We start from the raw sequence: 1,153,433 nt of genomic DNA, 5'->3' as shown, positions 1-1,153,433 counted from the left end.
AGGCCTAGATATAGGGCCATATGTATGAAATAAGCATTTTGCGATTACCTAAGAGCGATTTTTACCGAATCACTATTTGGTAATCACAAAATGCTATGTATGTAGGAATCACAAACATTTTTATGATTCCTTAATATTACCTAATAGCGATTCGGTAAAAAGCAAATCGCTATTAGATAATATTACTACCTGGAATGGTTTTGAAGTAGCTAATTTGTGATTACCTAATTGGTAATCGAAGATCAGCTAATGCAAAGCTAAGGGTACCCGATGCCTAAGGCCTCCCTAAAGCACCCCAAAAAAAGACAATGTGCCCTGGGGGCATGTGTGTGCTACATGGCACTTTAAAAAATGCAGTGTTGTGTATTTTTCAAAGTCTGCGCTTAAAGTTGATAGTAATAGCATTTTCCTAAATGCACAGTTTGCATTTAGAAAATGCTTGATACATGTGCAAAGGGAATTGCAAATTGCAAATCCCTATTTGCATTCACAATTTTAGGTAAGCACAATTTTTCTGTTTACCTAAAGTTGCGTCTAGAAAGCCTTTTATAAATCATGAAAGGCTATTATGCATTCGCAAATGGCCTAATTTTGGGATTTCCACCGTTTGCGACATAGTTTCATACATGAGGCCCATAGTAAGTTAGCATAATCTAGTCTGGAGATATGATGTCAGAGTGCTGAACAGACAAAAAATATAGAGCCTCATTTACAAGGCCATTGGATCACTGGTGCGTCACTTTTCCTGACGCAACTGCGGTGCTGTGTACCTGCCCGTATTTACAAGTCCAGGTAAAGTTGACCTGTCTGACTTTTAATGGCCTAGTTAATATTGGATTTTTCAAGCATTACTCTGTGTGAAAGAGGGTTTCCATAGGTGTTGCTGTGAGTTTTACCACACAACATCCATGGAACCTGATACATGCCCAGATTTACAAAGTTTTGTAAAGTTGGGAATAAAGCAGAATCCAACATCTCCCCAGGAGAGGCGTAGGAGTGGCACAATGAGGAGAAATACTTTTATTTCTCGTAGTTTTTTTTCTATGCAGCACGCATGGAAAGAGGAAAATGCCATCATTTATCATTTTTATGCAGGAAGGTGTCCCTTTGTGCGCAAAAACAATCATTCCCGCAACGCAGGTACACTTACAACTTGATACAAGTCTGCCGGCACTGGCGCATGGCAGCTAATTGTGCGCCAGCACAGGAGAAAGCACACTGATGCGTCTTATTTTTGTTAATGCAATGCATCCCTGCACATTTAAAATGATGCAGCTCGGTGCAGTAAAATGGCTTGCGGTGCCTCGCTGAATCATTGTTTTGTAAATCAGGCCCTCAATCTCCCAGTGGGGCATGCACAGCTTGTCTGACTTCAGTATAACTGGAATAGTGCAGTTCGGCTAACTGGTAGCCTCCACAGAAATGGATTCGATGTACAGTATCAGGGAAGAAGAGCTACAGAAATTGAAGATGTATCAAAGATACATGGGCACTGAGTAGAAGAAAAAAACAATAGGTTTAGAACCCGGGTTAAGCTACCACAATCTAGCCTGGACACTGCCCTAAGAGAAAAGATATATATACATAAAAGCTTTCCCTTGTAAGTGGACTATCCCAAAACACTTAAGGGAAAAATATCTTACACCGTCCAAATTGTAAACTTTAAAAAGTCTTATCTCTCACAGAGGAACAGGTAATATAATTACTGCATAGCATTAAATCAGGATCACTGCTGGATTGTGGACGATCTAAGATATATCCTGGATGAAAGTGGCTTAGTAGTCTAGGTCCTATTAGACTTGTACGAGACATTTAAAATAATGTCTCATGCAGCTCGCCTAACCAGCCTGGTTACATTTGGAATCTGTGGACAGGCACTTAATTGGCTGCAATTCATTCTGCACAATAGGGTGCAAATTGCTTAGCCTCAGTCATATCAGTCTCTTCCATTCTCACTTAACTGCAGAGTTCCTCAGGGCTCCTCCCTTAGCCCTGCCTTATTCAATGTTTATATTTAACCCTTGACAACCCGGGTGCAGGCTTTTAGATTTGAAATTATAACATACACAGATGACACTCAGATCAATGTGTCCATAACAGAAGGTGTCAATGCCATCAGACCAAAATTCTGCATGTGAATGAGCACTGTGGCCACCTGGAGGGACACTAATTACTGGAAGTTCTATGGTGATAAGACCAACATTTTACAGTTTAGCAACCACCATCCAATTTAAACCCCACAATGGTGGCCAGAAGATTTAGGTCCTTCTCCACTACACACTAAAACAACTAAAAACTAGTGTGTGATTGTGACCAGCGGGCGGAGCAGGATCCTCCAACAACCCCTCGATGCATGTTCCCCGCTTTGTCTCCACTGCAGCGACCTGTGACTTGGAAAGGAGGGTCGTCTGGCAATACCATTGACGTCCGAGACGAAGAGGGTGACTGCTACTTTAACTGGGCGGAGTTCCAGTCCGAACACGCCCCCTGGTCCGCCGGGGCTCCGGAAGTAAAAGACGGCTCTTCCACAACAGAGGAGTGTCTATCACCCGGAGGAGAGGAGGAGGTGTCGAGAGGAGACGGAGGCGAGCGGAAGGGAGGACCGGACGAGGAACGATGAGAGGCAGAAGAAGAAGCGGAGGACGAGACCAACGACTGGGGAGCCAGGAGGCCAACGACAAGGCGCTTCGCCCAGCCGCACTTCAAGGGAAGTGTGGCTCAACCAGGTACGGGACCGTATCGTGGGCTGGGCAGGGAGAAGAGGTTTTAGACCTCCCTAGAACACTCGACGCCATTACCCCTTCACAGTACCCCATCCCTGTGAGAGCACACCCGGCACGACGTAGAATCTTTGGTTGTTTATTGCACGCGTGACTCCTCACTCCCCTTCCCTGTCAGACTGAGGGAAACAGAGCAAGTTTACTTAGAGCCTTTTTTTCTTTCCTTTACATGCGAGCGGAGGGCCCCTCCCACGACGGACGAAACGGCGACTACAACTCCCAGAAGTCCACGGGAAGGAGGAAAACCCGGAGGGGACCAGTGGAAAGAGAGGAGTTCGCCAGCACGTCGGGACAACGATCCACCCCTACCCTATTATCGCAATGTAACTAGGCGAAGGCGTTTGATAAAAGGAATAAAACCCGCCTTACCAAAACCTCAGGTCTACGAGTTTTCATCGAACCCGCAACAGTGATATTTATTATAACCTCCCGTTCACCAGCCACAGCCAGAAAACAGCAGAATCATGACTCCATATACTTAGACTCCTCAGAAAAATTCTCCCCCTTCTGCTCATCCCTTACCACCAGACGATTACCGCTGAGCCTGCTCCAGGCGGGGTCGCCCCCACTCCGCTGCTCCTGCCCGCTGACTGCCTGACTGCCTGAGCCCTGCTCTGCTGCCTCGTTGCTGCCTTCTGTTAACTTTTCCCCCCTTCTGTTGACTCATTGTTGCCTCGGTGTATTCTTTTTCCCCTCTGCTGCTGCATTCGTTTTTCCCTTCTGTTTTGCCTCTTGCCTTCAGTGTACCCCTTTCCACCCTTCTGCTGCCCTCCCCTACCTTGTGTGCTGCTCCCTTCCGCCGGACGACCCAGCCGCTGCTGAGCCGCCCTCAGACCTCCTTCCCGCCACAGACCTCCGCCGACTGCGCCCCCCTCCTGCCCATTGGCCGCCCCGCTCCCGCCACCCAGCTGACCCGCCCTCCCGGCTCCATACTTATGACGCCCCCTGAGCGACCGCGCAGCGGACGTGCGCAGCGGGAGCACCGATTGAGCTCCGAAGGTGCGCCAAAGGTAAGCCCGTCTACGCCCGTCCACGCCTGGACCGCGCCCAGCGCCAGGACCCCTGGCCCCCGCAGACACCAGCCCTCCCGCCGGACCTACAACTCCACCGAACTCAACGCACTCAACAGCGGCCGAGTCCCGGGATGCCACCGAGCCACCCCGAGACGCACCCACGGACCCTTCAGCTGCCACTCCTGCAAGTTCACCTGCAACCGGACCTACACTACACCAGCACCCACCAAGCCGAACACCAGCAGCAACCACCTCAAGTGCATCCTGCTCAACACCCGCTCCGTCCACAGGCATGCCATCGAACTCTGGAACCTCCTCGACACCACATCTCCAGACGTTGCCTTCCTCACGGAAACCTGATGAACGCCTCCTCAGCGCCCGACATCGTCATCGCCATCCCGGACGGATACAAGATCACCCGGAGGGACCGCGCCAACCAGACGGGAGGAGGTATCGCCATCGTCCACAAGAACACCATCCGCATCACGACCAACACCGACGACACCCTCACAACCGCTGAACACCTGCACTTCCAGATCCACACCGACCCCAAGACCACCCTCAGAGGCACCCTCATCTACAGACCCCCGGGGCCACGCACACAGTTCAGCGAAGACATCGCCGACTTCATCAGCCCGCACGCCCTCCCCTCCGCTGACTACATCCTCCTTGGGGACCTCAACTTCCACCTGGAGAACAACAATGACAGCAACACCACCACCCTGCTGGACAACCTCGGTCTCAAGCAGCTGGTGACCACCCCCACCCACTACGCCGGACACACACTCGACGCCGTCTTCTCATCCAGCAAGGACATCGTCTTCAGCCATGCCACCGGACTCCACTGGACGGACCACAGCTGCGTCCACTTCGGCTTCAGAAGAACCACGACCCACCACCACCAGCAACAGGTTGCTCGCAGAAGCTGGAACAAGATCACAGCCGACCAGCTCACAGCATCCCTGAGCCAGGAACCACTAACCAGCTCAGCGAACCCCAGCCAGGCCGCCAACAACCTCACAAAGTGCATCAGCAACTGCGCAGACGACGACGCTCTCTGAGGACCCCGCCTAGCAGACCCGGCAGCAAGAGAGCATCCTGGTTCACCGACGAACTCAAGAGCTCCAAGAAGAACTGCCGAGCCCTCGAGAAAGCATGGCGCAGAGACCCAACACCAGACAACTTGACCACCCTCAAGCTCGCCACCCGAAAACACCACCAACTGATCCACACCACCAAGAAAACTACATTCAAGGTACGACTGGACAACAACGCACACAACAGCAAGGAACTCTTCAACATCGTCAAAGAGCTCTCCAACCCCAACGCCGGAAACAACGACATCACCCCATCTCAAGACCTCTGCAACTCCCTCGCCTCCTACTTCCACAACAAGATCGCAGACATACACAACAGCTTCAGCACACAACCGACGCACCCCACGACCGCACCAACGCCCCCCACCACCGTCCGTGCCTGGACCCTGATCACCACCGAAGACACCATCCATACGATGAACTCCATCCACTCCGGATCTCCAACAGACCCCTACCCTCACCACGTCTTCAACAAGGCCGACGCTGTCATCGCACCCCATCTGCGGGACATCACCAACACCTCCTTTGACACCGCCACCTTCCCGGAGAGCTGGAAACACGCCAAACTCAGCGCTCTACTGAAGAAACCATCAGCGGACCCCACCGAACTCAAAAACTACCGTCCCTTCTCGCTCCTCCCGTTTCCGGCCAAAGTCATCGAGAAGACCGTCAACAAGCAGCTGGCCGCCTTCCTCGAGACGAATGGATCCCTCGACCTCTCGCAGTCTGGCTTCCGGGCCAACCACAGCACCGAGACCGCCCTCATCGCAGCCACTGACGACATCCGAGCCCTGCTCGACAATGGAGAAACAGCAGCCCTCATCCTCCTGGACCTCTCTGCGGCGTTCGACACTGTCTGTCACCGCACCCTAGTGCAGCGTCTCAGCAACGTCGGAATCCAGGAGAAGGCACTAGAATGGATCATCTCCTTCCTCGCCGGAAGGACACAGAGACTCCGTCTACCCCCGTTTAGCTCAGAAGCCACCGAAGTCATCTGCTGCGTTCCTCAAGGCTCCTCGCTCAGCCCCACCCTCTTCAATGTCTACATGAGCCCCCTTGCAGCCATCGCACGCCAACACAACCTCAACATCATTTCCTACGCTGACGACACCCAGCTGATCCTCTCCCTCACCAACGACCCCGCCACCGCCAGAGCCAACCTACACGAAGGGATGAAAGACGTAGCCGAGTGGATGACGAACAGCCGCCTGAAACTGAACTCAGACAAGACGGAAGTTCTCATCTTGGGCTCCTCACCCTCCGCCTGGGACGACTCCTGGTGGCCCCCCGCCCTGGGCAGCGCACCCAAACCAACAGACCACGCACGCAACCTGGGCTTCATCTTGGACTCCTCCCTCTCCATGGCCAGACAAGTCAACGCCGTCTCCTCGTCATGCTTCAACATCCTGCGCATGCTACGTAAGATCTTCCGGTGGATCCCCACCGAGACCAGGAAGACGGTCACCCAGGCCCTCGTCACCAGCCGACTGGACTACGGCAACGCCCTCTACGCCGGAACCACCGCCAAGCTCCAGAAGAGACTCCAGCGGATCCAGAACACTTCAGCAAGACTCATCCTCGACATCCCCCGACACAGCCACATCTCCGGACACCTGAGAGACCTGCACTGGCTCTCGGTCAACAAGAGAATCACCTTTCGCCTCCTCACCCACGCGCACAAAGCCCTACACAACCAAGGCCCAAGATACCTCAACAGCCGCCTCAACTTCTACACTCCCACTCGTCAGCTTCGATCGACCAGCCACGCCCTCGCCGCCGTCCCCCGCATCCGAAGAGCCACCACAGGAGGAAGGTCCTTCTCCTACCTGGCCGCCAAGACTTGGAACTCCCTCCCGACCCACCTACGCCTGACCCAAGACCACCTCGCCTTCAGGAAGCAGCTCAAGACCTGGCTGTTCGAGCAGTAGAGGACCCCCCCTCCCCAAGCGCCTTGAGACCCTCCGGGTGAGTAGTGCGCTATACAAATGTTTTTGATTGATTGATTGATTGACGATTACCTAGTCCCTTATATCCCCCATGTAGATTTCTCTTTTAAACAGATGTTATTGAAGGTTTTATCCGAGGTACAACGTTTCCCTATTGGAGTCAGCATGGCCTCGTAGGCCTTGTTACAGTGCAAATATATCCACATTTCATACCATAACATAATAAAAACAACTGCTATAAGCTCAATTCTATCCCTCCCCCTAGGAGTCAGTTCAATCCTGGAAAGAAAATGTAATGAGGGCTAGCATCAGCATTTAGCACTGGTGGCGCCCGGTGCGATAATCTTTGTTGGCACCCCCAATGACCTTCTTCCCCAAGGATCTCCTCACTGCCACTCCCCAACGGTGTCCCTTATCACTTCCTAGACCCTCTCACACTTTTAGCGCTACTCACTGCAATGTAGGGTATCAATGCATTAATGACATCAAACACACATAACATAAAGAGCCAATGAATAGCACATCTGTGGCAAATCACTTCCCCCATGCTCATTTTGTTTTGCCTTAAGAAATGTTAAGAAGGTAATCTGGAAAGTTCTCTACTCACAATGGAATACACTGAACAGGATAATTACATGTGTACACACATTAAACTGTGATGAAAATCAATGGCCTATGCAAGCACTCACACAGCAATCCGACCCAGAGACATGCCCTCACATACGAGTGTACAGTCATACTCAGAGGCCTATTCTGATGCACTGGTACAGTAATTTACACAGCCAGGCAATTAGAATGTACTTTACCACCAGCCGTAACTATAAGCATGTATAGCACGGAAGCCTCCAAAGGAGCATTCACGCATTACAGATTAAACTGTTCTGTCAAAAAGGAGAGTGACGTTCTCAACGTTTTCATAAACACCATCAACTCAGGATGAGTTTTGTAAACCTCTGAACAAATGAATTGGCGGTGCACGCCGATTTAAAGGCATACAGTGCACTCAGATATCATTTCTACATACAGACACGTGTCTCAGAAACACACATAAACACTGATTTGCTTAATCATAGAGTCACACATTCAAAGAAAGATGGAATACATGTACATGAGGGCACATCGTAACACACTCAATTACATAACTTCAAAAGGGATTTCCCTTTAGCTAATTACACAACACAAATAAACAAATGTTCCAAGAGCTATAGCTAGGCCTTGCAATGATTCACTCTTCTGCAATGGCCTGCAGTAGGGGCTTATTTTTAACTTCACTTCCTTTCACTCAGTAACCCATCATTCCCAGCACGTATTGCTCAGGAAGATAGCAGCACTGCAAACCCGTACTGCTGCAGAGTGTGCAACAGCTGCCCCGCAGGGAAATGGGGCGGTTTATAGGTGGGCGGGGGAAGAGTCGGAAAACAAAGTTGCCAAGGGCAGTCAACGCAGTATTCCCTAATGTTCATCGCTGCGAAACTTCTACATTCCAACAGACCAAAGTGCAGATTGGGACACCTGTTCTTTAAGTTGCCACTTTGATCTTTTGCATACGCTGTAAATTGCAGTGCCAAATAAGTACCCCTATACATGCAGGGCTCCCCTGTGTGAATGAGTAGCGCATTTGGATCTGTGCTTAGTGGTTCGTTTGGCTCTGACAGTACCGTGGTCAGAAAGCCATATACAAACACTCTAATGCATTTCATTAGTGTCATCGATTGTACCAGGGGAATATCAAAGGACAGAAGACTTGTCCGATCAGCAGTGTACTTAGCACTAGTGATGATATAAACGTACCTGCTGCACCTCATCCCCAGTTGCCTCGCCTGCTCTAGTGGCAGTGCTGTGCTCCTGTGCTCTCTGCTATGCTAATGTGGGTCCTGGGTGCCGCGATCACCTGTGGTCCAAAGCCCAGGGGCCAAGGGATGGAAACTGAAAGCAGTGACGGCGGCTGCCACTAAATCTTGGTGGGCAGGGTGGGACGTTGTAGGAGGGTAAAAAAAAATAACTTACCAGCAGCTCCCGGACTCCACCCCGATGCTCCTCTGCTCCAGCCGCCTCAGATTGTGTGAACGTTTCGGATTTTAATCCCCGAAAAACAGGCACTCGCACTTCACCTTGGCCTCCATGGATCGCAAGCGCCGAGCTGGGAGGTCTGTTTTGCAGTGCCAGTAAGGCTTGCGTAATTGGCAGGACCTATCCAGCCCGCCAAAATGAAACAAAGTAATTGTTAGCATCCCGCAAGGCACGCTTCTTAGGAGGCGTTTAGTGTTTTTACTGTGGGACAAAACGGGCATGAGCTCTAATATCAACAGTTTCTGAATCGGTGAGCTTATTTTAAAATGATGCATAAAGATGATGCAGGAAAGAATGTGTTCGGCACCTGTTAGGTCCCCAGCATTCTTATAGTGCACTGTGTACACCCACAGAACAACCCCTGGAAGCACAACCACCTGTAGAAAAGCACTTTCTAGAAAGCCTGCTGCCTGCATGGCAGAAGTGCCCTGTATGTACATTAAACGTAAATTGTACGTAGCATGGAGCTGGCCCCCTCGGCTTGGAGGAGGTCTTTACAGGAAGGAGGCAGAGTGAAGGAGATACAAGCAGCACCAAGACACTCATTACAGTGCATAATTCACATAAGATGTAGCTTGCTGACCGGACGCTAACATAAAACAATTTGTACCCTATTGGATGCCATCTGTGCCCAAGTGAGCTCCAGTGTCTGTCTTTGTTTACCAGAACTGCCACGTCATGGAAACTTAAGACAGACAACATCACTCATTTCAGAAACAGTGCACATGGTGCCCCCATAAACTTGGCGCCCGATGCAGTGGCACCGGTCGCTTCACCCTAAAGCCGTCACTGGTTAGCATACTACTGATTGTTTATTCTATCACTTCTGGCGCTTCGTATGCAGTCGGAGGCGGATGCACTTACAATGTGGATCATCATAAGTATGGAAATAAGCAAGGTTCTCTAGGTGGAGGCGGAGTAGGTGCTGGTGAGCCCTCTGGAACGGGGTCTCGTGTATTTAGATCTGGGCCCCTTAAGGAGTCTACCAATGTTCCCCAAGCCCGCACCATTTCAATTGAGTGAATGCCCCTCCTAGCTTCCCTAAGTAATATTTCTCCTTCATAACCAGCCCACCTCTCTAGTTCTTTCCGCCACCACACTATTCTGGGCCCTCTAGAGATGTTTACATTGTTAGTGATCCAGAGCACTAAAAATAGCTATAAACAAAAGCAAAAGAAACAGTAATGTAACAGTAAGTGTGCAAGAGAAAGCAAGAATAAAGTGTTCTGAAAGGTAGCTATATCTTCCTTTTAAGAGTTAGGTGGTCTTAGGCATAGATGCATCAAGCGAAATTGCGATCGCAATCGCTGCGAAACAGCGATTGCGATAGCTATCTCCTCTTCCGCAATGCATCAAGTAGAAAAGCAGCAAAAAGTGAATTCGCAAAACAGCGAATCGCTAAACCCATAGAAAGCCCCATTGCGATTCCTTAAAAGCGTTTTCCCACATATTTTGCTATAACTATTGCGAATTCGCAAAAAAATTGCAAAATTGCAAATAAATTGCTATCCACATTCATCAGCAATTGCAAATAGCGAAAATACCATAATTCACTAAATACGAGTCGCAATTTAAGGCGAAGCTAAACCAGGTGGTAAACATGAAGTCAAATTGGCAACAAAAAAAAATCTGCAACAAACAAACAGGTGTTGACTAAATCAAACACACTTAAGGAGACTCAGTAGGAGCATGAGGAAAGTCACAATGGCAGGTCTCTACATCGAGACAAGGCGGCAGAGACTCCAGGCTGCAGCCCAGAACCGATGCAGGATCCATGAGCGCATCTTCCAGCTGCGAATTACACTACTGGGACAGACTGATGAGGAGATCTACTCCAAATACAGGCTCAATGAGGCAATGATTATGAAGCTCATCAGAGACCTTGACCCCCTGATGCAGCACCCAACACGGCGGACCAATGCCGTGCCCACCCATGTCCAGGTCCTGTGCTGCCTGCACCTCCTGGCCTCCGGCAGCTTCCAGGGGATAGTTGCAGGGGGTATATCCCAGAGTACACATTCACGCTGCCTTCGGAGTTTTCTGGACGCCATGCTGAGCAGGATACATCACTACATCACCTTCCCAACAACCCAACAGGACTTAATGCAAACCAAACTGGACTTCTATCACACTGCACATTTCCCCCATGTAATTGGCTGCATCGACTGTACCCACATACACATCTGTCCAACCCGCAGAGACCGAATGTATGTACCGGAACCGCAAGTCTTATCACTCCCTCAACATTCAGATGGTCTACAATGCAAAGACCATCATTACAGACATTGTGGCACAATACCGAGGGAGCAAGCATGATTTGTTTATCTTCCGGCACAGCGGCATACACACCTGCTTGGCCAGGGGTGAATTTGGTGAAGTACACCTCCTAGGTAAGTGCACATGCCCACATACAGTACGTTAAGACCATGTTGCCGCGCATAACAGACACTTACCATCTGATCCTCCCTTCAGGTGACAGCGCCTACGCCCTCCGTGAATACCTCCTCACCCCATACCTCAACCCAGCCACACCACAGGAACAGAGGTACAATGGTGCGCATATACACACCAGAAATGTGATAGAGCGGACATTTGGCATGGTAAAGAGTAGATTCCGCATCCTCCACAAGACTGGGGGGGGGCCTCAAATACCGACCTGAGATCTGCTGCCGCATCGTGGCCGTGTGCGCCATACTGCACAATATTGCCACCAAACGGAGGATACCAGTCGAGGTGTCTGGTAGTGAGTCGGAGGGGGACGACCTGCCACCTGCACATGTGCATCGTGCACACAGGGAGAATCCTGCTAAAGGTCACAGGTGCAGCACACACATCACACAGAACTATTTCTAGTGCATCCATACCCCTCACACAACAATGCACTCATGCAAGCCACATCAAAGATTGACATGAGGATGATTTGTTGTCATGATAAAGCTTGTCTTTATTTCACACAGTCTCACTGTGCTTCCATCAGCAACAGAAATGGGTACGGTATACAAAAATCCAAGGTCATGTAACCTGAGCTGGTGTGAATGGTTGCCTCACCACCACCCAGCCTGTAATGTCATGTAACTAGCGCCTCCTAGCACGCGCACCCAGTCGCCTCTCACCCTCCACGTTAGGCTGGTCCTGTCGGGATGCAGTGTTGGGCTGGGCACTGCGCCTCCTGTCTGGTTGTACCGGCACAGACAGGCTGCTGAGGCTAGATGCCTCTTCACTTGCACCATCCTCCCCCCTTGCATTGCTACGGTCATCCGCCTGTTGGTGCTCCACAGCATTGGTGACCTGCTCGAGGGCCCTTGCTACGTCTGCACAACATTGGACCATCTGGATCTGCATGGCCAATGATCTCCTCGAGAGCTGGGATGTGGCATTACCGATCAGGTGGTTCGAACGGGTGTAGGCTGACAGCCGTGTGAGCAGCTGCCTGTGGCGTCTGCGGGTGACGACCTGCTGTGCTACCATCAGCTGGTGGCTCTCCCTCACCGCTGTGGTCAGTATCTGCACACTCTCTGTGAGGAGACATATTGCGTGCAGTTTGTACAGCTGCAGCTGCAGCTGCATTGCTGCCATGTGCTGCGCCTGTTTGCGGTGCACACGCATCTGAGCCTCAATGCCCAGGCCCAAGTTGTGTGCGTGTTGCCTTGACCTGCTGCTGGGGTGGGCCCGCACACTTGCTGTGATTTGTGTCTGCGTCCTGGGTGGTGGGGGGTTCTGCTCCACTGCCTTATGTGCCGAAACGTGCTGTTGTGCTCCGGCTGTAGCTGCTGGGGTGGCCCTGGGTGTCGGTGCAGGTGCATGCTGCCTCTCCCCCTCCGTCTCTTCGGGTGTCTCCGCAATGTGGAGGATTTCTCTGTCGGGCGTGTCTGTGTCCACTGCACCTGTGATGTGAATGAGTGCATGATTACTGGTATGATTAAGGCAACTGGGATGTTGCAACATGCATGCAGGCTCGCTATTGGTTAATATATGCATTCCCTGGCTGGCTTTAGGTGTCTGTGCATCTTTACTAATCTAGCTGTGTTTGGCTATCAAGGCACCTTTACACACTGCAGGTTCCACAATGCATTTGGGCTTTTGGGAGGAGCAGGGACTGGTATACTATGCTCACAAATATGGATTGCACTAAGGGCATGGGCATTGTTAGGGTACGGGGTCGCAGTAGCATGCCTCTTACCTTGAGATTGTTGTGTGGAGCGGGAGGTCTCCAGTTGTGTGACGCCCACGCAGGCTCCCGGGTGGATGGTGTCATCCACTAGGTCCTCCATGGGGGTGTTTTCAGGGACTGTGGAGTGTCCCCTTCCCGTTGCTACCCTGAGAGAGTGAAGTGCTGCACAGGAGTACTTGGTTATCCAGTTTTGGGTCCACTAATACATAGACCCTGGGACACTTGTGGGAAGCACTCCAGTTGATATGGTTGGAGCACAGTTACCGCTGAGTGCCCTATTGCCCAGGAAGCCAGATATAACAAACAGCAACCCTTATTATTGCCACATAAACACTATATTAGTGTGTGCTCCCGTATATGGCCCCAGAAGAAGCTAAGACATACTGGCATGCTTGCGCATGTCTTCATTTTAACTGACCTACCTCCTCATATATGTCAGTAATGGTTTATGCCTGTGTTAGATGGAAAAACAAACTGAACATTAGGATTATTCAGTGCACCTACCTACCGGTTTCCTACTGCCAAGAATATGTTAGGGGATGTAACAATGGAAAAACGAAGAAGAGAATATTGGCAAACATCAGGAACTGCCCCCTATGTATCACCCAGAATCGGAGGTGAAGAAGCCCTGAACAAAGAATCCATGTGGGAGGTAAGACTTGGATACAAAAATATTAGAGGACACACACTCAAACATAAATCAGCATTAAATAATAATAAACGGCAAGGCGTGAACGATAACAAGGCTACAATGTTAATACAGAAAACAAACTGGGATAAGGCACTCATGAGCTCCACATGGTCAGACCGCAACCCAATAATTTCCTCACTCACAATTGCTGGTGCACAAATCGTCTGTGAACTATCCACAGACAGAGCTTTCATGGGCTCGCACTACTCGGCTACTCCCAGTTGAACACAATGTCAATCCGCTCCTAGCTGCATATCATTCTCTGGAAATTCTCTGCTGGTCACATTCCCAGGCTGCACCTGACTGCATTCAATCTAGTTTTATTGTCGCTAACATTATACGCTTAATATTCAAACCTGATATCATGTTGCTTTTCTGCTAGACCCATACATTTTATATACCTTAGATATATACTGCTGTCCGAAAGTGTCTCTGGAGCCGTGAGGAAAAGGCCTCTATCTTGGATCTGTCTGAAAACTATGTGCAGCACAGAGCAGCAAAGGTGCTTTAGGATTTCTTAACTAAATAAGGACGCTAAAGTAAATAGTTGAAAAGATTGGAATTTTCCCAGGGATAGACTGTAAGAACTACTCATCATTAAGTAAAATGATCTATGTAACCTTCGTACGGTCGAATCCTGAAGTCCCACCTGCAATGAAGCTAAGATGATGGAGTTATTGTATCCCAATTGATGTGGAATAACCTTGATGCTGTCTAACACAACTGGGTGCATACAGGTCCTTGTGGTTTTCTGTGATTGTTTTTGCCAAAACATCAAAATATTGCCGCTAGCCAGTCCAAGCATCCCTGTGCCATCCCTGCAGAAACCCTCGGGTGTCTCTCCCATTGACTTTTTGAGGTAATTTCTCCTCTGCATTTGGGTAGAAAGGGTGAGGGTCAGGTTGTCATACCAGGCATTTCTATACCGTTCCCATTCTTGAGGAATGTTCCTCTGGTAGGGGGGGCCTAGGCTGGCTGATTGAATTCGGATGAGGCCACTGAGTGAGTACAGTAACTTAGCACATTTTGAAGGGGGTAAAGTAACCTCCTTAGAGCTGTTTTCAAATGAGTCCTACAATGTGTTTTGTAAAAGAAGCAAAGCCTTTTTAGCACATACTTTAGTGCCACTTTCTACTGACTCAATTACAACAACAACACATATTCTGTGAGTTGCATAGGTTTTTATTCAGATTTACTACCATCATTGCCACAAGTACCTGTTCCAAGATGCGGTCTGTACCATGCCATTCTTGTGCTGAAATCCCTGCCTAGTCATCCGTGGGCTGCCTGCCAGGAACCTCCATGTTCCTCCTTTTCCACTATCCAATATAAACATATACCATCTGCGACGGAGAATGGCAATAAAGCGGTCCCTGATTGCCCAGAGTTAGTGCTGGTAGTAACAGCCAAGTCCCGCTGGTTAGGCCTCAGAGAGTTTTTGGGCCCCTATGGCTAAGGCAGTAATACTCAAAGTATGGCCTGAGGATGGCGTCCATCCCTGACCTTCACATGCCGTCCCCAGCTGAACAACTGCACTTACTTGAGACATTACTAACATTAAGAAAGTTATTAAATAAATGGGCAAGCGTTTAATTATACGTAAACCGAAGTAAAAAAAGAAGCAAACAAGGTGGCCTGCACCACTTATCTTGAAGATAACATTCATTTTTAAAGAAATCTTGAAAAAATGTGCAAAATATGATGACATTTCTTCAGAATTCAAAAAGGTGCATTTTATTAACATGCAGAAGTGTTTCACCTCAGTACATCAGATTATATCAGTGTATTCAGAAGATTTTGTGTTTAGCTGATAGTTTTAAAAAATGAATGTAGAACCATTTATGCCTCCTCCCATCCAGATATTAATATCGATAGTGAACTAGGTTGTCGCATGGAACCCGCTTGGTGGCCTGGGTTGTTAGTACCCATGTACAACATTAAAGTTTACTAAACCAGACAAAAAAGATAGTTTTTTTGTGCAGCGTATATTCTGAACTTGTGTATTTCAAGGTTCTGCTATAAATCATAATGAAGAAAAAAAGGAGGCATTAAATTAGACTAGTGCCAAGGATCACACAATTTAGTCAAGTGGGGAAGCCTAGATTGATACTAGGTTTTTGGTTTCACATTATGTAATTCTATTTTATTTCAATGCAGTATTCAAGTTACTTCTGTTTTACACTTGACTCTCTCAGGGCTTACCCCAAGGCGCCACAAAGAGATAGAGATTCAGTGACATTATAATACAGTATTGTCAAATCTATGACCTACTAGAGACTAGAGGCTTCATGTAGAGGACAGTACGAATGCAACACTCAAAATAACTCAATGATTCATGGACCACAACAGGATTTGCTTCCCTTGTGACTATCTAACCCCCCACTCCTCCCCAAAAAAATCTCACTCCCATCGTGCTGGCATCAATGCGGCCCTCGGGCCCACCACAGACCATACTTTGTGGTCTCTGAGAAAATGCTGGTGAGTACCCATGGGCTAAAGGGTGATAATGCAAGCCAATAGCATAATGCAAAAGAATGGGGCCCTTGCAGACTGTGTTGATTGGCCCCTGAGACTCTCATATAGCTGGTCCTGAATCTGAATGAGCGCCCCTTTAAGGGGGTGCCCTGGACTGTAAAGGCTATAGAGGCCTGCGTTACTCCCCTTCTGCTGGCAGTAACACGACAGTATTATCTAAATCCTCAAGAAAGTAGTAGTGACAGGACCTGTCTCACCCCCCTGGCCCTCGAGAGTTCATGGGTCCTTGTCAGCTGCCCACATTCACAGGACCCTGGGTGGGACCATGGAGAAGCCACTCTTAAGTTTCTCTCTCAGCTGCTGAAGCTGCCACGGGAAAATAACAAGAGCTAGGGGCCCTGGGAATCAGCCAGGATTCGACATCTCTCTCAGGGGCTCGCCTTCCCCGTGTCGCACTATTTGTACAGTTAGTGTAACCCCTGCTCCGTTCCCGGTATAGTCATTCTCTGGCAGAGGCATTTTGTGATTAAACTGGAGCACTCGGCGACCTGCAACGAAACGCAATTCTCAGTGAAAAATGACAGCGGTTTCTCCAAATGACCTGTTGTTGGAGGAATGTGGCAGATTCGACGCCTCGAGCCGGGGAAGTCCCCAGAAGGGCGGAGCCTCTTTCATCGGTGGGTTTGTACGGCCATGTCCAAGTGACATGGAGTTCAGTCACTGCCGCGCGCGCGCTGTCTGGGAGCAAGTGATTACCGAGCAGGGCCCAGGGAAGGGGACAGGCGGCGCGGCGCGCTCACTCCAGACCCCCGCCCCGCCTCCCCCAGCCCCCTTCCGCCCACGCCTGTCACTCTCATCATTCCGCAGGCTCGGCGCCCCCTTCATATTTCTTGTCGCAACTACCCCTAGCCAGAAGAAATGTCACTCGCTGGAAAGAAAATGGACATTTCGACATATTTAATTTTGCTCCTTCAACCTTAATATTTCATCTCAGCTTTGCTGCGCCCCAGTTTTCATTTCTGAGTAAATGGCAGGGTTCAGTGGCAGTATGAGAAAATCGCCTGATATTGTAAATTCAGCTTATTGTATATGGTGTGATTTCAGATGATTTTATCACCAGTAGATCGAACACTGGGAAAAGTAAATATTATTTTTCACTCACTATTATTGTCCAAAGTACTCTACTACTGAACGTGCCTAGTTCGGTATGCATCCTGTAGTCCGGGCCACTAGAATTACGCGATTTTACGGTTTTAGCTATGTATTCATAATTATGGAGTTGCCGTATTTGCCACATCCATCCATCATCACTGCATAATCTGCAGATTTTAACCAAAATGTATTTTGACCACGAACGGAGAAAAAGTTACTAAGAACTTGTTAACGTGTTCCCTCACAGTGGAAAGCTCATTTGTAAAAGTCATCTTTCACTTGCTTATTGTTCTATCTGATTAATAAACTGGTACTGATTTTTTTTTTTTTTGCCGAGATATTTTTACCATGTATAGTAATCACGTATGAGATCTATTGGCTACCGTAATGACTTTTAGCCACGCTGTACCACATGGGGATGCAAATGGACAATGACGAGTGGGCGGGAGCTGATGGCGCAGCAGGGTGGGTGTGATAGGCGGGGGCAGCAAGCTAACAATGAAGGGCAGGCGACTGGGGCTGGTGAAGCAAGCTGACGATGAAAGGCGGACTAGGAGTGATAGGGAGCAAGTGATAACAAGGGCGAGAGGGGATGGGGTTGCAAGTGATAACGAAGGGCTTGTGGGGATGGGGTAGCAAGTGATAACGGAGGGCTTGTGGGGATGGGGTAGCAAGTTATAACGGAGGGCTTGTGTGGATGGGGTAGCAAGTGATAACAGAAGGCGGGAGGGGATGGGGTTGCAAGTGATAACGGAGGGCTTGTGGGGATGGGGTAGCAAGTGATAACGGAGGGCTTGTGTGGATGGGGTAGCAAGTGATAACAGAGGGCGGGTGGGGAAGCAAGTGATAACGGAGGGCGGGAGGGGATTGGGTTCCAAGTGATAACGGAGGGTGGGAGGGGCTGGGGAGCAAGTGATAACAGAAGGCGGGAGGGGATGGGGTTGCAGGTAATAACGGAGGGCGTGTGGGGATGGGGGAGCAAGTGATAACGGAGGGTGGGAGGGGATGGGGTTGCAGGTAATAACGGAGGGCGTGTGGGGATGGGGGAGCAAGTGATAACGGAGGGTGGGAGGGGATGGGGAGCAAGTGATAACAGAGGGCGGGAGGGGATTGGGGAGCAAGTGATAACGGAGGGTGGGAGGGGCTGGGGAGCAAGTGATAACGGAGGGCTTGTGGGGATGGGGTAGCAAGTGATAACGGAGGGCTTGTGGGGATGGGGTAGCAAGTGATAACAGAGGGCGGGAGGGGATGGGGTAGCAAGTGATAACGGAGGGCTTGTGTGGATGGGGTAGCAAGTGATAACAGAAGGCGGGAGGGGATGGGGTTGCAAGTGATAACGGAGGGCTTGTGGGGATGGGGTATCAAGTGATAACGGAGGGCTTGTGGGGATGGGGTAGCAAGTGATAACAGAGGGCGGGTGGGGAAGCAAGTGATAACGGAGGGCGGGAGGGGATTGGGTTGCAAGTGATAATGGAGGGTGGGAGGGGGTGGGGAGCAAGTGATAACAGAAGGCGGGAGGGGATGGGGTTGCAGGTAATAACGGAGGGCGTGTGGGGATGGGGGAGCAAGTGATAACGGAGTGTGGGAGGGGATGGGGTTGCAGGTAATAACGGAGGGCGTGTGGGGATGGGGGAGCAAGTGATAACGGAGGGTGGGAGGGGATGGGGAGCAAGTGATAACAGAGGGCGGGAGGGGATTGGGGAGCAAGTGATAACGGAGGGTGGGAGGGGCTGGGGAGCAAGTGTTAAAAGAAGGCGGGAGGGGATGGGGTTGCAGGTAATAACGGAGGGCGCGTGGGGATGGGGGAGCAAGTGATAACGGAGGGTGGGAGGGGCTGGGGAGCAAGTGATAACAGAAGGCGGGAGGGGATGGGGTTGCAAGTGATAACGGAGGGCTTGTGGGGATGGGGTAGCAAGTGATAACAGAGGGCGGGTGGGGAAGCAAGTGATAACGGAGGGCGGGAGGGGATGGAGGAGTAAGTGATAACAGAGGGCGGGAGGGGATTGGGGAGCAAGTGATAACGGAGGGTGGTAGGGGCTGAAGAGCAAGTGATAACAGAAGGCGGGAGGGGATGGGGTTGCAGGTAATAACGGAGGGCGTGTGGGGATGGGGGAGCAAGTGATAACGGAGGGTGGGAGGGGATGGGGAGCAAGTGATAACAGGGCGGGAGGGGATTGGGGAGCAAGTGATAACGGAGGGTGGGAGGGGCTGGGGAGCAAGTGATAAAAGAAGGCGGGAGGGGATGGGGTTGCAGGTAATAACGGAGGGCGTGTGGGGATGGGGGAGCAAGTGATAACAGAGGGTGGGAGGGGCTGGGGAGCAAGTGATAACAGAAGGCGGGAGGGGATGGGGTTGCAAGTGATAACGGAGGGCTTGTGGGGATGGGGTAGCAAGTGATAACAGAGGGAGGGTGGGGAAGCAAGTGATAACGGAGGGCGGGAGGGGATGGAGGAGCAAGTGATAACAGAGGGCGGGAGGGGATTGGGGAGCAAGTGATAACGGAGGGTGGGAGGGGCTGGGGAGCAAGTGATAACAGAAGGCGGGAGGGGATGGGGTTGCAGGTAATAACGGAGGGCGTGTGGGGATGGGGGAGCAAGTGATATCGGAGGGTGGGAGGGGATGGGGAGCAAGTGATAACAGAGGGCGGGAGGGGATTGGGGAACAAGTGATAACGGAGGGTGGGAGGGGCTGGGGAGCAAGTGATAAAAGAAGGCGGGATGGGATGGGGTTGCAGGTAATAACGGAGGGCGTGTGGGGATGGGGGAGCAAGTGATAACGGAGGGCGGGAGGGGATTGGGGAGCAAGTGATAACAGAGGGTGGGAGGGGATAGGGACAAAGTGATAACGAAGGGCGGGAGGGGATGGGGGAGCAAGTGATAACAGAGGGCGGGAGGGGATGGGGAGCTAATGACAACGGAGGGTGAGAGGGGATGGGGAGCAAGTGATAACAGAGGGCGAGAGGGGATTGGGGTGCAAATGATAACGGAGGGTGGGAGGGGATGGGGAGCAAGTGATAACAGTGTGCGAAAGGGGATTGGGGAGCAAGTGATAACGGAGGGTGTAAAGGGATGGGGAGCAAGTGATAACGGAGGGTGGACGGGGATGGGGAGCATGTGATAACAGTGGGTGGGAGGGGATTGGGGAGCAAGTGATAACGGAGGTTGATAGGGGATGGGTAGCAAGTGATAACAGGGCGGCAGGGGATTGGGCGAGCAAGTGATAATGGAGGGTAGAGGGGATGGGGGAGCAAGTGATCACAGAGGGTGGGAGGGGAAGGGGAGCAAATGATAACAGAGTGGGAGGGCTGGGGAGCAAGTGATAACGGGGGGCGGGAGGGAATGCAGAGCAAGTGATAATGGAGGGCAGGTGGGGATGGGGGAGCAAGTAATAACTGAGGGTCGGGAGGAAGGACTGTGGTAGCATAGGTGTAAACAGCAAGGACCCCCTGAGTGACTGATTTTAACAATTCCTAGGTCAGGGACATAAGAACATGTGAAATAACAACCTAGACAATCTACTGTTTGCTTGTCATGTCTAGTAACAGAGAGGAAAAAGAAATTAATAACAATTAAAATTCTGCTTTTTATTAATTCAATCGAAAAAATATATATAATAACACATTGCTTAATACTTCGTGATTTAGTAATACGTGGTTACTCCTGAAAAAGGCGCTGGTCACCGAAACACGCGTCAATAGTATTATTGTGCCACTGTGTTTTTTATAAAAATTCCTTTTTTAACAAAATATTTCCTGTATAAATTTATGATGTCTTTTGTTAATTATTGATGTTATTGCCTCATCGAATTTGAGTTATACATCTTTTTAAGCAATGTGTTATTATATTTTTCCTCTCTGTTACTAGACATGACAAGCAAACAGTAGATTGCCTAGGTTGTTATTTCACATGCTTTTTTTTTTGGGACTATGGTAGCAAACTGACAATGGCAGGGAGAGAGGCTGGAGGAGCAAGAAGACAATGGAGGCTGAGTAGGAGGGGCTCGGGAGGGGCTAGTGAAACAAGCTGACAACAGTAGGCAGGCGGGATGGGCTGTGGCAACACAATAATAATGGAGAGCAAGTTGGAGGGGCAGCATGCTGACAATGGAGGCCAGGCGGGAGTAGATTGGATAGCAAGCTGACATCAGAGAGCGGGCAGGAGAGGAAGGGAAAGCAAGCTGACAACGTGGGGTAGGGGGGGGGCTGGGGCAGCACACAGAGAAAGGCGGACAAGCAGGAGGGGATGGGGACGTACACCGATAACAGATGGCAGGTAGGAAGGGATGGGAAAACACACATATGCAATGGAGGGTGGGCAGGAGGGACTGAGGAAGAAAACAAACAATAGAGGGCGGGCACAGCTCGTGAGCAAACGGACAAGAACAACAAGGGAAGGTTGGTGGGGAAGAAGCAAGAAAGTTAGCTGAGGGAAAAAAAAGAGGAACATTGAGGGGGAGAAGTACATGAGGGAGACAGCTGAAAAATACATGCTCTCATAAAGTGCTTAAGCAAAAAAAAAAGTCGCACCTGAAAAATGATTAGTGTAAGGGCACAAATGATGTGTCTATGCTCAGAGGGAGGGAAAAACACATGAAGAGGAAACAAAGCCTACAGAATCTGATGAATAAGATGCAAACAAATGAGAGTGAGAGGGAAGCCAACTAATGGTAAACAATGGGCAGGTTCTAAGCCCACTATAAGCTAACAAAATGTCTCATAACAGACAGCACATGCGCTGTCTTAAGTGAGACTAAGCATGGGCGAATTTTGCGAATTGGCAATTCGCGGATTTGCGAATTGGCAATCCGCAAAATTCGCAAATTCGCGTGAATTTGCGAATTTTTTTATTTTTGTGTGTTCGCGGGTGTTCGCGAGGCGCTTTGCGTGTTCGCGGGTGTTCGGGAGGCGCTTTGCAATTTCGCAGATTTTTTTTTTTGCCTGCTTAATCACTGCCACCCTCTCGTTTTTTATGCCCATCTGCCCTCCTTACCACTTGCTTCTGTGCCCTTCTGCCCTCTGCCCCACTCATTTTTTGTCCCCTTCTGCCCTCTGTCCCACTTTTGTGCCCTTCTGCCCTCAGCCCCACTTAGAATGGCGCCGGCAAGCTGCCAGCGCCATTCTAAAATAGCTAGAAATAGCTTCAACAGGTAGCACTAATAGATAAAGTAAAGCAGGTGCTCCAGTTGAAGGTCAAATTAAGTTACACAATCATTAATCACCCCAAGTTTGGGGTGATTAATGAATGTGTAACTGAATTTGAGCAGCACCTGCTTTACTTTATCTATTAGAGCTTCCTGTTGAAGCTGACTTTTGTAACTATTTTAGAATGGCTCTGGCAGCTTGCCGGCGCCATTCTAAAAGAGTTACAAAAGTCAGCTTGAACTTTTGACCCAATCCCTTCCGTTCGCGGATTTTTGTTCGCGGATTTTGCGGGAAATTTGCGAATCTCGCGGATTGCGAATTTACCGAAAATCCGCAAAATCTGCGAGCGGAACGGATTTTCCGCTCATGCTTAAGTGAGACCTAAAAGCTGGCAGGATTGACATGGCCAAGCATATTGACTTAGTCAATACTTGTTTACAGATGCTGTTTATTCTTCCAGGATCGGCAATTATTGCCTCCGGTAGTGTTCGTAATCCATTGTTTTATCTAATGCTGTGAAAATGCTATTTAATGTACTTGTAGTACCTGGTATCTGCTGTTACTACTGTAGTGAAAATTTCCCATTTTCAAATGTAAGAACAATGCTCTCATTCTGTGGGTATATACACACTTTTGTTATATGCATCACAAGGTAAAACAGACGTGGCCCAAGCAATACAATTGTTTGTGTTTTTCAGTTATGTACCAGGGTTGACTTAATAACATAGGCATTGGAAGTATGGGTTGCTGGGGGTCCTCCAGCACCCCCAGAAATAACCAATATAGAGTTCAGAAAGTGATTGAGCAATAAAAATGCCTTGAAATTTATTTTCACTTATATTGTTACAGTTGCAGTGTGTTCAAAGCTAGAGGCCAAATGTCAGACTATGTCTTGTAACAGATTGTTATTTAAGTGTTAAACTTGGAGATTGGTATTTACTTTTCATTCTGTGACTAGAAAGTGAGAGGATTTTTGTAAACTGAACCTTGTGATAATCCTTTTGGTATACAGGGACTCTGAAAGAAAAGGCTGTATAATGTCATGTTTTTAACAAAATAACATTTAAATACCTGTAAATGTACAGTATATTTCTAAATTCATCAGCAAAAATTACGCACTTTTTTGTAACTCTGAAGTATGATGTAAACAAAGATTTTTAATAGGATCAAAATAAATCAAGGCACTTTACGTACTTTACTTAAAGATGTAGAAATGATAAATATTCACTAAAACTGAATTTCCACACATTGTGTGCTATATCGTTTTAAAACCAAAACTGCATTTCTGTGAACATTTCTTTGCCATTTCATTGGAAAATGTGCTGTTTACAAATGATGTTGTGCTACCGCACCATTCTTCAGTTATACAATTTTCAACAGTGGGCTCCAAAATGCATCACCGGCTTCATACACCCCTCACTACTCTCCTGCTGCATGTTCATGCTCATTTGCTATACTTGTTCTTTGTGAGACGCTTGTATTTTTCACAATCCCTAGTACTTTGGTTGTGTAGCACTGATGGCAGCACCCCCACGCTGAAAATTGTTCCAGCACCACTGCTTAATACCATCAATTGTATGCTGTGGTTGATGCTTAAATACATTTTACTTTCTATAAGTTTGATATCAATGAGACCCTTCCATACCAGGCAAGTGAAACACTGAATGCCCTGCAGTGAGTCCAGGTTGTTATGCACCAACAGTACAAATGGGCTTGGTTCTTACAAAAAATAAAAAGAAAGCAAAAAGAACATCATGATGCTCCAGTGGGTTAAACGCTCATTCTGAGATGTGTTGTGACCAGGAGGTCACAAGTAAAAAAAATGAGCCTTCCTTGTTTCCGAGGTAGTTAAATTGAGTATCATTATATTTAAAATGTGTATTAGTATAAGATATTACCATTTTATGATTATTATTTTTATTTTAAAACCACTTAATGTTTTTTTAAGTATTGGTTCTGTCTAGGAGTTTTTTTTATAGTCAGAAGTGCAACTTCTTTATTTAACATTTACAGTCTTTATATCTCTGATTAAAACAAACACATTTATTTTTTGTTATATTTTACTGTCACCTATGAGAAGGATACATATAATGGTAATGTTACACCACAATAAGGGTTGCTGTAAGGGTAATGTGACGGTTGTGGCTCTTCTCAATAGATCTGCTTTACACCCCTGTAGGTTTCAGTAGGTGTGTTGGACATGGCCTTTTTGGGGAGTGTACCCCAAAAAATGTAGTGTTTTCCTCCTAGTCTTTGCGACTCTCTGCACCTTCCAGCTGTACTGCAGAGGGAAGGTGCGCACGTGATGGGTTTAGGTGCCGTACCTCCATGCGCCCTATAAAAAGGTACAGCACACACCTGGGGCAGGTATGGCACAGGCTAGTAGTGGGACGTAGCACTGAGTGTGCCACCCACTGGATTGCCTTTCAACACTGTATCAAGCCTGTCATTACAGGCCTGTGGGGCACCATTATGATATTTTCAACAAGGAGCTACAGGGGTTCTATAGCAGCCAGGTCAAGCTCCCACTCACTGATTCAACACAACTATATGACCTGACACTGTTTTTTTAACAGTTCTGTAAGGATTTCAATGTCTATAGTAGCATCCTCCTTGGCATGCTACCCGGGCAATCATTATACATACTTTGTCCCTTATCATGAATCCCTGTTCAATTTTAATATTGTGTTCCCTTTTCGCACAACCTACTGTGTAGTGAAATGTATAGCGAAAGAAATCACCAAAGATGTGAAAAAATGTGACAAAGGCACCATTACGCCCCTGCCGTGGGTGCTATCACTTACTCCTCAGTGGGTCATTCCATACCATGAGGGCACCCCCCAGGCAAGCCCTAATGGACGCGGGGGGCAGTAGGCTGAAGGCAGGACTGGTCCATATGGATGTTCCCTGTCAAATTAGGGAGGAACCTCCCACATCGGGCTTCCCCTACTTTTGAGTTCGGCTCTTCCCATGCAATACCCCTGGGGTGTTGCTGATTCTGTCGTGTGGCCTCTGGGCCCTTAGCATGTCCTCACTGTCAAATGTACATGTACATGTATTTATATAGCGCAAATCACCCACACCACAGGTATCTAAGCGCTTGCTTAGGGAACCCGTCCTGGTATTCCCCTGTAAGATAACCCCGGCAGGGTATCCACAAGGTGAAAGCCAGGCATCCCGCCGCGAGGGGCCGTTGTGGAGATTAAGCAAGCTATTGCCCAGAGTCGCAGAGTGTGAGCCCGTGGGTCGAGTAGGCACCGGAGCGAGAATTATCGAGTCCGTTGAATTATTGAGCCCAAGCCCCGTCGAGGCGGGGAATTGAACCCTGGTCCAGGGCCGATCTCAGCTTCCGGGTCTGCCGCCTCTAACCCCTGAGCCACACTTCTCCACAAGAAAGTGGGGAAGTGCGTGCACCTTCCTACACAGGCTAGGAAGAGGGGCTGACCTGGCGTTCAGAAACATGGTCCGGTTTGTCAATGCAGACCAGGGAGTCTGCACTTAGAGATGTGGTAACTATGCGCCTCAGTGCACCCTGGCCCTTATGCCGTTTCACATACCTGTCGAGCCTGCTGTGGCATACTAGAAGATGCACGCTGGCACCTATTGCATTGTGGATAGGTACCTGGTCTGCCAATGTGGGCCGGAAAGTTACATACATGCATCCCCAGTGTTCTAACACCTGAGTCAGGCCTGCCAATGTGGGGGCACATTTACAAGAAACTGATGCATCTCTGTGTTAGATTAGAGATGCGTTCTGTTTCCCTGCACTTGCGTGCAAAATCCTTGCTTCACCATGGATACATTGTCTTATATACAATACGGCGCACCATGCGCAAGGATTGACAGATGATTCCGAAATTCTGACGCATCCGTTGGTGCAAAAGTTACTCATTGTTGGAGTTGTGTTGCAAGCACTACGCAACTCCACCAGTGCATGGGGATGCCTGTACTTATTGTGCTGCATCACTCCTTATGCCTGCTTCAAGTAGACGTAAGGTTCTGATGCAGTGATGTCCTAGAAGGGGCACAGTGAAATCTTGTAGAGGCTTTCCTGCGTGGAAATGCCCACCCTACATACATTATACCTGACACAGGTATAATGTGGTGCAGGGCTTTCCAACATGACTAATTTCCCTAGATGTGTCACGTTGTAAATAAGCCGCAACGTGGCACATTGTTTACACCGCCGCTGCGTCACAAAAAGTGATTCAGCGGTGGCGCAAAAGTGCCTCAAGGGGCTTGTAAATCTGCGTATGGTTTTCGTGGCAAAGTGCCTGGCCCGCCATTGCTGGCCGGTTAGCATAATCTATCCAAGATGAGATACAATGCATTCTTGTGATGAATTAAAATCATGAAGATTCATGATTACAATTGATGTGTGTTTACTATATTAAGAAATCATCAACAAGCACGATGAAAAAAATGGACTACTAATCCCACTTGGGATTCACACTAGTTTTTTTTTTAAACCTTTATTTTTCCAGTTTTTGCAAAAAGAAAAAGGACTGAACATTAAAGATACAATGCAGTTGGATGAATCATCAGTTATGAAAATCAATAAAACAGATCTGATACAGCGAACATACATAAAACATATTGACGCATGATATCGTGCAGTGGACAAAAGAGCTTCACATAGCCAGGGACAAAAATAGAATGAAACATTATATAGAAACCAACAATAGTCCCACAATACGGGGTTAACGGCAGCAAAGATCTAACCAACTCCCTCGGAGGTAATGCCGGCCTGTGTTTGAGAGTCGTGTGCAGCCTTGCATCGGGAGACATAGTCCCTGTATGGGCCCCATATATCAATTGGTCTGGATGAGCTGGGGAGTAGAGTACTGAATTCTTTGCAGTTGATATTACAAAATGCAAGGCTGTTCAACCAGGAACGCAGTGTAGGAGTGCGTCTACTGCCCCACAACAGTGCAATCTCCCGTTTGGCTAAGAGGAAACCCAACGCAGCCAGCTTACGGATCTTCTTGGGGAAGTTAACCACATAGCCGAGAAGAGCCATCTCAGGGGTGGGCAGGAGTGGCATGGAGAATATGTCTCCCAGCGCGGAGTGAATGCTTAACCAATACTGGTGGATCTTAGGGCAGGTCCAGGTGAGGTGAGCAAAATCGGAAAAGGGGGCTAAACATTTCTGACCGTGATGTGGCCTGGAATTGTCAATTCTGTGAGAAAGGGCAGGGGTGAAGTACAACCGACGAAGGAATTTAAAATGGAGTAATTTGTGTCGGCTGTTCAGGGAGATGTCACTGGTGGCCCCGCAGCAATGGTCCCATTGGTCATCTGAGATCGGTCCACCCAAGTCCGCTTCCCAAGCCGCCCAAACCCTGGAATCGTCTATGGGTCTGAGGGCAGCGCACTGTCTATACAGTTTAGAAATCAGGTATGTGCCATCCGGGCTCTGAATCAATAGAGTAAGGGAGGGGAGTCTCAACCGGGGCCGTGGGGAAGCTAGGAAACCTGGCCCGAAGAGCGGAGAGTACCCGGGTTATGATGAACGTGTCCATAAACGAACACTCACTAAAGCGAGCCTCCTCTGTTATTGAAAATGTGTGTCCATCAGGAAACAAGTCCCTGAATGTATGTACAATACATTTCTCCAGGGTGCGCTTGACGAAAGTTTCTCCCGTGATCGGAAGAAGGGAAGAGTTAGGTAAAGGCAAAGCAGGGGAGTATAATGGGATTCACACTAGTTAGCAAAGAGCACACTATTCACAGACAGGATGGTGCACATAATTCATATATTTAAAAAGGTGCATTGACCTTGCCACACATGGTGAGAGCAAAGTCCAGTTTGAGCAGTTTGCACTGCTCCTGCAGTCTGCAATCGCAGGCCTGCTGTCAGCAGTTTAGTTGGGGCACTCAGGGTGGCACAAACAGCCATTAGCACCAATACCCTGGGTACCACTCCTCCCATGTACTAGGGACTTATAAGGAGGCTAAAGTCCTTCGACAATTGGGGTTACTAATTCACACATATCAGTTTTAGGGAGAGAGCACCGGCACTGAGGCCTGGGCAGCAGATTCCAGTGCACTTTCAGAGTCATAACCATCAGCATTGGGGCAAAAAGTGGGGGCGTGACCGTATAAAAAGGGCACTTTCCTACAGTGATGGACTATGGGTCTGAAACATACATGTTGGACTTGGCCCTTTTCCAGGGTTATCCCTGAACTTTTTGCCTTCCTACTATATTTTTTCTGTCTTGTTGTTGGCTGTTTTATGACTCTGGGCACTTTACCACTGCTGATCAGTGCTAAAGTGTATATGCTCTCCCTATTGTAAAGTGATGTATGGATTAGTGACTCCATGATTGGCTGGTTTGGTTTACTTGTCCTACCCTAGTACAGTGCACTGAGTGTGCCCAGGGCTTTTAAACCAAATGCTGCTGGTGGGCTTGCAGCACTGGCTGTGCCACCCACAGTAGCAGCCTTGTAAATTGTGTCTCAGGTCTGCCATTGCAGAGCCTGTGTGCAGTCTGGTACTGCCATGCTGACTGAGCAAGTGCACCCACTTGCCAGGCCCTAAACCTTCCCTTTTCATCAGACACCCCTATGGTAGGCCCAAGGGCAGGGTGCATTGTAAGTATAAGGTAGGACAAGCCCTGATGTGTGTGGCATTTCCTAATAGTGAATTACAACCATTTTTGTTTTTCTCTATTGTAAGGCTACCTATTCCCCATAGACCAGAATGGGCAGTTTGATTATTACATCTTATAATGCTAACTGACTCAGGGAACTAGGTAGAAATTCGAGTTTAGTATGCCTGAACTCAAAATGATAAAATAAATCTTTTTGTGAAGTTGGTTTTAACATTCTGTGTTTGAAAATACCACTTTTAGAAAGTAGGTATTTTCTCGTCTAACTATCCAAGCCTGCCTCTGCTAAGTTGTGTATTCCTTGTCTGGAGTTTGAGTGACAGGGGCTGGGGGATTCCAGGAGACAGGGCAAGTCAGCCCATGCTGAATAGAGAGATCTGCATCTAGATGGGTGGGAGGAGTTGCACCTGGGACCTGAATAGGACTGTGCCTTTCTTCCACAATGCTGGCTCCACCTCCTGTGGTGCATCTGATGTCTTTGCCCTGCACTGTGAAAGGAAAGAAGCAGTCATGTAAACAGAGTGCTCCAGGCCTGACCAGAACTGGTTTGGACTAGGCAAAGGCCTCTCTGCCTTCAGAGAACAAAGATAAACTGTGTATAAAAGAGGGGACCAAGACCCCAGAGAATTAGATCACTTTTGGGAAACAAGAAGAAACCTTTGCTGAGGAGCGGAACCAGAGAGACTGAGGAGAGACTATCCCTAAGCTGAAGTGCTGCTTGGGGGATTGGCCTGCAGTGGTTGCCTGACTGCCAAAGAAAGGAGAGAGGAACTTTGTGTGTACTTTCATCAACTTGTAAGGATCACCAAGGGCTTGAGAAAAGAGCTTGTCTCCTGCTGAAGTCTCAGGGACAACAGACTTCACCCACCAGCACCCCAAGAGTACTTTGGAAGTGCCTGCAGTTGTGTTGAACTTTCGGAGGAACTGTGTATCGCAAGGCACTGGAAGAGCTACTCACAAGCAAGAAGCTTGACGCCGAACTGCCGCTGTGCTTCACAATATGAGAGCGCCTTGCATCGCCGGAGAAGAGGATAGACACCACTGCAGGGTACACAGTCAAAATATCGAGTTGTAAATTTCGACCTACCAAAATATCGTGTTTAAAATTTCGAAGGTGCAGAATATCGATGTCAAGAATATTGTTGGACAGAATATCGACCCTAAGGTAAGTAATATCGAAATTCTTTATATCGATGTAAGTATTATCGAAGTTAGTAATATCGATAGCATATATATCGATGTAACTAATTTCGATGACACTAATATCGATATTTGTATTATATTTTTGTTTTTTATTATGTATGTGTTATATGTTTTACTTAAGTATTTAAAATAATTAATATTATATGTGTATTAATTTTATATATAAATAAATTTATTTATAAGTAATTTATATGTTTTAGTACCGGAGCGGGTTGTGGGTTTATAGGGGAATAGGGTGGGAAGTAATTTAATTGTAATTAATACAATATTTATTTATGTATAAATTATTTTGTAATTAATTATGAAGTGCCAATTAATTATTTTAATTGATAATTTAATTATTTAATTGGTAAAGAATGTTAATTTTAATTAAATGTAATGTTTTAGTACCGGAGCGGGTTGTGGGTTTATAGGGGAATAGGGTGGGAAGTAATTTAATTGTAACGAATAAAATATTTATTTAGGTATAATTTATTTTGTAATTAATTATTAATTGGCAAATAAATATTTTAATTGACAAATTAATTATTACATTGGTAATTAATGTTAATTTTAATTAAATGTTATGTTTTAGTACCTGAGTGTGTTGTGGGTTTATAGGAGTATTGGGTGGAAAGTAATTATATAGTAAATATTTAATTATTTATACAGTTTTAGTTATGGATAAATAATTTATTAAATAATTATTATTTGGTAAATAATTATTTTAATAAATAATTATATTTCCAATTGTCAATTAATATTTGTAAAATGTAAATATTTTTAAATAATTAGAAACATTAATTAATTAATTGTTAAACATTTAGTAAAAAAATATTAATTTGTATATTGTATTTAATTTTTTAATATTGATTTAAATTTAAATAATATTGTATTGTTATGATAAATAAAGTATTCTTTAATATTTATTATTTGGTGAGTAATATTTAAATAATATTATTTTTTGGTGTTTGTTAATTTATTGTTAAATAATGATTCAACTGTTATTGGTTGTATTTATTATAAATTGTTTTTTATTGCTGTTGATGTATTTGAAAAATTAATTATACATTATTTTAAATATAAACATTATTTAGAAGTATGTTAAAATAAAAATCTATGTTATTAAAAGCTTTCCCTACTGTTGCACCCTTTGGAGTTGGAATATTAATTTTTACCCTTACGCTATCCAACGCTTTCCCTACTGTTGCACTCACTGGAGTGGGAATAGTAATTTTTACCCATCCGCTATCCAACGCTTTCCCTACTGTTGCACTCTATGGAGTGGGAATAGTAATTTTACCCTTTACACTATCCAACACTTTTCCTACTGTTGCACCCAATGGAGTGGGAATAGTAATTTTTACCCGTACGCTATTCAACGCTTTCCCTACTGTTGCACTCACTGGAGTGGGAATAGACATTTTTACCCACCCTCTATCCAACGCTTACCCTACTGTTGCACTCTCTGGAGTGGGAATAGTAATTTTTACCCCTACGCTATCCAACGCTTTCCCTAATGTTGCACTCTCTGGAGTGGGAATAATAATTTTTACTCCTACGCTATCCAACGCTTTCCCTACTGTTGCACTCACTGGAGTGGGAATAGTAAATTTTACTCCTACGCCATCCAACGCTTTCCCTACTGTTGCACTCTATGGAGTGGGAATAGTAAATTATACTCCTACGCTATCCAACGCTTTCCCTACTGTTGCACTCTCTGGAGTGGGAATAGTAATTTTACTCCCTACACTATCCAACGCTTTCCCTACTGTTGCACCCTTTGGAGTTGGAATAGTAATTTGTACCCTTACGCTATCCAACGCTTTCCCTACTGTTGCACTCACTGGAGTTGGAATAGTAATTTATACTCTTACGCTATCCAACGCTTTCCCTACTGTTGCACTCACTGGAGTGGGAATAGTAATTTTTACCCATCTGCTATCCAACGCTTTCCCTACTGTTGCACTCTCTAGAGTGGGAATAGTAATTTTACCCCTTACACTATCCAACACTTTTCCTACTGTTGTACCCACTGGAGTGGGAATAGTAATTTTTACCCGTACGCTATCCAACGCTTTCCCTACTATTGGCCTCACTGGAGTGGGAATAGAAATTTTTACCCACCCGCTATCCAACGCTTTCCCTACTGTTGCACTCTCTGGAGTGGGAATAGTAATTTTTACCCCTACGCTATCCAACACTTTCCCTAATGTTGCACTCTCTGGAGTGGGAATAGTAATTTTTACTCCTATGCTATCCAACGCTTTCCCTACTGTTGCACTCACTGGAGTGGGAATAGTAAATTTTACTCCTACGCTATCCAACGCTTTCCCTACTGTTGCACTCTCTGGAGTGGGAATAGTAAATTTTACTCCTACGCTATCCAAGGCTTTACCTACTGTTGCACTCTCTGGAGTGGGAATAGTAATTTTTACCCCTACGCTATCCAACGCTTTCTCTACTGTTGCACTCTCTGGAGTGGGAATAGGAATTTTTACTCCTACGCTATCCAACGCTTTCCCTACTGTTGCACTCTCTGGAGTGGGAATAGTAATTTTTACTCTTACGCTATCCAACGCTTTCCCTACTGTTGTACTCCCTGGAGTGGGAATAGTAATTTTTACTCCTACGCTATCCAACGCTTTCCCAACTGTTGGACTCTCTGGAGTGGCAATAGTAATTTATACCCCTACGCTATCCAACGCTTTCCCTACTGTTGCACTCTCTGGAGTGGGAATAGTAATTTTGACTCCTACGCTATCCAATGCTTTCCCTACTGTAGCACTCTCTGGAGTTGGGAATAGTAATTTTTACTCTTACGCTATCCAACGCTTTCCCTACTGTTGCACTCTCTGGAGTGGGAATAGTCATTTTTACCCTTACTCTACCCAACGTTTTATATAATTAATTTTAAAAATATTAAAAGTATATTTACTTTTTTATATTTTGTACATGTTATTTATGTTATTGTTTTATGTTAGTAAATGTATTTGTAATTTAGAATATATATTAATAATTTATAAATTAGTAAAATAATTATTACAACTTATTGTTCAGTACATATATATTATATATTTACAGTATATATTTAATTAATGTATTATTATTATATATGTATTATTTATTAATTTTAAACATTATTAGATACTTTTAACTATGTAGATTGTATTTATTAGTGTTATTTACTTAATTTAATATTTATATTTTAAAAGAAAAAAAACGATATTTTTAACATCGATATTTTAAACATCTATATTATTTTTTCGATATTTTTGTACTTGCCATGTTGTAGATAGGATGTCGATATTCTTGCCCTCAATATTTTTGACTCGATATTCCTGTAGGTCGATATTTTGTAGGTCGATATTTTGTCAGTGATCCACCACAGCAGATGCCGCTGCATCACCGGGAAGTGTGTCCCAGGGCCTGTCGAGGCCCACAAGAACCGCTGAGTCATCTCAGGGCCACCGAAGCGCCTCCAATCGCTGGAGAAGAGGATTGACGTCGCAGCAGACGCCACTGCAACACCGGGAAGCGTGTCGCGGTCCGCATTGTATTGCACCAAGAAGAAGATGCCACCTTTTTTTCTTTGCGCCAGATCTTCATTCTATCACGGCGTTACGGGCCGCATCGCCACGGGAGCGCAGTAAGAAACCGACGCATCACCTCCCCTCGCAGAGAAGAACCGACGCATCACCGTCCCCTACGCAGCAGTAGGGAACCGACGCATCACCGTTCTTGCGTGTATAGAACCGACCCATCACCTTCCCTACAACACTTTCGTTGTATTGCGTTACTCATCTTAAGGTACATTGACTCAAAGTGTCAAATTTTACATCCAAAAGAGAACTAAGCTAATTCTACCAAATTTAAGTACAGTATTGTGGATTTATGTCGTTTGTGGTCTTGTGTTAATTCTATATAAAAGATACTTATTTTTAATATACAACTTGTGTGGTGCCCGTCTGTAGTGTTGTCACTTGATTACTGTATGAGTTCCCAAACTATTTTAGGAGTGTACCCCCTTACCCTGACTAGACACAACGGTCCCTATTTGTCACGGGTACCTACCTATGCCAACTAGAGACCCCCAAATCTAACAATACAGTTCCCACATCAGCGTAGGCAACACTGGGGAAATTGTTTGACATTGAGTGGGTCATATTTACTATTCTCACTCCAACCTAAGTAACACAGGGAAAATTATTGGACTTGGGAGGGTGAAGGGTTCAAATTTACTATCCCCACTCCATCCTAAGTAATAGTGGGGAAAGTGTTGGACTTTGAGAGAGGGGTGCTCTGATTTACTAGTCCCAGTCAAAGCTAAGCAACATAAGGAAAAGTGTTGTATTTTTTTGTTGCAGGGAAGGGTTATAATTGTTAGTTCCTCTACAACCCAAGCAACATAGGGGAAAGTATTGGATTTTGAGGGCGTCAGATTTACTATTCCCATTTCAACCTATGAAACACTGAGTAAAATGTTGATTTTGTGGGGATCAGCTTCACTATTCTCATTCCAACCTAAACAACATTGTAGAAATAGCATATTGTTGGGGGGTCCCAGATCTACTATTCTAATTCCAAACTAAATACCATTGGGTATGTGGGTATGATTGGAGGTTTTTATTTACCATTCTAACTAAAAAAAACTTTACATTTAAGATAATAAATATTACAAAACATGAATAAAATTTCATATGAATATACAATGAATGTACCTAAAGTGGTTGGTTAAAGAGGAAATAAGAGTTTGCTTACCAATGGCATTCTTAACTCTCACAGCGTAATTTATTTTTCTGTGGAAAGTTCTTAACATATGCTACAGGAACATAGGGCCAGTTGCTGGATCTGGCGGGAAAAAGCAGCTTAAACCAGATATAACATGTACCATAAGAAGAAAACTACAATGAAAACTTGAATGTTTAATTTATTTCACTCAAAATTCATAATGTTTGTTACAAGTCAGTCATTTTAATAAATCCTCTTTTATCTGGCTGCTGTGGAGGCATCTGCAGCCTCAATCTTCAAAAGGGATTTGTTCAAATAAAACAAAACCAATCAAAGGTGCCTGCTGTGAATGCACACACAATAGCAGCCATCTTGAAAAGTCCCAAAAATATTTTAATATCACCACCAACAGATAGCACGATAGGCGGCAGAATACTGTTAAAAAAAGGAGGTTCGGCTGGGGTAGAGAGAATGCTGGTTGGTGGAGCGTTAGAAGGGAAGCGAGAGGGATGGGGAGGAGAGGGAATAGAGAGCAAGAAAGAGAATAAAGAGAGAAAAGAGTCCCTGCTAGGGCTGATATCAGCAATGAATTGATACCTCATCCAAACAGAACAATCAGACCTAAACGCTCCTGGGCTTGCCAAACACAAGATTAGAGAGGGAGGTCATTGAATCAGGAGCAGGTAAGTGAGATATACAACAAGACCATCCAATCATGAGCAAGGGCCTGACCAATAGTCCACTATAAGTGTATGTAATGTATTGGAAACAATGGGGTCTGGACAAGACAGCTAAAGCTGCCTGTAGTTGAAACTTTGAAATACTGCTACTAACAAAGTACAACACCTTTGTGAGGATTGTAAAGTCATTTAAAAAGAGACACCGTGTAAAATACAGCAAAACATCAACACACTAAAAAACAGTACGAAGAACTGCATTTTTATTAGAGAAAAGAAAAAGAAAAAATTGTCTACTCTTTGCTAAGGTTAGTGTTTGCAATTCACCAGAATAGACTCACTCTGCCTTAAGTGCACAATATTCAGTTTAGTGCCATGCATTACGTAATATGAGCTTGTGCGATTTAGAATGCCCCCATAAACAGATGCAGCAAGTTAAATGGTGCAAACATGCGTAATGACTAGTAAAGCAATGCCAAGGCGGGCCCTCATATTTGATGCTATTTGGAAGTAGCCTAGAACAGGAAAAAACACATAAAATTAAGAAAGCTACCATACACATTACAAAGATATGTGCAGGCAAGAATATAACAACATCTTTATCTGTAAACCCAAAGGCACACTTGAAAGACAAGCAATGCTACCTTAACAAAAATGGCTCTCACAAAATAATCCTAATGGTAACCCATGATATTTAATAACAATTATGGACTAGTGAATATAACAAAAACATTATTTAATTTTGTGTTGTCCTCACTTGGGAGGGGGGATCAACTGGTTATTGCTTGCCCAGAGTGAAGAGTTTCTAATATATGCATCACATCCCAGGTTGTGTCTTATAATGCAAAGTTGTGCATTTGAAAGTGTATTATGTTTATGTTAGTTTTAACTACATGCTTTTTGGGTGTATTTTGGTGTGCTGCCCAAGAGTGTTATTGGTTTGGCAGTGCACTGTGCGTTGTCAATTGTATGGCTTAGATTGAACAAACTGCACCATCACAGGCTAGGGTAGGGCGCAAAAAAGAAACTAGACATATCATGTCATTTTCTTGTGTTAATTTTTGATCCTAGAACCTACTAATGGTATAAAATTACATTTTATTCTCATATTCAATTTTTCATCTAATTACTGAAAGTTTATATCAGAGTTCTCCTTTGCTTTTTAGGTCTCGCCTACGCATTGCGCAAGAGCTGCTTAGGAAGGACCTATTGGCATCGCTCAGGACTTTTGTCAAACTTGTGCATGTTTTGCACTGTTCTCTATTGCCACTCATGCACATTTGGTGTTTCTCTTGCAGGAGCGAGCAGCGCCGCCATCTGTTAGCAATTATTGCGCCTGCCGCTGCTCGCCCCCGTAAGGTAAATGCCAAACGTGCACAAGTGGTAAAAGACAACTGTGGGCGCATGGCTGCGCGTCACTTTAACTTTAGGGGCTGCGCTTGTTTTAAAATGTTACTTTGAAGTGCTGGCACAGTTCCAATGTACAGATGTCCTGATGCGATGTGCAGTGCCAATCCTTTGCATTCCAGCGAGCCGCTAACACCTCACATTGAAAAAAATCTTTAGGGGTAGGCGCTACACAAGGTGGCCTAAGCAATTTGAATTGCATATGTTGTCATGTTCAAGGCACTCTAATTTTTCTAATGAATGCCTGCCGCTGTATCAGTCAGTAAATTATTTTAGATTCTTTTATAGCAAGTGATAACTTTTATGAGACGAAGCCCTATGGGTGGAGGGCTGTGCATCAGCTTTCAGGACCACACAAGAACTTTACTCAGCAGATGTGAGCAGCTAAATTGCCCCTGTTGGTAAATTGAAAGTGAAGTATAGAGGTCCGACTTACTGTGCACAGCGAGACTCCTGCAATGGGGAACGTGATCCTTCCTTTCCCACAAAGTACGCAACAGAATCTCACAGAGAACTGGAGGTGATGAGATTAAAATGGACGGTTAGATGCAAGTAGCAGGGTGCGCGCCGTCCAAGTGCCGATCCAAATGTGAGCTCCTCGGGCTGTGAGCGGCTGAGGAGTTATAAGGTTAATCTTTGCCAGGTGGGACGATGCCCCGATGATGTCTAGGGCTGGGTGTGTCCTCTGTATAAAACTGGAGACGCGGGGACACACTGTGCTGCTATAAATAACCACCGGGGAAAAGCAGTCAGGCTGCACCACACAGAAAAGTTATTTTTTACTCACTCTCCTAATTGACTCACTGGCTGCATGAAATCACGCTCTGGAATGTGACTTCCTTAGACCTAATCGCTGCAAGGCTGTGCGCATGGCAACCAGGAGGTGACAAACAAAAACAGCACATCAGTGTTTCCCTCTGCCCACGTGGTTCAGCCCATGCTGCTTCCTAACGGTGCGCATCATCTGACAACTTCAGCATGCTGGCCCTCGAGCACTCTTCCTCCATATCTCGCCGCATTCAACAGCTTTCTCCTCAAACTATTTATGGGACATCTGGTACACATACACCACGCGATTATGTGAAGGGCACACACAGTTAACGAACGTTCTGCATGCTCCAAGAAGGAACCCCCACAGCAATAGCGAACAGAGCCAGTGATTGATAAATGAAGATCTGTACCTAAAATATACTTGGACAGAAGCATTGATGGGACTGTGGCACCTTAGCTGCTGAGACTTTTTTTTTTGTTTAAATCTGTTTTTATTTTCCATATAGAGAACAAATGGAGGGCCTAGGTACACCCAGCGCAAGGCCCACAACCCTATGCAGGGCCGGCCGCGCAATTCAAAAGAGCCTCAAAGGTTTTCGGGAAGCCTAGCGGAACAGCTTGTACACAGCATGTCGCCTACAACCCTTGTTGGGCCGGCCGCGTGATGCATGTACTGTAGCAGTAAATTACAATTGTGGATGCGTTTCAAGACCCTTAATCAACATGGACAATAACATAGCAGAAAGAAGAACAGAAGGTGTAGGCAAGAGGCCTACAGAAAGAAGGTAGTAAGGAGCAAACAGATAGGTAGCGGTATGGGAGTAAAAAAGAGCAAGAATGGGAAAGGCCCCTACATCAAGGGAGCTATGAGGAGGCTATGATGATGGGGAGTGTGCAGGCGAGCGGGGGAGGAGCAAGGGGAGCCAGTGTTTTGTACTAGTCGGGCCATGGGTCAGTACACTTGTCATCATGCAGGGCTATGAGCAGAGCCATTATGGTTGTGTAGGCAATCTGTCAGGGTCTGGCGGGGTTACAGCATCTTCAAATAGGCATAGGGCCCAGAGTTTCGGGGACAGGAGACGCGCATGTTCTACTTTACCGAGATATGTAACTAATGAAATCCAGATTTTGGTGAAGCGGGTATCGCGGAACTGCAATTGCACTGTGAATAGTTCCATAGTCACTACGTGCATAGACGCACAAACCAGGCAGCAATTGGGGGGTCTCAACTTTTTTCCAATATAGCGCTATGAGTTGCTTAGCAGCTCCTAGCATATGAAGAGCTATGTTCCAGTCACTGCGGGTAAGCGCTTTTAAGTTGTCAGGCTTAAGACCTAAAGGAACCGTGGCTGTGAAATCAGGCAGGGGGAAACTCAGTACCTCCTTAATATGGCTAAGAACTTCCTTCCAGAACAGGGTCAGAAGAGGGCATGCCCACCAAATGTGAATGAAGGCCCCAGAAGCATTCGAACATCTCCAGCACAATGGGGAGGACGTGGGGAACATCCTGTGCAATTGAGAGGGCGTGTAATACCACTGCGTCATGATCTAATATGCAGTTTCTCGTTGCGATATACTGCAGTAGACCTTAGGGATGTCTCACCACAGGCGGCTCCACTGAGCAGGCGTGATTTCAGTGGGGGACGTTGATTTCCATTGGCGATGGTATGGGTGTATGGTTACGAGCAGGGGGTGTTGCAGGATCTGGTACGTCCGAGAGATAAGACCCTTTGACTCATCAAAGGAGCGCATCAGTCGCTCAAAGGGAGTGAATAGACGGTTGGCTGCCTGCTGCATTTCGGGTGAGGACAACCAATGTTGCAGCTGTGCATACTGGTGCCCAGGTCCCGCCGGGAGTTGAAACTCCTCTCTGCATTGAGTAAATGTTTTTAGTGTGCCCCATCATACAGATCGCTGATCGTTCTGCATCCACCTTTCAGCCATTTTGAGAACGCCTGCAGTTTAAGGGCCGGAAGCAATAGCGGGTTACCTGCAATGGGAGTGTGGGGGGAGGGGAAGGTCATGATCCCCTTATGTACGGCCACTTTGTCCCATATATTCAGCTCTGTCTTGATGGGCAAGGCAATATAAGCGCTGCAAGAGCGTGCTGCCCGATGAAGCCAGGAAAGGTCCCAGGTGGTTCGTCCGGTTACCCCCCTATCTATATGGAACCAGATCATCTCACTCTCAGTCGTTGTCCATTCCGAAACGATGAGAAGGTGGGAGGCCCAATAATATTCTAGTAGGTTGGGGCACGCTAGTCCTCCTCTCTCCCACAGGAGCATGAGAACTTTGTGAGAGAAGCGTGGTCTACGCCCGCCCCTTATGAAATTGATGAGATCCCGCTGAAGGCTCTGAATCTGATGTTGCGGGATGGGGGTGGGTAGGCATTGAAACAAATACAGTATTTTTGGGACTATCGACATTTTTATAGCATTGTGACGGCCCAGCCAGGAAAGGGTCAGGGATTTCCAACCCCTCAGGTCTTCCAAGACTGCTTTCCTACATTCCCGCCAGTTCGTTTGGGTCCATGTGGCAAGGGAAGTGGTCAGCTGAAGCCCTAGATAACGAATGTAGTTAGTGGCTCACTGATAGGGGGCGAGTGCTTGCAGGGCCGGTATCTCCTCCTCAGGAATTGTAAGGTTCAGGGCCCAAGACTTTCCACGGTTAATTTGAAGACCAGAGGCCCGCTCAAAGGACTGCAGCAAGAAGTGTAGCACCGGGAGAGAGATATGCGGGCGAGATATCATGAGGATGAGATCATCAGCAAAGAGCTCCACTTTGTTCTGCCGACCCCCGAGTAAGAGGACATGTATGTCCGCAGCTTGCCTAATCATCATGGCCAGGGGCTCTATCACCTGGGCAAACAACTTAGGGGACAGGGGGCAGCCCTGCCGTGTGCCCCTGTGTATGGAGATAGGGTCCGTAAACTGAACATTGACTCGCATCCGAGCCTGTGGGGAGAGATAGGGTGCCATGATCCTAGCTATCATGTTCTGGCCTAGTCCGATTTTCTTCAGTACCGCTCAGAGGAAGGTCTAATCAACCCAGTCGAATGCCTTCTCCCCGTCTAGCGATAGGAGGCATGCTGGTATGTTCCAGTGTTGCACTTTCCCCACAAGATGTGTAATACTGCGTACATTGTCCGCTCCCTGTCAATTCCAGATGAAGCCGACCTGATCCGGCTCTACAAGGGCAGGCAGGTGGGGATCAAGGCGCTTGGCCAGTATTTTGGTATAGATTTTAAGATCCGTGTTCAAGAGGGCTATCGAACAGAAGGATGCGCACAATGTGGGGTCCTTCCCCGGCTTGGCAATAAGGGCTATTTCTGCCATTCCCATAGAATGTGTAGGCCCCTCCGTGTTGGAGAAGGAATTGAACAGCCGCAGGAGGGAGGGTTGGAGTTGTGTTAGGAAAATGCAATAGAAGGCCAATGGAAAGCCATCTGGGCCCAGTGATTTCCCAAGAGGGAGGTTCCTTAGCGCCGTCGCCAGCTCCTCGGTTGTGAGGGGTTCCTCCAACTGGTTGGCGTTATGGGGACTAAGTGAGGTCCAGGGGCATTGGTCTAGGCTAACTTTGACCTGCTGACCGGAATGGCTCGTCCACCTCGTACCGGGCTGAGTAATAGGCCTGGAAGGTCTTGCGCTTGGCCCTCTCTGTGGTGGCCCTCTCGCCGTCAGGGAGCTGGATGTTTGTTATGTGTGCCTTCGCAACGCGCACCTGCAGGCGTTTCACCAGCAACGTGCCCACTTTATCCCCCCCCTCAAAGTGTTGTTGTTTTAACGCTAATAGGGCTCTCTCAGCCTTGTAGGTGCGGATAGAACGGAGTTGCCCCCTAAGATCCGCAAGGTGCCTTTTACATGCGAGTGTGGGACGTTCCTGGTCCTGCCTCTTGAAGTCTTTAATATCCTTGGAGAGGTTATCCTCCAGAAGATGGGCCTCACGCTCCCGCGGAACTGCAAGGGATGTGATATGACCGCAGATCGTAGCCTTGAAGGCATCCCACACTACAGGGAAGGGTGTTCGGGAATATCATTAATCACAAAATAAGAGTCAATGGCAGTCCGTATGCTTTCCACATCCACTGGGTCCCGCAGAATGTGAGGCAGCAGGTGCCATCATGGGGTATGGGAGGGGCAAGTGGCCGGGTCCTGCAGGAGAAGTTCAACATGAGCGTGATCGGAAAGCGAGATGGCGGATATGGAGGCTGAAAGCGTGTCGCTGATCAGGGTGTGAGTAATTAAAATATAATCAATGCGCAAGTACGAACGATGAACATGCGAATAATACGAAAAATCGCATGCCTCAGGAGAGTGGTAGCGCCAGGAGTCCAGCAAACCAAGGTTTTATTTGTCTCCGGAGGGCCGAGGACATGGCCCCCATCCCATGTGAGGAGTCTTCACTGCGGTCTATTTTAGGATCCCACGCCAGATTGAAGTCCCCTACTATGATTAGCGAGGGATCGTCCTGTAGCATGTGCTCCCGTAAGGTCGTCCGGAGATAAGAGTCCTGCATCTGGTTGGGCGCATACACATTACACAGTGTAAAGAGGCGTTGTTCAATCCGAACCCCAGCCCCGATGAAGCGGCCATCCGAGCTACGGAAGACCGTGGATTGCCCCTGCCTGATGCCAGCTCTGCAAAGAATTGCCCCTCCAGCCGTTTTAGTGGATGCTGTAGCCAAGAATTGGAGGGGATATTTAGGGTAAGCCATGCAAGGGTTATCATCTTTTAAATGGTGGGTTTCTTGAAGAAGGATAACGTCTGGATTATGTTGTAGAAGGTAGCGCCATGTTTGTTGCCATTTGTTGGGGGAGTTAAGTCCCTTAGCATTAAGGGATACAATCTTCAGGGGGCAAGGGAGAGTCGTAGTTGTGTCAAGACCCGGATTAGTCCGTCATGCCACCGTAGAGAGCAAGATGGGATTGGGGGGAGAAGGCATAGGTGCTCGTCACTCTTGTCAAAAGGAGGGCACCATCGGAAGGGGACTCCCGCTCGCCATAGCCAGAGGAAAAAAGAGAGTGGGAAGAAAGAAGAGCATAGATATGTAGAGACAAAAAATAAGCTACCAACATTGGCCAACCGGGCCACAGTGTTCTGTTCCAGTTGCGGGTCAGACTAGACCACAAGGCTCGGGTGATCCGAGAGATGTCACTCTCTCAAGAACAGATAAGGGGCGGGTCATCAGCCGCTCACGGCTTTATCTAGGTGGGTACTCCAGTTCCATTAACGCTGCAGGTAAGGAGCTGGGGTATGGACGGTTCCTGAGAGTGCTCACCAACCTCAAAGGGGCCAGGGACATTTTCTGAAGGCAGCGCAGCGTGTTCATTCATTTGCAGAGATGGGATTCGAGTCCGTCAAGGATATGGAGATTGGGAGTTTGCTGTAGACTTCCCCCCCTCCAGGGATAATGGATAATGGCGTTCTTGGCTTACGAAGATGAGTATTCATCGGTAGGCGATGAGCATCTATGATAGCGCACAGTAGACCATGATGGCTTGGCAGGCGCTCGCGTGAGGGGCGGGAAACGTGCAGGACCGGCAGGCGGCATTGAGGAGAGGCATAGAAGTTGTGCTGCTTATTTATAAGACCTTATCATCCGGCGCTTGGATTCCCATTGGAAAATGAGAGCGAACGGGTGGCCCCACTGGTATGAAATGTCCATGCTTTGCAGTTTATCCGTTACAGGTTTAAAATATTGGCATCTTCAAAGAATGGTAGGTGCGAGGTCTTGGAACATCTGGATCTTGATCCTGTTGTAGATGAGGTCCGGCTTGGCGCGTGCCCCCCTGAGAATAGTCTCCTTTTCTGTAAAGAAGTGGACCCGGGTCAGGATGTCCAGAAGAACACCTGGCTTGCCAGCCGGGCAAAAGACCCGATGAGCCCAGGACCAGGGCCGGCGTCAAGGCATCATCATCTCCCCAGACCTCGTGCAGGAGCTGCCGCACGTAGGTCATGATGTCAGTCCCCTCCGCCCAGAGGAACCCCCAGATGCGGAGGTTGTTCCAGTGACTCCGATTTTCCAGATCTTCCTGCTTCAGTTGCAACTCAATGTGCTGTTCCTCGAAGGTGGCCAGGCGCTGCCAGAGTTGTTCCTGGTCCTCGGTGCGGGCATCTACAGTCTTCTCCAGCCCATCCATTCTTTCTCCGTGACCTCCTTTTTAAGCTCCCAGACACAGGAGTGGACCTCAGTGCATAGAGAGGCTGTTTCATTTTTAAGCTCTAACATAAAGGAGGCCATAAAAGCTTGCTTGACAGGCAGCAAATCCCCTCCCGTCTGCGAGGCCACCTCTGCAGGGGGCGCTGGGCCCGACTTGCCCTACATTGCGGCTACAGCATTGTCTTTGGGGCGCCACTGAGTCCTTTCCCACCTTGGTGCGTGTCTACGTGTGACCCTCACCAGCGCCGAGTGTAGGGACCAGTGGGCAGTGGAAGGGTAGTTCAAGAGTGAGCTTGGGCGTCAAGTGCACTTGCCTCGTGTCAGTTGATGGAGATTGGGCTGAGTCGCTTTGGGCTCAGCAGTTAACAGAGCGACGTGTGTCAAATGAGGTGAGCCGGGTCACAGTTCGCATAAATGGTCTTGTTACAGCTCCCCGCCAGCTTAAGAGGTGCGCTATGCAGAGGGCTAGTAGGGGACAAGGCGACCAGGGCAGATATCGATGCAAGGTCGCATTCAGCCGCTCAGTCACCCAGCCGGAAGGTGACGATCCCAGAGGCCAGGGGCCATGCAGATCAGCCCGTCCCCACCCAAGGCTGACAGCCTGTAGTCTCCTCTGCCAGCCCGCTGTACCTGTCCGTGCCAAGGGGCGTGCAGTACACTATCAAGGCGCTGTCGGGGTAGGTTGCATAAGAGTTGCAATGTCCAGGCATAGGAGGCAGCACACCGGGGTCAATTAAGAGGAGGCCCCAATGTTCGCGGGTCCTGTATCCACGTCCTAGTGATGGCACTGAGCGTATGGTGTGGCGCCCTAGATGTGCCTGTCCTCCACAGTCAACAAGAAGATGGTTGGAGGCCACTGGCCATGCACATGCCTCTGGCGAGGCCGCGTGAAGCCAGCCCCACCAGCTCCCTTGGGGGAGGGACCAGCGGCAGGAAAATCGTCCGTCAGGGCCCCCCGATGTCGAGTCAATCGTGTCCCTAATATGTCAAGCCAGGCCCAAGGTAGGTGAAGGGGGAAGGGGCCACATGGGGCAGCAAGGCGCGGGGACGTGGAGAAGTGAGTTAACAAGAAGCATCCCCACCCCTTACTCCTCACCTGCGCCGCGTGTCCATGCTTCAGGAGTCCCTCATTGGGTCGTTTGAGGAAGTTGCCACTGTCAGTCCAGTCTACCGCCGGTGCGCCGCCAAATCTCCCGCCTGCCTCACGCCGCTACCAGGGAGGAGGATAAGGCCCAATACAGTGTTCCTAGCCGCTTAGAAGGCCGGGGCGTTTCACAGGGCAGCTGCAGTGTCTACTCATGGGGCCCCCCACAGGGCCCACAATGTTTCCCCAGGTCCACGCTCCGTGCCCTGCAACAGCTACTCACGTCAGCGGGCTCTTCAAGGCTGTTTCAGGCAAGATGGCGGCCACTACCGTGGCAGGCCCCCGAATGCAATGGGCCCACGCACACTGCAGAGGCTGTCTCCGTCGCCTCCCACTGAAGTCTGAGCTCCTCCATCGCCTCTCAGCTCCCAAGATATGCCCGCCGGGCTGGGGAAGGCAGCCTACAGCATACAGTGCTGGGGGCTGTCCCCATCGCAGTATTCAAAATAGCGCCACAGGTCTGGTTGGGGGTCCGTTCACCCTCTCCGGGCCAAACCTAAGCACCCTCCGCTCCGATGCAGGCGTCCCCGCTGCTCCACCATCCGCCCAAAGCTGTGCAGGTCCAGGGGGCCCCCTGAGTGCACAGGAACAGCTCTTATCACTGGTCAGGGGAATACAGGTCCGAGAGCCGTAAAATGGTGGGAGCGCCGGTCTGAAGGCCACTGAGTTGCGGCTTCTTCACCGCCACCGCCGCCGAGCACCGCTCCACTCCGCAACAGGTGCCTCTCACCTTCCGCTGACTTAGCACCCCCAGGGGCGGCGTCAATAAGCCCCCAGCTCCACTATAATTGCTTTCTGTTAGACCTGGCACCGTTGACGTGGGTCTCCCTTCCATTGTTTCTGTTGCCTCTTGTGTTTTTGCTGGTGTTAGATGCTTTGGGCACTGTATCACTGCTGTCCAGTGCCACGGTGCAAGTGCTCCCTACTGTAAATGAATGTATTAATTTGTGATTCCATGATTGACTATTTGGTTTACTTGTCAGACCCTAGTAAAATGCACTGAGTGTGCCCAGGGCGTTTAAATCCAAATGCTGCTAGTGGGCTTGCAGCACTGGTTGTGCCCCCCACAGAAGCGGCCTTGTAAAATGTGTCTAAGGTCTGCCATTTCAGAGCCTGCGTGCAGTCTGGTACTGTCATGCTGACTGGGTAAGTGCACCCACTTGCCAGTCCCTGAACCTTCCCTTTTCTTCATATCAGACACCCCTATGGTAGGCCCACAGGCAGTGTGCATTGTAAGTATGAGGTAGGACAAGCCCTGATGTTTGTGGCATGTCCTAATAGTGAATTACAGCCATGTTCGTTTTTCACTATTGCAAGGCTACCTGTTCTCTATAGGTCAGGATGGGCTGTTAGATTATTACATGTTTATAATTCTAACAGACTCAGAGAACATGGTAGAAATTCGAGTTTAGTATGCCTGGACTCAGAATAATAAAATACATCATTTAGTGAAGTTTATTTTAATATTCTGTGTTTGCAAATACCACTTTTAGAAAGTAGGTACTTGCCTGCCTAACCATTTAAGCCTGCCTCTGCCAGGTTGTGTATTCCTTTGTCTGGTTTTGTGAGTGACAGGGCTGGGGGATTCCAGGAGACAGGCCGGGGCAGGCCAGTGGTGAATAGAGAGATTTGCATCTAGATGGGAGGGAGGAGTTACACCTGGGACCTGAATAGGGCTGGGCCTTCCCTCTACAATGCCGACTCCGTCCCCTGTGGTGCGTCTGATGTCTCTGCCCTGCACACTGAAAGAAGAGAAGGAAGACTGTCAACAAAGTGTTCCAGGGCTGTACTTGCCTTTCACAATGCTGGCTCCACCTCCTGTGGGGCGTCTGATGTTCCTGCCCTGCACTGTGAAAGGAAAGGAGAAGTCGGGTAAACAGAGTGCTTCAGAACTGGTTTGGACTGGGCACAGGCCCCTCTCCCCTCAGAGAACAAAGGATTTTGGGGTATAAATATTGGGACCCTGATCCCAAGAAATTAGAGATCACTTTTGGACTACAAGAAGAAACCTTTGCTGAGGAGAGGAACCTGAAGAAACTGAGGAGAGACTATTCCCAAGCTGAAGTGCTGCTTGGGGGATTGGCCTGCAGTGGTTGCCTGACTGCCAAAGGAAGGAGAAAGAACTTTGTGTACTTTATTTTCAACTTGTGAAAGATCTCCAAGGGCTTGGAAGAGAGCTTGCCCACTGACCGAAGTTTCAGGACCAGTAGACTTCACCAGCCTTTGTGGATTACTGCTGGAAACGCTGTTACAGTGGCTACAGAGGCAGGGAGCTGTGACCAACTCTCATGACTGGCCCGGTGTCCTGTAGGCACCGCATCGACCAACGTCCGTCTCGAACAACGCAAGCTCTGAGCTCACCGACTCCGTCCTGACGCCGTCAACGAGCGTTGCCTGCACCACAGTAAACAGTCAAAATATCGAGTACAAAATATGGAATGGACATATATCGAGTTTAAAATATAGAATGGACAAAATATCGAATGGACAGAATATAGACATCCAAAATATCGTTTTTAAGGTAAGTAATGTAATATCGAATGTTAAAAATATAGAAAGTTAAAATATCGAAGTATATAATATAGGTTAATAAAATTATCGAATTTTTAATAATATCGAATATTTTATAGTGTTTTTTATGTTATTATATGTGTGAAAAGTGTGTATTTATGTTATAATTAATTTTAATTAATGTATTTTGTTTTTTTATATTTGCGTAATTTAATTCTGTAGCGGGTTGTGGGTTTATAGGGGAAAAGGGTGGGAAGTAATTTAATTATAATTAATTAAATATGTAAATGTATTCATTTCAATTAATTTTTAATTAATTATTAATTAATTTATATTTAGTAATTAATTAAATTTTAATTGGCAATTAATTTTAATTAATTGATTAATTGCTAATTATGTTAATTTTACTAATTTATTTTCTGTAGCAGGTTGTGGGTTTATGGTATTTATTTAGAATTAATTGTTAATTAAGTTTTCTTGGGTACTTAATTAAATTTTAATTGCCAATTAATTTAATTTAATTGACTGATTGCTAATTATGTTAATTTTACTAATTTATTTTCTGTAGCGGGTTGTGGGTTTATAGGGGAATAGGGTGGGAAGTAATTTATTTATAATTATTTAAATAATGAAATCGATTTAATTGTATTCAATTTGAATTAATTGTTAATTAATTTTTAATTGTTAAATAATTAATTGTTAATTTGTAATTAATTTGTATTAGTAGGTAACTAATTGTAATAATTAATGTTAATTAGTAATTTTAATAGATTGATTATTATATTATATTAAATTGGTAATTACTTTTAATTAATTTTTTATAGATATTAATTTATATTTTTTTAAATAATATATGAAGTATTTACTTTCCCTACTGTTGCACTCTCTGGAGTGGGAATAGTAATTTTAACCCCTACGCTATCCAATGCTTTCCCTACTGTTGCACTCTTTGGAGTGGGAATAGTAATTTTGACCCCTACGCTATCCAACGCTTTCCCTACTGTTGCACTCTTTGGAGTGGGAATAGTAATTTTTACCCCTACGCTATCCATCGCTTTCCCTACTGTTGCACTCTTTGGAGTGGGAATAGTAATTTTTACCCCTACGCTATCCAACGCTTTCCCTACTGTTCCACTCTTTGGAGTGGGAATAGTAATTTTTACCCATACGCTATCCAACGCTTTCCCTACTGTTGCACCCACTGGAGTGGGAATAGTAATTTTTACCCCTACGCTATCCAACGCTTTCCCTACTGTTGCACTCTTTGGTGTGGGAATAGTAATTTTAACCCCTACGCTATCCAACACTTTCCCTACTGTTGCACTATTTGGAGTGGGAATAGTAATTTTTACCCCTACGCTATCCAACGCTTTCCCTATGGTTGCACTCTTTGGAGTTGGAATAGTAATGTTTACCCCTATGCTATCCAACGCTTTCCCTACTGCTGCACCCACTGGAGTGGGAATAGTAATTTTTACCCCTACGCTATCCAACGCTTTCCCTACTGCTGCACCCACTGGAGTGGGAATAGTCATTTTTACCCCTACGCTATCCAATGCTTTCCCTACTGTTGCACCCACTGGAGTGGGAATAGTAATTTTTACCCCTACGCTATCCAACGCTTTCCCTACTGTTGCACCCACTGGAGTGGGAATAGTAATTTTTACCCCTACGCTATCCAATGCTTTCCCTACTGTTGCACCCACTATAGTGGGAATAGTAATTTTAACCCCTACGCTATCCAACACTTTCCCTACTGTTGCACTCTTTGGAGTGGGAATAGTAATTTTTACCCCTACGCTATCCAACGCTTTCCCTACTGTTGCACCCACTGGAGTGGGATTAATAATTTTTACCCCTACGCTATCCAACGCTTTCCCTACTGTTGTACTTACTGGAGTGGGAATAGTAATTTTTATCCCTACGCTATCCAACGCTTTCCCTACTGTTGCACTCTCTGGAGTGGGAATAGTAATTTTTACACTTCCGCTATTGTACGGTAATAATATTGGATATTATTTAATTATATTATGTTACTATATATATATATGTTTTAACAAATATGATTTACATTTTTTTTATAACTTTCATTAATTATTTAATTATTATAAGTTAATTTAAGTCTTTTTAAGTATATTTTAGTAATTAATTTTTTATATGAATTTAATTTAACATTGTTTTTAATAAAGTCGATATTTTTATAAACTATATTTTTGTAAACGATATTTTTTACTCGATATTTTTGTACTTACCTGTTTTTAGATACAAACTCGATATTCTGTCTGTCGATATTTTGCCAACGATATTTTTGATAGTCGCTATTATGTCCCTCGATATTATGTCAGTGATCCCTGCACTGCGACTGGTGGACACTGCAACGTGCAACACCTCGCTACACCGACTCGCACTGGTCTGACCGACGTGGTCACTGCTGCTGACTTCGAGTCCTGTGAACTCACAGAGTTGGGCACCGCCTCGCACGCTTCGCGATGCACCGCCTGACTCGCACCTCTGTCTAGACTGATCAACGCCAGCTCCCGAACACCGGAACTGGCTCGCACGTCTGTGCCAGACGCATCAAGTAAAAGGTACCGTGACAGAGTCTGTCGACCTTTGAGGGGGCCTGTATCGACACAGTCCGCTGGATTTGTTAGACTCTGTGTTATTTCTTCAACCCTGTAGCCGGACAGGGCTACCTACTCGCACAGAACCTTGATGTAAGCCTTTTTAACCAGCACTCTCGAATTCTAATAGCATTGTGGATTATTTTTGTTGTTTATTGGTCTTGTGGTAACTCTATATAAAATATACTTATTTTTATAACTATACAACCTGTGTGGTGTCCATTTGTAGTGTTGTCACTTGATTACTGTATGTGTTCACAAATGCTTTACACACTGCCTCTGAGATAAGCCTGTCTGCTCGTGCCAAGCTACCAAGGGAGTGAGCAGGGGTTATTCTAGGAGTGTACCACCCTTACTCTGACTAGAGGAGAGGGTCCCTATTTGTCACAAGTACCTACCTGTGCCAACTAGAGACCCCCAATTTTAACACTTTTGATCGCAGTGGCTGGGCGGCACTCCCACAGCGTGTGTCTCACTGCATTGCCAGCGAGACCATGCCCCAGTTGCTGAGACTTTTAACCATCCCCCCAGTCCCGAGCCCTTTTTGAAGTTTGAGCCATTTCATGCTTAACACTTTATAACCTTTTTCCACCAAAGATATCCAAGACAGGTTTTCATCATTTTCCCCCACATCTTGGGGATTTTAAAGATACTTCTAGTTTGTGGTTTCTTCTGGTGGGAATCTAGGACATTACCAAAATTGGGGGTAGGAATGCAAATGGCATGAAAGAAAACTTTGTTCTGTTACCACCATCCTCCTACCAGTTTTCATGAGCAACTAAAGTTATTTCCCACAGCTGTTGCATTTTAGGGTGCGCCTAGCACAGCGCGCATGTGCTGCTCTATGGAGAGGGTTAATTCTGGTTTTTATTAGCATACTTTAGTTGTATATAATGTTTTCTAGGTTATATATAAGGTGACAAAAATGGTTATAACACCTTTTTTTATTATAACTTATAACTTTTAAACATGCTGCACAACATTCACAATGCTCTACAACACATATTAAAAAAGTTAACAAAGCCAATAGCTCTGTCAAAAAACTTATAAGGCCCCAAAGGTGAGACCTATGGGCTATGCCTATGCTTGTTGGCAATGCTAATAGTAGTAATGGCTTCAAAATACTAAGAGCCTCATTTAGGCTATGGCGGGCTGACCACCTGTAGTAATGTGCTTATTTCCCTGTCCATAGGCCTGATATATAGTGTGCTAATTTGAGTAGCACCATGGTGATAGAACCTGCTGTTCTGAGATTATTGATGAGTTAGTTCAGTTGTACCTGGCACAGCCTGCTGGATGGATGGGACCTTTTGTACTTGGAATAAACTTACTTTTTCCTCTAATCTGGATCTTCCTTGTATTCATCCTTCATGACTTTACACCTCTATCTGTCGACTGGCGGAGGTAATTACCCCACCATCCTGCCCAGACCATCACTCACCATATTTAGAGATCTCCAATGCCCTGAGGCCCTGTGGCGATCATTTTATTAATTTTGTTCACTTCAGGACCGCAAGCGTTTCCTGGTTATAGAAAGGTAAATGCTAAAGGTTACAGTGCATGATGTTACTCATTCAGAAGCCATCCAGCCCCAGACTTAAAGATGAAACAGAGATGCCATATTTGCAAACACTGGCCTTAGGGCAACCTCAACAGGTAGGGGCAGTAGAAACCAGCATATTGTATAGTATTGTAACTGCACTTAAATACTAAATTCCAACCCCGAGAAGGTGTAGGTGCAAGGTGCAGAAGCTTACTTTTGTGGAAATCCCTTGGGAGGAATAGGGTGTCCCCCTGTAGACCACATGAGCAGTGCAGATCCCTTGCTTGAGAACTAGATATGTGCTAACTATGTCTGTGCTGCTCCAAGGGACAGGAAAGATTGACTGTGCCCCATAAAGGCAGTTGACCTCCTACCAATAGAGAAGCTACTTCATCACACATGAAAATGAACATTGACACCATTACCATGCCACAGCTGCTCCACCACTGCTAGCCCTGTGAACAGCTGCAAGCCCTAATCAGAGGTGAAATAGCCCTATCACAAAACAGGAGTAGCAAAATCCCTTTCTATGCCAAAGAAAACTGGTAAGGGGAGATGCATCTCAGGGTATCCCCAAAACACCACCCCACCCAGGAGAAAGGAACATCAGACAAGGGGAAGATAACGTCCCAGGCTCCATCCACCAAGGGAACAAAATAACCTGTTTAAAGCTCATCAGGACCCTATGTGACAAGGAGGGCAATAACAGTACACAGAGGATGGGCTTCTGGAATGCAGAGCTCAAGACCTCCGAATTTCCAAACCAGAACAGTGAAATTCATGTCCGCAATAGACAGACACTACAGTCCAAACAACAGCAGTGACAAAGGGCCCCTGACTCAAGCAAAAAGAGAGGTAAAGAAGGAAGAAGGGGGAGGAAACAAAGTGGAATAAAGAGGTAGGCAGTAGAGGTGTATCTTATTAATGATGCAATAAGTGCAGGGCCAGGTTCTAATCTGGGAGGGTCCCTCTGCTCCCCTATTATTAACGCCTGTACCACCCAGAATTAGGGTCCAGCGCCACGAATACCCTAGACCATGTGGCACCCCTTGCTACCCGACTCAGCAGAGGGAACACAATTACAATTCATAACGTAATCTCTTGAAAGTTGCTTTCCAGAAAAAAAAGCACCTCTGTCCCAGGATTGCGGCAACCATTACAGGTAGATTCCACCACTTCATAGTCCAGAGACTGTAAGCAGGTTTCCATATATAATGTAGATGATAACCAGCAGGGAGTGAAGAAGGCATAGGGACAGGACCATATAGCCAGGTATTGCTGAGTCCCCTCCCCAGTATTGACAATCTCTCTCCAACCATGTCCCCATAGGGATTCCAACCTCCTCCACTCTGCCCCGAGGCTTAATGCACGTCAACACAATGTCTTGAGTTAGGAGTCCTAAAACCCCAACCATCTTTTATGCAAAACATACAAACAAATTAAATATTTCATATTTACAATACGCAGAAAAGTCCAGTCCATCAATCCAATGCCCTAAAATTCGTACACATTGTATACACATTATTTCAGATGGTTAACCTTAACATGTGGTCTAATACATAGCCATTCCTGACATAAACTAAATTATATACATTATTGCTTTCCTGCGTATCCCGAATTGAGCCTACGGGCAAAGTCATCACTGGTCCAACTACGTGCTAGGTCCCACTCCTCCTACCGGGGTGGCCTTGCGCAGGAGGCCCAGTTCTCCACAAGGTTATATCCTATGGGCACCCGCTACACCCTCAATATTATTTCCAATGAACTGTGCTGTTATGTCAACTTTAGTGCCCATGCGCTTGTGTGAGGGTTGGCCCAAAGCAGAACTTCTCCTCTCCTCACACCTTCCAGCCTACCGGCCGTAACTGCCCCCTGGAGTTCCATGAGAGACCCCTGTCCCCCCCCCCCCCCTCCCCCAGGCATCCCCATTGACATTGGTGATGCCTACTAAGGACCGTAAAAAATGACCACCAATTATGACCTTACTGCCACAGGCCAGCAAAGTTACCCGACTATCTGGCCCCCCCTCACATTCCAAGGTCATGACCTGTTCCTTGTCCCCTCCAACCTGGCTAGTAAGTTTTCCAGTCGTGTCGACGGCCTTGTGGGCAGGACAGCCGTGGAGCGGCAAAGGAAAAGCCCGCCCCGCCACTCCACAGCCCCTTTTATCTCCCAGTGAACAAACCAGTCGTACCAGGCTCAGAACTTGCTCCCTCCTGCCCCAAAAGCACTTAAGTGCTTCCAGGGCCAACCCCGTAATGTCCAATCAGGGCGAGAGGCGAGAGGCGGGACAAGCGTTGGCCCCGTCACCATGTGCACAAGTGTTGACTTCAGGTGAAGTACCCTTAATCCTGGGAGACTGGCTTCCAGACAGACACCAGCCCTGGTGGGCCAGCAGCTCTTCAAATACTCTGCAAAGCACTCCCTTCCTTGATCATGAAGAACTTGGGACTGGAACAAATTGGAGTGGTTTGGATCCCTCTTTTGCAGACATTTTCCAGAAAGAGCAAGTGGATTGTTTGGGTTGGTTCTATTTCAAATGTCATTCTCATACTGCTATTTGGATGCAGTCTTTGTGGCTCTCACAGCATGGAGCAATGGAGCTGGTTCTAAGAATGAATATCAAAAACTAGGCCTGGTCGGAGTTCACAGAGTTCCACAGAACCCCCGCGAATTGAGAAAAAACTCTGCCAAGCAACGCGGAGTTCCGCAAGCGGTGGAGTGCGTTACCTCACACCATTCGCATGGATTTTTAGCGACGGGTTTTTTGACTTGCGCTGTAAAATCAGTGCAAACTGCATCACATGCAGCGCAAGAGTGCGCAGCTTCTTTCAGCGACTTGAGTAGAAGTTCTACTCAAGTGGCAGCTTCTCAACGCAAACGGAAGGTTTCTCAATGTGAGTGGTAGAGACCATCAGTGACAGCCCCTATTGAAAAACCTTGCTGGGAAGCAGTCTAGTGTTGGATTTTCCTCACTTGCGCTTGCCAACTTGCTATTGGCGAGTGGGAAAAAAATGGGGAAAAAACTAAGCAAGCTCCGCACAGCGCGAAGTGTGAAAAACACTGCAAGCTCCGCGAACGGAGCAGGGTTCACCGTCCAGGCCTAATTTAATGTGAGTAAGTCAAATAGGAAGGGACTGAGTACCAAAGAATAGGATTGAATTTGTTTGCATCCTATTGATATTTGCACTGCTTTGATTCCTCCACATCACTGTCTGTGTATAGTTAGATATCCAAAACATGGGCATAATAAAGAGTGAGATCTCTGCATCCGACTGTCGTCAACCTTCTTGAAGGTGCAATCAGGGGCAGACAAAAGGACATGCCCAGCGTAAAAATGTCCTCACCTTGAACAACACAAACTACAGTCACAACCCTCACCGCCGCCATCAGCCACCTGGAAGGGCTCCTTAAGAACTATTCAGCAGCCTTTTACTAACAAGGTCCTCATTGAATTCTAAAGGGAGACCTGTCTACGTCCTCCCTCACTTTAGCATCTGGCACTCCACACCCCAACTACAGGAATCCAGGCAATGCACTTTCACTGTCTTGAGACGCTAGCCTCATCCTCCATCTTGTGCCATGTAAACCAGGGTTATCCAACATGGAGTCCACTGTCCTACTAACGCACTTGTGCTCCACGGTCACAGCATATACATTTACCCAACATGGGTTTCACACAACAGTGGAACTTAACACAAGAAGAGCCGGTAGGCTCACCTCTCCTTAACACAAGGAAAAAAAGTCTGGTCACACTACAGATACAAAGAACACGGTGCGCTGCCACCATCATTTTATGGAATGCACCCAGGGCAAGCACAGTCCAATGGCCACCATGAGGGTGCATTTTGAACATAGATCCAGGTCACAAGACAGGCCTGGAGTTCGCGCTGACAGGCAGAGTCCTAAGCCTGACTTTAGATTGCTGTGATGTCGGGGCCAAAATAAAAGTTAGGATCCCAGTTTCACAACAGTTGAGTGCTCAGGGCAAAGGTGCATGTAGTTCACCACGCATGGGGACATTACTGTCTCAGCAGTGGCTCCACCAGTGCTACGTTGGTCTTTGAGGTGTCCCCGCTTTAAGAATCATTTCTACGGATTCCACTGCATCAAGTCAAGCACTGAAGGAGAAGTCCCAAAAAACAAAGCAGGAAGTGTGGTGCGTCAGCAAGGCTCTTTAGGCCCCAGGCACGGCTAGTGCCAGGGTAACAGGCGGGGATTAAATGCAATCAATATTTAAAAGAACAAACGACTTCGAAGAGGGTGCCTGTCTTGAGATGGAATCTCCTCGTGGACTAAGGTATGTGAGGAGAAAAGAGGTGAAGAGTTAATGCAACATTCTATGTTCTTAGTCATGAACCTCCATAACCTTTTACTCAGTAGTCGCACTGCAAGCTATTGGTGACAGTGTCTCTTCCCAACCATCCTCCCGCCCGCAACTCCCGCCCTGACCCTCTGCGTGGCTCCGTCACCTCCCTTCACCTATCCCTCCTCCGCCCTGGCCTCCGCCCTTCCTTCGCCTCCCCACCCATTCCCCGGTGCCGGGATAGAGCCGGCGCCCGGCAGAGGGGGCCATCGCTGCTGCCCGCGTAATAAAGCTCTGGCCGCCTTTTCGCTGTCATTACAAAGTGTAATCTGGTGTGGAGGGGCCAGGGGGCCCTGCCGAGGGTGTCAGTCTGAGATATAGATATGGGCCGGGTTACAAATTGTACCGTGTGCAGGGGAGAGGGCAGCCCATCAATAAGGCAATTTCTGGTGTCATAACAGCTTCGCTTTCTGAAAGCCACCGCTCCGAGAGGCTCCTCTGCCGGCGCGGCACCGGCATTAGGGCTGCATTGTGAATTTAATAGCTCCCGTACAAATAATATTCCACCATAATGGAAAAGGTTGAAGCCACCGAAGACAGATGAAGTCATAAACACGTATAATTGAGAATCAAAGGCCGATAAATTTTAAACTGCTATTCATTTTGCCTCCGAGATGATGATCTATGGCTGGGCAGCGGGCGCAGAATGCAGCAGATTACTTGGGGGAAATTATCACCATAAATTCTCGCGCGCGCACCTTGATTACGCTTCGATTTTTTGGAGGCTGGGATTGCTGGGAGCTCGCGGGGTAAATGGGTCCATAAAGCGGGGGCTGTGGGGCCTGCGGGAGGGGTCCGGCGGGGTCCGGGGTTATTTATGGCCCGGCAGTGCCCGGATCAGATCAGCATATCCCGGGCCTGGCCCATCCATCAGCGGGCAGTTAACAGCCTGGGACGCATAAAGCAGCCGAGTAATGGCTTTCCAATTTACGAGATTGATGGGTTTGGCACCCCTCGTGTGGCGATGAGAGGACGTCAGGGGGAGCGACCCCGAGAACCCGGCCAGATGCCATCAGTGTCCGTGCACAGGGCGCGGTACGGGTCTAGCATCCCTTGCACACCGCCTGTGCGCCTTATGGCCAGCGTAATATTCCACTATAATGGGCCACCGGCCGGGTGGCGGTGGCGTTGGCAATGTGTTCCAAGAGCTGCTTTTGATATCCCTTAATACTGCACAGAAGCGGTACATCTGCAGCGCACGTGGAGCTACACAGAAGGCGTGACCTCACGAACGCAATGGGTTCACATGCGCCAAATCATATGGCGCTGCGCCAGTGGCCTAATTGTAACCTCCCCCCCCCCCAACTCACTTCACCAACCCCCCCCCCCCCCCCCCCCCCCCCACACCCATGCTCCGAACCCAGATCGGAGGTCTGAGGCCAGGGGCCCGTCTCCTCTGCACGGGGGGGGGGGGGGAGGAGAGGGGGAGGGGGGATGAATCTCCGAGCCCCCTCCCTGCACCGCGGGGGCTATTATTACGCCACTGCGCTGCATAGAAGGAGTAGCATCATTTGCACGTTGTCCGGGCAATACATAGCGAGCGTATCGTCCGGTCGGTTCTAATCCACAGGGGTTTGCACAGAAAGCGCGAGGCTCCTTATGCGTTAAATTAGTAATTATTTTAATTAATCTGTAAATAAATGATTACTTGCTGCTCCTTATCATCATCAGTGCACAGGTCGCTGCACAGGACCACTTTACTAGCAAATCACAAAGCAGTGTATGGCGAGTGAAGTTTCTGCGGACTAATCCACAGGGTGGTGCATTGGACACCTGGTGCCTTCAGTACCATTTCTAAGGAACTGAACAGTGAATGTGACTTTCCCAGTCATCAATGCACAATGCATAGTATAGGTGGCGTGACACTCCTTATCCCTTGTGCACCGATCACTGCATAAAGCCGGGCTGACACATATGAACTGATGGCATAAACACTGCATAGGGCAGTTGGGCACTCCCGCCTCTTGCATTTTCAGCACGATGAAATGGACCCGTGCACTGCACAAGGCAATCTGACATGCATTATGTGCGAATCTAAATTGAGAATGAGGGGACGGAGAGGTTCCAGTCTTGATGTGAGCTGTGACTGAGCGCCCACAATTTAAGCAATAATAGTGAAAAGCTTCCCCTCACCTGCTCCAAAGCTCCAGTGATGATTCCGTTTGTTCCAAGCCTGGATACCGCGCAAGGCGATCAGACTTTTGCCCTGCACTTCTGCTCAAGTGCTGCCTCTCATGAAGTGCTTCTGCGCCAAATCCAGTCCTGAAAACAAAACACATGGAAAGAAAAAACAGGATTATAGACAGTCCGAGTTGAGTAAAGACAACTCAGCGCTCTTTGCACAAGAGAAAGGAAGAAATGTGTTACTTAAGAAAACAACAAAAACTAAAGACAACATTTATGGTTTTAGGCTGTAGAGCTCCGACCTCACTACCAATAGATTATCTTTATGGACTAAGGGGCTTATTTGTGAGAGCCGTGCATCACTTACCACGTAAAATAGTGCATGCCTGACGCAAGGCTCTCATAAAGATTCATTAAGCCACGCACAGCCACCCTGCATGGATTTGAGGGGCCTCATAAATCATGAGTAAGGTTTCACAGTGCAAATCGCTGCGTCACCCTATTCTGCACCCAGGAGGCATTCCATGGGCATTGTGGTGGGTTTTCCCACGCATCATACATGGAATTTGACGCTGGCCCAGATTTACAAAGTGATGTAAACCCGGGGAAGCGTCAAATCCGTACGCCTCCCGTAACAAGGATGTGAGCACAGAAATCTCGTAATTTGTTTTATAAATGGTTCCACTTTTTTAAAAAAACGTACTAAGGGAACCTCCAGTTACCACTCCTTTTCTTGTCGATGAGTATTTGCCCCTGTAGTTGAATGGGGAACAACCCAAACCATCTCCAATATAATCATCGCCTAACAACATTTAATGTTCGTGTCAATGAGAAGTTTGATAAAGTTTTAAAGTTTTATTTTCTCTTGAGCAGATTAGTCTGTATTTTTGTCTTTTTATTCAGATTAGTCAAAAAAACTATTTACAGAAATATTGAGAACATTTGATTAGAACAAGCATGCAAAATAACAGCCAGTTCCATTAAGGAATTAGGGCCATATGTATCAAGCCCAAATGCATTCGCAAATGCCGTTTGCGAACGCATTTTCACAAAATGGTATATATCACGCAAATCTGCATGCAAAATAAGGAATCGCAAAATTTGCGATGCCTTATTTTGCGATTGCATTTAAGGAATTGCAAAATTTGCGATTCCTTAAATGCAATGTAAGAAGCACAAAAAAGTGCAATTTTGCCATAAGGAATCGCAAATTTCCACCAACTTCAGGTTGGTGGTAATTTGCGATTTCTTTGAAAAATGCACATTTTTGCATTTTTCAAAGTGCCATGTGACACACATACATGCCCTTAGGGCATGTATGTGTGCCACAAGTGCACCCATGTATATTTCAGGGGTGCAACATCGTGTCCTTTGAACACCCCTGCACCCTTGAAATTATTCTCAATTTGCGATTCTCAAATTGTGAATCGCAAATTGAGAATACCTTTCCAATCATTCCTATGGGCCTCCTGGCCCATAGTAATGAATGGGGAATTATTCCTTAATTGCGATTGGCAATTTGCTAATCGCAATTAAGGCATTTTAAGGAATCGCAAAAAAAATGCGATTTTGTACGTACATACCTATTTGCGATTCTCAAATAGCCATTTCTTAAAAATCGCTATTTGAGAATCGCAAATAAGGTTGATGATACATATGGCCCCATGTCACTATCTTAGTCTAAAGGACCTAACCTTTTCTAGTGAGAATCCATAAAGAGATCTTTTGGGAATAGAGCAAATACAATTTGGAGCAAAAGACTAATGATTATGAAAGGTCAAACTCCCATAAAGAATAGTTCTGGAAACTCAGCAGAGTTCCCTAACAGCTGCAATAGCAACCGTTAAAATAGGTAAAAGAAATTAATCACAGCAGTAGATATGATCAGCATAAAGATATAAAGTCTCCTCAGAAAGGGTAAGGAACACAAAGAAATCACAGTTAGCAGTAGCTTATGGCAATTCAGGCAAGCACAACAAAGTGCTAATGGGCATGGCAGGGTAGGGGTCCATAGAATGCCTTAACTCTCTAGCTAATAACACATAGTATATAGAAAACAGAAAACATGTTGCTAACTGTGAATGTTAAATCATTTCTAATCAATAGGAAAGGATCTTCCAATGGTCTGTCATCTTCTTTCTGTATGCCCACGGTAAACATCCATGTCGACATTTTGTTATTTGAATGAGGCTACAGCGTATTACAAAAAGATACAATTAGGAAGGTTCTCATGAGAACCTGTGCAAGCCTACTCTGTTAGCTATTCAGTGTCTTATTGTGTAACAATGGACTGCTCTAAGATATGAAACATTAATATCCAGCATGTCCTGGTTAGATCATGGAATTTAAACCTACAGCGGGCATTTTCTTCCACTAATATACTTGTTCATTATAAGCATGTGGCAGAGAAAACGATCTAAAATACAGTGAAATCATATGGTGTGAGGAAGGAAAGAAATACATTTTGCAAACTGCGTATTTCACGAATATGGCTAGTTCTACAGTTCAGTTATAAAGGTATATCAACATTTACAAAAAGCCATTCTTTTTATTAAAGGGATAGGAAAGAATCAAGAAAATATTGAGGCCTAGCAGTGAAAGAACTATAGAAATGGGAGCTTTCTGCAGAAATAAACAGCATTTTCAATTTTTGCATGTTTAATAAAAGCACATTTTCTATAACCACTATTTTGACATGCATTTTCTATGTTAACTTTAAAGCACATTTCTACATTGTTATGAGATGAATTTACACAAAAAGGTTCAACTTCCACAAGGAGAAATATGTTAATTTCTCCTTGATTTTTCCTCTTTCCATGTTTGATGCATTCTGCAGCACACACAGAAAGAGGAAAATGCCTTGTAGGATTGTTTTTGTGTAGGAAGGTGCACCTTCCTGCACAAAAACAATCCTGCCTGCAACCGAGGTACCATTGCACCATGGCGCAAGGGTGCCTACGTTGGCACTAGACTGCCAAACCAGCATCAGTATATTCAGAAAGGACAGGAATGCACTGTATTGCTTAAATACAGTGCATTCCTGCCCTTTCACTTTGGCGTAGGACAGCGCAGCAAGATGCCTTGCTGCGCTGCCCTACCCCAAAACGAAAAAAATGGGGACCAAAGTGTATTTCATGTGCAGTGAGGAAGCAACCGAAGAAGGAATTTGGTGACAATATACTTTTTGCAAAGGATTACTTAAGACTTTAATTTTGAAGCAAGAGAGACTCTATTCTGATACTGTATGCATGTGTGCAATGAGTCTGCATTTCAGAGATGACTGTTAGGCCAATACTCAACACGAAAATTAATTGTAAGTACACACGTTATTTGGTGCAGTGCATCAGAAGAAGTTTAGCTAGAGCAAAAACATTCAGGTGTATTGGTTCATTGTCATATTTTATGTTTAGGTTCCTGGCAAGTACGACGGAAAGTACAAATAGGCGAGGGATTAGATTCATGTCGCTCCCAAAACTCTTGGAGATCTTGTCTTTCTGACAAAGTTAGTTCTCACAACAGAAAGCCAAGCCCACACATTTTTCAGTTGTACGTGCAACATTGATGCTGAAGCTGAGCATATTGATGTTCAATACCTAGTAAAGGTTTTAGAGCCTAATCCAGCTTCCCTCTTAGATCTGACTCAAACCCTTGCATGAGACCAGGGTGAATTAAACACATTGCGCTTGAGGTTAGTGAGGAGCTAGAACGATACAAGCCTAAAGAAGCTTTGTCTCACCTGTTTCATAAAGAGTCTAGAATTCCTTCTAGGCTAGCTAGTTCCAGAGCCCAAGATAGGATCTTAACCAAGTATATATTCTCTCAGATACAACCAGATCTCAGACAATTCAGCCTGCCAATCCACTGATATTTCAGTAACTAACCCTGTGTCTGTTTCCTTGGCTGCCACCAAAAGATTTAGCAGAGACAGCTCCAATTTCACAATTTCTCTTAACCAGTGCCAGCTCCAATTTATCTGTAAACCCTCAGCTTTCCTTGGTGATTTGGCCAAGGTGGCTTTTGTATTGTACTGTTTGGTTGGAGTGCCACATTATGGTCTATACCCCTGGTAGAAAGGAATGACCCACATCTCTACAACTTTAAGGAGGCTACAAGAAAACGGCAGAATATACATATAGCAGAAAGTAGATAACATGCTCCTAAACTTAAAACAAGGAGGTAAGTACCTCCTCACTTATCAAATTTTAATAGGCTGGTAGCCGAATCTAATTTACTGGAGTACATAAGGACTTTGCTCTTTTATTATCGAGGGTTATTTGACAACTTGAAAGATGCCCTATCTCAAACTGCTGACCCACCGAGAATGTTGATGGCCTTATAGACCTAGTAGTCAAATTAGATCATTGCATTGGTGAGTGTAAGGGGGAAAATACAATATTTAATTCAACAATAGTGGTAGTCAGACAGGATAAAAACTCAACTAAAGACAGGGTATCAGAAGATGTAGAAACTATGCAGATAGGAGGCTTGAGAGCCCCATTGTCTAAAGAAGAGAAAGCTAAAAGGAGAAAATTGAACCTGTGTCTGTATTACTGAAAATCTTGGCATTTTTCAAGAGACTGCACAGTTAAACTCAAACCTCCAAGGTAGAGGCCATCACATAAGATCACCTCACAGACAAATTGGCTTGGTAAAAGGAGAGACTACTTTATTGAATGCTACTCAATTTTTGGTCTCCCAGAGAATTTTTCATGTGGCAACTTTTGTGCCAAAACACTTGAAAATTCCTGTAACCTTGATTTTATTTCAACAGTGATGACAAGTTTTAAATGTAACTGGCACTACAGGAAACCTCCTAGATTTGCCCTTGCAAAGTCCTTAAAACTTTCTTGTATCAGGAAGGAAACCCCAGAACTAGTTGCAGCAATTGATGGTTCGGTGGTGTCCCCTGTATTAATATTTTTTCAAACAGAACACAGTCCCATGCTATGTGACAACGGCTATACCAAGCAAACTTATTTTGATTTAATAGACACTCATGCCTTTCTAGGCATTCCCTGGCTCCAGCAGCATGACCCAAGTATCAACTAGTTCAAAAGAAGCATTACTTTAGGGTGTATTTTCTGAATGAAGACCCGTTTTCCTGAGGTCCCTCAAATCATCTGTCCTCTGAGCTGTGCTGAAGACAGTATAACTCCTGAGGGACAATTACCTGAAGAATATGCTGACTACAGTGACGTCTTAGGCAAGGAAAAGGCCTGGACCAATACTATCCTGTAGCAGAATCTATGTTTTTACAGAACAGGAGAATCAACACCTGATAACATATCTCAATTAATTATTGGCTAGTGGTTTCATATGGCATTCCACCTCACCAGTCTCCTCTCTACATAGGACCTGTATAGATTATGGGGCCTTAAACAAAGTGACAATTAAAAATCACTACCCATGCCCCTGATTCGAGTGCTTGGGGACCATATTAAAAAGGTCACAATGTATACAAAATTGAATCTCAGAGGGGCATTTCACCTTATCAGATTTGAGGAGGGAGTCGAGTGGAAGACCTAATTTCATATGAAAAACAGCCGCTACGAGTACTGTGTTATGCCTTTCTGACTCTGTAATGCTCCCACTACGTTCCAATTTTTTATAAATTAAATTCTGAAAGGATTCTTTGACATGTGTCGAATTATACATAGATGACATTCTGATGTTCTCTCAGATGGAACCGGAACACAGTTAGCAGGTCCGTGCTGTCCTCCAGCATTTAGGTAACATTTAATCTATTTGCAAAATGGGAGAAATGTACCTTAGTGAAAGGGTTCTTTATTACCCCAGAAAACATTACAATGGATAATCTAAAGGTAGAAGCAATTCTAAATGGGCCGATCCCTGAAAGCGTCCTAGAGCTTCTCGGGTTTCGCCAATTGTTATCAACGCCTTATTAATCACGTGACCGAAACTGTCACCTATCACTAGATTACTTCTTAAGGGGTTTCCCTTTTAACTGGACAAAAGAGGTGAGGAGGCTTTGTAATCCTGAAAATAGGTTTCACCGCAGAGCCACTCTTAAGACACCATTATCCTGCACGCCCCTTCATCATAGAAGCAGACATACTTGTTCTGGTGTATCTGCTCTCCAAAATGGGACACTTCATTCCTCTCAAAAAAGTTCCCTCTGCCAAAAAGTTATTAAACACCTTCGTTAAAAACATTGTACAATTACATGGTTTGCCCACCATAATAATTTCAGATCAAGGTCCTCAATTGGTATCTAGGTTGTGGAGGGAGTTGTTTACATACTTAGTTATTGACATCCATTTGTTGTCAGCTTATCATCCACCAACAGATGGGCAAACACAACAAGTCAATCGTTGGAACAGTTTTTGAGATGTTTATTGGCTCTTTGGTGCCTTTGTTACTACTGAAACATATATGTTAGCCTAACAACTGGGCCTTATAAACACGAACCACACTTTCAATTGACATATTTAATGACACAGTCATGCCTAAAAATGCCAAATCCTGTTGGTTTGTAATTTAATACTGATGCTTTGTCTGCAGTGGTACAGGGGTGCCTTTCATTAAATTTTCCATGTTTGTAACCCTATATGTGGGTGATGTAAAGCTACAGAATACCAGCAGTAGGCATTTGACTTTTATGTCATGCCTGCAGTGCGGCCGCACATTTACTATGGACTTAGATGAAATAAATATATATTAATTAGGATTTCCAAATCTGGAGCCATGTTTTAGGTATAGAGAGCTTACAGTGACAGGTTGGTTAGCAGCTTTTCACTGTTTAGAAGTCAAATGCTGACAAGCAAAGTGTCTAAGAATGAAAAATTTGGGGAAGCCCATGAAAAAGTAAATTTTCCTATACTTACAAACATTCCTACCAATTGCACTCGATATGTATAGGCCAGTACGGCATACTTCTTTGAAGAAAACTATCTGGAGTTGTCTTTTTATTATCACCGGTTAAGTGGGCTCCCAGGATGTGGGAAACTTAATTGTTCACTATCACACATCTTTTTATCATCTGCAGTTTATTTCTCATTTAGCCGACATTCACCCTTACACAGACCAGCACTAATCCAAAGGACGACGAGACAGATTGTCATTGCAGTAGTTATATATTAGGGTTTCCATGGGGCTGCTTTGAATTCTTTTTTTTGTCGTTGTCTACCTCAGACCTATCTTTTTTATGGTAGTCCACTGGCTTCAAGTGTTTTGTAGAAAAAAGTACAGAAGTCTAGGCTTATCCAGTGTTAATCCCAATCCAGAGTCAAATACTGTGAAGTGGGGTGAAGAAAGGAATGAGGGTGAAGAATACATTTGTGAATTTCGAAGGAGGTTATCCACTTTTAGTATTAAATCTGTTTATTAGTAGAAAAAGACAGTCAGAGAAAATAGAACAAGGTACGCCTACAACCCAGCGGGCCAGCTTAACAACGCACCTCTGTACATGCCGTATCAAGGCTCTGGTGGCACAATAAATGTTAAACACAGCATGCTGCCTACAACCCCAAGGGACCGGCCGCATCTTAAATTGGTGCAGGGAAAGTGGGGGGGGCAGGGGGGGACGGAACATTCAGAGCGATACTCCAGCAGTATGCAGGTGAATAGTAAGTAAACGCACCTCAGCGGCAATCTCAGTCCCCGTACCCTGCGCCTTCCCCCACCACCCAGCCAAAGTATGTGGAGCGGGGTAGAGCATGCATAGTTCAAGTGTCCCGTTGTTCTGGAAGTGCTTTGCATGTCTCCATAGGCGCTTTCCCCTCTCCGGCCTACCCTGTGTACCACAAGTGGTACTAATACGGAATAAGGAACATGGCCATATGACCACGCCCAGTGCGACGCAAGGCGCAAAAGAGGTAAAAGAAGGAAGAACGAGAAAAGAAGAAGAACCCCTGCTCCCCCCCCAAACCCCATCCCCAGCTCTCCCTCTCCCCTCTCCCCTCCCTCCCTCCCCAGGTCCAGGTCAGAGTCTTACCCAATGAGCCCCCCTCACCCCAATTCAGCTGGTCTCCGTGTGTGATCGACGTAGGAGGCGTAAGTACCTAGGGCACGTGATTTCTCTGAACTCCGTGGCTAGGATGGACAGGAATGGCTGCCACAGCTCCACGTACTCTGACCCCTTCCCTGCTTTGATCAGTGACAATTTCTCCATACCCAACACTGCCCACAAACGCGAAAGCCACCTCTGGAAAGAGGGAACATGTGTGGTACGCCAGAGGGCCAAGATGTTCTGCAATGCGGATCCAATAGCAATGGTAATCAGTCTGCCCCTCCGGGACCTCAGAGGGTACGTGATGCGGTTGGGAAAGCCCAGTAATACATATGCAGGGAATCTCGGGATTTCTGTGTCAAAATGTGTGTCAACCTCATCTAAGACCGACTTCCAGTATTCCTGAAGGTGTACACATTCCCAGAGGAGATGTACTAAGGACCCCGCTTCCCCGCAGCCACGCCAGCAAGTCGTCTCCCTAGTGTGATCCATTTCGTGCAAGCGCACCGGGGTGTAGTACCAATATGTGACTAGTTTGGTGAGGGTGTCTGTTAAGCCCATGTGATAGGCGGAGTGACACGCGCGGTAATATATACCCTTCCACTCTTTGGCGCTGAGAGTGCGTCCTAGTTCTCTTTCCCAGCGGGCTCTACCGGAGTAATAAACAAAGGAATAGCGGTCTAGCAGCATGCTGTAGAGGTCCGAGATAAGATGTTTATCCGTTTTCCTCGAGAGCAGCCAGTATTCGTAGGGTCGCAGTTGCCTGGCTGCCGTCTCCCGTACCTGACCATGAAGCGCCCAGTGTCGCGCCTGCAGGTAGCGGAGACGTTCCTTCTCAGGCAGGCCATAGATCTGTTTAAACGTCTCGAAAGGAATGACCCCATCGGCATCGTACAGGTGAAACAGGACTCTGCAGCCCGCCGGGCGCCACCGTTCGTAAGAGAAGTCTGGATTCTCCATTATGGGTGTAAGTGGGGAGGGGAAAGTGGTCAACTCATGTTTAACATTAGTGCTATCCCACACCTCCAGTGGTGTTCTTGTAATGAAGGAGGCATAAAGATTAGGGGGTCTATGCTGCTTACGGAGAAAGGGAATCTCCTGGAGTGGACGACCCGCTATGGCTTGATCTTGAAACAGCCAGTGTTTCTCCGACTCCCTTCTGCTCCATTCGACCAGAGTTCTAAGTTGCGTCACTTGGTAATACAAGAGGAGGTCCGGCAGTCCCACTCCTCCCTTCTCTGGTGGTAGCATAGCAAGTCTGAGTTTCAGTCTAGGTTTCCTGCAATTCCAAACAAAGTGCGCTAGTTCGGATTGCGTCTGTCGGAGCCAGCCCTCTGGTGGCCGGAGAGGAATGGCCCGAAATAAATAAAGAATTTGGGGCAGAACCGTCATCTTGACGGCTGCTACCTTACCCAACCACGACATCGGCAGGTGTTTCCAGCGGTTCAGCTCTTTGCGAATAAGGGTGCTCAGTCGTGTATAGTTGACCCAGACGGTGTCCCGCAATGTGGGGGCGAGGTGGATTCCTAGATAGGGGACCGCCGATTGTGACCATCGAAATGGAAAGCTAGTCTGGAGGCAAGAGCGAGTGTGTGCGTCTAAGGAGAGATCTAACGCTTACGACTTGGTCATATTGACTTTAAAGCCCAATACTCTAGTGAAGGCGTTGAGACCTGCCATGCAGGCTGGTAAAGAAGTTTTGGGGGAGGAGAGTGACAGGAGAATATCGTCGGCATAAAGACTGATGGTATGTGTGTAGGCCCCGAGTTTAATGCCACGCACCTCTGGGTCGAGCCGCAGCCTCTGGGCTAGCGGTTCCATGTATAAGGCAAAGAGCAGGGGCGACAAGGGGCACCCCCGCCTCATGCCCCGCTCGATCGGGAAACAGGGCAAGGAACGTTCGTTGACTTTGACCATCGCTGTGAAATACGAATAACAGTTAAGAGCCCATGTGCGAAATTTGACGCCCAGCCCCGTTTTCACCAGCACTTGCTCCAGGTAAGGCCAATGAACGCGGTCAAATGCCTTCTCGGTGTCTATCGCCAGAAACATATATTCTCCCGCCGTCCTCGTGGCTTTCTCTATAAGATGTAACGCCCTTTTTGTGTTATCTACTGTTTGGCGTTCCGGAATGAAGCCCGCCTGGTCCGGGTCAATCAGGCAAGGCATGAGCGGCGCCAGCCGGGTCGCCAGGATACTAGTGTAGAGTTTGAGGTCCACATTTAGTAAAGAAATAGGCCTATAGGCCTCGCATCGTGTACGGTCCTTCCCCTGTTTGGGGATGACGGAAATGGTGGCGTCCAGCAGATCCCTTGGGATTGCGCCTGACTCCTCAAAAGAATTGAAAATAGCGGTCAACAACGGCACCACCTGCGCACAGAACGTTTTATAGAAAATTGCGGACAATCCGTCTGGTCCGGGAGCTTTGGCTAATTTAAGGTGTGAGATGGCTGCAATGACCTCCTCCGGCCATATCGGCCGATCTAGGGACTCTGCCTGCTCGGAAGTCAGGGACGGAAGGGGAATGGCCTCCAGGAAGCCCGCGCCTTCCGCTGGATCCAAGGGAGACTCTGCATATAAGGAAGTATAAAAATCGCTAAAGGCTTCGGCTATGTCCGCATCTTCGGTAACCACCCCCCGATTTCGTGTATGAATCTCCTGAACCGCTTGGCATTGCTGAACCTCCCTCAACGCCAGCCCCAGCAGCCTCCCACACCGGTGTAGTATAGGTGTCGCACCCTCAACGCGGCGTGTTCTGCCCGGTCTTGGTCAAACGCAGCCAATTGCTGTCGCACCTGCCGCAACTGTCTCCATACCCTTGGGGCCCCGGTACGCTGATGCATGCGTTCAAGCTTGCGCGTTTTCTGTGACAGCTCTTCTCGCTTGCGCGCTCGCTCCGAGTTCTCGGCAGCCGATATCGCTATCAGTTCCCCCCCCCCCGAAGGACTTCCTTGAGCGCCGCCCAGCAAGTGGCTAATGAGGTGTCAGTGGTGTTATTATGTGTTAAGTAATCGCTAATAGTCCCCTTAAGCTTCTCCACCACCTCAGCCCGATGCAAGAGTGTCACGCAATTTCCAGGTGCGGGCTGTGCGAGATGTCGGGGGAAGGGCGGAAACTGCTAACACGGGTGAGTGGTCAGACAGGGACGCAGCTCCAATCTCAGCTTCCGTAACAAGCACACGCAAAGGGGTGGAAACTAGGAAGTGGTCGAGGCGGGCATAGGTTTTGTGAGTATGAGAGTAATATGTGTATCCCTTCTCGCCTGGGTAAAGGTTAGGCCATAGGTCCACAAGTCCCATATCTCCCAATCTGGCCACCCTCTCTGCTGAGAGTGCGCCAGTCTGTGAATGTCTTTGCCCCGACTTGCCTTGTAGAGTGTCCATCACTAAATTCAAACCCCCCCCCACCAGGATATGTCGGTCAGGGGTTGTGGCGATCTCTGTGAGGGCTGTGTTGAGGAACTTCTCTTGGCCTTCATTTGGCGCATAAATGGAGCACAATGTGAAGGTGGATCCCCCCAGGGAGAATCTATATGCAAGCAGCCGCCCTTTCAATTCCGCTCCCTTCTGCAATACTTTCCCCTTGAACGGTTGGGCCACCAGAATCACCACCCCGGCCGTTTTAGTAGGGGAGGAGTAGAATTGGTGCGGGAAGCAGCGGGACCGCATTCTAGGACAGTCCTTCTGCAGCAGGTCGGTTTCCTGCAAGAGACAAATGTCCGCTTTGGAGGCCTCCAGAAGGGAGAGTATCGCCTTCCGTTTCACCGGGTTGTTAAGCCCCCGCACATTTAGTGTGAGGATCCCCCACCGTCTGGGTCATGAGACAATTCACGGGGGTCAAGCCCCCTCGCTCTGCTTGCACTAGTGGGAGTCACCCTGCTCGCTAGTAAGCATATCACCAGACCTGGAACCTGTCCCCCCGCGCACCCCCCCCCCAAGAGAACCCCAGAAAAGAAAGAAAAAGGAGAGAAAGAGAAAGAACATAGTAACTCCAACATTTCAAAACATAAGTATTGTCCATCATCCGAAGGTGATTGGTGAATAGGTAAGGAGGACGCACATAGATGGAACAAGCGATCGTCCTCCAGTCTCCCTTGACGGCCGTCGGGATCGTGTCCTGGAACCACGGGTAGGTGGTCCCCCCCGGCACCAGCCAATGAGCCCAAGGGTGTATGCTCAGAGTAGAGAGCTTATTCCTCCGTTGTCGCCTCCATCACACAGGCCACCGAGGCCACAGCCGCCCCCTTTCGCGCTGGGTGACCGTGGGATCCGGTCTCGGCGAGGTCTCAGGTTTGCCGACCATCTGCCATTCTTGGGAGTGGCGACGTTGCCGGGAAGGGGAAATGTCAGTGTCAGGCGACCCTCCAGGTAAGTCCAGACCCAGTAGTTCGCAGGCCGCCTCCAGCGACTGGATCTGGATGAGTTTTGAGTTCCATTTAAAGATAAGTCTGAATGGGTGACCCCAGGAGTAGGGAACCCCTTGCTCCCGGTGGAAGGTAGTGACAGGTCGGAAGCTTCTGCGCTTGGCCAAGGTGGAGGCCGCAAGATCCTGATATAACACGGGCCGATGGTCTCGAAATTCCAAGGGGGAGAGGCCCTGCGCCATCCTCAGGATTTGTTCCTTGAGCTGGAAGTCATGGACACAAACCAGAATGTCCGGAGGTGGGGCCTTAGAGCCTCGCGGTAGACCGACACGGTGTACCCTGTCCAGCTTGATCTCCTGAGGTGCTGCATCGTTCAGAATGGATCAAAAAAGCGCTTCGACGTACTGTCTCAGATCTGTACCTTCCCCTTTCCACGGCACTGCTCGTATTCGTATGTTATTTCGGCAAGACCGGTTCTCCAAGTCTTCCGCATGTGCCTGGAGGTCCAGGTTTTGTTCCGTGAGGCGTAGGACATCCTGCTGTAACCTGTGCACATCCTCTGCGGTACCTAGGTCATGGTCCTCTAGTGTCACAACACGTTCGCCCACTGCATCCACATCTCGCCGCATTTCCCTTAGGTCTGACGCAAGCTGGGAGCGCAGCTCCGTGATGTCTTCTTTGATTGCTGCGAAAAGCTCCAGCTTGAAAGCTTTTGTCGCTGGGCCCTCCGGGTCATTGCGGAGCGGGGATTTCCCAGTGCTTGGTGACGCCGCCTGTTGCGTGACTTTCTGCCCAGTGTCCTTCGGCGGCTTGTCTTTTCTGAGCCTGGGCGCCGCCATGTCTCGGCCTCTCGTTAGCGGCTGGTGCAATCGCAGCCCTGCCCGGTGTCAGGTCCTCACCGAGCGCCTCGCTGTCGCTCCCCGAAGGATCCGGACGGTCCACCCCGCCCTCTTACTCACTCCAACGCCGTGTACGCAGGGTACCGTGGGCTCTTACTGCTCAGCTTCGACTGCAGTCAAGGGGCAAGGAGAAGGCGGCCCTAAAATGCAGTTCGCCTTACCGCCAATAAGGCGTGGGTTGGCGTGGCAGTGTCCGTCCTCCGCTCTCTTGCCACTCACCCCACCACTGCACGGTTGGGAGGCCCGGGTAGTTATGCCTCCAAGCAAGGCAATCCCCCGCCAGTCCCTTCGAGTGCCGTGGGCCCACTCTGTGCCGTTCTGCTCATGGCTGATGAGGTGGAGCAATGTAGGCCTCAAAATGGCAGCCGCCCTGCTGCCCGCGCCGGGTCAGGCCCTCACCCAAGGCCTCCTGCAACCCGCTGCCAGTCCCTGCCGTGGCGCTCCCCTTATGCCTCCAGACCTGTACACTTAGTACGGGCGCTGAGTTCCAAGGTGCCAGTCCTGCCGTCAGCAAACTGCTCACCCAGGTGTCCCAGGTGGCGCCGGACCCCCGCCAAGGCTCGCGGGGCCGCAGTCTCAGCCGCCGCTCCACGGGCCGACAGGAGGAGGGGAAGAGGTCTCACCGCCGTCCGCCACTTCTCTCGCCGCCGCGGGCTATGTTGCGGCCGGAGCGTGGCCACCTGCGCACACTCCTTCCGATGTCTGCTGTGCGCGGCAGCACCAAGTTTGCTACTCTTGCCCTACTCTCGACTCCGCCCTTGCCGCACGCAACCCCGGGGACTCGAAGACTACGCAGGCCGCAATGTCCAGCGTCCACAGCAGAGTCTCCGGTGGCCGGAAAAATCGCCGCACTGCTCCCTGGCACTCCTACAACGTCTCCTGGGCAGCTGCTGGACACCCTGCTGGGCGCTGTACAAGGCTTTAGAAACGCGGCGCCGGAGGGACCGAAAAGTGCGTCCTACTCCGCCGCCATCTTGGCCACGCCCCCGGTTAGCCACTTTTAGGTAATCTGTTCGCAGATAATGAACGGTGGGAACTGGTTAGGGGGATCATAGGACGCTCAGGCTACTGTAATACAAGTGTGTCAGTTTGGGCCTTTATCTTCTGTTACCCTGTGGCCACCTCACGTTGGGCACAAAACTGAGAACCAAGAACCTCATTTAGGACTTGGCCCTCAAGGTAACCAGGAAGAGGGTTCCAAGACGTGCTAAAGGAGGTTGTGTACACACAAGAATAGTCATATGCCGGTTGAAGCACTCACTCAGACGCTCCTGTGGGATGGGGGGCCCCAATGATATCATTAACAAAGTTGTCTCGAAGCAGGTATGACAGGGGTATATCGCTTCCTGCTCTCCAACAATATTATTGGGCGGCCCAACCAGTAGTAGTGAGCCACTGGATCTCCTTCCGTCATGAGGATCCAGCTTATAGAATGGATCATTGGAACATGTAGCCATGGGGATATCTTAGAGTGCTCTATGGGGGGAGACGCAGTGCATCTTGCCCAGCCTGAAAGTAACCACAGTGAGAATTTGGCTCACTGTAAGTACGGCGCTGGGGTGGCCCAGTAGAATTACCCAGGCAACGCCACTGTGGGACACCGCACTGCTGGGCCTACAGCTCAAATACCACGGTTTTCAGAAATGGGACCTGATAGGTATCTCACAGGTCAAGGACCTGTGGACTAATAGAGAGGTGAATTCCTTTGAAGACCTTAGAAGGGAATAACAATTGGTTCTCACTGTATTATACTGCTATCATGAAATTAGACATGCCCTTGTTATCCACAGGAATGGAGTTGCTGGAGGCCACACCGCTAGAAGATAGGTTGCTTGATGAATTCATGCATAAACGTGCTGTCTTCTTGACCTATCGCAAAATTAAGAAAAACTCTCCAGACACCCTTTTATACCTTAGAGACAAATGGGGGGGGGGCCATGGGCCACTTGACGACAATGAGTGGCAGGAGGCGCTGGTGTCCCTTGAAAAGTGGCCATATATGCTCCCGTATTCGATTGGTACAGTTTAAAGTCCTACATCAAATTTACTATTCATGTATGACTAGGGTCAAAATGGGAAGGGCTGGAGTGCCCAAGGGGGGGTGGGGGCAGAAGGTACATTTTTCCACTTGTTGTGCGAATGCTCAATACTACAGCCCTATTAGAAGATGGTGTAACATGTATGATGCACACATGTGGGGTAAATAAGGAGATTTTGACAAAATGGTGTTATTAAATATATGGGAGGCCACTGATCTCTTAGGCACTGACAAATGTTGGTTCTCCCTTGGCTTAGCTGTAGCCAAGCGAAGCATAGCAAGATTGTGGAGAGCAGCCTCTGTCCCGAAATTGTGGGAGTGGAAATCTGACATGGATTGGTGTTTACAAGTAGAGAAGGTTGTCTATGAGGGGAGGGTTACCCACATAAATGGATGAAGGTGTGGGGTCGATGGAATGAGAAGAGGGGGATGCCATGTACACAGTTGAGAGACTTGACCCGAATGGCTTTGAGTAAAGAGGAGCAAGGCAGATGGCCTCGCCGAGAAGGATAGAAGGTAGGGGTTAATACCTGGGACATTAGACAGCACTTGTAACTTTCTTTTATCATTGTTGTATCTTAATATTTTGTGTGTTGATGATTGCTGTCATTGCTGCAACGCATTTTTCCATTTCAATAAAAAGAGTTGTAAAAAAAAGAATAGTCATATGCAAGATGAATGTCAACCAATGTGAGATAGTTTCTACAACTTCAACTTCCCTACTTCTGTGGGCTTTAACATTTGATTCAAATGATAGTAGTGCAGAGTAAAAAGTGTTTATTCTTAGAGTCAGGTTGCTCACAAGTAGCTGCCACTACTGGTAAAGTCAGTTATTATCTGGTGTCGCCTCTTTAAAATATTAGAGCTGCTGCCCTGGTGTTTACAAGAGGCATTGCCATTCGTGATTGTCAGGGTGCCACCTTAAGTGATGTGTTTCTAGCAACCGCTGCAAGCTTTTTAATATTTAATCAGCCTAGCAAGTGCTCTTTGCTACAGCAAACAGGTATGTTAGATCAAAAGTTTGAAAGTATCTATTTTCACCTCTCTTTTGATTAATTTCGAGAAATCATTACTGGGTGATTATTAATTAATAACCACACTTGCCATTAACAAATACAACCCAGTACTACAAAATGAAATCATCTTATGTACCAGGGAGACAATATTGAAAAGTGATTCTCATTACGGCCAGGTTGACAAGATGGTTACCTTGCAAGAGAAATGGTGTAAGAAAGGTGTTTTACACATTACAGATCCAGCCACTAGGGACAAGGGTCCTTTGCAAACATGCAGCAAATTTACAGTCTGGAAAAATGATGACTACTTCAACTTCATAAAACTGAAGGCAGCTATTTCCAAACACTCTCCTTCCCTCTCGGAACCCTTCCATTATCTCACAAATTAATAAAATTAAGGAAGGAGGTCATGGTGTATCAAAAATGTACAAACTACTAAATCCATCAACATTTCCCTTACTGAAAACTAAACAAGAAATATGGTCAGATTGGTTACTAGATAATAAGGCACATCTGACTGAAAAGATATTGGCTAAAATCTGGAGACAAACTACTAACAAAAAGATCACCCCAATCTGGGTCCGACTAAATATTTATTCCTTCACAGGTCATTCTTGATACCTGAGAGACTTGCAAAAACAGGGTTAATATAACAGACAAATTGCTGGAGATGTACAATTTGCTCTGGTGACCTTGCAACTGGTTACCTGTTACCTAAACAATTCTGGTGCACAATAAACTCATACATGAAAAACATCTTTAAGTTTACACTCCCTAAATATTTCACCTATACTTTACTTGGACCGTCTTTAGGCACAAACTATGCTAAAATAAAGAGGAATAATTTACTCTTACTGAACCTCATGTTCACTTTGACTCACAAAATTATTTTAGCGAATGGAAAGACCATGGGAACACCTCGGCTCACACTTGGTGGGAATGGTTAAGATACCATAGAGGATTCTAACGTGTTGTGGCCCAACAATATCCCTGGATTTCAGCAAATTGCCCTATTGAAACAAACTATATGAATATCTTGAAAAGATTAAACCCTCACAGTTGTACAAGACCACACATTAGAACAACAACATTGATTTGTTCTAATCTTTATTGTGAATCCTTTTACATTGAAGAATTAATTTTGATGCTTCGTCTATTAGATTCTTGACTGCAGTGTTTACCTAATCTCTCGATCTCTCTCTTTTGTCCTCTTTTATAGTCCCCTCTCTCTACAATTCCTTCTTTCTACCTTTTTATTTATTAGTTTCCTCTGGTAAGCATTGAATACAACATTTTCTGTCCGTAGTTGAAATTGTTACACAAGCATATTTTGGCGATCATACACCAAAAGATTAATTGAGTGATGAGTACATCTAATTTGACCTAATTATATTTATACTAATGGAGTTTTTCTCCCCTAGCCTTACTCTTGCAAAAAAAAAACATACCCAACTTCTTCAAATCCATTTACGTATTTTATCTTGTAGCAAAATGTGACTGCAGGACTAAGTTTACCTTTGGGAATCTGGCCCGAGTACCTCCGCTGTAATGAACTGAGAGCTGAGAACACAACTCTGAGGTCAAGAGGGATACACAAAGTACACCCTCTTTTCAGAGTTAGACTTCAGGTCTAAGTTTACCTTTGTGAATCGGGCCCTCAGTAAATACAAGTGACTGTCATATTAAATGAAGGGAAAAGCCCAAACTCTAAAAAGACTTGCCACAAGAGAAACACATGGCAGGAGTGTAGATTCTCCAGAGCCATGCAGGGAACATTTCTGTCTAAATGTGGGTCATTAGATCATGGGTTCCCGATATCAAGGCTGTCTGATGATTAATTAGTTAATGATATTTATCAGATATGCTCCTCAAGAAACCAACTGAAACCAACAGCATCAGGCTTTGCAAGCAAACACCTTGCTTAGAAAGAGTCAGGCATCTTGTTGGCCAGAGTTAAACCAAGGCAATTAGGCACCATTAACTATTTGTAACTGTGTTGGTCAGAATTGTAATACATGTTTTTTCCCTTAAAAGGTTTTACTCTAAGACATTTATGAATATATGTTGAACCTTAACTAATTGTAAAAGTAAACAGTCTTTTACATCACTGAATAATGCTCTAATCAGCCAATTGCTTTCCTCTTTGTGTGTAGCACGTATGGTGTGCTTCTGGGAGTACAATTAAAATGTTGGATCTCCGCCCCTTCTCATAGCTTAGACTGGAAATGAGTCCGTGGATTTCCCTGATTTTGTTTCAGAGTGGGGTCAGGTGGAAGACCACCATTCATATGTATAGCTCAATCTCTTCCAGCCCAACATGTAAGAAGTGCACGGTAAGGACAGTTTATCCTCCTGCAAAGGACACTGGCACTGCATTGGCAGGTAAATTGTCAGGACTCTATGATGCATAGAGCCACCTGGCACCTCACATCCATTCACCGGCAGCCTAGTGGAAATGACCTATTTGAGTAAAAGACAGTGTGACATTCTTTTTTATTTTTTTTTATTTTTGAAAACCTTTATTTCACAAGAGCACACAGCTATTCAGCCTAACATCCCGGAGGCAAGGCAGCATAGTAGGCAGAGCATAATAGTGCAAGTCAGGTACGGCAGGAAATTATAGGTTTATTTTATATTTTTATAACGATAAGAAGAAAGACGCCAAATGGCGCCGAGGAGTGGCAATGGGAGAAGAATACAGGAAGGAATAGAAGGCTGGGAGGAGAAAGAGACCAGCAGCTCAGAAGTACAGAAGAGTGGAGGATGATAGGAGGGGGGGGGGGGAAATACAGGATCAATCAGTTATCGTGCACAGTCGGTGTCGTAGGTCACAGTGACAGGTGCTCATCCAATGAAGCAGGCTCAGGCGGCAGACACACATCACCCCGGTAAGAGTTCCAAGCACCCCACACCCTGTTCCATTTGTTAGGTTTACCCCTGGCAACATAGACAGTCTTCTCCCGGAACATACACCAATCCGTGTTGGCTTTCCATTGTACCACAAGGGGTGCCGTATTGGCCCCCCACCTCTGAGCGATGTCTCTCTTGGCCACCATATTGCCTAGGGTCACCCACTGAGTTTGGGCTGTGTTGTGATCTGTTGGCTCCCAAATGTTGAGGAGGCACCTACGAGCTTCCGCCGCAATCCCCACTCCCGACACTTCGCTCATGACCCTGTGAATCCTCCTCCAGTAGGACGCTATGGCTGGACATTCCCACAATATGTGTAAGAAGGTGGCGAGGGCACCGCAGCCTCGACGACAGAGGCCGTTGGGCGAGTAACCCATGTGTATAAGGCGGGGGCCAGTAACGTATACCCTGTGCAGGATTTTAAATTGGACCAGACGAAGCCGGGATGAGATGGCGACCTCCTTAGGGGAGGACACCGCACTCTGCCAGTCCTCCTCGTCGATCTCCAGGCCATCCGCCACCCACTGGTCTCGCAACCCAAGGAGAAGGTCAGTGCGGACATTAATTAGTTTTTTGTAAGACAGTGAGATTGCGCTATCGGGCATATGGCCATCTAGCACTCTGTCCTCCAGCGGCGAGCTTTCCGGGATATCCTCCCCCAGGGTAATAGCAGAAAGCAAGGCATGCCTCAGCTGGGCATATCGGAAGAACTCCGAGGCACCCAGCCGGTACTCAGTCTGTAGCTGGGGGAAGGTCTTGATAGTCCCTTTGAAAATCACATCCCCCACCCTAGAGATGCCAATGAGGTCCCATTTATCAAAGCCCTTGGTGTGCCATAGTCTGCCCAACATATCGGATTCATACAGAGGAGTGAAGCTGGTCAGTCTGCCCTGCCATCCCTGCACCTTGGTGATCGTACGCCAAATAGATACTGCCGTCCTCGTGGGACCGGACATACGCCGATCCAGAGATCTGGAGTAAAGGGCTCGGTAATAATTACCACCACCCATAAGCCACCTGTCCATAGCGTAGCCGGGGCTATTCACCGGCCCATAGAACCCGTGGTTGAGGGCTGCAAGCTGGGAGGCCCAATAATACCTACGTACATCCGGTAGCGCTATGCCCCCGTCATACCACGGGAGCGTGAGCTTCGCGATCGCCACCCGAGGGCGGCCATCCCAAAGTAGGGCCCGCTGAAGACTCTCAACTTCCCGGAAATATCGGGCCGGTACCGGGTCTTGGGTGTTTTGTAGGGCATACAGGAATCTGGGCAAGGACATCATTTTAAACAGGGCCGCTCGGCCAAGCAGGGAGAGCGGGAGCTTACGCCAACCCTCCACGTCGCGTCGAAGGCGCTGCAGTGGGGGGAGCAGGTTCTGGTCGAATCGAACCTTCAGGTTCCCAGAGATGTAGATCCCTAGGTACTTGAAGCCCTGTGTGGCCACCTGAATGTTGCAGCCTCTGGGGAGGCGCGGCGTGTCCCCTTTCAATACGTATAGGGAGGACTTGGCCCAATTGATAATCAGGCCAGAGTATCTCCCAAAGTGTCTGAGCACGTCACAGGCAACAATGAGAGACTTGTACGGGGACGTCAGATATAGGAGGATGTCGTCTGCATACAGGGAGATACGGTCCTCGAAGTCAGGTGCCCAGGTGATACCATGGAGGTCAGGGTGGAAGCGCAGTGTGGCCGCCAAGGGCTCGAGAGCCAGGGCAAAAAGGAGAGGCGACAGGGGGCAGCCCTGCCTGGTACCCCTGTGAAGGACAAAAGACGTCGACAAAATACCACTGAGGGTTAATGCAACCTGCGACACCATGAATGTGGTTTATCTTTTAAAATGCCCATGTGGAAGCGTATATGTGGGATATACTGAAAGAAAACTAAAAGTAAGATTGACAGAACACAAGAGCAATATAAGAACCCACTCCACGAAATCCACTATAGCCATCCATTTTGAAGAAAAACGACACAATCTAAACCAATTGAGAGCTTGTGTTTTGGAAATTGTACCAAAAAAGGAAGGAACATTGAACAAAAAGAATTTGTTGAAACGTGAAAATCACTGGATTTATTATTTGAACAGTCTCAAGCCGAATGGCTTAAATGATCGAACAGAATTTTCATGTTATTTATAACCCAGTTTGTACATAACACACCACATACCCCAGTATGAGACATTAACACAGCAACTCTAAACCACTTCCCGGTTTTGGAGCGCGTTGATTAACTTCGACCCATTGTATTTAAGTATAACACTCATAACATCTAATTGGTAAAGTTATATGAGTTGAAAACTTTATGTTTACCAAACACAGCAGTAAAAAAGAAAAAAACACGATAAGCTCCCACACTGCGCATGCGCAATCCACGCAGCGTCAGCGTCATTACTTAGAGTTAGAGAGCCCATTCCGTAACAGACCCACCCGCAGGCAGGAGCGGAAGGAAACGATCGAAGTAGCACAAGGTGAGCAAGGGCGAGAGTAAGAATAATCAGAAAGGCAGCGAGTTTTTAACCGCGCGCAGTACAGCTTTAAAGCCCATTCTTCCCCCATTTCTTACAAAAACCACCGCCTAACGGACAACTAACATTTAGCGCTTTAGTATCACGGTAACCGAACGCACATTAGCACTAACTCGAGTGGGAGGCAAACTTTCAGTTTAAAAACACACAGATATGCATGTGAAAGTAACAAATGTTATAACAAAATGCGAATGTAACTACTGTTCATTTAAAGAAAGTTACAATGTATACTGTTTATTTTGTTTGTAGAAAATCCCTGACGAAGGTGAACCTTTTCACCGAAATGCATTGGATTATGTTGCCACAAACGATGAATGAAAAAACATTGTGATAACCAAGAACAATGTGAAATATAATTCTACTTTCAAACAAACATAACGGCTGATTTGAATTTTTTGAATTGAAACTTTAGCTGATTCAGCAACACACACTGGTGCCATGGGAGATGCACCTATGGATCAATAGGTGTGCAACCGATGAGCATTTATTCAGTACACTCCAGGAGGGGAGTGATTCCCATGAGCACAGTATAAACCATTGAAAAAAACCAAGGGGGTGCACGGTCCCTATATCCACAAAGCTTGTAGCATAACCCCCCACAGGGAGGTAGCACGCCCAACGACAGCAACATGCAATATGAAGAAATCACGCATTCTACAGACCAACGAGCAGATACTTTTGCCTACACGGCGGAAGCAAGTGAAAAAATATATTCATTAATACAAGCGGAGACCACAGAACCAAAGGTCACCAGAAATAAGGAACAACAAATTAAACAACTCATGTACCTTACACGGAGAGAAATTAACCAACGACTCCATGCTAATACCATGATTAAATACCACAAGGCACAACGAATCCCCAGAGGCCTCAGAATAGCCCTAAAACCATCTTTGTGCAAAAATTCTAAACCATTTACCGAACGGTGGTATGCTATACTGAATAAATGCAGTTTGGATTTGATTTTACTCATCATAGAGGAATTGGCAAAAATACTAGAAGAGCTAAAAACAGAGATTGAAACTGTAACGGAAGAACTCAAAAAGGGAGCCACAGAGGAAGAACTACAAAAAATCATCGATGACATTAACGCACAATTGGCAAACCATGTACAGGAAGTTAATGAACGAAAACTAAGGAAATATAGGAGAGATACCCTCGACTATAAATTACAGGAAGTTTATACTTGGGCGGAAGTTTACGCCAGAAGGCGACAAACGAAACAATACACCTCCCAAACAGAGACATCATCTACAGATAGTGATAGACCAGAACAAAGAAGAGCACCTACCAAAAACAAACCAACAGACAAACCAACAACATCGGAGCCTTTTTTAGACGCAGGCCAAACAGAACTAGAAGACCCAGGAGGGGACGCAACAAAAACAAAAGAAAAAAGTCCGCCTCAAACGAGGAATACAACAACCAGGAAAGAGAGAAAGAAACAGCATTGACCACACAGGAAAATCTAGTACTAAATATTTCAAACCAAAATCTTACAGATATACAAACTAACATCTTGCAAAGAGGATTATCGTTCGTACCAACCAGTCACACCAATCAATTAGAATTGGAAGTAAGTCTTTTTAAGCTCACACGCAAGATGAGATTGAGACATTTCTTTGAAAACGTCATCACAGAAAAAACTACACCAAAAGAAGATGAATTGAAAGGGTTGAAAACTCCAAGTAACTACATGCCTCCCATATCGCACAAGATGATAGACCTTTTTGAAAACTTATGTAAACAGGAAATCAATAAAATCAACACCAACAAGAGGGCAAAGAATCCAAACATGTCCAAAAAAGAATTCGGAGCCATCGAAAGTATAGCAAACAACACTCAAATAATCTGCCAAAAAGCAGACAAGGGAGGTGCAACAGTAATTATGGAGAAAGAGTTCTACGAGGAGGTCATGCAAACACACTTAGGAGACATAAACACCTATATGGAAATAAACTATGATCCTACCATGGAAATACGAAAAACGTTACAGGTCATATTGAATCAAGCCACCGAAGAGGGAACCATCAACGAAAAAACAAAACAATATCTGACGCAAGAAAATCCAAGGAGTCCCACTATATACCTGGTTCCCAAGGTACATAAAGATCCCAAGAAACCTCCGTGTCGACCCATCGTTTCTACTAAGATGAGCATCCATGAACCAGTGGGGAAATTTATAGATAGATATTTGCAACCTTTAGTCATCAAAAATCTCTCCTACATAAAAGACACCACAGACTTTTTGGTGAAACTACAAGCAGTCAAAATTGAACCAAATTGCATCATGGCAACCATTGATGTAAAAACATTATACACAGCCATACCCCACAGAGAAGGCCTAGATGCTATAGAGAAAGCATTACTACAAAGTACATATACACAAGACCTACAACTCTTTTTGCTGAAACTCATGGAATTCACTCTCATGAACAGCTACTTCACTTACGAGAAACACTGGTATATTCAACTTAATGGAACCGCCATGGGAAATTGCGCCGCACCGGCGTATGCGAATTTGTTCATGGGAGCATTTGAGGAGGAACACATTTACAATGACCAGGAATGGGCCACACATCTGCTAGCCTACATGAGGTTCATAGATGACATATTCATCATATGGAAAGGAACCCAAGAATCTTTGGAACAACAATTAAAAAGATTGGATGAAAAAAACGAAAGAATCAAATTTACATGGAATATTAACGACACCACCATTCAATACCTTGACGTGGAAATCACATTGAAAAATGGAATATTCATGACGAACCTGTATCGGAAACCTACCGACAAGAACAACTTACTACATTACTCCAGCCACCATCCTCCAACATTGAAGGCACACCTCCCCTATACTCAATTTCTTAGGGTTAAACGAGTGGTCTCGGAGGATCACGTATGCCAGGAACAATTACAAAACATGGCACACAGATTTGCAAATAGAGGCTATCCAGAAAATATGATCCAAAAATCACAGGCCAGAGCCGAAATGAAAACAAGATCTGAATTACTTACTTACAAGCCCAGTACCAAATCACAGAGAATAACATGTGTCAGTAAATACTCAAATGTGAGTTCCCAATTCAAAAGAATCATTTATAGGAATTGGCAAATAGTCAAAATGGAAAGCGATTTCAATGGAATATTCGACCAGGAACCTCTGTTTGCTCACTCAAGAGGCAAAAACTTAAGTGATCTGTTAAAAAAAACCAAACAAACCACACCCCATCAGATATATAGAGGAACAGTACCGTGCTTAAATTGTACCAACTGCCACAACATCATCAAGGGGTCGAACATCAGTCACCCTATGAAAGGACACAAAATACCACTGAGGGTTAATGTAACCTGCGACACCATGAATGTGGTTTATCTTTTAAAATGCCCATGTGGAAGCGTATATGTGGGACATACTGAAAGAAAACTAAAAGTAAGATTGACAGAACACAAGAGCAATATAAGAACCCACTCCACGAAATCCACTATAGCCATCCATTTTGAAGAAAAACGACACAATCTAAACCAATTGAGAGCTTGTGTTTTGGAAATTGTACCAAAAAAGGAAGGAACATTGAACAAAAAGAATTTGTTGAAACGTGAAAATCACTGGATTTATTATTTGAACAGTCTCAAGCCGAATGGCTTAAATGATCGAACAGAATTTTCATGTTATTTATAACCCAGTTTGTACATAACACACCACATACCCCAGTATGAGACATTAACACAGCAACTCTAAACCACTTCCCGGTTTTGGAGCGCGTTGATTAACTTCGACCCATTGTATTTAAGTATAACACTCATAACATCTAATTGGTAAAGTTATATGAGTTGAAAACTTTATGTTTACCAAACACAGCAGTAAAATAGAAAAAAACACGATAAGCTCCCACACTGCGCATGCGCAATCCACGCAGCGTCAGCGTCATTACTTAGAGTTAGAGAGCCCATTCCGTAACAGACCCACCCGCAGGCAGGAGCGGAAGGAAACGATCGAAGTAGCACAAGGTGAGCAAGGGCGAGAGTAAGAATAATCAGAAAGGCAGCGAGTTTTTAACCGCGCGCAGTACAGCTTTAAAGCCCATTCTTCCCCCATTTCTTACAAAAACCACCGCCTAACGGACAACTAACATTTAGCGCTTTAGTATCACGGTAACCGAACGCACATTAGCACTAACTCGAGTGGGAGGCAAACTTTCAGTTTAAAAACACACAGATATGCATGTGAAAGTAACAAATGTTATAACAAAATGCGAATGTAACTACTGTTCATTTAAAGAAAGTTACAATGTATACTGTTTATTTTGTTTGTAGAAAATCCCTGACGAAGGTGAACCTTTTCACCGAAATGCATTGGATTATGTTGCCACAAACGATGAATGAAAAAACATTGTGATAACCAAGAACAATGTGAAATATAATTCTACTTTCAAACAAACATAACGGCTGATTTTAATTTTTTGAATTGAAACTTTAGCTGATTCAGCAACACACACTGGTGCCATGGGAGATGCACCTATGGATCAATAGGTGTGCAACCGATGAGCATTTATTCAGTACACTCCAGGAGGGGAGTGATTCCCATGAGCACAGTATAAACCATTGAAAAAAACCAAGGCGGTGCACGGTCCCTATATCCACAAAGCTTGTAGCATAACCACCCACAGGGAGGTAGCACGCCCAACGACAGCAACATGCAATATGAAGAAATCACGCATTCTACAGACCAACGAGCAGATACTTTTGCCTACACGGCGGAAGCAAGTGAAAAAATATATTCATTAATACAAGCGGAGACCACAGAACCAAAGGTCACCAGAAATAAGGAACAACAAATTAAACAACTCATGTACCTTACACGGAGAGAAATTAACCAACGACTCCATGCTAATACCATGATTAAATACCACAAGGCACAACGAATCCCCAGAGGCCTCAGAATAGCCCTAAAACCATCTTTGTGCAAAAATTCTAAACCATTTACCGAACGGTGGTATGCTATACTGAATAAATGCAGTTTGGATTTGATTTTACTCATCATAGAGGAATTGGCAAAAATACTAGAAGAGCTAAAAACAGAGATTGAAACTGTAACGGAAGAACTCAAAAAGGGAGCCACAGAGGAAGAACTACAAAAAATCATCGATGACATTAACGCACAATTGGCAAACCATGTACAGGAAGTTAATGAACGAAAACTAAGGAAATATAGGAGAGATACCCTCGACTATAAATTACAGGAAGTTTATACTTGGGCGGAAGTTTACGCCAGAAGGCGACAAACGAAACAATACACCTCCCAAACAGAGACATCATCTACAGATAGTGATAGACCAGAACAAAGAAGAGCACCTACCAAAAACAAACCAACAGACAAACCAACAACATCGGAGCCTTTTTTAGACGCAGGCCAAACAGAACTAGAAGACCCAGGAGGGGACGCAACAAAAACAAAAGAAAAAAGTCCGCCTCAAACGAGGAATACAACAACCAGGAAAGAGAGAAAGAAACAGCATTGACCACACAGGAAAATCTAGTACTAAATATTTCAAACCAAAATCTTACAGATATACAAACTAACATCTTGCAAAGAGGATTATCGTTCGTACCAACCAGTCACACCAATCAATTAGAATTGGAAGTAAGTCTTTTTAAGCTCACACGCAAGATGAGATTGAGACATTTCTTTGAAAACGTCATCACAGAAAAAACTACACCAAAAGAAGATGAATTGAAAGGGTTGAAAACTCCAAGTAACTACATGCCTCCCATATCGCACAAGATGATAGACCTTTTTGAAAACTTATGTAAACAGGAAATCAATAAAATCAACACCAACAAGAGGGCAAAGAATCCAAACATGTCCAAAAAAGAATTCGGAGCCATCGAAAGTATAGCAAACAACACTCAAATAATCTGCCAAAAAGCAGACAAGGGAGGTGCAACAGTAATTATGGAAAAAGAGTTCTACGAGGAGGTCATGCAAACACACTTAGGAGACATAAACACCTATATGGAAATAAACTATGATCCTACCATGGAAATACGAAAAACGTTACAGGTCATATTGAATCAAGCCACCGAAGAGGGAACCATCAACGAAAAAACAAAACAATATCTGACGCAAGAAAATCCAAGGAGTCCCACTATATACCTGGTTCCCAAGGTACATAAAGATCCCAAGAAACCTCCGTGTCGACCCATCGTTTCTACTAAGATGAGCATCCATGAACCAGTGGGGAAATTTATAGATAGATATTTGCAACCTTTAGTCATCAAAAATCTCTCCTACACAAAAGACACCACAGACTTTTTGGTGAAACTACAAGCAGTCAAAATTGAACCAAATTGCATCATGGCAACCATTGATGTAAAAACATTATACACAGCCATACCCCACAGAGAAGGCCTAGATGCTATAGAGAAAGCATTACTACAAAGTACATATACACAAGACCTACGACTCTTTTTGCTGAAACTCATGGAATTCACTCTCATGAACAGCTACTTCACCTACGAGAAACACTGGTATATTCAACTTAATGGAACCGCCATGGGAAATTGCGCCGCACCGGCGTATGCGAATTTGTTCATGGGAGCATTTGAGGAGGAACACATTTACAATGACCAGGAATGGGCCACACATCTGCTAGCCTACATGAGGTTCATAGATGACATATTCATCATATGGAAAGGAACCCAAGAATCTTTGGAACAACAATTAAAAAGATTGGATGAAAAAAACGAAAGAATCAAATTTACATGGAATATTAACGACACCACCATTCAATACCTTGACGTGGAAATCACATTGAAAAATGGAATATTCATGACGAACCTGTATCGGAAACCTACCGACAAGAACAACTTACTACATTACTCCAGCCACCATCCTCCAACATTGAAAGCACACCTCCCCTATACTCAATTTCTTAGGGTTAAACGAGTGGTCTCGGAGGATCACGTATGCCAGGAACAATTACAAAACATGGCACACAGATTTGCAAATAGAGGCTATCCAGAAAATATGATCCAAAAATCACAGGCCAGAGCCGAAATGAAAACAAGATCTGAATTACTTACTTACAAGCCCAGTACCAAATCACAGAGAATAACATGTGTCAGTAAATACTCAAATGTGAGTTCCCAATTCAAAAGAATCATTTATAGGAATTGGCAAATAGTCAAAATGGAAAGCGATTTCAATGGAATATTCGACCAGGAACCTCTGTTTGCTCACTCAAGAGGCAAAAACTTAAGTGATCTGTTAAAAAAACCCAAACAAACCACACCCCATCAGATATATAGAGGAACAGTACCGTGCTTAAATTGTACCAACTGCCACAACATCATCAAGGGGTCGAACATCAGTCACCCTATGAAAGGACACAAAATACCACTGAGGGTTAATGCAACCTGCGACACCATGAATGTGGTTTATCTTTTAAAATGCCCATGTGGAAGCGTATATGTGGGACATACTGAAAGAAAACTAAAAGTAAGATTGACAGAACACAAGAGCAATATAAGAACCCACTCCACGAAATCCACTATAGCCATCCATTTTGAAGAAAAACGACACAATCTAAACCAATTGAGAGCTTGTGTTTTGGAAATTGTACCAAAAAAGGAAGGAACATTGAACAAAAAGAATTTGTTGAAACGTGAAAATCACTGGATTTATTATTTGAACAGTCTCAAGCCGAATGGCTTAAATGATCGAACAGAATTTTCATGTTATTTATAACCCAGTTTGTACATAACACACCACATACCCCAGTATGAGACATTAACACAGCAACTCTAAACCACTTCCCGGTTTTGGAGCGCGTTGATTAACTTCGACCCATTGTATTTAAGTATAACACTCATAACATCTAATTGGTAAAGTTATATGAGTTGAAAACTTTATGTTTACCAAACACAGCAGTAAAATAGAAAAAAACACGATAAGCTCCCACACTGCGCATGCGCAATCCACGCAGCGTCAGCGTCATTACTTAGAGTTAGAGAGCCCATTCCGTAACAGACCCACCCGCAGGCAGGAGCGGAAGGAAACGATCGAAGTAGCACAAGGTGAGTAAGGGCGAGAGTAAGAATAATCAGAAAGGCAGCGAGTTTTTAACCGCGCGCAGTACAGCTTTAAAGCCCATTCTTCCCCCATTTCTTACAAAAACCACCGCCTAACGGACAACTAACATTTAGCGCTTTAGTATCACGGTAACCGAACGCACATTAGCACTAACTCGAGTGGGAGGCAAACTTTCAGTTTAAAAACACACAGGTATGCATGTGAAAGTAACAAATGTTATAACAAAATGCGAATGTAACTACTGTTCATTTAAAGAAAGTTACAATGTATACTGTTTATTTTGTTTGTAGAAAATCCCTGACGAAGGTGAACCTTTTCACCGAAATGCATTGGATTATGTTGCCACAAACGATGAATGAAAAAACATTGTGATAACCAAGAACAATGTGAAATATAATTCTACTTTCAAACAAACATAACGGCTGATTTGAATTTTTTGAATTGAAACTTTAGCTGATTCAGCAACACACACTGGTGCCATGGGAGATGCACCTATGGATCAATAGGTGTGCAACCGATGAGCATTTATTCAGTACACTCCAGGAGGGGAGTGATTACCATGAGCACAGTATAAACCATTGAAAAAAACCAAGGCGGTGTACGGTCCCTATATCCACAAAGCATAAAGAAGTTTCACCCAGCTAAGGAAGACCGGGCCAAAACCGAGCTTAGCTAACACTGCCCAGAGGTAATTCCACTCGATGGAGTCGAACGCCATGGTGGCATCAAGGGATGCCAGCACAGCTGGCTCTGTGAGAGTGTGCGCCCTAGCCAGGGCGCCATGAAGCCGTCTCAGATTGAGGGCAGTGTTGCGGTGCGGAATAAAGCCTGACTGGTCCGGGTGCACCAAGTCGCCAATAACCCCAACCAGTCGGTTGGCAAGCAATTTGGCGAGGACCTTGGGTTCGGTGTTCAGGAGGGAGATAGGTCGATACGAACGACACACATCCCTTGGTTTACCGTCTTTGTGGATGACTACAATAGGGGCCACCCTCTGGTCCAGGGGGAGAACGCCGGCGTCTCGCGCCTCCAGGAACATAGTACGGAGATGCGGGGAGACCACATCAGGCCGTATCTTGTAGAGCTCAGCCGGGATTCCGTTGGGACCCAGCGCCTTGCCAGATCTCAAGGAGCGGATCGCAAGGGCAATCTCGTCAGAAGATATGTCCCTGTCTAAATCATCGCGATCCGCCTCAGAGAGACAGGGAAGATCCACGGTCGAAAGAAGTTCTGCCGAGTCGGCCTCTGAGCAGTCAGAAGTGGAGGTGTAAACACCCCTGAAATAGTCGGCAAAAGACTCGGCAATGGCGGAAGGGTCAGTGACAGGGGTTCCATCTGCCCCCAGGATCTCAGGTACAACCCGACTAGCTAACTCCCTCCTGTCCTACCAGGCCAACAGCTTGCCAGCCTTGCCTCCCACGTCGTAGATGCGGCCCTGCTGTTCCCTAGCCAGGGTCTGGGCGGCATTCATAGCGAGATCTCGGTACTCCAACTGCTTCAGGGAAAGCGCATGAAGGAGGTCTGGGTTAGGGTCAGGATCCAGTTGGGCTTCGAGGTTCAAGATCTCTTGCTCGATACAAAGGAGATCGGCATCTCTATTCCGACGGGCCTCCGCTATTAAAGCGAATGCCTCGCCTCTCAGGACGGTCTTGAACGCCTCCCACAGGGTCGCGGCCGACCCAACTGAACCCTCATTCTCTGAGAAGTAAAGGTCTATAGCCTTGGCCAGTAGGGCACGGGTCTTTGGGTTCCGAAAGTACCAAGGATTGACCGTTGCCGGTCGCACCGACAGGGCGATATCGAAGTCGAAGGAGACCAGGAGCGGCGAGTGATCCGAAACTCCTCGCGCCAGAAAACGAGCCTCAGACACGGCCGTAGCGTGAGCTGCCAAGGTAAGGATGTAGTCTATACGGGACAAGCTACCATGTGCGCTGGACAGGAAGGAGTACTGACGAAGCGTGGGGTGCAAGAGTCTCCAACTATCTACAAGGCCCATTGAGTCTATAAACGAGGGCAACCACAGTTGAGAGTGGCGAAGGTCTCTAGACGGTTGCCGATCCATGGTGCCAGAGCAGACCGAATTGAAGTCACCCCCAACAATAAGTAAGCCGTCAGGCAGAGCTAAAATGGCGCCACCAAGGTCATGGAACGTGCTGGTCTGTAGGCCAGGCGGGACGTAAACTGAAAGTAGGATGAGGGCCCTCCCCTCCCACCGCCCAGCCACCGCTGCGTAGCGTCCCCTATCATCTATCGTAGTGACGTCAATCTCCAGCGGAAGGGAAGCCCGGACAAGAACGCCCGCCCCCCGAGAGCCTGAAGTGAACCCTGAGTGTGCCACCATCTTGTACCCTTTGCGATTGAGCGCCTTACATGAGTTCCCAATCAAATGTGTTTCCTGTAGAAAAACCACATCAGGCATGTGACGCTTGAGCATTTGAAGCACAATTCCCCGTTTGATTTGGTCACCCAACCCATTGACATTCCAACTGATAACTTTTAATTTCCTACCCCCCATCATCGTGGCACCCTCCCCTACCCGGCCCGAGAGACCCTTGCAGAATCAATAGTGCAACAATATACATCACCCATTGCCGAAAGAAAGAAAACAAAAACACACTAAGAGACATCCGAACTTGTCCCAAAACACCCCCCACCCTGCACCCCTGCAGTAGACTAAAAAGCCCCCCCAACCAGCAGTGTGCCTGTCGCCCCATTAACTAGTCTACAAAAAGCCCCAAGAGGAGTAAGGATTCCCCGCGGACACCTCCCGCCGCCCCCCATGAAACAACAGGAGATCCAATTGCTATTACACTGAAAAAGGGACGAATGTCACATATAGCAGGGCCACCAACCGCCAGTGTCCTCGTAGTAGAGCCAGTTCTTACAAATCTGCGCCACCAGCAGCGCCCCCTTCGTTGTTATCCCGGTCGTCACTACGCTGTGGTAGGGTGTCGAGCCATTCGCTTACGTTATCCGGAAAGTCAAAGAACAATGCTCGGCCTTCGTGCTCGACCCGCAGCTTGGCCGGGAACATCATCGAATACTTGAGTCCCATGTCCCTCAGTCGCCGTTTCACTCCCCCGTAGCTCTGGCGTTGTCTCTGTACCGCCCTGGTAAAGTCAGGATAGAAGTGCACCTCAGAGTTCTGGTACTGTAACGGTCCGTGCCTCCTGGACGCCTGTAGAATTGCGTCCCGATCCCTGAAGTTGAGGAACCTAGCAATGATGGGTCTAGGTGCCGCGCCCGACTATGGCGGGCCACCTGGCACCCGATGTGCTCGCTCCACCGAGAAGAATTTGCTCAACCCGGGGGGAGTAAGATGGTTCTGTATCAGGTCCTCAACGAACAGGTCTGCCGATGCCTCTTCCGACCCTTCCGGAACGCCAATGATGCGGACATTCTGTCGCCTGGCACGACCTTCATAGTCGTCCAGTCTCCTGGAGAATTGATCAGAGGCGAGCCGTAGGGTCCGGACCTCGGTTTGCAGGTCCGAGACGTCGGTGGTAAGGCTCGAGGTTTTTAAGTCCAGCGATTTCACCCGATCGTTGGTTTTTCCCAGGTCGGCTCTGATGAGGGTGAGATCCACCGCCAATGTGTCCACTTTGTGGGTCAAGACCTCGTGCTGTTTCTGTATTTCAGCTCGTATGCCCGAGATGGCCCCCATAATGTCACTGAGGGTGGGCTCGGACCCGTCTGGCGAGCACGATGAAGAGATGTCCTTAGTGGAGACCCCCGGTGCAGGCGATATGCGCAGTTGGGCATATCTATCAATCCTGTTCTGTTGCACTTGGGACTTGCCACGAACTCCTTTGTTCGATGTCTTGTCCGGGTCGCCCTTGCCCGCCATGTTGGGTCCGATGAGACCGTGGGGCCGCCACACACAGCTCCGAGCCTAAGGTGCGCCGGGCCGAGGTTGTAGGACAGATGTGGAACACAGTCTAGTGGTAGGAGACACAGCAGTATCGGAAATTCCGCCAGCGGGGTTCACCACCCAGCACTACGCATCCCAATCATGCGGAGTGACGGAGACCGAGGAGACAATGGCGCTTCCTTGGCAAGGGACATCACACGACGTTGCTCAGCGTAGGAACCTCCGATTTGAAAGCGGGAGGCAGGCTCCGCATCAGTGACCCGTCAGCAGTCGGAATCCACCTACGTGGAACAGGATTTCGAGCAGGATTATTGCGGAGGGTCGGAGGGTCTGCGGAGCTCCGAGCTTACGCGGCCATCTTGCTTGCCCGCGAAGCTCCTCCCAGTGTGACATTCTTGATCACTCCCACCCATCTCATTTCCTGGGAATCCAGCACTGTAAAAGGCTATGTAGAATTCCTCATTCACCACAAATTCCAGGCACAGGCCTGTTCAGTCTTGGGAAGCTCACTGGAGTGCACTGTTGACTGTGCAGTTCTCTTGCACTAACTTGAACAGTTTGACAATCTTTTGTGGAAAATCGAATTTTCATCTGTGATAAATATAAACAATAATCTAAAGCAAAGAGAACTTGTTCCATGCGTTTTCAGACAACTTCTTTTTTTGTACCTAGGAGTTACTCTGGAAGGGAGCAGGTTTCCCCAAACATGCAGCGAGGATCTGATCTTGATGGGACCACTTTTTAGGTTTCGCCTGTCGAAAGCTGCGCAAGCAGCCTTTCGCGCAGGCGAAATCTTATGTCTAGAGTATGTGTGCTCATGTCCCGCCCCTCTGTTCCATTGGCTAGCTCCATAAATGGAGGCTAGCCATTGGAACAGAGATCTGTGCGTCAATGCCGGAGCAGATTCGTGGGCGTTCCCGAGAATTTTAGGCTTTTGCCCATGTCATGCGGCTGTGGGTGTGGTTTTTTTTTTGTTTTTAAGCTTTGTTTTCGCCATTTGGAAGTGTCTTTTGCAGGGGTGGGTTGCGCGATGTCCCGCTGTCCGTTCCCGCCCCCTCCCACTGTCCGTGAGCCTGTTCCCCGCCCCCCCCGCCCACTGTCCATGTGCCCGTCCCCCCTCCCGCTGTCCGTGGGCCCGTCCCCCCTCCCACTGCCCGTGTGCCCGTCAATCTTATGCACATTCACTGTTTGGCCTCTTTGTTTATCTGCCCCTCTCTCCTCCACAGGCCTCCATCTCTCGTCGTATGGACAGGACTGGAGCGGCTTCTATTGAAACCCTAGGGCTTTGATTACCAGCGGAATACTTTGCCCTTCCCCTCCTTCCCGCCCTCCGAGATCCCACGTGCCCATCCACTCCTGAGCTTTACCCTCACAAACCGTATGTTTTGATGCTTCTGCCCAGTCGGGCCAATAGACGTGAGCCAGGATCACAACTAATACAGACAATAAAGATTGTAATAAAAAAAAATGTATACTAAGTATTCTAAACATAAATTGTGTTACTATAGCGCTTGCAACCTCAGTATTTTTTCCAGGCACTATAAATATCTGAGAAAAGGGCTGTGTTTCTCGCCCCAGGTTTCCATTTATTAAGCTTTTGCAACCAGAGTGTCATTAAAAAGGAGAGAAACATTATCAGCTATTTATAGTGCCTGGGAAAAACATACTGTGTTAACAAGCGCTAGAGGGGAACTGTAAGTATGCCACCCAGGCAGGGCCGCCGCCCTCACCCCGTCTTTTGAGACGGTGACCCCAGTACATTGTCAGAGAGCAGCAGAACCAGGTGAGTGCCCCCCACCCCACACCGCCCCCCACGCCCTGCACACACCCCCTCCCCTCCAATCTCGGGCCTTTGTGTCCCACCCTGGGGGGGACGCGTTAAATGAGCCTCCCTGCGGCTCGGCCTGCCCTGGTGAACAAACAGGGGGCCGGGGGCTGACCTCCGCTGCAAAAGCCATTGTCAGGGGGGCCCGAGCTCCGAGCACTGGCCCCTGCGGTGACTTATGGCAGCCGGGCTCAGGCAGGAGCCGGCCTTCCTGTGTGCTTTGTGTCTTCACAATACCCCCAGCATGTTTGCTCTTGGGCACTTTAAAGGGGCCTGCGTCTTACAACACATGCCTGCCTGTTTGCACAGCTTATCTCTTCTTCTCCTTGTCTAGGGCCTGAATTCCTTGAAAATCCTGCTCCATTTTTTGTTGTTTTAATGTCACAAAACCTGCTTTTTGGCGGTAATTCATTACATAGGCTGATCCGCTAAAGAGCTTTCTTTAGCGAGTGTCGGATCTGTTTACAATCTCGGCCAAAAACAGTAAACATCCAGAAACAGAAGAACGGGGTACGCAAGGTGTGACACGGTTGGCATGTCGCCCACTGTCACCAGCTGTGACACGGGAGGCATGGCGCCCACTGTCACGGACCACTGTCACCCCGTGACACAGCCGGCATTGCGACCACTGTCATCAGCTGTGACACGGCCATCATGGCGACCACTGTCACCCCTGTGACACGGACGGCATGGCGTCCACTGTCACCCGCTGTGGAATGGCCAGCACGGCGACCACTGTCACCCGCTGTGCAACGGCCAGCATAGCAACCACTGAAACCAGCTGTGCAACGGCCAGCATGGCGACCACTGTCACCCGCTGTGACACGGCCAGCATGGCGACCATTGTCACCAGCTGTGCAACGGTTGGCATGGCGACCACTGTCACCCACTGTGACACGGCCAGCATGGCGGCCACTGTCAACCCTGTGACACAGACAGCTGGTGACCACTGTCACCAGCTGTGCAATTGCCGGCATGGCGACCACTGTTACCAGCTGTGACACGGCCGACATGGTGAGCACTGTCACCCGCTGCTGTGACACAGCCGCACGGCGACCACTGTCACCAGCTGTGCAACGTCCAGCATGGCGACCACTGTCACCATCTGTGCAACGTCCAGCATGGCGACCACTGTCACCAGCTGTGCAACGTCCAGCATGGCGACCACTGTCACCAGCTGTGCAACGGCCAGCATGGCGACCACTGTCACCAGCTGTGCAACGGCCAGCATGGCGACCACTGTCACCCCTTTGACACGGCCGACATAGCGAGCACTGTCACCTGCCGCTGTGACACTGGAGGCATGGCGCCCACTGTCACAGACCACTGTTACCCCGTGACACGGCCGGCATGGGGTGCACTGCCACCCGCCGCGACACAACCGGCATTCAAACCACTGTCATCAGCTGTGACACAGCCGTCATGGCGACCACTGTCACCCCTGTGACACAGTCGGCTTGGCAACCACTGTCACTAGCTGTGCAACGGCCAACATGGCGACCACTGTCACCAGCTGTGCAACGGCCGGCATGGCGACCACTGTCACCAGCTGTGCAATGGCCAGCATGGCGACCATTGTCACCCCTTTGACACAGCCAACATGGCGAGCACTGTCACCCGCCGCTGTGACATGGGTTGCATGGCGACCACTGTCACCCCTTTGACGCGGCCGACATGGCGAGCACTGTCACCCGCAGAGTAGTGAGTGCAGAGTGCAGTGTGACTAGGGAGTGCTAGGGAGTGCAGAGTGACTAGGGAGTGCTAGGGAGTGCTAGGGAGTGCAGAGTGACTAGGCAGTGCTAGGGAGTGCAGAGTGACTAGGGAGTGCTACGGAGTGCTACGGAGTGCAGAGTGACTGCAGAGTGCTAGGGAGAGCTAGGGAGTGCAGAGTGACTAGGGAGTGCAGAGTGACTAGGGAGTGCTAGGGAGTGCAGAGTGCTAGGGAGTGCAGAGTGACTAGGGAGTGCTAGGGAGTGCAGAGTGACTAGGGAGAGCTAGGGAGTGCAGAGTGACTAGGGAGTGCTAGGGAATGCTAGGGGCTGCAGAGTGACTGCAGAGTGACTGCAGAGTTCTAGGGTGTGCTAGGGAGTGCAGAGTGACTGCAGAGTGCTAGGGAGTGCAGAGTGACTGCAGAGTGCTAGGGAGTGCTAGGGAGTGCAGAGTGACTGCAGAGTGCTAGGGAGTGCTAGGGAGTGCAGAGTGACTGCAGAGTGCTAGGGAGTGCAGAGTGACTAGGGAGTGCTAGGGAGTGCAGAGTGACTAGGGAGTGCTAGGGAGTGCCATGGAGTGCAGAGGGCAGAGTGCTAGGGAGTTCTAGGGAGTGCTAGGGAGTGCAGGGAGTGACTAGGGAGTGCAGAGTGACTAGGGAGTGCAGAGTGACTAGGGAGTGCTAGGGAGTGCAGAGTGACTAGGGAGCGCTAGGGAGTGGAGAGTGACTAGGGAGTGCTAGGGAGTGGAGAGTGACTGCAGAGTGCTAGGGAGTGCTAGGGAGTGCAGAGTGACTGCAGAGTGCTAGGGAGTGCTAGGGAGTGCTAGGGACTGCAGAGTGACTGCAGAGTGGCTGCTAGGGAGTGCAGAGTGACAGCAGAATGCTAGGGAGTGCTAGGGAGTGCAGAGTGACTAGGGAGTGCTAGGGAGTGCAGAGTGACTAGGGAGTGCTAGGGAGTGCTAGGAAGTGCAGAGTGCAAGGGAGTGCAGAGTGACTAGGGACTGCTAGGGAGTGCTAGGGAGTGCAGAGTGACTAGGGAAGGCAAAGTGACTAGGGAGTGCTAGGGAGTGCAGAGTGACTAGGGAGAGCTAGAGAGTGCAGAGTGCTAGGGAATGCAGAGTGCTAGGGAGTGCAGAGTGACTAGGGAGGACTAGGGAGTGCTAGGGAGTGCAGAGTGACTAGGGAGTGCTAGGGAGTGCAGAGTGACCAGGGAGTGCTATGGAGTGCTAGGGACTGCAGAGTGACTGCAGAGGCTATTGGCAATGTAAATGACAATGCCATTTATGTATCTGTTTTCAAAACCAACACATAAATACAAATGTTGTCATTTACAATGCCAATAGCTCTAACTTTTCCAAAGGCGAAACCATTGCATTGTAAATGCTTGTTTTCTTCAGATGCTAATACCTAAGTCTCCACATAAAAATAGGCTAGTGGTCACAAGCAAGAAAAAACTCTGAAGCCAGTGCTCTCAAATGGAGAAATTGGGGGCGAGGGATCAATAGAGTGAGATAGAAATGCAGGTGGTTTCTCAATGATAGAATTAGGGTGTCTCAGGTGTGTCTCATTAGACTTTGGGCATCAAGCCCCCCTACTTTCCAAAGAGATGGTAGGTGCTGTCTCACCAGAGGAATGTTGTTAATGAGCCAAGGAGTGCTGGTAGTCTCTTTCTAACTGAGAGAAGCTAAAGGATGGATAAGGTGGCGGTCAGCTTTTGAGACTAGTGGATGCAAAGACTGGAGAATGCCAGCAGGTTTGGTCAATAGCAAAGAGGAGTCAGAAAACTCTGTATGTGTAGGAGTGCGTGCGAGACTCACACCACAGTAACTCCATATGGGGAAGAAACAGGGGAGGTAAGGGGAACGACAACACAGTGCAGAAAAGGGGACACAGTGGTCACTCAATGGTTGAGGAACTACTGAAGGAAGCATGATTATTAGGTATGTAGTCTAAGTGAAATTTTGGGATTCCTTCACCAACCTTTGCTGAACATGACATTGTTTTGTGTAACACCTCTGTTTTCCGACAATAGATTACTCCACTGGCTACTCAATAAAATGTGTGATCCACATCTCACAAACTTTCAGATTTAAAACAACATCTAGATTATCACCAGCCAGGAAGTCACTAAAAGAATTTCTGGCAGGGGTAAATGACCTTTCTAATTGGATTTCTCTGCCAGGAGTGTGTGGAAATCCACAGTGGTAAATTCCATAGATGTGGTGGGAGTAGTCGTAACAAGACATGGTTAGAGTAGTGTAAATTTGGGAATGTCCACAAACTTGTACTTTTGCGTGCATTCACAAATTGAAATCTGATCCTTTCTTACCAAGTAGGGGAGGAAACAGATTAACCACAGATTTGGTAGGGGTGTAGATACAAGCTTTCTCCAGGTGGCAAAATTATTTCCCCGCAGAGAAAACCAAAAGTGCTTTTGTAGAGCGGCCTTCATTCCTTCTGTGTGTAGTTGAACGCTAAGTAAATTACCGTGCAGGGCAGAAAGAGCCTGGACAATGTGTCACATGACACTCCCAATAATACGTAGAAAAGTCTACTCCCGGCTTAACTTTTCCAGGCATCCTACAGGTAACAGGCATGCAACGCCCATTGGGCTGAATGGGCTTGAGCCCTCCCTGTCATATGTGTCAGCGCCGGCAGCTGCAGCTCGAGCTGCTGTGGGCTTGTCTGGGCAGTGTCTGGAGTCTTATCTCCGGCCCGCCCAAGTTGTTCACAGGTCTTTAAAGACCATTTGCATGTTGACATACCTTTGTAAATTGGTTGCCGAGGCTTATTTCCAGTACCCCCTGGACCGCCACTCTGCCTATTCCTTGCATTGTATTTTATATTTACTTCCATAGTGTGAGAATGCATTTCAAAGTAGGGTTGCCAAAAGAAAAATGTCGTCCATGTAAATGACAATGCCATTTATGTATCTGTTTTCAAAACCAACACATAAATACAAATGTTGTCATTTACAATGCCAATAGCTATAACTTTTCCAAAGGCGAAACCATTGCATTGTAAATGCTTGTTTTCTTCAGATGCTAATACCTAAGTCTCCACATAAAAATAGGCTAGTGGTCACAAGCAAGAAAAAACTCTGAAAAACCCTGCAAAAACCTCGTCTTTAGACTAAGGGCCTAATTGCGATGTCGTTCAGAAGGCCTCTGAATCGGATTTGGCTTTCCCGGATCCGATTCGTAGCCCTTATTTGCGACAGAATCATACACAGGTCCGTAAAACCAAGTATGAGGCAAAGATCGACTACATGTCGACTGAATCGTTTCCGGGACCCGAACCTGTCTGTGTGACTCGTTCGCAGCCGAATCGTGCCGTTCAATAGAGCCGAATTCCAACGGAGCGAATAGGGTGCACGATTCAAACAGCCGCCCCGGTCTCAGAGAGACAAAACGGCTTTTGGAATCATACTGCGGGGGGCGTAGCAGGCCTCCCTTCACTCAGAGCCCTTCAAATCTGTCACAGGGGTGTGCTCATGTGTCCCGCTGATCCAGGCATGCACAATGTGGCTGGCAGCCCACAGGGTGTACACTTTAACTCAACCACCCCGTTTTGCTATGGGAATCGTTGTATGCGTCTGTACACAGGCTCCTATAGAGTTAAATGGGAGTCCGAGCGAACCGAGTCCGTAAGCATACAGCTGCATCGTACTCGCTCGTTTGGACTCCCGGAGCACGTTTCCCTCAGAAAGCCCTCCAGATCCAAGTCGTTGGAGGGTTTTCCTAGCAAGATCAGAATCTGGCCCGAAATAGGGTTATAAATAAAAAAGTAAGTATTCATTTGTAATGTGACTTCTCTGTCTTTGTTCCCTTTAATTATTAGTCATGGATAATTCAGCCCTAGAACTCAATGAAAAGTGCTTTCTATTTACATTTGCTGTTCAAAGTATGCAAAGATAAGTGCTGAAAATACAGCTTTAGGTGACTGCATTTTTTTGTAGTCTCTGGGACATCAAAATAATAAGCTGGCAACCCTAATCATTGGACTGGAGGTGTGTTGCAGGATCAGCACATTATTTATTTCCTCACCCTCGATCATTGGTTTATGCCATAATAGCAGGGCTTTAAGTGGGCAGGATCCTGCTCAGCACCAGCAGTTCGTAAAAGCAGGCGCTGAGACGGGTCCCTATCAAGCTCTCCATTTTCACCCTCACACTCAGACTGGAAAAAAAATCTTAACTCTGCAGCAGTTCACTGTTTTGATGTAACTTTTATTTTTTTGCAGTTCTGTATTGCTAAACTTGAAGTGCTTTACATGAGCAACAACAAGGACATCTTCATTTATATTTTGGTCGGCATGGACGGTTAAGTGATTTGCCGAGAATCACAGGATGTTGAGTCGACGCTGAGACTCAAACCCGCTTCCTCAGCTCCAAATTTGGCAGCTCTAGCCATTACACCACAACCTCTTGCACAAGAAATAAAGCATTTTGAACATAATATATACAACAAAGTCATAGTTGTATGTATGTAGGTAGTATATCTTATGCAACTAACAACATTTGACATAGCCAATAGTCCTGGCTTGTTGTAGTTGTTATGTTACTTATGTGGAAGCAATAACATAAGCGACGAAATACCAGTCCGGCGGCAGTTTATGCTGAGCACAGATTTTTAGCATAAATGTTTTAAGCCACGCCCTTAATTATATCGCCCCTTTTAGAAATCCCCTTTCGGAAGCTGGCTTTGTATACACTGTACTAAAATGAGGTATAGTGTGCACAGAGTCCAGTGGAACCCCGAAGGTAGGCAGAGGTAAAAGTAGATAGCACCTTACTCTCTATTTGTGGAACTGTGGGCGTGCAGTAAGGCTTTATCAGAGGGTGGTGTTACGCATTTATTGTACGTACTAAGGCAAGAAATTATGTCACACACTCAAAGACTGATTTCAGACCAATGTGTTTGTATACAAATATTATTTAGTTATTTTATTTCTAAAACCAAGCCAGACCTGGAGCAGGTAAGTGAAATAATACTTTGCAAAATCTTATGCAGTGATTTACAGTTGATTGTAGGTTCAAATGCAGTTGGTTGATTTACAGGTAAGTAAACAGTTCAAAGTTACTTTTCAGTTACTTTACAGATTACTGTGCAAGTTACTTCCTAGATTAATTTTTACGTTACTTTTGCTAATCAGTGTGATATGCCTAGATATCACACAAACATTTCCTAGACAAAAGGTAAGTTATTCAGTTTTTACACGTGTTCAGTTTTTCAATGTTTCATACAAACAATCTCCACACTTGGAAGAATTTCCAAGGAAAAACAGTGAATGCAATCCTATGGGAGGAAATTAAGTTATCGTTTTGGAGGTAAGTACTGGTTTGTGGAAGCTGGTATTCTGGGGTTAGATCCATTGTTACCCCAGGGTCAAGGATGCACTCTCAGAACATGCACATCGGCAAGAGGGCGGTAGGGTGCAGAGTGTTGAGGCCCAATGTTGTTCAATGGGTGATAGTGGGCCTCCGGTTCATGGCTGCTCACAAGTAGGTCACAAGGTTGTGGGAGCAAAGCTCCTGGTGTTAGGCTCAGGGCAAAGGGGGGTTCGAGTTAGCATACAACGTGCACCCTCTGCAGCACAGGGGCACCAGTTGCTGGATGCTGTTTTGGCATCGGGTCCCCTGTTGTTTTCAATGGGGATTGCCGGTTTTGCCTTTTGACTGTAGGCTCGGTCATTGAAGACTTCTGGGAGGAACCAACAGCTGGGTATTTAAGTTGGAGGGCTTGTGACATAGGTGCACCTCGGGTTCTCTTCTCTAGGGTGCAGGGTGGCTGGATGCAGGGGTGTCTTTTGAGGTCAGATTTCACCTTACCAGGACCACTCAGGGTTGGGGTGGTCTCCATGCAGAGGCTGCAGGTGACGTTGAGGAGTCCTGTAGGGGTCAACCCACAGTGAACCTGGACTCTGGAGCACTGGGGGACCTCGGTGGGACCGGTGGGCCACCCAGATTTGGGCCATAGGCGTTGGGTTGCAGTGGTGGTTCCAGGCGTCAGGTTTCTTTGTCCTCAGCAGGCTCAGAGTCTGTCTTGGGAGTTTCTTTTGAACACAGCTGCTGTTCACAGGAGATTCGGTCTTTGTTGAAGGCAGGGAGTCCTCCCAAGTGTTCTGGAGGTCACTGGCTGTAGGACAAGGTGACTTTTGGCGCAGGATCTCTGGAAACTGCGGACAGGCGGGTATGGCTGGGGCCAAGTCAATTCTCTGCAGTCTCCTCTACTGGGGGTACTCTTTCGACCTTCTCCTTCTTAGGTTGCGGGAATCTGTCTTCTTGGTTCAGGGCTGCCACCTAAATACTGAATTTAGGGGATGTTTTGGTGGTCTCGAGGTCAATAGCCAATGGGCTACTGACACTAGGGTGACTACACCCTTGTTGTGTTCACCCCACGTTGGGGAGTGAGTACAATCCCTAATCCTGATTCGAGAGTGTCTGCCATCTGCAAGATGGTGAGCACTGAAAAGTGGGCTTCCCTCGCCTTCTCCCACCTGAGGGGTGGGATTAGCAGAGGTGAGCACACCTTCTGGGCGGTGCTAATTTTTCCTTCCTGTCTTCCCGCCGAAAAAAAAGGGGTGACAGGAAGGGTGCCTGCTCTTTTTAGCTGGAGAGGCTGGGGTCACATTACAAAGGCAGCAAGGCCTTTGAAGCTCCCGTGCCACAGATGGCTTTTCCTGGTCTGGGGGAGATGTGATCACCTCATACCTGAAAAGGCTTTGTTTCTGGGCTCAGGGAGCGAAGCCTTCCACCTCAGGGGTCCAGCAGGCTGGTGTGTACCAGTCAGGGAACCCACCAGAGCTGGTCGTGTTTCAGGGCGCTTCTCTAAGATGCCCTTTGAGTGCATTGTATAATAAATCCCACACTGGCATCAGTGTCAGTTTATTGTGCAGAGAAGTTTGCTACCAAGCTTACCGGAATTCAGTAATGCCATTATGGTGTGATGGAGTTCGTAATGACAAACTCCCAGACCAAATACTCTTTATGGCTTTACTGCACTTACAATATCTAAAAATGGACTTAGACACTGTAGGGGTACTGTGCTCATGCAACTGTGCCCTCAGCGGTGGTATTGTGCACCCACCTAGAGGGGTATCTTACCTATACCATAGGCAGTGGGTTGCAGGCATGGCATGTGTGCCATCACGACGCTTCACTTTTCTCTGAACCAACACATATAGCCTGTAATGGCAGTGTGTGTGTGTTAAGGTACAGGATCTCTAAGGGTGATACAATATGTGCTGCAGCCCTTATAGGCCTTCCCTGGTCATAGTGCCCTTGGTACCCATGGTACTTTTTACAAGGGACTTACATGTGGCCAGAGAGGTGCCAATTGGGGGGTACAAAGGTACAGTTTTGGGAAAGAACACAGGCCCTAGAAACCTGATTGGCAGGTACCCAGGGCACATCAAGTCAAAGTGCATTAGAAATCTAGCAAAAAGTGGGGTGGTTACTGCAACAGAAAACCAGCTTCCTACACTCCCCAGATTTATGTTGTATCCCACTTAAAGACCTGCATTAAAGCAAATATGTAACTTATATCTAAAACTCTATGCTGCCATCAATAGCATGCTGAGTTACTTCAAGTGTCTGGGAATGCACCCTGCATTCAGACAACTCGCTTCTCATTCTCGCCCTTCACTTACACTCTTACCCTGCACTCACAGCAATCACAATGTACTCACACTGATCACCATGCACTCACACCATTCATCTGCTCACCCTGCACTCACAGCGATCACTCTGTGCTCACAATGCACTTGCGCTGTTCACCCTGTACCTCACCCGTAGTCACACGAACACACTACTCACCCGCACTCATGTGACATTTCACCCACCTGCCCCCCTTACTGCTCAATCTGCAATCTCACTCAAACAAGGCCATCACTAACCATGCATTCATTCGTCCCACTCTGTGCTTACATCTGCACCATATGGTCACCTCACTCACCCTGCGGTCACTCCTCTTACCTACTCTGACACTGTTGCATCACTCACCGTGCACTCACATGCTGCCACACATACAGTGTAGAGGATTAATGTGCGTGCTACAAATAACGTGTACCATGCAGATCACAGAAATTAGAGTGAGTCTACTATGAGTAGCGCTATTAAAAAAATGAAATGTTTGTAGGAAAGGTGCTATAGAGAAATGAGGTGCATTCTGGGTGAGTGGTACTGTGGGAATTCTCCTAAAAGAAGGAAATGGGGAGGGGCGCCCCAAAAAAATGTTTCACCATGTGTGACCAGTGCTAGGGCCAGCCCTGGCTGGGAGTGTTACCCCCTGCCCCCCACGAAGTTCAGATCTAGTTGCGCCCCTGACAGGTACTATATGTGAATTCCCAAAAACTGCAAATCTCCATCCCTACAAAGGCTCGCTTTTAAATATGGATATTTACTTTTTAGATATATATAACTGGGACTCTGAGTGTCTTTCAAGGAAATCTGCCTCGCGCTCAAATGCACCCGTAAGAAAATGCATTGCTAAGTCTTGGCACTGCCTGCGTTCATCCAATGAAACTCTCAAAAGAATGCACAAAACATGTAATGCACGGAAGTTAGCAGCTGGTACGCAACCCTTAGGCACATAGGGCCTCATTTATGAGAAATGACGCATCGCTGCGTAAAAGCAGCGATGTGTCACTTCTCAGTGCGCACTCCTTGCGACATTCCTGATGCGTCATATTTAATGTATGACGCATCATGTCGCAAGGAGTTACAGATATGTCAGTATTTCTGACGTATCTATAAGCGCAAAAGTGACGCATTGCTGGAGTGTGTCACAAAAGTGACGCAACTCCAGCAATGAGTCCTTTCACATGGGGCAAGCCCCATGTGAATGGGCTTGCGTCAGTCTTACGCCTGCTGTGAGACGCAACGGCGTCCTAAAAGTGACGCAGTGAAATCTCATAGATTTCACTGCGTCACTTCTACGACCCTTCCTTGCGTCAATACGCCCCCCTTGCATACATTATACCTGGCGCAGGTATAATGTGGCGCATCTACCTAGTTGCGTCACTTTGTAAATATGGCGCAGCAAGGCGCATTTTTTACGCCACTGGTGCGTCACAAAAAGTGACGCACGGCCTCATAAATGACGCCCAGGGTATGTGCCACCCACACTTTGAAGGAGGCAGCTCAGCTGGTGCACAGCCCACGGCCGCCCTTACTATGACCTTCCTTACTGAGACCAGCCATGTTCGCACCCAAAAACAAAAAAACTGCGTCACTCTCCGTGGACCCACTGGCTCGAGCCATGAACGCCTGGATGTGCATTGAGCTCTATACGCCTATCAGAGGGGAGAGGTGTGGCGCCGCGGCCAGGGCGACTGACATTGGAATCTGGGGATCAAGGTTTGATCCCCGGCGGCAGATTAGCCCAGCACCATGTGACTCTGGGAAAAGCTTGCTTAATTTTCCCGACGGCCCCCAGTGCATAGAGACCCTTACGGGTGATTGTTCGCGCTTTACAAATGTGGATGATTATTATAATATTGTCATTCATTCACTGACAACCTCTGTGAAGCCCTTGCCACACACACGCAGCTCTGCCACACACAGGCCCGGCTACACACCTCCCTTCCTATTTTGTCCACCGCTTTAAACAGTTTCAGTAAATCACTTGTAAATTTGACCATTTGGAGGGGGAAATAAAACCTCAACAAGCCTGCTAAGCACAGCTGTAATTTATGACAAGAGTTATAATCCGGCCTGACAGCTGAATTGCATTGCTCATATTACCTTGTTTAAAATGCTGCCCGGCCCCTCGGAGGGCTTGTTCTCCTCCTCACATTTTCATGATTTATAGAAATGCTCTTTTTTCTCCTGCAGTAGGGCTGTATTTTATTTTTCGCTTGTGCGCAGTTTATCGGCTCTGAACTCGCCTATTCATCGCTGGATTAGTGTCTCACGCTCACTTACCCCGCACTTCCTGCAGCGCTTTAAGACATTAAACAGCGCCTCTTATTTCCCAATAATTTGAACATAAAGCAGGCCGGGCTGTGATGTGCTGCGGGCTCCGACTCCCCTGGTGCTCTGACTCCTTGAGGCACTGGGCCAATAGGTGTTCGAGCCTCCGGTCTTTCTGGGATAGCGCCTCGAGACAGAACACTGAAAGAAGGTAAATATATTTTACCTGGCCCAGAAGGGGGGTAGCACGTACCCAGGGACGCCTGTTTACAAACACCCATGCTGGAAAGGCAGACGAAATTCGAAGGTGTCTGCATACATTTCCAACATACCTGGGATTGATAATGAAAGTAAGATGTACGCCTAGAGACCTGGGCCCTTATTTATGAGGCCTTGCGTCAGTTTTGCGCCGCCGGTGCGTCACTTTTTGTGACGCACCAGCGGCGTAAAATATGCGCCTTGTTGCGCCATATTTAAAAAGTGACGCATCTAGGTAGATGCGTCACTTTTTAAACCCCTGCGCCACATTATACCTGCGTCAGGTATAATGTATGCAGAGGGGGGGTTCCCCCGCAAAAAGCCTCGTAATAGTGACGCAGTGAAATCTATGAGATTTCACTGCGTCGCTTTTAGGATGCTGTTGCGTCAAAATCTTGCGCCTGCCTCACAGCAGGCGTAAGACTGACGCAAGCCCTTTCACATGTGGCTTTCCCCATGTGAAAGGACGCATTGCTGAAGTTGCGTCACTTTTGTGACACACTCCAGCAATGCGTCACTTTTGCGCTTACAGATACGTCAGAAATACTGACGTATCTGTAAGTTCTTGCGACATGATGCGTCATACATTAAATATGACGCATCATTGGTGTCGCAAGGAGTGCGAAGTGAAAAGTGACGCATCGCTGTTTTCACGCAGCGATGCGTCACTTTTCATAAATGAGGCCCCTGGAACTCTTGCAGATAGCCGCAATCTCTCACTGAGAGGGGCGCGATCATCGGGACTTCCTTCCATCTGCTGAGAACAGAGCTGGACTGGCCATCCTGCCGCTCTGGCATGCCCCCAAGGGGCTGCAGGGTAGGAAACAGAATGGACAGCAATGACCCGACTATTCCCACAGGGGCGTAACTTGGACAGTAAGATTGAGGGATGTGAGCTTCAGGGTTTCCAACAAGAAGGCTGGCATGTACCGTTTCAATACATTACAACACAAGGAGGGTGCATGAGAGAGGCCTAAGGGCCAATGGAAAGGAATGCAGACTGGTAGGAGTACTAAGAGACAAAGCACAATATTTTGTAAAACAAGAAATATTGTGAGGACTCTAAAAATAGAAGAGAGAGAGAGTGTGTCTGTGTGTGTGTAAACATCCCTAGTGAAATCCGACAACATCTCACAATACCCAACTGAAAGCTCCTGTACCCAACTATTTATCATAAAATATATTTACTACGAGGGACCCTCACAACATCCTCAACCGAGGGAATATACTAAATCTTTTCAAATCACTACCAGACCTAAACCACCTACAATCGAGAGACATAATCGCTATCGAATTTATTCCATCTACCAGATCTAATACGGGCGAAGACACGCAAGCAACACTGGTAACACCGGCAACACAGGACTTGGTCCTGACGAAAGCTGACCAATTTTAAACCTGGGGCATAACAACAATAATACCAAGTGCCCCTCGTTTCCCCTCAATACTGGAAAACAACCAGGCGCGTACTTCTAGCTCCTCCTTAGCCCCCTATTCAGTACTGAGGTGCGCAAGAGGCAGCTCACCAACTGCAATCCCAGAGCCCGCAACAGACCAGAGAAACCTTGGTGGAGCAGATTGGTTATGGCTACCGGGGGTTCTATCCAGAAACCAGACGGATTGAACCATCATTAACCACAGTCTGACAATATGCTCCTGGTCTATCAACGGATTTGGCCTGGAAAAACAATCTTCCGCCATCCTGGACTTTTTAAAAGAATATGACATCCTCCTTTTACAAGAGACTTGGGCAGGAGAAAGTATCCCAATAGTGGGCTTCCTGGAGTTTATGACACCTGCCACCAGGAAGTCCAAGTTCGGCAGACTAAGTGGTGGTCTCTCGATCTATGTATCAAGAAAATTATCCAAATGCATCAAACAGATTAAATTTGAGGAGGATTGGCTCTCCGGAAATTTTGTGGGAAGTTCGTTTACGGACCCTTAGCTGCTCATCCTTAATGCCTATATCTCCCCCTTCACCACCAAGAAAAAATCCAAAATGGGCAGTCTGATTAACTCCATTTGCGACCTAATTGGCAAGTATGGCAGTACACCAAGTATCATTTCAGGTGACTTCAATACTAATCTCTACTGCAATCTCGCTGGCGACACAGGTCCGGATCCCCAAGAATCCCTCCACATTTTGCATCCCAGTCAATTCCTGTTGGGAACAAATCTTCAACATTGGGAGAATATGTGGTAATGCAGTTCAGCAGCTTAGGATATACCTTATTGAATGGACGCTTCCCCACTGACATCCCGCCCACATGGACCCGGTCAGATGGCAGATCCCTCTCATTTTTGGACTTTACTCTAGGGAGTAGAGAAATACTGCCCTGGATCAAGAGTTATCAAATTGCTCCGCAAGGTGAGAGTGATCATCGGGCACAAATAAGAACACTATCCACCGGCACTCCACACCATCAATAACTGGCCCACACCCACTCAGGCAGCTACACATAGGACCTAAAGCGGATAAAGTGGTCCACATTCCACGGCCCTATCCATGACAGAAAAAGAAAAAAGCAGAGCCCTATTACATCAATCTCTAGAGCTAAGTACTCATGTCGTTAGTGGCTGGACCTCTCTTATAAATCTCCTTCTCAACGAACTTCCTATTAGGAGGGGCCCGAGAAACCAAATTTCTCAATTTCACATCTCAAAAGCCAAAAGGAGATTAAGAACCGAGAGGAACCGAGCACCCCGTCAATCAAGAAAGATCCCCAGCAATAAAATCTACTTAAATAACTACAAGCAAGCCCAAGCAGCTTTTAGAAACGTCACACAAAAGGAAAGCTGAAGCTTATCCATGAAAGTAAAAATTCTAACCCGAAGCAATTCTGGTCTCTGGTAAATAGGAGCAAACATAGTGCAAGTGGGTACGGCAGTGCAAACATTAGCGAAGCAGTCTGGAGTAAGTTTTTATCTTTTCACTTCGGAGATACCAACAAAAACGAAGCTTGCACCGATTCCTCCGGCCCTGTCAATCCCATGATCTCTCCCCCTGGACTGGAGTGCTCAAGGCTGGCTCTGCCTGTAACATCCCACCTGAAGATCAGACACAAAAGGAATCAATGAAAAGGAATGATACCTCATCAGAGCCTGCGGTGTCACTGGATGCCTTAAAAAACAAGATCTCAAGCTTCATAAGGAAAGCCAGAGCCGAAGGAGCCCCATGCCCGAACGGCCTCCCTCAAGCCATGTTCAAATCCGATGTCAGCTTATGGTCAGAATACCTGACCCCTTTGTTTTTCTACTGCAGCCTACATAACACGGTCCCAGAATTTTGGCGAGGTGCAGTCATTCACCCAATCTACAAAGGTGGGAAGAGAAATTAGCCCAAAAATTACCGAATGTTGCACTTCTCGACGTGGAGGCTAAGTATTATGCAGATATTCTTTTGGAGGAGCTACAGGCTTGGGCCGAAACAACTGCGCGCCTTCATTTTAACCAGGTGGGCTTTGTGGCCAATACCAGAACTACGACCAATTTGTTAACGCTAACCGTCTTGATGGATAAAGCGACAGCTCAACATATCCAGCTGCACTGCTGCTTTGTAGACTTCAAAGCGGCCTTCGATCGTGTGCCTAGGGGTCTGTTATGGCAGAAACTAAAATCGCGGGGCATACCCCAGCATCTTCTTCAAGCAATAATTCAACTCCACACGGAAACGTGAATAAGAATCAAGTTGGGTGAAGGATGTCACGTCTCCAGGAAGATCCGAACCAAAACCGGCGTCAAACAAGGGTGTGTATTGGCCCCACTCCTTTTTAAATTGTTTATAGCCGACCTTTCTCCAGTTCTTGACAGTGTAAACAGCCACTATCTTCAACTTGATGGGACCCGCATCACCAATTTGCTTTACGCCGATGAGCTGGTGTTGTTAAGTCACACAAAAGTGGGTCTCCAGAGGCTACTGGATGAATTGCTACCCTACACGACAAGAAACCATCTAGAGCTTAACTTGTCAAAAACCAAAACCATCTCTTTTGGGAAACAAAAAAAGGTCAACAGAAAGGTGGTACTTCAACAAAACAAAACTAGATTCAAAACCCAGTTATAAATACCAGGGCATCTTTCTGGATACAAGAGGTTCTTTTATCAAGCACAAAGAAGCATTAAAAACGAAAGCTCTGTCGTTAAAGGGTGGCTGCTGCAAAATTGGCAAAACAGCTACTAGGTCCCAGCCTAACACCCATGCTGAAAGTAATGAAAGCCAAAGTAATCAACTCCCTGGCGTATGGACACGAGATCACCAAGGGCACAACCAGTATACTAATAAATAAGTTAACAAAAATCTATAAAAGAGCCTTTTGGTTGCCAAAATCTTACTCGCCAGCTCAAGTGAGACTCGAATTGGGACTCCAAGATCACCATGGAGTGGAGGCAGGTGCATTTGTTAAACTGTGTTGTGGAAATTAGCAATATTAATGTACATAAGCGGCGTTCATTTGCCTTCTCCCATCCCCCTCAATGTAGGCACTATGAATACCGTGAAACGTTGACCGCACCATCCCCGCTAGTACAAGCCTGCGCCCATATATACATAACAGCCATTTTAGGCACCATGGCCTTTTTGCCCGCTCATTGGAATCCCCGGCTTCCCTCCTGCGCGTATTTGAACATCCCCCCCCCCCTCTCACATGCACAGACCATAAAACCCTCTGCGGGACCCTGCTCTGAAAAGTAACCCTCCTGCTTGACCCACGCACCCCCCCCATTTTCCTCTTGAAGAAGCATCCTTCGCCTCAGCTGACATAACCCCCCCCTAGCTGTACCTGACTGCCCCCGCTCTCTCATATACGGGTCATAAGATCTCTCTCTCTGTGGCCCCCCTCCCTCACATGGGCAAGTCATAAACCTTCTTCTTCTGCAAGACTCTCTCCTTGGGAGTCACGCTTGCGCCTGACCAAACACCTCCTTTCCTTTCATGAATACCCCTCTGTTGGTAAACTCTCCCTCCGCGCCTGATTGTCCACGCGGCATGAATACCTCTCCTTTGATGACCCCTTCCACCGAGTCCAATTGTCCACACTGGTCCGAGGCCATCGCATAAGCCGGGAGATACAGTTTACTGCCCCTTATTGTATGGAGTCACTCCTCTTCAAAGGACCCACTATTGATCCTGGCCTCCCCACCCCCTGGGGTACGATCAGGCGCACACATCCTAAGAATCGGCGGAACACCCAGCTGCGTGATTGCCCCCTCCTCTTATCGGCAGGTTAAGGGCCTCTATTGTGGATATATGTGGGGTGGGATTGACACGAGGATTACGGGGATGTCTTTTCCTTGTTTCACAATGTCGTTATTGTAATAAGGAATGTTTTGTAAGGTATAAAAGGCGATGTCTCAGAGAACTTGTTAGAGCACCTCCCGATGACACCTTGTTTTGTGTCTGAAATGACAGGCTCTCCTCATGAGAAATAAACTCTGTTCTTGTGTCCCTACTTCCAGCGCTCGTCTCTTTGTTTGGTAACTATTCAAAATGGGAACTAAGAGGCGCCTTGCGCCAGCAGCCTGGGCATCGGTTGTCATATGGGCTGACTTTTCCACAATTGGCGTCCCAACGCGGGGCCCATCAGCGACATAAGGTCCGGTAAGAGAGGTCCAGACGATGGGGTGAACATCTAAACGATCGGAGTATACCTGCCTTGAGAGGACCCTCGTCCGGCTGCTGATTGAATGAACTTCACCGATTCCGAACGGACCTCTCTCGAGTGACCCATTGTCCTGACTGGGATCCCACAGGACTACTGCGGTAAAATCATGGAGTAAGAGAACGATCGGGCGCTGGAAGGAGGAAGGCGAAGAACTGCCCACACGGTCCGGTCCGGGTAAGGTCGCGTAAATGCGACAAATTGTGAAATGATTGTTTGATTTGGATAATACTAGTATTACTCTTTTGTTGGTTCCTCTGGAGATTCACCGTCTGCAAACGGAGAAACAACAGGCTCTCCCTTTGCAAGCAGTGAAGGATAGGTAACGCAGACTTTTGTCTAGGCATGGGCGGAAAATCCGTTCCGCTCGCGGATTTTGCGGATTTTCGGGAAATCCGCAATCCGCGAGATTTGCGAATTTCCCGCAAAATCCGCAAATCCGCGAGCAGCGGATTTTGCTCGCACTGCTCGCACTGTTCGCGTGAGTTCGCGCCCCGCGAATAAGTGCAAAATTGCAGAAATACGATCTTAGCAAAACTGAAAGTAACTACTTACCAGGTTCAAAAGTTCAGGCACATCATTAGTAGCCATTTCCTGTAGTGCTTCCTGAGGGGCCCCTCCAGAGTTCAGTTGCCAGTTGAAACTATTATGTGACCCTGCTCTGAACCTCAGAATAGTTACACATATGCCACAAAGGTCCTGAATTACAGCTAAGGGAGACAAGCAGGAGCCAGGCTGGAAGTTAAAATCCATTAATCAGCCCCTAATTCATTATTGTCAGTTGGGGCAGGGCAGGTGTTGTAACTAATTTTGCAACAATGAAAGCACTTAGCAAGTGCAAAAGATCACTAATCAGGGCGCACTAAGGAAGCAGGTGCCAGCTAAAAAAATATTCTGTGACACATTAATCAGCCCCAAATTAATTCAGGTCACTTGAGGCAGGGAAGGTGTGCTTTGCTTTGCCGAAAATAATGTACACTGGACAACCAGAGGGTGTGGTGATGAAACAGAGGGTGGCATGGGTGGGCCAGAGGGTGGCATGAGTAGTCAGAGAGTGGCAGTGGTGACAGAGAGTGGCAGTGATGAAGAAGAGTGTCCCAAACAGGCTGGACACGTAGAAACAACAAGTTCGCAAAACTTGCGACCCGACAGGTAAGTTCGCAAATTGCGAAATTGTAAAAACCCTCGCGAACTGGCAGAAACACGGGCGAACACAAAAAAAAAATCCGCAAATTCGCGGGAATTCGCGGATTTTGCGGATTGCGAATCCGCAAATCCGCAAAATTCGCGAACGCGAGATCCGCAAAATTCGCTCATGCTTACTTTTGTCCCCGTTGTAATCCGTCGTGCCTATCTTCCTCCCCCACTGTTTCCCGAACTGTTGTTCGTGGATTATTGTCTGGAGATTCTCTGTCTACAAACAGGGAAGAACAAGGTCTCTCTTTGCAGGTAGCGAAAAGGTAGGTAACGCAAACCTTTAACACGTCGTACCTACTTATTCTCCCCACTGATTGTTTGATTGACCGAACATTGATTGTTTGATATTGGTTCTTTTGAGGTATTCACCGCCTGCAAACAACGGAGAATAGAAATATTCTGTCTAGTCTTTGCCCGCCGTGATAAGATAGGTAGTGCAGACTTTTGTCCCCGTTGTAATCCGTCATGCCTATCTTCTCCCCACTGATTGGTAGCCTGTTTAGCCCAGACCGCTTATTAGAGATGAACCATCCAGCTCCACTGGAGGGCACACCTAATAAGGACATGTTCATTAAGTGTGGACTAGTCGCTATAGCTTATAATAGGTTATGGCATAAAAATACAAGAAAAAGAGTCGAGCGAAATCAGTAGGCCACTGATGAGTTATCAACTTCGCTAAAAATAAAATAAGAAACATTAGAAATAACCCGCAATAAGAAACATAAAAATGGCGAGGGAAGACAAGCTTGACACCAAGGCAGACACGAGGTAGATTAGGCTTCACCGCCCCTCACTGCTCCAAACATGCCTGTCCCACCGCCCGCCACGCCCAAATAACGGTAGCATTAAATAGATACAAATCAGCAGATACCTACCCCCATTCCGGAAGCTCCCGAAGTGCAACAGGTCCGCGGTTACGCCCATCCGGAAGGCGAGGCCTCAACACGTGCAGAGCAGGGCCTGGCTGGCCGCCATCGGAAGGGGAGGCTGTGGGGCGGACGGCCCGAAGGTTGTTATGGTCTCCCCATTCCCTTCTTTCCTTCTGCCCTGCGGGCCACAGGGGGGGGATGTCTTGCCTCAGCCACCGACCCCCCCCCTCTCTATCGCCAGCTCCGGCCGTCAGCAAAACCGGAGCCAAAGCAGGTAGCTCCGCAGCGATTACTCTGGAAAGTTGCAGGTAGTCCCTTCAGCGGCAACCCTTGAGAGTTGCAGGTAGTCCCGCCACAAAAGGGGGGGGGGATGTCTTGCTGCCTCCGACCCCCCCCCCATCTTCATTGCCTGGCACGGCCATACCAAAGCGCTGGAGCCAAAGAACGGCGCGGGGTCACTGGAAGGGGGAGGCGGCGCGAACGAGCCTCCCCCACCTCCCTCCAGGTGGAGGCTTCCAGCGGCACCCCAACGCTCCTGCTTGAAGAGGGTCCATATCAAAAAGCGGGTTTTCTTGCCCAGGACGGGCACGCGCCCTGTGCTCCTCAACCTTGAAGATTCTAAAAGAGCCGGGGGGGCCGACCTCTCCACGAGGCGCCCCCCGCCCCCGTCCTCCGATGGAGCCACGAGACATCGGCGCACTCCTGCCGGCGCCAGCCTCAGTTTGGAAATGACTAAAATCCTGCAAAGATACAGATTTGTTCAGTTCCGGTGGAACACCAGAATGACCCGGTAGGAAAGATTGTTGCTCCCCACTTTTGACTGATGGTTCATATTGCTAGTCTGTTACCCCATTGCGAAAAACTTTTTGAACTGCCAAAAGAGGTTCTGGTCCAACCACGAGTCAATGGAGGCATTCTGACTATACTGGGACCTGCCTGACCTCGCCCAAAATGGCGCCGATACAAAATGATGCAGTTTTTGGACAATGAAAGTAGATAAGATGGATATTGATTATGTGCTTGGAAAAGAAAGCGATATAAGATGGATATTGATTATGTGTTGGGACAGTGAACTGATTTAGGGTGGGTACTAATTATGTTTGGAAGCAATGAATTGGTATAAAATAGGCACTGATTGAGCATTTGGACAATGAATTGATATACGTTAGGTATTGAGTAAATAGTTGGACAATGAGATGATATTATTGAAAGCTTGAATTCTTGACACGCATTATACTCGCCCCGTAAGAAAGTTCGATACGATTTTATTGCACTGCTGCACTTTATGAAATGAATGGCCACCGACTTCGTTCCTCTTATGCACAGTTCCAGTCTGCTCCGTAGCCGGCCCACTGGGTTGTAGGCCCGTATTTGTGCGCCAACATTTTTAATTAAAGGTATTTTGAAAAAGAAAGTATAATTGTAGCGGTTGCATTAATGAGTTTCGAATGTGTTACTACTGTCTCCAATATAAGCGAAAAATAAGCAGCTTTATTAAGGTTGAAGGGTAAAAAGGCCCAATACTTAAGCAGTTACCTTATATGCCACAGATAGCAGGAAAAAGTTTTAGATGCCCTTAAGCAATACCGAGGAAATGCCACCTGACCACCACCCTTACACATGACCTAAAAGGCCACGCTCGAGTGATTCATGTAGATACGCAGACCATCGATGATTGTCTTCCCTACACTACTGGACCCTCTGGGCTTAAACGCCGAGATGGTAGAGAATGAACCCCGTGGAGATAGGTCGAGTATGAGGTAGGTAAAAACATTTTTTTCAGATTTATGCGCGTTGATGTGTTTTGAATGCTACCCCCACCCCCTTCTTCTCCTCCCTTCTGCAGGTCACGTCGGAACATCGGTTGAAGTATGGAGGAGGGATGATCGAACGACCGACGAAAGGGGAAGGAGGGGATCTGAGCATAGTACTTATGCTAACGAGTTTTGAAAGACGTAGACTTAGATATGACTGTTCCTCCTTAGAACATAGCGACTGGGAGGATGGACTGACATAGAAACTTGACGGGTTAGTACTGTATGACGAACCAGCACGCCAGATAGTGCAACTATGACGTTTAACTAGATAGGGAAAGGACAAGGAAAAGTCCCGGGGTAAGGGTTACCTAGGCACCACCCGTCTGGGAAAGTAGGAATGTTGTTGATGTTCAAAATGTACCACCTCCTTCTCGCACTCTTATAGATGTAGCCAAGCTGTCCGACTGTTCTCCCGATCAATACCCTCCGTTGCCTCAGCCTGGAGAACTTCTCACCAAAAGAAGAATCTCAAAAGTGGTTTAAGATCCAACCGTGGGCAATAGCCCGACCAGGTTAATTTCTGACCGGCTGACCGAGGTGTAAGTATTAGCAATCGAGAACGCTCGCAAAAATAGCAAGCAAGAGGAAAAAGGAGGAAAAGGTAAAAAGAGCTCAGCCCGTAGATAAATAGGATATTAAAGATACGCAGCATGCAAAAAGAGATCTTTTTTGGCCAATAACTGTTCTATGTTTTGTCGTGAATCTCTTTGTATGTAATACATGTACTGTCTTCCTTCGTCTGAGTTTGTGTGTATGTACTGTATGGGTTTATGTCTCCCCTCTGTTCGCGTCTCTTTGTTACCTGACCCCTGTTGTTCTGTGTTGTGAGCGCACTAAATGACCTATTTCCGTACACGTCTCTCTTTCTCTCTCTCTCTCTCTCCCCCTCTATCTATCTCTCTCTCTCTCCCTCTCTCTCTACATGTCATACGTGTACCGAATGGCTCGTTTAGGTTGCGGACGACTCTCACTCTCTACGAGAGTCCCCCTGTTCCATCTTCCTTTTTGTGGTAAAATTGTGCCCCGCTGGCACCAGTCTGATTGGATACTTATTGAACACGAAGGTGTTCAACGAAATTGACAGAAACTAAAACGATTGTAACTTGCCATATTACTACCTCTCCTTTCTGCAAAATGAATGAACTCGAATTGGCTGAGAAAGAAAGGACAGGTAAGACGACTAAGGTCCCCTAATCTGGCCTTTTATAGGGGAACTATATGTCGATGGCACCCTATTTTTCAGTTCGTTAGAGACAAGCGCCAACGTCCAGATTGACCCCCAATGCCCAGATTGCCCCACCCCCTTGCACTCAAGCGCAAATGCCCGAAGCGTCCCCGCCCCACTTGATTGACCCCAGCTGCTGTCCCCGATATATATGATGACCATGAGTAACTGTCGCCCCTCGAGAAAAACCTGTTTAACCCTATCTTTCGATGATTGCACCCCCGCTCTGTTTGAAAGAGTTAGCCAGCCCTGAAGGGAAATGTTAGACTGTTAAGGCTCGGGTTAGAAAGACGAGTCTCCCTGGAGGTTCCGAAATGTTGAGTTTGATGAAATGCGCAGTTGATAGGAGTCTGATTTCTCTCCATATGTGCCATGAATAGACGATGAATAAACTTGGCATGAACCCAGTAGGAATGCCGACATATACACTGCATGGTAATAGACTTCTGACTGTGACCAATGAACGTATCTCCCAAGTGCGTAGGATTGAAGGAGGAATTCACATGCATAAATGTCTTCTCCTGCCAGTTCTCTAAAGCTTGTTTTGTACCTATTCAAAGATATACGATCGCCGGAGGAGAAGGGTCGGACATGACGTACAGCCTGGCTGCAGATCTTGAGACACATGTGACCTCGACCAAAGGTGGAGCTGCAGAGCAACAAGATACGGGACGAGACAGCAATCTCAAACGTGGAAAATGAAAAGTTGACGGGCTGCCCTGAAGCCCTCAGTCTGCTAACCCACGTGTGCCTGAAGTCTTCGCCCCCTTTTTTGGGCCCGATTGATGGGCCTGCCTGCCCGTTATCCTTTGCTCCCTTGGTCCCTTGGAAGTGTCCGAAAAGATCTGACCCCACTCCGCCCTCTCTTCCCTCGACTATCCGACACCCCCTCTTTCCCACATGACTTTTTGACTCAGACAAGAAGAACAGCATTTAGATGGAAATGGGGTTTGCCACAGAAGGAAAAAGGAAACACAGGTGCCGAGCATAAGGCACCCTTAAAGAATTGGTTAGGGAACAGGACTGTGGTCTAACAGCAGAGGACTGACCGCACCCTGCAACGCGTAAGGATAGATCCGAGCTGGACCTATAGCTCCACCGCCGGTGCTCAACAGCGCCAACGAAAGAAAACGGACTAGAGCCTACCAGTGATGGCTCATTGCTAAAAAGACACTGTGACGAAGACACCCATCAATTTGACTAAATTGCTTGTGTCGAACTGAATTCCGCCCTCAACCACTTTGTATTGCTTTCAAAATGCTTTTCAGTCACTTTTAAAAGCTGTACATTGATGCTACCGAAAAGAAAGTCAGGACATTTATGCTGTGTAGTATGCTGAACTCTAGGCTTGTATAAGTAACACAACAGCTGTGAATTTATATGTGCTGCATTCCACCAACCGCATCGATTGTGCCATGGTTATATGCAATTCACTGGTATATGACAAACGCTATCTCATCGTCCACACATGTATTATATGTACGACCATTAGTTAGGAAATGAACTTACTTATGTTAAAAGCGGCGACTGTGGAAATTAGCAATATTAATGTACATAAGCGGCGTTCATTTGCCTTCTCCCATCCCCCTCAATGTAGGCACTATGAATACCGTGAAACGTTGACCGCACCATCCCCGCTAGTACAAGCCCGCGTCCATATATACATAACAGTCATTTTAGGCACCATGGCCTTTTTGCCCGCTCATTGGAATCCCCGGCTTCCCTCCTGCGCGTATTTGAACACCCCCCCCCTCTCACATGCACAGACCATAAAACCCTCTGCGCGACCCTGCTCTGAAAAGTAACCCTCCTGCTTGACCCACGCACCCCCCCATTTTCCTCTTGAAGAAGCATCCTTCGCCTCAGCTGACATAACCCCCCCCTAGCTGTACCTGACTGCCCCCGCTCTCTCATATACGGGTCATAAGATCTCTCTCTCTGTGGCCCCCCTCCCTCACATGGGCAAGTCATAAACCTTCTTCTTCTGCAAGACTCTGTCCTTGGGAGTCACGCTCGCGCCTGACCAAACACCTCCTTTCCTTTCATGAATACCCCTCTGTTGGTAAACTCTCCCTCCGCGCCTGATTGTCCACGCGGCATGAATACCTCTCCTTTGATGACCCCTTCCACCGAGTCCGATTGTCCACACTGGTCCGAGGCCATCGCCTAAGCCGGGAGATACAGTTTACTGCCCCTTATTGTATGGAGTCACTCCTCTTTAAAGGACCCACTATTGATCCTGGCCTCCCCACCCCCTGGGGTACGATCAGGCGCACACATCCTAAGAATCGGCGGAACACCCAGCTGCGTGATTGCCCCCTCCTCTTATCGGCAGGTTAAGGGCCTCTATTGTGGATATATGTGGGGTGGGATTGACACGAGGATTACGGGGATGTCTTTTCCTTGTTTCACAATGTCGTTATTGTAATAAGGAATGTTTTGTAAGGTATAAAAGGCGATGTCTCAGAGAACTTGTTAGAGCACCTCCCGATGACACCTTGTTTTGTGTCTGAAATGACAGGCTCTCCTCATGAGAAATAAACTCTGTTCTTGTGTCCCTACTTCCAGCGCTCGTCTCTTTGTTTGGTAACTATTCAAAATGGGAACTAAGAGGCGCCTTGCGCCAGCAGCCTGGGCATCGGTTGTCATATGGGCTGACTTTTCCACAGTGTCATAGATTGCGCCACGCCCGGGAGGGTTCCTTGGAGGCCCAACTCTGGCAGAAAATACAAAAAAAACAGACCAGCCACAAGCATCGGCAATTCCTGGATCACAGTTTACAGTTACTATGTGCAAAAGACCTCTGAGATACAAATCCCTCTCACCCGATGTTAAAGTCCGCCATAAAAAAAAACGTTAGATTGTGGTCCTTTCACTCGGACAGGGTGATACTTTCAAAGACACGCCTGGGCTGTAATCGCCAATTTTAAAGTGGGTGTTCAACCGCCCTACCTGTCAAGCACATACCCACGTTATTGGAAGTTTTTAGCCTTGAGGATGGGACAATGGCCCTTTCTGAAGAACCTCCCGGAATGGCGCCAGCCGGGCAGTAGCACGGAATACAGGTTGTGTGGCTACCATTCTGAAACAATGGAACATATCGTCTGTGCATGTCCTGCACTGCTCACAGCCAGATGGTCACTGCTGCGAGGCCAATGTATTATATTGGGAGTTCGATCTTGCCGCAAAGCAATAATGGCAGCTCTCAATCCTGGCAACACCAAGCTAAACATTGGGCTTTTAAAACTCGTCCATAAAGCGTCCAAGCTACTTGAAGGCGCAATCCCATCCAAACCCTCCTCACCATATCAGGGCGGCCGAGTTAATAGACACAACATCCAAATCAGAGACTACAAGAAATCCAGAGCGATGTCCTTTATTGGAACATTATCAGATCTTAATGGCCCCCCGAATTTTAAGTCATTTTAAATCCATCGTTTTAAAACTCTTATCACAGTCATGTTTATTATTTAATTTTGTCATGTTTTAAATTGTAAATGTTTTTTTAAACCAATCAATAAAGAGTTATTTACTATTTACTATTAGAGGGGGCGTAACACCCCAAAACCCCCCTGAAGCAACAACACTGATTCCCCCATGATCGCATATTAGTCCCAGCCTCCTAAATGTATAGCTTGTCTGACCCTTTTCCTTGGGTTCGATGTTGGTTTCCAGTTGGCCTTAGCTGAGAACCATCAGGAGAATGTTATACTTCAAGCACCTTCAACACTGCATCATAAATATGATTCACCAAAATACAAGAGGCAGTGGGAGTGGCCATATATGCCTGTTGACATATTAATGATACTAATAGGGCGAGCCTGGTCCTACCATTAGGTTACAAAGTGCACAAGCATGGAAGGAAAAATATTAATACCATATAAAATGAAAAGAGAATAACATGATTAGAAGAAGCACAATACAACACCCCAAACTTAAACATCAAGAGAAGGGCAAGCAAGAATCAAAATCATTATATAATATGTCAGTTGATAGGAGTTTATAAACTAAATACCTGACAAATGAATTCTTTGTCAAAGTAGGATCATTCTATAATTGCCATTATAATGGCCACTTGGTTTACTGTTTGCACCAATACTCTCTAAATTACACCCACATTTGGGCATTAGCGCATCTGTGTACTCAACGGCACCCAACTAGCCATGTGGCAACAGAGGTGGGCAAACCACGGAAGAGCCGATCCAGGCCTAAGCCAGACGCCAGGCTCTGGCTCTGTTAGAGGTATTCTTGAACCTTTGAGCTCAAAATAAGCCGAGCTTGCATGTGGCGTTTGTCTGCCAACGCACTCTGACCCAATGCATTAAGAATTGAGCATTACACTTTGAAATGAGAGACAGAAAAACATACTCATTTAGTGGCTGAACTGCAGAATGTAAAACAAGAAATTCTGTGATCAATTACAGCTGCCTACCTTCTCAAACTGTTTGATTCCAGGCATTTGATTGTGGCCAGGGCGACTGAGGTTGGAATTTGGGGATCATGGTTTGCACCCCGGCGCCGGCGGCAGATTAGCTCAGCACCATGTGACTCTGGGCAATAGCTTGCTTAATCTTCCCGAAGGCCCCCAGCGCCTAGAGACCCTTACGGGTGATTGTTCACGCTTTACAAATGTGGATTATTATTGTCATTCATTCACTGACAACCTCTGTGAAGCCCTTGCTACACACACACAGCTCTGCCACACACAGGCCCGGCTACACACCTGCCTTCCTATTTTGTCCACCACTTTAAACAGTTTCAGTAAATCACTTGTAAATTTGACCATTTGGAGGGGGAAATAAGCACAGCTGTAATTTAAACATGTGGGCATTAGCGCATCTGTGTACTCAACGGCACCCAACTAGCCATGTGGCAGCAGAGGTGGGCGAACCACGGAAGAGCCGATCCAGGCCTTGAAATGAGAGACAGAAAAACATACTCATCTAGTGGCTGAACTGCAGAATGTCAAACAAGAACTTCTGTGATCAATTACAGCTGCCTACCTTCTCAAACTGCTTGATTCCAGGCAAATATTTTATTTTAACAAGCCTCTTTTTACTTCATTATCATGTGTGAGAACACCCATAGGTGCATGAGTTAGGATAATAGTTGTACAAAAACCTCTTGTGTTTGATTTAATAAAATATAATGTTGCTCCACCTGTAGTAAAAATCTAGGCCACGTTTAGAGTATAAATGTCAACTGACTTGCCTCTTAGTTCACTAGGGACATTGTCGTCAGGGCAAGGGGCAGGAACATTTCTAAGTTCATGTTTAAAAGCTACCACTTGTAATAAATTCCTCTCAATGCAGAGATATTATCTGATGTACTAAGGTGAAACACACCTGTGAGTTAAATAAATACACTTTTTAAAATTTTGAAGGCACTTTATCATATATGTTTATTTTTTTGTTGCATGATTTACTTGCCAAATATTTTCAAGGCTTGGCCCATGCATGAGCTCTTAAATCCAAGCTAGATCCATTGCTCGGATCTCCCTGGTAATTTGTTGGAACGCCCACCTCGATGTAGCGGTTGGCCAGCCGCTGACCCTCAGACACAGTTAATATATTATTTAAATATTCAATTCTGGATGCATCTTTGTAGGCCTTTTCCTGCCCTGGAGATGACTGACATTGAGTCAGGATCCAATCATCTCTGGGCCTTAGTTAGTTGGTCTGCTCTCAGCATGCTCCTCTGGCTGCCACTGGTGCACACAGCTGGGCAGAATATGCCGGCTTCATTCCGTTAAGCGTCACAAGGGAAGGACAAGGGAACCCTACTCACAGAGGGACCAGGGTGATTAGTTTATCAAGAAAACAATGGTTCCTGCGGTATAATAATTGTATGGTGCACAGTAAGTACATAGCATAATAGGAATGTTAAAGTAGTAGAGGGTTTGACAAGGGATGTCAAGGGGAGAAGCAAGGCTCAAGATACAAGGTTTTTTGTCATCAAAGTTTTTGTATTTCAAAACAATGGTTTCATCAATTATATACAGTTGTACACATAGTATTTCTGGAAAAGTGCAGAGTGTCCCAAGTGTTTTTGTGAGAATCAAAGCGTAATTAAGTGACCGTAGGTGAATATATACAAGTTTCTACTGGGGAGGAAAATGACCAAGAACAATAGTACAAACAATGATTACACAGTGGCTATCTATATTCCTAGGCACTGTTTGCGCGGTTCATTTCCTATGGCGTCAAAGGCGTTTCGACCCGTAAGAATGGGGGTCTCGTCAGGACTGATCATTGCGGGACATCTTAGGGCAGGGGTCTTCAAACTGTGGGGCCTGGCACACAGGGGGGTCGTGGAGTGATAGAAAGTGGATCCCACCTTCCAGGTCACACTTCTGTTTATTATTACTATTTCCAAAAAGGTGTCTTGGGGCTAATAACCATCTGCTGGCTGAAATGGCAAATAAGAAACACAGAGGGGAAAGGAGAACCAGCCAAAGGGGGTAACCCACAGGGTATAGGGCCAGGTTTTTATAGCTTCCTAAAGGATAATTGATCAATGGTGGAGTGAAGCAAAGGTGGGTGAAAGTTCCACAACTGAGAGGCCCGCACCAAAACAGTGAGGCCGACTATGCATGTTTTTTTGCAGTAGGAAACTATAAGAAGATTGGCACAGGCCGATAGGAGCATACGGGTATGCTCAGTGAGGAGAGATGAAGGGGTGAGAGTAGATGGGATGAGAGAGGACAGCATGGGAGCAAGAGAATTAGATTGAAGAGGTCAGGGATGAGGAGAAATGTGAAGTGCTGAAGAAGTGCAGAAACGCAAGAGGAGAAGTGAGTGTGAGCGAAAGGTGAGGGCACAGAGGAGGGATACTGTTAAACGTGAGAGAAGATAGCTGACTGACGATCTGTGACATAAAAAGAGAATTTGGTACGATGTGGGTGAGAGACAACAGCGATGAGGGAAGTGAGGGAGTACTGAGGTGGGTGCTGAGGTAATAGGGGAGAGGGACGTTGGTTCAAGAAGGTGTGGAAGAACAAAGGGGAGATGTGAAAGATGAATGGTGGACTGGAGAGGTGTAAGATACAAATAGACAGAAATTTTAAGGGACCCTTGCTGCTCCCGGCCAGTGCCAGGTGAGCTTCTAATGTGGCAGCACTTATTCCTGCGGAGCGGAAGGCCCTTCACAAAAGTTAACCAGACATCTTTCTGTTGTTTATTGCTGTATTTTCATTATAAACTGGTACTGATGAGATGGAATCTTTTTTCCTCAGTGTTACTGTGCATACAAATGTCAAAATAATGAAGCAATACTATCCCAAAATATGCACCATCACATAGTATTATTTATTTTTTCTTACCATACAATTTAGTCGAGCCTGCCGCATAATTTTGTCCTCACCTGCCTCATAATTCCAGTAGCTCTGTCTATAGGTTTAGAATTGTTTGTCAGGAGGGGGTCCTTACACCTGAAAACTTTGACTGGGGGGTCTCGACAACCAAAAGTTTGAAGACCTATGTCTTAGGGTGTGCAGATTCACATATGTTACAACCCATGCGTGATAGAGGAACGTAAAATTAACTTACAGGGGGCCCAGCCGGGTACACTGTGGTGGTAATCAGATTGTGGAAGCCTTTGGTTATCAGCTTCACGGAGAGTTGTTTAATTACAATTGGTAGATGGCGGACGGTGCCGTCAAGGTAAATGCCTTCAGCCAGGATGGTGCCTGTGTGCTGGGGGAGGAACGCACTGTGAGCTTTTCAGACAGACTTCGGCGTACGGGAAGAAGCGACAAAAAACCTTGTATCTTGAGCCTTGCTTCTCCCCTTGACATCCCTTGTCAAACCCTCTACTACTTTGAAATTGCTATTATGCTATGTACTGACTGTGCTCCTTCCATGAAACGACATGGGTGAGAATATTTGTGCACTCCAATGGAAACTGAGAGAGGAAGAAGGGCCTGAACTGTTGATTATGCTGTAAAAAAGCAGATGAGCTATGTGAGTACACATGGCCGTCACCCACAGGCCACTTGTAGGAAGAGGTTTACTTATTTTTATGGCAACACAACAACCAACGTGTGAAGAGGTGGCTCCCCCACGCTCTCTGCCTGATCTTCGCAGCGCTTGGGTGCCACTGCCTGCCTGTGCACATTTTGCTGCTTGGGTATCGTAGCTCCGACTGTTTAGATATTTAATTATTAATTGCGCTTGTTAACATTTTACGCTAACTTCCTATGCTTGCTGTTGTTCGCATTGGATCTGACTGTGCCCGCATTTAATGCCAGGCGCTCGCACTGGTAGAGTCTAAAATTACTTTTACTGAGTGATTGTGCTGGTACCTCCGCCCATAGCGCCATCCATCTGTGTGCCCCAATCTCGTCCTGCTTCAGCTCCGTTTGTTTTCGAAGCCATTTTGTTTGTTGTGCCGCGTGGACAGCCTCCCCGCCCCGCTAACGCCTCCCAGCTGCCCCTACCTCGCCCCCGCCCCCTCCACCATCCATATATGACAGATGCCTTCCCACGCAGCGTTTACGCGCAGCGGTCGCGCCCCATGCACGCCGCAGGTGCGCCAAAGGTAAGCCCGTCTACGCCCGTCCGCGCCTGGACCGCGCCCAGCGCCAGACTCCCTGGCCCCCGCAAAACCCATTCACCCCGCATAACATTTGACGCCGCTACCCTCCGTGCCCTCAACCCCGGACGCACTGCACAATGCTTCACAGCTACCCCAGGATACACCCACGGACCATTCGCCTGCCACTACTGCAAGTACACCTGCACCAGAACCCACACCAAAGCCACTCCCTCTAAACTCGGATCCAACACCAACCATCTGAAGTGCATCCTGTTGAACACCCGCTCGGTGCACAGACATGCCACTGAACTCTGGGATCTACTCGACTCTACATCACCGGACGTCGCCTTCATCACTGAAACATGGATGAACGCCTCATCAGCACCTGACATCGCCATAGCCATTCCGGACAATTACAAGATCATCCGAAAAGACCGCACCATCCAAACAGGAGGAGGCATCGCCATCGTGCACAAGAACACCATTCGAATCACGACCAGCTCCAACGACAACCTCGCGACCGCCGAACACCTTCACTTCCAGATCCACACCGACCCCAGGACCACACTCAGAGGCACCCTCATCTACAGACCACCAGGATCCCACACACAATTCAATGAAGACATCACTGACTTCATCAGCCCACATGCCCTCACCTCCGAGAAGTACATTCTACTGGGAGACCTCAACTTCCACCTGGAAAAGAATCACGATAACAACACCACCACCCTTTTGGACAACCTGGCTAATCTCGGACTCAAACAACTTGTTAACACCCCCACCCACCTTGCTGGACACACACTCGACCCTATCTTCACCTCTAGCAAACACATCTCCTTCAAACATACCACAGCTCTCCATTGGACGGACCACAGCTGCGTTCACTTCAGCTTCAAAAAAACCACGTCCCACATTCCACCACAACCGATCCCTCTGAGAAACTGGAACAAAATCACCACCGACCAAATCTTCACTTCGCTTAACCAAAACCCCCCACCATATCATCGGACCCAAACCAAGCTGCCACCAACCTCACACAATGGATCACCCACAGCGCTAACGAACTAGCACCCTTGAAAATCCACCAAATCAAACATGGTAGCAAAAAGGCCCCCTGGTTCAACGATGACCTTAAGAAATCCAAACAGATAACATGGAGAAAATACCCAACCACCGACAACCTGACCACTTTCAAGGACGCCACCCGCAAACACCACCAACTGATCCGATCCACCAAGAAATCAGCATTCAAGAATCGACTCGACAATAACACCCACAACAGCAAAGAATTATTCAACATCGTCAGAGAATTTACCAACCCCACCGCCGGCTCCAATGACATCACTCCATCCCAAGACCTCTGAGATTCCCTATCCTCCTTCTTCTACAACAAAATCGTCGACATACATAACAGCTTTGAAAACCTGTCCGAAGAACAGCCCACTCCACCCACCGCCGAACCAAAACAACAATCTCACAACCTTGACCCCTGGAACCCAATCTCGACTGAAGACACCATTCACCTGATGAACTCCATCCACTCAGGATCGCCAACCAACCCATGTCCCCACTACATTTACAACAAAGCAGACTCAATCATCGCACCCCATCTCCGCGATGTCATCAACTGCTCCTTTAACTCCGCTACCTTCCCAGAAAGCTGGAAACATGCCGAACTCAGCGCCCGTCTGAAGAAACCCACTGCGGACCCTTCCGAACTCAAAAACTACCGCCCCATCTCACTCCTCCCCTTCACGGCCAAAGTCATCGAGAAAGCCGTCAATAGCCAGCTCGCCGCATTCCTTGAATCCAACAATTCACTCGACCTCTCACAGTCCGGCTTCCGAGCCAAACACAGCACCGAAACCGCCCTCATCGCTGCTACAGACGACATCCGAACACTACTAGACAACGGAGAAACAGTCGCGCTCATCCTACTTGACCTCTCCGCTGCCTTTGACACAGTCTGTCATAACACCCTCATACAACGCCTCAACAACATCGGAATACAAGGAAAAGCTTTGGACTGGATCATCTCGTTCCTCGCCGGAAGAACCCAGAGAGTCCGCCTCCCCCCATTCAAATCAGAGGCAACCGAAGTCATCTGCGGCCTACCACAAGGATCTTCACTTAGTCCCACCCTCTTCAATGTATACATGAGCCCTCTCGCATCCATCACGCGCCAACACAACCTCAACATCATCTCCTACGCTGACGACACCCAGCTAATCCTCTCCCTCACCAAAGATCCTAACACTACCAAAATCAACCTACACGAGGGAATGAAAGAAGTAGCGGAATGGATGAAGAACAGTTGTCTAAAACTAAACTCGGACAAAACGGAAGTCCTCATCTTAGGATCATCCCCCTCTGCATGGGACGACTCATGGTGGCCACCGGCCCTGGGCACAGCCCCCACACCTACAGACCACGCACGCAACCTAGGCTTCATCCTAGACTCCTCCCTATTGATGAACAGACAAGTCAACGCCGTCTCGTCATCATGTTTCAACATCCTACGCATGCTCAAAAAAATCTTCTGCTGGATCCCCACCGAAACAAGAAAGATAGTCACCCACGCTCTGATCACCAGCCGACTGGATTATGGAAATACCCTTTACGCCGGAACCACAGCCAAACTACAGAAAAAACTCCAGCGCATCCAAAACGCCTCTGCCAGACTCATACTGGACATCCCCCGTCAATCTCACATCTCTGGTCATCTCAAAGAACTCCACTGGCTTCCCGTCAACAAAAGAATCACGTTTCGTCTCCTCACCCACGCACACAAAGCCCTCTACGTCCTAGGACCCAAATGCCGCAACAAACGACTATCCTTCTACACACCCACCCGCCAACTACGTTCTTCCAATCAAGCCCTCGCCACAATCCCGCGCATCAACAGATCCACCATAGGAGGAAGATCTTTCTCCTATTTAGCGGCCAAAACCTGGAATTCCCACCCCACCCACCTCCGCCTCACACAGAACCACCCTTCCTTCTGGAAGCAGCTAAAAACCTGGCTATTCGATAAATGATGCACTATTGCACCCAACCTCACTCAAGCGCCTTGAGACCCTCTGGGTGAGTAGCGCGCTATACAAATCACTGAACTTGAACTTGAACCTGCTTTGTTGAGCTAGGCGGATTGAGCAGGGCAGCGCCATATCTACAGGATAGGACAGTGTGGCTCTTGCCCCAGGACTTGCTCTCTTTCAGTCTGCCCGCACCACATGTACACTTTTACACCACAGTGCAAAGGTGTGTGCATGAAGTCTGGCACATGTTCCTTCCAGTAAGAAATACTGTGCTTAGACGTACTTTTAAACTTTTCACACATTGGATGTGTGCTCTGCAGTGCAGCACACATGCAATGTGTGTAACGTTAGTAGAAATAACATAATTTAATTTTTGAGTGCCTGCCTCGAGGAGGCATACTATTTTGGCTCAAAGCACTGTCTACCTTTTTCAGTAGCTGGGGCATAGCATCAAAAGCCATGGGTGTTAGCGTGGAAGGTCATATACCACCCACGGGACTTCCCCTTAGCGTAAAGTAATGCAAAGTAGTACAGAGCAATAGTTGATTACTTTTAGGGCAACTTTCCAGCACAAAAAATGTTTTGAAAGTAAATACTTTATCAACACATTGTGCCTGTTTGCATCACTTTGCACCTGCACGAAGTGTTGATCAATCAGCCCCACTATTCCTCCATTATTCTACTTCCATCATAGTGTGGGTTACTGGAGTTTACGTGGGGTGATTGATCAAACGCCGGGGTACATCTATACCACCCTGCCAAAATGCCCGTCACTACTACCATCCAGGAATCACGTTGTAATGTAGGCAAAGAGAGATGGTCGCTGAGTGAGGACATTGGTAGACGGGCCCCGTCTTTTGGGTGGGCCCCCTTCAGTGTCAATAAAATGAGAACCACTACATTAGGTAGTGATAACGGATATTAATGATGTCGGTGCAGCGGTCTATATAAATGAGAATACATCGTATTTGAGATACATATAAAGACAACCGGACCCGAGAGGGGTTCGCAAAAAATGATGCAACCAAGACTGAGAGAAATGAGACGTGGATCCGAACCCGACATCTGATGGTCGGGTTGTAAGTGAATGAACTTGTGCGTCACTGCGGCGTCCACTGCTCTGAAGCGTCCACCTGGGCCGTCGCTGCTCCCGCCGTGACCCGGACGTGCCTCCGCTATTTATCACTGTATGTTAATCCACCGAGGCGGGAGCAGCTCACTGCCTCCTGCAATCATTAACCCGTCACCTTTCTGATCCATAATGTGTCCTTCGCTGAGGTGATCGCTCCGCAGGTCTTGTGCTGCCTGAATATGCATAATGTTAGAGTGTGTCTACCCTCCTTCCCGGCAGATCACTACATCTTTTTTGGTCTTAATCTGACTTTAGTTCGCTCAAGCTGCACTGTTTTAGTTTTAGTTGTGCACACTTTAGGTGGACAGGCGTTCCGGAGTGAACAAAATAAAAACATAGATATGTAAACGCATAAAAGGTAATTTGAAGTAACTAAAGTTACATAAATCTCTTATAGACAGGGAATGTTTCACGGGGCAAATGGTGGGCATTTGGGAGAAACAGAAGACCAGGGAGTAGGGAAGAGTGGGTCCGATGGACACAGAGACAGGTCTCATAATGTGCAGTGACTTTTTGAGACCAGTCTCTGGTTATGCAGTGCTACATGCTAAAATCTCATGTCACGAAATCTCCAGCTCGCAGGGGGTCGTAGAACGACCTGTCCAATGAGTATTAATCATGCAGGTTGCTATATGCAACCCCCTGTTATAGGCTACAGACACGGATACCGCTCTGCAAGGAACAACAAACCCCCTTCACTGTGTTTCAATTCCCAAGCAGGATTTTTTTTTAAGTAGCCCGTATCCCTTAATCAAACTGGTGTTGCTTTAAAAACATGCTTCCCAGAAGGACACGCTTCAGAGGGAGTGAACAGTGGTCCTTTAGACGACTGTCTGCTCAACCCCAGATCAACAAACAACATTTTCCAAGGGGAAGTAGTCCAAGTGTGGAAGTTTCCCCTTTTTAGGTCTCGCCTCTCAATGTGCATGCGCATTGAGCAGAGCGAGACTATAGCGACTTAAACAGACTTTACCCAACTAGTATCCCAACTGGCGATTTGGTGCTGTGCCCCTGCGCTTTTAGGTCAATGCGCAAGCGCATTGACCTAAAATGCGCGTGCACATCAACAAATCGCCATCTGTTCCCCAGCAGCACTCCTCCCACACCTTTGAAGTGAAGCTTAGCTTCACTTCAAAGGCCCCTGCTGCTTCACACCCTCATCGCCGCTCTCCCCGCTCGGCCCCCTCCCCTGCCCACCGTGTCGCATTTCTCCTCCCCCCTCCCCTTCTCTGCTCTCTCGGCACAAGCTAACCCTCCGAGATTCACGCGTAAATACCTTAACATTAGACATCTATCGGGATCATAGAGATAAAAGTCCTTTTTTAACAGTCATTATTCCAGCAAATATTTTCTAATCGATATGTGTATGTAAATTTTCCAGAATACTGACCACTGGACTTTCATCTCGACCGGATCCCTTAACAGACAAAATGATTGAAACGGAAAATCTTACATAACTTGTTTTCAAGTTACATTCCATGTTTACTTCCTTGGAAAATAATGTGTCCCAGCGATTAGGAGCAGCTGGGCGCTCTATAACACGATGTGACCCCCGTTTCCTCCTCACACAACTCCCACTATTAGAACTATTGCTGCTGGAAGCAAATATCTCCCGTCAGGAAAACAAACCAAACAGCATGCACGACCAGAGTCCTTATAAAATGCGAATCTCTTGGTGGCCCCTGGAGAGTTGAGCTTTGCCAGACAACTTCATGCCGAGCCGCTTTCTTATCTGCAGCAAGACTCAACACATTGCTGAGATTTCGGCCTAAGGGTGCGTGCAGCTCTTTGCAAGCTCTCCCCCTCTGCACCCAGCCCTCAACCCTCCAAATGCTGCAGAGCAAATGCACCGTTAATAGTTAGGCATTCCTCTCTTCTTTTTGCAGAAATGTGTGTATATACATATATATATATATATATATATATATATATATATATATATATATATATATATATATATATATATATATATATATATATATATATATACACACACACGCACATACACACACACACACACACATACACAGAATAGTTCACGCAAATGCACTCTTTTTCTTTCTTTGATTTTTTTTCACACAACTCTCTGATGCTGACCAGAAATAAATATATGAATACCTCTGCTGTGTGTTAGGAAAACTGATGCTGAAATGTACTTTGATTTTAACCTTTACGCATCTAGAAAATAATACACAGCTGCAGCAGTGCGAATAAGCAATTGACGAGCACAACGAGAACAGGGGCCATGTCGCATAATGTGAGCGCTGTGGTTGAATCACGATACATTTTTGTCTGGCGCCGTTCCATGTCTTTGTAGTAAACATACATGCCAAAACACCCGATTGCGGCGGGAGAACCCCGATTTCTGAACACCCAAACATCTTTATTTTACCCGTCTCCCGCATGAAATTGCCTCTGCTTCAATAAAAGTCAATAGGGAATTAATTCCCCTGATTTTTTGTCAACCTCTCACTTTTCGAATCTAAAATGTTGGCATGAATGGTAGTAATTAAGCAAAGGTGCAGTGGTGGATGCAGCCCCTTTTACCATCATATTAGAAAAGCAGATTTCTGGATGTAGCAACGTGAGACAAGAATGTTTGTGAATATCTGTTGCGTGTCACTTATTGTGGTGGAGATATGCTTTTACTATAGAGATGTTCACAATTGCTTTTATTTCAGTCTTAATTATTTAAAAAAATTAAAAACCATTTGTATTTGGTAAATGAATACATCTAAGTCACGTACATACAAAACATTTAGCATTACAAATGCTATAGGTGTCACATTTAAAAAAGCTTAAAGTATTGGCATTGTAAATCACAAAGCTATTACTTTTGCAATTTTAAAGACCCACACATTAAAAATAAATTGTCAATTACAAAACCAATAGCTCCAACTTTTCTATTGCGAGACCTACTGCATTTCCAATGCTTGTTGAATTTATTGCCATCTCCTTTGAGGAGTCAGTAACTTACCCAAGGTTTGAGAATTAAATTGCAGTTGAAAACCATAGATTAAAAAAAAACTTCATTGGCATGAAGGGATATCACACAGACAATGCACAGCATAGGTAGGGCTCCTGGTTTTATGGAATGTATTTTTTTTTTAATTTCCATCTGTATTTATCCATATTATTTTTTTGCCAACTTTATCTGTATTTATCCATATTTATTTGTTGCCATCTTTATCTGTATTTATCCATCTTTATCATGGGTTATGTGAAAAAAGTAAAGGTGAAACTTGCATTTTGCACATTTATTGAACCAATAAATATGCAGTCATTCTTGAATGCCTGCCAAGTTTCAGTGATATGAACAACCGTGGAAGATAAATCAATGCACTTATATGAAAATATGCACATTTCAGGATCAGGCTTGTGCATATCTACTGCTGTTTAAGCCTCTTTACTCAAATTCCTTTCTTTTTTTATCCCCCTGACCTATCAATCCATACAGTCATTGGCCTGGCAGTCATGGCAAAGTGCATTTAAAATCACTCAAAAAGCTCCCAATTCCGTTTTTATCCACATTTAAAAATACATGTTTTTTTGTCTGCATTCATCTGTAAAAATCAGTAAAAACAGAAAACAGGGAGCCTTCACCATAAGGAGTCCATCTACAAGATTCCAACATCCTGCAGTCCCTTCAACACTCCTATAGGTGACACAAATATTACTGCTTATGCGGGAGCTACAAATATATCAAATAAGAAAAAATGCCAAAACAATACAAATCTCTCATCTATAAGGTGTAAAACAAACATAAATATCGTAAATTAATAATAATTCTAAAGAGGATGTGGCCTAACGGCTAGAGCGGTTGACCTTGAAGTTGGGGAACCGGGTTCAGGTTTCGGTAGGGACACTCAACATCCTGTGATTCTGGGCAAATCAAATAATCTCCCCATGCCTAACAAAAAGAAAAGAAAAATGAATGCGTCCATCTGTAACGCAACTGGTGCTCATATAAAGCGCTCTAATACTTTTGGGTCTACTTCGCGCTATATAAATCAAAACAAAAAAATTATCCTGACAGATCATAAAACTTGACCTCATCCAAAATCTAGCAATACAAGAGAAAAGGCACATTTCACAGTCTACCTAATTTCCAAGCCAATACATAACACTTTAACCCACCCTCTCCCCCGACCTGCTTTCGTATTAGGCCGGCACAACAAAGAAAAAAGTAAAATGCTGCAATTAGGCCCTGATCACCCCTTAATCTCATAGCCATCACCTACATATGTTTCCTCCCCGGACTCACCCCTGGAGTAACAGGCGCCAAAAATGCAATCGTGCCTCCGAGTGTGGACAGCTCCGGCGACCCCCGTAATACAGACAACATAAACAACCATGCTGTCAGGTCATCTTCAAGTTTATCATCCGTATGTACATGACGCATCCGCACCTCCTCTGCAGTCGCCCACTCACAGACATCCCTCAGCCATGTCGCATAGGTGTGGGGCGTAGGACTGAGCCATGTTGTGGCTATGCACCTCTTCGCCAAAACCAGGTCCAGAAGGACACATTTCCTGCTTAATTTCTTTGTCACAAGAGATGGGAGTGATCCCAGCAATACTTGTCGGATCTCCATCAGGACAGCCCTGCCTGGGGCTTCCTTAACACCTTGGCTGCTAAGGGTTTTCCCCTCCGGTGCTGACTTTTTTGAAAGCTCATTTATTCATGACGAGCTCAGCTCGTCATAAGCACAGCTCAACTGTGCCTCATGACGAGCTAAGCTCGTCATGAGCATCGAAGGGGTTAAGGCAAGCAAGTATATCCTGCCAGTAAGAGGTCAGGGATGGACAGGTCCACACCATGTGAATAAAATATGACGTTTGGGCCCTGCAGTGTGCCCAACCATCCGGGCAGGTATTATAAACAGCATGCAGCGTCCGTGGAGTGAGGTAAGTATGATTCACAAAATTATATTGTAGGAGTTTAAAGCGTGCATTAGAACTGACCTTCGAGACTTCCTCATGGACCTTCACCCAATCTGTAGCTGGCAGGGGTTCACCTAACAGGGTGTCTCACTTGGCTTGTATAGGAAGCGTCGCCCGTGGCAGGCAGTCCCAAAGAGCCCAGTAGAGATGGCTATCAATCGACAGCCTTGGGCCATATTCAGCATGACCATTAGAGTACTAGAATTGGGTGGCTCCACAGGAAAGGACAGCCACCTCTCCCAAGCTGTGCTCAAGATTTTCATATATTGAAGATATTGCCCAAAGAAAAAGAAGCTGCTGCTTCCTCCGCATGATAAGATGCTGCTCAACATATAGGTCTCTCATTAGGTTATATCTCCCAGCCTTCCAGCAGTGCACCGACATGGACTCGAAAATACACAAGAAGGGCCGTTCCACCCACAGACGCATGTCCGGTGCATATGGAGCTCGTCGGATGACCCACCAGGCAACACCCTCCCAAACGGCAGCCACATGTTGTATAATATAAGGAAAAATGAGGGGATGTGGAAGCCAGACATTAAAATGACCGGCAAAAGTTTACCTCTGTGAGAGCCCAATAAGAGCCGTTTCTCCCAGTTGTCATCATCATTCAGCCAATGGACCACATGTTACAGCTGAGATACTATAAATAAAATTCCAGATGGGGAACCTCGAGTCCTCCCTACCTCCATGTTCTCTGCAGGGTGGCAAGTCTGAACTTTCTGCGCCTTAAGCCCAGAAGGAGGTCCACTATTAAACTATCCAGAGTTCGAAAATAATGGCAGAGGATCACATAAAAAGTACACTGTAGGGCATAGAGATAGCACAGTAATATTATAATTTTCACCATCGCAATCCTGCCCATAAGAGACAGAGGAAGTTCCTTCCAAAACCTGATTGAGGCCGGTACTCCCTCCATCACTCTTCCAATTTCGAGATCTAAATATTTCAGGGCTGTGTGAGCCTGGTGAATTCCCACATAGTGGACATCAGATGTCACCCACGGAAACCTCACCACAGGCAGCTCGTCGTCTGGCAGTGACCTCTAGTCACCCCAGGGGGAACCACAGGCACATCCTGCAACACAGGGTCTCATCCAGCAACTTCATGACGACCTCAAACAAGAGTGGTGACAGAGGGCATCTGAAATGGCTCAGAGACCACTTCCCCTGACCATACTCTAGCATATGGAGCAGATTAGAGCAAGCAAACCCATCAGATTAATCCGGGACCCAACCCTATTTTTCAGTGCACGTGCCATAGGTAAGAGCAAGTTATGGAATTGAATGCTTGCTCTATATCCAGAAGCGCTAAGGCAAATTAATCTGTCACAAGTTGCGGGCATGCCAAACATGGGTCAGTCACCGCAAATTATGAACGGTACTGCGCCTCAGTATTAATCCCAATTGATCTGAATGTATGATGAGAGGCAACTGGGTAAGGAGGCACGCCACCAATACACTGCTCAGAATGTTTAGTTCTATATTTAGGAGCAATATCGGTATGTACTTTAAAGTGAATTAAGGGTCCCTGCCAAGCTTTGGTATCATGACCACTAGAATTGAAAGTTATTGTGTTAGATAGATGACGTCCGTGACCATAGACACTAGTTCAGCAGAAACAAAACAGTAATCTAAGACATGCCCGTCGCTGGGGAGTGACAAGAAAACAGGTGTCACCCAGGATGGCACTTACCCAGACTTCGCACAGGTCCAGACCATCCAGCACATCTCGGAGCGCCCCGGTGAGCCGGGGTTTAGTATGGGCCCGGGAGGCTTCCGATCCAATGTGCCATGCAGAACGCAATTGAAATTCCCTGCTAATACCACAGCCATGCCCAACTAGGGAGTGGCTACCACTGACATCTCAGAAAGGAAATCCAGACAATCAGTGTTGGGGGCATACACATTAATAAAACAAATCTCTCAACCTTCAAGTGTCCGATGCAGAATGAAGTACTGCACTTCTGGATCCACAACATGATTCAGATGCCTAAAGGGGACTCCCGGAGCCACCCAAATATGTGTTCCCCATGCATATCCAGAGTAGGAAGTAGCATTAAATTTGTCCCGTCCATCACTTTCACAGGGTGGAGATGCAGGGCTAGATGTAGGTAATTCTATTTTACCACTTCTAAAATAGCTAATTTTACCGATTCGGTATTTAAGAAGTGGTAAAATAGAAGGGGGCACATGTAGGTATTTCAGAATCTGTAAGATTCGGTATTTACTGATTCGGTAAATACAGAATCGGTATCCCCCATTGATTCCTATGGGCCTTGAAGCCCATAGGAATCAATGCTGAATACCGAATCGGTATTTACCGATTCGGTAAAATCCGATTTTTGCAAGGGTGCAGGGGGTGTCACTTTGACACCCTCTGGCACCCCAATTCCGGACTTGTGTGCCATGTGGCACACAGACATGCCCGTCTATGTGTCACATTGCACAGGTGTGCATGCACAGATGTGCATGCACACCTGGATTCGGTATTTTACCACCCAAGTGGATTGGGTGGTAAAATACCGAATCTGAAAGGCCTGCGGCACTCAAAGATGTGCTACCTGCATGTGCTGTTACAGAATCGGTATTTTTACAGAGTTTGTATTTACCGATTCGGTAATTTTACCGAATCTGTAAATACAGATTCGGTAAAATACCGATTCTGTAAAGCATGCTCCTACATTAGAAAACCCTAATACCGGTCGGAAACGGCCGAAATCGGCCGTTTCCGACCGGTATTAGGGCTCCTACATTGGGCCCGCAGTCACCCTAAATTCCAGCAGGAGTGCCAAAGCCACCCCATAGTGCTTCAGGTAAGCAACACTCACCTGTGTTTCTCAAAGTTGGCTATTCCGCAGACATTCCAAGTAAGCACCATTTTCATGGAGGCAGCATTACTTCATAGAGCACCTGTCCACCTTCCCTCACATGCCCAACACGCTCGCTCTCACACCACCAACAGTGAGGTTCCGTAATTCTGAACCCGTTTCATAAAGGTAATGGTATCGTTACGATTTCGGTAGTAGCGAACCGTAAATGGCGAGTGCGGCAGGTACGAGTGTTTTCTTCATGTTCGATCGATGGATTCACTACGTATTTAGGGATTTCGTTCTGAACCCTCGGGTTCCATTTTGTGTACGGCAGCCATTTTGTGGTTGCCATCACATAGGCCGATGACTACGGCCGAACGAGTCTTTGGGACACGTACACCTTTAGCTGACTTTTAGATGACCTGAGCGAACTCACCTCGTTGCCTGAAGCTAACCTTGCTAAGCCAGTTCCTTGTCCGGTAGCTGGTCGAGATAGAGATCAAAATGCAGGACATTGTTGAGTTTATTGTACACGCACACATCCCTCTATCTTGCTTCACATTTGTTTCTGTTCCTTCTTTTATGGCCTGTTTATGGTTTGGGTTGTGGTCTTTTATTATGTGTTTGTCCGGCCTGTCCGAGCAAGAATGTTGGGCTTTCCCGTGTAATTGATGGTGGGCTGGACAACTGAAAAGTGGGTTTGTCGTCATGCAATACCTTTTGCAATGTTACCTATGATTGGACAATTCCTAAATAATGGGTGGTTGTTAAGAATGTGATTTTTAGCATAAAAGACGATGTCTCGCAATACGAAAATTGAGCAGTCTCTAGCGAACCTACCCGTGTTGTACTTCGTAGATTTCTGTTCCTGGTTGCAGCCAATAAATTTGATCTTTGACGTCACCGAGAAGTATCCCGTGTCTCTGTATTCTAAGACAGGTGAACCCGAAGACATTGGGCGTGCCCCTGGCGCCGCTGGGTTCCAAAACCCGGTTCTTCAGTTGGCGCACAACGTGGGGCAACTTCAGTGGTACCGGTCCAAGCCTGAAGATCGTGAGGAGCTTCGTGAGAAAATTCTGGAGGAAGGCCAACCACTTCATCGACCCCTGTATGTCGTCGTGGTCCGAAGGTTTTTGCTGCAAGGCTTCCCGCTTTCTGACGGCTACGAAGGACTGCTGCCCTGACCGTCGCCCTGACTTGGACCCTTTGACGATTTGTAGAGCGAGACGATAGACGGGTCTTCTGGTGACGTGATCGATACCTCAGTTAAGTATAAGTGGAGCGTCTCCTAGTCTTTAGTTTTTGGGTATCCTTCGGGATCTCTGATTTGGAACTTGCAAGTGCCAAAGCTGAGGGACTTGTATATTTGCGAGACTATCGAGTTTGGTAATCCCTTGAAGTTTGAAGCTAGATTAGTGAGCGAAGATGCCTGGTTTTAGCACACTTGGAAAGATATTTTGTTGTGGTTGTGATAGGGAATCCCGATTGGAGGACTCGTGTCCGACACCTCCGGTTGGAACTCCAACTTATGAGCTCTATTCTAAACATGGTGTAGGCCCCATTACGTATAATGAAGTATGGGTCCGATACACGAGGAAGGACGGTGTCCTAAAATGGCCCCAATATGGTAGCTATGACACAGAGATTTTAGATAATCTGGAAGTTAAATTATTTAAGAAAAAGGCCCGGCCGGCGATGTTTGACTCTTTCCGCCTCTGGCGAAAGAAAGCCAAACAGAGAGAAATGAAACTAGCGAAGAGAAATAAAAGAGAGAAGGGTATACCGATAATGCAGGCTGCTATACAATTTGAAGATAATGAAGAAGAACAAGCGAGTGAGCAGTTGCACAGGCAACGTAAAATGGCCATTGATAAATGTTATCCAGCTTTGTCACCTCTCCAACAAGGGGCAATGAAGGACCCTGAAAAGGATCCTTTGATGTCACATTTGTTGAGTTCTCCACCTCCCTAATGTGCAGAGTGCTACAGCACCTCCACAACCTTTAGTTGCGCAACCTCCAGTTGTGCCTCCTGTTGTTGTTCAACCTCCCGGCTCCTCTTCAGTTGGTTCCTACTCCTTTGGCGCAGCCTTCTCAATGGCCGCCGACTTTGCTATCAGTTCCGCCTCCAATTCCTACGACTTTGTCTCCTGTATTTCCTACTTCCTCTGATACTCCTTCTGATACTATTTCTACGTATACTTTGTCTCAACCTGCTTTGCCTCCTGTACTTATGGCAGCTTCTCCTTCTGTTCGACAGAGAATGACTGATACTGTTACTGGTCTTTTGTCTCCTTTCTTTGGGTCATTGAGTATGACCCCTGTTTCTGCACGTAAACAGTTGCGTAGCCAGATGCCTGGTCCCGAAGAGCGGGCAGTAGTGGATCATATGGCTCGTAAGTGGGTTACCCATTCTTCGAGATATGATTTAGAGTCGGTTATGGATGTCTTCCGTCAATGGGAAACACCAAAGCAGAGGTATGTCTTCGACATGATGTGTACTTTCCTCCTTGAGGAATGGGAAGATGGTGAGTTGGGACAGACTCCGTCTGAGTTGTTCCGTGTACAGTCCGAGTTTGCGAAAGGTACGATAGTGGGTCTCGAAGTTGAAAAAGCAGTTGCAACATTGCTTTCGGTTAGGAATGTGCGTCCTTCTCAGTCCTTGTTTGAGCCTGATTCTTCTGTTAGGAGACAAGCACGACAGTATCCAACGAGAGAGGTTCCTCCGGTATGGAAAGAAGCAGTTCAGGCCAATGCTAATGCTGGTATTGCAGCTGTGGAAGCTCATTTTCAGCGTGTTTGGGTACATGTTCCGTGGAAGAGAGCTGAAGTTTTGGCTCTTAAGCGGACTTTACCTGATCCCCGAAAGAATCCTGCAGGGTACTATAAGGAGTTGTCACAGACAGCAGACTCATGTATTATGAACTTAGCCGATATAGATATGTTGTTTGGGAATGTGGTTCCTCAACCCTTGTGGGAAATGATTCGTCATGTGGATCATGCGCAAGAGTTAGGCGATACATGGACTAACATTACAGCTGCAGATTGTCTTTAAGGTGGAGGAGCTAAACCTGAAGCTTTAGTTGCAGAACTCCCCGGTAGGATTATCAATTATAGGAAGACTTTAATGCCTGCTATACGAGTGAATTGGGATAAGTTGTCTGCATGTAAGCAGAAGAAAGACGAAAGTGTGTCTGATTTCTTCACTAGGTTTGAAGAGACGTTTATCGACCATAGTGGTCCAGATATGAGTACGGAAGGTGGGCAACGGTTGTTCGTAGATAAGTTTGTGCATAACTTGCTTCCCGAGTTGTGTACTAAGTTGAAGGACTCTGAGAGTTCATGGGCTGTTTCTTCGTCGGCGCAGATATTGGCTACTGCACAATATTATGAGAATAGGGATAAGGATGAGAAAGAGAAAGCAGACAGAAAGATTAAAGATTTGAAGACAAAGGTTCTTTTGCAACAAGCGTATCCGCCTCGTAATAATCAGCGTGAATATCAGCAACCTCAGCAGTTTCAGAGAAATTCGCAGAGGTTCGAGCCTTCTCAACAGCGTTTTCCTGTAGGCCCTAATCAGTGTGCGTATTGTAAAGAAGAGGGTCACTTTAAGAATAGTTGTCCGTTTCTGTTACAGCGTACGAATGTTGCTTTTGGTGTGAGAGGTCGAGGTGTTAAGCAAGCTCCTAGAGGTAGAGGACGTGGTGTTTTCCCCCAGAATGCACGATCCTTTCCTCCACAGAATTCTATGAATTGTTTTGATCAACAGAATGTTGCATCTGGTAGGACGACTCAGTATTATGCTGACGACTACTATGTTGAGGGTGAGAATATCGACGGTAATGATCGCTAGAACAGCCATAGACAAAGAGAGGGAGTTGTGTCAGTTCCAGTAGATCAGAGTGGACCTTATGTTGAAGTGATTACATCAGTTGTGTCAGAGCCTTTTCTGTTGGATACTGGTGCTGCGAAGAGTTCTATCATGCACTCTAAACTCCCTGGCGCACCTTTGTCTGGCTTGACGAATGTTTCGGTAGGTTTTTCTGGCGCCCCAGTTTGTAATCCGGTTTCTAGTCCTTTGTCTCTTTCTGTTGGACCTTGTGAATTTGAAGCACCCCTCATTCTAACGACAGGTTGTGGTGAGAATTTGTTGGGATTGGATTTGTTGAAAAGATTGTATGCAACACTACATTGTTCTCCTTCAGGAGTACAGCTTACATTGGGTAAGAGAGTGATCTCTCTGATGTATTTGTCTAAAGATCAACTTCCATTGGAATTGTGTTCTCTCCCTGATACTCACTCTTTGGGCTACTGGTCCTAATGATGTGGGTCTTTTGGAGATTCCACCATATGTTGTGACGTTGAAAGCGGATTTTAGATTGCCACGTATTCCTCAATATCGGATTTCTAGTGATGGTGAAAGAGCGCTTTTAGCGATCATCTATGATCTGATTGAGAAGGGTGTGATTGAGGAAACAAGAGGTAATGTGTGCAATAGTCCGGTTTTGCCTGTTCTGAAACTTACTGATTCTTCGCAACCACCTGTGTAGGTTTGTGATCGATCTTCGCAAAGTGAACAAGATCGTAGTACTGCAATTTCCTGTTGTTCCGGATATTACTGCTTTGCTGACTATGATTCCTGTTCCTGCTACCTGGTTTTCGGTGATTGATCTGAAGAATGCTTTCTTCAGCATCCCGATTGCCAAGGAGAGTAGAGATATCTTTGGCTTCTCTTTAGGAGGCCGAAGTTTCCGGTTTAAGCGCACTCCTCAAGGCTATTGTGAAAGTCCATCCATCTATAGTCAGGCTTTGAAAACACAGCTTGATACGATTGTCTTACCTGATGGTGCTACTCTTATTCAGTATGTTGATGATTTGTTAGTTACTGCTAATGATGATGAGATCTGTAAAGAAGCTACTCTTTCGTTGTTGCGACATTTGTCTAACCTCCATCATATAGTGTCACTTTCGAAGTTGCAGTATTGTCGACTAGAAGTGACCTACTTAGGTCATCTTTTATCGAAGGAGGCAAGAAGATTGACCCCAGAACGAATTCAAGCGATTGCAAAAATGAATGTGCCAACTACACAGAGAGAAGTGTGTGCTTTCTTGGGTATTACTTCATACTGTAGGCAATGGATCCCGAATTTTTCGCTTCTTGCGAAACCTTTGTTAGCACTTACTGTTAAGGATACTCCAAATCCTCTTCCTTAGAGTGACGAATGCCAGAAGAGTTTTTCTGAATTGCGTGATGCGTTGTGTTTGGCTCCTGTGTTGGGTACTCCTGACTACAGTAAGCCTTTTACACTCTATGTTCACGAGAGAGAGGGATGTGCATTGTCAGTCCTGACACAGCAGTTCGGTGATAAACAACGTCCATGTGCGTATTTCTCGTCGACTTTGGATCCGGTAGCTAGAGCGTTGCAGAGTTGTACAGCGGCAGCAGCTGTTTCTATTCGACAGTCTGCTGGTTTGGTGATGGATAATACGTTGATTGTGATGGTTCCACATGCAGTGGATACTTTGTTAAACAGGACCAAGACACAGCACTTAACTAGTGCTCGATTGTCAGGTTACGAGTTGACCCTTTTGGCGAGTCATGTGCATATAAAGCGATGCAACATGTTGAATCCAGCTACGTTGTTGCTGATTTCAGTAGAGACAGATGTTCAGGAACAGATGATTGCTTTCTTAGGACAGAGGAGGAAACGAAGGGTAGAATAGATCTAAAGGACACTCTTCTTGCAAAGTGTGATGGAACCTTATGGGTAGATGGTTCATGTTTCAAGCTTCCGAATGGTGATACGACTGCGGCATATGCAGTTACGACTTTGCATACGATTGTTGAAGCTGCACGTATCCCACAAAATTCAGCTCAAGCAGCAGAGTTGATTGCATTGACAAGAGCGTGTGTGTTGTCGAAAGGAAAGAGAGTGACTGTGTATACCAATAGCCAGTATGCGTTTGGTGTGGCTCACAGTTTTGGTCGCCTTTGGAAGGAACGTGGGTTCCTCACGTCTCTTGGTACGAAAATTCAGCATGGTCAGTTGGTGAATGAACTTCTTGAGTCACTTACTTTACCGATGCAAGTTGCAATCGTGAAATGCAGTGCACATAAGAAGGTTACCGATGACGTTGGTCGTGGTAATGCGTTCGCAGATGAAGTTGCGAAAGAGGTGGCGAAAGATGTGATGAGTCGAATGTATGTTGCGGGTCCAGCAAGATGGGTTCCGGATAGAGGAATGTGTGAAGATACGATAGAGAGTGTGAAGTCAATTCAGGCTGAAGCTACGGAGAAAGAATTGAATGTATGGAGAGAGAGTACGGGAAAATTGGATTCGACTGGTTGTTGGATTGAGTTGTCAGAGCATCAGCGATGGTTGTTACCCGATGTGTATGTGCTTGCAGTGGTTACAATGGCGCATGGAATGGCTCACATTAGTGCGAAAGGGATTTGTAAGTTGTTGGCTCCAGTATGGCAGAATGCTGGAATTCCTAAGTGTGCGGAGAATCTGGTCAAGAATTGTATGGTTTGTCTGATGTATAATCCTGGCAAAGGAACTTCAACTCCAGCTTGTCACTTTGCGCCTCCGACGTATCCGTTTGAGGTTTTGCAAGTAGATTTCATCCATATGGAGAGATGTAATAACTTGAAATATGTCCTTGTGGTTGTGTGTGCCTTTTCGAGATGGGTAGAAGCATATCCCCTGAAAGATAATACTGCCTTGTCCACAGCTAAAGCCCTAATTAAGGAATTTTTCCCTAGGTACGGTTTGCCAAGAAGGGTGTGGAGTGATAACAGGAGTGAATTTGTGAGTCAAGTCATGAAGACAGTATGTGAAGGTTTAGGCATCAGACAGAAATTTCACGCTGCAAATCACCCCCAATCAGCTGGTTTAGTTGAATGCTACAATGGCACCTTAAAGCTGAAATTAGCCAAGATTCAGGCGAGCTCTGGTCTCCAATGGCCCGATGCTTTGCCATTGGCACTTTTGTCAACCAGAACGACAGTACATTCTCGAGTGGGACTTAGTCCATATGAAATCGTATTTGGTCGCCCGGCAAATATATGGGGAGTGCCGGGGCCGACAAAGTTTAGCGAGATTGAACATCCTTTACTGATTGACTATCTGTACAATTTGACGGCTAAATTGCGTGTCTTACACCAGTAGGTTTTACGATACGTTGCCACAAGCATTTGAAGATCCAAGACACGCCATCGATCCTGGCTCGTGGGTGTTGATCCGGAATCTCCAGCGGACAAAGAACGATCAGCCCCGCTGGACCGGACACCATCAGGTCTTGTTGGCGACGCGTACTGCAGTGAGAGTGCAGGGAAAAAAGAACTGGATCCACGGCGTACATTGTAAGAGGGTTTCTTTACCTCTGCCGTATGACCAGTGGGTCCAGGAGGGTGTTGGTGATTCAGAGACTGAGACTGTGCCACGTTTTGTTCCGTTCAGCGATGCACGTTTGATTGGGACAAGTTCTGAGCGCGAGAAGGACGACATTTTGCAGGAAGCTGTGCCTCCAGCAGTTCGACTGGACACTTCTGAGCCTGAGTTGTTATTTCGTGATCAGACATTGCCTGGTAAAGACCGCTATAATTTATGACCAAGAGTCATTGGACAAATAAATTGATACTTTTCTTGCTATTTTTGAAACTACGCTCTCTCATCTGAGAAACTGTTTTGATCTATTTTTGTTTTTCGAACCGCCATCCGGGTTCAGCTGTAGGGCCGCGGTATAAAGACTCAGATTGTACAGCTGGAAGACAAAAGGTCGACAGTTCTGGTTTGTTCTAGGGCTTTCCCTGGGACATTCAGAGGTACACTTGAGCAGAAGAGAACCAACTGCCACGAACAGCACGGTTAGAGGATGGAGTTTTTCGAGATGGAGAGAGCTGTTGAAGAAATTAACTTTAAGACAAGACTATGTAAAATAATGAGTAGAAAATGTTTTTTGATAATGTGTCTTTTAATGCATGACGATGTTTTTGGTGAGATATGTTATTTTCTCTTTTCAAGTGACGTTTGCACCCACTACACAACCTAGGCCTTTTTCTACTATTTCTTCGCGTTCTTTTCATCCTTTGCCTGAACATGAGTCCATTAGAAGATTAGAATTTGCTAATAACTCTTTTGTTCAACTTCTGCATCAGCATCAGTTAGTAGTGAATACCACTAATTGCTGGGTGTGTAGTCTTATGCCTCATACTACTGATAAGGGTATTCCTTACCTGGTCCTGCCATTCAGCTATAATGGTTCTGTGTGGGCGTACAGAACGATGTTCATCTATGCCCGTGAAGTTTACCCCCTGCGTTCTGTGAAAGACAATCCGAGGAATAGTGCTCTAGTTAAGGGAATAGTAGACATGATTAGAGGAATTAATTCCTATGAGACTATCCCGAAAGATAAGACACTAGCGTATATTGGATGGAATGTGACTGGATATGGTGTTAGTCTGAGTGGAAACCAGCGAGCGAAAAGATCTTCTCCGATTTGGATCGTACCCCATCGTGGTCATTTTTGTCTGCAAGGTAATGGCAAGAATCCGAGAGCTCAGTTAGGGAAGAGTGCTTGCATTGAGACGTATGTTTTTGCGTCCCAGACTTCCCCATCGTTTTTAGCAGCTAAGGGTACCTATTTTGTTTGTCACGATAGAGCATATGCATGGTTGCCTCCTGATTTTTCGGGAACATGTTATGTTTCGTTCCTGTTGCCCCCTACGTATACTGCTGCGGCAGATTACCATAGAACAAGAGTTGTTAGAGGTGTCTTCAGTAAGGAAGATACTGCAGGACAAGAATTAGGAGATTTTTTGAAGGGTTTTCTGCCGTTTTGGGGACCTCTGGTTAACAGCAGGAACATACAGCAATTGACGAGAGTGGTTGAGTCCACCATAGTTGAGACTGCCGGTGCCCTTAGTGATTTGACTGCTGAGCTCCAATCGGATCGTCTTATGACGTTGCAGAATCGAGTTGCGTTAGACGTTATACTTGCAGATAGAGGAGGGGTATGTAAATTGATTCAATCGAGCTGCTGCGTTTTCATTCCAGACAACGCTACAACAGTGTACCAGGCCATTTCCAAGCTACATAAGATCTCCGAGTCTATACATGTGGACGAAGGAGATTGGTCGTTAATGGGATGGTTTTGGGGATTGTTATCCACTTGGGAATGGAAGATTCTGATGATCATTGGGATGGTTTTAGATATCCTTTTCCTGTTCTGTCTTTGCGTACAGTGTGCTCCTGCTATATGTGGCCTTTGTGCTACTTCGTGTTTAAGGAGACCTGTCCAGAGAGAGTTACTAAGTAATAGGATGATGCTTCAGGAACATCTTGATGATCTGATGAATATAGACCTATGTGACCAGAGGGCGGAGGGGGTTCCCTTTTCTTCAACACCCCCTCGATGTCTGTCCCCCTCTTTCCCTTTTCTACAGCAGCCCGAGGTCTGGAATGGCGCGTCTCCTTGAGAGTCATCCAACACTCGCGACGATGAAGGGCGCTGTTTCTTTAACTGGACGGAGTTCGACCCTGACAACGCCCCCTGGACAGCTGGGACGACGGAAACAAAAGCGAGGTTTCCACACCGGAGGTGTGTTCATCACCCGGAGGAGTTGAAGAGTCGGAGAGTGGAGACGGAGACGGAACTAGCGGAGGAGTCAGTATCGGTGACGAGAGGGAGCCGGAAAAAGGAGCGACGGAGGAGGCGAGGCCGGCGACTGCAGAGCCAGGAGGCCAACGTCAAGGCGCTTCGCCCAGCCACACTTCAAGGGAAGTGTGGCACAGCCAGGTACGTGACCGTATCGTGGGCTGGGCGGGTAGGCGAGGTTTTAAACCTCCGTAGAACACCCGTCAACATTTATCCTTGCACTGTTCCCCTTCCTCACTATTCACTACCGACACAACGTAAATTCTCTGTGCACGTGTTCAACTCCTCACTCCCCTACCCTAACACTCTCAGTGAATCAGAGCCCTTTACTGAGCCCGTTTATTTCTTTTGATTCATGCGACCTGATCCCGGCTCTCAAGACGGACTCGACTACAACACCCAGAAGTCCACGCGAGGGAGGAAAACCGGGCGGGGACCAGAGAAAAGAGAGGAGCTCACCAGCTCGACGAGACAGCGAACCTCCACTACCCTATTATAGAAACGTAACTCGGCGAAGGCACTTGTTAAAATCAATAAAGCCAGCCTTACCTAAACCCAAGGCGTTTGTGTTTACCTCGGTCCCACCACAAGTGGTGGAGAATGCGGGCAACACAGTAGCCATCTGTCAACCCAAGATGGAAGAACTGCTTCAAACACGCGCGAAAGGACAAGAACAATTAGGTTGGGCGGTGGAGCAACAACTGACTGCGGCTCAAGCTGACAGAGAGACATTCAGAAATACCGTAGCCACTCAGATTGAGGGATTGCAAAAGATCATAGCGGATCCCAGCAACCCTGCATATCGAGAACCACGAGCCACACATCCAACCCCTTCCGGGATTTCTCTCCAGAAATATGTCCCCGGAGATGATCCAGATGCGTTTCTAACCAATTTCGAGAGAGTGGCTTTGGCATGCAGATGGCCGGTTGAGAAATGGCCTTTTTTCCTTGCACCCCTGTTGACTCACGAAGCCCAGGTGGCTTATCAGGTGGCTAACGGTCAAATCAAAACCATTATCCTAGATCACCTGGGAATGGATAGCGAAGCCTATAGAGTGCACTTCAGGAAGGAAAGGGGGAGACAATACTAAAACCCTTTTTTTAGACTAAAAATGGCCGCCGACAAATGGCTCACACCGCTAAGCAGTACCAAAGAAGAAATTATGGACAAAATCTACCTTGAGCAATACCTAGAGGCTCTCCCCTATGCGACACAGAAATGGTTGAGACAACATTCAAATCTGACGACAGTACAGGCAATGGAAATGCCGACCACTTTTGCTAGAGCCCAACCCAAATCACATCCCTTTGAGCCAGAAAAGCCGGTCAGGTCAATTCCCCGGTTTGAAAAGAAAACTCGACCCCCACCGGATGTCCATCCACCCCGACCCATAAGGCCGGATGTACCGATTTTCAAGGGGCCACAAAGTTTTGACTGTGGGATTTGGGGTCACATAGCCCGCTTGTGTCCCCAGAAAAAAGCAACCGAAGAGCCGATGGAGGTCGGCTATCTACCGAAATCAATCATGTACACAGCTGAGTTAGGAGGAGCGTTTTATGTAAGTGTGTCAGTGAATGGGGTGAGGGCGAAAGCACTCCTGGACTCAGGCTGTAAACAGTCGGTAGTGCAGGGATCCCTAGTACAGGAGGGTCAGGTTGTCCCCGAGACCTTAGTGCATATCAAATGTGTTCATGGGGATGTGAAAAGGTACCCTGTTGCATACATACCCCTACAAATAACAGAAGGGTAGACATTGGTAGTGAAAGTGGGGGTTCTAGAGACATTACCAGAGGAAATCATTATAGGCACAGACAATCCCCAGTTCCTAGACACTTTTCGTAAGACCCTGAAAAGAGAGAACCCTGATTTCCATAGGGCCAATGGTGACAGCCGATCCCTGGATCACAGATAGAAGCTTTAAATTCGCCCTGGCCAACGACGCCACTCTGTTCAACCCCTGGGAGCAGGCTCAACAGACCCAGGACGACCCTACTCCCCGATATCCCCGGTTCCTGATCCAAAACGACTTGCTGTATAGACAGGGGAACCCTACAGAGGCACCACAACTACTGGTCCCACAGGACTTTAGGGAACAGATAATGTTTTACTCTCACACCCACTTATTAGCAGGGCACTCGGGAGCAGAGAAGACAACACAGAATGTACTTCGTTACTTCTATTGGCCGGGAGTGTACAAAGATATCAAAACACACTGCCAAACATGCAACATCTGCCAAAAAAAGAACACCTCTCGTCCACCGGCCGTACCCTTACAACCCTTACCGATAATAGGGGTGCCCTTTGAGAGAGTTGCTATGGACTTGATTGGACCACTGCCAAAGACAAAAAAAGGAAACATGTACGCGTTGGTAATTGTGGACTATGCGACTAGATTTCCGGAAGCTTTTCCTCTCCGAGCCCCAACCACCAAAGCCATAGCGGATCACTTCCTTGAGCTCTTTTCACGGGTCGGTTTTCCAAAAGAGGTGATCACAGATCAAGGTACACCTTTTATGTCCAAACTTATGCAAGAGGTGTGTGCCCTTTTAAACCTCCACCAGAGCCGGACCTCAGTCCACCACCCCCAAACGGACGGACTGGTGGAAAGATACAACGGCACCCTCAAGGCCACCCTGAAAAAAATGCTGGTGGTGAATGGAAGTTAGTGGGACCGAATCCTTCCCTTGGCCCTGTATGTGATCAGGGGTCAAAGACAAAGCAGTCTTGGGTGTTCATCGTTCGAAATGCTATACGGAAGACACCCCCGTAGCTTACTGGAAATGACAAAAGAAGTATGGGAGACAGAACAACAAGGAGAGACCAGGAGCCTCCTTGAATACAGCCAGTCGCTGAAGAATTCCTTGGGAAAAATCAGGGATCTGGCCTACTCACAACTGGAGAAAAACCAAACCAATCAGAAATCCTGCTATGATAAAGGGAAGAAATGGAGAAGATTAGCCGTGGATGATTGGGCGCTAGTATTATTGCCGGATATATGATGTTACAACGCGTACTGTTACAACGCATACCGTTACAACGTGGATTTTACAACGCGAATACTACTACAACGCATGTTTTTACAACGAGTACTATTACAACGCAAAATAGTACTTTAATAGGAAAAATACCATTACAACGCAACATTTAACAACGTGTACCATTACAACGCATATATATATATAAAAAAATTCTTTGTAAAATAAAACCTGGCACGGGATGCAGGGAAAATAGGGGTTTTGGGTGGGTAAGTGTATTAAAAAAACGGCATGAAAAACTACCATATTATTACGAATAACAATTAATTATTTATTAAATAATTACTCGAGTATTAATTTTAATTATTATTTAATAAATTATTACTCGAGTATTTTTAATAATTATATTTAAATATATATTTATTATTTCTTTTGTAATTTAAAACCTGGCAACGGGATGCAGGGAAAATAGGGGTTTTGGGTGGGTAAGTGTATTGAAAAACGGCATGAAAAACTACCATATTATTACGATTACCATTTATTTATTTATTAAATTATTACTCGATTATTAAAATTAATACTCGAGTACTTACATTAATATTTCGATAAGTAAAAATGATAACATTTTACTTACTTCCTTTGTTTTAAACTAAAATATAGACATCCTTTTTATTATACACGATATGTAACTTTTCGGATTAAACAAACATATATATAGGATTCATGGACGCCATTTTGCAAAGGTATCACAATATTGAGTCCTACTATTATTTCAATGAATTATTACCACAACACAATAGCCAAAATGGATGCCAAAACGGCAAACATAACGGGATATAAACGTCTTATACATGATTTTTAAATTATATGTTCTCAGAGAAATAAATGTAAAATTTAAAACGATTCCAGCGCATATTTTTACAATTAATTTTGTGATACTACACCAAACTTATAAATAGTAGTGAGACACCATTTTAAAATTAGTTGATCCTCAACTACCCGAGAGAGCAGACGTGAGATTCCACTCTGTGACCTTTTCACCCTGTCATCCCATCGAAAGTTACTGATCTACATAATAATACGAATACCAACGATTTACAAGTAAGTAACGTTTACTGAAAACGTTAACTCACTAAATATTAGTCATGTTAAATAAATAACTACTAAAATAATATTAACTATATTTCTTATTTGAAATATAAGAGAAATATTACTGGGAATAAATAAAGATAAACGACCAATAATGACATGTTTTAAAAATACGTCCAATATAAAGTAACACATAAAATTAAAATAAATAATTTTCAAAGTAAAACGTGATTTTAATAGAATAAAATAGCATTAATATTTTGTTTATTTGTTATATTTCTCTTAGAATTCAATTCTGAACGGTTAAAAACGAGAAACCTAAATATTTCATTCATTTTGGAAACCGACCCGTTTTCGAAAGTTAAAATAAGGTACATCATCATTATTATTCCAAAAATTAATTTATTATTTATCATATGTAAAAGGTCGCATTACGAGTAAACTTGACTAATTTTTTTTCTGACAGAAATATTACATATAAATTATATCTCGAATGATAACTGGCCTCAAAAACATTTTCGACACCGATTTAAAAGGTAATAAAAATATTTTATATGAAACTAAACACTGCAATTGAAAGGCAAAAAATAAATCAGTTAACACGGATAAAAAAAATATTTGTTTTTTTAAATGTTTCAGAAAAACACACCAATCCAAGAAAGAAATAAATCCTACTGCAAGTGGAAGAACACATTTCTGCTATTCAGAAATACCAAACCGAAAAGTAAGTGAAAAACAGATTTCGAAATACATGTATGAATACAGCATAAACACGAAATAATGCTAGATAATGTAAAAGTCCTTATACATATACCAACTCTAGCTAATTGCAGCGATGAAAAAAATATAGGATAGTGCTACAGTAGGGAAAGTGCAGGATACTCTAGAGTTGACATTTACTATCCCAGATGCATGTAAATGCAGCAATACACAAAAGACTGTATAATCCACAGGACTAAATTGCATTCCCGTCTGTACATAAGTGCTGCTGTAAATAAAGTGCAGAGAAAGTGCAAAAGTATGTCTCAATACTATATCTCATGCATGTAAAGAAAACATTAAAATCACTCTCCTCAGAAATTAAGTGTCACACATTTTTACACATACTTTTCTTTTTTAAGGACTCAATCTCACCAGAAGTAAAACAACTTCAAACAAAACCAACTGGAATTAGCAGAACTCATTCCTGCAAAGCAAAGATCCTAAACTAACAGTAAGTGAAAAACAGATTTCATTATAGATATATGAATCAAGCATAAACACTAAAGAATACCACATAGTATAAATGAACAGATACATATTTCAACTCTAGGTAAGCGCAGCACTGAATAAAGTTTTGAAAAATGTACAAGTGTAAATTACTATTCCAACTCCTGGTAAGTGCTACAGTAGGGAAAGTGCAGGATACTCTAGAGGTGTAAATTACTATTCCAACTCCTGGTAAGTGCAACAGTAGGTAAAGTGCAGGATAGTCAAGAGGCCTAAATTACTATTCCAACTCCTGGTAAGTGCTACAGTAGGGAAAGTGCAGGATAGTCAAGAGGCTTAAATTACTATTCCAACTCCAGGTAAGTGCTACAGTAGGGAAAGTGCAGGATAGTCAAGAGGCCTAAATTACTATTCGAACTCCTGGTAAGTGCTACAGTAGGGAAAGTGCAGGATACTCTAGAGGCCTAAATTACTATTCCAACTCCAGGTAAGTGCTACAGTAGGGAAAGTGCAGGATACTCTAGAGGTGTAAATTACTATTCCAACTCCTGGTAAGTGCTACAGTAGGGAAAGTGCAGGATACTCTAGAGTTGACATTTACTATCCCAGATGCATGTAAATGCAGCAATACACAAAAGACTGGATAATCCACAGGACTAAATTGCGTTTCCCACTATACATAAGTACAATTGTAAAGAAAGTGGAGATAAAGTGCTAAAGTATGCCTCATTTCTATATCTCATGCATGTAAAGAAAACATTAAAATCACTCTCCTCAGAAATTAAGTGTCACACATTTTTATACATACTTTTCTTTTTTAAGGACTCAATCTCACCAGAAGTAAAACAACATCAAAGAAAACCAACTGGAATTAGCAGAACTCATTCCTGCAAAGCAAAGATCCTAAACTAACAGTAAGTGAAAAACAGTTTTCATTATAGATATTTGAATCAACCATAAACACTAAAGAATACCACATAGTATAAATGAACAGATACATATTTCAACTCTAGGTAAGCGCAGCACTGAATAAAGTTTAGAAAAATGTACAATTGTAAATTACTATTCCAACTCCTGGTAAGTGCTACAGTAGGGAAAGTGCAGGATACTCTAGAGGTGTAAATTACTATTCCAACTCCTGGTAAGTGCAACAGTAGGGAAAGTGCAGGATAGTCAAGAGGCCTAAATTACTATTCCAACTCCTGGTAAGTGCTACAGTAGGGAAAGTGCATGATACTCTAGAGGCCTAAATTACTATTCCAACTCCTGGTAAGTGCTACAGTAGGGAAAGTGCAGGATAGTCAAGAGGCCTAAATTACTATTCGAACTCCTGGTAAGTGCTACAGTAGGGAAAGTGCAGGATACTCTAGAGGCCTAAATTACTATTCCAACTCCAGGTAAGTGCTACAGTAGGGAAAGTGCAGGATACTCTAGAGGTGTAAATTACTATTCCAACTCCTGGTAAGTGCTACAGTAGGGAAAGTGCAGGATACTCTAGAGTTGACATTTACTATCCCAGATGCATGTAAATGCAGCAATACACAAAAGACTGGATAATCCACAGGACTAAATTGCGTTTCCCACTATACATAAGTACAATTGTAAAGAAAGTGGAGATAAAGTGCTAAAGTATGCCTCATTTCTATATCTCATGCATGTAAAGAAAACATTAAAATCACTCTCCTCAGAAATTAAGTGTCACACATTTTTATACATACTTTTCTTTTTTAAGGACTCAATCTCACCAGAAGTAAAACAACATCAAAGAAAACCAACTGGAATTAGCAGAACTCATTCCTGCAAAGCAAAGATCCTAAACTAACAGTAAGTGAAAAACAGTTTTCATTATAGATATTTGAATCAACCATAAACACTAAAGAATACCACATAGTATAAATGAACAGATACATATTTCAACTCTAGGTAAGCGCAGCACTGAATAAAGTTTAGAAAAATGTACAATTGTAAATTACTATTCCAACTCCTGGTAAGTGCTACAGTAGGGAAAGTGCAGGATACTCTAGAGGTGTAAATTACTATTCCAACTCCTGGTAAGTGCAACAGTAGGGAAAGTGCAGGATAGTCGAAAGGCCTAAATTACTATTCCAACTCCTGGTAAGTGCTACAGTAGGGAAAGTGCATGATACTCTAGAGGCCTAAATTACTATTCCAACTCCTGGTAAGTGCCACAGTAGGGAAAGTGCAGGATAGTCAAGAGGCCTAAATTACTATTCCAACTCCTGGTAAATGCTACAGTAGGGAAAGTGCAGGATAGTCAAGAGGCCTAAATTACTATTTCAACTCCTGGTAAGTGCAACAGTAGGGAAAGTGCAGGATAGTCAAAAGGCCTAAATTACTATTCCAACTCCTAGTAAGTGCTACAGTAGGGAAAGTGCAGATTACTCTACGGGTGTAAATTACTATTCCAACTCCTGGTAAGTGCTACAGTAGGGAAAGTGCAGGATAGTCAAGAGGCCTAAATTACTATTCCAACTCCTGGTAAGTGCTACAGTAGGGAAAGTGCAGGATACTCTAGAGGCCTAAATTACTATTCCAACTCCAGGTAAGTGCTACAGTAGGGAAAGTGCAGGATACTCTAGAGGTGTAAATTACTATTCCAACTCCTGGTAAGTGCTACAGTAGGGAAAGTGCAGGATACTCTAGAGTTGACATTTACTATCCCAGATGCATGTAAATGCAGCAATACACAAAAGACTGGATAATCCACAGGACTAAATTGCGTTTCCCACTATACATAAGTACAATTGTAAAGAAAGTGGAGATAAAGTGCTAAAGTATGCCTCATTTCTATATCTCATGCATGTAAAGAAAACATTAAAATCACTCTCCTCAGAAATTAAGTGTCACACATTTTTATACATACTTTTCTTTTTTAAGGACTCAATCTCACCAGAAGTAAAACAACATCAAAGAAAACCAACTGGAATTAGCAGAACTCATTCCTGCAAAGCAAAGATCCTAAACTAACAGTAAGTGAAAAACAGTTTTCATTATAGATATTTGAATCAACCATAAACACTAAAGAATACCACATAGTATAAATGAACAGATACATATTTCAACTCTAGGTAAGCGCAGCACTGAATAAAGTTTAGAAAAATGTACAATTGTAAATTACTATTCCAACTCCTGGTAAGTGCTACAGTAGGGAAAGTGCAGGATACTCTAGAGGTGTAAATTACTATTCCAACTCCTGGTAAGTGCAACAGTAGGGAAAGTGCAGGATAGTCAAGAGGCCTAAATTACTATTCCAACTCCTGGTAAGTGCTACAGTAGGGAAAGTGCATGATACTCTAGAGGCCTAAATTACTATTCCAACTCCTGGTAAGTGCTACAGTAGGGAAAGTGCAGGATAGTCAAGAGGCCTAAATTACTATTCGAACTCCTGGTAAGTGCTACAGTAGGGAAAGTGCAGGATACTCTAGAGGCCTAAATTACTATTCCAACTCCAGGTAAGTGCTACAGTAGGGAAAGTGCAGGATACTCTAGAGGTGTAAATTACTATTCCAACTCCTGGTAAGTGCTACAGTAGGGAAAGTGCAGGATACTCTAGAGTTGACATTTACTATCCCAGATGCATGTAAATGCAGCAATACACAAAAGACTGGATAATCCACAGGACTAAATTGCGTTTCCCACTATACATAAGTACAATTGTAAAGAAAGTGGAGATAAAGTGCTAAAGTATGCCTCATTTCTATATCTCATGCATGTAAAGAAAACATTAAAATCACTCTCCTCAGAAATTAAGTGTCACACATTTTTATACATACTTTTCTTTTTTAAGGACTCAATCTCACCAGAAGTAAAACAACATCAAAGAAAACCAACTGGAATTAGCAGAACTCATTCCTGCAAAGCAAAGATCCTAAACTAACAGTAAGTGAAAAACAGTTTTCATTATAGATATTTGAATCAACCATAAACACTAAAGAATACCACATAGTATAAATGAACAGATACATATTTCAACTCTAGGTAAGCGCAGCACTGAATAAAGTTTAGAAAAATGTACAATTGTAAATTACTATTCCAACTCCTGGTAAGTGCTACAGTAGGGAAAGTGCAGGATACTCTAGAGGTGTAAATTACTATTCCAACTCCTGGTAAGTGCAACAGTAGGGAAAGTGCAGGATAGTCAAAAGGCCTAAATTACTATTCCAACTCCTGGTAAGTGCTACAGTAGGGAAAGTGCATGATACTCTAGAGGCCTAAATTACTATTCCAACTCCTGGTAAGTGCTACAGTAGGGAAAGTGCAGGATAGTCAAGAGGCCTAAATTACTATTCCAACTCCTGGTAAATGCTACAGTAGGGAAAGTGCAGGATAGTCAAGAGGCCTAAATTACTATTTCAACTCCTGGTAAGTGCAACAGTAGGGAAAGTGCAGGATAGTCAAAAGGCCTAAATTACTATTCCAACTCCTAGTAAGTGCTACAGTAGGGAAAGTGCAGATTACTCTGCAGGTGTAAATTACTATTCCAACTCCTGGTAAGTGCTACAGTAGGGAAAGTGCAGGATAGTCAAGAGGCCTAAATTACTATTCCAACTCCTGGTAAGTGCTACAGTAGGGAAAGTGCAGGATAGTCAAGAGGCCTAAATTACTATTCCAACTCCTGGTAAATGCTACAGTAGGGAAATTGCAGGATACTCTAGAGGTGTAAATTACTATTCCAACTCCTGATAAGTGCTACAGTAGGGAAAGTGCAGGATACTCTTGAGTTGACATTTACTATCCCAGATGCATGTAAATGCAGCAATACACAAAAGACTGGATAATCCACAGGAGTAAATTGCGTTTCCCACTGTACATAAGTGCTACGGAAAATAAAGTGTAGATAAAGTGCTAAAGTATGCCTCATTTCTATATCTCATGCATGTAAAGAAAACATTAAAATCACTCTCCTCAGCAATTATGTGTCACACATTTTTACACATACTTTTCTTTTTTAAGGACTCAATCTCACCAGAAGTAAAACAACATCAAAGAAAACCAACTGCAATTACCAGAACTCATTTCTACAAAGCAAAGATCCAAAACTAACAGTAAGTAAAAAACAGTTTTCATTATACATATATGAATCAAGCATAAACACTAAATAATACCACATAGTATAAATGAACAGATACATATTTCAACTCTAGGTAAGCGCAGCACTGAATAAAGTTTTGAAAAATGTACAAGTGTAAATTACTATTCCAACTCCTGATAAGTGCTACAGTAGGGAAAGTGCAGGATACTCTAGATGTGTAAATTACAATTCAAACTCCTGGTAAGTGCAACAGTAGGGAAAGTGCAGGATAGTCAAGAGGCCTAAATTACTATTCCAACTCCTGGTAAGTGCTACAGTAAGGAAAGTGCAGGATAGTCAAGAGGCCTAAATTACTATTGCAACTCCTGGTAAATGCTACAGTAGGGAAAGTGCATGATACTCTAGAGGTGTAAATTACTATTCCAACTCCTGGTAAATGCTACAGTAGGGAAAGTGCAGGATAGTCAAGATGTGTAAATTACTATTCCAACTCCTGGTAAGTGCTACAGTAGTGAAAGTGCAGGATAGTCAAGAAGCCTAAATTACTATTCCAACTCCTGGTAAGTGCTACAGTAGGGAAAGTGCAGGATAGTCAAGAGGCCTAAATTACTATTCCAACTCCTGGTAAATGCTACAGTAGGGAAAGTGCAGGATACTCTAGAGGTGTAAATTACTATTCCAACTCCTCGTAAGTGCTACAGTAGGGAAAGTGCAGGATAGTCAAGAGGTGTAAATTACTATTCCAACTCCTGGTAAGTGCTACAGTAGTGAAAGTGCAGGATAGTCAAGAAGCCTAAATTACTATCCCAACTCCTGGTAAGTGCAACAGTAGGGAAAGTGCAAGATAGTCAAAATGCCTAAATTATTATTCCAACTCCTGGTAAGTGCTCCAGTAGGGAAAGTGCAGGATAGTCAAGAGGCCTAAATTACTATTCCAACTCCTGGTAAGTGCTACAGTAGGGAAAGTGCAGGATAGTCAAGAGGCCTAAATTACTATTCCAACTCCTGATAAGTGCTACAGTAGGGAAAGTGCAGGATAGTCAAGAGGCCTAAATTACTATTCCAACTCCTGGTAAGTGCTACAGTAGGGAAAGTGCAGGATAGTCAAGAGGCCTAAATTACTATTCCAACTCCTGGTAAGTGCTACAGTAGGGAAAGTGCAGGAAACTCTAGAGGTGTAAATTACTATTCCAACTCCTGGTAAGTGCTACAGTAAGGAAAGTGCAGGATAGTCAAGAAGACTAAATTACTATTCCAACTCCTGGTAAGTGCTACAGTAGGGATAGTGCAGGAAACTCTAGAGGTGTAAATTACTATTCCAACTCCTGGTAAGTGCTACAGTAGGGAAAGTGCAGGATAGTCAAGAGGCCTAAATTACTATTCCAACTCCTGATAAGTGCAACAGTAGGGAAAGTGCAGGAAAGTTAAGAAACATGTAAAATGTGCTAGATAATATAGAAATAACCAATAATCAAAGTAAAGCAAAAAGAAAACTGCATACAAATTTTTATGTAAAATTTTTATATTCTAAATATTAAAACATTTATTCTTTCTTTTCAGAAAATGTCTTCACAACAAGCTGCAAAATATATCCCATCCAGAAAAGGAAAACAATTACTAACTCATGTAGGTTACATTTATTGTAAGGATAGGTTAAGTAATCCACGGATTCATTGGAGATGCGTGCAATACCATACAACTCGTTGCAGCGGCAGAGCGGTTACGGTCAATGATATTATTGTAAGAACAACTGACCATAACCACTCTGCCTCTGCGATGGAAGTTGATGTTAGAGAAACTGTAAATGAAATGAAAGCTATTGCAAGCACCTCCAATGAATCCACAGGATCTATTTTGAGACAGGTTGCACAACATGTCCCTACTCATATTGCTAGTAATATTCCAAACATTCATAATTTGCGAAGAATTATACAAAGACAAAAGCAGGCAAGTAATACTCAAATAAACACACCACATACCTTTTCTGATATCAATATTCCTCCTGAACTTACTATTTCTTTTTCTAATGAACCTTTCCTCCTGCATGATAACGAAAACCCTCTTAAGCGCATCATAATTTTTAGTACTCCACGCAACCTTGTTAAGCTTGAATCAAGTGAAATTTGGATGATGGATGGGACGTTTAAAAGCACGCCCCATCCATTCACCCAAATTTATACTATTCATGCAAAAATTAATAATAGTGTAATACCCCTAGTATATAGTTTGCTGCCTGATAAGACTTCAGCAACTTACACAGAATTTTTAACTGTGATTAAATCCAAAACAAACCAAAGTCCTAGGAAAATAATTATCGATTTTGAATTGAGTATGATTAATGTGATCACCAAACTGTACACGGATACCCAAATTCAAGGGTGTTTTTTCCACTTTTCCCAGGCATTCTGGCGTAAATTACAGAAAACACCCTTAGTTACTGAATACTCAACGGACAGCAAACTACAAGTTGAATTAAAAAAATTAACTGCTCTTTGTTTTGTCCCTCCCGAAAGTGTAGACGAGTACTACACTGCCATTACAGAATCAGATTATTATTTAACAAACGAAGATAAATTGGCACCCATTTTAAATTACATGGAAGACACATGGATTGGACACCTAGGCAGATCGGGTCGCAGGAGGAAGCCACGTTTCCATGTGGAGTGGTGGAATTGTTATTCGAGTTGCCTAGAGGGAGAGGCAAAAACAAATAATGCTATTGAGGGATGGCATAACTCCTTCAATCATGTAATTGGTAAACCCCACCCTAATTTCTATTCATTTCTGGAAACTTTGAAGAAGGAGCAAAGTTTCCAAGAAATGAGACTTTCACAAACTCTCACAGGTAGTCTAAACTCACGGATTACTCAAAGAACTAAGGAAATGTCTGAACGACTATTGGCACTATTACAACAATTTTCGTTGTGTGTGGCTTTAGATTACCTTGAGAATCTTGCTAACATCCTTTCTTTCTAAACTATTATTTACATTACTTTCCTGCTTTTACCTAAATTAAAAAAAAATCTAATTTAAATTCGTCAAAAACATTTTTCCAAAAACATTTTTAAATATTTAATGTTGGGTCATTTTTTTTTCCATGTATTTAATTTTTTTACATTTTTTCTTAAATAAATCCCTTACATGAGGATTTTTTTTAAATGTGGAATAACATAAGACTTTCGAAAAAATAGCAGAACAAATATTTCCAAAATTCATGTTTGGACTGCATTATTAAATAATAGGAAATTACAGTGCAAATAAAAAAAATGCATTTTCAATATTTTCCTAAACTCTTCTATCAAAACCACACCATAAAATGAATGATTAAAATATATATGTAATCAAAATATTGATATTTCCATGTTTCCACATTAAGTGCTAATTTCTACAACATTTGACCAAACATTGAAAAATTCATATATGATTTTACTTTCTTCTCTTCAGAAAGTGAAAAACAATATAACCTTGTCATTTTTATAATTCAATGAAACCTAATTTTCTAAATTCAAAGTTCTCTACTCCTCCTAAAACAAAAAATACAGACTTCAACTTAATTTAAGAAAAACAATAAACAACAATTCTGCCTTTAAATCTAATTAAGCAGAATAAACAAAGTCTCCAAAACTTTTGATTTAATATTTTCAAACGAAACACAAAGCAAAAAGTTTTCCCAAAATTATAAATGACAACTAAAATGTAACCAATATAACCAATCACACAATCACTTATTCGCAAATAATCCCAAGATTAGAATCTTCAGGAAGTACAAAGGTGTTTTCTAAAAGCACGAATAAAACATTGGAAATATCTCTATTAACATTCGTATAATATTTTAGCAACAATTCTTAGCAACTAACTTTCTCAAACTCAATATTTCCAAACTGTAATATCACTCGAAAATGCATTTTAATACTTTGCATACATAAATAAATTTTTTGATATATGTTATACTTTTAAAAACACTTTTTCATCATTTAATGCTACTAATTCAACTAAATCATACTTTAATGTAATTACCGATCTTCCCCACGCCCACCGACCCAACATCGGAATATTCTAATAATACGAGTAGCGACATGTTGTTTATATCACATTTTTTTTATTTCGAGCAACCTCTACTTAACATATCCTTACAATAAATGTTAATCTTTTGTTATTTTACATTATTATTTAGTATTAAATTGTTTTCCTACCTGATCGTAGTTCAGCGTCCTGCTGCTTCCTGCTGCTTTCTGCTCCGGTACCCCACAAAATGGCCGATGACGCTCGCGTATACGTAATGACGTCAGGATATGCTGCAACAATAAACAAAGGACTACTGTACATTTTAGTATAATACTATTTTTGAATAAAAAGTATTTGTTTATATGATTACATGTATATGTAAAAAATTACAAAAATATACATAAAATTTCTAAAAAAGAGATGTTTATTTTAATATATTTTTTATGTAATAAAAACATATTTTTACTTATAAAAAAATATCTCTTGGTTTTTATTTATTTCATACAATGTCTCTTATCTTTTATAATATCATGTAAAATATATACTTCCTTACTTTACCTGTTTTCTTCTTTCTTTTCCGCTTTTTTCCTCCTCTTTCCTTTCGTTTCCTTTGCTTTAATTCCGGACCGCTGTACATATCTGGATGTATCATGAAAATAAATGAAGGACAAATGTGTCCATAGAAAACAATGGTAAAGCGTGGGAACGGAAACATTACTATAAGTATATCACAAACAAAATCTTTTAATTATTATTTTGTTAAAAAAACTTAATACTTAATAAAGTCTAAATTTCGAAAACATTTTATTTTAATTAAATTATATTAAATTAAAACGTACAATTTTTACAATATATTTTTTATGTAATAAAATAAATTATAATATTCATATATTCATATATAATCATATATAATATTCTTAAAAATTAAAAAGTAATATTGTTAAAATATTTTTCAAAATACTTAACTAATACTTAACTAACTTAACTAATACTTAACTAAATTTAATAAACATACATGAAATATTTAAATAAAACATACATTAAAACAAAAAAATAAATTCATACTATTGTTGTTAAATTTTTAAATACCCAAATTTACACTCAAAGTTATCTTTTATATACTATTTCCAATTAAACTCCACTAAATAAAAGTAAGTAATTTTTATCAATAAATTATTCAATTATTAAACTATATTTAAATTAATGAATTACTTTTAATTAATACTCTAATACCCTAATTTTAAGACAATATAATTTGAAATGCTTTAAAATTAATATTTATTATATCTTATATTAATTTAAAATCTATTACCCAAATATTAACAATAATACTTCATATTTATTTATAATCATAATTATTACTTTTTATTCAAAAATACATATTTTAGTCACTTAATTAATTTAATTCATATATTATTTAATACTTAAATACCCAAATTAATACTCATATTCCTAAAATAAACAATATAATAAACAATATAATAAAAGACAATATTATTTGAAATGCTTTAAAATTAATATATATTATATCTTATAATAATTAAATAATTATTACCCAAATTATAACAATAATACTTCATATTTATTTATTTATTTATAATCATAACTATTAATTAATATACATACATACATATATGTAAACAAACAAACAATAAAATGGATCAATAATTTTCCTTTGTTTAATTCATTATTTAATAAATAGTTTACTATTCACATTAAATTAACATTAGAAATTTTAAAGTATACATTACTATATTTATACTATACAATACTAAAACAAATATTAATTATGAATTAACATATGAATTAATAATACTAAAACAAATATAATTTTTTAAAAGTCTATACAAATATTACTAAAATCTAAACTATTTTTAAATAAAAAATTAAATTTAAATACATATATATATATATATATGCGTTGTAAAAGTACCTGCGTTGTAACTGTACCTGCGTTGTAACAGTATAAGTTGTAAATGTATGCATTGTAACAGTACCTGCGTTGTAAAAGATGCGTTGTAACAGTACTGCGTTGTAAAAAATGCGTTGTAACAGGTGTATACCATTATTGCCATCAACAACAAAAAAATACCAGAACGAGTGGCAAGGACCCTTCCGAGTGATTGAGACCATCTGGAAAACAACATACAAACTGCGCATATCTTCCAGGAAGACACAAATAAACCACATTAATATGCTTAAGAAATGGATTGGACCTACCCTGTCACCAATAGCCTCACCCTGCCTACAGGATCCAGTACAACAACCACTATGGACAGTCTTGTCATCAACGAAGATCTCAGAAGTTCACAACAAGAAGGGCTAATGAATACCCTTCGGCCTTTTTCCCAGGTGTTCTCGGATCTCCCCGGGAAGACGAACTGCATTGAACATAGGATCGATACTCCAGAAGGAATAGTCATCAAACAACGACCATACCGCATACCTGCGGCTCGTAGACCAGCAATCCAGAAAGAGATCCAAGAGATGCTACAAATGGGAGTGATCCGGCCTTCAATGAGCGAATGGTCTTCACCGATAGTCATGGTGCCCAAACCCGATGGCAGCATACGTTTTTGTATGGATTTTCATGCACTAAACACAGCGTCCACTTTCGATGCCTATCTAATACCACGCATCGACAAATTGATAGAAAAACTCGGACAAGCGAAGTATATCAGTACCATCGACCTGACCAAAGGATATTGGCAGGTCCCACTCAAAGAAGAGGACAGGAAGAAGACCGCGTTCGCCACCCCGGATGGGTTGTTTGAATTCAACGTCTTACCCTTTGGCCTTCACGGTGCGCCAGCCACATTTCAGAGGTTGATGAACGAGCTGTTACGGGAATACCAATCCTTAAGCTCGGCATACCTGGATGACATCATCGTGTTCAGTTCATCCTGGGAAGAACATCTACAACATCTGACCACTATACTGACCCAACTACGGGCTGCAGGCTTACACATAAACGCCAAGAAGTCCCGGATGGGATCCAAAAAGTGAAATACTTGGGATATCTATTGGGCCATGGCCTAATCGGGCCACAAATTGAGAAAATTAGAGCCATTTCTGAGACACCATTTCCCCAGACAAAAAAAAGAGATGAGGGCCTTCCTAGGATTGATAGGTTACTATCGTAGGTTTATACCCTCCTTCTCCGACCTAGCAAGCCCCCTCACTGACACCCTAAAAAAAGACTACAAACCATCGGCATTCAGAGAACCCACCTCAGAAATGTGGACTGCCTTTAATGCCCTTAAAAAAACCATCACACCAAGTCCAGTGTTAAGGTCCCCTGACTTTACACGCCCCTTCATACTGCACACGGAGGCACCAGACTATGGGGTGGGGGCAGTGTTGTCACAGCTATCAAACGAGGGTACGGAACATCCGATCCTTTATATCAGTCGGAAATTGTTTCCCCGGGAGGTTAAGTATCCAACGATTGAGAAAGAATGCCTAGCCATCAAGTGGGCCGTGGACAAGCTTAGATATTACCTGGAGGGCCATTCATTTACACTCTACACGGACCATGCTCCTCTAACTTGGATGAGCCGTAACATCTCCAATAACCCGAGGGTTCTTCGCTGGTTTCTCACACTACAGCCATTCTCCTTTACAATCAGACACCGTAAGGGTAGGGACAACGGCAGCGCAGACTTTCTATCGCTCTACCCTCTCCCCGATCGGGAGAATCCAAGGGGGGTGGTGTGTGACTAGAGGGCGGAGGGGGTTCCCCCTTCTTCAACACCCCCTCGATGTCTGTCCCCCTCTTTCTCTTTTCTACAGCAGCCCGAAGTCTGGAACGGGGCGTCTCCTTGGGAGTCATCCAACACTCGCGACGATGAAGGACGTTGTTTCTTTAACTGGACGGAGTTCGACCGTGACAACGCCCCCTGGACAGCTGGGACGATGGAAATAAAAGCTGAGGTTTCCACACCAGAGGTGTGTTCATCACCCGGAGGAGTCGAAGAGTCGGGGAGTGGAGAAGCAGACGGAACTAGCAGAGGAGTCAGTATCGGTGACGAGAGGGAGCCGGAAAAAGGAGCGACGGAGGAGGCGAGGCCAGCGACTGCAGAGCCAGGAGGCCAACATCAAGGCGCTTCACCCAGCCGCACTTCAAGGGAAGTGTGGCTCAGCCAGGTACGTGACCGTATCGTGGGCTGGGCGGGTAGGCGAGGTTTTAAACCTCCGTAGAACACCCATCAACGTTTATCCTTGCACTGTTCCCCTTCCTCACTATTCACCACAGACACAAAGTAAATTCTCTGTGCACGTGTGCAACTCCTTACTCCCCTAACACTCTCAGTGAATCAGAGCCCTTCACTGAGCCCGTTTATTTCTTTTGTTTCATGCGACCTGACCCCAGCTCTCAAGACGGACTCGACTACAACACCCAGAAGTCCACGAGGGAGGAAAACCGGGCGGGGACCAGAGAAAAGAGAGGAGCTCACCAGCTCGACGAGACAGTGAACCTCCACTACCCTGTTTTAGAAACGTAACTCGGCGAAGGCACTTGTTAAAATCAATAAAGCCAGCCTTACCTAAACCCAAGGCGTTCGTGTTTTCCTCGGTCCCACCACAACCTGGATTCAGATTGACGTGAGTTTAGGTTATTGCCTATGTAAGGGCAAAAGGAGGGTTTGAGGTTCCGTAATTCTGAGCCCGTTTCATAAAGGTCATGGTATCATTACGATTTTGGTAGTAGCGAACCGTAAATGGCGAGTGCGGCAAGTATGAGTGTTTTCGTCATGTTCGATCGATGGATTCACTACGTATTTAGGGATTTCGTTCAGAACCCTCGGGTTCCATTTTGTGTACGGCAGCCATTTTGTGGTTGCCCTCACATAGGCCGATGACTACGGCGAACAAGTCTTTGGGACACGTACACCTTTAGCTGTCTTTTAGATGACCTGAGCGAAATGACCTCGTTGACTGAAGCTAACCTTGCTAAGCCAGTTCCTTGTCCGGTAGCTGGTCGAGATAGAGATCAAAGAGCAGGACATTGTTGAGTTTATTGTACACGCACACACCCCTCTACCTTGCTTCACATTTGTTTCTATTCCTTCTTTTATGGCCTGTTTATGGTTTGGATTGTGGTCTTTTATTATGGGTTTGTCCGGCCTGTCCGAGCAAGAATGTTGGGATTTCCCGTGTAATTGATGGTGGGCTGGACAACTGAAAAGTGGGTTTGTCGTCATGCAATACCTTTTGCAATGTTACCTATGATTGGAGAATTCGTAAATAATGGGTGGTTGTCAGGAATGTGATTTTTAGCATAAAAGACGATGTCTCGCAATATGAAAACTGAGCAGTCTCTAGCGAACCTACCCCTGTTGTACTTCGTAGATTTCTGTTCCTGGTTGCAGCCAATAAATTTGAACTTTGACGTCACCGAGAAGTATCCCGTGTCTCTGTATTCTAAGACAGGTGAACCCGAAGACATTGGGCGTGCCTCTGGCGCCGCTGGGTTCTAAAACCCGGTTCTTCAACAGGGGGGCCCAATCAGTTTACTAGACATGGCCTTTTGACACAAAAGCAGAACCAACATCCCTAACTATACTACAATATAAAAGTCAAAACCCTCCCTCAACTCCCCCCTCCCCTTGGGCAGTACCACTATCCCACCCCATCCATGCCTAGACAAGCTGGGAGTCAGTGAATGTCGCCTTATATCCCAATGTTGAAAGCAAAAAAATGCTAGAAATAAACTGAAACAATACTCCCACCTCCCTCCTCCCTCACAAACTTGTGCTTTGCAAGAGGCTAGGTTGCTGGGAAGGGCGCAAGGTTTATGCACTCCAGCTCCCCTCTCGCAGCTATCTGCCCCTAGGGGGTAAGAACTCCCATGGACACAGGTTACATTCTTATAAAGGGAAACAATACACATGCATATATAACAGCTGTCTATCATGTGTGCACCCACTAAGATCGCAGCTCACCGTACTTCATGTACACAGTCCCAGTTTGCTTCCCTCTGAGACATCCCAGAGTCCTCATCCACCCTCCTAGCATCAGAGGCAGGGGCCCAAGGGCAATTGCGGGCCCAGTTCCAGTGGTCCTGGCCCAGTTACCATAAACCATCTCGCAACAGGATCACAGAGTGAGGCCGAGGCATTCACTGTTTGTTCCTGGTCTCCCCGTTGCTCATGGGAGGCCTCATCCGAATCAGGGACCACCTCAGCTGCCTGCAAAATACCGTCAGAGCAGACCCAGAACCTCTCCCGCCTTGCACTAGCTTGTCGATTTCTTCAGCGTCCCTGTTGTCCCTAGCGTTGATGGCTAGGTTTACCCCGTCATGGACACCAGCCGGTCACAGGAGTTTCTTATGGAGTTCAAACAGTCGATAGCCTCTGCTGCCTAAACAGCACTTCTTCTTGATGCTCAGTTTTGCCGGGAAGTGGAGGCTAGATTTAGAATTATGTTCTCAAAGACGCTTCTTCACTGATAGGAAAGTTTTCCTTTAGTCTTGCACCCTATGACTGTAGTGAGGATTCATGGATATGGGATGCCCTTTGAACAATTAAGGTCCCCGCATTCGGGTGGTGTGCTGGATTGCATCTCTATCTCGGAAACTAAACAACCGAGTTATGATTGCTCGAGGTTGTGCGCCAGGTCTAGGTGGTGGTACAAGGGCCCTGTGCTTTCTTATTTATTTATTTATTTATTTTTAATATTTATAGAGCGCTGCATATACCCATGGGCGTCTTGGCGCTGATAAACCATTTATTTGAGTACGAAATGTGAGCTTATGAACCAGTTAATAAAACGGACTGTGAAGGAGGAGATGATTATTGAGTGAACAGCCAAGTTTTCAGGAGTTTACGGAACTGAAGGAGCGTGGCACTTTGCCTGATGTTAAGAGGCAGGGTGTTCCAAAGTCTAGGGGCCGCCACCAGGAAGCGTCGGTCACCCCAGGTGACTGTTTTGGTGCGGGGGACGAACAGTTGATTGAGGGTGGCTGATCGTAAAGCTCTGGTAGGTTTGTAGTGTTGTAGTTGGTCTTTTAGGAAGTGTGGTCCTTGATTGTTAACTGCTTTGAACACAATGCAGAGGGATTTGAAGTGAATTCTTTTTTGTACAGTGAGCCAGTGAAAATCCTTTATATTTTTGGAAATGGATTCAAACTTTGTCTTTCCGGAGAGCAGACGTGCCGCCGCGTTTTGTACCGTTTGGAGTTTTGTAATTACTCTAGTTTGAGCATTAAGGAATAGCCCATTACAATAGTCCAAGGATGAGAGGACAAGGGCAGTGACAAGTGTCTTGATGGCAGAGTCAGGGAGGAAAGGGCGTATTTTCCTGATCATTTTTAATTTCAAGTGTGCCGTAGACACTGTTTTGTTGGCGTGGTCCACGAAGATTAGACCGTCATCGAAGATGACTCCGAGGTTCCTAACCTTGGTGGTAGGAGTGGGAGGGGTACCGAAGGTCTCTGGCCACCAACTTGTTGGCCAGGCTGGTAAGAGTGGTCCAAAGATGAGTACCTCGGTTTTTTCCGAATTTAGCTTTAGGCAGTTGGTAGCCATCCATTCTCCTATATCTAGGAGCCCTTTCTTAAATTTTTCTGCTACTTGCTCTCCATCCCCTTTGATTGCCAACACTAGTTGGGTGTCGTCGGCGTAAGAGGTTAGGCTCATCCCATGTGCTTTGATGGTCTTAGCAAGGTCCGACACATAAATGTTAAAAAAGTGTCGGACTCAGGGATGAGCCTTGAGGTACTCCACAAGGAGCAGAGAGTTGGGCCGATTGAAAGGGTCCTAGAATAACAGCCTGCGTTCTTTTGGCAAGAAAGGACGCAATTAAGTCTTTGGCAGTGTGGCTGATGCCAAATCCCTGGACACGGTCCACCAAGGTGTTGTGGTCGACCGTGTCGAAGGCCGCCGATAAATCTAGCAGAACCAGGATGGCAGTGCCACCCTGGTCCCTGATTACCCTGATGTCATCGGCGGCTTTGATCAGGGCTGTCTCTGTCCCATGGTGTTTCCTGAACCCAAACTGCGTGTTGTCAAGGAGCTGATGTTTTTCTATAAATTCGGAAATCTGGGTGTTTATGATTTTTTCAATCACCTTCGCCATGAAGGGGAGGCTAGCGATGGGGCGATAGTTTTTTAGCTCACTTTTATCCAGGGAGGGTTTTTTTAACAAGGGTTTTAATAAGGTGTTTTTGAGGGGATCCGGGTAGTTACCTGACAAGAGAATTGAATTGCAAACCTGCGTGAGTGCCGGTATGATAGAGTCCATTACCGGTCGGAGTACGGAGAGAGGGCAGGGGTCCAGAGGTGATCCTGATTTAATAGTAGATAGTGTGGTTTTTATTTGGTCAGGGGTGACCGGTTGGAAGCTGAGGAACATATTGGTTGGAGAAGAGGTAGTACTTAGAGGTGATTTGGTGGAAAAAGCCTGGTAGATATCGTCTACTTTGGTGAAAAAAAAGGAGGCGAGGGAATCACACAAAAGTTGCGACGGAGGGGGAGTGAGGTCGGGGGAATTACCTGATAGTGCTTTAGTGATTTGAAATAGTTGTTTGCTAGAATTCCTAGCTTTCTCAATTTGATCACTATAGTATTCTTTTTTTGCTTTCGCTATCATGGCTTTGTAAAGTGCCAGGGCTTCCTTGTAGACTACTTTACTGGCTGTGTCATAGTCTTTTCTCCATATTCTTTCCTTTCTACGATTAGTCTGTTTTTGTACCCTTAATTTTTCATTGTACTAGGGGGCAGTAGGTTTGGATCTATTTCTGGAATGTTCTTTGGAAGGGGCTGATTGGTTTGTAGCCTGGCCCAGCCAGTCGTAGAATTGCTGGAGAGCTAGGTTGGGATCTGAGGCAAACGTAGGACGGGTTTGTTCCAGTATATGTTGCAGATCATCGTGATTTATGTTTTTCCAGTCTTTAAAAGATTGTTTGGGCATGGGACATGGAATGGTACTGCAATGATTATTAATGGCTATGCTTGCAAAAATTGCAAAATGGTCAGTCCAAGGCATAGGCAAGATGTTGGTAATTTGCAGGCCTTCTAAGTTAGAAAAAATGGGGTCCAGGATGTGGCCCGCTTGGTGTGTGGAGGACGTAACAAGTTGTTTTAGCCCTAGGATTTCTAGATCAGAGATGAGGGCAGCAGAGTCAGTAAGGTGACCTAGATCTAAGTGAAAATTTAGGTCGCCTAAAACCGTAAAGGCACTTTCCGTGGCTACGGATTTCATCATGGTGTTAATACTGGATAGGAAGGCCATCTTGGATCCTGGAGGGCGATATATTAGTATTCCCTTGAAATTAAACAAAGGGGAAACGTTGATGGCATATTGCATGGCCTCACAGGAGGTTGATGGAATGGAGGTCGTTCTGACGGGATATGAATCTCTGGCAATTATGGCCAGCCCACCCCCTCTTTGTTTGGGCCTGTCCTGACAGTAAGCTTTATATCCCTCTGGAACTGCGATGACTAGGTCTGGCTGTGAAGTATCGTCAGTCCAAGTTTCGGTGATAAACAATACATCTAATTTAAAGTCAGTTATAAGATCATAGATTTCCTGCCTGTGCTTGCCGAGTGAGCGCGCGTTTATAAGGGCTATGGAAATGGCAGCTCCCACATCCTGTTTTGTTGTGGTGACATTAATATTAGGGAGTATAAGTGGAATAGTGCCATTACAGTGGGGGCAGGAGGTGGCTGAGTCCTTGTGGATCTCTGAGGGTTTGATGTTTAAGCAATTGGCCATGATAGGTGGCCGAAGTGCAAGTAAGCTTTGGTTGGAGTACTTCTTAAAAGCTCCTGACAGTTTTTGGGCAGAGGTTATGGCCCTGGGCCCGGTCCCGGCGTGGACAGGCGCAGACGGGCTTGCCTCTGGCGCGCCTCCGGCGCGCCGCCGGCAAGCCCGCTGCGCGGACGGGATGAGCTTCCTGTTTTATGCATCCAGGGGGCGGGGAGGCCGGGAGGGCTGGTGGACTAGAGCGCAGCCCTTACCTCCTCAAGATGGCGGATGAGGTGGGTCAGGTCAGGTCACGTGATCGCGACCGAGAAAGGCAGCGCTGTTGTGACTGCAGTGATCGCGCTTTGCACCGCGCGTCCCTCATAGTGAGTAAAATCAATATTCTGTATCCAGAAATGTATTTAAAAATACACAAAGTGTAAGTCCTTAGCGCGGACAAACACGAGCTCGGCAAGCGTAATTATTTAAAATAAAGAAAAGTGAGAGATCCCCCGGCTTCCGCCTCAGGGGAGAGCAGTTTAGCAAATAAAGGTTTGCCTGAAAGATGAAAGGCCGCCCCTTAAGTAGTCTAAGAGGGCGGGAGGGCTGGTGGACTAGAGCGCAGCCCTTACCTCCTCAAGATGGCGGATGAGGTGGGTCAGGTCAGGTCACGTGATAGCGACCGAGAAAGGCAGCGCTGTTGTGACTGCAGTGATCGCGCTTTGCACCGCGCGTCCCTCACAGTGAATAAAATCAATATTCTGTATCCAGAAATGTATTTAAAAATACACAAAGTGTAAGTCCTTAGCGCGGACAAACACGAGCTCGGCAAGCGTACTTATTTAAAATAAAGAAAAGTGAGAGAACCCCCGGCTTCTGCCTCAGGGGAGAGCAGTTTAGCAAATAAAGGTTTGGGTTCAATTGTATAAAATTTAGAGAGTTTCTTAGGCGATAGAGTGGTGGTCATTCAGTCTTCCAAGAAAAGTTCTGTATATTGCCCTCCCACCCTCACTGGGAACCCCACAAAATGCAGATTATTTCTGCGGGATCTCCCCTCAAAATCTTCCATACGATCACCCAAGCGGACTGATTGTTTCTGGAGATGGACGACAGTGTCACGTAGAGTACTGGCCTCCTACTGTAAGGTGCTCACATTTTGTTCTGTAGTGGTCACGTGCTCCAATACCCTGCGTAAATCAGTCCATCACATATTAATGCCAATAGCAACAGGGTCAATCTTATGAACCATCTCCTCCCCAAAATTCTGAATCGCCGCTAACAAATTTGCGAGGGAGGGAGCCGCCTCTGCCATCTGTATTAGTGTATTTCAACCTCCATCTTAGGTCACCTCCTGGGCCCCAACCCCCTGTGGGGACCAGTTGTGCATAATTAAGAATTTTGTTATTCTGGGCCTCCCGATTCCTTTTCTCTTTCACCATCATGAGGCTCGATACAGTGGCAACCACAGGGCACCGAGAGCAACCAGAGAGGGGACGCAGAAGGGACCTAAGCAAGGCCTGTCACCACTACCGCAGCCGCTTGTGCACCGCCACGCTTATGTGCACTTATGAGGCCTACACAGCACTCCCGTCTCGACATAGCAATCTATTTACTCTTTCTAGTTACCGGGACTACCGCCACATAGAACTCCAGGCCAGTGGGCGCAGTTCAAGGGGCCCATGCCGATCAGCAGCAGGGTATTGCCGGGCCCAGCAGTGGTTGGCGCATCTCTGTTGTGTCATCTCCCCCCTGGGCACAGGACACCCCATCAACAAGCACCCCGAAACCCTCAGCAACAGTCTCGCCTCTTCAGCCTTGCTTCTAGGGGGCCACTCCCCAGGGACCATATTCACAGGTCTCTGCTCTTACGGGCTTCCACGTCCACGTGCACAGCAAGACCTCACTAGTCACTTCACTTGCGCATATCAATGGCTCTCCTGGGTGTTCCACACCAACAGCACCAACAGAGTCCTCACTGGGCCTTTCAAGCTGGGCCCCTCATTGCAGATGGGAAGAGCACCCCCTTCTCGTGCTGCTATTCACCCGCTTGTTATTCTCCTCACCTCGGGCTGGCCTGTGCAGGACGTCATCCTCACTCCTCGCCCCTGCCTAGGTCACTCTCCGCAGGGACTCAGCAGGCGAAGGACCTCTCTCTCTGGTTCTGCCTGGGCTGCAGCTTCTTCCCCCACGCTGTCTTCGACAAGCCCACTCCACTTCAAGGCCTCATCCGGTCTCTTGCCTCAAGGGCCCAACGGGCAGAGCATCACAAACACCTCACCAAGAGGCTGCTAGGGCTGATGCTCCTCCACTGAACACAGACGAGTGCACATCCACTATGGCGTTGTCTCTCTGCTGGAAGGCCCTGTCGCCCGTGTCACTCTGTATGTGTTGGGGAGGTGGTGCACTCCTTTGCTACTCCCTGAGGGGTATCCTCCAGAGAGTTCAATCTGGTCGGGCCCCAAGTCACTCCCTCGAACTTTATTGGGGCTGCTGCACTCAGACGGTCTCCTCGTCCAACTGACCCCCAGCAGGAAAATGGCACCGGCCAGTGTCACCAGAGCTGCGCCTGCACCACCATGTATAGACAGCCCAGAGTGATGGCACAGAACCCCAAGAACAATAATTCCTGGCAGGATGTCTCAGGTTACAGGCAGGATTATGCCTGTGGTGGCGGGAGCGTGAATAGGAACGTCTATGCGGCCATCTTGCCTGGCCACACCCCCCAGTTGCAAACCAATGATATGTACCATTCCAAATTCATATTAAGAGGGGCCATCCCTTTCTAATTATAATTCAGAATGAGTATTGTATATAGTGAAACACTATTTTGCAGTCACAAACCTTGTGGTTTTGAAAATTGCAGGGTTTGCAACTGCAAAATGGCTTTGTATACCTGGACATGAGAGAAAAGGTTCCTCCATAGAAAAGGATTTTGAGAGGTACTAAAAATATGAGAAGCTGAAATTACATAATTCTCAACTAGGCATGTATATTTTGTAAGACAAATTCTAAGGAATTTGGAGAAGAAGGTGATCATGAGGGGGGTTGGGAATTGATAACGCAATATCAGTCCGGAGATCTTGGGGGCATAAGGCATTTACAGACCCTTCCATTTCATAGGTTTAGTTATTCGCAGACCCAACTTTTTTTACTAGAGGCCATATTGTTATTCACATTTGATTGTAAACAGCAAGAAGTAAATTAGGAAAATCAAAGTACTTGTGAGTAAAGGTTGTTCGTTTATATGATTTTTTAACTGGAACTGTAGATCTGCGGAGGATTCGTTAAACCTTTTAAATAAACTGAAGGTTAGACAGTTCATCCTTTTCATATTCCCCCTCAGGTGCACCAGGGCCCGGGGGTTAGTGTAATGTATGATATTGGGGGGGGGGGCAAATGGCCATCCGAGCCAATTTGAGGCCTGGAGACTCCATTTCCTGGGGCTGAAGCAACATATGATGTTTTATGTTCCTTGGTATCCACCTGAAACAACCACAGCAATGGCAGCGCTTAGAGCTCTGAGGGGAGCCCTATGGCCCCTCTTGTCCCTGCTGGTTCCCCCTCCTATGCCCATTACCTGGGACCGATAGCGGGAGCTGGCTACATCTTTTTGCTCCAACCCAGCTGGAGCAGCTTTTCTATGCTTCCATGGGGCGGGAGCAAACCTGTATTACCTGCTTGCAAGAGGGACGGAAGGGAGTTAAGGGTCTCCCAGCCAGCGCTCTTACAGGTATACAGGTAGGGAACTGCAGTGTCCACGGGGATGGGGGTCCCTGGGACACTGCTGCCTTAGGACCCCAGGGTATGGTGTCCCCAGGGCCACTGAATGGCTCGGGGGAGGGGGGCCCACACCACAATTCCCTTCCTCCAAACATAAAAACCATCTGTAAGGGATGGGGTTCTCATGACACTTGAGTGGCTCAGGCAGGGGATTCCACGCTCCCATCCCCCAAAAAAGCCCCCCAGGAAGTGGTCCCCAGAGTCTTTCAGAGGACTGGGGAGGCAGCTGCTTTTCCACCTTCTGAAAAAATAAACAGCAGCACCGGGGGGCACTGTGTGGCCTTGGGTGCTGCACAACCCTCTCCGTTAAAAAACTGATCAGCCCCGGTGGGCAGGGTCTACACCCTTTCAGAAGACTGGGGGTGGGTGGAGGGGGTCGCCCCCCCATCAAAATGAACGGAGTAGCCACTCATTTCACATTCACTGCTCCAGCTGGGGAGCAACCCAAAATGCTTTGCAAGGGCTCTTTAAAATAAGTATTTTTTTGTCATCCTGGTGTTGCTCCTAGAAGGGGCAAAGGCACAACCAAACATCTTTTTTTTAATGTTGTGGGGGGCTGGAAGGGAGGGAGTGCAGCAGCCCCCAAGCAACATCATAAAAAAATACGGTAAATCTGCTGGGACATCGGGGCTGGGTTGTGTGCAGGACTGGCTGCAGGCAGTGCATGGCCCTGAACCCCACGCCTCACTTGGCCAAAGGCCATGCACAGTGGGGATACAGTATACGTAGGGGTTGAGTGCAGGGCCCCTGGCCACAGGCGCGGCCCTTCACCCAACCCGGTACCATACATGGCAATGGACATCTTACTTTACGATTAAAAAAAACATTGAAATTCACTGATAAAAACGAAGGTTAAAGGGACCTCATAAGTGGGTAAAAATGTCTGTTAAAACCTATCATTTTAAATTAACAAAACCACTGAAATTCGCCAGGGATATTTATCTCAAATACCTATAACTCTTGCCTTAATGTAACTACAACTCATGCCCTTGTCAAGCACAGCTAATTACCTCCCTTATTACTTCACTCATAACAAGATCTATGACATCATTAGTAACATCTCTGCTCATCTGAAATGGCATCATTGATGACAACACTGTGCATGTTGGAAGCGTGAGTTATAGTTACTTCAGATAAATATAACTAGTGAATTTCACTGCTTTTGTTTAGATTAAAATATCACGCTTAAAGTGACGTTTTCACCAAACTATAATATCACTTTAACCTTTGGTTATTTCAGTGAATTTCTAAGGATTTTGTAATGGGGGGAAAATGTCGGTATAAACATAATATTTAAAAAAGAGCAGTGAAATTCACCAGTTAAAGGTATTTGAAGTAACTAACATGGTCCCTCACCATGCCCTGCTCATGACCTCTCATTACATCACTTATGACATGTTCTATGACATTATTGATAACAACACTGATGACATCTGAAATTACATAATTTCTGAAAACACTATGGCAAGGGTATAAGTTGTAGGTGGTGTTTTTTTAAGTTTGAAATGTAAAGTTTAAACTTACATTTTCACCTAACTATAATGTCAATTTAACTTTCAGTTATTTCAGTGGCCCTGTACAGGTGACTAAGCAAGTGAGTGGTTTGTTGCTATTGTTAGTAAACAGTTACTTTGATAACAGAATTGTATTTGAAAGATGGACATTAAACATTTCCTGCTCAAAGCCTACGGAGATACCTGTGGCACCTCCCTGGAGAATGGGTGCATGTCCACTGCCCTTTTTCTCCCATATCTTGGCAGTGGGTATCTGTTGGCACAAGGATTCCTTCACAGTAGCATATGTCAAAGCACTATGAATGAAGCCCCTGTGTAGTAGAAATCTCTAGAGGGTCACCTTTGGTGCTGTCACTAGGTCCCTGGTGTACTACTGGAAGTGGAATGAACACAGCTCCATTCTTGCTGTCTGCAGCTGAGCGTCAGGGACTGAGTGCTCTCTAGGGCAATCTGGCAGTCTCAGAGGGGCCCTTTTGATAGGTGTGGCAAGCTGAATATGTGGCTACATTTGGCCTATGATGTGATGGTCCAGTTTTCTTCAATGTTTAATTTGTAAAAGAATGAGTGCCGGTGCCCAAAGCTCAACTCAGAAGCGCAGTGCAAAATTGGTGTGCCCAAGGTTGGTCGTCCTAAATCCACCTCATGACTCTTTAATCCAGTACCAGACACTCCCTGCCACATTAGCTCACTCTTACAGGATCCTACTTTCTCATTTTGTGATGGTTTTTCCGTATTACTCTTCCTCCGTCCTTCCGATTTATGTGTTTTTCCTCTCTTACTCTCAGTAAGTATCTGATGCAGAAAAATCAGTGCGGACCCCAAAAATGAGTGCTGGTGGCTCCCACCGGCAACCACTGGATCAAATAGACACTGACTTTCTTATTGTTTGTGGGCCAGATTTGGGGCTGGTTGTGTGCTAGTGTTTGTGAAGATCTTTTTAAAACACGTAAGATGCAGCAGAAGGCAGTAGGTTGCACTGGGTATATAGAGCAACGAAGTGCGGGTAAAGTGTGTACATTTCAGTCATGCATCCAACACAGAGGCAAAGACGCAACACTAAACTGCCTGTATTTGAAGTTTCCCATGAAGTGATCCAGAAGGGTTATAGCCGCATGAGTATTCAAAGATCAGCGGTGTAGTGGAGAAACATAACACCAGCCCCCGCATGAGAACCTTTCCGAACTTCACCTAAGGGGAGGTCAGGCTGTCTTAAAGAGCTGCGAACAGAAGCAGGATAAAGCAACTGTGCATTGACTAATTAGTGCTAACACCGGTGCTTAATTTAAAAAAGAATGGGGGGTTAGCTTCCTTTGGTGCAGCAGATGCATTGTCACTGGGGTACAGAAGCCTGCAGGTCCCACTGAACCCTGATCATTGCTGTACTTTATAATTAAGACCGCAGCCATGGGGCTAATTTCATTCCTTTCACTAGGGCCCATGACTAACTGCCTATGCTATTGAAAAGAATTAGTGTCTAAGCTCAAATGTTATCTGAAAAGCTCACTGCCTGCACTGCTGAATGTCAGGGCTTCCAAATACTAAGGCTGTGTAGTTTTGATTCAACCACAAGCCTCTGTGATCTACCATCAAACACTCTATGTCTCTTATCACACTCTTGCAAGTTCTTTTTTGTTTCTGCTTTCTACCTTATTCACTGTTTTCCCTTCTTTCCCCTCTTCTCCCTTTCTCTGTCTTGTTCTGGATCAAGGTCGGTTGATAAAAAATAAGTCTGATACCAAAATAGGAGTGTCAGTGGGCCCCGCCTGCCCTAGCCTGATTAACGTAAGCACGGGCAAAGGGGCCAGTGACATAATATCGATCCAACAAATACAGAGAAAAACAAATATCGATAAATAAATAGCGATAACAAAGATATCTAATTTATATACAAAACTATAAACATCACTAATAACAAGCACACAAATATCATTAACAAAATATCAGTTTTTACATAAATCTATTACAAAAATATCAGAAACTCAAAAAGCATCACCCAAAATAAACATATACCATCTCCAAAATATCGATTACTACAATATCAAAAACAAAACTATCAAAAACACAACGAAATTCAATAAAAACACCCCAAACCCTATTTTTACATAAACCATTTGCTTAAAAAAATCATAAACTTATAAAAAAGTATCATAAATTAAAATATACTACATGGCCAAAAAATTACACATTAACCCCATAAACAGTACACCTATGAAATATACAATAAGTACACCTAAAACATCATTTTTAACTATAGACATTTAAATACAAATAACAATGTAAAATATGATATCAAAACAAATAGATTCATATTTAAATAAATACAATTATCAATGTAAAATATGATATCAAAACAAATACATTCATATTTAAATAAATACAATTATATATATATAATACTACTAAAAGAAAACATAAATTAACATTTACTAAACAAACATTTAACTGATGAAAAAAATCTAATTGTACTAAACCAACCAATAAAATAACAGTATAAACACCTTTAACCGATCAAACAACTCAACGAATTAAACAAACCATATAAAAGGTGCATTAATTAAAGCAAATAATTAATTAAAAAATGACAAACCCTGCAAGAGGAGGCAACTCTTCCATGTTCTCGATAGAAACAATGATACAAGAAAATATACATCTCTACAACTACATATCCAAGCAAGTAATACTTATATTTAAACTAATAATTAAATATTACTAAACTAAAAAATTATTAATTAACAAGTAAATAGCAACATACTCTGTAACTTTTATCATTTTACACAAACTACCTGAAAGAAAATAAAACAACTCCCAAACCAACAAGCTTCTTCAAAATCTCAACTTTAACAATGCACCAATATAAAAAAATGATGTAAGTATACATAAATAATAAATTAGAAACTCCCCCAAACAGTGCACGCCAATACTGCAAAAACAGGAATGTTGCATTTCGCAACATAGATACAGAAATAACATTGGTCATGGAGTCGGATCGTAGATATTAATATGAATAGGTGACTGAGCAATGAGAATTATGTGGTGGCTACCAGATATGTACTGGAGTGAAGGATACATATTGCTATATATTTGAAGATTTATTTTGATCTACACCATTGGCGCTGATGAAATCAACGGTTGAATTACCATAGGACAAAACACATGTTGTCTGTTGTATTCCAATGGACGCATATGAAACTTGAAAATAACGACGGAATTGCACCAATAACATTGTGTGGACTATCCACTTTAAATTGAATGGGTGCCCTGGACTATTTTGAGACTTACTTTTTGTAGATTTAGTCCTCAAATTTTTTAAGGGATTAAGTGGCACTGTCTGGTTCTTGGAGCACCGCCACAGATACAATTTATGGTACACTGTAAACAAAGTTTTGCACAACTCCGACCCAGCAACTTTTTCTGGTCTTAGTGCTTAAAATCAAACCTAACTCCCTAAACCTCTGCCAAGAAGCAAAAATACCAATTTAACTCACTGTAACTTTTTTCCTCTTTCAACAGAAAAATACACCTGCTCCACATTTAAACAAGCTGAAAGGAAAAGCTGCAAAACTGTACAAAACATCTCAACAAAACATTCAAGCAAGTAAATAAAAGGGATGTATGTCCTTACTATGCATGCTTTTACAACACATGCCTTTACCACGCAACTTTTACAACGCAAGTTGTTACTTGCGTTGGAGGGCGGTGGATAGTGAATAGTTTAATTTACTATTCCAACTCCAGTCCCCGTGGATAGTAGGGAAGGTTTTGGATAGTAAATTAAACCATTCCCTATCCTACAGCGCCCCACAGCGCAAGTAGTTGTAACGACTTGCGTTGTAAAAGTTGCGTGGTAAAGGTAGTGCGTGGTAAAAGTTGCGTTGTAAACGCTGTTCCCCAAATAAAAGTAACTGCAGTTTCAAATATATGAATAAATAACACACACATTTCAGCTATAATATATATTTATATGATTAAACTACTTACACATATAATGACAGAAGTCGCCAAAATTATCACTTCACAAAAAGGAAAGCAATTCTTAAGTCATATGGGCCTCACCTACAGCCAAGAAAGTGCGTCGACAAAAACTATAAACTGGAAATGCACTAAATATTATTCTAATGCAAGCTATGGAAGGGCAATTACAAAAGAAAATGTTGCAATCGATATAAAAGAGCACAACCATCCTCCAAATGTTACAGAAATAGAAGTTAGAGAAATTTTACAAGACATAAGAGAGGAAAGCACTAGTACTCAGGAACCCACAACCCAGATCCTTAAAGACATACTACCCAAAGACCCAAAGTCCCTAAACACATAACTGTCCAGCTACCATCCATCCCCACTTTAAAACATCAATTTACACACACTAAAAAAGCCACCAGCGACACCCCACCTGCTCTTAGAACTTACCTGGACATAGACATACCAGACCATTTAACAATTACACATAAAGAGGAACCTTTCATTTTGCAGGACAATAAAAATAATGAAAAACGAATGCTAATCTTCTCCACTGCAAACAGCTTGATGAAGCATACCGAATGCCTAACCTGGATGATCGTTGGGACTTTCAAAATGTGTCCCAAACCATTCACTCAGATATACACCATACATGGTGAATATCAAAACACCACTATCCCTTTCATATATGCTTTACTCCCTTATAAACAAAGCAGTAGCTACTTTGAATTCCTAACCTACATAAAAAACAAAAGAATAACTACTATCCCCAGGAAATAATCTGAGACTTTGAACAAGCTATGATTTTAACAGAACTAAACATTCACCACCACACAGCCATGCAAGGCTGTTACTATCACTTTATTCAAAGTATATGGCGACACCTCCAAAAATCTACACTAAGGGCCTGATTACATGTACGCAGGACCCAAGACCGCCATACTCGCTGTGGAAGTCTGACCACCACAAACTCAGCAGTTTGACCGCCTGATTACAAGTGTGGTGTTTGGACCGCAACCAGCCCGACACAAGCCCACCACCACCTCCAGGAACCTGGATCCCGCAGCAGCGGGGGTCAGGGAAGCTGGCCACAGTTGCAGTGGTGCTGATGCCAGCACCTCCATGCATAGTACAAGTTGGCTTTCAACAGCCTTTTCATGAAAGGTTGGCGGAAAGTCAGGGAGGGGGCCTCAAACAGGGCACTCATGCGTTTTTGCCCATTGGGCATTGTGGCTGGGGGCACATGTTGTGGCCCCCTATGTCTGCGCTGTTGTGCACACAATGTATGCCATGCATGACATGATGCATGGTTACAGTGCGCGCACAACAGTGCAGGTGGTGCGGTGCAGCGGCATTGCCTTCAGGTTCACTCTGTGAGCCAAAGCATGCCGCCACACCAAGACCACCGCCGGCACACCGCCGAGCCAGCGCTCAACTCGGAATACGGCGGTCAGGAAGCTGCACACTTTGCTGTGGTCAGATCGTCAATCTCGTAATCAGCCCCTTATTGTAGAATATGCCACTAACAGTCAATTCGCCTCCGAAGTTAAATAAATTATCTCACTAGCGTTAGTCCATATCACAAAGGTAGTCAACCACTATAACTTACTAATACAAAGTCCCTTCTTCTAACAAAATAAAGACAAATTCAGTCCCATAATGTAAAATTTAGAAGATACATGGGTTGGCAGACAGCATCGGTCAGGACACAGATGCCAAGTAAAATTCCTGATACCATGGTGCAATGTCTATGACAGCACTCCAAACAACGCAGTGGAAGGATGGCATAATGCCTTCCAATCCACATTAGGCAGATCTAAACCTACATCATACAAATTTATCGAAGCATCATAAAATTAATAAAGCTATCAAGAACTGCGAATAGAACAACCTGTTACCGAAATTGGCCCTAAACTTAACAAATGCTACAAAGTAAAGTCAATGTGTTCGTATATAACAAAGGACTAGACAACTTAGAGGTAATAGCCAAATATATCCTCTAAAATAAATATCAACAGACCAAAAACCTTAAAAACTACAACATATTCTAATACACGAAACCAAATATATATTTTTTAAATAATATTATAAATATTTTATTACATCAGTGAAAAAAGTAAATAAAATAGAAACATTAATCACTGATATAATAAAAAATGTATATTTCCAAATTATATATATTACTGACCAACTAACCAACTTAAAAACAAACTCAAACCATATCAAATAAATACAACACATAAAGCAAACAATACCATATATAAAAACATAAACATAACAATGCAATATAACATTTCCCACCCACAACCAAAAAATATTATAAAACTTACAGTTCTGTAACTGCAGACCTCTCATCAAAAACACATAGCAAAACATAGTAATCCATCAAATAATGAAGAAAATGAATACAAAAGCCCCCCAAAAAATGCTAAAATATTAGCGATCCAATCAAAATTCCTCAAAGCAATCCAAAATCTGTTGGTTACATAAACAAATCCCCAAAACTATTTTCAAGACAGAACCGCTCCAGGAAACACGAAATCTAAGTCAAAAAGTAAAAACAATTGGTTTATAATAAACCAAAACATATTTCCTTAAAAAAAAAACAGAAACTCCAACTTCCAACTGAAATCGTTCGTAAACACAAACCTGGAAAAGAAACGCTAAAGATCCACTAATACAATATACTACAGTGCCAAATAAATACGAACATAACACTCAGGGCTTAATTATAAGTCTTGCAGGTCCACGGACCACCAGACTCATGGGGGCATGGCAGTGGCGGGCTCCCTAACGCTCTATTACAGTAAGGGTGGTTGGACTACCATTGCCCCGCCTCAACCGTCAGGGAACCGCCTTTCCTTGGCAGTGTTGCGGCGGTGTTGCTGCTTTAATATGCTGGGCGGGGATTAGGACTTTACTCTGCGCCTGGGTTTTCATGGTGGTTCCTTCTCAATGAAAATCCTGGCAGAGAGGAAACAAAGGGGGGATCCTGTGTGCGCCCCGTGGATGCACACAGGGGGGAATGTGTGCATGCACACAAGTTTTCATATTTTTCAGTCCATATTGTGCAGGAACTTTTTGGGGTGTTCCCATTGCAGTGCCCATTTTTAGAGGCACCGCCGTAGGAACGCAAAAATAACCACCAGACAGGAGGAAACTCCTAATCTGGCGGGTAGCCCGACCACAGGCTTTGATGGTACGGTGGTGGGGTGGACATATTTTAGCAGTGATATAAACGTACATTAATAATACATTTAAAAAAACAACAACACAGTGGAAAACAAAAATAAAAAACAATCTAAACATACACAAAGCTCTTACACAACACTATACTTAACTTTTATAAATCCATCATCCTTCCCCCTATAATCAAAACCCTTTACAAAAACCTAAAAAGGGACTTACCTGTTCCAAAGAACAGCAGCACCTAACTGTGACTTGCCTCTTGTATAAACGACCCAAAATAACACTAATAAAATGCAAAATAGAAGCTAGCTTTAAACAGCCACCAAATGAAACAAAAAAGATTATCTCCCCATAGAAATCAATGGGAAATATAGTAAAAAAGATTCATAAATGTTAAAATATTTTTTTTAAACAATAATATATATATTTTTTTCTTTTTTTTATTTATAATGTTAAACATGTCAAACAAGGTTGTAAAAAATATAAAAATTGTGAAGTATAATATAAATATTAGTTTAAAATATATATTAGTATAAAATATATATTAGTATAAAATATTAGTATAAAATATTGACTGCAAACTAACACGTGAAAATGTACAATAACAAATATGTATATAATGTAATTCATTTCTGTATTTTTACAATTAAAAATAATTATTTTATTCACTTCACTTTAAAATTGCTATTATTTTTGATTTAAAAATATTTTTAACAAAATGTAAAAGCATACAAAATAAAATTGTCTAAAAATAAAAATTAAAAAATATGTGTGACATCTTTTTAATATACTAAATTTGGGGGAAATCTTTAACACTAAAGGGGTGACATTTGCTATTCCCACTCCAATACAAACCAACTCAGTGAAGGTGTTGGACATTAAAGAAGTGATATTTACTATGTCCACTGTTATCTAAGCCAATTTGGAAAAGGTGTTGGACACTAAAGGGGTGACATGTACTATTTCCACTCTAATCTAAACAAACTTAGGGAAGGTGTTGGACACTAAAGGGGTAAAAATAATATTCCCACTCCAATCTAAACCAATTTGGGGAAGGTGTTAGACACTAAAGGGGTTACATTAATTGTTCCTAAGCCAACATAAACCAATTTTGGGAAGGTGTTGAACACTAAAGGGGTGACATTTACTATTCCCACTCCAATCTAAACCAATTTTGGAAGGTGTTGGACACTAAAGGGGTGACATTTATTATTCCCACTCCACCCTGAACAAACTTGGGGAAGGTGTTGAACACTAAAGGGCTCACATTTCCTAGTCCCACTCCAACCTAAACCAACTTAGGGAAGCTGTTGAACACTAAAAGGGTGACATTCATTATTCCCATTCCAATATCAACAAACTCAGAGAAAGTGTTGGACACTAAAGGGATGACACTTACTTTACCCACTCCAGTAATAACCAATTTAAGGAAGGTGTTGGGCACTAAAGGGGTGAAATTCACTATTCCCACTCAAAACTAAACAGACTTTGTGAAGAAGTAAAAAACTTACAACTGCAAATTAATCAAATCCAATTCAAAATAAGACTGTTTACATACAATATAATGTTTTACAAAAACATAATAAGTACTACACATTATCACACTTAAGAAAATTATATATTTTACTAAAATGTCATAACATACTAATTTAAATTACTATTATTTATATAAAAATGTAAATAAAAACTAAGGCCTCATTAGGATGGCGGGCGGACTTTGCCCGCCCGCCATCCCCGTGGTAATATGGACCGCCCGCCTTAAGGGTGGGGGTCCCGTCGCCAGTATTAGGATGCGCCCGCCACAGTGGCGGGCGCATCCTGCATTCATACCATTGTGGCGGGCGGTGCACTCAGCACCGCCCGCCACAATGGCAGGAAAGCATGCTGTGCACTTTCATGCACAGCCTGCCATGCTGTGCATGGAACTGCTAGGGGGTACCACCCCCCATGTAGACCCCCCACCTCCCCCAGAGTCCCTGGGGGCCCGCAACAGGCCCCCGCAGGGATTCTCCGCATGCCTTTCCGTGGCGGATTTGCCGCCACGGAAAGGCATTCAGAGAAGCCCATCCTAATATGGCTGGCGGTGTCTGATAGACACCGCCACCATATTATTCCTTTTCCGTCCCGGCCGCAAGGCGACCGGGCCGGAAAAGCGGCAAACGGTCTTTCCGTCTGCCGAGGTCCCCCCGCCATCCTAATATGGTGGGGGGGGTCTTTAGTGCAGGCTGTCGGTGGCTACCGCCAGCCTGGCAGGGGGCAATCCGCCCGACATCGTAATGAACTCCTAAATGTTTTATGAAATATTAAAATGTAAAAAAATGTAATTTATATTTTCTCCCAGTACATTTTCTAAAAGACAGTGCACAAAAAAATTGTTTTTGACATTATACTTTACAATATACTTTTTTCTCTTTCTAAATATTATGTTCAATAATACAATTAGAACAAATCCAAATATTTTTTTTTTAATTTTAAACATATAAATAAATAATCTAAATATAACATTATTTAAACTTTAAAAAATATTTTAAATATTTTTCACATTATATATATTTTTTAAACTACATTTATCTAATTTCACATTTATTTTAAAAATAAAATAAAAATGTAATATATTAAAATACATTTAAAATGAATAGAAAAATGTAAATCTACAAAATACAGCTGAGGTGTTCTGGGCTACGCTGGAGATGGGCCCTCAATTGCAGCCTCCTACAAAGTATTTCACAGGACCTCCGTGGGGTGAAGTGCATAAAACAAGTATGCGAAATGTGATCCGAGTGCCTGTGACTGGCCAGAGATGTGGTAAGAAAGAACAAAATATTCTACTTATGATTCAGTTGTACTTTCACCTTCATATTAATAAATATGACACACACACCCTTAACCCCTTCGCTGCAGGTGTAATTCCCCTACGGTGCGGGGGGGGGGGGATCCGTGGCGCCGCTGTGCTCGTGACGAGCCCAGCTCGTCATTACTCACATTGGAGCTGTGCTCGTGACGAGCTGGGCTCGTCACAACCCCGCCTGATTAATTCTCCTGCACAGGCGGGGAATTAACCGCGCGTGGGCGTGCCGCCGCCGTTATGACGAGCTCAGCTCATCATGAGCACAGCTCCACTGTGACTCATGACAAGCTGAGCTCGTCATGAGCATGGAAGGAGTTAATGAAAAATAAATGCATTTTAAAATTTAAAGAGATCACTGCAGATGTCTAGTATGTAACCAAACACTCACACTCAGTCCTATTGGGTGCACCAGGGAATACCAACGTGTATTTATAGCTCTGGAAGGAACCAGCCTGAGACTGAAAACACAGGGTTTGAGACAACTAAATGTGTTTTTTTATGTACTAAACCCATTTTGTGATCAGTAACCAGTTACCAAATAGCAATATGGTTTTAGAAAAGCATAATGAATCGCTATCAGGAAGGGGTAGGTTTAAGACTTCCAATCTAATAGCAAGTTGTTATGGTACGTATCAATGTTTTGTAACTGAATTGCAGTCCCCAAAATATTGAAAAGTTACCAACTCATGACTTGAAATGGTAAGACATTAGCAAATGTGAATGTAAAAAACAAAGGGCATTATTTACATCAAAATGACGCAGAGTGGCGCCGCAAGCCATTTTGCTGCGCCGAGCTGCATCATTTTAAAAGCAAAGGGATGCGTGATATTTAGACCAATATGACGCTTCCCTGTGCTTTCCCCTGTGCTGGCGCACAATTGGCTGCCATGCGCCAACACAGGCACCCTTGCACTATAGTGCAAGGGTGCCTGCGTTGAGGGGATGAATGTTTTTGTGCAGAAAAGGACACCTTCCTGCACAAAAACAATCACAAGAGGCATTCTTCCTCTTTCTATGTGTGCTACAGAAAGTTTTTGGGTGTTTAGGCAGTAGTCCAAGAGACCTCCATCAACTTTCAAAATTAAAAAAAAACTTTTCTTTTTTAAACACAGCCCTATTTCCTCTAAGAAAAACAGGCTGCATTAAAAAAAGTTTAATTTATTTCAATGTGATCACAGACATGGTAATCTGCTGACCCTAACAGGCCACCGCCCATCCCTCTGATGGCCTCCAATGGTAGGGAGTTCCACTTTGCATCCTATTGATGAAGTAGACAAAATTATGAACCACTACAATAGTACATAGGTCAGCTCACAAAATTATTTTCCATTTACAAAAGTTTGCTGCACAGTTTGCAGCCACTTATATTTGGTACATCAGGCACTTAGGGCACATATTTATGAAGCCTTTGCATTACCATTGCGTCACGCAAAGTCGTTTAAGGTAACACAAGGGCTTTAGTGAGATTTACTAAGCCATGCAAAGCCGCCTTGCATGGCTCTGTTTGGCTTAGCACATCCAGAGTAACGCAGGGCTATGCAAGTAACTGTCTAGGTTTACTCTGTGTTGGATAGGCATTCCATGGGTGGAGCGTGGGTATTCCCACACATCCACCAATGTTTTTTGGTGCATTCCCGGATTTATTAACACTAGTAAACCTGGGAATGCATCAAAATGTTATGCCTTCACAAAGAAGGCATAATGAAGAGAAATATTCTCCTCATTTTGTTTTCCTTTTTCTCAGTACTCTGAGGAAAAACTCTCAGAGGATTGTGTAATGCAGACACCCTTGCACCATGGCGCAAGGTTTCCTATTTTTGTGCTAGGCAGCCACAAGTGCACCAGAGCAGATAGAGAGCTGGAATGCACCATAGTTTTTTTTGTTTTATATAGAGGGAACTGCCCCCGCAGGTATCAGAGCCCTTTATATGAGCACCAGTTGCGTTACAGATGATAATGTTAGTAATTATGATGCATTCCTGGTCTCTTCGGTTGATGCAGTGCAGCAAGTTGTTTAAAATAACACAAGTACATTAAAAATATATATTTGCAGTAGCATGCAATCCGACTATATGTAATGCAAACCTTTTTAATGCGTTTCCAATAGAGGGGCGCACTCCACTCAGCTGATAACACCCTTATATTACCTCTCAAAAAAATAGTGATATGTCACCATAAAGCTTCAAATGACTTTAAACCTGTACACTGGCTCCCTGTCAGCCATTAGATTTGTTGATTAACCACTTGTTTGTATTTATTTGTATTTTAGGTAGCAGGCAATCTCGCGAGAAGGCCTGCTTCTTCTTTTGCCGTCTGCCTCTACTTTGGCTTTACAGAACAGGAGACCACCTTCCTTACTTTTTAGCTAGAGGCACCTTAAGGTCAGCATTTTCCATTCTGGAATGGTGTATTTTTTTAAAGTATGCCAACTGTTATTTAAAAAAAAATGTTTAAATATTGGGAATGTTGTTCCTGACAGATCCCACCCACTTCGACCACTTAGCTGAAAAAGCCTTTTCACAGTGGGTGGACCGCCATGAAATGGCAGGTGGAAAGGGACATTGTGATCCCTACGGCACCATTGTACGGAATACAACTCCCTCCGATGACCAATAATAATAATAATAATAATAAATATTTATATAGCGCAAGAGTAAAGAATGATAAAGAGGACACTTAAACCCTCATAGGGCATCAAGGCGCTTAAAGATGGAAAGAGCATACAGAAAAGACCAGTTTGTAGAGTCAGAAGAGAATGACAGAACTAAATTCCGTAGGAGCAATAGGCTCCTTGAGCCTGTCGGATCGGTGGCGATTGGTCTCTTCGACTGCTACCCATCCACCCGCCATCCTAATGTGACGGGCGGTAATCCGCATTGCAATGGCGCGGGGACCACTACCGACGGGCTTTCGCTGGCGGTCCCACTGCCATTGTAATCAGGCCTTTAGCTCTAAAAGATTTAGCGCCAGGTTTATGTAATGCCTACTGTGCGAAACACTGGACCCTGAACACAATTCTTATCCTTACCGGAAGTTTAATTTCTTAAATTACTGAGAAATCTGCTGATAATTTGGGGATGTCAAGTATCAGCCAGGTGGCTGCATTTTACACTGGTTGTAGCTTTTTAAGAGAGCTCTGATTGATATTGAGGAAGAGCCAATTGCAATAAACTAATTCACATGAAACCAGAGCAAGCATCACCATGTCCAACTGTAATCAGTGCAGGCCTTGTATTAAGCATATATTTCTCTAAACAGTAGTAATAACAAGAGCAACCTGAAACATATATCCTACCCCAGACTGTATCAGCAGAAACCATAATACCAGATTGAACCTGCAAAAACAACAATACCAGTGCAACCTATAATCAGAAAGAGTCCACACATTACTAAGGGGCCATGCTTCCGATGCCCAAAGAGATCAGCCACCCATGACTATGACTGGTGCAGAAGAACAATGATAATGACTATTTCACAACTTCCTAGCATCTTGGATTAAATATAGGGTGAGGATGTGGCACAAAGGCCAGAGCTGCTGACTTCGGAGCTGGGGGATCCAGATTTGAGTCTCAGCATCTGCTCAATATCCTGTGATTCTGGGCAAATCATTTAATTTCACCATGCCTAGAGACCCTCACGGGTGATTAGCCATGCTAAACAATTCCAGGACAGTACAAATTTAGACCATCCCTTTAGGTCCTAATCAGCTGGTACCACTATAAACCTGAACACCGTCGGCCCTTTGAATTCCAGTAGCACAACAGCTTGCTGCAGGGCGGACCTCTATTGCTGACCACCCCAGGGATCGCCACCTTCATTTTCCCCAAAACTATGCATAAGGACTCCATCTAAGGGTTGATGCTTCATTGTGTATACAAATATTACTAGCTGAGTAATTTTGCTCTTATACTCCTTCCTGCCATCAGACACTATGACTCAAGACAGAATAATCTCACCAGACTTCCCACCCATGTACCACACAAAAACACTTTCCACACAGACCACACTGCAAATACAACACGCTTCAAGCTGAGCGCTGCCACAGTGTAGCATGCTATCCATCTTCTAATACTCTTTGGGCCTGATTACGAGTTTGGCGGTGGGGGACCGCCCCGCCAAACCCGTGTATACACCACCCGCCATATTATGACTTTTTTAGTCACTGGCGGGTGTTTCTTTGATGTTCCCATGGCGGTGCCTATGAAATAGGCACCAGAATAGGAACGTCAAAGACAGTACCTGCATGGCATGGAGTGGTATTCCAAAGGTATGGATAGTGTTTTAGGGTTCTCGGATTTTGGACACGAAGGAATAATGTTAAAAGATCTCCCTGCCTGAGGATGATCGGCAGGGCTCTCCACGTCCGGCGGCGGGTTATTCTGACTGGCGATACGAACGCGGGAAATGGTAATATTTCTTTTAACATTATTCCTTCGTGTCCAAAATCCGAGAACCCTAAAACACTATCCATACTTTTGGAATACAAGGTGCCACTATTTTAGGAAGCTATCTAAAGCAGCTCACCTTTATCAGATCGTATCACAGATCGTAACCTGGGTTCAAGACACTATAAAGCAAATCAAAAAAGTACCAACACCTACCCTTAACTCCTTGGACGCTCATGACGAGCTCAGCTCGTCATGATGTACACCTCCATACACTCATGACGAGCTGAGCTCGTCATGAACAATGGTAAATGTGGGATCCCAGCACCGGGGGGGAAAACCCTTAGCAGCCATGGAGTTAAAGGCCAATAGATATCCTGAGATACTTTGGAAGAATTCGACTTTTGATATCATCCAGCACCATTCTATACTAAGGGCTCCGGCTGGCGGGAATCAATTCATTAACTTCTAATTAATCAGCTCCTGCAACACTTGACCAAAAGGAATTAAACAAGAAACAGAAACTGTATCCGATCAGTTTCACAAAAACTTCTACTAAAATTGAGTGGCTGCTCCGGAAGAAGGCGCTGGCCGCCGAAACGCGCGTAGAGACTCATTGTGCCACCTATCTACTATAGATAATTTTTAACTTGTGTTTTCATTAACTTTTGTACAATGTTTTTTACTTTAATAATGTGTCCTGTGAAATTTTAACTTTATTATTGTGTTATGCTATTGATTTGTCTATTTTTAATTACTTAATAAAATACCAAATTTTGTAGCCAGCTGTAGCCAATTGTTCATTTTTATTGTTATTGAGTTCTAAATATTAGTTGCCTAGGTTGATGGACAACATCATTGCAGACGTACATGGATCAAAGTGGTTTTCAGAAATCGACCTGAATGCAGGGTATCACCAACTTCGCTTATCAGAAGAAAGCCGCTACATCACCACTTTCAGCACCCATATGGGGCTACGAAGGTACAAGCAGCTGAATTTCGGAATATCCTCTGCACCCGAGGTGTTCCAGAACACAATACAAGAGCTGTTGTTGGGACTACCGGGAGTGATGAACGTAAGTGATGATATTCTGATCCACTCAGCGACAGCGGCGGACCATCACAAGCACCTCCTGACACTCTGAAGCACCTCAGCGAGTATGGAGCAACCCTGCACAAAGACAAGTGTCAATTCTTTCAGCCGTCCTTCGAATTTTTCGGGTAGGTGTTCAACCAGGAAGGCATCCAAGTGGACCTGAGGAAGTCGCAAGCCATTAAGGATGTACCAGCGCCGACAACACCAACTGAGGTACGAAGTTTCCTGGGCATGGCCACATACTGCTGGAGATTTATCCCTGGCCTGGCCACCCGAGCTGAACCACTCGTGCCCTCACAAGAACCGATGCTACATGGCAGTGGGGCCAAAGACAAGAAGATGCCTTCCAAGGCATCAAAGACGCCCTCCTGGGAGAGGCAATACTCGCTTACTTCGATCCGACCAAGCGCAAAGAAGTTCTAGTCGACGCAAGCTGAGTCGGACTGGGAGCAGTCCTTGGTCAAGAACGCGAGCCTGGTCACTGGGCAGCCCTAGCATTCGCCAGCAAGTCCCTTACACCCACTTAAACGAGATACGCTCAAGTGGAGCAGGAAGCTTTAGCCATCAAGTGGGCTTGCAACCATTTTCATCAATACCTCAATGGACATCCATTCACAATGGTCACCGACCACCAGCCTCTCGTCCCTCTATTCAAAGGAACGGCGCCTCACACACCGCCGCGCATCGAGCACTGGGCAGTTCAGCTACAACCATATGAAGTGGAGGTAGTTTACCGACCAGGGGCCAAAAACCAAGCTGACTTCCTATCTATTTATCAAGTTATCAAACAAGTTATAAAAAAAGGTGTGCCTACAAGGGATTTTGTTTATCAAATGTTTCTAGGAGATATTATCTCAATGTTCTTGGGTACACCCCACACTTCCTATCTAGGCACCCAATCCCGCCAGGGGCACAAGAGGGCACTGATGACGTTGAACACTACGCCCACATGATATCACTAGCAGCCTGCCCACAGAGCATGTCCCTGGACGACGTGAAGGAGGCCGCCGCCACAGATACAGTATACACCGAGATCCTGCAAGCAGTCCAAGAAGGGTCGTGGATAAATTACCTCCGACAAGCTAACTCCTAGAACCCAGAAGACCGAGACAACCTGACAAAGATGTGGTGGGTGCAGCACGAACTCAGAGCCACCTGTGTTGGAATCCTGCTGAGAGGGCCCAGGTTGGTGATACCTCAAGACCTTAAGCACAGGGCAAGCCAGCTAGCTCATGGAAGACATCAAGGGGTGACCAAAATAAAAGCACAAATGCGAGAGAAAGTCTGGTTTCCAGAGCTAGAGAACATGGTAGAGGAATACGTTTGCCGCTGTCCGTCATACTAGCTGACAAGTGTCTCTGAGAGACTAATCCCCGTGATCACGAGGAGCCTTGCACCATCTCGTGGTCCAAAATATACGTGGACTTCGGGAGTTTTCCCGGAGGGAAACACACGCTCGTCATCGTCATTCTCAAAATACTAAATAGTGGAGCCTGTCGTATCCACTGCCTTCAACCACGTAGGGCCGGTTCTGGAGAAGGTATTCGCCATGTTTCCCCACGAGGTGCACAGCGACAACAGACCCCCATTCCAAGGAGCGGAGTTTGCCACGTTTCTAAAGCAGCGAGCGATCCATCACCGGCGGATCACCCCTCAGTGGCCACAGGCCACTGAGGTTGAACGCTTCATGCGCACCCTAAACAAGATGTTCTGCATCGCCGTAGTGGAACAAGCGGACCTGAAGCAGAGGCTCCATGAGTTTCTGAGAGAGTATTGGAGTACACCCCCATTGTACAACCCAGAGAAGCCCGTGGGCACTCATGCTACATGGAGAGACTTGATCCCCACATGCCCAGGGTGGTCCCCACCCTCGTTGGAGGTGCAAGAAACACAAGATACAAGAGACCGATGCAACCAGCAAGCGAGTCTTAGCCGCCATGCCACAGCTTTCTTGGTGTGGCATGGCGGCTAAGACTCACACAGGAGCCACCGTCCTCTTATGAGACCGCAGTCCAGGAGGAAAATTCCGAAGAAACTACGAGCCAGGAACCCGGACAGTCACTGTGCACCGAGGAACCATGATAACTGCCCGAAGAGGAGGAGAAGAAGTGTCCCAGAACATCTCATGGTTCAAGGAGGTCCCAGAGGAACACACCAAGAAGTTCTTCAATGACCAGTCAGCCTCTACTGCCGCCCCCACGCCGGAGAGCAGTGATGAAAGATCTGGAGGTGGAAGAGGCGAGGAACCTCCGAGACGCCCTCCTCACCTCAGCCTGGCCCTCGGTCTGAGGACTCCGGCCCGGTTGACACGAGTCTACGCGGTCACCCTGAGAGGTTCAGCCTGAGGCCGAATCCCCGTCCGAGCCAGTGGTTGAAAGACTTTGTCTGCTGATGACGTCCAGCTACCGCATCTCGAGGTCCACGCAAGTACAAAGACTATATGTTTTGTCAAATGGCTTACTAGTGCATGTGTTTTGTTTCATGGACCGAGTTGGATAGGGATGTGATAGTTAGCGGTCTAGTGACCATGCGGAAGTCTGCACCCACATCCGCAGGCCAGGCGTGGCCTGCGGGGACAGAATAAATGGGGGGCAGCCGCTCGTGGTCGTCACTTCTGACCAGAGCGTGAAGTCAAGTCTGGTTTGCTCGCTGCCGCGCTCCTGCCCCTGCCCGCGCACATAAGTATTGCTGCATGTAGCCTGCTAATCCCCTCATTAAACTGCACAGCAATTCATCCACACGAGTCCTTGTTTCTTTAGAAAACTTCTTTATTCATTCTACACGCAATAAAAAGGATTCTCAGTAGCCTTTAGCAGTGCCCAAGGATCAGTACACTCCTCGTGCTGTGTACATATCGGCAATGTAGTTGCAGTGTTTCAGTACTGTGTCCGGGATGAGGTACTAGTCTGTGCTGTGTGGCTCGAGAGGCCATTAGTGGGACGTCGGGCTCTTTGCTGTCATGGGCATCTGTTCTTCAGTGCTGTTTCAGCTAACTTGATCTTGCATGCTGTGCATATACTATGGTGCCCCCTTGTGCTGTGTATGCGTTAGGGCAGAGCGCTCCTCTGGGCTGTGCATAGTTTGGGTTTTCTTTACTTCTGTGTATCCTTCGGAACTGTAATATGTAGTAAAGGTAAGCTGTTCTGTTACTTTAAGGAATCTTAGGAATGTTCATGTTGGTATGTTCTAGATTAAGAATACTGTGTTAGAGTATGTTGTAAGAATGCATCATTCAAGGATTTATACTTCAGCTGTGAGGTACTGGTCGTGGGTCCTGTAATGAATATATATACTTATTGAATTTAGAGTCTCATTGGATCCTTTCACTTACTCTTTCATCCACCCAGTCACTCATCCTTCCACCTATTCACCATTCAATCAGCCATCAACCCATCCTCTCTTTCTCTCTTCATCCCCCTTTCACTTAGCCGTCCATCATTCCATCCACCAACCCATCCATCTACTCATCCACTCATGAATCCATCCATTTAACCTATCACTCATCAATCCTTTCACTCATTGATCCATCCTTTCTTTCATCCATCCACCCTTTCACTCCTTCACTCATCTATCCATCCTTTCACTCACTCATCCAGCCTTACATCCACCCTTTCACTCCTCCGTCCATCCATTCACCCTTTCACTTATCAATTCATCAATTCATCCATCATTTCACTCATCCATCCACCCATTCACTCACCTATCATCCACCCTTTCACTCATCCATCCATCATTTCACTCAGCCATTCAGCCATCCATTCACACATCCCTTACTTACTTGCTCACCTTTTCACATTAATTATGAGCTGACCCTTTGTCTGCAGAGTTGCAGACAGAAGAGACCCATCAAGAACACTACCCTCACTGTAGTTCCTAAAGCAAGGGGTGGGGTGGGGGAGGGTTCACTATGTCCCTGCACATAGGCAACCTGACAAAGTGAAAGGCATGAGCTGTGCATGATGCACAGTGCCCGGACGTGAGGAGACTGTGACATGGTGTTTCCAGAGCTTTAAGTGGGATTAAAAACTAGGGGGGGTCTCTCCAAAGGGGGTGTTGAATGTAATTAAGGGCTTTGCTTAAAACACCTAAGCTAAAAATCTATGCTTAGTTTAATATGCCGCGAGACTGGTATTTTTGTTGCTTCTGTAATTGCACCAAGGTATATAATACAACAATGTTAAACCTAGAACAAGTAATGTTACACCTACAACAAGCCAGAACTATTGGCTTTGTCAATGGTTGTTAGCTGCATATAATAAAAAAGCAGCAACCAAGGCTTTCTTGAATATAATATTGAAAATGTAAAATGTAAATTAAGACTTGTATAGCGCACTACTCACCCGCAAGGGTCTCAAGGCGCTTGTACGAATACCGCTGTGGAACCCATCCTGGCTTTCCCTGTGAGGCGTCCACTCCTGGGCCCCCCCAAGGTGGAGGCCAGGCATCCTTAGCGTTGTGGGGGCCGTTGTGGAGATTAAGCAAGCTATTGCCCAGAGTTGCAGAGTGGGACAGCGAGATTTATCAGGTCCGTGGAATTTTGAGCCCAAGACCCGCCGAGGCGGGGAATTGAACCCTGGTCCCGGGCTAGACCTCTGCATCAGGGTCTGCCGCTCTAATCATTGAGCCACACTTCTCCAGATGTGTCAGTTCTAAAATGATGAGACTCTGGAAGAACTGTAACCCTTTCTTTTTAGCTTCTTTCACCGCCTTTGTTTTATTAACTGAATTCTCAGGTAGCCGCAGCATGGACGTTTTTTGCACTTCCATGTGTCAGAAGGCCCTGCCCTGGACCAAGGCTGGAGGAGGCCACCACATGCTTTCACAGCACAGACTGGCCCGCTGTCATTCCGTATGTGGCAGTCATCCCAGACAGAATGACAATGGGCGGGTGGGGCTGCTCTAATGCAGGGGGCTGAGGCCACTTGCAGGGGAACAGCTCTGTTCCCTGAAAGGCCAAAAATAACGGACAAAAGGCGTCGGTAAAAGGGATCCATCCTCACGGACAACGGACGTGAGGTCCAATTTACGGACAATCCGTGAATTTACGGACGGTTGGTCACCCTAATTGTGGCGACAATGTTACGAGATGTAGTGCACGCTTAAGATCTGCTCTCATTCATTCCAGCAGGGATTATGTGTACTTTTGATTGTCTTCCTTAAAAAAGGGGGGGGGGTAGAAAAAAAGGGGGAGGTGTGTAATATGTAGTAAAGGTGAGCTGTTCTGTTACTTTAAGGAATGTTAGGAATGTTCATGTTGGTATGTTCTTGATTAAGAATACCGTGTTAGAGTAGGTTGTAAGAATGCAACATTCAAGGATTTATACTTCAGCTGTGAGGTACTGGTCGTGGGTCCTGTAATGAATAAATATCCTTATTGAATTTGGAGTCTCATTGGATTACTTCTGGAAACCGCTTGCCACAGGGACTCGTTGGTTCTGTACAATATCACGCTGCTCTATGCTGTTCTTCTTGGGTTCTCTTTGGAGCTGTTTGTGAGTAAGTCAGGATGCGCCTCGTGCGGTGTCTGTTTCGGGATGCTCGTCAAGGCTGTGTGCGGGCTGGGCTACTCCCCCCTCTCCCCCCACAAGGTGCGTGTGGGTCGGCCTGGGCTGCTTCTCGCTGTCCCCATGCGCATCTCTGAGGGGTGAGTAGCTGCTTGAGGGTCAGGTCGTGATCCGTGCTGCTCGTGAGGTGGGGTGCTCCTCCGTGCCGAGTGCAGTTCAGGGGTGCTCCACAGTGGTGCGACTGCGAGTCAGGGCGTTCCTCCTTGCTGCCCTTGCATGGTTTTGCCGTGTTCTTGAGGGTCAACCAGGAAGCGGGGCTCCAGTGCATGAAATGAGAATAATCTGGGATCCCAAAGGCCTCGTTTCTTATGACTGATGGACGGATGGAGAAGGTGGAGCAATGACCTTTGACCCATCGATCCTCTCTCCAGCCCAGTCATCTGCAGCGGAATTGAAAGCCTTCCTGCTCGGGCCCTTGTAGTGCCCGTGGCCATTAATATGGCGTCTAAGGGGGACAATGACAACTGCAGTAAATACGAGCACACTACAGACAGGCGCCATGAGTGCAGAGCGCGAAGACCAAGGCACCAGCCCAGGGCCTACCACAGGGAGCGGCGGGGGCCCAGAGCCTGGCGGGGGACCTAGAGACTGGTGTACACGCGCCAGCCCCAGGTAGAAGCCGCGGACTCGAGTCTGCCTCACAAGAAGCGGCACCGGATCCGAGCCTGGGCTACACGGATCAGCGCACACCCCAGAGCCTCAACAACAAGGACACACCAGAGACAACCCTGAGCTCGGAGAATAAGGACGAGTGCAGGCCAGGAAGCTGAATCGCAAGGACAAGTACCGACCCAGAACCTAAACTATAATTATAGGCAGAGATCACAGGCTGGGCTACTGGGATTATGTGGCAGGGTAGGACCAAAGTATGCGCCAGGGTTGACTAAATTGTGCTGCAAGAAAAAGTAAATTATGCGACCTGAAACTGCACATTCTGGAATTGTATTACTTCATCGTTTTTATACTTTATTTTACATGTTAACGATGTCTGGTCAAATGTTCCACCTCATTAGTACCAGTTGAACATTAAAATGCAGTAGTAAACAACAGAAGGATGATCAGTCAAGCTTTGCATAGTGCCTTCAATTGTGCAGCAACATGGGACGTCATGATTTTAGCAACTTTTGATCCGTTTGAGCTAGAACGACGTTTTAAATTCACAGCTACAGATTATTCATCAGGTGATGGATTATGTGGGAAAGGAAATCCATAATCATGTAAAAAAATGTTGCGGCCGCAGAATAAAAAACACTTTCTAGCCATAGGTAACAAGGAGCGGTGCAAGCCTACTACTTAAAACCTAAAGAGCAACCTAAGTTGAGCTGTTCAAATTCACTACACGCCCTTTTGCAAAATCCGGGAATGTGAATTTCAACTGCACATGGACCAACACCTGGAAAACATGATCATACACAATACATCAGGACTATGCTTGCATATGGCCAGTCTAGTAATTGGACCATAAGGATAAGCTATTGCCAGATATTTATATAAACCACACCAAAATCAGTGGCAGCAGTGCTTAATTTGAGCCGAAGGTTTCCGGTGCCATTATGCACTGAGTGCCAGTTCATAACACAATCAGCAATGAAGGTCAAAGCAAGCAAATCCGCCACAAAAGGAGCATTCGCACACAGAGAATGCCCATCTACCACTCACACACCAGCACCAGACAATAACATGCTAACCACCCTTAAAGATATGCACAGAACAGGATAATTCACTACACCAGTTAGCCCTGAAAAAGAGCATGGAAATCTAGCACATTTGCTAACATCAGGCCAAAGCATGTATTCCATCCAAAGGACTAACGCCTGCCCAAACAATGAACAGCTATCCCCCGAAACATCTGCATCAGCACAGACTATGGCAATGCCATGCAGAAGGAGCACCAATGGCACAGATAACGTAAAGACATAATGGGAAAAATGCACCAGTACAGGGAATCAAATACACCACACAGGTACCAATCAGTGCACATCAGATTGTGTACGTCTACTGCCGGGATCAGTGCAGCCCTGACTAAGCACAGCCACCCCTCCTGGATGAGTGGTGGCACAGACTTTCCAAATCTACTTGACAAGGATCAGTACTGGCGTGCAAGGTGTGATTTCATTTTACCATGACCTACACAGGCTCAGATAATACAAACCTACAAACCTACAAACCTGAGCATGCAACGACATCACAAAAAAATCTCCCCTGGGCTAAAGGGTGAATTTCTAATTCACACAGGACAACACCAGGCCAGAATATCAAACCATGTCACAAAAACACGAGTACCAGCCGTTGCCCGGATGTTCAATTGCACTTTATAAGGGGTAGCAATAAACCAGAGTATACACATTTATAACAATGCAAGCACCAATCTGGAAGCATGCAAACCCACCATACAAGGAGCTTGCACATCAACCACTGAAGGACATGTGCAATGCAACAGTGTGGAAATCCACCCAGAAAGACCAGGAACAGCCTAAAGCATGCAAGTCCACCCACCACACAAGGTGTACCGCAAGCTTGGAGCGTGCAAATCCACCACACAGTGGCACAAGGCCCCACACATTGCACACATAGATCAGCACCCGGCAAAAGTAAGCAAATCCACCTCAGATGGGGCAGAGCTATGTCAAAGCATGCTAATCCAGCACATTATGTCCAGCAGAAAGGGAAGAAGATGCACATTTACCACACATAGACCTGAATTAGACTACAAGATGAAAATCTAACACATTGACCAGAACTGGCCCAACGTTTGCAAAGTCACTACACAAGAATCTCCACCTGAATGCAATTCACCACATAAAGATCACCGTTAGCCCTGAGTGCGCATGTTGAATGCACATGAACCTGCATCTGCCAGGATTATGCAAAGCCACAGCATATTTACTAGACTCACAATATTCACCACATCAGTACCATGGTCAACTCAAAACATGGGCATCCACCTCACCAGCGCTAGCACCAGCCCATAACGTTCATAGAAGGCCCAGAACGTACATGAACTCAGTTCATAGAAGGCAGTCTACCAGACAAGGCTAAGAGACGGCCCATAGCATTATTTTGAACCACGCAGGGAGAGGCCCTTGCCAACATCATATAAACCCAATAACAAACAGAGAATGGCAATTCAATACATAAAAACAGGCGGAGACCCTGAGCATGCATATCTACCATGTGCTCAATGTATGCAGCACCACAACACACAACCCAACCCCAGATTGTGATATGTTTATAGCTAGACCAGTAATAGCGACAATATGCAAATAGACCTCAAAATATCCGAAGTAAACTGCCATGAATGGACTGTGGCAGTAATTCAAGGAAAATCTATCACACCATCTCCAACTCAAAACACACAAGTGGATAATAAAAGGACTAGCTTGGAGGACAGAATATGTAAATAACGGTATACACCTGTTACAACGCAATTTTTACAACGCACTACCACTACAACGCAGGCATTACAACGCATACCATTACAACGCATTGCGCTGGGGGGCGCTCTAGGATAAGAGGTAAGTTTAATTTACTATCCAACACCTTCCCTAGGGTCCACGGGGACTGGAGTTAGAATAGTAAATTATACTTACCACTATCCAGCACCCCAAAGCGCTATGCGTTGTAACGGTATGCGTTGTAAATACCGCGTTGTAATGGTATGCGGAGTAAAAGTATGCGTTGTAACGTCATACATCCGTAAATAACCCATACAAAGCTGTGACGGGGTGTGCCAGCCTAGCGAACAGACAAAACAAGTACCTGATTGGTGGTCTCCTACACATGTCACCCTCACTCTTGTTCCCTTCCAGCACGACGACTGGAAAACGGAGGACAACATTTTATTACTCCAGATAAAGCCCGAACAGGAGGACGGCTCCTTTAACTGCCATTTTGTGATGCAGAGATGTACAGTGCACATTATAACTCAACTATCCTATTAAGCATAGTCATGTTCTGAAGGGTTGTGTGATGGAAGTGGAACAACACAGGGAAATACATGACTTTACTACGCATGTTTTACCCCGCACTTTTTAGATTGCAAATGCTTTTACAACGTATGTCTTTACCAGGCATTATTTCATATATATATATATTGAAGTTCTGTGAATACAACAATAATCCCCTTCTATTTACAAATGTGGAATGGCTGCAACCTCTGTTTTCAGCATTTTGAACTTGCCTACTAGTATTTTGTTTATTTTCATTCATCACATGATGTGCACACGATCAGTTAAAAAGAGGGCATTGTGGGTAAAAATTCTCATGTGATCAAGGGGAATTGCCCGAAACGCGTCTTCTGCTACACTGCTGAATTTTCTGGAATAAAGAAACCCTTTTGCCACTTTTTGGGATTTGTTGGTCTTTTGTTTGATCGCCGAGGCACTGGAGATTCCAAGCTGACCTTTGTGTTGATTTATTCTGCGGAGGGTGGTTGCTTCCGCTACGAATCCACTCCCTTGGAAGCTGTCCGTCGGACTCAACCAATCTGCGTTAATCTATGGGAATAGAATTTGACGACGGACCCTGCCTGGAGCTAACACGCCTACAACCCTGTTACCACGTTGGAAACACCGTGACGAATCTGACCGTGAATGAAAACGGAACCGAACAGCAAAGGTGTTTGCGTCTGCAAACTACAGCGTGGGGTGAGTGTTGCTTTGAAAGCAGGCGGTGGGGAGGACATTGGCAACAGTGAAAGCCTGTTTACATCTTGGCCGTACACACATATTGAGTTCCGACAATTAGATATATTCAGCTGAGCGTTAGCAGCAGCAATGTCGGACGAAACTGTAAGAGAACGGGAGATGGCCTCGTTGGAGCTTTTCCAAAACCTGCCGAAAATTACGAATAGGGGAGCAACAGCGGGAACCTCTGAAACTGCATAGCCAATTCCTGCATCCAATGAGGCACAGATAAAAAATCTCATGAAGCGCATAGAAAAGTGTATGAAAAGTGATTGCACAAAGTGGTGGGAACATAAATCACTTTCAATGTACGTAGCTGAAGGGCGTGTTCCACGAGGATTGAGAATCCTCTTGGCACCGAGCTACGACAAACCACATCCAGACATGTTAAAGGAATGGGGTTTAACCAATTTGAATTCCTTGAGCAAACTGGTGAAGATACTAATAAAGTATGCGGAAATTGACCGCCTGCAACTTTTAAAAGATATGGAGGAAATAAATGAAGAACTTAAAAAGTTTGAGCCCAATGAGTTAATACCGAAAATGAAAAAGGAAATTCAAGAGCGCCTAAAGGTACATGAGGAAAAAATAAAAGCACGGAAAGCATGGAAGTTTGCACGCGATAAAGATGACTTTGAAAATGGTAAAATCTATACGTTCGCGCGCAAATTCGAAAATGCCAAACGCCTGAAAATAAACCAAAAATCAGCCCTAGCAGTCACGAAGATAACATCAAGGGCTGGAGCAAGCAGCACGGCACCCAAATCCGAACCAGGGGCCAGTGAGACAGAGTCAAATAGCAGTAATACCAGCAGCATTTACTCTGATGAGGACCTCAGTGGGGGAGCAGGCATAGCAGAACCCCAACTTGTACTTGATGTAGGCGAAGAGGTTGATTTTTTAGTCAACGCCCGCCTCCAAACTCTACGCCCTCGCAATCGGCAGGCGCAATTTCAAAAAGGACAAGAATCAACAGAAGCCGCAAGCAATGCCGGAAAAAGCACAAAAGAAAACAGCAACAAAAAGAAAAAGCAGTTCTGGCGCAACAAGAAATAAAAAGGGCGAAAGACAACACGATTGTCAATTTATCAGCGGCAGTATTAACATCAGCGGAGGCGCAGCTGCTGAACCTTGGTCTTACCTTCTGCCCCGTATCAGACTTTAGTTATACTTCAACCAGGATTGACGTTTTTCGATATATCCGCAAATTAAAGCTGCGGACATTTTTCAACATTAAGGAAGGTCTAAATGAGATTGAAAGTAATATGAAAACAGCACCCAAGACAGTGTTAGAGGCACGAGATGTCAGAGGTCTCCTTACACTGCATCAAATGGGGGATTCCACTGGAGACACTGACACCAACACCACTTTGTCTACCCAACAAGAATTGAGGGAAGCAGAGATACATCAGATTGGGGCAGGAGCAAGCCCATTCAAGCCCGCTTCCAGTTTTATTCCCACCATGCCAAGAGACGCTATTGATTCTTTCCATGAGGTGGTCACGGCAGACCTCAAGAAACTGTATCATCAGGTGAAACATCGCAAGAGAATTAAAATGTCTCAGGAAAAACAATACTGGGCTCTAGTCACCAAATTGAGAAATGACCACCAAATCATTGTTTGTAGTTCTGATAAGGGAGGTAACATTGTCATCTGGCCCCAAATACAAAACATTGAAGAAGCCAACAGGCAACTCTCAGAAGCGGTCTGTTATCAAAAGACAAGTATGAAACAATACGAGTTCGCAAGAGAACAATTGAAAAAACTCCTTTTTAAATATACGAGAGAAGGACTGATTTCTAGCGAGGAATTTAAGTTTCTTCATGTTGAACAGCCGGTCATGCCCAGATTCTACCTTATTCCCAAAGTGCATATGGGCAAGTCTCCAGTTCCAGGGAGGCCTATCATATCGGTCATAGACAGTATAGCGGAACACCTGGCACAATATACTGACTATTTCTTGCAATCCTTGGTTACATGTCTGCCGACATGCATAAGGGACACAGGTCACTTTATACAAAAATTGAAGAACATTGTGTGGACACAAGATTCCTTACTTGTTACGTTGGACATCGAAGCCCTTTATACAAGTATAGACCACCAAACAGGACTTAAAGCACTGGAACACTTTCTGAGCACAAGACCAGTGCACTGTTACAATCACAACAAGATGTTGGTGGAGTTTGCGAGTTGGAGTCTGTACCACAACTATTTTATGTTTGGTAATGATGTCTACGTGCAAAAAAGAGGTGTTGCCATGGGGGCCTGCTTTTCTCCCAGCTATGCATGTTTACACGTAGGCTGGTGGGAGAAGCGGGTCCCCATGGGGGAACACCACGCAATGTTCACAGAGCATGTAGGAATGTGGGTTCGTTATATCGACGATGTGTTTTTAATGTGGAGGGGTGACGAAAGAAGTGCGAAAGAATTCATCATGACGCTTAATAACAATGAGGAAAATCTCAAGTTCACCTATCATATGAGTAGAACAGCAGTGGACTTTTTAGACGTCAAGGTTTTTCTCAAAGCAGGAAAACTGTCCACCACCCTTCACAGAAAGGACACATCGGGCAACACAATCCTCCATGCCACAAGTGCCCATCCCCGTCATGTTATTGACAATATCCCCTACGGGGAGCTACTCCGCCTGAAAAGGATATGTAGCAGTGATGAGGAATTGGCATCCTGCATTACAGAAGCATTAGACAGGTTCAGAGTGAGAGGGTACAAGGAGAATATATTGAGAAGAACGGTCAGTAAAATGAACCAGAGACCTAGAGAAACACTGTTTAAACTGGTGGTCCCAACTACGGGGACCATGGAAGATTCCGCTGAATCTACCATCAGGTTTATTACTGCATATAGTTGCCAGGACAGAAAGATTCGATCCATTTTAACAAAAAGCTGGCCTATATTAAAGACTGATGCAGGGTTATCACCTCATCTGCCAAGCTCACCAAATATCACGTTTCGGAGGGGACCCTCCCTACGTACACATGTTTCCAACCCTTTCCCTGAACTGTTAAAAAAGAAATCTTGGTTTCCACCCCGGCTGGGGTTTTACAAATGTACCAGTTGTAGGGCATGCAAATTTGGGGTTAATACCCAATATTACACCACTCCATTTTGCCCTACTCTATCGCCGATTAAAGGAAATTATGGTTGCAAAACAGAGTATGCTGTTTATGTTTTGGCATGCACCTGTGGCCTGAGACACGTGGGTAGTACCAGGCTTCCGGTGCATGCCAGAATATTGCAGCACATTCGTGCAATCGTTAACAATGACAGCTCCTATCCCGTGGCGAGACACTTTAAAAGTGTGCATGGGAATGATCTACAGTGTCTCAGCTACTTTGTCCTAACCTCGGTTCCAAAGCCTAGAAGGGGAGGGGACAGGGATAGGATGCTCCGGCAATTGGAATCAAAAATGATTCTGGAATTAGATTCCAAGGCACCAAACGGGCTGAAGACTACAGAAGATTTATATCACTATCTATAAAGATATCATATTTTTGGTTTGATACATGGCCGTATCACAGCCCGGTTATCCCAACCTTTTGGCAGTATATGGAGAGGGTTCCTGAGTGGGCCATCTCCTGTTGTAAAATCTAATAATGTTCAGTTTCTGTCCAACACCCAGTATTCATTTAATTCTTTCCTTTTTTTTTTACTTTTTGCAGTGATGGATCATTGATTCTCCTGCATCACACAGGTTGCACTTTAAATACAGGGTGGAGGGGAGTTCCTTCCTCCCATAAGTAGGACACATAAATTTACTGCAGAGGGGCTGCCATCAGAGTTATGATGTCCCCAACGTTGCTCAATTTGTAAATATATTTTATGGGACTTGTTTTGACATCAGTATAGACTGAGGTCAAAACAGCACCTTAATCTTTTGCGTACAGTTGCACATTTGTCAGTGATGTTTACATTGCCATTGTTTTGCACATTCCATCGGGACCACTACAATGATGAAATAATTTTTTAAAGTTGGTTTTAAGTATGCATATTATTACTTTTTAACCATGAAATGATTTATATTTTATATATATATATTTATATTTATAGTGGTATGTTTTACAATAGCGACGTTTTGCACATGTGTAACAGCACTATTGAAACGCACTTTGAAGATTTTGCTTATATAGGACATCTAAATAGTCTATACTATCCAGCATTTATGCAGATATTGAAGTTCTGTGAATACGACAATAATCCCCTTCTATTTACAAATGTGGAATGGCTGCAACCTCTGTTTTCAGCATTTTGAACTTGCCTACTAGTATTTAGTTTATTTTCATTCATCACATGGTGTGCACACGATCAGTTAAAAAGAGGGCATTGTGGGTAAAAATTCTGATGTGACCAAGGGCAACTGCCCGAAACGCGTCGTCTGCTACGCTGCTGAATTTTCTGGAATAAAGAAACCCTTTTGCCACTTTTTGGGATTTGTTGGTCTTTTGTTTGATCGCCGAGGCACGGGAGATTCCAAGCTGACCTTTGTGTTGATATATATATATATATATATATATATATATATATATATATATAAGCAATCCCAACCCGACAGGCAACATCAGGGTGCAGACCTCAGTACGCCTCAGCAAACAGTCATAACGGAGCTCACAAAGGATCCAACTCGAGTGAGTAGCAGGAATAAACGTTTATTAAATAAATGACGCGTTTTGCTCCACTAGGGAGCTTGTTCACATATATCGCATATACTAGCAGCCCGACCCGACCTTGTCCGGGAGCATTCAGGCTTCCCCTACCCCCGCCTGCCCCAACATTGGCAAGCAGCCCGTGCCCCCGCCCGCCCCGTCCCCCGCCTACCCCGACCCCAGCCTGCCCCGACATTGCCTTTCCTCAGCCGATCTGTTTTCCCGCCTGGCCCGACCCCTGCCTGGCCTGAGTCAATGGAGGTCGGACAGTACTACCTGCAAAATGTTCCACCCGTCACCTTGTTAGTCCATGTCCCCCGCCTGCCCCGACATTGCCTTTCCTCAGCTGATCTGTGTTGTTGTAACTCCCTGTCCCCCGCCTGGCCCGACACCCACCTGCCCCGACATTGTCCCCGGAGCCTTACCTCAGCCGCCGCTCCTTAGTTCACCACTCCTTGCCGCACTGCTCCTCACCGCCTGTGTTGTTGTAACTCCCCGTCCCCCGCCTGGCCCGACACCCGCCTGCCCCGACATTTTCCCCGGAGCCTTACCTCAACTGCTGCTCCTCAGTTCACCGCTCCTCGCCGCTCTGCTCCTCACCGCCTGTCCGCCGCGGCTCCTCCCCCGCGCCATGTCCGCCTCTCCACTGCTCGCACCGCCGCTGGCCTGTCCACTGCTCCTCAGGTCACCGCTCCTCCCCCGCGCCATGTCCGCCGCTCCTCGGACGCCACTCCTCCTAGTGCTCCTGACGTGAGCACGCATGTCGCGGCCGGCGCTACTTTGGAGGGACTACTTTTTTTTTAATATAAATTTTGAAATAACGTTTATTTTATCAATTTATATAGCCTATGTCCTTCTGCTTGCCCTGACGTTTTCAAACATGTATTGAGTGTTTGGATTGGTGGTGTACTTTTCGAGTTTACCTGGCTCAAAGGACACAGTTCTCTCTTTATAATAGTAGTATAGATATATATCGGTGGTGGCGACCCCGCCACCGCCAGAGCCAACCTTCACCCTCACCAACGACCCCGCCACCGCCAGAGCCAACCTTCACGAAGGGGATCCTCACCCTCCGCCTGGGACGATTCCTGGTGGCCCCCCGCCCTAGGCAGCGCACCCAAACCAACAGACCACGCACGCAACCTGGGCTTCATCCTGGACTCCTCCCTCTCCATGACCAGACAAATCAACGCCGTCTCCTCGTCGTGCTTCAACATCCTGCGCATGCTACGTAAGATCTTCCGGTGGATCCCCACCGAGACCAGGAAGACGGTCACCCAGGCCCTCGTCACCAGCCGTCTGGACTACGGCAACTCCCTCTACGCTGGAACCACCGCCAAACTCCAGAAGAGACTCCAGCGGATCCAGAACGCCTCAGCATGACTCATCCTGGACATCCCCCATCGCAGCCACATCTCCGGACACCTGAGAGACCTGCACTGGCTCCTGGTCAACAAGAGAATCACCTTCCGACTCCTCACCCACGCACACAAAGCCCTACACAACCAAGGCCCAGGATACCTCAACAGCCGCCTCAACTTCTATGCTCCCAAACGCCAGCTTCGATCGACCGGCCACGCCCTTGCCACCGTCCCCCGCATCCGAAGAGCCACCACAGGGGGACGGTCCTTCTCCTACCTCGCCGCCAAGACATGGAACTCCCTCCCGACCCACCTCCGCCTGACCCAGGACCACCTCGCCTTCAGGAAGCAACTCAAGACCTGGCTGTTCGAGCAGTAGCGGACCCCCCTCCCCCAGCGCCTTGAGACCCTCTGGGTGAGTAGTGCGCTATATAAATGCCCCACACCCCTTAACTTATCTTAAATGCGTGGTAAAGGCATACGTTGTAATAGCATATGTGTTTTAAAAACATGCATGGTAAAAAAAATGCATGGTAAAAGTACAACGAGGTAAAAACCTTGTTGTAAAGGCAGTTCCTCATTCTGAAGTTGGCACAATGATGCGAGAACTGTAGAAATTAATGGTCAGCCTTTCATTCCAGAAGGTTGCATCAGACTCTCAAGGGCTTCCTGCAGTCTTGCCATGAGCAGAACCTGATATCTGCTCATTAGTGCCTATCTGTAGTTGCTGGCCACCAGGTGTTCCTGCTTCTATTCATTTGCATTCAAAAACAGTGGCTAAATCTATGGATTTTAGCATTGCGTTTTTCAACTAATCAGGGTGCGAAGCCCTGATCCACTGCTTTGGAGTTTTGCCTTCATTTTTTTGATGCTTGATGGCTAATTTTGCATTTGACATGTGTTAGACTTCTATGCTCTTTCCCGAGATTCTGTTTCTTTTTACAACCACAAAAGATCAACTTCAGCCCAGAGATCTTGCAAACCCACCACATAAGGACATCCAAGGTAAATAGTCTGGCAGCCCACTACAGAAGCATGAGTGCACTACAGAGTGCACACACCAACCACAGAAGGAACAACACCCATGCTACACTATGACTGTTGCTGATCCAGAGAGGGCAAGTGTTTGTCGTCAACAGCCCTGAAATTGAAAATCCTCTACACCACCCAGCAGACTGTACAAATCTGCCTCACATAGAAAATGGTATTTGCAAAGAATGGAAATCAACCAAATAAAGACAAACACCATTCCTGACATTGTAAATTCACTGCAGAAGAGCAGACACCATGCGAAGATATTTCAAAGCCACTTTGCTGAAACTAGCAGCAGTCAAGAACTAAAATCCACCTCATAAACTTCAGTGCCTGTCCCGGGGGGTTGGGGGGCAAATCCACTACACAATGAACAGGGCCAGACAGTAAGTGCAAATCAGGCCCACAAGAATCATCACCAGGCAGCACCATGGTAACTCAGAACAAAGCAGACAGGACAGGCACGACCGATGCAAATCAACATGCAAATCCAGAATAAATGGAAAAAACCATCGCACAGCAAAACAAGCATTGACAAAAGAAATACGCCTGGCCTTGGAAGTTGGTGGGAAGCTTAATTTCTTTTTCTAATTGATTTTATTGCAAAAAATGCCATACATTTTAAAAAGGAACACGTGTGGCCAAGTAAACATGGCCCCATATGCCTACATTAAATATAACGTTAAAAAACAGTTATTGATGTAGCCATTTTACTAGTCGTGTTTCATATATAAGCATTTCCCTTGCAGTATGCATTTTATTATTATTGTGAAGGAGACAAGCATACATTACCGTCACCACCTAACCAAGCACTCAAACCAAGTGCAGCCACAATATTACAAGATCACACTTTATAACTTTCAGAATGAACATAAATAACCATTTAACTGGGCATCCGAAGTGCAAAGACAATAAATAGCTAATATTTAAAGTTAATATAAATGCAAGTGAAATGAAGCTCAAGGAAGACCAACCCGCTTGCGACTCATTCCACTTACCCCCTGTGCACTTAAACCCCAAGCTATGGGATCAGAGACATGAGGTCAAAGGAAAATCAGTGAGATGCTCCCATGCAACTTCGATCACCTGACTAAATTAGAAGCCATGTTCTCGACTTTAACAGTTGCCCAAGAAGCAACTGAATTTAAGAAAATATCATATATAGAAACAGAAAGCAACCTCTTGTGGGCCAACAATGCCCCTAAGTCTAAAAGCGACACAAGGGGCCTGAAAAAGAATAGGTATGTGGGCAAGAAGGATATAAGGAAGAGGGCGCGGTGCAAATTGGAGAAGAATATAAAGTAAAGAGAAACAGAGGAAGCAAAGGTGCTAGGGTCACTTATACATTTGCCGATATATTTGAGAAGAGCATACAAAGGATGCATGTGTAGATAAACAGAGAAGAGCAGAGGAAAGGAGTCCCTTGAGAAGGTGGGTCTCTGTATCGCATTGACCCTCAAATCTCTGGCTGTGCCTAGTCCTTTGGAGGCCTCCCCCGGTCCCACTGTACATCCTTCATAGAACCCTTCCGGTTGAAGATACTTACCTCCATTCTTACTTGCCGCGGCCCACCCAAGCGTACATGGGAGGCTCTACCAAGGTGCTTCTGAATATCAACCCCAACATACAGACGAATATCTGAAGGCTTCAGTGAAACTTGTAAAGGAAATATTTAGCCTAATAGCAGAGTGAAATTGCCAGTGCTAGAAGTACACGATCAGCCATTTTGTCGCCCAAAAGTCGGTAATAAACATGTCTACTTCAACTATTCTTAGGAGACCATGGCCTTCATGAAAATGCAGCCACAGTAAGATAAGCCTGAAATCATCAGTTCTCCCTCAACGCACACTCATGTGAGACGGGGATCTGGACCCCTTGTACTAATAGCGGGTTTACAGTTGTCCTCAATGCCTCAAGGTGGCCACTCTCACTTTCTGCAAGACCAGTTATAAGAAGCTTCCTACCAAGTACCAGAACTCACTGTTGATTGATCGACTCCTGTAGTTGGTTCAATTTCATTTTTTAGAGAGATCAATTTCTGAGACAACGCTGATGACTAAAGGCAAAGTGCCCGCAGTGCAAGAAAGTTTTCTTCATGCAGTGGTGCACGCTGTTCAAGCACAACATTACCCAGAATGAATTCTCATGTATTTTATCTACCCAGTTGTGGATTCGTTTGGAAGTCCAGGTGGTACTGCACAAGAAGCTGTGCCCGAGAGTGTACTTGGACTTTAGTTATGGATCCATAGCAGAGTGCCAGCCAGTTTCTCCATCCTTTCCATCAGTGTTATATGGTCAACTGTGTCCTTGACAAAGAGAGGTTGAGGATTATTTATTTCCCATATAACTGGTGTACTTTCAACATCCTCCCATAGCCACCTATTTTCAAAATTGCATGGAGTCCTTACCCTTAGCAGCCTTTTCTAGTCCTATAAAAATTCTCCTTAAATATGGTATTTTACTGGCCTTGGTTATATTACCTAACATGTGGCATTTCTTCACAGCAGTCTGACTTAAATTATTTTCAGCTAGTTTTGAGTCTTTAAGAAATCCTCCAGCCTCCAGGTAGAGTAAAAACAAAAATGCCCCAAGCCACAATACTTCTGAGGCTCTGCTAGAGACAGTGAGTACTGTCTTTACTCTGCTAGGCAAAGTAAAAAAAATATCAGCAGTTTTCCTGCTAGCTAAAGTGCTATAAAGACATGTACAATCTCCTCTTTGGCTTATTTAGGATTACACCACAAAAGAACACTCTGATTCTTGAAGAAATGGCTACCCCTGAACAATTCGGGCCAGTAAATAAAAGTTCTAAAAGTGGACACCTCATTATTCCTGCAGTAAACTTACAAAACCAAAATCAAGAAAGATTTAAAGTTGGCCTCTGGAAAATCCAATCCTACAAATTGGCAATATTCCTCACCAAAGCCTAACGCATTTTTCTCAGTGATATATGTCAGATACAACATTTCTTATTTCAGCCTCCCCCCCTCCCCAACCACTTTCCCACTTCCATCTATGGGGCTGATTACGATGGTGGGCGGATCGCCACCGCCGGCACGGCGGTGGCAATCCGCCCGCCATCAAAAGGTGATTTACCCACAGCCATATTATGATGGCAATGGGAATTACTATTCTTCTGCGGCGGTCGGCAAGGCCGACCGCCACGGTTCCCCAAGGCGGTCCTTTTCCGCCTGCCTTGCAGAACCAGGCAATCATTGCGGTGGTCACCTTCAACCTCTGCACACAGAGAGTCATAGGTCCCCACATTTTCGCCATGCATGTCTAATGATCATTTATTCTATCCTGCACATTGGGTAGAACACAGTTCTGAGCCTCGATCCACTGACATGACTGGCCCTCTTTCCACTTCTTTCTCCACATCCAGTGTATCCTGTGTGCAGCATTTTCCTAATATGCAATTTTTTCTGAATTCTGTCTCCCACCATCCTTGTTAATAAGAATGCGTTTGACATTTAAGCACATATAAATGAACCGCATGAACTGATTGGATATTCAACAAGGAAGTAATTATTGGAGAGATCAAAAACATCGTAAGCTTTCTGCTGCAATTAAGCACCAAGATTTGCTTTTGAGGTGGGTGGGTTGATCCAGTCATACTTTCTCAGTCCCTCGAGGAGCCTTGCTGCTGCAGGGAGGATGCCCCTGAGTTGTGAGGTTTGGATGTACGGGAGGCCATCAATCCCAGTATGGCTGCTGTTTTGGTCGGACAGGCTGGACATGAATTCTGCTGTTGTACTTGGTGAGTCTTGCTTTAGCTTTCTGGAAAGGTTAGAGCTGACTCTGGGCTGTTTATGTCTTTGTAGAAATGTGGGTCTTCATACAGAGGCTGTTTTTGATGACTAGTCTGAGGCACTTGGGAGATTCGTGAATAAACCGTTGAATTTGTCACGGTTAACTCTGGTGACCCATTCTTGCAAATGAGCTCGATTGTTCCTGATTATCAAGAAAACTTTCTTTTTAGAGAGATCAGTTTCAAATAGTGTTAGACATCTAGACTTGAATAGTCTTGAAAGAGATCGTTAGGTGGTCAATGTTGTGCCAGTTCCGATCTTTAATTAGAACTTTGTGCCTTATGTGCACTTGTACACTGTTGAATCTTGATGTACTTGCCAGTAGATATCCAACTAGAGAAAGCATGTACACACACTTAATATTTAGAAAAGGACATTTGTAGCAGATTGTAACTGTAAGCCAGTTGTTGAAAGGGAACTCTGGTGTTTTTTATTGTATAGTGGCCCAAAATAGCGTATGCAGACTATAACACCAATTCTCACAAAATCCATTGCGAAATACTCAGAGAAGTGTGTCCCTTTCGCACATGTGTAATCTTCGATATTGTAGGAAACCCAATATTTATCACCACTTCCTCTAAATCTTTAATATTGCAGGTAATATTTGATTAATTTTTCTGAAAAATGTTGTGCTCCATATTTTACCATAAACTATGATGTCAAACATAACCCGGGAATCTGCACTTTCCAATAAAAGTGGCATTAACTTTCTATGTATGGTTGCTGTAGGAAATCGGCCTTTTCTGAGAGTTCACCCGAGAGTTTTTGCATTTTGCTGGACCCAATATTTTTGTTTGCTTCACAACTCAGTGCACTTTACCTCTGCTAAGCAGGAGTAAAGTGCCTGTGTTTCCCCTTTTAACATAGTTGAATCGACATATTCTTAAATTGCATATTTAACTTACCTGTAAGGCTCTAGCACATGCTACAAGCTGTACCCAGGGCATTGAAGATAAATGTCATTAGTGGTCTGCAGTACCTATTGTTCCATCCAGTACGGTGGCAGTTAAAACATGACTTCAGGCCAACCATTGTAGCCTGACTGTTGCAGTTTTAAACCTGATGCTCAACCTGTCAAAATGACCCTTTTGACAAGAGCAACCCCCTCTCCTAAAAATGACCGAGTCACCCCTATGTAAGGCTTTAGCCCACAAGGTAGGGTGCATGGCATTTAAAAGAAGGTAGAAAAATGTATATAGAAAAATTATAAAACCATGTCCCCTTCGGTGATAAGGGCCAAAAAGCTATTTTCACGTTGTCAGGCCTATTTCTCCTATGTAGAAAACAGAGTGCAGATTAAAGTACTACTTGTATCTCAAGAATAGGAATAGCTAGGAATAGCTAGACAAATAACTAAAGAACTATTTTTATTTGTTATTAAAATCTAACTGTTTTGTGACCATGTTTTTTTAATAACTATCATGAAAATGTAACTTACCGTAACTTACTTTTCCGCTGCCTGAAATTTCAGGAGGCTAATTACCTTTGGCACTCCAGCTTCTCCAAGCCAGTGATTATACTGAAATCGGTCTGAAAAAGGTGTGTAAAGCATACCGGGACCAAAAAAATAAGGTGTGCTGAATGGGCAGAGATGATTATATGAAATTCACAGAATATGCAAGGTGGGGACTGTGAGCATTCATTTTGGCAATTCAGTGTCAAATCCTGCTTCACAGGTCTGTTGGGTTCATGCATAATACTTGGGGCACATATGAAAGGTATAGAATAGAATGACAATACAATTCTTCTGTATCCGCTGTCTGGTTGCTGAAGGACTCTGCTTTTGTCCTTCCACGTTGCAAGAAGAGCACTACAAAAATGGTCTCACATTTCCTGGAATATCAACACTGCATCAACGACATCAGATGGACTGTCATCGAACAGCTGCCCTCGGAGCAGGGATTGTTTGAGAAGGAACAGCGATGGGTGTTTCGCCTCAACACTCACGTGACTGGCCTGAATGATGACATTCCGTGGGGGCAATTTCTGTAGAACCAGGTTTCGCAGCAGAATCCTGTGAAAATACCTTCTAAGATCACTCCGGACGAAAATGATCTCTAGGTGACACATCAAGTTCACTGGCATACCAAGTTCGGAAATGATCTGGTATTGATAGTAACCCATTAACCCTGCAACTGTTTCATACTAGGTTTAACCAACTAACAGCATCCCTACATGACTTAAAGATGTCTGCAGCACACTGGGTGTTCATCTGACACCATTGCACCTTCAAATATAGGGCACCTCCCTGTGTAGGAGAAAAACAACTCCTGTGCAAATGAGCAGATTGCTGCATGATTCAATGTCGCCAGCAGCAGACCGGGTGTTCATCTGAAACCTTTGCACTATTGATACCACCCCACATAGTCTAACCCCAGCGCTATGTCAGTAATCATGAATGAAGGCACGCATCACGTTACCTATAATCACGTTGTAACAATGAGCAATTTCTAAAAACGGGCTACACAGCACCCATTGTGCACCAGTGAGCAGTTCAGTGAACGGGCTACACCGCACATGCGTGAACTAACAGAGGCCACAGAGACGACATGACAAGTTGCAGGAGCAAGCGCGGGAGCTACTCATCTAGTACGCATGCCCTGTAACGGCCGTGAAGTCAGTTTCCCCGGGACTGACCCTGGCAGAGACGGGCTGACACACGTAGTGAGTCTCCACTGGCGCATGCGCTCCAATAGGTCATTTGCCCATCTAGCCGCAACATAAGACCGACAAACCCTTATTAGGACCTTTCCGGCTACTTAATTGCCAATAAAGCCACTGGGGGAAGTGTGGCTCACTGGTTAGAGGCGGCAGACCCGAGAGCAGAGGACGGCCCGGGACCAGGGTTCGATTCCCGGCGCGGCAGGTTTCTGGACCAGGGTCAGCGGACTCGATAATTCTCTCGCCTTGGTGCCCACTCTGATCAGCGATCACACTCGGCAACTCTGGGCATTAGCTTGCCTCATCCTCACTAACGGCCCCACCAGACCGCCGGGGATGCCTGGTCTCACCCTGGAGATACCCATTAAGGGACCATCTCTCAGGGAAGCCAGGAAGGGTTTTGCAGCGGTCGAAGCGCCTTGGGACCCTCCGGGTAAGTAGTGCGCTATATAAATGCCTATACACTAAACACGCATCCACCGACAAACCCATATTTGGGCCTATCCGGCCTCCTAATTTACCAATTTGAGCCAATTCACACGAGCGAAGGAGAGTATATGAGCTAAGCGAGACTCCGACCAGCCATTATCATCGGAGCCGGCGGAAGGGGCAGTCAGTAGGCATTTTCCTCGCTAGAATCCTTGTGAGTATGAGAACCACCACTAGAGCAGCCATCACTACGACTATGTAAGTACAGGCAAGCCTCTAATTTCCACCTCTGTTTTAGGTAGCAGATTGGCACGAGAGACCCCGAAGTCAGGCTCATGGAGCAACAGTCTTACCTCAAACCAGTATGTTGGCACTACGCATGGTATCAAATAAAGCTGAAGTCACATGTTACTCAACAGTGGTAGCATCACCCTATTACCACTGAATGATTTCTAATACCCGCCCTAATTTAGAGTGTGTGTTTTATGTTTAAATGTTTGTGAGTCTAGTCTATGTCCCCCTTTTTTCACCTTTAGGCACAATATTCATGAATAGTATGTGGTTCTGCCTAGATATTTGAGCCGCACTATGATGACCGCACCCACAGGTTACTTTTGCTTTTGGTTGTTATTTCAAAAGAAGTGGACCACCACAAAAAAAATGTTATCCCCTTCTTTTACAGGTCAGCACATCAACGGCTACTTACTAGGTACATTGTTATACCTGCACTATTTATCTCACTTTTTACAACTTAACTGAAAAGTAGAGAAACGTGAGTAAGGTGGGGATTTGTGCACCCCAGTCCTGAAGAAGGTGCTCCGCACCGAAACATGTTGACGCACACCAGAAGGAGCTAATGCACATTGTTTTGCATAAAAGATCTCTTCACACTACTTTTTAATAGTACCAGCCCGGGGGTCCATTAAAGTTTTTTGTTACCCAACGAGCCAGGTGTTTTTTAACATCACACTTTATAAACCCCACTTTTCACTCACATAGTAAATATATTTAAAAAAAACTCACTTACACCACACATAGTCTGTATTAGTGCTCCCGCGTAGTCGCTGGTAGCAGCACGCCGTACCCCGTAGAGGGGTACGAGGACCCCAATGATGAAGCATGACACCAAGCGGCCTGTTGGTGTGTGAGGGGTACCAAAAAACACCAGGGTGTAGAAAACACCTTTACTTAAGGAGTGGATTCCTTTTGTTGAACCAGACAAACACCATGTTTGTGAGGACTGTTGCGTTATGAGGACCGGTCGCAGGAATATGTTCAGGTACTTTTGAGCGAGTGTATCACAAAAACTAAAAGTGTAGTTAGCCTTGCATTATAACCTACCCCACTATCAAAGTGCACATGGAACTAGAATAGTAATTACACACTTCATTACAGTCAATGGCCCTGTGTGTTTGTGTATAGATACATAAAAGTGGCAAAGTGACCCTCTTTGTAATATTACATTGCTCAATTAATATTTTGAATTGAGATGGAGTTCTCTTGAATTTGTAGCTTACTTTTACTTTCAAATATTTTGTCGTTCAGCGTCATAAAAACAATGCAGTAGACTAGAATATAATAATCTCGGGCATTTCTATGCTAAATCTGTATCTGAAAAGAGGCAATGAGCTTTCTTTCATCTCTTTACTCACTGTGCAAGGTGGTGCCCATTATTGGCCTACTGGTGCACCCACCAGATGTCTTATGTCCACTAATGAGGAGTGACATTCCAAAATGCCACCAAGAATAGGTTGATGGGCCTACTTAACCCTACAGATCTCAGAAAAGGAGTGGAGACAGTCAAAAGCATTGCTGAGGTAGCCTTCTCTAAGGGTCTATAGGCTACCAAACCAATTTTAGACTCTATAGCTGTCATATCTGCTTCGTGGCACCCCTACTGTGGGAATCAAACTGGAGTTCAATACAAGATTAACGGAAGTGTGTGTCAAAATAAAAACAGGCGCTTAAATAAAGCTAAACAGATATTGTGGGCATAGCATCAACAAGAAAAGATGCCTGCCAGCGACTGTGAGCAGACGGAAAGAGATCCTGCTGCAGTCATGAAGCAGAGGACAATAAATATCCCAGGGGCTAGGGAATAGAGAGGTCCTCAGGGACCCCTTTAAAGATGCTTGTGGAGGTGGAATGGCTGCCGGTGTGCGTGGGTGCAATAAACAGAAGAACCACGTAGTAATAGAAGGAGATGTTTAAGGCCCGCGACCACAATGTAAAGGGAGGTTCCCTCAAAAGAACTGAGGATCAAGTAATAGTCAGAGCTAAGAAATCAGAGATAAAAACAGAGTCCAATAGTTCATGAAGTGCTAAGACAAGAAGACATAAAGGGAAAAAAATGAATATGAAACGCAAATCTATGAGACGTAAGAGTGAGGAAGTGGTAATACCGAACTGTCATCCAATCAGCAAGAACGAACGGTGTCTCCATGTACATGACATTCTTCAGTTGTGATAGAAGGGGTTTTGCGAAGTCACCTTGTATTTCTGCTTCTGGTTTAGTTTCATATACGAAAAGTCACATCATGTTAGCCTTCATCAGCCAACTTCAGAACTCTCTCTTGTATGTCTAACAATGAACTCTCAGTGCTTAGAGTAGGTCTAAATCGTGACTGTATATTCTGTCAAAAGCCCCTTACACTGTAGTTACTGTGCTAGCTAAAGAGTCACCCCCTTTCCAGGATTTTTACTAGGAGTGGAGAACCAGCAATAAGTCGATAGCTGTCAGCATCTCATGGCTCTAGGGAGGTTTCTTCAAAATAAGCATTACGTTAAGCCACTTAAAGCAGGCAATGGGTGTTGTAGTGGGTGTGCCACAGCAACACCCATTGCTTTTTGGTGCTGCCCCATGTTTACAAGGATTGGGCAGCGCCAAAAACTAAGACCAGGTAAAACCTGGTGTTAGGATACTGACACGAGGAGAAATTATTGATTTCTCCTCACATTTTGCTCCTTCTATGTGTACTGCATTCTGCAGTATACACAGAAACAACATACCTGCTTTACAGATTGTTTATGTGCCGGAAGGTGTCCCTTCCTGCACATACACAATTGTCCCTGCAGAGAAGGCACCCATGCAACATGGCACAAGGGTGGCTGTGCTTGAGCTATGCAGCTTCTTTAGGATCAGCGCTAGGGGAAATGCAGGGGTGTGCCGTATTTTTGTAAATACTGCGCAACCCTGCACTTAGAAAATGTCCGAGTGCGGCGTTACCAATTTTGGAGTAACACCGCATTCCAACATATTGCAAATATCCCCCTTAGTCTGGGAACTCGGGAAGTGGGTGGAACTACGTAGCAAGTTTTAATTAAGAGGGAGATGTAAACAAGGGGAGTTTAGCAGCCACACAGGAAGGTCTTGACCCACTTTCAAACTGTCTCGGAAGCATTCTTCATCCCAGTCAATCTCTCTCGCTACTACCTGGTACCCAGATGTCTTCAGGAGGGGCCAGGTGTAGAGAGGGCCATTGGTCGGCCATGACGAGGGTCAAAAAGAGAACAACCGATGAACCAGGAGTAATTCAGAGTAGCATCTCGGTGGGAGGATGCACCCCTACAGGTGCATAATGATCAGGGACGAGCCCAGGCAATCCGGACACAGCGTCTGGTGTGCATTGGTATGAGTCGCACCAGACACTTTAGGTCTCAAGGATGACCAGTTGCAAATTGCAATCCTCCCTGAAAATGAGGCACTATGACGGGTGCACGTTGATATGCATTGCACCAGGCAATTCCTGTCACACACAACGGAGAGTTGCAATTTCCGTACCTCCCTGGAAAGGAGGCACCACATCCAGTGCATAATGACCAGGTTGCTCCACATGGGTTAGAATGAATCACTAGTATGGGTACACCCCCATCTTCAAGGGTCACGCTCTGTTAATCGGACACCGCACACAATGAGAATGCAGTCAGCGTGTCATACGAGAGAGATGCAGCACGATCGATGAAGCGGGTCAACTTGGAGACTGCAACTGGTGAATTCGCTCATCACCAACAAGACGCTTATGAGTATCAGGTTTCCTGCAATATGGGAACCACATGTCTTAGATGCGGGCAAGATGTCTGGGGCTCCACACTAGACAATCTGGTCTCCAGGCACAAGTCTTGGCTCCACGCTCACACTGTGCTACCTGTTAGGATTTAGTAGCCAATGTGAAAAGGCACTGCTCTCCAGATGTCATGTAGATGGTGTAGGTCCCTCACTGGAGATCAAGATACCCCTGAGATCCCAGAGAGAATAGGATGCCCACCGACAGGCCCTTGGAGAGCACACTGCAGGGCGCCACGTCAGCAGGTCTTCAGCCCAGGCCAGCCACTATTCAGAGAGGGCACACTGTCCCGTTCAACTGCAGTAATGCTCCATGTGCACAACAGAGTCCTCTGGCAATGTGAACGACACAGTCCGGTTCTCCGGTCACGCATTCCCACAAGTGTATCTGGCCCTTTGATGAAGGATGTCACCCATAGTTTTACTATTGTGTGCCTTTGATGTTAAGGGCGGTTTAGGGATTTTCCTTTGAACCACGGATGCCTCCCCAAAATTGTAGGCCTGTCTGTTATGGGGCAGTGGAAAGCAGAATAAAATTTTTAGTAGGGCCATGACCCGGCCTGAGAGGCCAAGTGTCAGAAACCTCGCTCTCCTATCTATTCCATCCAACTCTTAAATGGCAGTGGCCTGTTGTTACCATTGTATGTCCATGGTTAATGGCAGTTGCTAGGGAATGCACAGATGTGCTCCCCCGGCCCCTGGTGTCCACTGGAGCCGGGCACCACAGCACATGAGACTGAGAGCATTGAGATGCTCTTATTCTATAAGTACAAAAACTGGGGGGATAGGGCCAAAGGACCAGAACCAGGTAGGGCTGTACTAAATTGAATACAAAAAGAGGAACCTGGCTCCGTTTGACGTTATGCTCTTATTATTTTTGAGCAACAAACAGACCACTATCTTTTCTGTTTGAATGGAATTTTTATTAAACCATTCCATTCTTTGCAATTGTTTGTATTTTACCAAAAAGATTTTAGTTGCATGAGAAGTAAAGAGACACACATTTTTCAAATTAACATACAAAACATGAAAAATACAGTTGACGATTTACAATAGACAGTGCATGAAATACTTATATACAAACACATTTATATATAACAACATTGGACCTTTCCCCACTAGTTTGAGCTGGGTTTTTTTTTCGGTTTTTTTTCCCCCAGTTCCGATGATTACGAAGCCATGATACACTTTCTCTGCTATAACATCTTCGCCCTCTCTCTAGGCGAATTGGTGATACAAGCAATGGTGGTAACTGGCTAATGGTAAATATCTGTCTAACAGGTAACAAGGTGTAAGGATTGGATGGGAGAACGACATAGCTGTAGGGCCTTGGTGGATCCGTACATCGATTATACCCCTACTAGTCTTCGACTGAGACAGCATGTCAACTCACCACATGCCATTCTTCCCTGTCCATTCTTTCGACAGATTACAAGCCATGGTGGAGATGAGGAACAAACAAAAGAAAAAAACAAAAACAAAAATAACATTGGACTTTTGCATCATAACATCAGAAACTAGAATACTCTTATCACTATCTTGTTTTTGGGGCCAAACATGTGCCAAACACAGGAAAATATTTAGAGTGTGTGCGTGGGGCATACAATTCAATGCAAATCCCTCACATCACAACAAGTTTATTCAAATTCCTCTGTGTTCAAAAAGTGCCGACACGTTTCAAGACCCAGTCCTCTGGTACTGGGACTCTCATCAGGGCTTCATGTTAATGGTCAGCAATTTCTGATTAAACGACAGACCTGCTGCTCTGACACCTATTTGCGTGGTATCCAGAATCTCTCAACACAAATTACTGCGGTGCGCTTCATAGTTTATGCCGGGGGAAATTCGACACATAGTCCCCAGGACCAGAGGTGCACGTGCGCCGACACCAGACTGAAATGGCAGGATGGACATGGGTTTAACATGGTACGCACAGGCCTGCGATGGCAGGCTGCACCAGCAATCAAAGGCACTATTGGTGTGGGTGAGCACACACAGTGTTCTGCAATGGCAAGCTGCTGATAAATTTAATCACATTAGATGCCAGTGCGCACACACTGTGATAGCAGGCTGGGCTAGGTCTCCTAGGCCCTAGCACCTTAGGTGCGAGGGTGCGCACACATCCCTGCCCAGGACAACTGGACATGGTTTGACCCCGTATGGGTGTGATTGCACACACCCAGCCAGCAACAATGAACTGAGCACCTTGCCACTAGCACCATGGATGCAAGTGGGCGGACACTGGCCTGCAATAGCAGGCGTGACCCACGTGTTAGAACACCGGGATGCAGGTATGTACTCACCGGCCCACGATGGCAGGCCGGACACCTATCCAAAATACCATAGATGACAGGGCGTGACCTCAAGCCTGCAATGGCAGGCTGAACATGCATTCGAACCAGCATAAGGGCTGGTGTGTACACCCAGGCCAGTAATGGCAGGCTGGGTGCATAGTTAACACCACACTTGGGCAAGTGGGAAATCCCAGAATGCATTGTCAGACTAGCCCAAATTCCAGAATGTTGTGTCAGTGCCTCTTCCTAGCTTGTGTAGGAAGACGATGCAGACTTCCACACTGCCTTGACAGTGAGGATGCGCTCAGAGACTTGTGGCACCTCAAGAGAATCGGCAACACCCCAGGAGTATACTCTTGGAATGAGCCAAAGTCCAAGGCAGGGGAAGCCCCTGTGGGTTGTTCCTCAATACCTGGGCAGGAAATATCCATGTGTATGTGCCTGACCTTCAGCCTACCATCCCAGTGCCCTCGTGGTTTGGGATGACTCACTCACGGTTGGCTGAGGCATAAGTGATGCCAACTTTGGCTGGGGCACAATGGCTCCCCACAGGCCTGCGATGGCAGGCCCGATACATGGTTGACAGGCTATCCATTGGCTTGTACACTTAGAGCTATGTCCCACTACGTCACTGTCATTGCCTTATTTCAGGAAGGACCTCAAGACCTGGCTCTTCGACTATACCACAGATCCCCCCTCCTCAGCGCCTTGAGACTCTAACGGGTGAGTAGTTGTGATTCACAAGAAATCTGATTGACTACTAGCCAGTGCCGTATCCGCCCTGGGTATGTGGTGCATCTGTTTACTAGGCATACGAAGGTACAGCACCTAAACCATGCGTACGCACCTCTGGCCTATTGCAGAAGAGGGTAGCGCATTCACCTTCCCTCTTGAGTACAGGGGGAAAGTGCCCAGAATCTTATAGTCATGCAGAGAGAGTCAGCAAAGACTAGGAGGAAAAAACTCAGAGTTTTAGGGTAAATTACCCTAAGAAGGCCTTGTCCAACAAGTGGGCCTCTTCACCCGTGTCCACCATTGACTTGTGCCAAGCATATTTTTATGTCCCTGAGCCCCTGTGCCTGGATTTGTGTGTGCTTTCTCTCATACCCATATTTACCCTACCTGTCTCCCTGTCCCCAAGTCCATGTCTGCCAGCCCTAGCATTGGCGTTTGCATCTACCTGTATCACCCATCCTAGAAGACCCAACACACCGAGACTCCTGCTTGAAGTTGTATTCTGTTATATTAAACAGGGTTGACCCAAAACAAAGTCACAGGGACCTGGGTAGATAATTGTTTTATTGAAGATTGTCTTTCTCTTCATTTTTCACTAAATCCCCTCACAGCACCCCCTTTCCCTATCCCCCTTTTTCACGTATGTGGGCACAATTGCTTCTAAAATATAAATACAAAATTCTGATGTGTACTTTATAACTAATGAGAAGTTTCCAGTACTTTGTGAATTAAAACATTGTACTTTGATTTGTTTCTGTTTTTTCTCATTCGTGTTTCAAATTGGTTTTATTTGCTATAAATATTTTCTCCTTTCCCAGTCTGGGACCCCTTTGAAGTTGTATTCTGCCATTAACATCGGCAGAAAGCCCCATTCCAGCAGGTCCAACAGAGCCGAAAGCCCATTATCAAGAAGCTCAATGGTTTGATTGGAGTTGGCACCCTATCCCAGTTTGCCAGCGTGTTAGGACCTGTTCTCACTCCGAGTTCGCCTATACAAAACTCCCCCCCAAAAATCTTCCTGGGTAAGTTCGCTCGATCTAAGCAACACCAGAGCCGGAAGGACTTTAAGGGCAAGGCTGCAGAGGTATGAAAAAATAATGAATGCACTTTGCATAAATTGAAAACGATGGAGCCATGTGCTGCTTCCATCCCACCTCCCTTGGTGTTGCGCAAAGGATTATGAAGCTTTTTCTGAGTAGGCCCGGAGGGGGCAGAGATCCTTAGCCCATATGCTTATCTTCACATTGAAGGCTCTTTTAAATTCTCCACATGAAGACACGCATCTTTTCGCCGCAGTTCACACGGTTCTGCACGAGAAAGTGTCTTATACAACAGGGATGCACTCAGACGTGTCAGAGCCGGGGCTTTCCTGAATTATCCGCGCGGGCGCAGATTAATACATTGGCCGCGCCACCGTCAGGAGTGAAGTAGTTCCCGGTGCGTCGCGCGGCCTCGCCGCCATCATTCACGGCAATGAGCTGCAGCTCACAGTGACAAGCTGCGAGAAATACCCCACTTTGCACACTGTACAAATAGCATTCGGACACACTAATTCAAGAGTGGACACTTCATTCCCAGTTTAGCGCCAGCCGTCCAGTCAGCCAGCACCGCTCCATCATTTTTATTTGTGGCCCCAGCTTTTGGTGCTCTTCAGGAATCAAATAAATACTGCTCTAATGGCCAGCAGCTGCCACTTCCACTGAAAATACGGCTAAACTGACCCATAAGTCTTCTTCCCACAAAGGGATTTAAGGCCAGAAAACAGAGCCTGTCCAGTGACACCGTCAAAGGGCCAGGAATGGGGGGAGTGCCCGTGATACCCAGGCTAGTGCCTCGACGTCTTATGCACCGCCCAGAGAATAACAGGATTTTATTATCACCAGCATCCCAACACCACCCGAACAAGAATATTTTGTGGTACAGTCTGCGGGCTGCCAATTCTGCTTTCGACACTTACCCCCATGCCCCCCACACCACACCACACCACACACACACACACACACACACACAAAACCACATGGTCTCTAGCTTTATTCTGATTAAAGACACACTATTGTTCACATGCATCTGCCCAATGTCTTTTTGTTGGGTTTTTTTGTTTTGTTAATTCGCTGTTTCATGCGCTCATCTTGTCCTTCCGTTTGTCCCACTCTCTTCCGTGAAAACATATTTTCTAATGTTAGTCGGAAGCCCTCTCCGCACTCACATCTTGTATCATGCCCTCTAGTTCCAGGACCACTTTTTCATATAATGTAGGCTATTATTTATTACAAGTTGACTATTTTTAGCATATAATTCATTCCTGCTTGCTTCCTATTGGAGTTGAAACTATTCACACTTGTCATCACCTATCCGTAGACTGTGTCAAATATCTCTTCAGCCTTCTGCATGGCCATCATCAGGAACCGGACACAGCTCTCAAGATCTGACTCCGACCTGAGCTCAGCTTCCAGATGTGGCTTCAGCAATTGGGCACATTCCCCTTTACACAGAACTGTGATAACATTACTAGGCGTGGGAGCAATTTTAATTACGCTGGGGTAATCAGAGTAATTTATGTAATTCTGCGTTACTTTTTGACACCGAATTACCAATAATTAAGCAATTACGCCCGCTCGAATAATTAAAAGTGATTTGGGGGGGGGGGGGGGGGGGAATGCTACTGCAAGAGCACATTTAGTGAGCTCGAGCCATTGCTCGTGCCACTGTTTATGATCTGCTGCATTTAGAACTATTTCATTACAACAAAATTAATCTTTGCATGGACTTTGGATGAGAGGGTGGACTTTGCTGTGAAAAATGAGTGCTAAATTCTAGTAGGAAGTTGGGGGAAATCCTTCCCCAAGTGCATGTCTAGTGAGCGCAAGTGGCTGCTCGTACTGTAGTTCATGTTCCCTTGCATATAGTGCCATTTTGGGCAGGAGGGGGCATTTTTGTGCTAAGAAAATAACACTAAAAGCAGAATTCCCTTCTCCAGTACACTATATTTTAGTTAATTTCACACGATTATGCTACTTGGAATTGCATGAATTACGACCCCCGCATAACATTTTCTTAATCTTAGATAAGCCATTATAGTAGGCATGTGGGTTATCAGAATCTCATGTACAGAAATATTGCCTGACAAAAAAAACTGTGCCCTAGATATTGTTTACAAAATTGATGTTGTCCCGTTGGGTGTAGCTTTTCTATTATTAACTCCAACAGGGTAATATTGTTGCAAACAATATTTATGACACAATATTTACGTTAGGCCATATTCTGTCAGCAATATTCCCGTACCATATCCCTCCGAGACCCATTTCCTGTTTCGTGGCCTTTAAGATCCCACTTTGCACACTGTCCTGGTCTTTAAGTTTAGCGTACCCTTAATGTATGATTTTATTCCTGGCTGCACTGAAGTTAAACAGACACATAACCATCAACTCTTTGAGTTTTTCAAAACCAGGCCTCTTCTCTTCCACACTCAGGTGCATCAGCCCCGAGCAGATGTTTGTATAATCAAGAAATAACCACTGAGCTATCAGCTCATGTTGGACTCCTGTACCAGGGAGCAGGAAGGGAGATTTTGTACATCTGGAATGTGCTGTCATTCTGAATACAAAGCATGCAGAGCAATGAGTCTGGTAAGAGTAATTTCAAGTGGTAAGACGGATGCCGCTTGCTACCTACAGAGTGCCAGACAGCAGGAGGGGGCATGATATCTGGTACCTCTGCAACAGAGAACAGAGTTCCGTGGAACCCAAGTGGCATGAGTTGGGGGACGGCAACCATGTGACCAATTTTTTATTGTATTGGAAGAGACATGGTATCTAGAAACCTCTTTCATGTTCTGCCAATATCAATAATCTGAATAATCAAATATGTTGCTTATGGCTGACATTTCTGGGGTCCTCTGCATAATCAGGGCTCGAAACAAGATGCTGAACTGAAACCACTGCTATTATTTGCTAGGAGATGTCCTTTGTATGTCATGTATGCTCGCTTATTAGGTGTAATGGAAAATAACAATGTGTGGCTTAGGAGTACTCTTCCATTCTTTTCACCTCTTTAACTGTATGGATGATCAGTCTCTCCATGGACCACAGGCAAAACAGTAACTATCGATCTATGGAAATTATCACACAACGCCCATGAGGATGGAGGCAATGCTGGCCACGAGCATGGACTGTCGGTTACATTTCACAGTGCCCTGTTTAACCATTCACCACCAAAAACAGAGAAGATTTTGTATGTTGGCAGGTGTTGGCTTGACAGTGTTTTGGGCTGTTTCTCGATTTGTGTGTGTGGATATATATATATATCTATATATATATATATACTAGCAGCCCGTTCCGACCTTGTCCGGGGGCATTCAGTCTTCCCCTACCCCCGCCGCGGCCGGCGCTACTTTGGAGGGACTACTTTTTTTTTAATATAAATTTTGTAAATAACGTTTATTTTTTCAATTTATATAGCCTATGTCCTTCTGCTTGCCCTGACGTTTTCAAACATGTATTGGGTGTTTGGATTGGTGGTGTACTTTTCGAGTTTACCTGGCTCAAAGGACACAGTTCTCTCTTCATAATAGTAGTATAGATATATATATATACATATATATATATATATGTGTATATATATATATGTATATATATATATATATATATATATATATATATATATATATATATATATATATATATATATATATATATATATATATATATATAAATACACATATTACCTACTGGCGGTCGCCAGTAGGTAGTTATAGTTAGGACCTAGTTTCCATAGGAAGTCCACAACATTCTATTTGGAATAACTTTGGCACCGGTGGACGAATCTTCGCGGTAGGTACCGAGTGTCGGTGTGTAATAAGATCTATAGGTGTATGAGTACATATGATGAGTGAGTACATGTATGAGTGCCTATATAGAACTGTTAGTGAATGACTGGTTGTGTATGTAGATTTTGGAATTACTGAATAGGTTGTTCTAACTGGTATTGGTATCTCCATTTTTTTGAAAATTTGAGTTTCTATATTTGAATGTGTGTATCAAGGGTTATATTACGCTCAGAGGAGGTCTGCCACTCTTTCACAAGGATGATGTCATCAGTGATGTCATGAGTGATGTCACTGACCATGTCATGAGTGATGTAATATGTGACGTCATCAGCAGTGCATTGCGGGCGCGCGAGTTATAGTTAGCTGAACTAACTATAACGGGGAATTTCAATGGTTTTGTATGAGAAAAATGTCCAGGTAACTATAACATGTGTGAAACCTATGGTTTTTTAGTGAATTTCTAAGGTTTTTTTAAATTGCTAATTCCTAACTATAACGTGTGTGAAACCTATGGTTTTTTCAGTGAATATATATATATATACATATATATGGATCCAATCCTGGTTTGGTTTAGAAAGAACAGGCTTCGACTCCGTGGATGGAAATCAAAGGTTTTTAATCCAAAAAAACGACCAGACGCATTTCGGCTGATATAAATCTGACTCTTCCCCTTTTACTTTAGGGAACTTTGAGCCCAACATCTAGGCGAGTGTTGGTCATCATCATCACTGTGATGTAAGAATTTACCAAATGTAAAAAAGGTAGGAAGGGTGGAACTATGACAAATGGGGTGACTGCTGACAAATCCAGGAGAGGAAACTCCATCCACCTCAGACGCGTTTGGGATGTTTGTAAATAAGATTTGCAATGTTGAAGCTGCACAGTTTCGTACAGGTGGGCAAGCTGCTGAAAGCTCGAGCCAGGCTCATGCCTAAAGTCTGGCACTAGCTCAGCTCAAGGTCCTGTTGGAAAGTCGAGTCCATAACTAGCTGTGCTTTCATGTGGCTGTGCCTGCCAACCTCGCACTACCCTCCAGCACAAACAGGTAATAACAAAGCATTAATATTTGATGTAAAAAGTAGAGAAAAAATAGATACCCATTTAGTGGCTTACTAGTGCAAACTGAAACCATAAAATCTGCACTAGTTATGGCTTTCCCGCTTAACCTAATTGTGTGCCGAGCGCGAGGCTCGACAAGCACGTCTCTAGGACCCGGCCCCCATACCCCCGCCATGCCTCCTTAGCCAGGTAGGCAGCAGGTCGCCCAATGGGCGACCGGCCGCCTTGTACTTCCGGGGCATCATTGTGGCCGCATCCGGTGGGGGCGAGGAGGAGGCGGAGCCGGGGACCTATTTAGGGGCTGGAAGCCCTGGTCCCGGCCTCTTCTTCCTTGCCTTCACCGGATCGGACTTCAGTTGGGAGCCTCACCACCCCCTTTGGTTTAATTTTGAGTCCTTAGAATAACTCTTAAAATGACTTTGTCCCAGGATTTAACTCGCCTTTCCTGCGCCCAGCTGTGGTTCCTGGTTCGGGGCCTAAGGATCGGTGGTGCACGTGGAGGAGGTCTGCGCGGCAAGCGGCAGCGACGACAACTCGCAGGTAAGGTGTCGGTGGGCTTGGGGGGCCTGTAGGGCAGCCGTGGGAGGCGGGCATGAGCAGTGTTAGGCAGGCTGTTGTGCCTGAGCTTGGGTTGTGTCCTGCGGCTGCCTTTGGGGCTCTTGCTGGCCTGCCGGGCACCTTCTCTGTGTACGTGGCTGGTCGGGGGCCTGGGGGGAGCGGTCAATTTTGAACGGCGCTCGGAGGGGGTTTGTGTGAGAGAGCGCGGCGCAGCAGCAGTTTCCCGCGCAGGCACTCGCACTGATTATGGGGCGTTAATATACTTGTAGAAGCCTAGAATGTGTCAGTGATTGTGAGCTTAGACTCAGGGTTGCCTTGAACTTCATCACAGAGTTAGTCTGCGTCTACTGGTAGAGGCCAAAAATGTGTTACTGATTGTGAGCTTTGACTCAGGGTTGCCTTGACCTTCATCACAGAGCATAACTAATGGTAGGCGATAGATCTGGGGAGAAAGCCGCGACCGTGCTCAATAGGTTCTTGGACGGAGTATAATGTGTTACTGAATGTGAGCCTCGACTTGGGCACAGATTAAGCGTAAAGGCAGGCGGTGTTGGTGCCGAGGCTAGCAAGAGCGGGGGTAGCGCGAGGCAGGTTGTGAGCAGATTAGCGGCGCGGCTGGACATTGTGCAGTTAGGTGATAGGGGGCTGCCTTTAAAGCTATACCTGAGATTTGGATTAGAAAGGGGGTGTCTGTTGTGGAAAAGCAGTGCCTGGGATTGACAACAAGTTAAGCTTGGGCAAGTAAGAGTAGCCCCGGGGTCACAATGCCACCAAAAGGGGTTAGCCAAAAAAGGAAGGGTAAAGACCCCGAAATAGCACAGCTCCTAAAACTAGTGCTGGCTAAGCTGAGTAAGGATGGGGAGGAGAGCAGCGATGACCAGGGTGAGGAGTCATCAGTATCTGAAGATGAGCTTCCAGCCCCGGTAGGAGTAGTGGACCGTCCTTGCCGCAATGGGGTGCCACCCAAGGCGGCCTTCCCACCCTAGTAAAGAAAGCCAGGGTGCAGCAGAAGCCAAGGGGGGAGAGCAGAGAGGGTGCGGGCAAGTGGAAGAAAGGCAAGGGGCAGGTCCAAGGGTCAAAGGGTGTAGCCGATAGATCAGTAGGTCCCGGCACGCAGCCGACAGCGGACGTCGTTGCCCTCCCCTCGCCCTCACCGCAGTCAGTGCCCTCCGAAGTAGGGACCCTCCCTTTAGAGACGTAGGTCATTGAAGAGCGGCCCGCAATGAGTATGCCGGGCCCGGTGAATGACATAGGCACAATACTATCAGAAATAAGGGGGGCACTTAAGGCGTTGGCACCAGAGCCTAGCATTAGGGAGCTGGATATCACAGTAGTGCCCCCGATTGTGTTACCCCCTACTGGAGGGTAAGTGGGTGGAACTCCTGTGACAGTGTCTTCAGCGGTAGCACCTGCAGACCCCACTGCTAACATCCTGGCTTCGCTGGCCACTCTTTTGGGGAAATTAGCGGCACCTGCGGGGGGTGCCCAGCCCAGTAGCTTGGCAGCAGCACCATGGGTCCCTAAAACAGCGACAGAATGCGCGCTAGGTGAAATTAGCAAGCAGGTGGCCCTCCTCGTGGCAGCGCAGAGCACCCCAGTCAGCAAGCAGGGCAAGCACCTCCTGCCCCAACAGACACAGCGGTGACCACAGGAGGTAAGAAGGGAGATCCTACTAGTGGAGTTACAGAGGGAAAATCTATGATTGCGGGGGGTCATGATGCAGTGTTATCAAAGCCTGGAAAGTTGGCAACGCATGTCGCCAGTGAAATGAAAGAGAAAATATGGAAGGGAGAATATGTGGACATGTTTGCACTAATCAGACCTAAGAGAAGGGAGGTGGAATTCAGGGACAAGGAAAGGAAAGAAGGGTCCTTCCGGGACAGGAGGCCAAGGGTAGAAGAGTCCATAACAAGTTGGCTCTTTGGTTTTCAGATCTTCACAACGGTAATTCTGGAGAAGGAGCCCGAGTTAGCGGTGTCATTAGTGTACTACATGAACAAAATTTTGAAGGCACACACAACACATGGGGGCACGGCATGGTTAAATTATGACAGGGATTTTCGATGGGAAAAAGCAGAGGATCCAGACTTGGGGTGGGACCATGTAGAAGTCAATGTGTGGCTGGAGAATGTTAATAGCGGTACAAAAGGGGGCGGTGATGGACGGAGCATCTGAACCAATCAAACACTCACACCCAGTCAAAAGATCTGGGTTTGATCCATCACCGTTCTTTAGCCCACTCTGCCACCCCAGTTCAGACATGGCTATATGCAAATCAGTCTGACCCTGTGCCTCATGGGAACGGTCCAGCCCGAACAGCCAAGCCATGCCTTCCCTGGAACAGAAACAAGCTTCCGAGGACCGGTTTCTGGCATTCCAGCCGTCTTCAGCCCGGCTTGCTTGAATCCAGTGGCAAAGTGAGCAAGGGACTCACGTCTGAGCATACCCTGCCACTCTCATGGCGGCCAAAAGCGGTACAAAAGGGGGTGGTGATGGACGGAGCAGCTGAACCAATCAAACACTCACACCCAGTCAAAAGATATGGGTTTGATCCATCACCGTTCTTTAGCCCACTCTACCATCCCAGTTCAGACATGGCTATATGCAAATCAGTCTGACCCTGTGCCTCATGGGAACAGACCAGCCCGAACAGCCAAGCCATGCCTTCCCTGGACCGTAAACAAGCTTCCGAGAACAGGTTTCTGGCATTCCAGCCGTCTTCAGCCCGGCATGCTTGAATCCAGTGGCAAAGTGAGCAAGGGACTCACGTCTGAGCATACCCTGCCACACTTATGGCGGCCAAAAGCGGTACAAAAGGGGGTGGTGATGGATGGAGCATCTGAACCAATGAAACACTCACACCCAGTCAAAAGATCTGGGTTTGATCCATCACCGTTCTTTAGCCCACTCTGCCACCCCAGTTCAGACATGGCTCTATGCAAATCAGTCTGACCCTGTGCCTCATGGGAACAGTCCATCCCGAACAGGCAAGCCATGCCTTCCCTGGACCAGAAACAAGCTTCCGAGGACCGGTTTCTGGCATTCCAGCCGTCTTCAGCCCGGCTTGCTTGAATCCAGTGGCAAAGTGAGCAAGGGACTATCGTCTGAGCATACCCTGCCACACCTATGGCGGCCAAAAGCGGTACAAAAGGGGGTAGTGATGGACGGAGCATCTGAACCAATCAAACACTCACACCCAGTCAAAAGATCTGGGTTTGATCCATCACCGTTCTTTAGCCCACTCTGCCACCCCAGTTCAGACATGGCTCTATGCAAATCAGTCTGACCCTGTGCCTCATGGGAACAGTCCATCCCGAACAGGCAAGCCATGCCTTCCCTGGACCAGAAACAAGCTTCCGAGGACCGGTTTCTGGCATTCCAGCCGTCTTCAGCCCGGCTTGCTTGAATCCAGTGGCAAAGTGAGCAAGGGACTATCGTCTGAGCATACCCTGCCACACCTATGGCGGCCAAAAGCGGTACAAAAGGGGGTAGTGATGGACGGAGCATCTGAACCAATCAAACACTCACACCCAGTCAAAAGATCTGGGTTTGATCCATCACCGTTCTTTAGCCCACTCTGCCACCCCAGTTCAGACATGTCTATATTCAAATCAGTCTGACCCTGTGCCTCATGGGAACAGTCCAGCCCGAACAGCCAATCCATGCCTTCCCTGGACTGGAAACAAGCTTCCGAGGACCGGTTTCTGGCATTCCAGCCGTCTTCAGCCCGGCTTGCTTGAATCCAGTGGCAAAGTGAGCAAGGGACTCACGTCTGAGCAAACCCTGCCACACTTATGGCGGCCAAAAGCGGTACAAAAAGGGGTGGTAATGGACGGAGCATCTGAACCAATCAAACACTCACAGCCAGTCAAAAGATCTGGGTTTGATCGTTCACCATTCTTTAGCCCACTCTGCCACCCCAGTTCAGACATGGCTATCATCCCCTTTTGTTTCGCTTTGTTCGCCCTAAGTTGGCAGGGTATGCTCGGACGTGAGTCCCTTGCTCACTTGGCCACTGGATTCAAGATAGCCTGGCTGATGAGGATTATGAATCCGAAACCGGTCTCAGGATGCTTGTTTCCGGTCCAGGAAAGACATGGCTTGGCAGTTCGGATTGGACTGTTCCCATGAGGCACAGGGTCAGACTGATTTGCATATGGCCATGTCTGAACTGGGGTGGCTGAGTGAGCTAAAGAATGGTGATGGATTAAACCCAGATCAGTTGACTGGGGGTGAGTGTTTGCTTTGCTCAAACGCTCCGTCCATCATCCCCTTTTGTTTCGCTTTGGAGAATGTTAATGCCAGAACACATCACACGAAGCAGCCCTTTCGGACCTCCCAGGGAGGGCCAGGAGAGAAGAAGGGGACATGCTGGGCATTCAATAAAAAAGTGTGTACATGGCCCGCTGGGCAATGCAAGTTTAGACATGCCTGTTCATTCTGTGGTCACTCCTCCCACCCAGAGTTTAAGTGCAATAAGAATTCAAAGAGAGGGGAGGGGTGGCAATAGAGAAAATAAACCACCACAGCCATAAGCTGCCCAGGCCCGTGGACATTGGGAAACTGAATTTTTGGCTGAATCAGTACCCAGACAGGTCAGCAGCCAAGACATTGTACCAGGGGTTCTCTTATGGTTTACACATTCCTGCACATGGTGTTCCCCCGGTGAACCATTGTAACAATTTGCTATCAGCACGCATGCACCCCACAGTGGTGATGCAGAAAGTGGAGAAAAAGCGGGCTTAGGGGCGGGTGGCCGGCCCCTTTGCTGCTCCCCCATTGGCGGGTTATGTGTGTTCTCCCCTGGGGTTGGTGCCTAAGAAGGATCCTGGGCAGTTCAGAATGATCCACAACTTATCAGCACCTAAGGGGGCATCGGTGAACGAGGCAATTGATCCAGACTTATGTTCAGTAACATACACTTCCTTTGATGCAGCATTACAGAAATTGAGGGACTTAGGGCCCAATGCAATTATGGCTAAGACAGATATAGAGTCAGCCTTTCGACTTTTGCCAGTACACCCTAAGGTTTATCATCTGTTGGGCTTCCAGCTGAACCATAAGTATTACTATGACATGTGTATGCCTATGGGGTGCGCAGTTTCCTGCAAGTATTTTGAAACCTTTAGCTCCATGTTACAGTGGGTTTTCACACGCAAAGCAGGCTGTGAAGAGGTAGTGCACTATTTGGACGATTTCATGGTAATGGGCCCGCGGCATCTGATGTGTGTGCACAGGCATTAGAGAAGCTGGTGGCTATGTTTCAGGAATTCAGGGTTCCTCTGGCGCTGGGCAAAACAGTAGGCCTCGATACATGCATGTCTTTCTCGGGAATTGAGATCGACACTGTGGCAGGGGAGTGCAGGTTGCCACTGGACAAGGTTCAGGTTTTTTCTAAAGTGATCGATGCAGCACTGGAGGGGCCTAAGGTGACTCTACACCAATTACAGGTATTGGTGGGCCAGTTGAATTTTGCATTAAGGATTAACCCCATGGGGCGCCCCTTCTCAAGGGCCATAGCTAGGGCAATGGTGGGGTTTACATAGAAGCACCATCGCGTCCGCCTCCGGGCGGAGGTGAGAGAGGACCTTAGAGTGTGGCGCAACTTCCTGAGCGACTTCAATGGGAAGGTGGTATGGCCAGCTCCGCCGGTATCTAGTGTGGAGCTGGGCTTGCTTACTGACTCGGCGGGCAGCATCAGCTTTGGAGCAATCTTGGGTCCTTCATTGTGCAGAGAAGAGTGGCGAACGGAATGGCATGAGAGTCGTTTGACAAAAAACATAGCATTTTTAGAACCGTTTCCGATTGTAGTGGCAGTTACTGTTTGGGCAGATCGCTTCAAGGACAAGTCTGTGGTATTTTGGTCTGACAACATGGCAGTGGTGGAGGCCATAAACAGGCAGGGGGCTACATGCAGGCATGTCCTTAGGTTATTGAAACACTTGGTGCTGATATGCTTGAGGTTGAATCTAACTTTCAGGGGTAGACAATTAAGCGGCTGATGCTTTGTCTCGTTCCAAGTTACAGGATTTCCGGAGATACCACCCGTAGGCAGAGGAGCGGATGACAGGGTTCCCTACGTCACTGTGGAAGATTGGAGCCCCGCTTTAGTGGGGCTGGTAGGTGCTTCCTTGAGTGATCGCACTAGGAAATCATACCAACACCAGTTTGCGGTGTACAGGATGTTTGTACAGGAGACTGGTATAACAGGATTGTTTTCAACTCAGGCGATCTGGGGTTTTTTACAGAGGCTTAAGGAGCAGGGCAGGGCAGTACCTTACGCAAGGGCCCTGATGACAGCTGTAGATTTCTTTGCTAAACTCTCCGGCGAGCGCGACCCGGGGTCATCCTTTGTAGTCAAGAAGGCCTTGGCGGGTTGGGCCAAGCTAGAGGGTCCTAAGCGGGTTTGCCGACGGCCGTTGGATGTTAGAACCCTTTCCAATATTCTGGAGAATCTCCCCTTAATCTGCAGGTCCTCATTTGAGAGCACATTGTTTGGGGCAGTGTACTCACTGGCCTTCTATGGCGCCTTCCATTTGGGGGAAATCGTGGGCACCTCCAGATCTGATCAGTCAGGGGGCATCCAGTTCAGTGACACCAGGTTAACCCCGGGGGGCTTGGAGGTGACACTAAGAAAATCTAAGACTGAGCAAAAGGGCAAAGGGGCGACAATCCAGCTCTGCCCGGCACCCGGGGCAACAGCATGCCCGGTGGCCCGGTTACAGGCCTACTTGGCTCTCCGCCCGCACGGTTGGGGCAGGCCCTGTTCGTTCACGAGCAGGGCGACTGCCTGTCACAGTACCAATTCAAGGCTGTCTTTAGTCTAGCTCTGGCTAGATTAGGGTTGGCAGCATCAGGGTATTCTTCACACTCTTTTAGGTTTGGGGCGGGGACCTTGGCGGCGGGAGCTGGGTTACCAGCCCACGCAGTAAAGAATGTTGGGCGCTGGTCGTCAGACTTCTTTTAAACGTTACATATGACCAGAATTGCTGTGACTGGATGATGTTAACAGGCTTATGATGGTGTCTGACTTTTCCATTTCTCTCCTGTTCACTAGTATGTCTACAAAGGTGATGTGGGTATTGGGTCACTCATTCGTACTTGGCGCCACGGTGCGGTTGCAGCAGCGGCGAGTAGAGACGCCGCCGGGCTTGAGTGGGACGGAATTCCTGTGGAGGGGCGTCGGGGGTATGCGAATCCGGCACCTGTGGCAGCTCGTGGAGGACATGAGAGAGCAGGAGGGACAGCAAGCCCCAGATCTAATCATCATTCACCTGGGGGGTAACAACATGATGGATCGGGGATGCCTGGCAGTCAAAGAAGCACTGGTGACGGAGTTTGCGTGGTTGGGAAGGATTTTTCCCTTGGCCTGGATTGCCTGGTCGTGCATGGTAACGTGCAGGTCATGAGGGCCACGAGAGCATTGAATGTATCTGTCAGGAGACTGAATGGGGAGATGGCCAAGTTGTGCTCAGCGAAGGGCCGCTTGTGTCTCGTACCTCACCGGATGATCTCAGGGGAACTAATGTTTCACCAAGATGGAGTGCATCTATCAGACATTGGCACGGACAACTATATCAAAGGAATATGGTATTTTGTGCTGAATTTGGTTGGGGAGGGTGACGGACCTGAGGGCCCTGGTCACCCTTGTGGCGGTAAAGATACCTTAGATGAGTGACATGGTCTTGCAGAATTGATGGGAGGCCGCCGTGCTTACTCCAAAAGGCCAGCAATGAGGGGCCAGACTGTAAGCTCTCCGCAGGGAGAATAGAATGTGGCCACCGGCTGGGGAGGCTAGGGCGACAGGTTAGGAGCCTCCTGGGTTCCTGGGCAGTCGGGTGGTCGAGGGATGGGCCCCGGAGATGGTGGACAAGGACCAGAGGGTTGGGGCCCACCACTCAGGGGCACAGGTGGGTTGCGCCTTGCGTGGACTGCCAGAAGGTCCCTTAGTGCTTGGAGGAAAAGGATCTTGCACAATAATTTTTGAATGTCATTATTAAAAATGTATCAGTGATTTTAATAATGAAAATGAAATGTTTGTCATGTTTATGAGATATGTTTAATAAACATGGCTGTTTTACACCCACCCAATCTCTGTGGATGATTTACATGTGGGTTGTAGGGTGTCTGGGCGGGCGGGGAGCAGGCTGGGGGTTCCGGGTCCTATGCCGAGTGCGAGGCTCGACGAGCGCGTCTCTAGGACCCGGCCCCCGGCCCCCGCCACACCTCCTTAGCCAGGTAGGCGGCAGGTCGCCAAATGGGTGACCGGCCGCCTTGTACTTCCGGGGCATCATTGCGGACGCATCCGTTGGGGGCGAGGAGGGGCCGAGCCGGGGACCTATTTAATGGCTGGGAGCCCTGGTCCCGGCCTCTTCTTCCTCGCCTTCACTGGATCGGACGTCAGCTGGGAGCCTCGCCACCCCCTTAGGTTTAATTTTGAGTCCTTAGAATAACTCCCACCCACCCGTCCCTTAGCTTAGTAGCTTGAGATAGGCGTGTTGCGGTAAAGAGACCTTAGGACAGTGACATGGACTTGCAGAATTGACGGTAGGCCGCGTGCGTACTCCCTAGGCCAGCACTGAGGGGCCAGGCGGTAAGCTCTCCGCAGGGAGAGGAGAATGTGGCCACCGGCTGGGGAGGCTAGGGCGACAGGTTACGAGCCTCCTGGGTTCCTGGGCAGCCGGGTGGTCGAGGGGTGGGCCTCGGAGATGGCGGACAAGGACCAGAGGGTTGGGGCCCACCACTCAGGGGCGCAGGTGGGTTGCCCCTTGCGTGGAATGCCAGAAGGTCCCTTAGAGCTGGGAGGAAAAGGATCTTGCACAATAATTTTGGAATGTCATTAAAAAATGTATCAGTGATTTTAATAATGAAAATGAAATGTTTGTCATGTTTATGAGATATGTTTATTAAACATGGCCGTTTTACACCCACCGAATCTCTGTGGATGATTTACATGTGGGTTGTAGGGTGTCTGGGCGGGTGGGGAGCAGGCTGGGGGTTCCGGGTCCTATGATCTTAGGAAAATATTTTATTTTACTGATCCTGTTTTTCCTTCACTATTGCAAACGAAGGCACTTTTAAATACATACATTCAGAATACCTGCTGTACAAAAACATATTTTGTTTGATTAACCAGACTAAATGCTGCTCTGTCTATAAGAAACAGGGTTCACATGACAACTGTTTTGGCTCAGGCTCACTAAAGGCACTGGCATCTGGGTGGGGGCAGGGCTCAGAATGGTTCTAAGTTCTCGTGTAAAAGCTATCACTTTTAATAAGTTCTTCTCAGTGCAGTGCTAAAATGTGATGTATTAATGTCAAAGATTCCACAAGTGAAAGAAATATACCTTTTTGAATTGTGATTTGATCCTACAACAAGCATTGCATAAAATAAGATGATTTATATGGGAAACATTTTCAGAGCTCGGCTGGTGCACCGGCTCAAAGAGACAAGCTGGACCCGTGGCTCAGTTCTGACTCGGGTCATCCTTTTAATTTTTTGGCTCGCCCATCTCTACCATTTTGAGGGCAGGTGAAATACCTATGATTTGAACTGAGTAGCAGCCAGAGCTGGGTTCTCTATTTGGCTATATCACCAGTGACATTTCCTTCTCACGGCAAATATGCCCAATTTGCAAGTATGGGGGTGTCAGCTCTGAGTCTCGCCCATGAACTGAGTGCTCTTTTTGTACAGAAAACACCACCGACCAAAGAGGCATAATTAATTTTGCATGCACCTACTTCTCTCCATGATAAAGTATCATGGTATTGATCTTTTCTCTGACTTGAAGATGCAGTTTCTCAACATAGTATCGAGCCTCAGGGTGAGGGTTAGCTTATAAATAAGACTGCACTTGGGCAAGGCAATGATATGAAGTGCGAACATTTTGTAGGCAGCGATAGTGAGTACTCTTTCAGTGTAAATTTAGGGGATTGAGGATTGAACTATTCTCAGCCTAAAAAAGACCCTTGATTCTGACTCTAAAATGGTTATTGCTAGTGAGCTGATATAAGACTCTAAGTATTCTTTAATAAATGCGGATATGAGAGACAATGTGCTAAAAGAAGCTTAGCCATGAATGAATGAATGAATATTATTGATCATGATACAGTTAATTAAAACCTTTACATGATAAACCAATACAGTTAAAAGCAGAAGAGAAAAACAATGAATAAAAATACGTCCATAGTCAAAGGGCCCTTTTAAAAACGTATGCTGTCAATGACGTCTAGTGCCCGGAATGCCTCTAATTAAAACTCTTCAAATTGTGCAAAACGATTGAAATAGTAGTCTTAAGAACAGGAAAGGTCAGTTAGCAATAAGGGCCATATGTATCAAGGTATTTTGCGTAGCAAACGCTGCAAATTGCAAAAAAACAGTGTTTATGATCACAAAATACCCATTTCCAATGTATAACAGGGTTTCTCATTGCGAAATAGGTATTCGCTAAATTTGCGAATACCTATTTTGCGAGTCACAGAATCTGCGAATATCCATTTGCGACTTCGCAAAAACTGCAGCGCAATTTGCGATTTTCACAAATACCTATGTCGCAAATAGAGAATATGCAGACCTATGTAACAAAAATTAGCAATTTGCAAATCAACAAAATTCGCAATTTTGCACCTGATTTTTTACCACCAACTCAATGCAGGTGGTAACTAGGTGCAACCTATTTAAACAGGCCCACAATGCAACAGGGACTTCCACAATAGCAATGCTGTATGTGATAGCCCGGAGGATGTGGATTAGAGCAGCAGCACAGAGAAGGAGGTGACAGGAACGGGTCTTCAGAGTGCGCATCACTCTGTACTAATAGACAGAGGAAGCGATACATGAGAAGACTAAGCTGGACTCAGCTACCATACTAGACTTATTTGCTGAGCTAAAACCTATGATTGAAAACACCCAACCCGCAGGGCCCAAACCATTCCACCACATGTGCAAGTCCTGTGTTACTGGCATCAGGGAGCTTCCAGGGGGTGATAGCAACAGCAGGAGGGGTCTCCCACAGTTACCCATTGCGCTTCTTCTAAGCATTCTTGGATGCAATGGTACAGAGGCTGCATCATCACATCACATTCCCCGCCACACAACAGGCATTGCAGCAAACCAAACTGGACTTCTACCAGGTTGCCCAATTTCCCCATGTCATTGGTTGCAAGATGGTATGCATGTAGCCCTCCCACCCCCTCAAAAAAATGAGTAGATATTCAGAAATCGCAAATCATTCCAGTCACTCAACATACAGGTCATCTGCCACGCAAAATATATCATAACAGATATATTGGCAAAATACCCTGGCAGTACACAAGATTCCTTCATTTTTATAGACACATGTCTCACTGGGGGCGATTTTGGCGAGGGCTACCTGCTAGTTAAATGCATCTCAAGCACTCTTAAATACAGTTAAGGACTGAAGTGAGAGGACAGTGATCAACCGTATGTCTTTCATCCTGTAGGTGACAGTGCATTTGCAGTGCGCAAGTGCATCCTCACATCGTACCTCAATCCAGCTAATCCAAGAGAGCAAAGATACAATTGCGCACACAAGTCAAGGCGCTGTGTAATTGAGCGGACATTTGGTACACTGAAGAGCAGGTTCTGCTGTCTATATAAAAGTGAAGGAGCACTACAATACGGCCCAGAGACCTGCTGCAAGGTTGTGGCTATTTGTGCCATGCTGCACAACATAGCGACTAGAAAAGGCATACCAGTGGAACTCACAGATACAGAACCAGATGAGAATGAGGTACCAGCTCCACACTGCAGACCATCAGGTGGTGTCGGGGAAGCTGCGGGCCGAGAGAGACATGATGTTGTACTTGCCATGTTCACAGTGCATGGGTAATGGCTTTATAAATGTCCATATGCCATGGGTTACTTCACCCATTAGCATTCAGATGCAGGACAGATAACTTCTTGCGTGCACGTCCAAAAGTTGCACGCTCAGGGTGCTGACTCCTCTACCTTGAGGCATCTAATGGTGTTCCCTGCCTAACATTACACCGTCTGTGGGTTCTGCAATTGGTGGGGTGATGGTGCTTCGGCTGGAGAGCTCCTCGATGTCCCCTGAGCCCAGGAGACCTGTGCCACCTATGGTAGCGGTCTGCAGCTGGTCAACTGCATTGGTGACCTGCACCAACCCTTTGGCCACATCCTGGCTGCAGTGTGCCATTTCTACCTGCATGGTCACTGTGTGGCGTGGCAGTACCAATGTGGCATTTGAAAAGCGGTTGACCGCCTTGCTATATATGTCCAGACGGGTGAACAGACGTTATTTTCCCCTGCGTCTGGATGCCTGGTCCCTTTTTATTGTGGCACAGAGTTCTTTTATTGCTCTAGTAATTTCTCTGATGCTGTCTGCACAGGCCTTGTGTCCCTCATCCACTTTCTGATTGAGCTCTCTGATGCCCTCCTTCTTGTATCTAAGATTATGGTTAACAGACACCAGCTGCCTGTGTATTGATTTCATGCTTCTAGCTTGCAGGCGCTGGACCTTCACCATTGTGCCTTCCAGGCCGGAAAATATGGCAGAACCCTCTCTTGCATCTGCGCTGGTTTGTGTACTTGACCTGCGTCTCCTGCAACTCTCGTCCCTACGGTGCATAGGGGGCTGATCATGGACCTGCTGTGCATGCTGTTTCTGCTCTGGCTGTGCCTCATCCTCTTTGGATTTGGGTTCTCCCTCCAACACCAGGATTGGAGGCACAATGTGACTGTGTCTTCGTGGGACAGGTGTTGGCAGTGTTGTCTGCTCTGTGTCCTCTCCCCCTGCCTGGTCCTGCATCCTCGGCTTCGGTGTTGTCACCCTGTGTTTCAGGTTAAACTGTAAATACAAAAGCACTTTTTATTGAGTGTTCTGCTTTCCATTGTTCACTGAATGAAGTTTTCTGCATTTAGGTTACCTTGCATTTTAGGCTTTAAAATTTTAATTCAACTACTTATACATTGCTGTGTGTCATTGCTCAACTGTATTATGTGTGTGACTACATCTCCCATGATGCATTGATGGGTGGGCTGGAAAATGTAGAATGGAGTTGTATTGTTACATCGTAATTGGGGCATTCCTGAGTATGTAATTGAGTTGGTAATGTGTCTGGGGTGATTTAGCATGCTTCTTACCTTGTCTGGTGTTGGGCGTGTCAGAGCTATCTAAGTCTGCCACACCAATGATGCATTCAGGCTGTAGGGTTGACTCCACCAACTCCTTAAGGCAGAGGTGTTCAAACTTTTTGATGCCGAGACCCCCTTATAAAGCCTTTTTAGGGGTAGGGACCACCTTCCGACAAAGGTTTCTAGAAACTGGTACTCCTCATCATCAACTTTTGACAACCATAAATGTGCCTGTTAGACCTCATCACATCCATCCATCATTCATCCACCCACACTTTCACACATCCATCCATCCTTTCACCCTTCCATCCATCCACCCTTTCATCCTCCCATCCATACATCCATCCTTCATCCATCCATCCTTTCATCCATACATCCATCCACCCACCCTTTCATCTATCCATCCACCCATCATTCATCCCCCACCTTTTCACACATCCATCAATGCATCATTCATCCATGCAACCTTTTATCCATCCATACATCCATCCATCCTTCATCCGTCCACCCTTTCATCCTTCCATCCATCCACCCTTTTATCCATCCATCCATCCTTCATCCGTCCACCCTTTCATCCTTACATCCATACATCTATCCCTCATCCATCCACCCTTTCATCCATCCACCCACCCACCCTTTCATCCATCCATCTACCCATCATTTATCCCCCCACCTTTTCACACATCCATCCACGCATCATTCATCCATGCAACCTTTTATTCATCCACACATCCATCCTTCATCCATCCACCCTTTCATCCATCCATCCACCCATCATTCATCCCCCACCTTTTCACACATCCATCCATGCATCATTCATCCATGCAACCTTTTATCCATCCATACATCGATCCTTCATCCATCCACCCTTTCATCCATCCATCCTTTATCCGTCCACCCTTTCATCCATCCATCCACCCATCATTCATCCCCCCACCTTTTCACACATCCATCATTCATCCATGCAACCTTTTATCCATCCATACATCCATCCACCCTTCCATCCATCCACCCTTTCATCCATTCATCCACCCTTTCATCCATCCATTCATCCTTCATCCGTCCACCCTTTCATCCTTACATCCATACATCTATCTTTGATCCATCTATCCTTCACCCATCCACCCTTTCATCCTTCCATTCATACATCTATCCATCATCCATCCACCCTTTCATCCATCCACCCACCCTTTCATCCATCCATCTACCCATCATTCATCCCCCCACCTTTTCACACATCCATCTATGCATCATTCATCCATGCAACCTTTTATCCATCCATACATCCATCCTTCATCCATCCACCCGTTCATCCATCCATCTACCCTTCATTCATCACCCCACCTTTTCACACATCCATCCATGCATCATTCATCCATGCAACCTTTTATCCATCCATACATCCATCCATCATCCGTCCACCCTTTCATCCTTCCATCCATCCATCCTTTATCCACCCACCCTTTCTTCCATCCATCCACCCATCATTCATCTCCCCACCTTTTCACACATCCATCATTCATCCATGCAACCTTTTATCCATCCATACATCCATCCACCCTTCCATCCATCCATCCTTCATCAGTCCACCCTTTCATCCTTCCATCCATGCACCCTTTCATCCATTCATCCACCCTTTCATCCATTCATCCACCCTTTCATCCATCCATTCATCCTTCATCCGTCCACCCTTTCATCCTTACATCCATACATCTATCCTTCATCCATCTATCCTTCACCCATCCACCCTTTTATCCTTCCATCCATACATCCATCCTTCATCCATCCACCCTTTCATCCATAAACCCTTTCATCCATCCATTCACCCATCATTCATCCACCCATCTTTTCACACATCCATCCATTCATCCATCATTCATCCATGCAACCTGTCATCCATCCATACATCCTTCATCCATCTACACTTTCATCCTTCCATCCATCCACCCTTTCATCCATCCATCCTTTCATCCATCCATCAACCCTTTCATCCATCCATCCATTCATCATTCATCCACCCACCTTTTCACACATCCATCCATCCGTCATCCTTACATCCATCCATCCACTCATCATTCATCCACCCACCTTTTCTGTGCCTCTCTCATGGGGGTGGGGGGGTCAGTATCCCTCTGCGTCTTCTTCCTCCTTTCCCGATCATGGGAGGGCATCTCTGTGCCTCCCTGATGGGGTCACGGGACCCTCAGCTCCAGGCGCGCAATATCCATTGACCTCAAAGGGCTACACTACAGCCTGCTCCCCCAGCCCCCCTCTCCCCCCCCCCCCACTTCCCCTCCTCCCCCAGCTCGAAACGGCTTCAGGGACACACACACACAGCCACACCCGATTACTTGACAGGTCTTTAAAAGACCTTTTACTTGTTAATGAGGCTTTAATGTTTTTCACACCTCGTGTGAATTAGGCCTCCACCGTGAGCACCCTTGATCAGCCCAAGCCAGGAACTGAACTGTAACAGAATCTGCGACCCCCTTCCAAGCACTCCACGACCCCCCTGGGGGTCGGTCCCCACAGATTGAAGACCTCTGCCTTAAGGGGTGTGGATTCTGTCTCTGTGGAATTACCCCCGCCAGTATTCTTCACCTCCGCAAGCCTGGTGGTAAACTTGTCCTTAGACCTGGAGCGCATGTCATACCAGCGCTTACGTAGGTCACCAATGAAGCGCTGGGTTACACCTATGGCATTCACCTTCGCCTGTATGTCCAGCCATATTATGCGCTTCTGGGATTCAGGGACATGAAGGGATTTTTTTCCAATCATTTGGGATTTTGGAAGGTTGAGTATGGAAAGTGGTGCAAGGAGACTACATTAGGAGCATCTGAACCTGGATAGTTTGAGTGACGTTATTAAGTCCCTTCCAGGAGTTTGCACAGACAACAGTGAGACAGTTTTATGTTTTTTAGGGCCTTTCAGGTGTCAAAGCTACTGGGAGGTAGGAGGAGTAGGGTCTTGCTGTGGAAAGAGGTGCGTTGCTGTGAGGAAGGCTCACATGTTTGGTTGAACAAGTCTAAGACTGACCAGAGGAAAGGGGGCAAAAGCGTTCTCCTGAGATTTTACTCTTTAGCAGGCATTTGCCCGGTACTTTGGGTTACTGCCCTGTAACCAGGGGCAGTCATTGAGGATATGGTATTTAAGCACAAGTATGGTAAGCCAGTTACAATTTTCCAACTGTTTTGTGCAAGGTACTGGCACTGATTGGCTTGTACCTGAGCAGTTTTAAAACTCATTCTTTCGGGATAGGGGTAGCTACAGAAGGTGAAGGGTGGGGTTGGGAGCATGGGAACATCATGGAGCTGAGTAGATGATCGTCAAATTGCTTTCGGAGATATGTCAGTGGGAGGTAGATGGGAGGAAGTAAGTGTACAGGTTCTCAACCTTGTTTCTGTTTCAGGTTCTATTACCGGACGAAGGAGTGGCCCACAATCCAGATGTACAGCAGGGCTGTACATCTGGATTGTGGGCCACTCCTTCGTTAAGTGGGCAGAGCATCATGTGAGGGCCAGCAGCCACTGGCGAATTTCGGTTTTAACAAGGCTTTATATTCCATTACTTGGGTGGGAAAAGAGGGATGAGATGGAGGGAGCTTCTTCTTGGTCTGAATAGGCTTCTTTGCCCTAGTCAGGGGTCTCCAAACCGGTCCTGGAGGGCCGGATCCATGCCAGATTTTTAAAATTACTACATGTATCTCAATGGGGATATCCCAAAAATCTGGCATGGATCCGGCCCTCCAGGACCGGTTTGGAGACCCCTGCCCTAGATGATACACTTCTGCTTCATCTAGGGCAAAACAAGCTGGTGGCACCTGGTGGCACAGAAAGTCTTGGCGCCTATGAAACCCATGAAGGAGGATCTGAGGGTGTTCCATAGGTTATGGGCAGGCTAACACATACTTTAGACCAAAGTCATACCCGAAGGGTTTGGCGGGGGCAGTCAAGCCCTCAGCCGTAGATAAGGTTAGGAGGAAACTAAAGAGATGAGTACGCCAGGATTGGTCGAGTAGTTCTCTCTGATCTCCGTTATGAGGATGTTGAATTTTTCAGAGGGGATGGAGCCCATTTGTCATTCATGGGTATGGAGTTATACCTGTTGCAGATAAAGCTGGTTTTGGCAAAGGTACTGGATATTTAGTAGTTGGGGACATTTCCCTTAGGACACACAGGGGGCTAGGAGTGATGGGACAGAAAAAGAGTCGGGTGGAGTCTCCTTCCTCCTATTGCCCCCCCCCCTTTTTTTCTGGGTGGGAGTTAGCTGAGAAGTTGCCATGATTTACAGAAGTTTATTGGTGTTGTCAGCGGCAGTTCAGGATGAAAGGTAAGGGGGTAAGCAAGTTCACACCTGGCCGACCTAGGAAGTTCAAGGTTCTGTAGGAAGTTTAATGTGTTCAAAGGTTAACAGATGTAGAAAAAGGGAAGGGATTTTAGAGGTCCCAGTTACAGTTGACCAGATCTGATGTGTTTAATTGATGATTTAAATTGTTATGGGGGGATATTTTCGGGGTGGAGGTTGCTTATAATTGGTGATTAAATATGTATAGTGTGGTTATAGTTTTGTAAGGCCCAGGTTATTTGGTAATGTGCACCTGTTTCAATAAAGCGCCTTTTTCACACAAACCTGGTGTCAGTGGTCTGTGCTGCTGCCCTCTTTCCCAAGTACACAATAAGTGCAAGAGATTTTCTTCTTGCCCCAGGCTCTGCATAGCAAAGAAGCCCTGGCAGTCAATCCATACGTATAATTTAACCCCTTTTTGACAACTCAAATCTCAATAAACCGAAAAATAATGTACAGCTCCAGCAGCGAGGCAAAGTTATGATCCCAAGATTACACGTCAGGCCTGATCTAGCAGCCACGCTTCAAGTCGGGCATCAAGCAACTCCTGGAGGGGAGCTGGGCGGGGTTTTCTTGCAGGGAACTAACGAGGGGGGCGGCGCAAGGGAGGGCATCATGGCGCGGGGAGGGGGGTTGAGCACACGAGGCGGCCCGCCGTGCTCCCTGACCCCTGGTATTTGTAGTCAGCAGGGCTCCTTTGTTCACCGGTCCCTCACTGCAAGCGTAATTAGAGGCCTCCGCAGCCGCCGCCGCCTCAAGAAAAACTGTTTCCTCGTGTAATGCGCGCCGGGGATAATAGTATTTTCATCAAAGGTAGCAATTACATTGATTAGGCCTGGGCGGCGAGGGGATGGAAGGGCGATGAATGGCGGGCTCCCTCGCCGCGTGCCGGAGGCCCGAGCGCTCCGCCTCGCGCGACGGTGGAGAATGGCAGCGAAATAAAGCCCTCCTTAACCTTTATCGGTGAATAGGAGTGGGCACCCCGGGGTGTCGCCCCCTCCTCAACGCCCGGGCGGTGCGCAGCTCCGAGCCCGTGAGGCCTTCCTGGAACTGCGACGGGGCTCTGGAGGGTTTGTATTCTAAAGCCCCCGCGCCCCCTCCCTGGCTTGTTCTTTTCACACGGATATTAATCGCTTTGTGTTCTCCCAATCAAAGTGAAATCAAGACTCTGCCCGGGAGTCACCAAGCCGAGCTGCAGCCTTAATTACCTCTTTAGAGCATAATGGAAGCTAAATGGGATAGTAAATGGTTTTTAAAGAACAGGTGTACATTTAGGTCAGAGGTTTTAAAGTGGAAAGCGGCACACTATCCATAAGCCGCACGTCGGAGGGGCCTGCTGGCAGCAACCCCCATAACACCCCCCCCCCTTCCAGAGAGATCCCGCTCATGTACAGATCAGCACGGGTAGACGAGGCGTTATAGGGGTGTTTTGAGGGCCTTGCTGTGCTTTTTGTGCTACTCAGCTGTGTGGGGTCTTGACCAATTTACAAAACATTTACAGCGACCACAGGAGGTCGTGATTTGGCTAACATCACATTAAAAAGTGGCTGGTCAACAAAACTGCTGACACAGACTTAGCTGCGCACAACCAAAAAGAATTTATAATGATCTGCCATTTTAACTTTTTCTCTGATACAATTTATTCCTGTTGATTCACGGTAACTTTCATCATATACAATGAAATACAACTAGTTTTTTTTAATAATTTACATTTACACAAACATTTTTCAAAAATACATCATTCAGTACACAAAAGAAATAATCAGCCCTAGGTTCAGTTCTTAATAGCCCAATGCATTTCGGGCTTGTAAGTCTGGTTAAATCAGGAAGTGTTTTCCGTACTCTAGCGTGTTACTGGATTGTTGTTACCGGAGCACACAGGAAGAACGGGTGTTTGTGACACGAGACAGCGGAAACATCGGAAGGTGAGAATATAGGAGAAAAACGCATACATGCAGTCATCTATGCGTATTTTAAACATGATATAGTGATTGGCTTCTGCTGGTAAACTTGACAGGGTTTGACTACTTCGTGTAACAGGAAGGAGGAGTTGTTCGTAGACAGACATTTCGAGTGGAAACGCACAGAGGTTTAGAGTTATTGCGGAGCCAAAGAAACTGAAGTTGTCTCGTTGGTTTACACAAGGTACGATAAGTTTGAAGTTCAGTAGTGTTTTACTGTGATGTACTAGGTCGATGACCTTTATATGCCTACTTGGAAAACATTTATACTAATATTACAGGACACAGATACCGCTTACGGTTGACTATAGAAGTTACGGATCATTCAGAGGGTGTGGCCCTCAACTCATGGTGTGAGAGTGATTGCATGATTATTATTTTTTATACACTGCACTTATGGTGGTCTCTTGGTGAAGGCTATTCTTTTAGTGTTGCCCTTTTCCAACATGTTATAATGTTACCATTGTTTTTTTAAACTTACTGATGTGCCTGTATATATTTATTTACAGTGTTTCCCCTGACGAAGGGACCCACAAGATGTCCCGAAATGCATTGGGCTATTAAGAACTGAACCTAGGGCTGATTATTTCTTTCGTGTACTGAATGATGTATTTTTGAAAAATGTTTGTGTAAATGTAAATTAGCAAAAAAACTAGTTGTATTTCATTGTATATGATGAAAGTTACTGTGAATCAACAGGAATAAATTGTATCAGAGAAAAAGTTAAAATGGCAGATCATTATAAATTCTTTTTGGTTGTGCGCAGCTAAGCCTGTGTCAGCAGTTTTATTGACCAGCCACTTTTTTCATTGTTCTAAATTTGAGTGTTAGGGTATACTCTATTAGGTGCAGCACACAGATCATCAAAAACAGATTATCACGTTTAATTTTGAGAAACCTGGTGTGCTCAGAACACACTTGTTAGTTAACATCACATTAAGGCAGGGATTTGTCCTAAAACTCCTCACCAAGTCATGGACCTTGAGCAGTGTGTATTTCAGTTTCCTTTTTTTTAATTATTAGTTGCCCTTGATTAAATAGTCCAATTGTTTAATGTTCTTCCTGATGGGATTTTCGCATTCATTTATTGGCTATTTAGCCTTCTATCCTCCCAAGGTCAGTCCAACGAGTACCATTAAGTAGGGTTAGTATTAACACCTTCTATTTCAGCATTTGGGTACCGCAGTGAAGTTCATGTACAACATAAAAATCAACTCACTTCTGATATTTCATGTCTTGCTTTCGGTTTCCTACAAAATACCCTAATTTGAGAGTCCAGCAGGGCTGGTATGCGGGGCCTTCAATGTTATATAGTGAGTTCTGTAGTGAGCTCCTGCCTTCCCTGATAAATTACATTCTGATTTCATGTGTGAGCTGCACTTTGGAAAGGTAGATGGTTCGGTTGAGTTCAACTTGAGAAAAGATGTGGAAAGGAATAGGTACAGTGCGCTTGGGTTGACACATTGCACTATCCCACATAAGAGTACTGCTATTTCCAACTTCACAAACTAGTCCTTAGGAAGCTTAGGGCAAAATCTGCTAGCCAGGCAGTGCCTGATTTGCAAAAAAAAGCCAGGGAATGTAGTTGTTACATTCAGAGTAATGTGGAAACAGCAACAATATCTCAATCCTTGACAATCTAGAGATGGAAATGTACTGAGTTTTGGTGGTCAACAGCAGTGCCACCACCACATGAGGACAGCAACAGTGAGAGGCTACCCAAGTACAAGATTTTCAGACACTTCAAGGCGATGGGCAACAGGCACAAGAGCAGATCCGAGGCAGTTAAGGATAAGACCAGCTGCCACGGCTTCAAGAACAGAGGAATAGTAAACAGATAGCTTGTTTGGATCACCATGGTCTTGATCCAGCACTCCCAAAGCTAATCCCCTCATCATGGCAGTGTAGCGTAAACAGTATGGTACAGTCGGGTAAACTCAGAGTGGGTGCAGAGGAAAGAGCATGTTTCAAAGATGCAAAGGTTGTTCAGCACCTTAGACCAAGGCAGAGCTCAAGGGTTGTGTTATTTAATAAAACATTCCAATGGTTTCACAATACTAGCTGTGGGAAATATGCCATTTTTTACAGGGACACCATAGATTTTGGCCTTCTTTGTGCTGAACCTGTTTTTGTTGCCTGAAGAACTCTATCCACTTTACACCTACTAACCAGGTGTAAAGTGCTTATGCTCTCCATTATAAGTATGGTAATCCTAAGTTGCACATTCAATTTACTTATAAATCTGTAGTATATGTTACTATATGTACATAGGACCTGTATCTTAAATGCTGCAAGTGGCCTACAGCATTTATTTTGCCACCCACTAAAGTAGCACTGAAAAACATGTCTATGGCCTACTACTATTGCAGATTGTAGTGCAGTTTAATATTGCCATTTCTACCTGGCAAAATAAACCTTTAAAATTCATAACTCAGGTCCGTCATATTGGATTTTTGTCATTTTGTTTGTTACATTATACTGTATTTTTCTCATTCGTTTTTTACATTGTTTTGCATTTTGACTTTATTACTGTTTTAGTACTACATAAACACTTGACACATTTCCTCTAAGTCTGACTGCTTTGTGCTAAGCCACAAAGGGTTATTCACAGGTTTACTTAGTGACTTTTTTGATCCTCCCTGACATGGATAATGATTATTATTTGAAGTGGTTTGTTACCCCCTTCAACAAATAACACAAATGACACAATTTTTTATAGGGCCCTGACCCCCTAGGATGCTCCCTCGCTCTGCCCCCAAGTGATCCAACCCACAATCAAATTTAGTACCAGAAAGTGGGTGTAAATTGGCCATGTTTAATTATCAAAAACAGTTGATGGACAGAATGCAGCACAATGTCATACATTCACCCCAGTACAGGGATCTGGGCCTAAATCCATTGTTTTTTTGCACTCCACACCCCCCAGTTCATACATGGCCATATGCAAATCAGCCTTGACCCAGTGCCTCCTGGGAACAGTCCAGCCCGAACTGCCAAGTCATGTCTTTCCTGGACCGGAATCAAGCATCCTAGGACCAGTTTCTGGCTATCAGTCGTCTTCAGACAGGATAGCTTGACTCCAGTGGTGTGGAGAGCACGGGACTCATGTCTGAGCATACCCATCCCAATCGGGGTGACAAATGCAAAAACAACAGTTGTTGGATAGAATGCAGAACAATGTCATACATTCACCCCAGTACAGAGATCTGGGCCTAAATACATAGTTTTTTTGCACTCCACACCACCCCAATTCAGACATGGCCATGTTTAATTATCAACAATCATAAACATGACAAAAACATCACATATTATACATTGATGAAAATAATATCATACTTTTAATATCGACATTCAAAATATCATAAAAATCCATTATGAATAATTACTTTTCCCCCAGCACTAAGGAGCCCTCTGGCTCGCATTTCCAAATCTGAGAACCCACGCAAGGTGCAACCCACCTGCGTCCTGAGTGGTGGGCCCCAGCCCTCTGGTCTTTGTCCGCCATATTCGGGGCCCACCCTTCTACCACCAGGCTGCCCAGGAGGCTTGAAGGGAATAGCAAGGGGCCGCTGCCCCCTGCCCTAATTCGTGACCTGGCGCCCTTGTCTCCCCAGCCGGTGGCCCCATTCTCCCTGCGGAGAGCTTACCATCTCTCCCCTCAGTGCTGGTCTAGGGAGTACATAAGGTGAACTCCCGTTAACCCTGTAAATCAATGTGTCAATGTTCTGTGGCCACTTTTCCGCCAATGCTCCCGCCTCAAAACCTCTCCTCAAACTACTAATCAGAGGGACGGGTGGGTGGGAGATTGAATCATGAGGGCAGTCCCGCGGCCTGTCTGGTGCAGGAAAGAAAGAGACCGAGCCTGGAATTCCCGAGGACTAAATAGGCCTCCGTCCCCACCCCTCCTCCACCGGACACATGTCACGGCTGCCTCGAAAGGAATTAATGCGGCTGGTCGCCCATTGAGCTAACTCGGTCGCCACGAGTAGAAGGGCCGTGGCGAGAAGCCGGGAGGCCGGGCCCTAATGGCGCACTCTTCAAGCCTTGCGCTTTCCACACTACCTTATCCCAAGATCTACTACTTGCAGTACCTACCAATTCCCAAAGAGTTTGTACCTGAAAGATGGTGACAGGTCAGCCTAGCGTCCAGATATCCTGTATGCGATTGACAGGTAGGTGTCATTCTGGATCCGAGGTGCAGAGAACTATAACTTGTCTTTGGAAGTTTTATGACCTCACATACCCAATTCAGTGAGCAAATACAGAAAATCAACTTTGTGTTGCTCCAAGGAGTCAGAAGCAAACAACAAATTATCAACTTACTAAACCAAAGTAAACCCTCCCAGAGAGTTCAGGGAGTCCAAATCCTTCTTATGTGATTGTGAAAATATAGAAGATGAATCTATATACCCCTGTGGCAACCCTGTCCAACTTAATTGGGACCTGAAAAATGTGAAGGTGAAAAGAAACTGGCTATTAGGTTGTGTTGGAATAGAGAAGGAAGAAGGACAAGTTAGAAAAAGTATAGAAAAGGAACACACCTAGACAGAAGCTTAAGAAAGGAAAACATTTATGAGGAAACAGAAAGATCAATGTTTTTTTGTCAACAGAAGAAGCTGGAAGAGTATGCTGAAGACACAATGCAGAACTCCACTGCTGGCCCAGAGAAACACCCCAGTGCCAAAGAGGAGTCCAGACAACTACTTAACCTGAACAGATTTGACCACTTTACCATTGCCATCAATTCCAGGCACTGGCTAACAGTTGCAAGAAGAACATACTTCATAGCTCTCTGATTTGCCAAGGAGGCACACCCTTCCTACGTGCCAATTGTTCAGAAAAACAAACTCATACTCAGCAGCCAAAAGCACAATCCTAGATCAAGAAAGGCACCAATACTAACTATTCCACCTTTTAGAAGAGCCCTGATAGGTGGCAGCTTGCTATTGGTATAAACTTTACCTTAGAAAAGATTTAATCATGTCAAATGAATGGCACTGCTTAAAGTTGTTGTGGACGAATCTAGGACTCTAGTTTAATATTACCGATGTATGCCCTTATATAGTTATATCAAATCATATGCTTATATAGGCATAATATTCATACCCATATTAAGACATAGCCAATGCAGTCCAAATACGGCAAGGCTACTTCCACAGACTCCTAGAAAGCACAACGTGTTCTTAGAGAAACCAAACCTCCAGCAGCCTGCTTCTGTATTTGATTTGTCCTAGAACTCCTGAAGTCCTGAAAGAACTGCAAGTTCTTAGTGACGTCTTATGTCCAACATTACGTCAAACTCGGCCCCCTCCAGGTATAAATATACCAGCATCTGCCTTAGCAAAACACATAGTGGTTTGGAGCAGATCGACTATCTACTTATCCGACGCCCTGCTGTAGCAAGTGCCGAAGTAAGCCGACCCTCCCGCTGACGCACTGAGAAAGACGCTGTCTTTTCTCTTGCCGAGAAATCCAGCTCCAGTGTTTCCCGGCTACCCTTGCTGGTTACTGGGAGATCGAGTCCTGAGAGAGAGATACAAGACCTCCTTCATTCTATAACAAGGTACGGAGCTGATTAGACCCTTAGATAATTCTTGGTTTAGATTCTTGGCAGAAACTATTTAACTTAAAAACTACTTCCTACTTACTTCTTCCCATGTACTAGGCTTAGGTTAGGTACACCGGGAAAGGCGTATCTTAGAAGCACCAGTTGAGTACGTTTAGTCATTATTTATTGTTATATGGCGAAGCTCGATATTGGAAAAGTTGCTGGGCTCATTAAGATTGTAAGAGCCCCAGCTCCCCTTGAAATCGGCATGTTAATTACCGTGTAAACAGCGTGTCCTCTATGCGAAAAGCAAAGCCTGGGTCTCACACGATCGCCGCTTTCCGAGACTTGCTTCCGCCTCATACTTATTAGATATCGCCTCCTCCTGACGGTGACATAGAGTGTCTGATGCTGTTTACACGGTAATTAACATGCCGATTTCAAGGGGAGCTGGGGCTCTTACAATCTTAATGAGCCCAGCAACTTTTCCAATATCGAGCTTCGGCCGTTAAAAAAAAAACTGGTTTTAATGGAGCATTTTGATTTCTCCCCCTCCCCCCTTTTTTATGTTTACACAGCTGCCTGAACGACGTTGGTGACAGGAGCACAGGGTGTAACCAAGACTATAGAATCAACTAAGGTAATAGTCTTACATCAGTGAATGGCTTTCCCCTGACCCATGTTGACTCAGGCCAGTGGACTTATGATGCCTGTTGTTATTGTTAATTTCCTAGGTATCTCTACCCTGGTACTGGTGCTGTATGGAATATTGTGCCTACTTTTGACCCAATTCTGTCTTACAGGAGTATAATTATATATCGCTGATTGAGGACACATACCTCGTTGGCTCCCCGCTTTACGGGTAAGCTCGTGGCTCCCTTTGTTTGAGTTCTTTGAATGATTTGTTAATGCCACTACAACTGGGTAATGTCCCCTCTATCTCTTGTAGGGTCATCGACAACCCTTGGTTGCCCACCCCTCTTTTTGTCCTGATGAAGACTCGCATGCCCCAGGTTTAAATGACCGGTTGGCCCTAAGTCGAGTCGAAACGTCAACGCTATTATTCCTACCTTGGACCTGTTTCTTGACATTACAAAGTGCACACTAAGGACATGGATGTCTTTTTATATTGTTTTGAATGTAGTGGGTACTAAATAATTGTGTTTGGCCAGGTAGACTCAATACGGCAAAACTGAAACACTGTTATTGAATAAAAATTAAGGTGAATATGTTATTATTATTACTTTGGATTTTCTTTTCCTTCCTTCCTTTCACTGAACACTTTCTGATCACTCTCTTCTGCACGCCCCTTTGGGCAACCTTTTATCTCTGAAGCAATGAAATAGTGTGTAAAATGAATTTAAAAACATGAGACAATGAATTAAATACATTGTTACTCCGTTCTTGTTGTAGTGGCTGCTGTGTTTTTTCAAAAAAATCATTAGCTATACTTGTAGATTGGAGCAGATTCAGTTGAAATGCTCTTGAACATTTGAATTAATGAATGAAGATTGATTTCGTCAATTAGTAAAGGAATAGGTTTAGGACCACTGTTTATTTGTATCGTGGCACAGGCTCCAGCACTATACAAAAATCATGTAGGATGGGATGAGGATTCACCTCACCATAAAATCCAGGTAAAAAATCAACCCACTGCACAAAGGCAGTATCCTATAAAGCAGGAAGCTAAAAAACAAGTCAGGGAGATCTTAGACCAACTTGAATACCAGGGGGTGATTGAAACATGCACCTCACAAATGAACAATCCTTTGTTTCCTGTCTCCAAACTAGACGATTCATATCGTCTAATATTGGACTACAGACACCTAAACTCTTGTTGCAAAACATTTGCAGTACAAAATTCACACAGTGCAGCACTGATGAATAACATTGTGCGCAAAAAATATAAAACGACATTAGATATTTCAAATGGTTTCTTCTGTCAAAACCTTGCACCAGAAAGCAGGTATTTGACCGCTTTCTCCAGTATGGTGGCCCAGAGGCAATTCTGTTGTCTTCTCCAGGGACTCAAGAATAGCCCAGGATTATTTTCAGCCAGGGTAACAGAGTTACTACAAATGTATGATGATGAGGCATTATCTTATGTCGATTACATCTATCTTACAGACGATAACTTGGACATACACTTGAAAAGAGTGAACACCATTATACTTGGATTCGCATCTGAAGGGTACAAATTCAACTTTAAAAAATAACGAATTGCCCACCTCACAGTCCTATTTCTGGGATATGAGATATCGAGTGAAGCAAAAAACCAGTAGACTACTTCTTACAGAAGTGTGCAGTGCTCCAAGCCCCTAAATCGCTAATAAACTTACAATCGATTCTAGGTTTCTTGAATTTCGGAAGAACATACATTCTAAACTATGCAGAGAGGGTTAAACCTCTCTACGAATAAATTAAACCTGATTTCAAACCAATTAATTGGACACAGAAACACACAGAAATTTTACGTTCAATACAAACAGACATGTTAACTAAAACAAATCTGCAAACACCCGTAAACGAACGCAACCTTGTAATCAGAGTCATCCCAGGAAGATGCAGATTCATGTACCTGACCTCTAATGAGGGAGAAACTGTACCAATAGTATACTAATCACACTTGTACACACAGGCTGAAATCAAATTCAGTTCTACTGAAAAAATTCTAACTGCGGTTCAAACTGCTGTAGCAAAAGAAAAAGCCCTAGCCCAAGGGAATCACATATCTGTTTTGACAGCAGTATAAGCCCTTGAGGCAGTAACAAGACTGAGTGTTACAGCCAGAATGGATACAATGGGTTAATTATTTTGCTGCAACAGACGTGGTACACGCTTTTGATCCCAAAATGAAAAAAGGAGAAAATCTAGAATACGAGTATGAATGTCCTCTGCCGACCGAAATTCAGCCTCTCGAACAGTACGTCGGTGTAATCTACACAGATGGATCTGCACAACACTGGATTGTGGATAAACAAGTATACAATGCGGCATGCACGATTGTAAAAGGTCGCTGGCGCATAGGTAAATTTAGACCAATGGTCACTAAAACTCAATCACTCAGAAACTGTACAGCTCAGCGAGCTGAACTATAGGCTTTAAAGATGGTGCTTGAAAATGCTGATCCCGAATTCCCCACACTAATAGTGTGCGATTCACATTACTGCGTCCAGTCTTACAATGATTTCTTGCAGACCTGGATTGAAAACAATTACAAAGATGAGAAAGGTGGCACAATAAAGCACAAAAAGCTATGGGAACAAGTAGTTCTTTTACAGAAAGAACTACAAAAGACTCACGTGATATATACTCTGAGTCTTTAACGTGATGGCGTTCACGTTGGAGGGAATTCATTGGCTGATAAACCGGCAAAGGCAGCTGTTCAAATGGCTTCCGTAGCTACAGTAAAGCGTTCTAAAAAAGAATAGATGGTGAAACGCTACTAGCAGTAAAAGCCGCAATGGGAGGCAATTACGCTGCGTTACCTATAAATTATCCACTCGGAAATACATACATAATTGATGCAAACTCCGTTCCTTTTGCTCAAATCCCTGGAGTAGGGGACAGGGTAATTCCAAACAGGAACTGGTGGGCTTACTTGATTCAAGAAGCACACATGGGATTGGGTCTGAGGCATCAAGAGATCTTAAAATCTCTAATAGAATTACAATTGAAGTACTGGTGGCCGGGAATGAGCGTGCAAGTTTATAACTTTGCAATAGATTGTCAGGACTGCAACAGAGATCGCAGTTGTGAACCGGACCAGATAACTGACTCAGGCACATTAAGAACAGCCCAGACACCTCTATTAGACAGCATTAGACTATCTAGACGCAGGCGTCCACCCGGACAAATGCGATCCCATAAATATTAAGACGAGATTCATTTGGATGTGGCCCCAGCGCTCGGCTGACGCCAGAACTGTTATTATAGATCTGCGAATCTTTATCGGCACATACGCAATTGGCACGCTACATTCTGACCGGGGTCCTGCGTTTAGCTCTCGAGCTTACCAAGAGGCCATGGCCAGCTTGGGCATTGCATTGCTGTACTCTAGCCCCTTCCATCCTGAGGGTAATGCGCTAGTGGTGAGAAAAAAACGTGACATAAAGCAATCTATAACAGCGAGGGTATTAGGTTCGGGTGATGGGTGGGTCAAACATCTAACAAGTGTCCAACATAGTCTTAATAATCTGCCAAGACATTCTCTGGGTTGAATCACTCCGTATGAACTTTTGTTTGGTACTAGAATGTTGATCGAAGACCTTGATCGTCATACTTCAGTGGTGGAACAAAAAACCTTTGATATCAAAGATCGTTTGGCTGTTTTACAGGACTTAAATGAAACAAGAAGTCTAAAAAACACAAAGCAAAACCCAACGGCCACTGAAGAAAAACCACCTGTCCCAGCAAGACCTGTCTGGATTCCAAAGAGTGAGGATCTGGTCAGAGAAAAGATCGCAGTGAAGAAGGAATTTGGGCCTTCGTACAGAAAAGCAGTACCTGTCTTAGCAATTCAAGGAACAAGATCAGTAGTACTACCGCCCCTTGCTGGTAAAAAGGAGAACAGAGTTGTATCAATCGACGTGGTAAAACCACAATCATGTGGCCAATAATAAGTAGTAGGCCCAGTGGACTCCCAAGATGTAGCAGAAGATCAGACCTAGCTACAATTCAAGATGTTCAAACTGAGAGACTAATCACTTTTGATAAACCTGCAGTGGGGAAAGAAGGACTATGCAACAAAGCCATGGAACTTGTGCCTCTTGAAACCCAAATTGCAACAGTTCGTCAAGAAACACCTGTCTGCAATGATGTAGCCTCTGACTATACAAATATGCCAAAGGAAGAATCCAATAGAAAAATTAATGAAAATCCTAAAGCAATTCCAACAATTGATAGAACTGCATCTGGCTACTTCATCAATTTCGATGACTTTTCAGAGGATCCTAGTGAACATGAAGAGAAGCCAGCAAACAAGACTTTCAAAGAAAAAACAAGAGAACTCTTTCATCAACTTGGAGAAACATATCTGATTTCACTGTGGATTGAATTGTGGATTGTACTAGGTGGACTTTTCCTCCTGCTCTGTCTCATTTTAGTTTTAAGCTTGGGAAGAATGATTGATGGAAAATACAGTACAATGGACACAGCAAGTCAGAAAATCAATTTGGTTCTAAAGCCTCACAAATCTTCTCACATTGAAAAAAGAGAACTGTCATCAGTGAACATCACAGCCATTCCTATACCTGGTGGTGTAGCATGGGACGCTACTGATTACGACATCTATGGCCCGGTTGAACTCTTGAAGTATCCACACCAGTTCAAGGTTTCTTTAAGTGACTTTGTCTCACCGAGCACTTTCTCTGATGATTGGGACTTTGAAACTAATAATAACATGATGTCAGATTTAGAAATGTCAGCAAAATTTACAGAACATGTTTATTTAGAAGGTTCATCAGATTATGAAGAAATGTATTGCTTTAATCATTATGGGCACCATTATTTGCATAAATCAGAGAATCCTATAAATATTTTTACTTATAATCAATAGGAACATTGTCCAACACCGCCAAAAGGCAGCTCGACATTTTTTTATGAGAAATTCCCATACTTCTCAGTGTTTAATAACACAGATCCAGAAACTTTTTATTTCAAAATTATGAATAAGACAGGAATGAAAAACATGTTGACAAATACTAAACTGATTTATTCTGCAAAATTTTATGCACAATTGTCTACATTTGGTTTTGAGTTTTGGAAAGACAACATTGAGACAAAAATGGTCTGGGGTACAAAAGACTGGTAGGTACAAGGTTTAGAATAATTATTCAGAGCCTGCATGATCCCAGAACAAATAATGTTCCTGAATGACACCATTCAACAAACAACCTGTCTTGGATTAGCCAAGATTAAGGATTTAAACAAGCCGTCTATACCAAAGCCCATACCTGATAGTAATAGCACTACAGATGTGGAGATAGACGTATCCCATATTTTACACCAAAACAGAACTAATCCTGATTGGAAAAAATGGTTGATCTGGTCCACAGACACTAATAAGTGTCAAGATAGATTCCTGAATAAAACAGAGGGGTTCACTCAAAACAGGCCAGACCCTAGATATTTCCAGAGACAACATCCAGGGATAGTCACCACATACAGTGTAGGAAAACTATGCCTCGAATGGCTACAGAAATCCTCACTTCCTGAAATTAAGCAACACTGGACCTTACTTAAATAAGGTGCTGACTTGCGAGATTTCATATTGGGACCTCGCAAACAGCATCAAAAACGTTTCATATACGCCAGTAAATATGCTGCTTACAACGAGGCTTGGAAAGTAACGCAACTTGAAACTACTGAGAAAATACGAGAAATTGATTGTATTAATTTGGAAAAATCCCTATCTGTAGTAGACAATGGGTTAGCAACTCTGTCCTCCAGGATTTATTCTTTGGACAGCATTGTATCATCTGCTATTGATATAATAGAACAGGATATGCTAATGTTACAACATGGGTACCGCCCCCTGGTACTCGACGGAGCTTAGAGGGAAAAAGCGACAATGCAAAAAACTGGAAAGGAGGTGGTGCTTGGGATACGTGGCATCAGATAAAGCTATATATAGAGAGGCGATTAGAGCCTATAAGCTAGAGATAAAAGTGACACAATCCGCCTACTATACAGAAAAAATCACGATGGCTAGATCAAAACCAAAAGAAATTTACCAAATAGTAAACAGTCTCACTAAGCTCCCTTCACCCCCTGTTTCTAACCACAACACTAACGACCTGGCGGAATTTTTCTTTCAAAAAGCAATCACATTTATTTATCATTTTCAGATGTTGACTTAGATCTTTCCGCCAACAGATCTTTTGTTTCTACAGAAGCTGGCCACCCCCCCTTAAATACCTTAGGTCAGTTCCCCCTGCTGGACCTAGAGACACTTGAACCCATAATGCGTCAAGTAAAGTCAGGCTCCCCCTGCGATCCAGCTCCCCCGTGCACCTTGGTTTTGGCTATACATGTTATTCTCCCCACTGTTATGGATCTACTTAATGCATCCCTGTCCTCAGGCATTGTTCCGCGTACATGGAAGCAAGCCATGGTGTGAGCGCTTCTAAAAAAACAAATCTAGACTCCGGTAATCTTAACAACTACCACCCCATCTCTTTGCTTCCCTGGGTGAGCAAAATCCTCGAGAAACACATTAACACGCATCTAACAACTTTTCTCGAGAGTAATCATCGGCTGGATGCCACCCAGACGGGCTTCCACCCCAAACATGGGACGGAAACTGCCCTGCTGGCGGTTACAGAGGAAACCAGGCGGATCTTGGATCGGGGGGATCGGTGGCAGTCATCCTCCTCGATTTGAGCGCCGCATTTGACACGGTGAATCATAGAACCTTACTGTGTCGACTCCTCAGCTTAGGAGTGTCAAGGAAAGCACTAGCCTGGCTTGAGTCCTTTTGAGCAACAGGACTTTTCAAGTCTTTGAAGGAGATACTGTATCTTCCAGTAGACCCCTGGGCTGTGGGGTACCGCAGGGCTCATCGTTGAGCCCTACGCTATTTAACGTGTATTTGAGGCCGCTGGCTGAGATTGTCCGTCCATATGGCATTAAGATCATCACGTATGCGGACGATACCCAGCTAATGGTATCTTTTACGCAAAAGAACAGCCAGCCATCGCAGGTCGGTTTGACGAGTTGCCTGGAGGAAGTAAAAAACTGGATGTCCGCATCATGTCTCAAGTTGAACGGAGACAAAACTGAGCTTATGCTCCTTGGACCCCCGGCCTCGCCTTCTATCGACTCCTTATGGCCCCTCAACTTGGGCGCGCCACCCACTCCCAAAGACAATATAAAAAGTCTTGGGGTTGGATAAGCCCCTTACCTTTAACGCCCAGGCAACTAAGCTATCAGCCATTGTTTTGGTCTCCTCAGACTTTTGAAGAAGATTCTCCCTCTCCTACCCTTTGCAGCCAAACAAATTGTTATCCAAGGTCTGATTCAGTCCTGTCTCGATTTCAGCAATGCCCTGTACTTAGGGGCACCTGAATACACCTTGCAAAAACTTTAGCTGATTCAGAACTGTGCTGCACGCATGTTGCTTTAGCTCCCTCATAGGCTCTCAGCAAAGCCCGGGCTGAAGAGCCTGCATTGGCTCCCGGTCAGGGAGAGAATTAACTTCAAATCCATGTGTATCTCTCATCAAGCCTACTGGCAAACTGGCCTGGTAGTTAACCATTCTTTAATCACCCCTCACCCCTCACCGTCCTAAGAAACAGCTTCGCTCCACTTACGCCTTTTTGGCTATAGTCCTCCGAATTAGAAGATCTAGAGCTGGAGGCAGGTCGTTTTCTTATAATGCGGCCAAGCTGTGGAACTCACTTCCTCTCTACCTTAGATCCAACCCTAATTTGTTTTCCTTCCGTAAACAACTTAAAACTTTTCTTTTTAACAGATGTGACTAACTTTTCTGTGCTAATTTCGCCCAGTAGGTAGCATTCCTGTTCTTTAGCGCTTGGACGCATCAGGGTAGCAATCGCGCTCAATAAGACTCCTTTTCATTTCATTTCATTTCATGTTGGAGTGGGAGAAAAAAGAGGTATTTCTCAGTGGTAACAATTGTAAAAACTCACTAGGCGGTATACTTCTGTGTCAAGAATTTAACTTACATGGAGCCTGCTAAGGTTCATCTAATGACCTTTCTTGCCACCTGCACGGCACCCCAGCCACACAAATAGAGTCTTTTTTCAGACAACTTTCCGACGGCAGATACTTTATGTTAAGTGACCACAGCTGTTGTGGCATGTTGCCAGGAACGGCCTATCTCGTTAGTGTTACATCCAGGGTCACTTGCTGTATGCAAGTATTGCATCCAAACAGCAAACCAGACAAGGAGGGAACGATATGGCCTTCATTGAATATCTCTTCTATTCAAATTGATACTTTAAGCAGAATGAAGTCCATTCTTTTGCAAAAAACTGTGCGTTTGACATCGTCTAGAGAAATGTATGACCTGCAAGTAGCAAGGACTTCTGCAGAGATACATGCATTATTATCAACAAATTGCCCCGTGCATTTCGTAGAAATATTGAGCCAAATCTTAAACATGTCTGATACCAGCGGCATCGCACATGTATTTAAGACAATTTTTTCGGGACTATTATCACCCTTTGAAGCAGTCCTGAGCATCTTCCCTAATTTCGTGCAATCTGTGTTTGGCGGCCTGCCTCTCATCTTGGGACTCATAGCAGGAATTGTATTTTTGTTCCTTCTGCTCCGATATGGCAAGTCCAGTCACAAGCAATACCCAGGTTACCATGGAACAAACGATCTTGGCAATGCGGTACAGAGATAGGATTGCCAAAGTCCTTGGCTTGGTTCGGCTAAGAGATCTGAATACCACATGGTTCCTTTCATTCAGACCAATCTGGCAAGATTGCATCCTACCTGTTCTACGATGCCTGCTCTGCGGAGAAGAATGCGTGTTAGACGTCTGTCTCACACTCCCATCAGCAGTACCCATGGATGTCGATACTTTGCTTGGTTCGGTAATGGCTCATGTAACGTGTTGTCCCCAGCGGCTATCAATTCGGCATTCGTTGAGACCTGACAGCTACAAGCTGGCGGTGAGGTACGAGATGAAAGCCGCACACAGGTACAACCTTCAGTAACCATTGCTGATCTAGATAACGATGGCGGCAATGCATCGCACATATGCACTATTTCTACTTTTTCGGACATGGCCGAACTTTCACCTACTGTTGTAGACAAATTCTTTGCCAGCCTTTCTGAGCTAATGTTCTCCCCTAACAACGAGAATAACTTTTAAAAACAGGAGCACACAGCGTTCCCTGAACTTTGAATTCGGCCTTCAGTTTTTGATAAACAGAACTTCTAAAACTTTGGAACTATTTTTTCCTCAAACAAAATTATTTTTTCCCTGTTCCCAAAATATTTACTTTTATTGGCACATGATACTCTGCTTAAAGTAGAACTATTCTTAGAGAACAAGATTTCTATTTTTAAAACAACTAGAGACAATATTTTCAACTTAGCCTCTAGCACATGTACAGTTTTGTATAAAATGTGATGAATTGGTCTCGACCTTCTCTTCTGTATTAAGAGCCATTTCATAAATGTAAATTTAGTAAATCATTTAAAGTACAATATATGCATTATTTTGAATGATACCACTGCTTAGAAAACGTACAGTACAATACTCATTTTTTCGTGTACATGCCATTTCAAATGCATTTTATGTATTTTGGGGTGGGATAGAAAACACATGCTTCGATATGTTTTATTACTTTCCAGGACTCTGGAGATATCCTCCTTATTCTTGGGGAGCAAAGTTGTCATGTTTATGCGGTTGTCAGAAACGAATCCCTTCTTGTGAATTCGAGAAAGTTTCTAGTGACCTCTGAGCTAGCTGGCATTCCTAATTAAGTCTAACATATTCAATAGAGACATAGTCGACTTCAGTCTTACGTCTAAACTATCGTTTATGTTATTCCAATGCGCAGAGCCTATTGGGAATACAGGAATTACACTACAAGGTGATCTAATGACAATCCATAAGAACTACCAGAATAGGAAAGGAAGCCTGGTTGTGCCCCCAAGAACTACAGAGATCCCATTAATTTAGACCTTAATATCATAGAGGGTGTACGTCTACAGCGACAAGGAGCAAGTTCTCTGCCTTACCTATGGCCTGGCTATGGACAAATTAAGATTGAAAATCGAACGATGAATCAGCCTGCCATTGTCAATGGCCGGACGGATCGCAATAATTAAAAGGGTTGTCCTGCCTAGATTTCTTTATTTGTTTCTTAACATACTCATCCATCTTACCAATGCTTTCTTCGCCACCTTGAGGGGGCTGCTGTTGAGATTAATTTGGGCCGGTCGCAGACCACGGGTGGGATGGCGTGCGCTGACCCTCCCTTACACAAGGGGTGGCTTCGGCATTCCCCATTTTGATCTTTTACTTAGTGGTTTAGTGCTAATATGCGTACCATTGGTACCACGGAGACGCCAGACTCCCATATAGCCGAATTGATAGAGATCTGGATGGCTTCATGCCCCTCAATGTTATGCCCCCAGTTGGTCTGCCACGGAACCCTAAAGGGTTCTTTGGAGCAAAGCGCTTGTACTCACCTACGCTCCCGCTTGCGGGCAATCGTTGGCTCCCCCCAATAGTAGATCCCACTGTCAGATGCACGCTTAGTAGGTTTATGATGCACACCACTGGAGATTTGTTCCCTGAGAGCCATGCTGTTTCATGGTCGGAGGATACCCGTTTCACTGACTTCACTCCGCTGGACAGATTTGTTTTACATCATGTACAGTGTGCCCCGAGGACCCATGTTCCAACCTACCCCTTTTCCCCTGATGACTTTACCCCTCCTGCGGTCCTCATCGAGGATGACACTGGAACCTACCTTGTTTCCACACTGTATCATACCTGTCTAGAACTGTTGCCTACCGTGGATGGCCGATTGGTCTTACAACGTCCCATACCAGACATTATCTGGAATGACTGCTGTGCACAGACCAAGCTGGTCTCCACTAACCATAGACACAAACTGATACATTAGAAATGTTTGCAATGCACATACTTGACATCTAGCCTCCAGGCCAGGATCGATCCCACCCATTCATCGATCTGCCTCAAATGTCACACCGCTGATGCAGATTTTCTGCATATGGCTTGGTTGTGCCCCTACGTAGGGAGTTACTGGACTGACGATTTTGCACACATCTCTCATATGGTGGACACAACACTGTCACTGACCCTCTGCTAGTGCTACTGGACTATGTGCACGACATTCCAAAGGAAACCTGATGGTTTGTTGCCATTGCACTTCTTCTTGAAAAGCGTGAGGTTGCTATGCACTTGGGAAATGCACATTACCCTACTATAGCACTATGGCATAAGAATCTTGTCTTTTGTGACACAACCAGTAAACTATATGCTCAGACGTAACCCTCAATGTGACAGCCTCGAGATATCTTGCACACCCTTTGCATTTCACTCTAACACGACTGACAGCGACTGATATCGTGGGCCATATGTCATGCATTGTACAGGCGTCACTGACGCCATCACTATGCACTCGCTTAATAGGTGAGATGTTGAGAACATCTCCTCCTCTGAGTCCACCATGGTTGTTACTACCCTTAGATGTTTTATATATGCTACGCGCAAACTCAGCCTACATGCATCCCCCCCACAGATAGGATCTGGACCGCGTTGCTTGATGTAATTTTTCATTTTACTGAATACATGCATAAGTGTCTCTGTTCCTTTCCAGCCACAATTGCGGTATGTAAGAATTGTCAATATATGTGATATGCATAATGTATTGAAAACAATTGATAAAGCTTTAAAAAAAATCATAGGGGGTGTTTATCTTACCACCTTTAGTTTTGACAGGGTGTCGTTTTCATTAGGACGTTTGTCTATGGGCTATAAAACCGTCCTGGTCTGTTCTCAGTTCAACTAAATACCAAGGTATTACCATACATTCATGATATCTATCTTACAGATGGTGACTTGGACGTACACCTGATTAGGGTGGACAGAGTAGTAACACTATTAACATCACATGGTTACAGAATTAACTTTTAAAAAATCAAGAATTGCTTACCTTACAGTGAGCATCCTCAGATACGAGTTATCCAGTGAATGCAAGGGTCTTGCTTCTGATTTCTTTTAGGAGTGTGCTACCTTGTAGCTCCACAACACACTGAAGGAGTTGTAATCCCTCCTAGAATTTCTCAGCTTTGGATGAACTTACTTGCCACATTAGGCTGAGCGAACAAAGCCCATGTTTGGCTTGATTTCTCCCACGTTTTCAGCAAAACAGTGAACAAACAGGCACAATAATATCTTGTGTGTTTTGCAAACAGACATGCTTGCGACAAAATATTTAGAAACCAGGGACAGTGTGACCAATCTTGTTCTTTGAGGCATACCAAGTCACAATGAAGGAGAGACTGTTCCTATTGTCTACAAGTCTCACTTGTATTCTCTACTCAAGGCACTTTATGCTTCTATTGAAAAAGTTCTTGCAGCTGTGCACATTTGAAAGAACGCTCTTTGGCTCAGGGAAATCTTGTGAATGCGGTTTGTCCTGTACCGGCACTAGAGGCAACCACAAAGGCAAGCTCATACACTACACGGAGATGGGTGCTGTGGGATTCTTCTTTGAGTACAGTGGATGTAGTCAAGTCAAAACCACTTTATTCGATTAATTTAAAATCATAAAAGTATACTAAAACAATGTTAGGTACATGATTAAAACAGGATAAAAAGTCAAATTAATACAGTTAAATTCAAGAAAAAAGATTAAAAGACCAATTTGCTCTCCTATTTTGAGGACAACTACTGCAATAATCCCATTCCTCACTGAAACTCACCAACATTAATTCATATACAAAATACAGTTTTAAAAAGGTTGTTTTTACAGTATTAAGAGTCCAATCTTTTTCTCCTGATTCTTACGGCAACTGTTAAAAAACTAGCAATACAATACATAATGAAAGGGGTTTCCAACATTAATAAAAATTACAGTGCAGGTTTATATTGAGTAAAACTCATCTCTTTCAGCAAAGGTTTGACATAGCGCTTCCGGGGTTCACTATACCACGGGCAAAAAAATAGAAAATGCGCAGTGTCCTGGACAGACTTATCATCGCATTTACATGGGGTAGAATCCTCTAACTTGCACCAGTTTTTCATATCCCATAAGATGTATGAATTTGGTTGAAGCGGAATTTTGACAGTAGCCATCTATGGAAAAAATTTGTTACCACTGACAAATAAGGCACCATTTCAGGAGTAGTAGTTATCATTATATGACTCCTCACTGAGAGTTTACATAATTCCTCCGCCTCTCGTTCCACATCACAGAGCTTGATGAAATTGGTTTTCACCCATACTAGATCTTCTTTGCATAGGGATTCTGGACTTCCGAAAATCTCAGGGCGTCCTAGCTTTTTAGCCACGTTATCTACATAAGACAACCACTGAATATCCCTCACATGATCTGATTTCATACAGTCTTTGATGATTTTATGGTTCAGACTAAGGTTCTGATTTAGCCAAAGTTTTATCCATAGCACAATGGGTGCTAATTTTATCATATCAGTAATAAATCCCACCCCTAATTCAAGGTGTACAGGATAAGATGCTGTTTGCTGGGGCAAACCAAGCAATGATTTTAGGAAATTGTTTTCTTCCACTTGGATGCGGTCAATTTTTGAACATCCCCAAATAGCTGCCCCATAACGTGCTATTGCTACTGATTTGGCTTTATAGATGGCCAGAATAGCCTCTATAGGTTTCCCCCCTAGTCTTTTTGCGAACCCCAAGACTGTGGATGCAGAGCTTCTAACTGCATTTGCCTTGGAGGTTAGCTGCGGTACCCATGTTCCCCTTTGGTCAAACACTACCCCTAGATAAGTAAAAACCTTTACTCCGGAGATTACTTCACTGCCACAAAAAAATGTTTTTTCTTTGCTTTTTGAACAACCCACTGACATTGTGTGCGACTTGGCACTATTAATGACCAAATCCAGATTGGTCATAAAATATCCAAAAGAATCAAGGAGTTTTTGTAGGGCAATCGGGGTCCTGGCTATCAGGACCGCATCATCGGCATAGAGGAGCACCGGGATTGGCCTCCCCCAAATGCACGGGATGTCCTGAGTTACTGCTGTTAGATTGGCCTCCAATGAGTTCACGTACAGCGTGAACAGCATGGGGGCCAAAATACAGCCAGGCGTACCCCTCGTCGGGACCTAAAGCTTGCTGTACACTTCCCATCGGTAGTCATCCTAATGGAGGCATTTAGATCTTTATGCAGCTCCGCCAGGAAGTGTACCAAAGAGATATCAAGGCCCATATTCAATAGCATGGTCCACAGCTTTGATCTATTAACTAGATCAAAAGCTGTGGATAAGTCCATAAAGCCTAAGAATATGGATCCCCTTTTGGCCCTCGTGTACTTTGCTATTATCAGGTGAAGGTTAAGACATTGGTCTTCTGTGCTCCTCCCCGCTCTGAAGCCGTATTGTGCGTCCGTCAAGATGTTATTCCTAGTAGCCCAGGATGTTATTCTGGCTAATACAACTTTTCCTAGGATCTTAACAGAGGAGTCCAATAATGATATGGGCCTATAGCATCTTGGATCTCCCCTCTGGCCTTTTTTGAACACGGGGATTATGGTAGCTCTGGACCAAGATTTCGGGAATCCCACAACAGTTGAAGCATTAAAAACTTTAACTAAAATATCTGCCCAGAATAATGAGTTAGCCTTAAACAAATCCGAGGGAACCCCGTCTGGACCCGGTGCCTTTTTGCCTGCGCTACTCTCAATTGCTTCAATAACTTCAATTATGTTGAAGTTTACTGGCCCTGGCGGGAATTCAGAGGCAGGGAGCTCAAAGAGCTCCTGCTCCATGTTACTTCCATAAATTTTTTCGAAGTGGTTAAGCCAGTCACCCTCAGGAATATTAAGTTCCAGTTCCTCGTTCTGGTCACGAGCAAACAGTGGGGTATTTATTATTGACCAGAACTTCGAGCTATTTTTTAAGGTCGCTTTGTCCATAAGCTCAAGCCAAGCTTCTCTTTTTAGAGCATGTTTACGCGCTTGGGTTACCCTGGAATAATCCTTTCTCAGCTGTCGCACTAAGGATAAATCCCTAGGGCGGGTATTAAGTGCTTTTTTAAGGCGGTTGTGGGCTTTACTGCAGGTAGTATCAAACCAGCCTAATGCCGGACTGTTCTTCCCTCCCTGACCTTTAGATGTTAGATTCTGGGATATTATATGGCAGATGCCTTCAAAAGAGGTTAAAACCTCCTCGCCTTTTGAGAGGGGGTTAGCACAGATGTTCAGGTGTTCGGTAGCCTCAGTGGTTATGGTGAGAAAAAAATCCTCCGGTACTACCTGTCCCCACTTGAGCCTCCTCCCCTGATCTTTAGTCTTAACGGGTAAAGCAACCTGAGATATAGCCCTGAAACTCATTAGGGAGAAGCCATTTGCTAGCTCCATCCCCACGGGGTTATGATCGCTCCCAGGCATCGGTACGGTGTTATAAAAAATCACAAATTTAAGAAGACCTAGCGATAGGAATATATAATCAATTATTGAATCACAATCCCTTCCAGTATACGTAGCTACCCTAGTATTTTTATCAAAAAATTCTGCCTCATATAAATCATTGGTCGCTAATAGATTTTCCATTGCCTCCCCCTTCTGATTATGTTCAAAATGCGGGGGGAAATACTGTCAGGGGCATCTGAATCAATAAGGTCACAGTTTGCACATAAGTGTACATTAAAATCACCCAACAATATAAAATGACAATAATTGGTTTGCTTCTCTTTATAAGTAGTTAAAAAGTCTGTTAGCCACACTAAATGTTCATTAACAGGGTAGCCATTCGGTGAATTATAACAATTCACAAAGAGTATTTTGTTGCCATCGACCAAAGTTACCTCTATAACCAAACAGTTATGGGAGTCGCAGTCAACTTTCATAATTTTACCCTTTACATTCACCGAGACCAACATCAGCAGGCCCCCTCTGTTCCTTCCAGCAGGAGATGATAAAGCCGGGACAAAGTAAGAAGTAAATCCATCCAGCCAAAAGTCACAATCCATGTCCCAAGTCTCCTGCATGGCAACAATGTCATATGATTTAACAAAGTTCAGCCAACTGGGATCTTCTCTCTTGGACCGTAAACCGGCAATATTCCAGCTTAAAAATCTGATCTTATCCCTTTTATCCAGGGTATCCAATTCTAGTTTGTATCCAATATTATCTGAAGAAGGTACAAGAGCCATAGGGGCATGGTCCACTACAGCAGCACCTTCCATACCCTCTCCATCCCCCGTCAATCGCACAATTCTAGACTCGACAAAGCGTCAAATCTATTGTGCGTTGTGACACGGGGACCAAACCAAAAAAGGTTCTCCCTTCCTGAAGCCTGGCTAAGGGTAGCTGATCGGAGGCCTAAAGGTGTAAAAGGGCTTCTGCCTAAGCTAGGGGTGGGGGGTCCTGGAAGGTGATTATAAAAATATCCCAAAGGGCGCACGCTGATGCTACTACTATCGGTGGCCATGGAGGCTGCCCTTAATAGAACTGTGGCAACGTGTTGTGGAAATCTAAAATTTACCGCCAAGCAATCACCAGTACAAGTTTTGCGTTTGGGGCCAATCCAGTTTACCCTCCTGACAGTGATTATTTCTCCAGCAAATTTTGGAGGGAAACCACAATTTAGGTTCAGCCATGATACAACTTTATTTTTAAGGGAGTCATGTGACTCCTCAAATGGCTCAGCCAAAGAAGAATTATGTGGGGGGACATTTGCTAATACAATTACATAGGGCGCACAGCCTGGCGGAAGATCAATAAAATTACTTCTCCTCATAGGGGTAATAGATGGATTTGTAACCGGCCCAGGTTTGTTGTGTACTGCTGTATTAATAGATGGAGGTGTGGGTGGAGCAGAAGGGCCAGGGGGATCTTGGGTAGCTCTAGATGCTTGGGATAAGACGTGTACATTTTTATCGCTCTTGGCTATCCCTTTTCTGCCAGACTCCATAGAATCTATGTTAGGTGTGGGTAGACAGGACTTTACTTTATCTTTGCCAGCTACTTGCTTCTCTAGTAGATCACCCAATCTCTTAACCTCTGCTGTGACAATTTCCAGCTGAGACATTAATGTTTTAAGGGATTCCACTAGTTTCAGCTCGAATTTGGCCTCCATATTGCGAATTAGCAGATCGAAATGGCCAGGGCTCAAGGTTATATTTTCCTCGCTCTTATTCTCCACCATGACAGTCAGGACCGGGGGGGAATTGTTCACAGATTGATTATTTTCTGCCTTTCTTTTCTGAGCATGCCTTCCCGCCCTCTTGCCTTGCTGCTTCCTACAGTTTCTGAATGGCCTAGTGTAGGTTTGGACAGGGGCTACCTCTTCCTCCTCCTCCGACTCCGAGGTAGATTTGTCAAGTACTACAGTATCCGGGGCCTGATGAATCAGTGCTTCTACTGCAGTGATTGCCACTGGTATATTATCAGTAATAATGACCGTATCCGGTAAACCCTCTGGTAGAAAAGGGCTCTCCAGGGCTTGGTCATGATCTGAGGAATTACCTCTACCCAAGGAGGCCCTTCTATCATTGTGGATCTTATTTACCATTTTTACCAGGAAATTATCAATAGGGCCCGCCCCCACCATTGCCTTGTCTTTCATGGCCCCCGGCATGAGTTCAGGGCCAAGAGAGTGATGTACACAGACCAATTCAAACCTTGCAGAGGCAAGGTCAGTTCAATAGCACCGCAGTTCCCAAAGGACCATACACTATTAAGTTCGCTTTACCTTTGGTTAGTGTTACGAGACTCCAGAGGAATAGAGCAGAGTCTCTTGCCCTGCCCTGCCTCCTCCTGCCTCGGATGGCCACAGACGGCCCGCCCTCTGCCCGGGCTCAGCCCGGCACTGCCCGCGCGCGTCCTGCGATGCGGGAGGAAGGGCTTGGTCTTATGCGCCTCCCAGGCGGAAGCCCCAGCTGTCAATCAGCGTCCCCGCGAAGCAGGGGACGCTGGGAGTTGTATTTCCTTGCTCGCCCCTCTCGGCGGCCGCGTGTGTCCTGCGGAGGCGCAAGGATATCAGGTAAAGCGGCGTGAAGGTGGCGTGCTGCAGGTATGGCCCCTGATGCAGTCGTTCAGACCCCCAGTGGATGTAAATTTTAAGAAGGATCCCACTCTTCGTACACAAGCTTTTTTCCAATATGAAAAACATGTTCTTCCTACTCCAAAAGCCTTACCCATTGAGTCCTACCAGAGCATTATACACCGATTGCTCAACTCAACCAGTGGTAGGAACAAGATTCAAGTACTCCACAGCCTGTGCGGCAGTGCAAGATGTAGTGAATGTTGGTGAATTCTGTCCGCAGCACACCGCCAAGAAGATCTTAGGCGACAGCACTGTGCAAAATGCATCAGTTCATGCACTCTTACTTGCATCACAAACATCTGATTCATCAGTTCGCACTCTCATAGTATCGGATTCGGCCTTCTGAGTGCAAGTGTACATGTTGGCATGTAGCATTGGTGATTGTATGTATTCAGGGATTCAAAGGGTAAATCAATTAAAGATAAACAACTCTGCAGATGGGTAGCTGTCTTACAAAATAGGTTTCCATTTGTCCATATGAGGCACACTCTGGACCATCAGTGTGAAGGAATTCATGATAATGGGAACAGTGCAGCTGCCAAAGCTGCAATTCAAACAGAATAGCAGCCTTAACCAGACAAACATTAACACAGATATTTTAACAGCCATTCATTCCACCAGCCAAGGCAGAAAGCCTCCCTCTTCTTTACTCGTAAATATTCCTACACCGTTAATTCAGAGCACACTCCTGTAGTTACACTACCAGGAGTGGGAGACAGGATTATACCTGACAAACTGGCCAGTGTGAGAAGTTGGCCTGATATGTGATGTCCACTGTTCTAGTGGGTGCCCTGTATCAGTCCAAACAACCCTTATGGTGATGGTTGTAAAGTCAACCTTATAGACCAGCTATCCTAGTGGTAGCATGGACAAAGCAGGCTAATACTTCAGAGAGCATGTGAAGCCAATTGTTTTACCAATTATAATCCCTTGAATACCAAATGAAAGGACACCACACAAGGTATATATCAAATATATATATATTTATTACGAACACAACCCCTCTGCACTCTTTATGAGGTCAGAGTTTGCGATACAGCACAAGTTACTCAATAAGCATACTATTAGTTGCACAAATACAATTCTGCACCAGGGGCCTCACGAACCATATACTAAGTAAGTAGTATAAGAACTACTTCCGGAAAGGTGAGTAGGCCTAGGGCCTAGGAAATTGCTGGGGCTACACTGAACAACCAAAGGTTAGGAAGTATGAGTCCCACAGGATGTGTGTGCAGTGTCTAAACACACACACGAGTTACCATAGACTTTCAATGGGAACGTAAAAGTTAGTAGATTTCGGACACTTCCAGGTGGACTACGGGAAAACCCAGTTAAACTAGGACACTTGGATAGTTATTACCCAAGGGAGCACCGGAGTACTCGAGTTACCTCAGCCAGGTGCATAGGTTAAGCATGGGCGAATTTTGCGAATCTCGCGTTCGCGAATTTTGCGGATTTGCAAACTGGCAATTCGCAAAATCCGCGAATTCTCGCGAATTTGCGGATTTTTTTTTTGTGTTCGCGCGGGTTTCTGCCAGTTTGCGAGGGTTTTGTACAATTTCGCAAACGCGAACTTACCTGTCGGGTCGCAAGTTTTGCGAACTTGTTGTTTCTACGTGTCCAGCCTGTTTGGGACACTCTTCTTCATCACTGCCACTCTCTGTCACCACTGCCACTCTCTGACTACTCATGCCACCCTCTGGCCCACCCATGCCACCCTCTGTTTCATCACAGCACCCTCTGGTTGTCCAGTCAGTGTACATTATTGTGGCAAAGCAAAGCACACCTTCCCTGCCTCAAGTGACCTGAATTAATTTGGGGCTGATTAATGTGTCACAGAATATTTTTTTAGCTGGCACCTGCTTCCTTAGTGCTTCCTGATTAGTGATCTTTTGCACTTGCTAAGTGCTTTCATTGTTGCAAAATTAGTTACAACACCTGCCCTGCCCCAACTGACAATAATGAATTAGGGGCTGATTAATGGATTTGAACTTCCAGCCTGGCTCCTGCTTGTCTCCCTTAGCTGTAATTCAGGACCTTTGTGGCATATGTGTAACTATTCTGAGGTTCAGAGCAGGGTCACATAATAGTTGCAAGTAGGCAACTGAACTCTGGAGGGGCCCCTCAGGAAGCACTACAGGAAATGGCTACTAATGATGAGCCTGAACTTTTGAACCTGGTAAGTAGTTTCAGTTTTGCTAAGATCGTATTTCTGCAATTTAGCGCTTATTCGCGGGGCGCGAAGTTGTACTGGGAAGCCGCGAACTCACGCGAACAGTGCGAGCAAGCCATAAAATCCGCTGCTCGCGGATTTGCGGATTTTGAGGGAGATTCGCGAATCTCGCGGATTGCGAATTTACCGAAAATCCGCAAAATCCGCGAGCGAAACGGATTTTCCGCCCATGCTTAGCATAGGTGTTCTTTCGTGTCGGGTTTCGTAAATCAATCTTATGGAGAACTGCAAGAAAGTGCTGCAAGCGACCAGGAGAAAAGTGTCCAGATGGATCCAAGGGTGGATTGGAGCAGTGAAGAACCTGAAAGCAGAGGGGACAGAGTCTGGGTCACTAGCCAGTGACCAGGAAGGAATTAGGAAGGAACCAGGCGATGTCGAGATGCAATCAGGTGAGGAGATGAAGCTTGTCTCTGCAGCTACGTGGACCAGGAGTCGTCGACGATGACCAGGAGCTGGATACGGACTGTCTCATGAAGGATCTAGCTGTTGGCGGTGTCGGTATCCGGATTGGACCGAACAAGCCTTGGCAAAGGCAATCCACGCAGGAAGGGAAGATCGGCTTCTGTTCAGACCAGCAAGGTCTGGGGAACTTCCCCTTTACAGGAAAGCAGGAGCAAGCCCAGAACAACCAGGCAAGTGGTATTGATTCAAGAGGGCTGAGCTTCCGTGTACTTACTGCTCGGGGTTGGGGCTTCTCAATCCCCAATGCACAACTTCGAGAACACCTCAGAAGCTGCACAGTTAGCAAAAAGCGGGTCCCACATCTCTCGTGTCCGCCACCGGTCTCAACTTTGCTGTGGATGTGGGCCGGAGTCAGTCAAGTCTGGAAGTCCAGAGGCTACTTTGTTAAGTCTTTGGGTTCCAGCGGGAGCATCGACAAAGCAAACCGGCAAGTTACTGTTGGTGCCTGTTTGCACAGGGTGGTCCCTACTTGACCACAAGGGAGATGTCTTCAGTCTTCCAGTCAAAATGGAACGTCGAAGGTCCAAGAGTTCATTTCAGAGTTTCTTCCAGGATAATCTAATGTCTCTAGACACAGCTCCTAACTTCATACTAATTTAAGGGGCTGGATTACCTGCTAGGTCACTCCTATGGGTGGAACCTGAGAAGGGGGTGGTTACACCCCTTTCTCTTTGTCCAGTTTCGTGCCAGAGCTGGGGCTGGAGTGCCCCAGCAACTGGTTTGAACCGGGCTATGCATGGAGCACCTTGTGTGCCCCAGGCAGTGTCTGGAAACAGCAGTTTCCATTGAACCCACCCTGCCCCAATCCACTACAGGCTGTCTGGGGAGGTGCCAGCACCTCCCTTGACAGGAAACCTATTGTCCAGGCCTCCACTGCAAAGGTTTCTTCCAGCAGCAGGAGGTCAGACTCGTGTCTGTGGCAGCAGCATCCATGTTGTGATGCTGAGACTCTGTTTAACTTTAACCGGGTAAAGCAGTAACTACATGTCTTCTCCCTCTAGAAGGGTGGAATGCTACCCCCGCCGCCAAGACTTGGGGGGGGGGGAGGGGGGGGGGTGGTCTTCTAAAGTGTTTCACGCCTTACACAACATGTTTTGATAAAGCCAAACCAAAGTTAGCATTAACCGCGAGGATTATAATGCACTTAAGAGTATATGGTATGGCTATACCATAGAACAGCTATAAGGACATGGTTCCGAAAGCTGCAGACAGGCTCTGCTCATGCTAGAGCACCATCTCACATAAAACCAAGCACTCTGCCTTCAGATTGTCAAGGTCTGCCATAGGAGTGACTTATAGGTATATATGTGTCTATATATAAGGGCAGATATAGGAATACTATATCTAAGCAAGGTGTGATTACACCATCTTGCCCAAGCTGAGTGATCAGCCTGTGGTGTCAGTTTGGATGGCCAGCCAGGGGTGGCATAATACATGCTGCAGCCCCTGGTAGGTCTTGGATGCACCTATGCCCTGGATACCTATGGTACACTATACAGGGGCTCACAAAGGTGACCCAATACCCAATTAGGTATGTACCTAAAGTACATGGTATGAATTTAGAGGCAGAACAGCTGGGCTGTGGGTCTGATTACCAGGCCCACAGCCACACTAAAGTCAAAAAACCAGAGTATCACAGCAAAAAGTGGGGGTGACCATAGGAAGCAGACCCTACTCTCCTACAGCCAGATTGTATCCAGATTGTATTTAATCAAGGATGCTCATGAATTGTTGGCATATGCCCATGCTGGAATTAATGCAACTGTGGAAATGCTACAGAAACGCTACTGGTGGCCATGTTCATGTAAAACAGCCTAGAGATTATGTCAGGAAATGTGGCATTTGTCAGCAGACTAAACCATTTACTGCCAAGAGGCCTCTGCCAACTCCCCTCACAGTCTCCATCCCATTCAGTGTAATTTATATGGAACACATGGGTCCAAAAAACTCGGTCAACTGATGTAAATACATATTGGTAGCCATTGATTTATGTTCTCAATTCCTATGGGTGTGGCCACAGAGAAATGGGAGTGCATCAGCAGTCGTGAAGGGTTTGCGTTGCCATTTAGAGATGAGGCAGTTCATTCATTTCACTCACATAATGGTCCTGCATTTGCCTCCATCTGTATGGAACCCAGTGAGAATTTAATAACTTGCTTAAACGAGTATTGGGGGACGCACTCCATACAAGGTCTATTCGCAGTTTCTATTCGGAGTTCCTATGTATGTCCCTGGCCTCGATAATCTGGGGAAGGTGGTGGATGAAGACAATTTTGACCTGGAAATACATTTGAATGTCTTGCAGAGTATCCAAAAGATCAAAGACAATCTGTCTAATGTGAACTATTCTGAAACCTCCACCATCAAAGAGAAGATTGAGACCATTTCTATCGGGTGGCTTCCTAAAGTTGGGGATGTGGTTTGTGTAAAATCCCATGACAAGTATGCTTTTGAACCTTCCTACAAATCACCTGTTACAGTCCTTGGGATGAAAGGCAAAAGTACGGTCATTCTGCCTCCTTTGTCTGGTTCAAAGAAAAACTGACAGGTGTCCATCAACTATGTGAAAAAATACTATGTGTCAGATTCTCTACAGCAGACCCTTACAGACATCAAGAGTGATTCATAGTGGAACCTCTCAGCTGTTCTATACTCTGAGAAAAATACCCCTTAATGGGAGCAGTAACATCACTAGCTTGAGTTCCAGCCAGGGATATTTGAGCATACTTCCTTTCCAACTCTGCATAGAGCAACGCACTTCAATGACAAATCTAATGCTTTCATCACTACAGTTTCAAATGTTTCACACAACTCCATGATCTACTATCAAGTACCACCTGATCCCATATCATTTGAACTGATGCCCTTTCGAGAAACAACTGATTATGAGAATGACTCTAGATTTGGTTCATAAGATTTTCACCACCCCCCAAACATACTCCTCACCATAGATTGCTTTGTGCATGTCATTGGGTCCGTGACATGTATTTGCTTCCACCTTGTTCCTCTGTCTGGACTACTCTAGGAGGGTTCCTCCTCATCATATGGCGATCAAAAATGATTACTGCTCTTATACTACCAAATGGACATTACTTTCCAGAAAGACCACAGTATGGAAACTGCCCTCCTCGCCGCAACAGATGACATCCGCACCCTACTGAACAAAGGAGAAACAGCAGCCCTCATCCTCTTCGACCTCTCAGCGGCGTTCGACACAGTCTCTCACCGCAAACTAACACGCAGACTCCACGATGCAGGGATCCAAGATAAAGCCCTCAACTGGATCCGCTCCTTCTTCTCTGGCAGAATGCAGCAGGTCAGACCCCCCTTCCTCTTTCACCCTACACCAACCACCTGCCGAGTCCCCCACGGGTCCTCCTTCAGCTCTACGCTCTTCAATGTCTACATGGCCCCACTCGCCCCCATCATTAGAACCTACGGATTCAATATTGTGTCATACGCAGACGACACCCAACTCATCCCCTCCCTATCCAACAAACCCAACACCGCCAGTCACAACTTTCAAGAAGGTATGGAAGCAATCACCAAATGGATGAAAAACAGCTGCCTACAGCTAAACACCAACAAAACGGAAGTACTGATCATGGACCCAAACCCCCGACGCCAGGAACAACACCTGGTGGCCCCCTGCCCTCGGAAGCCCGCCCACCCCCACGGGCACGCACGAAAACTGGGAATCATCCTGGACTCAGAGCTCAAAATGAACCGCCAGTCGACTCCGTCTCGTCCTCCTGCTTCTACACCCTCCGCCTCCTACTAAAGACCTTCAAATGGATCCCCATCGAACACAGAAAGACAGTCACTCACGCCCTGCTCACCAGCAGACTCGACTACGGCAACACACTCTATGCCAGAATAAATAAAAATCTCACCGCAAGCTACAGAACATCCAAAACGCCGCCACAAGACTAGTCCTCATCCTGCCAAGACAATGCCACATCTCCCAGCACCTGCGCACACTCCACTAGCTCCCCATCGAAGCTAAATTCACCTTCAGGATGCTCACCCACGCTCACAAGGCCCTTCATGACACCGGACCAGCGTACCTGAACAGCCGACTCAAATTCCACACACGCCAAAGGACCCGACGATTAGCCCAGCTCTCCTACGCCGTGGTCCCCCACACCAGAAAGACCAGATTGTGAGGCCGCTCCTACTTCCTTGCGGCCAAGGCCTGGAACGACCTTCCGCTCCACCTCAGACAGACAATATTGCTCCCCATCTTCGCAAGAAACCTCAAAACCTTGCTCTTTGACAGACCCCCCTCCTTGATGGACTGGAGCTTGCGAACCCCCCAAACCTAATGGCCCCTTGAGATCCTTACGGGTGAGTAGTTGTGCTTAACAAACATCTGAATGATTGATTGATTGATTGATTGATTGATTGATTGATTGATTGATTGATTGATTGATTGAAAGAACAATTGCACACACGGTGAGTTGAGAACTGCAACTGCATCTTTCCTTTAACAGAGCTCAAAGAAATCTCTACTCGTCCAAAATCACAGCTTATCCTGTACCCGAAGTCATACCTTGGGAAAAAGTTCCATTTCAAACTATGGGATCTACAGAGACATTGGAAGTGCCTCACGTTTTAACATTTTCTGTGAAAGACATTGTGATTCCTGGTTTTATTTCAGATGACTGAAATACAGAGACTATCAAATAAATGATGTCTGATTTACAGGCATATGCCACTTTCAATAAAGAACCTATCTGGAATTTGGTGAATTATAAAGAAATGGATTGTTACCATCACTATGCAGACTATTAAATACATAGAACTAGCTATCCTAAATAGATACACACAAATAATTAGAGCATTGTGAAGCTCCATCTTCTAATAGTCACCCACATTTTTAAAATAAATTTCCTAACTTCCAGAGTGACAACAGGTCCACAACAACGTCAGTAGAATCGAATTACCACTAACAAGCTGACTTACTCAAATGAGTTCAGTCAGAACCAGGCCATTTAATGCTATAATTATTGGGCAAATAATATTGATGAGAAAAGTATTTGGGGAACACATTCAAGGCAAAGAAGCCTTATTTCGGGCATGCATTATATCTAACAAATTATTTTCGTGAACAAAACCATCCCCATGACTACCTGTCTGGGATTCAGTACCATGAAATACTTTAAAACCTTCTATATGAAAAGTCAATTCAACTCTGTATAATAATTGGCAGTCACAAATGAACATTTCTGATTCAGATATAAATGAAATCACCCAGAATGGGATATTTAGTTCCGCTCTGTTGTCTCCAGAGGGGTTGGGCCTATGGACCTATGATTATAACACCTGCATGCTTCATTTTATTTTCCAACAACCCTGGTCCTAAAGCTAATCAACCTGATCCAGGATTAAAATTTACGAACTCCTGTAGCAGTTACCATATACAGTGTAGGCAAACTGTGCTAATGCTGGTTAGCAGATTTCAGTCTTCCAACTATGAAAGAACATTTATCATTGACTAAAAAAAACATGTTTATTTCTGACTTCTATCTGGCACCACATCCTACAAGAAATAAACGAGTTTTGGCAACAGGAATGTATGGGCCATATTTACGGAGCTATTTAGCATTTCTTAACTGACTGAGGGTCATATGTATGAAACTTAGGTTTTGCGATTCTCAAATAGCGATTTTTAGAGAATCGCTATTTGAGAATCGCAAAATGCTATGTTTGTAGGATTTGCAAATCATTTTGCGGATCCTACATATTCCTTAATTGCGTATCGCAATTCGCAATTAAGGAATACCTCCCCTTTCATTCCTATGGGCCAATGAATGGGAAGACATTCTCAATTTGCGATTCTCAATTAGAGAATCGCAAATTGAGAATGCAATTTCAAGGGTGCCAGGGTGTCAAAAGGACACCCTGTTGCACCCCTAAAATGTGCATGTGTGCACATGTGGCACACATACATGCCCTAAGGGCATGTATGTGCGCCACATGGCACTTTGAAAAATGCAAAAAAGTGCATTTTTCATAGAAATCGCAAATTACCACCAACTTGAAGTTGGTGGTAATTTGCGATTCCTTAAGGCCAAATTGCACTTTTTCTGTGCTTCTTACATTGCATTTAAGGAATAGCAGTTTGCAATTCCTTAAATGCAATCGCAAAATAAGGAATCACACATTTTTTTGGGGGGGTGATTCAAGAGGGGCATTAGGCTCATACCACCCTTGGTTTTGCATTGCCAAATTTGTTATTTCCTTTTTGGAAATCACAAATTTGAAAATGCTAAATCATTAGTACCTCTGGGCCTACAGAACCATAGGAACGAATGCTTTTGCATTTCTTAAATAGCTATTTCTTAACAGCAATTCCCACTCTGTGGGAATCTCTATTAGGAAATCGGTATTTTTTTACATCCCATTTTGCATATCCCAAAAGGCAATTGCTTAGGATTCACTTTTTAGTAAATGCAAACTGGAAGTTTCATACATATGGCCTATGCCATTTATATGAATGAAACAAATCCGCAGAGAAAGAAGCTGCAGAAAGAATTAGGCAGATAGATCAAGAAATCCTGCAAACAGTTTTTAAAGTTATCAACAATGATATGCACACGCTATTTAAGAGAGGGCACTAATTGAATCATGTTCTGTCCTCCGCCTTAGACCTCCTCAGAGGAGACTCAGGTCTGCTACTGCATCATTAAGCTCAGCAAAGAGCTATTGTACAATTACATTTGGCATTACACAATTTTTAAACAAAACAGCTATTTTCAAACCTCATAATCTGACCACAACAAAGAAAACAATAGCGAAAAAAGAATCCACATATAGTTTGTGGAGTAGAGGTTGGTACAGAACATCTCTTCCATTCGTGGAAGTTTCCGTTTTCTTACGTGTTTGAATAATAATAATCCACATTTGTAAAGCGCACAATCACCCGTAAGGGTCTCTAGGCGCTGGGAGCCGTCGGGAAGATTTTGCCCAGAGTCACCCTGGCTGCGGCGCCACACCTCTCCCAATGAAGATGAGACTGTGTTTATTAGTACATTCAGCTGTAAAAATCGTCTATGACACTCCCTTCTGTGTGATACCATTTTGTTGCACGGAATGTGCAGCATTTTAATGCCAGGATCAAGTTGTGTTTTAATTCCTACTAAATCCATACTCACACACCAAGAACAACTGTACAATGGTTCGTATTTATTACTAACTAATGTTACTTGCTGCGGCTTGAAAAGAGGCCAAGTGTATGTGATAACGATTTCTAACACAATACAGTACTGTGGAAGGATCTTGTACCCACCTCCTCAACCGGTAATTAAAAATGTCCCTTGGCCTCCTATTGATATGTGAAGCATGCATTTTGACAACATTAGTAAATTAATCACAGTGTTCCTGCAAAAAGAAGCCCCTTTGACCTCTTTGGCAGAAACGTACAACTTGGAAATTGACAGAAAGGCTGAGGAGATTAAGAGGCTGATACAAATGTAACATATGATTTTTAATTCCTCTAAAACAACTGGCATTGTGCATCTTTTTAAAAACATTGGATCTGGTCTGTTGACTGGATTTAGAACAGTATTTGTATTGATTCTATCATTTTTCCATTCTTTGGGGATTATTTACAACCCCTTTGTGCTACCGGTACATCACTTTTTCCCATGTAAAAAAGTCACTTACCAGCAGCGCAAGGGGCTTGTAAATAAGCCCTTTTGTTCTCCAGTCTTCTTGAAGGATTTCCAAAAATGGCACTGCTCATCGGCTGTGGTATTGTCATATTGCTCCTGTTCCGACAAGGAAATTAATAGCGGAGTTTACCTATCCAGGTGAATAAAGATGCAGTAAGACCCTAGCACGTTTTCTGGGACATGTTTGGCTTTCCGAATTTAGCAATAGTTGAATGCTAACTTTTCATAAAATAGTTAATGAAGATGTGAAACCCATGTTCTGGTGCATAAATTGTCCAGCTTAAATCATCTTGGATTTATATCTAGAGTACCCTACAGTGGTTTTCGTCAATGTGGAAATGTTAATAAAACCATTTCAATTGTCAGAGACAGTGCCAAGCAATCTGTTTGACCTTACTGCAAAATGCAAACTTTGATGGATCGACTACACCAGTGACAATCATTGATGAGTTGCTTGAAGATTAGTTTAACCTGCTGTTAATGTTCGAGCCTCAGAATCCTGTACTCGCAACATCACTGAGTACTTTGGAATTGCAACCATTTGCTGGTCCATCTGATCTGTGAGCTAACAATAACAATAAACTGAATTGCACAGCAATCACACATATGCTGCATGTGAACCCGACAAAGTTGATATGTCCTCAGATGAGGATTATAAGCCGTACTCACATTTACAACAGAGACTGTATTAAAGAACTGAAGATTTTTTTCTACGACTGTTAGAAATTGGGATCCTATTTGACTGGGGTGTGAGCCCTGGCCAGCCAAGCAGCACCTATAATCCTAGTCAGGGAAAGGCACAAACAAACCCCAAATTAACTTGTGGTCACACTCTGGTAGCTTGGCACAGAGCAGTCAGGCTAAACTGGGGGGCAATGTGTAAAGTATTTGTGCAACACTTCAAGCCATAAAAACAGCGAAACCACCACACAAAAAGAATCCACACCAGGTTTAGATAACTAGAGCAGATTTTAATGAATAAAACAAAACCGACAAGAATAAAAATGAGGAAACCAGAGATATTGAATTTTAAAATGTTACAGTAAAATAGCACCATAAAAGCACAAAGCACCAACAAGGGATATCTAGTAGCACCAGACTGGGACAAAATCACAAGTTCAGGCTCACCACAATGGAGCACAGGTCGACTACAGGGAGCAGGTTAGGCCCGCTGAACAAAGTACCTTAAATCCTGGTTGTGGAGCTTTGCGTGGATCAGGAAAGGAAGTGCTGCACAGTCGAAGCAATGCATCCGTTCAGAGATGCGGTGAGGCTGTGGAAGTATGTCAATGGGGCAATTCGAAACAAACCTATCAAAAAGGTTAATGGAAGATTGATCAAACCTGGGCCTGATTTCGATAAATGGCCGGTCCCTGGGGACAGACCCCAGGCGGCAACTTTCCACAACACCATGGCCAGCTCGGCGATCGACTACACCTTCCTATGTTTTTCAATGTTCACATTAGTACAAGCCTTTAGAATTGGCACATTCGACTGCAGCGACCATCTCCCGCAAGAACTGACACTATGGGCTCAAGGAACAGCTCTGACATTTCCCACCAATGGCCCAAAGCTATTGGCAACTACAAAATGTAAAAGAATCAAGTGTAACATCAATGACCAGGAGCGACTAGCGAAAGATGCGAAGCTGCGCTGGGAAAGTGCTGCAGAACTGAATGCTGGTAACATTACTGCCTGTGAGTCCTTCTTGAAATCTTTTGCCCTCTCGAATTCCTAGTCTAAATTGCCTCAAGAAATTGATGTACAGATAGGCCAAAAACACCCGTCCGGCCCATCAGCGACTCAAAAAAACATCCTCAGACTCTTTTATCTCCCGATTTAGGGGCAATAAAAACGGCCATAAATAGAACACTCCGCGAGCTGTGGAAAGCCGGGAGTGATAACGACCTAATTACCAAACTGAGAGCATTAAAGTGTCAAAAGAACAAAATCCTGTGGCGAATCAAGCAGGAGTCCACTGAACAAATCTGGGCGAAACTGCTCTATGATTCAATAAACAACAACAGCACAAGATTCTGGAAAACCATCAATAAAATAGAGAATCCGAATGCCCATGGTGTGAACTCTCACATCACTGAGGACACCTGGGCAAATTTTCTGTTTAGACACTTTAACGATGAAGGCCCATGCAGAAACCAACAAAGCCCTAAATTTTGGCAAGCGACACAGACGGTTTCAAAACCCTTAGTTGAGGAGTCCAACTTCCCAGGTTCAACAGTCCAGCTGAAGGGCCGAATTGCGAAAGGCCGGAAGGAGGGAGCTCCAGGCCCAAATGGAATTCCACCCATCCTCTATAAGCAAGATCCAACTTATTGGGCCGATCAAATGGTCCCTCTTTTTGTAGAAATCTGGAGGGCCGAACAACTCCCATCCTCTTGGAGGGGTTCAATAATTGCCCCAATTTGCAAACATGGCAATAAGAACGAGGCAAAGAACTATAGGCTAATAGCCCTTATAGATATAGACGCTAAATACTTTTCGGGGCTTCTCTTAGAAGAATTAACTGCATGGGCGTCACACAAAAAATGTATCCCCATTAATCAAACCGGTTTTCAAAAAAATATGGGGACCACGACAAACATTTTAGCCCTTTCCCTGATGACAGATGCTATAATCAAACACAAAAAACAACTATATGTGTGTTACATCGATTTTTCCGCTGCATTTGACAGCGTTGACAGAGGAAAACTGTGAGCAATACTTTCAAGGTGGGGAGTTGACCCCAAATTGCTGAAACGTCTGATGTTACTACATACAGATACCTGGATCCAAGTAAAACTGGGGGCCGGCAACTGTCTGTCAAAAGAAATACCAACCACAAAAGGGTTGAAACAGGGGTGCGTCCTCGCACCGACCCTGTTCAACTTCTTTTCTTTTTTCTTTCTTTCTTTTTTTTTTTTTAAAGCGCGTTGGCTACCCAGGGGCGTCCCAGCGCTGTAGGGAGCTTGAACTGGTTCAGAGAGGTGGGAAGGGAGAGGCGGAGTGAGGTTTTAAGCCGAAGTTTTGCTGAATAGCCAGGTTTTGAGAGTTTTCCGGAAAGTGAGGAGGTTGGGTTCGGATCTGAGGGGGAGAGGGAGGGAGTTCCAGATCCTGGCTAGATTGTAGGAGAGCGATCGACCACCACATCTGGCCTTCCTGATGCGTGGTACTGAGGCGAGGTGGGAGGTCGCAGATCTGAGAGAACGGGTGGGCTGATAGGCTTTCACAAGGGGGGAATTGATGGGGGGGCCTGTTCCCCAGTAAGAGCGATGTGCAATGCACATGCTCTTAAATACGATTCTGGCTCTCACCGGGAGCCAGTGAAGGTCTCTCAGTCTGGCTCTTACTGAGGTTCGGCGAGGAATGTCCAGGAGTATTCTTGCCGCACAGTTTTGAATAACCTGGAGTCTGTTGAGTGTGAATTGGGGTGCTCCGAGGTATAGGGAATTTCCACAATCGAGACGGGAGAGGATCAATCCTTGAACCATAATTCGTCTCGAGTGGAATGGAAGGAGAGGGAGAATTTTGCGAAGCAGTCTCATCAACCCAAAGCAAGTGGCAGCTAGCTTGGTAGCCTGATGGTTGAAGGAGAGGGTGTGGTCAAGCCAGATGCCCAGGCTCTTGATTTGCTCCTTGGGTTGCGGGGGATTACCTAAACAGAGAGGCCAGATGGGGTCAATGGTTTTTGCGATGTTGTTTCCAAGGAGCATTATCTCTGTTTTGTCCCCGTTAAGTTTGAGACAAGAGCCGGACATCCAGGTGGCGACTGCTTCCAGGCATTTGTGTAGGCTGTGATGAGAGTTTAGGGGGGGTCCAATGATACCACTAGCTGCGTGTCGTCCGCGTAAGAGACGATCTTCACACCAAATGGGCGGACGACATCAGCTAGGGGGCGCAGATAGACATTAAAAAGGGTGGGGCTCAGGGAGGAGCCCTGAGGTACTCCACAATTAAGAGGTCTACTGGCAGAGGAGAAGTCCTTCTCAAAAACCCTGAAGGATCTGTCAGTCAGGAAAGATCTCATCCAGCTGAGAGCGGTCCCTGACAGTCCTATTCCCTCAAGACGATGGAATAGGATATTATGATTGACAGTGTCGAAGGCGGCACTTAGGTCAAGTAGGACGATGGCCGTGGATCCACCATCGTCCAAGATCCTTCGTGCCTCCTCCGTCACTGCAATCAGTGCCGTCTCGGTTCCGTGACGGGGCCTAAAGCCGGTCTGGGAGAGATCTAGGATGTTATTGACTTCTAAGAAGTCGGTGAGAACGGAGTTGACATGCTTCTCGAGGAGTTTACTGAGCCATGGTAAGAGGGAGATGGGACGGTAGTTGGCGGGGTTAGATTGGTCAAGATTAGTTTTTTTTAACAGGGCTCTGACCATTGCTCTTTTCTATAGAGGAGGGACAATACCAGTATGGAGTGAGGAATTGAGCAGGTCTAGGATAGTGGGCGAGATCAGATGTGTGATCTGGGTGAGAGTACTGGGAGGTGCTGGGTCGGTAGGTGATCCAGATTTAACTTGTCCCATAAGTTTCTCCAACTTGGTGAGATCTAAAGGAGGAAAGCTGTTGAGATCGTGAGAAGGGACTGTCGTACACCCTGTGTTGACGAAATCTGTGGGTAGAGTGACGGGGTGGGGAAAAGAAGAGTTAATGGTTTCTATTTTCTGGTGGAAAAAAAACCTTTTTATGTCCGATCTCTCCAAAGGTCTGGATAACTGTAACCACCATGCCCCAAAGTTAGGGGGTTTTACGCTGTCCAACCTACTATATGCAGACGGTCTGTTACTAATCAGTCAAACACCAGTAGGCCTGCAACACCTCATTAACACCACGAGCAAATTTGCCGAAAAGAATGGGCTAAGCGTAAACACTGAAAAATCAAAGGTGATGGTACTAAATCAAAAGTCAAAAAGGCATGCTTTCCAATGGTCTCTCCAAGACAAAAAAATGGAAATAGTTCAAGAATACAAGTATCAGGAGGAGCCAAGACGGCGTCCAAAATGGCCGCCTAGGTGCCAGGCTCCGCCGCTCGCCCTCTCCCTCCCTAGCATCCTGACATTGATCCTGCATCTAAACCATACCCCCGCACAGCTAAGGTGGCGCGCTGCCCGACCGTGTAACTCCGAGTTAGCGGTCGCCTCGGATGACCGAGAAACGTCGACGCGAAGATTGTGGCCTGTGCCGGTTGTAATCCGGTACCTCGAGTTGTGACGTGGACAGAGAGGAGTCGAACAACAGCGGTCACGGCCGGGCAAGGGGGACCGGTGGACCCCGACGGGAGTCGCAGTTCGCTCGATTTTACTGGCTGACACAGGCGGAGTACGATGCAAGTGCCCCGAGCCTCACTACACTCAATTTGCTGATTCTCCCTGCAGTGGACGTCCCGGGAACCTGACGACAGTTCTGCCGCCCGCATCGGACTTCTCCGGTGGGCTTCCCGGGGTGACCTGGCCCTCACTGTGACCATCCGCCGGCTGTGGCCGGTGTCAGAATATGGATCTTTCTCCTAGGCATGGCTTGTAAGATGTTGGTGGTACTGTACTACTGAGTGCTTTGAAGTGTTCCGCTCCAACTCCAACATATACTACTAGGAGACAATAAGACCCCGGATGCCTGATACGATGTGTACTATCCTGTCCGGGGGGTCCCCAGGGGCGAGGAGCATTGCAACCGCCGACAGCGGAGAAAGGGAGTACACACTAGAAGATGTCCTTCTGGCTATCAATGATTTTCACTCCTCCCTGAGCCGTAGACTGTTGGCCCTCCATGACTCACTGGCGTCTATTGCTCCTGAAATGGGACCTGTGGGCGCGGATGGGAATATGATAGGTCAGGCACCCGGCTACGCTCAGTCATTGGATACCGAGGACTCCCTGAGGCGCAAAGTGCTGGATTTTGAGGACAGTGAGCTCACCGGCCGGATTTGCACGACTGACATTATTTTTGTTCTCCAGACTCATGTGCTAGCCACCAAACACCAACGCCGGGCACTCTCAATATTGGAAAGCGACTACTGGAGATGCGGTGTCGTCACTGTTCTGCTGCCTCCACTGAGCACTTGGGTGGCTCTTAAGAAGCAGGTTTGGTCACCAGGCTCGTCTGCCTGTCGAACGGTTGGGTTGGGGAGTTTGCTTACTCCTGCTCGAACTGGCCAAGGATGAGCATTGCCTGATTGTTTTACTGCATTGGGTATTCCGTTGGTGATGCAGGACTCGGCTCGTTATTGTAATTTTGGGGGGGGGTGAGATGGACATATGAAGATGGCCGCTTCTTTTTTGGGGAGCTCACATACTTTTCTGGGATGCGGTGGGGTGGGGGGGTGGGGTTGGGGGCGGGTGCGAGGGTCCTCCTCCTTTTTCTCGTATTCGGGGTTTCAGTTGTTGGGGCGACAGGAATGCCTATAGGGGGGGTAGGCCGTAGCCTTCTGCTGGTATGCAGGGTGGGGGGTCGGGGGATGGGGTTTGTTTTAGTTTCTCTTATGTTTCTATGGCCCTTTTTTTCTTTCTTTCTATTCGTACTCTCTTTCTTCTTTTCTTATATACCTTTGATCAGATGGGGGGTCAAGTCTTGTTCTTTTGGGGAAGAATCTTGCAACGTGCGCTTATGTTTTCTCACAGTGTTTGCTGATCCTACGGGTAGAATACCGAGTTAGCGCATAGTTATTGTATGCTTGCATATTCTGATTTTCACGCTCTTAAGCCAACTTCCTAATCATGCTTATACTGAAGACGCATATCCTGTTGCACGACTTGCTCCGAGTAAGACTTTGCTAGATTGTATGTCATTGGATCCTTATTCCCATATTATAAAATGGAATCCTCTCAAATCCTGATATTTCGTGGACACGCTTAAATATGAATCCTGCTTTTACGATTTGCTATGACTCCGGACCGAGCGATGCTGAGCTGTGTTATTTTTGTTTTGTACGGTTTTGATTCTGTCTAGCGGCCGGCCCCAGGGGTTGTAGGCCCATACCTGTATTTGTCTGAAGCAATATATATAAGGTTTTCCAAATAAAAAATAAAAAAAAAAAAAAAGAATACAAGTATCTGGGCATAATTTTTGACTCAAATAGCTCCTTCAAGCAACAACAAACATCAATAAGGAACAGAGGGATCTCATTGGCCATTGCATTAAAAAACATCAAAAATAAAATAGCGGGCCCAAATTTAATCCCCTTGCTAGACATATTTCGTGCGAAATTGCTGCCGTCAATTACATATGGCAGTGAATGTATGAGAGGGAAGGATGAGACCATCTTAGACAACGTGGTCAGTAAAACATTGCGAATATTATTCGCGCTTCCTCCATACACTTCGCCAGCACAGCTAAGGCTCGAGTTTGGCCTACAGAAGCAGCAAATCGCATGCAAAGGTGCATATGTAAAATGCTGGCACAAAGTAAAGAATGCGGAAACAGACTCTCTGAATGCCCATCTTTGGAAAGAATTGGAAACAAACAAGGACTCCCTTGGAATGGTTTACCTCCAAGCAGCCATAAATTCCCTTGTGCTAAGAGATCTTTGGGACTCGAGTTGCACACACAATTGCTTCAAGCGTCTTGTCAATAAATCTGTGAAAACAATTTCCTTGGAAGAGGACAAAACAGCACTAACCAAGAGGTCTCATGGGTGGTTTGTGATTCAAGGCTACATCAGCCCCTCACCACAGCCATACCTTAGCACCGGCTTTTCAAGGAAGGCGAAGGAAGACTTTTTGCGGTTGAGGATGGGGGTAATACCATCTCAACCACATCTTGCCCCCTGGATGCGCCTGGACTGCAACCCCAAGTGTAGGCTTTGCGAAAATGCTATGGACAACGTTCTGCACCTGCTGTGTAGTTGCAAAGCTCTAGATAGTATCCGAAAGAGCTTACTAACACAGCTTTGGAATCAGAGACGTGTGCGAACTAGTAGACAAGCTCTGTTGATGAGCTTTAAGGGAGAAGACATCCAACTAGCATGCAGGCTAGTGCGCTTTATGAAATCAGTCAACACGTCCCTAAACCCAGCAGTTAGTAATTAAATTTGTCTTATTGTGAATGGCTTCTGCTCTTCAAGACTATTTTCCTTTGATAACCAAAGTCACAATTGATCGTGAAAGACCTTTTTCTCTAATGCATAGTACTGTACTACCCGCATGGTTCTTCTTTCACCTTTTTTAACTTTTCTAAATGTTTTTTTAAAATTGCTTTTTAAAGGCTTTATTCGTGTACTTTTCTCTTTCTTGTTTTTAATGCCTAATTGCAAAGATTTTAATTAATCATGCAATAAAGATTATTATTACCCCTTTGGTCTGACTTCTGTCCCCAACTCAAGGACAACTCTGTCCACAAGGGCAACAACCAACAGAGGCCACGGTCAGTGTCTGGATCCAGGCACCAGGCCATCCAGGTGTCTCTAACCTCTATAGTTTCTCAAAGTGGGTGGGAAGTAGCCCCAGGTGCTTTGCACCCTATGTACACTCCATCTGCAACCAGTTCAGGGGTGGTATCTGGAACTTCGTTCTTCAACCCAGGGTCTGTGACTTTAGGTTGAACAGATGCCTGGTGAGCCAGGACTTCGAGGGGAATACAACTACCCCCTGCAAGGGAGACACTCTGTGTTATGCAATAGTATGCTTGATGCAGGTCCCCAGGTTACTGTCATAGTTCATGGACCCCCCCACCGGTCAGGAGTGGCCTCACCAGGATAAATCTTGGGGTGCGCTGTTCTCAGAGCTAGCAACCCCTTGACCCACTGGTCCTCCCACTGTGGACTGTGTCCATCTCCTGCCCCTCCATCTGGGGTCCTATACCCTTCCTTTGGGAGTGTTACCCCAAGCAAACTGAACCATCAGGGTAACCTGGGCAGCTGCACTTCTCAATTTCCAATACTGGGGGAAACTCATTCCCCAGAATGCAGTCTTTAGGCATCTCAGTACTCTGACCCTCCCCACCCAACTCCAGGGATAGCAGGACCATTGGGTGGAAATAGTCCTGCCCATGGGCCGGAGTTACCCTACACACCTGCCCAGTGCACTGCTCTGGGTAAAATAGCCTTTCCACCACCATGGTCGGGCTGGCCCCGCTATCCCTCAGAGCAGTTATTGGGGCCCCATTCACTTTCACCTGTGAAAGTGATGACACCCACCCTCAGAGATCACCAACCCTGGGGATTGCTTACAGGTGAGTCCACAAAAAGGTTAGCCCTGTAGAGGTACCACCAGTTGGTGTTTTTTTAGGACAGACAGAGTCCCCCTGCTTGTGTCCTAGTTGGAAACAATCAAAGCAGTGGGGTTGGAAAGGGGGAGTCATGGGGAGCCGCCCACCAGAACCTCCTCCTTGTTTCTCAGAAGGAACATGGGCACCCTTTCCTCCCCCTTACCCTGGCACTTGTCTGTGTCTCCCTGCACCTCCCCCTCACTCTGCTGGGGGAACCTGAACCACCCTCCTGGGATCACTCCCAGGTACCTTCATTTGGACCATGGTGCTGAACTAGTGGTCCGCCATTTTGCAAGCTCGCTTGATCCAGTGAGCTTACTATCAATAAGGAGTTGGTGTAGATCTGGAAAATAATTGCTGAATAGGTGCTCACTTGCAAACAGACCATACAGCCCATTGTAATCATTCACCTCACTGCCCTTCAAACCAACCACCCACTGCCTTGCAAAAGGAGTCCACAAAATCCACCCAGGACTGCTTTGGCAGCTTCTGGCTGGGCCTAAACTTGAGCGTATACTTTTCTGGAGTCAGATCATACTTTCTGACAAGGGCTTTCTTCATGGGGGGATATCTCATGCGGTCCTTCCGTTCTAGGGCCAGTAGAGTGTGCCCCTCCTCGATATTGATATGCCTCAACAGACTAGCCCCCTATCTTCTTCAGGCATCCCGTGCATCTGTAAGGCAATCTCACAAGCCTCAAACCACTTATCAATACTGTCTCTTACAACAAAGTCAGGCATCAGGCCTTTGGTAATGTGGATCCTCATGTCTCTAGAGGACACTGAATAATGCTGCCACCATCACTGCTGGACTCTGCCTGTCTGGCTTTGCGGTCCAGCTCCTTAAGGCTCCTCTCATGAAACAAACGCTCCAAGGTAATTCTCTTCCTCAAAGTCAATTTCTTTTGCTCTGTTTCCATGGCCAGTTTCATATGCTCTGTTTCCATTGCCCATTTAATTTCATCCAAGGCTCTTTCTTTCTCCAATTTCAATCTGGCCAGCTCCAACTTGAGCTTTCCTTGTTCCTTTCTGTCCTCAAACTCCTTTGGAATCAGGCCCCGGGACGATACACTGCACAAGGAGGGATCTCCAATCCTGGTAGTATGTTCCCACTTTCTCCATAGGTCATAGTCAAAGACGCTCCTGTGGGTTTTGTCTGACCTTTCCTCATCCTCTTCATCATCTGCTGAGGTTGGGAATTGATGGGCTTTTTCCCATGCCCTTAAAACGTTCTGGAGCTCTGCCTTCTTAGTGCTCCTCTTTGTGGGCAACCCCCTCTCCTGACAAAACTCCTTGAGCTGGGATGGTAGTGTACCCCAAATTATTGTATGGCACTTCACAACACAAGACTTATCCTCATCGTTGATCACCATAATTGGAAATTGGGTAGTCAGTTGACTGGGGTGTGACCCCTGGTCAAGCAGCAACTGCAATCCTAGTCAGCGTAAGACACAACCAAGCCCCAAATTAGCCCGTGCCCACCCCCTGGTAGTTTGGCACAGAGCAGTCAGGCTTAACTAGGCAGCAATGTGTAAAGTATTTGTGCAACAGTTCAAACAGTAAAAACTCTGAAACACTAAACAAAATATATCCCACACCAGGTTTAGAAAAATCAAGTGGATTTTAATAAAAAAAAGAAGAACAAAATGACAAAAATCCAATCAGGGAAACCATAGATTTTGAATTTTAAGTATTAGGATAAAATAGCATCAAAAAGCACAAAGTGGCAACAAGGGATATCTGGTAGAGCCCAACCGAACAAAGTACAAGCCGACCATGGTGGAGTGAGGGCTGTGTACAGGGACCAGGTTAGGCCCGATGGAAGCACTAGGGAAGCGCTGCACAAACGAAGAAATGCATCAGTTCCGAGTTGTGGCAAGGCAGCGTTGCGAGGTCCTGTTGTGCCAACATTGGGGACCCCATCAACTTGCTTGCGATCGGAAGTCCATGAGTTAAAGATGCAGCGTGCAGCCTAGGCAATGTTTCAGTTCAGATGAGCAGTGCAGCTGCTATGTCGAGTTTCGTCGTAGTTGACAAAAGACACAAGGAATTGGGTAAGAGTTGCGCCACACCATCGGTGATGCGTCGGTTCCGAAGATGCGAGGGTGATGGGGGCCTTCTGCACCTGGCACAATCCATGCAACAGCAGCAATGCATAGGTTCTGCTCAAGTATGCACTGCTCAGCCAAGAAGATGCAGTGGTTTAGCTAGAGGATGTGCCACTCCTCAGACAAGATGTGTTGGTTCTGCTGGTAAGCACCTTAGGCCCTCTTCCAAGGGCCCAGGACTAGAGTGGCCCCACTTGGCAGGGTAGACTCAGAAATTGAAGATTCCAGGTACACATGCACGGATGTTGGAAGCCTGTGATGTCCCTGAGGCTTCAGATAAAGAGGCCAGCCAACTAACCACAGGAGTCACTCTGGGTTCTCGGGTCAAGAGATGCAGGTCCAGCCCTTCTCACCCAAGCAAGAGGGAAGCAGGTCAGCACAGCAGAAGTCCATCATCATCATGGTAGTAGTCCAGCAGAGTGGCAGTCCTTTCAGAAGCACAGCAGTCCATCTTACTTTTAGTGTTTCCACAGGTCCAGAAGTGTACTGAAGTGGTGGTGTCTGAGGTCCTTCTTTTATATACAGTTATGCCTTTGAAGTGGGGAAAACTTTTAGAGACATGCTTTTGAAGGGCACAGATGCCCTGTTATGCCAGTCCTAGCTCCAGACTAACTCAGGGGTAGGCAGCCATTGTACTGGTGACAGGACCCAGCCTATTTATGTGTAAGTGAGGCTGGGTCCAGCCCCTCCTTCCCATCCTGTCAGGATAGCCCACTCAGTCACCCCTGTGCTCCCATCATATGTGACTCTCTAGGTGGAATGCACAAGCCCCAACTTCCAACTACACCCAGTCAGGTGACCAGAGACAAGCTACATGCACCAAATGGCTAAGGCAAGGAAAATGCTAACTTTCTAAAAGTGGCGTTTTCAGAATTGTAATTTAATATCCAACTTCACCATAAATTGGGATTTTAAATTAGGATTTCAGAGACACCAAACATGAACAAGCTATATCTCTGTTGTTCTTGGCCCTTTTGGCAGGTTCATACCTAAACTTTTTGCCTTTTTTGTGACCTGATATTGTTAGTTTTTTTAGCCTCTTCACACTTTAGCACTGTGGCCCAGTGTAAAGTGCATGCACGTTCTGAGTGTGTCGTGAGATTGGTCTACCCTACCATGGGAATGCATGGGGGATATGTGTGTCCCTGGTAATTCCTGGCATGAGAGGAGCGCAGGGGCGAGTTTAGTATGTATGAACTCATGAGAATAAATGCTGCACAATGGTGTGTGCAGATTTATGGTGACTGGTGGAGAAATGCCACTTTTAGAAGTTGGCATTTCTGTGTGCTGTGTGTCTGCCTGCCTGATGTGAATTGCATGTCTGGCTTGTGAGTGACAGGGGCTGGATGGTATGGGTGGCTCCTGGAGACAGGGTGAGTCAGCCCAGTGTTGAATAGAGAGATCTGCATCTAGATGGGAGGGAGGAGTTGCACCTTGGACCTGAATAGGCTTCCCTCCACAATGCTGGCTCCGCCCCCTGTGGTGTGTCTGATCACTGAGCCCCCACCTAATAATAGGGAAGAGGAGCCTGGTAAACAGAGTGCTCCAAAACCAGTTGCATCTGGTTTCCCAAGCCCTTGCTGTGACACAAAAGAAAAATGTCCTATAAATGAAGGGGCTGTGACCCCATTAATTTTTTCTCTGTTTTGCTGTTCCTGACTTGAGGGGAGCCTGCTGCTGGTGGGCTCCAGAAGGAACTGACACTTGGGACTGCTTCCCTGCTGGAGGGCGCTGTGAGCTGGCCAACCTGGGCCCAGCCCTTTTCTCCCTCCTTCCTCCTAAAGGGCCTACTCTGGACTTTGTATCCCTGAAAAAGCACTTTACTTATTTTTGGGCAGAGCGCTTGACTTTTGCCCTTGTGAGCACTCTATTTCTACCCAAGAAGACTGCTGGTGGCCTGCAGCGCGAAGCTCTTACTTGGCGTATGGGAAGCGGGAGCACACCCCGCGTTATTGCCGCGGTGGGTATTTCATTCCCGAACAGGTGCTCACCCCGCTAATTTATGCTGAAAACCGAGCGGGAGCCCAACCCACATCGGTACCTTGAAAGCTGGTACCCACCCCAAATCGCAGTGTATTTTTTTGTTGTGCCGATTTAGTGGGTGCCCACCCTGCATGTTTATGCATCCTTAATACGGGTGCCCACCCCGCTTTGATAGTTAGTAAAAACGGGAGCCAATCCCGTATTGCCTCCGCACTGAGGAAACTCACCGCCGTGGTGACCCGGAAGTGAAGGAGATCCCGCCTTGATGTGTGAGGGGCCAACTCCGGACGTGCTGTGGCTCGCGGGGCTCCCATTAGCAGGGAGAGCCCGTGCAGGAAGAAGAGGCAGCGGTACGGCGCGAGGCTGCAGTGGTGGTCGGTGAAGGCAGAGGGGCCCCCATGCACTGAGGAGAGCCCCGCGAGTGCTGAAGCCGTCTGCCAATAGAGGCGGAGGGGACCCGAGGCACATGGTCGGTGCCTGCCCCCTCCGCAGTAGAGGACGTGCTGCCGCTGAAGCCTCTCCAGCAGAGGAGAAGCTCAAAAGTGAAGTCCGGAGAGCCTCCGCAGTCTAGCCCGGTGAGTGGGGCTAGGTCGGGTGACCGGTGGAGGGGGGTGTGTGAAGGCGCCTTGCCGGTGCCTCCCCCCCTGCAGTAGTAAAATGGCCTGACCTCCTGTGGCCTGAGAAGAGCCCTGGGCTCCAGCTTGAGTACACATTTACCGAGCGGCCCCACAGGAGAGCAGGCCGCTCAAACATTGGGGGGCATTTAGTTTCTTAAAGTCCCTAGAGTGGGACTCCCCCAGGCACAGTGGTGCCAGTATTTTGGTAATCGTCACAGCAGCACCGCTGTCACGGGCAGCTGCAACGCCTGGGCCATTTCCTTGGTTTATTATGATTGCTACTGATGCCTGTTCTTACTCATTAAATGCAACATTAAATTGTATTCAAAACAATGAATAGGTGGTTATTGCGTATGCATCTTGTGTTTTGAATGATGCTGGGATGAAATACTCAGTAATTGAAAGGGAAACACTTGATATATACTGGGCTGCCAAACATTTTAGAACATATGTGCGGTGAATACCTTTCAAGGTAAAGCCGTTAGTACATGTATTAACAACACATGGTTCAGGTATGGCATTACCAAGTATAGGCAGATGGTTCTCAAATGTTGAAAAGTCCAATATTGTGGTAGAATTTCTGGAACTAAGTAATATTGATTTTGCGGATTGCTTGTCTAGGATTAAAACGATCGGTAAGCAACACAGTGCTATTGATACTGATGAGGATGTCAATCAGAGTTGATTGGCAGTGGTAGAACATTAGACGAAACAACCATCTTTGTGGATGAGAAAAGTGAATTCTTGCAATTGGCACTGAATTGAAATGTTATCACGGTATATTAGAGATGGATGGCCCAATAATGTAATAAATTGTGATAAAATTGTAATAAAATACACTGCCATCAAAGATTAACTAACCGGGAATAGATGGGGAATAAGGAGTAGACTTGTTCCTGCAGTTAGATTAAGGAAAAGGACATATGAAATGGCTCATTAAGGTCACATTGGGCGAAATAGGACAAAAAGTAGAGTTTGCAAGTTGTAATGATGGCCGTGCATGGACAAAGAGGTAGAAATAATGATGAAGGCATGCAGGATGTGCGCTAATAGCGACGAAAGGTATAACAGACACACACACACAAGCTTTGCAACCTGTAAAATATCCCATGAGACTTTGGAAGAGAATAGCTATCGATATCATGGGACCGATGGGTATGTTTGGCGTGGGCGATAAGTTCATAATGAGGAGCATACATTTTTTTGCAAGTGGTTCGATGTTGAATTCATAAAGGAAGTCACAACAAGAAACTAATGAATTTTTTAGGATTTATTTTCAAAGGGAGGTATATCCCGATGAACATATATTTGATAATGGGCCACGGTGAATATTTGAAAAAGCATAGTATTGTGCATTAGAAGACAGCGCTGTGCAATCCCAGGCAAATAGTTTAGAAGAGAGAGTGAACCATATAATAAAAGAATATATTCAGGTGGCAACCGCTCATAGGAAGGTTACCATGGAAATAGCAAGTCAAAAGATGTGGTCATATAGGTCCATGGTACATGATGTGACTGGGTACACTCTGTTTGAATGGTTGTGAGGTAGAAAGCTCAGGACTGCCCTGGTAAAAAGGGGCAGCGATTTATACAGCAATGTGGATTGAGAAATCTAAGGGAACGAGTAAAAGAGAACAAACAGTATACAAACAGAATTTTGATGAAGGGATGAAAGTTAAAGGTCTGAATGAGGAGAATGGACAATTTGTGCCCGATTAATCTCCATGCAGGGGCAGCTCTAGGCTCATGGTGGCCCTGGGCAGGGAGCGTAGGTCGGGGGGCCCCTGAAGAGGGGGTCCGGGCGGGGCGGAGCGCGGAGGCCAGTGAAGAGGGGGGGGGGGGTTGGGTCAGGGTGTTTGGAAGTGGGACAGAGCCGGAGGCCACCGAATCCCTGCCAGGGGCCGCCACGCAAATATGTATCCATCCTCAGAGGATTATTATATTAAGGATATATATTGGTGTGGTGGCCCCTGGGGTATGGTGGCCCTGTGCAGGTGCCTAAGGCCGCCCCGGCTCCATGGCATGTACAGAAGGGCAATTCTCCCTTCTCCAGACACATGAAAGTATTAAAGATAGGACAAAGTATGTAAAAGTGGAAGATGTGGAATAAAAGCTGGCTAGTGGTGTACGATGGACTATATGTTGGACATTCATAAGATGTGGGGTAAAAGAATGCAAGAAGAAAGCTTGGGGAAAAGGCCAATAAGGCTTTGAGACATTAGAAGCTTGTGGTATTCTAGATCATAGAATGGTTATGTTAGAATTGTAATATGTCATGGGAATGTGGGGGATTGAAGGGGCGTTGAAGAGACGACCGGATGTGTCATCTGATTGTCCTCCTGTGGCTGTTTATCTGTACTTCTATTTGGAAAAAATCCTGTTACCTGGACCTGCGTCATTCGACTTATTTACCACAAAGCTTACCTATGATTTTGTTCCATTACTATTTAGGCACGTAAACATGCACCATAAGCGTGCTCAAATGTGATGCTGTACATCATTTTTTACCATTTTATTTTGGTTTTGCAAATACTTAGTTTAAAAACATTCAGGATTGTTTTTGTAAGATATGGGAGCGAGATGTGTTTTAAGAAATGTTTAGCAAGATGACTTCCTTACTCGGAACACTGGGCGTGTTTGGAGAATGATCGGTGTGTTAGGTATTGTTCAGTTTGATGGCGGCCTGGATGTGTGAGGCTGCCCTGGGGAGTGCATCTGCCAAGCGCGAGGCTCGACGAGCGCGCACTTAGGGCTTGGCCTCTCGGCTCCTCACCACGCCCTTAGGAGAGTAGGCGGCCTGCTCGCCCGATGGGCGCCCGGCCGCGATCCATTTCCGGGTCGGCAGGTGACGCGCATCCGGTGCGGGTGAGGGCAGAGACTCGGGCCTATTTAGGCTCTGGGAGTCGTGGTCCCGGTCTCTTGCCTCTCCTGCGCCGGATGTGCGGACACCTCGCCGCACCTACTTAGTTTAACTTACATTTGGTTGGCCTTGACTAAGATTTGGCTGTAGATTAATGTTAGCTTTGAACGGGTACTGAGTCCTGGTCCGGAGCTGTGATCTGGGTCTCGGACCACGCGACGGCCGGGAGCGGCGTCCTTCAGAGCAGCCCACTGACGGAGATGGGTCCGATTTCAGACCACGTGGCGACGGAGAGCAGCAGCAACCTTGTGCCGGGATCCAGATCGGTAGGTGAGGTGTCGGGTGTCACGGGGAGCTGCGGGCAGCCTTGGGAGGCGATGAGGGGCTGTTAGTACGAAGCAGCTGGGCTGGGGGTGTCTCCCGTGGCCCGCGGCTGCCTGCAGTGTCCTGCGTCTTTGTTGGTGCGCATTGGGTGCCTGGCATCTTCGCTGCCGACCTGGGGGGGGGCGCAGGTTTCGGGGGCTGTGGAGTGAGCTTGCGGGTTAATTTATTTATTTATTTATTTAAGAAGCTTATAGAGCGCACAGCTACCCCCAGAGGGGGTGTCCCGGCGCTACAGATTACATGCCAACAGAGAGGGAAAGCTGCTTTAAGAGATAGTAAACAGCTAGGTCTTGAGTTTGCGGCGGAACACTAGCTCCGACTCAATGAACCTAAGATCCAGTGGGAGGCTGTTCCAAAGCTTGGCAGCAACCACTCCAAACATTCTGCCCCCGCTCCTGGCACGGCGAAATCTAGGTACCACCAGGAGACGTAGGCTGTTTGATCTCAGCGATATGACAGATAAAGATAGTTTGAGACTTTTACTCAAGTAGGCCGGGCCTAGTCCATTGAGAGCACGGAAGGCAAGGATCAAAACTTTGAACTGGATGCGGCGGGAGATGGGAAGCCAGTGCAATTCTTTCCGATAAGCTGCTACTGAGTGGCGGAAAGGGATATTTCCGATCAGTCTTGCAGCTGCGTTTTTCACAACTTGTAACCTTTCAATAAGGTAGAGGGGGCGCCAGCATGAAGACTGTTGGCATAATCTAGATGCGACGTGATCAGGGCATGGACAATAGTCTTATGGGAGTCCAAAGGGAGATAAGGAAAAATCTTCCTGATCATGCGTAGTTTGCCAAAGCAGGCAGATGTAACCTTATTGATCTGGGCCTTGCAAGACATGGTATTATCAAATTGGAAGCACTGGGATCGGAGGGGGATTCAGAACTGTTGGCCACCACAGAGTAGCGGGAGGTGCTGTTTTTTGGTTAAAAAATAAAACCTCAGTTTTGTCAGTGTTCAAAACCAGGTGGTTAGAGGCCATCCAAGAGCAAATGTTGCCAAGGCAGTTGCAAAAGTTGGTAAAATGGGTGTCAGAGTGATCTCTAAAAGAAAACACAAGCTGCGTATCATCAGCGTAAGAGATCACTCTGACCCCCCACGACTCAACCACCCTGGCTAGCGGGCCTAGGTAGACATTGAACAAAAGAGGGCTCAAGGCCGAGCCCTGAGGCACTCCACACAAAAGAGGTTTATCCTCTGATTCAAAGGGCCGAAGAAATACCCTCTGCGTCCGCCCTGTAAGGAACGATCTGATCCAAGTCAGTACAGTGCCTCCAATTCCCAACTGCTGCAGGCGGTCCAGTAGTATCTCGTGGGACACCGTATCGAAAGCGGCGGACAGGTCGAGGAGGACCAACATGGCCTCCTCGCCCCTGTCCACACACTCACGAATCGTCTCCGATACCTCTAGAAGAGCGGTCTCCGTGCTATAGCCGGTTCTAAATCCCGACTGGGAATCATGTAGCAGCTGGTTAGCTTCTAGATAATAAGCCAGTTGCCTCTGAGCCACCTTTTCCAGGATCTTAGCTGGTTTGGGAAGAAGGGAAATCGGGCGGTAATTACAGTTGTGAGGGATCCGCATCCGATTTTTTCAGGATAGGGACCAGCATAGCCTGTTTCCAAGCTAAGGGAAATTGACCCGAGCTTAGCGAGGAGTTCCAGATGGAAAGAAGAGAGCTGATTAAAACCGGGGCAAGATTGCCCATCACCTTAGCGGGGACTGGATCCAGTGGTGACGCTGAACTAACTTGAAAAAGTAGTTTAGTGGCAGTCTCAGGAGTAAGCTCTTCAAAGGAATTAAATGAACATTGCTGAGAGTTAATCTCAGCGGTCAGAGGGAGGGACAAAACTGGTTCAAATGAGGAAGATAACTTAATAATTTTATCCTGAAATAAGTCAGAAAGCCCGTTGCAAAGGGCCTGGCTAGGCGAACTCTGAGCCTTCATGGCAGGAGGATTAACCAAATCCTTCACTATCTTAAAAAGGGTTTTGGTAGAATTCTCAGCATTCTTAATTAGCTGTGAGAAGTAACCTCTCATCGTGTAACGTTTTAACTTTTGGAATTTATTCAGGGCAGACTTGTATATTGTTTTAGACTCGCGATCATAAGTCTGTGGCCACTTACGTTCCAGCTGTTTACATCGACTCTTTTCCTCCCACAAAGTGGGAGAAAACCAAGGAGCAGAGGGCTGAGATCTAGCGGAAATAATAGGGTTTAGTGGGGAGATGACATCAAGTGCAGCAGAAAGAGCGGAATTGTATCTAGACACTTCCTCGTTGAGGGCCGTTGAAGGATCAAACTGATAGAAAAAGCAGGGATCCATGGCGTCACAAGTGACTTTATGCCATTTTCGTCCTTTCTCTCCATTCAAAGTAGAATGGAGAGAAAGGAACACCTTTGAAAGAACATCCACTGTCAGTGCCCATGCTTGGGAACGGATCTGAATTTGTGCTGTGATTACCATTGCGACAGCTTTTCGGTCCTTGATGAAGTCAATGCCAGTGATTTGGGAGGGGTTGGAATTCTCCAAGATGTTGCTATTGTTGTGTGTGTCCAGCAGTTAGTCATGCACAGGCGGCGTCCTTGGCTCCAGTGTGGCCGGCGGCCTGACGAGATTAGCGCCGATGCCTCTGCATTCTAGTGGGTGTGGTTGGACATTTTCCTCTGTGCTCTGGAAGATTTGCGTGTTTGGCATGATGCATGGCTGTGTTGCCTTGGTGCTCGTTTCCGTCTGGGAGAGAGGAAACCAATGCCAGAGTTTTTCCATGTTGATTAGGGGATTTGTTGAAAAGAGGAAGCGAGGCCGCGCTTCCCATAATTCATTGCTACAGACGAGTACTTTGCACCATGGAAATGGCGCCTAGCACCTGGCACAGCTATTGTAGTGTTGATTACAAAGATATAGGTGGGGGACATGTTGCCATCACCAGAGCTCCTTATGTGGAGTGTGTTGCGTGCAATCGCCAATGCCCAATTGGAGTGGGTCTTGCCTACCTCGGAGGGATGAGAGTTGGAGCCGACCGTGCGGGCTTGGGAGTAGCGACCAGTGGAGCGCACACAGATTTCATCACGGAATGTTCATCTTGCTGAGCTCTCTTGGTGGCCTCGCAATTTCATCCTGATTACTTGTTTTGGAGGTAATTAGGCATTCTCCACGGTGTGGTATGATATGTTTGGCAAGTCATTGTAGAGGTTGCCGAAAGGGCGCACAGGATGGGGGTCCTGTCATGTCTGCAAAGGAAGTAGGGCTCTCTAGGTGACTCAATGCAAAGTGGTGTTAGCTTGGATGACATAGCCGGCAGTTGTGTCGCGCCGCTAGACTTAAATGGTGGGATGTAAGGGAGATGACACAGCTTGCAGTTTATGATCGTGATGATAGTGATTTCGCCCCGCTGGTATTTTGCAATGAAGGCAGCCCATTCGTTTCGGTCCCCGGCAGGTGTGCTCCGCTTGTTGTTCCATCGGGAATCCGATTGCATTGCCTGTTTTGTGGGTTGATATCCATTCGTGGAGTGGGTGCCTGGGTCTGGGCCTCGAGTGTTCAGTGTCAACACTATAGCGTATTGAATTTTCACCCACTTGCGCGCTGTGGAAGTTCCCAGCAGTGGGTCTGCCCAGAGTGAGCTGTAGGTGCCAAGCTCGTAGTGTGTTGCTCGGGGGCTGACAGGATTGGCTGCGTGTGTGCTGCCAGGGAGGGCGGGGAGCTTGCTGCCCGCCGCAGGCAGTGCTAGAGGTGTGGTTGCGGCTTGGGTGCTTTAGCAGCAATGCGTCTGCTGCTCGGTGCTGGCAATGTCGTCACATTGCGTGTTTGCTGCTCATGGATGTGCTGACTGAACGGACTTAGAAGTAAAAGAGTGGTGTATTTGCTGCTCAGGGCTAGATGTATTGGCGTTGCTCTGATGGGCGGGCTGCATTAGTAGCGTGGATACTGCTCCGAGCTAGCAGTATCAGTGTGACCAGTAGCCGCATTAGCATTGTATTTGTTGCTGGGTGCTAGCAGTATTTGCACTATAGTTAGTGTTCATGGGTGCTAGCGGGGTTTGCACTGTGGTTGGTGCACAGGGATGGGGCGGGTTCCATGCTGTTTACTGCTCATGGCCTGTAGTGCTGGCAGTCTCTCAGTAGGGAATTTGGTGCTCAGTACCGCCAGTGGTGTCACAATTGCTGCTGAAGGCGATGTTGGTATTGGCAAGGTGCTTGGGGATGGGCGGGAGCTGAGTGATTCACGGTGATTTGCGGTAGTCCATCTTCTTCCCAGTACAGGTGATGTTGACTAGGTATTTACTGCTCAAGGTGGCATTGTGGCAGGGCCCGCTGGGGTTTAGGGTGGCAGCCTGCCCAGTGCTCGGGTCTGGGCCTGTTCGCACCAGCTGCTGCATTGCTCCATCCAGGGTTGAGCGTTCACGTGCTGGGGGTGTGATGGGGGCCTTGTGCTTGCATGCAGGCGGGCATGGAGCATGCCGAGTCCCTTTCTTTCAGGGGTGCGGAGGCGCCCTGTGCCAGGGGCTGCCAGGTCTCACCTTCTGATGTCAGCACGGATGGACGGTTAACATACTGTCCAAAAAGGGTGCCTTATGGGCAGCAGGTTTATGTTCAAACAATGTCTGGATCTCACCTTCTGAATATCAGTTTGTCGTGTCCCCTTTTATTTGCATAATTAGGGCTTGGTAACCGGTATTGCTTCATCCATCTAGGCAGCACCAAATGTCTAAGGATTAGCCCTATCTCTTCTGTGTTCTGTATTTTCTGTACCTACTCGAGCTCAACCCATGATCCGAGTTTCACGTGTTCCTTACTTCGCTCAATACCCTTGGCCTGGCTAGAACTCCTCCCTCTAGTCAACAGTGCACTTACTACACTAATGGGTGGCCCATCTCTCATATGATTTTAGTCTCTTTTTCAGCCAAAGAGGGAGATTTAGGGCTGCAGGCCAGTTATTGGACACAAGTCGACGGTGCATGTTGGTGGATGGCACTGACCCAGTATGTGTGGAAGGGGGGCGGATGACCACCCCTTCCAGAGGGCGGGCCCACAAGATAGGAGGAACTTACTAGTGTTGTAAAGGAATCGAGGCCCTAGGGTAATTTTTCCGATTCATCCCCTTATATGGGTATGGAGTATCATAACCTTATATAGACATAGAAATCATTACCTTATTCGTACCGAGCCTATGCGGACCAAATACGGCATAGTTACTCCCACTAAGTTCTTAGAACCAATGACGATTTCTTAGAGGAACCTGCCTTCAGCAGCCTAAGGACTTCCCCTTGCCTGTATGCTAATTTATCTAGGAATCAATGAACTTTCTAGGAATTTTCCTTATACGACGTTATTAAGGCTAATCACACGTCAAAGTCGGCCCCTTCGGAGTATAAATATGCCCAAATTATCCAGACAAGCACACGGTGGTTTGGAGCAGATCGACTTACTACGTGCCCGACGCCTTACAATGGCAAGTACCGAAGGAAGCCGACCCTCCAGCTGATGCATTGAGAGATGCTGTCTTTTCTCCAGCCGGGAATTTCAGCTCCAGTGTTTCTGGTTTACCCTGGCGGGTGGCTGGGAAATCAGGTTCCGTAAGAGAGATACAAGACCTCCTTCATTCTAAAACTAAAAGTACAGAGCTGATTAAACCTGTGGAGAATTCTTGGATAGTCTCTTGGCAGAAAATTACTAAACCTAAGCTACTCCTCATTTACTCATTCCCTCGTACTAGACTTAGGGAGGTACGCCGGGGTAGGAGCACCAGTTAAGTACTTTTAGCCATCTTTCAGCATGGTGTTTAAGTTTATATGTTTTAAAGCAACTTATGGCTTGGAAACCAGATAATACCTGTACAATACTACTTTATAATACTGCTCGTATATACATTGTACTTTATAACCGTTATTGCGATTATAGCAGTGCATTTCTTAGGCTTGAGTTACACAAGATAGTCCCGGCCGTGGGAGGGTCTTGAGTGCCCTACTGATTTCACGGGACTGCAGCAGGTGCTCCATTTGTTTGGGCCGCAATTTTGTACTAAAGAGCCGACTACCTCAGTTGATGCTTTTAGAATTGGGGTGGCAGCCTTAGCGTCAAGGGTGGACTCATCACCTGACACTGTGAGGAAAGTGGTGTGCTGGTGGTCGGCTTGTTTCGCCTTCGTATCAGGCCTGGCTGGCGGTTACATGATGCTTGCAATTTGGTCATGACTATGCCTGACTTTTCCATTTCTCTCCTGCTCATTAGTGAGCCCTGCCAAAGTGGTAGGGGTACGGGGGCACTCTTCCGGGCGGCACGCCAAGGGGCGATTGCAGCAGCGGCGAGTGAAGAAGCCACGAGGCGGAGTTCTTTTGGCAGGGCTTCAGGGGCATGCGAATGCGGCAGCTTGGGTCTGCGCGATGCCACGCCAGTCAGAGGGTCCCAGAGTACGATCAGGAGCCTTGAGGGCTTCAGCAATCCAAGTCATGCTCAGTGAAGGGCCGCTTGTGTCATTCACCACACCAAAACGATCGCCAGGGATCTGACGTTGCGGCTAAATGGGGGATTGGCCAAGTTGGGCTCAGTGAAGGGCCACTTGTGTCATTTCTCACACCGGACGATCAAAGGAGATCGGATGTTTACCAAGATGATGGGCATCTATCGGACTTGGGCACAGATATAGAGATCAGAGGCATAAGGTCTTTTATGCAGAGCTTATTTGGTGGTGGGGAGGGTGACGGACCTTGGGGCCCGGGTCACCCTTGTGGCGGTAAAGAGACCGTAGAACATTGACATGGACTTACATAGTGAACGGGAGTCCTCCTTTTGCGTATTCCCTAGGCCAGCACTGAGGGGAGAGACGGTAAGCTCTCCGCACTGAGATTGGGCCCACCGGCTGGGGAGGCAAGGGCGCCAGGTTACGAGCCTCCTGGGATCCTGGGCAGCCTGGTGGGCGAGGGGTGGGCCCCAGATATGGCGGACAAGGACCAGACGGCAGGGGCCCATCACTCAAGGATGGAGGTGGGTCCCGCTTTGCATGGGGTGCTCAGATGTGGAGGTGCGGGTCAGAGGGCCCCTTAGTGCTGGGGGAAAATAAGTAACTAGTATAACTCAGAAATTTGAATGTCAATATTAAAAATGTTATTGATCTTATCAATTTGTAATATGTATTGTTTAGTCATGTTTATGAAATGTTGATAATTAAACATGGCCGTTTTACACCCACCCTTTCTCTGAAGTATGAATTTGATGGTGGGCCGTACCAACTGTCTCGGCGGGCGGGGAGCATGCTGGGAGGTCCGGGTTCTATGCCAAGCGTGAGGCTCGACGAACGCGCACTTAGGGCCCGGCTACTTGGCTCCTTGCCACGCCCTTAGGAGAGTGGGCGGCCGGCTCGCCCGATGGGCGACCGGTCGCGATCCATTTCCGGGTCGGCAGGTGACGCGCACCCGGTGCGGGTGAGGGCGGAGACTCGGGCCTATTTAGGCTCTGGGAGTCGTGGTCCCGGTCTATTGCCTCTCCTGCGCTGGATCTGCTGACACCTCGCCGCACCTACTTAGTTTAACTCCCACCCACCCGTCCCTTTGATCAGTAGTTTAGAGGGGGCGTTAGGCGGTAAAGAGACCGTAGAACATGGACATGGACTTACAGAGTGAACGGGAGTCCTCCTTTTGCGTACTCCCTAGGCCAGCACTGAGGGGAGAGACGGTAAGCTCTCCGCACTGAGATTAGGCCCACCGTCTAGGGAGGCAAGGGCTCCAGGTTACGAGCCTCCTGGGATCCTGGGCAGCCTGGTGGGCGAGGGGGGGCCCCGGATATGGCGGACAAGGACCAGAGGGCAGTGGCCCATACTCAAGGACACAGGTGGGTTGCGCCTTGTGTGGGGTGCTCAGATGTGGAGATGCGGGTCAGAGGGCCCCTTAATGCTGGGGGAAAATAACTAACTAGTATAACTCAGAAATTTGAATGTCAATATTAAAAATGTTATTGATCTTATCAATTTGTAATATGTATTGTTTAGTCATGTTTATGAAATGTTGATAATTAAACATGGCCGTTTTACACCCACCCTTTCTCTGAAGTATGAATTTGATGGTGGGTCGTACCAACTGTCACGGTGGGCGGGGAGCATGCTGGGAGGTCCGGACTCTATAGTAAACTTGTTGAACCGAACGCAGGATGTGACTCTTCAATTCGCCAGAAGTGTAACTTAAACGCTTGTGATTTCCATCAACTAATGTTGATGGAAATCACAAGCGTTTAAGTTGCTCTGTCCACTCACCTCAGACAGAAGCTCATCTCCTCACTCGCCTAGTAAAAATACTCGGATCGTGAAGCCATGAAAAGCAGTGATTTTACAGAGTGAAGCGTTCATGAGGAGAGCTCAAAAGTAATGTACCTCAAAAAGACAGAGCTTGCCTGCAAAAAGCATCTGGCGAGTGGCATACGATATTCCCAACACACACAATGTAACTACTCAACAATCAATACTTTCAACGGGACGCACAGTGCTAGAACTTTTCTGTTGAAAACATCAGAACGTGCACTCATACCCAGTGCTTGATTTATAAAAAAAAATAAAAAAAATGTGCCAGGGCCCTCCTCAGGGGGCCACTGCAGCTTGCATCACACATTGCCCCTGCCATGCTACCAATGATATTAACAACACAACTACTAGCCATCACACTCTTACACGTGTGAAAATGTGAACTATTTCAGGTCCCCATAGCTACAAGAATGGCTTGGACGGCAGATAAGAGTATTTTTTTTTATATATTTTGAAATAATAATTAACTGTTGTTGTCATCTCTAAATCATCCAGACAGTGCCACCGTGTGGCAGACTGTCACAAGCACCAGTGTTGACAATTAAGAACTGGTGCCAGCACCAGCTCAAATTAAGCAGCTGTTCAAGCACTGTGTTAGCCCTCCTCCAGCCCACTTTACACCTCCGATCCCTAATTAAAGAGGAAACTGTTTTACATCGAATCGAAAACTGAAAACCAGAACTAGTTAGATTGCGCACAAACATTTACATAAACTTTACTGCTGTGAGGCGAAAAGTGACCTCAATTTATATGCGCCGATTTTTTCATCGTTGTCTGTGCTTAACTGTAGAAACGAACAAACCATCCAAAAAGCAATGTAGTCGTCCAATCGATTAATATTAGTCAGCGTGGGAATAAAACAGTTAAAGTTGAGGTCTCCTGGTTAGCAAATTGAGTTTGGAGACGTTTTCACTCAGTCTTGGGACTGCTATGATTTATTTACTTTTTCACCGACAGGCGAACAAGAAAATCAAATACTGGTTGGACAGTACCACCAAGTGGTTACTTTCCAGAAGGCAGGAGCTCTTTTTAGTACAGGATCTTTTGCAGCGATGTCCTTCAACAGTTGGTCTCTGACGTGCACTGGTGAGTTGTGGGCTGCAAGGTTAATACGTGTGAATTCGGTTGAGTGCATCCTACTGGAGGGCGCAAGTGACCTAAGTAGAGTCGGACGAGCCAACAAACTGAGGGGCATATTATCCAGACCCGAGTTAAAATTATCACCGGTTTAGCGGCAGGAAATTGCCGCTAAAGCAGCGATAATTGGCTTGATAATAGGCCGTAGAAAATTCCAATAGAAGCCCATGTTCACACCAGAACATGGGCTTCTATGGGAATTCGCAAGGGCCTATTAGCAAGCCCATTATCGCCGCTTTAGCAGCAGTTTCCTGCCACTAAAGCTGCGATAATTTTAACTCAGTTTCTTGATAATATGCCCCCAAGAGACGAGCCACGGGTATGGTTAGGCTCCAAGTGGCAGATTTACAAGCCCCTTGCGTCACTTTTGCGCCTCTGTTGCGTCACTTTTTTGACGCAGCGGCGGCGTAAAAGTTGCGGCCCATCTAGGGAGATGCGTCATGTTGTAAAGCCCTGCGTTACATTATACGTGCGCCATTTATAATGTATGCAGGGTAGGCGTTCCCATGCAAAAAGACACGTAGAACTAGCGCAGCGAAATTTACAAGATTTCACGGCGTTACTCTACACCTTCACTGTATCAAAATCCCTATGCCTCCTTAGACCAGGCGTAAGGATTGACACAGGGCATTTTACATGGGACCTACCTATGTTTTCTGGCGCATTGCTGGAGGCGCGTCACTTTTGTGATAAACTCCAACAATGCGCCATTTTTCCTCCAACAGATGCATCAGAATTTCTGATGCATCTGTAATTCCTTGCGCCACGGTGCACTGAATTGTAAATACAGAGCAGCCATGGTGGCGCAAGGACATGTGGAGGTGAAGCAAGGAAACTGACACATCTATGCAGATGTGTCAGTTCCTTGTAAATCTGCCCCTAAGAGTCCATGTACGAGCCGAGCCCTGAAAAAAGGGGTAATCTAATTCACGCAACAAATATCATGTGAAGATATAATAAACTTTAAAAAATTATAAAAAGTTATTTCTTCAACATGCAGAAGTTTACCACCTTAATATATGAGATGTTTTTGTATAGCACACGCCCTAAACTCTTGTATTTAAAGTTACTCTCATATCTGAAAACGAACAAGAATGAGGCTCTCTAAAATAAAGTATTTGCCTGGGATCGCACAGTTTGGTCAAGTGGGATAGCTAGGTTGGTCCAAGGTGTTCTTGTTTCACATTATCCAATTCATCCACTATATGGCTACCTCTTTCTGTCCCTTTTAATATCAAAAGTGTATGCTTTGGTTTTAATTCTTTAACTAGGGGTATTAGGCCTAGTCGGCCAGGCTCTGGCTGGGCCGTTTATAAATGTAGCAAATAAGTGAGCCAGGACCTGTGTTGTTTTTGCGTCTTAAATTAGCGCTAGACTAAACCATTTCTTTTATTTGATCTGGTACTTTATTTATACCTTTTTTAGATTTTTAAATTCTTTGTTGCGTTTTTGATACAGAAATTGACAGTGATGTCTATATACAGAAAAAAAGTTGTGTACATATTATTAACAAAACATTAAACAACAAAATTGTGTTTTAGATACACGATCTAAATGAACATTCATGTGCAAAAATCATAAACCAAACATCCTAATGTCTTAGTAGTCTTATATCAAAATCTTATTACATATATAGATATTATTTCATTCAACAAATGTTGCATGTATCAGCATTTCAGTTAAGAACACATGAAAAAATGGGCAAACACCGGGAAAAACGTTAATGTTAAATACATGGGATTTTTCCTCAATATCCTGACAAAAATTAAATTCATAATTCCTCCATCTTCGTATCACAAATCATAATAAAGCCAACGCGTTTCAAGTCTCTGATATTAAATATGCGGACTCTCATCAGGGCTCTTGATTTTTGACAGCAATGTTGGTTTCTGAAATTAGGGTGAATAAAAACATATTGTAAAAAAAAGTAACTTTTTAAATTCTTAAATTTTACCTTTCCCTTTAAGAATGTACACCACTTAGTATACCTGGGCACTAGTGTGTTTTTTTAATGTCCGTTTGGTCTTCTTTATCTGTGTAAAAGAGGGAGCCATATTTTTGAGTTTTTCTTGCTGCCATTAACTTGTGTGTAAAGTTAAATACTAGGTTGCACCGTGCAGATTTCAAAGCCTACCTTTTTGTTTCAGCCGGGAACGCTTAACTAAGGACTTCTCTATGGGAAGCCGTTCCTGTCAAAATTACAGATCCCCATATAAGACACCTCCTGAAATGCATGGAGTGCTACAAAATACATTTGAGACACACCAGAATGAATATAACATATGTCTAAATACAAACTAAACATGGCAGAGTGAATATACTACCTAGTGGACAACAGGAATAACACACACTCTGAATTGGATAAAAGGTATGTTGAGATGTATAGCAACTACGCTGAAAGGAATATGACTGTTGCTGAAAAGAATACAACAAGAACTCAAGTGAATATAAACCTTATTGAAATGATATAAACTGGTGCTGAAATTAATTTAAACCACATTGGAATGAATATGGCACATATTAAATTGAATTTGACACTCTTTAAAATGAATACAAGCCATGTTCAAATGAATATGACACATGTTCAAATGAATATAAGATAAGTTGAAATAAATACGACTAGTGTCAAAATGAATATAACTAACACTGAACTGAATATGACACGTGATCAAATGAATACAAGATAAGTTGAAATAATTATGACTAGTGTCAAAATGAATATAACTAACACTGAACTAAATATGACACGTGTTCAAATGAATACAAGATACGTTGAAATAATTATGACTAGTGTCAAAATGAATATAACTAACACTGAACTAAATATGACACGTGTTCAAATGAATACAAGATACGTTGAAATAATTATGACTAGTGTCAAAATGAATAAAACTAACACTGAACTGAATATGACACATGCTGATATAAATATGATTGCTGTTGAAATGTATTTGGTGCACATTAAAATGAATATGGCCCACAATGAAATGAATATAAGAAGCTTTAAACTGAATACAACATCCATTGGACCTATGAAACATGGCAGAATAAATATTCTACCTATTGGATAATGTGAACAACACACTTTGAATTGGATAAAACATACACTGAGATGTATAACAACTACGCTGAAAGGAATATGACTATTGCTGAAAAGAATACAAGAAGAACTCAAGTGAATTTAAACTTAATTGAAGTGATATAGACTGGTGCTGAAATGAATGTAACCCACATTGGAACGAATATGTCACATATTAAATTGAATTCGACACTCTTTAAAATGACTGTGACACACATGAAATAAATGTGAAACATACAGCAATGAAAACAAGCCATGTTCAAATGAATATGACACATGTACAAATGAATATAAGATACGTTGAAACAAATATGACTAGGGTCAAAATGAATATAACTAACACTGAACTTAATATGACATATGTTCACATGAATACAAGATACGTTGAAATAATTATGTTTAGTATCAAAATGAATATAACTAACACTGAACTGAATATGACACATGTTAATATAAATATGATTGCAGTTGAAATTAATTTGGTGCACATTAAAATGAATATGGCCCACACTGAAATGAATATGAGAAGCTTTAAACGAAATACAACATCCATTGGAATCGATATGGCACATATTAAATTGAATGTGACACTTTTTCAAATGATTGTGATACATATGGGGGGAATCTCTTGTGATCTCTGCTGCCAATTCCTGCTGACACGCCTGAAAGATCCTGAAAGCACCAGCTACCAGAGCCCTCTTACCGGACCTTGCCGCCTGCCTCCCGCCGCCCTGCTGCTCAGTTCATATCACAAGTGGGGCCGCAGTGTGGAGAACGGGCTACGGGGCGGAACTACAAGCCCCAGCAGCCCTAGCGGCTCACGCGTCACCTACCAGCGCCAGGAGGCGCTTAAAAGCAGCATCACCCTGCTGTGCCTGGGGAATCTCTTGTGATCTCTGCTGCCAATTCCTGCTGACACGCCTGAAAGCTCCTGTAAGCACCAACTACCAGGAGGCGCTTAAAAGCAACATCACCTTCGCTTTGCGGGACGCGAGCGGGACGCCCGGACGAAGCCCGACAAAGGGCGGACAGTCTTAGACAATCTGAGACTGTCCGTGACTGGACTGGCCAGGACCCCTGCCCATTCTGTGACAGAGGTAGACCCCTGAAGTAAGACTACATTGCCTAATTGAACCTACTGCATTAAGGGACATTACTTAATTTAGTCTCCTTTAATTCGTGCATTGATTACTCTTTGGCATCAATCCCTTTATCAATTTTTGGGATTGTATAATATGCCTAAAAAAATTGTGGCTACCGCGTCCAATACCATGGATAACTATCTGGTTCAGGTGGTAACTAAAATCAACAGTGAAAGAAGGCAGTCATTAGGACTGAGCCAATCCCCCATTCTTTACCCCCGAGTCAACACTCTGAATTGCCACCGATAGTTACACCACTGCATGCTGCCAACAGTGACGCCCCTGACACTGACCTCCATGTCAATGAAATTTTCGATCAAAGCGCACTGTTGGTGGCTGACGCAGAAACTGATGCTGAAACTGTCCCCGACACGCAGGTGGATGTGATAATTGAGGAAGCTCCCCCCCTGGGCCTGTAACTAGGGCAGTCAGAAAGTGTAGAAAAACACAGCTTAAGCGTGGGGGATTACGGTCTGGGAGAAAAAGGGTTACACCGCCACCAAAAACTAAGGATATAAGTATGGATCATGAGGAAGATAGTGTTAGGCAAATCATGGATGATGAGCTATTTAATAGGATAGCTGACATGATCGATTGTAAGATAAAGGCTATTATCATACCGCTGGTGTGCAAAATTGACAAGCTCACTGCTGAGGTAAAAAGATTGGGTGGGGTCCAGAACGAGATAGCTGAGGTGGTGGGTAGTATGACAACCCTAGTATCAAATTTAGCAGACAAAAATAACGAGCATATTGTGAGCGGGGCAGAGGGCTGTGGAAACGCCGCATTGACTATCCTCCATGGGCAGGTACCAGAAAATACAGATAACGAGGCAGTGACAAGAGAAGACCCTTTATTAAGACCTATTGTGCCAACCGCACCGTACCCGGAAAAAGATTCTCTTCAATTTATAGTAGAGGCCTCACCTTTAGTGCTGGTGTTGGCCAATGTACCCGTCTTGCCACCTGGCCAGTCAGAATCTGTTTCATCCCTGACTAGCAAGGCACTACACTGGCTGTCAGGCAACATGCAGATGGCTCCATGGGGGAAACAACAGTTAGCGGGGGAGATCAAGATGGCCAGGAGGGTAGCCTGGATAGGGAACAGACCAAAAAAGTTCAAAGGTGATTGTGTAGTATTGAACTTCTTTAACTCGGCTGTATTACCTATTGTCTTGTCAAACATACTCCCCCCCAACGCAGGAGTGGAACTCTTATCCCCCTTACTCTTGAATTTTTTTATGGTGAGCAGAAAAGTGTGACACACCCAAATACCTCAAGGCTTAGGTGGAACGCATGGCGCATAGATGGGATGCGGGTGCTTCAGTAAATGATTGGGGGATAAGCTTAGGAAATAGATTTGGGGTGGCACACCCTAATACTTTAAGGCCCAGGTGGAATACAGGGGCACATAGATGGGATGCGGGCGCTCCAGCAAATGATTGGGGGATAAGCCTAGAAAATAGATTCGGGATACTGTCAGGCCTAAATGACTTCGACTGACTCAAGAGGTGTCATAATATGGCATGTAGCATAGTATCTGATGACCTTGGAGTATGCGATTCTATAACCCAGAGAATTGCCTCTACAAATGACATTCCCATGAAAGAGATAAATAGGATGGGAAACTGCAATATATTTGAGGATCTGGAAAGGTTGAACTGTGCTAGCCAAACTTTCAACCTTAATGTTCCTGACCCATACAACTATCAAGGGCAAGAATCACCAGAATTAGTAGCGATACTGGGTAACCCACCGGCCAGTGAAATATCTCTGCCTATACTAGATGACGGGACCCAATGTACTCCTAGGGCTACGTATCCATCTACCTTAATGGCTTGTCCAGTAGATGCAGATCTACCAATATTAGTTGCTCCTGAGAGTACTATCATGGCCTCTGGGCATGTGACCTGTAATGGAACAAGGGAGGCCAGGCTAATCTCCTGGAACATTGCAGGAATAAAAAAGAATCTGCCTGATCCAGCTTGGCACCAATATTTTGATAGCGGGGACCTCATTTTAGTCCAAGAAACCTGGGGGCTAGAAAACTATTATAAAATTGGATATAGGTCCTTTTTTATCCCAGCTGTTAACATACATAGTGGCAGACCATCTGGGGGCTTGATGATCTGGGCCAGAATCACAATGGGGGTTACCTTTAAACAAATAGATTCAAACAACCCCGATATATTGATCATAGAACTAAAGAAAACGAAGGACCCACACTTTATGTGATCAATATTTATAGCAGACCGCATAATTCATGTAAGGAGTCTCCAGTAATAACGCAGTTATGTAATATCATTTTGGAGCTTGGTCACAACCCTATGCTAATCATAGGTGGTGATTTCAATAGGAACTTTGAGCCTATACTGGGCCTGGAAGATGTCCAGAGGGAAGAGGATAGTGCTAACAACATTCCTTATGTTGATGCAGAGCATAAAGTAGCCTGCACAACAAGTGCCCTACAGATTTTAAGCATGACACTGGAATATAGATTACGTGCATGTAATGGGCGATTTTCCTCTGACTGTCCTACCCAACCAACATTTGCCAGTGGGGACTGTATAAGCCATATAGACTATATTTTAGTCTCCTTGGCTTTATGGCCAATGCTAGTGGACATAAAGGTGGATAAGCGTACCGAAAGTGATCAATTTCCACTCTCTTTGTTCGCTCAAAATTCACTTTTTACTTCTTCTAGCGCAAAAGGTAGTATGGACTCTATACCCTCACATGAACCTATAGAATCCAACAATCGCAGGTGTCTGAAGTGGCCTGCGGTGTTGGGCAATGGGGGTACTGTCAGGAAGATTTATCAACTTTTTGTTAAACATATGACCCCATTAGCTGATGCTGATGTTGTTATTGATAATTCCTTCGTCATAGAGACCCATGGCCAGTTAATTACAGAACTTGGCATTATCCTGACAAAGGCGATAAAAAGGAAGGACCTCGGTCGCCAGCCCCCTTCACAGGAAAATCCTTGGTACAATCAAGCTTGTCGACGAGCCAAAACAGATCTTATCAAAGCCGTGAAAGGGAACCAACTAGACATCGTTAAAGCTAAGAGGACACATTATAAAAAAACTGTCCAGCTAGCCAAGATGGAATGGGAGGAGAGAGTCTGGTCGGATTTGCTTGAGGCCTGCAAACTAAATGATCAGACCTCCTTCTGGAGCCTTATTGCAAGAGGCATGAAAGGGGTTACAGTGGCAAAAGATAGATTTCTTGAAGAAAGTACCTGGGTTAAACACTTTTCCTTGCTCTATTCTTGCAAGGGAGAAGAGGAAGACTGTGTAATAAAACAAATTAGGCTAGCTCCATATGAGAACCCCTTAACTTTCAACTTAACGGAGACCATTTTAGCAATTAAGGCGGTGACACCGGGCAAGGCTCCAGGTCCAGATAGAATACTTGGGGACCTCAGGAAGCATGAGGAATCTATCTGGGCCCCTATATTAATTTACTTACAAATAAAATAACTTGAGGGGCCCCAATTCCGGAAACCTGGAGGGGCGCAGAAATCGTGACTATATTTAAGAAAGGCGATAGGTCCAATCCATCCCATTATTGACCTATTAGCTTGATCGATGTGCTGCAAAAAATCTTTGCCCGCCAACTCCTTAGTAGGCTTAGTGCATGGGTCGAGGACCATTTTATTCTCACAAAGTACCAGGCTGGTTTTAGATCTAGAATTAGCACAGTGGACCAGGTTTTTAGATTTTTATGTCTAGTATGGAAATATATTAACATAAGGAACTCCCATATATGTGGCCTTTGTCGACCTAAGAGCAGCTTTTGATCTTGTTCCAAGGGGGAAACTTTGGAGAACACTAAATGATATGGGTGTCCCTGGGAACATTCTCTAACAACTGATCAGACTGCACGAAAATAATTTTGCAAGAGTCAGATGGGGGCCCAATGGGGAGTTGAGTGAGAAAATAGATATAGTGAAAGGAGTTAGGCAAGGATGTGTTATGGCGCCTACCTTATTTTCCCTTTATGTTAATGACATCCCTGACACCCTCTTGGGCTGCGAGCATGACTCTCCCAAGTTGTATGGTCAAGCCGTTCCGGCATTATTATTTGCGGATGACACTATTTTAATTTCCCAAACTCCCAAAGGACTTCAGAACCTTCTTAACAAATTTAGGTTGTATTGTCAGGACAAGAAGCTTGAAATTAATTCGTCCAAAACCAAAGTCATGACAATCAACCCACACAAACGTTTTAATAAAATTTTCACTATAAATAATGAAAACATTGAAGTAGTCCAAAGTTTTAAGTACCTGGGTATCACTTTAGATAGTAAAATATCTTGGAAATCCCAACTAGAAACCTCGAAGATCTGACTAGTCCAGAATCAAGCTCCTATTTTAAGGAAACACAAAAATAGCTATTATAAATCAGTCTCTCCAGCAATTAGTTTGTTCAAATACAAAGCACAATCTGCCTCCCTTTATGGTGCAGAACTTTGGGGACATGTTTCGAAAGGCATGTTCTTAGTTCAGGAAAATAAATTCATCAGACAGCTTTTAGGTGTACCTGCCTCCACTCCCCTCACCCCGGTTCTATGGGATCTTAATTTCCGCCGATCAGATGACCATGCTGCATTGCGCCCATTGTTGTACTGGGTTCGTCTTTGGTCCACTGATGAGCTAGCGGACTATAGAGAGGCGTTAAAAGAGATAATGGTAATAAAAAATTCCACATGTTTAGCATGGTTGGCCTACATTGAAAAGTGGTTTATAAAGCTGGGGTTAAGTAGCTTTTGGTCAGACCCGGATTCGATTACCAACAATTCTAAGAAACTGCTTAAGAGTAGGTATTGGGAATATATCAAAGATTCTGTGCTGGGAAATTCCAACCTGGGGACTTTGACCCTCAGGTTCTTTGAACTAAAAATGGACATGAAATTAGAATCCTTTATGGATGAAATCTACCCACCTATGGCCAAATCGTTATATTTAAAATTTCGCTATAGTGCCCTTTAAATCAAATCTAGGACTTCGAAATGGCACTGCAACAAAGGACCAAGAGGTAGTATTGGATCTGATCTATGCGAATTATGTGAAATGGGCCTGAGGGAAGATGAGCCCCATGTGCTATTGATATGCCCACTGCTTATTTACGGGCAAGGAAAAAATTGTTAAAACCCATATGCCAACTCTTGGGTCTTCGCCATATTAAAGACGGCGAAAGAGTGTTTAAAGGAGATACTGCACGCCCAATAGTATTTAGTTTGAGCCGCTTCCTCCTATCAGTAGCGATAGTCAGGAAGAGAAATGGCTATAAAATGTAAGCAGACAGTCGGCATGATTGTAGTCTAGCAGCTGAAATGCACCTTGATTTGTACTCTATCATACCTGAACTAATTGTATATATGTAATGCCCATTGGAACGTGTGTGCAACATGTAACTATAAATGCAACTGGACTGATAATACTACTATTAAGTGGTGCATGTAATTGAATTTGATTTAGATTTATATTGCACTTTAAATCGAGTGACTTAAACTAGAATAATGATAATAGAAACTGGCCTGATCTTAGCGTTTGACGTTGTGCTGTTTTTATAGTATTATTTTAAACTTAATGAATTGTTATCTATCAAGTGCTCCTCGAACATGTGTGTTAATCTAACCGCGAAGGACCCTGCTGCTAGTTTCCTTTTAATCTTAGCCCGGTACTGGGTAGACATGTATATTGTATTGTAATGTTTTAAAATTTCATTTTACTGCATTCTTTTAAGGTTGTTTAACCGAAATAAAGAATAATGAAATGATACATATGAAATGAATGCCGGACAATCAGCAATGGATACAAGCCATGTTCAAATGAATATGGCACATGCTCTAATAAATGTAAGATACGTTGAAATCAATATGACTAGTGTCAAAATGAACATGACCTACACTGAACTAAATATGGCATATGGTCATATGAAGATGATTGCAGTTGAAATTAATTTGACACACCTTAAAATGAATATGGCCCGCACGTAAATAAACATAAGAAGCTTTGAATTAAATACAACATCCGGTGAAATGAATATTGCACATCTTAAAATAATTCTGACACATGTTACAACATACATGACATATGTTGACACAAGTAACATATTCATTGGATTTGAATTTACATACGTTCAAAAGAATATGGCCATTGAGATATTAAGGACCTGATTACAAGTTTGGCAGTCTCGTAGCGGGCCGCCACACTGCGAGACTGCCAAACCCGTAGTCAGATCATCCGCCGGATTTCGAGTTAATCCAGGTTGGGCGGTCCCACAGGAGTGCGTGTCTAAGGCACTTAGGTGTGCCTAAAACATGCACCGCTGTGAGACCAGTGCAGCACGTTCCTGCATGGGGAAAAATGCACAATGAACAGAATGCTGCACAATGTGAAACATTCACCCCAGTACAGAGATCTGGGCCTAAATCCATCGTGTGTTTGCTCCCCATGCCAATCCAGTTCAGACCCAGCCATATGCAAATCAGTCTTAACCCTGTTCTCCATGGGAACAGGCCAGCCCGAAACGCCAGCCACGTCTTCCCTTGACTGAAAACAAGCATCCTGGGGCATCACTTCTCATCAGCCAGGTTAGCTTGACTCCAGTGGCATGGAGAGCATGGGTGACAAATGCAAAAAGAACAATTGATGGCCAGAATGCTACACAATGTCAAACATTCACCCCAGTACAGAGATCTGGGCCTAAATCCATTGTTTTTTTGCTCCTCATGCCATTCCGGTTCAGACCCAGCCATATGCAAATCAGTTTTGACCCTGTTCCCCATGGTACAGGAACAGGGTCAACACTGATTTGCATACGGCTGGGTCTAAACTGGGGTGGCATGGTGAGCAAAAGATTGATGGATTTAACCCAGATCTCTTGACTGGGGGTAAATGTATAGCGCCTTTCTCAGAAAAATGCCAGACTTGCGAAAGGATGCCAGGCAGCCTGAATCTGCTGCTCTTGCCTTTTGCGACCTGTTAGAGGCACCTGAGGAGTTTAGATCCCCTTCCTCTTGAAACCCAAGGACTGAAAGGTCTCCAAAGATCATGAGGCTGATTCCCTGGGCATCTCCAGGAACCTAAAAAAGCTGAAAAGAGCGTTCCAATGAAGAATGCCAGTTGACCATTGGCAACTGGACAAAGACTGAACTTTGCTGTTTCCCTCTGCCAGACACCCTGAAGGGCAGACTTATCATTATTTCATGCCCCACAGTGCAGCAAGCCACCTTGCTGAGCTATGCTGCGTGAAAGAGAAAGGTCAAAATTGCACCCTATTTAACCCAAAGTGGTGCATTCCTGTCTGTTGTTGGCGCTGGCGCACTATGTGCTGCCCAGCTCTAACGCAGACACCCTTGCACTGTGGTGCAAGGGTGCTTTCCTTGCAGACAGGACTGTTTTTGTGCATGAAACCTTACTGCACTAAAACAATCCCCTGAGGCAGTTTCCTCTTTCTATGTGTGCTGCAGAACACATAGAAAAAGGAACAAAAAAGGAGAAATAGAGGTATTTTTCCACCTTACGCTTTACCCAGGGAGGCTTAGCATTTTGACTAATTCCCAGGTCTGACAGTAATTTTGGAATGAGCCAAAATCCATGGGTGAATGCGTGGGAACACCCACCCTCCACCCATTAAATACCTCCTTGGGATAGTGTAATGCACCACAGAAATTTACTCTAGATTTATCAAGCCACGCAGGGCTATGTAAGGTGGTCTTGTGTGGCTTGATAAATCTGACTTAGTGGTTGTGTCGCAAAGGCGATGCAACTCATTGGTAAATCTGTCTCAGAGAGTCTAAAACTACTTCATCTGACATCCTATGGGCATTATTAGTGTCCTCCTGTGGTTGTTCTGACACCACAAGAACTTTGGGACCTTTGCTCCACAGTTTAAAGGGACCAATGGCAAAATGTATTTGATTGCCAGTTACCAGAGTCAGATTGAAATTCCTCAGAAAAACTATAACTTTTGATTTGGACATTATTTCAAACTTCCCCACTTCCTGTCCCTAGCGGGGCCAATCTGCTTGGTGTATCCAACTTGATGAGGCGGCACTGATGTCAAAATGTACAACTCTTTTATCTGATGAAATTCCACTCACTTTTAAGGCAATGCCCTCATGTGAGGGCCTCTGGTTGTCAATAATTGGTATATCTCTCTCGCTCACTGTGGGTATTATGTTTTGCGCATCAGGTAGAATCGGGACGGAAAAGACCACTTTAGTATTCATAGTTCTGAATATTTCCCTTTTGCATTTAGACATCAACACAGTCACAATGAATCATAAGTACTTCCATACCTAACATATTTCTCCCATTTCCCATATTACGTATGCAGTGAGTCTGTAGCTAGCATGGCTAGGTTCTTCAGTTTCTACTTGGTAGTCACCATCACCACATAGGCTAGCTATGCCAGTGATTGGAAAAATGTTGTTCTGAATTTGGGGCACTGTAATTATTGTATGGTCATAAGGTCATGGTTTTTACTGATGCTGGCATTGTAAAAAGGACCAGGCTTTTATTCCATAGATGATTATGCCAAAAGAGGACGAAGGGATAAGGAAATATATCTCTTTCTTATGCTTCAATGAGAACAGAAACAGAAATCAGACCAAATTCTTCCCACATTTTCACATATAGAAAAATAAAAATGCATTTGTAATGTGTATTATTTGTAGAATTGCGCATAAACAGTCCTGCCTGTAATGCAGGTACCCTTTTAACTGATGCAAGGGTGCCTGCATTGTTGCTAAGCAGCAACAAGTGTGAAAGCACTGGAAGAAAGCTCAAGAGTGCCATATATGTGAAATATGGCCCTTTTGAGCTCTATCCCATTCACGTAATGCACCACAGAAACTTGCCATGCTGCACTGCGTCTCACGAATTCATACTAAATTTCCCCCTAGACCTGATTCTGCTGATCTTGCAGCACAGCTGTGTCTTCTTTTTTTCAACCCTGGATTGTGGGGTTTGATGATGTCTGGAAGGTGCACCCTTGCACCTAGATCCATGTTGGGTCCCATGACATTTTTGTTATAAATCTACTTGCAAGGGTAATGTTGCCAAGTCATTCTGTGCCCTGGGCACCCACCAACTTTTTGCTGTATGGTACTGGTGGTAACTGACTCTGACTGACCCTGGGATCTGCCTAACCAGGCCCTGGGCCAGGGCTACGCTGAAAGAGACACATTAGAATACAGTTAAAACACCTGCATACACTAGGGTACACATTGGTATGATGGGGTACCCATGTAATTGGCATGACCCACCCTATAAGCCCCTAATATATAACAGGGCAGGGGATTGAAACTACCTAGAAGCCCTCAGTATCCTGGGGCATGGCAGTTTGGAGGCCAGCAGATTTTTCTGCACCTGCATGTGCGCATTGCTGAAGCCTGAGGTCAGTTTAAAAACAGCCCTAGGTGCCAGGATTGCTGTTAAAAAGTAAATTGTGCCCAAACTCGACTTTTGGATTTGAGTCACTTAAAAATGGTTTACCTACAATGTTTGGGCATATTACGTACCCCCAGGGTCTCCCCTATGTGTCCCAGGGGTGGAGGTCCGGTATTTATAACGTATGCCCTTATAAAATAAGTTTCATAGGCCCTGTGTTAAGTGAAATTTCACATTTCACTCCTCACATTGTAGGAAAGTGCTGCTCAAATTTCGACTTTAATGCTAGGAGCACTGTGGATGGAGAATCTGCAATATTTCTACAGATTCAGAACCCCTTAAGTCTCCCCTAGTTGCACATGGGTTGGGGTTCCTGTAGAAACTAGGGAAATACGTACAAAATATGTTTTTATAAGCCCTAGTGTTAGGAAACTGGCCCAGGACATTTTCTCCATTGCAAATCCCCTGGCCCATAGATTAACATTGCAAGAAGTTATTAAAGAATAACTCCTTATAGGAAGGGAATAAAACTACCATTCAAAGACTTCCCAGAATGGTATTAATAAATCCAACAATATAATATTGTTGAATTCCTCCTAAAATGTACATCTAGGAAGTTAGAAGACATTCTTGTTTGTAGGTCCAAATTCAGCCTTTCAGTGGTCTGCCCTGATTGGTCAGAGTTAAGTGGATTAGCCAGGTTGCCTTGAAGAGGTGATAATGAGCCCCTGCGGTCAAACAGCTCTGCTGGCAGGTCAGTGTGCTGTTCCATAGCAATGCCAGGCCAGGGGGAGGAGTCGTAAACAAAGTTCTTAAAAGAAGAGAGCAGAGACCAGTGTCCTTTAAAGCTCTGAACTTACTACTTCAGGCAGATGGTAGGATTAAGAAAGGTATGAGTAGATGCAGCGGGGGAGAGTCTAAGTAAATTAGCCATCCTAGGGATGTGTTTAGCCAGCCCTTACCTCCTTGCTGGAAAATCAGCCATTATGGATTTGGAAGAATGATGCACTCTGGGACAAAATAATGCCACACTCTACAGGATGTGGTCATAACTTTAAGGAGCTATCCTGCTCCCATTGGTCAGAAGTGACTTCCTGCCTGATCCAGAGAACTTGGAATAAGTATCTGAGAGGGGCAGAGCCTCTCAGGTCTGCTGCTTGAAACTTACTGAAGCAAGAAGTTGCCTAGCTGAGAAGATTGTTGTGCAAAGACTTCTAAGGCCTGACCTATGAGGACTGTACCATCTGAAACTACAGCTCTGTGGATTACCTTGCTGAAAAAGGACTAAAGAGTTGACTCCCTGAAGGCTACAGGTTAAAAGAGCTCATCATCTGGAACATCACCAACTAAATCTGCACCTTGGAGAACCACCAGTGGATTTGTAAGGGTTTTGTACTAGTGGATTGTGGGAGCTGAAGTCTTCAACTTTCAAGGACCATCTTGGAGCTTCCAGACTCTTGGAGTGAGTTTGAGACACTTTGAGACTCCTCAAAAAACTTCAGGAAGAAGTTCAAAAGTTTGGAGAACTTTGGAGCAACTTTGAAAAAAGCTCCATAGAGGGACCGACTCAACCTGGCCAGCCAGGCCGCCTGCCTTCAACTGCGAGCCGGCCAAGCCAACCAGGTTCGTCCCGCTAAAAGCTCCATCGCGCCAACTTCCTGAGATTGACCGGAACTAGAAGAAATATGAAGCCGGCAAACCCTCACCGGATCTGGCTACATGAGGAGCATTGAGAGACCCCACGAGAAAGAGCTCCAGAAAAGTTTATAAGTCCACTTGTAGAAAAGGTGACCCGGAGCAACCGCGAACGGCAAGCCGCCCAGGGCTCCATCGCAGTCAGCCTGGATTCCTGGGTTGTCCCGCTGAAGCGATCTTGAAAAATGTTCTACGTCCGCTCCAGAGAAGTTGACCGGGACCTCGTCACAAGTCAATCTGGCAAACCCTCACTGGATCCGGACTGGCTGGGAGCTTCGAGGGACCTCGTGAGAAAAAACTCCCTAAAAGTTTCTAACTCCGAAGGTAGAAACTGAAACCGGGACCTGGCGCAAGCTGGAGCCGCCCAGGGCTCCATCGTGGTCGGCCTGAAACTTTGACTTTGCCGCGATCTATCGCCAGCAGGTATCACAATATGATGCTATAAACTTCTAAGTGCTATATTTTATTAAATCTTTGAAAATTCATATCTCCGGTTCCGTACATTTCATTTTTGTGGTTTTTGTGTCATTTTAGAGATACAAGTATTTACTATTTTTATAAATTTATGTTGGATTTTTCTTATGTGTTGTTTTGAAATTGTGTTTTAAATGCTTTATATACCTGTCTTTGAAGTTAAGCCTGACTGCTCACAGCCACGTTACCCAGGGTTGAGCATAGGAATAATTTTCTAAGACCTATGCTGAGTCCTACCATGCGTTAGTTGTCTTATTGCCACTGGCAGACCTACATTTTTCCTACCAATAATCCACTTTCCAACAGGCACACAGCCTACAGCTTAGCTGAAGGCAATTTATTTGTTAGGTTTTTCAGACAATTTCGAGGGGAGCCTTTAGGAGAATCCTGTTCCTTTAGCATCCAGCACTCAATTTAACATGTAGTATCTTTGTGCCAGCTTCCATGGTGGTGTTGTTTGTATTCTGTATGCTTGGGCTACCTCCTCCATTCAGTCCTGTGCCTTACAGAGCCTTGACCCCTTTGATTTGTCTACTTCCCGCCCTTCTTGCGTACTTCCATGTACCATTTCTCCTTAGATCCCATTCCAACCTGGATCTATTCCCTGCATTTAGACCTTTAGCTTCCCATGTGTACTCCTTCCTGGTGTTGTCGCCTCATCCCACCTCAACAGGGTATGAACTTTAGTATACTGCTCTTTCTGGCTTACTCTTAATATTGTGCAGTTTCTTTCTTCCACTCCCCTGTACATACTCGGAGTATCCCATGCAATCAGTTGTATTCCTTTCCTTCTTTATTCTTTGGTGGTGCCATTTTCTGCCCTGTATCTCTTCGTGCTTTGTTCTTACTTTGCTTTGTTTTTGTGACTGGGCTCCTAGACACACTCATGCTTCCTACCTTTCTTTTGCACAATAATGCATTTTTCCTCACTTGGTCCCATTGAGATCTTACCTCCATATCTATCTACCCCGTGCCACACTACTCTTCCTGTACAATTTGTCTACCTGGTCCCTCACAAGAAGTTACTTACATTTGGTAATGCCTTATCTGGTAGAGACTCTACTTAGCTGAAGATTCCTAACCATAGAATATTACCTAGGAGTCAGACTAGATCCAGAAGATTTCAAGCAGTACCCTTGCACACTGGTAGGTGGCCTCATTTGGCTCTGTGTTGGTGGAGTCTGCACTGGCAATGTAATGCGTGGTGCCTATATAAATACCACCCTGGAGCACTGATGTCAGTTCCTTTCGCGACTTTCCACCCCATGAATGCAGAACTATGATGAAGACTGACAACTGAACTGAAATTCTAAGGCCCTTAGAAGGGTGACCCTCACACTGTAATCAGGTCTGCGATCATGGAGGATGGGATGACCAGTAAGCAATCTACAGCTACATAGCTACTCTACCAGATAAGGCATGACCAAAGGTAAGTAACTTGATCATCTGATAGAGATTTCTAGCCACAGATTTCTTACCTTAAAATACAAAACTGAAGCATTTCTCCTGGGAGGTGGGCATACAAAGCTAATTTAAACCAGGAAGTCCTACAGGACTAAGCAGACAAAGTGCCCTTCACAAAGGACCTGACTGCTGTTCAGGCAGTAGTGCTTGGTAGGCATCAGCAGAGATGCCCATGTTGCTGCCTCACAGATGACCAGGACAGGGACTACTTAGGCTAATGCAGTGGTTGCCGCCTTGGCTTTGGTGGAATGAGCAAGCAACCCCTCAGGGGGTTGCTTCTTGCCCAATACATAGCTGTTATTTGTGCAGAGCACTATCCCTCTTGAGATGCTCCATTTCTGCACAACCTTCCCTTTCTTAGCACCTTTGCACCCCACAAAGAGTTGATCGTCCACCTGGAAATCTTTTGTGCGATAAAGTTAGAAACAACAACTCTCTTTTTAGGTCCAGACAATGGAGTCGCTCCTCCTCCTTTGAAGTGTGAGGCGTAGAAAAAAAGTTAGGCAGTGTGATGCTCTGGCCAAAATGAAAAGGAGTCACAACCTTCGGTAGGAAGGAGGCATGTGTCCGGAGTACCAGATTGTCCAGATAGAAGATGGTGTAGGGAGGATGTACAGAGAGTGCCTGAAATTTGCTGACCCTTCTATCCGATGTAATGGGCACTAAAAAAGCAGTCTTGATGGTTAATCAGCGGTGGGAGCAATCGTGCAGTGGCTGAAAGTGTGCACACATTAAGTCCCAATGGAGCATGATGAATGCCTGGGAGGAAATATATGTTGCAAATCTTTGAGGAACTGAGCCAAAACAGGAGCCTTGAACAAAGTAGATTAGTCTGGTAACCACAAGAAGGCTGAAATGGCCTATAAATGACTGTGCCAAGAGCAGGGCCAAGAATAGACCAAACAAAACAATCTGAGAAATGGGTGCAGATAGACTATTAATGTTCCCTGATAAACACCATGCAACAACTTTATCCCTGCGGGCTGGCGTATACCCACTTTGTGGAGGTACGCTTGGCTGCATGAATTCATCACAGACTTTGTGAGAAAGTTTGAAAACTGTCAGCTGTTACTGCTCAATATTCAAACATAAAGCTGAACGGTGTGCAGGTTTGAGTGCAGGACCCTCCTGTTGCTGCAACAAAAGATTCTGTCAATGAGGCAATATGATTGGGGAACCGATGCTTATGCTCAACAGCCTGAGATACCAGTCTCTCCTTGCCCAATCCAGAAACACAAGAATGACTGGGCCCCAGTCATTCCTGATCTTCTTGAGAACTCTCTGCAGAAGTGGTACTGGCGGAAAGACATACAGTAGGCCGGAGCTCCGATTGAGATGAAGTGTCTCCAAGAGAAAGATGCCTTGGAAACTCCCTTGCACAAAATTGTGGACATGGTGCGTCCTGGCGGTGGCAAACAAATGTAGCCAAGGCTCTCCCACTCTTGAAAGAGACCTTGTACCACCTCTAGATGGAGACGCCGTTTGTGATACACTAGGCATCATCGACTGAGTTTGTCTGCTATGACCTTTAAAGAGCCTGCCAGGTGTTGAACCACCAGGAAAATGACCTGATGCTCCAGCCATGTCCAGATACGCAGAGCCCCTTGAGAAAGAGTCCACGACCCTACCCTACTATTGTCTATGAACACATGCACCAGTCTTCCCATGATTGACAGAAGAAAGGCTTTTAATGCCAAGCTGATTATCCAAAGCTCCAACATATTGATGTGAAGCTCAAACTCCGCTAGAGACCAGAGTCTCTGATCTCCTTCTCTCCCAGATGACCACCTCAGCCCAGGAGTGACGCATCTGTCACTATAGTCAGCTCTGGTTGAGGAAGGTAGAGAGGGTTGCCATTGACCCAATCGTGGTTCGTCAATCACCATTGCACATCTTTCACAGTTACCGTCAAGATCTGGACTATGATGGAGAGATTCACTTGATGCTGTGCCCAATGGAACTTCAGGTCTCACTGCAGAGCCCGCATATGCTAACGAGCAAGTGGTACAAGTAAGATAACTGATCATATGAGGCAAACAGCCTCAGGGTCATTCATTCCAAAATCCAGGATAATGTCTAAAAACATCTGTATCATAGTCTGAATATCTTGAGCTTTCTGAAACTGTTTTGTCCACTACAGCTCTGATGAACGGGAGCACATTGGAGGGAGTCAGGTTTCACTTCAGCACATTGATAGTAAACCTCCAACACGTGCAGGAGTTTCGCAGTAGTCTTGAAATGGCAGGCAACTACCTGTTGTCAGCCCACCTTAAACAGCCAATCATCGAGGTAGGGGAAGACTGGAATCCCTGACCTCTGCAGACATGCTGCAACCACTGTCATCACCTTGGTGAGCACACAAGGGGTGCTGGTAAAGCTGAATGGGAGCACAGCAAACTGAAAGTGCTCTTGGCACACGTGAATAGCAGGTAACGTCTGTAGACAGGCAGGACAGGCATGTGGAAATATGTGTCCTGCAAGTCCAACACAACCATCCAGTCTCCTGGATGCAGGGCAGACAGGACTTGAGCTAGCATGAGCATGTTGAATTTCTCATTTCTCAGAAATAAATTGTGAAGGTGCAGGTCTAGAATAGTATGAAGGCCTCTGTCCTTTTTGGGCACCAGAAATTAGCAGCTAGAGAATCTGTGACCTACTTCTGATGTCGGCACCCTCATGATTAAGCTACTTGGCCAAAAGAGCCAACACTTCCTGATAGAGCAAGGAGAGGTGGTCCACCATCAACCCATTGCAAGTGGATGACAAAGGTGGAGGGGTTGTCACAAAGGGGATGGAGTAGCCCCTTTTGGCAATCTGTAAAACGCAATGGTCTGATGTTTCCAAACTTCAGTGGTGCAGCTGGTGGCCTATCCACTGGATGCACATGATGGTAGGAGGGCAAACTAAAGGAGTTTTGAGGCTACGGCTGATGGAGAGGTGGGGTTACAGGCCTGCTCTTTGGCTACCTCTACCAGTTGGTTTGTGAGGCCTGCATCCAATGCCATGAAAAGGTTGGAAAGGTATTAATGCATTTGAAAACTTCTTCTCTGGTGGAAGCTGAACTGAGATTGGCAAGGGGCCATAGAGTAGCCCAATGACCTGGCCGTAGCTCTTCTATCCTTAAAGTGCTCCAGCAATGAGCCCGTCTTCTCTCCAAAAAGAGTTCTCAAAAGGCACATCCATAAGTTAAGCTAAAATTGAATTTTTCTGCATCTCTCCCTTCAGCAATGGCTCTCGTCTCCGAGACAATAGGCTGCACTTGAGCAACCGAGTCCCATATCATATGCGAGTATCGGTCCAAGATGCATGCTGTGTTCGATGACCGCAGTGCAAGGCTGGCAGAAGACACAGAGAACTTCCTTTTCCCAAAGGTGTTCAACCTCTTGTACTCCCTATCCAGTGGAGTGGTATGCAACATACAAGGTTTCACTCTAGAGTTGGAGGCTTGGGCCTTTCAGCTCTCCAGGATGGGGTGCTAGTTAAGGAAACTGGGGTCCCCAAGAGTGGAACAACTGTGACAGGAAATTGTACTATGCACATGAGGCCCTATGCAGGGCTTCCACCAGGCCCTGAGTAGGACATCAGTAAGGGCTTCATTAAAAAGAATTAGAGTTCAGATGGGGCGACACTCGGTTGAAGCACCTGTCAGGACATTCATCTTGCCTCACCCACAGGTACCACCTGTTGCTTGCTTCATCATTGGACCCTCACCCACACAAATAAGGTGTGTGAGTGGACTCGACATACTTGTAAGCAGAGTTCTGTGATAACTGTGAGTGAAGGTAGGGGATCTTGGCGAGTTAAAATAACCCTCAAAACCTAGAAAAGTTATTTAATGGTGTAGGTGTAGGTTTAGGGGCTATATTAAATTATATATATATACACATACCCAGGTATATATCCGTAAAAACTCTTCTTTAATCTCATACAAGTCAGAGAAAAATGTAAGCTGAGCACCGATTTATCTGGGTGTCGTTACTTACCGGTCTCAGATAGACCATATACATGCACTTTATGATATTCAAGATATTTCCTCTTATAGCTTGTTGAAGCATTTTGTTAGTGAAGATGAGGATATATCTCCTGTAAAGACTTCTCACTCCTTCTTAAGTTTTGCTGCCTACGGTGAACCTACCAGTGAGGCTCCAGTGAGGGCCCTTCCTGAGTCTGTTGGGTCTGAAGGCACTCCAGAGGTGCCGGGCCCCCCAAATATGATGTACATGACCTTAGAAAATCTTATCAGCTGGGAGGGGCTCATTCTGGTTCAGGGAAAGTCATAAAAGTGTGGAACGGAGTCTGTCTCAGGCTCTGCTGAAGTGCATGGCCTGGAGGGCCGACGCTCCCAATGACTTAGATCGGTGTGAGGAAGTCTAGTATCTCTACGGCTTCTTGGTTTTCTTCTCGCGTTGGGATTTAGCCAACAACTTAGAATGAGACAACCACTGGGTGCAGCTCAACTGGGATCTTGAGCATCGTGGGGTCATCTGACATCGGATGATGATTAGATTGAGGGAATACTCCCTTAGTGCCTTTGGGTCCTTGGCTCAGCAGTAGTGGCAGATCTTAGAATCATGGTCTTTATCCAAGCACCATAGACAAGCCGAGTGTGGGTCTGTCACAGATATATGCCAGTGACAGGCACCACATGTTTTATAAACAGTAGGTCTCTTTGGGGATATCATGTCACACCAGAAGAGAAATCTAAAAAAAGGTTCAATAAAATGCAAGAAAAAAGTCAGAAAGCTACTAGGGTAGCTCTGAATGGATCAGTGGTATCTGACATGGAAAGGAAAGAACTTAAGTCAGCATGCTGGAGTGGCTCCAATATAGGCTCAGACCATGCAATTTACAGAGCAGACAAGGCATACGTAGAGCAGAATGATGTCACCTACCGCCTGAAAGGATACTGCTCAAAAACCAGTCTGACACCTGGGAAATAATGTAAGGTGAGAAATCTGCAGCTAGAAGCCTCTATCAGATACACCAGTTTCTTGTGCCGTTCCCTGCCCTTACCCTTCCCATACACCTGGTTGTTGCTTTTACCTCTTCCACCCTGGCCGTACTCAGTCGGTATCATTATAATTTCCACTCTCAAAACCCTCCATCTTCCTTGTGGTATTTATTTACATTAGTTCTGATTATGCTTTTATCTTCTACTTGTGCTGTTTTGTATATTTTGCATGTCGCTAGCCATACATGGCCTAGATGCTAATCTCGGTTACATCCTGCCAATAACCTTTGCTTGTTTCTTCTAGATAGCTCCATTCTCTAATTCCGCTATTCTGTTCCTTCCCGTTACTAGTTGAACACCCATGCCGTCTATCCACAAATGATTAATATTTTTGCAGTGTTTCATCGCCTACTCCTGTAACCTTTTGTGACCCCAGGAGTTTGCCCCTACCCACATATGCACCTTACTATTATCTCTCCTGATTATACATGCACCAAATTATCACTAAGACATCTTCTTAACAGTGAACCCAGATATATTCCCTCTCTGAACTGAAGGCCACTCTGAGACTGGCTGCATGGGTCACAACACCAGGGTGTTTAACATCCTTATCAGTGGCTTCTCCCCCTTGCTATGGGTCTCTTGGTGCATGTAGCTCAAAGCCCAACAACCGGTGGGCCTGCTTCTCCCCATTCCCAAGCTTGAGAGTTAACTCTGCAGGACTGACCATATAACACTCAGATATCAGATTACTTTACATATAAACCTTACAAACCTTGTTAGATCTCAAATCTGCAAGGTCTTAGAAACCCGGCTAACTAAATGTAATGCTAGCAAAACTTGGGCGTCCTTACAGATAACAAGCTTTTTTTACTTGTATTAGTGGAGAAGAGACCTACTGGGCCACTCATGTAGCAGTTCATGCATTAACCTAGATCCTGTTGCTAACATGCCAACTGTATGTAATGCGTTTGTGTCCTGTGTGATATATGCATGTTGTGTTTAAGTCAGCAAATTATGTCATTCAATCAAGACTGAACTCAGACCAATTTTATTTGTATAAAAATATTATTAAGTTATATTTATTTTCTAGAACTAAGCAAGCCTGGCACAGGTAAGTGTAAATGGTACTTTTCAAGGCAGGTTAAACAATACAAGCAAACAATGAAAATGACTGTTACAGGTTTGTAAATACTTTCAATACAGTAGAAATTACTCAGATTACATTTGATTACTATTCAGATTACTTTTTTCACTCAGTGTGATATGCCTGGATATCACACTAGGACATTTCCTAGATAAAAGGTAAGTAAAGAAGTTTTTAGTTATATGCAGTTTTTCAAGTTCTCATACAAAACCAACTCCACACAGAAATGTTTTCACAAGAAAGCAGTCAATGCAGTCCTAGGGGAGGAAATGGAGTTATCGGTTTAAAGGTAAGTACTTGGTTGTGGGAGTTTTGTTTCTGGGGTTAAAACCAGGTTCCCCCCAGGGTCGAGGATGGAATCCTAGAAAACCGTCAGCAGCACTAGGGCAGCCGGGTGCAGAGTGATGAGGTCCAATTTTATCCAATGGGTTATAGGGGGCCTCCGGTTGGTGGCTCCTCACCGGCAGGCCACAAGGTTGTGGGAGCAAAGCTCCTGGACTTATGCTCAGGGTGGCAGGGGATCCAGTTTAGCACACAAGGTGCACCCACAGCGGCACAGGGGCGGCGGGGTGCTGTTTTGGCATCATGGGCCCTGTTGTTTTCAATGGGAGTTGGTGGTTTTGGATTTTGGGTGCAGGCTTGGTCCAGGAAGAATTCCGGGAGGAACCAACAGCTGGGCAGGTCAGTTTGAGTGCTCTGGGACGTAGGTGCACCCCAGGTTCTCTTCTCCAGGGTGCAGGGCAGCTGGATGCATGGGTGTCTTTTGAGGTCGGATTTCACCCTACTGGACCACTTGCGGTTGGGGATCTCCTTGCAGAGGCTGCAGGTGATGTCAGGGAGTCTTGGAGGGGCCAACCCACGGTGGACTCGGACTCTGAAGCACTGGGGGGCCTCGCTGTGACCGGTGGGCCACTCTGATTCAAGCCTTAGGCGTCGGGAACAGTGGTGGTTCCAGGTGTCCGGTTTCTTTGTCCTCAGCAGGCTCAGATTCTTTCTTGAGCTGCTGTTCACAGGAAATCTAACTATGCAGAAGGCAGTCGGTCCTCCCAGGGTTTCTGGAGGTCACTGGCTGCAGCACAAGGAGACTTTTGACACAGGATCTCTAGAAACTGCAGACAGGCCGGTAGGGCTGGGGCCAGGCTAGTTTGTTTCTGCAGTCTCCTCTGCTGGGCATCTTCTTTCATCCTTCTTCTTCGTAGTTGCGGGAATCTGTCTTCTTGGTTCAGGGTTGATTCCGAAATACTGTATTTAGGTGGCGTTTTAGGGGTCCCTTGGTGTGCTCACCCCACGTGGGGGAGTGGGCACAATCCCTCATCCGGATTGGAAAGTGCCTCAGATGGCAGGCTCTGAAGAGTGGGCTTCATCCTGCCTCCCCCACCTTAGGGGTGGGGTTGGCAGAGGTGGGCACACCTTCTTGGCTGTGCTAAATGTTCCCACCTGTCTTTCCGCTGAATAGGAGGGGAGACAGGAAGGGGGCACACTCCTAATAGTAGGAGAGGCTGGGGGTCGTGTTACAAAGGCTGCAAGACCTTTGAAGCTCCCCTGCCACAGACGGCTCTTCCTGGCCTGGGGAGGTGTGATCACCTCCGCTCAATAAAGGCTTTTGTTCTGGGCTCATGGAGTGAAGGCTCCCACCCCAGGGGTCTAGAAACATGTCTTGTGGTGGCAGTCTGGTGTGTACCAATCAGGGATCGCACCAGAGGCTTGTTGTTTTTCAGGGGGCATCACTAAGATGCCCACCGAGTGCATTTTTCATGAAATCCTACACTGACATCAGTGTGGGGTTAATGTGCTGAGAAGTGGACACCAAAGTTCCCTGTTTTCAGTAAAGCCATTATGGTGCTATGGAGTTCATAATGACAAACTCCCAGCACCTTATACTCTTAATGGCATTACTGCACTTACAATGTCTAAGAATTGGTCTAGACACTGTAGGGGTACGGGGCTCATGCACCTGTACCCCCCCCCACTGGTATAGTGCACCCAGCTAGAGGGGTGGCTGACCCATGCCAGGGTGGTGGGTTGTAGGCATGGCACACAGGGATGTGTGCCATGTCGACTCTTCACCAAAACACACGCAGCCTGCAATGGCAGAGTGTGTGTAAAGGTACAGGGCCTCTAAGGGTGGCAAAATAAGTGCTGCGGCCCTTAGAGGCCTTACCTGGCCATAGATGCCCACCGAGTGCATTTTTCATGAAAACCTACACTGACATCAGTGTGGGGTTAATGTGCTGAGAAGTGGACACCAAAGTTCCCTGTTTTCAGTAAAGCCATTATGGTGCTATGGAGTTCATAATGACAAACTCCCAGCACCTTATACTCTTAATGGCATTACTGCACTTACAATGTCTAAGAATTGGTCTAGACACTGTAGGGGTACAGGGCTCATGCACCTGTACCCCCACCACTGGTATAGTGCACCCAGCTAGAGGGGTGGCTGACCCATGCCAGGGTGGTGGGTTGTAGGCATGGCACACAGGGATGTGTGCCATGTCGACTCTTCACCAAAACACACGCAGCCTGCAATGGCAGAGTGTGTGTAAAGGTACAGGGCCTCTAAGGGTGGCAAAATAAGTGCTGCGGCCCTTAGAGGCCTTACCTGGCCATAGATGCCCACCGAGTGCATTTTTCATGAAATCCTACACTGACATCAGTGTGGGGTTAATGTGCTGAGAAGTGGACACCAAAGTTCCCTGTTTTCAGTAAAGCCATTATGGTGCTATGGAGTTCATAATGACAAACTCCCAGCACCTTATACTCTTAATGGCATTACTGCACTTACAATGTCTAAGAATTGGTCTAGACGCTGTAGGGGTACAGGGCTCATGCACCTGTACCCCCACCACTGGTATAGTGCACCCAGCTAGAGGGGTGGCTGACCCATGCCAGGGTGGTGGGTTGTAGGCATGGCACACAGGGATGTGTGCCATGTCGACTCTTCACCAAAACACACGCAGCCTGCAATGGCAGAGTGTGTGTAAAGGTACAGGGCCTCTAAGGGTGGCAAAATAAGTGCTGCGGCCCTTAGAGGCCTTACCTGGCCATAGTGCCCTGGGTACCCTTGGTACCTTTTACAAGGGACTGACATGTGGCCAGAGAGGTGTCAATTGGGGGTACAAGGTACAGTTATGGGAACAAACACAGTCCTGGGAACCTGATTGGCAGGAACCCAGGGCACATCAAGTCAAAGGACATCAGAAATCTGGCAAAGAGTGGGGGGGGTTACTGCAACAGAAAACTACACTAATGCTTTGAATGGGGATAATACTCAACAGAGTGTGCAAGATAGTTATATATATATTTGAATCAGTTAGGCTTCACTCACACCAACAAGTATAACAACAGCACAGCAAAGGAAACTTCCATTCAGTGGTTCAAAGAGCTATGTGTAAGGAGCAGCATTACAAGGTCATTCAACCCAGGAAACAGCAACTTTGGATGCATGTTTTGATACCTTTTGCTTACCGTTAAGAAGTGCCTCTAACTGAGGCATTGCTTGTTCTGTAGTACAGATACGTGAGAATGAACAACAACTTCCACACACATTTCAATAGAGAATTATTGGGGAGAAATTTATAAAGAGAGCTACAAATTTGGGAGAGAAAAACAAGAGGACTGGTTGCTTGGGGGAAATGCGTGCCCAACTGCAAGCTTCAAATGTATTCCGTGGTACGAAATTAATTGGCGTAAAATAATTAGTTACATTTACAGCATGATCAATCCTTCGTATCTATAACTACTTCATCATATATGTATGCATTCTGCCCATCATCTAAATATGATCACTAGGCCTGCCCAAATCAAGGTGAATTCAGTATCCCAAAGTCCATGTTTGTTTAAAATACTTCATAGTATTTTGAAAGGGGGAGGCGTAACACATTTCCACAGGTGTTTGCTTCTGGGAAGACATTTGGACGTCGCCATTGCATGCATGCAGAAACTCTATTGATGGTTGAGGATTAAAGCAGAGTGGTGGAACTGGGTTAGCGCCAGTCACAAAACGCAGAATGTCTTTTAATTTGGCATCACATGCGAGCTCTAAAAGAAGAAAACATATATATATGAGTCAAACTAGCAAAATTGCGATTATTGCAACAATTGAGATTGTTTTTTATTGCATATGCTAAATGAATACTTCAGTAACGGTTGATTCATGAAGAATAAAACCCCTGATTATTTGCTATGCTTCATTTCACAAAGAAACTCATCAGATCAAGATTATCTTTTGTGAACAACAGAGAACACTACATGATCTGGTTCGAGAGCATGTTACCATCTCAAAAATCCTGCTCGCATTCCTCTCCCTTTAATAGAAGTTTTCCCATTGTGCAACATTAAGTAAGCTTCCATATTCCATGCTGCTAGACCTGAATCTGACACTCTCTCTGGGTTTTCACACACACCATTGTTCATACAAACACTGCCGACAAGCCAATAAACGTATCTCAATACTTGGGACTGGAGGCAACTGCCATCTCCACTGTGCAAATGCTATGCTCACAGCAGACCCAATAACGCCCTATATCTATTTGTATTACTTTTCCTTGATGCAGTACATGAAGCCTCATTACAATGGGGTAGCTACCATTTTACTGCCTTTACACTAAAATTAAGCTTGAACAGCATTGTTAACAGACATATCTTGCAAAATGAAGAATGAATTAAAGCTGACACAGGCTTTCCAGTTTTGGATGCATTTATCCATTTGTCCTTACAATAGATTTTACACTGAGCAAATAGAACGGGGAGGTATGCCCCGCCTTATCTCTCTTTCTGTACAGTATCTTTAGAAATTCGTAGACACCATGCTTGCCATAATAGGCTGGTTTAAATTATAGTTTCAACGGATTTGTCTCATCATTAGTTGAGCTATAACATAATGAAACAATTTCATTTGTCTTCACAATCTTATAAGTAATCTCTCCAGTAACCAATGATGTATTCTTCCTATAACCGGTAGTTACTGCCTGATGAACTAAATTTAATGTTAAAAATTACCTCCTCGTCCGTCTTCCTCGCCACAGTAATTGCTAATGAGCATTCTGCTCCTACAGAAACCCCAAGCAAAAGTTAACATGCTAGTCTCCCTATCCCTTCAATATGGCCCCCAGTGGCAACCACCAATCACATAAAAGGATACAAGATCCACACCACAACCTGTTTTTTGTTTCTGCACTACTCCGAGTGCAGTTCATGTTCTTGTTCTACAGGTAAGTTGGGGGCGGCGGTCCTGCTTTAGCGCACTCTTGTGCCCTGTTTTAGAGAGGGGCATGCAATTGTTGTTTTGCTTTGTTTTTATCCCCGCCTTTGGGCACTTTCTACATATTCCCCTGTCCTGCTTTAGCGGACTCGCGGGGTCTTGCTTTCTGTGCCGGTGAGGATTTCTGCTGCAGACACCGAGTCCTGCCTTAGCAGACTCGGCGTCTTGTCTGGGTCCCCTGTGCATTTCTCTTCACGCCTTCCTGTTTGTAGCCACGGCGTTTGGTTTCCTGCTGGCGGTCATGTATACGGCAGGGCGTGTGGGGGCTGCTTTCACTCACAGTTTATGTCCGCTTCTGCTACAGTGTGTGTTTCTGTTTCCCGGTCACGCTACCACATATGAGTTCTTGCCGCTTGATGCACGGGTCGGCTGACGGGTCCGAGCAGATCAGCATACCAGTGTTTGTGTTGTTGGAATGCTAATATGGCGCCTTTAACCTGCATTGATGGTTTCCACCACTTGCGCTTATGCAGACTTTGGTTGTGTTTTTGACTTCCCTCCCGGTCGCTGGTGGGTCGCATACAAGTTTGCTTCTCCCGCATGCCCCTCTCATTTTGCATGATACGGAGTCCTGCTTTAGCAGACTCTACATACCTTGTTTTTCGGGCCTCCCTGTTTTGCATGCCAGTTCCCTCTTCCTCTCCGTTTCATGGTGGGACGTGGCTTCTTGCTGTCGTCTGTAGGGGTTGGCGCTTGATTTACTGAGTTTCTTCTCGGGATCATGCTGTGACACGTTTGCTTTGGGCCTGCCGCTCCAGGACTGGGGCTATTTTCTCTGGTTTCCATGGTTATGGTACACTTTTGAGTGCTCCTACTTGCTGTGGTGATATTACTGGTTATTCTTTGTACTGGTTCTCAGTCCCTTACCATGCATTGATGCAGCAGTTATTGATTACTGCGGTAGCAGCTGCCTTGCATGTTCGGGACTCGCTTCCTCCTTCCAAAGGGCCCAGATGTGTTCCGGGTCCTTCCCATGTCTCAGAGGGGGTGGAAGGTGTGGGCCTATATGGTCGTTTTGTTTGGGGGGGTCTTACGGATATTGTTCAACGCATCCATTCCGCCCTTTTGTTTCCCGTGTCCGTAGTGGATGTGGAGGTCTCTCATTCTTTGCGCTATTTTGTTGCCTCTCTACTCACCTGTTTGGAATGATGTTGTTCATATGTTTCCCCCGGTTTCTGAATAACCGTTTTCCCTTGCAGGACTTTGCAGTTTGTTTTTCTGCCTCCGTCACAGTGGATGTTGGACTGGGCATGGTTGTTGTCCCACTCTCACCCTGATGGGATGATGGGGGCGGTTTCTTTCTTTCGTTTCCTTTGACTCCTTGAGCCTATGCCCATTCTGACCTATGCCACACCTGATCTCGATTGCTCTCTGAAGTTACAGGTCGTGCCAGGTTAGTGCCTGGTTGGGCGGCCGCCTGGTAGTACCAGGTGCTGTGGGCTGACGCCTGTTGAGTTTCCGGTCTTAGAGAGCAGATGCTGCACTGAGAGTTTTGATCCTGTGCGTTTCTCTTTCTGGTGTTCGCCTTTTGGTGCTCACTTGGTGGTTCTGATGAGTGATTCTGCACTTGCTCCTGCTCGTCGTGGGTGGGCTCTTTCGACCTTTCGCGGTCTTGGGCGTGGTCGGGGTACTTCTTCCTCTGACTTGTCCCCATTCCCTGCCACCTCTTCCTCCTCGTCTGATGCCTAGGGTTGCTCCGGGTGTGGATTCTGTCGGGGGTCGGCTGTCTCTCTTTGCAGTCGGCTGGATGCGGGCTGTGTCAGTCCACTGGGCTCTCCTGATGGTGTTGACCGTTTTCTCCTTGTTTTTATTCTGTCTCCTCCAGAAGGTTTTGGGTCCCCCCTTGCCCCCGGTTCCCTTTATGTTTGGAGGCACTGTTGGGGGCTTCCGCTACCTTGTGGAATATGGCGCTATTGTTCCGCTGCCTGTGGATCAGCTGGGGCCGGATGTATTCTTTGTTCTCTTCCTGGTGGGGTTTCTCGTGGATGGCCTGTGTCCGGTGGTGGATCAGACTTGGTTGGATTGATGTTTTGATCCTGTCAGATTGGTGTCCTTACAGGTGTTCCTGCCTCTGCTCATTCGTTGGGTTTCTGGATTCCTTCGGTTTGCGGGATGCTTCTCTCCTTGTCCCTGTCCTTTTGACCTGTGTTCCTGCCCTCGTGTCTTTGCTGCGGTTCTGGCACCTCTGGTTAGGCTTTTTCATGGGAGGGGGATTGTGGTCTTCCTTACCTGGTTGTTTGATTGTATCTGCTTCTTTTTTCTCTGGGGCAATGCTCCATGTCCGTGAGAGTTGCCTGCTCCTTGCGGGTCACGGATTCTCTTGATTCCTGGTTCCTTCTCTGGATCGGGTGTACATTGGGGCTCACTTGGGGCGCTGTTGGTTTGGTGTTCATGCATCATGCACTGACATTGCCTCTGACATCTGTTTTCGGTCCCTGGTGTCAGGGACTTGCCCTCTAGTGTGACTTTGGTTGGGGGTCCAGGTGTACTGTCCGCCTACTTGTTGGTGGTGCCTTGGGCTCCTCTCCCTTTGTCTATTATGGTGAGTTGTATTGTTTTTCTCATTGACACCCCTATGGTCTAGATTTCGATTTGGGGGTTCCTGTGCCTGCCCTAGAGAGGGTAGTTCTGTGTTGGTGGCTGGATGTCGGTCATCTGTTCCGATGTTATCCGTTTCTGTTTGTTCCCTCTCCGATGGTCACTGCGAGTGCCTATCTGTTGCACTGGGGGGTGGGCTAATCTGGATGACTCTTTGATGGGGCCTGGTGGTCGATGGCTCTGCTTTCTTGCTCTCCGTTGCATGGGGCTGAAGGCTGTTCAGTTGGGTCGCTTGACATTTACCGGCCTTGCTGGAGGTTCGTCGTGTTGGTGTCCGGGCCGACTCATGTCGTCATGTTCTTCTTCTGCCAACTCCATAGTTCCAGGCCGAGGTCATGATTGGCCTCACTGTCTGCGATTTCTCTCCTGAACAGGGGGAATGTGTTGGCGGACTGTCTGTGTGGGATCTTTCCCTCATTGTTTTTTTTTTATCTGTTCCTGATGATAATCCTGCCATTGTTGTGGTGTTTTGGGTGTCCGATTGTGGACTTGTTTGCTTCTTCGGTCCTTGGCACGTTCCATTGTTTCTACGCATTTATGCCTTTTCCATGGGCTTGGGGGATGGATGCAATATCCTTCCAGTGGCCGAGGGGCCTGTTGTTTCCCTTCCTCAGGTTCCCCTGATTCCGGCGATTTTGCTGAGGTTTGGGTGTGATTGGGTTTTGGTGCATCTGGTGGTTCCAGGTTGGCTTCGCCCCCCGTGGTTTCCTCTGTTGTTGGTGGCGGCATTGCATCCTGGTTGGTCGTTGCCGTTCCTTTTGTATCCATTTCATGGGCCCTCTGGTTCCTCTTCCGATGTTCCGGTCTGTATTCCTTCTGGGTTGGCTCTTGTGCTGTCTTCCCTGTTCCTGAATGATTGTTCATTTGGGATTGCGGGTCTTATCCTGCTGTGCGGGCGCCTCTCTGCTTTTGTTGTCTTTCACTATGCATTGGGTCTCCTTTCCTATTTTGAGTCTGCGCTATGGTTTGGCTCCTGTTCGGGTCCTGGATATATTTTAGGTGGTCGTGTTGATTGGGCTTGGCCCTTTCTGACCTCCATGTTTGGGGGACTGCCTTTAGAGTTTTTTCTTGGTCTCCCTTTTTGTGTCTATGGGGCCTTTGAGGTCTCATCTTTTCGCATCTCTGGCACTTATACGCCCTTGTCCTGTGTTGTCTCCTCCCTGAAGGACCTTCTGTGGTGTTGAGTGCATTGTACAGGGTTCCCTTTGGTCAGTTGAAGTGGGGGAATTTGCTGTTTTTACGTTCTAAAGGTTTGGGTGCTCTTGTTTGCTCTTCCTTCTTTTGTGCCTGCTTGTGCTCTTTATTTAGTCGGTTGGCGGAGGTGATGCTTCCTGTTGACTCCTTTGCTCATTTTTGGTCATGTGGCGTGCCTTGGTGTTTTATTTGCCTCGCACGGCTGCTTTTTCTGTGGTGGCCTTTTGTTTGTCATTTTGGCTGCCCCATCAGGGACTGTTGACATCTCTTCCACTCTTCATCGGTGAATTTGGGCAGCTCTCCTTTTGGTGTCTGTTTCAGTCGGTGGTTCCCTCTCGTCCGCTTCGGTGGCGTTCTACTCATTTTGTTGCTGTTTCTTGGACCACATTTCAGGTTGTTTCCATGGGTGTTTTGCAGGACGGCCACTTGGTCTTCACCTCGTGCTTTCTTTTCTCATTGCCGGCTTGAGGTTGGTGCTTCTGTTGACTTTGCCTCTTTGGTTCCGTACTCAGTGGTTTCTTGAGAGGTGTCTCTCTCCGTTGTTGTCACTGGTGTTTTTTGTTGTACTGCCTTCCACATGTGGGCTGTGTTTCCTATCCATGAAGCTGATATTGCTTTGGTATCTGCTCATTAGAAATGACTGTGGCGATGAAGACGGACGAGGAGGTCATGCCCCGGTTAATTACCGGTAATCTTCATTGCTCAGAGTCCTAGTCTTCCTCGCCACAGTATAGTTTCCCTTCCCTCCTGGCCCTTTGTTGTGGCTTCATGTATATGGCTTTGGTTTACAGGTCATGGTGTGGATCTTGGATCCTTTTATGTGATTGGTGGTTGCCACTGGGGGCCATATTGGAGGGATAGGGGACTAGTAGGTTAACGTTTGCTTGGAGTTTCTGTAGGAGCAGAATGCTCATTAGTAATTACTGTGGCGAGGAAGACTAGGACTCGGAGTAATGAAGATTACCGGTAAGTAACCGGGGCATTCCATTAATGATATCAGTGGTGATTTCTTGTTCCATCCAAATAAATGCCTCTTCAAAAAGTTGTTTATAAATTTCCATTGCATGAAGTACTCCCAGAGTTGGTAAGCCCTCCTTCAATCGGCAATAAAGAATAAATAATACCTAATTATAATAAGTCAAACTATTGGTCAAATTATAATTTTAAAGTAATTCAAAAATTAATATATGTCAATGACACAGTTAGACAGTTAGAAGTCCTTCAATGCCCTATGTTCAAATGGATTGTAAAAAGTTCAGTCTAAACAGGAAAATCTGAAGCTAGCTGCTGGAGACCACTGACAAAGGCCAATTCTCGTCCTCCTGGGGTCTTGTGATGATTTCCTAGCAGCAAGGTAGCACACGACCTGCACCTTTTCTTGAAAACATTTAAACAAACTGAGCATGCACATTAGTAGAGGGCAAGCTGTGTTTTATCTGAGCTTTTTGGGTGCCAATTTTCGACTTCAAACTGTGGACCCAGTGGAATGCTTGAATGGGACCTAAGAGACTGTGCTTGGACTTTCAGTAAGGACTGGCCCACCATGAAAAATAAAATGTTATTTTATGCATTAGATGACAAGACTGTGGGCATGATGTACCTGTTAATGTCTTCAGTCTTCATGCTCACATTAACCGTGGGAGTTCACTGGAAGGTAGCATGCTGGAAGTGGCAGTACATGTCAAAGAATACATTTCCACTAATTCCGGGTGAATCTGTACGCCATAAGCCATCTTATAAAAATGGTTATATTTCTAAATATTCTTTTTTAATAACCTGTAAAAATATTGTATAGAACGTTGAAAACTAAAATGTAGTCAAGGTAACTATTTCTAGGGATTCGCAGATTTACTATTCTTAGCTTTGCATCTAATTACCTGGACATCTATTCATTGATATTGTTGCAGTTGGATAGACAAAATACTACTTATAGTGATAGAACATCTTACAGAGTTTGCAAGAAAACCTTTGTGGAAAACAAGCATTGCGATACCGAAGGCAGCTTTCAGTGTCCTTGTTGATCTGCCAACTACATTTTTTGTATGCAGGAAACACGCATGTGTCAGCTAGCTCACCATGAACCGAGGGAGAGAGGGGGGGGGGTATCTGAAGTCGAAAATTCCGTTTTTAAACATTAAGAACAGCCTCAATGAACACTTATTGTGGCAAATGGCCAAATCATTGGCAAACTTGGGTCACAATTTGCGACCAGTAATTTTATGATTTTCCGACCGATATGTTGGTTTCTAAAATTCCAATTTGGAGTAGGTCTTAATTTGACCTACATCATGACTATTAAGTAGGTAAATAGAAAACTTCAACTTATTACAATATGTGGCTGTCAAACCATGTCTCTGATCACCTTTAAATAAATTAAACGTTTTTGGTTAAAGCAGCCCATTTTCTTTAAAGGAAACAGGTAAGTTAAAAAAAGGGGTATTTTCCCCCCAAGTCTGTTTGAGATTTAGCACTGGATCTTCGGCCCACAGCGTACTCTCGAGCAAACCTTTTTCTTTAACCTTCACAAAGGGAATGGAGTACTATGTTTGTTAATGAAATACCACCTCAATTTGGGAGCCAATAATTTCTCAATGCTTTAAACAGGATGGTATTCAAAAACTGTTTAATCATCTCATACAGATTCAGTATTTTGAAGGGACTCCTACAATACACTCCCTCAAAATATCAACTTGGTATCGAGTCGCAAACCCATTTTAGGAACTAATACAGAATGTTTTATGATATTGAAAACAGTGGTTTGTGACCATACAAAATGTACATCTTGCTTTTGTTAGTAGAGTAGCACGGCCAATAATCAACACTGACTTTATAGTATTTTAACAGTATGACTGATATTAAATCAAAGTAAATTCAAAGGAATGGGGTTTGGCATTCTTGGCAGATGAACATGAGCCACTGCGGGCCTAAACTCATCCTTTTGCTTTTTGGAAGCGACTGAGACATCCATCGTTTGAATTGACTTCATCAAGAATTGACAAAGGCAAAGGGCTTGTGAATGTTTCTGGATCGAGTAAAGATGACACGTTGATAGTAAAGAACCGGAGTGGGACACACCATATCGCAACAAAAATGCCAGGCGCCACAGAGTAAGTGCCTCACTCAGCCACATTATAATGCAGCCAGAGCATGGTCAGCACCTTATTCCCTGGCCTTTGTTCAGCTGACAAGTGATGGGTTATCACCCTATCTACTGCTGGAAGGGAGTACAAGTAGAAAATACCTGTGCTGCAGGGTTCCTATGTCCAACTCTGATAAGGTGGGGCCCGGTGGCTGAGTAATGCAGAGAGCTCTCTGAGGCAGACTGCAGGGGAGAGCCTGCTTGGTGGATCAGCGGTGCCCCAAATTTGCTGAACAAAAATATTGTGATGAGGCAAGACAGCCTGACAAAGTGATTGCCCTGAATTAAATGTACAATTTCTTGCCTGCCTGATGCTCCCCAGTATAACAGAACGTAGAGGTTTTGATGAAGACATCTGCTTCTGGAGCTGGAGCCTTAAAGACAAGCTCAGACTGGGGTCCATTTTATACACTGAACTCCCTGTGATTGCCGGTCCGATAGGGAATAGATAATTAGTGGAAAGTTAACACACCCATGTCCTGATACAGAACTTAGTTTAATAAGTAACATGCTCGTTGCTGGTATTTGTGTGCATACTGAGGGCCACATGTTTGAAACCTGGACAGGCCAATTCCACTTTTTGGCCTTCTGAGGTATTGAGAAACTGACCACCATTTTAATTGTGTAATGTAGGCAGTCAGTATAATGCAACATTAATCTAGTCCAGTCTGGCCTTCTATAATCGTACCGCTATTAATATTGTCCACTAGATGGCTTCGTTTCATAAAGAGGGGTCCAGGCCTCTACAGTACCAGGATGTTTCACTGCTTAAAAATGGAAACATCTGATATAAAACAATGCAAGAAAAAGTAGTTCCATTAAGCACGTATTGTTCACCGCAGAGCCTCTCCTAAAGTAGCATAACAAATCAAAGCTTAACATGACGAAGCATAGCAGACTAGTAGAATCCCCTTACCTGCAATACAGGGTAACGGAGTACTGAGCTCCTCTGCCAGTACTTACTTGCAAGGGATGAGGTATGCAATATGTGAAAGAGTATAGCGGAAACCCCAGGCTTAAGTTCGTACAGTTTCACTATTTGCACCAAGTCTACCATACTGTGTGGCATACAAGCTGAATGTTCCCACTGACAGGAAGGAAGCAGGAATCCTCGTGGCTTTGGTACCTTTTATTGGGTGTCCTCGGCGTACCTTCAATTTACAAAAGATATTGTTTGTTCCAGAACACAGGACCATAGAGGTAGACAAGCCGTCTGCCATGAAGACGTGGAGCAGCCCCTCCCCAGGTCAGGTTGAGGGAAGTCTTCCAGGAGGTAAAGCAGGGACCATAATATAGGCATGTACAACCCTAGCAGCGTTGGTAATCCCATCACACCAGGGACCATGCACAGCACAACCTTTCCTATATCTTCCTCATTACATTTTGCAGGGGAAGCCCAGTCCACATCCTCTCACTTATGCATGAGTTGCAATCTACACAGCCTTTCATTTATACACACTGAAGCCCAGTCCACAAACTCTCCTTTATACGCAAGCTGCTAATCTACAGTCTGTCATTCACTCAGTAGACACTGCAGCCCAGTCTACAGCCTTTAAATAAACACTGTTGGTCCATAGGCCCGCGTTTTTGCACAATGCTGTCAGCTCATAGCCTCACTTTCATGGACACTGCTGCCAAGTATCGTCCTGTAGCATAGTATTTCTATAGCACTGTTTTACACCTTGACGAAGTGCCAAAGCACTTTCAGAATAGTCCAGTAGGTGGCAACTATATTTGTTGCGCATGGCCAGAGAAGGATGTTGGTTGAGGTGTCAGCTGTGAGTAGATTTGCTTTAGACTTGGTGCAGATATTTGGTGTGGAGGCATCTAGAAGGGACATAAACCCAAACACTGATGTTACAGTTAAAGTGGTCACCACTACATACTATATGGAATGCACCCATGTCATGTATGTGCCCAGCATAATGAAGCACAATCAAGACAATCTCTGGTGGCAATCTAAAGCAATGCAAGTATTGTAGAGAATTCACCCAGGTTTGATATATGGCCAGCTTCTATAAACCACCAATGGGTTTTAGGTACAGACCACTGAGTAATCCTTAGCATATAGTAAACTAAGGACTTCATTAACTGCAATCACACCTCAAAGGTGGCTGGGCCAAGGGCACCTGTAGGAAAAGGTGTTAGGATAAATAAAAATGGAAGGAATGTGAGAGGACTGGGGAAATGGTAAAAGGACAGTGGTCAGGTCAACAGGGAATAAGGACCGAAATTCCAGCCCTAGACCATAATTAGCCTTTCCAGGCCTAAACAGGGCAGATGTCACAGTAAGGCGCCTTAAACCATTCACCCTTACCTGAACGCACTAGCTTGTCACTGTTAGAAGAGGTGTTAAGTGTGCGCTCAGGGGATGGTCAGACAGGTAGGCACCACCAGCAGGAAGAAGGAAAGAATGGAGGAAACAAAGATAAATCAGGCACAAGGTAACTTTTGCTGGTCGTTAAAATGATCTCCATAGCAGCAAATACAGTGCTTCACGTTCATTACATTGCCTCCACTGGCATCCAGACTGCAGCCTCTCTTTTACGCACACTAGACACCTGCCCCTAGATCACAGCTTCTCTTTCCCGCACACTGGCACCTAATGCACGCCTTGTCAGCGATGCACACTGCACCCCAGACTGCACATGCTGCTCAAACTATAGCCTCTCATTCATGCACACTGCAGCCCAGTCACACCTTCTTATTGAAACACCCTGTCTCCAAGCCCATAGTTTCTCAATCATGTACAATGCTGCTCATTCTACTGCCTCTCATTGAGGCACACTGCCGCCCAGTACACAGCTTCTTATTCACATACCAGCCAGCCTGATAATACTCAAGTTACGCTCCAACCCCTTTATGTACTTGTTAAGTCACAATATGCCTCGTAACAGACAGTGCATGCGCTGTTTACTAGGTTCGAACTGGCAACAAAATAAATTTGGGTGAAGTCTTATGTTTAGCAGTGTGAACCCATTACAATGAATGGAAAATATACAGCTCTGAGAGGGAGAAATACGTTTGAAAGGACAGTGACTCCCCCCAGTCGATGAGCATGAGGAGGCTGAATATGAGTCTAAAGTGGGTGGGACCCGTCAGTGAGGCGGAGTTGACATGGCCATTCATGAACAATTCTGGCCAGTCCACAGTTTCTCATTCATGCACACTGCAGTACTGTCACACCGCCTCATTTATACACATTGATACCCACTCTACAGTATCTCATTCATACACATTGATGTCCACTCTACAGGTTCTCATTAATATGCTCTGTCTGTCCCCTATCCAAAGATTCTTATTTATGAGCACCAATGCCCAGTGCACAGCCTCTGATTCACACACTGAAGCACAAACGACACCCTCTGTGTATCATACACAGCCTCTCATCCATACATAGTGCAACCTAGATACAGGCTTCTTGTGCATCCACATTCACTCTTGCCAACATTCTGTGACCAATAAGCAGTGGTTGAAGTAGGGGGAAAAAGAAGGGGAACTGTGGGAGGATAATCAGATGGCGGGAACAACCCGAGATTGGGTCAGTAAGGTGTGGCAAGAAAAAGCAAAACATCACAATTTTTAGTATTTGTTTGGCATTTCACTGACCAGTTACAGCATATTACGTTATTTTATGCAACCAATGGATATACATGTGTAAGGTTTAATATGAGTTATTGACATTAAAATATATTCACAAAGTGGGATACGTTTCCAATCACAGAATGTCCCAAATATGCGTAAAAGTGGAATCACAATACATTTGTTTCCGAGCCATGCAGTTTCTGTCATCAGTACCTCTCTTCCCTTTTTCCACGAGAGCAGTTCAAACATAAATGGCAAAATATTCTAGTTTGGAAATGTTTTCCTCTTAATTATGGCTCTGTCATATTTGCCACATAATCTGCTGCATAATCTAATGATTTTAACTTGAAAATTGTTAGTAGCTCAAACAGATCATAAGTTACTAAGAAATGTGACCTTTCAACCAAACGCCTGTTATTGAAGGACTGTAGCAGCGGGAGCCCTTCCCAGCGGAGACCAGAGACAGCGCCTGCAACTCGCCGGACCCGCTTCGCGGGTCCCGCAGCGCGGCTGCCTAGGAGGGGGCCGTTGTTCTTCCTGCAAGGGGCTGCAAGGGGCTGGTGTCTCACGACCGGCAGGGCTGCGAGCACAGGCAGGGACTCCGTGGACCAGGAGTCCCTGCGCGCCCAATCGCCATCAGTTGGGCTGCTCTCCCTGCCGGCCACACCCACCCGCCAATCACGCCACTTGTTATAAAAGCTTGCTGCGTACCCGCAGCGCGGGAGCACGCCGGGAGAAGCCCGGGACAAGGGCGGGACCGTCTAAGGCCGTCCAAGGACGATCAAGGTCGGGTTGGGCCCACTCTCTTTCATTGGTGATTCCAGAACTTTTCTTCATTAACTGGTATTAAGACTTTGTATTAAATTTTATTTGTTTATAGATAAAAAAAACGATATACTAAATTCACATGATGTCCTTGCGTTCAGGGAAGGGTAGACAGGTAACTGTAAAAACGAACAATGGGAAAGCCACTGGAACTTTAGATGATTTTATAACCCAGGCAACGGGGATTTTAGAAAAAGAAATTGCCCTTACTGAAAAGCGTCTGTCTTTAGACTTAATAACAGGAAAACGTTCCTCCCTGGGACGCATTGGTTCAACAATTACCCCCAATAAGTCAACATCTACCCCTGACAAGAGTCCAGATAGCAACCTGGAAGCTAGTCCAAATCTAGTCGTAATTCCTGACTCCCAGCCAATCATGGTTACAGACTTAGGGGGCTCCCAAGATGAAGTACCTACACTCACTCCTATATCTATACCATCAGGTACCACGGGGGATAGTACCCAACACTGTAATTTGAGCAATAATGGGTCCATCCCTACACAAGCCCGAGCCATAGACTGTGAGCATGAACCTAACCATCCGAACAAACGGAAAAGAGGGGGGAATCACAGAAAAGGAAGTAGAACTAAGCTAGCAACGACAGTTGCACCTAGAGTTTTGGCAAATGTCCCTAAACAAAAGGGCACCCATTTAGGTGATGTGGGACAGAAAACCTTTTCCTTTAACACTAATAATAATGACGACCTTTTGGGGAAAATTGAGAAACTGGTTCAGGTGCTTTTGTTGCCCCTCCTAGAGAGAACCCAAATTGTTAACCTAAAGTTAGACCAATTAGAACATCTTATCTCACTTAATACCCATTCTCTTGAAACATTAGTAAACAAGAGTAAACCACCTGAGATGGGGGGCACTAACAATAACAATAATAATAACACCACCAATAGTATCACAAGAAAAGGGGGAGAGAAGAAAAATGCAAGTAAAGCACCCCAAACACCCGCAACTGCTGACCCTAAGGTAGCACCCGTCCCTCTAGTACGGACCAAACCTGTACCATTAGCACGTACCAAATCTGCAGTAGCGGTCACTGTGGGGCCCCCAAGCCAAAATGTGGCCAGCACAGCGCTAACATCTGAAGCAACTATCTCTAAACAGGGAGCTACCTCTGGGCCCAAACTAATACCATCGCAGGGACCTATAGCCGATAGTGACAGAGTACATAAAAAGAAACTACCACCTGTAAACTTGGCCCCAGACTCCGTCCCTTTTATGGTAATTCTTACAGGAGTACCCCCAGTTTTGCCTAATAAAACGGAATCAAACCAGGAGCTAAAAAATAAAGCAGCATATTGGCTTTATAATAATAGGCCACTTCCTCCTGATTCTAAAACAAAAATACTCAGTGTGCGTAGAGTCCCCTGGGTGGGCCCAAGTGAGAAGGATTTAGAGGGGGACTGTATTCTGATTAACTTCAGTGACACCTGGGTAAAAGATATGATCTGCCGTAAACCAAGGTTTGCTAGAGTTGGGGATATCCAATGTATAGGTTTGGAATATTTTTATCCAAATCTGAATTTTGTCCCTCCGACTTTGTTCCATAAGAATACCGGGCTGACTTTTCATAGTGATACATACCCTGGGTGGACCCGGAGAAATATGGTCGCATGGCCGAACCAAAACAACTGGGGAATATGGCACCAGGGTGATGGCTTCTTCAGGGGATCAACATGTAACAACAACAATTTTTTGCAAACCCCGTACAATGACCCAAGACCAAGATTTCAGGGAGATGATTACCTAGGGTGGTTCCCAAGTCACATCCCCCTAAGAAATCGTTTTGATCCACTTGTGGGTATGGAGGAGCTGGATTGACCATCACAAAATTCTCCTGGTGATGCTTTGTTAATAGGAGAGCCTAGTCAGAGGGAGAAGGGGGAAAGGTGTAACGATAACTTGCGGGAGGAGGTTTGTTACCTTAAGGCAAAATTTGGCAGCAATACCTGAACCAGTCAGAAACAAACAAGGTGAATTAAGGTTGTGTCTAATTTCTTGGAACATCGCTGGGCTTGCTACTAGATTAGAGGATGAGGCCTGGTTAGAATTTGTGGGAGACCGTGACATTCTGTGTCTCCAGGAGACATGGAGCCGAACTCCTCAGAATATTGATGGTTTTCAATCATTTAATGTCCTAGCGGTGCCTTCACAAGCGGGTAGGGCAAAAGGTGGAATAATGACAGCGATTTCTCTAAAATTATGTAAACTTGTAACATCTAAGATAGTTGACACCCCATGGTTTCAATTGCTAATGTTGGACAATTTTTTCCCTGAACCACTGTTATTGATTAATTGGTATTATAATATCTTTGATGATAATGAGACAACTGTAATGTCGGAACTGGAGGAGGCTATAGCCAGGGCACGTCGTGAACAACCCCTACTTTTTATCATCTGGGTGGGAGATTTCAATTGTTCATTATGCAGCCATGGGGACTCGAATGTGTGTGGCCTGAAAGACTCTCATGAACATCCTCTGACACACTTCAAACACACACCCCAGGGGGACGCTTTAAATAATATCATCATCCTAAATGATCTATGTATAGTGGAGCCCTGGGTTGGTCCAAATTCGGCTCCGATACCAACCTTTCAGGGAAGTAGAGGCATGATGAGTTTTATTGACTTCGCAATTGTGTCTAGTGGGTATTTTCATTATGTTGACAAGTTGGAGGTAATTGCAAATGCTGCCAGTGACCATAACCCTCTAATGTTATCCCTGCTTTGTCCTGTTCAACCCAAACATCTTGTCTGGGAGCAATCTATAAAGTATAACAGGAACCAAGGCATTACTCTCAAATGGGGTAAAATAGACGCTGCTGATCTTGAGGCAGAGATCCTAAATGGATATAATTCCGAATATGAGGCATGTCTAACACCTACAGCTAACCCTGAAAAGGTCATAGGGAATTTTGAATCTTTATGTGGGCATGTAGCTGAGCGTCTCAGAAAACCAATTGGGAAAAATAAAAGGATGGGCCCCAGATGGTTTGACGCCGCGTGCTCTGCATCACATAGATCCTTGAAAATAGCATTAAAACAAAAACCAAGGGACAAAGAGCTGGTTAGAGCGTCCAGACTCGCCTATAAAGAGGCCATAAGAACAAGGAAGCAGGATTTAAAAAACTTAGCCTGGGAAGATTTAGAGAAGGCCTCGGAATTAAAAGATAGCAGGCTTTTCTGGGAAGTTATTAATCGTCCCCTCTTCACGAGTAATGGCAAGGATAATATTGTGATGCAGATTACATGTGAAACATGGGAATCACATTTTGGGAAAATTTTTAACCCAAATGGAATCTTAATCCAGGAATCATCATTAGGAGACGCTAGGGAGTTGGTGGTCTCACAAACATCTTTGTCCCTGAGCTCATCGCTTACTTTGCAAGAGGTGGAAGATGCCCTGAGGAAAGGCATATTATTAAAAGCCCCCGGTCCCGATTAAGTACCTTTGGATTTCTTCAGGCATAATGTCAAGGTTTGGGCCCCTTTACTGTTAAACGTGTTTAGAGCAGTTGTTATTGGCCCAACCCGGCATCATGGAAGGAGGCAGTAGTGGTGCCAATTTTTAAGAAGGGCGATCGATCTGATCCCCGATGCTATCGCCCAATTTCACTAATTGATGCATCATGTAAGTTATTGGGTAGGGTCATTTTAGCCAGACTGGAAACATGGGCAGATTCGGTGGGCCTTATTGTGAATTCCCAATATGGGTTCAGAAAAGGTAAAGGGACGGTCGAACAGTGCCTGAACTTGGCTCTAATCATAGGAAAGTACATGAAGGCAAGGAATTCCTCCATCCACCTTGCCTTCATGGACCTTTCAAGTGCATTCGACACTGTGTGTCGGAGCAAGCTGTGGCAAATGATGGGGGATATAGGCTTTGAGGAACCCTTGGTCACCTTGCTCCGTAGACTGCATGAATCAACAACTGTAGCCATAAGGTTCGGGCCAGGGGGGGGAAACAACTAAATCTATCCCCTCAACTGAGGGCGTACGACAAGGATGCATATTAGCCCCTTTTTTGTTCCTTGTGTACACAAACGGCCTGGAAAAGTACCTGTTGGACCATTGCCACGACTTCCCAAAGGTCAACGGTAGGAGCATACCAATGCTTTCTTATGCCAACGACACGGTACTTATGACACTCACAGGAAATAGCATGCAGATCTGTCTTGATGCCTTTAACAACTTCATGTTGGACTTAGATCTGAAGGTAAATTTCACCAAATCCTTTGCTATGGTTTGTGGCCCAAAGGGGACCAAATCCAGAAAGTTTGTAGTAAATAATTCTACCATTGAAAAGGTAGAAAATTTTAACTATCTGGGAAACCTTTTTAATAATAAATTAAGTTGGGCCCGTTAATGAAGATTCGAGTCCAGAGCGCTAGTCGCTCTATAGAAGGTCTGTTTCGCTTCTGTGGCAAACTAGGTCAAAAACCTGTTACACATCTAAAAACCCTGTACAAATCAAAATGTTTGTCGGTAGCTACTTATGGGGCTGGGGTTTGGGGGACTGAAAGCCCTGCCATGATACAAATCATGGAGAACAAATTTATAATGCGTGTATTGGCTATTCCATCAGGTTCATCAAATAAATTTGCCCATGATGAAATAGGTTTGAGTTATGTGAGTGATACCATTCGTCTTTCACCCTTGCTATTATGGGGCAAAATATGGCTATCAGAGGACCTACAGCTTTCTAGAGACATCCTCCGGGACTGTCTAAAACTGGAAAATGGGAAACAGATTCCCTGGTTATCTTATGTCAATGAAATAATACAGGGAGACATTAAAACCGTCATTAAATCAAGTTATTGGAAATCCTCACTTGTACATTCCCTGGCTAGGCCATTTTGTCCTATGGTTAATTTACAGCATCAGTTTTATTTAACCTTCACAACTCATGTGCAATGGCGATTCTATCTGACAAGGTTTAGGCTAAACATCTTGCACTTTCTTTTTGTGTTTCCTAAACAAGGGGGTTGGTGTGAGAGGCTGCCCCCTTGTCCTTGTAACAACAAAGCTAGTCAAAGCACTATGCATGTTGTTCTCTTTTGTCCCTTATATAAGGACCCGAGAAGTAGGTTGATTAAGCCTATTCTGAAGGAGAAGCAACCATGTAATTATAATGAGGGTTATGACTACGTGTTATCTCTGTCATCCTCTGGTGTTTGTTGTGCAATGTTAAACTTCATACGAGTGTCACTCTTGATTAGAAAACGGTATGGTTCATTTGGCCTTAAGAACCTCTGTCTTTGCCCATGTATAATGTTGTATTGTGACTTTTTTCCTTTGCCCCCCCTGATGTATACCCTAGTATGAATAATTTATGAATTAACATAAATTGATTGAAAGTAAACGGTATGGGCCCTATTTTTAGTACGCCCTTCCTATGTTTTTCTACTTGTGAATATATTAATTAATGTGCTTTACCAGTTTAGTGTTTAATTTTAAGACTGTCTTTTAAAAAAACTTTTCTAAATCATGTTTGTAAATGTTTGACTTTTATGATTCTTTTCCGAATCGAATAAAGTTTTTGAACCAAACCGACTTGTGTTGCTGCGAATTAAAGGGTCCTATGCAAGGGTTGACTGGTCACCTTTCTCACTGCTGCTTTTTAACGTTACACTGGTACTAATGAGACTGTTAGTTTGTGTAAAAATGTCAAATAATAAAATATCTGAAAATGTACCGCATTATGCGGCAGCCTTTTTTTGCTGTATAATTTAGTCAACACTGCAAAATCATTTTGTCCTCTATTTCTGAATTATTCGAGTGGCCCCAAAACAGGCAGCACATGTTTAAAGTGCTTGTGTATGAAGCAGATAGACAAATTTAAATGGCGATTTTTCACTTCTATGTGTGCTCCTTTGTGCAGCACACAGAAATTTCAACTCGTCATTTTAAAAAGGATTGTTTATGTGTAGGAAGGGACACCTTCCTGCACAAACAATCATGCATGGCGTTTTGCTGCACAATGCAGCACACATAAAAAAAGCAAAAACAAGGAGAAATAAAGTACATCTACCATTTGCGCCTTCTTATGGACAGGTTTTCCCTAGTCGTAATTATGGTGTTGCCCCATATTTACTCCACTGTTGTGAATATGGGGCAGCTTCAAAATCAATGGCTGTTGCGGCGGAACGCCCACCGCCCATCCTGTTCACGCTAATTATAGCGTGAAAGGGCGCCTTATTTATAAGGCATCGTTAAGCCAAGTGGCTTAACACTGCCTTACAAATAAGGTGTAGCCCGTATGACCACCACAAAGTTAAAATAAGTGACTTCTCGTGGCGATAGGGACTTGTAAATATGGCCCTTAGTTCGGTGTGTGTGCAAATCATGCATTGCTGATCCCTGGTGAGATGCACCACTGCTGCTAAAACAAGGCCAATGGAGGTACCAATGGGTGAGGCATTCTGGTCTAAAGGGTCCTGCGACCTCATTGACAGAGTCACTGTTGCTCTAGGGTGTGCTTCTTCGTAGGCCTGCCCGCAAAAAAGGAGGTAAACTTCTGTGTGGATTGTGGTGGACAGGCCTTCAAGGCTAACTCACACTTGCCACTGCTAGGGCCAACCTGCTGCTAAGACACCAGGGCTTCTAAGGACTAGCGGGGCCTTCTAAGGTCAAGCACAGGAATGTGCTTCCTTAGGGGAGTGGTCTGGGGGACTGGTCATGAAGGCTGAACCTGGTTCCCCAGTTCCAAATTCTGCAGCTCTGGCCGTAGTCCCACATCCTCTCTAGCACTGAACTCCATACTGCCCCACTGAGAGAATCTCACACGGCCTTCAACTACAACCCCCAATTGTGCCCCGCAATACACACATGGATGAGATTCAATTTAAGTTATGTACAGGACAAGCATAATATGCTGCCTGAAAAAATGTAACAGCATTCTGGGAAAAAGCTAACACTCCAAGGGAATGTAAGATACATTAAAGCATGGGAAATGTAAGCAGGAACAACATGGTGTTTGCCAGAAAAGTTAAGGACTTGACTACAGGGCCCAGAAGAACCCGTTTCAAAATCCACTGCTTAAATCCTTACAAAATGGAAGCAGTATAGTTTACAAATACTGCATCCCTGAACACAGAGCTGTCGTACACATTTTATATAAACAAAAATAAGAAAAACAGCTGATAATGATAACATTAAATGTGTTCCATTCCATGCATCAACCAGGCATTGCAGTACCTCTAGAAACAGTGCACTTCCCCAATCAGGGAAAACAATGCTGTTCAAAGAAAGAGGAGAAAACGAAAGTAGCGCTTCACTAGCAACCTCTGCAGAGTGGCGATATGGTGTTTGGGTGTGATTAAAATGAATCAGTCCACTTTGCAACAACTGTGTCTTGCTTTATTTCGTTATTTATTTATTTTTCGTATTTTTTTTTTTTTTTTTTTTTTTGAAAACCTTTATTTATCTCAAACATATTACACAGCGTCAGCCTACAACCACTGCTGGCCGGCCGCTATGACAATATACAATCTTCCAAAGTACCTTGCTACAGCAGTTGGCAAAAAATAAGCAGCATTACAATAGACTGGCAAGGAATCATCGGAAAAGGATAAAGAGGGTTTCGTTTTGTAATTTTGACGAATCGTCCTAAAGTCAGACAGGGTAGCAGAGTGGGCGAACTTTATAAAAGGATAACCATAAGTTAAAAGTAGGTCATTACGACAAGGATAACTAAGCACAAAGGTACATATCGCCCTAATTGGCGCCCGCCCAATCAACATATCACATCAGGAATTGCAACCTAGCTCGACTACGATATAATAGGATATAAGAGGGAGCACTACACACAACCAATAGGAGGATCCGACGACGTATGGAGAGAGGCATTCATTACACAGGAAAATGCGTAATAGGATATGCGCCCTCAATTGGTAGCAGAAGAGGGAAGGAAAAGCAGGATATGCAATCATTCAGTAGCTATGTATTAAAATCGTCGTCTTGGTCATACTGTCAACAGAACATGTGGTAAAGACATAGGCACAGAGCGCAGAGAACATCCCGGAAAAAATAAAAAACCCAAACCCCACCTCCCGTCTGACCCAAGATATGAAGAAGAGAAAGAAGGGGAAATAAGAGAAAGATCAAGAAGAAAAGGCCATAGAAACAAAAAAAGGAAAAGAGATTAAGCCCGAACCCCCCCACCCTGCACGTCGAAGAGGCTACGGCCCCCCCCCCCAAGAACGTGCCTGTCGCCCCAAGAATACCCACATAAGGGAAAAGAGTTAGGGAGAAAGAACAGAAGAACCTGATCTATACCTCCCGGAGAAGCTCGGGGGAGGGCCATAAGAACATGTCCAAAACTGTTAAAGTACATCATTCCGGCCATCCCTGCCCCGACTCCACCACCAATACAGTACCAACATATGAGATCCGCCAGCAGTCCATCAGTGTCCCAGCAGTACAAGGAAGACAGTTCCGAAGGGAGAAAGGATATCCTCAACCTTGCCCCGTACGATAGGATGCAACGACGCAGTCCAACTGGATCGAAGACGACCCAGGTGAAAGAAGGAGATGAAGGGGCCCTGTCAGGATAGAGGAATGGTCCCAAACAAACATCCAGCCCGTTGCCGAGAAAACGGTAATGTCACACGAAGCGTTGCAGGGTGCGGGGTCACCCCGTACAGCCAGTTCCAACATGCGCCACCAGTCCAGGGAAGAGAATTGCATTTCGCTAGCCACCATTGAGGGATCTTCAGAAAATGGCGCCCGATACCATCTCACCATCCGGAAAACAGCCGCAAACATTCCAGGGCTACTTCGGAGTGCTTCCTCCAGCACGCTAGCAGAATCAGAGTTCCGCGCCGTCTCCATGTCAGCAGAGACCGGGGCAGAGGGGCCACAAGGATGTTTCTCCGGGTGTGGCGTAGCGGCCAGATGCTGCGAATCTGCACAAACAGGCAGGGGGGCCGTGGACAATATCGCGTCCATCCGACCCCCCAGTTCACCAGCTACGGTGCATAGGTCGGCCCTCAAGGCGGACAGGGCGCTCAGGATATCGCAAAGCCGCAATGGCGCCGAGGGTAGAAAGGGCACAGCATTGTCCTCCGGACGGTGTAAATGCGCGCATTGTCGCGCCATCGGTCGGTAACTCTCCTTGCCAGCATTCCCTAGTAGCTTCAGCTGGTCCATGGTAAAGGGAGCCCGGACGGGGGGGGCGCGGGGCAATAATAATATTCACCCCGCAGCAAAGCTGAAGCAGACCCAGACCCGGGTGTTTACCTCCGGTGAATGAAACCAGGCTGCAAGATGGCGCTCGTCCCAGCCCTGCAGCGAAACAAAGTAGCGGCGGAAGCAATGCCGGTCTCAAGGAACGCTACAATGTTGCTCCTGGGGCGTCCGTGCGCAGGTAGGAGAAAGCGGCAAGCAGGGCTCCTGAATCTCGAAGCTACTGCGAGACACGGCAGCCAGCCCCGTCCCGCAGCCCACAGCGATGGTCGTCGCACTCGGGTCAGGCACACCTCAAGAACAAAGACCCCGAGCCTGCCTCACCAAGGCCGGGGGAGGTGAGGGCGTTGCAGCGCTTCTACTGCCGGGATCCGACCTCAAGACACAGCGGCAGGATCAGGCTGCCCTCCCGGTTCCGCCAGCGCCGAGTATACCAGGAATTGCGTGCAGGATGTCGCGGAAACCGGGAGAGCAGTTCAAAGGCAAGCGGAGCCGAGGAGTCAGGCGGCCATCATGGTCGCTGGCCAGGCTCCTCCCCCTATTTTTCGTATTTTAAACCATTATTTTCTCTCTGTCCTGAGGCATTTGTGGCAGAAAAATATCAGAGAAAAAGGAAATTTCAGCAAAAGTATTTCTTCGTTTATGGATCTATTTCTCAAGGGAACGAATAAAGGAAAGGAGAGAAAAGAAACGGAGAACCATTTCTTGAAGTAACGGTTTTCAGCAAGTGAGGAGGAGCGTGACAGAAAGAGAGGGAATAAGAGAAAGAGAGAAGGTGGGGCAGCTGCCAGCTGCAGACCAGGAGAAGTGGACTCTGTCCTGGTCTTCTCTGGGCAAAAGAAGTAAAAGACAAAGTCCTTTTCCTTCTCTGCCCACTCAGCCTGGTACCCAACGGCCGAGCCTTATCTAAAGGCCTATGCTATTTCTGCCCTCCTAGGACACATTTTGAAAATGAAATATGTAGGGGAACGGATTCTGTTGAATTAGGAAAGCAGAGCCGCGCCTTGCCCTGCCGATGCGATCCACTTCGACCACTGCCAATAAGAGGTAGGAAGTTTGAGCTTTAGAATCCAAAATGTGCATAATGAAAGTGAACCTGGAAAACTATTACGTAACTTTCACCTCAATGATGACATCTCGGAAAATCATATCAGTATATTAGACTCACATAAGAGGAAACAGTACTTTTTAAGTAACTCAAGCAGCTGTCGTAAAGCATGCATTGGCCGGTAGGTAGCATGCGTATTTCAAGGGGTCATGGTGCTTCTTATCCTACTGTTCAGGACTCACAGCAGGATCAAACAACAGCAAAACAGTCCCTCCCCCTCAAAAGCGACAGGATCACTAAATCGGTGGGCAGGGGCTCATCGTTCTAAAATCTGTATGAGTAAAGTGTAACGGCCACACACACTGCTACCTAGTCCGGCATCTCCTACGGGCACAATATGTTTTGTGCATCTCGTGACACACTCTCCGTTCACACTTGCTCTGCCCTGGGCTTGGGTGCATTTATATCTGTCCTCAGCACAGTTTCAGGCAGGTCCGAGTGGCTTGTCCATCCTTTCTGTCAGCATGCCTGGCCCATTCAGCTGATCGCCCCTGAATAACACTGCAGTGCCACCTGTGATGGACAGAAGCCTCTGGGCTCTCCCACAGGCTTCTATTGTGTGAGCCCACACCGCCCTGCCTTGTAATCCTCCTCTCTCACACACTTAACACTGCGGCCTCTGCATAGCTGCCAAGGTTTCAGATTGCTTATGTGTGACATTTTCATAATTACAGTGTAATTATGAGTGACATTCAACGACTATGAGTGAGACTTTCTCGCAAGCAAAATCGTGCAATAAAAAAGAGGGAAATATATAAATACAAGAAATTAAACCCATTTCAGAATCAAGAAACCCTAATAAAAGCTTACAACTGTTGTAAAGCACCAGAAAAGGAAGGGCACTAAACTAGTAAAAAGCAGGAACTCGCAGCTAATCCTTATCAAAAACAGTTTTTCAAATATATGTGTTGTTCATGTTCGCTCTCCTCCTCCCATTTTGTCCTCTTTCTTGCTTTTTCCCTCCTTCCCACTGTCTCATTTCCCTCACTTGTACTCATTTTATTCCTCCTTTCTCACACCCTCCGACTGTAGGAGAGTAGGATCTGCTTACTATGGTTACCCCCAATTTTTGCTGGTGTTTCACTATTTTTTTACTTTAGTCTGGCTGGGGCTCTGGTATTCAGGACCCCAGCCTAGCTGCTTTCTCTCTAAATTGATTGCATGTACTTTAGGTACACTCCAGATTGGTTACTGGGTTACCCTTGTGAGTCCCTAGTAAATGGTACCTTAGGTACCAAGGGCATAGGTACTCCAGAGGCCTACCAGGGGCTGAAGGATGTATTATACCACCCCTGGGAATCCTTCCAAAATGGCACCACAGGTCCGCTACTGCAGCCTGGGTAAGGTGGTGTAAGCACCCCTTACTAAGATATAGGTTACCTATATCTACCTTTAAATACAGACACATGTAAACCTTTAAGTCACTCCTATGGCAGGCCTTAACAATCCTGAAGGCAGAGTGCCTGGTTTTGTGTGAGAGGGTGCCCATGCATGAGCAGGACCCCTCTGCAGCTTTCGGAATCTATTCTCTGAGTTTTGTGATACAGCAATACCATTTACTCTTAAGTGCATTATAACCTCGCTGTAAATGCTAACTTTGGAATGGCTGCATCAAAACATGTCGTGTTTGCTGTCAAACACTTTGGAATCCCACCCTCCCACCAGTCCTGGCAGCGGGGTAGAATTCCACCCTTCTAGAGGGAGAAGACATCTACACACTTACCTGGCCGGTAATAGTTTAAAAGAGCCCCAGCATCACAAAATGGATGCTGTTGCTACAGACACGAGTCTGACCTGCTGTTGGATGAAACTCCAGCAGGGGAGGCCTGGACAATAGATTTCCTGTCACAGGGAGGTTTAACCACCTCCCCAGGCAGGCATTAGTGTATTGGGGCTGGGCTGGTGTATTCAGTGAATGCTTTTCAGACGGAGCTGGGGGCACACTTGGTGTGCCTGTGCATAACCCAGTTCAAGCCAGCGGCAGGGGCACTCAGCCCCTGCTGTGGCGCGAAACTGGACAAAGGTGAAGGAGTGTAACCACCCCCTCCCCATGTCCTCCCATAGGTGAGACCTTAGAGTAAGTCCAACCCCTAAACTTAGTATATAAGTATAGGAACCCAGTCCTTAGGACTTTAGATTATACCTGGACGAAAATCTGCAACATATATCCTGGAACTTCGACATTCTATTTCGATTAGAAGACGGAAGAATCTCCCCTTGGGGTAAAGGAGTGACTCCCCTGTTCAAACAGGCACCAAAGAAGCATCTTGCTAGTCTGCATTTCCAAGGCTCCCGCCAGATCCTGAAGGATTTGCAACACAGGACACGGACTTCCAGACATCTCCGAGGGCGACACGAGTTTACAGCAAAGCTGAGACCCGCAGTCATCACAAGAGACGTGGGACCGGAACTCCTGGACACCATGCACATTTGCTAGTGCATCTACTTCACGAGCTTTCCCGAAGTTTGCACTGGGATACTTGTAGTCCAAACCCTGAGCACCATCTGCTTCTAGCATTTCTGCTCAAGGCCCCTTTACGATCCCTGGCCTGTCGACTGGTGGGTCCGCACAAAGGTAACTCTTTTGTTTCTTGGGCTTCCCTGATTGCTCCAGACGTGGCCTGACTCCCCTCCAACGGGTGAGTCCCTCTGACCTTGCTGGTCTGCTCCAAAGCCAATCTTTGCTTTCTGCCTGGGTTGCTATTGCCAAGGCTTGTTGGGTTCAATCCAGATACAGACATTGCAGCTCTCGACATTCGACGTGGGAAAGCTCAAATCCAGCTCCTGGTTGTCGTCGACGCCTCCTGGTCCTTAGTTTGCCCTGATGAAGGTGTGGCCTATTATCAGGCCTGACACTGAAATGCACGTCGGCGTTTGAAGTTAGTCCCAGATTCTTCAGACTGGTCTATTTCCAACTAGAGACTCAACAGGACTATAGTTATCGTACCATCAGTTGGCAGCTGTATCGTGTTTAGAAATGTGCGATTGATAATGTTTGATGAATGTTTGCTTTAGTGTGTTTGTTCATGTGTATGAAGGGATGTGTGGGACACTGCTAGTGTTGTGATTATTTATGATGTATGTGTGAACTTTTCTATATATTTTTACTAATTGAAAATATGAAAACAATAAAAATTAATACTTTTCTAAAAATTCACGTGGCTGCATGACATAAGTTTGTGTACCAGTAAGCTTCAGGTAATTATGGATAATCTTGGGACTTAGGTATAGAGCCCAAATGATGATGGTATCTAGGCAGTAGCTCCTTTTGCTTTGGTTGTGCTTTCCTCATGGCTGAAGAGTCAAGCTTCACCTTCTGCTCCTGAAATCACCTAACATCGGTGGGCATCTGCTCATCGCCGTCCTGGTCGCTGACCAGTGACCTAGACTCTGTTCCCTCTGCTTTCAGGTTCTTCACATCTCCGATCCACCCTTGGATCCATACGGACACTTTCCACTTGACCACCTGCAGCACTTTTCCGCAGCTCGCCTTGGAAAACGACGACGAAACCCGACACGAAAAGACACCTATGCACCTGGCTTTCCTGGGTGAGGTAACTTGATTACTCCGGTGCTCCCATGGGTGTTGATTCCTGAACGGTCTTTTTCTCAAGGGGTTTGCTCCAAGTTCACTCCTAAGTGTTCCTAACTCTTAAAATTCTAATCACAACTTTCTCCATAGAAGTCAATGGTGATTCGCCGTTGTGTTTAGACACTGCACACGTCGCCCGTGGGTCTCCTGAGTCACTACCTTGGGTGGTTCCTGGTTGCCCCAGCGGTTCTACAGGCCCTAGGCCTTGTCTCTATGTCCTTAGTGGTACTAATACCACTTTCTTATTATATGGTTTGTGATGCCCCTATGGTTAATCATATATTGTGCTAATTTGCTGTGTGCTAAATAAGTTTACTGTATGAACTTTTGCCTCTAGTCTCATAAAGAGACTAGCGGGATGTGTTTAGAATAAATACATATATTTTTTATATATACCTGGTATGGTTCTCTTTTCATTTGGTCATTCACGAGATCATAAACTGGTAAAACAAGCTTTTTTACATTCCTTCAAGATTTAGCCTGAAGGCTGCTCTCCACAGCTACCACTAGGATAGCTTTCTATGTAGGATGTCTTTAAACCTACCATCAATAAGGGTGGTTTGAACTGGTGCAAGGTGCCAACTAGAATAGTGGACAGCATATGCCAGGCCAACTTCTCACACCCCCCTTCCCAGTCTCTGCAACCTGGACCTAAAATCACTATGAAGCAGTCAGCACTGTCCACTTTCTAGTAATTTTTTCAAGTCATTCAGACTTAAAAAAAGAGGGGAGAACTTTTGGCTTTGCCAATACTTGTTATATCTACTCTTCCTCTGCATACTATGAGCACCCACTCCTGCCCAACAACTGCTCAGACAGTACAGCGTAATGCTCCGTCCACATAAACCCCATTTTTACTGGACAAAATTATATTATGTGCGACGTCACTCTGGGAGAAACGCATGAAGTGCAGCTACATTAATGAACAAAAAAATGATACTGTTAAGACATTAGATTAAAAGCTGCATTCTAATCATTCATTATAGAATGGTGTGAAACAGAAAAAACTTTTATGAAACGGGAAATTACCCTAATGTACTATCCTTCCTAATGAACAAAGTGTCAGCTCCTCAGATGCAAAGCTGTATTGTCAAGTGCCATATATGCTGACTTGTTCCTGGGCCCGGCGCTCTCTGATGAAATAAAGAGCCTTGCAAGGTGTCACTCTGTGATGCCTTTCCTATGTGCTGCAAGCTCCTCTTACTGGACAATCAGTGATAAGGGGGCTTTTTTGCACTGCAGACTGCCCCAGTACATCTCCCCTCCTCGTCTAGAACTGACCAAGATTGTGAGCCGTCTCTGGCGGTCACTTCTGCCTGCCCCTCTCTTTGCTGCCTGTGGCGTCACCTTAAGAGCACATTTTAAATGAAGAACAAAGGAACCTGGCGCAGGTTTTCGCCTGGATTAGCCACACTTCTCCGCGATCCTCTCTCTGCAGTGTGTGCGAGAAGGAAAGAAAGACCTGTGTAAAAATCTAGGGGACAAGGATGCACTCTACATAGCGTGTGTATCCCCACTGACGTTAAGTGCAGAAAAACAGCCTTTCAAAAAGGAAGAGAAGCTGCACATCATGCTGTCTGAAACTTGCGTTTTGCTATCATATAGTGAAAACAAAACTACAAGGAATTCTTAGAATAACAAGCATTTGCAATGCAATAGGTCTCGTGTTGGAGCTATCGGCATTGTAAATGACAATGCCTTTTATTTATGTGTTTTGAAAACTAGCAAGCGGTAGGTAAACACTCACTTTGTACTCATAGTCCGTATTTACGAGAAGCAAGGTAGGCAGTAAAACATGCACAGTTACTGCCAGCTTTGCTAGTCATAAGCAATGACTATAAGTACAAAGTGCATATTTAGGCACCGCTTGCAGGTTTTCAAAACACATAAATAAAAGGCATAGTCATTTACAATGCCAATAGCTCAAACTTTTGCAAACACAAGACCTTTTGAATTGCAAATGCTTGTTGAGCTGTGAGACAGAGGACGGCAGCAGCTATAGGAAGACAGGATCATGATGCCAGGCTGTGCTTTTTAGGTCTCGGCCTAGCTATTGCTGTTAAGCAATCGCTATGGCGAGACATATAGAGGTGTACCAGAAAAGCTTACCAAGAGGGCTTTGGCAGGCAGATTACGCACAATGCATGTGGCCGTGCGCGCTTGCCATTTGCTCCCCGAGCCTCGGAATAAGACTTCAAAAGAATGACTCCCGCTCCCCTGCTCCCCCCCACCAGCCGCATCACAAACCACCATTTGTCTCGCATCAGACTTCAAAGACTTGCCGCTCGCGCTTACACCCTTCTCTTTCCCCTTATTAACAGGCTTATCTCGCCTGCTTTCCTAGAGTGGTCATAAAAGTCATTTTACTTAAAAGCCGCAATGAACTGATGTTCTCGCTCTAGGTATTCGCTTGCTTTCTATGTCTTATTCCTGCAGACATTGTTTGGTAACAGCAATGAGGAAATTAACGATCAGCTGAAAAGACTGTTGCAATTGACAGAGTTAACATTCTGCAAAGGCTCGTATTTGAGTGCATGAATCTTTACCCTAAAATTAGACATGCAGTCTGCATCAGTTTCTTAATTTCTATAAACCTGACATGCCATCTTCAAATAGGACGAGTGCAGAATGACAGGGAAGACTTCAGTGTAACAATGTGTTGCCGGTGCGTTCCTTCCTTCATAGTTAGAAAAAGTAACCTCTTAAATAATAGTTTTTGTGCTCAGAGTCTTCAGGAACAGGCACAGCATTCTGAAGCATTCTCTCACGCATTCGATATGCATCCTGTATAAAAGTCACTTTATCAGTTATGGTGTTAACCTGGCAGGGTTTGGAAAGATGTATTGTCAGATAAAAACTTAACTGCACGTGCTTTTCTATTAAGTTAACCACAGCAAGTCTCACATACCGCATGTTGATTGTTTGGGCACCATTTTAGTTGTCTACAGCCCACAAAGACATTCGGAGGCGGGGAGACCTGTGGAGAACTGGAGACCGTCACACTTATCAACAAGAAGCAGCTCCACGAGATAATAAATGTCGGGGCAGAATCATTAACATTTCCGGTGGAAACTTGTCACGTAACTGAGAGTCAGTGCTTCTCTACCAGGCCCTCACTTGCCCCGTTCCATCCGTTACCGTCCTTCCAGAGACCTTCAAAAGGCATGTACAAAATTCTAGCCAGTCCCAATGTCAAGTCAAGTCAAGTCAAATAATTTATATAGCGCACTACATACCCAGAGGGTCTCAAGGCGCTTGATGGGGTGGGGAATTACTTGTCGAATATCCAAGTTTTCAGTTGCTTTCTGAATGCTAGATGGTTCTGAGTGAGGCGAAGGTGAGTGGGAAGTGAGTTCCAGGTTTTAGCTGCCAGGTAGGAGAAGGATCTTCCTCCCATATTAGTCTTGTTGATGCGAGGTACAGTGGCAAGGGCTTGGTTGGAGGAGCGTAGCTGGCGGGAGGGGGTGTACAAGGAAAGTCGAGTGTTGAGGCATTCGGGTCCAAGTTCGTAAAGTGCTTTGTGTGCGTGGGTTAGGAGGCGGAATGTTATCCTCTTATTGACGGGGAGCCAGTGGAGGTCTTTCAGGTGACCAGATATGTGGTCGTTACGCGGGATGTCTAGTATGAGTCTGGCTGATGCGTTCTGGATGCGTTGGAGTTTTTTCTGAAGTTTTACGGTGGTGCCGGCGTATAGGGTGTTCCCGTAGTCTAGGCGGCTCGTGACCAGTGCGTGGGTGACCGTTTTTCTGGTTTCGGTGGGGATCCAGCAAAATGTTTTTTCGAGCATGCGAAGAATGTTGAAGCAAGATGATGAAACGGCGTTGACTTGTCTGTTCATCGAGAGAGAGGAGTCCAGGATGACGCCCAGGTTCCGTGCTCTCCTGGACTCTCCTGGCTAGTGACTGCTGCAACTCCAGCCCTGGCCTTTCGGGGAAGTCCCCCAACCTATGACTGCCACGACTTCAGCCATATTGGCATTTCAAAGGGCTCTGTAAGTGACTGTAGATTCCCCAGCCCCACAGGTCTTTCAGGGGTTGTGTCTGACATGCAGCGTCAGTGTGTCTTCTAGGAATTAAAAGCAAGAGTGCAGGGTCTCAAACCTGATGGAATCCTCCTCTCCCATTCATCTGCTCGCTGTCTGCCAGCGTCACTCTACAACTCGAAATGCCTGTACTATCCTCTGCTTAACAATGGAAACAGTCAAGAATCCTACACCAACTCCAGCACTGGCCTTTGTTTTGTGCTCAAGCCGCCCCTTACCAGCACCTCTGCCTCCTTCGGATGCTTTAAACCAGCTTAATGAATGCCATATGGCTCAGTGAGTTGTTGAATTCGTTATACAAAAAAGTTGCCGCAAGCTCCGTGCAGCGATTTGATGTTAATCACGCCGGTTTATTCATGTACTTATCTAGGTGCCATTGAAGCACCTCAGAGCTTGTGACGTGCAGAATGATTCAATGGCGCAGTTTTGTGCACTAAGGGAACTCCCTTTATAAACTAACGTTTACTCAGGGTTTTTCCTTCTCTTACCACCACAACTGCGACTTGATTGATACAGATGGACTGAAGCATCAACACTCCTGCATGCCAGAGACGTCATCCATCACGGAGAAAAGCAATTTTTCCCTCTGGGCACAGCCTGCTGCAGCGTGCGCCTGCTCCTCCCCTTCCTCTACAGCACCCAGGAGAAACAGCGCCTTGCTGCTATCGTGAGCTGCCTAACCCTCCCAATGCCAGTACTTGTTTTTTGTTGTTGCGAAATCCCGTGTTATTATGTGTGCAGCATTGGCTTCCCGGTTGTCTATGTCACTGCATCTTCTCAGCTGACATGGACACCACTTTTATAACAGATTATAGAATGGGTTCAGCACTCTCTCTTTGTCGGTGACTCCATGCTTCTCATCGGAACTGCGATGTTGATACTTGTTTTAAGAAGTGCTAAGGGAGCGTTAGATCCAATTATTAGATGGCCTTTCCATATAGTGGTATCTTGGTACTTAAATGCTCATAAGAGTTTTGTGCACGCCGATTCAAGTCACAAAGCGCCCATGCTGTAGGTACTAATGCTTAATGTACTTCATCCCTCGATATCTTTTCTTTGTTCTCTTTTATTGTTACCATCTGTTTCTGCAGCATGATTAGCTCTTATTGTAGTTCAAGTTAAGTGTCGATTGTAATACTTAAAATGAGGCAATTCCAACCCTCCACTGCTATTATTGAGTTTGTGTCCAGGCGACCTTGTTTTTAACCTCGCAGCTTGACAGGTAGTAGGATTTTTCGTCAGCTGCTGGTTCCTGTAAATAATCACATCTGGGAAAGTCAAGAGATTCAGGTTTTACCAAAGTTACAGTAAATTTCTATTTATATAGAATAATAAAATTTCTTAAGAATATATCTTCCCAGGCGTGGGAAGAACATCCTTTTAGGAACAACCTTTTAAGTGCCAGAATGGTCCTGAAAACATTTGCCCAGCACCTACCCAGCATCGCCAAGTGGTGACATTAGCACCCCGACTCGGTCCCTCGCACATGAAGAAAACGTTTTTCCCACCAAGACAATAAAGTACCCAGAAGTCTTCTTCATCGAGGAAACTGTCCTGGGAGAGTTTCAGTGCCGGACCCTTTAATGGAAAAAACCCTGACATTTTAAAGGTGATCCTAGAGTTTCAGCGTCCATCGGCTAAACCTGTGCAGTTTGATGACTTCAGCTGGGGATGCTGAATCTGTTCAGAATGTCTTCTGTACCCTCTGGGCCACTCCCCAGACTATGACCCCCAAAACAGATCCTGCACTTGCTCTAGCACACAAGTAAGACCTAGTCAAAGCCTGCCTTAGTGCCTAAAGATGGCAGCCATATGCTTGCAATAAAAAAATTTAAAAAAAATTAGCCATTGTATACAAGTTAAATAGACTAGTATGTGTGATAATTAGCTGAGAGGCATGCCTAGAGGAGGATTAGAAACCCTTTTTAGTTCTTAATGCACTTCATAGGAACATATTCTGATTATTGCTACAAAGAAAAGGTACTATTGGCTTTGAATGAGTGAACCCTGAAGACAGTTTCATCACAAGGATGACAAAAAAAACAACAAAGTTTACAAAAAAGAAGCATAAAGAATGAAAAGAAAAAAATATTGGTGATCTATGAACCCACCAACCCTGTTACTTAAGTACACTTTGATTGAGGCAGATGTGCACCTAAAGTTGTATGTCCTGTACCACTATTTTAGATTCCATCATTTTGGATTAGGACAGTGTTGCCTAATATACATCTGTACCAATATTTCAGATTAAAAAATGTTTAAATAAATATTCTTTAGCGTTTTGTTTTTTTACAATTATCATTTAATTTTGAAGTTATCGTTTTTCCATTGTCTCACCAATAATTGCATTGCAACTCCCTGTTCTCTTCTCCTGTGCTAATCACCAGCTCTCTTCCACCCCACCTCCTTCTTTAACTCCCTGTTCTCTTCTGCTGTGCTGATCTGCTCCTCGCTCCTCTCTTCCACTCACCCCCTTCTCTGACTCCCTGTTCTCTTCTCTTGTTATATGTTATATTGTTATGTTATATTGGATTTGTAGCGCGCACTGTTACTCTGGAGTGTCCTGGCGCGGAAAAGAGCAAATGAAAGAGCAGGAAGCGAGTTAGTAAATCTGCTGTTCTCTTCCACCCGCCTCTTTCTCTAACTCAATGTTCTATTCCCCTGTGCGGATCTGCTGTTCTCTTCCACCCACCTCCTTTTTAACTCCCTGTTCTCTTCTCCTGCGCTGATCTGCTGCTCTCTTCCACCACATCTCCTTCTTTAACTCTCTGTTCTCTTCTCTTCTCCCGAGCTGATCTGCTGCTCTCTTCCACCGACCTTCTTCTCCAACTCCCTGTTCTCTTCTCTTCTCCTGTGCTGATCTGCTGCTCTCTTCCACCCCACCTCCATCTTTAACTCCCTGGTCTTTTCTCTTCTCCTGTGCTGAACTGCTGTTCTCTTCCACGCGCCTCCTTCTTCAACTCCCTGTTCTCTTCTCCTGTGCTGATCTGCTGCTCTTCCTCATACATCCTTCTCTAACTGCACACACACACATACATACAACCACGCACACACACACATACAACCACACAAACACACACAGCCACACCACACACACACAGCCACACATACACCCAACCACGCACACAACCACACGCAACCACACACACACCCAACCACACACACACACACACACACAAATCTATCTATGGCCCTCACTCTATCTATCTATGGCCCTCACTCTATCTATCTATGGCCCTCACTCTATCTATCTATGGCCCTCACTCTATCTATCTATGGCCCTCACTCTATCTATCGCCCTCACTCTATCTATGGCCCTCACTCTATCTATCTTTCGCCCTCTCTCTAGCTATCTATCACCCTCTCTCTAGCTATCTTTTGCCCTCATTCTATCTATCTATGGCACCATCACAGCATCACTCAGGGGCACCACAGCATCACTTAGGGGCACCACAGCATCATTAAGGGGCACCACAGCATCGCTCAGGGGCACCACAGCATCACTCAAGGGCACCACAACATCCCTCAGGGGCACCACAACATCCCTCAGGGGCACCACAACATCACTCAGGGGCACCACACATCACTCAGGGGCTCCACAGCATCACTATGTGCTACCACAGCATAACTGAACGCCACAGCATCACTCAGCGCCACCACAGTATCAATCTGTGCAACCATTCAACAACAACTGGTTCAAATATATGTTCTCTCAATGTTTCAAGCTTTATTACAAACTAGCAGCCCGTCCAGCCGTTGTCCGGGTATGAATTGCTGCCGGCCAGTAGTGTATTGTTTTGTTGGATTTCGTTTTGATAGCATTTCTTATCTGTGACAGGCCTGTGAAACGCTCTGATTCACAGTGCACTGCTGATGCACTTCAGAGTGCGCGTTCAGTAGTGTGTGAACTCGAGTTTCCCTACTTTATTTTTCCTTGCAATATTATATAGCGCGTACTCAACAACATGGCATGAGCACAATTTACATTACAGAAGAACACATTCATTTGTGGTAGGCACGGGGAGACAATGCGATTTGCCTGGCATCACAGGATGTTGAGCTGATGCCGAGATTCAAACGTAGCTCCCCAGCTCTAAAGTTCAAAGTTCTAGAACTTGTGGTGGGAGGTGTGTCTAAAAGTGTATGACGGTGCTGGCCATCAATGAGAGAGACCTGTGCATTTTTAAAATCGGTGGTGAAAATATATGAGTATGTTGCTGGAGATGTGGGCCGCCGTGCCACCAATGTACTTACCGGGGGAGGGTAAACAGCCATTATTCCACAACTTTCTTTCCACATACCATCACTCTGCATACTTTCATTACAAAAGTACCATGACTCCGCAATGCAATTATAACGCATGGCATTACATTTTATATGCTTTTACCATGCATACATTTACAATGAAATTCGTTGTAAATGCATGAATGGTAAAAGCATGTTTTTTTATGTTTGAATAAGGTAAGTATGGGTATAGGGGTATATGTTTTGGGATACTGAGGTATATGTTTTGAGGTGTTTGGGTATTTTAAGGGTTCAGATATAGTTTTGTGTTATGGGGTACAGGGGTAGTTTTAGGGTTTAGGGATAGGTATGGGGTTTGGGGTACAGGGGTATTATTAGTGTTCAGGGCTAGGTTTGGGTTTTGGGGTATAGGGTTATTTTTTGGGTTCAGGGGTAGGTTTGGGTTTTGGGGTACAGGGGTATTTTAAGGGTTCAGGTCTAGGTTTGGGTTTTGGGGTACAGGGTTATTTTTATGGTTCAGTGCTAGGTTTGGGGCACAGGGGTATTTTTAGGGTTAAGGGGTAGGTTTGGGTTTTGGGGTACAGGGGTATTTTAAGGGTTCCCGGCTAGGTTTGGGTTTTGGGGTACAGGGGTATTTTTAGGGTTCAGGGCTAGGTTTGGGTTTTGGGGTACCGGGGTATTTTAGGGTTCAGGGGTAGGTTTGGGTTTTGGGGTACAGTGTTATTTTTATGGTTCAGGGCTAGGTTTGGGGGTACAGGGGTATTTTAGGGTTTAGGGGTACGTTTGGGTTTTGGGGTACATGGTTATTTTTTTTTTATATTCAGGGCTAGGTTTGGGGGTACTAGGGTATTTTTAGGGTTCAGTGCTAGGCTTGGGTTTTCGGGTACAGGGGTATTTTAAGGGTTCAGGGCTAGGTTTGGGGTACAGGGGTATTTATAGGGTTCAGGGCTAGGTTTGGGTTTTGGGGTACAGGGGTATTTTTAGGGCTTAGGGATAGGTTTGGGTTTTGGGGTACAGGGTATATTCATAGGGTTAAGATGGGTTAGTGTTTAAGGGTGTTGGGGTATTTTTAGGAGTAAGGGTGGGTTATAATTATGGGGTGGAGAGGTATTTAAAGGGAGCAGGGTGGACACCCGGAGCTGGAATGTACAGAACCTGGGAAGAAATAAACAATGAAATATTGGGCATAATGCTTGCTTTTTTTTCTCCGTAATCCCACACCCCGCACACACCCACGCCCCAGCACACGCCCACAGCACACAATATGAGACATGGCATGAAGGGCGGAACGTACCACACGCCCCCAGCATTTGTCACGCCCACAGCACACGCCCACAGCACAACACAGTCACGCCCACAAGGGACTACTTTGCTGGCACGGTTCTTTTACCTTTTAAATGTATATGGTGGGCGTCTGCATAGCCTATGTCCTTCTGCTGCAACTGCCCTTTCCAACGCTGAATTGGGTGTTGTGATTGGTGCTGTGGTTCCTGAGATTACCCGCCTCAAAGGCTTGGGCTCTCTCTTTATTATATTAGTATGGATATACATATATACACATATATATGCGAGAAGCTTGCGGTGCTTGCACCCTTCCTAAGCCACGCTCTGAACATGGGAATGAAGTATGTGGCGCGAGTTACATGAGCACCAGTTCCAATTCACCCTAGCATATTAGTTTGTTAAAGCATTGGCTTGAAAGCTAGCAGCTGAAACCAGGAACCCTAATATGATACTAAGGTTAATACTGTCCATGAGGTAAGTCCTATGCAGAAACTTGCTTAACGAACAACCCAGATAGATACTGTTATTGCTGGCTGAGACTGGCAATGGAATGTAGCATTGGTTATTGGCCTTTGTCCCGCTTTCCACTCGAAATAAACCACCCGCTATGTATACATATACATACACACATATATATATATATATATATATATATATATATATATATATATATATATATATATATATATATACACACACATACATATATCTACACATATATACACATACACACCTGCATCTCTGTGCAAAATTTACCTGGACCACACCGGCCCACTGTATTGTTATTTTTGCTCACTGCACCAACAGCTGCCCTTAGAGTACAGCAGTGAGATCGCTCCCCGAGGCCCCACGTACCCTTGGAGAAAATAAATTATACCCTGCATTTGCTTGAAATTGATACTGAATAAAACAAATAAGGCATGCTTGACAGAGCAGCTAGCCTATCCGCATCACATGATAACATGCGCCATGAAAAACAACAAAACTGAACCATTACTGCTGCAGTATAGTTATGGTCCTTGACTGCTTAACCATATGGAGAGTGCAGATGATGTGCGAGTCGTACTGGTACCTGCCGTATCCATGGGAAATCCCAACATGAAACAGCAACGATTTAATAGTTCCTTGTACCTAGCAGCCTACATTGAATCACTAACGAATTACACTGTGTATAAACTACATAAGACCTGCTAGCGGTATTAGAATGAAGTGAAATTGACTCCAGTGAATTCCAAATCGTGTTTATACTGTCTTCATTGATGAGAGACAGATACTTATTGATGAAAATGCTATTTCTTAACGTCCGTTCTCCGTACTATAAGGATTGAACGCGGTTAGCGTTTGAAAGACACATGTATTGTGTTTGCAAATTATGCCCCGTCCAGTTTTCAAACTTTTATGAACCTTTAAGTAGCACGAACTGTAAGAAATGCAATCCCAGGAGGAATTAAGTACCCAGTTTTACTAATAGTGGAATGCTTTAATCCAACATAATATAAACATACATACATACATACCAACTGTTAACCGTTACCACACATAATCCGGACTCCTCCAACTCCTTGCTGGTTGCCGTTCGGGCCTGCCAGCTATTTAATGCACATGCCCAACAGGCACTGGGAGTGAAAACAAAACTTTGCAAACCGTTACGTGTGTATTAAGAAATCGCCAAACCCATTACTAAAATAAACATATGACTGAACCTTTCTGCTCGCTCCTGGCAAACAAGGGTATTTTTCCTTTTAAGCTCCCCTTGCTCAGTCGTAGAATAACCTAGAGTAAGCTCTGAATCTGCTGCGTTGTAGCGCTGAATTGGTGAAAGAAACCAATGAAAGTGTACCAACTCATGCTCAAAACCTAAAGGTCAATTGAAGTCCACACAATTCGATGGCGCACAATCTATGTAAGCAGTAGCCCAATTTTGCAAATGCATTCCTAGACGCTAAATCACATCAAGTATGGAGTAACCTGCATTACCGCGCTTGAGTTTCGTTCACCTCATAGCCCCCTAGCTCCTAACCCTCTCCTGCGGTTCACCTCATGAAATACTGCATGTTTAAGGCCGGGATACACATTGCCTTTCCGACTGCCCAACTACAGGCAAATATCACATGTTTCCCAATTCGTGCCTTCACGCCCAATCCTGCTTTTACCAACAAGGCATGTGTGCTATTTGAATGTGTTCGTTTCGGTCTGCCGAAAGTAGAGATAGAAAGACTCGCAAAATGAGGGCAGATGGTAATTGCGCCAATAGTGGAATTTGCCGCCCCATCTCATTAGGGACCACAGTTCATAGGCCCTGGTAAAGACATAAATCATTAACAACCACCCATACCAGTAAAACAACTCCTAAAACAATAAGCGTTTGCTAACACACCCCCAAACAGAAGCACTCTCGGAGAAACACACAACCACTTGCCACAACTCCTCAAAATTCACGATATAACATAGCCTGTGTTGTGTTTCTAAAGCACACGTGAATATATGAAACTGCACAGATCACTACAGGCAAAGTGTAGCACTTATGCACCCGATGCATATGTCGAAAAGCGCTATCAACATAACACCTTCAAAACGGTAAAAGTGCATGCAACACGACACCGACACCTGCAAACATTAATGCCCCCATAACAAATATACCCTCAAGGAAGCAGCGCAACTCACCGATCTGCCTGCAACCAACCCACCATACACAGTCTACCAAAAGCACGTGGCCAGGAAAATTAAAAACGAGCTGTGCCTTTGTAAGAAATATATACCCGGGAACACGGGCATGAGGTCAAACTAAAGGCCTGCGACCATTAAAATAAAGCGAATTGTGCCCCCTTAACCAATATACACTCCGGAATGCAGGGATACAAACCGCTCTGCCCGCCGCTGACATACAACATGCGGTGTTCCTAAAGCCCGTGTGTTCCAATTACACCGTTGGCCTCTTTCCACCCTCCGGTTACTGAGTCACTCTGCCCGTAGCCAACACACTAATGTTATGTCTGCCACCAAATGAAGATAAATACTTTCCGAGTACTTCGTAACTTTTCTTCATTCTTTCATCAGCGGAGGGAGAGCCCCGGAACCTCACTCATACTTGGAGCCCTCTGTGCGACCGGAAGGGACGACCGGACCGCCATTCCGTCATGCCTCTTGTGGTGGGCGACCACTGCACCACACACCTACAAACAACATGAGAAATAACCAAAAACCCGCGACCGGTAAAATTAACGAGCTGTCCTGCTCGAATAATGCCGCGGATTCCCTTACAGCCACCGGGTTACACAATGGCTGAAGCAACTTGCAGAGAACCAGGCGCGGGAACCAGCGCCCCCCTAACCCTAAACGCCTCTATTAGTAACTAACATTTATAAGCAAATAACATATTTAACCTATTATTACACTACGTCAAGGCCCCCTCCAACCCAGCCTGCCACACACCTCGACGACGCTCCTGTGGCCCTGCTGTGGTTCGAGGAGACAAAGAGAACGAAACTCCCAGAGCCCACTCTTAAATAACCTGCTAAGTTTCATTTCTTCCTACTGACATCAGTCTGTCCAGCCCTTCTTTATCCAGCCCCACTTCTCAGGGCCAATCCGCCCCGTGGCGCTACAAAGGGCGCCCCTCCGCTAGGCACGGGGGCGCCTGCTCATTCAATGTGCTCCTTCTGTCCACAACCTCTCTTCTTCCCGACCTTGCCTTGAACTTCTCTGTGATTGGCTGATAGTGTCATGTGCTTTTCAGTGCATGTTATACACAATTCACCATATCCAATTCACTCACCCTCTTTTCCAGTTCATGCAGTATGAAACACAATGTGATTCGTATCCAATTTCAGTGGAGCCCATATTCATTTCGAGAGTATTATTTACTTCACTATTACTTATATCAATTTCGATATTTGTCATATTTAAACCATTCAGTAATGTTAATTTTTAAAAATCTTTTATAAATTAGCTTTTGTGTCATATTTATTTCAAATGATCTTATATTCATTTGAACATGTGTCATATTAATTTTAAAATGGCTTATATTAATTGATGTATGTCTGACATTCACTTCATGTGTGTTACAGTCATTTTAAAGCGTGTTATATTCAATTTAATATGTGCCATATTTGTTTCAATGAGGGTTATACTCATTTCAGCATCAGTCTATATAACTTCAATAAGGTTTATATTTACTTGAGTTCTTGTATTCTTTTCAACAACAGTCATATTCCTTTCAGCTAGTTGTTAAACATCTCAGTTTATTTTTTATCCAATTCAAAGTGCGTTATTCACATTCTCCAATAGGTAGAATATTTATTCTGCCATGTTTCATCGATTTTAATGGATATTGTGTTCAGTTTAAAGCTTCTCATATTAATTTCAGTGAGGGCCATATCCATTTTAATGTGCACCACATTCATTTCAACTGCAATCATATTTATATTAACGTGTCATATTCAGTTCATTTTTAGTTATATTAATTTTGACACTAGTCATAATTATTTCAACGTACCTTGTATTCTTTTGAGCATGTGTCATATTCAGGTCAGTGTTAGTTTATTCATTTCAGCATGAGTCTATATAATTTCAATAAGATTTATATTCACTTGATTTCTTGTTGTATTCTTTTCAGCAACAGTCATATCTCTTTCAGGGCTGTTGCTATACATCTCAGCATACCTTTTATCCAATTCAGAGTGTGTGTTATTCCTGTTGTCCACTAGGTAGTATATTCACTCTGCCATGTTTAGTTTTTATTTAGACATATGTTATATTCATTCTGGTGTGTCTCAAATTTATTTTGCAGCACTCCATGCATTGCAGGAGGTGTCTTATATGGGGATCTGTAATTTTGACATGAACGGCTTCCCATACTTCTCTGCCTTCATATTATTTCATAAACCGGCTCTGTATAGAGAGTGACAGGCAATTAGTCAAGTAGAAACCGCAAACTTTCCTTAATTGGAATAGTTAAAGAAAGAAGCTTTTCGCATACCTGAAAGCTGTGGTTTTTGCTTAACACGGTAAAACTTTAATGTTTGCAGCTCAAGGAGACTTCCTTAATGAGCTGGAAATAAATCGGAACGCTTGGTTTTAATAAAACGTCCAAACACATTTTTAAGCTTTCACCAATAAACACAATTGAAAAGCTTCTGGCATACCTGTGTAATTTAGCCCGGTGAAACCTTTGTGCTACATTAGCTTGCAGAGGACATTTAACCAGCTGGAAAGAAAACAAAAACGCTTGGTTTATTAAAAGCATTTTTCATGTTGTGAAAGCAATTGTTGACCATGTTATCTTTTGATTATAAATGAAGGCATACCTTTAGTTAGTTTAACTCACGAGCTCCCGTCTTCGTGATGTGTTTCTCAAATGTAATACGCGTCTTTCTGACAGACCAGATTTGGATTCCTAATAAGTCATGGCTTTACAATTTTGTTTGTTTAAAACACAGGGCTTGGATAAAAGCGCTTTACCTTGTGCTTATTCAGTTCTTCTCTTCTGATTCATTCTGTTGAAGCGGCGGCATTCCTCATTGGGAGCATCTCATTAATGGGTTCTGGCTTGGAATCATGGGGGTTGTGGTTCTAGATAGCATTTAGGATCATGGGTTTATGGTGCAACAGCGCAATGCATTCTGGGCATTGTAGTGTCTTATATTTTTGTCAATTCTGTCATGCTGTTTAAACCTACTGTTGCGCTATTAAATTTCAGTATTAGATACGCTTCTTTGCTTAATAGCAGGTTCTCAATATCCGTCTGGGTTTTTGAAGGATTAAAACTGGCCAACAGAAGGGGCGGAGCCGGGCCGGCGACCAAGATGGCCGCACGGAGTCCCGGCTCCGCCGACCTTCTCCCCTCACCGCCTGACTTACGTGCCTGCCCCGTGTGAGAACAGAGATTTTGCGCGTCGGAGGGGACGCCGAGATGAGGCGTCCGACTCCGGCGAAATTCCGCGCTCCAGGGACGAAGATGTGTTTCTCCGCTCAGGGCGGCCCGCCCAATGCCGTTGACCGGGACCTCGCGCTGCACTGCACCCAGCCGCCAGTTCAATAACAGCGGCCACACGGTTCTGGCAGACGCCGGTCTCCCATCATGGAGCCCAATATATTTCTCGACATCGCTGGAGCCCTCCACAGGCGCGATGTACAGTCCCTCTGTGCTGATTGCTTCTCCCCCCTTCCCCCCCCCCCCAGCGCTTCTCCTCAGCAGCCGGACTTTGGGAACTGCTCTTTGTTTCCCTGGAGGTACTTTGCACGCCTGCACGCACTGAACTGCGATTTACGCTCCGGCTCACTGGTGCCAGTGGGGGCATGATGTTACTGTGTTAATTTTGTGCTGGGGGGGCCCGTAAGCAATACCCAGTGGTGGGGGAGAATGGCATCCTGTGCTACGTCATTGCTGGGGCACCGGCGATTCGCAATTTTCAATCTGGCGGGGGCCGGCGACTCTTAAGCCTGCCTGTATTGCGCCATGGTGGCGCTTCCTGGGAAAGTGGCGACTTGATGGATTCTACACAGTTACGGCGGCGGCCGGGTGTATTGGGTGCTGAGGGATGGCGGATGAATATCCCTAAGGGGCCGAAGAATTACATATTGGAAATGGCGTGAGGATGTTCTGATTACATTTGAATCAACGCTTACTCGTAAGCCGCCACCAGCTTTGCCCGTCACTCCTTGTGTGATAAATGTTACTACTCCCTGCGGAGGGGCTGCGGCCGGATATGGATGTGACTTAATGGTGGCTCCATTGCGGACATGCTCCCTTGGGAGGCTCCTTGGTGGCTTGCAGCGGATCGATTACAGGATACTAGGCCCCGTGGATGGCGGCTGGTGGTGGTTGGCGGACTGCTCCGTGTGATTTTGAGGTGCCTTTGGTTTCTCCTGGACTGACTTGGGTGCTCTAGTTTGAACTTTCTGACCCGGCCCGGCATCCCATGACGGGTGCGATCTGTACCATTGATCCTGGGGGCCCGTGGGAGTCAAATGTGCTCAGGGCGCCATTGTTGCTACTGGGGGAGATCTATACCCTCCTGTGGGACTTGAAATGCGTAGCGATTAACATTATCCTGTTTCAGTGGGTGCTCCTCATTTTACGATTATACTCTCTGAGTAATTGAAACGTTGTGTGGCGGTGGGGGGGGGGGGTCGGGGTTCCCATACCGGGAATCTCCCTCATATTTCTTTCCCTATCGTGGGCTGTTGGTTATTCTTCTTTTCCTCTTTTCTTTTTACCTTTGGTGTGTTATTCCCTTTCTCCTTATTTCTCTTATTCTCTTGTCTATATTTCGGGTTCATAATGGGCGACAGGCACGCTGCTAGAGGGGTAGGCCGTAGCCACATGCAGGGGTGCAGGGTGGGGGGATGGGGGAGGGGTGTTGTTGTTTTCTTTGTTTTTCTTTTTGTCTCTATGGCCTTCCTTATTCCTGTTGCTTCTGGCTGACTTTCCTTTTTCCCATTTCTTCCTCTTATTTGGGATCTCTCTGGAGATAGTCCTCCGCATGCTCCTCTTATTTTGACCAATGAGGGTGATTTTGATTGCTTTGCCACTGTGGTCAGGAACTGGTCGGTGGGAGAACTGCTTGCATTTTGACTATCCTGATACTGTACTGGAATAATTATGTCTTACCGACAGTACTCCTGGACTATGAACATCCTGCCTCTCGAATTTCCCTTGATTTGTTTGTCTTAAGTGTAATGCCACAGATCCTGCCCTTTTTCTTTATTTTAAAACAAAACCTTCTTTAATCCTGTTCCTTTCTGGTAAGGGTGATTTCATGGGTTGCAACCGAGTATTTGCCGAGCGGAGCCTTGCACTGCCATGGACTAATTGCTTTGTTTTGACTGATCCCGTTCCGATGGCTGATTATGATGTTCTGCATTGCTTTGATTGTAACTGATTTAATTACTAATAAAGGTTTTCCAAAAATTAAAAAAAAAAAAAACTGCCCAACACTGTCCATCGGAATTGGGTTTCGTTATGACATTTTTCAACAAAATGCTCAACCATGGTGCGGTCATAACTTTTTTCTTTATTGTAGACCGATGTTGGGTGATTCTTGTATTGACCTGTTGATTGGTTTTCCCTATGTACATTTTTTTGGCAAGGGCAAATTATAGCGTAGACAGCATTTTTTGTCTTACAGTTTGTGAATTCGGTGTGTTTCCATCTTATGCTGTCATGGACAAATTCAGTGCCCTCTATGGTGTTACCGCAGGCAATGCAATTTCCACATTTTTGGTGTCCTTCAATGGACTTTAAGTTCCATTGGGCCAGTAAATCACTTTTAGGTTTGGGTAGAGTATTTTGTCAGCTCTAATTATTTGCTGGCCAATGCCTGGGGTTTTCTTCCATGCAAAGAGTGGCTTAGGAAACGGGCATTCTAGGTTTTCTAATCGATGCCAGTTCTTCAAGACGGTTTGTCTGTATCTGTTGGTGTCAGGGCCATAAGTTGATACGCACACTAATCTTTCCAAGGTCTTTTTCTCTTTTACTTGGAGTGGAGATTCACTGGGCGTGAATCGAGCTCTTTTTGTTGAGTGTTTAAGCAGTTTCTTAGAGTAACCTCTGTTTTGCATTTCTTTACAAAAGAGTGCAGCATGATCTTCTAATTCTGACGTCATGGAGCAATTCCTCCTAATTCTAAGTAGTTGCCTGTAAGGGACGTTCTTTGTTAGGTTGTTTGGGTGTGCACTTTTAAAGTGTAGAATTGTGTTCTTATCTGTCTCCTTCTTATATAAAGTTGTCCTTAATACGCTTTCCACAGGTTTAACCTCTACGTCTAGAAAGGTTAAGTTGGTAGTATTGGATTGTACAGAAAATTTGATATCTTCATGTCTTGAGTTTATCCATTCATGGAAGGACATCAATTCAGTCTGGCTGCCTTGCCACAGGCACCAGATGTCGTCAATGTACTGTATTATAGACCAAAGAGGGTTGGCGAAGTGCACAGCACAGTAGTTAGTAATTTCATAAACTTGAATATTTTAGCGATTGAGTTTTGTAAGGGTTGGGTGCTCCAGCAGGTAATGTATCCGTCCATATACGTTTTCAAACAATGATAAGAAACGTGCGCACATGCATTATGAACGCTTCCCTGCCCTTGGGCACTCCTTTTTGTTCTTCATAGAAGACTCACATCAAATGAGGTTGATTAATGTTTTTTAATGTTCAAATTGATTAATATTCATCAATGCTTTGCTTCGCTATTTTCATTTCATATCAAATGGAGATTCCAAATAATCCTTGTTTACAATATACATCTCATTTCATATAACGTTGCTCCAATGCATTTCGGGCTTCTTCGCCCTTTATCAAGGAGCTATGAATCAGCGTTTGGGAAGCTAGGCTTCAGTGAAATGGTTGAGTGGTAACTGCAAGCACCGGAATCCGGGCTCGTGTCATAGGTATCCTCACAGGGGGAAAGCTAGCCGGACGTGTGTTCTTCGGTGTGAACATATCGAAGTAAAGTATTGATGAATATTAATCAATTTGAACATTAAAAAACATTAATCAACCTCATTTGATGTGAGTCTTCTATGAAGAACAAAAAGGAGTGCCCAAGGGCAGGGATGCGTTCATAATGCATGTGCGCACGTTTCTTGTCAATGTACTGTAGCCATTGTGTTATGTTCTTTTTATAGGGGTTGTTGTTGTCAATAAACTTTTCTTCCTATTGAGCCATGAAGAGGACCGCCATCTCTGGAGCAAAAGGACATCCCATGGTGGTCCCCTTCACCTCTACATAGAATTGATCCTCAAATCTAAAATAGTTTTTCTTTAATGCCAACTCACCTAGTTGTACAATGAAAGTTGTTGGGACCCAATGGGGTTGCATTCTTTTCTCCAGGTACAGTCGGATCACTTCAGAGATTCCTCTTGGGGTACCTGGGTATAGAGAGAGGTGACATCGAATGTTACCATTATCTGTCATATCGTGTGGATATGACAGGACTTCAATCAAAAACATCTTAAGGAAATAGTCAACGTATTTTGCAATTGGCTCAAATATTGAATCGCAGCCCAAAACTATTGGTCTCCCTAGTGAATTTTCTAGGTTTTTATGTATTTTTGGCACAAATACAATATTGGAGTCCTTGGGAATTTTTTAACCAAGAAGTCATGCTCCTTGGGGCCAAGATAGCCTTCTTCTAGGCCTGATTGGACTATTTCTATGATTTTTGATTTTATGGAAGGCATTGGGTCTTCTTCTAGCGGTTAATACCATGCGGTGTTGCTTACTTGATTCATTCCTTCTGCTAGATACATCTCTGTGGCCCAGATGACCACTGCGCCCCCCTTATCTGCCTTCTTAATTATTATCAAAGAGTCCGCTTTTAGTTCTTTAATGGCAGCTAATTGTTTGGTATGAGGTTGTTGTTAACGTATTTTTTGTTCTTCTCGATTTTTATAATAGATGACAAAATTGTTTATTCGAAGGCATAAATCTCCTTTGGGATGTTTTGAGTCTGCACAAATTTGGATTTGTTTCTGAGGCCTGTGGTCTCTTCAGTGGGTGCTGAATTGTTATTCGCAAAAAAAGCTTTCAATCTTATCTTTCGGCAAAATTCCATAGCTTCTAGTTTGAGTTTTGTGTAATCCGTTCTTTTATTTGGGACAAATTTCAATCCAAGATTTAACACCACTTCTTCCTCTTTGGACAGCTGTTTTTGTGAGAGGTTCACTATAGTTGAATCTTCTCTGTCTTATAGAACCAATTTCTGGTGCGCATTTCCCAAGGTTGTTTGAATCTTGTGTTTGATTTCTTTCCGCCTCTCTCTAAAAAAGACACTTGTTTTTTTGAAGGTCCTTCTCTTGGATCTTGTTCTCTCTGATGAATCAGATGATGATGTTTCTGAGAATGTGCTAAACCGATTTATGGAGCGTCCTTGGTATGTAGTCAGTGCTCTTTGTGATTCAAGGGAAGAATTATAATCTTCTTTGAGAAATGGATACACTTGCTCTATGTTGAATGCTTTTGTATCCTTTTCAAATTTGGCACTTTTGTTATTGATAGAGGACTCTTTAAATGTTTGTATTTCCTTCTCAATTTTTTCTAATAGCGTCTTTGCCTCCACTGCTGATTGGTTATCTTTAATAGCCTGTGTTAATAGTTCTAATTCTTCTTGTTCTTTTTGGCATAACCTTTGCACGGTTTTGATGGTATGCACTATGAGGTCTCTACTACACTTAGTGTTAATAAAGCTGAAACCTTTTTTATATTCGGCATCCTCTATAAAGATGACAGGGGCGTTTTTAACCTGTAGGCCTCATGGGATAGTGCCAGCTTTGAGATGCTCCAAGAGGAAATGCCCATGTAGCTCTGTGCGTATGTGTTTTTTATGTAGTCGCGTTAGTTTTTCTACTTCATTCAGCCGTTTAGCTGATGTACTTAACGAGATTGCAGAGAAAGGTGAGGGAGCTGTTATAAGGTTCTGAATTTGATTCTCTGAAAAAGACAATGTGTCCTTTTCTGCCATCTTTTGACAGGAAGGATGGAGATCCTACCTGGTAAGAATTACTCACTTATTTTGCGCTAAGTTAAGACGCAAAAACAACACAGGTCCTGGCCCACTTATTTGCTACATTTATTTTTAATTCTTGGCATTCAGAAGCCTAATTAATGCTTGATCTGTTTTAGGGAAGGGACCTCGAGCTGAGCCAGAGTCAGGCCTCTGGCTTAGGCCTGGCTCAAGCTTTAAGTGGCTCACCCACCTCTAGACCTGAGTAATTGAATATGACTGGAGTACATTTCCCCTCAGGTGACTCCTATGACTTAATCTGTTACATTATATGAAGGGCATTTTTATAGCACATTCACACCATCTGTATGGTCCTGAAATGCTTTTCAAATCTGAGCGCGTATTGTTCTGAAATTCTTCTAAGTCGAAGAGGTCTGTTGACATTGTGTTCGGTTGTATTTTATGTTAAATCTTTACAGTTAGCCCCGATATTTAATCCTAAAACGGCTGCAAACAAATACGTTTTAGTGAAAGCAAAATAAGGTCCCCTTTAAGTGAAACACTTCTTATGGGAGGGAGTACAGTATGATAAAATCATGCCTCAGTTGCAAGTGTACTTTAGAAAGGCAAGTTGAGCTTTGCCTGTAAATTAAAGTTAATGTATATCCATATTTACCCATAGTTTTGCATAGTAATTACTTACCATGCAATGAGTGCTCCCTATAAAGCAATATGCATTGGCTGGGTAATGGAAAGCTGAATACTCAACTAACAAGCAATGGCAAAGCCAATAGGTCTCGCCTATGAGAGAGCTATTGGTTTTGAGAATGTTGTTTAGCTATTTTAAAAGTAATATTGCAACAGCAAATCAGAGTCATATTTACATTACAAGTAGTGCATTTATTTTTACTCTGATTTGCTGGTGCAACATACTTTTAATTCTGAGTGACAGGCAATTAAACAAAGGCTTTTAAGTATTAGTTAACAAAAGATCATGTGAGTGTATGTGTCGAATCTAAAGAAGATGAAACTAAAATCCCCCCAAAGCTATCTTCCAGGGAGACTGAGTTAACAAAAGATCGTGTGTGTGTCTATTTTGAAAATAGGTTAAACTAGAATCTTCCCAAAGTTGTCTGTAGTGAGACTGCTGGCCAATCAAAAGAAAATAAATGAGAGTGATGATGAAACCAACCAATGGCAAGTAATGGGCAGGCTCTAAGCTCTTTAATTTTTGATGTTTATTTTTACTACAAGGCCTGGCAGACACACCTGTCATGCCCTTCTAAGAGGATACAGCAAGGATTATCACAATGTACACATTCTCAGCGCAAACGTTGTCGTAGGTGAGATTCCATGTAACAAAATGACTCTCTACAGGCATTAATTCAGTGTACCACCAACCCACCCTTAAAGTCATATTGGCCGTAACACATAATTTTCACAGTAGATGAGTCAGGGCTACTGTCTTTGTTTTAATTGTTCAAAATAATCAGACCTATGGCATCTTACATAACATTTCCTAATGCACACCCCAGGCCTATACCCTTTATCATTGGTTCATCACCACAACCAACACGTGCCTAGTATATTGAGAATAACTTTTCTTATTAGGTAACCATCAAGAATGCAGTCAAAATGTTTGAAATATATAAAAACAATTCGGTTTGGCAAACAATATACACACTTTCCCAAGAGGGCCTATCAAGGATTCTCACTGTGCAAATGTTCTGCCTCTGGGGTTTAAAAAGAGATGTAATAAACATCCCTTGCCCACTATAGTAATCCATGAGAATCCATGAAATTCAATACCGACCTACAGCCTTTAAGAACTTGTAACAACAACCCACCCATGAAGTTCTGTTGACTTTAGCATATGCTTTTCACAATAAATAAGTCAGGCCTACTGCTTTTGTCACAACTTTTCATAACAAACAGCTCAGACCTATGGCATCTGGTATAACTTTTCCCAATGAACACATCAGGCCAGTAGCCTTTATCATTGACTTGTCAGCATAATTAACTCAAGCCTACTCAATTCTGCATAAGATTTCCCACTAGGCAAACATTAGGCATGCAGTCAGAAAATTATAAAATTATAAATATAGCCAAAATTACAGTTGACAACATAATAGTCAACCAGTCCTAAGATTGTTACCAATGTTTATGAAAGTGTAAATCTTCTACCTGATTGTCAAAGGTGAAAAACCTAAATGTGTGCCAACTGCAGTAGTCTGTGTGAATCTCTCTACCACAATACCTTTCAAAAGCTTTAACACAGTGTTATAAACATCTACCTTTAAAAGCATCAAGGCTTTAACATATGATTTTCACAATAAATAAGTCAGGTCTACTGCATTTGTTGTACATTTTCATAATACAAATGCACTATCACACAAATCATGTGAGCATCATTATCATCGTGGTACGATTGTGTTTGATATGATAGATGAAACAACACTCTTCAAGATCGCTTTAGGAATACATTGCTTGGCATAATTCAGCTCTGTATTGAACAGCAAGCATGGTAATGCTGGGAGCCAAACATAGCAACTTGGAACCATTCTTTGATGTTCTAACATTCTTGTTGAGTCAAACATTCACTGGCTACCAAAGAAAACGCACCCAATGTGTGGCGGCATGGCTTAAATACTTACGAAGCTGTACAATTTCCTTGAGTATAGCAGTGATGCCCTGCAGTCGGACAAGGGCTTAACAGACTCATGCTGCTTCTCCTGACATCTGAGAAAGAAGCTGGAAGAGGCCACAACTGCCACATGATCATGACCATGGATGATACAGCCTTGAGGCCACAACTGCCTTATCTGAATCCCTGTGTGTAACCGGCAGGGAAGGCTGTCGCTGCACAAGACAAGGGCTGCTGCACAGATTGGCCTCACTGATTTATTCCTGTGAACATTGTCCCTCAACATTTCCTCAAGGTGCCCATCGGCCAGTCGGAGACCGGCACATAATGCCAATGGCATTTCAGCCATTGGTATTACGATGCTCGGTTTTTGACAGGCTTTCCATATCAGGTTTTCTGACCTGGAAAGTGAGTTTGGGGGCCACTAGCAGCTCCCCCTTTCTTGCGTCCTCTGGTAGAGGGCTGGGCACATATGGTGCCCCTGTTGATCCCTGTACCATGTGGCAGGCACCCCAGCCGCCTGCCACGCAGTGCAGGGATGAACACAATCTCCCATTTCCCTATGTGAGCTTGTGCTACGGCTGATTTGCGACCGGAGGTCGGCCAGTCGGTCCTAATTCTGCAACCATGTCAGTCAGAGGTAACTCTGACCAACATCATAATCGGGCCCTTTGTCTCTGAGGAAACCATGATTGGAGTCTGAGGCTGCTGAAGAAACCCACTGCTCCTCTAACCTTGAATTTGACCTGCTCTTTAAGGCTTTATTCTACACACATCCTATCTTTATTTCTTCTAAATTGAAATGTTACGTCTCTTCTAGAAACCTCCGCTCCTCTGGCCACAATCTGCTAGTCATTCCAAAAACTAAACGGAAAAAACATGGCGGCTCCTGTTTTTCTTTCTGCGCCCCCAAAACCTGGAATGCTTTCCCGCCTGCCATCCGTCACTGCCCTACTTATGGCTGTTTTCGTAAACTGTTAAAAACGTATCTTTTTCAGTCTGCTGCTGAGTAAAACACACGTCCCTGCCTCCCCGCATTTGTCATGAGCGCCATGAAACCGTACGGTGTCCGAGCGCGGTATAAAACTTTTTACCATACCATACCATACCACATCCATCCACTCAATTTAGGGGTTGCATGCTACAATTAAGGCCGGAGAGGTGATTGCCGAGGAACTGACAGTTGGATCTCCAGTGGATGACAGTAATGTTCATGATGGCCTGAAGAGGCAGGGCATTGGTAAGAGTTATAGCCACTGACAGCAGTATTTATAGTGGCAGCAGCATGAACTGAAAGTATACAATAGCAGCAGTGTTCGCTTGCAGTGGCAAGAGCATGATTTGCAGGGCATGGCAGCGTTATGACCGGCAGGCACTGAAAGCAAGACTCAGTGACAGCAGCACAGCTCCAGGATACGATAAGGTAGGAGATGTGGTAACAGCAGGACTCAATGTGACAGCTTTAGAGGTTTCAGGATATGTCAGAAGCATCTCTAACAGCATCTTCAGTGAATGAGTGTGACTAGACAACTACGGTCAGAATGCCACTGCAGTGAGAGGGGCAGTAGCACCCACACATTCACCAGTATAGCCATTTTAATGGATCTAACATCTGCTCCAAATAACTGTGTGCAACCTGCATTCTCTGCCTTAAAGGTTCTGTCAGCGGTAAACGTTTGCACTACAGCAATCATGTTGTATCTGTCCAAAAGGATGTTAAGAATGCACTTTTCCTATCTACTGTGAGCACAGGAAGCATGTTTCTTGATGTTAAGGAGTACCTGTTCTAGGGGTAAAGAAAGCTTGCGCTGTTGGGGCCGATGTGTAATGAAGCTTACATTGTTGCTGCCCAGGGCGCTCTCACTGCTGTCACCTATGTTTTGCTCTATGTGGAAGCAAAGCTTGAACTGCTGTTGACCCATCTGTGAAGGAGAGACACGTTTCTGCTTATGCTAGTTTTCTACCTGTTCTGCAGGGACGCATTCACAACTGCTGTCCTTTTTATAACTCCTCTGTTTGACCGTACCTTCTGCTGCCACATGTACAGTACCTATTCTTTCTGCTAGGCATACTGCCAATGTCATGATGTGCCCTTGGTATGCTTTATTGATCCTTCTAATAAATTATTTACCTTTACAGAAGCCAAAAAATTGGTATGTCAATGTTTTCTTCTTAGACATGACTTTATTGAAAGACTGAACTAACCAAAGTATGACAAAGGTTAATGCTTGATGTTGCATGTGAAACAGAGTTTCAAAAGTGATTATACCACCTTCTACAGTTCTGAAATATGGCTATCAAATGACTATGTTATATGGCCAACACTTTCACAACTGTCCAGTACTTGGTTTGTAAATAAAAAAAAGAGTGCTATCCTGCTTTGCCTTTGCCGCTTGCCACTGCTTGCCACAAGACTTACCTGCTGTTCTTCCCGGCCCAGGGGGGTCGCAATGCTGTTCCCTGCTTTTGCCGCAGAGCTGGTGAAGCCAGTTTGTGGGGACTGCATTAACCATCATCCCCCTCGTGGCGCACGGGCACCCATGTCATCTGCCAGCGCCAGTGCCAGGAGGCGCCTGAAAATCGTCTGCGGGCTCCCACAGCGCGGAACGTGTGCGGGCATGCCTGGGCCGCGCCTGGGTTTAGCCCGAGCCACCCTGGATGCGCCACATTTACAACGCGGCGCACCATGGGGCAAAAACAGCACAGATGTGTCACGCATCTGTGCTGTAAAAGTGGCGCATTGCTGGAGTTGCGTCACAAGCGTGACGCAGCTCCAGCAATGCTCTGGGGGGGCCCTATCTCTACAATGCTGCGTCAATCCTTACGCCTGCTTACAGCAGGCACAGGGTTTTGACGCAGCATGGGCCCAAAAGTGACTGAGTGAAATCTTGTAGATTTCACTCAGCCACTTTTGGGAGGCGTTCCTGCACCGGAACAAAGCAAAAGTGACGCAACAGCGGCGTAAAAGAGGCGCAGGGGGCTTGTAAATCTGCCCCCTGGTACCTATACTAAGCAAGATTCAGAAGAAACACAAAAATTGGATTTCTGAAGCTAGCAAGTTGTGCAGTCCTTGGTACAACAAAGAATGTCGTAATGCAAAAAAGGAGCTCATCTTGGCATTGAAAACTAAAAATATAGTTGCCTTAAGGGATAAAAGGGCTCAATATAAGAGATTGCTAAGCCAACTAGAAAAGAGTTGGAGGACAACATTTGGACCGAATTAATCATTGCAGCAAAAGATCAATTCGGCTTTTGCCGCTTGTTATCGAAGGGCAATAAGAATGGGAGAAGTAGTAAAGATTTTTTTTAAGACGCAAATATTTGGGTAAGACACTTTTCCTGTCTCTATTCTACATCTAGTAATGATATTGATTATTGCCCACAAGATTATGTAATAGGTTTAAGTGCTGCCCAGCTTTCATTTAGTCTGGATGAAACCAAGATAGCAATAGATACAGTAAAATCGGGGAAGGCTCCTGATAAGATACCTGGTGACTTATGGAAACATGACAAGGAGGATTGGGGCCCTTACATCAATTTGTTGTGTAACTCTGTTGCCTCGGGTGCACCTATACCAGAAACATGGAAAGGGGCAGAGATCACAGCTATTTTTAAAAAGGGTGACAGCCATGAGCCCTCACACTATTGACCAAATAGTCTAATAGACGTTTTACAGAATATATATGCTAGGCAAATTTTAAACAAATTGATTGGAGTGAGAAACACAATATTTGATCTCAATATCAGGCAGGCTTTAGAACAAAGACTAGTACAACTGATCAAGTCTTTAGATTTCTTTGCATAGCCTGGAAATATACACTATTCAGGAAGGGTCACTTATATATCACCCAGTTAATTCAATTTTATCTCTCCGGCAACCCAAACAGGCCGATGTCACCACCCCTCTGCTAAACATCTTTCGCACTCAATGTCAACCAACGGGGACTTATGGAGCAGAGGTGTGGGGCTACTGCAATAGCACACATGTTCAGTTGGAGGAAAACAGATTCTGTAGGAGGGTGCTGGGGGGAGTCCCTTGTGCCTCTACATTTATCTGTCACAATGAGCTTAAGTTGCCATATATTGAGGATTTTATTAGATCTAGGCCCGCCCTTTTTTGGATAAAAATATGGCTAAAACCAGCGGCATCCTTAACACGCACCATAATATCTGACTGCTTACTATGCGAAAGATCCCATCAGGTACCTTGGTTAAATGCCGTTAAGAAAAGCCTGTTGAGCGTGGGCCAGGGATCTCTGTTTGGCTCCCCTAACACTATTGTTCATGCTCACAAGAACATTGTTAAACGGGCATTGCTTGACTTATATAAGGAGGAACGGATGAGATCCGAATATGCTAAATCTGCAGTTATTAAATATTTGCCCTATGCTGAATCCGGCAATGAAAATTTAAGCAAGCCATGTAGATATCTGTCAATTTCGATAGGAAGATGGAATCGGAGCCTTTTGTTCCGATTCCGGGATGGAAGCATTGTCAACTTATTAAGCTTCCCCCTCGGCTATAATAGAAATCTAGAACAGTTGGATTGTCCCTGCTCTGAAGGTGGGAAACAAAGTTTGTTGCATTATTTCTTCTTTTGTGGCTATTATAAATTGTATACCCGCCAACATTTAATGCCGATTCTCCGTAAACATGACCAAAGGGATTTTACCCTGGCAATGAGAATTCTACAAATGCTGTCAACAGATGAGGTGATATGTACTGTTAGTTGCTTTTTAAAAGCCTGTGTGAGATCAAGGGCAAGCATGGAACATGCTTGATGGACTACAGTATTTAGTTACCAAACGCATATTGCACTTTATTATTACGACATATTTTGCACAAAGAACTTATCGTATGCTTGGCTGGATGTAAATGACTATCTTAGGGAGAATATAAACTAAGTTGAAATCTGTGATTAAAAAATACTGGTACTTTTAGGACCCTTTTGTATCTTGCACTTTTGCACTTTGCACTTTATGTGATATATGCTGCTCTAAACCTTATTGAGAAGGTTTTGTCTTTTATCTAACATTTTAAAAATATGCTTTTATGTGTTTTTAATGTGTTTCATACTGTATGTACTTTTATGGATGTATCAAATTCCGAATAAAGATCATTTGACTTGACTTGATATCACCTTTGTGGATTTAAAGGTTGCTTTTGACCTCATCCCTAGAAATCTCCTCTGGAAGTCCTTAAAAAGCCAGGGGGTACCGGGAGAGATTCTCCAGGAGATAATAAGATTGCACAAAGACAACTTTGCAAGGGTTAGATGGGGTCCAATGGGCGGACTCACTGATCCTATTTAGGTAAAGGCAGGGATGTGTGCTGGCCCCTACCTTATTCTCATTAAATGTCAACGACATCCTTGAATATCTTCTGGGTTGTGATCATGATTCTCCTAAGCTGGGGGGGGTGCCTGTACCAGCACTCCTTTTTGCTGATGATACGATTTTAATTTCTCAAACCCCTAAAGGCCTACAAAGTTTAATAAACTCCTAGGTGATATACTGTGAGGCTAAGGGCCTAGAAATAAATTCTAGTAAAACTAAATATACGGCAGTTAATCCACATAAAACTTTTAGAAAAAATGTAACTGTCAACAAACAGAAGATAGAATATGTGCATGATTTTAATTATTTAGGTATTACCTTGGACACTAAAATGACTTGGAGACCACAGTTAGAAAAAAGTAAAACCATACTACTCCAAAACACTCTCCCAATAATAAGAAAAGTTGAGAGTAGTTTGTCTAAAGCGGTCTCACCCGCTCTTGAAGTATATACATACAGGGCACAAACAGCATCTTTGTACAGGGCAGAGCTGTGAGGCCTCGGGACGAATGATATATTCAATGTGGGTGAAAATAAGTTTCTGAGGAAACTATTAAGCCTCCCGATTTGTACACCGCTAACCCCAATTGTAATGGACCTAAATTTCCACCGCATAGACGATCAAGCAAACCTAAGGCCACTATTGTTTTGGGTCCACCTGTGGTTGACAGACAAACTTATTCATTATAGAGAGGGGCTTGTGGAAATTTTTAAGCTTAAATGAGGCACTAGGTTGACTTGGTTGAAGCATATCCATGACTGTTTTTTTAAATTGGGTCTTAAGCACTTCTGGGAGGACCCTTCTGGTCTGACTACGGCTTCAAAAAAAGCTTTTAAAGCAAACTTTTTGGTCCTTTATACATGATTCTTTGTCTCATTCTTCTAATGTGGGCTCATTGACAACATGGTTCCTCCTAATGAAAACAATCTGGAAGTTTGAGCCATTCCTAGATGAAATACAGCTGCAGTTAGCTAATACCCTATATTTGAAATTTCGGTATGGCGTCCTAACAATAAACGTAAACACAGTGAAATGGACGCCAGGCCATGGGGAGGTGGGCAGGTGCGTTTTATGTGATACAGGCTCAACAAAGAAATGAATTGCATCTATTATTCTTCTGCCCAGCGTATATACAGTGTAGGAGGAAAAGGGTTAAACCAATTTGTCGACTTTTTGGTACTAGGTCTTGCCATGAGGCAGAAAGAATACTACGAATGCACGTCAAGCAACCCGTGGTTTTTAGGTTCAGTAGGTACCTGTTCTGTGTAAGCCTAATAAGGAAAAGGGAAGGCTTGAATTGTTATGTTGCTATACTTGAAATATGACAAATTTTGCACATGTACTTTATAGTTATAAAATGAAATGTACAATTAGCTTTAGACTAGTTTTTATACCATTTAATGAAAAAGCATTCTTTTTACACATTATCCTAGGTGTACATATTAAACTGTATATTTGAATTTTGTTCTAGAAGCCTGAAATGTAATATTCCTCAAGCCTATTTTTTAAACCTATTTTTTAAACTAAAATGCCAAATAATGAAATTTTATATATAGCTATTATTTTAATGTTAAAGAATGGTCGATTACTCTACGGAGTGTTCAGTGTGTCCGGCGGTACTGTACGCTTATGATATGATATGATGTTGATCTTTTGTATTGTACTTTTATTAATTGTCAACCTTTTATGTTTTTGTACCAAAATAAAGATTGATTGATTGAGTGCTATTCAAAATATTTTTTTGTTGTACCTGCAACATCCACAACCAGCAGTCAAACATCTTGTGAAGAACAGTGCAAAAGTATTGGGCGAAATGGGTAGTAAAGTTTTACCTAGTATCATGCCAGCTGCTAGTTCGCACATCACTCACTCTGCCTTCTCCTGTTTCACACACTTTGTCCCCTTTTTTTAGCTCAGTCGCATTATCTTTCTTCCCTCCATATTCTCTCACACTTTCTCTTTTCTGTCAGTATTCTCTATCTTGTCTCTCTGTCTTTCTTTCTCCACAATTTCCTTCCTCAATCCCTTCTCTCTCACTCTCATTCTCTCTCCGACCTTTTCCTCTGGACTCCTTGTCAGAGACAGGCTTTGTGAGAGACTAATCTGGGTGGTGAGAGACCTGTGGTACTCCCACAGATTAGAAGATGATCACCGGTATCTCACTCCCAACAGAAGTTCAGATTTTACATTGTAGAAATGAATACAGAAAGAGCTGAACTCTGCATGTGAACTGGCTCAACCCAGTCTATGAATCAGCATGACTCATGCTGTGCAGTGACTGAGCTCTATTTAAATAGGGACTCTGCTCTGGTTCAGTGCAAGAAATAAGCTTTCTGTAAGGAAACTCAACAGAATATATGTAGGAGCTCAGCTCCATCTGTGCATAAACTCTGTTCTATCTATGCAGGGGTTCAGCACTATATATGTAGGGACTGAGCTGTGGCATTATGACCAGAGATGCTGACTTTGGAACTGATACTGATGTCATTCATCAAGTTATTTCCAGCATTCACATGTGACGCTCATAGTGATTGAAACAAAATTAATTTGAAACTTGTTTATGTCTTTTGATATTCAATTTATCTTTTTCTTATAGAAAGAATGTTTAATTCATACATTATTATCATAAATAACCAAACATTTAGTGGACCAAACAAGGACAATATATACAGTTTCACAGTGACACAAACATTATATTGCAATACAAAATTCACTAAGTACATCTAATTTGAGCGTGCTCAAATTCCCTCAACAATGAAAAAAAGAAGCTTGGAAAAAAACCAAGGAAAGTTTAAAAAGATAACACAATTATGAAGGAATGAAAACTATCCTAGGGGAGTGTTGGCCAAACAGTGCGGTATTCAGGGTACATAACCAGAGAATTGATCAATACTACATTATTTGTTATCCTGACACCACTTATTTATTATCAAGACTTATTTGAACACAACAACAAGGTCGACGCGAATCAAACGCAATAGTATTTTGCGGGTTATCCCCAGGACTTGGAAAAATGAGCTGCAATAAAACAAAATGAAAGTGCATGTGTTATACAATTGTACCGTCCAAACACTCTTCATACACCCCTATTCAGGTTAAAAACATCTCTACCTTAGTCGTACTGTATGACGACACCCATGGTGCTCCACAGCTAGTTCTATTTCATAGGCATTCACAACCACTGCAAGCAAAAACAGACCAATTTAGTATAAGGATTCTTCCTTATAGCATTCCTACTACGCGCATGATGTTGTCCATAACTGCATTTACCTTAATAAAATCTCATAACGACCCAATTTGAAAATTCTTATTGTGGATGGCAGCCGACACAGCAAATTCTGGTACTCCGCTGAAAACAGAGGAAAGCTGACTTATCAGGATGACCTGGAACTGTCACAGAACATGTACCACCAAAGCTAACGACTACATAACTCATCACTAAATGATAACGTTTTCTTATAACTTAGTCCTATGAACGTTAAATATTCCAGATTATATCTGTATACGGACAACAAAGTGCAAAACAAACCGAGTACTCCTACTGGATTTGATCCAAAACACATTGTCACTACTAAGTAACCAGAAGAATGCATACCTAAATGCTGTTGTTTTAAAGCGCTGTATGGTGGCTGAATCCTTTCAATGTCGACTGACCGGCATTAGTCTACAAGCCAAAAAAGACCATATTACAACCTTGATTTAATACAGGTATATGGAGAAGCGTATCCCATGCACACTAAGTGAGTCCCTACCTTAGAATCCCTCGTCATTGCCGCCACGTACCGTCTCTTTCTCACAAGCTTGAATGGTTTGGTTTGGAGAACGGGCGCCTTTATTCTCGGTCATATTTATGCCAAAGGTCCGCTGAAGCCATAGTCAGCCGCCGTACTACTCTAAAGCTTTTTATAAACTTTATTGTTCTGAAGTGACAAAGAAACGTCACAACAGCAAACTATCTTGTTCCAAAGCATTAGATGAATCGTGATGATTTTAACGAACACCTATCCATACTAAGTTGACTTGATGAAATTAACGATGGAAACAAATTGCCCTAAAGTTTTTACATTTTTAACAAAATAAGGGAACCCAATAAGTACCTAGGGACCTTGGGCAAACAACTATTAAGGAGAACAACGGTCCTTAGGATTAGAAGTTTTAGCAATTACAATGAAATATAGACTCCAATCAGTACTACATCAGGAAGTTTTTCAGTGCCCAGCCGGGCCTGAATTTATTATTCAAGTATAAACATAAATAAAAAGCCCACCAGAGGGGTCTGATTCACAGATTGATGGGGTACAAGCCTGTACCTATCCAGAGCACACACGAACAAAGTTCGGTGGTGAGAAAGGTAAGAAAGGAAAAAAGGTAAAGAATATCAGGCAAAGAGAACATGGGAGCCAACTGTCCCTTGCATCAATAGCACATTTGCAAAGCAAGTTCAGACAGACAATTACTGTAACATTATTAACACAATAGAAAAATTACAGAATTGTAAAAAGTGTCGACGGCGTTTCGATCCCTGGCTCCTAGTGAACTGGGATCATCATCAGGACTTTATAATATATTGCCTGTTTGTACTGTTTTGGAAAAAGCCTGTTCAAAGTGGAAAAAACAAGATGGGAAGAAAAGAAAAAAGAGATTCTTGTTTAAATACAGCACACTATTCTGCTGCAACAGAAAGCTTTGGTAGGCGCAATGGCCATTGCCGTCCATGCACAGTGACATGCTGATCCTCTCTGTCAGTCTACTACATGTTCAGCTGCCAAATACCCAGGGCAAGAGGCACACACAACACTTGGTGAGGTGGTCTGTGAGAGGTCAACACCTGACAGCCTGCAACAACGCACAGTGGAATATTACACCCCAGGTGTGTCCCTAATGTGGTGCACATGTCCCTCTCTACCAAAACTAAACTACAGAGCAAACATGAGGTAGAGGGGCACAATGACAGGTCGTTCTCCTCCGCTGCCTATGTACAGACTGTTGGAGTAAAATGCATGACTGTAAAAGTAACTGTGTGAGAAGACATTATTGTCAATCTATCACTCTGAGGCAAATAATGCCTGCTAGGCTATGGCTGGCCTTCCTTCTGGGATACAACAGGCAGCTAGGAACATTTTACTCAGAGACTGCCTGAGAGAAACCATCTTTTAAAATTCCCTGACCCCACTGATAAGTGCTGGTGCCACCTACCATCAATCACTGAAACAAACTAACTGCTGCCCAGACCCATTTGCCAATATCACTTTGACCACTCTTTGGACTAGATTTACTGAAGACCTCCTTTGCCCTTGGGGGAAGCAAGTCATTGCAAGGCAACACTAGCCTTTAGTGGGATTTACTAAGTCACGCAAAGCCACCTAGCATGGCTCTGTGTGGTTTAGTAAATCAAAAGTATCACATTCCATGGGTGGAATGTGGGCATTGCCACGCATCCACCTGTGGATTTTGACACAATGCCAGATTTACAAAGAGGAAATTCCTTTAAGCCAAGGATGGTTTTTGTGCAGGAAGGTATTGCATAAAAACAATCCTGCTTGTTTGCTCACAATTGTCACTTTTGCGTCATGTAACTTAAGATTTGATTTAGTAATTTGTTCACTTTTAATTTTCTCCTCATGTATCAGTTGTGTTCCTATTGTGAAGCGCTCCGACACCTTCGGGTAAAAACTGCGCTACATAAAAACGCATAAAATAAATTAAAACAAAATAACGCAGCCACCCTGCACCATAGCCCAAGGGTGCCTGTGTTGGTGCTAGGATGCCACACTAGCTCCTGCACTAGGATAAAGCAGAAATGAGGCATATCTTTGTAAATATGGCATATATTTCTACTCACTCCGTTTCACGCAGAGCAGCAAGTTGTTAATTTTTAGAAGCAAAACCACAAGCACCCTCCTCCTACCCTTCCCCCCAGACTGCAAAATGTTGTTGGTAAAAATTCTGGACTGCCTGATGGGCACTGAATCATTTCAATGCAACGCCATTAAAAATAGAATAACATTTTCTCCCTTTTTTGCGTTCATATAGCACCTGCTAACCCTTGTCATGGATAGTGTGTGCTATATAAATGCAAACACATACAATATAATTTGTGATATGCTTTTTTTTGCTTGTATGGACTCAGGCTGGCAGTGGTTTGGAACAGGGCAGAGATCGCCTTTCAATTGCAGATTCTGCATTGGTCATTGCAGTGTTAATGGGTCATTATTGGCTCGTCTTTAAAACAATGGGCAATGCTAAATCACATTCGCCCAGCACAGCAAAAGCCCCCAACTGCGGGTCTGTGAATTAGCATATTTAGAATCACTTTCCAGCAGCACAAAAGTTGAACATGTCTTTCTAAAGAAAAGAAAATGTTTCACAAACAGTACTCTGCCCAGGCACACTCCCCGAGACATGCACCCACGAAGCTGCAGCCCGGGCTACAGCACACAGCAGGTGGGGGGGCTGAAGCTCTTCTAGCCCAATGGGCGTTGCACAGCTGCTTAATACCTGCCAACTTAAAGTACAATTTCACTGTGTGTGGGTGGGTTGAGCCTTGAAGGGGGTGAGGTATTGTGCCGAGAAGTACCGCAAAGGCACTTTTAAACCCCACCCCGCTCCCAAGCCCCATCCTCCCCTTAATGGATGTCGTTAGTTCAAACCCTCGGAAAATGAACTGGAAAACTACTATTTGCAGTGCTTTTCAGCTCGTTTTCCCTGGCACTGTGTGATATTGGCTCATCACCGGGAGACTTGTGTGATGGGAAACGCCACCTCCCACCTGGGGTCGGTGGGTGAGAGGCTCTGTGCCCCCAACCTGAGTCCTGGTAACACTAGTCCTTCGGGGATGCCTGGTTCCTAAATGGTGCCCTTCGGACTTAGCGGCTGACTCTGGGAGAGAGGAGAGTTGCATACAAACACCGGAGCACTCTGTTCACTGTGTAGTGGTAGACTGCCGTGCCCCCGTGAAGACCGCTGCCCCTGGTGGGAGGGCCATCGCACCCCTACATGTGCCAAGTTGCTACATTATCTCTGGAACATGCCTGGCTTTAAAATGGCAACTGCACGCCCGCGCTGAATCTGCGCTCTTGAAACCTCCCCCTCCCAGAAGCAATTGGCGCGGTTATTATCTAAAACAGCAGGGATCGGAGGGGGGAGAGCATCGGTCGCCCCCTTGTTAACCTTTGCGGACTCTGCCTATTTGATTCGGCCCAGCACAACTTGTATCCAGCATGCTGCTTCCCTCACCAAAAATCCTGAGAAAATCTATTTGTACATATATGTATATAGAGATAACTCTAACCACTAGTATATGTAGTAGACCCTTGTACTCACTACCATTCCTATGTGATTCTTACAGTTTATTCATTTGTATCTCTTCCTTGAGTGACTTTAAAACTTGTACATTCACAATTTTCTCTGTTTGTATCTCTTCCTTGTGTGACTTTACAACTTGTACATTTGCATTTTTTTTCTGTTTGTATCTTTTATGTAACTCATGTAATCCTAAGTCCTTATGTACCACAACTGGTTCTTTTGTAAAGCGCTCTGACACCTTTGGGTAATGTTCGCGCTATATAAAATCGCATTAAATAAATAAATAAAGCTCCAGGTATGCACTGCATCCCAGCAGATCTTTTTAAACACAATTTAGCTAACTGGGTGCCATATATAACCTTGCTTGCTACTGCAATTGCGAAGGGGCAAATTTTGCACAGGTCCGACAGGGCAAACAAGGGCAGGTTACGGAGAGATTTCCTGAGTCACGTGGTGTTCGTCAAGGGTCTGTACTAGCACCGACCCTGTTTTTGCTGTTCATCAACAGGGTCGTGCAGTACTTTGCAGCATTTCCAACGGACGCCCGAACTTTGGGTGGAACTAGGTTTCCGCTACTTATGTTTGCGGACGACACCCTTATTTTGTCAAAAACACAGAAGGGTCTGCAGATTGCCCTAAATAAATTTGAAGAATTTTGTCTAATCAATGATCTAGAGGTCAATGTAACAAAAACAAAATGTATGGTTTCAATCAAAAATAGACCAGTGCTTGGACATGTAACAATGAATGGCGTTAAATTAGAGCAGGTGAATGTAATGACCTACTTAGGGGTAGTTTTGGAAAGCAGGCTGGTTGGAAACCCCAGATTGACACCCTCGCCCTTAAGTTTGCACAGCTGTCAGGGTGTCCAATCAAAGAACAGAGATCCTCTCTAACTAAAAGGATAGGACCAGCTTTGAAAATTTGTAAAGCCAAGATTAGTTCAGCGATCTTGTACATAGCGGACCTCTGGGCTTTTACGGACCTCTCCCAGTTAGTTAGACTTCAAAACAAATTTTTTAGAAACTTAGTAGGACTTCCTAGCTCTAGTCCTATGAAGCCACTTTTATTGGATTTTGGCTGCTATGCAATTGATGATGTGGCACGTTTTAAACCAGTGGCTCTTTGGAGGAGAATTTGGACCACCCCAGAACTGGCACTGTTTGCCAAAGAAATTGTATATGTTAGATCTGTGGTGGGTTCAGGAAATTTACCCTGGTTTAAGAAAGTTAGACAGCTTCTAGAGAACATGGGCTTGAGTGTTTTATGGTCGGATCCTGTTAACAACCCCTTCCCTTCAAAGAAAGATTTTAAGGAGTTATATTAGCTTATTGTTCGGCAAAAATATATTGACCTGACAAGTACCTCTTACCTGTCCGGTAGATTTCTGGAACACACATCAGATCCATCCCTAGAAGATTACTGGGATATTATTACCGAGAGCAGCGACAGGAAGTTATATCATCAGTTTAGGGTGGGTTCACTACCAATAGGATCATTCACTAAAAGCTGGAAAGGACAGGTGAATGAGTTTTGTCCCTGGTGTAAGGACTAGAGAGAGACAATAGGCCATATATTTTTTGCATGTCCTGCATATCGAGCCCCATGAATAAAATGGCTGAAACCTATTTGCAAAAATTTGGGCACGAGGGTAGGGCTTGAGGCCTTGAGGATCATGAGGTCTGATACTAGGGACTCAGTGGTCATAGCTGTAGCAAAGTTCTTGGGTTGGATGTGGATTATTAAAATCAATTTTAAAGATATGTGTTAAAATTGTATATACCTGATTCCTGTTTTAAGCCATTGAAGCCTTCTAGGCAAATTGACTCATTGTTTTGTATAGGAAGTTGTAATTGATCCTAAATGTACATTTTACTTGAGTGAAATTAATTGCTTTGTATAGATATATTGTTTTACTCAAATGTTTTTTAAAAGTTTGTGATGTGTATCTTAGAGTATGGTGATAATTTACAAAAATAGTATTTTATGATGAATTAATAGAAATAAAAACATATGATGATGATGAAATAAAGAAATATTGTAGGACATACGACGGCACCATGTGAGTTGGCAGGTCTGCTGCTTGGAAGGAAATAGTATCTTAGACTGAATTTCTAATGTGTGAAAATTGGGAGTGGTTAAAAACAAGCCCAGTTAAGGTAATCAGTGCTACACAAATACCATGACAGGACTGAACCATGGTAAACTTAAAAAGGCGGACATCTAATTCTAGCTTTACCACATTTCTGGTAATGAACGCTGTATTAAAAAAAACTTAGCAGGGAAGCCAACAAAATCAGAGCAGTCCCCAAATTACGCTATCAGAACCACTTCCAACTGTTGCATAATAAGTAAGAAGCAAATTGTCGAGCCAAAGACATTCTTTAAAACTTCACCTCTTCATGTGAACAAATGGTATGTTTTTGAGTAAACATCTTTGAATATATTCCTGTACTTCTGTTATTTTTGCACAGATAGGAAGTACTAAGAATCAAACTAAATGCTGGTAGTAAGTGTAAGACAAGAAAACAGGACTAAGAAACAATCTACCTTGAATTTTAACTCAAGGGAGAGGCGGCGTCTAGCCTCACAGTTCTACTCCGCAGTCTTAATATTCCTACTTCACCAAATTGCCTTTGATCTTGAGCAAGTTGTGTCTTTCATCTGCCTCCGTTTCCTTTTCTTCCAATATGTGTGAACTTTGATTGGCCTCAAAACAGAAAATGAGCAGCAAAGGCATAAATTATTAAAACAAAATATTTTCGGGTAAGGCGCCCAGCATTGTTTTAATGTACTGTAGCATCTATGTAGTGTTTCATAACCCACTGGGGGTCACCAAAGTGCATCGTATGATGCATAATATGGTACGGGGGAAGAAGACATTTGAAGTTGTGTATCAGAGGTTTGCAGAGATGCTCTTATCTTGTTTGGGAGTTAAGCACCTAGCAGTCTTATAAAGGATGAGGTGTTAGAGATAGGTGCACAATTTATAATTAAAATTAGTAGTGGTTAGAATTTAATCTGCAGCTCCTCTGTTATGTTTCATAGTGTCTGTTATGTGTTTAGTTCATATCTCATGTTCAGGGCCAGACTGGCCATACCGGGCACCGGGCAATCCCCCGGTGCGCCGCACGGGTGGGGGTCGGTTTTAGGCGCCTGGGGGCCGTTTTTGTTACAGGGCAGATTCGGCCCTGTACCAAAATCGGCCGAAAACCGAACCCGGCAAAGAGCTCGGCGGCACCTACACCCCCCCCCCGCGTGGGGAGGGGGTGGGGGGGGTGACGAGCACTGTGCCAGGGCCGGTTGTGGTTCCCAGTCCTGCTCATGTTGACTGTAGCAGCTGATCAAACAATCTTTAGGCCTGAGAGGAGGACGAGGAAAAATGGGGAGGGATCTACCGGGATGGTCCGAGTTACAGGTTGGACAGCTTGGGAGTGGGGAAAGAGGGATTGCATTGCACAAACCTTGTCAGCAGAGCAGCAGAGTGGGGTGCTAAGTGCATGCACACAAAAAGTGATTATTTAATAAGAGAAGAACCATTAATTAGTATGGCAAGATGCGCAAGGAAAGAAATCAATTAGGATTTGTAGAGCGTGGTTGCTTCCCCCATGACGGTCTCGAGGCGCTGTGGGGTCCTGATGCTGGATCATGCTGCTTGTACTTACTGGTTGAACATCCAGGTCTTGAGGTCCATCCTGAACTGTTGGAGTGATGATGAGGACCTGAGGCGCAGGGGAGGCTGTCAAATCTATTAAACGATGTCAAATGGCGAAGAATAGAAGGCGGCGACTTGAGCAGCAACCATGCAGCTTTTTTAAAGCAAGAATACTGGCTACTTCTGTTCAAATACACCTCATGAGCAAGGAAGGAAGTGGAAGAGCAATCAACGTTGACAACCTGAGCACAAAATACTCCATCTTTAAAGGGCCAGATTTTGCCTACTCCAGCCAGGAAGAAGGTGGCCCATATTGTAAGTAGGGATCCATACCCTAAGTCCCACAAATGCTCCTTAAGGCTTCCAAAAGCAGATGAGCACCAGTCGGGTGAGTTATACATAATTACCATTCCATAGTAGCTTCATGGCTAATGGGATTGAGTTGAAAGGCAATAAATAACAAGCATTTGCAATGCAATCAGTCTCGCCTTTGAGACCATATATGTATTTAGCTATGCAGCACATTAACCAGGGTGCTGAAATCTCTACTGTTCTTTAACATGGAGGGAAAGTAAGCACCAAACTGTGTGACACACCAGGTATGGGAACACATGGAGAGAAATATTGCCTTTCAGCTGGAAAAGGTATAGTCCAAAGCTCTGTTTATAATATACAATCAGGGCCTTCAGTGGTCATATGCAAGATTTGAAAAATATATTATTGTCTACGGGTGCTCATGGAAGACGATTTCCACGGACTGGAATCTAGAGAATGCTAAAGTGATTCTGGTATTTTAGTGACCTCTGCTGGTCGTTTTCTATCATAAAAGTTAAATAGAGGCAGTTGCCAGAAAAATTAAAAAAAGAAAGTCCCTCAGCAGAAAGCAATTCTGGTATTTTATTTACCTTTACTAGTCGTTTTCTATCAAGACAATTAAATAGAGGCAGTTGAACAAGCAGAAAGCAATTCTGGTATTATACTGACCTCTACTGGTCGTTTTCTATCAAGACAGTTAAATAGAAGCAGTTGAACAGAAAAAAAGTCCCTACCCGGAAGCAGACAAGTCCTAGGGCTGATCTCCAGAGCCCACAAAGTACATACACATATCAGTATATACTAAAGTATATGCAAGTGGTCCCGAATCCTCGACCTAAAAAGGGCCACTAAAACCCTAGAATTCCATGTTAGTAAACATCTCTGTTGCTTACTGGAGCCCACCCATGCCTTGGACAATGCTCAAAATGGCTTCCATTCATACAGGAGCACTGAACTGGTCATTGCTGCTCTCCTCAAAGATCTTAACTTCACCTCTGATGTCGTCAGTGTCAATGTCTGGATTTACTCGACTTCTCCATGGCATCTGGTATTGGGTGTGTTTTTTTCCACTCTTGACAATTCAGATATTGCTGCCACCTTTCTCGTTTGGCTTGAATTATACCGGTCGGAATGCTGTTGATATGTCAACTTGAGCCCTTACTCTTTGGAAAAAATGTACGGCAGGCCACAAAGATCTACTCAGCCTCTCTCTTCAACCTTTGTCTTTGTTAACTTAATAATCTCATTTGTTCCTTTGGTCATTTGCAAATGTCACCCAAATCCTTTTCAGAATCACTGGTCTTTCTGCCTGCAATTACCCCCTATGACTCTGCCTCTCAGATATGAGGAACTGAATGAACCACCACCAGCTCAAATGTAACCCTGATAAAAGGGATATCCTTGTGACTGGCTGCTCTTCTTCACTCTGAAGTTACACCTTCAGGTCCTTGGACTTCAGCTATTGCCGAACCCCTTCGATGGCCAAAAACAGGTATCATGATGGATTTCATCCTCAACGCTCAATGGCTCCTATGGTTTCAGCATGTTTTTTGATCTGCGATTGCTACAGCATATTGATGAACCGAAGAATGACGAGTGAGGAATACTCTCTGCCACTCGAGCCAGAAGGATTTTAATTTTGTTATCAAGTGTCCTGGATGGAGGACTAGAAAGGAATAGTGATTGAACAGAAATCCACTTTAAGCATTTGACGTCTGGAGTATAGTGATATTTGAGAGCCCTGATGAAGTCAGAGATGCGAACACATCATGTCTGCCGAAACAAGTGTTGGCTATTTGGAGAACATTGCAGTGTGTCAAAGAATGATGAATAGTGACCTGTGATGAAAATATTTCAAGAATAAACATCGGAGTGGAAAGAAGACGGATTGGGCTTTAATTTTATAACACACACTTAGTGGTGCTCAGGATAACTTGTTTCTTGTTGTAGGGCTGGATTTTTCTAGTCCGCCTTTGTGGGTATGAGTGGCTGCCCTCGTCCTTGGAGCACACAATTTGATATTTTTTTATTTTACTGTGGGTATTACTGAGAATCTTGCACATAGAACCTTGCCACATTCAGCTTTGGTTGTTCAGCTTAAAATGGATTCCAATGTCTAGCATAAGAAGAGCTAGGCGACAACCGTCTAGTTGACCGCCTGCACAGAATATGAAACAGAAGATGAGAGACCCTGCAACATCAAACCACCCCACTCAACCACGGAACCAACGGGAACCACCATTTCGGACCCACCTTTATCTGCATCAACAGAGGAAACCACGCAGCACCGTAGGCTTAGCGAATAGGGGGTATAAATCTTCAGTAGCCCCCTCTTCTGGAGGTGACGCTGGGCCCAAATTGTTACTAATAGGGTCCAGAATGTTCAACAACTCATCCCGCGAAATTAACTTCCCACCAGGCACCACTTGTCTCTCAGGACCAGATAACTCAGAGCCAATAGGGTCACCATCATCATCATCCATCCAGACCGTAGGATGCTTCGATTTATGTCTGGCAGACAGGGCTCTGGCAACAGCGGCATTGATCATAGCCAAAGTTGTCAGGGAGACTGAAGCCCCATCCGGGACAATACCAGTACACCTACCCGAAACCTCCAGATAGGAACCACTGTCCTCCGAATCCAGGGAATGCGATCTTCTCCTCTCTGCCCCACGTTTCTCCATAGCATTCAATAAGAAAACCAACACCCAGAAATACCGGAATAAATAGGGCCCAGAATGCCTGAATTTGAGTGAGAACGAGTAAAATCAAAACATGTATGACTCAGTAATTCACAAGGCACGAAAAGCTCGGAGCCAATCCCGAGCACACATGACCCTAGAAGTAATAGGCCACAAACGTAACCCGGTAATACCACCACCACGGAGCTGGCCACTCAACTTGCAAGTGCCAGGAGTGAGCCCAGCTGCAAGACAGCAATTCCAGGAGACTTGGTCTCCATGGTAAACAGCCCCCGCCCCATAGAGGGCCGGAGGAAAGCACAGCAAACTTCTTGCCCGGGCGATGGAACTGAAAGCCATCCAGAGCATTACAGGTGGATTGGCCCCCTGACCTGAAGTGCCTGCAAACAGGTTTATCCACCTTCAAGCCTCCCTGCTGCACGCTGCCTCTAAATTCCGGATGTCGCCAAGGGGAGCTTGGGGGGCAGCCGAGCCCCACCAGGTCTGCCCCACGGGCAGTTTGGGAGGGTAGTCTCACCTGCCTTTTTGTGAAATTGGGCTGCTTGAGTATAGCCTAAAAGCAGCCTAATTGGTTTTGTAGCCCAAAGGCTAAATTGGATTCCTTGCACCTTCCCCAGCCACCATTTTAGGTTCTGGTGACCTGGTGGCTAGGCGTGAAGTGAGGAAAATTTTTTGAGAGAGTAGCGAATTTTAGTGCGCATTTAGTGCAGTTTCAGTGATTTTGCTTTCAAATATGGCAAATGAAGATTACAGGGTCCTCGAGGCAGTCCGGCTCCTCAGGGAGGCCGGTTGTTTCGATCTACTAATGCCGGAGGCCTCAGGCCAGGGGCGCCTGGCGAGCCGCGTGGCCGCCGGGGTCGCTGCCGCGGTGGTGGTGTGCTCCCCGCCAAGGAGAGGAAAATGGAAGGTAAGTCAGGCTGGCCGCATGTGCAGTGCCCATGTGGCCCCAGAACAGGCTTACAAGCCGCAGCCTATCGGAGACGCGAAGGCCCCGGAGAGTGGGAAGCGTAGCGGGAACCGCCAAAGGATCGTGTCTCACGCTTTACCGAGCGGGTCCCAGAGAGCGTGGGGCCGTTCATATTCCAGGAGAGCGGCCCAGAAGATTGTGAGGGCAGCGGAGCCTTCGAGTGAAATGGAGGCTCCGCTTCTGAGGCAGGAAGGGCGGGCCCGGCGGAAGAGCGGGCCTCGTGCTCTCCGGCTGGGCCCACGGGAGGCAACAGAAGGCCCAGAAGCGGGATGAGAGAAGCCCTGAAGGACAGGAGCTGGCGGAGGGTGGGAGGAAGGGGGGCAGGGGTGCAGAGATTGCCTGGGATGTCCCCGTGAATAGGGAGGGGTTGGAGGCGGAGGGCCCCCTTTCACAGTGGGAGGAGAGGGACAATTGGGGATTCCTGCCCAGACATATTCAGGGCGGGGGTTAATATAGAAAAGGGGGGCTGGTGGGTCGGCAAGGGAAGGCGGGTTTGTGCTGCATTTGCCATTTTACACGTGCTAAATCATATGTTGACCTCGATTCCATGCAATGCTCTGATCTTCCATTTTGTTGCATCGCACTTCCATTTTGAGCTGCCTTGACCTGGAGTTACACTTCAGCAGTAACATAAACATGTTATTCACGTCAACCAGTACAAGCAGGTGCGAGGCATCTCATGAGGATGCCTCATGAGGTTATGTTGTACCTTCAGAGTGTTTTCATGCATTCCATACTTATCGCTAGGACAGAGGGAGGATGGCCGTGCCAGTCTCCAAGGCCGGAGATTGGGAAAGGAATGTCTTTTGCCTCGACACCGCCTAAACAGAATCTGGCCTGGTCTGTCTGGGTGGGTCTGATGCAAAGATGGGGGCCAGCACTTGTGAATAGATGGGCGAGAGCACCTGCTAGAGGCTTCTCGAACAGGTTGATTTAAGCTATAAAAAGCGGTGTCTGTGCGGTGGAGCTCAGGAACTCAGTTTTGGAGTGGACGCACTTGCGGGACAACTTTGGTGCCCGAAGAGATTACTCCCTGAGCCCCGGTCTGCAGGGTTCCCGACTTGGTGTTCAGTGCTTGGCCCAGGGATGTTGAAGTCTCCGGTGCTGCAAATGAATCTGGTGAGGTGCTTTGTACATTAACTGTTTATATACCTGTATGCACAGTTTCATATTTATGTATATAGTGTGGTGTATTCATTGTTTATTGCCTTTCACTCGGTGCCTAAGACTTTATTAGTTTCAGTGACTTATTGCCTTTGCCTACAATTAATAAAGCTCTTTTTTACCTCCAGTGGAGTGTTGGAGTTTCTCTGTGAGTAAGTGGTGTGCGTAAGTCCAGATTACACAAGTGGGCAAAGCAATACAGGGTTGGAGGGTGCAAGGGACGCCAGTGGGGGGGAGAGTAAAGGAGGGGAGAGCATTCCTGAAGAGGTAGAAGTGGTTGGCGGGGCCAGGCACTGGGAGGGTTTGGATATTTTCATGTCTTGGCACGAGGAGGTACGGGGCCTAGACAGGATAGGGCAGATCGACACCTACATGGCGCAGGGAGGGTCATTGGTTTAGAGGCCAGGTAGTGGCAGATAGAGGGCACCATTGGGGTTGGGGCGGGGTTTGCAGGGAACTCAGCTGGGGGTATAAAGGGTTTGGAGTGGAGTGAGGGAGAGGGTGAAGGTGAGGGTGAGGGAGTGCCATGTGTGGTACTAGATTTTAGCAAGGTGGGGTGGCACCGTGTGGCTTCGATGTTTGGTGCGGGGACAGGAAGGGCGTGGCTGGAGGGGGCTAGGGTAGTTAGGCCCAGCACACCAGTCCATACTGTTACTTTGCAGGCGTCGGAACTTCGGCGAGAATCAGACTCTGCAGAGCTGGGAGTGGCTTGGCGGCCCAGAGGCGAAGGGAGGGTGGAGCCTGGCGCTGCATGCCCAATACAACCGGGGAACCCCTTCGTGCCCAGCGCAAGTAGACACCGAGCGGTCTCGCTGGCCCCAACACCCGACGGTCCTCATTGGGACGTGAGACACCAGGAGCGCTGGTCTTCGAACGGAGGAGGGTGCAGTTGGCGCCACCGGTTGACAGGCTTTGGGGGCCTATAGAGCCCGAAATGTTGGATTACAATGTTCATAGCATGGAAGAGGGTGGATTACGTGATGATGACGTGGGTGCAGGGGGGACAAGTAATGCTTGATCTAGTACATTACAGGTGTCACGGACCCCGGAAAAAAGCCCACGGGTCGGACATCTGGTTTGGTGGACTGGTTGGCCCTGGTACAAAGACGGAATGCAGCAAGGCGGGCACCCTCTTTGGAACCAGGTAAACAACAGGAAACGGTGAAACCTAAGATGGTTTCAGTGGGGATCAAGGTGGTGGAGGGAGAAGGAGGGAGGCTCAGCAGAGGAAAGTAAGTTTTGGATGTGGGGGTGGGCACTGATGAAGGGAGAAAGGGGGACGCGGATGACATCAATGCCAAAGAGTTGGGTGATGCAGCAAGAGAGACGGGACAATACAGTGGTCAAACCAAATAGCAAAGAATTGAAGATTAAGAAGCTGCCATACATGGGGGTAACAAAGCCGCTGGGGGTGCACCTGATGTTGACCACTAAAGAAGGCATCTGGAAGGGGAGTATGTTGAACTGCTTAAATTGCTACACAGGGAGACGCGTGCAAAGGAAGGTTCAAAAGAGGAAGAGTACGAACTGGCCTTACTATTGAGAACTGGACGGATGCCTTTTTAATATACGCCAGTGTGTACTGCGAAAAGTACCCTGAGAGGTGCGTTGCACTCTTTAAGTACATGGACGTCATTAGGAAGGCACAGATTACTGGGGAGGGCTATGCTTGGGAGCGATATGGCGAGGAGTTTAGGGCCCGCATGGCATGGGACACCAAAGCTAAATGGGTGGAGTTGGACACAGACCTCTAGCAGCACAAAATGGGTTCTGCCCGAGCAGGAAGAAGATATTTACGGCCAGCGGGCTCACGCTCGTTTATTGGCTCTTTCAGGGGCGACCCACCTGGGGAGGGGTGGGAGGTACAGGGAGAGGACAGTCAGGATCTGGGGGGGCTTGTTGGGATTTCAATAAAGGAATGTGCATGCAGGAATATTGCAGATTTCGACATGACTGCTCAAAATGTGGAGGCAAACACGCCTTGGTTAATTGCTTTGGGGGGGGTCGGATAGCAGTCGGGGCGATACCAGTGGCACCAAGTGGGGTCTCATTCCAGCGGTCAGCAGCAGCTAACCAACGGGGGCTAGGGGTGCTATAGGGGCTGGGCCAAAAGGCTTGTATACTGGTTAGGGCTGAAATGCTAGTGGCGGCTTTACAGGGTTATGACCAGACGGCAGCAAAGAAATTACAAGACAGTTTTACTGAAGGCTTTAGGTTAGGGTACAGGCACCCCAGGATTAGACGTTGGGAAACTTATAGTCAGCCAGAAAACACCCAGAGGTGGTGCAAGACATACTGGACAAGGAAGTTCGTGAAGGTCTAATGGCAGGCCCATTTGATGATAGGCCATTGGAGAATTTGATTGTCTCCCCGGTGTGTCAGGATGCACTCCGCAGGGTCTAATCACAGCAACGCTGGCTCCACCTCCTGACCTCCCCAACACCCTGATAATGCAATACACAGGGTGTTCGAGTGATCAGGCGAGGGAAATAAAGAAAACAGGGAGGGGCGGAAGGGAACAGCAGGGAAGGGATAGCTGAAAGAAGAAACACACTGCGGTTAACATCACCATATGAAATGCTACTCTCGTTTCATTCTCGCTAATGCCTCTCTAATCACCTGATTCAGAACATCCAAAGGTGCCCTCCTGCTGCAGTAGGTGTAATCCTGGTCCCTGATGACAGAAAAGACAAGTTAATCCTCAGATTCATACAAGGATGTGCAATGCTAAAAGAAAGAACATAAAATGGGAACAATAACGCACCCCCTAGTATATTGTTTATACAGTGAAGATGCACCGTAGCACTATTCTCAGGAATGAAAGAGAAATCCTCCTCCTCTTTTCCGTGAAGAATTAAATCCTAAAGCAGTAGAAATTGGAATCCAATAGCAGTAGAAATGGGTTCCTTCACCCAAAACAACACAGTAAAGTATATGGAAAACAAACGGTAAGATGTAGCCTCCTACTACTATCTCCCGCTGCAAAGCACAGTTATAAGTCTTCTAGCAGAGTAAGTAAACAAACAAGAATCCCATCTCCAAACACGGTAAAGTGTAGATCCTTCTACCACTCTCCGCTTTGGCACTTATACAAGTTACATCCAAACTCTTCCCAGCACAAGAGGACTTCGTAGCGGTAACGTGCAGTGAGCCACGACGTTCCGCTCTCTAAATAAATTATTCCAAAAGGCAGAAGCAAGAAAACCTCAAAAGTAGTTAGGTCTCAGGCGCACAGCGTTATAACTCACGTTTATGCAGTATTCATCGTCCTCGGCACCGCAGCTCTGCGTCGCAGCCGGTGAAACGCCTACTCACCAGCTGACTCGGCGACACGCAGAGAGCCAGGACCCGGAAGCAAAGTCTAGAGGAAAGGTGCTTGGCAAGCACCTCGCTCGGGAAGCCTCGAGCGGTCACAAGGCACATAAACAAAGGGAAAATCTCTGTGTAAACCAAAAAGGGTGCAGGGCTCAGAAAAGAGATCTTCCTTCACCAGCGGGAAAACTCTGTAACAGCTACACAGTTCAAAAGCACGCACACGGACTCCCGAGCCCGCCTCAATTTATACAACATGGAAACACGGAGGGCATTATGGGGCATGTAGTTTAAGATCAGGTAGGCGCCGCTACGCGATCCTGACACGGTGGGAGTGGTCCCTAACAAGGAATTGGGGCAATTTCGGCTAATCCAGCATTTATTATGGCCTGACGGTAATTCGGTGAATGATTTTATTGATGATACTGAGGCTACTGTGTCGTATTCATCGGTTGACGTGGCCATGTCATTGGTAGTGATCGCGGGCGCAACAGCGGAAATGGCAAAATGCGACATAAAGTCAGCTTTCCTGTTGCTTCCAGTCCACCCAGAGGATTGGGACCTCTTGGGCATACATTTCAACCGTAAATGGTACGTGGACAAAGCACTACCAATGGGCTGCTCTATGTCTTGAGCAATATTCGAATGTTTCAGTACGTTTTTACAGAGGTTATTTTCCAGGTGTTCAGGGCACCAATTGGTGACACACTACGTGGATGACTTCTTCTTTGTTGGCACCTCAGCCTCCACAGAGTGCTAGACAGCACTGAACAGCTTCAAAGAGATCATGAGGGAACTTGGAGTGCCGCTGGCACCGGAAAAAACAACAGGCCCAGTACAACTCTGTCTTTTTTGGGGATTGAGCTGGATTCACATGCAATGGAGGCGAGATTGCTGAGGGACAAAAAGCAGAAGATGCTGGGGCTGCTAGAGGCCATGCTGGCAAATGACAAAGTCAGAGTACGTGACGTTCAGGTGTTGCTGGGGCATCTGAATTTCGTGTGTAGAGTAGTGAGAGGAGGGAGGACTTTTTGTAGTGCTTTGTCTGGACAGAGACCGCCACAGCACCATGTACGACTGTCAGCGGGAGTGAAGGAGGATTTGTGAATGTGGAAGTTTTTCTTGCGGGACTTCAATGGGGTGCCATTGGTACAAGAACAGGACATGGTATGGGATGTCCAAATTTTTTCAGATGCAGCAAGCAGCCAGGGTTTTGGCCTTTTCTAGCAGGGGAAGTGTTGCACAGAACAGTGGCCTTGTGAATGGAGGGCGTGGGGTAGGAGCATAGCTTTCCTGGAATTTCCCCCCCCCCCGGTAGTAGCAGTGACGCTATGGGGGAACATCTGGCTCACAAGAGAGTGAAATTCAGGATTGACAATATGGCAGTAGTGGAAATTGTCAATCAGCAGTCTGCTGGGACGAACAGGTACTGAAGCTGCTAAGGGTTTTTGTGTTGGGCTGCTTGCGCCATGACAAAGTTTTAATAGCAGTGCACGTGCCAGGTGTGGACAATGACATTGCAGATGCTTTGTCTCATTCACAGTGGGGAAGGATGCAGATAGATCCCAACCCCCATGCCGTGGCAGTTGTAGTTCGTAGGCAACACCGGATGCTTCAGTTGGTGGTAGGTTCCCTGGCATCCTCCACGAGGTTGGCATATAGCCTAGCCTGGCAGGAATTTTTGTCTTCAGGGGCACAGTGGAGGGCTCCGCCGACTCACAGGAGAGAAGACGTGATACAGCTTATTTTAAAGCTGATCAATGAAGGGCTATCTAGAGTGACAATTGCTGGGAAACTGGCAGGGATTGCCTTTGTGGGAAAGCTTCTTTGGGGATATGCTCCATCGGCGGGGGAGTTGGAGTCGCTCATGTTAGAGGGGTGGGCCAGGGAACAGAGCGCAATGGGGCGTGTCCAACAGCCTTTGTCATGGGACTTACCTACGAAAGTATTGGGAGCCTTGCCCACATTATGTGAGGACAAATTTGAGATGTGCCTTTTATCCATATTGATGGTGTGGATGTTTTTTGGGGCCTTCCGGGTTTTCGAATTGCTGGGTTAGAAACATGTTGGTCAGATCACCTGGGCAGATGTTGTTTCACGGCGGGATCGGGTGTGCATCCAGCTGCGAAAATCCAATACTGATCAACGTGGGGTGGGAAAATGGGTGTCATTGAAAGCGGCAGACCCCCTTTTAACTTGTGGATAGGGCCAGGAGGAAGTTGAATACTGAAATGGCACGTTTTTGCAGAGAATTGGGGGTTTTCAGGATTGCCCAAAGAGAGATAAAGTATGACACAGTGGAATTTTTCAGGGGTGATGGGGTCCATTTATCTCGTCTGGGGATGGACCTCTATTTCCTGGAGATCCGGGAAGTACAAGCTAGGGTGTTAAAAGTACAAGCACTTCTACTAGGGCAGGTGGGCAGAAAAAAGGGGAGGCGGCGTTTCCGCCTACGCTCCCGCGTTTTCCTGGGTGGCGGGGTTGTTAAGAAGTTGTCTACATTGGCAGAAATTTTATTTAAATGTTGGAAGTTTGTGGGCATGGCTAAGGGAACTTTAGACAGGTAGGCTAAGTTTAGAGTAGAGGTTAGCTAGTTACAGTTGCAGAAAGGCAGGTAGGGGTTTAGGTTTTTAGTAGAAGGCAGGAGTTGGGAAATGCAATGCGGTGTATTGGGATTGTTATGGAATGTTATGTAATGTTATGTTATCGGCAGGGTGTGGGATTTATGTGGGGGTTGTAGGGGTGGTGGGAATGGAGTTTCAGGTAATTTATATATAGTGAGGTTTTTAGTCTGTAGGCTAGGGCCTAGGTTGGACATTGTGATATGCACCTGTTTTCAATAAAGCTGCCTTTTTCACACACAAAATGGGTGTCTGTGTTGGCTTGCCCCCTCCCTCCCAATGGGGCCTCCGAATCCAGGGCCTAATCTGATCCATGCGAGCTTACTAACCACTCTGGCACAGCACGGCCAGGTGGAGCAAAGGCACTGCGCATGCCAATAGAAGCTGTGTAAGCACAAAAAGATACAGGAGGTATATGGGGGGGGGGGTGATTGGAGGCACAGGAGCCACAATATGTGAGTCAGCGCGGCGAGAGAGATGAAGGGGTAATGACAGTTCTGTTATTAATATCATTAAACATAAACCTGATCCTAAGGATGAATAGTGCGGAATACCTTCTATGCCTCTGCGCCTTAAGGACACTTAGCCTGTAAATCAATGCTCTGCCTTGTTCTCAATCAGTCAAGTAAACAGCAGCCCAGTCCCGCTGCCTACCGTTTAGCCACATGGAAAGGTGAGCCATACAAGAGTACCCCAGACCTAGCAGGACTTCGTTAAAGCTAAAATCCTGTTTTTAATACAACATTTTGGTAATATAAGATATTTTGCAGTTCAGGCGCGCTTTTATCGCCACGTTTTGTAGAGGAGGCTCTGTGATTTTTTATGCTATATTATTTAATATGGGCTGTATGCTTCTTTATTTCCAAGATCTATAATTCTGTAATTGGTACATTTGGTTTACATATAGCCAATTGTGTGCACTCTTTGGTTCGTGTGGCGTAAGGAGCTATTCTAAACAATCCAAATACTTGCTTACGTTCCAATTGACTGCCGGGCCTGCTTAGCTCATAGTAGTGACCGGTTGAATAAGGCCCTGAGAGCTCCCAAATAAATGTCACCTTTACAGTCTTTCAAGGGTAGGGTGGAATTGGCTTCTGTATAAACTCCACATGGCCCAGGGAGAAGCATCAGAGCATCCAGCAGGGTAAAACCAGATCTAATAGCCAGTGTGTACGGTAGAAGATTAAATTCGTGTTTGAAACTAGTAAGAAGACCTTCCCCCTTCACGTTGATTGACCTGAAAGCACTTCCTGCAGTATCAGTGATTCTAGGCTTTTCAGCATCTGTACTCCGTGTGCTCAACCTAGAAATAGTGTCCATCATGGCCTTCAAGCCATTTTTCAAACTATTTCTTCTTTCTTGAATTCATAGTAATTGCAAGTGCACCTTAAAGGCATACCAGGGCAAAATACCTAGGTAACGTAAAAAGATGGAGTTGGAAATGATTATCTCAAAAGAAAACAGAAGCCAAAACATCAAGTTAAAAACAAATGGTAATAACAATTAAGAGTAACTAAAGGGATACAATTAGTTGCATGCTACATTTAGGGACAGGTTCACAAATCTGTTCGTCTCCTTTAAGTTTAGCTTTCACATGAAAAAAATGGCAAAATGTCCTTCTACACGAGTGAAAATATCAACTTACATGAAAATCCTTGGGTGAGTAAACAAACCTCCTTCGGGCGGAGAGTTAACATTCGATGGTGGGGGAAATGCCGTCAAGTTTCTGCAACCCCACAATTTTACTTGTTTGTGGATATTCAAAAACTTTCCCAGGCTCATTCCGCCCATCGCAAAGTTTAGAGTTTCACTCATGTTTAAGGCAGGGGTAATTCGCTTTTGCTCATACAAAAATATAGTTCACAAACTGTTTTCCCAAATAGACGAGAAGACCTGTGGTGAATTCTTCAAATTCGATCATGGTCACCCGAGTTCGAAAACTGTTTCCTAGGCTCGTTCCCATTATCAATCTGTGGGGGTACTCTGCCATCTAGTGGACTGGTTAGGAATTGCTACACCAGATATTTGATGTGTGCATTTATAAAGCACACCGGAAGGAGCATCTTAGCGCTATGCGGAAGTGAGCAGAAGAATCAGACTGTTATATATTACACCAAAGAGCGGTAGAGGGCATCTGGAGCTTTAAAGTTCCGAGTCCTAAGCACTTTCCTGACGATCGTCACTGACTCCAAGGGGTAGATGTATCAAGCCTTTTGCGATTCGCAAAGGCCGAAATTCGGCGAATTTCGGCCTTTGCGACTCGCAATAGGCTTTTTTGCATTTTTTGAAATGTATCACAAAATCGCAAAATTATTATTATTATTATTGTATTTCTTATATTATTATTGTATTTCTTATATAGCAACAGAATCGACCCCCGAAGGGGTATCTCCGCGCTTGCCTTGAGAACCCGTCCTGGTTTTTCCCTGTGAGATAGCCCCTACAGGGCATCCCCAAGGTGAAAGCCAGGCATCCCTCCGCGGGGGGGCCGTTGTGGAGATTAAGCAAGCTTAATGCCCAGAGTTGCAGAGTGTGAACCAATGATTAGGTCAGGCACCGAAGCGAGAATTATCGAGTCCGTGGACATTTGAGCTCAACACCCTGCCGCGTCGGTAATCGAACCCTGGTCCCGGGTCTGACCTCTGCTTCAGGGTCTGCCTGCTCTAACCAGTGAGCCACACTTCTCCAAAATAAGGAATCGCAAAAATTTGCGATTCCTTATTTTACTTAAGCATTTAAGGAATCGCAAATTTTGCGATCCTTAAATGCGATGTATGTGGGTTCTAGAAATTGCGAATTTGTGTTCAGAAATCGCAAATTACCACCAACTTGTAGTTGGTGGTAATTTGCGATTTCATTCAATAATGCGCTATTTTACATTTGTTTGTTTCAACTTTATTTCGGCTATCTTTAGCCATAAAAGCAACAAGAGAAAAACATTACATAACAAGTAATCCCATGGGCAGGTTACAATACTTTAGGGTAGAAACAGATATACAATGTGTCCACTTTATGAATTACGCCCTAAAACCCACAATCTACTTACATAAATAAGATAAAAATTAGTCTAAAAGCCAGAGCATAAAATAATTTGATCACGTTACCCAACAATTAATGTATACAGGATATAAAACGGAGGTCATTAAAATCTTAAAATCTAGTCAATTGCACTATAGTTTTAACCCAGCCTTCTTCCTAATCAGGTAAACATTGTATAGAAACCTAGTTATACAAAACACCACCACCTGAGAAGTGTTAGACTTCAATATGCGTTAGGCTTCATTGCATGACCTAACACCCATGTTTTTACATAGAGATCTAATCCAGCGAACCCTGGGTGACTTGTTTACCGGGCAAAAGAAGAATAAGTGAACATCATCCTCTTTCGCCTTCTGCGTACAAAGAGTGCACAAGTCAATTCCCTTGTTTCCCCCCCACCTGGACGTATTTGCATTTATCTGCAGGATCCCATATCTAAATTGCAGGAATAAGGTTTTTGCTAATGGTGGTCCTATCTTGTCCATAAAGAGTTCAAAGGAAACAACATCTTTAAAGGTTAGGAACTTCTGGGTTAATGGACCAGTGGATGAACTGTGTAGTGTTGTATTACTGATATAAGACCAAAAAGCAGACTTTAAAAGCTTTTTACAAGAAGATGTCAGCCTCAAGGGCTCTTCCCAGTAATGGGATATCACAAGCCTATTTTCCCAGAGTGAAATATGTTTTAACCAGGCAATGTTCTTGTATCCATCAATCTGCATGATTTCTATCAGACCACTTCTATAGTTAATCAGCTCTGGGGTAATCCATGTCCTAACCCAATACAACAAAGGCCTTAAAATAGCTTGGTGATCTGTACGTTTAATAGCAACATCCAGAAACACAGGTACTAGGGGAGTTCTAGATGGTATTTTAAGCAATCTCTGTATAAAATTATTTTCATCCCGTTCAAAATTCTTTTTACAGGATGGCCCCCAAATCTAAGCCCCATAAAGTCCAGCTGATTTGGGCTTTGCTTTAAATACTTCCAATGCTGGTGTGATAGCCTTAGATTGGCTACCACCATGTACTTTTAGGACAGGCATCGAATTTTGGCGAAAAGCTATCCTGCTCTTTTCTAGATGCCCCTTCCACGATAACTTACTATCCAGCATAATTCCCAAATAATTAAAACTCCCCAGATATTCCAGTTTTTGGTTATTTAAGGCCAGATTTTTCTTAAACGATTTTTGAGGGTTTATGGACATGTATTTGGTTTTTGATGAGTTAATTTCTAGTCCCTTTTCCACGCATGTAACTATAGAAGGAATTCACCAAATTTTGGAGTCCCTTTGGGGTCTGTGAAATGAGGATGGTGTCATCAGCAAATAGTAATGCTGAGATCGCTTCGCCCCCAAGTTTTGGAGAATCATGATCACAATTCCCCAAATACATTGGTATATCATTAACATACAGCGAGAAGAGTGTAGGTGCCAACACGTAGCCTTGGCGTACGCCCCGTCTCACCGGTATGGCCTTTGTTACCTCCCCTCCCTTCCCCCATATTACTTTGGCGTAATTTCCTGTATGAAGTCTGATTAGTTCTACAAGTAATTCGCCTGGAACCCCTATGTTTTTTAATGTTTCCCATAAAAGGGTGCGAGGGACAAGGTCGAAGGCAGCCCTCAGATCCATAAAAGCAACATACAGACTGCCCTTCCTTATATTAATGTATTTCCAACAAATACATGTAAACCTAAATACTTGGTCTATAGTGCTAGTTTTTATTCTGAACCCTGCTTGATATTTAGACAGTACCTGGGTTTCTTCCATCCAATTTAAATGCGATGTATGTGGGTTCTAGAAATTGCGAATTTGTGTTCAGAAATCGCAAATTTTCACCAACTTGTAGTTGGTGGTAATTTGCGATTTCATTCAATAATGCCCTATTTTGCATTTGTGAAGGTGGCATGTGACGCACATACATGCCCATAGGGCATGTATGTGCGCCATATGCACACACATGTAAATTTCAGGGGTGCAGCAGGGTGTCTTTGAGACACCCCTGCACCCTTGAAATTATTCTCAATTTGCGAATTTGCAAAATGCGATTCGCAAATTAAGAAATATTTCACAATCATTCCTATGGGCCTCCTGACCCATGGGAATGCATGGGAATTATTCCTTAATTGCGAATTCACAAATTGCGATTTCGCAAATAAGGAAGACTAAGAAATCGCTAAAAAAAATAGTGATTTTCTACATACATTCAATTTTGCGATTTCTAAATATCGATTCCTTAAAAATCGCTATTTAGAAATCCCAAAATGGAATCTTGATACATCTAACCCAAAGTGTCTTAGTTGTGTAGGCAAAAGGTTCCATGCCGTTCCTAGACTGGCCACTAGATTTGAGTCTAAATAAGGAAAGGGGGGGGGGGGGTAAACAAATTAGTTGAGCTGGATCTGAGTGTTCTGGCAGTAACATAGTGTGTAAACCTAGCGGTCAAGTATGAAGGTCCTGTTTTCCTAAAAGCTCTGAAGGTGATTAAAAGGAGCAAGCTTAAATGAGATTCTTTTATGTATCGGCAAACAGTGCAGGGTTTTCAGGGCTGCCGAAGAGCGAGCAGGCAGTTTTAAAACTAGTCGAGCAGCCGCTTGTTGAACCATCTGTAACTTATTTAGCACCTGCTTATTTGCCCCTGCATACAGGGTGTTACAATAATCCAGTCTAGATACAATCAGAGCTACTGCTACTGTTTTCCTTGCAGCAGCGGGGATGAGACCTAGTATTTCTGCACTAGAGCTTTCAATAATTCCTCATATGCAGAATACCCCTTTCCCGGAGTACCTAAGCACACTTGCCAGTTCCGTTCTTGAAAACGAAGACATCTGTTTTTATAGATGTTGGCTGAAGGATTGACAAAAGTGTATTGATAATGGAAAACAGCCCCTGGACTAAAAATAATGGAGTCACCATAAAGTCAACTTTATCCTACCCTACATTCTGGCAATCTCCCGTTGTAGAGATTTCGCAGCCAGAGAAAGGGAATAGTGCAAGGCAGCTGAATGCCGCTCCGTCGTACATAAATGGAGCAGATCTGACACCTGGTGGAGTAAAGTTAAAGCCATGAGGATGACTGAACATCCCAGGATGACACTGAACATCTGCAGGACATGCGTGATCCCAGAGCAGGTCAGAGGAATAGCATTAAGAAATGCTGCTGTACTGCCCACTCTAAATGAAACAAGGAGAAGTGTGGCTCACTGGTTAGAGCAGGCAGACCCTGAAGCAGAGGTCAGACCCGGGACCAGGGTTCAATTCCCGACGCAGCAGGGTCTTGAGCACAAATGTCCACGGACTCGATAATTCTCGCTTCGGTGCCTTACCTAATCATGGGTTCACACTCTGCAACTCTGGGCATTAAGCTTGCTTAATCTCCACAACGGCCCCCTGCGGCGGGATGCCTGGCTTTCACCTTGGGGATGCCCTTTAGGGGCTATCTCACAGGGAAAAGCCAGGATGGGTTCCCAAGGCAAGCGCTGAGATGCCTCCAAGTAGTCGAGCGCTATATAAGAACATACAAAAAAAAATAAAAAAATGAAACAATAGTCCAGAGGGGCTCACTTCTGCTGTATGTACCTTGATTATATCCATAATATACCATGAACACCACACATGCCTTATAGGATCCATACATAAATAGGTACACAACTTATCCTCTTTGTTTTCAGAAATCCTTATTTACTTTTTAGGAACAAGGTGCATTCATTATATACAGTGTGTGTATCAATATAGAGCAGACGGCACAGTGCTCAATTACTGAACACACACTCACACATGAAATAAAAGAAGCCTGTACAGATCCCAAATTTGTCATGTAATTATGTATGTTTGGGATCATAATATATTACAAATATCATTAAGTTACTTACCCCAGAGTTACACAGGAGGAAGTGTCAGAAGGATTATTGCTTCACTTTCAAAGGCCTATGCTGCGTTTCCTGCAGAAATTCTTGGCACAGCTGGGGTGGAGTTGGCACGGATGGGGCGGCAAGGGAAGCTGGCGAGCACTGCCATGGTGTACCACCAAGAGGACCCAAGCATCAGTGGTCATCAGGTTCCAGCAATGGTAAGGGAATGTGGGAGGAGGAGGCACAGAGGAGGACAAGAACCCTGGGAAAGCTGGTGGTAAATCTGTGACTCTGTTGAGGCTTGGGGAACATGCGTGATCTTTCTCCCAAAGACCTTCCACTTCGACGGCTGGATGGCCCCTGAGGAAGAAGAGTGGACTGCCTGAGGCTCGGAGTGAAACAATGCTCTTTCCTTTAAAGCCTCCCCTGACTAGAATGAGGATTATGGGTTTGGCCCTACCACTTGAAAGATATTTAATGATTTGGCTGAGCTTGTTGTGTACTGCTGTACTTCATCTTTGAAGGGATCAGACAATGTCTTCCCTTCGTCTCGGAGCAAAGGATACTGATCAAATAGGTGCTACATGTGTTGTTTAGCTGGAATGTATACCACTGCCCTGGCTGGGAGAGAAATCAAGAGATTTAAAATGTTTTGAATAGGTTTTACATTTTTTTCCCTCTTCTTCTATGTGGGAAGACCAAGCTTTGCCCTTGAAGGACATAAAGATAAGGACTGGGTGGTCTTTGGGAGTGCGATAGTGATCGTTTGTCATCTTCGAAAAAGACCACTCATAGTGGGCGTTTACTAAGGAGCATATTTCTAAGAGAATGACGGAGCGCAGGGTTAAGCCAAAATTTCTGCTGCTGTGCTCTGCCATTCTGAAAACACCGGGATGCACAGTGTTTACAACAATACAGCACACCTGCGTTGCCCCTAGCGCTAAATTCAGCTGCCTAGCGCCAACACAGGCACCCTTGCACCATAGTGCAAGGGTGCCTGAGTTGCAGTGAATGATTGTTTATGTGCAGGAAGGTGCCCCTATCTGCACATAAACAATGACTAATGGCAGATTGTAAGTTCTATGTGTGCTGCATTCCGCAGCACATATAGAAGCTGCATCTACTCATTTTCTATTGATTGTTCATGTGCAGGAAGGGACACCTTACTGCACACCAACAACCACTAATGGCGATTTGCTGTTTCTAAGTGTGCTGCAGGTTTTCCCTGGTCTTATTTTTGGAGCTGCCCCATATTTAGGCCACTCTTGTAAATAGGGGGCAGCACCAAAAAGCAATGTGCACCCCACCGCAATACCCATTGCCCGCCCTTTCACGCTAAGTGCTGCGTTAAAGGGGCATTATTTATACGGCATGTTAAGCCACGTTAAGTGGCTTAATGCCACCATATAAATAAGGCAACGTGCTTATCCCAACAGCAACATCATAAAAGCAATGTGCCTGTGACGATACGCTCTTGTAAATATGTCCCTAAGATTTTACCCTGTGTTTGCATCACAAAAGTGACGCAAATCAGCACAACATTCTTTTTTTCTGATTTAATTTCTGCACTAAACTTGTTTAGCGCTGGAAATAATGTGAAAGCAATAACGTGAATGTAACGCCAAAGGGGATTGCCATGGATTGAGCGTGGGCGTTCCCATGCAGCCAACCAATGTTTCTGACACTAAACCTTATGTACTAAATAAAGTAGACCGGGTTTAGTGTCAGAAAACTGCACCCTTTTGAAGTAGGTGCAAGGAAGGAGAAATGGTTTAATTTCTCCTTCCTTTTCAGACTTTGCACGCTATGCACTGTACAGCACACATACAAAGAGGAAAAAGGGTTAAAGTCAGTCTATACATAGTATTGTGTACTGGAAGGGTTCCCTTCCAGTACAAAACCTATGGTAGACTGATGGAGACATCCTTGCACCATGTCACAAAGGTGTCGCCATGGTGCACGGCAGCTGATTTCAGAGCCGGGGATAGGGAATGGGGAGGTGAGTGCCATATTTCAGTAAATTTGGTGCTCTCCTCTCCTTGTCATGCAGCACAACCCAGCATTTGTGGCTGCTGCACTGCGCTGCATGAAAAATTGGTCAAACTGACCCATATTGCGCTTCCTCCACATTTCCGAAGCCTGCATGGGGGCTTTGGGTTATGCCTGCAAGAGCTAGCTTTGGGTGGGGAACAAGCATGGATGGTATCATTCTCCCATGTAGAACTTGGATGTCAATGGACAACACTTCGGGGACTTTGGTTAGCTTTGAGTCGGAGCATCTGGTGAGCTGAAGGTCTTTGTGATTACCTGTACCAGAATCAGGACCGGCGTCCGGCTCAGAGAAGTCTCCCAGCGAGGTCATGCATGAGCCCGAGAGCCCCGACTGACCTCAATGGAGGACCTACAAAAGTGTCTAAATCTACCAGATCAACTGTGCTGGATTAGCCAGGGGGCTACTGCCAGGGAGTCTTTTTCAGATTCCAAATAGCTCCACTGAGGGTGCTACACTAAAGGTGCCATGGCGGCACACGCACAGGAAGATGAGGAGGTACAGAATGGATGGTTGACAAAGAAGCCTGAGCTCCTGAGGATGGATGACAGCATGGGGGCAAAGCCAGCCCTAGACCCCTATGGAGCATGAAGGAATATTCCAAGTCAATAGCTAGCTGCTGGTGGTACGACCCATCAGAAGAGTCTAACTTATCCACCATAGAATGCACCTTTCCTGAGAGAGGCACAGCCTAGGGTTATGTGAAAATGATTAAGTACTGAGCAGATTGAGTTAGGGTGATCGCCCTGTACCCACGAGTATACGTCTGTTTCAAGATCTGAAGTGGGACCGTCCATGGCTGGTTATGATGCCTTCCAAGTTCAACAGAAGGAAGAGCCCTTGGGGACTTGTAGAGTGGCCAAGATCCTAAACTCACCCTTGACTCTTCTTGAGGATGATGAAGGGTCTCATCTCTGACAGGACAGGTGAAATTATTATGCGCCAGCAGATAAGGTGATTCTAGAGGGACCTTGTACTGGTGCTAAACAGAGGCAAGCACTGGATGACATGTACCAAGTCAGAAGACACAGATTATGTGGGTCATTGGCTGCAGATGACACAAGAGGAACAGCCTAGTCAGAGCACTCCGGCATCAGCTCCCCTACCTAAAAGAAGAAGGGTGTCTCTTACAGGGCAAATCATTCAATGCGGACAGGCATGTTCAACCTCTGAAACTAGATGTGTACAACCTAGAGTATTGAAATTCATAATGTACATGAAATGAGCAATCCAAGACTCTTGCGTTCCATCTGTTCTTTATCTCATCCAATTTATTAGTTAACACTGATGGCCAACACGATGCGCGACTAACAAGTTGCTTCGCCAGGACCAATATGAATAGTGATTGGCCCTGATGAAGCAACATACAAGTCATGAAACATATGTTTTTGTCAACTGTGGCACCTAATACATTGGATTAAAATAAAGGGGAACAGTTAGACTTAAAGACTGAAGAGTCCAGGAACCCACATATGATAAAGGAAATAAGGAATAGAGGGCCAAAATAAAAGACAAAAATCTGACTTAAAAAAAATTGAAAAACAATTGGGACCAAGAAAAGGACAAGAATTCACTAAGCATGAAGTTCTAAGCCACATTGTGTGGACACACATTAACATACTGTAAAGATAGGCAAGCTGTAGAGGATGGACACGCCTGCAAGGATACGGATATGAAAACCTCTGACTTAACAAGAAGTTACTAGCTCCAACACTAAAAAATAGGGTATCCAAACTTCGGGAACTGGAATCAGACAGGACACAGGAGTATATATTTCTTTTTACCAAATAAAAACCTAATTCACATTTTTATTATTTCTTTTGCAGGGGTATAAAGCAGAGAAAGCAGTCTTGAGGAATAAGTTCATCCAAACGACAGGTTCTGGAGCGTAAAGCCAACTAAACATCACATGCATGGAGGTACAGACTGGGTAGACTATTTCTTAGGAAAATGCAGATATTTTAAGTTTGGAAGTTTACATTTCTGCACAAGCTGGATGCCCTCTTAGTTCCCCTCTAGTCAACAGCGCACATATAATGTAATTCAACATTTACATATATCGTAGCAAAAGTTCTCTCAGTAATGGGCCTAGCATGCTTCAGCATTTAATGCCATGGCCTCCCTCCTCGTTCTCCTAAATCTCACCTACTTTGCCTCTACTGTCAATTTCTCTATCATGCCCACCTCTTCCTTTTCACTCCTCCTTCCGGGCACAGGTTCTAGCTCAACAATTACAAGCACATTAGCCTTCTGCTAAAATAATCTGATTATCAACTGTTTCTCAACAGCAGGATTAAACCTCAATTTAGAGAGAAGTCATTTTAACACAAGCTTAAGCTTTTGCTCGATCCAATGTCCTTTCAGGTAATATCCTGCTTGGCCTTGTCAGATCCTCGCTGGCTTCTCTCACAGCAGTTCTTCAAACTGGTAGCAGGGGCGTAACACAGGCCCCCGCAGCCCCCGCATTGCGGGGGGGGCCACGCTCTCCAGGGGGCCCCCGGGCCGCCCGCCCACTCATTTGACTTACACATGCATGATTTTAATGGTGCGCTGTGCGCACGGCACGCCGCACGCCCGGTGTACCATCGTTTTGCAGCTTAGCTAAGCAGTGATCCTCCTCTTAATAAATTGTTGCTCGGGCCCCGGTCGGGGCCCCTGAGCTCTTCAGAAATGGTGCGCGGGGCCCCTGGGGCTCTTATAAATGCTGCGCGGGCCCCGACCGGGCCCCCTTCAGAAATAGTTTGCGGGCCCTGGCCGGGGCCCCTGAGGCCCTCTTTCTATTAAATGGCGCCGGGACAGGGTGGGTTGTGTAGTGTCCTGCTGTGCAGAGGGCCTAGGGCCTAGAAATAAGGGTTAGGCGGACACACGGGCTACGTTGATAGCTAGTAGCCAACTGGCCACGCCCAGGCTTGCCGGGCTATTTATTTAACAGCTCACGTTACGTTCACGCAAGGGCTGTACCAAAGCCCCCTTACGCCTTAGGGCAACATGTGTGAGGAACAGTGGGAGGGGGCGTGTGCTGCAGTGGTACACCCCACTGGCAGCAACACTACATTCCTCCTTTACCTAGGGATAAGAAGAACAGAACAGGAAAGTAAAACGCAAACAGTTCCCATAGTCTATCAGATCAGCACAGCATGCTGTGAGCATTGGTTGGTAAGCGTAAACAAAAGTCCAACACGGAGTCTCTGGATCAGTCTCTGCTCAAGAGGTGGCAAACACAACATTTCAACAAGCAAATAAAAGAACAGTCTTACTTTAATCTCGGCGGGGTCAGCATCTTGATTGGTTCAGCGCCAACACTGTGCTACAAAGTCTCGGTACCTCTGGGAGGGCTTCGGACATGGACGCAGGCTGTACTTTGACTGGCTCCGGCTTTCTCCGGTGGCTGGGGGCGGCTCTTCTGCGCTCCTGCTGTCGTTGACGGTGGATTCTTTATCTGTGCTCTCGGTGGCTGGAACAGTCGGGGTGGTGTCTTCAGCCCGAGCCGTCGCAGTGCCAGTTGCCTCAGGTCCGGGTGGCAGCATCGGGGGTGCTGGTTGCCACTCATCTTGGTCAGAGTCAGGATCTGGTACTTGCTTGAAGAACGAGATGTTCCTTGTGACGGTCTCTCCACCCCTGACAGCTGTGATCATGGTGCCTTTGATCGCCGTTACGGTCCATGGGTGCAGTTCAAATGGCAGGCGGAACTTTCCTCCTGGGTGGCGGTCTTTCACGAGAACCTTGTCCCCTACTTGTATCGGACTGTCCGATGCTCGCCTCCGTCTGGACGCCTCCTGGTTGGTTCTTGTGCGTTGCTCCATGGACCTGTTCTCTGGGTTTGGGGCGAGTTCCCATGCTGGGTGGTGTGGGATGGTGTCTGCCATGACTCGGTTGAATGAGAGTCGGCTCGGAGCAATCCCTGTGGTGCAATGTGGAGTCAAACGGTACTCCCGGAGGAACTGGTAGATGGCCAACTCCAAGCACTGGCTGTCAGCAATGGCGATCTGTATGGTTTTATTTAGTGACCTCATCAGTCTCTCGACCTCTCCGTTGGCTTGAGGCCACCTTGGGGTGATCCGTCTGTGCTTCACGTTTTGGCTTTGGAGATAGTCTGTAAATTCGCTGCCGTTGAAGGGCGGCCCATTGTCTGTGCGGACCTCTTGCATGAGCCCGTGAGTGGCAATTATCTTCTCAAACTTTGGTATCACCTCCGAGGCCGCTGTTGACGATACGATCTCCACCTCAGGATAGCGGGAGAAAGGCCGGAGGTGGAAAGCAACCCGCCTGTGTCGGAGTGCTACAGGGGCCACTGACTGGTCGATGTGAAGTCGGACGGGAGGGCCTCGTAGACATCCGATGCCTTCAAACAGCGAGGAATGGTCTGCAACTAGGTGATCTAGGCCTTGTGCTTGTACTGTGAGGGCAAAATGGATGAGCCCCAGTTCACGTGCAGTCTTGCAGCCGAGGAGGAACCCTGACCCTTCCTGGGACACATAGATTTTTGTCTGTAGCTGTGTGGAGTTGTGCGACACGGTTGTCCGGAATACACCGCAGAGGCGCAAAGGACGTCGGGTCCCATAGGCAAATACTTGCACTCTGGTGGGGTGGAGCATGGGGGCATCCTCTAGGCACTGGTACACGCTGGCTGCCATTAGGTTTATCGTTGCGCCGGTGTCGATGAGGGCTCTGACCGCTTGGCTGTGGACCTGGACGGTGCACATGGGCTCGTTGGACGACGTGGCTGCCAGGGTGTTGAGCATGCGCACTACATGGACTGACGCGGCGTCCTCCTCGTCATCGTCCATGTCGCTGCTGTTAGAGGTGTTTGGCAGCGGCGCTACCTGGCGTGCCTTCCGGGGTGGGGCGCTTTGCTTCTTTCGCTGTGATGACAGACAGACGCTTGCGAAATGGTTGGCCTTCCCGCATGCGCTGCAGATTTTTCCTTGGGCCGGGCAGGCTCCTTTGTGTGGGGTGGCCCCTCCGCACCACAGGCAGGGTCGGTCGCGGGGGGTTGGGTGAGTCTGGTCCTTTTTCTGGGGCCTCGTCCGGTTGTCTGAGCGCTGTGATTTGACTGCGCATACTGGTTCAGTCTTGATCTTGACTGCTGGGCCTGGCTCCATGTGGGCGGCACGCGCCTTGGAGAGCTCTTTGGAGCGGCCTAAAGCGAGGATGTCGCGCATGGGCATGTCGTCTGTTTCCAACACCCTCTCTCTCAGCTTCAGCGATGAACACCCTTGGATGAATTGCGCGCGAATTTCGTCATCCGCGTCCGGGAGTCTGCACGTGCTGGCTAGCTTCTTCAAACGCGCGTAGAATACATCGACTGACTCTTCCGGGAGCTGGCGGGCTTGACGGAGTAGGAATCGTTCATAGTCCGCGCTGGTGAAAGGTTCGAAATACCTGGTGATGGCGTCTCGCAGGGTGGCGTAGGTGTGCGGCGGGTCTCCCTCCGTGATGTCTTTAGAGATGTCATGAATTGCCTCCCCACCTAGGTGTAGCAGCATGGCGCGACGTCGCGCCACAGCAATGTCCGCCGCGATGAAATAATTTTCCAGGCGCTCAACCCATTTGCGCCAACGCGTAGCTTGCGAGGGAGGAGTCCCTGTGATGGAGAAGGGCTCCAGGGGAGGTACGTTGGCCATGGTGGCTGGAGCAGGGCACCGTGGGTCGTCTGGGCACTTCCAGTGAGCTGGGGGGAATAGTGTGAGGCGTCGATAAAGTCCAGGTGCGTGGGACACTGTGCAGCAGGTCGTCTAGGCTGATCTTGCAGGCAGGGGGGCTGAGCGGCCACTGCAGGAGTGTTGAAATGGAGGGCTGACACCTTGCAGGCGCACACAGGCACTTTTCCGCCTGAAGCGTGAGGGAGGACAGGGTCCGCGGGGCCGAGGACACGCTTGATGCGTGAGGAGCTGTCGGAGGCGCGTATTGCGCATGCGCGGGAACACCGGGGGTGTCGCGCTGGGCCGGCGTCTGCAGAGGGCGCGAAAACGAACGCGTCGGGGCCGCAGACGCCTCTGGAGAATGCTGCAGCCTGTACCTTTGGTGACTCACCGGTCACGGAGACGTAGGAGGTGGCAAGGAGCACGGCTCCGGAGGCAGGCAGGAGCCGGGCGGGACCGCCGAAGGGGCAGCGCGGGTCGCCGTAAGTTCGCAGGCGGGGCCGCCACTGCAGCGGAGCGAACCTGGTGAGTCCGGCGGTGTGCAGCGAGCGAAACTGCTCGGGGCTGGGCTGCGGGGCAGCGGGGGCACCAAAACACGGCGCGCTGGTGATGGGCACGCGGTGGGGCCGGTGAGACCACCGCCTCGTCGCCAATGTAGTGTCCTGCTGTGCAGAGGGCCTAGGGCCTAGAAATAAGGGTTAGGCGGACACACGGGCTACGTTGATAGCTAGTAGCCAACTGGCCACGCCCAGGCTTGCCGGGCTATTTATTTAACAGCTCACGTTACGTTCACGCAAGGGCTGTACCAAAGCCCCCTTACGCCTTAGGGCAACATGTGTGAGGAACAGTGGGAGGGGGCGTGTGCTGCAGTGGTACACCCCACTGGCAGCAACACTACAGGTTGTTTACTTGCAGGAGTTGCCCCGCCTACGCGCATTGTACAGGGTGGGGGGAATGCCCTGATTACCTTTTACTGGACATGCGCATTGAGCGCACACGTATTTAAAAATGCGCGGGCGCCTAACTCTGAGCTGCAGGACAGGCCCTGGTCAGGTGAGTGAGTCTGCAGCTCAACCGACGGTACGAGCGAGCCTAGTAGGCAGGAGGAGTGGTTCAGCAGTGGGCGAGGACCGTTTGGGTGGTGGTGGTGGCGGCGGCGGGTTGGTATTGGCGCGCGCGCGCGCATACCATTCCTGATCAATGCACAGCCGTTCCCCAGTACGTACACAGACCCTTTTAGATCAGTGTAATGCTCCAAGTGTGTGCCTCACTCCAATCATGCACCGCAGTACCTGGAACCGAAACCTGTACACACTGCTGCACGACCAGCAGCTCCGGCCACAAGACGCAGCTCTACAGATCAGCTCCACACACCACACGGCTGCCATCCATCCGCTGCTGCCCAACGAGACGCCTCTGTGTGCCCCTTGCCTTCACCGAACTCCACTGTGCTCTGCCAGCGTGCATGACTTGCCCCTTTGCCGCTTGCATACCAAGCCACTCTTGCCCCTCTGCCAGGCCATGGGTGGGAAAAGCACCCATATTGCAAAGGAGGAGGGGGCACTCCCCGGACTTCTACCCTAACATTAACGAATGCGCAACTCAGCCGCAGCACGTGGCACAGCCCGAAGTCTCTCCCCTATTCCAAAATTCAATGGTACCACTACAACCTACGCGAGGGGGGGCTGCCGTGGACTCTGCTTGCCACGGCAGAATTGTCTCAGCCCATATGCATGCTGCTCTGTCCGCACTTACGCAGCTGTATTCCTGCCAACAAACCCACTTCAACCCGCACCGCTTTCATGCCCGGCGCGCCAACGCATGCACACTCCCTCTGCGACCGAGGCAGCAGCTGGGCTTCCCCCCAGCACTCTGAAGAATTATAGGAGCTGCTGTTTCCCAAGGCCGAGCTTCCCATGCGGAGCGCGAACCTGCTACCTCAACCTTACACGCAGGAATATGCAACCTCCTCCAACCCACTGAGCTGCCTTGTGCCTCCCACAAAATTGGCACGCACCATTATAGGTGCTGCTGTTTCCCAAGGCTGAGCTTCCCATGCGGGACTCGAACCTGTGACCTTAACCTTACACGCACGAACATGCAACCTCATCCAACCCACTGAGCTGCATTGTGCCTCCCACAAAATTGTCGTGCACGTCCTCCCCTGTGGCGGCCGCGGTACAACACTTGCATCGGGCCCCTCGCTCAGGCCCAGGACAGGGTATTATTACCGCCAAGCCTTTCCCCAGTACGTACATAGACACTTTTAGATCAGTGTAATGCTCCAATCAAACCATAGGCTGGCGAGCACGACGACAGAGACTTGTCTAAACCAAGCACTTAGGTCGGCTTCGGACAAACTGAGGCTTAAGTCTGCAATAGTGTTTTCACTTTTCAAGACACATACTGCCCCAGAGCAGTGCACACTGACAGTGCTGCAGGGAAGTGCCTACATCCCTTGAGGTTGCCAGTGACTGTGAGCAGACCGGGACGGGACCACAGGTATTCCGTGTGCAAACGTCGACGAAACACAGGGGGCAGGTGGTGGGGCGAAGGTCGGGGTGTCGTAGCACGAGCCAGGGTCATCTGAGGGATTGTAAGAGCTAGTCCATAAATCGTGTTAGGTTTTAATTTACATTTAATATTCCAACACTTAACTAACTACCTTGGACGTGGGTATTTAAAGCTACCAAATATATATTGCACCCGTTTGCATGGCCATACGAGTGCAGATCTTCAATACAGACGTGGAACATCCTTTGTTTTTGGGAATAGTGAATTATGAATAGTAAATACACACAGCAACGAGGTCTGAGCTTTCAAGTTTCTCGGGTACAGGCGCGGGTAACTCATCCAGTCTAGAATTTAAGGTTGCATCGTGGGAAATGTAGTTCATTTTTATACCATTAAAAAAATCAGGACCACAAACGCCAAATTGAAAAGAAAAAAACCTGACCGGGTGAGCTACTCGAGCAATGATCTGGAAAAACAGAGCGTTCGAGTTTCCCATGTTTTCAAGAAAAAAACAGGACCGGTCTTTCTTGATCTTTAGGGATTTGTAGTTCTGTTTTATTTCATTACAAAATCAGGACTACAAGTCAATGAATACCAAAAGTAAACCTGGACTGTTTGTACTCCTCACAAATGGCCCTGGGAAACCTTAGGAGGTTTAAATGTATTTTAACTTCACATCACCTTTATGAACCAACACTAAACTGGCTATTTAACAACTCTCTCTCAGCAAAACACAAGCAAGCACCCATGCAGAACCATGAAAATCCCATACCTGTGTCCAAGGGACACCCAGATTGTGTACCTGCAGCAGCGTCATGATAAGGGCTGAAAGTGCTAAACAATGCTGTCACAATGAAGACCATATCCGATTCGAATGACCTTGGGGACTATTTCAAATATGTAAAGGCAAGAGAAGGCTAATGCACTGCTATAATATCTGGTGTGTTGAATATTTGGAGGATTTGATCGCTTCAAATGTAAAGGTCTTTGTTGGAACTTTGTCCTTTCTGTAATGTCACCCCACATTGTCTTTTTTTTTTCCTTTTTATGAGCCCTATTTTGCTGGCTATTTTTTTTGTGCTTTCCTATTTCTGATTTATTCTGCAATAGTTGAACTGTTCATTTACAGGCATCTACATTTTGTTGTGTGCTAGAAAAATACAATTGTACATCCTTGCTCCAGAAGAGCTCCTAACAGACCCCGAGAGCAGGTGATGACGCAGCAAAAGTGGAAATGTGGAGAGAGAGAGTGGAGAGAGAGAGTGGAGAGAGAGAGTGGAGAGAGAGAGAGTGGAGAGAGAGAGAGTGGAGAGAGAGTGGAGAGAGAGAGTGGAGAGAGAGAGGGTGCGGAGAGAGAGGGTGTGGAGAGAGAGAGAGGGTGTGGAGAGAGAGAGAGGGTGTGGAGAGAGAGGGTGTGGAGAGAGAGGGTGTAGAGAGAGAGAGGGTGTGGAGAGAGAGAGAGAGGGTGTAGAGAGAGAGAGGGTGTGGAGAGAGAGAGGGTGTGGAGAGAGAGAGAGGGTGTGGAGAGAGAGAGTGGAGAGAGAGAGGGAGAGGGCGAGGGAGTGGAGAGGGCGAGGGAGTGGAGAGAGAGAGAGTGGAGAGAGAGAGAGTGGAGAGAGAGAGGGAGAGGGCGAGGGAGTGGAGAGGGCGAGGGAGTGGAGAGGGCGAGGGAGTGGAGAGGGCGAGGGAGTGGAGAGGGCGAGGGAGTGGAGAGGGCGAGGGAGTGGAGAGGGGGGAGGGGGGGAGGGAGTGGAGGGAGTAGAGGGAGTAGAGAGGGAGTGGAGAGGGAGAGGGAGTGGAGAGAGAGTGAAGCAGTGGAGAGAGAGGGGAGTGGAGAGAGACAGTGGAGACAGAGTAGACAGAGTTGAGAGAGAGAGTGGAGAGTAGAGACTGACTGACTGACTCAGATACTGAATACTCACTGACCGAGAGACTGACTGGCTGAGAAACTAAGAGAGAGATAGAGACTGGCTGACTGAGAGAGAGAGACTGACTGACTGACTGACAGACTGACTGCGGTAGAGAGATACTGACTGACAGAGAGAGAGGCAGAGACTGACTGACTGAGAGAGATAGACTGACTGCGAGAGACTGACTAAGAGAGAGGCTGACTGCGAGATAGACTGATTGACTGAGAGAGAGAAACTGATTGACAGAGAGAGAGACTGGCTGACTGAGAGAGAGAGAGACTGGCTGACTGAGAGAGAGAGAGACTGGCAGAGAGAGAGAGACTGGCTGACAGAGAGAGAGAGAGACTGGCTGACTGAGAGAAAGAGAGACTGGCTGACTGAGAGAAAGAGAGACTGGCTGACTGAGAGAAAGAGAGACTGGCTGACTGAGAGAGAGAGAGACTGGCTGACTGAGAGAGAGAGAGAGAGACTGGCTGACTGAGAGAGAGAGACTGGCTGACTGAGAGAGAGAGACTGGCTGACTGAGAGAGAGAGACTGGCTGACTGAGAGAAAGAGAGACTGGCTGACTAAGAGAAAGAGAGACTGGCTGACTGAGAGAAAGAGAGACTGGCTGACTGAGAGAAAGAGAGACTGGCTGACTGAGAGAAAGAGAGACTGGCTGACTGAGAGAAAGAGAGACTGGCTGACTGAGAGAGAGAGACTGGCTGACAGAGAGAGAAAGAGAGACTGGCTGACTGAGAGAGAGAGAGAGAGACTGGCTGACTGAGAGAGAGAGACTGGCTGACTGAGAGAGAGAGACTGGCTGACTGAGAGAGAGAGACTGGCTGACTGAGAGAAAGAGAGACTGGCTGACTAAGAGAAAGAGAGACTGGCTGACTGAGAGAAAGAGAGACTGGCTGACTGAGAGAAAGAGAGACTGGCTGACTGAGAGAAAGAGAGACTGGCTGACTGAGAGAAAGAGAGACTGGCTGACTGAGAGAGAGAGACTGGCTGACAGAGAGAGAAAGAGAGACTGGCTGACTGAGAGAAAGAGAGACTGGCTGACTGAGAGAAAGAGAGACTGGCTGACTGAGAGAGAGAGACTGGCTGACAGAGAGAGAGAGAGACTGGCTGACTGAGAGAGAGAGAGACTGGCTGACTGAGAGAGAGAGAGACTGAATGACAGAGAGAGAGAGACTGACTGACAGAGAGAGAGAGAGAGAGACTGTGATGGAATTGGGGTCAAAGTGTGTATGAAGCTATGCAATGCCTCTTAAGATTGCTATTGTCTACTAATAAAAATGTTTTCTCAAAATGTGCTCTTTGTAATTTCATCTGCTTTTGAAATACTGCATTGTGGCATTGTCTAATGTTTTAAAACGGAAATGAGAAGGAGCAGTGGATGCACTTTTGTCAAAACTGAACGATGAGTGGGACCGATGTATATCATGACAGGAGTCTGCTTCAGGAAACCCACCTAAAATTGGGCAAACTTCCCGGCCTACTGATGGCAGGGACCCTGTCATGAATGGACCACCACCTATGATAGCCTGCGGGCAGACTAAGCCCAACCTTTAACTCCACCATCCACTGTTACTATTAACAGCTGCATTGGTGACAGTGGCGTAACAATAGCCTCGCATCCCCTGCAGGATGGCGGGTCGCTGGCCTGAGAGCTCTAGACAGGCATGGAGGATGGGAGGGGGGCCCCCTCCATGTAGTTTGCAGGGGGGCCCCTTCAAGTTTCGTTACGCCACTGACTGGTAGGGTACTAATCCTGTGAAAGAAGACTTGTACTGGATGTATGGCTGGTTATCTTACTGGGAAAGAAGGACATATGACCCTTTAGAGGGGCTACAATGGTTACTTTCAGGGGTAGGGATATAATTCAAAATGTCATTCAGTTAATGAGCTCCGCTGCTCAAAGTGAACTTGGTTAAAGTGAAAAAAGTTCAAACATTAGTCACACTGTAAAGCAGCTCTGGACATCTAAAACAAGCATACTCAGCCAACTTAAATATTTATTAGGAAAAATATGAAAAAAGTGCATGGTTTTGATATAGCCTTATAGCTGCCGTAGCTGGCTATACTGACCATTAAAGGCCCGCACCAGCGTTAAAAACCCAACCCGAAGGCAAGGACATTTGACAAGGGAGTAGGACTTTAATGTGGGTACCACCTAACTACAGAGGGCTATAAGGCTATTAGAACATTCTGCCACTAGAGGGCAGAATGTTCTAACAAATAAAACAAAGCAGCAACAGATCTGAGGCACATCTTTGGAATGTTGGAGCTCCATGCTTCTACTGGCCATTAGATGCCTGGAGCACTCCATTGTTTTTAATGGCGCTTCCCAACATTCCAATGTTCTAATGCCCAGACGTTAATGCCTGCATTTTGTTTTAACATCTAGAAATAAAATTGAAATAAACAGCACAGAGCGCAGCACTGATCATATGGAATAAGCAAGATTCTCACAGTTCATGTTCATGGTTGCTGCGATATCAGTGATGAACACGTGTGATTAGGAAACTTACCCATCAGAGGACATTTCAACATCTTTCGATTCACACACAGCATATGTATGGTCATTGTAGAATCCTGGTACTGCATGCTCATATTCGTGAGCCTGCACATTTAAAGGACCAACAATTGGTTGCTTGTCTGAGGTACTTGATGGTGGAGTTGACTCTTCTTTGGAAGGCTTAAAAAATAATAGTGAATCAAGCTATTCATAAAGAGCTGTGTCAAAAAGTGCAACTGGTCATAATGCTCATTCATAGACTGCATCCTGTAAAAGGGACAGCTGCATTGCTCAGTACTGTCTCTGGTGCTCATGTAGTGGTTGAACGATTGCTTCAATAGCAAGATAATCCACGGAGGGCTCCTTCAGCTGTAATTCTAAGATGTTTTCAGTCGAACAGTTTATGCACTAGTACTTGTTTAGCATCCATTCTGCGAAATGATAACATCAAGTGCTCACTGAGGTCAGATAGCCAAACATGTCCCATATGACGTGATAGAGTTTCTCTGCATCTTTGTTCAGCTGGATGTGTACTTCATGTTGATGACTTCCTTGACGGAACAGGAGAAGGATGATGATACCACAGCCGAGTAGCAGTATGATAGTTGGGAATTCTACAAAAAAGGCTGGAGAACAAAGAGGAGCAAAGTAATGGGATCAGTCCAAAAACCATTTTAAATCCAGTCACCAAGCAAGATTCAGTGTTCTTAAACAGATGCACAACACCAGTCATTGAAAGATGAGTTGAATATCATTTGCACAATATCAGCAAAGTGTGTCCCGTATTGCTTAACAGCCTCTGAATTTCTGAAACAGTTCTGGCTGGCTGCAGATTATAGGTTTAACTTTCTTCCCACTAAAGTCAAAGGGACTTCTTTTTGTAATAAAACAGGCAATAGCGTGTTTAAATCATCAAGGCACATAGATTTAATATCTATACTAGGCCAAAGGATCTCCCTAAATATGTTTCGCAATGTCATGTACAAAGTCCTTCCACACCAGAGTATTGTTTCAGAAACTGTTATTAGGAATACCTGGCCAGGTTCCAACACACAGCAAGTAACATTTGTTAAGAATAAATGGGAACCATTATTCAGGAGTTCATGGTGTGTGGGGTGGATGCAACAGGGAAAACAAACAAAACACAACTCAATCCTAGCATCTAAGCACTGCACATTCCATGCAATGATAAAATATTGCACAGAAGGGAGTGTCTCATGGGAGTCCTGGATTTCACTGTATTAATATACATAAGATAATATTTGTTTTTATATAAACACATGTAGGAAAAATGAAACTTCCATGAATGGAACAATTGTGAATTGTGCATAGTTACATACCAGCCAATAGATTTATATTGCTGGCAGTCGTGTACATGAAACGTTTTAATGGGTAAAGAAATGATACCATGTATCAACCAGGAAATAGACGGTGTCACTAACCATAATTGGTGCAGCTTCCATTTATTCAGTACTCAACAGTGTGCATGTGGATTCTTTCATTGCCATTGTTTTTTCTGCAATCATCAAATTACATGGTTCAAACATGGCTGTTCCACTGAGAAGTTGCCATGGCAAAAAACCTGAGCTTAATGTTTGTAATGCCCAGTTTAATTTTAGAATTGCTCTTAATTGAGCCTGCCTGTGTTCTAACAAACCCAAGTGTCCTTTGTTAAGGTCAAGGTGAAGGACAGCATGTGATTTAATGAGTACACCTGTGTGGAAAGTCATCCTTTTTGGCCTGATCACCCCAATTTGTTATTGATACTGGTGGTAACTGACTCAGACTGTGCCCTGGGCTCTGCTTACCAGACCAGAGGCCATTGCTCTGATTATAAGGAATATAGTAATTAGGTTTAATTACAATTGGTACTGACACAGCCTAGCTGTAGTTCCTAGTATATAATAGGGTGTTTAAGTTTAGAGACCCAGTAGACTTAATGCACTTAAGTGTGCACTACTGTGGTGCCTGCTGTCATTTTAAAGGCAGCCCTGCCTTTCAGGCTGCCTTCCCATTATAATTATATGCAAATTTGACTTTGAAATTAAAGGAACTTCAAACTTTCAAACCACCTTATTTATACATATAAGTCACTTCTTAGGTCTCCCCTTGGTGCCCCAGGGGTAAGCTGCCTTGTAACTATAAGCAAGGATATTATAAGAGATGATTTATATGCCCTGGTGACGGAATAACTGCCAATTTAGTTTTTTTCAATTGTAGCCAATGGCTCCATAGGCTAATATGGGAATACTTTATTAAAGTATAATTATTGAAAGAAAGGAGCTAGAAATATACTTCAAAGTATCAAAATGATAGTTATAATAAATCCAACAACTTGCCACTGTTGGATTTATTATAACTAGCACAGAAAATAAGTTATAGGGCTTTCTTTTCTGTAAGCCAAAATCCAGACTTTCAGTATCATGCTCTGATTGGTCAGCGTCTGCCAGGCTGGGCCAAGCTGTCCTATTGAGGAGTGAAGTGGCCTGACTAGAAAAAATTATTTCCGTGGTAGGAGAAGTACACGTTTCAGAGCAAAAGGCAGAATGCAGGTAGAGTACCCAAACTGGGCTTCAAGAGGGAATGCCAGTTTGAGCTGGACAGGCTCACCCTCACACCCAGCACCTCCAGTCAGACAGGAGCCCCTGTAATTAGATTAGCAGAGAGGCTGGAAGAGGGGTGTCAGGGAAACGTAACCACACCATTCAGTTGGCTTAGTAAGATCTAACCTTCCAGTAGAGCATTTCTCCATTTTGGATTTTAAAAGAATAGTGCTTTCTGGGTCAAGAATACGCCACACTTCAGAGGAAGTGGTCATACACCTGGGTGCCCCCCTGCTTGACACCCAGGAACTGTGAATAACTATGAGAGCCTGAAACAACTAAGAGAAGAAGGACTGCCCTGCTGGAACCCTGATCTTCACTCAAATGATTGAACTCTGAAAGACTGCACTTGTAGCCCAATCTGAAACTGCAGCCCTAAGGGCTTTGCATGATGGAGTGGACTTCCTGAAAGCAAAAGATTAACATCCCCACCTGCACCATCTCTACTAAGGAGGACCCATCTGAAGTGCGTCCAGCTCACATTTAAGGAGCTGAGCAGGTGCATTCTGAGAAACGTTGACCATTTGATTTGTATTGAGGACAATTTGGGAGTTTCAGATGGACCTTCTGGAAGGAGATCCAGGAGTTCAGAGGCTTTTTGTCAAAAAGCTCCATAAGGTGACCGACCTGATGATGAGAGTCAAGCTGGAGTCATTATACCGTGCCCTGGACTTCAGATGTGTCCCGCTGAAAGCTCCAGAGTTCAAGACTTCAAACTGTCAGTGAAGCCTTACACTGATCCAAACTTCCGTCGTCAACTCGAAACCCAGCCTGACGAGGAGCCTCGACCAGCGTCAAGATAAAAAAGCTCCATAAAAACAACTGAGTACAAAGGTAACATTTTGACCGAGGCCTCCCACTTAGTGTATCTGACCAGGGCTCCATCGCGGTCAGTCTCAAACTTTGATTCTGTCTCGGTCAAGAGCAACTAGATATCCCAAAGTGGCGCTTTGGGCTTTTAATCACTAGAAAGTGTTTATTCTTTAAAACTTCTTGTCTCTGGTTCCCTACATTGGACTTTTTGTTGTTTTGGTGTCTATTTGTTCATACAAATATAACTTATTGTTCTAAATTGGTTTAATATTTTTATTGTGTGCTGTGTCATACTTATTTAGTGTGTTAGTATTTTTAAATGCTTTAAACACCTGTCTCCTAAGTTAAGCCTGCCTGCTACCTAGGTTTGAGTAAGGGAATATTTTATTGAGACCTTGACTGAACTGTTTATTATTATTATTATTATTAGTATTATTATGAGATTTATAGAACGCATGGTTACTCCAACAGCTAGACAGTAGCACCATATCGTCGTTAGGAAGAGTCAGAAACAGTTAAGGATCACAGGTTCTACTTGCTCTGCCTAAAGAGCCAAGTCTTGAGGTTTTTACAGACCCTCGCTTCTGATGGTTCGAGTCTTAGGTTCAATGGCATTGAGTTCCAAAGCTTGGCTGCCCAAAGTCCAAAAAAGCTGCCCCCAGTCTCATTCTGCGCACTCTAAATATCACAGGCAAAGCTGCTTCACAGGACATAAGATGTCTGGATGGGATATATGTAGTATGGACCCCTCCGATTCAGTATAAAGCAAGTGTAAAACAGAGTGTTTTGAAAGAGACTATGTGCTTGATGAGGAGCCAGTGTAGTTCAACAAGACCCTGACACATTTTTTTGGAATTCTTAGTAGCATCTGCGCGGCTGCATTTTGTACTCTTTGAAGCATTCCAGCCTGCCTTTGGAGACTCCTGCTAGAGCACATTACAGTAGTCAAGCCAGGACACCAAGAGAGCTTGTAGTACCATCTTTTTTTCTGAGTCCAGTATTAACCCTAAAATCTTCCTCAACTCTCCAAAACAAGTGCCCACTGTGGCAATGATCTGACTCTTAAATGATAACTATGCAATCAAAATGATGCCCAGATTTTTCACTTTGGGTTTAGGGATCGGAGTGGGACCCAGTTGACAAGGCCACTATGTGGAGGACCAAGCTGAGGGCTGTTTCCCGAACACCATGACCTGTTGTGTCTGCTATTTCAGACAACTGGCATGCATCCATGCCGCAAGGTCAACCAGACAAGATTTAAAAAGCGCTGAAACACTGTCATCATCTTGTACCAATGTGATGCTTAGCCTTATGACTAGTGGTAGGTCCCTACTTATCTCTACTAATAAACCACTTTCCAACAATACTTTTTTGTAAAGGGTGTGCAATAAATTGTCAAAACATTTAAAAAACTGCTTGCAGGTTTTCTTTATCTATTTGTCTAATTCTATCTGCAGCTTCGTTCTCTGAAATGGAGCAAACATGGGAGCTGCATCTGGGCATAGTCTTGGCCACTGTGCCACTGGATTCAAGCTAGCCTGGCTGATATGGGGTGATACCACGTAACCGGTCCCAGGATGCTTGTTTCTGGTCCAGGGAAGATCCGGCTTGGAAGTTCGGGCTAGATGTTCCCATGAGGAGCAGGGTCAAGACTGATTTGCATATGGCTGGGTCTAAACTGGGGTGGGCATGTTGAGCAAAAGAACAATGGATTCAACCCAGATTTCCTGACCAGGATGAATGTTTGATTTGTTCAGCATTTCATCCATCTTGAAATTTCTGTGAACTAAAGACCGATTTAAACTGCTCAAGTTTATTACTGGTCTCCATCCTTTGTCCTTTTTCTCCATTAAAAACAAAGGGGCATATTATCAAGAAAGCTCAATACATTATCGCCAGGAAACTGCTGATAAAGCGGCGATAATGGGCTTGATAATGCTCTATGGAATTCCAATCGAAGCCCATCTTAGATGACTTCACATCTAACATGGGCTTCGATTAGAATTCCATAGAGCATATTATCAAGCCCATTATCGCCGATTTATCGGCAGTTTCCTGCCAATAAAAGCGGCGAAAATGTATTGAGCTTTCTTGATAATATGCCCCAAAGTGCTGACAAAGCCTTTCAAGTGATCTTCTACGAGTCGTATTGCACCCGTTTATAACATTGCTTCAATCTCCAAGTCTGCCACTCTGACTTGCTCCTGACATAAACTGAACTCTTTTGGCTCCTTTACCTGATTTGGTAATTCTACAAACCCCTTGGACCCTTTTGGGGAAACCCACCCGTCCCTTGTTACACTTTTCCATTCTCTTAGAAACATTTGTAAACGTCCTCATATTCTTTTTTGGGAACAACCAAAAGTAACCCTCATACTCACCTCTGGCACTGGCAGCTGATTGACCTCTTCCCCGGCCACTCCGTGCTCTGCTAAACCGGTCTCGTTGAGGAAAGAGACCCGAGGAACCCTGGAAAACTCTTCCTGCTCCTCTGTACATGTAGGTATTCTTTGACCTTTGAAATCCACAGCCAGCATAAGGTACTCGTCTGCTGGTTCTTCCAAAAACACCTCCAAATATCTTCCTCATAATAATCTGTGCCTTGTCTGGAGCAGTGAACGTGGCTACGTGTTTACCCAAACTCTTAACCATGCCCTCACCAAAGAGCAAACCTTTTGACTCACTACTGGGCTCCTTGCTTGCCATCTACCCCAACTTTGGGTTAATTTTCATCAAAACCAACCTTTTGTGTTCAGCCAAGAGACCAGAATTAGCATTTTCTAAAAACACCATTGCCCTTTAGCTCCATCGACGCAAAAGCTCAACATCAACCTGTTCTCCATTCAGATGAGCTTCCACAGCCATGTCAATTATTTTTGCAAGTGGACCCAATATGTCCAACAGCCAATCTTGGCATTGTTTCGAAGATCTTTCTAGACCCTTGCAAGGGTCCTTCCCCCATCTTAAACAGGTAAGTTATCATACGGGTTCAAGGTTAGGTGTAGAACATACCTTATTGTCAATCTGCAACCATGATAACTCAGCCTTTAGAACATTCCTTACCCCCACTCTAGAGGCTTATCAATCCGTTGATTTATAATTTTGCTGACATGATCCAAAGGCCACCAATCAGCACTTCTTGGATGTCTTAAACACATGGACTGAACATTTCTTCTTCTAAAGGATCCTTAGTCACGGCATTAGATGATGATGCAGCATCAATCTTAAAGTCATCGTTTAAGTCATTATCTTGATCTACATCAAAAATGTATTCATTGTACATTTTATTTGACCTTTGCATGACTTAGTCATCAGTATCCATTAAATAATCATCTTTGGATAAACGTTGCATGCTGCTACTGACGCCTTTGCTTTGCATGTCGCCTGGAACACCAACTCTTGTCATTGAGTTAAATCTATCCTTGCAGTTTTCTTCCAAATGCTTTCTTTTCCTAAGTTTCTTCCCTGGTCTATTCTTATTTCTGTGTCAGAAAATAACCAAAAATCATCATCTGATCTAATTTCCTTTCTTTTCCTATCCAAAACAATTTCAACTACCTTCCTTACTGAGGACTTCACTTCATTTTGTATTAATTTCCTCAAGCTATCCATACTCCCTTCAACTACCTGCTGGTTAACACCACTCTCCTCAGTGGATATCTTCCAAAAGGAACTCAGCCGCGTAGCTAGGGAGGGGGACCAGGGGTGGGGGGGGCGGTCCGCACCAGGCGGCACAATTTCGGGGGCGTCTCGTGGAACTGGTGGCCTGCAGGCCTGCCAAGCAGGGGCGCAACTAGGTCTTAATTTCGGGGGGGGCTAACATGGCAGATGAAGGGGCGTGGCTAATGTAAATCAATGGGGCGGAGCTAAAATGGCAGATAATCAGGATCGGTTAATGCTCAGGTCAAGCTGAGAAAAAAATGTGGTGAATTCTGCATTTGAAACTGGACAACAATTAAAGCACACATTTTTGTTAGTTTGATGCATTGCCCCCCAAAACCCATACTCACCCTGAATCGTAAAATTACCCCTGGCACACCAAAACACATACCCACGCTGAACCCTAAAATTAACACCCTCACACCCTAAAACCCATACCTGCCCTGAAATCTATAATTACCCCTGGCACCCCAAAACCCATACCCATCATATCCCTAAAATTATCCCTCCCCGGCACCCCAAAACCCATACCCACCCCACACCCTAAAATTACCCCCTGGCACCCCAAAACCCAATACCACCCTGAACCCTAAAATCACCCCCCCCGGAGCCCCAAAACCCATACCCGCCCTGAACCTTAAATTACCCCTGGCACCCCAGAAACCATACCCATGCTGAAGCATAAATTCCCCCTTGCCCCCCAAAACCCAAACCCACCCTAAACCTTAAAATTACCCCAGGCACCCCAAAACCCATACCCATGCTGAACCATAAATTCCCATCTGGCACCCCATAACCCATACCCACCATGAACCATAAAATAGCCCCCTGACATCCCAAACCCACAACTGTCCTAAACCTTATAATTACCCCTGGCACTATAAAACACATACCCACGCTGAACCCTAAAATTAATCCCATGGCACCTCAAAACCCACACCCCCCCTGAACCTTAAAATTACCCCTGGCACCCCAAACCCCATACCCATGCTGAATCATAAATGCCCCCCGGCAACCCATAACCCACACCCTCCCTGAACTATAAATTTCCCACTGGCACCCCATAACCCATACCCACCCTGAACCCTAAAATTGCCCCTGGCACACCAAAACACATACCCACGCTGAACCCTAAAATGTCCCCTGGCACCCCATAACCCATACCCACCCTGAACCCTAAAGTAGCCCCCTGACATCCCAAAAACAACACCTGCCCTAAACCCTAAAATTACCCCTGGCACTATAAAACACATACCCACGCTGAACCCTAAAATTAATCCCATGGCACCCCAAAACCCACACCCACCCTGTTCCTTAAAATTACCCCTGGCACCCCAAACCCCATACCGAACCATAAATTCCCCCCGGCACCCCATAACCCATACCCACCCTGAACCATAAATTCCCCGCTGGCACCCCATAACCCATACCCACCCTGAACGCTAACATTGCCCCCTGACACCCCAAAACCCACATCTGCCCTGAAACCTAAAATTACCCCTGGCACACCAAAACACATACCCATGCTGAACCCTAAAATGTCCCCTGGCACCCCATTCCCACCCTGAACCCTAAAATAGCCCCCTGACATCCGAAAACCCACACCTGCCTTAAACCCTAAAATTACCCATGGCACCCCCAAACCCATACCCACCCTGAACCATAAATTCCCCCCTGGCACCCCATAACCCATACCCACCCTGAACTCTAAAATTACCCACTAGCACCCCCAAAAAAACGAACACTACAAACTTACACTACATTTGCATATTTGGAGGGGACTGTCCTCTTTGACGTTTCTATGTATGTAAGTCAAGAACAACATTCACAGTAACCTAGATATGCAGGCAGTAGGTAATGCTGTGCTGAAAAATGCATTAAAGTTACTGGAACTTACACAAAAAACTGCTGCCTGCTCTTCTGATACTATACTGTGGAGTCTGGCTGATCAGCAGCACTGTGTCCTGGCATCCAGCCCCTCCCGAAGGTCTCACTGTGTAGATCAATGTGGGTCAAATGCACAGACAGCAGGGGGAAAGGGATGTCCAGTGCAGGTGAAGCTTTTCCTTTGTAAATTAATTCCTGCTGGCGTCATAACACAGGGTTTGCTGTCTGTGCTTTTGTATGGAATACACATCTATACAAGTGCACAGACAGCACACCCTGGGTTAAGATGCCAGCAGAAATTCCTTTACAAAGGAAAAGCATCACCTTAACTGGCCATGCCTTCCCCCTGCTGTGCACATCTTCACACCCCATTCTCACAACCCATCAAGTGCTTAGGTGAAATCCCTGCCTTCAGGCAAGGATTTCACCTCTCTGCCAAAGGAAACACAAGAGGTCAGAGGGGGGTTAACTCGCTGAATCTGTTCAGAGGCTGGCTGTCTGGCTCGGGCTGCTGGGCCTCTCAGAAATCATTAAAGCAATCACATTCTCGGATCGGATGCGCAGCCTTCTTGCACCATTTCAGTGCGTGTCATCTTAGCCCGGGCAGAGGAGGCGACGGGGGGGGGGCTGAAGCCCGGTGAGCCCAATGGGTGTTGCGCGCCTGCTGCCAAGTATCATGCATTAGGTGTGTGACACTAACTGCTCCCCTCATACTTGCCAGCAGGTAGTGGCTCAGTCAAAAAACAGTTAAAGAGCTTGTCTGCAAGTGCAGCTCAGCTCTGGTACAATGTTACAAATCTGCGGCCGTATTCCCGCCCGCCTGATTTCAGACTACTGGCACTGCTGAATTACCGAAACCCGGGCGGGGTCTGCCCTGCATCAGTGGTTGCTACTGGCTGTCACCGTGTGGGGGAGGGGGGAGGGGGATTCTTGGGATGTGACCTCTGCCTCCGTCACGTCCTGGAACAGAGAGAAGGAAGTGAGGTTATTCAGAACAAAAATCAGCGGGGGACTTGAATCTGAGAGTCGAGAGTCCTGGTGCGCTGCTGTCTGCGCATACATTTATACCCCGTTTCCAGGCGGGAGGCCAGCTGCAGCATCGACCAGTAAGTCCTCAGCATGGCCAGCGCCACACAGAGTCATGAGAGGCTGAGGCATCGTCCTTGTTTCGTCCTACCTTACCCGCTGCCCAGTAGCCTGGCCCGTGCAGGGGAGTGAGTCATCACGGGGACTGCAGCTTGTATTGTGAAAGTAACAGGTGAGCTGTTGAAGAGGCCTGATCATCATCACCGCAAGCTTAGCTTGCTAAGTCTGAGGGCGGCGGCCTGGCCGTAAAGCAGCCCGGGCACACCAGTGTGGGCTAAATAAACAAATCACGCCTGTTATGCTTTTTCCTGTGCAGCCCAGTCACTTGCAGAGCCTTCTAGACTGTGTTTACTGCTAGTCGCTCAGAAAGTGCTGTGCGGCGCACCCCAGGATGTGTTTGACCATCAAGTCTTTAACTGCCCTCTACTGTTTGTTCCCCTTTTGCCATTTCTCCTTTTATTATTTCAGTGCTGAGTGCTTCTCATTTCGTTTGTTTGCCTTCTTCTCGGCTCGTTTTAAATAGTGTGCGTGGCAACATTTGTATTATTCAATAACTCCAGAAAAGCCTTAGGTTGTTCCAACAACTAACATAGCAGAGGAACAGTTAACAGCTATGAAGAAACCACCCTCAGAACGTAACACGTTTTACACAGCACCTACTCTACAATGAGCATAGTCATTTTGTGAGCTACTGCTACTTTACAGTTTGGTGTTTCCAGTTTTTCTTACATCATGTATGCACTAGTGTAGTTTCTTCCCCTAAACTAAATAATATGACCTTGCAAGAGCTACATGGTGTCGGAAAGGAATGTGTCCTTTTCTCGTCAGTTAACTTTAAAATTGTAAACACCTCAACTTTTAAACCCGATGGAAAATGGTAAATATTTCCTTCAAGCCACTTGAAAAGGGGCACAAAAGTCTTGACTTTAAAAACTTCACAAACTATGGGTTGCAATCATACTATTTGGAAGAATTGCAGGAAAGGTACGAAAGACAAGCTTGGTTGTCAACCATGGCTGCTTGGGAGAGAGGGGTGGGGGAGAGTGAGCAGACCAAAAAACCAATGAAGTGTGAAAAAGGCCGCTTTATTGGAACAGGTGCACATTTACAAATACACAAACTCGGCAACCGCCTCACAATCTAAACCACAACCAATGATTTGTTCGTCTTTATTTCAAAACCCCAAACCCCGCCCCCATCCCACACCCTCCATCACACCCGCCCCCACCCGTACATACCCAAACACATAAACCATACAAACCCCAAATAACATTATAACATCACCTTATCAAATACAAAATATCACATCCCCGATTATAAACCAACAGATCATATCCCCCGACCCATAATCTCCGAACCCCACCTCAATCAGTATGAAACATCCCCCAGCAAGGTCCTACTTTACAACCAACGGGTCCAAACCTGGCCCAAAACTGACAATAACATAGCAAACCAGAAAGCCGTGGGGGTAAAGACTGATTAGGAGAGAGCCCCACCTTTCTGCCCCCCACATCGACCAAAAACAGGGGGGGGGGGGGGACGCCCGACAAGAGAGAGCAAGCCAACACCAGAAAAGACACAAAAACACCCATTATTCTCCGACAAACTGTTGCACGGTCAGACAGCGAGACAAAACCTCCCGCAACTCCAGCAGATATAAATCCATACCCATTTGGGACAAATGTACTCCGTCACCCCTGAAAAATTCCACCGCATCGTATTTGATGTCACCATGAACTATACGACCGAAACCCAGGTCCCTGCAGAACCTGGAAACCTCCAAATTCACCTTCCTCCGAGATTTGTCCACCGCCTTCGGCTTCACTGCATTCCTCCAAACCCTCCGCGGCACCAATTCTGTCCACAACACGTGGCACCCCGACCACTGTTTGTGCAATAAAGCCAAGTCTTTTTTGATCGCCCGAAGCAGAACAACCCCTTTAACAGAACCCAAATCATTCTCACCTAAGTGAATCACCAACACATCCGGGCAAACCCCCCTTACTAACCAAGAATTAAGTGCAGGGATCAATTCCTTCCATAACATGCCCCCTTTTCCTTTCCAAACCACATTGAATAAACGATCATTAAAACCCAAGGATGAACCAAAATAACTTTGACGAGCTTGCACTTGAGCTCTTTTAACGAAGGAATGGCCCACGATCCATACTGTGAGGAAAGCAGCCCGAGGACCAGCCACAGAACCTGAAAAAGAAAACAGAATCAGACAGGGTAAACAGGATAAGACGCCTGCGCACCAGCAGATTCGTTCCTAACATAGCGCTGAAAGCAATTAGAAGTCCAGCGCCCCAGGCCCATGATCTCTTCCCTCGACCAACCCCTGTGAAAGGCCTCCGTGGCCGCCCCAATTCTAAATGAATGAGTACCGTATAACGACCCATCTAAGCCAATATGTCGCAGCGCTTTCCGCAGTACCATGCGCAATTGATAAGTAGAAACACATGAGCCATTGAGGTGTCGAAAAACCTGGAGGTCCACTACCCCACCAGATAATTTCTTCCAGCGGTGGGCCCAACGAAGAGGGCATGTTTCCGGTGGAGATACCGCGTCCAACCAAACCCCTTTACCCACACTTCTCTGATCAGTTTTTGAATGAGAGAGCCAAACATGGACTCCCCTGATCGACAGCTGAACATCACCCCACAGAAGGCCAGGAGAGGACTTGGTGCCCAGCAATTCAGACACACGAAAAGCGCCAAAGAACATCCACACCATCAAAGTAGAGAACAAACAAGCTTCCACTCTATCAGAACAAACAACCGGAAGCACAGAAATCACCTGAAACAGCTTTTGCCACGACAAAGGAGATCGCAAAGAACTCACAGCACCCCTCTCCCTAGACCACCCTTCCAACATCCTCCTACCCAACTCCCCAGCCGACCGAGAGTATCCCCACAAAAGCTTACCCACAAAAGAAATACCAGCTAGCTTGCCAGAAATAGTAATTCTAGATAAATTCCTGTCCATCATACATAAAATAAACTGAACCACATCTTCAGATCGTTGCCAATCCAGCTCCCTCCAACACGCCCCCGACTCTAAAAATTCCGCCCAGGCCAACTCGTACGCTGTTCTCGTGGAGGGAGCCAAAGAACCTAAAACCAGTTGAAGGACCCGGTGTTGCCTACCGTCCACAGGTGGTCCGGCATGGGAGTCGGCTCCTCGTCTGCCTCCAAAGCAAGCCCACGGAATCTCTCCCACTGTGAACGAGACAAAGCATCCGCAATGTCATTGTCCACGCCAGGAACATGCAGGGCCCGAAAACAGATATCATATTTCAGACATCCCAACACAAACACTCTAAGAAGCTTCAGAACCTGGGGATCCCTGGCCGACTGTCTGTTAATGACTTGCACCACAGCCATATTGTCGATGCGGAAAAGAACCTTCTTGTGGGCCAAATCCGTACCCCACAAAGTAACGGCCACAACGACAGGGAAGAGTTCCAGAAAGGCAATACTTCTGCCACCAGTCTTCCATTGTTCCGGCCACTGTTGGGCACACCACCTTCCCTGCCAATAAAGACCAAAACCTTCACTGCCTGCAGCATCCGAGAATATCTGTACATCCCAGCACCAATCCACCTCCCGACATAAAGGCACACCGTTGAAGGAATGTAAAAAGAAGACCCACATACGTAAGTCCTCCTTGACCCCCGCAGACAGCCTCACCAGATGATGTGGAAGGGAATGACCAGACAAAGCTCTGCCTAACCTCCTACAGAAAGTCCTACCCGCCCTGACCACCCTGCAGGCAAAGTTAAGGTGTCCCAGCAGAACTTGTATCTCTCTCACAAACACTTTCTCTTTTCTCAACATAACTCCAACCAGATCAAGCATTTTCTGTTTTTTGTCCAAGGGAAGACGAGCTTGCATCAAATGCGAGTCAAGTTCGATCCCCAAAAAAGACATGGTCGCGCAAGGACCCATGGTCTTTTCAGGAGCCAATGGCACACCTAAATGACTCATCAAGGATTGAAACGATGTGAGAGCAGCTTGGCAGATCAGCGAATTTGCAGTACCCACAAAGAAGAAATCGTCCAAATAATGTGTGACCAGTTCATGTCCACTCTGTTTAGTACACCACCATTGCAGAAACGTACTAAAAGTTTCAAACAACGCACAGGACATAGAACAACCCATTGGCAGAGCTTTGTCCACGTACCATTTTCCTAGAAAATGGATGCCCAGAAGACACCAATCTTCAGGATGGACTGGAAGCAGTCGAAATGCGGATTTGATATCGCATTTTGCCATCAGAGCATCAGGGCCCGCTGTGACAACCAATTGCATAGCTACATCAACAGAAGAATAAGACACCGATGCAGCTTCGTTGTCAATGAAGTCATTTACAGACTCACCTTCAGGCCATGATAGATGCTGAATGAGTCGGAACTGACCCGGCTCCTTCTTAGGGACCACACCAATAGGGGATACAATCAGATTCGCCAAAGGCCAGTCATCAAAGGGGCCCGCCATCCTACCTTCACTCACTTCCTTATCCAGTTTAGACTGTACAATAGCAGGGTGTTCGCCTGCTGACTTCAAATTCTTAGACCAACGTCTCACACGCGGTCCTTCGTATCCCAACCGAAACCCAAACTGGAAACCCGATAACAAAACCGACCGCAGCTCAGCAGGCTCGTAATCCCGCAAAGCGGCAGCCAAGTGAAAAACATTAACCGGTGTATGAGCCTTTGGGCCCAGCACGGGATGAAGACTTCCCTCCCCTGGGAGCTGGAGGTTGTTGTGGTGGCACGAAAGTTCCTGAACTCTGTTGGGAAACCTGGGGACCCTGGAAGACCTAGGACCCCAGCAACGGGATAACGGATGGTTCTTTCTACCACATTGTGAACATTCGTGACGGAACTTACAGAACTCTCTGTTACATGTCCCTCTGTTAAAGTCCCAACATGTGCCTGTAGGCGACTGGGTGTTCGAGTTGGCTCCCACCCCTCCCCGGGTGGGACGGACTGAAAGGGACGATAGATCAAAGGAAGACCACTGGCTGTAAACACCGTTCTACCAGTGGCGGATGAACCCATGGTGTGCTGCCACAGGTCAGAGTCCAACTCACCCCATTTTGCCTCGGGATCCCATGCCATACGCGCCCTAAATTCCTCATCATATTGAGCCCAAGCATAATCATTCCTGGTAAGTTGAGCTTTTCGTATAACATCCATGTACTTGAATAATGAAACGCAGCGCTCAGGGAACTTTTCACAGTAGACGCTGGCATAAATCAAAAAGGCCGCCGTCCAATTTTCAATAGTAAGAGGTACCTTAGGGCGCTTAGCCAATTCAAACTCCTCCTCCTTGGAACCCTCTTTAGCACGAACCTCTCTGTGCAACAATTTTAACAGCTCCACATACTCACCGTTCCATATCCGTTCCTTCGTACTGAGCATTAAATGAGCCCCCAAAGGCTTTGTAACACCCATATACGGCAACTTTTTAATTTTTAATTCCTTGCTGTGTAGTATAATTTTAGTAGTGCCCAAACCAACAGTGGACGTGCCACTATCCACTTTATCACTTGTACTAACTTCATCCACGTCAGTACCCACACCTTGGTCTCTGACAACACGACCTTTGTATAGTTTACCATCTTTTTCACTAGATATTAAGTCCACACCAACACCAATAGAAACCATATTTAGCCGCACAGAATGAACCACAGTCTCACCTGGGCGTAATAGAGGCGGCTGACCGGCTTCCGTCCTCCACTCTGTCTGTGCACCGTCGTCCGCCCTCCGAGGAGCCCTCACCGAGGGGCCGAGCACTCGTGGCCTTGACGATTCCGCACGACTCCGTACCACCTGTGCCTGTAACATACTGTGAGAAACGTTAGCATGTCCCCCCCCCCAGACACCACTTCTCGAACTTCGCCCTCTTCAGGGCTGTCCTCATCATAGTCTAAAATCAACGATTCATCTAACTGAGAAGGGGCATTGACAATCAACGAAGTCTGTCCTGACTCCACCGTTTTAGACCGACCATGGGCCTTACCAGCCCTCATGTTAGACCTTGGCGGGGAGGCCGACTGAACCCGTCTATACACTCCTCCGCCAGTACCACTTACAACCTGTTGATTCGCTGTAAAAGATAAAGCATCAGTACGACCAACACGTGGCACAAGAGAGGTCGTGCGTGACCCGCTCCCATGGAAAACGCTGGGTTCCACCGACGAGGCTGTGAAGGTCGCGCTAGACCTGCAGGCACCGCCCATGTCGAAATCCCTCGTTGGGGCCATCGAGGTCGTACTGAACCTGCTTGAGACGGCCGCGGCGGGATCCCTCGATGGTATGGGACGTGCCGCGCCAGGCTCCACCCACACTTCTCCTCGGCGTACTTGGGCTGCTTGCCGCCCTGCCAAGTCTGCTACTTCAGGTCGAACTCCCACCTGTAATGAAAAAGGCCGGATTGGTGTGCCGGGTCCCTCACTAAAACCAACTCTAGGAGCAGAAGACAAACCACCAACTCGAACCCCACAACCCCTACCAGATGCGTCCAAAAACCCAGAACCACCTGCTCCTTTCTTTTTTAAAGCATCGCATAGCCGAGGAGACGGTGGGCAGACCTCTTCATCCGAACTCACATCCAACATAGCTTGAATAATCTGCGACGCCGGCCCCTGAGCAGAAAAATCCTGAACCCTCGCACCCCCAAGGGAGCCCCGAGATGCAGCCCCCGAAACCACTCCCAAACCAGGAAACTGAAAATCCCCGGACAACCCATAGAAAGAACCCCCCCTCAGCAAGACCCTGCTGAACCAAACAAACACCACTGTCTACAACCTCCGACGGGCGAAAACTCCCCGCAGGGACACCAGCACCATACCGTTCCCCCCCAAGGGAAGGCCCCTCAGACCGACCAATTCCTTCTACCAAACCCATCTGTGCCCATTCCCCCTCCCCTGACGAACCACTACAGACAGAAACCGCCTCTCCCCTGGTAGACACCGATGGGGAAAACAATAAAGGACTACCCAGATCCCTCACCGACGACCGCACAAGCACACCAGAACTCTCAGACATGACCTCACCAGGCCCTGACACTAAAGGCCGAACCATGGATCCGCCCACAGAACCACCCTCAACCCCTACAGGAACCTGAACCACGTGCTGACGAATAACGCTCTGAGGAGCGACCACCTCTTGAACCTCCTGAACCTGACCACTCCGTAACGGCTGCTGCGCCACAGTAACCACATTCAAAATGGCCTCCACTCCCCCCTCCCCGGTGACGTCAGAGCCCGCCCCCGCGGAGGCCGAAGCCGAACGCCGTGTGCAGCCACGCTGCCTGGAAGCACGACGGCCTCGTAAAACAGGAGCAGAGGCCGCCCTTTCACGAAAACCAACATTAGAAACCTCCCCCGTTACTGAAGGAAAATCACCTTCCCCAACCACTTCGACCAAGGAGGTATCCAAAGAGGCAGACGGGTCAGAAGACCCAGAATCACTCCCCCGGCGGGACCTCACACCCGCCCGCCGAGTCCTGGAGCGACCCCTTTCACTTACCCCATCCTGTCTCCGGCGTTTCGGGGAGAAACACGCTGCTACCACAGCCGACACCCTCGCCGAAGCCTCCCGCTGGGGACGCGGAGGCTCGGTCTGACCCCGATTACCAAGAACCAGGTCCAAAGGACCCGCCTCGCTAAGCAGGCGGATAGCCTCCAAAACTCGATAATCTTCACCAGCCATAGTAAGCTAATTCAGCAAAGCTATAGAGGAAAGGAAGAAATACCAAAACTCTGACAAAAATATCTAAGAACAAACCGGCCACCAGGTCACCAAAGCCCAAAATGGTGCCCGTAAAACGGGAACACGCCCATTTATAGGCAGCGCACAATACAACTAAAAACCAGCCCAAATGGAATCTGCTAGAAGGGAAGCCCCCACCCTGATCTCCCAAACCGCCCGGGGGAGGAGACCTCCCAGGGGTCGGCTGCCCTCCCCCAAGCCCCCCTTCGGAGACTTCAGAAGCCAGGGCCGTCTTCTCAGACCATGTAACCAACATCCATGTGAGGACGAGGCAGTGCGATCGTACCTTTGGGGCTGTATAGGGCTCTCCTGGGCCTGGGAACGAGCCTAATTCCTCTTCTTAGTGTTTCCTCTTCTCTTTCATTTACTGCTGATTTCTCTTTTCTTTGAATGTCCCTGCTTTTCCATCTCTCAAATTCAGTCTTTTGTGACTCTCTTCCCTTTACTTCCTCTGCAGCCCCCCAATCAAGGTTTATTTAGCCGAATTTTGTTCAGTTTTTGACCCAACTTCAGTCATGTGACAGTTACACTGCACTGGCCCCAGGGTCACCATGAGGCCCAGGTTACAGCGAGCGGATACTCAAAGTGCTACTCAGTGCTGCTTACCTGAGGACTCAGAGCAGTGCAGCCCCCATGACACACAGGCAGCAGCCCACCTATTCAGAAAGGCAATGATTCTGGCTTAATTGGGGGACAGCTGAGGGCTTGGGGTAACAGTTATGCTATGTTCTTCTTTGAGAAGCGCTTAGAGACCGGCGGTGATAGGCGCTATACAAATAATCTATAACATAACATAATATCTCTGCTGATACAGCCCAAAGGCTGAATACAGTAGCCATAATGGAGCACCGGTCCATACTATATGAGGCCAGTCCTGCAATAATCAGCAAAGAAACGCAGTTGGCCCCTAGCCCCATCTCAACCTAGCATAAGTCTTGCCTGGCAAAGATGAGCTGAACACTGCAGATGTAAATGGGGTTAAGATGGGCTGGGAAGGGGCAGATTGGTTCTGGTGGATATAAATGGAGTTAGTTCTAGTGACTTTGTAGTGTTTAAATGCACTTATTGAGGAAGGTTGTTTCATATTGGGAATAGGGTTCTGGTGTACAGGATAGAGCCAGGCGAATTTTGTTCACAAGAAAGTGTCACTCATAGTCATTGAAATGTCAATCATAATTACACTGAAATTTAAAAAATGTCACGCATGCCAATCTGAAACCTTGGCAGCTATGGGCCTGTTGCGGCCTTTATAATTTATTTGGGCCTTGGGACACTGTGTACTGTTCACAAATAAATTAGAAAGGCCGGGCGTGGCCCAGTTTGAAAGTGCGCGCTGCGCGCACCTGAAGTGTGACTGCCACAGTTATAACAGCAGCAGCAGGTCAGATCAGTTCTTCAAAAATTGCGGCCACAACGTCCCGGTCCCGACTCCCGTGTTTTAATTTGCTGCTGCCTGCTGTCCGTCCGTCCTAGCCTCCAGGGCCGTCAACCAGACTTGTAGCGCGCGAGCGCTACCAATGACGGCCCTGGGGCGACATCAAATAATGTATTATTTTTGCTAGCCCTGCCAACGCGTCGCGATGAGTAGGACGTAGCAGTGAGCGTCAGGCGCTTCACCGCTACACGCTCTCGGGCTCATTTTGGCCTGGGGCAGTCGGCGCTGTGCTGCTCTCTAGTCAACCCCCCTGGCTGCCTGGTATAGAGACTTTGGAGTTTGGAGCTAGTCATTCACGAGTGAGGTAAGAGAGCTTTCAGTGGGCAGCATAGATACCAGCAGGGCTTTAAGTGGGATGAAAAAAAAATGGGGGGGGAGTTCTCTCAAAGGCGGGTGGCCGATTTAATTAAGGGCGTAGTTTTAAAACACACTAAAAAGCTGTGTTTACCATGGTGTGTCAACTGACTTGTATTTTGCTGTTTCTGTCATTGCATTCAGATATGTGATACATCATGCTCTAGGAGCACTGCTTCTTAGCAAGAGTTTCAGAGGTCCACTGCTTGACTTGTGTATGGTGTTTACCTGGGATGCACTCATATGATTGGCCATCATTGTTTGCTCATTTCGGATTCAGTGCATTCAAAGGTCGTTCAGTCGATTGCTTTGATCTGTTTATGAAATTTACATGGGGGTGCATTTCAATTTCTTATTTTTTTAATTGTTGTTTGCATTTTAATGTGCCACCTCAGATTTAAAGATGGCTCCTAAAATTTGCCTTGTAGTCCTAAATTCAGACCCAGGTCCTTGTGAAGGAAGCTAGTCTAATATCAATTCTGCCCCTGATGAGGGACTCACTGACAAGTTTTCAGTTTATTAGCACATAAACACAAATACCTTTTGGGCACTCAGTTGTATACCAATATTAAACATGTCACCAGTTTTTGCATCAGTGGATCCCCAGCAGGCTGAGCCAATCACCCCACAAGACACAGAGTTGTAACGCATCGAAGTGTTAGGCTGATGCATCTGGCAAATGACCTAGGGGTTATTCCGGTGCAGATGAAAAGTGCCTTAAGAGTGTGGTAGGTGATTATAAAAGAGAGGTCGGTAAAGCCATTTTATGCTAATAATATTCTTGGAGCCAACAATGGGGCAAAAAAGGTTTTTTAAATTCTTCGGGGACTAACAGACTTGGATTGCTCAAAGCAAGAGGTTACATCTTCATAGGAACTCTGTGATGATCTGGCTGATTTCTTTGATTAAAAATATCAGCAAGATTTTGGAGGACATAATTACATCTGTTAAGACAGCATCCCCTGATCTGAGACACTGTTCAGAGCTACTGGTGACCAGAGCTTTACTGAACTATCAGTGCTAAGTGAACCTATGACCCTAAAGGACTCTGCTGACAACTATGATGGCAGGCTTAACCTGTGATGCTATCTCAGAGACCTTCTTAGGTATCACCTGGTCCACTACCTCGAGATCTCCCTTGGATCCCCAAACCTCCGAGGATATGGAAAGAGCTGGTCGATGATCTCACTCTTATTACACTGCAGGTGTGCAAGCAATCTTTGAAGAGGGGTGTGGAACCTCAAGTCTGGAAGAAAGCAATTGTCTGTGTGTTCTCTCTTGTACTGCCAGTCACCGGTGTATTCAACTGTGTAGCCTTGGACCGCGTCATGTATGTGCATGTAACTTGCATGATCGAGGTAACTATTAGCGCAATATTACGTGTCTCTCTGACCTCTTTCAAGTGCTCGCTGTCCTTTTTCCCCAGCATCCCCCCCCTCCAGGGGCGGCAATCCGAGGGATAGCCCCGGGCGCCACAAGCTCTAGCTACGCCCCTGAAGGAACTTTCCCATCAATCAATGGGCCGATGTTTCAGAATCCAATAGAATGCAGTATTTCCTAAGAAACCGCCAAGCTACCGGTCCTCGCACGACTGCACGGGCTCAGGCGAGCGCCAGCCCTCGAATTACTGCTGCCTTCCCTTCTGAGGCTCACGCAACAGCATCCCCTGCAAGTCTAATAACGGTAAGCATGCATGTGTTCAACCTCATGCTGCCAACGAAACAGTAATACTTATAAAACCACTCTCTACCCGATCGGATGTACACGAGGAAAACCTGGCATACGCTAATCCCTTTTGAAATACATCCCAACATATTTTTTTTTTTTAAGCTAAACTTTTGAAATAATAAAATTAAAAATCAATATAACTTATACAAACACACTGCTTCTGAAAAGGAGAAGCATCCACCTAACAAATCTCCCCACAAACTTCCTTATCAATATACCTATATATAAAGTAAGAAGGTACTTTTCTGAACAGGAGCAGTATTTAAAAGAGGAGGAGAGTTCTATGCCAGAGACATTTATTGTCTATTTAGATTCCAGTTCTGGATTGTTGTTGGTTGTAAAATTCTTTGAAAGTGCTGCTCCAGGAGTGGCAAATAAAAGATTATGTATAAAAGATTATGCATAATGGCAGCCTCCGGTCTTGTAATGAAATCCATATCACTCTGCTTCCTGAGTTGGCATGGAGCCTCAGTATTACACCCTTAGTGACCAAATTGAAAAAAGATCTTCAGAGATGGGCGTGCCTCTCTCTCCACATCCTCGGGTGAGTAGTCCTAATCAAGATGATGGTGCTTCCCCATTTCCTCTCTGTCTTTCAGAATTTCCTACTTAGATTACCGCTTTGTGGTTTAGGACACTTAACTCCATCATCCGTCCTTTTCTCTAGGCTGGTGCCAGCCCCCAGATTGGATTGCTTTTGTTAACTATCGACAATTCTGCTTTGACGATGGAATGGGCATGGCAAACTTACAGTGCTCCTGCATTGTCTCCCAGATGATTGTGATCAATGACTGGCTCAGTGGGGGATGAGACGGCCCAACCAACAGAGTAGAGCTGACACTGCTGGGACTCGATAGAATCATGGGTATCTTCTATGGCCCTTCGATCTCTCAATCCCTGCCAGAATCCACCCAGGTGGTTTTCTAATGCTTGAGGGCAGAAAACCAGCTTACGGTTTGGGACCACAGACTGATGTGCATAACTTCACTCCTGCAGGAGTTGTGGCTGCATCAGATGACAAAACTGGGGTGGTTTGTGAAGTGGGACAGTATAGAGATTTCCCAATTAGGGGACATTTGGTCAGGGAGTCACATTCAGGCCTTTCAAGAATTACAGGAACAGTATCAGCTCTTCCATACCTAGTTCCACAAGTACCTCCAACTACATCATGCCCTTGCAGCCAATATCCCAATGGGCATGGACATCTCAGAGTGCAGTTCTCTCGAGGCTAAACTACTCTCCGGGAAGATCAGCAAAAGGGAAATTTACCACAGATATCGCTCCCTGGTTATCAATACCCCAACCAGCTTCCATAGACTGAGACAGAGATGGGAGGCGTGGATGGGGGGAACTAGATAACAAAGATTGAAGGGAGGCCCAGCGTGAGTAAGCCATCTCCACATGCCTCAGACTGGCCCAACTGAATTACCGTCATCTCACCTACATGACCCCAGAGCAACTTCATCGGGCGGGCAAGATTCCCCAAGATGACTCTTTCCGGTGCACCTCGCCGGCAGCAGATTTTTTCCACACGGTCTGGCCCTGTCCTGTGGCGGCCTGGTATTGGCAAATGATTGAAAGAGAGCTCTTTTCAGTTCTGGACGGGCCCCGAGAACTCTCCACAAGAGTCACTCTCCTGGGGTGTACTGGAGGACCAAGACTGGAATGTAAGTTCATTGGGGACGTCACTTTGATTGCCAAGCAAGAAGTTCCGCAACATTGGAATTCCAAGGACCCCATTCGGTGGCTGCATGTTGGGCATGGGTGGACTAGTGTGCTCAACAAGAACAACCAATTTATGCAGCTAGGGGCTGCCAGCAAAAGCACAGTAAATTGTGGAAGTGTTACAGCCTGGGTCTGGCTGGCTGAACAGTGTACGTTTGTGTAAAAAGGAGATGTCTGAGGCATGGTTGTTTTGACTGTATCGTAATTTTTGTCTTGCAATACAAAGAAATTGCTTGTTAAAAAAAAAGCATTTGCTTTCCTATACTCATATCCCTGGATAGCCAGATTTCAACTATACTCAGTAAAGTAAATCAGTTTGTTGGTAGTAATTAAGATTCTTTGGAAGCTGTTGAGGCTTCTGTAAGAAATAGAAAGCTGAAGGGTGTGATCTGTCAACACTCGAAATAATGGAATTTCTTTAAGAAATCAGGATGAACATGATAAGGTGGAGCTCCACAATGTTCCCACTTTGTATAGTTATAAATCAATCTAAGATAACTAGTCCTATGTATGTAAAAATGTGCATATGATGGTAACAATAAATGTCTTTGTAATTAGCTGAATGACATATAACCGGGTATGACAACATCATTCACTGGCACGTTTATCGCATGTGGTAATTGTACGTCCCATAATTCAGTATGGATCTTTCTCCCATGCCATGGCCTCAGGCGTAGGATAAGCTTTGATGTTTGCATTATAGAGTCTTCTTCGGTCCCTGTAGGATCAAGAGTGCAGCTGTAGTTCTCAAACCAGAGGTGAAATGACGATCGAGTAGCAGTAGAGCTATGGGTATCGTTGACAGCCACAGGATAAAAAGGTAGGTTCCCAAAGCTAGGCATAGGATCACATTGTAATCAGGTACTTGTCACCAAACCAATTGATCAGCACAAAGCAGTCTCAGACGCTGAGTGACAGTAGATTGTGTTGAAAAAGTCTTCTGAAAAATATCCAGTCAGTCTCAATATCATTGTTCTATCAAGGCTCAGCAGGTCTGCAATGGCAGGCCTGCTGCCATCTGTTTACCTGGGTCAATCAGGGTGGCACAACCAGTGCTGCAGCCCCGACTAGCCCTTTACCACCCATGCCCTGGGTACCACAGTGATGGATTAAACCCAGACCTGTTGATTGGGTGTGGGTGTTTGATTGGTTCAGATGCTCCGTCCATCACCACCTCCCCCTTTTGTACCACTGGGTATCACAGTAGCAATACCAGGGACTTATAAGGAAGGTATGAGCTCCATCAATTGGGGATCGCAATTACAAGTCATCTTAGGGAGTGAGCACTGGTACTGGTGCCTGGTTAGCAGGCTTTAGTGCACTGTCTGATTAAAAAACCAGCATCTAGTAGTCCAAATAGGATGAAAAAGTGGGGGGACATCTGCAAAAAGTCATATTTTCTTACAATCATCATTATCAGTAAGCTAAATATCATCAATGTATCGCAATACCTACGGATCTGGTTTTAAGACTAAGGATGTGCCAGACTGAGTATCAGCGAGGACTGTTCTTATAGCCAATAGGCAAGCGTTGAAATGAGAAATGCACCTAGTGGAAACAAAAGGCGGTTAGATACTCACTTTCAGGTGCTATATTCGGACAAAAAAATCCACTGGAAATATCCAGGGTCGTTTTGTATATTTTCTGCATCAAGTTGGTAAGGAAACCTGTGCTATTCCCATTTTGACCTTGTAGGTTTGCATATGCGTATTTAAATTCCTATAAACTACAACTATTCTGTAGGAGCCGCCTGTTTTGGAGACGGGATAAAGATGTTCATTGGTAATAAACAAGGCGCCATAATGCCCTGATATTGCTTTCATACAATGCTTTGCTTCTGGCTTTAAAGCATATTGCTCCTGTGCTTGAGGCTTGCTGCATAAGGGAATGACATGGGGAATGGAGTATTTATCCCACCCTACTTGGTTTTGTATAAGGCGATACAAAAGGGGATGATGGACGGAGCGTTTGAGCAAATCAAACACTCACCCCCAGTCAACTGATCTGGGTTTATTCCATCACCATTCTTTAGCTCACTCAGCCACCCCAGTTAGGACATGGCCATATGCAAATCAGTTTGACCTGTGCCTCATGGGAAGAGTCCCGCCCGAACTGCCAAGCCATGTCTTCCCTGGACCGGAAACAAGCATCCTGGGACAGGTTTCAGATTCATAATCCTCATCAGCCAGGCTATCTTGAATCCAGTGGCCAAGTGAGCAAGGGACTCACGTCTGAGCATACCTTGCCATCTTGGGGCGAACAAAGCGGTACAAAAGGGGATGATGGACGGAGCGTTTGAGCAAATGAAACACTGACCCCCAGTCAACTGATCTGGGTTTAATCCATCACCATTCTTTAGCTTACTCAGCCACCCCAGTTTAGACATGGCCATATGCAAATCAGTCTGACCCTGTGCCTCATGGGAACAGTCCAGCCCGAACTGCCAAGCCATGTCTTCTCCTTTTGTATGGTTTTGTATAAGGCCGGAACCTGTCTTACAGCTGATTAACTGGTGTAAATTTCCCTGATGTCTTCATGTTATAAGCTACTCTTATAACTTCCTCCCCTCGGGGCTCTTTCCTAATAAAGACTGGAAGCCAGAAAGTCTTCTTCAACTAGCATGATGTCATAATCATTGGTTAATTGTGACCAGGAGACTGCTTTAATGGAACATAGTATATCCCCTTCAATTTGTATGTTTAAATGATAAACCCTATCAATAGGATTTAAATGTTTATCTGGAGTCTCCATTTGCAGAAAGTCATCAGTTGGACTTACATCCAGAAACATCTGATGCACTATTATGACTTCTGCTGAATTGTCTAGAAGCACTCTCACTCAAGTCCTGTTTCTCAGGAGTACTCGTAGCTATATCAGCATGTTTCTTAGAATGTCCTGCTACTACCTTCTTTACTGGAGTTTTGGAGTCCAGTCATTTCTTCTCCTCCTTTACGTTGACGTTAGTCTTGTATCCTGCTTCACTTTTTCTACTCTACTGTACTCCTTTCTACGGTACTGGGATTGACTCACCCTCTCTGTTGTTTACTACCATTGCCCTGAAAAGAACGTGAAGAGTGACTATTCGAATACTGATACTGTTCCATTTTTTAAACATTTTCACGGTCTCTTAAGTTATAACTACCCCTTACTGCAGTGGTTTTACCTATGGTCCAGAGAATTTGGGGGGGGGGGCTGCAAAGCCTTCTCATGAGGTCTGCCCTTGCTTAGAAAATTAAATAATATTACAGATTAATAACGTGTATATAATTAAAGAAGCAGTTAGAAATTCAAAAAATTAAAATGTTAAGTGATTGTGTAGGAATTTGAAACTGGAGGATAAAAATTAAGTTGGTATCCTCAGAATGATTTGTGGGAAAAGTGCAAATGCATCAACCCGAACAAAGTAAGGATGTTGAATGGCCTCAATTGATTTTTGAAAAGCTCCAACCTTCCTGTTATAATTAACATTTTGATTATTTTATTTGTTTGTTAATTAAATCAACAATTCCATCATTTCTGTATTTGTTTGATGAATGCTTGCTTCTGTATTTCTGTATAGTTAATAAATCATGAATCGGAAATAATTTCATAGCAACGGGGGCCGACCTTACAATGATGACTCGGTGGGGGTCCCGGGACTCCAATTAGGATTCACTGGTGGTCCCCGAGTCCTGGTAATGAATATGTGGGGTTCCACAGAAGACTAAAGGTTAAGAACCACTGCCCACCAGATTCCTGAGAAGCGAACAATCTAGTGAATCTTTTTCCTTTGTTTCTTATTTACCTCAGTTGTAGATTTCTCTTTAATGGAACCCTCAGTATCACTTTTAGTTTTTAAATGTAGCTTAACAAGTTGTGTGCCCATGGTATCTCGCCAACAGAGGTATAAACTTCCACAATATTTTTCGGTAATTCATGTTCACGATCTTGAACTGCAACAACTTCCAGTTTCTGATGAATAGCCAGAACCAAAGTTTCTCCATTAATATTGCTTAGGGTGATAGAGGACCTTAAACTATCAGATTTATAGCACGATAAATATAGACTGAATTCAGAGCTATATTACACATGTCCAGCCGGACAATAATTTTAATAATATGAACAATTGGACAACCGTAGTTGAAAACATCAATCTAGTGGGACACAGTCCTATATCCTCTCTAGAACATGACAAATAACAAAACATACACAAAGAGATTTCAGGGAAGTCAAGTCTAGCTTGTCAAATTACAAATTATATCAAGCTTTTTAAAGACAGTCAGTGCACTTGTTTTACACATTGGAGTAATGCGCAAAGCTGTCTAACAAGAGTCGACGACGTTTTGATCCTTTAAACACGATACTAGGATCATCTTCAGGACATTAATGAGTTTAAGACCAAGACATGCTGTACGCAAAGTGGGTTTGTGGACGGATTCTATAGGTGGCGCAAAAAGTCTTAGAGGCATGCTAAACGTGTCAGGTCATACATAAATCATGCAAAGTGGCACTGAGCTTGGCATGTACAATAAGCATAGACCTGCGACGACTTTTCTAGGGTACACGGATTAAACCATGTGCTAATCACAATGCCAAAGTCACTCTGTTGAATATCAGACTAGGCAGCTTACAATAAAATAAACCCAACATCGATACAGTTGCGAGGTCCACTTAAGACCCCTTAGAATTGCGCCAAGGTATTAATAAAAATGAAACCATGTGGTACAATGAAACCCACCTCAACAAGTGAGGGAACCAACTTGTGTCGTCCGTTTACAGAGGGGCAAACCAATTGGCATGGGAATAATGGGGCATGGTTGAGCGGTTCTGGAGAGAGAGAGGGAGAGAGAGGGAGAGAGAGAGAGAGAGAGTCAGGGGTTAGAAGAACGTGTGATGTGGCACAATTAGAACCGTGCGGGACGGGTGCGAGTTCACCTCTTCAAAAAGTACAATTCCGGCAAAATTGAATGAATAGATCCGGAAACCGCAGCTACATACCGTGACAATGCACTGTGTGGAGGAAAGAAATGAACCGCTTAACTTATCATTCAATTAGTGGCAGGCTAGGCAGGTAAAACCAAGTAAAAAGCGTCTCCTGTTTCAAAATTAACAAAGGAAAACAAATGCAAAGTAACCCATTTGTCCATTACCAACTAGCAAACCTGCCACTACCATAGATGCACTTTGGGGTATGGAACCATTAATTGGTCATACAAACTGTGTGAATTGCACTGTTTGTGAGACAACCATGGAAGGGAAATAGTTCACATTTAATAATGTATCTTTCAAACTAAACTCGTTCTCGAATTGCAACACGTGTAATGTTATTTATTTTATTAAATACCCTTGCCCGAAGATATATATCGGACAGACGACACATAAAGTGAAACTGCGAATTGGACAACACAGGATTAGAGTCCGATGTAAAACTGTTAATGCCCCACTAGTTGAACATTTCTCTGAAGCTGGGCATAATGAGAATGAGATCAAATGGACAGTTATCAAAGTGATAAAACAACCACCTTGTGGTGGCGACCTCACGAAGATCCTCAACAAAGAAGAACTGAGGATGATCATCCACACCGACAGTATCAAAACTGGGCTCAACCGCAATGAGAATGGGGCTAACTTGCTTTAAGGATATGGATGTTAATACTGAGCTAAGACAGGCTTAATTAAACACAGTGCCTATTGGACTGATTTAAATCAGCCTTGCTCGGTGTTCTACATTTCACTGTATTTTACGTTTCCTATTTTCTTCCCATGTAATTGTGTAATTGTTTACACTTGTATCTGCTTCTCTTTTGTCCCATGCACTGAAAATCCATTCACCCAAATCGAGCTCACATCCTGCAAATGTGTGTATTTTTTATGTTATAAACACTTATTCTCTTTTTACTGAAATTCCAATTGTCAATATGAAAACCTCGATATTTTGCAGCCGCTTTACCCAGTATTTCCTCTCTTTCTATTTCTCCTCACCTAAGATGGCGTCACAGTAATCATTGCACACAAACTAGCCTATTAACCTTATATTCACCATCGTCGCACTCACATTCAGCCACTTATCGGTTCCTGGCGAGGACGCTACGTATTATCGGTAAGACCAGACAAACAGGTTACTTTGCCTTTGTTTTCCTATGTTAATTAAGAAATTGGAGACGCTTTCTACTTGGTTTTACCTGCCTAGCCTGCCACTAATTGAACGATAAGTAAAGCGGTTAATTTCTTTCCTCCACACAGTGCATTGTCACGGTTCGTATCTGCGGTCTCCAGAACTATTCATTCAATTTAGCCGGAATTGTTCGTTTTTAAGAGGTGAGCTCGCACTCGCACCCACCCTGCACGGTTCTAATTGTTCCACATCACACGTTCTCCTAACCCCCGACTCTCTCGCTCAACCACACCCCATTATTCCCATGCCAATTGGTTTCCCCCTCTGTAAATGGACGACGCAAGTTTGTTCCCTCACTTGTTGAGGTGGGTTTCATTGTACCACACAGTTTCGTTTTAATTAATACCTTGGCGCAATTCTAATGAGACTTAAGTGGACCTTCCAACTGTATCGATGTTGGGTTTATTGTAAGCTGCCTAGTCTGATATACAATAGAGTGGCTTTCACATTGTAATTAGCACATGGTTTTTAGTCATCCGTGTACCCTTGAAAAGTAATTGCATGTCCACGGTTATTGTATCGGCCAAGCTCAGTGCCACTTTGCATGATTTATGTATGGCCTGCCAGGTTTGGCATGCCTCTAAGACTTTTTGCGCCACCTATAGAATCCATTCATGAACCCACTTTGGGTACAGCATGTCTTGGTCTTAAATCCCTACTCTCACCAACACAACTGTTTGGAAGTACTCGTTACATCAGGTCTTGTTGGCTTGGTTTTTAGGTCTCGCCTGTTGCCGATGCGCATGCGCATCGAGCAAAGCGAGACTATTGCGAGTTATCCACACTTTATCTGCACTGCAAGGAATCGTGGCGATTCCTTGCAGTGCCCGTGACTTTTAAGGTCAATGCGCATGCGCATTAAGCTTATGCGCATGCGCATTGACCTTAAAAGTCACGGGCGCGTGCACGTCCGTCTTTGTTTACCCCTCCGCCCCCTCCCGCCGTGTCGCATTTCTCCTCCCCCTCCCCTCTCTTCCTTCCGTCGTGTCGCACCTCTCCCCTCTCCGCCCCCTCCCCTGCCCGCCCCCTCCCGCCGTGTCGCATTTCTCCTCCCCCTCCCCTCTCTTCCTTCCGTCCTGCCGTGTCGCACCTCGCCTGCACGTTTTCGGCAAGGAACTTTGCCAGCGCAGCTTTCCCACACAATTCAACCCGACGGTCAAGTAAGTAAAACATGATTTTCAGGAAAGCGTGCCTTCCCTTCCGTCCTCTTAAAAGTGCAGCAGATGAGGCTTTGCCTAACGGGAAAGGTTTTTCTTGTTTCAAAAGAATCCCGTTTATGATGTGAGTGCTGAAGTGCGTCAGTCATTTAAAACCCTTAATGGACTCCATTCGTGCTGCGTCACATCATGCGGAAGATGCACGTGCAACAGATGTTTGTTCCTAGTTCCGTCACCAGTAGAATAAGCGCCTTATTACATCATGCAGACAATGCGCAAATACCTCATGCTGCTGCTGAGCCGCATCCTGCATTAATTCATGGACGCGACAGTGCTGGGTGACGTCTCACTCTTGACTTCATGTAATCATGCCCATATGGACTCACACATGTCATAGGATGTACTTACACTGAAGGATCACACTGCGTCACAGCACTCAGCAGAAGGCATGCATTCGTCATGGTGCTGCGTCACGTGCCGTAGTGTGAGACTTGTATACACAGCGTTATCATTGCGCATTGTACAGTAAGGACTACTGTATTCCTTCTAATACATGGTCACACACACGATCACCCTCCCCTTAATTCTCTTATAAACAGGATCAGTTTGTCCATGACTCCGTGAGGAACCAGGGTCGCTTGTAGAACCCGCTTCCAGCTTGTGGGCTTGCTTAATGTCGCATGTCTCTGGGCCCTAGCTAGGCCTTCTGTTGATGTAACTTCTCTCTTGTGCCACCCCGGTTCTTACTCGTTCACCATGTGTTAGGCATGTTTCTCTCCAGCGTAAACAGGGCCAGGATTGGCCAGCCACTGAATAGGGAGGTCCAGTCATGTTTCAAGCATATTCCTTATGAATATGCATGAGGCCGATTCGCAGACAGTTCATTCCATTAGAGGTTATTTGCTGGTTTATTGGTCATTCTGAACACTCCAGAGGATTTTACAATTCCTTGTGCACATCTTCTCTTGATGTTGACACCTTGCTAAACAGCTTACAGGCCCGGGCGTACATTTGGTAATTTATTGCATTATCGAATTTGTATTATTAGTTCAATTTGTGTTATTTTTATTTGGCAATTACAGTGACCAATTAAGATAACTCGACAGTAAAGATTTGTAATAGAAAAGCCCCGAACTTGAAATATATTGTCCTGTCAGGGGTAAGATGGCAACCGTGTCCCATTGGGAGATGTAGGTGGGAGGTCTGCGGTTTTGGCTACTTGAAGCACTTCACTTGTAGTGCAAAGCTTGTATTTCCTTTTTATTTTTCCTTTCTACTTACTCCTACGCACCCTCAACCCCTCACCTACCCTCACCCTCAACCCCTCACCCTCACCCTCACTCACCCTCAACACCTCACTCGCCCTCACCCTCACTCACCCTCAACACCTCAACCCCTCACCCTCACCCACCCTCACTCACCCTCACCCACCCTCACTCACCCCCTCACCCTCACCCACCCTCAACCCCTCACCCTAACTCACTCACCCTAACTCACACTCACCCTAAATCACACTCACCCTCACTCACCCTCACTCACCCTCACTCTCACTCACCCTCACTCACCCTCACTCTGACTCACCCTCACTCACCCTCACTCTGACTCACCCTCAACCCCTCACTCACCCTCACCCTCACTCACCCTCACTCTCACTCACCCTCACTCACCCTCAAACCCCTCACCCAGTGCAATAGGTCTCGGAGCATTTGAGTTAGAGCTTTTACAATTGTTTATGGCTTTTTTTATTTGTAATTCTTTAGCATTGGCTACAGGAAACAAAAATGCTAAAGATTTACAAAAAAACCCATAAACAATTCTAAAAGCACTAACTCTAATGCTGCGAGACCTATTGCATTTCTAATGCTTGATTATAGAATCCATTCATGAACCCACTTTGGGTACAGCATGTCTTGGTCTTAAATCCCTACTCTCACCAACACAACTGTTTGGAAGTACTCGTTACATCAGGTCTTGTTGGCTTGGTTTTTTAGATTTCACCATTAGGTTTCTGTGAGGAGGAGCGGGATGTACAAACCGGAATGTCTACATCGGAATGTCTTTCCCCGTCTCCTCTCATGTTCTTGCAGAGTGTGCCTGCGGGGAGCTGGCCCTTTAACACAACGGGCTTTCCAGACTCTGAGAGGTCACGTGGGGAGGAGGACTTCAAATGGGAAGACGCCGGCGTTAATCTTCGATCACCTGGTCCAACGGACGGAGAACGCCAGGGGAGGACGCTGGCCCGAACCTACTCAGTCCTGCCGTCAGAAGGAATCCTGCCCGAGGAGGAGACAGCGGAGTCGTCAGTGGGAGCGGAGAACCAGAGGACGACACAGACGGGCAGCCAGACCCTACCTGGCAACGCAACTTCTCGAGCCACGGCCCCGGAGGGACGTGGCTCCACAAGGTACGGGGGGCGCATTTCCTCGGTTTGGGGTCGCGCATTAGAGGGGTCCAGGGGCGGGGAATAGAGGGGGGAGAAGTCCTTCTGAGCCGCGACCGTCCCTGGTATACAGGCACTGCAAGCGAAACACTGGTGATGGTAGTGGTGTCGATCCCCTCACTTCCCCACAGCTCCCTCGTCAAACGTTAAAGACTGAGAGCCCTTTCCTTACAGGACTCTTTTGTTCTTTCTTTTCTTTTTGAGCACTGGCGAGTGACAGCCCCAATCCTGATGACAAAGAGATCCGCACTCTCAGAAACCCGAGAGAAGCTGTGAAGCCAACTACAAATATCAGAAAGCATTGTACCGGAAGTGTATATCTCCCTTATTGAGTGACTGTTTTGCCTAAAGACTATAGCAACATTCTGTATAACAATAAATCCACTAAACCAGATACTCTTGCATCCTGGTCTGCTTCTCCACCACCCCACACGTGGTGTCAGAAGTGGGATCTTAGGTCGCCTCCGACATGGAAAATCTCATCCAACAGTTAATTCGGGGCCAGGAAAAATTAGAATGGGCGGTGTCAAAACAGATGTCCTCTGCCAATGCAGACCGGGAACTCATAAAAGATGGCCTAGCAAATCACGCCGATCAGATGTTGAAGGTGGCAGATGACCGAAGGGATTTAACCACACAACTACAAATATGTGCGGGTACTGGTCCTAACGTCTCCCTTCAAAAATATGCCACCGGAGAGGACCCAGACGCCTTTCTGCTAAATTTTGAGAGGGCAGCACGGGCCTCTGGTTGGCCCGAAGCCAAATGGCCTTTCTTCCTTGCGCCTCTACTGACCGGAGAAGCACAAGCTGCTTATCAAGTAGCTAACACCAATGGTAACACCTCATACAAGGACATTAAGGCACTCATCTTAGACCATATGGGTATGGACGCTGAGGCCTACAGGGTCAAGTTCAGGAAAGAAAGAGGTACTCCCTCCGACAATCCAAAAACTCTGTACTTTAAACTAAAAGCGGCTGCAGATAAGTGGTTACAACCGCAGAATCATTCCAAAGACGAGATAATGGCAATGATATATTTGGAACAATATCTCGAGGCTCTTCCCTATCCTATTCAGAGGTGGCTCAAACAGCATCACCACCTTAGCCCTGAACAGGCAGTAGAGATGGCCACAACATTCTACAGAGCGCAACCTAGGGCGTTACCTTGGGACACAGACAAGACTCCGAAGCCCACAGGAAGCATGGTTAAACAGGAAAAGAAACCCGTAAAACCAACCCTAGAGTCCGTGAAGCCGAAACCGTTCAAGTTAGAACCTCCTCCACTTCGTAATCCACAGTGTTCTGAATGCGGCGAATGGGGCCATATCGCTAGGAATTGTCCCAAGAAGAGACCGCAGGAAGAGCCCATGGATATCGGATGCATACCACGTTCCATTCTATACTCAGCAGAACTGGGTCCTAGTTTTCATGTAAGTGTCCTCGTAGATAGAACAACGGTAACTGCTCTACTGGATTCCAGTTGTAAACAGTCAGTCATTCTACAGTCCTTAGTACCTCCTTCTTATGGGGTCCTGAAGGGAACGGTTCCCATTAGGTGTGTCCATGGGGATGTAAAAACTTATACCTTGGTAGAAATTCCCGTTGCACTTCCTACGGGTAAAACGTTGGATGTTAGGCTTGGGGTTGTCCCTACTCTACCTGAACAGATGATAATTGGTCAAGACAACCCGTCCTTTTTGTTTCTTTTACAAGAAAGCTTACAGAAACATCCTTCCCCATCAACCCATTCCACATTCCTCACCCAAGCCCCCTGGCTCATAGATACCAGCTTTAGGTATGCTCAAAAAAACGACCCAACCCTTCGCTTAGCTTGGGAACAGGCAGAACAGGCGTCTCCAACATATCCGTCTTTTGTAATACAAAATGAATTGTTGTATAGGATTGGAAAGCAGGGAGACACCCCTCAGCTGTTAGTACCTCAAGCATTTAGAGAACAGGTCCTGTTTTTTGCGCATTCTCACTTGTTGGCTGGACACAGGGGAGCACAAAAGACAATGCAAATATTATTACGACATTTCTACTGGCCAGGAATATTTTCACAAGTTACTAAATATTGCCAAGAATGTGAAGTTTGCCAGAAAAAGAACCCCTATACACCTCCGGCGGTTCCGTTGCAACCTCTTCCAGTGGTGGGCCACCCGTTTGAAAGGGTCGGAATGGATCTCATTGGTCCCCTTCCACGTACAAAAAAAGGACACCTGTATGCCTTGGTCGTAGTGGATTATGCTACAAGATATCCCGAAGCATTCCCATTACGAACCCCTACCACCCAGAACATCTCGGAAAAGTTGATGGAACTGTTTTCCAGGGTCGGGTTCCCCAGGGAAATCCTCACTGATCAAGGAACGCCTTTTGTGTTGAAGCAAATATGCAAAACATTGGACATTACCCACATTAAGACCTCAGTCTACCATCCCCAAACGGATGGTTTATGTGAACGATACAACGCCACACTCAAACTGACCCTGAAGAAACTCTTAACAGTAGAAGAGAAAGAGTGGGACATGCTTCTGCCACTGGCCCTATACGTAATGCGAAGCCAGGTACAAGCTAGTCTAGGTTGTTCTCCTTTCCAACTTCTGTACGGAAGAGAACCCAGGAGTCTCCTTGAAATAACCAAAGAAGTGTGGGAACAAGAAAAAGAACAAGAAACCAAATCCTTTCTGGACTATACCAGAGCTTTGCGCTCTAAATTGCACAAATTAAGGGACTTTGCTGATGCAAATCTTGAAAGGGCACAAACGAAACAACAATTGTTGTACAACAGAGGGAAGAAGTGGAGACAGTTGTCAGTAAGAGACTGGGTTTTGGTTCTTCTCCCTACTGCAATAGGTAAGGCAAAAGCCGGTTGGCAAGGCCCCTATAAGGTAACAGAAAAAGTTGATCTAACATCCTACCGGGTGCAAGTCAACCCCAGGAAATGTCAACTGTACCATATAAATCTGCTCAAGAAATGGCTAGGACCCCCTCCACAAGACGTACACAACATTGAAAGTCTCCCATCTGATGTGTCAACACTGAACCAACTGGTCCTCAATTCTGAGTTAACCTCGGACCAGGTACACTCCCTTCAGAACGCCCTAACCCCTTTTGCACATATCTTCTCGGATTTGCCCGGGAGGACTACCCTAGCAGAGCATACCATCCCTACTCAACCAGGGAAAATTGTGAAACAAAAACCTTATAGAATCCCGGCTGCTAGAAGGCAGCCAATAGAAAAGGAAGTAGAAAGCATGTTGGAGTTGGGCGTCATCAAACCCTCCACTAGCAACTGGTCTTCACCAATTGTCTTAGTGCCAAAACCGGATGGCTCTGTCCGGTTTTGCATTGATTTCCGCGCTGTGAACTCTATTTCTAAGTGTGACTCCTATCCTATTCCTAGGGTAGATGAGCTTATAGAAAAATTGGGAGAAGCTCAGTTTATCACCACTCTTGACCTTACCAAAGGTTACTGGCAAGTACCACTCAAGCCAGAGGACCAGGAGAAGACCGCTTTGGTCACCCCTAGCGGCCTTTACGAGTTCATGGTCCTACCTTTTGGGTTGCATGGAGCACCTGCCACGTTCCAGCGACTAATGAATCAGGTGTTACAAAACCACCAGGACTATTCATCCGCATACCTGGATGACATAGTGATATTCAGCCCAGACTGGCATACCCATTTACAACACTGTACCCAAGTCTTTACCGCTCTCCAAGATGCAAGCCTACATGTTAATGCAAAAAAATCAAAAACTGGATTTAGAAAGGTGAAATATCTAGGCTATCTCTCGGGTGATGGAGTCATACAACCTCAGTCAGAGAAAGTGAAAGCTATAGTGGAGGCCCCGTTTCCATCTACAAAGAAAGAAGTTAGGGCATTCCTGGGACTCCTTGGATACTATAGGCGCTTTATACCCCAGTACTCTGAACTAGCAACGCCCCTAACTTATTTACTCCAAAAGAATGTCAAGAATAGGGAGTTCTTCACCAACCTTCACCAACCCCCACCTGATGCTAGGAAGCCTTTTCAAGAGTTAAAAAAGGCTATAACAACTGCCCCTGTTCTCCGGTCCCCTGATTTCTCGAAACCTTTCTTGCTACACACAGACGCCTCTGAACATGGTTTAGGAGCTGTTCTGTCCCAAACGTCAGCTGAAGGTATTGAACACCCTATCCTTTTCATCAGCCGGAAGCTATTTCCTAGAGAGCAGAAGTACCCTATAATCGAGAAAGAATGTCTTGCCATTAAGTGGTCAATTGAGAAACTTCGGTATTATTTGGAGGGCACCCACTTCCTGCTCTTTACGGACCATGCCCCCTTTCTGTGGATGAGCCGCAATAAGGGGAACAATCCACGTATTCTCAGGTGGTTCCTCTCGTTGCAACCTTACTCTTTCGAGGTTATCCACCGGAAGGGTGCGGAGAATGCGAATGCTGATTTCCTTTCCCGATTTCCATTGTTCCCCGAACGTGAACAATCTGGGATAGGGGTGTGTGAGGAGGAGCGGGATGTACAAACCGGAATGTCTACATCGGAATGTCTTTCCCCGTCTCCTCTCATGTTCTTGCAGAGTTTGCCTGCGGGGAGCTGGCCCTTTAACACGACAGGCTTTCCAGACTTTGAGAGGTCACGTGGGGCGGAGGACTTCAAATGGGAAGACGCCGGCGTTAATCTTCGTTCACCTGGTCCAACGGACGGAGAACGGTCAAGGGAGGACGCTGGCCCGAACCTACTCGGTCATGCCATCAGAAAGAATCCTGCCCGAGGAGGAGACAGCGGAGTCGTCAGTGGGAGCGGAGAACCAGAGGACGGAGGACGACACAGACGGGCAGCCAGACCCTACCTGGCAACGCAACAACTCGAGCCACGGCCCCGGAGGGACGTGGCTCCACAAGGTACGGGGGCGCATTTCCTCAGTTTGGGGTCGCGCATTAGAGGGGTCCAGGGGCGGGGAATAGAGGGGGAGAAGTCCTTCTGAGCCGCGACCGTCCCCGGTATACAGGCACTGCAAGCGAAACACTGGTGATGGTAGTGGTGTCGATCCCCTCACTTCCCCACAGCTCCCGCGTCAAACGTTAAAGACCGAGAGCCCTTTCCTTACAAGACTCTTTTGTTCTTTCTTTTCTTTTTGAGCACTGGCGAGTGACAGCCCCAATCCTGATGACAAAGAGATCCGCACTCTCAGAAACCCGAGAGAAGCTGTGAAGCCAACTACAAATACCAGAAGGCATTGTACCGGAAGTGTATATCTCCCTTATTGAGTGACTGTTTTGCCTAAAGACTATAGCACCATTCTGTATAACAATAAATCCACTAAACCAGATACTCTTGCATCCTGGTCTGCTTCTCCGCCACCCCACAGTTTCCTAATCCCAATTCTCCTTTCTCTTTACCCCTCTTCCTCCTCCACAGGAAATTTCTTAATCATGTCTGAATCAACAAGAGCTAGCTACTTGTAAAAATGTTATATGTCTGTTAGGTCAAACCGCTTTGACCTAACAGATACATAACATTTTTACAAGTAGCTAGCTCTTGTTGATTCAGACATATCCCTAGGGGAAACAAACTAGCTACTCTAGTTCCTCTCTCTCCATTTTTGATTACAAGCAATTTCTTAATCATGTCAGGCACGTACTCATTAATGTCCTGAAGATGATCCTATTATCACAGTTTTGCGCATTACTCCAATGTGTAAAACAAGTGCACTGACTGTCTTTAAAAAGCTTGATATAATTTATAATTTGACAAGCTAGACTGGACTTGCCTGAAATGTCTTTGTGTATGTTTTGTATTTGTCATGTTCTAGAGAGGATACAGGACTGTGTCCCACTAGATTGATGTTTTCAACTACGGTGGTCCAACTGTTCATATTATTAAAATTATTGTCCAGCTGGACATGTGTAATATAGCTCTGATTTCAGTCTATATTTATTGTGCTATAAATCTGATCGTTTAAGGACCACTGTTTATGTTTAAAAATTGATACCCAAGGTCCTTAACTACCTTGCGGGTTCCCTTGTTATTTCTGAAAATAGGGTGATAGAGGAGACTGTAGAAAAGTTCCCCATTAGCTTCATACAAAAGTCCAGAGCTGATGCCACTCTGCTAATTCTGCTTAGGCACATCAAGGAGAACTGCCAATGAAAGCAGGCTATGCGTGCTGTTGTGAATGATTGCAACAATGCTTCCCCTGATGTTTCGCTCCTCTACAGGTGGGACCATCCCAAGAGAAAGAATCACAGGCAGTATTCTATGCTTGTCTTTGTGTTTAGTGCATTGATACACTGCTTCCAAATGGTTGGTCTTGCAAGCAATCCAGAAAGCCATTTCGTCATGCTTCGTGGGACCCTTTCTCATGATAGCATTAATAGTCATTGGACCAATTGTTTGTACTTGTATCTAAGTGGTTGGTCCCACTGCAAGAGCAGGTCTGGAGCTCAACGTGTGTTGCACAAATTGTACAAGTCTCTTGTATAAGCCAACTGAGTAGTTTAATACCACATTCATCTCAGCAGGGGCGATGAAAGGGATGTGTAGCCAGCCAAGACCACATAGCCCCTTTATTGCCCAAAGTCCATGAATGGACATTTGAGTTTGTGTGTGGCAACTGACCAGCAAACCAGTTCTGGTGTTTCTGGTAAGTCAAAGGGATGGATGGAGGCTGCATAACCTAAGTAGACCTGATGATTATGCACACACGTGAAATAGAAGCGGAGAACCAAGATATACCGCTCTGAGACAACACCATACCCATCACGTGCATGAGGGTCTTTTTATTTGGGACAGAATTCCCCCCGAAAACCATCCTGCAGACCTAAGGTTGTTCAGGACAAGTGATCCTTTCCCCTTTGATTACAAGTTATCTATTGGAAAATGAATGGATCAATATTCCATCTCCCTCACCTCTGATTAGAAGAAGTCAAAGGGATGGCCAAATGGTGTACCTCTGTGTAGACACAAAACTGTCCTGAGGCAGCATTGATAGACTCAGACTCCACTCATGAGTAAAGTGTTCCAAAGGCATACGCCATGTGTGCAGCTATTACAAAAGTAACTGCCCTCCATTCATCATGGACACCTTGAGATTTAAAAAGCATCCCTGTAATTGGCCCCTATAACAATAGGTGCCACCATGGAGAATGGTTTCAACTAAAATGGGAATCAAAGAATTGGAAAACCCAAAGAATGGGGAATTACCTTATAGGAGTCAAGATTGACATACTTTCGGTAATAGGTGCTCCCTTATCCCCAATAGGAGAAGTTAACCATGATTATTACAGACATCTTGTAATGACATAATAATGGTTAATAGGTTTGTGAATAGTGAAAGAACTACTAACCGTAAGATACAAGCCCAACGTTTGGCTCCAACTGTTGCATAAACTACTACTTTAGAGCCGTTCTGCAAGGTCTGCATTCTCTTCCACGGCTGACAGGTGAACTTGGTTCAATGCACCAATGCTAAATATGAAAGACAGGTTATTGTAGCCCCACAGAACCCTACCCAATACAATGTTGGAAGCAGAGTTATTGCTTTTGGGTGACTTAGAATCCTCATAAAGGGATCAGGGCCACAGCGATAAGGTATACAAACCTATTTCCTTATTCACAATATCACACACTGCACTAAGAAGAACAGACACTTAACTAAAAGTATTTATTACAGCAAATCAAAAATAACTACACAGGATATCATAAAAACAGCAAAAAGGCATGTTGTGAACAGCGAATATAAAACAAAAAATTCTAACATGGTTTAAAATATCATTTAAAACCGAATTACCCTAAAACCTACTTCTATGCGCTACACTAGAAGAGCATGGAAAGGAGAAAACCTAGAAGTCAAGAGTTTCTGAAGGAGAAGCAACACACTAGATACCTTGTTGACAGCAAGATCTGTTGTTATCAGTAGAGGCGTGAAGGCAGAGTTCCCTGCAAAGAGCAAACACGTGTTGCGGTAGCGGGCTTGATTTGTGAGTCTCCTTTATCAGCTTCAGGCTAAGATGAGCATCTTCGAAGTGTGGTGGCAGTAGATGAAACAGTCTAATGCAGAATCTCATGTGATAATCTGGGCAAATGGCCTCTCCTGACAAATGGCAGCTCTTAAATACTAAATTTAATCAGAGATTGGAATTTCTGACATAAGTTTAGGAACATCTGACATAGATTACGTGTATGAAGGTGTAAAACGCACAGGTTTCCTTAGGAACATATAAAAAGGGCGGAAATTCAGACTACATTATTCTGGCTGTATGTTTGTATTTGTTCTTATTTGGCCATGACATTGTGAAAAGTCCACTTGTCCCAGACTGATGTTGCATCATGTACTACATTTATGTCATTAGCCAAATGACTTGACCCAGTCACGGTTTTTAGAAAGATAAAGTCAGACGACATCTCAACAGTGGCAGACATGCAAATTATTTTGCATGAAATTGGAAATATAGCGACTCCCATTACCTAAGATGGTGTTGGGCCTACTCAAAATGGAGCCGGATCTCATTTTTACACGTCACTGTAGACGTGTAGAAAATAAAAAATACAAGACAGTAGACATTTTCTATCTATTCACCCAGGATCTGGAACAACATCCCAGTATCCATAAGGACCTTCCCAAACTGCTCCAATTTAGGAAAGAGTTGAAGACCCACTTCTTTAAAGAACATCACAATGCATTAGCCATCCCCACCAAGCCTCCTCCCCTACTACTAAACGAATTTAAGCTGGTCTTTGACCAAGTACAGGACTCCATAGCCTTTTGCCTAGGTTTGTACTCTAGAAATACCATATTCATACAGGTGTCATCAAGTTGGGAAATGTTCAATGCCTGCAAGTAGGAGCAGCGGAAAAATACACACATTTCAAGAACAATGTCGTCCATTGGCTTAACATTCATGTGGGGGGAAGACGCTTATGTTATTCAATCAATTATAACGGCAACAAATTCCGTGGATTGGCAGTACAAATAAGCGTTGGAAAGGGGATTGTGAGGTGGTTAACATTCACCAGGTGAGGATTGTTGCACGCCTTTTACGTGACACTCCTGGGTTACATTATATGGCCTTATATATAAAGAATTTTACTTTAGGGTCTTTTACTCACTTCCTAAGTCTGCCATGTGTAATTCTCCACCAAAGGCAATCCCTGTTTCAAATGGAAGGTCAATGTCTGCCTCAGCCAGTTGCAAAAACCAGACCTTAAATAGTTTTGAGCCGTTGAGCACTCTGAAGAAGGTAGTGTGACTAGGGAATAAAGGTCTCACATCCCCCTTAAACTTGGTTGCTGTACATAACCAACTTGATGCTGTTTCTGGTTCACTTAATTCCAATTTGAAATTTCTTGCCTGGAATGTCGCAGGGTTCAGGTAAAAAAAAATTGTCCCAGGTATAATTTCTATTGACCAAATGAGAAGAATCAAATGATCAAAAGTAATGTCAGAGTTATTTGTTCACCAACTGTGAGGGCCCTGCGCTTCAGAAAAAGAACACTGTTGTGGCGGGGAAGAGGGGTTAGACTACAAACTTGCAGGAGGTCTTATTGGCCTACTCATAGATTTTGAAGGTGTTTCGCTCCAGGCTCTCCCTTTCTATCTGAGCGGATTCTCATACTGGTAGTCGGAGGGTATTTCACGGTTGCTCCAGGGCATGTAGAACACTTTGCAAGGCCCTTGTAAAGATCCTCCTGGAGACAATGGTATTGTAGAAATAGTATTTTATTCAGGTAGGACTTAACACCCCAGCCAGCTAACGTCACCTACAGCTTAGCTAAAGTAGATCTGTCAGTAAATGAAATACATACATTCTATAGTGAAGATTGGTACTTGCAAGATTCTGACGGTATGATGTCATATTACAATGGTAAAGAAGAATAGCACAGAAACACATTACAATGACTAAATGTAACTTAACAAATATATGAAGAGAAGAATACCACACATCTCCCTTCCGATAACAATAAATAAACCAAAAATAAAATAAAAGTCATTAAGAAACAGCTCTAATGCTGTAAAAAATCATCCAAATATTTTGGTTTGACATTTGGCCTTGTACTCCTTTCTCGCTCCACATCATCTCTACAACCTTTCTGTTTGTGTAGAACATCTCTTTTTGCTAAAACATCAGAAGGAGAAAAAACAAGTTTAGCAACTCTGTTTAAATTCCAGACCCTATGCACTTCAGTTCTAAAGGCATTCTTGAATACTTTAATTACTTTCATTGGTTGTAAAAACTTAGATGCCCCAAGGACATGACCGTTACGAGGATTATGAATCCTAAGTAGGTCTCCAACCCTCGTACCCGTTTTTAACGGCTTTCCTTGTGTTGAACATTTCTTTATTCATTTACATTTCCTAACTTCTTTTTCAATGTGTAAATGCGTTCCTGATCACCTTCCTCAAACATGGAATCAGAAGATTCATTAGATATCCAGGAAGAGCATAACATTGTGGAAGGTTTTCGTTTGTGAAATAGCTCAAAAGGGGTTCTCCTGGTCATTGAATGAGGAGTCAATCTGTAGCTTATAACCTTGTTTTGAACTTCAGAATACCAACACCAGTGATTAGGCAATTATTATTATTATTAGGAGCTTATAAAGCACACTTATACCCAAGGGTGTCCTGGCGCTGCACATTGATTCCCTTGAGTACGAGTTGCTTAATCCCTAAATAACCAAGTCTTCAGCCTCTTTCTAAAAGAGAGGAGCTCCTCGGCTTTCCTAATATGCACCTGCAGGCTGTTCCACGCTTTCGCTGCACAATAGGAAAAGGTATTTCCTCCCAAGCTGGCCTTTTTTATTCGGGGCACCGCCACTATTCTGCTTTCAGCGGAGCGCAGTGCTCTCCCGGGCACACACCAATCAAAGCACTTAGTCAAAAACTCTGGGCCACTACCCTTCAATGCTTTGAATACCGTGCACAGCGCCTTAAAATGAGCTCGTCTGGATACCGGAAGCCAGTGCAGTTGCTGCGGACCCTCACGTACAGAGGCGATCCTTGGAATGCCTGTTGGCAGTCTCGCCACCGCGTTTTGTACCTTCTGTAGTCTGTACAGGTGTTTTTTTTCAGATTCATGTACAGTCTATTACAATAGTCCAAACGCGACAGAACAAGGGCTGAGACTGCTAACCTGAAACCATCGGCTGGAAGATAAAATAACATTTTTCTCAATACCCTGAGGATATGGAAGCATGTTGAAACCACTCCACTAACCTGCTCCTCAAAATCCAATTTCTGGTCCATGATCACGCCCAAATTCTTTGCTTTGCCCGTGGGGACTGGTGAAATGAAATGAAATGAAATGAAAAATTGCATTTGTATAGCGCATAACCGCCCTGGGGCCTCGCAGCGCACTGGTGGCTACCCCAGTGCTTCAGGCCACATATCCGGCGTCCAGATGTTAGGATTATTCCCGAATATCATGATCTCGGTCTTCCCTGCATTCAATTTGAGGCACTTCGAGGCCATTCAACCTGCAATGTCTTTCAGGCAATCATGGCACCTCGCGGCCATATCCACTTGCGACCCTCGTTGTATGGATAACACGATTTGTGTGTCATCTGCATAGGAAGTGAGTTGCAGGCCAAAATATCTTATCAAGGCTGCCAGTGGGCTGACATAAATTTTGAAAAGCGTGGGGCTCAAGGAAGAGCCCTGTGGTAACCCGCAAGGGAGGGCAAAGGGTTTGGACTTATCAAGCTCCAGATCAACTGTCTGGATTCTGTCGGCCAAAAAAGATTTCAGGAGGCTCCAGGCAGTGCCTTCAACCCCCGCCCTCGACAACAGGTCCATCAGCACCCCGTGATAGACCGTGTCGAAGGCTGCCGACAGATCCAACAAAATCAGGACAGCCACCCATCCCTGGTCAACCGCAACTCTAACCTCCTCCGTGGCCTTAATCAAGGCCGGTCTCGTGCTGTGTCCTGCACGAAACCCAAACTGCGTGGGGTCGAGTGCCTTGGTTCTCTGAAAAAAAGATCTTAATTGCCAATTTATGGCCTTCTGCAGTAATTTAGCTGGAAGCGGGAGACGTGATATGGGTCTGTAGCTATTGGGGTCATTTTTATCAAGACTAGGTTTTTTTATTAAGGGAAGAATAGAGGCGACTCTCCACCTCCCAGGATAGTTACCTGAATCAATGATGGTGATGAACACTGGGGTAAGTGTAGTAGCAATGACCTCAGGACAGATTTTAAGTACCGCCAGCGGGCAGGGATCACTAGATGCTCCCGACTGGGCAGCCTGCAGAAGGCCAATGACCTCCTTGTCTGTAGCGGACTAAAACTCACTAATCTATCCGAAGCCAACCTCACCCTAGAGTCAAGGCTAATTTCTGCTTCCCCTACCTCTCCTTGAAAATTGGAGGAGGGGAAAATCCCTTCCACTTTGTTCTGAAAAAAGGTGGCTAGCGATTTGCACAGTGCCGGACTACTGTGTGTGATGGGTTTGGTGGAAATCGTAAGCTTCGTAATGGTCCTAAACAATTCTCTGGAGGAAGAGTTAGCCTTTTTTTATCTGATCAGCAAAGTAGACAAAGTTCTTTGTATGGTCTCTTTGAGTACCCAATTAAACCTCTCAACTATTCCATTTGTCTCTGGATGATAGAGAGAGGACATTTTGTGTACAATACCCTTGTCATCCAAGAATGTAATCATTTATTTTGAGGTGAAGTGAACACCATTAACAGAAAGTAGTTTTGATGGAAAACATTCTCTTTCCCCAAAAAATATTTAGCAATGTTATGATATTTTTTGTCTCTTCTGAGTTTGTAATCATAACCCCAGCCCACCTAGAGTAAACATCAAGAAGCACAATGACATACTTATCCACACTAATGCCCTTTATGGGGCCAAAAATATCAATAACCACCTCATCCTAAGCTTCCTTGGGAAGTAACCTCAAGGTCATCGGATGGACACGAGGCTTCAAAATCTTAAAACATCTACTGCATTCACCACATTCTCGAACAACCCTCTCTACCATTGGGTCCATCCCAGGCCACCAGTAGGTTTGTCTAAGAATCTCTTTGGATTTAGAGATTCCAGGGTGCCCATTGTGGGCAAAATCTAACAGTTATGACCTTAAAGAGGATGGGGGATTCAATCTTTTACCTGATCCAGCGTCACAATAGAAATTCCGTCCCTACACCACCATACACTACCTAATACTCACCATACTAATTAATACCAAGGCCCATACAACTGAGACAGAAAATCTTGGAGCTGAATCATGTGGCCTAATTAATTACACTAACTGAATAATATTATGTACATTATATACAACTGCAGTATAACATTTCTAGACATAACATAATAAGGGAAATATTTAATTAGACCACTATGGTCAATGAATATTTGCTATTGGTAATGACTAAAATTAATCAAGACCAGCTTGACGTTTTAAGTCTTTTATTTTTAAATTTCAAAGTTAAGTTTCAGTTTTCAAAATCTTTATTAGCTCTTTATTAATAGCAAACATTTTTATTAAATCAGTAGTAACATTTAGTTTATTGGCACAAAGGTCTGGCACATCAAAATTGCTCAAAATCAATTAATTAAAGTAAACAAACCCTAGTTCCATAAATGAAGCTTTCTGACCCTGTAATGGAGAAGACATTTAAAATTTGCTTTGCATTGCCTTACGTGTCCAAGGAAAAACGGACAGCACTTCGCCCTCAGGAACAGTCAGCCCCGTTCCCCTCAAAAGGCTAGGTTCTTATACTTTTTCTGACTCACTAATCTAACTAAAAACGATATTTTTATTAAAACCAGCAACCCAATTGGTTGCTGTCCATCAGACCATCGAGAGGCCACCGCATCAAAATTCCATGACATCATATTGTCATTGTCCATTTACATGAAGCAACACCGGCTTCCGTGTATTTGCAACATTATACTAAATGTTCACGGTTTCCTCCAGGACTTTAGCCAAACTGCCTCTACTCGCTTCCTTGGCCTTGATAAGTTTACTTTCGGAGCACGTTTTTGCACAAAAGTCTTTGTTTGAGCTTCAGTTCATTTCCAGAGAAATATTTTTATAAAAAAGCTTCAACATGGCTGTGCTTAGCTCCTCTCAGTCAGGCCAACCAACTTCCACCAGAACTAGGCCTCAAGCCTTTCTCTTGAGCTAGTATTTAAATAAACACAAAAGAGTAATTAATTCAAGCAAAATAAACCCTTCTGTTACCCACCTTCCATTGCTAATATTTAACCCATTAATATATGTCACCTAGCAGAAGCGCACAAATAAAGCAGCACATTTAATATCTACCATTCTTCATAAAATCCAGCAGGATTCTCCATAATTCTGAAATGATAAAAAGATAAACAAACACAACATGGATGAACAGGCACAACATAGACAAACACATAAGCACACACAATAAAAGCACATGCCATCAAATATTCAGCCGCATTAATGTTGACAAAGACAATAGGACAAACAAAACAATATTAGTTATGTGTTACAAAACAGACTCGCAAATGCAACATGAGCACATTAATATTAGTCCCGCGTGTAATGTAATGTAGAACTTTAATCTAGATTGATTAGTAAAACAAATCATGCAATAACTCATTAATAAATTAGTTCATGTTACTAGGGATTTAATTTCATGAGCCAGAATAAAATTATTTCTGAAACTCGCTCCATCAACTCCCTCATCTGGTGATTTCAAAATCACCAAACAACACCCAAAATTGAGAAAATTTTAAACCCAATTTAGAGACGTCACATTTTGAGTTCTTTCTGTATTAGTCTCCATAAACCCCTGTTTCTGCTGTTTGCTCGATGCTTTCAAACTGAGCCCTTCGCATCTCTTCTAACTCGTATTCCTTCTCCTGTTCCTTTCTGAGTTTAAAAATCCTCCTTTTTTCCTTTTGATGCTTCTTTCTCTTGTGAATCATGCAACTTATTTTTAGCAGCAATATCACTATAATAATGACAATTACTGGACAGAGCACTTTGCCGATGATTGAGCCACCAATCTCTGAAAACCATTCTTTAATTGCCTCAATTCTTTTGCCTATTCGTTCAGTGAAATTTTCTTCCTTCATAGGTTCTATTTCTTCATGAAATTCTGTTATATTTTTAATAAGTGACTCTATATTCGGACTCTTGTCAGGAATATAAGTACAACAATGCTGGACATGTAAAACCCCACAAACTCCTCCCTCTTTTGCGAGCAGAATGTCTAATGCAAGACGATTCTGCATAACCATGCTCCTGGTAGCAACAAGTTCTGTGTTTACTAATTGAAAACCACTTGCAGTATCTGTTGACAATCTGTCTACAATTGTAGAAACCTTTCTAATCTTGATTGAATTCATTGTTATTCCAACCATGGGAATGACTTCACCGAATATGTCTCCCAAGACTTCTGTAAAACTTTCTCTCTTAAATCTGTTCAGGTGTTCACCAAATTCAAAGGTACCCTTCTCATTTGTGTCAACATGAAACAAATTTGGAAAAACTAATCCAAGATAACACGTCCCATACCAGTGGTCTGGGAGGCTAAAATATGCCTTGTTACCACAGATAAAATAAATTCCAGGGAAAATTGGATCTCTTCCACCTTTAAATCCCCATCCCCCTATGATACGATAAGTATCCTCACATTGACTAGCGCCAACAAAAAAGTTATCATAAAGAGTATTATCTCTTCTAATGCAACATTTACCACTAACTGGTTCATCTATATGTATGGCTGTATTTGTGTTAACACCATTAACCTTAGCGTCCTCCATTTGCCAAAACTTTGATTTGGAATGCTTAAGGACTTAATTTCTCTTATAAATAGCCCTTCTCTCTTCAACCATATTCAGGAAAGTATTTTCCTCAGCTCTCATCTTGCATGTTAAATTGTTTCTATAAGCATATTCATAGTTAAGTTCATTAGTTACTAAAAAGAATTCCCTCATCTGCTTCGCAGGCTTAACTTTGTTTAAGCTAATTACAACTTTGAGATTTGCAAAAACCTCATCAAAATCTGAATAATAATAATCCAGACGACCAGTTTGATAAAACAGGCTAGCAATTACACTGCAAGTGATGCCATAAGTGAGAGGTAACATATTATAAGTAACCCCCTCTGAAACAGAAGCAGGCAGCTTCACACAAACATAGCAATCCTTTACATCCATTACCTTAACATATTCAGATAAAAGCCTAGAAAATGTATTGCTAGAAAAATCTCCAACAGATCTATCTTGATGGATTTCAGGATTATGTTCAATAATTCTACTAGACTTGCCAGCATGTTTTTCCTGTTTAGTCTCTACCTTACTTGTTATATTAGTCTTAAGTTTCTGTTTATCAATACCAAAAGGGTACACTACAGCTAATATTAACCAGACCAGAATTAAGAGAACCACACAAATTGAAGACATTTTGCAACATCTTCTCAGAATTGAGCACTTTAAAGTATCTGAACTAGGCATTTCTAAAAGAATAACAAAAATGAAAAACAAAATTTTTTTGAAATAATGTAGGTAATATGAATTATAAAACTAAATTAAATAACTAAATGTTCCCCCCTTTAAATTTTTTTTTTTAAAAGAAACCCTAAAACAGTTTTTCTTCGACCTTGCGTCACATGAATGTGTGTTTTCCAGCTAACACAATTTCTTCAACCTTGTGTCACCTAACAAGTTTTCTTCAGCCTTATGCCAGGAACCAAAACCCTTATCTAAAAATTAAACAACTTCAATCATTGTCACTAGCTTCTTCCAAATCCTCTTGACTGCTACTCCCTACCTCAACAATTGGCGGGATTATAATGTATGTCCACTCTGGGGACTTATATTTTTGATTTGGCTTTATCACTCTTTTTGTCTTACGAGTGATCACTTCAATTTTCTTATTATTCTCGTTTTTCTTATCAGAATCTCCTCCCTGACTAGATACCTCGTTGATCTGTTCTTTTGATTTCTTCACTAATTTGAATTTCAGATTATCTTCTGGCCAAATATCTCCTCTTCTCAAGACATTTTTCTTTGGCACAGTCTCATTAGACTCACTTTTCCAAGATCTTTTCCTGAATTTTTTTATTTCAGATTCTTCATCACTCCCATCCGTATCTGTTTCTGAGACTTCAAATCTGTACCTACTCGGCAGCTTCACTCCATTAGGAACATCATCCTTACTGCTGGTAATTTTATGGCATGACACGAGGGCCAACATTATGCAAATTCTCCTTTATTGCCACAGCTCAGCAGTAACAATGAAGAGAACATAGAACTTGTGAACATTCTAGAAAGGTATATAACTCATGGACACACAGCCATCTTCCTTCTTTGTTGCTGCTGCTCACACAGATAAGTGCCTCCTTTTACTCATCCTTTCTGATGCACGTGTTTGCTTGATTTTCACCCTGTTGTCGCATATCTGGGTCCACTTGACCCTACCTTGCGCTCATTTCTTGTTAATTCTCTTCTCCCTCCTTTCTAAGGACTGCTATGTTTTCTACACTGTCTATGCTTTGTATATATCTGTTTGTTTGATCGGTATCTTTATCCATTTCCCTGATGCCCGTCTTCTCGACCTTCTTTCTCTGTACCTTCCACCCCTTTCCTCACATTCGGGACTCGTGTTCCCGCTCCTCTCTCTTCGCGTCTTTTAAACGTGAACGCAATCCCGTTGCTATGCAGACATCACCCGCTCCCGCAACGCGGCCGGATCGACGGCCTACTAGTTTTCCTTGTCGGCGCTGCCTTCCGCTTACCTCCCCTCGCCTCTCCTGATCGGTCTTTCAGCATTTCGGCATTTCCCTTCCCCGCGACATGCCTCACGCTGCGGATGGTACGCCGCTTAGAGGAAAAGCCCTTAGCAACGCGCACAAACTCCTTCGTGCGTCGTTGCCCTAGTTACAGAAGTAGCTTTCGACAGTTGACTCGACGATCGCGATCTCCTCAGTCCCGTTTTTTCCCTCATTATCCTTAATATATATCCTTAAAAAAAAAAAGGGGGAAACAGGTCTAACTTGAGGTAGGATTATTGTAGAACCGACAAATATTTTCTTGAGGCGCTTGTGCTTAACTTGCCTTGTTATTAGGGTAGAAGACTGCTGGACATTCTTAAAATAACGGTTTAAGGCTACTGGGCATCCTGTCCTTCTTTACCTTGTATTGATAATGTCTTCTAACCCTGACGCCTCAATAGATGCAAAGTTGGAACTGTTGGTTTCTAAAGCCATGGATAAAGCCATGAACTCCTTTAACGAAACCATTAATAAAAAAATTTTGGACACCATAAATAAGAATTTTGAAAGGTTTACGGGGGCATAGCCTTCTACTAGTGGTGCTCGCACACGCACCTCAAGCACTAAAGAAGGGGCAGTCAAGGCCCCAAAGAAAAGGGCCGCCGGAGAACAACCTACCTTCTCCACAAAAAAACATAAGGTGTCATCGAAATCGGCTCAGTCTCGCCACCAGGGCGGAGATCAGAACGGTGCCTCGGGCACCACAGAAGGACAAGAATCAGGTCCAGATTCACCTATACATATCGATAGCGACGACCACCATGATGCGGAGATAGACCTCTCCTGCTCATCTACTTTTGATTCGGACGTTGAGGTCCGGGAGAATGACTCCGGGGAGAGCCCGGAAGGAACAAATAAGGCATCGGGATCCAAGATGGGCTTCACTGACCCCTTTGGGGATAATATGTTTGACCCCTTACTAATAAGACATCCCCTTTCTCCCAAATGGTTACCATCTCAACATGTCGCAGACTATGTTAGCTTTTGGCTACGGAGGGAAATTCCCAAAGAAGTGAGATCAAGATTGAGATCGGAATGTCTTTGCCCATCACTTCCAGATAAAATCGCCTTCTCCCCCGAATTAGACCCTAAGGTTGTTGCATTTATAGCTAAAGGTGCCAAAGACCCGAGAAAGGGCACAGACAAAGGGCTCAGGTCATGTCAAGACCGCCTTCTGGATATTATTGGCCCACTATCTAAGATTTTTGATCTAGCAGAGAATGCTTATGTCGGAGGCATTCCCGTTGACCCTAAAGAACTGCGCGAATGGGTTCAAAGATCTATCTGTCTCCTTGGCAATGCCAATACTGCCCTATCTAACGAACGCAGGAAAGGGATTCTACTTAAAATAGACCCTAAACTTATTGAATTAGCGAATAAGGAGACAGGCCCAAACTCCCATTTATTTATTTATTTATTTATGAATCTTGTAGAGCGCACAGCTACCCCCGTCGGGGGTGTCCCGGCGCTAAGACTGTCAGCAGGAGAAGGAGGACCTATCTAAATAGATGAAAATAGCCACGTTTTCAAACGGCTACGGAACAGTGCTTCGGATGGGGCAAATCTGAGGTCTAAAGGTAGGCTGTTCCAATGTTTGGCAGCAAGGACAGCGAAGGCTCTGCCACCCATTCTAGTGCGGCGGAAGCGTGGCACAACCATAAGACGTAGGTTGTTGGAGCGTAGGTCTCTGACTGAGTGGGATAGTGTCAGTCTCTTTCTTAAATATTCTGGTCCGGTTCCGTTCAGAGCTCGGAAAGCAAGAGTGAGAGTTTTGAACTTTATGCGGCTGGCTATAGGAAGCCAGTGAAGCTCTTTGCGAAACGTTGAGATCGAGTGTCGGAAAGGGATATTGCCAATCAGTCTTGCTGCCGCATTTTGAACTACTTGAAGGCGTTCAATTTGATACAAAGGGGCCCCCGCATAAAGACTGTTGGCATAATCTAGATGGGAGGTTATTAAGGCCTGAGTAACTGTTCTGCGCGCGTCCATCGGCAGAAATGGAAAGATTTTTCTCATCATCTTTAATTTTCCAAAGCAAGCAGCAGTAACTTTATTAATTTGAGGGCCACAGGAGAGCGTATCGTCGAACTGGAACCCCAAATTGCGAGCGGTGTGCACCGGGATTGGGGTGGGGTTGAGTACCGTTGGCCACCATAGTGAGGGGGGTATAGTCATTTTTTGATTAAAAAACAGGACCTCCGTCTTGTCGGTGTTAAGACGAAGATGATTCGAGGCCATCCAAGAACAGATTTCGCCCAGACAGTGGCGAAAGCTAGAGAGGCTGGAGTCAGAGTGATCTCTAAAGGAGAATATCAGCTGTGTATCATCAGCATAAGAGATCACTCTGACCCCACATGCCTCCACTACCTTGGCCAGAGGGGCCAGGTATACATTGAAAAACAGAGGACTCAGGGACGAGCCCTGCGGGACTCCACGGGCCAGAGGTTTGCATCCAGATTTAAATGGTCTGAGAAGAACCCTCTGTGATCGTCCTTGGAGGAAAGAAGTGATCCACGACAGGGCAGTGCCGCCCAGTCCGATCTGCTCCAGGCGATCTAAAAGTATTTTGTGGGACACCGTATCGAAAGCGGCGGACAGGTCGAGGAGAACCAACATGGCCTCCTCGCCCTTATCCACACATTCTCGAACAGTCTCCGATACTTCTAGCAGTGCGGTTTCCGTGCTAAAACCCGTGCGGAAACCGGACTGGGAGTCATGGAGTAGGGAATTAGTCTGTAGATATTCTGCAAGTTGTAATTGGACGGCCTTTTCCAGGACCTTCGCTGGTTTCGGAAGGAGAGAGATGGGCCGATAATTACAGAATTGCGTGGGGTCCGCATCTGTTTTCTTCAGGATAGGCACAAGCAAGGCTTCTTTCCAAGCAGAGGGGAATTGGCCTAGTTGTAAAGAGGCATTCCATATGGAAGTAAGTGGTTCTAACAGTAGGGTAGCCAAATCACTCATGATCTTAGGGGGGACCGGGTCCAAAGGAGAGCCCGATTTGCACAGTTTAAGTGCAAGATCTGGGGTGAGGTCCTTGAATGCCACAAGGGCAGGAACAGTGTCATGGCTGATAGAAACCGGGGAAAGGGAGTGATCAGATGCCACAACTGGAGGAAAGGAGGATGCGATTTTCTCAATTTTTTCCTGAAAGAAATCTGATAGTCCATTGCAAAGAGACTGGTTGGCTAAATTGTTAGGTGTCATTGCAGGAGGTTTGACAAAGTCTTTAACGATTTTAAACAAAGTTTTAGCCGAGTTGTCTGCGTCTTTAATTTGTGAGGCAAAAAACTCTCTCATGGCAGATTTTTTTAGTTTGGTAAATTGCTTTAAGGCCGTTTTGTAAATAAGTTTTGCCTCTGTATCATATGTTAATCTCCAGCTGCGTTCTAGTTTTTTGCAGCGGCTTTTTTCTTCACGTAAGGCAGCTGAAAACCAAGGAGCAGAGGGACGGGATCTTGCAGAAGAAACAGGTAGAGATGGAGCAATACCGTCTATCGCAGCTAGTAAGATCGCATTGAACTTGGAAACACCAGCATCGATGTTTTTTATGTGAGGCTCCAGAGGGCAACTAAATACCGGCTCTAGAGCAGTGCGCGTGATTTTGTGCCATTTTCTCCTGTAGTCTGTTCCCAGTTCCACCGGAATAGGAGCCTGAGGAAGTGGGATGTCGACCGAGAGAAGGTAATGGTCGGACCAGGTGAGGGGAAGGGTGGGGTGGGTGACGATACCTGGGAGATTGGAGAAAATTAGGTCCAATGTGTGGCCCGCCACGTGCGTCGGACCTTGGATAAATTGCGTCAGGCTCAGACTCTGAAGAGAGTCGAGGAACCGAGTGGCTTGGGTACAGGTAGGGTCATCAGCATGTAGGTTAAAATCACCTAATACTATAAAGTGCGGGTGCTTGAGAGACAGGTCAGTTATGATGTGAACCAGCTGCGTTAGAGAGGAGGGGGATGCTTTTGGTGGATTGTAGACTAAAATGCCGGTTAAATAAACCGACGCGGAATCGGCAATCGAAAAATACATGGCTTCGATCAGCCCAATGTTGGTAAGTTTTTTAATGGTGCTATTGAGGTGAGATTTAAACAGGATGGCCAGTCCACCCCCAGTTTTACCTTCTCGGTTAATACCCAAGAAGCGATAGTCCGGGGGGGTGGCTAAATAGATATCCGGATTTGAAGTGTCCTTTGTCCAAGACTCCGTAAGGAATAGAATGTCCCAGCTGTAAGTTGTCAGAGTCGACCAGATTTCATTTGCGTGACGAGGGAGAGATCTACAGTTAATCAGCGCTACTTTTAAAGTGCGTACAGTCGGGGCGGGAGGTAGAGGTGGGATGCGTTCGCACCAAGGGGGGAGAGTTAAGTTGCACTGAAGACAGTGGAAGGAATGGCCGTCTAAGTTGTCTGGGGGGCAACGGGCAGATGTAGCACAGGAGCCCGATCCTATTTGTAGAAGCTGATCTCTGGTCCAGCTTACGCGGTTCTCGATTGTTCCCTGTGCAGGGGGACTGGCCCTCGGCCCGTGCCAGGCGCGGACGGGCGCAGACGGGCTTGCCTTTGGCGCGCCACCGGCGCGCCCGCTGCGCCCGCCCGCTGCGCGGACGGGTAGTGCGGCTGTATTTATTCATAGATTGGGTGATTGGTGAGGAGGGTGGGAGGGACGATAGACTGTACCGTCTCCCTTCCCTACCCAAGATGGCGGCTCCGGTGGGTGGGGGGAGTGCCCAGCGTCAATCGCAGGCGGCGCTCCGATGTCCGATCGTGATGCTGCCTGGAGCGAAGCAGTCTCGCCCCAGGTAAGAAACTGCCTAAAACTGCAAGTTTAAAATATTTACATGCTTTAAAAGTGATCCTGGTACTTGCACTACTACGAGGCTCTCAAGGAAATATTTTCCGCAATATTATTTGTTGTCAACAATATTTTTGAAAGAGAGGCGCAAGAGAGCGCTAAGGTCCCCGGCTTCCGCCTCAGGGAGAATAGACTGACAATGCCGGTATCAGGGTATTTGCAGCCCTTAAGTAGTCAGGGAGGGCGGGAGGGACGATAGACTGTACCGTCTCCCTTCCCTACCCAAGATGGCGGCTCCGGTGGGTGGGCGGAGTGCCCAGCGTCAATCGCAGGCGGCGCTCCGATGTCCGATCGTGATGCTGCCTGGAGCGAAGCAGTCTCGCCCCAGGTAAGAAACTGCCTAAAACTGCAAGTTTAAAATATTTACATGCTTTAAAAGTGATCCTGGTACTTGCACTACTACGAGGCTCTCAAGGAAATATTTTCCGCAATATTATTTGTTGTCAACAATATTTTTAAAAGAGAGGCGCAAGAGAGCGCTAAGGTCGCCGGCTTCCGCCTCAGGGAGAATAGACTGACAATGCCGGTATCAGGGTATTTGCAGCCCTTAAGTAGTCAGGGAGGGCGGGAGGGACGATAGACTGTACCGTCTCCCTTCCCTACCCAAGATGGCGGCTCCGGTGGGTGGGGGGAGTGCCCAACGTCAATCGCAGGCGGCGCTCCGATGTCCGATCGTGATGCTGCCTGGAGCGAAGCAGTCTCGCCCCAGGTAAGAAACTGCCTAAAACTGCAAGTTTAAAATATTTACATGCTTTAAAAGTGATCCTGGTACTTGCACTACTACGAGGCTCTCAAGGAAATATTTTCCGCAATATTATTTGTTGTCAACAATATTTTTAAAAGAGAGGCGCAAGAGAGCGCTAAGGTCCCCGGCTTCCGCCTCAGGGAGAATAGACTGACAATGCCGGTATCAGGGTATTTGCAGCCCTTAAGTAGTCAGGGAGGGCGGGAGGGACGATAGACTGTACCGTCTCCCTTCCCTACCCAAGATGGCGGCTCCGGTGGGTGGGGGGAGTGCCCAGCGTCAATCGCAGGCGGCGCTCCGATGTCCGATCGTGATGCTGCCTGGAGCGAAGCAGTCTCGCCCCAGGTAAGAAACTGCCTAAAACTGCAAGTTTAAAATATTTACATGCTTTAAAAGTGATCCTGGTACTTGCACTACTACGAGGCTCTCAAGGAAATATTTTCCGCAATATTATTTGTTGTCAACAATATTTTTAAAAGAGAGGCGCAAGAGAGCGCTAAGGTCCCCGGCTTCCGCCTCAGGGAGAATAGACTGACAATGGATTTCTCTTTGGGGAAGAGTTCATACGCGATATGGCCAAATATGTTGGAGCCTGTAGCTCAATCCAAAAGTCCCAACGTGAAATTAAAAAAGACTTCCAGGATAGAGTTTTTGGGCGGGCCGGGAGAATGCGGGGTCGTTTCCCCCGCCGAGGTCAATCCTCTTCCAGACCCTATTTTGGACGTGGTAACAGAAATAAACAATCATCATTCTACAGAAACCAGACCTTTTACCCTCAGAGACAACGCGGCAGAGGAAGATTCTCACGTGGAGATAGAAGAAACATGACCCTTTCCACAGGTAAGTGCAGTGGGAGACCATTTAGATACCCCTATAAAGGTGGGTGGCAGACTAGCCCTTTTCTCTGCCAACTGGAATATGGTCTCTCTTCAAGTTGGAATATTTCTTGACCTTATCCTTTTGTTTCGCAGCATTGGACAAAGAAGGAAGATGGCTGTGTGTCCATGAGTTATATACCTTTCTAGAATGTTCACAAGTTCTATGTTCTCTTCATTGTTACTGCTGAGCTGTGGCAATAAAGGAGAATTTGCATAATATTAGTCTCCGTGTCCTTAATAAAATCCAGATTTTCTGCCCAGCAGGCTGTGAAAAATCTAAATTCTTCCTCTTCTTCAAGGATCACATTCAGCTTCCCAGTTTCAGGTTTCTTGCCCCTGCACACAGAGCTACTTCTTTGCCTTTCAATACTCTCCTGGATCAGATTTCTGTCTTGCTCAGAATCTTCTGCTTCTGAATCTTCTTTTTCTTTTTGAGATTCTTTTTCTAACAGGTCTTCATCAACATCTTGATCTCCAGTCTCGATTTCCAGATCTTCTCCATTCAAGTTCTGATTCGCATCTAAATTCTCCAGATGTTGATTTTCTTGCTGCTCATCAGATTCTGGATCTTCAGGATCCCCTTCTGAATCAGAATCAGTTGTTGTCTCACTTTCATCATCAGAATTATCAGGAGGTGGTACACAAATAGTATGGCTTGCATGCACCCACTTTTAAAGCCTCTACACTTAACAGCATTTGTTGTGACAAGAATGACTTGTCTTGCTTTTTGCCATCTCGGTACTAAACAGTTTCTTCTTCGATGAACTTTGGTCCTCACCCAATCTCCAGGCAACAGATCATGAGTTTGTTCTTTCTCCTTAGAAATTACATCTGTTCCCACCTGATGAAATACAGAATTAACTACATCAGAAAGGTTCTGACAGTATTCAATGATTGCACTATCATTAATACTCAAAAGCTTGCCAACTGGAACAAATGCTTGCCTCATTACTCTGCCCATTAAGATATCATGGGTACTAAGGCCTGTCTTTTTCTCTGGAGTACTTCTCAAAGACATTAGAACAAGTGGAAGAGCATCTGTCCACTTCACTCCTGTGGCTAGACACATTTTTGAGATCCTGTTTTTGATAGTTCCATTTATCTGCTCAACAACACCTGATGCCTCTGGTCTGTATGCACAGTGCAGTTTCTGCTCAATGTTTAAAGCCTCACAAATCAGTTTTAGCAATCTGTTTTCAAAATGGGTTCCGCGATCACTTTCAATAGTTACCGGAAAACCATAACTAGGTATGATCTCCCTCAAAAGCAATTTTGCCACCGTGACTGAGTCATTATGACGGGTTGGGAAAGCTTCCACCCATCTTGAAAACAGACAAACAAACACAAGCACATATTTGAGCTTGTTGTGCTTCGGCATGTCAATGAAATCCTTCTGTAATCTGGTAAACGGACCACCCTCCTGTCCTATGGTTCCCAAATTTACAACAGTTTTCCTGTTCGGATTCATTTGTTGACAGGTCAAACATCTTTGGCAAAGTGACTCTGCTATGATTCTGAATTTTGGACTGAACCATGTTTCTCAGAATAGTCTGATCATTGAATGTCTTCCTAAATGCCCTGGACCATGGTACATCCGTGCCATGTCAGCTATCATACAGTTCGGCATTACTGGTCTGCCATCTTTGTAGACCCAAACTCCATCTTCCTCTCGCTGTCTGCACTCTGCTTTTAACCATGTGTTCTTCTCTTCTTCTTCTGCCTCATCTTGTAATTCTTTCACTCCCTGCCATGTTTCAACTACAGAAATTAGCATGAGAGAATTCAACATGTGACTTTTGTCTTTTTCCTGATTGATTGATTGAATAATTGTTCTTTGCACAGTACCTTGCAATCTCATCCGCATAAGCGTTACCTTTGGTAATATAATCCTCACCCTTCTTATGAGCTGCACATTTTACGACAGCAATTTGTTCTGGTAACTGAATGCCATCAATCAATCTTTTGATCAATTTTGCATTTCTGATTGGCGTACCCACAGAGGTCAAATAACCCCTTTGAGACCAGAGCTGTCCATAATCATGAACTACGCCATATCCATACTGACTATCAGTCACTATGGTTACTTTTTTACCAGCTGCTTTTTCACAAGCTCGAATTAAACCAATTAGTTCTGCAATTTGAGCTGAACGAATTCCATTAAGAGGTGAACCCTCTACAACATCTGAAACTGTACATACCAAGTATGCTGCTCTCAGAATTCCTTCATCAGTTCTTAAACAGGAACCATCAACAGTAAACCAAATCAGATTCAGGTAATGGAACATCTTTTATGTCCTGTCGAGGTTTGGTGCAGTAATCTACAACAATCAGGCACTCATGATCAATGTCATTTTCATTATTTACCTCAGTAACAACTCCATCTGGCAATAATGTGGAAAGATTTAAATTCACACATCTTGCAATAGAAACATTATCTGATCCCAGAATTGTTTTCTCATATCTTGTCAATCTGTTACTGGTTAGATGCTGAGTTTTGCTTCTGGTAAGAAGAATTTCAACCAAATGAGGTGCATATACTTTTACAGGAAATCCCATAATGATACCTTCACTCTGTTCAAGACTTACACTTGTTGCAGCCACCGCTTTTAAGCAACCTGGCAAAGCTTTTGCAACAGGATCCAAAACAGCTGAAAAATAAGCAATCGGCTTTCTCAGTTTTCCATGTCTCTGGATCAGGACTGATAATGCACAACCTTCCCTTTCGCTGCAGTACAACTCAAACTCTTTTTCATAGTCTGGCATACCCAAAGCTGGAGCTTCACATAAGCTTCTTTTTAATTGTTCAAAAGCTTCTAGTTCAATTTTTGACAATCTAATTGGATCTTTTATGTCTGCTTTTGTTAGTCTTTGCAGTGGTTTCGCAATTACCGAAAATCCACTAATCCATTGTCGACAATATCCAACCATTCCCAGAAACATTCTGACCTGTCTTTGTGTTGTCGGAGGCTGTATTGCTCGAATCATTTTAATTCTTTCAATTGTCACTTGTCTGATTCCTTTTGCAATTCTGTGACCAAGATACTTTACTTCTTGTTTACAAAACTGCAATTTCGCAGGTGACACTTTATGTCCCTCATCTGCCAAACGATTTAAAAGAGTAATAGTGTCGGTTACACAATTTTCTCGTGTCTTTGCTGCCACGAGCAAGTCATCAATATATTGCACCAATGTTGAATTTCCAGGCAAAATCAAATCTTCCAGGGATTTCTTTAATAACTGATTAAAGATAGATGGACTCTCAGTATACCCCTGTGGGATACGACACCATGCTAAAATGCGGTTCTGGAACCTGAATGCAAAAATTTGTTGGCTCTCTGGATGCAGTGGAACTGTAAAGAAGGCATTACATAGGTCAATGACCGTATACCATTCTGCATCATGCGGAATCTGATAAAGAATTACCGCAGGGTTTGGAACAATTGGGCAACATGGAACAACAATTTGGTTAATTTTTCTTAAATCCTGAACAATTCTGTAAGTTCCATTTGGCTTTTTGATACCCATAATCGGTGAATTACATGGGCTGCTCTCAATCTCCTTTAGCACACCTTGGCTTATGAACTTTTCAATCACTGGAATGACACCTTCAATTGTCTCAGCTTTCATTTTGTATTGAGGAACATTCGGGAAATCTACTCCTTGTTTTACAGTAATTTTCACTGGATCCACATTTTTCATAAGACCCATATCATTTCCAGTTAAATCCCAAATTTCTGGTTTGACTGGCTTTTTGAGCTCTTCTGGCAAATCATTTTTATCAAAGACAGGAAATAATAATTTTCTTTCCTCTTCGACCATCAACATTGTCAATTTATAAAGGCCATCTACTTCTGATGTTTGTAACTCAATGCCATCTGGTGAGCAATATATCTTGCAATTCATTTTGCACAATATATCACGACCCAACAGATTTACAGGACTGCTGTCACAAACCAGAAACCTGTGTTTATCTTTGTAATTTCCGATCTCAACCTTTACAGGCTCTGTCAGATTTGTTTTAATTTGCTGATTAGCTACACCTACAACTTGGATAGACTCACCAGAGAGTGGAAGATTTTCTATTTCTGTTGATCTAAAGGTAGAACAGGTAGCACCTGTGTCCACAAGAAAAGTGATATCTACATCATTCACTTTACCATTAACAAATGGACCAGACTGATCTACCTCAAGAGTGGGTCCAAGCACACACTCTTCTTCCTCTCTCAGGCACCGTCATGAGTAATCTTCTGATGAATCACTCTCTTCCTTATTTTTCAGCCAAAACTGTTGGGAAGCATTTGACATATTCACTTTTGACACATTATTTACCGGATTACCTCCACAGAAACCTGTTTCTGGTGTAAACCTCTGAGCATTTGCACGGTTTGGAAATGGTGCTTGTGGAATCTGGCTCTGCTGAATTTGGCTCTGCTGTATCTGGCTCTGCTGATTCGCTACCTGTCGCTGTAGCTGTCACTGCTGACTTAACTGGTTTAATTGTTGCTGTAGCTGTTGCTGTTGCTGTTGATTTAACTCACTCTGCATCTGTGGATTCAATGAATTATTTTTAAAATTTCTGGGCGGGTTTTTACACTCACGCTTCCAGTGTCCAATTTCGCCGCAATTAAAACATGGGAGCTTCTGTTTTAGCTCTTCAACATTTACATTAAATTTAGGCTTATTATTAAAACTATTCTTAAATTTGCCTTGATTCTGCTGCACATTTTTATTTTCAAAAGCCATTTGCTGTTGCTCAGCTACTTTCACTTGTGCCCACATTGCTTTTTCCTTAAGATTCTTCTGCTTACCATCTATCTCGTCACTACAATATTTTGCCTTTCTCAGGATGTCATCAACTGAAAGTGATTGCCAGCACACAATTCCATTTTTAATCATCTCACCAATTTCAGGTCTCAGACCATAAACAAATCTGTAAATAAAGTGGCTCATGCCCTTCTCACTTAATTTTTCATAGCCACTGTACTGTTTGAAGACTAACAGTAACCTTTCATAAAATGAATGTACTGATTCTTTTGGCTCTTGATTTGTTCTGTCAATCTTAACCCAGTCCACTTCTTTCGGGGGAATTTTTCCTTTCAGCCAATAAATTACTTTATTATAAATATCCATAACATCTTTTGATGGGGCACCTGTAATTGTGTCTCGGGCAGGTTCTTCTTTTGGCCAATCCACAGAAATTTTGCATTCTGTCCAAAGATCTGACGGGACAACAATGTCAAAGAATCCATCCAGATCAATCCACAGAACTTTTGACACCTTAATAAATCTGTCTACCTGTCGATACCATTCAACTGGCTTCTCTCTCAGACGAGGAAAATCATTGGTAAATAACAGAATATCCTGTCTTGACCAAGGGACATGCACATACCCTCCTCCTGCTATTTCCCTCATTGGAAATTCTGAGACTACTTCACTTCTAACCCTTTTGTCCTGTTCTTTATTCTTTGACCATTTTATTCTCCATTTGCCTAACTCACCTAGTCTTTTGAGAAAAGCTATCAATTCTTTTATATGGGTCATCCTTCCAGCAATATTGAGATTATCAATATCATTCTCAGACAAATCCACTCTATAATGTTTCTGTAAATGTTTCTGTTTGCTCAAATCAATTTCTAATTCAGCAGCCACTTCTTCCAGTTGCTCATACCTGTTTTTCGTTTTCCACTGGATGCTCTTGCAAATGAAAAGAAGTTCATCATCCTGATACAATTCCAAACTGTCAGTATCAATTGTGCCAATAATTAATTCTTCTAAATCAGCTTTTAATTTTGCAACATCAAGCTTTTTATATTCAGGAGCTTCTGGAGACAATGCAATTTGTGTTAAATCTATTCTGTTTCGGCTTCTTTCTGATGGACCTGGATATGATTCTGCAACAGATGGTGTCTGGGAACCTGTCAAACTCCGATTTAAAGTTAGATTTGGCATCATAGATTTTTCTCTATGAATTTCTGAAAGTTCCGAATAAAATTTCTCAGCCACTTTTTGAATTTCTGCATTCATTGGAACCGTCAAAGCAGAATGTCTATTCTCTCCCTGTTCAAAAACTGGTACAACAGGACCAATTGTTACCGGTACTGTCACTGCTTCCATGCTTTTTGTTAATTGTTGAATTAAGTCTTCCTTCGCTTTATTATAACTGGAAATTTCTGGCATATCAGCAAGTATTCTTTCTTGACTTCTCGGAAAATTATTTCTCTGTTCAGGAATTCTATTTTCTCTGGGTGTACTACAATTATTTATTGACCCTACTCTTTCAGGTAATTTTAAAAATCTGGGTGAACCTTCCTCAACTTCCCTATGAGGTGCACTTGGATAAGTTCCTGTAGAAACTCTCGGGGTAGATTTAGAATCTACTTGATAAGGTGGCGGTTTGCGTTTAGTAGCATAAATGTCCTCTAATATTGCATCATCTAATTCCTCATCAAGTCTCTTTTGAACTTTCTTTTGTCCTGGATCATCAGTGACCATTATTCTGACTGGATACAGACCATCATACATGTCTGCTTTTCTCCAGCGTCTCACTTTGCCCTCATGTGTTTCTCTATTTAGAATCTGCTTTGAATTTCTAGGTGTTAAGCATTTGCTTTCACGTTCAAGTTCCATCATCTCAACTTCCCATTCAACTAATGCCTCAAATTGTGTAGGTCTAGGCTTCGGCACGAGATCCATCATTTTTTCTCTCAAGTTCCTCAAAACTTTCATATTAAATGACCCATCTTCTGGCCATGCTAATACGCCATCCTTTTGTGTATAATGCATCCAATTTTCAAACCAAATTACAGTATGATAACCATATTCACCTTCCATATAGGCTGCTGTGTTTTGTACTTATGAAGTAATTTACCGCCACGCGTTTCAATTTTCTTGTCAGGTTTAAATAAATTTTTCATTTTCTGAAACCATGAAGGCTTCTTTTTCTCTCCATTATACCAATAACTCATGTTTTAAATCAAAATCGCTTATTCCGAAACGTTCGAAATGTTTTCTTGATGTTCCGCTACTTCAGCCAATCCGTGCGCGAAAGACACCAACAAGCCAATCAGGTTAAGCTACGTCACCACCTTGCTCAGCCAATAGAAATACAGTATTCAGAACTAACCAATCTGGTATCAGCTCGTCACTGTCACGTGAACCAATCAGTGCGCTTGCTGTGACGTATGTTAGCCAATCACAGCGAGGACCGAAATGACGTACACTGCCGCTGCAACTTCACTGTGTGTTACTCCGTAAACTCACCCCTCCTTCACAAAAAAAATTTCACAGCGCCATTTTAAACAATACTTTACCAATGAGTTTCAATTAGTAACTACAAATAAACAAACCATTTGTCTGTTTCGCTAAATAAAGTAATAGTTTACAAACATTCAGATTTCTTTTCACATAAAATAGACAACGCTATTTTCGCAAATCATTCACGCATTCAAACGGAAAACCCTGAACACGCACACACGAAATCTTGGCAGGACTTTAACCAAACCACAGAAATCGACGAACGTTAATAAGAATAGACGGCGCTATCTTACACTTCACTCAAGCTCAAATAAATCTATTACTCTTTTCACAAAAAGTTTTAAAACGGGCTCACCAGGTCCCTATGCTTAATGCTACAATTTCATAAACAATCCTCGCTATTACATTTAACCAGTCACATCTAAGGTCCCTAAACTTGTGCTGTACGTCCACAACACTTTGCGATATATTCTATACCACAATTTTTGAAACAGAACAAATGCACTGTGTAACTTTTCTAGCCACACTACTCTTTTGCCGGCAAACAACCAGGAATTTTTCACACTGCAGGAAAAAATCCTTTTGACTACATACAACAAGTGAACAAACCTAACAACATATTTTATACATGTATCCTATGTAATTAACATGTAACATGTCAGTTACCATAGCAACCAAACTCTGCTACCAGAGATTTGATCCAGCGTCACAATAGAAATTCCGTCTCTACACCACCATTCACTACCTAATACTCACCATACTAATTAATACCAAGGCCCATACAACTGAGACAGAAAATCTTGGAGCTGAATCATGTGGCCTAATTAATCACACTAACTGAATAATATTATGTACATTATATACAACTGCAGTATAACATTTCTAGACATAACAGAATAAGGGAAACATTTAATTAGACCACTATGGTCAATGGATATTTGCTATTGGTAACAACTAAAATTAATCAAGACCAGCTTGACGTTTTAAGTCTTTTATTTTTAAATTTCAAAGATAAGTTTCAGTTTTCAAAATCTTTATTAGCTCTTTATTAATAGCAAACATTTTTATTAAATCAGAAGTAACATTTAGTTTATTGGCACAAAGGTCTGGCACATCAAAATTGCTCAAAATCAATGAATTAAAGTAAACAAACCTTAGTTCCCTAAATTAAGCTTTCTGACCCTGTAATGGAAAAGACATTTAAAATTTGCTTTGCATTGCCTTACGTGTCCAAGGAAAAACGGACAGCACTTCGCCCTCAGGAACAGTCAGCCCTGCTCCCCTCAAAAGGCTAGGTTCTTATACTTTTTCTGACTCACTAATCTAACTAAAAACAATATTTTTATTAAAACCAGCAACTCAATTGGTTGCTGTCCATCAGACCATCGAGAGGCCACCGCATCAAAATTCCATGACCTCATATTGTCATTGTCCATTGACATGAAGCAACACCGGCTTCCGTGTATTTGCAACATTATACTAAATGTTCACGGTTTCCTCCAGGACTTTAGCCAAACTGCCTCTACTCGCTTCCTTGGCCTTGATAAGTTTACTTTCGGAGCACGTTTTTGCACAAAAGTCTTTGTTTGAGCTTCAGTTCATTTCCAGAGAAATATTTTTATAAAAAAGCTTCAACATGGCTGTGCTTAGCTCAGTCAGGCCAACCAACTTCCATCAGAACTAGGCCTCGAGCCTTTCTCTCAAGCTAGGATTTAAACAAACACAAAAGAGTAATTAATTCAAGCAAAATAAACCCTTCTGTTACCCACCTTCCATTGCTAATATTTAACCCATTAATATATGTCACCTAGCAGAAGCGCACAAATAAAGCAGCACATTTAATATCTACCATTCTTCATAATATCCAGCAGGATTCTCCATAATTCTGAAATGATAAAAAGATAAACAAACACAACATGGATGAACAGGCACAACATAGACAAACACATAAGCACACACAATAAAAGCTCATGCCTTCAAATATTCAGCAGCATTAATGTTGACACAGACAATAGGACAAACAAAACAATATTAGTTATGTGTTACAAAACAGACTCGCAAATGCAACATGAGCACATTAATATTAGTCCAGCGTGTAATGTAATGTAGAACTTTAATCTAGATTGATTAGTACAACAAATCATGCAATAACTCATTAATAAATTAGTTCATGTTACTAGGGATTTAATTTCACAAGCCAGAATAAAATTATTTCTGAAACTCGCTCCATCATACCTCTCAACAAAAAACCATTTTGACAAGCTAGCTACTCTCTTACTCGAAAGAAACCACTGAGATCCTTGTGCACTTCTGCGTGTTTGTCCCAATTTCCTGAAATTCCACCAAGTACAGATTGTACTGTAACACCTTTAGCAAGTTCATCTTCCCACACAGCTCTTTTGATCACACTCTCATTGATTAGGCACACAGCGTACTCATCAAACTCATCGCTCTCATCTTCAACTGCTTCATCCTTGGAGATACTGATGTCCACCAAGCGATAACAGCAATCAGCCAAATTATTTTTTGAACCAGGAACATACACAACAGCAAAATCAAACTCTTGAAGAGCCACAACCCATTTCCTTATCCTAGAGGAAATATTGTCTAGGCCCTTTTTTCCAAAGATCTCTCTCAATGGTCTGTGGTCAGTTTTGGCAGTGAATTTGCATCCCCACAAACATTTCCGTAGGTTCCTTATCACCCAGAAGATGCACCCAGAAGATGTCTCACCAGCAGGACTTTTCAGGTCTTCTCTCTATCGGTCTGCTCCAAGACCTATGCATCTCCTCATGGAGTGCCTCAGGATCTATACTTAGCCCCATGCTATTAAATCTTTATGTCAGCCCTTTAGCTTCCATTGCGGAAGAGGATGGGTTGTCAATCTTCTCGTACGCAGATGATACCCAGCTTCTCGTTTCTCTATTCGCCAAAGATAAATCCAGTATTTCTTCCCCACAGCTAGGGCTGTACAAAATCGCTAACTGAATGACCACTAACTGGTTAAAGCTAAACGGAGGAAAGACGGAGGTTCTGATCATGGGGAGGAATAAAGATCGCTGGGGCCGGCACCACTGGCCGCCTGAAATGGGTGAGCTTCCTAAACCGGTAAAGACGGTACTCCATTTGGGCATAATGATTGACGATCAGCTGACAATGAAACAGCAAGTAGCAAAGACCACTTCTATTTGCTTCATGGTCCTCAAATGGCTCCGCAAGATATTATGGATGATGCCTGAATCTTCGCAGAGAACAGTCATCCAGGCCCTAATCATGTCAAGGCTTGACTATGGCAACGTCCTTTATCTAGGAGCTAACAGGGAGTTAATACGCAAACTGCAGGTGGTGCAGAACTCTGCGGCCAGGCTACTTCACCAGGTACAGAAAACTTCCTCCATCACAGGCATTTTGCATGATCTCCATTGGCTCAAGATCTAATAACGTACGAAATGTAAGGCCTTATACTAAATACATAGGATTAAGCTGGGTACTGCTCCTCACTATCTATGCTCCCTAGCTCAGTCGTATCTTCCTTCACGTCTACTTCCTTCCGCGTCCCAAGCCAACTTCATAGTCCCTAGATTCAGATTCTCACGGATGGGTGGACGTTCTTTCTCGTACCTGGCCCCAGTGCTGTGGAACTCTCTACCTTCCCAGCGAAACTTGCCACAAAAGCTTTTGTAAAGGCCTCAAGACCTGGCTTTTCAATCAGTAACAAGATTGTCAGTTTTGCTGCATTCTGTCCTGTGCGCCGGGAAACCTCCGGGTAGCTGTGCAACTTATAAATTTAATATAATAATAATAATAATAATAATAATAATAATAATAATAATAATGTCTAAAGCTTCCTTTTCTACCACAGAATAATTGAGTTCAGATCCTCTTAGAGTCCTAAATAAGAATAGTATGGTTCTTTCTACTCCTTCTTTATTTTGCTGCATGACAGCACCTAAACCTGTTGAACTGGCATCAGTCATGATGACAATGTCATGACCTGGTTCAAAACTGCTTAAACATGAAGCTTTGGATAACATCTGTTTGACTAAAGCAAATTATTTTTCACATTCAGCATTCTAATAAAAAATGACTCACTTTTTTAGGAGAAGTCTCATGTTTTGTGTTCTGTGTGTGAATTTTGCATAATATTCTGTCATTTCCAAAAATGTAACACCTTCGAGTCTCATGACGAGCACAGCTCGTCATGAGCCACGGTGCTCGTGTGCTCATGGTGAGCTGAGCTCGTCATGACCGTTAGAACGCTCGCATGCTGGGCAAATTCCCCTGCTGTGTGAGCGTTCTAAAGAAACAGGTGTGGTCATGACGAGCTAAGCTCGTCATGAGCACACGACCACCGTGGCGCATGACGAGCTGACCTAGTCATGAGCTCGGGGGCGCTGTGCGTGCCCCCCGCCCCCCAGCACAGCAGGGGAATTTGCCCAGCTGTGAAGGGGTTAACAACATGATCTTTACTACTAGGACTGGCCATATTGTGAAAGGTGTTAACTAGTTCCTTCTTGTGTTCTATGCCTGAAGCTGATCCCTTATGTCCCAAATAATTAATTTCAGTAAGACTAAATTTGCATTGTTTTGCTTTCAAAGTAAGACCATTGGCTTCCAAGATTTTTAGAACTACCCTCACCCTATTGCCATGTTCTTCTTTGTTACAACCAAAGACAAGTATGTCATGTTGATAGATTTTTATCCCTCTGACATTACTAAGGATGTGTTCCATCATCCTTTGAAATACTGCAGCAGCAGATATCAACCCAAAAAGCATTCTGAGAAACTTAAATCTACCGAATGGGGTAATAAATGCTGTTAAATCTTGAGAGTCTGAGTGCAACGTCACTTGGTGGTACCCTTCAGCCAAATCCAAAGAGAAAAAGAACTTGGCTCCCTCTAAAAGGGACAACATCTCTATGATGTTGGGAAGGAGATAATGGTCAACAACCACACACCTGTTGAGTTCTCTTAAATCTATAAAAAGTCTGGATTCTCCATTGCTTTTAAGTGCCATTACGACTGGTGACAACGATTCTGAAGCTTCAACTTCAGCAATAATACCAGCACTCAATAGTTTGTCTAATTCCATTTTCATATTTTCCTTCCCCTTAATGGGAACTCCTCCTACTTTGCTGATAACAGGCACTGCCCCTTTTCAAAGATTATTTTATGTTAGTACCCATTCAAGCAACCCAGCCGCTTGTTCAAAACCAAAGGAAATTCTTTTTCAACAGAGGGAATGGAACTGGAACCACATAACGACTTGACTTAAAGGTGCATGTTTGTCATTATAGTCACATGTTTTTAATATAACCGAAGGAGTTTCATTGGGATCCAGTATAACTCCTAGATCTTTTTGGTGCAACCAACTAACGAATCACCTCTCCGACACATAAACCTTTCCAATGGTGACTCGATCCTTGGAATTAATGTGCCCATTAAAATACCCTGAAAGTTTAATCAGTCCACCACTATACCCTTTTGCTTTGATATCAGCTTTATAGAGCACAACTTTATCCTTCAAATGCTTATCATATACTTCTTTGGGAACAAGCGTAATTTTTGCCCCAGCGTCAAATACCATCCTTACAGGAGTACCATCGATGTGGACTATTTCAAAAGGATCACTCTTTTCACCTTCAGAGACTCTGAGTATTATCTCATCACAAACAACATCATGAACTTTCTTTTTTTCAATACCAGATCGACAACATTTCGACACGTGTCCCTTCTTTCTATATTTCTTACATGTTGCCTTCCATCCAATACAATTCCTGAAACTGGCTACAGGCCCAAGTTCTCCACATCTGTAACATGTAACTTGAAGTTTACCATAATTAATAGTACTCTTGTTTGAATTCGTTTTATTGAATAGACTTATTTGTGTCAGTCTTGTTATGATGAGAATTTTTCACATCATTTTGTTTGCTTTTGGAGCCGTATACAGTTTCTACTTTGTCTTCCTTCAGACCCTAAAAGCAATGTCAAGGGCACACAACCTGCATCAGTTTATAAATTGAGTTTTGTGATCATTCAATAAAAACGATAAGATCCAACTCCAATGTTTTTAACCTATTAGGTGTTTATTCATCCAGTGTGAGTATTTGTTTCACAAGAAAACCAGCTGACACGTGTTTCGTCAAAACCGAGGTAAACCTGTGACTCTTCAGGGCTGGGGAGATAAAGTAGAAAATGAAACAATACTATTTGAGGGTGGTGTTAATTAAGGGTACTATTGTGACGGGGGAGTGGGTGGGAGTCCAGTGAAGGGGACGTGAAGGGTGGGGATGATTGACTCAAGGCGTATCTAGGAGACGTGGAGACCTGGAAAGGGTGTTGGGAGATGGACAGGGTGTGAGTTCGAAGATTGCAAGAACACCCAAGTGGGACATCAAATGAAAAGTGAGTGTATAAGTGTGGTGGTGAGCTGCTGTTAACAATATTATAACTTCAAAATGCAGCGACGCAAGCAAAAACCACATGGTGAGTGTCATGTGGGGAAAATGTGACAAGCTGAAATTCACTGACAAGTAAGGATGCAAAATATGTTCGAATGTATCCTGGGGAATGAAAGGGAGAGAGCATGGAAAATACAAATCATCAATTGTTTACATTGCTAAGGTATAGGTGGCATGTGGCATGCAGTGCCTCTACATAGTTAGTGTTCAAAATTGTGACAAGCTGCAAATCACAGGCAACCTAAGTATGCAAAATACAGTCAAAATTATCCTGTGGAATAAAAATCATCAGTTGTTTATAATGCTAAGGTATGGGTGGTGTGTGACGTACAATGTCTCTACACGTTTGATGTTCAAATATCATTGTACTTTTACAGTATGTACACCGGATACGTTACGTCAAACACACGAGAAGGTACTGATCATATTGATCCCAAGAAGTAGTGGTGGAGTTTATCAATTAAGGAGAGAAAATGGATAGAGAGTCTGCACTGTTTAAATACGCACAATCATAACAAAACGTGACAGCAAGGTTGCTGGATACTTTGTTAATCTCAATGAGTACATTATAACGAGGTGTAGCCATCCTGGTGTTATTTATGTGTTACTCTAAAGTGTGCTTACTGATGTTCTCAGATGTGCGCGGATGATTCGTAATCATAATGATGGTAAGTGTTGCAGCAATAGCGTTTAGCAAATCACAGTACTGGATCTTAAAAAAATGTAGCTGACATACCTGTGGAGTTTTAGGATGAGAGCTGTGTCTGTAGAAGGGGGGAAATAGCAGGGGCATGAATGTTAATAGTATAAGGAGACTGATACGAAGGGAAATCACTGAGTGTAGTGCAGCGATTAAACAATATTGAAGGCTGGACTCACCGTCTGACCGGTGATAATTCCAACCCGGTCCAAATCGGGTGTAAACAAAGGAAGGCGCGAGAAGGAGGTGCTTCTAATACATCTAGGTGGCGTGTTAAAGGTGGAAAAATTCCGCAGCCGGGTGCGTGGTCGGATCGAGCAGGGAAGCAAATCCGCTTGCCCTCGCTTGTGAGCTGTAGTAAGAATAAAGTAAAAAAGTAAAAAACGGGCAGTAGGCTGAAGTCCGAAATGGACAGGGGTCTATATGAGAGGTTTGGGATGCATAGCATCTCTGGTAACCTCAAAGCGTTAACTCGCTGATTATCTTACCTTCTGGCCGTTGTGCGGAGGTGAGACGAAGTCCGTTGGTGCTCGGGTATGTGAGACACTGAGCACGATTCTAGACTCGCCCTAAGAGGCGAAGTCTTGATGACGTCAAAAGCCCGCCAAAATGGCCGTAGCGACTAGAACGTCACTCTAAGTCGATAGTAAGGGGCGTGGTAGTAAACGAAAACGGACTATGCCGATATGCGGCTTCGGAATCTGACGATGAGTTTGCCAGAATGCAGAACTGAGGTACTATTTCAAATTGTAAGTCTCCTCTTGTGTGTGGGTAACCCATATGCTGGTATTGTAGAAACAGTCTATGAAGGTCTCAAGGCATAAAAATAAAAAGCATTATTAACTGGTAGTGGGCAAAAAATGAATGTAAGAACGAGTGCGGGGGTAGGAGGGAGATGAGAACGGTGATGATTGCATGAAATGGGCCTGCGGCAGAGTAATGGACGCTGAGCCAATGTGACTCGAAGATAGGTAGGATGAGCCTGTGTCTGTAAATGGGTAGTGAAAGACAAATCAGGGAACTAGAAATCGGCAAATCAAAAAAATGAATCGAAAGGGTCGGCAGAATAGTACCCAGTCATAAAAGGTTGGTCTATTGATTCTGATGCTGGCGATAAGGGTGCTTGTTAGGAAAGCGGTTAGTGAGAAGAAATGATGATTGAAATCGAGGGAGTATTGAAGGTAGGAAAAATGTGGTTAACCAAAGACAGAGTAAAGGAAAAAAGGAAGGTTATGATCGGAGTAATTACACCTGAGCTGTGAATGCCAGATGAGAAGTTAAGTCTAAAAGGAAAAGAGTTGGCTAGGGGCCTGGTATGACGAGCCTATGCAGAAAGTAGGGGTTATGAAAACAATTGAGTGGTTAGGAAAAGAAAAAAGCAAGTGGATGAGAGGGAGGGGTAGGATGGTATGTTGTCGTGTGGTTAGGAATTTATGTCAAAATGTCAACATTTATACGGTGCTAACAGGTTTCACACAATTACAGAAATATCTCTTTTATAGGCAGTACAGAATTAAAGGAAATAATGAAGTTCATCATCTGTGTTCTGGCCATGCTTAAGGCTGTGAGTTCGCATAATCCAGATTGCTTCCTGGCGTCTGAGTCTTAGTTCTCGATTCCCGCCTCTAGCCAGGGCTTCAATCATATCTATGCCATAGAAGGAGAATTTTTTAATTCGGTCCTTGTGAAGGGCATGTGGCCATGTGGATGGCCATGGGGTAGCGTACATCTTGAGTGAGAATTGCACGGGCATGTTGTCTGATTCTTTCTCTCAAAGGTCTGATGGAGCTTCCTATATATTGGCTTTGGCAAAGACATTCAATGATGTACACCGTGTATCTGGTGTCACAGTTTATATTTGATTCAATTTTGAATTCATGTTTGTGGTATCCTTTGAAGGTCCTGGTGCCATGTTTTGCCCAACGGCACATACTGCAACAACCGCATTTGTAGAAACCTTTTGATTTCACTGTAAGCCATGAAGGTTTTGCTGTGCGTGGCATGGTGGGGCATAGCCTAGTTCTAAGGTTCTTCCCTTTGCGATAGGTGATTTGTGGTCTGTTTGTGATTGTATCTTTCAAGGCTCTATCAGCCGACAGATTCCCCCAGTGTTTGTTGAGGCTTTTCCTGACTGTCAGGTTGATATCATTATAGTCCATGATTAGTCTCACTGGTTGTTTATTCTCTTTAGGCTTGATCTTGTTTAGCAATGTCGTCGATCTTTCAATTTGTTGTATTTTTCTCTTTGCTCCCTTTATAGTGTCTTGTTTGTAACCTCTTCTAGAGAAGCGTTGGGTCATGTCTTCTATACATTGTTCGAATTCAGTGTTTTCGCTGCAGTTTCTTCTTGCACGTATAAACTCCCCATATGGGATGGTGTTGATTTGGTGAGCAGGATGAGAGCTTTCCACATGTAGTACTGCATTGCAGGCTGTTTCCTTACGGAAAAGGCGGCTATGCAGAGCGTTATCCTTGAAGTATAGTTCTATGTCTAGAAAAGTCACATTCGTCTTGCTGATATTGCTGGTGAACTTCATGTCCATTTGGTTATTGTTAAGGTGTTCAAAAAATTCCAAGAGAGAGACGTGAGAACCTGACCAGATAAGTAGGCAGTCGTCTATGTATCTTCCCCAATAGATTATATTGTCAATCCATGGTTTTCCCTTGTTGCCCCAGATGTATTCTGCTTCAAGTGCACCCATGTACAGGTTTGCAAATGAAGGGGAGAATCTGGAGCCCATAGCCACACCTTTTATTTGTCTGTACCTGGTTCGGTCATATAGGAAAAAATTATTCATCAGGATGATATGCATCATGGAGGAAAGCATTTTAGTGTGTTCAAAAAAAGTAATAGATCTATTGTTCAGGCAATTGTTGAATGCTGATAAACCCATTTCTGGATTTATGGAGGTGTAAAGTGAGACAACGTCCAATGTGGCCATGATTAAATCTGGTTGCCATTCGATGTCAATTAAGATGCTCAGGATGTGCTTTGTGTCTTGGATGAAGGAAGGATGTCAGGTTCTTATCGCGCCTCACTTAAGATATGGGTTACGGAAGGAGATGGAACTACGTTTCCCAGAATGCCAAGCTTCACAGGAGGCGGGGTATATAAGGAAGATTCCTCCACCTGGTGTCGGATATTTTGGATCTTGACCGCCAATGCTAGTTGACCTCTCTACGTTCTGTGCTGGTGAAGCGAGGGACGGAGAGTTTGCAGTATCGTTGTGTTCTAGGGTCCTCCGTTGGCGAGCCTTTTTTCACCGGCTATTGCGGAGGACACATATCGTTGGCCTTGTTCGCGTTGTGCTTTTGCTGGGTGTCTCCGTTGGCGAGCCTTATTGCATCGGCTCTTGCGGAGGACACGACTCATGGACCTTGGATCATTGTTTTTGTTTTTTTTTAATTTTTTTGAAAACCTTTATTGCACAATATCAAAGAACAAATACGGGCCTACAACCAACCGGCCGGCCTCGAAACTGTTATGAGCATTGTGGCAAATTATACTTCGACTCAGTGGCACTTCAGTACATAAAAGCATTCAACGTGAGTTACACTGGGTTTCCACGCACCACCGAGAAACAGGAGAAGTTAAGGTTTATTTTTAAAAAGATTTTGAATATATAGAAGGATACCGAAGCTAAGAAGGATCAGAGTACATACAGTCCGTCGAAGAAATGATCGGGCAACGTTCATCAGATGAGAACCAACGAGCAAAAGACATAGCCAAAATGGCGGCACAAAAAGTACACAAAAGGATAAACAAGCGCAAAACATGTTGCGTGCCGGTAGCTACCCTCCTGACACCAATCCACCCCACTGACCCAGGAAAAAGGTAAAGGAAAGGAAGGTGAAACAAAGAGAAAAATAAGGCCCATAGAAACGAATATCGGACCAAATAAATCCCCCCCCCCCCACCCCCCACCCTACACGCATGCAGAGGCTATGGCCTACCCCCCCCCTAGCAGTGTGTCTGTCGCCCAAAAAAGATTACCCGAAATGCAGAGACAGAGAGAAAAGGAAGAAAAGAAAGAAGTTCCATAATACCGGAGGAGGGCCGAGCATAGACATTCAGAGCAATCAACATGCGCAACCACGGCCGCCCATCCCCGAACCCCAAAACCAGTACAGCATTAACATCCAACTCCCAGGTTCGTACAATATAGTCCCAGCAGTGCAAGCTTCAGCACGCAAAAAAGGAAGAAACATCCTCAACCCTGCCCCTTACGGTCTGGTGTGTCAACAGGGTCCAACTGCACGGCACCCATCCTGGGTGGGGTAGGCAGACGAGACGTCCACGGCAGAGTAATACGCGGTCCCCCAAAGATTGTCCAACGCACAGCCATGCGTGCTACGATAGTACAAGAAGGATCAACACATAGCAATAGTCCGCCAAGAGCAATCAACCATAGCGGGCCACAGTAGCAAGTGTCGCCAGCAGATCCCAAGGAGAGTCCAGAACATGGCGACCAGTGGCAACTTTCCAGCCGATGTGGTAGTTCAGGAGTCCCATACCGTTCCACAGCTGCTGCAGACAGGGTCGCGGCGGTCACCAGTTCTAGCACCGTTGACACCCTTATGCACCTCCGAATAGGCAGCTCCCCGCAATCGAGCCCAAGGTGTGGCGAAGCGCCCTGCAGATGGACGCTAGCTCGATCAACAGGGGATAGCGCGGGCACAATGGCATCCAGTCGGCTCCCCAGATCCCGGGCTGTGGCACTCAGACCATCTCGCAAGGTAGCCAGGGCACCGAGAATATCTCCGATCCCCAGGGGCGGCTCAGGAGAGAAAGACGTTGTGTCTCCATTCACATGGGGCTTGCAGTTGTGTGGCAGACCTCGAGCCCCCCTACCGACATCCCTTTCCAGCAACACATCATTCCTTCGGCGCCCCGACAAGCGCGGCCAGGTCTCGGGGACAGGAGCATCACACTCCATACTGGCGTTACACGCGGTTGCAGTGCAGGGTTAGCAGTAGTGAGCACCCTCTGCAGCAGGTCGGGCCGTCGGAAGCAAGCACGGAGCGCTCGGCTCAAAATGGCCCCCGTGAAGTCGTCGGAGAGTGAAAGCTGGCAGAGACATCAAGGGGAAGGGATACAAAAGTATCGCTGAGAGCCGCGGTTTCAAGTCAACGCGGAGTTGAAGAAGAGCGAATGCCACACTGTTGCGGAGAACTCGTTACAGCAGCCGTTCGCCGCCGGCCAACTCCGACCTGCCGTCAATGGCCGCTGTTCCCATAGCCGAGGCCAGCCTCCCCTAAGAACAAAGACCTGGTCGTCGTCCGGAAACTCCGGGAAGAAGACAAGGACGTTTCACCACGTCTGCCGCATGAAGCACACCGGGGAGCACACCGTCGGATGCAGCGTCGTTTCCCAAGTCCGAAACCACAAGAAGAACTCAGGATAAATTGCAGGATACTTGGCGGCACGGAAGGAAAGTGGACGGACCAGCGGAGCCGAGGGTTTAGGCGGCCATCATGGTCGCAGGCTAGGCTCCTCCCCTTGGATCATTGTTATTGCTGTTTCCTTTTCCTCCGTTTGCGAGCCTTTTTTCTTCGGCTATTGCGGAGGAAATACCTTTGTTTGTTTTGTTAATACACTCCAACAATCCTCCGTTGGCGAGCCTTTTTGCATCGGCTATTGCGGAGGATTAATGGTATAGGTCCCAGGCTTGGGACGAAGAAGCTCGACTCCATAAGCTTGCCGTGCAATTATACAGGTATCTCTTTCATTTCTATACTTTTGGGTGACGTAACCCTCACGTTTTGTTCAGGGAGGGATTGTGTCCCTTCATCTTCGGATTGCATAGACTACTCATCTTCACCACCTAAGGGAAGGGAGAATAGGGTATGTGTTTCATTTCTTTCCGGTAATAGCGTTGAGAGAAATAAGATACCTTGGGTTGTTACAAGAGTGATTCTTTGTGTGTTACAGGGGAAGTCAGATGCATGCCGAAAGTATATGTTCTCAATAGAAGAGAAGTATCTTCTGAGTTACAGCAGGCCACTTTCGAGTCACAGGTAGAGAGCTGTTTGTGTACCGTCATTGTATATTGGTATGGTGTGAGTATATTAGAACCTGTACCAATCATTGTGTTAATTGTCTTCACAGCTCTCCCTCCCCGCAGTCCCCTTCCTTCCCTTCCCGTTTTGCCCTCATCTGATCCTTCCTTTGCCCACGGCTATAACAGCAATCGAGGCTTGGATAGATCTGGAGATGGCCTATTAAACAACACGCTGATCCTGAGGACTGAGAGGACAACAGAATATCCGACCCACTATTTATTATCCTCCTGATCAGCGTGGTTGTTATGGCTACTCTGGATGATGTGTTGGCGGCCCTGGTATTGGTTCAATCAGAATTGATTGCATCCAGGCAAGAAAACACAGACTTAAGGAATAGGTTAGATAACATCCAGAGAAATCCCTTCAGTGCAGGGGCTTCGGGGTCTGGCACTCCTAGTCCAGTAGTAGTGGAAATACCACCCAGCATCCCACTTGCGAATCCGGAACGATTTAAAGGGGATGCAGGGTCAGTGCAAGTGTTCTTAACGCAAGTTATGATGATGCATTTCACTTGCAAACCCCGATCTTTTCCCACCAACCAGGCAGAGGTAGCATTTGTCATTTCATATTTAGTAGGGGACGCGGCTCAATGGGCCGTCCCGTTCATTCAAAGAAACGACCCATTGATTCATGATTGGGATGCTTTTCAGACAGAGTTCACGAAAGTGTTCGACAGAAAAGCAGATACGTATACCGCTGACAAGGAGTTGCTAGAATTACGTCAAGGGAATCAGGACATTTTGACTTATATGAATACCTTTCGAAGGTTAGTCACTGAGACGAAGTGGCCTGAAGCTAAACAAACATCCTTGTTCCATCAGGGATTAACAGAAGAGATGAAAGATATTATAGCTCAAATCGATCCACAGCCGGTATCATGCGAAGACTTAATAAACTTGGTCTTGCGCTTGGATCATAGGATCAGGAATCGTAAGGGAGATTCTAGATCCAAGAATAGAACTATCCCATCCTCTGGGCCGGTTAATTCCAATGACAGTCCTGTACCCCCAAGCCCTGAACCCATGGAAATTGGGGCTGTCCGAGCAGCCTTAACTGCTTCAGAGAAAGAACAGAGGCGCAAAAATGGACTTTGTCTTTATTGCGGCAAAAAAGGCCATTTCGTTAAAAAATGCCCTGTCAAACCTAAGTTTTCCAAGTTCCGTTTAAATCGGGGTGTCTCAGCAGCTGTGGAAAAACCGGCGGAAAACTGAGGGACTCTGGGGGTAATGAAGGGGTTCCCTGGAGTCATGTTAGTATCCCTTCTATGTTGAATACAGTGGTGGGAGCACAACATTTATTCATCAATATCGTATTCATGATCAGCATGATGGAAGTGAATACACAGGCCATGGTGGATTCGGGGGCTACTGGCTTCTTCATGGACATGGCGGAGGCGGAGAGATTAGGCATACCTCTGGTCCCTAAAGAGACTTGTAACGATGTCTTTGCGGTGGATGGCAGGAAATTGGATATAGGGCCCATAGGTTATGAAACTGCCAAGACAGAGATGAGGTTTGGGTGTCACAGAGAATGGGTCACATTTAGCATAATCAAGGCTCCGCAATATGGGGTGATTCTAGGCATACCATGGCTGAAACAACACAACCCCGACATAAATTGGGAGACAGACACCATAGTAATGAATTCAAGACATTGTGAGGAGCATTGTTTTAGATATGCTCAGAGTCCTTCGTTTGCTTTGGCATGTGGGGAGTGCGTGGCCACGGCAGCCGAGAAGGAAGTAACACTACCAGAGATATACTGTGAATATGAAGGGGTGTTTGATGAGGTATTGGCAGAAGGGTTACCTCCACATAGGCCGTATGATTGCCAGATCGAATTGGTTCCGGGGGCGGTGATTCCCAAAGGTAGACTGTATGCTTTGACCGAACCAGAAAACGTTCATTTGAGAACGTACCTTGATAAACTGTTGGAATTGGGGTTTATACGCCCTTCAAGATCACCTGCGGCATCCCCTTTATTCTTCATTCCCAAGGCTAATGGTGAATTGAGAGCCTGCCTAGACTTTAGAGCCCTCAACGCGGTAATGGTGAAGAATAGATACCCCTTGCCATTGATTAACGTATTGTTAGAACAGGTTAAAAAGGCCACAATCTTCACTAAATTAGATTTGAAGGGAGCATACCATCTAGTAAGAATGATAACTGGAGACGAATGGGAGACCGCCTTCAAGACCAGGTATGGGATGTTCGAATACCTGGTCGTGCCATTCGGGCTTTGTAACGCCCCGGCGGCGTTCCAGTTCTTCTTAAACGACGTGTTAAGAGAAATACTGGATCATCATGTAATAGTGTATATTGATGACATTCTTATTTATTCTGAGTCTGAAGAGCTGCATGTACAACATGTCAAATCAGTACTGAGCATTCTACAACAACACAGTCTGTACTGCAAATTGTCCAAGTGTGACTTCCATGTCACCACAGTGGAGTTCTTGGGTGTCATGCTCCCCCCCCATGGGCAGGAAATGGCTGAACGCAAGATCCAGGCTGTTCGTGATTGGCCAATTCCTCAAAATATCAAGGATGTTCAATGTTTTCTTGGATTCGCCAATTTCTATCGGCGTTTTATCAACCAGTTCTCGAATGTGGTGGCTCCCATAACACGAATGTTGAAAAAGGATCAGTGTTTTGTGTGGGATGAGAAGGCACAGGAAGCATTTGTGACTCTGAAAGGGGCGTTTGTGACTGCACCAGTGTTGACTCATCCTAATCCAGAAATACCATTCATAGTAGAGGCCGACGCCTCGGAGGTTGCTATAGGAGCCATACTATCACAACGGCACGAGCTCACAGGGCAATTAAATCCAGTGGCCTTTATGTCTCGGAAGCTCACTGGGGCGGAACTAAATTACTGCATAGCGGAAAAAGAACTCCTGGCGATCAAGATCGCCTTCACAGAATGGAGACATTTCCTCATGGGTGCCAAGCACATGGTGACGGTTTATACTGATCACAGAAACCTTCAATTCATGTCTGCTGCTAGACATCTCACCCTTAGTCAGCTCCGCTGGATGCTTTTCTTTTCTGAATTCCATTTCACCATTACTTTCCGTCCGGGAGCGGACAACCGAAAGGCGGATGCCTTGACCCGTCAATCTTCCACGAAGACTCCTGATAAGGAGATGGACTCTCCTATAGTGGACCCTACCAAGGTAGTCTGTGTCATCCAACCTGATGCCTTTTTGCAGGGTATACGGAATGGAGTGAGGTTTGGTTCATGGAAGAGATGGTTGCAGGCACATCCTGAATGGAAGATGAGACACGGGTTTCCGGTTAACAAAGGGCGCTTGTTGATTCCTACAGAACCCCTGCAGAAGCAGATGTACCTATGGTGTCACACTTCTCCAAGCGCAGGACATGTGGTAGTGGAAAAGACATTAGAACTGATCAAGCGCAGATGTTGGTGGCCATCGCTAGGAGCTGATGTCAGGAGGTGGATTACAGGTTGTGACGTTTGTGCCAGAGTCAGGTCAGACCACCGTCGCCCTGCGGGGCTTCTCCAGCCCATGCCTACCCCGTCTGTTCCTTGGGAACGTATTTCATTGGACTTTGTGGTAGGGCTGCCCAGAGATCAGGGATGTACAGCGGTGTTGGTGGTCATTGACTATTTGACTAAGATGGGGCATTTCATTGCTTGTCCTCAGGTACCCACGGCAGGTCAACTGGCACACCTACTCATGGTTCATATCGTACGTCTGCATGGTTTACCAGCTGTCATTGTGTCCGACAGGGGCTCACAATTCACCGCAAGGTTTTGGAAGGCATGGTGCTCCTCCCTTCATATCGAGACGGCCCTGTCCACGAGCTTCCATCCCCAAACTGATGGACAGACTGAGCGTCTCAACCAGACGTTGAAACAGTTCCTGAGGTGTTATGTGTCCCAGGGTAAGAACAACTGGGTTGAGTATCTATGGCTTGCGGAGATTGCATACAATAATGCAACTCATTCGGCCACGAAAGTATCTCCCTTCTATTGTACCTATGGTCGTCATCCCCGGTTTCTTCCTTTTTTGCAACCCTTCAGAGAAGACAAGGTGCCTGAAGCTGCTAAGAGGGTTTCTCAACTCAAGGAAATACTGGAACGGACTCAGGGCAATCTAAGGGCTTCAAAGGTGGCATACAAAGCCTCTGCTGACAAACGACGACGCCCGGGCCCTTTGTATCAAGTGGGGGACTGGGTGTGGTTGTCCACCCGGAACTTCAGGTTCAGAAAATACAGCGTCTTCAACCCTCGCTACATTGGTCCTTTTCAAGTGGTGAAGTGTGTCAATCCTGTGGCTGTTAAACTGAAGCTGCCTCTACATCTGCGTATTCATCCTGTTTTCCATGTGTCTCTGCTCAAGCCGTCGGCTTCTGTTGTGCAGCGCCTTCCTCCTCCTCTAGTGGTTCATGATGGATTAGAGTACGAGGTGGAAGGTATACTGGATTCTCGGTGGCGAGGGCGTGGACTTCGTTATCTGGTGGCCTGGAAGGGCTACGGACCCGAGGAGAACTCGTGGGAACAGGCGTCTGGGGTCCATGCGCCCCGTTTAGTGGCTGATTATCATCGAAAGTTTCCTATGCGTCCTGGCCCCCTTCGGCGCTCTAGGTGAGGGGGGATGTACTGTCAGGTTCTTATCGCGCCTCACTTAAGATATGGGTTACGGAAGGAGATGGAACTACGTTTCCCAGAATGCCAAGCTTCACAGGAGGCGGGGTATATAAGGAAGACACTTCCTCCACCTGGTGTCGGATATTTTGGATCTTGACCGCCAATGCTAGTTGACGTCTCTACGTTCTGTGCTGGTGAAGCGAGGGACAGAGAGTTTGCAGTATCGTTGTGTTCTAGGGTCCTCCGTTGGCGAGCCTTTTTTCACCGGCTATTGCGGAGGACACATATCGTTGGCCTTGTTCGCGTTGTGCTTTTGCTGGGTGTCTCCGTTGGCGAGCCTTATTGCATCGGCTCTTGCGGAGGACACGACTCATGGACCTTGGATCATTGTTATTGCTGTTTCCTTTTCCTCCGTTGGCGAGCCTTTTTGCTTCGGCTATTGCGGAGGAAATACCTTTGTTTGTTTTGTTAATACACTCCAACAATCCTCCGTTGGCGAGCCTTTTTGCATCGGCTATTGCGGAGGATTAATGGTATAGGTCCCAGGCTTGGGACGAAGAAGCTCGACTCCATAAGCTTGCTGTGCAATTATACAGGTATCTCTTTCATTTCTATACTTTTGGGTGACGTAACCCTCACGTTTTGTTCAGGGAGAGATTGTGTCCCTTCATCTTCGGATTGCATAGACTACTCATCTTCACCACCTAAGGGAAGGGAGAATAGGGTATGTGTTTCATTTCTTTCCGGTAATAGCGTTGAGAGAAATAAGATACCTTGGGTTGTTACAAGAGTGATTCTTTGTGTGTTACAGGGGAAGTCAGATGCATGCCGAAAGTATATGTTCTCAATAGAAGAGAAGTATCTTCTGAGTTACAGCAGGCCACTTTCGAGTCACAGGTAGAGAGCTGTTTGTGTACCGTCATCGTATATTGGTATGGTGTGAGTATATTAGAACCTGTACCAATCATTGTGTTATCTGTCTTCACAGCTCTCCCTCCCCGCAGTCCCCTTCCTTCCCTTCCCGTTTTGCCCCCATCTGATCCTGCCTTAGCCCACGGCTATAACAGCAATCGGGACTTGGATAGATCTGGAGATGGCCTATTAAACAACACGCTGATCCTGAGGGCGGAGAGGACAACAAAGGAAGACTTTTTACCATTGGATTTAGGAAGATGTCAACATACTGGGCAAATTTTTCAGTTGGTCCGCCTATCCCGGACACGATGGGTCTACCCAGGGGAAAGGTCCCTGTTTTGTGAATTTTAGGTAGGGTGTATAGGTAAGGATATGTTGGTCTGGTTACTCTCATATACAATGACTCTTCTTCACTGATCAAGCCATCTTCCCTCCAGTCGTTAAGATGTCTATTAATCAGAATGGTCAGGGGTCCTGTAGGATTGTATTCCAATGGAACATAGCAAGAGGTGTCTGAAAGTTGTGTGATGATTTCATTGTGGTGGTCCTTTTTGTTCATGATCACCACATTACCCCCCTTGTCTGCTTCCTTGATCGTTAGCTCTTGATCTTCACTCAGTGCTTTCAAGGCTAGTCTCTCATCTCTGGTGAGATTATCAAAATGTTTTCTTCTTTTGTTGAGAAGTTTTACCTCCTCTCTTTCAATGTCGGACAGTACTAGATTGTAGAAGGTGTCCACCGGGTTGCCACCCGGAAGAGTTGGAGTCCATTTAGATGTATTCTTTAGGCCACTGTCTAGACTTAGATTTGTGTCCAATTCTAAGTCATTCAAAAGATTCTCGAAGGAGTTGGGAGGGTCGTCAAAATCGGTGAGGGACAAAAGAAGGTGCGTAGCTTGTACATCTTTGATGCTCAGGCTATTAGGCAGTATTTCTCTTTGACCTTGCGGTGTAGTGTTAGGGGGGACTTCTCTGCATGCAAAGTGTCGTTTAAGTTTTAATTTACGGACAAATTTGAATAGATCTATTCTGGCTCTACAGGGATCACCTCTTTCATGAGGATTGAAACTGAGGCCCTTGCTCAAAAGTTAGATGGTGTTGGTGTCCAGTTGTTTGTTGGAGAGATTGACGACTTGGACCTCCTTGTTATTGGGTCCTCTTACTTCTTGTTCCCTGACCGTAATTTCTCTTTGTACCCGTCTCTGGCCGGCTCTGTTGCCTCTCCTTGTTTTCTTACTGTTGTATTTGGTTGAGAGCGGTTCTCTCGCCTGATGGTTTGCATTTCCCGTAAAAAATTGTTGGTAGAGGAACTGGCTGTTGTTGTTCTGGTTTCAGGTGTGTTTGTCGCTGAAGCCTGTTCTTCCGGGTCACTGTCACTAGTGGAATGCTATTTAGTGAGGTTGAGCTGGTAGATATGGAAGAGGTGTTGATTCTGGAGGTTTGGATGTTACGTGTAGTTTTGTTGACCAGCTGGTCATATTTCCTGGCAAATGTAAAAACACGACCCTCCCGATAGTCAGCTTCATCACGTCTCAGTTGTCTCGTTTTGCGATCCTTGATCTCGTTTTGGTGTCTCAACAGGACATTTTCAAGTATTTTGTAGTTCTTCTCCGTTGCATCTTTCAGATTCATATCTGAAATTTCCTTTTCTAATATAGCGATTTCAGCTTGTAATTTGTCAACCTTACGTTCTGCACTTTCAATTAGGATTAGTATTAGTGTATTTGAGCCCGATATGAGTGTATCCTCCCATTTGTTAAGAAGGTCATCATCGAGGTCCTCGAAGGTAGGAAAGGTTTGAGAGCGTAAACCTCTTGGTGCTCTGTTGAGTCTTTGATATTGCTTCAGTGTTGCATTGTCCCACCATCGGAGTTCTCTGTTTTTTTGAGTTTCTCAAGTTTAAGAAATTTCTCTTTTAATCCTTGTTTCGGTGGATTGTTGCCACTAGTACTGGGTGTACTACGTGTGGTACCACTGGACAAATTGTCAAATAAATCGGAGGCGATCTTATCTCTATCCATTTCAGAAACTTGGTATTTAGTTCTGTGTGAACCACTGTGGCTGCCTTTCTGAGTCCAATGAGTACAAAGTTCAGCGAAGAGTTATGAGAGTGTTCAGAAATATGATGGCGCTCTACAGGTAGTGGTCAGGGGGTAGTTTGTGAGGTTTAGGTGGATGGTGCGTCTTGATCTGAGATAACCCTTGTCTCAGAGAAAGGAAGGGGAGAGGATCTCAACCTTCTGTATACATAAAAGCAATGTCAAGCGCACACAACCTGCATCAGTTTATAAATTGAATTTTGTGATCATTCAATAATAAAGATAATATTCAACTCCAATGTTTTTAACCTATTAGGTGTTTATTCATCCAGTGTGAGTATTTGTTTCACAAGGAAACCAGCCGACACGTGTTTCGTCAAAACCCGGGTAAACCCGTGACTCTTCAGGGCTAGGGGGATAAAGTCGAAAATGAAACAATACTATTTGAGGGTGGTGGTAAGTAAGGGTACTATTGTGACGGGGGAGTGGGTGGGAGGCCAGTGAAGGGGACGTGAAGGGTGGGGATGATTGGCTCAAAGTCTATCTAGGAGACGTGGAGACCTGGAAAGGGTGTTGGGAGATGGACAGGGTTGAGTTCGAAGATTGCAAGAACACCCAAGTGGGACATCAAATGAAAAGTGAGTGTATAAGTGTGGTGGTGAGCTGCTGTTAACAATATTCTAACTTCAAAATGCAGCGACGCAAGCAAAAAACCACATGGTGAGTGTCATGTGTGGGGAAAATGTGACAAGCTGAAAATTACTGACAAGTAAAGATGCAAAATACGTTCGAATGTATCCTGGGGAATGAAAGGGAGAGAGCATGGAAAATACAAATCACCAATTGTTTACATTGCTACGGTATAGGTGGTATGTGGCATGCAGTGCCTCTACATAGTTAGTGTTCAAAATTGTGACAAGCTGCAAATCACAGGCAACCTAAGTATGCAAAATACAGTCAAAATTATCCTGTGGAATAAAAATCATCAATTGTTTATAATGCTACGGTATGGGTGGTGTGTGACGTACAATGTCTCTACACGTTTGATGTTCAAATATCATTGTACTTTTACAGTATGTACATCGGATACTTTACGTCAAACACACGAGAATGTACTGATCATATTGATCCCAAGAAGTAGTGGTGGAGTTTATCAATTAAGGAGAGAAAATGGACAGAGAGACTGCACTGTTTAAATACGCACAATCATAACAAAACGTGACAGCAATGTTGCTGGATACTTTCTTAATCTCAATAAGTACATTATAACTAGGTGTAGCCATCCTGGTGTTATTTATGTGTTACTCTAAAGTGTGCTTACTGATGTTCTAAGATATGCGCGGATGATTCGTAATCATAATGGTGGAAAGTGTTGCAGCAATAGCGTTTAGCAAATCACAGTACTGGATCTTAAAAAAATGTAGCTGACATACCTGTGGAGTTTTAGGATGAGAGCTGTGTCTGTAGAAGGAGGGAAAATAGTAGGGGCATGTATGTTAATAGTATAAGGAGACTGATACAAAGGGAAATCACTGAGTGTAGTGCAGCGATTAAACGATAATGAAGGCTGGACTCACCGTCAGACCGGTGATAATTCCAACCTGGTCCTAATCGGATGTAAACAAAGGAAGACGCGAGAAGGAGGTGCTTCTAATACGTCTAGGTGGCGTGTTAAAGGTGGAAAAATTCCTGCAGCCGGGTGCGTGGTCAGATCGAGCAGGGAAGCAAATCCGCTGGCCTTCGCTTGTGAGCTGTAGTAAGAATAAAGTAAAAAAGTAAAAAACGGGCAGTAGGCTGAAGTCCGAAATGGGCAGGGGTCTATATGAGAGGTTTGGGATGCAAAGCATCTCTGGTAACTTCAAAGCGTTAGCTCGCTGATTATCTTACCTTCTGGCCATTGTGCGGGGGTGAGACGAAGTCCGTTGGTGCTCGGGTATGTGAGACACTGAGTACGATTCTAGACTCGCCCTAAGAGGCGAAGTCTTGATGACGTCAAAAGTCCGCCAAAATGGCCGTAGCGACTAGAACGTCACTCTGTAAGTCAAAAGTAAGGGGCGTGGTAGTAAACGAAAACAGACTATGCCGATATGCAGCTTCGGAATCTGACGATGAGTTTGCCACAATGCAGAACTGAGGTACTATTTCAAATTGTAAGTCTCCTCTTGTGTGTGGGTGACCCAGATGCTGGTATTGTAGAAACAGTCTATGAAGGTCTCAAGGCATAAAAATGAAAAGCGTTGTTAACTGGTAGTGGGCAAAAAATGAATGTAAGAACGAGTGCGGGGTAGGAGGGAGATGAGAACGGTGATGATTGCATGAAATGGGCCTGCGGCAGAGTAATGGACGCTGAGCCAATGTGACTCGGAGATAGGTAGGATGAGCCTACGTCTGTAAATGGGTAGTGGAAGACAAATCAGGGAACTAGAAATCGGCAAATCGAAAAAATTAAGCGAAAGGGTCGGCAGAATAGAACCCAGTCATAAAAGGTTGGTCTATTGATTCTGATGCTGGCGATAAGGGTGCTTGTTAGGAAGCGGTTAGTGAGAAGAAATGATGATTGAAATCGAGGGAGTATTGAAGGTAGGAAAAATGTGGTTAACCAAAGACAGAGTAAAGGAAAAAAGGAAGGTTACGATCGGAGTATTTACACCTGAGCTGTGAATGCCACATGAGAAGTTAAGTCTAAAAGGAAAAGAGTTGGCTAGGGGCCTGGTATGACAAGCCTATGCAGAAAGTAGGGGTTATGAAAACAATTGAGTGGTTGGGAAAAGTAAAAAGCAAGTGGATGAGAGGGAGGGGTAGGATGGTATGTTGTCGTGTGGTTAGGAATTTATATCAAAATGTCAACATTTATACGGTGCTAACAGGTTTCACACAATTACAGAAATATCTCTTTTATAGGCAGTACAGAATTAAAGGAAATAATGAAGTTCATCATCTGTGTTCTGGCCATGCTTAAGGCTGTGAGTTCGCATAATCCAGATTGCTTCCTGGCATCTGAGTCTTAGTTCTCGATTGCCGCCTCTAGCCAGGGCTTCAATCATATCTATGCCATAGAAGGTGAATTTTTTATTCGGTCCTTGTGAAGGGCATGTGGATGGCCATGGGGTAGCGTGCATCTTGTGTGAGAATTGCACAGGCATGTTCTCTGATTCTTTCTCTCAAAGGTCTGATGGAGCTTCCTATATATTGGCTTTGGCAAAGACATTCAATGATGTACACTGTTTATCTGGTGTCACAGTTTATATTTGATTCAATTTTGAATTCATGTTTGTGGTATCCTTTGAAGGTCCTGGTGCCATGTTTTGCCCAACGGCACATACTGCAACAACCGCATTTGTAGAAACCTTTTGATTTCACTGTAAGCCATGAAGGTTTTGCTGTGCATGGCATGGTGGGGCATTGCCTAGTTCTAAGGTTCTTCCCTTTGCGATAGGTGATTTGTGGTCTGTTAGTGATTGTATCTTTCAAGGCTCTATCAGCCAACAGAATCCCCCAGTGTTTGTTGAGGCTTTTCCTGACTGTCAGGTTGATATCATTATAGTCCATGATTAGTCTCACTGGTTGTTTATTCTCTTTAGGCTTGATCTTGTTTAGCAATGTCGTCGATCTTTCAATTTGTTGTATTTTTTCTCTTTGCTCCCTTTATAGTGTCTTGTTTGTAACCTCTTCTAGAGTAGCGTTGGGTCATGTCTTCTATACATTGTTCGAATTCAGTGTTTTCGCTGCAGTTTCTTCTTGCACGTACAAACTCCCCATATGGGATGGTGTTGATTTGGTGAGCAGGATGAGAGCTTTCCGCATGTAGTACTGCATTGCAGGCTGTTTCCTTACGGAAAAGGCGGCTATGCAGAGCGTTATCCTTGATGTATAGTTCTATGTCTAGAAAAGTCACATTCGTCTTGCTGATATTGCTGGTGAACTTCATGTCCATTTGGTTATTGTTAAGGTGTTCGCAAAATTCCAAGAGAGAGACGTGAGAACCTGACCAGATAAGTAGGCAGTCGTCTATGTATCTTCCCCAATTGATTATATTGTCAATCCATGGTTTTCCCTTGTTGCCCCAGATGTATTCTGCTTCAAGTGCACCCATGTACAGGTTTGCAAATGAAGGGGAGAATCTGGAGCCCATGGCCACACCTCTAATTTGTCTGTACCAGGTGCGGACATATAGGAAAAAATTATTCATCAGGATGATATGCATCATGGTGGAAAGCATATTAGTGTGTTAAAAAAAAGTAATAGCTCTATTGTTCAGGCAATTGTTGACTGCTGATAAGCCCATTTCTGGATTTATGGAGGTGTAAAGTGAGACAACGTCCAATGTGGCTATGATTAAATCTGGTTGCCATTCGATGTCAATTAAGATGCTCAGAATGTGCTTTGTGTCTTGGATGAAGGAAGGAAGATTTTTTACCATTGGATTTAGGAAGATGTCAACATACTGGGCTAATTTTTCAGTTGGTCCACCAATCCCGGACACGATGGTTCTACCCGGGGGAAAGGTCCCTGTTTTGTGAATTTTAGGTAGGGTGTATAGGTAAGGATATGTTGGTCTGGTTACTCTCATATACAATGACTCTATTTCACTGATCAAGCCTTGTTCCCTCCAGTCGGTAAGATGTCTATTATTCACTTATAAACTGTAACACCAGAGACACGGTGTACATCATTGAATGTCTTTGCCAAAGCCAATATATAGGAAGCTCCATCAGACCGTTGAGAGAAATAATCAGAGAACATGCCCGTGCAATTCTCACACAAGATGCACGCTACCCCATGGCCATCCACATGCCCTTCACAAGGACCGAATAAAAAATTCACCTTCTATGGCATAGATATGATTGAAGCCCTGGCTAGAGGCGGCAATCGAGAACTAAGACTCAGATGCCAGGAAGCAATCTGGATTATGCGAACTCACAGCCTTAAGCATGGCCAGAACACAGATGATGAACTTCATTATTTCCTTTCATTCTGTACTGCCTATAAAAGAGATATTTCTGTAATTGTGTGAAACCTGTTAGCACCGTATAAATGTTGACATTTCGACATAAATTCCTAACCACACGACAACATACCATCCTACCCCTCCCTCTCATCCACTTGCTTTTTACTTTTCCCAACCACTCAATTGTTTTCATAACCCCTACTTTATGCATAGGCTCGTCATACCAGGCCCCTAGCCAACACTTTTCCTTTTAGACTTAACTTCTCATCTGGCATTCACAGCTCAGGTGTAATTACTCCGATCGTAACCTTCCTTTTTTCCTTTACTCTGTCTTTGGTTAACCACATTTTTCCTACCTTCAATACTCCCTCGATTTCAATCATCATTTCTTCTCACTAACCACTTTCCTAACAAGCATCCTTATCGCCAGCATCAGAATCAATAGACCAACCTTTTATGACTGGGTACTATTCTGCCAACCCTTTCGCTTAATTTTTTCGATTTGCCGATTTCTAGTTCCCTGATTTGTCTTCCACTACTCATTTACAGACACAGGCTCATCCTACCTATCTCCGAGTCACATTGGCTCAGCGTCCATTACTCTGCCGCAGGCCCATTTCATGCAATCATCACCGTTCTCATCTCCCTCCTATCCCAGCACTCCTTCTTACATTCATTTTTTGCCCACTACCAGTTAATAACGCTTTTCATTTTTATGCCTTAAGCCCTTCATAGACTGTTTCTACAATACCAGCATCTGGGTCACCCACACACAAGAGGAGACTTACAATTTGAAATAGTACCTCAGTTCTGTATTTTGGCAAACTCGTCAGATTCCGAAGCCGCATATCGGCATAGTCCGTTTTTGTTTACTACCACGCCCCTTACTTTCGACTTACAGAGTGACGTTCTAGTCGCTACGGCCAGTTTGGCTGGCTTTTGACGTCATCAAGACTTCGCCTCTTGGGGCGAGTCTAGAATCGTACTCACAGTCTCACATACCCGGGCACCAACGGACTCCGTCTCACCTCCGCACGACGGCCAGAAGGTAAGATAATCAGCGAGCTAACGCTTTGAGGTTACCAGAGATGCTATGCATCCCAAACCTCTCATATAGACCCCTGTCCATTTCGGACTTCAGCCTACTGCCCGTTTTTTACTTTTTTACTTTATTCTTACTACAGCTCACAAGCGAGGGCAAGCGGATTTGCTTCCCTGCTCGATCCGACCGCGCACCCGGTGGCGGAATTTTTCCACCTTTAACACGCCACCTAGACGTATTAGAAGCACCTCCTTCTCGCGTCTTCCTTTGTTTACACCCGATTAGGACCAGGTTGGAATCATCACCGGTCCGACAGTGAGTCCAGCCTTCATTATTGTTTAATCGCTGCACTACACTCAGTGATTTCCCTTCGTATCAGTCTCCTTATACTATTAACATTCATGCCCCTACTATTTCCCCCCCTTCTACAGACACAGCTCTCATCCTAAAACTCCACAGGTATGTTAGCTACATTTTTTTAAGATCCAGTACTGTGATTTGCTAAACGCTATTGCTGCAACACTTACCACCATTATGATTCCGAATCATCCGCGCATATCTTAGAACATCAGTAAGCACACTTTAGAGTAACACATAAATAACACCAGGATGGCTACACCTAGTTATAATGTACTTATTGAGATTAAGAAAGTATCCAGCAACATTGCTGTCACGTTTTGTTATGATTGTGAGTATTTAAACAGTGCAGTCTCTCTGTCCATTTTCTCTCCTTAATTGATAAACTCCACCACTACTTCTTGGGATCAATATGATCAGTACCTTCTCGTGTGTTTGACGTAACTTATCCGATGTACATACTGTAAAAGTACAATGATATTTGAACATCAAACGTGTAGAGACATTGTACGTCACACACCACCCATACCGTAGCATTATAAACAATTGATGATTTTTATTCCACAGGATAATTTTGACTGTATTTTGCATACTTAGGTTGCCTGTGATTTGCAGCTTGTCACAATTTTGAACACGAACTATGTAGAGGCACTGCATGCCACATACCACTTATACCTTAGCAATGTAAACAATTGATGATTTGTATTTTCCATGCTCTCTCCCTTTCATTCCCCAGGATACATTTGAACGTATTTTTCATCCTTACTTGTCAGTGATTTTCAGCTTGTCACATTTTCCCCACATGACACTCACCATGTGTTTTTTTTGTTTGCGTCGCTGCATTTTGAAGTTATAATATTGTGAACAGCAGCTCACCACCACACTTATACACTTACTTTTCATTTGATGTCCCAATTGGGTGTTCTTGCAATCTTCGAACTCAACCCTGTCCATCTCCCAACACTCTTTCCAGGTCTCCACGTCTCCTAGATAGGCCTTGAGCCAATCATCCCCACCCTTCACGTCCCCTTCACTGGCCTCCCACCCACTCCCCCGTCACAATAGTACCCTTACTTACCACCACCCTCAAATAGTATTGTTTCATTTTCTACTTTATCTCCCCTAGCCCTGAAGAGTCACGGGTTTACCCCGGTTTTGACGAAACACGTGTCGGCTGGTTTCCTTGTGAAACAAATACTCACACTGGATGAATAAACACCTAATAGGTTAAAAACGTTGGAGTTGGATCTTATCCTTTTTATTGAATGATCACAAAACTCAATTTATAAACTGATGCAGGTTGTGTGCACTTGACATTGCCTTTATGTATACAGAAGGTTGAGATCCTCTCCCCTTCCTTTCTCTGAGACAAGGGTTATCTCAGATCAAGAAGCACCAACCACCTAAACTTCACAAACTACCCCCTGACCACTACCTGTAGAGCGCCATCATATTTCTGAACACTCTCATAACCCTTCGCTGAACTTTCCTTCAGACCCTCACCGTTCCCTTTTTTAAGCTCTGCAACACATGCTTTCCTGTGTTCACAGGATTTGGCAATTGTAATTACTTCTAATAAAGATGGGTTATCTTTCTCCCAACAAGTTTCTTTGACCTTATTTAGGGAACATCCTAGCATGAATTGATCTTTCAACATTTCTTCATAATTGCCCCCCAAATTGCAGGTTGAAGTGAGTTTCCTCAACACAGTGGCATAATCTTCCACACTCTCTACTAGTGTTTGCATACGTTTACCAAAATAGTGTCTTTTTAGCACGTTAGATACTTTAGACAGAAAATGTAAATCTAACTTTTTTAAACATATTTGGTAATCGTTTAAATTATGTGCTTCAAGTGTGGGTAGATCAGAAGCAAGATGGCGCCTGATTGACGGTCGCTGTGATTGCTCCTTTGCTGCCTGGAGACTAATGACTGAGACTCGGATGCTGGCTTGTTCGAGCTGAGTTATTTTGGGGCTATAACTCCCCCCTTCCTGTCCTACCCATTGTTGTTGGATAGTCTCGACCCCCTCGCGGTTGCCAAAGTACTTTTGGTGGTGCTGGCCGTGTCTCGAGCTGGGCTGAGGGAGCTCCGGACAGCCGCACTCGAGGACAGGCGTGGACATAGAGGAGAGGCGTGGACACAGAGGAGAGGCCTGGAACACCGAGGCTGAGACGCCCGTAGGGGCCGAGCGGCTCACGGCGGTGCGGCGCACCAAAACAACAGAGGCAGAGGCTGTCAGTATGCCTCCAAAGGCTAACTTGGCGGACGAGGAAAGGCTCCCGCTCCCGCAGAATAAGGAGATAACGCTGGGATAGCGTTATCGAAAGGAACCAGATTGGCGGTTCTTGGAGGTTCGATCAGCAGCACTCAGATGAAGGACACTGGGACCCATGTGGACATAAGTAAAGGTGAGAACCCTGAGATGGTTAAAAGGGGCGGAGGTGTTAGTAGTGGAGCGCGAGGCAAAGTACCAAAGGCCGGGCCAATAGACCCGGGGAGACATCATAGTATAGCAGAATTCCCCCCCCCACTACACTGCCAGCCTCTAAAAATTACTTACCTATTAAAAAAAAGGTGTTGTCTACAAAAGGGAAAAACGGGCAAAAGGAGATGCAAAAGCTTAGACAAGGGCAAGCACAGTCTTTACAGGTAGATTCTACCGGAAATACACAGCCCGCAGCTATCTCTGGGGGCGAGCCCTGAGTAGACAATGGTGACAACGTCGGTCAAGACATTGGGAATTGTAGTTCACAAGAAAATCTAGTTTAGGCCCAAGCATCGCCAGTGGGAGAAATACAACAGGGTGCCACCTCCGGAGCATCTCCATCACCGGAAGACCCAAGCAATACTGAGCAACTGAATAAGAGTATGCTAGTACAGGGGGTCGTAGTTAACAGTAGCCCGGAGGATACTCTTGATCTGGGGGACAAGTTTTTTTCTGTGACGGATGGATCTGAACTTAGTCCTTTTGAAGCAGAGGATAGTAGCAATCTTCAGTTCTCTAGCTCCATTTCTAAATCCAGCACGCCACAGAAAGATACTGTTGTCAGAAAAAAGAAGCTCTTGAAGAAGCAAAGAGACAACCTCTCTTTGGAGAAAACTGGAGAAGGGTACCACAGAGGTAGTAGAGGTAATATGGATCCTACCCTAAAATGGGATTACTCGGCTACCAGGAGTGTTTATCCAGATCATATTGGTCGGGGTGTAGAGGAGGAGGACGCTGCACCCTCAAAGATGATATTTTATTCAATTAAACAACTTCAAGAGGAGACCCGAATTGATGGGAAAAAAAACAGACTGGCAACAAAGAAACTTCAAGGGGCAGTTAGAAAAATGGCCAAGGCACGCACGGACACGAACACTAGATTGACTCAGGTGGAAGATCGCACAAGCATTCTAGAGGATAATCAGGTGAAAGCCCAAGTACAGACGGAGACATATGACAAACAATTAACAGATCTACAATGGAAAATGGAGGATTTTGAAAATCGACAAAGGCGGAACAACCTCCGGATTCTTGGAATTGAAGAAGGCGTAGAAGGGGAGAATGTGAGGGCCTATGTCCTGAGGCTGATGAAGTGAGCCTTTCCAGAGCTAATTCATTGGAACTGGGAGGTCGAGATACAACGGGTCCACCGCTTTCCAATAAAAAACCTCCATAATTGGGCAGAGATGGGTCAGCTATGCGAAGAGCAACTTTAGTTTATTTTGGGAACTTTCTGCTCCTCGGAGAGGTCTTCTCTAAAGCTCGCCTGAATGCTAAACGGACCTTTGAGAATCAATCTTTCTTTACGAAGCCAGATTTTTGCCGCATCACTGTGGAAAGACGCTGGCGCTTGAGAGAACTGATCGAGCCTTGCCAAGCTACAGGCCTACAAGCTTATTTGATGAATCCAGCTAGGCTAAAGATCATTTATAAGAACACCCCAAGAGTATTTACCTCTGAAATTCAAGCTAAGGCGTATATGAACTCCCTAAAGTCTTAAATAAAATATTAATGTGATGTTTTATATGATGTAGGTACAGGGGGTAGGTACAGGGATGGGATAAGGTTATTTTTGTTTTGTTAGTCACTGATTTTTTGTTAGGATAAAGTAAGGGGGTCTAGGTGTGGGTATGAGGGGGGGACAGTGACGAATAAGGTGCATCCAGTGAAAATATAAACGAGGAGGCAGCAAAGGGGGGTCGACTCTCAGGCTCCATCACGGAGACCTTAAGTCTGCTTGCTTCAAATTATTGGTGGGGGGGGGTTTGTGGACAGGGAGGGCAGAAGGGGGTTAAGAGGGGGGTTTGGGGGTTTGGGAAAATGGGGCGAAACAAAACCATGTAAATATGCAATTAGCTAATTGGCCTCTTCCTATCATTATGTGTGGGGATTTTAATATCAATAGGTTAAATGGCTTATGGAGAGGGGATCCAACCAAATTTGTAGGCCGGAAATAGTAAAGCCATAGGGCTTTAGTTCAAATGATGGACGATAATGGGCTTATTGATGTCTGGGAGCAACAAAATCCCCCGGGGGTTGGTAGCACATATTATTCCGCGTCGCATAGGGCCATAGCACGGTTAGATTATTTTTTAATTTCTCCATCTCTTCTCTCTATTTGTAAAATTAGAAAGCTCCCACGCGTGGTCTCTGATCATAACCTCCTGGTGCTAGCGGTTCTAAACCCAGTTAGGAAAGCACAGGCAACAAGTTGGTCATGTGAACGGGTTTTTACTGCAGGATGTAAATTATGTTGCACACATGGAGAAATGGCTCAAAGATTTTTTTGAGGTTAACGGGGAGCAGTCAGTTTGGAATAGTATGGGATGCCCTGAAGGCCGGGTTTAGAGAAGAAACCATGAGTTACTCAATTTTTTTTTGTTTGAATATCTTTATTGGTTTTCGCAGATAGTGCACAGCATAAATCACGATGCGAAACAGAACAGAAGAAACTTAGCATAGCATCCAGTGGTTGTACAGAGTTATGCAGTAGAAAATAACAAGGTATCACAGGGCATTATACATTTATCGCATCACAGAAATCAAAGAAAAAGCACACAGGGATACCTTGGCTACAAAACAAATCACATACCGGAGAAACAACAGGTTCAGCTTCAGAAAAGGACGATGTCGAAGGAGCTAGTGAACCGTAACGGGGCCCAAGGCGTGACGTGTGCAAGTATGGAGGTTCATGTAGCTGAGGTGATTCCAGCGAGTGTACAGCTACATGGTCATAATCACTGTGTGGCTGCGGTTGGTGGGTGTGGTGCAATGAGGTATAATTACGTGCCTATGCATCTCCATCTGCCCATATCGGTGAACATGTATGTGGCATAGCATCCAGAACTGTGCTACTAGGAAAAGCGTGCTAGTATTACACAGCTCGTGCGCAATTCGATATTCGAACTGTATAATAATAATATGAAACTGTATGAACAATAAAATAATAAAGAATAATAGCAAAAGAAAAGAAAAAGTTAATAAGTGAATAAAAGGAACGTCCACGTGCTGTCGCTCGTGTGTACCGTCGGTCCAAGGAATGGTCAGCATGGGAGTTTGGAGGCAGTGTCCGCCGCAGTCGGGAACCCTCCGGAGGGGGGGGGGAGCGAACACCCCACGCCATTCAGGCACTAGGTCCTCGGTGGTACTAAGGGAAGGCCACCAGTGCGTGAGTCAGCAGCGCGTGTATGTGGGGTGGCTGAAGTGTACTACTTAAGGGTACCTGAAATAAAATAGCGGTGTAGGTGTTCAGTGCTGCAGCCCGCTTATCTTCCAGGTGGGGTCAGGGGAGTACACGTCTAGGCAACTCCATTGCGGAGACACGCCAGATGGAAAGATTTTAGTGTATCATTCCAGAGATGCGCAATAGGGAACTTCCGCTATCCTGCCTTTTATTCTCTATGAAGGGTTGTGCTTTCCGCCTTCGCCCAGTTATCAAAAGAACTACGCCAGTGAGCTGCCTGAGGGGGTTCGCTGCATTTCCAGCGCTTAGTGATGAACCTCTTCGCCGTAATCAGCCCAAGGTCCCAAAATCTTGAGGGCACTCTAATCTGCTTCGTCCTTTTATATAGTCCCAATAGGCATGTTTCCCACGTGTGCCCCAGCTCCCCGCCAGCACCCTCTGCCAGTGTGGATGTCAGTGTGCCAGTAGGCCTGTAGTGTGGGGCATGACCACAACATGTGTAGGAGGTCCACGCCCACCAGTGCGCATCTCGGGTACGCAGATGTCAGGATGCCAAAGTACTTGTTGATTTTATCAGGTGACTGATATGCGCAGTGAATGATATAGAATTGAATGAGTTTGAAGCGGGAGTTGCGCAGGACATTGGTGGCACCGGCCAGCACCACTGCCCATTCCTTATCAGTCCATGCCCTTCCTCTGTCTTCTGCCCATTTATCACGCAGGGCTTGGGAGGAGCACTGCGTGTGGCCAGGAGAGCCTGCACTAACCAATGAACCACGTGGGAGCCATGTCCCATGACATGCAAGTACTGCACCAAAGAGTGTCGGTAGTTCCTCTGAAAAGTCGCCCCAAGCCCACGTGAACGTGCTTATGAGCGCGGTGTGGAGTAGAAACTGTCCAGCCGGAAGGCCCGTGTCAGTAACTAGCGCATCAAAGGGGATTAAGGCGCCTTCAACGTACAAATCACCCATTGTGTCTACTCCGGCACGCGTCCAGCGCTCCAGTGCTGCTTCTGTCACCACTCCCCCATCGCTGGGCGTTCCCAACAGTGGAAGCACCGGGGCATACGGTGTCACAGTACGGGTGAGCTTTATGCTTCTCACAAAGCATTTGCGTGCCACTGCCAGGTGCAGTTGTGGCGGGCAGGGAGTCTTGGTTAAGGGGTGAAACAATGTATGGATCTGCGTTTGGGTCCAGACAGCGGTGTCGCACAGATTTTTCCCACTTAGCCATCCGGCCACCCACTGCAGCTGGGCTGCTAAATAATAGAGCTCCAGGTTAGGAACTGCCAAACCCCCAGCATCCGGAGACACGTAGAGTTTCTTCAGCGCCACACGAGGCCTTCCAGCGTTCCAGATGAGGTTCCTGATCGAGGACTCTAGCTCACGGAATGTACGGGTCGGGACATAGACTGGGAGATTGGCATAATAATACAACAATCTAGGCAAAACTATCATCTTTGTCAGCGTGACACGCTGGGGACATTTAGGGGGAGGGTCTTCCAAAAGGACATCTGTATTTGTAGGGAGGAGATAGCCCTCACCAGATTTCCATCTAGTGCATCTGGCAGGGTTCTTTAGATATAAATCCCGAGATAGCGGAACGTGGTGGGGTACCAATTGAGTTGTTCACCACTGATGCAGATCTCACACTCCTGCATGTCCGCATCAAAGGAATACACTCCAGACTTGGCCCAATTAACCCTGAGCCCCGACATGGCTTCAAAGGTGTGGAAGATGTCAGACAGGGCCATCATCAGGCGGGTCAGGTCTCTAATATATAATAATAAGTCATCGGCATATAGAGATACCGTATGCAGACCATCCGCTAACGGTATCCCCCGCTCCACACAGCGCGTTCTCAGGAGCTCCTCTAAGGGTTCCATTACCAGTGAGAACAGCAGCAGAGACAGGGGACATCCCTGTCTAGTGCCTCTCCTGACGCGGATGGTGTCCGATAACAGCCGACCAGTGCGTACGCGCACTGTGGGTCTCTGATATAACAGGCTCACCATGTGAATGTATTCATCCCCGAGTTCATATTTCCTCAAAACTGCCACAAGGTAAGGCCACTCCATGGAATCGAAAGCTTTTTCGAGATCCAGCACCAAACACCCAGACCGGGGCCACTGTTGCGTGGCATAGCTTTGCACCCTGAACAAGCGCCGTATATTATAAGAGGTACTCCGAGTGGCACAAATCCGTTCTGATCACTGTGCACGAGGGTGGGCACCAAAGGGGCCAATCGCTGGGCTAGTGCGGAGGCCAATATCTTGTAGTCAGTTTTAAGAAGGGCAAGCGGGCGATAGGAACCTAATTGTGTGCAGTCTCTACCAGGCTTCGGAAGAGAGATGAGATTGGCTTCATTCAACGTGGGATGGAGGGAGCAGTCCGAAATGGCTGCCGTGTACATCCTAAGAAGTTTGGGAACTAAGAGATCGGGGTAAGCTTTATAAAATTCGGCTGGCAGTCCATCCGGTCCCGGGGACTTGCCATTTGAGAGGGAAAAGATGACGGTACGTAACTCATCAGGTGTAAGTGGGGCTTCTAAATCATCACGTTGCATGTCTTCTAGCCTTGGTAGTGTAATATCAGAAAGGTATTCGGTTATGTCTGCATCAGAAGCTTGCAGTCGGGAGCGGCATAACACTTTGTAATGATCTACAAATGTCGCATGTATTGTGTTCTGCGTATACACCATATCTCCCATATCAGTGTGTATTGCCGCAACAGATGTCGTCCTTGCATCCTGCTTAACCAACCAGGCCAGCAATTTCCTTGGCTTGTTGCCAAGATGGTGAGTGCGTGCGGAGTGCGCCGGATAATTAAGGTGGCACAACCGCTCTAGCAGACGTGTATGTTCCGCGCGTGCCTCCAGCAGTGGCCCATTATTGCCCTCCTCCGCTTCCTGTTCCCTCTGAAGTAGGTCAACCTCGACGTGTGTCAGTTCCCTATCTAACTGCTTCCGCATTCCAGCCTGTGTTCCCAAACAGTGGCCCCTGGTCACAACCTTGAACGCATCCCACTCAATTTGAGGGTTGAATGCAGTGCAGCTGTTCTCCTCAAAATACTGGATAATGTGTGTGGACAATGAGTTACGAAAGGGAGCGTCAAGTAGTAGGTCAGGTTGGAGCCTCCAGGTGGGTATAGGTGGGTGTGGGCGTTCCCGTGCCAACTGCAGAACATGTGGATTGTGGTCAGAGTGGGTGCGGCCCATATAGCAGGTGTCGTAACCTGGGGGAGTATCTCGCTCGACTCCATGTACCTAGCTAACCGTACATACAGCGCATGCGCACCTGAATAGTAAGAATACACTTTGGTGTGTGGGTTGCGACTCCGCCAAATGTCATGTAAATTCCACTGCAAGGCCCAGTTTGTCAGTGCTTTCATAGCCCCATGTACAGGAGCGCCAGGCAGAGGCAGAAAGGAATGATCTAGGGCAGTGTCAAGTACGCAATTTTAGTGGCCCCTCAGCACCCAGGGGATCCTGTGCCAAGGTGCCAAAACCGCAGACAACCGCGTAAAGAAACCCCTCCTGATCTGTGTTGGGAGCATATAGTGAAGCCAGGACCACCAGTCGACCATCTAGTTTGCCCTGAACAATCACATATCTCCCCTCTGGGTCTATATGGGAATGTAAAAATGCAAAAGTGTTCTCAGGTCTCAGCCACAGCAATGCCCCACGAGCATATGATGAATACCCAGTAGCATAGAGCTGCCCCCTCCACCGACGGTGCAGTTTTTGTACCTCCGCACCACTCAGGTGCGTCTCTTGTAAAAGGGCTATGTGGATTTGGTGCCACTTAAGGTAGGAATAAATGTGGTACCGTCGTGAAGGTGTGTGCATGCCACGTACATAACACGTGCATATCTTTATCACTGACATTACAACTTGAATTGACCCCTACCAGCTCCCCCCTGCAGCAGACAGCCCCCCCAGCGGTCCCCCTATCTGCCCCCACAGAATCGCCGGAAACACATCGGTAAGCACTTGCAGGAACTTCACAAAAGAAAAGCAAGAATACAAAAGAAATTATACATTAAACCGAAAAACCACAACACAGAAGCAATGCCAAAAGGTCGACAGCCAAACAGGCCGCCGTCCAAACTCTCCAATGAGGTAACAAAAGTCTAAATCCAGAGGGGTAGCTGCGCACTCGGCACGGTCGCGGTGTCGCATCTGCTGTGTAAGCAGAGGGAGCGCCCCTCTCCCCAGGCAGTCTTCGCCAGCCATAAGATATACTAAAAGTTTCGCCCAGAAATCTCCCGGTGCATGCAGTACTGAGCGCAAAGCCAGAAGTGCTGCAGAGATGTCAAACAGTCCCCACAATTCGCCACTCAGCTGGAGAAGAGCCAGGCCATTCACTCCCAGCCTGTTGCTGGGCAGCACACACTCAGTTTCCTCTCCCTCTGAGGTCAACCAATACCATATCAGTACTCACTGCGCCTCGTATTGATGAGAACAAGTCCAATGTTCAACCCGGAGGTGATCGCCACCAGTGCGGGGGGCCTGATCGATACCAGGCTTAGCAGTTCTATAAAGGCGCTGTGAAGCAAACAAGCAAAGACAAATAGTAACATCGTCCAATCAATGGATCAAGTCTGGTGTTTGCAAAGTAACGTCCGGTCGTTCCATGGACATCTGTGAGTCAGGCAAGCCATAGACGTTTTCATCATCGATCAGTAGCTCACGCGGGCTGGCATCCAGTGCGGTCTCAATGGTCGGGGAGCCACTGAGCTCCGCCACCATGGGAAGGGCATCTTTCTGTTTACTTTGAATAAGGTCCGCAGGAGGGCCTATCTCCGCCGCCACCCGCGAGTCGGTGACAACCTGTTTCCGCGATGACGACGGGGTCCTCTAAAGCGCGGAAAGGGTGAGGTCACCGACTCCACGGCCATTCCACCGTCCAGCCACGCCTCAGCCTCTTCCGGGTTAGTAAAGAAGTGCGTTTTGTCACGCGCCACAACCCGCAATCTGGCGGGGAAGAGAAGGGAATACTTGAGGTATAGCTGACGGAGCCGTTGCTTGACCGCTAGAAAGGAGTGTCTCTGGCGCTGGACTTGGATCGTGTAGTCAGGGAAGAACATTATCTTGGCATTTTCAATGTGAACTTCCCGGAGTTGCCTGGTTGCTCTCAAGATGGAGTCGCGTTCTCGATAGTTTAGTGTTCTGAGGAGCATTGGTCGGGGATTAGATCCCGTCGGTAGCGGCCTCGTTGGCACACGATGAGCCCGCTCTACGACGAAGTGTGGCGATAATGCACCAGTTGGGAGCAGATTCTTCAACCAGTCTTCCATGTGCGTCGCGGGCTCTTTCCCTTTCCATTGTTCCGGCACACCAACGATGCGCACGTTGTTGCGCCTTGACGGCCATTCCGCGTCCTCGGTCCGATCTTCCAAGAATTCAACACTGTTAAGGAGATCTTGTACCTGCTTGACAGTCTGAGTGACCCAGGGCGCGAGGTCCGCAGCGGTGCCCTCCAAAGCAGCCGTGCGTTCAGCCAACTTCTTGCGGTCAGCGCGGAGGTGCGTTAGATCAATGGCAACTCCGTTGATCTTGGTTTCTAGGGAGGTGCAGGTGAGTTGTAGCGACTCCTCCAGTCTCTCCATGGCTGCCAGCATTGTATCTAACTTAGCCGCCGTTGGATCCGCATCCGCTGGTTTTGTGGACTTTTCCATCCTCCCCTTTATTTGCGTGCCTCCAGCTCCAGTTCTTGTCCTGGTGCCCCCAGACATGAGCGGCGTGATAAGGATTAAGATGGCACTCTTGTTACCCTTGTCCAACAGTTCGTGGAGGTTTGGACTGCACCAGTGGCGTCGAGTGAGGGCGGGAACCAGGGCGTGAGGGCCGCAGGGGGACGTCTCCGCCAGACAAGTCAAGAAGGTCGTGCCCCGGTGATCTGCCACGGATGCACGGCGTCGTGGCCAAGGTGACAGACAGGGGCACCGTGAAGAGGTGGCCGGCGCTTCACCTAGTTCCAGGCATCGTCCCCCCCAATGCGCCGTTACCAGCGCGCCCGGGGAGCAGCAGGCGGTGTCTCAGAAGGGCCGCAGCATGTGCGGCCGGTAGCATCGACGTTCGGGTGGTGCGCGGAGTGCGCCTCCCTTACCCTGCCACCGGGTAACACCAACCGCATGCGGTGCTCCACCGCCAGTTCAGTGCGCCTTGTCCTCCTGGTGTACCAGCTGAGAGCTCCCAGAGTTGAGGCAAAGGGGCCACCAGTGCAGGCAGTGGCTAGGTGGGTGGATCGATGAGAGTGCGGCCCCTAGCCGCTGCACAAGGGGCCTCCGTCGGGGACAGCGTATTCAGTCCGACGCCGATTTTTCTCACTTCAGATTGCACCTCGGGGCCTTGCGGGCGGTGGCAAGCCACGGCCTCTCGTTGATGTGCTCGCCGGGCAGAGAGCAGCGGAAGCGGCTGCACGGCTCGCAGAAACCTCAGTTCGGCCAGGAACGTGCAAACAGCCCCAAAATTCACAGAGCCGCGGCCGATCGTTCACTACTGCATCGCCATGATTTGTGGCTGGATGTGGATACATTTGCCGGATTTATGGCCTGGGGAAGGGGAGCTCAAAGCGGAGCTCTACCTGGGTGCGACCGCAGCCAGTGTGTGCTTAGCCACGCCCCGAAACTATGAGTTACTCCATGAGACGGAACAAGCTGGAAAAATTGGGATGTAGATAAGATAAAGATTAATTATGGATCTGGAGGAAGAACTGGTACAAGCAATTGGCTCCAATCTTAATATAGATGAGATTGCCTGGAGACTTACATTAGCTAAAGCTGCGGCCGGGGATATCAAGGCTGCCAAAGCAGCGGGTAACTTCTTGGCCTGGAAACAAATGCGTCATGAGTTCAGTGAACAGGTGGGTCATATAATAGCTGTAAGGACCAGACAGACCTCAACTAGGGGGGATATCTCTGAGGTTGTATCAGAAGCGGAGGTAGTTTCTACCACTCCAAAAGATATCTGCAAAATTTTTCAAAACTTTTATCAAAACTAGTACAGCGAGGATATTGAGGTGAACAGCAAGGAGATTGAGGACTATTTAGAGCTTGCTCTAGTTGAGAGATATTCTTTAGATGACTCCACAGCCAAGGTGGGTAGCTTCTTGGATGATGAGATCCAGGGGGCAATTCATGATCTGCCTGCCGGTAAGGTAGTTGGGCCAGTGCTAATTCCCTTAGAATCTTATAAGAAATTTTTCCCACTCGTTAGAGAAGATATGTGCTATGTATTGCGCCAAGTTCAGAGCGGACAAATTCCCCCACAGTCTTGGGGAGAAGCCACTATGGTCATTTTTTTAAAGAAAGGGAAACAACCTAAAGACCCAGGCCATTATAAGGCAGGTGATCTCGCCCAGACAAGATGCGTTCATCCCAGGGAGGGGTACGGCGGAACATATTAGGAGTCTGTACCTTGTTTGATGGCACCGCAGCCACACGGGACCCTATGGAGATTAAAATGCTTGGCGCGGAGAAAGCGTTTGATAGGGTCTCGTGGGGCTTTCTTTGGCCTGTGTTGGAGAATTTAAATATTGGCAAAGGGTGCATAAACACAATACAGGTGCTGTTTAAGAACTCGAAGATCCGACTTCGAGCAATGGGAGAACAAAGTGATACAATTATTATCAGGCGTGAAACTAGGCAGGGGTGCCCCTGTTCTCCGCTTCTTTTTGCATTTTATATTGAACCTTTTATTAGGAGAATCGAGTTGAACAGAGATATTCTACCAATACAATTGAATGGCTTTGAGACAAAGATCTTAGGATATGCAGACGATCTGGCAATCATGTCCGCAAATCCTTCTATAGCCTTAGATGAAAAAGAAAGTGAGGGAGAATGTTTCGGGCAGTGTCCGGTCCATAGGTTAAATCGCGGGAAGACACAAATTGTGGTTAATGATAATATTGGTCTGGCAGACCCAAGAGTGACATAATCGGCCTTGTATTTAGGGGTTACCATTACGTCATGTCTTACTAAAATAGTTGAAAAGAACTTAGCTCCTGTAATTCAAAAGTCAAAGAGAGATCTTGACAGGATGAATAACCTACATTTGACAATTGTTGGGCGCCGTAACATTATCAAAATGTTATTCCTCCCAAAAGTTTTATATTTATTAAGGACGATCCTCTTGAAGTTTGGTAATTATTGGTTTAAGGAAATGGAAAGTGTTGTTAACCGATTCATCTGGGCTCATGGCAAGACGAGAAGGGCACTTAAATTTATGTCCCTCCCTAAGGACAGAGGGTGTTGGGAAGTACCGGATTGAAGGGTATATTATTGGGCCTCGGTTCTGCAATATATTCGGGGACTTTTGGGTTGCACGATCACGGACTGGTGGAGGGGGGATGATAGTATACCAGATGTATAGGAGTTATTGTTAAACGGCGAGGTCCATAATTGGCTCCTAAGGTTTAGTGAGGCAAGTTACTATAAAGAAGTCAAATTCAAGACTCCGGGAGCTGCAATTACGGTTTGGACTTCTATCTGGAAGAAACTGGGATTGGGTAGAATGAATTACTATACCCTTTATTTATGAATCCATCTCTACCGGAGGTTTTCCATGATGGTGTAATGAGACGATGGAACAAGTTGGGAGTAAAAACAATTGGGAATATTATGGATCCTGATGGCATAATTACTTTTGAAACAGCACAAAATCTGTATAATTTGGAGCGTAGAGAATTTTTTTAATTCTTGCAGATCAGGTCGGGCTTGATAATGAAACAAGGGGGATAAGGTTATGGAACGATTGCAAGATCCGGAGGGGTGCTCAATCACGCAGATCTATGGCGAACTTAATCAATCACAAAATGATGATCTAGAAAAAACTTCAGAAAAATGGAGGGGGAAGTTGAACATTGAAGGGATCGAGTTTAAAGCTTCGCTTAAGCTGGGGTGTATGGTTCTAAAGGTGGACAACCTTCCAACCCAACATTTTAAAACAATTTTTGAACTATATTTCACTCCAGCAAGAATAGCTCTTTGGGGTGGGGCTAGTGGTATTTGTCGCCCGCGCTGTCATAGTATAGAAGCTGACACAATCCATATGTTTGCCTCATGTCCTATGTTGGCCCCCCTCAAAACTGTGATAGAGCTTCTTATGGGGCAGACTCTGGGCATCCAGATAAAGTCAACTAACAAACTAGTGGTTTTGGGGGTCACCAGGGATGTTATGTTATGTTATGTTGATAGGAATTTGTCAAGCGCACGGTCACCAAAGGTTTCATGGCGCTAATCGTATAAATGCTGATGCGCGGAGCCAGGTTAACAGGGTTGCCCGAAGAGCCATGTTTTCAAGGCCTTTCTAAAGCCCAGTAAGTGGTCACAGTTCCTGATTGAAAGTGGAAATGAGTTCCAGAGCCTAGGTGCCAGGTAGGCGAACCTGCGTCCACCCCCTCTTTAGTAAGAAGATGAAGGAGGGCTGGGCGAAAGATGCGCCTAGGGACATGCTTGGTGATCAGATTATTAAGAAACTTAGGGCTATTACAGGGCAGCGCTTTAAAGACTAAAGGCGGTGCGTTGCGCTATGGGCAGCCAATGAAGTTTTGACAGTAGAGGCCTGGCCGTTTGCCATCTCGGCTGTTTGTAAATCAGTCTCGCCGCCTGATTCTGGATCATTTGGAGGCGGTTAAGCAGGCCCTGGGTAAGGCCAGAGTAAAGGGAGTTAGAGAAATCTAGGTGTGACAGCACCAGCGCTATTACCACCTGGAACAAAGCTGAGTGGGACAGCAGATGCGCAATTTTCCTGATTTTACGCAGCTGGAAAAGACTGGCGGAGACCACAGCTCCCACGTGTCTTTTAAATGAGAGATCGGAGTCAATACTCACCCCAAGACTTTTCACTGATAGAGAAGGGGCAAGTGGACCTCTTCCCAGGCAGCAGTCTTGCCTGGGTTGAGCTTCAGTTGATTAAGATTCATCCAGCTCTGAATATGAAGCATTGTAGATTGGAATTTAGCAGCGGCATTGGGCGAGTCCAGAGAAAAAACAAGGCTTGATTAGGCTCGAGGTAATCTGACTTTTCAATAAAATTGGAAAGACACCTAGCCACGTGGGCCTCCAACCTTTTCGCCAGAAAGGGAAGGAGGGAAATGGGGCGGTAATTGGAGGAATTCGAGGGATCTGCCCCTGGTTTCTTTAGAAGAGGAACTAATGTAGCATTTTTAAGGCTCTAGGTACTTCTCCCTTGCTAAGGGATTTGTTAAGGAAAGGGAGAATACTGTGAGGTAAGGCCCAAAAAATATCCCTCAGGACAGAGGGAGGGCAACAGTCTTTGGGAGAACCCGACTTGACTCTGGACATTAACTCAGATAAAATGTTAGGGCATATGGCTGTGAATTGATTCATAGAAGATGAGTTATTAGGAGTGTCATCTAAAGACTTCACACGGACAGTGGAAGGAATGCTGGCCCTGATGATTTCGATTTTTTCCACAAAGAAATTATTCAATGAGTTGCACAGCATTTGGGTGGGGGCTTGACAAGGGGAAATTCTATCATCGCTGCTAAGGTCATTTACAATCCTAAAGATTTCTCTAGGTTTGTTAAGGACAGTGAGGATCCTTGCAGAGAAATACGAAGCCTTGGCGGTCAGTAAGGCTTTCTTATAGTCTCTGCGGGCTGACAGATAGAGCTGTCTATCTTGACTGGCATAACAGAGCCTCCATTTCCTCTCTGACTGATGGAGTGTAGGTTTTTGGGTTTTAAGTTCACTTGTGAACCATTTGTGGGCATCAGAATGTCTGGCACGTGAGAATTTAATAAGCGGGACATGAATATCGCTGGCTGCCAATAACTAATTAGCAATATCTTTCTCCATGGAGTCCACTTTAAAATTGGAGTTGACGGTGGGGAGGAAACTGGCTAGTGAGTTAATGAATTCCTGGGTGTCAAGTGTTCTCCGCTTTCAAGTCAGGCCTCCCGCCACCTTGGGAGTCTTAGCCCTGCCGTTGAAAGTGGCTATAAATTCAATCAGATGGTGGTCAGATCATATGCAGGGGGAGATAGGAGGTAGAGGAAGTTCTATGATTTGAGACCAAATTTGGTCCAAGGTGTGGCCCTTGATGTAAGTGGGGGCTGTGAGGTGTTGGACCAAATTGATATTAGATAGCAATTCGGAGAGTTCAGCCGACTGAGGCCCCCGCATACATTAGTGAACCAATCATTTAGGTCCCCAATAAGTAGGACTCTGGCGTGGTTCATGGTGAGATTCGCTACCTGTTCACTGAGGGAGAGGGGAAAGGAAGGCATAGGCTGGGGCGGGTGGTAAATAAGCACCAGAGCCAGTGATCCCGAGTTAGTATCGAGATTAATGACGATGTTCTCAACTTCTGGTAAAACCAGGGAGGTCAGCATGGTAAACTTATGGCTTTTGTGTATGATGGCAGCCACTCCTCCTCCCATCTTCCCAGAAGGCCGGTTAGCCGATAGGATGTAATAGTCAGAGGGGAATGCCGCTAAGATGTCTGGTGTAGAGTCCAGCGTAAGCCAGGTCTCAGTGAGCAGTAGAATATCCGGTTTGTCTGATAGTAGCAACATGAATATGTCCAATTGATGTTTCACCAGGGAGCGGGTATTAAGATACAAAACCCGGAGAGAAGTCAGGTTGCTAGCGGTAGAGTAGGCAGTGGGGGAAACAGAGGGCGTCAAGGACGAGGGGTTAATATGGCCCACTTGTTCACGGAGGCTTTGATGCGGTCCAAGACTTCAGGCGCTAACAGAGCTTGCGATTGCTCTAGCAATCTAAGTCCCATTGGGGAATAGGTAATAATTTGTCCAGGGTTTGTGGCCCCTGGGCGCCGACGGGCGCAGACGGGCTTGCCTTTGGCGCGTCCGCTGCGCGCGTCCACTGCGCATCCGCATACTGGTGTACATATATAGCCCGGCCCCGCCTCCACGCTCCACCCCGTACCGGCCGATTGGCTGAGGCCTCTGGGAGGGGAGCTGTGAGTGTGTCAGCTCAAGGTCAGAGATCAATTCCAAATTGAAACAACAACTCGATTCAGGTAAGTTAAAAATAGTTTCTAAAGCAAATTATCAGGTTTTACAGGCCGCGCTATCTGACGTGGTCCACGCAGCAGCAAACATACAATGGTGCCCAAGTAGCTCATTATGAATTTGTATTTCTTGCAATGGCTATTGTTCAGATCTCTGTGGCCTCTGTATGGAAAGATCCTAACCCCCCATGTTTCAACATTGGGTGTCACGGCTTCTAGCCATATACAGCTTGGAAAAAGGGCTATATGAAAAAAAAGGTTGGAAAGCAAGACAGTTAGGGAAACGGATCTGGGCCCCTGTAATAGATTGGAAATCAGAATGGAGGGACCCTAGTTATAATCATCGGTCTTGAGGCTAGTAGCCGTTTTTAACTGTTGCAGTATATATGCTATTCTTATTATTTTAAAGGGTGGGTACAGGGTACAACTTAATATAATTGTAGTGGATTGTTGTTTATTGTTTTATCCTTTTCTCTCCCATCAATGTTTGAAATTAATTTAGTGTCTACTATCAGTTATATATGATTAAGGAACATTTGTACGGAACTGTATTTTCTTTCTTTCTTGTTTCTTCTCCTTCTATTATATATTCATTTTTTCTGTGTGTAACAGCGAATTAATTAACTGATGGTGTTTAATAAATAAAAATAGAAAGTGTGGGTAGATCATACACGAGAGTAGTGTGTGAAAACATTTTCCCACTTTTTCCAGGGAATATTAGGTTCACCTGGACTCATCATAAAAAATGGAGGAGGAGGAACGTTTTGCATTATGAATGTGAAGCAAAATAATAACGTACACCTGTAAAAGAAGAGATTAGCACAAGAAAAACAAAATTAGCATATGTCCCAGTATAGAAATGACAGGCAGAGAAAAACAATAATGAATAATAAAAAAAAAATTGTGTTCGTCAGTGAGTTCATTGGCCTTGTATGATAAAATATTTTGACTAGCCTAAGTCACACCTGAGTATGGCCAGATGATAGGACTGATCATCAAGTCAATTTGATGGTAATTGCTTAATGGTATGGATTTTGCAAACCAACTTCTAAATGACGTATCAAATGTCTGTGTTACCTATAACATAGTGTTCACCCATGTTTCAATAGGCTGTCCTTATGTGACTTAGGCACTCCGAGATCTTGGTAATTCGGATTGGCAGCCCAGCTAAATTATTTGGCTGTTAGACCCCCTGTGTTCTTGTGTTGTATATATAAAATATTTTGACAATCAAAAATAAAATAGTGTGCTTGTCACTGAGATGAATTTGAAAAGCTAAAAAAAATGGTGTGCTTGTCACTGAGATGGAATGTACAATAGAAGAAGAGGAATGTTTCCCACGTTGATTAGAACACATTTATCCTTGCAACAATATGTTATCATTAAGAATGTTCTGAAAGAGAATCTACCATGAAGAAAAGAAAGAGTAGAACAATGTATTGTGTGGAGAATCTTCAATGGAGAATCTTTATGCAAGGTGGTTCTCAAGACAGCACTTAAAAATTCCAAGGCAAACGGAGGCAGGAAGTTGAACAATTGAAATAGAACAGTTGGCAGTCTAGCAGAAAAACAACAGGAAATGAGGAAAACCCTCTCCAAAGGTTGGCAGTCTAGTTGTGATGATGTTGAACAGGAAATAGGAAGTGAGACGCGTGTTCCTCTGCCCGTTTCGTAGAAGCCAAGATCTGCATAGTGAGAACCATGCAAACCAGTGCAAATAAAAGAATGTGAGCCACAGGACATTTTTTAAAGGTAAGGAGGAGCGGGAGACATGGAGACATCAAACAGCCGATTCCCACTGATGGAGCAAGGATTCGCATATGAAGCGACTTGCTCGTATTAATGAACCTCGAATAACATATAACGAAATAACCAACATGTTTGTCTTACTAATTTACCTTTTCTTCATCTATATTGGGAAACCGAGTGAAGCTTGCTTATGTGTTTTCTAATCCTACTACGCGTGCATTTAAAATGGCTGCTGCTACGTGGGAATTTCTACTGCGCATGCGTCTGTCATACCCACGTGACATGACTTACTCGCAGCTTTGGAGGGAACCCTTTTGCATCTGCGCACTAGTGCTAAAATGGCAGTTCTGTGTTCTCACATGCGAGAAGCTTGCATTGCTGCTTTTGCTAAGCTGTTCGTTCTGCTTAATCCTAATGCTATAGTTATTATTAGGGTAATGGGTATAGTGTAGAGATTCATGGTATACAGTGTAACCATTTATTGCTGTGTTCTAAATTGTTTCTTTTTACTTTTCATGTATCGTACTCTTTGGGCCTGGGAGGTGCTTACTACTTCATTTTGGAAGTCCCTTCTACGCATGTCACCCCGGGAGGGAAAATGAACTTTGCAGCACTGGAACCCAGCCAGATGGCAGCAACAGCCAAGATGCGCCTGGGAACCCGACCTGCGACCCAGCTAGAAGAAGCTGAACTGTACTGAAATTTGTTACAATTGTATTCAATGTTATATTCACCAATGTTAACCATAAGGCATATGTCATGAGAACCTGGAATTTAAGGGGCGGAAACGCAATTTGAACAAGGAGTCTGAAAAAGTCTAAAATTTAGGTGGTGTGATGACCTGTCCTCCTCCTTAGTCCAATCAAAATTGGGGATCCTTATGTGAGAAGGTGGCCTGATATGCAGTGCTCACTATTCTAGTGAACACTATGTATCAGTCCAGCAACCCTTATTGATGATTGGTTGTAAGTCAACCTTATAGACCAGCTATCCTAGTAGCGTGGATACGAGCAGTCTAAGGCTAAAGACTCGAGAGGGCGTGTTAAGCCAGCTGTTTACCACACATATACCCCTTGAACACCAAGTGAAAGGACACCACACAAGTGTTATGAAAATAAACAGTTATTTATTAAAGATCACAACAGCCCTGTACTCTTTATGAGGACAGGGTACTAAGCACAAACCAAAACTCTTACAAAAATACTTAAGTTAGCACAGTATATACAAATGCCCGAGGGGCACGGAAAACCATATACTCTGAAAGTGGAATGTGAAATTCCTAGCAGGTAAGTACAGTACTAATAGCTTTTGGAATCGCTAGGACTTGACTAGGGAATCGTTAGATTACTTCTAGGAGGCCTAGGGGACTCGGGTGCAGTGTGTGCACTCTCACGCGAGATGCGGACAAAAGTCTATGGTAGCTAGGAATTGAAAAGTTAGTGTTCTCGGGCGAACCCGACCTGGTAGGGAGAAAACGAAAGTAGATTCTGACCCTTGGATAGTGAGGCTATGCTGGGGCACCGAAATGCCGAAGTTACCTAGCCCAGGGGCTGCAGCTGCATAGGTCTGAAAAGACGTCGGGAATCCTCGTAGACGGACCAGGAGCCGGAAGAAAAGATGCTGGCCGGTGACCAGTGAAGAAAGTTCAGTTGGATCCAAGCCTGGATCTCGAAGATAGATGACACCTGAAAGCAGAGGGGACCAAGTTCGAGACTACTAGCCAGTAGTCAGTGGGCACCAGGAGGGCACCGGATGGTAGCCACCTCGACAAGGTGAGTGGGTGACGCTTGAGCTCGAAGATCTCGCGGACCAGGAGGCGTTGTCGGCGACCAGGATGGAGGATCGAGCTGTCCCACGAAGATAGAAGCTGTCGGCGTCGCTGGACCCAGGATTGGGCAACAAAGCCTTGGCAAATTCAAGCCCACGCGGTGGACTCAAAATGGCGTCTGGAGTGGACCAGGAGGGTCCGGGGTGCCTCTCTTCAAGAAGGAAGCAAGGGCCAGTCTGGAGCAACCAGACCAGCAGCAGTGATGTCGTCGGGCGTCGTTCAGAAGGCCACAAGCCAGCCGGCTAGTAGCCAAACAACGCGGTGCACAGCAAACAGCAGAAGGGCCCCACGCAGATCGTGGAGATGCAGGGAGGCTGACCTTGGGTGCTGGGGCTGCGCAGGGTCGGGGCTTCTCGGACCCCAAAGCACTCACCAGTGGAGGACACGGTGGGCTTGCAGTAAAGATGTCGTGCAGTCTTGGCGATCGTCGGTCCCTCGAGGTCTCGTCGCACTCACGGTTCTCAGCTTGGCTGTAGAGGTGAGTAGAGGTCAGAGGTGCCAGGGAAGCCGGGTCTCGTCGAGCTGGGTCGTCGGATTCGTGATGAAGGACTTGCAGCAGACCGCAGTGTTCTTTAGGATGGTGCCCGCTTGATGCAGGGTGACTACTCCTTAGCCACAAGGGAGAATCTTGAAGAAGAAATCGTGAAGTCCTTTCGAAGAAAGTGGTATCTTGATTCCAAAGATGATCTAATTTGAACAGGGGGCCCGCTCCTATCTTTATACTAAAAAAGGGGGCTGACCCAGTGACTAGGTCCTGCCTATGGGTGGGACCAGGAGGGGGGTGGTTACACCCCTCTCCCCTGCCGGACTTCCCCAGGCCAGGGGCTGGTGTGCCCCTGGAACTGGTTCTGACTGGCCTATGCGTAGTGAGCACCGGGGTGCCACTCAGCAGTCACCTTCCTGAAAAGCCCTGCCTACCCAGGATACACAAAACCATGTCTGGGACGGTGCTAGCACCGCCCCGGACAGGAAACCCTTTGTCCAGGCCTCCCTCGCTGGAAGGACTCCCAGCAGCAGGAGGTCAGACTCGTGTCTGTGGTGGCAGCATCCATTTTGTGGAGCTGAGGCTTCAGTTAACTTTAACCGGGGTTCACAGTTACATACATGTCGTGTCCCTCTAGAAGGGTGGAATGCTAACCCCGTCGCCAGAATTGGCGAGGGGTTAGTATTCCAATTCGTATGACACCTTACTCGACATGTTTTGATAAAGCAATACCAAAGATAGCATTTAACCGCGAGGATTATAATGCACTTAAGAGTATATGGTATGCGATATCATGGAACAGCTATTAGGACTTGATTCCGCAAGCTGCAGACAGGCTCAGCTCATGCCAGAGCACCATCTCACACGATTCCAAGCACTCTGCCTTCAGGATTGTCAAGGCCTGCCATAGGAGTGACTGATAAGAATCTGTGTGTCCATTTTAGGGTTAGGTATAGGTATACTACACCTACAGCAAAGGGTGATTACACAACTTTGCCACAGCTGTCATGCAGCCAGTTGTGTCAAATTTAGGAGGCCAGCCAGGGGTGGCATAATACATGCTGCAGCCCCTGGCAGCCCTGGGTACACCTATGCCCTGAGTTACAGGGTCTGATAAGGTGGCCCAGTACCAATTGGTAGATGCACCTAGGGTACATGTTGTAATTTAGAAAGAGAACAGCCAGGCTGTGGGTCTGATTGGCAGGCCCACAGCCAGAGAAAGTCGTAGACCAGTGAAACAAAAGCAAAAAATCTGGGTGATCATAGGATTGCAGACCCTACTCTCCTACATGACCCCCCCCAAACTTTGGGACAATAAGCTAACCTTGACCAGGTGAGTCTTCTTGTTCTAAGTGGAAATATCTGGAGAGCCCATCGGCATTGCCATGATCAGTACCAGGTCTATGTTCCACTGTAAAGTCCATCCCCTGTAGGGAAATGGACCACCTAAGCAGTTTGGGGTTTTCACCCTTCATCTGATTTAGCCACAAGAGGGGCTTATGGTCGGTCTGAATCTTGAAGTGAGTGCCAAACAAGTATGGCCTCAGCTTCTTCAGGGCCCAAACCACAGCAAAGGCCTCCCTCTCAATAGCTGACCAATTCTTCTCTCTGGGGGTCAGCCTTCTGCTTATAAAAGCAATGGGCTGATCCTGACCATCAAAATTCAGTTGAGAAAGAACAGCTCCCACACCCAACTCAGAAGCATCTGTTTGGACAATGAATGGTTTGGAGTAGTCTGGACTCTTAAGGATAGGTGCTGTGCACATGGCCTGCTTTAGGTCATCGAATGCTTTTTGACAGCCTGCTGTCCACTGAACCTTTTTTGGCATTTTCTTACTTGTCAGTTCATTTAATGGTGTCACAATGGAACCATAGTTCCTGACAAACTTTCTGTAGTATCCAGTCAGGCCCAAGAAAGCTCGAACCTGAGTCTGGGTGGTTGGAGGAGCCCAGTCCCTGATTGACTGTATTTTGCTCTCCAGTGGCTGAACCTGGCCTCCACCTACAAGGTGGCCCAGGTATACAACCTGTGTCTGCCCTATCTGGCACTTGGTGGCCTTGATAGTGAGGCCTGCTGCTTGCAGAGCCTCTAACACTTTCCTCAGGTGGACCAGGTGATCCTCCCAGGTGGAGCTAAAGACAGCAATATCATCTAGATATGCTGCACAGAAGTCATCCAGCCCAGTAAGGACTTGATTCACCAACCTTTGGAAGGTGGCAGGTGCATTTTTCAGACCAAAGGGCATTACCACAAATTGATAATGCCCACCAGGGGTTGAAAATGCTGTCTTGGGCTTGGCATCCTCAGCTAACCTGATTTGCCAATACCCAGCTGTTAAGTCAAATGTACTTAAGTAGTTGGCAGAAGCCAATCTATCTATAAGTTCATCTGCCCTTGGTATTGGGTGGGCATCAGTCTTAGTGACTGCATTGAGACCCCTGTAGTCTACGCAAAACCTCATCTCTCTCTTACCATCTTGGGTGTGAGGCTTTGGCACTAGAACTACTGGACTAGCCCAAGGGCTATCTGAGGGTTCAATGACTCCCAACTCCAACATTTTCTGCACTTCAGTTTTTATGCAGTCTCTAACATGATCAGGCTGCCTGTAGATTTTACTCTTTACTGGCAGGCTGTCACCAGTGTCAACCTCATGGGTGCACCAAGTGGTCTGACTGGGTGTCAGAGAGAACATATGTCTGAAAGACTGAAGAACCTGTTTACAGTCTTTCTGCTGATGCTCAGAGAGGCTGCCACAAAAGACAACACCATCTACTGACCCATCATCAGGATTCTGAGTGAGCAGGTCTGGGAGAGGGTCACTCTCTTCCTCCTGTCCCTCATCTATGGCCATGAGCAAGCTCATGTCCTTCCTGTCGACATATGCTTTGAGCCTGTTGACATGGAGTACCCTGTGGGGACTCCTGGGAGTTCCAAGGTCCACCAGGTAGGTGACCTCTCCCTTTTGCTCAAGAATTGTGTGGGGCCCAGACCATTTGTCTTTGAGTGCTGCTGGGGCCACTGGCTCCAACACCCACACCTTCTGTCCAGGCTGGTAAACAGTCAGGACAGCCTTTTGGTCATGCCAAGCTTTTTGAAGTTCTTGACTGGCCTTAAGGTTTTCAGATGCCTTCTCCATATACTCAGCCATCCTGGAGCGGAGACCAAGTACATAGTCCACTATGTTGGTTGCAGGCTTTTTGAGAGGTCTCTCCCATCCTTCCTTCACCAAACACAGGGGGCCTCTCACAGGATGCCCATACAAAAGTTCAAAAGGGCTGTAGCCAACCCCCTTTTGTGGGACCTCTCTGTAAGCAAACAGAAGGCAGGGAATCAGGACATCCCATCTACGCCTGAGCTTTTCAGGTAGTCCATGAATCATCCCTTTTAGGGTCCTGTTGAACCTTTCAACAAGCCCATTGCACTGTGGATGATAGGGTGTAGTGAATTTGTAATTAACACCACACTCCTTCCACATAGCAGTTAAGTAGCTTGACATGAAGTTTGCACCTCTGTCAGAGACAACCTCCTTAGGGAAGCCCACTCTGGAGAACACTCCAACTAGGGCCCTTGCCACCACAGGTGCTGTGGTGGTCCTAAGTGGAATAGCTTCAGGATACCTGGTGGCATGATCCACTACCACCAGTATAAACTTGTGCCCTGATGCTGTCTGGGGTTCCATTGGACCAACAATGTCAATCCCCACTCTTTCAAAGGGCACCCCCACCACTGGCATTGGTATAAGGGGGGCCTTTGTTGTGCCACCTGACTTACCACTGGCTTGGCAAGTGACACAGGAGCGACAAAACTCCTTGGTATCCTCATTCATGTGAGGCCAGTGAAAGTGTGAGACAAGCCTGTCCCAAGTCTTTGTCTGGCCTAAGTGACCTGCTAAGGGAATCTCATGGGCCAAGGTAAGTAGGAAACCTCTCTGAGACAAGGGTACAACCAGCCTCCTGGTCATGCCAGGCTTGGGGTCTCTTGACTCAGTGTACAGGAGTCCATCTTCCCAGTATACCTTGTGGGTACCTGTGGCGTTCCCAGCAGCCTCAGCAGCAGCCTGCTGTCTGAGGGGTTCAAGAGAAGGGCAGTCTAACTGGTCCTTCCCCAGGTCTTCCCTTGAGGGTCCCCCTGAACCCAAGAATTCAACTTGATCAAGTTCAAACTCTCTAGGCTCAGTTTCCCTCAATTCCTGTAGGTCAGCCTCCTCTGAGACTTGATCCACAACCTGGGGCAAGGGGGAAGGCACAGCCTTAACCCTACTGCTCTTTTTCTTGGAAGGTGTCTGGTCCATTGTTCCAGGATCCAGCACCTGTTCAGTGGGGCATTTCCTGGCCTGTGACCTGGTCACAGCAAACACATGTGCTGGCAAGCCTAACATTTCCAGGTGAGTCCTCTGCTCCACTTCTGACCATTGTGATGACTCCAAATCATTGCCCAACAAACAATCCACTGGGAGGTCTGAACTAACTACAACCTTCTTTTGGCCAGTTACCCCCTCCCCAGGAGAAAGCTACAATTGCCATACTGTGATTGGTAGTGACATTGCTTGCATTGGTCACCAGGAATTCTGTACCTGGCATGATCTGTCCAGGGTCCACAAAGCTAGGTGTCACCATTGTGACACTGGCACAAGTGTCCCTACAGGCCTGAGCCATTTTTCCATTAATGAAAGGTGTCTGTCTGTATTTGCCCAAAGTATTGGGACTTATGTCAGGGGACATATCCATATCCCCTGTACTGACAAGGACAGCCTGAGTAAGGGTGCCAACTAAGTTGTCACTCCCTTCAGAACCCAGGGTTAACCCTACTAAACCCTTGGGAGGTGCACTACCACTGCTGACTGTACTAGGGGGCACAGGTGCCTTAGGGGCTGCAGTGGCAGGAGTCTGCCCTCCTCCTTTCTTGGTGCACTCACTAAACCAGTGAGTTTTACTTTTGCAGTATTGGCACCACCTTTTAGATTGGCCTTCTTTCTTCTTTTGGGGAACCTGACCCCCACCCTCTTTGGGTTGTTGGGGACCTGTCAAAGACTTCTGGTCATTTTGTTCCCCCTTAGAATCTTTACCCTTCTGGTCTGCTTTCTTCTGACCACCTTGATTCTGGCCCTGGTTCTGTTTAACTCTTGTTCTACCCCATCTGTCTGCCTTCTTTCCCAATTCTTGGGGAGAGGTCAGATCTGAGTCAACAAGATGCTGATGCAACAACTGGTTCTGACAATTGTTTAAAATTTGTTCTCTCATCATCAAATTGTACAATCCTTTATAATCAGTAACCTTACTGCCCAGCAACCAGCCCTCAAAAGCCTTAGTGGCACAATCTACAAAGTCAGCCCAATCTTGAGACTGAGTTTTCTGGGTATCCCTGAACAGCACCCTGTACTGCTCAGTGGTTAGGCCAAACCCATCAACCAGTGCATTTTTCAAGACTTGGTAATCATTAGCATCCTCTACCCTTGTGGTGAGGAGCTTGTCTCTTCCTTTACCTTCAAAGGAGAGCCACAAGATAGCTGCCCACTGACTTGGGGGAACACCTTGCACAGTGCAGGCCCTCTCCAAAGCAGTAATCCATTTGTGGATGTCATCCCCTTGTTTAAAGGGGGGCACTATCTTACCAAGGTGTTTTGTATCAAAACTCCTTTCCCTATTGCTAGGTACAATGCTGCCACCAGTGGGGACTGCCCCACTCAACTGTTGCTCTCTAGCAAAGGCAAGCCTTTCTTTGGCCAGGGCAAGTTCTTCCCTTTCAATCCTCAGATTGGCTGCCTTTTCCTTAGCTACATACATTCTCCTCTGGGGAGATGTCATTCCCCTCTGAGAGGAACTTTGAGAGCCATTGGTATGAAGGGATCTGCCAGAGTCTCTGGATAGAGACCTAGCTCGTCCATTCCCAATGTTAAGCTGACCTGAGAGGGGCCCCAGGGCTCCCCTAGAATCCATCTCATGTCTGCTTAAGTTGGTCCTGGTTAGTCTACCGACTTCTACCTGTCCCGCCTCACCCCCAGACACCAAGTCATCATCCTCATCATCAGCATCATCTGCTTCCTGAAGGGGATGGTCCTGGTTATCAAAGGGTCCCTGTAGGGAGGGCATATTGCCTTCTGAAGTAGAAGGGTCTGGGTTACCAGCCCTCCTTGCATCATAAGTCTCTAAGAGACCAATCAGAAAAGCAGTTGTGGGGTTAGACCCCTGCTTAATCTTCCTAGAGGTACATACTTGTCGTAACTCATGGAAGCTAAGCGCAGTATATCTTGAAGGGATGACCTGTGGAGGGTCAACTGACACAAGGGGAGACTCAGTGTTTCCACCTTTGTCCGACATACTGTTTCTAGTGTGGTGTAAGTGATGCACCTACCTACACTATGTGTTACCTACTGATCCCTTGCTAGAGTTGCAGCCAAGGTGTGCTAAGCCTTGAGGAGCTACAACAGCTGGTTCAGTAGAACTCAGAGTATTCTAAGCTTTAGTTATATGTACCTAACAGTACTTTATGTGATCTTTCAACAAGATATTCTTAGGATACGTGTGGTAAAACAACAGCAAGCTCAAATCCCAACCGCTGCTCACCAATGTGAGAAGGTGGCCTGATATGCAGTGCTCACTATTCTAGTGAACACTATGTATCAGTCCAGCAACCCTTATTGATGATTGGTTGTAAGTCAACCTTATAGACCAGCTATCCTAGTAGCGTGGATACGAGCAGTCTAAGGCTAAAGACTCGAGAGGGCGTGTTAAGCCAGCTGTTTACCACACATATACCCCTTGAACACCAAGTGAAAGGACACCACACAAGTGTTATGAAAATAAACAGTTATTTATTAAAGATCACAACAGCCCTGTACTCTTTATGAGGACAGGGTACTAAGCACAAACCAAAACTCTTACAAAAATACTTAAGTTAGCACAGTATATACAAATGCCCGAGGGGCACGGAAAACCATATACTCTGAAAGTGGAATGTGAAATTCCTAGCAGGTAAGTACAGTACTAATAGCTTTTGGAATCGCTAGGACTTGACTAGGGAATCGTTAGATTACTTCTAGGAGGCCTAGGGGACTCGGGTGCAGTGTGTGCACTCTCACGCGAGATGCGGACAAAAGTCTATGGTAGCTAGGAATTGAAAAGTTAGTGTTCTCGGGCGAACCTGACCTGGTAGGGAGAAAACGAAAGTAGATTCTGACCCTTGGATAGTGAGGCTATGCTGGGGCACCGAAATGCCGAAGTTACCTAGCCCAGGGGCTGCAGCTGCATAGGTCTGAAAAGACGTCGGGAATCCTCGTAGACGGACCAGGAGCCGGAAGAAAAGATGCTGGCCGGTGACCAGTGAAGAAAGTTCAGTTGGATCCAAGCCTGGATCTCGAAGATAGATGACACCTGAAAGCAGAGGGGACCAAGTTCGAGACTACTAGCCAGTAGTCAGTGGGCACCAGGAGGGCACCGGATGGTAGCCACCTCGACAAGGTGAGTGGGTGACGCTTGAGCTCGAAGATCTCGCGGACCAGGAGGCGTTGTCGGCGACCAGGATGGAGGATCGAGCTGTCCCACGAAGATAGAAGCTGTCGGCGTCGCTGGACCCAGGATTGGGCAACAAAGCCTTGGCAAATTCAAGCCCACGCGGTGGACTCAAAATGGCGTCTGGAGTGGACCAGGAGGGTCCGGGGTGCCTCTCTTCAAGAAGGAAGCAAGGGCCAGTCTGGAGCAACCAGACCAGCAGCAGTGATGTCGTCGGGCGTCGTTCAGAAGGCCACAAGCCCGCCGGCTAGTAGCCAAACAACGCGGTGCACAGCAAACAGCAGAAGGGCCCCACGCAGATCATGGAGATGCAGGGAGGCTGACCTTGGGTGCTGGGGCTGCGCAGGGTCGGGGCTTCTCGGACCCCAAAGCACTCACCAGTGGAGGACACGGTGGGCTTGCAGTAAAGATGTCGTGCAGTCTTGGCGATCGTCGGTCCCTCGAGGACTCGTCGCACTCACGGTTCTCAGCTTGGCTGTAGAGGTGAGTAGAGGTCAGAAGTGCCAGGGAAGCCGGGTCTCGTCGAGCTGGGTCGTCGGATTCGTGATGAAGGACTTGCAGCAGACCGCAGTGTTCTTTAGGATGGTGCCCGCTTGATGCAGGGTGACTACTCCTTAGCCACAAGGGAGAATCTTGAAGAAGAAATCGTGAAGTCCTTTCGAAGAAAGTGGTATCTTGATTCCAAAGATGATCTAATTTGAACAGGGGGCCCGCTCCTATCTTTATACTAAAAAAGGGGGCTGACCCGGTGACTAGGTCCTGCCTATGGGTGGGACCAGGAGGGGGGTGGTTACACCCCTCTCCCCTGCCGGACTTCCCCAGGCCAGGGGCTGGTGTGCCCCTGGAACTGGTTCTGACTGGCCTATGCGTAGTGAGCACCGGGGTGCCACTCAGCAGTCACCTTCCTGAAAAGCCCTGCCTACCCAGGATACACAAAACCATGTCTGGGACGGTGCTAGCACCGCCCCGGACAGGAAACCCTTTGTCCAGGCCTCCCTCGCTGGAAGGACTCCCAGCAGCAGGAGGTCAGACTCGTGTCTGTGGTGGCAGCATCCATTTTGTGGAGCTGAGGCTTCAGTTAACTTTAACCGGGGTTCACAGTTACATACATGTCGTGTCCCTCTAGAAGGGTGGAATGCTAACCCCGTCGCCAGAATTGGCGAGGGGTTAGTATTCCAATTCGTATGACACCTTACTCGACATGTTTTGATAAAGCAATACCAAAGATAGCATTTAACCGCGAGGATTATAATGCACTTAAGAGTATATGGTATGCGATATCATGGAACAGCTATTAGGACTTGATTCCGCAAGCTGCAGACAGGCTCAGCTCATGCCAGAGCACCATCTCACACGATTCCAAGCACTCTGCCTTCAGGATTGTCAAGGCCTGCCATAGGAGTGACTGATAGGAATCTGTGTGTCCATTTTAGGGTTAGGTATAGGACAACTACACCTACAGCAAAGGGTGATTACACGACTTTGCCCCAGCTGTCATGCAGCCAGTTGTGTCAAATTTAGGAGGCCAGCCAGGGGTGGCATAATACATGCTGCAGCCCCTGGCAGCCCTGGGTACACCTATGCTCTGAGTTACAGGGTCTGATAAGGTGGCCCAGTACCAATTGGTAGATGCACCTAGGGTACATGTTGTAATTTAGAAAGAGAACAGCCAGGCTGTGGGTCTGATTGGCAGGCCCACAGCCAGAGAAAGTCGTAGACCAGTGAAACAAAAGCAAAAAATCTGGGTGATCATAGGATTGCAGACCCTACTCTCCTACACCTTACACTTGCAATATTGGGGGGTGGTACATTGCCCTGGAAAACAGTATAATTAGCATAGGTTTAGCTAGAGAAATTGTCCAACTTGTCTGATTAGCTGACCTGTCACTGACCCAACGCACTCAATAGGTGACTGAAAGTAGAGAGCTGTGGAGCACTCTGTTGGAGGTTCGAGAACCCAATCGGGGTTTTTGGGAAGTGAAAGTGCTGGCGAAGCACTTTGCTGATAAAACAATTATAACCCAATAGGGGTTTCCTTGCAGAGAGGGAGTAGCGCAGGTGTTGCAACCAAAGCTGCGGGTGTTGGTCTTAACCTTTGGTGAACCGGTCCTAATCCAAATTCTGGGGTTATCCTGTCCTGATTGTCCATGAGCTGCACCTGCTTGCCTACTGGCACTGAAGTCTTTGGGGTTCCTCCTGTCTTTTCCAACTGACCCGTGGCCAGGGTTGGTCTTCACTCTATCCTAGGTAAATATAAGTCTATGTGGGTGTTTTTAGATTAATTTGCATTCCTTTTCTCCCCATCCTGAATTTGCAAAGCTTGATTGCATGTGTTCCGTTTCTTTCCCGTCCCTTGTTAAATGAGATATTCATGTATTACTGACTATTAGCATGTTCCAATTTTCAACCCACCTTTAGTCAATGCTAAATCGTTTCTATATAGTATATGTTCCTTTTTCACACCCTTCCTTTAGGAGATAAGTTGAATCTATAGTATGTTCCAAATCTTACCTTCCCTATAGTTGTTTAAGCTAAAATCTGAATAAACGAATTGCATGAATTGTATTTCCCCATTTTTAAACTACCAGTGAATTACAAAAGTCTTTGGGTTTAGTATGTTCCCTTTCTTTACCCTCCTTTAATCAAGTTGCGAAAGATTTGTTTTCTAAAATTAGCATGTTTCTTGTTTTACCTTCCCTTTACTTTGAGTTCTAAATGCTTAGCATACTCTATCTTATTCATAGCTATACGCTGTTTCTGATTTTAGTTATTGATAGTCTTATAGTGTTTAACCTATGGCTCATGACATATGATGATGATGATTAGATAAAGAGTTTGAACCTACCCTGTCTTTGTGGTTATTATATAATTACAAATGTTATATTTTGAGTGCCTTTCCCTTAACTCAACTCCCTAATCCATTGTGTGAAGGTATCTAGTGTCAATGATTAGTAGGATACCAGTATAGGAATTAGTAATAGAAATCATAATATACTGGTAGTAGAGCGTCAGTTACCCAAATGAAGGTTAAGGTATATGATTTTTGAATTATGGGCCCAGGTGAGTATCAGTATAAATTCTAGTTGGGTGACCTGCGTTCTCTATCACCACGTGAACGTGCGATGAATCAACGCAGAGTCACAAATAAGTCAAATTAGAGTAACACAGCAATTCAGGCGGAGAGACAAAGGTGCAGAGCACAGCACGTATCAGAAAGCACCCAAATGCAGTACGAAAGTCACAATTTGAATTGACGAGACCTGCCAAACACATCGACCTTGAATTAAAAAATGCTTTGTCTTGCACAGTTCAGTGAAACACGCAAAGCGTGGACATTGAAATATGCTGTCTCTTGTACCGTTCAGTGAAGCGCACACAAAGGAGATGATGCAGCAGACTTAATCTTTGACAACAGACGTACATGGTTTTTAAAGAATATCACACATGTATAAAATGTGTGAAATACAATACCAAAGATTCCAAGAGTTCATGGGTTCCGGTTTTCTTCTTATTTTTTTAAGATGAAAGAAGATCTTGTCCACTTTTCTTGTGTGGTGGTAGCGTTGAGGTGTGGAATAAAAGTCCAAAGTGGGTAGTTCTCAGCTCGTCGCCATAGTAAAGATCCTCCAGAGACAATGTTATTGTAGAAATAGTATTTTATTCAGGTAGGAACCCCAGCCAGCTAACATCACCTACAGCTAAGCTAAAGTAAAACTGCCAGTAAATCAAATACATACATTCTATAGTGACGCTTGGTACCTGCAAGATTCTGACAGTATGATGTTATATTACAATGTTAAAGAAGAATAGCACAGAAACACATTACAATGGCTAAATGTAACTTAACAAATATATGAAGAGAAGAATACCACAGCCCTAAAGAGCAGCCCAAGGGCTAAACAGTTTATTGCAAGATTTTGAAGGGACCAGAAAGCAGAGTTCTGAAGGAGGAAAACAATTATTAAGAATGAGGCATGGCAAGAGCTAGTTTTAGCTTCCACAGTTGAGAACAGTACCACGTTTTGGGAAGTAGTTAATCACCCGTTCTTTAGTAGCTCAGACAAGGGTTCAGTAAACACATTTTTTTCTGACATAGATAAATCACTTTGAAGGGATATATAATATTTGCAGTGAGACCTTTTCTTATAAGGCTTCTATTTCAATGGGTGTACATTGTCTGTTAGTCAGGATCAGGTTAAGAACGCTATTCTGGGGTTTTTCCGTAACAAAACTACTTGCCTGGATGAAATTACAACAGATCTATTTCTTAGAGACCCAAACTTATGGACCTCAATTTTGATGCTTAGTATCAATGCAGCGTTAGCTGAAGGGGTACCAAAATCGTGGTGGTCCTCAGTGATCATTCCCATTTTTAAAAAGGGAGATATTGCTCCTCCTCATTAGTACCATCCTACTTCCTTAATAGAGGCAGTATGCAAGGTAGCTTGGAGGATGATTCGTAAAAGACTATCTGGGCGAAAGAGTGGCATCCTACCCGATCTGCAGTTTGGATTTAGTCTGGGTCTTAGTACTAGTGATTGAGAGGGCAGGTTCAACTCCATTTAGCATTCATGGATCTACAGCCACATTCGATAGAGTGAATCGGGCTTAGTTTTGAACGAGCCAACTATTCATGGAGGTGGACTGGGACATAGTGACCTTTTTAAGAGATTTACATATCAGAAACAACAAGGGCGCCCAAACGAGTCAGCATAGGACCTCGGGGAACATATTTCTCAAACAACAGTGGTCCCATGCACAAATGAGTTCAAGGAAAAATAAATATAGACACAGTGGACCTATATTAAGTAGGGTGATTTGTCCAGCCGGACAGGGATCACAAATCTTTACTGTCTAATAAAGCAATCAAGAACAATACCTTACATTCAAAAGAGTGAGACACAAGCCTGTGCCCTCACGCTTACAAATTGGCAAAGTGATAAGGTAGTAGAGAGACAGAGAGAAGAGTTTTTTTAGGCAAAGAGTGAACGATTTCTGAAAAATGGAAAAATGACAGAAATTCAATTACACCATTACACGCATATACATTTAAATATATGTTGTTTCAACAAGTCGACGGCGTTTCGATCCCTTTAACATAATTCATGGGATCATCATCAGGACAAGAATTATGCCTAAAGAGTATTGGACACAATAGCCTAAAGAAAAAAAGGGGAGGAATAGAGAAATATTTATAAGGAAATTTCATCATGGAAGAATTTACAGCAACAAATGAAGGTGACATCCAGTGAGTGTGAGTTAAAAGTTACACAAGGGAAACAGTGTTCTCTCCACATACAAAGTACTGTAAGTGGGAATCATCTGAATATTTATCGCGTGTCTAAGAAGGTGCAAGGACTACATAAAACATCTCTCGTCACATGCAAGAATTTGTACATAATACCGGCGTGCACGAGCCATCTAAGTGATGCGCGAAGAAGTGCAGTGCAGGTGGAACGAGCGGGCAGCGTCAATGGTATAATCTAGTATGAATGAATCCAACAGTGAGCACAGTGGACTACAAGGTTTAAGCATGAGTGATCAAACAGTGATAATAAAAGTGATGGTCTAAGAAGCTGACACAGCTTGTGCAAAACGAGCTACCTGATAAAAAGACTCAAGCAGTCTCGTGGAGCAAGGTGAAGGCAGTATTGCACGGCATCTAGAGAGGAATTGACACAGGTATAAGCCGTATGCAAACATGGCAAGTGAGGGGGCTCGCATAGTCAAGGAAGGGAGGCTTACCAACCACGGTGGGTCGCCGTGTTGTCGGTGCCAGGGTAGGGCTGAAGGTGGTCGAGTCACAAAGGATCAGGACGTTTCTGGGGGGAATGGGCGAACAATTATTAAAAACGCTGCAATTGCACGTAATGGAAACTACACGGAGCAGCAGCCTGGGGCTTACCCGTTTGAAACGTGGCAGATAAGGACTCGGCCCGCAATGGGGGTTTAAATTTACTGGCGCATTAACACTTCTGGGTAGCAGGAAGCTTTCCCGTAAAGTCCACAGTGATCCGTTTATTAGCCCGCAATGGGGAATAAATCAGGCGCCAAAAATAAGGCGCAATCCCACGAGCCTAGAGTGGGAAGGTAAACAGGAAACATGGGGTCAGGTAGGCAAGCTGAAAAATGGGCAAACGAGGCAAACGCCAGCGTTTGTAACACTCACCGACAATGGAGGCTTCGTGTGTATACCCTGGCAGTGGCAGTGATTCACACGGGAGCAGGAAGTTAAGGCGAGAGTCGGTGTGGGGAGTGGAAGCTGATAGGTGGATAGGAACAGCAACCGAGGGCATGATTTATTCCCCATTGCGGGCTAATAAACGGATCACTGTGGACTTTACGGGAAAGCTTCCTGCTGCCCAGAAGTGTTGATGCGCCAGTAAATTTAAACCCCCATTGCGGGCTGAGTCCTTATCTGCCACGTTTCAAACGGGCAAGCCCCAGGCTCAACCAGTCCTAGGTACACTCACTACTTGCACACAGAATAGCACGTACATTATTTAATGAATTGCATTGATGACGCCTGACTAACAAGAACAACACAGCGAGCAACTCCAGGGAAAATGGATTGAAAACTAGAATCCTTCACACACAGAAAACAACTGAGCTCAGCAGCACCGCGCACGCGCAAACGGATATCAATGGGTTGTTTCCTGCGTTCTCCTCATACCGGAGCACACCCCATACCAGGCACTAGCAGAACTTGTGCCTAGCCTTTCACTCCAAGCACGTTTTTCTCAGCTCTCTTTCAACGACTCTTCCCTGCACACTCTCATAGACCTTGAGCTATTTAACACAATTTTTTCCATTATACTCGGGAGTACACAGCTTCTATTTTCCAAGGGGATGGCGAGCCCTCTAATCTCTAATTCTTTACGACTCTCCTTCATAAAGTATCAACATATACTCCCATGTGGCCGGCCGTACTTTGTTAGCTCACAGCCTCTCGTTGCTTAACCCAATAACACTTCATCTATCCCAGCCCTCTCTATTCATCCCTCGAACCAGTTCCTTTGTGCCAGAAATCCTCAACTAACGTTACCATCGAAATGTTAATCAAATTTACCATAAAGGACGCACCGAATGCTTTCCCTCTGAGCAGCAGGCTTAGCCTAATATCCAATTAACCGCAGGATGTAACCACTAACCCTGGGTTCACAAGTACCGGGCTACTTACCATAAAGCGCCTCAAGCCCAATCAACGGTGGTGAAGCTCTATGCAACGCATTTACTATAAAATAAGTTACCATCCACGGGATCCGAACCCGTGACCCGCAAGACACCCCCAGCTCTGTAGCAGGGCAGGGAATTGACCACGAGCCACGTGACAGACAACCTGTGACGTGCAGCGCACACGCAGACCACTGCAGCTGGAGGTGCATTAACCACCCAGGGTAACTCACAACAACCACGAGAGCAAGCAGTTTATAGTCTCTCTCTCTGCCCCCCTTCTTTCTTTCTCTCTCTCTCTCCCTCCCTCCCTACCTCCCTCTCTCCCTCTCCCTCCCTCCCTCGGTTAGACTAGTATGGTTGAGTTCTGCTGTAGTAACTCCTGCTTTTAAAACACTGCGAAGCTATTAAAAATAATGCATAGAAAAATGTGCGTCCGCAAATGTGTGCAGTGCACCACAACCATTACCATTACCAACCCAAAGCCCGGCGGACACAGCTCCGTAAAGCTGTGCACAGCGCAGAAAGGATGCCCTCTTCCGCCCCCTGAAGCCCCAGCTGCGCTCAGGGATAGTGAGTGATGCATAATTCATAGCGCCTCACTGCAGCTTCCGGATGCGTGCACGTGAGTGCAGAGGCCGGGTTTGCTCTCACGGGGACGTCAGTGCTGGTGAATGCTCTCCTAGGCACAAGCTAGCGCACTGAAGCCCTCGGTACGAGTGAAGGGCTACATTCGGGCAGGGCACAAGTCCTAAAATAAGAAGTAGGGGGACTGACCTTGTTTGGCACTATGTAAGTGACATCACTGCGCGTGACATTACACACGGCATCACAGGAATTGCCATCATAACAAGCACTGGCGTTGCCAATAGGTCTATTGACAACGCCAATAACGATATATAAATATAAAATGTCATTTACAAAACCAATAGCTCAAACTTTCCTACTGCGAGACCTATTGGCAACGCCAGTGCTTGTTCTTTAGGCTATTGTGTCCAATACTCTTTAGGCATAATTCTTGTCCTGATGATGATCCCATGAATTATGTTAAAGGGATCGAAACGCCGTCGACTTGTTGAAACACCATATATTTAAATGTATACCATATGTGATATGTGTGTAATGGTGTAATTAAATTTCTGTCATTTTTCAGAAATCGTTCACTCTTTGCCTAAAAAACTCTTCTGTCTGTCTCTCTACTAACTTATCACTTTGCCAATTTGTAAGCGTGAGGGCACAGGCTTGTGTCTCACTCTTTTGAATGTAAGGTATTGTTCTTGATTGCTTTATTAGAGAGTAAAGATTTGTGATCCCTGTTCGGCTGGACAAATCACCCTACTTATTATAGGTCCACTGTGTCTATATTTATTTTTCCTTGAACTCATTTGTGCATGGGACCACTGTTTGAGAAACTTTTTAAGAGATTAGCAAACGGATATGTCTTTTGTGGTTCATTTTAATAGTGATGGCTCTTGTTCCAAACCTTTTTAACACTATATATTGATAAGCTGGAGCGTTCCCTCTAGTTGACCAATGCAGATTTTCCGCGGGTAGGGGACACGCTTCATACCTACCTTACTGTATGTGAACAACACAGTACTGCTATCATGGGCAACACTATGGTAACAGTGGTTAGTGGATTCAGTTGTTGCTATTATAGAAGACTTACATCTAACCACCAAATAAAGCAAGTCTGATGACAATGGGTAAAAAATCCACGAGAACCAGGCAGTTTCCAACAAATGTTCATGTGGTAGACAAGGTTTCTACCTTCCCTTATTTAGGGATTATTTTTGATTGTGTCTGTACTTGGTCCCCTCTCTTGATGAATAAGAGGATCATCTTAACAGGGGTAACAGACTTTTCCTCAAGACCAGGCAAGAAAACCCCAGAGGCACTAATCACATTATATTATGCTAAATGTGTATCAATAGCCATGTACGGGTGTACATATGAGAATACGTGAGAACTGGTTCACTTTAGGCAATTGAGGATACATTTTGTACAAGATTGTTCCACAATGTGTACCCTACTACATGGTCCATCAAGAATTGAGCCTTCAATAATAGGATTATATTATTGATTTACGTCCTTGATCTGGTGGTTTACAATCTGGGCAAGATCAGCTAATACTGAAAGACGGTTTCCTTGGACAGGTGGTTCACTATACGATAGTTAAGGTATGTCAGCACCTGTTCTTCAAAATTTGGGAGGAGAGAGCTGTTTGAGAATCCTGAGAAGTTGGTGAAGACTGATTTGCTATTGGTTTGCAAAAGCTTTTTGAGAGGGAGACATTCTTTAAGGGAGAAGAAGGAGCTCTAAAAACCTTTAGTCAGGGCCCACGTTAACCTACAAAAGAATTTTTCAATGGAATCAAATCTTTGGTTACTTTTAAATGCTCATCACAGTTTTTATCCACTTGTTTTAAATGTAATATGTTCCACTGCTTATTGTGGATTGTAAATGCGACTCTAATAGTCATCTAGGCCCTTGTGACTGTGATGGCACTCCCCCATCCCCCCAAATGTTTAGCACTCTACCAAGTCTTACAACTTTTATAAAACCGGAGACACAAATGTATTGTTGCCTTATTAAAAAGATTGGATTTTAGGCAAGTATGCCCAGCACTGATGTATTTTCAACCTTTGACTGATGTTTTTACTTGTTTCTCTGTTGCCAGTTTTTAGCAACTTCGGTTAAACTGAGGAAATCATTGACTGGAATACGCACTAACGAATTCTTGTAAATCTTATTTTATTATGAATTAGAGCACTGAAGTTTAATCTACTATTGTAATGGTTTATATTTCTATGTACCTATTATGGTTATGAATTTTTAACCAAATAATGAATTTGATTGATTGATTGACATTACAGGCACAGGCCACTACCATAGCTAACATGTGACTGATGTGGAGCATGTAACTCATTACCGTCATTTATCCAATTAAAAAATTGAAAGTTGACCCATTTGCCCTTCAACGTGTTCGTTCAGTGTTAATCTATGGCAAAGGAATATTTAATTAAAGAGTAATCTTAAATCAGAGGATTCTCATTCAAAATACGAAAGACTGAGAACAATGAAAGAGGACGGGAACCAACTTGCTGTCAAAACAACTATGTAATCAACAGTGGCACATACATCAGACTTTCTTCTCGTAACAGAAGAACTTAATACTATCTTAGTAGATGGTGCATTAGCAGAAGTGATTTTTTTGGACTTTTCCACTGCTTTCGATATAGTAGATCATACTATCCTTTCCGTCATGTGAAAGTGAGAATTTTCATATCAGTCTTCCAGTGGTTTTCTTCCTCTATAGAAGACTCAATGTACTCAGTTAAGCCAAGTCCCTTCTCATCAGCCTTAATATTTCTGCATGGGTTTCCCCAAGGGTTATCTCTGCCTTCCCCGCTCTTTAATCTATATGCACAGTCACCCTCCAAGCACATTCAGTCATTTGGATGCATTTCTCTTTCATAATCAGTCTTCATCAACATGCTCCTACTATGGTGGGCAGGTATCATCTCCTGAAATTAAATCCTATCAAGACATAAATACCAAGCTTGGGAAACAACAAAGATCCCTGTTTAGAGACAGTAGGGTATAAAAGTCTGGGTCTAGTTCCCTGACAAACAGAAAAGGTTCCGTCTCTAGGAGTACTATTATACGATGAACTATCATGGCATGCCCATATTTATGCACTTTGCAGTGCAAGCTACTATGCTCTACGACGGGGGACAGTGGCAGTGTTCCAGGTCCGCTCGCGGTGCAGTTCGTGAACAGTAACCCCTTTTTAAACTTTATTTTAACTCTGGGCACTGCTCTGGTTCTTTTTAAAAATTACATTGTGAGGAATTTGTGTGAAGCACCACGCTTACCTGTACTCGATCTTTTGGTCTCCCTGCCTCGGTCCGATGCGGTGTTTACCGTTGCGCGGAGGGCGGGGGAGACCGAGACAGGTACTTCCGGTTGGGAGGGCAGCGGTCTAGTTGTGGGGAGGGCACTCCTTTAAAATCAACATGACCTCGCGGACGCGCGCAGCGGGCGCACCGCCGGCAAGCCCGTCTGCGCCAATCTGCAGCCGACCGGGGCTAGGGGCCAGAACCCCTGCCGGATTTGGCCTGAGACGCTATTACAGCCCGCGGAAGCTACGCGCTCTTTGCCCAACCCGGATAGAAAATGTAAGCATAGCATTAATGTTGAGGGGGAGAGCTGGCAATGCAGCTACTGCTCTTTCAGGCAGAAGAACAAACAGAGACTAGAGAAGGTGGCCATGCACTCAGGCTATCGCTAATCAATTGTAGATCCTTAAGGAAGCACAGATTTGAAATATGTGACTTACTTTTGGAGGGTCAAATAGATGTTCTGTTTCTCACTGAGACAAGGCTGGATGCTGACTCTGCGCCTGAAATTCTGGAGGCACTCCCTAATGGCAATGGGATCGTGAGAATTGACAGACTGTCAGGAAGGGGAGGGGGCATTGCAATTATTTACAAACATGACATTCGATGCTCTCTGGTACCTGCTGACATAGTAGACGGGGAGGCAGGCCTGTTCACTATCAGTCTGGCCACTAATTACGTCGCGAAGGGGCTACTAATATATAGACCCCCGGGGCCCCATCTGCGATTTATGCCCAGCCTGATCGACTACCTTATTCAACCAGCCCTATGGTACGAAAAGCTATTGGTGCTGGGTGACATTAACTTGCATTTTGATGATGCACTCAGCTCTGGGGCACAAGAGTTGCGCCAGGAACTAGAGTGTTACAAATATTTCTAAAATCTGAACTTCCCACCCATAAACTGGGGCACTTACTTGATCATATTTTTGCCAACTGGGGTGCGCTGGAAATGGAGTCTCCGCTTCTGGGGCTTTGGTCAGATCATTTTCTGATCCCGCTTAGGATCAAGCTGCCCATCTTAAAAACACAGGAGGGTGCTAAGCCCGGTATAAAAAGAAGGAAGTGGGCTGGCTTTTCGCAGGGGCTTTTGACCTGGCATTCTTGAGGGAGGGTCCCCCCTCTGGGCAGGATGTAAATGGGGTGTGTAAAGCTTTCGAGAGACATATTACTGCTTCTCTTGACTGCACTGCACCTTGGTCTACTAAAATGTCCATGAACAGACGTAAATCTGCCCCTTGGTTTAGAGAGGAGTTATGTTGCGCTCAAACCAGCTGCAAACAATTAGAAAGGCGATGGAGAAAAGCCTTCTCAGCCCGCCTGATAGTAGATCATAAACTTAGCCTTAAGAACTACCATTCATTCATTAGGAAGGAGAAGGCAGCCTATTTTAATGATAGGATTCAAACAGCAGAGAACTCTACAAAAGAGCTGTTTAAGATCTTCAAAGAGATTTCCTCTTTGGCATCTGCTGCAGCGCCCTTCGCTGGCTTTGAGGAGTCATGCAATCGAGTCGTGAAATATTTTGCAGATAAGGTGGAGAGGATTTACTCTTCTTTTCCCAACTCTGCTCGTGATGGTAAAAGAGTGGAAAAGGAAGCTGTGGATGTGTCTGAAATGCAGGGTCTTTTTGAATTTGCTGTACCCACTCAGGACATCCTTAAAAAAATTGCCATTGGTATTAAGTCGGGTTCACCTAGGGACCCAGCTACCCCGAGGGTGCTGAGGGGTAGTATTGACGCACTAGAGCCTTTTCTGAGACATCTTTTAGAATTGTCTTATCTCATGTGTGGTCCCAGAAATGTGGAAGGAGGCTGTGGTACTTCCCCTAAAGAAGAAGCCTCATATTAGCGCTGACCAGCTTGACAATCTGCGTCCCATCTCTCTGCTTCCGTATTTTGCAAAGGTTGCGGAAAAGATTGCAAACATTCAGCTTACTGCTCACATTTGTACCAATAACCTTCTTCATTCCTCTCAGTCAGGCTTTCAGGCTATGCAGTCCACGGAATCTGCCCTGCTGTACTCTACCGAGACCATCCGGAAGTATGTGGACGAGGGACAGACCGCAGCCTTGATTCTTTTAGACTTAAGTGCCACGTTCGAGACTGTTGCCCTCCATACCCTGCTTTACGATTTAGAGCGAGGGGGTGTAGCTGGCAGAGCATTAAAGTGGATGGAATCCTTATCCGAGCGCAGCTTTCAAGTTATGCAGGGAAACTACCACTCTAGAAACATCAAGCTGATCAAGGGCGTACCTGAGGGCTTTATTTTGAGCCCAACACTGTTCAATCTCTATGTCGCCCCCTTGGCTAAAATCTCGGCTAAATATGGAATTAATGCTCTGTCCTATGCTGATGACACCCAGCTGGTGGTCTCTCAGACCCAAGCCCGGGCAGGCGCTGCTTCCAACTTTGTAGCCTGCCTCCAAGAACTGGCTGACTGGATGGCAAATAATTGCCTACGGCTAAATGGCAGTGTAGGAAGGTGGATACCGGACTATGGTTACCCGAGATTTTTTGCCTAGTGTTTAGCTGGTTTTCGACTTAATTGGCCTGGGATCCTGCTAATCAGGGCCCCAGGCTATCTGCTCTCTCTTTAAAATGGACTCCATGTACCCTAGGTACATCTCCAATTGGATATTGGGTCACCTTATCAGCCCCTGTACAGTGTAATATAGGTACCCAGGGCATAGGTGCATCCAAGGCCTACCAGGGGCTGCAGCATATCTTTTGCCACCCCTGGCTGGCCATCCAAAATGACGCAACTGGCTGATCACTCAGCTGGGGGAAGGTGGTGTAATCACCCCTTGCTTAGATACAGTATACCTATATCTAAACCTATATCTGGACACATATACACCTATAAGTCACTCCTATGGCAGGCCTTAACAATCCTGGAGGCAGAGTGCTTGGTTTTATGTAAGATGGTGCTCTAGCATGAGCTGAGCCTGTCTGCAGCTTTCGGAACCATGTCCTTATAGCTGTTCCGGGATATTGCCATACCATATACTCTTAAGTGCATTATGAACCTCGCGGTTAAATGCTATCTCTGGTTTGGCTTTATCAAAACATGTTGTGTAAGGTGTTATACTCTTTGGAATACTACCCCCTCACCAGTCCCGGGGACGGGGGTAGCATTCCACCCTTCTAGAGGAAGAAGACATGTTACTTTCCTTAAACGCGGTTAAATCTAACCAGAGCCTCAGCGTCACAAAATGGTTGCTGCTGCCACAGACACGAGTCTGGCCTCCTGCTGCTGACCGAAATTCCCACAGGGGAGGCCTGGACAATAGGTTTCCTGTCACAGGGAGGTGTTACACCACCCCAGACAGGAGATAGTGGATTGGGGCAGGGAGGGCTGAAAGAAACTAGACACTTCCTGGGGCACACAAGGTGTCCCATGCAAAGTCCAGTTCAAACCGGTGCTGGGGCACTCCAGCCCCAGCTCTGGCGCGAAACTGGACAAAGGCAAAGGGGTGTAACCACCCCCTTCCTGGGTCCCACCCATAAGCGGGACCTAGCAGGTGATCCAGCCCCGTGATTTGGAATAAAGTTAGGAGCTGTGCCAATGCACATCAGATCATCCTGACTGAAACTTTGAAACAAAACTCTGGACCCTTCGACATCCTACTCAATGTAGAAGACTGAAGAATCTCCCTTGTGGTCAAGGAGTGGCCACCCTGTGCAAGCAGGCACCATCAGCGCATCGAGGCTTTCTTTGTCGTTGCCCCCACCGGAGCTCGAGCGACAGAGACCGACAAGACCCAGACTCCCAGACATCGGACAGCCCGATCCACAGTCCCAGCAAAGCGGAGACCCGTGGAGGCAACACAAGACATGGGACCAGCCATCTTGAAAAGTCGAAGAAGTGCTACCTGTGCAGCTCCCGAGGCACCCTCGACGCTGTACTTTGGGGTTTGAGAAGCCCCTGCCCCGAGCAGTCTGCGCACCGAGGATCACCTCTCCACACTCACCGAGTGCTGCATGGGGCCCTTTTGCACTTTTCCTGCTCGACGCGTTGTCCGGTCACTTGCCAGTTGGCTAGTGGCCTCTGAGACGACGAACCTATGATTTTGAACTGCTGGTCTGGTTGCTCCAGACTGGCCCTAGCTCCTCTGAAAAGGAGCCACAGATCTGACCTTCTCGGTCCGATCCAAAAGACATCTTCGAGTCCTGCGTGGGTTGCCTTTGTCAAGGTTTGGTGACTCAGATTCGAGAACTGACACCGCCGACAGCAAGAGCCTTCGTGGGACAGCTCGTGTTCACCAGCTGGTCATCCTCGATCCTTCCTGGTCCATGTGGCAGCGGAGACAAACTACTCGACAGCACCTGATCGCAACCCGATATTGCCTAGTTCCATCCTGGTTCCATCCTGGTCACTTGCTAGTGACCTAGACTCTGTCCCCTCTGCTTTCAGGTACTCTACATCTTCGATCCACCCTTGGATCCAACCAGACTCTTCTCTCCTGGCCGCCTGCAGCATCTGTTCCTCCGGGTTCCATAGAACTTCACAAAGAAACAAAATTCACATTGAGACCTATGCACCCGCTTCCTGTGGGTGAGGTAACGAGGGTACTCCGGTGCCCCTGTAGTGATTTACATCCCTAGTGTCCTAGTTTCAAGTGGCTAAGTTCTAGTCCAGTCAGAAGTCTCCTAAACCTATAACTTTCTGATTTTTACGCACCATTGACTTGTATGGTAAACGCGGTTGCCTATAGATACTGCACTTGCATCCTGTGGGCCTTCTATGTCCTAACCTCCGTTAGTCCAGTGTAGGCCCAGCGATTCCCAAGGCTCTAGGTCTAGGCCTTACCATTGTTCGTGATGTTGTACTTATACCACTTTTTTAATATATGGTTGAGTGGCCACCTGGTCTATCCATAATTGTGCAGCTTATTGTATGTTATATTGAGTTCCTTGTTTAACGCTAGTGCTTCTGTGCTCATAAAGAGTATAGGGGATTATTCTAGAAATAAATACATATATATTTAATGGTTGTTTAGACTTGTGCAAGGTGCTCACTAGAATAGTGATCATCATATACCAGGCCAACTTCTCACAGGCAGCAAGACCGAGGTGTTGGTGATTGGGAAGGCTCCTTCCGTATGGTCTTCAGCATGGTGGCCCCAGTCATTGGGCCCAACTCCCACACCTTGTGAGCAGGCTAAGAACCTTGGGGTTTGGGTGGATAATAAGCGGTCTTTCGATTACCACACCAGGCGGGTGGCAGGCGCCTGTTTTGGCATCTTGAAGAGACTGTGGAAAACCCTTGACGCCCTCCCCACTGTATCTAGGAAGATCCTTGTCCATGCCATGGTAACATCTCGCCTGGACTATGGCAACCTTCTGTATCTGGGTGCAACTGTTAGATGCTTGCAGTGCATCCAGAATGCAGCAGCAAGATTAGTCCTCATGCTCCCTAAGAGGGTCTCAGCTACTGGTGTGCTGGCTTCTCTGCACTGGCTCCCCATCAGGGAGAGGGTAAAGTTCAAGTCTTTGTGCGTGAGTCACCGGATCTTACAAAGAAAGGGGCCTACATATCTGCACAATTTTCTAACACCCTATGTACCGACCAGACTTTTAAGGTGAGGCGGGAAAGGTACGGTGCATGTCCCCAATATTAAGAGAGTAAGGATGGGTGGGCGCTCGTTTCGATACCCGGCTGCCCAGTTGTGGAACTCGCTCCCTCAGGCACTCCGGTTGGAGCGCTCTGAAACGATCTTCTGGAAAGGTATGAAGACCCACCCTTTCCCTGCTTCTTAATCTGTTTTGTTTGGTAGGTGTTGCTGTTCGCTTACTGCCACTGTAGCCCAGGGACACACTGGCCTCAGTGTAATCAGGCGCTTTACAAATGTAACTATTATTATTATTTACAAATTTAACTATTATTATGAGGGTTAAAATATGGCTTTAAATAATTCCCTTCCAACAGAGACGTGTTCCAATTATAATCGATATGTGTGATCTCTAAATTTGGCTATTGTAATAGTCTGTATTTAGCAATGGGTAAATCAAAATTACAAAAAGGTCAGAAGGTGGCAATTTGATTGATTTTGCTTAAAAAGAAATGACATCTCATTTATGGTGTCCACACACCTCCATGGGTTAACGGCAGAGAAGAACAATAGTTACTTACCTGTAATCTGGGCTCTCCAGTATTGGTGTCTTTCATAGATTCACATGCCTGAATCATTCCCCGTCGTCGGAGTGGGAGTCCCACGGTACATAAAAAAGCCATAATATGCCATAAATATGTAGTAAATACTAATAAAAATAAACCAGGAAGTAAAGTAGCCAATGCTACAGTAGGAAAAACGTCCACATCTATGACTATCCTAGTCATTTTGTATAGTCCAAACTACAGCCATTCAGGCGCCAGCACCCACCAGAATGTTCTCCCCAGAGGCTCAGGCTCTCAGATTTTCTCGCAAGGAGTGAAGGTAAACCAAAATAGCCTAAAAAGCCTCTGAGGGGAGGTGGGCGGGTTGCATGTGAATCTATGAAAGACACCAATACTGGAGAACCACAGATTACAGGCAAGTAACTATTCTTCTTCTCCAGTATTATGGGGTGTCTTTCATAGATTCACATGCCTGAATCAGAGTAGCTAGCAGTACATATGCTTGCTAGGCAGACGCCAATGGTTTTAAAGTTTGTCAGCATATAAGTCATTAGACAGTGTAAACTGAAAATGCACATATTATTTAAGCATAGGAAAATGCAATCATGTAAGCATGTGTAAAAACATAACATATAAAGCGTCTGACAGCAGTAAAGGAGGTGGGAAACAGAGGCTCACCTTATTTGAAAAGATTTCGTAGAACTGCACGACCCACAAAAGTATCAGCTTCCCTGGCTGCCTCCAGACAGTAATGCTTGGTAAATGTATGGCGACTAGCCCAAGTAGCCGCTCTGCAGATATGCTGAAGAGGAACTCCAGCAAATAAGGCCGGAGACGATGACATTGCTCTTGTGGAATGAGCTCTAGGAGCTGCTTGCAACGGTTGTCCTGCTTGCATATGGCAAAAGGCAATGGCAGAAGATATCCATCTTGCAATAGTTTGTTTTGAAACTGCCTGCCCCTTATGAATAGCACCGTAGGTGATAAAGTTGGTCAGAAGAGCGTAAGGCGGATGTCCTCTGTAGATAGAATTTAAGACATCTTTTAACATCCAGCGTATGCAACGCCCTTTCCGCCGGTGTTTGCGGGTTAGGAAAATATGACCTTCAGAATTATAGGTTCGTTAAGGTGAAAGTCCGAAGGTACCTTAGGAATGTACTTCGGATTAGTGCGGAGTATTACAGAGTCACTTGTAAATTGCAGGAAAGGATGGTGAACTGTAAAGGCCTGAAGATCACTGACTCTTCTGGAGGATGTCAAAGCCAGCAACAGTGCTACCTTCCACAAGAGATATTTGAGGTCGGCCTTGTAGATGGGTTCGAAAGGATGACTCATAAGTTGTGCCAGTACAACGTTAAGATGCCACACCGGAGGTGGTCGTCGTACTGGAGGGAACATCCTAAAGAGTCCTTTAAAGAATTGTTGTACAATCCTCGCAAAGTATAAGGAATTAGTACCATCCTGCCGATATCTAGAAATCGCTGGCAGGAAAACTTTCAGAGTTGCGTGAGACAGGCCTGATTTTGCTAAATGTAGGAAGAAAGGTAGAATCTCTTCCGGCGTTGCTGAAAACGGGTGAACCCCGTTAGCATGACACCAGATGCAGAAACGCTTCCATTTTAGACTGTATGTCTTTATGGTAGCCGGTGCCCTTGCCTTGGCCAGTGCCTCCTTGCATTCCTCTGGGATGTTTAGGTGGGCGAACTCATGGTACTCGGGCGCTAAGCCGCTAATCTCAGTGATGTTGGATCTGGATGATAGACCTGACCGTTCTGCATGCTGAGTAAGTTCGAGATTGGATTCAACTGAATCGGTTTGCACTCTGACAGCAGAAGAAGTTCTGTAAACCAATACTGGCGCGGCCATCTGGGGGCAATCAGGATCAGTCTGCACGGTTCCTTTTTCATTTTCCGCAGAACCCTGGGGACTAGTGGAATCGGCGGAAAAGCGTATGCATATGTCAGAGACCAGTCTATCGAAAACGCATTCCCCTGAGAGCCGTTGTGGGGATGCCAGCTTGCAAAGAATTGCCATTTGCTGTTGGCTTTTGTCGCAAATAGATCTAGGTCTGGACGACCCCACAGGCGAAAGATGCGTTACACTGTCTGCTGATGTAGTTCCCACTGGTGAGTGGAGACCGTCGTCCTGCTGAGTGTGTCTGCCAAGACATTCTCTATTCCCAGAACATGCACTGCTTGAAGATTTACATTGTGCTTAAAGGCCCATGCCCATAATTCTTGGGCTTCCTGGGAGAGCAGAAGAGATCGAGTTCCTCCTTGCTTGTTGACGTAATGCATGCTTGTTGTGTTGTCTGTTCTTATCAACACATTGGAATCCTGAATGACTGCATGAAACGCCTTGAGTGCAAGAAAAATGGCTCTCAGCTCCAGACGGTTGATGTGCCATCGTTGTTGTGGAGCAGTCCACTTGCCGCTGATTGTGAGGCCTTGAAGGTGCGCTCCCCAGCCCTCGAGAGATGCATCCGTCGTGATGGTGAGGCTCGGTGACTCTTGAAGAAATGCACACCCCTGCTGGAGATGTCGTTTTTGTGTCCACCAGCGTAGTGAGTTTTGCATTAGCGGTGTTATGCTGATAAGATCCTCGAACGCTCCGGAGACCTGTAACCACTGCCGCGTTAGCTCTTCCTGGGGGGGTCTCATTCTGAGGCGACAGTTCGGCAGCAATGGGAAGCAAGAAGATACCATCCCCAGAAAGGACTTGTATTTCCGAACTGAAACTGACTTTTTTGATAACCGATTCTGCGCCATGTTTTTTTATCTTTATTTGTCTCCCTTCCGAGACAAAGGCTTGGAGCTTCTGGGTGTCCAATGTTGCTCCCAAGAAAGCTTGTCTTTGAGAAGGTCTCAAGTGGGATTTTTCGAGATTGATGGAAAGGCCCAGAGATTGGAACAGGTGTAGACACTGTTGCAGATGAGATTGCACGACTTCGAGAATTCGCCTTTATAAGGCAGTCGTATGGGAAAATTTGGATTCCCTCCAGCCGGAGGTGCACCACTACTGGAGCCAGAACCTTGGTAAAAACCCTTGGCGCTGACCGTAGTCCGAAAGGAAGAACTTTGAATTGGTAATCCCTGCCAGCCACCCTGAAGCGCAGGAATTTTCTGTGGCGAGGTAGAATGGGAATATGGAAATATGCATCTTGGAGATCTAAGGTGACCATGAAATCTCCTGCTGCCAACAGATGCAATATTTCCTGGAGCGATAGCTTCCTGAAAGTTAATTTTCTTAAGTACTTGTTTAGAGCGCGAAGATCTAGAATCGGGCGCTACTCTCCGTTTTTCTTCTTTATTAGAAAAAATCTGGAGTAAAATCCCATTCCTCATTTTCTGAGGTACGCTCTCGATCGCTCCTTTTTGCATCATCAATCTGATTTGGGCAAATAGCTCCTTCAGGTGAGCTGGGGGTGGTCCTTTCGGGGAAATATTTGGAGGAAATTTCTCGAATTCTAAGGCATGACCCCTGGCCACAATGTCCAGGACCCATTTGTCTGATGTTATTGACTGCCAACTTGAGTAAAATTTGTCTATTCGTCCTCCAATTCTTTCTTGTGAGCTGGGCAACGGTGGTGGCAGGCGAAAAGTCTCATTGGTGCTCATCTTTTCCGCGGTAATTCGCCTTTCCTCTGTTTTGGGCATAAGTGGGCTTTCTTTGGCCGTAAGATTGATAGCGTTGAGTATGGTATCGTTGATTGTTTTGTCTGTAAGAGGATTGTTGGTTATATCCACCTCTGGTAGAGGACGCTCCTCGTCCTCTCGCTCCTCGAAAGGGCGGTTTACGGAATTTAAGGGAACCTAAGGATTTTGCAGTTTCAGAATCCATCTTTATTGTTTGTAAGGTGTCCTCCACCTGAGGGCCAAACAGATATTCCCCATCATATGGTAAGTCCAGCACCTTATTTTGGACTTCTTGTCTAAAGGAAGTAGACCGTAGCCAACCCTGTCTGCGAAGAACCGCAGCTCCCGCTAGCTGCCCAAAACCCATTGAGGCAACATCCACTGCTGAGTCAATAATCTCTTCTGAGATTCTTTGACCTTCCTGAAGTATCTTGAGCGCTTCAGCCTTAGAAGGTTCAGGTAGGAGATCAAGAAATGGTGCAATGTCCGACCACATCTGTCGGTCATACCTTCCTAAGATGGCCAATGAACTTGCCGCTCGAACTGTCGTAGCCGCCATAGTGGAGACACGTTTCCCTATCGAATCTAGGCGTTTGCCATCTCTGTCTGGCGGGGCCGTAAGCGGAAAAGAGGGATTCCGAGCCCTCTTTTGTGCTGCCTGGACTATCACAGAGTCAAGTTTCGGCTGTCCGATAAGGCACGCAAGAGATTTGTCCGGTGCTCTGTATTTCTTTTCCAAATGTGGCAGGATTGGAGGAATGGATGCTGGGGTTGCCATGACCTTTATACCCTCCTGCCAAATAAAATCAATGATGGGTATAGATTTAATCGGTTTCCTGGGCTGGTCTTTAAAGTCATATAGGAAACAGTCTTGCTCCTTATGCTCCATGTTGATATGAAAACGTTTAGTAGCACGTTCCATTAAAAGGTGGAAGCTAACCACATCCACTGGTGGTGAAATGGAGACTGCTTGATGCGAAAGGGAAGGTGTTTGATCCCGATATTCATCCCACTCCGACTCATCCTTGCTCCTCCTCATCAGAAGACTGAGGATCTACTTCCTCCACCTGAGATTGTGAAGTAGGTAAAGCAGGATTTGTTGGTTGCAATACTGGCACCGGTACTACAGTGGCCGGAGTAGCAGGCACTGAGCCTGTAGTTTCGGAAGGCGGAAACCTTCTATAGTAATCGTCCAACATGTATTGAAGGTTGGTCAGTAAAGCTACAGGTACTTGTGCGACAGGTAAACTGTCCACCTGGGGCGCCATCTGTACGGGTGGTTGTTCCTCCTGTTCGTCCTCCTGCAACTTTCTATTCAGCTCAGAAGGACTAGTGGCAAATCCGAATGTATGAACCACGTCATCCTCACTATCCGAGTCAAAAAGCCGGTCAGGCACCTGTGATGATGGCTTTGGTGTTAAGAACACCGTAGACTGTGACCATACCTGCAACGCAGTGCAAGATGAGAATTGCGGTGTCGACGGTGTGTTTTCCACTGCTTCAGTAGGAGATATCAAAGGCTCCGTCGATATTGTCGTCAACGGAACGGACTTCGTCGACGGAATGGACTTCGTCGATGGAATGGACTTCGTCGACGGATCGGGCTTCGTCGACGGATCGGGCTTCGTCGACGGATCGGGCTTCGTCGACGGATCGGGCTTCGTCGACAGATCGGGCTTCGTCGACAGATCGGGCTTCGTCGACAGATCGGGCTTCGTCGACAGATCGGGCTTCGTCGACAGATCGGGCTTCGTCGACAGATCGGGCTTCGTCGACAGATCGGGCTTCGTCGACGGAATGGACTTTGTCGACGGAATGGACTTTGTCGACGGAATGGACTTTGCCGACGGAATGGACTTTGCCGACGGAATGGACTTTGCCGACGGAATGGACTTTGCCGACGGAATGGACTTTGCCGACGGAATGGACTTTGCCGACGGAATGGACTTTGCCGACGGAATGGACTTTGCCGACGGATCGGGCTTCGTCGACGAGATGGTCTTCGTCGACGGAATGGACTTTGTCGACGGAATGGACTTTGTCGACGGAATGGACTTTGTCGACGGAATGGACTTTGTCGACGGAATGGACTTTGTCGACGGAATGGACTTTGTCGACGGAATGGACTTTGTCGACGGAATGGACTTTGCCGACGGAATGGACTTTGTCGACGGAATGGACTTTGCCGACGGAATGGACTTTGCCGACGGATCGGGCTTCGTCGACGGGATGGTCTTCGTCGACGGAATGGACTTTGTCGACGGAATGGACTTTGCCGACGGATCGGGCTTAGTCGACGGGCTGATCGTCGTCGACGGTACTACCTTCGCTGACGCCTTCGTCGACGGTGGCAACTTCGTTGGTGGAATGGAGCTCTCCGACGAAGCCTTTGATGACATCTTCTTAGTCGACGGCAGAGCCTTCAGCGTAGACGATGACGAGGTGTCGACGTTGGTCGTCGTCGACGAAATTGGTCTTACCGTTACATAGACCATGGTAGGGGAAGAAGCTGTCGTCGTCATAATCATCGAAGGTTTAGGAGATGAGAAGGTCATCATCGACGTGGATGATGCGTCGACGGAGGTCTTCGTCGACGAATAAACAGAAGAAGGAGTCGTCGACGAGCAAGAAAATTCCTGAGGTGAAATCTTGTCAGCTTTCTGAGGCAAACTCTTGGTGGACCGTTTTTGAGGTATAGAAGAAACCTCTAAGTCCTTGCCTGAGGGGGCAACCTCGGAAGAGGAAGGCTAGTCAGAACCTTTAGAAGGTTGATGCTTCTTAGCAACCTTAGCCCCAGGAGATGGCAAAACCTCAGACGCAGGCCTCTTTTTTGACACTGAAGTGGAACTCGAGGCAATACTGCCAACCTCAGACACAGGATTATCAGAATCCTTAAGCCTTTGTAGCCACAAAAGCAACCAACCCTCTCTGTCTCTGAGAGTCTTTTGAGGAAAGGTTCTGCAGATCTTACAGTCCTTGACTTGATGATCTGGGTAGAGGAAATAAATACATTTCTTGTGTGGGTCCTCTTTAAAAAGCTGGAGCTTACCACAAGATTCACAGGCTCTGAACAGAGACTTCTTTGAAGACATACTTGAAGAAATGATCCAAAAGGAAGAAAAGTTGAAAGAACTTAGCAGAGCTCAGGGAGACTCCCTTCACACGATGTGCGGTAGAAAATCTGAGAGCCTGAGCCTCTGGGGAGAACATTCTGGTGGGTGCTGGCGCCTGATTAGCTGTAGTTTGGACTATACAAAATGACTAGGATAGTCATAGATGTGGAAGTTTTTCCTACTGTAGCATTGGCTACTTTACTTCCTGGTTTATTTTTATTAGTATTTACTACATATTTATGGCATATTATTGCTTTTTTATGTACCGTGGGACTCCCACTCCAACGACGGGGAATGATTCAGGCATGTGAATCTATGAAAGACACCCCTAATACTGGAGAACTTCAGATTTCTGTGTTTAATCCACATGGCTGGATATATCTCCCCTGCCTGTCTTAATAAAGCACTACACAACATCTTGCCTCCTTCACTCGGAAAGGACTCTCCTCTTTAATAAACAAGCATTGGTAATGCATTGGTTTCACCTATGTACCGACAAAGAGCTATTTCGTCATTCATCGTCCAGAAAATGGAAAGAGCTCCCTAACAGATAACACAGAAGGTGGAGAGGATGTGGTGCAGCGGCCCGAGCTGCTGACTCAAGAGCTGGTGATCTCTGTTTGAGTCGAGTGTCGGCAGCCCATCCTGTGATCCTATGCAAATAACTTAATTTCGGATGATAAATTGTTTTATAAATATGCTGAAAGAGTAAAAGGCAAAAATTTATGAAAATATATTTCAACCAAACCGGATGTTAACAGTATTTTGGCAGTGGGAAACTGATAAGCGAAGCAGACAAGGAACAAGCATTGGTAAATGCAGGAAAATATGCTACAGCCAAAAGAAATGGAGGAAAGGTAAGTGGCAGGCACAGGAACCAATGAGAAGCCAGGAAAGAGAGGAGGTGGGATGTAAGTTACTTTTCTTTTTATATTAAAATCAATAGATTTCTCAAGAACAGACTAAGCTCTGTGCAGGCGAACCCTGAAAATAGTGTTGAAGAGAATGTAGATCCTTTAGATATTTTGAGCTCAAACAATTAACTCTTAGCTAAGACCGATAAAATGATACTTTCGATTCATAAAAGAATTAAAAGCATTTCTCTTTTTCTAACTCTTCATTCTAAGTATTTCGTGTTTTAAGGGTTTCACAGCCCAAGAAACCCCTGTGGTATTAGAAGCAATTTAAATCAAATTCAAATCAAATACTTTTTAGATGCTAGGAAAGTCGGTGTCAACTTGCAAAATATGCATACACAACACATAGCCTTAAACCCTTTCAATTCCATTGGATGCCAATATATATATTTTTTAAAACAGCATTGTCAGTATTTGAAAACTGTTAGCATTGCAAGAGCAACAACAACAATTTGTTACTCATGATTTTGTTAACATAAAAATCTTCTGGGTAAGTCGCAAGCCCCCTGTGCCTAATAAATATAAAAAAAATATGTAATGTGCAAAATATATTTGAGTAAACTCCACGTCCTGTATAGGATCTACAAGATAGTCTCTAACCCATCATGTAATGTACAGCACTCCGTTGCTTCTTAGCTAGGGCTGCGCTATATAAATAGTGTTATAGTAAAGTTCAATCACTATATTGAGCTACTGTGGGGTGGAAGGATACATTTTCTTAAGGCTTTTAACACAATCCTTACTTATGGGAATGACGAAAATGTCTATCTGAGAACAGAAGAAATTTGAAGGCCAGCCTTTCCTACAGTAGAACATGTGTTGCTTCACTTCCTTGTATGTTCTCAGGTCGTTGAAGAACAGTACATGCAAACTATTTTCTTTTTTAAATGATTGAGGTATTTGAATTGAAAGTCTCTTTGGCTTCCTTAGGGTGTTCATAGATGACGCAGGAAGATGAAGGTGCTCGTTCTACTGGTATCCCGAAACCAAGAAGTCACACTCAGAAAAATTAGGATGCTGTTTTCACAGAGCAGATCATCTACACTGTATGGAAACCTCACATGTGGATCTTATGACAGAGGAAAATACTTGGAAACCACCATTGTGATGAGAGTAAAGGGGCTATGAAGAACATTCTTGTCCTACATCACTGTAGCTCAAGCAAGGGCATGAACAAAAGAGGTAGTGGGAGAAAATCCTAAAGATAAAACATCTAGGGCCAGATGTAGGTAAATCCGATTTACCGACTTTTAAATACCGAGTCATACCGATTCAGTATTTAAAAGTCAGTAAATTGGAAGGAGGCATATGTAGGTAAAAAATTACCGAATCTGTAAGAGTCGGTATTTACCGAATCTGTAAATACCGATTCTGTTTTTCCCATTGATTCCTATGGGCCTTGAAGCCCAGAGGAATCAATGTGAAATACAGATTCGGTATTTACAGAATCGGTAAATACCGAATCCTGCAAGGGTGCAGGGGGTGTCACTTTGACACCCTCTAGCGGATGTATGACGGTACCACGCGTACTTTTACAACGCGTACCGTTACAACGCTACTTTTACCACGCAAGTCGTTACAACGACTTGCGTGGAGGGGCGCTGGATAGTAAATTTTTTAATTTACTATTCCAACTCCAGTCCCCGTGGACTCTAGGGAAGGAGTTGGATAGTAAATTAAACTATTTACTATCCTGGAGCGCCCTCCAGCGCAAGTCGTTGTAACGACTTGCGTGGTAAAAGTAGCGTAGTAACAGCACTGCGTTGTAAAAAATGTGTGCTAACCGCTGTATACCCCCTCTAGCACCCCAATTCTGGACTTGTGTGCAATGTGGCACACAGACATGCCCTAAGGGCATGTCTGTGTGTCACATTGCACAGGTATGCATGCACAGATGTGCATGCACACCTGAATTCGGTATTTTACCACCCAATAGGATTGGGTGGTAAAATACCGATTTTTAAGGGCCTGTGGCACTCTTAGGAGTGCCACCTACATGTGGTTTTTCCGAATCGGTAAATATACCGATTCGGTATTTTACCGATTCTGTAAATTTACAGATTCTGTAACTTTACAGAATCGGTAAAATATAGGCCCCCTACATCTGGAAACCCTAATACCGGTCGGTAACCGACGAATTCGGCCGTTACCGACTGGTATTAGGGCTCCTACATCTGGCCCCTAATGAGACAATTAGTATGGCAATCCCAGGTAAGCTGAACTTGAAGAACCTCAGCATACTCAACATTTGGCGCTTTTAATTTTGTTGTTAGGTTTTGAAGTCTCCATCTGCACTGAACGTCCCCCTGAGAAGGCACCTGCTCAGTGAGTCTGAAGTAACATTCTCCAAGCCTGACACATGTAAGCTGTCAGATGCATCTCTTTGACCGAAAGCCAAAATCAGAATGTTTCAACCTCCTTTGAGAGGATACGGGCACTGCCCCTCTTTGCTTGAAAGGATGCACTGTCACAATTGAATTACCCATACACATAAGAAACGAGATGGTCTTTGTTGATACAAAAAATTACTTGAGTGTGACTGCGGTCAATTCCATCAAACTGATCTTTTGAGGACTTTCAAATGGTCCCTGGCACATCCATGCTAACTGACTGTATTCGGAAGGCATTCTGAAAATATTCTACATGGAGTGTGCTTCTAAAGTGAAACAGCCAGGGACTAAGGTCCAAAAAAAGTCTTGAAAGGTTATCAGATGCAGCCATGCACCAAGAACAAGAACAAAGAAGATCCAGAATCTTTGTAGGCAGACCAAAGAACTGTGACCTTTGCACCAACAGAAAATTGCACTTAGTCAATATGATATGGAGACCTACGCTTCAGAGCAGCTTGTTGTATGATAGTAATAATCCAGTGTTTCAGATGAAGGTAGACACAAATTTCTATTTTACAGAGGCATGCTGCTTCCATTATCAAACATTATGAAAAAGCCTGCTCTGGGCCTGGGATGGTCTACGCCGTCTGTCTGGTGCTCTGGCGCTCTCAGCAAATAAGATGCCAATCGTTCGGCAACCAGCTTTTCCTCCTCTTCAGCCCTCCGGTATTGTTAAACACGCCACTCGGCTGGGGTTGACTACATTAGCTGAACTCTACCCGGGGAACACATTCTATTCTCCCGCTGACGATTCTGGTCCCATGTACACTTTACTTTTTTATCAGCTTCGCGCTATCTGCAGGGAGCTGCATCCTTCGTTCCCCTTGCCTCCCCCTCGATGACCACTCTTGACTTTCTGTATTAGTCTCCTTCTCCTCAGAAGTTGGTTACCAAACTCACGCTGGCCGCCACTTCCATCTCCACTGTCCTCACTCGTGTGGCATGGTGCGAGAATCTTGGTGTTGATGTCTCCCAAGCTGACTGGCTTTATTGTAGCAACCAGAAGAAGCGACTATCCCCGAACTATCGCCTGCTCCTAATTAATTTTAAATATTTACACAGGGTTTACCGCACCTCCGTTCAGCTACATAAGCTGGAACTCACCTCCAGCGATAAGATGCCTGCGCTGTTCTGCTCCCGCAGCGTTTTTCTCCCATCTCGCCTGGTTATGCCCAAAGGTCTCGGACTATTGGCGTGAGGTCTGTACTACTATCTCCGAGATCACTTCCTCAGCGGTTCGGCCCGACCCTCCGCTATGCCTCCTAGGCTTTGTTAAATATTGCCCAGACTCCTCCTGTCGCTTGATTGCTATGCTGCTTGTCTGCACGGCATAGGGTGTCCATGTGCTGGGGGCGCAAACCTGAACTTAAGTTCACCCAATGGCTCGAGGATGCATCGCGATGCCAGACCCTTCTATCTGAATTCTGGGACCTTGTGCCAGCCAGGTTTTGTCCACTGGACATATGGGGACACCTAGTGTCATACCTTTATGCTCACACCCACCAAAGCCAGACTGCCTCTCCCGCGCTACCTGCTGGCACTCCGCCCGCGGCGGCCGCCGGTGAAGGTCAGCCCTTTAGATCGTCTTATTCCCTTTCCGGCCCACTCTCTCTCCCACAATTTGTCTAATGTTTGTCCACTGTTGCTCACTGTCCTGATGTGCATAAGTAACGTCTACTTAGCAGTTCTACTCTGATGGTCTGTGTTATTGGCCTTTCTTTACATCCTCAAACGTTGCTCTGTATAAGGTGCTCTGATTTGATGCGAGATTGTAATGTGACTGTGCTATTTTGTCAATAAAGGTACTTGAAAATTAAAAAAAAACAATTTGAAAAAAACAGTTGAGCAAACTTCAGTATGATGGAACGAACTTTGCATTGAAAACTGTGGCTGTCCATAAAGGACTGCCAATTTCAATGTTTGGCTTATGAATGCACCGTCAAGCGAAACCTAAAAATCCATGTATGTTAAAGACTGCCTCTTCTCATCGGTGCTGCTGCCAGAGTATAATACAATACATTACCTAGTTATCTAAAACAATTTAATAGCATTACAATTGCATGTGCGTGTCCCTGAAATTTCAAGCTTAAGCAGCTGGACAAAAACAAAATGATCAGTGTTATGTGAAGGATAAGCATTTTTTGGGGGAAAGCACACCATTTCTGCCCAATAAAATAGGACCTCCCGACTACCAACCTTTGGGCAGAGCCAAAGACCCTCTCCTGGTGATTCTCACATAGTTGTCTGGTGACAGTTGCACTGTCAAGCCATACCATAAAAACATCTAATGCTTTCTGGTGAAGAGACTGGAAACATATGGTGTGGATGTCTATGAAGCACATTCTAAGCTGCATGACATACTTGTTCTTGTTGTCATCTCTGTATTCTTCTTTCAGTCCCATTATTGACTCTCTGAAAAATTCTAGGTAAATTGGTTGTTCTGAATCAACTTCTGTGTACTATGCTCGTGTCCTTCCTTCTAAGTTACCATAATACGATTGACATAATACTCTTCTCCACAGTTTGTGTGGCTCAACGAGGCCAGGAGACAATTATACTGGGAAACCAGAGGCTAAGGAAGAGGTGATGAAAATAGTGCAAAAGGCAGTGAATCTGCAAAACTACATTAACACAGACAGTTGCATAAACCAAAAAAAATATTTTATTGTAGTAAAAAGCAATTACTGACCCCTTCAAACGGCACCCCTTTTTCATCTCTATCATAAGATAAATCATCTTTGAAAGTGCAGATTGTAATCTATGAGGTGATGTTTTCAATTCAGGCTCATCAGAGCCAAGTGCACAATGCATAAGAGCTATACAATGAATAATGCCATGATTTATAAAACACTAAAACCTTTACATCAAAACATTTTTATCAACACCCTAACGTACTGTAATTCCATGTGTTCATGTATTTGTTTCTTTTTCAGTCTGGCTTGTGGGACCATACAGTTAAGCGCCCATTTGTCTCCCTTTGCAGACCCTGACCCTCAAATACAGATTGAGATTTTAAGTTAATTTCTAATCTTTTTGTGTTCAGCGGATTTGCTGTGGTACTAGGCACTGCTTGCAGAGCTGCGATGATGGGATCCATTCGATAGGCAGTGCCCGTCTCACTGCGACGGATGTGCGGTGCAGACTCCTCAATACTCATCATGTATAAACTTGGCTATTGTGCTTAGCTGGATATTGGACGTTCCCTCATATATGGAACCTAAAAAATGACAGAAGCAAAAGAACAGTTCATTCTTTTAGAGGAAGTGCAAGGAGAAAGAAAAAATGCATACAGGTAATTGTGTCAATCTTAAACAATGGAGACTGCCAAACTCAGACATTCAGGCTTCGAGAACTCCCACTTAGCTCACTAATCGCAATTCTGAGTACACATGTCATCAAAATGTGGCTTATCTGCTGCAAGAAAACTGGCTTTGTGGAAGGGAGTTACTATTGGGAATGTAACCACTTCACAACAGTGGTGACACCTGACACTTGCACATTGAAACATGCACCATGCCTAAAGCTCACTTAATGATCATCCAACAAGTCACCACAAGATGGCCAAATATGATCAAAAACCTGTTCGGTAAGACTGCAACGTGGGAATTCAAGGTGAAATATGTTGCTCTTTGGTGGAACTCTGAGGCATGTATCCCAAAAAATGGATCTTCCCATCGCAGCATAGTGCAGACTTAGTGCTGTATGCCACAGGTGTGACAAGCCATACATAGATAAAATACAGTAACATGAAAGTAATATGCGAAGCAGTCACTGACCTCACATCTGCAGCTTATCATATCATCTAGAGCAATGCCCTGAGCCAGAAAAATACACAATTGATTGTTAAGTGTAGAGTAGTGGCAAAAACCAAGCTCAATTGCAATAGCAGGGTTTCATCTACCTCACCTAATAAAGTACAGTTGCCTTACAAAACTACCCAAGGAACAAACTCCACTAAACTCTGGTGGAAATCAAGATGTGATCGAAGCAACAGAGGAACATCTCTAACTTAGATACAACTTGTGTGCCTCACAAGAAACTTCAAACAAATAACAATGCCGGAATTAACAAAAATAAGGCTAAAATCCTCACTGACGTACAAAAAGTATTGTTAGTCAAGAGTGGCACAATAAACAATCATCCATAGTTGGAAGAGAAGTTCCAAACCACAATGCAAAATACGCTATGTAAAATAAAGAAGACAACATTGAGGAATGATTAATGGGTAAAGAACTCAGATCTACAATTTAACTAATAAATGGCAGAATACTGAAGCCCTAAGATGGTGATCAAAAGCACTCAAAACAGGCTGTAGACTATGCAGTGGTTGTTAATCTTTTGACTTCTGTGGACCCCCACTGAATCATTACCGTAACCAAGGGAACTCCATTGAATCATTATTGTAATCCAGTGACCCATTACCAGTCATTACTTAAAGTAGCAGACCCTGCCGTAAGCATTTTCAATAATTTCTACCTTAAAAGACTAAAACAACAGAAACTAGCACTCAAATTAATTCAAACAAATTCAATTGAGGCCACTCATTGTCTTTAATATATTCTGTGTTAAAAACTGCTCTCACACATCAGTCTGAGGGTAGGAACTTAATTTTTAGCCTTCAATTTAACAGAACGTTTGGCATTTTCCATTTTTATATTTTGTCTCTTTGCTAATACACACTTTAATCTGTTAATATTATTTATTTTTCTAAGATGCCGTGGACCGTTTGAGTTGACTGTGCAGACCCCCCCCAGGGGTCCCCGGACCACAGTTCATGAACTACTGGACTATGCAATGAGATATTATACACATACATTTGATCCCATCACTAGCTCCCACAATGGAAAGATGTTTGACAGGCCTCGTGGAATGCCCAATCCCTCCCCGCATGACGGGGCCCGGACCCTTGCTCCTCCTGGGTCCTAACCAAGAACTATCCCGGCCGCCCACCGGAACAACCCACGGCCCGTCCCCGACGGAACTCCCGCTCCTGAACACCCCGGTATCGGCTGGCCCGGGCCCCCTCCAGGACCACTGCCCCCGGCCCAGCCGCCATTTTGGACACTACACGACAAGGCAGCGTGGCCTGGGATCGACCCTAACCCCGGGCCTGGCCAGGCCCCGACATCGAGGCACCACCATCCCCCCAGGGGGTGAAGAGACCACTTGGCAGGTCAATGGGAGAAGGAGCGTCAATGGCTCCCCTCCGCCAGGTGTTGATCGCCCCCAGCCTCCCCGGGCGCTGGCTCCACCCCCCTGCTGGGTGTCTGGACTCCCTCATCCCGGACCTCCCGACCTCCAAGTGCGAGGGTCCGGACATCAAAGGGCGCCAGACCTATAACTGGGGCAGCTCCAGAGTAGGAAGGCAGTTGTATCCTGGAGTCGAGAGACACCGAGAGGAACTCATCCTTGGAGGCCTGCTGGCGCTGCCGCGGCTCCTTCTCGTGAACCACCTTCCAGGCCTGCTGGCGCTGCCCTCTTCCTCGTGAAACCATCTTCGTAGCCTGCTGGCGCTGCTGCGGCCCTCATCATCGTAAACCATCTTCGTAGCCTGCTGGCGCTGCCGCGGCCCTCTTCCTCGTGAAACCATCTTCGTAGCCTGCTGGCGCTGCCGCGGCCCTCATCATCGTAAACCATCTTCGTAGCCTGCTGGCGCTGCCGCGGCCCTCATCATCGTAAACCACCTTCGTAGCCTGCTGGCGCTGCCGCGGCCCTCATCATCGTAAACCATCTTCGTAGCCTGCTGGCGCTGCCGCGGCCCATCCTTGCGAAACCTCAAGCTTGAGGACTGTGAGCTCCATCTCCTGCTGCTCCCGTACCGGACCGGTACTAAGACTGTCCCGCTACCCCTTTTCCCCAAAAGAGACTAGAATTGGCAGGATCCTCGTATCCTGGTCCCGCTGTACCGTTCATTACTTTGCCTCAAGATTTCTATATAAAGTGTGCCGAACTCATCTCTGTGTGGTGTCCATCTGTGGGGGGGAAGTTACTTGTCTGTACGATCACCGGAGAGGGCCCTCACCAGAGGCCTCTCCCCCCGCACTCGGCCGACCCTCCGGGTCGCCGTCTAACATTGGTGGCCAGCGGCGCGATTCGAGCCGACGCATAATCGTACAGAGAGTAACTCACCCCATGACACACAGCCACCATGACGACAAAGGAGAGTGGAACAACGAAAAAGTTCCTGATGGAGAAACTAGAAGAATACAGCCACAAGGAACTAAAACAATTCTGTATAGAACTGGGCATTGCTACCACAGGACTGAGCACGAAAGATGACCTCAAACACGCCTTGGAGTCTTGGGCGGAGACGGAAACGCCCTTACCCCAAAACCAAAGCCTCGAGACCACTGAAACAAGCACCGCTCCTATAGAGGAAAGAAGACCGGGCCTCTCGTCCGAAGAGGCCCGAGAACGGGAGAAGAGCCGGCTCCACGAATTGGAACTGGCTCGACTTCGCTTAGATGGAGAACTCAAGTTGGCAGAACAAAAAATAACACTAGAACACTTACGACTCCGAGAGGAGCGAGAAGAGAAAAAGAGTCAGAGGGAGCTGGAAGAGAAAAGACTAGCATACGAGCATGAGCGCAACTTGAAGGAGCTAGAAATTCGACGGCAAAACAAAGACCTCGGAGCCTCCGGGCACCAGAGCCCCCCTGTCCCTACGGACCCCAAGGTCCACATCCCCAAGGATGTCGTCGGAGAATATTACCGGAACGATGATATCCAGCAATGGTTTAAAGCTTACGAAGTAGCAATGACCTCCCACCGGATCCCACGGAGCGACTGGGGAGCCGGGTTATGGGGGAGGTTTGTCAACGAAGGACGAGACGCCCTGCTGCAACTCCCTGACCATCAGATGACGTCCTACGACCACATGAAGGGCCGCCCTCCTCACTCGATATGGGCTCACGCCCGAGATGTACCGCCAGAGGTTCCGCGACTGCAAACGAATCCCGGGTACAACTTGGGTGGAGTACGTGAACTTTTTTAGCAGAGCCTTCGAGGGGTGGATCAAGGGCAGCCAGGTGACCACTTACGAGCAGCTATTTGACGTTATTGTATGGGAGCACCTCTCCAATAACTGCTTCGTCGAGCTCAGGCAGCACCTCCTTGACAGTAAACGGACTGACCCTCGGAAACTCGCCCTCGAAGCAGACCGATGGGAGAGCACACGAGTTCCTCGAAGCTGGCCCAGTGACCAGAACAGGACCTCCCAAGGGCTCCATCGCCCCCCGAGGGGGAGGAGGAGGCCAGGGTCGGGGCAGAGACACCGTCCCGGTGGCCACCACCAGCAACACCCCGCCCCCGGCCGGAAGAGGAAGCCCTCCGACGCGACCAGGGTTCCGCGCCAACGTTACTTGCCACCGATGCCAACGACCCGGCCACTACGCAAATGATCCCAACTGCCCGAAGAACCAGAGTCCCATGCCCCGCCAGGTCGCTGCCGCCGCCCTGGGGGAGGAACAGGCCCAAGAAGACGCTGAAGAATACGAGCCAGACCAGCCCGAGTGGGAACCCGCCGCCATGTCCCTGGTCTGTCTAGGGGAAAGAGACCTGGTTCCACGGGCGCCCCTTCCCGCCAACACGCAGAAGTACAGCCAGTGGGTCAACATTAATGGACACCAGGCTGAAGCCCTCCGCGACACCGGGGCCAGTGTGACCGCAGTCCGCTGCCATCTGGTGACACCGGACCAGATCTTACCAAATGTACTTTGCCCAGTAAGGTCAGCCGACAACTCCGAAAGCCTGTGTCAGATAGCCTGCGTCCCCTTTGAGTGGGGAGGGGTATCCGGCATGCTAAAAGTGACTGTCCGCGACGATGCCCCAGTAGACTGCCTCCTGGGGAACGACCTTGAAAGTTCCCCCTGGTCAGCCGTTGAGCGAAGGGAGCACCTGGGGATGCTGGGCCTCCCTGAATGGGTCTGCGTGACGACCCGGTCCATGTCCGCCCGCGCCACCTCCAGCCCTGAAGAACCAGAATGGCCGGAACCCCCTCCGCCGATCGTCACCGAAGGAGCAGCCCCGGAGCCCAGTTCCCCGGAGTCCAGCGAAGAAGGACTTGATCGGCTCCGGGACCTCCCAGAGCTGGCCCAGTGGCGTCAAGAGGGTGGCCCTACTCAGGAACAATTCCGACAGGAGCAGAGAACGTGTCCCTCCCTCGAGGGACTCCGACAGCAAGCCCTCACCCAGAACGCAGGAGACACCTCGGGGGCCCACTGGATTTATTGGGACAATGACCTGCTCTACAGTGAGCAAAAGATTGCCGAGTTAGGGACCAGCCGGGTGCTGGCGGTCCCCCTCCGCTTCAGAGACTTCCTCTTGTACCTGGCACACGATGTGCCTCTTGCCGGACACCTGGGGCAGGACAAAACATACAGCTGCCTGGTGACCCACTTCTACTGGCCAAAGATGCGGAACGACGTAGCGAACCACTGCCGGGCCTGCCCAACCTGCCAGGCCAGCGGGAAGAGAGGCCGAAAACTCAAAGCACCCCTGCAGCCTTTTCCCATCGTCACCACCCCGTTTGAACGGGTGGGAATAGACATTGTGGGGCCCCTGGAGCCCCGGACAGCACAAGGACACCGCTTCATCCTGGTCCTGGTGGATCACGCCACCCGCTATCCCAAGGCCATTCCTCTTCGGACCGTGACGGCGCCCGTGGTGGGCCGGGCCCTGATGGGGATCTTCTCGCGGGTGGGCTTCCCTCGGGAAGTCGTCAGTGACAGGGGCACGAACTTTATCTCCAAATACATGAAGTCCCTATGGCAACAGTGTGGGGTCTCCTACAAATTCACGACCCCCTATCACCCGCAAGGAAATGGGCTGGTAGAGCGGTTTAACCGCACCCTCAAGGGGATGATCATGGGTCTGGAGGAACCCCTACGTCGCCAATGGGACGTGCTGCTCCCGTGCCTCCTGTTCGCTTACAGGGAAGTCCCCCAGAAATCCTTGGGCTTCAGTCCGTTCGAACTACTGTATGGACACCCCGTCCGGGGCCCCCTCAGCCTGGTCAAAGAAGGGTGGGAGGTGGCCTCTCAGAAGACTCCTCCGGATGTATACAAGTACCTCCTAACCCTCCGTAACCAGACCCGGCGATTTAGGGAACTTGCCAAGGCCAACCTTGAAGCCAGTCAAGAAGACATGAAGAGATGGTATGATCAGCATGCCTCCTCCATCGAGTTCGAGCCGGGACAACAGGTCTGGGTGATGTCCCCGGTTGAACCCTGCGCCCTACAGGACAAATGGATGGGGCCCTTCAAAGTAGTCGAGCGCAAGGGTCCAGTCACCTACCTGATCGACATGGAGTCACCCCGAAACCCCCTCCGGGTCCTCCACGCCAATAGACTCAAACCCCACTTTGTGCGCTCGGAGCTTAGCCTCCTGATGGCTACCGACAGTGGGACTGAAGAAGAATCCGAGCCCCTCCCTGACCTGCTGAAAACGCTCGAAAAGGACGGCTCCGTGGACGGAGTCAGACTCTCCGAGGCCTTGTCCCCAGAGCAACGCCAGGACTGTCGAGACCTGCTGCTCCAATTTTCCAACCTGTTTTCCCTCATCCCAGGGGTCACCCCCTGGTGCCTTCACGACGTGGATACCGGGGATAGCCCCCCTATTCGACACAGGGCATACCGGGTGCCGGATCGAGTACGCGCCTGTATCCAGACCGAAGTCTGCAAAATGCTGGCTCTGTGAGTGATTGAGCCATCCGACAGCCCCTGGGCCAGCCCGGTCGTGCTGGTCCCCAAGGCCGCCGCCCCGGGCGTCGCCCCCGAGCTCAGGTTCTGCGTGGACTATCGGGGCGTGAACGCCGTCACCAGGACCGACGCTCATCCCATCCCCCGGGCAGATGAGTTGATTGACCGCATGGGGGCCGCCCGCTACCTGAGCATCTTCGACTTAACAGCGGGCTACTGGCAGATCGGCCTCACCCCCGGGGCCCAAGAGCGATCCGCCTTCTCTACCCCGGATGGCCACTACCACTTCAAAGTGATGCCATTCGGTATGAAAAACGCCCCAGCCACCTTCCAGAGACTCGTGAACCAGGTACTGGCGGGCCTCGAGGAATTCAGCGCCGCCTATCTGGACGATATTGCTGTGTACAGTCGCCACTGGGCGGAACACCTCCACCACCTCCAGGAGGTCCTGAACGCCCTCCGGCAGGCCGGGCTTACCATCAAGGCCAGCAAGTGCCAGATTGGCCAAGGGTCCGTGACCTACCGGGGACACCAAGTGGGAAGCGGCCTGGTGGCCCCCCTCCAGCTCAAGATCGCTGCCATCCAGGCCTGTGAACCTCCAGTCACCCAAACAGAGGTCCGAGCCTTCTTGAGGCTCACCGGGTACTACCGGCGTTTTGTAAAAGACTATGGCAGCATTGTGGGGCCCCTCACAGAACTCACATCCAAGAAGAACCCCAAAACAGTCAACTGGACTCCTGAATGTCAGGCGGCTTTTGAGAAATTGAAGTCCGCCATGTGCACCGCCCCCGTGCTCCAGGCCCCCGACTACAGCCGGGAGTTCATAGTACAGACGGACACCTCAGATCATGGCGTGGGGGCCGTCCTCTCCCAACTCAACACCGAGGGAGTTGACCAACCAGTGGCCTTATCAGCCGACGCCTGCTGGCCCGAGAGCAGCGCTGGAGCACCATCGAACGGGAGGCCTTTGCCGTGGTGTGGGCCCTCAAGAAGCTCCGGCCCTACCTCTTCGGTACCCACTTTCGGGTGCAAATGGATCACCGACCCCTGCAATGGCTGATGCAGATGAGGGGAGAGAACCCAAAGCTGCTGCGCTGGTCCATCTCCCTGCAGGGGATGGACTTCACTGTGGAGCATCGTCCAGGCCAAGACCACGCCAACGCGGACGGCCTGTCACGCTTCTTCCGCCTCGGCGAGGAGAGTACCCAAGAGGATGGGTGACTCTCCCTGCCTTCAGCTGGGGGGGACGCATGTTGGACAGGCCTCGTGGAAGGCCCGATCCCTCCCCGCATGACAGGGCCCGGACCCTTGCTCCTCCTGGGTCCTAACCAAGAACTATCCCGGCCACCCACCGGAACAACCCACGGCCCGTCCCCGACGGAACTCCCGCTCCTGAACACCCCGGTATCGGCTGGCCCGGGCCCCCTCCAGGACCACTGCCCCCGGTCCAGCCGCCATTTTGGACACTACACGACAAGGCCGCGTGGCCTGGGATCGACCCTAACCCCGGGCCTGGCCAGGCCCCGACATCGACATCGAGGCACCACCATCACCCCAGGGTGTGAAGAGACCACTTGGCAGGTCAATGGGAGAAGGCGCGTCGATGGCTCCCCTCCGCCAGGTGTTGATCGCCCCCAGCCTCCCCGGGCGCTGGCTCCACCCCCCTGCTGGGTGTCTGGACTCCCTCATCCCGGACCTCCCGACCTCCAAATGCGAGGGTCCGGACATCAAAGGGCGCCAGACCTATAACTGGGGCAGCTCCAGAGCAGGAAGGCAGTTGTATCCTGGAGTCGAGAGACACCGAGAGGATCTCATCCTTGGAGGGTGCTGGCGCTGCCGCGGCTCCTTCTCGTGAACCACCTTCCAGGCCTGCTGGCGCTGCCGCGGCCCTCTTCCTCGTGAAACCATCTTCGTAGCCTGCTGGCGCTGCCCGCGGCCCTCATCATCGTAAACCATCTTCGTAGCCTGCTGGCGCTGCCGCAGCCCTCTTCCTTGTGAAACCATCTTCGTAGCCTGCTGGCGCTGCCGCGGCCCTCATCATCGTAAACCATCTTCGTAGCCTGCTGGCGCTGCCGCGGCCCTCATCATCGTAAACCACCTTCGTAGCCTGCTGGCGCTGCCGCGGCCCTCATCATCGTAAACCATCTTCGTAGCCTGCTGGCGCTGCCGCGGCCCATCCTTGCGAAACCTCAAGCTTGAGGACTGTGAGCTTCATCTCCTGCTGCTCCCGTACCGGACCAGTACTAAGACTGTCCCGCTACCCCTTTTACCCAAAAGAGACTAGAATTGGCAGGATCCTCGTATCCTGGTCCCGCTGTACCGTTCATTACTTTGCCTCAAGATTTCTATATAAAGTGTGCCGAACTCATCTCTGTGTGGTGTCCATCTGTGGGGGGGAAGTTACTTGTCTGTACGATTACCGGAGAGGGCCCTCACCAGAGGCCTCTCCCCCGCACTCGGCCGACCCTCCGGGTCGCCGTCTAACAAAAGACAATGGGGTTACTGTGTTTACTTAGCCTTCAAAGCTTCATTGCAACTCAAGTGGTAATATCAAATAAGCCTTCGCCATGGGTTATTTACATTTATGGGTAAGGTAATTCTAGGAAGCCCGAACAGATTTTGCTTCGAGCAAAAATACACTTTTCAACAAACAACTTCGAAGAAAACACCAACTAACCATCAGTTACAAATAGTGGCAAAAAACAAAACTACGAGTTATACATAAAAAAATCATCCATCCATACATCCATCCACCCACCCTTTCATCCATCCACCCATCATTTGTCCCCCCACCTTTTCACACATCCATCATTCATATATGCAACCTTTTATCCATCCATACATCAATCCACCCTTTCATCCTCCCATTCATACATCCATCCACCCTTTCATCCTCCCATCCATACATACATACATCCATCCTTCATCCATCCATCCACCCTTTCATCCCCCCATCCATACATCCATCCTTCCATCCATACATCCATCATTCAACCATCCACCCTTTCATCTATCCATTCATCCATCCATTCAACCTTCATTCATCCACCCATCTTTTTACACATCCATCCATCATTCATCCATCCACCCTTTCATTCATCCACCCACCTTTTCACACATCCATCCATCCTTCAGCCTTTCATCCATCCATCCACTCATCATTCAGTCACCCACCTTTTCTGTGCCTCTCTCATGGGGGGGGGGTCAGTATCTCTCTGCGTCGTCGTCCTTCTTCTTTCCCGCTCATGGGAGGGCATCTCTGTGCCTCCCTGCTGGGGGCGGGGGACGTGTCACGGGACCCACAGCTCCAGGTGCGCAACATCCATTGAACTCAAAGGGTTAAACTACAGCCACTTCCCCAGCCCCCCCCCCCCCCTCCAGCTCCCCCCAGCTCGTGTATGTGAGCCCGGCTGAAACCGCTTAAGTGACACACACTCACACCCAAGTACATGACAGGTCTTTAAAAGACCTTTTACTTGTTAATGAGGCATTGATGTTTTTCACACCTCGGTGTGAATTAGGCCTCCGCCGTGAGCACCCTCGATCAGCCGGAAGCCAGGAACTGCACTCTGCAGAATTTGTCTGCGACCCCCTTCCCAGGACTCCACGGCCCCCCTGGGGGTCACGCCCCACAGATTGAAGACCGCTGGGATGTGTCGTATTCGTAAGTTATTCAATCTTTAATTGCAGCTGATTAATCTGCTGCCAACAACTTCGCTGAACAAGTTTTCAATGTACCTGCATAAAAATGAGCAATCCTATGAGGCCTGAATCAATCAGTGGCAAAGAGAGCATATATGAACCCTTCTTATTAAGTCTAACAGTGGCACTTACGCTGTGTCTCAGGCAAAGAATAAACAAACCTCTGGAGGCAGACTCTCTGGTCAGTAAATTGACCGATAAGTAGCTCTCTTAAATAATAAATGAAATAAAGAGAGTGCACAGTCCTCAATCCAGAAGGTAAGTAGCAATTTCTACCTGAGTGTAACAAGAGATGCAAATTGCATGTGGAGCAAACACTAGGAGACATGCAAACTTTAGGAATTATTTTCACTCCTAAAGGTTAAAATCCATGTTTACACAAAGTATTGTGAACAGCAACCATGATATACGCCTAACTAAAGTGTAGCAGCAACAGGTAACCCTACTGGCATTCTTTCCAAAAACTGTAAAGCACAAACCTATAGATTGCTGCAGTTCATCCATCCTTCACAAGGGCAGACAATATGCAGAGACCAGGCTCTTGAGTGCCTGGGCAAGAACATCCTGAAGCTTAACAACGCGGTCAAAAACATTTGCTCGAACACAATAGCTACCTCATCAAGATACCTGCAGAAATGACTGAAACCCTATTTAATGATAAAAAATGACCCATCATAGTAGCTGAGCTGTAAAACACATTCATTGTGACAACGGAACAGAGATCAGGTAGCTAACCAAACAAACTTAAAATTCAGCCTACAAACTAGGTGACCAGTGATGTACCCTAAACACCCTGACATCAAGTTTGTTTGTGGTCTTGCTACTTATAAGAGCGACACTATGAGGACTCCTGAAAGATAAACAGTTTGGAATCGTGAAGGTGTTATGACCCTGCTTCGATAATTTGGGATAGTGGTAACATAGGACGTTAAAAGAATAATAATAAAAAGCCAAATCCAAGAAATGGAGCCGAGTAGATGATATATGGACGCAAAGCACAGCGAATGCTAAATCGTCCAGCCTGCACAAAACTACGACTTCTGTCCTCAGCCAGCCAAGAGAAGGCTGAACTCTCCTTAAAACCAAGTCAGCCTTCAATCTTCGCTCAGTTGACTCTCTTCTGTTTCTGCATGTTTTTGCCAGAGATGAAGCCTTATATGCTGAGGTGTCTCCATCGGCCAAGCTTATATTATGCAGCTGAAGCATGTGAAGTGTAAAATCATGTGGTGTGATATATCACTGTAAAACAAAATTGGTGATGAGTGGGTGAGAATGCAAGTGAGTGATTATGGGCTGTCGTCTAGCTCACATACGCAGCCTGAGACAAAACATTTAATAACCCACCAGTTAGACTTGTTGAATATTTTGAAATAATTCGACAGGTGTTGTAAGGTAAGTGGGTTTCCCATAAGACACAATCTTGTGTCACAAATCATAATAAAAAGTGGATTTTTCATGGAAGATCACCCTGGTTCTTTTTCCTGAGCTCCCACTGGGGAGTGTGCCACTACTTTTTGTTTTCAAGCCATGTGGAGGTGGCCTTACCCCGATTGCTGGTGTGAAATGTTTAAACCCTGCATGGGGCCTTCTTTAAGCTTGGTGTCGAAGGGCAAGACACTACAGAGCAACTTTACTTTCATTTATTTTGCTGCTTTGCCAAGCAAGCTTCTTGCTCGGCACATGGTTGTTTACTTTTTTTGTTTACACACACCCCCTCAACTGCATTGTAGGAAATGTTAGGCTCTAGCAAAGCAGCTCAGCTTTACTATAATAAATACAAATGTACATGCATGCCGGTCGCTACATCCTGCAAAAATATTATGATCCAAATATTAACCTGCAAAAACATCAACTTCTTAATATTAGCATCATCAAGTGTATATACTGTGGTAAAAAATGAGCGCGTGCTGGAAGGGATTCAAGATGGATTATTTCCCTCTGTGATAGTGCTGGTGAATGGGGTTTGTTCCGAGCCATTTGTAGAATGACAGCATTATGCGAGTGAAAATCAAAACTCACCTGTTTTCTTCCATAAAGATTCCACATTTGAACAGTGCTATTGCCAAATAAGAACTTTGAATTTTGATGATATTAGCGAGGATTTCCATATTTTTTACTCAAGGGAATTCACAATGCACTGTGGGACCTGTATTTTTTCACTTTCAGTCACGTGATGGAGTACTTTTAAAAGCATGCACGAACAAGTAAACTGCTTGCTTTCCACCTGTGATCAAGGCTAATGATGCCGAAACGTTAGGAACAGGAAGCATGCTGTGCTGCTGGTTTTCGAAATAAAGCCACATTTCCAGTAATGGGCCTCTATTGTTTGTGTGCATCTGGAGGTGCTTTGATGGGCTGTTACGAGCCTATTGCTAGAGGCCGCCCTGAAGGGTCGGGGGCTCCGGAATCGGAAAACTGCTGTATGGATGGATGGATGGATGGATTATATATATATATATATATATATATATATATATATATATATATATATATTAAGTTCCACAAAGCACCCACGCTTGAGGCGCACTCACAGTCAGCTCACACCAGGTAAGGGAGAACCAGGTGCATCCTGCGCCATGCAGAACCTGACGCGTTTCGGGCCCCGCCCTTATTCATAGGTTCACTGCTGCTGGGTAACTGCCGCCAAGAAAACTACCAATGTTTAACCCCTCATTCTCATTTATTCAATTCAGGTGAGTCGGAACATCACACAATGCATGTTGGGATCGGTAGTTTCAAACATCATTCCCCAGTGGGCTGGAAGGCAGTCACTCCAGAAATTTACAAAACATCAAGGGTGCACCGTTCTGTTACATCCCCGTTCAAGTTCCAAGCCTGACTGTCCCAATCCGCTGATGTACCCATCTGCAGTGGAGTCGCTCAATCCTGCGATGGTGCGCACCCCCCGACCGGGTCGGCCGTCCAATATTAAGTTCCACAAAGCACCCACGCTTGAGGCGCACTCACAGTCAGCTCACACCAGGTAAGGGAGAACCAGGTGCATCCTGCGCCATGCAGAACCTGACGCGTTTCGGGCCCCGCCCTTATTCATAGGTTCACTGCTGCTGGGTAACTGCCGCCAAGAAAACTACCAATGTTTAACCCCTCATTCTCATTTATTCAATTCAGGTGAGTCGGAACATCACACAATGCATGTTGGGATCGGTAGTTTCAAACATCATTCCCCAGTGGGCTGGAAGGCAGTCACTCCAGAAATTTACAAAACATCAAGGGTGCACCGTTCTGTTACATCCCCGTTCAAGTTCCAAGCCTGACTGTCCCAATCCGCTGATGTACCCATCTGCAGTGGAGTCGCTCAATCCTGCGATGGTGCGCCCCCCGACCGGGTCGGCCGTCCAATATTAAGTTCCACAAAGCACCCACGCTTGAGGCGCACTCACAGTCAGCTCACACCAGGTAAGGGAGAACCAGGTGCATCCGGCGCCATGCAGAACCTGACGCGTTTCGGGCCCCGCCCTTATTCATAGGTTCACTGCTGCTGGGTAACTGCCGCCAAGAAAACTACCAATGTTTAACCCCTCATTCTCATTTATTCAATTCAGGTGAGTCGGAACATCACACAATGCATGTTGGGATCGGTAGTTTCAAACATCATTCCCCAGTGGGCTGGAAGGCAGTCACTCCAGAAATTTACAAAACATCAAGGGTGCACCGTTCTGTTACATCCCCGTTCAAGTTCCAAGCCTGACTGTCCCAATCCGCTGATGTACCCATCTGCAGTGGAGTCGCTCAATCCTGCGATGGTGCGCCCCCCGACCGGGTCGGCCGTCCAATATTAAGTTCCACAAAGCACCCACGCTTGAGGCGCACTCACAGTCAGCTCACACCAGGTAAGGGAGAACCAGGTGCATCCTGCGCCATGCAGAACCTGACGCGTTTCGGGCCCCGCCCTTATTCATAGGTTCACTGCTGCTGGGTAACTGCCGCCAAGAAAACTACCAATGTTTAACCCCTCATTCTCATTTATTCAATTCAGGTGAGTCGGAACATCACACAATGCATGTTGGGATCGGTAGTTTCAAACATCATTCCCCAGTGGGCTGGAAGGCAGTCACTCCAGAAATTTACAAAACATCAAGGGTGCACCGTTCTGTTACATCCCCGTTCAAGTTCCAAGCCTGACTGTCCCAATCCGCTGATGTACCCATCTGCAGTGGAGTCGCTCAATCCTGCGATGGTGCGCCCCCCGACCGGGTCGGCCGTCCAATATTAAGTTCCACAAAGCACCCACGCTTGAGGCGCACTCACAGTCAGCTCACACCAGGTAAGGGAGAACCAGGTGCATCCTGCGCCATGCAGAACCTGACGCGTTTCGGGCCCCGCCCTTATTCATAGGTTCACTGCTGCTGGGTAACTGCCGCCAAGAAAACTACCAATGTTTAACCCCTCATTCTCATTTATTCAATTCAGGTGAGTCGGAACATCACACAATGCATGTTGGGATCGGTAGTTTCAAACATCATTCCCCAGTGGGCTGGAAGGCAGTCATTCCAGAAATTTACAAAACATCAAGGGTGCACCGTTCTGTTACATCCCCGTTCAAGTTCCAAGCCTGACTGTCCCAATCCGCTGATGTACCCATCTGCAGTGGAGTCGCTCAATCCTGCGATGGTGCGCCCCCCGACCGGGTCGGCCGTCCAATATTAAGTTCCACAAAGCACCCACGCTTGAGGCGCACTCACAGTCAGCTCACACCAGGTAAGGGAGAACCAGGTGCATCCTGCGCCATGCAGAACCTGACGCGTTTCGGGCCCCGCCCTTATTCATAGGTTCACTGCTGCTGGGTAACTGCCGCCAAGAAAACTACCAATGTTTAACCCCTCATTCTCATTTATTCAATTCAGGTGAGTCGGAACATCACACAATGCATGTTGGGATCGGTAGTTTCAAACATCATTCCCCAGTGGGCTGGAAGGCAGTCACTCCAGAAATTTACAAAACATCAAGGGTGCACCGTTCTGTTACATCCCCGTTCAAGTTCCAAGCCTGACTGTCCCAATCCGCTGATGTACCCATCTGCAGTGGAGTCGCTCAATCCTGCGATGGTGCGCCCCCCGACCGGGTCGGCCGTCCAATATTAAGTTCCACAAAGCACCCACGCTTGAGGCGCACTCACAGTCAGCTCACACCAGGTAAGGGAGAACCAGGTGCATCCTGCGCCATGCAGAACCTGACGCGTTTCGGGCCCCGCCCTTATTCATAGGTTCACTGCTGCTGGGTAACTGCCGCCAAGAAAACTACCAATGTTTAACCCCTCATTCTCATTTATTCAATTCAGGTGAGTCGGAACATCACACAATGCATGTTGGGATCGGTAGTTTCAAACATCATTCCCCAGTGGGCTGGAAGGCAGTCACTCCAGAAATTTACAAAACATCAAGGGTGCACCGTTCTGTTACATCCCCGTTCAAGTTCCAAGCCTGACTGTCCCAATCCGCTGATGTACCCATCTGCAGTGGAGTCGCTCAATCCTGCGATGGTGCGCCCCCCGACCGGGTCGGCCGTCCAATATTAAGTTCCACAAAGCACCCACGCTTGAGGCGCACTCACAGTCAGCTCACACCAGGTAAGGGAGAACCAGGTGCATCCTGCGCCATGCAGAACCTGACGCGTTTCGGGCCCCGCCCTTATTCATAGGTTCACTGCTGCTGGGTAACTGCCGCCAAGAAAACTACCAATGTTTAACCCCTCATTCTCATTTATTCAATTCAGGTGAGTCGGAACATCACACAATGCATGTTGGGATCGGTAGTTTCAAACATCATTCCCCAGTGGGCTGGAAGGCAGTCACTCCAGAAATTTACAAAACATCAAGGGTGCACCGTTCTGTTACATCCCCGTTCAAGTTCCAAGCCTGACTGTCCCAATCCGCTGATGTACCCATCTGCAGTGGAGTCGCTCAATCCTGCGATGGTGCGCCCCCCGACCGGGTCGGCCGTCCAATATTAAGTTCCACAAAGCACCCACGCTTGAGGCGCACTCACAGTCAGCTCACACCAGGTAAGGGAGAACCAGGTGCATCCTGCGCCATGCAGAACCTGACGCGTTTCGGGCCCCGCCCTTATTCATAGGTTCACTGCTGCTGGGTAACTGCCGCCAAGAAAACTACCAATGTTTAACCCCTCATTCTCATTTATTCAATTCAGGTGAGTCGGAACATCACACAATGCATGTTGGGATCGGTAGTTTCAAACATCATTCCCCAGTGGGCTGGAAGGCAGTCACTCCAGAAATTTACAAAACATCAAGGGTGCACCGTTCTGTTACATCCCCGTTCAAGTTCCAAGCCTGACTGTCCCAATCCGCTGATGTACCCATCTGCAGTGGAGTCGCTCAATCCTGCGATGGTGCGCCCCCCGACCGGGTCGGCCGTCCAATATTAAGTTCCACAAAGCACCCACGCTTGAGGCGCACTCACAGTCAGCTCACACTAGGTAAGGGAGAACCAGGTGCATCCTGCGCCATGCAGAACCTGACGCGTTTCGGGCCCCGCCCTTATTCATAGGTTCACTGCTGCTGGGTAACTGCCGCCAAGAAAACTACCAATGTTTAACCCCTCATTCTCATTTATTCAATTCAGGTGAGTCGGAACATCACACAATGCATGTTGGGATCGGTAGTTTCAAACATCATTCCCCAGTGGGCTGGAAGGCAGTCACTCCAGAAATTTACAAAACATCAAGGGTGCACCGTTCTGTTACATCCCCGTTCAAGTTCCAAGCCTGACTGTCCCAATCCGCTGATGTACCCATCTGCAGTGGAGTCGCTCAATCCTGCGATGGTGCGCCCCCCGACCGGGTCGGCCGTCCAATATTAAGTTCCACAAAGCACCCACGCTTGAGGCGCACTCACAGTCAGCTCACACCAGGTAAGGGAGAACCAGGTGCATCCTGCGCCATGCAGAACCTGAAAAAAAAAAAAAAAAATATATATATATATATATATATATATATATATATATATATATATATATATAATCTTTTTTTTCCCAATGAAATAACTAAAGGTCTTACCATTATAGTTAGGTGAGATATCTCAGTGACGTCAAACATTTTTATATTTAAAAAAAACAAAGAAATTCACCAGTTATAGTTAGCAGAGCTAACTATAACATGCACCCCGCCATGCACTGCTTATGGCCTCACATATTACATCACTCATGACATGCTCTATGACATCACTGATGACATCTCAAAAGACATGATCCGATTTTCTTTTGCACAAACTGCTCTATAAACTAGTATAGTTTTAGAAAACAATGGTTCATTTAAGGCCAGTAGATCCTGATAGCGATATATTTTCTTAACAGGCAGAGCGGACAGTAAGTTCTGTATCCTATGATGTGAGGCAGTTTTTAGGACAAGTATAAGGCGGGACACATTCACATATTTTTAAGCAATTAATTTATTTATTGCACAATATTCATAACATTATTTCCAAAGTGAATTGTAGAGCCAGTGCTCACAGATAAGTGAAAAATAAGTGTGCTGTGGTGAGTGAGAAAGACTTTAGAAACATACATCAAATTGACAACAACAGGAAACTCCTTGTAGACACTTTTTTATATAATAAACAAGGAGTTTACTTGTAATGGGGTCGCCGACATTTCGATCTCAAGAAATAGAGTTCTTCGTCAGAACAGGTTAGTGAGCACCTAATATTGAATATGCCATGGTAAGAATGAAGCAAGGTTGCCTGGCAACAAGGCCTCAAACGCCTGGTATGAACGTGTCCTAGGATTGGACTGCTGCAATGTGCTGATTCGTGGTGTAAAAACCACGTAGATACTCGTGGCCAATTTGTCGTCTACCGAGAATCAGAGAGCTGCGGCCCCTGCCTCTTATCCTTGAACCATGCGGTTCGAATAGCCTCCAGCCCCTCGGAGCCACATTGGCAACTAGTGTCTACATGTCCTCTCTACCTGTTAGGAAAATATATCGCAATCAGGATCTACTGGCCTTAAATGAACCATTGTTTTCTAAAACTTTCTATTACCCCCAGTTCACAAAATTAGGGTCCCCTTGTTATCTAATACACTATAAACGAGTATGGCATTAGAGGTCTGCAAGTAAGCAAAAATAGGTTATAATGATCATTAATGCCATCATATTTGCAACCCCCTTAGGTGAACCAAGCTTGTGTTATGTACAACACTGACCCTAAACTATACACTTCATGGGTAGCTTATTTCCTGTTGACTATCATCCACAGATAGAAGGGTAACCCCTTCTGCATAAGGTGTTCAATCTGTATACAACTGTTCAGAGAAAACCAAGTTCCTCCAGATACTCAATGTCTGTTACATAACAATGCCCTACTGCGTACAGCCTTTATTTGTATTGAACCCCTCACAGTCACACCGAACCTACATTGAGAAATTAAGTTGATATGAGTAGAAAAATGAGCACTGTAAACAGAGTTTACTCAATGGTGAGATTTTACTCTGTATCACCCTGTTTGTACACATTGACACTTTCATGAGAAATACACCACAGATTATTAAAAAGTATCTGTTGGAAATGACAGTTTCTGCAGGGTCACCCCCAAAGTTTTTGTTTTGCCTTCCTCCTCCCCTTTTTGCAGACTTCGCTTTTGCATTTTACCACTTCTAACTAGTGCTAAAGTGCTTGTGGTCTCTCCTTAGAGCATGGCAGAATTGGACTATATCCAACTGGAATATTTAATTTACCTATAAGTGACTAGTAAAGTGGCACAACATGTTCCTACGGCCTGTAAATGAAATGCTACTTGTGGGTCTGCAGCACTGATTGTGTCAATCCCATAAGTAGCCCTTTAAACATGGCTCAGGTCTGCCATTGCAGAGCCTGTGTGTGCAATATCAAACTGGTAATTCAACCTGGCAAAAAGAACCTTTTGCCAGGCCAAAACTTACATCCTTTTTAATACATACATGTCACCCCAAATGTAGGCCCTGGACAAGCCCAAAGTCAGGTGCAGTGTATTTATAAAGTTGGACATGCACTTTAAGCTTTACATGTCCTGTTAGTAAAAAACACTTAAATTCGTTTTTTACTACTGCAAGGCCTATATCTGCCATAGGAGAACATTGGGATTACCTTCTTACATTTTAAAAGCGTAATGTCCAAATCAGAAGATCTAACTGGATGCAGTTTGGTGTCTCTGGAATCCTAATTTAAAATTCTAACCTATGGTGAAGTCGGATATTAAACTACAATTCTAAAAATGCCCGTTTTAGAAAGTTACTCAAGAAATTGGGCAACCCAATATACCCATAGAGGCTTGGGTAAGAACTAGGTAACAGTGCATACAGGGGATTTATTTTAAATACAATTAAGCTTAATTTTTACCAAACAAATTATTAAGGCCCAAATCAGTGGCATCAAATATGTGGATTATTAAAATCAATTGCAACAAATTACAACAGAGTGAATCTGAAAAAAACAGCAGAGTTACTGCAGTAATAGCTAGAAATTACCATACTACTTAAAACATTTATTTTTTAAATGCGCAGTTCCTCCTAAACTGCTGGAAAAATATATAGAAAATTATAAATACATTTTTCTAACTTTTATCACTTTCATAAAGTGGTAATAAGTAGGGAACAACAATAAAACCTATCACTTACCTATACATAAGGCCCTAACCCAGAAAGCAGCGTAAGTGTGTTGAAACATACATGGCTTCCTTTTCCTTTTACTACACTCCACACTATGATACTCAACTGTACTGTACCACATGCCCCTCTACCCGTCTCTATGATACAACACTCCATTATATGACATAGTACACCACCATACAACACTCTCCTCCAATGTACAACACAGTATTACAGTCCACTGTACGACACTATATCACATTCCACTGTACAACATACCAGCCTATGGCACTCCACTATAGGACACAACAATGTAAAAGACTGCCACTCTACTGTACAACAATTCACTCGACAACACTGAACTATATGACACTGTACTCCACTTCATGCCACTACATTGTTCAACACTCTATTCTACTGAATGCCACTGAATGGCACCTACTCCACGACACTCGCCTCCACCACACTGCAGTCAACGACACTTAACTGTAGGACATGCCACTACAATTTACAAAATACCAGTCCACTCTGTGACACTCCACTATGCAAAACACCACTATATGATGCTTTGCTTCACTATACGGTAGACCACTCCAAACGACTCTACTTCACTCCACTGTATTGCACTGTACAACACTACACTCTATGCTAAAACACCCTAGGACAGTCCTCCACTCTACTCTACGACAGTCCACTTAACCCCTAAATGGAATTAAATTTGACATATGAATTGATACACATATTTATTACAAAACAAAAGCATTTAAATTTAATAAAAAACGTATTTTATTATTTCTAAACAAACACAACTTGAAGTATACAAACTTTAAAAATTCCAAAGTTATTATTCCAACTTAAATTTATAATTTACGCATCACCTTCAACTTTTTATAAGTCACGCACTTTTGTACACAATCTTGTCACCTAACTCGCCACACTACATTAACTATAACTCGCCCTTTCTCCATGCACTGGTTATACCCTTACATATTATATAACTTATAGTATGTCAAATCATACCATTCACATGAGATGGCATCTCAAATTACATCATTTATGAGAAAACAATTCATGGTACAGAAGGCTAAGTGTGACAAAGAATGAAGGGAACAGATGGATGGAAGAGAAGAAAGGAAAATGATCAAAGGAGGAAAGGGTACTAAAAACAAAGGAAAAATTTAAAAGCTCAGAAAAGATTGGAAATACAGAAAGTACTAAAGATAGTAGGAAAATGATGAGAAATAATGGATTGAAGGAGTATAGAAACCAGCATAGAAGTGGAGACGTAGACAAGAAGGGGTAAAAAAGATAGAGGAAATGGGGAAATAGTAGCAGGGGAAGAAGGGGCAAAAGAAGTTGCTCACCGATCTTGCAGTCACGATAGTACTTCTCGATGGGATAATCCTTTGTGAAGCCTACACCACCCATCCACTCAATACACTTGCTTGCTGTTAGAGATGCCACCTTGGAAAAACAAAACAGGTGGTTACCACAGGTAAACATTTTCTATCCACCCAGCTCTGTGAGGGTGGAACCCATCCTGCAGGTACCCATCACTTAGAAAGAGGAACCTTTCCCATGTATCTATTATAGAAACAACAGCTATCCTGCGACCTATCAAAGATGTTGGACCCCACCAAATAACCTATAATTGAGGCAACAGCTGCCTTAAACAGCTATGGAGGGAGAGCAATCCAAACCAATTGTCACAGCTAGGATGGACATATCCTTGAGGAGACAGAACAACTTGTCTGCTTCTATCTGAAGTGCTCTCAACCTAAGTGACTACCACCGCAATGCAGCTAACCTTTGCAGAAGTCTTAGCGGGGCAGCCACTCTATGCATCTATCAGAGAAAGGCAAACCTATGTACCACGTATGTATGAATATAGGGCAGAGGCAGCTTCTACTCAACACTCCGGTCACGAAGCAGGAACTTACTCTACATAGTTTTCTGCCCTTTGCACCTCTTGCAGGTGGGACTCCTATCCATTGAATATATCACAGAGGGGACACCTACCTTATACCCACATCAGAGATAGCACCCATCTGAACACTTTAATCTGTAAGAAAGGACAGATGCGCGGTTGGGCTACCCTATTGTATTGCACTGTGTTGTGCAATTGCCATAATTTCCTGGGCAAGCTTTTAACCACTTCGGTGCCGATGACGGCTCCCAGCCGTCATGAGTCATGGTGGGCGTGTGCTGAGAATGGCTGAGAGCCGTCATGACCACGCCCACGATCGGAATGTCCAGCACCGGCGCGGAATTCCAGCAGCAGCCAAGGTGTTAAAAATGTACAGTTCAAAGGGTGATAGGTGTAGTATGCACTAGATGAGATATACTTGGTTAAGTGGCATGAGGTTAGAGGACACTTCATAAAAGGTGCAACATGAATACCGGAGCACATACTGTAGTGTTGTGAAGAGTGTGAGAGATTGTATAGCTCATAATATAAATCTTATGTTTATAATGATTGGTAGAACCATTTTTTTAATGCTTTCTGGAATTGAAGGTCATAGTCAAAAGACATTATTACAGTAAGCACTCTGTTCCAAAGAGTAGCTGCCTGGACATAGAAGGGGGACTCAAACAATGCAGGGTTGAGTCTTTTTAATTGGAGGTACAATCAATGAGGCAACCCTTGAGCAAGTGCAGGGAAAAGAGACCAGGTGATATGTGGGTCCAAGTCAAAAGACCGAGAATTTGTTTTGCAACTACATCTTTAGTCCTGTGTAGTTTCCCGAGTATTAGCAAGGGTCCTCTGAAATAGAGATTATTAGTGTAGTCAAGGCAGGAGAGTAGTAATTTAACGATAGCTTGGACTTTTTGCAGGAACTCTAGGTACGGTAAAATTCTTCCTAACATCTTATCATATGGAAGATTCGTATGGCCATTAGGTTTGATTTGTGGTAGAAGAGATAGTTTGGAAAACATGTTATGTTACGTTATCTATTTTGTAAAGATGGTAAATACCCGAAAAGCATCCAGTGCTAATGAAATGTGAGAAAAGCAAGACCCAGGCAAAGAAAGCCAAACCTTTTGAAAGTGACAGTTTTTGAGTTTTTCCTGAACAAAGCTGTACTTGATGTGGTCTTGAGTGAGATCGGTAGGGGATCCATAACTTTGAAGCCAATTAAAGATGGAGACACCGTCCATCCAGGTTTTGTTATGCTATGGACTGCCACAAGCTTGGAGAAAGGAGGACTGTTAAAGTGTGGGTGGGATGCTAGATCTGGAATGTGTTCCTTAAATCGATCCCAAATTGTGCAGAGCTCTGTGCCCCAGGCAGAAGGTTTTTAACTCAACACCCACCTCCAATGTGTGATGCAGCAGCTTCCAGTTCATGTGAAAGGTTCAAGCTGGACTTTAATGCGTAAGTAGCAGCAGCCTCCCTGGTTCACTCCTATAAACTGCTGTTGGCACCACTTATGGGTGGTGGGTGTGGGAGAGGAAGGGTTGCGTTAGCCTACATTTTGAAATACTGTTTGTGTCTCTGAGCACCAGTCCTGTTCATGAGACGGAGGGATTTAAAAAAAAAAGTATTTTAACCAAATGGCAACAAATGCAATATGTGTGTATACCTTGCACTGCATGATTAAAATGTTGTCCCTTCTCCTGTCTGCAACGAGAATGATGGTGAGCATTGCGTCCCTACACAGGTAGGTAAACAGATGCGAGTGATTTATGCCGATGATATCTTAATGACATTATCATACTCTAAACTATCCATTGGAATAATTATGTTTTTAATATTGTTCTTCTCACAATTCCCTGGATTCAGGATTACTAGATCTAAGTGCAAAGTATTACTCATGCTATGTTCAACATGTGGGCCTACAAGGGAGGAGTACCCTACCAATAGATGTGAACTCATATGAAAAACTTGGGTATAATTTAATAGGTGACTGGAGAACAAGACCAGAAATAACATAATTAATAAAGAAAACATCATACGACTTTTCAGCATGGTCAAAATTTCTGAGGCAGAATCAAAATAATTAAAATGATGGTTGCCCAATTCTTAACAGATGTTTTTGCTGTTATTAGGTGAAGGAAAAATGAAATCATTTGCATAGGGAGACACTAGATTTGGATTAAAAGTATTGAAATTGGAAGTTATAACTGCTGCTGGAGGTGTACGACTCCATTACATGCAATCTTGCTCTGCATGCTGGAGATATAATCCACATGGTATATAGTTAGTGGTATCTCGACTTCTGATATTGGAAAAGTCCAAAATCTAGTCTCAGCCCATTAAACACTTGAATGACTCTTTCCGATAACAGTGATCTATTTTAAGAATACCCATAACGTTCATTATAGTTCTCCCTTCCCTAATATGGAGTACGGTTTTCTGTGATATAGGTGCATGGTTTCAAGCCATTTGTGGGTCTTATGCCGGGCATATATGTTCTTTAATTTAGTGTCAGGTGTCCACCAATTACAATCTGGAATTTCCTGTATGGAATATATTTAAACCACCCACTGGTGATGTAAAATCTCTCTACATGTGCATCAACACCAGTATCTCTCTTCAGGTCAGTTGATGTACAAGCCAACATGATTGCAGGATTAGATCACCGTTTTGCATTTGACAACCTAGCCAAAACAAAACAGTGCTGTTTATGTACAATCTTAGAATAGCCACCTTTCAAGCATGCCTTCCCAATCCCCCGGTCATTGTGCGTTAAAATGTCATTCCAGTCTTCATCCACAAACTGAATTGATAGTGTTTCCACCAGTGTTGAACAGTAACAGTTGATCGAAAGAATAAATGGTCAATAAGGATCCGCTATAAGCTTGAGAAGCCATAAACACAGGGTTTGTGCAGAGTCTGGGCTAATTCAACTTCAGACAAAACACTGGAGCACTTGGCTGGAGGAAAGTGGTACACAAGGCCTGGCAGCTCATTGACAGTGGAGAGGTACACTGACCTGTATATGTAGGCCCCAATAGCCAGCAGTTTGGGGATACAGACATCCACCTGATTTAGGAAAGTGAGCAGGTTACTATTCCTTGGCAAAACCCCATAACAGTAATCCATCATTTGACGAATTCCTAAAATGAAGTTAGCCTGATGAAAATAATAATACAGTGTTGTAATGTTTTAATGGAAAAATTAAATGTTCATTTTAAAGTATAGCATGACAAAGAGGTAAGAAAGTACAAGCATTGGCAAAGCCAATAGGTTTCGCCTAAGCAAAATCGATTGGTATTTTCAATGTTTTTTAAATGTTGCACAGCAGTGGGGGCTGTAAAAAAGGCACTGACCGTATCGTAGGTTTTTTTTCTCCATTTAAGCCATGTTGCACAACAGCCTACTCTACTGTGATCCCTGTAAAAAAGACAGCGCAGGAGGGGCTCAACATGAGGGTAGAGTGAGAAAATACACTGGAGACAGGGAGAATGTGGCTGAACACATCGGAAAGCAGAAGGGCGGGGAGGTTTGGGGGGGGGGGGGGGGGCGTGCGGCGTGGTTAACTGACAGTGATCAGCAGGGGGATCAGTGAAAAACACTGGTGTTGTGGGAAACCTGGGTAATGGTGAAGGGGAGGGACTACCGTAAAACTTTGTAAAGTTGCATCCATGTGATATTCTTGCACTGTACTAAGTGTATGACAAAAACTTGCTCTATGCTGACGCAGGTTAGTTAATGTTGGCATTGCGGGACACACTGCACTGATACTTACAAGAGAGGGATCTCAGCCAGGAAAAGACACAAAACTTCTGCCTCTGCACAAAGAGTGCATCCCATGGAATAGTGGTGTAAGCATACCACACGGATGCCCCTAGACTTTCCAATATTCTTCAAGCAGGAGTGTAGCTCAGTGCAAACCACACAAAGCATGGCACGAGCCATTCATTTTGCTATGTTACTTGCCCCCAAACATTTTAAAGGCCTCAGATAATCCGGCAGAGTCCTACTCTGGTGTTGACCAGTGGCGGCTGGGGGAGAAGAAGGGTGGCGGGCGGTGAGAAAAAAACCCCCCAAAAAAAACCTCTTCGGCCGGCCGTGTCTCTCCACCGCTTTGCTGCCAACCATCCAGAACGGAAGCAAGAACTGGAAGCACACACATGCTCCCTCTGCTAAGCCCTTCACAACGCTGCAGCATTGGGATTGATATGAGCGCCGTGGTTTGGTGCTCGAACGGGGAATGGGAGCCTGAGCATGCTGCTCACCACGCTGTGTAATGCAGCCTGGTGGGGAACATGCAAAGTGCGCATAACTGTTTGGCTGACCCAAGACAGCCGGCCAAACTGTCATGCACACTTAGGGAGTGCAAAGGCTGACCCAAGACAGCCGGCCAAACTGTCATGCACACTTAGGGAGTGCAAAGGCTGACCCAAGAAAGCCGGCCAAACTGTCATGCACACTTAGGGAGTGCAAACCACTCCTACTCCTTAGACCCCAGCCATCCCTGCCCTAACCCAGCCCTGCAGCTATCAAAAATAAAATGATAATAACTAAGTTATTATCATTTCATTTTTTATTTTTTCACTGCTTTAAAAGCAGAGGGGTGATGCCCCTTCGGCTTAGTGGAGGAGCCGCCCCTGGATTGGCATGATTCACTGTTGTTGAAAGCAATATTTACACAGAAGCTCTATTTATTAAACAGCTCGGACCCTAATCGGGTCATGGATTCTAGGACAGCCCCAGTGATAAGCAACCTCACCAGTGATTTTAGCAGGCCACGCAGAGGAGAAAAACATATATAGCTCCAAATATTTCCTGCTGGGGTTAATTGCCGTAACACAAAAACTAAGTTTTTCAGAAGAAAAAATATATATATATATCTCTAGTTTTCCCCTCGTTCCTTAAAGGTTTATTTCAGGGCAGCCATTTTGAATGACCCGGACAAGAAATATAAATGCACACAGAGATACATTTATATACACGCATGAACACTCAAGCAGGTATGAGTAAAATTTTAATATAATGAACGTCAATGGCATTTATTTGCATATTTATTAGACATTCTAAGCCTAATTGCATTTTATTCATCGGTGTTTCAACACATGCAAATTACTAGTTAGTTCAAGGTTGTGATACTCGGAAAAAATACTATACTCATCACTGATCATTCCACGGGCAACTGGGGTTCATGGGCAAAAGGGGTGTTGCCCTGCCACCCTCGGGGGGGGAAGAGGCAAGAACAGGGAAAATAAAAACAGAGCAGATGAAAAGAAATTACTGCTCTGATGCAGTGTGCCTAATCTCCTGGATGAACTCTAGTGAACTTTGCAGATGCCCTACTGCACAAGGGCCAGGACAAGATACAGCAGTGACATCACATGAGAGGGTGTGCTGAATTAGAATGCCATGGATCTTGTTGCTTCTGGGGCGCTTGAACAGTGGCCCTAGGAGGAGTTACAAAACTCCATGCAGTCAGTCAGTCAAATACACTTTATTCGATTTTTGTTAAAATCATAAAAGGCAAAACATACATATATTTAAAAAGACATTTTAAAAATACCCACAGTTCATTTTGTTTTTACATAGTGTCCAAAAAGGAATCACTTAATTAATCACCATAATACATGCAGTAAAGTAACAGTTAATATATTAACTTTTAATTTTTAAACAGTACAGTTCTAGGAGTCCTTTTGTTTCTACCTCTATATGCGGCTGTTAGAAAACTCGCAACACGAAAAGTGACATGTGCATCCGGCAATCTTTGGAGGTAAAGCAAGGCAGGTCTCACTTGTAAGAAGCCCAGTGTTTTCAGGAGGGGAATCAGATATCTTCTCCTCTCAGTGTTATAAAGTGCACAAAAAAACAGAAAATGGAGAGTGTCCTGATCAGAGAATTGGTCACACTCACAGGGTGGTGTATGTTCCGGTTTACCCCACACAGGAAAGATGCCTAATGAATAGTGGATTAAATTCATTCTGAATCTGGTTAACAGAAATCTATGCAAGGGATTGGAGACATATTGCAGGTAAGGTTCCATCGAGGGGGCAGAGGACAAAACCAGGTGTGCTCTTACTAGCGGTTTATTAACTTCAAACTCCTCTCTCTCTAAGCGTGACCTCCCCTGGAATTCCTTCTTAATCCATACAACGTCCGCTTTCCTGATTTTTGACGGAGTTGTATATAGATCAGGTCTCCCGAGGGCAGTGAATGATGATTTTATATATCTTAGCCAAGCTATTTTCATTGCCCCCTCCCTTGCAGTCACGTCTTTAAGAATTGTGTGGTTTAAAGACAACTCAGTATTTATCCAGATATTGGCCCAAAAAAGTAAAGGTGCCATTTTCAATCCATCTATAATATAGGGTAGGCCAACTTCCTCATGTATGGAGTAGGTAGGTGTTGAAGTTGGGACCGACAAAATTCGTCTGATAAGTTTATTCTCCACTGTCTGCATACTATCCAGATTGGTATAACCCCACAGTGCTGCACCGTATGAGGCTATCGAGATGCATTTACTTTTGTAAACCTTTAACACAGCGTCCATTGGTTTAGCCCCTAGTCTTTTAGTAAAATCCAACAGAGCTGCTGTGGACCGGGCTAAAGCAATACGTTTGGCCTTAATTTGCGGGACCCAGGAGCCCTTCTCATCAAACAGGACCCCTAAGTAAGGAAAAACCGGGACCCTGGAGAGAACCTCGCCATTGCAAAAAAAGGTTTTTGTATGAGATTTATTTTTTTGTGGACCCACAATCATTGTGTGCGATTTAGTCACATTGATTTTTAGATCCAGTTTGGCCATAAAGGAGCCAAAAAGTTCTAAAAGGGTCTGTAACCCAATGCCCGTACGGGCGATGAGAACAGCATCGTCCGCATATAAAAGGGCCGGAATCTGCTTCCCACCTACCCGCGGGACATCGGCGTTACCTGCTAACAAGGACTTCCCTAGATCGTTTATGTAAATGGTGAATAAAAGTGGGGCTAGTATACAGCCTTGACGGACACCCTTATTTGACCTAAAGCTGTCAGAGCATCGCCCTTCCCTGGTTACCCGGACCTTCGCAGTAAGGCCTTGATGCAGGCTTGCTATGAGGGCCACCAAGGGGTCCTCAATACCAAGCTCGCGCAGTATAGCCCAAAGCTTGGCCCTGTTAACCAAGTCGAAGGCCGAGGAGAGGTCCATAAAGGCTAGATACAATGAACCCTCCCCGGCCACCGTGTACTTCGATATTAGGAGGTGTAAATTTGAGCATTGCTCTAAGGTTCCCCGTTTTTCCCTAAAGCCATATTGAATCTCTGCGAGATCCCCACAAATCTCCAGGTTTGTTCTCAACTTCGTCAATAGTACTCTGCCCAGGATCTTAAAGGCAGAGTCTATCAAAGAAATTGGGCGGTAACATCCCGGGTTCTCCCTGTCTCCTTTTTTAAAAATTGGTACTATGACAGATGTGTTCCAGGTTTCTGGAAGACATCCATCATTTGTTGCCCTGAAGACATTTGTAAGGACTTTAGACCAGGTGGTTGGGGCGTATATGAAGAAGTCTACCGGGACTCCATCCGGGCCCGGAGCCTTATTTTTCGTGGAGTCCATTATAGCTTTATATACCTCTTCCTCGTTAAATTCTACTGCCACTAAGCCCCTGGTCAGTCCTGTCTCACTTCCATTCACAGGGTCATTACCGCCATAAATGTTTTTAAAGTGATCAACCCATTTCTCGTCACTGATAATACAGTCGGAGATTGTGTTGGTCTCCCCAGAGAAGAATTGGTTGTTTATGATGTCCCAGAATCTTTTACTATTCCGTAGTACGTCTACGTCAAGCAAATCACTCCAGGCATTCTTTTTAATTGTATTTTTTCTATTTTTAACAGCCAGTTTATACTCTCGCCTTAGTTTAGAGATTAAAGTTTTATCCCTCGGCTTTATTTTAAGAGCATTTTTCAATTCTCTATGGGCTTTAGAGCAGTTTCTATCAAACCATTTAAATGGATTTGGTGGCAGATTGGAATTGGGAACTGTTAGTTCTTCAGCCGTTTGTGAGCAGATTAAATTAAAAGCTGAGACAATCTCTTCATTGGAGGCATTTTGGTCTAAACAGATACGCATAGGTTCCTCTATCTTTGGGCACAGGGAAGCCATAAAGGTTTCCTGAACCACCTTACCCCACTTGAGCCGTCTGCCCTGGTCACTGGGCACCGTCGATGTGCAAGCCCTGGGAAGACCCAGGTGTTTGCTCCATAAGTCACTCCAATGAACCTGTACAGAGACTGGGTTGTGATCACTATGTGGGGAGGCAGTTACCTCGTAAATCCCCATCTTAGAGGTTAAGCCCTGAGAAACGAAAATAAAATCTATCACAGACCCACTTTCAGACCCTTTGTAAGTGGGGAGCGATTCACCACTACCAGTGCTAAGGGGTTCAGACATATTAAGGGTAGCAAGGAGAAATTCCAGCGCCTCCCCCGCTTTGGTGTGAACAAAGTGCAAATTGCCATTTTCTGTTTGACCATCTGAGTTGCCTAAGTTGCATTTTAAAACACATTTTTGGATGTTAAAATCACCTAAGATTAAAAAATCGAAATTAGTGCAAGATTTATGACTATAGTCAGTAAGAACATTTTCCAGATGATCCACATGGGCTGTATCTGTTTGTCTAGCCCAGGAATTATAAAAATTTGAAACCACTAGGACCCGCCCTGGTGAAATAGTCCATTCTACCATTAAAATATTTGGGGACCCAGACTCTAATTGTTTAAACGTCCCTGTCAGTTTAAGCGAGAAGAGGAGCACTAGTCCACCCTTGGCTCTTCCTGCGCTGCTTGGAGTAGCTGGGATAGTAAAGCTTGTGAACCCATCCAGCCAAAAAGTTGGTGCGGTGTCCCATGTTTCTTGTAGGGCGATTACGTGGTTACTGGCTATAAAGTCTATCCATGTGGGATCTAGTCTTTTGGCTCTAGTCCCTGCCACGTTCCAGCTAAGAAACCGACATGTGGTCTGTTCCACCTCCCCTAATGGAGCTACAGATGGTGTCTGAGTATGTATTAGTTGTTCATTAATTACAGACATAGAGTCCTCCGCCCTACCTAGTTGAGTTTGCAGGGCCAAGTGTCTTTGCACCACTGATGTTTCTGGTTGGGCACCCTTTTCTACGGTCTCCTTAGGGGCCTTATCTATTTGTCAATCCACCCCCTCTAGATCATTTAGACAATTAAACCGGTTGTAAGTTGGGAGGAATGGTGCCGTTCTACCCAAGAGTGGCCAGGGGTGAGAAGCCTGATGGCGCCCTCTTCTTCCCACTCTCTCCCATCCATCATGTCGTTGGGGTGGATGTTGTAGGCCTGGGGTGCTTGGAAAGAAGAAAGACACACGGAGGGTATGGATGGTAGATTCCCTTGATATGTTTTCCCCTTGACAAATGTACGACACCGTGCCCTTGTCCCTAAAGCTTACCAAAATACAGTCCCCCGTGATAGATTTCTGCCCTCTCCCCACCCATGGGACCCTTCTTACCATTATAATCTCATTGTTAAGATGTCTTGGGAGAGGTCTATTTCTGTTTAGCCACTTAATGACCCTGGTCTTTAGAGTACAAAAATCCTCTGTTTCCCCTTCATCTAGTTGAGGGACCCCTGCCATAACTACTGTAAAGTCGTTAGTCTCAGGTGGTAGGTTAGGACGACGGGGTCTTGCCGGGGGCATTTTTTGATTGTCCGGGATGTTGTTTTTTGTCGTGTGTACCTGAGGTACTAGTACAGGCGGAGGGTTAGGTATGTTGGCATGGGGTGCAATGGTGGTTACAGGGTTTGGGTTTGGTGGTTTTTGGGGGACTACCCCGTTTGCGACCTGGGGTGGGATTGGCATTGGGTTAACCCCTCTATCTTTTAACCCTAGCGAGGCCACGGGGCTAGTGATAGCTGTTAAATCACCTTCCTGTCGACCACTGCGGTGTTTCAGACTTCCCAATGTGGCCTCCAGTATGGTTAATCTAATCTCGATCTTTTTTACGCTTTCGCTGATCGGGAGTAACAGAGACCTTAGGAGAAATTCCAAGTTTCCCAGTGGCACAACAGAGAGGGGGGCTTTATCACTACTAACTCCTACATCTATACTCAGGGCGGGAGCTATAACTTCCTGCGCGTTGGGTTTAGAATGTGACTCTACCATTGGCTTTACTGTGGGTACCTGATGTTTTAAAGATTTCCCGAAATCTAGGTGTAGAGTCTTGGGTTTGCTGCCACCCTGTGCTCCCTTAGCCTTTCTCCTACGTTTTTTGGGGGGGGGTCCTGGGATTGCTTTTGTGGTGACTGCTTTCACTTTTGAATGTCTGTCGTTACGGGTTGTGGGCGGTTGTGGCATTGAAACTGTAGCCCCCCTAACGGGACTAATACTAATAAGTGGAGCAGTGCTAGTGATTTCAATTGGGGGGGTATTCATCCCTTCCCTTAACAAGAGTGGCACATCCTCAATACGGGTTGACTCCTCCCTTAGAGTGATAGATAGATCTCCCATGGGGGTATTTTTCAGGTTGTCCACTGATCGTCTCCGTTTCGCCCTTAGCCTTGACAGATTTCCCTCTTTATCCACCTCACCCACAGCCCGGGCAAAGTAATTTTCAAGAGTCCCATTTTTTACTCCACCCGGCTTCTGAGGGGTACTCTCCTTTGTTGGTGAAGGCATGGTTAAACTCCAGGAGGGTCAGTCAGTAATACCACCAAAAACGGGTGCAACAGAATTATGTAACCTGTGAGTACCTGTACAATGTGGAAGACCAAGAGGGTAGGCCCAGCCCGGCCTGCTCCGGCCTGTGACGGCCTTGGACGGTCCCGCCCTTGTCCCGGGCTTCTCCCGGCGCTCCCGCGCGCTCTCGCGCAGCGGTGTTCAGGGAGCTTAATATAGTGTAGGCGGGTAATTGGAGGGGTGGGAGGGGTCGGGGAGAGCGGCCCAGGTGTGGCTAATCAGGCTGGCGGCGCTCCTGGGCTATGCAAGACCCAGCAGAGCGCGCGCGCTCGCTCGCAGCCCCGGCACTTAGACTTCCCTCGATGTTCCCCCTTGTAACAGCAGGCAGCACTCCTGGCGCAGCGGGACCCGCGGAGCGGGTTCCGCAAGAAGTTGGCTCTAAAACGGGCAAATCCGGGTAGGTCCAGCAAAGTCCTGCAAGGCGTCCCGCTTACACGCTCTGTAAGCACAGCTATGAAGGCTCGGTGGAGGGGTGGGAGGGGTCGGGGAGAGCGGCCCAGGTGTGGCTAATCAGGCTGGCGGCGCTCCTGGGCTATGCAAGACCCAGCAGAGCGCGCGCGCTCGCTCGCAGCCCCGGCACTTAGACTTCCCTCGATGTTCCCCCTTGTAACAGCAGGCAGCACTCCTGGCGCAGCGGGACCCGCGGAGCGGGTTCCGCAAGAAGTTGGCTCTAAAACGGGCAAATCCGGGTAGGTCCAGCAAAGTCCTGCAAGGCGTCCATGCACTTGGCAGGCCAATGAGGACAAGGAGGGAGTGGGAAGCAACAATGTTTGATTATCAATGAGGAGCAGGCTGTAGGAGGGATGCAGGGGGCTGCTCTCCTGGCAGTAATGTGTTTAAGTACTGAATTTGGTTTCATTTTGAAAAAAACATGGAGTTGAGCACACATAGCTCCTTATCTGGACTCCTTAGAGGCCCAAGAGAAGAAAGGAACCAGCTGCAGACAACAATTGCGTGAGATTACTAAGAACTAAATGTTCAGTTACGCCTCTGCATCAGGGGCATCATCATTCCCCCATCCTCCATGCTTTAGCAGCTACAGAGGGAGTGGGGTTCTTGATGGGCCTCTTCGGTCTGCAGCTTGGCAGACAAATGCATAATGAACTTGGGAAGGTGAGTGAGTGAGTGAAAGAAAGGATGGGTGGATGGATGGGTGGATGGATGGATGGATGGATGGATGGATGGATGGAAGGATAGATGCATGTATGAATGAGTGAACGGATGGAAGTAAGAATGGAAGAGTGAAAGGAGAGAGGGTGTATGAGTGAAATTGAGGATGGATGGACGGATAGGTGAAAGGGTGGATGGATGGAGAAGTGAAAGGATGGATCGATGGACGAGAGAAAGGATGTATGGAAGAATAAGTGAAAGGATGGATGAGTGGGTGGAATGAAAATATGGATGGATGAGTGGCAGGGTATGCCCAGACGTGGGTCCCTTGCTCACTTTCCCACTGGATTCAAGATAGCCTGGCTGATGAGGGTTATGAATCCGAAACGGGTCCCAGGATGCTTGTTTCTGGTCCAGGGAAGACATAGCTTGGCAGTTCGGGCTGGACAGTTCCCTTGAGGCACAGGGTCAGACTGATTTGTATATGGCCATGTCATAACTGGGGTGGTTGAGTGAGCTAAAGAATGATGATGGATTAAACCCAGATCAGTTGACTGGGGGTGAGTGTTTGATTTGCTCAAACGCTCCGTCCATTATCCCCTTTGGTATCGCAGCAACAAACTGAGGCAGCTAGTGACATTGTTTGATTGCAGATACAGGTGCATGAAGGTGTCTGCGCCATTCCAACACTATGAATATGTCTGTGTGATTATGTTTGTGAGTTAAAGTGAGACAGTCAGTGAAGAAGTAAGTCAAGTGAGAATTAGTAACAGTAAGGACGAGCATGTGTAAGAATGAATGTGAGGGAGAATGATTGTGAGTGTAACTAAGTGTTACTGTGTGTTAGGCACAGTAAGACTCAGCAATTCAGAGTGGGTCAGAATGAGAGGGACTGAGTGAGACAGAGTGGGTCAGAGTAGAATGAGTGAGACTATGTGAATCATTGAAACAGAGTAAGACTAAGTGAGCCAAAGTGAGACAGTAATCTTAGGGGGTTATTTACAAGAGGCCTGGCAAGATGGAGCATCACTTTTTTAGGCGCTCTGGTGGTGCAGGCCTCTCAATAATATATATGAAGCTACACAAAGCCACCCTGCGTGATATTGCATGGCCTCATAAATATGGAGTAAGACATGGCAGCACAAAGAGTTGCATGCCTTACTCTGTGACAAGGAGGCGCTCCATGGGCATTGCGTTGGATGTTCCCACAACACCCATGGATTCTTTGTTTCATAAACCTGGGGCAGCACCAAAGCCTTATGTCTCCCCCGAGCTGGCGTAGCAAGGAGAAATGTTTTCCTTTCTCCTAGTTTTTTCCTCTTTCTATGTGTGCTGCATTCTGCAGCACTAAACGAGGACAACACCTCCATGGATTGTTTTTGTGCAGGAAGGAACACCTTCCTGCACAAAAAAAATCGTGACAACAATGCAGAACAAGGGTGCCTATGTTGGCGCTAGGCACCAAATTGTGCGCCAGGGATGGCTGAACTGACAGGAATGCATCGTATTTCACAGATCCGGTGCATTCCTGCCCTTTCAATGTGGCTTAGGGCAGCACTTGCGGTGCTGCCCTATGCCAAATCTTTGTAAATGAGGCCCTTAGTGCAAGAAAGTGTGAGAATGAGAGAATCCGTCAAGATGAAGTTCATTGGAACTTGAACCAAGATATATACCTCACCACTTTTAAAGGTCACCAGCCACCACTAGATCATTCACAATACCAAATATAACACACACTTCTCCAGCGGACTTTAGCAGGCGATCAAGGGGAGGGCGGGGAATTACTAGGCCTTTCCAAGTCATCACTAATAATGACAACCATAACAAAGGAAGTGTGGTATTGTGGCTATATTGCAGTCTAATGTTTGCCATCTCCATTTCATCACACTGTGTGATCCTGACCAAATCAGTGGACCCACGAACCTGGGCAAACGTTTGGTTATCACTATGCCTTAGTTCACAAAATCTGGAAAAATATGAGAGCGATTAGGTGTAGTTTTAAAACCTAATTTGCAAGAATATTAAATAACTGCCACTTCAAGATGGGCCTTGACATTGTAAGGGTGTTAAGTGCACACTTGCCCGGCACAGAGAAGGGGTATACTTGTCAAAGGCCGCTTTTGTGAAAAACACACCACTAGCTTAGGTTTGATAACCAGCAGCACTTTCGTGTAAGGGGTGGGTTAAAACAGCAGCAGCGAGGTGGCAGAAACAGGGGATCAGGAGGAGCGGGAGTGAAACAACACCGACCAGTAGGCGAGTGTTGGGTGAAAAGCAGGTGGGGTGGGTAAAAACAATGGAGGAGCACAGTTACAAAATAAACGCCAAAAGATGTGGTTTGTAAAGAAAAAGGTATCTCTAGCAATGATGGAAGTGGATAAAGACTTCAAAAGGAAGGGGTACTTGGTCCACGCTTCAAAGAAAAGACAAACACATGAGAGGAGAAGAGAAACCAGAAACTTAGCACAGGTAGGGAGGTATGCAGAGCCCATCATCCTTCCTCGAACAGAATATCTCCCTCTGGTGATGGTGAATATGTGCCATCTGATGAAATAAGAGGCCTTTGAATCTGCCTGGGTGAGACCAAGCCAAGGCCAGCTAACAGCTCATTTTCAGAGGGGCTGGTGGAAAAGCTTACAAAAACTTTCCTCTTAAAATTAACACCTAGCTATTCCAAAGAATCCTATATAACTCACCAGGAAGCGAGCCTCTTCCACCGGTAGTTCTGCTGGTGCGTTACATAAGCACTGATATGTTAGCGCAGAGAAATATCAAAGATGCCGTTAAGAAATTCCAGTTGGATTTCCCACCCATGGTGGATGGAAGGAAAGTGCATGCTCAGTTTTTACATTCTCTCCGATTGTTTTAAGCTCACAATTTGGGAGACCTTCATAACAAGCATTGGATTCCTCAGGGTTTCTAATTCCAGCAAAGAAAGTTTACAGAAGAGGGACTTACTGATATTCGTGTAAATCCTTTCCACTCTGTGACTTATCAGTGTTGAAAGGCTTAGAGGACCAGAAAATCTTTTTGAGCTCTAGCACATTACTGTGGAGCAACAAATCTGAACTGTGCCACAAGAGAATGAATGATTGATCCTCGCAGTGAGCCCCTAGCAAAACTGATAAGGCATCAACACTTATTTGTGGCCATGATATTTAGAAGACGCACCTAACAGAAGATTGCAAGCAAAGTACCGCCATCTCAGAGTTGACAACCGAGATGCGTGGGGTGTGCGACTGGCTTGGACTGCCTGTCCAGTAACTGATTCAGTGCTTTGCTACCTAGTGCAGCAAGAGCAAAATGTGAAGCGTAGCATGTGCATTGAAACTATGGTGATTGGAGAGGCCTCTTCTTGCGGCTTAGGGTCGATCAGTGGTTCCTGGCCAGTAACTGAGGAATATACTGTTGCTTTTGCAACTGTACAGCAGGGTTGTAAAAATGACGTCACTAAAACCTTACATAGGCTTGCTCTACTGAACTCCAACTTAGCAAATCCTGTTTCTGCGAGTGTAAATCCTGCATTGCCTCAAAAAGCTGCGCACCAGTGAGCCCAGCAGTAGTGATTCATGACTCAGCAATATCCGGGTACGTTTACACTAGTTAAATTAGAGTGAGCGAGTGAGCACCAGTGAGCTTCGACCAACTTTTGAGTTAGTGAAATGGGCACTAGGTGAGTTCGATTCTATATTACCTTAACTGGGCCTGCAATACTGAGTTCTGGATTAGTGAGTTCTGCTTTAGTGACCTCCAACGGAGTATCGATTGGAATCAGTACTAGCGTTCTGAATTTAGCACATGTGTACGCTCTCCATAATAAGCTCCAGCTAGGTGGTGTCTACAGAGTACTGCACTAGTGAGGTGTGTCATACATACATGAAGTCTGCAGTAGGGAGATTAATTTTCATATTCTTTGGTAGAACATAGTAAGCTCTGTCCTAGTGAGATCTGTCTTCCTATTGCAGGGATACTAAAGGGTATATGTGTTTTGTTAACTCGCCCTTTAATCTGTTGATCATGATGTACTTCACTCTGCAAAGTGCCTCTGTAAACATGCATGTTGATCAAACAGAAGTTAGAAAACATAAAGGTCTTTCATGCTGATTCTGGTACTCTTAGTCCTTGCTCTCACACAATCAGATGCAACCCAAGCTGGACAGGGGGTCATGAGGACGAAAATTGCTCTCCCAAGAGGCTAGCGGCCACATGCATCATTGTATGGTTTTGCGATTCCTTATTTGCGATTTTTAGGGAATCGCAAATAAGGAATCGCAAAATGGGATGCATGATTTAAATCACATAATATTTGCGATTCGGTAAAAATCGCAATTTTTACCGAATCGCAAATAATATGCGAATTCTAATTTGCGATTTCGCAATTCCCATTGATTCCTATGGGCCGCCCATAGGAATCAATGGGAAGGCATTGACAGTTTGCGAATTTCAATTAGCGATTTGCAAAATGTTAATGCATTCCATGGCTGCAGGGGGGGTCCAAAGGACCCCCCCCTGCAGCCCTGAAATGTATTTTGAAGTGCATGTTTCACACACACATGTCCTAAGGACATGTGTGTCTGTAACATGACAGTGTTTTAAAATGCCATTTTGAGCATTTTAATACATTTTCGCAAATTACCTGCACCCCCTAATTGCGAATTCCCAATTTGAAACACAATCATGCATTGCTTTTAAGGAATCGCAAATTTGCGATTCCTTAAAAGCAAAATTTCACAAAAATGCCTGATGCATCCCAAAAACTTATTTAGGAATCGCAAACGGACGAATTTACCGATTCGCACCGTTTGCACTTCCTAAATAGGTTGATGCATGTGGCCGTACATTCTTATGTTTTAAAAAGGTTCTCCTAACTCAAGCTAGCACCCTTCCTGTGGCAGCATCAGCTCCCCTGTGCAGCCAATAGATGCACCTCATTTGTCCCTAGTCCTCACACCGTGAACCCAGTGGGATTACAGCATATTCAAGTGAGGGTGGCTGCAGGGTTGTTGAGAAAAAGGGAGGCAAGGCCAAGAACAGCTTAATCAGCAGGAAGCAATATTAGTACTCTACTGCCCTGCTCGCCATCGTTCGACACTGGCTTAGCAATATCACAGAATAATATACCGGGAAAGGGTGACAGCATGTGAAGGACAGGCCACACAAAACAGCAGAAGCACTCACAACCACCTTCCAGCTCGGCACACCGAACGCCAACATTTACTGCCAACTATGTGCTTTAATATACAGTGCGTCTTACTGCACATCTACCATTTCTAAGCACTATAACTAAGAGGTATTAAGGTTACACAATGAATTGGTAGTTTATTTGGCAACCTCAAAAAGATAGAAGACCGAGGTGCCCTTGATGACAACGCAGATGTCAGTGAGCAATCTCCCACTTGCATCGATGGATGGAGTGTGGGTTCCCTCAAGAACAGAGCCCTTATGAATGTGGCTGCAGACAAAATACACCTGGCAACAGCTACCCATGCTGTCTTTCCGACTTGACTTGAAAGAAGTCCACCAGGTGTCAAAGAAAGGATGGTCTGAGCTTCAAAACTAATTAGTTTGTTAAAGGTAAAGTTTTACGAGATTAGGCTGAACAAGAGTGAAGCTTGGGTGAAATACAATGTTCAATGGCCGGCAAAGCCTGAGGCTCAAAGGCTTTCCTGAGAGAAATAGAACAAACTGAAAGCCTGCGTCCCAAACAAGGAGCTCAATGTCACAACATATTCCAGATTCAAACCCTATGTGCAGCACTAAGGATCCGAGGTCTCACTCATGAGCCACCTTAAGCTCCATCACAGCTTCTTTCCTCACAAAAAGACAGTGATGTGATGGATATCTGCAACAGTAGAAATTCCCGAGCCTGTTGTACCAGCCATGAAGCAATCTACTGAAGACACCAGACAACTGATCATTTAATCCAAGACCTGCTTGCAACACAACACCCATTTACGTTTCTGCTATCTCTTCAAAGAATCTTTCTGGGCGGCATATAGGATGCATACGTGTGAATTGACAATCTATCGAGGAACCAGCGTTTCAAGCTGAGAAGTGCAAAGCGTGGAGGAGAATTGTGGATGACGGCTCCTTTATGGCAGAGGAGAGTCGCCCCACTGCACGCAGAGGCAAACAAAAAATAAAATATTCAAAATGTAGATCATTTTATTTTTCGTCCTCCAATGAGTCTTGGAGGCGGAGCCACAGGACTGCAACAGGGATAAGAAGAGTGGGGGGCACTGCTGTTGGTGTGCATGACGGTTTGGCCGGCCGTCTTAGGATGGCCAAACCGTCATGCGCACCAACATCTCTCAAACCCAGCTTTGTTGCTGGGTGGAGAGACCAGCAGGGACAGGCTCCCAGCTCCCGATAGAGTGCAAAACAAGCCTGCTCTGCCCAATCCTGACACTGCTCTCAGGGGTATGAGAGCAGCGTCTGGGATGGCTGCAGGGGATGCTGGGAGCTTCAGCCTATGCCCAGTCTGAGGAGCAGAACAACGGCGAGCAGAAGAGCAGCAGGAGCGTTTTTGCTTTTATTGTTTTATTTGCGACAGGCCGACCCCCCCACCCCCACAATGCCCCACTACATACACCTGACTCCAGCCACTACTGGTAAGAGATGAGATTCAGCTCTAGAAGGGTGTAATCGAACAGGATTTACTTGTATGAAAGCCATTGCTGACAAAGCCAACCTCGTGCGGTTCAGTAAGAGAAGAGATGGTTCTGCCCTGTCCTCCCCACATCCGATCTTCTGCTTTGACAGATCAGATGTGGACATGTGGTATGTTTTGTGCAATTTTGCCCTAAAAATCATCGAGCAGCTTATGAATGGTGTGGGCTCCCATCTTCCTTAACTTGGCACGAGACACCAGGCCACCTGATGGTGTAGTGGAGATGTCCATGTCCATCTCTGACTGGGAAGCGTAGTGTTAATCTGTGCCAAATGTGCAAAAGTATCACAGAGTGCATACAGTATACAACGCAAGCTACTAGGTGAATGGCTCAGTTCAGTAAGCTGCCGAGGCGTCCAGCTTCTGTTTGCTCCTGGAGGATCTGTCCATCTTCTTGGGCAACACTAACACTTCTTCGTTCCTGTTATTAGCTGCCATTTGAGCTCGAAACTGCACCCTCCTCTAATTGCAAAAAATGGAAGCCACAGCAAGAAAGGGGTGAGCAGAGTCCTTCAGTCTTCCTCACTTGAAGGAGGCAGACCCTATTACCAAGTGCCTTCTCTATGGACGAGCAGCTCACGACATCTGGGAGATATTGCTACCCTCCTGAGCAGAACAACGAAATTATAGGCAAATGCCTAATGGCAGCACATGCCCCACTGAGACACTTTGCAGCTCAAGCAAAAGAAGCCCTGAAGTAGGCATCTGGGAGGCGGAGATGCATAACTATGTGATGTTTCAATGGATTTAGCATAATGACTGGCCAGTAGAAATATCCTCTTGCAGTGGACATTGTAGTGCATTGAGGAGGCAAGGATGATTTTTGGTGTTCTCAGTGCGGTCCCAGATCTCTAGCCAAGACAGATGGGAAAACAGCCTCTTTTGTGCAATTAGATCCAATTGGGTGTTGTTTTCAGTCTAAACAAATAGTGCCAAAGCACCCCATTTAGTAGATAATATTTTTCTAATTAATTGGTGATTTGTAATTATGTTTATCTTTAATACAACTCTGCATGTTTGCAAACTGAGGGGCCTTGCACGGAGAACATGCCAGTCAACGACCTATGCATCAACAGAGAGACTGAAGAGCTTTTCAGATCCTCCAAAGCAGGAACACATTTCTGGTGGCTACAACTGGATCTTTCACAAACTGACACTTTAACACAAGATGGTTTACCTGCCAATCATGTTCTAGGGTTTATAGCAGGATAATGGAGGAGCCCCAGAAAATTAGATTCAAAGGTCTACCGAATGGAAACTCGATCCGCAGACAGTAGAGAAAGAGGCCACTCTTTGTGCAGTGTTGCAAAAACATTTCTTAATAAACAAAATAGTTCAGCAGTTCAAACAAGCCAAGGCAACCAAGATCTGATACCATTTAGTTTTTTCTCCAAGTAGTTCTCAAGAAATGACCAAAAATCCAGACATTCCCCCACATAATGAAGATGGGTGTGACTTCACAAGCCAGACTATCTCTTGAGATCTTGGTGCTAAGACATTCCAAGGGCTGAGCAAAGTCTCAAGATAAGCATGTTAATGCAATAGACTGAATTTGGCGTCTAGCTTAGGGCATTTACTCTTCAAATCCTTGTGTACAGTTACAGCTTTTGTACACACCTTACTGGCAAACACATTTTTTCTAGCCTAATGTAGCAGTAGGTAAACAAAAATATCTGGCATATGGAAGTGTGCTCTTCAAACATATAACATTTGAGTAAACATTTGTTCATCGTAGTTTCATCCTTGAATTACATTTTAAGTCCGTTAGAAGGATAGTTTATTAGTAAAGGAAAGTTGTTCTTAGGTCTCAATTACAATTGCAGTCTAAAGTGGTTTCAGAATTGCATTTCAACCGGACCATTTCTTTCTCTGCTGTTTTCCAAATCGATCAGTTTCTTCATGCACTGAGTGTCAAATCCTCTAAGCCATAAAATATTACTCCAAATTCACATTGCACCTTTGGTATTTTTTATCTATCGCTCTTACAAAGCAATCATTAGTCATGTTAATTGCTACTTACATCATGGTGTATTACCAGGAAACTACCATCTGTGCTGTACATTTCAGAATGTGCAAGGATACCCCTGCAGCACTATTGGGAAACAGTTGTACCAGAATTTGGAAATGCTGCCACATACTACATATGTTTTTTCACCACTTTATTAAGCATTAATGCAACAGCATTGGATCAGCAGCAGCTTCACAGGTGAGCTATGCAACTCTTGACGTAGGTTATCTATGCGCCATTGACAAGTTACTACACAGTTATATCTGAATCAATACAAGTGAAACCTATAATCCAACTATGTGATTCAAAAGAAGATGAACATTAATTGAAGGACCACTGCTACAGGGTGTTGGACCCGGGGGTGACCGGTCCACCTAGGGTAGCCTGGCTCAAGTGGTAAGGCCTATCTCTGAGGCAAATTGTTGCGCTTGCGTCACACTCAATACAGTAGCACATTGTACTTCCACTCAAAAAGGTTACCACACCGTATTTATAAAAAGATAGTAAAGCTTTATCTTTCCTTCAAATTTTGCTTAGTTGCATCAGCAGTAACATGTCATCATTACAAATGTTTCACCATTAGAATTCCTGTATCCTATTTTCCAGTTTAGTGCATTAGCTCCAATCACACTAGTGACTCTTACTTATTTACAGCACCAACAGCAGTTTAAAATGTACATTCATTTAAGCCCAACACTCATTTGAACACTAGGAGCGAATAGAGGCGGGCCGAAAGGCAAATCAGCAGGACGCCTCTCAGTTTGAGTCCAGCATTTGGCTATATCAACTGTCAAACCAAGCAGTGCCTAAAAATGAACAATGCAATAGATTACGTTAATTCATTAGTGCAAAGTGTCCACGCGAAAGGTTTTCAGTTAACATAGTCAGAGCATACTTTTGCTTTAGTAGAACAATAGAATTCCTGCGATAAACCCAGTACGAGTACACGTTACTTGTGGAAGGAAGGCTTGTCACCTAGAGATTATTTGGCAATGCTCTGTTTCTTTGAATAACCTCAATTCTGATGGAAAGAAAATAAAGTACCTCACATATGGGTCAGCATTTGCCACTGGAGTCGTGCGTCTTTCCCCCCTCCCTTTTCCTCGGCTACTCCCTACTCCTTCCTGCCAGGACAATCCCAGCGCGATGACTGTTCTAAGGCCAAGAGAAGGGGTTAAGTTTCCTAGTAAGGCCAGTCACTGAAAGCAAGCCCCCAGTGGTTGAATCTTCACCTGACACAGGGCGCTCCCATGCAGCAACTCCTCTTCCTAACTCGGCACAACTCGCTCCGCGCCCACACAGAAGCGAAGCTTCATGCCGGAAACTCCAGCGTGTCTCTGCCCTGGTTCCTCCCTCAAGGCAGGGCGCACCTCCTCTAGGCCCGCCCTGCTCCTCCTCTTTACGCCAGGGCAGGACGCTACTCCGGCCTCCGCGACCTGGCAACAACCTCAATGACGCCGCGCACACCCTGTCAGTGCCGGTCCTTCCCACAGTCTCGTTAGCGGGGACGTCAACGTTCCCTGAAGCCCCGGTCTCTCCCCGGACCCCTTCGCTGAACCACGGGGAACTAGTCGCCAGAATCGCCGCCGGCGCTAATCTGCAATGTCCTCGCGGGGTCAGATCAATGGGCTAGGGGTAGCATCACAGGAAGGGGTAGCAACCTCTGAAGGCAGTCAACCCCCTCACTCCACAGTGACAACCTCCTCACTCCACAGCCTGGACTCCAGCGAGATTCTCTCTCCTCTGCTTTCACCCCACACTTCACAAAATGGCTGCCCAACATTCCACCTTATATAGCCTGTCCCTAGAGTGTTCAGAGAGGTCCAGAAGGTTCTGGAAGCCCTCATATTACCCTATGGCACTAAACTATGAGGTAAACTTGTCAGTTGGCAGGCCACCATTTTGTCAGGATCTCCTATTCTTCCACCATTTTAGAGGAGCACCTGCGCTTCATGATTAATTAGTCATCATGGAGCGCCCAGAGACCTATGGACAACACCAAAAAAATGTAGTGGACAAAAAGAAAAAGAACGAGAAGGCAGAAAAGGCGATAAAAATTAGGAGGGACCACCCAAAGGGCTGTTAGGTCTAACACAGGGGCAACTGTTTTCTTTGAGCACGTTTATCAGTAACGTCATGGGTTCCATATGTCCCATATGGACATTTGCTGAATAAAGTTTGTTAAGAAATTGTGGCGTTGTTCAGGACAATTCATTTTCTCTAGTCATTACCTCTGAAGCATGATATTTGGCTATACAAGCCTGCTTAATGAATGGCTGTCCAACTTCCCGGAGCCGGGCGGCATTGTAAGTCAAAAGTCGGGTTGCCTCTATCTGTGTAGCAACATGGGCTATCTGATGCTGCATGCCCTGCCAAAGACAGAGAGAAAAAAATAATTACTATGACAATCTGTGACATCATACCCTGCAACAGACTGAGAAAAAATATTGGGATTATACTGTCTAAGTACTCGCAATCTCCAGCAACAAGAAAAGCAAAAAAAAATTATATATATATATATATATATATATATACACATATTTGAACAACGACCAACATATCTACAAGCCAAAACAGGTTACAACCAAGAGCACAAATGAAAATTAACCAAAGAACACAAATGTAAGACAAGTATAACCACACAAACCTATGAAGACAACAATCAATGGCTATGACCATAAGTCTTGCTTATGAATAAATGTCCCTTTTTAATCATTGATTGGTTTAGGCACTCAATAAGTCATGATACGTGCACTCTGTCACTCATCTTTGCAGTCATGCAATCATTCATTCATATACAGACTCATTGCATTCACTCTCTGACACAACTAAATTAAACACAAACTTAACATATGCAAGTAAATTAAAAGAATCTTTTCGCCGTCCCATGGGGTAGCGGGTGGTGTTGTCGGGGGGGGGGGGGGGGGGCAAAAAAAATATTGAAAAAACGTAACTTGAGGCCAGTCCTGCATTGTTGCTCCGGCTCTCCTTTCTCCGACTACATGAACAGGAAGCGGGCAGCCAGGCACCCTTCCCTTAGCCAATCAGAGGGCCGACCAAACATTCATTGAGCACTTAGGAGTGGGCAAACCACTCCTCCACTGCCCTGCTCGCAGAGCAGCCCCGCCCACCAAGCAGCAGGACACTTCACGAAGGAGCGGCCCCTGCCCATAAAGCACATTTTACAGCACAGGATGGTACACAGAAAGTGAAAACTGAAGAGATTCCGGAGTTGTTTACAGAGTTTTATGAGAAGCTCTACACTCATCCGAGTACATAGGATAAATCTAAATGTCTGGAATTCATTAAGTCCCTGCCTATTGCTTCAGTCCCCGAAGAGGAGAGCGTACACCTTAATGCACCTTTCACTTCATAAGAAGTTATTAAACAAATCATGTCACTCCGCACAGGGAAAGCCCCTTCGGACGCAGTCCTGCTCATGAGCATTTAATATACTTGGTTTGTTGTACTCCACTCCAGTGCCGATCTCTCTTTTGTTAGTCTTTGGACCTGTGGACGAGAGGGTGACCCTCCACCAGTGTGCCCTCACGGGGGTACATTTCCACAGAGGCAGCCATGAGGTATACGTTAATAAAATTACAAATATGTACAAAATGACAGTTGTCAAAACAATAAATAAAATCCCTCTTATTCGAGCCTAATAAGGATTGGCATAGTGCAAAATGTCTATCCTCATGGTTTGTCTGGGTGGACAGCCAAAACACAACCCTTACCTACTACAGTACTCCGTGTTATGTAGGGTACCTGCCTGCGAATAGTCATAGTGCAACCTCCCCACGGTTTCGCAGATGAGGAGGACAACACCAAAATCTTTGCCTCCTACAGTAATCTGTAACATAACATGTAACAAGATACAGGTCCATAGTCTGAAACAAAATGTGGTAACCCACTGTGACGGTAATGTACGCATGTTTGTTACAATTTTGATAAAGTCTCCTGTAGAACTTATATTTATAAGTGAAAGGTAGCAATTCAGTTTCAAAGATACCATTAGGCTATAAAGATGACATTCACAGATCTGTTCTGTTTTAGCTCTCACAAGTATGTGCTTTTCGGTGACAGATGTTGCTTCTTTTCTCAAGGGTGGCATGCTGTGAGGGTATTGAGTTATTTATTAGGGGATAATTTTTCTAACTGTAACTGAGACACCATGAATATTATTTAATTTTATAAGATAAATCATTTTCATGATTGTATTTTTGTGTGATAAAAACGTCAGTATTCGGAACAACAGACAGGCTAAATAATGATTTCATTCAACTTAATTTTGAATAATAAGCCATGTGACAGGTATTAATCATGATTCAGAGTGCAGCTGTCTTTTTCACATTATTTGTGACATCTTCCTGAGAGGACAAAACATCCAATACACATCACCGTCAAACCAAAGAACTTTAGAAAGATCGTAATTGACATTAAATATTTACTAAAAGGCAAGCAGAGCGAGTAGTTTTAGGATGCTTGTATTTATTAATGATACCAAAACAATTATAAAAGTTAGAACATTGAGACAAATGAAATATACAGACAGAACGTCAGAGGGATCCACACACATTCAGCATTAAAGAGACATACAAGCAGCTAACTCGCACATTGGCAGCGTTATAAAACAAAGAATCAAAAGGAAAGGAAAATTAATACCTGAAACTCAAATATCCTTTTCCCGAACTGGACTCTCTGCTTTGTGTAGGGTATGGTCTGGTCAAAGCAGCCTTGAGCTAACCCCAGCATCTGTAAAGTTAAAAGCCCTTTAGAAATGTGGGTGTAATACTTACTATACACTTTGCGCTGTCTAGAGACAAGAAGCACACCTTCGACCAGAAACCATAATTCCCGGAAGTTTTGCTTAGGATACTAGAATGGACTTCTAATAATTATGACTGCAAGCCAACCTCGGAAAGAGGATAGGTTATTTTATTATGTGTACACTTGCGTTTGTCGTTATGGTTTTTTAGAAGTGGTAGTACATGTATATGATGTTGCCTCTGCAGAGATTAAACTACTTTGGCACTCTTCTCAGAAACGTGGGTTTTTCACTTTGTCAGCAAAATCGCAAGTCCGCAATGAACATGTGAGGCAGAAAAGCGTGAGGAGCATAATCAGACTATTCACAAGGCCCCGTGAAGACTGCATATGACATTTCATGATAATATGGCAACTTGGTGCAATAAAAGGTTAGATTTTTTTTTATTTTACAAGCAAATGTATTTGTACATTTAATCCTTTTAATGAAGACTATTTCATTTGAGTGGCAGCGTGAAGGCTCAAGCATTATGTTTAGTTCCACCTTCCACTCTCCAGAAACCTGAACCGTATCATCAACAGCTTACTCTACTCTCCATTCAGATGTCACACATTTCTTGCTGTCAACAACTGGCCTTGCATCACAGTTCACTTACAATACTACCCTTGCTAGTCTATGCACTACACCTTGTTGTCTATCCCTTATCGCCTTAATCGGATTTGTTACGAGATTTTACGACTGCATAAGCTATGGAGCTCATCCCCACTCTCAAATTAGCCAATCCTTCAGGCACCCCATCTGTTCAAAATATCACACCTACAACCTTCTCGTCCAGAGTTGTTCACGGCCTAACCTGTACATTCAGCAATTTCATAAAATCTGGCACCAACCCACAATGCTGCAGTTATATATATTTTTTTAAAAACCTACAGTCGACCCTTTCTCCCCTAACCAAGATCTCACTCAAAGAGATAGGAATACCTATTTTTAGCTGACCTGTCTTTCCAACAATCTTCTCAGTTGCCTTCATTCTGGTTTTCTTTTTTTTTTTTTTTAATTTTTTTTTATTTGCATCAAAGGATCACATAGGCAATAAACAATTCATTTTTTTTTCCAGAAAGAAAAAAGAAACAAAAATGTGACAGTAGTCCATAATTGCATTTAGATAAATATATAACATTATTTAGACAGTGCGAAACATATAGTTAAGAATCGATAAACATATATTTTAAGAAATATTACTAAGACATGAATAACCCCCATATTCTGTCAATTTTTCGTCTGGCCTGCAATCCCCTTGAATCTGCAATAGCGGCTTCCATACTATGGATCTCCTTTACTAAACTCCACCATTCTAAAACTATTGGTGGGTTCTTTTGAATCCATGCTCTGGCAACAATTAACCTTCCACAAGTGATTAGGATATTCAACAGATCTTTAAACCTTTCACCCCCATTGACGCCTACGCAAACATCAATATTTGAGAATAAGAAGGGTTGCTCCAGCCTCTCAGTGATAACCTTAGTTATTCCTTCCCAGTATTCTTTAAGTTGAGGGCAGGTAAAAAACATGTGGACAATATCCGCACCACTCAAATCACATTTAGGGCATTTCGTTTTATCTGAATGATTGTTGTTCGTTGCCCATTTAAGTATCCTTTCAGGCGTGTAATATAGTTGACAGAATGTTTTAAACATCTGCAATTTTAGGCTGGAATATTGAACTGATGTATTTAGGCTTTTAAATGATGTGACAATTAGATCTGTAGGGATGCTCATTGCCAGTTTCCTATTCCATTTCTCTGTTAAAATAGTAGCATCACCGGTTTTGAGATCAGAAAAGAGCTTATAACCCAGGCTTATGATAGATTTATCAACATCCCTATAGATACAGTCCCATATCTCAGATTCTGCGACTGCAGTGAGTTCTATTTTTTTCACTAAGTAATCTCTAATCTGATAGTATTTAAACCTAGCCATTTCTGGTAGGTTATAGCAAACTTTCATTTTATCAAATGCCATAAAGCCAAGATGATCATATAAATCCCCCAGAAATCTAATACCAGAGTTTAAAAACATTTGACAGGCTGTGTCATGAAAAATAGCAGGAAAGCCGGGATTGCCCCATAAAGGTGTTTGACTGTGAAAAAGAGATGTATTGCATTTAGCCATAATAGATCACCAGATACTCACAGTGTCCCTTATGGTCTTAAATTTAACCCTTTTAAAATAGTTGGGGTCATTTATCCTATACAGAAACATATTGACATCTAATCCTAGTAGAAACTTGTGAAAGTATAAACATTTATCCAGAACTGCCAAACTGCAGATCCTAGTCATAAATGCTGACCAGTAGTAATATTTAAAGTCCGGAAAAAGCAGTCCTCCTTGACTAAAGGAAAGTTTAAGCAGTGATACAGCACGCCGGGCTTTTTTTATATCCCCATACAAAACTGCCAATGATACCTTCTAGTCTGGTGAAGAAGGAATTATTGACCCGCAGAGGGATTGTTCGAAACAAATACAAGAATTTAGGCAGAATTTTCATTTTTATTAAATTTATTCGACCAATCATATTGATTGGAAGTTTATGCCATTTCTTAAGTTGCATGGCAGTTTCTTTTAATAAAGGTTCGTAATTTAGTCCTATGATGGAATCAATATCTGAGCATATTTTAACACCTAAGTAGGTGGCTACATTGCTAATTCCAGGAACAGGAGTAGTAGGTTGGTAATTCATGACGACTTGGGTTTTGGTGGTATTAAGTCTGTAACCAGAAACTGAGCCATAAATGCCAGCTTCTATTAAAATACCTTTCATAGTTTTAGCAACATCTGGGGAAAAAACTGCAATATCGTCAGCATATACAGTTATATCTAATTTATCTGATCCATTAAAAAAAGGGCAGATTAGTGTTTGACGTTGTAGAGCAATTAAAAAAGGTTCTATTGCAAGAGCAAAAAGTAATGGTGATAAAGGGCACCCTTGCCTTGTCCCTCTTTTAATGGAAAACAAAGAAGAGCATTTTCCCATATATGAAATCTTACCCATAGGATTATCATATAAAGATTGGATCCATCGTAATTTCAAATTAATTGAGCTTAAAGCAGCAATTAAAAACCTTTTGAGGGACAAAAGCATTAATAAACTTAAAAAATATCATCTAGAACAGTATGAAAATGGAGATAAAAGTGGGAAATTATTGGCTTACAAAGTTGCGGAAGATCGTTCCATTAATATGGTTAAGGAAATTAAAGGGGACAATAATCAATTATTTAGCGATCCAAAATCGATTCTACAACAGTTTGCTTCTTTCTATCAAACCCTTTATACACCGGAAGCTGCTATCTTAGATGACTCTATTAATAACTATATTAATGTTAACAAAGTCAATAACTTAGATCCAGAACAATCGGCTCAATTAGAGGCCGAGATTACGCCTTTAGAAATTAGGGGCGCAATTAAATCTCTTGCAATGGGTAAAGCTGTAGGGGAAGATCTTATTCCTTTGGAACTGTATAAATATTGCACTGAAGAATTACTACCATTATTTGCTGAGGTGATTAGTGCTATTGGTAAAGGGCAACAAGCACCCAGATCATGGAATCTAACTCAAATTATTTATTTTTTTAAAAAAGGTAAAGCACCACAAGAGAGGGGATCTTACAGGCCTATCTCACTTATTAATAGTGATGCAAAAATCTTTGCCAAAATACTGGCTACTAGATTAGCTCCGTATATGTCCCAACTTGTCTCTCCCCAACAACATGGATTCATCCCTAAGCGTGACACCACAGCACATATTAACAAGGCTATATCAGCTTTCGATGCAGCACGGTTTAAACACACCCCACTCGGTATGATTTTATTAGACGCTGAAAAAGCATTTGACCGGGTGGGGTGGGGTTTTCTGTGGGCCGCACTACAGGCATTTGGTATTAAAGGAAAACATTCTGGTTTTCGTGCCTTTAATTCAATATAGCCACACTCTAGCATGTTGACAACTTCATCTCCTCAGCTAAACACAAACTCCGTGGAGCAGTGGATGAAAATGCACTGTGTTTAGCACTTAGTTTTAAAGTCATTAGTCTTTGGTATGTAAATCAAAAACATTTAGTGGGAAATGTGACTGTGCAGGATATGTACCTGGCAAGCCCCCAATTTTTTCTATTCATTATAAGGGCTGAGAAACTTTTTGCATAATCCATAAAGGTCAACTATGGAGGACTGATTTTACCCCCTCCCTTGAAAAAGGTGGGGACCTATACTACAACCTACAGACGGGAAATTTAAAAAGGTGTAAAATATATACCTTCCTTGGGCAAGGAAGGGGGGGCAGTAAAATTCAACAAATGTCAACAAAACCTGCAGTTGTGCAATGCGGAAAGTGAAGGGATGTAAGGAGTTGTAAATAAACCCCACCGCAGTTTATAAACACACATCATATTTAATTCACAAGTTAGGGTAATACTTTGACCTTAGCTTACACCCCCACCATACTCACTAACCTTAACTCTCACCCGCTATATACTCTTCAATATGAAATACATTTTCACTACAATAGATGAACAATATAAATTACAAAAATAATAAAAAAATGACATCTACATGTTCGAGGTAAAAAAAAGTATTAAACAAAATTACGTAATATATAATATTAGCAATTACACCACACCTGTGTTGTGACGGTGTGTGCACGTATGTTTTGAAAAATATTTTCCTGTTACAGTTGCTCTTTGCAACTGATCCATTGCAATAATGCTGAGACACAGCAAATAGCCTTAGACACTACTTAAATAAGAAGACATTTTTCCATATATTGCTTTGAGAAGGACTCAATGCGAGACAATATGGGACTTCAAGTTGCACTTTAAGCTGAAAGAAGAACCGCACGTTGCATCCTGGCTCGAGTACTGCAGTGCAAATCGTTTTCTTTAAATGTGAGAGGGGAAACAGAGTGTGAAAGGAGGTTTACGTATGTGTGTGCTGCTAACCATTGAGTTTTTTTAGTCAACGTATTTCAATTTGTAGGGGAAAAAACATTCCTTTGCAATGATATTCACAAGTTTACCTCTAAACTTGGTGTGCAGAAAGTGATAAGATTTTTAGCAGTATAATTTAGGACTGACCCTCAATGATCTCAATGACTCATGATCCGTTAACCCCATTTAGAGGTTGCCCAATACGCCACGTAAAAACCTGGCAACGAAGAGCAGTTAACATTGTATTTAAATGTGGTAGAAAACTCCTTTAATGTGGTCGGTCATTAGCTTTACTTTTTTCGGAATCAAAATTCCACTTCGAGAGTTCGTTTTTGAAAAAAATAAAGAACCTTGTAAAAGTTTGATGGCCTGCTGTCATTTTTGACATCCATCAAACTTTTACAGCAATCACAGGAATGGCTAAAATGGTGGTTCTGGTCTATGTTAAGATATGTCCATGGGGCCAAGAGACATCTCAAATTTTGGGAATGGGATATCCATCAGGGAGTCTACGTAATTAACTCTGTCACCCTGACGACCTTTACTCTGTCCTCCTAACTGTAAACTAGGCCTTTAGTCGTTTAAACTGCTACTGGATGTACCATTGGTTTGTGTACGTAAATTTCAGATCAAAATTTCGTTTTTAAACATTTTGGGTTCAAATCCCTAAAAGGTTGATGTAATCTCACAGGAATGAATAAAACGGTAAACAACCTTTACAACGAAACTTTTACAACGCAAACCATTACAACGCATTGCGCTGGGGGGAGGCGCTCTAGGATAGGGAATAGGTTTAATGTACTATCCAACACCTTCCCTACTATCCACGGGGACTGGAGTTGGAATAGTAAATTAAACTATTCACTATTCAGCGCCCCCAGCACTATGCGTGGTAAAAGCATGCGTTGTAATGTCATACATCCAATAAAACACTATTCTTTTCTGCCTCAAATGAAAGAATGGATGAAATTAGTTAATAGAGCACAAGGTATCCTCGAAAGGAATCCCAGGCAAACAGGGGACATAGAAATTCACAAGAAAAGTCAGGTAGAAGTATTAAAGTTGTTTTAAGTTACATCTTGAAAGACATAGGAGTTATGCAATGTATGTGCAGGGCTGAGAGGCAATTCCAGTGCTTAGGACTCAGAAGCAAAAATGCTTTCCATCCAGTCCTGGCTAGTCTACTATGAGAAATGTGCATAAGAGAGACAGAGTTTAATCTCAGATGTCTGGACCGCACATAAAAATGGAATCTTGAAAGCAGAAAATACGACTTGTCTTATGTGAGAATCACATAAGAATTAAAAAAAATATTCTGGAGTTTTTTCCCGCCAAATAATCTGAAATATCCTCCTCTTTGGCTGTTCCAGAGTGAGACTTCGAGCAGAATTCTGTGGTAAGCCCAAGTGAATGGTGTTGTTGTAGTCCAGAAGGGTAGAAAACATGCAAATTAGAAATAATTTTCCAAAGAACTCTAAGTGTTGAACCGGAGGCACCAGTCTTTCATGAGGTTTGAAAGACAAAAGGATAAGTCAAAAAGATTCCCAGTTTTCTGAGCTGGTTAATAAGGACCTAAGAAGCAGCCATCGAGGGAAGCCACAAACCACTCACCCAAGGAAGATAAACATTCCCTAGCAGTGGTATTTTATTCTTTGTTCAAATGTAGGTGGCTATCAAAGATCCAGCCGGAAACAGTCAAAAGATACTCCTCAAAATGCAGCAGAGAAGGAGTTTTCAGCGCAACTAATAGGTGTGATTCATCATCTGAACAGAAATGGAAAACCAAAGGATCAAATGAGGATAGCCAACGGGATCATGTAAATAAGGAAATGTGTGGGGTTAGTAGAAAATCACTACAAACAGAATGCTACTGTGTGGAAAACAGAGAAGAATTTCACCAAAATATGTAAAGTGTTAAGTATCCAGATGGAAGGAGACTGTGTGACAAAGGACACACATAAAGGAACAACTAGAGACTGTAGTTTAAGCAAGGAGAAGTCCGTTATTCACCAAATGAAACCTCATTCATCCAGCATCCAATCTCCTTCTCTCTTATCTCCAACGGTCACTCCTGCTGCTCTAAGTTTCTATTACTTCACTACATTCTACTCTCTAGACACTTGTTTTGATCCAGCATTAACATCACAAGGCATCAGTCACACAATGCACTACTGTGCAAACTACAAACTATTAGTTAAACTGACGTTTTTGAATATGGACATTAGTAGTTCCTACAAGCGAGTGGACACACAGACATCCGGTATCAGTGGATCTGTCATGAAAATTAAACAGTCCAAGAAACTCAATTAAAAATTAGATTGTCTCGCTCCTTACAAAGTAATTGGTTTGGAATCTGGCTAAAGTCAAGTAAAGGCGTGTGAAGACATGAATATGTTCCAGCAATCAGAAGAAATGAGGGGTCCTTTCAAGACTTACACATTCTAATGGAAATCAGTGAAAGAAGGGAACACTTAAAAAATAAATGATCTGGGCTTGGCTTGGAGCATCAAGATGGCAGTCGCACTCCAAGAGTGCTCCCAACCCCTCCATCATCCACATTGAACCCACAGACCCATCTGCACATAATCCTGCAATCCGCACAGTAGATGCCGGTCCACCAGCACTGGCAGCGGACCGGCTCGCCGTCCAAGACCTGCCGAACGGCATATCCGTGACAGACCGGCTCTGCGTCTGATGTGGCTGGCCACAACAAAATGCCGGACCCGAGAACCAGGCCAGTGTAGTGGCGAGTTGGAATAAATCAGAGCCCCAAGCGTCCTTGCGTAGCGGCGGCGAGGGACTGGTGAAAAGGCAGAGGCAGCAAGACGGCATCAGAGCCCCGGGAGCCCGTCCCACACCAGCAACCTCAGGCGGCGAGTGGGTGTCGGTCAAATCACTGGGTTAATTCGGGTAGAGGGATTTTTACCACTGTATGAGACAATTTGGGTTGACACATGCCATAGTGTGTACCGTATACATTTAAATGCGACTGCAAAGTTATTGTATCATGCTTTGGTAGAATTTACCAGTGCTGTAATTTTCCTGTCAATAAAACTCAATAAAGTTGGTTATAAAAAAAAAGATGAAATAATACAGTAGCATAAGGTCCAAATCGATCAAAAAATATATTAAAGAATAGATGTGCACTGTATTAGCTGGTTTAATTTAAAAATGCCTTGAGAAATCTCTATTAGAAACAAAACGCTGATGGGCCTGAAAAGTCAGTCTAGGAGGGTTTGGGGGCTACTGCAGGGAGGAAAAGGGTGGACTGGGCCACCCGCAGGTTCCCAGAACCATGTCGCTGGGTTCCACGTCCCCGGCCAGGCAGAGACTGGGCAGCTTGCGTTGAACAGTGGCTAGACTGGGTCGGACGTGGTGGGGTGCCCCATCGGTAGGCGCGAAAGGGGCAAAAGGTAGAATGTGGTGGGAGGACGCCATGAAGCCTAAGGATCTGGCCGTAGCTCGAGAATCCTTAAAGCACTATAGTGCAGAGTCTGCTTTGTCACCCAAATGGCGACAGCCTTCGAAGGGCATGTCCTGCAAGGTCGCTTGAACATCCCCTGAAAAACCAGACGTCCTTAAACAGGCGTAGCGCTGCAGGTCTACTGACATGGCAATCGTTCTGCCTAGTGAGTCGATGGTATACAGTCCACATCTGCTTGTGAACTTGGCTGCGTCTCGACCATCCGCCACTGGCTGGAGAGAACGGCCCGGGCCTCCGCCGGGCACTAAGGCAGCACTTGCGCAACCATGTCCCAGCTAGTTTTGGAGTATCGGTATTCACAGACCTCAGTGCCAAGCTGGAGGAAGAGAACATTTGCTTCCCAAGATGATCCAGCTTCTTGGATTCCCAGCCTGGAGGAACAAAAGGGAATGCGCCCTTGGAATAAGAAGCTTGGACCACCAAGCTCTCGGGGAAGGGTGTTGATTGAGGAAAATGGGATCACACGCGGCCAGGCAGTGTTGGCGGCGATAGCAGCGAGCAATTGTCTGTTCCACAGGAGGCCCTGTGCTGGGCTTGGACCAAGTGCCCAGAAGGATGTCCGTGAGGGCTTCATTGAAGGGATAGAGGTGTTCGGAGGAAGTTGCCGCAGGTTGAAGCACCTCCGTCAGGGGATTAGTCCTGACTGCCACTGTAGGGAGCTCTAGGTCCATGGCCTCTGCTGCCCTACGCACCACCACGGCATAGGACGCTCCCTCCTCCGTAGCCACGATAGGGGGAGAAAGCATGCCAAGGTCTGGTGAAGTGTCTAGACCACTGTCGTCACCCAATTCCTCTCTCCAGTCTGGTTCTTCCGGATGGTCTGACAAAGGGTCCAATGACCCATCCCAGTCCTCATCAACACCTTCAGAGTGATAAGTAACGCCTGGAATGAACAAGGGGACAAAAAGTACCCTCCGCCGTTGGATTAGAGTATTAGGATGGCGTCGGCCAGGGGCGTAGCCGCCGGCATTGAAGGCCCAAGACCCCCAACTGACTCCGCGGGGCCCGAAGCCACGCCAGCGTAGTGGGCTGCCGAAAGATTCGATGGAGGGCTTCATAGAACGTACGAAGCTGGGCAGGGGACGTTCAAGCTCCCGGAAAGAAGGGGACGCACGGAGTCATCCCCGAGTCAGGCACCGGAGACGGAGCCTTAAAGCGACGACGCTCCAGGTCCCACGTTGTGTCAGTCGACCGACGGGGAGAAGGCAAAGAGCAACAATGCTATTTCACCTTCTTCTTGTGCTTTGACTTGCCCGATGTGTGCGAAGACTTGGGAGAGGTGTGGTGGTTCCGTGACCAGTCTCGAGACCTTCCCCTCGAGCGAGCCCGGGAGCAACGCAGAGCCGACTGCCAGGCCTCCAGAAGCTTTCGGGACAGCTCCCACAAAGACTTCTAATTCATGGCCCGACAGTCTGAGCACAACTTCAGGTCGTGGTCTCGCTCCAGGATCTAGTCTGATGCCTGGGGGTAATTCTAAGGTAAGGAATCTATAACTAATAGTCTCTTTCAGATATGTTGGCTCTCCCATGTGTACCATAATGCCTGTTAGCCCACAGAGTGAAGACCTGAAGGCTGACACTGCGTCCTGGTGTGGTATCTACATGTAGTCTACACTTCAGGTAAAGAAAGGTAAGCACCCTGACCTCTGAAGCCCTGATTACAACTACAGGGCTAATTCCATTTCGGGAGCACACTGTTTGCACCTGGATAAGGATTCCAAGTTTAAGCTTCATTTCCTCAAAGGCTATTTGCACATTTGTCATTGGTTCATGTGCGAAATACGTACTTCAAGATATCTGCTCTCAATTTGACCGCAGGCAAAACCTTTGAGTTGGCAGTGTGAAAATGTTAGTGTGCACCCTTTGAAAGCGTTCTGTGATGCAAAACGTCGACTGGAGATCCTTGACACGGTTTCCAGGTTGCACAAACAGGAATTTGCAGTTTGCCTTAGGTTAGTGTAAAGAACTTGATTGGCTTAATCTTTATCAGATCCGTAGTTAGTCATAGGGTGGGATTAGAGTGAGAGTAGATTGGGTCATTATTAAATTTAAAACATAGTTCAGTTGAATCATACCACATGTCATGGGCTCTTCCATGGACTGTGATGTTTTTATTGATCATATATCCAGGCATATCCGTCTAAAGATAATTTATTGGGAAGTGAGCATTAAAGAGATAATTTACAACCAAATTGTTTGAGAATTAGTTTGGCCTCAGTTACAGTAGATTTTCACAATTTCAATAGATTACATCGCTGTATCAAATGCGCCTGGAGACAGGGGTGAGACTCATGTATCTTGATCTTGACAGTGTCAATGGCCAACTATGCTGCTTTCCATCTTAACATCAGACGGTCTTCTTATATCCTTCAAAGTAGCAAAGAATGAAAAGTTCCGAAAGGCAAAAATAGTAAGAGTGTTGTTAATGTATTAAGCATAATAAAAGGTTTTCTTTTTACATATCTAAGGACCATATTACTCTTGTTCATAAATTCTAGAAAAACTCTTGATAATGTAACTAAACATTATTGTGCTGTTAAATATAATTTGGATGGTGTCTCATTGGTCAATTTATAGCATTTCATTTTTCGTTGGTCTCAGTATAGAAGAACGAGACTGTGAAAGTCGTTGCCCGTCATTACGTTGGAATCGGAGAGAGCAAAGTCATGAATGCTTCGGAAACTATAAGCTGTGGTTCATACAGAAATATGGAAGGGTTGATGATACCGCCATATACAGAGCAGACGTGTTTTAATTCAATCCACAAACTTTCAAATATTAAATACACAGAGATAAAACTTGGTCAACCCATCCTCTGTCACACTAAGGAAACACAAAACTCTGCACACTTACTGGGTCCGGGTTCATCCAAGTTCGTTTCGTAGTGTGTGTGAACAAGTAATATTTAAGGTAAGGCAATGGAGGAATTCATTGCTACATTGTCTGCGGAACAAAGCAAACCTGAAAGATTGGGAGCTGCGAAATGTAATCAGATCCAAATCCAGGTAGACATTTGTTTTACCTACATGCCAATCCCACTGCCAGACTCCCACGGTCAGACTAAAGACTTCCGTCCAGCCCAACCATGAGCTGCACTAGTGAAAGTCTCTTCCACTGACTAAGTAAAAAGTCACCACTGAGGGGTTTTCCACAATTAAGGCACAATGAAGTGGAGGCAAGGAATCAAGAAATGCCTGCATCCTTTAGAAGTGATCTAAGGCAAAAAAACAGCCCGGACTGAAGCTATGCACTACTTTCCAACAAAGCTTTTGCTAAAGAAAATGAAGAAGAGTCAATGCAGGGGGATGATCAAGGACAGTCAGTAATGTGTGGAAGTTGTCCAAAGCCTACTTTAAGGTCCACGGGTGGACCGGTGAAACAATCCCCAACAGATTTCCAACCTATCTGTCAGATAAGCATGCATGAATAGGTCGTAATCTCATTGCCTGTTATGACTACTTGAAGTGCACTTAAGACGTTCACCATGGAAAAAATATGATGGAATCAATTAAGTAATCAGCAGCACTGTATCAGGTAAGAGGGCAGTGGAACGATATTATCATCAACCCACTGAAAAAGGAAACTGGGGGTTTGTATCGCATTACAATCTGAATCTTCTGAATTTTGCAAGTTTCGGTGATTTTAAAGAATGACCCTCAATGTTATTATGAAAACGCCATAGGATATTTGAACAATTTAGAGAGAGCAAAGCAATACATGAAGAGACAAGAACCTAGGGAAGGGCGGGGGAGTGGCCAACCGCCGGAGAAGATGGCCGCACTAACGCAGCTATGGCTCTGATCCCCTTAGTCCCTTAATATCCGTACACTTATCCGTCCTAAACAAACACGTTTGTGACAGAATTGGAAGCACGAAGGTCGGCGGCTGCAGTTCTGCAATTGAAAGAGACCCGACGGACGCCTATAACCTGCTGCGACTCGTGTCCTGACTGGAGCCATGCAGCCGCGTAATCGCGCTGCCACAACCGAAACTGAGAGGCGGCACCCAGGGCAGAACCTGGAAGTGAGGAACTCCATAGTCAAGCAGATCGCGAGGGCTCGCTGCTGTGGAGCGAATAACGCAAGGACAGTAAGAGGCAGCTGGTGCTGGGGCATTTGTGTGTGTGGTGTTGCCTTGCTCCACTACGAGAGGCGCAGCGGGTGCGCAGTAGAACTAAGTTGCAATCCTTGTCGTCGGAGAGCTTGGAGTGGGCCCAGCCGAATCGAACTGCAAAGTGCATCGATACTGCGCAGTGAGGGCTATAAGCGGATTACCATGTGCGCAACTAGACATATGCCCTGAGGTTCCTTAGTTAAAGCAGGCCGATCAGGACATGAATAGTGACATTGTCACTGACCCCTGGCCTTGAAGCAACGCATGATATTATCGGGCCCATACAGTCGGAGGTGGCCCACAATAACCACACAGTTGGACAACACACACCTTGGAACACAGGCTGCATAAGCTGGTAGAGACGCCCGTACCGCCACCTTTATCCACTCGACGGAGCCTCGCTGAGCAAGAATCCCCCCACCCACACATGAATAAACAATTGCATGCGGCTGCACAGCACTAAACTGTTGATCTCCTACAGTATACCATTCTCTGTGGTGGACTAGTGGAAGACCGGGGACTGACCCAGCTGTGGTGACTGCAATACCAGGCGAAACTACACTATTACCATTGTTGGTGGAGTGGTGAACCTAGTTGGGTAAGCCAATAGGCCGACAGGTGAACGAACCGGGCAGGCGGTGGTGAGGCCCTGAGACACCTGCTCCCCCCATGTATCACTACCCAAAATCCGTATGACTTCCACCATGTCTGGCAGCAAGGGAAGTCATGGCTACAACAACCCAAACTGGAAAAGATACCATGGCTCAAGAACCAGGAGAGACCCGATGTGCAAGTGGATACACCACCTGGGACCCGCAGCATGCCTTCAGCGCAAATGGACCATACACTACAGGACATTCTTACTGCTGTCACAGCACTGCACACTTCATTAGAATTGCGCATTGGTTCCGTTTCCATTGAAGTCAGCATCATGCGGGCTGATTTTCGCAAAATGAATGATCGTGTGACCGAAGTGAAAGTAGTAACTCGGGGCCTAGCCACCACCTCCAAAGGCTTAGAGAAACAGGTCCAAACTTGCAAAATACTGCCAGGCACTTGCGGACCAACTCCATGACTACGAAGGAAGGGCGAGGAGGAATAACATGAGAATCATTGGAGTCCCTGAGAAAGCGGAGGGCCATTCAGTGGACTTATTCATAGAGGACTTAATCACACAGTGGCTGCAGCCCAAGACTCTCTCCAAATATTTTTCGATTGAACGTGCACATCGAGTACCGGGAGGCGAACCAAAGCCTGGACAGCCCCCCAGGCCCATATTGGCTCGAGTGTTTAACTTTCGCGACAGACGTAATTCTGCAAACTGTGCGAAGTGTTCCTCCGCGTAACATTGATAATAGCACCATCATGTTTTTCCCAGACTTCTCAATAAAGGTCCAAAGACAGCACAGAAGCTTCCTGGAAGTTAAGAAGGCCCTGAGGGACAGAGTGCTGCCATATGCGATGCTGTTCCCAGCAAGACTTAGGGTGGAAGCGGAGGGTAAAGCATGGTTCTTTATGGAGCCAGAGGCAGTTAGGGCGTGGCTGGCGACAGGTTGGAGCCCCGAATGACTCAGACAGATGTCGAAGAAGGGCCGGAAAGGATCGCAATGGGACTACATCGGAACACGAAGGGCCCGATATCACAAACGCAGAACGGGACTGGCTTGGCTAGTCCTGCATGATGTTGTGGGGGCAGGGACAAAACTAAAGTCGTAAGGTGGAAATAGGGTTGTCATTCGTACGACCTTTGAGGCTCCTCTCCTGACTGTCCTGTATTTGAGCACGCATCGAGTTACATAACTGCTTGCTTAACACCTTCGACGCTCATGACGAGCTCAGCTCGTCATGATGTACACCTCTCATACACTCATGACGAGCTGAGCTCGTCATGGAGCATGGGTTTCTGAATATTTCAGCACCCAGCGGGAATTGCTCTAGCAGCCATGGAGTTAAGAAGAGTCTGTGAGGCGATGCTCTGGAACTGAACTGGCTGAGTATATGAACTGAATATGCTATCATCAAGACTATTTGCAATACATACATTTGAGGTCAACGGGGGGAGGAATCTAGGCTTGTTGGTCCACATCTCCTCCAAAATTGGGATTCGTGGGTGACAGGCGTTCTGGAATTTTGGGGTGGCAGGTAGTTTGAAGTCCGTTTTGCAGGGAGGTGGGGTTGTTTGGGCAAGTTAAGGGGAGTTTATTGTTGTTAAAGTGCTTCACAATGATCATTACTTTACCACAGCACATAATCATCGCTGAGCCCCATCAGCTCTATCAGGTGTACACATGCCACTGCCTACAAATCCAATATCTACTGTGTATGTACACAGGACATTTCCGAATCCTCTGTGCCTTGCAGGCAATGGGATTAGTGAGGTTCCCATACAACCATAATGACAGCTACCGATGCCCCCAGTGACAGTAGACTTGAGGCGACACTAACCCTGCTCTCCTGGAATGTCAATGGGCTAGAGCGGTGGTTCCCAAACTGTGCACCGTGGTTCCCAAACTGTGCGCAGCAGCTCCCTGGTGCGCCGTTAGGAGCAGCCAGGGGCGCCGCGCACGATCTGGGAAAGAGCTTGTGCTGAGGAAGCTTGTAATCATGTGAGACTGTAAACAATTGAAAAATTATGCGTCTCTTTACGCCCTACTCTACAGTCAGTCTGAAGGAGGAAGCAAAGCATATTTAAATCAAGTGTTACAAATGCCACCAGTATGATAATGAATCATGGTTTGACCCAAGAGGGCACGGCCGCCGTACGCTACGTGCTTTCATGTAGCCTCTGTCTATATTTGCAGCAATCACTGTTGAACGTTATTGCTGCCCGTGTTCTGTCGTGCCTCTGGGGAGCATCTTCTCAAGAGACAAGTAGGTTGGTTTCACACTAATACTCCCTGCTTTAGGTTACTTGTTTATTTATTTATTTATTTATTGCATTTGTATGGCGCAACAGCTACCCTGAGGGTTTCCCGGCGCCCTGGATCTGTATTACTGGTACGGAAGCAGGGGACAATTATTGATCAAACAGCCATGTAAAGAAGGGGAACATGTCAACTAGTGACCCCCAAGCAGCCCGTGTATTTATATGCTGGCTGCTGTTCCTGCCCTTTGTTCATGTGAGGAAACACTGTGCCGGATTTTACAAGTCAGAAATTTCAGTGGGCAAACTCGATGTGGAAATGGGCCGCATTGCAGACAGGATTCGTTTCCCTGCCCCAGTCTGACCCTCAGCCAAGGCCCGGCAGGATGCATGTAATAACCCCGTCACTGTAATAACCTGTTTGCTTCTCAACCTCCGTGAAAGTTCCTCATTCTTCCCTCCTTAGGTTACTCCATGTTAGTGACAAGAAGGGTAAGGCCTCTCAAATGAAATGAGCAAGTATTATAAAACCTTTAATAAGGTCTCTTGAATTGTATTGTAATTGCAAGGATAAAGTGCTTACTACCTCGGAAGAAACATCGCAGCTCAGACTGCAGACTGGGCTGCCCACGTGTGTTTTATTTCTTGGATGAGAGAAATACAGCAGGTGGGAGAAGGAATACACGGGGGTAGAACAAAGTGTGAAAGAATCAAAGGGAAGAGAAGGAAAGCAGGACATAAAGGCAGAGAAAGGGAGAAAAAGAATGTCTGAAGAGGAAAGGCACAACAAGAGGTTGAGAAACGAAATGGATGAGGGAATAGAAGACGCTTTAGCTTTTTCATTATTGAAAGTTTCCCAAAGCGTCATTAACTGACCATAAACCGATACAGCAGGGGTTGCAACAATGCAAGCTTCATTTAATGCACAGAACAGGCATGCATAGGGCTGCTCTTTGGCTCTTTTTAGCGTTTAAGTGCATTCTGGGGCTTGTAGTTTGTCTTTTTTATATCATGATGAGTATTATCTCACAACTCATAGCAAGCAAGAGCTTTGGATCATTTCTCACTCAACAAATTATGTTTTTATTAAACAACTGTTATATTTTAATTTTGTTACAAATATAATTATAATACCTTCATCAGCTTCATCCCAATTCATTTCAGGGAGAAAACTGGAAGTACTCCAAAGGTCGGGCTTCCATCCCCCCACCGGTATAAAAAAGTGACATGATGGGGAGCCACGGCCAGCTGCCAATTAGTTAAAGGGAGCCACAGGCCGAAAAAGTTTGGGAACCACTGGGCTAGGGGATAGGATCAAGAGGGGGTGGTCCTCCAATATATAAAACGGCAGGCAGCAGACATAATTCTACTGCCGGAAACCCACCTTGTTGGGAACACCTGTAAGGAACTGGACAGATGGGGATACAAACTTATAGTCCATGCAGGATTTACTACTGGGTCCAGAGGGGTTGGGATACTAATAAAGAAAAATCTCCCATTTATTGTGACTCAGACACACACAGATAACTATGGGCGTTTTGCTGTGGTGTCAGTGACCTGGGAGGGTAGGAGTATGAATGTCCTCTCTGTGTATATACCTCCCGCTTTACATAAGATGGCTTTGCTGGGACTGAGTAGGATGATTCTTGCCTTACCGGAAGGTGAAATATTGATGGGTGGAGACCTCAATATGACGCTCTGCAAACAGGCTGACAGATACCCCCCGAGAGGCACTACGCGATCACAAAGTACACTGGCTGAATTTGCGGCAGCGCTGGGACTGGCGGATGTACGGCAGACGGCTCACCCGCAGTCACGACAGTACACATACTGCTGCTCATGAAAGCCACTCCAGTATTGACAACATATTAACTCTGGCTGATACTGCACACCAATTCACTGAGGTTCAGCATTTAGCGAGGGGCATTTCCGACCATGCTCCCATAAAGGCACGATATGCAGTAACTGCTACCCCAGCCCGTAGGACACTCACAATTAGTCCATGGTGCCCCCAGGTCCCTCATATAACAGAAAGAACAGGCAGTCCCTAATCAGGGGTCAATCTTTTCGGGGCAAAGGTCTCCATATTTAAGAGCTTGCCTCAATATGGATCATGTGCATAACCAGATATAGACGTTGCTATAGACCAATGCATTTTATAACATCATCAATAAAAACATAAGATATATCAGTATGCACTAAAATGTTATGACAAATTATATGAAGGATATGCCCAATCTGTAAAAGCTTTGTTTAGTTTATAAAAAACATCTGTGAAAGACAAAATAGACTTTACAGTTCACACATAATTAAAAACATCTTCTCATGTGAGAAGTTACAATACATATGATGGAGACATTTACAGTTATACATTAAAAGCAACAGAAAACTTAAGGCGTCAACTCATCGTTTTGGTGAAAACAATTCCTTCACCTTCAGGACAAGGTTTTCTAAAAAAGTCTATTGGAGTATACGGTAATCAGACACTCACTAAGAATCAAATAACTTGATTGGCATAATTTATCTGAAGGCAAAAAAACTCATCAATGATTAGCAAAATTGACCTTTATATTAATACAGGACTTTTACAATTATTCGAAGTTCCAGATTGATGCAGGTACATATGAATTAAAATCAGGTAAAGGACAGGCGGCCTCCCTGCTCTATTGAACACAAGGTTCAAGGCTCTCGAATTTCGAATAATTGTAAAAGTATCGCCAATGCTGAAAACGCCGATACTGGCAGTAAAGCCAGCGCCGGCCCTCCCAGCTAACTATGAAGCCATAGTCGTTGCGGATGGGTTTTGATATCTAGGTGTATACGCAACAGCTGATCCATCGCTTTTCTAGGAATGGAATCTTTTGGGCCCCTTGACCCGACTGCAAAGCGATGTCCTCCATTGGTGACCGCTGCCTCTGTCGCTATTGGGGCGCACAGTGCTTTACAAAATTATGGCTCTCCCTCTGCTCCTATATGTATTGCAGAATACCCCATATTGCGTTCCCGACGCGTATTTTAAATCAATTGAAGAGGAAGTTAGAAATCTGCTTTGGGACGGGTTTGTGGGTGGTATGATGGGGGAATTGCCCTACTGGACATCCGAAGTTATTACTAGGCCGCCCACCTGTCCATTATAAACAAATGGGTATATGGATCGCAGCAGGACTCAGCATGTTGGATAGATAGATGGCTGATGGGCCAAGGAGGGTATAGAGAGGCACTGTACACAATATGACAGTCAGCAGCTCACTGGCCCCACCGCTCACGGTCGCCGTATGGCACACTACCACTACAAAACTTGGCTGGGACAATAAATTGACACAAATGACCCCCCTATAGCATGCTGCCCTACTGGACAATTGAAGTAAGTGAAGAGGGTTCGACAAATGGGCCACCATTGGAATATCTCAAGTTAGCGACTAAGTAAAGAAAGGTAAAATATTGACATTTGCAGAATTGCAAAAAGAGTACAAATTATACATAGGCGAAACCTTCCGATACTTGCAAATATGTCATGCCTTGGTAGAGGCAACCAAAGAGATAGATGGAATCCCGGAAGCCACCCCACTTGGGGACAGATTACTGGCAGACCCCAAGGAGAGTAAAGCAATTTCACTTGATTACCGAAAAATAATGAACAACTCACCAGATCCATTGAAATACCTGTATACACGCTTGCAGACTGACGTTAGAGACTTGGAGGAGGAAGACTGGTGTGATGCGTTGTCCTCCTTGCGTGAGGTGGCCATACCGTCACAAGTACGATTGGTCCATTTGAAAGTTTTACACCGAACATATATCACATGCACAACACTGGATAAGATGGGCCGCAGTAGTTCTGCAGACTGTAGAAGGAGATGCGGGGAGGCGGGCACGTTCTACCACACAGTCTGGGAAATTCTTGTGATACAGATTTTTTGGGAGGCGGTTAACCGGGTAGTTGGTGAGGTAAGTGGGATTGCCCTCGCACTATCCCCCAAGATCTGTCTCCTCAATATCTGGGATGCCACTGATTTCAATTACATGGACCAACTGTGGGCAGCCAATGGTTTTATACTAGCTAAGCGTAGTATTGCCTGTAAATGGGGAGTTCCAGACCCACCAACAACTGTAGAATGGGAGCAGGATGTTGATTGGTGCATGCTGGCTCAACGAGCAGTCTATACGAATAGAAGTTGCCCCAAAAATGGGATAAGATATGAGGGAAGTGGAATGTGTATCGAGGTAATATCTGCACCTCTCCCTCAGTACAAAGACATGGGCCGGCAATGTTAACATGACAAATCCTGAACCGGGGAGAGAGAGGGGGGCGATAAGTGGGATGTCCAGTGCTAAATTGTAATCTCCTGTGTATGTTCTGATGTGATGCATACGGTTGTATTGTAATATGTCACTCTAATATTTTTTTAGGTCTCGCCTAGACGAAAGCAAAAGCGAAGCTTTTGCTGTCTATGCGAGACAACTTATGTTGCCACTTTTCTGGGAATATTGTGGACATCAGACTGTTACGAGCTTTTTCTGCTGTAGTCAGGCTGTCACGAGCTTCTCCTTTGGAGATTTGACCTCGTGAGCGCGCCTTGACTGCATCTAATGGGCCGTGCGCTTCCTTTAGTCAGTTTCACTTTGTTTCATTTCAAAGTGCAGGCGTCAATGTGTCTGGTAGTTGTTCATGTGGAGTGCCTTCTGAGTTCGTGAGCGCGCCTTGACTGCATCTAATGTGTGTGGCTTTTTTTTTCAACGTGGCCCGGGCGCTTGCTTCAGTCAGTTTCGCTTTTAAGGTGCAGGCGTCAATGGGTCTGGTACTTGTTTTATTTCCATTTAATGCTCTTTGGAACAACAATTTTATATTACTTGTGTGTATTACCACTGGCCAGAATTTCAAAGACTTATATTCACGCAGGTAAAATAATACTATTGTGATTAGGGCCGATTTTTGGAGTCTGACCGTTCAGAGTGCAGAGTGGAGCTTCAGAGTGGAGCTTCAGAGTGGAGCTTCAGAGCGGAGCTTCAGAGTGCAGAGTGGAGCTTCAGAGTGGAGCTTCAGAGAGCAGCTTCAGAGTGGAGCTTCAGAGTGCAGCTTCAGAGTGGAGCTTCAGAGTGGAGCTTCAGAGTGGAGCTTCAGAGTGGAGCTTCAGAGCGGAGCTTCAGAGCGGAGCTTCAGAGTGGAGCTTCAGAGTGGAGCTTCAGAGTGCAGAGAGGAGCTTCAGAGTGGAGCTTCAGAGTGCAGAGTGGAGCTTCAGAGTGGAGCTTCAGAGTGGAGCTTCAGAGTGGAGCTTCAGAGTGGAGCTTCAGAGTGCAGAGTGGAGCTTCAGAGTGGAGCTTCAGAGTGGAGCTTCAGAGTGGAGCTTCAGAGTGCAGAGTGGAGCTTCAGAGTGCAGAGTGGAGCTTCAGAGTGCAGAGTGGAGCTTCAGAGTGCAGAGTGGAGCTTCAGAGTGCAGAGTGGAGCTTCAGAGTGGAGCTTCAGAGTGGAGCTTCAGAGTGGAGCTTCAGAGTGGAGCTTCAGAGTGGAGCTTCAGAGTGGAGCTTCAGAGTGCAGCTTCAGAGTGGAGCTTCAGAGTGGAGCTTCAGAGTGGAGCTTCAGAGTGGAGCTTCAGAGTGGAGCTTCAGAGTGCAGAGTGGAGCTTCAGAGTGCAGAGTGGAGCTTCAGAGTGGAGCTTCAGAGTGCAGAGTGGAGCTTCAGAGTGCAGAGTGGAGCTTCAGAGTGCAGAGTGGAGCTTCAGAGTAGAGCTTCAGAGTGGAGCTTCAGAGTGCAGAGTGGAGCATCAGAGTAGAGCTTCAGAGTGCAGAGTGGAGCTTCAGAGTGGAGCTTCAGAGTGGAGCTTCAGAGTGGAGCTTCAGAGTGGAGCTTCAGAGTGCAGAGTGGAGCTTCAGAGTGGAGCTTCAGAGTGCAGAGTGGAGCTTCAGAGTGGAGCTTCAGAGTGGAGCTTCAGAGTGGAGCTTCAGAGTGGAGCTTCAGAGTGGAGCTTCAGAGTGGAGCTTCAGAGTGCAGAGTGGAGCTTCAGAGTGGAGCTTCAGAGTGCAGAGTGGAGCTTCAGAGTGCAGAGTGGAGCTTCAGAGTGGAGCTTCAGAGTGCAGAGTGGAGCTTCCGAGTGGAGCTTCCGAGTGGAGCTTCAGAGTGGAGCTTCAGAGTGGAGCTTCAGAGTGCAGAGTGGAGCTTCAGAGTGGAGCTTCAGAGTGGAGCTTCAGAGTGGAGCTTCAGAGTGGAGCTTCAGAGTGCAGAGTGGAGCTTCAGAGTGGAGCTTCAGAGTGGAGCTTCAGAGTGGAGCTTCAGAGCTTCAGAGTGGAGCTTCAGAGTGGAGCTTCAGAGTGGAGCTTCAGAGTGGAGCTTCAGAGTGCAGAGTGGAGCTTCAGAGTGGAGCTTCAGAGTGCAGAGTGGAGCTTCAGAGTGGAGCTTCAGAGTGGAGCTTCAGAGTGCAGAGTGGAGCTTCAGAGTGCAGAGTGGAGCTTCAGAGTGCAGAGTGGAGCTTCAGAGTGCAGAGTGGAGCTTCCGAGTGGAGCTTCCGAGTGGAGCTTCAGAGTGGAGCTTCAGAGTGGAGCTTCAGAGTGGAGCTTCAGAGTGGAGCTTCAGAGTGGAGCTTCAGAGTGGAGCTTCAGAGTGCAGAGTGGAGCTTCAGAGTGGAGCTTCAGAGTGCAGAGTGGAGCTTCAGAGTAGAGCTTCAGAGTGGAGCTTCAGAGTGCAGAGATGAGCTTCAGAGTGGAGCTTCAGAGTGCAGAGTGGAGCTTCAGAGTAGAGCTTCAGAGTGCAGAGTGGAGCTTCAGAGTGGAGCTTCAGAGTGGAGCTTCAGAGTGGAGCTTCAGAGTGGAGCTTCAGAGTGGAGCTTCAGAGTGGAGCTTCAGAGTGGAGCTTCAGAGTGGAGCTTCAGAGTGCAGAGTGGAGCTTCAGAGTGGAGCTTCAGAGTGGAGCTTCAGAGTGCAGAGTGGAGCTTCCGAGTGGAGCTTCCGAGTGGAGCTTCCGAGTGGAGCTTCCGAGTGGAGCTTCCGAGTGGAGCTTCAGAGTGGAGCTTCAGAGTGCAGAGTGGAGCTTCAGAGTGGAGCTTCAGAGTGGAGCTTCAGAGTGCAGAGTGGAGCTTCAGAGTGGAGCTTCAGAGTGCAGAGTGGAGCTTCAGAGTGGAGCTTCAGAGTGCAGAGTGGAGCTTCAGAGTGGAGCTTCAGAGTGCAGAGTGGAGCTTCAGAGTGGAGCTTCAGAGTGCAGAGTGGAGCTTCAGAGTGGAGCTTCAGAGTGGAGCTTCAGAGTGGAGCTTCAGAGTGGAGCTTCAGAGTGGAGCTTCAGAGTGCAGATTCAGAGTGGAGCTTCAGAGTGGAGCTTCAGAGTGGAGCTTCAGAGTGCAGATTCAGAGTGCAGATTCAGAGTGCAGATTCAGAGTGGAGAGTGGAGCTTCAGAGTGCAGATTCAGAGTGCAGAGTGGAGCTTCAGAGTGGAGCTTCAGAGTGGAGCTTCAGAGTGGAGTGGAGCTTCAGAGTGGAGAGTGGAGATTCAGAGTGGAGATTCAGAGTGGAGCTTCAGAGTGGAGCTTCAGAGTGGAGCTTCAGAGTGGAGCTTCAGAGTGGAGCTTCCGAGTGGAGCTTCAGAGTGGAGCTTCAGAGTGGAGCTTCAGAGTGGAGCGTCCGAGTGGATCTTCCGAGTGGAGCTTCAGAGTGCAGATTCAGAGTGGAGCTTCAGAGTGGAGCTTCAGAGTGCAGAGTGGAGCTTCAGAGTGGAGCTTCAGAGTGGAGCTTCAGAGTGGAGCTTCAGAGTGGAGCTTCCGAGTGGAGCTTCAGAGTGGAGCTTCCGAGTGGAGCTTCAGAGTGCAGATTCAGAGTGGAGCTTCAGAGTGGAGCTTCAGAGTGGAGCTTCAGAGTGCAGAGTGGAGCTTCAGAGTGGAGCTTCAGAGTGGAGCTTCAGAGTGGAGCTTCAGAGTGGAGCTTCAGAGTGGAGCTTCAGAGTGGAGCTTCAGAGTGGAGCTTCAGAGTGCAGAGTGGAGCTTCCGAGTGGAGCTTCCGAGTGGAGCTTCAGAGTGGAGCTTCAGAGTGGAGCTTCAGAGTGGAGCTTCAGAGTGGAGCTTCAGAGTGCAGAGTGCAGATTCAGAGTGCAGATTCAGAGTGCAGATTCAGAATGCAGATTCAGAATGCAGAGTGGAGCTTCAGAGTGCAGAGTGGAGATTCAGAGTGCAGAGTGGAGATTCAGAGTGCAGAGTGGAGATTCAGAGTGCAGATTCAGAGTGCAGAGTGGAGCTTCAGAGTGGAGCTTCAGAGTGGAGCTTCAGAGTGGAGCTTCAGAGTGGAGCTTCAGAGTGGAGCTTCAGAGTGGAGCTTCAGAGTGGAGCTTCAGAGTGGAGCTTCAGAGTGCAGAGTGGAGCTTCAGAGTGGAGCTTCAGAGTGGAGCTTCAGAGTGCAGAGTGGAGCTTCAGAGTGCAGAGTGGAGCTTCAGAGTGCAGAGTGGAGCTTCCGAGTGGAGCTTCCGAGTGGAGCTTCAGAGTGGAGCTTCAGAGTGGAGCTTCAGAGTGGAGCTTCAGAGTGGAGCTTCAGAGTGCAGAGTGGAGCTTCAGAGTGGAGCTTCAGAGTGCAGAGTGGAGCTTCAGAGTAGAGCTTCAGAGTGGAGCTTCAGAGTGCAGAGATGAGCTTCAGAGTGGAGCTTCAGAGTGCAGAGTGGAGCTTCAGAGTAGAGCTTCAGAGTGCAGAGTGGAGCTTCAGAGTGGAGCTTCAGAGTGGAGCTTCAGAGTGGAGCTTCAGAGTGCAGAGTGGAGAGTGGAGCTTCAGAGTGGAGCTTCAGAGTGGAGCTTCAGAGTGGAGCTTCAGAGTGCAGAGTGGAGCTTCAGAGTGGAGCTTCCGAGTGGAGCTTCCGAGTGGAGCTTCCGAGTGGAGCTTCCGAGTGGAGCTTCAGAGTGGAGCTTCCGAGTGGAGCTTCAGAGTGGAGCTTCAGAGTGCAGCTTCAGAGTGGAGCTTCAGAGTGCAGAGTGGAGCTTCAGAGTGGAGCTTCAGAGTGCAGAGTGGAGCTTCAGAGTGGAGCTTCAGAGTGCAGAGTGGAGCTTCAGAGTGGAGCTTCAGAGTGCAGAGTGGAGCTTCAGAGTGGAGCTTCAGAGTGGAGCTTCAGAGTGGAGCTTCAGAGTGCAGATTCAGAGTGGAGCTTCAGAGTGGAGCTTCAGAGTGGAGCTTCAGAGTGCAGATTCAGAGTGCAGAGTGGAGCTTCAGAGTGGAGCTTCAGAGTGCAGATTCAGAGTGGAGCTTCAGAGTGGAGCTTCAGAGTGGAGCTTCAGAGTGGAGCTTCAGAGTGGAGCTTCAGAGTGGAGTGGAGCTTCAGAGTGGAGAGTGGAGATTCAGAGTGGAGATTCAGAGTGGAGAGTGGAGCTTCAGAGTGGAGCTTCCGAGTGGAGCTTCCGAGTGGAGCTTCCGAGTGGAGCTTCCGAGTGGAGCTTCCGAGTGGAGCTTCCGAGTGGAGCTTCAGAGTGCAGCTTCAGAGTGCAGATTCAGAGTGCAGAGTGGAGCTTCAGAGTGCAGAGTGGAGCTTCAGAGTGCAGAGTGGAGCTTCAGAGTGGAGCTTCAGAGTGGAGCTTCCGAGTGGAGCTTCCGAGTGGAGCTTCCGAGTGGAGCTTCCGAGTGGAGCTTCCGAGTGGAGCTTCCGAGTGGAGCTTCCGAGTGGAGCTTCAGAGTGGAGCTTCAGAGTGGAGCTTCAGAGTGGAGCTTCAGAGTGCAGAGTGGAGCTTCCGAGTGGAGCTTCCGAGTGGAGCTTCCGAGTGGAGCTTCCGAGTGGAGCTTCAGAGTGGAGCTTCCGAGTGGAGCTTCAGAGTGGAGCTTCAGAGTGGAGCTTCAGAGTGCAGAGTGGAGATTCAGAGTGCAGATTCAGAGTGCAGATTCAGAGTGCAGATTCAGAGTGCAGATTCAGAGTGCAGATTCAGAGTGCAGAGTGGAGATTCAGAGTGCAGAGTGGAGATTCAGAGTGCAGAGTGGAGATTCAGAGTGCAGAGTGGAGATTCAGAGTGCAGATTCAGAGTGCAGAGTGGAGCTTCAGAGTGGAGCTTCAGAGTGGAGCTTCAGAGTGGAGCTTCAGAGTGGAGCTTCAGAGTGGAGCTTCAGAGTGGAGCTTCAGAGTGGAGCTTCAGAGTGGAGTGGAGCTTCAGAGTGGAGCTTCAGAGTGGAGAGTGGAGATTCAGAGTGGAGATTCAGAGTGCAGAGTGGAGCTTCAGAGTGCAGATTCAGAGTGCAGAGTGGAGCTTCAGAGTGGAGCTTCAGAGTGGAGCTTCAGAGTGGAGTGGAGCTTCAGAGTGGAGCTTCAGAGTGGAGAGTGGAGATTCAGAGTGGAGATTCAGAGTGGAGAGTGGAGCTTCAGAGTGGAGATTCAGAGTGGAGAGTGGAGCTTCAGAGTTGAGATTCAGAGTGCAGAGTGGAGCTTCAGAGTGCAGAGTGGAGCTTCAGAGTGCAGAGTGGAGCTTCAGAGTGCAGAGTGGAGCTTCAGAGTGGAGATTCAGAGTGGAGCTTCAGAGTGCAGAGTGGAGCTTCAGAGTGGAGCTTCAGAGTGCAGAGTGGAGCTTCAGAGTGGAGCTTCAGAGTGCAGAGTGGAGCTTCAGAGTGGAGCTTCAGAGTGGAGCTTCAGAGTGGAGCTTCAGAGTGGAGCTTCAGAGTGGAGCTTCCGAGTGGAGCTTCCGAGTGGAGCTTCCGAGTGAAGCTTCCGAGTGGAGCTTCCGAGTGGAGCTTCAGAGTGCAGATTCAGAGTGCAGAGTGGAGCTTCAGAGTGGAGCTTCAGAGTGCAGAGTGGAGCTTCAGAGTGGAGCTTCAGAGTGGAGCTTCAGAGTGCAGAGTGGAGCTTCAGAGTGGAGCTTCAGAGTGGAGAGTGGAGCTTCCGAGTGGAGCTTCCGAGTGGAGCTTCCGAGTGGAGCTTCCGAGTGGAGCTTCCGAGTGGAGCTTCAGAGTGGAGCTTCAGAGTGGAGCTTCAGAGTGGAGCTTCAGAGTGGAGCTTCAGAGTGGAGCTTCAGAGTGCAGAGTAGAGCTTCAGAGTGGCGCTTCAGAGTGGAGCTTCAGAGTGGAGCTTCAGAGTGCAGCTTCAGAGTGCAGCTTCAGAGTGCAGCTTCAGAGTGCAGCTTCAGAGTGCAGCTTCAGAGTGGAGCTTCAGAGTGGAGCTTCAGAGTGCAGAGTGGAGCTTCAGAGTAGAGCTTCAGAGTGGAGCTTCAGAGTGGAGCTTCAGAGTGCAGAGTAGAGCTTCAGAGTGGAGCTTCAGAGTGGAGCTTCAGAGTGCAGAGTGGAGCTTCAGAGTGGAGCTTCAGAGTGGAGCTTCAGAGTGCAGAGTGGAGCTACAGAGTGCAGAGTGGAGCTTCAGAGTGGAGCTTCAGAGTGGAGCTTCAGAGTGGAGCTTCAGAGTGGAGCTTCAGAGTGGAGCTTCAGAGTGGAGCTTCAGAGTGGAGCTTCAGAGTGGAGCTTCAGAGTGCAGAGTGGAGCTTCAGAGTGCAGAGTGGAGCTTCCGAGTGGAGCTTCAGAGTGGAGCTTCCGAGTGGAGCTTCAGAGTGGAGCTTCCGAGTGGAGCTTCAGAGTGGAGCTTCAGAGTGGAGCTTCAGAGTGGAGCTTCAGAGTGGAGCTTCAGAGTGGAGCTTCAGAGTGGAGCTTCAGAGTGGAGCTTCAGAGTGGAGCTTCAGAGTGGAGCTTCAGAGTGGAGCTTCAGAGTGCAGAGTAGAGCTTCAGAGTGGAGCTTCAGAGTGCAGAGTAGAGCTTCAGAGTGGAGCTTCAGAGTGCAGAGTGGAGCTTCAGAGTGGAGCTTCAGAGTGGAGCTTCAGAGTGGAGCTTCAGAGTGGAGCTTCAGAGTGGAGCTTCAGAGTGGAGCTTCAGAGTGGAGCTTCAGAGTGCAGAGTAGAGCTTCAGAGTGGAGCTTCAGAGTGGAGCTTCAGAGTGGAGCTTCAGAGTGGAGCTTCAGAGTGCAGAGTAGAGCTTCAGAGTGGAGCTTCAGAGTGCAGAGTAGAGCTTCAGAGTGCAGAGTGGAGCTTCCGAGTGGAGCTTCCGAGTGGAGCTTCCGAGTGGAGCTTCAGAGTGGAGCTTCCGAGTGGAGCTTCAGAGTGGAGCTTCCGAGTGGAGCTTCAGAGTGGAGCTTCCGAGTGGAGCTTCCGAGTGGAGCTTCAGAGTGGAGCTTCAGAGTGGAGCTTCAGAGTGGAGCTTCAGAGTGGAGCTTCAGAGTGGAGCTTCAGAGTGGAGCTTCAGAGTGGAGCTTCAGAGTGGAGCTTCAGAGTGGAGCGTGGAGCTTCAGAGTGGAGCGTGGAGCTTCAGAGTGGAGCTTCAGAGTGGAGCTTCAGAGTGGAGCTTTAGAGTGCAGAGTAGAGCTTCAGAGTGGAGCTTCAGAGTGGAGCTTCAGAGTGGAGCTTCAGAGTGGAGCTTCAGAGTGCAGATTCAGAGTGCAGATTCAGAGTGCAGATTCAGAGTGGAGAGTGGAGCTTCAGAGTGCAGATTCAGAGTGCAGAGTGGAGCTTCAGAGTGGAGCTTCAGAGTGGAGCTTCAGAGTGGAGCTTCAGAGTGGAGCTTCAGAGTGGAGCTTCAGAGTGGAGCTTCAGAGTGGAGCTTCAGAGTGGAGCTTCAGAGTGGAGCTTCAGAGTGGAGTGGAGCTTCAGAGTGGAGCTTCAGAGTGGAGAGTGGAGATTCAGAGTGGAGAGTGGAGCTTCAGAGTGGAGATTCAGAGTGGAGAGTGGAGCTTCAGAGTTGAGATTCAGAGTGCAGAGTGGAGCTTCAGAGTTGAGATTCAGAGTGCAGAGTGGAGCTTCAGAGTTGAGATTCAGAGTGCAGAGTGGAGCTTCAGAGTGCAGAGTGGAGCTTCAGAGTGCAGAGTGGAGCTTCAGAGTGCAGAGTGGAGCTTCAGAGTGCAGAGTGGAGCTTCAGAGTGGCGCTTCAGAGTGCAGAGTGGAGATTCAGAGTGGAGCTTCAGAGTGCAGAGTGGAGATTCAGAGTGGAGCTTCAGAGTGTAGAGTGGAGCTTCAGAGTGCAGAGTGGAGATTCAGAGTGCAGAGTGGAGATTCAGAGTGCAGATTCAGAGTGCAGAGTGCAGATTCAGAGTGGAGCTTCAGAGTTCAGATTCAGAGTGGAGATTAAGAGTGGAGCTTCAGAGTGTAGAGTGGAGCTTCAGAGTGCAGAGTGGAGATTCAGAGTGCAGAGTGGAGATTCAGAGTGCAGAGTGGAGATTCAGAGTGCAGATTCAGAGTGCAGAGTGCAGATTCAGAGTGGAGCTTCAGAGTGGAGCTTCAGAGTGCAGAGTGGAGCTTCAGAGTGGAGCTTCAGAGTGGAGCTTCAGAGTGCAGAGTGGAGCTTCAGAGTGCAGAGTAGAGCTTCAGAGTGGAGCTTCAGAGTGCAGAGTGGAGCTTCCGAGTGGAGCTTCCGAGTGGAGCTTCAGAGTGGAGCTTCAGAGTGGAGCTTCAGAGTGGAGCTTCAGAGTGGAGCTTCAGAGTGGAGCTTCAGAGTGGAGCTTCAGAGTGGAGCTTCAGAGTGGAGCTTCAGAGTGGAGCTTCAGAGTGGAGCTTCAGAGTGGAGCTTCAGAGTGCAGAGTAGAGCTTCAGAGTGGAGCTTCAGAGTGGAGCTTCAGAGTGCAGAGTGGAGCTTCAGAGTGGAGCTTCCGAGTGGAGCTTCAGAGTGGAGCTTCAGAGTGCAGAGTGGAGCTTCAGAGTGGAGCTTCAGAGTGGAGCTTCCGAGTGGAGCTTCCGAGTGGAGCTTCAGAGTGGAGCTTCAGAGTGCAGAGTGGAGCTTCAGAGTGGAGCTTCAGAGTGGAGCTTCAGAGTGGAGCTTCAGAGTGGAGCTTCAGAGTGGAGCTTCAGAGTGGAGCTTCAGAGTGCAGAGTAGAGCTTCAGAGTGGAGCTTCAGAGTGGAGCTTCAGAGTGCAGAGTGGAGCTTCCGAGTGGAGCTTCCGAGTGGAGCTTCAGAGTGGAGCTTCAGAGTGGAGCTTCAGAGTGGAGCTTCAGAGTGGAGCTTCAGAGTGGAGCTTCAGAGTGGAGCTTCAGAGTGGAGCTTCAGAGTGGAGCTTCAGAGTGGAGCTTCAGAGTGGAGCGTGGAGCTTCAGAGTGGAGCGTGGAGCTTCAGAGTGGAGCTTTAGAGTGCAGAGTAGAGCTTCAGAGTGGAGCTTCAGAGTGGAGCTTCAGAGTGGAGCTTCAGTGTGGAGCTTCAGAGTGGAGCTTCAGAGTGGAGCTTCAGAGTGGAGCTTCAGAGTGCAGATTCAGAGTGCAGATTCAGAGTGCAGATTCAGAGTGGAGAGTGGAGCTTCAGAGTGCAGATTCAGAGTGCAGAGTGGAGCTTCAGAGTGGAGCTTCAGAGTGGAGCTTCAGAGTGGAGCTTCAGAGTGGAGTGGAGCTTCAGAGTGGAGCTTCAGAGTGGAGAGTGGAGATTCAGAGTGGAGATTCAGAGTGGAGAGTGGAGCTTCAGAGTGGAGATTCAGAGTGGAGAGTGGAGCTTCAGAGTTGAGATTCAGAGTGCAGAGTGGAGCTTCAGAGTGCAGAGTGGAGCTTCAGAGTGCAGAGTGGAGCTTCAGAGTGCAGAGTGGAGCTTCAGAGTGCAGAGTGGAGCTTCAGAGTGCAGAGTGGAGCTTCAGAGTGCAGAGTGGAGCTTCAGAGTGGCGCTTCAGAGTGCAGAGTGGAGATTCAGAGTGGAGCTTCAGAGTGCAGAGTGGAGATTCAGAGTGGAGCTTCAGAGTGTAGAGTGGAGCTTCAGAGTGCAGAGTGGAGATTCAGAGTGCAGAGTGGAGATTCAGAGTGCAGATTCAGAGTGCAGAGTGCAGATTCAGAGTGGAGCTTCAGAGTTCAGATTCAGAGTGGAGATTCAGAGTGGAGCTTCAGAGTGTAGAGTGGAGCTTCAGAGTGCAGAGTGGAGATTCAGAGTGCAGAGTGGAGATTCAGAGTGCAGATTCAGAGTGCAGAGTGCAGATTCAGAGTGGAGCTTCAGAGTTCAGATTCAGAGTGGAGCTTCAGAGTGCAGAGTGGAGCTTCAGAGTGCAGATTCAGAGTGGAGCTTCAGAGTTCAGATTCAGAGTGGAGCTTCAGAGTTCAGATTCAGAGTGGAGCTTCAGAGTGCAGAGTGGAGCTTCAGAGTGGAGCTTCAGAGTGGAGCTTCAGAGTGCAGAGTGGAGCTGCAGAGTGGAGCTTCAGAGTGCAGAGTGGAGCTTCAGAGTGCAGAGTGGAGCTTCAGAGTGCAGAGTGGAGCTTCAGAGTGCAGAGTGGAGCTTCAGAGTGTCAAGAGCAATGCCAATAGCTCTAACTTTAACAAAGGCAAAACCATTGCATTGTAAATGCTTGTTATTTTACCGAATCACATGCTCATGCTGCTGCCTGGTTTGTCTACATGCACACAGGCAGAATCACTCGGTACAAAATGGCTCCTGTTCACTCGTCAGTACGGTCTTGCGCCGCCCCACCTTCCCCCTGCCAAATACATTCATTCCAAATACTGCTTATTTTCATATCAGACTGACTTCTCACATCTGGGATAGCAGGGGCACCTTCCACAGTGATTAGTGCTTCACAAAAAATAATTCTCGGCTAGCGCTCAGAAGCCTTGAAGCTTTGATTGAATGACACTGCAGTTTGATGCCCCGCTCGTTTTTTGATGCTATGCGTTCCAGACACTGATTTTATTAAGACTCACTTGGAGCTCTAAACTGTCACTTGATCTTTCTTTGGGTCATTTCGTTTGCCCGGAAGGACTAACATATCTGTGAAACCCTCTTCTTTTATAGTTTGAGCATCGTCTTCGTTTAGCAGGATAACATTATACATTTGAAAATACAAATATCCGGGAAGAGCAGAGAGCAAATCTCCGCGATGTTGGGCATTCTCCTATCATAAAGGAAGCGTGTTGGTGGGACCTGTGGCATCTAACGCATCATTTAACCCTATATGCGTGGGCACCTACCACAATAATGTATAGGATGAGTTTGTTCCGTTCCCGTTTTTAATTTGATGTAAAACTCAAATCACTGCACACTCTCTACTACACACTCTCTACTACACACTCGCTACTACAGTCACTACTCTCTACTACACATTCTGCTACACACTCTCTACTACAGTCACTACTCTCTGCTACGCACTCTACTCTCTACTACACTCTACTACACACTCTCTACTACACACTCTACTACACACTCTCTACTACAGTCACTACTCTCTGCTACGCACTCTACTCTCTACTACACACTCTACTACACACTCTCTACTACACACTCTCTACTACAGTCGCTACTCTCTACTACACACTGTACTACACACTACTACAGTCACTACTCTCTACTACACACTACTACACACTCTCTACTACAGTCACTACTCTCTACTACACACTCACTACACACTCACTACTACAGCCACTACTCTCTTCGACACACTCTATACTAGACACTCTCTACTACACACTATCTACTACAGTCACTACTCTCTACTACACACTGTACTACACACTCTACTACAGTCACTACTCTCTACTACACACTGTACTACACACTCTACTACAGTCACTACTCTCTACTACACACTACTACACACTCTCTACTACAGTCACTACTCTCTACTACACACTCTACTACACACTCACTACTACAGCCACTACTCTCTTCGACACACTCTATACTAGAGACTCTCTACTACACACTATCTACTACAGTCACTACTCTCTACTACACACTGTACTACACACTCTACTACAGTCACTACTCTCTACTACACACTCTCTACTACAGTCACTACTCTCTACTACACACTCTACTACACACTCACTACTACAGCCACTACTCTCTTCGACACACTCTATACTAGACACTCTCTACTACACACTACTACAGTCACTACTTACTACACACTCTACTACACACTCTACTACACACTCTACATTACACACTCTACACTACACACTCTACACTACACACTCTACTACACACTCTGCTACACACACGCTCTACTACACACTCTACTGCACACCCTCTACTACTCTCTACTACTCTACTACACATTCTCTACTACTCTACTACACACTCACTACTTTCTACTACACTCTACTACAGACTCTCCACTCTCTACTCCACACTCTCTACTCCACACTCTCTACTTCAATCTCTCTACCTCAATCTCTCCAATTCAATCTCTCCAATTCAATCTCTCTACCTCAATCTCTCTACTTCAATCTCTCTACTTCAATCTCTCTACCTCAATCTCTCTACCTCAATCTCTCTACCTCAATCTCTCTACTTCACATTCTGTATTACACACTCTCTACTACACACTCACTACTCTCTACTACACACTCTCTACTACACATTCTCCTACACACTCTACTACACACTCTACTACACACTCACCACTCTACTACACACTCACTAGTCTCTACTGCTCACTCTCTACTACACACTCTCTACTACACACTCTCTACTACACACTCTCTACTACACACTCACTACTCTCTACTACACACTCACTACTCTCTACTACACACTCTACTACTCACTTACTACTCTCTACTCACTCTCTACTACTCACTACTACTCTCTCTACTACTCTCACTACTACTCTCTACTACACTCTCTACTACTCACTCTCTACTACTCACTCTCTACTACTCACTCTCTACTACTCACTCTCTACTACTCATGACAATGCCATTTATTTATCTGTTTCCAAAACCAACACATAAATAAAACATTTGTCATTTACAATGCCAAAAGCGCTAACTTTTGCAAAGGCGAGACCGTTGCATTGTAAATGCTTGTAATAATAAGAGTTTAAAACAAAAAAAGAAAAAAAAGGACCCAGGGAAGCTGGAGTCCATTCGGAAGGGTATTTACTATATCCTATGCCCTCAATTGCTACCTGTGGCTAGCGAGGAGTTCCACTAGAAAGCAAGTCTTCATAGTTCAGTCTTTAAGAGTTTTCCGAGTAGTAAGTAGTTGGGTTTGGGTCTCAGGGAGGGGTGGGTGCTGTTCCAAAGTTCTCATGGTGTCAGTTTCTCTTTCACGATCTTGAATGACTATTGACGTATCACATAAGTGAATGCAGATGCGAGGTTTCTGGCTTTGGTGCATGAAGGATCAATTTCGGTACAAAAGGGGGTGGTGATGGATGGAGCATCTGAATCAATCAAACACTCACACCCAGTCAAAAGATCTGGGTTTAATCCATCACCGTTCTTTAGCCCACTCTGCCACCCCAGTTCAGACATGGCTATATGCACATCAGTCTGACCCTGTGCCTCATGGGAACAGTCCAGCCCGAACTGCCAAGCCATGTCTTCCCTCTCTGCCACCCTAGTTCAGACATGGCTATATGCAAATCAGTCTGACCCTGTGCCTCATGGGAACAGTCCAGCCCGAACTGCCAAGCCATGTCTTCCAGGATCAATTTCAGCACATATTCAGGGCCACCGAGCACGAAGGCATGGTAGATGGTGCAGAAGGCCTTGTCTTTGATTCAGACTTTCACTGGAAGACATTGGAAAGCCTCCATGCTGTACTTAATGTGGTTGCATTTACAGAGATGTAGGCACATTCTGGCTGACTTCTTCTGTAGCCTTTGTAGACTAGCAAGAAGTTTCATATGTAGGCCCATGTAAAGGATGTTGAGGTAGTTCAGGCAAGCCATGAAAAGGGGTCCTATCAAAAACCAGCTGGTGATCAGTGAGATAAGTAGAAGAAATCTGCTGAGTATGGATCGCTGGAGATTGATTGTTGAGGTTATACTTTAAATAATCATGTTATTTTCAAGGTTAAAAGATTCTGTACTTTATTCAAAAAGATTTTTGCAACTTCATCGGCTATCAGAGAATAAACCGCAGTTTAACTTTCTTTTTTTATTAAGGCTGTCATTGCAATGGCATTTTAAGAGGGCTAACAACAATTGCCAAAAGGAGGGAGACATGTAATATGTTAGTTGCGTCCGTTGCAAGAGAAGGGAGAAATTGTATAGCAGGTAGCAAAGCGGGGGTCCGTGGGCAAGCTTGATATTACAATCTTGTTGGCGAGGTTTATTGCTTTCGTCTCCATAGTTTTGAATGACAAGATAAACTAGCAATGGCAGTGAGATGGTAGAAAGAGAGGAAATACTGGAAATCGGAGATTGGCACACAAATGTTGTCGATTTTCGATTTGAAGAGGTTAAGTATTCGCGCTGTTGTTTGGATGCACATGGCTCACTTCATGGTAAATGTGGAACATTCACCTGTTAATTGGTGCATTGTTATCCTTAGGCAAACAGTCCTATTCGACATTTTACAGGCCGTATGGTAGCCTATGCAGTGTTTCTTATAGCAGGTTCTAGCTTCATTTAATTTGTAATTGGGCTATTGCCATTCAAGTTAAACTATGTATTTCATTCTTAGATACATTACTTGTATTTTTACAGTTTGGTTGGAGCTAGAACGTCGGTGGCATACATGTCGAGGTTGTGATGGTCTAGTATGAAAACGGTTCTGTTGAATTGTATTGCTTGCTCTTCAAAGCTATGTAATTCAATTAAAATAAATTGTTGGTAATGTTTAGTGGGATAGAGGGGTACATTTGTTTTTGTGGGTGATCTAAACCTGTACTGATTTAGTTAATGGTGATGAAAGCTTGATCCCACCACACCCGATGTACTCCTAAATTTGAAGTTTTAAGTGCAGGAGGTCGAGTGTGTGTTGGACCAATTGCCTTCCTTGAGATAGTTTTGGGGCATAAATGAGGTGGAAAAGGTGATGGGAAGAGTTCTCTGAAGGACACAGTTATCACATTAAGGGAAATGATGCTATAGTTTTATGGTGGTGCCAATTGTGGTACGGGTGCCAAAATCTATTCTTTTGCCATTTGTGAAGCGCATAGCTACCAAAAAGGGACTCCCTGCACTAGAAGGAAAAGAGGGTAGACTGGATCACATATAGAACACATATACTCAAGCAGCCAGGTCTTAAGAGACTCTCTAAAAAGGAATACCTCAGGAGAATTATGAAGCATGAGAGGAATAAGGTTTCTGAGTTTAGCTGCTAGATGAGAAAAAGACCGACCCCACTTCTTTTTACGTCTCGCTGAGCCAGCGCCTGCGCTGCTCTGAGAAATTTAGTGAGTGGCTTTTGAAAGTGCTACCAGAGACTCTTGCTGGCCTCAAGCTTGTGTTCACGCGCGTAGCCGCCATGTGGGTTTCTGTTAAGGCTCATTAAGCCTTGCGTGCCTCTCTCCGCCTTGTTTTATTTACTTTTTGCCAGTGCACACACAACTCCCGGTCCCGGCCGAACTTCTCGCGCGCACCATTTGCTTGTTTTAAAGAGATTTCTATCAGACTTTATGGCCCTTTCAGATCACTTAAAAGTTTAAACACATCCTTTTATATGACATAGTTCAGTGTTTCATAGTTCTAATTTATTCGAGAACTTCCTTTCAGCCGCCCGCAAGCTAGACACGAGCAGTCGCTCTCCCAGCTGCCCCCATGTGGCAGCAGACATTGCTAATTGCAACTTGGGTGTATGGAAATCGGGGCTGGCAGTCAGGCTTCCGTAGGGGGCGGGGACGCAGAGCAGCGCTGCTCTACAGCTTACAGAGAACGTCAATCAGCCCTCAACTCATTCCTTAACATTTATGTAAATATGGGCGTGTGACGTAACTAATTGCAGATCTGAGAGTGGGGCCCTGCTATACAGTATGTGTATGTGCAGGTATGCTGTGCATGCACACCACACAGGGATGTGAAGCACAACATGCATATATGTACAGGTATGCTGCTGACATGCGCAGCACATAGGGATGTGAAGCGCAGTACTTACAATCACAGCATACATGTATGTACAGGCATGTGGCTGACATATGCAGCACATAGGGCTAGAAATCATGGCACGGACAATCACAGCATACATGTATGCACAGGCATGCTACTGACATGCGCAGCACATAAGCATGTGAAGCTGAGTACTGACATTCACAGCATACATGTATATACAGGTGTGCTGCTGACTGGCGCACCACACAGGCATGGGGACCATGGCACTCAAATCACAACATACATGTATGCACAGGTATGCTGCGGACATGCACAGCACATACAGATGAGTACAATGGTATCAATTACAGCAATGGGGATTGGATGCTTAGTCTGTCAATCACAACTTTAAGAAATATGCAGGCGTCGCACTATGATGAAGAACCTGCAGGCAGTGTGAGTCAAGTTTTATACCACCCCCTGAGCATATAAAAACAATAACTGTGTATATATCTCCTCTATTTCTCTAATTGCACTGAAAAGTCAATGGCAAGCCAGAGTATATCTGAATAAGTCAAGTCCATTCCTCATGTGGTTATGGTCACTTCAAATCTTACCCCGGCTAATGACATACCATCCACCTCTTCATTTATTTTCACTACTAACAATAGAAGATGCTTCTGTATCACTAGCGCTAACGCTAGGTGTGGTAGTAGACTTCCGTGTTAAACCCCGCGATTGCTGAACTAAATAGTCAAACACGTTTGGCGAATGTGAAGACGCAACCTGACTTGTAATCCTTTTCATCACGTTGTAGTTTCCTTGCCTTCCTACGCTTTATATCTGCCTGAAGGTCATTTAAGTAGTTGTCAAGAATGGTATAATTCTTGATCGTAGCCTCAGGCATATTGAGGTCCTTTATCTCGTCCTCAATTTTCTGTATTTCCTCCAGTAGTTTTTTAATCTTACGTTCAGCATTTTCAATTAGTATATTCATAAGATTTCTGGAGGATGCAGGTAATTCTTTCTCCCATTTGTCTAACAAATCCGGTTCTAAGTCCTCATAGGTAGGCATTATCTGCGATCTAAGGCCCCTAGGTATTCTATTAAGGGTCAAATACTGGTTTCAAAGTCACAGCGTCTCACCATTTGTTTAACTCCTGTTTCTTCAAATACTCCAATTTCTTAAATTTCTCCTTCAGTCCTACATCCTTAGTAGGTTGTTTAACATTAGTGGTCTTGCCCGTTTTCCCACCTGTCTGCAGGTTACTGAATAAGTCCTGCGCTTCCTGATCTCTATTCATGATGTATATGATAATCCTCCTTGCTGTATTAAACAAAAACTGAACAGTGCGAGTCAAGGCAGGGCGTGAGGAGAGTGTCCAGTACTGCCAATCACATCCTGGTGGTGTGTGCAGGTGCACTGGCATCAACCTTGGATGCGTCGGAGTACACAGCTACCAATCACAGCACAGCTACTGCTTGGGAGAGTGTGCATGTAGCGCTCTCACAGATCTGCTCACACCGCTCTTTCAATCACAGCTGGTAGGAACTGTCAATCACACATTAGAGGGCAGAGCTGTTCAGGAGGTGACTATATTTACATTTTAATGTTAGTTGTTTACTACACAATCAGATCAAAACTGACCCTAATCAACAAATGCAGACTATTGTGCAGTGTGTGAGTAACTGGCATTCTTAACCCTGCTCTCCTTGCGGGTGTCCTCGCGCTGCAGAATCAATCATGATTAAGACTTGGCTCATCTCACGTGCAGCAGCCACCAGCAACATGACATATGTTTAAAGTATGTTATTAATGCTCACTCTCTGTTCGTTTTAGCTTGTAATTAAAACGTGGGTGTGTCTGTTCTGCTGTGGTTTTTTCTTCTTGTGGTGTCGGAGTTGCAGTAGCAGTTCTTTTTCTAGTGCCAGTAAAAGTACTACTGATAGTGCCATTACCACCTCCAGAACGGCTTCTTGTAATGGAAGTATAGCTGGTACTGTAACTTTTAGCACTCTTAATTGGTACTATTAGTAGTAGAGGCGCTCATGCTAAAACAAGCACTTCAAAGTCTATACTATTATTAGCGAAATTACTGACAGTAATGCTACGTCTACTACTCATAAAATAGTATAAGTACTACAGCTCCTACCAGTACTACAAGTACAAATACTTGTAAAAAGATGGTTGGTGGTTCTACTCCAAGTACGTCTACCAGCATTGCCAATACACCTACCAATGCTACGGGTTCTTCTGCTCCTAGTGCCATGATAAGTGCTTTAATCCAGCTGGAAGTAGCGCTACTCTTCGTGCTAGAGGTAGTAAACCTCCTGGCACTACCGCTAGCAGAACTACTTCTGATGCCAACCAGTGTGCATCTCATTTCAAACTCACAAATCCCAAATCTTTCACAGTTCATATGAATGATGGGCCATGGTTCACTGCAGTGATGTCATTTCAGTGAGTTATGGAGTTTGTAAGTATGAACAAGCATTTGCAATGCAATCGGTCTCGCATTACTGAAAACTAGAGCTATTGGCGTTGCATTATTATTTGCATCGCCAATAGCTCAAACGTTTACCAATGCAAAACCTATTGCATTGCAAATGCTTCTTTTTTTCTGGGTCTTTATTCGGTTTACGTCACTGAACTCCAGCACAGTTTGCTCAGGGCAACAGCCTGAGGGCTGCCGTTTGTGACACCTGGTTCTCGGTGAAAGCAACACACCCTCCTTCATGAGCAGCTCATAATCCTGCAGAGATGCCACCGCATCACTGTAGCCCAAGATCAGCCATAAATCACACAGACGGTCACACAGGATGTGATAAAATATTTCTGCTTGGCTGCTCAACAGCACAGATTAGTATGTGTGAATGGCCAAAACGCCGTGCAGCCACCATTATAAACGTTCACGCAGCAACCAGACTAGCACGTCATGTTTACTCGAAAGGTGAAATAAAAGGAAAGTACAGCTGCAGGTAACAGCAGATGTTTCTTTCCTAAGAATACTAAAAATCAAAAGAACTGTCCACGTGGCGCACAACCAGTTCACGAAAATAATAAAGCACCAAATAATGTTCAAAGGTTCTATTTTAGTAACCACCGTGTTGAAAATAATGAAATACATAAAAATGCTCAAGTTTTTTTTTTGCATAGGCCATGGTGCATAGCCAATAGGTCTCGCCTTTGGGCCCTTATAAGTGTTTAGCCATGCAACGGTTGGTGTTGTTGCACCAAAGATATTGTGCTGCATAACTAAATACTTATAAGGTCCCAAAAGCGAGACCTATTGGCTATGCCAATGCTTGTTTTAATTAAATGTGGGGATCGCTGCTAAATGAGCAGTCGATTATCTAAGGGATCCTGCTGGTATATAAGGTTGAACTAGATGACTTAGCAAGCTCAGGTCGTTGTTGCTGAAAGCTCAATATGCAAGACACAGTGTGTCCAATCAGAATGAACAATGACAGGTATTTAACAAACTGGAGCTACCTCTATTTGCTTTCTTCCTCTGCTAACTTCTGGATGCCTGAAGCATCATCTGCACGTCAAGGCTGTGATACAGCCCACCTAGTCACAGGGCTTGATTAACAAACAGCACTTTACAGTACATTATGTAAATATCGAAAAGTGTTAAACTTACTCAATAGTGTAATTCACCTTTATGAATCGGGCTCACGGTGTTTAAGCACTTCTTACATTTATTTTAAATCAACTCTTTTTAATTATGTTAACTCTACGGTAGCGACACAAGACATCACATCACCCCAAGGCTCACAAATGAATACATAACACCAGCGTCCTGCCTTTACTACTCCAGCTCTCAATCTGTTGCTCCAGATAATTCTCGACATAATATGTAGTGACAATTTGGAAGTAATCCCGCCACAGCCCACAAATACTTTTGCATTTCTTGGGATAAATAAACCCTGCACATCAGACATATTTGAAGAAAAAACATCTTTATTAAAGTTGCATACGTAGAGCTGGAGACATCTCTGTATCCAGCACTCACCTGAGCAGCGATTCCAATGCGGCCTTCATTGAGCATGCTGATGGCGTATTTGTAACCCAGCCCCAGCTGCCCCAGGATGTTTTTCTCTGGGACCTGCAAGAGGTAAGGTGGATTTAGTAGGCGAAAAGAAACTTTTTCAGAGAGCAGTCTCACTCATCTGGATCTCATTATAAAACCTCCGACTGTAGTGAAGCCTCGATATTTACACTGTGCTATCCTTCCTGAGGATAAGGAGTCACGCGCCTCACGCTGCCTCTTTATGGAGATGCATGGACTGTGTCTTCCGCTTGTGCGAGCCCTTCAGCCAGATCCTCCCAGAGGTGGAGATGATTTGAAAGATCACAGTAGTTGGACTCCAGCCTCAGCTGGGGGGGATGGGGCGATAGCTTGGTCAGGTGCTAAGATTTCTGTCTCAAAAAGACAAAATAATTGGGAGGAAATGTGGGGAAGGGGTTGAGATAATTGCATGCTCTAGTAGCAGGAACGAGAAGCAAGGATTCGGCACTCATGTACTAATGCACTGTGCATTACAGAACTATTCTAGGGACTATAAAAGAAGGAAATATTGATGGAAAGTTTTCTACTTTCTATCTCTGGGAGTTCAATAATCTTTCCAGCCTCAGACCAATTGTTAATTTCTGAAAATGACCAAAGAAGGCTTTAATGATGCACCTCTCATTTTCCAATATGATTAAAACTTCAACAAATCATCAACACTCCCCCCCCCCTCTTCAAGGTCATGTTGCAAGCCAGACCAACCTCGACTCAGACATACAACTCATGCTTTCGTATACCACTTCAGGCCTCAGAGACACAGCCGTAAACCTTGGTTTCTAATACTGTAATGCTCACATCTTGATACTGTTACATACCTCAAAGACTCGGTCATACACCATTCTAATTTGCAAAGGGTGTTACAGACTCATCCGAGAAACTCAGGGCAATACACCTCTCACTTCCTCATCCTGCTATGTTAATTTGATATAGCGCAAACAATTCATCCCCGTAGGAACATCTCAGCGCTAGGCTAAATACAGATAAGCAGCAACAACTGAACTACACCAATTGAATAGAATAGCCATGTTTTTTAAAATCTTTTTGAACTTTCCTGTGACAGATCTGGGAGAGAAAGGCACACACTCATATGTCCTTATAAAGTAACAGACCATTGGATGTTGAGGATACACACTATAATGTTGAGGATACACACTATAATTTCATTATACTTTTAAAGAAACAAACACTTCTCAATTGAAACTGGACACCTACCTTCATATTTTCAAAGGTCAGGGGGCATGTGGAGGAGGCCCTCAGTCCCAGCTTGTCCTCCTTCTTGCCGATGTAGAGGCCCTCCGTATCTCTGGGGACAATGAAGCATGTGATCCCTTTGTAACCCTGTAGGAGGAAGTAGCAAGAGAGTTCAGATCACATGCTTCTGGCAACTAACTTTAGCAATACAGGGGATGTGCCAGGGTTTAATGCAGCAGTGTTGAGCACCAGTGGGTGGCTGTCAATGTTGCATTCAACACAATCACAGCTAGAGCCTGTTTCTTGCTAACGGCTGCTCTGGGTGGTTCCCATTCAGAAGTACTTCATACATGCCTAATTCCATCTATTGTACTTGATAATGTGGTACTCTTTCTCATGATCCTGTTCAATCAATGAACTTCATCTTAACAACTCCTTGCACCACTTTCTCGCAACTGATCAGTCTTGATCCTGGTAGATTGTTAGTCGATGTACAGAATTCTTGTGCGTGGCTTTCCCTAGGGCCTCATTAAGAGTGTCTGGGATGCAGGGGAATTAAATCTACGCCCCTAGGATTCACAATATGAGGCATCTCACCTGGAGGACTATGGAGAATTATGGAGTTGAGCATTTAGAAATCCTTTGAGAAATGAGTAGCTACCAGTGGAGATCTGCAATTTCTGGTGCGATTCCCCAAGTAATGTTCTTACGGAATGTGTTTGCTTTTAGCAGCTAAAATTCTCTAGGTTAAAGTAAAAAGTTGCATGCTGCTCAGTGGTGTAACGAGACTAGAAGGGGGCTCCTGCAGAGTACATGGAGGGCCACCGGCCCACCACCTACCGCTTTTCTTAGTGTACTGGCTGAGGCCCCCCCCCGCACAGCGGGGAGGGGGGGGGGGGCTATACACTGACACTTCTTAAACTTAATAATTTCGAGGCAGTGGTAACAACTGGTACACGCCCAATTGTAATTAAATGGGAACAGTTAATGAGGGCCCAATTATCCAGGATTAGCTGCTGATTTTGCTGCTGCCATTTTCTCAGTGACCAATGCGTCACTGTGCCCCTGCCAGGGACTGACATTAAGATGTAGGCGATTCTAGTAATCTCTGGGTGTTCATTCTGAAGCACTTTGTAGTGCGCTGGTTATGTCTTTTACTCCTCTTTTTCGGTTCCAAACGTGCACGCTACGTCATACTTGCCACAGTGGTTTAAACACTAGTCCTTACTGGATATCTGGCACGCTGTGCACCTGGCCACCAGGGAAGACTCCTTTTTCTCCCCCCACCACACGACCTTCATGTTCGACTGGATTGATTCCTCTGTTGCACTGCCATGCCAGCCAGCTTAAGGTGTTGGAGGCGGACTACTTGGTCAAGACACTGTCTGATCATAATCTGCTGCTGTGGCACCCTACTGCTGCCCACCTGGTTCTTGCAGCCCGCTGCTCTGGAGGATCCTGTGTTTCGCAATTTGGTCTGGACAATACTAACTATTTAAATAGCAGAAAACAGCAGCACAGCATCCAAATGTATGGCAGAGAGGGACGCACTAAAAGCCATGATCCAGGGACACTGTATACATACACTAACCGGTGTGAGGGACATGCTCAATTGGGAAGTCACTCAAGTGGAGACCTCATTACATGATGGAGGAACGAGAATGGCCGGGTTGAATTAGCTGAAACTAGAACTCGCAATGCTCAACTGATTGAATCGCTGAGACGCCCAGACTACAAGTTTGACCAAGTCAAAATACACGCAGAGGGGGACAAGCTGGGCGCCTACTGGCATGGTTGCGGAGGGGGTAACTGACATGGTGCGGGTGACCGCTGTGCGCAATCCCCTTGGTACGGTGGCTACCACCAAGGGAAAGGATACATAGAGTTTTCTGTGAGCCCTACCAGGCCCTCTCAACCCTTCATCCTACTGCCAATGGCTTAGGTCTCCGGACTACCTCCTCAGTATCCTGTTGCCAGCAGTGCCTGTGGACCAAAGAGAAATCCTTAATGGCCCAGTGTCGGAGCAGGAAATTAAGGGTGCCTTGCAGGACTCCCCTCACCTGCAAGTCTCCAGCTTTAAAGGGCCTGCATATAGAATTCTATAAAACATTTGACACCCTGCTAGCCCCTACACTGCCACCATTTCTGCTGGGCAACTCCCTTCAACAATACTAGAGGCCCTGTTAGTGCCCCACCCTACCTCACAACAGCCCAGTTGCACAAAATATACCATACAGCATCCCCTGATTGCCCTCGATGTTTTATCCCTGTGGCGGACATGATACAGATGTTCTGGTCCTGACCAAGTGCTCATGTGCTTTGGACTGAAGTATGCACAACCATAACAGTGTTACGTGCTGCCAGGTTTGGATGGAACAGATAGCTGTATGCTGAGTCTCTATAACAGGTAAAAGATGGGCGGTCCCACAAACCGTTTCATTGACTTGCAGTAGTGATGTATTGGAAAGCCTCTATGCTCCAAGGCACAGAGCGCTGGTATGAGGCGACCATAACATGGGAAACGGCGGAGGCTACAGCGTTCTGGTGAGAAGAGGTCAGAGGTCCAAGGAAGAGACCCACAGCGGCTGCTTGGGACATGCTACTGTCCACTTTCCAAGAGACCCATGACAGCAGGGAGGGTTTCAACTAGCACATCACTTCATCCCTTGGATTTGCAGCACCTCCATAGACTAGGTATACCCTTCCCCACTGCAGGAGGGAAGAACCATAATGGGAGCACAGCTCCATCGACTTGCCTGGCCCATTGCTCCTGGTGTTTAAGTGGAAAGCCATAGACCTTTGATACCCCCTCCCCTCCACCCCAACTCCCCAGGGAGAACTTCAGGTGTTTCTATTATGTATTTCTGTTTTTTTCTGTCATAGATGTAATACATTTTTAGGCTCACGCTTTTTGTTCTTAATTAGGTTGCAGAAGGTTAAAATGAGATGCCATCTTACTCCTGTACTGTGTAGTGCTACTGACACATTCTCAGGACAACGCTGAATCTGTATTTGTACAACCGTATGCTATGACTTGACAGCTGCCGTTGATATTGTAAAACTTTAATAAACATGGCTTAAAAAAATGCATGACATGAGACAGGTCAAACACAGAAAGGTGCTCCCAGCGGCGTTGCAATTGACAAATAGTGAACCAATATGTTACAAACACGGTGCACACACACATATATATACACACACACAAGTCCAAACCATTAGGACATATTTTTATTTGAAACCAGAAAAGTAAGCATTCAAGATTGCAGTAAATCCAGCTTTGAATGAATGGTTTGAACAAGAAGGTGACGTTTCAACTCCTCATGGTGTTTTGAATGAAGTCTGCCTCAGGACAGAGCAAACAGTTAGCAATCTACAAGAAACATAAGAACTGTAAATATCCACAATACATCTGGCAAAGCAAAAGGGCAAGCCAAAAGAAAGTACATGCTCACCTGGCCATGGAATTCTGATGCAAACACAAAATACAGCTATGAAACTAGTCAACATAACCTGAAGTAATATATAAGTGCAACTAAGCTCAAACAAATGAAGGACTGGAAGTCAAGTGGATGAATACAAAACCGGTGGTCCCAGAAGGTGTTGGTTGTGACCAATGTGCCACATTGGATAAATACAAAGCATGAACCCTCATAGTAAGCAGTTGCTGAAATGACAAATCATGTAAAACGCTCAACATATCTGTGAATCAGTCTGTGAAGGACATGGACAGGTGGTACTTTTAAATCATGCACATGTAAGAGAGTGGCAGCTGTGCTCTAACCATCAGGTCCCAATCCATGAATGTAAAAAGGTGCACAACTCCAAATACCCTGTCATACAGATGTGCGAGAATATCTTCGTGTAAGCATAACCCTGTGTCCCCATGCAAAAAAACTGCAGAACACGTGCCTGCCAAAAGAATGATTCTATGTTGCCCATGAATATAACCTTGTGAAAGCCTGGTAAAAAAACAATAAAGTGCACGAGAATCACATGTTCCAGCCTATTGTGTAACATGCTTTGGTCTGCATTTTGAGAAAGCATCTTACAAACACAAAAAAGGAGAGAATCACATGCCTATGGTATAAATAACTTAAAAGTAGAGATACAAATTCTCCCAACGCGGACTATCAACAACAAAAATCAGGAAGTGTAACAGAATGGTAAAGAGTGAATAAAGAATTCTACGAGAATGTATGATGTGTCAGCTTACCACAATGTGTCAGTTTTACAACTTCTGCTCCACAACAACTGATGCGTTGTGAGAGACGAGATAAACAAGCCCATATCCTAGATAGACATTGTCTAGAAGAGACAGCGCTAGCACTGAGCAGTGCTTAGGAGAGACCTGAGAACATGCACGTTCGGAGCAAAAGTGAAGAGTCAGCTGAGCACTAGACCAGCAACTGCACGTATGAAAACATGACCTTAGCGAGTCCTCCTGGGGAGTCCTAGAGACTCAAAATACTTATCTTCCAAGCCAAGCAATGCCCAACGGAACCCTGTAATGGAACAATAAAACAATAACCGATACATCACTTCCTAAAAACACAGAATTGTAAATCCGGTTGGACATTTGAACAAAAATTATGAAGTTGCCAGTAAACAGTGAAAACGGACTAATGAATACATTCAGCCACAATTCATTAATAGGAACACATAACCTGATAACAAAAATAATAATGTTAGGAAGCATACTCAGGGCTATCTTTGAAAGAGGTAATAGAAATGAATTCTCAAGATTAGTTACATTGTCAGAATTAACCAGACATCAACGTCATAAGTAGGCTCCATTTGCAGAGCGAATTTAGTCCATCATTCATTTTTGATTTTTAATGACAGATTTTTTAATTTGTAGAGCGCGACATTTACCCGGAGGCATCAAGGCACTGTAGCCAACAATCCAGAACCACAAACTGCCTGTAAATGCATCGTGAAAGAACAGTTTATAACACATACAGCCACGTTTTGAGTGCTTTCCTGAAGGGCAAAAGCAGAGGGATGGCCTTCGGGATTTGCAGGAGTGAGTTCCGAAGTGTGCTTGCTGCAATTGAGAACGCTCCGTCACCAAGTCAAGTCAAGTCAAGTCATAAAAATGTGTATAGCACACTACATACCCAGAGGGTTTCAAGGCGCTTAGGAAGGGGAGGAGGATTATTTGTCAAATATCCATGTTTTAAGCTGCTTTCTGAACGCTAGGTGGTTCTGGGTGAGGCGAAGGTAAGCGGGGAGTGAGTTCCATGTTTTAGCAGCCAGGTATGAAAAGGATCTGCCTCCCATGGTGGTCTTGTTGATGCGAGGTACAGTGGCGAAGGCTTGGCTGGAAGAGCGAAGTTGGCGGGAGGGGGTGTAGAAGGACAGTCGAGAGTTGAGGCAATCTGGTCCGATGTCGTAGAGTGATTTGTGTGCGTGGGTAAGCAGTCGGAAAGTGATCCTTTTATTGACGGGTAGCCAGTGGAGGTCTTTAAGGTGACCAGAGATGTGTTCGTTGCGTGGGATGTCTAATATGAGCCTGGCTGAGGCGTTTTGGATTCGTTGTAGTTTCTTCTGGAGTTTAGCGGTGGTACCTGCGTAGAGGGTGTTTCCGTAGTCCAGTCGGCTCGTGACCAGAGCGTGGGTGACTGTTTTCCTTGTTTCGGAGGGGATCCAGCGAAATGTTTTTCTGAGCATGCGAAGAATGTTAAAGCAGGAAGAGGATACGGCGCTGACTTGTCTGTTCATTGAAAGTGAAGAATCCAGGATGACGCCAAGGTTCCGTGCGTGGTCTGTCGGGATGGGTGCTTTTCCGAGGGCTTCCGGCCACCAGGAGTCGTCCCAAGCAGAGGGGGATGTACCTAAGATGAGGACTTCTGTTTTGTCTGAGTTCAGTTTCAGACGGCTTTGTTTCATCCATTCGGCGACTTCTATCATTCCTTCGTGTAGGTTAGTTTTGGCGGTGCTGGGGTCCTTGGTGAGAGAAAGGATCAGTTGAGTGTCATCCGCGTAAGAGATGATGTTGAGGTTGTGTTGGCGTGCGATGGCCGCGAGGGGGCTCATGTATACGTTGAAGAGGGTGGGACTGAGTGATGATCCTTGTGGTACGCCGCAGATGACTTCAGAGGCCTCGGACTTGAATGGAGGAAGGCGGACTCTCTGGGTTCTTCCGGTGAGGAACGAGGTGATCCATTCAAGTGCTTTTCCTTGGATTCCGATGTTATTGAGGCGTTGTAGAAGGGTGCTGTGGCAGACTGTGTCGAATGCTGCAGAGAGGTCGAGGAGGATGAGGGCGACTGTGTCTCCATTGTCCAGTAGAGTTCGAATGTCGTCTGTTGCTGCGATGAGGGCGGTCTCAGTGCTGTGTTTTGCTCGGAAGCCAGATTGTGAGGGGTCGAGGGATTTGTTGGCTTCGAGGAAGGCGGCGAGCTGGTTGTTGACGGCTTTCTCGATGACTTTGGCCGGGAATGGAAGAAGCGAGATGGGGCGGTAGTTTTTGAGTTCGGTGGGGTCTGCTGTTGGTTTTTTCAGAAGGGCGGTGAGTTCAGCGTGTTTCCAGTCTTCTGGGAAGGTAGCGGAGTTGAAGGAGCAGTTGATGACGTCTCGGAGGTGCGGTGCTATGACGGAGTCTGCTTTGTTGAAGATGTGGTGAGGGCATGGGTCTGTGGGGGGTCCAGAGTGGATGGAGTTCATCAGGCGGATGGTGTCCTCAGTGGAGATTGGGTTCCAGGCGTTAAGGGTGTTTACGGGGGGAAGATGGTCAGCAGATGGTAGGGTGGGTTGGCTTCCGGGTTGGTTGTCAAAGCTGTTGTGGATGTCTGCAATCTTGTTGTGGAAAAAAGAGGCTAGGGAGTTGCAGAGGGTTTGAGAGGGGGTGATGTCGTTGGAGTTGGCCGAGGGGTTGGAAAATTCCTTGACGATGTTGAAAAGTTCCTTGCTGTTGTGGGCGTTGTTGTCTAGTCGATCCTTGAATGCTGTTTTCTTGGCTTTTCGGATCAGTTGGTGGTGAGTGCGGGTGGCGCTTTTGAAGGCGTCCTTGGTGCTGGTGGATGGGTCTTTTTTCCAGGCCTTTTCAAGGGAGCGGCATAGTTTCTTGGACTTCTTGAGATCTTCGTTGAACCATGAGGCCTTCTTGCTGCCAGGTTTGTTTTGACGTTTTTTCAGTGGTGCTAAGGTGTCGGCGGTGTTGGATAACCATAGGGTGAGGTTGGAGGCGGCTTCGTTGGCGTTAGAAGAGAGGGCTGGGGAGTTTTGAAGGAGCGATGCGGAGATCTGGTCCGTGGTGATTTTGTTCCAGTTTCTTTGTAGAGTTGGTTGGAGGTGGTTGATGGGTTTCGGCTTGTTGTAGGTGAAGTGAACGCAGCTGTGGTCAGTCCAGAGGAGATCCGTCGTGTGGCTAAAGGAGACATGATTGCTGGAGGTGAAGATGGGGTCGAGTGTGTGACCTGCGATGTGGGTGGGGGAAGTGACCAGTTGTTTAAGTCCGAGGTTGGCGAGGTTGTCTAAGAGGGTGGCGGTGTTGCGGTCGTTGATCTTTTCAAGGTGAAAGTTGAGGTCTCCAAGAAGGATGTAGTCTTTGGAGGGTAGCGCGTGTGGGGTGATGAAGTCCGTGATGTCTTCACTGAATTTTGCGCGGGGGCCTGGTGGTCTGTAGAGGAGGGTGCCTCTGAGAGTTGTCTTGGGGTCGATGTGGATCTGGAAGTGAAGGTGTTCGGAGTTAGCGAGGTTGGCGTCAGAGCTGGTTGAGATGCGGATGGATTTCTTATGGACGATAGCGATTCCTCCTCCTGTATGGTCGGTGCGGTCCTTGCGTGTGATCTTATAGTCATCAGGGATAGCGATGGTGATGTCTGGGGCGGAGGAAGCGTTCATCCATGTTTCCGTTAGGAAGGCGACGTCTGGAGAGGTGGTGTCTAGTAGATTCCATAGGTCAATGGCGTGTCTGTGGATCGAGCGGGTGTTGAGAAGGATGCATTGTAGGAGGTTGGGGTCGGGAATCTGTGGTGTGGTCGTAGCTGAGATGTTGTCGGTGCCGTTGAATTTGCAGGAGTAGCAAGAGAAAGGTCCATGGGTGTGTCCAGGAGCAGCTTGGACGCAGTTGGGGGCGCGACCAGGGTTGAGGGCTAGGAGGGTGGCGGCATCGTAGGTGATGCGGGAGGGCTGGGCAGCGCGAGGGGCAGGGGGTCTGGCGCTGGGCGCGGTCCAGGCGCGGACGGGCGTAGAGGGGCTTACCTTTGGCGCACCTTCGGCGCGGGTTGGGCGCGGTCGCTGCGCGTAAACGCTGCGCGCGGGAACTCCTGTCATATATGGATAGTGGAGGGGGAGGGGCGAGGGCGACTCAGCTGGGAGGCGGGGCGGGCTGAACACGAGAACAACAACCAACAAAATGGAGGAGGGGGGAGCACAACAGAGCGCCTGGGAACAAACGCGCTAATACAGCAGCTGAAAAAGTACAATTTAAAGCCAATGCGCGTTATATGCAAAGCGGCAGCCAGGCAGATCAATAAGAGGCACAGAGGAGGCAAATGTCACAGAAGCGCTGCAATAACGATACCAGTACACGCCAGGGAGCACTGGGAGCGACCACTCACCCATTTCTTCTTTTTCGTTTGGGGCACAGTGAGCAGATTTCGATGAGCTGATCATAGGTTTCAACACGGAGAGTGGCAGTGGAACATATCTTTAATTCTTGAAGGGCTGGGTGAAAAAGGGCCTTATGCACTATGCGAAGTGTTCTAAACACAGTACGCTTTCTAATGTGAAGCCAGCCAGTGTAAGGCCTCCAACCCCTTAGTAGCTGACAGTCGTCTGGAAATGTCGAGAGTTATTCTGGCCAGCGCAATCTGTACCACTTGGAAGTTTGTGCTGAGTGCTCGACTTAGAGTCTAGATAAAAGGAGTTACAATAGTCTAGTCTGGACATTACCAAGGGTAGTGCAACCTGCTTACGTGTTGGCTGAGGGATAAGTAGAAATTTTTTTCCTAAGCATCCTTATGAGCCAGATGCAGACTGCCACAGTGCGATTGGCCTGGGCATTAAGACTAATTTCTGTATCTAAGAGGACTCTGAGATTCAAGGATTGTAAGGATTCTTCCCACTTACATTCCGCATTCCTGTATGAGTGATTTGGTAGTGTAGTTACCGATGCATGAGTTGCATTCTGGCGATTCCACTACTTGCTATGTGATGTCATGCACCGCATGGCCATACTGTGCAAAATGTTTGACCAGACAGGCTCCAATCATTCCGCAATTGATTCTGGTGCGGTATTGCAATATTCATGCTTTTACTATCTGTGTTGTCGGTGCAATGTAGATCTTGAGGCAAGGACACTGAATATAAATTACACCACAGGTATTACAATTTGTAAAATAACTTAATTCACTTTTAACTTTCTTATGCTCAAAATACTTTGTTTCCATGCAATATTTACATGCTGCACATCTTCCGCATCAATAGTGCTCCCTAGCTGGTGGAAGCCCCTATTGTGATTGGATCGTAAGAGTTATAATGGTGGAGAGAGCTGCCCCTACAACTTTAAGTGTAAAATTTAGACCTCTTTTGAAAAAGTAAAGAGGTGGGTCTCTACAGTCAAGAGTATCATGCACAACATGCCAATGTTTGCAAGTGAATTTCTTTATTGCATTGCTGTCAGTGTTAAACGTGCTCACAAAAACAAAACTATTCTCAATGTTGGGGCACACTGGGAACCAGTAGGTGTTCCCTGTGGGTTTACTGAACCTATTTTCTCGACTGTCTCAGAAACCATAAAGGGTAGCCCCTGTCCGATAGGTGAGAAATCTGTATATTTATAACCATGACTAGACAGAAGTCTTGATTGCAGTTGGTCCTTCGTCTGTGTGGTCGAATACGCAATGACCCTCAGAACTTGAGCACCCTCCTATTTTATTTAGTTCCTCAAAAAAACATTCATCTTTGTCTTTTACTCTGCTCTGTCCTTTACAAATTTGCTATGTTGTGTGGCATCTTGCTGCTCTTTTTGACCTTGGTATGACTCACAGGATTGTTCTACTTCTACTTGTCCAATCTGAAAAACGTGGTTGAATTGATCACCTTAACTGGCCTTGAATATAAGAACGCGTTTACTTTGGGCTTGCCATTTACCCGATTCACTGTTTTAAAATTATTGGGAATGTGGCAACACGATTTGCACTCGGACTTCTTTGCTCACTGCTGCTAATAAGATGGGCCTTAACTTACGATCCTAAGAGCTCTCTACAATCATCTACATCTAATCTTCTCTGCCATCTTCACATGAAAATATCTTGAATTGTGGCTGCTCATTCTCCCTTGCTTGTGCCCAAACACTGGAATTGTTTTCTTTTAAAGTTTCACAATTAAGACTATGTGGCATCTAGGGAAGTTCTAAAAATGTAGGTCTTCCTGCAACGTGAATAATCCAAGTGGTCTTCTCAGCTGGCTTTCATAGTACCACGATGTTCCTTGGGGCATCAATGTAAACTTTACAAAGGTATTCATTTGTTCACTCAGTCATTTCTGGGGAGTTTCATCAATGCTTCGTTCAACCAAGGAATATTTCCAAGCTCGCCGAAAACCAGTTAGATCATCTCCCTAGTCAATAAACCTAACTTAAGAATGCCGAAACCAGCGACCAGCTACCTTCCATTGTACAAAACTACTGCTGATCAATTAATCATGGTCATCATTAAAGAGGATATATATATGCCAACTACCAAATGGGCTTCTAGTCTACGATCAGCATAGAAATGGAGTTCTAGAGTATGTGCACCACACCCTTGTTGAAGGTGATGCCTACTTAATTGTATTGCTTGACCTTTCTGCCACCGTTGAACCGGTAGATCAAGGGAGACTACTCATGGTACTGGAACACCGCATGGATTTTGAGAAAAGCCTTCAAGTAGGCTCATGTCATTTATAGCTAACACAACTAATGTTATCGTGGGGCACACTCTACTTGGGATCTGGTCTTCAGCCAATAAAGCATGACCTTGATCGACACATCTCCAAGGAGACACCATATCACAAGAATACACTGTAAAAGCTGAGGCACAATGGAGGATGATCCTTGCCTTGGCAAATTAAGCTTGAATACACAACCATCTAGTCACCTAGCCCATGACAACTGCAAGAGAATACAGTATAGGTCCAACAGGTCTACTGCGCTAAGCCCTTTACAGGGTGTGATGATATAACTCAACCTCCCAGAAACACATACACCTGACAACAGAGACAGACAACTTATCATATTTATTCATGTCTGAATATATACATTTATGTTCAATTTGTAGATCACAAACTTAAGCAAAAAGAAAGGGAGCATTAATTGTGCAAAGTTCCTCTTCCAATCCATTGGGGCCGGAGAAGATGGAAACCAGGATGTAGCATGGAGTCGAAGCCCATGTGGGACATTTATGATTACTCACCGAAGAGGGGTTGGTATTTGCCATCACCAGAAAAACGCCAGCATGTTCAGCATTGCTGATCCACATCTTGGAGCCATTGATGATGTAATAGTCCTTATGCTTTTCTGCCGTAGTTCGCAGGGAAAAGGCATCACTGCCAGATTCAGCCTCAGAGAGGCAAAAACTGCCGACCTGCCAAGGACAAGAAAGGACAATTAGTGACCAAAGGGAGGGCAAGAACAAGAGCAGGACCAAGCTAATATGGAGGTGGGTTGTTCTGAGGGAAGATTCAGGGGTTCTGTCAGAGCTCTATGAACATCCCGGGGTGGTTCAGTAGGCAGGGTAGTAGACTCGGAGGAATGAGGTGCGCTGTCACAGCTGAATGAGCACCCCAAAATTATCTATACAGTCAGTCATTGGAACATTTGCAAGTAGTTCTTAGTAATGAACTAACAGGGGTGGCACAGGTCAACACTGTGGTGTACAGGCAGGATGAGTCCCAGTTCTTCTATTGGAATATCACCAGAGACACAGATCATGAGAGATACAACAACATGGTTGCATGCAGGGATTTAGGTGGGGCGGGGGGTGGGTCTGTGGGGTTCTGAGCACCTCCAGTTTTTTTTGGGGGGGGGCCTCGAAACGGGTCTCCAGGGGGCTCTATTTTCGAGCTTCAAAGGTAGGGTGACCAGACGTCCCGGTTTTTGTTGGTGTTTCGGGTGAGCATGAGCGTGCACTGCTTAAGCAAATCAAGCTAATGCGCTCCCAGTACCCCTGGGGATATACATCACTGCAGACCCACAGGTCTTTTACCCATGTAATCTGGCCCGACTCGTGAGCATTAGGAGGTTCGTCCAGCATTGGAGAGCACTACCCATGTCGCTTCTTGGGAAGGCTGCTCTATTTAAAATGATGGTGCTGCCTCGCTTCTTTTATGCACTTCAAAACACACCCTACCATGTGCCGGCATGCTACTTCCAAGAGGTTGTGAGTACTACCTGTACATTGCTCTGGGACGGGCCCCCGCCTGCATAGCCAGGAAAAAACTAACAAGGGGCCGGTATGACGGTGGAATAGCCCTGCCCGATAATACAAAAATATTATTGGATGTCACCATCAATCACTGGGTTCATCTCCCATTGGATGAACTAACTTATCGGATGGACTGACAGGTTATGAGACCCGGAGAACATCTTCAGGCCCTTTATGGGGAATCACAGGCCGGTTCCTTCGCTAATCCAAATGCTACCACACTCGCCCTCTGGCATACTGCACTTCAAAGCTTGGGTTGACCACACCCCTATGGGACACTGCACAGCTGGGCACACAGGGGACCCAAATGGGTTATGACAAATGGGACTTGATTGAACTATATAGGGTGGGATACCCAAGGGCACACAGTGCAGACATTCGGTTTGCTGACCTACAGACAGAATACCAATTGGCACCCACTGAAACCTATAGCTATTAACAAATCCGACAGCACTGCAGGCGGCGTTGCCAAAGGAAGAGGATCTCCCAGAGTCATTGCCACTGGAAGAACAACTTTTTACTAATCACATGCCCAGACAGGCAATCTCACTCACCTACTGTAAACTCATTTATAATACTCCAGATGCTCCGACACAGCTGCGGGAGCGTTGGGATCGGGATCTAGAGGGTCTAGAGGATGGTAAGTGGCTGGAGGCCTTGGCGTCCCTCCATGTGGTGGCTACAAGATCTAGATTCCAACAGGTCCAACTAAAAATCTTGCATCGAAGCTTCTATTCTTGCACTACCAAGCTATCAAGGTGAAGATGGACTGGAAATTGAACACATTTTTGTCATAGGAATTATGACCATATTGGTACGTTTTTTCACATGCTCTGGAACTGTCCTATAATCCAACAATATACGTTAAAAGTGACTATATGCATGAATAGAGTGTGTAGTTTTGCCATGGAGGCTACTGCTTACTGAATGACCGGGATACTGAACTTCTTTGGATGGACCAACAATGAACGACACTGAGTTTTATGGTAGACAAACGTAATATTGCATGGTTATGGAGGGCTGACCAGGCACCACAGCTGAATGAATAGAAGGCAGATATGGATTGGTTCATGTAGGCAAAGAAAGTAGTTTACGAGGGGAGGGGATGGTGGCACTGCCTGGTCTCTGATTTTGTATTGCTGGAAAAGGATATCTTCATTCCTGTCTCTGAAGAATTTACTTCCACAATAAAATGTAGCTTTGGGATGGTAAAGGATAAGTGAGAGTGAACAAAGTTTATTAAATGGGCAAACACCTTTTCAGCCTCATAATACCATGCAGATATTTTCCATTTCTGTAACCTATGAGTCAACTAGGAGATAATTTATCCATTGATCACCTCTAAATATATGCAAACAGTGAAATCTTTTCACATATTTGACTGCCTGGGGGATTATCGCCTTCAGTTTTGCTTTGATGTTTTTCGTGTCTATTTGAATACCTGCTTGTGGAATAAAAAAATTGAAGAATTCTACTACGGTGACATGGAAAACTGTTTGTTATTACAATGTTGTGATTGCAAGCATTGTTCTGGTCTGAACCTTAAGAATATCATTTATTTAAGCAAGATATCTAGAATGTTCACAAGTATCGTCATGTATAAGAGCTGAAATGTTGTTGCAATGCAGTGTGAAATGCATGATAAAGAACTCCTAAAGACCATCCTGGTTCCAACACAGCGTTCAACTTCTTACCATAATGGACAATACACAGGAGAGTTTTGTAAGGTTATCCAGGGCATTCTAAAAATTGCTTGACATTGGAAAGCAACGATTACATGAAAATGCAACAGCTCACTGTGACATATCATGACAATGTTGCAGGAGCATTCGGTGACTTAGACTAAAGTCGGTGGCTGTACCATCTAGTGCCAAAACAAGCTCCATACTTTTTTGTGGTAGGATGGTGAAACCAACTGCTGAATCGACCTTTGGTCCATGAAGTATTACGTGGCACCTGAATTACTCAGAATTCTGAGATTTAGGGTTGGGCTGGTCAATAAGTACTAAGCCTATGAACAGAAAAGGAATATAGTATGCCAACGTCTTCCTCCTTGAGAAATTATCTGCTAAAGAACAAATATTCATGGGTAAAGAGGTGTTCTGAGTGTGTTGGTTTTCTCCTTTGCCTTTATTTGTTTTAATATTATAAAGATGATATCACCTTTAGGTTGATTTCCTCACATCTCTCACCAACAATGAACCAGTTGAATTTACTAGACACAGTAGGCAAAAGGTACTACTTGTGCCATAGAAACCTGTGACATTACGATATTGGTTTACTTTGCTTAAGCTGCCATAAACCTTACAACCAACTTGTCAATATTGTCCTTTTTCACACAGGCAATAAAAATCTAACTGTCAGAATCCCTTTTAGAGGGCCACAGGGCAAACAGTTACTGGACCCAACAGTCGTGGCCTTTCACTCTTGATGTCCCAGGGTCAGCCCACTATGGTAAGCACAATAGCCCTTAGCTTGTTCAATGCAGCTCCAAGGGCAATGACACGCATTCTTCATCGCCGCCTCACCTGGCATACAGGGGTCTCGAACTATGCACATGGGCAGATGGCCTGATCGATGAGATGGTCCCGACAGACCAGAATCTCACACTCTTCTCCTGGATACACTCGGCAGGATCTGCGCGGAACCTTCCTTCCTACAAGCGATCTTCTCATAGCAGGGTCTTCTCGTCTTGGTTCTAGCAGAAGCTGGTTCTCCAGACTTCAGGCAAGAGTTCTTGATTCTCCTGGGTGATACTCTCCATCAAGCTTGGGAGACAGGGAGACCCTTAGTCCCCAGTCCTTGTCACAACAGGCAGAGATTGTGATGAGCTTCTCCATGCTGATGTACAGTTTCAGTTTGACAATTTAGGAACCTCAAGTTCCCTTTTTTATAATTCCTTTCCAGACACAAATGTAATTTACTGTCTAGATCTTTTTTAGTTCATGTTCTGGGGTTGCCAACTTTAAAGTGCCCATACTCTGTCTTGCTCTTCCTACAGATAGCAGTCTATCAGTGCAGGAGTGTCACTATATCTGATCGCACCAAACAGAGGCTATGGGAGTAACAAGAAGATCACACCTGGATGTCCACCTCAGTGAAATGTGCATCAAAAGGTCACAAAGACTGGGCCTTACTCTTTATGATTACGTTATCGGCTCCTTCTATTTCTAGAGATGTGCTCAGGTCCATTTGACCAGTGACCTCTTTCAGAATCAAAGAGCCCTTTTTCAAAAGTCCTGGAGAGCCTGGCTCTTTCTTCCTTTGCTGTGTGTCCCACCCAGCTCTCAGGAATACAGCAACCCACAAATCAGTTTGGGGAGCTCCTCTACCTCCACATCTTTCTCCAGCATTGCACTGCATCACTTACAGGCACTGATGTATACTTAGCGCTACAGTTCAACACGTGTGTAGCCATTTATGTACAGAACCACTTCCCAGGCACCTGTACACACCAATGTGATGCACTTACACATGTATAGGCTGCCTCCATGTACTGTAGCACACACTGGCTCCTGTGCATATCAGTGCTGTGCACTTCAACAGGCATGCATGGTCTCTCCACATCCGTCTAGATGTAGGCGAAGGCTGAGCTAAACACACAACCACAGAACTTCCTATGAGTGGGCAAGTAGGCCCCACTCCCATGACAGTGATCAGATGGTCTGGCTATATTACTTGATTACTTACTAAAAAAATAGTATGTTGCCACCATTGCGCTTGTGTTACTCAGCTCGCGGAAAGGATGGAAGCCCTCCACCATTATGAGGGTAGCATGTTGTGTGTCCCTCCTGGTTAACTGGACCTCGAACTGTTAGACAAGCCTCGGTCATGACAATAAATGTTTGTTTACTCATAACCAAAAATGTGTTACCAAGGATCCAGAAACTAAAGCAGATGGGGCACTCTGTGCAGAAGTTCACCTCTCGTACCATGCAAGAGACTTTTCCATCCAAAACTCACCCATACATAGTGTTACGCATCATCCTTGGGATTCTCATCTAACACTAGGAGAGCAGTACGCTAAGGGATTGTAAATGGAGTAGTCCATCCGTCGAGAGTTCTGAGATACTTTTATGTTTTAGGTTATTCTTGCCAATTGTCTTAGTCGCTGCTAGGAGACAAGAATTCATGCTTTCGGTCAAAATATTGTCAGGGTATGCTCAACTATTTTTTTATGCCTCCTTGTCACACAATTAAACCCACTCAAGTTCCAAATGAGGAATCTGCCAGTCACAAAAACGTGACACGTTTCTGTGCTCGTTAGTGCCCATCTTTGGACTGCTGGGGGATGTGAACATTCATCTGGAGTCCATAACTGAGGCATCCACTGCCTCCTTTAGGGAAACCATGGAAGTGCTGGGCCTTAAAATATGTGATACCCCAGCCACCCATGAGGCGGGACACACGATCGATTGTATTGCCACCAACTCAGATACCTTATCAATAGGTCTGCTGAAACCCCAAACATGGACTGACCACGTACTGATATCTTTCTCAATCATACCAGAATCAAATGCCAACAATAAGCATATTGGTAAAAATAATCAGCCCACACAAGAGGACTGGAAAGCCACCATGAAGCACCCCGAATTAATATCTATAGCCACAGAGTGCAAACCTAAGTCAATAGGACCCCCAAATTTAAACACCTTTAGGGAATGGATGACGGAACTAAAAAACATGACTGGACAGGGTAGACGCAAGCGTAAACCCGGAAATAAAAAGAGATCCGCCCCCTGGTTTGATCTAGAGCTCAAAAATAAACAGGGGGAACTTAGACGGGCCGAACGTAGCTGGCGGAAAAATTACCTAAGCACAGAACGCTGTAAATATAAAAAGACCAAGAAAGCATACCACGCACTAATCAAACAAGCCAAAACAAAGTACTATACATCAGCTATAGCAACAGCTAATAGTAAACAGAAAACAATCTTTAATATCGTTAAAGACTTCAGTAAACCTAAATGTCTCTTGCAGGACATCCCTCCCTCACAATCACTTTGTGATTCCATCGCAGACTTTTTTGAGGGAAAGGTTAAGGGTCTGACGAAGGACTTTGAGGTTCCCACCCTCGAACACATTCATGAGGATGAAAATATTAGGCAGGAAGTCCCTCAGCTTACGGCTTTCCGTACAATCAGCCTGGAGGAGTCAAAACGGGCTATCCTAGCTACTAAGTCAGGATCACCGTTCGACCCATGCCCTATAGGACTCCTTCATCTTATTGCTGATATTGTTAACTCGGACATAAACACTATCGTCAACAACTCTCTGTCCACTGCTCACGTCCCCCCTGAGTGGAAATTGGCAGCTGTAAAACCCCTACAAAAAAAACAACTCCCCGACCCCACCACACTATCTAATCTACGTCCGATTTCACTACTCCCAGCATTGTGCAAAATCACTGAGTCCACAGTGAACAAACAGCTGACACACTTCTTGGAAGAGAATGAGGCATGGCACCCTAATCAAGCTGGCTTTGGGACTCAGCATTCCACCGAATCGGCTCTCCTGTTCACCACTGAAACCATCCGCTCAGCTTTAGACCAAGGCAAGAAGGCCGTCCTGATACTATTAGATCTGTCGGCGGCCTTCGACACGGTCTCACATGCTATCTTAATAGACCGGCTAATAACATCTGGCATCAAAGGAATTGCCTTAGAGTGGATAAAAAACTTTCTTAGTGACAGGCGACAAGTGGTGACCTTGGGGGATTATCGTTCCAGTGAGAAGCCACTGGCAACGGGAGTACCTCAAGGTTCTAGTCTGAGCCCGACATTGTTTAATGTCTATACTGCACCCCTGATACAGCTGATATCGTCCTACGGCATAGATGTAATAGCATATGCCGACGATACTCAACTGATCCTGGTCATGGACAAAGAAAACCAGGTCTGGGAAGAAAAACTTAAGTGTTGCTTGACGGCCACCTTTGAGTGGATGCGGAAAAACCACTTAAAATGTAACACAGGCAAGACTGAGATCATGCCCATAGGCCCAAATAACGAATTCATCCCCAGACTGTGGTGGCCCGAGAATGCTGAAATACCACCTCACACTACCTCCTCGGCTCGTAACCTTGGGGTACAGTTTGACGCCGACTTATCTTTCAAACATCAGGCGGCAAAAGTGGCAGGCACCTGCTTCGGGGTAATAAAAATGCTCAGAAAGTTCTTTGACCTGCTGCCCCTCGAAGCTAGGAAAACTGTCACGATTGCATTAGTCACATCCCGCATTGACTACTGCAACAGCCTGTATGCTGGTACCAATAAGGTGGTTACCCATAAACTCCAGATGGTACAGCATGCGGCGGCAAGGCTTGTTCTGAAATGGCCAAGATAATCTTCAGCAACTAAAGCCCTCAATGTACTACATTGGCTGCCTATAACCAAAAGGGTCCTCCACAAAGTATTGACAATCACCTTTCGCGCGGTGCATAATTCAGGCCCAATGTACCTGAGAAAAAAATTTGTCAAATACTGTCCAAACCGCACACTACGGTCTTCAAATGCTAATCTCTTGACCATTCCAGGTTTCAGACTCAAGACCCGCGGGGGTAAATCCTTAGCGGTATTGGGTGCCAAAGCATGGAATGCGCTCCCCACCCCATTAAGAGCCCTGGACAAGGAATCTGATTTCCGTAAACAACTGAAAACCTGGATTTACAACCTTCCAGACTCAATGGCCAGAGCACTAGTATGATTCCGGTCTCAGTCTCCTTAAGCAGTAAGGCAACTTTTTTCACCTGGTTGACCCTTTAATGGCGCCGAGATGCTCCCTGGAGCGATTGCTAGCGCGGTATAAATGGACCTTACATTTACATTTACATTTACATGAGCATTCACCAGAACTTCAAAACAGAAAGATCCTCGTGCGAACAGCATAGCTATATATGTCTTAAGCTACTGTTTGTCAAAAGGATGCAAACAATATTCATCACACCCTGGATTAACATCCGAGTCTTCTGAATTCAGATATAGTCTCAGTCACAGGATAACTATTTTGGAGGCAGCAAGAAATATAGACCCATAAGGGTACTTTTATAGGCTTGGAAACCATACGTTTTTACCACAAAATCATTGAAGGTTCTTACTCTCCTTCGTGTGATTAGGCGACTGGCCAAAAGACCTATAAATGTCATACCTCCTGAAGCTTATTTTCATTGCCTGGGTCTGCCATGGGAGGTGAGACGAATAAGGGCAGGGAAAACAATCCATGGCTCCCATGGGCATAGAGAAAGCTCACCGTCAGGGTTCTTTTGTAGCACAAAGTACAGAATACCAACTCCAGCAACTCTAATTCTAAAGCAATTGGAGTTTTAAATGTGTATCTTTGCCAGAGGCATATGTGATTCTAAAAAGTGCATCACAGGAATACATTTTACAAACCTCATCAGTAACCAGTTCTGTTACAAGTAGAACCTAAAGCATAAGGCAATATCTTACATGTCGATCAACATGCATTATTTATGCAATTTGAAGTCTTTTTTTTTTAACTCTTTTTATTGGATTTTATACAACGAAAAGACAATACAATACATAAGACAACCCCCAGCCACCCCCCTCCCCCCCTCTGATCGGGCAGATTAAATGTAGAACAAAAAGAATTTCAAGAGCTTATAAATAATAATAGTTCATAAAATTGAATATTTAAATTAACAGATGAATCATCAAGATACAGATATACATTAGGATAGATGGGTATACATTACATCTAAACAGTTTTAGCCATATTATTGTTAAATTAGTGTCTAAAGTTCAGACCATTCTGTTAAAGGAGACCATATTTCTAAACCTTTTGTTCTACGTTTCCTACCTTTAGTTTTATATATTGCCATTTCTAAATTAAAAATTGCTAACAGTCTTGAAAAGCACTGTTGATATGAGGGGGCGATAGGATCTAGCCAAGCCGATGCTATACAGATTCTTAAAATGGCCATTGAGATAAAAATCAGTTCGTGACCAGTATTCAAATTAGTACAGTTTACTAAGCCTAATAGGATTGTTTGATCAGATAGATTAACCACAGTTTTAAGGATTAATGAGAGGAAATGTTCAATTTTTGATTTGAGAGAGGTTAAAGCGGGACAAGATGAAAAGATATGTATACAATCCGCATCTTGTAAGTTACAGCGAAAACACCATGTTCCTCTCCCATTACCCCATTTGGCAATTCTATCTGGAGTATAGTACATGAGGAAGCATATTTTATAAAATTGTGTTTGTAATTTGGTTGCCATGAGTACAGTTTGTGATAGCTCATTTACATACTCAAATTCATCAGTTGAAATTATAAATTGCTTTTGCCATTTCTGAATAATCTTCTGCCTGTCATCAGGTAAATATGTAAGTAATAATTGGTAAAATCCCCCAATCCGTATTTTTTCCTGATGATGGCTAAGCGATTCAGCTATGATGTTTTTAGGCATATTGTCTTCTCTCCTCACTCGTCGTATTAAAAAATCTCTAATTTGGAGAAATTTAAAGAAATCTCTCCATTCAAGATGATACTTGTCTTTCAAAAATTCAAAAGAATATATCCCTTCTGCGGAGAAGAAGCAACCTATATTAGTAATTCCAGCTATGATCCATCTACCAATATAGGAATCTTTAAAAATGTCTGGTAAGAGGGGGTTATTTTGTATTGGAGTATAGACAGATAACCGTCCCAGACCTATCATTTTCCTCACAGATTTCCAAACTTTAAACACGGCTATGAGTGTTTTTAGTTTAACTTTTTTATGATAGCTATCAAAGAGATATCGCCAAAGATAGCCGATACTTCTATCATCTAATATTATTTGATGAATAGTCGGTGCGTCTTTATCCCGAGATATCCCTATTCCGTCAAGAAAAAAAAGCTCATGATTATATAGCAAGACTTGTCCAATAATATAACCTGAGGTTTGGGAGACTTAACCCTCCTCTTTCTTTGGGAAGTGTGAGAAGTTTATAGGCACGGCGGGGTTGAGTATATGCCCAAATAAAATCTGTAAAGATACGTTCCATTGTTTTAAACCATTGATCTGAGATTTCCAGATTGATCGCTCTAAATAAAAACAAAAGTTTTGGAAAGTAGTCCATTTTTAGGGCATTTGTCCGTCCTATCAAAGAAAGATGTAAATTATTGATACGGCGAAGGTCTTTTTGTATTTTATTTGAAATAGGTTTAAGGTTCAGGTCGACTAAATTCTCTAGTTCAGAAGTTATTGTAACCCCTAGGTACGTGGCTGAATTTGTTACACGTGAGTCTATCATAGCACATTTGTTATTAATAATTATTTGGGTTTTCCCTCGATTCAAAGCATATCCTGAAATAGTGCCAAATATTAGTGCCTCCTGTTCAATAATTGGCATAGCCAAGTTTGGGTTAGCATTGACAATGGCAATATTGTCTGCATAAGCGAGAATTTTTGTTGAGTATTCATTTATCCGGATGGGAGTTATAGTACTAATATTTTGTAATCTCCTAATAAAGGGATCAATATAGAATTGCATATTAGTACTATGCAATTTGAAGTCAACGCCAAAGGCGTGAAAAAAACCAATATGTAGGCAAAACAGCGAATGAACTCCATTGTATATTTATTCCGTACGATTCCTTTATTATTTACTAATAAGTGGTTTAAGGAAATTGAGGAGATTTGTAATCGCTTCATATGGGCCAAGGGCAGAACCCGAAGATCCATAAAGATGCTGGCACTATCTAAAGAACAGGGGGGCCTTGCAGTACCTGACTTTAAGACATTATTTTGCCTCAGTTCTTCAGTATTGCAAAGGACTCCTCGGTGGGAATATGAAAGACATATGGAGGGGTAATGCTGGCATTCCGGATATATATGATCTGCTGGTTTTGGACTCTAATAAGGGACTTCTTACATTCAAGGAGCTAAACTACTATAAAAGAACGAAGTTCAAGGTGTTAGGTGCGGTTATTTCAGTTTGGTCAATTATCCGGAAGAAAATTAAATTAGGGAGAATGAACTTCTATACCCCTTTATATATGAATAAACTTCTCCCAGATGTATTTCATGATCATGTGATGAGGCGGTGGGATAATCTCGGGGTCGGACAATTGGAGACATTATAGATCAATCAGGGTTAATAACATTTGAAAGGGCGCAACAGCTATACAATTGGGATCGAAGAGATTTCTTTAAATACTTACAGATAAGATCAGTCCTGCAGAGAAAACAAGCAGGTAACTGTAAGTTTACTAGGGTAGACTTGATGGAACTTGTTCAAGATGAGGAGGGAAGTTCAATCTCTCAACTTTATGGTGCATTATGCCTGTATAACGAGGATGATAGAGGAAAGGTATTTGATAAATGGAGAACTAAATTAAATCTAGTCGGGAATGAGGGTGAAAAATCGCTTAGGTTAGGAAACACTATCTTAAAGGTTGCACATCTGCAGGCACAATACTACAAGACTTTATATGAACTATATTATACACCGCATAGAATATCCCGCTGGGGGGGGAAACGAGTGGGATCCTCTGCCCAAGATGTCAGAGTATGGAGGCAGACACGATACACATGTTTGCGGCTTGTCCTAAACTAGATCCCTTTAAACACGCTATGGAAGAATTCTTTAAAGACGAATTGGAGATTTCTATTAAATTAACTAATGAGTTTATGGTCCTGGGGGTGGCAAAGGAGGGGCAGGATGTACCCCATCAAGAATTTTTGTTTATTGCAATGACGCTGAGCCGGCTTTGTATTGCAACGTTATGGAAAGACTCTAATCCTCCTTCGTTTCAACAATGGCTCTCTAAATTATTAGCTATCTATACTCTAGAGAAAGCTTTATATGAAAAAAAAGGCTCGAATGCAAAACAGCTTGGGAAACTGATATGGGGCCTGGTTGAAAAATGGAAACTTAAATTAGACGGGTATTAAAAAGGGGATAGACTCATGCTCATGTTGATAGGATTAAAATTGGCGGTGTTAAAATTGCTCAGATCTTTCAACTCTTCTTTCTTGGAAACTGTATTCAAATTATGTTTTGCATCTCGATTGTTACTTCAAGTAACAAAGCTTTAATTGAATTATTTCTGTTGTATTAGATATATATGTCAAAGTAATTAATTGTTTATACTTCGTTTTTTCTGATGATGAATAATAAAAATATCTAAAAAAAAAAAAAAGAACTCCATATGCTATTCGGGCCCATAAATAAGCAATAGTTCATAAGAAACATGACCAGCCAGTAGCTAAACTTTTACACTTTGTGGACTATTTGCAATCATATTTTAAGATTTTCGCTTTTGAGCACGTTTTAAAGGATGACCTACTGTACTCCAGAGAAAACCTATGAATTAATCATTTAAAATCAATACATCCAGATAGACTGAACATCACAAACAACACCAACTAATACCTACAGAAATCAAGAGATCTCAAGGGTGCACTGATTTCACATTCCAAATGGAATCTTCACTAATGATGCTCATTCATTGAAAATCCAGCAGTCAACTGTGGAGCCACTGATCTGAGAACTAAGAAAGCTAACTGAGAAAGGCAGAAGCCGAAACGTTGTAGTGGAAATTATGAGGGAGGTAGTCTTAACATCGCCTTACTTGGTCTTCTTGATATTTATGATTTCAGAGTCATGGATGAACCATATCGCGACCGCAAGCATGTTGACACAGTACAGTTTTTTTTACATTGAAGGCCTCGATGTTAAAGGGGAACATTGTCTTTTTTTCCGTCCTTTTATGCTCTTTAGATCTACCTCTTGGGTAGTCCCTTAAGTGTTAGGAGGGTGCTGGTGTAGATGGCAAATCATCTCCTTGCCCTTCATCTTGATGCTGCTTCCTAAAGTCTCTCCTGCAGGCCGTGCAGCCTAATCTTCTGTCTATCCTTCGGGGTCTTCCTGAATGTTTTTTAGACAATGTCTGCAGTCCTCAACCAGCAATATTCTTACCGGACCGGAGTCAGATAAAGGCAGTGAGTAGTCCTTGATGGAAGACCAGTCTGAAGTGTAAGATGAACCTGAAGAGTTACTGTGGTGACCTTAACTGTAGAGGAATAGCAGATGGCGCTGGAGAAAAGTGTGGAGGCAGACCATTGTGGCAGAGGAATAGGTGACAAACTGACCCCAGACGTTATTTCTCTGGTGGATGAGTACTCCCTGGGGGATTCAGAGTCCTAAAAATGTGGTACTCTTGCCTTTTTAAGGCGACATAGCTAACCCACTGCAGGACTTTGTGATGGAGAAGCAGATGTTGGTCACAGTGGTGGTCTTGACATCCATGGAGGTGACAGATGATTAAGGAGGTGGTCGTGACATCGAAGGTGGTCTTGACATCAACTTACTGTGCCTTCTCGACATCGAGATGGTGATCCTTTGGAAGGCATACAATACAGAGGACAACCAGATCGGACTTGTCTTTTTTTGTGCAACAGGCAGGGCACTTCACAAAAAATGAAGGCATTATGACTCAATAAATAAAAGATTCCAGCTAGAAACAGCTGAAAAACCTTTCTATCCCTAAAGGGATGTTGAGTGAGGTGGATTAAACCACGTTCCAGAAGCTTTTCTCAAGATAAATAGCCAAAAAAGATAAAGCTCAGTAATCCTTATTTTTTTTTTTTAAAGAGGTTTGTATGAGCTATTTCTAGTCCCTTTAGATGTATTGAAGGTTTTCCTTTAATGGGACATATTTTAAAAAGGCAAGAAACAACACACACACACACACACACACACCCACCCCCCGTGGCGGCAGTTGCCACTGGGGAGTTATACTTCAGGTTGAGTTTCCATAAGAGATGCATTGTTTTTGGTTGCTATTAACTCTGGTCCTGTTTGACTAGTTTGTGCCTTGAAAGTTCAGGGGTGTTGCTCCAAGTGGTGACCGAGAAAAAGGGGAGGTCCAAAAATGAATTTTCCCTAGTCGTTTCTCCATAGGACCTTTAGACAGCACTACAGCCCAGACCTCTGAATGGATTTACACCAAATTTGTCAGAAAGCTACAACTTGGCGAGAAAGAGTGCTTTTCGTGTTTTGGTGTACATCTGTTCAGTAAATTTGGACAAAATTAAGGTTAAAAAAAAAAGGTTGTAAATTTCACCCAACGGAGGATCTGATTAGCCGAAAGCTCACAAAGTGAGATCTGATTGGCTTCCACCACCTCAACCAGGAAGTGGAGGCAGCCATCTTAGGACTCCAGACTCGGTCCCAAGCCCAAAAAAAACACAAACAAAAAAACATAAGGGGGGAAGGGTACAGATAAACTGACCCTTTAGGCATAATGGGGGGGGGGGATCCCACATGGGAACAAAAACATTTATTTAAAAAAAAAACACTGACAAATAAAAGAACCAAAAAAAAGAAACAGGGTCTCCCTCACTTTTATGAAAAAAACAAAAAGGTAGGCCAGAGCCCGGGGGTGGGCGGAAGGGATACGACTCCAACAGTCTCCGGATGGGATCTTGGATCCTGTCAGAGGCAGCGGTCTTTCTCCCCCAACATCTGTGGTCCGACTGCCCGCATCATAATGCGTTGACCAGACAGGTAGCCTGGATGTCAGTCAGACTGCCACCCACGGCCTGTCGGTGCCGGTCCACCTGACATCCTAATCAGACCCATGAGGAACCTTTCCTTTTACATGACAACTTAAATATTGAAATCTGAATCCTAATATTCTCTACAGCTGATAACTTACTAAAACGTGAAACATGCATAATGGATGGGATTTTCAAAATGTGTTCCAAACCATTCACTTAGGGGGGGTTTGAGGGTTCGAGTGGCACCCCTCCCCAGTCCGTTTTCAGCCCCCAGGACCCAATGCATATTTGAGTGGTGCAGGCAGCCCCTCTCACAGGACTGCTTTCAGGCCCGGGGACCCCAACCCTCACGGCCCAATGCATTTTTGAGGGGGAGGGGGCGCAGCGCCCCACTCCAAGCTGCTTTTGGTGCCGGGGTCGACATTTTTTATGGTGAGTGGGGGCATGCATCCTTCCTGCCTGAGCCTCTAATGTAGTGTATTTTGTAAAGTAAATGTAGTGTATTTTGTAAAGCGCACAGCTGCCCCAACAGGGCATCCTGGCGCTGTATAATGCTGTGGAACCCTTCCTGGCTCTCCCTGTGAGATGCCCCGCCTGGGCACCCCCAAGGTGAAGCCAGGCATCCCAGTGTTGTAGGGGCCGTTGTGGAGATTAAGCAAGCTATTGCCAAGAGTTGCAGCGTGGGACCCATGATTAGAGTGGGCGCCGAGGCGAGAATTATCGAGTCCGCGGACATTGATCCCAAGACCCTGCCACATCGGGACTTGAACCCTGGTCCCGGGCCTGATCTCTGCTTCAGAGTCTGCCCCTCTAACCAGTGAGCCACACTTCTCCACAGTGAGCCACACTTCTCCACTGGCCCCCGAGACCTTCTCCCCCAGGGCCGGCTCACTAGCTATGTTTGGTGAGTCCACCCCCTGTACATAGCGAATTCCATGCCCACTCCTCCTGCACAGATAGGGAAAGCTGTGTTGGATCCCACTTGGAAGGAGCATTATTTTATCTCCCACCAAGCGGGAGCAAACACAAAGTCTCCTTCCAGCCGGTTGGGGCTTTAAAAATATTCCTACTGGCTGGAAGAAGACATTTGATCAATTTCCCTTCATGCAATGATGCGGGCAGGGAAACAGATTAAAATATTGCTTCAGCTCAGGTGGAGCAGCATTAGTAGCTGCTCCCATCAGGTGGGAGTAATGTCGGCTCCCGCTGGATGAGAGCCGATACCTAGGGATGCGGGGCCTTGGAGCTCCTCTTACGGCCCCCAACAAGCAAGTGGTAGCATGTGGGATGGGTAGCCATAGGCCAGGCCCTTCAGCCAAACCCTCGCTGCGCACGGCCAATTTACATATGGTAATCAAATATTACTTTACATTATAAAAAAACTACTGATTCTCTGAAAAAAGCGAAGGTTAAAGTAACGTTATAGGTGGGTGAAATGTTCAGTAACAACGTAATGTTATAAACTTTAAAAACCAGTGAAATTCACTACTTATAGTTATCTCAAGTAACAATAACTCATGCCCTAAGGTAACTAACTCATGCCCTCACCATGCACTGCTAATTACGACACATTACATAACTCATGACATCTTCTATGACATCATTATTAATATCACTGCAACATTTGCAGTGAAAGTACTGAGAAAACCTTGCATGGCGGGGGCGTGAGTTATAGTTACGTTAGTGCATGAGTTATACTTGCTTGAGATAACTATAACAGTGAATTTCATGGTCTTTAGAGTGTAAAAAGTTATGTTGTTTCTTAACATTTCACCTTACTATAATGTTACTTTGCCTTTCAGTTTTTTTAAGTATATATATATATATATATATATATATATATATTATCCAGTCTGGCTCCAAGTTTAGCGAGACCCCTGGCGCTTCTTTCTCCGGTGCAATATTCCTCGGCCGAGCCCAGCCTTAATTTATTGCACACATCTCTTCCAGCTAGAAGAATTAAATATGCACTCACAAAGTTCCTTGCGTATTCCCTCAGTTTATTTTATCTTAGCATCCAGTATTTCAGCACATTAAACCGACACGTTTCGCTGTACACACACAGCTTGCTCACCGTTAATACGCAGATATTTCTGAGCCCCTCCTATTTCTATAGGGGAACCGCCAAAAATGTTTACTTTTTACTATGTCCCTTCCTGTTAACAGAAAGCGGAAGTGACATGGAAAATGTAGTTTGTTAACCAATCTGAACTACTATTTACGTCTGATCAATACAAAGGCATTTTACATTGATTTTTACCTTGTAGTTGAGGTCATTCAACTGATTATTATTCACAAGCAGTTTGTTGTCATATGTCTCGGTTATTATCTCATATGACTGTATATCTTGTCGATATCACTAGACCCATATTTATCAAGGATACATTTGTGCCCTCCAGTGGGCTAATATTACCTTCTGTTACCCATTATTGGCCCTCCAGTGGGCTAAATTGTGGTGAGCTGTTCTTTGGCTTAGACATAATGCATATTTGTACCCTTCTGTACTCATTTTAGACTTAATGACCCCAAACATACTTGATTATTATATATGCATGATCCCAAATTGCTCTTTTCCATTTTTACATTTCCCATAACATTGCATTATATTACTGATTCTTATTGTAAACTCTGTCTAATCTGAAGAAGAAAAACAAGTTAGTAACAAAGGTCACATCAAAGATGTACATAAAGTTCTTCACTTTGATTAAGACCCATCGGGGCCATTGTCCTGAAATTTAATATTTGACGTGATTCTCGACATCTTAAAGTTTTTTCTCTATCCCCCCCCCTCTGTCATGTGGGAGGATTGTTTCCAAGGCATAGACCTTTAACAGTGTCCAGTCTCCATTATGAAGGTTCTCCATGTGCTTAGCCACAGCATTATTTCTGTCTTTATTCACTGTTGCTCTTACATGTTCCAGGATTCTTTTTTTTAATTCATTTTTAGTGCTTCCGATATATTCCAATGCACACGGACATTCTATCACGTATACTACATGGGTACTTTGGCAGTTTATCAGTTCCTTTATTTTCCATGTCTTATTGTCTGGCATTGTTACTTCTTTTTTGTTCACTGCCATTTGGCACACCTTACAGTGTTGACATTTTATGAATCCTTTTGTTTTCATCCACTGTATTCCTTTCTGTTTTTTGGTGTGGTCTTTGTGGTGACTTTGTATCAGTCTATCTTTAAGGTTTTTCGATCTTCTATAGGTTACTTGGGGATGTTTACCCATTATTTTGCTTGTTGTAGGGTCAAGTTGTAATAATTTCCAATTTTTCCTTATTATGTTGACAATTTGTTTGGATTCCCTTGTATAGTCGAGTATTAGTCTTACTTTTCTGTCCTCTGATTTACTAGCAGTTTCAGTATTTCTCCGTTTGGATGTGAGGGCTTTTCTCCTTTCTTTAGCATTCACCCTCTTCCAGCTTCTTTCAATGACTTTTTTGTTGTACCCTCTATTTTTGAACCTTTGTGCCATTGCATAGCTCGTCTTTTTCCATTCTTTCTCTTCCGAGCAGATTCGTCTCAATCTCAAGAATTCCCCATACGGGATATTTTCTTTTACTGATGGTGTATGGAAACTGCTAGCATGTAATGTTGAGTTCGTTGCAGTTTCTTTCCTGTGTAGGGTAGTTTCAACTCGATCATTGCGAATATATATTTCCGTATCCAGGAATATTGCTTTTGTTTTGCTAATATTGTAGGTGAATCTCAGATTGGTACTAGATGAATTTAAGATTTGGAAATATGTTTCAAATTCTTGACTAGTCCCTTCCCATACAATGAGAAGGTCATCAATATATCTGACCCATTTGGCAATTTTGTTCACATAGGTATTGTCCGGGTGCCATGCGATCTGCTGTTCAAACCAGCCCATGGTGAGGCATGCATACGCCGGACTGAAGGAGAAGCCCATAGCACATCCTTTGATTTGCTGAAAAATCTCATCCCCGAACAAAAAGATATTTTGGGTTAAACACAACTCAACCATATCCATTAACATCTGATTATGTTTTTTAAACTGAATGTCTCGATCTTTTAAGAAGTAAGCACATGCATTTAATCCGATGTCATTTTCGATATTAGTATACAGTGATACTACGTACATAGTAATAAGCATGTAATTTTGTTGCCATGGTAGTTCCTCCAGGTGTTTCAGGAGATCTGTGGTGTCGTGTAGGTAGGAGCTCAAATTAGTTTCAAAGGGCATTAAGAAAAAATCAATATAATTAGCTATTGGCTCCATGAGTGATCCTTTGGAAGAGACGATAGGCCGCCCTGGTAGTTTTCGGGGGTTCTTATGGACTTTCGGCAGAAAGTATATTGTGGCCAACACTGGGTACTCGGTTGTCAAAAATTTCTGTTCATCCAGATCTAATAGATTTTGCTCTGTCCACATCTTAATTTTGGCATCCAATTTTCCTTTAAATAGATCTGTGGGATTTTTTTCCAGTTTTCTATAATAGTTCTTATCGCCCAATTGAAGATGGGCCTCTGCCACATAGTCTTTGGTGTTTAAGATGACAATGTTGCCTCCTTTGTCGGCCATTTTTATAGTTATCGTTTTGTCCTCTGTTAATTCTTTTAATGCTTTTCTCTCTTCCATTTTTAGGTTGTCTTGATATTTTGTTCCCTTGATTTTATAAATTTCCTTGGTAATTGCTTCCTGGAATATGTCAATTTTGTTTCCTGGTGGTAGTTGTGGATAAAACTTTGATGGTCTTTTCATACCACTCAGTCCTGCACATTTTTGTGGGCATACTCCTGATTCTGAGATTGTTTCTTCTTCATCTGTTATATCCAGATTTGTTAGCAATGCCTACCAGCATTAAAGTCCATAAGAACCCCCGAAAACCACCAGGGCGGCCTATCGCCTCTTCCAAAGGATCACTCATGGAGCCAATAGCCAATTATATTGATTTTTTCTTAATGCCCTTTGTAACTAATTTGAGCTCCTACCTACGCGACACCACAGATCTCCTGAAACACCTGGAGGAACTACCATGGCAACAAAATTACATGCTTATTACTATGGACGTAGTATCACTGTATACTAATATCGAAAATGACATTATTAAATGATTAAATGCATGTGCTTACTTCTTAAAAGATCGAGACATTCAGTTCAAAAAACATAATCAGATGTTAATGGATATGGTTGAGTTGTGTTTAACCCAAAATATCTTTTTGTTCGGGGATGAGATTTTTCAGCAAATCAAAGGATGTGCTATGGGCTTCTCCTTCAGTCCGGCGTATGCATGCCTCACCATGGGCTGGTTTGAACAGCAGATCGCTTGGCACCCGGACAATGATACCTATGTGAACAAAATTGCCAAATGGGTCAGATATATTGATGACCTTCTCATTGTATGGGAAGGGAATAGTCAAGAATTTGAAACATATTTCCAAATCTTAAATTCGTCTAGTACCAATCTGAGATTCACCTACAATATTAGCAAAACAAAAGCAATATTCCTGGATACGGAAATATATATTCGCAATGATCGAGTTGAAACTACCCTACACAGGAAAGAAACTGCAACAAACTCAACATTACATGCTAGCAGTTTCCATACACCATCAGTAAAAGAAAATATCCCGTATGGGGAATTCTTGAGATTGAGACGAATCTGCTCGGAAGAGAGAGAATGGAAAAAGACGAGCTATGCAATGGCACAAAGGTTCAAAAATAGAGGGTACAACAAAAAAGTCATTAAAAGAAGCTGGAAGAGGGCGAATGCTAAAGAAAGGAGAGAAGCCCTCACATCCAAACAGAGAAATACTGAAACTGCTAGTAAATCAGAGGACAGAAAAGTAAGACTAATCCTCGACTATACAAGGGAATCCAAACAAATTGTCAACATAATAAGGAAAAATTGGAAATTATTACAACTAGACCCTACAACAAGCAAAATAATGGGTAAACATCCCCAAGTAACCTATAGAAGATCGAAAAACCTTAAAGATAGGCTGATACAAAGTCACCACAAAGACCACACCAAAAAACAGAAAGGAATACAGTGGATGAAAACAAAAGGATTCATAAAATGTCAACACTGTAAGGTGTGCCAAATAGCAGTGAACAAAAAAGAAATAACAATGCCAGACAATAAGACATGGAAAATAAAGGAACTGATAAACTGCCAAAGTACCCATGTAGTATACGTGACAGAATGTCCGTGTGCATTGAAATATATCGGAAGCACTAAAAATGAATTAAAAGAAAGAATCCTGGAACATGTAAGAGCAACAGTGAATAAAGACAGAAATAATGCTGTGGCTAAGCACATGGAGAACCTTCATAATGGAGACTGGACACTGTTAAAGTTCTATGCCTTGGAAACAATCCTCCCACATGACAGAGGGGGGATAGAGAAAAAACTTTAAGATGTCGAGAATCACGTCAAATATTAAATTTCAGGACAATGACCCCGATGGGTCTTAATCAAAGTGAAGAACTTTATGTACATCTTTGATGTGACCTTTGTTACTAACTTGTTTTTCTTCTTCAGATTAGACAGAGTTTACAATAAGAATCAGTAATATAATGCAATGTTATGGGAAATGTAAAAATGGAAAAGAGAAATTTGGGATCATGCATATATAATAATCAAGTATGTTTGGGGTCATTAAGTCTAAAATGAGTACAGAAGGGTACAAATATGCATTATGTCTAAGCCAAAGAACAGCTCACCACAATTTAGCCCACTGGAGGGCCAATAATGGGTAACAGAAGATAATATTAGCCCACTGGAGGGCACAAATGTATCCTTGATAAATATGGGTCTAGTGATATCGACGGGATATACAGTCATATGAGATAATAACCAAGACATATGACAACAAACTGTTTGTGAATAATATTCAGTTGAATGACCTCAACTACAAGGTAAAAATCAATGTAAAATGCCTTTGTATTGATCAGACGTAAATAGTAGTTCAAATTTGTAAACAAACTACATTTCCCATGTCACTTTCGCTTTCTGTAAACTGGAAGTGACATAGTAAAAAGTAAACATTTTTGGCGGTTTCCCTATAGAAATAGGAGGGGCTCAGAAATATCTGCGTATTAACCGTGAGCAAGCTGTGTGTGAACAGCGAAACGCGTCGGTTTTATGTGCTGAAATACTGGATGCTAAGATAAAATAAACCGAGGGAATACGCAAGGAACTTTGTGAGTGCGTATTTAATTCTTCTATCTGAAAGAGATGTGTGATATATATATATATATATATATATAACACCGCCTCACCAACAGTGCCGGTGCCCAGGTGCTAAACTGAAACCTGCCAATAACTCACAGGACAATTCCTCCTAAATTAATTGAAGAAAAAACATGCATTTGCAATGCAATAGGTCTTGCAACTGCGAGTTTTGGAGCTATTGGCATTGTAAATGCCAATGCCTTTAATAAAATTAAAAAGCATTGTTATTTACAATACCGAAAACAACACCTATTGCATTGCAATGCACAAGGGGCCATTTTGTTTGCAAAAGTACACTGAATCATCACATAAGGGATTAGTTATCTCAAAGATCATTTGTATATAGAGAGCAGTATGTTTTGTTTTTACTGCAACTGGCCTATAGAATATTATAGACAGCACTCAAAATACAAGGCAGATTTGCTTTGCCAATGGCAGTTTCCATTTTTTAACCTGAGTGTTATTGGTGAACACAGTAAAATTGTGCAATTAATAACATACCAGCGTGACCTTTGTTCTATGGACAAATGCAGTTCTCTGAATTCACTTCTGTGGCTTGCTTGGGTGTAGCACCGGAATGTGCCCAGGGCTAGTGCAGGGCGGCCCTTGTGGTTAAAGCACCGATGGCAAAGAGGTTCTCTGCGTCCAGGGGTGGCAGCAGCATCAGGGGCGCTGTGGGTCTGTGGTGACGCGTGAAGGTTGGAAGCAGACACTGCAGCACTAAACCATGTGTCACAGTTGTGTGCACACATAGATGACATTACTCACTCTGGACTTATAAGCGCCCAAAACAAAAACCAAGCCAACCACTCAAAGCCGCCTTCTATCGAGCAATGGAAGGATTCGGGGACACATGCCAACATTTGGGCTCAGATAAGAGAAAGATTGAGAACAAACACAGCGTGCATTGAATTTACAGATTAACTTGCATTGAAGTAGAAGACATGTTAAGTAGGAGGAAGCCAAAGCAATGCTCGGTTTACAGAAATCTGGATCAGTGGCACACACATCAATGCAGGCCGCACCACTTCAGAGAGGTCGAGAGATCACCACATGGCTACAAGGCCATAAACTTGCCTTTTATTGCCAAGCAATGGGAAAGGAGGCAGGGAGCAGGACGTGGTGGGTCACGTGAAGAAGGGGGGTGGTGTCAAAAGCATTGGTTAGTTCAAAACAGCAACTACAGCACCGGCGGCTGGTCCATGGGGGCGTTTGGGCGCCGCCCCCCTGTTTTCTTGCCGTGCGAGAAGGCAAACAAAGGTAGTTATTACCAATGATAATAACTACCATTTGTTTCTGCCTTGCCTTCTCGCACGGCGAGAAAGCAGAAGTTCCTGTGTGGGCGGTGTTACTCGAGGGCAGGGGGGAGCGGCTTGCCCACTGTTGGTAATACGGTCTGTTTGGGCAGCCTGAGAGGCTACTCAAACATACAGTATTTACACAGTAGGCAAGCCGCTCCCCCCTGCCCTCGCGTAACCCCTCCCACTCTCCCTGCTCTCTGTATGCTGCAGCATACAGAGAGAAATGACGTAGGTAGGGCAGCCGGCCGAACCAATCACAGCGCTGTGCTGTGGTGGAGGGGAGGGAGGCTGCCTGCAGCCTTCCTGCTGCGTCACAACGAGTCGAGCACCATGGAAATTTCAAACAGGACGGCGCCGCGGGAGTCAGGACTTGAAGGCGGGAAGCGGAGCCTAAGGTAAGTTAACTGTTTCGGCCTGGTTGATTTATAAATTATATGTACAAGAGAATTTGTAAAGTGTTTTGTGCACGATTGAATTATAGATTTTGTTTTGTTAATTAGAGAGGGCGTTATTAAAGGTGTGTTTCCGTTTTACCGTCCCTCCGGGCAGACCACTATCACGATGCAGGCGGCGTGACAAAGTCATGATTTTGTATGTGATGTGTTTGTTTGTAGATTGTACAGAACAACTGTGTCCTGGAGTGCGCAAATAAAAAGAAGGAACAATCTTGCGTTTTGTGTGACATTGTCTTTACTTCTTCCTGGTGATGGAGGTGTGGGGCTTGAGATGTACAAGAAGTGCCTATAATGTTTAAACTGTATAACTTGGAAGTATCAGTTACAAGTAATTTAACGGGGGCGGGGTTCTGATCACTTATTTACCTGCCGAACCCCCGTGAACAAGCAGGGCCTGAAATGTCCCTTTTAATACCCCGGTTTGTATTTCCGGCTTGATAGCAGCACAAAGGACCCTATGAAATGCAATGTCGGCTGGAGCGCCCACGGCTGCGCCAGGGTTGATTGTATACTGATTGCTCTATTTGTGCCACTCGTGTTTCCTCGGGGGCACCAAAACACACAGGTGGTGTTGAGGGAATACTATCAGGGATCTTGCATGGACCTAGGTGACAGTTACAATTCATTCGTACTTATTCGTACTCAAACTAATGATATCGGAAGAATGAGTTTGTCCTGCATGGATTCGAACAGGTTACCAGCTAATTACACTCACATTTTAGCAGCGAATATTTAACTTACTGAGCTACTATGCCTGCATAGATGGTTTAAATTAATTTGTAATACGGTTGTTGTGGGTTTCCTATAGTGCTACTTGACTCATGCATGCAGCTTAAATAACAGAAAACAGTGTTATGTCAGCTTTAACGCACAACAAATAAGATGCTTTTGTTTAGCTAGTTTTCTGAATGACATTGAACAGCTTTTGTATGCTTAAATAAATGAATATATGTTTGTCAAAGGACGACACCGATTTAGAATAAGGATCGTTGTTCTCTTAAGCAGTGCATCTCCCAGATACATCACTGCCATTGTACTTACTATTACAAGTGTTTGGACGGAAGCTCCTCAGTTTAGAAAACTATGCTTATCCTATCTACGTCAGGCTGTGAATAGTTGCTGAATTCTTGTCCTAGCCGCTCCATAGTATTGCATATAACTGTGGCCTAAAAAGAATTTGCAATGTGTCAATTATCTGCCTGGCTGAGAATAGACCCATATACTGAAGCAGTCCAGAAGAAAGAAAAACATTTATGTAGCAAAGCTTAATGCAGAATTCAATAAACTATTACCAGATTATCTGGAGGATTTATTTTAATGAATATGAAGGTTACGCCTTCAATATGTTCTTTATAAATTATATTAACCCCCCCAATTATTTTACGCCCTACCACTTTCAAATGTCACCAGCCGCCACTGAACTACAGAAAGGGTGGAGGGTGAGTAAAGACGGCTGCAAATGCACTCGTTGCTATGTGTCCCTGTGTAATGGAAGTGGTGCTCATGCAAAGCACTTCAGGCCCTTTGGGTCGAGAATTTTTTTTTTTTTAAGAATAATATAGCGCAAACTTGACCCGAATGTATTGGAGCGCTTTATATGAGCACCAGTTATGTTACACCAGGACACATTCATTAGTTGTTAAGTACGGGGATCTATCAACTCTCTGTGTTCAGGCTGCAGAGTGAGTCCTTGAGCAGTGTGACACCTTCTGCTCGCGACACCAGCCAGTGAAGTCCCCGCCCTCCCTCCTTGTCACCCCCGGTACATGTCACTGGGAGCACTAGATGCAGACAGATGGGCAGTAACACAAGCCCTAGTTTTTATTTTAATTTTATATTTTTTAAGTTTTATATAGCGCTAGCTTAACCCGTAGGTATCCAAGCGCTTTACAAACACATAGTAAACAGCAGAAGGCCGGCAGTAAGGAAGCAAACCAAAGAAAAAGAAAAAAAACAGCATGGGAAATAAATATGCAGTGCAGCCGAGGGGGAGAGAGCAATAAAAAGAAACAGGTGAGAATGACCTAGTCCGGTCACCCACTATCCTTGAATGTCCAGGGAGAGAGGAGACAACTCGGATAGAGTAGTCTAGGTAAGTTGACGTTGGTCCTGATAGTATTTGTTTAGGAGATGGAGTTTCAGGCCCCTTTTGAAACAGGCAAAGGAGTGGTTGCATCTGAGGACTCCAGGGAGAGCGTTCCATATCCTGGGAGCGTTGCCAGAAAGCGATCAGAATTTTTTTTTTTTCATTTTCGGAGGAATAAGGAGAGAGTTGGAGCTTCTCAGCGTTCTGTATTGACCTGCTCTTATCAGTTTGTTATTTAGGTAGTTGGGGGCAGGAGAGTGAAGGGTTTTGTGTGTGATGCAGGCCAGTTTATAGATACATCTCCCTTCCATGGGGAGCCAATTGAGGCAGTTGAGAGCTGGAGTGATGTGTTCAAATCTTTTAACTCCAGATACGAGTTGAGCGGACATGTTCAGCACTGCCCTTAGAGGGGCTAGGTGAGCTTTTGGAGTCCCTGTAAGAATGGCATCCCCGTAGTCTATTGCAAAGAGAACTAGGGATTGGACTACTGTCTTGAGGTCATCTTGGGGTACAAAAGGTTTCAATTTCTAGAGGTGTTTTAGAGAGAAAAGAGCACTTTTTGCAGAGTTTTTGATGTGGGCCTCCATTGATAAGTTCTTGTCAAGAGTGATGCCTAGAGGCTTACCTGAGTCGGATAGGGTAAGGGGGCAGTTTAGGGCAGTCAGATTCTTGAGCCATTCTTGGATTGGGTGATGGTTATTTTTTTGGAGAGAATAGGATTCGTTCCGTTTTGTCTGGGTTGAGCTTTAAGTGGTTAACGTAGAACCAAGATTGGATCTGGGTTAGGGTGGTATTGAAAAGTTGGATGTCGCTGGTGGACTTGATCCTAAAATAGATTTGGGTGTCGTCCGCATAAAGGTGGTAGTTCACTCCAGCTTTTTTCAATATGATTGTGAGGGCTCCATGAAGAGATTGAAGAGGGACGGGGAGAGGATCGGGCCTTGTGGGACCCCAAGTGTGACTTTAGTAGGCTTTGAGAGACAGGCATTAATTTTAATTTGTTGCGAGCGGTGTTGAAGGAAGGAGGTGAACCATTTTAGTACTATGCCATTTATGCCAGAACATTTCAACAGGGTCTCCAGAAGGGCTGGATGGTTTACTGTGTCGAATGCCACAGAAAGGTCAATAAGGATGAGTAGGCAGGCATCACCTTCGTCTAGGGCCTTGTGAATGCCGTCTGAGATGTTGAGCATTACTGTTTCCGTACTACAGCCTTTTCTGAAACCAGATTGAAAGGCGTCGAGGAGGTTGAACTCAAACATGTTTATTGAGTTGGAGGAGAACACATTTCTCCAATGTTTTTGCAAGGAATGGGAGGTTAGAGATGGGTCTGAGGTTGTTAAGATCATTAGGGTCAGCCCCAGGTTTCTTGAGAATGGGTGTGATTTGTCCTGTTTAAAGGGAGTCTGGGATACAGCCCGAGGTGAGAGGCGATGATTTTTATCCAGAAAGGGGAGATGGTGTGGTTGAGTTCTTTTATAATTGTGGAAGGGAGGGGGTCCATAGTGTTGGAGGAAGGTTTTAGATTAGAAATTATATTGAAGACCTCGCTAACCGACATTAGCTCAAAAGTCGGACCAATGCGTGTTGTTTATTGGCTGGAGGTAGGTTTGATTGTCCTTGTTAAGACCTCTTCCCGAGTGGTCAAGGGAGGTTGAAGGGGGTTCGGTTAAGGGGGAAGGAGGGTTAGCAGTTTGTAAGAAGGATTGATCAATTTTAGAGACTTTAATAGTGAAGAAGGTGGCGATTTCTTCACATCGCTCATTGGTGTCTTCGATTTCTTGAGAGGGAGTGCAGTTAGTTTGGCTTTTTAGAATGTCGAAGAGTTCTCTTAGTCTGTTTTTCGCCAGATCAAGTTGGCTGCGGAAAAAGATGCTTTTCATTGAAGATGTGTTTTTTGTATGACCGCCGAGCAGATCTAAGATGTGTTAGGTGCAAGGACGAGGGGTTTTGTCTCCAAGACCTTTCAGCTTGTCTGAGTTGACGCCGTTCATCATTCAGCTCCACGTTAAAACAGGGTTTTTTATTTAGTTCTCCTCAGTTGTTTGAGTTTGAGAGGAGCTATTTCATCTAAAACCTCTGTCATTCTTGAGTTAAAGTGTGAAGTGAGGTCAGCCGTCCCTGAAGAGGGATAGAGTTGAAGATGGGGATGAATCTTGGCTTCAAGTTCGGATGAAGGTATTTCTTTGATGTTTCTGGTCAAGAGTTTAGGTTTGACAACACAAATAGGTTGGGGGTTGGTAAGTGTGTCAATCCTGAACAGAATGAGGTGGTGGTCAGACCAGTCAATGGGAGAAATCTCTCTCAGGGAGATCAGATCATTATTGGTTATGATCGCATCTAGTGAAGCACCTTTGATGTGAGTTGGCTTATTGCAGAGTTGCTTGAGGCTATATATTTCCAGAAGGTTGGAAAGGTTCAGGACAGTGACGTCTTCAGGGTCGTTCCAGTGGATATTGAGGTCACCAAAGGACACGTCTTTAGTGTCTGTCAAGGAGAATTGTGTAATTAGGTCTGTTAGTTCTTCGGGGGAAAAGGTTACGCTCTCCAGGAGGATAGTAGATGGTGTGGAATTTGATGGATGGGGAGCCGTTGGTAGCGAGTTAGACGCCTAGGTATTCAAACGATAGGTATTCTGCAGGTTTGAGTTTGGTAATCTGTATTCCATCTCTATGAATGATGGCTAGTCCCCACCCCAATTTTGATCACCCTGTCTTGTCTGATGATGTTGTACACTGGAGGGTTGAGAATGTCAAGAATGGGGGTGGAGTGGGCATTGAGCCAGCATTCTGTGAGGAAGGCAATGTCAATTTCGTCAGCAAGAAGAGCTTCAGCAATGTCAGTAGCGTGTTGTACTGCTGATCTGCAGTTTAGGAGCATGCAGGAGAGAGGACGGGGAACCTCGATGATGGGGGAGTAAGGTGGATAGAGGTGTATTGGGAAGGGGGTCTAGGCGAGTGGACAGTATTCGCGATTCTGTTAGTGCCGATAAGAACAGGGATGAGGAAAGGGGCTGGCTTCTGGTACAAAGCGAGGTGAGAGTTGGAGAGCTCATCCGGTTTCGGTACTGAAAAGGGTTGGCTATTCTTGTTAGGACTGAGGGCCTGGATCGATGATGGGCTGGAGGGTCGAGGGGATCTCTGCGGGGTCATGTGAGATGTATTGAGTGTAGTAGGGGCACATTACCTCGGGGGGCGGAGCACGGTGGCTTGGCCCTGTTAAGGAGGTCTTGTTGTAAGTACAGGAAATCAGCAGCAAGGGAGTTAATTTTCTGCTCCATTCTGTTCAGTTGCTGTGCTATTGAGTTGAGAAAGTTTAAGGTATTAGGCAGGAGTCGAGGATAACTTGGGTCTATGGGGGGAGATTGAGCAGGGGTCATGGGTTGGATGGGGTCCCTGGGATTAGGAGAGGGGGAAGGTTGTACGTGGGGAGTCGGTAGTGTAATGTTCCTATTCGAGGGGTTCGGTGGAGGAGAAATGGGACTGGAGTCCAAGTGAGGAGGGAGAGAAATTCTGGGCCGGACGTCAGAGTTCCGGGCATTGCTAGAGAGAAAGGCAGTGGAGGCAAGTTGTGAATGTGGGAGTGTGACAGCGAAAGGGGAGTAAGTAGTGGTAGAAGGGGGGTGTGAGACAACTGGATTGGAAATTACGTTAGACAGGGGGGAAGTAAGGGCCGGGGTAACGGGACAGTGTAGGTGGTAGGGGAAGGTCTTGAGGGAGGGTTCCGATTATCAGGGGTAGAGAGGGGAGCGTGTGAGAGATCCTTGGGATTAGGAGAGGGGAGAGGTTGGACGCAGGGAGCCGTGGAGTAGAAGTGGGACTAGTGTCCAGGTGAGGAGGAAGAGAAATTAAAGAAAGGCATCGGAGTTCCGGGGCGTGTCCAAGAGGATATAGTTGATGGTGGGTTCTGTAAGGGGGGGGTGTGACAGCGGAAGGGGATGGTGAAGTTGTATAAGAGGGAGAGAGACCACTGGATTGGAAATGACGTTCGACCAGGGGAAGTAAGGGTCGTAGGAACAGGTTCTGAGTAGGTGGTAGGAGAAGTTGTGGGGGAGGGTTCAGATTCACAGGGGTGGAGAGGGGAGTGTCTGTGGGGATTTCAGTTGCAGGAGAGCTGAGGTTAGAGGCCAAGATGTTAAGATTGGCCTTGAGGGGATATTTGGTTGTGAGTTTGTTTCTCCTGGTGAGATCAGTAGATGTGAAAAAGGTGGGTGTTTGGCGAAGAAGAGTAAGAATAGGGGTAGTGTGATTGTAATGAGTGATGGTGGAAGTCCATGAGTTGAGGAGAGGCTCTTCAGGGCAGGGAGATTGGATCGGTCCCACTATATTAGTGAGGGTAGTAGGGGATAGGGGAGAAAGGGATTGAAGGCTCTGTTGAGTTAGCGAGGAGAGAAGTGTGGGGAAGTGGCGATCAAAAGTTGTGAGGTGCGGGTCGTGGCCTGTATGAGAATGGTTCCAGTTCTGTAGATGGAAAAGGTGTGATCCCCTTTGAAGGTCGGGGCGATGGTAGTGGAGTGTTTTTCACCATAGGGAATTCTTATTGACTTGGCGATTTGAAGGTGAAGAGAGAAGGTGTTTTTCCATTGAGCCGGGCGATTAGTGTAGAAAATGAAGTTTGTTTTCGTGCTGCCGTTGGTCGCTGAGTGATAGTTATCTCCTATGAGTGTTTCAGGGTGTTGTGTTAAAATGCTGTGCTTGAAGTTATTTTTTGCATTACTGGTCATTTTTGTTAGGGTAATTAATGTACTAGGAGTTGGGTCCGTAACGCACGAGATTAGTGTTCCGAGTGGGGTTAGATGGGCAACTAGAATCAAGCAGTAGGCTGGACGCACTCTTGAGGAGCCCCGAGGGTAGGGTGGAGGAGGACACACTAGAGATTATAAAGTTTATACAGACTAGAGAGTAACAAAATACAAAGTAGAGGGTCCGTGAAATGCATGCAAGTTACGTTAAGTTAGAAAAAGTGATTCAGAGGAGCATTTCAGTAGAGAGTCAAAAATACAATCTCTAGACGCACATGCTATATGTAGCTTAAGCTTGGAATGTCTGCTTGTGCATTTTCCTCAGTGGGAGGACCTAATGAATGGACAATATCAATGACAAAGTCAATTATAAAATACAATAAAATAACAAACAGATACCATGTGCCTTTAAAGTTTCCAAAAGTGTTAAAAATGTCTGCTTGAGGATTAAAAGGCCTGCAGAAAATACAATCTTTATGTCGCGGAAGCCTATATGTAACATAAGCTTGGTAGGATAGGTCATGAGGGTCAAGTGGCTGCTCAAGGAGGCTCAACAACAGGGATGGTATCACGCATCAATGAGGCCAAAGTGACCTGAATAGTGATAGGGTTGAAGATGCACGGACGTGAAAGAAAGAGGGAAGATGTCTTAATACATCAATGTTATGCTTTTGCAAAAAGATAAGTCACAGCAAGCGTTGGGGGCGGCAACAGGGAGAAGGATCAAACTTTGCAAGCAAGGTCAAGCCCAGTAGGGGGAGAACAAAGGTTAATCACTAGAAAAAGAGACTTCGGACTGAGTTCAGGAAAGGCTGCTGAAAGCAGAGTCCCAGGACTGAGTTTCAAGCAGGGGTGGGTGATGGTAATGCCTTCTTCCATCAGATGCAATTGTCTGCAATCAACGTCTCTGGCTAAAGTACAATGATGTTCGATTTGATATTATTATTCCATTTTGTTTATGTAGCCGACGGCGTAGTTTTACAGCTTGCCAGTCTGGGCCTGATTGTCAGCATTGTGGAGTGATCAGGTTAAGCGATAAATAGGGCTAAGACTGAATTTAAATGATTAGACAAGATTTTGTTATTAGATCAAACGTTGTACGCAAGGTCGGCCCAGTAGGGGGAGACAAAGAACACGCCATTGGATCTAGGTGGTCGTCAGGAGGAGAAGGGAGAAGCACTCACCAAGATTTCAAAATGTAGGGATCGCCGATCGCCATTTTGAGGTGCGAGATCATGTGGATCTTTGCCATCTTGTGGGGTTTGCAAAATCAAAAATCATAGAATGGTGATGGCCTGAGGAATTTCTAATGAAGGAGTCACTACACAGGCGGCATCACGTTGGAACGTCAGTAAGTCTAGGAGCCCCTGCCGGGAATGACCGAGGTGAACACAACACAGGGCCCACCCCAGTGGCGGACCAGTCTCAGAGGCTTCAGTGGCAGGTCTGGTCAGGTCGTGTATGACCACCTGCCCCATCAAGCAGGAAGGAGTTCTGATATGTCATGAGCTTGACCTGTTCTTGACGGAGACTGCAATTGCCAGAATGCACTGGGTAGCCAGTGTGACAGTTGGCATGAGGGGGAAATAGATGACATCAACAACAGATCTTGACACATGCTACCAGCGTCTTTCCTGGCGGCATATGATGCCACTATCAGTGATGTGGTTGGTGGTGTGACGTCCTTAGTGGTGCAGGTAATTTAATGAAGCAGAAAGTGGTGGTGAAATGTCTGTGGGGCGAGGGAGAGGAATCGTGAATGCGATATTTATGCATTTTTATATAGCGCGAAAATTACCCAAAGTTATTAGAGTGCTTTAAAAAAAGAACAGGTTTTATTATAAGATATACAGTTTTACAAGATGTAACATGACGGGATGGAGGTTAGTGTCATTCGGTACAAAGTGATTGACTCACAATTGGTGGTGAATATACATGGTATGGGGGTAGAAGCAAAATAAGAAGGAGTAGGGCCGGGGTGGTGCTGTAGAGCTCACCCAAATATATCTGGCTGAATCAGCAATCAGGGGGCGTTAATGTTTACTGCATTGACTAACAGTGCTTCAATGCCTCGTCACTGGTATGAAGCGCTATACAAATACAATTATAGTGCAGCACACCCCACAGCCAGACTTCCACGCTCACCTGAAGAGCCCTTGCAAGCAGGGCGGACAGTATCGGTGCCCGCACTCTGTCTGCTTGGGCTGGATGAGCAGGAACCCGCAGGAAGAGCACAGAAGCCCAGAGCTGGGGGCCAGGTGCAGGGGGGACACTAGTGCTACCATCCTAGGCCCTGGACATACACCTGCTCCTCGCTCCTAAGCAGTGGGGACAATCACACCGAAGGAGATAAACGGGCCTACCCCCAGGATATCGCTGTTTGACGAAGTTCCTGTTCGATGTAAACGCGTCGATAGGTGACAATCCCAAAAGTGCTCACTAGTTTGTTTCCAAAATAAATATAAATACAAAAAAAAATCTGAAGAAACTGGAAGACGAAAAGAATATGTACAAATTGGCATGGTCCTTTTCGATGTGAAACTGTTCGTGTCTGGCGGCTGTAGTGAAGTGGTGGTGTGTCCCGCCAAGCCTTACATACAGAGTGAAGCATTTCGTAAGCGGGGAAGTTTAAAACAGGTCACCGAGCCGCGTGTGTGTAAAGATGCGGAGGAGGCAGTATAGGTTTAAAGGTATGGATTTATTAAGTTTAATCCAAGGACCCACCGGAGCACAGAGCAAAGCGTCTAAATCAGATAAGCTCCAACCGCTTCTCTGATTTAGAACACCACTCAAAGACATTCTCAATTACATGGGCAACACTCTACAATGACATATTAAAACTCTACTACAGAAAGAGAAGAAAGATATACCACATGTATCTTTTTTACAGAAAACAAAAAGAACAAAAAAAAACCAAAGAAAAGTAAAACAAAAGAAAGAAAAATAAATCCAAAACATAGGTCATCAAATTTCTTAGGCAACTTAACAAATCTTTTAGAGGTAACATGAGAATCTAGAACAGGTGAGCTAGAAGCAGCATCATCATCAACAGGAACATGTGAATCCAAAACAGGATCAGAACAAGGACTAGGAGACAAATCACATGAATCCTCAGGTAATGGACTGAGAGAAGAATCACATGAGTCATCAAACCAGACATCATCCTCACCATCTCCCTTTTTATCAAAGAAAAGTTCTTGGCCAGGTTTCAGAACAACCACAGAACTTTTACACCACCACCCTCTGCCCTTGAGAAAAACAGAGGAATCAGAAACTTGTTCCACCAGGAATGGCTTACTGAACTTGGACAAACCCTTAGGAGTATGAGAGGGATTAACAATTCTGACCCAATCACCAATATTTACAACTTTGCTCTTACAATGATGAAACTCGTCCTAAGATTTGCCAGACAACCGTGCAGAGGTGATATTATCCCTAGCTTTAGAGACAGAGGACTCAAAATTCCCAGACAAACAGCTCTTGTTTGTAAAATGAGGTAAAAATGAAGATTTAGCTTGTCTGCCTCTCATAAGACAAAAAGGAGAGACACCTGTACAGGTATTAGGTGTAATATGATAACTCCAAATTTTGTCTTTTAAAAAGTCAAAAACTTCCAAATCACTCTCCAAAGCAGCCTGGATTCCCTCCTTAAAAAACTTGTTGGCCCTCTCAACCTGACCATTAGAACGCGGACTATAAAGAGGAGCCCTCTTAGTAGACACACCAAACTTTTTTAAAAACGCTCCCATTTTACTAGAGGTGAACTGAACACCATTGTCAGACCTAATGGAGATGGGTGACCCTTCAATTCTGAAGACATTGTCCAGGAAACCAATGACAGCATCAGTGCTAGGATGCTCCACAAAAGAATAATGTAGCCACTTGGAAAAGTCATCAACAAGGACAATTAAAAAATCTGTTCTCCCTGCCAAGACAATCATAGGGTCCAGAAAAGTCAATAGAAAGGCTTTCCCACGGACCAGTAGGAGCCTCACAAACAGACAGAGGTTCAGTGGACACCTTCCAATGTTTGTCAGACCTGACACAAACGGCACAATTGTTGATAAACCTATCAACAAAGGAATCCAGCCCAGGCCACCAATAGTGACACTTAAGTATCCTCTTTGTACCAGAGATACCAGGATGACCAGAATGAGCCAACCTGACAATCTTCTCTCTAAGGCTACCAGGTGGAACAACTAAATCATTCCTCAACAGAATATCATTTTCAATGGATAACTCATTCGCTACCTGCGCAAAACTCCTCAAAGAAGACTCAATATTCTTAACTGAAGGCCAACCATTGACCACATAAGACTTGACCTTAGCTAATACATTGTCTTTGCAAGCATGATCATTCCATTCACACGCATCAATACCAAAATTGCTAGATTCCACCGCATCCACAGCAGCCACAACACACTCATGCAGATCAGTGACTTCATCATGGGTATCACTAAGTGGAGGCAACCTGGATAGACAGTCAGCAGCAAAATTCTTCCCACCAGGAATGTGCTGAATCTCAAAATTAAACTCCTGCAGTCTTGCAATCAACCGAACCAACCTTGAGGAAGCGCTACCACTCCTGACGCCATCCATCATATAGACTAACGGTTTATGGTCAGTCACCAAAACAAAAGGCCTACCCCACAAGAAATTCTTCAACTTCTCCACTGCCCACACACAGGCAAGAGCCTCCTTTTCAATAGTGCTATAATGCACCTCAGCACCTCTAACAGCCCTTGAAATAAAAGAGATAACTCTCTCCTTGCCATTAACCATCTGGGTGAAAACAGCTCCCAAACCAATTGATCTACCACCTTTCCTTTGAGTTCTACAAGAAGATGCAAGATGACCAATCTTACCACACTTGGGACATTTCCTCTTGAGAGCAGGACAATCTGGAGAATTCGCCAAGTGTGCCTTTGAACCACACCTAAAACAGCTTAAAACTCTACCAGACTGAAAATTATTCTTACTGCGCATTTGAACAGCACAAACAGAGGCATCATTAGTACACTTGTTTTCATTAGCAGCAATGACTTTAGAAGACTCAATAGATCTCTCAATCCCGTTGGCCAAATCAATTACTTCAGCCAGGGTGGGATTGCGACAGGCTAAGAGTCGTTCTTGTACTTTTTTAGCTGCACAATTAAAAACAAATTGATCCCTTAAAGCAGTATCAACATAGGCACCAAATTCACAATTAGCAGCTAACACCCTTAGAGCTGCTATATAATCTTCAACAGATTCATCTGCTAGCTGTTTCCTCTTATGAAAAGAATGTCTTTCAATCATGACGTTAGGCTCATCTTCGAATTGTTTTTCCAGTCTAGCAACAGCTTCAACAAAAACGTTCCATCCATCACCTCCTTCAAGTGGTGGTGCAATGGGCACAAGGTTCTTGAAGATCTCAATGGCAGCTGTTCCCAAATAACTGAAAAGGATGGCCTTCTTCCTCTCCGCTGAGAATTTAGTACCATCAATAGCAACTAAGTAATTTTCAAATGTGTCAAACCATTTTTTCCACGTAAGTTTTGGTTTACCAGGTATTTGTAAAAATATGGAAGGTTGATTGCAGATTTGAGATGCAGCCATTTCAAACAGTAATACAGACAAATAAGTTAAATTGCAATATTATATGTGTGCAAATCACAGTGGAGGTAAAATAGCAAAGTGCACTTTCAATAAAAGTAAAGTGTGCACATCACTGTAGTAAAGAAATGGCAAAATGCACTAGCCAATAACTGAAGTAAAAGATCTCTTTTAAAATTGTGTGCAAATCACAGAAGTAATGACTGCAACCAGCACAAGTGAACACGACTGAAGTACTGTATGAAATTTAGAATTCTCCAGCTTACCACACATGCGCTGTCGTAGAGAACATTTAATGAAATACAGGCTTGAAATAAGAGTGAGCGAATCACTGAATTCGCCAGTAAAATCTTCAAGTAGTCGCTTAAATACGTTGCGAAGAGAACGTTGTTACGCTGTGAAGCCGATGATAGAAAACAGCTGAAAATGAAAAGATAAAATGGCTGCTACGCAGCGTGATGTGCTGCGTTCCAATGATGCGCGCTGCGTTTCAGTGATGCATATGGAATTCCCAATGGAAAGGACGTTGCATGCTGAATGCGCCGCGTATACGTGCCAGAAGTCCGTTGAGATTCACGGACGTCATCAAATGGAAAAAGGCAGGAACGCGAGATGATCAACTGCCACAGAGACGCTTTAGTATTAAGCGACTGGGAATCCCAAAATAGTTCGAAATTTACAGTACCTTAGAGTTTCAAAGAGGCATCACCTTAACCAGCATCATGAACAGCGCTTGAAGAGATTTGCAGCGTAAGTCCGTATCTTTGAGCAAGATCGTCAAAAATGTTAAATGTGCTCAAAATCATAGTGGGTCCAATAATATTTAAAAGAACCTCGTCGCCATTGTAAAGATGCGGAGGAGGCAGTATAGGTTTAAAGGTATGGATTTATTAAGTTTAATCCAAGGACCCACCGGAGCACAGAGCAAAGCGTCTAAATCAGATAAGCTCCAACCGCTTCTCTGATTTAGAACACCACTCAAAGACATTCTCAATTACATGGGCAACACTCTACAATGACATATTAAAACTCTACTACAGAAAGAGAAGAAAGATATACCACAGCGTGCACATGCGAGTCTTTGTTTACAGGACAACGAAAGTGCCCAGGGACACCCTGTGTGACAGCGATGCCACCACTCCTCGCGTTACTAAAGAAGTGACCAGATCTCTGGCAAACCTCAAAGTCCCCAGGCCAAACTTTTAACGAGGCAGGAAGGGTGGAGGGAGAGAAAACAAGCATTTACAATGCAACAGTTTCGCCTTTGTAAAAGTTAGAGCTATTGGCATTGTAAATGACAAATTTTTTATTTATGTGTTGGTTTTGAAAACAGATATATAAATGGCATTGTCATTTACAATGCCAATAGCTTAACCACATGGCTGCTGGGCGTTTTCCCCCCCTGTGCTGGAAAATGCCATTTTAGTGGCACCATGACGAGCTCAGCTCGTCATCAGCACACGACACCTTTTGGTGATGACGAGCTGAGCTCGTCATCAGCATCGAAAGGGTTAATCTCTCGCAAATGCGAGACCTATTGCATTTGTACCCACACGCACACACACAGAGAGCCACACACACACACACACAGCCACCCACACATAGAGCCACCTTCAAAAAAAAGCTAGCCACACAGACAGAGCCACAACACACACAGAGCTCTGTAATGAGTATACATTTGCAGGCAGCTGCACACTGTAAAGAATGCATGCTTATTTTGTACATATATATTCAACCTAGCTCGTTCACATATTGCAAGCACTCTGCTATGTGACCTATACTGAGCAGACCTATGTCACCAAAATACACTGCAAGCACCCACCTATGTAGCCTATGATGTGCAGTTCAACGACCATACCCTACACATGAAGCTTTATACCAAAACACACTGCATGCCCAGGCCCGTCACCCACGATACACAGTGCAAAATCAGCTCCACTAGCTGAACAGGAGAGCAGCAATAAGAGAAACCACAGGAAAGCACATGCAGCAGGTATTATCCACGACCAATGCAATACAAAGAGGAATCAAATGCTTTCTTAAAAAGAACCCGGAGCTCACCCTTTACATGACGTCTACCTCGTGTGTATCGTTAAGAAGAGATGCTAATAACAATATGATGTTTGGATAGTCAAGTCCAAGGATGACTAGCCTCCACCAGGGCTTTATAATTTAGGCTCCATGTGATCGCCCTCCACAAACTATTAATGGGTCTGCATCCTATGGAGAAGTGTCTTTGCAATTGCTTACTGTATACAGGTCTCAGCAAGAGCAAGACACAAGCATACCCTTCATGCTCAAAGTCTGCCTTGGGACCAGCAATGATGAAAACGATGCGTTTAATCCCATGGCACCTGGTCATCAGGAGGTTCGGGCTCTCTCTCTCAAGCAGCAGCACATTTTGTTAGTTCTTCTTATTGTCCGGGCATCTGGTGTATATGTTGCACTTTATAAAATCACTAACATAAGAGAAATGATCATGAGTTCTTGAGTTCTAAGTAAATGTTAGGGCCTTGTCATATTCCTACAATATGGCCTGCAGGATGACTGTGCAAATGTAAATGCCCAAGTCTTATGTTAAAGAGTTGAAAAGAAAAAACTTTTGACGCCTACAGCTGTGGTAGACATGTGTGCATAACAATTGCAAGCGCACCCTTACAAATTACATAGGCTTTTTTTTTGTTACACCGAGTTGGATCAGTAACTACAAAAAAAAATGCAAGGGTTGAGAGCAGAAGCAAAACAGAGAACGGGGGATACGGGCGGAGAAGGAAAATGAAGGATGCGGACAGGGGGTAGCAACATGGGTGAAGGAAAGACGAGCAATGGAGGGGCAGAGAAGGACACGGCAAGTCAAAGCAGCACAAGTGAACACAAAACGACGAGACAAAACAACATGGAGACAGGGAGGAAGCAACACAGGTGAAGGAAAGAATACAAGAGAGGCAGAGAAGCACATGGCGAGGCAGAGAAGCACATGGCGAGACAGTGCAACACAGAGCACGGGGTGGGGGCAGAGAAGCACATGAGATACAGACCAAAATGGAGACGGGGTAGCACAGAAAGGGCACACTAATGCGTCCATGCTCCAGGCGAGGGACAAACTCACAATGGGTAAACAAAGCCCTCACAAACCATCAAATAACAAGCTTGACCCTGACATCTTTCCTCTGAGGCCGAAACGTGAAGCGAGATCAAACAAGCAACGGAGAGTGAAAGGGGAGGGGGGCGGGAACGGGCACACGGGGAGGGGGGCGGAACGGGCACACGGGGAGGGGGGCGGAACGGACACACGGGGAGGGGGCGGAACGGACACACGGGGAGGGGGCGGAACGGACACACGGACAGCGGGAGGGGGGCGGGAACGGGCACAGGACAGCGGGAGGGGGGCGGGAACGGGCACAGGACAGCGGGAGGGGGGCGGGAACGGCGCACGGACAGCGGGAGGGGGGGTGGGAACGGCGCACGGACAGCGGGGGGGAGGGGGCCGGGAACGGGCACAGAACAAAATACATATGCATACAAAGTGAAAACACATTTATAAACAAAATGCTCCTTACCTGATTGCCTCGTGGGAACTCGAATCTTGCAGCCAACTCCAACAACAAACACTTGTAAAAAGAAGAATAACACACCCACTGCAGCGATGACGATCAGAAGTGGGTGGAGAGGGAAAAAAATCGCGGGAACGCCCCCGAATCTGGTCCGGCCTTGACGGACAGATCCAGCTCCCAATGGCTAGCCTCCATTTATGGAGCTATCCAATGGGAGCCGGGGGACGTTCCTGAAGCCCATATTGTAAACAAAAGATTTCACCCGCGCCGAAAAGCTGCGCACAAGTGCGCAGCCTTCGGCCAGGCGAAACCTAAAAAGGGGGCTTGGGGGGTCCCCCCCCCAAAAACGCACCGGATAGTAACGATCATGGAGGCAATCAACGTCATTAGAGGAAACGGAAAGACACTTCAGTTTCCTCTTTACGATGTGCAACGTCAACAAGGAAGATCATGGAGAAGAGACGACAGACGAGACGACGTGGAGAGGTAAGGGGAAATTTAGATTTTAAAAAAAACAACGCCGGGTCCGATTCTAGGGTTAAGGGCAGGGAAGGGGTATTTGTAAGAAGGGTTTAGGGGTGGGGGAATAAACTTTACCAAGACTATGCCCTTACCATGCATGAATTTACAACGAAAATTGTTGTAAAAATATGCGTGGTAAAGGTTATGTGTGGGAATGGCATTTGCGTTGTAACACATGCGTGGGAAAGGCATGCGTTACAACGGAATGCGTTGTAACATCATACTACCTCTTTAATAATTCCACTTTTCGATTTAGGTCAGCCTTGTCATTACTCGGTTTACATTTCCTCTCCTTGCCTCCGTCTACTCTTCCTATCATCTTTCCCTTTCTTCAATCCCCACACATTGTTTCACTGTTCTCTCTCCTAACCTTTATCTTCTCATCTCCCGGCATGTGCTTTCTCTTCATCTCAGTGGGTATGTCTTGCTTTCTTGTGGTGTAACATATGACACAGTTTGCCACAAAGAGACAGAAGTGTGGTCATCAAGCTCTGTATTCAAGTAGTAGTCATGCAAGGTAGCAATTCCTTAAGCATCCGTTCTATTTTCCTACATTTTATCCTGGGATGAAAATCTTCAAAGTATGTTTAGTGGTACAAAAGTATGTGTAATAGTACAACTGCTTAGTGTTCACCTGCACTCATGAAGCTAAATCAAAGACGTACAGTGCCCTGGACAACATGCCATCTTTTCGGCCCAGACCACAACTTCAATACATTTTTTGCAAAGAGACCATTATTACAAAACAGCACACCAGTCTAGATCTCATGTTTTCAATGAGGACATGTGTCATATCTTTAGCAATGACAGCAGTGGTTTAACGTAAGTTTAAGGGCCCCCCTGCAATGTACACGGAGGGACCCCCGCTCTGGATTTAATCCAGAGGGCTCAGGTCTGTGTACTGTACTGAGGGTGCCCCCTGCAGCTCGCTCCCCGCACCGCGGGGGCGTATGTTACGTCCCTGAAAGACAGTTCTAGTTTGTCGGTAATCTAACATCCTAGTAGCAAGAAGCAGGGCACAAGTCCTAAAAAAAGAAGTGGGGGGACGCTGACGTCAAAACAGGAAGTTACTTCACGAAAGGTGGCTAGCACCATCTGACTAATTACCTACCCTCGCTCACCCCTTAGATGCGATTGCATCAGAGAAGCCAGCGTGTGAGCAGCATTCTGAATGAGCTCCGATCTCGCCCCAGAGAGGCCAAAGAGTGAATGTGTGGCTCGATTTTCTCCAGTTACCGAGCTCCCCGTAAAATAAGTGGGGGGACGCCGTCCACCCGCGTGGTGCCCTGGCAATAAGCACTTGTTAACAAAAGCAGTATTTCCACGGCCTCACGCTACACAAAAGAGTGGGTTAAGAAAACAATAACATGATGTTGTCTGAGCTGGTGGGCTCGAATGAACGCTTTACTAATGCTTGCGTTTGTATACAGGGGCGAGCGCAGACAAAAGCATCTGAAAAATGGATACTACAGAAAAAGAAGAGTTGCTTTCATTCCGATGCATGTTTTTCAGCTGCTTTTGTCAGTCTACAAAACAGCCCTTAAGGCATGACAATGAAGGCGAAAGGACACAAACAAATATCCAATAAAAATAAAAACACGAGACTGAAATACTCCAAGATGTGACTGTCAAGGTCTCAAGCCAACTGCTGAAGGTTATGAAACAAAATAAGCTAATGATTATAGAAGTCTGTCACAAATCCTCTTTGAAAATTACTGTAGGAAATATGTTAACCATGAATGGCATAACAGCCATACAGGTCAAAAACAGGAATAGGCTGATTACAACTCCAACTGTAGATGTTTTCCAACAGCAGCTTTATTTAACAACAAATACCGACATACTGCTCCCATACAGTGAAATGCAATACAACACACAGCAATGATCCTTGGAACTGCACCAATATAATAAATAGAGATTCAAGTGGAAATGTTGCATATCGATTCGAGAACTGAGTTTCCTTTCTGATACAGTGGAAGCCAACGACCTATTTAAACACATCACCACTTAATTTCAAGTTTATGCCAGCAGCTGACATTTGTATCAACCTAATTTCAAATGCCGTAGTGCTTGAGTGATCTTTCGATGCACACGATACTAAAACAATTAAAACAAATAGTGGGGCCTTTGTTTCCAGTTTATAGTCAACAAACAGGCTTCCATCCAAGTCTATCATGACACGATGGCACAGACTTTATTTTCATAAAACAGGACTTAACTGGGATGTGTGCAAAAGAATTATGAAAATGATGCTCAACTTGATTCCGTTTTACATCTTATGATATGTAACAAATCTGAGCATACATTACAGGTGACAACAGACACAACACAACATAGACCTGCTCGAAACGATCAAATTAGCAGAGTACGGCAAATGTACCCATGAAAGATTCAATTGTGTATCCTTCGACTTTTACAAATAACTAATTATAATTCTACAAAAAACCAACTTTGACAACACTGCATTTGTATATACAGTAATCTTAGCCTCTAGACTGGAATACAGGAAGTGTATTGTTTGGTACTGGGCATGAAGAAAAATATAAAGCTACAGTCTTTATGCCATCTCCGTTGAAACTAAATTCACACTTTTAAAATATGTTATCCCTAACAAATACCGCTACATTACTTGACAATGAAAAGACTGGAAAATAAGGGTAACATGAACTTCCTTCAAAACACACCTTTCTGCAGTCTTGTGTCTCCATTGTAAATCATACTGAAATCTCTGTGTTAGGAAGCCGAACATCGGTTGTAAAAAAAGCTGCGGGGTTTTTCTCGGATGAATCCAGATGGCTGCAGCGGTTAGACAAAAACATTATGCTTTCGGTGCACAGCCCGTCTTTCCGTGCAGTGCATTTCTTCTGTCTACTGTACAAAGAAGGCAGAGTAGAGCGCACATAGCAACAGCCCGGACAGCTGATTGGGCGGTAGGCGTAATTCAACGCTTCCCTGCTTGCAAGGTCTACTACAATTTCCTGTCTGTTTGGCAGTAGTATCAGGTTTTCTCTTTCTGTGCTTGTGAACTCAGCTGTGTTTGAGCGATTTAAGAAACAATTTAAGAACAAGTCAGGTCCCGGGCCGGCAGCCAATCACAGCGCGGCCCGGGAATGACGTCACGGGGTGTCCCGGCCGGCAGATTCGGGGGCGTGTTTTTCGCGCTCTTCCCTTCCCATTGGCTGGAAGGTAAAATTCCAGCCAATGGGAAGAGGAGAGGGCGGTACTTAAAAAAAGACACAGAAACGCCCCCGAATCGCGTTTTCACAGGAAAGCGTGATTGACAGCCTCTGTCTCCCAATGGCTAGCGTCCATTTATGGAGCTAGCCAATGGGAAACAGAGGCGGTCCGAACATCCATACTGTTGACAAAAGTTTTTGATCTGGGCGGGGCACTGCGTGCCCTCGCCAGGTCGAAACCTAAAAACACAAGCGCGGGCGAAACGCAAACAGGGTCTCCAGAGAGGACTAAGGTGGGAGTGGAAGCGAGGAGGAACAAGAAACCTGGTAGGAAAGAAGGAGTAAGGAAGAAGGAAAAGATTGGCAGTGAAAGTCCGGAGGGAAAGAAGTAGAGAGAAACGGAAGTAAAGTAGGAACGGGAGTATGGTGGGGAGGGAAGGGATAAGAAATAAAGTAGGAAGGATGGAAAGAGTAGTGGAAAGGAGAAAGGAGCAGCAGACGGAGAGGGTCTAAGATCGAGGGGACTGTGCCTAGCACACTCACATGCAAGATACTCGAGACCTGGGGCGGGCATGAGTTAATTGCTGGTACTTCAGCCTGTCGTCCCTGCCCCGCCCGCTCAGCGCCGACCTTCAGAAGCCTTCAGCGGTGCTGCTACTCCCACCGCTTCCTACAAGGGAAAGTAATCCTGTAATCAATGAGGGAGCCTACCCCTCATTATGCCCAGAGTGAAGGAATCACTGTTGCGAAAACTGGAAGTTCGGGAGCGTCAAGCCCGCGCCCACGGAGTGGCTGGCCGAGAGGAGCAGTGGTGACATGGGGCTCCCATGCCTGAGGAAGAGCCTTGCGGTGGCTGCAGAAGTAAGGAGAAGCCCTGGGTGAGAAGTGGCGGCTGAGGCAGCCGATGCAAGTGTGGGGCTCCCATGAGTGAGGGAAGCCCCGGGTGTGCCAGGTCAGGCGAAGCAGAGGAGATGAGACCAGGGTAGTCCTGAGGCTGACGGAGCCTGTAGCAGAGACAAAAGAGCCCGGTGAATGGGGCTTAGTTGTACCATGGGGGCTGGTGCGTGTGTTTGTTTTTTAGTGATTGAGTACGTGTGCACTGGCTGGGGGCAGCTGCTACGTGTGTGTGTGTGTGCACGTTCACAAGTTAGCTTCCACCTCGAGCCTAATTAACACGGCACCAAGCACCAGAGTACACGTGCACATCTCATACATTACATGCAAGCACGTCTTCACGAGCGAAAACACCCGTTCAAATCACCAAAAGCCCTACTCGTGCCCATCTCCTGTCCAGGGGCGGCTGGTGACATTTGAAAGTGGTGAGGCGTAAACTAATTTGCATATTGCACTGCAGCGAGCGAGTGCAGCGAGCGAGCCCGAACCACCTTGCATCCATCCATACATCATTCATGCATCCACCCACCCACCCATCCTGCATTCATACATCATTCATTCATGCATCCACCCATCCATTCTGCATCCACCCATCATGCATGCATCCATGCATCCATCCATACATCCATCATTCATGCATCCACCCATCCATCCACCCATCTGCATCCATACATCATTCATTCATGCATCCACCCATCCATCCACCCATCCATCCACCCACCCATCCAATCTGCATCCATCATTCATGCATCCATCCACCCATCATGCCTGCATCCATCCATGCACCCACTCTCCCTGTTCAATTTCCTTTGCTGCAGCTCTTAGAAACTGGCCAATCACGTTTAAGCTGGGTCCCCCAACTCCACCATCTAATATATTCACATTCATTTTACCCTTACTGTAAACATCCGTGGTGTCTTTGGAAGAAAACTGACCTGACAGGAGTCTGAGAGAAACTGGCTATACGTTTGTGATTTACATCCCCACATACCATGTAACAACTGAAGTAAAAGGGCCAGCCCTCATGTAAGTTACAAATTAAGACAATGCTGTACTATGGAGGGACTAACAAGTCTATTAACGAATCAGTAGCCAGCATTTACAAAGGATAATGACACAAGCCAATTTAAAATATGGGCGTAGAGTGGGCAGAGCTTCAAGTCCATACTACAATACAGCATGCCTTGCAGAGAACCTCAAGACTGCACAGGCTCGACCTAAAAATTTAAAAATAATGAAGTAATTCTATCACAACATGTTCTGCCTTACACCTCATAATTTGGTCCTTTGTTGTTGCATAAATTCCAGTGCCTTGATTTAGGCCTACAGAGCAAGCAATGTGCTAAAGGCTCTCCTTAATATTTTTCACAAACATCCTGTACTATAAACGTGTAGTAAGTGTCTCACATCTGACCTTCTGAGTCCCTACTGTCACATCTATACTTTAAATTGTAATTCAGAAAGTTTTTGTCGCCACTCACCAATCGCTGCTAAATCGGACTTCTCTGCAAAGCACTGGCAGGTTTTACGATTAGAGTGCGTTGCAGCCCCTTTGTAATAATCTGAGTTGGAATCGCAAAGTACCGGCCTACAACAACACATGTTGACATGAGCTTTTCTGGGGGTCATTTTAGACCCTTTTAAAGAGAATATCAGAAGCGTCAGTCCAGAAACTACAGATTTCTGAGGGGCCTGGCATTTTTGTCTAATTTGCCTGACATAAGCGCTGTGGGATGGCAGCATATTATATTACGTAATTATATATGCTGCCTAAAATATCCACTTGGTAATATAGACTAAAGTACAGATGGCATTTTGTGTTAGTACCGCCGGAGAGAGAAAAGTCACGATTGACAGTGGGCACTCACCCTCCCACTAATCCCTCACAACCAATTACGTCATGGGAAGATGTGAACAAGAGAATTAAACATTTCCCCGAAGGATCTTGGGGGAGAGACAAGAAAGAGGTAATGAGGAGGGAGACCCCCATCCCTCCTCTGGGCTGACATGAGAAACACTGCGCCTATTATTTTCCCCCCGATAAATGCACAAGCTAAATGAGCAATCGCGGCGGGCATTACGGGCGGGCTAATCACGGTGCAGAAGGGGGTTAGGGGGGAGGCGGGAGGGGTTTAAGGGAAAGAAAAATAATAAAAGTAAAACTTACTGTACCGAGACTCCAGCCGTCCTGGTTTTGAATTCCTCTGCAGTGCTGTACTCGTCATCAGAAAGGAGGGTGCCGGTGACGTCCCGACAGCGTAGAAATGGCCAATCACCCCGACGACATGGCTGGATATAGCCATATGGTGATTGGCCATACAGTGCGGCCCCTCGGCAAAGCAGCCAACACCCACGCACGACACCATCCTGCTGGAGCAGCCAATCCTGGCGCAGCGTTAACAGCAATACTGCGCCAGGATTGGATACGAGCAGGGTACTATCTGCCCATTATGAGACCGGGGTCCCGGGTCCCTGCCTGACAGTGCCTGTGTCTCGAGTGCTGTAGAGGGGGGGGGGGGGGGGGGGGCATGAGGGAAGGTCTACCACTGTGCGCATGCGGGGGCCAGGTGTAATTTTTACTACTCCTGGATTCCACATGCGCATTGCGCAGTCTACTAGTACTCTGGTATTCTGCTCTGCCGGTCACTCTCTGCCCAGCCCCGCCCCCCTCAGCCCACTTCCTTATACAACGCCCGATTCTGTGAGTCTTGTCCCGGGGCCGGGGCCGGTAGCGTGCAGTGCGCTCAGATTTATTTTTAATCAGAATGACAGAATCTGTATTTTAAAACCCTTTAAATGCATGTGTTGGCAGACAGTGCGGTCGTCCATTAGTAGTGGGGCAACGCCCCAACGCCCCCAATGGACGAACCGCCACTGCTCCTGTCCCACTTCCGAGGAGAGTTCACAAAAATAGATCTCACTGGGGACAGCGCTTCGCACTGCGTTCGCCAGGCGAGACCTAAAAAAGGACTGCCTTAGATAGGTGGCTTGCCCAGTGTTTATTCCACACTAAATACAAGACACGTTTCGGTGTTTACGCTTTTGTCAGTTCATTTTTCTCACCTCAAAAATTATAACAACCATTTTCATACATAGACAATGAATAAAGACTTCATTGATTCCCATCAATGTTATAACACAAATTGTCCAAGAATAATTAAATCATTCATTAATCTGTTCCAATTAATATTCGTAAATGTAACTGCTCCCCAACAATATTCGCATATGTACTGTCATTGAAATCAATAATATAGTGCATATAGTTAAATAATTACATTTCATATACAAATTCAGGACTTCACACTTTTTCCAACCCGAGGTATAGTGCATAAGTAGTTGTAAGGAAACTATGAAGCAAGTTATTTTTATATCGAAATGCTAACTTTACCCTTTTTCTCTTCACTGTTCTCAAGATAAGCTCTGTACTTGGCCAATAAATTAACACAATTCTACTTTAAGAAGTTAATTCCTAATCTAGTAGCAAATCTTAACCAGACTTAGAGCTTGGGATCTGACTGAGTGAGCCATTAAAGTCTATCCTTGGCCTTGCTTCTCTCAAAGGAGAGAAACGACCACCCAGAATGCCATTCTGTGCAACACATGGTTTATTTTTGTAAAACTAAAAGTGGACAATATCCCAAATGTTTACTTTCAATTGAATTATAAAAGCGGAGGAATAAGACGTTTTGAATATTATAGTTGGGCTAAGTAATGTACAACTTTTGAACCCATTTAAGTCTTTAAGCAAGTGATCTTAGAGTGTTTAGTCCAAAGGACTTATAGTCTTCTAAGACCATGTATGCACCACACTTTATCACCGCTCTACTATGGAATGTGCTTAGGGCCCACAACACTTACCAGATCATGAGTTTAGACCTTAAAACTATTGGAATATACAGCTGCCACGCTGCTCCTGAAATGGCATGGGCATACTCCTCTGCAAATTTAATATGGAATACGTCCTTCTGTGAGAAAACCTTCAAAGATTAAGGACCCCCCTCATAACTATAACCGGGATTTTCATTCAAATGTCATACTGCTGAGAAGCCTACCACGGCCAGGCATAGAGCTAATACCATCTGTTTCGATATGGGAATACCCTCAGAAATCTTCCAAGTGAACCAAGTATGCTTTTCATTTGCTAAGATAGATGTATGACTTAAGCAATCAGTACGGACACCAGTGTGTGTGTGTGACGTACAGGTCACAAGTATGATTCCCATCAGGGCCTCTTTTACCTTATTTTTCAATAATCTATATACTAAGTAGCACTAGAACTTAACCGCATGAGTGCTGCAGCTTTTCCCGCTGTGCGCTGAAAATTTAAAAAACCCGCGTTACATGACAAAGCCAGCTCGTCATTCGCGCAGCGCAGGTAACGCCCATGACGAGCTGGCTTTGTCATGAGCACTGAAGGGGTTAAGAATTGAAAAAATTGTATTTGACAGTGTTTGCAAACGGAAAACCCGCCATATTAAGAGGTCTATGAAAACAAATCATCACTTTGAGCTAATCTACTGTCCTGTAAAATATACTGCTTAATTAAATTAGCACAAACTGAGTAACAACTTGCTTCATGCAATATGTTTTTTTGAAATATGTAAAATACAAAAGTTATCCTTATTGCAGCTACACAATATCACACACTGTGGTAATTTAAATAGGACCTATTTAATAAATGCAATTCATGCAGTATAGCTTGACGTTTAACAGTGTTTTTCTGACTCAAAACCAGAAACATATTAAACTTAGTAAACAAACCAGAAAAGGGGATTAAAGCTACTCTGCCCGCACTAGTAATGAAGTCCCTATAGTTTAGGAATATGAAGGTGCTGGTGGTCTGGGACGCAATCCCCTGGATCCCAATAATAGAGAGCCAAGGAACTTGGCTTTCAGAACAAATTGCACAAAAGTGACCCTGCACCCTTCAAATGTTAATACAATATTAATACAGTTTCAACAATGTTATTCACAAAGTTCAATTATACTTCTTGTCAAAATTCTTCATAAAGCATCTGGTTCGAACCAGATGACCAGACGCCTTACTACATGCCAACACTCTTTTTCGGCTTTTACTTTCTATAAACCATCAAAATTTGAACTATTCACACCATGGAACCAGGACGATTTCTTCGTTCCATGAAATTACCTGAACCTTCATGTGTGAAGATTAACGATAAGCTTTACTTCATAAAGAATTTTGACAAGCTTTGAAGAACTCCTGTTTCGGACGAAACACGTTGGCTATTGATTTTAATCATCATTTGTGATTAAAGAATCTCTTTTGTTGAAGAACTTGACTCTGGAATTCTTGGGAGAACGACCAGAAGTATAATTGAACTTTGTGAATAACATTGTTGAAACTGCATTAATATTATATTAACATTTGAAGGGTGCGGGGTCACTTTTGTGCAACATATTATACTTAGATTTAACTTTTTTTTTGTTCAGAACCAATTTTATTGACAATTCGAATATGATATTCACAGTACTCCGAACACCGGAGGGGCTGTGAGCATATAATCAAGAAGCAAAATATAGCAATCAATACAGTAAGTAGGATCAGATATTAACATTAAACTACCCGTACCCCCCCCAACCCCGTAACACCCCCCCCCCCGATCCCACCCTAGCCCCGTTCACGACGGTCACCTGGATCCAAGCTAATCAGTCTATGCAACAGTGGTAGTACACTCTCACCCCCACCCTGGTTCTCAGGACAAGTGATCTCCGGCTACATCCTGCCACGGCGGCGGGTCCAGCCACAGCCCCCTGTATTCCGCCCACCTGTTCCAAATTTGATAGTGCTTTCTAGGGCAGCCACGGGCCTCAAACACTGGACGTTCCAGCCCCATATAGTAGTCCAAGCCCCGTTTCCATACCTCTATCGGGGAGCCCTAGGGTCCTTCCAGGCGCGGGCCACATCCCTCTTGGCCACCGTAAGACCCAGGAGTAACAGGTGTCGTTTGTATATGTTGCCACCCACCTGCTCCAGGACATGCAGGAGACCCAACTGCGGTGTACGTGGGAGCTGCCAACCCAGCACCTCATCCAAACAGTCCCATACACGGCCCCAATACCTCTCCAGTGCCCCACAGGACAACACCGTATGAAAAAACGTACCCACTTCCCTGCCACACCTCAGACAATCGGGGGAGGCAATCAGTCCGGCTCGCCACAGCCTCTCTCTTGTGTAGTAAGCCCTGTGTAAGTATTTAAATTGAATAAAGCGCAGTCGTACGGCTATGGCCGCCTTCCTTGGGGCTGCGAGGACCTCCCTCCATCCCTCCTCGTCAATTTCTCCAACATCCCGCTCCCAAGTAGACCGCATGCCGTCTAGAGAGGAGGAACAATGAATAACCAGTGACTGATAGATGCAGGATATTTTCTTTTCTGTCAATTCTCCCATAAACAATTTGGCTTCTAGCGGACTAAATTCCGGTAGGGAATCCAGTCCTTCCAAGGCAGGAGAGATAGCATGTCGGAACTGTAGGTACTTGAAGAATTGGGTATGCGGCATATCGTACTCATCCCTCAGTTCCTGGAAGGATTTAAGGGTCGTGCCCCTCATGACATGCCCCAGCGCCGAGATCCCGATCGCATCCCAGCCGCGAAACCCCTGCAAGGTCGACAAGGCCGGCAGGTGGTCATTCTGCTATAGGGGAGTCTCCTCAGTGAGCTTATTCCACCATCCCATACGGCTAAGGGCTCGACGCCAAACTTGGAAGACGACCTGCGTAACCACCGGGAGCTTCTACCTCTTTCCCGCTGAGTACAGTAACGTGTGCAAAGTATCTGGTTCCATTAAATATCGCTCCAGAGCGTACGCCGGATCGCCCCGATCACCATACCACCATTCATTAAGTATCAATAGATGGGACGTTTGATAGTAGGAGAGGATATCCGATGATGCCAGGCCACCGCAGTACGAAGAAAGGAAACAGGTGCGAAGGGCCAGACGAATAGCACCTCCTGCCCAGAGAAAGCAGCCCAGCGCCGAGTTAACTTGGCGGAACCATTGCGGCGAGATAGGATAGGGGTGGTTCTGTAGTGGGTAGGGTAGGGCATACGGGACCAAGTTTTCATATCCGATCGGACCCTGTCCCAGACCGGAACTATATTACGCTCCCATGAGACACTAGGGATGTCCGTTATGAATACCCCAAGATATTTAATGCCTCCTGTCGCCTCCTGCAGGGCGGACGCCCAAGCACCAAGTGCCACACCGCTGCCCAGGGTCCACAAGGTGGATTTCTTTACATTTAGGTTAAGCCCCGAAACCTGTCCAAACACCCTCATGATGTTGAGAACTCTCGGGCCCGACCTATTGAGATCTGTAAGAAAGAATAGCACGTCGTCTGCTTGAGCGCAATTCTATCTGACGGCCCAGCTTCCCACTCAAACCCCTTCATCTGCGCTTCTATATGCACCCATGCCGCGAGAGGTTCCATCGCAAGAGCGAATAAGTACTGCGAGAGTGGGCATCCCTGACGGGTACCCCGCCCGATGGGGAAGGCGCCCGAAATCGCACCGGCCACTAGCACAGACGCAGTCAAATAAGTAAACAGCAGTCGGATATACGAGAGAAAGTGAGGGCCGAGATTTAGACGAGATAGAAGCGCCTGCAGGTAAGCCCAACTCAATGATTCCAAGGCTCTATCAATATCGGCCAACAAAAGCGCCGCCTGGGAGCCAGTGGATCGCATCATTTCCAAGGCCAATTGGGCCCGCCTAATGTTATGTCTGGTGGCCCTGTGTGGCATAAAGCCAGCCTGGTCCGGGTGGACCAGAGTGGTGATCAATGGGAGGAGGCGGTTGGCGAGCGCCTTCGCCAATATCTTCGATTCGATATTCAGAAGTGAAATAGGGCGATACGATTCATGGCGATCCGGTGGCCTTCCAGGTTTGCAGAACACCACGATCTCGGCGTGCCTCCAATCAGGCGGCTGATGGCCTAACTCTCTAGCAGCATCTAATGCTTTCTTGAAATGTGGCCCTAACTGGAGATGGTATTTCCTGAAGAACTCGCAAGGGAAACCGTTCGGCCCTGGGGCCTTCCCAGCGTTCAGTTCACCAAGTGCCTTACCCAATTCTTCCGCGGACAATGGAATCTCGAGATGGTCCCGCTCCTCATCGGAGATCCCCCGTGGTGGGAGATCCGCTAAGAATTTGTCCACATCCTCGGCAGGGAGAGAATCTCTAGGAGCATATTGTGATTCATAATAGCGCGCAAAGCTGTCAGCAATGACTCTGGGATCTGATAAAGAATTCCCGGCCTCATCCCTTAGCACCGGCAACGTCTGAGCCTGGAACGCGCCTTGGCATAGTCTATATAACATTGAGCTGGATTTGTCCCCCCACTGGTAAATTCTACTCTGCGTTGCAAGCCATATGTGGTGGGACTCCTCACGTTGTAGGGAAGCAGCATCCCTCTGCGCCTGCAGCAGCTATCGTATATCCTCCTCCGCTCCGGTTTCAGTGGAACGTGTCTCTAGAGTGCGGACAAGATCTGCCGACCTCTCTAGATCCTCTCCCCGCGCCTTACGGGCCTTCGCACACCAGGCTATATCTACTCCCCTGAGGGTAGGCTTCATGGCTTCCCAGAGGGTCACCACATCCGATCCCGACCTTTCATTTTCATCCCAGTAGTGAGCTATGGCCTCCCGCATATGGGATTGGTAGTCATCCTGTTGTAGGTGCCAGGTAGAGGGGTGCCATCAAAAAGGCTGCCGCCTCCTGTCCAGGAGGATATCTATTGCAATGGGGGAGTGGTCAGAGAGCCCACGCGGCAGTATAGCCGTCGAAGCCACTCTTCCCATCTTGGTGCAGGGGACGAACAGATAGTCTAACCGTGAGAAGGACTGATGGACCGCCGAAAAATATGTATATTCCCTCTGTGTGTGTGTTGATAGCGCCATGCATCCGTCCAAACCATGCCTCTCACCATGTCATTCAGTCTCGTGGGGGCAGCTACCATCTGTCCGCCATTCGGCCTGTGGCGATCCACAGTCCCATCCATAACGTCATTCCAATCGCCCCCAATCACAGCCAGCACGTCCGGAATCTCGGCCCAGACAGTGAACAACTTCTCCACCAAAGACCATTGCAACGGGGGGGGGGGGCTTACACACTGCCAAAGACCACTGGTTCCCCATCAAGCAATCCTTTAACAAAGACATATCTGCCCTGGGCGTCAATCAAATGGGCAGAATGTACATACGACACTCTGCGGTGAATCATGACCACCACACCCCGGGATCCCCGGACAAAACCAGCATGGAACACCTGATGATAACCGTAGCGCTGTAAACTAAGTCTTGGTACCTAGGAGATGAGTCTCCTGCAACAAGACATCAGCCCTCTCCATTTTCCCTTGTTGCAAAACAGCGCCTCTTAATTTTATCTAGCATGCCCCTCACATTCCAGCTCAATATTCGCAGCGTAGCCCTGGGGAGCTCCGAATCTGGACCCCTATCCGCCATCAACTGGGAAAATCAACAATCGCCTGGGTGTAGGTGAGTGCAACTGTCCAAAGAACATGGATCGAGCCTGGTGGACCATCGTGTGTGAACGAGCTACCCCTGTAAACCCAAACTTTGTGCATTCCCCCACCCCCCACCCCTGAATCCAACCCCAACCCAACTCCCGGAAAACTGGCCTCCCCCCTCCCCTATACCTCAACAACATTGAAGTATCTGTCGCGGTGCAGGACTGCCCCAACCCGAGGTCAGCGGCCACCCACTCCAATGGATCCCCAACAACCACACCCTCAACCCCGCTAGGGGGGAATTAACGTCTGCTGGCGACTGGACCACCGCTACCATGGGGCAGTAGCCCGCCTTGTCTTCTCCCCCCCCACCCTCTCCCACCCCGCATCTCATAACTGCTAATCAAATCTGTAGTACAGGTCAGCGGCGTCTCGGCCATCGTCCGACACCTCAGGCTGGGCCATTCTCAGTCATCTGCAGAGTTCGCTCCGCAACCCAACACAATTAGGTACCAAATGTCCCTTTGCTAATCAAGAATCTGCTTCCTGAGAGTCATGAGGAGCGGTCTCCTCCGCAGCGCCCTTCTTGGTGGGGGACCTCTTAGTGGAGCGGGACCGCCAGTTACTCCTACTGCGAGAGCGCCGGTGGGTCTGCCGCGCCGCCGTCGAGGAGGACGAATCAGAGTCTCGAGCCGGCGGAGTGTGCGGCCGGATCCGGACCGTTTCATCAGTCCATGTAAATACTTCTTCCGGAGAGTTGAAGAACATGGTCCGAGATTGAAAGATCACTCGCAGGCGGGCTGGGTAAAGGAGGGCGTACTGGATTTTGAGTCCCCTCAGGCGAGCCTTGGCCTCTGAATAATTGCTGTTGTCGCTGCACTAGCTCGGTGTAGTCCGGGAATATCATAATCCGATGGTTGTCATACATGAGGGGTTCCTTCAGCTGAGCTTGCTTTAGGATAGTGTCCCTATCATGATAGTTAAGCAGTTTGACTATCACTGGCCGCGGGCGCTCTCCCACCGGCGGCTTCGGAGCGAGTGCCCTGTGCGCCCGCTCTATGACAAAGCAGCGAGAAAGGGACTCCGGCGGCAACCACCCCTCCAGCCACTGAGTAAGAAAGGCCTCCATATTCCCCTTTTCACAATCCTCTGGAAAGCCAACGAACCGCAGGTTGTTGCGCTGGGCCCGTCCTTTGGCATCCTCTGCCCAGAGCGCCAGGCCTTTCTGGATCCCGTCCATGGCGGCGACTTTCTTTTTCAATATTGCCACGTCGTCTTCCACTCCGGTGATCCTCGTTTCAGCCTCGGTGATGCGTGCCACCGCGTTTCGCAAGTCTTGGCGCAACAGCTTGACATCGGCTCCAACTGCCCCTATCTTGGCATCCAGGGTGTCTCTAGCTTGGGTGATTGCCGCCAAAAGCGCAGCATTATCCGGCCCCTGGGGCGGAGGGCCCCCGGAGGCCCCGGCCGCTCCACCCGCACCCGTAAACTTGTCGAGGGTGCCTTGCATCGAGGACCCGCTGCCTCTGGTCATGGTCCGCAGTCTGTGGGATCCGCCCGGGAGAAAAGTTCCACTCGCTACCCACTAGGTTTCTTCGTCGCGGCCTGAGGGGCCCTCCGTCAGCCACCCACCGGCAGGCCCACCGGTTGATCCCTCGGTGAAATACCGGGTATATACGGCCAGGTAATCCACGGCAGGGCGCGCCGGGCCATGCAGCAATCCTCCGCTGTGCAATGCGGGCCCCCGGAGATTTCCACGACTCACCCCAAGCCTCCACACAGTTCCACCAGCCCGCAATCAGGGTACGGCAGCGCAATCGCCAGGCCCCGCGCCACCCCACTCAGTCAATAGCGGTCAACGTTGTGGATGGCGTACCGCCCCGCGCACCCAATGCCCTGGATCTCTGCTCCGTTATGAGGGGGCACCCCTGGGGGGGGGGGGGGCACGCCGCGGCTCGATACAACCGCCGAGTTGTAGGCCACTGCCGTGGCTAATTGGGCGCCAACCAATGCACCTCTGGTCAAGGACGGCGTACTCGCGCCTCAGGAATCTGGTCAGCTGCGGTCCGACCTGACCGCCGGATCCACCACGTGCTCCCCCCCGCTACGCACACCTGCCGCTGCGCACCTCCAGTGCACACTCACCACCGGGGTCGCGTCTCCAGGCTCAGGCGTCTCCCAGGGTATCTGCCGCCTCCAGCAGCCAGCCGGCCAGCGCCGCGCCGGCCGCCGCACTTCGGCAGCCGCCCGGTCCCACAGGCGCAGCGCCAGGCTCGGCAACACACTCCGCCTGCAGCCCTCCCGGATGTCTGTGTCTCGGAAGGGGGCCGGGCCACTCCGCAGCCCCCTGTCGCCGCCCGCCTGCAGCTCGCCCACTTCTCAGGCGTCGTGGAAATTGAGGTCCCGGCTCCAACCGCCGGTGTAGGCCGCTCCGCCTCCGGGCCGATTGCGCCCGATTTATGGCTCCGACGTGGCCAGGATACACGCCACGCCGGTCGGACACCCTCCGCCGCCCCTTAATGCCGCGGGATGGTGACAGGCAGGGGGGAAAGACAGGATAATCGGCGGAGAAATGCAGCGGCGGGACGGAGCTCCACTAAGCCTCGTCCGCCGTTACTGCCGCCTTAGCCAAGCCCCCAGATTTAACGTTTTTAATGTAAGGATAATGCTCAATCGAACGGTTACATTGAGCATTATGCTTACAATAAACACATTAAAAACAAAACCACTATGAAAATTAAAAAAAAAAATACTAATTCCTGTGTTTGAGAAAGTGCCCTCTTTCTTTCATGGTATGCCCCCACTTTTTGCTGAATTGCTGATGTGCTTAGACTGAGTGTGCCCTGTGCTCCTGCCAATCAGGTACCCAAGGCTTGTGTTCCTTCCCTAAAACTGCATTGAAGCCTAAACTCAATTGGCATCTCTGGCCACAGGTAAGCCCCTGGTAAATGGTACCACAGGTACCCAGGGGACTGTGACCAGAGAAGGCCCCTAAGGGCTGCAGCACTTATTGTGCCACCCTTAGATGCCCTGTACCCTGACACACACACACACACACACACACACACACACTGCCTTTGAAGGCTGCGTGTCTTGGTGCAGAACAAAGTGAAGAGTCGACATGGCGCACCTCCCTGTGTGCCATGCCCACAAACCACTGCCCTGGCATCCATCAGTCACCCCTCTAGCTGGGTTTCCTATGCCAGTGGTGAGGGTACATGTGCACGAGTCCTGTACTCCTGCAGTACCCAGGTCCATTCCTGGGCACTGTACGTGCAGTGCTGCCATTAAGAGTATATGGTGCTGGGAGCTTGTCATCACGAACTCCACAGCACCATAATGGCTGCACTGAAGACTGAGAAGTTTGGTATCAAACTTCTCAGCACACTAAACCCACACTGATGCCAGTGTGGGATTTAATGTAAAATGCAAGACAGAGGGCATCTTAGAGATGTCCCCTGAAACTCGACCCACTCCCAGTGACGTGACTGAGTGGCTGCAGAGGCCGCCACCACCAAACCTGTTTCTCGACCCCTGGGTCGAGAGCTTGCCGCTCTCGGTGGCCTGAAACAATGCACATCCTGGGACGAGGTGCCAAGCCTCCTACCCCAGGATGGGCAGGGTTCGCGAAGGAGAAGCTTCAAAGGCATACCGCCTTTGTGAGCCTCTCCAGATCACTTGCTGTACTCAGCAACTGGTCCCCAATGGTTCTACCCCCACTTTGGGAGGGAGTCCCGGCAGGAAAAACAAAGTGAGGAAGAGAGGTGTGCCCACCTCTGCCAACTCCACCCCTAAGGTGAGGGAGGTGAGGTGAAGCAAAACCTCAAGTCCCCGCCATCTTGAGGATGGGGGGGACCCAGCCAACCAGGGACACGCTTCTGCCCCCTTCCCACTGGAGAGTGGCAGAATAGGGGGTGTACCCACCCCAGGCAAGGGACCCATTGGTCCCTGCCATTCACCCACCTGTAACGCCCCTAAATTCTGTATTTAGGGGGCACCCTGAATCTTCCTTCCTTAGATCCAGCAACCACAAGAAAAGAAGGACAAGAAGCCATGCAGAGCTAACAAGAGGACGACGCCCACTGACTTGGCCCCAGCCCTACAGGCCTGCCTCCCCTCGAACCTGCAAAACCCCGGCGTGTCCAGCGGCCAGCAACCTCAAAAACCCCGGAGGACCTGCCTGCAATTACTTTCCAAGCTGTTTCTCCCGTGTTTTAACTGCAGCTCCTGGTGCCAGCCAAGAACCGTGAATCCAGACCACTCTGCACCCGTCCCCCCGGCGATCCTGACCCGAGATCCGGCGAACCCTGACCTGCCTCAAGCCTCCAGATAACACCTGCAGCCTCAATCCAGAGGGCCCTCCCCCTACCGTGACCAGAGCGGGTAAGAAAATCCGACGTCCAAAGGCACCCCTGCACCTGACACCCCACAGCCTTGTGTGCCCAACCCAGCAGTGCCTAACCATCCCTCTATATCCCAACTTACCCCTCGAAGTGGTGGTCACTCCTGGAAGATCCTCGTCCCCGAGCCTGTAGTATTTCTTTGTCCCGGAGAATCTCCATTGAAATCAACAGGGCACCCAACCTCAAAACAGGACCCTGCACCCGGCCGCCCTAGTGCCGCTGAGGGTGCCCCTTTTGTGCTAACTTGGTTACCAACTTGACCTGAGCTTTACCCTAGGAGCTTTGCTCCCACAACCCCGTGGCCAGCTTGCCACCAGCCACCAGCCGGAGTCCCCCTATCCTCCATAGGATAACATTGGGCCTCAACACTCTGCACCCGCCCGTCCTAGTGCCGCTGAGGGTGCAACAACAGTGCATCACTGACCCTGGGAGACCCCTGAGTCTAACCCCAGAACCCTAACTCAAAAGACTGATTACTTACCTCGAAACTGATAACTAATTTTCCTCATAGGATAACATTGGCCCTTTTTCTCCCAAAATGTTTCCAAGTGTCGACTTTTGAAAACTACAAATATTCCTTACAAATCAGCCGAATAACAAAATCGCATTTTCTCAACTGTTTTCAGGAAATGTCCCAGTGCTGAATCTAGGATCCAGCACAGAGTAAGAAAAAGTATTGATAACATAACTTACCTGCCAAGTGAATTTCCTCCCATAGGATAACATTGGTGATTCTATGTGAAAAAGTTTCAAAGTATCAACTTTGGAAATGCAATAGTATTCTTTAAAAATCGTACATTTAACCAAAACACAATTACTCACCTGTTTTCAGGAAATGTCCCAGGGCTGAATCTAGGATCCAGTCCTGTGTTAGCAAAAGTAATCTGAAAAGTAATTAACTGCATTTTACTTAAATAGCCCATTCAATTGAATGTACTATACCTAAAATGTGTTGCAAACTGCTTACTTAAAACTGTAACCAAAACCAGTACAAGTTACACTGCATTTTTGAATTGTGTTCATATAAGTTATTTACTATGGAAAAGTATTCTTATGTTTAAATGTACCAGGCTTGCTTGGTTCTAGAAATAAAACAGCAGTATACTTTTGTATACAAAACAATTGGCCTAGAGTTCAGTTCTTGAGTGTGTGAATTCATTTGCTGGCTGAATGTGTACATCAAATACTTAACACTGTCCTCTGATACTGTCTTACTGCTCAACCAAGCTACCACTTTAGAGAGTAAGATTCTATCTAACTTTAACCTCTGCCAAACTTCTGGAGGCCCTTGGACTCTATGCACGGCGTACCTCACTTTGGTGCAGTATATATAGAGCCAGTTTCTTAGACTGTGTGGTCACAGAATTCTAATAATTGACACTACACTGACCAAATTGTTTACAGTGGAATTTTACAACTGCTTTATCAACGTAAAATAAAATTGCACAACTGATGGAAAGGGTTAAAAGCAGGCATTATTGTTGCTACAGACTTGTGCCTGAATTTCAATATTTCAAACATGCCTAACAATCCAACTCTTTCAAAGTGAATAAGCAGAATATTTTATTGAATTAAACCACTGAAATGTTAAAATGGAAAGTCACTGCCCTCCCCCATCCTTTGCGGTATTGAAACAAGCATTGCCATAGCCAATAGGTCTCACCTTTGGGGCTCTATAAGTGTTTAGCTAGAGCAATTGGTTTTGTCAATGTTTGTTAGCTAAGTTGGCGTGTTCATACCTCACAGAATATAGCATGCCTCGCAGAACAGCACATGCTCTCTGACTCTAGATGTCCCAGTTGTTTCATCCCACTTAAAGTCTGTCAGTTTATTTACACACACAGACAGGCCATGTATCAACTTAAAACTAAACGCACAGTCCTACCACTTCAGAAAACTCCAATACTGTAAGATCAGGGAGAGGTGCTTTCATAGCTTATTTGACATACGGGAGGGTCGCTTTTTGAAAGAAGGACAAAGCGAACGTCCAGGGCTAGCATAGAACACCAATCTGAAAGTGGTCCCCATTTTCTGCCCTTGATCACACTGCTGAGCAGGAAAGCCGGGATTATGAAAACAGAGGCCCCTTGGTTTAGACAGCACAGGTTGGTCAATAAACTACACAACCTCCGAGTATACACCAAACCTGCCTGTGGATGCCAGGAGCAAGGGCAGGTATGAGTGTCCCCTTTTGTGCCGGGCAGCCAGGGACTGAGCGCAACCCTCCCTCCCCAGTCCTCCTCCGGTTCCAGCACGCCGGTTCCCGGAACTAGGCCAGATACCAGCTCAAACTGGTTTCAAATGGATTTGTAAGTTATCCAAGATGGAGTGCCCGTGTTGTATTTGTATAGCGTGGGTTCCATGCAAGGATACTGGGTTGGTGTTAAAGGTACACTTAGCACTAGAAATGTAAAAAACCCTGTCTTGTGTTTAGTTTACATAAGCGTTCGGGAGATTTAATTAAGAAAGGGGTTTGGGGGAGGAGCCAAGATGGCGGACGGGACGGACGTGTGAGCGCCCGGCTCCCCGAGCCGTCCGACTTTACATCGATATCCTGGACTGTATCCTTCCTACACCGCGCTCAGATGGGGACACGAACGCGCTGGTGACAGTCACGTTCATTTGCGGTCTTCGCCGGCCGTTTTTGATGGAAATTGGCGGACTTAGCCGACCACCGGGGCTCCCCCTGAACCCTGCGCCGATTGACGCCGCTGGACGCTACTGTTCTTAACCGGGTGGTTCCGAAGAGGAGATGGCAATGGCGCCTGCCTTCCAGCATGAACAGAAGGCTGCTCCCTTATCCCCAGCTTGCGTGGACCTGCCTGCACTAGACCCGGAGGCTGCTCGTAATGTGCCACAGTGCAGAGCGGATCGGCAGGGGCTGCAGAGTGTTCTGACTTGTGGTGATATCCTTGATGCCCTTACAGACTTGCGGGCAATATGGCGGCGCAATGCTCAAGAGCTGGGGAGAAAGATCGAAGAGGCTACTTTTTCCACTACGCGACCGAGGCTGCCTATCTCCCTGCTGCCCACGTGTGTTTCTACACTGGATACAATGTTGCTGCATGTACGAGCGGAAGGTCGAAGTGTCCCTGGCTACAGTGTTGCGTGTCTCCCTACTGACGATGCCATTGTTACAAAGTCTCCCCTCGCTCCGGGAATTGTGCCTCTGCCTGAACAACTGCTGCCAGAGCTCCGTTTGTCGCCCTTCCAGTTGTTTGCCCCCTACGAGGATATTGCCTTCGGAGCCTTTTTTCTGCGCTGCTGGAGTGTGTGTCATCCTGCACGGCAGGGGGGGTTCGCCATTTTGTCCGCTGCAGTTGTTGGAGACTGGGACCACTCGTCTTCTTCACTTCTGCCCCTCCCATGTCGAGAGCGGCCATCTTGCTCCTTTGTTCTGCCTGCACAGTGTCCGCGGAGATGGTCATGCCTGGAGAGATTTCGTCGTTCTGGCCAGGGTTGAAGGTGCCCCTCATCTCGACTTTGCTTGACCGGCTGGCGGAGACCCGGACTGTACTGTATTTTGCTATGCTGAATTGTTGCAAGTTTAGCCTTTTTCCCACTTGCGATTGCGATTATGATGTTCTTCTGTGTTTCTTGCTGATGGGGAGACGGTTCTGTACGGGACCGGGGTTCTAAGTGTTAATGTTCTACTCATAGGAGCTGGCTTTGTCCTGCACCCGCTACCAGGCCGGGATTGGGCTGATTCATAACAAAATGGCTTCTCGGGTGGACTGAACGGGGATTGTAACTGCTTTGTATGTATTGTTAGCGCACATGGCGAAATGACTTTTTCCATCTATGCTATTGTTGCAATTGATTACAGCACTGTTGCTTTTGGAGTAGGAGGTTTTAGTGTGTGGAAGCTGTAGATGGCCGGGGGTCCCGGGTGCTCTGATACTACGTAGGCTCCTCCCCACCTTCTTCTTTTTGGGAGTTTAGATCAGAATAGTGCATTCTTTTCTCACCCCCTATATCATAGGTGTTCACGTTTTTCTTTCCTCTTCCTCATTCTTCTCTTGCTCTTCTTTCTCTTCTATATTTCGGATTTACTGGGCGACAGGCACTATGCTGGGGGGGGGGGGGGGGGGGGGTAGGCCGTAGCCTCCGCATTGGTGTAGGGTGGGGGGGTAATTTAGTATTTTTATTGGTTCTATGGGCCTTTATTTCTTTCTTTGTCTTCTGTGCTTTTTCCTTGGTTGATTCTGGGTCCGGGCTTGGGGTTGGCTGAATGGGGACGGCGCTGTAGGGGTGCGTACTTACTGGTGTGAATATCCTGCTGTTGCTTTGCACCGCCTCACTGCCTGAGATTTTAAATTTCCACGGTTGTTTTCCGAAATACTGCCGCTCTCCCGTGATGTGAAGATAGTATGCGGACTTGAATCTCCTTGGACTTATTCTTCACTGCCTTTTTCCCTGATAAAATTATAAAAAAACTTTAAAATTAACCTTCATTTCTCCTTCCCCCTGGTGTCATGGTTCCCCTCAGTGTAACATTCACAAATTGTCGCTAATTTTTGTCCGTTGACGCTCGGGGGCCATAATGTTTGTATCAGTGCTCAAAAGTATCGTGGCCGGCCTGATGGTTGTAGGCCCGTATTTGTTCTTTTTACATGCACGAATAAAGGTTTTCAAAAATTAAAAAAAATAAAATAAAAAAAAAGGGGTTCGGACTGCCAACTCGCACGTTTGCTTTGGCACAAACAGACTTGTTGTCATATATGAAACTGTTACACTGTTGTCGAATCGGTGCTTTTGTGTTCTTTCCACTGGAATAAATGTAAGTAAAGCATTCGTTCATTGCTACAATCAAAATATACTTGAAATGCACTTGGCTTTGCATGTGTTGTCTGCACAAATATTTGTAGAAACACACACCAGTGCACTGTGCGCAGGTGGGAGCGTTTTTTACAGTATCAAGAACAGCCAGCTCCAGTGTGCATGTTCAAGGAAAAAGCATGCATGAGTAGACATCAGTGTGCATGCCCGCGGGCAATGCTTGAAATGGAAAAATAGAACTGCTGTACCAGAATGCCCGTTTGTTTTGAGAAGTGCTGGTACTCTCAAATTAAAACCATTACGATTTTCTTGGGAAATGCAGGTACTCTCTCTTGCAAAATAAAAATAAATGCTGGTACCGGCCTATTTAAAGCACTCTTAACTTGCATATGTTTTGTTTGTTTAAAGTGTTGCGTGTTTAAAAAAAAAGAGTGGAGGGAACAGGAAAGTGAAAGCGACCGCGAGACAGGCAAGAAAGTGAAAGTGAAAGCGAACGCGAGCCAGGCAAATGTAAACAAGCGTGCTCTGCCACACTAATTAGAAACAGATGGCCCATGCTCGCTCCCACAAGGTGGATGCCGCCACACGCAAGGGGATGGCCACAGAACACCCTAAAATTTGGCAGAGATCGGCAAAGCACAGGGAGTTTGTATTAGAGCCTGGCCGCTCCCTGAGATCATATTTTGATGAGGATATTCAAAAGTACAAAGGGGGAGGGAAGATGGGGAAGGCAAGTGACCAGTGACTAAGTTGATGCTGATGTTATTCTTCGCGGTGTCATGCTTGGGTGGGAGAAGGGGGTGTGGGGGGTTGAGGTGTGCAGATTCTGGTCAATGTTCATGGGTATGTTGATACAATCATCCTGTGTATATTCATCTGCCTACGAGGCCACAGATAATTGTCAAAACCCAATAACATTTGTTGTGAGAAAAAAACGGAAAGACAGCAATAAGGTCTCAAAAGCAAGCAGAATAAAAGAAAAGTAAATATTGTATTCAGTAATTGAGCTACAGCATGGCAACTAAACACTCTTTACAGAAAGGAAAACATCATAAGTAAACTGTCAACCTCATAAACTACTAAGGTTTGTTTCGTTAGATGATACAAGCTGGCAGAGTTAATCAATGTCCATTGTGCAACAAGGATGGTTGGCTGCTAAATGTATGTACTATGTATTTATTTTACAGAGTAGTACTTTCAGGAGATTGTAGTTTGTGTTTGAATAATTTTACCAAACTAGACTAAGACCCTTAATAAAAAGGAATGCTCTTGATTGGAAACATGCTGTTTCTTTAACATGTAGCAAATGGCAAACCTCAATGTGATAAAAGTTTCTTAAAAAGATGCAGGTTTGGGCGTGACTTGGCAAGCCAGCATTGCAGACGTGTGCTGAGGGAGCTCCGTCCAGCCCGCCATGAATCCTTAATTTATCCTTGTCCTCTGATGACTTATTGATTGCCAACGACGACTCAAAGGTCCCGTGGCAGAGCGGTATTGTTCTGGGCAGTTCTGAGCCGCCTTCGGGACCTGCGCCGCTGTATCTCTATGTTGGCAAGGACGGGGCCGCGTAAGGGTGAGACCTAGCTGACTGGGCAGCTGCTCTGAAATCGGCAGCCGCCTGTTGCAGAGGAGAGAGCGGCAGTGTCGGCGCAGTCTTCCGTGAGCGGAACCGGAGTGGAGCGCTCCAGAGATCGACGGCCGGGCTGAAGGAGCAGGTGGGGTGCCAACCACTGTTCCGCGACGTTGCCTGAGGCGTGGACAGACTGAGCGGCTCGGCGGCTGGATCGAGCCTCAGAAGGGAGGTGAGGTGCGGCACTTGGGGCGGGAGCGGCTGTAAGTGCCTGGTGTCCTACTGGCCCCCTGGAGTGCCCACGCCCTGTGGGACATCCTTGGAGACTTCTGCAGCAGTGGTTGGGGCCGGGGGATGTGTGCGGCCTGCGGACCCGGCGATGTGGGGCCGGCTTCCTTGAACCCCTCCGTCCCCCCCACTGGGCCTACCTTGCAGCGGGCGTTCAGCGGCATTGTCGCATCGCGGAGGACGGCCGGGGCGCTCATTTGAGGGTACATTGGCCCATCTGAGGCCCCAACGGGTGCGGACCCACCTCCTCCCCCCCCAGGCCATGAGGAGCACGCCCATCGGCGGTCAATTGGGCTGCAGGGTGCCACCTGGGACCATGAGATCTGCGTTATTCAGAGCACGCCGGGGTGTGTGTGCAGCCGGGAGGTGTGTAAATTGGACAGATGGCGGATTTGAGGTGCCGCGGTGCATGGAGTTGATACGCTCGTGTTCCTAAGGTGCAGTAGATGCGGTGGTCGATCGGGCCGCACAGGTGCTGCTGGGTAACACTGGTTGGGCCTGAAGTGGCACATCCTACCTGTTCACTTGTTGGCCCTGGTCTTGGGGCGGTGCATTATCGACTGCCAGTCGGCGGTCGGTCGGGCCGTGGGTGCCCACCGTTGGACGGTTATTGTTCTTGCTCCCCATCTGATCTCCTTTGGCCGGTGTGAGGAATCCCGGGGGTGGCCATGACGCGCGACAAGGGTGGTGGCTGCTCAACTAAACAAGGCACCATAGACAAGTACACCGGTGAAGGGGTGGCAGCCGGGTCGTCCGCAGGACAGTCAGGGACGATACCTGACAACGCGGCACTCATGGCGGCCATCACACAATCCAGAGACATGCTTGATGCGAAAATAGGGGCGGTTGGCTCTGATGTCATGCTGCGGAGGCAAGATTTGCGCAACGCAGTGTCATGCATCACCGAAGCGGAGACTCGTATCTCTGGAGTGGAAGACTATGTTTACTCACTAAAGATCAAATTTGAGGCCATGGAAAACATGCAAAAAGGCTTACCTTACGGGCAGAGGATGCTGAGGGGTGGGCCCGATGCAATAACCTCAGATTTGTTGGGTTTCCAGAGGGCTGCGAGGGGGGCAATATGGAACGCTTCCTTACACAGTGGCTGGAGAGCTGGCTTTCCCCAGAGGCCCTATCCCGCTGCTTTATTGTAGAGCGGGCTCCCAGGGCGCTCATACAGAAGCCTCCACCGGGAGGTCGCCCTCGGCCAGTTATTGCAAAACTGTTGCGATCGGGACACCATTTTGAAACAGGCTCGGTCCAAAAAGTCCCTACTCTATGACAATACGTGTATCCTCATCTTTACTGATTACACGCGTCTAGTAAAACAGTGACAATCATTCATGGCAGCGCAGGGCCGCCTGAGGGACCTTAAGCTTCCCTATGCTCTCCTGTTTCCTGCCCACCTTCGGGTGGTGTACCGCTCCCACACGCACTTTTTTGACACCCCGGAGGAGGTTTTCAAATGGACAGAAGAGACAGTGCGGGTGAGGGTTCACACCCGGCCTGGGAGAGAATCCGATTCCTCATCAAGCAAGATGGCTCGGAGAGGTCCCCGGGAACAACTGAAGGGTAACAGACTATCACGGTGACGGCGTCGCTCCCAGTCCTGTGGCGCTTCCTCTAGAGGAGGTTCAGTGGGCGTCAGATATCGGCTGACTGATGTATGGGTCTACGAGGAGCTGCGGAGTCCTAAACTGCTGAACTTTTGAACGCTAGTTGGAGGAGACTGTGACATGGGCCGGCTTCTCTGCCGGGCCCTTGCCGGCAGGGGACATGCCCAGGGGTTAGGGGCTGAATGCTGGGGATCCATTGGTTGGAGCGGACTCCGGTCCCCCATTGGGGATACGGGTCTAGCCCCATCACGACAGATGCTTCAGTGTTCTTGAGGTATAGGGTGTTTTTTTTTTGGGTAAGGGCTGTTTCTGTTTTCAGATAGCACGGTCGCTGCTGGTCCACCGCTTTTCACCTCTGTATCGAAATGTCGCCACTATGGTAGTGGATTTCCGCCCAGATAGCTAGTAAACACAGAGGGAAGCAGGTGACCCAGGTCCCCTTCGTATTGTTAGCTGGAATGTCCGAGATGCCCTGGATAAAATTAAATGCAGAGCCCTGCTCCGTTATGCTAAGCGGGCTGGGGCCGATATACTTATGCTACAGGAAACGCACCTCATGGGTATGAAGGCGCTCTGCCTTCAGCGATTTGGCTTTCAGTAGGTCTTCCACTCCGGCTTTACAAGTGGCTCATGGGGTGGTGATTCAGATACACTGTAGGGACCTCTATATCCATGATAAACAGTGGTCAGGCACACAGGGGCATGACTTATTCCTTCAGGGTATGATCGGGGCAGACCCCCTGGTGCTGGGCAGTGTCTATGCCCCTCCCTCCATGCAGTGGAATCTAGTGGAGCGGTTGATGACTCTATGGGCAGACATGCCGGATACGCCATCGGGAGTTGGGGGAGACTGGAATGACGTCATGGAGCTGACCTGGGATCGATGGCGGGCTGGGTTCGGACTGGAAAGTAGGTGCACCACGAGATTGCATTCCTTAGTGACAGGACTTAACTGGATTGATGGATGGCGGCGCCCTAATGGCCATCGCCAGAAATTCACCTACTTATCTGTGGTCTATGACTCGTATTCCAGACTTGACTATCTCCTTGTTCCCAGGGAGGCAGGTGGTAGGGTCGCGTCAGCGGAGATCCTGCCCCGGGGCCTCTCCGACCACTCCCGATAGCCCTCATGCTCCAGCTTGAGCAGGGACGACAACCGTTCAGGTGATGCCTTTCAGTGTAGCATCTGCAGAACGAGGAGTACAAAGAGCATATGAACGACACCATTGATCACTACTTAACAGCTAGTGTGGGGTCCATCTCCATCGCCAAGACCTTGTGGGAGTCTTTGAAACCCGCTCTGAGGGGGGTGGATATTTCTTGGTGCACGGCAGCGCGTAGGAAACATAGAGAGGGGCACAGCGGGCAGAATCAGAAATGGAAGCCCTCGAACGCAGGACCTGCAAAGCAGGAGGGGGCCAACTTCGGAGGCAACTATTGATGGCTCAACAGAACTATGTGGCCATACTGATGGATGAAGCCAGTCAGGCCTGGCTGGCGACGTGCAGCAGGGTGTATCAGTGGTGAGATAAGTCCGGCAAGATTTTGCATTGACTCTGCCAGGGAACTTCCATTCCCAGGCCCTGCCGATCATGTTGGACCAGGCGGGAGAACCAATTACAGGCCCCCGGCCATTGCGGAAAGCTTTGCCGCTTATTACGCGGCCCTATACACGCCCAGTTGAGGGAACCAGTGGCGCTATTATTGACCGATATGGACAGGGCGTTTGACTCCCTAAGCTGGGTTTATCTCTTTGCTCTGTTGCAATGACTCAACATTGGACTACGCTTTCTCTCCTACCTAATGCTCCTGTACACAGATCTGACGGAGTCGGTGCGGGTGGCTGGGGCTGCATCCTATACCTTTTCCATTGTGCGGGCACGCGACAGGGCGGCCCCCTGTCCCCATATTTATTCGCGCAAGTCATGGAGCCTCTGGCTGCATGGGTGAGTATAGATGCATAGGTTTAGGGGTTTGCATGGGCTCCGGGTCTGTCCGACAGGATCGCATTGTATGCGGATGATTTCCTCTTCTTCCTTACGGCTATTGATAGGACGGGGCTGCGGTTACTGCGCATTATGCAGATTTTTGGGGAAACCTCTGGACTCTATATGAATCCCCGTAAATCGACGATATGGCTTCTGGGAGAACAGACGGGCATGGGCACGTTGATCTCCTCGGTTCAGCCGGCGGTGGGGGGACTGAAACATCTAGGGGAGTCCCCGCAATCTCCTGGGAGCTTAACCTGGCTCCCGTTTGGGAACAGACCCGGGAAGACCTTAAGTCCTGGTCCCGTATGCCCCGGTCACTATATGGCAGATCAGCAATTTTCAAAATGGTGGAGCTTCCCCGGCTCCTCGATCAGCTGCAAAATCACCCAAATCAGATCTCACCCCAATGGTTCCGACAGGTGAATGCAGCGCTTAGGCTGTTCCTATGGAGGGGGAAAGGTGCGCGTAGCTCTGCGCACATACTTCTTGTCAACCTACTGCGGGGGGGCAGGCGTCTTCTGATGTTCTTTCCTACTATCAAGCCTTGCATCTGTTGGTCCTCAACAAGTGGTGGTTTGGTGATAGAGGAGACCCGGCGTATGCTGTCGAGCGGCGGCTCATGGGACACTATTCACTACACACAATTCTCTATTCCGCGCCTTTGCGAGGCTTCCTGCCGGCGGTCACGGGGTGGTATTCCTGATTTGGAGACAGGCATTGAATGTATGAGGTGGTAGAACATGGTCTCTGGAAACCCCCCTCTGGAACAATGGGCGACTACCTCAATTGGCGGCTATGCAGGGGTTTCGGGGTGGGACAATATAGGCACCTCAGCTCAAGGGGATGTCATAAGGGGTCTAACGCTCAAATCTTTTCAAGACCTTCAGGCTGAATTCCATATGCCACGGCCCCAGTTCTTTCACTACCTTCAATTTCGCCATGCCTTGTCCCCTAGCCTAGAGGGCTTCGAGTCATTGCCGGAATTTAGCCCATTGGTAGCTAAGGTTTTTATGGGAGATTTAACCGACTGGAAAATTTCCCGGATATATAAATCCCTGGTTACACATAGCTCTTCTACACTGCAGAGGCTGCAGGGGGACTGAGAGGAGGATATGGGAATATGGGAGGAGGAATGGACTGAAGCCCTGGCAGCCCCGCAGGGTGCGGCTATAGCTATGTGACTAACTTGTCCAGTTCAAGTACCTCCACAGGGTCTAATATACGCGGGCACGCTTGTGGAGAGCAGGGCTGATTGCCTCCCTGTGTATCTTCGCTGCTGGCATGAGGAGGGCACATTTATTCACACAGTCTGGCACTGCCTGTCCCTAGATCGTTATTGGAGGGGGGTATTTGACTGTCTATCGGAGGTCCTGGGGTGGGACTCCCACGTACACCGCAGTTGGCCTTGCTTCACGTTATGAAGGGATAGGCGGCAACATTTATAAGAATTCATGCTTTTGAATTTTACACTGGCAAAGAGGGACATTGCTAGGCAATGGAAGGCGCCAAGGGCCCACTCCTTGGCTGCATGGAATAATGGGCTGGACTTCTGCATGGGGCTGGAACAGCCTATCTTTGTCACTAGGGGATGCCCACGCAAGCACTACAAAATCTGGAGATGCTGGTCGAACTGACAGGGTCTGATGTTAAACCTGCCACCGGCAGAGCAGACTCATTCCTTGAGATAAGCTATAGGTGCGCCATGGGATGTGGGGGTGCAATGGAGGAGGGACTCAGTGAGATCCTGTTGCCTTGTTATGCATGCACGTGGTGGGCAGGACTGAGCAGACCTTGTGCAATCGGGGGGAAGGGGTGGAGGGGATTTGGGGTTTTCAGTTTATTTGTTGCATATATATGTTCGGACAACATTGGAAAAAGTCAAAGTCATCATATCTATATGGTTTGATTGGGCAGATGTCTCTGGGATGCAGAGCTCTGCAATACATGGGCAACTTGACAAATAAAATTTGTTTAAAAAAAAGATGCAGGTTTGGAACTGTATTACTACACAGGTATGATACCAAGGAGAGCAATGTAATGAGCATGGAGAGCGTTATAAGGAACTGAATATGAATGGAGCCTTAAATCTTCCATCACTCAGTAGAAATGATTTCTCTAGAGAAAGTTCCACTCAACAACTTTTTCCACATCGAATGAGAGTTCCTCTGCCATGGAGGCAACACTCAATTCGAGCTCAAGAATGAATATCCCCAGAACAAAGCAAGCATGCGCACGGTTGATCCATCTATCCATTTGTCAGATCTAACCCATCGCTTTCTCTGTGTGCTTTCTCACTGTACACATGTTGTGCGAGACTGTATGAGTGTCTACAATTGTCTGTAAGCAAAGGTACCTACACGTCTGTTGGTTTATATGCATGGGTGTCTACCCTTCAGATAGCCTTTGTTTGATTGGGTGCAAGTAGGCATGTTGGACTGTGTGTGTGGCTGTCTATATGTGTGCTGCATATGCTGGGATGTCTCTTGGAGTATTGGCCTGTCTATCTAAGGAGAGTTTATTTTAATGTGCTTGTGGCTATTGTGTCTGCATGTTCATGAACTATACAAAGGTCATTATGTATCTACAGGGAGCTACATATCAACAAGCATTTTCAATGCAATCGGCCTCGCATTAGGAAAGTTTGAGCTATTGATATTGTAAACAACACATGTTGTATTTATGTGTTGGTTTTGAAAATAGCTAAATTAATAGCTTTGTCATTTAAAATTCCAATAGTTTTAACTTTTGCAAATGTGACACCTATAGCATTTGTAATGCAATATGTGTTGTATTTACGTGACTTATATGTATTTATATTACAAATAACAATGGCTTTTAATTTTTTTAAATAATGAATACTTAAATAAAAGTTCATTTAATGTATAATGGCAATAGCTTAAACTTTTGTAAATAACTTTTGTGAAGAACAGAAGTGAGATATTAACATATTTTTGTGACATTTCTAATAAAGCTTGAAACATTGAGAGAACATATTTGAACCAGTTGCTGTTGAATGGTTGCACAGATTGATGCTGTGGTGGCGCTGAGTGACGTTGTGGTGGCGACAAGTGGTGCTGTGGCGTTCAGTGATGCTGTGGTAGCGCATAGTGATGTTGTGGTGGTGCTAAGTGATGCTGTTGTGATATATATGGGATGTAGAGGGATATACAAGTATGGAAAGGAAGGACTTAGGACACTTCAGAGGAGTCAATTTCGTTAAGCTATACTTAGCAATTGTGAGAATGTGTTGACTATATAGTTTGAGCATTTTTCTGAAGCGGGTCAGGAATGGTGCCTCGGAGTGCACTATGCGCTACCACAGCATCACTGGTGCCTCGGAGTGAAGCAAAAAAAAAAAAAGGACCAACATATGGTCTTTTCTTTCCTCTGCTTCCAGGATTCCAGTCTGTCAATGCTTCTGCTCTGTGTCTTGTGGTGCTTTACATATCTCCTCATTCTGCTGGGTACTGTAATTGACTATCATACACACTATATGTGTTTTTAGGATTATGCAATTGGGCAGAGGGAGCCTTTTGGATTCTGTGAGAATTGGGGCCATCCTATTTAGTTCGAAATAACTAGGATGAGAAATAAGCGTTACAGAAAAGATAATGCTTGGGGAGGTTTGCTGGGTATCTTGGATGTCTACCTGCAGGGCGCTGATGATATTGAGATGCGATAGAACCAGCACAAGGATGGCTGGTATGGATGGCTGTTTGCTAGTGATGGTTGCAAACAGGTGGTCCTATTTTGTGTGCGATGTGCAGCAGCTAAGGTGGATGTGAATGAAGAATGCTAGGACTTGGAATGTTCAACGAGCATTCTGCTGGGTACTGTAATTGACTATCATACACACTATATGTGTTTTTAGGATTATGCAATTGGGCAGAGGGAGCCTTTTGGATTCTGTGAGAATTGGGGCCATCCTATTTAGTTCGAAATAACTAGGATGAGAAATAAGCGTTACAGAAAAGATAATGCTTGGGGAGGTTTGCTGGGTATCTTGGATGTCTACCTGCAGGGCGCTGATGATATTGAGATGCGATAGAACCAGCACAAGGATGGCTGGTATGGATGGCTGTTTGCTAGTGATGGTTGCAAACAGGTGGTCCTATTTTGTGTGCGATGTGCAGCAGCTAAGGTGGATGTGAATGAAGAATGCTAGGACTTGGAATGTTCAACGAGCACCACACATTTCAGGCTTAAGGGTTTGGGGTTCCGGGTTGGTGTAGGTGTTTCAGGTGCACGAAATCTCACTGCAGCTGAGTGCATTGACTTCATTTTCTAAGGTGTAATGTAACATCTGCTGTTGATGATCTCCTGGCTCTAGGCGTGGATAGCTTAATTTTCAAGAGCTGGAGCTTTCTTAATGAATGGGTGTCTGCAGTTGTGTGAAGGGTGTTGCTGCTGAAGTCATGTAGCATTTCCTGAACAAACTACAGCTGGTGCAAAACGCTGCTGCAAGAATCTTAACCGGCACACCTAAATTCTCATCCATATCGCCCATCATTCGCCAACTACACTGGTTGCCGGTCAGATGCCGCACAAAGTTCAAGGCCATGTGCATTATTTACAAAACACTGAACAATACTGGACCAGACTTCTTTAAAAAATCTATTCGTGTCTACAAACCCATTCGATCCTTACGCTCTGCGGCATCTCAGCTGCTTAACATCCCACGCACTATGAAGGCAACATGGGGAGACAAACGCTTCGTAGTTGCTGCTTCCAAATTGTGGAACAAGCTTCCCCCTCATATTAAATCAAGCTCTTCCTTACTTATATTTCGGAAACATCTTAAAACGTGGCTCTTTAACCAGTAAGTTTAGTAGGAACCCTTTGCAATCTTAGTGAACTCTAGCGCCGAGACACAGGAAGGTATTTGTGCGCTCTAGAAATTTTATAAATAAATAAATAAATATCTGTGCTGGGGTCAAATTAGGTTGCCTAGGTTATCACTATAGAAGGTATCTTTTAGGAAGATCCTCAAGAATTTGCTCATAATCTTTATCAGTTTAGCCATGCCTTGGTGGATTTGGAAGCAGAAGGTTAGTTTAGAGGAGAGGGCGGTAAGGTTGGTCCAGCCAAAAGGCAGCAAGGGGATGTGGATGGAGGTGGTGCTGGAAAGAGGTTTCTCTTGGATTGGCATTGGGATGGGCTAAGCGGCAAGCCAAGGAAGGTCTCCTTTATGGTCTTCGCATTTTTGTTACATGGAAGGCTGAAGTCATTAAGACGTAGTTGGTTAGCATGCCTGGTGAATGCTGATGCGATTGGTTTTGAAAATACTTGCCTCATACACACACAGCTTGACACAATTGGGTATTGAGTCATCATGTCAAAGACACTCGGCAACAAAAATCCACAAATATTCACAGTGGAGAAATACAATCCAACAATTATTTTAGTCATCAGTAAAACTCATATTTTCATATGTTACTTTGAAAAACTACTGCATACACCCCTGAAGTATTGAAACCAGAATCCAAGAGACACAATTATTAACACAGAATTCAGTTTAGAAAGAGCTATGCAAGGAAGACAGCAAGATGTGCACAGCAAAGAGCCAAAAATATGCCACAAAGCGTAAGAAGCATGCAGCAGAAAAAGACGCAAGATGCATGGGGGAAGAGAGAAAGCAACATAGAAAAACAAGCATGAATCAAAAACAAAGAATCATGGAGCAAAGAGAAACAAGCATGGAGCAAAGAGCCAGGCGCACTTTAGACATTGCTTGCTTTGTTCACTAACCAGGTCCTTAGCCAAACGAGGCAAATAGTAGCTCTTCTGTTCTTCAGTCCCGAGCTTTCTGAATAAGGTGTTGATTAGCGTGTTCTGGATATCACACAAGACAGACACTGAGGGATCCACTTTGGCGAGCTCCTCCACCACCAAGATAGAGGAGATGAAGGAGGCTCCAGTGCCTCCAAACTCCTGATCGATCTCAATGCCCATCAACTGAAAGAGAAATCCACACAAAGGAGTATTGCTAGGGAAACTCGCTGAACGTTGAATAGAGATCGGCCTATCACAGATGCGCACTTATGCCATGTTCTGCTCTTTTCCGCATCCTCACTTAGGGCTCCTTAGTGTTCTATTATGTGTGAAGTGTGCTGAAGAGACAGCAATTAGTAAGAAAGGAGCACTTAAGAGACACATTAAACAGATTAAAAGGGAGATGAGCTGACTGAACAATTAATTAGGAGGATCAGTGGAGTCTCACATAAGGAAGATCTACTGAGCTACTTGCAAGTGAGACGTGGAGATGCACGCAAAAAAGAGAAGTCCTGAGCCAGGTGTAAGCGGAAACACTCAGCAGTCAATGAAGAGATACATATCGGTGATGCACTGTGCAGAGCAGAAGGAGATGCGCTGAACTGTTAAAAAAAGGGTTGTATAATCAGAGTGTAGAGGAGACTGTCAATAATATGCCAAGTGGCAATGGGTGGTGCTGTCTGGAGAACTCTGGGACCAATACATTTCCCGCACACTTCTGGAATTCTGCGGTTAGTGTTGGCACTCAACTGTCTTGTGGTTTCAGGCAAAACTCACTGCTAACTACATTACAATTTAACATGCCACGTATGCATAACGCTGTTGGGTTCGTCTTCTGAGATTGGCATTGATAGTGTACCAGAAAGTCTTATTCCTGGCAGCTGCTATGGCCTTCACGATGCTGCAACAGGTGTTTCGGTAAGCATTCCTAAGCCTTTTCTTTAAAGCATTCTTATAACAGCCTTCACTGAAAGTTTTATCAAATGTATGACTTTTTCTCCTTGCTGTGCTATCCCTTTTAATGACTGTGCCGCCTCTCACAGTTTGATGCTTCTTTGAGCTTCTAGGCTTTAAATCTTTTCTAGTTAACAACTGAATTGCTTCCCAATTCTGAGAATCCTTGGGGCTCCCTCCAGCACACCTGTATCTTGATTTCTTTCCATATAGTTTGCATTTTCTTTCCAGATCCCTCATAGCCTTGTTATTTCCAACCTCTTTGATAGCGTTTCTTGATCCTGAAGTTGAAACTATTGTGTTGGAAGCAGTCACGAACTCAGTAGCAAGCTATGTTAAATATTCTAATTCACTACATTGTTGGAAGCAATACCTAAGCTATTCGATTTTAATCATGGCTGGGTTTTTTTTGTAATTTAGTTGTGTAAGTTCTGTTCATGAAATTTTAGCTCACGACTTTGCTTCCTGTGTCAAACACTTGATAATCCTTGTTTCTAATATTTCTTTCAGCTTGTTCCAGCACTTTACTTCTGTTCATGACTTTGTACTCTATGTTCCCCTTCCACTGTGCCAGTCTTACCATGTGTTTTATGTTCATGCTAACTTCCGTTAGAGGTCTTGCTGTAGGTCCTGCTTAGGTTTACTACAGGTTTGTATTTCTGCTCACTCAAGATAGCATGCATTTATGCCTTAAAATGCTTTTTCGCTTTGTCTCTCGGTTGACAGTTTCTTTTCTGTTAGAGGTCTGGTTAGCACCTGCCTCTTCTACTTAGTTACCGTCAAACTTCTGAATGTTGGTTCCATACAGGGTGTTCAGACCGGTTTTACTTCAGCTCAAATCAGTTTAAGGCTTCTTTAACCAAACAACATTGCCCCAGCAGTTACCTTCGTAATTTGTTTCAATGAAGCACCTTGAAGTACAGATGTACCTCTATGTGTTTAGGTTCCTTTGATTTTGTACTAGTTGTGGAATATTTCAAAACACTACCAAACTCTACTCACCCCCTGCTCAAACAATCCTTGGATCACGGACTGCTCCATTTTTGAGTTTGCGTCCATTGTTGCTACAAGTGGGGCAATTCGCTCTTTAGCAAACTTTTGCACTGTAGAAAAAGAGTTAAAAGGCAACTTAGTATTTACAGTGCACTGAAAGAGTCATAAACACAAAAAAGTCAGAGTATTTATTGGGAGAGTCTTTAACTTGAAAGATGTGCAGGCTATTTGACAGGAAGTGCCCATTGATTCTCCCTTGCACAGTGTCCATCAGTGAATGGATGAGCATCTCAGTAGATAATATTCACAAGCAAATGAACGTGTAAAATAATAATCATCCTCATCACATTCACTTATTTAACACTTAATACTGCAGTTTTTGCCAACTCGTAGTGCTGGAAATGACGGATATACTATTAAAACGTTTGACAAACATTTTATCAGCAGATTATTGTTAAGTCACTGAGCGAGGGTCTCACTGGCATATTTTTAACAGTAGTCACCAGACACTACCACAGTACCTCGAATGGAGAAAGTGCACCAGTCAGAGCATCTCACATTCAGAATACTAATCATCCACTTCCTAAGAGTCTCACAAGATGACTGAGCACGCCACTACATGAGTGCCTCACTGCCAGAAATTGTTATGGATACTGAATGAGCGTCTTCCATTCAAGGTATTTATTAGTATACTAAACAGAAAACCCTGTAGTGTTACACATGATAAGTTCAAATGCTGAGATAAACAAAGTTTTTCTTGTAAAACCCTCACCCACCAGGGTTACCCTGGTGCATGCTTCTACTGAACTTGAAACGCTCAACCATTGGTCATTCGATGCAGGATATGTGGCTGTGACACAGACTCAACATACTAGTAGGAAAGCACATTTGTAAGACAAATACATAAACAAGGAATCCACATACATAGGAGATGCTTTAACCCTTTCGCTGCGGCGGATTAGCGCCGCAGCGCTAACGGGGTGGGGCGGCCGCGCGGTGGCCGCATGCTGGTGACAGTACTGCTCCTTCACCAGCCGCGGTTGAGCTGTGCTGGTGACGGAGCGGTTCCGTCATGACCCGTCCCGCTCATTAGAACGGCCGCGCAGTCGTGAAATCAGCGCCGCGCAAGGCGTGGCGGCCGGGCCATGACGGAACCGCTCCGTCATCAGCACAGCCCAACCGTAGCGGATGACGGAGCGGTTCCGTCACCAGCAGGGGAGGGGTTAATATCTCAAAATTGTTCCTCCTGGGTGATGGTGGCCTGCTGTCACACTATGTAGGAGAGAGAGAGATCGTTTTTAGATTCTATGAACCGATATGTGCTAACCGATTCATTTGGATTGACGATGAAAAAAAAACTGTAAAACCGGCTGTATTTGTGTGGTTATCGCAGTCGGTATTGTCCAAGCAAGGTTGGGGGAACATTCGTTCCTCGATAGAGGGTCGTGCACCAACTGCTGCGGACTAAGCCACTTACTGCGTCAAGGCAAAACCTCGTTGAATCCCCCAGGACCGCATCTTGCAGATGCGTGGTCTTCCGGGCTATTTTGTTTCAAAAGCTGCGTGCCAATGGTTCGTCCTCACCTATGTTGTCGAAAGGACTAGACTGTTACACTCAATACAAAATGCCTGTCTTCCATGGAACATTGACCAGGTTCCTTTGGGGTATGGAAAACAAAGCCCATGTGATCATGAAAATTTCAGATACAAATTAAAAGATCTGAAAAATCCAGGCTCCCTCATATAGTTTCACCATTTCATCCGTTCATATTTATTTGAGTCCTGTTCATGACTTAAAACGCATATCAATGGCCTTAACGGAAACATCTCATGGGGCCAGTTTACTTGAGGAATTAGCCAGTGAAGTATTACAGGGTATCTAACATCAGAAAAACGATGCATACCCCACACATAGTATGACCAGTTATCCCCTTTTATAATTATTTTGAATCCCAATTTGTTTTCATTTTTTTCCATTTTATTTTTCTTGGCCATTACTCGAATAAATAAAAATGGATGAAACCATATGAGGGGGCCCTGGATCTTTAAATTCTTTAATTTGTATATGAAATTATAATGATCACACAGGCTTTGTTGTCAGTCGATAATATTACCCCAATGGAACTTCGTCATTGTTCTATGGAAGGCGGTCATTCTGTTTAAATGCAACGGTCTAGTCCTTTTGAAAAACGTAGGTGATGTCGCCCCGTCAGCACGTAACTATTGAAAACAAAAACCCTGGAAAAGCATACTTCGGCAAGATGCAGTCCCCGGCGCAAGCCCACAATAGGTGCATTCAATGAGGGTTCGCCTTGAAGCGGTAAGTGGTTTAGTCGGCAGGGGTTGCTGCACGACCCTCTAGACGAACGAATGTTCCCCCAAATTAGCTTTGACAATACAGTCTCCAGATAACCACACAAATAGATCCGGTTTTACAGTATTTTTTCATTGTTAATCCAAACGGGTCGACGAGCACATACCGGTTCATGCAATCTGAAAAACGCAGGCTATCTCTCCTACATAGTGTGACAGACCTTCCTCTCCCCGGAGGAATCATGATGTGATATTAAAGCATTTAATATGTATGTGGATCCTTTGTTTCTGTATTTGTCTTACAGCATGTGTGTTCCTACTAGTATGTTGAGTCTGTGTCACAGCATCATATCCTGCATCAAATAATAAATGGTTGTGGTTTTCAAGTTCAGTAGAAGCATGCCACCAAGGGGTAACCCTGGTGGGTGAGGGTTTTACAAGAAAAACTTTATTTTTCAATCAATCAATCAATCAAAGACATTTATAGAGCGCACTACCTACCCATAGGGTCTCAAGGCGCTAAGGGGGGGTGGGGGGGGGGGGGTGCCGTTACTAGAGACATAGAGAGTGATCAGGTGTAACACCACTGGGTTCTCTGTTTAGTATACTAATAAATAACCTGCATGGAAGATGCTCATTCAACATCCAGAACAATTTCTGGCAGTGAGGCACCCATGTAGTGACATGTGCTCAGTCATCTAGCTAGTTTTTCCAAACATGGAGAGTTATCAGGTGTAACACTACTGGATTATCTGTTCGGTATAACCATAATAAAGTGAAGATAACAAAGCCGGTTTATCCTCTTCCCCCTCCCCTTTGTTTTCTGATACGGGTATTTGTAAGTGTCAGAACCCATGTCAGAGGGCCATGGGGCAAGCAAGGGTTACTGGGCCCGACCGTGGTGGAGTGAAGGCCTTTACTCCTCCTGATGGGGCCAGACCAAATATGGATTCTGAGCAACTGGGCCAAGTACCCCTTCAGCACTTGACTCTCAGGAATAGTGTGGTCCAAGCAGTCCAAGGCTCCATCAGGGGACTTGTACATACAGGGGAGTGGATGCAGGCTCATACTCAATATGAATGCATGAGCAATAAATTACTGCCCAGCCAAACACTCACTTTTATGGAAAAAGAGTAGTATTTTATTTTGACAGCTACCAACACAAAGGAAAAGTATATCATTCACAAACACCTACACGGTCCCGTCAAGATTAGGGCTCTGGTTTTTTGTTAAGAGGTTCCTTGGGTCCTTTGCCATCCTCGCTCCTAGAGGTATTGGTTTTTCCCCATTCACTAAAGGCAACATCCAGGGTAAACCCCGCTAGTAGTCAAAGTCTCTAGAGTCCACTATGAATCTTTAAAGTCAACCGTGTGTTAGACCCAGGGTAGGAATTGCCCCTCTATAATTGATTACATCTTTGTATATGCCAATTTATTAGATCAGATACTGTTGGGGTCAATTGCCCGATCAGGAATTTGGCGATAACAATTTTATTGAAATTATTCTGACGAACAGCCAACCAGAACTCTGTAATCTGCAGGCATCTACAGACAGTTTAAACGTTTATTGGAAACTACCTAACACTACACAAATGCTGGCTGTAATTACTCAGAAAAATGTAGATCTAGTTTTAGGCTGTTTCTCCGATGTTGGCCGCATTGGAAAGGAGCACATAGTAAGCTCATTTGTGGCCTTCTGTTCAGACATTAAAAAGGATGTTTTGAAGCCTATAAAGGTATAAAAACATGCTCACCCAAACCTCAGATGGTTTGATCTTGAGTGCATGGTGGCTAACCAAGCCCTTCTGAAGGCTTTAACTGCTCGCCCCCGGGATCCCACAGTTTTGTCTGGCCTGCGTAAAAGGTATACAACAGTAACCAAAAGGAGTTCGATTGAGGTGATCTCCCAGCAGTGGGATACCTTAGCTCACTCAGCAATTACTAGGAATAGCAAGTCCTTCCAGGATTTTGTTTCAGGCCTAAAGTCCGCCAGTAGAACAGGGTTGCCAATTAGATGCCATATCAACAGTGAGGCATTGGAGGCACATTTTTCACAAATTTACTTAGCAGGGAATTTGGCAATAGGTGCAACTAATACGGCTGAGTTAAATAATAATAAAGGAATCTTGTCGTGCGCAAACTTAGCCCAGTGGGCGTCAAGGCGCCTAATTCCAAAACCAGCTCATAACAAAAGCCTGCAGTTCAACCCATGTAAGCTCTTAAAAAGCACCATGTTTTTAAGGCCTTTTTGAACAGATCCAGGGAAGGGAGAGTTTTGATCTCCATGGGCACGCTGTTCCAGAGCTGGGGGGCAGCGACAGAGAAGGCCCTGGCTCCCCATCTGGTGAGCTTGAAACGGGGGACAACAAGCTGGAAAAGTCCCGAAGATCGAAGACACCTTGTGGGATGGTAGCGAGTAAGCAGGGAGCTGATGGCGCCTTTAGGTCCATCCTCGAGGGCTCTATAGGTCAGGCACAGAATTTTAAAGTAAATTCTGTGCTGAATAGGCAGCCAATGGAGGTCTCTCCTCGCAGTAGTAGCAGACGATGCCCTAGGAAGATCTAGGACAAAACGTGCAGCAGCATTCTGCACGATTTGCAGCCGATGTATAAGGCCCTTGTTGGACTCCATGTAGAGAGAGTTGCAGTAATCTAACCTGGAACCAACAAGGGCGACTGCAATCTGCTTACGTGCTTGAAGGGACAAATAGCTGCGAATTCTATTGAGTGTTCTGATTACTCCCCAACAGGTTGCAACCGTCCAATTCACCTGAAGGGACATAGAGAGTGACGTATCAAACACCACACCCAGATTTCTGGCAGATTGAGAGGGGGTGGGGCAAGCACCAAGAGAGGGAGGCCACCACTCACTCGACCAGACATCTTAGTCCTTCCCAAAGACCAGCACCTCAGTCTTGTCGCCATTTAGCTTCAGGGAGTTGATGACCATCCAGTCTGCAACATGTTGCATACAAGACCTGAAGCTAGAGGCAGATGTTATGACAGAGGAATGGGTGAATGACACCATAATCTGGGTGTCATCGGCGTATGATACCACCTCCATCCCCTGCGATCTTACAAGCCTGGCAAGGGGGACCACGTAGATGTTAAACAGGGTCGGACTTAATGCCGACCCCTGTGGCACCCCACATTGCAGAGACTTAGCTGGGGAGAGGTGGTTTCCGAGCATCACTCTCTGTTCCCTATCAAGGAGAAAGGAGTTGAGGAGGCTCAGGGCCGACCCGGTGACACCTGCCTCCCTAAGCCGAGATGTTAAAATGCAGGAGACAAGGTGTCGAATGCGGCCGTGAGATCCAATAGCACTAGAACAGTAGTTTGTCCAGCATCAACACTGCGTCGGATGTTATCGACTACAAAGGTGAGAGCAGATTCTGTGCTATGATGTTTTCGAAATCCACGTTGGGTGATGTCAAGATACTCAGAGGCCTCAAGGAAGGAAGACAAGTGGCGATTCAGATGTGCTTCTAGAATTTTCGCAGGTGCAGGGAGCAGGGAAATGGGCCTAAAATTTTTAAGGAGGCCGGGGTCCAGTGAAGGTTTCTTGAGAAGCGGCTTCACAATGGCCTTCTTCCATACCGATGGAAAAGAGCCTTGGGCAATCGCCTTATTCATCACCTCCAACAAGGAGGGAAGAAGACTGCTCCTACACTCTTTCAGTTTTTTAAGAGGTAGTGGATCCAACGGAGAGGAGGATTTCGTCCTGTTGAGTAGGAGATTCAATCCTTCCAGAGACAAAGGTGGAAAGTCCGACAGAAGACTAGAAGGGACTATGTCCAATGACTCAAGAGAGCTTATGCCAGGAGGGATATTCTCATCCAAAGCGAGACATTGTACTTCTAATGAAGTGTGAATATCAAAGATTTTTTTATGAAAGAAGTCTGCAATGTCATCGCAGAGACCTTGAGAACTGACTACAGGGTCTGGGAGTTGAAGGGAGCATAACGAGTCCGCAATTTTGAAGAGCTCCCTAGAGGAAGTGAGTGAGCTAGTGAGGTTGGAAAAGTATTGCTGCTTCTCCAAAATCACTTTTTGCTTATACTCCCGTAGAGCAGACTTATGAGCTTCCCGGTCCAAAGGATCCCAGGATTTCCTCCACCTCCTCTCACTACTTCTGCAGCCCTGTCTTAGTAATCTAAGATGGTCCGAAAACCATGGTGCTGATGGTTTACGTCGGGCTACATATCGTAGGGATGCTGGGGCAAGTTTTTCTACAGCATTGGTGATGGAATCCTTCAGATCTTGGGCTGCCTCATCCACATCTTTTGGGAAAAGAGCCTCAGGGGAAGGAACAAAAGAGGCAAAGGCCTCATCCGTGAGGTTTTTAAAATTTCTTCTAAGAACAAAAGGGGTAGTCACCTTCTTAGTAGAGTAAGAAGTGGAGAAGGCTAGATGAAGAGGAACAGCAAAGTGATCGGTCCAGACCATCGGCAGAGGTGAGCCACTGGAAAGCCTCAGATCATTAGAGAATACCCTGTTGAGGATGTGACCTGCCTTATGAGTGGAACTGGTAACGAGCTGAACAAGATCACATGCTCCAAGAGATTCGACCAATGATAAAGTGTCCTTAGAATCGACCTCGTCGAGATGGAAATTGAGGTCGCCCGAGATGGTAAGACAGGGCTTTCCAAAATATGGTTCGAGAATTCTCAATATGTCCGAGGCAAAATTAGCTCTGTGGCCCGGCGGCCTGTAGATCAATATCCCCGTAAAAGAGACTGATGGCTCACAGGTAATACAAAAGTATAAGGCTTCAAAACGGTCCTGAGGCGAGGAAAGAGGTTTGACCGTACATGTAAAGGAGGATTTAAAAAGGATGGCAATGCCTCCTCCTCTACGTATAGGTCTATCGAGCCTATGTAGGGAATAGCCCTCTGGGATGGCTAAAAGAAGGTCATGACCAGAGGAGTCAGTAGCCCAGGTCTCCGTAATGAAGACCCAGTCCGGCTGTCTTTCATCAACAAAGTTGTGGAAGGCAAGGTTATGTTTGATGAGCGAGCGCACATTTAAAAGAAACCCAGTTCTAAGAGTAATAGAGGGGGGGGACAAGGACTAATAGGGCAGGGGACGAGAGGATGAAAGGAAGATGAACAGGCCATACAGCGGCGAGATTGTAGTATCCCTAGGGGGGTAAAACGATGTACAGAAGGGCATACGGGAGGTCTGAGAGCCAGGAGCGCAGATGGAGCATAACGCCTAATAGCCTTGCCAGATAGAAGAGGTGAAGAGACCCGGTCCAGCCCGGCCTGCAGCCCTTCCTCAGCGCGGACGGGCGCAGACGGGCTGAACTCTGGCGTAACTCCGGCGAAAGACCGGCGATCCCGCTGCGCGATGACGCTGCGCGTAAGCATGGCTGCAATTTATGGAGGTCGAGCCTCCTAGATGAGGACTAGACCGCGGAATGGATCGCTCCTCACGTAAGATGGCTGCCACCGTGACAAGGGCGAGGGACCCGCGAAAATGCGGTGAAGTAATCCAATTAATGTGCAAGTTGAGAGGGCAGCAGTGCGGGTAAGCGAGGCCAAATCTTAAAAGCAGGGAAAAAATGTTAAAAGTAAAACGAACCAAAAGACAAAAAAACGGGGCATTTAAAACAACAGTAGCTGTAGCTGCACACTGGTCGAGCGCTGCACGAAAATGCGCCAAAGCTGCCGTAGATGTGACCTTACATGAAGTCTTAGTTAAAATAGGGCGGACCGCAGGGGGAAAAGCACCCAGGCCGATTGGCACACCCATAATGTAATCCCAGTTAATGGGTCCCCCTGCTGACTAAGGTCTACAGCAACTTAAATTATGCATCCTTACCAGACTCATGGGCATTATTCACAATAGTAACAATTTTTAAAAAGGGTGATCGATCATCTTCCAGTTGTTATCGTCCGATCTCTCTCATAGATAACCCACAAGGTATGTCAGCGAAGATATTCATATATATTGCTCTAATAGCTTCCAATAGTCGTCCACTGACAGAACCAAAATCTTTGTCTATTGTTGTGTGTGTGGTTGCAAATTTCACAGTCGCGTTCAGGTTCCGACACCTCGAGTACAAGGCACTGGAACCTGAACGCTGACATACCTTGCGTGTTGGAATTTATCCCCACATTCAAAATAGATTAGGACAAGTGACATTAGCGCCTTGAAAAAGTTGTGGGTTAATATTCCCTCTGTGGCGACGAAACATGTGTTGGCTGGCTAAGAACTTGTACGAATAAAAAAGAAAGCCGAGGAAAAGAATGAAAGAAACAAAGAACCTCATTACTATGTTTGCTTTGTGACTAAGTGGACTTACGTATGCTACTGCTGTCATTTGCTTTAAGAAAAAGAGAAACGTGTGTTGGGGATTGCAATTTCCTGTTAGTGAACCATGACAAAACTCTCAGCAATTATCTATGTGCTGGTAAGGCTCCTTAATGTTTCACTTCCTTACTTTGCTTTCCATCAGGTTATCAGCAAAACTTAGAATCATGTGCATGCCCATGTAATAATGTTTTTTAAACAGTCGATGTTACATTTTACTTTTTTATGTGGTTTTTACCAGAAGTACTAAAAAATAAATAAATAAAAGGCTTTTGTTAAGTCCAGAAAACTAACACTTTGCATTCAGCCATTACTTTTCTCAAAACATCTTCGTGATGACAAAACGTTTTTATGCAAGTATGTTTTTACGTTCTGATATACACTTGAGACACTCAATGCACCTTGATTAAGCTATTGGTTTTTCAACTGTATGGGTGCAGTTCAGAATTGGGCACTGTAGTTGTGCTCTAGATGCTCTTAGCATTTTATGTAAGATTTCTTTTGTATGATTTCATCTTTGGTTTTCTTTTTAATTTTATATGAATATTGTAATTAAGAGGTGCACATGAAATTTCTATAATGGAATATGTAGAATTGGTTCTTTCATGGCTGCTCAGCAGCCTAATAAACTTCAGATTGATTGATTGACTGACTATTTTAAAAAGTCAGCATTGTTCCCGCACCACAGCTCTAACTAGCAGCAAGTTCCCCTGGGGCCAAAAGGGCCGAAATCAATTATACCTGCACCTTGCAAGATCGAGACGACTGCAGTTCTTGAGCATGTCCCCTCTGCTGGCACTGGAGGAGCAGCAGCTGATTCAGGTGAGTTTGCGGCACGTAGCCCAAACGGGTTGCAATAAGCGGTCATAGAGTCCTGACACACACATAGGAAGGTAAACAGTCCCAAGAGACCTCTGTTAAGTAGATTTACCCCGGTTGACATATAGGGTGGATCTTTGTTCCACGTATACTCCTTGGATGACTAGCACTACTCTAATGCTAGTTGAAGACTTATTCAAAGTGAGAACCAAGTTGGACGATGTATCCATCACCAACAAATTACCATAGATGAGGATATTTCAATTGAATACACAATCTTCCTGCAGACTCCTCACAGTCATTCCTCCACCCTGAAGTGTCCCGTGTCGAAACTATTAACATCCCAGTGTATGAAAACATGCTATATGCTGTATTTGTCAGTGTCATTGCTCTCTCGGTTGATATACACATGCCTTCATGGGGCACAGGAAAAGTTTAGGAACGGATGCCAGTGAGCAGGTTTGCACCTAACATACTTCAGTGTCCTCCTGTCCTGAGGCGGAGTAGTAGCTGAGGCCATATGGCACTACCTGGCAGAGCTGGAGAAATTCAATCAGGTGCTGGATCTGTAGGAGGATTACATATCCCTCTAAATATTCCTACCGAAGGTAACTTTTTTCATGCACATGATGTTGCTTATGAATCTCCCTGATCCACCCACAAGTACGCATATGTAATGTGTTCCTCAAGACACGCCAGTGGTGCTGCAGATGTCTGTCATGACTTACAGCCAGTCTAGCAGAGCCTGTCCAAGGTCTTGGCGCCGAATTAAATGTACACAAAAGTCTCATGACTAGAGCCGCGAGCAAGGTAATAATAGCTTACTGGAAATTACAATTAGGCACGCTCCTCAGTAAAATAAACATGGGCTAATGAAGAGTGAGAGCACTTAACTGGTCAAGGGAGCGGGAAACTGCACAGAAATGTCACGCAGTACATCCACCTCCAAAAAGTCCTTTTATGTACGGAAGTCACTTGAAAAACAAATGCGAGATGCAATTTAAAATGATAAAATTCTTCCACTCCAAAGTAGTCTGATTACTTCCTTATAGGATCTTTCCACTTGTTTGGGAACACAGACTATTTCAAACATGGCATCACTAAAAAGCTTTCAGGCCCTCCAAATATAAATGCTCAAATGCATTAGGGAGAATGGATGAAAAAAGCACTTATTTGTTTACTGAACTGTTCTAAAGTTCTCCGATATCAGATGCGGGTGGTTCATCTGATACAGTGCGTGTTTCATTGAATTCTGAAATGTGTCCTACATTTTAAATGGAGTAAATAATACATGTGCAAGAATGGTTTACTAACCAGGAGCACTGGGACAACACCCTGCGCCACCTGCTATACCCCTCCACGGGACCCCTATAGCACCTCCTCCTATGTCTCTAGTCTAGTGTTACCTGTGCCCTGCTAATGCACGGCACACAGTCCTGCCACGGTGCCACCACGAACTGCACAGTATTAACCATGCTCCCCTGACACTGCTGCCGTCATCTGAGTATTGCCTTGCGCTCCTTTGATGCACATTGGCGTGTGGTGTGCCTCCTATGTTACAGGGTTGTATGACTGTTCTTTTGCAGGTGTGCCTGTGTATGTCTTGACCTCTGTGTGCGGGTGCCTGCCTGCCTGCCTGGTAAGTCGGGGGGAGGGGCTGTATATCTGTTGGTCTGAGCACCTGTGTTTTTAAAAGACATAGCATGGGTGCCTGACGCGTGCGCCTGTGTGGCAGTTAACCTTTGTGCTAAGGTGAGTGAGTACCTCTATAGTTACATGGGTGCGTGTGCATTTTAGGTTTGTGTGCCCGTATGCCGTGTCCATATGTAAGTATTCACTGTCAAATCCCAAACCTATCCGCTTTCCCAATGCTTTTCTGTTAAAGACGTGTGATGCATTTCAACAATCAAAGGCGCACAGGAGCTGGTGAAGGGGAGACATCTCGGGTAGGATTGTGAGTAATCTCCCTGCCCGCAGTTACCAGCTTGTCGAGAAAATTGTTGCCTCGGCTTTCACATCTCCAATAATCATGAGCTCTTGTTTGAGAGGTGTCATCGATTTCTACTCGCGTTCCCATCAGAAAGCTGTCAGGCGCTTCTGAGAGGCCCGCCTCCTCCCAGGCGGTGATATATGGCGGCGCCTTCCACTGCTCGGTGCTTCTTACCCGCGGATCACAAGCCCCATCAGCGCCTATTGATCTCCCCGGACTGTGCATTTGAGACGTTTCAAAAGCTGGATAATTACCGGCGAGGGCTCTATTGGTTTTATTACAGCGCATCGATTAGCGGGCGCTTTGAACCCTGTGTTTCGTTCAGTTCACTTTTAAATGCGATTCATCCTCCTTTACCTGCAGTCGCGGGGACAAACACCTCTGTATCGGTGACAGTGGTCACCCTCCACCGAGCACAGGGCTCTCGGCCTCCAAAGGAGGGGTGTGCCCTCTGCTGCGCGCAGCTGCTCTCTCGCCTTGGGCAGTGGTGGCTGGTGACTTTTGAAAGTGGTAAGGCGCAAACTTTCTGTTGGGAGTTCATTGTCGCGAGCGAGCACGAACATCTAGGTGGTGTTCTCCCCCGAGATTTTTTTTTTAAGAGTGGGTAAATGGTGCTTTTCCAAGAAAATGTGACAAGCAAGCAGGGTAATAAAGCAATTGTGAAAGTGCAGTTATTACATTAATAAAGGGATGTCTTATAACAACATGTAGATACTGCCACTGTTGGTTTTACAAAAATGGGTCTAATTGGTGAAAATGATAGCACAATTAATCAAATACATTGGCTTGAAGCCATACAATATTCAGTCAGGTCTATGGGGGACATCATGTAATATTGCAATAATTCAGGGTCTGCCACATTACCTAGGAGCTATATATTTCGAAAGCGGAAAATCATCTGCTTATAAAAATGTTGTGCCAAGTACAAAAATGGATGCTAAGTGGTGGAGCATTAGTGCCACAGAAAATGCAGTGCCGGCCTGATACAGTCGGCCTAATGCACATTGCTGCAAAAAAAATGGTCAGTAGCTTTACCCATATGACCACAATAAAGCCATCAACTAAACTAAAGGAGCCAGTCTAAAACGTCCCGGTATTCCAAATCAAAGTAACAGGCTAAATTAAACTGGACATAAAATCCAGGCATACTGATAATATCCAAAAAATGTATATATATATAAATCCCCACTCAAGTCATTAATGCGTTAAGTTCCACACAATAATGTAACACAACAACCTGGAACAGCACTGATAGTAATCTAATCATGCTGCTCAAACTACATAACCGGATTTGGTGATTCAACACCCCCAAATGCATTCCCATATTAAAGAATATATTGTAACTAACACGTAAGCCTGAAAGACAAAAATATGTTTTAGTAAATCAATGTTCCTATACATTTGCAGTCAATTGTATATTAAAGTAAACCAAATACAGACATCCCACAATTCACTCACATTCACAATGTTTTTATTGTGCGACTGAATCGCACAATAAAAAACCCCTAACCTCGCGAGCAGGACACGCTTGTGATATAAAAGAATAAATCCATGACATCGTAATCTCATAAGAAAGTCAGACACCGACCTCATGCACATGATTTATACCGTTATGTTCTGCGCTGCGCCTAGAGGCTGTATAGGTGCCGTTCAGCACTTTATGGAAAATATAAGAAAACAATCACAATCTAAAGTCGCATATTTCTAAGACAAGTGAAACATCACACATTAGCCCAGAGCACATGTAGTATTCCAAATGTGGATCACCACGACAGCTTGCTGAATCCCGGCTCACAGCAGCTCAAGCCGCGGTGGACATTTCATCACTTTGCGGCAGGCTCCATACAAACTGAATCACTCTCCAGTACACAACAACTGACATCTGACCCAATTAATAATAAAATTAAAATACAACGACAAACGTACTTGACCGGTCCGAGCGCCGCGCTGCCTCTGCCAGGACGTGTGACTAACTGCCTTTACCCCAGCCCCATTGTCCATTGAGATGCGCCAGCTGCAGAATCCTTAGTCTCCTCCAAGAGGAGAAACGGTCCGCGTAGGCACCTCTGGGGTTTACTGTGACCACCGTGCAAAGGCAGAGCAGGGGGTCTAACGCCCTCCAGTAGAAACATCATTGTTTTATTTTCAGATGTTGGCTTAGCACCAAAACACTACTGTTCAGCCTCTTCGGAGCACTTTGAGACCTTTATGCAAAGGAGATAGGAAAGAGTGGGAGGAGAAAGCACTTCAAGCAAGGTCTGCCGAAGCGCACACATGCCATCATCAGAAGGCACAACACTCAGGCATGCCTACCCCGTTCCTGATCTACCTCTATGGGGCTGAGAAGGAAATGGATGCTGCACCAAAGTGATTATAGCACTCTGGACAAACCGTACTACCTCTAGGTGCTGGTGCCCACAACTAGTTACATGTACCGCTAACGAACAGTTCGGTAAGGGCACAAATTGAAGTGCGCTGCTCAGTCTACTTCCCTACCCCTCCCCGAGTCTCCCAGGATGGTCCACAAATCTACCGGAAATGGGTGAAATTATCCCCAAAATCTCTGAAACAACTCACGTGTTTCGTTGGAGCACAATCCCCCTGTCACATTCCATTGTTGTCACTCTTAGCTGAGGAGACAAGGGTAGAGTTGTCAATGTGCCCAAGCTCACATTTTACCCTTTTAAAACTTTTGTGCGCTACGATGGTGGCCCTCAGCCACCACAGGGCACTCTGACGGCACACTCGCACTACATCTGAGTTCTAGACTCCAGAGACCAGACTCCTCTCAGTTGGGTTCTTTCACCAAATTCAAATCCACAGCCTAAATTCACAAAGCGCCTCGAGGCAATTGAGTTGTATATTTGCGATTTACATAAAAACCAGCACCACGTTCTCTCTCTACGACGAGTTTGGTTCTTGTGGTACGCGGTGCGCAGCTGCTCCGGAGCCCGTCCCAGCTCTCCTCCCCAGCCTCCACATCACACCCCCATGGACAGAAGAGTCCTACAGACTGTCGTTGGCTCGGGCATGGTCAGGAACGATGCCCTCTCCAGGCACACACTCGCCCAGTCGCGGCTCGCGGAGGGGGGTCACGGGGGGATCAAGTATGAAACAAAAAACGTAACTTACAGCCGGTCCGCGTCACCTCTGCTCCACTTGGCGCCTTCACGGACGGCCTGGAGTGGACTGGCGGCCCCTCTCATCCAATTCTGGCGCTGTCAACAGCACCTGGATTGGCTTAGGGCACGACTACTCTTCGCCCGCTGCACGCCCATTAGGAGACTGAGGGACTTCTAATGGGCATGCGCAAGCCAGTGCAAACACAAGTGCGCATGACTGGGCACAGGCTAAAAATTCGCCCTCCGTCCCCATTCATGCACACTTTTGCTGCTGCCTGTTGTCCCTGGTCTCACAATCATGTCAGTCAACATGACGCCCGACCGCCCACCCCCTTCAGACTCTTAAGGGGGTGGAGGGTTCGACATCATGCTGACTGAATTGATTGTCAGTTCTCCCTCGGCGTCTTTGAACTTAAGTAAACTGATTCAGTTTAATTAGGTTCCTAGATGCCGAGGGAGTTGCGGGCGGGAGGGCTACGCCTGTACGCCCCAATGGACGCACCACGCCTGACCTTGGGTAGTGCGGAGTCATTAAACTAGACTTGATTTACCCCAGCTGGTTCTACAACCCTTTGGGAATGCAGTGGAGCGCCTGCATGGCTCCTGTTCTCAGGTCTGGGCAGCAGAGCTCCCAGTAGAACCTGCACATATTGTTATAATCTTTTAATGTTGTCTATGTTTATTATGGAGTGTGGAGTGCCTAGTGCGTTCCACATTCCAGGTGGTTGTTCATGGTTCTAGACCCTGGCAGTTGCAGATTGACTGGCCAGGGAAGAGCCACATATTCTCTACTCAGAATAATTATATTTAATTAAATAACCTACTTAACGTATTACCAATCTGCTTCCTGTCTACAACTTACCTTGGTGCACATATCCCCCTTATTTTGATGTCTGATCAGGAACCAATAAAACAAGCATTGGCATAGCAAATAGGTCTCGCCTTTGGGACATTATGTGTTTAGCCATGCAACAGTTGATGTTGCACCAAGGATATTGCGCTGCATAATTAAATACTTATAAGTCCCAAAGGCGAGACCTATTGGCTATGCCAATGCTTGTTTAGGTACAGGTGCAGGGAGGAGGAGCCTGAATACCCACGAGTTTGTTTCCGTTTTCAGGTAAGCAGTTTTTTTTACAAATGGTATCCCTATTAGTTGCTTGTTAATTAGGTTACCTAATGGCAGCTGCCACGCGACTCTCGTGTTTTCAACTTCACCGGTAAATGCTCGCGCTGTTTAAGTCGCAGCTGAGGCAGAATGTGAAGCAGTGCCAGGCCGCTTTCCCTCATTGCAATGATTGATGGATGCCCCGTTGTCTGCGCATTACAATTTCAGCCATTACACTCAGAAATTCATTTTATGCAAAATATGTTGTCTTCTATTAATCAAGCCTTCCGACGAGGATATGAGAATGGAAATGGCTGCAGCCTTGCCAATCAGCGCAATTATAATATAGTTCTGAGAGTGGTTTCCTCACGGATCGTTAGGAGGTGTTTCAGGAGCAGGTCCCACTGAGAAGCGAGGGTTGTTTAACAGCACATTATATTTATTGTGGAGCCTTTTAGCACGACACTTAACAGCAGCGGGCAGCCAAAAAAAACACTTAATAAAGAATTCACTAAAGCATGGCGGTTATAGATTAATAAACTTCCTAAAATATTTGCTAATGTTAGTTTAAAAATATTTCTACTCCCACACACGCCCATGCCCACATATTGCTTTACCTGCGTACAACCACTGAACCGTGTTCTCTTTTTAAAAGTGAATTTCAGACTTTTAAAAGCGCAGCATTAGAGTGTACCTGCCCTCGATTGTGGAAAACCTTTGTTATTGATTTATGGAAGAATAAGCTATAAAACATCATATCACCGATATTATCTATAAAACTGCAAATTCACCTCCCATACTGTAGTGGGGCTGAACCTTGCATTTACAGTGTTAAGTTAGCATGAGCTTACTAGAAGTTTAAACGCCATTTTACCTTTTGCGGTCTTTTGCACACGGCAAACACGTTAGTTATTGTTTAGAGTTGGGCTGAGTGTTTTGCTTCACATGAGAATAACTTGTTTTTCTACAATGCTAGACTTGCTTCGTAAGCTTAGTCTGAACAGTGAGAGCAGAGGCCTTCAAGGTTATCTCAACACCGTAGTTGTTGTTCGAACTGATCAGTGTACGTTCTAGCCAGAACATATATGCAGCTGTGGACAACTCAGATACTGGCGCCTTTAATAATGCACTGTGTAGGCATGATTGAACACACTTGGAGGACATTCGTATGCTGAGAGCTTGTGCAGAACTCGATGTGATTCACTCCTGCTAATCTTAGAGGTATGGGGTCGCGTATGCAAGTCTAAGAGATCTTCTTTAGTTATAAAATAACCTGCTAGCAAGGGAGGGTGAAAAATAGGTGTATATATTTAACCTGTTTCCATTTAGCATTATAACATGCTTTCTCCCTTTGTATTTTATGGAATCATAACTATGCTGAGAATCTAATTTCTTATCATATATCTGCTTGTATTAGCTAAGATGCTGCACCTGAGATCACAGAGTTAAAATAAATATTTTAAACTTGCACGTGGCTCCCTTTACTCCCTGTTCTGGACTGGTATGAGAGTTTAACGAAAGAGTGCTCATGTTTCCCACCTTACCTGAGGTAACCAAAGTCGCATGTTCTGGGTTGTCTAATCATTGGTTAACTTTGCTTTGGGTTGAAGAGCTGATGAGACACTGATGCTAGTCTGGTAGTGGATTTTGGGTACTAATGTGAGTTTTTGGCACACCCTATTTCACCGAGGTCCTGAGTCTCTGTGCACAGTCCTGTGTCTGAGCAGAATCCCTGCAACATGGCACCCTAACAGTGGTGGTCTTATTACATGATGCTTGAGTAGTGCTTATATCAGTCCTTCATCCCTTCACTATTGTTTCCGGTTAACATTGGTGACGTATAAACCTACCTATAGTTACATAGGTCTTTTCCAGCATGAATCTTTCCAAACTGTTTCCTTTTGAATTACTACCCAGTTGTGCTACATTGTTTTGCATTGTACCTCTTTTGTGTCATTATGGGTGACGTTGACATACCGCAGCATAGTCGCATAGCGGTTCACAATCATTTGCAGGCTTATAACGCCGCCTCGGAGGGCATGGCGGTAATTTTGGTGGTGAGTTATGTTATGTTATGTTATTTTGTAGTGCGCACAGATACCCAACAAGGGTTTCCCAGCGCAGGCCATAACGGAAGCTAGGAGAAGATCGGAATTAGCAAAGTAGGTTAAAAAAACAGGTTTTTAATTGTTTCCGGAAGACGGGAAACAGCTTCTCCCTCTTCATCGCATCGGGTAAGGAATTCCATAAGGTTGGCCCAAGAAGAGAAATGGAGCGGCCTCCCATTCTCGACAGTTTAAACCTCGGGATTTCGAACAGTTCTCCTGATGACAAACGAAGCAGGCGTCGGAGGTGGTACTCATGAACCAGATCTTGTAAATATTTGGGGGCAGAGCTGGTCTTTATTCTGAACTTATAGCATAAGGCTTTACATTTTATGCAATGTTCTAACTTGAGCCAATGCAGTTCTATCAGGGCACTTCCCATGTTGGACATTCTGGGAAGGCCGCAAAGCAATCTAGCGGCACAATTTTACACCACCTGAAGCTTACGTAGTACCTCTCTGTTGGACCCCAGGAAGATAATGTTACCGTAGTCCAGGCAAGATGTTATTAAAGCCTGGACAACTGTTCTTTGGGTGTCTACAGGGAGCATCCAGAATTTTCTTTTGTTGCCATTTTAAGATGGTAAAACAGATGGCTGCTGTCTGAACTGCCTGTTGTTTCATTGACAATTTATTGTCAATGATAAAGCCTAGATTACGTGCCTGAGAGGAGGGTGTGGGTAAAGGTCCCATTTCAGATGGCCAATGTTGGGGCCCCCAACGTTCAGACTCTTTCCCAAAAATGAGTACCTCCGTCTTTTCCCCGTTAAGCTTGAGCAAATTTAGTTGCATCCAAGCTGCAAACCTGCGCAAGCCTAGTTGCAGATTAGAAGGGTCCGGTTTCCCCCCTGCTGATAATGAAAAGATGATTTGTGTATTATCAGCATAGGAAAACAATGCAAGCCCTGCCGCTTCCGCAATAATTGCTAACGGTTGCACATAAATATTGAAAAACAACGGGCTCAAAATAGAGCCCTGTGGCACACCATACGGGAGGAATAAGACTTAGACGAGGCCCCGGTGGAGAACACCTGGAATGTTCGTTCCGCTAAAATGGAAGACACCCAACCAAGCGCCGTCCCAGCAATACCCAGTGCCTGTAAAGATTCAATTAATACGGTATGAGAAACCGTATCAAAAGCGGCACTTAAATCTAATAAAATAAGGGCAACTGTGTCGCCGGCGTCCAAGCGCTTGCGTAACATCCCAGTAACGCCCAGCAAAGTGGTCTCCGTGGAGAACCCTGCTCTAAACCCTGATTGAGAGTTGTGCAGAAATTGAGACGCTTCCACGAACAAGGATAACTGTCCATTAACGTGTTTCTCCAAGACCTTCGAGAAAGTCGGAAGCAGGGTCTAAAATTAGATGGCATGGTCGGATCTGCATTAGGCTTTTTCTACAGAGGTAAGATCATTGCATGTTTCCAGACTGTGGGCATCTGTGCTTCTCCAAGAGAAGCATTTAGGAGCCCCATCACTACTTCAAGAGCAGTTTGTTCCATCTGAAGAAGCACTGTGGCTGGAAGCAGATCACAAGGAGAAACAGATTTAATACTAGTTAAAAATTTTAATAGGGAACCCATATCCAAAAGATCCCACTGCTCCAGTTTTAACCGTGAGACTTCTGACCCGGAATACATCCGGGCAGTGTTCTGGAGGGCTGGGGTTGACACATTAATTTCCCTGAGTTTCTGATAAATTTGCTCAACTTTGTTTATGAAGAACTCGGCTAGGGAATCACATTGAAGTTCATCAAGAACAGGCAGACTTGGTTCAGTCCCAACACCTGCCAGCTTTTTAACCATGGAAAACAGAGTCTGCGAACAATTTTTTTCCCCCGAAATGGACGATGAAACATAATCAGCACGTGCCTTTTTACACAATGCATGATATTTTTTCAGTGCGGCTTTATAAATCTGTTTGGCCTCTGGAGCATAGTTCCTTCTCCAATTTCTTTCCACTGCTTTACACTTGCTTTTTTCGATTTTAACTGCTCCGTAAAACACGGGGCAGGGGGGCGGTGGTCATTACAAATTTTAGCCGACAATGGCAGGCACGCATTGGCCGCAGAGGCAATCCAATTATAAATACTATTCAAAGAGGCAAGAGAAATGGAATCCTGCGCAGGGGCATTGTTTAACAAAATTTGTTTAAATTTAGCAATGTCCAATTTTCCCCAATTTCTAGACCAACCGAAGCAGAGGTGGCAGGGTAGACAGACTACTATATTGGAATTTAACCGCATAGTGGTCAGACCAACTCAGTGGTAATGCAGGCGAACATTTAATGCCAGGCAGATTAGAAAAAATAGGGTCCAACAAGTGACCAGCTCTGTACGTGGGGCCATCATTGCAAAGAGGAAGATTCAATGCAGAAAGGTCCGCAATGAGCGCCCTGCTTGTTGGGCAATCAATGTTCTCCAAATGAAGATTTAAATCTCCTAAAATGGTAAAATTGGCTAGTTTAAGTAGCCGAGGAGCCAGCCGGTCTGACAACTGGGGCACCCAGGCACCAGCTGGTCCTGGGGGACGATAAATCAAGGCCCCAGATAGAGTGAGTTGGGGAGAAAGCATAAGTTTAAACAAGCAGCTTCACACTCCTGTAGAGGAAAGTCCTCAAACTTGCATGAATAGCTCTTGTTATAAATAATCGCAATTCCACCACCCTTCCTAGGAGTTCTGTCTCATTATTATTGAATAATTATCAGGGAGGGCACCTGCCACATCAGGACCTGAATTATCATTCAACCACGTTTCCGTGAGTGCTGAGATAGCTTACCCGTTTGAGATTTTCTACTCATGGATGACTTTTCCTGCAGTGGATGCAGCTACTCAGGTGTTTCACACTTGTACTCATACAGTCGTGCCCGTTGAATATGTTCCTTATAGAACACAGTAAATTCCGATTCCTGCGTGGCAGCACCGTGTTTGGTTTAATGGCGCCCTTCCCCACAGTTTAACGGCGATTAGATTAGGTCCTTTGTCCATTCCAGGCGGTCCTTGGCCTGTGTTGGCCGGATTTACCTCGCATCCTCGTGCGGGGTAGACCCCGTTGCTGAATTAAGGCCCCTATATACCTCTGCGATCGGGGTTATCAGGGCCCTAGTTCAATATATTACCCGCAATTCCCAGGGCGGGGCCCCTGGTGTTGTAACGCTTCCAGCTGGACAGAGCGGAATGAAGCTTAGTCCCGTGATGGTTAATGCGGTTATGAGCAAGCGTCCCCGAGATAAGGATGATATGCCTTTCTGGCTTGCCGAGAAATTTGACCAGCTGGAGGCAGCTTTTCCTTATTCAAGTCCTGTAGAAAAACACAGGATTCTTACAATTAGTGTGCCCAAGGACTTGGTACCGGAAGCCGGTGACTGAGACATGGGTTAGAATCTTTGCGTCAGTGTTCACGAAGTGCTTCGGCACTCCGTCAGTGGCTGTCCTTCTGACGGTCATTACATGAGTTCAAGATGAACACGGACTTGAGGCTGCGGTTGAATAGGCTCATTTGACGTAGCTTCCGATCTCGTCCTTTCTAATATAAAGGGAGATGCAGTAAACTTCCAAGTGTCTAATGCTTTGCCCGAAGTCCCCGATGCCGATAAACCCTGTCAGTTACCGAGAATTATTACGGCGGCTTATAAGACCATAGGCCGTAATAGTTTAGGTGTCAAGCCCTTTTCTACCAAAGAGAAAAAACAAAATCAGGGATCGAAGTCTGAGAAAGACGATAAATCCAAAGCAAAATTGGAACAAAAAAACGAAACAGGGAAAACAACAACAGAAACAGGAGTCCCGTCCCGCGTCCAGTGCCTGCGCCTACTGAGCGCACTTATGACTTGCGCGACCGGGCTACGACCAAGTCACCTGATCGTTTTCAGGTTCCTGATCAACGTTCTCCTCGTTCTTTACAGGACACATCGGCCTCATTGACCGGTGGGGGAGGCAGCAGAGGACGGTTGGCCAGCAGAGTCGCGACCAGCCCAGCCCGAAAGACGGAAAAGGCAAGGAGGACGATTCTTCGCAGAAAAGACCGAAGTTTCAGAAAAAGAAAGTTGCCGCTTTAACAGCGAGATATGCCACAGATCGTGAGAACGCAGCTTCGGAACCAGACATGGGCTCTGACATTGTTGGACAGCACGGCGGAGATTACCATTGTTCGAGAGGCCCTGCGTCCACTACTGAAGGTGACAGCGACTGACAAATGTGTTGTTGTTGAGACAGCTGATACTAGGGTAGCTCCCCCTGATAGGCTTTTTGAAATTGACCTTTTAATTGAAGGTGACATACAACGTACCATAGAAGGGGTATTTTGGGAAAATCTAACAACTACCTACGACATTTTGTTAGCAGAGGCTGACTGGCCCCCACCTTTTGTTCTCGCAGCTCCGAGAGGGGAGGAGATAATCCTCTCTAGTTTCGCACACACTGGGTCTAAGGAGTATGCGCTGAATTTAGCAGAAAAGTGGGTTACAGTCCTTGCGCCTGGTTTGTACCGTACTCACTGTGGTTGGGATAAATTCTCCCTCCAACATGAGATTCCCTTACGGTCTGTGACACAGCCTCAACCTCAATATCCCATGCGGCGTGAAGAGAAGGCTTCGGTCGCAGAAATCCTTGAACAATTGGAATATCAAGGAGTGATTGAAACTTGTGTGTCTGATGAAAAACCCTCTTTTTACTGTGACCAAGCCTGATGGTTCTTACTATTTGGTATTGGATTACTGGCATTTAAACTCGTTTTGCCGTACCTGTGCAGTACAGAATACACACGGCTTTGCCCTAGTGGATGGTCTTGTGCGTAAAAGGTTTAAAACCAGACTTGACATATCCAATGTTTTTTTTGCCCACAACCTTTCGGGTTTAAGTACCCAATGGACCGCTTTTACCAGTGGTGGCACACAGCGAAAATTTAAACGTTTGGCTATGGGCTATAAAATTAGTCTGGGTGTGTTTGCTGCCCGTAAAGTTTCTCTTTTAGAGAGAATCGACCCAGATGCGTGTTCGTATGTGGATGACATTTATCTCACAGACGACGAGATATGGGCGCATCTGTGCCGCGTTGACTGCATAATTTGTAATTTTGCGGACTTCGGTTACAAATTTAACTTTGCAAAGTCACACATTGCAGAGTACAGAGTGTTGTTCCTGGGCTATGAGCTCAACAAAGAGGGTCGAGGATTGGCTCCTCACTTCCTGGAGAAATGCACACAACTGCGCGCTCCTACAACACTGAAAAAATTACCATCCTTGCTGGTATTTTTGAATTTCGGGCGTACATACATTCCCGAATATGCCCAGCCCATGCCCAGGGAGAGGGATAGGTAAAACTATCCAGTGGGGAGCTGGGTCAGTGGATGGAAGGTGGGGTGAATTATGTGCCCAAGGTAAGTGCTGCTCGCATTTAGTTGGGGGATCATCGGAATGCTGTACAAAGCAATAGGGTTGACATAGGAATTAATACAGGTGCACCCCACTAAGTCAAATAAACTACGTCGAGGTGCAGCTACTTCGTATGTTCTACATCATAGATTCCTCGACTGAGGATGTTGTTACTTTGAAAGAAGTAACGCTCTTTAACTGTGTGTCGTCTGGCCTTTGGCTTTACCTTCGTTCTTCCTTCTCCTTCATCCTGCTCATCAGAAGATCGTTTTGATGTTTCAAGTACTTATTTTCCTCCACATTTAAAAGAGGCAGATTGTTGACGGCGCATGCCTTTCATGCATTGCTATTGTTCTATTCCGGAACCTTATATATTTATACATCCTCATGACCTGTGATGTAGTGCAACTTTTTCTTTTCCTTTGTGTTTGTAAAGCGCTCTGATACCCACGGGTCTAGCTAGCGCTATACAAAACTTTATAAATAAATAAATAAGCCATTATAAGCTTTGATACAACCAACTTGTACCAAATTGTGCTGGCTGCCTGAAAATTCAGCCATTTTGCAATCTTTGCAGGCTGATCTTCTAGAATCTAGAATCTAAATTCTTACTGACTCGTGATAACCTCACCAACCTGGTGATAAGAATCATCCCTGGGGCGGTGGGTTTCACATACCTTACTTTTAACGAAGGTGACACTGTACCCATCCCTTACAAGCAGTGGCGGTGCGTCCATTGGGGGCGTTGCCCCACTAGCTGGACGACCGCACTGCCAACTTGCCAAGAATTAAAAAGGATTTGAAAAATTAATTAAATCTGAGCGGTGCGCAGTGACTCAGCTCCCACACTGAGCGCTACCTCCCCGGGACAAGCCTGACAGAATCGGCCATCTCACAAGGAAGTGGGCCGTTGGGGGCGGGGCTGAGGCAGAGAGTAACAGGCAACCAAAAGAATATAGCGTAGATGCAGCGAGCGGCCTGCGCATGTGAAATCCCGGAGTACTAAATCTTTCGACTGGCCCGAAAGTAGAAGTGACTAAGTCAGTCTGAGAGTCAGGACCAGTAGAGTGGACCGCATGACTGGCTGCCAGTGCCTGGCTGCTACTACGGCGGTCCGGACGGCCTGGCGCTTCCCACTTCTCTGGCGGAGTCACTCACTAAAATGAGGTATGTCAAGGAAGGTGTAGCGGGTGCTTTACTTTTGTAAATGGCGCCCACCCAGGTGTAATGCTTGAGCTATAAATACCCCGATCCCTCTCCCCGGCCAACAAACATTATTATTATTATTATTATTGAATTTTGTACCGCGCACGGTTACCCTGGGGCATCCCAGCGCTTATAGAAACCAAGAGCAGGCTACTAATAGAAAACAGAGGAGCTACAGTTATTCTGGAAAAAGATACGTTTTCAGATGTTTCCGGAATCTGAGAAGGTTTGGTTCGGAGCGCAGCGAGAATGGGAGGGAGTTCCAGGCGCGCGCTGTATGAATAGAAAAACTCCTGCCCCCTGAGCGGGCTCTCCTGATTCTCTTTGTCTGAAGGAAATGTTTATTGTCAGAGCGTAAGGCTCTAGTGGACTTATAGGGGCGAATCATGTCCTTCAGAATAGCTGGTCCTTTCCCCTGTATACTCTTGTGGGCGATGCACAGGGCCTTAAAGGTAACTCTCTCTTTGACAGGGAGCCAATGGAGTGCTTTTAAAGCAGGCCTGGCTGACTGCCTGGCCGGAACATTCCGCAGCAGCAAGGCTGCTGCGTTCTGCACTTGTTGCAGGATCTTAAACGTTGACTCTGGCGCTCCAAGAAAGAGCGCGTTACTGTAGTCCAGGCGTGAGATGATTAAGCCTTGGACTAACAGCTTCCGGGAGAGTTCTGGTAACAGGGGGAGAACCTTACGGGCCGACCGGAGCATTCCATAACACACGCCCGCGATCTTCTTGGCGTGTGTCTTAAAGGACAAGTCCGGCTCCAGCCAGACCCCCAGGCTCTTAATCTCCTTTTTTGGGTCGGGCGGGGTGCCCATGCAGTTGGGCCAGCTGCTTGGCGAGAGGGCAAAACTTGACTGGCCCAAGATCATCAGCTCAGTTTTTGATCCGTTCAATTTGAGCGATGACCTGGACATCCAATCAAACACCTCTCTCAAGCATGCATGGAGCGTCTCAGGCTGTTTCTCCAGCTGTGTAAGACTCACCACTAGCTGGGTGTCATCCGCATAGCTTATGGTCTTAAAGCAAAACGGAGCCACCACACCCTCCAGGGGTGCCATATACACGTTAAATAACGTGGGGCTCAGGGATGAGCCCTGTGGCACCCCGCAGTGAAGTGTGAGGGGAGGGGATTTAGAGTTTCCTTCCCAGACCTCGAAGGTACGCCCCTCCAAAAAGGAGGCCAACCATTTCAGGGCCACTCCTGTGACACCCGACTCAGCTAGACGCTTTATCAGCACCCCATGGTTGACGGTATCGAAGGCCGCACTGAGGTCCAGGAGGATCACTGCCACTGATCCCCCTGCGTCCAAAGTGCTTCTGGCCTCCTCTACCACTGCTAGCAGAGCCGTGCCCGTTCCATGGCCCGGTCGAAATCCCGTCTGGGAGTCCCCCAACCGGCCATTCTCCTCAAGAAAATTTGATATCCGATGGTTCGCCAGCCTCTCGGCAATCTTACTAACTCCTGGTAATAAGGAGATGGGCCTGAAATTGGCCAAGTTCTGCGGGTCCAAGCCCGGCTTCTTCAGAAGCGCTTTGACGACCGCACTTTTCCAGTCAGGCGGCACAGTCCCCTGAGTGAACAAGAGATTGATCAAATCGGTCAAGGGCTCTCCTATCGCCAGGGCGGCCTGCTTTAGGTACCGCATCGGGACTGGGTCCCGAGGTGAGCCACTTTTCAGGCTCCCGAGGACCTTCAGTACTTCGCCTGTGGATACAGGGCCAAATGACGTCAGTCGATTTTCCGACATGCTGAAGTCCTCAGAAGGGGGCGATGTTCCCAACACCGAGGGGAGAGAACTAATAATAATATCAATTTTGTTTTTGAAGTAGGTGGCTAATTCCAGACATTTTTCCTGTGGTCTATCGTAGACGGGAGTAGGCTCAGGCGGTTTAAGGAGCTCCTTCATCACTAGGAAGGCTTCCCTGGATGAGGACGCAGCGTGATTTACTCTCTCCCCATAGAAGGAGGCCTTAGCAGTACGTATAGCACGTTTGTATATTCTTAGTTCCATGCGATATTTTTCCCTGCCATCTGTCTCCGGGCTCCTCCTCCATAATCTCTCCGTGCGTTTGCAGTTCTGTCTCAGGGTTCTGAGCTCTGGGGTATACCAAGGGGCAGACCCCATTCTCTTGTCCCTAATAAGCATCTTCTTGAGTGGAAGCACATGGTCCACTGCATTGGTCAACCAGTTCCTCACTATAGCATCTGCAGTCACCGGATCACAACCCTTCTCAGGCTGAGTGTCCTCCAGACGAGCATTCCAAGTCTCTACCGGGAGCCTTGACCATGCCCTGTCTATTCTAAACATTGACTAACTGTTGATTAAAATGCATTCTCTCTTTGGGAGTTGCCTTGGCGACAAGAAAACTTTGGCCGGGATAGGGAGAAGGGCCGTGATGTATATATTTCAGTGCTGACTGTCGCAGTCTTATTATTTTATGGCGCCATAAATATAAACGTTAAAACAGCAACTTCGCAAATAGACTTGAAAAGTGCCTTAGTGTGATTCTTTCACACTAAATATAATGGCGCTTTTTAACTTAAATATAGCTCTTAATGGTGATGCAAAACCATTTCCAAGCGCTCGCAGCAGTGTTGATAAACAAGGGCAATGAGGCACAGACAGTGAAAGTAAAGTGTGTCATCCAGGTGCAGAGATTATCGGTCAACTGAGTAAACCAGGATATATTGTAGATTCTCAAGGCCTACTCGCGGCAATGTTTAAACGTGTTACACAACCGTGTTACACATCTTCACAGCAGTCAGTGACTTAGGCCACTGTGCTATCTTACCATAATGAGATACGGCATTGGTGCAAATAACTAGGTGGGTGCAGCACTTACTTTGCCCTTCGAATTTCCGGATGATTGTGTCCAAGAAGGTATTATGGGGGGGCCACTAAAGGTGCCTAGATGCCATGGACCAGGGGAGGAAGAGAGGTGGCTCCTGTTTGAGCCTGTGCTTGAATCCTTTGTGTGCACCACAGTGCACTGACTGAGTCTGCTGCGTCGCCGGAGACCACATAAGTTTTTTTACTGTGCCACTGTGCCAGACCTCCTCTGCTTCTGCTCTCTCTGCAGACTGGCTGCCATCCCAGATCCCCCCAACCAGTCCAGTCAGTAGCTTTACCGTCATGGCATCATTGTCAGAGCGATGACAAACCAGGCCCTTGCATACCATATTGGTATTGGTATTATCAGGTTAGCGCGCCGCTTCGTATCATTATATTATTGAAGCTCCTAATTGGGAGACCCCGCAGGCAGCTTTCCAAGTGCGGTATCTAGGCCCGAATCTCGAGCATGTCCTAGTGATGAGCCGTGTGCATGTGCTGGGCATACCTGCAGCAGTCCCTTCACCTTGTCCATAATTCCCTGTGTGTCTTTAAAATCTTTGTTTCGGTTCAGACCTCATTGAATCCAAGCCTGTCTTACATATTAATGCACAGAGTCTAGAGAAGAAAGTTCACTTTGTTGCAGTCACTTCATGCATGTATTTATTTACCCATTCATTCTCATCAGCAACCAAACCATGAACCCTTCGTTTGGCACTTGTCAGCCTCTTTCCCACTCTCATTTATCTGAATAATTGTCCATCTGATGTACTATTGGACACTGTTTCACACGTGGTATTAAAGTGTTAAGATAACCAACATTCAACATATGCCAGCCCACAACCCCACACATGGGTGTGTCACTTGCTTGCCTTATTTTGTCTTTTCTGTTGACAAGCAGGGATAGAAATCGGCTTTGTCGTCTTTGATAGCATGTTAAGCCGATGCCCCTCACCTAGGACCACACCTGAGCGGTATATCAGGGGAAAATACCGCCAGGCGGTAGTGGCATTCACAGGTCTGTGATCAGCTGTATTATACCGTTCACATCATGATATACCACTTTATTTTTAAACCATAATCATTCGTTACACGACTCGTGTAATGAATGATTATGGTTTAAAAATTAAGTGGTATATCATGATGTGAACGGTATAATACAGCTGATCACAGATCTGTGAATGCCACTAACGACGAGTGTGACTGTGCAGTACCGCTGCAGCTGACCGCGCTGTGGTAGTCTGACACTCTGAAGTGCTCCAGCCACCCTTCCTTTGATGCGCTTCATCTGCGCACGGCACGGGGCCCCCTTGTTAAAATCAAGTCGTATATTAATTTGTACAGCAGTGAAGGCTCCATGATGTCAGGTCTTAGCACTGTTTGAGCTTTGTTGTAACTTTCCATGCTGGAAATGTGTTCACTTACTTTCACTTTCTTCTTCAGAACAAAGAGCTCGTCTGGGGTGAGTGGGATGGGGGATTCACCAGGCACATTACCGTACAACATACAAACTTCTCAAGCAATTCTCAAGGCAATATATTGCAAAACATTGTGATAATCAGTAACTGAACTAACAGGGAGATCTTGGCTGTAGCAATTTTTTTTTAAAGATTTGAATTTTCACATAGAACTTTAAGCCGATTTTAAATCCCATTTGGCTTCATTTCAAAGTCTATTGAACACTTGAGGAGGAAGCCAGGTGTTGTATAGCTGTAAATACTTACACACCGTACCTGCAGAAGGGCTCACAAGTGACCGGCGTGGGCGCAGAAAGAGCACATGCCCATGGCGCCCCGCGGGCAACAATGTAATATAGTCCAAGAAGTGTAGAAATAGCAGTAGTGACCAGGGGATTATTTAATGAGTGGAGCCCTACTCATTGTACTGATTGGTTGGGCAGTGCATGAATAGAATCAGCAGGTTGCATTTTCTACTTTGTTAAATTGAAGGAAATGGGAGAGATTGCTTTGTCAGAGAAATCATTTTGTCACTTGAAGTTCGTAAGTAAAAATCCTAACATACAACAGTGAGCTATTGAAAACTGCAAGGTAAAAATTTTACTGTTATGTCCCCCCCCCCCAGTCTTTGTTTGATTACCCCAATGTCTCAAAAATAAATTGTTATATTTTTATTTCCAGCACCTGGTAAAGCATGACAACCTAAATTTTTGAGCAATTTTTGGAGATAGAACAAGAGGCCCCAACCTCCTTGCTGCTCGTTCATCCCGGCTACGACCCAGCCAACAACCGTATTCAAGGTAAGGAAACTGATGATATTTTTTGTAGCTTGGAGTTAGGGCTAGGTTTGTGGTCACTCACTCTACATGGTGGTTGGGGTGAGTTCACATTCTGAACATTGTACCCTGACTGGATGGAATTTACTAATACTGAGCCTGCCCTTAGCCCTGTGCTTTGGGCAATAACGGTTGTTAAAGGCACTATCTATGCTTGCCTTGTTAAAGGCCCTCAAACAGTTTCGGTTTCAGTGCCACTATGGCACACAGAGGAAGCAGGCAGTCAGGCTGTATTTTTTACCTATCCTGTTGAGCTGTTGGAGCTATATTGTTGTAATGCACAAGATACATGTATTTGTTCTGAAATTTGATATTATTGCAACAAATCTTATACATTGTACTTTGACTATTGACAGGCTTCTTTCATATTGGTAAGGACAGCATCGGCAAAATGAATACGGTACAACAATTAGTTACACGGTCATTCCATGCACGCCCACTAGAAGATAAACTACAGATAAAGAGGTTAGGACCTGATCGACCTAACCTACTACTCCAACAAGTTACCCAGGACAGAGGAAAATCTTATAATCGTACATTCTCAAACACCAGGTACACAAAAGCTGATTGGCTTACAGGGTGCCCTTCAAAAAACAAGCTGTTCTGCTTCCCCTACTTGCTGTTTAATGGTGACTTTCCTTGGACAAGAGAAGGAGTGATAGACTTGAAGCATCTGTCTGAAAAAATAAAGAAGCATGCAAACACAAGAAAGCATATGGAAAACATGACGAGACTGGGGATGTTGGGAGACGCACCGATTGAGCAGCACATAAGCGATGCATATCGCCAAACAATACAGAAACACAAAGAAACAATTGATAGGAATAGACACATACTATCAAAAATAATTGATTGCATTAGTTTCTGTGGTGCTTTCGAACTGGCATTGCAAGGCTATGATGAATCGGAAGGTTCCACAAATCCTGGAATATTCATGGGTCTTGTAGATTTAGTAACAAGCTTAGACAAGAAAATGGAAGCACATTTAGCAAGTGTTACAGTCTTTAAGGGCACCTCTAAAACGATACAAAATGAACTCCTCGAGTGTATGCTAGAAATTATGAGAAGCCATATTGCCCAAGAGTTGCAAAACACAGACTTTGTGGCTATTCAGGCTGATGACACCACTGATGTGGCCACAAAAACACAGTCCTGGAGTCAAGCTATCCAGGCTGAATGAAGGCTGATAGCCAGAAACCGGTCCTTGGATGCTTGATTCCGGTCTGGGAAAGACATGGCTTGGTAGTTCGGACTGGACTGTTCCCATGGGGCACAGGGTCAGAGCTGATTTGCATATAGCCAGTGTCTAACCCAGGGTGGTGTGGAGTGCAAAAAAACAATGGATTTAGGCCCAGATCCTTGTACTGGGGTGAATGTATGACATTGTTCTACATTCTGTCCATCAACTGTGTTTTTTGCAATTTTCACCCCGAGTGTGCTGGGTATACTCAGACGTGAGTCCCAGGCTCGACACACCACTGGAGTCAAGCTATCCAGGCTGAATGAAGGCTGATAGCCAGAAACCGGTCCTTGGATGCTTGATTCCGGTCTGGGAAAGACATGGCTTGGTAGTTCGGACTGGACTGTTCCCATGGGGCACAGGATCAGAGCTGATTTGCATATAGCCAGTGTCTAACCCAGGGTGGTGTGGAGTGCAAAAAACGATGGATTTAGGCCCAGATCCTTGTACTGGGGTGAATGTATGACATTGTTCTACATTCTGTCCATCAACTGTGTTTTTTGCAATTGACACCACTGATGTGGCCACAAAACACAGTCCGTATTAGTCTTTCAGTACCTGGACAATGGCTATAATGTTGTGGAGAGGTTCTATGGTTTCACTCATTTAAAAAACTCCACTGCAGAAACCATTACTGCAGCTATACTGCGTCAACTCAACTTAATTTTTCCAGAGGGGCATCAAAGAAAAAAACGTATTGCACAAAGCTATGATGGTGCGTCCGTAATGAGTGGAAGCCATGGGGGCGTACAGAAAAGAATTAGAGATGTCTACCCGTATGCTCATTATGTGCACTGTCACGCCCACCAACTTAATCTTATTATGCAACAGGCAGTATCAAAGATCTCCGAGACACAAATTTTCTTTCAGGATGTAGGAGGCATGGCAGCATTCTTCTCACGTTCCCCAAAAAGAATGGAAGCACTTCAGGAGATTGTGGACAAAAGGGTTCCGAGGGGAGCCTCAACTCGTTGGAACTATAACAGTCCAACTAATATTTCAATATAGGGAGGACCTTGTGAAATGTTTTGAATCCATAGAAGCAAATGAAACCTTTGATTTCAAAAGTCACAGTGAAGCCTGTGGCTTTGCTAGAACACTAAAAGATAGAGAGTGTCAGTTCTTTCTGTTTTTATTTGAAAAGATAATGTCAAATGTCGAGACTTTATACAATCAGTTACAAGGACGAGACATAGATTCTGTCTCTGTGAAAAGATATACCACTGACTTTGTCGCAAGCATAAACAAAGTGAGAGATGAGGTTGACAATTTAGACAGCCAACTGCCAGCGGCTTCAACTTTTTCACAAACCACAGGAGAAACATCACCACTCTGGTCCGAAGTGCAAAAGTGATATGTGACATTGTAATTGTGCATGCACAAGAGCGTTTTGCTTTCACAAAACATTTGGGGAGTGCCGCATTATTGGAAAGTAAATACTTTGCAAAATATAATGAATCCTTCCCTGAGCATGCTCTGCATGAGGCTGTGAAAGCTTATCCGATGCTCAACCAAGAGGACCTGAAAACTGAGTTGACAGTAATGTACTCAATGCCTGTGTACCAGAAGGCCAAAGATGCCAGGTCTTTGCTGTCTTTAATTCATGAACTTAATATGGAAAAGACATTTACAGAGACAGTAGCTTTACTAAAAATACTCATTACCACTCTACGTATTATTGGAAAGTAAATACTTTGCAAAATATAATGAATCCTTTCCTGAGCATGCTCTGCATGAGGCTGTGGAAGCTTATCCGATGCTCAACCAAGAGGACCTGAAAACTGAGTTGACAGTAATGTACTCAATGTCTGTGTACCAGAAGGCCAAAGATGCCAGGTCTTTGCTGTCTTTAATTCATGAACTTAATATGGAAAAGACATTTACAGAGACAGTAGCTTTACTAAAAATAGTCATTACCACTCCTATGACAACCTTAGAGGCAGAACAATCTTTTTCCGATTTAAAGAGGATTAAGACATTCCTGAGGAACACCATGCTTCAGGAAAGACTCCATGCGTTGGCAATGCTCTCTATAGAGAGCAAGCTTGTTCAAAATATTGCTGACTTTAACATTCAAGTAATTGAAAAATTTGCTGCGCTTAAAGACAGACGTGCTGAATTTAGATACAAAAAGTAAAGATGTTGAATGGTGCTAGTTTGTGACCTGTTTAGTTGTTTGTTTTGTTGTTTGCAGTTGAAATAAAAACAATCTGTGAGGTTCTCAGCATTGTATCTTGAAGTCTGTTATGAAGCTCTGTGGTTATACTGAATAAGCAGCTACCTATGTTACATGACATCTCTTTAATAATGTAATACCTGCACTTTCACAGTTGCTTTATTAACCTTCCTGCTTTCTCAAATTTGCTTGAAAAAATTTTCCTCCTTAGGGGGTTCGGGCTCGCTCGCTACCCTCGCTCGCTACGGTGCGGTATGATTATCATTTTACGCCTTACCACTTTCAAATGTCACCAGCCGCCACTGCTTACAAGTCACACTTTTACACTTCGGCTGAAATGCAGTTTTCCACTGTGGAAAAAGTTTTGGCAGCAGTGCAAATGGAGATTCTGAAGGAAGGCGCACTGTGGCAGGGAAAACGCATGTTGGTTGTTACACCGTATCCTGCCTTGGAGGCAGTGACGAAAGCCAGTGTACCTAATTCTAAAGCGTTGCACCCACAGGTGGATACAATGGGCATCATCATTGACGTCTTCGGATGTCACATTCATTTTTGACGCCTCCTTACAGTCGCAGGAGTTTTTGCAGTATGAATTTGTTCATCCTGCCCCATTGATTATGCGCCCTTTGGAGGATTTCCACTGTATCATCTACTCTGATGGTTCAGCGCAAGTCGCGCATGGGTCTAAGCACGCATACGTCTCAGCTTGCGCAATTGTGGTTGGTACCATGGTGAATGGAGAATTCAAGTCAGATGTCGTGCATACACAGTCATTAGGGGACTGTACCGCCCAATTAGCAGAGCTCCGTGCTCTGATGCTTGCATTGGAGTATGCAGATCCTGGTGTGACTACTCTTATTGTGAATGACTCTTACTACTGTGTCCAGTCTTACAATGAAAATCTGTTCTTTTGGACTCAGAACGACTATCGTGATTTCAAAGGTAGCACAATAAAGCATAAAAATGATCTGGGTTCGAGTGACTGAACTTAAAGAACAACTGCCACTCGTTTATGTAATTCATACTCTTGGTCATCAGCATGTGGGAGTTCACGCTGTTGGCAATAGTCTTGCCGCTGAGGCCGCGAAGACAGCAGTTTTGACATATTTGGTTGCAGCAGTTACACGTTCTAAAAGTAAGATTGATGATGACATCTTGGCAGCAATTGCCGGTACTAGAAGGGAAGTAAATATCCTGCTGGATTTCCTTCAAAGTATTCTTATCATTTAAGTGCTGATAAAGTTCCTTATGTGAAAATACCAGACGTTGGTGACAGATTGATTCCCAACGCGGACCGCAGGTCAACGCTGATTACAGCTGCCCACGAGGGTGTTGCGTCCGCGCATGCAGGCGTTTCGGCTACTGTATCTCAGCTACAACAGCGTTTTTGTTGGCAGGGACTGTATAAACAGACGCGGGATTATGTCCTTCAATGTGACATATGTCAGCAGATCAAGCCTTCATTTGTTACGCGTCCGCCCCAGACACAGTTGTACATTTCTAATAAACCCCTTGGGTGTGTTTATTTAGATCACTGCGGTCCTTTTCCCTCAGATACTGCGTATAAGTACATCTTAGTTGCAGTTGATTCTTGCACGCGCTTTGTATGGGTGTGGTCCCAGTGCTGATTCACGAACTATCATAAGGAATTTGCGTGTGTTTTGGGGAATTTTTGCGTGTGGCACCTTCCATTCGGACCAGGGTCCAGCGTTCGCCTCTAAGGCGTACAAGGATGCCATGAGTTTATTGGGGGTCCACAAGCCCTTCGCATCTGATGCGGCTTTGTAGATTCCGGTAGTTGGTTGGCTACCCCGAGTCAGAGAACTGGTCCGAGAGAAGGTCGAGAACAAGAAAGAGTTTGGCCCCTCAAGTCGAGCTCCGGTTCCTGTTCTTGGCGTGCAGGGCACAAGAACAGTCGTTTTACCTCCACTTCCAGGTCATGAGGAAAAAAAGGTACATCTCCATTGACAATGTCAAATTACAGAGAGTGGCCGGTTCTTCTTAGAATGACACCTGCGATCTCCTGTCCATCAATACTGAGAAATTCTGTTTTGGCTCCAGCTCCTACAGGGCTGACGTTGGCATTGAGATGTCTGCTGTTTTAAGTCCTTTATTGAATATCCCAAATGATGATCATCTTCATGATACTGAATATACTTACCCCACAGACCTGTCAATGCCAGATTTACAGAACTGTTTGGAGACTGAGTCCAGATTTTCATTGGACACTGGCTCTAACACATCCAAGTCCCCTTCGAAAATTTCTGTTTTTGCAGCATGGTTTAAAAAAAAAATTTGATCCCCCCTTGGACTTACATCTGGTTGGTGTTTTTTTCAATTCTTTTGTTCATGTCAATTGGCTTTGTGGTGTATTTTTTCCGTCTTGTGAATGGACACTACGTTGAAGAGAGAACTTCTGTTCGACTAATTAATGGAACACTGGCCCCCATTCCTCATCACACAGAATGAAGAGGGACCTGACTTTTGTAAACATTACTGCTTGGCCCTTCTTAGATGGGATTGTATGGGATGCTGTTAAATTTCAGATTCACGGTCCCACAGAGGTAATAAATGTCCCGAATGTCCTAAGAGTTTCTATGGGGGATGTGATTAAACAAAATATACATTCTGATGATTGGGACGTTCAAGCCGAAGAGGCTTTGTTTTCGGATTTGAAATATTATCCTGCTTTTGATGCTGAGGATTTGTATTTAGATTCAGCTAATTATGGTGATTTGTTCTGTTATCAACACTATGGAAATCATTACCTGCATAAGGTTAACACAAGGAGGAATATAGTTAATTGTACGCAATGGGAACATTGCCCCGCTCCTGTTGAAGGCAGCTCCAGTTCTCTTTTAAAGAGGTTCACATATTTTACTGATTTTAATCAGTCTAATCCTAATGCATTTTATTTTAAGATGACCGAAAAGTCCTCTTCCCAAGTTAGACTTACCCACACAAAACTATTATATTCCAAGTCCTTTCTTGACCAATTGGGGGCTACAAACTGTGGAAAGATACTATTGATCTTAAATCTGTTTGGGGTTCTAAAAATTGGCAAGTGCAAGGCACTGAGGCTTTTTCTCATCCCGAACCATATGTTGTTTTTGAATTCTACTATTTCACAAACCACCTGCTTTGGATTGGCTACTACTAAAAAATTAAATGCTCCTTCTTTTCCAGAGTTGGAAGAGTACCCCGGCTGGGATAATTATACAAGTATATCGATTAGAGATTTACAGACTATGTTGCTGAATTCTACTTTTAACATATCCAGTTTGGATCCTAAGGGCTGGTTGTTGTGGCACAGAAGTGCAGATTCTTGCCAACATCGTTTTCTGGGTTTAGCACCAGGCCAGGTTAGGGTGGATCCCCGTTTTGAGAGTGAAGATTCTGTAACTACCTATTCTGTAGGCAAGCTGTCTCAGAATTGGCTCAAACTCTCCACTTCAGCGTCAGTTAAGCTTCATTTGTCTAAATTGACTGACGATGTTGATCTGAATGACTGTGTCAAGGGCCCTGCTTCCGGCAGATCCATAAGGTGAATATATGCTATTTACAACAAAGTTTGTAAACTGTCTCAGATTGAGGCTGCTTACCAGTTAAGAGTTATAAATCAAGCTAATTTAGAAAAGGTGCTCGCAGTTGTAGATAACAGCATTAACATGCGTTCTTCCCGCATTTACACATTCGATAACATTGTTTCCTCTGTTGTTGATATTGTGCAAGAAGATGTCTCCGTTTTGAACCATGGCCAAAATCAATTGCGTTCAATTATGCAGTTTGCATGGACTTTAAAAACGTTAAAGGCAGGGAAGGTGCCTTGGGACTACATGAACACGTCCTCATTATTTGCCCCTTTTAATTTGACTGACAAACAGCAATTTAGGTCTATGAAAGATGCAACTTTTTCTATGTTACATATTGAAAAGTTAGAACCTTTACCGTTTTCTGTGGCCGAAACAAATTCTGTGTGGCTCGTCCATGGGTTAATAACATTACCTTTTCCTTTGTTCAAATTCGAAGCTTGCATGAAGTACTATGCAATTGGCAGGTATGAACCTCTGGGCACCGCTTATCTCCATGAAGCTTGGTCAATACCATTTACCTATAGGTGCCTGAGGGAGGGAAAAGAGGTTTATTTGAATGGTGAAGATTGCACAACAACACCTTATTATTCGTTAGTGTGTAGGAATATCCAATTGCATGGCTTGTGTAATCAGAATGCACCTAATTTAGCCTGTGTTTTAAAGGGTACACCGACGCCTGCTATCACACCCACATTCACGATACTAGCAAACGGTAGTTATTTACTTTTAAATAATGAAGATTGTTGTGGGATGCTGGCTGGAATTCTTTACATCGCTACGGTCTTCCAACGTGTAGTTTGTGATAAAAACGTATTGTTTCCTCCTCCACATGGAAAGCTGGATGTTTTCATCTGGCTGTTGATTCCGACCTAGAAAGCAGAGTTCAACAAGATGAGTCGAATAAGAGCTCTTTTGTCCCAGAAAGAAGTCGCCCTTACATCTGCCCATGAAACATTTGTCCTTCACGTGGCAAACAACCGCACAGAAGTGCACGCCTTATTAAATACGGATCTTCCCCAGCATTTCGGGGAGTTAATTCACACTATCTTTAAATGCTTATCGACCACAGGGCTGGCTCACTTTTTTAAAGTGGTTAGTAGTGGCCTTGTAACTTCCTTCCAAACTATATTTGGTGTGTTTCCGGCATTTTTTCATTGGATTTTTTTCAGCCTCTTTGGTGGATTTCCCTTGATGCTCGCTCTGGTTGCCGGAGTGCTTCTACTAATTTGTTTATTGAAAAATGGATGCAAATCCTGTGTTACAAGACAATCTGCCCCGGCTGTTGCTGCTCCGCAACCAAATGCGTGGTTACTATGGAGCGCTGCCTCTGGCTACATTGAGTGCAGCTTATGGATTATCGTTTCGATTTTCCTTTTTCACATGCGTCCAGCCTGCCTTTCATTGCCTGAGCTGCGATTTCGAATGGGCTCTGGATTTGTGTCTCTGCAATACAGTGTCTCCCAACGCAGATTATGATCAACTGATGAGCCCCTTAGGTTGCTCATGAATTGCTTTGTTCTGGCGGCGGGATTATGGCCTTTGCAGCAATGCATGGAGTCCTGGGACGTTGGAATATTTTTGCAGCGGCGCATGACTTCTTGGCACGCAGTTACATTGAAGAGAACCCGAGTTGTCCTCTGATGGTACTAGAGGCTCCGGTTATTGAAGAACATGTATGCTCATTCCCGTTACTAAATTGGATGGCTGAAATGTTTTCGGATGAGAACAATGTCTACCTGTTGGAGGCTGTTGCAACGTACTGTGCATATACACTGTTGGAGTGAGGTGCATTTCCTTCTCTCTCTCTCTCTCTCTCTCACAACCGACGTCATATGCTGAAGATCGGGTTTTTAAAATTATTTTTTTATATATTATTTTATCTGCCTATTGGCTTTACTGTGCCCACAAGTGATAACTAATTGGAATTGGTTCATAATTCAGAGTTTGCTCCTGTTTTTCCATTATGGCAAATTTGAACTTGATTCTATCTCTCAAACTTGAACTCTGCGTTCCTGATTTACCATCATTACTTGTCCGTGCTCCTATCAAGGGAGGGTGCAGAGGGGCTGAGCCTTGCATTTACACAGCGTTAAGTTAGCATGAGCTTATTACACGTTTAAACGCCATTTTACCTTTTGTTCGCTTTTGCACATACGTTAGCTATTGTTTAGAGTTGGGCTGAGTGTTTTGCTTCACATGAGAATAACTTGTTTTTCTACATTGCTAGACTTGCTTCATAAGCTTAGTCTGAACAGTGAGTTCCGAGGCCTTCAAGGTTATCTCAACACTGTAGTTGTTGTTCGAACTGATCAGTGCACGTTCTAGCCTGAACATATATGCAGCTGTGGACAACTCAGATACTGGTGCCTTTAATAATGCACTGTGTAGGCATGATTGAACACACTTGGAGAACATTCGTATGCTGAGAGCTTGTGCAGAACTCGATGTGATTCACTCCTGCTAATCTTAGAGGTATCGGGTCGCCTATGCGAGCCTAAGAGACCTTCTTCAGTTATAAAATAACCTGCTAGCAAGGAAAGGTGAAATATAGGTATATATTTAACCTGTTTCCATTTAGCATTATAACATGCTTTCTCCTATTATATTTTATGAAATCGTAACTATGCTGACAATCTTATTTCTTATCATATGTCTGCTTGTATTAACTAAGATGCTGCACCTGAGATCACGGCGTTAAAATAAATATTTTAAACTTGCACGTGCCTCCCTTTACTCCCTGTTCTGGACTGGTGTGAGAGTAGAACGAAAGAGTGCTCATGTTTCCCACCTTACCTGAGGTAACCAAAGTTGCATGTTCTGGGTTGTCTAATCATTGTTTACTTTGCTATAGAATGAAGAGCTGATGAGACACTGATGCTAGTCTGGTAGGGGATTTTGGATACTAATGTGGGTTTTTGGCACACCCTAATTCAATGAGGTCCTGAATCTCTTTGCACAGTTCTGTGTCTGAGCAGAATCCCTGCAACAATACTTGATTTTAACCATTGGTGCAGTAGCAGGGAGAGATCACATGATCAAATGATATTACAACAATTTTAACAGGAAGCAAAACCTATTTGTCTCAGTTGAGCCAATTAGCCTTTGACCCGCAACGGGGGGAAAAACAACTAATGCTGAAACAAGCAGCAGCTGTTTTCAAGCACACTCATGCATGTGGCGGCATCCGCCTTGCAGGAGTGAGCAGCAGCCAATTAGCACGCGCGCCGCTGCTCGCACCCACAAGTTGGATGCCGCCACAAGCACGAGTGTGCTTCAAAATGAGCAGACCGATGGCTAAAGACCCTCCTAGAGCAGCACATGCAAGCTGCCTAGTAAAGACCTAAGAAGGTAGCTCCTTTTCTGTTCTGCGGTCTTGTCTTCTAGAGTAGCACAGATCTGCCTGTAGTGTCGTGCTGGACACAATCTAGTGTCTCAGTAGGCACTTAGTTTGCTAGCAACTCCCGCGGGGGCTGAACACGCTTGCACCCCCACACCCATCCACCACAGGCGTCACGATTGACGTGACCCTGCAACTAAAAAGGCCCAGGTGCACATGCTTGTGGCCAGTTAACTAAGCAATATGATAGTGTCTGTGTCCAACATTAAGTCGCATTTGGGCTTAAGGCCCACAAAACTACAATGGCTACAAGGGGTTTTGACCTCATGCCGTGCTGTCTAGGTGACCACCGTAATTAAGGTGATCGGGGTGCCCACTGCCACTGCAGTCTGCCCGCGTGAAGAAGGAACGCCGCCTGAGATGAAGGGAACCCTTTCTGTGCCGTGAAAGGAGGAGAGGAAAGATACTGCTTCGCCTCGGTCTCCTCGCCGACATAGCTGCAGATAACGACGGCGCCCCCGGCAAGTTAAACAAGCCTAGCTTGCAGATACATACAAAGTAAGCACCGCCAACCGGGGCACTGTCGGGAGGAATTGCCTTGCTGCTGCACTGGATAGCCTGGATCCAGCCTGCAGCGACAAAGAAAACTGCCATGGGTCACCGACACCAATCAAAGCCCTGCGACCCTGCCTGAAGCAGCGCGCGTCAAAGACTGCAAAGAAGCCCGCAGCGCAGTCAAGGCAAGGCCAGCAGCTTTGAGAAGGTCTTTACACAGCCTGTAATGAGACAGCAGAGCTGCATCACCCCAGCAGTGCAACCTCCGCCCCGCCAGCAAGCAAGCCGTTGCCTACCGTCTTGTTGGCCGTATGAGGATAGGGCAGTGTACTAGACTGAAACTGCACCAGCAGTGAAATTACACCAGGTATTTGAAGCACCGCCTTATCATACCAGCGTAGTGTCCCCTTGCCTCTCCAGCACCCTCCTGTGCCATGCCTGTCTAAGCCAAACTGCCCACAGCATGATGGAAAGCTGTTGCAGCCTCCAATAATGCCCCCTGTGTCCGAGAGAGACAAGCAGGCCTGCAGAGTGACGAAAGGGGCCTGCAGAGTGACGAAAGGATATTGTGACAGCCTAACACGGAGAAAGCAGCCTGACCTTGTTGCAGCGGGAGTAGAGCGTGCCCCCTCCCTGAGGCCTCCTGGCTGGCAGTGCTAGCAGGGAGGGGAGGCCATTCCACAGAGCAGCGGAAGCCCCGCCAGGGGTCTACATTTAAAATTAGATGCACCTGCAGGACGAGCTTCAGCCTGCATTTCTAACCCCTGCGCATCCAGAGAATGCTGCTGCTGCCAGTTCAAGAGAAGGCTGCCGCTAAGGGCAACAGTCAGCAGCACCACCATGCTGTTGCTTCACCACACATCTCTTTGTGTTTGCCCTAAGTTGGCAGGGTTAGCGCAGACATCGTTCCCTTGCTCACTTTGTCACTGGATTCAAGCTAGCCTGGCTGATGAGGGGTGTTACCCCAAAACCAGTCACAGGATGATGGTTTCTGGTCCAGGGAAGACCCGACTTGGCAGTTTGGGCTGGACTGTTTCCATGAGGCACAGAGTCAAGACTGATTGAATTGAGGTGGCGAAGTGAGCTAAAGAACAATGATGGATTCAGCCCAGATCTGTGATTGTGGGTGGAGTCTGAAAAGATTCAGCACTCCGTCCATTATCTCTTTGCGTTTGCTTCACCACACGGCACGTGGAAAAAAATAATAGATACCTCGAGCATCCTGTGGCTAAGCCAACCTAGAGGGATGGCATGCATATAAAGCCTTCAATGCCCCAGCGACCTCAACTAAAGCTGGGCATGCTAAGAAGAGTGTAAGGAGACCCGCAGCGCCATCACTCACGGCACTCAGTTAAGCAAAGCTGCTTCAGCAGCAAAAGTGCCTGTAGCACCACCTAGCAGTCAACCGAGCATACATCAGTAGATTACCAGCAGGAGAGCTGCACGTCCCAAGTGGCAAGCTGTCACCACCGCAACACAGAAGAAAATGTGGCATGAGGCCACATCAAGGAGGAAAGAAGTGACAAGTCTGTCACACTGAAGAACCGGCCAAACATAGGTGTGATGGAAAGACCAAAAAAGGGGAGAAGAATGAGGACTTGTACCACATGGCGAGAGTGCCCCCACAGAGAGAAGACAGCCACCAAGACAGAGCACGTCCCTGGAGACAGCTCAATGGGAGAACCAAACATAAGCCGCAGCAAGAGCGAACTGCGTCTCTCCCCAATACGTCCCAGTGCGACTGTCAGCAGTGTAAGTCAGACGACATCCCTGCTCATGACCCTAGATGCCACGGTTAAGAGCAAAGTCCCTCCAGTCATCTTCACTCCAGATGAATCATTATCACCGGTCATCCAAGTCTAATAGCTACCATAACATCATCGCCATGTGCATCACCAATCCAGCGAAGGCGCGAATCATCACCAGGGTGGAGCCTTGCCCCAGCAAATTACCAAGAGACTGAGGCTCCGCTATCTAAGTTAGAGACCAAGTGTACAGGGGCCATCATACAGCCATCATACGGCCATCATACGGCCATCATACAGCCCATCTGCCCCTGTGTCCTGTTGGCAAGCACACAGTCCATTAAGTCACCTCCCCTGGAGGCTGAAAGAACAATGTTGTTGGATTCTGTCAGTGATCCTGCAGCAGCCCCCAGGCGTCCCACAAGCAGCCCTGCACAAAAAGCCGAGAGAGCGTGGCGTTGTCATTACGATCTACTATCTAAAGAGACTTACAGGGAGTGCATTAAGACTTATCAAAGATACATCACTCTGGAAAAAAAAGTCCTATTTTGCTAGGAGAATCGAGGCAGCCACTAACATCACTAAATAAATCTTTGCAATAGTAAAGGAATTTACTTCACCTCTATCGATCACATCTAAATTCTCCCACTCTGAATTGTGAGTTGCTCAATTAGCAGATTTCTTGCCAGAAAAATTAAAAATATTCAGGCATCTTTTTTGCCGTCCGATGCTGCTGCAGCTTCCATTGCTACTTTCTCCCCACCCTCTACCACCACTGAAGGGCCTACTCTTTCGAACTTCCCTGTCCTTTCCCTCACGGCGTCTTCGGACCTTCTTATCAAATTGAAATCAGGCTCACGTCTGGACCCTTGCCCGGCCAAGCTTCTTGCCAAAAAAGCGCAAGTGATTAATCCCTTAATCAACCCAGTGCTAAATTTATCTCTCAGCACGGGAGTAGTCCCTCAGGTTTGGAAGCAGGCCCTCATTCTCCCTCTTTTGAAAAAACCCAACCTTGATCCTATGGTCCATGCCAACTACAGACCTATCTCTCTCCTTCCAGCTTTCGCAAAGGTCGTAGAGAAGAATGTCCATTCCTCGCTCTCCAATTTTTTGGAGACTAATGACATTCTGCATCAGACCCAGTCTGGGTTCCGTGCAAACATGAGCACAGAAACAGCACTGTTGGAAGTGACGGAAGCAATCAAGGAGGTTTTGGATTCTGGCGGAAAGGCGATGTTAGTGATGTTAGATCTCTCTGTGGTTTTTGATACCGTCCCCCACAGCCGTCTTCTTTTAAGACTCTTTGAGATTGGACTGAGGGGGGACGGCCTTTAGCTGGTTTGAGTCCTTCTTGGCTGATCGCCAACAAACGGTCTGGGCCCCCCCATACTCCGTCTTAGTGCCGTCTTTGGAGGTAGGAGTTCCTCAGGGCTCGATCTTGAGCCCTACTCTCTTTAATATCTATATGACCCCTCTGGCAGCGCTGGTTGAGTCCTACGGCACCCAGATTGTTTCGTACGCGGACGACACTCAGCTTCTCTTTTCCTATGATAAGAACACAGTTTTTGACAGAGAGAGTTTAAGGAGATGCCTGGAAGCTGTTTGACTGGTTTCAATTAAATCACCTCAAGTGCAACTCAGATAAATCAGAGGTGCTTTTTTTCGGCTGCCCCCCCGATCCGGCCTGGAAGTCCTGGTGGCCGGCGGCTATGTTTCCTCCTTCTGCCGCCAACTCTGTGGCCAAGAATCTAGGAGTGAAGGTAGACAACGGTCTTACTCTAAAGCCACAGATCCTTGGCTTAGTGGGACAGTGTTTTGGTCTCCTAAAAATGCTCAGGAAGTTCTTGCCACTATTATCTCTAGCCCACAGAAGAACTATCGTTTAAGCATTGATAGGTTCACGTCCGGACTATGCTAATGTGTTATACCTAGGCCTTCCTGAATCTCTTTTGTTGCGTTTGCAAACTGTGCAAAATCCTGCTGCGCAAGCAATTTTTGGTCTTCACCAGAGATCAAGCGCGAGAGACCTTCTCAAGGCCCTCCACTGGCTTCCAGTTCGGAAACGCATCACTTTTAAAGCGCTTACTCTGGCTTTTAAGGCCCTTCATGGCATCGGCGCAAAATATATCAGGAAAAGATTGAACTTCTATTTACCTTTTCGATCACTAAGGTCCTCTTCTCTGGCCTTGGCCACTGTCCCGGCAATTAGACGAGCCCGTATTGGAGGTCGCTCCTTCAAACGTTTGGCATCTCTACTGTGGAATTCCCTGCCTTTGTCTTTGCGGAAGAATGATATTCTTTTAGCTTTCAGGAAAGATCTTAAGACATGGCTTTTTGTTCAGTAAACTTGCCATCTTCTTCTGCACTGTGCTTCCTTTGGGTCTATAGCGCCGGGACACTTGAGTAGCTCAGCGCTCTACAAAACTCATTTAACATAACATAACATAACACAGTCCACGTGGTATTGTGGCAGACCGGCTTAAGGGGCTCAATGACATTCCTGCACCCAAGGATCCTGGCACGAGAGATGGTCCTGAAGTGGCTCCACCGACAAGGTACTGCAGGGCACCGGGGCTTTGGAGGATAATGTCTTAAGCATGATCAGCGTCATTCCAGTCCTGGCAGATTAGTCATCATAGTGCCCAGGTGCCCTCAAAAGAAGACTCTGTAGCAGGACTCCACCGAAGCTCCAGATGCACCATGTTTAAGTTGTCCGACATCCACAGCATCACTGCAAGAACACACAGTCCATCTAACACTGTGTAAGTGGACATTGATCCGAAGAACAGGCTGCCAAAGATTCTGGGCTCCATCAGTGCATCGTTCGTTTCCAGTAGTAGATGGTTACATTATGGACATGTGCCGAAATGCCTGGATGCTCCCAGCTGCATCTGTCCCACATTGTCCTGTGCACTGCCTCTCAAGACCGAGAAACTGAGAGGTGTCTTATGTGCCTAGTTTGTTTCCATAGGTTGGACTTTGTTTTAATAAAGTTTGGGAAGTATGTAGTGTTGTGCTGGACACGTTCTAGTGTCTCAGCAGGCGCTTAGTTTGCCAACCACGCACTTGAGGGCTGGACACACATGCACAACACACCCATCCACCACAGGTGTCACGAGTGACGTGACCCTGTAAATAAAAGGGCACAGGTGCATGTGCTCGTGGCCATTTAACTAAGCAATATGACTGGCCATTTAACTAAGCAATATGACGGTGTCTGTGTCCATCATTCAGTAGCATGTGGGCCTAGGGCCAACAGCTCTACACTGCCTTTCATTTAAGGGCATTTTGTCCACTTGAGAAATGACTCAACATGGAAAGCTTTAACATGGACAGGCACCTCTTTGAACTTCAGGATGCTTTGCTGTTAATTGCGCAGGACTTGCAGGCTCAGTGAAATTACTGTACAGGCGCAAGCTGTATTGTGTACTGCGAATATTTATATTAATGATTTTAAATAGTAAGGAGCTAGTCTTTGGAGACATTAACACACTCGCATGGGTAGCTGATTTATCCTGCTACAAACGAACAATGGAATAGAAAGTCTCACGGATTGTAATTCTATGTTTTACTATTTTGTTTGTTTAGTCCAGAGAGGGGTAATTGGCACAGCAGACCAACTAGAGAGTCGTGGTCCGAGGATGCATAAAGAGTTGGAGTCTGGGCTGAGAAGGATCTGCACGCCCTTCCAGACATAATAAAGAGAGAGACAGGAAAATAAATCGAATGTAAGATCGCAAGGGGCAGCCAGTCAGTTTGTGTGAAATGGTCTCAGGATCTTATTGATGGAGTTCTGCGGTCCAAACAGAGTGTGAACGTGATGTGCCTGGCAGTGGTGATCCGTGGAAGGAATGCATAGCTGAGGGGTGGAAACACCGCGAGAACAGGGCAGTTTCCCAGCGATTTCGGGTGGTCATTCCAGAGCTTCGGACCAAGGTATGAAAATGAGCGACCCGCCCCATGCGTACTCGATGAATTCTTGGCACTTCACACAAAGACTGGTTAGATGACTTAAGAACCACCAAATCTTGAATATAGCATGGAGCAGTTCCAAATTTATCCTCCTGCATATAGCACAAGGCTTTGAATTGTATGCGTTTTCGGTCAGCCAGTGAAACTCCCGAAGAAGATGCGATACCAACTCATACTTAGGAAGGCGAAGGAGCAGCCTGGCAGCGCCATTTCTAGATGTTTCTACGCTCCGGATGACTGCCTTCTCGGCCCCTAAGTAAAGGATGTTCCTGCAGTCAATTCTATAGTGTGACGGAACAGACACCCTGAAAGGCAGCCCTCAGAGACAGGACTCCCCTGGAAGCTTTCGATCAAAACTCAGCTGTGAACCTTACGTTAATGGCCTCTTCACTGCTGCAGTCACGCATGAAAAATCAGTTTTACCATTGATCTAAATTAGTTTAAGTCTTTCAGCAAACTAGTGTTCGTGCTAAGGAGTCCAGGACACTGGGATTCCATGATGGAACATATTAAGGAACAGACACAAACCGGGGCACAGGCGAGGTACAGCACCGGACAATAAGGGGCCACAGCAAAGCAAATGAGCCGAAAGGAACAAGTGCTTGAGGGAAGTAGAAGGCACAGCTACCACAAAAACCAATTAATACACCCGGCCATCATTAAGGATCCAGCTGACCTGGGCTGCCATCAACCTATCCGCACTTCAAGCACCCGCAGAATCACACACAACAGAGGAGAAGGCGGTTCAACACACTACCACAAGGGCTCTAGGAAGGCACAAGAGACTGACTACAACTGCACAACTCGGGAAACCCGCACTCCCACAGCCTGAACACACACCAACTCCCAGGGCGGGACTGGCACTTGCGGGCACCGGGCAATCCCCCGGTGCGCCGCAAGGGTGGGGGCCGGTTTTGGACCCCTGGGGGCCGTTTTTGTTACAGGGCCGTTTTTGCAGCGTAGCTGCAAATTCGCCCGAGAACCAGCCCCGGCGTTTTTGCAGCGTAGCTGCAAAATCGGCCGAGAACCGGCCCCGGCAAAGAGCTCCGTGGCACCCTCAACCTCCCCCCGGGGGGCCGGCCAGGCACTTTGCCAGGGCCGGTTTTTGGTTCCCAGTCCGGCCCTGCCAACTCCTAAAGGAGCTCTAGGAAGTCCCCAGACCCCCCAGGATATAGGCATTGGATTAGCAAATTTAGCAGCACAAAAATGGAAATTTAGCGGCACAAATATGGAAATTCAGCGGCAATTTTGCGGCATTTTATTTGGCAGTTTTTCCTACAGCAAACACAGATATCTTAGTGGGCACTTTTGTAAAAATCGCAGCAGTTTTACAAAAGTGCCAATTTCGTGACAAACCGCAAAATCCTGAAGGGTCTGACTAGTGGAGAAGTTACTGACGTCATGCCAGGTGAGCGTTGTGGGGAAGGGAAATCCTTCAGAGTCATTTTCTTTCTGGATTTCCCTTCTCTTCTTGAAACGCAAGAGCAGCAACATTGTGGTGTTGAGGTAATTGAAAATTTTATAGTCAAGTATGTCCCCTAACGTGTACCCCAAAGTCTCCATGTATGAGTTTAAAGTGCATGTAACTTCCCTCCGCTACAGATTCTGATGACGCAAATACATTTGCGTCCAACGTTAACATGTCCTCTATCAGATCCACTATGAATGGATTGATAATTCAGTTCCTAACCATGCCATGCCAACGTCTTTACATGGGGCACTTTTACGTTTTTCCTGGCTCTGCAGAGCTAGGCCCTGATTTCTGCCCTCGAACCACTTCGGTCTCTGTCTCTGAAAGCTGCCACATGGAGATGCATCCCTGACCTCTGCCTTACTTCCTGCCAAGCGAAGCGGGGCCTGGCCTGCCTGCCAAACAGTATTTTGCCTTCAAGTTATCAGCCAGCCTCCTCGAAAACACATTCCAGTCTAGTGAAATAGGTAAACAGCTTCCCGGCTGCAGAGCAAAGGGCCAAGCCTTCCTGTCTCCTTCATGTAATTCATTGCTCCCGTTACCATGGTAGGCCCATGGCCCCGTGCATTGCACTTAGACACGTATGCATTCAGTATAGAATAGCCCCTGCCCGAGAGACCTTTTACTCTAGATAATACATCCTCCAAATACAAGATATCAGACATGTTATAGGAACAGGTCGATCTGACATGCCAGACTTCTGTCTCTTCTACTAGTGCTAAAAGTCAGACCTTCAGCTTTCCCCAGATACACGTCAATCACACGTCATATTAACTGCGCGCGCACCCAGGTCATAGGTTTCAGCTGACTCTGCAGAATCCTCTGCGCACCCACCCACTTATGACACTTTTCTGTGACGTTTCCAGCACACGCCTCCGTGCACACCCTTGTACACACCTTTTTGCTACGCACATGTGTTCTTATCATATTCTTTTCACTTGTCACGCCTACTGTATCCATCGCCATTGTACAGTTTTACTATACATGTCATGTACTGTTAAGAAATCGTTGACATCTTTTTGCCATCATTGCATATACCCCGAATCCTTGTATTGATGGAATTGATTTCCATGGCTCGAGCCATCCCGATTAAAGCCCGTATGACTCAGACACCACGGACTCTGACTCTCATTGATTGAGCTATTCTTTTACTTGTCAGTAATTATATGGAAAAACTTGTACGTTAAATTATATTTACCACATAATTTGGCGCCCAAACAGGGACCCCTCCCCCACCCCACGCGCCGGCGATGCGTCGCAGGCCTTGCCCCCTACCACAGCCGTGACGGACTCCTATGCGCATCTGCAGGTTTTCCTGCATCTCCCTCAGGCCTACGGGAGGTGACGGAGACTGCGGTCGACATCCAGACGAGGCGGTGAGGAGTGCGGAGGATCCCGACCAGAGCCCAGCTGAGAGAACAGTGTCCGAGGTGTCCAGAGGCCCACCTGTCCGAAGTGTCGAGGCGCATGCGTAGTGCGCAGCAGCAGTGACGTCGTAGCAGTCCAGTCAGGTCGAGTTTCCGAGGCCTTCCGTTCCGTGCTTCCCGGTGAGTACCGTTGCTGGGGACGCATCAAGACGGGTGCATTGATTTGTATCCGGTCAAGACGGGTTTGGGTACACAGATCCGGTCTGCACTGTTTTATCAGTGTATCTGTACTGTTCAGCAGTACATCTAGTAATTCAGTTATTCAGTGATTCAGTATTTTGTTATAGCATGTTTTAGACAATATCTGTTTGAAATGTTTCAATGTGTTTAATGTCGTGGTATGAGTGATTGTTTGCATTACATTACTGTGTTTATTGTGTTCGCGTCCAGAGTAAGGTCACCATGCCGTTATTCTCAAAGTTAAGACAGATAGGAACTAGGAAAGGGATACTCGAAGAAGCAGTACCCGTCCCACCAAGGGACACTCCAGGTCATTTTATGTACCATAAGCATGGCTTAGATGCCATACTGTACTTAGACTTGTGGGTGGACTATACGAAAGACTTGGCAGAGAATCAGAGATGGCCCGTTACAGGGACATGGGATGCCGACTGCATCATGAGAGTAGAAGAAGCGTTATGGAAAAAGAAAGCCAGACAATCACAGAAAGATGCCATAGAATTGTGGCGCAAAGAATCGCATAGACGGACAGAGAAAAAACTCAGAAAAGAGTAGAGAGGATTCCGAGAAAGCAAGAGAAAAAGAACTACTAGAAGAAGGACAGCGAGTCAGAATGGAACAACACGACAGACAGAGTAATGCCCTTATAACAGGACTGTATCCAGTTCTGGCCGAGGGCCTGCCCAAGGCGACCCCGGAAATACCAAATGATCTGCCACCTCCATTGGTTCCGACTAAAGTACGTCATAAAAAGACCGCAGCAGATATTTTCCTTTCTTCCTATTTAGATGATGTAGCTCCCGCATATACCAATGTACCCGTACAACCTGCTAATAATAATCTGTCACAGCATATTCCTGCTGATCAAGCCACGACCCCTCCACGTCACCAATTTCCCGCACCTGGTGTCACTTCCCCTACTGGTCCCCCTACTATTGGTCCCCTTAACCCTTTTGCTACAGATGCGACTCAGAGTCAGTCGTCCCCGTTAAATGTACCTTTCCCACACCCATTGACGTCAAGTCATGCTCATGGTTCTGCCTCAGGAGGTGCCTCAGGAGGTCCCTATCGCACCCCGCCACAATTACATCGATTGACAATGAGAGAATTAGCCATGCAGCGTACACCTAAAGCAAGCCCAGCTGAAAAGCTCAAAGAAATAATTGGAGATTGTAGATACGATCCTGTCCCTGGCAAGCAAGGGGACCTGTTGTTAGCATCATTACGTTTAAGACGTGTTACTGATTACTTGATGACATTACCAGAAATGCCAGAACACCTAGACAAAATATATCACTTCATTCGATCGGGGGAGGGTCCAGAATGTGTTCGTGAAGCCATGGCATATCAGAAAGTTGAGACTCAAGGGTTATTAATGCGATTTTTGATTAATTGTTTGATTAGGGAACAAGATCAGCCAGGTTATTCTCAAAAAGAAATGGAAGGATTGACAAAATGGAGTCAGAATATTGCCGATTGTAAGCATGACAAAGAGAAATGTATAGATACCATGACTAGAAAGATCCGTAAGGTAATAGTGGCAATACATGCCCGACGCAAAGCTGATAAAACACCCGAGTCAGACGACAAAGAATCCTCAGAGGAGGAGGAAGAACCAGAGAATACAGCAGCGACTCAAGGCACGATAGCTTACGTAGGTAGGGCGAAACTCCCTAAACAGTATTCTCTTGATAGACCTTGCAACAGACCCATTCGTCCAGAAAGCAAGAAACGTTACCTTTCCCCGATACCAGAGCAATGTTCTCTTGAACATATTTTCCAAGTTACTGATAATATCTTGAAAGAAAGAGTAGGTTATCATGAACTCAATACCTTACGTGATCAGGAACTAGCCCGGTCCGCAGTCCAATGGCCCGGGGATGACAGTATATATAAAGATGATTTAGTAGTGCAAACATTTTTGAGTCTTACTCCAGAAGAACAGCGACTAGCTGGTATATACATGACCCAACATCTTATTGTACAGTATGAAAACCAACAATCTGATCCAGGTCCATTGTATAATCTATTGCAAGACTTACTCCTGAATAGATGGAGGCCTAGGTACTGATTTGATTAATGTAATTCTCGAACAACGCCATAAATACAGAACGTTCTTGACTCCACATTTCGTTCCGGTTCCACCCCCAGTAAGCTATCCTTTTCACCCAGACAGACAGAATCCTTTACGAGAAGTACATCCAATCCGTAAACCAGATGATACACTTGAACGCGTATTTGTATACACGCCCATAACTAAAATGGAATTATTAGAAATGAAGAAAATAGTGCCTAGTCATGATAAAGATCCAGCAGGGTTTCACCGTGAAATAAAAGACATGTTACTCATGGGAGATTATACATATCCCGATATTATGAAAATACTGAAAGTGCTATTGCCTGCCGGTATTTACGAGAAACTCAAAGAAAAAGAATGGGAGGTGGGAGATAAAAAGATTAATTGGACTGAATTGGAAAACGAAAAAACCGGTCGAACCCCAGGTTTAGGTCTTGAGGAGAAAACTAAAGCATTACCAGGATTATTAGTACAGGTTTTGCCAAGATTATTGACAACTAAAAAGGAGGACTGGGATGCAATCTCAGCCTGCAAACAGAAACACGACGAAGACACCAGTGATTTTTATTCTAGATTCGAGAAATGTTTTATTATTAATAGTGGCCTGAAAACAAGTAGCGAGTCTTACCCACACCTATTTGTGACCAAATTAGTCGAGAATTCATTACCCCAGGTTAAGAACCGTGTATTGAAAGTCGAGAGCACATGGCAAGCAAATACGCCTTCCCAAATGTTACAAATGTTACAGTACCACCAGAACAGAATTAGGGAGGAACATGATCACGAACAGAGACGTATGAAAGACACGAAAATGAAGGTGTTAGTTGCTCAGTCAGTTCCAGCTGATGGTCAGAAAAGGGGTACGACACAGTCCAATAATTCGGCGGCTCCTGTTAAAGGGACATGCAACTATTGTAAACAGCCAGGTCACTGTGTAAACGATTGTGCAGTTCTGAAACACAATATAGCCACAGGTAAAACCAAAGAGAGACCACGTCCACCTAGACAGGACCAGGTCCAACAACATATTCCGCAGAACGTGCAGCCTATGCAGGTTCCACAACAGACCGTAGCGGTACCGCAGCCCTAGCCTATTGCCGCGACACAGCATGTCACACAGCAGATGTACCAGTATGCACAATCCGATTACCCTGATTATCAGCAATACACATGAAATAGCCTAGAGAGGGAGGTTGGCTTGCCCCTTATTGAGGTTCCTGTAGATCAAGAGGGTCCTTATGTACATAGTCAGGTATTAGGAAAGGATAGAAAGTTTTTGATTTGTGGTAAATATAATTTACCGTATACTTTTTTTCATATAATTACAGACAGGTAAAGGAATAGCTCAATCAATGAGAGTCAGAGTCCGTGGTGTCTGAGTCATACGGGCTTTAATCGGGATGGCTCGAGCCATGGAAATCAATTCCATCAATACAAGGGTTCGGGGGTATATGCAATGATGGCAAAAAGATGTCAACGATTTATTAACAGTACATGACATATATAGTAAAACTGTGCAATAGCAATGAATACAGTAGGCGTGACAAGTGAAAGGAATATGATAAGAAAACATGTGCGTAGCAAAAAGGCGTGTACAAAGGCGTGCACGGAGGTGTGTGCTGGAAACGTCACAGAAACGTGTCATAAGTGGGTGGATGCATAGAAGATTCTGCAGAGTCAGCTGAAACCTATGACCTGGGTGCGCGCGCAGCTGGTATGACGTGTGATTGACGTGTATCTGGAGAAAACTGAGGGCTTGACTTTAGCACTAGTAGGGGAGACAGAAGTCTGGCATGTCAGATCGACCTGTTCCTGTAACATGTCTGATATTTTGTGTTTGGGGGAATGTTTAATCTGAAGTAAAAGGTCTCTCGGGCAGAGGCTATTCTATACTAAATGCATATGTGTCCAAGTGCAATGCGCGGGGCCATGGGCCTACCATGGTAATGGGAGCAATGAATTACATGAAGGAGACAGGAAGGCTTGGCCCTTTGCTCTGCAGCCGGGGATATGTTTACCTATTTCACTAGACTGGAATGTGTTTGAGGAGGCTGAACTGGCTACGCTGATAACTTGAAGGCAAAATACTGTTTTGGCAGGCAGGCCAGGCCGAGCCAGACACCGCTTCGCTTGGCAGGAAGTACGGCAGAGGTCAGGGATGCATCTCCATGCTGCAGCTTTCAGAGGCAGAGACAAAAGTGGTTCGAGGGCAGAAATCAGGGCCTAGCTCTGCAGAGCCAGGAAAAACGTGAAAGTGCACCATGTAAAGACGTTGGCAAGGCATGGTCAGGAACTGAATTATCAATCCATTCATGGTGGATCTGATAGAGGACATGTTAACGTTGGACGCAAATGTATTTGCGTCTTTAGATTTGGTCGCGGAGGGAAGTTACATGCACTTTAAACTCGTACATGGAGACGTTGGGGTACACGTTAGGGGACATACCTGACCATAAAATTTTCAATTACCTCAGATTGACACAGGGGCAAGCAGAACTACCATTAGTCATGACGAGGTTCCAGGGGCACCCCTCTCAGGCTCACAGAATGTTTCCCTTGGATTTTCAGGAAAGCCTATTGTTAATGAAGTATCGAAACCTGTTCCCCTTGCAGTTGGTCCATTATCCCGTACTACAGACTTATTGCTCACGAAATCATGTCCAGAAAACTTGCTTGGTATCAAGACCCTGAAAGCTCTAGGAGCTGTAATTTGTTGTTCTCCGGAAGGAGTAAGGCGGTTCCTTCGTGATTTCAAGGGTCATTATGTGTTGAGAGATTTTGATCCCAGGTTACAGAATGTTCCTGCACATTTATGGGCACAAGCCCCACTGATGTAGGTTGTATGCACATTACACCATACCGAGTTACACTCAAGCCAGGAGTTGTACTGCCCCGAATCCGACAATACAAGTTACCACCTGATGCTGTAGTGGCTTTACTGAAAATCATTGACGAGCTCATTGCACAAGGAGTGGTTGTAGAAACCGATTCGAATGTTTGTAATTCCCCTATCATTCCGATTCTTAAACGCACTGATCCAAATGCACCGTTAGTCTATCGATTAGTGATCGATTTGCGAGAGTTAAATAAATGCATTGTACCACAGTATCCAGTGGTCCCAGACATCTCTTCATTATTGACAGCTATTGATTCAGAGGAGACGTTCTTTACTGTAATCGATCTCAAGAACGCCTTCTTTAGTGTCCCCATTGATCCGGAAAGCCAATACCTTTTCGGATTCTGTTTAAATGGCCGTAGCTTCAAATTTGCACGCGCCCCTCAAGGATTCACAGAAAGCCCCAGCATCTACAGCCAAGCATTGAAACGACAACTTGACAGTATTCACATGCCTCCTAACACTGCCCTACTCCAATACGTCGATGATCTGTTGATCACCGCCCGAAGTGAACAAGAGTGTGAACAAGCATCACTGACAGTTTTGTATTTCCTGGCCGACAAGGGACACAATTCGAAGTTACAATTCTGTGCCCAGCAAGTGGTGTACCTTGGGCACCTGCTGTCCAAGTGGGGTAGGCAGCTGACACCTGATCGTATCCAGTTAATTGCACATCTTCCACAACCCAAGACACAGAAGGAAGTACGAGCCTTTATTGGACTCACTTCCTATTGCAGACAATGGATTCCCCAATATGCATTTCTAGCCAAACCACTTATACAGTTGACAACACAAGAGGCAGCGTCTTCGTCTGTTCTCCCTTGGACTCAGGAACATACACAAGCTTTTGACGAGTTAAAGAAAGCCTTATGTCAAGCACCTGTTTTAGCGACACCATGTTACAGCAAACCTTTTACACTTTTTGTTACAGAACGCGATGGCACAGCGTTATCGGTTCTCACTCAGGTTCAAGCAGACAAACACAGACCGTGTGCTTATTTTTCGAGTACATTGGATCCAGTAGCCCAGGCTTTGCCTGCGTGCTTGAAATCAGTTGCAGCAACAGCTCTAGCAATCAGACAAAGTGATTCCATTGTATTAGGACATCAATTGACAGTACAGGTTCCACACTCTGTGGAAGTTCTCCTAAACAGAACACAGACTCAGCACTTGACCATAGCACGACTGACAGGTTATGAATTGACATTATTCCAACCACACATAGAAATCAGACGCTGCAATACACTAAATCCAGCTACACTTTTACCATCGAGCACAACGGATCCTACTAAACATGACTGCGTGGAGGTCATTAACACAATCACGAAGCCCAGACAAGACTTGACAGATGTTGCACTACCCGATCCGGACCTGACACTTTATGTGGATGGTTCATGTATGAGAACAAGTACAGGAGAGCTAGTGGCCGCATATGCAGTGACCACTGAAACTGAAGTCTTAGAAACACATCGTATTGACACCCTGTCAGCTCAAGCAGCAGAGCTCATTGCTCTGACCCAAGCCTGTATACGAGCCAAGAACCTTAAAGTAAATATATACACAGATTCACGTTATGCATTTGGAGTCGTACACGACTTCGGTGTCCTCTGGCAAGAGAGAGGTTTCCTGACCTCTCACGGAGCCAAAATCCAGCATGGTCCCCTCATCCAAGCTCTGTTGGAAGCAATACATTTGCCTACAGCCATAGCCATCATGAAGTGCAAAGCACATACAAAAGTTACAGATACTATTTCCCAGGGTAACGACCTGGCAGATCGAACAGCTAAACATACAGCCCAGACTCATACTCATACGACTGATATGACAAAGACTGACGTATCTTCACTGACACATTGCATGACAGTCAGGGACCCCACACAAGATGTCATTGACATACAGACACATGCTACTCCTGATGAAATAAAGAGATGGACTGAACAAGGAGGGGTCCAGACTGAACAGGGATGGATGACGAAGGGAAAGACCACATGGTTTCTCCCCGACTCTATGGTTCAAGTTATTATCAACACTGCACACAGTCCAGCACATTTGGGAGAGAAAGCCATGTTAGACAGTTTACAGAACCTCTGGTTTAACAAACATTTACGAGCAGCAGCAAAACAGAAAGTGCGTACCTGCATGATCTGTTGTCAGTTCAATCCAGGAAAAGGTATTCCCGTGGAACGAGGTGGATTTCATCCTCCCGACCATCCTTTTGAAGTCCTCCAGATGGATTATATCCAGATGGACAGATGCCGAGGATTCAAGTATGTCCTCGTGGTTGTATGTGCCCTATCCAGATGGACAGAAGCATATCCCGTCCCAGATTACACTGCTCCGACCACTGCCAAGCAGTTGGTTCGTGAATTCTTCCCACGGTACGGTTTGCCCCGTGTCGTGTATTCAGATAATGGTCAGCCATTCTCGTCCGAACTCATGAAGCAGGTTTCACTTCTGTTAGGTTATCAATGGAAGTTTCACTGTGTCCGACATCCCGAGGCAGCAGGTCTCGTGGAGAGACACAATCAGACTCTGAAAACCCGTCTTGCTAAAGTGTGTAAAGAAAAAGGCGTAGATTGGATAGTAGCTTTACCAGTTGCCCTCTTTTATATGCGAATGGTAGCCCATTCTAGGACAGGGCTATCCCCGTATGAGGTGGTCTTTGGTAGGCCTCCTAATATGTGGGGGACGCCTATGCCACGAAAAATAACCGATGTTGACAGTACTATGCTGACAGATTACCTTGCTTCCTTGATGTCTGCACTACTATCATGTCGTTCACAGGTTGCGGCAGCCTTTCCAGACAACACCGAGGTGAAACCGCATGAGCTGGTCCCAGGAGATGTCGTCGTAGTTCACAATTTTGATCGGTCAAGCCCTCTGGAGCCCCGCTGGAAAGAGCCGAAGATCGTTTTGTTGACCACAAGGACTGCGGTGAAACTAGAAGGAAGAAAAGGCTGGCTCCACTCGAGCCATGTGAAGAAATTTTATGGACTTCCGCCAAAGACTGATTCCCAGCCCTGCCGCATTCCAGACACTGATACTAAACTCCCCCTGGTAGAGAAAACTCCTCAGCAGGAGTATCGAATGAAATTGAGGTCTAGTAAGTCAGACAGTTTAATTGTTTAAGTCCCCTCCTGGGTGAAGCGGTTAGACAGTTTCTTGACATGTACAAGTTAGACCCCAATAGAGAGAGAGAGATAGACAGGAGATCAAGAAAAGAAATTATTGTAAAAATCTCCGAAGCCGTTGTATCTGCACGTTACTTATTATGTTTTTTCTGAGTCTTACGTTAATCTGCATCAGTTGGATATTATATATGTACTTTCCTATTGCACATTCTTTTTCTAATAACACTGCAGAGCACACGTTTAGTGAACTACCCCCACATGAATTGTCTTATCGACTTGCGCTGCGCAACAATACATTCATCCGTATGTTACACCATTCTCACCAGATCAACAATGCTACAAATTGTTGGATATGTGGCCGACTCCCTCCATATCAGAACTACAAGGGAGCTCTGCCCCTCTTTCCTTACCCGTTTACACATAATGGTTCCTGTGGTGCATGGTTTAGTTTAATATCCTCTTTAGACACCGAATCCAGAGTTTCCCAAGGCAAATGGATATGGGGAAACCTGAACACAGTCATGAACAAAGCATGTTTCCCAGACGAAGAAGGTCTTCCACAAATGACAGGGACCGACTTAGAAAATGAAGTGTATGGATTAGGTAACTTTACACTTAACCTCATGATTCTAAATGTTCAGTCAGAAACTAGTCCAGACTTGCCATCTATATCAGTTCTACCAGCAAAAGGTGTATTATGTGTCAGAAAGAATGGTTCAGTACATCTAGGCCATAGTGACTGTACTACTGTGGTCGAATTCAGTGATGAAGGCAAGTCTACATTCAAAGCTTCCCGACATTCCTATTTCATTTGTGGTCATACAGCTTATGTAAGTCTACCTCTAGATTGGGATGGTACTTGTTTCATTGCATTCCTATTGCCACCAGTTTTTCTAGCCCCATCTGACTATCACAGGAATTCCCGCCTCAATCTCGTTAGACACAAGAGAGATCTCCCAATCGTTGATCAGACTGAAACTACATGGGAACAATATACAGATTTCAATAAAGGATTCTTTCCTTATTTAGGCACTGTCTCAAATAGTAAACTGATACGCAAGTTAACCAGAATCCTCGAAGCAGTAGTGAATGAGACTACTTCCACTTTGGGCAACTTAACAGAGGAGCAGTCTGCTATGAGACTTGTTGTTCTTCAGAACCGCCTTGTCCTTGATGTCATCCTGGCCGATAGGGGCGGAGCTTGTAGAGTCATCGGATCCAGTTGTTGCGTGTTTATTCCTAATAACGCGCCATCAGTCTATAAGGCCATCACCAGACTTCACGAAATTGCCCATCAGATACATCAGAACCCAGGCTCCTGGACTTGGTCCGGTTGGCTCTGGAGTGTAATAACAGCCTGGGGATGGAAGCTACTGTAATTCCTAGGGATTATATTGGCCATAGTATTCAGTTGTTGTCTATGTCTTCAATGTGGGCCAGCGATTTGCGGCTTGTGCGCCACAGCTTGTATTCCCCGCTCAAGTTCACGTTCCCATTCCCAAATAAAGAAAGAAGAACAGATGATGTTATATGAACAGATAGATGGTCTCATGAAAATAGATATATCCTGATGGGTCCGTAGGGGACAAGGAGGGAATGAGGTAATTGAAAATTTTATGGTCAGGTATGTCCCCTAACGTGTACCCCAACGTCTCCATGTACGAGTTTAAAGTGCATGTAACTTCCCTCCGCAACCGATTCTGATGACGCAAATACATTTGCGTCCAACGTTAACATGTCCTCTATCAGATCCACTATGAATGGATTGATAATTCAGTTCCTAACCATGCCATGCCAACGTCTTTACATGGGGCACTTTTACGTTTTTCCTGGCTCTGCAGATCTAGGCCCTGATTTCTGCCCTCGAACCACTTCTGTCTCTGTCTCTGAAAGCTGCCACATGGAGATGCATCCCCGACCTCTGCCTTACTTCCTGCCAAGCGAAGCGGTGCCTGGCTCGGCCTGGCCTGCCTGCCAAACAGTATTTTGCCTTCAAGTTATCAGCCAGCCTCCTCGAAAACACATTCCAGTCTAGTGAAATAGGTAAACAGCTTCCCGGCTGCAGAGCAAAGGGCCAAGCCTTCCTGTCTCCTTCATGTAATTCATTGCTCCCGTTACCATGGTAGGCCCATGGCCCCGTGCATTGCACTTAGACACGTATGCATTCAGTATAGAATAGCCCCTGCCCGAGAGACCTTTTACTCTAGATAATACATCCTCCAAATACAAGATATCAGACATGTTATAGGAACAGGTCGATCTGACATGCCAGACTTCTGTCTCTTCTACTAGTGCTAAAAGTCAGACCTTCAGCTTTCCCCAGATACACGTCAATCACACGTCATATTAACTGCGCGCGCACCCAGGTCATAGGTTTCAGCTGACTCTGCAGAATCCTCTGCGCACCCACCCACTTATGACACTTTTCTGTGACGTTGCCAGCACACGCCTCCGTGCACACCCTTGTACACGCCTTTTTGCTACGCACATGTGTTCTTATCATATTCTTTTCACTTGTCACGCCTACTGTATCCATCGCCATTGTACAGTTTTACTATATATGTCATGTACTGTTAAGAAATCGTTGACATCTTTTTGCCATCATTGCATATACCCCGAATCCTTGTATTGATGGAATTGATTTCCATGGCTCGAGCCATCCCGATTAAAGCCCGTATGACTCAGACACCACGGACTCTGACTCTCATTGATTGAGCTATTCTTTTACTTGTCAGTAATTATATGGAAAAACTTGTACGGTAAATTATATTTACCACAGTGTCAACAGGGCTTTAAGCAGAAGCTTTTTCAATATTGTATGTAACAAGCCATAGTTGCAATTATTTATCTTATGCAACTAATAACCATTGACAAAGCCAATAGTCCTGACTTGTTGTAGGTATGATGTTACTTGTTGCATCACATATCTGGATGCAATGACAGAAACAGCAAAATACAAGTCGGGCGGCACACTATGCTAAGCACAGATTTTTAGCGTAAGTGTTTTAGTTGCGGATCCTCAGAGCAAAAGATTCTATGTGCCAGGTCCACAAACCCTTATAATATTGGGTGAGCTGGTGTTAGTTTCATGAGGTAGTGACATGCAACTGGAGGTCCTCCATTTAGCCCGCAGGCACCACTTAGATGGTGTTATGGAGCGGGGTTGAGTTCCTCTCCACCCTTAGCGGCCACTGCAAGCCCCGATCCAGACTGATGTCTCGCCATCAGTTCACACCCGCAAGAGTTTCTGCGGGATTCAGGCTTAGCCCCTGCCGCACTTGAAGACTCCTTAAGCCCTCCAGATACACAGCACCAAAGCATCCTAGGTAACGCATCAACTGTCAGATCGTGAAGGAGACAGACGTTTGCAGCTTCACTCTTAAGTGATCGCTTCTGCGGCACTTAACCCCTTACCTTCCATATTTCAATTCCAAGTAATTACTGCAAAAGATACCTCGATCAATTCTTCGGTCGTTGATGGTGTCGGCTGACACCCCTCCCCCCTGCCCATACAGTGATAGAAGCAGGAAACCTTCAAACCATCAGGTTGTCCACCTCCCTTTGTTAATCCTGATGAAGACCCGATACGGTTGCAATAAAGCCAGCACCATCTGATAGGGTCGAAACGTCGATGTTGTATTACTAATCAGTCCATACCAAGTTTCCACGATAAAAGGAGAAAACCTATGTATTTGTTGAAACAACTGACTTTGAATTTTTGACTGATCTACTGTTTTTATGTATTATTGTGTCACCACACAGTCAAATCATCACTTGTCACTATTATTTACCCGAGCACGTATCTGTTATTGATATACTTACGCTAATTATGTTCTGGACAACCCTTTTTACTAATGACAAATCAATGTCTGATTTTCAAAAACAAGAAAAATTCTTGCAAAATCGAAAAATTGGTGTGTGTGTTCTTTTTCTCTCCGAATTTTTTTCCGTTTGTAAAAAGTATCTCTAAAATAATATTGTGCAATACATTGATAGTACTGTGTATAATTGAGTTTCACTAAGAAATGGACTTATCTCCCAACAGAACCATTGTTTTTGTACAATACTTGGAACCCAGGTTCTGAGGGTCACTGGGCCACCCCATTATATTTAATGCCCCTGGCAGTGGGCGCATGACTTTATGATGTGCGCTGTAAAAATCCTGCTCCTATCTTTGATTTAAAAAACTATGATGTTATGTATAATAGCAACCCAGTCCACCCTAAGGGTATAAAAAACAACTGACTTGCCTCTTAGTTCACTATTGACATTGTTTCAGGGGGTGAGGGGGCGGGAGTATGAATACTCCTAAAATCATGTATAAAAAATACTTTAAAAAAATACTTCCCAATGCACTGATATAATCTGATGCTCTAAATGAAAAGGTTCAATTGTTAATGAAATACTCTTTTTGAACTTAGAAGAGACGTTATATTTTTACACTTTTGCTGAAAGAGGTCTCCCAACATGAAGATTTTTCTAAAGTTAAGTGGTGCAGGACACATTCTTTTATTCCTTTCTTTTGCTTTGGTTAACCTAAATATAAATGCTTGCCCGTTTATAGTCGAGTAAACAGCAGCCAGGCGTTGAACAGGGGGCAGCATGAAAAGTTCAAGTGGGCCGCATGCGACTCCCTGACCGTACTTTGAGGATCACTGTTCTAAATGGTGACTGTATCGCGGACCAGCCAATGAGAAGGTGTTGCTTGCCCTGCCTGACCGACTTGTGTGTATAGTTTGTAGACTGTGCGTTTCTGCTGCTCATCCCAAAGCCCAGCATCACTCTGTCCGCTCTTTCACTCACACTTTTGGTCTCCCTTTTGTCACTTTTTACCTTTTTTGACCAATGTTGCTGCTTTATTTTTTTGCTTCTTTTTGATCCACTCTTCTCTCTGTTTGCTCTTTCACATTTCTCCCAAATTTGGCCTCCGTTTTTCTTTCTTTGACCACTTTGCCACTTTTCTTAGCTCCTTTTTGACCCCATTGGCCAGTGTTTCTTTTCTTTGCCACTTTTGACTTTCTTTTTCACCATCTGCCTCTGTGTATTCCTCCACCTTGGTGCCCCCTGGCGCCATTGTCTCACCTGCTCCTTCTCACCACCACCTCCCACATCTCTCCTGCTGCCCGCCCTGGCCCTGCCATCCCAGCATAGCCCGAGACACTACTTCGCCACAGCCCTCCATGCCCTGAAACCCGTGTGCCTGTACCCACTGTGCTGTTTGCTCCGACGAGCACCAAAAGTGTGTTCTCTTGTGCCACCTCCAGCTTCTCTTTTGACCACACCAAACGTCTCCCCCTCACACTCTCCAGAAAAATCTCGAGGTGGCTCCTCTCAACATCGGCTGACAATAATGCATGCACTTATCACCATCAAGTAGACTATGGAAATGCACTGTATGTCAGAATTTCCACCCAACTCATCAAACGGCTCCAGGTTGTTCAGAACATAGTGGCCAGACACACTCAACCTCCCACCTCGGACCCACAAATTCACTGACCTCAAAGACCTTCACTCGCTCCCCATCCACAAGCGCACTTTGTTCCATCTACTCACACGTACATACAAAAGGACGGCACAAAGTAAGTCTCACCGATCTTAACAGCCGCAACAAATTCCACTCCCCAACCAGACACCCCTGGTGAGCCAACCTCTTGCTTACATCTGACCCCCTCAACTGCACCCTCTTCCGCATCTAAAGACCGAGAGCTGGTGCTGCTCTTTCTCATACCTAGCTTCCAAAGCCTGGAATGAACTCCCCATTCACATTAGGGCTACCAGCTCAGTCCTACAATACAAGAGGAAGCTGAACATGTGGCTTTTCAAATAGGCCTCAGCCAGAGCAGCGCTCCCCTCCCCCTTCTCATCCGCACCACATTGCCCTCCCGGAGGAGATGCGTACTTAACTGACACACAAAGCATAACAAGTGGGTAATGATACTAGTTCTCAACATGGACTTCTATCTACAATTTAGTGCAGACAGATAGGAGAGGAGTCCTGAAAAGACATCAATGTCATTAAAATAGCCAACAAAAAAATACAGTTATCTATCAAGTAGTTAACAAAAATTGTGAAAGATTCCTCTAAAAGAGTAATAGCTCTGGAAGATCGGTTTACTGAGGTAAGAAAGTACAGATACATACTGGTACAGATTGAAACGCCCTGTATTTAATTTGTAAAAAAACAAAGTTTTACTCGGAAGCCCACGAGACTCTACTGAATGTTTTTGTGTCGAATACCAAAGCTGCGTAGTCTTTATTTCACCTCATGCCTCTTTAATCCACCAGCAGACACTACATGCCCCTGTACTTCACTCTTGCAGGTTTCTGCATTCTTGCTTTGCCACGTTGTTACTACCTTTCTCTTCCTCCTTTCTCCCTTGTGTGTTTTCACTCTCTTACTCTGGGCCTAGGTCTGATCAGGAAAAGTAAGTGTTTGTCCCCAAAATAGGTGCTAGTTGGCCCCACCGGCAACCACCAGCTCAAATTAAGCACAGGCACACACTTATAGCAAAGTTTAATTTAAGAATCATTTACACAAAATAATGTCAGAGGACAGGTGATTAGAAAAAACACAAAGTGCAAAATCCCAAGATAATTTACTCTTGAACTGTTTGCAAGAGGCTTTACAGTCAGACTTTTCTCAGGAGCTTCTTAGAACCAATCACTTCTCATTCAAACTACCTAAGAAAACAATGAACAACTCTAAACTGACAGTCACTTTGGTAGCTCTAGATAAATGCAATCAAATTATACAAGACTGTGATAAACCAAATACTCTAATATCTACTGGCACAACTTTTATGTTTACTTTCTGTAAAGGGCGCCGGCACAGATTGTTGGTCTCCCTCTCATTGGAGACTCCGGGTCACGCACTAGCCTCTCCTACAGGCGCCACCCTATTTAGTCCTCCTGACCTGCCCTCTCCTTAGTGGTCATTGTTGGGGGAATGCACTGGCTGATGCATTTTACGCTGTACTTTTAACTTTGCTTGTTTTACTGCCTAATTTTAAAATGTTGCTCTTTGCACCTACCTGCTAAAATCGCTTGTTGCACTTGTCACTTTGTTTGCCAGCGCCCCGTTCCACCACAGGTTTTCCCGTTTGCTGTGGAGGGCGCTGGCACAGATTGTTGGTCTCCCTCTCATTGGAGACTCAGGGTCAGGCGCTAGCCTCTCCTACAGGCGCCGCCCTATTTAGTCCTCATGACTTCTTCCGCGCTCAGCGGACGCGCGCCAAAGTCGCGCCTAAGTCCAGCCCGTCTTGGCCCGTTCACGCTGAGTTTGCGCCTGGGACCTGGGAGGCTGGACCCTGTACGGTCGATACACAAGTAGGTTTCCGCTATTCTATACAATTACTGGTTGATTCTAAGCCATTATTAAAGCCCTGCCATCATTCCCTTACACCTGAGGCTCTCTTAATTGGGACAGGCTGTGGATGTGTAAGCAGTGGGTACGGAGAAGGTAATCCCCGGAAGGTTCCGCTTAGTTTAGTCGCTCCTAAGCCCGCCCCTAATATAATTACTGAAAGGGGTTTTCTCATCAACGCCAGGTCTTTAATAAAAAACAATATTGCCTTTAGGGACTTCATCTCTGCCAGGAAACCCACGTGGGTGTTTATTACAGAGACCTGGGTGTCTGATTCCTCGGGACCTGATTTGATAGATGTCATTCCCACTGGGTATGCCCTCGCCAGGATGGATAGAATTGGTCGTCGCGGAGGTGGCTTAGGAATTCTATATAAGGATTCCCTTATATGTCGTACTGAGGCTCTGTCTACTCCTTCTGACGCTTTTCAGGCTCTTTATTCTTCTATCAACTCTACTCCTTCTATCTCCTTCTCCGGCCTCTTGTTTTATAGACAGCCGGGCCCTAGATCTTCCTTTAGTCAGGATATGATCAAGCTGTTAGAGCCATTTGTTGAGAGGTCTAACAACACCCTTTTGGGCGATTTTAACTTTCATCTGGAAAACATGGAATCCAGAGATGCCAAGACATTATTGGATACTCTCTACTCCTGTGATATGACGCAACTGGTGGTAGAAAAGCGGTACAAAAGGGTGTGGTGATGGACGGAGCATCTGAATCAATCAAACACTCACACCCAGTCAAAAGATCTGGGTTTAATCCATCACCGTCCATCACCACCCCCTTTTGTACCGCTTTTGGCCGCCATAAGTGTGGCAGGGTATGCTCAGACGTGAGTCCCTTGCTCACTTTGCCACTGGATTCAAGGAAGCCGGGCTGAAGACGGCTGGAATGCCAGGAACCGGTCCTCGGAAGCTTATTTCCGGTCCAGGGAAGACATGGCTTGGCAGTTCGGGCTGGACTGTTCCCATGAGGCACAGGGTCAGACTGATTTGCATATAGCCATGTCTGAACTGGGGTGGCAGAGTGGGCTAAAGAACGGTGATGGATTAAACCAAGATCTTTTGACTGGGTGTGAGTGTTTGATTGATTCAGATGCTCCGTCCATCACCACCCCCTTTTGTACCGCTTTTGGCCGCCATAAGTGTGGCAGGGTATGCTCAGTTGTGAGTCCCTTGCTCACTTTGCCACTGGATTCAAGCAAGCCGGGCTGAAGACTGCTGGAATGCCAGAAACCGGTCCTCGGAAGCTTGTTTCTGGTCCAGGGAAGACATGGCTTGGCAGTTCGGGCTGGACTGTTCCCATGAGGCACAGGGTCAGACTGATTAGCATATAGCCATGTCTGAACTGGGGTGGCAGAGTGGGCTAAAGAACGGTGATGGATTAAACCCAGATCTTTTGACTGGGTGTGAGTGTTTGATTGATTCAGATGCTCCGTCCATCACCACCCCCTTTTGTACCGCAACTGGTGGTAGGTCCCACCTATTTGGCTGGGTGTTGGGAATGTACACTTGGTGACTCGAGCTGTCACGAGCGCTCAGCTGCGTCTGGCTGCTCGTGACAAGCTTGTGTTGCCATTTACACATGTTGTGTTTTGAACTGGTGGAATGTCATCGTTGTGCTGCATCTGTTAAATGCTCATAACTACTTGTGACTTCGAGACGAGACGAGCTAATAAACATCGTCTCCAACTTTAACCCTTTTCCGTGTCTTCTTGCACTTCTCTACACTGGCGACGAACGGGATACGATTTACCTGCGTTTAAAGAAACCATTGGATGTTTTTTTTTATTTTTTTTTTCCACTTCTTTGTTTATCCTGGATTTCCTTGGATTTTGCCAGCGTCTTGAAATTCGCCTTGGAGAACAGCATCGAATCGCTCTTGTGCAGAGGGAAGCAGAAGCACTTATGTTTACTTAAAGAATATAAATCAAGCTTCTTACTTGTTTTCCGGATCTGCATCCTTTGGATTTGTTGCCATAGGAGTCCGCGCTCAACATTCTTAATTGCGCAATCCTACGCTACGCTCCTGACATCGCGTGATCCCAACCAACGTGACGTCTTTGGTCATCGCGCATGTGTGTGTCACGTAACGTTACTAGGATACTGCCGGCTTCATCGCGAAAAACGGGAACCACTACAGATTTGCCGGTTTTCATCGCGCATCGATCGTTTCCTTTGTAAAGAACTGGGAAATCTTCTCTACCTTCAGTTTTCAGAACTGGGAATTCAATCAAGTTAACCACAATATTTTCTTTATTTTTCTTCTTTTCTCTGAAGCAGGAAATTTTAATTACAATTTCATTTGTGTTGTGCATACTAAATATTTATGACTTTAAAGTGCATTTTAATTTAGGAATACATATTTCAAGTGTACTATATCTGTATACCAACTTCCTGATAGCTTGTAATAATTGAGTCAACATGTCTGGCATTGTACCACCACCTTCATTTTTGTCAGCACCTGGTGAGCCACCCATGGCTTGGGAGATTTGGGAACCTGTCTTCTTAGCCTATGTTGATGTTTTAGAAGAAGGGGATTGTGAACCAGAAAGGAAGTTATCTTTGCTAAAACACTGTTTAGGCGGCATTGCTTTGAAAGAATTTAAAACTTTACCTGTTTTAGTGAATCCAGGAGTGATTGATGTATATGAGTATGCTTCACAACAGTTATGTTTAAGATATGGAAAAAAGAAGAACGTTGTCATGGAGAGGTTTATATTTTATTCTCGGAAACAACGTGCGGACGAACCTGTTGAGGATTTTGTTTCAGCTTTAAGAACGTTGGCTGTAACATGTGATTTCGAACATATTTCTTATGAGCAAGTATTAAGAGACCAGATTTTGATGAGAACTAACAACAAAAAAGTGCAGGAACGTCTTTGGACAACGTCTGATATGTCTCTTAATAACGCCATAGACATTGCAAAGTCCATAGAACACTCAGAGAAGTTTGTTAAGGAGATCAGGGGTAATGATAAGAGTGATGTTTTCAGTATATCTAAAGACAGGGATAAATTTAAGAAAACGTTTTCGCAGAGAAATGAGTCCTTTTCTAGGAATGATAATAGATATAAAAATCAGAAATATGACAAGAGAACCTCTAAACTATTGTGTTTTAGGTGTGGAAGTGATGGACATTTAGCAGATTGTAAGAATTGTCCTGCTCTTGGCAAAACTTGTTCTAAGTGCTACAAAAAAGGCCATTTCACCAAGTTTTGCAAATCTACACCAGGAAAGATGAATTGTGTACATGAATACTGTGATGAGTTTCATTCAGATGATGAAGAAACTTTCCAAGTTAATACAGTTATTAATGTGTGTGAAGATGGGGAATGCACAAAATTTCCATCTTGTGTTGTTACTATTGACAATGTGAATTTGGAAATTTTTGTAGACTCGTGTGCTTGGTACACTTTAATTTCTCTAAGTGTCTTTAAGGAGAAATTTCCGAATAAGAGTCTATTTGATTCTGATGTCTCTCCTGGTGGTTATACGGGTCACAGAATTGACCTAATTGGATATTTCATAGCAGATATACAATTCTCTGGGCAGCGTATATCAGGGAAAGTGTATGTATCAAGAGCTGGTCTATCACTTTTGAGTTGGCCACACCAATTTCAATTGGGGATGAAAATTGATCCCAGGGCTGATCCTCCTGTGTATGTGGTGCAATCTTTGAATATGTCTAGTGTCACTGGAGACAATTTTCAATCCTTAAGTGTATCTAGTGTTACTGAGGACAGTTCTCTAATTATTGAGAATTTACGCCAATCCTTTCCCACAGTATTCAGTGGTACCTTGGGTCGGTATAAAGGTTTTGAACATGTCATCAAATTAAATGAGAATGCCATTCCTGTAAGACATAGAGTAAGGAATGTCCCTTTATCCTATAGAGTTAAACTTAAGGATATGTTGAAGGACTTATGTGAGAAGAACATTATTGAACCAGTTGAGTCTTCACCTTGGGTTTCACCGATTGTTATTTCGGTTAAGTCCAATGGTGAACTCAGACTATGCATTGACCTCCGCAGTGTCAACAACGCTATTTGGGTTGATTCGCATCCTTTACCAAACCTCCATGAGATGGTGTCGACATTGGCTGGAGCACAAGTTTTTTCAAGTGTTGACCTAGCCAGTGCTTACCACCAAGTTGTACTGGCTGAGGAGTCCAAAAACATCACTGCCTTCATTACACCTGAAGGATTATACAGGTTTTGTCGTATGCCCTTTGGACTGGCGAGCGCAGCCTCCGTATTCCAGAGGTTAATGAGGGATACCCTAGAAGGTTTGAGTGGTGCTATAGCATTCCAGGATGATATTTTAGTGCATGGAAAGGATGACCGTGAGCATGACAATAATCTAAAGTGTGTGATTGCTGCATTAGCACAGAAGGGTCTTACTCTTCGCCTTGATAAATGCAAGTTTAAGCAAAAGGAGGTAGAATATCTTGGACATACTATTAGTGGAATGGGTATCAAGCCAAAGAAGAATCATGTTAAGAGCATTGTTGATGCTCCTGTGCCCACGTCAAAAGAGCAACTTGTGGCCTTTTTAGGGCTCATTGAGTTTTATGTTAAGTTTATCCCTAACTTTTCAGTAAAAGTTGATCCGTTCAGATGTCTTTTAAAGAAAAATGCAAAGTTTGTCTGGACTGATGAAATGACACAAGCCTTCCAATCTCTAAAAATGTTTATTGTGAATGCTCCTTGCTTAAAACCTTTCGTTATTGGCGTGAAATGCATCATTATGGTGGACGCCAGTTCCTCTGGTTTAGGTGGAGTACTCTTGCAGAAAGATTGTGAGAAAGAATGGGTTGTGGCCTATGCATCTAGGGCCTTACGTGATGCTGAGAAGAATTACTCCGTTATAGAAAGGGAGTTATTGGCATGTGTTTGGGGTGCTGAACATTTCAGACCTTTTTTGTGGGGCACCAAATTTTTGATAAAAACCGATCATAAGCCTTTAGTGTACCTCATGGCTCCAGGTGGAGGAAGGACTATGTCGGCACGCCTTGCAAGATTAGCGTCTAGGTTGCAATCTTTTCAATATACTATTGAATATGTTCAAGGGAAGGCGAATGTTCATGCAGACTGCATGTCCAGATTGATTTCCGAATCTGATGTTTCGGGAGTTGGTCATGAAGAAGAGTGTGAGGTTGCTTTCAATTTTAAAGATGTCAATTCTGTGTGTAGCGGAAAATTTTCTTTGCAGGAGGATGTGTGGATAGAAGAGATGAATAAAGATTTGGAGTTGAGCAGTGTTGTGAAATATCTTACACAGGGTTGGCCTGAACAGAGGAAGTTGTCTGGAGACATGATGGGTTTTTTCAAGGTTCAAGAGGAACTAGCTGTGGAAAATGGTTTGGTTCTTCGTGGTGACAAGATCATTCCACCTTTTCAACTTAGGAATTCTTTACTCGAAATTGCACATGAAGGACATTTGGGGATTTCTTTTACCAGAAGGCGTCTGAAGGAGTCTTTCTGGTGGCCAGGTATTGACTCATGTGTAGAGCATTTTGTGCGTAAGTGTACCCAGTGTTCTAACAGTGATAAATCAGCAGTTGCTTTACGTCCTGAGCCGTGTCCCATTGATTTACCCTTAGGTCCCTGGCGGAAATTGGGGTTAGACATCATTGGGCCTTTCAGTTGCCTACCCAAGAAAGAGGCTTTCGGCATTGTACTTATAGACTATTTTTCCAAATGGCCTGAGGTCAAAATGGTTGGTGAAGTTACTTCGAGTCATGTTATAGAATTTTTAGATGAAACCTTTTGCAGGGAAGGTATTCCCCAGGAAATTGTAACGGACAACGGTCCACAGTTTGTGAGTAAAGAGATTGAATTTTTTTTTGCTAAATGTGGTATTGTCCATAGGAAGATCGCAGTATTCCATCCTGAAGCGAATGGTCAGGTTGAACGCTTCAACCGTGTGGTCAAAGAGGCCATACAGCTTTCTATTAAAGGTAATCTAAATTGGAGGAATGCTTTGCAATCTATGTTATTGGCTTACAGGACGTCTCCCAATTCTGTGACTTTGGTTTCTCCCTTTGAGCTTCTGAGAGGGCGGAAGCCCAGCACCAAGTTAGTTCCTTGGTGGCTAAAAAAAAATTTAGCTGGTTCTGAAAACTGTTCTAAAGTTGATTTTGAAGCTGTTCTACACAGAGTTCAGTCATATAAGGAAAGAATGAAACGTGATATTGTCAAAAGGACTGGTTCTTTGTCCAGTCGTTCTATCAAGGTGGGCGATTTCGTTCGCATTAAAAAGAAAGAGGGTGTGAGTAAGGGCTTTCCTGTTTGGTCGAATCCCAAGAAGGTTATTGAAGTTTTTAGGAATGCGGTCAGGCTTGAGGGTGGTTCTGTATGGAACTTGAGCAGGGTTTCCTTGTTTAAGGGGCCCTATCCGTTGGTGGAAGATTCGGACAGCAATGTTTTTTATGATGTTGGAGGAATGAGTGGTGATAGTGAACGTCCTCAAGCCACGTGTGACTCAGACAATACCAGACCTGTACGCTCTCATCGCTTACCTCTTAGGTTTAATGATTTTGTGATGAATTGATCCTTGTTTTTTTTTTCTTTTTTGTGTTTTTTTTTTTTTTTTTTTTTGTGTTCTTTTAAGGGGGGAAGGTGTGTTGGGAATGTACACTTGGTGACTCGAGCTGTCACGAGCGCTCAGCTGCGTCTGGCTGCTCGTGACAAGCTCGTGTTGCCATTTACACATGTTGTGTTTTGAACTGGTGGAATGTCATCGGTTGTGCTGCATCTGTTAAATGCTCATAACTACTTGTGACTTCGAGACGAGACGAGCTAATAAACATCGTCTCCAACTTTAACCCTTTTCCGTGTCTTCTTGCACTTCTCTACACTGGGCATACACTTGACGGAGTCTTTTCTAATGACCCCAGGTTGAAAGTGGGCTCCCCAGTCCCCCTAGCCTGGTCCGATCACTTGGCTGTTCCATTAGAGTTATCTTTTCAGGACATATCCTCCTCTCCCCCGGACGCTAAGAAGTGGGAACTTAGAAGGAACCTTAAAGCCATCAATAATGAGGCCCTCTCTCCTTACTTGAACAAACTGACGCCCGCTGAACTGCAGGGTGCCAATTCTGCCGCTCTCGAACTCGCAAGCACCTTTTCAGGGGCTCTGGATATCTTGGCCCCCTTTAAAAAGCATTACTCTGCGAGAAAGAACCCTTCAGCCCCCGGGTTCTAGTACAGACTTGGGCTCTTGAGACAAGGGTGTCGTAAAAAGGAGAGGCGCTGGAGGACCCAGCTGGATCCCTTAGAGAAGGAACAACATAAACCACCTAAAAAAATTACAAATGAGCTGTTATGGAGGAAAAGAGGGATTATTTTTCCAAGATCACTGTCTCCCTCAACTCTCCTAGAGATCTTTTTAAAATTATAGACTCCTTATCTTCCCCCCAGGGAGCTGATCCAATAGTGGAATCTCAAGAGCGGTGTGATAATATCTCGGTCTTTTTCCACGCTAAGATCGTGGATATCTATAGCTCTTCTTGAATCATTAAATCATGATATGATTCCTCCTGACACTCTGGCCCATTCTAGAGTTTGGAGCCCGTCTGATGGACCCTCTCCCAGTCTCTTGTCCTTCCCCTTACTTACCCCTGATCTGTCGGCTCAGCTTCTGGACAATACCAAATCGGGTTCTCCCTTGGATCCCTGCCTGCTTAAAGTCCTGAAATCCTGCAGGGATGTAGTTACTCTCCCCCTCATGAATGTCATGAATCGTGCGATCTCGGAGGGAGTATTTCCATCTTCTTGGAAGATGGCGGTTGTTAAACCCCTTCTAAAGAAGCCTACCCTAGATCCAGGGGTTTTGAAAAACGTCCGCCCCATCTCACTCCTCCCTGCCCCGGCAAAGATGTTGGAATCCCATCTTAATCGACATCTGAGCTCTTTTCTTAGGGACTCGGCCCTTCTTGATATCTCCCAGCATGGCTTTAGGAAATCTCATAGTACTGAGACCGCCCTAACAGCAGTTGTTAACAACATCCGCTACCAGGTCGATAAGGGCCATACTACTCTCCAGGTCATTTTAGACCTGACGGCGGCTTTTGAACCCTATCTCCCTCCATCCTGACAGAAAAACAGGAGAAACTGGACTAGGCTTTGTTTAGACTGCTTACCCTCACAAATATCCTGGACACTTTTGTAATTAACAGACACTGACATTGCATTTTACCTTTATGTTCCTAATTTCGTATGTGCTAGAACCATTATACAGTTTGAAGTTACAAGTATCTACATGATCCAAGTACATTGGATGTGAGAAAGGAAGGGCTACAGTTCAGGGTGGAGCCTTGTCACCTTGTGGCTTTGTCGGCGGAGGATAGCTTGTGCAGCCTAGGAGGAGGATGATCTCTTCTGATGGGCCTCCATTCTTAGGAGTCTGTTTGCAGAATGGGCTTAGCAACAAAGAGTGGGCTATTGGAGGGAGTGTTGTCAGAACCTGTTCTGAGGCCATGGACAAGCAGGGTCTGCTGCGCTTCAGTTATGTCTGCCGGTAAAGTTTGCCACTGCTATCTTACTGTGGCTCTGTAAACTAAGCCAAGTACAACCCCTTCAACACTTGACTCAGTCTTAGCTACGCTAGCAATGACAGGCTCCACAGGAGTGTTGCCTAGGGCCAACTGTCACCTCTTTAGAAAGCCTAGTTAGGATTCCCCCATGTGTTGAACTGTTTCTCACACCAGTATCAAGGCTTAGGTGCAGATTACCCCTAACTTAATTCTTAGCATTCAGCACCTTTAGCAAGTCTGTTCTTGCCCACTCACCAAACTGCATGCCTTAGATTTCTATTCCAGTGGCAGGGGCCCTGTACCATGTCATGTTTGACTCCCACTTCTGAGAGAGTGATGCGCTGACTGAAGTCTTCTTACGGGGAGGACCAAAGGTGATCAACAGCAGGCGCCAACCGCCTCAGAGGTAGTGGTCAACTATGGCAATTTTAGGTCCCTCTTCCAGGCTACCTGTGAGTTGTGATCAGGCTGCCATGGTCAGAAGTCACAGAACTAGGGATGCCACTGCAGGAGTTGGGAGATATGTATGCATGGGCACGTTCTACAATTCCACTGGGAACATTCCACACAGCGTTTGCAGCCCACACACCTCAGGGCACATGGATCACTTTCTTTAGTCTTTATTCAGCTGAAAGACCCAGACAACACTGAAGGTCAAGCTGCAGGCAAGTCATACTTTTGCAGGGTTGGCAGACTCCTCCACTTTTTCAGCAGCTACAGCATCAAAGTGCTTCAAGCCAGAGATGCAGCTTATCCCACCAAGGTTAAACTCCAGGTGATGTCTCTTCACCTCTGGGAAGCAGATTGTCAGGAAGAAACCAGCTCTAGTTACACAGCAGTCTCTGAGTACTCTGCAGAGCACTCCCTAAACTGGTTGAAAGGAACTTGGAACAAGTGGCTCTGTGACCTCCCACGTTTAAGCAAACTGGGATATTGAATTTTTGGTCTGTATTTTCAGAACTGGTTTGGGGGTTAGTTCCTTTGTCGTTTATTCTCTCCAAACTGCTCTCCAGACACAGCCTTTGTGCAGATTGGTGTTCTTCAGGGCCTCTCCAGTCTTGGGAGCCCACAATAGCAGTACAAAGAGGTGTGAGCTTTCTGCACGTAGATCAAAACCCAATATGATCGTGATCATTAAAGAGGCAAAAAGACTGATCTCATCTAAAGGACTCTCCTCACCCTGAACAACAAAAACTGCATTACCATCCTTGGGGCCCACCACCTACCAAATAGCAGTTCCCAGTAAGACTAATCAGAAGCTCCTCTCAGCAAAAAGACCTAAACGAATTTTTAAAGAAGCCCTTTCTCCTCTCCCCCCACTTTACTGCCCGAGATTCCTCCCTCCAGCTTCAGGAATTCCAGCAAGCACTCTCTGGTGGGAAAACAATCTTACCACCATCTTGCCCATAGCAACAGGTCTGGGGCTTCTAAAATGGAATCCGCAGGCCTCCATTTCTCGGACTCACTCATAGACACACTGCATACTCCACACAGACATGAACACATAACACACACTTGAGATGTTAGCTCATGGATCTGGGCTACAGCATAGACAGTAAAGTTTACATGAGTGGGCCAATTGGCCTCCACATTAGGGGCACAGATAAAAAAATCTGGTCACAATTTCTCATTCACAAAACAAAGTATGCTGCCATCACCGCTCTACATGCCAAACCAATGACATGCAGAGAAATGAGCCCCTCCGTCAGTTAAATGAGGCCGTGATTGGTGCCCTTTTCCAGTTCACAGGACAGGTCCAGACCTTACACATGACAAGAAATAGTCCTAGACCTTTGCACACACACTAGATTAGCATGAGGCCGGGTCTCAAATCAAATAGAGGTGTAGGAAGCCATGGCATTTTCAAGATAAAAGAGAATAGAATGGCTCCTCGGGGGACTAGACGAAGGATAATTGCCTAATAGGATAATGGGATCAACAGCTTAACAAAACGAAGGCGAAATAAAGAAAAGCTAAGTAATACACAGCTAGATATTGCCTGCCTACAAGACACTTGCATTTCTTATCACGACCGACTATTGTATAAGCAACTGGGATTTCACGACTATGCACCCTAGAAAAAAATTCTAATACCACTGTCGTAATCGCCATTAACCCCTTGTATGCTGATGACGAACCCCAGCCGTCATGCACTACGGTGCTCGTGTGCTGATGACGGCTGGGGTTAGTCATGGCCTGCCCCTGTTCATTTGTTTACCGCACAGCGGCGGAAACGGGCCAGCAGCCAAGGGGTTAAATACTTTGATTTGTGTACATTTACATCTGCCAGGTTATTGTGGTTGTTTGGCAATTACAAGCTTTGAAACTACCCTAGAAGGAAACAACTCACACTGTGCTCACAATACGGTTGCAACGCTGATGAAGGTGCAGTATTTTTGAGAAGTAATTACGGCTTTAGCAAAGAGGCCTCCGTGTTTACAGATTGCTGAAACTTTTGCCTTTGCTTATATTTTGCTCAGACTATTCAAAGAGAACGTCGATGTTGTATGAATGGATACCAGTCTGCTTTGATGAAGGTGTTGGTTACATAAGTACTTAGGATTCTGGCGGTGGTACTACAGGGCTAAGGCAGGGTTTAGGCGTTACTCTGAATAGCATGGTCATTATTCCCCAATGTATGCCTTGCTTGCTGCGGCATCCATTTTAGGTGTTTTAGGGGCTGATTTACAGTTTCGAGAAAGGAAGGTACTCTGCTGGAATGGCTGAGGAGTTTGCCTCCGCCATCCTCTGGCAACTCTAGAACCACCAGTTCTAGAGTTGCCCTTCAGCTCTGCAGACAACTATTGACATGAACTGAAGTTTGTCACTGTTGTACAAGTTTATTTATTTATTTATTTTATTTATAGCATTTGTAAAGCGCATCTGCAACCCTACGGGCATCCTGGCACTGTGTACAGTTTGCTGAAAAGAATACTGTGCATCAGAGGAGGGGAGGAATAGTATTAAGGTTCAGGTGAGATTAAGCTTTGGGGAAGAGCCATGTTTTCACTTTTTTCCGGAAAGCCATCAGTTCGTCTGTTTTCCTGATGTCGATAGGCATTTTATTCCACAGATGAGCTGCGGCTATGCTGAAGGCTCCACCACCATAAGTGGCTTTCCTAATTCTGGGTATGCTTATGAGATTGGAGGATGAGGATCGGAGGGACCGTGTGGGTGTATACCATTTGAATTTCTTTTGAAGGGGTCGGGGGCCCATCCCGTGTACTGCCCTAAAGACAATGCAAAGGGATTTAAAACAGATCCTTTGATGTACAGGTAACCAGTGAAGGTCGGCCAGAGCGAGGGTGGTAGAGGATCTTCGCTCTCAGGAGAGTGCCAGCTTCGCTGCTGCCGCCTGGATGCTTTGCAGTCTGGAAATCAAATAGGCCGGGGATTCCAGAAGCAGAGCATTACAGTAATCCAGGCGGCTGAGAATGGTGCTCCTAACTATGGTGGTTCTGACCTGCGCTGGTAGGAGGGGTAGTAGCTTTCGCAGTCCTCTCATTAAAGCAAAGCAGCTACTCACCTGCTTATTAACATTGGTCTCTAGACTCAGACTGTCGTTAAAGCTGACTCCGAGATTCTTCACCGATTTCACTGGGGTTAATGGTTCCCCTGAGTCTAAAGGCCAGAAATCGATGGGTAGACTTCTGGTGATTCTGCCCACTGCACAGTGCATTATTTCCGTTTTATCACTATTGAATTGTAGTGAATTCTGGTTTAACCAGATTGTCATTTCTGCCATACAGGTATGGAAGGTCTCAAGTGAGTTAGCCTGGGCACCGTCAAGGGAAATCATCAGCTGCGTGTCGTCCGCATAGTTGATCACGCTAATACGTGGGCCTTGATAATGCCCAACAGGGGTTGCATATATATATATTAAAAAGTATCAGACTGATTGCGGACCCCTGTGGGACTCCATGTGGGACTTTAACAAACTCCGACTGATATCGGGGGATGGCTACTGCCTGCCATCGGTCCTTTAGGTAGGAGTGAAACCAATCGAGCGCCACTCCACCGATTCCAATGTTCTTTAATCTTGTCAGCAGGATATCATGGTTCACCGTATCGAATGCGGCGGACAGGTCCAGCAGAATTAAGATTGCCGATTCCCCCCTGTCCACCCTCATTCGTAGGTCATCCAGGACTGTCCGCAGAGCTGACTCGGTTCGGTGAGCTGGTCTGAAACCGAATTGTTCCTCTTCTAGGATGTAGTTGGTCTCTAGGAAGAGGGCAAGGGATCTGCTGACCCACCGCTCTACGATCTTTATGGGGTATGGTAGGAGCGATGTAGGACGGAAGTTTTTTTTACAATTCGGGTCTAGATTAGGTTTCTTTAGTAGGGGGGTAACAACCACCAGTTTCCAGTCTTTTGGTACTGTGCCAGAAGTGAGGGATTGATTGCAAAGCTGTTGTAATACAGGGAAAAGGTCATCCTTAAACTCCTTTACTATTTTGTGAGGCAAAAGGTCCAAAGGGGATCCTGAAGTTGTTTTAAGAGCAGTATTTATGAAGTCTTGTTCTGTGAGGACCTTAAAATTTTCTAAAGTGGCCTTTGGGTTGGGTCGTCCTACATTGCCTTCGCTCTTCTCCCTATTCTCGGGGTTACTATTATCCTGCTCAGAGGGGATGGAAGCATCCTTCATTCCCTCAATGATTTTAGTAATTTTTTCCTGAAAGAAGGATGCTAAATCATCGCATAGTTCTTGTGAGGGCTTGATTTGACTGTTAGCACAATCCGGATTGGATAACTCTCTGATTATCCTGAAGGTGTCGCGGGACTTGTTAGAGCTGTGGAGTATTAAGTCGGCGAAATAGTTAGCTTTAGCTGCGATGATGTCTTTTTTATACCGTACGATGGTTTGTCTCCATATCAGTTTCTCCGGCTCCGAGTAATTTTTTCTCCAGATCCTTTCTGCGTTTTTACAGGCCCTTTTCAGTGCCTTTAGGTTATCCGTGTACCAGGGTGCGGAGGGTCTTCCTCTTTTCCTGATTACTTTCAGGGGAACAGTATCGTCGAGCTTCCTAGTTACTTCTTTACAGAGAGAGAGAAAGTTTATGGTAATGTCGTTCTCTAGGTTAAATGAGTCCCCGACGTGCCGGAAATTGAACTTTCCTTTCTCTTTCCTTTTTAACAGGCCTTTCCAATCGCGTCCGATAAAGGACCTAGTCTGTATGTTAGTAGGTCCTGTGTTGACCAAGGTGTGAATGTTGAATAGTAGGAGGTGGTGGTCTGACCAACCTACTGGGAGCGTTGTTCTCATTGTGATGAGATCCTCTGCAGCACATATTAGATCCAATGTATTTCCCTGTTTGTGTGTGGGGGTAGTTATCCACTGTTTCAGGGCTAAATTTTCCCAGGAATGGGTGATATTGTGGAAGGCCGTGTGTAGTTGGTCATTATCCCATAGATTAAAATCTCCTAGTACCAGTAGTTTGCTATGTGAGATTGACATATTGTTGACAACGGCAATCAATTCCTGCTGTTGTGTTGCATTAATATGTCCTGGTGTCCTATAGCAGATTAGGCTCGTGAGGCAGTGGCCTGAGTCATGTCTGATTGATATTCCGAGGATTTCAGCGCATGAGACCGTGTCGACATCTAAGGTTGCAATATTTAGCTCCTCTTTAAAGATGATCCCTGTTCCTCCTCCTCGTCCTATGGTCCTAGGCTTATGAATGATCTTGTATCCTGGTGGGCAGGCCGGCCCTAGCTCTAGTTCCATTCCCGCAGCCGTCCATGTCTCGGTCAGAAATAAAATGTCCAAATTGTTGGACTCGACCAATAACTGTATTTCGGTGGCGTGTTTCGGCAGGGATCTGACGTTTAATAGACCACTGACTAGTTCTCCCTTAATGGTCTGTTTAGAGGCGGCGTATGTTTGCGGGATATGCCTATATCCTGACGTCTGATCCGGATTCAATTGTGAATCAAGTGGAAGGGGGTTGATATGAGGCAGGCACCCTAGGCAGTTGGGACAGGGGCTATTGACCTCGGATTCAATGTGAGGAGTTAGGCGGGGGCAGCTAGCTCTGCCTGCCAGAGGGTTTAGTAGCATGAGTGTTTCTCTACTATATCTATATCTATTTGCCTTGTGGGGCGGGAGAGCTCGAGCAGGGGGGGATGCCCTAAGCCCGGTCTCGGCGCGGACGAGCGCAGACGAGCTTGCCTTAAGCGCGCCTTCGGCGCGCATTCGTCGCGCCCGCTGCACTCGTCCGCTGCGCTTCCTGTAGGGGCACATCTTACATAGGAGTGGGATGGGGAGTAGAGAGGGGCGTGGCTACGGCTGGTGGGCGTGCCGTTCTGTACCGGCCAATTGCGCTTCACCAACACAAACACAAAACAAACCCCCGCCCTCGTCAGCGTTCTCTTCGCTGTGCGAAGAGTTTGGTGCGGCAGTTACTATTAAAATCAGTAATTCACACAAATTAATTAAAAATGTGGTGGAGGGTCCCTTCTCCCGGCTGTGCCTCAGGAGATTTCAGCAAAACAAAACAAGTTTGATGGACAGCTCCATCAAACAGGATGGTCACACTTAAACCTTTACACAGTTTTTCATAGTCAACAACAAACTGCCAATGAGGGAGTTTATTTCTGAAAAATAAAAAAACTAATGACCCCTCCACACCATGGGAGTTTTTTCCCCCCAGTGTGAGGGTCATTTATTCAGGTTTTTAGGTCGAGCATTCGAGACCTCTTGTATATACTTTGGTATATACTTATATGTGTATGTACTTTGTGGGCTCTGGAGATCAGCCCCTAGGTCCGCTTTCGGTTAGGGACTTTTTTTCTGTTCAACTTCTCTATTTAACTGTCTTGATAGAAAACGACGAGCTGAGATTAGTAAAATACCAGTAACACTATCATATTCCACAGATTCCAGGCCCAAGAAATTGTCATCCACGAGCACCCGTAGACAATAATATTGTTTTCAATTCTTGTATTTTCAGTGATATGACCACCGAAGACCCTTTTTTTAATAATAAAAACAGAGCTTTGGATTATACCATTTCCTGCTGAAAGGCAATATTTCTCTCCATGTGTTCCCATACCTGGCGTGTCACGCAGTTTGGTGCTTATTTTCCCTCCATGTTAAAGAACAGTAGATGTTTGAGCACCCAGGCTAATGTGCTGCATAGTTAAGTACATATAAGGTCCCAAATGCGGGACCGATTGCATTGCAAATGCTTCTTTTATTTATTGTGCCTCACGTCAGGTTTTACCAGTCGACGGGGGAAAAAAAACATCCACTTGCCCACTCTAGATTGGGCAAGCAGTCAGTTGACTAACCTCCGACAGCCCATCAGCACGTCTGAACAGTATGTAGGTTATGGAGTCGGAGTAGGCTCTGCTTTAGACATACTGTTGGTCTGCCAGCCTCTAAATCAGGCGGGCAGACAGTGAGCTTGGGGTAAATAGTACTCCATTACTGTAGCGACTGAGTACCATCTCCGCCAAACTCTAAATCAGCCTCTTAGTCATTATTCTTCCAGAGCTGGTATCGGACTATGCACCAGTCATATCAGAAATGACAAAAGTCATCAGAGCAGCCACCCATACTATAGATCACTGATAGGATTTTATTGGCTGAAATGGACTTTACTCTAGATGGAAGCATGGCAAAAGAAGAGTTCTCTGCGACTAATACGCTTGTAACACATTCAAGTGTACTTAAGTGGTCACATTACTGCCTACTCTGCAAAACAATCCCAACTGTAACCTACTCTTAGCTTTGGAGCTTGAACATGCCAGTTTGATGTGCAATTCATACCCACAGGGAGAGTGGGAGCTTGCATTCCTATGCCAAATTAAAGCCCGATTATTTCAATTCAAATAATCTTTATTCGAATAAAAATGTCCATAAAAGCACAGTCCATCACCACCAACAGGAAAAGCACATAGATACACATTATAATCCAATATAAACACACTATTGCAACACTAGATTCCTCATTAAAAATAGTAAAATCACATTAAAAAGGTTTGAGCAGGCAATACAAAGTCAAGCAGCATTAACGACAAAGTGCGAATATAAGAAGGGTCAGAGGACAGACCCGGCTTGCTATAGGCCAATTTCCCTTATTGATTCTAGTGTAAAAATTATGGGCAGAGTCCTATTATCAAGACTGACCCTTATTTTAGAAAGTAGGGGTATTTTATCTAATGCACAATATGGTTTTAGATCCAAGAGAGGTACGTTAGATCAGTGCCTAAATTTGGAATTAATTCTAAATAAGTATGTGGTCGGCAGGGAGGGGTCTTTATACATGGCCTTTATGGATCTGTCATCGGCTTTTGACCTGGTCAACAGGTCGAAGCTGTGGCGGATCCTCTTGGCCATGGGTCTCGACCCCCCCTTGGTCAATTACCTGGCCGAGTTACATAAGGACCTTCTGACCTCGGTCAGAGTTACTCAGGACGGAAGATGCACCTGTCACTTTAAGTCGGAGAGGGGGGTTAGGCAAGGGTGCATACTTGCTCCCCTCCTCTTCACCTTATATATTAATGACCTAGAGGCAGTAATGATAACAGCCCACAGCGATATTCCGCGTGCAGGGGAGACAAAGATTCCTGTACTCCTGTACGCGGATGACGCTGTCCTCCTGGCACGCTCCGGAGTCGCGCTAAATAAACTTCTTGCATCCTTCGGGACTTTTATGTCATCTTTGGACATGAAAATTAACACAGACAAATCACATGTAATGATTGCTGGCCCCGCAGGAAGGAAAAAAAAGTCACTAACTTTCTCCTGTGCAGGAAAGGAGGTAAAGAGAGTCTCCTCCTTCCCATACTTAGGCGTTATTTTTGACGACAGGGGTACTTGGGGCCCTCAGCTTTTGGCCAAAAGTAGCGCTGTCGCTAGAGCGGCCGCAGGGCTGCTGGGTTTTGCCAAAAAGCTGGGTGCTCGTCCAATGGAAAGCATCATTAAAGTTTATATCTCCAAATGTCTGTCAGTTGCCCAGTATGGCTCGGTAATCTGGGGATATACCTGCCCAGCTAAAATACAGACCGTAGAGAATAAATTTTTGAGATCCTTGCTCTCTGTCCCCCAATCAACTTCGACCTTTGCAATACATACAGAGCTAGGTGTGGGTTATATCTCAGATTTATTAAAACTAGCTCCAGTGATTGGTTGGATAAAAATATGGCTCAATCAGGAGCTAACTTTAAATCATACCATCCTAAAAGATTGTTTAGCCCTGGATAGAGCCCTCCACATTCCCTGGTTGAGATACGTTAAAATGCAGCTTACCCTAGCAGGTCGTCCGGAGCTTTTTTGTTCTCCAGAAGGAATAACCTATGGCGATATAAAACTAGTCAAAAACACCCTGACAAATTTATACGCCATGGAAAGGGAAGAAGCAGAGCTAAAAAAGACTATGGTAAGGAAACATTGCACGCTCTCCTTAGCCCCAGGAATGGAACCTTATCTCCTCTTTACCACAAATTCCTATCATCGCTTTCTCTTAACGAGATTTCGCTTTGATTTAATTCATTTTGTACTGGGCAACTTCAAATCTTGGTCGCGACCCGAGGATGCCGATCCATGCGACTGTGATCATTTTTCGACACAGGACACGATGCACTTTATTATGTTCTGCGGACATTACACTGAGCTCAGGAAAAGTTATCTGCTCCCTATTTTACGCCACCAGGGCTTTATCCAGGTTAAACCAGCCCTGTTGTTCTTGCAGCTCCTCCCCAATGTAAATGTAGCTTTTTCAGTGGCTAGTTTTCTGGTTGCAGGTGCACGTAAAAATAAGCACCGCACAAGGCACAGGCACTTTATCTTTGACAAATGAATTTCCTCTCTTCCTCATTTTTTAAATGAATTGTGCTTAATAAACCCTTCTTTTTTAGCTTTTTTAGATATTTATGTACGTTGCATCGCGGCTCATCTGTTTTATAATATTGATTGAATGTTTCAGATTTGTTTAATTGTCTTTGTGCTTCAATGAAATGTATTGTAACCAGGATATGTAAAATGCTTGCTCTTTTATGATTTTAAATAATCGAATAAAGAAAATTGACTGACTGACAAAGTGCGAATATAAGATTTTAGCCAATGAGCAAAATCAGCAACATATTACAAATAAAGTGCGGTAACGTGCAATAAATGTGACAAAAAATTAGCAACAGGATGTAGGTATGAATGATTCTACCCCCAATCCCGATTATGCCAATACTAGCAACAACACACTCAGAATACAATACTTCATTTGCGGGCAATAAATGATGACCACTAGGGAAAAAATAGCAGTAATAAATGCATTTCACTAAACAGTATTACAGAGGTTTTTTCATGGTTTTTTTTTAAACTCTTTTTATTGGAAATAGAACAATAACAAACAAGGCATTAATAGGCATACAGCTGGGTACGTGTTCAAGTAGGGGAGAAAACGCATCACAATGTAATACAAAACATCAGTATGAGAAATAAGGGGGGGGAGGGGAGCAGGGGGGAAACAAAGCCACATTACATTAGAACTAAATAGCGTTAGGAATGTCGGGTCAGGGGGGAGAGAGGAGCATCCAGAACTTCAGTGAGGGGAGGTGTACACATATCGCCCCGGTACGCTTTCCACTGACCCCAAATTTTACCCCACTTCCTCGGTCTACCACGTACCACGTACACCGTTTTCTCACGAAACATACACCAGTCCATGTTCTCCTTCCATGCCGAAACCATGGGCGGCCTCTGGGAGCCCCACAACTGTGCTATATCTCTCTTGGCAACCATATTCCCCAGGGTCGCCCACTGAGTCTGCGCCACATTATAATCAGTCGGTTCCCATACATTCAGCAAGCAACGCCTGGCTTGGGTAGCAGCGCAACACCTGTGACCTCCGTCATCACTGCATGCACTCTATTCCAAAACACTGCTATCTCCGGGCATTCCCAAATTATGTGGAGGAAGGTACCAATTAAGCCGCACCCACGCTTGCACCCACCCATCAACAGAATAACCCATCCGAATCAAGCAAGGGCCAGTCACGTAGATCCGGTGCAGGATCTTAAGCTGCGCGAGTCGGAGACGAGCTGTATTCGCGACCTCCTTGGGCGAGGATATCGCAGATTGCCAGTCCTCATCATCTAATTCTAAACCATTCTTGGTCCAAACCTCTCTAAGGTGCACCAACAGGTCAGCACGGTTGTTAATCAATTTTGTATAGATCAGAGAAATAGTGCTGTCTGTGACGTATCCGTCAAGCACCCGATCTTCGAGTGGGGACAATTCCGGGATAGCAAAACCTGCAGGAAAAATCGAATTCAACGCGTGGCGGACCTGTATATAACAGGAAAACTTCTTGTCATTAAGTTCATATTCTACCTTCAGCTCCTCGAAGGTCTTAATCTATCTTTGGCCCAGAGGTCGCTTACTTTGCTAATACCGATCCTATCCCAGTTCTCAAAGCCTTTCGTCCTCCACAAGCTACCCAATTTATCAGACGCATAAAGCGGAGTAGCCCGGGTCAATCTGTCTGTCCATCCCATTGCCGCGTTCGCACACTTCCACACTCGCACTGCTATATTAGTGGGTCCCGACAGTTTTCCTCCCGCAGATTTGGAGTAAAGCGCCCGGTTATAATCTCCACCCGGTAGCTGCCACTTATCCATCTCGAACGCGGGGTTCAAAACCGGACCGTACATTCCATGATTGATCGCTCCCAGCTGGGAGGCCCAGTAGTAACGCTTGATATCCGGAAGTTATTATTATTTTGAGTTTTATATAGCGCCTGGTTACCATTAGGCATCCCAGCGCTCACCAGAGAATGAAACTACCAGAGTAATGCGGGGGTTAAGCAGAGAACAAAAAGGTTTTTAAAAGTTTGCGGAACCGAAGAAGACTGGCTTCCGAACGTAGATGTAGGGGAAGAGAGTTCCACAAGGTGGCCACATTTATCGAAAACCTTCTGCCACCAGTTCTTGCCTTCTTCACCCTCCCTACCTGCAGAAGATGTTGATGGTCAGACCGGAGAGAGCGGGGGGCCTTATAGGGCTGCACCATCTCCCCCAGAATAGGTGGGCCTACCCCCTGCAGGACTTTATGAGCGATACAAAGTGACTTGAACTTCACCCTGTCCCTCACAGGGAGCCAATGCAGCGCTTTCAGCGCAGGGCGAGCAGACTGATGCCTGGGGAGACCCGTCAGGAGCCTGGCGGCCGCATTCTGCACTTGCTGCAGTTTGTTCATGGTAGATTCTGGAGCACCCAGGAACAGCGAGTGGCTGAAGTCCAGCCGCGAGATGATAAGCCCCTGGATGAGAAGTCTCCTAGTGGCCGCTGGGAGCAGAGGTAGAATCTTCCGAGCCGAGCGGAGCAGGCCAAAACACACGCCAGCAGTCTTTTTAGCATGGGTTTTAAACGACAGGTCCTGCTCAAGCCAAACCCCCAGGCTCTTAATCTCCTGCTTGGGGGTGGGTACAGGTCCAAGGCAATCGGGCCAGCTGCTGGGGGACAAAGATGGAGAGGAGTTTCCCAGCAGCATCAGCTTCGTCTTGGAGCCGTTGAGCTTTAGTGCTGAGCTGCACATCCATGTGTAGATCTTCTCCAAACACGAGTGCAGCCGGTCAGGATGGTGAGCAGACTGGGAGAGGCCTACCACCAACTGAGTATCATCAGCATAACTGATGATTTTAATACCCAGCGGCAGTACCACACTCTCCAGGGGGGCCATGTAGACGTTGAATAAAGTAGGGCTCAATGAGGAGCCCTGTGGCACACCACACTGGAGAGGGATTGAAGATGATTTTTCATGGCCTTCCCACACCTCAAATGTACGCCCTTCCAAGAAGGAAGCAAACCACTTGAGGGCCGAACCGGTGATCCCCACCCCCGCCAGCCGTTGGAGAAGCACCTGATGGTCCACAGTGTCGAAAGCAGCACTGAGGTCCAGGAGGATCACTGCCACTGATCCCCCCCGAATCCAAAATGCTCCTAGCATTCTCCACAACCGCCAGCAAGGCGGTGTCGGTCCCCTGACCGGGACGGAAACCTGTTTGGGAATCGCCTAGGAGGGAGTTGGCCTCCAAAAAGTCCGACAAGCGGCTGTTCACCAACTTCTCAGCAACCTTACTAAGGCCCGGCAGCAGGGAGATAGGCCTAAAGTTGGCGAGGTTGGCGGGGTCCAAGTTAGGCTTCTTTAAAAGAGCCTTAACAACCGCCCCTTTCCAGCTGGGGGGTACTACACCCTGAGTGAGGGACAAGTTTATAAGGTCCGTCACTGGGCCGCTGATGGTAGAGGCCACCTGTTTTAGGTATTTAATAGGTGCCGGGTCTTTCGGGGAGCCACTCTTCATGGTCCTCAAAATCGAGAGAACTTCCTCCATAGTGACAGGACCAAAAGAGGCCAGCTCCACTGATCGCATCCTAAACTGAGAACTGGGGTTGTCACCCGAGGAAGATACCTCACCTTGCCGGGGAAGGGAAGCCAATATGTTGTCGATTTTTGTTTTAAAAAAGGAAGCCAGTTCTGTGCATTTTTTGCGTGGGTCCTCGTGGATGATCTGAGGTTCGGGGGTATTCAGTAGTTCCTTAATAACCCTGAATGACTCTTTAGAAGAGTTGGCCGCAGAGCGATACCGCCGTCATACCAGGGCAGCGTCAATTTAGCAAGGGCGATACGCGGACGTCCGCCCCATATCAACTGCCTCTGCAGACTCTCCACCTCACGGAAATACCCCGCCGGAATTACATCGAACGTGTTCTGAAGCGCGTATAAAAAACGCGGCAAAGACATCATTTTGAACAGAGCTGCACGCCCCAGGGGGGACAATGGCAGTCTACACCAGGCCGCCACATCAGATTTTAACCGCTGGAGTGGAGGAAGCAGATTACGTTCATAACGGACCACGGGGTCCAGTGTAATAAAGACCCCTAAATACTTAAATCCCGTCTGTGCCACCTGTATAGGACAGCCGCGCGGTAAAAAGGGGGTGTCACCCGAGAGTACATAAACACAGGACTTAGTCCAATTAATCACAAGGCCTGAGTTCCTCCCGAACGAGTTCAGCACATCAATCAGTACTATCAAGGACTTTCGAGGTGACGAGAGATACAACAGGATGTCATCTGCATATAATGATATTCGATCCTCAAATTCTGGGGTCCACTGAATACCCTTCATTGATGGTTCCCACCGCAGCCAAGCCGCCAGAGGTTCCAAGGCGAGGGCGAAAAGAAGTGGGGACAACAGGTACCCCTGTCGCGTGCCCCTCCCCAGAACAAAGGACTTAGAAACCTGACCATTTACCACAATCTGAGCTAATGGTTCTCGTATAGAAGTTTTACCCAGCCGATGAAACCAGAACCGAAACAAAACTTTGCAAGAGCAGCCCAGAGATATGGCCATTCCACAGTATCAAAGGCCATCGTAGCATCCAAAGAAACCAAGATGGCCGGATCACGCAGCGGCGTCGCTCTCGCCAGGACGCCATGCAGGCGTCGCAGGTTCAGAGGCATGTTGCGAGGTGGGATGAAACCAGATTGATCCAGATGGATCAGGTCACCGATCACCTTTATCAAGCGGTTTGCCGGTAATTTTGCAAGGATCTTGGGCTCCGCGTTAAGGAGCGATATATGCCTATAGGATGCGCAGCGATCTCGCGGTTTCCCCTCCTTATGATTCACCACGATGGTCGCAAGTCGCTGATCACGGAGAAGGGAGCCGATGTCGCGCGATTCCAGGAACATAGCACGAAGATGCGGCGCCATTTTGTCGGGACGCAGCTTGTAAAGCTCGATGGGGAGACTATTAGGGCCCATAGCTTTTCCCGAGCGGACGGATCGGATAGCAGCTGCCACCTCATTGACCGAAAATGCAGCGTCCATCAAATCCCTATCTGAGTCCGATAGGCGCGGCAACGCAATGTCCCTTAACAGTAGATGGGAGTCTTCCTCTGGTCTATCGGAGACTGGGGAGTATACATTTCGAAAATGTTCCGCAAAACACTCCACTATCTCAACCGGGTCAGTCACACGCACTCCATCAGCTCTCTCAACCACAGGAACTACACGACTCGCCCTCTCCTTTTTGTCTAACCAAGCAATCAGCTTCCCAGCCTTGTCTCCCACATCGTACAGCCGTCCCTGTTGCTCTCTACTAGCAATTCTAGCAGCGTCCGTTACCAGGGCTCTATAATCAAGTTGTTTGAGACCAAGGACATGAACCTTCTGAGTGATATCCACTTCTAAATCCCCTTCCAACTCAGCTATTTCGGCCTCTAGGCGGACCACTGCCTCATTTTTGCTTTTCTTAGCAGCAGCGATTAGCGATAGCGCCTGTCCACGGATAACAGTCTTAAAAGCCTCCCACTATGAAACAGAAGAAGATACAGACCCCACATTCTCAGTGAAATAATGATCCAAAGACTTAACCAACTCAACCCTGGTTTTGGGGTTACGGAGATACCAAGGGTTAATCGGAGCCACTCGACCCTCAGCACCCATCTTCATGTCCATCAAAAGCCACAGTGGGGAGTGGTCCGAAATACCCCTGGCTAGATGTCTAACTTCCCTAACCAAAGAGGCCTGTGCCGCTGGCATCAAGATATAATCAAGCCTAGAGAGGCTACCGTGAGCGCCAGAGTGAAAGGTGAATTGCGCCTGTCCCGGATGCAGTAGCCTCCAACAATCTACCTACCAGCCCCAGCATCTGCAAACATTCACCTAACCAAGACTGCGATTTCGTGAGGTCCCTGGGGGGGCTGCGGTCCACCCTACCGGAAACAACAGAATTGAAATCTCCACCCATAATCAGAGTGCCCTCGGGGAGCCCCAAAACCACCCTCCCCAGATCAGCGAAGGTCGTGGTCTGCAGCCCAGGTGGAACATATACAGAGAGCAGTGAGATGGTCTTCCCCTCTCACCTACCAGTCAGCACAGCATAGCGTCTCCTATCAAGGATTATGTCGTCTACCTCCAGGGGGAGGGAACTCCTGACTAGGATACCCACCCCTCTAGATCCAGTGGTGAATCCAGAGTGTGCGATCAGACGATATCCTCGCCGATTCATAGCATGGCATGTGTTGCGAATCAAATGTGTCTCTTGCAGTAAAACAACATCAGGGGAGAGGCGTCTCAATAGTTGTAACACAACCCCACGTTTTATCCTGTCCCCCAACCCATTGACATTCCAGCTCAATAACTTCAACCCCCTAACCCCATCCCAAAAGCAAGTGCCGAAACCACCCCATAGCGAACAGAATACCCAGATCAAGATGTAAGACGATGTGTTGCCTTGAAACAAGATAAAACAAACCCAAACCTCCCCCTCACCCCCCACCCCCCAACAAAGCCCGAAAATACACCCCTCCACCCTGCACCCCTGCGATAGACTAAAAAGCCACCCCAACTTGCAGTGTGCCTGTCGCCCAATTATTAAACTAGTCTACAAAAAGAACCTCGGAGGAGGAAGAGTCCCATTCTTCCTCGCCACCTCTGGGTACAGTACCATAAGTATCGCAAAAGTCATGAAACCACAGCTGCCAGTTCTGTACACTGTCCGAAAACCAGCTACCACTTCTCAATCTTGCTCAGACGGGCCACCCTCGGCTCCTCCAGTCCCACCAGAATGTTCCGAGTGATCACAATGTGCAGGCAACGTGTCAAGCCAGTCACTCACGTTCTCGGGGCGATCAAAGAAGAATGTCCGTTCATTGTGTTCAACACGTAGCCGAGTTGGAAAAAGCATCGCATATTTCATACCCATGTCACGCAATCGCCGCTTCACTCCCAGGAATCCCATCCTTTGTTTCTGAACGCACTGGGTGAAATCAGGGTAGAAGCTCACCGTAGTATTTTCAAACTTCGTGGGTCCGCCCACTCGCGATGCCTGCAGGATAGTGTCTCTATCTCTGAAATTGAAGATTCTGGCAATTATAAGCCGCAGCGGGGCACCCAGTTTCGGCTTCCCACCCGGCACTCTGTGTGCACGTTCCACTGCAAAGAAGTTGCTCAGGTCTTTTGGGGCGAGATGGTTTAAGATGAAATCCTCGATGAGGAGATCCGTGGTGAACTCTTCCGATTTTTCAGGGACCCCAATGAAACTTATGTTATTGCGTCTGGCCCGACTTTCAAAATCCTCCAGCCGGCGGGCGAAGAGATCATTGGAGGATCGTAGGTTGCGAACCTCTGTCTGTAAATCGGAGACATCAGTCGTAAGGCTGGAGGTCTTCAAATCCAAGGATTTGACCTTTTTGTTGGTTTTTGATAGGTCAGTCCTGAGCAGGTTGACATCTATTGCCACAGTGTCAAGCTTTAGAGCCAGAGCCTCATATTGTTGACCGATGGAAGTCTTCATACTAGCAATGGAGCCTATGACATCACGCAAGGTCAAATCATCCACCGCAGTTGAGGAGTCGCCGGCGTCCTCCAGGGACTTACTCGCACCACCGGGGGACCCCCTAAGATGGGTATAGCGATCCATTATGTTCGTTCGAATAGTGCCCCCATGGTGAATGGTCTTGGTCTTTCGTTTCTCGCTATCAGGCTTGCCCGCCATGTTGGGTGCTACGCCCCGAAGGGGCCTTTGGGACCTGATAAAAATGACTCCTCACAATTCACCCACGGGGATCCCCGGATGAGAGTCCCAGCGGGATATCCCACGACCAGGGACACCCTGCAATTGGCACACAGTGAAGCTGCGGGGTCCGGCTCCCGAGCTGCCAGAGCGATGCAGAAATAGGAGGAGGCAAAGTAACCATAAACAAAAGCGAAAGTTTACTCTGGGATCGTAAGCAGGACCCAGTTGGCCGTTGTTGTTCAACTACCACCTGGGCACCATGATGACTCGAGCCCCGGGCAGTTCCATGGAACAGGCCACAAAAGTTCAGAGTATCGTAGTTGCGGTTCCCGGAGTCCAAATCAATATCTGGAAACAGCTATTAGATCATCTGGGTTAGGTTGTCAATGACCCGTCGTCGTAGTCAGGATAAAATACAGGATAGATGCAGGAGGTGGCGAGGGTCTCGGGAGCCCTGTGCTCACACGACCATCTTGGTTGCGCGCGAAGCTCCGTTTTTTTCATGTTTGATGTTCAATCATTGAAGCACGTGAACGAACCGCAGCTTGTAAGAACGTGCTTACCCGAAAAATCAAAAACATCACTTCCAAGCTGTAGGATTTCGAAATATGCTAGTTTAAAATCCAAGATAGCCCATTCCTTAAAGTACGGAATCAGATACTGTTTTGTATATTTTTCATGAAACTTACAAAAGAGTAAAATAATGTAACACTGTTTGTTTGCTTCCAGTGCCGCAAGGACAGCACAACTGCTCAATATTGTTGTTAAATCCAATCTGGAAGCAAAGTGAATATTTTATACTGCCATCCCTAAGGCGAAAAAGTAAACTCCTTTTCCATCTCCCTATATTTTTTCTAAGATAGTTTTGTGGCATATGGTGTTGGGTGCCCGGTGCCTTAAAAGGGGCATGTACCTAAGAACCGATGGTTTAAGGCGCTCACTATTATGCCTTTCTCTACAATGCAGATCATACAGTACCCCCCTAAGCGATTTTATGCTTATGCCCTCTACTGCTGGTGGGCATAAAAAAATATGTTCCATCTTTACACTGGCTAAACTTTTTTTAACCGCGGCTAGACAAGGTATACTTCTGCACTTATCGCACTTAAGGCAATCTGTGATTATGTTTTGCGTTAAAATTGCGGCAGGATTCTGCCATATTTTTAACCAAAATATGGCTGGAAGGGACCTAATGAAATCCTCTACATAACATAAATTCAGTTCCTTATGACAAATAAAAGTAGAGGATGAGATTTGGGCGCCCAGAATTTTTCTACAAAATCTGTTTTCTTCTATTTGGATCCCGCTACAATTTGCATGTCCCGAGACTTCTGCGCCATAAGTGGCCATTGGAACACATTGCAGTTTATAAATCTGGGTTAGCGCTAATATCACCTCTGCTTGTTTCGGCTGCCGGAGACTGATAATAGAATTAACCGCTTTAGAAAGTTTACATCTACTATGGGCCACATGAGCGTGCCAAGATCCTGCGTCTGAAAAGACTAGGCCCAAGTAGGGAAAAGTGTTTGTGCCGGTTAAGGAATCGCTGCCAGAAGTTATAGAATTAAAACAAAGTTTTTTCGGGCCACAAGACATTATATACGATTTGTTAAAATTAGTGCGAAGTTCCAGATCAGCCTTGAATGTCACAAACCTCGTGACTAAAGTGCGAAGTGCATTAGGCGTGTGGCCCATAAGGACTGCATCATCTGCGTACAGAAGCGCGGGGAGTAATTTACCATTAATTTTGGGGACCTCACTGGTCAATTTAGACAGGGAATTATATAGTTCATTTATATAAAGAATAAAAAGTAGAGGGGCCAGAACGCAACCCAGTCTAACCCCTCTACCAATGACAATATCCCCTGAGACATCCCCATCGTTGCTGATCCTCACCCGTGCCTTCAAATCCCTGTGCAAATGTACCAAAAAATAAGCCAAAGCCTCGTCTAACCCGTAATTTAAAAGGACCTCCCACAAACCAGATTAAAGAGTAACATGATTTCCAAAATAACTCCTCCAAGTGGTTTATCAACGTAGGGAGGAGCGTAAGCATGGAGAATCTTTAGGCAGATACTGTCTCTGCGCTCAAGTGAAAGAGCGGGTAGTACCCATACTGCAAGGTTTTTCAACTCAGCGGTGCAACTGGGTGTAGGACTCTCGGAGATAATAAAGTTCTCTATAAGGAGAACTACATAGAATTATACCCACGAGATGTCTGCATTAGTGAATCGACTGTATGCTGTGCTTGAATACATTTGAGCTCCTGCTTTAAGCTCTGACCACGCTCAACAGCAAAGAATCTTTAATACAGTTATGTAATTATCTCACACTAAACTTTGGGTGAATATGAGCTTCCTTTAAAGATATCTAAGGTATATAGTTCTTCACAGGCTATCCACAAATGGGGGATGTCTTTAGGTACTGTATAAGCTATATGATAATAGACCTAGCATGGAATAAGATGGTTTACAAACAAAAACAAACCCACAGGCAGGTGCAGTTCCCACCATTCAATCTCCTTAATAAATGCTGATGCAAATACATATTCTAAGGCACTGTTATGATGCTCGGCCTCAATGATGTATAATTGTATTTCTAGATGACAATTAGCACAATGAAACACATACTTTAGAAACAATGCTCTTTGACTTAGTTGAGGTTGAACATTGAGATATTTCAATAATTCTGCTAAACTCAGAATAGGCTTTTGACAGGATTGTATGGTTTTAGACTCGTTTTGATATGCCAGATATGAGCAAATGATACTTATACTGTAATAATCTACAGAAACCAGGGTCTGTTCTATCTAACAGTATCAGGATGCAGAGGGGGACTAGCCCGAGATGCTCCCCCCCTCCACTACTGGTTACCCTATTTTTGGAACTATTTCTTAGTGTTACTGAATACTCCTAATATCCATCCAGTAATTCTTGATTAACTGTTGAGTAGCAGTGAGGGCCTATGCCGTTGGTGCGGCCCTTCATACAACAGATCCCCTGTATGCCCAAATGCAGAGTTGCTCAGAAGCATGTGGGGTTGGCACTGTATTACGTTACCACATAAACATGGACAAGACTCAAATATTTGGAACCCCGGAGCTTATGGATAGTTTTCCCGAGAAGATCGAGGAAGCAACATCGTTAGGGGTCATTATTTCTGTGCAAGTGAGGTCAATTGTATGTGCTAATTACGAACCCCCTCCTGATACAATGATCACACTAATGCAACGATAATTGCTTCTACCAGTCTCTATAATAGTGGTTGTGGCAACATTACTGAAATGGTGAAGATGCGAACTCGTGTTTCTGTCATGGTATCCTGCTGCACATTCTCTAAAAGGAGAGAATCAACTATATGCAGATTTACCTGGGCCATTCACAGACTCCCAGCAACTGGCAGGTGAGTCGTACCTACTTTCAGGTCATACTACTGGGACTACCTGGGCAGGCAAATGTTTAAGCTCGCAAGGAGAGACGTTGAATAACCAGCACTTTATACTCTATTTCACTGGTTAATTTCCTTGGTGTCTTGAAATGGCTCATATCCTTGGGCATACACCAGTTTGGCATAGCTGCCTACTCCAGCCATATATGGTGATAGTATTCGTGCTGCTCTGAAGAACGCGGGATGCTGTAACATCTAACAAGCATCTGCAATGCAATAGGTCTCGCTTTAGGAAAGTTTGAGCTATTGGTATTGTAAATGACACATTTTTTATTTATGTGTTAGTTTTGAAAATAGCGAAATTAATAGCTCTGTCATTTACAATGCCAATAGTTTTAACTTTCGCAAATGTGACACCTATAGCATTTGTAATGCAATATGTGTTGTATTTACGTGACTTAGATGTATTGATATTACAAATAACAACGGCTTTTATTTTTGTTTAAATAATTAATACTTAAATAAAAGCTATTGTAATTTATAATGGCAATAGCTTAAACTTTTGTAAATAACTTTTATGAAGATTCTGTTCAGTGTATTTTATTGTGACGAAAATCTAAGAACAGAAGTGAAATATTAACATCTTTTTGTGACATTAGTAATAAAGCTTGAAACATTGAGAGAAAATATGTGAACCAGTTGTTGTTGAATGGTTGCACAGATTGATGCTGGGGCGGCGACGAGTGATGATGTGGCGGCGACGAGTGAGGCTGTGGCGGCGACGAGTGATGTCTTGGTGCCCCTGAGTGATGTTGTGGTGGTGCTGAGTGATGCTGTGGTGATGCGATAGAGTGAGGGCGGTGGTGGTGGTGGACGTGGTGGTGGTGGACTTGGTGGTGGTGGACGTGGTGGTGGTGGTGGATGATGTGGTGGTGGACGTAGTGGACGTGCTGGTGGTGGACGTGCTGGTGGTGGACGTGCTGGTGGTGGACTTGCTGGTGGTGGACTTGCTGGTGGTGGACTTGCTGGTGGTGGACTTGCTGGTGGTGGACTTGCTGGTGGTGGACTTGCTGGTGGTGGACTTGCTGGTGGTGGACTTGCTGGTGGTGGACTTGCTGTTGGTGGACAACATAATGGACGCGGTGGTGGTGGACGCGGTGGCGGTGGATGTGGTGGCGCCCAATGTTCAGAGGGGACTGGCCCCTTCACGCAACAATAGTTGTGTTTACACAACAGAGCTGCCAGTTGCTCCGTCAATTGTTGTCAAGGATTGTTTGAGTTTAGAAACCGGTTCTGCGGCACTTCAAACAAGTTGTGCCTTGTCCGAAATTACAGTCAGGATGCTCTGTGTTCTTTTAATATTGCACTATTACATAATTTCCGCAAACTATCAAGTTTAATTAGAATTTGCCTGTGTGTGTCCCAGGAGACACCGGCTTAAATTCAGCCCCCCTACAGGGGCCTACATTACGCCCCTGGGTTGAGTGAGCAACAACAGCTTTGCGTAATATACATAGAAACAGTGAAAGGAGTTGTAATACACGGGTTGGCGGAAGAGGAGAACCGGAGAGGAACTGTTTTGAAAGAAAGGGACAGGCTGTGGGGAAAGAGGAACAGAGGGTGTCTCATGGCGTGGAGACAGGGAGTGCATGCTAAGGAAAGAAGGGGGTATAGAAAGGGGTCCATTGTGTAGAGGGGAGAGAGGAAGCGGAGGGCACAAGTTTTTAAGATAAGGGCAAGCTGACAACAAAGAAGGCCAGGAGGAGACCCCGTGGGGTGGAGGAAGAGGGGAATGAAAAGCACCGGTTATGGAGGAAACCCGCGCTGCGGGGGTTGCAGAAAGGGCAGTCTGAAGGGAAAGGGAGTCTAAAATTTAGAGAGGTAGTGTGCTGAAAAGTGTGGTGTAGTGATGTTGAATGCTTCAAGTGAAACGTATGAGTTAATAAATAGAATTAGTGAAACGCTTTTGAGGTGCACAAGGGCCCGACGAGAAGCGAGTCTCCATTGATATGCTTGAAGGTGTTGAAGAGTGAATGAGATGTTATCAGTTACACAAGTTAAATAAAGGGGGATGAGCCAGGTCCAGTTGATGTTACAGCCAGGGAGTGCGCAAGATGGCACTGTAGAGAACCAGCAATAACTGCACGCATTTACACTCTTAATCACTCTCTGAAATGAATATGCTAGAGGGGTGATGAAGTGAGAGCTCATTCCACAGCACTAGTGACTCCTTTCACCCAGAGCCATCCAACCTTACATTAAAGACTTGGTGTGTAGCAACGTGATCCTCATGAGATTAGGAACAGCTTCACAGTAGTAGGCCCTGCTTAAGTGATGTGGAACTACAATTCAACTTAGAGACCACATTACTATCAATGAAAAATGGCGTCTTGTTGCGAGTCTCACATTCAAGCCCCGCAGAGGGGTGGAGAATACGTTTGTTATAGTGAACCTGCAGTAGCATCTAATGTACGATTTAAGTTTAACTTTCTTTAGGTTTTAAAGTGTTCATGCAATTAGTGACTGTATTTTAATGGTGTTATGAGATGCACAGCTGCTAAGAGGATTCACGTCATGTGTGGCATCCTCAACTTGTCCTGCGTTTGTAGCCAACATTACGTTTACTTCTGTGACATGCAGTTTTACCAGTAGACGGTGTGCAACAAATAGACATGTTGACAAAATCACAAATAGAAAGATATGCAAGTTTATAGATTATTCGAGAAAAAGGGTGCAGTTTGCTTGCTCATACAATCATCTGAACAATGCCATGTCGTCCTTAACTAGTATGAGACAGTTTGATTCAAGAAAGGTTTTAATGACGGCGTAATGGCCAGAGCTGCCGACTTAGGGAACCAGACTCCAGCATCGGCGTTGGATCAACATAGTGTGATTCTGGGCAATTCACTAAATCTCCCCGTGCTGCCTACCAAAAATTAATGTGTCCTTGTGCAACGTAACGGGTGCTCATGTAAAGCGCTATAATTTGTGCTATATAAAACTGCACAAAATACAAAAGCACACAAGTTGTATACCTCAAAGCCCCAGCCAAAGAAATTTAGAGAAGAGAGAAAGAGGGGCTTGTGTGACACGGGGACAGAAGGTCAGCGTTGCCGGCTCTCTCTTTCCCCGTGGCCCGATAAGGTTTTCGGAAGCGGTGTCCTTGCAATGGTGGCAGCATGGAGGCTCCGGCGCATAGGTCATTCTGATCCTGCATGCCTTGGAGCCATCTTCGGATTGCAAGGTATGCGAGACAGTGGGCAGCAGTGCGGTAAGATGGCCAGCGATGTGATGACGTGACTTTGTTTGGAGGTTTCAGCACCGTGTCCGCGAACAATCTATGAACAGATGCTCATGTAAAGCGCTATATTTCGTGCTATATCAAACTGCAAAAATACAAATAAACAAGCAACACAAAGGAGGCGGGGGTATAAGTTACACAGATTGGGCGGTTGGAGACCAGGTAAACAAGCGATGCGCGCTCTGTGCTGGGGGAGGGCGAGGGCCATTTTTAATGACTGCGTAATGGCCAGAGCTGCCGACTTTGGGAAACCAGGCATTGGCGTTGGATCAACATAGTGTGATTCTGGGCACTTCCCTTAATCTCCCTGTGCTGCCTAACAAAAATGAATGTGTCCTTATGCAACGTAACGGGGTGCTCATGTAAAGCGCTATATTTCGTGCTATATCAAACTGCAAAACTTACAAATAAACAAGCAACACAAAGGAGGCCGGGGTAAAAAGTTACACAACACAGATTGGGCGATTGGAGAGAAGATAAACAAGCGATGCACGCTCTGTGTTTAGGGAGGGGGAGGGCCATTAGCCAGAGAGAGCTCACTGCGAGATCAAAGGAAGGGTGGGAGGGACATTGGCGAGCGAGGTGAGGGGGTGTGCAGCCTGGTGAGCTGAAGTGGCAGCAGAGGCGGGGCGCGGCGCGCGCGCACGAAATGCGAATGGTTGTGCTCACATACACTGTACCCAATCCGTAGTTTGGGTAAACTTTTGAAAGCCTTACTATAATCTCACCAACAAGCATTGCTAAAGCAATGCCTTAGGCTCGACCTAAAAATTATATGGAAAACCGGATCCCTGCCTAACCATAGGTTTTTGTATAGTTTCTAGCCCCGCACTCCAGCACAATTTGAATTAACAATACTAAAATCACAAGAATGTATTAATAATGTGCTTACGCATGAACATTTGCTTATATATTGAAAAGGCAACTCTCACAATATTGTCATTATGTGGAGAAGTGTGGCTCAGGGGTTAGAGGCGGCAGACCCGGAAGCTGAGATCGGCCCTGGACCAGGGTTCAATTCCCCGCCTCGGCGGGTCTTGGGCTCAAGAATTCCACGGACTCGATAATTCTCGCTCCGGTGCCTTCTCGACTCACGGGTTCACACTCTGCGACTCTGGGCAATAGCTTGCTTAATCTCCACAACGGCCCCTCGCGGCGGGATGCCTGGCTTTCACCTTGTGGATACCCTGCCGGGGTTATCTCACAGGGGAATACCAGGACGGGTTCCCTAAGCAAGCGCCGGGAAACCCTTTGTGGGTAGCTGTGCGCTATATAAGCTCAAATACATTTACATTTACATTATACTCTTATGTGCCTGTCTCTTATTGCTGCAATAGAGAAGGTGGGACACCTCTCAAGTCCTTGCTGTGGCACAGGAGGCACAGACCTGCATGTGATTTCTACTTGTCCTCTCTTGACTCCTTTCTCATGACTACTGAGCACAGAGTGTCCTAATTATAATCTGGGTTTGCCAAATGAATAGTCATCGTAGTGCAGGTATTTTCAGGTTTGCTTTACTCAGACAAGAAGAGCAGCATCTCTCCGCTGTTGTAGCATTAATAGTGGACGTCTGTATATTACTAAGAGAATGTGGCTGATCTGTCCTCAGTGCATAACCTATGGTACAATACTCTGATTGAACGCTATTACTTGGAGCAGCTTTGCCAAATCCGGACTAGGGTTATTCATAAAATCCGGAGAGACTGGTTTCCCTCATGGAGTGAATCAAAGAGGGGAAAATGCTGGGGCTTGCTTTAACAAATTCGCACAAACTGAATTAAAACACCCTACTGAGAGGGCGCGCGACGCAGCGATCAAGATCGCCGCTCCCCCCTGAGCTCCGCGATTTCGGCGGCGCTTCTGCTGCGAAGGTTCCATTTCTAGAAGGCGTTTCTCGGCGGAAACGGCCGTTTCCAGCGTCGGAACTGCCCCCCAGCACATGGGTATGTTTCTGCACGCTTCCCTTTTTTGGGCATTTTTTTGCATAAATGCAATTACCTCGGAAACGGCCGCCATTTTGTTTTTTTTTATTTTTCACAGTTTTTTCTTATTTTTGCTTCTAAACCACCCAGAATGTGCCCATTTCAGGAATATGGCCCAATGGCCTTGTTTTTTATTTACTATTACAATGGTTTTTAAGGGCATTTGAACTCTTTTGTGGCATTTGGTGACTTTTTCTTGACTTCCCCTTTGTCGTCGGACCTTGGCCTCTACTATTTACCTCAACACTTGCCTTGACATTGTTCTGTTGGGGTTTTGCATCTCCTGGGCCCATTCCAACTTCCTTTTTGTGCTCTGCAGACTCCTAGTGGTACATTAATTCAGCATTTTATAGCTCCTTTTGGTATTTTGCAGCCCTCATCCTACACGCTGCTCATACTTTAACTTACGCCTTTAATTTTTCTTTTTTTTGGCTTTGCCAATATGGAGCACGGACATAATACAAAAGCTTCCAATGCTGCTCCCACCTCACGTAAGGATTCTACACCTGTGGGCAAACGCCTCAAAAAGGACCCACCATCTCCTTCCAAGTCTCCGCTCCCTGTCACTCATGAACCTTATGGAAGAACTTCGCTTAATTCGCCCTTTTATTGCAGACACTACTGCTACCCTGCAAAGGCTGGATGATAAGTGGTCTAATCTTGACAAAAGGGTTACTGTTGTTGAGCAAAAAAAAAAAATCAGTGACGCCCAAGATATTGCCGCCAAACTGGAAAATCTCACCAAGGAGGTTCAGGTCCTCAAGAAAACGTCTGAAGATTTGGAAAATTGAAATAGATGCAACAACCTACATATTTAGGGTGTTCCGGAGAATTTTGAAGGGTCCGACATTATCCTTTTTTTGAAGACTCAAGTCTTACCAATTGTTGGTATGCCTAAACATGTGGATGTCAATATTCAACAAGCGCACCGTCTGGGTCCTAAAAACTCCTCCTCATCTTCAAAACCTAGAGGCATTATTGCTTATTTTCTTCTCTATTCTGACCTCATGACTATTCTCCATTCAGCCAAACACCACAAGCAACTGCTATGGTCAGGCCACAAACTATTTTTTTCTCAGGATGTCTCCAAACCGACTGCGACGCGCCGAAAAGAATTTCTGGATCTGCAGCCTACGCTTCATTCCATGAACGCTAGATCTGGTCTAATTCATCCTTGCTTCTTCAAGGTTACATTCAAGGAACGGTCTTACAGCTTCGAGGATCCGGCTGATCTCCGCAGATTCATCCATTCCCACAGAGAAGATTCCATGGAGCAAAGCAGGTCTTAACTTACAATGTCTCTGTCTCGGTGTTTATTTTATTGTCTACCATGTGTTGACTTGTTGCCTCCTTTCATATCACCTCACTCCTTTGTTTTTATCGTTCCTTAGGTCCGTTTCCTGTTTCGTTTGCCCTCCTCTCCATTGTATTGTGTCATCGTTCGTTTCCGTCATCCCAGTACGCTGATTCCCTGCATACTTGTTCGGTAAGTCTCATTCATTTGTTCTTATGTCGTACTCGGTCCTTGGTTCTCTTTGTATTTCTTTTCTTTTTCTAGTCTTTTCTTCTTTTGGTTCCTCGGACTGTGTTCTCGACCTTTATATTTTTCTTCTTGTGCGGTCGTCTTTTCTCGCTGCTCCCGCTCTCACTTCATTGTCATTTTTTGTTACGTGTTCTGTATGGCTGAAACCTTTTTGGTTCTTCTCGCCATCCTTCTTCTTGCTGTCTTCTCTAGGGTTGCTTTTGGCTCCCTTCTTCCTTCCTACTTACTTTCCTTTCCTTCTCCTTTTTGGTTTCTCTCAGCATCTTTTACTTCACTCATCCTTCCCCTATTACTCTTCTTTCCTCTTCTCAGACGCAATGGTACTAGTTCCTCTAATCCCTTCTCATTTTCTCTCATTCCCCCTTTGCACCTCCTTATGATGGTATTGTATAGTCTTTCTTTGATATCTCTTTCCTTTAATGTTTGGGGTTTATTTCGCTCCTCTTTATTTCATCATGTTTGTTGCGAGTTACCTCTTTCTATTTTCTTGCCTTTTTTCTCTTCCTGCCTGCACTACTTTCTTACTCTATTCCTTTTTCACTCTCTTCCTATGAAAGGTTTTCGACTCATTTCTTGGAATGTTAAGGGTCTCCGCAACCCTATTAAGAAACAACGTGTTTTGTCTCATCTTGCCCGTTTACAATGTCAAATTGCCTTTCTTCAAGAAACGCATCTTTCTACTCAGGAATTGTCAATGTTACGTAGACAGTGGGTTGGGGATGTTTTTTGTTCTCTGGCTGTTAATCATAAGAATGGTGTTATTCTATTTCACAAAGCTCTGTCTGTGCAAATACAAAAAGAATCTGCCGATTCTAATGGTAGGTGGTTGCTCCTAGATTGTACGGTTAACAATGTTCACCTCTCCCTTTGCAATGTTTATGGCCCGAATGGTATTGATCCCTCTTTCTGGAATGACTTTTCCTCCCTCCTCTCCTCTAATGCTAATGAAGATATGATTGTTGGGGGGGATTGTAATCAATTGATGGACCCTTTTCTGGATCGCAAATCACAGGCACGTTATGTTCCCAATAAAATGCAGAAGTCTTTCCATAGATCCATCTCTTCTAGAGGTCTCATAGATTCATGGAGAATCTCACACCCGGATTCTCTTGAATTTTCCTTTCTTTCTCCTGTACATGCCTCCCTCTCCCGCATTGATTACATCTTTCTCTCCCATCACGCCTTCCAATTCATGACCAATTCTGAAATAGGCTCTATCCTTATCTCTGATCACGCCCCTGTTATTTTGGATATGGACTATCCTTCCCCCTCACCCCAGTCCCGTAGATGGCGCTTTAACAACTCCCTTTTACTTGATCCCTCTTTCACTGAACACTTTACTCACTTCATGGATGATTTCTTTATTAACAACTTACACACTTCTTCTGATTTTCATTTCCTTTGGGATGCTTTTAAGGCTACTGCTCGTGGCTGTATCATTGACTTCGTGTCGCGCAAAAAGAAGAAGGCACTTTCACAGTCCTCTTCTTTTCTTAAACGTATCAAGGAACTTGAGCATCTTTATTATACTACCAACTCTCCCGATTAGTTGTCTTCTCTCATTACTGCTAAAATGCAATTTAATAAACACTCTTGGGACTCCGCTTCTAATCAGCTTCTCCAATTCAATGCAAAAATTTATGGTGGCCGTAATAAGGCTGGTAAAGCTTTAGCGAATTATCTCAAAGTTAAAAAACAAAAATCTAAGATAGTTACCATTACGGACCCTCACGGCTCTCCTCAATCCTCGGATTCTAAAATTCTTGATTGTTTTGTTCAATTCTACTCCACCCTTTATACCCCTGAGTCTACCCCTTCTGTTGAACAATTGGATTCCTTCTTTCATTCCATCCCTAAGCCTCCCACCCCTTTGGTGGATTTCTCTCCTCTTGATGCCCCAATTTCGGACAAAGAAATTCTTGCTGCCCTTTTTCTCCTCCCCAAAGATAAGACGCCTGGCCCAGATGGCTTTACAGTTCGTTTCTTCCTACATTTTAAATCTGTCTTGGTTCCCCATCTACTCCAATTACTTAATCATTTTATTAATACAGGTGAGTCTAAAGGTTCCTTCACGCAGGCTATGCTTGTTCTACTCCCTAAAAAAGATAAAGATCCTTCCCTATGCAAAAATTACAGACCCATCTACCTGATCAATACTGATTGTAAAATATATGCGAAACTTTTGGCCTTGCGTATAAATTCTATTATTCCCGATTTAGTTAATATTCACCAATCTGGGTTTATCAAAGGCAGGTCTATTACCGACAATTCGAGGACCCTTCTCAACATTATTCATCTCTCTGCTAAAATGGATAACCCTATAGCAGCCATTACCTTGGATGCTGAGAAGGCTTTTGACCGTGTTAATTGGGATTTTATGTTTGGTGCCCTGAGATGGCATGGTTTTAGCCCCACTTTCCTCAAATTTGTCCAAATACTATATTCTGCTCCCTCTACTTCTATCTGGATTAATGGGATGCAATCCGCTTATTTTCCCCTCCACAGAGGAACCAGGCAAGGTTGCCCATTATCCCCTCTCCTTTTTATTTTAGCGCTAGAACCTTTCCTTGAAAAAATCCGACAATCCCCTTCTTATTCCGGTTTTGTCTACAAGGATGTAGAGATTAAATTCACTGCTTATGCAGATGATATTGTGCATTACATTTCCAACCCTGCTGTTGCCCTTCCTGCTTTCTTTTCCTTATTACATGATTATTCCTCTGTCTCCTGTTACAAATTAAATATTGATAAAACAGAAGTTCTCCCGCTTAATAAGTTTAGTCTTCCTAACATGTTTCATGGCTCTGGTTTTCAGTGGAATTCTAGTTCCATCAAATGTCTCGGAGTCCTTTATGCCAACACTATTAGAGAGACTATTAAAATCAACCATTCCGACATCCTTAAAAAACGTTCTACCCTTATAGAACGCTGGTCTCCCCTCTTCCTCTCTTGGTGGGGTCGTCTTTCTACAATCAAAATGATGCTCCTTCCTATTGTAAACTTTTGTCTTTCTATGCTCCCTATTTCTCTCCCTCATTTCTTTTTTAAGTCCATTAATAGTCTCTTTTCCAAATTCCTATGGAATAAGCGTAAGGCTAGAGTCTCTCTGGCTCGCCTTCAACAACCTAAACATCTCGGTGGAGTTAACTTCCCGAACATTTCACGTTTTCACTCTGCTTTCTCTCTCAAACAAATTTGGCCTTTTCTTCTTGACTCCACCTCCTCACCCATAACAGCTTGGAGCTCTCTGGAATCAGCTCAAATTATCCCTTTTTCTTTTATTACTGCTTCTAATCTCACCCAGCCTCCCCCTAAATTTGCCTCGCCTATATTTAAACATTCTAAAGCTTTAACACTTGTCCTTTTCCGTTCATTTTCCTTGCCCTCCTCTCTTCACTTGGATACTCCATTATGGTATAACAAATCCCTTAAACTGCGCAATCGAGCACTGTTCTGGAAGGAATGGATCGATAAAGGAATTCTTACTTATAAACAGCTTCTTTCCAATAAGGCTTTACTAACCTATCAGGAACTCCCCGCCTCTTTTGGTATCTCCAACATACACTTTTCACATTTCCATGTACTTCTCCCTATATTATCCTCTATTATCCTACAGGACATCCCTCCTTCCTTCTCTCCCGCTCTTCTTGCCTTCCCTCCAAATTTTCATATCCCTCTTAGAGCCCCGGCAATTTATAAACTACTCTCTCCCTCTCCAATTGATAGACCTAAAACTAAACTTGAACTTATTTGGGAGTTGGACCTAGGTCATACTTTCTCTGATCTCACCAGGGATTCCATTTGGTCCAAACTACACTCAGCTTCTCGCTCTGCCAGTACCATGCAGACCCTCTACTTTTTCTATAATAGACTTTTCTATACTCCTTGTGACCTATTTAATTTCAAATTATTAGACTCTAAAAAATGTTGGTCTTGTTCTTGCATTACTAGTGATTTGCTACACATGTTTTTTCTATGCCCTAAAGTTCAACTAACGTGGTCGCAAGTTTGGTCTACACTTAATATTTTATCTACTACTGTTCCTTTTGATGTTTCTTCTGTTTTTCTGGGTGGTATGGCCCCTGTTTGGGATGTCCCGCCCCAGACTCGTAAAATTATTGATCTCTGTATTGCTATCGCTTTTCAAATGATCACAACCAACTGGAAAGATACTAAGAATGTTGTTTACAATGCTTGGTGGAATTTACTTTGTCATCATCATAGATTAGATCGTGCATGTGCTTCATCCATCCCCCTGTTGATCAAACGTGATTTATTATGGTCCCCTTTAACGGATTTTTTATCTAGATGTACCCCATATTTACTTGTTATACTTATATTTTACAATATCCTTACCTTACTTTCATTGTAATTATTTTTTAATTGCTGCATTTTTTCTTTCTTTCCCTCTTCCTTTCTTTTCTCCTTCCTCCCTTCTTTTTTCCCCCAAAATGTAAACTTATAAAAGCATATTCTCCTTAGTACATTGTTCACCCCCTCTGGGGTTTTAGTCTTATTATTGGTGCAATGTCTTCCATTACTTTTCTCAAATTTGCTCCTAATTTTTTTATTGCTATTGTACTGATGTTTTACATTGCTTTAATCTACTCAATAAAGCTTTTCAAACTTAAAAAAAACACCCTACTGAGTTTGCTGCAGGCGTGACTTCTAAGAAGTTTGATTTCAATGTAGTGTTTTTTTTCTCGTCTATTTTCTGATGAACTGTAAATTCTCTTGGTTGTCAATAGAAAACAAGACAGGCACTATTTTACTTACCCATGTCCCTCATCATAGTTTCTTCCTCAGTGAATGTTTCTAGGGGGGCGAACGCAGATACATTCCTGCAGGCATCAGCTGCGGCTTCTGATGAAGAGTACGTGGAGAGATGGGATGTAGTTCCCGACGTGCTATCCCAGCAAGGAATATATCTTTTCAAGGTCTGCAGAGAAGAAAAGGGAGCAATAAACGTGAGCTCCAAACACATGATTAAATAGTGCGTGTGCAGAATTTACCGTAAATTTGGAACCAAGGTCATTTCACCCAAACGATCAGAGGCAGAGAAAGTGCCATTCATTAACATGTTTTGCAAGGGAGAGGCTTACAGTCTAGACAGGCATAGAAGCACCGGGATACAAAGTCATGAGCCAGTTCTTAATTTGTAAAACAAGAAGTGCCGGGGCCCAATATTTTGCTCAGAAACCCGTCGTTGGCACCATCAGCATGCAGCATACGAAGGTTGTGTAGTCTTGATTCCACCTCATGACTTTTTAAAGCACCACTAGATACTCTATGCATCTTTATTTCATGCTGGCCAGTTCTTTTTCATCCCTACTTTCCCCGCTGGTCACTGTTATTCTCTTCCTCCTTTTTTAGGTCTCGGCTGGCGATAGCAGCGCGCCTGCGCTGCTCTCGGCATTCGAAAGCTTCTTAGAATCAATACAGATTCCGAAGTCTGTTTCTGCTTCGCCTGCAGTTTTAATTCGTGCTCGTCGTTTGGCATCACAAATGATGCAAAAGCGGGTGCAATGATTGCACCTGAGGTATTTTAATCCCTCCTGGTTGCCACCCTGTCCACTTTTGGCCCCGCCCCCCAGGACTGGATCTTTTACTGGCGGCAGAACACAGTGGGTTTTATAATGACTAGTGGCACTTTTTTTTTAACCTTTGTTTGCGTGTGGGCTGTGCGTTTACTCGTGGGTGTCATTTAATAATGTGCTTTATCTGATTACCAGTTATCTTACATTGGAGCACTTTACATGAGACCCAGTTACGTTACACAAGGACACATTCGATTTTGGTAGGCACGGGGTTCAAAAATAGTCGTTGTGTAGTTTGCCACATTACCCATACCTTTACTACAAACGTCACATGGTTCTTGACCAATTGAAGCAATCCCCCTGAAAGAGGCATAAAAGCACCAGTAAACACAGTTCGTATACATAGCGAGACATACATCCAGGAAACAAAAGCACTCACAGCGGCCATACAGGATCGCGGGCAGCCTTCCAATAAGCCCTCAGTGATACCAGCCACATAAACCATAATCAATCACGCGCAGCCTCATAGTTAGTCTGGGTGCCAATACCGCACTTAGAAACAGAACTATTTCAACAAATCTATAACCCTATTCTTTCGCCCCAACCACCACCACCATGTCCACCACCACAACCACATCTACCACCACGTCCTCCACCACTACCAAGTCCTCCACTACCACGTCCTCCACCACTACCAAGTCCTCCACCACTACCACGTCCTCCACCACTACCACGTCCTCCAGCACCACCACGTCCTCCAGCACCACCACGTCCTCCAGCACCACCACGTCCACCAGCACCACATCCACCAGCACCACATCCACCACCACCACATCCACCACCACCACCACATCCACCACCACGTCCACCACCACGTCCACCACCACGTCCACCACCACGTCCACCACGTCCACCACCACGTCCTCCACCACCACCACCACGTCCTCCACCACCACCACCACGTCCTCCACCACCACCACCACGTCCTCCACCACCACCACCACGTCCTCCACCACCACCACCACGTCCTCCACCACCACCACCACGTCCTCCACCACCACCACCACCACGTCCTCCACCACCACCACGTCCTCCACCACCACCATCACGTCCTCCACCACCACCATCACGTCCTCCACCACGTCCACCACCACGTCCTCCACCACCACCATGTCCACCACCACCATGTCCACCACCACCACGTCCACCACCACCACGTCCACCACCACGTCGTCCACCACCACGTCGTCCACCACCACGTCGTCCACCACCACGTCGTCCACCACCACGTCGTCCACCACCACCACCTCCATGTCCACCACCTCCATGTCCACCACGTCCACCACGTCCACCACCACCACGTCCACCACCACCACCACGTCCACCACCACCACCACGTCCACCACCACCACATCCACCAGCACCACCAGCACCACTTCCCCCACAAAGTCCCAAGCCCACCTACAAGTCCACCACCACCATGCCCACGTCCACCACCACCACGTCCTCCACCACCACCACGTCCTCCACCACCACCACGTCCTCCACCACCACCAGGTCCTCCACCACCACCACGTCCTCCACCACCACCACGTCCTCCACCACCACCACGTCCTCCACCACCACCACGTCCTCCACCACGTCCTCCACCACCACGTCCTCCACCACCACCACCACCACGTCCACCACCACCACATCCACCACCACCACGTCCACCAGCACCACCAGCACCACTTCCCCCACAAAGTCCCAAGCCCACCTACAAGTCCACCACCACCATGCCCACCTCCACCACCACGTCCACCACCACCACCACGTCCACCACCACCACCACGTCCACCACCACCACCACGTCCACCACCACCACCACGTCCTCCACCACCACCACGTCCTCCACCACCACCACGTCCTCCACCACCACCACCACCACCACCACGTCCTCCACCACCACGTCCTCCACCACCACCACCACGTCCACCACCACCACGTCTACCACCACCACGTCTACCACCACCACGTCCACCAGCACCACGTCCACCAGCACCACCAGCACCACTTCCCCCACAAAGTCCCAAGCCCACCTACAAGTCCACCACCACCATGCCCACCTCCACCACCACGTCCACCACCACCATGTTCACCCCCATGTCCACTACTACGTTGACGACCATACGTGCTGGCGGAGTATGTCTACAAACCACATACTCCGCCAGCACGTCCACCCCCTCCAGCACGTCCACCACCGCCAGCACGTCCACCACCGCCGCCAGCACGTCCACCCCTAAGTCCACCACCACCACCACCACCACGTCTACCACCAGCACCACGCCCAACACCTGCACCACCATGTCCACAACCACCACCACCTCCACCACCACCACCACCACCCAGTCCACGTCCACCACCACCACCTCTACCACCACCACCAAGTCCACGTCCACCACCACCACCTCTACCACCACGTCCACCACCTCTACCACCACGTCCACCACCACCACCACCACGTCCACCACCACCAAGTCCATGTCAACCACCACTACCTCTACCACCACCACCAAGTCCACGTCCACCACCACCACCTCTACCACCACATCCACCACCACCACCACCTCTACCACCACGTCCACCACCACCAAGTCCACGTCCACCACCACCTCTACCACCACATCAACCACCACCACCCCGTCCACCACCACCATGTCCACCACCACCACGTCCACTACCACCACGTCCACCGCCGCCAGCACGTCCACCCCTACCACCACCACCACGTCTACCACCACCACCACGTCCAACACCTCCACCACCATGTCCACAACCACCACCACGTCCACCACCACCACCAAGTCGACGTCCACCACCACCACCACCTCTACCAACACCAAGTCCACGTCCACCACCACCACCTCTACCACCACGTCCACCACCACCTCTACCACCATGTCCACCACCACCACCACCTCTACCACCACATCCACCACCACCAAGTCCACGTCCACCACCACCACCAAGTCCACGTCCACCACCACCACCAAGTCCACCACCACCACCACCACCAAGTCCACCACCACCACCAAGTCCACGTCCACCACCAAGTCCACGTCCACCACCAAGTCCACGTCCACCACCACCACCTCTACCACCACCACCAAGTCCACGTCCACCACCACCACCACCAAGTCCACGTCCACCACCACCACCAAGTCCACGTCCACCACCACCACCACCTCTACCACAACGTCCACCACCTCTACCACCACCTCTACCACCACGTCCACCACCTCTACCACCACGTCCACCACCACCACCACCACCACCAAGTCCACGTCCACCACCACCTCGTCCACGTCCACCAGCACTACCACCACCACGTCCACCACCACCACGTCGTCCACCACCACCACCACCACGTCCACCACCACCACCACCACCACCACCACCACGTCCACCGCCACCACGTCCACCGCCACCACGTCCACCGCCACCACGTCCACCGCCTCCACCGCCACCACGTCCACCGCCACCACGTCCACCGCCACCACGTCCACCGCCACCACGTCCACCGCCACCACGTCCACCGCCACCACGTCCACCGCCACCACGTCCACCGCCACCACGTCCACCGCCACCACGTCCACCGCCACCACATCCACCACCATCATTTCCACCACGTCCACCACCACCACATTCACCACCACCATGTCCACCACCACGTCCACCACCACCAAGTCCACCACGTCATCCACCACCACATTCACCACCACCACGTCCACCACCACCACGTCCACCACCACCACGTCCACCACCACCACGTCCACCACCACCACGTCCACCACCACCACGTCCACCACCACCACGTCCACCACCACCACCACGTCCACCACCACCACGTCCACCACCACCACCACGTCCACCACCACCACCACGTCCACCACCATCATTTCCACCACGTCCACCACCACCACATTCACCACCACCATGTCCACCACCACGTCCACCACCACCAAGTCCACCACATCTGCCATGTCCACCACATCCGCCAGGTCCACTACATCCGCCAGGTCCACTACATCCGCCAGGTCCACCACCACCTCCATCACCTCCACTGTTGGACTTGGCCCTTTTGGCAGGTTCACCCCTGAACTTTTTGCTTTGTGTTTGTGACTCAGTGATAGTGATTCCTGGTCTTTGCGCACTTTGACACTGTGGCGCAGTGTAAAGTGCGTGCTCTCCCTGAGTACGTGGAGTGTGATTGGCCTCCACCAAGCCCACCTACAAGTCCACCACCACCATGCCCACCTCCACCACCACGTCCACCACCACCACCACGTCCACCACCACCACCACGTCCACCACCACCACCACGTCCTCCACCACCACCACGTCCTCCACCACCACCACGTCCTCCACCACCACCACGTCCTCCACCACCACCACGTCCTCCACCACCACCACCACCACCACCACGTCCTCCACCACCACGTCCTCCACCACCACCACCACGTCCACCACCACCACGTCTACCACCACCACGTCTACCACCACCACGTCCACCAGCACCACGTCCACCAGCACCACCAGCACCACTTCCCCCACAAAGTCCCAAGCCCACCTACAAGTCCACCACCACCATGCCCACCTCCACCACCACGTCCACCACCACCATGTTCACCCCCATGTCCACTACTACGTTGACGACCATACGTGCTGGCGGAGTATGTCTACAAACCACATACTCCGCCAGCACGTCCACCCCCTCCAGCACGTCCACCACCGCCAGCACGTCCACCACCGCCGCCAGCACGTCCACCCCTAAGTCCACCACCACCACCACCACCACGTCTACCACCAGCACCACGCCCAACACCTGCACCACCATGTCCACAACCACCACCACCTCCACCACCACCAACACCACCCAGTCCACGTCCACCACCACCACCTCTACCACCACCACCAAGTCCACGTCCACCACCACCACCTCTACCACCACGTCCACCACCTCTACCACCACGTCCACCACCACCACCACCACCACCAAGTCCATGTCAACCACCACCACCTCTACCACCACCACCAAGTCCACGTCCACCACCACCACCTCTACCACCACATCCACCACCACCACCACCTCTACCACCACGTCCACCACCACCAAGTCCACGTCCACCACCACCTCTACCACCACATCAACCACCACCACCCCGTCCACCACCACCATGTCCACCACCACCACGTCCACTACCACCACGTCCACCGCCGCCAGCACGTCCACCCCTACCACCACCACCACGTCTACCACCACCACCACGTCCAACACCTCCACCACCATGTCCACAACCACCACCACGTCCACCACCACCACCAAGTCGACGTCCACCACCACCACCACCTCTACCAACACCAAGTCCACGTCCACCACCACCACCTTTACCACCACGTCCACCACCACCTCTACCACCATGTCCACCACCACCACCACCTCTACCACCACATCCACCACCACCAAGTCCACGTCCACCACCACCACCAAGTCCACCACCACCACCACCAAGTCCACCACCACCACCAAGTCCACGTCCACCACCAAGTCCACGTCCACCACCAAGTCCACGTCCACCACCACCACCTCTACCACCACCACCAAGTCCACGTCCACCACCACCACCACCAAGTCCACGTCCACCACCACCAAGTCCACGTCCACCACCACCACCACCTCTACCACCACGTCCACCACCACGTCCACCACCTCTACCACCACGTCCACCACCTCTACCACCACGTCCACCACCACCACCACCACCACGTCCACCACCACCTCGTCCACGTCCACCATCACTACCACCACCACGTCCACCTCGTCCACGTCCACCATCACTACCACCACCACGTCCACCACCACCACGTCCACCACCACCACCACCACCACCACCACCACGTCCACCGCCACCACGTCCACCGCCACCACGTCCACCGCCTCCACCGCCACCACGTCCACCACGTCCACCGCCACCACGTCCACCGCCACCACGTCCACCGCCACCACGTCCACCGCCACCACGTCCACCGCCACCACGTCCACCGCCACCACATCCACCACCATCATTTCCACCACGTCCACCACCACCACATTCACCACCACCATGTCCACCACCACGTCCACCACCACCAAGTCCACCACGTCATCCACCACCACATTCACCACCACCACGTCCACCACCACCACGTCCACCACCACCACGTCCACCACCACCACGTCCACCACCACCACGTCCACCACCACCACGTCCACCACCACCACCACGTCCACCACCACCACGTCCACCACCACCACGTCCACCACCACCACGTCCACCACCACCACCACGTCCACCACCACCACGTCCACCACCACCACCACGTCCACCACCACCACGTCCACCACCACCACGTCCACCACCATCATTTCCACCACGTCCACCACCACCACATTCACCACCACCATGTCCACCACCACGTCCACCACCACCAAGTCCACCACATCTGCCATGTCCACCACATCCGCCAGGTCCACTACATCCGCCAGGTCCACTACATCCGCCAGGTCCACCACCACCTCCATCACCTCCACTGTTGGACTTGGCCCTTTTGGCAGGTTCACCCCTGAACTTTTTGCTTTGTGTTTGTGACTCGGTGATAGTGATTCCTGGTCTTTGCGCACTTTGACACTGTGGCGCAGTGTAAAGTGCGTGCTCTCCCTGAGTACGTGGAGTGTGATTGGCCTGCCCTCCCATAGGAATGCATGGGGAATGTCTGTGTCCCTGGTAGTTCCTGATGCGCGAGGCGTGCATGGTCAAGTTTGGTATGTGCGAACTCGTGAGAGTGAATGCTTCGCAACGATGTATGTGACATGGTTGTGTCTTGTGCGGAAGTGCTACTTCTAGACATGACTGTGTATGTGCTGTGAAGGTGCTGGCGTGTGATTGGCTGGAGCTGGCTGGGATGCCAGGTTCCAGGAAGTCTGTGTGGGTCTGCCCTGGTGGTGAATGGAGAGATTAGCATGCTGATGTGAGGGAGGGGCTGCGCCTGTGTCCGGAATGAGGCTGGGTTTCCCCCACACAATGCTGGCTCCGCCCCCTGTGGTGCGACTGATGACCCTAGCCTGCCTGATGAATGAAAGGGGTGGTTGAGCAATCAACAGTGCTCACAGACCAGCTGCGACTGGTTCTGCCCCCACCCTGCACCTACAGACAAAGGGAAAAGGTGTATAAAAGAGGGGCTGTGACCCCATGAAAATGTTCTTGTTCCCACCTTGAATCTTGCCAGGGGCGTGCTGCTGCTGGGGCTCAGGGGAAGGCTTGCCTCCCTGAGCCCTGCCCAGCCCCTGGACTGCTGAGATGCTGGAATACTGAAGGACTTGTTGCTTTTTGTGCCTTCATAGCGCTGGGAGCGCTGTATTTCTTTCCTAGCGCTTGGGAGCGCTTTAACCTGCATATAGCGCTGGAAGCACTGTATTTCTGCCCACAGCGCTTGGGAGCGCTGTTCATTCGAGCCGGTGCCCACCCGGCATTTTCCCGTTCTGTGAGGGTTCCCTGACCCCCAGCGAGTGCCTACCTCGCTTGATTCCGTATTATTTCATCTCGAGGGTGCCACCCCTCTGAAATGCCCCTGAGATTCACCGCCGCGGCCCGAGCGCCGCAAAACAGGAAGTCAGGCGCTACGGTGCCTGACGCGGGGCGGGACTTCCGGTTTGCCGGAGGAAGTCCCGCCCGCCGCCGCGCTGGGATTGGCCAGCGCCGTCAGAAAGACTGAGCCTGGAGCTGAGTACCGGTCCCGAGATGGGGGACCGGGTGAAGACGAACGAGAGAGCAGGCGGGGCTCCCATGAGGCGAGGGAGAGTCCCGGCAGACTGCTGAAAGGAGACGGTGTCCCCCGCCGCCTCCACCGGTGAGTAGAGTTGCCCGGGGGGGGGGGGGGCGGGAGACCTGGTCGGTGCTTCCTTTCCAGGGCAGCCCCGCTCGATAGAGGGCTGCCCCGACGGTTGTCCCCTGCAGAGCCCCAGTGAAGGGGGCCCTATGTTGTTGGTGCCTTCAAGGCACAGTGCCCCCCTCCTCATGCACTGAGCGGCCCCCGATGGCAGCGGGCCGCTCCCACGTTTTGGGGCATCAGTATTTAGGAGCCAGTTGATTTTAGAGCCAGAGGGCTCCCACGATGGGCAAGTGGTTGTGCCTAGTAGGCTCCCAGCTTGCGCAGCATTTGTGGTAGAGGAGCCAGAGTGCTCCAAGGGGCCCAGTTCTTCAAGAGCCTAGAGGGCTCCCACGTCTTGGCGCATCTTTGTCCCAGAGGGCTAGTAAGAGCCCTGTCGCAGTTCTGTTTTCAGCTGCCCAGCAATTAGTGGGCAGCTGCACCGTTTAGGTATTTTTGCTTCCTAGGGACATGTACTCTGGACTTTAGGAGTGAGGCGCACTCCTTCATCCCTGGCCTTTCCCCAGCTGCGCAGCACTTAGTGCCAGCTGCAGCGTTTAGGCCCCCTGTTCTGTCCCTCAGCTGCCCAGCACTTTGTGGGCAGCTGCTACGTTTAGGTTCTGGCGCAAGTGGCGCAACCTGGACTTTGTGAGTTCTGCGCTAAAGGTGATTTATGCGCTGAGGTTTAGATGCTGTTATGATCTATGTCCTATTGCTTTTGGGTGCTAGGAAATGTACAATGTGTAGTATGTTTTGCGCACCCTGTGTTCTGCACCTCTGAATGTGTTGTTGATGCATCATGTGCCTTGTTCCTTACACCGCTGAACGTATGTTGATGCGTCATGTGTTCCTTACACCGCTGAATGTGTTGTTGATACATGATCCACCACCACCAAGTCCACCACATCTGCCATGTCCACCACCACTGCCATCACCTCCACCTAGACCACCATTAGGTCCACCACCACGTCCACCTCCACCACCACATCCACCAACCCCACCACATCCACCTCGACCACCGCCACCACGTCCACCGCCACCACGTCCATCGCCACCACGTCCATCGTCATGTCCACCACCACCACGTCCACCACCATCCCCACGTCCACCACCATCCCCACGTCAAACACCAGCACCACATCCACCACCACCACCACCACGCCCACTACCACCACCACGCCCACTACCACCACCACGTCCACCACCACCACGCCCACTACCACCACCACGTCCACCACCACCACGTCCACCACCACCACGTCCACCACCACCACGTCCACCACCACCACGTCCACCACCACCACGTCCACCACCACCACCACGTCCACCACCACCACCACGTCCACCACCACCACCACGTCCACCACCACCACCACGTCCACCACCACCACCACGTCCACCACCACCACCACGTCCACCACGTCCACCACCACCACGTCCACCACCACCACGTCCACCACCACCACGTCCACCACCACCACCACCACGTCCACCACCACCACCACGTCCACCACCACCACCACGTCCACCACCACGTCCACCACCACCACCACGTCCACCACCACCACCACGTCCATCACCACCACCACGTCCATCACCACCACCACCACGTCCACCACCACCACCACCACGTCCACCACCACGTCCACCACCACCACCACGTCCACCACCACGTCCACCACCACCACCACGTCCACCACCACCACCACGTCCACCACCACCACCTCCACCACCATATCCACCACTACCACCCCCGTCCAGCACCACCCCGTCCAGCACCACCCCGTCCAGCACCACCCCGTCCAGCACCACCACCATGTCCACCACCACCACCATGTCCACCACCACGTCCACCAGCAGCACGTCCACCAGCAGCACGTCCACCAGCAGCACGTCCACCAGCAGCACGTCCACCAACACCAGCACGTCCACCAACACCAGCACGTCCACCAACACCAGCACGTCCACCAACACCAGCACGTCCACCAACACCAGCACGTCCACCACCACCAGCACGTCCACCACCACCACCACCACCACGTCCACCACCACGTCGTCCACCAGCACCACATCGTCCAGCACCACGTCCACCAGCACCACATCGTCCAGCACCACGTCCACCAGCAGCACGTCCACCAACACGAGCACGTCCACCAACACCAGCACGTCCACCAGCACCACTTCAATCACCACCACTTCAATCACCACCACTTCAATCACCACCACTTCAATCACCACCACTTCAATCACCACCACTTCAACCACCACCACTTCAACCACCACCACTTCAATCACCACCACTTCAATCACCACCACTTCAATCACCACCACTTCAATCACCACCACGTCTATCACCACCACGTCTATCACCACCACGTCTATCACCACCACGTCTATCACCACCACGTCTATCACCACCACGTCTATCACCACCACGTCTATCACCACCACGTCTATCACCACCACGTCAATCACCACCACGTCTATCACCACCACGTCTATCACCACCACGTCAATCACCACCACGTCAATCACCACCACGTCAATCACCACCACGTCAATCACCACCACGTCAATCACCACCACTTCAATCACCACCACTTCAATCACCACCACGTCAATCACCACCACTTCAATCACCACCACTTCAATCACCACCACTTCAATCACCACCACTTCAATCACCACCACTTCAATCACCACCACTTCAATCACCACCACTTCAATCACCACCACTTCAATCACCACCACTTCAATCACCACCACTTCAATCACCACCACGTCTATCACCACCACGTCTATCACCACCACTTCTATCACCACCACTTCTATCACCACCACTTCTATCACCACCACGTCCACCACCACCACGTCCACCACCACCACGTCCACCACCACCACATCGTCCAGCACCACGTCCACCAGCACCACATCGTCCAGCACCACGTCCACCAGCACCACATCGTCCAGCACCACGTCCACCAGCAGCACGTCCACCAGCAGCACGTCCACCAGCAGCACGTCCACCAGCAGCACGTCCACCAGCAGCACGTCCACCAGCAGCACGTCCACCACCAGCAGCACGTCCACCACCAGCACCACGTCGTCCACCACCAGCACCACGTCGTCCACCACCACCACCACGTCGTCCACCACCACCACCACGTCGTCCACCACCACCACCACGTCGTCCACCACCACCACCACGTCGTCCACCACCACCACCACGTCGTCCACCACCACCACCACGTCGTCCACCACCACCACCACGTCGTCCACCACCACCACCACGTCGTCCACCACCACCACCACGTCGTCCACCACCACCACCACGTCGTCCACCACCACCACCACGTCGTCCACCACCACCACCACGTCGTCCACCAGCACCACGTCCACCAGCACCACGTCCACCAGCACCACGTCCACCAGCACCACGTCCACCAGCACCACGTCCACCAGCACCACGTCCACCAGCACCACGTCCACCAGCACCACGTCCACCAGCACCACGTCCACCAGCACCACGTCCACCAGCACCACGTCCACCAGCACCACGTCCACCAGCACCACGTCCACCAGCACCACGTCCACCAGCACCACGTCCACCAGCACCACGTCCACCAGCACCACGTCCACCAGCACCACGTCCACCAGCAGCACGTCCACCAGCACCACGTCCACCAGCAGCACGTCCACCAACACCAGCACGTCCACCAACACCACCACGTCCACCAACACCACCACGTCCACCACCACCACCACGTCCACCAGCACCACGTCCACCAGCACCACGTCCACCAGCACCACGTCCACCAGCACCACGTCCACCAGCACCACGTCCACCAGCACCACGTCCACCAGCACCACGTCCACCAGCACCACGTCCACCAGCACCACGTCCACCAGCACCACGTCCACCAGCACCACGTCCACCAGCACCACGTCCACCAGCACCACGTCCACCAGCACCACGTCCACCAGCACCACGTCCACCAGCACCACGTCCACCAGCACCACGTCCACCAGCACCACGTCCACCAGCACCACGTCCACCAGCACCACGTCCACCAGCACCACGTCCACCAGCAGCACGTCCACCAGCAGCACGTCCACCAGCAGCACGTCCACCAGCAGCACGTCCACCAGCAGCACGTCCACCAGCAGCACGTCCACCAGCAGCACGTCCACCAGCACCAGCACGTCCACCAGCACCAGCACGTCCACCAGCACCAGCACATCCACCAGCACCAGCACATCCACCAGCACCAGCACATCCACCAGCACCAGCACGTCCACCAGCACCACTTCAATCACCACCACTTCAATCACCACCACTTCAATCACCACCACTTCAATCACCACCACTTCAATCACCACCACTTCAATCACCACCACTTCAATCACCACCACTTCAATCACCACCACTTTAATCACCACCACTTTAATCACCACCACTTCAATCACCACCACTTCAATCACCACCACTTCAATCACCACCACTTCAATCACCACCACTTCAATCACCACCACTTCAATCACCACCACTTCAATCACCACCACTTCAATCACCACCACTTCAATCACCACCACTTCAATCACCACCACTTCAATCACCACCACTTCAATCACCACCACTTCAATCACCACCACGTCTATCACCACCACGTCTATCACCACCACGTCTATCACCACCACGTCTATCACCACCACGTCTATCACCACCACGTCTATCACCACCACCACGTCCACCACCACCACGTCCACCACCACCACGTCCACCACCACCACGTCCACCACCACCACGTCCACCACCACCACGTCCACCACCAGCACGTCCACCAGCAGCACGTCCACCAGCAGCACGTCCACCAGCAGCACGTCCACCAGAAGCACGTCCACCAGAAGCACGTCCACCAGAAGCACGTCCACCAGCAGCACGTCCACCACCACCACCCTGTCCACCACCACCACCACGTCCACCACCACCACGTCCACCACCACCACCCTGTCCACCACCACCACCACGTCCACCACCACCACCCTGTCCACCACCACCACCACGTCCACCACCACCACCACGTCCACCACCACCACCACGTCCACCACCACCACGTCCACCACCACCACCACCACGTCCACCACCACGTCCACCACCACCACCACCACGTCCACCACCACCACCACGTCGTCCACCAGCACCACATCGTCCAGCACCACGTCCACCAGCACCACATCGTCCAGCACCACGTCCACCAGCACCACGTCCACCAGCACCACGTCCACCAGCACCACGTCCACCAGCACCACGTCCACCAGCACCACGTCCACCAGCACCACGTCCACCAGCACCACGTCCACCAGCACCACGTCCACCAGCACCACGTCCACCAGCACCACGTCCACCAGCACCACGTCCAGCACCAGCACGTCCAGCACCAGCACGTCCAGCACCAGCACGTCCAGCACCAGCACGTCCAGCACCAGCACGTCCAGCACCAGCACGTCCAGCACCAGCACGTCCAGCACCACCACGTCCAGCAGCACCAGCACGTCCACCAGCACCAGCACGTCCACCAGCACCAGCACGTCCACCAGCACCAGCACCAGCACGTCCACCAGCACAAGCACGTCCACCAGCACCAGCACATCCACCAGCACCAGCACGTCCACCAGCACCAGCACGTCCACCAGCACCACTTCAATCACCACCACTTCAATCACCACCACTTCAATCACCACCACTTCAATCACCACCACTTCAATCACCACCACTTCAATCACCACCACGTCTATCACCACCACGTCCACCTCCTCCACCACCACCACCACCACGTCCACCACCACCCGTCCAGCACCACCCAGTCCACGTCCACCACCACCACGATGCCCACCACATCCACCACCAGCACCACCACCACCACCATGTCCACCACCACCACCACCACGTCCACCACCATATCCACCACTACCACCCCCGTCCAGCACCACCCCATCCAGCACCACCCCATCCAGCACCACCCCATCCAGCACCACCCCATCCAGCACCACCCCATCCAGCACCACCCCATCCAGCACCACCCCATCCAGCACCACCACAACATCCAACACCACAACATCCAACACCACAACATCCAACACCACAACATCCAACACCACAACATCCAACACCACAACATCCAACACCACCACATCCAACACCACCACATCCAACACCACCACATCCAACACCACCACATCCAACACCACCACATCCAACACCACCACATCCAACACCACCACATCCAACACCACCACATCCAACACAACCACCATGTCCACCACCACATCCAACACCACCACATCCAACACCACCACATCCAACACCACCACATCCAACACCACCACATCCAACACAACCACCATGTCCACCACCATGTCCACCACCACAACCAACACGACCACGTCCACCACCACCACATCCACCACCACGTCCACCACCACCACGTCCACCACCACCACATCCACCACCATGTCCACCACGTCCACCACCACCACCACATCCACCACGTCCACCACCAGCACCACGTCCACCACCAGCACCACGTCCACCACCAGCACCACGTCCACCACCAGCACCACGTCCACCACCACCACATCCACCACGTCCACCACCACCACGTCCACCACCACCACATCCACCACGTCCACCACCACCACATCCACCACGTCCACCACCACCACATCCACCACGTCCACCACATCCACCACGTCCACCACCACCACGTCCACCACCACCACCACGTCCACCACCACCACCACGTCCACCACCACCACCACCACCACCACGTCTACCACCACCACCACGTCCACCACCACCACCACGTCCACCACCACGTCCACGTCCACCACCACCACCACGTCCACCACCACCACGTCCACCACCACCACGTCCACCACCACCACCACGTCCACCACCACCACCACGTCCACCACCACCACCACCACCACCACGTCCACCACCACCACCACGTCCACCACCACCACCACGTCCACCACCACGTCCACGTCCACCACCACCACCACGTCCACCACCACCACCACGTCCACCACCACCACGTCCTCCACGTCCACCAGCACCACGTCCACCAGCAGCACGTCCACCAGCAGCACGTCCACCAGCAGCACGTCCACCAGCAGCACGTCCACCAGCAGCACGTCCACCAGCAGCACGTCCACCAGCAGCACGTCCACCAGCAGCACGTCCACCAACACCAGCACGTCCACCAACACCAGCACGTCCACCAACACCAGCACGTCCACCAACACCAGCACGTCCACCAACACCAGCACGTCCACCAGCACGTCCACCAGCACCAGCACGTCCACCAGCACGTCCACCAGCACCAGCACGTCCACCAGCACGTCCACCAGCACCACTTCAATCACCACCACTTCAATCACCACCACTTCAATCACCACCACTTCAATCACCACCACTTCAATCACCACCACTTCAATCACCACCACTTCAATCACCACCACTTCAATCACCACCACTTCAATCACCACCACTTCAATCACCACCACTTCAATCACCACCACTTCAATCACCACCACTTCAATCACCACCACTTCTATCACCACCACGTCTATCACCACCACGTCTATCACCACCACGTCTATCACCACCACGTCTATCACCACCACGTCTATCACCACCACGTCTATCACCACCACGTCTATCACCACCACGTCCACCTCCTCCACCACCACCACGTCCACCACCACCCGTCCAGCACCACCCAGTCCACGTCCACCACCACGATGCCCACCACATCCACCACCACCACCACGTCCACCACCATCACTATGTCCACCACCACCACATCCACCACCACGTCCACCACCACCACGCTCACCTTCACCACCGCAACATCCATCACCACCACCACCACCACAACCACCACCACGTCCACCACCAGCACCACGTCCACCACCAGCACCACCCCATCCACCAGCACCACCCCATCCAGCACCACCCCATCCAGCACCACCCCATCCAGCACCACCCCATCCAGCACCACCCCATCCAGCACCACCATATCCAGCACCACCCCATCCAGCACCACCATATCCAGCACCACCACATCCAGCACCACCACATCCAGCACCACCACATCCAGCACCACCACCACAACAACGTGCACCACCACAACCAACACCACCACATCCAACACCACCATATCCAACACCACCACCACGTCCACCACCACCACCACGTCCACCACCACCACTACCACGTCCACCACCACCACTACCACGTCCACCACCACCACTACCACGTCCACCACCACCACTACCACGTCCACCACCACCACTACCACTACCACCACCACCACGTCCATCACCACATCCACCAACACGTCCACCACCACCACCCCGTCCACCACCACCCCGTCCACCACCACCCCGTCCACCACCACCCCGTCCACCACCACCCCGTCCACCACCACCCCGTCCACCACCACCCCGTCCAACACCACCCCGTCCAACACCACCCCGTCCAACACCACCCCGTCCAACACCACCCCGTCCAACACCACCCCGTCCAACACCACCCCGTCCAACACCACCCCGTCCAACACCACCCCGTCCAACACCACCCCGTCCAACACCACCCCATCCAGCACCACCTCATCCAGCACCACCTCATCCAGCACCACCTCATCCAGCACCACCTCATCCAGCACCACCTCATCCAGCACCACCTCATCCAGCACCACCTCATCCAGCACCACCTCATCCAGCACCACCTCATCCAGCACCACCTCATCCAGCACCCCCTCCACAACCACGTGCACCACCACAACCAACACCACCACATCCAACACCACCACATCCAACACCACCACATCCAACACCACCACATCCAACACCACCACATCCAACACCACCACATCCAACACCACCACATCCAACACCACCACATCCAACACCACCACATCCAACACCACCACATCCAACACCACCACATCCAACACCACCACATCCAACACCACCACATCCAACACCACCACATCCAACACCACCACATCCAACACCACCACATCCAACACCACCACATCCAACACCACCACATCCAACACCACCTCATCCAACACCACCACATCCAACACCACCACATCCAACACCACCTCATCCAACACCACCTCATCCAACACCACCTCATCCAACACAACCACCATGTCTACCACCACCACGTCTACCACCACCACGTCTACCACCACCACCACATCCACCACCAACCATGTCCATCACCACAACCACCACCATGTCCACCACCACCATGTCCACCACCACCACCATGTCCACCACCACCACCATGTCCATCACCACAACCACCACCATGTCCAAGTCAAGTCAAGAGATTTATATAGCGCACTACATACCCATAGGGTCTCAAGGCGCTTGAGGAAGGGTGGGGAATTACTTGTCGAATATCCAAGTTTTAAGTTGCTTTCTCAATGCTAGGTGGTTCTGAGTAAGGCGAAGGTGAGTGGGAAGAGAGTTCCAAGTTTTAGCTGCCAGGTAGGAGAAGGATCTGCCTCCCATGGTGGTTTTGTTGATGCGAGGTACAATGGCAAGGGCTTGGTTGGAGGACCGTAGATGCCGTGAGGGGGTGTAGAAGGACAGTCGTGTGTTGAGGCATTCGGGTCCAAGTTCGTAAAGTGCTTTGTGTGCGTGGGTTAGGAGGCGGAAAGTGATCCTCTTATTTATGGGGAGCCAGTGGAGATTTTTCAGGTGACCAGAGAAGTGTTCTTTACGCGGGATGTCTAGTATGAGCCTGGCTGAAGCGTTCTGGATGCGTTGGAGTTTTTTCTGCAGTTTTGCGGTGGTGCCGGCGTATAGGGTGTTTCCGTAGTCCAGGCGACTCGTGACTAGTGTGTGGGTGACCGTTTTTCTAGTTTCGGTGGGGATCCAGCGAAATGTTTTTTTGAGCATGCGAAGAATGTTGAAGCAAGATGATGAAACGGCGTTGACTTGTCTGGTCATCGAGAGTGAGGAGTCCAGGATGACGCCCAGGTTCCGTGCGTGGTCCGTCGGGATGGGTGCTTTTCCAAGGGCCTCTGGCCACCAAGAGTCATCCCAGGCGGAGGGGGAGGTGCCTAAGATGAGGACTTCTGTTTTGTCTGAGTTCAGTTTCAGACGGCTGTGCTTCATCCACTCGGCTACTTCTTTCATTCCTTCGTGTAAGTTGGTTTTAGCGGTGTTAGGGTCTTTGGTGAGTGAGAGGATCAGTTGAGTGTCGTCAGCGTAGGAGATGATGTTGAGGTTGTGTTGGCGTGCGATGGTCGCGAGGGGGCTCATGTATACGTTGAAGAGGGTGGGGCTGAGTGATGATCCTTGTGGCACGCCGCAGATGACTTCAGAGGCTTCTGACTTGAATGGTGGGAGGCGGACTCTCTGGGTTCTTCCGGTGAGGAACGAGGTGATCCATTCCAGTGCTTTTCCTTGGATTCCAACGTTTCTGAGACGCTGTAGAAGGGTGCTATGACAGACTGTGTCGAAGGCAGCGGAGAGGTCGAGGAGGATGAGGGCGACTGTGTCTCCGTTGTCCAGTAGAGTTCGAATGTCGTCTGTTGCTGCGATAAGTGCGGTCTCAGTGCTGTGTTTGGCTCGGAAGCCGGACTGTGAGGAGTCGAGGGATTTGTTGGTTTCGAGGAAGATGGCGAGCTGGTTGTTGACAGCTTTCTCGATGACTTTGGCCGGGAATGGAAGAAGCGAGATGGGGCGGTAGTTTTTGAGTTCGGTGGGGTCAGCTGTGGGTTTTTTCAGAAGGGCGCTGAGTTCTGCGTGTTTCCAGCTTTCCGGGAAGGTGGCGGAGTTGAGGGAGCAGTTGATGACATCTCGGAGGTGTGGTGCTATGATGGAGTCGGCTTTGTTGAAGATGTGATGAGGGCATGGGTCAGTTGGGGATCCTGAGTGGATGGAGTTCATCAGGCGGATGGTGTCCTCAGTGGAGATTGCGTTCCAGTCGTTAAGGATGTTCAAGGGGGGTGAAGGTCCTGCAGAAGGTTGGGTGGGTTGGTGTCCGGGTTGGTTGTCGAAGCGGTTGTGGATGTCTGCGATTTTGTTGTGGAAGAAGGAAGCTAGGGAGTCGCAGAGGGCTTGGGAGGGGGTGATGTTGTTGGAGTTGGCTGAGGGGTTGGTAAATTCTTTGACGATGTTGAATAATTCCTTGCTGTTGTGGGCGTTGTTGTCTAGTCGGTCTTTGAATGCGGCTTTCTTGGCAGACCGGATTAGTTGCTGGTGTATGCGGGTGGCGTTTTTGAAGGCGTCCCTGGTGCTGGTGTTTGGGTCTTTTTTCCAGGCCTTCTCGAGGGAGCGACAGTTTCTTTGATTTCTTAAGATAATCGTTGAACCAGGAGGCGTTTTTGCTGGCTAGTTTGATTTGGCGTTTTTTCAACGGTGCTAGGATGTCGGCGCTGTTGGATAGCCATTGGGTGAGGTTAATGGCTGCTTGGTCGGGGTTTGGGGAGTGGGCGGGGGGGGTTTAGAAGAAGCGATGAGGAGATCTGGTCGATGGTGATTTTGTTCCAGTTTCTTCGCAGGGAGGGTTGAGGATGGTTGTGGATTGTGGTCTTATTGTAGATAAAGTGAACGCAGCTGTGGTCCGTCCAATGAAGAGCTGTGGTGTGACTGAATGAGACATGTTTGCTGGAGGTGAAGATAGGGTCGAGTGTGTGACCTGCAATGTGGGTGGGGGTAGTGACAAGTTGTTTGAGTCAGAGGTTGGCGAGGTTGTCCAGAAGGGTGGTGGCGCTGCTGTCATTGCTCTTTTCCAGGTGAAAATTGAGGTCTCCCAATAGAATGTAGTCCTCGGAGGGGAAGGAGTGTGGGGTGATAAAGTCAATGATGTCGTCACTGAATTGTGCACGGGGTCCTGGGGGACGGTAGAGGAGGGTGCCTCTGAGTGTGGTCTTGGGGTCGGTGTGGATCTGGAAGTGGAGGTGTTCGGCGCTAGCAAGGTTGACGTCTGAGCTGGTTGAGATGCGGATGGAGTTCTTATGGACGATAGCGATGCCTCCTCCTGTTTGCTTGATGCGGTCTTTACGGATGATCTTGTATCCTTCCGGGATGGCAATGGTGATGTCTGGGGCTGAAGAGGCATTCATCCATGTTTCTGTTAGGAAGGCGACGTCCGGTGAGATGGTGTCTAGTAAATTCCAGAGGTCGATGGCGTGTCTGTGGACCGAGCGAGTGTTAAGCAGGATGCAATTTAGGTGGTTGGTGTCAGGTCTCCGTTTGGTGTTGGTGGATGAGGAGTTGGTTTTGGTGCCGTCGAACTTGCAGGAGTTGCAAGAGAAGGGTCCATGGGTGTGTCCAGGAGCGGCTTGGACGCAGTTGGGGGAACTGCCGGGGTTAAGGGCTAGGAGGGTGGTGGCATTGTAAAATTGCGAGTCCACCACCACCACGTCCACCACCACCACCACCACGTCCACCACCACCACGCCATGTCCACGACCACCACACCACGTTCACGACCACCACCATGTCCATGACCACCAGGTCCACCACCACCACCAGGTCCACCACCACCACCACATCCACGACCGCCACCACAACGTCCACGACCACCGCCACCACGTCCACCACCACCGCCACCACGTCCACCACCACCGCCACCACGTCCACCACCACCGCCACCACGTCCACCACCGCCACCACGTCCACCACCGCCACCACGTCCACCACCACCGCCACCACGTCCACCACCACCACCACCACCACCACCACCACACCCATGTCCATGTCCACGACCACCACCACGTCAACGACCACCACGACCACCACCACCACGTCCACCACCACCACGTCCACCACCACCACGTCCACCACCACCACCACGTCCACCACCACCACGTCCACCATCACCACGTCCACCATCACCACGTCCACCATCACCACGTCCACCATCACCACGTCCACCATCACCACGTCCACCATCACCACGTCCACCATCACCACGTCCACCATCACCACGTCCACCATCACCACGTCCACCATCACCACGTCCACCACCACCACGTGCCACCACCACGTGAGGATGCATTAAGTCCGAGAAGACACAAATAGGGGCTAGAAGTATTACACCAGACCCAAGATACATTTTGAAGAGGCGCAATGTCACAGGGACTCCTGTAAAAGCACTCGCAGCATCTCTACCTCACAGTGGCATACCTGCACGAGCCATTCACTCAAAACAAGCATTGGCATAGCCAATAGGTCTTGCATTTGGGACCTTATAAGTGTTTAGCCATGCAACACTTGATGTTGTTGCACCAAGGATATTGTGCTGGATAACTAAACACTTATAAGGTCCCAAAGGCGAGACTTATTGGCTATGCCAATGCTTTTTTTTTTTATAGCGCAAACTCGACCTAAAGATATCCGGTATCAAAGCGCTTTACATGAGCACCAGTTTTGTTACAGATGGACACATTCATTTTTGTTAGGTACAGGGAAATTCAGTGATTTGCCCATGATCGCAGGATGTTGAGCGTCCCAGCTGAGACTCAAACTAGGTTCCCCAGCTTCTAGGTCGACCGCTTTAGCCATAATGCTTAATCTCTTCTTTCCTTCCCTCCTATGTTTTTCCCTCTTGCATTGGACCAGTCTGTTGACGAAAAATAAGCACCAGTCCCCAAACACAAGTGCCAGTAGGCCCCACCTGCAACCACTGGCTCAAATTAAGCACTGCACGAGACAGAAGAGTATCTGGACTTAGCAAAAGTGTACACTGGTGGAACATTCTAGTTGTTGACATAATGAAACCTAACATCAGTTACTGTGCCATAGAAAAAGACTGCCAATCAGTCCTACATGCCAAGGGTATAGGAAGCTTATGCAACAATGGCCATGTCCTTGATAATGTGTTGCAAAAGTCTAAAGACACTGCTCATATGAAAGCTACCAAAATGTAGGTGACATTTGAAATCATGAAGGCCATAAATACAGTCCATCCATGTTTGACCCATAACTCCAAACAGGCACTGGCAGAGCCAAGAGGTCTCACCTATACAAGAGCTACTGGCTTTGCCAATATGATCTAGCAATTTTGTACACCAGAGTGGCTGCTGTTCAGCACGACTACAAGTTAGTGGGGTGAATGAGGGTGGCATGGAGTGGAGTGTTGTAAATTGGAATAGAGTGGAGTGTTATAGAGTAGCACGGTAGAGTAGAGTGTAGGAGTAGTGTTTCATGGCGTAGGGGGAGTGTATTGGAGGGAGCAGAGTGTAAGGGCGTAGAGTTGAGTGGCATAAAGGGGAGGCCAGTGTCAGAGCTGAGTAAAGTGTTGTGGAGTGGCATGGTGTCGTGGAGTGGAGTAGAATAGAATAGAGGGTGTGAAGTAGAGTGTTGTAGAGTAAAGTGGTGTGGAGCAGAGTAGATTGTCAGAGTGGAGTGACAGAGTGGAGTAGTGTACAGACAAAAGGGGGGGGGGTTATGTCCAAACACCCTTCTATACCTGGGCAAAAAACATCAAAGATGTATATAAAGAAAAAGAAGGTACAGAGGGACCAATCCAACGTTTATTTTCATTCAAGGTATTATTAATTACCCTGATGTTTCAATTATTTTTTGAAAATTCTACATATCCATGATTCTAACTCATATACGTGTCAAATGACGGGGCTGAGCACAAAAAAATCAAATCAGAGTTTCCTCATGTGTAAACATAACATGTACAAGGCATGAACATATAAATCACATTCATATATATGATACAATACATGCCTCAAACCGAGTCCATCAGCAGAAAACGACTCCCGCCCTGCCGGAAAGACACCTCGGACACGGACCTTCGAGTTATTGCAAATTTATTTAGATTGTTGCAGATATTTGCCGCATGACGTTTCGGCTTTGTGGATCCTTGTTCACATGACAACACAATTCTTAGCAGTGTTCATTTTAAAGTGATAGTGCATGTTTGAAATTCACCACGTGAATATTACATTCATAGACAAGGAAGAAAGCTTACTTGTTAGCACCAAACCACGATTCACATATATATATATATTTCTCAAAGTTCATTTGTGTTGCTGGATATTTTTCCAGAATGAGTGGGCCATATAAAATTGCCCCTGAACATTTGTAATCATGTTTTCTACAAAATACGTTTAAATAACATTGCAGTCAAATATGCAGTAAAAACCAAATCTGGCCCATGTTGAAATAATATGATACACAGCATATAGATTATATTAGCTGGTAGTACATGAAATTTGCCATGGCATAGTTGCTGACATACAGATGGCTTTCGACATGCCATTAGATATGTCGCACAGCGTACTGAAAAAGATAATACCGGCATGAATGCCCTTGCGGAATGTTCGTAAAATACTGAACATGATGCTAAGAAAATTCAAAATGCATACATATTTGATCAAACCTATCGGCAAAGTATGCTTAGTGACAGATATCTGTTAAAATAACAAAAAATTATCCATGTTTACTATACATAATTAGATGACTGTCATATAAAGTGCAAATGTGCAAAATAGTGCAAATACGCAATGTACACATGACAACTCAATTGCCCTGGATTTTATAGAAAAAATACATGCATAATACAGTATTCAATATAGCTTATATAAATATCCTCCCACCTAGGCACGTTATATTTTATGTCAGTCATAAATAGAATCTATCCTAACTTGGATAGCTGTCATATAAAGTGCAAAGATGCAAAATGGTGCAAACAAGCATTGTAAACATAAATGTAAAATGCACTCTCCGGGTATCATACTCTCTCCATATTACATACAATATCAATATGAAATGTAATGGAGAAAAAAAGGAATCTCTAGGTCAATACTCAAGTAACTAATATGGTCTTCATCACCACATTTGACACAAAATGTAGTGCCAATCATCTGTAGAATACCCCTAGAGAATAGCAGCATGGGTTAGATCCATATGTAATAAGCTAATATAAAGTGCAAATGTGCATAAGTTTGGGCAGCTACTACAATGTTAGCTATGATGTGAATTCCAACTAATATGTTCCAGTTGGGCTAAAACATTCCTCCTGATAATTCCTCCTGATAAATAATCATATTTTAAGTGCTTCAAAGTCTATGAAAGTGAAAAAACATACATGAGAATAAAAAGTGGCCCACCTGGTGTACACAAAGATAAAGTAAAATAAAGGGGACTAGTATGTCAAAACATATATTAAATCCCATCAAATAGCAGCAACAGTATTTCACTCCTAAATTAAGGGACTGTCTTAATTAATATCTGTTTCAGTTAGTCAACATATGCAAAAAGCCAAGGGAACCCCTATCCAATACTGATTTCGATTTGATAGACAAGAAGATGAAATCATGTGAAACTCATTTCAGATAATGATACCTCCAGCCGGGGATACCAATACTCATAAAGGGATGGACTGTGAGGTAACTCCTAAATAGCTCAGAGTAAATTATTTAAAACCATAAATAAAGGTCACTAAGGACATGCCAGCCGGCCACCTTACTAAAATAAGAACCCAGTAAGTGTTCATCAACATGTCAGAGAGTACTGTAATCTAGGGTAAACACGTATGCAAATCCACAGTTACATTGAGCCCTCCCAGAGACTTCGTGTCAAGTTGTAATATGTATTTGGTCTCCAACCTGCGGCGTTTAGCTTCCCTGTCCCCTCCTCGTCTGCTGGCTTTGACTGCATCAATAACAAAGTATTTAAGGCTGCTGTTATCAGCCTGATGCAAGTCACGGAAGTGTCTAGCCACCGGGTAAGTATTATCCTGGTTGGCTATCGCTCTCAAATGTTGAAGTGTACGTTTGTGGACAGCTAACTTAGTGCTCCCCACATACCTCAACAAACATGGGCACTGCAATACATAAATAGCGTATTCCGTCTTGCAAGTTAGTACTTGGGTGATTTGATGCTCATGATTGCTAAAACCATTGGTGTAAGTTTTTTTGTTAATCCCATGTACACACGATTTGAAGGTTTTGCATCTAAAGAATGGGAATGTGTTTCTGTATTCTATGAATTGAATTGATTCTTTGATATAATTTTTTGTAGTATCCTTTCATAATATTTATGTCACATGTATAAGCACCGTGTCTGTATATATTTCTTGTTAGCTATACATTTTCTACAAAAAAGATAAAATAATAATAAATAAAATAATAAAAAATATCAGGAACAACCACAATGTTAATTGATTCTTTAGTACACGTCTTTTTTCACTCCCTAAAATAGGCACATAACCCGGTGCATTTGTGCTCCCCTTTTTCTAAATTTTCATCTAAAGAAGCCACTGTTATTTTGCAGCCAAAACGTTTTTTCAATAGTTTCAGGACAGGTGTCCACCAGTTGGTCTTTTAATGAGGGGGCTTTGCTAAAAGTGAGAGGCTATACAGGGTAAGGTGGAACCAATAACGGGATCATTCAGGATGATTGGCCAATTTCGATTGATAATTTTGTAAATTGCCTTGTTTTGTCTACTATATCCTGTTATGATCCTGAAAGTGCTGCTGGTAGTGCCACTAGGCAAAGGGCTAATAGTGGCATACTTACTTTCAGATTGAGCATCTTGCCTATATCTATCCAGCAGATCTTGTCTGTTGTGTCCCATAGATTTAATGCGGGCACTTTCAATAGCTTGTCCAGAGTATCCCCTCTTTAGAAACCTGCACCGGCTAGCAAATTGGGCCGCTTCTAAATATTGGGTGTCACTACAAACCCTCCTAATGCGCAACATTTCCCCGTAGGGAATGCTGGCAATTAGATGAGCACGGTGAGCACTTCCAGCATGTAAAATAGTGTTTCCTGCGGTACTCTTGCGGTACAGTTTAGTTTCCAATTTGCTGTCTTTGTCATATACCTCAGTATCTAGGAAGGTGACAGAGGTTTGACTTAATGTTGCTGTGAAGGTTAAATTAAGTTCATTAATGTTGATATCCCTAATGAACTCCTTGGCTAGTTTTTCACTGCCTCTCCATATCACAAATAAATAGTCTATAAAACGAAACAGCCCAATTATATTGTTTTCAAAGACCTCACGAGGTTTGGTTTTGAGGACCAGTTCCTCCCAAACTCCTATGTGAAGACACACAAAGCTTGGGGAGAAACTGGCCCCCATTGCCACTCCTTGTAGCTGTTGATACAAAAGGTAATTTATATGAATACATTATTCTTTAAGCAATATTCAAGCATCTGTAGCAACATACTGGTATGTTCAAGAAAATGATCAGATCCTTGAGAAAGATAATACTCCACTGCCGCAAAACCATCAGTATGTACAATACTGATGTAAAGCGCGGTGACATCGAGTGTCATCATCCAATCTCCTTCTGCCCACTCTATTCGCTGTATTTTGAGCAGAAAGTCCCCTGTATCTTGTACAAGAGAACTAAGAGAACGAACATAACCCTGAAGAAAGTAATCTATATAAATAGATGTGCATTCCAATAATCCTCCCCTGGCTGAGATGATCGGTCTGCCAGGGGGGTTTTTCAAGTCCTTATGTACCTTGGGGATAAAATATATCAGGGGTGTTATAGGATTTTTCACTCTGAGGTACTTGAATACTTCCTCAGAAATAATTATTTTTGCTTTCCATTTGATTAACTTGTGATGGTACTCAGATTTGATACTTTTTAATGTTGCTGTATTGATTCTTTCATAACATTGTCGATCATTCAATTGGAGGTACGCCTCCTTGTCATAATTGATTCTTGTCATTAGGACGACATTACCTCCTTTATCACTCCCACGTATGACAACATCCTTCTCTTTAGTCATGCGGGAAACCAATGCTTCATATTGCTGTGTTTGTTTGTCATAATTTTATTTTTGTATGCATATCTTTCTCTGGAGGTCCTTGAGTTGCTTTACAGAGTTCTCGTGAAAGATGTTAATCGCATCTCATGGCATGACAGGGTTGAACACTGATGGTGGTCTGAATAGAGTTTTGGCTAAGGCCCGATTTCCTGGTATGTCCACTGTTCTTTCTTCACCAGATTGAAACTCATTTGGGTCAAATCCTGCACCCTCAGTGTCCCATAACTCCACTATCGCTCCCGGAATGGGGGTTCCAGGGATATTGGTAAAACTCGCTGTGGTTAATTGTTGACCAATGGTATTCTTCTTGAGTCTTACGGCATAATATTTGCGCAACTTTAATTTCCTTACTGCTTTATAGAGATCACATCTAGTAGCAGCATAATTCAAATTGCATGATGGAGCAAAGGATAGTCCGAGTTTCAGGATGTTTTCTTCATCCACTGAAAGCTGCAAAGGAGTGAGGTTGATGATAGTACGATTTGAGTCATTACTTGTTGTTATTGTTTGGTTGACCATTGGCACCTGCCTCTCTTTTGCTTTTGATAATTTGTTCCTTTTCCTCGCCCTGTACCTTTGCCGTCGCTTGTAATTTGCCCGTTGTCTTTGTAATTCCTTTGAATTCGTGGCCTGAACGACTGCAGCCTTTCCTGGCATAAAAAACTGATCTCTTGTCCAGGTGAAGGCTTGATCTGTGTGCCCGATGTGGCATTATTGCGGCGCTCCGATTCAGACTCAGTATCGACTTCCGAACTGATCTCAGATATTGAGGAATCTGTCTGATCTTTTGTTTGTCTGTTAAGTTTGGGCTTGGATGGATTTTTGGACACAATACATATACACAATATATACAACATTCACAAGGAGTACAAAAACACCCCTACTGAGAGCAAAACTATCGGAATGTACACTCCTTACTCCGAGTGATACACTCTGAGGAAATCCCTTTTGCGCCAGAGGAATTACACCTCTAATATAATTATTCTATAGGCGCTTTCCTTTTCAACAGAAATCAAAATAATGGGACTCCTTGTAAATATGTTGACGCAGCTGCGGTCGCATTTCAGCCAGTGATTCCTTTCGGCTTCATGAGGACAAGGGTATCAACATATCTATAATTATAATAGGGAAAAAACTTAACTATACATAAAATTCTACCGTATCTACACTATCCCATCAGTGACCATGCAGTGCCTAGAAGGTCAGGTGATCATAAGGGAAGGCAGGAGGGGAGTAGCCAGGCAAGCAACCAAGTTTACAGTCACCCACTTTAAGTCGGTTAGTGGCAGCAGAGACTAGGCTATTAATAGCAAGTGCACCAAAACACTACACCAGGGAAGAAATCACCCAAGTCAAAATAAAAACTAATAAGGGTGATAATCACACCAATACCTTGAAGGAGAGTAATGCTCTCCAACTCACGGACAGCGAGGTAATTCCAGGGCACAAATGCCAGCGAATACCCGGATCATTGGACCACTCGAATCTTAAGAGAATATTGAAATAAAAAAGTCCTATAGTAAAATATGCTCAAAAAGGGCTTCATCCTATAGCTCTTTACATTAATAAAGTCATGCGATAACCATCACAGATACCTGTTTTTTCACGTCAGTCCACCAGGTCAGCAAACCCACACACGTTCACTTTCAAGGTAGGCAGGGATCTCATCTCCTAATAAGAAACAACAATCACTCTCACATATCTTCCCGGTATGCAGCAGCCCAGCCTGCCCCAAGTCGCGTGTGGCGTCTTTAACGTGCCTCAGGAGCATCAGCTTACCTTTACCTCGGGTCCCCGTCAACAGCAAATAAATCCTCAATCCTCCATTCTGCTCACGGCAGTAAAAAACGCTCAAGACGCCTCAACCACGGACGGAACTTAAACGTAAACGCGATTGCGTCATGGTCACTTGTAATGGGCATAGAAAGCAGACTCATACCCACTGAGTCATGCTGAACTCGAGCAACAGTCACCCTAGGAAAAAAGACCCAACACACCGAAAGGACCAGGGTCTCTCCCCAAGTGAAACTAATGGTCTGGGCACACCATCACAAAAACAGAAAGTCAGGTGTAGTGATCGTGGATGTAGCAAAAAAGGGGGCTGGACTACACAATTTATCATAATCGGGTTTTAATCACATTGCTCATGTAAACAAACAGGTAGTGCGTCCGCGCAATCAGCTTAGCCGCTAGGGAGTCATCACATTCCTCTTTGGCCAAGCAAACAATATGTATTATATAAACATCAAGAAGAAAACAAGTTAAATACCTGTAACTTTGGTTCCCCAGTATTGGTAACTTTCATAGATTCCCATGCTTTGTATCATTCTTAGTCGTCGGAATGGGAGCCTTTGTAAATAGAAAATACCTTAGTAGTAAGCACAAAGTGAAAAAAATAGGCCTAGGCCTCATCTCATTTTGTAGCTTATCCACCTCTTTTTGTAAAAGAGACCACATTCTTGCAGTAGCCAATCAGAGCAGCCTCACCCCATAGAACCTTCCTGAGAGAGCCTCAGAGCCTCAGATTTTCGTAGCCGTTGTGAACAGCAACATCATAGGACAATAAGGCTGAGCTTTCCCAGGGGAGACAGGTGGGCGCATGGGAATCTATGAAAGTTACCAATACTGGGGAACCAAAGTTACAGGTAAGTAACTTGTTTTCTTGCCCCAGTATTGGAACTTTCATAGATTTCCATGCTTTGTATCAGAATAGCTAGCAGTAAAGAGAAAAGCATATTTTGAAATATGTGTACCTGTAAATGTCATACATAATCCTGATAAGAAAAACAGATACACATTTGCATCACAAAGCAGAATAATGACAAGTAATACAAAATATGCAAACAGGAAGGCGGGATAGTAAGGAAAGCTCACCGACTTATTGGAAAAGGTTCCTCAAAACCGCCTGGCCCACTGCCGCATCCTCTTTCACAGAAGAATCCAAGCAGTAGTGGCGAGTGAAGGTTGGACACTGCTCCATGTCGCCGCTCTACATATATCCTTGATCGGGACACCTGAGAATAGAGCCACCGATGAAGCCATTGATCTCGTAGAATGAGCACAAACTGCTCGTTGAAGTGGTTTCCCCGCTGCTTGATGGCAAAAGTGTATTGCACTGGATATCCAGCGGGAAATGCAGGGTTTAGAAACTGGACACCCCTTCCGTGGAGCACTGAATGAAACAAAAAGCTGGGAAGATTTTCTGAATAGTCTTGTTTGCTCCAAGTAGAACTTGAGACATCTGTGTGAGAAGTTGGCCTGATATATAGTGCTCACTATTCTAGTGATCACTGTGTATCATTCCAAACGACCCTTATTGATGATTGGTTGTAAGTCAACCTTATAGACCAGCTATCCTAGTAGCGTGGACAAAAGCATTCTTTAGGCTAAACTCTAGAGGGCGTGTTAAGCCAGCTGTTTTACCATCACATATACCCCTTGAACACCAAGTGAAAGGACACCACACAAGTTGTTATAAAAATAAAGTATATTTATTAATAACAAGTCTACCTTGAACTCTTAATGAGTCAGGGAGCTAAGCACAATACAAAACTCTTACGAAAATACTACAAGTTGCACAATTTACACAAATGCCCGAGGGGCACGAAAAACCATATACTCTAAAAGTGGAATGCGAAATACTAGCAGGTGAGTAACTCAATCCAGAGGCTTCAGGATCGCTAGGACTACACTACTGAACTCTAAGGTTAGGAGCAGGAGGCCTAGGGAGATCGGGTGCAGAGTGTGCACTCTCACGCGGGATGCAGGACAAAGTCTATGGAGGCTAGTATTTCTAAAGTTACTGTTTCCGGACGAATCCGACTAGGTAGACTTAAACGAAAAAGGATCTGGACACTTGGATAGTGAACCTGCGTTGGAGCACCGAAATGCTCGGGTTACCTAGCCCAGGGGCTGCGGCTGCATAGGGTTCAAAAGACGTCGGGAATCCTCGTTGTAGTCTATGGAGCCTGAAAGAAGAAGTTGCTGGCAGGCGACCAGTGAAGATATTCGGTGTGAACCAAGGCTGGATCGGTGATGGAGACGACCTGAAAGCAGAGGGGACTCAGTTCTTAATCACTAGCCAGTGATTGTGTGGGCACCAGGATGGCACCGGATGAGGGCACCGCGATCAGGTGAGTGGGCGACGCTGGACTCTGCAGTCACACGGGCCAGGAGGCGTTGTCGGCGACCAGGCTGGTGGTGCGAGCTGTCCCACGAGGGCGTCTGCTGTCGGCGATGCTGGAACCAGGATTGGAGCAACATGCCTCGGCAAAGGCAAGCCCACGCGGTGGAGTCAAGATGGCGTCTGGAGTGGACCAGGAGGGTCCGGGGTGCTCCTCTTTTGGAAGGGAGCAAGGGCCAGTCTGGAGCAACCAGACCAGCGGTGAAAAAGTCGTGGTACGTCGTCAGGAGGGCCACTAGCCAACGGGCAAGTGACCGGACAACGCGGTAAGCAGCAAAGAGCAGAAGGGCCCCACGCAGATCTCGTGGATGCTGGGGGCTGGACTTCGGTGCTGGAGCTGCTCTGGGTTTGGGCTTCTCAAACCCCAGTGCACTCACTCGAGGATCCCTCGGCGGTCGTGCTGGTTAAGCGTCGTGCAGGTTTTGAAGATGGCCGGTCCCTCAAGTCTCGTCACACCCACGAATCTCAGCTGGGCTGATGATGCAGGTAGAGGTCAGAGATGCCAGGGAATCCGGGTCTCGTCGAGCTGGTCAGTCTTGATCCGGAGGATGGACGTGCAGCAAACCGCGATGCTTAGGTGGTGCCTGCGGGTGCAGGGTGGCTACTCCTTAGCCACAAGGAAGAGTCTTCAGAGAAAGTCAAGAGTTCCTTTCGTGGAAAGTAGTTCAATATTCAAGATTATCTAATTTGGGAAGGGGGCCCGCTCCTACCTTTATCCTAAGAAAAGGGGCTGGCACGCGACTAGGTCCTGCCCATGGATGGGACCAGGAGGGGGGTGGTTACACCCCTCTCCTTTGTCCGGACTCTCCCCAGCTCAGGGGCTGGGGTGCCCCTGGAACTGGTTTGAGCCGGCATATGCACAGTGAGCACCGGGGTGCCACTTGCAGTCACCTTCCTTTCTGCCCTGTCTACCTGGGATACACAAAACCCTGTCTGGGATGGTGCTAGCACCGCCCCTAACAGGAAACCCTTTGTCCGAGCTCTCCTCGCTGGAAGGACTCCCAGCAGCAGGAGGTCAGACTTGTGTCTGTGGTGGCAGCATCCATTTTGTGATGCTGAGGCTCGAGTTAACTTTAACCGGGGTTCACAGTTACACACATGTCGTGTCCCTCTAGAAGGGTGGAATGCTAACCCCGTCGCCAGAATTGGCGAGGGGTTAGTATTCCAATTCGTATGACACCTTACTCGACATGTTTTGATAAAGCGATACCAAAGTTGGCAAATAACCGCGAGGATTATAATGCACTTAAGAGTATATGGTACGCGTTATCATGGAACAGCTATTAGGACTTGTTTCCGCAAGCTGCAAACGGGCTCAGCTCATGCCAGAGCACCATCTCACATAATTCCAAGCACTCTGCCTTCAGGATTGATAAGGCCTGCCATAGGAGTGACTGATAGGAATACATGTGTCCATTTTAGGGTTAGATATAGGAATACTATATCTAAAGCAAAGGGTGATTACACCACCTTGCCCCAGCTGTCGTGCAGCCAGTTGTGTCCGATTTGGATGGCCAGCCAGGGGTGGCATAATACATGCTGCAGCCCCTGGTAGGCCCTAGGTACACCTATGCCCTGGATATCTAAGGTATGCTGTACAGGGACTGATAAGGTGGCCCAGTACCAATTGGTAAATGCACCTAAGGTACATGTGTGTCAATTTAGAGAGAGAACAGCTAGGCTGTGGGTCTGATTAGCAGGCTCACAGCCAGGGAAAGTCGTAAACCAGTGAAGCAAAAAGCAAAACATCGGGGGTGACCATAGGATTGCAGACCCCACTCTCCTACAATCTGTGAATGTCCAAAGAGTGCAAAGCCCTTTCAGCTGGCGTGGAGGGCCGCAGGAAGAAGGATTTTAAGACCACCAGCTCATTCAGATGAAATTCTGAGGGTACCTTCGGAATAAATTTAGGATTTGTCCTTAGGATGAGAACATCATTTTTGAATTGTAGAAAAGGTTCCTCAATTGTGAAAGCCTGGAGCTCACTAACTCTTCTAGCCGATGTCAGGGCCAAGAGAAGAGCCAGTTTCCATGAGAGAAACTTCAGGTCGGCCCCATGAATAGGTTCAAATGGGGCCTTCATTAGATGTGACAGGACCAAATTAAGATGCCAGGCTGGTGGTGGAGGTCGAACTGGTGGAAAAACCCTGAATAACCCCTTCAGGAATTGTTTAATGATCCTTCCAGACCAAAGGGAAGGACCTGATGATGATCGTCTAAATCTAGAAATGGCCGCTAGATGTACCTTTACAGAAGAAGGAGCCAATCCAGATTTTGCAAGAGAAAGGATGTAAAGCAAGAGTTGGTGCAGTGCAGAAGTATATGGATGTAGACCTTCTCTCAGACACCAAAGGCAGAATCTCTTCCACGTAGCCCGTTTTATTCGTACTAGGCGCTCGGGCCTGGGCCAAAATGTCTTTACATTCTCCTGAAAGATTTAAACCCTGGAACTCTCTGAACTCAGGAGCCACGCTGTCAATCGTAGTGACTTCAGGTCTGGATGCAGAACCTGTCCGTGAGCCATTACCAACAGTGATGGAACAGGACGCAGGAGAATTGGTTGATCTTGGGAGAGGAGAAGAGGTTCTGTGTACCAAAACTGCCTGGGCCATGCTGGTGCGATCAGAATCATTCTGCACGGTTCCGCCTTGAGCTTGCGGATCAGTCTCGGGATCAGCAGGATAGGAGGAAAGGCGTAAACAAATGCGCCATACCAGGCAATCAAAAGCGCATTCCCCAAGGATCCCCGATGGTGAACCCTGTTTGCATAGGACTGGCATTTGGCGTTTCGGGGAGTTGCAAACAGATCGATGGTTGGGGTCCCCCAACGTGCAAACAGTTCCTCCAGAATGGTCTGATCCAGTTCCCATTTGTGGCTGATAGTCTTTTGGCGACTCAAAGTGTCCGCTGTGGCATTGAGTGTTCCCGCTAGATGTTTCGCTGAAAGGGTGACGTTGTGTTGGATCACCCAATTCCAAAGCCTCTGTGCTTCCTTCGAAAGGGTGCAAGATCTCGTTCCGCCTTGCTTGTTTATGTAGTTCATGGCTGTGGTGTTGTCTGTACGAACCAGCACTGAACGGTTGCGGATCCTTGGAAGGAAAGCCTCTAAGGCTAGACGAATGGCCATAAGTTCCAGTAGATTGATGTGGAACTTGACTTGGACTGGGCTCCAATGACCACTGACCTTTAGTTTTTGGAGGACCGCTCCCCATCCCTCCATGGAAGCATCTGTTGTCAATACCATGGGAGATGGTGGAGTTGGAATGGTAAACCTACTGAAAGATTGTCTTTTAGCAACCACCAGCTGCTTGCTTTCCGCATTTTCGGAGTGATGACAATCCTGTCGTCGAAGGAGCCTGTCACCTGACGCCATTGTTTGTCCAACTGTTCCTGCAGTGGACGCATTCGCAGCCTGCAGTGTGGTACCAATGGTATGCAGGATGATATCGATCCGAGAAGTGATTTGTATTTGCGAACTGACAGAAACTTCCGTGTCTGTAGAAGTCGAGCTGAAAGAATTAGCTTGGTTTGGCGCTCTTCCGAAGGAAAAGCCAGACAGCACTCAGTGTCTAGTATCACACCCAAAAACTTCGCTGTTTTGGAGGGGCGCAAAATCGATTTTTCTCTGTTGAGCCGAAGACTCCCTTGGACGCCTCTTGGAACGAAGGAGCCTTTAGCAGCCAATCGTCCAGATATGGGAAGACTTCGAAAGACTGCTTTCTGAGAAAGGCTGCCACCGGAGCCAGTACCTTTGTAAAGATCCGCAGAGCGGACCTGAGACCAAAAGGCAGTACTTTGAAATGAAAATGGTCTTGCCTACTGTAAATCGAAGGTATTGTCTGTGAGCTGGATGAATGGGTACATGGAAGTAAGCGTATTCCAAATCTAGGGTCGCCATGTAGTCCCCTGGATTGAGAAGGCGGAGGATGTCCTGAAGCGTGACCATCCTTAAGGACAACTTGATGAGATAAGTGTTGAGGTGCCGTAGATCTACGATCGGACGCCACTTGTCCTTCGTCCCTCGTCTTCCGAACCAGGAAGAACCTGGAATAGAACCCTTACCCCTTTTGGGAGAGAGGTACAGGTTCTATTGCCCCCTTGGTGAAGAGTTGGTGGGCCTCGAGATGAAGGAGTTTCAGATGTTTGGGTGTAAAGGCGTCTGGAGCTCTCGTTGGAGGAAGATCTTGGAACTCCAACATGTGTCCTTTCTTGATGATGTTTAGGACCCACTGGTCTGTTATGACCATCCAGTTGTTGAGGCAATGGGCAATCCTGCCCCCCACTGGTGTTAATGAGGGCACAGGAACAGTAAAAAGAGCCACCTGGCCGCTAATGTCTCTTGGTATTATCTCTCCTCTGCTGCCCTAGTCGTCCTCTTGGCGGCTGGCGAGAGAAAGAACCCATCTGTGAATACTGGGGTTTGTATGTTTGGCCAGGTTGGGAGTTGGAAGAGTAGCAGTGCTGATTGCCACCTCTATAGGAGGAGAACCCTCTTCCTCTTGCTCCTTTGAAGGGCAATTTGCGGTATTGTAAAGTTCCTAAGGACTTGGCCGTATCCGTTTCTTTCTTTATGCCCTGTAGGGCGTCATCCACGTGTTTGCCAAATAACATCTCCCCATCGTATGGCAGATCTAGAATTTTATTTTGTACCTCCGGTCTGAACCACGTGGCTCTCAACCAACCCTGGCGTCTCAGAACTGCCGAGCCGGCTGGCGCTCGGAAGGCCGTAGTTGCTATATCCATAGCGCAGTCAATTACCTCAGAAGAGGCTCGCTCTCCTTCCAGTAAGATCTTTTTGACCTCGTCCTTAGATGCATCCTGAAGTTCTTCCACGAACGGGGAGAGGTCACACCACATCTGGCGATCGTATCTCCCCAGAATCGCCAAAGCATTAGCCGCCCTAACGAGGAGGCTGGCCATTGTGGAGAATCTTTTTCCAACATTGTCCAAACGCCTGCCCTCTTTATCCGGTGGGGTCGTTAGCGGCGTGGATGGGTTTTTAGATTTACTCTGTGCGGCCTGGGAAATGACCGAATCCGGGTTTGGTTGACCTAGTAGACATGCCGGGCTGCCCTCTGGCGCCTTATATTTTTTCTCCAGTCTGGGCAGCACCGGGAGGACCGTGGCCGGATTCTGCATAGCTTTTAGGCCTTCAGACCAAACATGTTCAATGATGGGGATTGAACGTACGGATTTCCGGAATGGTTCTTTGAAACCGTACAAAAAACATCCGGACTGAACTGTGGTAACCGGAAGACCAAATCTCTTGGAAGCTCGTTTAATCAAGTTGTGAAAGCCTCCGATATCTGCTGGAGGAGAGATTGCGGAATCAGGCCCTGTGACGTCTGGATCTCGAAGGTCATCCTGATTCCAGTCTACATTCTGGTCTTGGTCAGGGTCCACTTGCTGATCTACATCAGATGAGGCATTATCATCATCTGTATCATCCCGAATGGGCACCACCTCTTGTGGATGTTCTACGGGCTCTGTGTCACGCCCTCTTGAAGGCAAAGAATGTCCTGCCACAGGCTGTGATAACTGAGGCGGAGGTGTAGGAGGGCGTACCTGTTGAACCTCCTGAGGAGTAGGAAATCGCCTCCGATAGTCCTGCAACATTAGTTGTAGATCAGAGATGAGAGTGGATGGCATCGCCACCATCTCCTGCTGAGATTGACGTGGAGGTTTCTGCAAAGGAACCTGCATGCTTGGCATTTCCTGTTGTTCATAATAATCCTGTGGAACATATTGTTGTTGCTCCATTTCCCCTTCCTCAGAACTGATGTCTTGTATTTTTACTTGTAAGTCAGAAGGGCTATAAGCCTGGCCAAAATCGCTATAAGCCTCTTCTTCAGAATCCTCATCCAGCAATAGGGTAGGAGGAAACCGTTGGACTTGCCGTGGAGATGTCATTTCCGGTGTTATTTGTCTCTTTCTGTGTGAAAAAAATTTTTTTCCAGTCGTCGACGACGTCGACGACGGAATCGTTGTTGACGGTTGTATCTTCAGAGACTGTTTCGTCGACGGAGGCGCCGACGAAGAAACTGCGCTCGTCGTCGAGGATTGAGTCGTCGACGGGGAGATGGTCATCGTCGACGATGGTTGGATTGTCGACGGAACCATCGACGAACTCGTCGTCAGCAGCAAGGTGACAGGTGTTGTCGACATGGTAGTCGTCGACGTTGTCCTCGTCGTCGCCGAAGCGACTCTCGTCGTCGACGTGGAGAAAGTAATTTTCGTCAACGACAAACAGGCATCAGGTGTCTTAAACATCGTCAACGGCGCAGGTGCCGTCTTCGTAGCCGTCGTCGACGAGCCCGTCGACGAGGCTAATTTTACAGACAAGTCTTTCTTGATAGAAATCATCGGCGTACCTGTGGTTTTCACCGTCGACGAACGCCGTTTCTTGTCTGAAACGACCTCCTGAGTCGCAGTAGAAGGTTTTTTCACCCCTCTATCCTTGTCAGAGGGTGGTGAAGTCACAGGGTCGATCTTCTTAGCCTTTTTTGAAGGTTGCGACTCCTCAAACTTTCCCTGCCTTTCCTTTTCACCGTGGTGAGGAGATTTTTGGGAAGCAGGCCTATCAGACCTATCAGAGGTCCCAGGCAAGGCCTTGACATTGGGCTCATCAGATGTAGTAGTGGGGAGACCTACCCCTCTTTTTCGACCTTCTTGATGACACCATCGAAGAGGAGCCCTCACTGTCAGAAGACATAAGTTCCTTGCGGTCTTTCATTTTCTGTAGCCAAGTGAGGAGACGTCCTCTCTGTCCCTCAAGGTCTTGGTGAAGAAGGTTCTGCAAATCTTGCAGTCCGTGGCCTTATGATCCGGATATAAGCAGTATATGCAGTCTTCATGTTTGTCCTCAACAAACAACCTCTTTTTTTAGCAAGTAGCACAGGCTCTAAAAAGTGCTTTCTTCTCTTTGTCAGACATGACGAAAAAAATAGGCACAAGTTGAAGAAAAATACTAAGAAGTGAAGAAAATTGAGCAGAGCTCAATGGAGACTCCCTTGCACAACGTGCGGTAGAAAATTTGAGGCTCTGAGGCTCTCTCTGGAAGGTTCTATGGGGTGAGGCTGCTCTGATTGGCTACTGCAAGAATTTGGTCTCTTTTACAAAAGAGGTAGATAAGCTACAAAATGAGATGAGGCCTAGGCCTATTTTGTTTCACTTTGTGCTTGCTACTAAGGTATTTTCTATTTACCGAGGCTCCCATTCCGACGACGGGGAATGATACAAAGCATGGGAATCTATGAAAGTTCCAATACTGGGGCAAGTCCATGTAAATGTCAATCCAAAACGAATTCCCATACACTAAGACCATACACTCATGTTGTCACCGAGTAACCACATCAGAGAGTCCATAATTATATTCAAGCCCCCGTTCTCGAGTCTCGGTAGCTCCAGGATATTCCAAAACCAAATGATCAGCCAGATATTCAACAGCACTGTATGTTCACATCCGGATTTACATTCTTAGGTCATACGCAATATATTCTGTGTCTAAATTGTCAATGATAAACGGCAATCCATGTAAAAAATAGAATGGAAGCTTGCATTCAAATCTATCTAATGGACAGTAATCAAATGTGAATTCATCATGATTAACTCCGCATCTCAACAATTAAAAAAAAAATAGATTATATACTGAATGTGAATATCCATAGTGTACTACTACACAGGTGTACAGCCCTACCTTCTGTGCATCTTGTGGCGGGAAAATGATCCATATTTCAAATTCACTACTTCCAGTAATGCATGTATCTAAATTAATGCCCATAGTTCATCTCTGACATTCAAACCATCTACAGCAGTGTGGTATCTTTCTATCAACCGTGCTTCCGTACGGTTCAACTTGGTCTCCAGTTCTCCCTTGTTGCTTGCTTTGATCACCTGATTTATGTGGGCAAATACACATTTTTACCGCCTGAGTGGTCTGGCCAATATAAGATTGACCACACGGGCAAGTCAACACATACACCACATTTTTGATGTTGCAATTAGAAAAGGACTACATAGTGTGGGTCTTGTTGATTACAACCGATTTGGAATCTGTAGTGCTTGAGCATGCGGCTCAGTTGGTACATCGAAAGTGTCCAACCACCTTCGGCAAACCCAGCAGACTTCTGGTGTCTTTTTTGACCAGTGGTTCCCTGTTTGCTCTACCAAGATGTTGTTTCAAATTCCTACCTTTCTTAAAGGCAAACAGTGGTCTCGGAATGTTGAGATTTTCAATCAATCTCCAATTTCTCAAAATTATCTGTTTAACTTTATTAGATTTTGGATTGAAGGTCAAAACACAGGTCATTTGTGCTACATCCTCCTTGATTTTGGGAGTGAGCAAGGTTTCACATGGGGTATACCAAGCTCTTTCAAGTTCGGCCCTCACCAATTTCCTCGGGTAACCTCACACAAAGTTTCTTTAGTAGGATTTCAGCATTATCAAAATAGTCGCCCTTATTACAGCAATTACGGCGTGTCTGTAAAAATTGCCCATAGAGCAAATTTTCTTTGAGGCTCCTCGGGTGTCCACTCGTAAATTCAAGAAGGGTATTCCTATCTGTTGCTTTAGTGTAAAGACTAACCTCTAGTTTACCATTGTTGTCAAAAATCCATATGTCCAACAAGTTAATTCTGACATTACTAAATGTTTGAGTAAACTAAAGATCTGGGGTACACAAGTTCAGCCATGAATGGAACAGCTCAAGCTCATCTTCATTTCCATTCCATATTAGAAATATATTGTCGATGAAGCGTACCCACCTCAACAAATTGTCGAAATGGGGCCGCCTAATCGAAGATCTACTTTCTTTCAAACTGGTCCATCACCAGATTCGCTATCTCTGGGGCGAACCAACACCCCATTGCTACGCTTTTTATTTGTAAAAACAGCTCACTTTTCAAACACATTCTAGACAATTCCAAAACTACTCACTCAGAGACTTTATTCCGGAGTGATTGGGCAACATTAAAAACAAGTGGGACACCTTTGTCTAATTAGCTAGACTTTGGTGTCAAATAGAGTTGTGTATTATGATGAAAAAAATGTTTTTAAATGGTCTACATGTTTCAACCTATGTGTGGTTCTGAGGTTTTCGTCGGGACCAGGATGTAGAGGTCTGGGTGGTGTACACACCCTAAGGTGTACCCTACCCTCGGCCTCATGTGTATCAAATCACAAACTTGTGATTAGTTTAAAAAGGGTGTTCTTCTCCTTGATTGTTGGAAAAAACCCGTAAGGAAAAACGGGGGGTGAGAGAATCAAGAATATAGTACATACATAACTGGTATGTTACTTCAATCTCGGGGCACCTTGATTCAGACTTCCTCCTGATCTGTATCTTCTCAGGGGGAGATCGCATAATATAAACCATGACTCATATCTGTGTAACAGTCAAGCATGCTGTTGTAGGTATGACTCCTAGCTTGCACAGACACACGTGGTTTGAAAAACTAGTTAGGTCTGTGCATTATGCTGTCGTGCTGTCCACTCGCAACTTGGTGAATCATCATTCAGATTGCGGTGTTAGTGGATACTAAAAAAACACAAGCATTTACAATGCAATAGGTCTCGCAGCATTAAAGTTTGAGTTATTGGCATTGTGTATGACAATGCGTTGCATAAATATTTTAGCAAAGTTTGAATTGGTGAGCAGTGAGAGTGTGTGCAAGAGTATGCTGTTCTTGAAAGCAGTGTGGTAGAGAGTGCATGAATTTGGATGACCTGAGCAACATGGATGATGCTCCTCACGCACGGGGCTGACGCAGTTATTATTCAAGAGTAAACAAAAGAAGTGCAAATACTGTGACTGATTTCACAGACAACGAACAATTCAATTGGGAACCAGACTAACAATGAATCAATTGCTAGTCGGCTGTTGAAATAAATCAAATATATTTATTTTGATATTTTGATATACCTTATTTTTTGTATAGACAAACAGACATTGGCAAAATACTTTTTGTATTTATATATATATATATATATATATATATATATATATATATAAAAAGACAGACAAAAAATAAACGAAATAAATTACAAAGTAGGACAGGCAATCAGTGCTGTGAACAAAAATCTTTCACGCATCAGTCATTCCACATTCACACTCACATTCCTTCCATACCATAATAAACATTGTGCATGTGAAATAAGACAAACAAGGAGATGAAAAAAGGTCAAACAAGCAGAGTCAAGAGCAAATCAGAAGAAACACTCAAAAAATTTTGAAAAATACTTAATATCACAACAATTGTATGACAGACATAATATGTACAATTCCTTCTGACCAAAAACCTAACAACAAAAGGTACACAAGGTCGACGCGTTTCGAATCGGACCCTTTGTCCGATTCTCATCAGGACCAGAAAATCTGAAAAAAGGAAAAGATTTCCTTTAGTATATTTACGCTTAATATAAATAGTAAGAGCAGCGACCATCAAACAAAACCTCCTACCTGTGTGTGTTCAGTGTTAAGTTACGGACAGGTTGCTGTGGACAGAGAGTTAGCCTATGATTAGTAATTTATAACAAGCCTGCAGTCGTCTAATGGGGTGTAAACTGGGGGGCATACGATCAAAAGAAAGTACCTGCATAAAGTGTTTTGAAACATCGGATGTTTAATCCAAAAGAGGCTGCGTTGAGTCGGTGTCGTCAGGGAGCCATCAAAAAAGGGCGCTTTCTAAGTAAAGGCTGTGAACGTGAAAACACATGCACCATAAGCTGTTTACAGTGAGGGGAAGGTCTCATTGAGCAAATGCTCTAAGATCATAATGTGGCGCTAAGTACCTCTAGAGCATGAAGACTTGCTCGAAATCCGATTCGGATAGTTTGAATGGGGTGGCCGATCAGCAAATTGCAGCCGCTGGCTGAAAGAGAAACCGGAAGAACGCGTTAGGTTTTTAGACTCGGAAATTGGAAACAAACGTGGAGCGAAGCGGCATGGCAGTGTTACCTGATATAAACTCCTCTCGCAGAGTAGACCGGGGCGTCTCTCTCAGTGTTCATGCACGCCGGTCTTCATGTTCTGTGTTCGAGCAGGAACAGTAAATGAAGACGCGCAGAGCGCGAGGTTTCAGATTTGATCACGTGGTCTTAGGGAGGGTTATGGGAGTTGTAGTTTCAGTATGAAAGTGGGATTAGCCGCGATGTGTTTTAAAGGACTCGAGAAACTTCAGAGAGTTCATTTAACCCATTTAGGACCGTATTAAATTTTAAGATAAGGGTAGCTTCCCGTTGACACAGTTTTTCTTCAATGTCGCCGCCCCTTATGTCTAGATCCAACTTCGACAACACAGTCCATTTGATGTCCTGTTCCGTATGTCCAGCAGCAGTCCAGTGATTGACAAGTGGTGCGTTCGCAACAGCTTTTCTCACTCTTGATTTATGTTGGCAGATGCGCTGCCTAATTTCCTGAGATGTTTTGCCAACATACAGTTTTTGGCAGGGGCATAAAATTCCGTAAACCACATTTCTAGATTTACAATTGGTGAACGTCAGGTGCCTCCAAAATATACCATTGTAGGAAAAGACATCGCCCTCAATCGTTTTGTCGCAACACACACAGGTGCCACATTTATGATGCCCCCGTATGGGCTGTAAGCCGAGTAGATTTCTTAGTGTGGGTGGTTCCTTTCAGGGGACTGCTGCACGAACTAGAAAGTTGGCAATGCTTTTTTCTTTTTTAAATGCAAACAGGGGTGGTTGGAGCAAGCTGTCTTCGAGGTGCCTCACTAAGTGCCAGTTCTGAATGATGGCTTTCTTAAGTTGATTTGCGTGTGGGCAAAATGTCGTTACACATACTGTCCTTGCAAGATTTCGCTTCTTCTTTTTCTCCAGCAGGGTCTCAGCATTGCCAACTTTCTAGTTCGTGCAGCAGTCCCCTTAAAGGAACCACCCACACTAAGAAATCTACTCGGCTTACAGCCCATACGGGGGCATCATAAATGTGGCACCTGTGTGTGTTGCGACAAAACGATTGAGGGCGATGTCTTTTCCTACAATGGTATATTTTGGAGGCACCTGACGTTCACCAATTGTAAATCTAGAAATGTGGTTTACGGAATTTTATGCCCCTGCCAAAAACTGTATGTTGGCAAAACATCTCAGGAAATTAGGCAGCGCATCTGCCAACATAAATCAAGAGTGAGAAAAGCTGTTGCGAACGCACCACTTGTCAATCACTGGACTGCTGCTGGACATACGGAACAGGACATCAAATGGACTGTGTTGTCGAAGTTGGATCTAGACATAAGGGGCGGCGACATTGAAGAAAAACTGTGTCAACGGGAAGCTACCCTTATCTTAAAATTTAATACGGTCCTAAATGGGTTAAATGAACTCTCTGAAGTTTCTCGAGTCCTTTAAAACACATCGCGGCTAATCCCACTTTCATACTGAAACTACAACTCCCATAACCCTCCCTAAGACCACGTGATCAAATCTGAAACCTCGCGCTCTGCGCGTCTTCATTTACTGTTCCTGCTCGAACACAGAACATGAAGACCGGCGTGCATGAACACAGAGAGACGCCCCGGTCTACTCTGCGAGAGGAGTTTATATCAGGTAACACTGCCATGCCGCTTCGCTCCACGTTTGTTTCCAATTTCCGAGTCTAAGAACCTAACGCGTTCTTCCGGTTTCTCTTTCAGCCAGCGGCTGCAATTTGCTGATCGGCCACCCCATTCAAACTATCCGAATCGGATTTCGAGCAAGTCTTCACGCTCTAGAGGTACTTAGCGCCACATTATGATCTTAGAGCATTTGCTCAATGAGACCTTCCCCTCACTGTAAACAGCTTATGGTGCATGTGTTTTCACGTTCACAGCCTTTACTTAGAAAGCGCCCTTTTTTGATGGCTCCCTGACGACACCGACTCAACGCAGCCTCTTTTGGATTAAACATCCGATGTTTCAAAACACTTTATGCAGGTACTTTCTTTTGATCGTATGCCCCCCAGTTTACACCCCATTAGACGACTGCAGGCTTGTTATAAATTACTAATCATAGGCTAACTCTCTGTCCACAGCAACCTGTCCGTAACTTAACACTGAACACACACGGGTAGGAGGTTTTGTTTGATGGTCGCTGCTCTTACTCTTTATATTAAGCGTAAATATACTAAAAGGAAATCTTTTCCTTTTTTCAGATTTTCTGGTCCTGATGAGAATCGGACAAAGGGTCCGATTCGAAACGCGTCGACCTTGTGTACCTTTTGTTGTTAGGTTTTTGGTCAGAAGGAATTGTACATATTATGTCTGTCATACAATTGTTGTGATATTAAGTATTTTTCAACATTTTTTGAGTGTTTCTTCTGATTTGCTCTTGACTCTGCTTGTTTGACCTTTTTTCATCTCCTTGTTTGTCTTATTTCACATGCACAATGTTTATTATGGTATGGAAGGAATGTGAGTGTGAATGTGGAATGACTGATGCGTGAAAGATTTTTGTTCACAGCACTGATTGCCTGTCCTACTTTGTAATTTATTTCGTTTATTTTTTGTCTGTCTTTTTATATATATATATATATATATAAATACAAAAAGTATTTTGCCAATGTCTGTTTGTCTATACAAAAAATAAGGTATATCAAAATATCAAAATAAATATATTTGATTTATTTCAACAGCGGACTAGCAATTGATTCATTGTTAGTCTGGTTCCCAATTGAATTGTTCGTTGTCTGTGAAATCAGTCACAGTATTTGCACTTCTTTTGTTTACTCTAGTATTGGACTCTGCTTTACAGTGGATGAGTCAAAGCCCTTGTTTGTTGTTATATGCAGTTATTATTCACACAGCTCTGATGATGCACCTCAGGCATGAGCTCACAGCTATTATTCACACAGCTCTGATGATGCACCTCACGCACGGGGCTGACGCAGTTATTATTCACACAGCTCTGATGCACCTCAGGCACGGGCTCACAGCTGTTATTATTCACACAGCTCTGATGATGCACCTCACGCACGTGCTCACAGTTGTTATTCACACAGCTCTGATGATGCACCTCACGCACGGGGCTGACGCAGTTTTTATTTACACAGCTCTGATGATGCACCTCAGGCACGGGTTCACAGCTGTTATTATTCACACAGCTCTGATGATGCTCATGCACAGGCTCACAGCTGTTATTATTCACACAGCTTTGATGATGCACCTCACGCACGGGCTCACAGCTGTTATTATTCACACAGCTCTGATGATGCACCGCACGCACGGGGCGGACGCTGTTATTACTCACACAGCTCTGATGATGCACCTCACGCACGGGGCTGACGCAGTTATTATTCACACAGCTTTGATGATGCACCTCACGCACGGGGCGGACGCAGTTATTATTCACACAGCTCTGATGATGCACCTCGTTCCCACCAGGAGGATGAGTTTCACCCACCCCCCACTGAACTAATCGTGGATGCTAAATAGTACAGATAGAAGTTAGCCATCCCTAGGCCCCCTTCATACAAATCATGCTGACAGATGTATAAGGCTAAACATGTTCTGAAATCATGCCACAAAAGGGAAATGGCCATGGAATAGCAAAATGATTAAACCACTGTAAGCATCAAATACACAAGTTGAAGGAGAGAAATAAAATGCCTCACTAGAGAGGAAAAGGGTGGGTGCCTAGTGTGCAATGGTTACTGAACATTATATCTGTGTTACTCACAAACTGCACAACCCTTCTTCCAGCCAATCGAGTCTCCAAAAATATACGCAAAGTACACAACTTTAGAGGTTTTTTCAAAGCAGTTTAGAAACATCTGCTCTAAAATTGTCCTGACTTGTTAATATTCTAAGCAATAGCGCATACTGCTGGGATAATTTATTACGTCACAACTTCATAAAGAGTAGTTCAATAAAAAGCGTGCAGCAGCAATACAAATTAAAACAAATTGACAAACCTAGTCGGTCAGGCAAGTCCTATTGGCTTTATCAATGCTTGTTCAGTAATTTCTTATTGCTGAAATTTGGCAAGAAAGCTATTTCATCACTAATCCCACCACACTAAGGTGTTCAATTCAGATATTAGAGTGGCTGGTGGGGCGTGCAAAGCAATATGCTCGTTTTAAGTAGAATTTTAAAATAATTTCCAATGTCACTAAGGCCGGGATGCTGCAAGGAAGGTAGCAGAGGCTTCTGCTGGCCCTCCCTTGGCACTTTACCCTACCCTCACTCCGGCTTGTTTGCTTCAGGTCAGTCCCCAAACACCTGCTCTCACAGCCTCCATCAGGATTTGGAAGACTATTAGCTGCGTGTGCATAAGGATAAATAAACAAGTTTGAGCTATTGACAATGTAACGATACTGCTTTTTATTTATGTTTTAAAAGCCAAAACATAAATAAAAGGCATTGTCATTTGCAACGCTCATAGCTTAAACGTTTGAAAATGCGAGACCTATTGCATTGCAAACGCTTGTTGGTAACTGCCAGCAATAGAAAACAAGCCTACAGCAAACAAGGGTGCCGCATAATAAAGCCTGCTTTCATCAAGATGACAATACAGGCGCCTTGCGGCCGCGTCTTCTCGAGGGTGACTGACTGCTGTAAGATCACACATATGACATTTCACTGACCGAGTCAATACCACTAGCTGACAGAGGTTGTGCATTCTTGAAAGCAGTTCTTCTAAAATGAGGCGGTGAAAGCAGGTCTTCCGGTAGGGTGCGTTGTAAAGTGTATGTAAGAATGAAGAGGCACTTTGTGCTCATGGGGAGATGCTATGTCGAGGCTTGAGTGCCGCATCTATGATGGGAAGGGAAGAGTAGAGATGGGGGCGTGGGAGGTTAGAAGGATGGGAAGGGCATGGAAGGGAAGGGAAGGATAGGGGAGGGCAGGGGAGGGAAGAGAATGATAAGAGAGGGAAGAGGAGAGGAGAGGGAGAGTGAGAGGGGCAGGGAGAGGGAGAGGGACAGGAGAGGGAATTGGAAGAGAAGGGCATTGGAAGGGAGTGGATTGGAGGGGAAGGGGAGGTAAAGGGATGTACAGGTGGGAAGAAGGAGGAAGTGAAAGATGAAGGAAGAGGGAAACAGAGGAAGGTGCCAGCAAGACGGTGAAAGGAAGGAATAAAGAACGGATAGCAGCGATGGGAGATCGGATGAATGCACTCTGCAGGCTCCTGCTTGCACATGGAGGAGACTGTGAGGGGGCAAGGGGGTATCTGCCTCCACAGGAGTAAGACCGCGAAGACCAGACCCTTGACCGGACTTGAATGGGGCTTTAGGGGAGAGGGGGAGGCACCTACCTGCACTGGAAGGGAAGAACAAGGTGCAAACACCTGACTGCTCCCTGGAGAGTCAGGCACATATGAAGGGGGCACTAGCAGTGTAGGCACCCAACTGCTCACGCAGAGGCACTAGCGGTGGACCTATCTAACTGCAAACTGGTGGTCGGGGCAGGTTCTGTACTCCACACGGCCGGAGCAGCAGTGCAACACTCCCCTGCCTGCACACCGAGGGGTTACACGGAAGTACATCTAGGGTTGCAGGTGCTCACTCACCGAAAAGGAAAATATGCTGATCTGCGCATGGGGTGGGGGATGGGGGGCACGGTTGACGGGGCATGGGGGCTCCAGTCACCTGCCGGGGTGTTGGGAGGCTGCTGGCACATGGCAGGCGAGGGCTCCTGCTGGCACAGGTGTGGGGCGCAGGAATGCAGGCACAAGGCAGCACATGCGGAGGGCACAGTGAGAGTGGGCTTATGTTTGCACAAAGTGCGCGCATTGTGAGTAGACAGGTAAGTGCACTTAGAAGAGGCACTGGGGGCAGTCCGTGGTGCTACGGGGCACGGCTGAGAGGACGGGCTAGCCTCCTCTGACTGTAGCGGGTCTCGGAGAGTGTGTGCAGAATGTGCGTTAGGGAGGCAGGCGCCGCTTTCCTAACGCTGATCCAGAGGGGAGTTAGCACCTGTTTACTCACTGCAGACCCGAGGGGAGACGCCTGCTGGTTTCACGTGGGCTGTGCGCGTTAGATAGCTACTTGGCACATGGTGGGGTCAGAAGCGCTTACCTGCGTACAGAGGCCGGCTAGCCATGTAGACACCTGCCTGCGCAGTGGAAGGTAGGGGCAGCAGGCACCTGCCTGCACAACTGTGCGAAGATGGGGTACGAAAGGTGTCCTGTAACATGCTGATGTGGCTACACAAAGTGACATGCTAATGGAAAAAAGCCGATTGTTTATATTTGCATCGCACTTCGCGGCCGCCATTGCCAAAGCCAGATGAACAAACCAGAAAACACGCAACAGTTACGTTCCAAAGCACGCCCTGACAATACTCACGCACCAGAGGGCAGCCTGAACAGCGCAGCATTATTAAAGAGTAATCCATGCACGGAAAAAAAAATAAAAAGCATTGGCGGACGTGAATGAAAAAAAAAAAAACCAAAGCGAGTGTGGTATCCGGGCTGGGAGGAGTGGGAACGTGCCGCAGCCAATAGAGCCTGTACTGAGACCTAGGCCGTTTGGTATTGGCTACTAGTTGTTGAGTGGGCGGGGCTGTGTGTTCCGCGCCGCTCTGTGTGTAGCTGGGCGCCGCTGCCGGCTGTAGGTGCACTGTCTCGGTTTGGAGCTTCTTTCCCCCGGCGAGATCCACATGCCTTCCCTGTGAGCCGAGGTAATGTGGCGCAGAAGCCCCGGGCTCCTAGTGCTGTGTTCCGGCCTGCGGGGCGGCGTCCGACGGGGGACTCCGTGGCCAGGACAGCGGCTGTAAGGGGGGATCCCCGCCGATGGAGGCTGGGGCGGCTAGAGCGCCGGGCGGCCCGGCGAACAGCACTGGCAAACAGCAAGGAGAGGAGGCAGCCTGGTACCCACCTATCTCTCTGCAGGAGCCGCCTCCGCCGCTTCCAGAGGAGCCGCCGCAGTACCGGCTGGAAGACCTGGACACGCTGGCCTCATTGGTGCGAGCCTGGTAAGGGGGAGGGAGGCGAGGGGGGGGGGGGGGGGGTCCGTTTGCCTGTATGTGTGTGTCTGTGTGCCTGCGTGTGTGTGTGTGCGCGTGCCTGCCTGCGCTCGTGTGTGAGTGTGTGTGTCTGCGTGCATGTGTGTGCCTGCCTGTTCACCTACGCGAGAGCGTGCGCGTTGACGAGGTGAAATCTCCGGCAGGACAAGCTCGTGACAGTCTGCTGTCTACATTCCCCGGAAAGTGACGACATAAGTTGTCTCCCTAGACAGCAAAAAGCTTCGCTTTTTGCTTTCGTCTAGGCGAGACCTAAAAATTCATTCACATACTCTTGTTGTGAATGAGACACATCACATAGCTTCAGTGAGAGACACACACTTATTGTTGCAGACATTTTTTTTTAGAATCCACGGACACCCCAATCTGAATGATGATTCACCAAGTTGCGAGTGGACAGCACGACAGCATAATGCACAGACTTAACTAGTTTTTCAAACCATGTGTGTCTGTGCAAGCTATGAGGCATACCTACAACAGCATGCTTGACTGTTAAACAGATATGAGTCATTGTTTATATTATGCGATCTCCCCCTGAGAAGATACAGATCAGGAGGAAGTCTGAATCAAGGTGCCCCGAGATTGAAGTAACATACCAGTTATGTATGTACTATATTCTTGATTCTCTCACCCCCCCCCTCCCCCCCCCGTTTTTTCTTACAGGTTTTTTTCCAACAATCAAGGAGAAGAACACCCTTTTTAAACAAATCACAAGTTCGTGATTTGATACACACGAGGCAGAGGGTAGGGTGCACCTTCATGGAAAGTGCAGCCAGGGGTTTTAAAACTCAATTTTTGAGATGGGAAACAGCTGTAAAAATGTGGGCACAGAAATGCCTGGTACCGAGGAGGAAACTACAAACTCTAGCCATTTCTGAAAACTAGAGAGCCTAGGTAGACCACGGCGAGCTGCAATGTATGGCCCCCCACTACGTTTTTTCACATAAATTACCTGCAATTATTTTTATTTTTTTGCAAATGTAAAATAAGGCCTGTACAAAACTAAATGTACTGTCAGTTGCCATGAAGGGGTGACTGCCCTATGTGAGCCCAGGTCTTCAAGCACTGAGAGATATATTCCACCTCTGGTCATTTCTTATATCCAGAGATTTAAGGGAGTCCACAATTATTGTTGTATTAGCCAGAATAGCATGCAAATGTTAACGCATGGATTAAAAAAAAACGCTATATCATCATATTTCCTCAGAACCTCCACTCCAAGGAACACGTCTTATCACACTGCCCTCCTATATGTCTCCCAAGGAAGACGGTAGCCCACATGTAGGTGTGGGCCAATCATACCAGACAAGAAGGGGCCAGAACTGTAACCAAGCAAACTCAATGTGGAGTCCTTGTGCTTTTCACATGGCAACGGGTTTACTTAATTCCTGCTCCTAATGACAGGTCTACCCAAATACGTCAGCTACTGTTTTGATTGGGAGATGTGTGGGAATATAGAATGATAGGACATTTGCTGTTGCCCAGAAGTTCGGAAGTTTTCTGTTATATAAATGTAAGAACATTTAGTTTTTTTCCTGAATACATTAATATTTGTAGAGCACGGAGTGTGTGGAAAAGTGCAGAAATCCATCCAGGTGGTAACACCCTGGAATTCCATGTGTCACTAGTATTTAGAAATGCTCAGCGCTTATAGGGTGCCACTTGGTCCTAGGCACAAATAGGACAGTAATCCCCCTGGGGAAAATGGCTATAACTGACAGGACAGACGTGGCAACAGCATAACAGGAACTTTAGATCTAGTTTTGCAATTTCAGGGTGTGAGAAGTTGGCCTGATATATGATGTCCCTAATTCTGGGGGCACCTTGTATCAGTCCAAACAACCCTTATGGTGTCTGGTTGTAAGTCAACCTTATTAGACAAGCTATCCTAATGGCAGCATGGAAGCAGCCTTAAAGGCTTAACTCAAGAGGTCGTGTTAAGCGAGCTGTTTTACCAATCACAATCCTGTAATATCAAATGAAAGGACACCACACAAGTTATATATTATAAAAATATATGTATTTATTACTAGAATAATCCTTTACACTCTTTATGAGTCTAGAAGCACAAGCGTTGAAACAAAAGCACAGTTAAACATATGAAAGTTGCACAATTCTGGATGAGGCCGGGGGGCCACGCAAACCATATATTAAACGAGCATTGGAAATGCAATAGGTCTCGCATTATTAAAGTTTGAGCAGTTGGCATTGAAAATGGCAATGTTGTTAGTGCTAGTTATGGAATTGCAATTATACTGAAATACAATCACATGTAATGCGTTGGGTTTATTAAAAAGTTAAATGATAGATAATGGTGTTGAAGAAGTAGTTAATAAATATTGATGTATGTATTTTGCATCTTTTTTTGAAAATCTTAGTTATGCAATGGGTATGTACGTAAAATATGTGTTTGTGACTTTGATTTACAGTTTGCGAAAAAGAATACACATTTTCCAAGTAAAAGATGTTTGTGTGTGGCGTGCAGCAGTGTGAGGCGTGCAGCAGTGTGAGACGTGCAGCAGTGAATGGTGCAGCAGTGTGCAGAATGCAGCAGTGTGAGTAATGCAGCAGTGTGCGGCATGCAGCAGTGTGCGGCGTGCAGCAGTGTGCGGCGTGCAGCAGTGTGTGGCGTGCAGCAGTGTGTGGCCTGCAGCAGTGTGTGGCCTGCAGCGTGCAGTAGTGTGTGGCCTGCAGCGTGCAGCAGTGTGAGGCCTGCAGCGTGCAGCAGTGTGAGGCCTGCAGCGTGCAGCAGTGTGTGGCCTGCAGCAGTGTGTGGCGTGCAGCAATGTGAGGCGGGCAGCAGTGTGCAGCAGTGTGCAGCGTTCAGCAGTGTGCAGAAGTGTGATGCGTGCAACAGTGTGTGGCCAGGCAGCGTGCAGCAGTGTGGCCTGCAGCGTGCAGCAGTGTGAGGCGTGCAGCAGTGTGTGGCATGCAGCAGTGTGTGGCATGCAGCAGTGTGTGGCGTGCAGCAGTGGGTGGCGTGCAGCAGTGGGTGGCGTGCAGCAGTGGGTGGCGTGCAGCAGTGTGTGGCGTGCAGCAGTGTGTGGCGTGCAGCAGTGTGTGGCGTGCAGCGTGCAGCAGTGTGTGGTGTGCAGCAGTGTGTGGCGTGCAGCTGTGCGAGGCGTGCAGCAGCGTGAGGGTGTGAGAGGGCGGGTGAGGGTGTGTGAGGGGGTGGGTGAGGGGGGTGTGAGGGTGGGGGGGTGTTCGAGTGAGGGGGGTGAGAGGGTGAGGAGGGTGAGGGGGGTGTGAGGGTGAGGGGGGTGTGAGGGTGGGTGAGGGGGTGGGGAGGGTTAGGGGGTGAGGTGGTGTGAGGGTGAGGGGGTGTGAGGGTGAGGGTGAGGGAGTGTGAGGGTGTGTGAGTGTGGGAGAGGGTGGGTGAGGGTGAGAGGGTTGTGAGGGTAACGGGGTGAGGGGGTGAGGGGGGTGTGGGGGTGAGGGGGTTGAGGGTGTGAGAGTGAGGGGGTGTGAGGGTGTGCTGCAGACATCCATACCCGCAGACATCTATTTCCATAAAGTTGAACAGACCTTTTGGCACCCTTCCACAGATCAGCAGCCCCTACACCTCCTGATGCATGCGAGTGATTTAGAGGGTGAGGATACTGCTAGCAAGTAAATAAGACGTAAACAAAGGCTCCTTTTTACAGGGACATAGGTGCATACAATAATGCCTTTCTGGGGTATGCGTGAAAAAAGGGGATCGCTCAGCCTTGTTACCCTGTGACAATTGTTTGTGCGACGCCAATGATTGCTGCAAATACTTACTGCATTACAGTACTCTAAAGTTAACTCTACGTACAGCATGATTACTCGTAGTGTAATCAGCAAAATGACTGCTTTGTGTGTGCCGTACTTTACATTTCAAATCTCCTCTGCTATCCTTGGAGCCATGTGCCCTGTCCGTTTGTTTGCTGCTACAGTGTGTTTTCATTTTGTTCTTGGCTTGTAGGAACGGATTTTGCTGCTGCTGTTGACATACATTTTGTTTTTGTAGGATTTATTTGTATGTACTAATATGTTCAAAACTCAAAAATGCATCAACTGAAACCCACCTTTTTACATATTTTTTTTCCTATTGAAAGTCAGGTTTCTGTAAATGTTAAAAATTCCCCAGGCTCCTGTAAATGCCAGGGGTTCTGTTCCATCCTGTAAATTCCTAGCATTGAAAAGTAAATATGATCCGTGCTGAGTGGATTCCCTGTTAAAGTGCTGTACTTTGATTTCTGGCACTTTTAAAGTTGGCGAATGTGGATGTATTTTTAGCCATATAATACCAAGTATTACGTTTCGCGGTGTCCTTCAGATTGTAACAGTTTGCAGTACGATATTCGAATAATTGTGCGTTTACTTGGCATGTTTGTGGTCAGTTTACTTGTACCTGTCTCTGTCTAATAAACTGCCTGGCATTTTTTTGGGTGACACCCAAGACTGGAACGGAGATGTGAACTACCCCCTCTGTCAGGGGGGTTACGCAGACCCCTTCTTCCCTCCTACACACATGGCAGGGTTAGGACAACCCCTGTAGTAAAATGAACTCCCTAAAAGACAAACATGGAGAAGTTGCTAGTAACTCACCATCGGACCTGGCCCGGGTCTGTTGCACGTAGACGAGGGCAAAATAAAGTGCCGGAGTTGGTAAAAGTTTCCTGGGGAGGAGAAGCTCAGTGGGTTGTTGCCTGCAGCATCTGGAGGTGTTTGTGTCACGTGACCCCGCTCCTTTCCTGGAAACCAGACTGGAACCGACAACGGAGCTGTCAGCGGTCAATCAACGTGCAAGTACAGGAGTACAAGGAGGGAGGGAGGGCTGGCGGGGGGGGGGGGGGGGGGTCAGGGGGCATTTGCGCTGCGGTAGGACATCTATCGAGGGGGCAAGATATCGATTTTTAAAGTGAGAAAACAAACAAAAAATTAAAGTGGGCGAAGTGTCACGTGCACGGTGCGTCACGCATGCCCCCCGCGGGGCCAGGCTCTACCTAGTTCAACAAGCTTAAAATCACACGTAATATATTTTGTGTCGACCCCGCCGGTTTCTGAATTCTGCACTGCAATTGTTCCCCATAGTCCAGATGCCTAAATGAAATGACGAGGTGGCCTCTGGCTTCTAGATCGCTATCTCTGCTCTTTCTCTCGTTCGTAGTACCATTTTACAGAAGTATTTCCCACCAGAGCACTACCTTTTGTTTCTAGGGGTTCTCGCAAAACGTCTTTCGTCCTGCAAGATCACTGCTCTGTCACCCACCGAGGCCCACGCCTCTTAAACATGAGTTTGCGGTACTTAAGAAAAATAAAGTGCACGTTTAAAGGTGAATTTGTGAAATGCATTACATTCAGTACCGCAGGAAAACGAAAACGTCATGAGAGGATCCGGAGGCAGAGATGGCAAAAGAGCGTTGCCATGAAATGGATGCAAAAAAATACAAGACGTGTGCGTGAGGAAAACTGCCGTGGGGCGGGACTTCCGTTTCCTGCTGGAAGCCCGCGCCCACGGATTGGCTGGCTGGAGAGGAGCAGTGGTGACGCGGGGCTCCCATGCCCGAGCGGTGGCGGCTGTACTCCGGAGTTGCGCCGATGCAGTAAGTGGGGTTGGCAGGGGGGGGGGGGTGTAGCTGTGCGTGTGTATGTATATGTGTGGCTGTGTGTCTGTTAGCTGTGCGTGTGTATATGTGTGTCCCGATGCATTGTGCCTGCGTGGGTGTATGTGTGTGTGCTTGCGCATGCATGAGTGTGGCTGTGTCTGATTGAGAGAGGCTGCGAATGCGAGGCAGGGGCGTCGTGCGCGCCCTCGAGGAGGAATCTGAGACAGCGAGGCTCATGCCTGAACGCTGTCTCACATTCCTCCGAACATGCCGGCAATAGGTGCTTCGCTGCTTCGCGCTCGCCCTAAAAAGTGGTATAAGAACTACCAATCGAACAGTGGGTAGGCCTAGGGAATCGCTGGGACCAATCGGGACTAGCAATGCTGAAGTCGGGAAAAGCCCGCGGGAATCTGATGCAGCGCTTAAAGCACACGCATGCACCAATGCAATGTCAATGGTGCGTAAAAGTTATAAAGTTACTATTTAAGGAACCTTCCGACTGACCTAGAAGGACAAAACTTCAGGCACATACACTAGAGTTGTGTATCAGTGTAGGAACACCGGCGTTGCCGAGTTACCTCACCCACAGGAAGCGGGTGCACAGGTGCGAAGTAGTGTCGGCTTTCGTCACACAGGTCGATGGTGCCTGAAGATGAAGATACTGCAGGCGTCGAGAGGAGAAGTGTCCGGTGTTATCAAAGGGTGGATCGAAGATGTAGAGTACCTGAAAGCAGAGGGGACAGAGCGTGGGTCACTAAGCAGTGACCAGGGTGGAACCAGGAAGGAACCAGGCAATGTCGGGCGCAATCAGGTGGTTGTCGAGAAGCTGGTCTCCGCTGCCACGTGGACTCTGGGGCACCGAGGATGTCCAGGAGTGGATCACAAGCTGTCCCACGAAGGCTCTCGCTGTCGGCGGTGTTGGCTTCCGGTTTGGAGCAAACAAACCTGGGCAAGTGCAACCCACGCACGATTGGAAGATCGCTTCTTTCTCAGACTAGGAAAGTCAGAGAGGGTGCTCCTTTTCAGGGGAGCGAGGGCCAGTCCAGAGCAACCGTACTGGCAGTGTAAATTCAAGGGTACGTCGGTACTGGGGCCACAAGCCAACGGGCAAGCGACCGGACCAACGCGTTGAGCCAAAAAGTGCAGAAGGGCCCCACACAGCACTCGGTGAGTGTAGAGGGGTGAGCTTCGGTGCAGGAGTGGCTCAGGGCTGAGGCTTCTCAAACCCCAATGCACAGCTTCGAGGGTGCCTCGGGAGCTGCACGGTCAGCGCCTCGTGGTCTTTCCAAGATGGCCGGCCCCACGCTTTAGGTCGCCTCCACGGGTCTCAGCTTTGCAGGGACTGTGGATCGGGATGTTAGAAGGCAGGAACGCTGGGTCTTGTCGATCTCTGTCGCTCGAGTTCCGGCAGGAACTGCAACAAAGCAAACGTTGAGGTGCTGGATGGTGCCTGTTTGCACAGGGTGGTCACTCCTTGACCACAAGGGAGATTCTTCAGTCTTCTACGTCGAGTAGGAAGTCGAAGGGTCCAGAGTTTCGTTTCATAAGTTAAAGTCAGGATAATCTGAATGCTTGGGCATTGCTCCCACTCTTATACCAATCTGGTGGGCTGGATTACCTGCTATGTCCCTCCTATGGGTGGGACCCAGGAAGGGGGTGGTTACACCCCTTTCCTTTTGTCCAGGGTCGCGCTGGGACTGGGGCTGGTGAGCCCCAGAACCGATTTGACCGGATTATGCAAGGGGAAGCCTTGTGCTCCCCAGGCCCTGTCTGGTTTCTTTCAAACCTCCCTGCTACAATCCACTATCTCCTGTCCGGGGTGGTGTGACACCTCCCCGCAACAGGAAACCCTTTGTCCATGCCTCCTCTGCCAAGTTTCGGTCAGCAGCAGGAGGTCAGACTCGTGTCTGTGGCAGAAGCGTCCATTTTGTGATGCTGAGGCTCTTTTAAAAATCAACTGAGTTTCAGTAAAGTAACATGTCTTCTCCCTCTAGAAGGGTGGAATGCTACCCCCGTCGCCAGGACTGGCGAGGGGGTAGTATTCCAAAACATATGACACCAAACATGACATGTTTTGATAATGTCAAACCAAAGTTAGCACATAACCGCGATGGATTATAATGCACTTAATATTATATGGTATGGCATTACCCCGGAACAGCTTAGGGAATTGGTCCCGACAGCTGCAGACAGGCTCAGCTCATGCTAGAGCACCATCTCACATAAAACCAAGCACTCTGCCTCCAGGATTGTTAAGGCCTGCCATAGGAGTGACTTATAGATATACATGTGTCCAGATATAGGTATACTATATCTAAGCAAGGGGTGATTACACCACCTTACCCCAGCTGAGTGATCAGCCAGTTGTGTCGATTCAAGTGCCAGCCAGGGGTGGCAAAAGATATGCTGCAGCCCCTGGTAGGCCTTGTTGGCACCTATGCCCTGAGCACTTATAATGCATGGTACAGGGGCGGACAAGGAGTCCAGTTCCAATTGGGTTATGTACCTATAGTACATGTATGTGAATTTGGAGAGAGAACAGCAGGCTGTGGGTCTGATTAGCAGGCCCACAGCCACATTAAGTCGAAAACCAGTGAAGTAAAAAGCAAAAATTTGGGGTGACCATAGGATAGCAGACCCTACTCTCCTACACAGGGCAATTAACGTCTGCAGTTTTGACCCTTTCCTCTGCAATACAATGTGCTTTCCCATATAGGTGCGATAATATGGTAACATTTGTAGAAGCGAGGGAATGCTTAGTAAATGTACAGAAATAGCTTTTTCCATCAATATTTGAAGTTTGTGTGGCATTAGAAGAGCGTGTGGTGAACAAAAATCACATCTTCTTAGGGCCAATGTCAAGAGGTACTCAGCAATATAACAAAACAAGCATTTACAATGCAATGGTCTCAGCATTATTAAAGGTAGAGCTATTGGCATTGCTCATGACTTTTTTTTTTAAATCATAAATAAATGGCATTGTCATTTACATTGCCAATAGCTTAATCGTTAATTGGCATTGTCATTTACAATGCCAATTGCTTAATCTCTCGCAAATGTATGACCTATTGCATTTACACACACACAGAGCCACACACACACACCCAGAGCCACACACACCCAGAGCAACACACACACCCAGAGCCACACACACACACCCAGAGCCACACACACACACACACTTAGAGCCACCCACACACACACACACACACACTTAGAGCCACCCACACACACACACACACACACACAGAGCCACACACACACACACACAGAGCCACACACACACAGAGCCACACACACACAGAGCCACACACACACAGAGCCACACACACACACACACACACAGAGCCACACACACACACACACACACAGAGCCACACACACACACACACACACAGAGCCACACACACACACACACAGCCACACACACACACACAGGAGAGCAAGCACAGCCAGGGGGCAGGAGAGCAAGCACAGCCAGGGGGCAGGAGAGCAAGCACGGGCAGGGGAGCAAGCACGGGCAGGGGGCAGGGGAGCAAGCACGGGCAGGGGAGCAAGCACAGCCAGGGGGCAGGGGAGCAAGCACAGCCAGGGGGCAGGGGAGCAAGCACAGCCAGGGGGCAGGGGAGCAAGCACAGCCAGGGGGCAGGGGAGCAAGCACGCCCAGAGCCACATACACACCCAGAGCCACATACACACACACTCAGGAGAGCAAGCACAGCGAGGGGGGCAGGAGACCAAGCACAGCGAGGGCGGAGGAGAGCAAGCACAGCGAGGGGGAAGAAGAACCAGGGGGCAGGGGAGCAAGCACAGCCAGGGGGCAGGGGAGCAAGCACAGCCAGGGGGCAGGGGAGCAAGCACAGCCAGGGGGCAGGGGAGCAAGCACAGCCAGGGGGCAGGGGAGCAAGCACAGCCAGGGGGCAGGGGAGCAAGCACAGCTAGGGGGCAGGGGAGCAAGCACAGCTAGGGGGCAGGAGAACCAGGGGGCAGGGGAGCAATACACACTCAGAGCCACACACACACACACACACACACACACACACACACACACACACACACACACACAGGAGAGCAAGCACAGCCAGGGGGCAGGGGAGCAAGCACAGCCAGGGGGCAGGAGAACAAGCACAGCCAGGGGGCAGGAGAACAAGCACAGCCAGGGGGCAGGGGAGCAAGCACAGCCAGGGAAGCGAGCACAGCCAGGGGGCAGGGGAGCAAGCACAGCCAGGGGGCTGCAAGTGCACTGCAGATATAAGGTGACCTGGAGGCAGAGTATTCTCAACACCTAGAAGAGGTCAAACAAGTATGGGACAGAGGTCATATTTCCACCGTCAACAGGTCATAGGACATTACGGAAAGAACCAGCATAAGCAATACTTTTACGGCAAAATGACCCTTAATTCTACGAGCTGAGAAACAAATCCTATTAAAATAAAAAAATAATGTGCACGATCACAGAACACTTCGCAGAGCATATGAAAACACAATTTTTGCACACCCGTTGTTGTCGTTGGGAGCTCATTAACCAAACAACCAGCTTGAGGATTCTGTTGCATTTCTTGGGCAGGTCACAGAGAAATTGCATTGTTATGCGAAGTTAACTGTGAACACTACTTTTTTTTCCAATCCATCCTCGAACGTTGGAAAGCTTTCTGGACTCACTCTGGAAAGGATATTATGAAGTTTAGCACTTCCTGGGTCCCCTTATACTAATGAAATAATGGGTCCAAAAGTACGGCCTTGGCAGCTCTGGGGTTAGCTCCCGCGCATAGAGTTGGAAAGCTCCTTCGGCCAAAGCCCCAAAACACATTAATTCCCTTCCCGCAATCCCCGATCGCCCACTCTACACCAAAAAGACGGCACCGAGGGGTCACAATTTGCAACATAATTAAAAAAGACACTGCTTTCGTAACTTGCACATCACCCCTACCTATGTAAAACTGCCCCCATTCCCCTGCATTATATGCACATAACGCCACTAAAACAATCCTACACAAGTGACAGACATGACCACTTTCCAGATAGTGGAGGGGGTTAGCAGGGAGGCCGGGTGCGTACACTAGTCGTTTTCCTGTCGGGAAGGCACAGGTGACTAAGACGTGGAAACCAACACAGGAAAGGCAATATGACAGCTATAACTTATAATTTGCCGCTGCGTTCGGGAAATGGCCCCAAGTGCAAATAGGATCTGGGCAAAGCCTACGCGGAAATTAATGACAGTTGTAGGTCAAGAAGACGATAAGGGCCCAGAACATAAGTATTGTTTTCTTCCACCCTAACCTTCCTACTTAATACTCACGGGCACATGCCGCAGCAGGACCGCCCTTCAGCAACGGGGCCAGGCCTCTCAGGGCCCCGGCGGAGCAGCGACCTACAGACCCCAACATGGCGACAGCAGAGAGAGGAGAGAGCGGCGAGGGCACTGCAGGAGGAAAGAGAGGGGGCAGGGTCAAGAAGGGCTGGTGAGGTGGGCCCTTAGCGCTTCACTCAGTAAAGCCGAATGCGCGGAGTCTAGGGTAAGTCATACAGAAACAGGATTGGCCAGAAACTAGAGCCTAGGTATTATTGGCGTAGAGTAGGCACGTTCCCAACGCTATTGGACTAAAAAGATGTCCTACAGAAAAACAGCGCCCGTATTAAGGAAATGTCCGTGAGACGGACACAAGGAGGGGGCCATCTTGGAAAAGGGATTTTGTTTGAACTGCTCGTACAGCGGACAGTCACTAATGTCATAGTTGGCCAGCTGCTCCGCACCCTGACCCTGACCAGGTGCCGCGAGCGTGAGGGGTAGGTGTTCCGCCGTTCCAGCGCCTTATTCAAGGTAAGCTTGTTGTTGTCGTTTCTAACCCCTGAGCCTCTTTTTGTAGACGTGAGCCCAGCGCGAGTTCCCATACCCAGTGATGTTAACACCACTTCGATCATACCCGATGCGAGTCCACCGAGGCTTCACACTAGTTCCCCTTGCCCCGCTTGGCAGTGGCCTGTTACCTCATTCCACACCTTGCCCATCCCTGCCGGCAACCTTTGCAGCTCCCTAGGAGGTTGGCTAATTAACGAAGAGATTAAAGGGCAACAGCTGTGTTACTATCGGCCTTCTTCCCTTGTGGGTTCAGTCTTTTCCCTGCCTCTCTCCCTCCCGTCCCCTTTCCCCCCCTCCTCCCTCCCCCTCACGCCACCAACCTCAAAGGGTACACTCCACCAGCAGTAGGTTTCACTCGACTTCGGCGACATGTGAGCACCACACATGATTAGTCCGACATTCTTTACTTTTGCATTTATCAAGAATGTTGTTCTCACGGACTGCCTCATCTCTATGGTACCGGTCTCAACCTTGTGTTGCACACTTGCTGATGCGCTGTGCACCTAGCATTACACTAATGCTCGCCCTATGTTAGAATTAGTGGGGTTCCCTCCTCCAAGTATCCCTCATTCCAATTCATTGCGTGATTCCTTCCGGCCAGTTACTTCTATTTGAGGGGTGTCACCATTGAGGCCACTCTCCCCACCAGCTTACAGGGCTTTTTCTTCCTGAATCTTTATCCCACCTTAAACTGCTGGTCCAATTGCCAACCCTGACCTACCTTCCAATCCCAACAGGTTCCAGTAAGCCAATAGCGCTGGCCTCACGGGAGTATGCTGCGAGGCCTTATCCAATTCCCCTAGGGTAAGAACATTCTCGCTTTTTTCGATTATTGGGTGTTTTTATGATAGGTTTTGGCTTCACTCCTTAGCTCTGTTTTTAGCGCACGATGGTCACCCTCCAGTGTGAGATCCACCTGCGTCAGTCTTACAAGGGATTTTGCGACCACATCTTGGTACAATTACTTTCCCTTCACACAGAAATACCCCCGTCACCCCTCACAAAGTGGAGATCTGTCACCATTGTCACGATATACCTTGGGTGCATAAAAGTCACTGATGTTATATGTGACTTTACCTGTTCTTTCTTTGTTAATCCTTTTTTCCCCTACCTCTAGGTCGCCTAAATAGAGCAGGACCCCGTGGCCCTCTTTTTCTCCGACTGTGAGAGGTTGTATTTACCGTCTACATATTGAATGAGCATTTAGTTCATATGTGTTTTTCTGTGTAGCACTGTATTTAGGTCCTGACGAATCGCCTTCCGGCGAGAAACATGTTGACCACACCAGGGGGTTGAGTTAGAGTTCTGTACACTGTTACGGTCTCTAGCTCCCCTCTCACCCCTTTTAACCAGGGAACCAGCCACGTTAATAAAATTCAGTGTGGACTGTTTTACCCTTTTTATTTTCACTCACGTTTACACTGACTACACTCCTCTATCTCCTCACTCACACCCACCATCGGCAAGGAACTAAAGAACCCCGCTAAAAGAGTACCTGTGGGTACTCCGGCAGACATTGCAGCGCTGGTCTGTCGAGGGGCAGTGAGTCGATGATGACACTGGATACCCTCCAGTAAGGGTGTGTTTCACACCTAATACTCTGGGTGTATGAGGCTCTCCAAGTTCCGACTAGGGAACCCTTCCAGTCACGGTATTAACTATACCCACCCTTATCTCCACGCATTCACACCATTTCTGGGGAACTTTGTACTCTGCTGCTAGCTCGACTTTAGGACATGTACACTGGATCCCTTTAAATATCGTCCTCCTCTGTTCCCTTGTTGTTAAAATCTCAGCGTGGGTTTGTCCCACGGAACTACTTAGGTTACCTCCGGCTGTATATAGCTGTGAGGCCCACCGGGTACCTCGAATTACTTTTTTGCATTTGAGTGTACACAATAAAATTCCTCTCTCTCTCTCCCCCCTATCTTACTCACTATTCCCACCGACTCTATCCCCTGGTTGACTGTCCCACCATGGAGGACGTCCCGGGTATTAGTTTCGATGAGGAAGCTGTAGCCGAAGCCTTGAGATCTACACCCTCACTCCTAGGAACATCAGAAGCAGCTGCCACTGGCTCTACTAATGATGACTGGACAATGCTCACCACCCTGAAAAAGGAATGGTTGAGAATTACCATACATGGACTAATGATGAACGAGTACCTGAGAGTTAACATCGCCCCCCAGGGACTCATAGTCAACCTTTTCCCCAGGATTTTCCTTGAGGACAATCAGTTCAAAGGAGACTGGTGCCAGGTTTCCTGGAAGTGTACTAAAGACCTACTTTTCTTGATTGTCAAAACAGCTAAAAGACTGGCAGATGCCCTGCTAGATAAGATCACAGCTATAGAGACAACAATGAAGGCAGCTGTTAATAAAAACTCTAAAACAGCCTTCTCAGCCAAACTCGTAGAAATTAATCAGGAAATCGCAGACAATCAGGAATTTCTCCTCAAACAGAAACTGTCCAAACTTGAAAAAGACGTATCCAGGTTTGACAAGGAGAAAATCTATCCCTACCTTAAGGAAGGATATACTAACAAAAAAAACGGATACCCCTCTGATGAGAACTCTGGTACGGACAGTCGCAGGGGGTCCTCAGGTAGTGATTCCAGTACCGGTAATACCTCTAACAACAACCGTTACCAACGCCGTCCAAATTGGAACCGGGGCTTCCACCAAGGACCCATGTTCCATGGACCCCCTCAAATGCTGCCACCTTGGCAATATCCCTTCTATCCGCAGGGACCTCCACAATTCTACCCCCAGAACCCTTTTCATGACAGAGGTTGGGGCAGAGGAAAAGGGCGCAAGCGGAGCGGCACAAGAGGGGTACAGTGGCAAGACCAGCCATCGACATCCGCCCCGATGGAGACCAGGAATGTAGCGAGAGGGAGAAGAGTCTAGTAGTGAACTTCTCCAAGAGAACACTCACCTCCATTGAAATGGCGATTCACCCCGGACAGCTTCACAGAAATGTGCGAGATTAAACAACTCTTTCGCAAAGTTCGCCTTAGAGCTTACTTTCAGGAGCAGCCATCCACGGATAAGACCGATACAGGACTGCGCAATCCCTCTACTTTTACCCCCAAAGATGGGATGGTTCCCCCAGAGGTGTTAACATTTGAGAAGGCTGTACTTAAGTCCTTGGAGACTAAACCAAATTCCAACAGTTTCAACAACCTGAGCAGAGCTGAAAGACAAGCAATCTTATCCCTGGGTAACGACACTTCCATCGTCATCAAACAAGCTGATAAAGGGGGAGCAACTGTCATACAAGACGCCATTGATTATGACACAGAGTGTAAGCGCCAATTAGCTAACACTACCCACTACAGACCCCTCTCAGCAGATCCAACCAACAGACTAATTACAGACATCTCTAGTCTCATCATTGAAGGCGAGACTAATGGCTGGATCTCTAAACATGAAGCAGAGTTCCTTCTGACAACGGACCCAGTGGTCCCCTATTTCTATACTCTGCCTAAAATTCATAAAGGGACCAGCCCAGTGCCAGGGAGACCCATCGTCTCGGGTATTGGCTCATTACTCGAGCCACTATCAAAGTTCTGTGACGTATTCCTTCAACCTATTGTAAAGGAAATACCCTCCTTTCTACAAGACACAAGAGATGTCCTGCGCCTCATAGAGTCGATTGAAGGTAGAGAAGAGGTGGACCTATTATTAACGCTTGACGTGGAAGCGTTATACACTAACATTCCCCAAGCAGCCACACTAGAAGCCGTAGAATCTGCCCTCATGCAGCAGGAATGGTCCTCGCCTACCCCAATATCATTTATCATGGCCTGCGCAAGTATCGCCTTGACGGAGAACTACTTCCAGTATGGACCACAGATGTACCATCAAATTAGGGGTACCTCTATGGGTTCGACTTTTGCTCCTAGTATTGCCTGCATTTATATGGCGGCCTTTGAGAACCAGATTATCTACCCTGACTCGAACCCCTTCAGACAACATCTTACATTATGGCGTCGTTATATCGACGACATTTTGATATTTTGGAGGGGGGACCGAGAGAGCTGCAACCAGTTCTGTACCTTACCTGGATCAACCAACAGACCCCTATTTGAAATTTACAGGTACCATGTCAGAGACAGCCCTCCCCTTCCTTGACCTCATGATACGGCTAGGACCAGCTGGTCTGAGCACCACTCTGTTCCGTAAGGAGACAGACAGAAACAGCCTCCTTCTGTTCAACAGTCACCACCCGAGAGCACTGCGCGAGAACCTTCCATTTGGCCAATTTTTGAGGGTTTGTAGAAATTGCTCGTCAAAGGATGACTATAGGCAAGAAGCAAGAACCTTACAACATAAACTACTTGACAGGGGGTACCCCACCAAACTAGTACGTGAATCCAGCAAGAGAGCTCTTAACAACCATAGGGAGGCCCTCCTTGAAGTACACCAGAAAGATCGTGATGACCTAATAACGTGCGTCACTAGTTTCACCCGAAACTCTAACTTCATTAAAAAGACAGTGAACAAACACTGGGACATTCTCAACTCAGGGGGCACTGATTTACCTAAGCCTAGGTTCGCTTTTAAACGCACGGCTAACCTCAAAGACTCCCTGATTCATACACGCCCTAAGAAACAACCCGGTGCTGGACAACGGACACTGTGGGACCTTCCACCTGTTGTTGGACACTACCCTTGCGGAGGCTGTGCGGTCTGTCCTCAGACCAAGCAGTGCAAAGAGATCCAGTTAACAGAGTCTTTCCTGTGGAAATTGAATAGACATACTAATTGCAACAGCTCTAAGTGTATCTACCTTCTCATCTGTCCTTGTGGCAAATTTTATGTAGGGATGACCATGAGACAGGTGAAGCTCAGGATAACGGAGCACAAAAGCAACATACGGTGCTCAAAGACCCATACGAGATTGTATGAACATTACCACCTACACAACCACTCTGCTGACAGCATCCAATGGCTGGTGCTTGAGTCCCAACCAGGCATGAGCAAACAAGCCTTATTTAGACTTGAACAAAGATGGGTTCACCGCCTCCAGCTAGACACAATGGGGCTCAATGACGCTATTCCTTGGGCGACCGTCTCAAGATAAGACCCCGTACCTAACCACTCCGTCCCGTTAGCATGCCCGGTGCTTACCCCCATAAACCGCCCCCCAGATAATCATCCTTGGCCAGCGCCTTTGGGCCACTTTCAAACCAAACCCAGTCACTGACTGCCATTTTATCAGACACTGATTGTGATTCTCCTGCCAATACAACTACTCCATCAACAGAGGCTCAACTTCTCCCATCACTACTGACTGCATGAGTACCATTCAGACACTACCTCATACCCCTCTTATGATTTGGTGGACTCTCGCCATCTGCCCCATGAGCCTTGATCTTCGGCCCACTAGAGGGACTTCTCATGAATTTGTCTAAATAAATGAGGCCTCCTCATTTCCTGACGCATAGGCACAGTGCCTTGTTTTGCATTTAAAACCCACAATCCCCGCTTCACTTAGACTTCCTCATTACTTGATCAGGCAACACTAGAGGGAATCCTCACCCCTGACACCAGCACCCCCGTCGAAATGAAAACCAATCTCCACCATCTGTTTGCAGTTACAGGGCCAGACCTCTGCACTAGGCTAGCACACATGCAGCCCGCGTGACACACGCTAGTCGGTGGTTCTGCCTTGCCCGTTACTTATACTGACATTTATTATATTCACTGGATGGGCGCCTGCCCCTTTTGCTCCATTCCCCGGCCACCTTGGGGGATCCTCCCCTAGTAAAATATAACCCACACTCCTACCAACATGGCCGCCACTTCAAGCCGCCCGTTAATGTAAACAGCACCTGGCTAGTGGATCCAGTTTGCGCACGCGCGTTAGGCGCGAGGGACGCGCCACTAACGCTGCCATCCCAACGTCATCAGGCTTCCACCTTCATAATGGCGGACACCGGCGTGAACCCTCACCAGCTGCTCCACACCCTGACCAGGTGCCGCGAGCGTGAGGGGTAGGTGTTCCGCCGTTCCAGCGCCTTATTCAAGGTAAGCTTGTTGTTGTCGTTTCTAACCCCATAGCCTCTTTTTGTAGACGTGAGCCCAGCGCGAGTTCCCATACCCAGTGATGTTAACACCACTTCGATCATACCCGATGCAAGTCCACCGAGGCTTCACACTAGTTCCCCTTGCCCCGCTTGGCAGTGGCCTGTTACCTCATTCCACACCTTGCCCATCCCTGCCGGCAACCTTTGCAGCTCCCTAGGAGGTTGGCTAATTAACGAAGAGATTAAAGGGCAACAGCTGTGTTACTATCGGCCTTCTTCCCTTGTGGGTTCAGTCTTTTCCCTGCCTCTCTCCCTCCCGTCCCCTTTCCCCCCCTCCTCCCTCCCCCTCACGCCACCAACCTCAAAGGGTACACTCCACCAGCAGTAGGTTTCACTCTACTTCGGCGACATGTGAGCACCACACATGATTAGTCCGACATTCTTTACTTTTGCATTTATCAAGAATGTTGTTCCCCTCACGGACTGCCTCATCTCTATGGTACCGGTCTCAACCTTGTGTTGCACACTTGCTGATGCGCTGTGCACCTAGCATTACACTAATGCTCGCCCTATGTTAGAATTAGTGGGGTTCCCTCCTCCAAGTATCCCTCATTCCAATTCATTGCGTGATTCCTTCCGGCCAGTTACTTCTATTTGAGGGGTGTCACCATTGAGGCCACTCTCCCCACCAGCTTACAGAGCTTTTTCTTCCTGAATCTTTATCCCACCTTAAACTGCTGGTCCAATTGCCAACCCTGGCCTACCTTCCAATCCCAACAGGTTCCAGTAAGCCAATAGCGCTGGCCTCACGGGAGTATGCTGCGAGGCCTTATCCAATTCCCCTAGGGTAAGAACATTCTCGCTTTTTTCGATTATTGGGTGTTTTTATGATAGGTTTTGGCTTCACTCCTTAGCTCTGTTTTTAGCGCACGATGGTCACCCTCCAGTGTGAGATCCACCTGCGTCAGTCTTAGAAGGGATTTTGCGACCACATCTTGGTACAATTACTTTCCCTTCACACAGAAATACCCCCGTCACCCCTCACAAAGTGGAGATCTGTCACCATAGTCACGATATACCTTGGGTGCATAAAAGTCACTGATGTTATATGTGACTTTACCTGTTCTTTCTTTGTTAATCCTTTTTTCCCCTACCTCTAGGTCGCCTAAATAGAGCAGGACCCCGTGGCCCTCTTTTTCTCCGACTGTGAGAGGTTGTATTTACCGTCTACATATTGAATGAGCATTTAGTTCATATGTGTTTTTCTGTGTAGCACTGTATTTAGGTCCTGACGAATCGCCTTCCGGCGAGAAACATGTTGACCACACCAGGGGGTTGAGTTAGAGTTCTGTACACTGTTACGGTCTCTAGCTCCCCTCTCACCCCCTTTAACAAAGCAAATGGTGCAACGCATACTTACCAATCTCTTGCTTGCTTGTGAATTGAGGAGTTTAAAATGATGGTCCCATTAAGATTACACAGGAATGATCAATTTTTTGGGATGGCCGCAAAGCACAGAAAATTTCGGAATCGGAGGCGTATTTTTGGCGTTCTGAGTGACGAATGACGTCACAGGGCGAAAGAACGCCAAAAACACGCCCCCGAATCCGAAAGAGACGGGGCTTTAATGGAGTGACGCCCCTCTCCTCCAATGGCTGGCCTCCGTTTTGGAAGCCAGCCAATGGAGGAGAGAGGCGGGTTCAAGCCCCCATACCTAAAAACATTAAATCTCCCACCGGAGACTGCGCAAGCGCAGCCTTCGCTCCTCGACCTAAAAACAACGAGGCAGTAAGCACAAGCTTGTTGCAAATGGGAGAATCCCTGGGCTCTGGTGCGAGGAGGGCATCTGCCTGGATAGACTCACCCTCCCCACCCCATTAATTTTAGATCAAATAGCTTTGGTGTCTAGTGGGCTTTCCACTCCCATGTGGGCATATTTGGTGGAGTATCAGGGAAGGCAATAGCCCATGCCAGTGGGACCACTCATCCTGTGTAAACAAACACCTCTGTTTGTCTTGTTGGGTGAATGTCTCCTCAGGGACCGCCCTCAAGAGAAGATGCCCAAGCGAGAATTCACTCATGACAGGTACAGCTAGAAAAGAGAGAGTCCCCTTTTGTCATCGATACACCTCCTCTGTAGATCGGTGCTTGGGGCTCAGCTGTGTCCCTGAGCACTAGCACTCACTGAAAGCAGCTGGAGCTAAAAAGGATCCAGCTGCTTGCAGTTTCACATTGGGTGAAATTATCGAATAGTGATTCTGAGAAGAAACAAGAATGCCTTGGGCTGCTGGGGTACCACCTTCCCAGCAGTATGAGGTGGGGAACAAATGAGGGGAACCCCCTTGGCAGGTGCATCAGATGATTTTTCATCGAGGTGTGAGGAAGAGACTTCCGCAACTTCAGCACCCCATAGATAATGTAAAAAACTGTGAGGTGCTGTCTTCCGCACCCACGAGGTTAGAAGAAATCTTCAATAAATCCCTTCAGACCTCTATAAAATCTTTTCATTCACCAAGATAATCCACACATTAATTGGAAAATGCAATATTGGCAAACCCAAACCCCCTTTTAATGGGGCAGGTTTACACACTCAAGAAATGAAACAGTTCTCTCGCTTCAGCATCAGGGCAAAAAAAAGAAAATAGAGTGCTATCAATTATTGTACCCATCTTTTTTACCTCGCCTTCTTACAGCGTTTGGCAGATTGCCGTTGAAGACCTAGTGTAGACAATACCACACATTACATATATTGGGCTTTGATCAGCCCACTGCCTACCTGTGGTTGGCCTCTTGTCAATCCTATAGCTTCATTCTTATTCAAAGACTTTTCTTCCTCTTTTTTAATTGGTCCTTCCTCTGAAGCATGAAGTCTTTGCAGTCCGTTTGATGGGATTACTAGTACCCTTTCATATATCCACATCAGGAACTACTTTTTTCCTTTTTCCACACAGCTCTCCTTAGTTTGTTGCTTTACATCTGAAATGCCAGTGATCTGCACATTGCTCCTCTCCCTTCTTTCGTCTGTTGCTCAGCTTGCTTTTCTGGTCTTCTTCACTTTTGTCTGCTTTTTCCAACATTCTCTTCCCTTGTTCTCCACCCCGCTGCTTCCATCAGTCATTGCCAATTATTCCATCCAATACCCACTGCCCTGTTGCTCCCGGCTTCATTTTTAAGCCGATTTTCAAATCGACCTGTTATATCTCTTCTGTGGGGTTTGGCAAACCCACCAATTGCCATTGGTTATCATCTGTGGCATTCAGAAATGCTGGCTTCTTATTGGTACATTTTTGTCAAAGTCCCTCCTTTGTGTGTTTAGTTCTCTTTCTGGGGATTTCACTCGGAAAACATTCTAATTGGCCATCACACAGTACAGCGTGTGATAGCCTCTCTACCCTCCTCTCATCTGGCTATTGCAGGTCGGGCGTGATTTTTTTGGGGGGTCGTTTTATTTAGCGCAAACCAAAGGTATTGGAGCGCTTTACAAGAGCACCAGTTACGGTACAGACGGACACATTCATTTTTGGGTCGGCACAGGGAGATTGTGATTTTCCCAGAATCACCGATGTTGAGCCGACTCAGTCTAATTTTTAGGTCTCGCTTGCGCTGCTTTGGAGTGACCTCTTGGAATCGCTCCAGGCTTTTGTTGAAACTAGTGCATGTTTTGCACTGTTTCCTATTAGTACTCGTGCATGTATGGTGTTTACTTTGCGGGAGCGAGTAGCGTTGCCATCTGTTTACAATAATCGCGCCTGCCCCTGCTCGCTCCCGCAAGGTAACGATGTGCGTCGCTGTAACTTGCGGGCCGGGCTTTTCTTTCAGCGCTTGTAAGTTCTTTCAGTCATACCGCATCCCACAGCTCGCGGGCTCTGACCGATGTTAACATGTAGTAAAGCGGCTTCGGCTGTACCTGTGTCCTGAGTTTTTCTTCCGGGCCTGCGACAATCTCATCATTCTCCAGATTAACTGCATTCAACAAAGTATTAGCCATTATAGCCTCAGCTGTGTAGCCCGTTGCCTCATCCGTCTTACTGCATGTCTGCAGAATGTCAGCAGCCTCTCTAGATTGTAACAATTTTAACATCGGCTTGCCGACCCAGGAGCCGATCCCTTTCGCACTGCAGCTTCTGATTGTCGGCTGCTTAGTTCTTCAGGAGCCAGAGAGCTCTCTTACGTCGCTACCTCCAAGGCTGCCAGTGCAAGGGTACGAGTATTTCGGCCTCCCTTCGATGCAGTGCCTCTTTGCGGGGCCATGTCGTCGAGTGAAGCCAAGGGCAGGCTAGACCAGTAGAGGACAGAGCAGTTCGGCTCAATGTACCACCTCGCGATCACAGCAAGCTGTAGAAAGTGCTGTGAAGTTCGGACCCTCGGCACCACCATAAGAGCAGGAAGGTTCTTTGTATTTATCGGCACCTTTCTCCTTGCTCTCCGGTAGGTGATTAAACTTGTTTGAGGCGGTGTTGCATGCTACAGCGGGGGTAGCTCTGGAACCGTGCTCTCCAGTGGCGGAGTCAATCCGTCCTCTTCCTTTTCCCCCTCAGAATCATTCTCAAGTAAGTCCTTATAGACTTGTGACTTCTAGTGTGTTGTCTGTCGTATGCTTTGCCAGCACTGCAACTATGCCTTGTCCATTTCAGAGTTAGACCCCCATAGGCATTGGAATCACAACATGCCGCTGACTGCCCTCCATCCCAGCGAGCCACATAAGAGAATCGACCCACGCGGTACATGCAGCTCCACTGTACCGCTCCACATTGTTTTTTTCAAAAACTCCCGTTTCTCATTATGGGCAATTAATGCCTCCTGACAAAAATAACAAGATCAATTACCAGAGTTCCGCTGAAATTTGCCCTAAGCTTAGGAGCGATCCCTCTCCAGCGTGTGTGCTAAAAATCTTTATATACTGGTACGTTCCTAAAGGTTCTGTTCCGTCTCATTAAACAAATCCACCGCCCTGGATTCATTAACCGGCGTCCTGCGCGCACCTGGGGTTCTACCCCCTTTTTGCTCCCCACTGGTTACAAATAAAGGACTTCAATGTACACACCAATTGTGTGACAATTATTAATCCTACCTTTCCACTTCACAAGTAGATTGTTTAATATTAACAGGCAACATGGGGTCACTCTGTCTGACCACTTTCTTTCCTTTCTCTAGAGATATTTAGTGCTCACCACCTGTCCTGATGATTATCACGACTGAATGAGCTGGTAACGCCATCGACCTACCTAAACTCCTCCTTTCCTTATATAAAATACTTACAAGAGAAGTGTAGTATTTTGTCCTTTTATTTAAAAAAATTACGTTTTAATGTTTTTCACTCACTAGAGCACTTATATATCCCCAGTTATGTGAGCACTGGATCATTATAACTTTTTAAAATAATGAAAAAAAGTTGAAATGTTGCAATGAAAAAAAGAATTGCATCTAAATAATTTCATGATGTCCTGCACCATACTTACCTTGCTTACTAAACTATTTGATTTGGGTTCTAAATGTAATTCTGAGTAATATATACAAAAAAGAGAAGTTTCAATGATAACTTGTATAGGACTCACTGTCCTCAGTGAACCATTGTTTCTCGCATATCTATGCATATATGGGCATTTATATAGCAGCTTTTAACCCCTTCCAGGCTCATGACGAGCTGGGCTCGTCATGGTGTAGCCTCCTCAAACACTGATGACGAGCCCAGCTCGTCATGAACAATGGGTTTTTAAAAATATCAGCATGGGTGCAGAATTCCACTAGCACGCATGTGGTTAATCAAGTAAACAAACTTTACCAACCATTGTTTCTGTTTATATCAATTTTAACTTAATTACAATTAATTAACACGCATTTGCAAACCAATAGTTCTCGCTTTTGGGACCTTATAAGTATTTAGTTATGCAGCACAATATCCTTGGTGCAACAACATAAGCTGTTGCGTGGCTAAACACTTATAAGGTCCCAAAGGCGAGACCTATTGGCTATGCCAATGCTTGTTCTTGTTACTAGAGGTACCCATACTTCATGAGATATTTAGATACAGGTTTTTAGGCCTCGCCTGAGCCAGCACACGCGCTGCTCTGGCGAGACATTTAGTAAGCGGCTTTTCGAAGTGCTACCAAAGCGGCCACCAGCTTGAGGTCAGGCGCACAAGCGCCTGCGCCACGCTCCGCCTCTCCAATAACTGCGGCGCGCACATCCCTCAGGTGCTTTACACAGAACGCGTCATCACGATCTTGATGACTTTCACTTTCACAGCCACGTGGCATTACTTTTACGGCCGTGCGGCCAATGCTTGTTATAATAAGTACTTGTGTGGGCACATCTTATTGGTTATTGGCATCTGATTTACGGCCCAGCCCTGGGGCATGTTTTGGCATTTGCACAATGACATTTTTCCAGCAGATTTCACACCTACGAGGCACTCGATCAGCGCAGGACAGGAGACCGCAAATGGAGGCAGCGACGAAGGACTCCTACCTGCGACGTGATGAACCGCCAGACTGCAGAGCCCCAGGTGCCCGGGAGAAGGAAGGCCTCGTTTATCACTAGGGCCGACACTCCGCTACAAAGCCTTAGCTTGTACAAGGTTATTCCACCCCAAAGGGGCTGGGAGGGATAATACATTGCCGTAAAAATGCCATTTTAAAGTTCCACACCATAGGTCTGCTTGTTGGCCTTGCACTGAAACAGAGCATTGACAAGACCCATCTGAGGCCTAACAAATGATGCACGTTTATTCCGCCATGTATTACAGAGGAATGCACCAGAAACAAAGGTTTACCTCCGCTCTGCTTGTCCGTCACTTTTCCTTAATAAAAATCACGCAGCGGGATGAAATGCCCGCCCTACGGAGCCAGCAACAGTAAAACCTGCACAGCCGCTTAAAGCGAGAAACAGCCAAGACCAGCCTAAAGCGTAAATACATTTTTTTTTTACTTTTCCTAAAAAAAAAAAACTATAACATTATTGTTAGATTAATGCCACAGCCTGCGTGGGTGCTTTCGCAATATTTCTACTCCCAATTGCAAACTGGATTTTATTTAGCTTGCCTAGGCAAACTCTTTCCAATGCCTCTCCACAAAGATGGGTGGTTCTCTACTATAAACAGGGTCCTCTATAAACTTTAGACAAAGTGGTTCAGCCCACTAACTTACTGACCTAATGGCCTGCTCACACCTACCACGCACTCGCTGATCACATCAAAACCAGCTTATGCAGGGCCCAGAAAGCGATACCAGACCTACTGGCAAGGTTGGTTACTTTTTAACTTTCATTCTTACTTTGCATAGATTTATATATTCTGAGGCATTACTAAAGTGATGTATTTTTATATAAAATAAAACCCTCGCAGGAGATTCTCAGTGTATTGCCGCTGTGATAAATATATAGCACCACTGCACTACCCCTCTTCTACCCCTCTACCACCCCTCTACCCCTCTACCACCCCTCTACTCCTCCTCTACCCCTCTTCTACCTTTCTACCCCTCTATCCCTCTTCCAACACTACCCCTCTTCTACCTTTCTACCCCTCTACCACCCCTCTACCAACTTTACCGCTCTACCTTTCTACCCCTCTACTACCCCTCTTCTACCTTTCTACCCCTCTACCCTCTACCACCCCTCTACAGCTCTACCTTTCTACCCCTCTACTAACCCTACCCCTCTTCTAACCCTCTACTACCCCTCTACCCCTCTTCTACACCTCTACCCCTCTTCTACACCTCTACCCCTCTTCTACACCTCTACCCCTCTTCTACACCTCTACCCCCCTTCTAAACCTCTACCTCTCTTCTCTTCTACCCAGTTATCCTTCTTCTACCCCCTCTACCCCTCTTCTTCCCCCTCTTCTACCCCCTCTACCCCTCTTCTTCCCCTCTGTCCCCTCTTCTAACCCTCTGTCCCCTCTTCTAACCCTCTGTCCCCTCTTCTAACCCTCTACCACCCTTCTACTCCCCCTCTACCCCTCTACCACCCCTATACCCTTCTATCCCTCTTCTACCACTCTACCCCTCTTCTACCTTTCTACCTTTCTACCCCTCTACCAACTTTTACCGCTCTACCTTTCTACCCCTCTACCAACTTTTACCGCTCTACCTTTCTACCCCTCTACCACCCCTCTACCAACTTTTACCGCTCTACCTTTCTACCCCTCTACTACCCCTCTTCTACCTTTCTACCCCTCTACAGCTCTACCTTTCTACCCCTCTACTACCCCTACCCCTCTTCTAACCCTCTACTACCCCTCTACCCCTCTTCTACACCTCTACCCCCCTTCTTCCCCTCTGCCCCCTCTTCTAACCCTCTGCCCCCTCTTCTAACCCTCTTCCCCCTCTTCTAACCCTCTGCCCCCTCTTCTAACCCTCTGCCCCCTCGTATACCCTTCTACCCCTCTTCTACCCCGCTACCCCTCTAATACCCATCTTCTACCCCCTTTTACTCTTCTACCCCTCTACTACCCATATACTACCCCTCTTCTATCCCTGCATTGGACTAAGTGGCAGCCAGAGCCTGATAGCACTGCTTGTCCTTTAAAAAAATGTAGCATTGGCTTAGCCAATAGGTCTCGCCTTTGGGACCTTATAAGTGTTTAGTTATGGAGCACAAAATCCTTGGTACAACAACATCAACTGTTGCATGGCCAAGCAAGGTACCAAATGAGACCTATTGGCTATGCCAATGCTTGTTACCATTAGGTGGTAGAAAAACAGTTGAATCCATTGCTGAATATGTGAACTATTACTTAACCGTATGATTACTAATGCCGATATGAGTTAGAATAGGTCTTTGATACAAACCACTTCTAGTTAAAAATTCTTCATCGAGGACTGACTGGCCTCTTTTGAGAAATCAGATTTCTACATCATTCGGGTTGTTCTGCCTGATGTTTCAACTTTATGCCAGAAGTGCTGGGAATGCAAACATAACAGTTTTGAATTGCGTGTAGTGTTTTGTGACTAAAGTCTCGTAGTTGCCATTTAATCAACAGTACACTTACACTACTTGTTTGTACAGGATCTTATGGTGAAACTACAAACCACTTTAACAAGTAGTTTGAAATCGGTGTATCTCTACATTTCCTCTGTCAGCGATTCCGTAGGTTTCAGCTCGGTACATAGATATTTTTTAAGGCAAATATTAACAGAATGATTGCCAGTAGCAGTCAGGTTTTGGATTTGGTGATGGTGGTTTGTTACTTGATCAGTTTTTATGCTGCTCTGTTGTCTGTCCTTTTTGTTTTATTTCTTTGTTTTACCTTTCTAGTGAGGTTTGTGTTATTTATGTACAGTACTGTTATTTAATATGTGCTAATAATGGTGATACAGGAATACGTTATTAGTATTAAAAATATATTTGGAACAGATTAAAGGTCTTACCAGTGCTTGTTCCACGTTTCCTGCTGAAGACTCCGTCTCGGATGACTATAACCCCTCATGCATCCTCTCATCTGGTAGACCACAGCTCCACCCTTCTGACTCCACTCTCCACTTTCAGACCCAAGTGCAAGATCACTGTCCAGCTAGAAATACCAGAATTCAGATCAGCCGTATCCTTAGCCATTTATTTTGAGGGCAATGGCGACCATCTGTAACGCCCTGCCGATCCAGCCATGAATGCATCTCCAGACATAGTGTGAAACAAGCATCTGCAATGCAATAGGTCTCGCATTTAAACAAGTTTGAGACATTGGCATCATTGTAAATGACAATGCCTTTTATTTAGGTTTTGGTTTTTAAAACATAAATAAAAGGCATTATCATTCACAATACCAATAGCTTAAACTCTCGCTAATACGAGACCTATTGCAATCCAAATCCAACTTGATGCCCGGCTCATTCCTTCAAAATACAAAACACATTTGTGCAACTGTTTTATTTATATGTTTTCCATTTACTTCTCCAAAATGGACATCCACCATCTTGGACCCTTAAATTAAAACAAAATAAATGGCTGGTCTTTCTGCATCCGTGATGATGTTGGGGCCGTTACAGCTTCACGACGTATCTTTGAGCATGCGTGATGAAGCATGTGCGCTTATGCATCAATGCATATTTTTTCTTTTAATTTCTGTTGGTGCTGTTCAGCATCAGCAATAAAATTGTTTTCTATATGCCAATGCTGTGCGCAAATAATTGTGCATTGGCAAAGTAAAAGGCAAGACCTATTGGCTGTGCCAGTGCTTGTTACACCTGCACCTATATTGAACAAATGGTAGAATATTCTCTTTATGTTTTCACTTCTATTTACAACCAGCTATAAAATGGAGGTAAAACAGATAAAAACAGGAGAAATAAGAAATGCAAACCAAGTACTGACAAATCCAATAGGTCTTGCCTTTAATATGCGAGTGCAGACATATTGACTTTAATCTGTGCTCATTTACTTTGGCATTCTTAAGACCAAAAGCATTTCAAGATGGCCGTCTCTGTGCCAGGAGATGCACTTATGGCCATATTGCAACAGCATTTGTTAAAGCATATTTGTAAGAAAGCCAACATTAGCACAGATGTGCTTGCACCGGGTATGACTTTGGTTATACAGAGACACAAAACAGTCCAAGGTAACCCCATGCATCTGACCAGCCATCCAGCAAGTATTTGCTATTGTACTTCAGTATTAATTTACCATTTCAAAATGGCTGAAAGGAGTTTTCAATCAATAAATTAAACAAGCACTGGCAAGGCCAACAGGTCTCGCCTGTGCTAAAGCTATTGGCTTTGCCATTATGTTTTAGCAATGTTGTACACAAAAGTGGCTGCTGTTCAGCATGGTTAGAAGCTAGTAGGGTATAGGTGAGTGGAGCAGAGGGTCGTAAAGTGCAGTGTTATGAAGTAGTGTGGCGCACATTAAAGTTGAGGGGCGTGGAAAAGTGTGAAGCGGAGTGTCATGGAGTAGCGTACAGGGTTGTGGAGAGTCATTGAGGGGGCAGAGTTTTAGAGTAGAAGAGTGTGAAGTTGAGAGGCGTAGAGTGGAGCACAATGTTAGAGTGGAGTACAGTATGGTATAATGGAGTGGCACAGTGTCATGGAGTGGTGTAGAGTGTGTTGCGTTGAGCATTTCAGAGTAGAGTGGCGTAGAACGGAGTACATTGTCATAGAGTGGAGTAGTGTGTCATAGAATAGAGTGGCATAAAAGTGGCATGGGGTGGCATAGATGGAGTTGTGTAGAGCATCGTCGAACGGAATAAAGTGGAGTGGCATTGATTGGGATAGTGTGCCACTGGAGCAGGATTTAATGGAGTAGAGCTTCATAGGGTGGCATATGGTTGAGTGGAGTGCTGTAGAGTAGAGAAGAGTGGCCTGCATTGCAGTGACGTAAAGTACAGTGGTGCAGAGAAGTATGGCGTAGAATGCAGGGGCGCAGAGAGCATTGGTTTTGGGTAAAGTGGTGTAGGATGCATTGGAGTAGAGTGTAGTGACGTAGAGTAGAATAGAAGCAGTGCCATAGGGTAGAGCGGTGCAGATTATATTGCAGTAGCGTAGAGTGCAACAGCGGTAGAGTAGAGTGGCGTACTGTGGATTAGAGCAGAGCAGAGGGAAGTATAGTGCCGAAGAGTAAAGAGGCATAGAGTGTAGTGGTGCAGAGTAGAGTGCAGAGAGACAAAGTAGAGTGTCGCAGAGTGATGTGGCATAGAGTGTAGTGTGCAGTTAAGTATCGTAGAGTTGAGTGGTGCAGAGTAGAGTACAGAGGCACAGAGTGCAGCCATGCAGAATAGTGTGTCAGAGTGTAGGGTCGCAGAGGGCAGGGTCGCAGAGGGCAGGGTCGCAGAGGGCAGGGTCGCAGAGTGAAATGGTGCAAAGTGACGTACGTGCAGTGACAGAGGTACAGTGACGTAGGGTGCATTGGTTTTGAGTAAAGTGGTGCAGAGTGAATTGGCGTAGAGTGCAGTGGTTTGGAGTAGAGTAGCATAGAATGCAACGGCATAGAGTGGCGCGGCATAGAGGGAAGTGGCGTAGAGTGGAGTAGTGCAGAGTGGCGTACAGTGCAGTGACAGAGTGCAGTGGCATAGAATAGATTGTTTCAGAGTGGAGTGGTGCAGGGTAGATTATAGTGGTGCAGGGTAAAGTGCAGTGGCATAGAGTAGTGACGTAGAGTGCAGTTGCGTAGTGTAGTGGCACAGCATTGTTTGCAGTGGCGTAGAGTGGCGTAAAATGCAGTAGCCTCGAGGGCGGTAGATTGTTTCAGAGTAGAGTGAAGTGGTGTAGAGTGGAATGGTGCAGGGCAGAGTAAGGTGATATAGAGTAATTACGTAGCATGCATTGGTGTAGAGTGCAATGTAGCAGAGTGGTGTAGAATGCAGTGGAGAACAGTGCAGAGGTACGTAGTACCGTGGGGTTGAGGGCACTGTCAGAGTAGAGTGGAGTAGAGGCGACGAGTGAAGTGGCGTAGAGTGAAGTGTCAGAGTGCAGTGGTACACAGTAGATTAGAGTGGCAAAGAGTGCACTGGCGTAGAGTGCAGAAAAGTGGAATAGAGTGGTGTAGAGTACAGTGCAGTGGCACAGAGTAAAGTAGTGCGGAGTAGAGTGGCACAGAGTAGAGTAGAAAAGAATTCAGTGCAGAGAGTGCAGTGCTGTAGAGTTTTGTAGAGTGCAGTGCTGTAAAGTAGAGTGCACTGATGTAGAGTGCAGAGGCGTACACTGGTGCAGAGTAACAGGACAGAGTGCAATGGTATAGAGTAGAGTGACCTGCAGTGCAATGGCATCAAGCAGAGTCATATAGAGTGGCGTGGGCGCAGAGTGCAATAGAGTGGCGTAGACTGCAGTGGCACAAAAGATTGTTTCGGAGTAGAGTGAAGTGGCGTAGAGTGCAGTGGTATAGAATAGGATGTTGTAGAGTGCAATGGTGTAGATTAGAGTGGCTTAGCGTTGTGTGCAATGGCAGATAATGCAGTGTTGCAGAGCATACTATCATAGAGTGCATTGCTGTATAGCAGAGTGGCATGAAGTGCATTGGTGTAGAGTGAAGTGGCGCAGAGTAGAGTGGCATAGAGTGCAGCGGTGCAGAGTAGAGTGGCGTAGAAAGCAGTGGCACAGAGTACAGCAGTGCAAAGTAGAACTGAGTGGCATAGAGTGCAGTTGCGCAGAGTAGAGTGGCAGAGTGCAGTGGCGCAGAGTAGAAAAGAGTGGCAAAGAGTGTAGTGTTGCAGAGTATACTGTCATAGAGTGCAGTGATGTATAGCATAGTGGCGTGGAGTGCATTGGCGTAGGGTGCAGTGTTGCAGAGTAGAGTGGCATCGAGTGGAGTGGCGCAGAGTGATGTAGAGTGTAATGGCGAAGAATGCAGTGGTGCATAGTAGAATAGTGTGGGGTAGAGTGCATTGTCAGAGAGTGGAGTGGAGTGGTGTAGAGTAGAGTAGAGAAGAGTAGGGTGCAATGGTGCATATAAGAGTGGAGTGACGCCGAGTGGAATGGCATAGTGTGAAGTGGTGTAGAGTAGTGCGGAGGAGCAACAAAAAGTATGCATGGCATGGTAACGTACAGCCATTACAGACAACACATCTTCAATTGAAATGACCATTACATTTGCACTCACAAAATAAGACTTGGGCAACAGGAAGGATGAACTCAAGCTGGACAGCCTAAAACAAATAAAGCCAGCAAATAGAAAGTCAGAAAATGTGAATTACAAACCACAAAGCCAATGGTAAGCAACGGGCTGAATGCATTCCTAGGTCAACTTTCCCAATTTTCCCAAGATGTCTTTAGCAAAACAGACTAAGCTGAAATCTAAAAATTAAGTATGCACTGGTTGCTGTACAAATGGTGAGAAGTGAGGAGCCCGGTAACAGCGTGTAACTGCGTGTAACTGTCAGGCCATCACAGAAACATTTTTTAAATCAATAAATACATAAAGAGCGTGGTGGAAAGAGGAGCAGAAGATCAAATGAGCTGGGGGTGGGAATCAGGATGAAAGACAGGTGCGAGAATACAAAGCCACGTGCTCCCATGGAGCACTACCAGGAAATAAAAAGGAGTCCCGACAAGAGCAGCGGAAGGATACAAGTCATCTAATCAAAAATATTGTAATTAGCAAACACTCCGAGGAGAGTCAAACAGTCAAATAGGGTGGAAAGCCATCAAGTAAGGAGCAGGGAACGAAATAGAAACGAAAGCCATCCAATCACAAGCAAGGGCTGACTGAAAGCCCACTTGCATTACAGTATTGTCGCCTGTAAGCAAGTTCTAAGAAGCACTGACAAAGCCAATACTTTTTTTATTATTATATACTAGAGGAAAAGCAAAACTATTTGAAGAGGTCTCAAAACTATACACAACAAATAATATTTAAAAAAACATTTTAATGCCACGATTGATTTTTCAATACGTTTAATGCAGACAACTCTGAACAGAATTTAAAAAGAATAAGGAAGGCTGAGGATGTAAAGGAAAATGCTAACCAAAGCTTAATTTACATTCCATGGGACTATGATCTGAAATAAATGATTTGGCTATTTGGTTGTCTGAAGCAGTCAGCCCCTCCACTAGTTCCTATAAAGGCTTCCTTTTTGTGCTAAGGTTCACACTTCGATGCAACATAAAGCCCGCTCTTTAATCAAACCGCCAAATGCAAAAAGAACAATTGATGGACCGAATGCAGAAAAATGTCAAACATTCCCCCGCTACACAGATCTGGGTCTAAATCCATTGTTTTTTGCTCCGCATGCCATTCCAGTTTCAACCCAGCCATATGCGAAACAGCCTTGACCCTGCTCCCAATGGGAACAGTCCAGCTTAAACTGCATGTCTGACTGCCTGTTTAGTAGTAAAATATTGCAATATTTTGTGTTTAGAGGCGTTCCGACAACTTTTGGCCCCGATGTCTCTGCACCTACAGCACCATTGAAATCATCGCCCTAGTGCCTGCTAGATAACTGCACGTTTAGCTGTAAAATATAGCAATATTAGGTGTTTAGAAGAGTTCTGATAACGTTTGGGCCTAGTGCCACTGCACCTGCTGCACCTTTCAAATAATGGCACTGTTGTCTGCAAGAAAACTGTACTTTTGACTGCCTGTTTAGTAGTAAAATATAGCAACATTAGGTGTTTAGTGGAGAGCCTACAGCTTTTAGTACTGGTACTACAGCGCCTGCTGCGCCATTCAAATCATGACCCTTTTGCCTGCACTTGTGACCGTCTTGTTTAGTAGTAAAAATTTTGCGATAATCTGGGTTTAGTGGGCTCCTTAGAGCTTGTGGCTCAAGTGCCACTGCACCTGCTGCACCATTCAAATCAAGTCCCTTTTAACTGCAAGGTAACTGCAATTGTGGCTGCCTGTTTAGTAGTCAAATATGGCAATATTATGTGCTTATAGGAGTTCTGACAAATGTTGGGCCCGGTGCTACTGCACCTGCTGCACAATTCACATCATGACCCTGTTGCCAGTGAGGTAACCACTTGTGGCTGCCTGTTTAGTAGTAAAATATAGCACAGCTCTTGTATAGTAACTTTTTTTCTGTTCACATAGTTTTTATTGATTTTTGCAAAAGAAGAAAAAAGATACCAACAAATAAAAGACCGCGCTGAAATCATTTAATCAAAGGATGCAGTATATACTGCATCGGTATGTCGCGGATACAAAAAGAGGGAAGGGGACAAAGCTGTGCATGTTCATACATACAAATCGATTCTATTGTCGGTTACGCTATATAGTTAGTTCCTTAACAATATCCAAAAATACGAATGCAACAATATTCTTGTACATAGAGTATATTGTGGGACAAATACATAGGGAAAAGACAAAAGTATATATACATTTTCAGCACTAAGATATAGGAGGTAGGATGGAGTGACCTCCATCAGAAATATTAAAGGGGCTCCAATCGTGAGGTTGAGGTTTGTAGAATGTCAGGGATAGGGGGAGGAGTGGGGGGGTATATGACAATCTCAGGATCTTGTATAATTTGCTTTGTTCAAGGAGGCTTGAAGGAGCTTTGTCCAGTTGTTAAGAGTCAATTTGCAAGCAAGTGTGAGCATCAGATATAAAAGGTATTTGTCATTTTCATTTTGTAGTTGAGGGTCAAGGTAGCCCAAGAGTATGTAGGAGAACTCTTTGGTGGGTTCGATGTGGAAAGTGTGTTTCATACAATAGATGTCTAGCGTATTGCAGTTGCAGCAAGTAGGATTTTGACTGAGGTTAAGCTTATGAACTCTGGATGGGGTCCAGTATGCTTGGTTAATAATCATATATTTTGTTTGGGAAAGCGAGGGTGATACCTTGTTTGCAAAAGGAGCCTTATGTATACGTCTCCAGTCAAAGCCAATATTCTTAGTGTTAATCTCGGTTTCCCATTTCCGCTCATTACCGGAGTGCATTTTAGGGGGATTTGGGAAAAGATATTTATATATTTTAGACAACTTGTGTACGGATTTAGACCGTTGAAATAAAAGGGAAGGGAGAGAGGGGCTAATAGGTCGTATGGGGGTGTTTTGAAATCTGTGCTTTCAGTTTCAAGAACTTATATAAGTCTACGTTAGCTAAGCCGAATTGCATTTCCAGAGTATAGAAGGGCTTAGGCAGCTTCTTCTCGAAGATGTCTGATGCCCATGAGTGACCAGTTTTGCCAAAATGTTAGTAGACCATCTATTTTGAGTCTAGGGTTAAACCAAATTGAAGAAATGTTAGAATTGCATATTCTGACGTGCGGGAGGTAGTCTAATTGCAAGAGAGCTTTTTTGGCGTTTTGAATGATTTATTTGTAGTGTGGGAGTTGGGAAGTATTAAGTGTTAAGAATGTAGGGAGGAGAATATTACTTATGAGATTTTTTTTCCACTTCCACCCATGTTGGTTTGTATTCCAGTTGACATACAACAAAGGACCTGTTGGGTGACTGGAGACGCATGGAGGGATCACTGAACAGTTCATTCACCTATATAACAGGTCCTTTGTTGTATATGAAATTGTGAGTTTGTAATGCCATAGGGAAGCTTGCCTCTGGAAAAGCTCCTGGCCTCAACAAAATTCCTGGTGACCTTTTTATGCACCAACCTAGGATCTAGGGGCCCTATCTGCGCATTCTTTTTAATGCAGTTCTAAGCGGCATGAGGTACCCAGTACTTGGCTGGGAGCAGAGATAGTCCCAATATTTAAGATGGGTTCTCCTCTGCTCCCAGCCAACTACAGGCCCATTAGCCTCATTGACGTTCCCCAAATTTTTTTCGCGCGGCTCATCTTGGATCGTCTGCAGGAGTGGATGGAGGAACATGATGTCCTCAGCCCGTATCAAGCTGGGTTCAGGAGGAGCACATCCACCATGGATCAGATCTTTTGCCTTATTCTACTTTATTGGAAAACTGCAAAAATAGAGGGTGGCAGCCTCTACATGGTGTTTGTGGACCTCCGGTCCGCTTTCGATCTAGTGCCTAGGGGAAAACTTTGGGCGGTGCTTCTGGAGCTGGGCGTTTGTATGAAATATTGAGGGTTCTGATGAGGCTGCACACAGGGAAATTCGCACAGGTCAGATGTGGGAGGAACGGAGTGCTGTCATCCAAATTCCCAGTTGACAGGGGGTTGAGGCAGGAGTGCGTTTTGGCACCAACCCTGTTTTGCCTCAATGTGAATGGTGTAATATCGCATCTGGATGCGGTCCCCAATAATGATGCACCCAGGCTGGCTGGCAGGAGGGTGCCAGCGATCATGTTCGCTGACGACACCCTGCTGCTTTCCAAGTCTCCCATGGGCATCCAACGTGTATTGGACGGCTTTGCGGATTTCTGTTATTGCCGCGGACTGGAGATTAACGCGGAGAAAACGAAATTTATGATTTTTAATCCGCTGGCATCCACCCGCCCGACGCCTATTCTGGGATCAGTTAGACTGGAGAGGGTACAGACCTTTCAGTACCTAGGGGTCACGATAAATGAAAACCTGTCTTGGGGCCCCCCAACAGGTTAAATCTCAACTGAAATTGTCTCATTCAGCGGGGGGAATTCTCAAGATGTCCAATACATCATCATTTAAACCAGTGAGTCCTGCTCTGGAGATTTATAAAACCCAGGTGAGGGCAGCGGCTCTCTATGGTGGGGAGCTCTGGGGGCACTCCTGCAGGCCCAAAATTCCAAATACGGAAAATAAATTCATGCGCCAGTTACTGGCTCTTCCCCAAAGTACACTGCTTCTTCCGCTAAGGTTAGATCTGGGATTGAGTTTTATCCAGGATGAGCTAGCACTAAAACCCCTTAGGTTCTGGCGCAGGCTCTGGATAACGCCAGAACTGTTGAACTACAGGCTAGAACTGAAGGAAAAATTTAATTGTAATAGTGCAGCAAAAATTTCCTGGCTTGTTTTTGTTAAACAGGAATTTGGTAAAATGGGTCTGCCCGCCCTGTGGCATGATCCTGAAAGGGCGTGCCGTGAGGTTTCAGGCAAGACCCTCACGAGGTCTTTTATGGGTAACAAACTTAATACAATACTGTATGATTCCCAAGCGGGCACCCTGACTAAACTGTTTTTAACATTTAAAATATCATACTGCTTTGAGGATTTCATGGACATTATCTATCCCATTGGATCAAGGAAACTCTATATACAATGGAGATATGGTACATTACCCTTAAGGGCTTTTACGAGTAAATGGTCTGCCTCCACGAACAAATCTTGTCCTGGGTGTAGCTGTAGCTTAGAGGATGAACTGCATATACTTTTTTTCTGCCCAGCGTACAGCAAAGCCAGGAAGTATTGGCTATAACCGTTATGTAAAAACATGGGTTTCGTCCAATGTTTGCATGCTTTGAGAATCCTTAAGACAGATACGTCTGGACACATTGTATTTGCACTTTCAAAGTACTTGTCAGCTATGTGGTCCAAGCGACGATTTTTAATTGCTAATGAATGCCAGGGGTGATTTAATTATCTTTTATGACTGTATGAACTGTATTATTTTATATGTGTTGCGGAAAATATGTTTTATCTGTACTCTTTTATGGCAAAAAATGCCAAAATAAAGATTTCAAAGAAAGAAAGAAAGAAATGCTTTGTCTATTTTTTTAGGAAATCTTCGGACTGGGTCATAGGGAGCAACTGATCAGATACTTAACTAATGGTGTAACCATCATTTTTAAGGTTTCAATTCCACGCCAAAGGAAGAGGAATTTCGGTGACCAACTGTCCAGCAGTGAATTCATTTTTTAAGTAGGGTATTTTCTTTGGTTTGTAGAGTGGTGATAAGACATTGGTGAATTCTAATCTTAAACATTTAATGCACCCCGACGGCCAGGCTAAAACACAAGTTCCCCCTTGACTTCTTTGTTGCCTAGGTTATTAAGCAGTCTAACTTCTGTTTAATCCTAATTAAGTGTGTATCCCAAGAGCTCAGAAAATCTTTGTATAGAGGTCATCAGTGCTGGTATGGCAGTGAATTCATTTTCGGAGGCTACCAGAATGTCATCCGCATATGTGGCTACTTTGATTGTGGTATTACCGAATTTGAAGCCCTTTCATGTTACTCTCTCAGGAGTAGTAAAAAAGGTTCTCTAGCTAACAGAAATAATGATGGGGAGAGGGGGCAACCTTGTCCGGTGTCTTGTTTTAAGTTAATGTTGTGGAGATCGTGCCAACTGCTCTGACTTTGGCGCTTGGTTCGTGGTAGAGGGCCATGATCATACGGATTAGTGTGTCTCCGAGACTGAATTTCTGCAAGACTGATTTAAAGTATGCCCGGTCAAGTTTATTGAACGCTTTTTCTGCGTCCAGTGTGATCACTACTGTGGGGAATTCTGTTAGTTTGGCTTTTTCAAGTGTGTGGAAAAACGTTCTAGTGTTATCACAGGATAGTATGTGTTTTAGAAAACCCACCTGAGAGGGATGGATGTTTGGAGATATGTTTTTGTAAGCGGCTGGATAACATAATGGAATAGATTTTACAGTCCAGGTTTATTAATGAGATTGGTCTGTAGTTAGTTAAAGATAGGGGGTCTTTACCCTTCTTTGGTATGACAGTTATGATGGCTTCTACTGGAGTACCCATAACTTGACCAGTATTTACAAAGTTAATGAAGAGGGGAGGGGACAGGGAAGTCGAGAATGTTTTTAAAAAGGTGGATTACATCCTTCGGGCCTGGGGCTTTGACAATTTTCAGTTTCTTAATAGTTTCCTCAATTTCCAGTGTGGCGATTGGGCCAAATATGGAGTTCTTTTCTTGTTCGGTCAGTATGAGGAGGGTGGCCTCGACTAGGTAGATTTTGCATTTTGTGAAGTTTAAAGTGGTGTTCTTATCGTACAGTTTTTGGTAGAAGTCTGTGATTATATATATGCATACTTATTTGAATTGGTTTGAATAGTCCTGTCTTCGCTTTTGACGGCGTTGATGGAATGCTTTTGGAGTTTGAATTTCAGGTAAGATGCTAGGAATTTACTGGCTTTGCATAATCGCATACTTTTTGTTTGTTAACCCAAATACCTGCTTTAGTGCTTACAATTTTATTGTACTCATATTTCTAATTCATTTTTTTAATTTTAGAGTAGAGTATCTCTGCTAGAGATATGTTGTTTTTCTAACTCTAAGATTTATTTTTCCAGATCTAGGAGCTTGCAGTTAGTATATTTATTCATATTAGATCTTATCTTTAGTATCACTCCTCTTAACAATGTTTCAAAGCCTCCCATCTCACATGGTCTGAAGTTCATATCCTTTATTCTCAAGAAGGTAATTCCTAATTGATTCCTCAATAACTTGCTTATTGTTTGAGGATGAAAAGATTTCATCATTAAATCTCCAGATGGGTTGTTTTAGAGAGGATACTTGATCAGTAGTAAAGTGATACAAGAATGGTCTGAGATCACTCTAGGTTCTATCGTAGTCTGGTTGACCTTACTCATGGATTTTCCAGATATGAGTAAGTAGTCAATTCTTTAGTATGAGTTGTGGGAGAATGAATAGAATGTGTAGTCCTTTTCTGAGGGACTGTATTCTACAAGTGTCAATCAAGTTAAACTTACTGCATAGGTTTCTAAGAGCTTTGTGTGATTTATATTGCGTTTCTCTCCATTACGAGGGCAAGAGGTAAGTTTAAGTCACCGGCCATAATGAGTGTAGCCAAAACAGGTATTGACTAAATTTGTGTGGATAAATCATCCCAGAAGGAGGGGTCATCGATGGTGGGTGCATAAACGTGGATCACAAAGAAATCTGTGTTGTGTTTGGATAATTTTGAGAAAGTCCACCTTCCTTGCTTATTTGAGTTACTCTAATTCTACCCTGGCTTTCTTAGAGATCAGCACTAGCACTCAGTTTTCTTTCCCATCACTGCAGAGCAAGCTATGTCTGAGAACTGGTAGTTTCTACATGAATTGATTTGAGTGGAGTCAATCTTGGTTTCTTGCAAAGGAGTCATATTGGCCTTCGATTTGTGTATATAGTCAAATCTTATCTTCCTTCTGATGGGATGATTGATGTCCTTTACATTCAGTGAAAATATTTTAATATTTTGCTATGATTGGGTTATCAAACATGATTAGTGCATCAGTCGGGCTGTGCTCGAAATCCTCACTGATGCGAGTACATTATCAGTTCTATAACTCCTGGGGCAGTGTGGTGTCTGGGTAGTGTGCTTGGGCAGTATAAATTGCTTATAAGCGCTCCAAGTGGGGTGTAGTTAGAACTTGAGTATGGGCCAACTATGGTTGCGGTGAAGTTTCAAGTCTGAGGTGTGTTGTCAGTTGTAGTTCGTTAATTGAGTTAGAATTGGTGTTTGTTTTTCTACATGCAGACCAGCTTAGTGCTAACAAAGAATATAAAAACAATTGAATCAAAGAAACACCTAAAAAATAAAAAAAATACAGTAAAATAGTAAGGCGTACAGTACCCTCCTCCTAATGACCCACCCTCCTCAAATACATAATTAACAGTTATGGTGATAGGCGGAAGAACCACTATTCCAGGGGAACAAAATGTTAGAACAGATATATGCAATAAAAAAGTTGTGTTTAAGGGGAGACTCAGTGCTCAACTGACACACTAAGATAACAGGAAGGAAGAGTCTGCAGACCCCAGCATATGGTAGTTCTAAGCAGGTCTAGCTAGTGTAAATAATATCTTGAAACGGAATGATTAGGTCATGCCCATCTATCCTAATACAGTCCCATGGCACAGACCCAATTAACCAATAGAGTTGGTAAAATCACAAAATGATACATGCAACATTGGTATTGAAAATTAAGCATCTCAACGTAGGTGTTTCCTTTAGTCGAAAGACTTATTCCTTTGTAGTAATCGACCCTGTAGGTTAAAGTTTCATTCACAAAATATTAATTCTTGAGTTGCGAATGTGTCATAAATATGATGACAGCATAGTTAGCTTATAGTGTAAATTCAGGTAACTCAGTTACAGTAAGACATTGTTCAGTTTGAATTATTCTATAGGGTTACAGAATTTGAGTAGGTGGGATGATTATAGTTTGGGCTTTGAGACACTTTCTCTAGGGCTCGAAGTATCCATATTCATTTCATCTTTATCACTGAGGAATTTCTCGAGAGACATGTGGTCTGAGAATATATGTGGAGGGCCTTGAACCCCAATGCAGTATGTTGCAGGTCCTGCGAAGGAAAACTGGTAGTTCATGTTTTTCGGTCTAGGACGAAGGACCGGGAAACCTTTCCTTGATTCCACTGTTGCTTTCGGGTAATCCTGAGATATGAAAATCTCATTGTCCTTCCAAAGTATATGGTTGTATTTCCTCATGAAGGATAGGATCAATTGGAGGTGCTGGTAGCGTAATGGTTTGCATATAATTGGACGAGGGAATCTTTGGTTCATTTTCTTCCTTGTAGTAACTCTATAACCCCTGTCAAATTCAAGAGGTTTCTCAAAAGACAAGTTTGTGGCTTTTGTGAACCATTTCTCCAGGAAAGTTATGCATGAGCCAGCTGAATCTTCAACTCCCTCGAGCATTCCAAAAATATGCAGATTCCCGCCTCTATTTCTGTTTTCCAACTTGGATATGTGCTTGGAAAGAAGGCTTGTGGTAGAAATGAGTGTTAGGATTGATTTTCTCGACTTGGTGTCAGAGTCCTCTAGATTGCTTATTCTATTCTCAGCCTCTATGATTCTGGTGTTGGGATCTCTAATGTCCTTGCGAATTGCATACATTTCCCTTCGCATAATATCGGTGTGTTCTTTAGGCGATTTTGCCACATCATATACATCCCCAAGTTTTTTTAAAGATTATTTTCATAATGGCATTGATGTCTTGCTTATTTTAGGTCGAGGACCGAAGGCTGCGCTTGCGCAGTCTCCGGTGGGAGATTTAATGATTTGGAGTATGGGGCTTGAACCCGCCTCTTTTCCATTGGCTGGCTCCCTAAACGGAGGCCAGCCATTGGATGAGAGGGGCATCACTCAGTTCAAGCCCCGTCTCTTTCGGATTCGGGGGCGTGTTTTTTTGCGTTCTTTCGACTGTGACATCATCCGTCACTCAGAACGCCAAAAACACGCCCCCAAATCCGGAACTTTCGGATGTTTGCGGCCATTGTTGCCCGGCCGCCGCAGTCTTCCAGTGAGTGCTTGTTTTTTTATAATAAGTGTTTCCAGGAAGGGGGCACCCTGCGTCACCCATCCCAAATAGTATCTCCCACCCTCCCCCCGTGGGTTACTTCGGTTTAATTTCTGCAGAGGTACTTTTCCTAAAATAAAACATAAAAAAGCAGTGATGCAGATCACACATGCTCTGGCACGAAACACCATGAGGGGGTAGAGTGTGCAGAAGAGGAGGCGAAAAAGGAGGGGGTGGGGGACAGGGAGGGATGCAGAGGAGAGCCTCCTCCTAGAGTACACTTTGGCGCCTTATTCTTGGGATATGTTTTACGGCCGTATTCCTTATCATTTATTCGGTATTTTCAGTGAGACTGGCGGCGTCCACGTCCTGCAGTTTAATTGTCCGGGAGGATTAGTACAGATGTGTCCCCCGTCCATGGCGGAGCCCAGCTGCAGTCACCGGGAGCTGCACTTTCTGTGCTTTTTGCAGGAAGGTGGCAGCTGGAGTCGGCCACCGCTGCTGAACTTTCGCATGTCCTGCCTTGGCTCTTGAACTGGGACACCGGAGAGTCCACAGGCCTGGGGCTGCGAAGCCCGGGCGAGAGGCGCCCCTCCGGCCCCCGTGCAGCACCGGACAGCAGGTAAATGTGTGCGAGTGGGACATGGGACGCGCCGAGGGGCGTCGCCAGTGGGAGCGTGGGCAGCTGTGCGCCTAGGAGCCCCGCAGCCAGGGCAAGCGGCGCTCGCAAGCCACAGAGAAGACACCCTAGGGGTAGTTATGCGGCAGGGTCGTCCTTGACTGTCCAAAGCCAGCTCGTTTATGTATACCTTGTGGTTTATGCTAACTCAAAATGCTGCATACAACTCATGAGGTAAAGCAGGTCAGAGAGGAGTTCGCGCTTAGGATGACGTGGGGGGGGGGGGGGGGGGGGTTTCCCCCGGAGGATCAGAAAAAGTGATTGGGGCTTTTTATATGTATGGAGTTCATTTATGACACGCGTGCGTTTCATTGCTGTGACTTTCGGTATGTAGTGGGTACTTCAGTGGTTTCATATACAGCAGGAATACTCTCGCGTGTTTTTATGGGGTGTCAATCAGGCTTCAAAAGGTTTCTCTAGAAGTGCATTATCCAGCGGCATGAGTGAGTGTAAGGATACCCGGTGTGTCGGCAGTCAGTGTTCCACCCCGCCTTTTTAGCGGCCTCGTGACAGCCCGTTGCGCACAGCAAGGCGCAGGCAGGGAATGACAGACGTGGGTCAGTGATGGATGCCTACAGGATGCTTCACGTGCCAGGAATGCCACTTCTGCACGGCTGCAGACCCATCCACGCACCGTGTGCTCTCATGGACCCACAAGACGTCCCCACAACTAATCCACCAGGGCTTCCACGGGCTGTCTAAGCCCCTCTCTATAATTGAGTGTCCCTGTCACGTCTGCGTGTCACTGTCTGTCGTGTGCCAGCAGCAGACCAACATGCATCATAGGAGTCTTTTTAATTGAAGACCAAGCCAATTGTACACGTGCAACGATCGGGCCAAAGTACGACAGCCATGTCAAATGTGACACAGAATGAAAACAGACCCCCCTTTTAATTGTGGGCGCTCACTACTGTCGTTGGAACTACAAGTACACTCGAAATATCGAGCTGCCTGCCGAAAGGGGCTCTTTTTATAGATATCATTATTTCGCCTGAGGCTTTCTTCAGCACACCACGGCGAAGAAATCCTTAAGGAGGGTTTCTGTGAGAAAATGTCATCCTTCGCACACAGCTCCACCCCCAGCAGAAAGTAACATCTTAAATTGATCAAATTTGAGGGGAACAACAGTACGGCAAAATGGGCCCCCTCAAAATCAAATGCCCCATAGAACTATCAACAGTGACTGCCTTTTCTCTCTCTTTCCTTCGTTCTTTCTTTCCCCTTCACCCCTCCTACCCTTTGCGCGCATTGTTACGCCACCCCGCTCTCCAATCTGTCTTTCTTATTCTCTCTCTCACCTCTGTATGTCTCCGTTTTTCTCACTCAGTTTCCTCTGGCTCTCTCACATCCTCTCTCTCACTCACACTCTTTTCTCTCGCTGTCGATTACCTTGTCACCTCTATCTATCGGTGCCTGCACCCATTCTCCTTCTAGTGCTCTCTCTTGCACACACTTGCAGACTCCGTGCCTTTCCAGGTATGAATAGATTTCTGTTTCTAAATGCCTCTCCCACTCTGACTTTGTCGAAATTTCACTGTCTCTGCAAGTCGGTAGCCCCCTCAAGAATCCTGGGGCTGATCCCATCTCTCAGCACAGCAAGAAAATGCCACCTCTTTCCCCACTCTGAACCCTCTGTGTGTGTGTGGGGGGGGGGCTCTGTGTGTGTGTGTAGGGCTCTGTGTGTGTGTGCGGGGGGCTCTGTGTGTGTGTGCGGGGGGCTCTGTGTGTGTGTGCGGGGGGCTCTGTGTGTGTGTGCGGGGGGCTCTGTGTGTGTGTGCGGGGGGCTCTGTGTGTGTGCGGGGGGCTCTTTGTGGGGCTCTGTGTGGCGGGCTCTGTGTGTGTGGCTATGTGTGTGTGGCTGTGTGTGTGTGTGGCTATGTGTGTGTGTGGCTCTGTGTGGATAGCTTTTTTGTAGGTGGCTCTATGTGTGGGTGGCTCTGTCTGTGTGAGGGTGGCTCTATGTGAATGACTGTGTGGGTGGCTCTGTATGAGTGTGTGGGTGGCTTTGTGTGTGTGGCTCTGTGTGGGTGTAAATGCAATAGGTCATGCATTTGCGAGCGAATAAGCTATTGGCATTGTAAATGACAATGCCATTTATTTATCGATTTAACTATTGGCAATGTAAATGACAATGCCATTTATTTATGATAAAAAATAAAAATTAAAAAAAAGTAATGAGCAATGATAATAGCTCTACCTTTAATAATGCTGAGACCATTGCATTGTAAATGCTTGTTGACTGGTGAGTTTGGGTTTGGGCGGTCCGCTTTGACTCTTTTTAAGATTGTTTTATTCTCTTTTTACATTTCCACCAAGGGATTTTCACTTCTACTTGTCAATAGTACCCTATTCCCCATGGCTGGTAAAAGGGTTCCCACTCATTTCTATTATATTTATTCTCTTTTTCAGCCATTGTTCCTGGTTGTGTGCTCCAGGTAAGCAGCCTTGCCTGCACCCTGCTGTTGTTGCTGTTTTAGTGTTAGGTTATCGTCTGTGATTAATATATGTATTTCACACTATCTGTCTTGTGGGCTGCCGTAGTTATATTAAGTTTTATTTACTTTTTGTGTTCAGTCTCTGAGGGTAATTAGAAGTATAGTCAAGTGATCTGATTCTTCCTCAGGACAATTCCAAATTGGGTGGATCACCTTAGGCTATGTATACGGTTTTCATATTTGAAGAATTTAAATGTACAGTGAGATAGTCTGTATCACCTACAGGGTAACTTCAAGATGTCTCCAGACTGGTTGGGAGATTTTCAGTCACGGTCAGGGTTCTTTTAGCAACCTTTGGGATTCGCTGTATTGTCATAAGATAGAGCACAACAGCCACTGGTCGTACTATGCTCTATGGAATATAGTTATGCAATCAGAGGTCAAGTTTTGGGTTACTTCTGATTAATTAGTTATGTTCTTTTTGATCTTTGGAGTCTTCAGGGTTTTTGTTGGAATGATCTGGATATCTTCCCATTAGTACAATCTCTGGAGCTTGATTAGTATTCCTAGCGTGTGTTTGCCAGCACAAGCATTCTTCTCGCTGGCCGATCATTTTGCCTGTCGCTTGAGCACTTACAAACTAGGCTCTTGGCAGTAGCACAGTGCACAAAGATCACCGACCTATGGTCTTGCCACTCATTGATATGCTCTTAGTAGGCCGCCATTTAAACAAGCATTTGCAATGCAATAGGTCTCGCAGTGACGCATGTTTATGCTGTTGGCATTGTAAATTACAATGCCTTTTATTTATGTTTTTAAAAAGAAAACAAAAATAAAAGGCATTGTTATTTAGCAATGCCAAAAGCTCAAACTTTAATAATGCGAGACCTATTGCATTGCAAAGTTCTGTCTCTGTACATAAGTGCAGACACTGTAAGACTCAGATGGGGTGGTCTCTCCCAGTATTTACACAAATAATTTAAAATAGACTATTTTATTTGTTTAATAGCGCTACACCGTGATGTCATGTACTGTATGGCATGCGTCATGATGTTACTTGCAGTGTTTAACTTGGTCATCTCCCCCACTTCTTTTTATGGGACTTGTGCCCAGCTTGTACTAGATCGCCATCCCGAAGCAAATTTAGTTTGCCTTTGGAAAGCTTGTCGTGTCAAGTCACAAACAAAAACAGGTACGATGGTCACAGGATTTGTTTATGATCATGTGATATGTTTCATACTTTAAGAGGTTTGGGATTACACCTGCATACACACCAAGAGGTGATGTCAGTCCCAGCCGGAAACGGAAGGAGTCCATCATGACCAGAAATGACAGATGAGGAGTATGAACTAGTTGAGAGACCGCTCTCAACTCCGGAAGAGCCCCAAGTCTCTTGCCAGGGCCCCGAAATGCAGGCGCAAGGACCCCTAGCAGCGGAACCCTCAAGGTGAAGTATGCCACGGTACCATGTCAGTGGCTTCAGGACTATGTAAGAGACTGACTGAAGGAGGGATGGAACCAGTCTAAACGAGAACCTCCTGAGCGACCACCTCAAGAACTGAAGAAAAGCGGATGTTTGTGTGTGTTGAAGTCAACGAATGTTTGGTTTTCTGTTTATTTCAAGTTAAGGAGGAATGTAATATCAAGAGCAGAGGGGTGTTCACCCGATGCCCCAAAAGAATTAGATATGCATGACCGTGGAAAGATAATAAAAGGGCGGGCCGCGGAACGGTAGGTAGGCCCTGCAATGGAAACCTAAAGATGATGTTTGCGTGTGTATTACTGGGCCCGGTACTTGTAGGCTTAGCTGCACCCTGTAGAATCACCGCTGACGTACCAACAAACCGCTTTCAATATTTTCACTCTTTCATCCACTTCTCTGTCCTAATGAACACATCCCGTTTCAATTCAGTCCCCCACATTGACTCTGGAACATTCCCCACAGCAGCCGTGGAAAGTAAAGTCTCCTTTGAAGGCCTGCTTGTGCACATGGTTTACGCTTCATTTACATTACATTTACATTCACCACCCAGCTGCATTCCTGTCCGAGAACTGGCAGATGAAACAAGCCTTTCCACGCTACACAGCCCACCGCCTCTCCGTCTTCGTACCGCAAGCAACTTGTATGTGGTCATTTGCAATGCGGACATCGGGAGGAGGGCGAGAACTGATGTCAACACATGACGACAACTGAGAAGACGGGAGGGAAAGCGAAAGCCAGAGCAGCACTTACTTTGATGGCCCGAGCCGCTCCCAAAGCAGGTCAGTCTCCTCCATCACGGGGCTCGGCAGCAGGGCGCGCCGGGATGGTTCACAGCGACCTGAGGCTTGGGGTCCCTTGCCCGGCGATGAAGTTCAGTGCCACGTGGGCTTAGGCTGCCCGGACCGAGTGAGGAGGCAAGGAGCGAGTGCTGCGTCTGGGGGGCTCTGTATACGAAGGCACAGGAGCAGGCTGTGCTGAGGAGGCAGCAGGCACGCTGAGCGCTGGCACGGGTGACACGCCTTAGCAGAGAGGCGAGCCTCGCTCGCAAAAGTGAAGGCGTGGGGGAGCTCGCAAAAGTGCCGAGATCGCAAGAGAAGAGAAGCTGCGGGTGCACATCGGCTGTCTGAAAGACGCCGTGAGCGCGCACATGGGCTGTCCGAGCGAGGAGCGAAGAAGCCCCTCCCGCCCGGCGTCGACAACACTTCCGTTGCCAGGCAACGGCCCCACCGGCACCAATCCCAGCGCGGCTCCTCGTCTGACGTCAGAGGAGCTGCGCTCGGGATTTGTGAGGCTACCGAAGTTCCCGGGCTGCGGCGGTGTTTACAGGAAGGCAAGTTTTCATTTCCATATAATGCCGCTGTGGGAGGCGGCGGTGATTTGAGACAGCGCACCTTCTAGCACAGTGCCTTCCCATGCGTAAGGGGAGAGGAGCCCGGTAAGTGGGGTTGAGGGTGGGGGTGTACGCGCGTGTGTATGTTGGAGTGTGTTTGTGCGTGCGTCTGTTTAAGGGGGGTGCGTGTGTGTGTGTGTATGCAGCGTGTGTCTGTTTAAGGGGGGGTGTGTGTGTGTGTGTGTATGCAGCGTGTGTCTGTTTAAGGGGGGGGTGTGTGTGTATGCAGTGTGTGTATGTGCGCATGCGTGCGGGAGCCTTTCTGTGCATGGGAATATCAGGCACGGCAACGCGACGTGCGCGCTCACGAGCTACAATCGCCAGGAGGACAAGCTCGTCACAGTCTGCAGTCCACATTCCCCGGAAAGCGGCGACATTAGTTGTCGAGCCCTAGACAGCAAAGCTTCGCTTTGCTTTCGTCTAGGCTCGACCTAAAAAAGGTTAGGGTTGTGCCATACTCTAAGAGCTTTACAAAAGGGGGTGGTGATGAACAGAGTGTCTGAATTGAGCAGACCACTCTTACCCAGTCCAAAGATCAGGGCTTGATCCATCACCGTTATTTATCTCACTGCCCCATCCCAGCTCAGAACCTGGCTATATGCAAATCAGTCTGTCCCTGGCCCAGTGCATCATGGGAACAGGGCAGACTAAACTACCAAGCCAATTCTTTACCAGAAAGGAGACAAGCTACCGGGGACCGGTTTCTGGCATTTCAGCCTCTTCGGCCCGGCTTGCTTGAATCCTGATGGAGCAGTGAGAAAGGGACTCATGTCTGAGTATACCCTGCCACACCTATAGTGGCCAAAATCGATTTACAAAAGGGGGTGGTGATGAACAGAGTGTCTGAATTGAGCAGACCACTCTTACCCAGTCCAAAGATCAGGGCTTGATCCATCACCGTTATTTATCTCACTGCCCCATCCCAGCTCAGAACCTGGCTATATGCAAATCAGTCTGTCCCTGGCCCAGTGCATCATGGGAACAGGGCAGACTAAACTACCAAGCCAATTCTTTACCAGAAAGGAGACAAGCTACCGGGGACCGGTTTCTGGCATTTCAGCCTCTTCGGCCCGGCTTGCTTGAATCCTGATGGAGCAGTGAGAAAGGGACTCATGTCTGAGTATACCCTGCCACACCTATAGTGGCCAAAATCGATTTACAAAAGGGGGTGGTGATGAACAGAGTGTCTGAATTGAGCAGACCACTCTTACCCAGTCCAAAGATCAGGGCTTGATCCATCACCGTTATTTATCTCACTGCCCCATCCCAGCTCAGAACCTGGCTATATGCAAATCAGTCTGTCCCTGGCCCAGTGCATCATGGGAACAGGGCAGACTAAACTACCAAGCCAATTCTTTACCAGAAAGGAGACAAGCTACCGGGGACCGGTTTCTGGCATTTCAGCCTCTTCGGCCCGGCTTGCTTGAATCCTGATGGAGCAGTGAGAAAGGGACTCATGTCTGAGTATACCCTGCCACACCTATAGTGGCCAAAATCGATTTACAAAAGGGGGTGGTGATGAACAGAGTGTCTGAATTGAGCAGACCACTCTTACCCAGTCCAAAGATCAGGGCTTGATCCATCACCGTTATTTATCTCACTGCCCCATCCCAGCTCAGAACCTGGCTATATGCAAATCAGTCTGTCCCTGGCCCAGTGCATCATGGGAACAGGGCAGACTAAACTACCAAGCCAATTCTTTACCAGAAAGGAGACAAGCTACCGGGGACCGGTTTCTGGCATTTCAGCCTCTTCGGCCCGGCTTGCTTGAATCCTGATGGAGCAGTGAGAAAGGGACTCATGTCTGAGTATACCCTGCCACACCTATAGTGGCCAAAATCGATTTACAAAAGGGGGTGGTGATGAACAGAGTGTCTGAATTGAGCAGACCACTCTTACCCAGTCCAAAGATCAGGGCTTGATCCATCACCGTTATTTATCTCACTGCCCCATCCCAGCTCAGAACCTGGCTATATGCAAATCAGTCTGTCCCTGGCCCAGTGCATCATGGGAACAGGGCAGACTAAACTACCAAGCCAATTCTTTACCAGAAAGGAGACAAGCTACCGGGGACCGGTTTCTGGCATTTCAGCCTCTTCGGCCCGGCTTGCTTGAATCCTGATGGAGCAGTGAGAAAGGGACTCATGTCTGAGTATACCCTGCCACACCTATAGTGGCCAAAATCGATTTACAAAAGGGGGTGGTGATGAACAGAGTGTCTGAATTGAGCAGACCACTCTTACCCAGTCCAAAGATCAGGGCTTGATCCATCACCGTTATTTATCTCACTGCCCCATCCCAGCTCAGAACCTGGCTATATGCAAATCAGTCTGTCCCTGGCCCAGTGCATCATGGGAACAGGGCAGACTAAACTACCAAGCCAATTCTTTACCAGAAAGGAGACAAGCTACCGGGGACCGGTTTCTGGCATTTCAGCCTCTTCGGCCCGGCTTGCTTGAATCCTGATGGAGCAGTGAGAAAGGGACTCATGTCTGAGTATACCCTGCCACATCTATAGTGGCCAAAATCGATTTACAAAAGGGGGTGGTGATGAACAGAGTGTCTGAATTGAGCAGACCACTCTTACCCAGTCCAAAGATCAGGGCTTGATCCATCACCGTTATTTATCTCACTGCCCCATCCCAGCTCAGAACCTGGCTATATGCAAATCAGTCTGTCCCTGGCCCAGTGCATCATGGGAACAGGGCAGACTAAACTACCAAGCCAATTCTTTACCAGAAAGGAGACAAGCTACCGGGGACCGGTTTCTGGCATTTCAGCCTCTTCGGCCCGGCTTGCTTGAATCCTGATGGAGCAGTGAGAAAGGGACTCATGTCTGAGTATACCCTGCCACACCTATAGTGGCCAAAATCGATTTACAAAAGGGGGTGGTGATGAACAGAGTGTCTGAATTGAGCAGACCACTCTTACCCAGTCCAAAGATCAGGGCTTGATCCATCACCGTTATTTATCTCACTGCCCCATCCCAGCTCAGAACCTGGCTATATGCAAATCAGTCTGTCCCTGGCCCAGTGCATCATGGGAACAGGGCAGACTAAACTACCAAGCCAATTCTTTACCAGAAAGGAGACAAGCTACCGGGGACCGGTTTCTGGCATTTCAGCCTCTTCGGCCCGGCTTGCTTGAATCCTGATGGAGCAGTGAGAAAGGGACTCATGTCTGAGTATACCCTGCCACACCTATAGTGGCCAAAATCGATTTACAAAAGGGGGTGGTGATGAACAGAGTGTCTGAATTGAGCAGACCACTCTTACCCAGTCCAAAGATCAGGGCTTGATCCATCACCGTTATTTATCTCACTGCCCCATCCCAGCTCAGAACCTGGCTATATGCAAATCAGTCTGTCCCTGGCCCAGTGCATCATGGGAACAGGGCAGACTAAACTACCAAGCCAATTCTTTACCAGAAAGGAGACAAGCTACCGGGGACCGGTTTCTGGCATTTCAGCCTCTTCGGCCCGGCTTGCTTGAATCCTGATGGAGCAGTGAGAAAGGGACTCATGTCTGAGTATACCCTGCCACACCTATAGTGGCCAAAATCGATTTACAAAAGGGGGTGGTGATGAACAGAGTGTCTGAATTGAGCAGACCACTCTTACCCAGTCCAAAGATCAGGGCTTGATCCATCACCGTTATTTATCTCACTGCCCCATCCCAGCTCAGAACCTGGCTATATGCAAATCAGTCTGTCCCTGGCCCAGTGCATCATGGGAACAGGGCAGACTAAACTACCAAGCCAATTCTTTACCAGAAAGGAGACAAGCTACCGGGGACCGGTTTCTGGCATTTCAGCCTCTTCGGCCCGGCTTGCTTGAATCCTGATGGAGCAGTGAGAAAGGGACTCATGTCTGAGTATACCCTGCCACACCTATAGTGGCCAAAATCGATTTACAAAAGGGGGTGGTGATGAACAGAGTGTCTGAATTGAGCAGACCACTCTTACCCAGTCCAAAGATCAGGGCTTGATCCATCACCGTTATTTATCTCACTGCCCCATCCCAGCTCAGAACCTGGCTATATGCAAATCAGTCTGTCCCTGGCCCAGTGCATCATGGGAACAGGGCAGACTAAACTACCAAGCCAATTCTTTACCAGAAAGGAGACAAGCTACCGGGGACCGGTTTCTGGCATTTCAGCCTCTTCGGCCCGGCTTGCTTGAATCCTGATGGAGCAGTGAGAAAGGGACTCATGTCTGAGTATACCCTGCCACACCTATAGTGGCCAAAATCGATTTACAAAAGGGGGTGGTGATGAACAGAGTGTCTGAATTGAGCAGACCACTCTTACCCAGTCCAAAGATCAGGGCTTGATCCATCACCGTTATTTATCTCACTGCCCCATCCCAGCTCAGAACCTGGCTATATGCAAATCAGTCTGTCCCTGGCCCAGTGCATCATGGGAACAGGGCAGACTAAACTACCAAGCCAATGCTTTACCAGAAAGGAGACAAGCTACCGGGGACCGGTTTCTGGCATTTCAGCCTCTTCGGCCCGGCTTGCTTGAATCCTGATGGAGCAGTGAGAAAGGGACTCATGTCTGAGTATACCCTGCCACACCTATAGTGGCCAAAATCGATTTACAAAAGGGGGTGGTGCACTGGGACAGGAACAGACTAATTTGCATACAGTCAGGTTCTGAAACTGGGATGGTGCAGTGAGCTAAAAAACGGTGTTGGATCTAGCCCTGATCTTTTGACTGGGTGAGAGCTTTCTGTTTAATTCAGAGACTCTGTCCCTCACCACCCCTTTTTGTAAATATTTTTGTCCACCCTAAGCGTGGAAGGGTATTCTCAGATGTGAGACCCTTGCTCATTGCACCATCAGGATTCAAGCAAACCGGGCCGAAGACGGCTGTAATGCCAGAAACCGGTCCCCGGGAGCTTGTTTCCTTCCCAGTGTAAGAATTGGCTTCTGCAGTTTGGTTTGTCCTGTTCCCATCATGCACTGGGACAGGAACAGACTAATTTGCATACAGTCAGGTTCTGAAACTGGGATGGTGCAGTGAGCTAAAAAACGGTGTTGGATCTAGCCCTGATCTTTTGACTGGGTGAGAGCTTTCTGTTTAATTCAGAGACTCTGTCCCTCACCACCCCTTTTTGTAAATATTTTTGTCCACCCTAAGCGTGGAAGGGTATTCTCAGATGTGAGACCCTTGCTCATTGCACCATCAGGATTCAAGCAAACCGGGCCGAAGACGGCTGTAATGCCAGAAACCGGTCCCCGGGAGCTTGTTTCCTTCCCAGTGTAAGAATTGGCTTCTGTAGTTTGGTTTGTCCTGTTCCCATCATGCACTGGGACAGGAACAGACTAATTTGCATACAGTCAGGTTCTGAAACTGGGATGGTGCAGTGAGCTAAAAAACGGTGTTGGATCTAGCCCTGATCTTTTGACTGGGTGAGAGCTTTCTGTTTAATTCAGAGACTCTGTCCCTCACCACCCCTTTTTGTAAATATTTTTGTCCACCCTAAGCGTGGAAGGGTATTCTCAGATGTGAGACCCTTGCTCATTGCACCATCAGGATTCAAGCAAACCGGGCCGAAGACGGCTGTAATGCCAGAAACCGGTCCCCGGGAGCTTGTTTCCTTCCCAGTGTAAGAATTGGCTTCTGTAGTTTGGTTTGTCCTGTTCCCATCATGCACTGGGACAGGAACAGACTAATTTGCATACAGTCAGGTTCTGAAACTGGGATGGTGCAGTGAGCTAAAAAACGGTGTTGGATCTAGCCCTGATCTTTTGACTGGGTGAGAGCTTTCTGTTTAATTCAGAGACTCTGTCCCTCACCACCCCTTTTTGTAAATATTTTTGTCCACCCTAAGCGTGGAAGGGTATTCTCAGATGTGAGACCCTTGCTCATTGCACCATCAGGATTCAAGCAAACCGGGCCGAAGACGGCTGTAATGCCAGAAACCGGTCCCCGGGAGCTTGTTTCCTTCCCAGTGTAAGAATTGGCTTCTGTAGTTTGGTTTGTCCTGTTCCCATCATGCACTGGGACAGGAACAGACTAATTTGCATACAGTCAGGTTCTGAAACTGGGATGGTGCAGTGAGCTAAAAAACGGTGTTGGATCTAGCCCTGATCTTTTGACTGGGTGAGAGCTTTCTGTTTAATTCAGAGACTCTGTCCCTCACCACCCCTTTTTGTAAATATTTTTGTCCACCCTAAGCGTGGAAGGGTATTCTCAGATGTGAGACCCTTGCTCATTGCACCATCAGGATTCAAGCAAACCGGGCCGAAGACGGCTGTAATGCCAGAAACCGGTCCCCGGGAGCTTGTTTCCTTCCCAGTGTAAGAATTGGCTTCTGTAGTTTGGTTTGTCCTGTTCCCATCATGCACTGGGACAGGAACAGACTAATTTGCATACAGTCAGGTTCTGAAACTGGGATGGTGCAGTGAGCTAAAAAACGGTGTTGGATCTAGCCCTGATCTTTTGACTGGGTGAGAGCTTTCTGTTTAATTCAGAGACTCTGTCCCTCACCACCCCTTTTTGTAAATATTTTTGTCCACCCTAAGCGTGGAAGGGTATTCTCAGATGTGAGACCCTTGCTCATTGCACCATCAGGATTCAAGCAAACCGGGCCGAAGACGGCTGTAATGCCAGAAACCGGTCCCCGGGAGCTTGTTTCCTTCCCAGTGTAAGAATTGGCTTCTGTAGTTTGGTTTGTCCTGTTCCCATCATGCACTGGGACAGGAACAGACTAATTTGCATACAGTCAGGTTCTGAAACTGGGATGGTGCAGTGAGCTAAAAAACGGTGTTGGATCTAGCCCTGATCTTTTGACTGGGTGAGAGCTTTCTGTTTAATTCAGAGACTCTGTCCCTCACCACCCCTTTTTGTAAATATTTTTGTCCACCCTAAGCGTGGAAGGGTATTCTCAGATGTGAGACCCTTGCTCATTGCACCATCAGGATTCAAGCAAACCGGGCCGAAGACGGCTGTAATGCCAGAAACCGGTCCCCGGGAGCTTGTTTCCTTCCCAGTGTAAGAATTGGCTTCTGTAGTTTGGTTTGTCCTGTTCCCATCATGCACTGGGACAGGAACAGACTAATTTGCATACAGTCAGGTTCTGAAACTGGGATGGTGCAGTGAGCTAAAAAACGGTGTTGGATCTAGCCCTGATCTTTTGACTGGGTGAGAGCTTTCTGTTTAATTCAGAGACTCTGTCCCTCACCACCCCTTTTTGTAAATATTTTTGTCCACCCTAAGCGTGGAAGGGTATTCTCAGATGTGAGACCCTTGCTCATTGCACCATCAGGATTCAAGCAAACCGGGCCGAAGACGGCTGTAATGCCAGAAACCGGTCCCCGGGAGCTTGTTTCCTTCCCAGTGTAAGAATTGGCTTCTGTAGTTTGGTTTGTCCTGTTCCCATCATGCACTGGGACAGGAACAGACTAATTTGCATACAGTCAGGTTCTGAAACTGGGATGGTGCAGTGAGCTAAAAAACGGTGTTGGATCTAGCCCTGATCTTTTGACTGGGTGAGAGCTTTCTGTTTAATTCAGAGACTCTGTCCCTCACCACCCCTTTTTGTAAATATTTTTGTCCACCCTAAGCGTGGAAGGGTATTCTCAGATGTGAGACCCTTGCTCATTGCACCATCAGGATTCAAGCAAACCGGGCCGAAGACGGCTGTAATGCCAGAAACCGGTCCCCGGGAGCTTGTTTCCTTCCCAGTGTAAGAATTGGCTTCTGTAGTTTGGTTTGTACTGTTCCCATCATGCACTGGGACAGGAACAGACTAATTTGCATACAGTCAGGTTCTGAAACTGGGATGGTGCAGTGAGCTAAAAAACGGTGTTGGATCTAGCCCTGATCTTTTGACTGGGTGAGAGCTTTCTGTTTAATTCAGAGACTCTGTCCCTCACCACCCCTTTTTGTAAATATTTTTGTCCACCCTAAGCGTGGAAGGGTATTCTCAGATGTGAGACCCTTGCTCATTGCACCATCAGGATTCAAGCAAACCGGGCCGAAGACGGCTGTAATGCCAGAAACCGGTCCCCGGGAGCTTGTTTCCTTCCCAGTGTAAGAATTGGCTTCTGTAGTTTGGTTTGTCCTGTTCCCATCATGCACTGGGACAGGAACAGACTAATTTGCATACAGTCAGGTTCTGAAACTGGGATGGTGCAGTGAGCTAAAAAACGGTGTTGGATCTAGCCCTGATCTTTTGACTGGGTGAGAGCTTTCTGTTTAATTCAGAGACTCTGTCCCTCACCACCCCTTTTTGTAAATATTTTTGTCCACCCTAAGCGTGGAAGGGTATTCTCAGATGTGAGACCCTTGCTCATTGCACCATCAGGATTCAAGCAAACCGGGCCGAAGACGGCTGTAATGCCAGAAACCGGTCCCCGGGAGCTTGTTTCCTTCCCAGTGTAAGAATTGGCTTCTGCAGTTTGGTTTGTCCTGTTCCCATCATGCACTGGGACAGGAACAGACTAATTTGCATACAGTCAGGTTCTGAAACTGGGATGGTGCAGTGAGCTAAAAAACGGTGTTGGATCTAGCCCTGATCTTTTGACTGGGTGAGAGCTTTCTGTTTAATTCAGAGACTCTGTCCCTCACCACCCCTTTTTGTAAATATTTTTGTCCACCCTAAGCGTGGAAGGGTATTCTCAGATGTGAGACCCTTGCTCATTGCACCATCAGGATTCAAGCAAACCGGGCCGAAGACGGCTGTAATGCCAGAAACCGGTCCCCGGGAGCTTGTTTCCTTCCCAGTGTAAGAATTGGCTTCTGTAGTTTGGTTTGTCCTGTTCCCATCATGCACTGGGACAGGAACAGACTAATTTGCATACAGTCAGGTTCTGAAACTGGGATGGTGCAGTGAGCTAAAAAACGGTGTTGGATCTAGCCCTGATCTTTTGACTGGGTGAGAGCTTTCTGTTTAATTCAGAGACTCTGTCCCTCACCACCCCTTTTTGTAAATATTTTTGTCCACCCTAAGCGTGGAAGGGTATTCTCAGATGTGAGACCCTTGCTCATTGCACCATCAGGATTCAAGCAAACCGGGCCGAAGACGGCTGTAATGCCAGAAACCGGTCCCCGGGAGCTTGTTTCCTTCCCAGTGTAAGAATTGGCTTCTGTAGTTTGGTTTGTCCTGTTCCCATCATGCACTGGGACAGGAACAGACTAATTTGCATACAGTCAGGTTCTGAAACTGGGATGGTGCAGTGAGCTAAAAAACGGTGTTGGATCTAGCCCTGATCTTTTGACTGGGTGAGAGCTTTCTGTTTAATTCAGAGACTCTGTCCCTCACCACCCCTTTTTGTAAATATTTTTGTCCACCCTAAGCGTGGAAGGGTATTCTCAGATGTGAGACCCTTGCTCATTGCACCATCAGGATTCAAGCAAACCGGGCCGAAGACGGCTGTAATGCCAGAAACCGGTCCCCGGGAGCTTGTTTCCTTCCCAGTGTAAGAATTGGCTTCTGTAGTTTGGTTTGTCCTGTTCCCATCATGCACTGGGACAGGAACAGACTAATTTGCATACAGTCAGGTTCTGAAACTGGGATGGTGCAGTGAGCTAAAAAACGGTGTTGGATCTAGCCCTGATCTTTTGACTGGGTGAGAGCTTTCTGTTTAATTCAGAGACTCTGTCCCTCACCACCCCTTTTTGTAAATATTTTTGTCCACCCTAAGCGTGGAAGGGTATTCTCAGATGTGAGACCCTTGCTCATTGCACCATCAGGATTCAAGCAAACCGGGCCGAAGACGGCTGTAATGCCAGAAACCGGTCCCCGGGAGCTTGTTTCCTTCCCAGTGTAAGAATTGGCTTCTGTAGTTTGGTTTGTCCTGTTCCCATCATGCACTGGGACAGGAACAGACTAATTTGCATACAGTCAGGTTCTGAAACTGGGATGGTGCAGTGAGCTAAAAAACGGTGTTGGATCTAGCCCTGATCTTTTGACTGGGTGAGAGCTTTCTGTTTAATTCAGAGACTCTGTCCCTCACCACCCCTTTTTGTAAATATTTTTGTCCACCCTAAGCGTGGAAGGGTATTCTCAGATGTGAGACCCTTGCTCATTGCACCATCAGGATTCAAGCAAACCGGGCCGAAGACGGCTGTAATGCCAGAAACCGGTCCCCGGGAGCTTGTTTCCTTCCCAGTGTAAGAATTGGCTTCTGTAGTTTGGTTTGTCCTGTTCCCATCATGCACTGGGACAGGAACAGACTAATTTGCATACAGTCAGGTTCTGAAACTGGGATGGTGCAGTGAGCTAAAAAACGGTGTTGGATCTAGCCCTGATCTTTTGACTGGGTGAGAGCTTTCTGTTTAATTCAGAGACTCTGTCCCTCACCACCCCTTTTTGTAAATATTTTTGTCCACCCTAAGCGTGGAAGGGTATTCTCAGATGTGAGACCCTTGCTCATTGCACCATCAGGATTCAAGCAAACCGGGCCGAAGACGGCTGTAATGCCAGAAACCGGTCCCCGGGAGCTTGTTTCCTTCCCAGTGTAAGAATTGGCTTCTGTAGTTTGGTTTGTCCTGTTCCCATCATGCACTGGGACAGGAACAGACTAATTTGCATACAGTCAGGTTCTGAAACTGGGATGGTGCAGTGAGCTAAAAAACGGTGTTGGATCTAGCCCTGATCTTTTGACTGGGTGAGAGCTTTCTGTTTAATTCAGAGACTCTGTCCCTCACCACCCCTTTTTGTAAATATTTTTGTCCACCCTAAGCGTGGAAGGGTATTCTCAGATGTGAGACCCTTGCTCATTGCACCATCAGGATTCAAGCAAACCGGGCCGAAGACGGCTGTAATGCCAGAAACCGGTCCCCGGGAGCTTGTTTCCTTCCCAGTGTAAGAATTGGCTTCTGTAGTTTGGTTTGTCCTGTTCCCATCATGCACTGGGACAGGAACAGACTAATTTGCATACAGTCAGGTTCTGAAACTGGGATGGTGCAGTGAGCTAAAAAACGGTGTTGGATCTAGCCCTGATCTTTTGACTGGGTGAGAGCTTTCTGTTTAATTCAGAGACTCTGTCCCTCACCACCCCTTTTTGTAAATATTTTTGTCCACCCTAAGCGTGGAAGGGTATTCTCAGATGTGAGACCCTTGCTCATTGCACCATCAGGATTCAAGCAAACCGGGCCGAAGACGGCTGTAATGCCAGAAACCGGTCCCCGGGAGCTTGTTTCCTTCCCAGTGTAAGAATTGGCTTCTGTAGTTTGGTTTGTCCTGTTCCCATCATGCACTGGGACAGGAACAGACTAATTTGCATACAGTCAGGTTCTGAAACTGGGATGGTGCAGTGAGCTAAAAAACGGTGTTGGATCTAGCCCTGATCTTTTGACTGGGTGAGAGCTTTCTGTTTAATTCAGAGACTCTGTCCCTCACCACCCCTTTTTGTAAATATTTTTGTCCACCCTAAGCGTGGAAGGGTATTCTCAGATGTGAGACCCTTGCTCATTGCACCATCAGGATTCAAGCAAACCGGGCCGAAGACGGCTGTAATGCCAGAAACCGGTCCCCGGGAGCTTGTTTCCTTCCCAGTGTAAGAATTGGCTTCTGTAGTTTGGTTTGTACTGTTCCCATCATGCACTGGGACAGGAACAGACTAATTTGCATACAGTCAGGTTCTGAAACTGGGATGGTGCAGTGAGCTAAAAAACGGTGTTGGATCTAGCCCTGATCTTTTGACTGGGTGAGAGCTTTCTGTTTAATTCAGAGACTCTGTCCCTCACCACCCCTTTTTGTAAATATTTTTGTCCACCCTAAGCGTGGAAGGGTATTCTCAGATGTGAGACCCTTGCTCATTGCACCATCAGGATTCAAGCAAACCGGGCCGAAGACGGCTGTAATGCCAGAAACCGGTCCCCGGGAGCTTGTTTCCTTCCCAGTGTAAGAATTGGCTTCTGTAGTTTGGTTTGTCCTGTTCCCATCATGCACTGGGACAGGAACAGACTAATTTGCATACAGTCAGGTTCTGAAACTGGGATGGTGCAGTGAGCTAAAAAACGGTGTTGGATCTAGCCCTGATCTTTTGACTGGGTGAGAGCTTTCTGTTTAATTCAGAGACTCTGTCCCTCACCACCCCTTTTTGTAAATATTTTTGTCCACCCTAAGCGTGGAAGGGTATTCTCAGATGTGAGACCCTTGCTCATTGCACCATCAGGATTCAAGCAAACCGGGCCGAAGACGGCTGTAATGCCAGAAACCGGTCCCCGGGAGCTTGTTTCCTTCCCAGTGTAAGAATTGGCTTCTGCAGTTTGGTTTGTCCTGTTCCCATCATGCACTGGGACAGGAACAGACTAATTTGCATACAGTCAGGTTCTGAAACTGGGATGGTGCAGTGAGCTAAAAAACGGTGTTGGATCTAGCCCTGATCTTTTGACTGGGTGAGAGCTTTCTGTTTAATTCAGAGACTCTGTCCCTCACCACCCCTTTTTGTAAATATTTTTGTCCACCCTAAGCGTGGAAGGGTATTCTCAGATGTGAGACCCTTGCTCATTGCACCATCAGGATTCAAGCAAACCGGGCCGAAGACGGCTGTAATGCCAGAAACCGGTCCCCGGGAGCTTGTTTCCTTCCCAGTGTAAGAATTGGCTTCTGTAGTTTGGTTTGTCCTGTTCCCATCATGCACTGGGACAGGAACAGACTAATTTGCATACAGTCAGGTTCTGAAACTGGGATGGTGCAGTGAGCTAAAAAACGGTGTTGGATCTAGCCCTGATCTTTTGACTGGGTGAGAGCTTTCTGTTTAATTCAGAGACTCTGTCCCTCACCACCCCTTTTTGTAAATATTTTTGTCCACCCTAAGCGTGGAAGGGTATTCTCAGATGTGAGACCCTTGCTCATTGCACCATCAGGATTCAAGCAAACCGGGCCGAAGACGGCTGTAATGCCAGAAACCGGTCCCCGGGAGCTTGTTTCCTTCCCAGTGTAAGAATTGGCTTCTGTAGTTTGGTTTGTCCTGTTCCCATCATGCACTGGGACAGGAACAGACTAATTTGCATACAGTCAGGTTCTGAAACTGGGATGGTGCAGTGAGCTAAAAAACGGTGTTGGATCTAGCCCTGATCTTTTGACTGGGTGAGAGCTTTCTGTTTAATTCAGAGACTCTGTCCCTCACCACCCCTTTTTGTAAATATTTTTGTCCACCCTAAGCGTGGAAGGGTATTCTCAGATGTGAGACCCTTGCTCATTGCACCATCAGGATTCAAGCAAACCGGGCCGAAGACGGCTGTAATGCCAGAAACCGGTCCCCGGGAGCTTGTTTCCTTCCCAGTGTAAGAATTGGCTTCTGTAGTTTGGTTTGTCCTGTTCCCATCATGCACTGGGACAGGAACAGACTAATTTGCATACAGTCAGGTTCTGAAACTGGGATGGTGCAGTGAGCTAAAAAACGGTGTTGGATCTAGCCCTGATCTTTTGACTGGGTGAGAGCTTTCTGTTTAATTCAGAGACTCTGTCCCTCACCACCCCTTTTTGTAAATATTTTTGTCCACCCTAAGCGTGGAAGGGTATTCTCAGATGTGAGACCCTTGCTCATTGCACCATCAGGATTCAAGCAAACCGGGCCGAAGACGGCTGTAATGCCAGAAACCGGTCCCCGGGAGCTTGTTTCCTTCCCAGTGTAAGAATTGGCTTCTGTAGTTTGGTTTGTCCTGTTCCCATCATGCACTGGGACAGGAACAGACTAATTTGCATACAGTCAGGTTCTGAAACTGGGATGGTGCAGTGAGCTAAAAAACGGTGTTGGATCTAGCCCTGATCTTTTGACTGGGTGAGAGCTTTCTGTTTAATTCAGAGACTCTGTCCCTCACCACCCCTTTTTGTAAATATTTTTGTCCACCCTAAGCGTGGAAGGGTATTCTCAGATGTGAGACCCTTGCTCATTGCACCATCAGGATTCAAGCAAACCGGGCCGAAGACGGCTGTAATGCCAGAAACCGGTCCCCGGGAGCTTGTTTCCTTCCCAGTGTAAGAATTGGCTTCTGTAGTTTGGTTTGTCCTGTTCCCATCATGCACTGGGACAGGAACAGACTAATTTGCATACAGTCAGGTTCTGAAACTGGGATGGTGCAGTGAGCTAAAAAACGGTGTTGGATCTAGCCCTGATCTTTTGACTGGGTGAGAGCTTTCTGTTTAATTCAGAGACTCTGTCCCTCACCACCCCTTTTTGTAAATACTCTAAGAGCTAGCATAATGTAGATGACTGTCCCTTCACTTAGCGAAAAAGACAGTACGGCTTCCTGTATTTAAAATCATGAAGTGCATTGAATGATTAAAGTTAATCCGAGGTCGCCCCTTTGTGGAGATCTCCGAGAGCCAACCAAAGGCCTGACCATGTGGAGAGTTGCTTTGTGAGTGGACTTTTTTAAAGCCCTGCTAATGTGGTACATGCTTTTCCTATTTTTTGAAAGTTTTCCCATATTGCCTGTCTCACCTAAAAACAAGCATTTACAATGCAACGGTCTCGCCTTTGCAAAAGTTAGCGCTTTTGGCATTGTAAATGACAAATGTTTTATTTATGTGTTGGTTTTGGAAACAGATAAATAAATGGCATTGTCATGAGCAGTAGAGAGTGAGTAGTAGAGAGTGAGTAGTAGAGAGAGTAGTAGAGAGAGTAGTAGTGAGTAGTAGAGAGAGTAGTAGTGAGTAGTAGAGAGTAGTAAGTGAGTAGTAGAGTGTGTAGTAGAGAGTAGTGAGTGTGTAGTAGAGAGTAGTGAGTGTGTAGTAGAGAGTAGTGAGTGTGTAGTAGAGAGTGTGTAGTAGAGAGTGTGTAGTAGAGAGTGTGTAGTAGAGACTAGTGAGTGTGTAGTAAAGTGGTGAGTGTGTAGTAGAGTGGTGAGTGTGTAGTAGAGTGGTGAGTGTAGTAGAGTGTGTAGTAGAGTGTGTAGGAGAATGTGTAGTAGGGAGTGTAGTAGAGTGTGTAGTAGAGAGTGTGTAGTAGAGAGTAGTGAGTGTGTAGTAGAGAGTGTGTAATACAGAATGCGAAGTAGAGAGATTGAAGTAGAGAGATTGAGGTAGAGAGATTGAGGTAGAGAGATTGAATTAGAGAGATTGAGGTAGAGAGATTGAAGAAGAGAGTGTGGAGTAGAGAGTGTGGAGTAGAGAGTGGAGAGTCTGTAGTAGAGTGTAGTAGAAAGTAGTGAGTGTGTAGTAGAGTAGTAGAGAATGTGTAGTAGAGTAGTAGAGAGTAGTAGAGGGTGTGTAGTAGAGGGTGTGTAGTAGAGTGTGTAGTAGAGTGTGTAGTAGAGCGTGTGTGTAGCAGAGTGTGTAGTAGAGTGTAGTAGAGTGTAGTAGAGTGTAGTAGAGTGTAGTAGAGTGTGTAGTAGAGAGTGTGTAATGTAGAGTGTGTAATGTAGAGTGTGTAGTAGAGAGTGTAGTAAGTAGTGACTGTAGTAGATAGTGTGTAGTAGAGAGTGTCTAGTATAGAGTGTGTCGAAGAGAGTAGTGGCTGTAGTAGTGAGTGTGTAGTGAGTGTGTAGTAGAGAGTAGTGACTGTAGTAGAGAGTGTGTAGTAGTGTGTAGTAGAGAGTAGTGACTGTAGTAGAGTGTGTAGTACAGTGTGTAGTAGAGAGTAGTGACTGTAGTAGATAGTGTGTAGTAGAGAGTGTCTAGTATAGAGTGTGTCGAAGAGAGTAGTGGCTGTAGTAGTGAGTGTGTAGTGAGTGTGTAGTAGAGAGTAGTGACTGTAGTAGAGAGTGTGTAGTAGTGTGTAGTAGAGAGTAGTGACTGTAGTAGTGTGTAGTACAGTGTGTAGTAGAGAGTAGTGACTGTAGTAGAGAGTGTGTAGTAGAGTGTGTAGTAGAGTGTGTAGTAGAGTGTGTAGTAGAGTGTGTAGTAGAGTGTGTAGTAGAGTGTGTAGTAGAGTGTGTAGTAGAGAGTAGAGTGCGTAGCAGAGAGTAGTGACTGTAGTAGAGAGTGTGTAGTAGAGTGTGTAGTAGAGAGTGTGTAGTAGAGTGTAGTAGAGAGTAGAGTGCGTAGCAGAGAGTAGTGACTGTAGTAGAGAGTGTGTAGCAGAATGTGTAGTAGAGAGTAGTGACTGTAGTAGAGAGTGTGTAGTAGAGAGTGTGCAGTGATTTGAGTTTTACATCAAATTAAAAACGGGAACGGAACAAACTCATCCTATACATTATTGTGGTAGGTGCCCACGCATATAGGGTTAAATGATGCGTTAGATGCCACAGGTCCCACCAACACGCTTCCTTTATGATAGGAGAATGCCCAACATCGCGGAAATTTGCTCTCTGTTCTTCCCGGATATTTGTATTTTCAAATGTATAATGTTATCCTGCTAAACGAAGACGATGCTCAAACTATAAAAGAAGAGGGTTTCACAGATATGTTAGTCCTTCCGGGCAAACGAAATGACCCAAAGAAAGATCAAGTGACAGTTTAGAGCTCCAAGTGAGTCTTAATAAAATCAGTGTCTGGAACGCATAGCATCAAAAAACGAGCGGGGCATCAAACTACAGTGTCATTCAATCAAAGCTTCAAGGCTTCTGAGCGCTAGCCGAGAATTATTTTTTGTGAAGCACTAATCACTGTGGAAGGTGCCCCTGCTATCCCAGATGTGAGAAGTCAGTCTGATATGAAAATAAGCAGTATTTGGAATGAATGTATTTGGCAGGGGGAAGGTGGGGCGGCGCAAGACCGTACTGACGAGTGAACAGGAGCCATTTTGTACCGAGTGATTCTGCCTGTGTGCATGTAGACAAACCAGGCAGCAGCATGAGCATGTGATTCGGTAAAATAACAAGCATTTACAATGCAATGGTTTTGCCTTTGTTAAAGTTAGAGCTATTGGCATTGCTCTTGACACTCTGAAGCTCCACTCTGCACTCTGAAGCTCCACTCTGCACTCTGAAGCTCCACTCTGAAGCTCCACTCTGCACTCTGAAGCTCCACTCTGCACTCTGAAGCTCCACTCTGAAGCTCCACTCTGAAGCTCCACTCTGAAGCTCCACTCTGAAGCTCCACTCTGAAGCTCCACTCTGAAGCTCCACTCTGCACTCTGAAGCTCCACTCTGAAGCTCCACTCTGCACTCTGAAGCTCCACTCTGAAGCTCCACTCTGCACTCTGAAGCTCCACTCTGAAGCTCCACTCTGCACTCTGAAGCTCCACTCTGCACTCTGAAGCTCCACTCTGCACTCTGAAGCTCCACTCTGCAGCTCCACTCTGAAGCTCCACTCTGAAGCTCCACTCTGAAGCTCCACTCTGAAGCTCCACTCTGAAGCTCCACTCTGAAGCTCCACTCTGAAGCTCCACTCTGAAGCTCCACTCTGAAGCTCCACTCTGAAGCTCCACTCTGAAGCTCCACTCTGAAGCTCCACTCTGCACTCTGAACGGTCAGACTCCAAAAATCGGCCCTAATCACAATAGTATTATTTCACCTGCGTGAATATAAGTCTTTGAAATTCTGGCCAGTGGTAATACACACAAGTAATATAAAATTGTTGTTCCAAAGAGCATTAAATGGAAATAAAACAAGTACCAGACCCATTGACGCCTGCACCTTAAAAGTGAAACTGACTGAAGCAAGCGCCCGGGCCACGTTGAAAAAAAAAGCCACACACATTAGATGCAGTCAAGGCGCGCTCACGAGGTCAGAAGGCACTCCACAGGAACAACTACCAGACACATTGTTTCATTTCACTCTGAAAGTGCAGGCGTCAAAGTGAAACTGACTAAAGGAAGCGCACAGCCCATTAGATGCAGTCAAGGCGCGCTCACGAGGTCAAATCTCCAAAGGAGAAGCTCGTGACAGCCTGACTACAGCAGAAAAAGCTCGTAACAGTCTGATGTCCACAATATTCCCAGAAAAGTGGCAACATAAGTTGTCTCGCATAGACAGCAAAAGCTTCGCTTTTGCTTTCGTCTAGGCGAGACCTAAAAACATTGTTGTAAATACTGTATTTTTTGCCTTTGCCTCAAATTGTAAAGTGCTCTGATATCCTTCGGAATCAAGTTTGCGCTATATAAAATTTTATAAATAAATGTTAAGGTCAGGTAAGTGTGTTAATGCTGGGGTTGTGGCTCTATAAATCACCAAAAGATTACACATCAGCATGCACCAGAAGGTAACATTGTCAGGCTTACTTGCTTTTGAATGGCGAGTCTTAACACCTTGGCTGCTGGCAGTTTTCCCGTCCTGTGCTGGAAATTGCCATTTTGCTGGTGTCATGACGAGCTCAGCTCGTCATCAGCACAGCTCAACCGTGCATCATGACGAGCTGAGCTCGTCATCAGCATCGAAAGGGTTAATTGGCGTTTGTGAGTAGAGGTCCTTGGCGCTCGCCGAAGCCCTCCGCTTCACCATCCATGCGGAGAGTCGCGTGGAGCAAGAGGCCTTAACTGTTCTCGAGCGCCGTCTTAGATGGTAGAATACAAGCACTATAAAGGTTCATATTAACCTCTTCTTTGTTCGGAGCCCATTTCCATCGGTCTCTCGTGCAGGATCGTTCTGTGGGCGGAGTTATTTGCCTCCCTGGTTCTGAGCTGCAGGCCAACGCTACCATCTTCCTCATGTGCAATGTTTATATTACAACATTAGGAATTTGATCATAATGACCAAACAGATTATGTTGGAAAAAATCAATCCGATAATGCCTACAAAGTTCAAAGAAAGGTACCCAGGATGCGTAAATATGTAATGTCACAAACGTTCTAAGACTAAAAGATCAGCTTTACACAACTGAGTAATAAAAAGCAAACATTTCAGCATACTGTTAGAAGCGGTCTGCCTTCTCTGTGAGAAAAGATCTTATCTTTTTTTATAGAGAGCAACCTTGACCCAGTATCGGGTTTTAGAGCGCTTTACATAGCACCATATGTGTTACATAAGGACACATTCATTTTTGTTAGGCATGGGGAGATTAAGTGATTTGCCCAGAATCACAGGATGTTCAGCGTCACTGCCAAGACTCGAACCCGGTTGCCCAGATTTGAGGTCAACCGCCCTAGCCCTTAGGCCAACTCCTCTCCTTGACAGTGAATGGGGCTTAAACAGTGTGAACAGCTTTAGTAGAAGTATCGTAAATGCGTGCGGCCAGGGGAAATTAACAAAAAAAAAAGTTCCACACCAAAGCGAATGAAAACAGCAATTCAGAGTTGGGAACTGATAAAAGCCCTCTTTTAAGAAATATTAAATACAAGAGAATTCACAAGCACAGTGCAAGCGATGTGCAGGTGAACCCTAAAAAATGGATCCCTGATGTGAGTGATCTCAATTATGCAAAAAACGATGAAAATTATGTGGCACATTTCCATTTGAACTAGGAACAACATTTTTAGTGGAATTGATACATTTTGCAAATTATGTGGCAAACTCAATAAATCCATAGTTATGTGGTAAACTCAGCAGTCCACAGAAATGCATACATTTGCAGACCACACCATAGCCCATTGTTTTTTTAAAGAATGTATTTGTGACCGGTAAACAAAACAAACATTGTCATTTTTCCCCATTGTTAAAAGTACTTTGAAGAAAACTGCTATTTCAAATTAACTGCCTCAAAATGACCAGGTACTATAAACAAATGTATACAATGTGTAAAACGGTCTTATATTGCCATCTTGAGGTGCTGATGACATTTAGAAACCACTTGGCCTTTGGCCTCGTGGTTTATACCATCAGAACCCCTCGTTGGTAATATCGGACCATATTTTACAGTTATCCATATAGTATCCCCTACCCCTCGCTCTCTAAATACATACATGACTTTAAAATGTAAACATGTACGATAATAGAGTAAATACATATGAAAAATAGATGTAAGCCTCCACTTGACGTATACGGTCTTGCATTTTCCTACATTACCTCCTATAACGTGCAACATTCTGTTGCTCCCCAGTTAGGTCTGTGCTACACCAATACATCCATGTTTTGACACTGTAATCAGATACCCCACTTATTATGCTATGTGTATACCTTCCTTGTGAACTCCTGGTGAACCCCCTCCTTTTGTGACAGCCTGATAGAAGCATCTCACGATGTTCTTTATTGCAATACATGACCCACACCTTTAATGGGGTTTACAGGTATACTTCTCAATATATGTGGGAGAACTTTCCTGTGGTATTTGGAAGGTTTATTATTTACACTGTATCACTTTTAGTTAAAAAAAAAAAGACACCTTTCTAGGAAGTCTTCGGTGCTTTCTTTTCTGTGTCAGATATGTACACCATGCCCAGGATTCGTTTGGTGTCAAAGACCTTGCAGACAACAGATGCTTGCCAATTCTGGTGGGCACTGTCTGAGCTCATTGCCTCATGGAAATGCACTGGTAAAGCCAATAGAACTGGCTTGAAGGTGCTAAAGCATGAAAATGCTGGAATATATACATGCTTTTAAATCCGATGTATTGGGTTTGCTACTGTGTGGTCTAATACTGGATTTAAGCACGTCTCGAGACTCGACCCGCTGCATAAGTCTGGGTCTAGTTGCGCCACTGTATTGTCCCGACATTTATATGTTATAATTGCTCACCATGGCCGAGATATGGCTTTTAAATTACCGCAAGTTAGACCCTAAAACAGTTCCCGTGAAGGGTCGGAAAGTAACTAAGGGGGTATGCATTAGTCGTGGCACAATGCCCAGAACTCCCGACTTTGAAGCTGGGGAACCGGGTTCGAGTCTTGGCAATTACGCGCAACTTCCAGGGTATCTGGACAAATCGCTTAATCTCACTTTCCCTACCAAAAATGAACGTGTCCTTGTGTAGTAGTGTAATTGGTTCAAGAAGGAATGTGTCCTTGCGTAATGTAACTGGTTCTTATGTTAAGCGCTCTATTTCGGGTCGAGTTCACGCTCAGCAGCTTGGCTAACACACTCCTTACACCACAGTGCCTCACCTGAGCTCCCCTACGCATCAGTACCGCCATGGCTGCTATAAGGACACGCGTGAAGTCGCTCTGACATCCAGCACCAAATCGTTACGAATAACCACTCTGATAAGCTGCTATCTACCACGAAACAGAAGGGGAGGAGTTAGTTGGAAATAAAAAACGGACTACAAACCGACGTGCTTGGAAGAGAAACCGAATTAAGTCAGAGTCTCTCACATTATTAAATTAATAATGTGAGAAACTCTGACTGTAGACAGTTAGGGCACATTTAGAAGTCTGCTTACTGACTTGAACGACACTGGCATATGTGCGCGGCTCTCTGAAAATGATGAAGACCTCCGTTATTTTCAAAGCACTATTGGATATTTTACTACTTGCATGTATACCCTTGAAAAATACAAACACAAGTGCATTTTTGTAGGCCTATTTTACTTTTACTAGGTAAGGTAGCGACTGTTGAATTTGAGTACAGTATTCTTTTTTTTTTTATCAAAAATTTATTAAAATGCACAACTACTGGAGTACAGTATTCTAATGGGGCTCGTTCACTCCCAAACTCTTGCCTGACTTAAAGATGTCTACAGCTAGTAAAGCGCAATTGGTCGCCAGTAGGCTAGTGTCGACTCAGATGTAGTTCTAATAAACAGCGCAGGCGCAGTGCGGACTAAGCTTTGCTTCAGTGTAGTTTCTTTGGGCCGGCGCAAGCGCGTTGCCCCTCTTGCGGGCCCGGTGCTCCCGGAGACTCAGGCCCCGAAAGCGACCAGTCCGGGAGGAGCAGAAGGGGCAGAATGGCTTGGGGCGGAGTCGTGAACGTGACTGAGGTGAGGGGCTAGGTAACAGGGACGGATAGGAACGAGAGAGATCAAAGGTTAGTGGATGAGTTGAAAAACACTCCATCAGGTCTCCATGTAAAACAGCTTTGCGGTCCCAACACCCCTACCGATCACTCTCGTACTCATGGTGATCAGTGATCTAAACAGTGCAAATAATACTTTGACTCACTCACTTAATCAACTCACAATCTTGTGACCCTCACGCCTTTCATTGGAAGCACAGTCATGACCCTTCATGGACTTTGCAAATCGCCACTATTTACTAACACTCGGTTCACCCATCCATGTAAGCCTCACACTCCCTCCTGTCTTTCAGTGTAACTGCACAGCCATGGAACATTCACAAACAACGTATCACATATAGCTCCTCTATCAACGAAAATAATATGTTTTGACTGCGATCACATACCTTACCGACACGAGGCCGTATAAACCATCAGGCATCTTCTGCCCCAGGTGTAGTTACACAAAAGTACCTTCACACACCCAACAGTATTTTCTAGTTAAAGCACACAGCCATCTTCCCTCAAGCCCACCATCTCCGTTCTCCAGGCATACCTCAGCCCTTACACATTTACAAAAAAATCCTACTTTTGGATCAAGTAGGCAGACACACAAATGCACTCTTACTCATATGTACATCTTGTTGTATTTTTTCTCGTCACTGTTTCCTTTGACTAACATATATGCAATGCTGTGCTTAAATATAAGCAGCATACACCATCCATCAGATGTACAAAGTTTTTAGATTGCCTATGTGCGACATTTCTATCGTTTTAGGGGGGGGGATGGGGGGGGGGGGTTCTACTCTCCCTGTTCCCGAGCTATTTGTTAAAGAGCCAGGTCTTCAGTCTCTTTCTGAACTACAGTAGAGTAGGTACGGATCCAAGGGCAGGGGTAGTTTGTTCCAGAGTTTGGGTCGGAGGTGGGAGAAGGAGCGGACTCCGCTTCTGCGGGTACCGGGGGGGGGGGGGGAATGGCAAGATGGAGCGGAGTTGTGCCCTGGACTGGTGAAAGTTCACTCTCTGGTTGAGGTAAACTGGGCACTTGTTGTGGATGACTTCGTAGGTGTTGGTGAGGAGTATGAAGGGGCAACGTTTGCTGATGGGGAACCATGTAGAATTCTGAGGTTGAAGGGTCATGTGGGTTCATCTGGGGAGGTCGAGGACGAGCCTTGCGGCCACATTCTGTATTGTTTATAGACTGTTTTGGAGATATGTGTTGATCTCCATGTATAGGGTGTTTCCATAGTCCTGGTGACGAAAGCCTGGGCGATGGTGCTTTTGGTGTCTGTGGGGTGCCATTTGAAGATTTTCTTTAGCATGTGGAGGATGTGGAAGCATGCTGAGGCAACAGTGTTCACCTGTCTTTTTGTGGATGGTTGCTGTCAAGAATAATGCGTACATTGTTTGCCTGCTCTGTGGGCTCGGGATGGGAGCCTAGTTCGGTGGGCCACCAGGTGTGATTCCAAGGGGAAACCACACAAGGTGATGGACGGAATGTTGCACATTGGCAAAACATTCACCCCCAGTCACCGATCTGTGTTTAATCCATTGTTATTTTGCTCACCACGCCACCCAAGTTCAGACATGACCATATGCAAATCAGTCTTGACCCTGTGCCTCATGGGAACAGTCCAGCCCGAACTGCCAAGCCCTGTCAAATCAAGCATCCTAGGACCGGTTTCTGGCTATCAGCCGTCATCAGCCAAGATAGCTTGACTCCAGTGGCGTAGTGAGCACGGGACCTGCGTCTGGGCATACCCTTCTCACATAGGGCGAACAGCAAAACACACAAGGTGATGGATGGAATGGTTGCACATTGGCATGGCATGTGATTCCAAGGGGAGGCAGAGCTCCCGAAGATAATTACCTCTATTTTGTCAGTGTTCAGTATGAGGCACTTGCTCTACATCCTGCTGGCGACGTTGTTCATGCACCTGACGAAGTTGGCTTTTGTGTTGGCGTGGTCTGAGGAGAGGGACAGGATAAGTTGGGTGTCATCTGTGTAGGATATGATGTTCATGTTGTGGGATTTGACTAGGGTGGCAAGGGGGGTTATGTAGGGGTTGAAAAGCGCGGTGCTGAGGGAGGATCCTTGGGGGACTCCACAGATAATGTTTTTGGAGCTCAGGCGAAGGGTGGGAGGTGGATGCTTTGAGTTCTGCCTGTGAGAAAAGAGGCAATCCATTAGAGGGGTTCTCCTTGGATGCCAATCTGTTGGAGGCCTTGAATGAGTGAATGGTGAGATAGGGTGTGGAAAGATGCTCAGAGGTCTAGTAGGATGAGGGCAGGGGTTTGCCCTTGTCCATGAGGGCTCTGCTGTCATCTGTGGCTGATATGAGGGCTGTTTCTGTCCTGATATTGATGCCGAAGTTAGATTGTGAGTGGTCCAGGACTTTGTTGGATTCAAGGTTGTTGGTCAGTTGGATGTTTACCGCTTTTTCCATGACTTTGACTTGGAAAGGAAGAAGCAAAATTGGTCAGTAATTATTTAGGTCTGTTGGGCCTGCAGAAGGTTTTTTTAGAAGAGGTTTGCCTTCTGCGTGTTTCCATACGGTGGAGAAGCAGACCTCTGAGATGGAGGTGTTAGAATGAGTTTCTTGCTTATGGTGTTGGTTCCTCTGTTGAACATGTGGTAAGGGCAGGGGTCCCTTGGGGCTCCGGAGTGGATAGAGCTCATGAGGGTGACTGTGGTATTGCCTGGTGAGGGGTTCCCATTTGGAGATGGTGGGTGGGGTGTTGCAGTTGCTGGTGTATATTGTGCTGAGGGTGTCAAGAGGGGGCCGGGATCGAAGTGTTTGTATATTGCTGCTATTTTATTGTGTCCTAGGAGGGGTTGATGGAGTTCTCTGTTGCTGTAGGGTTGGTAAACTCTCTGACGAGGCTGCAGAGTTCTGTGCTGTGATTCGAGATGGCATTTAGGCAGTTGTTGAAGGCCTCTTTCTTGGTATTCTTTATTTGGGATTGGTATTTGTTTAGGACATTTTTAAGTATCTTCCTATTGGAGGGGGTCTTGTTGGTGCGCTATGTCCTTTCTTGTTTCTTGCAGTTGCGTTTGGTGTTCTGTGAACCAAGTGGCCCTGGGGGGGGGGGGGGGTTTGCGAGGGACGAAGGGTTTGAGGGGGACTACTATTTCAGCGTAATGAAAGATCCAGGTGTTGAAGTTTCTGACTGCTTCATCAGGGTTGAGTGAGGGGGATGGTGGTAATGCCTCTAGGGTGTGTGACCAGAGGTTCTCTGATACCTTGCGACAGCTCCTGTGATGGTGCTGGGGAAGTTGCTCTGGGGCTTGGTTGTGATGGCGATGGGGAAGTGAACTATTGAGTGGTCGAACCAGGTTATTTCACTGGTGTGGCTGTAGGTTATTTTGTTGCTGGCGGCAACTGAGTGGCATTTATCTTTTACTTTGTGTAATACAATTAATGACTTGCATAGTCAAAGTGCTTTCTCAGTAGCAGGACGGGCCTAGGTAGCACTATAAATAGGCAAATTACTATTTCCTATAGCACCAGCCAGGATTCAGTTCTCATTCTCTTTGGTTTCAGACACAACAACAGACATCTGAAGAGAGTTTTCATTAACCATTTGATATTTCATAAAGTAAAAGAGTGCATTTTCCACCAATTACCTAAACTTGAGTTTATCTTTAGTTTAAGGTGTGCACTTTATTTTATATGTAGTTACTTTGAAAGTAAAAGACCACCAAAAATTGAGGCAGAATTATTTTGTTCCCTTTAACTATTGTTTTCCATGCCCACCCCCCAAGCTCTGACACTGCCCCTATTACACCCAGTTTAGTACTTTGCTGCTGGACTCATCTGTGTCATCCAGAAGTGACCGCCAGGGCAGACTGAGGTGGAGTCACAGTGAGTGTCTTGGAACTCGTGCCACACGTGTTGGGGCTGAAAGGGAGGGGGGGTGTTCAAAGCGTCTGTGATGTTTTTGACTCATGCAGCACAGCAAACTATTTTTAGGTCTCGTCTGGCATTGCAGCGCAAAGCGCTGCTCGCTGGGTGAGAGATATTATAAGAGAGTAGATTTGACAAGGGGACTTGAATCCCCGCCCCTCATTTCCATTGGCTTGCCTCACTGTTTATGCCAAAAGGTGACCTGCCATTGGAAATGGGGTTTTGTAGTCGCTGCCCTTTCTCCTTTTCAGATGACCCATTCAGACAGACTCGTCTGCTTCACGGCTGTCGTGAAGCACTTTCTTATCTTCATGGGGCCATGTGTTTCTAATTAGCGTGGAGGAGCGTACCGCCCCCGACCTCTTAATGGAAAAAAGATTGGTTTTGTCCAGATTTATTCCTTTGAGAAGTCAGGGGCAGTGCACGCCTCCATGCTAATTAGAAACACATGGCACCATAAAGATAAGAGATCGAAGACAACACCAAAGCTCACCAAGCAGGGCTGATAAATCATAAAATGGTAGTGGACCTTTTGTCCTTAATTACGTAGGAGGCATGCAATAAAGCGTAACAGAAATCACACGCGGTTCTGTTGGTAGAATCAAATGGGTATTTTTGTGGAACAGAATGGGGCAGGTCATTATCACAAATATATGAAAACTAATGGAGGTTCCAGTTCCCTTTGAATGTAATGCCGTTTTATTTACACCATCGCCGTTCAAGTTCATAGTGTCCCCCGCTGACCTATGTGTTCTTGATGTTCTAACTCTGTAATCTTCCCGTGTTGGCTAGAAAAGACAGGCCTTAGCGGCCCGTCGAAGAAAGACGATCAAAATACAACGAATGCGCGATTTACAAAGGTGCTCTAGTAGTAACAGTCTTGTAAGATTTACAGGAGTGTAACCCATATACCAATTCAGGACTGGGTAGGTAAGGTGCAACAAAGAAACAATGTCCTGAGAGGTAAGGATATGTAGACAATTAAAACATGCATGCACATAGCATTACTTGTAAAGAAAGAAGGAGAGTATTCGTTGGTATGACAAAAGATAGTTACTCATCTTTATATTATAACATTAGTTTCATGGTTGGATGTTTTACAGTTAGAGACAGCACTGCATTAATTGAATTGATGACAACCATATAAAACTTGGTGCATAAAAGTGTATAAAGTGAAGGTGGCGACGCAAGTGAAAAGTGAACAGCGTGGGCGGCGCACTGTGAGTAAGGTACAGATAATTTACAGTGAGTGGCTCGAAAGCGCATGTGACAACGTGATATCACAGTAGGCAGAGGTTCTTTCAATTGAATGTAGAGCCACAAAGGAGGAGTGCGCCTGTTATTTTCGCTGTTAGGTCGACGGCGTTTCGATCCACATTGGTTTGGATCGTCATCAGGACTTGGTTGTCTGAGTTGGGGCGTGCTGTAAGGAAAGGAAAGAGGATCAGGGGTGGGGTTCCAGGAATTGGGAAGGTAAGACATCTCAAGGAAGGCAATTAGGTACCTTGGTGGATTCCGGTAGCGTGAATCGTCTATTTAGCAAGTTTCCACGAATAGGAGGGGCAGTCTATGGCAACTGGTGCAGGCCAAGTCAAGAATCGTCTGTAGACTGCATGGGGGCTCTGGGGAGACAAGGAAGAGTCAGAGGAGCACTGTTAAGATGGAGTGAACTAGACTGGCGTGCTATGCTTGTGTGGGTCAAGCCTTCTGATATCCGCATGATGCCGATTGGGGGCTATACTGTTAGGCAGTAATACGGGGGCTAGAGAACCTAATCGGCACGTACCTTGAGTAATCTGTGCCTTGATCGGCCGTGTTGGATCAGCCGTGTTCTAGCACTTTAGCTGTGGAACGGTAGAGAGGGGGGCATTGTTGTCAGATCGTTGTTATGGTCGGAGAGCATGGGGTTAAAGGTAGTTTTGGTCAGGTAACGGGGGCCCATACCTGAATGAATCGGCGTGCTGGAGCTTGAAAGAACTGCAAGCGTTGGAAAGCCGGTTGTGGCGAGGAGTGGAAGTTTTGCTTCCGCGTCTGGGCGGAGTTGGATCGGGAGGAGGGGGCGGGCACTGGGCGTGTCAGAGAGCGTCAATGGTTGTGGGCTGACATCGAGGGTAGTGTCAGGGGTGTGGCTCTAGTGACGTTTTCGGGTAACGAGGGGGGAGAGTGGAGCGTTGCCATAGTTACGTGTCCTGGGACGGGAGGAAGAAAGGTTGATTTTACAAAGAAAGCTAACAATTGAGCACTAAATCAAACAACGTGTTTTAACACATGTCTTAAGGTATCTTTGGCTGCAGCCTGTGTCTATTGCAGGGACAACATATTCTTAGTGCTATTTGACGTAGTGCAGTTTACTATTTTGGCAGACGAAAACTCAGAAAATTTATAATGCCACAATATTGTACATCACATTTTTTTAAAAACATGTTACACCAAAGGCTAATTTGTGGGCGACATATTATCAGCATTAAGTCACTTTGTACCGCAGCCTGTTGTGTGCGGATCTTGGAGGTGGTGTGTGCCGCCTAGAGACATGTTATACACTCATTATGGGCGTATGCTTACGTTTTGGGAATGTTCAACAAGTGCACAATGGATGTGGATAGGTATGGTGATCCAATGGAGACCGGAAGTGGTCTGGAGGTTCAGTTAATCTATCGAGCTGTTCAGTATTAATGGGGGTCGAATGCTAGCATGTGAGATCTGGGTACAGATTAGCTATGGACCGGTAGGTGAATCAGCTGGTAACTGTACCGTTCCATTCGTCAATCGTATTCAGCCCCTGATTTATTGAGTCGCAAATGGTCATCCATTTGCATTCAGCCTTGTTTAGGAGAATTTTGATGTCACCTCCTCGAGCGGGCAATGTGGGTTTCTCTATCACTTGCCAATGAATGTCAGTGTCCAGGTGACCATGTTGCAGGTAGAGTGATACCAAGGGTGCTGTCAATGTTTTGCAATTGATCCGGCTCTTATGCTGAATGATGCGCTGTTTAATCATTTGTGTCGTCTGCCCAGTGTAGATTTGGCCGCATAGACAGTTGATCGCATAAATAACGTTTTGTGATCTGCAGTTTGTGTGTTTGGTCAGTTTATGTGAGCGGCCATTAACTGTAAATTATTTTGTATTTGTAGTCAGACTGCATACACTGCAGTTTTGGCATCTGTAGTGTCCCACAATCGGATCGAGGCCCCAGGCAGCTGTGATGGTATTTCTTTCATGGTTGGTTTGTGGCCATGTAATGGCATGTACCAGATGATTAGCCAAATTGTTGCCACGTTGGTAAGAGAATAGAGGGGCTTCTTTAAATTGCTCATGTGAGCGTAGTAGAGGCCAAATGTTTCTGATGATTTTATTGATTTTGTTGCTGTGAGGACTGAATTTTGAAACGAAAGGGATCCTGGTCATCGATTTCTTAGGTTAGATGGTGAGGAGGTGTTCTCTGTGACAGTACCACGCTCTTTTCTTTGCTTTGGTGACCAATCGTTTTGGATATCCACGATGTATTAATTTTTTGGTGAGGGTGTCAGCCTCCCTGAAATAGTCTTTTATCCATTTGCAATTCCGGCGGATCCGGAGGAATTGGCCATACGGTAGTCCATCACGTAGTCCACGAGGATGGTAGCTGGAATATAGCAGCAGGGTGTTCTTTTCGGTCGGTTTGCGGTCTAGGGTTGTGCCCAGAAGCCCTTCTTCTGCATGGATGGTAACATCCAAAAAAGACACGTCGTTTTGTTTGCAGTCACTCGTGAATTTCAGATGTTCTTGTGAGTGGTTAAGGCAGTGAATGAAGGGGTTCAGTGTTTCAGCGGCGCCATTCCACAGTAATAGCACGTCGTCTATGTACCTGCGCAAGAGGTTGATGTTTTGGAAAAATGGATTGATGGGTGTTAAGATTAGGGTCTTCTCTAGATGGTGCACAAACAAAATTGCAAAGTAAGGGGCGAAACAAGCGTCCATTGAAACGCCTTTCACTTGTAAATAGTAGGTGTCTCGGTAAAGGAAATTATTGTTTTTCAGTGCTATCCGCAGGAGATTCATGATGAACTCTGTGGGGAATCCACATGGGTTGATGTCTAGAGAGAAGGAGGGTGTGGATCACTTGTAGACCTTCGTCATGGGGTATATTTATATAGAGGGATTCGATGTCTAACCCTGCCATGACTTGCGTAGTGGTATCAAATGGTAAATCCTCAATTGTATTGATCAGGTCCATCGTATCACGGATGTAGGTATCGTTCTCAGGGACAAATGGTTTAATTACGGAGTCTATGTATTTTCCCAATGGTTCTAGGATGGATCCACACCCAGAAACAATAGGTCTACCTGGTGGATTGAGACTGTCTTTGTGAATCTTGGGGAGGACGTACAGTACAGGAGTGCAACGACTGGCACTGTTCAGGAATTCGAATTCCTTCTTGGTGATGATGTCTTTGTCTTTGGCTTCAATGGTGATGGAGAGTATTTTAGTCCGGATATCTTCTAAGGGGTCTTTGGGGAGGGGTCGATAGTGTTCCTGGTTGGCAAGTTGTCTTTGAATTTCCAGATCATATTTGGTTGTGCTCATAGCCACTATTCCGCCGCCCTTATCCGCTGGTTTTATGATAATGTCACTGTTATTTTTCAACATTTTCAAGGCTTGTTTTTCTGCCAGCGGGAGATTATAAGGGATGAATTGTGATTGATTTTTGAGATCCATTACATCTTTGAGTACCAGTCGTTCAAATGTCAAAATTTCCGGTAGCATGGTGTGTGATGGAGGGCGAAAAGGTGACAGATTCAGGGGTGTGGTATCAGTTTTATCTGCAAAGTATTGTCTGAGTCTTATCCGTCTGAAGAATTTCAAAAGGCTGGATTGAAGGTCCAGGAAATCTGTTCGTTCCGTTGGTACGAATGTAAGACCTCAAGACAGGAGGTTGATCTCATCATTGCTGAAGACATAGTCCGAAAGATTGAATATTGGTATTTGTAGGTCAGTGGCTCTTGCCGGATCAGTGTTATCTGTTGTTGGTGTCCCCATTGGTAGAACCGGTTGCGTGTTTGTCGTTCGCCCGGGAGTTGTGGTTGGTATTGGCGGTTTCTGGCGGGGAGATTTTGAGGGGGTGATTGTCCGCGGCCTGTCCCTAAAAAACCAGCCGGGAGCAAGGGTGGTGGTCTATTGCTGGCGGTTGAGGTACCTGGACGGTTATCCGAGTCTGAGTCTTCGACCAAGGTCTTGGATGAGTCTGAAAATGTTATCCGTTGGTTGTTTCTGAAGCGTCTCCAATTGCGTGTTCTTGGTGGGATGTATGGGGTATTGTAGAATTCCTCGTCCAAGTACGGATAGGTGTTTTCTGGTACATGCCATTACATGGCCACAAACCAACCATAAAAGAAATACCATCACAGCTGCCTGGGGCCTCGATCCGATTGTGGGACACTACAGATGCCAAAACTGCAGTGTATGCAGTCTGACTACAAATACAAAAGAATTTACAGTTAATGGTCGCTCACATAAACTGACCAAACACACAAACTGCAGATCACAAAAAGTTATTTATGCGATCAAGTGTCCATGCCACCAAATCTACATTGGGCAGACGACACAAATGATTAAACAACGCATCATTCAGCATAAGAGCCGGATCAATTGCAAAACATTGACAGCACCCTTGGTATCACACTACCTGCAACATGGTCACCTGGACACTGACATTCATTGGCAAGTGATAGAGAAACCCACATTGCCCACTCGAGGAGGTGACATAAAAATTCTCCTAAACAAGGCTGAATGCAAATGGATGACCATTTACGACTCAATCAATCAGGGGCTGAATACGATTGACGAATGGAACGGTACAGTTACCACCTGATTCACCTACCGGTCCATAGTTAATCTGTACCCAGATCTCACATGCTAGCTTTCGACCCCCATTAATACTGAACAGCTCGATAGATTAACTGAACCTCCAGACCACTTCCGGTCTCCATTGGATCACCATACCTATCCACATCCATTGTGCACTTGTTGAACATTCCCAAAACGTAAGCATACGCCCATAATGAGTGTATAACATGTCTCTAGGCGGCACACACCACCTCCAAGATCCGCCCACAACAGGCTGCGGTACAAAGTGACTTAATGCTAATAATATGTCGCCCACAAATTAGCCTTTGGTGTAACATGTTTTTAAAAAAATGTGATGTACAATATTGTGGCATTATAAATTTTCTGAGTTTTTGTCTGCCAAAATAGTTAACTGCACTACATCAAATAGCACTAACAATATGTTGCCCCCGCAATAAACACAGGCTGCAGCCAAAGATACCTTAAGACATGTGTTAAAACGCGTTGTTTGATTTAGTGCTCAATTGTTAGCTTTCTTTGTAAAATCAACCTTTCCTCCTCCCGTCCCAGAACACGTAACTATTGCAACGCTCCACTCTCCCCCTCGTTATCCGAAAACGTCACTAGAGCCACGCCCCTGACACTACCCTCCATGTCAGCCCACAACCATTGACGCTCTCTGACACGCCCAGTGCCCGCCCCCTCCTCCCGATCCAACTCCACCCAGACTCGAAAGCAAAACTTCCACTCCTTGCCGCCACCGGCTTTCCAACGCTTGCAGTTCTTTCAAGCTCCAGCACGCCGATTCATTCAGGTATGGGCCCCCATTACCTGACCAAAACTACCTTTAACCCCATGCTCTCCGACCATAACAACGATCTGACAATAATGCCCCCCTCTCTACCTTTCCACAGCTAACATGCTAGAACACGGCTGATCCAACACGGCCGATCAAAGCACAGATTACTCAAGGTACGTGGTGATTAGGTTCTCTAGCCCCCGTATTACTGCCTAACAGTATAGCCCCCAATCGGCATCATGCTGATATCAGAAGGCTTGACCCACACAAGCATAGCACGCCAGGCTAGTTCACTCCATCCAAACAGTGCTCCTCTGACTCTTTCTTGTCTCCCCAGAGCCCCCATGCAGTCTACAGACGATTCTTTACTTGGCCTGCACCAATTGCCATAGACTGCCCCTCCTATTCGTGGAAGCTTGCTAAATAGACGATTCACGCTACCGGAATCCACCAAGGTACCTAATTGCCTCCCTTGAGATGTCTTACCTTCCCAATTCCTGGAACCCCACCCCTGATCCTCTTCCCTTTCCTTACAGCACGCCCCAACTCAGACAACCAAGTCCTGATGACGATCCAAACCAATGTGGATCGAAACGCCGTCGACCTAACAGCCAAAATAACAGGCGCACTCCTCCTTTGTGGCTCTACATTCAATTGAAAGAACCTCTGCCTACTGTGATATCACGTTGTCAAAAGCGCTTTCGAGCCACTCACTGTAAATTATCTGCACCTTACTCGCAGTGCGCCGCCCACGCTGTTCACTTTTCACTTGTGTCGCCACCTTCACTTTGTACACTTTTATGCACCAAGTTTTATATGGTTGTCATCAATTCAATTTATGCAGTGCTGTCTCTAACTGTATAACATCCGACCATGAAACTAATGTTATAATATAAAGATGATTAACTATCTTTTGTCATACCAACGAATACTCTCCTTCTTTCTTTACAAGTAATGCTATGTGCATGCATGTTTTAATTGTCTACATATCCTTACCTCTCAGAACATTGTTTCTTTGTTGCACCTAGTAGTAACAGAGCATGAAAGGAAGCAGTTTATCTACAGCAGGTTTAGGATGTAATAGTTGCTTTTCAGGTGCTTGATCCGAGCGGTGAGAAAACGTACCTTGTAATAAATTCGGTTTACGGTAGCACATCGTAACAGACATTCAGTGTGCCTCGAAGACGCCTGCCTGTAGCAGTAGGTATTCTGATTGCTTCCCCATTATTTATAGATGCTTGCCTGTGTATACCAGAGTCATGGCCCCCAGTGAGATTAACTGCTTGCTTCACGGTAAGTGGTTGAACATGAATACCATAGGGCATAATGTCTGCTGTTAAAACCATCCCAGGATCGCGAAATAGTCAGTATCGTGAAATGTCCACCCCCACGGCTCCGGCCTGGGTCTTGATTCTTTGGTAAATTCCCCGGATAGGGACTCCTGTAGCATATAAATAATTACGGGGTAAAGTTGAAATTTAAATTGTAGTTTCGATTTCACTTTAATATTACTCCCAATGTCAAACTCTCTTCCTGTTGCGCTCAAAGATATAGCCCAGAGTTATACCGCAGCTTTGTCTAATAGTGATTTATTCCATACTGTCCTAATGGCAGCAGAAGTATTCAGTTTAAAGAGAATCCATTTTCTCATCTACAGCATTTGTGAGGTTCTCTTGTTCTTCTCAATAAGATGCAGGTACACACGTCCCGTATACTGCTTACAATGGCCAATGCTTACTTCCGAATGAAACTACAATTGTGTTTTTTTCACTTATCGAAACCGTTCTGTTCAATGCACTCGAAAGAGGAAGGTGTCCGTTTTTAACATTCTATCATGCCAGGGATGTGTGCATGTGGAACGTGTAGCATTACAACGAAAGCTGCCGACTTTGGAACCGGGGAGAGAGGTTCGACTCGCGGCGAAGGCTCAATATCCTGTTATTCTCGGCAACTAGCCTAATCCTTCTGAGCCTAAAAAACGAAATTGAACTTGTCCTTGTGTAATATAACCGTGCCCATGTAAAGCGTTTCAACACCTTTGCGTCAAGTTCATGCTGTATAAAAAAACTGCAAAAAACACTCCTTATTTTTTGCTATTAGCCAATAAGCCAGCGGAGCTTGTTGATCTCCGGCAATGTTGCAGCAGAAAAAAATAATGGAACAATTTTCTCAAAATACTTCAGGGGGTATGTTTTAGGCCACTTTCTGCTACACTTTGTGCTTTGGATTGCCGTGTGAGCATCATTTCCTCTCATGCACACACTGTACCCTCCCCCCAATCAGGGGGAAGCCCGATTACTCTCCAGGAAAAGGTCTGGCTCAAACAGCTAGATCACCTTCCCGGTCATTGACAAAGCAGCTTTCTGATCCTCGTGACATCACACTCTTCTGGTATCCTTAGTCGAAGCAGACAACATTTTGACTTAACTTTTTGTACTCCCTGCTGATCCCGGTTTAAGAACACAAGCTGTAATACTTAAAAGCTAAAGTATACAAAAAGTGATGGGTGGAATGCTTGAATTAATCTCAGTCACTGGTAAGTACTGTAGGCCGCATCCCAATTTATTGTTATTTTGCATACCATGTCACCTCTGTATCGCTGGAGGAAAGTGAATGTACTAGTCTTTTTGTGTGTAAAATACTCCACTGAAACTTGGCTATTATTGTGTAGATCAGGCCGTTTCCTCATAACCAGGGAAACTTGCCTATTCCATCTGAGCTGTAAGCCACCTTGACAGAATCTGATCATTTTGACCTCTAACTGTCTGCCTAGCATGCACAGGACAGAAATTCAGCATGCATCCCACCTGATAGGATGAGTAGTTCAATTTTAAAATACTTTTTTGACTTTTGATTTTCCAAGTATCTATAGAGCGGAATTAAGGACTTTAACATTATGCCAAAGAGTTTGTTTTTGCGTGGACTTCAAGAAGGGGAATCTGCCAACACCTGCACAGGCAGGACTGAACAGGAACATGGCATGGTCCTGCTTAGTACCTAAAGTTTTCATTAGTCATAAGAGTAGGTAATGCACCTTAAGACTATCCAGAGCATAGTGGTTGATAGCCATGCTTTTGCAGGATGTAGTGGCATGTGCAGATGTCTCTCGAGACTTGTGTTTTGATAACCTAGAATATAACAGGTTTTGGAGGTCTTTTAGGGGCGGAGATCTGAAAAAGAAGAACTGGAAAAGAAGTAATAAGACCGGCTGAGAGAGTATCCTATTTGTAAACCAAATTTTTGTTGATTCATCTTGTGTTTATTTGGTAAGCATATGCTTAAAATTGACCAATAACGGAGCAAGAGTTTAGGGAGTGCCCATCCTCCCTTTGCCAAGAGAAGTAAAAAAAAAATGGAGGGGCTCACCATGGTCTTTTATGGCCCCATTTGATAGCTGATATAGACGCATTACTTTTTTAAAAAAAAGGGCATCTGAAGATCTAGGGTAAGTGCATGAAATAGATACAATAATTTGGGTAACAGTATAATTTTATTGAGGTTAGCACACCCTAATAATTTAAAGGGGAGTGCTGTTTCCATTTCTTATAGAACCTGTGGCTTCCTACAAAGTGGGTGTATAGTTACTGGGTCTCAGGTTGTCTAAATTTGTTGTTAGCTATACCCCATCTTTGAGAATGATTGAGCATCATATGGAGGTTCTTGGCCTATCGTTAGCACATGTGTTTATCTTTATTAAGTTTATATCCAAAACCTTACCAAGTTGGGTGACAGCAGCTTCAGTCACATACATGGCTGAGCTGCGGTTTAGAGTGTTGAGTTAACACACCACCTGAATTCTAACTCTATTTGATCTATTCATCAAAACCCTAAAAATGGTCCCAGAGCATATTGAGTCGGGAACAGGGCATCCTTGTTTTCTTGCTTAGTACCATGGGAAATATTAAATGGGGTAGAGAAGTGGACACTTATAGTTAACATTGCCTTTGAGATATAATACATAGCTTGTATTCACTTGATAACAGGTAACGGAAGTCCAAACCAATGCAGTGGCCACAGCACCTGGCCAAATGTCTTCTCGGCATCAAGGGATATGAAGGACATTGTGGTGTTCCGCCTCTGCCCAGTCAATTATCACCACTGCAAGGTTAGTATGTCCTGTGGTACCTCTGCTGGGCATAAACCTGTTTTGCCAAGGAATCACTAATTGCATCATTATTTTGTTGATTTTCAGTGATAGAAGGCGTGGATATTTTTAAAATCTGAGCATTACACTGAAATGGGACAATAGGAATTAATTAATGGGGTGTTAGTATTTATTTATTTATTTCAATGAAGTCATCACTTGGGCAAAGTTTCAAGAGGAAAGAATTGGCACGCCTTGCATGATTTTAGTAATGTATTGAAGGGAAAAAGTGAGTAATTTCATTGGTGATTAATTTACCTAATTCTCTGGGTATGGCGGCCATTCCTCCGGCTGTGCTATCGGAACTGTATGGATAACTCATATGAGGTCATTTAATATTATTTGGGCTTTAAATGCTCCTTGTTAACAGGGGGGTGGGGTCGATATTGGCAGGGAAACGGTATACGTTGTACGCCTACCTCATGCAATATAAATTCCAAATAGCAATGTTACAGAAAACACATTTACTGATCAGGCTGAGGTGAAAAAAATGGCTAAATGGGGACATATGTTTGCTGCTACATATTCCTTTTATGCTAGGGTTGTGATTACATGGATAGTATCAGGCACTCCTTTTAAGCCCCATGATACGATGATAAACCCAAAGGGGAGATGTGTTTAAGTGGCGGAAATCCTTGAGTATTATGACTCCTGCCTGATTAACACCACGCCCCTAATGTGGACGATAAAACATTCTTTCCTGAAATTATGACTAGTAGCTGATTATGCTACAAGCACATTAATCCGGTCAGGCCATTTTATTTGTGTATTGGATTAAAGATTGGACTAACTATTCCCAACCCCGCAAAGCCTGGTATAAAACCGGGTAAAGAAACAATTTTACCTGGTTATTTTTGACTTTAACCTAGTAAATATCTGGTGTCATTACCACCCACATGATGAGACCTACTCCTATTATTCAGCTGTACATGGAAGGCACAGTAGACTGGACTGTGTGTTGTAATATAGAGAAGAAATTGCAGTGTTTTGATAATATCTCCTACTTAAACAGGTTTTTATCCGATCACGTACCTTGAATCCTTACTCTGAAGCAGAGATGTGCTAGGACCTATATACATTTATGGTCAATGCACATAGACGTAATGACTGAAGGGGCTTTCATGTGGTATATGAAGGAGACATTTCTTCGCACACAGTCACAAGTCAACTGAGAGTTGAGCTAAGGAGTGGAAGGCATACAGAGGTCCTCTTAGAGGGGAGTTTATGGCACTGACATTTGGAGTTAATCAACAGTTGGACTGATCTTCATCCAATTTAGAAAATGTTCATGCACAGCAGAACTAGCAGATCCTGACCGATCCTACGGCTGCCTGGCAGTGGGTAATAACTATATGACAGATAAAAGATACTTAGTCTAGGCAAGAAAGTACACACACACATAATACAGACAGAAACTGTTCCAAGAAGGGGATAGGTCTGGTCTTGTATTAGGCTGGCTGTTAAAGAAAGAGAGCGAGGTCACAGACCTGTATACTAATGTTAAAGAACGCAAGGTGCCTGGGTATTGTGGCAAGAGGCCCTATTAATGAGGAGTGTAGTGCATATTTGAAAGACTACTTTTCTCAGGAGCTGACCGGGCCCCCAGATGAGATAGAGAAGAACTTTGAAGAAGCCAGACTCCCACACCTGTTGGGGGAGCAAAGTCTACTTTTGTATTCCCCTATCAGATTGGAAGAACTGACCGAGGCCTTGTATGGTATGAAAAAATTTAAAGTTCCAGGTGCAGATGGCATCCCAGCAGAGGTTTATCAAATGATGCCTTCGCTCAAGTAAGACCAGCATTGGCATAGCCAATAGGTTTCGCTTTTGGGACCTTATAAGTGTTCGGCCATGCAACAGTTGATGTTGTTGCACCAAGGATATTGTGCTGCATAACTAAATACTAAAAGGTCCCAAAAGCGAGACCTATTGACTATGCCAATGCTTGTGTAAGAAAGCCTTTGATTGCGTCTCCCGGCCAAGAACAAAGCTGAACGCGGCTCTGTGAAGCCCTGCTGGCCTCTGCTGCGGGAAACCTGTTTTTCACCAATCTAACACATGCAGGGTACGAAGAGATCACACAAACCCGACTAAAAGACAGGAAAGGGTAGCCTTGAAAACGGACCATTATTCCTTCCAACACCTTTTATATTTCTTACTGTACCTAGTAATTGGTTACGTATTTCATTTTTTAGGGCTCGCCTGCTGATGCGCTTGCGCATAGCTGGCGAAGCTCTATAGTGGCTTATCCAGAGTTTAACCACTGGCGATTCCATGCAGTGCATGTGCGCTTTTTAGGTCATTGCGCAAGCGCAAGCCCTGAAAAGCGCGTGCACAATGCCACAGGCTGACTGCCTGCCTGCCTCGCATTACCACATCAAAGGCAGCCCAGCCTTCCTCCCACAAGCTTCTCAGCATGCGCTCTGCGCTCTGCATTTCTCCTCCCAGCGCATTTCTCATCCCCTAATTATTCCCGGCCAGCCGTACTTTCAGTTTCACGGCCGCCAGGCCGTGTCTCCTTTTATGCTCTCTGATGCTTGTTTTTTTTTTAAACTTGTTTTAACATGGCAGCTTTCTCGCATTTCTCCTCCCCCCTCCCCACAGCATTGCCAAGAGCTTTTTTTCTACAGTATTCGGACTCTGTCTCTACTTTAATAGACACTTTAGCTCCTTCTTCTTATCTCTTTTCCCCTCCCCCTCTCGCCAGCCACATTTCTTTGCTTCCCTCTCTACCCCTCCCTCCACCGGCTTTCCTTCTTTTTCTTTCCTCCCACATCTCTCCATCCCATTCACTCCCCCTGCTGCTCTCTGTCTTATCTCCTCCCTCTTCCTTTATCTCCTCTTCCTCCCCGGCACAGAAAGCTCTTGTGACCCGCAGTCCCTTCCCTCGGGCCCTCTCCCTCCTGTCGCCCTGATATCTATCACCAGTCCCCGCGCTCACCTCATTCTCCTGTCTCTGCCCACTTTTTCTTCTCACGGTCTCCTCTTTCGGTCTCCATCTTTTACGAACAGTCGCTCCCTCCCTGCCCTCTTCGCGCAGTCTGCCTCTTCCTCCCCCGCCATGATAAACTGTTGTTTTCGATGATGTGCAGAGCAGCACCGCCCGGCCCAGCCCCACTCCCAATCTCGTGTCTAGTTTCACTGGTGCAAAGTGTGTCTGTACTTCTCTCACATTAAGCTTTAACTGCGTTTCTGCACTGTGGTCCACTGCTGTGTCCGTCCTGTTTTCAGAGCACAATTTTCACAATCGCATGTCCACTGTTGGTGCTGACGGTTAATCATTCCTACCTTCGTTCTGTGCTCACCCCGACCCCTCTAGCTCTCCATTTCATCATACTCTTGTCTCTTATTTTCGTGCCCTTTGTTTCAAGCTTTTTTAAAAGTTTTGTTTTCATTCTTCTGTCCTATTCCTGTTTTGCATTTTCTCTTCATAACCATTTCTTCTTTTGTTGGTCCATTTTTCTTTCTTTTTTTCCTTATTTGTAATATCAATACATCTAAGTCACGTAAATACAAAACATGTTGCATTACAAATGCTATAGGTGTCACATTTGCGAAAGTTATAACTGTTGGCATTGTAAATGACAAAGCTATTAATTTAGCTATTTTAAAAAATAACACATAAATAAAAAAAAATTCATTTATAAGACCAATAGCTCAAACTTTCCTAATGCGAGCCCTATTGCATTTCCAATGCTTGTTTAACGTATCCGCGACGGCTTCAAGTTCTGCTGGGAAAATATGTTACTGTGGATGCTGCGGAAAGAGTCAAGATCAGAGGGGTAAAATCAAAATTCAGAAACACTGAAGTGCTAAATTTGCTTCAGATGCAACACATGTTTACTCCCCCCTCTGATGCACCACAATTTGGGTAGCGTCTTGCATTGAAAGGAAGAAAACAGATATTTGTCTGAACTATTCGGCATTATCACTATAGTGAGTCAGTTCAAAACGGAAACGATGTGAATAAATGTTACATCCTGGTAAGGAATTCCAGAAGACTTCGATAGGTTACAGATGATAAGTTTTTTCTTCTTAGATGGTTAGATAGGTTTTCCAGTGTATATGTAATCAAAGCCCCACCAGCAACGTCCTCTCTGCTGCCTAACCCAGGATCCAACTGACAGTCCTCTTGCAGCATACCAAACATTCCAATGACATCACATTCACACTAACATTCCACTCACACTGGCTGAACAGCAGAGGCAGAGAAACAGGGCAGTAGTAAGGTAGAAACCTTGGATAGAACACACCTTCCCTCTTTATAAAATGAACAAAGAGAAAGCAAATGTAAATAGCAATGGTACAGTAACATCACAGAATAATCAATAAGAAATTGCAGTAGAAAATTGTGAATGCACACAAGTATGAAAACATACTAAAAATAAGGAAGGTGAAATGTGATGTAAACATAAGCAATAAAAGAAAAGAAAACATGTAATACAGTACAAAGTGATACAGTATGACAAATTTTACAGCACGAAATGAATACAAAAATAGAAAATACACACATCTCCTTCTTTAGCAGAGAAAAAAATTGAAGTAAGAAGTTTCAAAAGGAATGGAAAAAAGTAAAAGAACGGAAAGCAAACTAAGAAAATGTACATAAGCAAAAGTAATGACCACCACAACTACACCAACTGGACAGGCTAGCGAGAAGTATGGAACCACCGAACACAGGAACAGGAAGAAGGAAACCAGGAAGAAATGAAAGTAAAGAAAGAAAACAGTTGGCGTACACCTCACACATCAACCAAAAGCAAGACATGTAGAAAAGGTCTGCGATCTGCGTAAACTGTACCATACCAAAGATAAGAGTACAGTCACACCTAAAATTAGACCACAAGTGAAAAATGCAGGGAAAGTACGATCTGGGAAACTGAACTACACAGCAAAGAAAATTCAGTAACACCTCAAATTAGACCACATAAGTAAACCTGCGTACAATTTGACAATTAAACTGTAAATATAAATAAGGCTCCCGGTTTTCCATTTCAACAGATTTTTACATATAAATACAGACGGAAAAATATTTTCCTTCCGTCTGTATTCATAAAATTAAAGCAGAAAAATACGACCAAATCAGATTCCGAGAATTGTTCGGCAATCCGTGCTCTAGCCCTGAGCCCAGGGTTAGCTGATATGCCCCTCTTCCTGACTGCAGGGTATGCTTGCCCACATTAACACCTTCTGGGCCATTAATCTCTGGCAGGGCCTAGTTAACAGTTAAATGGTCTTCGAAGTACTCTGTGCGGCTGAGATAAGCTCATGTTTGAGTGTCCCTGGAAGCTGTCTCAGCCTGGGGTGCCACACAAAGGGGGCTGGGGGAGGGGGGGGGCGTAGGGGCTGAAGCCCTTTGAGCACAATAGGCGTTGCGAGCCAGTCTCTAGCACTTCACCGAAAAGAGAGGCAGCCAGGTGTGTGCGCACTGCAAGAACGAGTGATTCACACCTGATCTTACCCTTGTAACTGATGAGACTCCTTCACAGGCCCTGGCACCCTCTGCACATTGGCTGTTTACATTTCAGCAGGTTACAGATGACATAATGGAATACACATCTACTGCCTGTCAGAGGGGCAGGGACAACATGGCGTACGCGCCGGGCAGACACTTAACCTCTGCAAAGTGCTTAAGACTGCTTTTCCGCTAGATACTAGAGCGCCCTGAAGCAGCATCCCAAGAAACACTTTGAATGAATAAACACATCACGACCTTGGCCACAGGTATCTGCACTGTCCGTGAGACGAAGGCTCACTGAGAGGAATGGTTTGTTTTGTAAATCCAGCCCGCTCCTCTGTATTGGTGAACACTGTTTGATCTTGGGCCAGGAGCCGTGGGTGTGGGCCTTGTGTAATCAGAGCTCTTTGTTACTGCCCTGCAATAATCGCAGGCCAGCTTCATCTCCAATAATAAGAAGCTCGGTCCCAACTAGAGGTCTGTCCAGATGCTTCTCATTCCAACACGGACTACAAAGGATGCGCTTCCGGTTCTGTGCACAGCTGGCCTGTGCTTGTTGAACAAGCCTCGGGAGAGCCCCAGGGGTCACTGTGTCATGTGCTCCCTTGCAATACCCCAACAGGATGGAACCGAGTGTTAGACTTGTTATTTTCACTCATAAAGGATCAGAGAGTGTTCCAGGGGCCAGGCACCCTCACCGGGCGTCAGTGTCACTGCGCCTGCGCTGGCCACTGTGAATCTGGTCTGATCTCCTGCACACTCTGGTTCTCGCCTCAAGGCAGTGTCTTCCTAAGGATTTTGGGGACCTAAGACCTTAATATTTTTGGGTTGTCCCATTAACAATATTCTTCTAAGTGAAGTACCTTGATGCCAAACAATATTGAAATATGTGTTAAGGCCTGAGATAGAGAAAAATACAGAAGTACAAATGATCAAAAGTACATTTTCCAAAGAGCTCCTATGGTGGTGGGGGCCCTGGGCAACTGCCCACTTTGCCAATGGCTTAAAACGTTTCTGCCTCAAGGCACAATACTCTACAAGTGCGCCACAGCACACATTGTCACATCAGGTGGGTGTGTGCAAATGTGCCCTCTTGGGTTCATGTGTGCAGAGGTCGAAGCTGCTGATATGAGGGGCCCCCTCTGCTTGGCTCAAGGGGCCCTTGAACTAGTGACAGCCCCCTCCCTTTGTGAATGTTCAGCCGTTTTCTGAATGCGGACAACCAACTGTGTCAAATGTGAAGGCGATGAATTGAAAGCGCCTTTCAGCACATCTAATCCAGGCCAAAATGGGAACACATGTTTTGCGAGTGCTCCGTGCCCCAGAGGGCAGGTGCTTTCTACGCTCGTGTGCAAGTAGCAAAGAAATTCAGAGGCGAAACTGCAGTCATGTCATGTCCTCTGCAGACCAACGTAGTTGGCAGAGGCGCAACTAGAGCCAGATTTCAGGTGCGGGGGCTAATTTCAGGTCACTGAAAGTGCACAGGTGCACTTGTCTAAATTTTAAATGTGTTTACATTTAATAATCATGGCTAATGACAGTGTTTTCAATATTGTAACACAGCAGCAGCTCACTAATTCTGCAAGTAATTTCTGTGGCAAAGTTTTCAGCGGACTGTTTTGTGTTTACATAATTTGGCACCGATATACATATAGCTAAACCTATAACAACCGTGTGCAGTCTATTTAAATAAATGTGGAAAAATACTAGCTGAAACGTCTGTTTTTGCTTGCGACAAAAATAAATACAGATATATACAGATAAAATGACAAAAAAATAAATATGGATAAATACAGACGGAAATGTTAAAAAAATAAATACCATAAAACTGGGAGCCCTAAATATAAAGTACACATGTAAAGAATCAGAGGAACAAAGAAAATGCTCCAGGAAAATGCGATCTGGGTAAACTGAACTACGCAGCAAAGAAATTCAGTCAAGCCTCAAGTTAGACCACGTATGAAACTGCAGGAAAAATACAATCTGGGTAAACTAAACTACACAGTAAGGAAATTCAGTCACGCCTCAAATTAGACCACGTATGAAAACCTACGCACTAAATGAAAAATGTACTGTAAGTGTCGTCATGAAGTTATCAGAGGTACAAGGAAAAGTGCACCAGGAAGAGTGTGATCTGGGTGAGCTGAACTACACAGCAAAGAAAATTCATTCACACCTCAAATTAGGCCACATGCAAAAACTTGCGCACACTGTAATAAAGGCACTGTTAAGCAAAAATCATGTATAAAAGAGGAACAAGGTAAATGCTCCACATTCAGATACAGACAGAAAATGTATGTAAACCTGCATACCAAGCAAAATGCATTAATAACAAAATAGCATGTAACATAGCAAAATAAAAATCAATGCAGAAATAAGTAGAACATGAAAATGCATAACAGTAAAACGCTGTAATAATGAGAGCCAGAAATGAGGCAGAAACAAAGTTGCTTAAGTGGCAGGAATAACCTGAAAAATACAGCAGAAAGTGAAACAACTATTAAAAAACTGCAAAGTATCTCTAAAATCATGTGGCAAAAACTGGAGACGGTAAAATAATGTCTAAGAAACATGGCTCCATGGATGTGAAAACAGAAATGAATACAGGTAAAAAAATAGAATAAATAGTTGCAACGCCGTAGGAGGGGAGCCTTTAAATGAGCAAAGCAGCTTTGCTAAAGTTCCCCAACATAAGTTGGAATTGCATGAAGAGGTAAGGAAGGAATACAGGGAGAAAACCTGCAAAGCGTCTCTGTACAGATGGCAATAGGGCTGGCTGCAGGAAGACAAAGTGCCCCAAAGTACATCAGAACATCAGGCTCCACAGACATCGAAGAGAAAGTAGCAAGATAGGTCCTGGTAGAAATATGAAGAAAAGTCCCCAATAAAATCAAAGATCACTGTGTTGTCCAAAGTACATAAAAAGGTCTGTGTGAAAGTGCTTGGAGACGTTCATAATGAACAGAAACGTGGTTGGCAAGATGACTACAGTAATCCACATAATGAAGAAAAGGACAAACCCAAAATGGCGGCACACACGGTGACGCTGCACTTCTTAGCATCGTCACAGAAAGATTCCATGGAGCTGCGCAATCAACAGGTAAGAGAGAGTGCTCTATGGTGTTTGTGTCAGCATTTTTTAAAAGAAAGTACAGCGGTTGAACTGACACTTTAGTGGCTGAAATGAAAGTCGGTAAATACATTAAAACAGTTACCGAACGAACACAGCCAAGTCCTACCACAGTAAACAAAATTAATGTGAAACTGAGTGTGCCGATCTCCGTTTTATCTGAAGTTAAAAAATCACTGCTGGAAATGCTTAGGCGGTATATCAGAAAATATACTCATTGTGAGCAGTTGGGAACAGGCAGTAATGAGCATGAAAAGCAACTCGACAATCACAGGAGCCGATCAGAAGTTGACACTGCCACCTCACTGTAGAAATATTGAACTTGCAGGATTATGGCTGAAACGCTTGATCAAACCTAGGCTTAATGTACACTGCAATTCTTAAACAGATGAAGTAGATAAACACTCCCAAAGTGGCAGTAACATCTGAATTCAGAGGGGGGGTGGCTTGGCCGAGCTGCGGAATGGCTACTTGCTAGAGCAGCTCCGTCGGCCGACCGAAAATATCCGCTTATAATCCACTCATAGGCATGCTGGACGGGCCCTAACTTGGCGAAAGCAAAGCAGACGACATCCTGAAGTACCTTTGGGGACAAACCAAGCACCCGACTGACCGCTGATAGTGAGGGCGCGCTCGATCTCCTCAATCGCCTGAGGATTGGAGCGCGGAGGTGGAGCCGGGCCCTAAAGTTTGGCGACGTCCGGAGGCTGATGAGGTCCGTTGCGGACCGCGACCTGTGAAAATAAGCCAGAGGCGGAAGCAAGGTCCGGTCTCAAAGCCCGACGCTCCGGGAAACGGGGCCAAGCAAAATCTGTGGCTGGGAGAGTCGCGTTGGAGGGGCAGCCTCCGAGACGCTGCGGGGAATCTGTGGCGGTGCCGCGAATCAACACCAGCGGCTGCCGCTAGCGGCTGCAAACTCCGGAGCTGGACTGACTGAAAAAGCGACTTACTTGTGCTGCCGGGCGGCTGCACCTTCGAGACCGGCCAGAAAGTAAGGAGGCGTGTGGCTAAGGTTCCGCCCTGGTGCTGTGAGTCCTTCGACTGGGAACGGGGGGACCGGCCGCCATTTTGTTGATTGTTGTTGGTGACCTGAGATACTTGGATCGGGCGGATTGACTGGGGGCTGCTGCGGGTGTAAGAGGCCTGAGGATACGGCGGACTGCTCAATAATTTGCGGTGAATCCGCCGGCGGCCCTAGCTGGGAGGGCTCCTGGGGGCCCTTCAGGTGTGCTAGTCACTGATGGTTGGGTGCTGCTGCACGGAGCAGATTGCGCCTGAGCCACGAAGACCTCTCCGTATTCGAGATATATATGGTGGCGGTACCCCACATTGCCCTGCTGGGACACTAAGTCTGGAGCCCGTTCTGAAGCTAGACCGACCACAATCCTGTTGATTACTGCGGAGGCCCAGGTGTGCATGGTATTCGAGAGGTCGCATGGCCCACATGTGCACTGCTGCATTTTCTGTGAAGCCTGGGTGGAGATTGGACTTGCATGGTTGATTTGGCTGACACTACATCCTGGAACCTCTGGTGGTCTGTCGGTGGTCGCAAATGCATGACGCCTGTATATTGCATAGTTCCCTAATGCAGGCCCGGTTGTGCCAAAGCATTGAAGTTATACCAGCGCACATAGTCTAGCAGGCAGTGCCCCGGCTGCACCAGAATAAAACTCTAGTGAAACCTGCACAAGCCCGGTTGGGGAGAGAGCGGTGGCACGAAGCGAATAGGCCGAGACGGTCTGCGCCGCCCACGACAAGACAGCTTGGTCGTGTCGCGGAGAGGTGTATCGCGACGCTCTTCGCGACGACTGCATTGTGCCTTGCGGATTGGGCACCTGGTGCAAATATGGGTAAACCAGAAACGTGGCAACCGAAAATAACTTTTGAAAAGAAGTTAAACAAGGCTGGAGATACAGATAGGGGCCAACAGGAACAGCCTACGGGCTCCACAACGCCATCACCACCTGAGGATGATATCCGCTCCATGTTCAAAGACCTGAAGACCAGCCTGCAAGGCCTAGACACCAAAATGGACTCTCTGGCTGAGAGAATGGATCCCATCACTCAGCGTATGGACAAACAAAAGGGACGAGTGAGTGTACTCGAGACGAGGGTCACCGAAACGGAAGAAGGTCAGACAGAATTAGACAAAAAATTGCGTGGCATGGATGGCGTGCTCCAGCTTATCAAACAAAAGAACGAGGATTTGGAAGCGAGATCGCGCAGGAACAAAATACGCATTACGGGGATTGCGGAATCAACTGACATACAGAATATGGAAAAATACGTAGAGGAGATGATGAAGGAACATTTTGGTCAGGAACTATCGGCGATGTTCCTGATAGAGCACGCGCACAGGTCACTGGGTCTGCGGCCAAAGCCAGGCGCTCCGGCACGACCGATACTGGCGAGAGTACTAAACTACAGGGATCAAGACATAATCTTGAAACTCGCCAGGGAAATGGGTGATGTACAATATAAAGGTAACAACATAACCCTATATCCGGATTTTATAATGCAAGTCCAAAACGCCCACAGGGAATTTCTCCCTGCCAAGAAAATCTGTCAGCAGATTGGCACCGCTACGCTTTGATATATCCTACTAAGCTCAGAATACAAGGACACGGTAAACCTATGTTCTTCACGGACGCCAAGACTGCCCTCTCATACGCGAAACAAATGGCAAATGAACACAAACAACGTGAGGTGATGCCGGACTCTCAGCTGGAGAAATCTCTTAGTGACATTGAGTGACGTATAGAGGCACGGCGCATTGAACAATCAGATAAGTGAATATTGTAGATACCTGATGTGTAGGTGGGTGGAGCGGATGTGGGTCGGAGCTCCCGTAGATCTCAACTCAGTTGATTCCATATATTTGTGCGGTACAATGGTTGGATGTATCCGTAGAGGGATCCCATGGAAAACATACACAACCATATTAGACCGGGAGGGCAGGTTTATCTTACTACACGGTACGCTCTATGGTACTCCTACAGTGATTGTGAATGTATATGACCCAAACTCTGATAGCCCAGAATTCTTCTATGGTGTTTGTCAGAAGATTCAGTCGTTAATGCCAGTGTCACTTCTTTGGGGCGGGGATTTCAATGTGGTACTATCTTCGGTGCTTGACAGGGAAGGGGCCACACGTGAACACCATCCGAGGGCCGCTCAGGCGTTAAGGGACACCATAGAAATTCGTGGTCAAGGCTGGATTACTGGCTAATGTCGAAGGACATTCACACACAAGTTACGGGCACAGAGCACTTTCCGCGCACTTTTTCGGATCATGCACCTGCGGTGGTGAAAATACGCGTCCCTGAGCATTACATACAACCATTCACTTGGAGATTTCCATCAGGAGCCTTGCTTGATCATGTCTTCCGGGAGAGTCTTAGAGAAAAGGTGGAAGATTATTTCACGCTAAATGAAGGTACGGTAGATTCCCCCAGTACACTCTGGGATGCATTTATGGTGGTTTTTAGGGGGACTGTATAGCCTTAAAGGCAGGAGTGTTAAAAGACATTCATGCCACGCTTGGGAGGCTGGAGACTGTAATTGGTGCACTAGAAAGAGACTTCCAGATTCACCCTTCTGCGACCACAGTAGCATTGATCAGAACCAAGTTGACAGAATTCCAGGGCGAAGCGGAGAGGGAAACGGCGTATTTAAATAAATATGCGCAGGCTAGGCGAGATGGTGAGGGAGATAGGGCTGGGAAGACGCTAGCGGGGCTGTTACGTGCACCGAAAGGCACTGACTTTATCACAGAGTTGCAAATAGAGGATGGAGATGCCGCTCGCACACCGCAGCATATACTGTCCACAATGGCTGGCTACTATAAACCACTATATTCAACCTCTGTAAGCACATCGGACGATGATATAGAGGCGTACTTAGACACACTTGCGCCGGCATGGTTTAATGATGGAGCTCGTGAGTACATGAATCTGCCAATAACGGTTGATGACATACAACAAGTGATCAGTAGTATGCCGACCGGCAAGGCCCTGGGGGCTGATGGCCTGACGGCCGCATTTTATAAGGAATATGTTGATCTCCTGGCTCCCGATTATGGCAGGCATACATGGAAGCAATAGACACGGGGGAGCTACCACCTACTTTAAGAGAAGCCATGATTGTCGTGCTATTAAAACCAGAGAAGGACCCCACTTCCCCTGACTCATACAGGCCTCTATCACTCATTAACCTTGACGCGAAAATATACGCCAAACTATTGGCGAATAGACTGCAGCCCATGCTTCCACAAATAGCGCTACCAGATTAGTCCGGTCTTATACCTGGCAGGGCTACATCGCACAACCTGTGGACACTGTTTGGAGTCTTACATTACCTGGCACCACAGGTGCAGGCAGTGGCGGCCCTTCTGGACGCCACCAAGGCATTTGATTCTTTAGAATGGAAATTTCTGTTTGTTTTATTGACTCGTATGGGCCTGAGCCTCCCTTTTATACAACAAATCCAGGTTTTATACAATAAGCCACGAGCCAGGGTACGGATCAACGGGCAGGTGTCGGACTCTTTTTCCATAACACGTGGAACGAGGCAGGGGTGCCCTCTGTCGCCGCTACTATTCGCCATTGCCACTGAGCCTCTAGCAGCGAGATTGCGTCAACACCATACGCACAGAAGTATTGGCTTCACATCCAGAGGCCTCTTGATCTCTATGTTTGCGGACGACATGTCCATCTACATGGTGGATCCTGTAGACAACTTCAAACCACTCATGCGTGAAATCTTCAAATATGGAGGTCTCACAGGCATTCAAATAAATTGGGCAAAGTCCACTATTCTCGCACTCACGGATGAGACGACACCCTGTGAAACAGACTATCCACTACAGTGAGCACAGTCCGGGACTCGTTATCTCGGCATTGTCATAAGCAGATCCATACACAAATTGTGGCTTGATAACTATAGCAAAGTGATGGACAGGATTGAATCCAAAGTGCAGGATTGGAGGCGCCTCCCCCTGTTGCTGTTAGGGCGCATAGCGCTTACAAAAATGATCCTACTTCCCAAACTATTATATCTCTTCGTAAATATACCAATGCCTCTTACAGTGCCCTTCTTTAGACGTTTGCGAACAGCGGTTCTTGAGTTGATGTGGGCGGGACGACAACCTCGGGTGTCCTGGAACCTATTGAAGCTCCCTTTTGACCAGGGCGGGCTTGGGGGCCCCGGATTTTGAATTATATGCCTACAGTGCTCAGGCGCAGTTCCTTCACTTCTCACATCACTCGATGCCATTCCAGCCGCATGTCACAATTGAGATTGACAGGTCTGCGCCAACTCCCTTTCATGCGGCGGTGTACCAGCGGTATAAACCTCCACAAGATGAAATCGACACAGTGGCAGCGACCAGATGGGCCTGGAAGGGTATAGCGAAGCGAGCGGGTGTTTTGTACGCTCCTTCTATGCCTCTAAATGGAAATCCGTTACTAACCCCCATGACGGACCGGGCCACTACTCTGCGAGCTAAGGAACATGGGCTGGAGAAGGGGGGGGGGACCTTTTTCCTGAAGCCACATTCCTGACGCTACACAATATGTGCCGGGGAGATACGCCCTCTCTGTCGGACGCATTGCTCTACTATCAAATTAGGTCGGCGTGCAAAGCCTGTTACATAGAGTATCCCAAGGAGCCACACTCCCTCCCTGCTTTGGAGAATGTCTTGTCCAACTCCTCCTCTAAAAAAACTTATAACGCGCATATATAGTAAAACTCAAAAGACTTCTCCCATAACGTCCTATGCGTCCAAAGGCCGTTGGGAAATGGACATGGAAACGTCCATAACTGACCAACAATGGTCTTTCTGCTGTGTGCAGCTAGAACACTTTTCTCCAAATTACAGGCTCCGATTGATCCATTTTAATTACCTGCATAGGGTGTATCGCACGCCACTCCAACTAAAACTAATGAATCTAAGGGCGGACTCCAATTGCTGACGCTGCAGATGTGTGGATGCAACATTCCTCCACTTGGCATGGTCCTGTAGAGAGATAGCTAACTTTTGGCTGGAAGTACTCAGGCACATAGGTGATATTGTAGACATCTTGATCCTGCCCACCCCACTAGTGGTGCTATTAGGCTATGTTAAGGATATACCGGTGGGCTCTCGCAAATTGGTGGCGATGCTGCTGCTCTTGGCTAAGCGACAGGTGGCAGTGCATTGGAAGAAGGAGAGGCCGCCTACCGTTGCTAGCTGGCTACAGACTGTCACATATTGTAAGGATCAGCTGACCCGCTACTGGGAACTGCAGCCCTGCCGCTCCAGACCAGTTGACATTTGGGAACCGTATGTGTTGTGGTTGACGGCGGAAGGGCATCCTATGTAACAGAGACCATCAATACTGCAGCCAATAAAGCACGGACCCTTTTTAACACAGTTAAAGAATTAGCCGGAGCAAATTCTATGGCAGTTGCACGTCCCCTCACCCCTCAAAAATGTCAAGACCTTGCCACGTATTTTGTGGAAAAGATCGAGACTATTCTTGCCAACATTAATGTTCCGGTGTGGGATGACAGGAAAGTTCCTCCCCTAGAAAGCCTATCAGGAAATCGCCTTGACTCCTGGCCACCCATCTCCCTGGACACCCTGAAATCTTTGGCCACTTCTATTAAATCGGGCTCTCCATGTGACCCTCTCCCAATTAATATTCTGAGCCAACTGGACGATAGTGCTTTGGGGATTATTGCTGAGACACTAAATGCCTCCATTCATCTGGCAACCGTCCCAGCGTCCTGGAAGCACGCCATGGTCAGCCCTCTGTTGAAAAAGCCGTCAGCTGATCCAGAGGTACTGGCCAACTATCGTCCGATTTCCCTGCTGCCAGCATTCTCAAAAATCCTGGAAAAGCACATCCATGGTGTACTTTCAACATACACGGAGAATAACAACCTACTCCATTTTTCCCAGTCGGGTTTTAGGGCAGGCCACTCTACCGAATCTGCCCTCCTGGGAGTCACGGAGAAGATCAGGGGACTTTTGGACGACGGGCAAACGGTTGCTCTTGTTCTGCTTGATCTAAGCGCAGCCTTCGACACCATCTCACACAACAGACTGCTTGTCAGGCTGAGTGAGGATGGTGTCGGAGGGACAGCGCTGGACTGGATTAGATCTTACTTGAGCAACAGGACGTTCCAGATCTCGTCATCACATGCCCAGTCGGACATTTTTCTGTCACCCCACGGCGTGCCTCAGGGCTCAATTTTGAGGCCGCTATTTTTTAACTTGTATCTCCGCCCCCTCGCCGATTTGGCAGAGCGGGTAGGTCTAGAACTTATGACCTATGCGGATGATTCGCAGATTATTTTTTCCCTTACCAACTCAGAGTCTTCATCCCCCTCTGTGCTGAAACTAGGCCTTCAGGAAATCTTCAGCTGGATGTCCACGAACCAGCTGAAGCTCAATGGGGAGAAGACGGAGATTCTTCTCCTGGGGAAAAATAGAGATCTGTGGCAGGACATCCATTGGCCGCCATCTTTGGGTGCCTTCCCCACCCCGGCTACCCAGGCTAGAAATTTGGGGGTGTGCATCGATGATTCATTATCAATGAAACAGCAGGCTAACAAAGTGGCTGGTATTTGCTTCACGATCCTTAAATGGCTGCGGAAGATTATCTGGATGCTGCCTGTGGATACCCAGAAGACCGTAGTCAATGCATTAATTACATCTAGGTTTGACTACGGTAACATCTTATACCTGGGTTCCAATCTAGCCGTGACCAGGAGACTGCAGCTGGTCCAGAACTCTGCAGCCAGGTTGCTGTGCAAGATTCCTAGGACAGCAAGGATCTCGAAGCATCTGAGGGACCTACATTGGCTGAGGGCAGAGAACCGAGTTCGGTTCAAAGCCTTGACATACATGTTCAAGATCAGGGCAGGAACTGCACCAAAATACCTGCAAAAATTGGTTAGGCCCCATGTTCCCGCACGCAATCTCTGTTATTTAAATGGAGCAAATTTCGTGGTTCCCAGGTTCAAACTGGCCCGAGTGGGGGGGAAATCTTTCTCCCATCTGGGACCAGTTCTTTGGAACTCCCTCCCCTTAGCCTTACGGAAGGAGGAGAATTTTGCCAGTTTTAAGAAAAATGTTAAAACTTGGCTTTTTAATAAATAATTGTGGTCCTTGACAGTTACTGCCCTCTATGTTCTGACCTCTTAGCCCTGGCGCCGGGAAACCCTTTGTGGGTATCTGTGCGCATTACAAATGCAAAAAATAAATAAATAAATAAATAAATAAGGGCGCAGATATAGCTGCTGATATGGATGACTGATATGTACACTGTGGAGTGTTTGCTGTAGAGGAGATGTCAGATTGGGTATATACACTGCTCAGGGAGACACCTGATATATGTGCCCTGTTAACTGACTGTCGAGTCCTGGTAGTTATGAATGGATGTAATGTGTATAGGCAGATGTGTGTAGTTAAGGGGTTGGGGGGAAGTTAGGTAATCTTTATATTAAGACATGACAATTGGGCAACACCGTATCGTATTTTATATATTCATTTATTTTATCCCAGTTGTTTCACAACTACCATTAGTATGAAGCTCAGTTTATGTATACAGTACGCTGCCGAACCCCCAGGATGTCGGCGTATCAGCTGTGTATCGTATTGCAGTATAATATTTTCAACGCTGCCGGCCCCGGGTTGTAGGCATATTGCAGCTGTGTAAACTTGTAACCGCAATAAACATTGTTGAAACTAAAAATTAAAAAAAAACATCAGAATTGAGGGAAGCTGAAACATAATGCTGAATTAGGCAGAAAAGCAGTAAGTTGAATTGAAGAAGCAGGAACTGGTACACTGCTGTGAGCACACAGGTGACTAGAAGTGCAATAACTAGCACACACCAGTAACATGTGCCCAGTCAGAAACTGGCCTAGTAGAAATCAAGCAGGAAGAAACAGGCAGTAGGAAATTTACACCTTGTCCATGGGCTGTCCGGTGAAATTTGGACACTGGTGGGGCGGGAGGGCGTTAAATCCTTACGTAGGTTCGTTTTAAGTAGAAACTTGAATAAAAGTACATTTAAGAAGCTTTTAGAAGGTCCTTAACCACATGGCTGCTAGGCGTTTTCCCGTCCTGCGCTGAAAAACCAAAATCACCATAATTCATGACGAGCTGGCCTTGTCATCCGCGCACGGCAGGTAAGCGCCATGACGAGCCCAGCTCGTCATTAGCTTCGAAGGGGTTAAGAAGCTTGAAGGAGGTCCTCACGTGTAGTTTTGATTCACCTCGTCGCCAGATTTATGTTACATCCTGGTAAGGAATTCCAGAAGACTTTGATAGGTTACAGATGATAAGTTTATTCTTCTTAGATGGTTTTCCAGTATATATGTAATCAAAGCCCCACCAGGAGCACCTCTCTGCTGCTCAGCCCAAGATCCAACTGACAGTCCACTCACAGCATACCAAATATTCCAATGACCTCACATTCACACTAACATTCCACTCGCACTGGCTGAACAGCAGAGGCAGAGAAACAGGGAAGATGTAAGGTAGAAACCTTAGATATAACAAATAATAAAAAAAATATAAGGTGCTATACATATATATACATTGCACGTACACTGATTGTCAATATGTGAAAGGGTTTAAAAACCCATCCTGCGGCAACAAGCAGTTTCAGCCTGGAAAGCTAGTTAGTGCGTCTTCAGCTCTGCAAACCGGGGTAGGTGGTTGCATTTGGTCAAGCTGCCAGTAGAGGGCGAGAGCACAAGAATACAGCCATGGCTCACTCTGCAGCAATACTTTATCATAATAATGCATAATTTATGTGACTGAATATCATCAGCTAGCAAAGCTACTTCATGCCACCTTTGTTCAACACTAAAGTAGATTAAAGGATCTCAACGCGGTGCAATGATTTTTTTGTGTGCTCATCTCTTTTCTTAACCATTTGCTGGATGCAAATGTAAGCTAGTTTTATGGAAAAAACAAGGCTTTCATTATTATTATTATTTTTTAAATCTTCGTGCGGGAGCCAAATATAGTCCCACTTCGTGCTCATCAAGGGAAGCGTTGCATTAGTTGTTTGGGCACCGCTTTTGCAGGGAACCCATTTTATTTGCATGTGACCAGCTGGTACGAGAGGCAACGCTTGAGTGTTTTCCAGGGCTGCGCATTTCAATTTGGAATGGGTCAGTAATCCGTCGTCGAGCCAGTACGTGCCAGTTAGTCCTGCCATCAAAGCGTTGTCATTCTAGGAGAAGAGGCGTTATCCTGCTTTCATTTTACTCTTCTGTTCTGCAGACAGCCTTTGGCAGGAGGCGGGGATGGGGCAGGAACCTGGCGGAGGGAAGGGAGTACAGCCGTAAATTAGAAGTAAACAACTTTGCTCAGAATAGAATCTGAAAGAAGAAGCAGGGCGTCTTTATACGTTATGTGTCCTCTCAGTTTTGCAACCAGGCATAACCGTAAAAAGCAAATAGGCAAATTTCACAAGCAAGAAATTCGGCTGCAACAAGCATTGGCCACGCGCGAAAGTGAAAGCAACTCGGCAGGGGAGGGGCGGGGCGAAGGAGCTTGAAAGCAGTCAAGTGAGAGGAAAGACAGATGGCGCCTGATCGGGGGCTGAAAGCTGGCGGTTGCGCGCGTGTGAACTCAAGCGCTAGGCCAGCCAAAGGATCTTGTGGTAGCAATTTTTAAAGCCCCTACTAAATGTCTTGCAGCGCATGCGCTGGCTCGAGCAAGACCTAAAAAACTGCTGAAGGTGTACATTGAGATCCGTGAAAGAGAGCAACTTCCTCACACAAAGAGAGTGAGAGGCACTTATAGTTTTGATTCCCAAAGACAGCAAGGACACCGCATTGTTAACATCTTATAGACCTTTGTTGATGCTCAATACTAAAATTAAGCCGTTAAGTAAAGCCTTTCCCTATAGACCTTTTTAGGAGGTAAAAGCTATTAGGAGACATATGCATTAGTTGAAGGAATCTGAAGAAGAGTTAGCAATCGCATCCTTCTATCTGTAATGTATATTCAAAACTGTGAACTGGAAATGTTTGTGGACAGAATTGCAAGGTCTCAACTTTGGTCCTGTCTTTATTAGTTGGGTTAAATTGTTATAAACCGAACTCAAAGCCAGAGTACAAACAGGAGAAATAGTCTTTGTCTCCTGGGCCTTGGAGAGAGAAACTCGACAGAGCTTCCTGATATCATCATTGTTGTTTGGATTGTTAATTGAGCCTTTAGCATGCAAAACATGACAGAGTCTTGTTCCATGAGAAAGACCTGACACACATCGTCTCCCTATATGCTGTGCTGATGATGCATTGGTGTATTTATGTGATACAATTACATTGGTCCCGTGCTTTCTGGACAAATTGGAGACATTTTAGCGGTATTGGGGCTGTGCACTAATTGCAGTAAGTCCCAGCTTTTCCCATTGGATAGGTTGGGGCGAGGTGAAGAGGTTCTTCCAGCAGATCTGGGGTTAGAATGGTAGAGACACAACTTTAGGTGTTTGAGTGGAGGTATCACATTTCCGGAAACCCGTTGCTTACTTAATATGGTTAGGATGATAGATGGTTGAAGATGTTCGGTAGAATTTTGGAAAACGTTGCCTCCTTTGGTTATGAGCTTTTGATTATGAGCCGAAAATCTGTACCGAAAATGGTGTTTTTGTCAGGATCCTAACAACAAAAGAACCGGGGGTCTATAACGGAGCTTCAAGTACTCCGAGCTGCTGCAAAACTCCTACATAAGTGAGTTAGGCGCTAATAGAGCTATATAAGTCTCTATATCAGAATGTGTGCCAGGACAAACCTGTCGAAGGACCTACTGAGATTGTTGGTAAGACCCGTACAGAGATGTGTTGGATTCCCATCAAATAGGTATGTAGATCAAGTGTTCTCATTTGGTCATCCAAAATTGGGGTGGTATGTCTCTTGATCAATAAGACCCATCCATCGCCCTTACTCAATTGGGTCGCACCATCAATCGCTAAGGTACCCATGAACAAATGATAAAGATGGGATCGAGTGCAGTGCAAAAATCAAAAGATGTGTGAGTTCGGGTCCTGCAATGAGACAACGCCGGACAGAGCGGGGCCTCCTTTTTCCTGAGCTGGGTTCCAGGAGAGGTGAGGTACACTCCCTGTACTATTCAGATGTAAGAGACACCGTTTGGTACAGAGGAACACGATTTTGGACTATTTATGTATATCCTTTACAGATTGTCGTTACGTTCACTTTATGTATGCAGTAGCTAATGCTTAGAACTCTGGCCCTGAAGAAAGCCATGGGATCTTGTCCCTACCGGCTGAAACATGTTGGCCTTGTAAATGCAGTATATATGTTTAGACTGCTTCCTCTGCATTGTTCTTGTTTGTTTGAGGGAAAGGACAAATTACATTTGAGTTTTTCGCCTATTGATCCTTTTACCCCTTGTTTTTAACTCGCACATCTTTTGATTTTTGCACTGCACTCGATCCCATCTTTATCATTTGTTCATGGGTACCTTAGCGATTGATGGTGCGACCCAATTGAGTAAGGGCGATGGAAGGGTCTCATTGATCAAGAGACATACCACCCCAATTTTGGATGACCAAATGAGAGCACTTGATCTACATACCTATTTGATGGGAATCCAACACATCTCTGTACGGGTCTTACCAACAATCTCAGTAGGTCCTTCGACAGGTTTGTCCTGGCACACATTCTGATATCGAGACTTGTATAGCTCTATTAGCGCCTAACTCACTTATGTAGGAGTTTTGCAGCAGCTTGGAGTACTTTAAGCTCCGTTATAGACCCCCGGCTCTTTTGTTGTTAGGATTACAGTTAGGGGGATACGAACTGGGCAGGTCTTTAAATTTCCCTCAGACCCTTCTTCAATTGTTTGTGTTTTACTGTTTTTGTCAGGATGCCTTTATGTTCTAAAAACACTGTGTCCTGTGCCAATGGACACGTTCTGAGGCCTGTGTGCTCAGGTGTAGGCTGGTAAATGCAGTTTGGTGAACCTTGATACACTGAAACTCCCTTGGGTGGAGGGGCGTTTAGTCCTCACTGATATATTTTTGTATTACACAGCAGTGACACTGCAGCATGGAGTAAATTGGTTTGCCCGTAACCTGGCTCGAATTTATCCGTAGAGGTAATCCCTGTGTGATAGATATAGTGCCCCGGAGACTGTCTTCTTGCATATGACAAGGGTGTGTCGAAGAGCGGAGTGCTTCTGGAGTGATGTAGCCACTATATGAACATAGTGACGGGCATGGTTATGGATAAGTCTGTAAAACGAGTTTGCTAGACATATGGCTAAAACTAAAAGATTGCAAAATGATGCGGTTAATGTGAGCATTAGAAACAGTCTTGGTGAAAAGGCACATCACTATACATTTGGTCTCTCCAGGGCCACAGGGTTAGCGAGGGGGGAAAATAACTTATTAGAATTGGCCCTAGCAGACAAAAGCCATATGAAGTTATCTTGAACACATGACAAGATGACGGAGGACCTGGCCAAATAATTGGATATGCTGATGAAAATATCTGATCCTCCCAATAATAGACCACCTTGAATTGGGTAGACGCAAAAGAAGAACTTATGCATTTCCTTAAGGAGTGGGTCACTATCACAGAGCACGTATATGGTTTTTGTTTTCTGCACTGGGTGTTATTCTCTTTTTTTGTTACAAGTTGGCAGATGCTGATGATGAGAGCGTGAGGACACAGGCAAGTACTTATCTGTTTATTCCTCCCCGGGTGTTGCTCCCGTGAGGCACTGCCAACTTCCCCTCCCTCTTTTTTTGAAAGTTGTTTTCTTAGAAAGATTTGTGAGGGTGTGTGGTTTGCTGCAGTTCCTCACACATTTATTGACATTGTTTTAGACTTGAACTTATGACTATGAAAGCATATAGAAGCAGTAGGGTAATAATTACTCACTGGTGATTCACACCTTATGATGGGTGTCAGTTAAATTAGATGGAAAACGGCTGTTTCTACATAACATAGGGGCAGGTCTTTTGTTGTTGCTTAAATGTTGCCCCAAGCCTCTAAGAAAAGCAACGTCTTCAGCTTCTTCCTAATCGGAAGAAGGTTTGCTTCCTTACGAAGGTTTGCCAGGAGGCTGTTCCACACCTGGGGGATTGATGTTGAGAACGCTCTCCCGCCCATGGAAGACGGGTTGAAGCGGGGGCATACCAGTAGGCTGTCCTCTGCTGACCAAACTGTCCTCCTAGGGACCTAGTTGGCTAGGCGGTCCTTGATGTATCGTGGGGCTTGGCCATACAGGGTTTATGTGGGATGCAGAGACCTTTGATCTTGATTCTCTGCCTGACCGGGAGCCAGTGTAAGTTTTAAAATGGCTGTGGCTGTGGCTGTGTCATTCATGACTACCTGTAGTCTGGCCAGTAGTTGTTGTGGGATGCCAGAGTACAAAGAGTTGCCATAGTCCAGACGCGACAGTATAATGGCTGAGACCGCCCGTCTAAGAGTGGCAAAGGTGAGGAGTGAGGACAGTTTTCGGAGCTGTCTCAGCATCCAAAGCAGGTTCATATGACTGCTGACACCTGTTGTGCCATGGATAGCTTGGCATTGATTTTGATGCCCAGGCTTTTCACGGCAACAGCTGGTTCTGGGAAAGGCCCAAGTTCTTTTGGCCAGAAGAGGTCGTTCCATGGGTTAGAGGCTGTGGTGACCGCCAATACCTCTGTTTTATCGGGTTTTATCTTTAGAGAGTTCGCCACCATCCAGTTGACAGTAAATTTTAGAATGTTTTGCATCTTTAGGTGAGCCGATGGTGAACTGTCAATCTGGACAATGATTTGGGTATTGTCGGCGTAGTTATAAATCCGACACTCCATCTGATTCAATGCGGAGATCAGGGGCTGTAGATAAGCGTTGAAAAGAAGGGGCGATAGTGCTGAGCCCTGAGGTACTCTGCATGAAAGGGTAGCAGGATCGGACACCAGCTAGCTGGACTCTCTGGGAATGGTCTTAGAGAAAGGAGTTGAGCTAGGCAAAAGTCGTACCCTGCTTTCCCAGATCCGTAATCCGTGACAGTAGTTGGTCATGATTGACCGTGTCAAATGCTGCGGATAGGTGTAACAATACTAGGGTACACAGCTTTTTTTTATCGGCCCTGAGTCTCAGATCATCCAGCACGGAAAGCATGACTAATTCCGTGCTGTCGTTGGGCCCTGAAGCTGACCTGATTAGATTCTAGGAGGTGATTGTCTTCAAGATGGCGGGAGAGGGATTGTAGAACGTGCTGTTCAAGTCTTTTGGCCAGAAAGGCAGCTGTGAGATTGACCTAACATTTTTCAGATTCCATTGTGGCAGCTCCTAATTCGAATGTAACCGGAACATGGCACGAAGCCCAGGTCAAGTGATAGATGGCCTTTGATCATTCTGTCGGGGTGTGGCTAATTAAAAAGAAATCTGTCTTTAAATATCGGCAATGGCTTGAAGAGTAGAAAGCGCTTTTCTGCTGGTGTCTTAATGGCAATGGGTAAAATATTATAGCTAATGAGTACATTAATATTGAAATTGTCTGTCAGAACCATGCAACCCATGTGCCCCAGTGTGTATTGGTTGTGTCTCCAAAAAACGCATGACGCAGTTAAAATTTCCCACTACAGTAAACAGAACCCAAGTGTATTGTAGAGGAGGATCTTTATTAGAATTATATAAGGATCACATGTGTAATTCTTCTGTGTCTATTTTAATTCTTCTGTTTCTATTTTAATACCTACAAATAACCATTGGCTTCCTGTGTCTGTTATGCTACATGAGATTCTAAGAGAAGCTGCCCCTGTTGGATTTTGATAGGTAACATAAAATGCTGTAGTCTCTAGGCTTGAAAAAGTGTGGTCTTTATATTGATGTTTGGGTACCAGCAATACTGGGGTTTACATATGCAAGCTTCTCTTTGATTTTGTATTGTTTTGGTCATGTATGTAGACCCTTAACATTAAGGGTAGCTATTCAGAGAGAATTAAGCATGGTTAGATGGCCTTAACAAAACATCGGACTTGCAGAGCAAACTGCCTACTGTTTCCTCTTATGCATCACTTACCACATTCGCCACCCTCCTAACCTCATCCCTCCCTCCTCTAGCACCCCAAAAGTTGGTCCCGCTTTTCCAGTTAGCAGGAACTCCTCCCTTCCCCTTTTGGCATGGATGTGCTTCTTTATGTCCTGGAAGATGGCGATGGCCACCTATAACTCTACCCTTCTATTTAGGAACACAGAAGGACTATTATGCATTTATATTTATGCACTGTGATGTAAGATGTCCTAATTGTTCTAGTACAGTAAATGTTTAAAAGATCTCTCTCTGCCTATTAATCTAAGCCTGCTGCAATCCTAGCCGGGAAAGCAATGACCTTGTTCCAGAATCAGAGGCTACATTTCTCATTGACGTATAACTGTTTCCCAAGCTGGCTCATGGTAGAGTGAAAATTAGGTATTGTCTTTGGTGGTAACGCATCTCTTTTCTCTGATTAACGTGGCTACCTATTTTTTTGAGGAGATAATCTTTAAAGAAGACAATGGCATGTGGTGTGGCTCCAGCTTTTGGAGAAATAGATGGTATACAATTGTCTCAAGTGATTATTGAGTTGGTAACTCTGTTCTTAGAGTCTCTTGTAAGCTGAACTCCTTCCTGTACTAGTTTGCTGACCCATGGTATGAGATTGATATTGTGTTCCCATTCCATGGCCTGTGGATTCCCTGCAGTCAGCATGTTAGCTTGTTGTGATGTGTTCTCCAGGACATTACACCGCCAATTTAAAGGTTTTAACCATTCCCTTTAACCATCCCTTTTTGATTCTCATGAGCATGGATTCCAGGGTTTCTATTCGAGACTCTGTATCTTTCAATGGCTCAACCAGAGTAGACTGGCACTAAAGTTGAAATTCTGGCAGACAGCATCTCAATTCAATTCGATGGGCACTCTGCTTGAAGTTTGCTTTTATCTCATTTAGGATGGTTTTTAGGTTTCGCCTCGCAGAAGGCTGCGCAGCAGACTTTCGCGCAGGGCGAAATCTTATGTCTAGAGATGTTTACTCATGTCCCGCCCCTCTGTTCCATTGGCTAGCTCCATAAATGGAGGCTAGCCATTGGAACAGAGATCTGTCCGTCATGGCCGGAGCAGATTCGTGGGCGTTCCGGCCATTTTTACTCATCCCGCCCCCTTGCGAACATCATGCGGCGTTGGGCGGTGTTTTTTTTATAGCTTTGTTTTCCACCATTTCGGAAGTGTCCTTTGCAGGGGTGGGTTGCGCGATGTCCCGCTGTCCGTTCCCGCCCCCCCTCCCGCCGTCCGTGTGCCCGTTTCCGCCCCCCTCCCGCTGTCCGTGTGCCCGTTCCTGCCCCCCCTCCCGCTGTTCGTGTTCCCGCCCCCCTCCCGCTGTCCGTGTGCCCGTTCCCGCCCCTCCCTCTCGCCTCAATTCTGACATCTAGCCCCAAAAATTGCAGGTTATGGTTTTCTTGTTATTTATTTATTTCGAGGGAGCACACCCCTCATCTGTTGCCGTGTGAAAATCACCGCTGGTCGGCCCGGGACAACCCCCTGACGTCCTTCCCCGGGCCGCGCTGTGATTGGCTGCCGGCCCGGGACACCCCCGTGACGTTATTCCCCGGGCCGCGCTGTGATTGGCTGCCGGCCCGGGACACCCCCATGACGTCATTCTCCGGGCCGCGCTGTGATTGGCTGCCGGCCCGGGACCTGACTTGTTAATGAAATTTGAAGGATATTTTGTGTACCGAAGCTTTCCTGATGAGACAAAGTGTATTTTTTTGTAATATGCAGTGTCTCACACCTCTCTGTAGTAACTGGCAATTAAAGCGTGGATGCTTGCAAAAACATTTCCTTGTAAGCTTGCCTAGACAGTGAATTTGTGCTGGTGGTTGCAGGTGATGGGTGCCATCACTCACTTTTGGGAACTGGGGTTTATTTTTTTTATCATCTAACGATGCTGGGCCAGAGCGACAGGCAGAAAATGGAGGAAACAGGAGGAATAAAAAGATAAGAAGGCAGTGACAAAGGGAGAAAGCAGAGATGCAAAAGAGCCTACAAGAGAGAAACAGATGGGGTGGTTGGTTGTACAAGGAAGAGTCTGAGGGGAAAATAAAGGCTTCAGCTCCTTCAGGAGCATTTTGGGCACTTGTTTTTTGACAAATTAAAACTTGCCAGCCTCAAATGCATTCATAGTATACTCTTCCTGTTCTTTCTTTTCTACCCTGTACCCGTCCCCACGCACAGACATCTAGACCCTTTTGTATCAACACATTCCAGACCGTCTAACTCACCGGTGTGTGTCACACTCACTATTTCGGCTCCCTTCACACAACCACCGTGTGAGGAGCCGAAATCACAAGGTGGCATGCTAGGCGAGGTGGAAACCCCTTCAAAGAGTAATTTTCCAGCTACTCTTTTGCATCTGTAAGCAGCCAGTTTCTATTAAGAGGTGCAAAAACACCTTAGGGCATCAGCTAAAGCACTAGGGACCCTTTGTGTTTTTTGGGGGATGGGGGTGGTGGGCTTGGTGAAGGGCAGAGTGCTACGTACATTGCGCTCTGCACGAGACCCCGCACGCTCTAAGGCTCCGCCCCTCTTCACCTGTGATTTTTCTTGGCACTGGCAGGTCATGGACCCAGAATTAATAAATCCTGCTGATTCACGAGCCCGTTATTTTTCAGTCAATGCCCTGATATGGAGTTGCCGCCAACAAACTGTTTAAACAGACAAAAAAAGAAGATTGTTTACATTAAGGAGGATTTGTTTTCTTGCTGCACGGCTAGCGTGTCTCAAAACACCCGCATTTGAACAGCTATTTGTGACCATGTGATGACTTAAGACTCCGTTAAACCTATTGAAGAAAGGACGGGGGGTGTTTGAAGCTAAAGTAAATGCAGAAGCGTAGCGGCCTATGCTTGGATGAGAATCGCCCCTGTGGCTTTTGGCTGCCACGCAAGGCCCGCTGGTAATGCTTCAAGCAGTCCTGCCAAGCGACACAGGTGTGACGCTCACGCATTTCAGTGCGGTGATCCGCATCACCGCACTGAAATGCATTGTCACGCATTTTCGACCTATGCAGCCAGGCCACTTGCCAGCGGCGCTCCTGTGCCCGGGCTCTGTGTTCTGAGAGGTGCTGCCAGCTGCCCGAGTGCCTAACACTAACAGTGAGACGCACGCTGAGAGCGCGGCGCTGCGCGCTACAATGTTTCTTGCCAGCAGCTGCCCAGTGTCCGACTGAGAGGCTCCTGACTGTTACCCGGAAACATAATGCGCAATCAGGGCGGCCGGCGCTGGCGCGGCTAGGGGGCCGGGCTGCCCACAGATTCTGAGTGAGTCGGTTACTCTATATGTCAATCACCGCACGTGTGGCGCACACTGGGGCCCGGGGCCGGGTCGGGATATTAATCCGGATGTGCCCGCCGCAAAGTGCCACCACGTCCGGAGGAAGTGGTGCTCGGTGAGGGATTTAGCGAGTGCAGGCTGTGCCCCACCGTTCCTTGCACTCCGCTTTCTTTGTGGAAATACGTCCCTGCCACCGTCCAGGGCTGCTGAAGACTTCTCGTCGTCGCTTGGCTCTCGGTGACACTCAGGTCAGACTGTAATAATATCAGACTTTAAAGATATTTAATTTTAGAGCGTCACTGAGCAGCGTCCGCTCAGCTAACGCATAATGACGATGGTAACCACTTCACCGCCGGCTGCTGGTGAGCGTGGACCACACGGAGCAGACTCAGAATGTAGCCGGCACTTCTGAGTTTGTGTATTTCATCTAGGGCCCAGCCCGCCGAGGCTCCATGGTATTGCAGGCTTCGCATATCAGCGGGAGAGGCACTAGGGGAACGAGGCTGAATGGATTTCTCAAGGAGTGCGAGACACAAGACTGGAGTAGGGTGACCAGATTCTCAAAACAAAAAACGGGGACAGGTCATATACATAGAAGTAGGACTACGGTTTGCAGCAACCATCGACATAAAAGTAGGATTATTTGACAGCTGTCATAGACATAGAAAAGGGACAACAACAACAGCTCCCTCCACAGACCGAAATGAAGCATTACAGACAACAAATCTGAGGTCTTTTATTGGCACCCTTCTCCTTTAAACAGCAGCATTAGTACTTCTTATTACATTTACACTTTTAAGGACTACAGCATATATTTGCCAAAAATCAATAAAACATCACAGGCTAGAAAATGCCAGTGCAAAGAGAGCATGCACGTGTATGCTCAACTGGAACAATGAAAAACAGGGACATTTCTGTGTTTACCTGGGACACTGGTTGAAAACGGGGACATTTGAGTCACTTGGAGAAAAGGGTCGGGACACAGGGACACTTCTCCAACAAGCATTTACAATGCAATGGTTTCGCCTTTGTTAAAGTTTGAGCTTTTGGTATTGCTTTTGACAAATGGTCTTTTCTAACTTCCTCGAATTATGTGTAAAACGTTTATGTGTTTTACTTTACACAGAAAAGTATGAAAAAACACAAAATCGTTTACCTGACTTTACACAGCATCCATTGTTACCATGAGACACGAGATGAACACGAGCCTGAAAAGAAGTGCATCTTCATTCCTACAGTTTAGAAACACAAAAAGAAGAAAAAATGTCTTACCTGACAGTCCTTGCACCACGGGCAAAGCGCACAACACGTGCAAACCTACAAAAGAAACAGAAAAAATTTTAGGAGCTAAAAGGAAGTACTAGCTCACAGGAGACGGGCAAACCTACAAAGAAATACAAAAATAGATATTAGCAGCGAACACGTCCAAATAGCTAAACATACAAATTTAAAACAGAACGTGCAAAGCGGGCCAACGGAGCTCACAGGTCACAGGCAAACCTACAAAGGAAACCGAAAAGACGCATTAGGAGCGAAAAGGAGCTAATACTTGACGTTTAAAAGGCCTAAAGCAAGCGTTTCAGAAACACCTATAAAAGACAAAATGGAGTACCGGCCAGTTCTTGCACCACGGGCAAAGCGCACAACAAAAATACTAAATGGCTTACCTGCCGGTCCTTGCACCACGGGCAAAGCGCACAACACGAGCAAACCTACAAAGGAAACAGAAAAGAGATTAGGAGCGAAAAAGAAATAGTCGCTCACAGGAGACGGGCAAACCTACAAATAGCTAAACATACAAAGTGAAAACACAACGTGCAAAGCGGGCCAACGGAGCTCACAGGTGACAGGCAAACCTACAGAAGAAACCGAAAAGAGACATTAGGAGCGAAAAGGAGCACTAAAGTATGAAAAAACACAAAATCGTTTACCTGACTTTACACAGCATCCATTGTTACCATGAGACACCAGATGAACACGAGCCAGAAAAGAGGTGCATCTTCATTCCTACAGTTTAGAAACACAAAAAGAAGAAAAAATGTCTTACCTGACGGTCCTTGCACCACGGGCAAAGCACACAACACGTGCAAACCTACAAAAGAAACAGAAAAAAGTTTAGGAGCGAAAAGGAAGTACTCGCTCACAGGAGACGGGCAAACCTACAAAGAAATACAAAAATAGATATCAGCAGCAAACACGTCCAAATAGCTAAACATACAAATTTAAAACAGAACGTGCAAAGCGGGCCAACGGAGCTCACAGGTCACGGGCAAACCTACAAAGGAAAGAGAAAAGAGACATTAGGAGCAAAAAGGAGAAACTAGCTTACCGGAACAACGGAGCTAGTCATGAGCAAACCTACATAGCAGCTCACACGACACGGGCAAACCCACAAAGGAAACAGAAAAAAGACATTAGGAGCGAAAAGGAGAAAATAGCTTACCGGGACAACGGAGCTCCCAAGTCACGAGGCAAACTACATAACAGCTCACACGACACGGCCAAACCTACAAAGGAAAGAGAAAAGAGATTGGGAGTGAAAAGGAAATACCGGCTCACAGGAGACGGTCAGGAGACAGGCGAACCTAAAAAGGAAACCGATATCAAGAGCGAAAACGTACAAAGAGATAAACAACGAAGAGTCGCACTTACCTGGATAAGCGGGATACATCGTCAACTGCCGTTTGAAATGAGCTTACCGGAGAAGCATGCCCCACTCTGCCGTATTCAAATGATGTACACAGGACGTAACTTCAGCAATAGCACTTTCGTCAAAACAATCAATTTTAAATATGGATCCAAACTAAGATCACTCCCCCCCCCCCGAAAAGAGACATTCGGAGCGAAGAGGAGGAAATAGTAAAGCAAGCATTTTAGAAACACCCCAAAAAGACAAAATGGCTTACCTGCCGGTCCTTGCACCACGGGCAAAGCGCACAACACAGGCAAACCTACAAAGGAAACAGAAACAAGCATTTACAATGCAATGGTCTTGGCATTATTAAAGGTAGAGCTATTGGTATTGCTTATGCAGGGCTCGACAAATCCACTCGCCCGCTCGCATTTGCGAGGGAGAATGGATCAGGACGAGCTATTTTTAGGTCCTACTAACCCTTTCTGGCGAGTAGGAAGTCAAACTAACTTTTGTCCTCTGTCTTTGAAAACAGAGCAAAAGTGACAAGATAACATGATTTAAAGGCACTTTTATTGCTCCTAAAGGGAATGAGCAATAAAGATGCCTTTAAATCTTGTTATCTTGTCACTTTTGCTCCGTTTTCAGAGACGGAGGTCAAGTGGGTTGCAGTCAGGTCGAGGGGATTTTCCATGGTACTAGACCTGCAGGACTAGTACCATTTCTCGGATTTGTCGAGCCCTGTTATGTTTTTTTTTTTCGAAATCTTAAGTAAATGTCATTGTTATTTACATTGCTAATAGCTTAACTGTTTGCATATGCGAGATTTATTGCATTTTCACTTACACACAGAGTAAGTGGTAGAGTAGTAGGGTGAGTAGTTGATAGTGAGTAGGAGAGAGTTATTAGTAAATAGAGTATTAGATATCTAGTTGTAAAAAGTGAAAGAGTGAGAAGTAAAGAGTGTTAGAGCCACACACATTTACATGCACAGCTACACTCTTACATATCTAAAGTGTTTTTTTAGTAGTAAAGAGTGAGTAGTATAGAGTGAGTAATGTTGAGTATTCAAGAGTATAGCAGTGTGTATAGCAGTGTGTGTAGTACAGTATTACTGTAAGTACTATACATTAGATGCTATTTAGTACTACAGTAAGTATAGAGTAGTAAGAGTTGTTGAATAAGTACTAGAGTGAGTAATAGTAGTAGAGTTATTATTTGTTATGTAGTTTTAGAAAGTGAGCAGTAGATAGTTATTAGTACAGTATTAAAGTGAGTAGTAGGGAGTAATATTATTATTAACAGTGAGTAGTAGTCGTGGGAATTGTGAGTAGTACAGTTAGTGCATTAGTATAGTTAGTAGTAGCGAGCAGGGGTAGACCCGATAACACTTACCTTTAAGTAAAGTTTTCACAATACATGTGGCAAAACAGAACATGCCTTACTTAAGTTAGAGAAGAAACAGAAAAATAAGTTTAAGAAGCACAAAAGAGAAAAAGGCATACCTAACACGTGCAAACAGCATCAACTGCACAAAAACAAGACGAACCGGACAGGAGCCAAGGTCGACCTGTAAAAGATACAAAAAAATCCATTACATGAGCACAAAATACAACTTAACACGCACAAAGAACAGCCGATGCACAGAGACGAGACTAGCCAAACACGAGCTGGGGTAGACCTAGAAAAAGAAACAGAAAAGAACATTAGAAAAGCACAAAACAGTAGATGGCTTACTTAACATACGCCAACAAAAAAGAAAAAAATACAAACAAATCTCTCTCAGTGCTAATGAAAAGACAGCGAGTGATTACCGGCAAGTTGACTGGACTTTAACAAGTACTGAGCTTTCCAAAAGATGCAAGATATTCTATCGCAAGGGGCCCAACCACCTACTACAGTCCCCATGCTCAAAAGCAAAGAAGCTGCACTGCAGTGATTTACGTCTGAATCTAAAAATAGTGGACGTATATACTCGTAAAGCACAAACAAAGTAGAGAGATTTCACTCAAATCTGTCTGCTCTTTAAACGGGACTAAATAAAACCCAGGCCGCAGTACGTAGCGACATCTCACCAACAACAGTGACTTAGTTCAAACAGCATCACCAGCTCTGGTTAAGATAACAATATATAAATATAGCACTTACCTGAATTTAGCTGCATCACAAACGGTGAATTCTAGAAGTCTCCCGAAGAAAATTGGACCTAAAATACATCAAAAGCACTTTCCTTAAACAAGCATTAGAAATGCAATAGGTCTCGCAGCATTAGAGTTAGTGCTTTTAGAATTGTTTATGGTTTTTTTTGTAAATCTTTAGCTTTTTTGTTTCCTGTAGCCAATGCTAAAGAATTAAAAAAAAAAGCCGTAAACATTTCTAAAAGCTCTAACTCAAATGCTCCGAGACCTATTGCACTGTGTGAGGGTGAGGGGTTGAGGGTGAGTGAGGGTGAGTGAGGGTGAGGGTGAGTGAGGGTGAGGGTGAGTGAGGGTGAGTGAGGGTGAGTGAGGATGAGTGAGGATGAGTGAGGATGAGTGAGGATGAGTGAGGGTGAGTGAGGGTGAGTGAGAGTGAGGGGTTGAGGGTGAGGGGTTGAGGGTGAGGGGTTGAGGGTGAGGGGTTGAGGGTGAGTGAGGGTGAGGGTGAGTGAGGATGAGTGAGAGTGAGGATGAGTGAGAGTGAGGGTGAGTGAGGGGTTGAGGGTGAGTGAGGGGTTGAGGGTGAGTGAGGGGTTGAGGGTGAGTGAGGGTGAGTGAGGGTGAGGTGTTTTGGGTGAGTGAGGGTGAGGGGTTTTGGGTGAGTGAGGGTGAGGGGTTGAGGGTGAGTGAGGGTGAGGGTGAGTGAGGATGAGTGAGAGTGAGGGTGAGTGAGAGTGAGGGGTTGAGGGTGAGTGAGGGGTTGAGGGTGAGTGATGGTCAGGGTGAGTGAGGGTGAGGGTGGGTGAGGGGTTGAGGGTGAGTTTGAGGGGGTGAGGGTGAGTGAGGGTGAGTGAGGGGTTGAGGGCGAGTGAGGGTGAGGGTGAGTCAGCTACCAGGAGTTCTAACAGCTCTCATCAGGTTTCTACAGCTAGTTCCCCGGTTTTGTGGGCTGGGCATGAATAGTGGGCAAGAAACAGCTAATTATAGAAGGGCCGGCACAACCCACCTTATAAAATAATAAGAATGGTTTCATCCTTTGGGAGTAAGGACTAAATCACTGGGACGAGGCTGGGTGCGGGGGCTGGCGTGGCTGGGTGCTGGGCCTGCCGGAGGCTGGGGGGTGGGCCTGGGCTCTGGCCGGAGGCTGGGTATGCCTGGTGCTGATGATTTACTTCCCATATAAATACTAATATATTTTGTCTGTCCTGCAAATGGTGGTAGGTGAATTAGTTAAACGTGCAGCTAGCTGCCAGACAAAAGCCAACTAGTTTGCACCATCTACTTATGTGTGGTCTGCTCAATACCAGCTTCTCGTTTTTTTTTTTTTTTTAAATTGGTTCACTCTGGCCAGGACGCCTATCACTGTTTTGCTTTATGGGTTAATCTTGCCCGTGGTCAGTCCCTGTGCCTTCAATGTGCCAGAATATTGAAGGTGTGTGCTTGGATCTAGTGACTGATTTATAGGACCGCCCGATTCTTTGGCTGCGTCCGATTCTTGCCTGGAGCAAGAATCGGACGCAGCCAAAGAAGTTTAACAAGCAGCAAGGGTGCAATGATGAGTTTGTATTGTAAAAGAGAAGCACAGAATGAAAATAAGTGTTGTTAATTTTTAATCTGTGGCTACAAGGAAACGGATGTTAGGACAGACACAAACTTAGTTTTAAAAAAAACTTTGTGTGCAGAGGAAATCACATGATAGCTCTACGCGAAAACTATTTTACATTTATAAACATTATGCGATTAGCAGTAAAAGAATAGATTACCCCAAAAAAGTGCAATTGGAACACTATTTTTGCCAGCAGAAACATTTGAGACATTAGCAATAGGACACTAATAAGGCGGGTTGAGAAATGGGGTAAGGAAAAACGAATAAAAAACACACCAAAAGCAAAGCAGTTGCTACTTTGGAACAAAAAACACTAATAATGTGGGCAGATAAATGCGATAGCGAAAATTGAATGTAAAACATGGCCAAAGCAAAGCAGTTGCTTTAGCGGAGCAAAAACAACTAAAAATGCAGATTAAGAAATGCGATAGTGGAAACGGAAAGTAAAAAAAAAACGCTAAGTGTTTTATGAGGAGTCACGGAGCACTACTACTGCAATTTGACAAATGCCGTAGCGAAATCGAAAGCAAAGCTGTTGGTACAGCGGAGGAGTTGTTGCAAAACTAAACCATTGGCTCAAACGAAATTCCTAAGTCAACCAAGCTTCCCTTCAAGTCCCCATAAAAACAAGTGATGTATTCACCCACTGAGAAAACAGTAAACCGTGCCTCTTATCAGATCAGCCGGGGCTTGGCTCTGTGTACTCAGAGACCGACATGCAATTCTTCTGCAAAATTTAAGGGACATAAAAAAAACGAGGCAAATCTAATCTGCCAGTAGGTGTTTATTGGCCATAATCAAACACACTGCTCTCTATAAACACGCATTTCTGAGAGGACGTGGGAGAAGGGAAGCTCTGAAGCGCTTAGCCACACTGCAGTCACAAAGCCAGCGAAGGACAAGCCATGGCCACCAGGCACTTTCTCCAAACATTTTTATCAGTTAACGAGGTTGAGCAGAGCAGCTATTAACGTTGAGAAGGAGCAATGAGGGGGAGGAGAAATGCGCTGGGGTCAGGCGGGGGAGGGCGGGTTTGGAATGACGAGCTCGCGAGGCGGTGTTGGCGGGGAGGGGGCGGAGCGGGGGAGAGGGTGTGTGTGAAACGAGACGGAGGGGAGAGAGGGGAGGGGGATGAGAAATGCGGCAGGCAGGCAGGGGAGGAGAGGAGGAGGGGGGAGGAGAGTAGGCATTTCTGAGAGGACGTGGGAGAAGGGAAGCTCTGAAGCGCTTAGCCACACTGCAGTCACAAAGCCAGCGAAGGACAAGCCATGGCCACCAGGCACTTTCTCCAAACATTTTTATCAGTTAACGAGGTTGAGCAGAGCAGCTATTAACGTTGAGAAGGAGCAATGAGGGGGAGGAGAAATGCGCTGGGGTCAGGCGGGGGAGGGCGGGTTTGGAATGACGAGCTCGCGAGGCGGTGTTGGCGGGGAGGGGGGGGAGAGGGTGTGTGACGGAGGGGAGAGAGGGGGAGGAGAAATGCGGCAGGCAGGCAGGGGAGGAGAGGAGGAGGGGGGAGGAGAGTAGGGGGGCACGGCCTAGCGGCCGTGCAATCAAGTAGTGAGGGGGCGGAGCTGGGGGAGGCTGTGAGAGAGAGTAGGCGGCTGGGGGCATGTGCACGCGCATTTAAGCTCAATGCGCATGCGCATTGAGCTTAAATTTCGCGTGCACTGCAAGGAATCGCCACGATTCCTTGCAAGTTAGATAAAGAGTAGATGAGCCCCTATAGTCTCGCTTGCTCGATGCGCATGCGCATCGACAGGCGAGACCTAAAAAGCGTCAATTACAAAAACATTAGTTATATTTTTTAAAGAAACTACTAGCTATTTAAGATAAACAAAGGAAAAACTAGTCCCAATATAATGTAACAAAACACAAACACATTCCCTAACAATATATAAATATAGCACTTACCTGTCGGAACCACTTCGTGCACAGCTGTGCACACCATTGCACGCAGACGACACGGGCCATGTTAAACCTGGAAAAGAGACAAAACAACATTAGCTGAGCAAAATAAAGCAGATGGCTAACCTCTAACATCCAAAAACAGCAGCATACCTACCGTCGGAAGCACTTCGTGCACAGCGGTGCACACCACTGCACGCGGACGACACCGGCCATGTTAAACCTGGAAAACAGACAAAACAACATTAGCTGAGCAAAACAAAGCAGATGGCTTACCTCTAACATCCATGAACAGCAGCATACCCACCGTCGGAAGCACTTCGTGCACAGCGGTGCACACCACTGCACGCGGACGTCACGGGCCATGTTAAACCTGGAAAAAAGACAAAACAACATTAGCTGAGCAAAATAAAGCAGATGGCTTACCTCTAACATCCAAAAATAGCAGCATACCCACCGTCGGAAGCACTTCGTGCACAGCGGTGCACACCACTGCACGCAGACGTCACGGGCCATGTTAAACCTGGAAAAGAGACAAAACAACATTAGCTGAGCAAAACAAAGCAGATGGCTTACCTCTAACATCCAAAAACAGCAGCATACCCACCGTCGGAAGCACTTCGTGCACAGCGGTGCACACCACTGCACACGGACGTCACGGGCCATGTTAAACCTGGAAAAGAGACAAAACAACATTAGCTGAGCAAATTAAAGCAGAGGGCTTACCTTTAACATCCAAAAACAGCAGCATACCCACCGTCGGAAGCACTTCGTGCACAGCGGTGCACACCACTGCACGCGGACGTCACGGGCCATGTTAAACCTGGAAAAGAGACAAAACAACATTAGCTGAGCAAAACAAAGCAGATGGCTTACCTCTAACATCCAAAAACAGCAGCATACCCACCGTCGGACGCACTTCGTGCACAGCAGTGCACACCACTGCACGCAGACGTCACGGGCCATGTTAAACCTGGAAAAGAGACAAAACAACATTAGCTGAGCAAAATAATGCAGATGGCTTACCTTTAACATCCAAAAACAGCAGCATACCCACCGTCGGAAGCACTTCGTGCACAGCGGTGCACACCACTGCACGCGGACGACACCGGCCATGTTAAACCTGGAAAACAGACAAAACAACATTAGCTAAGCAAAACAAAGCAGATGGCTTACCTCTAACATCCATAAACAGCAGCATACCCACCGTCGGAAGCACTTCCTGCACAGCGGTGCACACCACTGCACGCGGACGTCACGGGCCATGTTAAACCTGGAAAAGAGACAAAACAACATTAGCTGAGCAAAATAAAGCAGATGGCTTACCTCTAACATCCAAAAACAGCAGCATACCCACCGTCGGAAGCACTTCGTGCACAGCGGTGCACACCACTGCACGCGGACGTCACGGGCCATGTTAAACCTGGAAAAGAGACAAAACAACATTAGCTGAGCAAAATAAAGCAGATGGCTTACCTCTAACATCCAAAAACAGCAGCATACCCACCGTCGGAAGCACTTCGTGCACAGCGGTGCACACTACTGCACGCAGATGTCACGGGCCATGTTAAACCTGGAAAAGAGACAAAACAACATAAGCTGAGCAAAATAAAGCAGATGGCTTACCTCTAACATCCAAAAACAGCAGCATACCCACCGTCGGATGCACTTCGTGCACAGCGGTGCACACCACTGCACGCGGACGTCACGGGCCATGTTAAACCTGGAAAAGAGACAAAACAACATTAGCTGAGCAAAATAAAGCAGAGGGCTTACCTTTAACATCCAAAAACAGCAGCATACCCACCGTCGGAAGCACTTCGTGCACAGCGGTGCACACCACTGCACGCGGACGTCACGGGCCATGTTAAACCTGGAAAAGAGACAAAACAACATTAGCTGAGCAAAACAAAGCAGATGGCTTACCTCTAACATCCAAAAACAGCAGCATACCCACCGTCGGAAGCACTTCGTGCACAGCAGTGCACACCACTGCACGCAGACGTCACGGGCCATGTTTAACCTTGAAAAGAGACAAAACAACATTAGCTGAGCAAAATAATGCAGATGGCTTACCTTTAACATCCAAAAACAGGAGCATACCCACCGTCGGAAGCACTTCGTGCACAGGGGTGCACACCACTGCACGCGGACGTCACGGGCCATGTTAAACCTGGAAAAGAGACAAAACAACATTAGCTGAGCAAAACAAAGCAGATGGCTTACCTCTAACATCCAAAAACAGCAGCATACCCACTGTCGGAAGCACTTCGTGCACAGCGGTGCACGCCACTGCACGCGGACGTCACAGGCCATGTTAAACCTGGAAAAGAGACAAAACAACATTAGCTAAGCAAAACAAAGCAGATGGCTTACCTCTAACATCCAAAAACAGCAGCATACCCACCGTCGGAAGCACTTCGTGCACAGCGGTGCACACCACTGCACGCAAACGTCACGGGCCATTTTATACCTGGAAAAGAGACAAAACAACATTAGCTGAGCAAAACAAAGCAGATGGCTTACCTCTAACATCCAAAAACAGCAGCATACCCACCGTCGGAAGCACTTCGTGCACAGCGGTGCACACCACTGCACGCGGACGTCACTGGCCATGTTAAACCTGGAAAAGAGACAAAACAACATTAGCTGAGCAAAACAAAGCAGATGGCTTACCTCTAACATCCAAAAACAGCAGCATACCCACCGTCGGAAGCACTTCGTGCACAGCGGTGCACACCACTGCACGCGGACGTCACTGGCCATGTTAAACCTGGAAAAGAGACAAAACAACATTAGCTGAGCAAAATAAAGCAGATGGCTTACCTCTAACATCCAAAAACAGCAGCATACCCACCGTCGGAAGCACTTCGTGCACAGCGGTGCACACCACTGCACGCGGACGTCACGGGCCATGTTAAACCTGGAAAAGAGACAAAACAACATTAGCTGAGCAAAATAAAGCAGATGGCTTACCTCTAACATCCAAAAACAGCAGCATACCCACCGTCGGAAGCACTTCGTGCACAGCGGTGCACACCACTGCACGCGGACGTCACGGGCCATGTTAAACCTGGAAAAGAGACAAAACAACATTAGCTGAGCAAAACAAAGCAGATGGCTTACCTCTAACATCCAAAAACAGCAGCATACCCACCGTCGGAAGCACTTCGTGCACAGCGGTGCACACCACTGCACGCAGACGTCACGGGCCATGTTATACCTGGAAAAAAGACAAAACAACATTAGCTGAGCAAAACAAAGCAGATGGCTTACCTCTAACATCCAAAAACAGCAGCATACCTACCCTCGGAAGCACTTCGTGACAGCGGTGCACACCACTGCACGCAGACGTCACGGGCCATGTTAAACATGGAAAAGAGACAAAACAACATTAGCTGAGCAAAACAAAGCAGATGGCTTACCTCTAACATCCAAAAACAGCAGCATACCCACAGTCGGAAGCACTTCGTGCACAGCGGTGCACACCACTGCACGCGGACGACACAGGCCATGTAAATCCAATAGGCATTCCGGTGCACGAGATGAGTGGACATCGGAGGGGGGGGGGGGATGGCACACATGAACAGCGGGAGGGCAGGGCGGGAACGGGCTCACGAAAAACAACGGCACACATGAACAGCGGGAGGACGGGCCGGGAACAGGCTCACGAAAAACAAGAAGAAGAAAAAAACAGCACTCACCTGGACATCTCGGCCCCGAGCAGGAAGGCGGGTGCCGGCAATGGCGGACCAGATTCAGGGGCGTTCCCGAGAATTTTTGGCTTTCGGCTGACGTAGCGTGACGTAGCCAAAAGCCAAAAATTCTCGGGAACGCCCCCGAATCTGGTCCGGCATTGACGGACAGGCCCGTCTTCCAATGGCTAGCCTCCATTTATGGAGCTAGCCAATGAAAGACGGAGGCCGTTCCTGTCTCCCGTATATATCTCAATAGGTTTTCGCCTGCGCGAAAAAGATGCGCAGAGCGCATCTTTTCGCCAGGCAAAACCTAACAAGCATTTACAATGCAATGGTTTTGCCTTTGTTAAAGTTAGAGCTATTGGCATTGCTCTTGACATTATTTTTATTTATGTTTTTTTAAAAAAACATAAATAAATGGCATTGTCATTTACAATGCAACTAGCTTTATCTCTCGCAAATGACACCCACAAACACCCACAGAGAGCCCCCCCACACACACACAGAGCCCCCCCACACACACACAGAGCCCCCCCCACACACACACAGCCCCCCCACACACACACACACACACACAGAGCCTCCCACACACACACCCACACAGAGCCCCCCACACACACAGCCACACAAAGCCCCCCCACACACACCCACACAGACCCCTCCACACACACCCACATAGAGCCCCCCACACACTGCAACCCCCCCACACACTGCAAGACCTACACACTGCAAGACCTACACACTGCGAGCCCCCGCACACACTGCGACCCCCATTTCAATAGATGTGTGATGCTTACCTGGTACTAAATTGGTCCCTGCATGGCTGAAAGGTTGAAATGGTGTAGGAGGCAAGCGGACAAATGTGAGCATGGAGAGAAAGGAGTATAAGTTTGAGATTAGTGGCTGGGTGAAAATAAAATCAGGAAGGACACAGGGTGGTCTTTCCAAATTAGATGGTCTATTTCAGGTAGAAAATGTCAGTAGGTTCTTTGTGTTCTTGAGGGGGGATAGGTCCAACCGGCACCATAATCGGACGTTTATTGTTTATACCCATTCACAACAGGCAACTAGGCAGGATGGTCGTCTCAGAGCCCAATCAGCAGTGAAGCAACAAGGTCCCTAAACCTCCGTAAAAGCATGTATAACACTGAGGGGCCCTCCTCACCACACACAGGGCTTGATAGAACTTAATTAGTTCCATACTGACAATTATTGCCAGGCCAAAAATGTGTTTAAAACAGTAACATACACACTTGATATCTAGGATAGCTCACCGTGTAGCACTGCAGACCCCAATTTTATCCCCATTTTTGCCTGCACACCCTAAAAACGACCACATACAACATGTATACACTTTACGCGTTTAATAGCAGTTGACTAGGAAGTTCAGAAAGCTTTTTACAAGCGAGTAGTCCGCCTGCTCATGTTTTTTCTGGGTTTTCCGCTGCTCGAGTTCGCATTTTTAACATGAAAAGCAAAAGGAAAAACACAAACAGACTCGATGGGCTACTCAACATATCTAATAATATACAACCGGATATTTGCGTGTCTAAAGTTAAAAAATGGGTTTTGGCAACTTCCAACTGAGCGTTGAAGGGACTGACTGAGAAATGTGTGTCTCCGAGGCAGGGTGACAGTGTAAACAAGCATTTACAATATAATGGTCTCGGCAATATTAAAGGTAGAGCTATTGGCATTGCTCATGACATTTTTTTGGGGGTGTTTTTAAAAAAAAATCATAAATAAATGGCATTGTCATTTACATTGCCAATAGCGTAATCGTTAAAATAAATGGCCTTGTCATTTACAATGCCAATAGCTTAATCGCTCGCAAATGCATGACCTATTGCATTTTACACCCAAACAGAGCCACACACGTAAAGCCACCCACACACACAGAGTCACCCACACAATCTGAACTCTGAATCTGCACTCTGCACTCTGAATCTGAACTCTGAGTCTGCACTCTGAGTCTGCACTCTGAATGTGCTTCAGGTTGTATTGTAAAAGAAACTCCCCTGACGCTCTCAGAGTTGCGATTTTAGTTGCACTGAAAGGTCAAGCATGTTAGCATGTAATAAAAGTCCAGTTGCAGCAACTCAAACTAGCATCACGAATAATCATTTAATATAGTCCTCTGTGCATCTCTTTACTTTGCTCAGCTGAAAGTATGACCGCTGCCGGAGACTCATCGCGCCGTGGCACACATTTACTTAATGTACAGCTGAGCGTGCGTTGGCTTTAGCCTTTCGCTCACTGCTTGTATCCTCGGGCTACACTGAAACGATGTCTCTGTAGGCTGGGCACTGGGCAGCGAGGTCAGCTACAGTGGCTCTACATAACTGTTTTATATTCTAGCAGCTGAGATCTTTTACTGTGTGATACGATGACTTTTGGTAGCAAAGCTAAAGTACTGCTTAAGACAACTTATAAAATATGTTAGCAACCTTCCATTGTTCCTGCTTTACAACACGTTGTACAGCTTCTTAGAATTTCCTGTTGTTCAAATGGATATAATTAGTGATATTTATATATTAGCCTCGTCTTCATTGCTTGATTTGGCACGCAAAAAAGTGTCACTCATACTTGTTGAAATGTCACTCATAATTACACTGAAATTATGAAAACGTCACTCATAGCAATCTGAAACCTTGGCAGCTATGTTCAAGTATGCTCACGCCCGCTGTCCAATAAGTGAAGGCTACCATGGGGACAACCACAGTGCGGTAAACATTCTAAAAGTGAAAATGTTATCGGAATTCTAATACGCCCGAGGCTCTGAGCACATTGTTGAAAGCACTTCCCTGCCATTGCTGACAGATTAACCTTATCTACTAGAAGCTGCTCCCTGTTAGAAAACTGGTTTGCTATACTCCACGGATGTGTTACATTAGACAGGCTAACCTAGTAGTACTTAAATATAGCACCGGTTTCAGAGCTTTTCGAATCACAACAGTCCGGAAAAAGAGAGGGAGTGAAGTTGCAGGTTAGGGGAAAACAACAACTTGTCCTTAGTGATAGATCCTTGTGTACAATATGTCTTTAACGGCTTTTAGTATTACTTTCTCAAAAAATAACGTTATCCCTCTGCACAAACATTTAGGAGTGCATCAAAAAGGTTTATTATAATCGAATCTCTCTTAATGCAATGCTACTAAAGAACAGTAAGACCATGTCACGTGTTTCTAAGCACTTGGTACTGGGAACAGCTGGGGTGGCATCATAGCTAAACTAGCACAAGTAATCTCTGCGTGAGAACTAATAGCAGCAGATGGGCACCCAATGTGAGCAAGCTCTTTTCATCTTTAAATGGTTAAGGTTTGGACACAATGCATCAAGAGCAGGCTACATGCACTTTTCTAACATGCAAAAAAAGAAGTGATTCAGTCTACGCCCTTGATAGTAAAATCAAAGCCTGAAACCCAATCATACTTTGGGGGGATATTTACAATAAAATGTCGGTGCCCAGTGTTACGTAAATTGGTAGTACCGTGCTCCAACATTTTCTAAACACAGGTATGTGCTATATTAACAAAAATATGGCTCACCCGTGAGTTTCCCATAGTGCTATTGTCCATAGACAGTTAAATACACACAGCAGCTTGCAAGAATACATGAAACTCATGGCTTAAACCCATTTATTTCAAGTTAATTTGATGTACTTGTTAATATCTCGTACACTGCCAGTTTTCACTCGGCCATGGATGATTTTCTCAGATTTGCACACCATCATTCAAAGAATGGGCCATGTTTTGATTTCCAGTCCCAGCCTTATGGTGCTTGAATAGCATCATAACTAGGGAAAGAAATTTGGTTGCCAGTTAGCTTCTATTAAAAAACGTATTTGTCATTAAGTCCCGGCACTGCAACTCTTTATGAGTGGGAGAACAGAATGGGGGTTCCATGTAATACACCCGGCTCAGCTCCTGAAAAGCAACTTTATTCACAAGTGCCACCAGCTCCTTTCTGAAGCCTTGTTGTGCCCTTATAAACCTCCTGGGCATCTCCGCCCATGCCAAAGACCGGGATAAAGGCTTTGGTTGATGCATTGGCTGCTGTTGGTAACCGCTATTACAATGCTTAGCTAGAAGCCTACAAGAGTCAATAGATAAAGTGAGGGCAACTCTTCTATAGCAAGTCAATAGAGATGACAATGCTATTCGGAGACGAGAGTGGGCAGAAAGAGTTTTGTCAGACCAGGTTATATAAGGGCTTCAAATAGGACTGTAGAAATGTTTTTAAAAAACAGATTAGGATGATCTTCTTGGTGAATGAGGCACTCCATCAATTTGTGATGTTCACATGTGAACACTTGATAGCGCCTCAGAATTAGATGATATGTAATAAATGAGATGAAAGCTCATTACAAGGAACAACTATTAAGACCACCAGAGAAGTGCTACTAGGCGCACTCTTCTAGATAATAAAAACAGGCTTGAAAATTAGGCACCTTGGATAATTTTAGTATTGAGCAGATAAAGGACGTAGTCTCCGCTACGTGTCAAACATAGCTTCACCACATTCATTCATTTTTAAATAATTCAATTTAATAGGTCAGGCTACTCATTAAAACTTAACAAAACTTTGTGCACTAATAGGACACTCTTACATTAACATCTTAGTGCCCGACAGAAGTGCCATATTGCTTGAGTAAATTAGGTTACTATAATCTTGTGCAAATTGAGCGAAAAAGAAATCAATGACTTTAAAACGCCTGATCTAGGTCAGCCATGTAGTCAATCATTTGTGGTCAATTTTGCATGATCACATTGAATATCAATTGCTCCGGCTCTGCTGGTGATGCAATTTCCTACTCCTTATAAACTAAATACTCTTGACAGACAGAACGTGTTGTAGATGGTGGTTCATGTGGTAAAGAATACATGTTTAAACTTTACACAGAAATAGGTGAAACTAACAAAGAAGTATTTCAGAGGTGGTCTTCATCGTAAGAGTGTTGGATCAATGAGCAACCCATTGGTGTAACTGGGGGCGTTGCTCCCGTTTCCACTAATGGGGTGGAGTGGTTTGCCTGTCTGCTCACACTTGATATAATACAATGTTCTTCCTTGCTTATTGACATGAACAATCACTGGCAGCTAGCTTTATTTAATGTTGTTATGAATATTGATGTAGTGTTGGATTATAGATGCTGGAAAATTTTAAACATAAAATATACGTGTTGAGTCAGGCTTGGATGCTAAATTATTTCAATTATGTGTGTTGGACTTTCTTGTTGCTTTTTTCTGTGGACTGCTCTGATGGTAATTGCCCCAAAGGGAGCACAACTAAGTAACCTGAGAATGAATGCCATACACTCTGAAAAGCGTCCCGTATTTTCCAGCCTGACCATCCATGCAGAACCTTAAACCCGCATTTCACCTGTTCCAGTTATCTGCCTTATTTAGTCATCCTTTCTAAGTCACCTCAGGCACTCAGAGCCTCTGGTCAGGTTTAGTGGAGTTTTGAAAATGAGAGGATTAAAGTGATCCAGGGACATTTGTTTACATTCTAAAATATCTTCAATGGAACACATTTTTGAATCTACCAATTGTCATCCGCCCGTTCAGTGCTATGACACAGTAGTAATGTGTTATCCAAGGTCAGTCTAGGCTGTTGTAACCTTGTTCCCTTGGGTTAAAAGCAGGTCAGCTATTTCCTTTCCTAGTTCAACACCCACTTTGAGCTTGAAAAATACATGTCTTACTTGTCAGGTATTGGGAGAATGATCCTGTTGAGGTTGATTGAGTTCCTATGTGATATTGTTTTACTTGTTTCCACTTTGTTTCGTCCAGGGCCTGCTATAAGGCAAGTGTAAGCGGACTATTTTATTTAAACACTAGCAAGAGGAGAAAGATGTGGTTATCTAGAGAGGGCAGATGACCAATTACAGCTTTTATTAAGTCATCCTTGCGGGAACAGAAACATATATCTTTGCCTCGGGCGGTAAAAAACACCCTACTGTCACCACTGTTTTGGTGAATGGAACATACAGTTTTCAAATGAGGGAAAATACAAAGTGAAAAGTTCTGCAAGAGGTTGTGTACGTATAGTCTGCAAGGTAACAGTTTAATGAGGATTTCCTATGCGTGAGGACAATCCATTTTGCTGTGGTCAGAAGCATTCTTTTTAGTGCAGAGTGACTAGGGAGTGCAGAGTGACTAGGCAGTGCTAGGGAGTGCAGAGTGACTAGGGAGTGCAGAGTGACTGCTGAGTGCTAGGGAGTGCTAGGGAGTGCAGAGTGACTGCAGAGTGCTAGCGAGTGCTAGGGAGTGCAGAGTGACTAGGGAGTGCAGAGTGACTAGGGGCTGCTAGGGAGTGCAGAGTGCTAGGGAGTGCAGAGTGACTAGGGAGTGCTATGGAGTGCTAGGGACTGCAGAGTGACTGCAGAGATTAAGCTAATGGCAATGTAAATGACAATGCAATTTATTTATCTGTTTTCAAAACCAACACATAAATACAAATTTTGTCATTTACAATGCCAATAGCTCTAACTTTTCCAAAGGCTAAACCATTGCTTTGTAAATGCTTGTTAAACATGGTTTTGGTCAGAAGATGATGATACTTCTGAAGAGGTAGAGTTAGTCATTACTTCTGATGCTCCATGTTCCACTTTGGTGGGCAATGGCAGGTGTTTTGATTTATTCCCATCCCCCTTCAATCTCTTTTCTAATCTTCGTCTCATAATAACTGCGTTGAAGGGATTTAGAGGAGCGCGTGAGCACATAAAAATTGTCCAACCCAGCTTTAGTTGCAGATTTGTGTACACAATTGTTGAGGGTTGACAGTTCCTACTTGTCCAGTATTAGGACTTAATCTATTATATCCTCTAAAGTTTGGTAAGGTGTGAACGTTTCTGGGTAAATCATCTGTACCAGTAAATTCTGAATTGTTTTAGGTAAAGAGTTGCAGCCACCAAAACTAAATATTATTTATGGTCAGAACAAATAAATTCTGGCAATTGAAAGACATTTCTTATAAGTGATCACAATGCAAAAGAGATGATTTTACAGTACAGCATCTATTCATCTCACAGTGGATTTAAGGAAACTTTTTTTTCTTTCTGTTTAGGGCAACACATGTTTCACCCCATGTGTGGCGCTCATGTCTGTGAAGAATAAGTGCTAGACAAATACTTGCTTGCCAATACTGCTCAGTATTGTTATATTGTCATACACTTTTCAAGCAGGTGTGACTATGCATGTATCGCCATATTTATGACTTTACTGGCGCAGGGCAGTGCAGCACGTCTGCTTGCTGGTTTGCGTCACAGTGAAAAGGCATAAATGCCCATTATTTGGCCAATTTGGAACATTCCTGTCCTTTCCCCTTGTGCTGGTGCAGTTTTGGCAGCCTAGCACCAATGCAGGCACCCATGCACCTTGGTGTAAGGGAGACTGTGCTGCTGGCAGGATTGGTTTTGTGCAGGAAGGAGCACCTCAATTTTGGATGCTAACCCAAAAACATAAATTCTGCTTCCTTAATCTATTCCAAGCAGTCTCATGCTCTTCGAAAGTTCTTGCCACTTTTATACCTGTCTTATTATAATCGATAATAAAATCATGTTCTTACTTAGTAAACGTGAGTGAACAGCATCCATATTAGTTTCAGATTTTATTTGTATAACCTCTTTCAAATATTTAACATATTTTTTCTCTATCATTTAACTGATTCTCGAGTGTCCCATTAAGATCAGTCAGATCTGGGAAAGAAATTCCTCATAATTGAAAATAGCTACAAACACACCGCAGGAAAGTGAGTAAGAAAGCTCCAGATGCTCATAGGTTACCCTTTCTCCTGCCAACTTAGGAAGATAAGTACACACTAACCAATTTTAAACCTTCATGATCTCAATATTTTCCTTGATCCTTGTTGTCTATACATTGTCTCTAAAACCACCAACTGAATGCTTTTCATGTATTGGTAACTTATTTTTTTTAATTTTTTTATTGAGAGTTCATAAAAAAGGTTCAAGATACATAATATCATATATAGATACATATTCCCAACTGTTGAAGAAGGAAAAGATTGGCTTAAATCTAAAGTGCAAGGTGTTGAACATTATAAATAGTCATTTCAAAGTAATACAATCATAAAATGTCTGTAATACAAGGATGATACTATTAAGTTAAAGTGCAAAGTGCTAAACCAGGATAGCATACTTACATGTGTATTCTTACTTTTTATGCCAGATGCTACAAAAGTGCAGAAAAGGATCACATTAAGGTAGGTTATAAAGTGCAAAGTGCTATATCAGATTAAGTACCCACATATATGTTCGATCTTCTTATACCAGCTGCAAGATGTTATCCTATATTTCAAACACACTCCAATATTTCTCATACTTTCTTACTGCTCCTGATCTTATTGCGTATTTCTTTTCCATTTCTTGTATTTTAAACAGTTTTGCCCTCCATGCATTAAAAGTGGGTACCTTCTCTGTTCTCCAGACTTGTAGGATTAGAGATCTCACTATTAATGCTGCGATAAACATATATTCCTCATGTGCGCTGCGAATAGAAGAGCAGCCCAAAAACAGCAATGGATACATCGAGTGAAATGAGGGGATCTATTGTAACTCTAAGATATTTCTTGATCTCCTCCCACAAACTCTGGATTTTTGGGCATTCCCAGATATATGTCCAGGTGCCTTTCTGTGCACAGCGAAAGCATTTATATTCTATTTGCGGGTATATTTTATGAAGAAAAGAAGGTGTTCTATAAATCAACCATTTCAAATAGTATTGCATACGTTTAAAATTTGCCCCTCTGAATATCACTGCATTATGCTTATTAAGCCTACTCCAGGTTGGTTTAAGAATCTGTATGTCTTCCCTTTTTTTCCATCTATCCCTAACTTTTTCATATAATGAAAGGGACTTATTCTCATCAAAGATTTTAATCCAGTTACTAATCTTCCGTTGTATGGGGCGCTTAAGGGCTTCACTAATATTGGTTTTATAACACAGGTTTTTCATATCTAGCTTTTCAAATATCTGTTTTAATCTGATAAATGACCATTTTAAAATTATATTGGAGTGCTGGAGCCCCATTTCAATCTCCGCCCAAGTTTTCCAACCGTTCCCCTTGATAAAATCCAGGATCTGAACATACCCGTTTTCTTCCCACAACCTTAATATGTTGTTCTCCAAAATACCTGTTTCCCCTGTGGATATATTCGAAAGCCTGGTTGGTTGAAATATTAATTCTTAAAATATCGTAGTGTGCTAAAAGCTGGGTTTTTTGTTTAAATAACCACTGTAGAGTCTCATAACGAACTTTCTTAGGGTACTTTGTGACTCTTGTAGTGTCTACAATGTTATATTCCCTTACGATCTAGTTCATAAAGAAATTGTCTGCCTCTTGCGCATCTAAAAAGAAAAATCTAAAACTGTGATGTGCAAATGTCGCATAATAATAATTTCTAATATTCTGAAGAGATAATCCTCCTTCTGCGACCGAATAGTATAAAGTGCTGAGTGCCAGCCAATCTTGGTACCTTATTTTCCCATAGAAAAGAAGAGAACATACTGTCTATTTGTTTAAAAAAAGAATTCTGTATTGCACAGGGAGCTGCACTAAAAAGGAAATTAAACAATAGAAGAATAGACATTCGGATTAACACAACTCGTCCTATTATTGATAACTGGAGCTGATTCCATTGTGTTAACTAAGAGTGTACCTTTTTCAACAATGGAGTATAATTTAAGGAAAAAAGGTCTTCTACTCTATCGGTTATATAGTTCCCTAAATACCTCTTTTGGGCGAGTGTTATATGTCTGTCTAAATTCTGGTAAAAGAGAATTCACACCACAGTTACATAATATGATTTCTGTTTTGGTCCTATTGATTTTATATCCTCCTATTTTTTCAAAGTCTGCAAAAACTCTCATAACTTCCATCTGAGTGTCTATTCTTGAGTCCAGGAAGAGAACAATATCGTTGGTGTATAATTTTATGTTTGTCATTCCTTGAACTGGGACTGTATGGGCTTTTTTCCCCTGATTGCAATTGCTAATGGCCTCTATAAATATAGCAAATAAAATTGGGATGAGGGCACAATCCTGCCTGGTACCTCTATTTATTTTGCATGTCCCTACATTAACGGAGTTGATTAAAATTTGTGCCTGTGGATTTTTATAGGTTGTTTTAATAAAAATACAAACTCATTTGGGAAACTAAACTTTTCTAAAATCATAAAAAAAACAATTCCAAGAAACAAGATAAAATGCATTTTTGGCATCTAAAAACCAGATCTGGGCCTCAATTTTATTGATATTCAAAAAATCCAGTGCCTCTAGTAAAAAAATTGTATTAATAAAAAGTTGTCTCCCTGCTACAAAACCGCACTGATCTGACCCAATAGGTGATCCTACCATCTTATTTAACCTGTTAGCAAGATGTTTAGTGAAGATTTTATAGTCCGTATTTAACAGGCTTATTGGCCTGTATGAATTCACATTTTCCTTATCTTTATTTTTTTTAACCCATTCGATGCTTGTGACGGAACCATTCCGTCATCAGTCACGGTTGAGCTGTGCTGATGACGGAATGGTTCGGTCATGACCGCACCCTGTTCTGGAATGTCCAGCACCGGGGGGGAATCGGCGCCGCACGGAAGCGGTTAAATACTGACCACTTCTGCAATGCGAAAAGATACTGGCGGATCTCCTCCTTGTAATAGATAGTTTGCAAGTCTTAAAAATTCAGGACAAAGAATTGTGAAAAATGCTTTAAAAAAATCTGCGGGAATGCCATCCTCTCGGGTAGTTTTACAGTTAGGCAAGGAGGTGATAACCATGTTTAGCTCTTCATTCGTGAATTCAGCTAACAGCTCCTTAAAATTATTTCCCACGGTTGGAAGTGGCAATTCCTGTAGGAATTCGTTAATTGTTTCTAGGGAGGCCTGGTGAGCTGCCTGATGGATATCTTTATAATGTTTAAGGAACACCTCACCTATTAGTGACGTAGTCTTTACGCAAGTTTTAGTCACTTTATCCTGAACCATTCGACTCTGTTTCGAACTTGCCTCTCCTTTGCTTGATAAGCTAGCAATCTTCCCATATATTCACTATCTTCATGGCTTGTCTGAAGATATAACCTGCTTGCCATGTCCCCTAGCTCATAGTAAAACTCCCTCATTTTTAGGTCTCGCCTACGGCATTGCTTTAGCAATACTTGTTTGGCGGGATTATAGTAAGGCTTTCAAAAGTCTACCCAAACTGCGGATCGGGTACAGTGCATGTCATGTGACCACAACCACGTGCGCGTGGGCCGTGCTCCACCTCTACTGACACTTCAGCTCACAAGGCTGCTCGCCCCCTCACTCTCCATGTGCTCGCTCGCGCGCCTTTCCTTTGATCCCACAGGCTCCACTCCCCCGCATCAGACTTGAAAGGAATGCGCTCCCCTGCCCCGCCACAGCAATGCCGAGAGCTTGTTTTAATCTCTTCTTTGTTGTATCTTCAGTTGCAGGCACACAATAGCTACTTACTTCCCCAACCCCACCAACCCCGTTCTTTCAATTTTGGGTGAGTTTTGTTATGCTTTTATTTGCATTAGCATGCGCTGTGCCATGAATGCGAGTGCAAGGCAACATTATATAAATTTTTTTGCTTGATCTTAAACAACGACTTGTTGTGCACCAAACGACCAACTCAATGTTTCTTTTATCCATATTCAACAATGGCAGCCACGCATCATTTTGTACGCGGCTCGCCCCCAACTCAAAGATTTTTTTTTTAACATCTTCAACAATACCAGCTGCGTGTCTTTAACTATTGCCACTCGCCCCAATTCAAATTTCTTTTTTTTTTTTTACATCTTCAACAATGGCAGCAGCACGTCTTGGTGCAAGGCATATATACATTTTTTTGCTTGATCTTAAACAACGACTTGTTGTGCACAAAACACCCAACTCAATGTTTCTTTTTACAATATTCAACAATGGCAGCCACGCATCATTTTGTACGCGGCTCGCCCCAACTCAAAGATTTTTTTTAACATCTTCAACAATACCAGCTGCGTTTCTTTAACTATTGCCACTCGCCCCAACTCAAATAGTTTTTTTAACATCTTCAACAATGGCAGCAGCACGTCTTGTTGTCATTGTTGCGCCGGACACCCTGAGCTGTGTTCTTTAAATATGGTGGCCACACTTTGCTTAGTTAACACTGCCCTTGACAGGTTTTTTCTGTGGAGCGCTACTTTTGTTTTGTTGTGTTTGTTTAAACAACAATGTTCACTTCCGCTTTCCGCTAGCAGCTGCCCCCTCCCCCTCTCTCTTTCTTCCAGGTATTCCTCTCCTATTTAGGTGACTCACTATCCACACACATTAGCGCCACTTTACAGAGGTTGCCAGTAAAGCGCTACTTTCGTTTTTTCCTCTTTCTTAAAACAACATTGTTTTCCATGGACGAGGAAGTGCACCATTTCTAGAGGTACTGCAATGCCTGGTGCAACTTGGGCCAAGAGAAAAAAAGTTAAAAAGACAGACAGCAGAGGGGATCCTTCTCAGCTTTATTTGGCATACATATTGACACTAATGGTGGATTTTTCAAACACTGCTAATTAAGCTAGGCTAATAGGATTCTCTCCTAGCCCCCTCTCTCTTCAGTCTATCTCTCGCCCATCCAGACACAATTCTTGTTTTATATCCCAATCTCTGCTCAAACACTACCTCTTTAATCCCCATCTGCATCCAACACTCACCCCCTCCCTCACAAGTATTTCCTTGCTGTCCCCATATCCCTCCTTCACATCGCACACCATTTGGCTTCGAGGCTGGCCGCATGCCTAATTTACCAACCTGTGTTTTTATTGCCTTTCTTTGTAATGCGATCCAAACACATTATGCTTCGTTTCATTTGCAACATCCACTGGCGAGCCATGGGCATGCTGCAGCTCCCGATTTATGTAACTGCTGCTTTCAACCTTGTGAACAGAAGCTGCTCGGTTGCAAGTTAAATGATAATTCAACCCCCACACACACAACCCCACACACACACAACTCCTCACAAGCACACAACCCCCCACACACACAATCCCAAACACACACCCACACACACACACCCCACACACACACCACACACCCACACCCCCACACACAACCCCACACACAACTCCCCCACACACACACAACCCCAGCACACACACACAACCCCCCCACACACACACAACCCCCCCACACATACAACCCCCCACACACACAACCCCCCACATACACACAACCCCACCCCCCCACAAACACAACCCCCCCACACACACAACCCCCAACACACAACTCCCACACACACACAACCCCCCACACACAACTATCTATCTATCGATATATCGCCATCTATCGATCTGTCTATCGCCCTCGCTCTATCTGTCTATCGCCCTCCCTCTATCCCCCTCCCTCTATCTATCCCCCTCCCTCTATCTATCCCCCTCACTCTCTCTATCGCATCACCACAGCATCACTCAGCACCACCACAGCATCACTCAGGGGCACCACAACATCACTATGCGCTACCACCGCATCATTGAACACCACAGCATCACTCGTCGTCACCACAACATCACTCAGCGCCACCACAGCATCAATCTGTGCAACCATTCAACAACAACTGGTTCAAATATGTTCTCTTAATGTTTCAAGCTTTATTACAAATGTCACAAAAAGATGTTAATATTTCACTTCTGTTCTAGGATTTTCGTCACAATAAAATACACTGAACATTATCTTCACAAAAGTTTTTTACAAAAGTTTGAGCTATTGCCATTATAAATTACAATAACTTTGATTTGTTTAATTATTTATAAAAATTAAAAGCCATTGTTATGTGTAATAGCAATACATCTAAGTCACATAAATACAAGACATATTGCATTACAAATGCTATAGGTGTCACATTTGCGAAAGTTATAACTATTGGCATTGTAAATGACAAAGCTATTAATTTAGCTATTTTCAAACCAACACGTAAATAAAAAAAATTGTCATTTACAATACCAATAGCTCAAACTTTCCTAATGCGAGACCTATTGCATTGCAAATGCTTGTTGTTTTTGCATTTATTACTTCTTGCCTGGTGTCGGGAGTCATATTTCTAAAATACTCTTGATTCGCATCGGCCCGACTATTTTCTATCGCTATTCTCTCCTCCTTTCAAGCCGTCTCTTTTGCTATCTCTTTTGAAGTGATTATGCCTCTCAACGTAGCCTTGAAAGCATCCCAAATTATATTAATTGAGTCCTTATTCATATTAAAAAAGAAACGAATCTCCTTCTCTATTTCTGCACACCACTGTTTGTCTGCTAAATTAAGTTTGTTAAAATAATATCTTCTTGATGTTTCCTCTTCTGTCTTCCCTAAAAGGGTTTCCATCTTGATGACGGCATGATCTGAGAAGGCAGTCACTATATGCTCATATTTACTAACTTCCAGATTATGCAAAGTTAAAAAAAGTCTAGCCTAGATGATGAATCGTATTTTGCCGAATAACAGGAGTACTCATGTTTATTCGGATGGTTGAGCCGCCAGTTATCCAAAATATCTAAATCTGTCTTACAACTCTGTAGAGCAACGGCTACTTGTGGTTTATTTTGTCTTCGGTCTTTTTTAGTTGAATCAACCGCGGGATTTTGCATAAAATTAAAATCACTACCCCATATTATCTGACCCGGTATGCCTGAAAGACCTTGCTTTAACTGTAAAATTGGGAGCGGGTTATCCATGACTGGTGCATAGATTGTAGCAAGTATCAGATTTATCTGGTTTATTTCCCATGTAGGAATGTCCATCTTCCACTCGTGTCTGAATGTGATGCATCCACATGGAATTGGACATGCTTGCCTATGAATATGCTCCCACCCCTCTGAGCTGTCCCCGACACAGAAGAACAACAGAAACCTGCCCAATTTTTAAACATTTTACTAGCATCTGTTGGTGTTGACTTTTTAGCCAGCTCTCTATTGCACAAGTTTTACATCTATTGTTCAAGCCATTAGCGTTCAGAGACCGGATTAATAACTTATTCATATTCATGATGTAAAAAACGGGGAGAAATAGCTTGTTTTGTCCATAGCCTACGACACATACAGACTAAGATGTAATTTGTGCTAAATGTGGAAATTGCATTTCTAAAGTGAAGTTAGTACAAAGGTGCAGAATATATGGATGGGAAACGAATTAAATAGATTTATCTTTTTTTTCCCCAATAAGCCAATAGCAGACTGTGTTACGCACTAAAAAACGAATCATTTCAATTGTGCAAACTGCGCAAACACTGCCACATCTATTATGACAATTGTGCAAATCATACAACTGTAAGAGCAATATGCTACAGTACAATTGATAACAATTGTGCAAAAACTGTTTAAAGTGCAAATCGCGCAGCTACTAGGACAATTAGACCAAAATACTACAGCACATATTATATCAATTGTGCAAAAACATGCCTTAAAGTGCAATGTTCAATGTGCAAATATATCGGAAACTGTGCTGACAATTGTGTCAGGCAGTATCCATGGAAGCAATACATATCCTCTACTTTAACTCATTCAACTACCAGAACCAGAAAACAAAATGTTCATCTATGAACTCTCTTTTTCAAACTGCTTCACCCCCACCACCGCCCCCCACTCCATCCCACCCCGAAGAAGGGAAAACCCAGAATATCCCACTATCTTTCCCTCCTTCTCCCACTTCTTACTGGATGCCAATTTGTTGCATCCTGTTACATCCCCTGAGTCGCCTCACGACCCCCCCTCAAATAAAAAAAACTTTAAAGTAATTCTCATGTCTCTGCTCAAATACAACTCATTATTATTCAGGACAGAGTTATAGCCATGGAGTTTCCATTTCGTCATGCAGAATTAAGACCTTCCAAAAGACTTTGGGCTTCTGATATGTCCGTAAAGATGAAGAATTTTCCTTTGGCTATGACTTTTAATTTAGATTGTTGCACAATCATCGCCTGCGCTCCTTTGGCCTTAAAATAGTGAATCATTTTGATAAAATCCTTTCGTCTGTTGGCAGAAGCTGCTGACATATCAGAAAATATTTTGAAGTTTTTAATTTCGTCGGTAGAAAAATATCTCTTTGATATTGCTGCATTTAAGATTTGCTCTTTGATTCTATAATCTGAAAAATGTATTAAGATGGTTTGTGGATACTTAGGATTCGCGGGTTTATGTGCTGGGACCCTGTGCGCTCTGGTGATTGTAAGATCTCCTTTTAATTCAGGTATTGCTTTTTCAACAGAGACTTAGTCCATTTTACCATTTCTACACTCTCCATGCCCTCCGATATTCCCACAAGGCGCAGGTTGGATCTCCTATTATAGTTCTCCAAGTCTTGCAGTTTTCATTCCATCTGGGACTAATTTTTGTTCAGCAAATGGAGGTCCTTCTGCATGGTAGTGATGGTATCTTCCAGGGCTGAGACACGAGCCTCCGCCTCTGTGACCCTTCTGGGAAGATTACCTAGACTTTCCTCCATCTTTGTTAATCTGTTGTGCCGCTGTGATATTTCGAATGCTTGTGATACCTTCAGATCTCTTAGTTCTTGCAAAATAGCAATAAGCATTTCTCGTACTGAAGTATCCTGTTCAGCTCTTTTGTTTCCAAGGTTTTCATCGTGACTGAGGGATATTTCTTTTTCTGAATCTAGCTCGGGTGCAGAGTCAAGCTTATCCATCAAGATTCCTTTGCCATCTTCCTTCTGCGGTGTCTGTAACGGTATCTGGGCCTCTTGAATTAGCAGCTGGCTGATAGGGGTGTCTTCCCATGGATAGCAGTATTTATTTCTACTGGATCTGGCGCTTAGTGCGATTTCGATTGGAGCTGTGGATTTGTGGCTTGGGCTGACTGGGCGTGAGTAGGGGTGAGAAATACTATCTGGCCTTGTTATCCTGTAGATCTTCCAGGCCTGTTTGATCTTTCGCCTTCTGCACCTCCCTGTTCGATTGTGGAGTGCTAGTTAGTTTACCCCGTGTTGCCAGGGGCTTACTGAAAAGGGGATACTGCTTAGAGTTCACTAGTGTATCACCCTCCTTGTTCGGTGTATCCACTACTCCGCCCCCCTCACCTCCTCCTTCTTCTTCTTCTTCGCCACCTACAGCCAACATACTTAAATCCGCTGAGAGTTCAGAGAGTGCCTCCTCTTCCTCCTCCTCCAAGGTTTTATCAGAGGCATTCTGATCCTTCTGTTTATATTTTTTCTGCCAATGCCATCGCCTTAGCTTTTAAGTCCATTCTTTGTTGGGCATTTCTCCTCCCTCTTGCGGCTCCTTTGGACACTAATACAGGTGGTGATTGGCCAGTTTTTAAAAACTCTTTTCCTGTCCCTGCTTTAGACTGTTTATTTCACAATTTTGCTGCTGCTTTTAGAACTGCCGGCATCTTAGGTTACAAAATCATAAACTGCCTGAGCGATTGATTACGGGGAAAGTGTTGTGCCAATTGGACCCTCCAGCAGTGGACAGCCTAGAACGAACGAAACAGACTAGACCAGAATCGTGAACAGAGCACGGACAGATACACGGAGATCATAGGGGGCACTACACCGTAGCGACCTGAAGAGATGTCCATTGAGGTCTCCCAGTCAATCTTTATTTTTAGAGCCTTGAAGCCTTATAGGCACCTTAATGCTTTACATAGTCCTTCAAGAGACACACAGCTTTATGTATTTTTTGAGCTTAAAAAGCCTCAAGCTGTTCCACAAAACTGTCACTCAGCAATACAGAGGCACCCTTCTTTCCCCCCCCCCAAGGTACAACTCAGTTTTATACGCAGGATTCCTGCCTAATACCACACTGCCACGCTGCACTGTATCTCCTCTGATGACTGCCGCAGCGTCAGCATTTCCTTCAGTGCCTCCCTCGCTGTCAGTGACCGGGCCCAGGCGTCAGTGCAGCGCAGAGCGCCCAAAGCTCAGCACCTTACTGCAACTCCTCCCGCCGCCGGCCCTCTCACCACCGTCGTCCTCACAGCAGAGCCGGCCGCAGGGGCGGCCTTAGGCATGTGCAAGCTGTGCACCTGCACAGGGCCACCAAACCCCAGGGGCCACCACGCCAATATATATCCTGAATATAATAATCCTCTGAGGATGGATATATATTTGCGTGGCGGCCCCTGGCAGGGATTTGGCGGCCTCCGGCTCTGTTCCACTTCCAAACACCCTGAGCCCCCACTTTTCAATGGCCTGCTCGCTCGGCCCCGCCCGGACCCCCTCTTCCAGGGCCCCATACCTACGCTCCCTGCCCTGGGCCACCATGAGCCTAGAGCCGCCCCTGCCGGCCGTGCAAAGGAAAATGTAAGGGCAGTCACGAAGGACCAACGGGTACCGCACCATACCACAAAGAATCAGCGAGCACACAAGTGGGGAAGAACTCAAGGGCCGTGATGATTCACAAAGCGGAGTCAGCGTGGGCAGCAGTAGTGGCCATCATGCCGCAGCTCCTCTCGAGGGCGGGGCCCCGGCAGATCAGGGGATGCTACGGCAACGTGCATGGGTCACATTCGCTGCATCGCCACCGAAAGTTTTTTTATTGGTAACTTATGTCATAATCCTTATGGTTAATTCCATTTGCAGGATCACTAGTTATATTAAAGTTATGCCTAACATTTTACAGAGCGTGATTATAAACTGATGAAAACTTAATATTCACTTCTCAGTTCTTGTTAAAGGAAAAGCAAAAAAATTCAAAATCAAAGTCAAGTTCACAAAAAATGTTGCCGTCTGTATGTGTGCTTTTTTTTCAGTCTTTGAGCAAAATTATCAGCAATGTTGTGAGTTTCATCTAAATTATGTATTTCAAAGACTCTTTTTCACCTTCAAAGTAGTGGTTCTTCTGAATCAGTCTCTAGTTCTGGGTCTGTCTCGTAGTTATTGCACCTGTTGAGAGATAAGTAATCTTTTTCATTTGTGTTATTATCTGAGATTTTAGCTAGAGACACACACACACTGGCACACCACCACATCAGAGGATTGTAGTACAAAACTGCAATGGAATCTTTGCTTGATCTCAAAAGCTGTACATATTATGAGTAGCACCTTATGTTTTTTAAGTGAGTGCCACGATCAGTTTCAACAGAAGTAAAGAGGCCGCATCGTGGTATCCATTCACTCTACAGAAATGTGGCTCCTGAAAGGCGATCTGCTCTCTTAGTGGGAAAGGTCTCGACCCATTAAGGGAACAAGCAGACCATTACCAAAATGTATTTATGGTCATTGCAAAGTGGCATCTAAATAAAGTGTGCTTGGCAATCTCATATATAGGCCCTCCGATTTGCCAATGGGATTCATGACCGTAACATTCTTTTTAGCTTGATTGCTTATTTGACAAACTAGATAGCGGTCCCATACATTTTTTGCAACATTTTGAAATACTGTATTTTCCAAAGTTCCTTTTCAAAAGCCTAATCAGGCTATTTGTCACTGCATGAACTTGATTATGCAAGTATTTTCACATGGGCTGTAACATCGAGTCAGATAGAATATCCTTTTGATCTTTATTTACATGAAAATGCTGATAATTCTTTTTGTCATCCAATTTCATCCATTTTAACTTTTCATCAGCAACAGCATCTTCCTGTAGATCTCTCACCTTGCTCAAAGAAGTCTGCAATGAGTCCATAAAGAAACAGTTTACATTGTTTGAACACTCTCATTATCATTTGCGAAAATCTCATCTTAATTTTTGTGAATCACTGTCCCTTTCTGCAAGGCTCAATATCTTGCCATTTGGTCAACAAACTTATTTCATAATGTGACTAAATCCTTGCTAGCCTATTGGACTTAACACTGTACAACTGCCACTTCTTTTGGTTTCTAAATTATGTCCAAGAAATCCAATATGTGCATACTATTTTTAATTGAAGAACCTAAAGATATCATGAACCCTCTTTGTAACCAGAGTTGGTCGTAATCATGCACAAAACAACCATACTGGCTATTTGTATAGATTGTCGCTTTTAAATTCTTTGACAAGTAGCAAGCCTTCATTGAAGCAATTAATTCCACTAGTTATGCCGATGTCACATTTGGTAAGGAGGATGCCTCCAATGTTTCCGCAACAGAATACACTGCATAAGCAGCTCTCAATCCTCCATATGGATCTCTCGGACAGGAACCATCAAAAGTCCTTTAGTGGCATTTCCTTAATATCTGAGCTTGGCGTTTTTAATAATTCAGTTGCCTCAATGCAGTCAAGCTCCAATTTATCATCAACAATATTTCCTTTGCCTTCACATTTGTCTGAAATTGGAGGCAGTGTAGCTGGGTTCAGGATATTCCACCTTCGAACTGAAATATTTTGTGCTCCAAGTATTACTTGTTCATAACGTGTCAACCTTGATAATCTTGTTAAAAGAATTTCAACAGCGTATGGAACATACACAATTAAAGTAAGGCCATCACAATTCCTTCAGTCCCTTTGTTCTATTTCCAGACAAACTGCTGCAACCGACTTTAGACTTCCTGGAAGTCTTACAGGAACTGGATCCAACACTCCTGAAAGATAAGCAATTGGGAGCATGAGCCCTCCATGTTTCTGAGCCCAAGTGTTGAGAGTGCACGCCCACCTTTTTCATGACAGAGCAAATACAAAATCATATTATAGTCCAGCATCCTGAGTGCAGGCAAATGACTCAAACTCTTGAGTTTCTTAACCGCATCGCTGCGGCGGTTATTTTTACGCTACACGGCTTTTTTCCAAAAGCCCCGTTACATGACGAGCTCAGCTTGTCATCCGCACACGACCACCGTGGCTGATGACGAGCTGAGCTCATCATCAGCATCGAAGGAGTTAAATGATTCAAAGCACTTGCCATCAAATGGTGCAGGATCTTGAACATCATTACATGTCAGTCCTACTAAAGGGTTTACAATCTGTGAAAAATTTGAAATCTATGTACAGTGACCATCAATTCCCAGAAACATCCGAACCTCATTTTGAGTGTAGGGGATTCAGTTTCAGAATTGAAGAAATGCTTTCTTTTGAGACGTTTTGTACACCCTTTTCAATATGGTGTCAGGGTTAGGTAACTTTCTTCTCACAGTGCAGCATTTTTGTTGGGGGAGTTTATGCCCATTGTCCGTCAAATGATTTAACAAGAGATCATCTATGTACTGGACCAGGAACAAAATTATATGGTAATCTCACCCTTTCAAAATCCTTTTTAAGAATTTGAAAGAAAATTGAAGGAGTCTCTATATACCCCTGTGGGATTCTACACCGCACAAGAACTTTATTAAAAAATTGAAATTTAAAAGGGAACTGTGAATCCTCATTCAATGATATTGAAAAGAATGGTTGGCACAAGTCAATCACTGTGTACCATTCTACCTCTGCTGGAATTTGGAACAGTATTACAAATGGATTTGTGACCAGAGGGCAACAAGGAACCGTAATTTTTTAATAATCTTTCGGAGTTCTTGAAAAGTTCTTCGTTTCCCACTCGGTTTCTTAATTCCTATTCTAGGATAATTGCATGGACTGCCAAGAATCTCTTGAAGGATTCCTTGTTCAATCATTTTCTCATTCACTGGTTTCTTTCCCTCTTCAGCCTCTTTAGTTAACCTGTACTGTCTAGTGCTGGGGGATAATGCATCTGCGTTCACCTTTATTTTAACTGGTTCTGCTGTTTTTACCAATCCAACTTCTTTCCCTGAAAATGTCCATTACTCCTCTCTGACGGTGAGTCTTAAATCTGGATGGAGTTCTTCTTTTGTCAAATCTGGGCACATCTGAACTCTGGAGTGATCTCCACTAATTTTAAAAAGAGAGTCCTCCTCTTGTGTTTCTATTGCAACACCATCCGGTGTGCAGTAATGAACTCAATTCATGTTGCGAAGAAGATCCCTTCCAAGCAAGTACACTGGGCTCAAATCAATGTGGCCTAACGGCCAAGGTGGTGCACCTCGAATCCGGGGACCCGGGTTCGAGTCTCAGCAGGGTCGCTCAACATTCTGTGATTCTGGGCAAATCACGTAATCTCCCTGTGCCTAGCAAAATGAATGTGTCCTTGTGTAACAAAACTGGTGCTAATGTAAAGCGCTCCGATACCTGATGTCTTCGGGTCTAGTTCGCACTATATAAAACTCTTTTTTAAAAAAACAAAAAAACAAAAAGAAAATGTGTCCGTCTGTAACGTAACTGGTGCTTATGTAAAGCGCTCTGATACCTTCGGGTCTAGTTTGCGCTATATAAAACTCCACAAAAAAACAAACTGATGTTTATTCTGCATGTTTTCTATTTTGACTGGTTCATCTGCTGAAACCTGATTAACAATAAGTTTATTGTTGATCCCTACAACGTGGACTACATCACTAGGAGCTGTAGCTACTATCATTTGAAAAGTTTTCTGACTTAGCATGTTCTGCGTTTTTGACATTGCATTATTTTTCTGCACCTGCTGATTTTGTTGTATATTATTTTAATTTTTTTCTGGATTCTGTCTACATTCTCTCTTCCAACGCCCAATTTGCCCACAAAAATGACACGTTGTAGTCCAGTTCAGTTCAGTTCATTAAACTTTATTTCAATTCGTCAGCCGAATCATAAAAGTATACAATTTTTTAAAAATCAGGTTTACACAGAATTATCTAAATTCCATATTACAATGTTACAGTCAATCAAAGGAAAGAGAAGGCCATACACAATTAAAAATGAAAAAGTGCTTGTGCTATTAAACAGCAGGGACTAAGTACAACACATTAGCTCTGCAAAGTTTAACAATCAACATTAACTACTACATTTGTAGACAAAATCATCTGCTGCTTTAGTTATCAAAATAGGCATACACGATTTCCATTAATACTGCTCAATATCGTCTTCTAATAGTGAGTTGTAGCCCAATAAAACTAAGCACAGCACCGCATATAGCTGCAGTGGACAATGACATCAAATACTCATATCCCTCCTTGTAATCACATGGTCGAAAATCCAGCAAAACAGGTTTAAAAAACCGATTTCTTGGTTCCTTATACAAAGTACAAAAAAGAACAAGATGCAGGGTGCATTGTGAAACCTTATTATTACAAGGACAAGTGGGTAGCCTCTCACACCAACCCCCTTGTTTTGGAAATGCGAACAGAAAATGCAATGTATTTAAACGAAATCCTGTCAAATAAAAGCTCCGTTGGGTGTGCATAGTGAAGGATAAATAAAACTGATGCTGCAATTTACCCCTATTATATGATGCTTGTTCAGTTTCTTTTAGCATGCCCAGGGTAATACGATAAGCATTTTTAATTGTCGACTTTATATATTTCTGAATAGATTCTGGGTTTTCATAAATATGTCCCAGGCCAATCTTATGGAAAGTTTCCCTCACATATAGCAGCCATGGGATCTGCATGGCATGTTCAAGTTTAGTACAGTCTTGTAAGATTTCTTTTGAAAGTTGTAAATCTTCAGACTGCCAAATTTTCCCCGATAAAAGTAAAGAGGAAACGTGAATGATGTCACTCACAAATTCTATACCCATCTCTGAATGACAAAAAATATTTGATGAACCGGATGGAATTGATAAAAGACGCTTTAGGAACTTATTTTCCATAATTTAGATCTTGGTGCATTTATGTATACCCCACACCCGCGCCCCATATGTTGCAACGGGCACACATTTGGCTTTATACATGGTCTTTAATTCAGCCATAGGTTTTTGGCCCAACTTGCTGGAAAAACGAAAAAGGGCCTCTATAGATAGAGTTGTCTTCTGCACACGTGCTGATATTAAAGGGTCCCAACTCAGAGTTCTATTAAATAAATTTCCCAGATAATTAAAGTTATCAACTTTTTCAATGGTCACAGTATTTACCACATACCTGCGAGTTTTTGTACCTTTCGGGCCACAAACCATCGCAAAGGACTTTGTGAAGTTGACCCTAAGATCTAAGTCCGACATGAAATCATTAAAAGCTTTTAAACAAGCTTGCATGCTATTTGCAGTAAGGGTCATTAACACGGTATCGTCCGCGTAGGATAGCATAGGTATCCGTTTGCCATTTACTTTAGGGAAATCTGAGCAGTTTTCCAACAAATAATTTTCCAACCCATTTGTGTAAACTAAAAACAAGAAAGGAGCCAGAATACAGCCCTGGCATACCCCTTCAGTAGATGGAATGTGTTTTGTCTTCTCGCCCCCGGGCCAAATCTAATCCTCACAGTAGTGGCAGCATGCAATCGACGAAGCAGGGTAACCTGCGGCTCCTCAAACCCTATGGACTCCATCATCCGCCATAGCTTATCTCTGCAGACAGTGTCAAAGGCACTGGATAAGTCCATGAAGGCCAGGTGAATACAAGCTCCCCTGGCCATCATGTACTTACCCATAATTAAAGCCAAATTTAGACACTGCTCCGTAGTCCCCTTACCTCGTCTGAAACCATACTGTGAGTCCACAATAATACCAGATGATTCAGCCCATGCTTCCAGGCTGGCCAGTATAACCCTACCCATCAGCTTACATGATGCATCTATTAACTAAATTGGCCTATAACAGCACGGGTCACTTTTATTACCCTTCTTAAAAATCGGTACAACTACCGCTTCTTTCCATGAAATTGGGATGCGCCCTATCGCTCAAAATACATTGAGTAACAAAGGTGCCCACACCTCAACATTATATTTAAAAAGATCTAAAGGGACTGCATCCGGCCCTGGGGCCTTTAACGAGATGCCTTTCCTTAAAGCTTCCACGATCTCAGGAAGAGAGAGTGAAAGACTAAATGTTAATGCTGAATCTAAATGAAGATCACTATTCTCCTCAGTAACAGGTCTCAAACAAATCCCTTTTGGATTAAACATGTTTGCATAATGTGCCTCCCAAATATCTCCTGGTATATGTGTCACCATGTTGCCTTTTTCCTCACTATTAAGGAAGGGACGGTTTATTACTTCCCAGAATAGCCTACTATCCCTCAAATCTGCGGCTTTTTCCAGGTCATCCCAGGTCTTTTTTTTTAAATCTAGTTTACGCCTATCAATAGAGTCCCTATACAATTTCCTTGCGTTTTTAACCGACTCCTTATCCCGTGGTACTTGGTGTAATGCCTTTGTTAAAATTGTTTGAGCTGCAGAACATTCAGCCTCAAACCATTTACACTCTCTTAATTTTTTCTTGCCCATGGTTTTAAGGAGATGCAGTTCCACATTACCACAAAGTGCCTCAAAGTTCTTAATTACAATTTCAGGCTCAGAAGAGGGAGTTAAACAAATTTCTATCAATGCGCTATTTTCTCTAAAAATCTTTCTCCAATTTTCGTGCATCGACCTTGTCCCACTTAAGGCTTACCCCTTGATTCTGACTATATCTTATTGGCTGTTCGAAGGTTTGAATCTTCTCCGTCATGGGGATTAAGTACAGGACTAGAGGGTTATGATCACTAACAGGATTCGCTTCCACCAGAAAATTATTGACAAAATGGATATACCTGTTAGAGACCAAGATGAAGTTAATTACACTCGTTTGGCCCCCCCATCCCTTGAAAAGTCGGTATTTCCAGCGATTTAGAGAAAGTTGGCATATCCAATACACAAAGATCATTTATCACGATGATATTATTCAAGGCGTCACCTTGCGGTGAGTGCTTAAAGTGCGCCATTGGTTGATCATTAGGATCTACCACACCACAAGCCCTAGACCCACTAAACTTACACAAGGCACAATTGAAGTCCCCTACCCATATAATAAACAGTGAGGAGGAGGTATTAGTCACCTTAGCTATCTCCTCCTGCAATTTATCGATAGCAGATGTGGCATGGGGGGTCGAAGATATTATAGTACCAGTTGATTAAAAGCAGAGGCACTGGAAACAAATCTGTAATCAGGAGCAATTGGAACCAAGGGGAATCCGTCAACATCAGTGTCTTAACGATGGCATACTTTACAGAAATAGCGGTTAGTATACCACCCTTAGCCCTTCCAGCTTGTGAGGGCTCAGCATACACGTTAAAGGATTGATAACCATCTAAGATTTGGTCCTCTCTGCTCCAGGTTTCCTGGAGACAGATTATGTGAAAGGTTTCTATATATTTTAACCATAACTCATCCTGTAACGTACGAGCAAGGCCTGCTATATTCCAGGAAATCAAACTAAAAGGACACCCTCCTAGTTGGCTATTTAGTGAAACTAAATGTGTGACTTCTACACACGATGAAATCCTTAATTCCAATTGGGTATCATCTCCTCCCCCACCCTGGTCAACATCTGCATGAGCCATCAGTGTAGTAACATCTAAATTTGTATGACTGATGGACTCCATCCCATCTAAGGACCGTTCCCTCTCTCTCCATATCCTTACAGAGCTACCAACCGGTGCCCCACCCATTTCTTCCTCTACAATATTCCGGACAGGGGATTCCGGGAGTCAGTCCACCCCCTCCAACCCCATCAGTGGATCAAATCTGTTTCTCAATGGCAAGTACTGTACTGCCCAATCCAGTTGAGTCTCACCAAAATGCCCTCCCCTACTGTGATTATGTAATGGGTGAGGAGCGCAAGGTTCACATATGGATAAAAATAATCTAAGCCTAAAGATTGGATATCGCCTATTCTAGCAAACCTTGCCTCTCGTCTGATGTAATCTACAACCCATGGATTTCTAAAATTAATGATGATACAATCACCCTCAAGATCCTTGGAGCTCCGGCCAGCCAGGCCACCCTTCTTACATTTAAGATCTCTATATTAGAACCAGGGGGTAGTCTCCAATTTTTATTAAGCCAAAAAATTACTTCATTCTTCAGCTCTCTGTGTGATTCCAATGATTCTAGCCTAACACCCGGTACTCCTGTCAATATGATTGTGAATGGTGCAAATTCCGGGGGAAGATTGACACATGGGAGCCTTTTACCAGAAGCTTCTCTACCCTATGGAACATTGCCCATTGGTTGTTTAACCACTGGTTTTAAATGGGATGCTTGCTGGGAAGCAGCCACCACCCCTGCCTCGAACCCCCGTTACTTGTGGTTACTACAAGATTACCTTCTGTAGCTGTTTTTGGGTTCTGAATTGCAGGGGTCACTTTGGTAACCAGTTGCACACCTCTAGTAGGCTTTGTAGTTCCAGGCGCTGCAATAGCAGGGGTTTTAGCACTTTTATTCTACATCAAGTGTGGCGGTATTCCCTGTTACCAACAGTTCCAATTGATCCTTTTTTGCATTCATTATTTTCGTTCTTTCCACCAGGGGCAATAACAAGGACCTCGCTAGTATTTCCATTTTACCAAGAAGTTCCTCATTTAGGTTTAAAGGAATCGATAGTCAAGCAGCTTCAGAAAGTGCACCACTTAAGCTAGGAGACTGGGCTCTAACTGGTGGATCCTCGTTCATAATGAGTTTTTGTCAATTTTGCACAACCACCCTTCCTATGTCCACCCCCTCTTTTCCTTTTACTTGATTTCGATGTCACTGTAGGATGTTTACCTACCCCCGGTACAAAGTTTTGTTCTTTAAGGGGAGGAGGAATTTGTGTCATACTAAGGCTACTAGAGAGACACAAATATATAATGAGAGCTTTAGGTTGAACCTGAAGGAATCCGTAACTTCATGATCATAGCAACATGAGGGAATATATGTAGTATAAAACACAAACGCCTATAAAGGAGATTCCTCAAATGCTGGAGCAGATATCTTCTGATGTGCACCTGTAAAGCTTCGTTCATAGTATTAATTACAAAAGCAAATACACCGTATATGTTTCTGGAAGAGCTTAGGTTGATAGAAGCTGTTGATCTAAGGGACAAACTGGCTTAGATCTCAAACTCCCGAACACTAATGCTTAGTCCTGGCCACATTGTTTTATCTCTCTGCGCTTCAGGGCTTTAATGGCCTGATCAACCCAAAGTTTTAGCTGTTGGAGAAGATGGATAGGGTGTATGAGAGGAGAACAGGATGTGTACACAACTCATTGTCAGTTCAGAGTTCAAAGCTAAAACTTATATTTAATATTTTCTTTGTAGAGGGTTCAATTTTACGTACAATAAGCTGAAGCCCTGACAAAACGTTAATTATGCTGGTGCGATTTTGTGGATTTCACTTTATGCTATTTAAGCGAAATTCCCACAGTTATGTCACTTTGCATAATTACTCAGCCAAACACTGCAAAATGATAGCACGGTAGAGCAGTGGCAATGCCAGAAAGCAGGCGGCTGCTGTTCCTGGCCATTGTGTTTTTGTGGGGGTTTTTTTGTTTAGTTTTTTAGTGCGAAATGTTCGAAGAGTTGTCGTGAGAATGTATTTCACCCTAAAACTTAGCACTAAATTATGGATTTGCTTTTCACATTACAAATATTTTCAAACAATGTTTCTGAAATTTTGCTTTATTACACCAAAGCTAATTGCACAGATTTCGCACCCCTCCCAAACAAGACGTTTTCTTTCAGTCAACCCCCATTCCTAGCACCTGTAGATTTAAATAAGGGCATATATATATATATATATATATATATATATATATATATCTTCCGTTGCAGTGCCTTATTTTGGGGACATCCTTTTCGCACGGTGATGTCCTCTGCATGGTATACCGGCCTGTTCTCCTGCCATGATTGACCACCTGCATGTGAAACTGGTATCCTGACATTTATTACCCTGGTGCCACACTATTCTAGCATGTGCGCAGAGGCCGAGACCTGTTCTGTGATCGGGAGCGGCACACCAAGTGCGCCCTCAAAGAAGACACGTGTCTTTGTCTGGGTGTGTCACGTTAGTGGTAGTGGCCGCGTATTTGTTTCTTGAATCTATAATATGTAAGACAGGGTGCAGTTTATTGACTCCTCTAGTGTAAAGTTCCAAGGTGTCAACATAGGAACAGAAGGGAGAGGATGTAGCTTTATGGCTAGAGCGGTCGACCTCGAAGCTGGGGAACCGGTTCGAGTCTCGACAATGACGCACAACATCCTGTGATTCTGGGCAAATCACTTAATCTCCTGTGCCTAACAAAAATGAATGTGTCCGTCTGTAATGAAACTGGTGCTCATGTAAAGCGCTCTGATACCCGATGTCTCGGGTCTAGTTCGTGCTGTATAAAATAAAACAAAAAAAAATACATAAATTGTTTGCTCTACCCCCAAGTCGTAAAACAAGTACGCAAAAATATAGTTATTTTGTAACAGCTAATTAAGACACAGCATTTATCTCATCCTAAGGAAAACCTAAGCAAAACTTCGATTTATGTAGTGCAGGCAGCACAATGAAAATGTGGATGTTAACCAAATAAAATATTGTGTTGCAGAGGATTGTACATTCCATCTAGACTACTATATGATATGGTTCAGGAAATCAGAGTCACTCTACGACACATACAGTGGCTAGTATACATGTGGGGGTAATTGTCAATGTTTCAACCCTTAAAAGACTCAGTCAATGGGTCTTAGTACACACGCTGTCTGGTTGTGTCGAAGATAATGGTATGTCCACATTTGTAAGTGTAAAGGGATCCAGTATATCACTAATTATATGCTATTTATCCCAATGGGTCTTAAAATTGTGATAAAGGTCCAAGGCCAACAAGTCCCCATTGTTGACTGATAGTTCAGAAGTCTATAAACAGTGTCTACGGCTGAACTTAATCAGCAAGTCATCATGAAAAGTGCACATTGTGCATGCTTACTGTAACTAACCGCGCTAGCTCATGTGAGTTAAGTTTGGGGAATGTACTATGATCATCAGTTAGTTTTTTTGATAACCAACTTCCACAAGGAGTATGCTTACGGTTGATGAGCCTTACTCTATTTATTGTAGGGACAGAGTTGTCCCTCGTACTCACCCTGTCTCCTTTATGAGGTAATTCCTGGATAACACATAAACCAGGAACATTACCTGTTCCTATTTTTGCAAATCCTTCAACCACAACAATACAGTTCTTGTATGCTTTGAATACTAAGCGAGGTTTAAGATATTTGTTATGGAAAATATGAGATGTCATATTCAGAAGAGACTTTGGTCCAATGCCCTTCCTTGTGTTGGGACCTTATATCCAAACATAGGATTGAATGTATAGATAATTTTAAGCATTTTCCTAGGATATTTAATCTCCAGTATCCAGGGAGACATGGAGCTCCCTCATCTAGTGGAATAAGCAGCTGTTGTAGTCTCGTAGGGAACATTCCCATAAATAATAATAGTGCTGCTACATCGAGATCGCTCCACACACTACTAAATAGGTTTTCTGATGCCAAAATAGATTCTTTTGTAGGGTTGATACCTCTTAAGATCCTGTTGTGTTAAATCATGTTCTTTTTTTTCTCCTTACCCTCCGAACATATGTGCACATTAAACAGTAAATATCCCATGAAGTGTAAGGGTATGGCTTGTATGGCTTCTTATCTTTAATTGCAGTCCTCAATCATGGACATCTTATTATTTGTGATGAAACAGTTCGCCAAGGTCGTAAAAAGCTTTGTGTTTTTAGGGCGCATCATGTAGAACTGACAACCTTGACCAGAGCAGGTTACTGCAGTGCCTCCTCTCTGCTGGCCATGAAGAGGCAACATCTAATTTTCTAAACAAACTGTGTTTCTTGGACTTATTTTATATGAAGATTGAATATTCTTTTTCACTTTTAAACATTTTGCCTTAAAATATTTATTTTAAAGAGTTCCAGGATGAAGCTGGGCCTTCCGAAATATCCGAATCATCATTAATTATGGAACACGTCAATTAGAGGTAAGGAACTCTACCTTACTTTGCACATTGAGGTAATGTGCTTGTTTTTTGCCTTCTTGAAAGGAGAGATGGGAGAAGTAGTGTTCTGTATTTAGGTCCAGCCAGGTTGCTGGGTCTTTTATTATTGTTCTCCTCGCAACATGTGGATGATTTGATACATTTAATCAGGGCACAAATAAGGTGGGTTAGTGTTCCAGCACACTGGATAGTGCGGGAATTCTTAAGCAAAGAAGTTGCTAGATCTCCAGTGGAGCATGTTGGCACCCTATAAATCTTAGGCAGTTGAATGTGATGTCCTGGAAGTAGCTTTGGGCTTTGAATCATGAACCATATCTAGATTCATTTGATTTGCATCCTCTTTCCTTCTGGTGGTTGAATCTGGAATATATCAGAGTTTTGACTAGCAAACCTGTGGCCACCAACAGATGCAGGAGACAAAAACTAAAGCTTCCCTCATTTAACAGCATTTCCATATTTTTTCAATCATCTACACTTTTGGTCAAGTCTGAGCAGCTCCTAATATTTTCTCTTCTTTAGAGGTTTCCGTGATAGACTCATTTCATGATGAATTAAGACTGTGATGAACATGGACAAGTCATATAGTTTAAAGTATGTTCTTTATCTCTACTGCAGTTCTCAGAATAATGGTGAACACAGTGTCTTATCTTTTACTCTTAATTTTTTTAAATTATTATTATTATTTTATTTTTTCAGAGTGTTTTATACAGCGCGAACTAGACCAGAGACATCGGGTATCTGAGCGCTTTACATGAGCACCAGTTTCATTACAGACGGACACATTCATTTTTCTTAGGCACAGGGAGATTAAGTGATTTGCCCAGAATCACATGATGTTGTGCGTCATTGTCGAGACTCGAACCGGTTCCCCAGCTTCGAGGTCGACCGCTCTAGCCATAAAGCTACATCCTCTCCCTTCTGTTCCTATGTTGACACCTTGGAACTTTACACTAGAGGAGTCAATAAACTGCACCCTGTCTTACATATTATAGATTCAAGAAACAAATACGCCGCCACTACCACTAACGTGACACACCCAGACAAAGACACGTGTCTTCTTTGAGGGCGCACTTGGTGTGCCGCTCCCGATCACAGAACAGGTCTCGGCCTCTGCGCACATGCTAGAATAGTGTGACATCAGGGTAATAAATGTCAGGGTACCAGTTTCACATGCAGGTGGTCAATCATGGCAGGAGAACATGCCGGTATACCATGCAGAGGACATCACCGTTCAAAAATGGATGTCACCAATATATATATATATATATATATATATATATATATATATCTCGTTTGGGGTGTGCGAATTCTGTGCAATTAGCTTTGGTGTAATAAAGCAACGTTTCAGGATCATTGTTTGAAATTATTTGCCATCTCCAGGTTTAAACAGCAGTAATAACTACATATTAATTTATTAATATTTTTATTATTAATATTATGTGAGCAGTATAAGAAAGCCTGTGGCTAGTTCTATTCCCTGATTCTCAGAAAACAGAGAAATATAAGAATGGAAGTGAGGGTTTGAAAGCACAACCATTGATGTACACTAATGTAGAGGTTTTCAATAAATTCCTTGCCTACCTATTTCAAAGGAGCTGCTGAATGTGACTCATGAATAGGCTTCAGTGGGATAGGGTCTTTGCCTCCAGTTGCTCGGGCTATGCACTGCTGGTGAAGCTCACTATCGCCTAGTGAGAGCAACATACAGAAATTAACTAGACTAGAGTAAATTTGGCAGTCTAAACCGGTATGTTAAGATTTGATCTGAGTTCATAACAGAAAACTATTCTTAGTGCAGAAAGAGGTGAAAAGGGTATGTTTTTACCAGTTTCCTGAGTGCAGGTGAAGTGACATAATTTTAGCGATACACTGGTAGTTCCACAACTCAGTAGCATGTCTCTGATGCACAGATCTCGGACTCCCAAACTCATTCCCTGTTTACTGAAAATCTACAAAACCTTCATTCTTGACTACTGTTATTTTTATGTCCAGTGGCAACCCGTAATAACAGCATGTGTTCAAAAGCATTGAGTGCTGAATCTTTTAGAGTTACAGATATATTTTCAGATAGGCCAGGTTACTGCAACACGTTTGTAGTGGCAGTAAAAACACTTTGGTGCAAAAAGAACTTTGACCTCACTTGGCTTGCTAAATAGTATAATTGCAAACTATGAGGGCCTAGATCACTGATGATAAAGGAAGGACGGGTCCAGGAATGGCTGATATCCAGGACTCGGAACTTCATCACCCTTTGAAGAACAAGCAATGCTTGGTTGGCCTTCAACACCTGAAGAAATATTAGCTTAGTAAAGCAACATACAGTAGTGTCTCAGTAGGTGTCCTTACAATGTGAGGTGTTCTCATAAAGAAATTCTTTCAAATTCAGGGCAGACCCGGTAAGCAACAGGCATCTGGGTAGATAAAGTCACACATAAAGCAAATGATGCCTAGGACACTAGTAGCAGAATCTATAGTAATCGGTGAGATAGCTCAATTGTCTCCCCCTACGACAAATATATTATCTTGAACAAGATCAATTTTTGTATTTATTTTTGTGAAGTTTCCCACCTCCACAGAGAGAACACTAAATACTGATTTTCTTATTTTTTTTCACTTTAATTGAAAAAGAATTGGATTGGGGCTTGTGTAATTTGTACGCCCATTTAAAACGAATGAACAAAGAAACATATATATTTACACATCACTTTGTACATAAAAATATACAAACACATATATATACATTGATCCAAAGGTATATCCTTATTCAAATATTGTAGCCCAATGTTCTTTCCAAAAGGATGCTCGCTATATGTACAGACTTGGCATTCCTCTAAAGTAAGCTTCACCAGACCTAACACAAAGAGTATAAATAGTCCATATCTTTTTAGGCCTATCTTCAATCCTTTTACTCCTTGTAAACAATGTTTTCTACAGCTTAAGGTACTTTGGCTGGGGTCTTCTTTAAACAAAATGTCGACGCGTTTCAGCCCTCATAGTACGGGCCTCATCAGGACTCGGGCTAATAACCAATTCCGTCTAAGGGATCAGAAAATCATGTACAACTATACATCCAATATTGAATAAATATGTTCAAAAAGTCAGGGGTCTATATAAAAAATTACATATATACACGTCCAGTTACTCAAATACCTAGAAGTGGTCAGACTGGAAATACACCCTTAGTGAAATAATTATAAGGCGTGTATAGACACAGTGCTGTTCATCCTTAAAACACCTTTCTAAATATATTTCAAAAGTGAGTGAACAGAAACACCCTGTGTAGTGTTAGTAAAGAAAACTATCGGTAGAACGCCACCTTTGTGCACCTAAGGTCAAACTGTGAAAATAAACCTAATTACCGTTATTTAAATGCCTTCAAAGATAAATATATCCTCTTTGGAATGGCGTGTCTGAAAACCGCTTATTTTCCATCGTTGATGGCTACAAAGGAACCAGGAACACTAGTAAGAAATAGTATGAGTCCTTGTCCACTCGTGATGGCCATGACTATTCAACTGGGCTCACCTGTTTTGTCAGCGATGGTGAACTCCTGTAAGATCACAGATGGCCGTCCTTACATATCTTGTGGGAAAGCGCGCTCGCCACTCTCTTTTATGGGACCCTTCAATTGTTTCCCGGGTTCTCATATGCAAACTACACTCTGTTGTACAAAAAGAAGCCTGTAGGGGGAGACAATTGAGCTATCTCACCGATTACTATAGATTCTGCTACTAGTGTCCTAGGCATCATTTGCTTTATGTGTGACTTTATCTACCCAGATGCCTGTGGCTTACCGAGTCTGCCCTGACTTTGAAAGAATATTTTGTTACACTTAGTCAAGTGTGATGTTGTGCAGTTTATACTGCTCTACTTGAGTCCTATTGGATTCAATAATACCAGAGGAAACGTGCTTTGGTTACTTATTTTCCCAGGTTCCTAAAAGAGTACACTACCATAAAAGTATATATGTCTGAGATTTGCTTGTTTTATATGTGATATATGTTTACGGTCAGGGACTTATATACCGTTTTGAATATAATTTCTGTATATATTTGTTTATTAATTCTTAGAATTTGTTGACTGTTTTAGTCTCAATTTAAATCATTACAATATCTCTATGCAATGTCAGAACCAGTAACAGTAAGTTATAGTTCTGATGAAAGTGATGCTATTCTACTAAAGACACCATCACTTCTAAGTGGTAATCAAGTTATTGCACAAACTACTAATTTGGACAAAATAGAAAAGTTGAAACAATTAAAAAAGAAAAACATTAGAACTCAATTGCACGCTAAGGTTATGTCCGAACATTTTAAAAAAAGGATATATTCATATTTGAAGGCATTTAAATAACGGTAATTAGGTTTATTTTCACAGTTTGACCTTTGGTGCACAAAGGTGGCGTTCTACTGATAGTTTTCTTTACTAACACTACACAGGGTGTTTCTGTTCACTCACTTTTAAAATATATTTAGAAAGGTGTTTTAAGGATGAACAGCACGGTGTCTATACATGCTTTGTAGTAATTTCACTAAGGGTTTATTTCTAGTCTGACCACTTCTAGGTATTTGAGTAACTGGACGTGTATATATGTAATTTTTGAATATAGACCCCTGACTTTTTGAACATATTTATTCAATATTGGATGTATAGTTATACATGATTTTCTGATCCCTTAGACGGAATTGGTTATTAGCCCGAGTCCTGATGAGGCAGTGCTATGAGGGCTGAAACGCGTCGACATTTTGTTTAAAGAAGACCCCAGCCAAAGTACCTTAAGCTGTAAAAAACATTGTTTGCAAGGAGTAAAAGAATTGAAGATAGGCATAAAAAGAAATGGACTATTTATACTCTTTGTGTTAGGTCTGGTGGAGCTTACTTTAGAGGAATGCTGAGTCTGTACATACAGCGAGCATCCTTTTGGAAAGAAAATTGGGCTACAATATTTGAATAAGGATATACCTTTGGATCAATGTATATATATGTGTTTGTATATTTTTATGTAAAAAGTGAGGTGTAAATATATATGTTTCTTTGTTCATTCGTTTTAAATGGGCGTACAAATTACACAAGCCCCAATCCAATTCTTTTTCAATTAAAGTAAAAAACAAATAAGAAAATCTGTATTTAGTGTTCTCTCTATGGGGGTGGGAAACTTCACAAAAACAAATACAAAAATTGATCTTGTTCAAGATAATATATTTGTCATAGGGGGAGACAATTGAGCTATCTCACCGATTACAATAGATTCTGCTACTAGTGTCCTAGGCATCATTTGCTTTATGTGTGACTCATAAAGAAATTGCCATCTCCAAAACTGGCCTCTCTGTTTACAAAGTCATCACGTCCTGGATGATCAGCTCAGACCTTTGGAGCACTCCTACAGTCAAGACACCAGGAGGCTAGAGACGAAGAGATACAAAATACTGAATACCAAGGCAAAAGACCTTCTTCATCTTTGTATCAAGAATCTAGGACAAAATTCCTTTACCCATAAGACTGCCCCAACCCAACTCTGATTTAGAAAAGAGCTAGAGATGCACCTCTTTAAAGAACTGTACATCGCAATGCATTGACAGTCCACTTCTGCTCAAGACTTAGCTACCCTTCCATTTACTTGTTGGCTATGTTTTTGCCGTCGAGTTGAAAGGCAGTGCATAGTGCTGCAATGCCTTTCAGTTGTTATCAGATAGATACAGATTTATGTCCATAAATCAGAGCTTGTGGGTGCTTGTAATTTATTGCCTCTGCCAATGATTGATAATGTTTTGGTGCTAACATACTTTTTTATCTCTGCCTAAAGAAGAGGGGTGACTCTAGGGCTAGTTAAAAAATACAGCACAAAAGAAAGAGCATCCACAAACATTCCACCACAATCCTTGCTGTAATCCAATATAGAGCTACTGAGGCTAGTAAGAGATATGGGCCAATAATGTGAAACAAAATGTGTGTACCCACTATCGCTACAGATAAAAGCATATAATTTACAAACCAAGGAAACACGGACTGGTCATTGCCTTAGTAAAATAATTCTCATTGAAATGTTTATTATTTTTAATAACAATTAAAAGATTCAGTGTAGCTCATACCTGTAATATGTTAACTTTTAGTATCAGCTTATTGAAGGGGTCGTTAGAGACCCCAGGGCAAGACGGCTGCACTTTAATGTGAGGGGGCCAGAAACCAACACTCGCTGTTACCAATGTAAAACCAGGCTCCTGAATTAGAGACAAAACTATGGTGGTTAATAGCTGCGCTGGTGGCCACCTGGGACTGTGAAGAGAAACCAAGAGTATCCCTTGCCCCCCTCCTGTATGCAGGGCGACTGAAATCACTTGGTGCCATAAACAACTGAGCGTCGCTCTGCCCGCCCATCCCCTGAACCCTGCAGAGGGTGTGACCGTTCGCATTATGTGTATTTCTGGTCAGAGCCTGTCCTGTCTCATATTTGAGGCAAAAGATCCACCAAACCTCAAGCTTCAGCACCATGGGGGAAAATCTGAGGTCTGAGATAGCCGACAAGACTCCAGGTGAAACAGACTTAATATCACTGCTATGAGCCATGCAGTAAGTATTGACCCAGTATCAGCCAAACTAGATAAGCAAGTCAGCCACATTGCCACAGCGTACTAGCGGATCTCTGACTTAAAGAATGATCTAAAGCAAGTCTCCGCCAAATGCTTGAATATCGAAAAAGTACTGACGGTGCTCCAAGCTAAAAATGGAGACCTTGAAGAGCGATTGCACCACAACAACGTGCTCATTATTGGGATCCTGGAGTTCACAAAAAATGGCTAAATGAAGCTCTCTGTGTAAAAGATGTTGGTGTCACTGTTTGAAGCTCGCAACCTTTTCAGTCTGCTTGTGATGGAGCGGGCGCACTGAACTTTGGTGAAGTGGCATCCATCGGTTTTCCATCTGTGCCCCGCCATTCTAAAGCTCCTAAATTACAGGGAACGCAATACAGTGCTCAGGTTTACCAGAGATAAAAAAAGAGCTTAACTACCAAGCTAATGGCATCGCCTTTTTCTCCAGATTTTACGATTGCCGTACATTCGCCACGAAGGGAGTGCCTCCCATTAAACAACAGCTACAAAAGGCAGGGATAAACTATGCTGTGCTATACACAGCACACTTATGAATTGACCATGAAGGCCAACAAAAAGTCTTCAATGCCAAAGTGGCATTGGTGTACTTGAAAACCCTCCCTAAACGACGCAACAAGACACAGGTTTCGGATCCAGATGACAAAAAAAATTAAATGGCTGCATATTGCAGCAGCCAAACCCTTGAGACTTGTTTCATGACTTTACTAGGAACTGCTGAGCTCTTTGCTTCTAACGCCTTTGGATGCTTAACAACTAGATAGATCCTTGTCCCGAGACAGTTTCACCAATAGTGACTTAACCCAATCTCCCTGACCACATCCGCCAGTTCGGAGGTTTTTGTGGATGTTCCAATCACCTCCCATAGAAAATACCCACATGTCGACAGATGTTTGGTAGTTAGGGGTTACCTGCTTCAAAGCTGGGTTTATTTTTTGGGATAGGTTTCTGAGTGGAATGGCTGTAGATTACTGGCCAGTTGGGGTAAGCCATTGTGGGTGGGGAGGGGAAGTATCTCCAGCTGGAACTACTAAATGAGCCATGTACACCCATGATAAAAGTTGATTGCACCCCCACAGAGTTCTGTGAAGAGCTCTCATTGCAGGAATATGCACATCAACGTACACTTTTGTGTTCCCACGCATCACCCACCCCATGTAGGCTGATGCCAACCTGAGATGCCTCACATGGAATGTCAGAGAACTTAACAACCCTTGCAAGACTAAGACGGTTCTGGGCAGACTTGGTACAACACAATATGGTAGTAGCCCTATTTCAAGTAAACCTTCTCACACACCTATCTGAAATCCAACGCTATGCAAAATGTGTTTGCACCTCTATTTTTCCTCATAGTTTGCGTACTCTAGGGGCGTGGCACTTCTGATATGACAGGAGACAGTTTTGTTACATATGTAGTGTCAGACTCGGAAGGCCAATGCATCATTGTGCACAGTGTCTTGCAAGGGCACCACATTACTATAGTGTGCACCCTCAAATTTTATATCCATTGTACAAGATTACACATTAATATAAATCTGATGTACTAGACATGGGGAAACATGCTAAGGTCCATTTATTTCCTTGATACATGCCACGTCGTCCAAACTTGATTTGTGGTGTGTGTTTGCTGATGTTAGCATGTGGACCACTGAGGTGGACCACCTGGGACACAACCTTTCTGATCCCTTGCCAGTTCTGCTACTGCTTGACATCCCGGGAAGCCAGGGTTGCCGCCCCGCCAGGTGTATGTCCCAAGGTACCCTGAAATATGTTCTGTTGCCGAGATAAACTGGAATGCTCTAAAATAAATTATGGTTCATTGGTTGACAAGGGTACGATTTGGAATGCATTTAGGGTGGTCATTATGAGGCATTCTATTTCTAAATGTCACAGAATACTAAAATCTATTTGCCACCAGCTAAAACTGTTGGAGTGCAACATTGGCACACTGGAATGTGAATGGCATAACACATCTAACTCAGCTACGTTAGCTGAAATCAAACTAAAAGTGTCCGAGTATATTGACTATGCAGATCAAAACAAATGTCTGACTAGGCATGCCACGCCCAGTAGATATAGCGAAAGGTAGAGTCCTGGTAGGACTCTGGTGATCTTGCTCCCTGTGCGGTAGACAATATACCAAGTATTGTAGACAAGGAAAGGGAGAGTTACAAATAAGGGAGATGCATTTTCAACAACTTTGACAAGTACTAAGCTGCAGGACTAAATTTATAGGGGTATGTTGATTCCAGCTGGAGTTTGAGGTACTTTGTGAGGTGCCGAAAAGGTGGTGGCCACTAAGTAAGTAAGAAAGTAAATTCTTTATTGCTCGGTTAATTAAAACCATTAAAATGTGTAACATTCGGCGGCATTTAAAACAACTATTAGGAAATGAGGAAGGAATAATAAATAGGAAAAGGGGAGGGGAAGAGAATTTAAAAGACGAACATGAAAACTATGTCACAAACAGGCTGTCACTGGTTTCAGTGAACATTGCTGGGGCACAAATTTGTCTTTCAATTGGTGTTCTTAGGTCTCAACGAGGATCGGGCCTATGGCTGTGGGCCTCGTTTTTTTCACAAAACTGTCCAGAAATTTTACTGATCGGCAGATCAGTTGAGGGTCCGCTGAACATAGAATCTGGACTATCGCGGATCGACAGGTGCAGACTCCTTCCTCGTTAAATTTGTCTTTAAGCCAGTGCTGCCGACCTTGATGCATGGCAGGACAGATGCAAACAATGTGTATAATGTCTTGTTTACCTGCACCACAAAGATCGCATTCTGATGTTTCTTGCGGTCGCCATTTAGGTTGATCTAGTTTTGTGGGCAGAATGCCCAGCCGTAAATGGAGGAATTTATGTTTAAATGTCAACGAGAATGCGGTGTCTAGGTAAGGTGCTGGGGCAGGCCTTGTGTACGATTTAATTGTCATCCAGGCGTGGGTTCGGGTGCTAAAAGTTGTTTTGTCAATGAGGAACGAGTGTTTCTTAGCAATCCTTTTAACCACCTGGTTAAACAAAGGAACTGGCAGTTTTGTTTCCAGCAAGGTTCCCAGCTCGGTTGCCTCTAGTGAAAGTTTTAGGTACTTAGAATAGTCAGAGTTCGGGCTAGTCTTGATTGCGTCCCAGAGTGCGACGTTCATTATGTTCTCCTTGTTCCTCCAGACATTGTACCAGAATTTGATGGCTTCGTATTTTTTCAGTAAAACTTGAGATTGTAGTCCGAATTCAAGTCTAACTTGCGCTGGCGTGGAACTATTTGGTAGCGCAAAAACTTGTTTGTAGACTTTGGTTTATATTTTGTCCAGGAGGGTGGCGCTTTTCCCGTGGTGCAAAACGCTGCCGTATGCTATTGTGGGCAGTAATTCTGCTTTTATTGCAATTAGCAGAGGGGATACGAGAGGACCCTTTAGCTCTATTGCCAGTCTGCGAAAGGCATGCAGTAGGGTGGCCCCCTTGTTTTCTACGACTTTAAAGTGCTCTTGGAAGTTTAGGCGCTTATCTAGGTGGACCCCCAGGTATTTGTAGCTATTTATGGCTTCCAGATGATCATTATTTATTCGGAAGGTTGGCTGATTTTTGCGACGTCGTGTTATGAGCAATGTCTTTGTTTTCCTGATGTTTATTGTTAGCAGGTTCCTTTTTGTGTAGCTGAACAGGTCGTGTAGCAGGCGTTGAAGGCCGATTCTTGTCTGGCTCAACAGTACCACGTCGTCCGCGTATGATAAGTGCGTTAGACGAAGGGTGCCTAGCCTGGGAGGGTGTGCATTGACCTTGTCTAAGCTTTCTGTCAGATCACTCAGAAATAAGTTAAATAAGTGTGGAGCCAAGACGCAGCCTTGCTTTAGTCCATCGACGGTGTAGATCTTCCTGGTCAAGTGGCGCCCGTTGTCGATTTTTATTTGCATCCATATTCCGGTATGTAGGTTGATGATGGGCAAGAGAATTGAATCCGGTAGGCCCTGATGTTTTAGTTTTGCCCATAGCGTTTGCCTGTTGACACGGTCAAAAGCCGCCTTGAAGTCCACGAAACACGCGTAAAGCTCCTGGGAATTCTGTAGACTTTTCTCGGCGATCAGGCATAGGGCCATGGCATTCGTCATTGTTCCCATGCCGCGGCGAAATCCGGTCTGGTTCAGTGGTATTTTAAATTTCGTTTCAGACCATTCGATCAGATCTGCTAGTATCAATGAAGCGTAGTATTTGGATTCTGCGTCAAGGACGGCGATCAGACGGTCTCCTCCTTTGTAAATGGGAGTTATGATCGCCCCCCTCCAGCTCTCGGGGATGCCGCCTGTGTTGGTTACCGATCGAAACAGTAGGTTAAATTTGCTAGCCCAGTACTGTGGGTCCTCCATGTAGATGGCTTGCGGAACGCCGTTTGGGCCTGGGGCGCTGTCTTGTCGACTTTTTCCGATTATTTTTTAAATGCTTTGTACGTCAACTTGCCTGAGGCATGGTGCGGTTGCTCCGGAAGCCTTTGCGCAGTTCCCTTGGTGAGCTCGGGCGGTGTCGTCCCGCTCGTGGTTTTCTGTTGTTCCCATATTCAGGGGGGTGGCTCTGCTCGAGTTGTTGATTGAGAATGTGTCCGTTATATGTTTGGACCATTCAGACTCAGTTATGCAGGCCATGCTTGTTGGGTGGGCTGTCCGATTTACGGAGTTAACTTGTAGCCAGAAGGCCCGCGAGTCCCCTCTCTTTATATTGTGCAGTAGTTTGGACCAGAACTCATTTTGGAGATTTTGTTTCTCGATCCATATTAATTTCTTATATTGGGTCCAGGTCTTGCGTACTGCTGCCCAGACACTGGCGTGTTGGGTTTGGCCACGTGCTTGGTGTGTTAGTTTGTTCAGATGCCTTTTTAATAGTAGTACTGATCTATTGAGTACGATGTTAGGTTTAAAAGGAATTCTTGTTTTATTGGTTAAGTTTGTCCTTGGAAGTTGCTTCAAGTAGTTGTTCCAGGTGTCTGGGCTCAAGGCGTTCTCTGTCAGGACCTCTTCTAATAAGTTTTTGGCGTTGTTTGCTATCCGAGGGAGAGATTCACTTGTCCACTTAAGCCGCCTCAGGTTGATGGTTGTGACATTACCTGATAGCATAGGAGCAGATGCGTATTTCGGTATGTCCGTCATGATCTCAAAGTGTTGTTTAGAATGGTCGCTGTCCAAGGAGCAGATGATGTGGAAGTCTTGTATTCGTATAAGTGTGACAAATGTGTAGTCCAGTACAGAGCAGGAGTTGTGGCCTACGTAAGTCATGGAAGGGGGGTTGTCTTGATTGGTTATTCCGTTTAATGCTCTTAGGCCTAGGTTTTCAAGGTCCCACATGAGTTGTTGGCCCTCCTTGTCGTTCTTCCTTCCCTGGGGGATCACCTGCGGCGAAACATTCCAGATTTCATTTGCGGCATTGATGTTGACCTCGTCCTCCGGTTCTTGCAGAAGGTTTGAATTGAAGTCACCGTGAGAATTATCTCCCAGTCTGGATGTTCCAAACGCGTGTTTGAGATCACAGAAGTAATACGTTGGAACAGTATTTTTTTGGGAGATTTTTTTGGGTTTGCGTATATATTTAATAAGATCAGGGTTTTGGTAGTGACCATTGTTATGCTCTCTAATTTTAGAATTTGCATGTCCGTAGTTGAGTCAAGAAGTTGTGTTGTTCTGATCTTTAGAGCTGTTGATATATAGACGGAAAGGCCCCCACGGGCTCACCCAAAACGCTGTAAGCGAGTCGCACTTACGTGATAACACAAACTACCTGGTATGTCGATTGGATCAGTTAGCCACGTTTCCTGTAACGCTATTATTGCGTATGGGTCCCAAGCGGCGGCTTTGCCGTTTTTGTTCACAACCTCTTTAGCACCCGCAATGTTCCAGGAGAGGATTTTTATGACGTGGCTTTCAGTGTTGACTGATATGTCGGGCGTTCAATTTGAGAGTGACAGTTGCGGCTGTGGGTGCTCATTGACTGAGATTTGGGCTCCCCTGGCTCCTTGAAGGACCGAGCGCGCTGGTTGGTTCCTCAGTACTAAGTTTGCACTCTTGGTGTGCCTTCTTAGGAGCGGAGACGGATATGCTGGCTTGACCATTTCCTTCAAAAGAATTCTCCATTCCTTAAATTTGGCCGTTTCTGAGAGGATGTGGGTCGCTATTCCGGTCTCCCTCCATGTCGTGACTGTGCACTCTTTCTTTGACTCGTCGTTCGTGGTTATAAACTCAACCGACAGGAGGTCAGCTGAAGTAAGATAACCAAGGCTGGGGATGGCTGATGTTAAGCGAAGTATGTTCCCACGGTTTAGGTAGTCTTGCAGGCCTTGTTGCTCATATTCAGGAATGAAAAGAAGTTTCCCCACATTGGGGGCGTCCTCCTTGTCCATTGGTGGATTGTCACAAATTCTGACGATTTGGCGTTGGATCATTCGATTGTGGCTTCCAGAATCTTTCACGTTGACGGCGTGGCAGTTTCCAGAAGGGGATGAACTTAATGTGTGGAATGCTTAATGGCTTTTCTTCGTGTTCTGAGCTTGTCGCATGCCTTGTTGCTGGTAAGCGGTCGTTTACGTTGACCAGATTCACCGAGCGGCGACTTTCCCCGACTTCCCTACTTGTTTCCGGGTTTGCACACTTTTTGTAAGTTGGGAAGGTTACTTTAATGAGGTCAAGGTTATTCCTAGTCGAATTTGTTGCCACTTATCTGTCGGGATCTGTGGCCACACTGCAAATGGTGATTAAAATTGGAGGTGCTGTGTCATTAGTGGCTATCTTTTTTGCAACTTCTCTGTTGGGCATGTGTTTTCCGAACTTATCGCTAGTTGGTTCTTTCTCAATTGTTGTGAACTGATTGTGCTTGTTCTGTGAGCTTGGGATCTGTTTGGGGAATGATTCGGGTTTACCCGATACGGGTAGATTAGTTACGGGTGGCTTGTTGGACTGACCATCAAGAGTGTCTTCTTGGTCAGTAATGACGTTTGATCCCGTTAAGTCACAGAGATCTGTGCCCGGGGAGTTCCCTGTACCCAAGGCTTTTGGCGGGGTAACTCCTGCTGGGTGTGGTGTTCTGTTTGCCGAATTTATTTGAGGGTACCTGTTTTGGGGGTCTATTCTCACGGCGTGTGCCTCAGTTGTTACTGACATCCTCTGATCCATGGTATTTTTGTCTTTCGGCGTTGTCGTCCGGGGTGAGTCAGTAATTTTGGCACTCCTGATTTTTGCTTTGGCTTGGTCCAAGATGGGGAAGTTTGGGGCCCTCTGCCTATGGTTAAATTCCTGCCTGGGACGTTGGTTTTTATTTTTTCTAGCCCTTTTTTTCTGACGTTTGGTGAGTCTTGTGCCGAAGTCAAGGTCAGGGGGTTGGTCGGTAGTAGGAGGTTTAGTGCTGCTCCGCTGGTTAATCACGCCGATGTCAGGTTTTGGATTTAACTTTTCTGAGTGGTTGGTTATGGTAAAGGTCTGATTGATGCGTTTGTCATTTCCTTCTATCAGCTGTTGGCAGGGGACAGCTGTGTTGGCTGCCTCTATGTTCTTGGGCTTGCATTCGTGGCTTGCTTGGATCTCTTTGTGATCGAAGGAAATCAAATCGTCACTCAGTTGAATACAGGCGGCGGTTAAGTTGGTCTGCTTGCATTCCTGCAGGATGTCCTTCAGAATAAGTGGCAAGTCCTGAAGTTTTTCCAATATGGGATGACAAGTGCAGGAGGGCATTGGCTTGCTTAAGCAGACTTGTTCTGTTAGGAAGTTAAATGTGCCTGCCATTGCGTCAAGTTTTTTATTTATGCCAGCTATGTGTTCCGCTATTGTGCCGATTAAGTATATTTGTACGTCTAGTTTGTCCAACAGCATGTTTAAGGTTTTTATCGATGTTTCCAGTATGTGACCCAGCGCCTGGTGTAGCGTGAATATGGATTCTAGGTTGCTTTTTACGTCTATTTCAACTTCTAATTGTTTGCTATATTCTTTGTTATGAATAGTAGCCGGTTCCGGGTCGGTCTGACCACTTGATAATGTTGTGTGTTTTGATTCGTGGGTTAACTGTTTGGTGTTGGGATTTCTTTCGATGATTGCTATGTCTGGTGTTAAGGTACTTGAAATTTCTAATATGGACTCTGACTTTGAGTTGTCCTTGCCGCGGTTGCTTGCTTGTGTAAGTAGTGCATTTTCTTGTGTCAGTTCTTGTCCGGTTTTGTTCCACTGAGGGTCATTGCCTGGCTGGTGCTCAGAGGACCTGTAATTGGTGAAATGGGTAAGTTTGCTGACTGTGTGTCGTGAATCGTTATTACCGAATCCTCCAGTGCAGCAAGCAGTGATTTGTCGTTTATGGTGGGTTGCTCCGTTTCACTTCCAGTTATGTTAGTGTGCGGACAACCCCTGTGCCTTGTGGACTTGTCGTTGTTGGCTATTGTGGATGTTTCGGGGTTCCATGCCTGATTTGAGTCTGTTGTGTTAGCTGTCCTCAGTTTTTGATTTTCGTTTGAGCGTGGAACCGTTCTGGGGGTTGAATGATTGTTGGGGTGAACCTTGTCTGCTGGGTCGCTCAGATGAATTTTAAAAGGATTGTCCCTTTTACTAACTGGTCGCTGGTTATTAGGCGCGACAGAATTAGGTTCCTGGTTTTTTGATGTTACATTACGTATGCGACCTTCAAGCGAGATTTCCAGTGCTGTGTTTGAGTCTCGCGATGTTGCGATTTTTTTCTCTGCGTCGGTTCCTGTTACTGGTTCGTGCGTGTTGTTGTCCCTGTGAACTAGGGCATGACATTGCATTGTGCGTTTCGTTGACTCATAAGCTTGTTCCGTGCAGTTGTGAGCCTGCTCTGTTCCGTTCGATGTTGTGGGTATGACTAGTTGGTCTGGTTGGGCTATCGACGGTTCCTTTTTCTCCATCATTATACTACAGATATTTGGAGTCATTGGCTTCTGTAAGCCGTTTGGGGTTGTCGGCATTGAGTAGATTACTGACATCGGGTCCTTCATGAATGTGAATTTCCCAGAGGGTTTCGCTGTTCCAAAGATTGAGTAGGTGGGGGATATTAGATTGGGGGGTTGGTCGACTGGCTGGGTGTGGGCAGGCGATTTGGTCTTGGCCTTGGCCTTCTTCCTGATGTTTCTTGGTGGGTTTACTCTCGGCCTCCCCAATCTCATCTTTCCACTCAATTGGACCCGGGTGGTTTGCTTTATTGTTTTGTAGTTTAGTTGTTGTTTTTCTTGTTTCTCGTGTTTTCTCGCCACTGGTTCGAGTGCTGGCTGGAATACTTGCAAGAATCAGTGGCGGCCTGTGCCTTTGTCGACACTGGTACTCTCGGTCCCTATCTGGCCTGCATGCCTTGTTTCTGTTTTGGCTGTTTAGGGCTTGTCGCCGTTGTCGTTTGCGCTGATTACGTGGCGGTGGTTGAGATTAGCGAAGCGGCGTTTGAAGTGTATGCAGGAGTGTTGTTGTCACAGCGCTTCTCTTCTGGTTCTGCTTCCAGCGCTCACACTACCTGCGGCCGCTAGCCTGCTGTTTTTATGGCAGTGATTGGTGGTGGTTGAGGTGAGGGAAGCGGCGTTTGGGGTATGTGCAGGAGTGCTGTTATCACAGCGCTTCTCCTCTGCTTCTGCTTCCTGCACTCACACTGCCTGCTGCCACTGACCTGCTGACAAGACGTCGTTTTGGGAGTGTGTGCAGGAGTGTTGTTATTACAGCGCTATTCCCTTACCAGCGCTCACACTACCTGCTGCCGCTAGCCCACAGCCCGCACTCCCTCTGTCCAGGGGCTTAATTGGTCAGCGAGGCTCGGTGATGACTGCTTCCAGTATCCCCAAGGGGGGGTCCCCAGGGGGTTTACTGTCCAACCAAGACGATCCGCTAAACAGCTGCGGGGCAAAGCTAAGGGTTACAAGCTGCGGGACAAAGCTGAGCAAAGCTGATAGACCGGGGGGTGGGGGGGAGCCCACGCCCGCTTATGCCTGCACCTGCTCTTCCAGCCTACACCTACTCCTACTCCCGACCGCCGGGGCCGCGGCGGGTAGGCAGGCAGGCAGCAGGTAAGAAAAGGAAGGTGAGCGTTCCCCTGATCACCGTCACCGTCTTTATTCTTTCTTCCCTCTTCCTTGGTCTCCCGCGGACCCCGCAGCTTCCCACGTAGCCGCAGCCACCTCCTACCTCCTTGGAGCTCTCTCGGCCCGATCTCTCAGCCCTCTCGGCTCGGGCTGCTCGGGCCCCTCGTCCTCTGGACCTTTTCTCGGGAGGAGAGCGCGCCGGGGTTCCTCTCAGCGCGGTGTGTGGCGTCCTCTGGCCGTTAGCCGTGCTGCTCGCCACTGCTCGCCACTGACCTCTACTGGAACTGCCACTAGGCATCGATTAGAGCAGGACCTGCTGAAGAGAAACATGAGTTGACCGGTTTACAGCAATGCACATGTGACGCAACAGATAAGAGCACGGAGCCGCTTGATGCTCAGGGTAGAATACCGGAGCTCTGGGTTAGACTGGACTGCCACACGAGGTGGGAGTAAGCAGGGCATTACGTGGGATAAAAAAAAATTGTTGGGGGGGGTCTCAAAGGGTCGTGGCCATTATAAAAAAGGGCGTAACTTAAAACACACACTACAAATATGCGCTTAGCATAGTGTGCCCCCCAACTTGTATTTTGCGGTTTCTGTCACTGCATCCAGATGTATGATACAAGTAACATCATACCTACAAGTCAGGACTGTTGGCGTTGTCAATGGTTGTTAGTTGCATAGGATAAATAAGCAGCAACTATGGCTTGTTTATGATACTGAAAAAGCTTCCACTTAAAGCCCCGGTGACACTAGGACGATGTTGCTGCTGCTGAGTTTCGAGAAGGGAAATCCAGAGAGAAAATGACTCTATTGAAAGGATTTCCCTTCCCCTATAACACTTACCTGGCATGACGTCATGCCGTAATTTCTCCACTAGTGAGAAGTGAGCAGTCTGAGCACGCGCACATCAATGTGCCTTCTGTCACTGCAGTCCGGAAAAAAACTGGCCACATGTGCCAGGGCCCAAAACAGAGCCCAATAGAGACTCGTTTTGAGGCCCCCTTTAAAAAAGCTGCCGGTGCTCAGCACGGATGAGACCCTGCCCCCTTAAAGCCCTGGGAGTATGGATAGTGGCTTCACAGGTAGGGGGACAGATCATGCAAGCTGTTGGTCTAGCTGCTTAAAAGGGAAGACCACCCCCACTGAATGATCCAGACGGAACCATTGCTGCGGGCCAATGTGGGATAAATTCCTTTTTGAGGGAACACCTGGCAGGAGTGTACGGGGAGCCCGCATCTGATTCGCTAGGTGAAACGATGGCCTTCTTGGACCAGGTTGCTGGTCCCAGGCTTACGGTAGCCCAGAGGAACTAATTGGAGGGGGAGGTACGAGTGGAGGAAGTGTCGGCAGCCATACATGATATGGCGTGCGTTAGATGCCCTGACCCTGGGGTACTCCCGGAGAACTATCATTAGGCCTACTCTACTTATCCCTCCTACTGAAGACGTCGCTGGAGACTAGGCGTTGGGGTGAATTACCTCCGTCTGTGCGAGATGCCCTAACTGTAATGATCCCTAAGGCTAACAAAGACCCGAGGGTCCCGGGGTCCTTTCGTTTAGAAGATCGTTGTTATTGTTGGGAGTCGACCCGAAAATACTCTTGAAGATGCTAGTGACACAGCACGGCTAAGGCGGCTTGTAACTCACCTGGTTAATGAGGACCTTTCACATATGCGTTCACATTTATATTTTCGTTAAAAATTGGAACTCGTGTTGCTCAAGCATTGTCTGCATTATAGGCAGGGATTTAAGTGGGCTGTGTCTTACCGGTGCTGAGTACCGGCAGTTTTTAGGTCTCGCCTAAGCAATCCCGTTAGGGATGCTTGGCGAGATATAAAGTAAGGGCTCTGAAAAATACACCCAAAGGCGGATTGCCTACAGTGCATGTGAGCCGGGCGCGTGCACATAACACACCAGTGAGCCTCGGCATCAGACTTCATAGGAATCCGCTTCCCCGCCACGCAATGCCGAGCGCTTTTTAAAGGAGCCGCTACTCCTGCAAGCTCTTAAACACAAGGAATCCGCTCCCCGCCATGCAATGCCAAGAGCTTGTTTTCTTTGAGAGAGCTTTTCACGATTAAGGTCTTGTTCCCTGCCATAAAGGTACATCACACAAAATAGCTGCAGCATTTTTTTTTTCTTAGCCACGTCTCTGGCCCACTCCAATTTCGCTCAGTTTCACAATGAACATACTTTTTTTATGCACTGAAGGCGCTGTGGCTGGCCTGGTCATTCTTTTGGTTACTTCCTCACATCTCTTTGGAAGAACTGGAATGCTCACATGGTAAAGGGAAGGAGACAACACGGCCAGCTGTTTCATGCAAAACACAGCAGGCAAGCAACAGGAGAATATTTTGGTTATTGAATTATATTTGTGTCAGCGTTTCACCTTTCATCATTTTCAATAAACAGAACATTGCATTTCTAAAGTGCAGAGGAGGAAGTACCCATTTTAAAATAAGTTTCTTCATTATCGGGAGATTGTTAAAAACTAAATGTTTTTAAAATATTTAATTTGGCGTTTCTTTCAGACAACGTTCTCTTTCCTAAATGCTCCATCTCTGAACTTAATTAAGTTGTCCTCCAATTAGCAGTACAGTACGCATCGTAACAGTAAGATTTACGCTTTGGAAACACTTATTTCAAAGATTCAACTAATTTTGTTAAATTTCATTTTCAGCAGCTCAGGAAATAAAAATAACATGTTTACACGCGTTTACTTGCCTGTTTCCAAACTCTACTTTCAGCTCCATCAAAATTATCAAGTTTCTGCTCAAATCATAGCTCCTCTACCCCTTGGGAAGGTATGCTAACAAGCTGCTGTTTATACCTTAAGGCAAACACACCTAGGCACAGCGAATACAGCAAAACCACACACAGCACCTCGGAAGCCATGTCTGCACTGAACAGGAAAAGCAGAGAACAGGTCATATGACTTACTGTTAGCTGACAGGCATGTGTGGCAAAGTTACACTCTCCTTATTTGTCTATTTTTTTTTTTAAAAGCTCCGGACAGATCGAAGTTCTCTTAAACTGAAACTAAGGAAGTTTCTAAAGCTCTTGAGCTTTCCAGTTTTAGGAGTGAGTACCTCATTCATTCTTGTATTTCCTTTGATATCTAGGACATGTAACATCTGGTTAACTACGACCACAAATCCCAGCATGCAACGATAACGAATTTAGCTGGGCGAGTTACGCATAGAACTGGGACACTTGAGAATTCTGAAGAAGTGGAAAAGAACAGGAAATTACATGCAAGAAAATGCATCATTGTATTTTGAATGGAAGCAGAGATATTACACACCATGCTCAGGGCTTTAAGTGGGCCGGGTCTCACCAGTGCTCACCGGCAGTATTTTTTAAAGGAGGCCTCGAAATGGTTGCTCCATCGGGCTCTGTTTGGTTCCCTGGCTGGCACAGCCAGTCCCAACCCCACACACACAAACCCACACACACACAAACCCACACACACACAACCCCACACACACGACCCCACACACACACAACCCCACACACACAACCCCACACACACAACACCCCACAGACACACCCTCCACACACACACCCTCCCACACACACCCCCACACACACACACACACCCCCACACCCCCCCACACACACCCCCCACACACACCCCCCACACACACCCCCCACACACACCCCACACACACACCCCACACACACACCCCACACACACACCCCACACACACACCCCACACACACAACCACACAAAACCCCACACAACAACCCACACACACACACAGACCCTCCCACACACCCAGACCCTCCCACATACCCAACCACCCCCCACACAACCCCACAGACACACACAACCCCACGCACGCACACAACCCCACGCACGCACACAACCCCACGCACGCACACAACCCCACACATGCACACAACCCCCACACACGCCACATCCCCCCACACACACACCCCACACACCACCCCACACACACACACACACCCGCACACACTCACACCCCCACACACCCCCCCACACTCACAACCCCACACACATATACAACTCCACACACACAACCCCCCACACACAACCCCACACACACACACACACACAACCCCCACACACAACCCCACACACAACCCCCCCACACAACCTCACACACAACCCCCTATCTATTTATCTATCGGCCTCACTCTATCTATCACCCCTCAGTCTATCGATCTATCTATCGATCGCCCTCACTCTATCTATCTATCGCCCTCACTCTATCTATCTATCGCCCTCACTCTATCTATCTATCGCCCTCACTCTATCTATCTATCGCCCTCACTATCTATCGCCCTCACTCTATCTATCGCCCTCACTCTATCTATCGCCCTCACTCTATCTATCTATCGCCCTCACTCTATCTATCTATCGCCCTCACTATCTATCGCCCTCACTCTATCTATCGCCCTCACTCTGTCTATTGCCCTCACTCTATCTATCTCTCTTCCTCACTCTATCTAGGTCTATCGCCCTCACTCTATCTATATGTCGATCACCCTCACTCTATCTATCGCCCTCACTCTATCTATATGTCTATCTATCTCTCTTCCTCACTCTATCTAGGTCTATCGCCCTCACTCTATCTATATGTCTATCTATCTATCTCCCTCACTCCATTTGTCTATCTATTGCACTCACTCTATCGCCCTCACTCTATCTATATGTCTATCGCCCTCACTCTATCTATCGCCCTCACTCTAGCTATATGTCTATCCATCTCTCTTCCTCACTCTATCTAGATCTATCGCCATCACTCTATCGATCGCCATCACTTTATCTATCGCCCTCACTCTATCCATATATCTATCGATCGCCCTCACTCTATCTATCAATCACCCTCACTCTATCTGTCTATCTATCGCCTTCACTCTATCTATCGCCCTCACTCTATCTATCGCCCTCCCTCTATCGCCCTCTCTCTATCTATCTTTCGCCCTCTATCTATCACACTCACTCTATCTATATGCCTATCTATCTATCGCCCTCACTCTATCTATCGCCCTCACTCTATCGCCCTCCCTCTATCTTTCACCCTCTCTGTCTATCACACTCACTCTATCTATGTCTATCTATCTATCGCCCTCCCTATATCTATCGCCCTCCCTCTATGTATCTTTCGCCCTCACTCTATCACACTCACTCTATATGTCTATCGCCCTCACTCTATCCATATGTCTATCTTTCGCCCTCAATCTATCTATCTATCATACTCACTCTATCTATATGTCTATCTATCTATCGCCCTCTATCTATATGCCTATCTATCTATCGCCCTCACTCTATCTATCGCCCTCACTCTATCGCCCTCCCTCTATCTTTCACCCTCTCTGTCTATCACACTCACTCTATCTATGTCTATCTATCTATCGCCCTCCCTATATCTATCGCCCTCCCTCTATGTATCTTTCGCCCTCACTCTATCACACTCACTCTATATGTCTATCTATCGCCCTCACTCTATCCATATGTCTATCTTGCGCCCTCAATCTATCTATCTATCATACTCACTCTATCTATATGTCTATCTATCTATCGCCCTCTATCTATATGTCTATCTATCTATCGCCCTCACTCTATCGCCCTCACTCTATCTATCGCCCTCTCTATCTATCGCCCTCACTCTATCTATATGTCTATCTATCACCCTCACCCCATCTGTCTATCTATCGCACTCACTCTATCGCCCTCCCTCTATCTATCTTTCTCCCTCCCTCTATCTATCTTTCGCCCTCACTCTATAGATCTATCTATCGCCCTCACTCTTGGAGTGGTGTGGCTCACTGGTTAGAGGCGGCAGACGGGGAAGCAGAGAACGGCCCGGGACCAGGGTTCAATTCCCGACGCGGCAGGGTCGTGGACCAGGGTCAGCGGACTCGATAATTCTCGCCTCGGTGCCTACTCTAACCAGGGATCACACTCGGCAACTCTGGGCATTAGCTTGCCTCATCTCTACAACGGCCCCCACATTCGCCGGGGATGCCTGGTTTCACCTTGGAGATACCCAGTAGGGACCATCTCACAGGGATAGCCAGGACGTGTTCCCCAGCGGTCTACAGCGCCACGATGCCTCAGGGCAGCAGTGCGCTTTACAAGACACATACATTAACTCTTTCTATCGCCCTCACTCTGTCTATCAATCACCCTCACTCTATCTGTCTATCTATCTATCGCCTTCACTCTATCTTTCGCCCTCCCTCTATCTATCTATCGCCCTCCCTCTATCTATCGCCCTCCCTCTATCTATCGCCCTCCCTCTATCTATCGCCCTCCCTCTATCTATCGCCCTCCCTCTATCTTTCGCCCTCTCTCTATCTTTCGCCCTCACTCTATCTATCACACTCACTCTATCGCCCTCCCTCTATCTATCACCCTCACTCTATCACACTCACTCTATATGTCTATCTATCACCCTCACTCTATCCATATGTCTATCTTTCGCCCTCAATCTATCTATCTATCACACTCACTCCATCTATATGTCTATCTATCTATCGCCCTCACTCTATCTATCGCCCTCTATCTATCTATCGCCCTCTATCTATCTATCGCCCTCTATCTATATGTCTATCTATCTATCACACTCACTCTATCGCCCTCCCTTTATCGCCCTCTCTCTAGCTATCTTTCGCCCTCACTCTATCTATCACACTCACTCTATTGCCCTCACTCTATCTATCGCCCTCCCTCTATCTTTCACCCTCACTCTATCACACTCACTCTATATGTCTATCTATCACCCTCACTCTATCCATATGTCTATCTATCTATCGACCTCACTCTATCTATCGCCCTCTCTATCTATCTATCGCCCTCACTCTATCTATATGTCTATCTATCGCCCTCACTCCATCTGTCTATCTATCGCACTCACTCTTGGAGTGGTGTGGCTCACTGGTTAGAGGTGGCAGACCCGGAAGCAGAGAACGGCCCGGGACCAGGGTTAAATTCCCTACGCGGCAGGGTCGTGGACCAGGGTCAGCAGACTCGATAATTCTCGCCTCGGTGCCTACTCTAACCAGGGATCACACTCGGCAACTCTGGGCATTAGCTTGCCTCATCTCTACAACGGCCCCCCACATTCGCCGGCGATGCCTGGTTTCACCTTGGAGATTCTCAGTAGGGACCATCTCACAGGGATAGCCAGGACGGGTTCCCCAGCGGTCTACAGCGCCACGACGCCTCAGGGCAGCAGTGCGCTTTACAAGACACATACATTAACTCTATCTATCGCTCTCACTCTATCTATCGCCCTCACTCTGTCTATCAATCGCCCTCACTCTATCTGTCTATCTATCTATCGCCTTCACTCTATCTATCACCCTCACTCTATCTATCTATCGCCCTCTCTCTATCTATCGCCCTCACTCTATCTATATGCCTATCTATCTATCGCCCTCACTCAATCTATCGCCCTCACTCTATCTATATGTCTATCTATCTATCGCCCTCCCTCTATCTATCACACACTCTATCTATCTATCTATCTATCTATCTATCTATCTATCTATCTATCTATCGCACCACCACAGCATCACTCAGCACCACCACAGCATCACTCAGCACCACTACAGCATCACTCAGGGGCAACACAACATCACTATGCGCTACCACAGCATCACTGAACGCCACAGCATCACTTGTCGCCACCACAACATCACTCAGCGCCACAAGAGTATCAATTTGTGCAACTATTCAACAACAACTGGTTCAAATATGTTCTCTCAGTGTTTCAAGCTTTATTACAAATGTCACAAAAAGATGTTAATATTTCACTTCTGTTCTTGGATTTTCGTCACAATAAAATACACTGAACATAATCTTCACAAAAGTTATTTACAAAAGTTTAAGCTATTGCCATTATAAATTACAATAACTTTTATTTAAGTATTAATTATTTAAAACAATTAAAAGCCATTGTTACTTGTAATATCAATACATCTAAGTCACGTAAATACAACACATATTGCATTACAAATTCTATAGGTGTCACATTTGGGAAAGTTAAAACTATTGGCATTGTAAATGACAAAGCTATTAATTTCACTATTTTCAAAACCAACACATAAATAAAATATTTGTCATTTACAATACCAATATCTCAAACTTTCCTAATGCGAGACCTATTGCATTGCAAATGCTTGTTTAGAGGGGGCCTCGAAACGTGTCTCTGTCGGGCTCTGTTTTGTGCCCTTGAACAGGGGGTCCGTTGTTTTCTGGGCTGCAGTGACAGCAAGCACATCGATGTGCGCTGCTCACTTTACACTAGTGGAGAAGAAAGGGCATGAAGTCATGCCACGTGAGCATCTTAGGGGCAGGGAAATCCTTTAAATAGTCATTTTGCCTCTGGATTTCCCTTCTCTTTTTGAAACTCAAGAGCAGCAACATTGTTGTGGTGTCACCAGGGCTTTAAGTGGAAGCTTTTTCAATATAATATACAAGCCATACTTGCTGCCTATTTATCTTATGCAACTAACAACCATTGACAAAGCAATAGTCCTGGCTTGTTGTAGGTGTAATGTTACTTTTATTATATATCTAGATTCAATGACAGAAACAGCAAAATACAAGTGGGGCGGCCCACTATGCTAACCACCGATTTTTAGCTTATGTGTTTTTAAGTCCCACCCTTAATAATGTCGGCCACGCCCCTTTGAGAGACCTCTCCCCAGTTTTTTCATCCCACTTAAAGCCCTGAGTATAGACGTAGCGTTTCAAGAGATATACAGTTTTGATTTTAAAAATTATTGTTCCGTCCTAATCTCTCACCTAGACACAGAAAAATATATTTTGAACTATAACACGGACAACATTCATAGGCCACAGGAGTGAGAATGTACATGATCAGAAGTGATCGACCAATTGGCACCTTCAATAATGATGGTCTTTCACTTGTAATGGGTATTACAAATGGCAATTCGACATTCATTAGGAATAAAGAAGTATCAAGTACCCCCGCAAATTTGGTTTGGGTAGCTTCTTGCAGTATCATTTTTGCCAAGAGCCCGTTTGAACCACCTTTAACATATCTTCCGTTCCCATTACCCCATGGATGACCTACAATTACATTTCTCTTAAGAATGCCCAGATATATTAGTGAGGTATGGCTCTATGTATACGTTCCTATATACTGAAATTGTACACAATTTATGCCCATGCCTTCCCATTGCATGGGCAGTGAATTGTTCATGGTGTTTGGGATCCTGACAATATTTCACATGCAACTAACATGGGTTGACGTTGTTGACATTGTGTGACTGTGTGATTATATAATTAATGTGATTACAGTGTAATCTAGCAACAGTACTCCGACAGATCACTGTGTTTAAAAAAAGCCATTACATACACAAAAGCTTAGTACACCATGCTTATATCAGATTCAAGCTGCATAAAATGTAGAGCTTCTTGCTAGTTGTGCATTCACATGTCCCACCCAATCTCAGTGTAACAAGTGCTTCCTGAATTCATGTTAGCTGTGCAGTGGGTCTTATTGTACACTCTCCACGTCCATGCTCCACATTCTTGTGTCTGGTAATGACAACCTACCTTTATATAACACTTCACATCAGTATTGCTGGCTCTGTGCATTGTAAAATATGCCAACCTCATGAGTGTGGATGGCTGGTCTGTTCCTGGTTGCAGGTCACAGCAGCTGTCGTAGCGGCAGTTCTATTCCAGATCTCTCAGGTGGCGGGGGAAGCATCTGAATCTGCACCTAACATCAAGCTGCAAAGCTATTGTTTGTTGAAATAGTTTATCCTTAGTATGCAGGAGGTTATTTCTGTAAACAGAGTGCTTTGTTTTACATACTGTCCTTGGCAAAAGGCCATGTTTTGTCTCTAGTATGGTGAAATTGAAATACAGACCATATTTCTTCCTTGTGGCGTTACAAGGAGTGAGCATGGTATTTCAATAACAAGTCAGTAACCTTTTTTTTCTTCCTCCTTTTAAAGGCGGCGGGTGTTGCCAGCTTGTTCCTGGGGTGACTATGGGTGAGAAGAAGCCAGAGTCCCTGGATTTCGTGAAGGATTTCCAGGAATACCTGACACAGCAGACCCACCATGTGAACATGATCTCTGGTGCAGTCAGCGGTGAGAAGGAGGCGGAGCCGTTGCAGGGAGGTGTGTTATGGCAACACATATGGTACATTGGGGTTGGGCTCCTTCAAAATTGGTTAAGGGCAGTGCATGGGGGGCACGTTCCAATACTACAATGGGAGCCAGCGGGGTTGCGGCTGCTACCTGCTAACAACTCACTGCCCGATCATGGAATGATTCAGGCACAAATATTACAGCAGGAACTGCTAATAAGCCTACAAAAGCTGGCAATATATTTCAGGGGTCTGTGATGCAGGTCAGGGGGGTGGGGGGGGGGGGAGCAAAAAGTGTCATGTTCCTTCCAACTTGAACCATCCCCTCCTACTACTGCCTGCCACAGCCAACTAAAATCCACTGCTCAACAACCTACCTGCTAGTTAAGTGAACTGCTGTAGGCAGGGGATTGTGATAATTCCATGCTTAACCACTGGTTAATGTGTATATGAAGGGAAATGTGCAGAGCTATGTCTACCCTGAATCATACTACAATGTGATGGGAGCAAGCTCTTTAACTCTGGGATAGACGTCACTGCACTAGCAGTGCCAATACTGATATTGTTTCCTCTTCGTTGGGATTCTGTCTGTAGCATTCCTAGCTTCCTGACAGAGTGTGGAGCATTGTGATGCCCTCTAAGACTTTTACAGGTTTGACCATCATCATCAGCATCCATTTTTTTCTTCTTTTTTTTTTTAATATATCTTTATTTGCATTTTTCCAATTATAAACAGTAGAGGGAAGGAAGAAAAGGAGACACAATACATGAGGGATAATGGCAAGACAAATACTGGTAAATGAATAGGCATTCCTTGTGTATATTGTCAGCATTCATGCAGTGTGATGCAATTGCGTTCCCTTTATGTTAAGACTGACTGGGCCAGTGTTCCCAGTTTCTAAATGGGTGGTGTGGTGTTAGGGTGCACTGCGTCCTCCGACTCGGTTGCTAACCTTGGTTGCGTTGCTCTGCTGACAGCTGGGACAGACAGTGATCACAACGGGCTGGATCACCCGTCCGTTGAAGTTTCCCTCGATGAGCACTCCGGAGTGTTAGTGGACGGGTTCGAGAGGACGTTTGACGGGAAACTAAAATGTCGCTACTGCACCTACGCCAGCAAAGGGACTGCCCGCCTGATCGAGCATATCCGAATCCACACAGGTGGGAGAGTTATTCCGCACTTTACTGGCGCTGCTGCGGTCGTGATGTGCAGCTTGCTTGTTCTAGGCTCTGCTTGTGCATGCAGTCAGGCTATTTGTGTTACTGAATGTGTGTGCCTCATGATCTCATTATGCCTCGCTGTGTACTGCCTGTATTTCTGTTTTTGACTTGTGGTCTTGAGGAGAACAATGCTTTTCCAGCATGAATCTGATCACCGATTCACATGCTTTCCATAATAATGCTACTTTGTTTTTAAATCCAGGATCGTGGTCAAATATATGATTAAAATAAGAAAAAAATACTAAATGGGGTTGGTTAGATTTAAGGTGAGGCCGCTTCTATGAATGGCACAATTCTATTGTATGGATTCGAACCCTCCAGAGGTGTTCACCTCAGTGCCCTCTTAAAGATTGATTTATTTGGCATCATATTTACTTTTCAGAATTCATTAGCTCTCATAAATGTGAGAAAAAGGCCGTATTTTGGTTTGAGACTGTAGGCTTGGTTATCTATTGAATCTGAGCGTGGTGGTGAAGTGCTCTTGGGAAAGCTTGTCAAACGTTAGGACTCCTCAAAAAAGAGCATTTTGACAGGTTATTGGTCCACAGAAATGGCAAAAGAACAGTACTTGTGATGACATTTAGTGATGGCAAACATTAATGACAGAACCCAAGAATACATGATTACTGTTTTCTTCGTTTCTAAACCAACTGCCACAAGCATTGCCATCTGCCTCAAAATATTTAAATATGTGCCTTTGGGGAGCCCCGTGGGAACCTCAAAATGCCACAAGGTGCACTGAAACCATGTTGGACATTGTGTACATCATCAAAATAAGGCTTGTGTCATGACAGTTTCAATCCTGAAATCAGTGTTATATCCAAAAGAAGAGTCAGTACAAATAAATTCCAGATTGAAGATTGACCTTATCCTTTCTAGTTAGAAGCCAACAAAAGTAGATGACACAGAATTGTTAACATAAACATGTGAATGGCAGTAGAACAGACTAAACTGTTGCTGGTAGAATACTGATGGCGGTTTTGATATAAGCAGACCTGTCACAGAGCAGCCCTCTGTGTGTCAGCTGCATCCATTTTGATTTCTTGCTCTTAACGGCAGAGGCAAATTACACTCCAGGACAAAGATTCTGGAAGTCATCTAGAAATCCCTCCGTTGTTTACCATGCCTCGACGTAACAGCCTTGCATTCAGGGTTCCAGCGTTAGGCAGTTGGGATTGGGCTTTTAGAAGTGAGGTAATTTACACAAGATGCTGGCTGCTTCCTTGATGATCGCCCTACAGTGACAGGTTAAGCAATGCTTAGTCAGGGTCCTAATCACTAAATGTTCCCTGTGAGAGGCATTACTCCTGCAAAGCTTCCTCCACCTTCACTGCCACCAACAATGGCAGTTCCGCTGCAACCTCTTCCCCAGGATCATCGTTGGGGAGAGGAGGCAGATAATATGAGCCCAATACCTTTGTAAATATAGATATTGATGCAGGGAATGGTGTACTCTACAGGGACCTCTACACTTGCCTTTGATCCTGTACACACTCTGCTGCTTTTTGGATTGGTTAATGTAGTACCACATACATACACAGAAACAGACAGTTTCATGGAACTAATTCCTTGACGTTCATTGTTCTTCATTTGAAATAGTGGTGCAACAAAAACTGGAGTCGATCTACTTTCCAACAGTACTATAGAAAAACTGATCATGCTGGTCAAGTTTGTTTATAGAAAGTTCCAATTTCCAGGGCACAAACATTCTGTACATCCTTTTACTCATCAGCTCACTTATGCTATGTCTTTTTGTCTCCAGGTGAAGGAAAGACATGCCCAAGCTTGGTCACCCCTGTAGAAACAAGCGATGGCAAAGCCAGTCTGTCTGAGGTTGGCTTCCAGCCTTTAGATTTTTGTCAATGTTAGTTTTGTCATAGTTTTTATAATACATTGTTGTTAGAAGCAGACGGGCCCTGGCCAATAATTGAAAATTAATGGAGGAAAAAACAAAACATTTTGGTCTCAAGAAGTACATATTGCAATAGTAGTCCCTGGTACTGAATGGAATTACTTTGGGTGTGGATGTGCTCCCTGTGAAAGAACTCCCCCTTCAAGGAAAGTTAGTTAATATCTGAAATGGGCTGACACATTGTGCCGTGCTGTATGCTGTAGTGTGTATAAATAAAATGTGAATGACCTAACAGACCAGTGGAGGAAGAAGGCTGGTTGAAAGCCCTTATCAATGAATACAATATATATCATTTTACAAAAATCTAAAAATCTTGGCTAATGTCAGATCTAAAAAATGCAATATGCGCATAACTTCCTGCATCTAAGAAAGATCGCTCAACAGGAAACAGTCCTATGATCGGACTGTATTGACACCATGCCCTAAGAAAATGTGTAAGAGCTATTGATCTCAAAGACTACCACCTGCCACAGTCCCCTAAAATCCTCAAACCCATCTTGACTATCTGTTTCGGGAGACCTTTCTGAGCCATCCGAATCCTCTGAATCATCTGATTCAAGATAGGTCTGTAGAAGTTCAAGGAGAATCCAGAAGAACTGAAACCATACTTGCATCCTCCAAAACTGGCACCCCCAAATTATGAACAAACTCCCTTGACCACGTTGTGATAATTGTGAAAGGGATGGGATGACATAACACACCACCTGATGCCAATCCGACAGGAATGCATCTTTTGCGACTGCGTCCTGTTGAGACCCCCCCCCCATCAGCACTTAACGTTGAGCATTTAGTTGGGATGGGAACAGATCTGTGCAAAAAGGACCTAACTTGCACATCATTGTGTGAAAAACCTCTAGTGCAAGCTTCCACTTGCTAAGGTTTGTCCAATATGTGCATGTCTGTGCACTATCAAGTTTGAGGTTCAGGGCTATACTCTGCAGTCATAGACATGTGACAATCTAGGCAATGATGAGTGAAGAATTTCAGCCAGCTCCGGCAAGAGTGTGGGCCTGGTATGGCCTAAAAGGTTTATACATCTATAGACAAATGTATTTATTAGTTTTGTGGGCAGGAGCTTTACGAACAATCCAAATGGTACTAAAACAAAATAATGTTTTTAATTCCTATAAATGCCATCTACAACCTATTTGAAAATAATTAGGATCATTCCCAAGTCCAAGCCATGGTAATAAAACAGCTGAGTGAGATAGCTGGTGGTGAGCATAAGAGCATGTGGAGTTTTAAAAATAACTGACAGTCTGCCACCGAGAAACAGGGGACAATGTAGTAAAATATCAACCACACTAAAAACAAAATTCATCGAAGGTACACACTCGCCTTTGTTTGCTACCACAAATGACATTCCCTTTAATCACCACACCGCATTTACCCTGATCCTCCAATTCTGTTGTTCATTGCACATTCTAAACTCTGGAGCATCTGATATATATATATTCCGAAGACAATTTAGTGCCCAAATAATCTTTAGTTAACATAACAGTGGGTAGTTCTCTGTATGCAACTGATCAAGATCTTGCCTGTTCAGAAATATTGCTTCTTTGCTCAACGAATGTACGAGAAAAGAGGTTAATTGAGCCTAGGGGCCTGAAGCTTTGTTACTCGACCCAGCTAAAGCTAAGATGCGCACACAAGACTGTTTTCCCTTAGTAGGATTCATGGATGTTTCTAAGAAAACGAATAGTCTATCTAATAGCCAAGTGTTGCCAAGAGCACTGAAGATTCGGGGCTGATGGCTTGCAACAGTCAATATTTAGGCATCCTTGGGGCCAATTTGATAACTCAATTAAACATAAATTGATCATTCTGTTAAACACTAAAATTTCACTCCTGTAGAGAGCAGTAGGGGCTGGTATGATGATATTAGCATTAATTAAAACGTGAATTGAAAGCGCTCCATATAATTGTTTGAATATCATTAACAAGTGCTGATGACTCCGATTTTTTTTGCCATTGTGGAACTCATGATGATGTTGTATTGACGGTTATTCTTAATATCTGTATTCCAGCCTGTTTTGCAATGCTTTTTTCCAAACAACAAAAGATTTATGTATTTGACGTTGAAAGCCTGTTTACTGGCAAGTTAGTATGCAGAAAAAGCATCGATCTGGCCTTGCAGCCAGCATCACATTCAGTGCTGCAAGGTGATCAGCACACAATAATCTCCCCACATGTACTCTTCCAACTTTGGGGAAGGATAATTCATGAGGCAGCAGTCGGCAGATCAGCAACGAATAGGTTAAATAACACTTTACCTAACAAACAGTCTTGTTTCACCCTATTATTAATCAATATGGTTTCGACATGCGCCTTATTACTAAGCGATAAAAGTTGGCTAATCAACAGCAATCCACACTGGTATTCCATGATTGTAGCTTAGTCCACAGGATCTTACTGTAGAAGTATTGCCTGCCTGCAACAGGATAGAGCATTTTGACTTGTCCCTTGTCAAGGACCTTATTACAACTGACCCTGCTAACCACTCAAACAATTGATGTGGAGTCTCAGCCAAGCGTATTGGCGTCTAGCTTCTTTTTTTCCAATTTGTGAAGCCACCAGAGGAGCTCTGTCCGGGCCTTGTGTGACAAGGTCACTGTATCTGTTTAAGACATGCCTTATTTTATATTCAGTCTCTTCAGTATACTGTAAAGCAGAAACCCTGGAAAAGTGGCCCTTGTTCAGTCTGCTTATAACTGCAGTGCCCTTTCCAGAAGGCATAGCGGCATGATGTCTGCTTGCAAAACATTGCATAGCTCCTCTTAAAACCTGCTTTCTTGCAGATCAAGAAGTGCAAGGACGTCATAACTAAGTCCTTTACTAGAAACCTTGGGAAGTCTGTTCTCTTCATAACTGGATCGTATTTCTTGTCATTGATTGGAACACCCAGACTCTGCAGAAGATAGCCATTCTCTGTTAATCCTTCAACTCTCCAGAATTTGAGCCTTATATCATTCCAATAAATGATAAGCCTGCACCCTCTCACTCAGCAGCATACTTTACCTACTTGCTGAAGCAATTGGGTGTACATACATTAATGTATACCTAGTTCCCACATGGTGAACTGCTGGCATCTCCTGTGTGAAGTAAATTCGGTACTGTGCTATACCCATTCTTTAGGCCCAGACATGACATCTAATACAATCAAAAGACAAGTTCTCTACCTGTATAACTCTATTCGTGCAACTAGTCACTGATAACTAGAACACTAACAACACAGGCCAAAATGGTGATCACAACACACTTAGATATAAAGTATCACAAAAGATTATTATTATTAATTATTTCTTTGTCAGATGAGATTTTCGGAGATACATATGCAAGTAAAATGTTCACTGACCACATCCCACAACACATTCACTCAACCACATCATACATCCCTATTCATAAACACACATACCCACACGTCAAACAATGTCATACATCCAATAATACAATATTTATATATATTTTGATTTGAGAGTTGCACAGAAGGTATTGTCCACCTTACAGGAAGGACGGTGTAACACAATGAGTAATGAAAAATAAGGGCAAGTAAAACAGCTGATCAGTCAAATAATAAATGCAATTTGTATCAATAAAGCGATGGACATTTCTAAAAAAAACGGGGGATTTTTCAATCAAAATGCTCCAAGTTGTTAATCCAACGCTGACGTGCGTTTCGGTGTTAGCCCCCGCTTTGGGTCTCACCTTCTTCAGGGTGCATTGACCAACTGAATTACTGGTGGGACGTGCCTGAAATTACAGACTGGTACATAAAAGGTAACCCAGGAGGGCCACCGAGAACACAATAGTAGTCTGGCCATGCAACACACTTAGCGGCCTGAATCTATAAGTTTCACAATCTGACGGAGGGAACCCTACGCGTCCGAAAGAAGTCTGTAATTGCTTAGTATCAAACACACGAAAGTAAAGGTCATGCGGAGGATCGAAGAGACAATCAGGAATCCCCGGCGTTAACAGACAATAATGGAACAAGTGAAGCGTCAAAGCGTATCGCGTGAGAGGTTCCCTTAATTAAGGGACGACCCTCGTCAGCAGTAGCGTTACAGCCATAAACGTGGATTCAACCGAATCTGATGCATGGATCAAAGCGGGTGCATGCCCAATACAGGCGCTCCAAAGCCTTGAAAGAAAGTACATCAACGTTCAGCAGGGGTGCCGATAAGAGGTCGCTGGTTCCGATGCGTAACATCTAGTCAGCATTGCAAAACATCTGTTAAAAGATGAATACACTTCATATTGAAGTGTCAACACACTCACCAAACATTTATTTTGCACAGGTTTATCACAGATATGAACTCTTTGTCTTTCTTTCAACAAGAAAGACATTGCTCAGGAATAGGTATTGTGTAGAGTGGTGTACCACATCATGCCCTCGCACTCCATCTCCTCTAACTTCACTGTTATCAGCTCCTGTACCTGAATGATAAAGCAGATCAGGCTAGAGTCTGCTGTACACCAGAGTGCCAGAAATTCTAGATGAAAACCCTGCACTATCTGCAAGACCCAAGTGGCCTTATAAGAGCTTGTCCATTTACCAGAAATTGTCTTACTCTGCCTCCAATTCTACATGTGGCAAAATGTATCGGGCCCATATGCTGTACCCCAGAAGTGGCCCCTCTGAAAATTACCATGGCTGGTTCTGATTCCCCTAAATCTTCACTGGCCCGTACATAGCATCCGCATCAGAGCCCTGATACTTGTAAGAACCCTGGTCCTGAAATCTGCTGTGTAAATACCCCAGCCACGTCCAGCCCTATCCAAAATGCTGGAACTGAAAACTGTCTAAATTGAGATCGCTGTGCCTTAATCTAGACGTTCATCCTGTGCCACAGGCACCACGCCCGCTGGCACTAAATCTGCTTATTTACTTACTGTCTCGCCTGAACCGCATACATATATTACGTTGAGCCAAACTCAGTAGGGCCTCCAGATCCACTTTGGTACACTAGATGCTTCCAACATCTTAATTGCCTTCATGAGGAAGGCCTACAAGTGTCTAGCAGCTTATCTTGAAAAGTTGGAAAACATTCCAAATCACCTTCCTCACAGTCTTGGCCCCCTTGACCTCCATCAAAGGACAAGGGTGATCAGTTGTACTCAGCTCAGCTTTCCAATGCTCAGCTTTCCAATCCTGTGTTGCTCATAACATGCCATTTTCTCAGAACGTTCCCCCTCTGTTGATCTGAGACAATAGAGATCATCTGGATTGAAAAGCCGAACCTGCCTTTCCCTACTTTCTTTCACAGTTGGGTCAAACTCTGACTCGTAGATCTCAAGAGGAAATTGCGAGCCACTTCCATGTCTTTTCAACCTTTGCTGGGGCCTCAAAGGATTTGTCCCCCTTAGCTTCCCTGAGTTTGAAAAGTCATGCCCCTGGACAAACTCCGGCTCTCCATGGGATCCATCTTTCCAATTCTCATGCACTTTCGCTGCCCCCAAATAAGGACTGTGGGTTATGGTAAATGAGGTAAGTGCTCTTATAATGCCGCATCAAAGCCAAGATGAGCAACATGCCCTATACTATCTTCAGCATTATGGTCTTTCTGGGCACTTTTCTTGCCCTTGAGCATGGTAGCTTGTGCCAACTTAGACTCGTCTTCCCTGAGGCTCATCTTCCCTCTCAACGAGGGCTGGGAGATTTGATAGGTAACTCTTAGTTTTTCCCTTACCTCATTGTATCAAGCTGGCCACCACTTTTATATCGATTGATACGTCCGTAACCTGTTAGGCCTTCTGTAGATGCCAACAAGGTGTTTTCTTTGTACATATTATTAACTTGTAATAAGGAATATGTATGCAGGCCTCCAAAATTCGTTAAACTGCCGGTCTAGTGACTTGTATAATCTCCTTTACCTCACTGTAATGCACTCGACCCATAAAATGGTCTCAAATTGTGATTCTAGGCAAATATTTTGTTTCACAGTTGCTTTTTCCTCTCATTATCAAATATGAGAGTAACTAAAAATATGTGAGTTCAGCAGGTTTACTGGAGAAAAAAAACTGTCTTTGATTTATAGACTAAAGTTGTGCTCCATGTATAATAAGAATCTAGCCTACATACAGGCTGAACACATGTCCGCTGACCACCTTACCATCAGGGTAGGTGCAGGAATGATTCTTAGTTCATGTTTAAAAACTCATAATTGTAATATTAGTCAAACAAGGTGTGGTAGCGCACACTCACTTACAGGGAGCGCGGTTTCCATTTAAATGACCACAAACTTTCCCACTGAGGTGTAGTTTAAAAAAAAATCTATACAGCATACAGCTAATAATGTGTGGAAATCAGGTTTAAGCAAATATGTATGTTTTAATTTGTTTTGATCCTATTAAAATATTTTCTTTCATCTCGCGTCAGACTTTCAAAACTTGTAATTTCCTTACAACTGATATGTTTAAATTATTTATGTAGTTCATGTGCAAGCTATTTAAATGTTATTCATTTCACACACCCTGTACCCAAGCACGATTGTCAGACAGTTCACTTTACAATATCCTTGAACTTTGCAGTCCGAGAAATATAAGTAAACCCCAGTCACCAGGATAAAGTAAGCAGCAGCTTGTAAGAAGACATAAGCTTACATTTGGCCTCTGTCTTTGAGTCTTCAGCAAAAGTGTGAAGATTTAAAGGCATCTTTATCGCTCATTCGGTCTTTGTCACCAGAACAGGCAGGTAGAGTGTAGAAATAGCTCTCCCTGATAAAATCTAACTCGCTGTAGCGAGTGGGTGAGAAAATGTTTGAAAGCCTGGTATGTGTATGTATGGTATTTCTGTAGCACAAACCTAGCCAAACGGCAGCAGTGTACGGTACAGGATCGAAGACAAACATATAGTCAGCGAATGATAGGATAAGTTGCTGGATTATGGACATTTAATGTATTGTGATGTGCTTTTTAAAGAGGTGAGTTTTCAACACCTTCCTAAATTGGAGAAGCGTTGGAGCGGTCCTGGTGTATATTGGGATGCAATGTTTCAAGCGCTTGTATCACAGCCAAAATATGATTCCTTAACACTTTTACTCGCTAACACCTGTGGGTAAACTATAGGCACGTAGCTATTGGTGTGCGACATACACACCTCCTCGTGTACACCAAAGGGGGGGGAAACCATAGGTCCCTCTGTACATGGCACAGACCAAAACATCCTCTAAAACATCACACAGTCCGATCAGCAGTTCTTGCTTCTCTCCCCCACCTGCACTATACAGAATGGCAAAGCCGAGCACCACCGTTGCAGGGTAGCAGAAAAAGCCTGCCACAAACCCCTGTGTGCCCCTTGGCTCTCGGACCTTTGGTTCTGGCTTGATACCACTGGAGCTTTGCGAGGCATAGTGGGTCACTGCTTGCAGTCACTGTACAGGCAGTCCAAACAGGCTGTGGCTGGCTACCAGCAGCAGGCCTACCTCTCCACTTCATCCATGCTCATATGTAGGCCTGTGAATTGTTCCGGTTGTACGTACAAGAGCTACAAGACTTGTCAACGAAAAGGCAACATAAGGGAAAAGCCAGAGTCCAGTAAGAGAACACCTTTCACATTTTCCACATAACATTAAGTATGCAGGTACAACTAGTGGAAAACACTTGGGCTACAAAGAAAGGTTGCGTTTAATGTGTACATGGAATTTGGTGGAGCAGCTTGATTTCCACCAGCAAAAGAAGTATTGCAATGAAATAAAATAGCTTTCTTGTTGAATTTGACATTTTTTGGGGCGTGGGCATTCTAAAACATATATATAGATCATGGTGTGCATAGTAGGGTTCTCTTCGAGACCTGGAAATGCATGTGTAGATTGCATTTGCAAGTGGAATAGAAGTAATACAAGGTTGAAAAAATAGAGTTAAATTAATGGGGTGCATCACTTACTTTGGCACTACTTACTAATGCTACTGTACAGTACAAACACACTTTTGGGGTTCTTTAATTTCTTTGTTTGCCTGTGTGTTTATTTCATCACTGTTTGTCTTTGTCAACATCTGTGTCTTTTATATGTATTTCTGGTTTTATCTTGCTGTGTTTTCACTTGCTTGCATCTGACTTTGAGTTATTGCCTGTATTTTTATGAGTTTGCCTACTTAAATCTGTCTGTGTTTGTCTTTATATCGGTCTGTGTGATTGTCTGCTTTTATATATGTTTTGTTTATACGTACATTTGTATTTAGTACCTGGCTGTGTTTGTAAGCATTGTTAAACTGGGCTTTACTATTCACTTCGTTCTGTCAATGTTCATATTACCGTGGATCTGTGACTCTACAGAGCGTTCTATCCATTTATGTCTGATTTCTGTATGTCTGATGATTATCGTATCTTTTTATGATGTTTTTATTGGTCTATTTATATTTTTGGTTTATAGTTTTGCATTCACTTTTAGATGTATTTATATTTGTCTGTTTAAATGTGTGCTGTTATTTTCAGGGTGTATATCTAAACAAAACTATTGTATAGCTTATACCATAAGATCTGTGTGGTAATGGAAAATCATTTCATGGATCGTTTTCAGCTTTTCACTCGGGTCATGATTCTGCGAGACATCTTCTAATATAAATATGCATGCATGAAACCTTGACCAGCCCCTGAAATACTTTACAGGATCAAAAGGCAGTATGGATGGAAGGGTATCCAGGGCAAAATCATAGGATGGGATCTGCCCCAAAAGTTTTATTTCCTCTTCAGTCAAGCATAGCGCAACGTACCAATGGACAGATTCACATGAAACGTGGACAGTTGTGGGTCTCCTAACAATGATTACTTGGGGGCGGGGGGACTCAAAAGAGCTGTGGAAATGTGCTAGTTATACCAATGGACCACTCTGCATTTGAGCTGTCCATTTTAATTGTGGACGCTAGCTGTATGTGCTTTGCCATATATTTTTAAGTCTAGTATGTGTCCTACAAACTCTGCCTAAAAAGGAGTTCTGGGGCTCCGAGGAGAACAATGGGTGAGCACACCCCGCCTCCACAGAGTAACAGGGTGTGCATCCCAGAGTTTTGGAAAATGTCCCCTAAGTAGTGTGGCTGCTCAGTCTGCAGAGCATATATACCAGTTATGTGACACTCTTTCGGCCTGCAGAAACAAAATGGAACAAACCTTCCATCAATCCAGCATATTTGTATCAGCTAAAAAATACATGAGGAGACCACACTAGAAACCTGGCCTTAAAGTTGTGACAGTTGATTTTAACACTTGAGGAAGGAACAGGGTGAAGACCATGTTCCAGTGTCAGAAGAGTGGAATGCCACATGGAAGTACTTCCCTGAGTTAAGTTTCTCTGCCTAATTGCCCCCAAGTAGCCATCAGGCAGTTACGCAGACTTTCCTCATTTGATCAGCCATCGAGTCCATAAAAAATTAGAGTTTTGTCAGTGTTGATAAAAGCTGAAGGCCATGAGCGCAAATAAGCGCAGACAGTGGCCAAACTTACGCATTGAAAAGATGTGGGGTCTAAGAAGATCGCTGTGATTCTCCACGTTAAGAAGTGATATTGTTGGAACTGAAGTCCTCAGTCTGATTTCTTGGAGATTAGGCAAGAGAAAAGAAACGTTAAGTTTAACGAAGTGTACAGAGAACTGAAGAGGACTAGGATCAGACCGTGATATACTGAGTTACAATGTAAAATAAGCTTGTTTAGGAGTGACCGAGCCATGGGTTCAAATTGTATCCATTTTCAGCGTCGGGGTCCGAAGACAAGGACGGAGATAGTGTGCCATTGTAAAAATCTTCAGACAATGTGCCAGAAGATTGGGAGAACAGAACAATACAATCACGAGTTGATATTTTCCTACAAAATAAGTAGCCTGTTCGTTACAAAAAGGTTTGGGCGGTGGCACTACTAGGGAAAGGTGCTCACAAAAAGTCAGCTCGTTTAGTATTTTGAAAACCTCTTTTTGATTGTTATTAGCCAACACAGTAGAATATCTGTACCGGGTTTTCAGGTTTTGACAGATTATGGGGTGATCATTTCAGATATATGTTTGTGTCATTGGCATAGTTGGGTAACTAAACACCACGAGTTCTGCAAGGGGTACAGGTACAAACAACATCAGGGTTAAAGAAGATGAGCCCGAAAGGGTCGTATCCTGAGGCATTTTGAGATTTTTCCAAGGGTGTGTGTTGGGGTGGCATGTTTATTTACCAACATTGATAAAGCACTGGTGTAGATCGTAGGATTACTTAGTCAGTGGGCACCTGTAGTCCTTGACTCTGCCCTCGTCAGCAGGTTCTCTCCTTAATGAGTACTGCCACCCCCGGCCATCGTGCTCATGTAAGGGCTGTGCCTCTCCATCCCAGGGTTGGATAGCCTCGGCAGTACACTTGAGTTCAGTCAGCTGCGGTGGTTTTCCCTTCCCAGGGGACTGTTATTCCATTAACTCCACTCCCACCCAGGAACATGTTACATTGTGCTTTCTGCTCGTTGCACTGTTACACTAGTAGCCCTCTCCCCTAGCAGATAGGTGCCATTTTCGGAACACTACAAGGCCCTGTCTCCTTCAGGGAGCGTCAGTGCTGGCTTTGTGTCCTAGCAAGACTCCTAGTTCGTTCACTCCTTCCTGGCTACCTCCTTCGTAGGCAGCACGCCAACCCTGTGTCATAAGTCACAGTAGGAGCAGCACTTGCCTCCCACTCTACCTCCTTCATAGGCAGTACTCCAGCCCTGTGTCATAAGTCACAGTTGGAGCAATTCTTGCCTCCCACTCTACCTCCTTCGTAGGCAGCACTCCAGCCCTGTGTCTAATAGGGACTGTGCACTTAGTTTTTTGTCCAGGAGAGGGAGTAAAGTTTTATACAAACACTATTGTCAGGGAACAAGTTAGGCCCTTCCCTGCAGAAGTCCAAAGTGTGGATTGAGCCTGTCTGTTTCCTAGGAGATTCTGAACAAGAGAAGCAGCTCCTCAGTCCCAGCCCTCACTCCCAGGCCAGCAGACCTAGGACTGGTGATTGGCTATTCAGCTCCCAGGCAACTCTGAGCTCTACCCTCACACCTGCCCATACCCCTAGACCCCTTAAGGCTTTGCAGGGTTCACCCCAAATCATTCTCCTCCATCTTGTGAGTTGCAGCCTACCTGTGCCCCAGTTGCAGTGAGCAGAGTCCAGGAAGTGGTAAGGAGGCAGACTAGTGCTGTCTCTTTACTAAAAAAGGTAAAAAACGATTTTCCCTTTCTGTGATTACTGTCCTTGCCTGTGGTTGTAACAGTTTAAAATTGTAGTTTTTAACCTGCCCATGATTGCATATTTAATCACCTGTTTTGTGTTCAAACTTGTGGTTTTTCCTGCCCATGATTGCTTCCATTTAGCGTGTTGAATTGTGGGATTTGCAGTCCTAAATCTCTGTACTTTTTCCCTCTCATTCCTGGTGACAATCAGTTTTCCCTCCAAATTTCCCCTTGTCTCTGTGCTAAGACCTGTATGTTAAGCAGTGCACCCCCAGCCACCATTTTGTGTTAACAAGTCAGTGAACCCAGCCCCTCCTCCACCCCCTCCAGCAACAGGGATATTCTACATCAGAGGGTGCTTTGAGGCAGCAGTGATCTTCTGTGTGCTGTTTAAACTGTGTTTAATAGGGACTGTGCACTTTGTTTTTTGGCCAGGAGAGGGAGTGTAGTTTTATACAAACACTATTGTAAGGGGAAAAGTTAGGCCCTCACCTGCAGAAGTCCAAAGTGTGGATTGAGCTTGTCTGTCTCCTAGGAGATTCTGAACAAGAGGAGCAGCTCCCAACTCCCTAGCCAGCAAACCTTGTCCGAGGTCGCTGGGACCTTATATAGTCTGCTAGTGGTTGGTACATGTATACACTGATTGGTGGTTGTGTTGGATGTTTCTATTGGATTAGGTTTAGTGTCCTCATTGGTTGGGTATTTGAGGGTTCTGATTGGTTTCTGGGTCTGTAATTCAATCAATGTAGGGTTGGGGCTAGGGTTAGGATTTCTATTGGAAGTAGGGACTAGGGCTTCCTGTTGTTGTTGGTTGTTGGGACTAGGGTGGGACTAGGGCTAGGATAAGGCCTTTAATTGGAAGTAGCGATTAGGGCTTCTGGTATGATTGGTTGTTGGAATAGGTGTGGGTCTAAGAGTAGGGTTAGGCTTTCTATTGGAAGTAGGGACTAGGGCTTCCTGTGCCATTGGTTGCTTGGACTTGGGTTGGGATGACTGGTAGGGCTAGGGCCTCTATTGGACATAGAGATCAGGGATTTTCAAAGTTAGTGGATGCTTTTTACTAGGGCTGAGATTGGTTGTAAAGTTCTTGTCTCCTATTGGTTCTAGATTTTAGGGCTATTTTTGTGTTTGGATAGGGTTAGGGCTCCCATTGGCTGAAGGGGTCACTTGATTTCTTGGGCTATAAAAGGCCGAGGCTTAGGGCATCTCAGCCCGGGCGTCGAGGCTAGGGGTGGAGAGGACAAGGGCAATTACCTGTTTGAGCCTGTTAGAGAATGGTCTGGACTAGGGCCAGAAATGCTGCCCATGTTCACATTCAGTAATAGCTATCCCACACCATCCACAAACATAGTAACACATTCACAGCAAATGTACACCACACACAACTCTATGCACGGACCAATATACCAGCATACACTACAAACACAACCAAACCTGATCTATACACCCTTCTATCCCAACTACCACACATACCCACCATCACCTACAAACAGTACACAACTCTATCCTATACCAATAACCAATCCACTCATCACTAACACAACGTCATTCAACACCATACATAACTACATCCCATCCAGACACATGCTCCCTGCTCTAATTACACCTAACAGACCACCTTTATTCATCCTTCCATCATTTGTCCAACCAACACCCTCCTCTCCCTACTACCATAATAATACTAACGCACGGCACACACACACTGTACACCACCACACTTTTTAACTCTTGCAACAAACCAGTCTAAGACAATCACTCTTACCTCTACTTCATTCCCTCCTACACTACACACAACATACACTCTACTCATAAACACATCACCACCCCCTCTACCTCACAACCTCCTCTCCCAAACAATACTATACAACAAAATCCATTGCATGAAACAAATACACCAGCACCTCTTGTCACTACTACTTAAAAACAAAACCTTTCACACACACCAGCACAACAAGATCTTCAAAGCGCAACATGTCAAAATACTTATCACAAAATACAAACATTCACCCACCTTTCAAACCACACAAAGGAAAAAACTCCAATGCCAAGCTCTCTCTCTTCCACCACACCTAACACAGATACAGCAACACAGCAACTCTCTTCTAAACGCCTCTGATCCATTGAACAATTTAGAAACTTACTACATGACCCACATGCTGCACCACCACCCCTGACTCATACACCTTCTGCCATAAGCACACGCAAACAACATAAGCGAAGTGCCACACCTCACAACTTTTCTTCCCATGTCTACTGCACAACAATGTTACACCACGAAAACAACGCAGCACACCAACTCACTCTCAAACACCATCTCCACTACTTCCACACGCAGACCCATCAAAATGCCTTCTTAGCATGCTGGATGAGGAACATGATACAGAACAGCTACACAATTGCGATCCTAATACAGCTAATGCCAGAACTAAAAACACACCTGCTACAAACACACACAATACTGTTCACTCTACTACAAAACAAAGTCTTACTATCACCAAAGGCGTTCTCTAAACTGTCTACTTATAAATACTCGATCCCTCTCTAAACTCAAACATCAAATCTATGATCTTCTCACAGATGCAAAACCAGACATACTATTCATAAGTGAATCATGTTTGGGAGATGATATGGCTCCAGTCCTGCATGAAGCCATTCCTGTAGGTTATCAAACAATAACCCAAAATCTATAGGCAAAAAAGGAGGTGGTCTAGCTATTGTGTTCAGGCAAACATTACATATCACTAAAGTTGATGACATCTCCATAAAGAATTGTGAGGCTCTTCTAACAAGATGCAATACTACACCGTCTTCATCCTGTAACTTCCTGCTCCTTTACAGACCTCCACCTAGCAAGGCGACATTCCCAGACGCACTTCTAGACCGTTTCAAACCTGATAACAATACAATCCAACTTATGCATTCTGGGTGACCTCAACATTTGGTTTGACAAACCCAATATGACCCATCCAAAAAAAAACACTGGCCTAGACGCACTGAACCTGCATCAGATTGTCTACAAACCCACACGCATCGCTGGACATATCCTAGACATACATTTTGCTATTACTGAACTAGTTACCTTTCAAACTATAAATCCAGTCACATGGTCAGACCACCTCTTGCTTGCTCTCCAACATAAAACAACACTAAGGAACTCACCTAAATAGCCTACATCCTTCCACCTAACAGCCGTTGAACAAACTCAATTTGGAACACTTATAAACTCAACTAACATCAAGTGCAAATCTGGAAACAATAACTTTCGGTTCAAAATCTATATGAGTGGCTACAGGAAGCTTTTGACATCCGGATACCACTCACAACCACACAACACCACAAAAGAAAAAGCATTGAAAAGGCATTAGGTCTTGTCTTTGATTAAGTTAAAGCCATTTGCTTTGCTAATGGTATTGTATAGCAAAGCAAATGGCTTTAACTTAATAAAAGGCGAGACCTGTTGCATTTTCAATGCTTGTTTGTTTGTGGGTTTAATTACCGTCCCTTCCTACTATCCGGGAATCTTCCTGTCAGGAAGATTTCATGAAAAAGGATGTGAAGCTGGCTGGACCACCAGGTGATATTTGCTTTTATTTTTACAGCATATAAATTATCTAGTGCAGCTGCACCTGTAAGTTTTAGCATTTCAATTGTTTTCTTAATTGCTGATACAGAAAAGCTCTCCTTTTTTTCTTCATTATCAAGAAATATTATCGGGCCCTGGGTTACTATACTATCATTGTTATAGGTCTCTTCCAGAAACTTCAAATCCGCAAAATTGTTTAACTGTGTCTGATTTTTTCTGCACTCTGGGACTTAAATGCCCTGTAAAAACACTACATTTTCCAGTGCACAATTTCTGCGTTGTACCTATCTTATGCATTTGCTCACTGCTACACCCGATTTTAAAGTTGTATCTTATCTCCTGAAGGGGTGACCACAATGGGCAAGATCATTTTATGGCTTAGGCAGCACCTTTGTGTCTGCACTCGTCGTCGCACTTAGCCCGTACATATCTGTCCTGTTATTTCAATAAATGATCTCGATTCTGAACCTGGCCTGGCCTCGATGTCACACATATTCTGGGTTCTTTACCTGCCTTTCATGTAACTAAGTTCACAGTGAAGCACCTCGTTAAAGCACCACACTTATGGCATACTAGCAGCCCGCCCCAGCGTTGCCTGGGGCAGAAGGGGGCTGCATTTTTACCCCGGGGCAGAAGGTGGCTGGGGCAGCATGTTCTCGAGGGTTGCACCCGCCGACTCCCTCCCGCCCCGCCTCCCGCCCGGACTCCAGCAACATCCTTATGAAGTTAATTAGCAGCCACCCCCCCGCCTCCCGCCCGGACTCCATCAGTTTTAAGGTAGGTTGCAGCCCGCGCGGTGCACCCGCCGACTCCCTCCCGCCACCCGCCTCCCGCCCCAGCAACCAGCAACGTACCTCTCACTGCCACTGCTCGTTAAGTTGCAGCCCCGCCCGCCCGCCTCCCGCCTGGACTCCATCAACATCAGTTTTAAGTTAGGTAGCACTCCCTCCCGCCTCCCGCCCCAGCAACCAGCAACGTACCTCTCACTGCCACTGCTCCTCCGGTTCTCGCAGCTCCTACCGGCGCTGTTGTCCTCCGCTCTTCCTGGTTCTGCCGCTCCTCCCCTCACGCAGACGTCGCTCATGTCGTCTGCTCTTCCTGATTCTGGTGAACGCCGCTCCTCCCCTCACGCAGACGTCGCGGCCGGCGCTAGTTGCAAGGGACTATTTTTTAAATTTAATAATATTTTCAAAAACGTTTTATTTTTATTTTTATGTAGCCTATGTCCTTCTGCTTGCCCTGAGGTTTTCTAAAATGTCTTGGGTGTGTAGATTGGCGCTGTAGTGCCCGAGATTACCTTGCCCACAGGTGCAAGTTCTCTCTTTATAATAGTAGTATAGATGAATACCCATCGAAATGGAACCTCCTCACCCCTGCACTTATTTGCCTCGACCCCGAAACCCGTCCCCAACCCTAAACTTACCGCTGGTGTTTGTTTCCCTCAGCCACAGGCGGGGTCTGCCTTGTTGCTCAGAGATCCGGAACCCCAGGACCAGTTCATCCTCCTCCAGGGGAGCGCATCAGCACCTGAGCAAGGCTGCCAGTCCCCCACCCGAGACTGTCAGCGGTTTCAGGGGAGACTGGGGAAGCACAGGCAGCTCGAAGGATGAGCGGCTGCAGCACCGGGGGAAAGGAACGTGGGACGTGGGTAGTCAGCCCGGAGCACCTCACCCCTCCCCCGGCTCACCAGTCACCGACGGCGGTGGCAGAAACAGCAGGGCCTGTTCACGGGCCCTTGCGAGAATACAGCAAGCACCGCCAGGCAAAGCAGCCAAGTACCGAGCTACAGCGTCTCTTCTTCCCCTCAGGCTGCTTAAGTGCGTCCACAGCGCTAGGTTTACCAATTCATCAGTCGAACCAACGTTTCGATGCCTAACGTCAGACAAGAAACAAGTGACCACCTCCCCCATCCAGGTTGCTGTGAAGCCAGGCCCTTGCCCCACAGGCCTACCTTTTTGGGTCAAGGAAGAAGTTCAATGAAATATCTTAAGATTGTCTAACGACTGTGAACTGTCAGGGAAAGGTCACACACAAAGAGCCATTTTGAGAACTGCTGCTATTTTCCGAGCAATGTTTTTGGCTGTGCTAGCTGATGGTACAACTCACTCCAATAAGTTTTATAAAAGGCTAAATCTGCGGACATAACTATTTTGCAATTAAATTATTAGAGACTGTTTTGCGCATCACCAGTAGCCTGATGTAATGACTTTACTGCGTGCCACGCGCTGGGTGGCCCACGCTCCTCGAGCTGCGTTTTCAGTGGCGTTTGGCACGCGCCCTGATATGTGATCCCTCCTCGCATCTGCACATTAATAGCAACTAGGAAACGCGCGCTTTTCTCCCAGAACGCTGTAATTGCTAATTTGTCGGTGTAGGGACTGGTTCGGGGACGCGCCCGTGGGGGCGGGTGACATGCTGCTGCCCCTGCCGCCGCTCTCACACGCCGGGCTGCAGGTAGCCACCACAGCATGGTATCGAGTGCTGCGGCTCCCGGAGACGACGTAGGAGGATTGGTTATCGATCGCCGAGCCATCACATCGTGTCTGCGCGTGGGGGGTGAAGGATTCCGTCTGCTGACTCTGAGCGTGCTGCTGCGCCGCGGCCCCACAGCCGTCCTCCTCAGTGGTGCACGGCGACTCAGTCCTTTTGAGGAATCCACCTTCGCACCGGTATCTTCCACTGCACAAGGTCAGATACGCCTCGAGGATGCGATGTACAGAGTCCGATTTAGACATATTTTACATTGTAGCAAGATTGAACAAGCGCCCGCCTGCCATCACGTAGACTTTCCTCTTTTTTCCGTCCCACTTGGACGGGCATCGCTTGACTTCCTTGTGGCATAAAAGGTTTATTATCTTCTTTATGGGGCCATCTGTTTGGACCCATAATGAAGATAACAAACCTTTTACGCTAGCAGGAAGTCAGGGGAGCCAGTCCATGTGGGACGGCTCTAAAAGAGAAAAGTGTACATCACTGGAAGCTCTTTTCCAATGGCTGGCCACTGTTTAGCATGAACGGTCATGCCATCCAATGGAAAAGAGCGGCGGGGCTTAAAGCCAGCTAGTGAATCTCCCCAATATCACTAAATCTCGCCAGGGAGACTGTCACGCTAGGCCTCGACCTAAAAAAAGCACCTTCGAGAAACTTCAAAATAAAAGGCATAAAACAACAAATAAGAAAGCTGCAACATACCTGGCTGAAAACAAACGCCAAACAAAACAAACTTCACCTACAAAAAATGAACAGATTATACAAGTCAGCTATCAAAAAAGCTAAAAAAAAAGGTACTATTCAGACAGATTTGAAAATGCTAAATGTGCAAATCAAGAATTCTATAAAATACTCAATGAATTCCACAAACCAAATCGCCTAGAAGGAACTCATCCTGTTACTCAAGATTTCACAGACAAACTGGCAAATCATTACACAGACAAAGCAGACAAATTGGACTCGTACTTAAAACAGAAACAGAGCACCAGCACTAACCCCTGTACAAAACGACAATCTAAGAATACTCTAACCCAGCCTCTCTGTTTCTTCCTACACATCTCACACAACATTTATGGACCTGGTCAAAGCAAGCAGGCCTGCCGGCAGCCCTTCTGACCCCTGTCCACCACAAACTTTCAAGACAATTCTTTTTAACAACCTCTGCTGCCACTCCAGTAAGAAGAATCTTCAACGATTCCTTAACTACCGGAATATTTCCAGAAGAACTAACAAAATCACGCATACACCCTTTATTGAAGAAAAGAAACTTGGACCCACTGAACCCTGACAACTACAGACCCATTACAAATGGACCTTTCCTGGGCAAACTGATAGAAAGAGCAGTGTTCGCCCAGATGTCACAATTCATTGAAGAGAATGACATACTCTGACTTCCAAACAGGATTCCGTCTGGGAAGAGGCACTGAATCTGCCCTCCTTGCCATCTGGGAAGACCTGAAGAATACAGTTGACCGCAACTGGGTTGCTGCACTACTCCTCTTGGACCTCTCGGCTACCTTTGACGCAGTTGACCATGACACTCCGAAACAAAGACTCTATGAAACCGGCATAAAGGGAACCTTCAAAACCGAACTAATGTCATCCATACCCCACCTTTCTCGTCCAAACCATACTCCACAAAAGCAGGGGTCCTTCAAAGTTCTATCATCGTGCCCATGCTTTTCAACATCTACATGAAGTCATTACCGGTACTGATCAATCAATTTCACCTCACGTGCTATAACTATGCAGATGACACGCAAATACACCTTCAACTGGAATGCCCTAAAGACATTTCAAAATCCCCAATTTTCAGTTGTCTCAGAGCCGTGGATCAGTGGATGACTTGGAGCCATCTCAAATTGAATGCTTCAAAAACGGAAATACTCACGTGTGGCGATTGGAAACATTACGACCCGTTTGCCGCCTTGCCTGATGTACTGGGATCACCACCTAAAGTATCGAAGTAAGTAAGAAACCTCAGAATGACCATGGACTCCAAGCTATCGATGAATGCCCAAGTGGATAAACTAGCAAGATCAAGCTTTGTCACTCCTTTGTTCTGTCCAAACTTGATTACGCCAGTATCCTCTACCACCGATCACCTTTAGCGACCATCAAAAGACTACATTCAGAACTCGGCTGCCAGACTACTCTTGCCTATCAAACTGCTAGACCACATCTCACCTGCCTTGAAAGTCCTGCATTGGTTACCGGTTGCCAGAAGATCCACGTTCAAGCTACTTTGTATCACCCACAAAGCAATACACGGAATGGGACCGTTCTTCAACAGGAATAAAATCACCAAACACATTCAACAAAGGAACCTACGCTCTAAAGGGGCATCTTGCCTCAAAATCCCAAGATACAAGAAAAAAACCATGGATGGCACATCCTTCTCTGTTCAAGCAGCCACACTATGGAACTCTTTGCCCCAACACACGATCCACCTACAACCACCTTATCTTCAGAAAACTACCCAATAATTGGCTCTTCCTCACATAAGCACCATAAGCAAACAGAAATTTACTGCATATTCCTCTGTATATAAGCATTTATTTTCACTATAGATATGTACCTATCTTTGTGTATTGCTTTGTATAAACATGTAGAATAATTATGTTGTAAAGAAAGAAAAATCTTCTTTGGTCTACATGTACTTACTTCCATTGTGCATCTATGTACCTTCCATGTTCTTGGATCTGTATGTCTGTTACCTTTCTCCTGAAAAGCCTATCCAATGCACTACCCTATTTCTCATCCTGTACCTCTATCAATATCTTTAATCTATATATACTTACCTCCTCTATGCATCTATATACTTTCAATGTACTTGTGGATCTATATATTTATCACTTTCTTCTAATTTAGCATTTCAAATGCACTCCCCTATTTCTCAGCCTATACTTCAATCAATATATCCTCTGGCCCAAACTTCTGACTCATCTCAAACTTCTTTTACTACTCTTTCCAATGCACTACCCTATCTCCCACCCTATACATCTATCAATATATCCTCTACATCTACTCTCTCATTTATTCCAAACCCCATACCACTACTATGATCCCCAAATTAACCCTTTCTAGACTCTCTCCTACTCTACCCCTCCTTGCATCACCTGACACCTCTTTATACTATACCCATCCCCTAAAACAAACCTTTATAAACTCTTCCCCTCAAAAACCCATTTTACATATCCAAAAGCCTCCTCCTGCTATGACCTAAAAAAAAACAAATCTCACTCATCTGTCCCTCCACTTTCCTTTTCAATCCAATTAACAGACTAACATGTTCACTTCTCAATTTCCATATTCCACTATACTAGTTCACCACTAATCCTTTATGGGTTCCAGAGTAGCGTGCTACTCGCCAATGAAGTGTCTCAAAACCCCATCAAGGGGTAGCAAGCGCTATATAAATACAAAACTCTTTCCCTCTAGTATCCTGCAACCTACCCTTCTCTATCCAAATAACTCAATAACATATCCACCACTCAAATTACTTCATACTTCACTATACTAATTTTCAACACTAATTCTTTATGGGTTCCAGAGTAGGGTCCTACTCGCCAGAAAAGCGCTTCTTCACCCGTCAGGGGTAACAGGTGCTACATGAATGCACACCTTTCTTCCCTTTTATCCCTCCGCTACCCTTCTCACTCCAAATAACTGACTAATATCCACCACTCAAATTACTTTCATATTTCACCATACTAATTCAGCACTAATCCTTTATCGGTTTCAGGATTAGTGTGCTTCAACGCCCCATCAGGGGATTAACAAGCGCTATATAAATACAAACCTTTTTTCCTCTTCTATCCTTTTGCTGTCTTTCTGAATCCAAATACCTGCCTAACCTATCCACTGCTTTACATTTACTTGCATGTTTCACTATACTAATTCAACACTAATCCTCAATGGGTCCCCGAGTAGCATGCGTGAATCCAAATAACTGCCTAACCTATCCACTGCTTTACATTTACTTGCATGTTTCACTACACTAATTTAACACTAATCCTCTATGGGTCCCGTAGTAGCGTGCTACTCGCCGAAAAAGCGCTTTGACGCCTCGACAGGGGTAGTAAGCGCTATAAAAATGCAATTACAATACAATAAGTCACAGTAGGAGCAGTACTTGCCTCTCGTTTTCTTAGATTCTATCGTTGCCTACCCTGAGCCATCCACAGATTCTCTGCTCTGGCCATAGCTGTCAGATACTTGGACAGTATTTACTTAAGTGGCCACACTTCAGAGGGTGCTTTTCAGCATTGTTTCTTTTTCTGTGCATACGAGTGTAGGTGGATCCTCAAGGGCACTGTGCTGTAAAAGAAATGCTTCCTTCTCTTACTTAGAGCAGGTGACCCTTGCACAGTAAGGAGATGGGTGTAAGGACATCTTTACACCACTTTTATTTATTTATAAAGTTTAATACAGAGCAAACAAGATCCCGAAGGATATCAGAGCGCTTTACAAAAGGATGGAAGGAAAGACATAAATGCAATATCGACATCAAGTAAGAATACAAAACAGGAATACACACATAATTAGAAGACAAATGAGTCCAGATGAGTAATACAATAAACAGGTATATAGTGGGTTACAAGGGGGCCCACTATGTGGTAAAGAGCAGCATCAAAATGGTGGTACAATGGTTGTGGGATAAATGACTTCTAGCAAAGTGAGCCTAGTCTAATTAAGGTAAGAATTTATTCCTAAGGAATCTTTTAGCTTCCAGTTTGAAAGCAGCGGTGAGGAGATTCTGCGTACTTCCGGTGGAAGAGTTCCATATCTTTAGGGCAGCGTCGGACAAGGCTCGGTGACAAGTTCTCTTTTTGCTAAGGATGAGTGGTTTCAAGAGGAAAGTGTTAGCGCTTCTTGAGGCTCTACCACCACAGAATAATTCAAGCTTTTGCGCTAGATACCGGGGAGTTTTGAAATGCAGGATTTTGGGCGTCAGAACGGCAGTCTTTAACTGAATTCGAGCTTCGTAGGGCAACCATGAGATTTAATACTGGGGATAAGTGCTCATTTCGTTTGGTACCTGTAAACAGTCTAGCTGCCGCGTTCAGTGATGCCCTTAGTGGAGCCAGGGTATATTTGGGAAGGCCACAGAGCTTAGCACTGCCGTAGTCTAGCCTCTGCAAGACAAGTGATTGGACCACCTGCTTGAAGCCAGATTGTGGAAGAAATGGTTTGCTATTACTAAGTGTCCTCATCAAGCGATTAGCCCCTTACACACATTGCTGATTTTTCATATTCAGGTGCTTGCCCAGGGTGATTCTGAGAGATTTGGCTGAGTCTATGATGAGAGGGGTGTAGTTGAAAGCAGCGAGGTGATTCAGCCAAAGGTCTGGTTTGGGGATGTGGTTCGGAGGCGAGATGAGAAGGAATTCAGTTTTGGAGGTATTGAGCAGGCGATGGTTCTCAATTAACCAATTTTGAGTAAATGTTATGGTAGTGTTGAGTGAGATGATGTTATCCGGAGATGAGAGTTGTGAGTGTAAGCACTCTGACCTTACTTGCTTCTCTATTCCAGTATGTGGGAATGTACTGCATAAATGTGTTCACAACTGTCTTCCATCTCCTAGTGTGTGTTTTCTCCATAATCACATTCTCAAGTTTTGTTAATCAGACTTTTACAGTGTTTTCTGAGCTCAGACTTACTTCCGTATTCCCCTCTGATTGCATACGTTGTTGGCCCAGACTGACTGTGTTCTATATTGTCTTTTGGTTGAAAGTTCATAGCGTTTAAAGAGTATGGGTTACTTCTCTTCCATGATACGTTTTCCTTTCTTTTCTGTACAGGTGAAAAGCCACACCGGTGCCACCTCTGTCCCTTCGCCTCAGCCTATGAGCGACACTTGGAGGCGCACATGCGATCACACACTGGAGAGAAGCCGTACAAGTGCGAGCTTTGTTCCTTCCGCTGCAGTGACCGCAGCAACCTTTCACACCACCGTCGGCGCAAGCACAAGATGGTGCCCATCAAGGGCACGCGATCATCCCTCAGCAACAAGAAGATGTGGGGGGTGCTGCAGAAAAAGACCGGTGTCCTTGGCTACCGAAGGACTCTCATAAACCTTAGCCCACCTACCATGGTGGTTCATAAACCAGACTACTTGAATGACTTCAGCCATGAGATCCCAAACATACAGACTGAGGCTTACGAAAGATCCAGCCAGAGTAGTGGACTGCCTCGGGACCCACAAGACCTCATGGTAGACAATCCACTTAACCAGCTGTCCACGTTGGCAGGCCAGCTTGCCAGTCTGCCCCCAGACTCTCATAATCCTCCATCTCCTGATGTGGTGTCCTGTCATGATGAAAAGCCATTCATGTTGCAGCAGCCTTCAGCAGCAAACGCCATCTGCTCAGTGTCTACCAGCATGGCCCAAAGCTCATCTCCCACCAGCCCTGACCACCGGCCCTCACAGCGGAACTATAGCCCAGTGGCAGGGCCAAGCAGTGAGCGTAGTGCCCATACCAGCACCCCCAGCATCAGTAACAGTCAGCCTAGCACCCCTGCCCCTACCCTTCCGGTGCAGGACCCCCAGCTCCTGCATCACTGCCAGCACTGTGATATGTACTTTGCAGACAACATTCTTTATACGATTCACATGGGCTGCCATGGCTTTGAGAACCCTTTCCAGTGCAACATCTGTGGCTGCAAGTGCAAAAACAAGTATGACTTTGCCTGCCATTTTGCTAGAGGCCAGCACAGCCATCACTGATCTCTAGCCTTTTATGCACTTTTGCAAATTCATCTTTTTAAATTTTTTTAAAGGTCTGCACTAGTTTCTGGGCACCAATGGACAGTTTTCCCTCTACCCGAAAGCTTCATGGTGCCAAGTGGACTCTTTCCTCTTCCAGCAGACAAGAGGTGGTGCCTTGAGACATCCGGAAGTGTTCCCAGGATAGATTGGGTGGAAGGTGATGGCCTATCAGCTTTGTTGTGTTCCCATTCAGCAGGAGTTGAGTTGTAACGCCGGTGACGTGGCTCAGACTCGTCCTCCAGAACAAACATGTCGGAAATTAATTACTGCGTTAATAGAATGTTGGAGGACGGGGAAGTTGTCCTACATCAGAAGGGCGCCTAATCCAGCAGTAACATTACAATAACACATTCATTGTACTCCGATTCATCGTTGCCTTTCTAAAAATCCAAATTTGTGCCATGGTCTTTCCTCCTTGTTCTTTTCATGTACTACTACCTTCAGAATGAAGTGTTTACATCGATCATGTCAGTGTAGCCGAAAGTAACGTCCTTGCATATCAGTCCGGCTGTAAGAAAGTTATTGTAATTTTGACAGGAAGTGATAATGTTGAAACTCGGGCTGACAGGAAGTGATATCGTTGCATGTCAGACAGGACATTTTAAGCGAATGTCACTGCATGTCAGCATGGTTAGATCAATGGCACTGCTTCGCGGCAGGAAGTAGTTAAAATAATGTAACTGCATTGTTTTATGATGGGCAGGAAATACAGTGAGCCGTATGTCAATCTGGCAAGAAATGGTTAAAACAGTGATGGCACAGCATGTTACTGTGGCTTGAAACTAAACCAGTGTGGCAAAACGTGGTTCAATCAGTAACATCGCACGTCAGCATGATGAGAAGTGGTTCTGTGTCTGTCTCATCAAGAACGTTTGACAGAAAGTGGTTTAATAATCTCGGCTTTCAGGAAGCATTAAAAAAGTTACTGCTTTTATATATGGTGAAAAGTTGTACTGATCATGCCACCCAATGAATGTCTTGGGAAGACGCTTCTAGATTTTATCAGTCTGTACTGGAATTGTCAAAACTGTTGATGTTGCTGTTTGTGAGTCTGGAGCTTGAATCACTGTAGCTTGTGTGTGTCTTAAGTAGATTGCTTTCTCGTCCCTTGTAAAATGCACTTTTATGTTCTCCATCTGTATAAAACAAAAAGGAGTCTGTTCGGATACCTGTGTGTTCCTCATTTGTTTATGCAATCAACACTTTGGGTTCCATGTGCACTGGCATCATTAGCAGAGATACGGACATCTCATTTGAATTCGGATCATTGAATAAAACTTGACAGCAAATTATTGTGTTAAAGAATCCACCAGTGAAAAAGGGGGAATATGCTCAAAGGCTGATATAGGTACTTTTGGGAGCTGAATCTCCATCTATGAGTCGTCTTGATTTTAGGTCCCCGAGCTTCTAAATAAAACCTTTGGATCCGAGGGGACCTCTAATCAAGTTATGTCTTGCGGATTCGTTCCTGATTGTTTTCTCGACCCCTTTCTGGGGTCTGCTGCTACTCCGGAGCTGGTGGACACATCAACACCACATACAGTGCAGAGACTGGCGCCGTTCCCTGTGTATCAACACTAGCAGGAATGACAGAAAAGGAGCCAATATTCCTTTAGTCTTTGAGGCAAGTCCACCATGACTTCATTTGAATCCCCCTCACGCCAACTGCAAAACAGCAAAGGTGATAAGTTCTCGGGTATTTTATATATATATATATATGATAATGATTTTTCTTGATTTTTACGAGACCAGTGGCCTAGATTCATCCCCAAACATTGGTCTGAATTCTCCTTCTGGCCCTTCCACTGAAGAATTGGCCTCCTTTATGATGGTTATCAGTAGAGTGGCAGAAGTACTAGACTTACAATTTCCATCAGTGGAAGTAAAAACAAATATCCTTAGAGGTCCTGTAACTGGAGGAGACTTGGCATGAACTCCTCTTTCCCTTCACTGAGGCATTGACAGACTCACTCCTGGGCACTTGGGTGAAAGCTAGAATCTTACCGTTCAGTAAATCAGCAAATAGCCAGAAGACATAGGCCAGCTCCAATGAACCCACCGTGCTGCAGCACCAACACGCCATGTAATTCAAGCCACAACCAGCAGACAAAATCCCAACTCGTTTCCAGCTACACCGCTGACAGGGAGTCGAAACCATGCAAGCTTTTGGCAATTGTATGTTTTCATCTGCAAGCCTTATCATCAGATCCATAAACTCAAATTGGCTCCTAGGGTATTATTCGCATGCATTGTGGGACATGTTGATAGATATCTTGCCAGCAGTCCCTGAGGATCTTCGTGCCAACCTTCAGCAGATAATTCAGAATGTAGCAAAATACATGATACGCTCAGACCTGGACACCACTTACTGCTTGAGTAGGGCAGTTGGCACTAGCGTGGCGCTTTGGCGCACGCTCAGATTAATTTCATGAGATTTACAAGTGTTGTTCAGTAATCGCTGATGGATATGCCTTTTTGATTGCACCTAACTCCTAGGAGACCAGCATACTTGGCCCTAGAGCGCTTTAAGGAGAGTACAGCAATGCCCATGTGGCACTTTACCCAAGATTGTTTCCCTTTCGAGGTTTTTGAAAGGGATTTCAGAATATACCACAGCAAACCCTCCCTCAGCGACAGACTTCCGAGGTCTTTCAAGGCAGAGTTGGGGTATTCGCCTGTCAGCGTGCAGACTGTAAGGGGCTATTAACAACCCAATCCTTCGTCGCCCTTAACCTCAAATCACTGCTGTTACAAAACCACTTTAAATTTCCCTCAGCTGCAAACTCTTACCTGGTTGGAGACGGGACAAGCTTTTACCTCCACAGTTGGCAGAGCATCACTCTGGGGTGATACAAATCCTTCAAGATGGTTTTGCCCTACTCTTCGTTTCTACTCCTCAAAGTATGCCACCAAAACTGCAACAGGTTCTTGAGGACCACTTGTGCATTCTCCAAAGGGACGTTCAGACTCTGTTCTAGAAAGGAACAATAGAGAGGGTACCAGTATCCGAGAACGGGACTGGCTGCTGCTCCCAATACATTCTGGTGCCAAAGATGTACAGAGGCCTCTGTCTCATTCTTGATCCCCACCCTCTGAACGTCTAAGAAGACAGTGTAAAAATGCTCACTCTGGCCCAAGTTCTATCTGCCCTGGATCCAGGAGACTGGGTGGTGGCATTTTCAGGACACCTATGTTCACAACCCTGTCACTCAATCCCTTAGACGCTACCTGCAGTTTCAGGTAGGCTGCAAACACTTAGTTTTCAATGCTCTCCGTTGGTCTTACCAGTGCCCTTCGGGTGTTTCACAAAAATGATGGTGGTGGTTGCTACCCATCTGGGGAAGTTGGGAAAACCAGTCTTCTCATACCTCAATGAGGGATTGTTGAAGGCAGGCTCACCCCAAACAGTTTTAAACTCCATCCAGACCTATTAACATGTCTGGAATTTCCCATGAACGCGCCAGAGTCACATCTGACTTTCACAGAGGCTCCCTTTCATTGCAGTTATCTTGGCTACGGTGCTGTTCAGAGCCTTCCCTTCTGCCTCAACGAGTCCAGGATATTCAGACCATGAGCCCGATGTTTCCGCCATTGACCTGAGTTGCTGTGAGTGCTTGGCCACTTGTCCTCCTGCATCCTGCCAATGAACCATGCAAGGTGGCACAGATTTTCAGTTGGGATCTGAAGTCTTAGTGGACTCAGCACTGAGGAAACCTTTTGGTTTCCATCCGGGTGACAAAGGAGATCTGCAGGGGTGGCTGCTGGACCAGAAGTGGTTCCGTGGCAGACATCTCTCCCTGCTCCTGCCAGAGCTGATGGTTCTGATGGATCCATTGTTGCTGGGTTGGGTAGGTCATCCGGGAGAGGTAGGGATCAGAGGACTCTGGTCTCTAGTGAACCCCCCTCCACATCAACCTGTTGGGGCGGCTGGCTATTCGCTAGGCATTGAGGCCTTCCTCTCATCTCTAAAAGAGAAACAGGTGCAGGTCCTCATGGAGAACACCACCACCACGTGAATTGCAACAAGCAGTGTGAAGTGGGGTAATGGACTCGTTACTAGGAGGCTGTATGCCTCTGGGGCTGGCTGGGTCATCAGGGCATCTCCCTGGATATACAGTACCTGGCATGATCGTAAAATGCCAGAACGGATGAACTCAGCTGTGATTGCCTAGTGGATCACGAATGGCGGCTGCACTTCAAGGTGGTACAGGGTGTCATCCAACAATGGGTAGAGCTCTGCCTCAATCTCTTATCCACTACTGAGAACACACAGTGTCCCAACTTTTGCACTTTTGAGTTCCCAAGGTAATTCTCACTCGGAGACACCTTTTACCTGGATTGGAGCTCGGGACTCCTTGCAATGGTACCTCTCCTACCCAAAGTTCAGAGGAAGATCAGGAATGACCGGGCCTACGTCATAGTCATAGGCAATGTTATTGCACGATTTCAAACCTTTGCAAGCAAGCAAAGCAATTAAAAGTACTCAACACACAAAGTTAAAAAACGACATTATAAGAACAAACAACGCTAAGTTCAGGACAGAAAAGATTCAGCTGAGCTGAATTTTTAGAAGATAAAAACAAGTAAAAAAGCGAAGGGAAGAACAGCTCTGTCTTTTTCTGATCGATGCCACGTAAAACAAGACTAATCGTTTGACTTAGTTTAAGGAACAATATGCAAAACGCGCAAAGCAAGATCCAATTGTATGGCAGACAGATCTGCAATCGACAATAGGAAGAGACAATTCACAGAATTATCTTGCTCACAGACTGACCCAATACAGGACCAAACAGTGCAATATAGAGAATTCCAGTGCAAAGAGTGGTTGTGAACGATGGCATATTGTAACAAGCATTTGCAATGCAATGGTCTCGGCATCATTAAAGGTAGAGCTTTTGGCATTGCTCATGACATTTTTTTTCTTTAAATCAAAAATAAATGGGCATTGTCATTAACATTGCCAATACACAGCACTCTGCACTCAACAGCACACAATGCTCTGCACTCACTGCTCTGCACACTCACTCTGCACACTCACTACTCTGCACACTCACTACTCTGCACACTCACTACTCTGCACACTCACCACTCTGCACACTCACCACTCTGCACACTCACCACTCTGCACACTCACCACTCTGCACACTCACCACTCTGCACACTCACCACTCTGCACACTCACCACTCTGCCCTCACCACTCTGCCCTCACCACTCTGCACTCACCACTCTGCCCTCACCACCACTCTGCACTCACCACCACTCTGCACTCACCACCACTCTGCACTCACCACCACTCTGCACTCACCACCACTCTGCACTCACCACCACTCTGCACTCACCACCACTCTGCACTCACCACCACTCTGCACTCACCACTCTGCACTCACCACTCTGCCCTCACCACTCTGCCCTCACCACTCTGCCCTCACCACTCTGCCCTCACCACTCTGCCCTCACCACTCTGCACTCACCACCACTGCACTCACCACCACTCTGCACTCACCACCACTCTGCACTCACCACTCACCACTCTGCACTCACCACTCTGCACTCACCACTCTGCACTCACCACCACTCTGCACTCACCACCACTCTGCACTCACCACTCTGCACTCACCACTCTGCACTCACCACTCTGCACTCACCACTCTGCACTCACCACTCTGCACTCACCACTCTGCACTCACTACTCTGCACTCACCACTCTGCACTCACCACTCTGCACTCACCACTCTGCACTCACCACCACTCTGCACTCACCACCACTCTGCACTCACCACCACTCTGCACTCACCACCACTCTGCACTCACCACCACTCTGCACTCACCACCACTCTGCACTCACCACTCTGCCCTCACCACTCTGCACTCACCACTCTGCACTCACCACTCTGCACTCACCACTCTGCACTCACCACTCTGCACTCACCACTCTGCCCTCACCACTCTGCCCTCACCACTCTGCCCTCACCACTCTGCCCTCACCACTCTGCACTCACCACTCTGCACTCAGCACTCACCACTCTGCCCTCACCACTCTGCCCTCACCACTCTGCCCTCACCACTCTGCCCTCACCACTCTGCACTCACCACTCACCACTCTGCACCACTCACCACTCTGCACCACTCACCACTCTGCCCTCACCACTCTGCACTCACCACTCTGCACTCACCACTCTGCACTCACCACTCTGCACTCACCACTCTGCACTCACCACTCTGCACTCACCACTCTGCACTCACCACTCTGCACTCACCACTCACCACTCACCACTCTGCCCTCGCCACTCTGCCCTCGCCACTCTGCCCTCGCCACTCTGCACTCACCACTCTGCACTCACCACTCTGCACTCACCACTCACCACTCACCACTCTGCACCACTCACCACTCTGCACCACTCACCACTCTGCACCACTCACCACCACTCTGCACTCACCACCACTCTGCACTCACCACTCTGCACTCACCACCACTCTGCACTCACCACTCTGCACTCACCACTCTGCACTCACCACTCTGCACTTACCACCACTCTGCCCTCACCACTCTGCCCTCACCACTCTGCCCTCACCACTCTGCCCTCACCACTCTGCCCTCACCACTCTGCCCTCACCACTCTGCACTCACCACTCTGCACTCACCACTCTGCACTCACCACTCTGCACTCACCACTCTGCACCACTCACCACCACTCAGCACCACTCACCACTCTGCACCACTCACCACTCTGCACTCACCACTCTGCACTCACCACTCTGCACTCACCACTCTGCACTCACCACTCTGCACTCACCACTCTGCACTCACCACTCTGCACTCACTACTCTGCACTCACCACTCTGCACTCACCACTCACCACTCTGCACTCCCCACTCTGCACTCACCACTCTGCACTCACCACTCTGCACTTACCACTCTGCACTCACCACTCACCACCAGGTAGAGATAATACTAGCACCCTAGCCCGCTCACTGCCTTTTGTATCTGAAACCTGCAGGGACTTTTGTACAGGCTGCATGCAAAGCTTGACATACATACATCTTGGAGCACCTTGGAAGTGTTGCAGCAGAAAGAGCAGTCGTTTTAATTTAAGTAGACTTAGGTCATTTAATATTTTGAAAATGGTTGTACGTCCTGAAGTTGAAGCAAAGATGCTTTTCATTTGCATCAGTTAATGTAGTAGATTCTGCCTGTGCAATGTACCAGCGTGTTTGTGATTGGGTTATTTGCTGTTGTGGGTCTCCAATCACGCTCCTACATAGTTTCTGAAAAAGCTTTCTCAGTATCGCGGCCGCCCCGGAAGTCAGGCACGGTCGCCTGTGACGGGGGCGGGGCCACGTTCACACCGGAAGAGGAGGCAGGCGGAGTCGTAGCGTCTCGCGGCCCGGGGCTCCTGTGAGCGGTGTAGAGCCCCGGGGCAGCGCCAGCAGGAGGTTGGGCGCCGCGTGCTGAGGTAAGGTAAGTTCCAAAAGGCTGGAGCGCGATTGGTGCACTTGTGTGTGTGTATGCTCGTGTGTGTGTGTGTATGTATGTGTGCGACGGTGACGGTGGGGGAGGGGGAGGGGGAGGGGGGGCCTCGGTGCACTTGTGTGTGTGCGCGCGTGTGTGTATGAGTCAGGGGTGGTGTCTCTGTATGTATGTATGTATGTGCGTGCGTGCATGGGCGCTTGTGTGTGTGTGTATGCGCATGCGTGTGTGGTTCTTGCGCTTCCCAGGAGACAGCGCCTGGCCACAGCGCGCGTTCCAGTTACAAATCGCCTGGAAGGATGCGCGTGGCCTGGACTGTCTCCTGGGAAGCATAGTCCCTGACAAAAGATCTCCGGCGGAGACGCGCTTCCGCGCGTTAACGCCGAGACCTAAAAATGCTAGTCAACACCCAGTGCCAAGAAATAGACAAGCAGCTTTGGTTGTTTAGAAAATTTGCAAAAACGCAATTATGGCAATGGGAAACTAGGTAGTAAGCAGCATGAATAGCCACTAAAGTGCAATGTGCAAAATGTGCCTGAAGCATGCCTAAACCCAGCCCTTTTGCACCGAACTGTGCTGACAGTGATGTAATTAATCCTAGAACTGTAGCGTAAAGGGCATAACATTTTTGGCGGGCTCAACCCGGCCCGATATTGGAGATGCAATGATAACTAGCACAAATGTTTTATAAAAAATAAAAAAAGAGTGCACAGTAGAAAACGAACAGAAAAAGTAAAATCACCGCCTTTGGCAGCATGTTACCACAGCACTGGTAGAATTGACATTCTGCAGTTTGGTCGCAACCATCTTGAGAAACTTTACAGTTCTGACATTTAGTAAGAGGTTAAAAGGATTCAGGGTAGCAATAACTGCCTGCCGGCAGGTAAGAGCTCGGAGTCAAATGAAGTCGGGACAGAGAAGGATTCTCCTTTGCTGCAGCAATGAAGGGCAGATACATAGAAAATGATTTGAGTTTCTTTTCCTTGGCCTCAAAGATGGCATCTTGTGTCATGGGGTGCTGAGCAATGCCATGTTGGAAGGTAAGCACGTAGATTCCACTTGATTTACCAGTCTTAATGCCACAAGTCTAGCCTTAATCCACAAAGATTAAGTACAAATGATATAGTTCTGCTGCTTGCTGGAGGAATATGAATTAATAACTGGCCATGCATGAGAGCACTAACATAGTTCTGCAAATTTCTCCTGTTTTGACAGTTTTATTGCCCTATATGTTTTATAATGCTGTACTTGAGTCTCACTTGCGCTGATGACACTCTCTTTGGAAGGCAGAGAGCAGCGTTGTAAATTCTGATAATCTGCTTGTCTACTGTCCTAGCCTCCCTGCTGAGGGTAATTTCACTCCTTTAGGTTGGTGCAGGGATGACCTTTGCTTTCATCATCTGGAGAAGATGGGGTCAAGGCTTGGTCCTTGTTGCTTCAGGGTTACAGCTTAAAGAGCAAACATTAAGCTAGAGCCTCTGTTATTTATAGAGCGCAGGTGAGAATTGAATGATTTACTGTCTAAGAGGATGCCCAGATATTTGTAATCCTTGTTGAGGTGGAGCCATGTGCCATTAAGCTGCCACCTGCAACGACAGGTTAATTTTGGGCTGAATGTGACTGTCCTAGTTTTTGTTTAATTTTTAACCCGTTCCTAACAGTAAAGGTGTTTCTGATGGATACATCTGCCTGTGGATTCCTCACCTTATGAATATCCCCTGCGCCAGCATTCTGTGGGAATTTTTTCCTAGCTCTCTACGCCGACGAGGACGTCACAGTGCCACGGCTCCGCTCACGACTCCGCATGACATCACCGGAGCTATAAGAGAGCCTTGTCGGTGCATAACTGGTTTCTGGTTCGCTCAATACTGTTAGGATACTTTGTTGTTGATTCTATCTTTAGACTGTTGCTGTTAGGATGTCGTCTTCGAGGAAGTCTGGATTCAAGCCCTGCAGAGAGTATGGGGGTCACATGTCCATCACTGCCCCCCATGAAGACTGCTTATGGTGTTTGTCGTCTGTTCACGACATGGAGAACTGTTCCAGTTGTAGGAAGATGAACCCTAAGGCTCTTAAAGAAAGGGAAGCTAAGCTATTTATGGTGAAGAAGGAAGGAATAGGCTGAAAAAGAGCTAAGTAAAAGTCGTCGGCTTTGCATTTGTCAAAGTCGAGGAAACAAAAAAAGAAGAGAAGAACTGGATCTCAGCACCGTTCGTCGAAGGGTAATGCTTCGAGGTCACCTTCACCAGTCCCTCGACATTGTCAAAAAGAACTTGTCTCCTTCGCCTTCCCCTCAAGTGACTCCGAAGAGATCTCCATCTCTAAAAGGCACACCGGCGGAGTCTCCGGCACGAGGAGTTCGCCAGATTCGGAAGAGTTACCACTCCAGATTGTGGCTACTCCTGTGCACGAGGTCGAGCCTGTGCCTCTGGTGGATCCAGCTGTTCCGACTCCGTGTGCTCCTCATTTGGATTATGGGTCTAATCCATTTCTGCAATTTCCAACTCCGGGATCAGATCCTACACATTTTTTTAATGCTATGTACGGAGTCTTTGCTAAGGCAGCCTTCCCCTCCGGAGCACCTTCGGGTCCCGTGGGTCGGCTAGCCTTCAACTTGGGTGTGCCTGAGCACTATGCCCAGGCACCCTTTGTGCCATTCATGCCGAATGCGCCGTCATGGCACTTTCAGGCTCCGAGGGTTTCAACACCAGTCATGGAGTTCCCGGTGCCGTCTGGTAGACCTTCCTCTCTGCCTCGTGCGGCGCTGATTCCTCCTACGGATCCGCCTTAGACGCCGGCACCACGTGTAGCGCCGCCGATTCCTAGATATCGATCAAGGAGAGAGGCGCAGAGACTGCTGGAGGAAGAGCAGTATCAAAGGCAGGAGGTTGAAGAGGGTGAAATAGAAGAATCAGTGGATGATTTTGAAGGTATACATGATGGAAGTGGGCTGGACACTTTTCCTGAGTGGGAGCTTTCTTCCACAAGGGCTTCTCCACCTCAAGAGGTAGCTTCATGAGCAGCCGTCCAGAATGGCCGCCGCCTGAATCAGCTCCCATTTCCCCAATGCCTATCCTGCCCTAACCTGTGCCATCCAAGGTAGTAAGCAATTCTACAACGATCGTACCTCATTCCTGACCCCCCAGGAGAAATCTGGATACACCAGCGGACTGTGGGCTGGCTCATATCGTCTTATCTGGTGCCTCATCTCGAGTGGGGATGGCGGCTCCTTAGCACGGACTAGAAGACGGAGCATCCTCCGAGACGGGAAGAAGATTATACCTGCTGCACTCCAGTGTTCGTTGGTGGGGTCCCCCTGCGCAGGGGGTGGATTGGTGTTGCCTCCGGTAGCAACTGCGGAGGGCAGCAACCTGCATTGAGGCTAGTGGCGGGGAGCCCTGGTGGGTGCTGAGACCAACAGAGGCCCCGGCTTCGGGCCTGGACATTTAACTGCGTTGCGGTCTTTGCAGCCCGGCAGCGACGGAGGTGTGCTGCCTCCGGCCTGTGTACTAGGCGGGTGCCGAAGTGTTCTGCTGACCCTGGCTGGGCTAATTAGATGCTTCTGGCTGCTGCGACGGAGGTTGGCGGCACGCCGGTGAACAAGAGCGCCGAGGTCCACCAGGCGCTGGACTAGGCGTAGCGGGCCGGAATGAGGCCCCCGCTTCCAGCCTACACAAGTGCGCATTTAGTCTCGGGCGCCATAGCAGGGGAGATGAATATCGAGGCTACTGTCCTGCTGGTTGGTGCAGGACACCCAGAGTTAACTGCTGAATAGAACCTTGTGGTCTAGTACCAACTGGCCACCCTGAGTGAGTACAGCCTGGCATCTCTGTTGCGCACGCCGCCCTGTGGACCTGCTGAAGTGGTGAAGGGGGTGTCTGAGGCGGAATCCTAGGCCTGCTTATGCAGGGGTGGCTGTGACTGGGTGACCCGCTGACCGTACATTCTACGATTTAGAAAAGGGGGTGGTGATGAACAGAGTGTCTGAATTGAGCAGACCACTCTTACCCAGTCCAAAGATCAGGGCTTGATCCATCACCGTTATTTATCTCACTGCCCCACCCCGGCTCAGAACCTGGCTATATGCAAATCAGTCTGTCCCTGGCCCAGTGCATCATGGGAACAGGGCAGACTAAACTACCAAGCCAATTCTTCACCAGAAAGGAGACAAGCTACCGGGGACCGGTTTCTGGCATTTCAGCCGTCTTCGGCCCGGCTTGCTTGAATCCTGATGGAGCAGTGAGAAAGGGACTCATGTCTGAGTATACCCTGCCACACCTATAGTGGCCAAAAACGATTTAGAAAAGGGGGTGGTGATGAACAGAGTGTCTGAATTGAGCAGACCACTCTTACCCAGTCCAAAGATCAGGGCTTGATCCATCACCGTTATTTATCTCACTGCCCCACCCCGGCTCAGAACCTGGCTATATGCAGATCAGTCTGTCCCTGGCCCAGTGCATCATGGGAACAGGGCAGACTAAACTACCAAGCCAATTCTTCACCAGAAAGGAGACAAGCTACCGGGGACCGGTTTCTAGCATTTCAGCCGTCTTCGGCCCGGCTTGCTTGAATTCTGATGGAGCAGTGAGAAAGGGACTCATGTCTGAGTATACCCTGCCACACCTATAGTGGCCAAAAACGATTTAGAAAAGGGGGTGGTGATGAACAGAGTGTCTGAATTGAGCAGACCACTCTTACCCAGTCCAAAGATCAGGGCTTGATCCATCACCGTTATTTATCTCACTGCCCCACCCCGGCTCAGAACCTGGCTATATGCAAAACTGTCTGTCCCTGGCCCAGTGCATCATGGGAACAGGGCAGACTAAACTACCAAGCCAATTCTTCACCAGAAAGGAGACAAGCTACCGGGGACCGGTTTCTGGCATTTCAGCCGTCTTCGGCCCGGCTTGCTTGAATCCTGATGGAGCAGTGAGAAAGGGACTCATGTCTGAGTATACCCTGCCACACCTATAGTGGCCAAAAACGATTTAGAAAAGGGGGTGGTGATGAACAGAGTGTCTGAATTGAGCAGACCACTCTTACCCAGTCCAAAGATCAGGGCTTGATCCATCACCGTTATTTATCTCACTGCCCCACCCCGGCTCAGAACCTGGCTATATGCAAATCAGTCTGTCCCTGGCCCAGTGCATCATGGGAACAGGGCAGACTAAACTACCAAGCCAATTCTTCACCAGAAAGGAGACAAGCTACCGGGGACCGGTTTCTGGCATTTCAGCCGTCTTCGGCCCGGCTTGCTTGAATCCTGATGGAGCAGTGAGAAAGGGACTCATGTCTGAGTATACCCTGCCACACCTATAGTGGCCAAAAGCGATTTAGAAAAGGGGGTGGTGATGAACAGAGTGTCTGAATTGAGCAGACCACTCTTACCCAGTCCAAAGATCAGGGCTTGATCCATCACCGTTATTTATCTCACTGCCCCACCCCGGCTCAGAACCTGGCTATATGCAAATCAGTCTGTCCCTGGCCCAGTGCATCATGGGAACAGGGCAGACTAAACTACCAAGCCAATTCTTCACCAGAAAGGAGACAAGCTACCGGGGACCGGTTTCTGGCATTTCAGCCGTCTTCGGCCCGGCTTGCTTGAATCCTGATGGAGCAGTGAGAAAGGGACTCATGTCTGAGTATACCCTGCCACACTTATAGTGGCCAAAAACGATTTAGAAAAGGGGGTGGTGGTGAACAGAGTGTCTGAATTGAGCAGACCACTCTTACCCAGTCCAAAGATCAGGGCTTGATCCATCACCGTTATTTATCTCACTGCCCCACCCCGGCTCAGAACCTGGCTATATGCAAATCAGTCTGTCCCTGGCCCAGTGCATCATGGGAACAGGGCAGACTAAACTACCAAGCCAATTCTTCACCAGAAAGGAGACAAGCTACCGGGGACCGGTTTCTGGCATTTCAGCCGTCTTCGGCCCGGCTTGCTTGAATCCTGATGGAGCAGTGAGAAAGGGACTCATGTCTGAGTATACCCTGCCACACCTATAGTGGCCAAAAACGATTTAGAAAAGGGGGTGGTGATGAACAGAGTGTCTGAATTGAGCAGACCACTCTTACCCAGTCCAAAGATCAGGGCTTGATCCATCACCGTTATTTATCTCACTGCCCCACCCCGGCTCAGAACCTGGCTATATGCAAATCAGTCTGTCCCTGGCCCAGTGCATCATGGGAACAGGGCAGACTAAACTACCAAGCCAATTCTTCACCAGAAAGGAGACAAGCTACCGGGGACCGGTTTCTGGCATTTCAGCCGTCTTCGGCCCGGCTTGCTTGAATCCTGATGGAGCAGTGAGAAAGGGACTCATGTCTGAGTATACCCTGCCACACCTATAGTGGCCAAAAGCGATTTAGAAGAGGGGGTGGTGATGAACAGAGTGTCTGAATTGAGCAGACCACTCTTACCCAGTCCAAAGATCAGGGCTTGATCCATCACCGTTATTTATCTCACTGCCCCACCCCGGCTCAGAACCTGGCTATATGCAAATCAGTCTGTCCCTGGCCCAGTGCATCATGGGAACAGGGCAGACTAAACTACCAAGCCAATTCTTCACCAGAAAGGAGACAAGCTACCGGGGACCGGTTTCTGGCATTTCAGCCGTCTTCGGCCCGGCTTGCTTGAATCCTGATGGAGCAGTGAGAAAGGGACTCGTGTCTGAGTAAAGGGACTCGTGTCTGAGTATACCCTGCCACACCTATAGTGGCCAAAAGCGATTTAGAAAAGGGGGTGGTGATGAACAGAGTGTCTGAATTGAGCAGACCACTCTTACCCAGTCCAAAGATCAGGGCTTGATCCATCACCGTTATTTATCTCACTGCCCCACCCCGGCTCAGAACCTGGCTATATGCAAATCAGTCTGTCCCTGGCCCAGTGCATCATGGGAACAGGGCAGACTAAACTACCAAGCCAATTCTTCACCAGAAAGGAGACAAGCTACCGGGGACCGGTTTCTGGCATTTCAGCCGTCTTCGGCCCGGCTTGCTTGAATCCTGATGGAGCAGTGAGAAAGGGACTCATGTCTGAGTATACCCTGCCACACCTATAGTGGCCAAAAACGATTTAGAAAAGGGGGTGGTGATGAACAGAGTGTCTGAATTGAGCAGACCACTCTTACCCAGTCCAAAGATCAGGGCTTGATCCATCACCGTTATTTATCTCACTGCCCCACCCCGGCTCAGAACCTGACTATATGCAAATCAGTCTGTCCCTGGCCCAGTGCATCATGGGAACAGGGCAGACTAAACTACCAAGCCAATTCTTCACCAGAAAGGAGACAAGCTACCGGGGACCGGTTTCTGGCATTTCAGCCGTCTTCGGCCCGGCTTGCTTGAATCCTGATGGAGCAGTGAGAAAGGGACTCATGTCTGAGTATACCCTGCCACACCTATAGTGGCCAAAAGCGATTTAGAAGAGGGGGTGGTGATGAACAGAGTGTCTGAATTGAGCAGACCACTCTTACCCAGTCCAAAGATCAGGGCTTGATCCATCACCGTTATTTATCTCACTGCCCCACCCCGGCTCAGAACCTGGCTATATGCAAATCAGTCTGTCCCTGGCCCAGTGCATCATGGGAACAGGGCAGACTAAACTACCAAGCCAATTCTTCACCAGAAAGGAGACAAGCTACCGGGGACCGGTTTCTGGCATTTCAGCCGTCTTCGGCCCGGCTTGCTTGAATCCTGATGGAGCAGTGAGAAAGGGACTCATGTCTGAGTATACCCTGCCACACCTATAGTGGCCAAAAGCGATTTAGAAAAGGGGGTGGTGATGAACAGAGTGTCTGAATTGAGCAGACCACTCTTACCCAGTCCAAAGATCAGGGCTTGATCCATCACCGTTATTTATCTCACTGCCCCACCCCGGCTCAGAACCTGGCTATATGCAAATCAGTCTGTCCCTGGCCCAGTGCATCATGGGAACAGGGCAGACTAAACTACCAAGCCAATTCTTCACCAGAAAGGAGACAAGCTACCGGGGACCGGTTTCTGGCATTTCAGCCGTCTTCGGCCCGGCTTGCTTGAATCCTGATGGAGCAGTGAGAAAGGGACTCATGTCTGAGTATACCCTGCCACACCTATAGTGGCCAAAAACGATTTAGAAAAGGGGGTGGTGATGAACAGAGTGTCTGAATTGAGCAGACCACTCTTACCCAGTCCAAAGATCAGGGCTTGATCCATCACCGTTATTTATCTCACTGCCCCACCCCGGCTCAGAACCTGGCTATATGCAAATCAGTCTGTCCCTGGCCCAGTGCATCATGGGAACAGGGCAGACTAAACTACCAAGCCAATTCTTCACCAGAAAGGAGACAAGCTACCGGGGACCGGTTTCTGGCATTTCAGCCGTCTTCGGCCCGGCTTGCTTGAATCCTGATGGAGCAGTGAGAAAGGGACTCATGTCTGAGTATACCCTGCCACACCTATAGTGGCCAAAAACGATTTAGAAAAGGGGGTGGTGATGAACAGAGTGTCTGAATTGAGCAGACCACTCTTACCCAGTCCAAAGATCAGGGCTTGATCCATCACCGTTATTTATCTCACTGCCCCACCCCGGCTCAGAACCTGGCTATATGCAAATCAGTCTGTCCCTGGCCCAGTGCATCATGGGAACAGGGCAGACTAAACTACCAAGCCAATTCTTCACCAGAAAGGAGACAAGCTACCGGGGACCGGTTTCTGGCATTTTAGCCGTCTTCGGCCCGGCTTGCTTGAATCCTGATGGAGCAGTGAGAAAGGGACTCATGTCTGAGTATACCCTGCCACACCTATAGTGGCCAAAAACGATTTAGAAAAGGGGGTGGTGATGAACAGAGTGTCTGAATTGAGCAGACCACTCTTACCCAGTCCAAAGATCAGGGCTTGATCCATCACCGTTATTTATCTCACTGCCCCACCCCGGCTCAGAACCTGGCTATATGCAAATCAGTCTGTCCCTGGCCCAGTGCATCATGGGAACAGGGCAGACTAAACTACCAAGCCAATTCTTCACCAGAAAGGAGACAAGCTACCGGGGACCGGTTTCTGGCATTTCAGCCGTCTTCGGCCCGGCTTGCTTGAATCCTGATGGAGCAGTGAGAAAGGGACTCATGTCTGAGTATACCCTGCCACACCTATAGTGGCCAAAAACGATTTAGAAAAGGGGGTGGTGATGAACAGAGTGTCTGAATTGAGCAGACCACTCTTACCCAGTCCAAAGATCAGGGCTTGATCCATCACCGTTATTTATCTCACTGCCCCACCCCGGCTCAGAACCTGGCTATATGCAAATAAGTCTGTCCCTGGCCCAGTGCATCATGGGAACAGGGCAGACTAAACTACCAAGCCAATTCTTCACCAGAAAGGAGACAAGCTACCGGGGACCGGTTTCTGGCATTTCAGCCGTCTTCGGCCCGGCTTGCTTGAATCCTGATGGAGCAGTGAGAAAGGGACTCATGTCTGAGTATACCCTGCCACACCTATAGTGGCCAAAAACGATTTAGAAAAGGGGGTGGTGATGAACAGAGTGTCTGAATTGAGCAGACCACTCTTACCCAGTCCAAAGATCAGGGCTTGATCCATCACCGTTATTTATCTCACTGCCCCACCCCGGCTCAGAACCTGGCTATATGCAAATCAGTCTGTCCCTGGCCCAGTGCATCATGGGAACAGGGCAGACTAAACTACCAAGCCAATTCTTCACCAGAAAGGAGACAAGCTACCGGGGACCGGTTTCTGGCATTTCAGCCGTCTTCGGCCCGGCTTGCTTGAATCCTGATGGAGCAGTGAGAAAGGGACTCATGTCTGAGTATACCCTGCCACACCTATAGTGGCCAAAAACGATTTAGAAAAGGGGGTGGTGATGAACAGAGTGTCTGAATTGAGCAGACCACTCTTACCCAGTCCAAAGATCAGGGCTTGATCCATCACCGTTATTTATCTCACTGCCCCACCCCGGCTCAGAACCTGGCTATATGCAAATCAGTCTGTCCCTGGCCCAGTGCATCATGGGAACAGGGCAGACTAAACTACCAAGCCAATTCTTCACCAGAAAGGAGACAAGCTACCGGGGACCGGTTTCTGGCATTTTAGCCGTCTTCGGCCCGGCTTGCTTGAATCCTGATGGAGCAGTGAGAAAGGGACTCATGTCTGAGTATACCCTGCCACACCTATAGTGGCCAAAAACGATTTAGAAAAGGGGGTGGTGATGAACAGAGTGTCTGAATTGAGCAGACCACTCTTACCCAGTCCAAAGATCAGGGCTTGATCCATCACCGTTATTTATCTCACTGCCCCACCCCGGCTCAGAACCTGGCTATATGCAAATCAGTCTGTCCCTGGCCCAGTGCATCATGGGAACAGGGCAGACTAAACTACCAAGCCAATTCTTCACCAGAAAGGAGACAAGCTACCGGGGACCGGTTTCTGGCATTTCAGCCGTCTTCGGCCCGGCTTGCTTGAATCCTGATGGAGCAGTGAGAAAGGGACTCATGTCTGAGTATACCCTGCCACACCTATAGTGGCCAAAAACGATTTAGAAAAGGGGGTGGTGATGAACAGAGTGTCTGAATTGAGCAGACCACTCTTACCCAGTCCAAAGATCAGGGCTTGATCCATCACCGTTATTTATCTCACTGCCCCACCCCGGCTCAGAACCTGGCTATATGCAAATCAGTCTGTCCCTGGCCCAGTGCATCATGGGAACAGGGCAGACTAAACTACCAAGCCAATTCTTCACCAGAAAGGAGACAAGCTACCGGGGACCGGTTTCTGGCATTTCAGCCGTCTTCGGCCCGGCTTGCTTGAATCCTGATGGAGCAGTGAGAAAGGGACTCATGTCTGAGTATACCCTGCCACACCTATAGTGGCCAAAAACGATTTAGAAAAGGGGGTGGTGATGAACAGAGTGTCTGAATTGAGCAGACCACTCTTACCCAGTCCAAAGATCAGGGCTTGATCCATCACCGTTATTTATCTCACTGCCCCACCCCGGCTCAGAACCTGGCTATATGCAAATCAGTCTGTCCCTGGCCCAGTGCATCATGGGAACAGGGCAGACTAAACTACCAAGCCAATTCTTCACCAGAAAGGAGACAAGCTACCGGGGACCGGTTTCTGGCATTTCAGCCATCTTCGGCCCGGCTTGCTTGAATCCTGATGGAGCAGTGAGAAAGGGACTCATGTCTGAGTATACCCTGCCACACCTATAGTGGCCAAAAACGATTTAGAAAAGGGGGGTGGTGATGAACAGAGTGTCTGAATTGAGCAGACCACTCTTACCCAGTCCAAAGATCAGGGCTTGATCCATCACCGTTATTTATCTCACTGCCCCACCCCGGCTCAGAACCTGGCTATATGCAAATCAGTCTGTCCCTGGCCCAGTGCATCATGGGAACAGGGCAGACTAAACTACCAAGCCAATTCTTCACCAGAAAGGAGACAAGCTACCGGGGACCGGTTTCTGGCATTTCAGCCGTCTTCGGCCCGGCTTGCTTGAATCCTGATGGAGCAGTGAGAAAGGGACTCATGTCTGAGTATACCCTGCCACACCTATAGTGGCCAAAAACGATTTAGAAAAGGGGGTGGTGATGAACAGAGTGTCTGAATTGAGCAGACCACTCTTACCCAGTCCAAAGATCAGGGCTTGATCCATCACCGTTATTTATCTCACTGCCCCACCCCGGCTCAGAACCTGGCTATATGCAAATCAGTCTGTCCCTGGCCCAGTGCATCATGGGAACAGGGCAGACTAAACTACCAAGCCAATTCTTCACCAGAAAGGAGACAAGCTACCGGGGACCGGTTTCTGGCATTACAGCCGTCTTCGGCCCGGCTTGCTTGAATCCTGATGGAGCAGTGAGAAAGGGACTCATGTCTGAGTATACCCTGCCACACCTATAGTGGCCAAAAACGATTTAGAAAAGGGGGTGGTGATGAACAGAGTGTCTGAATTGAGCAGACCACTCTTACCCAGTCCAAAGATCAGGGCTTGATCCATCACCGTTATTTATCTCACTGCCCCACCCCGGCTCAGAACCTGGCTATATGCAAATCAGTCTGTCCCTGGCCCAGTGCATCATGGGAACAGGGCAGACTAAACTACCAAGCCAATTCTTCACCAGAAAGGAGACAAGCTACCGGGGACCGGTTTCTGGCATTTCAGCCGTCTTCGGCCCGGCTTGCTTGAATCCTGATGGAGCAGTGAGAAAGGGACTCATGTCTGAGTATACCCTGCCACACCTATAGTGGCCAAAAACGATTTAGAAAAGGGGGTGGTGATGAACAGAGTGTCTGAATTGAGCAGACCACTCTTACCCAGTCCAAAGATCAGGGCTTGATCCATCACCGTTATTTATCTCACTGCCCCACCCCGGCTCAGAACCTGGCTATATGCAAATCAGTCTGTCCCTGGCCCAGTGCATCATGGGAACAGGGCAGACTAAACTACCAAGCCAATTCTTCACCAGAAAGGAGACAAGCTACCGGGGACCGGTTTCTGGCATTTCAGCCGTCTTCGGCCCAGCTTGCTTGAATCCTGATGGAGCAGTGAGAAAGGGACTCATGTCTGAGTATACCCTGCCACACCTATAGTGGCCAAAAACGATTTAGAAAAGGGGGTGGTCATGAACAGAGTGTCTGAATTGAGCAGACCACTCTTACCCAGTCCAAAGATCAGGGCTTGATCCATCACCGTTATTTATCTCACTGCCCCACCCCGGCTCAGAACCTGGCTATATGCAAATCAGTCTGTCCCTGGCCCAGTGCATCATGGGAACAGGGCAGACTAAACTACCAAGCCAATTCTTCACCAGAAAGGAGACAAGCTACCGGGGACCGGTTTCTGGCATTTCAGCCGTCTTCGGCCCGGCTTGCTTGAATCCTGATGGAGCAGTGAGAAAGGGACTCATGTCTGAGTATACCCTGCCACACCTATAGTGGCCAAAAACGATTTAGAAAAGGGGGTGGTGATGAACAGAGTGTCTGAATTGAGCAGACCACTCTTACCCAGTCCAAAGATCAGGGCTTGATCCATCACCGTTATTTATCTCACTGCCCCACCCCGGCTCAGAACCTGGCTATATGCAAATCAGTCTGTCCCTGGCCCAGTGCATCATGGGAACAGGGCAGACTAAACTACCAAGCCAATTCTTCACCAGAAAGGAGACAAGCTACCGGGGACCGGTTTCTGGCATTTCAGCCGTCTTCGGCCCGGCTTGCTTGAATCCTGATGGAGCAGTGAGAAAGGGACTCATGTCTGAGTATACCCTGCCACACCTATAGTGGCCAAAAACGATTTAGAAAAGGGGGTGGTGATGAACAGAGTGTCTGAATTGAGCAGACCACTCTTACCCAGTCCAAAGATCAGGGCTTGATCCATCACCGTTATTTATCTCACTGCCCCACCCCGGCTCAGAACCTGGCTATATGCAAATCAGTCTGTCCCTGGCCCAGTGCATCATGGGAACAGGGCAGACTAAACTACCAAGCCAATTCTTCACCAGAAAGGAGACAAGCTACCGGGGACCGGTTTCTGGCATTTCAGCCGTCTTCGGCCCGGCTTGCTTGAATCCTGATGGAGCAGTGAGAAAGGGACTCATGTCTGAGTATACCCTGCAACACCTATAGTGGCCAAAAACGATTTAGAAAAGGGGGTGGTGATGAACAGAGTGTCTGAATTGAGCAGACCACTCTTACCCAGTCCAAAGATCAGGGCTTGATCCATCACCGTTATTTATCTCACTGCCCCACCCCGGCTCAGAACCTGGCTATATGCAAATCAGTCTGTCCCTGGCCCAGTGCATCATGGGAACAGGGCAGACTAAACTACCAAGCCAATTCTTCACCAGAAAGGAGACAAGCTACCGGGGACCGGTTTCTGGCATTTCAGCCGTCTTCGGCCCGGCTTGCTTGAATCCTGATGGAGCAGTGAGAAAGGGACTCATGTCTGAGTATACCCTGCCACACCTATAGTGGCCAAAAACGATTTAGAAAAGGGGGTGGTGATGAACAGAGTGTCTGAATTGAGCAGACCACTCTTACCCAGTCCAAAGATCAGGGCTTGATCCATCACCGTTATTTATCTCACTGCCCCACCCCGGCTCAGAACCTGGCTATATGCAAATCAGTCTGTCCCTGGCCCAGTGCATCATGGGAACAGGGCAGACTAAACTACCAAGCCAATTCTTCACCAGAAAGGAGACAAGCTACCGGGGACCGGTTTCTGGCATTTCAGCCGTCTTCGGCCCGGCTTGCTTGAATCCTGATGGAGCAGTGAGAAAGGGACTGATGTCTGAGTATACCCTGCCACACCTATAGTGGCCAAAAACGATTTAGAAAAGGGGGTGGTGATGAACAGAGTGTCTGAATTAAGCAGACCACTCTTACCCAGTCCAAAGATCAGGGCTTGATCCATCACCGTTATTTATCTGGAGTGGGATTCATAGCAGCGACTGGAAATATGGTTCAGGCCAACTGCGATACATAGAAGTGACTCTGGGGGCATTCACTGGGCGTAGAGCCTTGATGAGAGGAGGCAGTTGCTGGCAAAGTGGGGTGCTTGAAGCCGGAGGTGGTCAGACCGGACTACTCCCTAACACTGGACTGTACTGGTCGGTGGGTCACTGATATCTCCTGCAGGGTCAAAGTCCCGGCAACACACATGACACAGTTGATCTTGAGAGGGGGCGCAGTGACTCTTGGTACCCTCCCAAACTGATCACAGACAAGTTGGGGCTGCGGGGACTGAAGCTGGGGCCTTAGAGGTGTTCTGACCCCGGGCTGAAATGTCGGAGTGAGGTGCTAAAAGCTCCAGTCCCGGAGGGGATAACGTAATAGGGTAACACGGACAGAGTGCGGAGATGCCTCCGGATAAGAGCTGGCAGAGGCTACTACACCATATTGACGAAAGTTGTGCAGAGTCCAGCCAGGATGCGCTGTGTGTTGGGGCCGCGGTAGCCAGGCAGCAACTCCAGCAGTGAAACACACAAGCCTAGTCACTCACGCCAACGCTTTGCGGCTGCTTTTCCGGTGCGGCCCGTCTTCTCACCTGGGGGGCTAGCTACCAATACACTTCCATGGTGACCGGAGGATAGGGACCTAAGGCAAATGCCGAAAAGCAGCTGGCCAAATTCGCTTGGTCCAAAGCGGGAGAGAAAGGTGATTCTCCAGTATTGTGGTGTCTTTCATAGATTCACATGCCTGAACCATTCCCGCTCGTCGAGTGGGAGTCCCACGGTACATAAAAAAGCAATAATATGCCTATAGAAAAACCAAAACCGTGGTAATAACAAACCAGGAAGTAAAGTAACCCTAAGCTAAAGTGTACAAAACTTCCACACATGACTATCCTAGCCATTTTGTATAGACCAAACTGCAAAAAAACAGAACGTAAAGGAGGATCTAAAGGGGAAGTGTATTTAAAGACCTATTTGCATCCTATCCCCCAATCTAACTAGCTACAAATACACGAGGGATGCTAACGGTCTAAGCATGACTATATCTACTTGTTAGAAAGTGAGTGCATGTAAAAGCAAAGTCAGGTGAGAAATTGTGTGGGAATATAGTGTGAAAATATACCCATCAGCCCACCAGGTGGCGGAAACTTCATCATCTGGGATTTTGATCAAGCTGGTATCTGCTAGGTTACTCACAAAAGACAAGTGCATGCACATACAATTTTAAACATGCAATTTTGAACAAATTGAGGCCTTTAATAAGGACTTCATTCATCCTTGTGTTCCATGTTTTTGAAAAAAAGGGGAAAAACTCACCCAAAAGTTTGATGGGGAAAAGCCTCACCTTGCCTGGCACTCGCTGAGGTTATAGAAGCCCTGCTCTATAAAGATAGAGAAAAGGGAGAGAAGGGAGAAAAACATTCATTTCATCCATCGTGTTGGTAAACGCAACTCATATGTTTAACAATCTCTCCTTGGCGATCTTTAGTGTACGATGGACATGGTGGAATGGCGATCTCAGCAGACCAATGGAACTGATGGTCGACTATGATTAATTCTCTCAATTGTGGATTGAAATTAAAATTGAACTAGTCTTGATATAGATTTCCCAACTGGCACTAAACAAGTCAAAGATGTAAAAATTGTGCCGTCGGGGAGGTACTATCCAAATCACAATGGAAAGAAAACAGTAGCCTCTAGGTAACAGAGACTCTCCAGGTAGATAAAGAATCTCCGGATGGAAAGAGGAAATCCATGCTGCACAAGTGGGGATGCAAAAGGATTCCCCCAGAGGAGCAAAATCAAACCGGCATTCTTCCAATGTTCACAGACGCGAATGGAAACGCCACCCACCTATCCGTCGGTACCTCCGGCTGTAACTGAGCTGAGGGGAAGGTATCGGCGTAGGTGGTGTGGCGGAAATAAAACAAGAGACTGCGGACCAGAGAGGAGACAAAGCTCCTCTTATATGATTGGTTGGCCACTAAACCGGAAGTTTTCCAAAAACATGGAACACAAGGATGAATGAAGTCCTGATTAAAGGCCTCAATTTGTTCAAAATTGCATGTTTAAAATTGTATGTGCATGCATTTGTGTCACCTTTCGGTCACAAGAAGGGAAGGAGCCAAGACTAGAGGGCGACTGTTTATCTATTTTATTGCGGTTTACAGACTGTAGAACAACAAAACAAAGTCTTTAAGTCAGACACGGGGTCGGTGGTAGGTTTGTAGTCCTGGGTCGGGGTCCGGGACACTCCAGCACATGGAAGAAAAAGAAAAGAAAGTGGCTTTTAGTGTTTTGTTCCGATAACTAGAAACTCTCGGAATAGGGAGGGTGTGAGGGATAAAGCAAGGACCACCACCACATTCAGTGAGTTATACACGGCTGTGCTAAAACGAGGTGCCCCGATGCTTGCACGGTCCCCTATCCGGTCCCTCCCTTCTTAAAGTTCAACAAAGTACACAAACGAGCACGCACCTGGGAAAGCCACGCGTCCTCCTTCGCGTGGCTGGGCGAAACGCGGTGTCGTTGGCCTCCTGGCTTTACAGCTGCCTCCGTCCGCTCCTCCTCGGTTACCGGTCCGGCACCTTCTCTGCTTCTGGTGTCGTCGACATCCAAGGACTCCGTCTCCACGGTGCTTTCCGCCTTCCCGGTCGCGTGGTTCTCCTGGCGTCTCACTTCTTCCTCCCACGACGGAGACACGGCGTCTTCCGGGTCTCTCCTCATATAGTGAGAGGCCACTCCTGATAGGCCCGAAAAGTCAGGTGGTCCAGATGCGAAGCCTTCGTCACGAACACAAAGGCTATCCTTAAAGGGCCCGTAGTAATCCGCCTGTTGAGGAGACGGACAATCAGTTAGCCCTGCCGGGGCTGAGCATGGGTCCCCCTGACAAACCCCTCCCCTAGACTTTTCCCGGTCGGGGGAAAGTGGATAGCTGGACAAGTAGTCAGCATTCGTTTGAGCCGTACCCTGACGGTGACATACGTCAAAGTCGTACGGTTGTAAGGACAGAAACCAACGGAGGATGCGCTCATTGCGTCCCTTGTTCCGCTGAAGCCACTGCAAAGGGGCATGGTCAGAGTACAGAGTAAAACGCCGACCATCCAGATAATAATTAAGCTTTTCAATGCTCCATTTCACTGCAAGGCACTCCTTTTCGATTGTGGAATAGACCGTCTCTCTGGGGAAAAGTTTCCTGCTTAGGTACAGAATAGGACGTTCCCTCCCCTCCTAATCCAACTGAGACAGAACAGCCCCCAGTCCCACCCCGGAAGCATCCGTTTGTAGATAGAAAGGTTTGCCAAAGTCAGGTGTAATCAGGCCTGGAGACGAGGAGAGAACATCTTTTAGTGCCTGAAAAGCGGTCTGAGCTTGGGAAGAGGGTTGCTTGAACGGAACAGAAGAGGCAGTTTTCTTTAACATATCCGTCAAAGGGGCTGAAAGCGTGGCAAAGTGTGGTATAAACCGTCGGTAGTAACCAACCAAACCAAGAAAGGCACGGAGATCTCGCCTATTTTTAGGAAACTCCTGTTGTTGTATAGCCTTCACTTTTTCTTGTTGTGGAAACAACTGGCCGTTACCCAGCATGTACCCAAGGTACTTCACTTGGGAAAAGGCAAAGCGTGACTTCTTCGCATTTATGTGTAGTCCTGCCTTTTCCAAAGCCATAAGGATTTGACTCAAGTGTTGTAAATGGGTCTGCCAATCCGAACTATGGATGACAATGTCGTCTATGTAAGCTGCCGCAAAGTGTCTATATGGGGCCAACACTGTGTCCATAAGACGTTGGAAGGTAGCAGGGGCCCCATGAAGTCCAAAGGGCAAGACAGTGAAGTGAAACAGACCATCAGGGGTGGTGAACGCTGTCTTTTCCTGATCTTTTGGAGAAAGAGGCACCTGCCAATAACCTTTGGTGAGGTCAATGGTTGTTATGTATTGAGCCTCACCAAGGCGTTCTATCAGCTCATCTACCCTTGGCAAAGGATATCCGTCTTGTTTTGACACCTTGTTCACTGCTCTGAAGTCAATGCAAAATCTCTTACTTCCGTCAGGCTTTGGCACCAATACCACTGGGGAAGACCAATTGCTTTTAGAGGGTACTATGATCCCTGCTTCTAACATTTTCTGTACCTCCTCTTTTATCACTGATCTTCGTGCTTCGGGAACCCGATACGGTTTCTGTTTTACAACTACCCCCGGAGCTGTCGGAATATGGTGTTCAGCCAATGTGGTTCAACCTGGCTGATCCGAGAATATGGCCTGATGTGTTAGCATCAGCTCCTTCAATTCACTTTTCTTAAGATCTGTAAGGTCGGAATTTACCACAGCATGCTCGATGGTATGAGCAGGCGGTGTCGCTAATGACACTGAAACATGAGGTTTCGGAGGGGCACCCAGCCACTTCTTCAAGATGTTAATGTGGTAAATCTGGGTTCGGGAAGGAGATAGTTTCAGCGCATATGTGGTCCTACCTATTTTCCTGACGACCTGGAAAGGTCCTTGCCACTCCTTCCGAAGTTTGTGTGTGGAAGTAGGAAGAAGGACCAAAGCCCAATCACCTATGTCCAACTCTCTCCACTTCTTGCCTTTATCATAAAAGGTCTTTTGTCTGTCTTGAGCTTTTTCTAGGGTTTCATAGGACAGGGTCCGTAGCTTGTGTAACCGGGATTTCAACTGCTGGGAATAGTCCAACAATTCTTCAGCATCTTTTGAGCTTGTCTTTTCCCAACTATCCCTGGTTATTTCTAACAATGTACGGGGTTTCCTACCAAACAGTAACTCGAAGGGGGAAGTTCCTAAACTGCTTTGGAACTGGCTTCTTAACACATAAAGTGCCAACGGTAGAAGTTGGTCCCACTGTTTACCGTCTCCTGTCAAAAGTTTCTTTAGAGTGGTTTTTATTAACCCGTTGTAGCGTTCAACCAGACCATCGGTTTGTGGATGGTACACCGAGGTCCGAAGATGTTTCACATTGAGGAGGTTATACACTTGTTTCATGAGGCGAGACACGAACGGTGTCCCTTGGTCGGTTATAAGATCTTTAGGGAATCCCATCCGTGCAAACAATTCGACCAATTTTTGGGAAATGGCGCTAGTGGTAGCTGCTCGTAATGGGAACGCCTCTGGATAACGAGTCGCATAGTCCACTATTACCATAACGTATTGGTAACCTCTATGTGACTTCAGTAAAGGGCCTATGATGTCTACCCCTATCCTTTCAAAAGGCTTCCCTATGATTGGAAGTGGAACAAGGGGAACCTTCGGTGGGATGTACGGGTTCCTCTTCTGACAAATCTGGCATTCCTGGCAGTATTTCTTCACTTGTGCATACACCCCGGGCCAATA

The 1,153,433-nt window shown here is 45.9% G+C and overlaps 2 protein-coding genes and 1 pseudogene across 9 annotated transcripts; 2 read left to right on the top strand and 1 right to left on the bottom strand.

Moving 5' to 3' along the window:
• The first annotated feature begins 540,096 nt into the window (after positions 1 to 540,096).
• On the top strand, positions 540,097 to 569,659 carry LOC147712261 (uncharacterized; annotated as a pseudogene).
• Positions 569,660 to 586,862: 17,203 nt separating this feature from the next.
• Positions 586,863 to 986,321, bottom strand: ACADSB (acyl-CoA dehydrogenase short/branched chain). Of its 2 annotated transcripts, XM_086922993.1 has the most exons (12): positions 986,185 to 986,302; positions 945,268 to 945,410; positions 868,750 to 868,912; positions 763,076 to 763,176; positions 761,096 to 761,302; positions 687,157 to 687,327; positions 675,779 to 675,904; positions 674,510 to 674,602; positions 634,320 to 634,409; positions 631,889 to 632,026; positions 608,581 to 608,680; positions 586,863 to 587,435 (listed from the first exon to the last, which is right to left on the bottom strand). In XM_086922993.1, exons 3-12 carry the CDS (start codon positions 868,763 to 868,765, stop codon positions 587,365 to 587,367), a joined length of 1,113 nt encoding a protein of 370 aa, XP_086779119.1. In that variant the 5' UTR covers positions 868,766 to 868,912; positions 945,268 to 945,410; positions 986,185 to 986,302; the 3' UTR covers positions 586,863 to 587,364. The 2 variants fall into 2 exon arrangements, with proteins under 2 accessions (XP_086779119.1, XP_086779118.1); XM_086922992.1 differs by lacking the exon at positions 945,268 to 945,410 and having other exon boundaries at positions 986,185 to 986,321.
• A 516-nt stretch (positions 986,322 to 986,837) lies between these two features.
• IKZF5 (IKAROS family zinc finger 5) lies at positions 986,838 to 1,127,337 on the top strand. Of its 7 annotated transcripts, XM_086922988.1 has the most exons (7): positions 986,984 to 986,999; positions 1,001,529 to 1,001,650; positions 1,049,791 to 1,049,824; positions 1,072,192 to 1,072,261; positions 1,098,888 to 1,099,055; positions 1,100,003 to 1,100,185; positions 1,125,204 to 1,127,337. In XM_086922988.1, exons 5-7 carry the CDS (start codon positions 1,098,923 to 1,098,925, stop codon positions 1,126,127 to 1,126,129), a joined length of 1,242 nt encoding a protein of 413 aa, XP_086779114.1. In that variant the 5' UTR covers positions 986,984 to 986,999; positions 1,001,529 to 1,001,650; positions 1,049,791 to 1,049,824; positions 1,072,192 to 1,072,261; positions 1,098,888 to 1,098,922; the 3' UTR covers positions 1,126,130 to 1,127,337. The 7 variants fall into 7 exon arrangements, with proteins under 7 accessions (XP_086779113.1, XP_086779111.1, XP_086779117.1 ...); XM_086922987.1 differs by lacking the exon at positions 1,049,791 to 1,049,824 and having other exon boundaries at positions 986,838 to 986,999; XM_086922990.1 differs by lacking the exon at positions 1,001,529 to 1,001,650 and having other exon boundaries at positions 986,874 to 986,999.
• Positions 1,127,338 to 1,153,433: the final 26,096 nt, after the last annotated feature.

The sequence above is a fragment of the Lissotriton vulgaris genome, chromosome 5 (genome assembly GCF_964263255.1).
Source record: "Lissotriton vulgaris chromosome 5, aLisVul1.2, whole genome shotgun sequence".
NCBI classification, from domain to species: domain Eukaryota; kingdom Metazoa; phylum Chordata; class Amphibia; order Caudata; family Salamandridae; genus Lissotriton; species Lissotriton vulgaris.
This window is presented reverse-complemented; position numbering and strand designations above follow the sequence as displayed.

What these genes read in the sequence shown, in the direction of transcription:
- ACADSB (XM_086922992.1), bottom strand. Translation starts at nt 986,214, where the DNA reads ATGGCGGTACTGATGCGTAGGGGAGCTCAG. An exon ending in AAGGATTGTTTGAGCAGGGG is followed by an intron (nt 761,303 to 763,075) that starts GTGAGTAGAGTT and finishes TTTCTCTTTCAG; the next exon opens with TTGATGGGCATTGAGATCGA. An exon ending in CTATCGTGACTGCAAGATCG is followed by an intron (nt 587,436 to 608,580) that starts GTGAGCAACTTC and finishes GTCATTTTTTAG; the next exon opens with GTTCCATATATGAGGGAACG.
- IKZF5 (XM_086922985.1), top strand. Translation starts at nt 1,001,548, where the DNA reads ATGCAGTGGCCACAGCACCTGGCCAAATGTCTTCTCGGCATCAAGGGA. An exon ending in TCAATTATCACCACTGCAAG is followed by an intron (nt 1,001,651 to 1,098,887) that starts GTTAGTATGTCC and finishes CTCCTTTTAAAG; the next exon opens with GCGGCGGGTGTTGCCAGCTT. An exon ending in GCATATCCGAATCCACACAG is followed by an intron (nt 1,100,186 to 1,125,203) that starts GTGGGAGAGTTA and finishes TTTTCTGTACAG; the next exon opens with GTGAAAAGCCACACCGGTGC.